At 34.0% G+C, this 1153433-nt stretch overlaps 3 protein-coding genes and 1 non-coding gene across 6 annotated transcripts; 2 read left to right on the top strand and 2 right to left on the bottom strand.

Annotated features, from left to right (window-relative positions):
• The first annotated feature begins 371203 nt into the window (after positions 1-371203).
• LOC149425895 (hemicentin-1-like) lies at positions 371204-811521 on the top strand. 2 transcript variants are annotated; one of them, XM_089645098.1, is made up of 18 exons: positions 371204-371415; positions 441862-441920; positions 442641-442837; positions 708877-709027; positions 745343-745542; positions 760179-760289; positions 771980-772228; positions 798853-799007; positions 800426-800573; positions 802933-803063; positions 803982-804141; positions 804873-805027; positions 806077-806299; positions 807616-807834; positions 808673-808792; positions 809365-809469; positions 810463-810563; positions 811173-811521. In XM_089645098.1, the coding sequence occupies exons 3-18, from the start codon at positions 442738-442740 to the stop codon at positions 811272-811274; spliced, it is 2430 nt and encodes an 809-aa protein (XP_089501224.1). In that variant the 5' UTR covers positions 371204-371415; positions 441862-441920; positions 442641-442737; the 3' UTR covers positions 811275-811521. The 2 variants fall into 2 exon arrangements, with proteins under 2 accessions (XP_089501224.1, XP_089501232.1); XM_089645106.1 differs by having other exon boundaries at positions 441857-441920.
• An 8408-nt stretch (positions 811522-819929) lies between these two features.
• Positions 819930-927002, bottom strand: gro (TLE family member transcriptional corepressor groucho). The gene is made up of 19 exons (XM_089642139.1): positions 926766-927002; positions 926565-926670; positions 860808-860905; positions 860182-860245; positions 859953-859997; positions 858024-858161; positions 854418-854450; positions 850911-851084; positions 846561-846668; positions 845514-845567; positions 840647-840823; positions 835479-835699; positions 834915-835035; positions 832209-832343; positions 830384-830563; positions 823866-823944; positions 823419-823583; positions 822985-823184; positions 819930-822074 (listed from the first exon to the last, which is right to left on the bottom strand). Exons 2-19 carry the CDS (start codon positions 926598-926600, stop codon positions 821967-821969), a joined length of 2136 nt encoding a protein of 711 aa, XP_089498265.1. The 5' UTR covers positions 926601-926670; positions 926766-927002; the 3' UTR covers positions 819930-821966.
• On the bottom strand, positions 905363-905435 carry TRNAS-GGA (transfer RNA serine (anticodon GGA)). Its single transcript has one exon. It is a non-coding gene; the product is annotated as a tRNA-Ser (tRNA).
• A 1885-nt stretch (positions 927003-928887) lies between the features above and the next one.
• On the top strand, positions 928888-1148907 carry LOC149425892 (protein fem-1 homolog CG6966). 2 transcript variants are annotated; one of them, XM_089645087.1, is made up of 10 exons: positions 928888-929111; positions 1118905-1119067; positions 1120547-1120747; positions 1126076-1126294; positions 1134108-1134303; positions 1143058-1143221; positions 1143877-1144095; positions 1144479-1144732; positions 1146310-1146492; positions 1147079-1148907. In XM_089645087.1, the coding sequence occupies exons 1-10, from the start codon at positions 929043-929045 to the stop codon at positions 1147325-1147327; spliced, it is 1917 nt and encodes a 638-aa protein (XP_089501213.1). In that variant the 5' UTR covers positions 928888-929042; the 3' UTR covers positions 1147328-1148907. The 2 variants fall into 2 exon arrangements, with proteins under 2 accessions (XP_089501213.1, XP_089501206.1); XM_089645080.1 differs by lacking the exon at positions 928888-929111 and adding an exon at positions 1073384-1073707.
• The last annotated feature ends 4526 nt before the right edge of the window (positions 1148908-1153433 follow it).

Raw genomic sequence — 1153433 nt, 5'->3', positions numbered from 1 at the left:
ACCGATAAAACTTTTATGTCTTGCATTCATTTGGTATTGGTTGGGGGTGGTGTAAAATACAGTACTGACAGTCATTTTGCTATATTTTTTCCTTTTCAATAATGAATGCATGCTTCCGTTCTTATGATAGTCAGCACAGTTGCCTTTGAAATAATTGATCGGGGGCAATTTGTTTTAAACATAAACCAGATTTTTTATCAAAACTATGAGTTTTTGAAATAATAATCATAATATCCTGTAATGTTTTCACGGGTCTGTGCTAGTAAAGATTTAATTGTTAATAGTTAATATGGTGTGTATTTGAGTTGTATCAGATGAGGGTTCAGAGTAAGGGACTGAAAAAAGAAAATAAATAATAATTAATAAGGTTTTGAGTATATTGCTAATATACGTTGGGTTTTGCTGACTGTGGTTACATATTCGCAATTTATTATAAAAGTTTAATTCATTTGTATATAATAGTTATTTCATGAACAGATAGTATTTACAAATAACTAATTATTAGAAAAAAATTATTTTATACTATTCCTAGAAATTATCACGATGACAGGGGTGATGCTAAATTTAGGAGGCGTGTGGGTGTAAAAAAAATCTGATAAACAAACATGAAAGTTATCTTGTTTTTCAAATAATAAAAGTATCCACCTTTTTAAATTACCTATTCATCCCTGTAAACTTGGTTTTCATGATATTCATGTTAGACTACGTAATGAAGAAATAATGTATAAAGGGACGTACTTGACTTAGGTACCTACGTTAACCAGTGATATCGACGTTATTTTGAGTTAAAAATTTACCTTAAATTTTGACCTCCGATGACAAAAATTTTGTGACTTTTTTTGTTTTAATAAAAACATTTTAAAAATCAGAGGGCATTATACAGTTATAGTGGGGGTGGGGGGTTAGGCGGTTACTCAACCGAGTGACCAGTGAAGAAACGAGAAAGATTTTTTTATTTGAAAAAAAAACACCAACATTTTCTTCTCCAAATACCAGGTATCACTGGTTAGCAAGTAAAGTACTTTCCTCAACATCCTGTATACAATGTATCTGGGGGTAAAGGCAATAACTTCGGGAAGCGATTCTAAATGATATAAGGTAAAAGTAAAAAAAGGTTTATACATTTTTTAAATTGAATTATTGTAATTTTCAAGTTAAAATGGGTAATATTTGGATAGGAAAAAACAACTATTGTCTTTTTTACTTTGTTATGAAATCAAAAAAAAAATAAGTGAAAACCTATTTTTACCGAGTTTAGTGATTAACTATTATTATCCGTAATTAATTTCGAGGGAATTGCATGATATATATTTAATAGGTTTCGCACTTTAATTAAATTTAGGTATTACGTACTAAAATGCGTTGTTAATTACATTTTTATGACTGTTTCTTCCCTGGGTTCTCCCAACTCCGTTATGTGGCCTAGAAGAATGTTACCTCATTATTCGTGGAATGTTCCGCTACAATTCTCCGACGAAATGTTGCCTCAGCACTGCGTCTCTTAAACTAAAATTAAGCGGTGATTTATTTAAATACTTATTTCGGAATGATTTCGTGAAGTATTTCAGTTATTACGAGTAATCAAGGTAATTTTTTATGAAACATATCGGTAACTATTTATGAATTTTCGTTCAAAATATGTAACTTTGAATATGTTACAAAATGTTTCAAAAAGCAGTTCACCTTAAGTTTAAAAGTTAATTCACAATGAATTTGCCGAGGATTTCACGGTAAGATAATTTAAAAAATTGATGAAATTCTTCCAACCTACAAGCAATTTTTGAAAAATAAATGTAATATTTCTCTTAAAGTGAGGACTGGAAAGAAAAAATATGTGTATAGAATAGGATCATAAGATCTATCTGGTGGCTAGAGAAGGTACCTCTTTACATATGCCTTGAGCGTAACGTTTGAGAGGCCACCCGTACATCAGAGGTCAGTTAGTTCCAAAGGCGTGATTCCTTGCACTATGAAGACACTATATGACGGTCTTCAAATCCCGGCGGGCGCAACCACATTTTATTTGATTAATTAGCGTTACTTTACATTTCATTAAATTGAAATAATATAAAGTACATTTGAGGTACGTTTAAGACTGCAAGATTTATTTATTTATTTATTTATTAGATACAAATAATTACATACATATTAAGGAAGCTTTGGCTGTCCAACTAGGAAATTTTCCCGTTTTAGGACAGCCAAATTGCCTGGTTTAGTTAACATTTGTACACGCTGCTGTTATGAATTATATTTCCATACTTTACATTAATAGTTAAGATAGTAATATATAGTCTATATACATATATATTTTTCAAAGTAATCAAAATAAAAACTTTTTCAGACATATTTGTACACCCGAATATTAGGGTTTTTTTATGAAAACACCTGATAAATGTTATCAAGGTACATGTAATAAGATGCATGATTAAGGAACACTGTATCAGGGTACATGATAACATATTGGATTAATTCAATTTATAGTTACAATATAAGAAAAATATTAGGTGGGTTTCTTAATTTGTTCGCTGTTACTATGCTGTGTATTAATTTACATAATCAAGGTACATATAATATAATATACATAATCAAGAAAAATGTAAACAAGGTAAATGAAAATATATAGTATAAACAATCGCATTGTATCAATCAGATGCATGGTGGGAATTTTTTATTTAACTGCCAATAACAATGAATAAATGTGAGTACAGAACATTTTTGTTTATCTGTTGGTCATCATAAGTTCGCTTTCGACTCTTCTTAAGTCTAGAAGCCAATCTTTAACTAATTTTACTAATTTACTAAGATACTCTCCAACATTGTGAATGTGAATACCGCAAAAGAGTTTCAACTCCTCCCAGCCGTCAATGAGAGCATAGCATCCCCGATTGGGGTTTGCAGTGAGGCTGAAGATACTGATGAGGGGAAGGAGACGGGAAGAGGAAGGTGGGTAAGATTTTAATATATCGATTTCAATCGCAGATCAATCATACTATTAATTGGACTGTTTTAAAAAAGCTTTTATTAACTCGGTATCTTAACATTTCTATGTCTGCCTAAGTTCCGTGGCTCTTTTAGAAAATTTATGGATTTCCTGTTTGTGACGTAATGTCCAAAAACACAAATATAAAACATTAAAATTATATGAAAACAAAAAAATTTTAAAAAAAGAAAAAAAATATTGACTTTATTTTCGTGTAATTGAATTTAATAATATTTAATTGATAATACAAGTTATCATAAAACATAATACAAAATATTGGACAAGGTATAACGTTAATTAAATTCAATACCGAATTATATAAAACAACAACTCACTTATGATAATAATAAATCAGCATTTTTTGGGGTATAGTTTGTTTGTATTCTGTAAGTTTTTGTAAGTCAATTAAACTGTGTTTTTTATGAACACATAGTTTCCCTTAGGCATAGGGTTTGTAACTAGGGTAGGCCCTCTTCTAGGCTATGTAACAATTATTTAAAAAAAAAAAAAAAACTCACCCAGACTTGAGGGACTGAGCGTAAGTAAGCATCGTATAAATTGGTGGTATTAAAGAGAAAGTGTTTTTCATATCATTTGCAATTCAAAATATAAAGTGATCTCGGTTCAGAAAGAAACGCGAACTTTAACTGTTTATACAATCTTTTGTATTTCTTGGGCATATATGTGACAATACGGAAAAAAAGTTTTTAGAGAGTTTTATTTTTCAATATACATTAATTGTTTACTTTTAATTGTCATAACAAATTTCCGCGATGGAATTGTCGATTGAAATAATTAAACTTTCACCTTAGCGGAATGGATAATAATTCTTTGATCTTTGAAGTTTCGTTTGAAGAATTTCGGAAATATTAATCACTCAGCACCCTTCTCATTTTCATTGTTATTGAATCTAAGTCGCGAATTTAAATTTGCGTTTTCACATTTAATTTTCTTCCGAGGGATTAAATAATTAGATTTTATTTTAATATTATATTATTATTCTGAGAGTAAGCTTTTCAATACCAAATTTGTTTCAAAATTTCATGTTCGGGTAAACCCTGCAAATATAATTCAATGTTCTTGTAATTATTTTGAAGATTATGTTATCTTCGAGAGGTCTACATTTTGAAGTGCATAGAACAAGATAAGTAGATAAATATGAAGTTGTAATAAATTTATTATCTTCTTGTTGTTGTTACGCCCTCCTGCCTGAAATCGTTGTACAATCTTTCTTATCTTTCTTTAGGGTACGTAATTCAATTACAATTTCGCTAACACGAGATATTTAATTTTATATTTAATTTTATAAAAAGCGATAAAAAAATATCTTAATATTGTAAATACGTAGATACCTACCAGTGGCGTACAGTCCAGGCTGAAAAGCTGTGCGCATTGCTGGGAAAAATTAAAAAAAATGGCCACAAATTTCTGATAAAAATTTACGTTTCCGTGAATTTCTCTTGTCAATACAAAGTTTTAGCAATTTGTAGATTAATTTGTTATAAATACCTATTTTATTGGTAACCCGCAATACTGGCATCACAGTTAAAATTCGTTCTTTATGTTTTTGTCACGCGAGACATGGAAACGTTATAATATTTACCATGATTCGTGCGAACGATAAAATATCTTTGGCCTTCTAAGAAAATTTGTGCCATACCGGTTTTTGTCTATTTACCAAAATTTATCTGAACCCAACAAGCTGTTCGTTTCAAAACCTATTTAAAAATGACCCCTTATCTTTCACCAAATACATGTGAAGAATAAGATTGTATATTGCGGTGGTTTACCTCACCCCTCAATCTCTATCCATAGATCTTTTTTCGAATCGTCATCCCTTTTCAACTTCAATCTTATTGTATTTAACACTTTGATTGTCTCGTAATTGAAAGTTGTAAGTTGTTACCGCTTCAAGCGCTAATACAGGCCATAGAAGGTCAACTTCTCTCAAACAAGGTGTTTTGTCAATGTACAAACCCCGCCTTGTATTTTGAAATATGTATTCGGTACAATTGTTCCAAATGGGTAATTAACCTCACTCTTGATACGAGCGTTGTCTGATGTATTTGCATCTTAGCTCAACACAGTCAGTCAACTTCTCTATCTTCCTCTGAACAATAACTGTGTCTCTTCGATCTCTCTAGCACATACTGTTTTTCTCCAACGTTTTGTTTTATTGGCATACTAGGCAGGTAAATCTCAAGAACTTTGTTTTTAATTATAATTTTCCCCGGACTTGACTTGAACCCAGATGGACGTCTTCACCAGCTGCCCACACTGTCGTCACGGAGAAACACATTCTACATTGTCACCCAAAAGCACGCGACCGTACCCAAATCAAGTTTGAGTCGTTCTGTGTAGTTATGAACCGAGTAGTCTCACATATCGACTCTCTAAAGACCATAAAGGCACCCGCATTTGAGCTAATCCCAAAAATCTTCAAAGCCAGCCGTTGTTTTTTGCTTCTTCTATGCATCAACAGACAGGTTCTGGGACTTAACCACAAGGACTCACCGCTGTGCAAACCCACGCAATAACACTCGCCACTACACGCCTGGTCAAACATAAGATACGATCCCACCAAACCTTAATAACTATTGGATTCGTATTGAACTATGAACAACAACCTTCCTCCAAACTCTACGATTACAGACAACAAACACCACAACATAAAAAGTGCAGTCTCCGTTGCCAAGACAGAGACGTTGTCAGAGTACCTCCCGAACGTTAGTGTTTATTTATTTATTTATTTATTGTTTAGGAACATTTACAGACTATTAACATGAAAAAAAATCATTAGATAAGCGCTGCAAAAAAAAACGTATATGTCAACAGTCCACTTAAAAATGTTCACATCATGCACAGATTAAGTGTCATTATACACTATGTATTAACAAAAAAATATATAAACAGCAAAACGTGAGCAAAGGCAAAAAAAGGAGATATCAGAAACAAAACATACAGATAAATATATGATCCAAAAAAAACAAGAGAAACAAAAATAAAACAGAATACAAATAGAGTAAAAAAAAAAAAAAAAACAACAAACATTCACAATCTATTGCTAATTTGCTTTTTAAAATAAGTGAGACTATTTGCATATATATCTATGTAGTTACACTCAATAGAATTGTACAGACGACACATTCTAGATAATGGATTGAAGTAGGCAATATTGTTCTTAAATAATTCTAGATGGAATATATTATGATTCCTTAGATTACGTCTATTGGGAACTTTAATAAGAATATTGCTCACACATTGAGTTGCTTCAAGCTTGTCATGAATAATTTTGTGTAGACATATTAAGTCAGCAAATTGTCTTCTTTTATCCAGGGTCGTAAAGTTAAAGTATTGGAGTCGTTCCTCATAAGACTGCAGTACGGAACTTAGTCCATGTTTCCATAACCAAACGCTCATCACTCCTGGACAGCCTGAACCCCATATTCCTACCCACCCCTCACACCTTTCCATTCCAGACCTTCCTTTCACTTCATACCCTTAAAAACAAAAAAAAACAAAAAAAAAAAAAAAATTAAAATCATGAATATACATAAAAACAAACATAACATCTTTACAGCGGCGAGTAGCAGGCGTCCCCGGTGCGGGCCAAAACTGTTGGTAAATTTTGCCAACATTCGCGGCCTGCACACAAATTTAAATTCCGTCCATCACCATCTTTTGTCCCAACGTCCCAACCTTCTTTTCCTATCCGAAACTCAGATAGCCGAGCCGCCAGACTCCTCCTATCTGGACTGCCCGGGCTTTACCCTCGCAAGCAAATTCCGACTGAAAGGAGGAGTCTGCCTCTATAGTCGAGCTGACGTCAACTGTGTGCGACTATTGAGTCTGGAAAACTCCAGATTCGACGTAATGTGGGTGCGCGTCAATCTTGCCAGTACGGCAAGATTCTACGCATGTCTATACCGCTCACCGAACCATAGCGAATCAGACACTTCCGAGCTCTTCAAACATTTGAGCGATACTATTGATGATCTCTTGCCCCGCTACCCTTCGGCCGAGTTTGTTGTTCTGGGGGACTTCAACGTTCATAACGAACCATGGTTGAAGTTCTCAGGCCCAACGGACTCGGCTGGCCGACAGGCGGAATCCTTTGCCATTTGCTACGGATTAGAGCAATTGGTTCAGGAGCCTACAAGGGTTCCTGATGTCCAGACTCACCGCTCCAATCTGTTAGACCTATTCTTAACTACTGTGCCACACGGTTATAAGATTGACGTCACAGCGCCTCTGGGATCATCTGACCACTGCCTAGTGACGACATCAATCCCCGTTAGCCTCAGACCAACCAATGAGAGGCTGAGGAGAAAAGTGTGGCACTATAGGTCAGCAGATTGGTTCGGTATGCGGGCCCATTTCAATGCTTTTCCGTGGTCAGCTGTTTGTTTTCGGACTTCGGACCCTTCAAGATGTGCCCAGGAGATTGGTGAAGTCATCAAATCGGCGATGGATGGCTTCATACAATCGACTACTAAAGAAACTGGTGTGGGCTCAAAGCCGTGGTTCAGTCGACAATGCTCCGAAGCAGTTCGACGAAAAAACGCGGCTTACCGAGCCTACAACACATCTCGAACGCCCGAAAGCAGATCAGCATACAACAAATCGGCAAAGGAATGCAAGAGAATCATCAATAGGTCAAAATTCGAACACGACCTGCAGATCAGCAAAAAGCTGGCTGCCTGCCCGCATGGCAGCAGAGCGTTCTGGTCGCTTGCGGGCTCAATAGGTCGAAATTTTTGCAAACCCAGTTTGCCACCTCTTACCAGACCTGACGGCTCACTAGCAAACACCGCTACCGAAAAGGCAAACCTTTTAGGGAAAATGTTTGCGGAAAACTCGACCCTCGACGACGGGGGTGCTGTTCCGCCGTCGGTTCCTCACTGCGGCTTCTATATGAAAAAGCTGAGGATCCGGCATCGGGATGTACTCCACGTCATACGGGGGCTCGATGTTAACAAAGCTAGTGGACCTGATGGAATACCTGCCCTGGTATTGCAGAGGTGTGCTGCGGAAATAGTTCCAGTTTTGACAAAGCTCTTCAAAATGTCCCTGAAGTGTGGCACTGTGCCCTCTGGTTGGAAAAAAGCGGTAATTCACCCTATTCCCAAGAAAGGTGACCGCTCCAACCCGGCCAACTACCGCCCCATAGCGATCACATCAGTTCTGTCCAAAGTGATGGAACGTGTGATCAACGACAAACTGCTCACATACCTCGAGAAGAACAAAATTATCAACGACCGTCAATACGGATTCCGGCGGAACCGCTCGTGCGGTGATCTTCTCGCGTATGTGACGCATGTTTGGGGGCGGTGCCTGGAACGTCACGGTGAGACCCAAACGGTCGCACTAGACATATCCAAGGCCTTTGACCGGGTCTGGCACCGAGGACTTGTCAACAAATTGCATTCTTACGGACTTCCCGCATCCCTGTGTACGTGGATTGCTGACTTTTTAAGGGATAGGTCGATTCAGGCGGTTGCTGACGGTTTCACCTCTTCCTCGCACTCCATAAATGCTGGCGTCCCACAGGGATCGGTTCTGTCTCCGACTTTGTTTTTGTTGCACATCAATGACCTTTTGACATGTGCACCGATTCATTGTTACGCGGATGACAGTACAGTTCATGATAGCTTTTTGTTTGACAAGCCCCCAAAGGGCACACAAACTCCAACGGCTCGGAGGGCTTTGAAGCAGAGAATGGACGGTTATCTCGAGAGTATTTCCTCCTGGGGTAAAAATAATCTCGTCGAATTTAATGTTTCAAAGACCCAATCCTGTCTGATTACGTCTAAAAGGGATCCAAATGATAATCTTGTCTCCTTCAACGGAAGCAATCTTCCGAACAGGCCTTCCATTGATATGCTTGGTGTAACTATAAGTGACCAGCTCAGGTACGGGGGCTCCATCGAAGCGAGAGTAAAGTTGGCCTCTCAGAAGCTGGGCGTACTGTACAGGGCCCGCAGATACTTTAATAGTACACAACTGCTCACCCTGTACAAATCGCAAGTGCGCCCTACTGTCGAATTTGGCAGCCATCTCTGGTCTGGAGCCCCAAAATACCTGAAAAAAACCCTTGACTCTGTGCAGAAACGGGCGGTCCGTTTGATAGATTCCCCAATCTTAACAAACGGACTGCAATCTTTAGAGCACAGGCGTCAGGTAGGTATGCTGTCCTTGTTCTATCGGTATTACAATGGAAGATGCTCTGAGGAACTAGCGTCATTGATCCCTTCGGCACCGGTGCGTAGTCGGGATACACGCCAAACGCGCGCCCAACATTTGTACACAGTTGACACTTGTCACATGAGAACGGGTCGCTTCTATGATTCGTTCTTAAGTTCAACAGCTCGGCTGTGGAACGAACTGCCGGCCTCTGTGTTTCCTCCCTCCTACAACATGGGACTCTTCAAGACCCATGTTCACTCCTTCCTCTCCACAAAAAGACCCTCCACACAGCATCCCCAAAGATGACATAGGCCCTGAGGGAAATTATTTTCTTCAGGGCCTCCTGTGTGGAGTAAATATAAAAAAAAAAAAAAAAAAAAAAAAAAAAAAATGTTTAAACGATAACAATCTTAGAAATTTTTTTTGTACAGATTCAATAGTTTTTGAATATTTCAAGTAGTGAGGGTTCCAGATAACACTACCATATTCCAATTTGCTTCTGACCAACGAGTGGTACAAGGTTATAATGGATTGGGTATTTTTAAATGGTTTCGATATTCTATGTATAAAACCAATCATTTTCAAGGATTTACTCGTGATATCACTGATATGTACATCAAACTTAAATTTTGAATCAAGTGTGATTCCTAGATCTCTAATAGTGGTGACTGCATTTAATTGAACATTATTAATGAAATATGCATGATTCTTTCGTCTTCTGTTACGAGTGAAGGTTATAATGTAACATTTATCATAATTTAGAAACATATCGTTTTGAGTACACCAGCTATATAGTGTGTAAAGATCTTCTTGTAGCATAACTTGATCAGAATCAGTGGAAATTTTACGGTAAATCTTGAGATCATCAGCAAATAAAACAAAATGGCAGCGTAACATGGGGCCAAGGTCATTAATAAAGATTAAAAAAAGCAGAGGGCCAAGATTGGACCCCTGAGGTACACCTGAGGTTACAATTATGGGAGGTGACTCATACCCATTTATAAGTACTAACTGTGTTCTATTTTCCAAGTAAGATTTAAGCCATCTTAATAGATCACCGTGGATACCTATACGATCAAGCTTCTGTAGTAGAATAGAATGGTTTACTTTATCAAATGCCTTTTTAAAATCTGTGTAAATGGTATCTACTTGAGTTCTTTCGTTAAAAGCACTGCAAACGTAATCACAAAAGTCAAGAAGATTAGAATTAATAGATCTGTTGGGAACAAATCCATGTTGATTAATGCATAATTGTGGTTTAAAGTGTGTGAATATGAAATTATACATTATAGATTCGAAGACTTTTGCAAAACATGATAAAATACTGATTGGTCGGTAATTTTTCACAAAAGACTGATCACCAGATTTATGTATTGGAACAATATGTGCATTTTTTCATAAATCTGGTAAAGTTCCTGTAGATAATGATTCGTTAAATATAATGAAAAGTGGCTTAATCAACGAGCTAGAGCAACATCTTACAAACAGAGGAGGTATTTTGTCTGGTCCTGGGCCTTTATGTATATCAATTCTTTCTAAACAGGATTTGATTGATTCCATGCTTACATTAAGTTTACTAAGACTAAATTGGTTGAATAGAGCAGCATTTAGTCCGAAAGTATTTGATGTGGGATTCGACTGAGTATAAACTGATCCAAAGTAATTAGAGAACATGTTGGCAATCTGCTGTCCATTATTTGCAGACATTGAATCCATATACATTATTTTTGGAATAGAATTTGTATTACGCAATGATTTAGAATACGCCCAGAAAGTCTTTACATTATCTTTTATCCCTTGCTCAACTAGGTTAATATAGGTTGTGTAGCATTCTTTAAGTATTTTTTTTGATCTTTTTCTAAGAGTAGCAAACTCGGCATAGTCTCTTGGGTTATTGTGTTTTTTAGCCCGTAGTCTAACCTTATTTTTCTCTTTGAGGAGCATTTTTAGAGATTCGCTAAACCAATTGGGATAGTGATTTTTTATGTGAGTTTTTTTTTTTGGAATGTGTTTATCTATAATTTCCCATAGAATATTGTAGAATAACTGTACCTTATTGTTGAGATGACAGTTGCTGAAAAGTGAGGTCCAATTCACATTTGTTAGATCCTGACAACATCCTTCATAATTACCTTTCTTGAAGTTATGTTTGACAGGAGAGTGATTTTCTTGTAAGTATTGCATTTTTTCTAAATTTACATTTATTTCAAAACAGGGATGATGATGATCGATTTTTGATAAGTTAGCTGTGGCTGAAATATTAATATTGGTTTTATCGGATAGAACAAGGTCGAGAATATTAAAATTTTTGTTAAGTAAATAATTAAATTGGTGAAGGTTACACACTGAGATCAAATTGACAAGGCAGTGAGCTTTGTGACTAGAGTAATTGGATGGAGCTAGTATTTTTTTATAATATGCTATGTCAGGTGTCCATTTAATTTCAGGTTGATTAAAATCACCAATGATTATAAATTGAGATTTGGGATTAATGTGTTGCAAATAAATATCCTGAATATTTTTGATTCGATTACAGTAATCATCGACAGATAGATTGATTAGGGGGAATGTACAGTACACACATGTAGATGAATGAGTTCGAATTTTCATGCGGTTTTATCATTAACCATAAATCTTCACCACCACTTTCCCAAGATGATTTATGAATTGTTCTCCACGACAATCTACGCAAACCACGCCACCTTTACAAAACTTCGCTCCACAAATCCACAAGACCAATGAACAAAATAGAGTCCTAAAAATGGACTATTTAAAATATTTGCGCGCAAATATCTCTTATAAATCTGCATTATAATTATTCGTTTTCATATTGTTGTGAATTAAGAGCTTCATAGATGCACGCACAGATGGCAGTGCATAGAGCTTGCGTGGAAGTCCGCAAGATGGAGCTAGTGGCCAGTAGTCGCCAGGGCCAGTGAGAAGGCTCTCAGAGAAACTTACTGTCTCAGATTCCAATTAGCCAGATACAAGTTAGGTCGACTACCGAGTCACCATTATAATACGCGGAGTATTAATTAAATCCTTGATTAATCTAAAAGAAACGTTTATTAATAAACTCCTTTCAAGACGAATTGGAGACCTGTTTGTACGAACACAACACATATAAATTAAAAATCCGCATTATAACTATTACATTTCTTTTTCAAAATGTGCAAGAAGTCCATATTAGTGGTATTTCTTGTTTCCGAGAAAGCGGATTTCCCGATAACTCGCATGGGAAATAAACATTAAGGCAATGCACTTATTCCTCACCCCGGGAGCTGCAGGCACACCACAATAGATTTCTTTAATACACTTAATGTGGCTGCTAACTCAAAATACATTGAACATGAGTAGGAATATTGCAATCGTGGACAGAGTGCTTTAATTTTAATTAATGATTCATTTAAATTTACTTTTCTCACAAAAATTAAATTATGTTCTCTTTCTTCTTCGTTAATTGAATACTGTAATTATTGCCTGTGACGATAAATACTGTGGACGAAAATAGCTTTATCGAGAACTTATTAGGGAATATTTGACAAAAACACCGTTTGATATATGATCAGGAATTTCTTAATTTACTTACACGCAGTTGGTAGAGCATTGTCCCGGAAAGACAAGGGTCCTGGGTTCGAGTCCCAGATGTGACCGTTTCCTTTTCTGATTTTTCTGTTTCAGATTTTCGTTTAAAAATCTCTAATATTGTCTTCAATATTTAAATATTACAATTTGAGGTTTTACTCAATAAAGTTATTCCGAAAAATAAATTACACAAAAGTGATATTTTCAATATTAATATCGCTTGGATGGACCAAATATAACTATAATTTTGAAAGAACTAATATTCAAAAAAAATCTGTTTAAATTATAAATTAATTGAAAAAGATTTATTATACGGCTAGTGATCATTTTTTTTAATTAACCCAACTAAAGAGGCCCTGAGGAAAAGGATTTCTCTCAGGACCTATTTTTTCTTTTGGATGCTTTGTGGAAGGTCTTTGTTCAGAAAAAGAAAGAGAGGAAGTTCTGGGAAGGTAAAAAGTATAAGAGTTGAGTAGGAATCTTTGGATCAGTGTGTCTAGGAGTGACAGACATACCTCCCTATATATCCCTGTGGCGCAAAGCGGTACAGTGAGACCAGTTGGAGAGGTCAAAAGGTCTCCCCAAACCAGCCGCTAACGATCTGACACACACACAGCTACTGGACAGGCGCATCCTGAATTAACTTACCCGATGAGCCCGGGCACCCCTGCTTAGTCACCAAGCGTAGCGAACCACTTGAGGGGATCTAGGGCAGAGGTGCTAGTGATTCAATACATGGATCCCGGGACAGGGTAACCGAACCCGCCTCCCAAATTGAAAATAAAAATCACGCGAAAGACGCCAATTACTAAAAAAATAAATCTTTTGAACGAACTAGAATTGAAAGAATTACTTTATTACAATACATTCGGTGAGTCAGTTCCATATCTAATTTAGCAAAAAAAATTGTTATTTATGTCTAATATAACAATTTTGCTTTGTAAATTAAAACAAATCTTATTTTGAAATTAATGAAGATGTAGCAGATAAAAATTCCTCCCACGTGTAAGGTAAGAAAAAAAATCCAACACCAAACATAAAAATGTTATCACATATATGCATTTGTTTTTTTTGTTGTATTAAGCCGGCCAATCTTTTTAAAGTTTATTAAGCTAGTTCAGAAATTTATTATTTGGAAATGCAATAAAAGACAAGCAAGAAGCATCTTTTAAAATATTTTGTGATTTTCAAAGATTATTTTCTTTTAGTAAATGTACATTAGTCTTTTTTGTATTTCGTAAGCTAGTGAAGTAATTTTACACTGTAGATTTTCAATTTTTTTTATACATGTTTGACATGTGGACATTATATGCGTACCTTCGTGAATTTTTTGGAGAAAATAAGTAAAAATAAAAGGAAATTCTTATTTACCCATCCTTAAAAAGTCACAGAACCGCATAAAAAAAGTTTTTTTATGCTTAGTTTAAGTCTCGGGTCTCAAGAGGCTAAAGCGGTATCCCTTTTTCCCTCTCTAGTCCATTCTGAATTCCAATTACCTTACATTCATCGTATTCAATTATACTCTCGGCCCTTTGTTATTAATCTCGGTAATAATGTTTTTTTTTTAATAAAAGCTTTTTGTAAAATACGCTTCAAACATTAGTTGAAACATTAAGTTTAGGCATTTGAACAGTTATTTGGAATTGTAGCCCCCGTTAGGCGTTTTGGTCTCTGGGTGCCCGCCTAATAAATCTCCATATTCATTAAGAATGGCTTAAGCACTCCCAGAGGCTGGGTTAATGACTCGAGATAAACTCTAACCGAACCAACAATTCTCACGGCCCGGGAGCGGCCTTATCACCGAGCACATTATCTTGATGGCAACCAACGCAGCGGAGAATGAAAATCTTCGATTTTTTACCGGCGGTGATTATAGTTGTTTTTCTTTATTCTCTGACAGAATGCTCTTTTCTGAATCCTTGTAAAGTTTTCGGCTGTTTTTTCAGGATGGTAGTGTGTAGGCACAGTAAAAGCGCACTAAGAAAGTATTCGTTTGTCTTGACCAAAACTAAATCAATAATATTAACAAACTAGTCATTTTAAAACCTTTTCATGTTTAGTAAGTTCTGCTTATTTATCATTGAAAAGTCTTCTACCAATGCGCCGTGAGAGTTTTATTATTCGATAAGAGATCACCATTATAAACGCCTTTTAAACCTTCCAATTTGTTATTTGATAAGAGATCACCATTATAAACGCCTTTTAAACCTTCCAATTTGTTATTTGATAAAAGATCACCATTATAAACGCCTTTTTAACCTTACAATTTGTTATTTGATAAGAGATCACCATTATAAACCTTTCAATTTGTTATTTGATAAGAGACACCATTATAAACGCCTTTTAAACCTTCCAATTTGTTATTTGATAAGAGATCAACATTATAAACGCCTTTTAAACTCTTCACTTATTCTTTCCCGCTATTCTTTCCACCTCAAAACAATATCTATATCGTGGTACTATAGTCCCACTTTCCAAAATTTTTAAAACGGTCATGAAAAAAGATCAAAGACATTTAAAAAAAAAATAAAGTCATTTTGTTTTTAAAAAAAATCCCAATTTTTCAAAAAGCTTTACAATCGAAATATCTCTTAAAATCAATCAAACAAAATTTGATGCACAAATATGATATTACAATGCTTTTAGGCATTTCCGCCAAAGTTTGTACATTGCGTTTTGTCATGTCCCTAGTTGCCCCATTTGATTGATTGGTTTTTTCATAGTGACGTATTATAGTAAAATTTATTAAACTACTTCGTTTAGTCACTTAAATACAACTGTAGAACTTACATTTATTTTAAATTGATTACTTAGATTAAAATGATGTGTGTTTTTATCATGCTTCATATCTACATACAATTGACAAAAGTCTAATTTCGTATTTAATTTTAGGTATATAAGAATAATTTTGTGGTTCTAAAATAGCTTGCATAAAATACTTTTCTTGAAACTACATAGTTTTTAAATTAATTTGGACTGTAAAAAAATCTATATTAACATATCTGGTTAAGAATCTGTTAATTCCGTTGAGTGACCACTTTTAAAACACCCTTTTAGAGACTCCTACATTGTAATAGTTTATAAAAATATTACTATTAAATAGTTTTTATTTTTTCTCGTAAATGCTCTAGCAACAAAGGTTTTTATTTATTAAGCGATACATTAAATAAATCCACCGAAAAATCCGCATGATCACCCTCCTCTAGTATTCTGGGCAATGAGGAGTACAATGGTAGTTAATCCAGATAATTAATTAATGAATTATAATTAATTCTTTAAAATTGTGTTCATTAAATTATATTTGTAGTTAATTTTTAGATTGAATTAATTTTGTAGTAAGACTTTGAATATTGTTTACACATCGCCTTTTAAGCATTATTTTATATTTGTATATACTTACTCTTCCCATAAGCACGAGCTCCTGAAGCTCGCCTTGTAAAGTAATTGAATAATTTGGAAAAAAAATATTTATTTTGTATGTTATAATTTGAAATCTTTTATTATTTTGTAATAAATGAAGCTAAATAATTATTTGCACTGATAAAAAAATCCCACCTTCTAGTAAGCTGGTATTGGAGGAAACTAATAATACGAAAGTAACGAAATGAAAAGTGAAAAACAGATTTAAAAAAACACGCACAAATTTTGGTAAAAATGCCCAAAGACCAATTAAATTTAAGTGGTCGATATCCAAATAAGTTGGATGCTTGACTGGAAGTTGGACGACAAAGTTCAATACTCAGAACAAGTAACCTACTTGTTCCCTTTTCAACACCAATTATGGTAAGATATAAGAGGTCTGTCTTAATTATTAATTTGGCGATTGAGAGCTTCTTTAAAAATGAAAATATTAACTGTACATGAAATAAGATATTTCCGTCTGAGAGGATTATTTTTTCTCAGGTCGGTAATACCACCAACCATTTTTTTTCTATCCGTTGCTGAGGAATTTTTTTGCACTGGCAGATGACTGAAGTCCCGGCTAATGTTATTCAATCAACAGCTGAAAAACTTGTATTTAATTAATGTTACTGAGATTTTCATAAATGACTGATGAGCGTAATTCAATATTTCAGTATGCCCAGGCAGTGATTCGAGTGAGAAGAAGTGCTGAAAACGTACAAATATTAGGTATTCTTATAATTTTAGAAACAATCTTTTATTTGTTGTACCTTTCTATCTGAAATGGTTATTAAGAACCTGTGTTGACTGATGATCCACTGACTTCTTTAGCTAAAAACAATTGCAGAAACGATAAGAAAAAACTGTACTATTATCTACCAAAATTACATGATTTACTTAACTAGTCTCAACTAGGGTTTGAAAATCTCGCACCTTTTTTCACATTCCGATTGCGGGATACGTTTGCTTTAGAAATCCGGCAGATTTCGCAGGATTTGCGGGACATGTTTGCGTTTACCACATTTGATACTAGTATAAAAACTATTATAAAAACAAGACATTGAAAAGGTGGCAAAGTGAGTCATTTTTTTGTGAAACCGCACAAGAGTCCCAACTACTCCCAACCGTCAGCAGTCAGTGAGACTATGGCATCCTCAAATGGGGTATACTGAGAGGGTGAAGGTAGTGGGGAGGGGAAGGATATGGGAAGAGGAAGGTGGGGAAGTATTTGGCTATCCAAATCTGATATTCATTTCAAATAATATTTGGTTGAATTTTATAGCCCCGTCTTCGTGCAAAATCGCCTCTAGGGCGCTGAATGGTGGTCTTACACAAGGGTAATAGTGAGAGTATCTTCCACTCTGAAATATGCCGTAAATATACTACATATAAGAAGACTTTTCGTATCAATCATCTTGGTACTATTAATACTGTCATATATATTCTATAGAAGAGGAACAATAAAAATCAAAAGCAGTGAAAACTAATTGTATGAATTATTTTAGTTAACATTATTGATTATACTCTGTAAATTGATTAACTATTTAATAAATAAAATATATTTAGATATGGAAAAGGTAACATGATAAGTAATTTCAGAAGACTTTTGATAAAAAAAGATCTTAAAAATATTTAAAAAAAACAACTGTCGCTAACAGGACTTTCTGCAGTCGTTTAAAATCAATGTATTAGTAATATTATTGTGTGAAAAGATGTTCAAAACGTAACGTAATAAGATTTTAGGTAATGATTTCAGGACATTCTGGCGTTTGATTATCATGTGATTCGCATTTCTCAGTGACGAAATCAAAACATCTTGTTTTTTATGTAAATTTAGTATTTGTTTATTATTTGTAAACCTTCCAAATCGGCAAATCCGCCGGATTAGTTATTGCAGAAATCTTTAGGGATTGCGGGATGAGATATTGCAAACCTAGTCCCAATTGCTCAAAGTCAGTATGTTGTGGAGAAAGATTTGTGATTAACGCCACCATGGATATTTAGATTTGTTTAGCGTACTATAAATACTTTGTAAGATAATTGTGTTACCATGCTGACGAACGTATTAAAAAATATATAGAATTTTATCTCTATTACTTTTCAATGATCTAATGTTTATTCAGTTTTTAACAATGAGGATCAATGCAAAACTAACTCTAAACAAAACTCTTGCTTGAAAAACTTAATAATTATTACAATAACATGTTATCAAAAGTGGTCATTTTAAATAAGTAGCTTAAGAAATATAAAAAACTATGTAAAATAAATAGAGCTATAATTAGAGGTGCTAATGCGCACTAATATCTCCTCGAAACTTGTTCCACTATTAGAACGCGATGAGTGGTGCGCGTAGACTGGAATCGGTAGTTTTAGTCAGAATGTTGGGAGTATTTGAGTATTTTTTCACTTCACGTCTCATCTAAATGTAAAACATCAATGGAAAATTGTATTTTTCTGATGTGTCTTTAGTAACTTTCACGTTATTTACATTTATAATTTTACTATCAATTGATATTTTTTCATGCACATCCCATCCTGTGTTTCTACGTTTACCAATAATAATAATAATTGGATGACTTGTATAGCGCCGTTTTTGTGCAAAATCACCTCAAGGGCGCTGTAATAATAAATGACAATGAAGACTATTGGTATATACACTGAAAAATCAAAGTTTTTTTTAAAATTATTATTGTCGTGAGTGACTTTTTATTGTTGTTGTTCTATAAAATTCTTTTTTTAACTTAATCAATGTCACATCCTGTATTATTGTTATTATATGATAACTTTTCTTAATATGTCATCCTAAATAAACACCAGAATAAGCTCCATAAAAGAAGTATTATCCTTAATTTTCATGAGCGATTTTTTGCTGTATATAATTTTCTTATAAAATCTAGATCCATAATTGGTTTAATTTGACAAAATACTACACTCGTACAAAGTGATAAAATGTAAAAAAATCTGTATCAGACGTGATACACACATTTGCTCATCTCACATTTTTACGATAACACAACTTTGATAAAATCCTAATCATATACTATCATATCGTATCACACTATCAATCCTTATCTCGTTTCCTCAACCTGAGACGAAAACAATTAATTTTATTGAACTTTCGGCCTTATCAGGCATTTTTAAATAATGTCCTATGTTCAATATCCTTTCTCGTGTATCCTGTGAGGAGATAAGAATGATTACCACTAGTTAAATAATTACTCCTATTGAACTCATTTTGAAAATGTACAATTTTGAATAATAAATAGAAAATATATTGGTACAAGGTAGAAGCAGTCATTCTTCGTTCAACAGTACTCGGTAAAGACATTGTATAATTGACCACATTCCTACAAAACTTCTACTTCCATTACAAGCTGCACTCTATCTGAACAACTCTGGGATCAATTTGTCTATTTGTGCCGGTGTCCTTTTTTAAGCGGACTCCACTTGTCCCATTCAATGTTAATATCTTGAAAATGAATAAATAAGTAAGAAATATAAAAATGAAAAATGGAATAAAAAAATTGTATTCTGTCAGATTAATAATGCTAAACGATATATTGAATATCATTTAAGTCTTCCGATAGTAGGACGGTCCCCAAGATTTTACTTATTTAAAACAATTCACAAAACTACTCATATGTAATAATAAAAACTGGTTTAAACATAATTTTTTTTAATAAACATAGTGCGGTCTCTTTTTTAACACGTTAAGCGTAGACGTTTTAATTTCAGGCATTTAAACTACACAGTAAAATAACTCTAAGTTCTGCTTTTAAATGTTTGCCGTATTTTTTTACTATCGCATGTGAAAAGAATTTGAAATTAAATGCGCACAAACCCTTAAAGGTTAAAACCGTGCATGGGATACACGGGAAATATTTTAGTTAGATGTAAAGATATACACTTCATTTATCCACTTTGAGTTCACTTAATTCTAAGGGTTGTATGTAATCTCCTATCAAAATCTAGATAAAAGAAACCGCGGAACAAAAGCCGGCCATATAGCCCTGGCACACGTCTTCCTTAAATTTCCCACGTCCCGTATAATTTCCCATATCCCACCAGACTTTCCTTTTGTATCCATGTTAGTACTTCCGTATTCAGTATAAGTGAACCTCTTTAAGCACTTTGATATCTTTCTCCCAGCAAGCCCTGTTTTTCAACCCCCTTTCCTCTCGTCTCTCTTTCAATCTGCCCCCTGACAGCGATCGGAAGAGCATCTGCTAATGTCGTTCGCGAGTTTAATGGTTTTCTTTTCCTCTCTCTTTCAGTGATCGGTACTTATTTGTTTGCACTATTACGTTTATATACATAAGATACCTTTTGTTTGCATGAGTTTGATATTTTGATTCCATGATAGTTTATCTCCCGGCATTTGGCCCCCGACAGTTGCCCCCCTGACAGTTGCCTCCCCGACAGTTCATCGTCCGGACAGTTAATACGGTATTATTGTTAGCAAAAATACTTTTAAGAAGGATTTCCACTCAATACATAAGTAAATCGACTTTTGTTATACCCACGGCCGTATATCCTCTCTGCATTCCCCTTGGAAGACATTTTTTATTACGTGGAGAAAATTGTGTAATGATGATTTATTAAAAATGTCTTCAAATGATTTGTAAACCCGTTAAAAACGGGACGGAAAGCCGCTTCATAACGAAGTGTTAGTAAATTCGAAATAATATCAGAACACGTGTTCATGCACCTGCTTTCGAATTAATAATATATAATTTTTTGAAGAAAACTTCTTTGGAAAGGTTTTCACTTTGTGATGGCATTATTTATTTTAGTAAAAAGACAAATAACTTTGTTTACATTACTTTATTTGTACACAATCAACATGATTCGTGAACAAAATTCACTTCATCGGGATCAGTATACGTTTGATCCTGAAGAAGTGAACATCGTTTACGAAACATGGTGATTGTGTACAAATAAAGTGATGTAAACAAAGTTATTTGTCTTTTTATTAAAACAATAATATATCATGTCGAAATGCACGAATGATTTTATGAACACTTGTTGGGACATTGTGACAAAACATTAGTATTTTCCTCGAAGTTCATCAGCATACTCATAACTTCATTATTTAACGGCCTACAATCCCGCTTTTTAACGGAATAAGGATAATTTGAATAGATTCATAGTAAATTAGCATAGTTTTAATCAGGAATTTTTCTTCGTGTACAGTGCAAAACCTACATAATATTTTCCGTAAGCCTACTGCACAGATAAGTATGTCGTATTTGTTATTCTGTGTTATATTCCTACCACATAATACTTCGAAGACGCGGCATTATTGTTAGCAATAATATTTTTATAGCGGATTTCCACTCAAGACACAGGCAGATATAAGTATGTCACCTTTTTTATACGGCCGCAAATCCTGTCTGCAAACTTACTTTACCAATGAAGACGAACAACAGGAATAATCCTTTTAGGGATCAAGTGTCCGAGGGATCAACTAACAGGGAGATGAATTGTCGGGTCACCAATATTTTTAAAATCACCCATTTCCAACTACGCGTGTGCATTTTTCACCGACCTACCTCGACTTAATGGTATTTTGATCCTAAAAAATGTTTCTACCGTACTAAAATATATTTTATTCGCTTGGCAAGTAAATAATGTTTTCTTAATATTATTTTAGCTTGTCGTTTTGTTACTTGCAAATATATTGTGTATTATTTAATCTGTGAAAATATTATAAAATCGAATAATAAAACATTTTCTTTTGTCTTCGTTTTATTATTTTTTTAACATTTCTCTAAATATGAAAACTGCTACTTGGAAAGATGGTACAGTAGTCCAGTCAGTGGGGGATAAAAAAGAGCTCCACCTTTCAAAAGGTTAGGTAGTAGCGATTTTCACATATGTTGTTAAGATTGGGACTCTTAAGAAAAAAAAAAGTTTTCGACCTTGGGGGGGTCGAGCTCGACCCGCCATCTTGGATTGAAGGTGCCAAAATTTGGTTTTTTCAAAATAATTATGAAGTGGTTGAATTTACAACCAAATTGTTGAGACCAAACTTAAAGAAAACTAAATTACCTAAATTTTTTTTAGATAGTTTTTTTTTGAAAGTCTAATAGGTAACGAGTTACAGCGGTTGAAACAAGAAAATTTTGACAAAAAATTGTAAAACTCCAGTTTTCTTGATAAATTTTGTACGAACATATTACACAATATCATTTTAACGTATTTCTACGTTACAATATACTTATATAGCATCATCCGTGTGCTCGATGACGTTGATTTGCTATTGTGGGATCCTAGTCTACAGCTGACTTGGCAACACTGATTGAGTCCTGGTTACGATCGAAGAAGCACATGTCTGCAGATGTTCTTTTTGATGAAACAATGCCAGTTCAAGTTTAACAAGAACGATTTTTAGCCAGTAAAAATAACAAAGTCCGTCTGATTTCGATGCTTACAAAGCAATTTATACAGGATGATTTTACAGTTAAGCAGGCTGAAGAAGATGCTGATGAATTGATTGTCAATACTGCGATTTTCTTCTGTTCATCATATGACGCTGTTTTCATTATTGGCGAAGACGTTGATCTCCTAGTTCTGCTTACAGCATTAGCACCACCCAAAAGTAGTATATATCTTCGCAAACCCGGGGGAGGCAAAAATTTTGAAAGACTGTATTCCGCGAATAGTGTGAAATACAAAGAGGCGGCTGAGAATATTCTGTTTCTTCATGCCTTTAGCGGCTGCGATACAACATCGTCCTTCTTCAACCAAGGAAAAACAAAATTTTGTTTGCTTGTGCAAAACGACACAAGACTCAATGCCATGATAGGAATCTTCAAACAACATGATGCAACACCAGAAGACATAGCAGTTGCAGGAACACGCTTTCTTGTTGCTTTGTACGGGGGTGACATGGATAAGGAAACCTTGGAAGAAGTCCGCTACAAACGTTTCGCAAAGTCGACAGCAAAAAGCAAATTTAATCTTGCCTCTTTGCCACCAACGAACGACGCTGCACGGTATCATGCATTTAGAACGTACCATCAAGTCCAAAAATGGTATGGAATCCAAAAAAATCTAGAAAACTGGGGCTGGAAACGTGACACCAACGGGCTTGTTCCAGTAAGAATGACATAGAAACCAGCACCCAAGACTTTATTAAAATTTATTTCATGCAATTGTAAAAAAGGATGCAGCGTTGCATGTAGCTGCAGGAAAGCTGGGTTGAAGTGTTCTATTGTATGTGGGTGCTGTAATGGTCAAACATGCCGAAATTCGCCAGAGGTTCACATCGATGTCGAGGACGAAGAAGAAGAGATTTTGTCAATGGAAGCCCAGAATCTCAGTACACAGGCAATGAGTTGGATGATGACATTGATGACGAAGACTGTTATTAAGTAACATAATTTATAGTAACATAATTCATAGTAATGTAACATAATTTCGAAATCTACCATCGCTGGTATATCTGTGGAGTAGACCTACTGGGGATACCACAATAAAAAAATGCGCCATGTTCTCTACCTCATGGTGGTGTGGAAATGAGTTAACAAAATTATTATAATTATATAATGAATAACCCGAAAAAATTACAAAGTTGGGAATTTCATCATTTTTTAGAAAAATATTCACATTTCCGCCACTGTAACTCGTTAACTATTAGACTTACAAAAAAAAAACTTTAAAAAAAATTTAGGTAATTTAGTTGTCTTTAAATTTGAAACAATCAATTTGGTTGTAAAATCGACCACTTCACCATTAATTTGAAAAAAACAAATTTTGGCACCTTCAATCCAAGATGGCGGGTCGAGCTCGACCCTCCCAATGTCGAAAACTTTTTTTTTTCCTTAGAGTCCCAATCTTAACAACGTATGTCAAAATCGCTACTACCTAACCTTTTGCAAGGTAAAACTCCCCAATGACGGGACTACAGTTAAAAAAAACATATTTTGCAAAAAACAAGTAATTTATTGCGAAAATATTGTCAGCCGGCGTACCCTTGGTATTCCAAGGATTAAGTGAAAATAAATTATTGCAATCTATTAATTTATCAATCATCAAGAGACCCGAGACAATTATTGACAAATTTTACCTGATGTACGATTAGTGGCTTCACTTGGTCTTCGTCAAATAATAAACACACTTGAATGGCCTGGTAGATACTTTGTAAAACTTTTCTCTTCGAGTAATCGTGGGACCACTTAAAAACGCAATACAAATAGCCCTCTGTGGTTTTCAATTTTACATCCATGCATGCGCGCAATTTTCACTCGAACCGCTTTCAAATATCACTACACTTAGGGGGTATTTCACTATGTCGGGCTAAATATCTGACTAGCTATCCGTTGGCTGGCTTCAAAGATCAGAATAACTTCGTTATTCAACGGCGACCGTTTCACCATTGTTTCCGAGCTTCCGGATAGATAACACTCGAAATAGTCTGGCAACATCGCAAAATGTTTGCAGTTCCTCCAATTAATACATTGTTTCTTATTTTGAACACAATCAAATAATTCAGGATGGATCATACAAGCATTCAAATTCATTCAACAAAATTCGATTCACTTCTCCGCTGTCAAACTCGGAATGTTTTGACGCCATTTTTGATTCGAGGAATAGCGCCTAACGTCTGGTTCGAGCACTGATTAGTCAAATCGAACTTTAACCTGAGCGTTAGCGTTATTCAGATATAGTGAAAACGAAAAAATGATTAACCCGCGGATTAGTGCTTAGTCAGAACATAATCAGAGATAGTGAAATACCCCCTTACTCTCCGAATATCACCGCAAAAAACATATTTTTACATTTGAGCAATGTTTTGAAAGGCAGATAATGTTTGCGATCTCCCTACCACGGCGAGCCCTGCAAAGATGTAGCTTTCCGGATTCAGAGGCAATTATTTCGAAAACCTGTTTGACAAGATCTAATTTAAATGGAAAGATATTCCACAGGACGAAAATTCAATTCACACATTCCAAATAAATGTATTTATCATTAAAGAAAAACATAATACTAATAAATCTAAACCAAACATCAGAACAAATGAGAATCAGAACAAGAAACAGAAAAATAAAATAAAAGGTAACGGTCTCAATAATAATAATAAGAATTGCATAATTTATATAGAGCCGTTTTCGTGAAAAATCACCATATGGGCGCTGTACGATTTATTACGAGTTCATGGGCCGTATCTAATTTTATTACTTACCCGCAGATACAAAAAAAAACTTTAACTTGCAGGTCACATAAACATACTTTTATTGCAAAGTTTACAATATTGCACTGTAGTAAAAACACTGGAAGTTTATTTTATATTTGCTATTTCACCCTAAATTATATATTAATATTTCATTAATTAGAAAATTAGAGGCAAAAGTAGAGCTGATATTTCTTTTGAGACTACGAGAATTCTTATGAAATGACCTTACATGCTTACAAATTCTTAGTTGTTCACAATTTTTACACATTTAGTTATTTACAATGTCTCGGACAATGAAGGCGAAAGGTTTCTGGCTTTCATACAGACTATGAAAAGGTGAGTTTTAAGTTTAGCTCTGAATTCTGTCAAGTCCGCGATCGTTCTTAATCTTAAGTCACGTGGAAGTCAATTCCAGGATTTATGTTCTGACACTATGAAAGCACGCTTAGCGAACTTAGTATCCGGACTGCGTTTTGGTTCCTTCAATCTTCCGATAGCTGATGGCTCCGCTGAACTAAGGGTTGTTTGTCGTTAATTTGTATTTTTCGGAATACGAATTTCCAATAAATAGATAGTTGAAGGTGCAATGGTCAGCACAGTTGTCTTCCAAGCAGTTGATTGGGGTACTATTTTTTTGGTTTGTTCTACTTTGAAATTTTTACACTTCTTATTTGTTTTATAAAATTAATTTTCTTTTTTCTTTTATTTATCTCAAATTCTTATTATAATATTCCATTTTTCACGGATCTGTGCTACTGTGATGTTAAAATAAATAATACGAGGCATATCCAGAAAGTAAGTGTACTGAGGCTCTCACGACCGAATGAATTTTATTTTCGATATGTTGGATACACTTACGTGTAGCCTGACTCTTCCCCTCCGCAACGAGACCTGTTCAAGGTCAGTACGTTGAGAAGTGTCAACGCGACAACACGTTTCGTGAAAAATGTCAATCCAATCTCCCGCCAAATGCGAAATACGCGGCGTCATCCGTTATCTCGTTTGGAAGGAAAAACCTCCGTTTGAGGTTTATAATGATGTTAAAACTGCATATGATGATAAAGCTATGAATTGTACGAGTGTGTACCAGTGGTATCGCGAGTTTAAAAACGGTTCTCACCTCTTCAAGAGGGATGCTGACAAAGGGAGTCAGCCTGCTTCACGACAATGCCAGACCACACACGACCAACGCCACAAAGAAACTGCTTGCTTCGTTTAAATGGGATATCCTGAACCACCCCGCGCATTCCCTTAACCTAGCACCTTCAGATTATTATCTCTTTACCTCCCTGAAGCTGAACATGGGTGGAAAAAGGTTTTTAACCGACGAGGAGGTAAAGGAGGAGGTGGAAAAGTGTACGAAGGTGTTGGCGGGAAACTACTTCGAGGAAGGCATCAAAAAGTTGATCCCCCGCTTCACCACCTGCATTGAGAGGAATGGCGACTATGTCGAAAAATATCTTACATATGTACTACGGTAACCATGTAATTTTTTTGTTTCAACAAAAAGATTTGGAACCTACAAAAATTCAGTACACTTACTTTCTGGATACGCCTCGTATGTTTAATTGTATAACGTTTTATTTAACTAAATGATTACGAGCTTATACCTACGTGTTATATGGAATTTTCGTGTGAATGTGACTTAGGACGGGTTTTTTCAAATAAAATCAAATGCAAAATTTGAAACATCCCCGTTAAATTTAAATAAATTGTTTACGAATGTTGTTTTGCTTTGAGTGTGTGTGTGTGTGTGCGTGACTGTGTTACATTTACTCGTCTATGTATTTTATGCCTTTGTATAGTAGTCACTTGTAAAAGTTATTCTTCCCCGTCTATTTTCTGTAAAGTATCTTTACGTTATATGTGTGCTTGAGTTTTATAATTAATATTGTGAAATTTACCTGCTTTGACAGTTGAGCGGGTGCTTTTAGCGAAAAATAAATAAAAAAGTTCGTTTCAGCTTTTGTGATTAGCAAAAGAGGACAGCTTTTATGTTTTCAGCTTATTAAAATTTGATAGAAAGCTGAGACGTACGTAGATTCAATGTTTGTTGGGGACCTTTCAAATATCAAAAAGTAAACGGCGCTGAGTGGTCATCTGATATCTTTGTCACAAGTGGATTTCTTTTTGTCTTTGCTATCATATATCGACCTTCTCTCTTCTTATTACCATACAAGTCAGTAGAACCTTTTTCTGTAAGGGTCGAACTATACCTGCTAATCTATCCCAAGTTGCAGGTCACAAAACACAAAACAATACAGTGGATTTTTAAATGTTAGCCTTTAGAATTTACGGTATCATAGAATGGGGAGGTTGTACAGCATGCATTCTTTATCCTCTAATGACCGTTCAAAAACTTATGCTAAAGATCATCTTCAAATGTTCCCCTTCTCATCCATCAGAGAAATTTTTCTAGAAAAATGGTTTGATTAACTTTACACAAAAAAAGATATATGCACGCTACTCAACGCATAAAAAATACATAATTCCTGCCACAAAAACCATTTTTTTACAGTGACAATACTCTTACATTGCACTTAAAATATTCAACTCACTAAATAACGACATTAAAATATCAAGAACAATCACTCACCTAGCAATCGGTGTCCAAAAAAAGATATCAGGAAAGGGGCGAAATTTCTTTAGGGAACATGTGAATCTTTACGTTTTTGTATTTAAATATCATCTATAATCTCAGAAAGAGTAATTATTTTTACTATCATTATCAACATTTGTTTGTCACCACTAATATGTTTCATGTCCTTTAGAGTCTCTTTAGTATTTGTTGAGAACAATAATTTTTAATGTTGGCATTACAAGCCGGAGTTCAAACAAGAATTTATACAGAAATTGCCGAAAAATAATGTATCTTACTTTGTGACCGAAAATCGCACATTTAAAATATCGTCAGTTTATCATATTTTTCTTATTTGCTTACCCAGGCACAGGCAAAAAACACGACGCACGTGAGCCACTCAACAAGCTCAACGAGCAAGTAATAAACGAAAACTTTTTTTTAGATGTAAATACTGCACGAGAGTCCCAACTGCTTCTAACCGTCTGGAGCCATTTAAACTATGGCATCCCCAATTGAGGCACTCTGTGATGCTGAAAGTAATTGGGAAGGGAACGAGGTAGGGAAAAGGAAGGTGGAAAACCTGCTATTCAGATCTTCTCACCAAACACAGTTAACACCATTACAATTTATTTTTTTATTCTGAATGGTGGCCTTTCACCCGGGACTCTGGATTTGACGCAAAAATCCTATAATTATTTTTCATGAAATATTTGAACTCGCGACCTCCGGAATTCTAGTCGAAAGTCTTACCCCTCGGTCACGGAGGCCGTCATTTGAATTAATGGAAAGGCCCGAATACACATTTTAATTACAATTGATTTCATACACTTTATTTAGCCCTTTTGAAGGCATAATTATTTGCTTGAAAATTAAAAACCTGTTTGCATGACTATTTATTAAAAAATCATCACCTTGATTCAAAACCAATGGTTTATTTATCACGATACAACGCATTTGTTATGTATTTTATAAAACGTATTTTTTTTATAAAAAGGACACAACAAGCACACAAACAAAGAGACCAATCTGTAATTATTTTAACCCCGTCATTTCGAATTTCTATTAATTTATACCATATTTCTCTTGAACACTTGAAGTTTTTAAGTTCCTAAAAATATATACATCTTGTTTTTAAGATAATGTCTATGCATCTGTGGAGCCTAAATGGTAATTATATGATATTCCGTCAATTGAAAAAATTTATTAAAAACACATTTTGTTCAGTTATTTAACATGTTATGGGTATGGGAAATTAACAGTGTATCTTTAAATTCAACTTAGGCGTTTGTTGAGAGATTAATGTTTTATTTTAAACGAGTAAACACATTTTGTTCAGTTATTTTACATGTTATGGGTATGGGAAATTAACAGTGTATCTTTAAATTAAACTTAGACATTTGTTGAGAGATTAATTTTATATTTTAAACGAGTAAACACATTTTGTTCAGTTATTTAGCATGTTATGGGTATGAAAAATTAACAGAGTATCTTTAAATGCAACTTAGGCATTTTTTGAGAGATTAATGTTATATTTTAAACTAGTCGTGCTTTATTAAATAGTTTTCATGATTTTCGCTTGGTTATTATCATTTTTTAACATTAGCGCTCTCCCTTTAAAAATCGTATTAATAGATCTCATTTTCAAACCATCTTCTTCTTCTTTTTGAACACTTATTACCGAGCCTAAAGCTAAATAATGAATTAATATTATAGTTGGAAGCGGCTCTGCGAACACTACAGCAGTGCAGGTACCTAAAGTATAAAAATGTTATCTTTTGTGTGTAGATATTTTTTTCTACTTTAAATACATATTGACAACAAAGTGGTACGTATACATTTGCGAACCGAAACCAAGAATGAAGGGAAAAGAACGAAGCAACTGCAAGCGGCGTTTCGCGTGATTTGCGGTTGTTTCGTTCCTTTCCCATAAGTTGAGGTTCAGCACGGCAGTTTGGCTCGCATGTGTATACGTAGAATAAAGATTAAAGACATTCTCGGTTAGGGCTTCATGTACAGATTTAATACCGTTAATATTCCTCTAATTGGCAATTATTTTTATTCAATGTTGAACTAGGATTGTGGACTGCTCTGGTTCGTATTTATATTATACGATATTTTTCAAATATCATATTTTGGGCCGATGGCGATGGATAGGTAGCTACTGACTTGAAACTTTCATATGTTCTTATCATTATGAGAGCTTAAATCTTTTAGCATTGAAAAATACATTTTTTGTAATGGCATATTTTATTTTAGTCGTCTTATGAAATATGTAAGCCTTTATCTCAAAGCATAGGAAATTTGATCATTATTTAAAAATAATAAAATAGAATGATCTTTAGACATTTCAATCTGTACAGTTTAAAAAAAATACTTTAAATAATTTAAAAAAAAATCATATATTCCACAATTGGAATGATCCCACTGTTTATGTTTATTTTATGCTTTCGCCATCAAACTTTTTAAATGCATAAGAATTATTCCCTGACCATAACCAAAGTTGTGACCGGATAACTCATCAAAATGACAATTCAACACAGCTTTAAGAATTCATACAAAGTCATGATAAGTGAAGAAACAAAAACTAGGTTAAATAAGATACATAGATTAGGTTTATTTGTTTTTTCATCGCTTTTAATGACTTTATATCACTTATCATGGAACCGACCAAAGTTTGGGTGATATTGGAATCACTCCATAATATGTTGTGAAACCGAGATTTGTCACAAGAGTAAATAAAGTATTGGGTAGGGTAAACTAGATATTGATTGCCCACTCTCACTTTGTTTGAAATTTTCTCACTAACGTGTGTAAATATTTCAAATCTTAACAGGAGGTCTTGCACGGATGATCGATAAAGCCATATGTAAATACAATATTGACTAAATTCGTCATTTATGCTCAGTTATCAACGTTTCCTAGTACGGCTATCTTCTTGGCTGTCAGTTAAATTTGGGTGACTGTTGACATACGCAAATTTTCTTAATAATATCGTTTTTTTTATGCAAACTGGTATTCATTGTATGTCTAACCTGGTATGACCACTCTAAAACTATGTTGGAAGTCTGGCAAGAATTTACTGTCCTAAGTGAAGTAATTTAGTCGTGCAAGAATTATTTTCCCAAGATTTTACCTAGGCCTGGAAGGAGGTTAATTGGCCGACGATTCTCCGTTAGTAATGGATTCTTGTCTGGTTTGGGAATTAAAATTACGCCAGCTTCTTTAAAATCCTTTGGGGCAAAACGTAGTCAAAGTGACGCGTTGCAGATGGCTGTCATAGCGCAGATGCCTTTAGTTGACAGATACTTTAAAATTTTATTTGAAATGCCGTCAGGGCCGGCCGCTTTTTTTTCTTGAAATAATTATTTTTTTTTATTTTTAATTATGTTAATTATATCTTTAGGAGTTGCGAATTGGAGGATCTTCAGAGTCTAGATTGAAGATTGCTTCTTCTTTTGAAACGACATTTGCTATGAAAGCAGGGTCGTCGTGGTCAGTGATTGGAGTGAATTGGCTTTGTAGGAAACTGCTTCAACCTTGTCTGCAGCGAAGTATACTTTTCCGTCAAGGCCTTAAATCAAAGAGATTTTTGAATTTTTACTTCTGAATGCTTTAGAGAGCTTCCAGTAAGCTGCTCTATCGTCTTCTAGGGTTGCGATGAATTCGTGCCATCGCTCATTGCAAAATTCGCTGAGGGCATCACGCATTTTGCATTTGAATCGATTGTTCAACTGCAAAATTCTGTTTTACTATCGGATTGCAAGATCTCTTCCACTCTTTTCTAACAAGATTTTTCCCTAGGAAGATCTTTGATCTCTTCGGGTATTCCGTAACGTGTAGGAATCTCATCGGACGCCTCGGCGATGCATGATTTTACTGTCTGGATTAAGTTGGAGGAAGCAACGTTTAGATTTGCTTCGTCGGGATTTGAATTAGAGATTATTATGCTTTCGTTTAGCAGCTCTTTTAGTTAATACCATTTGAGTTTAGTGCGTAAAGGATTAATGGGGACCAAATGGTTAGAGCCTTCAGTTAGAGTTAAAAGGACTGGATCGTGGTCGGATGAAAGTTCGTTAAGTACTCTGAAGGAGCGTAGATGACTTGTATTTTTAAGTAAAACGATTTAATTCGCGTCCGGGTAACCTCTATCAGGGGCATCGACTACGATGGTATTTGTACTCGTGTACTTTGCAGGAACGTTTCATTTGGTGTTATTTGTTGGATATGCCACTATCCATGCTTTGCGTTCATATCCCCAGGCATTATGGTTGGGACATTTTCAAACTAAAGGCTGTCTAGTTCGGCTGGAATTATTTGACGGTTCAGGGGTACGTAGACTGATATGGATTTAAGTGGTCCGGAAGAGGTATTTATTAAAACCGAGGTGGATTCAACACTCGAAATTAAATGAGCTAGACGGTGGTCAATGTTTTTCTTAACCAAGATAGCGGTTCCGCCTCCTTTTTTAGCGAGTGAGATGCTTTGGTGTGTTCGGCCTGGCGTTCCAGCCTGTGTTGTTGGCTAGTGCCCAGGTTATTGAAATCGAATCGAATTGATTCCTATAGGAGGTACGGGGATTGAAGTAGTGCTTTGACGCGTTGTCTATCCATTTTTCTTATTTATGAAGATCTGGATGGAAAAGAGCTCTTTAGCTGCGTTAAGAATGAGGACTTAAAGCTCTGTGGCTCTTTTTATGAGCATCTGTAAATTGGAACGTTAGGGTTTCTATGGTGGTGGAGGCGGAGGAGGCAGAGAGGTGTCTTGGAGAATTTGAGGGGACTCCGCTTGCCGAAAGCCGGGGTTTCAGGAGACCGTTATTCCTACTGGGAAGAACGTCTTGTAATAATTAGGCGCAGGCCAGGAGGCAGACACTGGAAAAGTGCAAAGGAGGAGCATCTGATTTGGTAGGTCTATTAATTAAATGTTTTGTATAAGGCCTGGTAAGGCCGCAATTGGACAATCTGTGATAACCTGCGCATTTTACGCAGCGCGTGGCAGCAATTTGCCGAGTGCCCATGAGCTTGGCAACGAAAGCACTGCCCTCAATCTTGTTTTACTTCGAAGGCTCTCCACCTGGTTCCTGAAATAGAAGATCGAGGTAAGGTGGTTAAATTTTTTTTTGCTGTCTGTATGTTTGGCCAGATTGACCAGCATTAAAGGTATCGGTTCGTGAGACCGACCAGCTTTCATCCGGTGAACGGATAGTTGCGGGCAAGTTCCATCTTGACCTCCTCTGTAGCTATATCTTCAGGGATACCCCTGATAACTACCTTAAAGGGTTTCTTCTCAGCGAGCCTGAATGAATGGTGTTCAATTTTTGACTAATTAGTAGCCTTGTAAGGCTGCTATGTTGCCTCGGAGATTTGGATTGAATATAGAAAGTTCCTCATATTTTTGGCAGAGTAATCAACACTTTTATCCTCAAGTGTGCGGAAAGAAGGAGTTATTTGTGTTTTCCTGTGAAAGAGAATCGGCGGAATACCCGAGTTGAAAGAGATGAGATCGTTTTTCGCGCATTATATAAAGGGCGAAGCGGGACCGTGCACAGATTGGTGTGCGCGCGTCAGGACCGCCCCATGTTAACGAGGTGCATTTCTGTGCAGCTTCGTGTGTTTTCACATGACTTTAACTGTCCATATTCAAATTATTTATTCCATTGTACTCTTTACGCCGCTTCATCTCATGAAAACTGCTTTTCCTTGCGTTTTAAATATTTTAAAAATAAATTGTTAAATATGAATCAGTAGGTTCTCAGTCCGACATTGGATCGAGGAAATCCTTAAAACTATTCAATGTTTACATGTTTATATATTTAAATCTTACTTTACAAAATAGACGACAGACCAGCCTTTCAATCTGTATATTTTTATTTTGCATGCGGCTCGACTCACGTAAATCTAACATTAATTTGCCGAGTTAAATGTGAACAGAGAGATATTTTATTTGCTAGTTCGTGCTTTAGCTTTGCGACGATTGGCTGGCCGTCGTCGGTAAGTGTTTCGTCTGGCCCGGCCAAAGATATTAGAAGAACGAGATATGCTATGTTGGCCGCCGGACCGTAGGCGAAGTGCTACCTAATTAGGGTACTTTGAATACTATCGGGACGTGTACGCACAGAAATATATTCTATGTATTAGTGCGGATACCTTAGCGTAAGCGAAGGTGTGCAGTAGTATTGGTGAACAAAACCGGTGACATTGGGCAAAACAATTCCACACAGTGTGAACTGCTCATAGCACATCTCGTTCTTCTAATATCTTTGGGCCCGGCGCATCGCCTGGACAAAGTAGAGGTGATGCGACGTAAATACTGGGTCTTCCCCGGTCAGGGAGGGGATACGATGAAAATGCTATCTTTCTTATCCTGTTATGGTCAGAAAACTGCTCTGTGGATTTCGGGTTGCATTGCGTACGATGATTCAGTGGATCGACCAAATGCCATATCGGCAGAAATAGTGACATTGTTGAAATGTGAAAATCAAATTTTATGAAACGTGTCGAAGTATTTTTAAATTTTGTTGTGTTTTTTAGATTATTCTGTTGTTTAACCTATTATTATTGATAATAAAACAAAATAAATTACCGTTAACTATCTTCAGGTTGTTTTACTAACGATTTTTTTCTAATCACTAAAGTGGTATCAGTGTAAATTCAGCTATATATTTTGTTCACTTAAAAAATTGTCATTTAGTCTAGTGGAAAGATTTGAGGGGTAATTAATGAAATATGTTGTAACCATTTTTTTTTGTTTTGATACGACTACACCTATATCCGTTCAATATTAAAATTTCCTTGAGAGGGCAATCATTACCCATTTTACCCCATCTGACGAAGAGTTTTTTTGTGAAATGTGATCAGATCAAATACCTTTGAACGGGCTCGAAATATGATTGAAAACCGCCAACCTTCTGCAAATGCTATCAGTTAATTCCTTAAATTTGTCTATTTATACGTCTTCTAAAATAAAATAATAATGAATAAAGCACCTATTTCTGACGAAAAAAAAACGAAAAGGCTGTTCGCTTTATTGATTTTCTGACCTTGACTTTGTTCTTGGTATGTAATACTTATCGCATACTCCACTTGAAAACAATACATCCTCTTTTCAAGCTAGCATTCATCACATTTCAACCTCCATGGGGTGTGATTTTCTTAACAAACGGGTCTCTTATGTGTTATATTTAAAAAAAAACAAGTAGATTATTTGATTCAGACAAAATTTGGCTGGGATTTAAAGTTCCAATGCCAAATAGGGATTTTTTTTTGCTTCTTGGTTCTTAATCCCATCTACTAGCATGAAACATTACTTTTAAATATCAAATTTGAACGTAGAAAGTTAAGATTGTAAAATATGTTTATTTCATTTATTTCCGCGAGAAACTTTTTTATTGACTTTTTTACGCTTTTGATTCGAGAATTTAACTTGTAAACGCGTCGTTATCGAGTATAACGCTAACGTATAAAATAAAGGATACAATCGACTATTAAAATAATTCTCCTGAAAATTTAATAAGGCTTCTTATTCTATCGCTCCCTAACCGAATATTCCACCTTCATAAATTATAATTAAGACACCAGTATTTGACACTAAACACACCTTTTGTACGAAATACATTATATTAACCTCGTAGGTGCAACATAATTATAAGTTCTTTGTGTCTCAAAATATGGAGAGTATTTACCCTAAATAACCCTTTTATCTCAATTTAGCGAAAGCCTAACAAAGGTATAATGTCAGTAAGCACATGAAGATACCTATAATATATTAGGAGAGCTGCTATTTTCCAGAAGATTATTAATTCCCTTTTTATATTTGTACTGAACAAATATTTTTTGTGCGAGGTACATTATGTTTATTTTGTTTGCGTTGAGTGGATGGAATAATACTAAAAAGATTTCTCTTTCGTAGCGTAAACACACTTTTCACTCATTTGAACAACCGTTTAGAGCCAAACAGCTTTAATTGGCAAAGCACGTCAGTTGTTAATGAGCCATAAAACACTTTAAGTGTATAAAATCTTGCGAAATGATTCACAATACACGTTGTTTTCCATTTGAGATAACACGGTACCTGGAAGGGTTAAGTTGGGCGCGATATTAATGTTTATTCCCTCATTGCTTTCAAATGAGGCATCCCTTGAGGAGTCAAGTTTTTTTCTGCTAGATTCTGCTGGCGCGCTTTTAGTACTGTAAATATTACTCCGCTGGGTATTTTTACGCTTTTATTATTGCAGGGAGATATATTTCGTGTTCGTTATTGTGTTTAAATCTCTAGAATAGGAATGGACTAGGGAAGTTGGATTCCTGTGAAGGATGGTAATGGGAGAGATACGGACTATTTGCAGAATTTAATTTGCTGCTTTGTTTAGGGCTGCATTGCAAATAAAACACTCTACGTTCTTGAGTGGGGCAACGTTTCTCATTAAGCCTCGGGATTTAATTCAGTAGTAAGTGCTTATTACGTCACTAAGAATTTCCTTTGTTTGAGAGGTCCATACGTAAACAGAACGTAATATATTTTTTAGTATGAACACAAAATTATGCTTTATTACCTCGAGTTATGAAGATTCATGAATGTTTCTATTATCTCACATAGCTTCAGTAATTGCATGAATGTTTCTATTATCTTGCATAGCTTCACTAATTACGAAGTGTTTGCTTAGAAACTTTATCGTCATCGAATGAAAACATGTTTATTTATTTATTTATCTATACGCCTAAAAAGGATTTTACATAGAAGTGATAAATGATGCAGTGTACATAGGAGGATATCTGTATTATACAGGAGATACTGATAGTAAATAGATGTTATCCATTGTCAAGAAGGTACAAAATACACAATTGTAAAAATTGTGATTACAAGTAAAATGAGAAAATATTAAGAAATAATTTAAAAAAAAACTAAATATGAAGCAATATTAGTAAATCGTAAGAGTAACATAAAGTAAAAAAAAAATTACAACAACACTACATATAAGACAAATCATTAAAACTAATTAACCAACGCTACTCTAATTTGTAGGATTCGACAAAGTGTTGGTATAGATTATGCTTAGGTCTATAAACGGAGTCAATAAATAAATCAATAGCACCCCCATACTTGTTGCCCAATTCATCCTATTGGTCAATGAGTTGGTTGTGTATGTATTGCAGAAGAATGTTACATTTTGTCTTGTATTCCTAGTCGGCACATGGAGTTTAATAGTGGCAAGGATAGTAGGACTATCAATTAAGTTGTTAATGACTCTGTGTAACACAACCAGGTCTGAAATAATTCTCCTGACAGTGTTATTAGATGCAATTGATTCATCAAACTGACATAATTAATAAAATCAATAGGAATTCCGAACTTAAAATTTACGTACCTACATAAGAAATTTGTGCTGAACTCTTTCTATATCATTGGAGTGAACCTTTTATAAAGGGGACCAAATAGATGAATTATACTCCAATTGACTTCTGACTAATGAAATATAGAGGGTTTGCATACAATCTATGGACTTAGAATCAGTTAAAGTTCTGCAAAGGAAGCCAAGCATCTCTAAAGCCTTATTAGTTATATAGTTCATGTGTGCCAAGTTTTCATCTTATTTTATCTTTTCATTAATTTTATTTTATTTAATGAATATTCATGTAAGATATTATAACGAGTTTTGGAAAATCGTTCTACTTGACATTTCTGAATGTTCAAAAATAAAGCATTTTGTTCACACCATTGATGAAGCTGTTCTAAGTTAGTCTGTAAAATTTGACAATGGTATACATTTCGTATTATTTTATATATTTTTAAGTCGTCAGCAAATAGCAGAACTTCTTCATCATTAAATTGGTCAATAATGCCATTGATGAATAATAAGAAAAACATTGAGTCGAGGTGGGACCCTTGAGGAACCCCACTTGTGGCCTCGAATATATAAGATTGTACAGAATTAATAATTAATGTTGGTAGTTAACCTACATATTAATAAAAGTGAAAGTTTCTTTTAGTATCGCCTTGACGAAAAGTTGCTTGAAATGGCTTATGCCATGTATAGTGACCGTATCTGAATAATATCTAGGTACCATTTTCCTATCCGTATCTACTTCTATTCTCTACTTCCTTTGACTTCACAATAAACATAAAATTTAGGATACTATAGTCCCACTGGTTTCGATTTATTAGGATTCACTCATCGATATTTTTTAAAGAAACCATTTCAATTATTCTCAATCCCGGTTAAAAACGGGATTGCAACCCTTACGTATGAAACAAAAAAAATCGGCTAAACTTTAAGTTATTACGAATATATTACCATGATATCGAAAGACGTGTTCATGAAAATCCTAATATTTTTCCACTTTGCCATGATAATAATCAATGCAAATGCCATCGTAATTTAATCAAACTTTATCAGGAAACCTGTTTATTCATTCGTTGGGCCTACAATTCTGTTTTTAAGCGGAATTACTAATAATTAAAAAAAAATCTTAGTAAATTTAAAATTTCTCATTTCTCTCCGAGTACCACGACCGAAATTAACTAATGTGATATCCTTAGATGGAAGTTTAAAATTGTCTCCTATGTCGTTATTTACCATTATTAAATAGTAAAAACACACTTCAATGAAGATAAAATGGTAGGAACATTAATTCCTGTAAAAGTTGTGTGATTGTTCAAAACATATCACATGTTTACATAAATTCATAAGCCTCCAGAGAATCGTAATCTTGTTGAACTTTAAAGTTAATATATTACATGTAGTTGGTGTCGGTGTAACCTTTGAATCTTAAATGGGTAGCTGCCTTTTCAGTATTAGAGCTACAATAATCACATTACCTATACCTACAAGAGCGAAGATCGATGGTGCAAGTTTTTGGATGCCGGGCAATTATTTATGTTATTATAAGCAATAATTATTAGCCTGAAGCACAAATATAAATTGAAAAAATCTTCCGAGTAAAAATAAATGCCGCCGACGGGTATTAAACCATCACTTTCTGATTGCCGGTCAGTTGCACTGAACCATTCCGGTACGTAGACTTATTTTCAACCACCAAATAATCAATTATTATTTATATTTGTGTTTCAGGCTAATAATTATCGCTAGTAATAATTTGTTATCCTTTGTGCTTTGCATAAAACCTTGTCTTGTAAACATATGTTTACCTTTAATAAATAAGAATTATTTATGTGTTTCCAATAATTATTTTATATTGCCCTTTATGAATATTACAATAACAGATTTGGCATTTTAAATGTTGTGTTGTATACCCCCACATAGATTGGGAGTTGCGGTGTTGATATATCTAATGAGACCACGTAGGTGTGTTTATTGAGAAGATGACAATACACACATTCACATTATATTTATCAACTGTGCAAGCATTCCATCTCGCTGCAAACTTACTCTTTTAGTCACACATTACTTGCATAATAAAATCATAACTTACCTCTCGAACATTTGGCTGTCATCAGTTGTTTTGTTATGCTCTATCTAAAATTATTTTTTTACCATTCTATTTTATTTTCTGGACAAAAAAAAAGTGTAGTGTGTTGTGCCTTGAGGTTTCTTCTCCCTCCTGATCTTCCAGGAGTCACTTTTCGCTGCTGATTTCCAGATATTTATAAACTTTTTTACTTCTGTCATTTTTCATACTATTATTGTAGTTGTTTACTGTTGTGAATAATGGAGGAAGATTTCCCTCCTGGAACCCTTACAAAGCCCCCAGATCCCTCTCCGGACCCCCCAGACGGGGAAAATGTAGAAATTTCTGACAGTGATTCTGTCATTTTGACTTCTACCAAAAAAAGGAAATTTACTCCTTCTTCCCCAATAAAACTTGACTCGCCTTCGACTTCACAGTCCCCACCAGCACTTTCTCAACTTCCTCCAACAAACTTTTATTCTCCTCATTCCCGTGGCCCATTCATACTATACGCCCAAAAAACTGAGCAAGGAAAAACCATCCACCCTCTTGAATTTGGCAAATTCCTATCAAATAGAAAGAATCTTTCAATCAAGTCTGGAGGTGTAAAAGCCGAGGGTCGCTTCCGAATCTCCGTCGAATTCCTCTCAGGGTCAGCTGCCAACAGTTCCATCAAAAATATCTTCATTTCATCTAATTCAAAGTTTAAGGCATATATTCTTACTTTCAATGTCACTCGCATGGGCCTGGTCAGAGGTATCTTGACCGATCTGTCCATCAAAGAAATTCTGTCTTCACTTTCAACCCCCCAACACATTGGCAATCCCATAAAAGCCAAGAGGCTAAATTACAAGGACTCTTCTGAGGGTATAATTTTCTGGAAGCCCTCCCAATCTGTCGTTATCACCTTTGAAGGTCAATCTCTTCCCTCCCATATATATTTATTCTTCAACTCATTACCAGTTGAAATGTATACTTATCCCACCACTCAATGTTTCAATTGCTGCCATTTTGGTCATACCAAAGCTGCATGCAGATCTCAACCCAGATGTTTTAAATGTGGAGAAAACCACGCAGCTGACCAATCTCCTTCTTCTTCTTCACCTAAATGTTTTAACTGCTCAGGCTCACATACAGCTATCAACACATCTTGCCCAGAACAATCTCGCCAAAAAAATATTAAAATTTCTATGGCCTCTCAGAACTTGTCTTTTCTGCAGGCTTCTAAACTATTCCCGCCTGTCAAAAAATCATTTGCTGAGGCTTTATCCAGCAACTCCTCATCCAACCCTCTTCCCTCCACTACAACAACTTTTTCTCGTTCAACTAAATTCACATACAAAAACGCTATCTCTAAACTGGCTCCTGGATACGATCAGCAACAACACAACTCACTGCTCTTAAATCCCAATGGTTCACCTCTTTCAAATGCCACAAATGGGTGTGCAAATAATTATAATCCGTCCTCAATGAACTCTCTTAAACTTTCTGAAAAACTCTCCCAAGACAATTCTTCATTTATTCAAACTCTCATTATGCTTCTAATTGACCTTATTTCTTCTCAAACTAATCTACCGTCCAACGCTGCTACTATTATTTCCACATTAAAATCATTTATTTAAAATGACTCTTCAGGATGTCAGAATACTTCAGTGGAATAGCCGAAGTGCTATTTCTTACAAATCTGATCGCCTTAACCTATTAAATTCCAACATTATTTCTTTGGCTGCTATCTCGGAGACTTGGTTTACTCCATCCACCCACTTTAATGTGGGAGGGTATTCCTGTCTCCGCGACGACCGCCCGGAAGGTTCGGGCGGCGGTGCTGCCCTTTTTATTAAAAAATCCATATCATTTTCCCCAATTAATAATATCAAACCCCCCAATGCTGACTTCCAAATGGTTGCAGCTAAAATAAAGGACACCTCCTTTATTTCAGTCTATCTTCCCCCAACAGCCCACTTCAATAAACAAACTTGGTTGCAAATTGTAAGACAACTAAGCCCTCCTTTCTAATCTTATATTAGGCGATTTTAATGCCCATTCCCCCGTCTGGGGTTCTGCTTTCTCCGACAGAGATGGTCGAAGTGTGATGGATTTCCTAGATCAATCCAACCTTTTCCTTTTGAATGACGGATCTCCTACTAGGATCTCACGCCCCAGCACAAACCCCAGTGCAGTGGATCTATCGATATGTTCTACTAGTCTGGCTTCTCTCTCCTCGTGGGTGGTGTCCCCCGACGCTTGCTCCAGTGATCATTTCCCAATCACCATTACTTATCAAACTTCTTTCCAATCAGACAAGTCTCATATTCCAATCTCCCGGCCCGAACTGTCAATAATATGTTCAATGACATTATTTCATCTAAATGGCCCAACTTTTCTCTTTTATTTACTGATGGATCCAAATATCCCGACTCTCCTAACTGTGGTATAGGTATTAACGTTTATCACAATAATTCTAATGACAGAATATTTCATTCAATTTCAAATCAATTTTCAATATTTTCAGCCGAGTGCATTGCAATAATAGAATCTCTCAAATATATAATCAAAAATAATTTTAAACATTCCCTCGTTCTCTCTGACTCTCTCAGTTCCCCCCAAAAACTTAAATCCAGTCCTCTTCCTCATCCTGATGATCACTTTGTATGCCTTATTCGAGAGATGATAGCCTCCATTCAAAGCTCTGGTAAAACTGTAACTCTGATTTGGATTCCTGGACATGTTGGTATCATGGGTAATGATATTGCGGATGCCTTGGCAAAACAAGGAGCGTCCAACCCTGTTGTTACCCTTGTTAACCACATTCCCCTATCTGACATTTTTTCCATCATCAAAGATAGATCTTGCAATGTTTGGTCGGAGTATTGGCACATTGCTAGTCAATCCAAGGGAGCCTGCTATGCCTCAATACAAAGGACTATTCCATCAAAACCGTGGTTTCAGCAATTCCCTCATTTTTCCAAAAAAGAAATTTCTTCACTCATTCGAATGAGGATCGGACATTGTTCCGTTCCTTCCCATCTTTTTAAAATTCACGTTGTTGACTCCCCAGATTGTACATTCTGTGGTCTAGAAGTGGGAACTTTAGATCACATATTTTTTGGCTGTCCCTCTCTAAACAAATATCCTCTCTTCTATCAAACCTTATCTAAAATTGCCTCCCCTCCATTCAACATCTCATCTCTTCTAAGTCTGAACTCGACTCCAATTTTCATTATAATTTTGAAATTTGCCTATTTAAATAAAATTAATATTTAAATTCACCTTTCATTTCTCAATAATTTTAAATGATGGCCAAGAACACCCTTAAAGGGTGAAAGCCAGAAATAATAAGAAAAAAAAACTTACCTCTCCAAACAATTATTCTAAGAAAGCGATTTTTTGGACTAAGACAAACCTATAGCATTAGTCCAAAAAATTTCAGAAAAAATCAAACCGTTCTAACCAAAGATATGGCAATTATATACTTGCAATACCCCATTTCATAACCAAATAACCCCCTAAGCATATTCATTTTATTGCCTTTAATTCCTCCAGCGTTTGAATGTCATGTATGACCAGGAGTCCATATTTCATAAAAGTATTTTTATGTATCGGAAACACATATTTTTTTGACGTTAGAAACATAAATAATAATTCTTTTCAGTTTGCCTCAAATATTTGTATAGGAATCCATTAATAATTTTTTCCATCCATTTTTAATTTTTGTATTCAGATAGCTGATTACATTTTCTAAAATAAAGTCTGCGATAGATACAATCTAAAATATTTGGAACTGGATTATTTTTGTGATTGAAAAAAATGAACTTGCCCAGCATAGCTGACAAGCAAAATAGCTTAACTCTAGACCAGTGTTTGCCGCGGTGGGCTATAAGGCCTCAGAGGTGAGGCACCACGCTTCAGAGATGAGAAATGTAGGCATTCCACATATATATAGGGGAATACTCATCGGTCATACAAAAAAAATGCCTGAGATGTAGGAAATTGAAAAATACGCCAAATTGTACTTAAAATAGAATGAAACCCGTTACAATTTCAATAATTATCTAAAAACACAGAAACTGTGCAGGATGTACCAATACAACATCTTCAATAAACTGTTTAATTGTTTTATACATAATGTATAAGTATAATGAGGAAATCAATAATTGGTTTCTCAGTTAACAAGTATTTTTTTTTTCTCTGTAGCAAGCGTAACTGAATTTAATTTCAGTTATAATATATGAATGATAATAGATTTTATTTAACTTCATGAGGGATTCATATGTTTACAAACATATTACAATATGATTTTAAAATTTACCTGCTGTTTAATTAAAAAAGATGCCGGTGGGGCATCTGACTTTTGAAAAGACTACGGTGGGGCATGGCATAAAGAAGGCAGGGAAACACTGCTCTAGACCGACAAAAGGTAAAACGCAATGCACAGTGCCCATTTTGCATTGCGAGACAATGCGTGCGCCTTTTCATAAATGTGCACGTGAACCAAAACAAAATTGTGTTTGGGTTATTTTTCAATGGTTATGCCGCATCTAGTCGTAATTAGTCTATGTATGAACGAGATAAAAGTGAAGATACAGTTGTCTTACAAATTCCCCAAGCAAAACGAACGTGTTTTCGAAATACTGAGTTCTCTCAATTTTTATGTGATTTGACAACATTATTCACGTTTGATATTAAAATATTATTATTTAAAAATAGTAAAGTCAATTTTAAAGGCATTCACCGGAAATACAATTTTATTTTATTTCTAAAACAGTGTTTTGTTTAACGGAAAATTAAAAAATAAGATGTATAAAGCACATTTGAAATACACATAAAACATTTCCAACTGAACAAATGCAATGAAATTACTGAAGAGTAGTAGGATAAGTTGTTTCAGAGAATTTTAACAATAAAACAAATATAAACTTTCATTTTCGGGTTCTGTGAAATTCCCATTCAAGTTCTGTTATTATATAATTACACGCTAGTTGATTGAGAGAACTGTAATAATAATAGAACTTTCACAGAACATAAAAATTAACTTTGAAATTAGAAGAATTGTTCAAATTCTGAAACAACTCATCCTAACTCTTTTAAAAAACGTATCAAATCATGGCTAAAATTCACTGAAATAGATTTATTTAATCATCATTTAGTAATTTTAGTAAAGCTTTTGATAAGGTTCGACATCACATACTTATATTTAAACTTCGATTGTTGGGCATCAAATGTAAATTATTGAGCTGGATTGTTTGTTATCTTAGCCATAGGGTAAAGATTAATTCTGTACAAGCTTATATATTCGAGGCCACAAGCGGGGTTCCTCAAGGGTCCCACCTCGGCCCAATATTTTTCTTATTATTCATCAATGGCATTGTTGACAAATTTAATTATGTAGATGTTCTGCTATTTGCTGACGACTTTAAAATATATAAAAGAATACGAAATGTATACGATTGTCAAATTTTACAGACTAACTTAGAACAGCTTCATCAATGGTGTGAACAAAATGCTTTATTTTTGAACATTCAGAAATGTCAAGTAAAACGATTTTCCAAAACTCGTTATAATATCTTACATGAATATACATTAAATAAAATAAAATTAATACCAGTGTCAAAATTCGTGACTTGGGGGTAATATTTGATGAAAACTTGGCACACATGAACTATATAACTAATAAGGCTTTAAAGATGCTTGGCTTCCTTTGCAGAACTTTAACTGATTCTAAGTCCATAGATTGTATGATTGTATACGTAAATTTTAAGTTCGGAATTCCTATTGATTACATTAATTATGTCATTTTGATGCATCAATTGCATCTAATAACACTGTCAGGAGAATTATTTCAGACCCGGTTGTGTTACACAGAGTCATTAACAACTTAATTGATAGTCCTGCTATCCTTGCTACTATTAAACTCCATTTGCCGAAAATGTAACATTCTTCTGCAATACATACACAACCAACTATCAAACACACTCATTGACCAATAGGATGCATGATCTGGGCAACAAGAATGGGGGTGCTATTGATTTATTTATTGACTCCATTTATAGAATTAAGCATAATCTATACCAACACTTTGTCGAATCCTACAAATTAGAGTAGCGTTGGTAAATTAGTTTTAATGATTTGTCTTATATGTAGTGTTGTTGTAATTTCTTTTTTACTTTATGTTACTCTTACGTTTTACTTATATTGCTTCATATTTTTTTTTTTTTATATAGTTTTTTTTTAAATTATTTCTCAATATTTTCTCATTATACTTGTAATCACAATTTTACAACTGTGTATTTTGTACCTTCTTAACAATGGATTACATCTATTTACTGTCAGTATATCCTGTATAATACAGATATTCTCCTATGTACACTGCATCATGTATCCCTTATATGTAAAAGCCTTTTTAGGGGTATGTCTATACCGCTCACCGAACCATAGCGAATCAGACACTTCCGAGCTCTTCAAACATTTGAGAGATACTATTGATGATCTCTTGCCCCGCTACCCTTCGGCCGAATTTATTGTTCTGGGGGACTTCAATGTTCATAACGAACCATGGTTGAAGTTCTCAGGCCCAACGGACTCGGCTGGCCGACAGGCGGAATCCTTTGCCATTTGCTACGGATTAGAGCAACTGGTTCAGGAGCCTACAAGGGTTCCTGATGTCCAGACTCACCGTTCCAATCTGTTAGACCTATTCTTAACTACTGTGCCACACGGTTATAAGATTGACGTCACAGCGCCTCTGGGATCATCTGACCACTGCCTAGTGACGATATCAATCCCCGTTAGCCTCAGACCAACCAATAAGAGGCTGAGGAGAAAAGTGTGGCACTATAGGTCAGCAGATTGGTTCGGTATGCGGGCCCATTTCAACGCTTTTCCGTGGTCAGCTGTTTGTTTTCGGACTTCGGACCCTTCAAGATGTGCCCAGGAGATTGGTGAAGTCATCAAATCGGCGATGGATGGCTTCATACAATCGACTGCTAAAGAAACTGGTGAGGGCTCAAAGCCGTGGTTCAGTCGACAATGCTCCGAAGCAGTTCGACGAAAAAACGCGGCTTACCGAGCCTACAACACATCTCGAACGCCCGAAAGCAGATCAGCATACAACAAATTGGCAAAGGAATGCAAGAGAATCATTAATAGGTCAAAATTCGAACACGACCTGCAGATCAGCAAAAAGCTGGCTGCCTGCCCGCATGGCAGCAGAGCATTCTGGTCCCTTGCGGGCTCAGTAGGTCGGAATTTTTGCAAACCCAGTTTGCCACCTCTTACCAGACCTGACGGCTCACTAGCAAACACCGCCACCGAAAAGGCTAACTTATTAGGGAAAATGTTTGCGGAAAACTCGACCTTCGATGACGGAGGTGCTGTTCCGCCGTCGGTTCCTCACTGCGGCTTCTATATGAAAAAGCTGAGGATCCGGCACCGGGATGTACTCCACGTTATACGGGGGCTCGATGTTAACAAAGCTAGTGGACCTGATGGAATACCTGCCCTGGCATTGCAGAGGTGTGCTGCGGAAATAGTTCCAGTTTTGACAAAGCTCTTCAAAATGTCCCTGAAGTGTGGCACTGTGCTCTCTGGTTGGAAAAAAGATGTCATTCACCCTATTCCCAAGAAAGGTGACCGCTCCAACCCGACCAACTACCGCCCCATAGCGATCACATCAGTTCTGTCTAAAGTGATGGAACGTGTGATCAACGACAAACTGCTCACATACCTCGAGAAGAACAAAATTATCAACGACCGTCAATACGGATTCCGGCGGAACCGCTCGTGCGGTGATCTTCTCGCGTATGTGTCGCATGTTTGGGGGCGGTGCCTGGAACGTCAAGGTGAGACCCAAACGGTCGCACTAGACATATCCAAGGCCTTTGAGGACTTGTCAACAAATTGCCTTCTTACGGACTTCCCGCATCCCTGTGTACGTGGATTGCTGACTTTTTAAGGGATAGGTTAACCGATTCAAGCAGTTGCTGACGGTTTCACCTCATCCTCACACTCTATAAATGCTGGCGTCCCACAGAAATCGGTTCTGTCTCCGACTTTGTTTTTGTTGCACATCAATGACCTTTTGACATGTGCACCGATTCATTGTTACGCGGATGACAGTACAGTTCATGATAGCTTTTTGTTTGACAAGCCCCCAAAGGGCACACAAACTCCAACGGCTCGGAGGGCTTTGAAGCAGAGAATGGACGGTTATCTCGAGAGTATTTCCTCCTGGGGTAAAGATAATCTCGTCGAATTTAATGTTTCAAAGACCCAATCCTATCTGATTACGTCTAAAAATATTACGGAAGCAATCTTTCGAACAGGCCTTCCATTGATATGCTTGGTGTAACTATAAGTGACCAGCTCAGGTATGGGGGTTCCATCGAAGCCAGAGTAAAGCTGGCCTCTCAGAAGCTGGGCGTACTGTACAGGGCCCGCAGATACTTTAATAGTACACAACTGCTGACCCTGTACAAATCACAAGTGCGCTCTACTATCGAATTTGGCAGCCATCTCTGGTCCGGAGCCCCTAAATACCTGAAAAAAACCCTTGACTCTGTGCAAAAACGGGCGGTCCGTTTGATAGATTCCCCAATCTTAACAAACGGACTGCAATCTTTAGAGCACAGGCGTCGGGTAGGTATGCTGTCCTTATTCTATCGGTATTACAATGGAAGATGCTCTGAGGAACTAGCGTCATTTATCCCTTCCGCACCGGTGCGTAGTCGGGATACACGCCAAACGCGCGCCCAACATTTGTACACGGTTGACATTTGTCACATGAGAACGGGTCGCTTCTACGATTCGTTCTTGAGTTCAACAGCTCGGCTGTGGAACGAACTGCCGGCCTCTGTGTTTCCTCCCTCCTACAACATGGGACTCTTCAAGACCCATGTTCACTCCTTCCTCTCCACAAAAAGACCCTCCACACAGCATCCCCAAAGATGACATAGGCCCTGAGGGAAATTATTTTCTTCAGGGCCTCCTGTGTGGAGTTAATATAAAAAAAAATATATAAATAAATAAATAATTAATATAACTTTTACTCCTAGATAGAATTTAACATTTTTTCCTTTTCACCTAAATTTCATCTCTCAGTTTTACATAATTCTTCCTAAAAAATAAAAAAAACTTTGTGTAGTATTTAAAATTTGCAAGCTTTACCTTTACGGATTTTTTTAAAGTTTACACTCATTTTCATATATTTCCTTGTGTTATTGTATATTTTTTGAATTTTTATTTTATTACCCTGTATTTTGGTTTATTTTGGAGAAAAAAAATCACGATTTGGCGGAGAAATATACACTATCGAACCATCGCACCTTTACTCCGGAGGGGTTGGCAGTTACATAGAGACCGCCATATATTTCTGTCCGGTCACACTCTTCTCGGTTCATTCTCATCACATAATTGAGTTTCTTTCTCATGACACGACACAACTCAAGTATTCAGTATAAGTCCGTGAGTTCTTCAGGCATCCCCGATTTCTTCCGCCATATTATAAAAGTAATGTTAAGAAGTTAAATAAAATGTATGCAATAAAACTGCAAAATCTAACGTTACGCCATGTGTAAACCACGGCATGCGTCAAATTGCTACGTGGATGGGGGTGTGTGTGTTAATAGATTGAAATGCGGATTAGGTTATTGAGATTGTATGAACATATCCCTAAGATAGTAGGCATTGATAAGAGCGCCAAACATCCTTCCATAGGATGTATGGGTAGTCTTAATAGAGACGAGACAGAGATTACCTTCAAGGTCGTGGCACTATTTGATAGCAATCTTCAGATTTGATAGCAATCTTTCCAATTTGGAAGGCGGTATGGATACCGCCGCCCCGGGAACCAAGAATTTATTGGATAACCAAGACCTCTGTCATAGTTCACCCGATTGGTCCGCTAAGTTTGGAGACTCAGCAGGGGTGCCCGGGTTCGTGCGATGAGGTTTATCTACATCTTGGCTGCGGATTCATCTGTCCACCAACTGCGTGGCAGCCAGATCAGGAGAGGCTGGTTGAGGAAGAACTTTTGACCTCTCCAACAGGACTCTCTAGGAATATCGTCTTGCACCGTAGTGGGAGAGATAGATTTATAAGTCAGTCACTTTGGGACTCACTGACCCCCAGATTCCTACCCACCTCTCGTATCTTTTTCTTTTCTAGAACTACCCATCCATCCTTTCCTAAAAATACCAGTATTCATAAATATGACTTAGGCCCTAAAGGGAATTATTTTTATCAGGGCCTCCTATGTGGAGCTAGTGTAAAAAAGGTAGATTTTAATGAAATAATACATGTTGCAATTTGAATGCCTGAGGACACCCCTAAAATGAATTACCTTGATAAAACAACACTTAATGAGTACCGAGACGACGCGTTGGATGATTGTTCAGCTCATCAGTGATGTCACCGGTCCAGTGGTCCTCAACGATGGCGATTTTTTTTTTCCGCAGCGTCTTCTCACAAGGGTTAGTGGCCCATATCCAGAATTACAGCCGTGGCTTTACCTTAGTTGAGGTCCAGTCCGACGCACATTAAAATATTGATTATTCACTGGAAATGAGGCACCACAGGAGGTAAAAGTTAAACGCATTAAAATGCACTATGCAGGATTTAACTAGATCCACTCCTTTCATTGTGACTTTAAAAACTGTTAATCCATCCTTGACTTTCGCAATTATTTGAAAAATAAAGGACATCCTTTATTTCAGTCTCTTTCCCCCAACAGCCCAATTCGATAAACAAACTTGGTTACAAATTGTTCGTTAACTTTTCTTTTTTTTTTTCTTTTTTCTTCTTTCTTTATATTAGGTGATTTTAATGCCCACTATTCAGTTTGGGGTTCAGCTTTCTCTGACCAAGATAGTCAGAATGTGATGGATTTTCTAGATGAATCCATCCTTTTCCTTTTGAATGACGGATTTCCCACTAGAATCGTTTGCCCCAACACTAATCCTAGTGCATTGAATATCTACATATGCTTTGCTAGCCTGGTCTATCTGCCTAATTGGTGGTGTCTCTCAACCCGTTTTCCAGTGTTTATTTCTCAATAACCATCACTTTCCAAACTTCTTTCCAATCTGACAAGTCCCATATTTCGACAAAAATTAAAACCAAATACACCAAATGGGATTTAAGTCGCATATGGACAAGTTTCCACTAAATTTTCTCGCCAACGATATAATAAATGTCAAAGATGAATATAATGCCTTCAAAGCGATGCTCATAACTGAAATAAATAAATCAAATCCTCTCCCGAAACCCAAACCTCTTAAAAAACTCCCTCCAACTCCCTGGTGGGATGAGGAATGTTCAAAGCTAGTTCGGAAAGCCAAATATCTGTTCGACCGTTGCAAGATGACTATGGAGAGTTATCTTGTATACAAAAACGCCAAACCCATTGCCAATAGGGTATTGAGATCAAAAAGATCCGGGTGGTACAACTTCTGCAGTTCACTATCTCCGAACACTTTAATTTTGAAAGTTTGGCTTAAGATTCAAAGATTCCGATCCTCCTTCAGTTTAACATCACATCGAGCGTCTCATTCTAAATGGATAGATGAATTTTTGGACAAAATTTCCCCCTTCTGTATATTATTTGAATGAAATTATTCCCAAATATAATACTCCTTTGTCTAATTATTGTATAGATTCTCCATTCTCTCTAGTTTAGCTAAAAAAAATTTTCAAAAGTCAAGGACTCATCTCCAGGTAGAAATGGTATACCTTACAGCATTATCAAAAATAGTAATGATAATATTCTAAACGATTTTTTAATCATCTTAAATAAAATCTTCCAGACTGGTATAATGCCTGATGACTGGAGTTCTCAAATTATCATCCCAATCCTAAAATCGAATAAACCACCCAATTCTGGATCCAATTACAGGCCAATCGCTCTTTCATCCACCCTCGGCATCCTCAACTTTATGATAAATTTATTAAAAACCGGTTAGAATTTTTTGTCGATAGTTAACAACTTCTCTCTACATTTGAATTTGGATACAGGAAAAAATTCTACTCAAAATAATCTTGCCATCATCAGCAGTAATATTAATTTATCCATTTCTAAACAGGAAGTATGACTTGCAGTCTTTATAGACATAGAATGTTTCAATCCAAATCCTGAAATAAAACTTTTAAGCCTTGACTTAACCCTCCCATGTTTTTTCAATCTATTATTAATCTATCTTTTGATTGAAAAAATTTCATTGAGCTACCAGACTCTTCAAAGTAGATCTATTTGGAAGGGTCTACCCTAAAGCGATGTATTTCCCTTACTGTATTATATATACACGTACGATATGCATGTTACTATTCCCCCTCTAGTTCGCAGATAACATAGATTTATGTTAAGTATCCAAAAACATTCCTTCCGCTATAAATATCTTAATCAAGCCATGGATGCACTTTTGCACATTTCTCAATATAAATGGTCTCCAACTTTCAGTCCAGAAGAGTCAGCGTGTCACCTCCTCAAACCGTCATAAAAATCCGCCAGTTAAAATTTTATTTAAACACTTTCCAATCACCAAAGCCTTCGAAGTTAAATATTTATGAGTAACATTTGATAGAAACTTAAATAGTCTTCCCATAATCATTATAAAGTTACTAATTTCTAAAAAAGTTCATTAACTGGCGTTTGGTTGGGTGTTCATCCTACTTGCATTAAATTGCTTTACAATGCCTTGATTCGAAGCCATCTTGACTATGCCTGCCCACTTCTTAGTACTGCCTCAAAAAATGTAGTTAGTAAATTAGACAAAATTCAGTATAAGTCTTTGCGAACTGGAGCGATGCAATTGTCACCCATAAATTCACTTCCATTATGTAGAGTGTTCTGACCCCCCTCTGTATTTAAGGCGTCGATTATTTGCTGACAAAATTTGTTCTTCAATGTTTAAATTCTAAATGTCATCAGCTTATCCTCTGAGTTTCATTGTTTAAAGACTCGTCAAATTCAGGTACTACAATCAGAGCCGGAACTAAACCTCTTCCTGCCATCTGTAAAAAATTTCAGTCCATCTCAGATCTTCAAATTATCCAAAATAATCTTCTTCCTTTATGAAAATTAAATTAAAGTCACATCAACCTATTCCAAACAATTTTAGATGGAATCGGCATCATTAAAAGCCATTCCAATCTTCTTGTCCGTACTGTCAATAATATTTCCAATGACATTATTTCATCTAAATGGCCTAACTCTTCTTTTTTTACTGATGGCTCCAAATCTCTACACTCTCTTAAATGTGGTATAAGTATTAACGTTTACCACATTTTTTGATTTTTTGTTAGAGCAATACCGATGAGTTACGATACTCATTGTAGGACAGGGGGAAATTACAATACATAAGTTGCAGATAATAGGTAAAATTTTACATTGGTATTTTAATATCAAAATTATAAGTTTCACATACAAAATAGTACACAAATAGAAAAAAGGAGGTAAAATAGAACAAATAAGAACAAACAAACAAAGAAACAGGAATAAACACATAAGCACAAAGCCAAGGTAGGAATTTACAATAATTCTAATGATATTTTATTTTATCTCAAACCAATTTTCAAGATTTTCAGCCGAATGCATTGCAATAATTGAATCTCTAATATGTATATAATCAAAAATAATTATGAACGTTTCTTTGTTCTCTCTGATTCTCTAAGATCTCTCCAAAAACTTAATGTCAGTCCTCTTCTTCAATCTGAAGATCACTTTGTGTGCCTTTTTGAGTACTGATAGCCTCCATTCAAAGCTCTGGTAAAACCGTAACTCTGATTCCTGGATATGTTAGCATCGTGGGTATCGCGGATTCCTAAGCAAAACAAGGAGCATCCAACCCTCGTAAACGACATTCCCCTATCTGACATTTTTTAGATCCTCAAAGATATATCCCGCAATTTTTGGTCAGAGTATTGGCACATTCTTAGTTTATCTAAAGGAGCCTACAATGCCTCAATACTAAAGACTATCCCATCAAAACCGTAGTTGCATCACTTATTTCTCCAAAAAATTAATTTCTTTAATTATTCTAATGAGGAAATTATTAATTATTAAATTTTGTTTTTCATTTGTGTGAAATTTAAAATAGGTACGTTTATTATTAATTTATTTTAATCATTGAAGAAGATATAACGCTCAACAAATAGGTCTCAATAGTCTAGTGGTTTAAGACGTCTGTCCCGGTAAGACAAGTTCAATTCCTAGTTGTGACCGTTATCTTTTTATTTTCTGTGTCTTGTTTTGTTTCATTTTTTGTTCAGATTTATTAATATTATCTTCTTCTTCAATGATAATCAACGATTGAACTCAGTTTATTTTAATTTTCTCGATTTCTGTCGCTCATTTCCACTTACATCAGGACTCCTCAAGAATAAATTCAGCTTTGTGTTTTATAATCCTTTGCGTTCAACATCTTTCTTTCCATCAATCTCTGTCACTCAGTTCTTTTAGCTTAGATAAATGCCAAGGTTTTTAACTGATTAGTAGGCAGAGACAAAAAACAAGCATTCAAATGTCTCTTTTACATATATCACTCACATGATATCATTGTAAAAATAATAAAACGAGTTTCTTCCAAGATGTGTGTGTGTAATCCCACACATTCCAGAAACATTTTACATTATTTTATTAACCCATTTACGCCCAAGACTAAAGTAATCGTAGAAAAAATAATAAATTCATTTTATGAAGTAGGAAATAGAGTTTTTTAACAAAAAAAAAAAAAATTATTTACTAGAAAAAAAAGTGCCGTGCTCAAATGGGGACACTGGGCAAATTCAGTATGGTATTTCTTGAAGGATGGTTTTTCAATACACAAAGTTTTTTTGCATTTTTTGCACTCCTAACGTGCCTTACTATGGCAAATAGTGCATCGCAACTGTTTTGTCAACTTCTCCGGAAAGTGGCCAAAACCATCAAACTGTAAATTGAGCACTACAGAGGCTGATGGGTGAAATTGTAGCTGATCCATCTTCACGTCGTTACTAAGTATGTATAGATCGAACATGTATGTAAATAACACCCACCACCACTTCTTGCCTCGTATTGAAGTTCGATACGTTGAAATCGACTGATCGGCTTGATCGACACCGTCCATGCCTCTGTTGTAATTCATAAATACTTGAGGAATATTTTCATCGATTTTCTTCTTTTCGATAGAGCTCGGAAGAAAATTATCGTAGTTTGTTCCCATTGTACAAACGCTGTTATCCAGCCAGCGAACAAACAATATTTTATTGACCGTGTTGAACCGGTAGTCAAAGTCAGCACGATTTTTCTTTTTCATCTCCTTGACGGGTGAGAGAGGAGATTTGCAGGTCCTACCCTCACGTACAGTTCCTGTAGCCAGATTCCCATAAATCCCGCAGCAATGCATAGCTAGTGAAAAAAATATCGAAGAACACAACATGGTCTCTAGGATCTGTGTTTAGCTTGTTCAACAGGTTTTTCACAACTCGTGTACTCAACGGCTCATTGGTGGGTATTTGCGACTTGCCGCAATAAATATCAAAATTGTAGCAGTAGCCATCAGCACTAGCGAGCATCCAATTTTTATAACCGAAGCGTACAGGCTTACCTCGAATAAATTGTTTCGATGGATGACGTCCAAAATATTTCACCATGGATTCATCTATTGACAGATTTGTGTGAAACACTCCCCATTGCATAAATTTCTTCATGAGAACCTCAGCAAGGGTTCGCATCTTGAACATTTTATCTGATGTTTCAGCAGCTACAGTATTTTCACAAAAATGTTGGTACTTTTTGATATCTAAAAATCTGTTTCTCGTCATTGCCTTAGAAACAACAGGTACATTACAGTCCTCGTCTAAAGACCAAAATAGACGTTCGCGAGGCAAAGTGTGATAACCAGATAGAGATAGAATGCCCAAAAATGTTTTCAACTCATCAACGGTAATATTGATATCATGTTTATTGTTTTGTGATGCATACAAATCAGAATATTGAAGAATCATATCGATTACTTCCTGATCAAAAATCTTCTCAAAAATTGAAACAGGATTTTTACCTTTGAGATCAGTAATTAGGTTTTTGCATCTTTGTTGTACATTATTCTCATCAAAAGGCATGTGATCGTAGCTAGGATCGCATTTACGCCAACGGGGCCCAACATTGCATCGTTGCCTTCTAGCGGAATTCGACAAAGGCTCTTCATCAGAACTGTCCCAATCTTCTTCGTTTCTGTTTACAAAAACTTCGATATTTCCAGGAATATCTCTTGGTATGTCATTGTTAATAATATTGTCTTCATCGCCTTCTTCTTCGTCAGTGAGGATACTTGTTTCTGGGGGAAGAGCAACGATATCAAATTCAACATCTGAGTCCTCTTCTGCCATAATAGCATCAAGGGCCTCCTGGAGTCCATGATAGTTATCGCTTACTTCAAATTGCCTTTTTGACATATTTATGTGCAGGCAAAACTCTGTAAAAAAAAAGAATATTTTACTCTTTATGTGCCCACTGTCCCTATTTGGGGACACCAACAAAAAAAGTAGTTCACAGTTCAGTAAATTATATATTTTACCTTATCAATTTTTTATTCCAAAGTAAACAAAGTGTTCAATAAGATTATGTAGAAAAATTTAAAATTTACGAATGTAAACATATAAAAAAAATACTTTCATTTGGTAATCACCGCGACTCTGAGATTCACTTTATTTATGACACTAAAATACTTTTTATAAATGGTGTTATCCAAAATTTTTGATATAAAATGTAAGACACATCAATTAACTCGACAATAATGCACTGTTAGCAAAACTTACCACATTAATAACAAAATGGTGGGTAGATTTGAAGGCGTCCTTGTTTGGGCACGGCAGGCGTAAATGGGCTTATAAACGATATATTAACTTGATCTTTATAATGGTTAGATGAAAGATAACACGAGATAATAAAAAGATGAATTGTGCTATGTGGTATTAAATGCCAATATTCTTGGAGGTTCGATTCTGGATTGAGGCGTTTTTTTTTATAAATATGAATACTGAACCGCCCCAGAATCGCAAATGCCAAATTACTATGTCATCTGCAATAGTGTATGTAGTGAACGGTTGCATGTTTATTCTATGTCATCTGCTATAGTGTATGTAGTGAACGGTTGCATGTTTATTCTATGTCATCTGCTATAGTGTATGTAGTGAACGGTTGCATGTTTATTCTATGTCATCTGCTATAGTGTATGTAGTGAACGGTTGCATGTTTATTCAGATCTGGTCACTTAATTGGGAAAACTAATTAATAATAATAATAATAATTAATTTATTTCACATAAAAATCATACAATAAAACATGCGGAAACTTTGACTAGCCAACTAGGAATGGATCCTGTTTTAGGCAAGTCAAATTGACAAGTTTAGTTCATATTATAATTTAGTACTTAATATAAAACAAAACCGGTAAAGTAAATAACAGCCAGATAGTAGTAATAAAAAGACAGATCATCACAGGAGTTGTAAGGTAGAAAAAATGGGAAGGGTAGTTTATAAGTTTATAATATAGTTGGATGATTAGAAAATAATCGATAGCATTGATAAATAAAGTACAGATTAATACAGAATTGGAAATTGTGTTCAGAGGTGATAAATATGTGTTTTTGTATTGTATGTACTTTAAAAAATTATGTATCAGTGTTTTGAAAATAATGTACATATATATTTTTTATAATGAGATCTATTAATCAACATATCTTCACTTTTTACCCTCCCTAAATCAAGGAGCCAGTCGTTGACCAATTTGCGCAAAACATTAGTACTTTTCGTTTTCCAAGCATTAGGAATGATATTAAATAATTTAGGTCCTAAGTACGAGAATTGCCGTTGCCCAAGGGACGTCGTGGTTTTTATTGGGACTATTGGATTATTCCTTGAAAGTCGGGTGTCGTGAAGGTGGTCGATGGAAGGGAAGTGCTGACGTTGTTTTTGTGCAAGTAATATAATCTTTCTAATATACAGTTGTCTAACATCAAGAACTTTTATTTCCGTGAATAATGCATCACTGGGGTACTTTGTGATAATTGATATGAAATTTGGGTAATTGATATGAAATTTGGGTAATTGATATGAAATTTGGGTAATTGATATGAAATATTGTTAATGTATTATAAATCTGGTCAAATTTATTAGTTTTCCTGTTAAAAACGGTACTGGAGGCCGATAACGAATGAATAAACAAGTTTCATAACAAACTATCAGTAAAGCACGAATATATAAGGAAGTCGGAATACGTGTTAATAGAATAATAATAATATTTTCGCATCTTGTTCAATTCGGACAAGGGCATCTGCGTGAGTACGTGTTCAGATATATTCTGAATAACTAATGTTTTATTTGGAAATGGTTTTATACATTTTTAACAGTATCTTGATAAAAAAGCCGTACTGATTTTTAAACACAGCTTCTCAGCTGTGTTGAACTAAAATTCAATAGACAACTACAATTCCTCAATTGTAAGCATCATTTTTACTCGTATTCTGAACGGTCATCTTTCGCCAGGGGGATACTGGGTGTATTTACTACACTGGAAAGTATTGTAAACATACTTTTGTATTTTCATAATTTGTGAAAAAACAAAATAAAAAAAAACATAAAAAAATTATTAAATAAAAATAAAACACTTTGATAATTTTTATCAAGACCGACCGGTTTCGCTTCGTAGAAGCATCTTTTCGCTTTTTACCAACATATAAAAATTTACTTGTTACCAATGGGTTCAGAGTCAAGGATCTTACTACCCAACTACGGACGAGGGTCATTAAATTTGTCATCCTGTGCTTCATCCCCTCCACTCTCTCTTTTATAAGTGCTGAAAATCCAATTACTTGACCTTCCTTGAACCTCAAATACCTACCCTCGATATTCGTTCGCTGCCCTATCCGGGGTCCTCAAAAATCATACAAAAGTAGAAGGCGTGATTGTATTGCACTCGATGTCACTTAGGTCGTTCTTTACACCTATTTCTAAAGATTTCCAAAGTACGTACAAGCATAAGATAGCATAGAATACACGGGGGAGTGTCCTTTCAAAATCTGGACTGCAGAGCCGAAATCTTCTACCTAGTAAGTTTACTCTGAGGATTCCATACATTTCATTCCTTGCTAAACCGTGTGGCCTAGAAAAGAATTACTTATTTTTTTATTCATTATTCATTAACGCCCTATCGGGCTTTTAGAAATAAAATTGACAATTTATGTATGTGTAACAGGATACATGGATAATAGCGTAACTATATAAAAAAATGAAATACTAATACTATGATCAAATCCAAATTATATAACCTGATATTGTAAATTAAGCAAAGCTTTAAATACAATGTAAGTATTTACATTTGTATATGCATACATTTATTCATGATTTTTGCAAACCAGTAAAACTGAAAACAGGAAAATAATTTATTTTGTAAGGTATATACTAATATTATAAAAGAAAAGAATTATAAAGGAAGAAAAATAACATAAGTTGTATCTGTAGAAACGAATAATAAGTAATGGAAAAATACCAATGCTGTAATTAATAACAAATTAAAATAATAAGACTTGAAATGGTAAATAAATCCAAGCATAATATTTATCAACCCGAACCTTTAATTAATAAATTAACACAATATGTGTGTTAAAAATAAATAAAGCTAAAAATGGGTATGCGATGTACTCGTAGGATGGTATAGAGACAAGATTTAATAAAAAAGACAAGAATTGACAAAAATTAATAACGATCAAATAAGTCTGTAATTAGTTGCGTTTTGAAACCCACAAAATTATTACCACCAAATATATCAATAAGTTCACAGCGTTTGTTCGCAAAGTGATGAATTCTTGGAATTGGTGAATAAATAGAGTAGTATTGAGGTTATTGTTACATTTAAAAGTTGCTACGTAGAGTAGTTGCTATGGTTACCTGCTACGTGCAACCTACAATACTCACCAGACATTTCAGGTTATAATAATGAATGTGGAATCACAAACTTTATCCAGTACTGGAAGCGCCAATTCTTGAGGGTCAGATACCCACAAGAATGTTTGTGATCCCAGGGTTCTCAGGGGGTTGGGTTCAAAACCAGAAATGTGTCAGGTTACAATGTGTAATTTAGAGTCAAGGGAAGAAGGTTTAGAGTAACATTAATGTATATTATTTCGAATACAATACAAGTCTATACACTCTACCGTGTGAGTTATAGCGAAAACAATATAATAAAAGCCAGATACAAGCTTACCCCCAAGGTTCCGACCACGCTTTATCTATCTAGCTAATTAAGTAACATCCCGCTCGAGCTGGAGCAGCACCTCATCAGGCTGAGCTCCAAGGGGCTCCAGACGGAGCAAGAGGAAGAGTCAGTTCCGCCTCCTGGCGACTGTCCGTGGCAGGAAACTGGCAATCTGGCGACTGAGGAAGAGGAATCTGGTGCCCGCGGTCGCATCCGTGTATCCTGGCGAGGATTCCCTTTATGCAAGGAAAAATAGGCCTCCCTACGGCCCTGGTGAAAATGCGGTCGGCGTAGTGCCAAACCGCGAGAAAGAATACCATCCTTAGGCTTCCGGTAACCGGGCACAACATTTCAAGCCACTGGCTTCTTCATCCCATAAAGGATGGGTCGGATTCAAGCAGATCACACGTCTGACTCCGTTTGCGATTCATGATGCCGCGTGGTTACAATATTCGAACGAGCCACGGAACCAATTCCACTATGGAACCTCGTATTTTACTCCATTTATACGACTCTATAAAACTAGACTTCGCCACTCCGATTAAAGGGAAACCATTCCCAAACAATTTCACTCCGGAAAACTGTGACTGTCGTCTGCCGAGAGATCAGGCCCACTCTCTTTGGTTTCTCTGCAGGCAAGGAAGTGTTTTTGTTTTTTTCTGTTTCCGCCCGGTACAGATTTTAAATTTTAAATTATGATTTGAAATTTTACCAAAACCAATACCCGCGACAATCGCCCAGTTCCTAACTAGGTTAGAGAATCGGCGAGGATAAATGTGATGATGCAGAATAAATTAATTAATAAAATATTAAAACAAAAGGAGTCTAGCCCTGCATCATAACATTACCCCCCTCGCCACCAAATGTTTGCCTTCAAACATATAAAATTGTCGAAATAACCTAACCCTATTCTTTCTAGGTCGGTCCAAGGGTCTACTACAACAGAAAAAAAAACAAAGTGATCAATAAAATACCAGTAGATAATAATAACCATCAATAGGAAGTATTCATATAACAAAATTAAACCAAAGTGAGAATAGCGAATGGGCGTGCCGCAAATCCGGTCGCACTTCATCGAACGTAAGGCAGGATGAACAGGATTGCGGTGCAGCCATTCTTACTTAAATAACTATAATATTGTAGGAACTAAACTTAAAAACTTAATCTAAACATAACAACCAATGTTACGTGAACGGGATCCGCCAACACCCACAGCTTGAATATGCTGGGTGAAGACTAATTGACTTAGCGTCCTGGACAACCGTTGACGTTACATTTATAAAAATAATTAGTACATAATTAATAAAAGTAAGACTTAATTAATACAGACGCCACATTTATAACTAACCAAATAACTGACTGTCTATCACATTCATTTTATACAACCAAATGCGATAATGCATCACTGACCCAAAATAGGGTTATAAGCCCGTCAGGCAACACTTTTTAGGGAGCATAGCAACCCTCACTTATCACTGACTCTACTTCTCCATAGGAGATAAGAAAACACTTTGTCGATGTTTATACCTAATCTACCTAACTAGGTCGTATGGAGGTATCCATAAGAGAACAGAGCAGTTAATGAAAATACACATCTTAATTCAACAAGATTGTTAAGCAGTCAACAACCATCGCATAATAATGGAGCCAAATTAATACAGTATACAGCCATCAATATAGAAGGTGCAATCGGGTTAAGTGATATGCAACTATTATTAGTGCATTGATCTAGGTATACGTCCAACAGTAACGAAGGCGTAATCGATATTTTTATGAAACAACTTATGGTTTTCTCTGTAAACAGTTGTTCAAAAAAAAAAATTGTTAATAATAAGTCTCGCAGGACTGTAACAACAATTATGTATAATAAACTTAGAGTTTATAATAAAAATTCTAAAACAATAGGAAAGGAACATCCCAGGTTACTTACATGGTAGCAAGATTTAATGCAATGCAATTTTTAAAATTAAAAAAAAATTATTTGTAACAAGTACAACAAGTGTGTACACAGAAATGACTGTTGAGAAGTCAAAGAATCAGCAACAAATAAAATTAACATTTATAGATTAAACCTAGGTCAGAACCTACGGAAGGTTTCAATACATCTTCGTATGTTCTGATCTTGACAAAATACAGAAAAATCAGGTTCAAGAATCATAATATGAAAGAAGTGGCTTAAAATGTGGAAGGATCGGTGGTGGGATATCGTTCCACATTATAAGTCAGAACCGTACTTATAAAGGAAAACAAGTAAGTTATGTCTCGTTTCATCAGCAATAAAGCGAACAGCTCCATTTTATCACTAGGAGATTAAATGTTCAGTGCACCGCTTGGTGCAGTCTTTAATATATTTTCATGACCCATCAAGACATTTACTGTAAAACAATAACAAAAATATCCGTTTACATATTAATGATGAAACGAGAACAACCAGTGTTCAAGCACGTAATTTGTAGACAATGCTTCTTTGTTTTCACCATCATGAAACGAAAGAGACAGTGGGAATGTAACTCCTTACATTTCAAGATGTTATATCCTAACACATACTACATGTTAAGGTATATTAGCCAATTTCATTATACAAAATTCATAATATTTTTAAATGAGTGTTCATTTGTTCACTTGGAGTCTGTTGTGAACTTAAGTTTAAGTAAATAAATAAATTATTGCTAATAAATAATTACTACATTAATTATTACTAATTCTAATAAAGTTTATTTCTAGTCCATTCAATTCGAGCATTCATACCGGAGTTGATGGTTAATTGTTTTAAGCAAGTAGCTTATAATTAACAATAACAGATATATAAAAAAAAACGCCCTCGCAAGGTATTTAAACATTTCTTCCGAAATGAAATTATGACAGGACCAAAGTCTGTCAGATGGCATGGGAATTCTTCAACTCGGTTGATCAGGCCGGTGAAGTTTTCCGTGCTTAGAAATTCTAATAAGGAACCGAAGTTCTTAATTATTAATAATATCAATCCTCACGAAAGTTGGCCAGACCTTCGGAGGCACTGATGTTCGAAAAGAATTTATACCGGAACATTGTCCGTCTTGACGATATCCTTTACATGGAAATCGCCAGATACTTTTCCTGTAAGGTCTGCCAGGGTATACACTAAATCCGATTTCTTCTTTATTATAACATTTTGCACGAAGCGTGGGGACAATTTTTGAGAGAAGTAATTTAATGCGTTTGACTGAACAAAGTTTCGTCTCCACATGACGTCCCCTACTTGAAATGTGACGTTTCTTCTGCGTAAGTTATAACGATTCGCTCCCGTCTTGTAGGCTTTGAACAAAGCGTCTGAAACCTGCTTGTATATGTTTGCTAGACCCTGTAGCCTTTGAGCATAAGCGGAGGGCGAAGCTCCTCTTTCCGAGTTAATTTCCCCATTATCTATAGGTATACGGTGCAAATCTCCGTCGAGAATTTGCTCCCTGCCGTGCATAAGGAAGTACGGTGTATAATTTGTCGCGCAATTAACAGTGTTGTTCATTGCGGACTGAACCTGTGGCAGAAATTTAGCCCAGTTACGGTGGTCTGATTCCACCAGGATTGACAACGCGGTGCCAAGAGTTTGGTTGTATCTTTCGACGACATTATTCTGTGGAGTATAATACGAGTTATAAAATGGGGGTGGAACATTATAACTCTTAAGGAGGTCCTTAAATTCCTTTGAGATGAATTGGGGCCCGTTGTCACAAATAATAGTTTTCGGTACACCGTGTACTAGGAAAATATTTTCCTCTAAATTCTGTACTATGCTTCCCGCGGTGCCTTTGCGCAGCGGAAATAACCACGTGAATTTAGAGAAAACATCAACGCAAGTTAAAATTACCGTATGTCCTGAATAACTACGAGGAAAAGGTCCTACCAAATCTAAAGATAGCATCTGCATAGGCCTTGTTACTTTTTTCGGGTTAGAAGATAAACCGTTCGGTGGTGCCGTGCTGATTTTATGCGCTTTGCAAACAGCACAATGACTAATAAATTCTTTGACATCTTTGTACATGTTAGGCCAAAAATAGCGAAGTTGTAACTTTTTATATGTTTTAAAAACTCCTGGATGACATGAACGAGTCGACTCGTGGGAGTCTGAAATAATAGCTTTCCTATTTTCCTGAGGAATCACCTTCTTCCAAGCAGTGTCCTCCCGTAAGGCTAATTGAGTTTTCGTATGGCGATACAATTCGTTATCTTTAATTTGGAAGTTAGAAAATCTTTGAGGAAAATCCTGGCAACCTTGCCATGCATTTTGGTACCATTTGTCCGACGTAGGTTGAGAGTCAAGACCCGAAATTAGCGCGAGATCCATGCGAGAAAGTACGTCTGGTACAATATGCTGCGTACCTTTACGATGGATGACGTCAAAGGAAAACTGACAAAGACGAGTGCTCCAACGCGCCAGACGACCACTTGGGTTTGACAAGGATCCAAGCCATTTCAGGCTCGAATGGTCTGTAATTACCGTGAAATGAGCCCCTTCTATGTAGGGTCTAAAATGGGTGACAGAATCTAATACCGCTAAAAGCTCTCTTTCCGTGATGCCATAGTTACGTTCGTGGGTATTAAAACAACGTGAATAGTACGCGATCGGGTGTTCGGCACCGTCTATATTTTGAATTAGAACACCACCAATTCCAACGGAGCTTGCATCGCAATGAATCGCGAACGGTTCAGAAAAATTTGGGCAGCTTAGAACTGGAGCACTAATAAGAGCTTGTTTTAGATCATTAAACGCTTTATCAGCTTCTGGAGTCCACTTAAATTTACTGACTCCATTCTTTGATCCAGTAAGCTTTGTTAACGGAGCGGTTATACTGGAGAAGCCTTTTATAAAACGTCTAAAATACCCTGAAAGGCCAATAAAAGCTCGAATTCCTTTCGCGTTTTTTGGAATAGGGAAATCCTTAATGCTTTCAATTTTTACCAAATCCGTGCGAAGCCCTTGTGAATCTACTATGTACCCCAAGTACTTAAGCTCCGATTTACAGAACTCTGATTTTTTTTGATTTATTGTGAGACCCGCGTCTCTCAGTCTTTCGAAAACTTTATTAAGTAGTCTCATATGTGAATTAAAATCTTCCGAGATTAAAATTAAATCGTCCAGATAACAGAAAGCGTTATCATCAAATTCAGGTCCAAAAAGAGCGTCAGCCAGTCTTTGGAGTTCAGAGGGTGCATTTTTTTAACCCAAACGGCATACGAGTAAATTCGAAGAGTCCCCGACCTGGGACGACGAATGCCGTTTTCTCGCAAGAGTCTTTATCCAGCGCTACCTGCCAAAAGGCCTTACTCAAGTCTATCGAAGACACATATCTTGCGCCGCCAAGTTTGTCCAAGATACGTGCGATATGAGGTAGTGGATAACTATCTCTGACCGTGACATTATTAATTTTCCTGGAATCCAGGCAAAATCTCCCTGTCCCATCCTTCTTCTGTACAATAACAACTGGGCTAGACCACGGTGACCGAGAGGGACGGATTACTCCCAAATTTAGCATCTCGTCCACTTCCACGTCAAGTTGCCTTTGTCTTGCCGGAGACAGAGGATAGTAGCGCTGCTTAATCGGCGGACCATTGGTAACGATTTTATGTTTTACTAAATGAGTTAAACCCAGACCTTTCCTTTCTTTAGAAATAGATTCGAATTTATTAATCATTTTCGAAAGAGCTTTACTCTCAGAAACAGATAATGAAGAAGCCGGCCGTATTGCTCTTAATTCATTAAGGTGACCTTCATGGTCAGGTTCGTTAACTTCTGGAAACAGTTCCGGTGCGATTCGAAACTGCCTCCAAAAGTTGACTCCTAAGATAAAATCAGGTGATAATGATGGGATGACGTAAAAGACAACCTCCTTCGTGATTGTCCTGTACGTCACCGGCAAGGTTAAAGTACCCAGAACAGACTGACTCGAACCGTCAGCTGTTTTAACTTTAAAATCAACTTTTTCTAATTCTACGCCTAAATCTACAAATTGCTTAAAACTATCTCCCCCTAAACAAGAGACTGTTGCTCCACTGTCTAAGAGAGCAGAAAACGTATTATCTAATATATATATATTAACGAATGGACGATTATCTCCCACAACCTCCGGCTTCTGTGGTAGCGGGCCCACCACCCCAGAAGACGGTGTTGACAAAAACTGACGAACCAGTCGGAGCCAACTCTGCCACTCCCGTTCCCTTTGCGCACAGGGAGGGGCGTGTCCAGATTGACTCCAAGCTAGTTTTTTTTAGTGTGATTCTTGGTACCAGTATGTACGGTACCAACGTTAGCATTTTTAGAATTGGAGGCTTTCTTCCAGCATTCCGTTACCTTATGCCCTCTTTTCTTACAAAAGTCACAAATAATCTTATTATTTGGAAGAGAAGACGTCTTACGCGTGAAAACATCATTTTTGTACGTATTCTGAGGACTTTGTTGTTTTTGATGAAAAGTCGAAGTGTTGTGGCTATTATTGAAGCTAGCCTTGTTATTGAAAGACGAAAACTTTCTAAAGTTACTTGATTTTTCTGGTATTTCAACCGCTTTTTGATTAGAAGAAGAAGACGTTGAAGCTTCAGTTAGTGATTCTAATTTTGTTGCTGCCTTAGAGAGATCTTCGAAAGAGATAAAATCTCTTGCTGCTAGTAAGTTTGCATATGATGGTAGCAGTCCCTTCATTGCTAATTGCAGCATTTCTGCCTCTGGCAGTTTGGCATCTAGTTTATTATTGAGGGCCTTCATTCTCAAAGTAAACTCAAAAACAGACATACCCTTAGGCTGTTTCAAATTAAAAAGTTCTGTTTTTAATTCAATCTGTTTACCCTCTCCCTCGAACTGGTTGATTAATAGCTTGGATAGGTCATCCCACTTTAAATCTGGGGTGTAAATAGACCTATACCACAGTAAGGCAAGACCATCTAGAATTTCATTAAAAGATTTCACTATTTCTTTGTGCGTAATGCCCCGTGATCTGCAACGTTCATCTAACAAACTCAAAAAGTCCCGCACACAGGTTTTACCATCGAACTTGTAATCCCAGTTACCAAGCCCACGCGACGAAGATTCCTTATAAATTATTTTGGTTTCTTTAATTAGGGTAACCTTCCCTTTAACTTCACTATTTATTTCCCCGTCCGAATTATTACCCGTCGTTTCAACTTCGGAGTCACATTCTGAATCATTATTCTCTGAATCCGCATTAGAAATTTGTTTTTGTTTTTTATTAAAAGCGCGCGCTTGTGCGCGTAACGCTTGGAATGTATTATCTGGTTAGATTGACCGCGCCGTTAGTTCCTTAATTAGCTCCTCCTTGGAAGTGTTGTTCACATTCGGAATTGGAGTAGACATGATGACGTCAGAAGTTATACTTGATATAAAATAGAAAAAGAAGATGACCGTTTGTTTCAAAAAATCCGAAAGAATTTGTCTATAACATATTATGACAATACTAGAAAGCAAAAACTCAAAAGAAGTATATTAAGTAGAAACACATCAGTATAGTGCGTACCTTTTTCCAATTAAAAATTAATAAAAATAAATTTCGCAACCCTGAAAAATATTTGTGGCAACCTTGATAAATAAGGTAAAAAAAATATATATTTTGTGGCAACCTTGAAAAAATTTGTGGCAACCTTGATAAAATATTTATTTCTTTGCCAGCCCTGGTTTTTCCGTACTATTGTAATACTGAACAATGTATTATAATATAATATTATTTATTCACGTATTAAATCCACACGAGAAAAAAAAGAATCACTTTTCAAAATGAAAACAATTACCTAATTAGAATACACATTTATTATTTGAAATTATTAGCAAAGACGCAAGCCATGCTATGAACTAATGGCAATGAACCGACTCCCGTTACTTCGATATGCGTTGTTATTTGTGTATAATAATAATAATATTCAGTTGTCAACTGCATTAATAAATAAACATGTTTCAATTTATTATTTAACGGTACCATAAAGGAGGAATGATCCCTAACATTCACACAATTCCTTAAAACAACGCACATAAGAAATTCATACAATCATGCGATAACAATTTCACTTTTGTCACTTTGACAGTTATCGGGTTAACATTTAACAAACAAGTTTAACATTTTAGGTTATGTATCAGAGCTCCAAGAGAACAAAATAACCCTAAACCATCCAAAAAAAAACACAATCCTGACACATTTATAGCCGTGTTTTAAGTGGGTCGCCAATTGCTACGTAGAGTCAAGGAAAGAGAAAAAAGAGTAACATTAATGTATATTATTTCGAATACAATACAAATCTATACACTCTACCGTGTGAGTTATAACGAAAACAATATAATAAAAGCCAGATACAAGCTTACCCCCAAGGTTTCGACCACGCTTTATCTATCTAGCTAATTAAGTAACATCCCACTCGAGCTGGAGCAGCACCTCATCAGGCTGAGCTCCAGGGGGCTCCAGACGGAGCAAGAGGAAGAGTCAGTTCCGCCTCCTGGCGACTGTCCGTGGCAGGAAACTGGCAATCTGGCGACTGAGGAAGAGGAATCTGGTGCCCGCGGTCGCATCCGTGTATCCTGGCGAGGATTCCCTTTATGCAAGGAAAAATAGGCCTCCCTACGGCCCTGGTGAAAATGCGGTCGGCGTAGTGCCAAACCGCGAGAAAGAATACCATCCTTAGGCTTCCGGTAACCGGGCACAACATTTCAAGCCACTGGCTTCTTCATCCCATAAAGGATGGGTCGGATTCAAGCAGATCACACGTCTGACTCCGTTTGCGATTCATGATGCCGCGTGGTTACAATATTCGAACGAGCCACGGAACCAATTCCACTATGGAACCTCGTATTTTACTCCATTTATACGACTCTATAAAACTAGACTTCGCCACTCCGATTAAAGGGAAACCATTCCCAAACAATTTCACTCCGGAAAACTGTGACTGTCGTCTGCCGAGAGATCAGGCCCACTCTCTTTGGTTTCTCTGCAGGCAAGGAAGTGTTTTTGTTTTTTTCTGTTTCCGCCCGGTACAGATTTTAAATTTTAAATTATGATTCGAAATTTTACCAAAACCAATACCCGCGACAATCGCCCAGTTCCTAACTAGGTTAGAGAATCGGCGAGGATAAATGTGATGATGCAGAATAAATTAATGAATAAAATATTAAAACAAAAGGAGTCTAGCCCTGCATCATAACAAAGTGTCTGCTTCGAGTTTGTCTGGCATTGCTCTGGCTGCTCTAGAGCTGACGTTGCTAAATTATTCAATGTTTGTATGTCGATGGTCAATGAATTTTTTATGTCGATGGTCAATGTATTTTGTATTTCAATGGTCAATGTATTTTACCTATTTGTTGAGGACTTGATATGAATTTGAGTGATCATCACTTTTTCTCTCACTTCTGGTACAATTTTCATTAAAATTATTGCAGGATGATATTTTGTTTAATAAAAGATGTAAAGGAAAAGTAGTAGGGAATTTTTAAAAACGCCATACTTTTCAGGTCAGACCAAATAACAAAAGTGTTGCCAATTCGCATCGATTCCGAAATGTTGTCTATCACCGGAGAAATACTGAGCGTATATTTCACTCAAATTATTTTAATTTAAATTCTCTATCTTTAAAATAATTTGAACTTCAGTATGGTATTTTTTTATTTATTTTACGCCCTTTTTAATCGCTACATACTCACTATACATAAATAAACTATCTCAGTAACAATCTTTTGTATTTGTTAAGTGGTAAATTAAAGATGTCCACTGACTCGGTATAATTATTTCCCTCCATAAGTATTCTAGGTAAGGAGGAATACATATGGTAGTTAATACTAGAAATTCTGCACTGAAATAAATCCCGACTTCCCGTATTACGCAGTAGAAGCCGAAAACATAATAATGCAAGCAATTCTGGACTAATATACTAATATAGTGCAAATACTTCATTATAATATTATATAGTATTTGCACTGCATATTGGACAATGCTATTTTTTACATCATCTGACTTCAAGAAAATTTGAAATATGTTTATTTTTACGAATTTTTCGATTTGCGTACCCTCTCCATCGCCGGCTCAAATCAGTATTACACAAGTACATCATTTTTTTCAAAATTCAAGTCCCCTTACATCGCTTTGCACCCCATGGATCGTAAAACACGAAAAGTTTTGGGATAGAATTTTTCGTTATTGAGAGAAAATCCCTCGAGAACTCGTTGAAAGCTCCCCCATCCGAAACTCATCGCCGAAATAAAAAATAAAACCGAGAATATGTTTTTTTTTTATCAAAAGTGAAAGAAAACTTTTTGTCTTTTGTAATAGAATGAATATTATGAATGTTTGGGGTAAGCTGATTCTTGGTGGAAAAGCAAGGCGATTTGCTGGCTGCAGGAATTTGTAGTTTTGCGATTTATTATGTTTTGGTTTGCTTAAAAGGAGCTATTTTTGTAACCCACATAAAGCCAAGCCACGAGAATGTACGGTTGTTCAGGCTTATTGTTCTATTGCAACCACAATGCCGTGGTTTGCGTTGTGCAGGGGCGTTCTGGGATTTTAATACATAATAGATTTTTGTGATTTTCTCCTTCATATTTACGACCTCGGTGGCAAGTTCTTTGCTCCGGAAACAGAGGACGTGGTTTTAAAACCCGGCGGACAGATTAAAAAAACAGAAAACATTTTAATTTTATAAACCTATTTAAGTGCTACACTAGAATCGAAAATGCTAAGGGCTTCTTCGTTACGGAGTTAGAGGCTGCTAAATGATAATGTTGGAAAGAAATCTATTTAGAACTGATCACTAACTGATTAATACAGCAAGGCCATTTTATTCGACGCAACGATGGATTTTTGGATTCAAAATGTTTTGCACCAGATACTGCGATTATCAATGAGTAGGATATACGGTTATTGTCATAAAAAATGAGTAAAATAAAATTTTTAAATACTTCAACATAATGAGTATCGTCCTCGAGAAAAACCGTCGTTTAGAATATGGCTTCAAATGACCTAATTTTATTTAAATTTTGTTATTCAATATGAATAGACGCCAACCGTTCTCTTTGCCCGACTTTTTTTCATTTCCCACTACCTTCAACATCACTCAGCAGTCAAGAACTTTGTTCAGGAGGTAAGTACATACCTATCCCATTTAAAAAAAACATATAAATGTTGCTTACCACATTAGAATTCCATGCCCCGAACCAGTAGGTAAAGCGCAATAATTTTTGTAAAGGAGTAAATTAAATGCAAGAAAGTATGGAAAGGAGAAAATATAAAAAAAATAAAGCTCGGGCAACTCCGGGGAACTAAACCAAAAAAAATCAAAGTAAATAGCCGGTTTCTCAGAAAAATAAATAACCTTCAAAGTATCATTTTACGTGAACGAGTTCTGCATTGCATAAATAATTTGAATATCTGAGTTAAAGCAGTTTTTTGGAGCTAATGACCTAGATTTTAGACTGGCTCAAAAAAAGTTGAGTTGGAAATACTGATTTGTTCAAATCAAAGTTGGTTTGGCGACTTCATCTTATGAGGCTAGTTGAGTGGAGGTGAAAAAGGAATTGATTTCTGTAGAACCGCATTTTGCTGACACATGTATCTAGTCGGACAAATCTCACAGATACAGAGCTTTTAGTTAACTACTGATCTTTGCCAACGTAATTTTTACATTTACTTCAAACAGAAGGCCCAGAGGAAAATAATTTCCTTCAAGAACTGTCATCTTTGGGAATACAGTGTGGAAGGTCTTTTTGAGGAAGGAAGGAATGAACATGGGTCACGAAAAACTTTGCTGTGGAAGAAATAAATCATAAAGCCGGAAATTGGTGGTCATTTTTCGTTAAGCAGTATAGTAGATTACCATTATATTCAAAGGTGTGAAATTCAGTTAACTTGTTTAAATTACTTTATTTATATGATCCGTTTTAGTCACCAAATGAATACGTGGTTTACTTATTTTTTTTATTTTTTATTTGTTTATTACTTTTTAGCAATCTCGATGAGTTATAAAACGCATTATAAAAACTCAATTTACAATACACAAGCAGTAGGTAATACAAAGTTTACGTGTTTTAAGTCAAATAACAATATTAAATTACATCTGCATATTACAGGACCAAAAATAAATAAGAGAGTTAATTAATATAAAGTTTATATCTGCAAAGAAGAAAGCATGTTTTTTTTTAAATTTATTTTATTTATTTATTTTTACATTAGATACATTTAAAACAGACATAACAGTAATAACATAGCATTATGAGAGCATATATTTAAAATGAGTAGGCACAAGTGTGATTACGTTTTGTTAATGTAATTTAATTTTTACTGTTTTTTTAAAATAAAGTATACTTATATTAAGTTTTTACTAAAATTAACATTAATAGGTAAACATGTATAGTGTATAGTTTTAAGTGACATTATATAAGAGTTTTTCAGTCTTATATTAAGTTTTTACTAAATATGACATAGGTAAACATGTATAGTTTTAAGTGACATTATATAATAGTTTTTCAGACTCCTCCCTACCAAAGCCAATCAACCATTTAGTATATGCGTTATGCGTTTAGTATAATATGCGTTTTAGTATATGCGTTTAAAACCATTTTATTTGATATTTATTATGTATCTTAAGATCATTGAGTACTAGGCATATAGTTACAATTGCAAAGAGGAAGTTTAAACAATAATAATATGGTAATTTATGTTCTTTGATGGAAGTAGATGGAGATAATGCTTGTGTTTGGTTCATATTGCCCAATGTTAATAATAAGAATAGTGCAATAATTGATTCGTGTGTTCTGTAAATGGCAATAATGTGATAAATATATTTATCGAGTTTTATTTCGGTTTGAATACAGTTAGTGTGTAATATTGAGTGTTCTAAAATCGTAAAAATACTGAATTTCCTGTGGACGAATACTGAAATTCCACTATTTTTATTTATATTTATTTTTGTCGGAATGTATGTATAGTTAGGAAGCTGATAAGCTGGTCACTCATCATTTGTCAATCTCTGTTGATATTTTGCAGTCTGGTTGAAATATTAAGTTATTGATTTTAATAATAATAATAATAAATTCATCAAAGTTCCGGAAAATACTTCGAATATTTTGGTGTAGTATGAATAAATCGTTAAATTTGTTCGATGTAGTATTTGGTAGATAAATGGTTTGAAGATTTTTTAGTTTTTTTTTTGGTTAGAATTCGAGTGGTTTGTAAATTCAAGGGGGAACGTACGGTCCAGGGATTTACATTTCCAATATTCAATACATATTCTCAAATATCCGATGTTAATCTGTTGTTGAATTATAGTTATAACACATAGTAAAAGTATAACAAATAAATAATTATAATATAAGAAGAACCTAAGAAATAAAATTGTTGTTTATGAGATATTTTATCTGTTCGTATTTCGTTTAGTTGATGTTTAGGATGTAACAGCTGTTTAGTTCGGTTGAAAGTGGTAATATCGTACGAAAAAGTAATAAAAATGACAGATAGTCATATTTTTGATAGAGCCAATTCGGAATCTATTAGGAACGGTCGTGAATTGTCATCCTTCTTAATGAATATTTGACCGGCTTTAGACCAAATGTATTTGAACTTACATTCTGCTGTGAACTGTCGCGCTAGGTACCATAATCGTTTAGCGCGTAAGGTAAGGAGTTCAGAAACATAGATTGGCGAGCGGGGACCCGATAATCCAATTATAACATTATTTAGTTTATCACTGTTTTTTTCACAAGATCTGTTATATGTTTTGATATCGTTATGTAGTTGTTCTTTTAAAGCCGTTGAGTTACAACGAATTATCACTGTTCTGGGTTTCACTGTTGGAGGTATATTTTTATTTCGCGGAGTGACTCTGTATATAATCTTTATGTTGTTGGTTTTGAGGTCGCATTTCTCTAATTTGCTGATGTTGAAGATGATGTCCTTCAGGGATTGTGTTGTTTCCTCTTTAAATTCCGGAATTCGTCGGAATTCTAAACATGTTTTATTGGATTCTCTATTTCTTCTTTCTTGGTCTTTTTCTATTTCTGGTATTCTTTTTTCTAATTGTTCATTTAGTTTGAATTTGGAATCATCTTAAATTGATTTGATTGTTGATTGCAGGGAGGATACATCTTCTTCCAGTCGATCGATTTTGCTCGTTCCAATGATTCGAATCTTTTTTGTAAATTCGTTTAATTTTGTATTTTTATAGTCGACAGATTTTTTTTAATTCCGACATATCTTCCTTCACTTGACTGTTGAGAGTTTTGAGAGAGGTGAGTTTAGAGGATATTTTTTTAATTCCAATCATCACGTCTTCTATGGAGTTGTTTGGAGTAGTATTTTGCTTTGCGAAATGTGGTTTCAGTTGTCCCTTCGCATTCTTAGTGGAACTGCTTACTGCAGGAGTGACATGTGACGCCATCGCTAATAGTCAGTTGGCATTTGTAGCAAAGCATATTGAGAAAGGTTAGTCACCTCTGGATTGCACCGATGGATATAGAGGTAAGTATATATTATTACAATGTTCGGAGTTGTCGATTTGTTTTTGCCTTTGTTGACACAGTACATGAACACTTTCAATGGAAAACACTATTACGTTAAAAAATATGTGTTTCTTGTTAATACTTGGTGATATTTATGTGTAATGATTCACTTTAAATAGGTTAAATGTTTAATTTTGACGGGAATAGATCAAAACATATTAACACTGTCAAAAGAGTATTGTTGTATGTGATAATCATAATCACTTGACATGTACAAATAAATCAAAGGTTTTACAAACTTCCTTCAATGTTGTTCCATCAGAGAAATACAAATTTCAAAATCCACAAGCCTGGTAGGGTCTGACAGACCCCGGTTCTCCTCTTGTTACTTTACGAAGTATGCGTCTTCAAAGTCCGCGCATATTTCACGTACCCTACCAGGTAGGTAAACAATGTAGTGATCTTGTAAATAGCTACCATTTTTTATTTCGTTTTCTTTATGAGTATTGATTTGTTTTCTTTTTTTTAAATTTGCACCGTTCAAAATGCCTTGAGGATTAACCAATTGAAAATAACCATGATTCCGAAGGATGGTAAAGTTGGATTAACTTACATTCCCATAAGATTTATTTTACATGTAAACTGTTATCCATCTCCTTGATATAAAGAACGGGTGTATGAGTTGTCCTAACACATAATTTCGCAGACAAAGTATCTATATCACTCTTGTTTATTTTCTTAGAGCACTAAATTTTCTCATGCCACAAATATGGCATTTTCCAAACCAAAAATTCCAATGGAGCTTACTCAAAAACATTATTTCCAAAGTTAAATACTAAAAATTGGTTCTGGTACAACGTACAATGCATCGTTTTGCTTATTATTTTATTATACGTAAAGTTTTAAATGATTATAAAAAACCTTACATTTTTGTTTGAGATACAAATTAGTAGGTTTATTTTTGGCTCATGGCAAGAATAAAAGTTTTGTAATGTTTTGTTTTTTTTTATTTAATTAATAGAAGATTAGAAATAAAAGCAAGAAATAAGAGATAAAAAAAATATAACAAAAAATTAAAAAATTATTGCATACAAATTTTTTAAAAAGTATCGCCGGTTCCCACAGACGCTACCAGAATTAACTCGTGGTACAATTTCACCAGGCACAGAGGGTTAAACTTTTTTATTTTTTCCTACAGACATAGAATTTTGGCATAAATTATGTTCATTCGTTCAAGAAATAGGTACCACATCAAACTATTTAATTGACATTTATTCGATTAAGTATTTAAAATTATTAAGTTATCAAATTAATAAAATATTGCTTTGGTATATTTTTTCAAAATTTTGAAAAAATACAGGCAAACATATTTATTCATAATCACGTGAAAAAAAATCTCATTAATTGATGGAAAGACTCAATAATACATGTTTTTAAATCGAAATTCGTTTATAATTCATCGTCTACACTTCCTCCAACCCCCGTTTTCATTAATATATATTGATAAAGCCAATTGCCAATCCACTAAGTAAAACTTTTATATTTTCCAATGATTCATCAAATTGACACGCAATTTGCTTAAATATTCCATAAGAAATCAATACTGTTTTCCATTCATATAAAACATCACTAGATGAACGCTAGCTAATTATATTTTTAAATTATGTGTGCATGCTACAATGTGACAAGGTGTCCAGCGTAAAGTTCACTCAATTCGGGAGGTGGTTTTGCATGATGGTATAAGTAATAAAAAAGGGTATAACGTTTTTCGAAATTCCATTTTTTCCATTCACAAATATTTTTCCAAAGAAGTTATTTTTTTAATTCAAAGAATTGCCCAAATCTAATTATTTAATTGCATGTATTTTACAATTTAAAACACAAATAAATAAAATAGTTTACAATAGTACCAAATATTTTCTAAACCGTTAGTGTTAACATTTTTTATTTAGTTTGGTTTAGTACTTTGGCTCTAAATCTAAAATTATGTTTTGTAGAAAAAAGGCCGAACAGTCGTTTCTCTTAAGTTAGACCACAAAAATATAATCGGTAAAATAATGCATAAATTCCAATAAAAATTTTCATTGGAACATTTATAAAAAGTTTCAAATTGCATTATTTTTTTCATCTTTCGATAAAAATTTTTTTTTTTGAGAAAGTACCCAAAATACCAAACTAGCGTATTTTATAGCGCTGCCTATTTTTTTTAACTGAAATTCGAACGAAAATGACATTTAACACCTCCGTAAAAATCAACCTTTGTTCTAAAGGTTGATTTGATGTCTGTTCTTTATAAATAGGCCCCGTTCTGCTAGAATTATTTCATAACAATATTTATAATGAGCAAGCAACATATATGCTTAAAATATGAAATAACTTGATAAAATTGTTGTGTTCTGGAAATTTAAAATAATGAAAATTAATGAAACAGCAGAAAAAATATTTTTTAGTTTTTCTATACTAATAAGAACATTTTATTCATTTCGAAAAAATAGATAGGTACGTACACTTAAAGAGATTGTTAAATCTTTTGGTCATTTGAATCATGATATATCACGAGATGTTTCGTCACTAAAGAAATAAATTTTAACATGAAACTGATACTAATTAGGCAATACATAAAAATTAAATTATTTCTTTATTTTTAGACATAAAAAGGGCATTTATTTATAACAATCAATTCAGGGGTTAGTATCACAGGGGCCTATGTACAAAAACATAGTTTTGAGATAAACGCAAATAAAGATTGTAATGATGGGTACGACTCTAAGTAAGGTATCCGTTCCTGCTGAACATCCATCTTTTTCACTTATTTAGATGACGAAGTAAGATTATGTTAAGACCCCAATTTTTTCGCTTTATCCCCTTAAAATTTGAGGCCTGGATGAGCAGATATCTCAACTATCGTTTTTATCTTTATTTTTCCAGTCTGCTGTACTATCATACACTATGTGTTTCTCAGTTCTTCAGAATCTTCGTTATATTCCAAATTTATATCGTTTTTTCACTTTTCCGATCTCTTAGTGGTTAAGATTCCAGTATTTATATCCGTACATCTTTTCTACTTTGAGTATCCTGTCATCAGAAACTGTGGTTTATTTTTCTAAAACTGATTACCGGACCTTTCATTGCAATTATGGAATTATATCCCAAGTGTTGTCGATTCCAGTCCTCAAAAAGGGTATATCTGTTTATATTAAGATGCATTGAACTCTTCTGAACCGTGAGGCTATTCTCGCCATTAATCATCTCTTTCTTCATCCGTAGCTATCTCTGATTGGCTTTTATACTATACGTCAACTCTCACAAAATCCGTCTACTTTCTTAAAGACATCTTTGGTGTAATTAGGCAATTTTTTTATATTCCTTACCATTACAGTTTTCTGTGGTCAGTCTAATAATTTTGATTAGATGTCGCTGGTATCATGTTTTTTTCGTATTTTGTTAATAATTTTCTTTTATGAGAGTTTTAGGCTAGTAATTATTGCTTCTAATAATTTGTTTCAGTTTATATTGTTCCAAAAACTGAGATACTATGTAGCATTATACGAGACAAAACTGAGTTCGTATTTTCCTACTACTGAGATAGATTTTTTAACATAAAACCTTGGATTATTTTTTTTTTCATTAAATTGTAGGAAACGGTATTTTATTTTTCAAACAACAACATTTTGAAAAAGAGTTTCATAATCCGTTTGTGCGGAAGATGAGTTCTCTATTTTTGAATACTTTATCAATTCGATATCAATAGGAATGAGGAACAAACAGGATATTTGTTTGTAGAGGCAATTTATTAAATAGAATATTCATTTTTTTCCCAACTAGAATAAACCATGGATTGAAATATTAATTTAAAAATACATTTTTCTCACGGTTACAAAAAACCTAATTTACAACATTAAAACAAAAATTAATGCTTTATAGCTTTATAACTTTCATAGTCGCAGATATTGCTGGGTACAAATTTCATTAAATTTTATTAATTTTACTCAAACTGTTTTTTAATAAAACCAAATACTGTGTCTTAACTACAGACGCGTACGCTTGTTAAAATTTGTAAGAAAATCGTGTATAAAATGGGTAAAATATGAATGAGATGGTCAATAAGTATAGATTTTGCATTCCATTACTGGTATATTAAACTTAACCGCAAATCAGATGGTCAATAAGTATAGATATTGCATTCTATTATAAGGATATTTAATTTAACCACGAACGAGATGGTCAATAACCAAAGATATTGCATTCCACTGCTGGGATATTTAACTCCACCACGAAAGAGATGGTCAATAACTGTAGATATTGCATTCCATTTCTGGGATATTTAACTAAACCACGAATGAGATGGTCAATAAGTATAAATTTTACATTCAATTACTGGAATGTTTAACAACAATGAATGAGGTGGTCAATAAGTACAGGTTTTGCATTCCATTACTGGGATATTTAATTTAATAATGAACATTTCACAAAAACGCACGTCGTTGTATCGCAATTTCAATAAATCACTTTGAACTACTTATCACAACATAATGAACACACTAACATTATAATAGTGTCATTTAGGTCGATGCGCCATTTGGTGCAAATGTTCATGTAATGGACTTAATTACTTCGCAATAATTATAAAATAATCAATCCGAACATTTAATACATTTTAAGAAAACAAGTTTTTTTGAGAGTTTCGAGATTATTGCTTATAAAAAAGTAATAATAATAATACTTTTTTTTTTTTTTATAGTGAATACCTCACAAGAGTCCCAACTGCTCCCGTCTGGAGCCAGTGAGACTATGGCATCCCCAATTGGGGGATGTTGTGAGGCTGAAGGTAAGTGGGGAAGGGAAAGAGGAAGGTGGGGAAGTACCTGGCTATTCAGATCTAGTCACTAAACACGGCTAAAGCCATTTGGAGCAACGTTTCAATTCTGAATGGTGGTCTTACACCAGGGCGATACTGGTAGTATCTTCCACTCTGATCACTTTTATACCAATCGCCACTCCTGAGCAAGCGCTGGGCCCAAGCTCACTCAAAACCACGCCCTGCATAGTTGTACTCTGTTGTTAATTTATTCTTCTTAATATATTTTTGAATTTTTCACATATCTTTTGTAATCAGTAAGGAATAAACATGTTCTTCTTTTGAAACTAACAAAATAATGTCATATAAATCGACAAGAATTGTGCAAAATACACCTTTTTTAATATGAAAAATTCTTTACTTATAATATTGCTGCATTGCATGAAAAGTGCCTATAGACTATTGGAAACATTTCTAATGCAATGCTGATGTTAACATTTTGTCCAGTTCCCGTTACCTTAAATAAGACTCATCTGTTAAAATCATCAATCATTACATCAATTGTTAAAAAGCTATTCTCTAACATGAAAGTAAGTTGAAACAAGAATGTGACATTTCCCGCTGTATAAAATGGTTAAACGAATACGTTTTCAAACATAAACTTAATTGAACTGTAAAATGTTAAAAATGTACACAATAATATTTTGGTCAATGGGTACTCACTTTCTGGCTATATATTACACATGAGTATACACGAGCACATCAGCCAGATTCAAATTTAAAATGAAATTCGGAAAGCTAAAAATCAAATACAAAGTTATACAATCGTTTTGTGACGCGTGAAAACTGTGAATATTCCGTAGAATTTCCAGCTTTTATATTTGGTAAAGGGCTCAAAGTGTCAACTCCTAAACGAAACCTTTATACATTAGAGATAAAATCTGAATCCCAATAGTTTTTCGAGTATTAAACCTGAATGTATAATGATATTTTTGTACCTATATACCCCTTGTGTTTATATTTTCTGCTCGGTTAGAAGTTTTCAAAATTCTATGAATAATTTTAAATAAAATATGTTAAATTAAAGAAAACATCTATAATGTTTTAATATTATATAAATTTTAATGTAATTCAGTCGCATATAAAAAACCATTATTTTACATTTGAAGTAGGAAGGATATTATGAATTCAAAATCAAATCTTATTCTAGAATAATTTAAAACCATTTTTACGTTTACTCTTTCATTTGAAGGAATTCGGAATATTAGAAATATAATTCGATTAATTACAGAATAATTATAAAAAATATGCAAGAGAACATGTAAATAACGATAGTGGTTGGGAGAATTTGAATTGAATTTGATTTAAAAAATACATTTGTATAAAAAAGTAGGTAAAAGTTTTTTTTTTAAGAAACACAAACATTCCCGGGTTACGAATAACCTGACAATATTTTAAAATCTCCTACTACCACCGCAGTAAGCGGAAAATGTTGCTTGTGTTGTGATGGAGGACTTAGCCAGCCGAGGAATTGAACACACTACGCCTGGGTGGGACCCAAAAGCGATGTCGACTCGGCCACCGACCTGTCAAAATGTATTCAAATTATGAATTTGTTGTTACATATTGTACGAAAAGTGCCAGGACTTGGATTTTTTAATATTTTGGTAGGTTATTTACTAAACACACGTTTTTATGTTTTGGGTGCACTTAAGATTTGTTTTGAAAGGCTAAAATCTCTGCAACTTCTCGTATGATAATTGTGAAGTTTTCATGGTACGTAATATCACTCTGCAGATATTAAGGATCATGTTATTTTAAAGCTACTAGATCAAAGTTAACGTATTATAAATTATATGTTGTTAAGTTGTTATCACATTTTATTTTTATAACATAATTTTTACTGTTTTCTAACATTGGGTTTAATATTTCGGAACATGGAGGTTTTAAAATGGAAATAAAAAAATCTTTTACTCTACCGGTCCTTAAAGAATATCGATTTTTTAAAATTTCTTTTAACCCACCAAATTTTGATAGAAAATTATTCTTATGTTCTTGTTAAATCCCGAACATACATTCTTTTTACTGTCTAAAAATATTTTTTTATAAGCTGGTTAAAAATGTTTATGACTTTAACTTTAAAAATGCTCCTACGGTATCTTGTGAAATTCATAAAAAAATGCTGATTAAACCCTTTCAAACTTTTCAAAATAATATTATTTTATACCTATTTATACCTTTTTATACCTTGTTGCGGAATTTATTTTTGGTGAACAGGTACAGAAACACCAAGAGAAAACGATATTTGAATCCGGTCGTGGTTTTATTACAGACCTGGTTTCAAAAAGATGTCCTGCAAAATTCTCATTTATGTACATGACATTTCATGATCTCGTCTATTGACGGCAAAATAAATTGAAGGTGGAATATTGGGTAAAATCGACAAAGTAAATGGCACCAAGTAAAAAAGGCCACGTTACTTTTTAATAGCAAATAATACTTCAAAAGAAAATTTTTGAACTTTTAATAAATTCACCGGTTTTCTTTTCATATTTTTGGGTGTTCTGGAAATGATTTGAGGGATTGTTTCCTGCAAAAGACAGACTTTGTATTCGGATATATTTCACCGGTGAAATAGAATTGAACGTAACGTATCAAATTCTCCATAACCACAACTTTTGTTCAAGATATTGAATTGTTGTTTAATCGGGTGGATGCGTAGTACGCTTTCGTAGTTACGAATTCTGGAAACTAACCATGTTTTTGAGTTGTTTGTTTATCTTTTCGTTTGAAAGTCATATTTTTGGGTGGATAATAATAACAAAGCTTCAAATTCTAATTATAAAACTAAGGTTTAAATCTTTTATCTTCAATGATAACGTACACCTTAATTTATGATTAATGGTTAAACCGTGGAAACTATAATACAACAGAGGTTGAAATTAACGAAGGGTATCCAGTTTCAAGAACTCATAGATATTTTATTCTATTTTTGGTTCAGTACTTGTGAAAGTGAGCGCAAAGGGATATAAAATAAGTGCTTTTAATAGTTATATTTTCCAATCATTACTTATCCCTAGATCAAAAGGTATTAGAATACTTCAAAGATTATTGAGGGGTCTTGGAGTTGAAATGAATATTAAGAGTGCCTTTGGAGCATTGTAATAAAAAAAACTGTCTGGCAGATCCGGTTGAACCAAGAGCTTTTCCATTTGAAGATTCTTCGGAAAAAGCAAACATAAAAATTCAACTCCTATTCTAGAACTAAAAAAAGAACACGTCGGATGTTAAACAGGTAAACCTATTCAGAATTTTACGAACACTTACTAAATACTGACCATGCATTATTTATTACGTAGGAATAAAATAATGTATGTTCTACATAACAATGGAATTGATTTTGGCTTTATTACGAGATAAACAAAAATAATTAACCAATAGTCACATTTTAAAGTTGTTTCCTATCTCCTCGTGTAACGAAATGTATTACGTTACACCTCATTATTTTTGCGTCCACCTTACTTATATACGCCCTTAGCTCAATATTTCTATAGTCGATCCTGGCATGTAATATTAATATTCAATTCAAAACATCTACACCTGCACAATACAAAATACTTATTATTATTAAAATATTTTTAAAATCTAACTAACCCTTGTAAAATTTCCTCCATACAACAGGTGAAATCCATGCAAGGTTTGAATATAACCGAAACCAGTTGACATGATAATTTATGAATTTGTAGCAATGCTTCCAGAATATTCGGGAATGTTCGTCCATACAGAACGAATTATAGCTAGAAATTTTATGAAAGTGAAAAAGAACAGAACAACGTATCCAATTCTCTTTCAAATAAGTGAGGAAATTTAGCCTTTTAAAAAAATGGGGGAATCGTTAAAACCACTGTTATAATAAATAAATAAATTTTATTATTAAAGTAGTTAAAAACAAATGACTTCTCATTTAAGACCCCGAATCCTGAATACCTACCGAAATATTGCGCACTTTCTTTGAACATACTAAGTTAAAGCTATTAAAAAATACATTGTAAATATTCTCTATATCATTGTATATTTTCCGAGTTGAAAAATAAATAACGAAATTTATGCTTTGAAAATTATAATAAACAAATCTAGTTTTGTTATTTAAAAGGTATGAAAAAATTCACAGTTTTTCTCTAAATGCTATGTCATTTTTGTCGAAAGATTTAGCACCATTTTAAGTAAATAAAGCTTTATTGAATACTTACGCCTCATAATTTTACTAAAACTAGCGCGCTCCCTCTAAATTTTTAGTATTTACTTAATATTATATTCCTTTCAAAACATCTTCTTTCTGTAATACTTACTACATCGATCCATACAGTGAAAGCTTTCTTCGATAACCTTACATCATTAATTGGTTTATGTTATAAGTTGAGGCAGGTTAAACTAAATAGCGGTAAAGTACAAGTAGTAATATGTGGCTTGCTGCTACTGCCGTTCCTTTGATCAATAATTATCTGAGAGCACACGTGAAACCTGCATACTGCACTGTTGTTATTATTTAAGTGCACCAAACCAGTTTAACAAAATCCCGATGGTGCATCACTGAATGGAATAATTGCATAACTGGTAAGTTTAAAGTTAAAATTATTTTCCCAGCTCTCTGTTAATAAGATAAATATTATTTTACCATATTTTGTTTAGAATTTTCAATGATTTACAATAAGCTCAAAAGGTGTGTACATATTTTGTACTAAACCAATCAAAAGTAGAATACACGGTAATCTATTAAATGCGGTAATTAAAAGCATTTTCACAAATACACTTATTTATGTCGATTAAATTTAATGATTCCTGATAATGTATCGTGTCTCAATTGGAATGATTCTTTTGTTATTTTATTTATTTTTAAATGCCTTTTGACACCACATTTATTTATTTAAAAACGTATGACCACATTTATATATTTTTCATCAAAAGTAAGTACGTGCAAAAAGCAACCAAGTTTGAAAACAGTATCGAATTTCATCTGTTTAACGTTATTTTGAAAATAAGCAGAATAAACGTAGTATGGAGATACTAGATAGGGCCAATATGGGTACACGCTGTTTGAATGGGAAAAAGTCTGTTTCCAGAAATGAGATCCAATCATACGAACAAACAATATGGACACAATAAGCTGAAACCCACGATGTGTCGGTGCTTTCGCGACACCCGAGCTTTTGTAAACAGATGTGTGCTTTCTCCGGAATAAGGATGCCTAGAGTTTTCTCGAACGTGGAGACACCAACACCATAGCCACACCGACATTCGGATATTAAATAAACATAAAAGCATGGCGGCCTCTTGAGAGATACATTTATTGCAATAAAACGCTTTCTCATATCTGTGTCTGTACCATTCGTTTCCCATCCCCAAACAAGTCGTCAATAAAACCTGGAAATAAAATACGAAAACTGACTCAAAAAGAAACGAACATTAAAGTAATGAAATGTTGTATTTTTAACTTCGGTTTTTCCTTTTTCATGAGGGAATTTTACTGACGGGAATGCTGCGTGTTACGGGGACGGTCCGTGCTCCCATATGGTACGATGGGTTCTCCGCAATTTCCTTCCAACACTAAACGAAAATAACGCCAACTTTCTTAGGATGCAGACGAGAAAAAGAGAAAATTGTCCCGAAATCAAATAAGTTTGGATAATCCTTGATATTTGTTTAAATAAACTCACCCCATTACACTAGACGAGCAGTGCGATTCGTAGAGTGTTTGTCGGGTACACCCTCTATTCAGAAAATTGTAGGTTTTTCTTCTGCAGATTTCATTTTCGTTCCCTTTATTTATATACCTAATATAAAGAGATATAATATTTGTGTGCTTTTGTGCAAACGGGTGCCGCTATGGAATTGTAAGGCGTCTGTATATTTGTGTTTTGTGGACAGGCGGCAGACATAAAATAATAAACAAGCTGTCATTATTGCAATATTTTTACGATTCGTCCAAATATTGTATTCCAATATTAGATTGACTCGGCTCTATAACTATACGAAGGTACTTACTTAACCTTTATCTAAAAATTATGTTAGGACTGTAAATTTGTCCCCGCATATCTGTCATTCTAATTTATATGGACTTAATCTGTCGTTAGGTAAAATCTTTCCTATGTTCCTTTTTACGACAAGCTTCACTTTGTAAGCAATGTTTAATATTTCGCAAGATACGGATTCGTTCAATTTAGGCTGAGAGAAAAGAAATAACGTGAATCCTTCAATTTTTTCCATACTTTTTTATGTTTTATGTAAGGCAATACTTGCGACTAAGATAATCAATCGAAATATTAAACAACGTACCAGGAAAACATGAATCGGTAGACTGTTCAAAAACATCTCTAATGCGTGCAAGTACGTGATAATATATTCAAGCTCACGTGTAAAAACTATGATTTTAAAACCATTTGTTTTTAAGGTATCAATTGAATATATTTGCATGATAAACGTATTTGATATACATAGATGAAGAAGAAAAGATGGCTGAAGAAGATGCCATTGGCTTTGAGATATGTAGATTATTGGTAAAAACAAAGCATTTAACATATATTTAATCAAAATGTTGCCACAAAGTAATTTTACAACAATTAATAACTTTTTAAGAAGTAATAACTTTTTAGGTCAGCTGCGAATCAATTTCAAGACACGCGTGAAACAAATATTCAAATCAAAGCATCCTTTGTTTATAATTGAATACGACGATTGGCCAGGTCTTTTATACCCGTCTAACCGACCCTCAGATCTCATTAAACTTCCATTATTGGTTCGGGACTCGACTAGATTCTTTGGGACAAACAACAATAGAAAACGTCTGTCGACAACACATAACAGACAGTCGGACGGACGTTTCGAACCGCTGCAAAAAGTCGGAAATCACGGAAGAAGCAATTTGCCTCGTAATTAAACATCGCAGTATTAGCGGAACACTGTTCCTGCTCAATTATTTGCTTTTCCCTTACCGCTTCTCCCCAACCATAATCAAGAATAACATTGATTTTACTAACCGGAGTTGAATTATTAATATTTAAACTTTGAAGACTATATTAACGACTCTCAAACGAAAAATTGGTTAGTAAATAGTAAAAAAAAATGTTGGTAAAAAAGAATATCAAGAGTGGCCAACCTGCGGCCAGCTGGGTGTCTATTTGTGGCCCGCAGAGCATATGCACACATTTTTTTTCATTTATTGTACATAAAACTACCAAAAAAACATTCCAAAGTTCGTATTTCTTATCATATCTCGTATATAAAAGTATCTCAGTACATTGATTCAACTCATCAGTATTGCGCGTCTTACGAGTATTGCATGTTTTGCGAGCACTGCGAGTCTTTCAAGTCTTGGACGTCTATTGCTATTTTTGTCAGCCGTGTTGTCGTCACTCGTCAGCCACAAGACGCTGAGAAGAGTGTTCCTTTAACCGAAATACGGATTATCCGTAAAGGAAATGCACCAGAGGACATAAAAAAACATTTGTTGAATTTTTCGACAGGGAATTCTCTAGCTAACCCCTAGTCATTAATTTTTGAAAAATCTTTGTGGGGAATACATCGGAAATGCACTCAAAATTTTTTGTGGGAAATTACCCTTCACAAAAATTCTTTAACAACCCCACCCCCCCTATGGATTCAGAAAAATATTGTGTGTAAAAATATTGTCCAGCACCGAGTGAGCAATACCCTAATATCCCATACAATAATTCCTTTCGGCATACCATTACTGGTAAAAGTACAAGTGCAAAATACTATGGAACAGGTATTTGGACTAGGTATATATTCATAACTGTACCATTTGTTCAAAGTATTAAGACGAACTAGTACGAATCACATCTAGTACGTTCCGGTAGGAAATCTCATTTCTAAAATCTAGCCCGGCTGCTGAAAAAGTTGGCTACCCATGATGTATGTATTCATATATATATTTTTAATTTTTTTAATATGCATCCCAGTGCGTGGCGTACTTCTAGTACCGCACGGCACGGAGGTACATCCAGACAGTGAGGCCCTCCCACTTCTACCGCTCCTGCATATGCAGCTCGTGAATAAGCTCTAAGCAGAATGGAAAAAAAAATAGGATAAGCGAAAGCGGCCACCGCCAAATATAAACAACCGTACTCACGATAACGACAGCAGAAATACACAGAACTTCACAGTTGTTATAAATAAACATCGCAAGAAGCCCTTTTTAAACATTCGAGACATATATATAAAAGTAGGAAACCTTTCAATAAGACTATAATATATATAAATATCTTAGTTCGCACTTGAAATGAGCACAGAAGATGTCAAGTCATTTTGAGAAAATAATGGTTTAAAGACGGTTAATATTGAAATCCTAAAACCACCTAAAGAACGCGTCATTGGGCGTCAGTACGGGTGAAGCACTCGGTGAGGTCCACGTTATCAAATAATGTATTAAAATATAAGAATTGTACCGAATAAAAAAAAATAATAAAAATAACCATTTTGAACATTTAAGATTATGACCCTGCAAAGCGAAATTAAAACTGTAATTAACCACGATTTCTGGCCCCAAAGCATCGTGTTTAGAAGATTCAGAGAAGCTGTCAAGCAAACTACAAAAGAAACAAAACTAAATAAGTAAGCTAAATATTACTTCAATCAATTTCAGATCTGTAAAAAGCGAACTGTGTACTGTGTACCAGAAGAATAGCGATTGATATCACACAAGACACCGGAACATTACTTGTTATGTGTGCATATATGCCAGTGAACAACACTGATAATTTATCGGAATATTTATCTTGTGTATTTAAATTTCACACGATAATCGAGGAAAGAGACAGCACTATTTGTATAATTCAAGGAGACTTTAAGGTAGACATAAATTCGCCCTTTGGGCGTGAGCTTAAATCATTCTGCTTTGAATAGGTATAACCTACAGATTGCGGATATTGACGTACTTCCGCCCGACTTTTATACATATGTAAGCGATGCAAGTAATACAACTTAGTGGCTCGACCATTGTCTCGTAACTCATGCAACACATGATCCAATTGAAGATATGCATATTGACTACAAGACTTACTGGTCTGATCACAGACCAATGCATACTACTCTAAGAACTATCGGGCCACCTACACATAACACTAATTGTACATTAGTAGATCAATTCTGATGGAGGTGCATAAGTCAAGCACAAGTGAAATCTTTCTTCAGATATGTCCAATTAGCAATAGGTCAACTTGAGATAATTTGTGGAATCAAAACAGCAACTGATGACAGCACCATGATAAACGCAGTCCAAATCGATGATTTTGTATAAAAAGTATTGTACAAGTATTACGTATCTCAGTAATATCTGCGTTAAATACAGGGAAAAGGCCTACAAATGGGCAAAAAAGAAAGAAGACAGCTGGTTAGAATGAGCAAGTTACCAAACCTTATGAAACTTCAAGAAATGCAGACATAAAATATCTGCAGAATGAATGACCAACTTACGGTCCCACAATGAAAGCTCGGAAACAAAGTAGATCGCTTTTTAAGAAATAGTATATGTGTCAAAAAAACTTCAAACAGAATAAAAAGGATGAAATAGCAAATGGCATTCAATACAGGAACTTTTCATCTTTCTGGAAAAAGTCCAATACTATAATAAAAGCAAAACAAACCGTACCGAAGTTTTCAGGAATGCTTTTTGCTCCACATCAGTTTAACCGCAGACAATTGATAAACAGAAACACCAACACGTTCAATCAGAAAAACAGCTGTCTATCGTCATCTTACCTGAGACGATCCACGGACCAATACATTGCAGGAGAATAATCTGCAGGTCGTGATGGACTTTTCATAGAACACGTGAAGAGGGGGGTACTTAACAACACTGCTTGCCTCTCTCTTCTCTGCCATGATCTGGTTCGGACACATTCCGAAAGAACTGTCCAAACCCATAATAATACCGATTCCAAAAACCCACTAATTGAACCTGACATCATCCGTTTATTACAAGCCCATATCTCTTGAGACAATAAATGCAAGAATCTTCAAAAGGTGATATTAAATTTAACCGAAGACAAGCTCATTACAAAATGGAACTCACAAATAGGCTTCAAAACTGGATGCTCCATATACAACACTAAACAGACTATCGAATAGTACAAACCTGAGAAACTACGGTGCACGCATGCTTCATTAATTTAAGGAAAGCTCTAGACGGGGTTAATACATAATAAGTTTTTTTTAAATCTGACCAAAGTACCACCTCAGGAAAGTTTTGTAAAATGGAATGTTAGCTTATCAGAAGCAACTAAACTAATGTAGCGTTAGACAAGGAGGCTCAATGTCCCCTGCCATTGCTGTTCAGCAATGAATTCGGTAAAAAATTACACAAAACAAGAATCGGATGTCATATTGCCGGGGCATATAATATGAGGAATTTTCTGGCCATATGCAAAGCATACGTTTAAAATCACGGGTTAAAGTATAATGCTAAAAAATCATCCCGGCTGATATTTAAAGCAAATACTTGTCCGGCTGTCTTTATTTTGTTTTATTTTTTTTGTTCGTTGGGAAAACAAACAGTTTTACAATTTTATATCAATCATAACATTTTACACGTTTGCATTAACCAGTGAAGTTTCCGCCCATGTGTCTCGGCGGAGGCAATTTAAAAATCTGCAGCGCAAGAACTTGTTTGGGGTATGTCGTCACTGATGATCTAAATGATAAAAAAAATACATAGAACAAGAATACTGAGCGTGCGAGCAAACAATGCTCGCTAGGAGATTCAACAAGTGCATTCCTCAGGTGAAGAAGCAACTATTCCAAATGTACTGTATGAGCTTTTACTCTGTCGAACTATGGACAAGGTACACACAAGGCGTCATGAAAACACTCCGAGTACTATATAACCAGGCATACAGGGCGCCGTTTGGCCTCAGTTGGCAATGCAGCGCCTCACAGATGTTCACAGAATAGCCGGGATGATTCTGCGCTACCGGAGATCGGAAAATACTCTCGTCTAGGCCGTCACCCAGTGGCAAGGCGCGCTCCTTTACCTAATTTGTTTAGATGCAAGCTTTTATACGACAGAGTAATGCACTCACCGCTCTGTTCAGCTGAAATAAACAAAAATTATTATTAATGAATTTGGTAGAATAAAAGAGAAAACATAATTTACAATTTTAAATCTTGTAATACAATTGGCTTGTACGCAGTGAGTTGTTTCGGCAACAATAGTGATTTAATGTGTTTAGTGTTGGTTGACGCTAGGCCTGCGACCACTCCAACAGCCAACAGCGGGAAGAAGACAGTGATGCCATTCCTATCGAAATTTCGGTAAAAATCCACCGATCTACCGATATTCATATAAAATCTTCCGAAATTTGGAAATTTGTGAAAATCAACCGAAACGTTTTAAAAATCTACTGATTTTTTTTAAATCTATCGAATTCCGTCCGATAAATGAATGTCCGCCAATATCCACAAAAATGAAGCGAAGTTTTTGAAATCGAGCACCTTCCAGGTGTTTTCACGAACAACCGGTTCTTATCACCAATCTGCCGATTTTTCAACTTATATTTACCGATGTTAATTTCCGCGGCATTTCACCACTGGCAGAAGCTTTCTATCTGCAGAATAGATAAGCCGTCTGAAGCTCTGTAGATATTTCACTCTTATATCGTTATATTAAATAAATAAGTATTTCTGGAGGAGGCCTATCACCCCCCCGCCCTGTTTTAGGTACTGATGGTACCCCTTCAGAGCTCTCGCAAGGACGCTAATTTTTTTGATATAACGAGTCTACATTTAAAATTTCAACACAAGACCTCCAAAATGTCCATGCATACAGTGTTATTCGCAGTATGCAAGTGTTGCGTATTAGTAACTTGTTAGTAATATCTACTCTATTTGGTTAGTTTAACAGGTCATATGTACAAGGGATCAACAATAACAGGTAAAAATAATAATTTACAGCCACCTGCAAAAATGAAAAATTATAAGACAAAAGAAAATGGTGAAATGTGCACCTCATTTTGTGGGTGGGGGGTGTCGTCACCCGCTCCAAGTCCTGGGGGAAGAAAGCAGGGCATTGGATAGGTTTCACGAGGATCAGGTTCCACGCCCCTAAGCCAGGAAACCGGTTATGCCTCGACGAAATATGTTAGTTGGGGTTGATAAGATCCCGAAAACCATGAGGAGAAAGCGTTGGAGAACCTGGAGGCGGGCGGAAGGTCACCAATTCACGATCAGCCCACCCTCAGTCCCGTTCCTGACCTCGGGGGAGGCACTGATGGCAGGCGACGGCACTAATCCCTCATCGTGAAATTATCGTCCAAGATGGGTATGCACGGACGAGGTCTTATGCCACCCCAGAGTTGGGGTAAATAAGTTTTGTTATTTCAACTTTAAGTATAATTGAGATTAATCATTTACATCATAAACTGGCCAATTTCACGCCAGGCCATGATCGATACATTTTTAAACATAGATTTTGTACTGTTTTTTATCTCGATAATTACGGTTATGAAGTGCGATATCGGTACACGGAAAACCACTAACCGCCGAGATATAAAGCCTGAAGTTTCAACTGCTTTTAGTCAGTAATATTATTAAATTTATCCTTCCTACACGACACTGACCACTGACGAGACCGGAGCGGTATCATGTTACCAAAGCGATGCATTATTATTTGCTTTCGGTATATTAATCAACGTTCAGTGTGCCACTCAAGCAATTTATACATTTGACAAACAATATAGATTTAATAGGGTATATAAATAAACACTAGCGCAGATCCGTGAAAAATCCAGAAATATTACAAGTGTAAGTTTGTGAAGCTGAAAGTATTTATGAAAAAGTATTTGCCTCAGAAATATTGACTATCTAAAAGAAGAAATTAACCCATCGAATTTTAGTGAACTTGTAAAATTATGGCATAATGTCTTTACAAAAACCTACCCTCTTGTATGTATGTCTTAAGTACATTACTTAAGGCCTCGTAGTAAGCGTTTAAAGATAGTTTGAAAGGGAGATTTGTAAATACGAATGTTAGACATGGTCATTGTTCATCGCCATCTTGAAACATCTTGTGGAAGGTATGATGTGATTAGTCCTATCAGTGTATCAGAGGTGTGTGAAGACATTGGTCTCAACGGGCAGTTCGCCAGTTTTGACGTTTATAAATGTTTATATATACATATTTTTTTAAATTAACTTTTACCTTCTATTAACATATTTTCATTGTGGCGCTTACACAATATAGTCTTAAAATTGCAGGTAACCATATGGTATCAGCAGGCGGTAACGTTAGTAAAAAATATTGGCTTTGTAAATGTAAATTTTTCCAGCCCTGTATTTTCACTATCTGAAGCATTTTGACATGATAAATGAAAACACTGAAAACAACTGTTCTTCACTCACGCAAATCTGGAATTTCGGAGAAAATTCGCTCAAATCATATTGTAGGTCCCAGAAGAAAGACATTGCGAGTTCTAACAGACTTTTTTTTTAGTTAAAACGATTGCGGGTTGTGGGTTTGAAGTGTGGGTTGTGTATTCCTTGTTTTACCAAATATCACACAAAGCCCTTATGTTGATAATAATAATAATAATTAATGTCGGTATTATTTTTTAAGTAGTTATTGTATTATAAAAAGACTTCAGAAATATTGTTTTAACCCTTGATTTAAGTCTATCAAGCTTTTTACTTGTTACCATTTTTTTGTACCAATTGCATCCAAATCCACCCCGCGATACCATATGGTAGCACGAAAGTTATTATAGATTATAAGTTATTATTTTTATTGTTAGTTATTATTATAGCAAAGTTATTTCAGTGACAAATAAATTTGAACAAAAAAAATTATAGCGTATTTAAACTTTCGTCTAATTCATCCAACAAAATAAAGGAATTGACTACATTCGATACAATAAATCTGAACAATAATGGGTTAAGTATTTATTGATTGTTTTATTGTTTAAATATTTTATTAAGAGACCGAGGAACTTGTGTAATACAACTAACAGTATTAAAATTTATTGCACTATAGGAATGAATAAAAATTTAAATCATAATAGAAGTGTGTTGTTTGTCCACAAAACCTGGTTTAAGCAAAAACACGTATAAAGGTGGATTAATACCAAAACACGTGTTTTTAATAAACTTTGACGTTTTATGTATCATAAAAGTATCTCCAAGGGATTCATCTTGATTCATAAAACATCTTCCCGTGTTGTTAAAAATAGCGGAATATTACGATGAAGGTAGAAAAAAAATACGCAGGTAAAAGCACTCACTGGAAAGTACTTTAAAAATTCAGGTAATGGTATTTATAGCAGTTATTTTCAAAATTTAGAATCCAGCTGGATTCATTATACTTTTAAACTCGATTTCCATGAATGAAGTAGTTATATACTCATTTTTTCTATTTACCAATCTTAAAAATGTTTTTAAATGTACATTTACTTAGTTTATACAATATACAAAAAAAAACAATGCAGTAGATAAATACTATACTTTTTTTAATTCAACAATAATTTTATAATTTAAGAATTACACAGTAGAAAGTAATATAAAAATATCAATACAATTTGACACCTTCAACCATCGATTCAACGCTATTTTGCATATCCAGAGTTAACCGAATAAATCAGCTTTTCTCATTGATGTATTATATTTAGATGAGACATGAAGCGACAAAACAGGTTCCGCTTTTTTTACCTCCAACGGACCTCCCAACTCTCCCAACGCTCTGACTAAAAACTAGTTTCGACAAGATATATTAGTACGCAGTAGCGCCTCTAATGGCTCTACTAGATGGTTTAAAGCTTATGTATTGATGAACTAAATTATTTTGTTCAAAGAAAGATAAGCATTCCCGCGTTACGAATAACCTGAAAATATTTGAAAATATTCTACTACCACCACAGTAAGAGGAAAATTGAATTGAACTCGTGACGCCTGGGTGAGACACAAACACGATGCTCAAAGAGCCATTGACTGATCGGCAACATCGTACAACGTATTTTACAAATTTTGCATTTGTCTCATACGAGTATAATATTGCGACGTTGAAAGAATTGTTACAATAATATGATAAGTATTGTCTTGTTACTGTCCTGCAAAGAACATGAAACGATATTAAATGTATAAATTAAGGGGTTATCAAAATTTAATTAATAATTTTTAACATAAACATTAAATCACTTCTTCTCACAATTCTTCGTTCCGATAATTTGAATATATTTAACAATAAAGTGGGTATTCCTAGAGAATGTCTAGTAAACATCTCTAAAATGTACATATCTTGCGAATTTATTTAGAATTCTTCCAATCGTGTGGAAATGAACTTTGAAAACCAAACTGTGGAACTGTACTCGATACGACTCCTTGCCAGTGTTGTACACAATAGTAGTAACTCCTTTTTTATCCTACTTTTCAACACCCAGATTGTAGCAGTCATTTCCTGCCCGCTACAGAGCATTAGCATTATTCACTGCCCATCTCTATTTACAACTCCGCATCTATGGCAACTCTGGACAACAAGGAAGGGGCTCGCGATCAAGACACGCACCTCAACAATTTAGTATTTATCTGGCCGCGGTTCCGGGACGTCGTGAACTCGGGGAAGACAAGAACCAACTCCATGAGCCAAGACGATTACGAACAAGGATGACGACACCGTTTTGTGGTTTTACCTTTGGTCATCCTGGTCTCTTCTTTTAAATATCAGCTATGCATAACCGCATCGCTTGGCGCCCGTTATTACATTCATCAGGTTAGTTTATAATAAATGTCACCACCCAATTGTCGCTTTCAATGCAATATTTAAAATAACCAATCGTGCTTTCATCCTTCGGATGTAGCACACGCCTGAGTTAAATGTCACTAAATAAAGAGTTCTCATGTTATTCAAAGGTTTATCAAGTGATGTAGAAATAAATGTTGTGTCATGGAATTCATTATCTCCGTTCTTTTATTTACTACACTTACTGCCCTCGTGGCAATAACCCTTCCGTTTCAATGGCGCACCACGTGGTTTAACCCGATTGGCATTTAATTTTATTTATTTCGGTCTCGTTGGCATTGAGAGTTGACAATAATTTTTGCAGGTGGCATTTTTTTAACTAGCTTGATGAAGGTTATTCTTATGTCGGCTCATGGGGGTCTCTCTGTTTCGCAACGTTCCGGCCGCATTTCTTATAATATTTGCTATGCATTTCTTATAATATTTTGATATAACCATAATTATACAATAATTATTTTAAAATTAATTTTTGGCCGTGAATACTCTGCGGGACTGGTGGGTGTCCCGTATATTTTATTTTATTATTGTTGTAATGTTGTTCCAGATTCCCACATCTGAAATTATAGTATTGGTGTATGTCAATTTCTGAACTTTTGTCCATTAGATGTGTAGGTACAAATAATTTTACACCCATTTTTCCTCTTTTGGGAATTTTACTTTTTATTATTGCCGTCTTCGGACGTGATTAATGTTGCCTTGTTTTTTTTCCAATTAATCTTTAGGTACATCTAGTCACAATGCCTGATACAAGGAGTCAAGTAAAAGAATCCGCCATGTCTTCCGTCAAGGACTCGGACATTATTGTTCCCACATCTCCGTTGGTTCCACTGCATTTATGGAATATCAAGTATGATGGCACTACTTGCATTAGGAAGTTTCTCGAACGTGTTGAAGAACTCGCCCTGTCTCGCTCTGTAAGTAAGCATAATCTTTTTTTAGGCGCGTTTGAACTTTTTGATGGTATTGCCCTTGATTGGCTGAGGGTCAATCGCTCTCTTTTTGAATCCTGGGATGACCTTGTGGGAGGCCTCAAGGAGGAATATGAAATTATCGATTATGACCGTAGACTCCTTGCACAGTTGAGGTCAACTACGCAAGCACCTAATGATTCACTTGGTACCTTTATCACTAATGTTCTCATCCTAAATAAAAGATTAAACAAGAAATTGCCTGATGTAGAAATCTTGAAAATTCTCCAGTGCAATATGCTTCCCAGATATATTCAGAAACTTGCATTAAACTCCATTCCGGACATAACTACCCTAAAAAGATTGGGCAAACTAATTGAATTGGCAGACAGTCGTTCTGACCAGAGGAAAGGTTCAAAGTCCCCTCAAACCCCTTCAACTGCTAGCGTAAAGGCGCCACCAAATACAAATGCTCCTTCTAAACTTAATTCTTTCAGGCATGCGAATTCTTCTCATAAAAACATGTCTTTCAAACGTTATAACGTGAATTCCAGGGAGGAGATTCATTGCTTCCGCTGTGGATGTCCAGGCGTTAAGACTCCTGACTGCACTTGCGTTAGGTCAAAAAACGCGAGAGCCGGACGTTAGCTGTGCCGCTGGCGGAAGACGTCTCCACCAGTATCACTGCTCTCGATCCGGCGTGGCAAGAATGGCTTTCGGTAGTCAGGATTTTTTACAGAAATTTAGGAGCATCAGGTTACGGAGGGAAGGCTGACAGGGACGGCCGTCCTTTCGTATCCTTTTCTACACTCGGAACTGTTTTTTCTGGCCTGTTGGACTCAGGCTCACATGTTTCTATTCTCGGTAACAATTTTCATTTAAAACTTTTAAAACTTGGTGCCAGGTTGGCTAAGCTCAATAATTCATTTTCTTTAACCTCTGCGACGGGTCATTCCGTTTGCTGTAACTTGAAAATCTCGCTTCCTATAACATGTAATAATGTTGTAAAAGAGTTTATTTTTGTTGTCATGCCAGATATAAAGACGGATGTTATTCTCGGTATTGATTTTTGGAAATCTTTTAACATTTGTCCGGATATTTCTAAGTTTATGAATACGAAGGTAGTAAAATCTGCTCCTCGGGTTACTTCTGAAGTCAGAGGTATTGTGGACAAACATCACTTATCCAAATATCAACAAAATTTACTTGATAATGTAGTTAAAGATTATATTTCAATTTCTGGGGACAAACTTGATCGTACGCATTTAGAGGAACATGTCATAGACACTGGTAATAGTATACCTGTAAAACAGCGTTACTATCCGATTTCACCTCACCTGCTCCCGGTTGTACACAAGGAACTTGATAGAATGTTGGAGATGGGCGTCGTTGAACCGAGCAGTAGTGCTTGGAACAGTCCCATCTTACTTGTACCAAAGAAAAATGGCACTTACCGCCTTTGCTTGGATTCCAGACGAATTAATTCGATCTCTACGAGGGACGCTTTTCCGTTACCATACATTTCAAATATTTTAGACAGCTTGGGGGGTGCTCGTTTTCTGTCCACTATTGATCTAAAAGATGCATTTTATCAAATTCCACTAGAACGTAGTTCAAGGGAAAAAACGGCTTTTACTATTCCTAAAAGGGGTCTTTTTCAATTTACTTCTATGCCTTTCGGTCTTCATGGAGCCAGTTCGAGAATGATGCGGCTCATGAGTAAAATCTTTGGCCCAGAATTTGATGGTAAAGTTTTCTTTTATTTAGACGATATTATTGTAATTTCCAGTACTTTTGAAGAGCATTTAGCATTACTTAAACTTGTAAAACGTAAACTGTTCGAGGCGGGTCTCACGATTAACATTGAAAAGTCAGTATTCTGTAGAGAATCGCTTAAATATCTCGGTTATGTCATAGATAGTAATGGTCTGAGAACTGACCCAGACAAAGTTAAGGCTGTGGTTGATTTTCCGGTACCTACCTCACAAAAGAGTCTGAGACGTTTCATTGGTATTATATCATGGTACAAGCGTTTTATTTTGAATTTTTCTATTATTGCTGCTCCGTTACACAACTTAACTAAAAAAAGAGTTCATTGGTAAAAAATTTTCTTGGAATAATCAAGCGCAGGCGGCGTTCTCTAAATTAAAGGAAACTCTAGTCGCGGCTCCGGTCTTAGCATGCCCAGATTTTAATAAACCGTTTACAATTTCTTGTGATGGATCAAACGAAGGTTTAGGCGCAGTACTCTCTCAATTAGATGAACAAAACAGGGAACACCCTATTTCCTTCATTAGTAGATCGTTATCGGCTCAGGAAAGGAACCACTCTACTACTGAGAAAGAACTTAATGCGTTAATTTTTGCTTTGGAGAAATTCAGGGGTTACATTGAAGGGTCACCCATCCCTGTAAAAGTAATTACGGATCATTATAGTCTGAAGTGGCTAGTAAACTTAAAATCACCTTCTGGAAGATTAGCTCGGTGGGCTGTCAGATTGCAGCAATTTAACTTTATTATTGAACACAGGAAAGGGAAGGAAAATGTTGTGCCAGATGCTTTATCTCGCGATCCTTTAGTTATTTCATCTATTGTTCAATCTCCTATTATTAGTACTGATCGGTGGTACAATAAAATGTGTCGTGACGTTTTAGCTAAACCTGAGTTATTTTCTAAGTGGAAACTTGTAGAGGGAGTTTTATATAAGCATGTGCAGAGTATGGAAGCCCTGCATAAGCCTAATGATTGGAAGGAAGTTGTTCCTAAGGATCAAAGACAAGAGTTGATTGCGTTACATCACGTACCTCCTACATCTGCCCATTTTGGGATTATGAAAACTCTGAATAGGATTTGTTTGAAATTTTACTGGCCTAGAATGTCCTCAGACGTAAGGAAATTTGTATCTAAATGTCACACTTGTTTAGGACAGAAAAGTTCAAATCAGGCTGCACCCGGTCTTATGGGAGATCCTAAGTTGGTCCAGCGTCCTTGGCAGGTTATCTCGACAGATTTATTGGGACCTCTTCCCAGCTCCTACAAGAAAGGTTATAAATATCTATTAGTTGTCGCTGATTTCTTCACTAAATTTACAAAAATTTTTCCGCTGAGAAGTGCGAATGGGAAAAATGTCTCTGCTATTATAGAGGATGAAATTTTCCTAAAATTTGGCGTTCCTGATTGCATCATCGCAGACAATGGCTCCCAATACATTTCGAAAGAATTGAAACATTTAGTTGACAGATATCATGTACGTCACATGTTTTTTAACTGTAGATATCATCCACAGAATAATCCTGTAGAGAGAATTAACAGAGTTTTAGTTACAGCCTTAAGTTCGTACGTGGGAACGGATCATCGAACTTGGGCAAATCATTTACCTGAAATAGAGCTTGCTATTAACACTGCTGTACATGAGGTAACGGGTTACACCCCTTTCTTTTTAAATTTTGGCAGGGAAGCCATTATTTCAGGCAAAGATTACAAATCACCTGATTTTTCTTCGGAAGATTTAACATTCTCGAAACGTGACACATGGGCTCAAGATGTTTCTGAGCTTAATGACATTTTCTGCCAACTTAGGACGTGTTTACGTCAATCTTACGAACGGAATAAAGTTCACTATGACCTTCGTAGAAGGAATGTGGAATTCAAAGTTGGTGACATTGTTTGGAGACGCTCTTTCGTGTTGTCCGATGCTTCTAAGCATTTCTCCGCTAAACTTGCTCCAAAATTTTTAAGAAGCAAAATTATTGATAAGGTCTCGGCCGTCGTTTACAAACTGGCAGATATGAAAGGAAAGCCTATTGGAACATTCCATATTAAAGATTTAATTAGGGCAGAAAATTAATTGTTTTTGAAGTGAAACTTCTTTAGGCGCGTAATGGATTTTCGGGGACGGAGTAAAACCGAGTCAGGATCGACACGAAAATGCGGGTACCCCCACCACCGCTCACCGTTCACTGTCCCTCTCTCACCATATGCGCTTGTTGAGGTGGGGGAGCCGCTCACGAACGTTCTCTCTCTTCTCTTCTTTCCTCTCTCTCAGACACCAGCGAACTGCGCCACGCCAAGCATCAGCTGCTTGGTTAGTATACTGCGTCGTGAGTGTAATACGAGTGAAATACGTAATTGATTGTGGTTCATACGGTTTGGTACAGAATTTCAGTGTTAAAAATGAGTAGTGACGAGATAGAGGTGATGAACACATCATTGTCATTGTAATTTCTTTGTAATTTTTAATTGTAATATTGTTATTTATGTAATATTGTATACTTGTGAATAAATTGAAAATTTTTGGAACTATACATTAATCGAACGTCATTCATCTATAAGAAAATATTAGAAAAAGCAAATCCATGCTTCGTCGTTGAATTATTTAACCTCTAATTTTCAAACTAACCTAAGAGAGAAAATAGAGATGATGAAATGAAAATAGAGAGAGAGGAATACTAGAAGTTTCACTTCTGTCTTGCGTAGGCTTGACACACCCACTTTTTTTATTATTATTTACAAAAAAAAAGTGAACGGGTTTCTGGTACCTACACTGATCACGTGGGTATAGGAAACTTATTTCCTTTTTGATACCTTGTTGATTGGGAGTAATGGTTTTCTTTTCCCTGAAGAATCCCATTCCTCTTTTCAACCTGCTTTGTATGTTACTATGTCGTCATTTCAAATGATTATTATGTATCTATTGTTAATTGTGTTTTGTCTGGAAATTGTCATACACATCTATTTCTCTTAAGAGGATCCGCTCTCTTCGTCATGATTATTGTTTACCGCTGTTTTCTCAGATTATATCTCGTTAAGCACATCTCTATCATTGATTGAGATGTGCTTATTTTGCGCTCTACCTTACTTATGAAGTTGTCATGTCTTGTTGAATGACCTTATCATAAGCTTATGAGCTTCGAGCTTTTGTTTTCACACATTAGCATACCAGCTCTTCTGTTGTGTTTCAGTATGTTGAAGGAAATAGACCTTCTATCTAGATGCTGTCATTTCAGCACTTATTTTGGAGAGTTGTTGTGGGGTTATAATGGCTTAGGCTCTTTAGCACATGATAGCCCTCATCAGGCTTACAATTAAGATATTTTTGTTGATTTTTTTATGAAAATTTCAATATCAATAGTCGGTAAGCCATTATCACATTCACAGGTTTATGGTGGTTGGTTCTGTAATGGGTTTTATGTTTTACATATTTAATCATAGTGCATGTCCTTACATTTTTCTTCGTAATTTGATTCCTTCCCTGCTTTTCTAGAGCTCGGAAAAGTATGGAATGAATCAGGTGTTCTGTCAATTATTCATCGGTATTCTTCAGCCACCCACTGGTTCACTTGGTGAAGGAAGAATATGTGTATGAAAATGAAATTATTTATTAAATTAATTTTCAAGATAATTTCTACAAACTATCGGTACACTGTTCTATAATAATTCCAAGAAGATTTATTATTGTTCATTAAATACATTACTGCCATCTATGTCGAGATGAGCTAACTATTACCTACTGATCTTCAGTTTGGTTTAATTTCTGGATGCTTTTATCAATTTTTCACTGGAATGTTGTTCCGTCATTTTTCGTGGAGATTTAATTACAAATAAAATTACTTCATAGGGAATTTTAAAATAATTTCTAGCTGTCACGTAGACACTTTGGGTGGTTTTGACTTGTCATATAGTTAGGCATTGTTCATTTTAGCTATTCACAACTCTGTTGCAAGTGTTGCTCAACTTATTAAGATTGTTTTTAAGCTATTACTATCAAATCTTTGTGTTTAGAACAATGATTCTTTTATATACACTATTTCTTCGATAAGGGCCTGCCATTTTACTCAATATTTCTTTTTATTTATTTCAACGGTGACCAAGGGTTGATTAGGTGTAGACTTCTTCAATCTTCAAGGAAACTTCGCCATACTACGTCAACTGAAGACATCTGGACTACACTCTTCTCTCGCCATCTCCAAAATACGTCAACCAAAGACATCCGGACCGATCTCTTCTCTCGTCATCTCCATGCGGGGTTTCAACCGCTCCAGACCTTACCGAACCTCAGGGAATATTTGGATTCGGAACTCTGCAATGCCGAAGCCGCTACTACCCGCCTAATCCGCACCATACATTTCTGCTGCTGGAGGGTGCATCAAACTTGTCAGGAGGTGTCAGGCGAACCTCAGACTTATAGCCATAAGTCCTTTGGCTGAGGGGGCATTGTAGCAGTCATTTCCTGCCCGCTACAGAGCATTAGCATTATTCACTGCCCATCTCTATTTACAACTCCGCATCTATGGGAACTCTGGACAACAAGGAAGGGGCTCGCGATCAAGACACGCACCTCAACAATTTAGTATTTATCTGGCCGCGGTTCCGGGACGTCGTGAACTCGGGGAAGACAAGAACCAACTCCATGAGCCAAGACGATTACGAACAAGGATGACGACACCGTTTTGTGGTTTTACCTTTGGTCATCCTGGTCTCTTCTTTTAAATATCAGCTATGCATAACCGCATCGCTTGGCGCCCGTTATTACATTCATCAGGTTAGTTTATAATAAATGTCACCACCCAATTGTCGCTTTCAATGCAATATTTAAAATAACCAATCGTGCTTTCATCCTTCGGATGTAGCACACGCCTGAGTTAAATGTCACTAAATAAAGAGTTCTCATGTTATTCAAAGGTTTATCAAGTGATGTAGAAATAAATGTTGTGTCATGGAATTCATTATCTCCGTTCTTTTATTTACTACACTTACTGCCCTCGTGGCAATAACCCTTCCGTTTCAAGATGACCTAAAGGTTCCTGTCGGTAAACTGAATCAGTTTTTAATCTAATGTTATTACGATAAATCACTCATATGTTTTCACATTTTAAAATTTATTTTAATAACACCTCTGAGTGTATAACCATGCTTCAGAAGAAATACTTTTATATTGTTATATCTGCATTTAATGTGCAGACTCGGTGTGTTGGGAACTCTTAGAAAAGGAAAAAAGTTCTTCTTAGGGTTCTTCTAAAGATTAAATTAATTATTACTAATCAATAAATTTACTTGATTTTTTTAAAAACTACTTGCACTTTATTCTTTCTTAAATCATATTAACAGTTAATTACAATTATTAGTGAGCACATAATTCATAATTTCAAAATTTCTCTTGATCTCTCCATTCACTTTATCCCTTTTTATTATAAATATAACTACTCGTATTTTCATACATTACTTATATATGATAATTACTTCTATTTTTTAAATTGAATTTTACACAAATCTTACAAAGAAGAGTTATCAGTTTGATTGTAAGAAATGTCTCATATTTCATATTTATTTGCTTACAGTAAAATATTTAACATTTAACAGTATAAACTTTAAACATCATTTTTCTATATATTTATTTTTTATTTATTTATTAATATTTAAACCTGCTAAACTACTTATGTAGTTTGTCAACAGGTACATATCGACAACATTTTTGTAATAACATGGTACAATGGTAAACAGTATGTAGGTATGTATAATGTTGATTTGATTGTAGGTATGTATATTGTTATTTATCTTAATATTTCAATACGTAATATAATATTATTATACTTAAATAAATTAATTTATATTTACTTAACTTATATTCATTAGTTAAGATTAAGAATCGTTCTCATACCATGCGAAATTATTAAGATAATGTATAAACATATGTGAAAGGTACTTTGACGACGCATAATTTAATATTCCTTATCACTTGTGTGATATCCTAGAAAGTAAAAGGTTAATCATAAATTTCACTATATATTGTTATGAGAGTTATAGTAGTATAAGAGGTTACTCATAAATAGCACAAAGCTGTCGATAATGCAAAAATTGAGGCCACAATAAATATTATTGCAACCTTAAGATTGAGCCCAAAATAATTCCTACCGCCTGCTAGTGCTAAAGAATTTATCAGAGCTCATTGTTATCTACACGGAGAAACTTATTGTGGCCTCCGACGAATGATTTGGCAAATTTTATAACAAACTATCAGCCTTGACGGCCGGCATAGTCCAGTGGTAACGCATTGGACTGCCATTCCGAAGGTCGCGGGTTCGAACCCGGCGTGCGCAAATAAATTTTATTTGATTAATTTGTGTTATTTCACAATTAATTAATTAAAATAATATATAGTATATTTGCGGCACGTTCCAGAGTGGAAGATACTACCAGTATCGCCCTGGTGTAAGACCACCATTCAGAATTGAAACGTTGCTCCAAATGGCTTTAGCCGTGTTTAGTGACTAGATCTGAATAGCCAGGTACTTCCCCAACTTCCTCTTTCCCTTCCCCACTTACCTTCAGCCTCACAACATCCCCCAATTGGGGATGCCATAGTCTCACTGGCTCCAGACGGGAGCAGTTGGGACTCTTGTGAGGTATTCACTATAAAAAAAAAAAAAAAAAATCAGTAAATCACGAATATGTTATGATGAAGTCGTAACACGTGTTCTTCAAAATGATAGTATTTTCAAATCTCGTCCATTATATTTATTCGGAAAAAGGCACCAGCGTGAACACGTCTTCAGATATATTTTGAATTACTAATATTTTATCTGGAAATGGTCATGCAGTCACATTTTTAACAGTATCTTGATTAAAAAAAAAGTATTCATTGTTTCTACTATCCAGGCATGAGAACACCCAATGGTAGGCAAGAAAACACTTTCTTCGGTTTTTTCTTCACATCAGTTTTATTTTTATGATGTAAACACAAATATTACCAACTATCAGCCGCAGCTGAAGTTTACTGGTAGGTGCCAGATTAAGGATCTGATTTCCCATAATAAGTAGTGGTATTCCACTACCTACCACTTCTGACAGACTACTGTCATAGACTACTCTTCGAGACTGACCGTCCAAGACTCACTCTTGATGCTCGGGGATCATCTGCTCTTTTAAATTAAAAATACAAAACTAATCAAAAAAGTTGACGTTACTAAGGCTATTTTTTTAACGCCTTGGTTGATTAGATTAACAATAATTTCAAAGGGACGTGACAAGAATAATATAAATGTATTTACAATATCTAAGGAATGCATTTGTAATCTCTTATTTTATTATCAGTTTGCATTTTAATTAGTACACCCCAGTGGGCAATAAAGTCAAACCTTCTTTTTGAAGATAAATGCAGTAAAATTTCGAAGATCTTAAACAAAACAAAAAATATTCAAGAGCTTCGGAATGTGGGCACTTAAAAAAAGTGTTCAATACACACGAACCGACATTTAAACGTACATTTTACAGAGAGAAACAATTTTTAATGTTGGAAAGACATTGTGATTATGAAATACCAGTCTGTTAGATATTCATTTTACTTGGGACCTTACATTGCAGATGTGAGAAAAAATACGGTGTCTTGATAATGTTAATAATAAAAATGGTGGAAAAATGAATCTTATATCTAAATTATTTGCAATTTTAATTGTCGCATTCATTCTGCAATCAACACTAATTTTTCTCCGTGTATAACAAATAAATTGAAAAGTGATTTGTTGATCTCGAAAGTTTGTGAGACGATTTTGTACAGCGCTCTTGGGGTGATTTTTCACGAAAACGGAGATATATAAATTTGCCAAATATTATTGTTATTACCAGAATAGATAAAGTTTTAGGGATGAAGTTCAAATAAAATATATACATAAAATGTGTCTTTATTACGATAGATCCAAATATCTCCAATAGTTTAAACTAGAATTTTATTGCTGCCTATCATGGAGTTTAGGTTCTATAGGCTAGCACTGAAATGAGTTTTTTTTTCAATTAATGGAATAACTTTTCTTTTACCTTTGAAGGTTACCCATCTATTTAATGCATCATTGAAGTAGAAAATAACACTAACAAATCTTGTATTGTTCCGTTTTATGTTTCTTTGAGATTTGTTAGTATTGTCTTCTTCTTCAATATTTTTCTTTATTACTTCTAGTGCATAAGTCTTTCTGAAAAGTTTTAAGACTTGCTATTTTTTTAAGTCTTAAATCAACATAGTCTTTTCCAAGCTTTAAAGCCCGCTTTCACGATAGAATCTGGATCCGCAAACTTGAAAACTAGATTATTTTAACTTAGAATATCCGTGCCAATTGGTATTTTCTACAAAAAAAATTATCTATGTTCCTATTTCTTTCTAAAGCAAAACTTTTTTTACTTTGTTTCCAAACACTGCATGAAAAAAATAAAGAAAAAAATAGAATCCATGGTATTTTCTTCACAAACATTTATTTTTGCAACATATTGCAAATACTTCCATCATACCATTATTGATGTTCCAATAAAAGCGTCTAGATAAATAACAACGGGAATAACTTCTACATGAAGGTTTGTCTACCTCAGTACTAAAACGTCAATCCCTCGTGTAAATTTTACTACCATTTCGAGTCAGTTTAACTTTCTTATTCAATATCCCCGAGGCAAAGTTTGCATTTTACGAGTGGTGTTTTGAAATAATTATTTACCGAACGTAAGACTGGCTATATCGGCAGTCAGAGATGTTGGGAAGGAGACGTAAAACTTCCAGAAACAACATTACTTCGTGTAAACAAAACACTTACCTTCGTGGATTTCTTCTACTTAAGCATTTGAGACTCGTGTATAAGTAGGTTGTTTATTTCCATCGTACATTTTTTTGTATTATCTTCAATTTAAAGTTATTATCAATGTTATAAACTATGTGTTTTTGAAGTGTTCCGGTATTTTACACTTTCGTTTCCTAATAAAACTTGCACCCGGTTATTTATTGTGTCCCTTTTGTAGAAATAGTTTCTTTTTGAGTTATATATAATAAGCAACTTGTCACCATGGATTATTTAATTACGTTGATATGGATATAAAAAAAGATATTTAATTCGTGGTGGAAGTTGTGTATTCGCTGAGCTAGAGGTCCAACACATTCAAAATAGAATGAGCTTTGAATTTTTTTTTGATCAATTTGATTGATTTTGTTCTAAATTTATTCCAACTTTAATAATCTAAATATGACTCAAAATAATCAAACTTCTTAATTTATCAATAAACTCCTGAATCCGCTTTGTGATAGTGACAATTGATTTTGATACAATGCTGTAGAACGTGATGGAATGTAGAATTTTATTTTTATATACTCCACGAAGGATGGCGCAACAGTCACCACCCAAGAAGAGAGACACTCTCATTTTTGTAAATGGCATCTCGTCATCACGACTGACATTTGTGAAATGAACATTGATAAACCATTATTTGTGTTTACAAACAAAATTACTGGCTTAGGAAATCGAATGGGGACTTTTGCGTCACCTCTTCTTTTAATACAGAATTTAAGCGTCCTGTTTCCCGGTGCCAATTTCTACCAACCAACCCGTTGATTGATAAAGGAAAAAATGTGCGTAATATCAGCATTGAAAATTTCTAAACCAAAAAGGCTTTTCCCAAAAGAAAATATTTTTCAAATGTATATCTATATAAATATAGAGTAACGAAACATATATTACGTTCTTATTGTGTGAATGGACCACAATAAGAACGACGCATCGGTAGTGGTGGTAGGTGGTATTGAGTGGAGAAATTGCCTCCGAAACAACGACGCCGGGACCCGCTCCCAAATCACCGTAAACCAATTTCCCAGGGGCGGAAGGGATGCTCTTCGCGGGCTGTTGGTTCCCAATCCAACCCTGGCCCTGGCGTCCGGAACTAACACAGCCCGCCCCCTCCATCCCGCCCAACCACCTCCTCACCCGCCTTTCTCATCCCACCCGCATTGGCGCCCAACGCGGGGCCTGAACAACTCTTTCATTTGAAGCCGTTTCCTATAAATTTCTGGAATTTCTTGAAGGCTCCTTCAGGTTAACCTTTGATTTTATGTGACGGCAAATATTTTTTTGTATTTTATTTAACCTCGCATTCCTCACAAGATTCTCACTATCCATTCTGCGTATGGCCAGGGGAAATACATACAATCGCCATCCATATTTTATAATTTATTTAATATCCTAGGTACATATAACAAGATAATATATATAAAACATTTAATATGTAATTATGATATATTATTAACCTGATGATTTTACAAGAACTCTATACCCTGTTTGTACTGTATACTAGAACTTGCATTGGGCTTCATGTATGACATCCGGTTATTATAGGTTTCGAAAAGGAAATGACCAGCAGAACTCATCTCCACCCGCGCTAAGCTCGTGAACACTCGTTCACCGTAGAAAAGATCGTTTCTGCGTTTCGTTTTGGTGTAAAACAGCTCTGGTATGTAATAAGCTACGGGTATATTTCATTCGAAATCCATTGGCGCTAGAGGCCTGAGTAAATCTGACTTCAATGCAACTGAGCGTCTTGTACAAGGCTAGCAGATTCTTCAACAGCGACCAGATGCTAACCCTGTACAAATCGCAAATAGTCCAACAATTGAATTTGGGAGCTACCTCTGGACTGACGCCCTAAAATATTTGTTAAACCTACTTAATACTGTGTAAAGGAGGGCGGTCGGTCTGATTGACAATCCGTTGTTAAAAGAACAATTGCCATTTCTTATAGACAGATGCAATGTAAGCATGCTGATTCTGTTCGATGGGTATTTTAATAAAGCTTACTATAAGAAGCTAACAGCATTGATCTCCGGTGCCCGTTCACAGTTCATGCTGTCGTCATGACAACAGATAGTTTCTTCAACACGTTTTAGTGTATGTCGGCTCTTATGTGGAAAAAGCTATCGTCATCTATTTTTCCTCCTTCATGTAATCCGGGTCTCTTTAAGACCCGCAGTAAAAACTTTCCTTCCTACAACTATCCACCTCACAATTTCGCCCAGCTGGGCACCTACTTTGTTTCTTATGTTTGTACTGTGTAATTTTCACAAATGATGTCACATAAATAAGAAAAAAAAATTCGCTTGATACGCACGCTTGAGGAAAATGTCGGTAGTTTGGTTGACAAAACAATTTTTTTTATGAAACCATGTTTTTTATACATAGTTATAAAAATATTGAGCTTTTTTATTAATTTATACTTAGTAAAATGCACATTTCAATGCCTCAGAGAATTGAATTATTTAAAATCGTTATTACTTTCAAATCACTCCAAAGTATTATTTTCCGCTTTATGGTCAAGATAATACGCATACCTTGTGTAATCCAAAATATTCCTTTCCATATTGTGTTTGTTACTCCTTTATTAGTTTACAGTTAGTTTCCTACTTTCCGAGTTCTATTTTAGGTTTAGTTAACCTATTTACTATATTTTGAGAACGGTATAGAACACCTTCCATAACCTCACCCAACCCAAACAACCTCGACCATACCTTGAGTAAACTTATCTAATTTACATAACTTATTGGATTTAATCAAACTGGTTGTGTGCCTTCGTATTATGTAGTTTGTAAATACCAGTAGCAAATTATCAACGAGGGTATTCAAATAAATGAGATGTTTGTATATCTAATGTTAGTACACGTGGCTAGACGTTTTACAGTGTCAGTAAATAATATATGTATAACGAAGAATATCATTGAAAAATATTACAGCAACTATCGTCGGTCACTATTTTTTTTCTGACAGAATCTTTCTCTGATTTTTTCTGTTTCATATTTTTCGGTTCGGAGTTATTTATTGGACAATTTATATAGCGCCGCTTTTGTGAGATATCACCTCAGGGGCGCTTTACAGTTGATGCAGGTATTACAAAAATATGAATATTACAGAAATAAAGTGAAGTTAAGTTAAGTAAAATGAAGTACAGGAACAGGTGACACGAAGATAGAAGATGGAGACTCTGCAGCAAGAATTCTGGGTGGTGAAGAAACTGTGGCAGCTGCTGCATCGAGAGAGTTCTCCGCGTCTACCAACAGTGCCACCACGAGGTTCGTCATCCGTCCAGGTATGTTTCTGCTGCTAATAATGCGCTGACACCTCACATAGACGTTCGGCGAGTCCACCCTGATGATTATTGAAGCAGTGCATTCTGCCCGCAATAAAAGGCGACGGTCGGTTATTAATATTCTTTTTTTAGAAAGATAATTGTTCCCGGGTTACGAGTAACCTGACAGTATTTAAAAATCTCCTACTACCACCACAGTAAGCGGAAAATATTGCTTGTGTTGTAGCCAGCCGAGGAATTTAACGTGCGACGCCTTGGTGGGACCCAAACAAGATGCCAACTCAGCTACTGATTGGTAAATATTATCAATGAGGTTTTATTCAATAAGTTATTCGACTATAAAAAAATGGATATTCATACTAGACTTATGAAAAAGTCAATAGATGTCGCATAATAATAAAAATGAATGCATTTAACCAGGACACTGCAAAATATAAAAATAGCAGGCAAAAGAAATGCGTTAAGTAAATCAAGATAATAGAGGTAGTTCTTAGTCGAAATATGACACTTAGTTAAATATGAACAAAGGGGATAGGCTCGGGTTAACTCAGTGGTAGATCAAAACCCCGGCAAGGCTGAGGACCTGGGTTCAACTCCTAACGACCTAATATTTTTCTGATTTTTCTGTTTTACATTTTCGTTCGAGAGTTGTTAATATTATCTTCAAAGATTAACTTAATATTCTACGAATTAAATTACACTACTATTCCACTATTCTTATTCGTTTCTAAATACAGATGTCAACGTTCGTTAGCTTTGGGAGGATACATTATCGTAGAAGTAAAAAAGTAAAATGATTTTTTTCGAAATTCCGAAATTTATTTTCCCAATACAAAAATGTTTATTTTTCTATACAAAAATTTCAATTTCTTAACCGAAAAACTTAACTTAAAAAAAAGTTTTTTATCTTTTTTACTTCTAAAATCATGCAAAATCTCCCCCCGACGTTACCGCACTTCACCCCCGGACACCCTGTATAATATATACAAACTATATTTAAAGTATCAGAAGTCGGGGACGCCCGAGGAAGACATGGCACGACCAAGTGAATCAGATACTTGAGTCGGGCCATGTCAAGAGTCAGAACAATAGAAGAGTATGTATGAGACGATGTATGAATGTGAATGAGGCAAGGAGTGTGTGCCAAGACCGAGTTGTTTGGCGGTCCGTCCTCTCTGCCTACCCCTGCGGGGAAACGGCGTGATGGTTAGTTAGTTAGTTAGTTATATTTAAACGTATAATGTACAGTATGTGGAATAATTGTCTGATGTATTTATTTGCCTATTTTGGAACTGTGATTAAAAAACAACAATTCGCTCTGGCATGCTGATCCCGTAGCCAGCCATGGCGAATGAGATTGATAACCATATGACGTCATCTGTTCAAAATGGACCGGTTTTAACAACTACTAGAAAACATTATTTTGCATATAAAAACGTATCATATATATCTATATATTTTTTAAGTACTGGCAATCTAATTGGACAGTGAATTTTTACATAAAACAATTGCTGTGAAATCTCAATAGCTGGAAGGATTCGTGAAGCGTAAACGTATTTTACTTGATATTTATTCATTCAATATTGGGTTTGAAAATTTGGTTCAGCAGATATCAACTAGAAAATTTTTAATTCTGAATTCGTCATCGGTTATATTAAATAATTTGTAAACATTCAAAGAGCTTTTGTTCAAAACATATATGTACAACTCTCTCAACTACCTCGACCGAAGCAGGTTGGTCTTGGAGATGAAAATTCTAAATAAGCAATTGTGTCGCTGCTTGAAATAATTGTAGAGGAAGTACAAACTTTATTCATTATCTCTGACTATGCCACGGATAGCTGAGCCATATTTTGTCTGGAGCCCCGAGATTTCCCAACTAAATTTAACACCTTGAAAACCAATATACTCAGTTGCAAGCTTTAGATTAAAGTCGTCTGATGAAAGCCATGTTTATTTTCGTGGTGCTTTAATATCATCATTGTTTCTCTAACCACTGGTAAGTCGGGACACGCAAATCGCCATGGGAACGGGTTGTTTTTACTTATTACGATTTTGGGATTAATGTGGGTTTTTATTTTCCCCTATAATATGGATCTCTATAAAACTTTAAATTTTTTCATTACTCTCTGCAAAGAATATATATACATGACTTCCTTATATTTTTCATTCAGTTTTAAATAATGTTATTTTCTTTAAGTTTGATTTTAATGCAAATGTTTAGGCTAAAATACTGTTTTCCGATACACTCCGTAAAATATTCATGAAAAATTTCAAAAATTTTAACTTTACACTATTATTTTTAGAATACCAGTATTAATTTTCATAATTCTCAATCTCAAAACATGAAACCTTATAATAAAAATCGTCGGCAAAATATGTATGAAAAAATGCATTATTAATGTGTGCTACGCGATTTGTCAGGCCTGACAAGAACGCAAACCCTTTTTTTCCATCCCCAAACACTAATTCAAACCCCATCTAGACTCTTCAGCGTTCTCCCGCCCGAGTGTGCCAGGATTTAAGGTGGCACCTCGCCATTTTATGCTTCTGCGCCGCGTTATGAATCCGACATACTGTTGATGTAAAAATAATCTCAGATTTTATGGCAAATGAGAATGTTTACTTCGTTGTTTACGCCTGTAAAAACTGGCGAGTTAATTTGCTCCGGATGGCACCATAATACGAGGATTGCATGATCACCCGACGAGCGACTACAAAAGATAAGTTTACATAACGACCTCGGGTCGTTTATTATAAGCGTTTTATCAACAAACAACGTGCATTACTGTGCCACTTTTTCGGCGTGACCCGATTCTAGTAAGGCCTTCTTAATGATTTCCTTTCAGGTAGGAGGCGAGGCCACGTAGATTTTACTTTCGAACTAGTTAGCATACAAGTAGTAAAGATTCGATATTCCTTATTACAGAAAAACTCGATAATTTCAGAATCAAATTGAGTAAATATATGTAGGTTTTGTTTTTGGTATAGTTAATACGGTCCCACGATAACTCAATACAATGAAAATTCAACACATCCTTAAAAAATGACGTAAAGTCAATAAAAGCGACGAAAAAACTAATCTTTAAACGAATCTACAAACTATGAATTATTTATTTAAAAACAAAAATAATTTCAAAATAAATGAAAACAGAATGAGCAAAAGAACAAATAATATATTTTACACCCCCCAAACAAATACTAAATTAATGCAGACACAAAGCAGTTTCATTGGTCCTCGTACATTTAACCTTGTACCACTACAAACTCAAATGATAAATAAAACAATAGAATATGTTAAGGAGGTAAAATTATGGCTGAATGACGCAGATATTGAAACGTTTTTTATATAAATTTATTGATCCTTTCTACAACTCACTTGCTGAAACGTTATAAACTATTGTACATAATGTTTTCTCTTTACTTTTATAATAACTATAAACAAAAAAAACATTTTCTTCTTATATATATTATACTTAGGTACTTGAAATATAGTAATGGTTTTATACTACCCACACTCAGGCAGTGCCTTAGTGGGTTTTCATTTCTTGTGTATACAATTTGGTAATATATATTATGTTATTATTTACTGTCTATTATTATGTATAATATATGTAAAGAAATGAAAATAAATAAAGTAAAAAATAAATAAAAAACAACCTAGTTTTGTTTACTTACTTTTTATGATTTTATATCACTTTTAAAACGTGTTACCGTTAGTTACCGGTCACCAGATAATTACACACGTACAAACTGAAAATTTAAACTGTAGATTTCCCGAAAATTAATAAATAAAAGTATTATTCCCGCGTAATGGAAGAGATAATACTCTATGTCACACACTACACTTTGGAGCGGCGGCGCGTGGTAAAGTAGTCTCACAACGGACTGCGCTGTAAAACTTTAATTTTCTGAGTGGTGCGTGGTACCGCCGCTCCGAAGTGTAGTGTGTGGGATAGTGCCTATTGATTTTGTTTTTAAATTCCAGAATGTTTTTTTTATCAATGTAAGGTTCTTACATTCATTTGTTCTTTTACGTGCTGTATCCACTTCCTTGAGATATTTATGTGGACTTCGGAAAATTCCACCATTTTTTTAATTGTCTGTTTAAATTTTCTTAATACCTTTCTACTTTCTCAAGTATGGCTAACATCGGGTCAATCTTTGTAGTGCTCCTCCATAATATATCTAGCTACTAATAATTCTTTCACATTGTCTCTCTGTCAAGAAAGGGGTAAAGTTGTCGATTTTTTGGTGCTTAAATTTACCAGAGAGTGTTTTTATGAAATATTTATTGTTAATCGCCTAATTTAAAAAAATGTCCTTGTCATTGTAAATCTCTGCGATTTTTTTTTCAAAACTTTGGATGTATGCTGGCCGTACTAAATGAGGAATGTACCTTATCTTGGTCGTATTACGAAATGAAAATTCTTAAGACCTTTTTTTAATCTACATGAAAGAAGGCATGTTCACATTGGTACAATTTAGGTAATATGCAATGAGAGAGAGCATGCACAATTAATAGGTAATATGCAATGAAAGAGGGCATGCTCAATTAATAGGTAATATGCAATGAAAGAGGGCATGCACAATTATTGAATAATATGCAATAAAAGAGAGCATGCACAATTAATGAGTAATATGTAATTAAAGAGGACATACACAATTAATAGGTAACATGCAATAAAAGAGGGCATGCACAATTATTAAATAATATTCAATAAAAGAGGGCATGCACAATTAATGAGTAATATGCAATAAAAGAGGGCATGCACAATTATGAGTAATATGCAATAAAAGAGGGCATACTCAATTAATAGGTAATATGCAATGAAAGAGGGCATACACAATTAATAGGTAATATTTGCAATGAAAGAGGGCATGCACGACGTTTTTTTATTTATTTTTTATTGGCAATTTTTTTGATACATAGAGGTACACATATATAATTATACAAAACATAAGGCAGTAACAAAAAAATCCCACAAAGGCGAAGCCTGTGCGTGGGCATTATAAGGAATCTTTTTAAAACACTGGTGGTTACATTATCTATGGTTTAAATGGAAAAAGAAATATGAATAAAGAAAAAAAATATTTATAGTACATATAGTTAGTTTAATATGATTTTACTGAAATTTTTGCGTATTTAATAAAAAACAGTTTAAAAGAAGTTAACTTTTTTAATGTAGATGGTAACATATTATCATATATAGGTATCATATTCGCAGTATAAATTATAAAAAAAAATATTTCTTTTCCAGATACTTTTTAACCCAGATTTCGACATTTATTTTATACGAGTTTAGGTTTTGACACATTTTGTTGAAACCCCGCAATGAATTAAATAATTTTGGGCCAATATAGTTAATGTGTCTTTTAGCTAGTCTAGTTTTGCAGTGAAGCACTGTGTGCATGCATATGTTGTGTCTCTGGCTAGAACGATTTGGATTTTTATAGAAATTATAAGGTCGAGTACATATAAATTTAATACATTGGACACAGTAGATCCGCCTTAGTTCCATAATGTCAGTTTCCTGAAACAATTGATCGGTGGGATATGTCTTGGTCTTTTGGTGCATTATCTTAGTGATAGATATATGAATCATTTCTAGAGGTTTCACATGGTTATTGTATGTTCCTCCCCAGGCGATTATTCCGTAGGAAATGGATGAAAGTACCAATGCATCGTAAACAAGCCTCATGGTTCTTATGTTTACGATATTGCTAATGCGTTTGAATATATAAATTAGGTCCCTCAGTTTATTGACAGTTTTTTTCTATGTGATAAGTCCATCTGAGTTGAAAGTCAATAGTTACTTAATTATTTTTAGTTAATAAATGAGTCATTTGCAATGAAAGAGGGCGTGCACATTTAATGACAAAAAGATTAATTTCAAAATTTTCAATAGGATTTTATATGCTTTCACTTATAAACTAGATAATGTTTGAGTTGTTTCTCTGTCAAAATTAGAGCAGACCACAGTTATTTATAATGAGAATGCATCACTAACTGAAAATATGCGATTTTATCTTGTCTCTATGTAGAAATATGCCATCGTCATCATAAAACAAAAAAAAAACAAATACAAAAAATAAAAAATAATTGAAATATGAAGTATAGAATAGAAAAAAGTATTTGAATTTTAATAAAACATTCATTTTAAACTATTATTTTTTATGTTTTTTGTTATTGAAACAAATAATGTTACAACGAAGTTATTTAGTAGCCAGACTTTATTATAGACATGTTTAAATGAACCTACATTACACTACAAAATAAATCAGAATCACACATATTTTAATAACAAAGTTTGTAAGTTTTTAATAAGAAAGGATTTTAAAGTAGAGGAAACTGATTAATCTCTAATTTTCTTACTTGGGAACACGGTCACTCAAGGACTTTGTATAAATAAGTCATATCCGCAATTTGTCTCCTATTTTTTAGAGTTTTATGTCCATTATGCCATATATAGCTGCCCACGTTGTATTTACTTTCATGTTGTACCTATTCCTAAAGGGAATTGTTTGTGAAGGGAATTTATTATTTTAAGAAAAGAGTTTATTTGTCTCTCAGTACCTGATCAAATACAAAAGACATCGTCAACATACATTCTCCATAGTATTATATATTTTTAAGAGAGGTGATTTTGAAGCAAAAATATTTTTTTCCAGATTATTCTGTAGATAATCTTAATTATTACATAAAAAAGGAATTGGAATTAGATTAAGCAATTTAGAAGCTCTCGAAATTAAAAAGCCGTTACTAATCAAATAAATTTAACTTATAGCCCCATACTTAATATATTCCGTTAATCTCCGCTTTAACTTCCCCCCCCCAAACTCTACATTCCACTCCAAAATTAGCTGTCCCCTCCTTTTCTATGTGTGTCTCCTTCTTTCTATTTTGTATCTCTATCACTCATTGTTTTTATTTACATACATATATCTGCCTTCATCTAATTTCCTTTAGTAAATAATAAGACGAAGATTTTTTAATGAATTACCGACAGATTTTAAAGAAGCTAAAATCCTTGCTGTGTTTTGTGGGTTATGTCTAAATACTATAAATAATAAGTTTTAGATGTTTTGTAAAGTGTCTTTAATGTCATAGAAACAATTTGTTAAAAGGTTTATATTTGATATGAAAATTTAATTTTTTATAAATAAATTTTTAAAAAACATACCAAAAAAAATTTGGGAAAGTGAAACCCGGTTGGCGATCTTTGTTAATTCAAAAATAAAAATTGTGTATCACAAACTATGTTTTTTTTTTATTTAAAAAATTAAAAAATATTTTCAACTGGGCTCCAAAAGAACTGCCAACGTTTCTTTTTCCGCAGACTGACACATTATTCTCTAATTGACTGTTACCGCGTGAATTTAATAAGAATTCTACGAAAGTGATGGTTTTTAATTATAAAAATGTTTTATATATCTGTTGGTAAATGTAAATCATATAAATCAACGTTTATACTGTGCGAACAATGAATTCAAAATAAGATTTTGGTGGTTGGTTATTCTGTGGGAATTATTAAAATATTTATTATTGTATAAACGAGATTAAAAGTGAGGTGCCACTTACCTTGCAGCTTCCCTAAATAACAGGAATGTGTTTTCAAAATTTCGCTTTCTATCATTTCTTCGACATTTAGAAAATATGTGTATTTAAAAAAAAAAAATTCGTGTTTGAAATTAAATTATAAAAATTTATTATATCTATTTCAAATACAAAATCTAACATGTAATTTTATCTGTTTTATTACGACAAAAATAAGAAACATATAGCACATTTAACAAAAGTTGTTTATACAACAAATGAACAACCATCTTTGGTTGTGTAAACAATCTATATATCTTCCATGAACTGTTTTATCTCAGTTTTTTTATTTGTACTTTTTCACATACACTGTCGTTTATTAATAGAACAACAAAAGTCATCACATTTTTAAGTAAGACCGTTAGTGTCCAAAGGTTTTATAGGAGAAGCATATTCAAGGTGACCGTGAACATGTTAGTATTTTAAAATGTTTGGTGTTTGGATATTGGACATTCACATTTAATAATTTTCTGACAATCACACGCTTAGCAACGGTTTGTATTATAAAATAAAATAATTGTTATTTTCAGGAGTAGATCAGTTTTCTACGAATTTGCTTTCAGGATCAGTTCATTCGAAAGCAAATTCGTACAAAACTGATCTACTCCTGAAAATAACAATTATTTTGTTTTATAATATAAACCGTTCCTAAGCGTGTGATTATCAGAACATTATTAAATGTGAATGTCCAATATCCAAACACTAAACATTTTATACTACCAACATGTTCACGGTCACCTTGAGTATGCCTCTCTTATAAAACCTTTGGAATTATTTCTATAATTAGTACATTAACTGTCTTACTTAAAAATGTGATGAGTTTTTGTTCTATTAATAAACGACAGTGAGAAGATAATGACAACACCGATGAATTAGGTACATATATTTTACAGTACCAACATTTGACGGCCTCCGTGGTCGTGAGAAAGTAATTTTATTTTATGAATTTGTGATATTTCACAATTTATTAATTAAAAATAATATAAAGTATACTTGAGTAGATGCTCTCAGTATTGCCCTGGTAAAAGACCACAATTCAGAATTGAAACCTTACTTGAAATGGATATAGCTATGTTTTGTGACCAGATTTTAATAATCAGGTACTCTACCTTTATTTTCATCTCCTTCCCCTCCCCACTACCTTCGGCCTTGCAACATATCCCATTTAGTGATGCCACAGTCTCACTGGGACTAGCAGTTGGGACTCTTGTGTGGTATTCAAATTTTTAAAAAATACGCTACGCCTTTGAGGTGGTTTTTCATAAAAACTGCGATAAACTAATGTTTCTTATGCCTTTATTACTGTACAAAACAGACGCACGAATAACATTCATTATTAAAATTCACGTATTATGTGTTGAAACATGATGTGCAGCCCAACCACAGTATTTTTTCTCTCGAAACGCTGCCGAAAGCAGACCTTCCTTTAAAAAGACACATTTAAAGAAACTTTAATTATGTTTATGACGTTTCCAATTAAACCATTTTTTGATTAACAACACCTCTGCCATAGTTCACCCTAAGTGGTTTGCTACGTTTGGTGATACAGCAGGTAAATGGGGTGGGGTTTGTCAGGTTCTAATGGATAGGGACGGACGCATATGTATGTATGACGCGTTTTTTCTGCCCACTAACATGGTAAGCCGGATCAGGAGAGAATGACCTCTCCAGCATGACTCTATCAGAACATTGCCTAGCACAGAAATGGGAGGGTTGGTACGTCAGTCACTTTTGGCCACCCTAAACCCCAGATTTCTACAATCTTTCATTGATTTTTACTTCCCAAAAATTATTTTCCTTTCCTTACCCGTAGACGACATAGGCCTGAGGGGAATTATTTTCCTCGGGGTCTCCTGTGTGGAGCTAATGTAAAAAATATTAATAATAATCATATTTCTACGTTTACTTTATTCCGATTGAAACTTCAACTTTGGGTAAATAGATCCACTAGAATGCAAATAAATTCTGGCCATAAGGAAAATTTTCTCATTGTTTATTCTAACTTACAAACAATAAATTCCATTGTTGGGAATTTCGGAGGGTTTAAATTAAACATTGATGATTCGCGGTTCATTAAAATAATTAAGTTATGATTTTAATAATGCACTTTATTAATTGAAGCCTTCTTTGCTATATTATAGGTACTACGAAAACAAAACGAGAATTATTATTGTATGGTGCACATCTCAGGAATACTCTAGTGAGATAAAAGGCTTATGTATTTGCTTGTATTATATAATATTCGAATGAATAAATAAATTCAATTAGTTGCAAAATAATTTGGTATTCACAAAGCATAGTGTCGAAAGATTTATAAATACTATGAATATTTTACTAGTTACCCGAATATTCGTAATTTATTTATTGATGTTTGTTTACATAGAATTTTACAATTCACCAAATTTCAAAATTCATTTTCAATCAAGTTTGATTCAAGGTATTGGACAGTTATGCCGGGTGCTTGGCTGATGTGATCAGTACAGCCAGTACTCGGCCTAGTAGCGGGCGAGTGATAGAAGCAAGGCTCAACGACTCGGTCGAGTAAGTACCCCCTCCACCTTTTTGCTCAACGTAGCGTATTACTCAATATCCACTCGATCAGTGCAATCAGCCGAGTCAGTCGGCAAGAGAAAAAAAAATTTTAGAAGTGTGTGACGTTTGTTGTTGTAAAATTCAATTTTTCTCTTTTATTCCATCGCGAAACCATGTTAACAGCACTTCAAACTAAAATCAATTGAAATTGAATCAAACTAATCCCACTGCCTATTATACATCTACTCACCTCTACTCCCCAATAAGTTGCTCGGCCGAGTGACGCGGCTTGGACTTTTGGACTCTTATTAGTGACCAGTGACGACAAGTGAAAAAAAAAATTGTAAATCCAAGTAAGTCTCTTAACACCCTATATAATGCGACATTATTTCAACTTCAAGACTTTAGCCATATTGACTTATTCTTTATTTAGAAGTTCTATAACATGCCTTTCCAATTCGAAACCCTCAAGTTTAAGAAAATACAAAACATGGAATATAATTATACACACGAGAAATGCCTTCAACGTAGATTTTAATGGAAACCGACGTCTCCACTGACTTAGTAACGTTTCTTTCTTGTTCGTTCAGCAAGCGCTGTATCTCTTTTACACTGCCTAAAATCATATTATTCGATCGAAATTGAAAATTTCATAATGATGAGGAAACTGGTCTAAATGGTCAGACTTTTGGATCACAAAACACGTCCATATTACATTACTTGTAGTTGTTATGTTTATTGTATGATGCAAACTATATTTCTAAAATTAAAAAAAAAAAAAAAAAAACAATTTATTGAGACTTATTTCTTTTACGAGTATAAACAGAAGGTTTTTATTTTTATAACATTAACACAAAAATAACATTTTTTTTAAGTTCACAACATATCTACAAGAAAACAACAAATATACGCAACCGCTCATTAAATATGCTACATAAAATGTCATTCAGGTATCTCTTGAACACAGGCATACTTATATTAAAAAAGTCGATATTTGAGGTGAATATGTGAAGTATGTGAAAGCGCGAAATATGTGCATGTATGTGATAGTTGGTACTAAAAGTATTGTTGCATTTATAACCTAATATAGACTATTTTGACGATCCCTTCCAATCCTACGATATATCAAATGATGTTATGTTATCAATTATATTGGTGTTATGTGAAAATATATTTTGCTTTAATTTTCTTTTTATTCCCTTTTCTTCTTCGATGGCGCTACAGCCCATATCGAGCTTTGGCCTCCTGCAACAGTCGCCTCCAACTCCTCCTGTCCTCAGCGGCTGACTTCCAGTTTGTCACCTGGAGAAGCTGTGCTGCATCCCCTCTTACCTCATCTTCCCACCTCAGTCTGGGTCTTCCCACTTTTCTCTTTCCACCTGGGTGACCAGTCAGAATTCTAATTAAATTAATTGATTAATTAATTAATTAATTAATTAATTTAATTAATTAATTCATTCATTCTAAATTATTTTAATTTTATTCCCTTTTACAGGTACTTTATTGTGTTGCAAAATTATCTCTTATATCTTTTTATCATGATTATAAATAAACCTCAGGTTTACAAATAAAAATTGTGTAAAATTTTTAAGATTAGTAAAACAACTGTGTTTGTAAAAACTTTACTTACATTTAACAGACGTAAAATAGTTCATGGAAAGATATATACAACTTCTATAGAGCCAAAGATGGTTATTTATCTGTCGTATGAACATGAAATTTCTCATCGAGTTTCGAAATATTTCCAAGAAATTTAAAATTCTTATTTTTGAAGATGTTGTAAAAACAAATACCATTTTTAGAAAATAGATAAAATTACATTTTATATTCTTTTGTTTAAAACTTTAATACTTTCTTATTTGAATATTTAATTTTCAAGCTTTAATATATATTTAAATTACATTTATTTTTTTCTTCAAACGTCGAAAAATTGTAGTAAACACGTAATTTAAAAAATATATTCATTTTATTTAAGGAATTTGCTTTAAAACTGCCACTTTACTTTTATCTCGTTTATATAATAAAAAAGGTTGCAAATTCTTAAAAGTAATCCCAAGAAACTTACAAAAAATGATTGACATTTTTGATTCATGGTTTTCGCAATACAATCGTTGATTTACTGGATTTGTATTTACCTTCATATGCCTATGTTTAAAAAAATATCGCTAGTACAATCCCAATATGCCATTTTATATGTTTACAAATATTAGTTTTAAAAAGAAAAATAAAAATAATTATAAATTAAATCACATGAAAAACCATATAAGATATCCAATGATAACATATAATAAGACACCATATTAGGTAAATATCCAATGATAACATATAATGAAAAACCATATTTGGTAGATATCCAATGATAACATATAATAAAATACCATATTAGGTAGATATACAATGATAACATATAATAAAACACCATATTAGGTAAATATCCAATGATAACATTTAATAAAAAAACATATTTGGTATATATCCAATGATAACATATACAAATAATAATGGTTCGTCCTTCGGGATCATTCCTTATATTGTTATTTTTATTTTCATTATTCTTACTGTTAATTAACTTACTGACTAACTTACCATCACGCCATTAGGTAGATGGGATGGACCGCCAAACTCGTTCTTTTCACACACACCTTGCCGCTTTCATCTTCATACATCGTCTAAAACATACTCTTCCATTATTCTGACTCTTGACATGGCTCGATTCAAGTATCTGATTCACTTGGTCGTGCCATGTCTTCCTCGGGCGTCCCCGACTTCTGCTACCATTTCTGCTTACTATTATGTTTTGTAAAATTATTTTAATAAGAAATTACCGCGTAGTGTTCTGTAATTATATCATTCCCTTGCCATGTTTTCTGCATATTTTTCACCAATTGTCATATTATTCTTATTTACGGTAGCATTATTCTTATGTTGTTTAAAGGGAGGTAGAGAAATGTTACGTTTTCACATTTTGTTTGTTTATGAGAAGTTTTTAAGGAATATAACATTAAGTGCCGAAGGACTCAATTCATTTCTGCTCTAAGTCACAACCTGAGCGAAAGTTCGCTTATCAATCACGCAGATGCCCCATCAACTTTCCAATACTTTGTTCAAAAGCAAAAAAAGAAACCGACTCTACCGAAACAACGGCAATATGTCTTTAAGTGTCTCTTTTGACGTATTGTCTTGTTTTACTTGTACGATATCAGATGACTGTGAATGGTGGGGATAGATCTTTATCCTATTTTGATGTCCTCAAGTCATGCACGGAGCTTAGGGGCACCCTGGGACACATTCTGCTGATTGAAAACAAACGGGAACCCAAAAACTTCACACTCCTTCACTAAGAAAACTATAAAATACATATAAATTGAAAGCGTGCCGATAGGACCGAAGAGATTACACCACTACAATGTACATAACATACTTCTGAGAGAAAAGCTGATAGTGCGAAAAGAGAGTGATAACTCTTCCAAAATTGTGAAAAGTGAAATTTTTCCCGCATTCCGTTTGGCTTCATTTTTTCCGTTGAAAACAATTTTCTCTCGCGCCCTTCAGAACGCGGGAGGATCGCAGATAGGAGACGAGACGAGAGACGAGTGCTAAATGTCAAATCTCTTTTGTTCTTTTCAATTTCGTGTCATTTTCATCATTCGCTTTTTATTATTTGCGGTTATTTCTTGTTCCGTGCTTTTTTTGATGATCCATCCCATTTCCACATTCCGTACTATATTATTTCCAGGAAAAAACAAAGACCGGAAATATTCACCCAACAAAATAACGCATTTATGTTTTACATATGAAACTTCTATGCACACTCAGCAATTTTACTGTTCGTTTTGTATTCTTAATAAGCAAAACAAAAACATAGTTTATATAAATCTCGGATAAAAAAGCATAAAACAGGATGCCTTTGGGCCCTACGTATTAACGCTACACAAATCAGCAAAGTGTTATTATTGCAGTTTCAGTGTTGGAAACAACAAGTGTTTCGTTGGATCGTACATTAACATTCTAAGTGCAAGTGCAAGGACTATTGTAAGCAAGGAGCTTAGTTCTTAGTTACGACTTTATCCCAATTACCGCTCGTTATGTTAACGCCACCTTTAATTTGCAAGTTTCTATATCGGAAACACATTAGGCTGTTGGTTTTGCAGCTGCCGGCTGCCGTTGTCTGCTATAAAAGGTGTTAGTTAAATCTTTACGTAACTGTATCTCCGCTTCACCTTTTCTCTCTCCGTTCCCCCTTCTCCAGCGCAACATTAGCGAACCATTGATTTTCGATGCGTTATTTTGGAAAACACCTGCTGCATACTTTTATACCTCCGCAACTTGCACCTGCTCACCGCTAGATGGTGTTTTACTACGGTAATAATTCTGTAACCAATTTCGCGGCAGAATAAAATTTCTTCCACGGAAATTGAAAGGGGTAGGTACCTAATTGCCCGGATATTATAAGAGCTTATTTTAGAATTCTTTTACCGCTGGTTTTTAATTTATTTGGGTTCTTTAAACATTTCTTGCTTTTTAGAATTTGAATTTAGAGCGAAATATCGTATTTTGATTATGTTGAAAAAATTGTGAGTTCATTAGTAGTTTTACTCCGAAAAGTTAACCGCACTGAACGTGTTTTACATTATGTCGCACAAAATTCCCAGCAAAATATGAGCATAATCTGAAAGTAAGCTATAACACCACTTTTCCAGAAATAAGAATCCAATTAAAATCTTCTACTAGAAAAGGATAATCCAACTTTACACCAAAATAGAGTCACAAAATGTACTGCCACGTATTTGAGTTTTGTAAAAATATGCAAACGTGCTTGTTATTTATACAAACTATTTGCCATAGGAAGAAACAAACACTTTCCGAGTTGCGCTGCAGTCACAAAGGAAACTTTAAGTGTGAATAATTAATAATAAACATCGATTAAATTTGATGAAAAAACTGAACGTAGTTAGGGCCGCAGGAGGTTCTTTAACCTTCGAATTGAATTACCTAATTCATATAATTTCTTAAGTAAGTTTTGTATTTAATTTTCAAATTGAACACATCGCTAAATTAAAAGTTATTATGATGTTCATTTTATTACTTTGATGTGTCGGTTTGTGTTAATACTAAAGATAATTAATAATTAGAATCTACCGAAGAGCACTTAAGCACTTAACTAAGGCCCGATGGTAAAATTATTTCTGATTACGGGAATTCGAGTAAAATGCTATCAACTATTGCATAAATATTTACAATGGTCGGAAGAAAATTTTAACATAGTATACAACAGTTATACATATTTTTGCTTTTATACACCAATTGGTTCTTTTTAATGTGGTTTTTGTTGAATTTATTTTGTTTGAATCATATTTCTTATTTTAGAGTGGCTTCAGGACTTCCTTCGAGGCTTCCTTAGAATTAACCTTCACCGAAAACCTTTGTTAACGTTCCAGGTTTATTTTTCTTTATTCATTATGGGTAAATATGATTTTCACCATATCTTTGCAAAGGATATATTTTAACCGAGTTGTTACTTCTAAAACTGGTAAGAGGTTTTGCTCTTCTCGGGCGACAAATTAATATTAGTTCGATTTTACGAATCTTTCAGTACAGGTTCTTACATATTTATTTTGAAAAATTCTCTACTTTAAAAATGAAATCAAAATATTAAAGCTGTTGACTGTTGATGTGTGGAAGAACTCTTCCTTCTTCGTGAGGACCAAAAGTTAAACAGAAGTTACTTACAGACATGATCACTATATTGCTATATTTTAACTTATGCGCTGATAAAGAAAGAGTTATATTAAAACCGGAATAATTCATTAAAATAGTTGTGCGATCATCGTCATCGTCACTATTACTAAAACTAATCTTCCGAATAAGAGGTCAACTACTAAGCAAAAACCTATTTTAAGAATTCTAGTAATATATTATCTTCTGCATATTTAGGGAATCTTTTTACCAACGGAACCATACTTGTACGAAACATGCATCTTTTAGGGTGTGTGTTTGTGGTTAGAAAATTGTTTGCAGACTTAGAAAATTGTTTGCACTATAATAGGTACACGTATTAATTATCACGGTAAAGAACAAATAATACGAGTATAGAATTTCCTTCATACTTTCTTTAGCGATAAAGTTTATTTGGTTGTTCGCGGTAACCTGTAACTATGCTAACTTCAAATAATCACTTTTCAGAGGATTTTCTTTATTTGCAAACATTATTTTACACATGTGAGAAAGTGCTTTGTGACAACCCACTTCGGAATAAATTCAAACACTTTTGAGAAATATGTCACTCAGTTTTACATAATTTTATCTCATTTTGTGTTTGTAAGAATGTTTGAGGATGTGATTTATGATTTGAAAGTTTTCCGGAAAATTTTAAACATGAGACAAAAATAAGCCTTTGAAATTCCTTTACGTTAAATATTCTAAAGGCATTCCATGCTCTTGACTTGTGATGTCACTTCAAGACGCAAAATGTCAAATTTGTCAAAATCTTCCGATCGGTTATTTTTATTGCGGCTTCAACTTCCAATTTCTCCGTAAGGTACCTGTCTTTACCGATTTTTTTCCTTAATATTTGTATAGGTCTTTTATGACCATATTTCTAACGTTTATTTGAATGTATTTCCTTGAAAATTGTAATTTTGATTGCAATTGAGTATGATTTAAAAATGTGTACAAACACTGTTCATAATAATGAGTAACAACATTTTAATTAAGATCATTTAGAAAACAAGACCCTCAATAACGTTAATTTGGTAATTTAAAATTCAAAATAGTCTATAACAAAAACACGATTCCATATATCATGTGTCAGTAAATATTTCAATTATTTTATTAAAATGATTAGTTAACTAAACAACCATAGCGCAGTTTTTTTCCGCAGGGGTAGGCAGTGAGGATGGACCGCGTATGATGGACAACTCGGTCCTTATAATACTGATAATTTGGTTATTTAATATTTTAATTTTCAAATATTAATATTTGTTTTATTTTCCAGCTCTGTATAGAACCTTTCAACCAGAAATCAGCACTATAAATGTTCTTCAGAAACTGGTTTTGACAATTTTGTTACTAATTAAATTCATTGATTACATTAATTGTATTCTTTCTGATGGCAGAAGATTCAATAAAAACTGCAGCAAACATTCTGGTCATTTGTTAAATCAAAGCAATCGTCTTCCGATCTACCAAAACAAGTGTAACTTGGCGATATTTCCTGCACTGACGGACAATCCATGTGCGACCATTTCATCATTTCAGATCAGTTATTTTAGAAAATTCCAACCCGTGCCTCAATCCTATAAACTCTGACAACAATGACACTTTAATCTGCATATAGACACCATAGTTCTTGTTAAACTTTTTCCAGCAGTACAAACAATCACATCAAAAAATCATCACGGCTTTTTCAGAAAATGGTCGGTCGAGACAAACCTGTTGGAATACACAGATTTTATTTTAAATTCTATGGTTAGTTCAATCAAATAGGCTCTAATTATACGGGTTTTCCAAAAGCCTTTGATAAAATTAAGATCAAACTGCTTATAAAGAAGCTGTTAAAAATCTGGATTAATGGGTACTTTCTAAGATGTCTCAAAGAGAAATCAATCAGTTATTTAGTTTCTCCTCACGTTTCTATAATATACCATCAGGAATTCTATAAGGATCACATCTCGGACCTCTATTGTTTTTTTTTTAATGGCCTTCGAATCAGGAATCATCGTTAGAGTAACTAAACTATTCAGATGTAATAAAAATACTTAATGTCGCTTTTATTCGCACGATATTAGAAATTGGATCAGTAATATAGAATCCCAAATACAAAGTTAATATTGAAAGGTTAGAAGGAATTTTAAAAATAGAAACACCTAAGATCTTACTAAAAAGTACCAGTTGGAACGTATAATAGAAACTGACATAAAATAGTTCACGGAAAGGTTCACAAGATATATGTATACATAGCTTATCCAGTCAAAGGTAGTTGTTATCTGTTGCATAAACTTGGAATAATAATAATTTCATCGAATTTTGGAAATTTTCCAAGGTATTTTAAATGGTCTATAAATTTATTCATTTTGAAGATGTCGTTAAAACAAATACTTTTCAAGAAACAAGTTAAAATACTTTTCAGATGTTTGTATCCGCAATAACTTTAATATTTCAAATATGCAATATTTTATTATATAACATTAACAAAGTTGAAACAAAGCTTATCCCAAACATTTTTGAACAAATTGCAGCGAAATTTCAAAGAAATCAAAATATTTAAGGAGTATTGTATTAACCTACACTAGCATAAGACATTTATCCTATTAAAAAATCACTTTTATAAAATCCACGAGATTAAAAGTCAATTTAAAAAATTAAATATTTGACATAACCATGCTTCGGACAATAAAGTGAAACTATATTCGCAAAATGACATTATTAAAGGATTTAATCTGACAAATAATAACACAAATAATAGTTTACATATTGATTTATACTAACAATATTGTTAATTCATCATTAGAATTGAAATTATTTGCAAAGACATGTTTGAAATCGTACAAATAACAGCATATTAATATGTATATCACATTTCGGTGAAAATGCGCCAGTCTGCAAAAATGCAATGATGCAAGACATGTTTTATTAGTAATCTTAAATTGTACAATCTTAGTATAGTGTGTAACAACGCTGTCAAATGGTTGTGAAGTGTTTTTTTTTATTTGTAAGGCTATTAGACTATAAATCCTTCCGACCACCCGAACATTTGAAAGACTCATTCCAATAAAATATTGACACCAGAGAAGATAGAAGGGTTGACAATGACTTCCTTCTGGAAAACGTTCATTTCTACTTTCCAGTACGAAACACATATCCCACACTCAAAATATACACACAATATTCATTTTTCAGAATTACTTTTAACCATGTTACATGCTATTATTTAAATAAAATATGTATAACTGTTTGTTATCTGCAATAAAGTAAATAGAAAAAATGATTTATTTATCAAATGGGTCATAACTACGAGGAATATAATTGTTACGTTATTATGTGAATAGATATTTAAAAAAAAACCAATCAACAAACAAACATCACACTTTCATCCACTTCCTTGGAAAGTAAATTTAAATTAATGTAAAGTTTGTTTGGTTGAGTGAGCCAGTCGTATCGCCAGACTGCCTCGGTCAGTATTGCGTTTAATACCCATAACTATGCATTGAGGTATATATATATAGCTTACATTGGGGTTCAAAGTATGAGCCACAAAAATCAGTTCTGTGAGATACCACGGGCATCAGTCGGTTAGAATCGCTCGCCGGGCATAGATCTCTGGCAATAACTTGAAAATGTCGACATGCACGCTGATATACTGTACAAATCGTACTGGAAAAGCCATGGAAGGCAATAATAAAACCTTTTTGCCAGTAAATATGGTTTTACAACAATCAGTGGTAGTCGTGTAAATTGATTTTTTAATGTTAAGGCGATGCCATACATAGTAATGCAAAATCATGCGTTTTTTGTTTGAAAATTTCGTCGCCTAGAAATGTTTCAGATGCTTTAATTAAGTACATAGAATACATCTCGACCTTTTAAATAATCGAGATTTTTTAAAATAAGTCTTTTTATAAGCCCAGAAAAAATGGTGTATGGGCCTATAAAAACTGCTTTAAAGTTCAAAACCTCCTACTAACGAACCCATTTTCAGTTATGATATTATTGTATAATGTGGCGAATTATTAATTATTATTTATGCCTGAACATCCACAAAATAAAATAAAAGGCACTTTTTGTCCATGTTTTTTTTCTTGCATAAATCAAAACAGGCGGATGGTGTTAAGCAGGAATTTAAACCTTATCGCCATCTACGTAAGGGTTGTTATTGATAGCGGCTCAATTTAAAATATTACACGACGTAGTGCATCGCCTTAAAAAATAAAGGAGCACGGCAGTGAGAGGGATTCGGGCTGCATCGACAGCAGTCAGAAGCCCCCTTCCTACTTCCCACACGGGAACAATATTTTACACTGATTTTTCAAGGAATAGACTCCATATATATGTAACTCAATGGAACTGTGGTATCGATTAGTTGTCCGTAATTTCCCTAAGCCGTGCAGCTGATCACTGTATAAACCGCGCTGTTGGCTTTGCGTTAACTTTGTTGTTAATGTTGACTGTAATTATTGGGGCAATCGGAAAACTTCGTTGCAAAAACATTTGCTTAATCCTCGGATTCGAGGGCAGACGTGTATAATCGCTTACAGAATTACAATAGTTAATCTGCACTATGATAGTATTTTTTAACCCTTTAATTTACACTTAATTATCAAATAATATTTTTAAATTTTGTTTTCAGAAGCATATTTCCATAAAATGTTGCAATTATTAAAAAAGGAAGATAAAAAAATAATAAAAACTTATTTAAACCAGACTTTACTGGGTGAAAAAGGATTACATTTTAATTTGAAAATTGTAACTACGGTACATCAATTAATTGTTGAGACGTAATGAACCGATAAACCTCAAAATAAGATGTATATATACACTTATTTTAAAGAAAACGGTTATCGTCAGTTTTTTTTTACTTCCATATATTATTCGTATTATGGTTACAAACAGGACTGCAGGCCTTTATCGAATGAATTGACAGATTTCCTAATAAACTCAGTAAAACACGAGCGTGTTATGGTGATGTCGGAAAACGTGTTGAAAGTTTTCGTATTTCGTCATTGTGTATTATCAGGACAAATGCAGGTGCATGAACACGTGTATCACCGATATATTATGAATGTACTAAAATGTTATAAGAAAGGGCATGCTATCTTATTTTTAACAGGATTTTAATAAATCAGCAAAACTCTTTTTTTCTTCGTTTTAGGAAAGTTTGAACTTAGACATAGACAAAATACATTTCCATATGTTTAGTGCTGCACTCTGTCAGACGAATCTGTGAAAAGCGTTGAAAAGTATACCTAATAAAAATGTGTTAAATTACCAATACAAAAATTGAAAATTTTGTGCCCACTTCTTTAAGTGGCGAAGATCACCTGTCTTCGAGTATATGGCCCTGAGTAGGTTTCGATCGCTTCTGTCTGTATCCTTTTTACTTAGGATTCGCTAGTACAAGCACAAGTTCAAAAATCTTAACCGCATTTGGTAAGCAATAATGGCGCCGAGATTTGTAATAGAATGTCTATAATATTTGTTGGCAATTTTCAATGGCTTTTTTAATACGACCTCAAGCGCAATTGTAACTAGGTGCGTGCATTGCTCTATGACTAACTAAGGTAATATGTGTGAAAGTAGTTTTATAGTTCGGATATTAACTAATTGTGCATTGAATATGGTTATTTTATCATCATCTTCCGCTAATCGTTATGGCAAACTTAGTAAATGAGCGGTCAAATCCCCTACGAAGTTCATTGAAAAATGCATTTTAATCACAAAATTGTTTCTATTCATTATTCATTTAGTTCGTTCATCTTAGGGTAGCTTTTCAGCCTTTGTGGACTGCCCGCATATGCCCAACTGCTAACTATTATCCAAGCCCCACAAGCACTTGTTACATATAAGATTTGTAACAAGGTGTGTGTGCATCACTTTACTTACATCTATGGTCTTGGTGTGTGGGACCTTTAAGTACCTACACATTGTCATTTTGATATTGGTCAAATTGATAGCCCTTGAATTCTTGGCTGAGGTTCGACGAACACATTCGCCAATTTTTGTGAACATCAGCTTTGCATATGGATCATTGACAATTGGATTGATGGAATCCGATGGCATATGCCGATCCTTATTGGTTAAGAAGGACCCTTTTGTAGACCAGCAACGTGAGGCTGTTTTGCATTGGACTACAAAACTATTTTTTAGATACATTATAAACTGGGAGTTGCTGTGAAGAACCGGAATCTACTACTTCGCATCAAGAACAAACTGGTATCACACATTCATTTTACCTATGCAAGCCATTTGCCAGACAGATTATATAGTAGGATGCTAATTAATTTCTTTTTTATTATGTCTTTTTTGTGGTACTACATTTATAGTATTCTTAATTTTTTTTTTTTTTTTATTTCTAGATAATAAACCCATCCTTACTTTTATTTGTTGCCACCTTATCCCACCGTAACATACTATCACATTAATACACAGTATAGGTTTTACCGTCAACATCGTTATTTGATCCGACTGCAGATCGCCAACCAATAACATGACAGGGGACCTGATATAGTTACAAGTGCTGTATATTTGAAACATGTTGTTTGACCAGTGGAACGCCCATGGGTCTCTGGAGAACATGCGATCATTCTCATATTTTCCTTTTTTGTTTAATTTGCGATTCGATTTTGACCTTAATACTTCGAAAAATTAATGAAAAAAAATCAGCATCGTTTGGGATACTAAAACTTTAGGTTCCACTAATATTTTTCTGTTTTTTGCACCAGCCTTCAACAGGTTAAAAACCAAAAAAGCCATGGTAAAAATTATTCCTATAGTCCCTGCAAGAACTAGCACTAACACAATCTTCAAAAACCTTAGTATAATGTCAATTAAACAGCTCTATTCTAAAACAATACTCCTTTACATTCATAAATACAAAACCCAAGAAATAACTAGAATTATATTAGAAACACTATAACATATCCAAAAAGCAACCACAAGTACAATTTTTGGGCAAATAAGCTTACTGTACAGTGGTACTAAACTATACAATAAAATTCCTTTTAAACAATATATAAATAGCAACAATATTATAACATTTAAGCCTTATATAAAATATGGATACAAAACAAGAGAGATATTTTCTGTAACTAATTATGAAAATCCCCAGCACTGGAGTTACCAGTGAGGATAGAATTATTTCTATTTATTACAAAAAAAAAGATAATAAAACATTAATTATTATTTTATATTCAAATGAATAAGTTTAATGATAATTTTAAAAAAGTGTACAACTGAAAGTTACATTAATAAATACGTCAAAGCAGGCAATAGTTTTCTTTTTAAGATATTAATGAAACAAATTACAAAATCACACGAATGATACCAACCACCACTGATGAACTTATTTATACGTTATAAGTACGTGTACAATGTGTATTTATAATTGGAGTTGGAATTCAAGGAAGTTCTGAAGGTAGTTTTATGGTCATCATGATTCTTTAAAATTTATGATGATTGCTTCATTTTAGTAGGGTTTTAGTGATTCTTTTATCCCTGATTCCGGATTTCACGTTTTAATAAAATACATTATTTCACAATATTGTGGCTGAAGCTATTACTTTGAAGGATTCAACATAAAGGAATTGTTTGCCTAAATAGAAATGTGAGTAATTGATTAAGTATTTTTCAATCTTATAACAAGTCCAATTCGTCATTTTTATATTGATTGAGTTTTTTTTGAGAATTTATCTGAATGGTTTGAATTCACATTAATTTCGAATACGACTATTCCTACATTTGTACATATTTCCTTGCAATCTTTTATGACAGCTTTAAAAGCCTTTTACGATTTTTTTTTTCAAAATAACATTAATTCAACATAACTATAGTGGAATTTATAAATAGGAGTACAAGAGGGAAATTAAAGAGCTTGAAAATAAAATATTTTTTCTGGAAAGACAAATAGAAAACGATTATCAATATAATCTTTCAAATAACGTTACAATAAAACGTTAATAACGTTACGAAAAAAAACTGATTTTTTTCATGAAAAAATTCTGCAAATTTATCTTGACATTGAACTATAAAACCATCGAACTTTTTAGTTCGAAGAATCTGGAAGTTGCAAGAGTACCGGATTAAGTTTACTATTTACCGAGGACTTTGTGTTTGATCATATATTCATTATTTCTTTTTAAGAGTTATTAACAAAAAAATTCAGAAATTCGAAACAAAATTTGTTAGTTAATTTGTCTTTTTACCGCTTACAGATATAGATAAAAATGTAATACTGTTAAAAAAACTCACAAGACTCAGAATGAAAATATGCCTTTAGTGTTCGAAGGAAGATAATTTTCTTTGTACTTTCAGTAGGTTTAAAAATGTTATATCAATAATAATAATAAATATTGCTTGTTATATCAGATTATTTAAAGAATTCCCTTCTCTGCTTATCATTTATAAAAAAAATCACTTTTACAAATTCATAAAGATTCTTTCAAAAACGAAAACCAAACACTTTTTTCGAACAGCAACAGACCAAATGTGCATGGTTCTATAACCACCTCGTGCTGCAAAACCACCACAGCCCAATAGTTTTATAAATATATTAGAGTGAAATGGTTTAACGAACTACCTACAGATGTAGAAAAAAAAATAATTGCAAAAAAATCACGAAATTAAAAAACACCATTAAAAATATAATTCAGTAGCATTTCTTTGATTATTACACTTTTAAAATAATATCATAATTCTATAAATAATATTAGATATCCTTTTTCCTTCTTTTTCTTTCTTTTTCTTCTTTTTTCTCTCCTCTTTTTTGATTGTAAACTTTATTTTAATTTTCTTTGTTTAAAATAATATCATAGTTTACATAGTAATTAATTACGTTTCTCCACCTTTTAAACACGAGCGTTTGCTCAAAAAAAAGGTGTGTTACTTTACTGTTTCTGACATTTAAAAAAAACTGTACCTATATAAACCAATAAAGAAATAAAAATAATATGTATATTCCAGTGCGGGCATTTTTAACACAACAACAACATTATAATTAATTCCATATTCTTGGACATAGCCCAAGCTTATGGTTTTCCACCCCATACTTCTAGAAAGGCTAACTCAAATAGTTATTCGAGGTAGAACTCTTAACTGGTTCTCATCATACCTAACTAATATATCGCAAACGGTGAAAATAAATAATATAGCTGTAAGTAACCCTTTACCTATTCAATTCGGAGTCCCACAAGGAAGTTTCCTAGGCCCTATTCTGTTCCTCATTTATATAAATAAACTCTGTAACCTTCCCATAACCGGAAAACTAATATCTTTTGCAAATGACACTGTGCTTATATCTCGACATAAAAACTGGAAAGGAGCATTCGGAATAGCTCTAAACGACTTAAACCTTATAAACAAATGGTTAGATGATAATCTCCTTACCCTTAGTGCTAGAAAAATAAAATTCTTAACCTTTAGTCTGTCAGCTGCAACCCAACTTACCAACAACCAGAAGATAATAATTCACTCCAGAACTTGCTTTTCGTGTAATTGCCCAATTCTGGAACAAGTCACCCACATAAAATACTTGGGGGTCATCATTGATCAACATCTTCGCTGGGATCAGCACTTGGCCAGTCTAACCCCACGCATCTGCAAGCTCTCTTACATTTTTCGAAATCTAAGAAATATCCTTACTACCTCAATTCATAAAACTGTATACTACGCTCTTTGCCAATTCCTACTAGCTAACGGCATTAAAATCTAGGGTGGCTGTGCAAAATCTACAATCGAACCTCTACTAAAAGCCCGAAAAATGGTAATACGTGTCATTAACAAGCGACCGACAAGATACCCCTCCACTCGACTCCTCATAGAGTATAAGATCTTAAACATACGACAACTCCACCTAAAATTTTCGCTTATACATTTCCTGTTCAAATATAAAAACAAAACTCTCTTACAACACAACTACACCACCAGAACAATAACCAACGGTCACTTCAAAGTACCTTTACTGCATACCACGTCAGCTCAAAGACAATTTTTCTTCCTAGCTCCTAAAATCTTTAACCTTATCCCTAAAAACCGTGAGTCAACCCCATTCCTTTAAAACACAAATTACAAAATGGATCCTTACACACGGAATACATTACAACTACTGGTGTCGCAAAGCTGCGACTCCACTATATTTTTAAAGGTGGTGCAGAGCAAAGCCCTATGCCACACGCTCAAAGGACCAGTCCCAAACTACACCGAATGCTAGGTTATGGGACGATTTATGCATCCGACAAACCCGATGGACAGTGCAATAGTAAAAAGGGTATAAATCTGGGTTTCTGAAGCACACGATAAGCCCAGATTGGAATGCAGGAAAGATGGACTCACCCGTTGATGATTATCACACGTCTCCAGGAGTTTTGGATGATTTCACTTCACAAATATATAATCGCCCTGTCTGATATTAGTTATCACTACGAATTCTGATGAGCAACTGACACCACTTGTCCGATTTTACGTGTGTCGCAACAATCATTTTATTATGGTGACATTTTGGGATGGGTAAAAAGGGTAGGTAGGACATTTGCAGGATTTTGAATTGACATTACACTTGTCCATTAAGCCTGTGGATGCATACCTAACAATCCCCTATATATTGCGCGAACAACTACAATACCCATTCATTCTACACTCTATCAATTTAACTGGTTCCATGATAAATCAACACAATGACAGTTCAACGCACTTTTAAAAAGTGATATAAGGTCATTAGAAACGATGAAAAAAATAATTCGAACTTCAAGACAAACTAAAAACATTCGTTAAAATAATTCCAAAATGAGATATCAGTATTTTTTAGTGGCGGTATTGGTTTTTCAACTGCCGGTAAAAATGACTGCGCGCTGCTTGGTTATTGGGTATTAGGTACTTGTTCAGGTGGTGGCCATTTTTATATTAGAAAATATGATTTTGTTCCTCATCTCGTCCAATTTTTTTCTACGGATAATTTTATAACGGGTATTTTTTATCAATATTTAATTTAAATGCAATAATTTTTAGTTTAATAAAACATCTTCTTTTTGGTAAACAGTGTTATTTAATGTGAAACACGGTCTGAGACATAATGTTCTCCCAAATGATAGAAACAACAACTACTAAACTAATAAAAGTAACTTTTTTTTTTCAAATTGCGGCCGGAACATATGGGTTTATAAAGGTGTACATTTTTTGTGGTTAACCTCTAGACATAGACATAGAGCATATTGTCTTCTCTTTCTAACACCGTTTAGATCATATTTTTCACAGTGACAATAAGGGAGACAACGATTTCTATGAGACCATATGATTTGTTCCTAAAAGCAAAAAAAAATTGCCTGAGGGAATAAATTCTCTTTGCAAGGGATTTTTCCTCGTAAAGTTGGAGAAATAGAATTGATTTTTCTCATAAAATTGGAGCAATACAATTGATTTCTCGTAAACTTGGAGCAAAACAATTGATTTATTATTAACCTATTCCTATTAGTAAATCTCCTGCACATAATATATATTTCTCTTCTTAATCTTTAATAGCCTTCTAGCGTCCAGTTTTGAACTTAGGCCTACTCAAAATGTCTCCAATTTTGTCGATTCTTGACGGTGTTCGCCCGTCCAAAGCGAAAACTTTTTCTTTCTTTAGAAAAAAGACAAACATTCCAGGGTTACGAAAAATCTAACATCAATTGAAAATCTACCATTACCATCACAATGAGTGGAAAAAGTAACTTGTGTCATGATGGAGGACTAAACCAGCCGAGAAATTGAACCCCGTACGCGATGCCAACTCAGCCCTCAACACTGGCACTTGTTCAGGTCTTCAATCCATCTCAACTGTTGGTAGGACGCCATCTGATGTCAATTGGAAATCCTTTGGTCTTCTGATAATGGTGATTGTGATTGTGTTCATCATGTGGATACTATTTTCTTTACTGTGAAATTTTTATTTAACTCCACATGAGTTATGCAAATTGTATCTACAAATCAAAAAAGGCTGAATTTAAATATTGACTTCGGGTACAAATTGGATTTATGTTACGCTAGGAGAAGTTATTTTATCTTCCCTTTTGAAATAAAGGGCATAATCTTATACAAATAAATTACATGCTCTTGGATGTTTCACATTTTATAAGGAACCTAATATTAAAAAATATATATACTGTCACGTACAGGGTTGTACATAAAAATCAAATTATTAGGTAAACATTATCATTTTAAAACACATAATTTTACACAACTGATAAACAACCATCAATGTATCGAAAATGAATAAATCGTATTAGTTGTGAAAAATTTAAAACACGTTTAGTAGTGAAGCCCATCAGGTTTATGTATGTATCAAAGACATTTATGACATCCGTGGTCGAGGAGGAGGTAAGACTCTTGACTAGAAAGCCAAAGGTCGCCGATTCAAATCCCGGCGTGCAGAAGTAAATTTTAATTAATTTATTTCACAATTAACTTATTGAAAATAATAGTATATGGAATATATACGGCTCGTTTCAGAGTGGAAAAAACTTTTAGCATCGCCCTGATGTAAGACCACCATTCAGAATTGATAAGTTGCTTGAAATAGCTTTGGCCGTGTTTGGTGACAAGACCTGAAAAGCCAGGGTATTTTTCCTTTTAGGAGTGTTTGAAAAAATTTTCTATGTGTGAAAACTCACCGCCGTTTTATGGCATGCATTATATAATTAATTTAATTATGGCATCTTTCGTTGAAGAACTTTGTCAGGTGGAATAAGGGGGAGTGTCAGTAAAGGAGAAGGCATTACTCTCCACAATTGGGTATGCTAAATCTAGATGGCTGGTTTGGAGAGACCCTTTGACCTCTTCAACTGGTCTTTCGTGGGAGAAATATTTATAGAGGGATGGACATACTGATCCCTAGATTCCTACCCAACCTTCCAAGAACTTCTTCTCCTTCCTTTCCTTAAAAAAGACCCACCACAAGTCAAATATGTTTTCTAAAGTGTTTTTTTACACTACGGTATTTTACGGAGTATTTTTCAATCTGATAAGTGTAAATTATATATTTTTTTCTTAAATATTTGAAATATTGTGTTGTTGGGGTTTTTGTTGCTTTTCAATGGACGTTTTGTAAAGTCAACAAAACATTTGCCATTCTTCCACTGGGCTTGTCAATATTTATTTTATTTTTCCATGAGCCGGTTGCTTCACAGTACTTGGATATTAATAAAATTTAAATAGAACTATCACATATCTTGAAGTTTCAAATTTTAATTTGATGAATATTTGCTGAAATTCAGAGAAACAACTTGACTCTAGTATTACAAGAGTTAATATTGATATTCCTTGAACACACTGTAAACCATAGCTAAACGTATTATTGGTCCTGTGCAACGTCAGGTAAAGGTCTGAGGTCGGTGCATCTAATTCGATCCCTGCCCATCTTACATTCCCATCCCGTCCTAATTGTATTACTGGGCATCGATACTCACGAAATAACGTTAGGTTTTATACATAGATGTATGTGTAAATTTATTACCGCCGTGCGGGGAGTGCAGGTTTTTACATTGGAAAAATAAACAAAATTGGAGAACATATCACCTTACTTTTGGAGAGCTAAATTAATTATTAGTTTTTAATGATAAAATAATGTTTATAAGACAAGGTTTTATGAATAGCATAAAAGATAACAAATAATTATAAGCAATTATTAGTCGCCTGAAATATCAGAACAAATTGAAAATATCTCACGAGTAAAAAGTTGGTTGTTTACAGGTGGAAAAAATATAGTAAGCAGTAGACAGTATAAAATACCTTGGTGTTATATTAGAAAAATATCTTAGATGGGACGGACACATAGATCTAGTTGCCTCAAAGGTTAGAAAGCTTACGTACATGTTTATGACAATCAGAAATATCTTACGTAAAAACGAATTGAAACTCATCTATGATGCTATGTGTGGGTCACTTCTAGACTATGCATCCTTAGGTTGGGGTAGGTGTGCAAAAACTGTTTTGGACAAATTAGCAAAAGCTCAAAAATCACTAATAAGGGTAATCCTCAAAAAACCATTTAGATCATAGCGATGCACTATTTGAAGAGTTCCAAGTTCTGGATGTTAGACAACTATACATGAGAAAATTAATTTTAAACACCCATCAACAAGTCTCCACCTCTACCCATCTATTAACCACTCTCACGCCAACCGCCACTCACGGAGAAATCCTATTGTACCACTCACAACTAAAACATCTCTCGCTTCACTTCTTATTCTTAGGTCCAAAACTATACAACTTCATGCCTGATGCTTGGAAAAATGAAAACACAGCTGTTCTTTATAAATTGACCACTGATTGGTTCCATCAATTAGGTAGAAAGGAGAGTGAACTTTTACTACACAAAAAATGAAATCAAAGACAAACCAAAAACAACAACAAAAACTCCAACAAAAAATAAACCATGTAAAAGATACCTTTATGTTCTAATCTTTATCACTATGTGTATATATGTACCTACCTAGTACTTTTAAATTAGAATGCTACCCAAGCAGCAGTTAATCTTATGTTTAATTCAATATTTTATGTTATTCTATTTCTTCTCTGTATTATTCATATTTATACAAAATATGTTAGTAGGCTTAGACATAGGCACCAGTTAAAAGTAAATATACCTATTATTTCATTATTATTTTAATACTATACTTATCAAACAACTTATCAAAATGTTAATACTCATCCTAATTTGACTGTCCTAAAACGGGAATCCTCCTAGTTGGGAAGTCAAAACATTTTTTAAATAATGTATATAAATGTATAATCTTTTATTAATTTTTTAGAAATTTTATGTACAGCAAATAATGTCAGCGTTCATGAGATTTTCCTTTGAAACAGGATATTTATAGAACATGCTTGTAGGTACACGGAGAAGAATGAGAAAGGCTTTTTTACATCAAAATACTGTTAAAAATGTAACCACATTACTATTTCCTATTAAAATATTAGTCATTCGGAATACATCTCAATACGTGTTCACGCAGGTGGCCTTGTCCGAGTAAATATAAAAGACGAGATGCGAAAATATTATAATTTTTAAGACCACGTATTCCGACCTAACATATTCGTTTGTTACTGATAGTTTGTTCTGATAAAATAAACCAAACTTTAAAAATAAACTACGAATAAAAGTAAATGAACTTATAAGTTTATCAACTTATAAGTTTCGACCGGTCAGTGGTTGAGTGGGCATAGCGCTTGGGTCTCACCCGAGCGTCGCGTGTTTGATTCCTCGGCTGGCTAAGTCCTCCATCACAACACAAGCAACATTTTCGGCTTTCTGTGGTGGTAGTAGGAGATTTTCAAACATTGTTGGGTTATTCGTAACCTGGGAATGTTTGTCTTTCTTTTTTTTAAAAAAAAAAAAAATCAAGTACAAAAATCATGAAAATATCCTTTCAAACAAATTATATTATTAATGCTAAGTAAAATAAATGTCGGATTGGTACATGGAATATCAGAGGAGGAATGGAAAGAAGGATGAATGAATTGTGTGATACAATGGTTAGCAAATGTGTGGGCGTACTTTGTATAACCGAGAATATGAAAAAAGGGAGCGGTACAATACAGCATAATGATATGTTCGTCATTTAGTCTGGTAGAGCAGATACGGAGAGGGCTTGTCAGGGTGTTGCAGCGCTACTCTCTACTATAATTATTAATAATGTGGATCAGATTCAAAATCGGTTTGACAAGGGTGTTTCTTGTTGCTTGCTATGCCCCTGTTAATTCTTAAAATGACAAAGAACAAGATGATTTTTGGACTGGTGTGAATGATATAATAAGAAAAAAAATGAATAAAAGGATTATTATAGCAGACAATTTGAATGGATGGATAAGAAGTAGATGTGACTTATTTGAATCGGCCTTTGGTATTTTTAGGGATAAAATAATGAATGACAACGGGAAAAGAATACTTGAAGTATGTTTGAAGTGGAACCTGTTTGTGTCGAATACTTTATTCGATCATAAAGGTATCTTATCAATATATGTGGGAAAAAGGAAATGAGAGGTCAATTATTGATTTTGTGGTAATTGACTCTAGGTTGAGAGCCGTTACCATGGACAGAATTTTTAGAGGGGCTGAGGTTGGAACTGACCACTTTCTGGTAGTGTCGAGAGAAAACTTATTTCGCGGTTCGCGCTCTAAAGTGAAAAGGTACTAAGGTAAGGTACTAGATAGGTGGGATGAGATTAAATCACTGGTCTCAGAAAAGAAGAAAGCATGGTTTTGTCTAATTGTGGCTGGCAGTGCTTCGAGCGAAGAGAAGGATCAATCGAAAGAAGTGTGTAAGGTAAAAAGGTAAGAGTTGGAGTAAAAGAACGTAAAAAGCTCTTGGAAAAGGAAGAAAGAATAAAAATGACAAATCACTTCCAAAAAAACATAATTTTGTTTTTGAAGGAAGTCAAAAGGTCCCTGAGTGGTCCAGAAAACGGAAGCATGAAGTGATAAAATCGGAAGATGGAAAAACGCTGACGAATGAGGGAGAAATAAAAGAGAGATAGATGAAGTATTTCGAGGAAGTCTTCGAAAGTGACCTTAGTGACAGTGATTCCAGCAGCGAATCAGATATGAATGGTTATGGGAATGTTACCGAAATAAGCATGGATGACTTGAAAATATCGATTAAATATATGAAGAATAGTAAGGCTGTTGGTTTCGAAAATATTTCTGCCAAATATTTTAAAGGAGTTGTGCAATCTTTTCAACAAATGTTTAAAGGAGGGATACATGCCTTTAGATTGGAGAAGGGTTGTGATCATGGCGTTATACAAAGATAAATGGTCATGTAGGGAATGTGTAAATCATAGGGCTATTAGATTGCAAAGTTCAGTTGACAAGCTGTATGGTAGAATTTTGATCGAAAGGGTAAGAAAGGATAAAATATGGGATGTGCAAGGTGCTTTTATGAGTGAAATGAGGTTTCATGAACCAAATTGCGTATGCTTATTGAGAAGTTTCTGGCAAAAAAACCAGAAAATTTTCTGTGCCTTTGTAGATCTACAAAAAGGATATGACCGAGTCGATGGGAAAAAATTATGGAAGGTGTTGTCCAAATATGGATTGAATACTAATCTCACTCAGGCAATTGCGTCTCTGTATAAGGGAAACGTCGCATGCCATTAATTCAATATAGAATTATTGGATGGGGGGAGGTCATATTACAATATTCTAACCCCGATTAAAATGGTCCAGAAGCTAATCATAAACGTTATTCTAAAGAAACCCTCCACATATCCAACAGAAACGCTATTCGCAGATTTTGGGGTACCTCAAGTTGAGTATATCTTCAAGAAAAATGCAAGTATCCAAATTTACAAAGATAATATCATAAAAAACTTTGAAACCCACCTTTCAAAAAGATATATATAGGTATATATAAAGTTTGAAGGAGAGAGTACAACTTCAAAATACCAACATTTAATGACTAAACGACTAAACTAATGCAAAACAATTATATCTATTTAGGAATAAAGTATTTCAACAACCTTCCGATTGAAATAAAGAAATATCAATAAACTGAAACTTAAGCTGAAGCTATACATGTGAGAAATAATTAACTAAATAATTGCCTGTTTTTCTCTTTCTTTATATTTATATTATTTATCAATATATATTGTTCTCTACTTATTTAAGATGTTTCTAATTACTCTCTTAATTGCTCAGTATTTAGTTTGTAACAGAGTCCTATGTATGTACACCTATACATACAGATGATCCAGAAGTTTCAATTGTTCCTATTATATATATGTATACTTTCCTATTGCATAATGTTATTCTATTTTCCTTATAATTAGTGTAACTTGCTCAGCAAGCACAATAACCAGTTTCTTCTTTGGTGAGATTGCGATTGTAAATATATTCTGTACCGATATGTAATTTACATAACGCCACTGTACCCACTTACATTTAAAAAAAATGTGTTTAGTGAATGGTGGTTTTACGGGGTGGTTTCATATCACAAAAGTAGTTAAACAAGGCTGCGTGATGTCACCGTGGTTATTCAAACTATACATGGATAATTGTATGCTAGAATTGAAAAAGGTGGGATTGGACGCGAATTTGAGTAATCTGAAAGTATGTTGCCTGTTGTGTGCTGATGATGCAGTGCTGATTGCTAAAAGTATGGAAGATCTACAGTCTCTCATGTCTAGGATGAACGAAGTATGTATGAAGAATAAGTTAATTATGAATAATGTTAATGTAAGTAAGTCTAAAGTAATGGTGTTCGAAGGAGAGAGTACCAAAATAGTGTGCAATATAGTTGTGAATGAGGAATACTTCGAGCAGTTGGATGAGTTTGTGTATTTAGTATGGGAAGGTTGACAGAGATATTGAAAGAAGTGTAAATGCAGATAACTATATTAATGGAGGACTGAACACAATTGGCGCCAACAAAAAATTGTTCAAAGAAGCGAAGTTAGCACAATAATGGAGTGCTGGTACCTACCCTGATGTATGAAACTGGCAGAGAAAGGATGAAAGTAGACTGAATGCTGTTGAAATGAGATCCCTGTGGCGTATGTGTGAAAAAACCGTGTATGATCGTGTGAGAAAATTGGAGATTGGAGAAATTGGTAAGTATAATGAGTAAGATTAAGAAAAAGACGCTTAGATGGTTTGGGTAAGGAGAATATATGATGCAAAATAATGGTAGCAGAAGTCGGGGACGCCCGAGGAAGACATGGCACAATCAAGTGAATCAGATACTCGAGTCGGGCCATGTAAAGAGTCAGAATAATAAAAGAGTGTGTAAGAGACGATTTATGAATGTGAATGAGGCAAGAAGTGTCTGCCAAGACCGAGTTGTTTAGCGGTCCGTCCCCTCTGCCTACCCCTAAGAAACGGCGTAATGGTTAGTTAATTAGTTAGTTAAATCACACAAAATATATTATAGACAGTCCATATTTCATTTTCAGACTGTCATAATTGGCTATTTTAGTCCAGTTAGTAAGATAATTATTTTTTTATTTTTTTTTCATTTCTCCGTCAATCAGAAATATACAAAATTCACTTAGTTGGAGGAATGTTGTTCCATGTTTACGAGCCTTACGGCTCTACCATATTTTTTGCAACTGATAAACAGCCATCAATGTATGGGTACATGGTTTTTTATCTGTTGTGTAAAATATAAAAAAAAACGTTTAGTAGTAAAGTCCATTAGGTTTTATATTTATAAAATACATTTAATGAACTCCATGGTAGATGGGTAGGTAAAGCTCTCGAATAGCATGCCGAAGTTCGCGGGTTCAAATCCTAGCGTGCGGATGTAAAATTTAATTGATTAATTTGTTTGATATCACAATCAAATCATTTAAAATAATTTGTAGTATATTTGCGGCAGCTTCCAGAGTGGAAAATACTATCAGTATCGTCCTGGTGTAAGACCACCATTTAGAATTTAAACGTTACTTGAAATGGTTTTATCCTTGTTTGGTGACCAGATCTGAATAGCCAGGATTTCCCCACCTTCATTTTTCACTTTTCCTTTCTCACAACTACCTTCAGCCTCACAATGTACCCCAATTAGGGATACTATAATTTGACAGATGCAATAAACTGGCTTCAGACAATTGAGAAATAATTAATAAATGTGTAATAAATGTTCTGAATGCTTTGTTTCAATTTATGACTCTTTGCGTTCACCCAGTAACCGAGATAAACTAAAAATTCTAAAAATTATATTATGTCAGTTAGTGAGAGACAATTTTTACCACGTTCCGAATTTAAAGTTTCAATTGCAGAGTGTTTCCGTTCACCCAGTACTCAAGATAAACTGGCAGCCTCCCGTGATCTCTTATTCTTTACTGCCGACACATCAAATTGAATTCGATCGCCTGACTGGGGCATCAATCAGGGGGGGAGTCCTGCTCCGCGCGCCGTGGCGCCGAACCGGAAAATAGCAACAGATGCAATATACAACACACGAAGCTCTGGAAGCTCGAGACGGGTGAGTAAAATACAAGTGTTCTTTTAAAGAAGAACGCTTGAATGAAACTATTCAAATGATTACGTATCAACAATTATTTTATTTGACACATTTGAAAAAGTTTGAAACTTAAACTTTGTTTAAAACCTATCTTTTTGAGTTATAAACATCTCGCAACGACAGTTTTCGGTTTATTAACCTTCATCAGGTCAATAAACAAATAAACTTCAAACTTGTATACATCAAATGTGGTTTTAAACTTTTTTCATTTGTATAATGTCAAAAAAAAAGGGTTTGTTTTCTTCAATAATGTCTTTTGAGTTTCTGTATCCTGACTCTAAGGACAAGTTGTTTGACTGAATCAAGTTTTGTGAAAGTTCTATTCTGTTGATCTGTTATTATTTCAACTTTTACCGATTGTTTCACGGACCTTGAATATTAAATTTAATTTGTTGCTTCTCGGATGCTGTTCTAAGCTTTCGACGGATTTTTTAATTATTTTTAACCGTGCTTTGAATGCAACGTAAAATTATCGTTTTGAAAAATTAAAACAAGATTTTAACTCCGAACAGTGACCGGATAAATCACAATGATAATTCATCACATTTTTAATATATAAAGTCATGGAAATTGATGAAACAAAAATTATATTAACTGGGTTAAGTAGGTAAGGTTAGGTTAGCTTAGGTTAGATTAAAAAAAATAATCGTATTTAATGACTTTATATCACTTTTTAAAAGTGTGCTGAATAGTCACTGTGTTGAATTAGCATGGAAAGGTATTTTTATGGGTTCCATGTCAAAACAGAAAGATGACAGGCAGTATTTAAAAACCTACCTAATGACAAAAGAGGGGACCGAAACGTAATCCACACATATATTACAATTCATAAACAATAAAATCATCATCTACTCAAAAAATAAAAAAAATCAAGTCACCAACTTTATGCAAGATATCCAGTTGTCGTCAAAATACAATTTTTGTCGTATTAATAAATAATAATCTTTATTTCTGCAAAGATTTATTAATTTCCAGGTGAAATTGGGTATTTACTTATCAACATTTAAATTAAATACGATTATTAAAATAATCAATAATTGTTGTCATGTTTAATTTGTAGAACTCCTTTTTAATTTGAAGTTTTTTTATTACACATTCAATAATCTAAGTATTTAATTTATTATAATAATTAAAATAAAATAACTTTGTTTGAATACCACTTCTATACCTGAAGGCTTATCAAAGTATTACATAAAAACGGGATAGGTCTACGCCTCAACAATTTAGAAGCACTCGAGATAAAAAAAATCCCTTAAAGTCAATAAAATCAATTTATTAAATAAACAATTAGATTTAACAAACAGCCCCATTTTAAATATATTTCCATTCCCTGCACCTATGTTTACCCCCTCTCTCCTACCTTAAGTCTTCCACCCCCACAAAAGTTGATGTTCTCTCTCCCTCTTCCAGCTTAACTATAAGTACCTCTGTAATTAATTTTATATGTTTTTATTAGCCCTGATGAAGGTTCGGGTTGAACTGAAACCGGTTGGTTATAAATATATACAATAAAGTGGTATTCAAACAAAGTTATTTTATTTTAATTATTATAATTAAAGTGAAAAATTTAATTTATTATTAAAACAGTTTATTTGAAAGCAAGTTCAGCCATTACTATTACATGTGACAGCTGTTTCGCCTTTCGAAGGCATTTCCGAATGTTTATGGCTCCGTAGGAAAAAGAAGAAAAATATGGTTTGAAAGGGTGAATGTCGATAAAAATTCTTAGAGGGAACGCGCTAATGTTAAATGACGATAATAATCAATAATAAAACACGACTCAAAAGAAGATGGATTCAACGATACATTGTGAATTTTTTCATACCGTATTAAATAACTAAAAACAAAATATGTTTTCAGTAAATATGAAAACAATTACTGAAAACAAAATATGTTTTCAGTGAATATGAAAATATTACTGTAAACAAAATATGTTTTCATTAATTTTCGTAGCACATTTGCTATTTTTGCTATTGGGAGAATTTCATTAGTACCGTTTCGGCTCCACAAATGTATAGATATTATCTTAAAAAATAACGTATATTTTTTTTAGAACTTATAGTGTTCCAGAGAAATATGTTATTAATCGGTAAAAATTCGGAATGCGGAGGCTTAATATCAAACAGTTTGGTAATGCGTAATAATAATATTCTCTTTTTTTTTAAATAATATCGTGGTATTGTTGAATATGTAGAGTAAAAACTTCATTTTAGATTTATTTTCTTGCACGTGACCACTGTTTGTCTTCCGGGGCTATTGTAGCGTGGGTGTTCGAAAGACACATAGAAGAGTGGAGAACTTCCAACTTAAAGAGACAAAAGTTGCTGATGGAAGAAAATACAGACGTGTGCAGATCGTTAAAAGATCACTGAACCAATATAACGACTTGATTTCATGAGGCAAAAGCTAACCGAATAATATGGCGTCGACGAAAAGTAACCTCTCTACAATGATCGTTACGAGCAAATCTTCTTTGACGATGAACGAAAAATATTAAAAAATTTGCACTCTATTTGAAACGTTAAACTATTTCGACAGAGAGTTAGGACGGTTGTTTCGGAAAATTTGAACTATTCATCAAATTTCAACGTTCATTTTCGGGTTCTGTGAAAGTCCTATTCAAGTTCTGTTATTATATCATTGTAGGCTAGTTGCTTGACAAAACTGAAATAAAAACAGAACTTGAAAAAATCATTCACAGAACTTGAAAATGAACGTTGGAATTTGATGAATTGTTCAAATTCTCCGAAACAACCCGTCCTAAATTACAGTTTAGTTGATTTGTTTCAACTGCATCAGAGTGGTAGGGTAAGTGGTTTAGAGTTGAGTAATATATTGGTATGACGAAACTACGGTGTGTAACGAAACCTGGTCAGCAAAAGGTGTAAATGTGTTAACAAAGTTATTGTTTTGATTTTTAAATATTGTATCTTAATATATTATATTATTAAGGATTTACATATCTGTACTAAAAAATAATGCCTGAAGGACTTACAACATATTTTAATATGCTTATATCTTTGGGACGGTTTGTTTAGGAGAAGTTATATTTGGACACAAAAATTTAAATCATCTTTAGTTTGGGCGGGGCTAGTTGAACCAAGGGGCTAGTTGGGCCACGCCAATATCTTCGGAGCCGAAAGACTTACGAAGAATGCTGAACATGTTCTAGCAAGCTAGAAGTGTGGGGACCACGCCACCAAGCATTCAGTAGTCACATGGTGTCCGTAGCGTGTTCACGCGGATTTTTGCTTTTTTTTAAATAGATACCAAGGAAAAAGGTACCAAGTCAAGGTGAGTCAATTTGAAATTGGTATTTACTTAACTGTATCATGTCAATTGTAAAATTGTAATACATTTAGCGGTATGTGAGTAATCCTAATTGAACCATTTGGTTCAACTTGCCCCATTTATATTATTTACTGTAATTTGATACGTAGTGCATTTATTTCACTCGTCAACACATCAATAATACCGTTTTTTTTACTTTCTAGTTTCGTACACAACAGTACAATATCAACAACAATACTGAAGCATCTACATCTAGAAGTGGCGTTTACTTTTCACCCGAGACTTTTAGACCATTTTCAAAGGCAGGGCCTATCTGCAAACAGCAAGGAAGAAAAAAAGAGCAGCTATTTTAACAGACACTCCTGAATAGGATTCTCTTGCCCAACAGCAATCTAAGAAGCAAAGGACAGAAACAGATAAGGCAATTAAGAAAAAATTCTTCTCATTGTCAAACTCATCATCCGACAATTGTGAATAATATGTGTTCTAGGAACGAACAAGGATTATGATAGCCGTATTTTGAAGGGCTATTCCACACAGATAAAACATGGATAAAGCCTATGGCTTATGACAGGCAAATGCGATAACACAATTTGTAAGGTTAATTCACAGTCAGCTTACCGGGTGGCGAACAAAATCTGCATCTCGAGAATCATCTGTCAGCACTGGAACGGTGATCTTTGTACGGTAGCGCTCGTTATGTTGAATTGGATTACGATAGTTGCGATTAAAAATACGTTTAAGGGATTATTCCGATAAATAACCGGCGATAGTACACACATTGGTTTTTACAAGACAAACGTTTCGATGCGATTGTACGGCTGACGGCACTCCGTGATTATAGTTGACGTGTGTGAATTCAAACTGAACAGTTCAAAATCTGACCATACTATTGGTCAGCACACGGCCTGTCAAAAGCAAATCGGCATGACGTATTCTGTATTCTTACATTATTGCGATAAATTTAGTTTAATAACTTAATTTGTTTTATTAAACCACGGGTGTGAATGATAATAAATATATGACACTTTATTGTCCAACAAGCCCCGTGGGGTGGTTCAACTAGCCCCACCTATGAGGTAAGTTGAACCATTTCTCCTTTGCGTGAAAATTAAAATATCTTGCATAAGGTCAACGTAATATATCATTTCATGAATATCATTATAAAGCCAGATATTGAAACTATCTTAATAAGTTGAAAAAATAAAAATATCTAAAAGAGTTTCGAGTCTGGGGTCAAATTAGCAAAATCATGTTCAACTAGCCCCGCCCTACCCTACATTTCAGTATTTAACGCATTGTCGACCAATTTTGGAAATACAATATTTTAACTCTAAGCCAGAGTAATAAAACAAGATACTTTCTCTATGGCCCTGGAGAAAGACAACCATTTGGAATCAAAGATTTGCTTGATGGCCAGATCTGCCCAGCTATTTCCTCATCTCCCTCTGCTCATATACAGGTATTTATAGGAGGTCATTGTAAATAAAATACAAATTAATCGATTGCAGTTTCTTATTACATACTGTTTCATACCGATGATTGCCACTTGGGATGGACTTTATTTTTAACGAGAGAGAAAGAATCAAGCAATAATGTATATTTATTACAAGTAATATTAGGAATGGGGTAAAGGGGGCTTTTACCGGTTAATGGGGCTTATTTATTTTAAAGTTCTGGTGTTTTCCGAAAGGTTCAGTGGCCACTATTGATAGTTTATAAATTTAAATCTGATAAGTACCATTGCTTCCACAACACGAATTGTTTTTAAATCACCATATGACACTATTTAATGTATTTAACTTGGGGATGATAATTTACACTATTATATTTGAAAATAATACAAACGATTTTTTTTCAAATTTTCTTCTTCCTCATGTAAAACTTTTAGGAAAAGAAAAAAACAAGGAAATAAGTAGTAACTGGAATGTGGATTAATTGTAAAACTGTTTAAATATTCAACACATAAACATTGCCCATTTTTTTAACTACCTTTAGTATTTTATTATTTAATTTAAGTTCGTTTAATTTTAATTAATTTCAATGGAGTGCATTTTATTTATATGGATATTTTAATAAAACTATTAAATTGGGGCCTCAGCATGAGTACGCACCTGTTGAGGGTCGTATTACCATAAATAACGTTTTATTTAAAAAAATACCGTCAACGAATAAATAAATAAATAAAAAAATATCAAAAATGCACACCAAACTGTAATCGGTAAGCTCCAACAGACTTAGTAGTCAAAACCGATAGTTTTCCAGGGTAACTTTTTTAGGTTTCCTTTTCAAAGGAGGTGTAAAGACATTGAAATCCAATTTCTTCTCCTTTTTACTTTCAAAGCTTTCTGTATTAAACTCTACTCTGCGGTTACAGAGTAAAATGTCGATTAGAGTCCGCTTTCTAATGCGAAGCTTTTAAATAGGCATCCTTTCTCCAATGACTCCTGTAAGACTCAAACACTTAAAGGTTAGAGAAAGGATACACTTTTTTGATAAATTACTTACCATAGTGCCATCCAAAAGCTGAATATATATTTTTGTAAGATGTAGCAAAATATGATGTTCAATATCACAACTTCTAGATCAGTGGCCATAAATCCGCGATCCGCAAGAAATGGGCTTTGGCTAAAAAATATATCTGTTCTGTTTTGTAAAAGGATTTAGTGGAAAACTTTAGTTTTTTTTCAAAGTTTTGAACTAGCCGCTAAAATAAAAAGGTTTTTTTAATTCTTGAAAATATGAAATTTTGTGGTTACACCTTAATTGAAGAAAATTTTCCACCTTCTGAAATGTGATACCGACAAATATGACGTTTAATAAATAGGTCCTAATGGTTGAGTGGTTAAAATGCTTATCCCGGTAAGACAAGAGGACTTGGCTTCGATTCCTAGTAGTTTATTTATTTATTTAACGCCCAGAGGGCTTTTACATGGTTGGTAGTATAATTTAATTTGACAGATACTTTGAAACATAAAAAATAAGAATAAAATTACGTTTGATAAAAGCTATGCAACAAATCATACAAACACAAGAAACAAAAACAAAAAATTACAGCTATTTGTAGGTTTAAATGATCTGTTTAGGAGTATTGTTGAAATAAATGTTTTAAATGATCCACAAAACTTGCCAAGTTGGTATTGAATATGTCAACATCACCCAAATAGTTATTTCCCATGGTGTGAAGTCGTTGTATCGGAGAGTGGGCAATGTAGTTAGGCTTATGTGTGCTGCTGTAGAATATTGTATTTTTTCGTGTTGTTACTGCGGGTGTATGTATGTTTATAAGTTGCAGGAGTTCACAACAGTCGAATTTAGAGTTAAGTATTTTGAATAAGAACGTTAAATCGTTTATTTTACGTCTATCTTCTAATGTTTGTATTTTTAGAGTATTTAATAAGAAATTGTATTTTAAGTCTTCGACAGGGATATTTAATTTAAAATTTATAAAACGTAGAAATTTTTTTAGTATCCGCTCAATGTTGTTAATGTGAATTTTGTAAGACGGAGACCAAACTACTGATATATATTCAATTAAAATTCTTACTAGAGATACGTATAATAGTTTAATGGCTTGTAAAGAATTAAAGTTTTTAGTTGTTCTTAAAACGAAGCCTAGTGTTTTCATACCTTTGTTCACAATTTGATGGATATGGAAATAATTCCAAGTAGTGTTCTAGATATCTGTTATTTTTTTCTTACCTTTTATTTTTCTGTGACTTGTTCTGTTCCATGTTTCGTTTAGATTTATTGGTATTAAATTCATTCAAATTTTTATGCACCAATATATTATGGAAATTAGTTCTAATTTGAGGTAAATGTAAGTATAAAAGGTCATGGAGGTAATTTTACTATTTTGTGACTTTATTACGTCAAAAGATATAAAATATAGTATGTAGCTGAACTCATGTATTTAGCATGGACTTTATACAGCTCGTACAAAATTATTGATATAGGTCATCTGTTTAATGTATTGCTGACATGACAATGTGTACCAAATAACAGGTGACCGATTTAATGTGTTTTGAACTTTAGTAAACGCTTCACTTGTCGAAAACTCTTGGTAATCAAAATCAACCCTTGTACCAATATAATATTAATGTTCGCTGTGCAAACAACCCCCCAGATATACTATAAAGATATCGCAACGGGTTCGTTTTATCATAACAGTTAGAATAAGCACCTTTAGCGTTTAAAGCACCCTCAACCCTTATTATTCCGGTTAATGTTTGTTAACAAATGGATACATTACAAATCGACTCGGTCAAAGGGCGTGTTTATCACCTCTTCTATAGAAATTACAAGGAGAATTCAGAACGTCAAGGGTGTTTAAATTAGTAATGTTTCAAAATAAAACTAACTGTTGAAAAAACAGCTATATGTATAGCTGTCAACGGCCAACGCTTTTAATTGATGTCAAAAAAAAATTCGACAATGTTGGATTCGATGATACCAGTAATTACCTAAAAACAAGTATGATTAAAAAAAACGTTTTGCAGTCAATGGCTGTGTGTTATTTTAACCGTCTTTCGAATAATTAAAAAAAAATCAATACAAAAAGGAATATTACAGAACAAAAACTAAGTACTTACATACTGCTTGCTAACCTATTATGCAGGGACATTGGAGGGTCTATAATCGTTGAAAAAAATGAAGCTTCGTAAAAAAATATATAGTATGAGGTGTACGGTGAAAGAGATATGTTTCCTTATAATGCCGTTGGTGAAGTGGTGGAATCCCCTCCAATGTACTATAATATGTCTTTTTTATTAAAAACGTATTTTAAAATATTTTTTTGGTTTAGCTAATTGAACGTTTTGGAGTCAAGCGCGCTAACAACTGAGCCAAATCCCAATTAGGTAGTACCGACATTTATTTCGAATATTAACTCCTGAATGGTTATACAATTTTAGGGAAATGCGCATATGTCAGCGTATGTAAGCATGATTGCCACCAAAAGTTGTAAAGAATGCATCGTCGTCGACAATGAGTCTATCTGTCGAGTCGTAGGTTGAAAATTGGATTAATTTCCACTTCCATAATTTGCATTCATTCATCCACGAAAATAAAATCAAAATTAGAATTGATGAATTTAAACATGTGTAAAATTTCAGATTTCGTGAACGATGTTATCGTAATTTCAAATGTATCTTTATGTGAATACCACACCAGAGTTCTAACTGCTCCAAACCGTCTAGAGCCAATGAGACTGGCATCCCTAATTGGAGTATGTTTTTCAAGCTAAAGGTAGTAGGGAGGGGAGAGAGATTGGAAAAAGTAAGGTGGGGAAGTACCTGATTATTTAAATCTGGTCACGGAACATTTCAATTCTAAGTAGTGGTATTTTTCCAGGGCGATACTGAAAGAGAGTATCTTCCACTCTGAAACGTGCCACAAATACACTGTAGGAAGAAGTCCCCCAGGGGCGGACACCTTAAATTTAAAAAAAAAAAAATTAAAAAAAATCACTTTATTTATGAAATAATTAACTCAACTAAGTATAAAATCAAAAAAAATCAACAAAAATGTAACTTTTGCATAAACTATTTTATAAAACTAAATTAAAATTTGGTGATAAAAAATGCAATTCTTGCAAGTGGCACCTACTACCGGACGGGCTTAAGTTCGAACCCCCAGCTCCGGACACTTTCAAAACAATCTGCATCGATCACATATGTAGGCATCTGCACATTCAGGGATGTCTGCACATGCTTCATGTGTCCACCTATTTCCAGCTAGAACACTGTATCCAGTATTTTTTCTGTGTCTGGTATTAGAGTTAATGGTTCCTTTTTTTTCCACTTTTTCCTTTGACCATCAAGCCCTTGGCTTGTTTTCCCTTATCGGCCATTGTTGTTTTGAACAATTATTGTAAAAAGTGTACACACTTACGAGAAAAAAAAAACTTTTTCCTTGTCCGGTGTTAAGGGACACCTTTATGTCCGTTACTAGGGGACAATAAATCTCCAAAATTACGTGTTTAGTATCAAAACTGGTTTGGAAATCAGAAAAAACTTTCACCATCTACAAATAATAGTGGAGTACTATCTTTATTAATTATAACCATAAACACGTACAAATTAAAACTTAGCAGTAACACTAATGCAATGCATGCATAAGTGCAATGTCGAAAAGGTCGAAAGATTTAGATACCTCGGCAGTATTCTCACGGAGACTCTTGACCCAGATGTAGAGGTTAGGTGCAGAATTGAAGCAGCAAGAACTGCGTTCATTTAAATGAAATCCCTCTTCTGCAATGATAATATCAGCTTAAAACTAAGGCAGAAAATGTTAAAATGTTATGTGTGGTCGGTCTTGTTGTATGAATGTGAAACATGGACCTTGAAAGTAAATACCATGAACAGGTTAGAGGCTTTTGAAATGTGGCTTCACCGGAGAATACTCCACTCCCATGGACCGACATGATTACCAACACAGAAATTCTCAGGCGGTCTAGAGCAGAGAGAGAACTGCTTAGATTAATAAAAATCAGGAAAATTTCATATCTGGGTCATGTACTTCGAGGGGAGAAGTATCACTTGCTCCAGTTAATATTGAAAGGCAAGATAGAGGGTCGCAGAGGGCCTGGTAGGAGACAAATGTCTTGGCTGCGAAATATACGAGAGTGGACCGCAATTAGAAGTGTGGAGGAGCTATTCCGGGCAGTGCAATACAAAGAGACATTTTCTAGAGTGATCGCCAACGTCGGGGGGACCTGATACGGCACATAAAGAAGAAGTAACACTAACTTGGATCTTAGGCAACACATCGTTCTCCCGCCAAAAACAGCAATCGCCAGCTCCCACCGCGGCTTTTCGCGTCACTGGCCAGCCATGTTCCGTGACCCTGTATACCCTGTCACCATATTTGAATCGCAAGGGTTGTAACTTGCCGAGATAGTAAGAGTGTCCGGCGCTAGGTGCCGTCCGGCGTTACGAGATTTCCTCTTACATGTATTATTTTTAATTTATTCCTCCGAATTTGTAGTTGAAAGCCTTATCCCTTCACAACGTAGGTCGTCTTTTGGCCATGTGCCTTCCTATTAGTAAATTTGTCTATCCGATATAACCATTGCGTAGTGCCTAGATTGGTGATTCAAACAATTTTGCAAATTGCAAGTAAAGTAGCTGCTTGTTCGTTTCGTTGGTTCGTTGGCTGTTGTCTCCTAGCAGGGATTAACAGCTGGAACTCCCAATCGTAGGGATTTTCTAATTTTGAAATAAAGTCAATCATTTCTGAATTACGAATAACACGATGATATGTGGAAATTTCCTACGACCAAATAGAAAATGATGCTGGTGGGAGGTCTTACAGGTCGCCAGCTGATGATTTGAACTCAAGACGCGTAAATAGGAACCAGACGCGATGCCAACTCAATCGGTCAATATTATTCGAATTTATATTATTATTTTCAGTTATTTTTATTTTCAACGGTTATATTAAATAGTTGTTGACAATCGCCAACAAAAGCGGCTTTTAAATTTAGGAGTATTCCAGTACGTTTGAATGCAGGCAGAAGTGAATTATTAAGTTGTGTTTTGGATGTGATTCTGAGTCTATAGGGGGTGTTGTATATTTGATGGAAAGCTTGTGATCTTTAATTTAAAGGGACATCCCAATCTTCCCACACAAATATTTGCTTTTACGTTTGCGGAAATGTGATATAAATAAATGGTACCTGTAAATAGTTAAAATACAGCTTTGATTGTGTTTGATATGAGCACTGATACAAACCGATCTTCATAATCTATGTGCTAAGTAGCCGCATGACGCATGACATAGGAAATACACACTTTATGTTCAGAAGATCGACAATTTTCCGGGGGATCAATTGTCGGGGGAATAACTATCAGGGTCAATCACGTAGAGTTCAAGCGTCATGACTTCATAAAAACGTAAAGCAAACATTTTCTTTCTGAAATCGAAATGTATCGTACGGGTTTTACTAATAAAAACTTCAAATAATGTAAAAAATTTAAATTTCAAATACTGAAATTTTCAGTGTTTTTTAACACCCCACAAGAGTCCCAACTACTCAAAACCATCTGGATCCAGTGAAAAGAGGACATCATAAAGGAAATGGTGAAGAGGAAAGTGTGGTTGTATCGACTATAAAGATATGGTTACCAAAGACGAATAAATAGATAATTACAGTGATATATACACAAACAATGAGCTTTGAACAAATTTGATGTATTACTAATAAATTTATCCCTGCTCCTTGACATCTAAAATGCCAGTTTTTTAAGGTCTATCAAGGCTTAGACAATCAACCAAAACTTAAACCATGACTTGAAGCGTAAGAAATCGAACCTCAAAATATAATAATTACTATTCTATTAGGCTAAAGAAGCCGTGGTATGACTTTAATGTTTAAAACCGAGTCGTTCTAAAAACAAGGAGATTTTTTTCAAAATGTGAAGAAAACTTCTATATCTTTGAAACTATTTTACGACATGTCTCGTTACTTAACATAAAAGCTATAATGATACATTGATCTTATTAGGTTAAGCTACACATCAGTCGAGTCACGCGTCATCGCTTCAGAAAACTCTCCCTGACTTGCATAGCATATTCGTCAAAGTAACTTCACGATCAAACGTGTGAAAGAACGATTTTTTTTTGCAATGTCGAAAATGTTTTTGACGCTGTTGTTTCAATTCAATTCAAATTTAACAGTGTAATCAAATGGATTATCAGCAAATATATTTAAAAGGTTCCCGTTAAACACATATTCAGATGTGTCGTTCAGCGTCCGTTTCAACTTTCTATCAAAATACGATCATCTGACAATCTGACAAGCATGACAGTGATGCTTTCCCGCTGATAAAAATTTATTCAAAAGCTAAAACGGACATAGGATCGGGATTTTTTCGGGATCTCTCAAATGTAAAAAAAAAAATAGCACTAAAGTTTTATAAGCTCAAAGCATCAAATTAAGTACCTAATCAGTTTTAATGCTGTCATAATTGGTATCAGAAATGGTTTTATAAGAACTCGTACGTTAAATACAGGTTCGCCTAGTGAGGTAGGTTTGAGGTTGAGGCCTACGTTATCTTTGGGAATGCTCTGTGTAGGGAGTTTTAGGGAAATAGGTAGGAGAGAAAGTTCTAGGAAATAAAAGGCATTAGGGGTATGTAGGAATCTGGTTGTCAATGTGTCTAGGAGTGACGGACATATGAATCCATCCTTTCCACTACGATGCAAGGCTGTGGGATGAGAGCTGATCCGGTTGGAGAGGTTAATTCTCCTTCAACCAGTCTCTCTCGATCCGACCCGCCATGCAGTAAGTAAGCAAACGCATCCGCCGCCAAGGTCAATTTCACCCTCCATGAATCTGGGCTCCCCTGCTTAATCACCAAACGTAGCGAACAACTTGGGGTGACTTATGGCTGAGGTGTTAGCTATCCAAAAAATGGTTCCATATCCACCTCCCAATGCATTTTCTCATGGCATACAGGTTTAAATCGCATATCAAAAAAATCCAGTTAAGAAAAATATTCAAATGTCACCAGCGCACGATCGGTTTGTCGGCGATAAAAAATCTTGTCACTGATGCACCATCAGTTCTCTAGCGGGTAATGAAATAAATTCCATTCTCTTCACACAGTGATGTCAAAAAAAACATTAGTTCAAGGCTTCACTGTTCAATGTTTTGTATATTTATTTTTTGTTCGCCATTTCTTTTATTTGTATTTGAAATGATAATTCATGAAATATTCAATACTTAAATGTGACCTGAAGTCCCTTGTGTTGCCCGGGCTTTCAGAAGAAAAGGGTACTTATTTGTCTATTCTTATTAATTTTTCATTACACCTTTATCCTGACGAAGAAACCATTGGTTTCTAAACATGCCGATTATGTTGATTAACTAGTGGTGTATGCAAAGTATTTTATATTATTTATTTTAAATAAAATTTTATATTTAAAAATGACGATCATTACACAAACCTATTTGTACACAAACGTGGTGAAAATTTTATTCAATTGGCAAAAGACCGTGTATGTGAAAACCTTAGAAATTGAAACGTTATATAGAAACTGTAAAAATAGTTGATGGAAAGATACATAAAATGTATACATTGCTTATGCAGTTAAAGGGGGTTGTTTGTCTTTTGTATAAACTTTAATAATAATAATTTCTCATAGAATTTCTGAATATTTTTATTTGATGTCGTACAACCAAATACCATTTTAGAAACTAGTTAAAATTAAATTTCAGATTTATGTGTTTGAAATGTGCTGTCATATTAAAAAGGGCATTATTATAATTTCAAACAAGAAAAAAATTGAAAAAAAAGCTTACCACAAACATTTTTGATTGAAACGAAAAAATTACCCAGAATTCAAAATTTAAAATACACAGAAAATTTCAAATATGATTTAAGATTTACACGGCCAAAAGTATTTTTGCTATTTGTTTTTGGGGTGTTATGCCGTGTTGCGCTAACTTCTTCTTTAGCCAACGTTTCGGACAACATTGCAGTGTCCATCATCAGGGCAGATGTGTTTATTTAATAAAAAACAAATAAACACATCTGCCCTGATGATGGACACTGCAATGCTGTCCGAAACGTTGGCTAAAGAAGGAGTTAGCGCAACACGGCATAACACCCCAAAAACAAATAACACAGAAAATTTATTTCAAGCATTTGCAAAAAAATTGTCACAAAATTGTTTATCTCGTTCACACAATTAAAATTGTAATAATAATTCCCGGAGGATAACTAAACATATCGGATTCATTTTAGCACAATATAATTTTTTTTAATTTGAATTTACATACATATGCAGAAGGCACTTATTTTATTAAAAAAAACATTAGTTTCGTAGAAGTTTTGATAAATTCAAGCGGTAAAGGCCAATTAAAAAATAATATGTGCAAAACAACCTCTTTTTTTCGATAACATGAAACAATGTTCACAATATGACGTAAATAAAACCAAATAAAAGTAAATATATTGAATTTCACTAATATCATAGCGATTTGGCGAATTGTTCGAGAATAGAAATTATTAACGTAAAGATGTTTTTCTTACTTATTTTTTATTAAACACAACTTTACTCTATACATGTGATAGGTTTATGGGGTACTCCATATCAATAAGAACTCTCACACTAAAGATTGTTCTATTATTTTTATGTATGTATGCAATATGTTATATTTAGATTATTTCATGTATTTTTTATTAAGCCCTGATTTGTTTACAAAATATATGTAATGATACTGCTACCCGGCTCAGAACAGATATTATCTAGTGAGTCGGGTAGCGCACATAATTTGTAAATAACCATTAATGTCAATAAACGACCGGGTTACCGGCAATAAAAAAATTACAATTACAAATCACCAAACGAAGCTGTCAGTACTCCCGTGACAACACGCGCATGGACTTGCCAAAGGGCTGTTTTACCAAATCTTACGCAGCCAGTTAGACACATTTTTTATTACTTATAATTCGAAATAAAACTGTACAGTGATCGTACAACATGTAACAAAATCACCGTAACGTTAACGATTATGAAGTGATTTTTTTAGTAAGGCTGAAATTGTTTCATTTTCACATAATATTTATTTAACCAAACTACTTTTTGTATATTTTATTACATTCTTTATTAAAATGGTATATACAGTACACTGGTCTACGCAATGGTTTTGAATTAAGAGTTCACGGATTTACAGACTTATTTACTAGATTTGTTTTTAAATATGTACGCACCATGAAAATAAGAATTTTTTCACCATTTTAGTCAAAGACGAAGATATTTGAATGTTAATACAAATAACTAACATAAAAAATTAAATAAAAAAACTGTTTTTATGTAATAGCTAAAAAATATTAGTTACAAGTAAGTGAAATGAAAGCGGGAATAACGTATTTTGCAAATAATTTTATGCAATCAACTATTGTATTACAATTTATATTAAATTGGCGTTATCTTTTTAAAATATTTAGTGATCCGTCTCATCTCCCAGAGTTTATTTGCACATTATATGGAGGAACCGCCTTTCTGTTTGCTTCTCGCGTTCCCGATAAATGAAAAAGGGCAAATAATGAAAATGGCGCAAGCGGAAGCGGAAACGCAAGTTATTTAATCGTTTTCAGAATAACTCCCGATAATAAAGTGAGTGTTTAAACGATTCACGTAAGTATTTCACGTTAAAATTAACGCATATTTAATGTGTTACTCAATCGAATAACGTTCTCGCTTGAGACTTAAATTTTATATATTTTCAATGAAACAGTGTTAAGTTTTAGTTTAATATTCTGCTTTGGTGATTATTATGTTCTCGTACTTTGATGTTTTATATATTACTAAAACACAATCAAAATGTACAAAAATAGATTTCGCAGAAATCATTTTATGATCACTAAACTGTGTTCTATTAACGCGAATGAGTTATTTGCACTTGTATTGTCTTATTGACTTATGAATGTACGGAATCAACAATTAGCTTTCTCGTTTATTTTTATTCAAAAGTATTTTTTTCTAATTTTTATAACAAAATATTTTAAGAGCTAATACTATTTGTTCCAACTTAAAAAAATACCTTCAAAAGTGGTACAAATTTCAAATCATGGAAAGCGTTCACTATGTGGTTTAATCTATAGTCGATCTATGGTTATCTATGGTTGCTAACAGATTATTTTGACAGCTCCCGTTTAAAACATTAAAAGTATTGTTTTTACATAAAAATACATGTGAACAAGTGAAGGTTTGTAAGTGTTCAATAAATAATTACCACATGGTACAATCGATAATCCAACTGTCCGTACATTGTCTTCATTGTGAACACAAAGAAATAAGTCCATTGTGAACATACATACATACGTACATACATAACATACGGTGTTAAAGCAGTTCTGCGTAACATAAACAATAATACTTATATTACGAATATTAAAATTTGGTGTGGGGTATTATTGAACACACAACAACAATGCCACTAGAAAACACTCGCTCGAAATCAACAAATAATATGATTACATCTCCGAGTCCCTTGCCAATGGAGATTAATCTCTTAGACTCTTAGACTCTTTTTGATTATATAGACAGTAAATTTTCTGACCTCAAAAAAGAAATGTTCAAAAAAATTGAACAAGAGACAGCCGAAACTACTAGCCAAATTAAGACCTAGCAGGTATAAAAACAGAAATTGAAAAAATTAAAAAGACATCTCTAGAATAAACTATATGGATATTCGGCTTGCTGAATTAGAGCAAAATAGCTTGTCGAACTAAATTGAAATCTCTGGAGTAGACGAAAATAAAAACGAAAACCTGGTTGAAACGGTAAAGGACATTTCCAATAAGCTAGGCAAAAGACAAAACAAAATTTTTAACATTTCGAATATCAAATAAGCTCATACCGTCGCAAAAAACCTCAAACTGCACAGCTGCAACCCCGTAATAACCCCATGTTTTTTTTTTTAAAGTGAGTCCCAACTGCTCCCCTCTGGAGCCAGTGAGACTATGGCATCCCCAATTGGGGGACGTTGTGAGGCTGAAGGTAAGTGGGGAAGGGAAAGAGGAAGGTGGGGAAGTACCTGGCTATTCAGATCTAGTCACTAAACACGGCTAAAGCCATTTGGAGCAACGTTTCAATTCTGAATGGTGGTCTTACACCAGGGCGATACTGGTAGTATCTTCCACTCTCCTTCTATAAGTAGAGTTGATACTATTAAATATCTTTGTATTCAAATAGACGATCTTCTTAAATGGAATGTACATGTTTCAAACCTTACGACAAAACTGAGGAAACTCATCTATTTCGTTAAAAATGTTAGGGATATTTTAAATAAAAAACAACTGGAACAAGTTTACTGCGCTCTTGTTAAATCGTCTCTTGAATATGGTATTATCAGTTGGGGTAGTGCCACACATACTTGTCTGGAGCCATTAGCAAAAATCCAAAAAATAATTCTGAAGGTTATTCTAAAACTCCCATTAAGAACAAATACTGATTTTATTTTTAAGAAATGTTCCAAACCTGAAAAAATTATATTCAAAAAATATCCTGCTTCATCAATTTAAAAATACCCATATGTATGAAGAACGAACAAGCACTAGAGCCTTGAGATATTCACATGTAAAATCTTTTAACATCCCAGTTTGTCAAACTTCTTATGGACAAAAAAGCTTCAAATACAATGCTTTTAAGCTATTCAATTCTCTACCTATTGACATTAGAAATACACAAATCAAAATTTTATTTAAAAATAAAATCAATGATTACCTCCAATAAAAATATACATTGAACTATTTCATAACATACTAAAAATTGTGCCTACTGTGTATATATGTATAATACGCCTTTTGGTCAAACAGAAACTTTATTAATTAATTACTAAAAATTATTATTGCTTCGCTTCCACGGTCTACATTCATTCTTGAATTGTATAATTTAAAAAAAAAAACAAAAAATACTGATTTTATGTTATTATCAACCACTATGTAAATTGCCATCTCAACACATAATAAAATAAAAGTGTGCTAATAAATCAATAAATAAAAAGTGATAAAGCTGCCCACTTTTGATAGTAACATTAAAAAAAAAAAAATTAAAAAAAAATAAATAATAAAAAAATAAAAAATAAAAAAATAAAAAAAAACGACACCAGAATCCAATCGATGGTAATTACAATGTTTTTCGTGGAAAGCGTTCACTTTGTGCGTGAATGACACCAGAATCCAATCGATTTTAATATTCAAAGCCTAAAAATATCGCAATGTTTTTTCGTGGATAGCGTTCACTTTGTGCTTGAATGACACCAGAATCCAAGCCTAAAAATATCACAACTTTTTTCGTGGAAAGTGTTCAATTTTAGTATTTTTGTTTGAACGACACTATAATCCATTTAATTGACGCTTAAGAGCATCGCAACTTTTTTTTTAATAATCTAGTAAGCTAAAACGAAAGGGTTTCTAATTTAGGATTTTTTAATGTTTTAATATGATTACGTATTTTTTGGTTTTGTGTGTTTTTATAATTATATTTTTAGGTAGCTTTACATTTTGTTAATTCTATCAAGCTTAACGCAATTATTTGTGTATTTACAAAGTATAATCAACTCTCGCCACGTAACATTAGAATACACAGTCCCGCTTAACTCGTGCATTTCCTCTTAACGACGAACTTCAAGTAATTTGCATGTGAATGGACACATTATTAAGAAAACAGTTTACTTTTCACGACTTCTGCCGAAGTGGGGCGAGGCGCTGTACAATGCACCTGTATAAAATGTAAAGCAACATAGTCCAACAAACCGACTCTAAAATAAGTAAAACACTGTTCCTTTCTTCGGCAATGTCTCCCGGGCTTAAAAGCATCTGGAAAGGCGCTAAACTCGCACGGTTAGTGCACAATTTTCCAAGACACCCAAGACATATTTTCCGCGCAAATATGAAGACCGGCGCATAAAAAAATTCCGTGCTTTTATCCTTGACTTCTCATCCCCTAGGAGATTACCCACCCCTTGAAATGCGGGGGTTGAAATTTTATGACTGTCGTTAAGTTTATTTTGTTTGTTTTACCTGGAACCCACCTTGCCTTCAGTTTTAAAAGACAAGATTTTTTTTGTATAACTTTTTTGCCTTTTTCATTATTCGTTTGAATGAGAAAGGGCGACTGAGACAAATGGCGGGATAAGATAAGAGCCGTCCAAACGAATCACCCGAGATATTTGAGATTTCATTTAATAGTCCCCAATCTCTATGCTGTCTAAAGTTAAGTATTCACTTCAAAAATCTTTGCAAATTGTATTACATGGATGCTACTCGATTAATCGTTTTCTCCTTTCTAACACAAAAATAGCAATTTGTTTAGTACAAAAAGGCGGTTATTTAGAAGTAAGTAGTCATTTAGTTATACATAAGATCTCTTAGACTTTTTTTGAGAGCCAAAAGTAATACACAGCCGATGTAAGCGTATTAATTACGAATAAGAAGTGGAAACCTAGATTTTTTTGAACTGGTACAGCAAACGGACAAAAATCAGTGTGTAAGTAGGGTTCATATCAAGTCGAACAACTTATTTTTAAGATAGTGATGTCTATACGCAAACCTCTGAGAATATAAATGATTCATTCATCTCTGCGTACCCTTTTGTAAAACGGCGTAATGAAAATAACAAAGTATTTTGCTATCCGTAAGAATAAAATTTAAAAAAATAATCCAAAACGAAAGCTTCTATCAATGCGTTAATTCAGGTTAGTGCATTATTCTGTGAAAATACATTGTTCATTGATTATTTTATTAATTTCACTGAAACGTGGATTTCGGCAGCCATCAATCTAAATTATAATAATGTTTCCAGCAAAAACGTTTAGATTCCGCCAAAGCTCCTGTTCACTGAAGTCTTTTGCAAAAGTTCCATTGAACACAATCATCGAGTTTTCCAAACCCGAGCCGGAGCTTAAAGTTTGAAGTCGCCGTTCCAGTTTGTGGAAAGTCGTGACTCCCTCATGTGTCAACGTTCGGCATACAGGGAGAACATAATGACGGAAATCAAACAGGCAATCTTTGGCTCCATTAATATTTTTTTCATTAGCAACATTCTGTCCACTTCACGATAAAGCCTGTCTAGGATTTCTTTCACTTGTTTTGAAGATAAAGTTTTATTTAATAATTTCCCTAAGGGCCTATCTCATCTCTGGGGATGCTGTGTGGGGTGTTTTCTTTTGAGGAGAGGAAGGAAATTCAAAAGCCGCCAAATCGTTCCACGAAAATGAGTCATAAAAGCTACCCGTTCTTATGTCACAAATAATTTCAACCGTGTATAAATGGTTAGTACGCGTTTGGAGTGTTTCCCGATTTTGCACCAGTGCGTGCCACATGGATCAATGACGCTAATTCCTCGAAGAATCTTCCATCATAATACCGTTCAAACAAGGACGGCATACCTACATGACGCCTGTGCTTTAAATATTGCAATCCGCTTCATAAAAGTTCTGATTTTTAATTAATTACTTTCATCTATTATAGCACAAGATGATTTTACTTATCCTTAGATAATGCCATATAAAATTAACCACTTGCAAAGTAAGTGCACTTAATTAGAAAGTGTATCGTATTATATAATCTAAGAAGATATTTGAATTTAATCACACACCAGTTATCAATTTAATTTTAAATGTTCGTAGAGAGATAGAAAAGCAATATATTTTTGTATTAATTTGTGAGACTTCTATAAATGGAAGTCAAAATACGCCTTAAAAATATTATATTAACACACCGGTTTCGCACTAATGCACTAATGTGGCGTCATAAGTATCCGATCGATTTAGACACGTTTTATCCGATCCATTTTTAACGCTTTAAAAATGACAGTTTATAGTTCAAAAAAATGCGTTTAGCGATAATTTATAAAATAATATTACTTTAAATATTGAGTTTAGTTTTTATTTTCATTTTATTGTAAACATACATTTTCTGCACAGCTTACAGATTTAGTGACTTTATAAGATTATATAAGCTGTAAATAAAACAAAGTTTTATCTTGAATGAGACTATACTGCCAGTGACTACAGAATATTTTTATGTACAATGTTTATAGCTGTTTTTTTCATTAGACAGCACAAACAAATTTTGAATACATATAGTTGGCCATGTGAAACGTACTGAACGCTCAAATCTAAACCTGCGACATTGAAAGTTTGACTCTGTGACTAATAATTGGAAAAAACAGTTTTACTGGAAATTGAAATTGTTTAATTGAAACCGTAAATCCGTTGGTATTAAAGGAATCTGGGGAATCAAAACAACTTCTCCATTTCCACATTCCATCAGTATTGTATACTCCACTATGAAGTATTTAAAGATTTAAACTGTAAAAGTGTACCATCGCACAAATTAGATGGATTATGGATCCTTAATAAAATAATAGGAAACCCTGCTTTCTCCATCATTTTACCTAAGGGTAAGTCCAGTGGACTGAAAGGAATTGAAAAATTTCTGGATAAACATTGTTGAACAATTCTTGAAGGTCATTTACCAAAACGCTAAATGTTTTTTTTTGGCAAGATTAATTCCTCCATTGTCTTGTGGTATCAATTTCGAGCAACGACTCTGCAAAAGCCTGTTTTCGTGTGTAAACATTGGTTTTAAGGTCCAATTTATTTACGTATGGCCTAATGTAAAATCTTTTCAATGAAACATTTGTATTTCGTCACAGAGGGTAAGATTTGAAGAAAGTCACCTGAGAACAAAATTGTACATCTACCCATGGGTAAGTTTTTGCTGCGCGAATCACGTATTGTTCTGTCTGATGCTTCCATATAAGTCTTGTTCGACGTGGTAGCTTCGTCGAAAAATATTAATGAGCAGTCACGAATCAAATTTTAGTATTGCTTTGTTTGAAAATACTACAAATCCTGTTTGTATCATCAGTAGCAATTTGTAGCGGAAATGTCACGTGTGCGGTTCGGCTTCATTAAAAAGTGAAGCTGCTAATGAAATTTTACTAGAAGATCTGACTTTGTTAAGAGAAAACCAATTAAGAATGTTTTTCCCGTACCACCTGGATTAGCAATGAAAAATATTTTTTCTTCGTTCCAATCAATCGATGTTGATAACGCATCGAATACTTTTTTTGATCGATATTCATCTTGAGTTATAACTCGTAAAAGTTTTAATTGATCATTGCACGTTTCTCTTATCATCGGCAGTTGAAAATCCTTAATATATTTAACCGAAAATAAACCTTCTTCTTTGTTTAATTCAAATAACGCTTTGTCAAATATGTCTTGATCATACTGAACATCATATGTCATCATTACTCACCTTCGCCGAATCAAATTTTTTTTAGAAAGATTTTCTTGATATTTATTCAATCGAATTACAGAGCTAAAATAATGGCAAACAAATACCCTAATGACATAGCTGCAAATAGTCCTAATGAGAGTCATATTTCAAGAAAACCCATTGCTTTGCATGCTGCGTGTTATAAGTAACACCTTGCACAGTGTTGATGTGTGCAAGAAATGTTGGACCTTTTACAACATGAAGTAACACGTTCAAGTAAAAACATTGTTGTTTTTGGGATGAAACACAAAGATTCTCCGAAGAGCATCCGTTTTTTAACTTCAAGAAAGCTGTCAAATGTCTTTTTGCGAAATCGTCATGAGCACATAACTAAAAAATACTGTAAGTGTTGAAACCCGCGGATTAATAACAGCATCATGAATGTTGTTTTCAATGAAATAAACCCTCTGTCCATTGTGAAATTGAACGGCAAGGTGGGTAATCGTGCGTGCTAAGTCATGCACGTTGAACGATAAAAATCCTCCACTACCTACGCTTCGAGCAGCAGTTATAACGACCAGATGGATATGTCTCCACTTAATTTGGTGATTATACGCTGAAAGTAGCTTGATTGGTGCCTTTATTTTTATATTTAGATGTTGGAATTATTTTACTGAACTGCACAACTCAACGTTGATTTGTGCGTCGACAATTTTCAGAAGTTGAGAGTTATAGGGAACGACCACCGGTCGTCAATTTCATGGTTTCGCAGTGACAGTAGCGCGTGATTTTAAACCTATGATTACTTCTAAGATATTATTTTAATTATCTGCTCTAAAGGGTAATTTTGGTCCACATCAAATGACGTAAATAACATTTTAAATAATTGGTTAAAATAGCTTCGCAAATAACCCATGATATATGTAAAGTATATTAATGATTACTGTGGGTTATCGTTAGGAGATAGACTTATACCTTGAAAAACTTTGCTGTAGGCCATTTTTTTATCTACAATTTTGTACTACATTATTTTGATGTATCTCGTAAGTTTTAACCAGCGTTAGCAACGTAAGCGCCCGAAAATATATTTTTACGACTTGATTGCAAATCATCGACTTTTCTCTACTTTCTAAAAACATAATAAGCATGTATTATTATTTAAACTTTCCAGAAAAAAATTCTAAATTATTATTACAATTATAAACCCTATCAAAATCCGTTGCACCGCTTAGAAGAAATAAGCACACAAACAGACAGACGCGGATGGCGACATTATTCTATACTATTTAGAGATTTTCAAGTATAAATATTTCCAACCTATTAAAATATTTAAAAAAAACACAGCACACTAATAAAACATAATACTTCTATTTCAGTGTCGATTACATTTTATCTGTGTCGTGGCAGTATTAGGTACCAGTGGAATCAAATAAATGAATACGAAGTCGGAAGGCAATGTAAAGTTGCCGTGATTTATTCAATGTCACATTATACTGCCAAATCTTTTCCTTGGGAAAGTCACGCCTGGAATTCCCAAATTGCATACTTTTACTTTTCTTATGGATGTAATAAATCTCGGAGAAACTAAGATACAGAAATGTTACTGTATGCTAAACGCCTCGAAGCGAAAGTCCCATCGTAATTTATGGTTCGTCTATCAGTCACAAAAACGTAATTAAATATGTGTAACTGTTATTTTGTCATTTAAAAGCATTGACAAAAATACTTTTATGTCCCCTCCCATTTTATTGATAAAAATGTTGTATTATATTAAGCGATGACTGAGAATAAAACCGTCATTAAATTTGAGAATTCTTATTTTGTTACCCTCCCCCCCCCATTATTTAAAAGTATTGAGAAAATATTATTTTTGAAAACAAGACGTGTTTCGATGGCAAAGACAAGTACATTTTTTCTAATGATCTAAATTTCACGGATGAATTTTACCTAGATGTTGTATGAAATGGGATATCTTGGTTTTGCTAATTAGGATTAGAATACATTATAAAATTGTCTATTACTAAAACAATTCGATATAACCTATCAATGAAGTGACTTAAATCAGAATGGCGGTGTATTGTGGTTTCGTTTCAAGAATTTCAAAGATGCAACGAAAGGAAACCAAAAGCAAAAATTAATATTTTTTAGGTACTTGTTTACATTCCAGGAGGTAATTATGTAGCTTCCAAAGCATTTTACTTAATTGAAGTTGAATTGAGCTTTGTGTTGAATTCCAAGAATTCCCAAAACACTTAAATTTTTCGTTTTACGAATTTATTTCTACGATTGTTTAAATAAATCATTTTACTTAGACATCATTGAAGAAGAAGACAATACTGATAATAACAAAACTAAACGAAACATGAAACGGAACAAGACACAAAAAAATAAAAAGTTAACGGTCTCAACTGAGAATCAAACAGTGTCTTATCGGGACAATGCCTCTAATCGTTTGGTTATTGGGACCTTATCATTGATGTTGTATTTAGTCAATGGACCTAATAATTTTCTTGGATCTCATATTTCAAATTCAGAATAAACAATATAACCTGCTTCTAATTTTTCCCATGTTTTTTTGCCGCTAAAAAAGTTCGAAATACTAAAGAAAATATGTGTAACCTAGATAATGTCTCGAAAAAACACATCCAATTTTTATTTATATACCTATAAATCTATATATAAGACTACGATGTTCGATTCCCAGTTGACACCGTTACCTTACAATTTTTATTTATATACTTATAAATCTATATATAAGACTACGATGTTCGATTCCCAGTTGACACCGTTACCTTACAATTTTTATTTATAAATCTATATATAAGACTGCGATGTTCGATTCCCAGTTGACACCGTTACCTTACAATTATTCTGTTCCGTTTCATGTTTCGTTTAGATTTATTAGTATTTATTTATTATAAAGATGGGTATGACCTGTATATCATTGGAAGATGCTCCGAGAAATTAGCGTCATTGATCCCTTCAGCACCGCTGCATAGTCAGGAAACATGCCAGATGCACGTCCAACATTTGTACATTGTCAACTTTTTTGTCACACGAGAACGGGTCATTGAAATATTTCATGTAGTTTTTCTTATAGTATTTGTATACATATTCACCAAATAATACCTGTTTCGCAAGTTGGAAGATATAGCAAAAAAAATACAGTGTGTGGCAAGCCTACGCACGACGGAAGTGAAACTTTTAGTATTCTTCTCTCTCTTTTTTTATTTCAAATTATTATTATTCAGAATGCTGTACATTATAGTTTTAAAAATTATAAATTTATTTATAGGCGTGTTGATAACAAATGAACGTTTAACTAGATTCCTAATATTGACATATTTATAAGTAGCATGTAATAAAAAAATTAAAAGTTATAAAAATATGGGATTCGAACCCGGGTCCTGCATAACGAGTGTCGAACGCTCTGCCTCTAGACCGCGAGGAGAGGTATCTCGCGCGACGAGAACCGCGTATACAACGTGTACTCCAATTGACTTGTCCCGTGCAAATTTTCGTTTTCAAACACGGCAAATGAATAATATCACATAACGTCTCGTTAACGCTTTATATAGGGTCGAATCGAAGATATATCGGCAGTGTGAAGTCATATCTCTCGTTTTTCAAAATATTTCCGTATATTTGTCCGTTTTGGAAAATATCTACCGTGTTTTAACAGTCTCATTCCCGTATGGAGTTTGAATTTGAAAAACATTTCTAAATTTTGAAAAACTTACTTACGGCTGCGTTTTTTACTAAAAAAAACTTGTCACGCACGTCTGCGAGGGTAATTAGTCGCGTTATCGGCCTTGATTAGTAATTTTAATGATTCAAAATAAAAATAATTAATCAAAATACCGAGCGACTCTACCGGCTCGATTTGTAAGCTATATTTCGACCAAAATATCATATAGTCAAAATATCTAAAAGTCGCAGCACGAGAGCATTTTATCACTTTTCCTCATATTAAAAAAATCACAAAAAGAAAAAAAAAATAGTTAAAGCGGGGATCGAACCTCGGTTCTTCACGACGACAGTCGGGCGCTCTGCCTCTAGACCGTGAAGCTGAGTTTGGAGAGTGACCTAAACTAGGTATATAATATTAGCTTGGCTCCTATAGCGAAATGATCACGGTTTTTCGTGACGGACATGAGTCGGTTTTACTCCGGTCCTCGAAATTGCATGACGCGCGTAAAGAAGTTTCACTTCAATATAACGATATAAATCGAGCACAATGGAAGTCAATAGATAATACCAACCACACTTACGAACTGAATACAGTCATGTACAGCGGCGATCACAAAATGTTGCGCGGCTATGACGTCACAGAGGTATTGTGCGCGAAAATATCGTTTTGGCGGTATTTTTAAGCGTTAGAGAAAACATATTCGTCCAATTTCCCAATTTTACATCATTCAACAACTCTTACGATGAAATGGAAAAACTTTTTCGAATCACGAAACTACGCAAGAGGAGGCGTGTCGCTGATCAGATGCGCCTTTACAAAATTATTAACTCAAAAGTTGATTGCCCGGAATTGGTAAACAAAATAAATGTTCACGCACCGCTTCGATATAGCAGACAGAAAACCCTTTTCTATATTGACAAATTCAACACGAGCTCCAATCAAAACAAATTTATGAACAGAACCTGCAGTTGGTACAACAAATAACTTGCAAATATAGACATACATGCTGACATATTTACCGCTAGTTACTATCGTTACAAAAGCTCATTGTATTACATTTTAGAAATTCAACAAAAGCATGATAATTAAATAAACTCTACATAATTTTACCTTTTAATTATTTATTTATTATTTTATTAATTTCATTTGCGCGACAACATTTCATCATCCCTTACCTCCCCCACCCCGCTACAACGCCAAAACGCACAAAAATAAAATAGAAATTCCATTAAGATCGTAATTCTCCAATATATATTTTTTTTAAACAGTGAAAATACGCTATTCTAATGATTTGACTGTAAATATATTTTACTCAACCACCGCGAAATTTCAGAAATTCTGATTCTGATAATAATAATCTCTCTAATGACTTATACTTCAAAGATTGCTAATAATAGATTATACAAACGTATGTATTGACGGCTTAAAGCAAAACATTGTGTATCTCTACCGTTTGAGGAAAGTCAGTTATGAACTTAGGTAAGAAGAACTTCTGTTTTTATATTTAAAAGTATGGCATCTCTAAGGCTGGAAATACACTAACTTCTGCGAGCAGTGGATATTCGATTTACGCCGATTGCATTGTAAGTTGCTTTTTTAGGTTTTTTTCTGTGATATCGAGTTTACAAGCGAGTCGTGTATTCGCAACCTAACGCTCGCCATTCGAAAGATATTTCAATACGTTAAAATCAACCTTTCTAAGAGATTCGTATTTTTCTATTTTGCTTTTTTTAAAATCAAAGCAATTAGAGATGCAATATCTTAGCTTTAAGCTTAAGCTATTATTTTTCAAAGTACTCTTAAATTTAATTGATTTACTATATACATATTTTGCTCCATCAATGTTATATTATGTTGTATTTCGATTTAAAATTTAAATCAAAGTACTGGTCTAATTACCATATTTGCGTGTATTCCTGAAATAAATACAACCTTAGATTAAATATTCCAAAAACCCCTGTTAATTATTTGACTTCAAATATAATAATGCCAATTTACATCGATTTTATCTTAAAATGGGAACAAATTATAACCTATGTTTATCTCATATTTTTTGATAAAAAATAATAAAAAGGGCAAAGAAGATACCTATACGATTTAAATGTACCTACAAAAACAATTATAAGAATAATCTACTAGTTCCTGCTTTGAGGAAATCAAAAATTACTTGGTTGATGTTTTTTTTAAAACATTACATTTTTTTTAAACTTTTACTCTACTACCGCACAAAAGAGTAAAGTACTCCCAACCGTCTGGAGCCAGTAAGACTATGGCATCCCCAATTGGGGTATGCTGTGAGGCTGAAGGTATTGGGGAGAGAAAGGAGATGAGGGAGAAGAAGGTGGGGGAGAACCTTCACCAAACACAGCTAAAGCCATTTCAAGCAAGGTTGTAATTCTATACGGTGGTCTTACACCAGTGCAATACTGAGAGTATCTTGTACGCTGGAACGTGTCGCAAGTACTTTACATATTATTTTAAAATAATAAATTGTGAAATACGAGTAACTAATAAAAAAAAACTTACTAACATCGAGATTTAGACCCGCGACCTTCGGCATGCTAGTCGAGAGCCTTACCGCTCGACCACAAAGGCTGCCAATTATATGTGTTTGTAATTATATATTATTTTATAATATTATATTTAATTGTATAATCGTGATAAAAAACAGATTTCCCCACAAAAAAAATGTTTTACTGAAATGGTTAAAAAAAGAAAATATCATAAGTTATATCACTGTATCGAAAATGAAAAATTATTTTATTGCATTTAATACCAATTGCGGCTAAAGTAGCACACCTGCAAGTTTGATGACCCCTTTTTCCAAATCATAATATTTACCAGTTGAAAAATTCATCAATCAACATGAAACAGTTCGATAACCCTATTTTCTAAAACGAAATTAAAATATTGACAAAGCCAGTTGCTGGGCGAAATATTATTCGCACCACAATACCTGCTTTTTGATAACGAAAATATGTTTTTGCAAGCTGACGTCACACAAACGCTTGTAGGAAATATTATAAATAGCCGATTAAAACAAAATATTGGCAGATTCAAGTTTTAAAACTAGGAGTAGCGACGACGCCGGTAACAACGCGATCTGTTCCTGCAATTTCTGTGTGTCGACTGAAATCTGTATTCGCTTCTGTTCCTCCATCACGTCACAATCATTTTAAAGATTACAACTATGTGTAACGAGCTGTTTACTGCCGGAACTCAGCTGAGCCAGACGCATCTGTCATCATTACAATATTGGGGCGTCTACGTGTGCCGGCCCTTATAATCAAATGACCATGCCGCCTCTGAATTCCTGCGACTTAACCAGCCACAGATGCTGACAACCTAAAGGCTTACGAATACTTGCTGGCTACCGACTGAATTAGCCAGTTCCGCTGATCACCTAGAGGCAGGCCAATTCTTCCTGGCTACCGACTGAATTAGCCATTGATGCTGACAACCGAGAGGCTGGCCAATTCTTCCTGGCTACCAACTAAATTAGCCAATTATGCTGAAAACCTAGAGGCTGGCCAATTCTTCCTGACTACCGACTGAATTAACCACGGATGCTGACAACAAAGAGGCTGGCCAATTTCTGTTGGCTACCGACTGAATTAGCCAATTATGCTGTTCCAATGTAGCCAATTGAACTGGCCACTGCTGCAACAGTCGCCTACGCCATTTGCTGTATCGTATGGCGTGATGATGTACAATGTGCTCCAATCTAAAAGTATCGCTGAAAGAATTTCGATTGTCTCAGTTTCTATCTGTGTATTAAAACCCAGTGGTATTTAAATACATATAACTATTTCTTGTGAATTGGGTTGGCTGTAAGAAATAGGAAGTACCTATAAGCTACACCCCTTTAAACGTACTGTATACCAGCACAATACTTATAATCAAAATGTGAATTTTGATTTGAATCGTCTTTCTTTCATAATGGTTTGGATAGAACACCTCACGGTGTTTTACTTAAATCATTACCCAGGTTGAGAACTGATGTGTGCCGGTGCTTATTATTTACAGTATTTTCTTGTACAAACAAACTCGTCCCGTACAATTACAAAGCGGCGTATTGTCATACATTGATGTAAATTACAGCAAATTCTCAGTAAAGTATGATATTGTGAAGTTTGAAAACCAATTATTGTGCGTGGCCTATCCACTTTATAAAATGGCGTCTAACAGAAAAAGACTGTCAAGCAGAAAATAAAAAAGGTAGACAATAATGCTTATTATTTCCTTTAATAATATTTTTCAGCATCGTTACCGTATGACCTGCCAAGGGGCAAGCTTCCCACAAAACAAACAATTTTAAAAATTTCGCGTATAATTGTACATCCATTACCCCTTTTCCTGAACTTAATGATAAGTTCAGTGAATATAGTTTACATTTAAGGCTTCCGCAAATAACGCTGCTTTATATTTTTTCCAGTAGCATCTACCACCCCATTCACCCTTTGAGTTTCGTGTTTTTGAAGTGAAACTTCTTTACGCGCGTCATGCAATTTCGAGGACCGGAGTAAAACCGACTCATGACCGAAACGAAAATGCGGGTACCCCCACCACCGATTAAAGTTCATTTGATCTAGTCAAAGTTTTGAAGTAACATATAAATGCTTCTTAGCTCATCCCGACAACTGGCGTTGGTGGTGTAATGGTCAGCATAGTTGCCTTCCAAGCAGTTGATCCGAGTTCGATTCTCGGCCATCGCACATTATTTTTTTGTTTTTAACGCCTTTTTCATTCAATATCTTATTTTTTAGTAGGTCAGAACATTTTTTAAAAGAAAATAATATTGCAAAATAATAAAAACACTTATCTCACTGTGATAAAACATTACTCCGCTAGAGCGCGCTTTGCGTTATTGTGTTGGATTAAAATTATTATCTAATCCGTATATTATGATAATTGTATTACATTTATTTAATTAATTTATTTATTTTGATAATATGTAATAATTTACAGAAAAAAAATTAAAACTATCTCCCTCTGATAAAATATCCGTTCGCTAGAGCGCACTACGCGATCTTGTGTGGGATTCTATTTCTGTACATTGTACATTATTTTTAAAAATATATTATATTTTGGGTGTGATGTAGGTAACATTATAAAACATAACAAGCTCTCATATTTTCAGAACCTACATAATATAATCAATTTATGCGGCTTTGCTTACAGTTGGTGCTCAGCGTGGTTGGCTTTCAATCAGTTAAGCGAGGTTCGATTCTCGGCTGTGGCATTTTTGAAGTGAAACCTTGTTGAGGTGGGGGAGCCGCTCACGAACGTTCTCTCTCTTCTCTTCTTTCCTCTCTCTCAGACACCAGCGAACTGCGCCACGCCAAGCATCAGCTGAAACTAGAAGTTTCACTTCTGTCTTGCGTAGGCTTGACACACCCACTTTTTTTGTGTACCTTTAGCAATTTCAAGTTACCCTTGTACGCATTCCACTTTTCCGGCATTATGGCCTTACTCTATTTTGCTAGATGCTCATGACGCAGATGAAAATAAAGTAGTATTCATTTTATAACAATTTATTTTATTACATTATTTTAATTTTTGATGTTTTAAGAAGTATTTTGTAGAGAAGAAAATACCCTTTTTTGTTTGTTTTTTATTGTTTATTGTTATTGTTTATTATTTTATGTTTATTATTGTTTAATGTTTGTTTTTTATTGTTCATTGTTTATTGGTTATCAGTTATTGGTTATTATTTATTGTTTATTGGTTATTTTTTATTATTTATTGTTTTTTTGTTTATTGATATTGTTTGTTGTTTATTGTTTATTTGTTATTAGTTTTTCGTTTATTTTTATTATTTAATTATGAAAAAAAATTATAAAGTAACTTGAATAGTAAGCTTGGAGAAGATACGAGTTACACTTCGTGTGTCATGATTTGAAATGTTTCTGTAATATTACCTTCCATTTCTATTGATATTACGTTAATAAGAAGATTTGTAGCAAAAGTTTAGTTGATTTATTTTAATAGACTGAAAACTTCAGGACTCTTTCGACTGGATTTTTTTTCGAAATGATCTAAAAAATCTTAAAAATCTTAGTTGTTTTCATTTTTACACATTTAGGCATTTACAGTGTCGCGGAATATGAAAGTGGAAGGTTTCTGACTTCATGAACATGACTATATGAAAAGGTGAGTTTTAAGTTTAGCTCTAAATTCGAGCCTGCGGTCATTTTTAAATCATTGGAACACTATCCAACCTTCCTACTCTTACATCCTTTCCCGTCTAACTTCCTCTAGCGTCTGGCTTCGGGCAGTTAGGACTGTTTTTACATTACGAAAACACTGTTTTAGGTCTTGGCGCAAACTCTATATGTTAAATACATACAAACATTGTCTCAACGTTTTTTTTGTTATACCTGTTGCCAAATAAAGTACTTTATCCGCTCAATCACGCCATGTCTTTCTAGGTAGGTAGTTCAGTTTTCGGTGAGAGTGTTGCATTCACAGAAAAGTTAACGTAATAATTTAATAGCATTTAGGATCTTAATTGATGTTTTAAATTGCCTTAATATTGATTCTCTGTCAAAACAAGAAATTTATCTTACACCAATATTTTGCTTTGAAATCCGAGAAATCTTGCGGAATACATTTTTAAAGGAAAAATTTACCCTTCTTTTTGTCTGTGAAGATTATTCAAGTCTATATACTTCATAAATATTGACTAACCAGAAAAGGTAGAAAGCGCCCCGTTGGCCCTTCCGTGTAAAACATCAAATTTTATGTACCCTCCACGGTAGATAAATTCTGACCAAATATAGAAAAAAATGATGTTTCCAATCTAAAGACGAGTTGTAAGAATTTTGATTATTTTTTATGAAATCAATAATGAATCTAATTTGCAATCGGCTCTCTTCAGAAATGACAAGATTTCTTATTTAAGTTTAGAAAAGTATATTCCGGAACATTTTGTTTATTTTCATTCCTACATTCACGAATTTATTTCGAAAATATTTTAAACTTGACCAGATTATCATTATTTTGTGGTTGCTAGTGCAGAATTGATTACGGTTTGCCGATATTTTAAGTAAAGGTCCTTTATTACATCTATTCTAGTCGAAGTCCCCAATCTCGAAATATAATATTAATATTATTATTTTTTTTATGAACTATGTATGTAAAAGTCCGATGGGCGTATAAATAAATAAATAACTGTAGATTTCACACTTTTATTTATGCATACATATATTATGTTTTATACAAAACTATAACAGCTCTTTCTGATTCAGGCATAAATAGTTTTTTTCTGATTTAAAGCTATTTAAAATTATTCAGCTTTTCGTCAACTTCTCTAAGTTAAGCTTTACTATGAATAGGGCGCCTTTAAGCCGGGCTTATCTATAAGTCCCATTTTCCAATAGATACAAAAAGTTGACTTCCTAGATATCTATGCTTTTTATAAGAACTGTTTGCATTGTTTTCCGCCAGAGAGTGCATCGCATGACGGTAAACAACAGACGCCCGACATTTGGCATTATTTGTATTTTAGTTCAAACACATTACTTGGTTTTCTAGTAACCCGTATTTGCATCGGCCGCGGCGTTTAAACCCATGATAAAAATAGAACCTTATTATTATAAAATCAACACGTAGGAAGAAAGTTTTGCTATGGATTAAACCTTTCTACCCACGAAATGAGTGTTTACAACTCTACCCACCTCGCCAAATACAGATAGGATAGGACCGACATTTATTTCGTATGTTAACTGCTGTAATTCCATCCGATTTCAGAGAAATGCGTATATATCCGCGCGTGTGTACGTGATTGTCACTAAAAGTTGACAAATGCATTGTTATCGACGACAAGTCTATTTGAAGAGTTTCAGCTAGATCCGATGTCAGAAAGTTGGTGAAAGTTGAAAATTCTCGTTTCCAAGTTTGCATTAATTCCTTAGTGAAAACGAAAGTTAAATTAAAATTACTGCATAATTTAGAGACGATTGGGATCAAAAACGGTCACATTTAAATGAATTGTATAGTTTAAAAAAAAATGTTATTTTATCACATCAAAAACAAAAACCTAGCTAACAACGCTTCTGTAAACTGCCATCTCAATACGGGCGTTTCACACCTAGTGAGATGGGAAATACGTCATTACTGTACTTAATTAAATGTATTATTTAAATAATTAAATAAAATAAAAAGTTTTATAGGGTATTTTGGCCTCAAATCTAAATGTAAGTTTTGTATGAAAACTGTACACATTGAGATGCATGACGCTATTAAAACAGCTCATTTTTGTGATCATTGGGAGTCGGTTGGAACGAAAACTCTTGCGATATTATTTATAACGTGACATAATTAAACAAACCGGATAACCAGCAACAATCGCCCTTCACGGGTATTTGTCTTTCAAACAAAATAAAAACACACTCCTAACTTCTACGAAATTATCACACAAATCCCCTTTTTTAATCCACATTTTAAAATGAGGGCGGAACGAATAACACAATATTCAAGCGTCATACAATTTGAAACTTGAACTTTTTTTAATATAACACTGAAACGACGCGACGCTTGAATATTGAAATGAGAAAGGCCCCGGGGCCTGAACGTGGGCACACTTTCGTCTTGTGATTATAAAAGCTGTGTGGAGGAAGTACGAAGTATATTTCGACTACCGCCTCGGGGGCACCGACAATTGGTGCGCTAGAATCGAAATATCACGAGTACCTACTGTGGATCTTTCAATGCAAGCCATTTGCCATCTTGTAGACGCGGATTTGATTTTTCAGTCTATTTGTGAAACTACTGCAGACTCCTACCGGGCAACTACTGAGAAGCATATTATTTTTCAAATCAAACATTGAAACTTTGTGAAAATCAGTTTAATAAATAATTGTTGCTCTCTACTTAAATTCTTTAAGGATTTTTTTGAACTTGACTGAATTTCTATGTTTGATTTCTTTTCTTCGTATAGGTAAGGGTTTATGGAGGTTATACTGGAATGCTAAGGATATTAAACAACAAGTCGACCGCTTTTACGATTTTGACATTGTTTCATCGAACTGTACTTTAGTTCTGATTTTTGTATTTGTTTGATTATATCTCATCTGTATTTTCTTTACAATTTTTTTTTAATATTTGGTCAAAACTCTACTAGTAATTTCAGCATCTTACTAAACATAATCTTACTAAAACCGTCATCGGTTGGCGTCCTATTAAGTATAAGTGGTTTACAAATATTCATAACGTCTAACCATCACAAAACTACTAGTTTCCAAACATTTTTTTTGTTATCGTCCGGCAGAGAGAATTTCACTCCTGCCACTGGAAGGAAAAAGCTTTACATATTTTTGTCACTAGATTTAGACAACCATAATACGTCAACCCACCTCGTTCCCGTTCCCTTTTACATTCTCTTTTGTGTAGAAAGTGGGACTATTTTGTTTTGTGACTTCGCAGTTGAATAACAACAATAATTATAATAATCTGTTTATTTCGGGATGCGTTGACAGTAATGTGATTACAGTACTGTCACAATTTCTATTCATATTTCCAAATATATAAATCTTTAATGTAAGGTAGAAAATCTCTTCATCTCGTATCCAGCGCATCAAGGCATCAAAATGTATCGAACAATGGTCGGCGACTGTGACGAATCAAATTTAATCGCAAGTACATTTAAAGTAGTAAGTGCATCCAAAGACAAAAAAAGAGTTGAAAGATTTGGGTCGCAACGACATGAAGGCAAGAAAAGAGAAGGGCAGGAGAGAGTCACGACAGAGACGAGAGTGGTGGTGGAACACCAAGTACGCGTTCCAGGCACGGCGCGTGGCGTGATGCTGGGAGGTGGATGAAGAAGTTGCAGTTGAGTTCGAGATATATGTTTCTGCGATCGGTGAAGAAAAGCTGGGCGTCAGCCGAAGAAAGTTCCAGAAGCCAAACAGTGGCCAAAGTGCAAAGTAAAAAGGCGCTGACACTGGTAGAAGACTCGGCTAGGAGAGCCTGAGCTGTTAAACTGCAGAAGCTACCACCAGAGGCGGACTTCGGCCTTAATAAAGCCCACACAGAGAACTGACACGCAGTGATAAGTAGGTAGTTTAGTGAATACTATCGTGCATTTAATTAACATTGACGATGTGAACAATGAAGAAGCAATCTTGATCCATATGACAACTAGTTAAGATTTAGATATAAGTACATGTACGCGTAATTACGATTATCTATTACATCTTGGCCAACCCTAAATAAAATCCATAAACATACGAGTACTAAGATAGATCCTTATATTTAAATTCATCCCTCTCGTTCCAACCCAAGCGACCCACATTGGCGAGAAGGCACGGGGGGGTGGATTTCGCAACTGAAGAGGCAAAGTATAAACCTACAATTTATTTAAATATCCGAATAATTATTCTGAGTTAGCTACAAGACACAAAAACGGATTTGTTACACGTCATGAAATTCGTCTTGTCTGCGTGGAATTTCTGGGTAAGGTGAACCTCTTTGTTGACAACGTCATTACCATTATTAACTGATTGAATTTCAGAATATCGTGCGGTAAGGAGTGTTGTAGTGCAATGAAAGTTTTGTTTCACTCTGATCTTTATGAAATTAACCCTAAATGAGTAATGTTGTTAACTACAGGGTGAAGCAAAACAGACATAGAAGTTTTGAAGGGCTGTTACATCCCGCGTGGTGGGGATAGAAACCTGGGAGGGGTCTCACTGTGTCGGGTTCTCATTGTAGCTAGCATGGTTTGGTCCGGACAACACCGGGACTTTGCCATGCGCACGTTTCTTAAAAATGACCGTTCTTTCGTCACAAGTCAGCAGGCTTTCCGGCTGCAATTTGTGACATCTACTTGTAGGGTTACCTGAAGAAAAATATTTTCAAACATCGGCCTCACACCTTTTAAGAACACATTAATTGTAAGAATCAAATATGGTAAAAACAATGCACATTTTTTTTACTAAAATGAATTTACGCTAAATTAATGACCACCCTATAGCAACTTCAAACCCACAAACAGGAGACATACAGGATGTAGGTAGTTTATGTTACAATTTATCTGTATAGAAGTAAAATAAAAATGCTTTTAAAAACTACATTAACTTGTATTATATGAGAATAAACTTCGAATACTCCCCGCACACGAGAAGCTCGGCCTGCAGATAATGGAAACAACAAAGCTTGACATGGAAACCAGGAGCCAAAGAACACTCTTATAAGTAATATATTCGCATCCACAAGCTTCAACAATACAGCGTGATTTTTTTAATTGAAAACCTGAAATTAAAACCGTTTTTTTTATGTTCGATTATTTCATCATGGGAACGTGTATGTATCATGTCATCTAGGTTTTGTGTTTTCAACAGCGTTTATGAAAAAAAATGTTTATAGAACCTATTACCTTACTAAACATTACGCAATTTTCCCTGCGAGGGTATGCAATGAGGACATATCTCTGCATTGGTATTCACAATCTTCATTTACATTCATCTTATGATTAATATGAAGGGCGTTTTAACCGAGAAACATTATTACCGTTTTTTTTATTTATTTTATCAGCATTTGATGGCTATATCACAGTCTATGAAATGGCAAATTCAGATTTTCATCTAGAAAAATATGAATTTTCTATAAAATGACACGTTTTGGTAAAATGAAACGTCTACCAAGTAAAAATGTTCACATAGCGAAAAATAAAATAAATAAAAAAAATTAAATCGTCAAATATTATGAGGTACGGTTGTATATTTATATTTAATGAAGTGCGCATTGTGTATTACATTATTTTTTTTATAAGCGATATTAAGTTTTTTTGTATTTAATTTTAAACAAGTAAATATGAAAAATTAGAGATTTCTTACAAATCAAACTGACATGCTAAATTTTAAAAGATTTGTAAAAAAACATAATATTATTAAAAAAAAACAATTCACAGATAATTAACAAAATAATTATGCATACAACACATAAATAATATGAACCTTTCTTAATTTAATGCACGATTCTTTTTTCAATTTTACTGAAGGACTGCAAACGAGCTAAGCCATTTTTTCAGCAAATTTTCAGCATTGATTTCATTTCTTGTTGGTTTATAAAACAAACAAAACGGTCATCCACCACGCAAAGCGCCTGATTACCGAATTGAGCCTAGTTTATTGAAGAAAGATACGCTAAATACTCTGCGATAAGAGATACCAAAGTCTCTCGTAAGGCAATAAGTACTGAGAAACTCTCAACCTAATTGAATTCAATAAAAGCACCAAAGCGAAGATATCGATTTTCATTTAGAAAACTATTCAATTAATCAAATGGGGTGATTTTACCACCCCAACTTTTAAAAGGGTCCGTTTGGGAAAACACTCAATTTTTGTATCTATCCACTTAGACCAAGTGAAAAACTAGAGTCAACAAGGTTTAGACATCCACCGATTTTAATACTTCCAGTTATTTCACGTTTTATTCATGACCAAAATAAAACAATTTGAATTCAATTTTTTTTCTGAGATAAACAAAATTATTGACCTACCCGCTCTCGTTATTTATATTATATTGGGTAGGGAATAACAGGTTTGTAAATATTTGCGGTTCACGCCTAGCGATGAGACGGGATTTTCAGACAAATTCTTTAATGGGCTTTATACAATACATGTTTATTCCAGTAACACCATTTTTTTTGTTAACTTTTATAATACTGAGCAAATTTATTTTAATTTTTACTTTCTTTTATTAATCTTTCGTAAGTTTTTTTATATACTGAAACTGGGATGATAGTTCGGTTAGATACAAAAATATTATTCGACAGTTGTGCAAGAACATCTGTTCTGCTGTGTGGTATCTTGAACAAGTCGCGGCGGCGACGACTACAATGACCCATTCAATACTTATGCCCAAATTACGCCTGCCGAATGCTCAGCCGAGACAGTGCATTCGGGCGAGTGTTCGGTTGTTGTGATCAGTACAGTCAGTAGGTACTCGGCCTAGCAGTGGGCGAGTGATAGACAGTGGATAGAAGCAAGCCTAATGCCTTGAGCGAGTAAGAACCCCTTTCACCTGCATGCTCAACTCGGTACTTATCTGGCTCTCCACTCAAAACATTTATCAGTGCGATCAGTCGAGTCAGTCAATATAAAATATAGATATAAAAAAATTGAATATATAGAATTATTTATAATTAAGGGTGCCATAGTATCTCTGGTTCCAGACGGTTGGAAGCAGTTGGGACTCTTATGCGGTATTCATTGGTTTTATAAAATGAAGACACAAGAATATTTACATAAATTTAAAAAAAACGTCCTTTATTCCCACCCAGACAGCACAGAGTAATTTTTGTAAGTGCTTCATATCATTGTAAGTTCACAGTATTAAAAAGGTGCATGCTTACATTTGAAAGGATAATCTCGTCTCCCAGGAAACATAGAATCCTGCTTCATTATGCTCGTAGCAAACAACACCCCGTTTACAATGTTCTTCCAACGCCAACCTTTCCCGTTAACAATAATTCGTAAGTTCTACATAAATATACAGGTGAAATGTTTTTTTTTTTATTCCGCCCGTCTTATAAATTATTAAAAAATATACACTAGTACAAATATTAATATATATACACGGAACAACGCCTCAACTCCAGAAGAGTCCCGGCAGCGGGTTGCGTAATTCTTTATTATTATTTTGCCTGCTAGAAGTTGGCGCTCCACGGCCATTATCATTACAATGGAAATTGCGATAATGGGAAAGTTGCCTCATTACATTTTCCAAAACAATTTCCATTACTTTTCGTATCGCCCGCATGTCACCTCTGGGGCCCGGTGATAAAGCGCTTGGGAAACTGTTTTCGCCCGATATATGGAGCGCCCGGGCCATGATGAGACCCGCAGACCGCGGAGGATTATATATTTTATGGGCCGGAAAAGGTTCTTAAGTCATTAACATCAATTGTTCACCAGAGCCAAATTATGATTTAATAATTATATTTACTATCGATAAAGACTTTACATGATAATCACAATTCAACCATATATTGGTTTGAATATAACTAGAAGTCAATTAATTTAACATTGATTTTCAAATCGTCGTTGCTTCCACGTAGCCCGAAAAAAATCTCTTGTCTTACCTGGACTCTCTTTAACCGTTTTGGCTGAATTGAAATTCCAAATTTCTAAATAACGAACGCTTTACAAAATTATAAACATGATTTTATATTATTTTGAATTTGAAACAAAAAAAAACCACCGTGAATGACCAATAAATCATTTCCCTCCTTGTTTTTGATAGCCAAGTCCTGTAGGCATAGTTCAAACGCTGTCTTGTTTAACTAGGCAAATTTATTGAATAAAACAATTCCCACAAACATCAAACGTAAAAACCGCACGCGAAGAATATGGAACAAAATTATGTTAAAGTATAGATTCTAATTATGTTTGATTAAATTTTTGATAATACCAATGCCATGTATTGATCCAAAAGTCTACTTATGACATTTAATAAAATATTCTACTAATACGAAATACTTAACGGACTAGTGAATTTATGATTAAACTAAAAACATAAGTACCAATCATTTATATCTGTATATTTTTCACCTAGACTCTAGAAATTCAACAAACATTTCGTCAAAAAATTAGCTTCACGACTGTACAAAAAATTAATTTTGGTCCTTTTCTGACTTAAGTCCCTTTTCCCGCCCATGTTCTTCTACGGTGGAAGTATTTAATTATGTATTTTGTTAGATGTACATTAAGCATAAATAAAAATAATTGCTGCTTAGTTCCTTGAAGTTGAGAACTGAGCGCTGCGCATTAGGCAATAATGATGGTTTATTGGAATAAATTGTGAACAGAGTTTTCTACGATTCGCAATGTGAAAATGGCATCTTGTATATTTATTGTAAATTTTAAAACAACGAGTTTTTTCTAGAATAATTTTGTCGTTTATTTCAATTGTACATAATTATGTGCGTTGTGTAATTTTCATTGTTAACCAAGCGAGCGTAGCAAAATCCTGTTTTAACTCGACCGTTTTTCATTTCGCCTGTATGTACACTTGTTTATATGTTCTGTTTCCGTTTCAAGTTTGTAGCCGTTTTAATTATTCAGTAATTTTTTTTTTTAAATGTTAAATCTTCATTCTTATTTGCATTTTTTTCATTATTATAGTACCTGCCTGCCTGAATAAAATTTGAAAAAAGAATTGTCATTGAGATAATAACGTTCCTTTGGACAATTTATAATTCCATAAAACGTAATATATCTAATTTATAATGACATCTACTTACAAACCTTACTTCGTTATTCATGTTTTTTTTTATTTTATACATTTAAAAATGTTATTATTCAATTTATAAAAAAAAAATTATTTGTAAACTAATTTATAATTCCATAAAACGTAGTGTATCTAATTTATAATGACATCTACTTACAAACCTTACTTCGTTATTCATGTTTTTATTTTAAACATTCAAAAATGTTATTATTCAATTTATAAAAAAATAGTTATTTGTAAACTAATTTATAATTCCATAAAACGTAATATATCTAATTTATAATGACATCTACTTACAAACCTTACTTCGTTATTTATGTTTTTATTTTAAACATTCAAAAATGTTATTATTCAATTTATAAAAAAATATTTATTTGTAAACAAATTCTGTCGTGTAATTATTATTACGCGTGACAGCTGTTTTTCCCTCAGAAGGAATTATCACACAATAATATAATAATAACTACACTTGAAAAAGTGAATTTGTTTGTAAGAAACGTTTTTTAAAATTAATTAATAATGTTATTGAATATATTAAATAAAAGTTTAAAATTAAAATGATGTTCAACTAATCAAAATTGATAATATAAGCGTATGCAATTCTTAAGATGTCGGAGGATTTTTTTTTCGATTTAATAAATAAAAGGACATAAATAATCAACATATTTTTTGGATGCGAGGTCTACTGTTCACAGAACTACTGATGAATTTAAATTAAGAAGTTACAGAGCTGTTTTCGTCGTGCAGTCCCTATTTATGGTTTATATGATTTAAAGCGATGCACTACGTCGTGAAATATTTTAAATTGAGCCGCTATCAATAATAACCCTTACGTAGATGGCGATAAGGTTTAAATTCCCGCGTAACACCATCCGCCAGTTTTGATTTATGCATGAAAAAAATATGGCCAAAAAGTGCCTTTTATTTTATTTTGTGGATGTTCAGGCATAAATTTTTTTTTTTTTCGATAATTTTATAAATAACTTAATTTGCCACATTATACAATAAAATTATAACCGAAAATGGGTTCTAAATAAGGAGATTTTGAACTTTAAAGCAGTTTTCATAGGCCTTATACATTATTTTTTTCTGGGCCTATAAAAAGATTTATGTAAAAAATACTCGATTATTTCAAAGGCCAGGATGTATTCTACTCGCAGTATTTAATTAAAGCATCTGAAACATTTCTAGGTGACCAAATTTTCAAACCCAAAACACATAATTATGCATTACTACGTATGGCATCGCCTTAAGAATATGATCTATGTATGCAATCTAATATTTATAGTTTATTGAGCTAAATACATAGATAATATATTCCTTTTGCAGTAGGCCACCGCCACTTTTATTACTACAGGCCGTGATTTAGAAAATAAACTGTCAGTCATTGAAAACTGTTTTAGGTGTTTGGCACTGGGTTAGGATACATAGTAGTAAAGTTAGTGCAGATTAGTAGCAGATATTAGTACCAAACCCTGTTAAACAACTTTAATTGTATCTTTTTCAATACATAATTCTTAATTTCTTTTTTATCAAACAAGGCGTTGTAAAATAAATTATATCAGGAATTTACAGAAAGTTCACAAAATCCGCTATTCTGCCAGTATAGAATGAATGGTGAAGTACTTACACGCGTAAACATCATCAAGGACCTTGGGGTTATCTTTGATCCCAAGCTGATATTTTCAAACCACATAGTCCAGCTTACCTCGGCTTTCTCCAAAACTCTTGGTTTTGTAATTAGAACTTGCAAACAATTCAATAACATAGAAGCAATGACCGCCATGTTCAACGGAGTGGTCAGAAGCAAGCTGGAGTACGCCAGTACTGTCTGGATACCTCATCAACTTAAATACATAAATATGATTGAACAAATTCAAAAAAAATTCCTAAGGTATGTTTACATACGATCATACGGAATATATCCGAAATTCATGCATCACGTGGAACTGCTAAAGGAGACAAATTACCAAAGCCTTGTTAGATGATGCGTTTCCACGGAATCGAACCGCGTATAGAAATGTAATATATATTCAAGGATACCTGGCTAGCTCAAGCAGGTACCGTGTTTGTAGTTCGTTTGAGTAAAGAGAGATCAGACGCCTTCTAGGAGGGGACAAAAAAAAGCGATTTCTGGAAATAAAACACTTTTATTGTGGTGCTTTTAAATGCTTTCAATAAGACCTATATTACAGCACTGAAATCTACGCGTAGGAAAAGCTTAAATCTCTTTGTGGATGGTTAAAAAAATGAAAAAATGATGTTTAATTAATAAGAAGAAAGCAGAGGCAGAAATTAATAAAATAAAGCATGGAACGATACCGCAGGTAGTTTTGTAGACGTCCAGGGGGCAGGCAGTAGAAAAAATGAATCGAAATATACTAGTAATTAATTGACAAACACTGTTTAGCAAAGCAAGTCTCGAATTCAAAGCGGAGCACGTAACACCCTCTTGCAACCAGAGCTAAAATCCAAGAGCTCTACCCGCCTGGACTTTTGGGGACCCGCGGCTTTGCCCCGCCCCCCCAGAAATGGTCACACCCACTTTAAACGAAGCCACGGGGTGGCCATATGAAAGAATTTAAAAATACATAGTACTTGATTTTAAGAAAATATTACGGGGTTGAATGTTTTAATTTTAAGAAAGTTCATTTCATAACACTTCCCCAAAAACACAACGAAAAAACTGCCGTGGAAATGAAAGTTTTTTGACTCTAAATCGCTCAAGACCCCTTTGACAAAAGCTACAAAAGAAGTCATCCACATAGAGATTCAGCATTAAAAACCTACGCCCAAAAGATACATATTTTACATTGTGAAATTTGTGCACGACATTTCAAATTATTATTAATATTTATATATATATTTTTCGGAAATACGGTGCACATAATCGTAAGAGCAACAGCAGCAAGTGATGGTAGCAATCGTAAGAGAGCAACAGCAGCAAGTGATGGCATCGGCTCTCTCTGCAAAGGGCCGCGAGCAATAGCGTAAACTCGTTCGTCATGGCGTAGATGTTTCGATCCCCGGCGGGAACGATTCAAGGAGAAGCGTTAACATGCAAGCAAAATATAAGAAAATATTTAAAAAAATGCAAATAAGCAGTGGACGATGAACGAAAAAAAATCGAAATAAAAAATCGAGTTCACATAAGGAGTGAGAAACTAATATTGAATAGTAAATATATTTGCACAAGGGAGCAGTACACACATATGTTTATGTTTTATACATAAGGCGAAAAATATACTAAAATCATTAATTAGCACTAAATAATCAATATATGCTGAAAACACACACACGAGAATCAGTATCCACCTTTTAATGGCTCGGATATGCTTCCGTATGGTCATTGATGGAAAGAAATAAAACAAAAGGAACAATATACATTGAAAAACACACACGAAAATCAATATCCACCTTTTAATGGTACGGATTTGTTTCGGTGCAATCAGCGTCTACTTTTTGGTGTGTTTTTTTTTCCCTTTTTTTAAATTTTTTTTTTTAATCAGCATATCTACCTTTAAATGGTTCAGATAGCTGTTTGAAGAATAGCTGAAAAGAAATAACACAAAATAAACAATAAAAGCTGAAAAACACACACGAAAATCAATATCCACCTTTTAATGGTACGGATTTGTTTCGGTGCAATCGGCTTCAACGTTTTAGTTTTTTTTTTTTTAATCAGCATATCTACATTTTAATGGTCCAGATAGCTGTTTGAAGAAAAGCTGAAAAGAAATAACACAAAATAACCAAAGCCACTTTAATCAGTATCTACCTTTTAATGGTCCAGATAACTGTTTTCGAATAGCACAACATACGAGTAAAATCAAAATCGTCCTCCTTTAGTGACCTACATATCGCCAGAAATCTTGTAAGAATTGCTGACATAGGTATAATACGAGACGTATCTTTCAAATACTTAGTGCTGTGGACCTTATTTATTTGTGTGGAAAATCATTGCATCCATACAAAAAAAACTCCCAAAATGAACAAAACAAGAACAAGAAAACAAATTAAAAATATTTTGTCGCAAGTCATTGCACTTTGAAGTTTTCGTATACAATGGATTATAATGGGTTAGAATTTATTACATAATATATATATATACCAATATGGGCACCATCTTGTTTATGGCTAACAAGCAACCATAGGATCGAAGTCACAAATTAATAAATTATTTTATAATTTTTTCAGTTTTTTAATAAAGTTGGTGGAGTTTGCACCAAATTAATAGCAAGTAGGAACTGGGTACGAATCAGACACAATGTGAATGTCGTACTGTGTGTAGAAATGTTCGAAGATAGTGTCGTGTATTTAGCCGCCTCCGGTTAATTACTCCGGAGTGGCTGTGATGTTGGAGTCTGTATACACTGCCTTCGAAGGGGCCCCCTCGAAGACAGTGCCGAGTATTGTGTAGATGTGCATGTTCAATGAGTACTTGTACCTTATTTATTTTTCCTTGCGAATTTTTAAAATAGAATATTTTCCCATCCGGGCAGTCAAGAAAACTGGCTTTCCAATATTCATCGCATTAACCAGATTTCAAACAGATTTTTCCAAGAATCCAATTGGGGTAGGTCGCCAATTGTTATTTTTAAATTCCTAAGGGGTCGCAGTTAGGGTATAGGAGAATCGGTCTGGTTCTCCGTGGAGCTACCTAATTTAACCATATCTTTTACATGGTATCTACTCAAGATCTTTCCTGACTCATCTGCCAACACATATATGACGTCGGAAACCTTTTTAATCACCTTAGTCTTCACAAAGCGCGGGGCGAGTTTGGTAGAAAAGTAAGCAGCGGAATTTGACTAAGCGAAATTTTTCCTCCAAACCGTATCACCGACGGAATACGTCATGCGTTTTTTTCTAAGATTGTATCTTTCGGAGCTCTTTTGATACGCCAGGAATAAGGCGTCACCGACATCGCCGTAAACGGCGGATAGTTCTTCTAGCCGGTCGGCGTATTCGTTCGTTGTTAGCGCGGTTCTCGGAAATGGAGTTTTATGAAGGCAACCGAGGGGTACCTGCTCATAGCCGTGATCCAAGAAAAACGGCGTGTATCTTGTGGTTAGATTAACGGAATTATTTAAAGCCGCCTGAATTTTATCCAGATGTTTACACCATGTCCGTTGATTTTTTTCTACCACTATGGCCAGGGCCGTGCCAATCGTTTGGTTATACCGTTCCACAACGTTGTTCATCGGGGTGTAATAGCTGTTATAAAATATGTCGGGCACTCCGTAACTACTCAAAAAGTTCTTAAATATTCGTGAAATAAATACTTTCCCGTTATCTAATATCACGGTACGAGGCACACCATGCAGTAAAAAAATACGTGTTTCTAAAAGTTTGATTATTGATTATAGCTGTGGCCTTGGCGACTTTTAACGGAAATATCCAACAAAATTTGGTGAACGTATCTACGACACTAAAAATATGCATATTCCCGGCGAAACTTTTCGGAAAAGGGCCTATCAGATCCATGGATAACACCTGTAGAGGTCTGTCCACACGTTTCTGGGTGCTCATATGTCCCAGAGGGGCGGACGTGCTATGCTTGTATGCTTTGCATATCCCGCACTTCGAAATGTATTCGCTCACCTGGCGATACAGTCCCGTCCAAAAGTGTCTTAGGCTAAGCCTTTTATAAGTGCGATATATTTCGGGGTAAATAGCTTTATCAGAATTGTGATTTTCTACTATTAGAGCTTGCCGCTGTTCGGATGGTACAGCGAGTTTCCACGAATAATCCTCCCGTACAGAGAGCGCGGCAGGGCAATGTCGAAATAGCTGCCCTTCGCGGATAGTGTAGTTCGCGTATTTCTGCGGGGATTCTAGGCAGTTGTTATACGTGCTTAGGTACCAGGTATCGGTGGTAGCCGGTGGCGTACTGACAGCTGATATTTTTCCGTGTTCTACGCGGGAAAGGACGTCCGGTACCACGTTAAGTGCTCCTCGTCGGTGAACAATATCGAAAGAGTATTGCGAAAGACGTGTGGCCCAGCGGGCTAGTCTCCCAGAAGGGTTATCTAGAGAGTGTAACCATTTTAAGCTCGAGTGGTCCGTTATTATAGTAAATTTTCCGCCCTCTATGTATCCGCGGAAATAACGTACCGACTCCAGTACCGCCAAAAGTTCTTTTTCCGTGACACCATAGTTTCGTTCATTTTTATTTAAGCAACGGGAAAAATATGCAACGGAGTGTTCGCCATCGGAAAATTTTTGCGTAAGTACTCCCCCAATGCCTACATTTGAAGGGTCTGTGTGTACACAGAAATCTAGATTGAAATCCGGACAGTTTAGCACCGGTGCTGATACTAAGGCGGCTTTGAGAGTTACAAAGGCCCGCTCGGCTTCATCGGACCACTTAAAATTGCTTATGCCTTTTCTACAACGGGTGAGTTTAGTCAGTGGTTCGGCTATGTCAGAGAAACCTTTTATGAAGTGCCGGTAATATCCAGCCAACCCAATGAATGATTTGATTTGCTTGGAATTTACAGGACGGGGAAAATTCTCTATTGCTTTTACTTTGGCTGGGTCGGTGCGGAGCCCTGCGTTGTCTATGACAAACCCTAAGTAGCAGAGCCGAGACTTACAAAATTCAGATTTTTCATAATTTATCGTTAACCCGGCCGACTTTAATCGTTCCTGCACCAAGTGGAGAGTGGCTATATGCTTTTCAAAGGTATCGCTCACTATTATGAGGTCGTCCAAGTAGCAAAAAAGTTGCTCGTCTAACTCGGGTCCAAAAAGTTTGTCGGCTAATCTCTGAAGCTCGGCCGGCGCGTTACGCAACCCGAAGGGTAGGCGGGTAAATTCAAACATTCCGCGGTTTGGTATCACGAACGCTGTCTTTTCGCACGAGGCTTTAGCCAACGGTATCTGCCAAAAAGCCTTACTTAAATCTACTGAGGAGATGTACCGCGCATTTCTCAATCGGTCTAAAATGCGGTGAATGAATGGCAGAGGATAAGCGTCGGCCTTGGTCACCGAGTTGAGCTTGCGGCTGTCGAGGCAAAAGCGGGCCGAGCCGTTCTTTTTGGTCACAATCAGAGTAGGGTTCGTCCAGGGGCTACGACTCGGACGCACGATGCCTAGTGCTAACATTTCATCTAGTTCTCGCTCCAATTGCTGCTGCCTGATCGGTGAAAGAGGATAGTACCTTTGTTTGACTGGTGGTCCCATGTTCGACAAGGTGAGTCAGCCCGAGGCCGCATTTTTCAAAGGAGATACCTTGAAATTTATTCGTGATATTTTGTAAGCTATCGGCCTGCGAGGCAGTAAGATTTTCAACTGGGATAAGAGTTCTGATCTCGTCTATTTTCGGAGGTGATAAAATTACTCTATTCGCCGTCGGAGTGATGATCTTCGGGGCCACGTTGAAGGATCTCCAAAAATCGGTACCAAGGATAAATTTAGGTGATAATGATGGTATGACTAAAAAATCTATAGTAGCGGTGTATCCACTGCAGGTGACGGGCAGAGATAACACACCTAACACGGTTTGGTGACTTGTATCAGCCGTGATCACCGGAGACCTATAGGGTGTCATTGGTACTCCCATACTAATGAATGACGCGTATGAATTTCCTCCTAGGCAACTAACATTTGCCCCCGAGTCTAATAATCCCGTAAAGGGCACATTATTTATAGTAAACTGCGCGTAAAGGCGACCGTCTACGGCTTCAATGCATTCAATTTCCATAAGATGTGCCGTTTTTTCTGAGAATTTTTGGTCATCTAGCCACTCAATACATCCACGGCTAGCGTCACCTTGCCATGGAAGGGGGTTATTTGAGTGGCTGGAAATTAGTTTTTTGAATTCGGTATTCTGGGCGGTGGTCGGGTTAAATCTATTCCCGCAGGGGGAAAACTTGACTGAGGTGACGGATGGGAGGATATGTTATTACGCTTATTTTCGTAACGGCGGCCACCGCCCGCCCTCATATATTTATATTGTCCGCGAGTATTGCGAAAACCGCTGTCTGAGCTATTTTTTCCGGGGTCTGCCGGTGGAGCTGCAGGGCTCGATGAAACCACGCTATTGAGGTAACTATTTCCTCCCGATGTCACTTCACGGGGCGGGCGCGATGCTTGATTCTGGTAGCTCTCGAATATTGTGCACGTGATTTCTAAATCTTCGATAGAGCTACTGCTATGCATGGTCAACATACTAGCGTATTGGGGGAGGAGGCCACGTTTGAGAGTTTCCACTAGCTCCTCTTCCGACATGGGCGATTCTAACATGTGGTTTTTATGACGCGTTTCAATAAAAAATCTCTAGCCGTCTTCCCGTGCGCTTGTTTGGATACGTAAACTTCGAGTTTACGTTCCCATTTAGAATTGGGCGGACAAGAGCTCTACCCGCCTGGACTTTTGGGGACCCGCGGCTTCGCCCCGCCCCCCCGGAAATGGTCACACCCACTTTAAACGCAGCCACGGGGTGGCCATATGAAAGAATTTAAAAATACAAAGTACTTGATTTTAAGAAAATATTACGAGGTTGAATGTTTTAATTTTAAGAAAGTTCATTTTATAACAGCCTGGAGACTAGGCGTAATGCCGGACTCGTGGTATTTGAATTAAAGTTACTAAAAAACCTTATCGATTGCCCATATCTCCTGTCATGCTGTGGCTTATTTGTTCCTAATAAATACAGTCGAAATCGTAACCACGACCTATTCTGTATACCGCAGGGTCGGACAGATGTCATTGCCCAACATAGCATGACAAGAGGTATGACCTTGCTAAATGCCCTACCAGCGGATATAGATGTGTTTAATATCACTTTACCATGTTTAAAAAAATATATGTACATGTATTGTTAGTTTTAATAAAATTGTACCATAATTGGACTTACCTGTCTGTCGTACAATAAAAAAAAATAAAAAAAATAAAAATAAAAGTTTTCGGAACCGCCATGAGACGGAAATATTTAGATTTGTAGAGTAAACTATAATTTACGGGCAGGTAAGGTTAGGTTAGGCTAGGTTAGGTTAGATTAGATTTTGTAGGTTTTGATAAGTGACAGTTGAATATAAATCTTAACGTAAACTTAATGACATACAAACCAAGTGAAATAATATTACATATTTGTAATAAGCATTTACTTTGTGGCTCGTCATAATTTACAATAAAAGATATAAATTTGTTTTAGACCACTTTTTTTACCGTAAAAATTCACTGTTAAAATTCTTCACCGTAAGAATAAAAGCAAAATATTGGATAACTTAGAAGCTCTTGAAATCAAAAAATCCCTAAATAATAACGCTTGTATATTGAATAACCAAATGAATTTATCGTTTAGTCGCATTCTAGATATATTTCCAGTAAACCGCTCTTTTATTGCTGGAATTCCCCCAATTACCCGTCCCCCTTTGTTAAGCTAAATTATATTTTTTGTGGATATATCTGTCAATATTTTGTATCATAGGTTAGCTTTAATATTCTCCTGACGATGGAAGGGTGCTTCCGAAACCGGTAGAGTACAATTAAAATTAAAGTGGTCTTAAACAAAATTATATCTTTTATTGTGAAATAATATTATATTTGCAAGGAGACGCTAGTCTCAAATCAACTATTGAGTCCTGACTTAAATCTTATGTGAATACTTAGTATAAAAGCAGATAAATCAGCGTCGGGGCTATAAAAATTCTCGAAAAGTGAGTTCTGACATCAGTATATTAACAAGGATTATTTGTCGGTGAACACTATAGTTTAAAATTTTTCGAGTAATTACCACAGTAAGCTATGAAGCCTTGAAAAATATTTCATCCAAATGAAAAACAGGACGTCTTTTGTCGATGTATTTAATTTATTAAAGCATTGAGAAATGCTAACAAAAACTATGGTAATATTAGCTATAACAGTAACAGGAAAAATGTATAATAGCGCTGTAAAAACGAGAGAATACTTGCGCCAAACATCGATATTCGATCTTGTGCTCCACTCACGAAGGATTCGCGCCATATAAAATTTAAACCTTAACTAGCAACTCCATACAACTAGCGCGCATGCGCAAAAGTATCGTTCATAGGTCGAAATTTCGAAGACGTGACGTCACATGACGTGTTATCAGTGTGGGCACTCTCTTGAGGGGCTGAAACCGTGAAATGAGGGAGACAGACTACTCTCATATCGGCAATTCATTTGGTAGAGCAGTGAAGACATAGATCTTGCGTACATTCGCAGCGCGGTATGCGCAGACTCATTACTGATCTTTGAGAATACGTTACGCATGCGTAATATCAAACGTTTTGAATTAATTAGTTAGGACAATAATGTATCCAGTATTAGCACTTATTTAAAAATTTGTTAAAAAAACATTTATTAATATAATATAGATTTGTAAGATTAAGCCGAAAACTATGAATGGTAATTCAAAAAATTGCTTTCTTCGACAGCACCATGGCTTTTCTGGTGTGATTGTTAGTTTTCCGTGTACAATTTTTGGAGTCGATGTATTCGAGGAGTGACGTTATCATTCAATTAACCTGTATTAATGTTCCAATTTTTTCGTGAAATGCATTTTATCACGAGCCGCCTCTGTTTGAGGGAGTGCACAGAAAAATATTTTGTAAATTCTGTTAAAACTAATATCTTTTTTTTTCACTAAAAAATCCAAAAAAAGTCTCATGATTCACAGAATGGTATTTTTTGTAACTCAATAATATTTACATAAAAAACTACGAAACATCATTTTGTCACTTTTAACTTGCCCTTGCTAAATATGATCAATTTCAATTTTTCAATCAGAAACAAACCGATTTTTGTTTCCGTAGTTTCGCTATCTACAAAACCTGCAAAAATACAAAATGAATTATGACTTCTCATATTTTATTATTTTTCCGTGGTTTATTATTCTGAAAATCAGATCAACTGATTTATTTCCATATTTCTAGACGAAGCATTCGTCATTGGAATCTGGATTAATTGCAGATGATACGACCCGCAAATACACTGCGTCAAAGCAAACGTAGACACATACAAAATTTTACAGTATTTCTATCAGTAAATTACTTCATAAAAAATATTTTTTAAAAGCAAAATTAAAAAATGTGTTCATATAAAATTCACATATTAATTACATGTATTATACTGGTATGCAGAACGTACAAAGAGGTGTAGCTTATAGTTACTTCCTATTTCTTACAGCCAATCCAATTCACAATAAATAGTTATATGTATTTCAATACTACTGTGTTTTAATACACAGATACAAACTGAGACAATTGGAATGTTTTCAGATTGGAGCACATTGTGCATCGATTGATTGCGATCAGTGCGCCATACGATACAGCAAATGGCACAGGCAACTGAACAGGCAGCAAATGGCCAGCAGTCGGTAGGCAGCAGTTATTGGCTAGCCTTAGGTGGCCAGCATCGGTGGCCATCAGACGGTAGCCAGTAGGACTGGCCAGCGTTTAAGTGGTCAGCAGCGGTGGCCAGTTCAGTCGGTAGCCAGCAGGAATTAGCCAGTTTTTAGGTGGTCAACAGCGGTGGCCAGTTCAGTCTGTAGACTGCAGGAATTGGCCAGCCTTTAGATTGTCAGCATAGGTTGCTAGCAGTTGATAATTTCAGCGGCGTCATGGTCATTTGATTATAAAGGCCTTAAGAGATGCGTCCGGCTCAGCTGTTGGAGTTCCGGCAGTACGTAACTCGTTGTACGTAGTTTTGAAGGAAATGCCGCTTTCAGATGAGAATCATGAATGGTAATTTCAAGTTATGGAAAAAGATCGCATTTTTAGGTGTTGCTTCGACCAGTTGTAAATATTGAATATTAATAAATATTTTGTTAGTGAGGTATTTATATTATCTCCCACAGCTGTTCGTATGACGTCAGTGTCAGCTTGAAACACATATTTACAGTCTTCAATGCAGGCGTTCAATTGCACCAATAATATTTTGATTCACTCTTGCGACTTGAATCGCCTGGTAACAGCCTTTCACATTTGTCAATATTATAATTTCGTTTTGGAAAATATGGTCATCGAACTCGCAGGTGTATCATCTAGTTGATTTTTCAAATAATTTAATAACACCATGCTTCACGTTCGATATAAGGGCCTTTCAAATAACCTTTTTTAAATTGTATGCTACTGATACAATACCAATTACCGTCAGTTATGTAAAATTTAAAACCCGGTTAAACATATGAAAAATTGATAGTAATCTTATTGACGACCTCCTTGGTCGAAGGACAAGGCTTTTTTAAATAAATAATTATTTAAAATTTGTTTTTTCACAAATAATTAATTATAAATAATATAAAGTAGGGTGTATCGATTTTTAACTTTTTTTTTGTTTTCAAATTCCAAGTTGAAATAAAGTTGCTACTAGGTACCACAACTTACCACAATTTTTTTTGGATTTTTAAAAAAATGTTTAGGTCTCCCGCACAAGGCCTAAATTTTTAATTTTTTTCAAAAAATATCAATTTTTTTTAATTTAAAAAAATAAATTCATAACTTTTTTGTTTATTCCAAGTTAAAAAACAGTAATATTAGGGCATAAAAATAAGTACGAAACGGTTTTTTTTAATAAAATATGGTATTTTGGTCTCCCGCACAAGCCCTAAAGTTTGTTAATTTTGATGAAATTTTGTAATTTTGTGTACATATATGAACCATGTTTTTTTTAAGTTTAAGCCACCGGAATTAATTGTACTTTTCTTACAGAAGGCATAAAATGAGACAATATATATATACATAATTCTTATATACATACAGTAAAAATATATACCACATATATACTATATATATATAATATGTTTTATACCTGAAAAAAGATAGTTGGACGGTGTAAATTGTATGAGAAAGGTGTTGAAAGAAACTAATGTTATTTGCTATTACTGTTGTTTTTTACAAAAGTATAAAAGGTTATAACATGTCATAAAATGTAGTATAAAAACTAAGTACAAAATGTTGCTGATTACTTTCCATACGACATGAGTGGCAGTTTTCTTGTTCTACTGCAAATTTACTGACTTGTTTAAGTATTCGTCCTTTCATCTTGGCTTCAAAACCTTAAATCAAAATTATGTATAGTTTTTACATAGGCCTAGTGAAAATTTTATAAATGTTATTGTGCGTTTGTGCATTTATTCTAACCTCTGCATTAGCAGAGGTTGGAAAATTTGATGTATTGAGTAAAGAAAAAAACTACCCTCAACCCAAACTTTAATGGAAACAAATGTGCAACGGACTTGTACCTGTTGGTTCTAGACCATTTAGCGCGGGGTGTGTCTCTTTCACACATGCCTGAAATTGCATATTGCCATCCTATTTGAATGTCTTTATCATGATGAAACATAATTTCGTATGGAAATGTAGGCCCAAATTGGGCTTATATTTGGATCACGAAACTCGACCCTCTTGTATTATTTGTTATTAAATGATTAGATGTAGTCAGATATTATCAGCGTTAAAAGGTCCGCGTAAGACTTTCTTTTTTTTTAAATTTTCTCTTCGAAAAAATGTTTTATATTCTGACTACCCTAGTGGCAAATCGGCGAGGTTCAATCAGTAATCATGACAGTTGGAAATTCGGTGTAGGCAAATCATTTTTGAAATTTTAAAGTTCCGAATATTGAAATCAGCTTTAGTATAAAAAATATATATTTCTGAACGACTGGTGCACCCTATACATTCAGTCATTTGTGTTTGTATAAAATATCGGGGAGATACGATGTCAAAAGCTTTCAATACTCGTACAATATCCGAACATGACTGGAGCAGGTTTCAAATCAATCATACAACCTGAATTTCAAGATTTTAATCGAGCACTAGATACTTGCTTTACAAATATTTATTACATAGTGGATCATATTGATATTCTAAATACTACGAAATAAATGATACAATGTTGATATTGTAACATTAATGAGATGTACAATTATTAATCTGTTTATTTGTACCCATTTCTTAATTCCTCGGAAATAATAAGACACCAATCGATCGACTGGTTGTAACAAAATTAACAGTTTTGGTTGCTGTAGTTGTAAAACAAATGTCGTTCTGTAAAGCGCATTAGAAACATAAGAAGAAGCATTTAAATATTTGAATCCTAGTTTTAGTGTTTGTTTGAATGTACATGCGAGTTTTTACTAATGACAGTGAAATGAATTTTCTGAAAGCTTACATTCAACCCTGTAAGATATTTAATATTTGCTGATCCAAAATAGCAACACTGACGTGTATTTTCAATGATTAAGAAATCAATCCAGTGGTTTCTGACGTCCCTTTCCTGGTGGCGGTAGAAAAGTGCGATGGGTAAAGTAAATTTATTTGCTTTAAAAAAAATTGGTAAATTCAAAGATCTGCTTTAGCTAAATTTAAAATCAATAAATGAACTTCAAAATTCATCCACAAAGAGATTAAAGCTTTTCCTAGCAGCATTTTCTAAAATATAGGTCTCCAAATGGAACATTTTTTATAGCATTAGAAAACGTTTAATTTACGAACATCCCTGTGTTTTATGTACCTCCATTTCCCAACACATGAGGTGCGGTGATTTTCCGACTAGGCCATCAACGAACTGAAAACACAGTAAATATCTTCCGATTGAGTTAGTGCAGAGAAGTTTAAACATTTGAGTAGTTCATAATTACATGAACAAAAGCGGCTCGAGTCTATTTCTTTATGAAAAACTCCCTGTGTGTAGCACAACCATTATCATTTTTAAATCTTCTCTTTTATTTCATAATGAACCGGTTTCACCAACATAGACATCTGCAGGCTGGTAGAAAATATGAAAAAAATATGGTCCTTATTTTATTGCAAGTTTTTACTAATAATAACCATATATTTTTTTGAAATCTAATTTTTTATAATGAACCGGTTTACCTACTATAGATATCTGTTAACCCTTCAGTACTTTCATAACATTTGTTCAGTTTGCAATGTTTTCAGTGTATTTGAAATGCGCTGTACACATCTTATTTTTTTAATTTTCCTTAAAAACGAATTCTGTTTAGAAACTAGATAAAACTTTCGTTTCGGTGACTAACTAACTAACCAACTAACTATAACGCAGTTTCCCGCAGGGGTAGGCAAAGAGGACGGACCGCCAAACAACTCGCTCTTGGCATGCACTGCTTTCCTCATTTACATTCATACATCGTCTCTTCATACATACTCTTCTATTATTCTGACTCTTGAAATGGCCTGACTGAAGTATCTGATTCACTTGGTCGTGCCATGTCTTCCTCGGGCGCCCCCGACTACTGCCACTATTCAGATTTGCATTGTATATTCTCCTTACACTCTCTTCTTCGTTCGTTTGCTCTTCATGCCCAAATCATCTAAACGTCCCTTTCTTGATCTTACTCATTACGCTTATATCAGCCTTGCACTTTTTGCGGATCACCAAATTTTTCACATGATCATGCATGGTTTTACCACAGATACGCCTCAGGGATCTGATATGAAAATATCTGGAGTCGGTGAATTATTTTCCCATTTGATCTCTGGTGAATTGACGTGTTGTTCTTGTATTGTTTTGTATTTATTTTGCTTATATAATGCACTTACATAATGTTGATTGACTAGATGATCATTTGTGGAAAAGTGAGTGGAAGGGTTAAGTTTTTCCTTTGGGGAAGATTTAACACGGACAACTAAATCGGAAGTTAAAAATAAAAATAAATAAAATCATGGAAAGTGATGGAACAAAAACTTTATTTACTGGGTTAAGTAGGTTAAGTTAGGTTATGTTGGATAAGGTTAAAAAAAAAAATTTTAAAAACTTTTCAAAAGTGTGTTGAATTGTCACTGTGTTGAGTTATCATGGAACCCTCATTTCTACAGCATTCAGTCTACTTTCATCCTTTCTCTGCCAGTTCCATGCCTCACTTCCGTACAACAAGTTGAGTACCAGCACTCTATTGTGGACTGCTAGCTTCGCTTCTTTAGACATTTTTTTGTTAGCGCCAACAACGTTCAGTCCTCCATTAATGGAGTTACCTGCATTTACCCTTGGTTCAATACCTCTGTCAGCCTTCCCATCTCTCGTAAACATACTCCCTAAATACACAAACTCATCCACCTGCTCCAAGTATTCCTCATTCACAACTATATTGCACACTGTTTTCGTATTCTCTCTTTCAAACATTATGACTTTAGACTTACATGCATTCATCACTAACTCATTCTTCATACATACTTCAATCATCCTAGACACGAGAGACTGTAGATCTGCCATTCTGTTAGCTAATCAGCACCGTACAATCAGCATACAACAGGCAACACACTCTCAGAATGTTCAAATATGAGCCCAATCCTACCTCTTTCAATTCTTGCATACAATTATCCATGTATAGATTGAATAACCATGGTGACATTACGTGGCTTTGTTTAACACCTTGTATGATATCAAACCAAACAACCCGTAAAAACACCGTTCACCCTAACACATGCAACGCTTCCCTCATACAGAGACGCAATTGCCTGAGTGAGATTCGTTTTCCTTCCATACTTGGACATCACCTTCTATAGCTTTTTTCCTGTAGACTCGGTCGTATGCTTTTTGTAGATCTACAAAGGCACAGAAAAGTTTCTGGTTTTTTTCCAGAAACTTCTCAGTGAGCATCCGCAGTGAAAAAATCTGGTCCATGCACCCCCTTCCACTCATAAAAGCATCTTGCACAGGTGTATCGGTGTATGCATTCAAAATAAACATTACTGTTTCAAAATAATAAAATTTTATAATAAAACGTGAAAAATGTTATCAAAAACAATCACCACATTTTCACTTAATGTCCAATTCCAATACAGTAAAGTTTAAAACTTATTTTCACCTAATGCCGTAGCATTTCAGGTATTGAAATTTCAATTTAAAAAATCTGATACAAAAACACAAATACGTACTAAGGTATTTTTGTAAAATTCTCTGTTATTTACAAAATCAAAACCGTTAAAAAATATATAATCAATTTGTAAAACGTTCCTAAAAAATTACAACTAATAATAACACTAAACTAATACATACCACTAATATTCTTTAGAGTTGGGTTAAAGTTGTTTCAGAAAAAAGGTCGCCAATCAATATACCTGACTATTTGTTTCATAAATGCCATAATCTAATATTTTGATAGAATTTTCAAAATCATTTAGAGAATTTCTTCCGAAAAGTAAAAAGAAAGTAGAGAAAAGTCGATGTTTTATAATCAAGACGTAAAAATATATTTTCGGGCACTATATTGCTAACGTTGGCTAAACCTCATATATCAAAAAAATGTACTACGGATTTGTGTACCTTAAAAAGGACTACAGAAAAATTTGCATTGATATATGTCTATCTCCTAAGGATAACCCCAAGCAATGCCGGGTACATGTCAGCAAGTGTATAATATTCGATAGCTCACTAGCTCACATTCAAATCCCGGCAGGGCGTAAAACAAATAAAATAAATAATTAAATAGATCAATTCAACGTTACTTTCCCTTATATCTTGATATCATCTGAAAATCAGTAATTATATGCCTAATTTTTATTCATGCACATAAATTATAAATATTCAGGGGATAGCATATTTAGAGCCACTGTAAAGCATGTTTTTATCACCGTTTTAAAAGGGTTGTTTTAAGTTTTATTTTAAGCTCCTAGGCATATGTCGTAAAAAATATTTCTTATCGGGGCACCTCGCCAGTTTAAAACTGGGCCAGCAAGTTATTAACAAAAGCCATTTTAATTTAAAACGAGATTCGGTGGCAATAAAACGCACTAGATTAGCTTTGTTTTTTTTTTAAATATGAGATCAACTTAATATAGAACTTATAAGTCAGTAATTATTGCACCCCCGATTGCGTGGAAGAAAATAAACGAATAGTAGAATGAGTACAAAGAATTTTGCAACTTAGGTACCTGGATATTCTGATTTCGTGAAAAGTAAGTGCATAGGAAGTATAAGTATATTATTACTAGCAGCTCCGCTTTTATGCTGCTAGGCCTTGCGGGCAGCACTTGGTTGGGCTTCGCCCAGTTTAAGTGATGCTAACAACAGGTACATTTAAAAGGTACATATTAAGTCATTCACAGAGAGAAAGTGAGTAAATATGGTTAATAGATTATTACAATATAGCGCCCCGGAGGTGATATCTCACAAAAGCGGCGCTATACAAATTGTGAAATAAATAAATAAATATAATGTTCACATTTTATTGCGTACATATGCATTCATATACAACGGAAATAGATAAAAAATGTTAAAACTTTATTTCAAACACAAATAACTTTGTTTATCACTTTATTATATACAACCACTACATGTTTCAGGAAAGAAGTTCACCTCATCAGGAGTAACTATACTCCGAGGTCAAAAATTAAATGATTAAAATTGGAAAGAACAAGTGGAAGGAGGGGGAAGGGGTTAGAGTGGGTGGGGTTTATCAGAATTAGGAATTACAATATCGTAAGACGGGAAATACCAGTTGAGTGGGAAATTGAGTTTATAAAATAAAATAAAATTATACACCCTCTTTTAAATATTCTCCCACTAAACTAGTCTTTCCCGTCTAAGGATATTGTAATTCCTTATTCTGATAAACTCCGCCCACTCTTACCCCTCTTCCCTACTTCCACTTCTTCTTTCCAATTGTAATCTATATTTAATGTTTGATTTCAATGTATACTTACTCCTGATGAGGTGAACTTCGTTCTTGTAACATGTAGAGGTTGTATGTAATTAAGAGATGTTAACAAAGTTATTTATGTTTTAATAAAATAAATAATGCCATCACAAAGTGATAAGCTTCCAGAAGAAATCTTTTTATTAAACGCTTGTTAATGGTCAAGTTATTTTGCGTATTGTTAGCAGCATATTTAAATATTCGCGCCAGTCATTTGGTTCGTTCTTATACCGCCAGAGGGGCAGAGTGGTCGAATTTTACCTGCAGACCCCCTATTCGGGATTTACCAAAACACACGATTTGAATTCGACCAATCAGAGGGCCTAGATCGTCCAGACCCAAGCGTAATAATACTATCAGATATTCAGGAATATTCATGATATTAAAGTCAGCGATTCTTTTTCTTTCACGCAGGAAAAAAATTCAACTCGTCATGTTAAAAGTTAGTTCAATCTCTCTGGCTAATTTGTTCAGTTTTGCAAACAAACAGCTATTACCCGTAGAATTGATTTGTTCGCTTTTGGGAACAGCCCTTATTGTCTCATATAAATCTTTGTATCTCCGTTAATGTCGTCGTGAAAAATTAAACTAAACGGTGTTATAAATAGAAAACACCATGCTTATGTATTCAAATCCAGAAGTTAACTACAGAAAAATTAAATGTATACTTTTTTCATTAAATGTAATTTTAGTTTAACGTTTAAACGAAAAAACTTAAACGTTTTACGTTTTATTTCAAAATTTTAATATTACAAATATTATTTTTATTTTTAATAATAAAATTTGTAAGTGTATTTAATCACCTTTCAAAAAGAGTTTTTAGTTTTCGGATAAGTTCAGAAATATTCTGTATTTTTTGATTTTTATTGCAAAGCAGAAATACATTCAAATTCGCCGAAACGTCTTTAAGAAATATAACGTTCAATATGCCAGAGGCCTGAAGGGTTAATTTGAATATAAACTGGCTGTTAAAATGTGTCCGGAAATTTGAAGCCGCGATAAAGTTATATTCAGATTTATGGATCAATTCATTCTGCATTCAAGAAGTTGGCAATAGTAAAAAAAAATATTGTTAAATAATTGAAAATAATAATAATGTAATTTTTTAAGGCCATTCCACCATAAACTTTCGTTTCTCGCATCTCTTTGAAAATTATATCTCAATTCTGTTTGACATTTTCAGTCCACAAAATTCGTAAGCTTCCAAATCAACGTTTCAAGCCATTTCTCACTTCTCTTCATTCTCCTTGACCTATCCATGTTACCTAGTCTATTAAATTCTATGTAAATTAATTTATTGAATGATGTATTCATATTAGAGCTAATCATTGTAATTAACCATGATGTTATCAACGACCAAATGAAATATCCATATTAGAGCAATCATTGTAATATACTATGAGGTTTTCAACAATAAAATTAAGTATCCATATTAGAGCTAATCAATCTAATAAAGCATGAAGTTATCAACAATAAAATGATATATCCATATTAGAGCAAAACATTGTAATAAAATATGAGGTTATCAAAAATAAAATTGTGTAACCATATTAGAGCTAATAATTGTAATAAACCATGTGGTTGTCAACAGTGTAGTGTTTTACTACACTTTTACTGAAGCTCAAGGCTCGTTATGTGATAGAAACTATAATGGTTTGTATTCAGATTTATTACAATGCTATACAACCGAGCTGTACAATTTTAGCTTGGTAACGTGTGCTCGCTAGCAGGGTAAATTTCCGTCTGGCCGGCTCCGCGCAACGCTTGCCGTTTACGCGACTGGATCGGAAGCGCTCGGCCTCTCCGAGCGGTTCCGATCCGCCTGTTCAGTGTTGCTCTACACTGCAAACAGTAACATGATGTATCCATATTAGAGCAATACATTGTCATAAACCATGAAGTTATCAACAGTAAAATTATGTAGCCATATTAGAGCTCATCATTGTAATAAACTATGAAATTATCAACATTATCAAAAAATCAACCCGTAAAAACTAAGTTTTTTTACTATTATGATACGTCCATTTTTATTAATAGATTCATTTAAGAAAGTTTTTTTTTGTTTACCTGATAATCGAACCATCCTCCCCAGGGACTAACTAAAATAAGTGAACTGCACTATGACTTAAACCAAATTGGATGTTACCGAGATAATATATTTAGTTTATTAACTGCCGTAAATTTCTTCAGAGTAATGCATGTGTGTGTGCATGTGTGTGAGTGTGTGTGTGCGTGAATGCCATAAAAGTTGCTAAAATGCATTTTCATCGACAACGAGTCTATCTACCGAGTTTCAGCTTGATTGGATGTCGAGAAGTGGGTTAATTTCCACTTCCAAGATTCCATTTATTATTTTATTCATTTATTCATTTATTTTTTTATTCATTTATTCATTTATTCATTTATTCATTTATTCATTTATTCATTTATTCATTTATTCATTTATTCATTTATTCATTTATTCATTTATTCATTTATTCATTTATTCATTTATTCATTTATTCATTTATTCATTTATTCATTTATTCATTTATTCATTTATTCATTTATTCATTTATTCATTTATTCATTTATTCATTTATTCATTTATTCATTTATTCATTTATTCATTTATTCATTTATTCATTTATTCATTTATTCATTTATTCATTTATTCATTTATTCATTTATTCATTTATTCATTTATGCATTTATTCATTTATTTGTTTATTCAGTGGATGTATTTAAAAACAATAAAAATTATGTCAAATTAATTCTCATAAAAAGGAAACCGACATCATGTAGCCTTAAAAATTTTCCTTATTATTTTGTTTGGATCTTTTTTATTCCTCAAATGACATTCTTGAGTGACTTAACTATATTATCGTTGCGTATGGACTTCAAAATATTTTCTAATTATTTAAGTGGATGCTGTGCATAATTTATACATTGCCTCGTATAAAAGGCTCACGCGAAAGTTATGTTTGTAATTAAACAAATTTTATAACGTTGTGTGGGACAAAGATAAACATATTTACATAAACACTGGCGCGTCTTGCATACCAAGTGTTTTACTTTGAATTACTCGTAAATCAACTTTGCTATTATCACTTCATCAAAATAAGGATAAGCAACTCGGAGAATTATTCAGTAAACACAGAATGTGGGGTATTATGTTATTAGTACGCTAAGATAATTAAAGTTTAACTGACTCTGTCACAGAACTCCATTTAGGAAAAATATTAAATACTGAACAGAACGTTTATTACTCAATTAAGTCGCCATTATCGATAAATTACATCGGCTGATATTTAAGACTTATAATCATCTTCAATTAAACTTTAAATTTTTAAATCAAACTCGTACAATAAATTCAAACAAATGAGAAAAAAATATAGACACAGAAATCAAAATACAGCATAAAAAGTGAGTTATGGATATTGAGCCATAATCAGAGGCGCTACTCGTTGATACTTGTTCCACTATTATAACGCGATAAGCGGTGCGCGTAGACCGGAATCGGTAGTTTTATTATTTATATTCGAGATACAATGTTTAACAAACTGACTAGGAGGAATTAAAAAAAAAATCATAAAAACGGACTCGCCCAAGAGGGCTTGAGTTTGAGATACCAGTCTACAAAATTTACCCAAATGATCCAGGGGAGGCATATTGGAAACATGATAAAGGAAGTACATAGCTACATTCAAAAGAAGAGACATTACGTTCAGTACATTACGGATAGACATCATCGTGAAATTTACCAGCAAAATTGCTACATTGTGTTGTTTATTAATGTAAAGAAAAACGATAAAACCTGCAGATAAGTGCGTGACTACTTTTTTGAAATTTTTTAAGTCTAGTAATAGAACTTTTTTTTAAATATATGTGTTTAAATATATTATCGGAACTGAATTTATTTCCAAGCATATGTAGCCTTTGGACTGAGTAATCAATGAAATAGTTGGTTGTCGACCAATTAACGCCTTTGGAAATTTCGTATACGATTAGGTACTCTGAACGTTATTAACTTTTTTCATTCAGGTACATCAGTTGAGTCATTAATAAATTTTAATAAAATTACCAAATTGCTTGCGGTTTTTCTTCGGAATTAGTCGGTTAAATCTAATAATTTCATCAAATTAACAAAATTAACGTAGGGATTCATTCGTTTCTTACAAATTGGCGGCATCAAGCGGAGGACCGCAAGGATCTCATTTAGGCCCAATATTATTTTGTTTGCTCATCAATGACATAGTAAATATTTATAGCAAAGTCAAAGTTCTGTTATTTGCCGATGATCTGAAGACCTACGGAATAATTAAAAATGATTATGAATTTTTTTTTTTTTTTTTAATGTATATTTTATTTAGTTATAAGAGTTTACATCTTATACCCAATATATTATTTTCTATGACTACTACAATATTATTTACTTCTTACATACTAAAATTTAGATTTAACAACATTGAGACATAATCCACGAAAAACTGCAAGACTTTTAGCTTCCTTAACAATTACCGGGAGTTCATTGAACATTTTAAAACCTTTATAATAAATATTGTTTTGTGTTTCTGATAAGTGTGTTTTAGGAAGCCTAAAATCGTTGCAGTTTCTCGTAGGATATAAATGAACTGCACTATTAATTCTAACATTCTTTGACATATAGTAAGGTAACATTTTATTTTTTAGCTTATAAATAAACACTAAGGTATTATAAACTAATCGTTGCCACACACTTAAAATATTGAGTTGACGTTGCATGGTTTTTATTCTGGTGTACCTGCTACAACACAGTATTGACCTCATGCCTCTGTTCTGGATTACTTCCATTATCTTAATTTGGGTTTTGTTACTTAGAAATATTACACTTGTACAATAATTTAAATGGGATGCTACAGTGGTATTGTAGTATTTTGCAGTTGAATCTGAATAAACTATTTGCTTGGTGTTCAGAAAATGATTTGCAACTAAATATTAGTGAGTGCCAGATTATTATTTTTTGCAAAGGTGAAAATCCTCTTCATTTTTCTTATTTAATTAATGGTGCTAATCTTCTTGGAGTTTCACAGATTCGAGATCTCGGTGTCTTACTCTACGAGAGTCTGCAGTTAAACATCGATGAAACTACAAGCAATGCGATGAGAATGCTCGGTTTTATTTTGAGAATGGGGGCAAAGTTTAAAAATGTTTTAACATTAAAACATCTTTATTGCTCATTATTACGAAATAAATTAGAATATAATTCAACAGTATGGTCACCGTACTACAAAGTCCATTCTCAAGCCTTAGAAAAGGTACAAAATAAATTCCTTCGTACATCGATTTTAAAATAAATATTTAAATCAAATTTATAAATTATAATAACTTTCGTACCGAAACAAGACTTCTCAAACTATCAGATTTTTAGCTGATATATTTTTTCTATTCAAAATTATCAAATCTCTAATTGACAAACTTGAAGCAAAGACCCGTATAAATGTAACAATAACCTCAATACTAACTACTCTATTTATTCGTGTGAATTCATCCATCACCTTGCAAACAAAAACTGTGAACTCATTGGTATTAATAATTTTGTGAGTTTCAAAAGGCAACTAATTTAAGACCTATTTGCTAGTTATTAACATGTATTATTTATTTGCTTTTAAAAAAAGTCTTGCCTCTATACCTTCCAATGTTTAAATCACATGCTCCCTGGTTTATTTGTTTTTTCCACGCATTATAATGACTGTATGCATGTACGGACACACTTGACATGTGTATTATGTTTGATTTATTTATCATTTCAAGTACTTTTTATTTAAATTCGATTTTAATTATAGTGTTAGTATTTTGCAATTACTTACTAGTTTTTTTTCTATAGAAACAACTGACATTATTTTTCTTCTTTTTTTAAATTCTTCTGTTTTATGATACATATCAGAATAATATATTATATGTATTTACTTTTTATATACCTTACGAGTAAATTATTTTACTGGTCTGCAACAAACATGAATAATTGTATATACGAATGTACAATATAAAGACAGGGTTTTTCAATAAAAGGTGTTATTTTGATTTTCAATCGTAGAAGGTCAATGGTTTCGTTGCTTGTGTGGCACATAGCGCCATCTTGTTGAAAGTAAACGTTGTCCAGATCAATACCATTCAATTCCAGCCATAAAAATTCATTAATCATCTCTTGATAGCGCAATCCATTAAAGGAAATGTTGCTCCAACCTTATTTTCGAAAAAGTAATGTCCAATGACTCCGCCGGACCATAAACCGCACCAAACAGTCACACGTTCAAGATAAAGAGACTTTTTAACAATACCTCTTGGGTTTTCCGAGCCCCAGATGCGACAATTTTGCTTGTTGACGAAGCCACCGAGGTGGAAATGGGCCTCATCACTCAAGATGATTTGCATTTTATTTACTCAAGTGAATTTTAATAATTTCAATGCGTTGTTGAAACGTGTATCGTTCCATTTTTATTAATGACGTAGTTTCTACTTGTCATATGTTAAAAAATGACAGCTTCAAATGTTACATCTACTAAAATAACGAGTTATTCAAAATAACATCTCTTATTGGAAAACCCTGTACCTACTTACTTTATATTTGAAACTTTGCTTTATTTGCAATATCATTATTATTATTATTATTATTTGGATTTGATGTTGATCTTAGTTTGATTTTTATTTTTTTTGTATGTAGTTATGCTAGTATCCATGTATTATGTTACACTTACATAAATAAATTGTTAGGTTCCTCTGTGAAAGCCCGATAGGGCGTTAATGAATAATAAATAAATAATTAATTTGTCAATGGGTATACAGTTTGATATTGATAAATTCATGTTGACCTCTCTCATTTTTAATTGATGTGTTTTATAGCATAGGAACCAAATTGTCGAAACGTTTTCTAAATTACTTCTTACCAAGGCAGTGTAGAGAATCTCAAAGGAATAGAGTGGATTAAAACTTTTACTCTTCTTAAAATAAATCCAAACATTCCGTTGCCTTATTTGTTACATCATTGACATCTGGGATAAACGCTTGAAGCCTCTTGAAATCTTGTCTAATTTTTTGCTGAAATTTTTCACGATGACAGGCAACATTGAAACCAGTTTAACGTACCACTTTTTATTTAAACGCCGTGTAAATATTAGACGTAACCGCACCGGCTTAACTATACCAACGCTAACCCGGCGAGAAAATACGAATCTATTCAGTAGATGGATTATGTTTAGATCTTACGTTTCTCAAGCAATCGTGGTCATGCTGAGATCTTTATTTCAAAAAATAAATTGATGAAATTCGCCCTTAGCAACTATGACAGCAAACTAAAGAAATCTGAAGATAACTTAATTGAACTTCTAACTTTACAGTACCTTCTCGGTTTGGAAAAAAAGTTTGTGTGATTCTAATCTGGCAGAGAAAAGGATTAAGCCTCCAAGGAAAAGATTTTTCAAGTGCTTTTCAACCTCCATTTTTTCCCCCTTTTAGTTGCCTATAAAGTTCACATTTTTACTGGCGAAAAGTTTTCAAGTAAAGTTTTTACAAATATATTTGCGTGCAAATATATTTGGTGGGCACTTCAGAAATGAAAGGTCTTACGTCTTTTTTTAATAATCAGCTATCGAGAATTTTTTTATTGTTTACGATATATATGTATTTTTTAATAATTTCAAAAATTCTGCAGCCATTCGACCTTTTGGGATGATCTAGCTTAGTAATCCTTTATCCTTGAATAAACGACTTATACCGAAGTAAAGATTGTAGATTGTATACATATACTTCAAAACCTATAAAAGCTTTTGACACCGCATTGTTTTTACATAAATACTTAAACACATACTTATATACTCGTACTTAACACATACATACACACTCAACACATACATACAAACTTAACGCACAAATACTTAAACACATAAAAAATAAAACACTTGTAATGGACCTGTTTGGGGTAAAGGAACGTAAAGAATTTTTTTTTTCATAAATTAAAATACGTTCAGAGAATAGGGAGAAACGAACAGACTATGGACATCTCTGGGACATACTAGAAGCTTTATTATAGAAACCTACGTCGGTAATAGGTGTTAACCACGTAATAATTGAAAAGAGGCGTGATGGAGCTCAACGAATCAGATCATTCCCAAAATCAATTAAATAATTTTTCGCCAATCACGGAGACTAAGGGCGGTCTAAAGACACGAAACACTCTAGGTTGATTTACTGTTGAGCTAACCTTGGGATCCGGTCTCACGATGCGTGTAAGGGCACTTGGAGAACGACGATAAATTTGCATTCTAAGGTAGAAACGAAGCGATACCCAACCAGCGATAACGAAACAGGGGGGTGACGGTTTGGCGAAAGAAGATGGTTTTTTAGAATGTTTTGGTCCAGAAGACATATTACGAGGTGATCCTCATAGAGAGAATTGTTTACGATCGCTGAGGTTCTGAGTGCTATTTCAAGTGTTGACAATGGACACGAATTTTAACTTAAGATGGGATGTTTGGCCGAAATTGCCTAATTATATTAACACGGGGGAGATGCAAGTTGGGTAATTAAGAAAAGACATAAAAGTTAATGGGTCACGAAGTCTTTGATTAACGATCAAAATTTTACGACCTTTTTTTGCGCGTAAACAAAGTTACGAGGATAATATATTGAAATTCCTGGATGGAGCGAGAAAGGGGTATATGGGTTGGGCTAAAACTAGACGCAAAAAAACTGTAAAAACAGGGATGTACTGGGCGTAGATCACCGAAAAGGAAGGACCAGGAATCGAAAAGAAACCCGAAAGGTAGTTTAGCTCATGATGGAAGAGGTGTCACCGACTCGGGTAGTGGACAGCGATGGGTTACGAAAAATTACCAGAAGATATGCGGCGGATATCACGAAAAGAGTCAAAACAGGTAGGCGAAATTACAAAAAACGTGTCGAATCAAATTTTGGAACGAATGCCTACGTATGTCATCACCGAGAGGAAGGTATATGTGTCCTGGGATCACCCACGGATCGTGTAGACACCAATCAAATGCTAGAAGGCAGCACACAAGGAAGGATACTGGATTGCGCAAGCGCTGGACATAATAGGTGAAAAGCTTCCGTTAGTTGGGATAATTTATCGATTATATTATCGATATCAATAGCGAATTTCTCGGAAAGATTTCGAAAACAACGATATAGAAATGAGCTACACCTAGTCTATAGGCCGGAAATCAACCAATATTACGGACACAACACGTGTACGAGAAAAAATAATCAAATAATTTTACGCAATAATCTACATCGCCGTATATCATTTACGAGAGGGCGCTCGGAAGTCAGGCCACCGAGTACGCGCCTGTACCCGTCTCGGCAGGGGGGTAGGTGTCTACCTCAACTCGGCAGGCGGGGGCCAAAAATCCTGAAACGGGGTTATGCAATTCTAAACTTAACGGGAAGTGAAACCTTGAATTCATAAAGGCGAAAGTCGCACAAATTTTAAGTCGATTTATTCGAAAAAACATTATTAAATAGCGTTGTTTGGAGGGAATCAGGGCTTTTTTTCGTTCTAACTTGGTTGGAGTCGGTCTTCGAGATCTTTGGCGTCGCGACAGTTCTGGCGTGCGATTTTTAAACTAAACTTATAGAGTTTTAAATGTAGTGAAGTTGTGGGTTTTGAAAATCAAGGTATTTTCATGAAGTTAGAGTGCTTTTAATATTAATTGAAATAATTGAAGTGTTTTAAAATTTAATTAGATTCAACCAAAAAAAAAGGGTAGACTCATAATTAGCCAATACTAAATTCACGGGTTGGAGTCTCTTGGTTTGGACTAATATAGAACGATGAAACTCAACTGCAGTAATGTTTAATAATAACGCGTGTGCCATTAGAGGAGGAAAAAAATAGAGAACCATAATAATTATCAAATGACCTGACGAAAACGGCTAAGACAAAGTTCTAAATTTATTGTGAAATTGAAGAGACAGTGTTTTTCTTGCGAGCACGGGAAGGATTTTAACGGTTTACACGATATAAGAATTGAGTGAAAAAATCGAAGTGAACGTGGCAGATAATATATGAAAGGTTCTAGGGAGGGGAAGGGGGTTTTGGGTAGATCTCGGCAAATACTTAGATACTCTAAAATAGTCGATAGGGAGAGATATCTAGACTAGGTACAGTGGAGGCCAACAAATACCTATGCATGTCAACTATCAACTTACGGTTAGGGAGGAAGAGATATTCTATTGAAAGAAATGATCCGCTTAAACATTCCGAAATCTAGTATTCGGTAATTTATGTGCTATCTACGGGGCGGCGTATGAAAATAGAAATTTTAGCTAGAAAAATTAGATACAATATGGTTATAGTTTCTACTGGCGAGTAGACGGGTGACATAGAGAATCGATTTCGAATTTAATACGAACCTTTAACGGCTTAGGGGCTTCTACTCATACCTACAGTTCCTGGACGCGGATTAATGTACATGTCGTCGATATCCCGACTGGACTGGTAATATTACGATTTTGGGTGAGTGAACTTGCATGAATATATATTTCCAGAACGTTAAGATTGCGACGAAGATGGGGCTGCAACTGATAAAATAGTATCACATTTAGAACTGTTTGCTTGCTTCTAACAGCTGTGTTTAGCACGAGGCCAATGACCCACTTATTTGTAAGCAGTTAGTGGCGACACACGACCCAAAAGGAAAAAAGGGGACCCCATAAATCACTCGACGTCCGTGCCTGACGACAAAAGTCGTACATTCTACCGAGTTGGCAGCCGCGCAGAGGCACCTCGAATCAACATGGAAGCGACTAGCTGCAACCAACTCATGCTCAAAACAAATAAAAAAATAAAATTAATAATATTTGTATAACCTTATATGTTCACTAACAAATTCCTAAATACCTTTGGCCTCGGCTTAGAACTCACCGTTGGAGTATGTTGTCCGTAAGCTGTCTTGGGAAAGCACACAACTTCCTCGGCTCAGAAGATTTTCTACTTTCCTCATCACGCGATTTCGGGGCGTCAACGTTGTATGGAGAATCACGAAGAGTTCGGGAGGTCATCCCTTTTCGCGGGACCGGGTCGGATGAGAGGACACGAGAGGCAGTATGAAAATTAATGTCAAGTTGGAATGTTTGGGCCTTGGTTCGCTGCGAAGGCGTTTAATTGAACGGGCTCCAAGTCTTTCAAAATCGCGTGGAGGGGACGTCGGCGTGATGAACGAGGGTTCAAAATCGGAGGACGAACACATACTAAAGCGGGGTTTACCCGGAGGTTGATGCAACTCGACTGGAAAACCCTCGAGATCCTTTGCAGCAACCTTCGTGAGGTGGATAGTAGGCCTGGCGGCTAGTGGACGTTGAAAGCCTCACCAGAACAAACCTATTTGAAACATGCACGCGTTTAGCATCATGACAAGGGACGCAATAAAAAATTCCCCTTTTACAGTCAGTAAAGTAGTCCGTTGGAGGAAGCGGGGCGGGGTGATTTGGGATATTCCAACAGGTGCATTATCTCTCCCTCTGACGTGAGCGGTCCGGAGGTGTCAAGGCGACTATAAGAAGAAGTTAGACCAGACCTCGGGGAAAGCCAGACACGTATTGGTTCTTGGGGTTTTGCATTTGGAAGAATAGCGACCATTTCATTTGGGGCAGTGAGGTGCCGACCCAGTTTGCAAAAAAAAACCTTTTCTCGTCATTCAATCCGTTCCCATCTCCTTTTCTCTCGTTTCCACTTCCATCCGCAACACCCAAAGTTTACTAACCACAGCTAAACCCATTTATCTAGTTTCAGTACATCGTTACAGAGGTCGACGAGAGAGTCCCGGTACTTATGCGGAAACAACACACTATTCAACGAAGGGTTTAATAGCCCGTACACAAGAGGGGGGGGGAGGGGTACGGTCCTATGTCACAATCTAGAATTTATAAACACGGGGACGTTAGAAATGGCGGGGATACAAGGCAATTGTAAAGATATGATATAAGCTGTTAGGTCGATTAGTAATAGGGTCCAGTATTCGAAAGTTAGGTGAGACACGTACTCGTTCCTTGTAGAACTCGCTGAGGGTCGATGGACGTTTTCCCCACGCTTTGGCTAAAAAGAACCGGGAGTTACCACAGAAAGGAGACATTAAATACCTACCACCCCATAGCGGGGGGGCTTCGAATTAACAAATCACACAACGTGAAGTTAAGGGATTTATTGTAGATCAACCCCAAAGCGTAGGCCTTATTTTACTGTGTGCGATACCACAGGGGCGGGGAATATTCAGAGTTAGCTAGGCCCAGCACGATATCGTTTTGCAAAAGCGAAACTGAACGCTGGAGAGAAGGAGGTATAAAAACCTCATTCAAGCGAGTTAGGACAATTAGGAGGTCGAGTCGACACATTTGGTGCCTTGAGAACCAGGAGCCGAGAGTTTTACAAGTTGGGGTGGCTTCATTGACCTTATAAGCGATAGAGGTACGAGTATGGTGTCTCAAGAAAAAAAAACATGTCAGGAGCGAATAGAAAAAAAATAGGTCGAAACGAATGTGGGTCAGTTGTAAAATAGTCTAGACAGGTGAACAAAAATTAAGCTGGACGCACTGTTAGACTCTAGTGTCATTTGTGATTTAATTACTTACGATGGAGACGGCGAGGCGCCGGACAATAGTGGAAAAAAAAAAGGTTACCTACTCTTACGTATCTACAGCCGGTGGTAGATTTATCGCTCTGAACACGGCAGGGATGTCGGTCGGCTGTTTGTTGGGACTCGTGTGGCGCCGTTTTGGGTAAAGTCGCCTCAGGCGCGCCGTACAAATGAATAAAGAGAATTAATACACAATACGGTAGTTAGTAATGAATAATATAAATTGAGTACTTTCACGAGACTAATAATAAAAGGGAAAGGTTACACAGTTAAATGGAAAAAAAAAACGTAAGCTGATGTTAATCAACATTTCATGAGAAAAAAAAAGAGAAAATAAATAAATAGACAAGTTAATTACGGAATCTTTATTTGAGTGGAGATTTGTATTAGTTGATATTGCGAAATGTACGCCAACCTTCGATAAGGAAAAAATATACAAATCAGTTAAATGATCATAATTTGAGAAGGGCTCGCATTTAGATGGTGAAACGTAAAGCATCTGACTAGTATTTTGTAGACCGCTTGGAAAAAAAAATAATATGAAATGAATATTATTCAAACATTTTAAATGCCTTACGAAAGTGGGTAAAAACCGTACTAATATCGGTTTGTCGTTTCGAAGAGACCTATCGATGGTCACTTGAAAATTATTGCAAACTAAAAGGAACTAAAAGACCTTTTCATGATTTACAACGGTCGGGCCAAAATCTTAGAAAGAAAAAAATATCCACCGAGCATTTACGAGACCACTTGTAGTAGGTAAAAACGGTTTGTTATCTTTGGATAGCGCGATATTAAGGGGAAACCTAACCGGTGGACATTCTCGAAGGAAGCAGCTTCGAAAATACAAGCTTTCATACAAAAGGGATCCGTCTATCCTCTTAATATAGAGTTAAACTTCGCAATGGGTGGTGATAACAGATAACAGATATTGTATGCGCTTTTGTACGACGTAGGTTGGGGTCTTTGAGTGCCATTTAAATTCGTTGAACGAAGTTTGGAAACGTTGTGCGTGCAGACATCGGTAGTCTCGGAATGTGTATATTACAAAATGGTCGGTAGACAACGGTTTTTCGATACCTAGCAAGCAATATAAAGAGGGAGAAAGTGTGAGATGGTAATAATAATAATAATGTAAACCGAAGACTAGTGAGATTTGACTTGGTTACGAATCGGGACAGCCGGGATTGTGAGAGAGGGAAGATAATAATTATTTTGTTATGTTTTCGTAAAGGTTTAAATTAAACGTAGTGAGTACAAGCAGGGATACAATACGTTTGCGTACCACGACGAGTTCATTGAACCTACAGTGAACATTACCGGTGATTACTATCAAATACTTAAGTTCGTTACGTAACGGATGTTTTTCGGTGAAATAAATGCAGTGTTCTTGTGAAGTGAATAGTTACAACCATTGGATATAATCTAACTTAATATTTGAATAAAGTGAAAACAGTGATATTGTGAGAAAAACTACAGCGTGAAATAGTGACTAAATTCTGTGAATAAGAATAAATAAATCCGTTTCAATTAGTTCAACAAGTAAACAAAACACGTTCGGTACAATACGAATATTAAAACAAAAGATAGGTAGTCTCGCAAAGCTACTACTTGGATGACTTAGTCATATATTTGTGCGGAAATGTCGATGAACATCTAGGACACGTAAGTGCAGTTTTAGGGAGGTTGCGTGTCCAATTCAATAAACCAGATTTAATCCAATTCAAGTTTTATCAAGGCTTATTGATAACCGGCCACACATACGGATTATTATTTATTAAAGAAAACGAAAAAAATTATAGTCACGCGAGAATTCAAAAAAAAACAGAAAAAAAAACCACATGCAAAATAGCTACGCGTTTTAAATAGATTCATGTTGCGTGCATACCATCATGGAAAAAAAAACATACAACCGAGACTTCAGTCAGGTACCCATAGAACTTTGCTTCGACCCTTTGGGGGTGCAACAAAAACTTAGCCATAAATGTGTAGTTAAGAGGAAACACGTCTACTGACGAAGCGCCTAGAATATAAAGCAAAGTTACGAGTTTTGTGACAAATGAAACCGTGTTTCGTCTTAATGAAATCACGAGTGGTAGGAGGCGGCAGATTTATGAATGGCATTGTGCCTTACGTTTTGTTTAAAGGCATTTGAGTTAAGACACGTACAGGGGCGAACTTCGTGGGAAGCAGATAAGCCAAAAATTAACGGAAGATTGGAAAGAAAAAAAAAGGAAAAGACCCATTCTAGAATTTATTTTGCATTTAGGGAAAATAGGAACATCTCCTCTTAGGGAGGTAAGGGGTACGCAACCTTTGGAGTACGAAAAAAAAAATTTGAAAAAGGAAGAAAAATGAGTCAATCTAAACCTATTGTTAGTAATGATTTCACCAAATAAACACCAAAACGTGTTTATCCGCTGTAATCCTTACTAAAGGGAGGCTGTAATGGACCTGTTTGGGGTAAAGGAACGTAAAGAATTTTTTTTTTCATAAATTAAAATACGTTCAGAGAATAGGGAGAAACGAACAGACTATGGACATCTCTGGGACATACTAGAAGCTTTATTATAGAAACCTACGTCGGTAATAGGTGTTAACCACGTAATAATTGAAAAGAGGCGTGATGGAGCTCAACGAATCAGATCATTCCCAAAATCAATTAAATAATTTTTCGCCAATCACGGAGACTAAGGGCGGTCTAAAGACACGAAACACTCTAGGTTGATTTACTGTTGAGCTAACCTTGGGATCCGGTCTCACGATGCGTGTAAGGGCACTTGGAGAACGACGATAAATTTGCATTCTAAGGTAGAAACGAAGCGATACCCAACCAGCGATAACGAAACAGGGGGGTGACGGTTTGGCGAAAGAAGATGGTTTTTTAGAATGTTTTGGTCCAGAAGACATATTACGAGGTGATCCTCATAGAGAGAATTGTTTACGATCGCTGAGGTTCTGAGTGCTATTTCAAGTGTTGACAATGGACACGAATTTTAACTTAAGATGGGATGTTTGGCCGAAATTGCCTAATTATATTAACACGGGGGAGATGCAAGTTGGGTAATTAAGAAAAGACATAAAAGTTAATGGGTCACGAAGTCTTTGATTAACGATCAAAATTTTACGACCTTTTTTTGCGCGTAAACAAAGTTACGAGGATAATATATTGAAATTCCTGGATGGAGCGAGAAAGGGGTATATGGGTTGGGCTAAAACTAGACGCAAAAAAACTGTAAAAACAGGGATGTACTGGGCGTAGATCACCGAAAAGGAAGGACCAGGAATCGAAAAGAAACCCGAAAGGTAGTTTAGCTCATGATGGAAGAGGTGTCACCGACTCGGGTAGTGGACAGCGATGGGTTACGAAAAATTACCAGAAGATATGCGGCGGATATCACGAAAAGAGTCAAAACAGGTAGGCGAAATTACAAAAAACGTGTCGAATCAAATTTTGGAACGAATGCCTACGTATGTCATCACCGAGAGGAAGGTATATGTGTCCTGGGATCACCCACGGATCGTGTAGACACCAATCAAATGCTAGAAGGCAGCACACAAGGAAGGATACTGGATTGCGCAAGCGCTGGACATAATAGGTGAAAAGCTTCCGTTAGTTGGGATAATTTATCGATTATATTATCGATATCAATAGCGAATTTCTCGGAAAGATTTCGAAAACAACGATATAGAAATGAGCTACACCTAGTCTATAGGCCGGAAATCAACCAATATTACGGACACAACACGTGTACGAGAAAAAATAATCAAATAATTTTACGCAATAATCTACATCGCCGTATATCATTTACGAGAGGGCGCTCGGAAGTCAGGCCACCGAGTACGCGCCTGTACCCGTCTCGGCAGGGGGGTAGGTGTCTACCTCAACTCGGCAGGCGGGGGCCAAAAATCCTGAAACGGGGTTATGCAATTCTAAACTTAACGGGAAGTGAAACCTTGAATTCATAAAGGCGAAAGTCGCACAAATTTTAAGTCGATTTATTCGAAAAAACATTATTAAATAGCGTTGTTTGGAGGGAATCAGGGCTTTTTTTCGTTCTAACTTGGTTGGAGTCGGTCTTCGAGATCTTTGGCGTCGCGACAGTTCTGGCGTGCGATTTTTAAACTAAACTTATAGAGTTTTAAATGTAGTGAAGTTGTGGGTTTTGAAAATCAAGGTATTTTCATGAAGTTAGAGTGCTTTTAATATTAATTGAAATAATTGAAGTGTTTTAAAATTTAATTAGATTCAACCAAAAAAAAAGGGTAGACTCATAATTAGCCAATACTAAATTCACGGGTTGGAGTCTCTTGGTTTGGACTAATATAGAACGATGAAACTCAACTGCAGTAATGTTTAATAATAACGCGTGTGCCATTAGAGGAGGAAAAAAATAGAGAACCATAATAATTATCAAATGACCTGACGAAAACGGCTAAGACAAAGTTCTAAATTTATTGTGAAATTGAAGAGACAGTGTTTTTCTTGCGAGCACGGGAAGGATTTTAACGGTTTACACGATATAAGAATTGAGTGAAAAAATCGAAGTGAACGTGGCAGATAATATATGAAAGGTTCTAGGGAGGGGAAGGGGGTTTTGGGTAGATCTCGGCAAATACTTAGATACTCTAAAATAGTCGATAGGGAGAGATATCTAGACTAGGTACAGTGGAGGCCAACAAATACCTATGCATGTCAACTATCAACTTACGGTTAGGGAGGAAGAGATATTCTATTGAAAGAAATGATCCGCTTAAACATTCCGAAATCTAGTATTCGGTAATTTATGTGCTATCTACGGGGCGGCGTATGAAAATAGAAATTTTAGCTAGAAAAATTAGATACAATATGGTTATAGTTTCTACTGGCGAGTAGACGGGTGACATAGAGAATCGATTTCGAATTTAATACGAACCTTTAACGGCTTAGGGGCTTCTACTCATACCTACAGTTCCTGGACGCGGATTAATGTACATGTCGTCGATATCCCGACTGGACTGGTAATATTACGATTTTGGGTGAGTGAACTTGCATGAATATATATTTCCAGAACGTTAAGATTGCGACGAAGATGGGGCTGCAACTGATAAAATAGTATCACATTTAGAACTGTTTGCTTGCTTCTAACAGCTGTGTTTAGCACGAGGCCAATGACCCACTTATTTGTAAGCAGTTAGTGGCGACACACGACCCAAAAGGAAAAAAGGGGACCCCATAAATCACTCGACGTCCGTGCCTGACGACAAAAGTCGTACATTCTACCGAGTTGGCAGCCGCGCAGAGGCACCTCGAATCAACATGGAAGCGACTAGCTGCAACCAACTCATGCTCAAAACAAATAAAAAAATAAAATTAATAATATTTGTATAACCTTATATGTTCACTAACAAATTCCTAAATACCTTTGGCCTCGGCTTAGAACTCACCGTTGGAGTATGTTGTCCGTAAGCTGTCTTGGGAAAGCACACAACTTCCTCGGCTCAGAAGATTTTCTACTTTCCTCATCACGCGATTTCGGGGCGTCAACGTTGTATGGAGAATCACGAAGAGTTCGGGAGGTCATCCCTTTTCGCGGGACCGGGTCGGATGAGAGGACACGAGAGGCAGTATGAAAATTAATGTCAAGTTGGAATGTTTGGGCCTTGGTTCGCTGCGAAGGCGTTTAATTGAACGGGCTCCAAGTCTTTCAAAATCGCGTGGAGGGGACGTCGGCGTGATGAACGAGGGTTCAAAATCGGAGGACGAACACATACTAAAGCGGGGTTTACCCGGAGGTTGATGCAACTCGACTGGAAAACCCTCGAGATCCTTTGCAGCAACCTTCGTGAGGTGGATAGTAGGCCTGGCGGCTAGTGGACGTTGAAAGCCTCACCAGAACAAACCTATTTGAAACATGCACGCGTTTAGCATCATGACAAGGGACGCAATAAAAAATTCCCCTTTTACAGTCAGTAAAGTAGTCCGTTGGAGGAAGCGGGGCGGGGTGATTTGGGATATTCCAACAGGTGCATTATCTCTCCCTCTGACGTGAGCGGTCCGGAGGTGTCAAGGCGACTATAAGAAGAAGTTAGACCAGACCTCGGGGAAAGCCAGACACGTATTGGTTCTTGGGGTTTTGCATTTGGAAGAATAGCGACCATTTCATTTGGGGCAGTGAGGTGCCGACCCAGTTTGCAAAAAAAAACCTTTTCTCGTCATTCAATCCGTTCCCATCTCCTTTTCTCTCGTTTCCACTTCCATCCGCAACACCCAAAGTTTACTAACCACAGCTAAACCCATTTATCTAGTTTCAGTACATCGTTACAGAGGTCGACGAGAGAGTCCCGGTACTTATGCGGAAACAACACACTATTCAACGAAGGGTTTAATAGCCCGTACACAAGAGGGGGGGGGAGGGGTACGGTCCTATGTCACAATCTAGAATTTATAAACACGGGGACGTTAGAAATGGCGGGGATACAAGGCAATTGTAAAGATATGATATAAGCTGTTAGGTCGATTAGTAATAGGGTCCAGTATTCGAAAGTTAGGTGAGACACGTACTCGTTCCTTGTAGAACTCGCTGAGGGTCGATGGACGTTTTCCCCACGCTTTGGCTAAAAAGAACCGGGAGTTACCACAGAAAGGAGACATTAAATACCTACCACCCCATAGCGGGGGGGCTTCGAATTAACAAATCACACAACGTGAAGTTAAGGGATTTATTGTAGATCAACCCCAAAGCGTAGGCCTTATTTTACTGTGTGCGATACCACAGGGGCGGGGAATATTCAGAGTTAGCTAGGCCCAGCACGATATCGTTTTGCAAAAGCGAAACTGAACGCTGGAGAGAAGGAGGTATAAAAACCTCATTCAAGCGAGTTAGGACAATTAGGAGGTCGAGTCGACACACACTTCACCACAATCTAATCTTCACGTTCTCCAAAACGTTGGCTAAATAAGGAGAAGCGCAATACGTCATAATAACCCAAATAATAATCACGATAACAATGCACCGTCTTAAAAAGATGTAAATACGAGTTTCCTTGCAAACATGTAAACAAAACACGTAAATTTTCCATTGAAACTGTATTTTGGTGATATTTTTTTTAACTGATAGATATTCTCAAACCCGTGACCATTGAACCCATAATCCGGAACAAATGAGATATCATTCGGCATTACGCGAACGATTTGAATAAGCAAACGTAAATCTCTAAATAGTATAAAATAAAGTTCTTCTAAACTAGGCAACGGATATTGATAGGGTTTTCACTATCATTTAAAGAAAATATTTTTAAAAGTTTACATATATAATACTCGTACATGCATATTGTAATTATTTAAAATAGGGAAAAGTCGATGTTCAATCAAGACGTAAAAATATATTTTCGAGCACTACATTGCCAACACTGGCTAAACCTCATGATACACATCAAAATAATGTCCTACGTAATTTTACATCTTAAAAAGGCTTACAGAAAAATTTGCCGTGGTGTTTGTCTATATCCTAAGGATAACCCCCAGCAACGTCATTTTGATAATGTTTGATAATGCCTTCAGAGGGCGAAACAGCTGTCACGCGTTATAATAATTACACAGCAGAATTTTTTTTTAAATAAACTGTTTTTATAAACCCAATAACAATATTATTGAATATACGAGTATAAAAAATAAAATGGAGTTCTACAAATTAAACTAAATAACAATAAATAGTTTATCTAAAGATTAGAAAAAAAAGTCGCTATTCGCGTTTGTCTGTTTATGCGCTTAGTTCTTCTAAGCTATGCAACGGATTTGGATAAGATTTTCAATATCATTTAGAAAATTTCTTCCAAAAGGTTAAGTGAAAGTCGATGTTTTGTAATCAAGTCATATAAAAAAATCGGGCGCTTACATTGCTAACGCTGGGTAAACCTCATGAAATATAACAAAATACTAAGTACGTAGGTACTTAATAAAACAATATGTAGGTACGTATTACGGAATTATACATCTTAAATGGGTCTTACAGCCTTAAAACTTTACCCCAAACCATTAAGTCCCCGAGAAACGCCGCGTATACCTACGTCAGTTAGTTAATAATAAAATTAAATCATTTTTTGTTTCTGAACCAACGATAGTCATAGTAAGGTAAGACTTAAAAACGATCTCGTCACGGGCAGTAGTGTTGACCAACACTGGTGCAAAGCATCCCATATATGTTTGGGGATCTAGGTGTGGAGGCACGGAATGAAAGATGTTGTTGTGAAGGTCAGAGTGTATATTTGATGAGTCAGGTAGCCGTGATGAGATGACGTTGGACAGATGTAGTATTCTCCGGATGCAGGCGGTGATGGCAGGTCAAGCGCGGGTCTGTGAGTCGACGCCGGGCGCTAGTGACCGGACTCGTTTACTGTCAGGCACTGGCGATCTTGGCAATCAGTACTCCAGTGCTGACGGGAAGGCCGAAGGTACGGTGGACCTTTTAGGCGGTTGAACGGGAACTGAGTAGACCAGTGAGGATGCTGCGTGTCCTCGTGGTGGTCATGGTGAGTGGATGAAACGTTGGTCAGAGACGCTGGAACCAGGGCGCTGTATTCCACGTAGCGTTGGCCAGGAACGGCGATCTGGGCCAAAGCGCTATGATGATGTCCCGATGGAGTCCATGATGAGAGCCGGGAAGAATGTCCTTCGCGCAAGTGAGGTGCGCGGATTATCACTTGTTGAGCACCTTGTTAACTGATGGCGGATTGATGACTGACTGACTTCTTCATGCTGTCGCTTTTAAAAGGTGAAGAAGCTTCTCGAACAATTTGGTTGCTATGTAGAATTTTCCAAACAAATAAATAAAAGAACATCCAAGAAGCTTGTTTGGAAAAATCTAGACTTCTAGAATTTCGTTCGAATGAAGTAGTTGCGTACCACTACATATGTACCACGGTTGTCCGCCATACCGTATCTAACAACTGTTACAATCTGGTTGCCACAATATGCCTTGGGAGGTTTCAATATTCGCCATCTTTCGCATTTTGTATGGGAATAGAGTAAGGCATACAAAACATGTCAAACCATGAAATATCAATTCCACGGTTAAATTACTAGTTCAATAAAATATTTTTTCACAGAGACGACACATTTTTATTTGAACATTTAACTTTTTCGTATTGGAACATTTCCATCTTGCCGGTGCAGGCCTTATTATGGCACAAAATATTGATTTAGCGTTATAATATATGACTCTAAACATAATATTAACAAATAATATTATGTTCACAATTAGGCATACGTGTACCGAAATATAAAAATAAATACGGACAGCGAGTACCGGAATTTAACGTGCCCAAAATGTTCAATATATTATCAATGAATATCAAAAATTTCGAATTACCAACTGTATATACTGAAAACATGGCTCCCAATTAGAGATAATTTGTTCTGGGAAATTATGTCAGTCAATAGTTATAGTTTTCAAATAATCATGTAGATTTAATATTATTTTAGATTATAATGTTTGTCAATAATAATAATCTGTATTTTTATAAAAAGTGTGATATTTAATATGTATTTTAATAATTATTTCGGCAACTGGCATAATACCTAGCTTTCTCATTCAAAATTTAGGCGTATTTGATCGGTCAAAGAATTTATATATAAAAATGCAAAAATCAGTCATTTTAAATACATGTAGGATAACGAAAGATTTTTAAAATATTTATATTGAGGGATCAATAGGATTTATAGGTTCAATTAGAAGTTCTACCGAGCCGAACCCAATGATATGAAAATATCTGGAGTCGGTGAATTATTTTCCCATTTGATCTCCGGTGATTTGACGTGTTGTTCTTGTATTATAATGCACTTACATAATGTGGATTGACTAGATGATAATTTGTGGAAAAGTGTGTGGAAGGGTTTAGTTTTTCTTTTGGGGAAGATTTAACCCGGACATAAAGTCGGAGAAAAATATTATGTGTACTTATATATAAATATTTTAAAAAAACAATAATTAAGTCAACGAAATTGCATCAGATTTCCGTACAAAACTACCCGCATTGTTTAGCTATTACTAATATCTTTCTCGGGCGTCTCTGACTTCTTCCACCATTCACTACTGTATACCACAATATTACTGTTAAAAATCTTTATTACTTTGACATTAATTCGGCACCCATCTCATTTCGGTATAGAGATATTATTCCTTGGGCGTCCCCGACTTTTTATACCATTTAAACTACTTTATAAACACTTCTGGCACTAATAAAACCAACTTTTCAGCGATATCAGTCGACTATTTTTTGAGTTTTGCGAGCACAAACATAAGAAGGCTGAATTTTAACATTAAGAAGATTCATTTCATTTTGGGCATTGCACAAGCCATTCCTCGGATGTATCCAGAAGTCGAATACGATGGTAGGTCTTTTGAAATATGATTTTAGTATATGCTCCATTGACAGGTTTCGGTAATCAAGAAGAATGGTCACCGTTACCCACCAATATTATAACAGTTCCATTGAAATCTTGGAGGAAATATTGAAATTATCCATTTTTACGTGCGTACAAGCTTTGCCTGAATAAGGTAGTTGAGTCCATTTTTTTTATTTTTTTTATCAATTTTCGCATTCAAACTTAAATACGAGTATTTTTCTTTTTTTTTAAAGTTTGTTTTCATAGTTAAATTAATTCTCAAAGTTTGAATTTTATTAAGCCCGCCAAAACGAGCGGAATCCGAGCGGTAAGAGGCGGGTGCGTGTGACGTCATTCAAACTGTAAGAAGCACGTCGCTTAAAGATTTTGTATGGAAAAAAAAATTATTCTTCAATAAGGAATTCCAGTAATTTTTTTATCAATGCTAACCGTCTATTAGAATTGATGTTATTTAAAAAAAGAAAATTGATTAAGATTTCATAGTTAAATTAATATTTTAAGTTAGAATATTTGCTTTTTCCGCCCGGTACGGTATTGCCTCGCTATTTGTTGACTTGCCCCGCGCAAATTCAGGACCACCGCGCAGAAAAGTAAGGACCAACCAGTAAAATAACGGTTTACAGCCCAGTTCACTGTGAGACTTTTCTGGGCGGCCGGCGGCCTGAAGTGTATCACATGTTATGTGACATGTATAATAATAAAAACTTCTAAGTTATGCAATAAACAACATATTATTATAAAGCATTCAACGAATATGTATCTTTAGAAATCCATTTCATATAATAATAACAACAAATACGTACATATATTTGACAAACCCAAATAAACCATTTGGCCTATACACCTCTCTCATAAAAACCGACCATCTCTCATGTAATAGAAAGAGATGCACCATAGGTGATCCGTTGTACGTACAAGTCACGACACATGTGACGTCAGAATTCTTTCGACCAATCGTGGAGCGTATACAGTCTATTGCTATTGAATGCTTTTTCAAGAACGTTTAACTAATTCTAAGAATAATAATATAGAAATATATTTATATATTTAGAATCGATATTTTTTGATCTACATGAACATATTTTTTATAAGCCAAAATATTTTTCACTCAACTTCCTTATTATATATAATATTTTTTTATGTTTTCATGTATACGGCATAACGTTGCCATCAACAAAAATAAGAATAGTGAAAAAAATTGCAAAAATTCAAACAAAAGTATTAAATAACAAGCATAAAATGTAAAAGTACAACAACTCAAAGAAAAGTATAAAGTAACAAGTATAAAATTTAAAATTCCAACAACTGAAAGAAAAGTATAAAATGTAATAATACAACAACTAGAAGAAAAGTATAAAGTTACAAGTATAAAATTTTAAAATAATACAATATCTAAAAGTATAAAATGTACAAAAAATATTATTTATATAAAAACGTTTTAAAAAGTGAGTACTACTAAGTATGAGTATTAACAGTGAACTGTTGTCACTTCCCTCCTAGATGATACATTTTTTATGGAATGCCATTTACATGTTTAATATCGCCCATTACAGAATTTTAGAACTTTGTTACTGGTCTATCATCGATGTGATTTTTGCGGGATGGATTTTATCCACAAAAAGAGGTACCTAATACCTACCTACGATTATTTGGTTGCACCCATGATATGTAGGTCACCGGCCGCTATAGCTTTCAAAATGAATGGCTTTACATACATCAGACGGCTATGGTGAATATAATTCAATATTGTGAATATGTGGAACAACTTGATTAGACCCAAGTGGTCCAAAGTGCTGGTTTGCTTCCCAGCGTCGCGTCGTGGTCGTCGTAAGCATCCCGTGAGCTTAAATCTCCGCTGGCTCCGGAATCTCGGAATATTATTTTCTATAGGGCAGAATAAATTTATTTTATTTTATTACACTCTATAAGGCAAAATGATTTTTTTATAGTTTAATAACTTAATGAGTTAAACCTCAAATTGTAATATTTCTTAATCATTGAAGATGATATTAACCAATAAAGACAGAAAAGATTCAACCCTGGATTTTAATTGAACCCTGGAACTCATCCGTGCCGGGGAAGTACTCTGACCACTGATCTATTTCAACCATGTTAATTTACGTCATTTTTAACTACGTTATAGATGTATGATGTTCCTGAGTGAATTCCTCGAAGCGACTAATTTTTTTCTGTCTGTTCTATTATACATTTTTTCGTTTGAAGTAGTTTGTTTTCTTCAGCGATTAAATAGAATTTATGTTTCCTTAGTTACTCGTAAAAATCACGTAATGTAACTTGATTTATTTCTCAGAATCTAAAATATTACACATTTTAAAAATAGAACGAAAATAATTGTCTTAAATAATATATTATACTAAGGTGGGTGTAGATGCCAATTTTATCCCTTGTCTGCATTCATAAGATTATTTTTAATTTTAGGTTCTAGTTTCAATTCTTAATGTAAATGTAATACCTGCATACATTTGTTAATATTATTTATTTTAAAGATTGTGGTTAGTTCCTACCTATATATTGGGAATCTTATAATCCTATGCTATGACCACCCTGTGATCGCCAATTCAGTAATTTAGAGTTAAGTCATTGAGTTTTGCTAATTGTAAAAAGAAGAGTGTCACAATAATAATAATAATGATTGGAAGCAATAATAATAATAATAATAATAATGTCGCTATTCCAAATTCCTGTAAATCTGTTAATGAAAAAATAAGAAAAATCTAAAAAATAAATAAATCTAAAAAAATAACAAAAATCTGTTAATGAAAAAATAAGAAAATACACAGATTTAGGAAATGAAATAAGAATTTGGCGTTCTCAGACTATAAAAATATTACCATTCGTTATTTCGGCTACTGACATTATACCTAGCTCTCTCATTAAAAATTTAGGCGTATTAAATCTATCAAAAAATATATTTATAAAGATGCAAAAGTCGGTCATTTTGAATACATGTAGGATAACGAAAGATTTTTTAAATATTTATATTGAGGGATCAGTAGGATTTATAGGCCCTATTAGAAGTTCTACCGAGCCGAACCCTCTGATATGAAAATATCTGGAGTCGGTGAATTATTTTCCCATTTGATCTCTGGTGAGTTGACGTGTTGTTCTTGTATTGTTTTGTATTTATTTTGCTTATATAATGCACTTGCATAGTGCTGATTGACTAGATGATCATTTGTGGAAAAGTGTGTGGAAGGGTTTAGTTTTTCCTATGGGGAAGATTTAACCCGGACAATAAAATCGGAAGTTTAATAATAATAATGATTCTTGTACAGCGCCCTGTTTCGCGAAAAAATCACCACAAGGGCGCTTAAAAATTTAATTTATACATTTAATCTATTGCTATCACTTAGACTTATAAATTATATGATATTATTATTAAAGAGATGTTCTTCTTAAGGTTATGGAGATGACAAATTGTGCAAATCTGATGGAACGTGATCAAGCGATTACCAACATCTCTAAAATTACCACCTTTTTAATGTTAGGAGCCCTATTATGATATTTCTTATTTATTTTTCGGAATAACTTTATTGAGTTAAACCTCAAATGTAATATTTATTTATTGGAGACAATATAAGCGATTTTTAAATGAAAATCTAAAACAGAAAAATCAGAAAAGGATACGGTCACATCTAGGACTCGAACCCAGGACCCTTGTCTTGCCGGGACACCGCTCTACCACTGAGCTTGTAATGATCTAGCCTTTTCTACTTCAAACTTTTTCTTCTCTTCTTTCTACGATAAATTTTCCTTAAGTCCCGTAGGTAACTTTTCCATAAGGCTTTGGTTATATATATATCCGGGGTAGGAAGGTCCTCCCTGCCGTCTTTCTTTATTACACACCCCTTCAAGTGTGTACATCCTAGTTTGTCTACGTGACGTACGACCTTGAACGTACTCATTTCACGTGACGGTTCAGTATAAAAAGGCTTCACCGAACGTTGTGTTGGTTTTTTGTTTCTCGGTTTAGAAACCTAGTTATCTATGTATGTGTAGTATCCCTTGGTTCTTTTGAGAAAGAGTGAGTTGAATCCATTACCGCTGTGTTTTAAAGCCATTTTATAAACCTTATCTTCTAAGTCGCCTGCTCCCCCAACTAGCTACGTGATTCTATCTATCGTAGGGTAATGTGAATATAATAAAGTGTTAGATTTTATATATGTGATATACATATGATAAATTTATGGTGTTAGTTGTCGGCGCCATCCATGTATATATTTTGGGAGGGGAAGGAGAGGAAAGGAAATGAAATTTTTTTCAAGTTAAGATTGGCTCCTCCTCTTTACCAAACAAAACCGATGGATGATAATTTGAGCAAGGCGATCGATATCTGCGTGTCTGGATATCACAACCGGCCGGGTCTCCCCTTGTTCCAAACCGGCAACCTTCACGCCAGAATAAAGAAAACCAGGTCTCATCACCAATTTCAGAATTGCCCCAACCTCAAACACCTCCAGGAAAATCTACTTTACTGAGTGTAGAAGGGGAAAACCATGACATCCCTTGTCACGAATCTAGTCGCGAAAATGTGACACGTAAGGTCCTAAGTTACGTGCCACCTCTAGAAAACGTTGTAACTCCCTCGTCGTCGGGGATTTACATCCCTTTCTAGGTCAATAACATAGATAACACACGACGATCTTGTCGACATTTAGCCTGCTTTTTGGCGATAGGTTGTGTGCCTATCCATTCAGCCAATTATCATGTGAGATATATGTAAGGTCTACTCGAAATGCCAAATTTAGGATGAGGACTGTCTTTATTTTAATATTTGGTTCTAGTAATTATTTTATGAGGTTACTAGCATCCTCGTGTATTAGGTATGGGTAACTTCTACTGAATACCTATCCTCTCAGGTAGGTATAAACGGATAATTGGTTTGATTTTTGCATTTAATTTAAAGAGGCTGCCTACCTCTCGAAAGGTACCTGTTGAGAAAAGTTGTTCGGTTGGTAGTTTTATTTCGGAGATTACCATCTCCCTCTTTTGACTCTAGATTTGTTTTTGTGCATCCCAATTCGTAACTTAGAAAGTCAAACAATAGATGAAAAGTATTAAATTAGAAAGTCAAATAACAGAAGAAAAGTTTTCATTTTGTTCCGTCTGGTTGCATCCGATCGCTTTCAATTCGGGAGGTCATACGCTAGCAAAACTTCCCCTTTGACTGACTGTACACCGCGCCTCTCGGCCTCATAGTGTTCGCTGTTTCAATTGTACGTCAGTGTTGTGGTAGGTACCCTGTAGATAGGTATTTTTATACTGCAAATTTATATTGGTTGGCCTAATTTGTAATAGGTATTTTATGTTTCGTCGGCGATTCAATACCTACCGCAGGGACAACGTCATGATTTGATTCGTAATGTTTTAAAAGAATAACAGATCATATGAAAAGGTCGTTGACTCGTCTCTCGCTCACAGCTGATTGACAGTTAGCCTAGCACATCCCTTTTAATGATAACATTATTTGGGCGGCAGGTGTCGTAAACTTAGTTCCTGTACCTCGGTTGTATCCGTCTTTAAGAGGGTCCTCTGAAATTTAATAAATAATATTAAAAAACTCACCCAGTTAGTCATCTCTCATTCTCAGCGTGAAGCTTACCTGGTTACACTATATAGCTAAATCACTTTAATTTTTGATCTCCCCCCTATCGGCCTCTTTCCTCATTTTAGCGAAATCCTTGCAATCTGTTCAATTTTGGTCCCCTCCCTACGCATATAAAAGGGTAATTAAATAATTCTGTAAATACAATTGTACCTCCCTAATCTCTGTTGGGATTCGAACCCGAGTTTATAATTTGTTTGATCCTCTGGTTTTCGGTCTCCGTGGATAGATCTCGCCAAATCAATTCCTCCCTAGACCGATTAAAAACTTGCTGCCTTTATATACGTTCACTATGTTTTAAAACGCAATCATTATTATTATTATTTTCATGTTTTAAGACAAGTAATTTAGTTTGAACTACACATTTACGAAATCACGTTTAATTTAACACATTTTATATTATAATCGCGATCGCCCAACCCTTAGCGCCCCTGGGGTGATTTTTCACAAAACGGCGCTCTACAAATTATCCAATTATTATTATTGTCATTATTATTAATTGTATTCTCACTGAGTCGAACCACTTTCACTTCACACAAACACCGGTTCAATAATCTTTCACTTTAATTCAAAAACCAACAAAGCTTTCTAACACCATCTGAATTCACAAATTCACTGTAATCTCACACCACACTTCTGATTTGTATTCATTTCTCGGAGCTGTCAACGTATCCACGTTCAAGAACTGACTGTCCGTATTTTATCCCTTTCTGTGGGAATGTGTTTACGTAAGGCCTATAATCTATCCCATGTTGCTAGTCTAGACAAAAAATTTTTAGAGCACGTTCGTTTATTATTTATCGTTTATTTATGTGGATATTCAAAACATCACAAGCTCTTGGCAAGACAAGGGTCCTGGGTTTGAGTCCTAGATGTGACCGTATCCTTTTCTAATTTTTCTGTTTCAGATTTTCGCTTAGAAATCGCTAATATATGTCTTCAATAATTAAATTTAATATTTTTTCTTATTAACAATAATTAAATAAATATATTAGCTTCCGGAGGTTTTTTAATTAAATTTTTTCCAATTGCTGAGGATCGTAACTGTTAATAAAGTCATATATTTGACTTCGTTAGTGTATATCAAGACAGATATATAATACTAGTATAAAAGTCCATGTTTTAGTTTCATCCCTCTCTCACATCCGAGCTTGCAACTAGAAAGCACATATCCATAATCTCTATACTCGGTTGAACAATAAACTTAAATAATCTTTTCTCAGAATATCATTTTATTAAAGATTCCATAAAAGATAATATAACAGTAACTCCCACTCTAACCTCACGGTAAAACTTAATTAAATGTATTAGTAGGCAACTAATATTACATTTACTTTAAGCTGAAAAAAACGTTGAATAAATCGAATTAATAAAATATATAAATTTATTAAATAAATTATTGTCATGTCAATAAGTCAAAACATATTATGTATTTCATCAAACCATTAAATTTTGCTTCCCAAAATCAATTCTAGAAATATTTTCAACCGGATTTAATTTAAACTTGTGATCGAAACTTCCGCTACCGAACAATAAATGCTTAAGGAAATGGAATATTTAACACGCGCCTCGCCGAGGTTTCGAATGTTTCCACCTAAAAAAGGCTGGGTCAGCTTAATTAACGAGTTTGAAATTGAGGTGAAATTTGCCGCATGGCTGCATGTATAAATTTCCAGAATATTTACGAAGTATTCCCGATTTCAACGGTTGCGAGTTTCTTAATTTTCGAGAGGAATTTCAAGTAACTTTTCAAGAGATACTTTGCCTTAGCATGAAAATTTTAAGAAATATATATTATAAGTTCCCTTTCAGAGCAAAATTTGTCTCGGGAGAATGAAAACATAAAATTATTATTAACATAATCATTCTGGCATTAATTTGTATTTGATGAGTACATAAGATAATTATATCGCACTAGAAAATTGTTTTTTAAAACCTTATATTTTCGTAGAAAGCAATCACTTTGTGGTTTAACATTTTAATGAAATAAAAACAATATTTTTTGTTTAAAACCACGAATTTTTATTAATTTTAAGACCAACTGGTTTCGCTTCACTCGAGCATCGTCAGGGTACAAAATTAAACTAATCAATAATACAAAATGTGTCATTAGATTATACAGATGGAGAGAGAAAGTAAAACCAAAATGAAAACGTTTTGTGGATTGAAGTACTACTTGTGGCATTATTAAAATGGACATTTAAGTAGTTCGGAAACACTTTCCTTTTTAAGCACTATTTAAAAAAATATATTAATACACATCACTTTACCACAAAGTGATTGCTTTCTACGAAAATATAAAATTGGCGAGTACAGCCATAAAAGCAAAAATGTATAAAAACTTTTCAATTAAGTATAATAATGAATAATAAAAATCCAAGAAAAAATATCGTAATGATGGATTATTTTTTTTGCAATAGCGAAATTATTGTTTGAATGTCATTTTTTTTTATTTTATAAATTTTAAAACATTAACATTTGGGTGATTTTCTCAACTACCATCCTGGGCGCATGCCCGTATTATGGTAGTCGCTCATGTTTTATGTAAGAAAAACAAAATAATATTTTGTAGAACAAATAATAAAACATAAGGGAAAAGGAAATTGTTATGGTAAAACAAAGATTAAAAAAATACGTTTTATTTAAGAGACATAAAAATTACGATATAACTGATGATAAATAGAAATTTTAAAGAAAATAATAAAAGTAAGATTAAAATACATACAAAAATATTTTAAATCAAAATTTTCTTTCTTAAAACTAGAAATGCATCTATTTACGGTCATATTGTCACATTCGAATTTAGCGACACAAAAATATGACCTAGATGTGATCGTATCCTTTTCTGATTTTTCTGTTTCAGATTTTCGTTTAGAAATCGCTAATATTGTCTTCAATAATTATATATTACAATTTGAGGTTTTACTCAATAAAGTTATTCCGAAAAATAAATGTAAATTTTTTAATTAAAAAAGATAAATTCAAATTATTTATACGTAGTTGCGGGCAAATAATTTTAAAGAGGAAACATTTTAATGTGTTTTTGCACACGACAGTATCTTATATCATTTTTGTGACAGTGAACAGCAGAACTCTTCTGTGCCAACCGACGATGAAGGTGAATTTTGCCAACATCTTCAGTCTGCACACTAACCTAACTCAATCCACCATGAGAGCATCTTGGGAGCACTCACCAAACCTAGCCGAATAAGACTCTATTGAGCTTTTAAAATACTTGAGTGACACTGCAGATATTCTCTTGCCTCTAGCCATCGGCCATGCTTATAGTCCTGGGAAACTTTGGGAAATGTTCATAATCAACAATTGCTTAAGTTTTCGGGCCTAATAAACTCGGTCCATAGATCGGCGGAATCCTTTCATCATATTCATGGATTAGGCTAACTCGTCGAACCTTATCATAAATTTTTTTCTCTCTTAAATTTATGTAAAAAAATATTTGTAAATGCTAATTATTATTTTTTTAAAGGCTGCCATATTAACCTGTGAGAAATAGTTAAGATTTAGGTGAATTATCTAATTAATTATCTAGTTCTTTAATGTATCTTTTGTTACTGTCTGTATCTGTGTTTTCTCCAATAAAAAATCCAAACATGTAAAAAAGAAGGCATTGTACTGTTTGGAAGTGCATGTGATCATTATTTTAGCTCCGTGAACCCACAATCAATGTGAGAGGTTATCACAATAGCGAAGGATTGTGTGACGAATCAAATTTCGTCACATATAAATTTGAATTAATAAGTGCGTCCAAAGACAAAAAAAGTGTTGACAGACATGGGTCGCAAGGACAAATAACAGAGAACTGCGAGGTAAAACCATTGACCTTACGAGTGCATAGAGCACAGCCAGTCCAGACCGAGAGGGGAAAGAGTCAAGACTGAGACAAGAGTATTGATGGAACACCAAGTACGCGATCCCTGCTCGGCGGCTGAAGATGGATAAGTTGGAGTTGTGTAGGAGAAAGTGATTTGCAAGATATTGTTATGATTGCTCAAAGTAGTTAGCAGACTTACTACGCATAATTATGGATATATCTGCACGTGGCCGGATATGGGGGTCACGCGCTAATAGCATGTCAACACTCGGATGGTTACACACACAGACGTACGTTCAGGCGAACGTTGCGCGACCAGCAAGTATATACAAGTACCTACGGCCAATCAAATGTCCGAATTTGGAAACGTGACCTTATAAGAAGCTAAACCACCCCCTTCCACTCGCCTCTTGACGCGAGCGGGCCGAGGAGAGCAACGCGGCCCGTTTGGCTGCCAGTTGACCGCCGACCCCGCTGACAATAACATTATGGACTTTGTCTCCATTTCCCGGCTTATCGCCGACGCACCGGGTCCTTACGTTTTATAACTATGCCGTATCTCCAAGTCCAAGTTCACAACTTCAGGACTATCACCAGCCAACCACAGCGCCATTACATTGTACAGCTGGGTCATATCTCCACCGTCCTCGCCAGACTGAGGCGGCAAACCGTGCTCCCGCCCAGTCCTGATGCCAGCTCAGCCAATACTCCAGTGCGGTGCTCCAGCCTCCTACCACTGCCTGATGCCAGCTACCGCCCATGCCGTCTCAGCCGCTCCTTGTAGGCGTCGTACTGCCGCCCTCACCAGCCTAGACCCCCCGCCTATGGCATCCTTCGTTAATTCACACGTGAGCTACAAATGTACTTAATTCTATCAGAGCCTTTAGATTCCATAGATTGCCCCAGTAAATTATAGGCCTTAAATCGCCATTTAACTATTATAGTAATTGTCTGACCTTCCGTTTTATGTGATAATAAACTTGTCATCCCAAGATAACCTGTGTCATTGGATATTGTACTATTCAATCCCCCCTGGAGATGGAGTCCTATCCTCGGCTGGCACTCTGGTGCAGCGAGCGTATATTACCCTAATGCACACTAAACTTGTTACCTCTTAACTTAACACAGAAATAAACTATGTTACAGTTAACAATATGTGTTCCTATCGGTGACATAAAGCGGAAGGTGAAGTGGAAAAGTGCGGTGGCCAAAATGTGAAGTACAAAGGCGCTGGTAGAAGATTTTGCTGGAGAGCCTAAGCTGCTGAACTGCGAAAACCGCTCAAAGACTTCGATCTTACTAAGGCCCGAGCAGAGAACTGACACTCAGTGACAACAAGGTAAGCAGTGAACAATATTTTGCGTTTATTTAACAATGACGATGTGAATAATGAAGAAACTAAGATAAACAGTGACAACTAGTTAAGATTTACATATAAGTAAATCTCAGTATGTCCGTAAGATTTATTATTAAAACTTGGCCAAACTTTATTAAAATCCATATACATATTTATATAGATGTATATAATTAAATTCATCCTCCTCGTCCCAAACAAAGTGACCCGAATTGGTGAGATGGCAGAGTAGAGAGAGTACACGACTGAAAGGGTAAAGTAAAAAAATTCAACTTATTTAAATATCCAAATATTTTTTCTGAGCTAGTTACCGAAGACTAAATTGATATTGTTACAATTGCTACAGTTTCTTCTCCGTCAAATCTTCTGGAGTGGGCACAAAGCCATGGCATAACCATCACTGTGCTGAAGCAAGTAGACTCTAAAACACGGCTTGTATTACTTTCGTAAAACCGTGAACTTGCAAAAGAATTTCAAATAGAGCTTAAAGCGACTACGACCAAAGAATTGCCAATACTGCCTCACTAGTAGCCGGTTTTTCTCACTGGTTTGATCGATAGAAATTTCTGCATAACTATTTCCCCATCTCTAACCAAGCCCAAGAGTTGATTGATTTACTCGAAAATTTCGTCAAAAATTCAACTCTTCACGATAACTCACAGTCTCCCGTACATTCCGTACTGCGGTTTCCAAGTGAAGGAACCAAAAATCCGGAACAAAGAGGTTCTTCAGGTTTTAAATAAGTTGAAAATCGACAAAGTTAGCGGGCCTGACGGAATACCTGCCCTGGTTCTTAAAAGGTATTCTGCAGAATTTACTCCAGTGCTCTCACAATTATTCAAGCTGTCACTCAAAAGTGGAACGGTGCCAGATCTTTGGAAAAGGGTGATCGGCCATCCAATCCCTAAGCAAGTGGGAGGAGGGACGTTGCGATTCTTCCAACTACCACCTCATAGCCATCACTTTCATGCTCTCAAAGATATTGGAGAGGGTGGTTAGTAACAAATTGGTAAATACTTTTTGCGATTGGCAAGTGGATTTCATCGAAACTATCGGGTATTTGATTTATCTTTGGGGGGGAGGTACTTGGAACCATTTTAGAGAAACTCAAACCGTCGCGTCGGGTTGAATATCTCCAAAGCCTGTGATAGGGCCTTAACATCAGGCGTTTCTTGGGGAAGTTAACATCGAACGAGATTCATCCAACCCTGCATTTGTGAATTGCATTGGTAGATTGTGGGAATTTTTCAAGGAAAGAATATATCACACCATATTTTATGACTCTTCTTCCTCTTCAAATCAATGCGCAGGTGCAACACTGATTTCTGCTGAGAACAAAGCTGTTTTTCTTGCACATCAACGATCTTGTTGAATGCATATCGAAGATGACAACACTATTCACGAAGATTATCTATTTGACTATCCCCTTTGCCTACTTTTACGTCCCAACGGGAGTTTTTGAGCCGATAAATGACGGTGCTTGAGTAAAGCTAACCTGGTCAGTTTCAACATTTCAAAAACTCAAGTGCATTTAATATAGGCAAAGAGGGAAATCAGTTATTGTCTGATGCAATTTGATGGGAAAACCCTCCATAATAAAGAATTCATTGAACTACTTCAAGTGAGTATCTTAAACCGGTTCAAGTATTGATGCTCCATAGAAGTACAAGTACTAGAGAACTGGATGTCTTGCATAGGACTAGCAGTTTCTTTAAGAGTGACCAGTTGTTGATACTGTATAAATCTCAAGTGCGTCTAACAATTGATTTTGAGAGCCACCTCTGGGCTGGAAACTCAACACACTTAATAACCTTACTTGATTCTTTACAAAAGAGAGCGGTCCGTCTGATTGACATTCCGTTGTTAACTAACAGATTGCCATGTTTAACGCACATCCCCAATAGAGCCTGCTCAAATAGCTAGTAGCATCAATCCCCTGTGGACCAAAACATTGATCACCTGTGAAACTCAACGGTCTCGCGCAGACAAGTTTAACAGTTTAGGTCGGCTTCATGAGAACGGGTCATTTCTTCGACTCGTTTCTGTGTAAATCAGCACGCATGTGGAACGAGTTTTATATATGCCTTTTTTCCTTCTTTATATAACAAGGCTTTTTGAAGACCCGCATTAATTAACTCCTAAAAGCCCCGACTTTAACCCCTAAGAATCCTATTAAATAACATTATTTTTAATCCACCCTGTACACCGCTACACAAACAATGGATTCTTAAAAATTATTTACCTGTAAAGCTCGTAAATATTGATCAGGTATAAGTATTCGAGTACTTCCTAATCATCATCGATATATAATGTTCTCACCCTTCCTCCTGCACTTACTTCATGCAGTCTTACAACAATCCTCAATTTGACTATACCATATTTCCACTCATATATAACTAAAACTACTCACAGATGAGACTTAAAAACGTCACTGTAAACATTTTTTAATTTTTTGGGCGCTCTTCGAATTTTGTAAAATCCCAAACAATGCCACGCACGAATGCTAGTACAAAACATTTCCAAACTATAAAAATCACGTAACGTATTAATTCCCTTACATATTTTTATAATAGCAACTAATAACAATGTAATATTGTTGTCGATTTCACAATCCGGTGAAGTTAATAGTTAATACAGCACTCAAGTCACATACGACTTGATACTATCCGCCCGACACCGAGTTGCAAACACCGGTGAACTTTTTGTTCGGAGACGTCATCGTGATGTCAAAGAACATCGACGCCGACGATTCTCAAAAGCGATCATATTGTGATTGTTCGACACAAAGGGTGAATGACTGAAAGAGTAGTTCAGACGAGACTGCTGCAACAAAAAGGTGACATGTTAGGAGCTGAACTAAGGTGGGGCATATTCCCATGACTTATATTTGTTCTTTAAAAAGTCATGCGCTATTGTCTCACATTTAGGTATAATATTTTTTCAATTATTTGTTGTGATAAAGTATTTCTATAAAATATCCTATGGGAGAAAAAAATCAATATTTATAATTATTATTTTTGTGACGATTCTCAGCACAGTAGAACAACATCGTGCTAGTATTTAGGGCGTCCAGTACCGATTTTCACTATATATAATATTGTGGTTCCAGTATTGTATTCCAGAATAAAATACTAACACTTGAAATTTATTAAGAACACTCTGTACAAATAAACACGTAGAATTTAACCAAACAACTCAGCAAAAAAAAAACAGATTTAATCTTTTTATATTAAAAATCATCTATATTTAGAGCAACGGAGTTCTCTCTGATATTTTTATAACGTTGAAATAAACATGTAAAATGTTTATAAATTTTATTTATAAATGCCACGTGTTTTTGAAATAATGTACACTCATAGATAATTCAATAACAATATATTCTGGATATTCACTTTAAATAAATTTCGTTTTTTTATTTATTTTCTCAGTTTCATGCGAGTGGCAGATGAAACCTTGTTGTCCCATTCGAATGAGCTCGAAGTATCGGAACCATGTGGCTCAAAAATATTTGGTATATGTCAAATAGAACAAGTCGCGATGGGCACAATCGATGATTCGCTCGATATTTTTCACCATCGAAATATTTCAATACATTGTCATGGACAAATTGACTCTGCCAAAAATCATCACAAACTCCGGGAAACGTCATCAAACAAGGAACCGATTCTGTCAAAAATCGTTCGAAACTACAGCCGTCACGTCATAGATATTAATAGATATAAAATCAGTCACGTCATTGGTCAAAATTCATTGATTCCCAAATCCGTTGGTGCACTCTAAATAAAGATTATGTAAATATAAATAAGAGTCATTCAATAAGATTTTACAAAATAAGTCAACCAATCATTTATTCATATGAAATTAATAACTCAACCCTTACCTTTGTCGAAGAAATTAATGATTTGGGCATAATTTTCGACTCTAAATTAAACTTTATATCTCACATAAACTCAATTAACAATAAGGGAATTAAAATATTTGGATTCATTCATCGAAACTCCAGAAGCTTCAGAAATATTTCAACCTTGAAAATTTTGTGTACATCTTTAGTTCGAAGTCAAATCGAATATAACTCCTCGATCTGGTCCCTTATTATAAAATACATTCAGATTCAATAGAAAAAATTCAACACACATTCCTAAGACACATTAACTTTAATCTCGATATTTGCATTGAAATTATAAACTATAATTACTTAGTGAAAAAATTTAATTTATTAAAACTCTCAGATTGAAGAACTATATCCGACTTAATATTTATGTTCAAAATTGTAAATGCTGGTATAGAAAGCTTTGATTTAATTAACCTCATTGAATTGCATGTACCCATTAGAGCTACTCGTTCTAAAATCCTGTTTAATTGTATCAATTCCAAGACTGAGCATTTCAAACACTCGCTTGTACCTAGATTACATGAAGTTAGTAATAGGTACGCAGATGTAGCAGATCTGTTTAACTGCACAGAAGCTATGTCCAAAAGGCTTTAGTGTCATAACTTTTAAATTAAAATGTAAGTCTACTCATACTTGTTGTAAAAAGTAAATTAAAAAATAAAATTATAAAGAAAGGTACTGCAAATACATTTTTTAAATTGAATTTTACACTATTATTTTGACTGGAATTACATTTAAGGGTAGGTATGGATTATATAAGTCTTCAGGGATATGTATTTGGAAGGCCTTTTTACTAATAAATTGAGAAATGTGTACCTTTTTGTTATATTAACTCCACACAGGAGGCCCTGAAGAAAATAATTTCCCTCAGGGCCTATGTCATCTTTGGGGATGCTGTGTGGAGGGTCTTTTTGTGGAGAGGAAGGAGCAAACATGGGTCTTGAAGAGTCCCATGTTGTAGGAGGGAGGAAACACAGAGGCCGGCAGTTCGTCCCACAGCCGAACTGTTGAACTTAAGAACGAATCGTAGAAGCGACTCGTTCTCATGTGACAAATGTCAACCGTGTACAAATGTTGGACGCGCGTTTGGCGTGTATCCCGACTACGCACCGGTGCTGAAGGGATCAATGACGCTAGTTCATCAGAGCATCTTCCATCGTAATACCAATAGAACAAGGACAGCATACCTACCTGACGCCTGTGCTCTAAAGATTGCAGTCCGTCTGTTAAGATTGGGGAATCTATCAAACGGACCGCCCGTTTTTGCACAGAGTCAAGGGTTTTTTCAGGTATTTATGGGCTCCGGACCAGAGATGGCTGTTATATAACCCTTAAAGTTATATAATGTAATCGTGTTATACATGTGAGTTGCTAGGTAAATAACACCCGCCATACTAGACGGCCAATAGAGCTTGAATCTCTAACTTTACAGGGGTGGGAACTAGACAATCTCCAATTAAACAGGTTGTTGTGATATGGCATGTTTATTATTACATATAAAACGGAAGGTCAGACAGTTCTATATAAGATACCTAGTGGTTTAAGGCCTAAATGTTACTAGGGCAAACTACGGAATCTATAAGCTCTGATAGACTTTAGTACATTAGAAGCTCACGCGTAATTAACGGCGGATGCCATAGGTAAGCGCCAAAGGGCGGCGGCAGACGAGGGGCGGGAGCTTATAGCTCACCGCACGGGACGACAAGGTGGGCGGCAGAGCGACAGAGCGGCGGCAAAGCGGCTTCGGGCGAAGGAGGGCGGCAGCTGGCAACAGGCAGAGACGATGGAGATGAGGCTGGTGCACTGGTCGGATAGCCAAAGGGCTCCTCACGATCAGGCTGAGCTGGGCGGACGCTCAGCACTGAGGCAGTGGTCTACAAGTTCACTGTCTCAGCCTGGCGGGGACGGTAAGTGCAGCAGCCGGCATCAGACAGTGGTAGGAGGCTGGCGGCGAGGGCGGAGACGGCGTGGATGAGGCTGATGCACTGGTCGGATTGCCAAGGGGTTCTTCGCGACCAGGCTTTGGTGAGCAGAGACGGCATGGGCGGTAGTCAGCATCAGGCCGAGACGATGGAGACATGACTCAGCTATATAACGTAATGGCGCTGTGATGCTTGGTGATGGCCTGGAGTATGGAACAGCGTGGGCGGCTGTGCTGGACGGGAAAACAGTTTGTCGCCTCAGTCTGATGAGGACGATGAAGACATGACTCAGTTATATAATGTAATGGCGCTGTAGTTGGCTGGTGATCGTCCTGAAGTTGTGAACTTGGACTAGAGATACGGCACATTTATAAAACGTAATCAGGCCGGTACGTATTTACGTACGGTAATTGTCGGCACTCGCGAACTGGAAACAATTCCATAGTGTTGAACTCAACGGGCTCGGCGGTGAACTGGCGCGTGGCTACCCAGCGGCAAGTATTTGTGCCGCTAGCTCTCCAGGCGCGTCATGGAAGGGATGCCTTATATGGACATGTTTCTTCAATCGGCCATCTGATTGGTTATTATTACGCGCTGGCCGTACCATGCAGAGACGTCGCGCGACGTATGTGTATGTATTGGTGTGTTGACATGCTATTAGCACGTGATTCGTATCCGGCCACATGCTGATATACTCAAAACTGCGCAGTAAGATGCTCGTTGCTATGAGCCATCATAACATGGCATATATATAGTTATGAACTTAGGTAAGAAGAACTTCTGTTTTTATATTTAAAAGTATGGTATCTCTAAGGTTGGAAATACACTAACTTCTGTGAGCAGTGGATATTCGATTTACGCCGATTGCATTGTTAGTTGCTTTTTTAGGTTTTTTTTCTGTGATATCTGGGAATCTATCAAACGGACCACCCGTTTCTGCAAGAGAGTCAAGGGTTTTTTTCAGGTATTTTGGGGCTCCGGACCAGAGATGGCTGCCGAATTCGACAGTAGGGCGCACTTCCGATTTGTACAGGGTCAACAGTTGTGTACTATTAAAGTATCTACGGGCCCTGTACAGCACGCCCAGCTTCTGATCGGCCAGCTTTACTCTGGCGTCGATGGAGCCCCCATACCTGAGCTGGTCACTTATAGTTACACCAAGCATATCAATGGAAGGCTTGTTCGGAAGATTGCTTCCGTTGAAGGAGACTAGATTATCATTTAGATCCCTTTTAGACGTAATCAGACAGGATTGAGTCTTTGAAACATTAAATTCGACGAGATTATTTTTACCCCAGAAGGAAATACTCTCGAGATAACCGTCCATTCTCTGCTTCAAAGCCCTCCGAGCAGTTGGGATTTGTGTGCTTTTTGGGGGCTTTTCAAACAAAAAGCTATCATGAACTGTACTGTCATCCGCGTAACAATGAATCGGTGCACATGTCAAAAGGTCATTGATGTGCAACAAAAACAAAGTCGGAGACAGAACCGATCCCTGTAGGACGCCAGCATTTATAGAGTGTGAGGATGAGGTGAAACCGTCAGCAACTGCCCGAATCGATCTATCCCTTAAAAAGTCAGCAATCCACGTACACAGGGATGCGGGAAGTCCGTAAGAAGGCAATTTGTTGACAAGTCCTCGGTGCTAGACCCGGTCAAAGGCCTTGGATATGTCTAGTGCGACCGTTTGGGTCTCACCGTGACGTTCCAGGCACCGCCCCCAAACATGCGACACATACGCGAAAAGATCACCGCACGAGCGGTTCCGCCGGAATCCGTATTGACGGTCGTACCTAAATACATTTATAAAATTCTCATTGTTTTATCTTTACTGACTGGTTTTCAACTATTTTATTGTTAATAATGCTTCGCTCAGTATTAAAAACATGTCTATGATTGTCACTGAAAGCTATTTTCCATTTTCATATTTTTCTTCATCTGACAGCTCCGTGTTAAACGTATTCCCTTCTCAAAAGAAATTTCCCGCGCGCGAAATTCATCTCTATGAAAATCAGTATTGCCAGTATGGCACGGCTTTACTATAATAATCATATAGTCTGATACGTGCGCACAGCATAAATAAGTTAATTGCTTACCCGTTTCTTATCTAATCAAGAACTTAAATGGCCTTATATATGGGACAAATATTTGTCTCACTGTAAATGATGTACCAAATTCATTATCAATACACCATTTAAATATCAGATCAATGAAATTAAACTTTGATGAATTTTAACTAATCATTTATTTTCTAAATTTATCGTTTTGACCGAAGCATTTGGCAGTGAGTACAATAAATATTGTACACCGAATTGAAGCTGCTTTATTACATCTTGTACGATAAACAGAAATAAATATATTGTTGTATTTGTGAAATTTTGTTGTTATTTTTTTACATGCAGGTGGTACAATTTTGATAACAGAAAATCTTGAAACATAAGAAAGAGATAGTAAAAATAAAATTACAATAATAAATATATGCAAGAAACAAAAATAATTGAAATAAGAAAACGAACAATATAAATTAAAATAAATTCAAAAATACAACAATTTGACTGGTTTACAAAAATACAAGTTTTATTTAGGAATAGTGTTGGAATAAATCTTTTACGTGATCCATAAAATTCGCAAAGTTAATATTAAATATATCAACATCACCTAAGAATTGGTTTCCCATAGTGTGCAACCGTTGTATTGAGGAGTTTGCAATGTAATTGCGCTTATGTGTGTTGCAGTAGAATAGTGTATTTTGTCGGGTTGTTATTGTAGGTATTCTAAGTTAATGAGTTGCAGAAGTTCGCAACAGTCGAATTTAGAGTTTACAATTTTGAATAAAAAAGTTAAGTCGTTTATTTCACGCCTGTCAAAGACCAAACTACAAAGTTGTATTCAATTATGCTTCTAACTAGAGATATGTATAACAGTTTAATAATGGCTTGTATGGATTCAAAGTTTTTAGTTGTTCTTAATACGAAACCTATTGTTTTCATGCCTTTGTTTAAAATTTGGTGGATATGATTGGGAAAACATAGTTTTTCATCCAAAATAATTCCGATATCTCTTATATCGATATATTTAGCCGGGGACCAGGGGATGATCAACTTCCAGGGATCTTCATAAATTATTGTAGTAAACAATTAACACCCCCCTTTTTGTTATTTCAAACTTTCGCTATCTAAAGGAACATTTCCCGACAAGTGGAAAACAGCCTTAACTACCCCAAAATATAAAAATGGCAGCAAAAATGATGTCTCAAACTATCGACCTCTATCCAAATTACCGATACTAAGTAAAATATTGGAAAAAAATGTTTACGATCAATTATATTCTACTATCTCACCCTCACTCTTAAATAATCAACTATGAAAAATCGCTCCAAAACTTCAAATCTTGCATGATTTTTTTTGCAAATTTTCTTCATGCTCATTTTTTTCTTCATACATTGATTTAGTAAAAAGTATACAGAATAATTTTCGATACATTTACTCAAGAAATACAACAAAACTACAAATAATATGTTAACTTTACAAAAAAGACGCACATTGTCAGACCTGTTGTTTCTACATAATCTGCTAAATAATAAAATAGATAGTCCCGAATTGCTATCCGTCATTGGTTTAAATTTTCCAACGAGACGTACCAGACACACTACACTTTTTCATATTGAAGCCAACAATACCAATGCAGCAAACAACTCAGTAATTACTCGCGCAATCACAACATGCACCCATTACAAAAAATTACTACATTTAGACATCTTTCATGATTCCTTTCTAACATACAAAACTAACTTATTAAATTTCTTAGCATGACATATTTCAAAAATATTTTCAAATAATTTTTCAAAACTTCTAAGTATTAACAATCAATTACAATTCGTGAGCTTATTATAATTCTTGTTTTCAATTCATTTATTATTATCTATCCACACACATCCTTCCTTTTATAACAATCTCAGACGAAATTACGTAATGATATTTTATGGACATACGTAATAGGTACTACAACTATGTAATAACTAAAAATATCTAACTGTATCTAATTGTACTGTGTATGTCTTAACAAATAAATAAATAAATAATTTAAAAAATCGATTAAGCAAATTTTAAAAGAAAGCTTTGTTACTACTAGTATACTTGATACCTACTTTTATTATTCATGTTATTTTGCTAGTGCATTTATTTAAAAACGAACCTTTTTTGTTGTTTAAAAAATATTATTAATTAGTTGATTTGAATACCGCTGTTTAAAACTAATCAACTTTACAGCCGGGCCAATGAGACTAAGTTTTGTAACATTAATTCATATAATTTTTTCTTAGTCGGGGCCAATGACATATTTGGGGATGCTGTGTGTGAGGTTTCCTAAGGAAATGAAGGAGATGAGTTTCTGGGAAGGAAAAAGGATGAGGGGTGGGAAGAAATATGTAGGATCGGTGTACAGGAGTCGTGGGCATCCATCCATCTAACCACGTTACAAGGTGATGGGTCGAGACAGTCTGGCTAAAGAGGTGAAATAAATTGAATTAACAGAAATATTTAAAATTTTACTCAAACAAAATATGTGCAATAATATTATTGAAAAAACATAATTAATTATTTAAAAACAATTTTTAAACCTTTATGATAAACAAATAATACATTTTCATTACACATACTAATAACCTACTTAATACATCAAATGATATCTAAGGCTCATAAGCAGTACGAAATGTTTGTGTAAAAATGTATGAATATTTATAGTAAAACATTCTACCTTTCATAATTTTTTTTTTACCACCACCAACAAAAAGTGTCTAGGATTAGGGAACAGGTAATTTTTACTAACAATATAAATATAATTAATGTGTTGTGTACTGGTACATGCCACTGCATGGATGAGAACTTTCTAGCAGAGAAAGAGGTAATCATATTTCCGATTCACGCTCGGCAGTATTTTTTTTCAGCATAAGAATAAGCCTGTCAAAATGTACGTATAAATAAACAACGTTTCTTTACTGTAAGTCGCGTTTTTATTTTAATTCTGAATATTTATTAATTCATGAATATAAATATATTTTTATGAATTAAACATCTTTAAAATGTATCTTATTGAAAACGTGCTGTTAATTATAGAAGAATGGTGACAACCTACAAATATTATAACAAACAACAAAACACTCCTTGATTTAACATATATCCTATTGAATGAGTCCCGTTAATTATAGAATAATGGTCACTGTCACCTGTTTAGCTAGCGAATTATGACGTACGTTCCAATAAAATGCTCCATGATGTCGTAGATATGACTCTGATGGGAATACTTCTAACCTGATTTATAGTATATATGTAACGTGCGCAGAACTTTCTATTCTATGTAACGGTCTGGTAACGTTTTTCGGATATAAAAGAACATTTAATTTAAAGCCAAATATATTTCCTCTACTTGTATGGAGCGAGTAGATTATTCTGTATGTTCCGTAGAAATATGTGTAACCAAAGATTGTGTAGGCTGCTTGAGTTGCATTCATGTTCATATCCTTGCGGCCCTGTGAAAATTATATAAGATGAATACAATATTGTGATACATAAATCACGAGTCATGCGGTTTAAAATACCATTTTATAAAAAAAAATATTTCATTAACCATGAGATGCAGGAAACAAATAATAAGGTTTTATTTATAGGGTATTATGAAAATATTTGATTCGGAAGTAAATTAATTCTTTTAATAAGTAATTCATCATTATTGACATTATTATCTACATATTTTTGTTTAACTTTAACACCATTCGTTATTTACGCTCGCACTTCTTGACCGAATCGGCTGCAAAGCGGCTTTCAAACAAATTGCACTTTTAACAAATCTTCCTTTTCTTTATGTTTTTGATTTAACGACCCAATAAGGGATCTGGAAAAACGTACGAGGGTTTGTATGTAATCATAACTAACTTAATATCACAAGGACCGATTTAAGATCTTCTAGTATTGTTTATATTTGTTATAAATTGGACGTTGTCGACAAAAAATAAATGCAACATAGATTTTTCAATTCAAGGATCAAAATTTGTGGAATTAAAATTATTCGCACTATTTAAAAAAATATATGTATGCACTTTTTTCGTTTATCAAAGAATATTTTCAATAAAACTAATTTACTTACTGCCTTAAACCCGCAGTGGTTATCCATCTCCCCAAGTTGTCCAAGTATTCTTTCAAGATCCTTGAAATCACATGCGTTTAAAGATTTTGAATTGTACATCAGCTCAAACCGTTTCCCATTGAATTTGTAGTATTTTATTGAATTCTAGAACGTTAAATTTAGTATTAAGGGTAAGGCATTTTTTAAATTCGTTTTAAACTTAGTTTTATTTAGATTGTATGATAAGATTAGATGACGAGATAATGAGTAATAATGAAATGAAATAAATATCGTTACATCAACTGTTACAAACTTACATCGAGAAATACAATATATGGCTATTTTTGTAGCGCGGTATATATTGTAGTATATATTATACAAATATAGGTCATAGTACTGGGAATTCAAAAAGAATGCATTTGGTACGTCTTAGTCAAGAAAACGAAGAAGGGGGGGGGGAAACTTGTTGTCAAATAGCAGAGAAAGTGCTTCTTTGCGAAGAAATAGGGAATGGTCTGTTGAAAGTGAGGTTTGCCTTGGTCTTTACTGAGATAATCATAGATCCCAGAGACTCAGATAATCGTCCTTAAAAACAAAACAATAGATTACTCACCGATCAAAGTAGACAAAATAACCGAGGTTCCATGATGGCTACTAATTCGTGGTCAAATCAACTAAATTCTGCCATGAATTACGATAAGACAAAAAAAAATTTAACCCCTTACTAAGATATGGAATGTTGACGAACCAATACTTGGTCGATCAATAGGCAAATTGAATTGTAGTGATTAGCTTGTATCTGTAACAACCGAACTAAATTGGGAGCAGAAAATTTCGTTCATCTTCAGCATGCTTTCCAATCGAATGATCACAGCAGCGACATTGGACGATTGGCTATATACTACCTTTATCATTTACCGGTAGGCCTCGATATTTGCATTAAAATTGCAGGATGCAATGACTTATGTCACACGTCATGGTAAGCCTGATCTCTTTATAAGTGCAACATGTAACCTGAACTGGACTCCACAGGACAGATTCGATACAGTCAATAGAGTATTCCATTTACGAGTACAGAAACTCCTATATCTTATAAATAGGGCTAATATATTTAGTTCACCGCGATGCAACATGAACACAAGCAAAAATGACAGAAACGTGGTTTACCACATAATGAAAAGTGAAAAAAATTAGACCGGATCAAATTTACAGTGTAATTACCGAATAAAGAAGATAATAACCCTGTAAGAAATTGTAAAAAAACACATGGTCCACGGCTCTTGCGTAGCCCTAAATCATAATTCTCGATGTATCGGGGAAAGCAAATGTACTAACAAAATCTTCGAAATCATTCCAGAGCCAAACGTCTACCAGCGACGGCGGATATCCTAAATATCTTCGACGGTCGCCAGACGAAGGTGGTCAATCTGCCACTATGCGAAACTATGAAATTTATAGCCAGTGGGTCGTTCCCTATAACTTTAAGTCTATTAACAAATGTAATTAAAAAAATAAACGTTATATTTTTGGTTTAAAAAAAACCAACTGAGTGTACCTTCCACTAAGGACACTTCTCAACGTACCTCAATTTGTCCAGTGTCTTTGAGGATCGTAAAGTTCCCATATAAAATAAGACTTCCACCTGGATAGATCTTTAAAGACATATCTATGTTGCTGATATTTTTACTCTTAATCCCTTTTGAAAGCTCGAGGTATTGGAACTCGATCCCAATTTTACCCTGCAAAAAATACAAATCAATGAAATATCCACCAACATCATTTTCTTGCAGAGAATACGTATGGAACATTTCACAACTCCATCTTGGCAAGCAATCAAGATTTCGTTAAAAATAAAATCTTTGTCTTTCATACCCTTCTGCTATAAAGTTACTTGTTATAGAAATAAATTAATTTCATTATATAGCAGTATTTATGTAGTTAGAAAGAGAAATATTTATATTTCATAGACTTTTATAGTTAATAAATTTTTAAAAATTAGTTCAGAACAAAACAAATAAAATTTTAAAGGCCCAAACATGAAATTAATGAAGTTATTGACCAATAAGCTGAAAAACCCACGGCAAGCTATTATTCTACAACTTTTCTTTAAACTCAAACTGCTCTTTAGCTCACAATGATTCTATGAATTCTTGAGTGATACATCCAATGGTGAATCTCTGATCATGAGCTTTGTTTTATCATTTTTACTATCAAAAAATCAGTGCAGACGAAACAATATTTGTTCGATCCTGTGAAAGAGTGTTGAAACTTGGATAAAACCGGTATGTTCCTAGTGATCAATCATTTGAACTTACATAGTCAGGGATTTTAAATACTGATTCTGCCCAATGAATTACACATATACATAGTATAATTATGAAATTTTCTTTCTTTAAAACCTTCATGGTAGTTTTAAATCAACTTCATATTTTTAGAGCAAGTTTATATATAGTCAATATTTGAAATAATCTTTACATAAATCTAGGTTTCTCAACGGTGTTCGGAAAGTAGCAGTGTACATGAAAAAAAGAGATTGAACCATAGAGCTATATTTATAGGTGCTATTGCATTCAAATATCTCGTCAAAACTTATTCCACTATAAGAACGCAATAAGCAGTGCGCATAGACCGGAATCGGTAGTTTTAGTTAGAGTGTTGGGAGATTGGTAGGTCAGTTGGGGGTGAAAAAGCGGAACATTTTTTTCGCTTTATGTCTCATCTAAATATAATACACAAATGGATTCTACGGGTTTCACAAAAGAATAATATTTTTAAAGATAGCTATCATTTAATTCGCGCATTTAAAAAACATCATTTTATTTACAGATATTTTCGCGTCAGATTTAGCCCGCACTGTCGAAAGAGAAATAATTATAGATTATTAGCAATAAATTCTGCAGTATGTACAACGAGTGAGTCTTTTACAGTCGAAAATTCAAATTATAATGTGTCTCTTTCTTACCGTTTTCTAGCACCACAAATTTCTAGAATATTATATGTGTTTTTACTAATATTTCAAAATGATTTTTGTTTCGATATCATTTTAATGTGAAACAAATCCAACCTGAAACAGGCGTAGAAACAAACAAAAAAAGTCACTTTCAAGGAGTTCTATGATTACCGCTTAATGATCGGAGACATGAAACATACAGTCATATTCTCAAGACTCGCCATTTATTCCGAAAATTCCTTATAGACATGTGTGCAAAAATTGAAGCGGACAGAAGCTTTACATAAGACTGAATCAGAAGAAACAACGCACGGGAGAATATGTACATCCACCTTCGAGACACGAACATAAATGACGGAAACATTGACGACATTTAAACAATGGTAATCTTATCCTCATCTTAAATAGGAAGTCCGAGACACATGCACGAATTCACTCAAGATGCCATGACCTACGTAAAAAAATATGGACGACCTGACCTCTTCATAACATTCACATGAAACTCATCGTGGCCAAAAATCAAAGAACAGCTAAGATACGGATAAGCCCCCATGAAACGACACGACAAAAACAAATGAGAATTATTGAAGTCATCACAAAATACCACATCTTTGGAACCGTTAGATGCTGCATATACACAATCAAATGACAAAAACAAGGACTACCTCCCTCACACAATCTTATATGGCTACACGACAGAATTCCTCTCACGGATGTCGACAAAATCGTCGAAGCTGAATTTTCCAATCTACAAAAGAATGTACAAAAAATACCCAAAACCATACTTGGACGACACACAAACCGGAGATGATGGCTATCCCAAATACAGAAGACGATCACCCAAAAACGGTGGCTTCACATTTAAAATACAAATACAAGGCAGAAACGAACTGGAAATAGATAATCAATGGGTAGTACCAAATAACTCACTACTTTCCGAAATGTTCCAAGCACACATAAACGTAGAATACTACAATTCAGTCAAATCCATAAAATCTGTATGTAAGCATGTGCATAAAGGCAGTGTTATGGCAGTATTTAAAATAGCCAAAAACAGCTAAAAACCAAACAGAAAGTTTACTTCACAAAAGACACCGCCAGTAAAATTGCAAGTGAACCGAACAAAAGAACACAACATTAACAGATTTTTTTCAACTGTACCAAACGGATTCATAAACAATAAATTAAAGCAGAGGATCATCCAGGAATCATGAAAACTAACACACTAGGCCGAGTATACACCGTACATCCGAACAACGCCGAATTTTTCTCCGGATATTTCTACACGAAATATACGGACCAAAAAGTTTCACATATCTCAAGATTGTTGACGGTTACCTACGCCAGACGTACAGAGAAGCATACCGACGTTTAGGACCTCTGGAAAACGACAACCTCTGGGAATTAACACAACAAGAATTCTTACTCACAGCCTCAGCTGAACAAATCAGAGAATTATTTGCCATAATTCTAACATGTAACCCATCGAATCCAAAACAGCTAGGGGACTCCTTCAAAGAAAGTATGAGGGATAAAATTCGAATACTCTACCATATCCGACAAGCTCATTCAGAACTGGCCGACGAATTTAACGACGACATCTTCAATGAAACACTCATTCGTCTAGAAGATAAATGTTTAGCAATAAAAAACCGGAGACCTTGACCTTGGTACAACTTTGGATGCCAGCAGTACAACAAGATTATTTTAGTGTGCTAAGCTTCAAAATTACAAAGGAAAAAAGCTACAACATCAACGAACCACTTCAATACATTTCTCACAACAAACCACTCAAACAAAAAACAATAAAACTAATAATTACAACGTTATCAGGGACCGGATCAACAACAACACTTGCGGAATTATTCACTTGGACGCACCAGATGGCACCGGGAAAACGTTTCTAAAAAATCTATTGTTGCTAGAAATACGTGCTAAACAACGTCGCACTTGCACTGGCATTATTCGGCATTGCCGCCACTCTTATGGAAAGAGGACGAACTGCCCATCAACCTTACAACAACCGTTGAATATAGCCGAAGAATAATTCCTGGTAAGAGCATCTGGACGGGGTGAACTTCTAAAACAAGCAAAAATTATCTTCTGGCACGAATGCAAAATGGCCCATAAAAAAATCGCTCAAAGCCATGGACATTCACAAGGAAACTCTAAAGTGATAAGATGAGTTCTACTCATACTCTCAGGAGATTTTCGACAAACACTTCCAGTTATCCCCAAGTCAACACCAGCAGACTAAATCAATGCATGGTTAAAAAAATCACATCTTTGGCCACACATAAAAATACTGCGACCAACAAAAAATATGAGAGTTGAACTATCGAAAGACGAAACAAAAAATTTGCTTAAAAATTTTTTAAATAGGCGAAGGCACATATCCTACTGACTATACTACCGGCGTCATTGAACTCAGTGATTTCTGCAATATAGCCACTAATGAAAACGAACTCATCGAACAATTTTTCAAAACTTTATTCACAACTATACCAATCCGGAGTGGATATTTCAAAGGGAAATTTTGTCAACTAAAAATAATATTGTCGACGATATCAACATCAATATACAAAAGCAAATTCCAGGTGAAGAAAGAATTTACAAATCGATCGACATGATGGTAAACGACGAAGAAAGCTTTAAATTCCCTACAGATTTTTTAAACTCTGCAATTACCAGAAATGCCATTACACTGCTTTCGACTGAAGTCTCAACTCACCAAAACCATGTAATGGAACAAGAATGGTCGTCAAACTGCTATCCAATAACATCATCAAAGACAAACTTATGACTGGAAGGGACAAAGGACACACAGTATTTATCCCCAGAATACAACTAATCTCTACAGAACTGCCATTTCAATTTTAAAAAAACTGCAATTTTCATCGACCTCAAAGTTTAAAAGCTTGGCTTACCTTGTTCTCGTTTGGAAAATTCAAAAAAATTGTACATATATACACCGAATACAACATGAAGAATGTTCTTTATAAACAAATATTGTAAATAATTAGAATATGTTTTCAAAGAAAAAAATAATCTGTTATAATTTAAAGTTTTTCCTTTTAATCCAACTACCACACAATCTCATATCAACTCCTTGTTATGATATGCACAATACTAACATTTACTTTTTTGGTGGAATTGACGTTACGTCTGTCAGACACTGCTAAATCTATGTATAGTTGCTATGTTACATCGTTCTGTCTAGTTCAGTACCTTCCTGAGCAAGCTTTCGCCACCTATCAGTATGGCGACGACAGACATTGCAGCCGATAAGTATCTACGAGACACAAGGTCTACCAATCATTTATAAATCTGGTAGACGTATTGTCTACCAGATTTAAAACAACTCTAACTTAAGTTCGTTATTTTAAACCAGGAGAAAGTAAAATTATGTTTATTTTGATATTTTCTTTTCATTTATTTTTTTATAGATTTTTAAAGATGGTTGTGCAAAAAGTTCCGTGATTTTGTAAGCTTTAATAAATACTTCAAATTTACTTTTAGATGAGTTTTATTAGACCATTTCCTGCTATAACTATTTTAATGCTACTTAAATCTTTATAAAAAAAAATTCAACAACAAAAATAATAGTACCTAAAGCGCACATCAGTCAAATTACTGAGCAGAATTACTAAAACTACTCTTCGGCGGAGGGTAAACATTGTTTTTTTTTAGTTTTTAGTAGGCATTCATGATTTTTTCTGGCAAGTTGTTGAACTATTATTTCCCTAGATTGTGCATATTTATGTCATGCAAATGAAGTGTTACATTAATGTGATTTGGATTGTTTTTATTCACATTTATCATTTGAATTATTATGTTTTCTAGAATGGGTCATTAAATTTTAATACATGGAATGAGATTTTTTCTAAAAATTCCTTAGTTTTTAATTTATTAGTTTTATTTCAGCAGGAAGTCATTTTTTAATTATACATACCTCCCCAGGTGATTACAGCATATTGGAGACTTGGTAGCATGATAAAATGAGGTTAAATTTATTTTCCAAATAAATTCGCACTCTCAAAAAAAGTTAAAAATAATTTTGTGAACGGTTTAACAAATTTGATCTTTCTAATTCAGGTTTTGTCTTATATAATTTTATTTGAAATTTTTAACCTAAAACAGGTTTCCATACGTGCATACCTTACTTTGAAGTTATCATGTCTAACTATATCGAATTTTTAGGTATGTTCATTGTATTGTAAGAAAAAAAGACTTGTTCTAACACTTGTATAGACCAATTCCTTATCAAGGTTCCGCAAGGATCCATATTAGGACCACTTCTGTTCCAAATTTATATTAATGATATCTCCCAATTAGATTTAAACGGTGATATTTTTTTATATGCAGATGATACTGCAATTTTCTACTGGGGTAAAGATTTAAACATCTTACTAAAAAATGCACAGAGTGACTTAGACAAAATTAACAGTTGGCTCCAATCAAATATATTAACAATGAATGTTAAAAAAACAGGATACATGATTTTAAGCTCAACTCGTAAAATAATTCCTCCTCGTGTACCCTTAAAAATTGAAAATAACAACCTGCAAATCCTGATACAGGAGAAATATCTTGGACTGTGCATTGATAAACACCTAACTTTTAAACAGCATATTCAAGATATTAAAGATAAAATCACCCCCTTAATTAGCGTATTCAGCCGGATATCATTTCTGTTACCAAATAAAATTAAAAAAGGTCTATATTATAGCCTCGTACACTCACATTTAAACTACTTGGTTGAAATCTGGGGAAATACGTGTGAAACATATATAAACGAACTACAGGTAACACAAAACAAGGTAATCAAAAAACTATTTCACTTCAAACCTAGAACATCAACAAAAAAATTATATATAGAAACAAAACTATTAAAATTAAGAAAATTATATGAATATAATACATGTCTCCTTATTTACAAAATAAATAATAAACTCATACATACAAATACAGAACTCATTAAAACGTCCCAAGTACACACACACTTTACACGGCAACACAATAAAATACATTTAAACACGATACATACTCATTATGGCAAGCAATCCATTGGTTACGAGGGAAGCAACATATATAATTGCCTCCCAGACGAAATTAAAAATGAAAAAAGTATAGGTATATTTAAAAAAAAATTGCTCAGTTTCATGCTCAATCAACAAAACAATGAAAGTGAATAATATCAGTGTGTAATATATTTATATTTATGTGTAATATATATGTTATTTCTAGTTAAATAAGTGAAAAATGTAATTTTCTTTTATCTAGAATAAAAATATTAAAAAAAAAAAAAAAAGTTATCTCATTCTCTTCACTTGTTGGTTGTCTTAATTCACGCATTTATGCACTATTAAATATTATTTGCTTTCAACAAAAAAGAACGTTACATAACAACAACAAAAAATTATACCCTTTTAATTTGCTAATAATCATCCTAAAAAGTATTTTATTTTTATTTTATTTTGGATATTTTTTTAATACCCGAGTTCCAAACACCGTATTACGCCAAATCATAATAGAATATTTTTTTAGGAAATGGTGTGACATTAAATAAATTGATAATTTGAGGCATCATAAAAAGTGTAGTTAAGTTTTAAATTGATTTTATTGCGTACATTATGTTGCGTAATTTTTTTTGTATGTACAAAATTATGATTACAGTACCCAAAGGTGGTCGGTTCATAAACCTACAATTATATTCATTACATACTGCTTGCCCACCATTGGCCATAAAACACCCCAGACTATGGCATTTTTAACTTGGGTAAGCTGAAGGGAATGGGATAGAAAGGAGAGAGGTAAGTGGAAGGTTGGGAAGTACATATCCACCCAATCAGATCTGGTCACTTACCACGAATAAATCATTTCAAGTAATGTTTTGATTCTGAATGGTGGTCTATCACCAGGTGAATTCAGACTACCATCTGCAATGGCTATTAAATATGTTTTTAAATTAATTGTTTGAGCATCGAACTTATAATTATAACACCTCTACCAATTGCAATGCCACTGAAACAATGCTGTATGTCCAGAATTTATAAAAACAAGTTTAGAAGCCCATGCTTCCTTACTTCTGAAGCCCTATAATATGACCAGCGGTAAATGGAAAAAAGGGACGGCTGCACGGCCTTTCTCGCACAAATCTTAAATTTGGATTTGAGGCCAAAATAGTATAGACAATACATTCCAGAACATACGTTAAATTGGTGAATAGTATCCATTATTTGTGGAGTGTTTATTGAGGAATTGCAATTCATTATTTCTGAATCTCCGGGAAGTGATACGGAATATGAGTTGCAACAAATAAGGTGAGGGTATCAAAGTCTTTCATATATTTATCTAAAGAAGAAAGGTTTCATCGCCTCTTTCTATCCCTATCCTCCAAGCAATTCCCCTTAAAAACGATTTCGATATAATTGATGTGAACATCATAGAATGGAGACCAAATGACGTGGGCAATAATAATAATATTGTTATTGGGTTTATAAAAACAGTTTATTTTTAAACAAGTTCTGCTGTGTAATTATTATTACGCGTGACAGCTGTTTCGCCCTCTGAAGGCATTATCAAACTGTGGGTAGCCCACTTACAGACGATACAATTATATTATTTGTAGATAGGTATTTTAATTTCAATTACTGATTTCTTAATTGATTTCTGAGTTAAAGGTTAGAAATTATTAATGGTTACTACCCCAGTAAAGTTTCCCCAATTACTGTACCCACTAACATTTTACTCAGAAATCAATTAAGAAATCAGTAATTGAAATTAAAATACCTATCTACAAATAATATAAATGTATCGTCTGTAAGTGGGCTACCCACAGTTTGATAATGCTTTCAGAGGGCGAAACAGCTGTCGCGCGTAATAATAATTACACAGCAGAACTTGTTTAAAAATAAACTGTTTTTATAAACCCAATAACAATATTATTGAATATATGAAAAATAAAAAAATTAAAGATTTATTCTTAGGTCTAAATAATATTGTTGTTTTAAATTTTAGTAATGAATTTTAATTTAATGTAGTGTGATTTGGTGATTAATATTTTGTCAATCCGTCTTCTGCCTATATGCAACTAAAAATTAATTACGACTTTTTTTCATAAAAAAATCCTTATAATAGCATTAAAAATACCTACACGCCAATAGCATCCCACGCAGTCAACGATTCAACTGGCAAGTTACCTATTGTTATTGTATTGATGCCTAATAAATAAATAAATAGTTTACATTTCGTGAGCGATGTTAAGCAAAATTTGGAATGGTATTTTGCTATGTCAATACGGCCAATACGCTAAACTTTAAGCAAATATATAATGGCAAGCAAAATTTGTCATCAATAGTTATATTTTCAACGCCAGCTAACGCCTATGTATCTTTGTGTCTATGTATTATATATAATATGTGTAATTTGAAATGGTATTTTGGTTATGTACCTTTCGACGAGACGTCTTTTTGAATATTTGTAACCAATACGGCCGACACATAGCGCTAAGCATCAAGCAAATATAAAATGGCAAACAAAGAATAACACCTTGCCGTTTTAGCGTATTTATTTTCCAAAGCCTAATGTTTTCAATGGGCCCAACTTTTTCAGCGGTTTCAACTTGAAACGTTATATCAGGATTATTATTACCCATTTAGTTTGGTTGTATTGGCTTATCGCGCGTCCACTTGATCTGTTAGTGTATAAAAACATACTCTATCTAAAGGTATATAAAAACATACGCGTATTCGAATGCAACTCTGTGTCAATATTCATGTTAAATAATTAAACTTGCTTGATATCGGGATGTAAGCATCTGTTGAGCTTTTACTCGTATTTATGATGAAATATATAAATAAGGAGGGTTTTTTTTTTTCAATATAAAAAAAGGTTTTAATATTAAAAAAAAAAGTGAAATAGTTAACCTTGCTTAATTTTGTGATGTGCCCATCTGTTGATCCTTTATTGATTTATGATGAAATAAAGATATAAAACTCATTGTTTTTGTATGTAGGTACCTAAAACGTGCTAGTGTAAATAACAACATTCATGTGAATATCTGCTTTTTATTCATTCTAGATGAAATAAGTCCTTTCAATTTCCCACGACTCATCATTTACCCAGTACGTAATCTTTACGTTGTTTTCATCTAAAACTACACGTAACGCGCACGTGTGCGCGAGGCCATCTAAATTATAAATCCATAGCTATGACCAGGAAGTTTTTTGTCCATAATGAGAGTCATCATCGTTTATTTGTCGTAAATGATGTAGTAAAATAATTCCCCATTACAAAAAATTCACTCGAGCATAAAATGATTGTATTTCCCTAAAACGTATTGCTAAACGACAAATAGTAGGCCTCAGTCATATGTTGTCAACATCACTTATTATGAAATTACATGTTTTTGTATTATATTAATACTTGTATAACAGGTTTCTATATTATTACAATGAAAAATACAAATTAAGGTTTTTAAATTTGTCCGCTTTACGTTAACTCCGGTTCGACGAACTCTTTACCAACGATTTGCTATAAATTTAAATACGATTAATTACCAGAATTAAAAAAAAATGTCATATTTAAGTTCTGATATTATATTTGTGTAAGCTTGTTACTTAATAGAACTTGAAAATTTATGTTAAAATGACTGTGTTGTGGATCTTATCATCGATCACTTTCGTGTCCTGAAGTGTCATACGGGCTCAGGACTTCTTATGTCCATCTTGCGTCAGCGCTATTACACGCCAGGACTGCTGTTATTACGCTTGCTCGTCTTGCGCATTTTTTAATATCAACACCGCTGCAGTACTTATCTGCTCCTGTTCGGACAGACACACGGATTAATCTTGTTCAACGAAAGCAATTATTTGATAGCATGGTTCAAGTGGTGTTTAGAATACATGCACACATTGCAATTCAGGCAAAAGTGGACAAACCCTAACTATCCTATTGCTATCGGAACTGTCGCACTCATGGGACAAGAAGATTCTCCTCCATTAAATTGGCTTCTAGGCGTAATCACGGAAATTCATCCCAGAACTGATAAAACAGTTAAAAATAGATATGGATATTTTAAACGTCTTGTTGTGAAATTATATCCCATCCCAACTCAATAATTTTATTTTTTTTACATACTTAGTTGTAATTTAAATTATTTCTAACTTAGCCATAAAATTCTATTCTACATTGACTTAGTTGCACGAATTTTGTTTGTTTTATTTTCTTTTGAAAGTTCTGCAAACTTCCAAGGAATGGTTAGCATTTAGTTATGCACCATAATTTAATTTATTTTGTTTCGGTGAGTTTATAATTTCTCATTTAAATTATTACCACAAAGATTGTGTTCATGGCTTTATGTATTTACGATGTGCACTAATCTAATAAGTACTTACCCGAATGCATGACAAATGATTTTTAGTGTACGCTTTAAAAAATAGAACTACTTGTCATTTTGTTCTTTTTCGCTATCTATAATTGTCAACTACAGTTTTCTCAAGCTTGGCATCTGCAAGTTTGAACAAGTTTTGTCTCCTCACAAATTAATTAACCTGCCACCTGATGAGACAATAATCTGTGTGTATATTGCATGGGCCAGACGAACACCTTACAATTGCTGGAAAAGATCTTCAAAAGCTTCATGAACTTTTTTTAATACATTTAGGCAATTATTGTTTATAATCTTTGAGGTGAGAATAATTTGTTACTCATACTTTTTTGGTTATAATTCCCGTTTTTTTTGGGACTGTTTACACGCTCTAACAATGTACTTACCTATGAACAGAAAATTATTTTAGCTATTTATTCGAAATCGCTGGCCACGGATAATAGTACGAGATATATTTTTAATAAAACCTTCTGATTCACCTTAATTACTATAAAAGGAAATTGACTGCTCTTGGGAAATTTTTAATTTTAGCTTTTTAATTACGTAAAATTCTTATCCCATAGAAAGCCGGAATAATTTCTGTTGGTGAAATTTTCTTCTGTTGGTATTCCTGATATGAGTGGTTGGAATTATAACCATTTATTCTATGCAAATGCTAGGTAGGTACGTTTATTTTATTTTTATTTTTAATACAATTCTGCATTAGAAACATGTATTTCTTCTGTTTAAATTTTTGATAGATTTTTACTAGACTTACTAGTTGTTCTAGCATCCTCCAGTAGAAATGTGATGGCTTCTGTCCAAGATTGGTCTATACCACACGCTTCATAATTTACTACTTCTCATCGGGGAATTTTTCAAAGAACTCTTTCAGGGCGAAAGGAGAAATTCCAGATGCTCTGAACTCGGCTTTCAGATTTCCGGATGCTGATTCAATGTGTTTATTGATTTTAAAGTATTCTGGTATCTTCGGAAATTCACTAGTTGGCAGTTAAAATTCTCATCCATTTCTCATCTTCCATTCGATTAATTGTTTTCGCCAAGCTTTAAGGATCGATCCTGTATTGTGCTCATAGGTAAAGAAAATTTTTCACTTGAATCTATAATATAAATTTCCTCAGCTAAGAACTTATCATCAAATATTTTACTAATACCTTCATCTTTAAAAATCCTACATTTATAATATCCTTTGATTTTTAACGGGTGTACGCTAGTAATAATGTATTTACGCCATTCGGGCTTTTACATAAAAAAGTGTTAATCAATTACTTATAAAGTGCATTAAAATTAACATGATAAAAATTTAATCCCTGAGGCATATTTGGTATTTGTAGAAAAACCTTGTATGATCGTGTGAGATTTTTAGATATCCACAAAGAATGCAAGGCTGACATAAGCGTTTTGAGCAAAATTAGGAAAGGGGCACTCGGATGATTTAGGCATGTAGAGCGAATGAACAAAAATAGAAGTGTAAGGAGAATATACCGTAGAAGAAGTCAGGGACACCCACGGAAAACATGGCACGATCAATTGAATGAGACACTTAAGTCGAGACATGTCAAGAGTCAGAAAAATAGAAGAGTATGTATGAGACGGTATACAGATGTGAATGACGCAAGGAGTGAGTGCCAAGACAGAGTTGTTCTAACGGTCTAACGGTCCTTCCTTTCTGCATACCCCTGCGCTGTGATGGTGAGTTGGTTAGTTAGTAGATAATAATGGTTTTATATTCCCAGCTGGATTTGCAATTCGATGTATCCAAATTCGCAGAAAAGCAACGATAGAATATTTAAGAAAAGATAGAACAGAATTAATACTACGAATATGATACCCATATATGATAATATGTTACCATCTGCGTTTAAAAAAAGTTAACTTCTTTTAAATTTTTGTTTATTAAATACGCAAAAACTCCTGTAATATCATATTACACTAACTATATGAACTAATTTTTTTTTTTCTTATTCATATTTCTTTTTTCATATAAACCATGGATAATGTAACCACCACTGTTTTGAATACATACCTTTTAATGTCCACGCACAGGCTCCGCCTTCGTGGCACTTTTTTGTAACTGCCTTATGTTTTGTATAATTATATATTTACCTGGATGTATCAAAAAAATTGCCAATAAAAAAAAAAACTAAAAAAGAAATCAATGTTATATTAATAAATACAACAAATACATAGAAGAGAGAATACAGTAAAAATGTTTTGAAATCTGCTAGTACTTAGAATAAATAGGAAAAATCAACATTAAAAGAAAAATTAAAACATTAAAACCTTGACTTTCTTTAGAAACAAAAATCCTGTTTTATTCGAATATTCCATCAATAACATAGCTTTAGAAAGAGTCACGGAAATGAGAGATTTTGGAATTATTTTGGACGAAAAACTAAGTTTCACCAATCATATCCATCAAATTGTGAACAAAGGTATGAAAACACTAGGCTTCGTATTAAGAACAACTAAAAACTTTAATTCTTTGCAAGCCATTAAACTATTATACGTATCTCTAGTAAAAAGTCTAATTGAATATAACTCAGTAGTTTTTTTTTGTTTTTTTTTTTTAATGTATATTTTATTTAGTTATAAGAGTTTACATCTTATACCTAATATATTATTTTCTATGACTACTACAATATTATTTACTTCTTACATACTAAAATTTAGATTTAACAACATTGAGACATAATCCACGAAAAACTGCAAGACTTTTAGCTTCCTTAACAATTACCGGGAGTTCATTGAACATTTTAAAACCTTTATAATAAATATTGTTTTGTGTTTCTGATAAGTGTGTTTTAGGAAGCCTAAAATCGTTGCAGTTTCTCGTAGGATATAAATGAACTGCACTATTAATTCTAACATTCTTTGACATATAGTCAGGTAACATTTTATTTTTTAGCTTATAAATAAACACCAAGGTATTATAAACTAATCGTTGCCACACACTTAAAATATTGAGTTGACGTTGCATGGTTTTTATTCTGGTGTACTTGCTACAACACAGTATTGACCTCATGCCTCTGTTCTGGATTACTTCCATTCTCTTAATTTGGGTTTTGTTACTTAGAAATATTACACTTGTACAATAATTTAGATGGGATGCTACAGTGGTATTGTAGACCAATATCCTTGTTTTAGTGTCCAATTTTCCTTTTATCCTACTTAAGAAATTAACCTTTTTCGCCATTTTTTTATTTAAAATTTCAAAGTTAGTGTTAAATTTTAACTTGTTATCTATTATGATTCCCAGGTATTTAATTTCTTTTACTTCTTCCATATTTTGATTGTCTATATTTAGGACAGTATTTACGTTTAGTTTTTTCCCTAATACCATAAATTTACTTTTAGTTACATTTAATTTCAATTTATTTATGTTTAACCACTTAGATAATTCATTAAGTTCATTTTGTATTTTTGACAACGCATCTTCAATATTATTTGCTATAATATATAAAAGTGTGTCATCTGCAAAAAGTTTGATGGAACAGTACTTTAAGCACTTCACTATATCATTAATATATAAAATAAATAGGAGCGGTCCCAAAACAGATCCTTGAGGAACTCCAATGTTGATTTCTTGTTCTTCAGAGATAGTATCTCCAATTTTGGTTTTTTGTTTTCTATTTTTTAAGTAATCAATAAACCACTGCAATTCATTAGCACGGATTCCTATGTCCTTCAATTTCATTATTAGTCTTTCTCTGTCTATCGTTTCAAAAGCACGTCTAAAATCCAAGAACACTGCTATTGTGATTTTCTTCTGATCCATAGCTGTTTTCCATTCATTTATCACATAATTTATTGCTGTTTCACAGGAATATTTATTTCTAAACCCAGATTGTTCTTTTACTAGGATGTTATTTTTTTCTATAAATTTACTCATCTGTTCTTTCACAATGCATTCTAGTAATTGTTCATATTTAGGCAATCCATTTATTGGTCTGAAGTCTTCGAAATTTTTAGCATTTATTATTTTGGGCACCGGTGTTATTATGGAGGTTTTCCATGACTGCGGAAAAATTCCCTTAGTCAGAGATTCATTTATTAGTGCAACTAATCTGTCTCCTATAGCTGGCAGTGCATCTTTGATTATGCTTATAGTAATTCCATCCGGCGATGATTTTGGTTTCATTGTTTTAATGATTTTCATTAAATACTCATTGTCAATTTTATTAAACCTGAAAATATTTTTATTCTCTCTTTTTTCCGATGATTGAGAAGAGGTATCTGCGACTAATGGAATACTCTTATTTATGTTTTCGACACTAAGTACAAAATTTGTGTTAAATTTTTGGGCTATTTTAAGTGTATCATCTTCAACTCCATCTGGAAACCGAACTTCCTTAATGTTTTCCCTCTGTTTGCCGCTTATAATTTCTTTAAGTGTAGTCCACATTTTTCTTGAGTCACTTTGAGAGGTAATTATTTTTTGCCTGATATACGAATTTTTGGTATGTTTTATTTCTGTACTGTACATGTTTCTAAGTTTCTTATAAGTTTCCCACCTTTCTTCAGTGAATTGTATTTTACAGGCTTTATAGGCTGTATCCCTTTGTTTTTGTAGAATATGTAAGGATTTCGTATACCATTTATTTGTATCTTTTAATATAATATTAGTTAAAGGCATTAGCTCATTTACTACTGTTTTCAGATGTCCTACTAGTTCATCGGCTTTTCCGTCTAAATTTCCTTGGGTATCGCAGATCCATTTTTTGTTTTGTAATGCTGTACACAATGTATCCTTATTATAGTTATTTTTTTTTCTATACGTTATATTTCGTATTCCCTGTGGCTTCGGACTTGTGGTCGTTTCAAATATTGTTAATATATTTTCGTGGTCAGATATTTTTGGAGTATCCATAACATTAACATTCAAGTAAAAATGATTTGTTATGACTAAATCAATAATGCTTGCTGATGTATTTGAGATTCTAGTTGGTTTGGTCACAAGTTGTTTCATTCCTAGATAATTCACTAAACTCTGAAGTCTATTACTGTAGGTATTCTTGACTTTCATGTCAATGTTAAAGTCACCGGTTACATAAAACATATCTTGATTTTTCATGTTTTTACTACACCAACTTTCGAAAAAATCTAAGAATTTTGAATGGCTTTGGTTTGGTGAGTGGTATAATACAGCGTATGTTCCTTTAATAAAGTTTTTTCTTATTTGTACTGCCAGTATCCATGTATTTTTTTCATCAAACACTTCATTTGATATTATTTTAAAAGATATACCATTTTTAATAATCATTAGAACTCCTCCCGTATGCCGACTAAATGAATTGCATCTTACAGTTGAATACCCAATAAATGATACTTCAGAATCGTAAATATCACTGGTTATACATGTTTCACTTAACATTAAAATTTCTGGTTTCATTTCTTGTAATAAAACTTCAATTTCATTTACGTGGGCCAAAAGACTTGAAATATTTAAATAGTATACGTTTGTCTTTTTTTTTATCCTAAAAAATCAATTTTTCTCTTCTCCGATTCTATGTTTCTTTTGTAAATAGGACACTCTTTGCTCCATGCATGGTGATTATCATTCAAATTTAATGAGAGTTTTTCATTTGTCAGTTTGCAATTTACACATTTGATTTTTTCACTATTTTCCTGACAGTCTGACGTATCATGTTCATTTGAGCATCTTCCGCATGATTTTTTATTTTTACAAACGCCTGCTTTATGTCTGTATCCGTTGCAATTGAAACATCTCAAAACTGAGAGATGATCGAAGACAGCACATCTATTCCATCCAATATTTATCTTCGCTTCCTCTAACATTTTTGAGTGTGTTTTTCCATCTACTTCTATGAATACAGTAAAGTTATTGTTTTCACTACTTTTTTTATTTTCTTTTATAAATTTTACCGATATTTTTGAGTTTTCCTTGTCTATATAATCATTTTGCATCCTTATTTTATTTTCTATTTCTTCGGCGGTATATTTATCCGTCATTCCTATCACTTTTACTGTTGGATTCTTGGGTTTAGGAATATCAACATCATACCTATCCCCAAGCTTAGTGATAACTTCTTTTCGGATCTTTTTTGTTGCCTCTGTGTTTTTTAATTCCACTATAACTGATCCTTTTTTGAAATTCTTGATTCCGGCCACGCCCACATCAACTGGATCTATGTTGTTCTTTATGTCCTCTTGTGTTTTTGTGTTTTTTTGTTCATGATTTTTAGGTTTAATTATAACAATTGGTTCATGTTTCCTTAATTTTTCTTTGAAATGTTGTTTATCATCGAATTCAAGAGATTTGCTTGCTTCATCAATTTTTTCTGTCATGTTTATGAGATATTGACGGCTGAGGTCAACACTTTTTTTCATATCTGATATATCAAATTCAAAAAATTTTCTTATGTTCAGTGTCTCATCTTCAATTTTTTTGAATAGTTGTTGCTTTAAATCCTCCATCTTTTTATCGACATACTTTATAAATTTATCATATTGCTGGTCTGCACAGGCATCAGTTCGATGTGGTGATTCGGTTTGTTTTGATCGTGTTTGGACTTTATTGTTAGTTGCCATTATGCCTGGTTGTGATTTTGGCTAATAGTGATGTTGTCGATAATTAGTTCTTATTCCTTTAGATAGATGGTGTAGGATTATTTATTAATTAATTAATTTAATTTATTTTATTTAAAAAAAAAAAAAATTAGTGTTTTTTTTTTGGTCGGTGTGAGGATCGAACTCGGTGCGCCGCGGCTGGATAATGTGCGAGCGTTAGCTGTGCGTTAACCCACGCTGCCACGGCTGCCTTCCGTGTAGTGGCGTATTTCACTCCTATATACTGTGAATTTTCTGTGAATTTTTTTACTGTGAAAGTTTGGTCTCCATCTTATACAATTCACATTGACAACATTGAGCGAATACAAAAAAAATTTCTACGTTTTATACATTTTAAATTAAATATCCCTGTCGAAGACTTAAAATACAATTTCTTATTGAATACTCTAAAAATACATACATTAGAAGATAGACGTAAAATAAATGATTTAACGTTCTTATTCAAAATACTTATCTCTAAATTCGACTGTTGTGAACTCCTGCAACTTATAAACATACATACACCCACAGTAACAACACGACAAAATACAATATTCTACAGCAGCACACATAAGCGTAACTACATTGCCCACTCTCCGATACAACGACTTCACACCATGGGAAATCATTACTTGGGTGATGTTGACATATTCAATACCAACTTGGCAAGTTTTGTGGATCATTTAAAACATTTATTTCAACAATACTCCTAAACACATCATGTAAACCAACAAAAAGCTGTAATTTTCTGTTTTTGTTTCTTGTGTTTGTATAACTTGTTACATAGCTTTTATCAAATGTAATTTTAATTTTATTCTTATTTTTTTATGTTTGAAAGTATTTGTCAAATTAAAATTATACTACCAACCATGTAAAAGCCCTCTGGGCGTTAAATAAATAAATAAATAAATAAATTTAAAAAAAAATTTTAAAAATAAACTTTTAATACTGTAAATTATCGTACACACTACATTTTTATTTAACTTAATTTAATTTTTTTAATAATTTTAATTATTTAACGCCTTTAACAATATATGTCGAAAATTTACCAAACACCATGCATAAATAACATATCAGTATACACATATAGGTTAATTAACTCCCTTCCAGCTGACTTGGATATTGTCCATATGTCCTGCAACGACTTTAAGCGCGAAATATTGTATTTGTTTTAACTGTATACTTATGTATATTTTTTTCCATATTTTGTTTACCGCTTTTGCATATGTTTTAACTGTATACTTATGTATAAAATTTTCTTCCATAATTTGTTTACCGCTTTTGCAATGTATTGTTTTTTGTACTGTTTTTGCAAATAAATAAATAAATATCAGTACAATAAATACCTGTAATTTTACAAACATAATACAGACACATGTCCCCTATAAATTCACCAGCCGAAACATGGGGGCCTCCTTATATCACTAGCATGGCGGTTGAAATAACATTCAAAATGTATCATCCAATGTAAATTTTCTTTGAAATAAATTTAAAAAATATATTTTGCAAACATAATACAAAAACATTTCAGCTACGCAAACAAATAATTATTTTTGCTTTGATGTAGGATGGAGAGGTTTTAAATATATCGAAAAGGTCTGTATGTGTTTTTTTATTTTTTTTGGAAAATCAAAATAATATTAATATTTAGGAACACCTTTTTCTTTTTTACTTATTTGGAAGGTTAATGTAATACATCACTGAAGAGGGAGAAGATGATTTGAATAAATTTGAACGTTTTATGAAACAGAACAAGACACAGAAAAAAAATATAACGGTCGCAACTAGGAATCGAACCCAGGATCACTTGTCTTACCTGGACATGCGTCATAAACCACTTGACCATTGGGACCTATTTAATAAGCGTCATATTCGTTTATCTCAAATTAATTATTCAGAATTAAAATTATCATCTTGCAACTAATTTTTCCCAAATTTTATTGACAAAACCTTTGTCCTGTTTCATGTTTCGTTCACATATATTAGTATTATCTTCTTCTTTAATAAAATAATATTACTATATGGCTGATTTATATAGCGCCGTTTTCGTAAAAAAATTACATCAAGGGCGGTGTATAAATATAAATTTCATAAATTTTAATGACTTACAACTATGATTCATAATGATGATAACTAGTGACATACATCTAAAACTTACATCTAGAGACTTACGACCGGAATACAACAAAGCTTTTTGATTTATAGAATAAGAGGTACGCCTAACAGTGAAATGAAAATAAAAGTACATGTAAATGACACTTGTACTCCAGGAGTATAAATCCCACACCCATACGTAAGCCAAGGCCTTGGAAAGGTGGAATTAGTCAAATATCTGGGAACTTTTAAAGATGATTCTTTAACCCTCAGTACATTCATCACATTTTTTCAGTTTGTAATGTTGTCTAATGCGATATATACATTGTAACGATCTGCCCTTTCTAACTTCAAACTTTTCCTTCTCTTTTTTCTACGATAAATTTTCTTTAAGTCCCATAGGTAACTTTTCCATAAGGCTTTGGTTATGTATATATCCGGGGTAGGAATGTCCTCCCTGCCGTCTTTCAAGCCTTTGCCCCTCTCTTTATTACACACCCCTTCAAGTGTGTACATCCTAGTTTGTCTACGTGACGTACGACCTTGAACGTACTCATTTCACGTGACGGTTCAACATAAAAAGGCTTCACCGAACGTTGTGTTGGTTTTTTTTGTTTCTCGGTATAGAAACCTAGTTATCTATGTATGTGTGGTATCCCTCGGTTCTTTTGAGATAGAGTGAGTTGAATCCATTACCGCTGTGTTTTAAAGCTATTTCATAAACCTTATCTTCTAAGTCGCCTGCTCCCCAACTAGCTACGCGATTCTATCTATCGTAGGGTATTGTGAATATAATAAAGTGTTAGATTTTATATATGTGATATACATACGATAAATTTATGGTGTTAGTTGTCGGCGCCATCCATGTATATATTTTGGGAGGGGAAGGAGAGGAAAGGAAATGAATTTTTTTCAAGCTAAGATTGGCTCCTCCTTTTTACCAAACAAAACCGATGGATGATAATTTGAACAAGGCGATCGATATCTGCGTGTCTGGATATCACAACCGGCCGGGTCTCCCCTTGTTCCAAATCGGCAACCGTCACGCCAGAATAAAGAAAACCAGGTCTCATCACCAATTTCAGAATTGCCCCAACCTCATACTTCCAGGATAATCTACTTTACTGAGTGTAGAAGGGGAAAACCATGACATCCCTTGTCACGAATCTAGTCGCGAAAATGTGACACGTAAGGTCCTAAGTTACGCGCCACCTCCAGAAAACGTTGTAAATTCCTCGTCGTCGGGAATCTACATCCCTTTTTAGGTCAATAACATAGATAACACACGACGGGTGTTAGGGTGATAAGTTGTGTGCCTACCCATTCAGCCAATTATCATGTGAGATATATGTAAGGTCTACTCGAAATGCCAAATTTAGGATGAGGACTGTCTGTTTTTTAATATTTGGTTCCAGTATTTATTTTATGAGGTTACTAGCATCCTCGTGTATTAGGTATGGGTAACTTCTACTGAATACCTATCCTCTCAAGTAGGTATAAACGGATAATTGGTTTGATTTTTGCATTTAATTTAAAGAGGCTGCCTACCTCTCGAAAGGTACCTGTTGAGAAAAGTTGTTCGGTTGGTAGTTTTATTTCGGAGATTACCATCTCCCTCTTTTGACTCTAGATTTGTTTTTGTGCATCCCAATTCGTAACATAGAAAGTCAAACAATAGATGAAAAGTATTAAATTAGAAAGTCAACTAACAGAAGAAAAGTATTCATTTTTGTTCTGTCTGGTTGCATCCGATCGCTTTCTATTCGAGCAGTCATACGCTAACAAAACTTCTCCTTCGACTGACTGTACACTGCCGTAGCCTAAACGCCTCTATTCCTCATAGTGTTCGCTGTTTCAATTGTACGCCAGTGTTGTGGTAGGTACCCTGTAGATAAGTATTTTTATACTGCGAATTTATATTGGTTGGCCTAATTTGTAATAGGTATTTTATGTTTCGTCGGCGATTCAATACCTACCGCAGGGACAACGTCATGATTTGATTCGTAATGTTTTAAAAGAATAACAGATCGGCAGGTAGGTAAATTTTCGATATGACCCTCGGTCCAAGGCGTTCCCCTAAAACAAAAGTTATCGGCCTACATATGAAAAGGTCGTTGGCTCGTCTCTCGCTCACAGCTGATTGACAGTTCGCCAAGCACATTCCTTTTAATGATAACATTATTTGGGCGGCAGGTGTCGTAAACTTAGTTCCTGTACCTAGGTTGTATCCGTCTTTTAAAGGGGTCCTCTGGAATTTAATAAATAATATAAAAAAACTCACCCAGTTAGTCATCTCTCATTCTCAGCGTGAAGCTTACCTGGTTACACTATATAGCTAAATCACTTTAATTTTCGATCTCCTCCCTATCGGCTTCTTTCCTCATTTTAGCGAAATCCTTGCAACTTGTTCAATTTTGGTCCCCCCCCTACGCCTATAAAAGGGTAATTAAATAATTCTGTAAATACAATTGTACCTCCCTAATCTCTGTTGAGATTCGAATCCAAGTTTATGATTTGTTTGATTCTCTGGATTTCGGTCTCCGTGGATAGAATGCCATCTCGTCAAATCAATTCCTCCCTAGCCCGATAAAAAAAAACTTTCTGCCTTTAAATACGTTCACTCTGTTTTAAAACGCAATCATTATTATTATTATTTTCATGTTTTTAAAACAAGTAATTTAGTTTGAAATACATATTTACGAAATCACGTTTAATTTAACACATTTTATATAATAATCGCGATCGCCCAACTCTTAGCGCCCCTGGGGTGATTTTTCACAAAACGGCGCTCTACAAATTATCCAATTGTTCCTATCTCCACTAAGTACAACCACTTTCACTTTACTTACAAACACCGGTTCAATAATATTTCACTTTAATTCAATATTCCACAATACTCTCTAACACCATTTGAATTCACTAATTAACTGTAATTTCACATATCACTTCTGATTTGTATTCCTTTCTTGGGGCTGTCAACGTACCCAAGTTCAAGACTCGACTGTCTCATCGATCTCTGCTCCCTTCCCGTGGGAACATGTTTACTCCAAGCCCGCCTGTCAATAAATCTTATGTTCTTATCCCAAACAAAAAAAAATTTTTGAGCACGTTCGTTTCGTTTGTTTATTTATGTGATTATTCAAACCATCACAACATCTTATTTTTTAATCTTCGGTAAAAAAATAAGGTTCTAGAAAAAATATATCTTTCCTGTTTATGCATTTAAAATAAACATGGTTCTTTCTAAATAATAAAATTTTAATATAAAACGTGAAAAATTTTGTCAAAAACGCTAACCATATTTTTACTTAATTTTTTACTCCAATCATAGAAAAATTGAGAGAACTCGATATTTCGAAAACACTTTCGTTTTGTTTCGGGAATTTGTAAGAAAACTGTACTTTCACTTTTATCTCCTTCGTATAATAAAAAATTAGAAATAATTTTTAAAGTTAAACCGATTGTTACGATAGCGGCGCGAAATATGAATTATTTGTTAATTTTGGCTACTTTTAGTATTTTATTATTGCATTCCAGTTATTTTATAAGCAATAATTATTAGCCTGAAAAACTCATCCACATTGAAAAAAATCTCCTGATAAAAAAATACATTACGCCAACGGGACTTGAACCCGTGTCCTTTCGATTTCCGGTCGACAGCTCTGACCACTGAGCTATGGTTGTTTCAGGTGAAACAATGTAACAAGCAGTAATTGTTGAATGAAACACTAGTATTTATTGAATTATTTCGCAGATAAGAGATAAGCTGAATCATTTCATTCTAGAAACCTCAATTGGCTAAGGCCGGTTGCAGTGCACGACCGACGCGCAACGGTCGGTGCGTACGGTCAGTCCTGACGATACGCATGCGTTCGGTCGGTCCTGACGATCGCATACCACCGACCGACCGTTGATGCGTACCGTCAGTTCACGCTATTGAATTATATATTGTATCAAACTGATAAGTTTTCTTTAAACAAAACGAAGTCAGATAAATATGTATCTCGAAAAATTTGCGATAAATTCTGGCGACGTTACTGTGTATGTCGTACTGGAAGAATGGCGACGACTAGTAGTTGTATCACCATTATGAATCAACATGGCTATTTTGAGTGCTTCGGAAAGAAAAGTCAATTTTTGAGTAATAGAAAATGATTTTGTTATTGGTAAAAGCGAAGTGAAGAATGAACACTGTCTAGCTCGTCAGTCGACCGACGGTCCGCATGCGGACGCGCTCGACCGACGATTCTCGTACGCACTGCGTAGCGACATACGCATGCGTACGGTCGGTCCTGCACTGAACGATTTATGAAATTTCATACAAATGACAAGCGCGACCGACGTACGCACCGACCGTCGGTCGAGCACTGCATCACATTGACCGGTCGGTGGCTGAGTTAACATCGCATTTGGGTCCCAACCAGGCGTAGTGTATTCCTCGGCTGGCTATGTCGTCCATCACAACACAAGCAACAATTTCACAAGGAGATTTTCAAATATTGTCGGGTTATTTGTAACCCGGGAATGTTTGTCTTTCTTTGAAAAAAATAAACTTACATGTATTCATCGACAGCCTTATTCAAGGAAACAAAATTATTGGATGTAATGCAGATCTATATACATGCACTTATAATATACTATTCGAACAACCTCAAGCTTCACAGTCTTATAGATCACGGTTACACGACAAGATAGACTAATAACAGAACAAAGAGTGATAGTACCAAAAATGAATACAAGGTTTGTACAACGATTTCATATATTCCTAGCGCTTAAGGTTGTAATGAATTCAAACAGAAACAGCAATATAAAACTGACACTCTTAAAAAGAGAATTACAGTATGGCTGATAGAAAATGTCAGAACAGAATCGAAAAACTTCCTGAATAAAATCAAGGACTGAGTGAATTGAAAACTGAACTGGACAGGAGTGGACCGATGACTGGACTGGACTAGATTTCACATAGTCCGCTGCTATGCTATGTCTCCGAATTTTCCTATCAATACCGAAGCACCCAAATCTGTCATTTTTGTTTTTTTTTTAATATTTATTTTGTTTTTCATATTATTACTGTTGTTTTTTACATATTGTTATTGTCTTTATATTATTAGTTTACTACATATTTGAATATAATTGTTTTACTGCATATGGGATATGTTCTTATTTGTTTTATTTTTCCACCATTATACTTGTTCACATAAAAAGTTCTTGTCTAGTTATTTTCCTGCTGCGAATAAAATAAAATATTTCAGCTATCGGCTTTTTTCTTTTTTGATTCTAAAAATCATTGAAATTTCAGTCCTTTCTGAATGGGTCTCAAAATGATTGAATCATGACTCCTAATTCCTCTTTCTATTATTCCTCAAGCACTAATGTCATGGTATGGAATAATGATCTGGGATAAAAGGAACGAACGATAAAGCAAAAGACACGTGACGACATAATCAAAAAATAATGAAGGCAAGGTTTTCGTCTCGGCGATTTATTTCATTATAAGGACAATGTTGATAAGAAAAAAAGAAATGGAGGAAATGGGAAAGTGGTTCAGAACTGGGTAAATGGATGGGTCAAAGGCGCGGAGGCATAGAATAAAGAATAACATAAGAAGAGCTTTGTGGGCATGTTTCGTCATCCAAATATTTGCTTAGTGGAGGTTTAAATTTCTAATGCAAATCTGTGTTACATGAGACGGAACGCTGGGCTATTGAACCACATTTCAAATTTCTATATAAGGCAATTCTGGTGTTATTCTTTATTCAAATACACAATTTTTTTTTTTTTTTTTGATTTCACAATATGTTTTTATTAATTAATTTATTTTCACCAATTCTTCAAGTAGTAACATCTGCATCAAACCAAAATCCTTCCACAAGTGTCGAAAATATTAAATTATTTTTTATCTAATCATTTTCAACGCTCTGATGGAATATTTTACACTTGTTGCCGTATTCCAGAATGCAAAAAAAAGTTTTTGAGGATTATATTTGTTTTAAATGACGTAATACATGGCGCATGCATATGTATATAATATAAATATAAGGAAAGAGTGAAAAATTAAAATTAAAAAAAAAAATTTAAAAAAACATTAGTCAATTTTCAAACTGCGGAAAACAAACATAATATTATGTTATTGCATAATTCAGAAAAATAAAAAAATAAATACCATTTTTTAGATTGTAGATAAACGGAAAGAATTTGAAAAAATATATTTACAATAGCTCCTATGCGATGCTCCTAAATAATAATATGTCACATGAAATATCGTTCAGGTATATATTTTTGAAATATTTTTACTGCCAAATGTTTTTATTACACGACTAAGAAAAATTCAGAAGGTAAATTTTTATCATATTAAAATAAATATTTAAATACAAGTCTTTAAATATTGAAGACAATATTATATTAGTGATTTCATTAGTGATTTCTGATTTTTCTGTTTCAGATTTTCGTTTAGAAATCACTAATATTGTCTTCAATATTGAAATATTACAATTTGAGGTTTTACTCAATAAAGTCATTCCGAAAAATAAAAATAAATATTATTAATGTAAATATTTTTACTGCCAAATGTTTTTATTACACGACTAAGAAAAATTCAGAAGGTAAATTTTTATCATATTATATATGAATCTTGTAATGCGTGTATTACTATTTTAACGGAATGCTATTTTAATAACCAGCATTTGTATCATTATTTTATAGGGATGCTATTTTAGTAACAAACATTTATCTTGTAATACATATATTATATATATTTTATATACATATATTAAATTTGGGAATATTGTAGACATGCTTAAAGATTCTGTATTAGTTATAAAACGAAATCTTTTTCATCATTTTACTGAGATGTATGAATTTACAACTCCGTAGTGAATACACTTTTGTTTTTATATTTATATGTTCCTTAATACATATTGAGCTTTCCGTAATCCACACTAATTTGAATTTACCTTAATTTAATCAAAAATCATAATTTATTGTTAACTATGTAACACAACTATATTACTTGTTAACTGCTTTTGTAAAAGCCTATTAGGGCGTAAATAAATAAATAATTACATTATAATTTACTATTATATACTATTTTAATAACCAACGTTTATCTTTTAATACATGTATTATTAATTTAAAGGGGTGATATTTTAATAACCAACATTCATCTCGTAATACAAGTATTATTATTTTAGAGGGATGCTATTTTAATAACCAACAATTATCTTGTAATATATGTATTATTATTTTAAAGGTATGCTATTGAAATAACCAACGTTTATCTTGTAATACATGTATAATTATTTACTCAAATAAGGTATCTATTTCCCAGATCCCTGAGGCGTATGTGTGGTAAAACCATGTTTGATCGTGTGAGGAATGTGGAGATCCGCAAAGAGTGCAAGGCTGATGTAAGCGTAATGAATAAGATTAAGAAAGGGACGCTTAGATGGTTTGGGCATGTAGAGCGAATAAGCGAAGATAGGAGAGTAAGGAGGATATATGATGCAAATGCGAATGGTAGCAGAAGTCGGGGACGTCCGAGGAAGACATGGCACGATCAAGTGAATCAGATAGTCGAGTCGGGTCATGTCAAGAGTCAGAATAATAGAAGAGTATGTATGAGACGATGTATGAATGTGAATGAGGCAAGGAGTGTGTGCCAAGACCGAGTTGTTTGGCGGTCCGTCCTCTCTGCCTACCCCTGCGGGGAAACGGCGTGATGGTTATTTAGTTAGTTAGTTAGGTATCTATTTTGATATTCAAACCATAAATTTTTATGCCTTCAAACCATCTGTATTATGAATCATTTTCTCTATGAAAATATGGTAAATAGGTATTTTATGAGATGAATTTGGATGTACAAAAGGGTCGACCAGCCATGAAAACATGTTCAAATCCGAAAATAAATTACCGCATTATATTGATATGGCGAATACAAGATTGCCTTTTCAAAATTGCTCCATATCGGTAAGGTACAATGAAAAAGTTACCTCGTCATTATGGAAAAAAAAATTACGGCAAACGTTTTTCTAAATTTATTTACTTTTATTTTTTAGTTTATTACTTTTTTATAAGAAAACAACACGCTAACCGCTTTTGCCACAAACGTACCGTAATGCTGGTGTATATTCATAGCAGGTACCTAAAAAGCTTAAATAATGACCCTGAACGCCGAAAAAAAGCAGTACTTGATAAACTTTACATTATTATATTTGGATAAATAAAATAAACATATATATGTATATAGGCAAGAGGTTTTATTCACATTACTGTATATTCTGGAAGGCCATTAAATTTAAGTGGAGCCTGATACAAATAATTTATTCGTCCAAAACAAGATTTTTTTTACATTAACCACACACAGGAGACCCTGAGGAAAATAATTTCTAAAGGGGCTTATGTCATCTTTGGGAATGCTGTGTGGGGGTCTTTTTATTTATTTATTTATTAGGGCTTTTACATAAGATACAATTAAAAATACAATTGATATAATCAAAGAGTAATATATATATAACAATTAAAATATGTACCAGTAAAGAAATATTAACTTAAAGCAACAAACAGAGTAAACAATAGAATGCACATTCCTATAAATTTAGATACATTGAAAATTTATAAACCTTACAAAGCTATCAAGATAGAAGCTATCAAGACATACAGATTTAATAACAATTTTTTTATAGGCTGCTGACATTCAGTACCGTTGGTGTTCATGTGATATTTATTCCCTGCACTGTGCAGTCGGTTCATTACTGAATTTATTTCTGCTTTGGTACCTGCAATGTTACAATGGTAAGGTACCTTCTGACGAACCGTTCTACTAGGCACATGAAAGTCAATCAGCCTAAGGACTTCAGGGGAGTCAAACATGTTATTAACAATTTTATAAAGAAAAAAATAGACCAGAACATATTCTTCTATCTTTTAATGTGGCATGGCCCATGACTTTCAACAGTGAAGTGTAGTTAATTTTTCAATAGGAATTCCTAATCTATAATTTATGTTTCGTAAAAATTTATGTTGGATTCGCTCGATAGATTTTTCATGAATATTGTAAAATGGATTCCAAATTTTTGAGTTGAATGCTAAATGGCTTCTGACAATGGATGATTACAATATTTTTAAAATTTTTAAAATTTTTTTGAAATCTTTTGAAGTTCTTAATATGAAACCCAACATTTGCATCGCTTTAGTGGTTATATTGTTAATGTGGGAGATAAATGTTAATTTGGTGGGAAATATTATCCCAGGTCTTTTATTTCGGGTACAGATACTAAGACTTTATTGTTCATACAGTATGTGAAAATCAACGGGTTCTTCTTCCTATAAAATCTCATGAATTGACACTTTTTTACATTAAGGGTTAATTTATTTAGTATACACCAATCAGAAAAGCTAATGAGATTTGATTGTAATAATAAGCAGTCATTAATACTGTCAATAATTTGGTAAATTTTCATATCATCTGCGAAAATCAAAATAAAGACACGTGTAAATACATTTGTAAAGTCATTTATAAATATTTTAAAAAGAATGGGTCCTAGATATGGGCCCTGGGGCACGACCCTTATAGCTTTAAAAGTGTAGGACAGTTGACCTTTGATGCAGACAGTAAGCTTGTTGTAAACTTGTTAACAAGAATTTTATGGCAAACCTTATCAAACGCTTTGCTGAAATCAGTATATATAGAATCGACTTATTGTCTATTAGCAAGTGCATTTGCTATATAATTTTCGAACAGGGATAGATTGGTTAAGGTTGATCTGTTTGAAACAAAACCATGTTGGCAAGTTGTAATGATGGATTTCACGCTGGAGTTTATCTCTAGAAGAATTAATTTTTCAAAAACGTTGGGTATGGATGATTGGATACAAATTGAACGATAATTATCAAAAGAAGATTTATCCCCGCATTTAAATATTGGAGTTAAGTAACTTTTTTTCCACAGTTTTGGGAAATTTCCCGTTGACATAGACTTATTAAATAATATGAACAACGAAATGGATAAGCTGTCTGAACAGTTTTTAAGGAAAAGAAGAAGTGGGAAAGTTCTGGAAAGGAAAAAGGTATGAGGGGTGGGTAGGAATCTAGGGATCAGTGTGTCCAGGAGTGACAAGGCGATGGTTCGAGAGACCAGACCAGGGGAATTCAGAGGGTCACCCCAAACCTGCCTCTCCCAATCGCGCCCGCCACGCAGCTAATGGTAATGCGCATGCTGTGCATAACTCACCCGATAAACCCGGGCACCCCTGCTTAGTGACCAAACGTAGCTAACCTATTGGGGTAACCGATGGTAGAGGTGTTGGCTATCATTAAATGGTTCCCGGGGCGGCGATACCCATACCCGTCTCCCAAATTAAGTTTGAATATGTATAATAATGTATTTTTTTAAAGTTGTTCCTTTATTTTTTTAATGCGTTCATACATTTCTATTGAAAAAATAGTTTTTTTAGTAGTTTGCATTTATATTTTTTATTGAGTAATTTATATATTTATTTGTATTCTACTCAAACAAAGCGATAGGAAAACCTTCAATTTATCTAAAGCATATTTTTTGTATTTATAATGTAAACTAATTCGTTATAAATATTAATCAAATAAGTGCTTTGGCATTAATCTTCGCCTTATCTCTAAAAATATCTACGTTTACACCTAATTATTTTACATCTTCTGAAGGGCTTACATTTTCTGAGATTTCGCAGATTTACAGCGACTAGTTTGCAAATAATTGTGTTTAAGGCGATGCACTACGTCGTGTAATATTTTAAATTGAGCCGTTATCAATAACAACCCTTACGTAGATGGCGATAAGGTTTAAATTCCCGCTTAACACCATCCGCCTGTTTTGATTTATGCAAGAAAAAAACATGGCCAAAAAGTGCCATTTATTTTATTTTGTGGATGTTCAGGCATAAATATATTTTTTTTCGATCATTTTATAAATAACTTAATTTGCCACATTATACAATAAAATCATAACCGAAAATGGGTTCGTAAGTAGGAGATTTTGAACTTTAAAGCAGTTTTCATAGGCCTCATACATTATTTTTTTCTGGGCTTATAAAAAGACTTATATAAAAAATACTAGATCATTTTAAAGGCCAAAATGTATTCAATTAAATCATCTGAAAAATTTCTAGGCGACCCAATTTTCAAACCAAAAACACAAGATTTTGCATTACTACGTATGGCATCGCCTTAATTAAACTGAAGGCTGAAGGTGGCTGAAGTGGCAGAAGGCTGACTTTTAACACTAAATGTAATATTTTTGTTCAAACTATTAAATAATCTTAAAATTAATGTAACTATAATGACCTCAAAACTTTTTTTAGTTATCATGGAACCCTGTTATACATTTAGACACACGTTAATTACATCCATATATACTTCGGCATAACCATGCTATCTGTTATACATTTAGACATGTTAATTACAGCCTCCACATAATAATATACAGCATTTGAAACATGTGATTTAAATACATTAACAAGTAAAATTGAACACCGCTTCAGCACTATCAAAGAAGTAGAGATCTCAAATTCCGAAATGGTTTGAAATTTGATATGACGTAGGTAATAGGCCGGAGTGAATTTATTTAATTTTAGAATTTCATAATCCCCATATGTTTAACAAATGACCCCATACCACGAGTATATGAGAAAAATCACAAAATTATATTGCTGCAATAACACCTTCAAGTGGAGCTGTTAACCTAAAATTTAAAAAAAAAATGTGCTCTATAACTTTTATTATTAATATTTATGTCAGCACGAGTTGAACTATTATTCTCGCTCTTGCAACTCTTTCTAGTGACTTCCGTTAAAAAAAAACAGTTTTTTTTGCAATTTTCTTAAACGCGAAGCTCCTTGTACTACAAATCACTCACACGCATTGATTTATTGGATTCACATGTATTTACAAAAAAACGCAAGAAAAGGTTTGTCGTGCCCTGTATTTGGAAACAAATGTTACTTAAAATGAGCTATGTGAGGAGCTCTAGTAACATGTCAAAAAATAGATTCTTTGTAATTTTAAGGTTAACCGAACTACTTGATTTATCAATCATCGCTGATGAATAACATTTTGTGGTGTTTTAATTTAGTTGCAATACAAGTAGAAGACTATCCTACGTTGGACGCCAGTGCAATATAAGTAGTAATCCAGCGTTGGGCCACCGTGTCCGTGCAATACGCGATGGGTGGTAGTGAAATAATGCAGTGTGATATACGTAGAATATAAGTCGATCGACATAGATGGCATAAGGGGTGATATCCCAAAGCATTACCTCGGACAAGCTCTTACAAAGGCGTGATGTCGATTTTCACTCAAGGCGTAGGGTCAGCTATCAGCTTCTGCTACCATCATTCATAAAGAGACAGGAGATTCAGATTAAATTCGGATTCGGTTTCCGGAGCGCGAGACGCGAGACGCGACTTCGGAGTGACGAGTTGACCCGCTGAGGACAGGATTGCGAGAGGGCGCAAACCGGGCTGCCGGCAAGCGTTAGGCCCATTGTCTACGTAACCGCACGTCATACGCACGCTTTCGTCAATTGACGATTGCAAGACGAATGCTTGCATCTTGCGTAGAAATAATGAAATTTGCGTCCACGAAGCGGCAACGTCGCATCAGCCGCTCGTAATGCGTTCGTAATGCGGTGCGCGCGGCAACATGTCACTACTCGACCGACTCGTCAGACGGACGCTTGCAGTATTTTGTCTTTGTGTCAGTGGTTCAACAGTAGAGACAAAATTTTGGTACGTATGTTTAGTCATTCGGTAAAATGATTGAAATACAGAATCATCTTCTGATAACTCTCTGGCAGCAACAAACAATCTACAATTTATATTTCTTTCAATGCATGGATGAATTCAGTACTTTCTTCGCCTGTTTCGTCGTCTTCTAATAAAATTGTATTCTATAATCACTTCATCATCATCACTTGACATTTTCACAACAATAGACGTGCTTTTTCGATGCTAGTTGAAAGAAAACTGAGACGTTTTGTAACGTGACTGACTATTGCATGAAGCAGGGTGGACATAGCAAATATGCAAAATACGCCTATCTTCATTTGTAGGTTACATGCATTCTACAAAAGGTGACTGTGTGGACAATGGGCCTTAGCCAACGACAGTTCCGTGACTTACCGCGAGGACGCTAATGGCGAAAATTTAGGGTAGGCAGGTGCTGCTCTTTGCGGCAATTGCAAGAACTAGCGTGTGGCAGCTTCGATTATTATTATTATTTCCTATGCTTTAAACCGCTACTTTACATAGTACAGGGTCATTCATTTAAGATGCAGGGATTTTAATTCTTAAAATTAAAAAATTCACTCCGCCAGAGAAGGTAATGCTACCGGCTGCTAAGACCACTCTCACCGGAACCCGGGACAGCCCTTCTGAACTTTGGCTGGCGTGCCGTCACAAAAGCCTTCGTCGGTTAAGATTGACGATTGACCAACTTGAGTTTTTAATAATCAAGCGTTCCTTACAATGCAACGTCTTGTAAGGAACACTTGTCGCTCTTAACCGGCAATATCGGTGTGGAGGCAAATCAAAATTGTGTTATTTCAAATCGTTACAGAAAATGATTTCTTCTACATTACAATAAATTGAAAATTCCAATATTATTATGATAACCGGTGAAAAAACTCTATTTTCAAATAAATTTGCGAGGCGTATATGGGTACCGCCACCCGGAGAACCATTTATTGGATAACCAACTGTAATGTTTTACCCTCCCTCAACGTTCTCGTTAAACTGATTAATCTTTTGTTAGTTTGATTTCTGCAACTTCTCGCGGTTTATCAACCCTTCAATCTTAACGAATTAATATGTCACGTTGTGTCAATTTTTTGTTTCGACAGGGATTAATTCATTGAAGGATCCTTTTAATTGGTTGTGGTAACTTTGGTTCTTTTTAGATGAGGCGTGTTACATTCTGTATGGTTTGAAAATAAGACAATGACCGACTACCCTGATTTTAACTACCTTTTCCTACCTTGTTTGCTCGCCCAAACGTTTCCGGTTGCTGCAGTTGATAATGTACTAATATAATGAGACAATTAATTACAAATTAAGTACATGAAATTCACTATAGACAATTCAATTCAAGATGCACAAGATTCTAAGTTAATGATTTGACTATGGATTGTTAGTTTTGTGAGTTATTTCTATGAGTAGTTATTTTCGGGAATAGCTAGAGACAAAACATGTGTTGCTTTCGATTGGTCTCCGTCCAAATCCCACCCATCAACGTGACCAGCTCGAGAGCAGCCAAGTTGATGGTCCAATCCCAACACCTCCAGAAATGAATTGAATATCGCTCAGCGACAGATGAGATAATGACATGTTTTGCCTCCTGCCGGAGGGTGATGAAGGTGGAATGTGGGTCCTTGGTGGTAACTGTTGATGTTGATGTTGATGATGAATGATGAAGATTCATCTTATACCGTTAGGTACAAGGAGCTGCTCTGGTCTGGTGGCATGATAGCCTGGTGTCAGGAACCATTTGGGTCACGTGGGTAGCGCGAGGTTTAGGTCGCGTCAACCTCCCCCAAATCGATGATGAGTTGAGCTTCGCCAGCATGCCGAAAATTAGGAGTCCACTCTACTAACCTCAAACATAAACATATACTGAAGTGGTTTGCATCAGCAACGTCAGGAGTTCGGGAGTCCCGTGAACACCCCTCTGGTTTACGCTCGTAAGGATAATGATGAATTCGGCTTCAGTTTGTTCGACTTCGCCTCTGCAGTCACGCTACTCCAAATAGCTCCTGGCTCCAGTCTATACAGCTTCTCGTTCCAGTAGAGGTAATGACACATATTTATCATATGTACAATACAGAACATACTTCAAGTCTTTCGTCCACACTCAAAATAGTCATGTCAATATTTAATTTGGATGAGGGCGTCCATCCGACATAACGAATGTTTCCTAGACGGGAGATTTTACCCCACTTCAAAGTCATGGTCATTCGCTCTATCGTTTGTTACCCTCCGTTCGCTTCAAATATCAAAGAATGGTAGAAATTGATATCCTCGACTTCCGGCGCTAAGGATCAGGGATACTGGAATCATCAGGTCGTGAATCTGAAATCATCCGATCTCCGTCAGCTCAAACGGTTTCAGTCGGAGTCAATTTCCAACCTAATTCTGGATGACTTCTCCTCCTATAGTGGGGTAAGTACTTATTGAATTTGACAGGAAGGACGTCAGAAAGCGCCGAAACAACTTCATATTCGTCACGATCCCTTCGTTCTGTCAGCGAGAAAATCCTCTCCATACGCCAGACAAGAATAGCATAGCCCTTATCCGCTTTGTTCCTTCGTCTACCAGCTAACTCAAGTAGGAAAGCCCATTAGCAATTTTCGTTCCCTTCGATCTGAACTCAGTGAAAGCGTCCTCTCACCAGCTGAAAATACTCGAAACAGGGGTCTATTCCGGGTGACTATCTAAGGCTGGTCCGCCAACACCTTCGACAGAAACCGGTGCTTTTACGGGAATAACTCAATCACACCAATAGCAGGGGAAAAAGCCGGCGCTGCTATACTAAAATAGACGTTATATCGGTATCCAGGGTTATCGACTTTGCTAACACAAGAGTCCCTATTAGGCAAGCCAAATTACAAATTTCGTTCCCTTCGCTTTTGTCGCTTTGGTAAGATAGGACAGCCTACGGAAAATTCGTATACTTCGTCCCCGTCAAACCCATGAAAAATTAAAATCTCGCTTGATAGAATAGGAATGCCAGACAGATGCACTCTCTCGGCGACTAGCCTCGATCCGCTGCGTTATTCCGATTCAAAAATGAATTAAAAGAGCGATGTTTGAATAAATTATATTTAATTAAATATATTTTATGAATTCCGTATAGAATAAGTTGAATTCCCAAGGAGGATACGACAACTCATTTTCAAATAACAGGCATTGAAGCATTTAATTTACCGTTCTATCCGTTACTATAAAAACACTGCATAAATACAATGGTTTGTGTTCTTTAAATTTTGGCGCTAAATATAACTACTAGAGAATTATTAAATCATTTTAAACTCATAAACAATGTCTATTGTTGGATGATCTAAAGCGGTTTCAGGGTAACCGTTCTTCGTCCCTTTTTTTTAATGGCCAGGTCTCGTAATTTATGACCTCCTTCGCTAACGGGTACCTATAGTGCTCAAGTTGAATACCCTTACTTCAAAATACAATTGGATTATTTGGTTTACATTAAGGAAATAAGTGTTAATAATTAGATTATAATAGACTTACCGATACATCTTAGTGTCAACAATCCAAATAATTATAAAAAAACAAACACAGTCACATGCAGAAAACTCATGCTGTTAGAAAACCGCACCTTCTACACTAAATGATTTTAGCCGTGTTCGCGTCCCGACGATTAATTCTTGTTGACGCGCTTCCTAGTTTTTACTAACTCGACTATCTTAAAACGCTGACCGATCCTGATTATTCCTGACCGTCTCCCAGACCTTGAAACTCTGACCCCCTTGACTGTATTTCCCGCCTCCCAACGTTTTCAAACTGACTATCTTGAACCGCTTTTTCTAACCACCGACTATCGACTTCCTTCTTCCGTTCTTCAACGCTAACTGTCTCGACCGTCTCATTAACCACGACTATCGACTTCCTCCTTCCGATCTTCAACGCTAACTGTCCCGACCGTCTCCCCGCGCTTTCAAATCCAGACTCCCAAAAACAGACTACCCGCCCGCGCTCCTTAACCACGACTATCGACTTGCTTCTTCCGACCTTCAACGCTGACTGTCCCGACCGTCTCCCCGCGCTTTCAAATCCAGACTCCCAAAAACTGACTACCCGCCCGCGCTCCTTAACCACGACTATCGACTTGCTTCTTCCGACCTTCAACGCTAACTGTCTTGACCGTCTCCCCGCGCTTTCAAATCCAGACTCCCCCTCCCCAAACCAACCCCCCAAATCACCATATGCGATTTTTAATTTATGTTCTTTTGAATTCTGAATGCTTTTTGTTTTCAAAAGACAGAAATGCACTAAAGGAACACATCAATTATGGCCCTAGAACCTGTCACATTAATTTTAAATCGTTTCAAAACCAATAAATTGTTACTTCTCCAGTAAAATGTCTAATTCTTCGTTCAAAGGATGAAACTTGACTACCCCCAGTCCAGTGGCGTGTTGGCCCACCAGTTTTTAGCCTCTTTTCAAATTACCAACCTAATTCTAGAATGTAGTAAATAATTATGATGTGATAGTTTTATTTTTTTAATCTTCTTGCGAGATTTTAATTTAATTAGGCAAATTCGAAACTCGTCCTGTTAAAATGTTATTTACCTCGCTATTCATAATTATAATTCGTCTGAATCCTTAGAAAATTACGTAACTATATTTAACGGCGTATTTCATACTTAGAAAGCCACTTAGTAGCATTGCTCAACCTAGTTGAATTGTTTCTTATCGACCTCGTTAGGTTTTTTTTCCTATCCCCCCCCTACTCTGGCAAATCCATTGCTACCCCACTGAATAAAATCTAAGAATTCAAACGACCATCACGGAGGTCTGTGACGATACAGCGCATGTTCCTATTTTTTTTCTCTACCCTAATAAATCTAAACACTTGTTTCTAAAGCAGCTTTAAGGCCAACATCTGGTAAACTCCTACTTCGTGAAATCAACTGAAAAATTCTTTCTAACCATAATAAATCAACAATAAAAAAAATTTATCCCAGGGCGAGTCCATCACACAACATATGCCATGGGTCAGTGTTTCGATAAGTTTGGTGACTTGGTCGAGGTGTCCGGTTTCATGGGGTGAGTTTTATACAGGTCGTAGCGGCAGATGCCTTTGCCCAGTGACTGAGTGGCGGGGCGGATTGGGCGTGACTTGTTGCAAGAGACATTTGACCTCTCCAGCAGCTCTATCTCGACCCGTCACCTAGCACCGCGGTGTGAGGAATGGATTCATACGTCCGTCATTCCTGAACACACTGATCCCCAGACCCCTATCGAAATCTCATACACTTTTCGTTCCCAGAATTTTCTCTACTTACTTTCCTTTTTTTATTCATGTAGTTTAATAAAGATGAGTATTTTACTTTCTAAATGCTTAAATAATATGAACATACTCAACAATAATAATTAAAAAAAAAAAAAAAAAACTACAGTACATAACATCTCATCTTAACAATCACTCTAGATTATGTTCGCTTATTTTAAGAATGAACTAATGTTTCTTAAATTTACTTATTCGATTCTCCGTTTTCAGGCTATCGTTAAGGAGATTGTAAATAATTATAAGCAATAATTAGTCGCCTGAAATATCAATTTAAATTGAAAGTATCTCCCGAGTAAAAATAAATGCCGCCAACGGGAATTGAACCCCTACCTTTTGATGTCCGGTCAGGTGCTCTGAACCACTGAGCTATATCGGCTTATTTCCAACCCGCCAGATAATTCAATTTGTACTAGTACCTCAATCAACAAATAATGCTTATTATTTTTTTTTTAGATCGTAAATGTTTAAACCCTCACGACCAATGCTTCTCTTACCACTTTCAGTCTGTACAATTTATAATGCTGTCTTGTGTATTTTTTGCGTACTTTTGAGGTACGTTGTGTTCGTGTGTTTAAGTCCATTTTCTATTTTGTAGATGAGAAGGCATACGTTATATTCATACAATTTTCTATTTTTAAATATGTAATTTCTTGGTATAGTTTATTCGTGAGGTTATCTGGGTTGTTGTTGAAGATTTTAAAATTTTTTACTGTTTATTATTTGTCAATCGTTTAAGTATGTATCAGATTATTTATGTGGGACTGTATTAAGCTAATGTATAAGCCACTTTTTACTTTCATTAGTAGAAAATTGTAGCCGGCGTTATTCTTTTAGATAAGCTTAAGTTCATGTAACTGTTTTTTTTTAATATTTATTATAACTATATTTTTAACTAACCAATTATTCAATATATTAAGATCCATTTGCGATTGTTCTAATAAACTTTCAAAGAAAAAAGATCCTCCGCAAAGGATTTTTGGGGCCCAAAGATGGCATAAGCCGTGAAGGATTTTTTTCCTCGCGGCCTCCTGTATGGCATTAATATTTTTTAAAAATGTGAAATAGTAAACCTTGCTTAATTTCAGGATGTGCCCATCTGTTGATCCTTTATTTATGATGAAATAAAGATATAAAACTCATTGTTTTTGTATGTATCCAAAATGTAATCCACAAATACGTGTTTAGCGCTCACATCATTCAAAATATGGCAGGTTTGCGCTGGGCTGCAAAATAATTTACACGGAGTAAAATTTTAATAATAAATTTTTACTCATTCTGGAAATACGAAAACCAGTATATTTATGACTCCACCGTAAATGTTTCCTCTATATTATTAAGTTGGTAATGCTTTGCGCAGGGCTTCACGTGACTATGGGTAAACATTTATCAGGTCGGCAGTTTGAAATCATTAGCATATTATAATTGAAAAATTCAGCACCAACCCTTAATTACTTTAACGACTCGAGTATTTAATTTTTTTTAATTTCTTCGGGAGCAGTTTTTTAATATTATGAAAATAAATAAAAAAAATTAGTAAAATCAGATAGTGACAGATATAATATCATTGAACTTTTTTTAAAAGTGAAACCGAACAAGAACCCCATCTGCTCCCAACCGTCTAGAGCCAGTGAGACCATTGCATACGCAATCGGGGTATGTTGTGAGGCTGAAGGTAGTGGGGAGGGGAATAAGATGGGAAGAGGAAGGTGGAAAAGTATTTGGCTATTCAGATCTGGTCACCAAACACGGCCTAAGCCATTTCAAGAAACGTTTCAATTATGAATGGTGGTCTAATACCAGGGCAATCTTGAGAGTATCTTCTACTCTGGAACGTGCCTCAAATGTACTGTTTATTATTTCAAATTAGTATTTTGTGAAAAAACACAAAATAATCAAATAGAGTTTACTTGCGCACACCGTGATTGAATCCGCAACTTCCAGCTTGCTAGTCGAGAGCCTTACCCTTCGACTTGGGAGGTTAACAATATACTTATTTAATAGAGAATAAAATACATAAGAGTAGTTCATCAACACTTCATAGATAATACACGCTATAACACTTGTTTCATCATCAATTCAATTTAACCCTAATATTATTTCTCATAATTTTAATTGCATCCATTAAAAAAAACCCGACTAATTGTAAATGTGAAAGCTTAGAATTAGTTACGGAATATGTCTTTCTTGGTGTTACAGTAGATTGCTTTTTCAAATGGGACAAACATATTAAAAAAACCTGTAAAAGACTCAGATCAATTGCTGGCAGAATGTACACATTAAATTTTTTTCCTTTCAATTGAAACACTTAAAATAATTTATATGTCAATGGCAGAATCTATTATAAGATATGGATTAACCATATGGGGAAATACTACTATAACCAATCTGAAACAAGTCCAAGTTGTACAAAACGCAATTGTAAAATTACTAGTCGTCCCTAATATTTTTAAACAGAGACATAATACACCGTTGCTGTTTCAGAGTGCCAAAATTTTACCTGTTAAGGCTATTCTATGGCAAAAAATCATAATTCAGTATATATTTACCCCACAGCATAAAGAAAAATTAGAACATAAATACAGTACTAGATTCACGCACAATGACGGGTTAATAGTTCCGAAATTTAATAATAAATACGGACAGAGAACGTTTGAATACAACATACCGAAGATATTAAATTTATTACCTGACACTATAAAGCAATGTAAATCTATGAATAAGGTTAAATATATGGTGAAAAATTGGCTATCGGAAAAAAAATTTACTTTAATATGTATGAAAAATTGTATGAAAAAATTGTTGATTCTGTAGATGTAAGATGTAAATTATAATTTATAAAAATGTATATGTAACTAAACTTTAAGCACCTGTTGACAAGCCAATTCAATTGGCTTAGCAGGACTTGTTTGTTGATATGTATTAACTATTTATTCATTAAAAAATAAAAAAATAAAAAAATCATTCTGAAATTCAAATGGGATGGCGATATACGATATCAGGCAGATGTGAGAGAGACAAAACCAAAAGGCACATCTTCATGAAAGGCATTTCTAATTTTTATTTTATTTTATTTTATATTGTCTAAACAAACAGGACATGATTTACAGAGATGAAAAAATATAAAGGAATAAGATACTTCATGTTGGGTACCAAGATATGTTTCCTTGTAATGTCTGCTAAGTGGTTTGTTTATTCCTTAATTACAAGGTGACATGTGTAGGATATAGGTGTGCGCGTATGATGAGTGTAATGTATGTTTGTGTGTCTGTATGTATGCGCATTGAATAGTTTAAATTATTGACATGATGCCACGTTTGAATTTGGGCACTGAATCAGAAAAAATGTAAATGTTAGAGTTAAGACAAATATTATTCAGAGTATGAAGAGCTCGGTTAATTAGATGCTGCATTTGTTTATAATTAAGCGTGTGGAATAGCACCGTATTTCGTGTACGTATCAAAGGTATGTTTAAATTAATAAGGAACAGAAGTTCGATACAGTCGATGTCATTTGTTAAATGTCAATGTTTAAAATTCTGTTAAGAAATATGCAAGAATTTAATGAAAAGGGCCAGGTTGGATGTCGAAGACCGACCTCACGTGAATCCGTGCTGATTTGGTGTAATGATTATGGAAATAGCCCAGTATAATTGATCAAAGACAATTTTTCTAGAACTTTGCTTAAAATAAGAAGTTTAGAAATTGGATGGTTGTTTTTAACGTCATGCTTATCACCGGTTTTATAGATGGGTTGCCGGTTTTTTATAGATAGCGCAAACCGGAAGACAGATATACTTACTACAGTTGCGTATAAAAACTCCGTTTAGCCTATCAATTCCTGGTCCTTTTTTTAATATCTATGCTTGAAAGGTATTTCAAAGTGATTTCTTCATTTATTCTAATTGAGGATATTAATGTGTTGTTCAGAGGATTTTCCTTATTATTAACACTGAGTGTTGGAAATTCATTTCTAAAGACCGTTGAGAAATAATCAGCAAAAAAGTCTACAACTTCTTTGCTGTAGTGTGCCGTCGTTGAATGATATGTCATATGTTCTGTTATTGTGGGAGATTTTATTTGCGTTTTAACATAATTCTATATATTTTTTACATTATTTTGTAAATCTGATTCCAATCGAAAAATGTAGGAGTTATGATTATGACTAGAAATTTTATTTTTTCTTTTGCGTAGTACATACTACGTATGTAGTACATACTTTCTCAATACATATTGAGAAAGATTGGTAATCTAGTGGATTCTTGTACCGTTTCCAGGCAGGAAAATATTTAATTTTTCTTTAGTTAAATTAATTAAAACCGCCGAATACCGTGTTGGGAATTTGGTTGATTTGGTTACTTTCTTTGGAAGCAGATCATCTATCAGGGCATCAATAATACTATAAAAACTTTGGCAGAGAAAAAAATAATGTATACTGAATGCAATGGAAATGTGGTGTACAGTAGTCCTGAAGAGTTTGTGAGGAACATCACTATTTTACGAATTAGGAGAGCTAAAACGATGCTAATCAAATGAAGGCATTATGAACAAGATTATGGTAGGGACGCTTAGATGAGAGATGTTCAATGTTTTCTGGTAGAAATGAAAATTTAAAAAAATAAATCTATATTCTTGACTACTCGATAATTTTCGATCGCTTTCGATTGGGCCATTCGATTAATTTCACTCTACAAAATATTTATATGGAAACATATGAACGGCTCACTGCGGTTTAAAGCCAATGAATCCTTCTGGAATTCAAAAATTCATCCCATATTGTTTTTAGTTCTACAAATTTGACACATTATGGCTTGCAATCGCTCAAAACTTTTTGAAAACTTTCCATAGTATCCCAAAAATCATTCGCGTTGATAATTAGTTTTTCCTCTACAAACCTTTGTTACTTAAATTAAAATTGTAACTAAATCAAGGTTAAGGGTGAACTACCCAAGCTATGTTTGAAAGGTTGATAAATCAGTTTTTCCTTAAAAAATGAGAATACCTTTAAATACATATATGCAGTTATTCGCAGTATTTAAAATAAAAATATTACTTGTAATAACATAATACCAAATTTGAAAAACCCTCTTTCCCTCGCAACTCCTTTCAGCATCACAACATACCTCAATTGAGAATTCCATAGTTCCACTGGCTCCGGGCAATTGAAACTCTTGTGCGGTACCTATCCACAAAAAAAAAAAACACAATTAAATTTATGTATTTTCAAAAATGAAAAACCGTCTAAAAGAACTAGTGAAGCGAATAACATAGTTATTTTATGAAAATGTTATTTTATATAAAAATATGATAAATTATAGAAGTAGAATACTGTTTTTGCTATATAATACATAATGACATAAGATTTTTCCTCTTGCATTCGCTAAATTTCATAATTTACATCACATGTTTTTCCATCAGAATAATTTTCGCTAATGTTATCAACAACAAGCCGAAATAATTTTTTACTCAAATATAAATTTTATGCCAATCTTTCGTGGGCGAGAATAAATAAAAATTACTTACTAATTAACCAGCATTAAAAATTTTAAAAATTCTGCAACGCTGAAAATTAAAAAAAAACTGTATCAACTTATAATTTCTGCCATTTTTGTAAGCCTCGATACCAAATGAAATAAATATGCAGAAAGGGTCCACCTCGCATTTGATATGATTGTTAGTATAGTATAAGTATATATATATTTTTTTATTATTTTTTATTGATAACTTATAACATTGTTACATTGTACATAAAATTAGGTAATAATAGGTAATAGTGAAAAACATATGTTATTGATTTTCTACTCCAATGAAGAGTGCTAGCTCTTGAGCTTAGCGTAGGAGTTATTTCACATTTATTTCATGTTTATATCAGTAATTAACATAAATACAGTACAATAAATATAAACTTAAATTGATTGTGACGTTAATTTTGGTTGTAACATGAATTGAAGTTATAACATTTGAAAGGTGATATTAATTTTTTTAAAAGATAAATTTGACCTTTTTTTTAATAAAATAAAATCTGGTATTTTTTTCACTTCTTCGGGAAGACTATTAAAATATTTTATGCCTTTGTAAATGTAATTATTGTGCATTTGTTGAGTTGAAAATAGAGGAATTTGGATGTTAAAATTATGCCGGATGAGTTAAATTTAAGTTTTTTTATTATAGTTTCTTTATATCTTTTTTAAAGAGGTCTTCAATTTTTGGTACTTCGAAAATTTTGAACAATGATGCTGAAGTGAATGTTGGTTGGTTTCATCACTTTCCATGACTATATATAACTTTTTAAAGATGTGATGAATTATAATTTTAATTTAAAATTAAACAGTAACTTTGTAAACATCACTTATGGGTAAATACTTAATGCCGACCGGGTTTCGCTACAACCGTAGCCTCATCAGGGCAGTATAATACTAAAAATCTAAATATTAAATTAACATGTGTAGATATCACGGTAGGTGGACAGTCTGAGCTACAGTGGAAGAGGTAGGGATAAGTGGGAGATTGGGAGGCGAGTGTTCTTTGTCAATAGGGAACAATCTGAGTATAGGGCTTTTATTTAGGTTTATTTGGTTGTTGATGACTTTGCTATTGACGTTTATGGCTTTCCTTAACTCTAACGCTTCTAAGTTATCCAACCTAAGACCTATTCCGTTTTTATGTAATAGGCTGACGCCAGTATTTTTGTCGAACGTATGGTTGGTTGCTATGAGGTGATTTGCAAATTCGGAGAATCCATTACTGTTTAAGCATCTTAGGTGTTCTTTGACTCGCGTTTTGATATTACGCGCTGTTTTGCCTATGTAAAACGCGGGACAGTCACTACATTGCAGTGAGTAAATACCTGAGTGATTTAACCGATGTTCTTTGTCTTTAACGTTCATCAAAAATTTACCTATACTATTGTTAGTGTAAAACGCTGGTTTGATATCTGGTGGGAGGTTTTTTATGCTTTTTTGAGAGAAATTATCGATGTACAAAATTCTACGCCATTGTTGAGGTTGATTATTATTAGTTGGCATATTGTTATTATGAGGGGAGCTGTTAAATAGAAATTTGCTTGTCGATAATCTTTTTAATTTCTTGTTTAGGATGTTATTGACCATATTTGCATTATAGCCATTATTAATCGCGATTTGTTTAATCGTCGCTAATTCTAATAAGAAGTTGGAATTTGATAACGGGACGGTAACTAATCTATGGATCATGGAATGGAAAGCAGAATGTTTGTGGGAGATGGGATGGTTAGATGAATTATTAATAGTTGTATCAGTGTAAGTGGGTTTACGATAGATTTTAAATTCTATTTTATTGTTAATGATTGATAGGGTGAGATCTAAAAAGTTTAAGCTAGAATTAGTTCCTATTTCTATTGTGAATTTAATTTTTGTATGAAAAGAGTTTATTAGTTTTAGGAAGGAATCAAGTTGGCGCTCAGTACCTGTCCAGATACAGAAAACATCATCGACATATCTCTTCCACAATAACACATTCTTTAATAATGGCGATTTACAGTTAAAAATGTTATTCTCTAGATTGTCCATAAATATGTCGGCGATGAGGGGAGAAGTCGGAGCTCCCATTGCCAGGCCATCTGTTTGTTGATAAAAAAGTTCATTGTATTGGAAATAATTTTGACTTAAACAAACATTAAATAGGTGAGAAAGTTCCTTAGAGAAATTATTTGGTAGTTTTGAATTTTGTAATAATTTGAACAATATGCTTTTACTTTCATCTACGGGAATATTTGGAAATAAGTTAACAACATCAAATGAGACTAATTTTGAGTTATTCGGAATATGTAGATTTTTTAGTTCATCAATCAAAGTGAATGAGTTCTTAATGGTGAATTTCGGAGCAAACACTTTAGAATTATTAAATACTTCAGTTATAAATGAAGCTGTTTTGAAATTCGGAGAATTACAACTTGACACGACCGGCCTAATAGGTTTATCGTTTTTATGGATTTTTAAGAAACCATATAATTTAGGGGCCAATGGATTTTTTGTTAGAAATTTTACTTGTTGGTATGAATTGTCTTGAAAGATAGGGGATTTGCATGAATTCAAAGCACTTTTAATGTTATCTAGGTATTTGGTAGTGGGGTCTTTAGGTAGAATGTCAAATTTGTCCGTCTTAATAAAGTCTTGCACTTTGGAATTATAGTCACTTTTATTCATTATAATTATCGTGTTGCCTTTATCAGCCTTTGTTAAAATTAATTGTTCATCCTTTAATTTCTTCCTGATGTTCAGCATAATGGATGTTTCACGATTATAGTTGACTTTAAGTGTAGGAATGAGCTTTTTTATTGTTTCTGCACTTTTGTATAGAGGTGGTCCAGGTTTATTATATAACGCGGTCTCGATGTCCACTGCAACGTTTTCCACTGCACTAATGTAATTCTTTTTATTATGATCTAAGTTGTATTTTAAACCTTTAGATAACAGAGACAGCTCGTTTGGTTTTCAGACAGACAGTCAGTTTTCAGACAGACAGCTCGTTTGGCTCGGTATTTACTCACTGCAATGTAGTGACTGTCCCGCGTTTTACATAGGCAAAACAGCGCGTAATATCAAAACGCGAGTCAAAGAACACCTAAGATGCTTAAACAGTAATGGATTCTCCGAATTTGCAAATCACCTCATAGCAACCAACCATACGTTCGACAAAAATACTGGCGTCAGCCTATTACATAAAAACGGAATAGGTCTTAGGTTGGATAACTTAGAAGCGTTAGAGTTAAGGAAAGCCATAAACGTCAATAGCAAAGTCATCAACAACCAAATAAACCTAAATAAAAGCCCTATACTCAGATTGTTCCCTATTGACAAAGAACACTCGCCTCCCAATCTCCCACTTATCCCTACCTCTTCCACTGTAGCTCAGACTGTCCACCTACCGTGATATCTACACATGTTAATTTAATATTTAGATTTTTAGTATTATACTGCCCTGATGAGGCTACGGTTGTAGCGAAACCCGGTCGGCATTAAGTATTTACCCATAAGTGATGTTTACAAAGTTACTGTTTAATTTTAAATTATAATGTCACATCACAAAGTAACCGCTTCATATGAAGAAAAAATTATAATTTTGATAATTTATTCAGTCACTGATGTCATCCGGTCAATAATACAAGGATTTCATTAGAATTTCTCTTACTAAACGTTATAAAGGACGCTAGTTTTCCCGGGGACATGTCATTGAAATACTGGTAAAGTAAACATAAAATTATCACCTGTCGTCCGAGTCTTAGAATTCAACCGTTCATAACATTGAGAAATGAATGCGCTGAACTGCTTAATTTATACATTTTTCCAGATGCATTCAGTCACCTATGTAGACTAGAGGTGATAACCAATTTCAACAGTTGATGGCATTTAAGAATTTTACAATGTTAGCAATAAATGCGTTCTATTATATAAAATCTTTTTTTTTTAATAGTGCGTCTAGATTCTGAGAAGCCAAAGACCATCTTGTATGGGAACTCCGGTACCTTAATTGGTCACTAATGATAATAACAAGAATGTCAAGTAAGGGTAAGGTCATATATTTTGCCATTCGTAACATAAAAGTAACGTAGGCCCTTTTACGTGACGGTAACGTAAAAGTAACATAAACGTAACGTAAAAGTAAATTCGTTAACAACTTTTTCTTTTAAACTTATTTTAACGGTTATACCCATAAATGTAATATATCATTAAAGAAGTAGATAATACTAACTAATATAAATAAAACACGAAACATTACAAGACACAAAAACATAAATGGATAAAGGTCACACCTAAGAATCGAACCCAGGATCTCTTGTCTTGCCAGTACAGGCGTCTTAACCATTATCACCATTGATGTATAGGCAATAATTGGGACCTATTTATTAAACGTCATATGGATAAATTATTTTAGTAGCTAAAATTTCTCAAGAAACTTAAAAAACGATATTTTTTCATAAAATTTTAAAATCACAATCTAATATGTAAAAACATTATTTGATACGTAGGTTGGACATCAAGTTGTTCAATGATCAAAGGCGCAATTGGCAGGACGCTCGACAAGCAGTCGGAAAGGAGATACAAGTCAGGTAATTGCCTTAGTCGCTTTCCGACACATGCTTTGTGGAAGGTAAGAAAATGAGCATAAAAACCAGAAGAATAATATTTTTTAAGCTGTGGTTTGGTAGCTTTCTGCTCAAAGTTACTGAAATAATATCGCCCGACCGTTGAGAAACTCAGCGCCCAACTCTCGTTTAAAATAAAGTTTTCCGATCTCGCACGAAATAATAACCGAGAATACAGCATTATTATAAATGTTTGCTCATTCTTGCCATAAGTTATCTGCAAAGGTAACAACAGTTACCGATCCCTATTTGCTGAACTTTCTTAATCATCAGTATCGGATCGGAGGGTCTGGCCGTAATCTCATTCGCTACACACACAATAATCCATCGATGAAATAACTTTGGAAAACCTGGAGCTTTCTGGAGCTTGGAGGTATTATTATTATTTGTCAGAGCTTTCTCCGTATTTCTGGTTTATTAATCACCTAGAATAACATAGAGTTTGCAAAATATAGCAAATAGATAATGTCTTAGGATTTCATTGAACCCAGAATAAATCTGGCTTCTGAAAAGCTGCGCGTTTTGTACAAAAATAGGAAGCCAATATACTTGAAGTTCCGAGAGTTTACACTGATATAGTTGAATAACCTTCCTTTTGATGATTATTCGAGAAAAAAATCCCGAAGTTCCATAAGCTGGCTCCAAGAATGGGGACTCCATGAAAACTTGGCTTCTGGAGAGCTATCATTTACGTGCAGGGACCGCTGGAAACTCTATACTGCTCTCAAATCTCATTTTTAAATAATCTGTGCAGAGCAGTGAGGTTCATCTTATTGTCAATACATTTTAAATACGTTAGGTAGCATTTTTTTCACAGACAAGCTTAAGTGCAAGGGCTTCATTAAGGCACTACTAAAAATTTGGCTAAAGGGATAATATGTTATCATGAGTGTATATTTTTTTATATATCAAGTGCATCCCAATATACTAAATTAAATGCTTAATTCTGTACGGAGTAGAGCAGATTACAATGGTAGATTATTGTTTGTTTCTCAGATCTGCTCAACTGCCGGAGTTTTGTTAAAGCTTGAATGAATCGGGTTTTTTTAAAGTTGGAGTTTCTTTGGAGAGAGCAGATTCTTAGGAGTTGCTAATATTAATCATTGGTTCTATACCTAATCTGTTGATCAAATGCAATCAATATACTTAATTTACTTCCATTTTCAGAACTGAATGCTTATTTTATAGGTATGATAGGAGGAACTAATATCATTAAACCCCTCTACAAAGGCACGCCATTGCAAAACTAGTTAAAGAAATTATGTTAGTAATTTAAGATTTAATCTTTCCCACGACTCGATACTTTGTGAAATGGCTAACATATTCCGAACGAGTTTGCCAGTGCTCGTCTCTGTCCTCTTGAGACCATTTCGACAAATTTCCTAGAGTTCATTTTTTAACCACTTCACAAGGTGTTATTGAAGTTGCCTTTTCTGCTAAAAACCAGGGTGACATTATGGTGAGGTGCGGTGTAGAAAAAACATTGTCGGATAGAAAAACATTCGGCCACAATGGAAAAGAGTCGGATTAAGTGTGATAAATGGTGCATTATTTCCTCATCTGAGCAATTACTTATAGGTTTTACTGTCGTACTAGTTTTCATACTTCATAATGGCTTTATTCGCCCGGGAAATGGAGCAAAACATAATCTTTTTTATCTATTTATTTCATGTCATTTATAAAAATTATCAAAATAAACAAGAATGTTTTTATATATTTGAAGACCGGAGTTTTATATAATTTTTAGTTTCTTGTAAGAAAATAAATTTAATTAATTAAATAAAATAAATTATTTAATTTAAATAAATTAATTAAATTCGCCATTAAACACTTAATTGAATTATTACGTTAAATAAATAAATTCAAATAATTAAATTAAAAGATTAAATGTAACCACACCATTCAAGTATAAATTATTTTATTTATTTAATCTAGTATTAGGAGAATTTAGATTCATGATAGAATTAATGTATTAATAAAATAATTATTTTTATTGAATCGTGCTAGGGAGCGATGATAAAACCTAATGACGAGAAACATAAGTTATGACATGTCAATCTTAACAATAACTGTATATCATTATCGTGCTGTGATCTTCAAATTTTAACAATCTCCACAATAATCTTTCTGGAAATATAACAATATCGCCCCAGAATACTTACCAGGCACAGTTGCTTGAAGTATTCCAATATCAGGATTTATTAACATACCGGAATGTTCCTTCCTGAGCGGCACAACGTGTTCGTCATCTCGCTTTCAACTTTTTACCCCTTTGATCTTCTGCTTGCCTGGATTTTGGCCGATTACAATTACAGATTATTTATAAGTTAATTTTATTTTTATTTTATTTTTGTTTATTGCAGAAACAAACAGTACATAATTACATAGATGACTATAGTTACAAAGTTATAAAAGTTAGTATAATAATTGGTACCAATGACATGTCGCTGAAATATATACATAGGAGGTATATTATACATTTACGGTTAAGTTACATTTTTAAGTTAAGTTAATTAGTATGCTGGGGAACGAGAGAGGTGTGTGTGAGTGTCTGTGTGTGTGTACGTGTGCGTGTGTGTCTGTGTGTGGTTGTATGTGTTATGTTGGCGAATTTAGTGTGCTAAAAAAGTTTTTCTTAAATAGAGGGAGAGAATCAAAAAATATATCGGTACTTGTGCTTGTTTGAATTGAGTTGAATGTTTGAAGGATACGAGAAATAGGGGAATTGGCTGCAGCGTTTGTATTATTACTAGTTGTGTAAAAAAGGTTGGTGTGTCGAGTTCTTTTAGATGGGGTGTTAAAATTTATTTGAGATAGAAGTTCTGAGCAGTCTATTTCGTTGTGTATTATTTTATGGAGAAATGTCATGTCAGCTACCGTTCGCCTGGATTTCAGGGATTGGAGAGTGCAGATATAATTATTGTTGTATTTATAACCTAGGTACTTAATAAATTTATTTTGTATGCGCTCTATATTATTGACATAGTAAGTGTATTTGGGATTCCAGACAGGCGATGCATATTCCAGTGTACTTCTGACTAGTGAGGAATAAAGCATTACTAGCGTACGTGGATTTTTAAATAATTTACTCAGACGCAGTATGAAACCTAACATTTTGTAAGATCTAGCAGTGATTGAAGAAATGTGCGTATTAAATATAAGTTTACTATCTACGTAGACTCCAAGGTCCTTACATTCGGTTTTTGAGATCACGGGTTCATCGCGGAGTGAATAGGGAAAGTTAATTATATGCTTGTTTCTGGTGAAGGACATAGTGTGGCATTTAGAAACATTGAGGTCCAAATAATTAGCTGTGCAGTAGTTGCAGAGCCTATCTAAGTCACTTTGTAGCTCTCTACAGTCCGATAGAGAGATGACCGTTTTATAAATTTTCATGTCATCTGCAAACATTAAAAATTTTGAGTGTTGGAAACATGAGCCTATGTCGTTTAAGTATATATTAAAGAAAAGCGGACCAAGATGGGAACCCTGAGGAACGCCCGAGGTTGTGTGTAATTGCTGTAGCGATAGTCGGGTAGAGTTGGTCGTAAACGATTTTTTCAAGAATTTTATTTAAGATAGGAAGTTGAGAGATAGGTCTATAATTTGTAACGTCATGTTTATCGCCTTTTTTATAAATGGGAGTTATTACGGCAGATTTCCACTTATGAGGAAACGTTCCTTCACTTAATGATTTTTTGAAAATTGCGCTGACCGGAATAGTGATATATTTACTACAGTTACGTATGAAGATACCAGGCAAACTATCTAAACCAGGTCCTTTGTTAATGTCAATGGATGAAAGATATTTGTAGGTGGTGTCTTCATTGATTTTAATTGAGTTTATGGCTATATTATTTAGCGGATCAGGTTTGTTAACATCAGGTGCTAAATTTGGGGTATGATCAGTGAAGACGGTAGAGAAATAGTCAGCAAACAGGTCAGTGATCTCTTTACTGTTGTGTGCAATTTTAGAGCCGTATGTTAGGTGTTCCGGCATGTAGGGAGATTTTCTTTGCGTTTTGACAAAGCTCCATATTTTTTTGTATTATTTTGTATGGCGTGTTCTAAGTGTGAAATATAATTGTGGTATGTGAGAGTAGCGATTTTTTTTTGTCTTTTTCGGAGCAGTGAAAAGGTTTGGTAATCTAGTGGGTTCTTGTGGCGTTTCCAGGCTCGAAAGAACTTCAGCTTTTCTTTTGTAATGTTTATAAGAGCCGATGAGTACCACGCTGGGAAATTGGTTGGTTTCAGAACTTTCTTTGGAACAAAGTCATCTATCAAGGCGTCGATGATTAGGTAAAAGCTGTTAACCGCCGTGTTAACGTCCTGTGCGTTTAAAACAGAAGACCAGTCAGTTTTTGACAGAGCGTCATTGACTAGGTCATAGTTGACTTTATTGAATAACTTGATCGTCTGGGGTGAGGAAGTGGTTGTGGGGGCGTAAATATTGAGTTCAATTATTAAGGATGTGTGATGTGCATCTTCCGGAACCAGAGGAGAGTCAGCAGGAGAGACGCAGACTGTGGTGTTACAGAGCACTAGGTCAAGTGTTCTACCGTACCTGTTTGGAATGTGGTTGTATTGTTTTAAATCCGAATAAGATAGACAGTTAAGGAGGGTGGTGGAGCAGATGTCAGTACCACGGGGATGATATGCGGTGTTCCAGCTGATGTTAGGCATGTTGTAATCGCCAATTAATAGAAAGATATCGTATGGATAGTTTGTGGTTAAGTCGGAAATTCTGGACGTATGACTGTTGAGAAAGGATAAACGCTGAGTATTTGATAGCTTTGGACCGACTCCGAATAAGTACGAACAACAGATGTGAATATTGGATTTACGGCGTTTTGGGTCTTTTAATGCTAGTGAAATCCAAATGTCTTCAGCTTCCGAGCTCCACGACTCGCGTGAGTGAACAGTAAATTCTTTTTTTATAGCAATTGCGACACCACCTCCTTTGATTTTACCCGTTAGGTTAATGTTATTTTATGAAGAAAAATAGAAATCGTAAACTTTATATATTCTTTGTTTTTTGTGTATTTAACTGAAAATCCAAAAATAAAATAATTTCAGCAAAGACTAGCGCATAGGTGTCAAATAATAATATTACTTACATTTTGATAAAACCTGTAAACAAATTTTTCATGTTTGCAATGTTCGCGGAGTAAAAAAATATTTTATGCTTATTCCAAAATTGTGTTTTTGCAAAAGTATTACGTGTTGGCTTATAATATATAATATAACGTCGATGTCTATGTATAAGGCACGACTGCTCATTTCTAAATATTACGTGTTGGTAAAAATATTATTTTATTCCAATCTAAAGTTGTACTGGCCACAAACTATCCCACGCCATTTACGAGTGTCAAATTACTAACGATTTTCGTATAATACATTCTTCTGCTGAAAGCTTTGATGTTCTCTGCAAAATGCCAACATTTGAAAAAAGTTTTAAAAATCCGTATGATTCTCTGAATTTTTAATTTCTAAAAGCATTTTTAAATTAAATTTATTTCGTGAAATGTAAAAACGGGCAACTCTGAAATATCATATGCCCGAAGGAAAAATTTCAAGCGAATCTGAGCAACAACTCTTTTGATATATTCTAATCAGATTGGTTTATATTAAATATCTACAAGAAGATGCTTCAACGAACCTAGTCTGGTCACCGGTTCTATGTAAGTAATTAATTGAAAGTTAGTTCTAATTACTCGCTATGTTCTGTGATTAACGTGTTGAATGCGAATGACTTTATGATGTTTCCTGCCATAACAAATAATTGACTTGTGCCAAATGTAATAGCTACAAGTTAATTAACTATCAGCAGCCTCATCAACAGTTATAATAATGTGCTAATCAAAACGTTAGAGGTCTTATTAATAAATGTTTTGTAAATTTCACACAACTAATAAATAATTTTTGTTATTTGTTTTTGGGGTGATATGCCGTGTTGCGCTAACTCCTTCTTTAGCCAACGTTTCGGACAGAATTGCAGTGTCCATCATCAGGGCAAATGTGTTATTTGAGCTTGTGTTAAAATGTGAGCTTATGTATGAGGTTGTGATACCGTGTTGCCAGCTCCAACCCTCTGAGCTAACATTAACGTATAATTTTTTATTTAAAGTGGTTTTCTTCGTTTAGCTCTGGTGTAGCCGTCAATTACCCTATACCAAGAACTATTGAGCTTAGCTACATCGTCTCTATTAATGTTTATGGGATTTTTATGAATTTCAATGGCCTCCGTAATCAGCCGTGCTCTGTAAGTTTTGGGTCTCCCCAGGATTTCAGGAACAAATCCAAAGTAAATGCAAAGTCAAAGTAAGTCTAAAGTAATGGTGTTTGAAAGAGAGAGTACGATAACAGTGTGCAACATAGTTGTGAATAAGGAATACTTGGAGCAGGTGGAATTGTTTTTGGTGTTGGGAAGTATGTTTACAAGATATGGGAAGGCTGACAGAGATATTGAAAGAAGGGTAAATGCAGATAACTCATTAATAGAGGACTGAACGCAGTTGGCGCTACTAAAAAATGTCCAAAGAAGCGAAGTTGGCAGTCCATAATGGAGCGCTTGTACCTACCCTGATGTTTGGAAATGAGGCATGAAACTGGCAGAGAAAGGATGAAAGTAGACTGAATACTGTTGAAATGAGATCCCTAAGGCGTATGTGTAGTAAAACCATGTATGATCGTGTGAGAAATGTGGATATCCGCAAAGAGCGCAAGGCAATAAGATACGCTTTTAAAATAACAGGATGGACAGTGATTTAAAAAATAAAAAATCACATTGAAAAGTAAAAGTGTAAAACTTACAGAAAGATCTACTAGAAATTTTTGAAGAAAAAGATTCTGTGAATTATACCTATATATTTTTTTTAATTAAAAAAACTTTTTTCATTCAAATAGTTAAAGGACGGATTGTTTCAGAGAATCTTTTCAAGCTATGTTATTATTTCAATTCTGTCAAGTAACTGGCCTATAATGATATAATAACAGAACTTGAACAGGACACAGAACAGAACTCGTAAACGAACGTTGAAATTTGATGAAATGTTTAAATTCTATGAAACAACCTATACTAACCGATTTATTATATTGTTTAAAACCCATTCATATGAAATGCGGCCGATTACTAGAGTAGATAGAGTTATTTACTAGAGATGAGGTGGTCAATTACTGGTGATTCTACATTATTTTTACTTCAACGTTCAACCTAAAAAACTAATATTTTTTTTATAAAATAAAGTAATTAGTGGGGTTCAATCTGGAATCTATGCTTGCTTTCTACAAACATCTTTTTTGGACAGACTTTTTTATTGTATCATAAAGGCTAAAAGAATAAGTATATTAATATTTTGTATGATACAAGCTTGAAACGTGTACTAAGAAGTATTTAGTAAATTTCATTCCACGAATTCGTAAAAAATATTTCGTGGAATTCGAATTATTATTTTTTTAAATTTTTGCAAAATGCTTGCAAAATGAATTAAATATTAGGAAGCATATTTTGTCTTTATAAGTTCGGGGGCTTAGGATCACAGGGGTCTTACTACTGAAACTGGTGTTTTGGGTTAAGTTTGGTTTCGGTAATGCCATAATCATATTTATTGGTGATGCGTAGCTCTATCTCGTTCATACTGCCGTTAAGAGATACAGTTGGGGCATTTCAATCTTTATTTACGTTTATCTCAAAACTTTGTTTTCTTAGATAGGTCACTGTGATCCTAAGGCCCGATTTCTAACTTAAGTTTCTCGAAATCAAAAGGAGGATTATTTTATCTATCAGGATCTTACCAAGGTCTTACCCAGGTCTTATCCAGGTCTTACCTAGTGTAAGGGTGCTCTCCAGCTCAGTCTCATTTAGCCAGAAACTCCCCTCTAGAGATATGGTGGTGTGTAGACTTATTTATTTTTTGTACATTCACAGTACATTTTAGTTTATTTTACAGTCCGGCTGCTCAGTATGCAGCGAGCGATCGCAATGCTCGCAGGTTGGTCACTTGTAATTGTTGTCTCTGCTAATTAATCACTAACTGACTGACTACGTCTCGATGCGGCCCGTTTTTAATAGGCGCCCGGTGCGTTGAGAATCTTCTGGCGTGTGTAGGTAGAAGCGCCAAATGCTAGTATCTAGAGAGTTCTAGCGTTTTGCATGGGCGAACATTCCTGAATAATCTAGTAGCATAGCTACAGAATTAATAAGAAAATAGGAAGCCGGAAAATTTTATGTACTGACATCACGAGACAAAAAAAGAGATTTATTTATTTTACTAACGAAAAATTATTAATTTTCAATTTTTTAGTATAATTTTTGTAATTTTAGTAGAAACATCTATCCGCACGATTTTTACGAATTCATTATGTTTTTTTAAACAGCACCATGAATTGAACAAACTTTTTTTTTTAAATATCGCCATCTGTTGGACGTAGAAGCAACGCGCGCTATTGTTTCTCTATCTGCACAGACAGACTGAGCCACTCAATGTGTGACAAGGTACAACTAGATAATTCAACAAAAATAATTAAAAAAACTATTAGATTTGCGGCACGTTCCAGGTGTGTGATACTTTCAGTATTGTGTAGGTGAAACATCACAATTTGTAGTTGAAACGTTGGTTGAAATGGCTTTAGCAGTGTTTTATAACCACATCTGCATAGCTAGATACTTCCCATGCTTTTTCATGCCCATCTCATTCCTCTTACTACTACTTTAAGCCTCACAACAATTGAGAATGATAAAGGGTAACTGGCCTCAGGTGGTGGAAAAAAGTTGGTATTATTGTACATATAGTGATGTACGGTATTCACATTAAAAAAACAATAATAAAATTATTCAATTAATTAAAAATTCTTAGAGATTCTCATATACTTCTTTATTACCAATGAGGTCAATAAGATGTGGCTTTAAATTAAAAATAAATCTTTTTTATCCAGTTAAAAGTTGAAGATTTCCACTCAAAACAAATTGTAAGCAATTAAAACCTCTTCGCTTTGTATGTTTCAGTTTCGTTCTGTAATTAATTTAAAGTTTCCCAGTTTCCGGGGTGGTGCGCAAATTGTGACGCTCTCAAAAGACCGGAATTCCCGAGTTGTAAAACATTTAAAACCAACCGTACTTCCGCCGGCGTCTTACCGCAAAGGTACACGTACCGGATGTAATGACTGGAGTGTGGTCAACATATGAACTCCTATACATTCTAGACATTCACAGTCAAAGGGTAAAGACTCCAACTTGGTGCTCGGTGATGAGGCAAAACCCTCACTCAAAGGTGGCAGCTGATTTAGTGACATTGGAAAGGTATATGATGTAGAAGCTTATATCCCTTAGGTTTTACGCGCTGTTTAGTGAATAACCTTCGCTCGGAACAAATGTCAGCCATTTTATAAAATAAAGCAAAACCGTGTTTTACTAAAATGTTATCGAACTGCCCGAAAACGGTGGGACTTTGGGAAACGAAAATTATGGAAATTTAATTTTGAAAGTTCCTAAAAACGCTGTTCAGTTCTGCAACTCAACGGGTCCATTATATTGTATATATTCAAAGTACGGATTGATTCCCCCTCCTGATAATGAATGTAATAGTGATTATATTTACTTTTGGTAAATAATAATAATAATAATTGGATGACTTGTATAGCGCCGTTTTTGTGCAAAATCACCTCAAGGGCGCTGTACAAACTTATAATACATTTCTACAGTGATCTATGTTATTACTTAACTATTTATGGAGATAATATACAGTACAATACTTACCTGGTAGGTCACTTGAGATTAACACTTAGTTAACATTATCTTATTGTTTATTAGCGAAATTTAGATACAGTATTAAGGACATAATTGGAAAATTGAATATAACAAGACTTTCTCTTAGGAATGGTATATTTAATTTAAGAGTACGACAGCTTAAAAGGGTAATTTTTTAGTTCAGACCAGAATTCTGTTGGATTTGTTATGGATCTTAGTTCCGGAGGGAGTTTATTCCAAGCCTTCGGCCCAGATACTCTGAAAGCGCGATCACCAAACTTAGTATTTGGCTTGGGCATAGGTTCTATCAGTCTGCCTACAGCTGATGATGTTGCTGATCTAAGAGTTGACTGCCTCAGACCAGTGTTTTCCGGGACGCATAGTTCAGAGATGTAGGGTGGGGCCATTTTATTGATGGATTTAAACACCATCCAGCACAGTTTGTACTGGATTCTTTCAGGGCACTTGAGCCAGTGAAGGTTACGAAGGTGTTTTGAAATATGCGAATATTTTGAAACCCCGGTTATGAGCCTTGCTCCCGCAAAACACTGATTGAAGTTTGTCAATTTATATTTTGGAAGGCTAGCATAAATGTCGTTGCAGTAATCGAGACGTGAGACTACGTAAGAGTTGATAAGTAGTTTTGTTGCTTCTGTAGGAAGTTTTCTTCGGACAGACTTGATTTGTCTTAGGTTAAAAAAACCGGTGCTTACAGTCCTATTTATTTGACTTCTAAACGAAAAGTCTGAATCTAAATTGACACCGAGTAGTTTGACTGTTGTTTTTGGGATGATATCGCTGCCAGAAATAGTAATAGGTGAATTGTCTGTGAAATGTTGACGTGTGTTTGTGGTTGCCCAGAGAAACTCAGTCTTAGATGGATTGAGCTTCAGCTTGTTTGAAGACATCCAACTAGTTATTGCTTCTAGACATTCAGTTATACGGATCTTGAGACTATTGATTTCATTTGGAGCGCAGTAAAAATAAACTTGCTTATCGTCAGCGTAGCATTGAGACAAGAGATCAAATGACTCAATTATTTGTGGCGACATCATTTGTAAAAAGGATGAAGAGAAGTGGACCCAAAACAGATCCCTAGGGTACCCCTGAAGAAAGTGTTGCGAAGTTGGACAATTTATTTCCAACCTTCACGGCTTGTAAGCGATTGGATAAATAGGATACCAGCCAATTTTTTATGTCAGAATTCAAACCAAATGTTTCCTCTAATCTCCTAATGAGGAATTCATGATCAATCGTGTCAAACGCTGCACTCATGTCTAGGAGTGAGATAATTGATAACTTACCTGACTCTACGGCAAGAGTTATGTTTGATAGCATACGAAGTAGTCCGGTTTCAGTTAAGTGGCACTTTCTGTACACAGATTGACGTTTTGCGAATAATTTATTTGCATTCAAGTGACTGGTTATTTGTGCGGCAGCAATTCTCTCCAGGATTTTTGAAATAAATGGTAAGTTTGAAATGGGTCGATAATTACCTAAGTTATCGGCGTCTAGTTGTGAATTTTAATCACTATTGAGTTTACTGCTCTTCAATAAGTTCTACAAATTTATAATACGTTTTATTTGAATTGAGAAATAACAACAACAAAACATACTGAAAATGTGTAGTACTGCCGTTTCACAGACAATATAATAAAATAGTTGAATTAACTAAATCAATAGGAAATTTATCTATTTATTGAACGCCCGTAGGGCTTTTACAGACAGAATACAATTAAAATAACGCATAAATTTAATAATCGATCGACTGCATTTTGCCCATCCAGAGTCTTGATTACTTATGAACTAATTTAAATAAAAATGGTTATGTGAAAACAAAATTGTGCTAATAATTTTTTTCTGCCTGTATTTTCTTTTTTATTTTGTATCAATTATTTGTTGTTCGATTTTTATTTATTTATTGTTATACAATTATCGTGTTATAAATTATGTTCGATTTTTAATGATTAATAAACAATTGACAAACTGCTATATTCATTGTAAGTAATAAGGAAATTAAAAAAATATCATTATATCAACTGTACTTGAAGAGTTTGCACATGAAACGAACATGTTGTAAGTCCGAAAAAACATAACTGTTGATCATCAAATACGGAAAGGGTCCGAAAAGCATTCTACCAGATTTCCTGAACGGCGAGCTTAGTAATAGAAGAAACTAAATATCTAGGGCACTTCATCACCAATGAGTTGATGGATTACGATGACATCGACAGGTAAAGACGAGTTCTCACTGTAAATTCAAACACACTCAGTGGAAGGTTTGAGCTTGATTCCTTGCATTTCGTAGTCTTTCACACTACGAGTTGTGGGAACCTATCATACCTACAACTTTAAGAAGGGTAGCAAGGAATGAAGTTCGGCCTTCCCAGATGTAGAGTTCCTAGTTTGCAACAATCATAATAAGGTTCTTATGAATGTTCCAACCAAGGAAGGTGGTGGCAGGATTAAGCGAAAGGATAAACAACTTCGGAAATATCCTCATCAAAGAATACCACTAGACTCCATATTTTCCAAGAGTATGTATTTTGGTCCCATTAATCTCAAAGATTACTTACGTCTTTAATTAAAAATGAATGTTATCTTTTTAAATGAATGTTCAAATTTATTTATTTTGCACTATTTTTTTGCGAAAATGTTTATTAAAGAAATAAGGTGATATAAAATAAAAACAAGTATTTACATTGTGTTTCTACATATTGTGAGATTCGAATACTAATCTTCCACGAAAGCGTTAGCTTGTGGTTGGAAGAGGAGTTGTACAGTAAAATATTTTAATTATTTATAAGTAATTAATAATATGGTAGGTACATCATCGTACATGTATTTTGAGATGTAGTTAGTACATTGCAGTGAAAAATTAAAAAATATTATTGTATTACGTGTTTGTTAAATGTGATATAAATTTAGGTAGGTAAAACGTATCTAAAATAATGCAAATAGTAAAAAAAATAATTTTTTTTAGTATATATTTGGAGAAGAAATTGTGACTGATGGAAAATTATTAAGATATAAGCTATTTTCAAGATCGATTCACGAGGAAACATTTTTTTTTGAAAAGATTGTCTTTAAAATATAAAACAGTTGCAAGAGTTTGAATTTTGGCATAAATGTTTCTAATATTCCGGTAATCTGTGACTGATGGAAAATTATTAAGATATAAGCTATTTTCAAGATCGATTCACGAGGAAACATTTTTTTTGAAAAGATTGTCTTTAAAATATAAAACAGTTGCAAGAGTTTGAATTTTGGCATAAATGTTTCTAATATTCCGGTAATCGATTGAAAAAAGTTCTTCCTTGATGGGTATAATGATTTTGTGCAAATAAAGTATTTAATTTTGGGCATAGAAAAATCGAAACGATTACGGTTTTCAGGTAAATATTGGTACTTATATAATAAGCAAAATTATTATATACATGTCAGTGAACCCATTAAATAAATTAAATTACTAGCTACGTCCCTGGCGTTGCCCGGGTTTTAAACATTTTTTTATGTACATGTCGGGGAACCAATTAAATAAATGAAATTACTGGCTACGTCCCTGGCACTGCCCGGGTTTGAGTGTAAGCTTGGTTTTGGTTTAAAGCAAAGTTTGTAGAAATCATAATTTAGAATTACTTGAAATAACCTAAGCTGTGTTTGGTTACCAGATCTGAGTAGCCAGTAATTCTCAATCTTTCCCTCCCTACTCCCTTTAGCCTCACAACATATCCCGATTGAGGATATCACAGATTCCCTGGTTCTGGGCAGTTGTGCGGTACCAATTCTCAAAAAATATATCATTTTACAAAATCTGTATCTATGAACTAATGAAGCGACGCGCGACGTTGCGGTTACATCGCGAAGAACATAGTTTTTTATTATATGAAAGCTCATTATCCCAGGCGTTTCCCAAGTTTTACACAGCGTCTTTCGAAATCAGATTTATATAATAATTTTCTCTTATTTTATTATAAGTCTGCAAAAATTTCATCACGAAGCTTCAAAATTCTTCTTTAAGGGGTGGGAAAAAGTGGTGGGGATATTTAAAAAAAATCGACATTCTGCAGGAGGCCCACCACTTCCCCGCCCTGTTTTAGGTACTAATGGTACCCCTTCAGAGCTCTCTCAACGACGCTAATTTTTGATATAACGAGTCTACATTTAAAATTTCAAAACAAGACCTCCAAAATGTCCATGCATACAATGTTATTCGCAGTATGCAAGTGCTGCGTATTAGTAACCTGTTGGTAAAATCTACTCTATTTGGTTAGTTTAACAGGTCATATGTACAAGGAATCAACAATAACGGGTAAAAATAATAATTTACAGCCACCTGCAAAAATGAAAAATTATGAGACAAAAGAAAATGGTGAAATGTACACCTCATTTTTTGTGAGGGGGTGTCGTCACCCGCTCTCAGGCAGTCCTAAAAATCGACAGCCACCTTCCTCTTATTTTGAAGATCAATTGTGCAAAATTTGATCAATCTTATAAATAAATTGTAGTTTTGTCTAAAAAGACAAAGCCACGCCTACATACCGCGCCGCTCGCCACAAACACTCTTTTTTATACACGACTAGCCGAAACCCAATTTTAATTTTACAGTAATTTTTCTCTTGTTTTGAACTTCAAGCTTTTGAACTTGAGGTGTGCAAAATTTGGATTAAAGGGGTAAAAAAATGAGTCTGAGAAATTTTTCTATTTTGACTTTTCTCGAGATTAAATTATTATTTAAGATTGAACTTTTTTTCTGAATTTAAAAAAATCGATTTAACTTGTTCTTTGTCACTCTTTGAGCCCGGCACCTCCGTGTCCATAACTGAGGATGGACATAAGGATGTTCCAGCTCTGCTGTGCAGGTCGTCACTTACCCGCTGACTTAATTGCAGTCCATATACACTAAGCAGGCTTCCAATGTTTAATACAACCTGACCTCATTTTATGACCAGTCCAATAATCTAAGAATGTCTATGCTGTGTAGGGAAACAAGCGACCTACTCGCACCGTTTAACTACCCCGCGGCACGTAGTCTCCTACGTATTAAACACAATCACAAAGCCCGCGGGGTGGTAATGCCTCGATGTGAATAGTGAACACTGAACAAGTTAGTTCATGTACAATCTGTACCTACAATATGACACGGGAGTGGCCGAACTCCATTGTACAAAAATAGTCATGGATTATTTATTAAGAAAGTTCGCCAGACTTTGGTTCGTGATAACTTTCCAATTTCCCTGAAGATATTATTATTGTATCCTGAGATATCGCACAAGTAATATTACTTTTGCTTTCGTGCTGACTCTGAAATTTCACGAACATTTTTTTTTGTATTTGGCTTTCGCATTTCGAAAACATTGATTCCATGTGTAATTGCAAATATTTCGTGTGTTAGAGTTATAAGATAGTTGTTTTAGGATTATTTAATACGTTTGTGTAACGGACGTACTGCTCCGGGATCGGACGCGGTCGCCACATATTAAAATCTGCTATTTACCTTAACTTTGCCTGTCCTTAAATTGAATAAACTGCCTGTAAATGTATGAAAAATTATGTAAAAATGTATATTTAATGTCAATATGTAATGTCAATACAATAAATGAAACGTCGGAGCTTGGCTAGAGGTATACGGGCAGAGAAGTAGTGTGAGAGCTGGTAAAATCATAATCATATTTTAATTCGGGCACGATTGTTAGAACCGTGCCAAAACGTAGTGGAAAGCCGTGCCGTGCGCCATGCGCCGTCATAGCGTCACAAATGACCGGTGGTACGCCGTCATTACGTCCCACGGGCACGGTTCTGAGGATCACAAAGGAAGGCCGTGGTCACGTTCGGCCACGGCCCAAAACTACCGGCCGAGCGGCGGGGCGCCGCGATAGCGTCGCAAACACGGCTCACGGATTCCAGGAATCAAAGAGAAAGTGAGCCCGTGTGCGCGTCGTGCGCCCGCTGGCGGCTATAAAACGGGCAACAGGCCCTCAAAACGTGAGATCTCCAGAAACCACCACCAGCTCTACACCTCTCTCTCTGCTCTGCCCTCTACCTCGCTCCGACTTCTGCCTCTTTTTTTTTTATTATTATTTTAATATAGATCATAGTTACATTAATACATACATTTTTTTGCAAAATATAATATTTAGGTACATAATTGGTCATGTATACCTTATCAGAAAAGAGGAGCTCTTGTGCCTGATAAGGGATAAGCTCTGCTCGCCTTCTTTCACTCTGACCCTCGCCTCACCCTGGACCACGGACTTGCCTACCTCTTTGGACCAGACCCGGAATCAGTATCAAGAACAAGCGACAAGCGAACGGACCAGCTCTACAGCGGCTTCAGAGACGGCCCCGTTCTACCCCTCCACGCCACTGAAGGACGACGCCTTCCGCCTCCACAGATTGGGATCACCGGCCCCTTACAGTCTTGTGTGTCACACGATTACGTCTGATACAGTTTGTTTTTCAAGTATCTAGCTAATATTTTTAATATCGTCAAATTTAAAGTACTGTGAGTACTCTAATGCAAATGATTCTAAAATATATATTTTTTGCGATTTTAATGAGAGAAATATATTGATATAAATTTATTTCAAATAAAAAAGCATACATTCTAAAGTTGATTCAGTGAGGAAAAAATAGAGCTTCCTTCATAGTTGAACCAGGTTGTCATAAAAACAATCCTTCCTCGAGAAAATGGGAGCCTCTTTACCGGCACTTTTTATGTAATATGCCTGTCTGGATGAGGATGAGGAAATGGCTTCCGACTTCAAATATCCAAGGAATTAAGTCTCCAGTTTAAAATAATGGAAAGATTAGCGAGTGGATTCGTCGTTCGTCAGCCAAGAAAATGTCCACTACTTTGAGCCGTGGTGCAAATAATAGTTATACATATTATAGTTATAGTCCCATATAGTTATACATATTCGTAATGTGGTATGTTATACAATTAACATAACATTGAAATTAAAATAAACAATTAACATAAATTGAAATGAAATAAACAATTATGTCGGTGGTGGTCCTGAGTCAGCCCGAGTGGCGCTTGGTGCTGGTAGGCTGCGGTCACCACTGCGACCGTGGCTCATACGACTCACAGTCTCATCAGGCCGGCGGATCCATTCAATCGTTGCTTCGTAAACATGATGATTAGTTGATGCGCTGTTATTTCCTAACACAATAGGTCACTTGCTTGTATTTTGTAATGACTTGGAAAAAATGTGTGAATCGATATTACTACTAAGATTTCGAAAATGAAATAAAAAAAATTAGCAACGTAAAGTTTTTTTATTATACAATATACAAATCCGTTTTAGCTCGTGAAGTCACTATTTAAAAATGTCCGATTTTAAATTTGTATTTTTATAATATTCCTCACCGATTCTTTTTGTAATATAGCAACACTGAATGTTCCGTTTACTTTGAAGATTTGCATTTCTGGCAATTTAATTTCTCGGTACAACAAACGATATTTTTATTATAGGAAAAAAAAGTATTTTTGCACAGAAAAACTACTCAATTTAAGTTTAACGATCCTGACCCCACGCTAGTTAATGATTCCATATTTAAAAAGTAAAACACAATACCGCCCCTGTCCGAATTTTGTCAGATATTATGATGTAGAGTTCATATATTTTTTGGCTGATGAAATTTTATGAATTATGATGAAATTTTCAAAAAATTTACATGATTTCAAAAATGCAATTGTAAAAAATTACGCAAAATGTCTTAGAGTTTTTTTCTGAATAAAAAAAAAATGTGATGCAAGTGGCCTACTTTCCAGGAGTTATATTGGATTTGGGGTCGTTTCATCGAGATGTTTCGGTAATGACAGAATGACATAACAACAAATAAATATTATAACAAGTTGACATATTTCGTCAAAAAAGAGAAGTTGTGCAATGTTAAGAAGGGATCAGGTAAATTTTAATGTTTAAAAATGATCAATATTCTGATTTTTTAGTAAAACGCGATAATAAATTAAATACAATAACAATTTAATCATTGGGACGATTTTGTGATAATCCATGCCCACAAAAAGCAAAGGGATTGGAGTCACATTATATTTTAATAATTGCGAGTGTTTATCTTCTTCTTCAATGGCGCTACAGCCCATTTCGAGCCTTGGCCTCCTTTAACATGAGCCTCCACCGCCCTCTGTCCTCGGCCGTCGTCTTCCAATCTGCAACATGGAGTAGTCCTCTGGCATCTTTCCTGACATCGTCCTCCCATCTCAGCCTAGGTCTGCCCGCCTTTCGTTTGCCTCCCGGGTGTCCTGTTAAAACCTTCTTTGGTACACGTGTGCTTGGCATTCGGTGCACATGTCCGGCCCATCTTAGTCTTTGGAGCCGTAAATGAGTAGAGAGTCTGGGAGCTTGGTAGATGTCATATAGCTCCTTATTGTGGCGGATTCTCCATGCCTCTCCCTCTCGCACCGCTCCTAAGATTCTTCGAAGTACCTTTCTTTCGAAGGTGTCCAGCCGTTCCGCAGACTTTGCTGTCAGTGTTCCCGCCTCACATCCATAGGCCAAGACCGTTCTAATAATGCGAGTGTTTATACCTTGTAGTATAATTTTGGTTATCTGGTTTTAATTTACATGCTTACATATTTTGGCATATTTGCAAAAAGCGCATGAGAGATTTTCATTTTTTTTTTGACATAAAAAACAATGATTTTTAAATGATTTGGAGGTATGAACGTCATTATCACGATAAAGAAATACATTTTTTTATTCTAAACCATTGTTAGGGGAATCATAAATTCAAGGTAAGGTCTAAAATATTTTGGATTTTATGAAATGTATTTTCAAAACTATTGAACTTATTAACTAAATTTTACAATTATACTTGTTTAAACTATTTTTTGATATGTTATTATTTTTAGATTTAGACGCTAGCATTGATGTAAATTTAAATTTCCTACTAAATTCCTGTTTTTATGTTACTATATATGTATTTAACTTTATATGGAATGTTGCATGAAAACTTTTCAACAACTTCCAATAATTCTTTTTAGATTGCTATTGTATTGGTTTTATGATTACTATGTACATTCAATGATAACCTTGTAACAATCTCCAATTATTCTTTTAGATGTTTGGTTTTATGACAATATTTACATTCCATAATAACCTCTTAGCAACTACCAATAATTCTTAATACATCTTTGGTTATATGACATATGTACACCCCGTGTTAACCTTTTAGCAAATACCAATTTTTTTCTTTTAGATTTTTGGATTTATGATTACCATAAAACATTTTCCAATAATTTTATTTAAACTATGTATACTTATGTTTGTATGATTGTGTGCATGCATGAGTATACGTATGTGATTGTATTTGTGTAAGTTTGGGTATATATGTATGTGTAAGCATGTATATGTACCCGCCTTAGAACAGAAATCTTCTAGTGAGACGGGTTACTTACTTGTTTGTATATGATTATGTTATTGCAATAAACGAAAGGGTTTCCGGCTATTATACAAACAAAAAAAAGTTGATCACTTTTGAAGCTGTCAAAATGTGTAGGCATGGGTGAACTATTTCAAAGCTGTATAGTTATTAAAGGTGATATATTTAGGAGCTTTACAACTGTGTAGGTATTTAGGGGTGAACTATTTTGAAACCGTAAAACTCTAACTTTACTACTCTATTTAGGTATAAAAGATGAACTGTTTTCGATCTTATACTTTCGTAATTATTTTTATAATCCATACCTGTGCAAATCTGATGTTATACATATAAATTGGAATAGCACCGTAAAAATCAGCCTCTCAACGATTCAGTAGAAAACAGTACTTGCATAAATCATATTTCTGATTTGAACTGAAACTAAACAAATACTAATCTTTGTTTCAAATTATGTTAATGACTTTTCTAAGATTTTTGATGTAAAGAGATAGAAATTAAACCATGTTATTTTTCCTGAACTGCATAAACTACGATCTTACACTACCTATAGTAAGTAAAGTAGAATCATCTCATTTTCTCGGTGTAGAAAAGCTTGTTTACAAAAATGTGTTTCGCAACCAAACATATCAAATAAAAGTCCTCATATCAACCCATATCAAGGTAAACTACATATTTCCTCCGCGATTCGCCTAGAATAAAACGTCAGTTTTTTCTACACGGCATATGTATAAAGTCATTTCTATCTCGACTTATAAACCTTTCACCCTTTGCACCTAGCGTGAGAGTTTCCAGAAAAAAAGGAATCTTGACACCCATCTCAAAATATGTGATTTATCTCCCAAAAGTTATTTCATATATGTGCATATATTCCGGAGTCACTGATATAAAAGACCCACATTTGCTGCTCGTTCCTTATTCCAACCACACGTTAAGCAATAAACACGAATAAATGGGAACGCGTTCATGCGCGCGCACTTGGAATTCACTGCATAATAAACGGCGAGTTTTACAACTCTGTGACTTGTTGCTAGACCATTAGTTTAGAATGAGAGTTTTGGTATGGTGTTTAAGATTATAAATCAAGATAAACATTCTGTTGAAATGAAAATAATAAATCACATTGTAATGATATTCCTCGAACTATTCGCTCTTGTTTTTGAGTTCAAAACTTCCACAAAACTGTGTGAATTTAACGTCTTTATTAAAAACAGTACACGAGACAGTATTTGACCCGAATAATTCATAGTAACTTTTCGGCCCTGTAACATTAAAATGTATTTGAAACATTATTAAAATAGTTCTTTAGTATTAAAACATATTCATCTTGCAAACAAAATTCATCAATTTTAATAACTAACTCCTTGTTTAGAACTATTCGCTCTTGTTTTTGAGTTCAAAACTTCCACAAAACTGTGTGAATTTAACGTCTTTATTAAAAACAGTACACGAGACAGTATTTGACCCGAATAATTCATAGTAACTTTTCGGCCCTGTAACATTAAAATGTATTTGAAACATTATTAAAATAGTTCTTTAGTATTAAAACATATTCATCTTGCAAACAAAATTCATCAATTTTAATAACTAACCCCTTGTTAGTTACCCTAATCACCCCGGTTGATTAAAAAAACGGTTAGTTTATTGTGATGCTTTTTAAGCTTATTATTTTTAACAGTTTTAATTAGTGCGTTGTGTCAAAAAGCTTTCAGTTGCTTAAATAAAATAAAAAGCTCTCGAGATCTTAAGTAAATATAGCGTTTCTAAAACTCGTAACCAACTTCGAGCGAAACTTAAAACTGATCTCTTCAGAAAATTTCATCGATATATTTTAATGATGGTTATACGAATATTGCAAGTATCCAACGTTCACCCTGCTGTTCCCTTCAACTAAAGAAGAAGTTGAGATAGCAGATTTTCCAAACGATGGTTCCAAGAACTTACTGTGAAATTCTCGCATTATTATTATTAATATTTGTTAAATATCTAATTTGTATCGCCACGTGTAGACCGTTATCTTTGTGATTTGAAAGTAAGACAGCTATAATCCAATTTAACTTTCTTCGTAAATTTCAGCTAGCTTGAAATTTAAAACGAATATAATATTTATATTTTTTAACAAACTTCAATTCGGTAGCTTTTTCATTTTTTTCTTGGTGATTAAAAAGTAATATAAAATAATATTGCATTAATACAATGCAAGGATAAAGCAACAGAGATCCATAAAAGGCTTCCCGTTTGTGGTTAAAAAAAAGAAAAAAATATTTAACTTAATCGTCTGAATTCTTTTTTAAAATTATTAAATAAATTTTATATTTCATCTTATTTACACCTTGGGTAAGGCAAAATTATTGTGTTAAATAATTATTATTAATTCGCAAATAATTCGTGCGAAGTTGCCTTTGAAAACACGAGTAATAAATTGTTTTTAAGTGTATTTTTTTTTAATTATAAATAAATAAATAAAACTTCTAGCAGGTATTTATTTGCTATAACCCTTTAATTTAAAAAAAATAAATGAAGAATAAATATTATTTAAAAATTGAAAGTATGTTGCCTGTTGTATGATTGCTAACAGTATGGCAGATCTACAGTCTCTCGTATCTAGGATGAACGAGTATGTATAAATTATAAGTTAATGTTTATGATGAATGTACTCGTTAGTAAGTCTAAAGTAATGGTGTTTGAAAGAGAGAGTACGAAAACAGTGTGCAATATAGTTGTGAATTAGGAATACTATGAGCAGGTGGATGGTTTGTGTATTTAGGAAGCATGTTTACGAGAGATGGGAAGGCTGACAGAGATATTGAAAGAAGGGTAAATGCAAGTTACTCCATTAATGGAGGACTAAACGCAGTTGGCGCCAATAAAAAAATGTCCAAAGAAGAGAAGTTAGCAGTCCACAATGAAGTTCTGGTACCTACCCTGATGTATGGGAAGTGAGGCATGGAACTGGAAAAGAAAGTAAAAAGTAAACTGAATGCTGTATAAATGAGATCCCTGAGGAGTATATGTGGTAAAACCATGTATGATCGTGTGAGAAATGTGGAGATCCGCAAAGAATGCAAGGCTGATGTAAGATTAAGAAAGGGACGCTTAGATGGTCTGGGCATGTAGAGCAAATGAGCGAAGAAAGATTAAAGAAAGTGTAAGGAGAATATATGACGCAAATGTGAATGATAGCAGAAGTCGAGATCGCCCGAGAAAGATGAGGCCATGTCAAGAGTCTAAATAATAGAAGATATGTATGAAACGATGTATGAATGTGAATGAGGCAAGAATTGTGTGCCAATACCGAGTTATTTGGCGGTCCGTCCTCTATGCCAACCCCTGCGGGGAAACGGCGTGATGGTTAGTTAGCTAGTTAAAACAAATCATTTTAAAAAACAGTTTGGTTTGTCATTTTGGCATCAAATCCAAAATTCATTTTTCTGAAAAAAGCCGCTCAGGCGTTCCTCTTAAGATATTTCATCCATAAAATACATAGTATGAATTAAAAATGAAAGAAAAAAACCTATATGTGTATAACGCATTGTCAAACTTAAAATTTAAAAGTGTCTATAAAGTAATAAATACAATCTGTGGGTAAATAAAGAGATTCAATTTTAAATGCAATTCAAATGTCGAATGTGGAATTCGAACACGGCAAATAAATTTAGATGATTTTATAAAATAAAAATTTAGAAGTGTCCAAAAAGTAACAAACACAATCTGTGGGTAAATAAAGAGATTCAATTTTAAATGCAATTCAAATGTCAAATAAATTAAGATGATTGTATAAAATAAAATGGAAATGTTAAAGTTTCATTAAAACTCGTAAAACGAAAATTTTAATAAAGCTAACATAAATGCTTCTATCATAAATCTGTCTTTTTCCAGGCAAAAATACAACAGAAATTTCAAAAAACTTTAATTGCTCAATATGATACAAATAAATATCTCAGATCTACTAAAATCGTTGGCTTTATTTATATTTGAGTGGCAGAAATACATATTTCAGTTGTTTCAATGATATTACAGCGATATTTCGTGGAGCATTATATTTACGTTAGGAAACTTTCACGAACTGTGTAATGGAAACATTTATTTCTATCTACCACACGACATAAAACAGAGCAGAATAATAGTTGGTAAGTTATAACAATTTGCAGTATGCAATGAAACAGAATAACTGGAAAGATACATGAATTATTTATTTAAACAATCATCTTCCATATTAGGATTTTATATAAAGGAATGTTTTTTATTGCATTGCATGTCATTATTTTTAAATACTACCGTTTAGTTTTTTTTTTTTTTTTAATAAAGATTAATTCTTTTCAGCCGATTTATCTTATCTAAACGATCGGTCGAAAGGTAAGTCATGAGTGAAAATAAGGTGAATATAAAATATAAGATTGTAAGCAAAGCTCTTGGGAAATAGTAATCAATTTTGTGATCACGGTTTTTAGTTATTTAAAAATGTTTGATCGTTTCCAATTTGTGGACTTGTCTGTTGTATTTGACTTCATTGTTAATATCTTAAACATGAAACAAAAAAATTATAGTCTGCATGACGCAAAAAAATACAGTGTGTGGCAAGCCTACGCACGACGCAAGTGAAACTTTTAGTATTCTTCTCTCTCTCTTTTCATTTTATTCTCTCTTTTTTTTTAACATATTTATAAGTAAAAAAACAAATTGTTGATAAAAAAAAACTAAAAATTATAAAAATATGGGATTCGAACCCGGGTCCTGCATAACGAGTGTCGAACGCTCTGTCTCTAGACCGCGAGGAGAGATATTTCGCGCGACGCGGCGTTATCGGCCTTGATTAGTAATTTAAATGATTCAAAATAAAAATAATTAATCAAAATACCGAGCGACTCTACCGGCACGATTTGTAAGCTATATTTCGACCAAAATATTATAAAGGTACCGTAAAGTAAATTAAATATAAATTAACAAATTTATCTAATTTTTTACTACATTATTACAAATCGTTGATGAAAAAAAATTAAAAGTTATAAAAATATGGGATTCGAACCCGGGTTCTGCATAACGAGTGTCGAACGCTCTGCCTCTAGACCGCGGTTATTACGTATTCGACCAAAATATCATATAGTCAAAATATCTAAAAGTCGCAGCACGAGAGCATTTTATCACTTTAAAAAAAATTATTATTATAAAATTCACAAAAAGAAAAAAAATATAGTTAAAGCGGGGATCGAACCTCGGTTCTTCACGACGACAATCGGGCGCTTTGCCTCTAGACCGTGAAACTGAGTTTGGAGAGCGACCGAAAGTAGGTATATAATATTGGCTAGGCTCCTATAGCGAAATGATCACGGTTTTTGATGACGGTCATGAGTTGGTTTTACTCCGGTCCTCGAAATTGCGTAACGCGCGTAAAGAAGTTTCACTTCAAAAATTCTCAAATTCATCGGCTTGAAATATTTTAGGATAAAGATTCCGTTTTTCAGTCCGCAATGTCAATATCCATCTTGATATAAAAAGATTTAAAATACAAAATAAGAAAAAAGACAGAATGTTTTTGCCGAAATTATTTTACTTATTCAAAAGTAGAAATATAAAACTTGTCATAAAAATATCAAATACATGCAAAACATGGCAAGAACAGTAATATTTCACAACATAATAAATTTTAAAAAATACATTTTCATCATTTGACATAAGGGTCTACCAATCAATAAGACAAACAAAAAACATGTCGAAAATGATTCGAAAGATCGAACTTATTTATCACTGAAATATTATTCGAAATGTTGTGCATTCCATCACAATTTAAAGTCCCCACATCAAACATCACATCGCGTGATTCAATATGCGAGAACAATGTACACGGCTGTGGAATCGACACGACAGCGCTGTTTAGCGAATTCATAAAAACAACGGGAACCACATAAAATAACACAAGAAAAACGAATTTCACTTAGTGAAAGTACAAAATAATGTATGAACACATTAACACGTTCTTACATAGTAGCTCGGAGCTGTGGGAGCTTACAAAATAAATACTGGCACAAATATTATTATGAAATGCTTAAATATTTAAAATTCACTTGAATTTTTACCCTTGTAACATTATTATGTGCGCATTAGAGAATACAAGGAAAATGGTTTTTGCGGCTGTCTGTGATTCGACAAGTGATTTAGGACAGTGGGCAGAGATTTGGTTAGCGAAAGGTTAAAATCCCATTCAACCGATTATTTCCGGTTTGTTATTTTTTGCGATAGTAAAAAAAACATGGCTTAAAAATAAATGTTTTTTTATCGAGGTACCGTAAATTACTTAATTTAAGTTTGAACACATTATTATAAAAAATACTAATTTTGATTGTAATTCTGTTTGAAACAACGGTTCAATGAATTCCAGAACATGGATTTGCCTTGAAATTAAATGTCATTTTCAAAATTAGAAGTGATTTTTGGAACAATTCAGAAAAGTGATAAATTAGGTACAAATTCATTAAATTTTAATTAATTAACTAACAATTTCATATTTCAAATGCGTACTATTTAATTTGTATAAATTTTCGACAGATGTCGTAATTTATCAAGTTTTTTAACTTTTTTGAAAATTTTTGATCGTATCTAAAATGTTTTATTTATTCATTTATTTATTTATTAATTTACGGACAATATGTCCATTAAAACCATAATATTGACACGAATAAGAAAACATAGATGACAGTGAATGGAGATTACATGAATGTGAAGGTCAAAGACAATGTAAAACAGAAAATGTACATATAGAAAATAAGCACAAGTCAGAGCATCAATAACGATTAAGTTGTGAAAAATTACACATTACGTATCGCTTTTTGAAAGTCATTTAGACTAACACAAAAAAATTCAATGCTCTGACTTGAGTTTACAAGTCTCGACATTCTGGACAAAGAAGAATGGTACCCATAGTTAGTTGAGTGGTGATTGAGGACAACAATTCATTATTTCGGAATCTACGGGATGGGGTGTTGAATTGAATGAGTTGTAGCAGTTCAGGTGAGTCGGTTATACTGTTGATTATTTTAAATATGCAAATTAGATCGGAGTCTTTTCTACGTTTTTCTAATGAAGATAAGTTTAAAGTTTGTTCAATTTCCTCATATGAGTAATCGCCTCTTTCGAGTTCTAACCTCCAAGCAATTCGCCGTAGGAAGCGATGTTGGACAGATTCGATGTGACTAATGTGGACAACATAGAAATGAGACCAAATGACACTAGCATATTCAAAGTGAGGGCGAACCAACGAACAATATAGATTTGTTTTAAAGAGGTAATCAATAAGATGAATGAATGAACCCGAGTAGTTTAAGTGATTTATTTACGATGTTATTTATATGATCTCAAAAAGAGAGTTTGGAATCAAGAGTGACCCCAAGGTCCTTGATGGATGTGACAGTTGATAGACAAGCACCATTTTGTTTTGAAAGAAAAATATTTTATTTGTAAATATTTTCATCTTCAATATCCTACTATTATAATATCCCGTGATCTTTTCCGGGTCTGCGCTAGTGTGTAATACAAATACGTAAATCATTATTTATGTACAAATATACGATACACAAATGTGTGTATTGCGTTAATCTTTTATTTGTAATTTCCACAAATCTACGAATTTTCCGCGGCAGGTGGAACTTGGTGTCACCGATTTGGGGTATTTGTCAGGCTGTTGGAGGGGTGGAGTGGAAGTTAACATAGAAGATATGTGAATGTAAAGTACCTAGCTATCCAAATCTAGTTAATTAGCACAATTAAATCCATTTAAAGCAAAATTCAATTCTGAAAGGCGGAAGTCTTTCACCATTGCCATATTGAGAGTATCTACTACTCTGTATAGTGTACATAATGCTTATTTTGTATAATTTTACAATACAGAAGGCATAAATAATTTAGTTACAATCTAAAGACCCTTATCGCATAATCTGGGAATGCTGCTGTGCAATGGGCTTAGAAAGTAAAGTAAAGGGAAAATTTGGATCTTGTGATCACTTTAAAAGTGTGATAAAACAAAATGGTAGCTCAAGACCCTGTAAAACTGTACTCCGGCGCTGAAGCGATCAAAAAGGTAAAAGGCCCTTTGCTACTTCCTCACAGCGTCCCGAAGTAAACATAATAGAATGTTCCCAGCATTTGGCTGTTATCTAACGATTGGATGCCATTAATTAAGTGAATCATTCAGTCGGATTTCTTGTTTCGCCCGTTATCGAGGACTTATTATTCATATATCCAGGAGCTTCAGAGCAGAGGAGCGGTCTAAACTCAACGGAAGGGTTCGATTTGCACAAACTTAACAGTTGTGTACTAGTCATATTATAGGGGGCTCTGTACAGAGTGAAGGCTTTTGTCGACTTATTATTCGGGAACGCCTGAGGAAGATATATTTCAGTCAGGCCATTTCAACAGTCAGAATAACAAAGGGTATGTATGAATGTGAATGATGCGAACAGTGTTTGCCAATACCGAAACGTTAGGAAATCCATCCTCTCTGCAGAACAGCTTGATAATTGTTTTTTTTTTTTTTTTTACTAATCACTTAATGTGAGTATAAGTATAAAATAATAGAAGTACTTGGCAGTCTTTCTCACTAGGGATTTCTTCAAAAGTGGACTGTAGTTTGTTGTTTTGGTGTCACGCGTATACTCATCTTCATTTTTACTTATCCTTATTTATGATATTTTTTTAAATTATTTATCTCTGTTTTTTCGTGACGTTGAATTGTTTTAACGCTTTTTCCTCTCCAACCAATAAGGAGGCTAGCATTCAAATTTTACCGGTTTGAATCTGCGCAGTTTTGATTTTAGTTGACTCGAGTCGCCCGCGCCGGCGCCGTAGCGAAAACGTCATCTAATGACAGTTGACAAAAACACCGTACTGAAAAAACAACCGATATGTCAATTCGATTTTTAACCGGAGTTATAATTAGCTCAATCTTATACGAGTGCCTGTGAATCCCACCACCATACGAGCGCTATCAAAAGAACCATATCATCTAACATCATAAAAAACTCTTCCGTAAGTCACATTTGCGAATATCTATATTTTGGTTCAGCGAACGGAGCGTTAATTTACATACATACCTAGATAAAAAAACCATTATAATCTCACCCATGTGTTGATAGTCTACGCAATTATCGCACATCTATGGTATTTTTGTACTTACTCTCTCTTCATGATTTGTGTAATTATCTTATCTGTATGTTTACTTGGCCTTATTTTCATATTTTTTTAAATTGTAAATCTCCTTTTTTGCACTTAACTTGTCTTTCATAATTTAATAAAATACCTACCCGTTATGTATACCTACCCTTATTTTGATGTAGTCTTAAAAATATTTATCTCAATAGTATTTTTGTACTTATTCTGTTGTCATTCTTTTAATAATCTCATCACTTTCATGATTAGTTAGCCATATTTTGTTGTGGTTCTTAAATTGTTTATCTCATCGATAATTTTGAATTCATTTTGCGGGAAAAGTATAACTGTTTAGGCTTGAAATGAATACTTTTTCTGGAAAATTTATGGTTCATCATTTGTAAAAAAATTATGTTATTATTAAGTAGGTACTTGCAGAGTTTTATTTACTTTAAATAATTAATTATTTGGGGATCTTGCATCGGAGACAAATGAAAGAGATTGTTGAATGTCACAGTGTTTTTTTGAGTCAGGATGCAGCATGGGAGATGACTTCGGGACCAATGGCGATGACACCAGATGCAGGCTTTGAAGTGGTCTAGGCGGTAATTGGCGACGGCGCATTGAGACTGGACTCGTGAATGTGTCAGGAACTGGTGAAGACCATATGTCTTCCGGGTACTCCAGTGCTGAACAAGGTATGTTGGTGGCAAGGATCTGATCGGTGGCTAAGCGGGAGATGCAGGCCGACGAGGATGTCGCGGGCTGATGCGCAGACCGGTGAGGATGCCGCAGGGTCAGGGATGCTAAAACCAGGGCGCTGTGATGAACCCGTTCTAATCCATGGATAAACCGTGCAGAGCCGGATGTATGTACGGAGGTCCGAGGTGTGGTGAGGGACGCGCAGGGGAGTCACTCGCAAGACTGCAAACTGTTGACTGACTCATGACTGACTGACTGACTTGCTGCGTCGCACAGTGGGGCCGAACCCCCAAAACGTGGCGGAAACCCCGAAACGACGTTTAATTCAAACAAAACTCATCACTCAGGGGTTTTTGAGGTCGCTGATTACGAATTTGAAGTTAAAAATTATCCAAACACAATGGTGGATCCAATATAGCAACGAGACGCATGAAAACCCGAAAATATATAGACAGTAGGAGATCAATAATTACAACAATTAACATACTGAAAACGTCATTGTTTATTAAACTAAATAACAGAATATCAGTCGAAAATATATCGAAGCATTGTTGTCTTAAAATTCAAAACTTAATCTGATTAACCCTATGCCCTATCCGAATCAGTATCGTTCTCGAAGTCCTCAGAGTCAGAATCCACATCAGAGTCTTCCGTGTTCAGTCGTGGTGCGATTTGAATTTCAGGAGAAAGTAATAATCCTATTGCCTCCTTTGATAAACTTTTCATTTTCTTCTGTGGCAGTTTTCTGATGCTGGAGATGTATGGATCGGAAGTTACCAGAAGCCGCTTGAAAACGTCTTCCATTGTTTTTACTCGCGAACACTTTCTGGAAAAGTCTTCGCGATATCTTTTAATATCCTTGTTCCTAGCTTCCTGTGCTTCTTCGGATAACTGACCGATTGGTAGCAATGCGTGAGCTACAATTTGTGGACCGTGAATCAATAACTTATGCACCGAAGTAGGCATATAATACCATGGATACAGCTCAACGAATTTCCTCGCAGTTGTCAGCGTATAATTATGGAACTTATCAGAATTGATTTCATGTCCACTCGAAATGACTTGTAAGATGACGTGAAACCGTTCTATCAAATCTATGTCCAATGATGTTATGAGAGCAGATGTCTTCGAATTTTCAAAAAAGCGTCGAGCTGTATTTCCATCATTGGTATTTCCGTAACCAGGTTTCGGACGATCGACAATAAGTCCCAGTTTTGATCTGAATCCCTTTTGAATGATCTTCTTGCGCGTGTCTACCATCTTTTTTTCTTCGGCACTGCGTGCTTGCCATTTTTTTAAGCCAAGTTTATACGACAAATGCAAGCAGCATTCAAAAAACCTTATCCAAGCATGTAATATTGAAAGTCCAAACTTCAGATTCTCTTCTTTGACTTCTTTTTGCAAAACAGCATCGATGTTATTGAAATCTTTGCTAGTACTTCCACATAAATAGCATCGTTGCGTAGAGTTTATGGATGCGACTGCGTTGCATACTTTGCCATCGATCATTGTGAACGCCATATTGTACGAAACCGAGATTTCTTTCCCATATATTATATTCTCAAAGGGAACAAGTGACTTTATCTGCTCTTCAATATATTGCACCTCACTGACCGTAGATTCTGCACTTTCGTGCAAAAATTGTAGTCTCAGTGGTCTACAAAATCGAGGAGACGATGGTCTAGGATTCTTCCAAATCACGACTACTGCCTCTGATTTTGGATCCACAGAAATGAGTTGTAAGGGTACTACCGATGTAAAAAATACATTCGCATCTGATACGCGTTCATCCTCAAATGTTTGTTTATATTCACTTTGTCCTGAACTTCCGTCACAACCCCATTTGAAAATGAATTTCATGTGGCTAACATTCGCTTGATCCAAACTGCGAATGATATCTTCTTGGCATAGTAAAATACGGTCGGTTGTATGATCCAATAAAGCTTGTAGCTGAACTTCAGCCATGCTTTCTGTAATGGTGATAGCAGTATTAGGTGGATAGCAACGTTTTTTCGCTTCTGCCAATTTCTTGTATGAAGGATACAGCTTGCAGTTATTTTCATTACTTGTTATTCTCAATCCCTGATATTGATTCTTTGTGAATTTGTACTCAATATATAACGAAAGTGCGGCTTCGGAGGACAAAGTTTTCTCGCTTGTCGCGGTCAATTGGAAAGCTTGTCGATACTTCAAAGCTCTCGATGGACTTGTCATTGTTATTTCATAAAGAACCTTTGAAGCATCCAATTTACCTGCAGAGCGCAGGCTCATTTGAGTAGCATAAGCTAACTCTTGTGGCGTCAAAGTTTCGCGAACTGATTGGGTTCTTTCGCGTTTCGACCTCTTGCTCAATAATTCAAAATCCCCAGAAGGACGACCACTGCACGTACTAGTCGATGGCAGATCACAGTCAGCTTGATAATTGCCACTAACAATAGGTGCCGGAAATGAAACGGATGCATTCAGCCATTCATTATTCCGTTTCAAAAAGGGATTCTCTGTCCTGTTAGCTTTTTGCCACCTTGTTCTCATTTGATTAAACAATATAGAAAGCGAGACTCTCATGTCCTCAGGTACCTGCAACGGTCGATCAATTTTTCCGGAAAGTTGTTCCTCCAGAAAAGGGATTATTTCAGGTAGGCCATCATTCAACCGGTGTTTAACGATGTTGAATATTTCTTGCCGAGTGAATTTCACACACTCTTCATCCGAATCTGTATGAAAAATATTACTTTAGCATTAGCAACAAATTAATTACAGAAAAATAATCAAATATCGTAAGCGTGCTGCATGGGAAAAATAGTTCTGAAGCCTGCCGCACCGCGCGCTACATCGACCGCGGTGCACCGCCATGTTGTGATACGTTATTTGGGACGCACACGCTCGAAGAAAAATTCATTATACAAGAGAATAGGCAGATTTAGGCAGCTGATTTTTGTCAATTCCATCAGATAATTGATTATTCTATAGTCTGGGAGTTGTAATTCCGCATGATATTGCAAAAAATGCTACTTTTGCTCTAGTTGAAAATACAAGTACAGAAAATCATGCTATTTTTGTACAAGCGTCGAAATATGTGTAATATAAATAGGATAACTATTAGATTTAAAACTTATTAGTATATGAATATTTTCTACATACCTGAGGCAATCGTTTCCATTTTGTAGAATTGTAATTCTTTACTTCACTACTTAATTATGAACTCACTAATCGAGGGTAAATTTGACTAGTTTCGACAGCGACACGTGTGCTCTTGACAAAGGTCAACTTCGAACTGAAATGGTTTGACAGATCCCAAAGGTAGGGACCTATCCGTTCGGAGTGAGATGCACGAACCCTTCCCCCACCCGCTTCATTCCTTGAAATACCCCGAATCGAACATTCATTTTTCGGGGTTTCCGCCACGTTTTGGCGATTTGGCCCCACTGTGCGTCGGGCCGATTTATATAACCAATCTGATGGCTGAAGTAGCTTCGACGAGACCGCTGGTAAACTGCCAGTTACTTGCTTAATCTCGATGTTTCGATGGAGCTGAAATTATGACTAGGCAATTGCCTAGAACCTTCTGGCGGATGCGAGTAATGTACCTAGTCAAACTATCAAATTGTATTGACGTTTGTAGTTTGTTTGGAGATAACAGCGGCAAGTAGGTAGCAGATACACATTTACATTACGCAATTAATTATGTTTCGTAAAATTTCTCGTACGTTCGCGGCCCATGAATTTTATATCGGTCGTCTTTCTGGGACACTCTGGTAGCATCGCTACAAATATATAAATATATTTACACGTATATAAAAAGAAATTTGTAGTACAAGCGGGAAACTAGTAAATTGACATCACTTAGAGAATCTAAAAAGACTTTTTGTTTCTTTCTAAGCATTTCGATTTTTAAGATTTTTTGTTTGACTATCAAACTATCAATAATCTTTTGGAGCCGGGTCTACTTTTCGACGCATTTTAAAAGGCGATAAAAAGTCAATATTAACCCCATGGCTACCAGGTTTTTTTCAAATCTGACCTGAAAAATTCCAATTTAGGACTCGATTTACTCTAAAACAAAAGCTAAAATCAAAAGAGATTTTCCACAAAATCGGATTCAAATTTGATGTAGATTCACATGTTTTCCGCTTGTTATACGAATTTCTAGACACCGTATTTAGATATATAATATATACCTTTAATGTGGTAAAATAGTTATAAATGCTTTTTAATTTTATCGATCTGTCGTAAATCAAATCATTCCTTGCTTGATATTTTCGTACATTTCATATTGCGGTAGGGCCGAAAGCGGCGTCCTTCAAAAGAAGCCCACCATATGCTTGTGCTTTTTTCACTCTGAAATTAACTTTTGTTTAGTTTTAATTAGGTTTTGTACTGCAAAAACAACAATGCCACGCCTCCGAATTAGCTTACCGGCGCTTAAGCTTTATTGACTTGTGCTTTTTCAACGATTTCCTTTACACAATTACTCAAAATCAAAAGTTTGCCTGGTATCTGTAACTATCGTGGGGCTTTCATGTGCTCATACTATGTTCTGAATCAGGTAAGTTCGTACATGAGGCAAGCAAAGTCAGGTACACCATTGTCAGCTGCTGGGTTGGTAGGTACCTACGCAAGGTTTACCGTCCAAACAAAAACTTTTGTTCATAACTATCCCTAATATAAACACATCAGTCTTCTATTAGTTTCTGTAGAAACACAAGCCATTATTAACAACACGTAAGATAGTTAAGTTCTACTACTATGAGACTTACCAACAATATGGTGAACATTATCAGCCGTACTAATAAAAAACACTTTACAACCGTTAATCGGTATTTCTTCTACACAAAAAAAATTGCAAAGAATCTACACTTTCTATTTCGAATTATGAGTAATAAAACACGTCTCGCATTTTCAAGGCAATATGAGTGATATTGCAGCTGTGCTTTATGATTTGTGATTTGCAATGTGCGATTTAAAACATGTTTTTGTTAACAATGTCTTTTTCTATGACTAACTCACTATTACACTAGTATAATTTAATATATTTGCTATTATTTATGTTAGTTTTGTCAGTTTTAATTCATAACTAACGTTGTGTTGTGAATATAGTATCATGCTATAGTTTCATGTTCAATGAAAGTTTATGTGTGACATTTTTTAATTGACTTTCACCAAATTTTATAAAACTTCCATTCAAGTAATTTTTTAAATATTATAAATGCCTTATGCATATGTAGTTAAATATAAATCAAAAAAACTCGTTTACAAACGTTTGTATTATGTGAAAATGGATCCAATACGTCAGATTTTTTTTGTTGTTCTCCGGTTATTAATCATAAACTATTTTATGTTATTTTTTTTTTCTTTTCAATTAGTAAGGTTTTCACATGCACTGTCGTTTATTAATTGAGTAAAATTTTCACCGCGTTTCTAGTAAAAACGTATGTGTTTTATTTCATATGACAACAGAAAAATTTGAAGTATTATATAGGGACCTACGTGTCATACGAAAAATATCAATGGGTTTTGTACTAGTACACATCACTGTATGTGTAAATGCTTCCCATGCAAGAAAGAATCAAAGTTATATGACTAAAAAGTAATGCAAATACCTAACCCACCCAAACAACGTTCGGTCGCTTACCAATGCTATTTAAGTACAATTCAGTTATATTCAAGTATCTAGATACACAGTATTCAAATATTTTCTCTTATTGATTGTGCATGGTTTTAAAAAAGGACGTCAAGGTATATTGGTTCTGCGCCAGAGTATTTGTTACTGTACTTCACCATTTAAAGGAGAACATGAACAATCGAATCTACGATATAGGTACCTAATCCTCGAAAATCTATTCGGTAATCGATCTACATTTAAAAAAAATACATTTTTGCAATACTTATTGACTGCAGGGCGGGGACGGGTGACATCCGCATAAATTGTCAAAAAAATTTCAGTTTTCAGTCGTTGACTTTCTTCGCGTGTAGTGTGATGAACTTGCCCTGGGATAATTTTTTTTTTATTATTGATTTATTATGGTGGGAAAGAAATTTTCAGTTGATCTCACGACATAGGGAATTACCAGATGTTGGACAACTGATTTTAAAACAAGTGCTTAGATTTATTTTGGTACTAGAGAAAAAAATAGGAACATGCACTGTATCGTCAGAGACCTCCGGGGTGGTGCTAAAATTATCAGATTTAGTCCAGTGCAGTAGTAATGGGTTTGCCAATGTTAGGGGGCGGATAGAAAAAAAACCCCTAACAAGATCAATAAGAAACAATTCAACTAGGTTGAGCAATGCTACTAAGTGACTTTTTAGGTAGGAAATACGCCGTTAAATATAGTTACGTAATTTTTCTAAGGATTTAGACGAATTATAATTATGAATAGCGAGGTAAATAACATTTTAACAGGACGAGTTTGGAATTTGCCTAAGTAAATTAAAATCTCGCAAGAAGATTTAAAAATAAAACTATTACATCATAATTATTTACTACATCCTAGAATTAGGTTGGTAATTTGAAAAGAGGCTAAAACCTGGTGGGCAGACACGCCACTGGACTGAGGGGAGTCGTGTTTCATTCTTTTGCAAAGAATTGGACAGTTTACTTGAGAAGTAACAATTTATTGGTTTTTAAACTATTTAAATTAATGTGACGAGTTCCAGAGCTTATAATCTATGTGTGGTCCTTTTAGTGCGTTTCTGTCCTTGAATACACGAAATTTCGAGAATTCAAAAAGACATAAATTAGATATCGCATATGGCGAAAGGCGGGGTTGGTTTGGGAAGGGAGTCTGGATTTGAAGGCGCGGGGAGACGGTCAAGACAGTCAGCGTGGAAAAGCGGGGGAAGATAGTCTAGATTGGGGAGAGCTAAGAGACGGTCGAGGGTGAAAAAAGCGGTTCAAGATAGTCAGTTTGAAAGCGTTGGGAGACGGTCAAATAGAGTCAAGGGGGTCAGAGATTCAAGGTCTGGGAGACGGTCAGGAATAATCAGGATCGGTCAGCGTTTTAAGATAGTCGAGTCGGTAAAACTTAGGAAGCGCGTCAACAAGAATTAATCGTCGGGGCGCGAACACGGCTAAAGTCATTTAAGATAGAAGGTGTGATTTTCTAACAGCATGAGTATTTTACTGCATGTGAATGTGATTGTTTCTTGTAATTATTTGGGATTGCACTAAGATGTATCGGTAAGTCTTGTTATAATCTAATTATTAACCCTTATTTTCCTTTATGTAAACCAAATAATTCAATTGTATTTTGAAGTAAGAGTATTTAACTTGAGTACTATAGGTAATTATGTTAAAATCTTGAACGGAAGAACTTGTGACAATAGTCCGGACCCGTTAGCAAAGGACGCCATAAATTACGAGACTTGGCCATTACAAAAAGGACGAAGAGCGGTTACCCTGAAACCGCTTTAGATCATTCAACAATAGGCATTATTTATGAGTTAGACTATTTTTCGCAATTTAAAATGATTTAATAATTCTGCAGTAGTTATATTTAGCGTCAAAATTTATTCAATATAAACCATTGTAATTATGCAATGGTTTTATAATTCGACGAACGGTTATTAGTCGAAACAATCAGATACCTATAGGCGGAGTGGTAACGAATGGAACGGTTAATTATATGCTTTAATGCCTGTTATTTGACAATGAGTTATCGTATCTTCCTTGGGAATTCAACTTGTTCTTCACGGAATTCATAGAATATATTTAATTAAATATAACTTATTCAAACATCACTCTCACTTAGCCGTGTGCCGCGAGCGCACCATTATTTCAACTATTAGAGCAACGTGCGTATACCTACGTACCACTAATACCTACTTCCAAGTCCGTTTTACGAACTTTGTGAAGGCTACGGTGTATTGTAGTTATTACAGGGGTTTCTCTAATAGCATATAATTTTCATTCATTTTTGAATCGGGATAACGCAGCGGATTGAAGCTAGCCGCCGAGAGAATGCATATGTCTGGCATTCCTATTCTGTCAAGTGAGATTTTCATTTTTCATAAGTTTGGCGGGGACGAAGTGTACGAATTTTCCGTAGGCTGTCCTATCTTACCAAAGCAACAAAAGTGGAGGAATCGAAATTGGTAACTGGCTTGCCTAATAGGGACTTTTGTGTTAGCAAAGTCGATAACCCTGGGTTTCTGTCGAAGGTGTTGGAGGACCAGCCTTAGATAGTTACCCTGAATAGACCCCTGTTTCGAGTATTTTCAGCTGGTGAGAGGACGCTTTCACGGAGTTCCAATTGAAGGGAACGAAGATTGCTAATGGGCTTTCCTACTTGAGTTAGCTTGGTAGACGAAGGAACAAAGCGGATAAGGGCTATGCTATTCTTGTCTGGCGTATGGGGAGGATTTTTTCGCTGACAGAACGAAGGGATCGTGACGAATATGAAGTTGTTTCGGCGATTTCTGACGTCTTTCCTGTCAAATTCAATAAATACTTACCCCACTATAGGAGGAGAAGTCATCCAGAATTAGGTTGGGAATTGACTCCGACTGAAACCGTTTGAGCTGACGGAGATTGGATGATTTCAGATTCACGACCTGATGATTCCAGTATCCCTGATCCTTAGCGTCGGAAGTCGAGGATATCATTTTCTACCATTCTTTGATATTTGAAGCGAACGGAGGGTAACAAACGATAGAGCGAATGACCATGACTTTGAAGTGGGTAGAATCTCCCGTCTCGGAAACATTCGTTATGTCGAATGGACGCCCTCATTCAAATTAAATATTGAAATGACTATTTTGAGTGTGAACGAAAGGCTTGAAGTATGTTCTGTATTTTACATATGATAAATATGTGTCATTACCTCTACTGGAACGAGAAGCTGTATAGACTGGAGCCAGGAGCTATTTGGAGTAACGTGACTGCAGAGGCGAAGACGAACAAACTGAAGCTGAATTCATCATTATTCTTACGAGCGTAAACCAGAGGGGTGTTCACGGGACTCCCGAACTCCTGACGTTGCTGATGCAAACCACTTCAGTATATGTTTATGTTTGAGGTTAGTAGAGTGGACTCCTAACTTTCGGCATACTGGTGAAGCTTAACTCATCATTGATTTGGGGGAGGTTGACACGACCTAAACTTCGCGCTACCCACGTGACCCAAATGGTTCCTGACATCAGGCTATCATGCCACCGGACCGGAGCAGCTCCTTGTACCTAACGGTATAAGATGAATCTTCTTAAATCACCATCATCATCAACATCATCATTTACCAATAAGGACCCACATCCCACCTTCATCACCCTCCGGCAGGAGGCAAAACATGTCATTATTTCATCTGTCGCTGAGCGATATTTAATTAATTTCTGGAGGTGTTGGGATTGGACCATCAACTTGGCTGCTCTCGAGCTGGTCACGTTGATGGATGGGATTTGGACGGAGACCAATCGAAAGCAACACATGTTTTGTCTCTAGCTATTCCCGAAAATACCTACTCATAGAAATAACTCACAAAACTAACAATTCATAGTCAAATCATTAACTTAGAATTTTGTGCATCTTGCATTGAATTGTCTATAGCGAATTTCATGTACTTGTAATTAATTGTCTCATTATATTAGCACATTATCGACTGCAGCAACCGGAAACGTTTGGGCGAGCAAACAAGGTAGGAAAAGGTATGTAGTTAAAATCAGGGTAGTCGGTCATTGTCTTATTTTCAAACCATACAAAATGTAACACGCCTCATCTAAAAAGAACCAAAGTTACCACAACCAATTAAAAGGATCCTTCAATGAATTAATCACTGTCGAAACAAAAAATGATACAACGTGACATATTAATTCGTTAAGATTGAAGGGTTGATAAACCGCGAGAAGTTGAAAATCAAACGTAACAAAATATTAGTTCGTTAAGATGGTAGTGTAGAGTGTTAAAAACATTACAGTAGTTAATGTATTTTTTTGTTGATTTTGTAATGAATTTCTGAAAATTTAAATTTTAAAGGCCAGTGAATTATTAATGCATTATTTCATACATCTATTTGGAATTTCTTGTATTAGTTACTATTGTTTCTCAACAATCAATTTCTAATTATTTGGTAATTACTAGAGTATGTTAGTAAAATTTACAAATGGTTTGCTAAGCGATTGATTTTCTTGGGAAATAAGACACATATTATTATATTATTGTGTCCTCTGAGTATTTTCAATGTTATATTTTTGCGTCCTCTGAGTATTTTTAATGTTATATTTTTCTATCTTCTGAGTATTTTTAATGTCATATTTTTGTGTCTACTATCTGCACTATTATTTTTCAGGTATCTTGGAATTTAAAATCAGTCGCTATGGTTCTAGGGCAGTTGTCGTAATATTCGAATTAAGTTAAGTAATTACTCTCTTAAAATTAATCTATTTATTTATTTGTTGAAAAACGTTACTAAAAATATATGTATTTGCGATTAAATATTCCATTGAATTATTTTATATTTATAATTACCATTTTCATGTCTCCTCTTCTTGCTTTTATTATCTTCTGCTTCTTTCTACCCTTTGTAATTGTTGATTTATTTATTTTTTTTCATCTTTTCTGTATTATTTACGTACATTATTTTTATTTAATATGATTTAGATGTTCTCACTTACCTGCAAACATTGCAAGCATTATTTATTTTAACACCCCCTATTACTGTCACAGTATCGAAAATAATCATAGTAACCATAACAATCCATATGCATGTGACTACAGCAGCTGAAAACTGAAACCGAAGTGAAAATTTGTTTCAGTTACATACCATCTCTATTTCTGTGTTGCGAGAATAAGACTTGAGACGCCCGGTCTACACAATTTTACATCTATGAAATTTTATAACAGTTATAGTACCTACTATCTACCTACGTCAATCAAAAGTGAAAGTATCCGGGTTGTCGCGACCCGCTCACGACGCAAGTGAGTTGTGAGCGACCCAGGTTGGGTCAAAGTATTAGCTGCGATGATGGCAATACAAAAAATATTTTTTTCTACTCTGTTTATATATGTAAATGCACTATCAGTTTCCTAAACAGTAATGAATTTCGATTAGTCATTTAAAGTTAACATCTCACCCATAAACACGAAGATATTTAATAAAATATTATTTTCTTGTTCATATTTGTTTATTTATTAACACCTTGCACACTATACAATAAGGTACAGTTGAGGATAATATTCATTATTACATAGTTTTAGTACCTATTGCGTATATCCATAAAATATTATTACGTAATTTCGCCTGAGATTGTTCTGAAAACTTAGCTAATGATTTGATGTTAAAATCAATGAATAAAAATTTTAATTAATGTATGAGTAGGTAATAGTTATAAAAGGAAGAAAATGTGTGGAGAGAAAAAAATAATTGAAATCAAGAATTATGATATGCTCACGAATAATTAATTGACTGTTAAAACATAGAAGTTTTGAAAAATAGAGTGAGAGTATTTTTGAAATATGTCACGCTTAGAATATTAATAACTTAGTTTTGTATGTTAGACACGAATCATAAAAGATGTGTTAATGTAGTGATTGCGCGAGTAATTACTGAGTTGTTTGCTGCATTGGTCTTGTTGTATTCAATATTAAAAAGTGTAGTGTGCCTGGAACGCCTCGTTGGAACATTTAAACCAATGACGGATAGCAATTCAGGACAATCTATTTTATTATTTAGCAGATTATGTAGAAACAACAGATCTGACAATGTGCTTTTTTTTGTAAAGTCAACATATTATTTGTAGTTTTTTTGTATTTCTTGAATAAATGTTTTGAAAATTTATACTGTATACTTACTAATAAATGTATGTATACCTTATAAAGGATTCCATATTGTGAAAGCATACTCCAGTGGACTTCTGACCAATGAACAAAACAACATTTCTAGAGTAACGAATATAAGTAAACATTGCCGTTAGCCTATTTTTATAATGATGTAGATAAATGGTGGTGTTAACAGTAGGCAGAAATGCGTTCGCTTATCACGTCACGGCATAATAAATCCGATATTTCACTGATTAATTCGCGATATGACGAATTGATATTATTCATGACATTCGTTATGCCGCCTAAGTACCGACAATAAAGCTTTATCGTTTTATTTTGACTTCCGAAAACCGCGGGTACGAAACAGATATTGGTAAAAAATTAAATCAAGTAAAAAAATTACACCATTTTTTGTTTTTTTAAGAAATAATCCATAAACAAGTTTTTTTATTCCGTTATTGTAAGTTTACAAATTTTCTAATTTATTATTCATTACATACATACAACATAACATTTTTTATTATTGCATATTCTTTGGATTATATGTCACCTGCAATCCAGCTTGAGTCTATCAATTAGTGCAAACTTTATGGTCTCCGGCAGAGCAATATCGTAATGTTATTTCTTTGAACAGTAAACAATTTTGTGTTTTGGCTTTGTTCTTTTTTGGTAGCCTAATTTTATCGCACGTTTTTGTATGTTTTGTGTATTATGTCTTTGAATATGCTTGTTGTATATAATTTTCTTCTAAAAGTATTTTGGTAATAATGTGTTTATTATTTTATGTATAAACATCATCGTTTATAAGATAACCCAAATGATAATGCTGGGGAAAACGTAGTATGGAAAGACGTCGCACCTAATGACATTGATACCTTCAGGGCTAGTACAAGTGCAACTCCGCTGAGATGTTCCTGTCCGCAAGAAAAGCTTCCCCGATGTCAATCAACCTCCAGCCAACGAGTATGCCAGAAAGAATTAGATATTGGCGAATTTTTGTCATCTCCTTTATTACTTGTGGCACGGCGTGGGGTTATTTCCGAGAATTGTGTTCGTATTCTAAGGGTTCAAACGTTTATATATGAATTGTATACATTTTCGTCACATTTCCCACTTGCCAATTACCGTCACGCTCCGTGTGTTTCCTGAAAACATCGAATTTTTTTTTAATTTCTTTTGCCCAATTTGTTTCTTTACTTTAAAAATAACAATTTGTTTTGTATCGTAAATGTTTCATTATATTGATTTTACTTGCATAATTTAAATTACCTTTTGACCAAAAAGTTTATTTATTTTTATCGTTTGCCAGATATTTTTTCAATCAGATTTTAATCTTATTGTTTTGGTTTTCAAGATACGTCAAAAGTGGATTCTTCTCATTTACACGATATCGACGGAATCGTAGAATGGAGTAATCGAAATAAACTCTATTTTAACAGCGGAAAGTGTACAATTATGTGCTATACAAGGGCTAGGAGTACTCTATATTATAACTATAAAATGTCTAGTACCTCGTTAAAACATATTTCACTAATGAAGGATTTAGGAATCACTTTTGACAGACGCCTGACATTCCGTTCTCATATCAATTCGGTGTGCAACTCTGCGATGCGAATGCTAGGCTTTGTAATCTGCCACGCAAAATCTTTTTCCAATATAGCAGTCATGAAAATGCTCTACTTCACTCTGGTTTGCAGCATTCTCGAGAGTGGATCAGTAATATGGGGACCCGATGATGCACTCTACTCAAATGATGTAGAAAAGGTGCAAAAAAGTTCATGCGGTACCTGTACATGCGAGAGTTTGGGTACTACCTTTTGTTGTATCCCTCTAATTTCCTCGCGGGAATGCTGGGACTAAATCGTCTTGACGTTAGGAGAAAAAATTGCAATGGTATTAGTAGCACACAAGCTGCTAAACGGGAAGATTTTCAATCCTGATGTTCTGAAAAAATTGTCACTTTATGTTCACGATAACTTCACCAGAGCGAGGCAACACAGTCTGTTTATTTTTCCTGGAGGCAGGACCAACCTACAAATGATCATGTTTCTGGGAAGAATAACCTCACTACTAAACCTTTCTTCCGAAATTGACATATTCAATCAAATCTCAATCATTTCAATAGCCAAATAGTGGTATTCTTTAGCACCTGTCATTATAAATGTACCTATTATATTATTTAATTAATGTTATTATAATTAAGCTATTAACTACAAATTGTTGAATGTAATTGGTTATATATGTAAACTGTTTTTCACAGTAAAAATAAAAATAATAGATAATTTATAACATAACCAAAAATCATTCCGAACACTCGTGCTTTCAAGTCAGCGGGCTTTTGCCTAATTCAAATAATAATTACGCCTTCCATTCTCGTAATAACTTGAGCTCCGGGCTAGAACTTGTTCATAAAAACACTAGCATATGGTCATGGAAAAATGCAAGAATGCTTTTACCAGCCAAAAGACGCAAAAATTAAATTAAAACGCTGGCTTCATCCTTTTTTCAGCGTAATCACGTTGGCCCTCGCTTTAAACTAAAACGCTTTATAAATAAATTAGTCGAAGAAATGCTTCTGCAACCGTAACATAAAAATAAATTAGTCAAAACTTGTTATGATTTCTCTATAAATCTTTGTAGCATTAAAACCTAGAAACCTACACACGTATGCTATCCACTCAGCTAACTATAGATACGTTAGTTGAGCGGATATTAAATGTGAAATTTGCATGTATGTTCTGTGGAGGTTTACCTCTAATGCATGTGTCAAATGAGGATCTTCGTCAAATCTTCGTCTTTGGTAAATTCGCCTAGCTAGACTACGTAATACACAAAAGAAGATAACTCTATTTTATGTTCATGTTAATTGAATAAATGTTTCTGGTGATAAGAAAATATAATATATGATATGTGTAATATCTACTCAGTTGTTTTTTTTTTAATCTAAATGAAATTATATATAGTTTATACATGTAAAAATGATTACAAATTTATTGGTTGTATTGAATCGTTACATATTTGTATTTGCAAAATATATTTTATTGATTTATATATTTAGTCACTTTCGTGACATCCTGAGCAAAAGGTAATGCAAAAGTATGTCAATACCAATCTTTAATTTATATATAAAAAATGATTAGTTTTCTTCTCCAGGAATTATAATGTTATTTTTTTATACTTTTCCCCGAAGCTGTCGTGAAGGTAACAAAACTAGTTATAAATAATCATAAATAAATATTTAATAATAAATATAAAAAGGTTGATAAAACTAAAAAGGTTAACAAAACTAAAACATTAAAACGACGTAATTCAATAATAAGGCAATATATTTCCTAAGAAAACAAATAAAAGAAAAAGAATTCCAAACTAATTTTTCGAAGAAAATTTCTTCTTAAAGCTTATCACTTTGTGATGTCACTATTTATTATATTAAACACAAATAACTTTGTTTGCGTCACTCTAATATACATAACCTCTGCATGCTTCATGAACAAAGTTCACCTCATCAGGAGATATATACTCAATATACTTGCTCCTGATGAGGTGAACTTTGTTCATGAAACATGTAGAGGTTATATTTATTAAAGTGATGCAAACAAAGTTATTGTGTTTTAATATAATAAAAAGAATTCATCACAATTCTCCAGTTCTTGAAATTTAAAAAAAAACGACATGGGCGACATTACGACAATTTATGGAACCAATATGATCCAATTTTGAAATATTCCTTGCCCATTTACACTCTTAAATAGATATATTCAACTCTTATGGCACGTATTTCAAGAAAATACAAATTAACATGTTGTTCTCAGAAATTTTAAAGATTTTGAAAAATAAACGTCATTTTAAAAGGGGAGCACCCAACTTTTTGCTTCGTAAGTACGTAAATATGAGTAAAGCTTAAAAAAGATGAAAGCCGTGCATTAATAAGAATGGTATAATTATCTATTTTTGTAAGGCTCTATTTAAAACTTCTAGCAAAGCCATTTAATTGGCCTTCACCAAAGTTCTTAGTTAAAATAGGTTCGTGATTCAAGCTTAGCATTTGACATTGACATAGTTATTTCATGTAACCTAGAATAGCAGCTTAAATTCTCTAGTAGCTTTTTATGTCCATATTCTCTAGTTTAAAGTAACTGTTTTAGCTCCAAACGTGCTGTCAATTATAAACCATGAAGATTTTAAATAGAGATGCATAAAATATAGATATATTTTTTAAGTAAAGGCAAGGCTTCAGATTATTCATTCCTTGTTTTCATTAAGAAAAATAGTTAGGGACACATAGTTGCAAAGTGCGAGAATGGAACTGCAAATTACAAACAAGCAATAGAGAGGTATTCAATTATTACATTATTGTGCTTTTGTGATACACTGGATATTGTTAAAATATGTTTGTATGTTCGCAAAGTAAACTCCGCGATATAAAATTGTCTCGAACGAAGTTCTTAATCTTATTTTTCCTTTTAAATAACTTTCGCCGCAACTGAACTTCAGATAAACATGTATTTGACATCGTAACATTTTCAAGCTTGTGTAAATAAAAAGGCTTACATAAACTTGATTTATTTTAAATTACTCTCACAAAAACAAAACTTTAGATACATATATATTTGACAACGTAACATATTCAAGCTTTTGTCAATAAAAAGGCTTACATCAAACTTAATTAATTTAAAATTACTTTATATGTATTTGACATCGTTACATATTTAAGCCTTTTTTTAAAATTTTTGTCAACTATAAAATATGCAGGTATTCGAATTAATTATTCTGTGATTTTACAAATATTCGTCGATTATAATTCCCACGAGCATTAAATATAGGTACACTGTAAAACTTAAGCTAATCGAAACGAGCGTTCTTATATACGGTAAACCTTTTACTGATTTTTTATTAACTAACCACTTTATATGTACAATACTAATTCAAGAATTTGCACACTCACATTTATAGTGAAACTTTCACCTGCCTGTAGTATGGTTGACAGTATTGTTGACAATATGATTGACAGTATGGTTGACAGTATGATTGACTGTATGGTTGACAGTACGATTGACAATATGGTTGATACTATGGTTGACAGTATGGGTGAAGGTATGGTTGATAGTATGGTTGATAGTATGGTTAACAGCATGATTGACAGAATGGTTTTCAGTATGGTTGACAGTATCAGACTTAGATTAAGAACTACCAGCATTATCTATATTTATTATCGCAAGATTCAACTTGAACTTAATGCAATCCAGACAGTGTCTTGGATAAATAAGTCCAAATCCTATTTAACTTTAACTAAGAACTGTATTAATATTTTTTTCTAATAATTTAGCGAGTGTTAAAGAATGTTGTTACAAACAAGCGAAATGAAAACACGTATCGCATCCATGAAAAAAAATGAAGAAAGACAGATTATTACTCTTAATTTTTTTAGAGTTTGTAAGAAAAAGTATTTAAAAAAAAAAAAAAATTGTGCTAAAATGGTTATTTAATTGCTTAGAATAGTACGATTTTTTATTTGTATTCTTCTTCCAAATATTGTTTTTATTTAGTAAATTTGAGTAAGTACATTATTTGATATTGGCATCCAAGAATATAATATTGTATGATACAATTTCTACGAATTTCAAATTTAGAATGATACTATAATTTTCTGTAACTCGTCTAGACTACTGTGAACCTTTACAATCCCTTTTCATAAATCCTTTTTTTTCTATTACATCGTAGGATTTATACGCAAAAGGGCTATATATGAATGATAACAAGTGACAAACCTACAAATCTTTTATTCTTTATAATAAATTTGATATAGCTTAGTACCATATACAAACGTAACTCATCGTCTCTGACAGGGCTGGACTTTCTAACTAACTAACTACCCTCAGAATGGGGTGCCTCAGCCGGGGATCGATTATATTTTATTTTTCAACATTAACTCCACACAGAAGGGCGCGATAGGAAATAAGTTCCTAAAAGCATAACACATATCACTAAAGGAATTTCGTCTAAATATTATTGGGACTGTCACAAAAATAAAAATGAAAAGCTTTTATTGGTTTGCTCTTCAACCTTAAATAATCGTTGCCTTCTGCGCTTTTTCCGTGATTGTAATATTCACATTTCACTCCCTTTACCTACACCAAATACTCATCTACCCCAATTGAAGATACTAGAATAATAACTTATTTTCCACTCCCTTCGCTATCGTCACTTACTACACTCTTATTGGGAATTCCATATTTCCATAGGGTTCGAGGTTATTGAACAATTCAGAGTAACGTGCGATATTTTCAATTCTTTTTGAAATATTTCGTTTTATAACTTTTTGTGCACCATTAAAAGAAATTATACATTTTATTTTTATTTAACCTTTCCAAACGCAGAACAATATTTAAATGTAATAGCGGTAATTTGGAGCTTTTTCTAATCACGATTAGGTGGCAACGCACTATCTTGCACGAACCCCTTTAATATTATAATTATAAAAAAAGGCTTGTTGTTTTTTGCAGGTTGACGGCTTTCAAATGGATCCCAAATTCATATGCCCATGGGCTTCTTCACGACCTAAGATAGCTCTATTCTGACTACTTCCTTGTCCAATACCCATCTCGTACAATTATTGAGTATACGTTCGGTTTGTTCCTAGCACTGTAAAGAATCTATTGAAATACAGGTAAAACTACAGTTAGGAGATTTCCCTTTGATATCTAATTCCAAAAGATCGCATTTAATCCGCTATAATTGTAAAATATCACATTTTCAGAGTGCCTAGATATTTTTTTTAAGTCTTGGAGTTATTCTTCTAAAATTATAAATAGATTGAATATGATTGTTTTTTCCAAAAATATTACTATAAAGACCCCAAATCGACGATAAAATAATTTATCATAATCTCAAAAAAATGTACGTTCCTCGCAATGAACGAGCACACCTTGCCTTGTGACTTGGCAACTTGTGAGATTGATATTAATGTGTGTCCATTCCACGGAGTTTTCCGGCGTCATTCTATAAAGATCATGGCGATGACTAGAGCATTATTATTCTTGATCAAATCTATGACCCAAATCTGAGATTAATAAGTCAACATTGATAATTGTTTATAAAAGATTATAATATTAAAAAAAATTTAAATTATATACTTAATCGAAAATAAATATATTTCAGATTTTTTTTTACTTAGCCTCTATCACCTTTTACTTTATAACCCACAAATACCCAATACATTCTCGTAAGCCGTTTAAATCTGAATTCAAAATATGTACGCCCTTATATGAATGAATGTAATGACTACTATAACTTATTATTTAAAAACTTCCAAATACGGAAGCTTATTTTAAGAGTCCACAAAACCCTTTGTCGCTAGTGGAGGTCTTATTTTTCGTATTTTAATGCAAAATTTTCTTATAAAGTTTTTATTTATTCTATTTAGGCCAGTCTTCAAAGCGTAAATTCGTTCCTGATAAGAACTTTTAACTCTCAATCATTGAGTTCTGTCGGCGTGCTTCAATTTGAACAACCAGAACAAAAAACAAGCAATTTCGAGGTCGATCCAACTGGTTTTGCTTTTTAAAAATTTCCTTCGTGAGGTATAGAGCATTCAATTGTGATATTAATAATAAATAAGACCACCGATCATTTTTTGTCATTATTGACATTATTTCTTTACCGATATTACTCATTTCTATAACTTAGTGTTTCACAAGACCTCTCCAACAGGACAACCCATTGCCCTGCACAGCAGTGAGAGAAATAGATTCATACGTCCTTCACTCCTGGACAGACTGACCCCAAAGTTCCCACCCACCCTTCATACCTCTTTCTTTCTCAGAACGTCCTCTCCTTCATTTCCTTAAAAACACCCTCCACACTGCATCCCCTAAGATAACATAGTCCACGAAGAAAATTATTTACCACAATGCCTTTTGTGTGGAACTAACATAAAAAAATTGATAATAATGGTTTCCGCAAGATTTAAAAATCTTCATAAATTGTATTTAAATTTGATTTCAAAGCTTTAAACCTTTTGCGAAGTAACGTTCTTATCATCTGTCTTTAATATTCCATAATAAATATTGTATGCAAGGAAATTATTTCATAAACTTTCAAGTTAATGAACGGCATAAATCTCAGCTTGACAACAAAACAATTTAAAAATGAAAAATTACTAACAACCTGTAGTGAAGCTATTAGGGACGTGCCGTGATATTATTCTGCCATAAAAAAATATCGAAATTTTGTTTTTGAAATCCAGAAACACTTTTTGACTAAACGAGGTAAAAATTATGTTTTTTGTTTGAATGGGAAACCAAAAATCTTTCTCCATTGTTTTCGTAAACAAAAGATGTTGGTGAACTGGGTGGGCCGTTTTTTATACCGTTTTTTTTAGATAAATATCATAATTTTATGTTAGTGTTTCAAATTTCAATTTTGAATTTTATTTTGTAACGGCATTTTAAATTTTCTGATTTTACTAGTACATGCATGTCGGATGGTTTTGGGATTAACTTATAAATTAATTAATAAATTACATCTACTATACAAAAGATGGCTCGAGCGTGTGGAAAATAACGTTTTTCATACATAAATATACATATAAACGAATTGTAGAGCTCTCAAAGTGGAAAAGTGTTTGTTTGTTGAAAAAATTGTTGTGCTCTCGATTTTTTTAGTTTTACTACTCAACTATCACGCGTTGCGTAAGGTCGTGTACTACCTCTAACTAAATTACTTGCGCCAAAACGACAAGTGGAGACACTTGGGTCTCCGACCCTTCGTCGCGCTGGCCACCAACTTATGTCTTCGGCCTCACGCACCACCGTCGACCACCGACTCTCATCACCTTTCATATGCACCACCCACGGTGTCAAGAATCTCACTGGAGAAACATTGGAAGATACGCGTTCTTCCCCACTACCTAACCACAACGTCGTCTAGCTTCCGCCCGCGCGGTGTCGAGTCAAATCCACATCCCAACGTGATGTGACCCACGAAAGAAAAGAGATAATTAATATTATTTGTCTCCATCTGCCAGTACCCACATAGTGATTTTGCCCGTTATAACTTAGGCAGTCAAACAAATATACAAACACATTATGATTTGCCAGGCCATTTATCGGGCCAAAACTAGAACGGAAATTCTGATTTTTTTTTACATTAATTAAAGAAATACAGATTATTTCAGATTAAAATTTTACAGATCGTCAAATTACACATCCAGTAAGCATCCAATAAAATCCTAACTTTGAGAACAATAAAGTATCTACATTTATAAAGAAATCTTTGGCGGCTCTCCCTATTGCACACACTTGTATTCGTGTAGTCATAAAGCACATAATGGAGAAGTTTTATTTTTCATATTTGTCAACTATATTTTCTGTAAAAAGTAATTTTCCGATTGCCCCGTTAGGTATGTCTAGTGTCGGAAAAACAACTAGCAAATATGTAGCCGAAATTTATCGGCATATTGTTTTTTTTCATAATATCGTTGCATGTTAAGTGTTGATTAGCCGTCGCAGGGGAAAATACGGAGGGGGAGCTAGTATCATTTGCTTGTAGATACTAAATCAAACTTCCTAGGGGTGGCTGTGAACAAAGTACATTGTGTAATAAATTACGGTATTAGATTATTTATAGTAAGAATGTGATGGTTGTTTCCTGTGAATAGCCATGTGAGCGTCGTTTTAAGGTTAATTACCAAATTATGTAAAATATATAAATGTTTTTTTGTTATTTTTATTTATCAATAATCAACTCACGTGATAGGCTTATAGATGATTGTAATATTTACGTGAATTAGTAGATGACACAATCACAACAAAAAACAAACAAGAAGTATAGTGCAAAAAAAAAAAATTATACATTGTTTGGGGTAGGTACCTTTATTCTTCATTCAAAAGAAAACAGGTACAAAACAGTAGAAAATAAACAATACAAAGAACATTTATGAAATTTGCCTGCAGGCTAGAGAAAACAGATGTGGACAGTAGAAAATAAACAATATATAAAAACATTTATGAAATTCGCCTGCAAGCTGGAGAAAACAGATGTGGACAGTAGAAAATAAAAAATATTTAAAACATCTATTTAATATACCTGCAGGCTGGAGAAAACGAAAGTAGACAGTAAAAAATAAACAATATATAAAACATATATTTTATTCACCTGCAGGCTAGAGGAAATAGATGTTTACAGTAAAAAACAAACAATATATAAAACATTTATTTAATTCGTCTGCAGGCTGGAGTATACAGATGTAGACAGTTAAAAACACACAATAATTGAAACATATATTTAATTTAGGCTGGAGTAAGCAGATGTAGACAGTAAAAAACAAAAAATATATAAAACATTTATTTAATATACCCGCAGGCTGGAGAAAACAGAAGTTGACAGTAAAGACAGACAAAAAATACAGGTAAAATACAGTAGAAAACAAACGATATATAAAACATTTATTTAATTCGCCTGCAGGCTGGAGATGTAGACGGTAGAAAACAAATAATATATGTATTTAAAACATTTATTAAATTCACCTTTAGGCAGGAGCTAACAGACGTAGACACTGTAGACAGTAGAAAACAAACAATGAACGCATATCGTCGTTCGAATCATTATTAATACTCACAGCGTTTTCAAATACAAATGTAAAATATTTCGGATAAATACAAGAAAGTATTTATCATTATTTAAAAAAAAAATATCTATTGATTGATTTTTGATGTAATCGTGGCGTAGACAATGTATTTTAGTTTCATTTAAAATTAATTTCAATTAAAATGATATCACAAAAAAAAATTTTGCAATTATTAGAACAGAGGTTTTTCTTTACAAAAAAACCGTTGATAATATACATTATTTCTGAATAATATTTTTTCCGCGTTTTAACGGATTTTTTTAAGCACAGGAATAATATCACTGAAGGATTTTAATAATCATATGAAATTTCATTTTACAAGATGCCTACACTAAAGTTTCTAAGATACACCTTATTTCGTAGATAAAACATTTTTTTAATAATTACCGCCAACTCGCAACTAATTTCTAAAAAAATCATTCAGTTTTGTTAGATATTTTGGTCTTAAATCCAAAATTTAGTTTTGAAGATAAAAGACCGCGCAGCCGTTCCCCTAATACAACATTTTTCTGAAAAGTTAAATGGCGCTATAACCCGGTTACCAAGCAGTAGAATTATTCCAAACATCCACGAAAATCTGAAAACTTACTTAATATTTACATATCATTATGGTTTCGGTTAATTATTGTATAATTATCACAAGTATCTTTCGTGTTTTGCTTTACTAACTAGAAGAGAAGTTTATCTGGGAGGTCTTTACTTAGTTTTAAGTGCAGGAAACTCGAAAATTTACCTCCGTATTCCCGTAAACAATGCTCATTAGAAGACACACGGAATATAATAATTTGTATATAAGTTTTGAAGGTTCTCATATCCTCACTAAATTGGCTAAGGAAATTCTCGATTTTGATAAGAAATTTTGTTTACCATCTTATTTTCACTAGAATGTTTCCTGTAAGAGCAAATAATCAGAGAAATGAATATGATAACGTTGACAATGGAACTTAAATGTACCGCAAAGTAAAAACACAATATCAAATATTATATTTTGCGTGAAAAATTATTATTATTTTACATTGGAGACCAAAAAGTATTTATTTTATTATTAGAAAGCTTTTCGCTTGTTATTATTTATTAATCCTTGAAACAGAGAACATCTTCTCAGCCAAAACATAATTTATACTGAAGATAGTAAAATTTATTGAAATCCGTAACTTCCTAGTTTTACCACCCGGCTCAGCCTGAGCTTTTTTTAAATAATCAATTCGTTACAAAATAAAGAACAAACATTTATGAATCTTGTCGTCTTATTTTTACAGTAAAAAAGTTTTTAAGCTTCATAGAATTGATTTAATAAATTTGACTGGTGTTAAATTAGATACCCCTGGCAGAAAAATCTGTTTTAATTCCATTTTAAGAGTTCTACCGCTATTGATTTCAAACATTTTTTTAGATTATATAATAGTTTTACACATAATAAGACAATTTCATAAATTTAACGTAATATTGTCACAAATGACCGTTAACTGCCCATCAATAATAAATGATGTCTCAATAAATAAGTTTTATAAAAATATTATTAATCGATAAGAAAATTAAGAATGTTACAAATTTTAACATTAGTAAAACAAACTCAAAAAAAATCTGTTGAAACTCAAAGAAAAATAAACATAGATAAGTAATCAACACAAAGTTTGCGCAACTTTCGATTCGTTTTTTTTCATGTTACTAAAATTTTACATACGTCCGAGTAATTATTTAAAAAATTATAACCATACAATAAAATTTTCTTGGAATCACCCTGGCAGTGCAGTAGTTAAAATAATTGTTTGAATATTTTTATTACTTCCTACAACGAAGGGACAATAATATTCGTGCGCGATCCGCATAGCTGTTCGTGGCATGCCACAAGGATTTAGAGGTCGATTCGAATCAAGTAAACACAAGACTTTATCAACTTAATCCGACTGTATAGTAAGTTACAAAGACTTTGGCGAGTGTCGAAAGTAAGTTAACTTATCCATGAAACAAGAAATCTATTTGTTCATTTGTTCTGAAGTTAGAGTTTCAAACGGTGAGCTTTCTGAATAACTTTTACGCAACCATTTCTGTTTGGAATTGGTATACAAACTCAATTGTTTTTTTTTAATATCGGAGACACTTGCATCTCGAGCTATTGAGCTTATGGAATATATAAAAATAATTTAAATGTCTAAATAATTAATGAGGCAATTTTTTGTTAAAAAAACCAAGAAGTTCAATAAGAAAAAATTTAATATTTAATCAAAGAATACCAACTAGTATTACGTATTACACATTATTAATGCACACGATGGGTCCACTGCAAGAACTTTGAATTTCATATATATATACCTTTTTTTAAATTTTGAATGTTATTCGATAGCTTAGTTTGCGGAGCAAGTTTGTATGTTTCTAAAATATTCACGTACCTAGAAAAAAAACCTTTTAAAATGAATGAACCACAAATGAATGAGTGACAAGCATCGTTTTTTAATAGTAAAATGGACAATCATCGTTTTTGAATGTTCGTCAATGTGGAAAATTATCGTTCTCGAATGCTAAATTTGACAATCATCGTTCTTGAATACTAAAATGGACAATCATCGTTCTTGAATGTTCGTCAATGTGGACAATTATCGTTCTTCAATAATAAAATGAAGAACGATAATTGAATATGCTTCAATAGTTGTAAAATACTTTTTGGTGTCATTTTGATTATATCTCCTCTTTTTATATTATTTTTGTTAATTTTCATTATCCTGACAAAGAATCCATTGACTTTGAAACATGTAAATTATAATTGATTGAAAGTGGTTTAAACAAATATATTTCATTTATACATAACTAAAAATGGACAAGCATCGTTCTTGAATGTGCATCAACGTGGACAATTATCGTTTTTACGTACTAAAGTAGACTATCTTCGTTCTTCAAAAGTTGTAAAATTACGACGTGACGTCATTATGTGTCTTTGTTACATCACAGGAGGTTTAAACCTGGTTGTGTAATACCGTATACACATATGGACCTTTTTACATAAACTTCACAAAGGAGGCACTGAATTTTTTTTTTCTTAATGTATTTCATCTTTGGGGATGGTGTGTGGAAGGTCTTACTAAGAAAAATATTGAGAGGAAGTTTGGGGAAGGAAAAAGGTACGAGGGTTGAGAGGGTAGAGTGTCGGATGTATATATCCATTCCTCCGGCTCTTGTACAAGTCGAGAGATCGAGAGTGACTGGCTTGAGAGGTCAAAAATTCTCCCTTAACCAGCCTCTCCCGATCCGGACTACCACGCAGAACAAGCTAGTCTGCAGATGCATCCGCCGCCAAGACCTTGGCAACCTCACACCATGATCCCGTGCACTTCTTCTAAGTGACCACACGTAACGAACCACCCTGGGTGACCTATGGCAGGAGAGTTGGTTATCGAATGAATGATTCCCGGGGCGGCGGTACCATACCCGACTCTAAAATTTGTATTATATTGACCTCATAGAAAAAAAACGGACGGAAATTGTTGGAAGTCAATACTAACGAAAACCAGTTTATAAATAATATTTGGCATATGTATATAGCGCTGTTTTCGTTAAAAATTACCTCACAGCAAAGGGTATATGTAACGTAAATATCTTTGTAACCGCGATGCATCCAATGCATCCGAAAATTGTTTCAATTTAGCCACCAAAATCCAGTGGCATCTCGCTTGTACTCATTGATAATAATAACCTGATGTGGTAAATCTACTGAGCTAATCGGTACTATTATCTATGGTACTGATATCATGCTGGTCTCATTTGTATTCCTACTAATTTCAACCAAAGCCTTAGTAATTAATTTTAAACCATATTAACAGAGCCATCGATTTTTTTACTATGATCCCACACGGTACGGTTTGATTTACAACTTACCTTTTTAATACCAATAAATGAGAACTTTGAAACGATGAAGCATCCTCGGTTTTTTGCTGGAATAAACAATCACGCAGCTTCAATAAAGACATTATTCTATTTGAGATTACCGTTAGATTTTATTTTATAAAACCAAAACGCATTAACATAATACTCAAATTAAAGACATAAAATATGCCTCTTTCTAGAAAAACAGTTTTAAGATTGAACCTTCATTTAACATTAAATCAATAATGACTTGCAAGTATATCAAACAGAAACTTGCTATTCATATTCCAAAGTAAAAAAGGATACGTTATGAATAATTTTTCCTTTTAATTTACATAATATGTAATACATTTTTCATGTTAAAATAATTAAGCAGAATAACTTAGTATTCACTATCGATAAGTAAGCATCTCTCCCAGGTATCATATTTATATAACGATACCTCCAAAAGATTTTCACAAAACCTTAATATCAGTTGCAGGCTTCAGGTTTACCTGTAGGAAATATACGTGGGTAATTTCTAAATAACCCGATTTCATCCCTTGATATTTAAAATAAATATAAAGCCGTGTCAGTTATTGCCTCTAAAAGATGTTTAAACTAGGGATGATGTCGGGAAGGGTTGGGTTACCTTAGATTCCATCTTAATTAAGTTTTCTCGTAAGACATCGCCTAACCGAGACCTTCTCTTGCTCCCTTCTTACCGCTTTCATGTCAGACCCTCAGATAAAAATATTGGGGAAAGCTGTTTGTTTTGTAGAAATTTATCACGCTAAGATTTTGCGTAAGCGTATTCGACTTGTAATCTTGCTCTGGAGTTATTTCGACGACAGGATTACGTAAAGCAGAGTTGAAAACACTTCTTTAATTTGAACTGAGACATTCTATTTTTGGATATTCTTTATTTATCTCTCGATCAGAGGTACATTTTGTAGGACTCTCGTTAATACACATTGATCAAAGAAAAGAAACGGATTTTTTCATAAAATAAAGTTGGTAATTAAATAATGCTTGAGCACGATTTGTTACAATATTTAATACGGGAAGAGATGTAAATTGTATAGAGAGGTGTTTTTTTTCTAGAGAAGTCTTTAATTCAGCATGACTAGGAGGGTAGTTTAATCCAAGTCGGCCATATTACATCATTTGTATATATATATATATATATAAGATAGAAATAAGAACAATAAAAAATAAAAATAAGAGGAAAAAAACATATTACATATTAGGTACCTAATGATAACATAAAATAGCATTAAATGAAAAAGATAAATTAAACGATCGTCCATCGGGGAGGTCGCCGCATCGTCTGCACCCGTCGCTCATTAAGTGGAGAGCTGCGCCACTTGGAAGCAGCCACGACGATGACGTTTGTTTATTTTCGTGTCTTGCCCAGAAACTGGCTAGTCGGTGGCAAAGTAAGGCAGAGAATGAGTGCACCCTCCCTTCTGTGAACATCGTGGAGAAACTCGGTAGTTGCATAAGATTTTTGTATGCGTTGTTGTAGAATACCCTCATCTTGTCCCATTACGCTACTGGATATTGTGTCAACAGTGCTGACGTGTAAACGTGTAAAGGGCAGTGCAGTACGTCTTAAAGAGTAATTTTCCTGGCGGTAGAACCGCCTTGAGAGCATTCCGGCCCATATACTCATTGCTCTCCTCCGTCGTTTCATATCTTATATATCCTTCATGTCTTGAGTAAGGATGTGAATGTAGTCTATCTATTGCATGTATGCTATGTATTGCACAAGTTCTAAGTAAACCATTTGCTATATTGGATACTAATCTATTATTTTAATGAAAATGAATTACTTTGTTTTCACGGTGGAGTCAAGAACTGTCAAACAACTTTAAATAATATTTTTATATGGAAACACTGTTTTAGGGATTGCCACCCGAAAACAGAGCACTGGCCAGTTTAGGTCAACGGCCGCCATTCCTGGTTCTCGAATCCGACTTGGCAGTTGACATTTCTTGGCTCCTATAAAATTCTTCTGATATTAATTTCGTGTTATAGTGTAACGTACTTCTAATAAACTTTAATTATTAGACTACATCTTTTTACTTTACCACAATCTACACAACACACATTAAATGGTCGGCGCTGTAAAGTTAAGTCATAGCCCCCATAACACTACTATTTAATCTAAATAATTGTCATTTTTCGAAATAAATGGTTTATTCGTCAAGATAAACATATAATGAAAATTAATAACAACTATCAACAAATTAGAATAACAGGTGATTAATTAGTTATCGTTATAAAAATATTACAATTACAGGTGATTAATTAGTTATTAATATAAAAATATTACAAGGCACAAGGACAGGTGATTAATTAGTTATCATTATAAAAGATATTACAATTATCGGTGATTAATTAGTTATCTTTATAACAATATTACCATTACAGGTGATTAATTAGTTATTGTTAAAATATTTTGTTTATAAAATGAATAAATTTATTGTAAAACATTTTGTTTGTATTGTTAGGTTTTTGGAGTTGAGGCCCTCAGAGAGGCGGGGTGCGCAGTGCCGGCGACTAGCTCTGTGGGTCAGCAAGATGAACTACTCAAGTTCAAGCGTGGATCGTCAATTGGACTTATATTTCTGGACCTACCTTTTGCTAAAAAGGGTTCACTTCCCATTCAGTTACCAATTGAAAGAAGTATTGTAATACATCGGGTTTAATACATCAGGCAGTACAGGGAGTCACAATATGAGACAGACATTACTAGTATTAAACAACACAAAACATGGGTGATAAACATTTAAGCATTATTCTATCTAATTTCAGGTAAAAACGGGCTAATAACGAACTCACGTGATCTTGAGTATTGCGTTGGTTGCATTGATGTATTATACTAGATTGGCCCTGTCTATATTAAATCCATTTTTAAAATGACCCCACATAGCGCGTACGTCACAAATATGGAGATGAACTTAACAACCCAACTCTGTTTAAACTCTTTGTACAACCGTTCAAACTCGTAAGCGAAACCACGGAGAATTTGTTGTCAGAGGTGTTGTAATATGGACATAAAACCAAAAAGAAACTAACACTTACAGCAAATTTTATGTGCTGAATTAGGGCTGAATCAGGAAAAGAATTGATAAAAAACACAAAATGATTTTAATTTATTTTATTTGTGTTTTTGAATTTTATACAGGTCCTATAGAACCAAAAACGTTTTTATTTTTATTACTGTGCATAGGTTTTTTTTTTTAATTTACCATAGTTTTTATATAGAATGGTATATAAATATTGAAGAAAGCAATCACTTTGTGACTTGACATCATTTTATTTTCTTTGGTTTTATTCCCAGTCGGGCTTTTGCATGCATTTTAATACAGAATATATCTAGTAAGCTATCGAAAATTATACAAAATAATTAAAGCTGATGAATGTAAAATAATATTAGTAAAACGTTTAACAGTAACATAAAAATTATAGAGACTAGAACAACACTATGTAGCATTAAATAATTATACCACTATCATTCAATTAAAAGTTATTTTGTCTTCAACCACTTTGTTAGAATTGAGACATTGTGTCAAATAGTCTATCAACCTTCTTCAAGATAGCATTATTGAAAACTAACCTAAGTACTAAACGACTTTTCATTACACATAATGTAAGATTAACATAAAGAGAGAGATAAATCATATAATGTTGCGTGTTCACAAGTGAGCTGAACCACGACTTATTAAGAAATATAAGATTGCTTCGTTCCTTTCCCATAATTCGTAGTTCGGCTCGCGTTCCGGTTCGCAAATGAATAAGCAGCAATGATGAGGACAGAGCTTCAGGGATCGTATGAGAGAGGGGTAAGGGGGAGGGGGTGGAGGTTACATGATTACAATACATACTTATTTATTTATTTACGCCCGTTAAATAGAATTTTACGTGTTATTTACGGCATTCACGCACATCGGTTGTTGCAATTCTGGTAGAGGAACAACCGGCTTGTCGATTACAGAAGAAGTTTCAGCAGGATCCAGAACCAGTCCTGTTCGAGAAGAAACAATGACGGTATCTCCTTTCGCAGGACCTGTGGCCATGGTGGACAGCAACTGTCCAATAAACAACGACATTATCAACCTGTTTAAAAAAAAACTTAAAAATTAAAACCAATCAATACATAATAAACTTGCTTAAGTTTTCACACGAAAATCAAACCAAATAATTACCGGAATAACAGGCAAAGCTTTTCAGTCTACACGTCGGAAGCCGCTTGCAGTTGAATAAATATGTTTGGCGTGAAAATTATTAGAGCAAACGCGGTTTCCTGCTGATGGTACCCAGTTATTGTCACATAATTGAATGCGGATTGCTTCTAACCATTTCTCCATTTTTTTCCGGTTTATGTGGAAACCTAAGCGAAAATACACAAAAAATAAATGAAGTTATTAAATGACGCAATTTTATTTCTATCAATTCTTCTGCAAAAAATCGAAAAGGCGAAGCCCGAAAGGCAATGACGACTTAATACAACCCTGATTAGCAAAATGCACGGACCAAATAAATCACACATACACATGAGTTGTCGCGCCTCTCAATGCGTGTCAACGCTAGACGACTAATACATCCATAAGTATCACGCGTTAGTTGCGTGATTTTCGTATGCTCACCATGTGATAATAATTAACTTGAATCACCCTATTGGTCAAATCACTTGGAGGTGTGTTATGCATGTGACGTCACAAATTTGCCGGAAATAAATCTAATCTCGTTGAATTTTTCACATTTGTTAATACGCTGCCCTCAATCGATCTGTAAGGTACTGATATATTTTTGTATTCAGATAGCTGATTACATTTTCTAAAATAAAGTCCGTGATATGTACAATCTAAAATATTTGGAACTGGGTTATTTTTGTGATTGAAAAAATGAACTTGCCCAGCATAGCTGACAAGCAAAATAGCTTAACTCTAGACCAACAAAAGGTAAAACGCAATGCACAGTTGCAATTTCGCATTGCGACACAATGCGTGCGCCTTTTCATAAATGTGCACGTGAACCAAAACAAAATTGAGTTGGTGTTATTTTTCACTGGTTACACCTAGTCTAGTTGTATTTAGTCTATGGTTGGTTGTGATTTAGGCAATCCCTCAAGTCGGCGAAGCAGGTAAAAATGGTCTACCTGTCGTCTGATATCGGTTAATTCAAACAAGATTCCCATCTTATTTAAATGGAGTAGCAGCTATGCGGCGGGTGGCATCGGCACAAAGTTTTTGAGTAAGACGCGGGAGCTCTTGGCACAACAATGGACGTGCCCTAGCTGTAGGAGCGTTGGTTTTGAACTGGCGGGTCACGGGTCATGGCCGCGGGCTGGTTTGTGCCGCATTCCAGTGCAACTGGCGCCGTGTTTGCGGCGCGTGTTAAAACTAAAAAGTGGTAGGGTTTTCTCCGGCATTTTGGTAGTCCGTAACAGTATGTTACAAAAACTTTTATAAATTAACACGACCGAATATACAAACTGATAAGTGACAAAGTGATGAAAATTTGAATGACGCCACAAGGATAATTTTCAATTATTGAAGAAGAAATTCATGTACATTGAAGTATAAGATTTTTTCAAAATAACATTTAAAACACTCGTTTCGGTAGGCCTTCTGTACGTTACTCAGATTTAATAAACTGTTGCTTTGAATTGCATTATCATTTCCTGCATGACCCATTGCATCATTTCGTACTTCAGCTGATCACAATTATTATAATAAAACTTCCAAAAATAGACCATACATTTATACTAAAACATCTAATAACTACATATACAGGGTGTTAAGGACGTACTTGACTTACTTTAAACAGTGATTCCTGACATTATTTGGTCTCTGGTAACATTGGGTCAAAAAACAAAGTACCTGTTCACTTTCATTTTATTCAAAACATAACACAAAACAAAACAAAACCCCACTCATGGTAAAACATTTTTAATTGGCAGTCCCTTCTCTTTCTTTCCGTACAATATACTTTCATATAAACTAACTTACTCTAAATTATATGTAGTGATGCATCTAGAATATTCGGGAACGATCGCCAGTGCGAAACCCATTATATCTGGAACTCTCTAGATACAATGCAAGCATTCGGCGCTCCTACCTACAAGTCTGAATATTCTTGATGCACCGGGCGGCTATAAAATGAGACGCATTGAGATGTACTCAGTAATTGATTAATTAGCAGTTTTACGAGTGACCAACCTGCGAGCCCTGCGACTGCTTGCTGCCTACTGAAGCGGCCGGCCATCGACTGGTCGGTATCTCCGCGTCGCGCCCCAATGTTGGGGCTACAGGACCTTATCTACCTACACCCGGCTCTGCACGGACTACAAATTATTATGGACTCCTCGGGATCACATTTGCTCCTTGGCCCCGGATATCATCCCTGGCTTGCGCTCCTCACGCGCCTAGGTGTACTTACTACGTACTTAATATAAAATATGCACATTTAGACGCTAGCCCATGAACAAGATACAATTAAGTACCGTCTAAAATTATCGCAATAATTTTTTTCCGCAAATGGCCGAGACACAAAAATTTTTCGCATTAATAATTCAACTATACAACCACACAATTCACTATTATCATTTAGAATACTTTGGCGAAGTATCCATCTTATTATAGGTATTTATTTTTATTTATTTAAATTATGACTAAAAAGTAAATCGCATGTTAGTAATATTCAATAAGAATTCGACTTCAGTATTCAAGCTCAAAGCAAACTGTCAGATCAGCGCGCGCATACAATCCAATGGATTAGTAATAGAGTATATGATTCTGTTGTATAGTATATTAGCATTAAAGATGGTTTTTGTAAGTTGGATGCTGTCATTAATATCTTATAAAGTTGACGAAGATATTGGTTTGCGGGTCTCAGTGCGCATGCGCGGAAAGAACGTAAGTTCTAGCATTTTGGATACGGTTTACAGATAGCTTTCACACCACAGTATTATTGCTTGTATACGTGTGTGTTACGCCTTCCACAGTATTTGAAAATGTATGTATATTTAGACTCGCCCGCGCTGTTTGTATCGTATCACGGGACGTGAAACGGGACGATAATATGCACGATGTCTTATAATAATAATATTTGTATGATTTTTTATACCGCCATTTTTGTAAAAAAATCACAATTAGGTCGCTGTAGAAATATTAAAATATTTAAATTGCAATGTAGCTGTTTACGGTTAGAAGTCCAAATCTTTTTACTCTAAAATGCAAGGGATGCTGAGCATCTACAGCATTTATGGACTGACGGACAATGATTTGCCTAAATCACTATCATTTTATAGTTTTCTTATCACTGAAACTTTTAATCGTGTAGAATCACCTCCCGAAGAGCACTTTACCACCGGACAACCTGTACAAAACAAAACAAACAAAAAATAAAACAAAGATAACCAATACGCATCAATATTCGTAAGACCTTTTATATCAAACACTATTTTACTATTCAAAATAAGTAAGTGCTGCATTGTGCATAAAAATAAATATAAAATAGTATTTGGTGACTTTCCATATCTTGATGCAAATGGTAAAAGTACATTAAATGTACAAAGAAAAGTAATCTAATAAAAAAATGCAGGTATAAAATTTCTGTTGACAAAATTGAAAATTTGAACGAAGATTGGAAAAAGATCAAACAAAGTGTCAACGCTTCATCCATTAATGGTTTCCCAACTTTCGGAAAACTCCTTCGAAAAAAGAAGTGATCAGTTTGATTTTCAGTACGAAAACAAAAAGAAGTAGCTAAGGTTTAAGTGCAATTTAAGGATTTCGAAAAGTTGTCAAACACGTTTTCAACGAATGTTAGTATTTTTTATTCCTTGTTCATTTCTTATTGTTTTTAGATAAACCATTTTTTCTATGTAACAAATCGAAACGGAACAATACAAAGAAGATAAAAAGATAACAACCACAACTATAAATCGAACCCATGATCCCTTATCTTACTGTGACAGCGTCTTTACCACTCGACCTAGTTATTGAACGTCATATTTGTCGATTATATATTTCAAATTTTAAAATAACAAAGTAATATCATTTAAAAATATCGCGACAAGCCACGAGCAAAAACGTTCATATGATGGCAGCACTGGACTTCTGGCTGGGTCCCATTTAAAAGCGATGGAGCCAATTCCTGATGTCATAGATGTCTAAAAAAATATATTTTTTTAATTTTCTTTATTTTTATTAATTTTTTCTTGATTTCCTTCTATCTATTTTTTAAACTTTATATTATATGTAACTCGTAGGATTGCACCAAGATCTGGAATAAAAAAGTAAAAAATTATAGCTGCCATAAATATGGGAAAAATTAGTTGCAAGATGATATTGTTTTTTTCTGAATTTGAAATAGGTATAAGATCTACAAATATGACGTTTAATAACTAGGTTCCAATGGTCAAGTGGTTAATACGCTGTCCCGGTAAGACAAGAGATCCTGGTTCAATTGGTTGGTTTTTTTTCTGTGTCTTGTTCTGTTTCACGATCAATTCAGATTTTTAAGTTTTATCTTATTCTTCAGTGATATAAAACATTGATGAGTATAACCTTAAAAAAAGATTAAGAAAGATTGGTTCCACAATATTGTTCCTTTGTGAGTAGGTAGTTAAATGTTTTGAGATTTTTTTTGTATTCATGTCATATGTTATTATATTTTAGCAGATAATTATTATTAATCTATGTTTTAATTATTTTCTTCAGGGCCTCCTGTGTGGAGTTAATATAAAAAAAATGTTTTTCTTGTGTGCACTTTGACTTACTTTTGCACCCAATTTTCAAAAGTGAAACCAAGAAAGTGTAACTACATACCAGGATTTTTTCATGTTTAATAACTTAAAATTTCAATAATTTTTGTTGTGATATTCAAAAGAACTGAATTGGTTTCAATTAAACGATAAATTTATTAATATAATAAAATAGGATAAAAAAAACACTATTTTCACCTAAAATATATCAGAAGAAAATAAATGAAAATATTGTTAAATACAATCACGAAACCTTGAATTTGGTCTGGTGTTTAAAGGAAATTATTATTTTATAAGACTAAGGACGGGGTGTTTCGGAGAATTTGAACTATTCATCAAATTTCAACATTCATTTTCAAGTTCTGTGAAAGATTTTTTCAAGTTCTGTTTTTATTTCAGTTTTGTCAAGCAACTAGCCTATAATGATAATATAACAGAACTTGAATAGGACTTTCACAGAACCCGGAAACGAACGTTGAAATTTGATGAATTGTTCAAATTCTCCGAAACAACCCGTCCTTACAAAATTATATCATACTGAATGTGCTATGTGTAGCATACCAAAATAATATCACACATCTTCAATCAAACAATATACAGCTGTGCTTGGAATGTCTCAAAGAGCTCTATGACGAACTTTTAAGTCATATACCCACGCTCATTTATGCTCGATGGTTTTACGCTCATTCTTAAGCAGGGTATTCACCAAGAGTGTAGAATGTAACGTATCTGATACTGTATCAATCTGCAAGTGGGTACGGCTCGTCCACGGTAACCGCGTATCCAGCTACCACCTCCCGGATCCGCCTTTAGTGCTCGCTATGGTGCTCGCAGTGAAATCGCCGTCGGCGGGTCACTGCGAGCACACTGCGCTCCCTAGGCTCATGCCTACGTACTCACTTGATACAGTATCAGATACGTTACATGTTTCACGGTTAGGTGAGTACCCTGCTTTACATGTCTCTACCTTCTCGCTCGATGTTTTTTGTTTGATATGGAGCAAACAGCTCGATGTGAAAAAAGATTCAAGGTTATAAATTGTAATTGTGTTTCTATGGCGTCTTGTGTCAAGCTGCTCGAGCTTGTGGATGAAAATACGAGCATGGATCCAAGTTAACATGTTCGATAGAGCCAAACCCTTTAAAAACTAAATGGCATACTTTCTTAACCTTCAACATGTCGAGACGCGTACTTAGACTATGCTTACGCGTACTATGAGAGGTCTCTGATATACCAAATGACATCTTTTCTCAACCTTCGACATGTCGAGATTCAAACCGAGACTTGTGTTATAGGTCACTGATATACCAATCGTATGTTGTCATTATGAAGATATGTTCATTAACTTTGGAGGAATACAAAAAATAAATATTTAATAAATTTAGAGGCTCATCATCTTCGTAATCAAAGGATAGTAATTTCAGAGAATTGGGTTACCCTTGTAAGCATCGGTAAGATTATTAAACGCAGGATATAAATATGTTTCAAACAGCGGTAGAGCTGTTTTATTTTAATTTTTGTGTTTGTTGGGAATTTATTTCCGTATGGATGGATTGGCATTTTTTTTTAAATGTCAAAACTATGGAGTGCTGATAATCATATGGCGATAATTTATTGCTTTGTGCGGCTCTCAATGTGTAAAAGTAATCAATCCAAATTAGTTTGAAAAACACTTTCAGTAACAAGCGTTCGATATCGATTCGTGGTGACAAAAATATAGTGCTTGACATCGAAGAAATTCTATTCTAGTTATTTCAACAAGATAGGGTAACAGTTCATACATAGATTGACAATAAACCTTATGCGAAGATTGAGGTATATAAATAGAGCCAGCCTTGGCGTTAGAAGATTAGGCCACGCATATCGCAACATTGTTCGATGTGAGATATCACGGGCATCAGTAGGTTACAAGCGCTCGTCAACTTTTCATCGGTATGTAGGGTTTTACCATAATCAGTAGTCGTTTAAATTGACTTATAAATGTTGAAAACTCGTTGTGCATTTGCGCGGTCTTCTTCATCTCTATCGCCGGTCACCTTCGACTCTTTCATTGAGTTCGTTCGCATTCGGAAGAATTCGGGCGACATCGACAGCCGTCACACCCTTTCCAACTTCCAGCACGGGAAAAATATTTCACGCTGATATTGCAAAGAATGTTAACTATATTTATATATAATTCAATCTGTGGGAACCATTTTTGCAAGCGAATATGTTCGAGGAATTCCGAATTTGTTCGACGACCACGTTTGATTTATTTGAACGTGCCAGACTGTGTTTGGTTGCAGATATGAGTATTTAAAAACTGTACATACTGAATAAATTAAATATTTTACTATTCAATTTTTTTTAGGTAAATACAAAAAAAAATAACTTTTCTTGTACTTAGTTTTCTACATTGATTCGTATTTTGCTTTTTTACCAGCCCACTCTCTCCGGCAGAAACAAATGTAAATCAATTATCTAATATCGAATCACTTCTTCCTTCCAACTAGAGACAAGGGCGCACGGGGAATAGAGGAAATGAATCTCAAATTAGGTTTTGGGAACGCCAAAATTTGTTGATTTTTATACGTGTTTTTCGGAAAAACTTTTTGATTTTGCATTACCATTAAAGGAAAATGAAGGGAATTTTCTCCGTTTTCCCCGAAGATTAAAAACCAAGAGATTGCGTGCTGTTATATTTTCAAGGTTTCTGTGATTCGATTTCGGTACATTCGGCTTTCCGAAAGCTTTCACAAACCATCATAATTTTTTTGTATCAAATGGCTTCCTTACCTAAATTAATTTTGGTGTAAATAAGATTTCCCGGTGCCATAGTTAATATGCACTATAAAAAGATTTTTTAACAATTCATAATTCTTTTCGTTTGTAGTTATAATGTGCAACCAAAAAGAAAATCATTTTTATAGTGAATACCGCGGTTTCAATATGATAATAGATGTACACTTATATTTACATTGTAACTGAACATCCTGTTGACAAACTGCTTAATTTCAGTTAAACTGAATATAAAAAGTAAATGATAATAAAAAAGTGTCTTTAATTTTATTTTTGCTTTTATACATTATTATATTGGTAAATATTTTGAATTGCTGGCCACGCTCAGTACGTTTTTTTTAATAAAACCTTTTGATTTATCTTAATTACTGTAAAAGGAAGTATTATGATTTTTAATTACGTAAAATGAAAATTCGCTTTCGTTGTATGGGATGAGTCATTTCAAATAATGTGTGTCAATTGGTATTCCTGATATAGTGATAGTGATTAGAATAACGTAAATTAAAAAAATGAATTTAATATTCTGGCAAAATTGTGCCTACCTAAGAAGCATAAATTATTTATTCAGATATTATTTTTTTAATCTTACCTAACCTAACCCAACCTATCCTAACCAAACCTTATCTAACCTAACCAAAACTATCCTAATCCAACCTAAACTATCCAAACCTAACCTTACCTTTCCTAACATAACCTAAACTAACTTAACATAATCAAACCTATCCGAACCTAACCTATCCTAACCTTACCTAACATAACCTAGCCTAACCTAGCCTAACCTAACCTAAGGTTTTTTAAATATATTTATTTATTTATAAAACATGCCTGAATACCTTTATTTGATTTTCAAAACAGTACCTACCTAATTTCCATAGAGTAAATGGTAATAACGTATTTTCTAGCCACTCGCATAGTTTCAGGAATATCAACATAAAAAAGGGTCTTCAACAGAAATTATTTTGGCTGTAATCCCATACAATGAAAGCTAATTTTCATTTTACGTTATTAAAAATTAAAATGCTGAAATTAAAAAAACTCCCAAATGTAGTTTCCTTTTATAGTAATTAACGTAAATCAAAGGGTATTTTTTTAAAATCGTATTAAGCGTGGCCAGCGATCCCGAATAGTTGCCGTCATATTTATTAGTTCTGCCAGCTTTTAGTTTATTTTTACTGGAAACTATTTCGGTTTTCACAGTTTAAGGTGTTTATGAACCTTGTTAATATTTTTTTAATTTATTTATTTTGTCAAATCCTTTTTAAAGTGATTTTTTTACATGTGAATGGTAAAAATCACACAGTATTTATGAAACATAACTACACTGCCTCAGTAACAAGTGATAAATTGAAGATGTACATTGACTTAGTACAATTATTTTGCCTTCATTCTGAGTAATGAAGAATAGATATGATATTAACTCTCAAAATTTCTGAACTGTAATAAATCCCGATTTCTAGTATTACGTAGTGGAATCCGAAAGCTTAACAATGCCAACAATTCTGGTATATAAATGGTATTGAAAATCCTTCTGTAGGACAATTTAAGTATATTCATTTTATTTAAAAGAGTATTGTATTTGAACTAAATTTCTGCAATACCCATTTTATAACTTAGATTACTAAGAATTTATTTTGTATTCTTTCAATGGCTTCCGCATAAATATTATAATGTGGGTCCCCGATGGAAAAATTGTACTCAAGTTGTCTTCTAACAAAGAAAATATTTATTTTATTGATTTAAAAAATACCTCGATTCTTCTTAAATAAAACACAATCGTTATGAAGAATATCAGAACCATACGTGACTAAATAAATTTAAAAAAAAATTTACAACATATTTTCATCGACGCTATATTTCAACACAATGAAAAGTTATTTGAAAAATGTTGAAATTTAAAAATATATAATAATTTCTCTAGATAACAAGCAGTTTATAGCGGATAATATTTTATTTTATATATTTACATAATGTGTTAAGGCGATGCATTACGTCGTTTAATCTTTTTAATCGAGCCGCTATCAATAACACACCTTACGTAGATGGCGATAAGGCTTAAATTCGCGCTTTACATCATCCACCTGTTTTTATTTATGCAAGAAAAAAACATGGGCAAAAAGTGCTTTTTATTTTTTTTTGTGGATGTTCAGGCACAAATATTTAAAAAATTTTTGATTATTTTATAAATAACTTAATTTGCTACATTATACAATAAAACCATGACAAGTGGATTTTGAACTTTAAAGCAGTTTTCGTAGGCCTTATACATTATTTTTTCTGGTCTTATAAAAAGACTTATCTAAAAAATACTCAAAAATTTCAGAGGCCAGGATGTATTCTACTCGCAGTATTAAATTAAAGCATCTGAAACATTTCTAGGTGACCAAATTTTTAAACCAAAAACACATGATTTTGCATTACTACGTAGCTTTAAGAGTAACGGTATATTCTAGTTCATTTCAGGCAAAATTGCAACACCAGTAAGAGAACAGATATGTATTTTCTTACCTATTAACAATATAAAAAGATATATGCACATTTTTTTTGTTTTGGGAAAATGGGGTTCAATAACATTTTTTTTTCAGATCAATTTTTTTTTACTTAAAATTTCAAAAAAATATATACTGTAGAAATAAATAAACAAAAATAAATTGATGTAAGAAAATTATTTCAACAATGTTTTGAATATTCAAATTTTAAATCACGACTGAAACGCTTTCTTTCGTGAGGTTTTGGCTTGTGACTTCACTGTGCCCGTATTTTCTTCTCCAAGCTGCCACAGCTTGAACGAGCTGAACGCATTAAAAAAACAAACCTTTGATAAAACTCAAAAACAATAATACAGACTATTTGAATTTACAATTATGGAAAATAGTGCTATTTAATATTATTTTCTTAGTAATAAAATCCTTGCATATAAAAAAATCAGGCTGCGCATGTTTGTGCTCGCCAAACTCGAAAAGTAACGCACCGTTATCTCTGAAAATTTCAAAGTTTGTTGTTATTAATTCCAGGAGTGTTGTGTGAAAGGTTTTTTAAAGAAAAAAATAAGAGGAGAACTTTGAAGGAAAAGGGTATGAAGGGGTGGGGTAGGAATCTGGAAGTCTGTGTATCCAGGGGCGATGGACATTTGAATTCATCCCTTCCACTGCGGTGCAAGGTGATAGGTCGAGAGAGTTCTGTTGGAGAGGTTAAAAGATATCCCTCGACCAGCCTCTCCAAAGCCGCAAATCAGCAGAGCCATCCGTTACCAAGACCTACACAATTCTCACCCCATAAACCCCGGGCATCCCTGCTAAGTCACCAAGCATGGCGAACCTCTTGGGGTGACCTATGGCAGAGGTGTCGGTTATCTGATAAATGTTTCCCGGGGCGGCGGTACCAATACCCGCCTTCCAAATTATATAAATAAATTATGTGTTTTATAAAAAAACGCTTTTTTAATTACATATTAAATGTATTCATATGGAAAGTCAGGGTTATTTCTTTATAATAATATGGATAGTTTATTTATATCATCCGGTTTTTTATTTAAATAATTTTAGAGTGATTCTGATAAGAGGTTGGTTTGCTATTTTTTCAATCCATTATTATTATTTATTAATTCAACATTATCCTAATTTCGAACAAGGAGAAACCTGCGTTTATAGCCCCTGGTTAAGTGATTTTTTAGTTCGGCCTATCGAACATCACATCGATCAGCTTTGACAATGTTACGTCAAATATAAGGGATTATACGCGTACATACATAACACTCTTTTTAGGGTGAATTGTCTTTTCTAAGAAAAAAATATTTAGTAAAATAATATTTATCATCATTATTTTACATATTTTTTGCCATAGTTTAATCTCTTTTTTAATACTAGTTAAAAACGGCAGTTGTTAGTTTTAGGTAAAAGTTTACTAAAAAAATAATTTGTCAGAAGAATGATACCCTCATGATCGCGTCGATTTTTGGCAAATTATCGGACTATCCCTATAAGAAATGGTATCTATCATGATGGTAGGTATTTAGACATGTTATATGAAAACAAATGGGTTTAGAATGCGTAACTATAATGGCAATCACACCAGCAACGTGAACAAAAACACATAGAAGCAACTTGAAGTGAGGACGTTGCAACGTCAAGATTTCAACAGTCAATCGTGTCTCGTTTATTAAATTTTCACACAATTTTAAAAGTGAAATAATTTATTTTTTTTCAAAAATGGGTTTTTAAGTACGATACTCACATTTAGTTATTCGTTTAGTTTATATTTAGTATTCTGTGCACATATTAAATGCGTTGAAAACTCCATATTACATACACTGCATGTTCCCTATTAATAGCAAATTTTAAAACTAATATACATAATAATATGATAAAAAAGTAACCAATTGTAAACGTTCCATGTGTGGAGATTTCAGATCTCAGTTCTTGGTCCGTTATGTTTGGTGTAAATAATCTGTTTGTTTTCATTTCATCGACCCTTAACTCTGTTTAATCCGTGTTCCTTAAGCAGCCAAATCTTGTCGCTTAATTGGACAAGTATTCAAGAATCACGGATCGCTTTTGACGACTTTCCTTTCAGGCCGCGGTGGAATTTCAGGTATCGCGCCGTTAGTCTGAAAGCGTCCGCAGTTTGAGCGATTTGAAACCGGGGGAGGGGGTTGTAGCAGGTCGGGCGGCCAATCCAGGCTCAGTTCTCCTCGACTCTCCGCAGAGGGCTGACGCGAGAAGGCTTTGTTGGGAGGTGTGCCGCGCACCTACCCCTAGTGTCACTAGGTACCTACTTCTCACCCGCGAACTTTAAACTGTGCCCTAAAAATACATGAAAGCTTTCGGACAATCATTGTATTAGATGACGTGTTATATTCCGTAATGGACACTTGTTCGAAATGTTGTTTGCCTTTGCCGGTGTTTTCGAATTATTCATGAATAAAAAGTGCTTGCAGTCTTCTGTTTTTGTTTGTGTAAGGAATTATAAAATTTCATCCCATTTGTAATGAAATTTAGAGAAGTATTTTTATGCATTTTTCATATTTTTATTTCGTGGAAACTTTATATAATTTGAGGTTTGATTTAAATTCAATTTGTATTAACTATGCACGACACCGAATATACGTGTACAGAAAATTTACAAATTAATTCCTAAAGTACTTCCTAAAAATGAAATATTTTTTATATACCGCTTTTAATTAATAAAAGTCTATATTTTTTCAAATATAGATTGAAAAATAACAACAGTAATAATTAAAATTATTGATTTACATTACCCTCACGAAGAAGCCATTGCCTTTGAAACATGTAGATTATCATTAATTTAAAGTGGCGTGATTAAAATGTCGCCACAAAGTAATTTTGCAACTATTTAAGAAGTTTTAAATATTATTTTTATTGTTATTTAATTTTATAATATTGAACCAACAGTACTTTCCGTATAGTTTTGTTAACATTTCTTTCTTTAATTATGGTTTTTTAACAATCGTGTTTCTAGTTAAATATACAAACAATCTCATTTAATAATTACGTAGGCTTTGTACTAATTGTTACTTGATCGAGAAACCAATAAAATGTGAATGTTTTATACTTAGATTTTAAACAATTAACTAATTATTTAATTTATATTATCATAACTAGCACATTTTGTGTTATTACATTATTCCAAGCGAAAGTCTTTTAATGAAATGCTACCAATTACCAATCAATCAAACCATCAGAGAATTCATGAATAATTGATATAGCGATATTATTATATTACGGCTAGATACACAATCAGTCGCAAACTTAATTAAAACATGACAAACATTCCAAGACCGGCAAATTTGAAACTTAAAACATTTTAATTTCATGTAACGAACATAAATTATCACTTACATATTATTTCAAATGGTCATCTTCTTCAATGATAAAATAAATTATTACATTCGATATAAAATAATAATCATACAATCTGAATAAACAAAAGATAATCTCCGTAATGCACTTCTTGAATCGTTGTTTCAAAAAAAGGATATTAATTTTTGAATAAAAACGAAATTGTTAAAATTGAAAATCAATATTTTTTGTTTTGAACTGCCTTAAATTCATTAATATGTAAATATCAAACACAAAACAAAATGACATATTTTTTTCTTAATAACTCATTCGATTGAACAGTAAAAGTAAAATGATTTTTTTAATAGAATTTCCTGTTTGATGTATACTTGGATTTATCATTTGCCAATCTTTTTTTATGAAATATAGCACGAACATAAACAACGCACTTGACAACATGCAAGGTTAGCTCACCTTTTTAAACCATCACGCAATGTCACGGATGGGGTACGCAGAATATATGGAGAGTTTTCTTCGTAGTAACATTGATTTATTAAGGTACTAAAACTCCTTTGAGGAACATAATATTTTTTTCTACGAGCAGGTTTCATAGCTTCGTTAATTTTTTTTCCATTCTTAGTACTTTCATTTATGCTACCCAAAGATAATAAACACAAATTAAATTATTTTCGTAGTTTATTTGGGTGTAAAAAATTTAAATAGATTTTTTTTCATATTGTATCATTAAGTGTTCTTAAAATCACATAATAAGTATTATTAAATAATTTAAAAGAGCAGTCAAATCACTTTTTTTATTTTCAAAACATTTGGATGGTTGGGTTGTCGCCGTTTCAGCGTAAAACTTGAGGATTGTGTTTATTTTGAATACCTTCTTCATAGATTCGCATTTAAAATCACAAAAACCTTCATGGTAAGAATTCATGGTATGATTTTTAATTAATAAGACATTAAAATCTATATTTATTTTTCAAAAAACTATGCGCCGTAATAAATACCTCCTATGCTTTGAATTAGGTAAAATGAATGAACTTTAATATTCTGCTCAAAGATAGAAAAGTTAGAATGAATTAATCTGATTTATGTAATAAATAAATTAAAATCACAATAAAAAAAATCCTTAATGACACTACTTTCGCGGAAAGCTTCGTTCCAAACACAAAAATACCTAAAAAGCTTCCTGGAAAAGCTAAATGAAATATAGATTATTTTCGTAACGCGGTAAAACTGACTTTCGCGCCGCATAGTAAGATCAAGTGTACGGCTTGGTAATAATTGTTTCTTTTTCAAAGTGGTTCTGGGTTTTCTTTTTGTTTTCAATTAGATATGTAACTTGTTTCTTCATACGGGTGAAATATCTGTAGTAGAAACGCTTGGATTTCTTGATCACGTTGTTATTTCGTTGATTATAACAATTCGTATATATATAATATACCTTTTAATGGCATGATTGTCTGCTATATCTTCTGACAGTTATATAGTAGACAAATGCCTCGGGTTACTAGTGGAAAAGGAAAATAAAGTATCCTTGCACATAATGGCTCTGAATGAGAGTATAAATATATTATTATCTCATCAAGTATTTCAGATTCTCTTAACACGTATTGCGACGTTATTATGGGTGCACCATATGTGTTCGCACCATTTGAAAATCGTAAGTCGTACGAAAATGAATGTTTATTTTAATAAAATTAAAGAAACGGAAAAAGACTTTCTTAAAAGTAATGCCGTCTAAATATCCAACACCTCACTGCTGGCTGCGGGCGCATTCATCGAATCTGGTACCAAGGTTTCGAAAAACTGTTTCATACAAAACACGCGGTATCATATGATCTCTTTTGACTAATATTCGCATTTATTTGGGGTACGTATGGTGGATGGTTTACTGAAGTTTTTCTGACTTTCTAGATAATCCGATATTAAAAAAATTAGGGGGTTTCAGGTCAGGGGTGCGGGAGAGCTATGGAATTTCACCCCCTCGCCATCAGTTTGTTAGAGAACATGTCCTCCACTAGCGGTATGCTTGCATTGGATGTATGGCAGGTAGACCAAGTTCTGCTGTTGTCAATGTTATCCTCCCGTCCGATTATCTTGCATGCGCTATATCAAAAATGTAAAAACTTATGGCACACCCTATGCAATAGGACTCTAACATAAAAATCCAAGAATGGATCTTTCGACCGCGCGCCCGTCTTCCGTCCATTTCTCTCCCATGAGCGATATCAAAAATGTAAAAACTTATGGCACACTCTATACAATAGGACTCTAACATTATAAAAACTAATAATTCTACGACTATTATCCTGGTATCACAATAGGTAACAATAATACCACCCTAGTCCAGAACGAGTTCTAACTTTTTCTCGTGCAGGTTATGGATTACTTTTTCTATTACATTAAAAACATCAAAACTTTATTTTTTAAATAAAAACATTAAAAATTAACTGGTCGGTGGCTGAGTTGACATCGCGTTTGGGTCCCACCCAGGCGTAGTGTGTTCAATTCCTCGGCTGGCTAAGTCCTTTATCATAATACAAGCAACATTTTTCGCTTACAGTGGTGGTAGTAAGAGATTTTCAAATATTATCATGTTATTTGTAACACGTGAAATCTTTGTATTTCTTTAAAAAAAAACCTTTCAAATTAGAATCCACAATACAAATTTTAATAAAGTAACGAACTGGCTAAATTTGAAAATATTAAATATACGGGACTTACTATTGATACAAATCTAAATTATAAATCGAAAATAAATAAAACCATCTCTAAAATAAGACATTTTACGTACATATTTTATAGTACTCAATATTGACAAATTGAAAATTATCTATTTTTCTCTTGTGCAATATTCAATCATTAAGGGCGTTATAGGATGGGGATGTGCGCTTAAGGCGATGCACTACGTCGTGTAATATTTTAAATTGAGCCGCTATCAATAACAACCCTTACGTAGATGGAGATAAGGCTTAAATTCCCACTTAACACCATCCGCCTATTTTGATTTATGAAGAAAAAAACATGGCCAAAAAATGCCTTTTATTTTATTTTGTGGATGTTCAGGCACAAATAAATATTTTTTTTTGATTATTTTATAAATTACTTAATTTTCCACATTATACAATAAAATGATAACCGAAAATGGGTTCGTAAGGAGAAGATTTTGAACTTTAAAGTAGTTTTCATGGGCCTTTACACTATATTTTTCTGGGCTTATAAAAAGACTTATCCAAAAATAATCGATTATTTCAAATGCAAAGATGTATTCTACTCGCAGTATTTAATTAAAGTATCTGAAACATTTCTAGGCGACCAAATTTTCAAACCAAAAACACATGATTTTGCATTACTACGTATGGCATCGCCTTAATAGGAAGCTTCAAGCCAAAAATGTGTATATTCTTGGTATACCTTATATTGTAGGTAATAGGCATTAAAATCGCTTGACAAACTGAGTCTAGAAACGTTCGATTTCAAGCACAAAACTGGTTTTTATTTATTTTGTAAATAATTTTAAAACAAATAAAAAAAGTTAATAAAGTAAAACTTTCACAGACAATCTAAGCTATAAAACTGTACTTTTTTTAAATTGTTTACTCTACGCATTCATACATTTCTGTTGAAAAAAAATTATTGAGTAATTTATTATTTTATTTGTATTCTACTCAAGCAAAACCATAGGAAAACCTTCAATTTATCTAAAGCATATTTTTTAATATTCATAATGTACACCAATTCGTTATAAAGATTAATCAAAATAGTGCTTTAGCATTAAGCTTCACCTTAATGCATTTACTAAGTCCAATATTAAAGTTACATACTCGAATAATAGAAAAAGAAAATACTCGACATAAGTCTTTCAAAAAAAATACAAAATATTTCATATTCACAAAATATGAAAAATATTTAAAAACTAAAATAACTTAGATATAAAATGAAAATAGAATATGTAAAAGGATTAATAATTTTACACTCCCCGAATCAACACCAAATTAATGCAAACACATGGCAGTTTTATTGGTCCACGTACATTTTATCTTCTACCAAAACAAATACAAATGGCTCATAAAATATCTTACTGTGTAAAGGAATTAAAATTATGGCTGAATGATTTAGATGTTGAAACAATGTTTACATAAATTCTTTGCAAACCTTCATGTTTCATTTTTCAATACAGAATTACAATCAGTTCAAAATGTACATTATTTGTACAGTTATGATATTTAAAAAAGTAAAAAAAATATACACAAATAAAATAAAAATATTTTTTTATTATAAAAAATAAAATAAAAATTACATGTGACTTTATGTTTCACATCTTAGCAACATTATTACATAACTTTACCGCAACATTAAATATTACATTACCACTTGCTTGATATTGTATTTTATTTTGTTTAAAAAGTTTATTTTTATTCTTATTCTGTTAATAAGTTTTTTATTACACACGCACAAGCATTGCCTTTGTGGGTTCCCTTAATTTACCCTTTTTTAACATTTCATACTTAAAAATAAAGTAAAATTAAATGAGAATCAGATTAAACAAAATGTAATCAATGGATTTATTTGAAGTACGAAACTTTGTGACCTCAAAGAATTCATTTAAATATTAAATATGAGACAATTTACCGTAGAGAATTAAATGCGGGGATATGGAGATGTGCAAGCTTTTGAATATTCGTATATCTCATATTTTCCTGCATGGCGACAGTGGTAAAAGTATATGTATCGATAAAATGAGACAGTTTATTTTTTATTGAACCACATAGAACCGCTGAAAGAGTGGCGGAATTGTGACTCTGTGAAGCGAAGTAAACACACAGTGGAAGAAGTCAAGAATAACCTAAAATGCTAAAAACTGTCAACGCGTTACTTTATACGATAAAAAATTGTGTTACATCTTTTAAAACATTAATTATTAAAAAAAAACAAATGATTCGTAGTCCGGATTTCGAATTTCGAGTCAAAATTAAACGCAGTCGAGAAATATTATTGAATAGAAGTAAAAAAGCAAAGATACCTTCTGTGATTAATGTATGACAAATAACAACAATATGTTCACAACAGCTTAAATGTCGCAATTCATAGAGTAAGGATGCCATTTACCGGGTACTTTTTTTTGATCAGCCATAAAACGAAGAAATGATTGAATTTTCTGAAAATGAGTTTGTATGTGTATAACTGTATTAATCTTTTATCATGTATGTACAGTAAAAATAATTTAGTGGCTGTACTTAAAAACACAAAAGCAAAAATATGTGAAAGGAGAAATTTTGTCTTTGAAAAAAAGAGGTCCTTATATCGGGTACCATACCTGCCTTTTATCGGGTACCCGGTGATAGGATGCCTACCATTTATCGGGTACCCGGTAATACGCATAAAAAGTATTTCTACAGGTGCTTTGAAAAAAAAAAATTTTTTTTAATAAAACATAGTTAATTAAGTTATAAAAAGGCTGTTTATTTTCGTACTGTTAAGTTCAACCGTTAAGGCAAACATTGTTATTGAATGAACATTTTCGCAATTAATATTCTATTGTTACTACCCACCATACACATTTTAATACGATTCATATTTTTTCAAATTTTTTTACGAATTAAGGGTCTAGTCTAAACCCACTTTGGAGACTTATATTTTTATTTTATTTAATTAGGTATGGAAGAATTAAAAAAATATACGTAGGTACTTAAAACAAACTAAAGTTGTGTTAGTTATAATTAACGCCACAAAATAATGTAAACGCTTTTAACCATTATTTAGAATATTTCCTTTTGTTAAATCCGTAGATAATGTATTGTTCGAGCTATGCTAATGAACTATTAATTAGCCCAACATTTACGTTGAATCATAGATTGCATTTTTCCAAAAACCCAATTTTTCATATCTCAAATCTGCTGTGTAGCTTAATTGTGGACTTTTGGATAAATTACATCGCTTTATTAATATGTTCCGGCTGTCAACTTGTTTTAAGGCCGTACAATAGTATATGAAATTCTCCCCGTGGACCACCTGGTGCTATGAAATAGAAGCACAAAAATTAAGCTCATGAATATGTGATGTACCAACTTTTAAAACCATTTTAGCCCAAATAACATTTTCTTATGGGAAATAACTCTAAGAAAACACTTTTTGCTGAGAATGCTTAGCAGCTTTTAAAGACGAAAAGTTTTCTTATTACAAATATTTGTCAATTCAAAATTAGTGTAAAGGAAAGTTTTTTTTTCCTTTTAAAACGGAATAACCTTAGCAACTATTATTTATTTGTAAGTATATAATATCGGTACCATAATTTCAACACGTATTTTTGTCAGTTCTTACAAAAGTTCGCAAACGGAATACTTGAGGGATATTAAATTTTTATGGAACGATCTCTTACAAGTTCTAAGGTCAAGGCAAATATTTGCAGCTCGCAATATTGTTTATCACCTTAGCTTTGGATATTTTAACTTTTTTAGCAACAACTTGGTATTCGTATAAAAATACAATGGAATAATTGGAAAAGTCACACACAATAAATAAAATTTAAATAATTACGAACACATAAATATAGGCATAAAAATTATGAAATCATATTATATGTTCCTTATAATAAAGTATGTAGCTGCCATTTGAAAATAATCATATATGATTAGGAACCGCTGAGTATGAAAGCAAGTATTTTAAGATATTTAAAATAATGATATTTTAAAATCATCTATTTGAAGTTTTACGTAGCCACTCGAGCGATTAGTGTCATATAATACCATTGCTCAAAATATTAATATGGAAACATATAAAACTGCTTACATTAGTTTAAAGCCAATATATTCAGCTAGATTTAAACGTTTATCCCATATTTTTATGTTCTACAAACTTGGCACATTATGGCAAGCGATTGCTCAAAATGTTTTTGCAAACATGGCATAGTATTCGACAAATCGCTAGAGTGGGTAGAAGGGTATTTCTTTTATTCATAATTATTTTATCCAAAAAACGTTACCCATGTTAGCGTGTAGCAAGAAACAATAATTTTATTCTAAAATATTTCAGTTCTGTGATAACGAGTGTTGAAACAGACATTAAACATTCAAATTAAATTTTCCATAATAAATAAAGAGATTTATATCCCCGTTATAAAATTATTTGAATTGGATTAAACACAATGATTCCATGTTCAAATATTTAACCTTTCGAGTTTGACGCCATTTTGTTGAAATTTTCAGTATTCCAGTCAGATCGGAAGGGCTCCTCCCATTTCCGGCAAAATTCAAAATAGCCAAGCTGAACAGGAAATGGAATCAAACAGTTTTCACTGGGATATACACTGCTTGTTAACTGAAGAAATAACTGCAGAGAATATGTTAAACTAAGTTATCCAGTGAAAACATAATAATAATATATTTATTATGAACACATTTGAAATAAATTCGTCGATAGATTTTTATTAAAACGAAATCAGTTGGAAATATGAATTCGTTTGCCTCTTATTATAAGCAAACTCGTCTTAGGGGCACTATACATTTTTAAAGTTGACATTATCTAGATATAAAAAAAATACCATAAAATTTCAATTTACCTTTATCGTTATTTTAAACAATTATTGAAATTAGTCAAAACCGCTCCTCAAACCTCCTAATTGCAACAAATTTGTTTACATCCTCGGCTGTTAAAATTCTGTAAAATTTTAGAACACAATTGCTCGAAGTCACTTGAAGGACTGAAATATCACGTTAGTCACGAAGGTAATGTTATGTTTTGGTACGTTGTTTTTTTATGAAAATGTTGAATTGATCGATGTGTAGTTTGGACAGAAATTAAACCGTGCCAGTCAAGCGGTCTGAATATACAATTTTTTGCTAAATTGAAACATTTTCGTTAATTTTTCCTTCTTCAGTCAGTTCCTTATTTTAAATGAGGATCATGTTTCTACTTCAATATCCATGGACGACATGCGAGGCGCCAGTTATACTTGGTCACTCCAGCTTCCACTCCTTCTCCTCCCAAACACAGCCCATGTCTTTGAGTTAAACAACGTGTTCAAAGAATCTTAAATATGGTTGAAAGCCTATTATGGATGCCAAGCTCTTCCACAATGGATAAATTTTTGGTCTTTTTGAATCTTGAGCATTTTTTTCCAGCACCACATTTTGAGTGCGTCTATTCGCTTTCTTTCACTGGCTTTAAGTGTTTATTTTTCCACACCATATAAAAATTTCGCCAGTGAGATTATTAGAACACTACGAAAGTCAATTAGATGTTTAACTCCTCGGTTTTATATGTTCATTTTTTTTAACAAACAGTTGTTTTCCGTAGAATCAATATGTTCGCTTTTCGGAACAGCTCTAATGGTCTTATAAAAACCGTTGTTTTTCACATACCGTCATAGCTATAAAAATGACCTAATCGGAGTTATAAACAGAAAAATACCAAGTTTTACATTCAAATATAGAAGGTGACCACAGAAAAATCAAAATGTACGCCTCTATGAAGCCAAAAGTTACAAATTTTTAATTAAATAATTTTTATATGAAACGACAAAAAAGTGATATGATAGTACTTTTTATAATAAATTTGTCTAATAAAATGAGATGAAAGTACTTTTTGTAATACATTTGTCTAATAAAAAATGTATTTTTTACGTTCTAAGTAATTTAATTCAGTGCTTAGACGAAAAAATGTAAGGTAAGTCTTTTTAAAACTTTTTATGTTGATTTCTAAATTTTATTATTTTAATCATAAACGTTCATTTCTAATACTACAATTTGAAAGCACCACTCTTTGAAAATAGTTAATTGTTTTTGGATACACTCAGAATAATCACATTTATTTTGATTTTATTGAGAAGCTGAAATACATACAATTTCTCAGACTATCTGACAGCATATTTAAGAAATGTAACGGTCAATATGCCAGAGACCTGAAGGGTTAAGAAATATTTACGTTCCGAATAGCGCAAGGGGTCAGTGCATATTATTATGCTACATAAATATTAAATTGGAAACCAAGGTTTATAAATAGCTCTTAAGTAATGTATTTTTAGCTTTGCTACTCGGCTTGGATATTTTTGATTGAAAGCATTAAACGAACAATTTATAATACATACAAATGACTTATTACAATGTTTTTAATACTTCAAGAGTATTTGGGTTGACAAAAAATTATAACTTCTAGATAACTTTAAATAAACACATTGCTGTTTTACGGTAAAAGATAAACATATAATTAAGATTTCGAATGTGTATGTTTATTTATTTTGAAACTTTTTCTTGGTACAACATAAATAAAAAAAAACAACAAATTTAAAAATTATGGACACTGCGAGTGAATTTGAAGATAAAATTCAAATAAAAGAAGAATTTTATCTTTTTATCATATTTTTGCATTTACCAAATTTACGTGCTTTGGAATGATTATTTCATCGCTAACCTGTATCCAGCCCTTTATCCAAAGGTCTTACTCGGCGAATGGTTTCGTACCTACAACATGACGAAACAGCGTCAATAAAATTCAGGAAACAAGTCATATATCGCTGTATTGTTTGATTATCATAACCATCAACATTTATTTTGCCGACTGTACGTTTTTATCCTGAGCCTTTATTCATGTGCTACTTTAAAGGATTGTAATCGAAACGATACTAAGTGCAAAAAATGTTAGATTTATGGCTTGGCGGAATAACTTGAAACATTTTTCTGTGCTCAGAATTTATCGTTTCTTACCGTTTTAGTTTTTTTGCAATTTTTTATAATAGTGTGTTTGACGTTTGAATTTCATCTTAACACAAGATTTGCTACATAATCTTTTTTCTGGCAATAAGCCAAAAACATTTCAGCACTTTTTCATAGCTATCACGAGCTTGGTAAATTCCTCTGCTTTGGACTTTGATGTAACGTGTTCGAAACTAATTGAAATTTGAATCGATTTAAACGAGCGTTTTCTTGCACATTAAAGGTTCTCGCACACATATTATCAGGTCGGCACCGGATCAGCTTAGCTTCTCCTAGGTGTCGGAGCGGTTACGGCTGGGCGATAGCTCGTTGGGCTTATACCGTGCCTGGGAGATGCAACCGCGCACCGAGCGCCATCCCGCGAGACGTGGGCGCGGCGACGACGCGACGTAAGCGCAGTGACCGCGAGTTTACTACGCACCGCATGCGGTTCACTTGCCCGAGGCGTGGCGATCCATTCCGAAGGTGATTAGTGCGCTACATTACAAAGTTTCATACAAAGAATTCTGAACGGCTCGAGGTGAGGCAATGCTGATCTGGTGCCGGGGTGAGGTGTGTGCGGTAACCTTTAATTTAACAAATTTCTTTGTTAATAAACTTTGTGAAATTAATCAAATTATAAAAAGAATTGGTTATTCCAAACAAGCGATTAAGTACTTACCTACCTATGACATATTTTTAAAGACTGTAATTATTTGAAATATGTTATATTTGAAAAGGTGTTTTTAATTATGTATTTTGGAATTCACGGGTTTTATCTTGGCAAGTCAAGTTACATTTCGTAATTTATCATAAGGAACAATGAGATATAATTCAAATAAAATTATAATATTATGTTATATATTTTTGCACCTCGTTCCGGAATGGAAGATCTCTCAGAATTGTCCTAGTGAGATATCACTTTTCTGAATCACGCTGCAGGTTCTTGAGATGGCTTTAGCTATGTTTAGTAGCTAGATATTGATAACCAGACACATCTCAACATTCCTTTTTATCATCTCCCTCTCCTCCCCACATTCTTTCTCCCTCCTAAATTAGGGATGACTTTGTCCCATTAGATGAAAGTTTTTGGAAAACTAAATCCTTTTTGCTGTCATGCGAGTAACTGTATTAACGTACATTGACGCTAGCGAGGTTCCTGACAAATCTATGGAAACTGGGAGTTATTGAGTACCATCAGTCACGTCTATACTTATAATTGTTGTCATTTTGAAAATCAATCAGCGTTCAAAACAAATCATTACGGTGAGTTTCACATAAATTTGACGGGAGGTTAATCTCCTCACAAATATCCAAACACAAAACAAAGTTCATTTTATGTTATCTGTTCATTCTGAAATACAAGGTCAATATACTAAATAGGTACGTAAACTAGAATTCATTACGCGTATACAATATGTTATAAGGTATCTTACATATAAACCAACTGAATAACTACGTGAAAGACAAGTTTTAAATAAAAAGTTGTAAATTTTGATAATTGCAAGTTTTTAAATTTGAATGACACACAAGAATCCTGATCAAACCCAGTTGGATTATGACATCCTCAATCAAGGTATGTGAGGCTCAAAGGAGTGGGGAGGTAAATGAGATAAGAGAGGAAGGTTGAGAAGTACCTTGCAATTCAGACTGAATAAATTTGTTCATATATTAAAAGAACAGCGTAAATCAGAATAAATATTAAAAAAACATGTATTTTTGGATATGTTAAAATCAAGTAGCACGGTAAATGAGTAAAACAAAAAGCAAATTTTATGAATACCAAAAAAACTTATTGTCTAATAATCTTTCTGTGGTCTTTTTCGTATTTTCGGGTAAAATTCTATGAAGTTTAATTTCATAGGAACATATTATTATTTTAGCATTTTCCAAACATTTCTAATATAAACTGTTGAATTATAAGTATTTACCCGGAACTCTTACAGACTAAATTAATATACGCGAAAAAGTTTTTTTCTGCCAAACTCGGGCCGTGCGTCGTAGAAATATTATTATTTTAGGATTTTTGAAATCTATGAAATAATCGATTCTCAGGATACTTTCCATAGAAAAATACTTGTTAAAAAAATAATGATTTCAAAGTTATTTTGGAGATGCTTGTAAAGTCAGATTTTTTATTTAACTTTTTTAATTTGAGGATACTGATCAGTGATCATGACCATAACAGATGTTTTATTTTTTAAAAAGTATTTGAAATAATAAAGATATACACTCAATAAATATCAATAAATAATAATCACGACTGCGCAGTAAAACTAATTTATTAGTTATTGAAAATATTGGAATACTGATTAAAAAATGCCTTTTTAAAACGTATAATTTCTTAGTCTAAGAACAAGTGGGTTTTTGTTAATATTTTAAGCTCATAACACTCCCAACAAAAAACCGTTTTAAATGGTGTCTAAAATTAAGACAAGTGTACTTAATCGGTTTAGTGGAAAAATAGCATAATCAAACACTATAAGTATATTTTTGACTGTCCTGAAACGGGAATTCTTCCTAGTTGGACAGTCAAAATCATAAAATGTAATCAATATTATATAATTTAAAAAAATCGTTTTTTTTCGATCAACTTAGTAAAACAAAACACCCGTCCTTAATTTTCAAGTTCTGTGAAAGACCTTTTCAAGTTATGTTATTATTTTAGTTCTGTCAAGTAACTGGCATATAATGATATAATAACAGAAATTGAACATGACATTCACAGAACTCGCAAATTAACGTTGAAATGTGATGAATTATTCAAATTCTATGGAACAATCCATTCTTACGGTCGGAAAATTTGTCACATTCCAAAAAAACAGAACATGTTTTGATATTAATAATGAATTCCACTATCTATTAATTTTATGACGTTTTTACATACTTGATGTTTAATGTTCATGACAGAAAATATCTTTTGTTTTTACTGCGGAGAATCGATTATTAGAGAAGTGATAATTAAGGTTTATTGTTTCCGTCTACCTACTTCATGTGATTTGAAATAATTTTCGTAAGACTGTAATAAACAGCGAAGTGGCTTAAATTATTTTTATCTACCACTTGCTTTTTTACATTACGTAAGTCAGAGGATATTATAATAACATGTAATGAAATATTTCAACTCGTTTTATATATATATATATATATATATCACGTCATTTCTCCACAGGGGTACTCATATTACACATTACTATTTACATCAACTACATTCATGTACCATCTCAAAATACCCTTCTTAGTGCGACTCTCGACTCCAGCTTTTGATAGTGATTTTTCTTCCAGGAACGTTCACAACTTCTTCATTTACTTGCGTGTTGTATATTCTTCATCATTCATTCCACATTATTTTTCCTGTTCGACGCCTCTGGGGATAATAACGGTCATAGTTTTCTATCTTTACCTTACACAATAAGCTTACATATAAATCTTACGAAACTTACAAGTAAATTATAATTCTGCTGGAGGAAAAAAAGTATTCTTTTTTTTCTTTTTGTCAAATCATTTTTAAAAGAAAATTTGTAACTTGAAAACTCTTCACTTTCTTCTAAATAAAATTTTTAAAAAAACAATGCTGACAATGTTAAGATTCTATTAACTTTTATGTTAAAATTCACCTGTAAAGATCATGACCATTCAGTTACATTAATTTCTTAATCTCCTTTCAACTTTAAGCAATACTTACAATCATTTTCTTGGAAAACATGATCTTTTCATTATATTTTAAAGATATGTCCCGTAGGACGGAAATATTTTCTTTGAATGTTGCGATTACCTAATGATTGAAAGGGAACCATTTTAGGGAATTTCAGAAATAAACTAAATATTACATTTTTATACAACTTTTTTGTTCTTTTTTTCTAAAGGAGTGATATTTTTTCACTCCGAGTGGCTTTTGTGTTTATTAAATATTTTCAGAAATTCATATTTTGCAGATTTCCTTTCAGTGTTATTTGTAAACAGCTTCAATTCACAGCACTTGTAAAGAAATATTTACAACTTATTTGAAATTTAACGTATGATAGGTGAAAAACTAGGAGCTAACTTTACAAAAAATGTAACTGTTCTTTCAACAACACCCGCAAATAAACGAATAGTGCACTAATCTCACATTTTCATCTAATATCTATTTTAAAAATAAGCATTCATTAAAAATATTCTTCTTCGGTTTACGAAATCACGTCTGCACGGAGAAAAACTAGCTGATTTAACGGTTAAAAACAGGACAGCAGGCCGTTTCCTAGTAAATTTCTTTTTAAATAACTTTCCAAAAATATTTAAAAAAACGTTTTCATGTACCTGCGTTTGCCCTATTAATATATAATAATGAAATGCGCAAATATAATGATTTGTATGAACACGTGTTCGGTCTTCTGATTAGTAAATTATTGTTCGCTAAAAGCTTGTCACGAAACCTATCAATTCATTCGTTTAGGTTTTAGTCCAGTTTTAATGGGATTACGAATAATTATTCTAAATAAATTAGCAATATTGAATTTCAGTAAGTTTTCTCAGTGAGGAATGTAATAAACAAAATAATTTAATTTCGTCAAGTTTCCGTAAAATTTTGGTTATAAGTTATAATTATTAATGGGACTTTTTTGTAGAAAAAATAGGGTCAATTTTGTTCAATGTTTTCTGTTCTATCATTCTCTCGGTAGTAAATAAAATTATCATCAAACATTAACTTGTTATTTAATTAATTAAAATTTTAGAATATTTTTGTAGAGTTCTGCCAATTATTATTATTAATTAGTTAAAACTGATTTGTTTTAACTTTTAAAAATAGTGGAGATGCACGAATAAATTATTAAAAGAAAAGTAAATATTACTTCATAATTAATTGCAAAATTATTTTGTGGCAATATTTTAAATTAAATAAAATCAACTTTGATTACGCTACATTTTTTTTTAAATAATCCTTTTGTAAAAGTTGTGTAAGCAAAGTTTGTTAATTTAATTATTAAACTTGTGTAAAAGTTTTTCGTCCATTTAACGTAAATGTAAACGTAAACGTGATATATTTTATTATTATTTTTTTAATGAACTTTTTGCAAGATAGGCTTTAAAATATGTAAACGATTTATTTGTTTGCGCCCGTATATACAAAATATGAATATGGATAAATAGTTTTATCTCTGTACAGACTCAATACTTTTAAGAGAGGAATTCAAATACAATATTGAATTTGAATGCTTCTTCTTATTTAACTATTTTTTCAATTTAACAATAGATAGTTTATAGTGTTGAGATGATGATTAAAACTACAAAATCAAGGAAAGTCACAATATAATTTGTTCAATATTGTTTAATAATTAAAAAGATTTTTGTAAGTTAGAAAAATATAAAGATTGAATTATAAAAAAATAAAATAAAAAGGATGTAGTAAATTAATTTTAAATTTCTTTAAGTAGGTATACGTATTTTTGTAAACTCAAACAGGGTACAGATTAAACATCAACACACAAAATAAATTAGTGGTTTGAAGCTTGCTTCCCATGAATATCAAAATAAACATTAAAATCTTTATTTACATTGCCTTCTTTAAATACAGCTACCGTGTATACATGATTCGACCGCAAACATAAAAAAAGCATTTGTAAAACATTCAAACGATCTTCATAAACATTAATTACTTCTGCAAGACTCCAGTACAAAATCAAAAGCCTTAATTTATTTCAAAAAGTAGCGGATGTGTTTTTTTTCGTCCTTTCCCCAGTTTTCATTTCTCTTATATCCCATCGCAGGAAACAAGAAACCAACAAAGCTTATAATCCGTGAAAAACAATTTACTGAATGCCAAAGCCATTTCACGGGTCGGTTTGTCAACCAAATGAACGTCGAGCTTATGTGAATATACGATGATACACATATATACACACTTTTATTCAGAATTATGGCTTACATTGTTTAAAAACAAAACATACTAGATCGTTAAGTTAACATTTAGCTGAGTAATATTGCCGGGACCTACCCTTAAACGATTACAAGGGATTTAAAGGCTTTCATCCCTGGATATATTTTAACCGGGCGTTTTGTGCTTACAAAGGTTTGACGTGACAAACAACTATTTAATTCGATGAATTTCATTTATTCCATTATATCGTATTTATTTGGAACGATTGATTTTATTAGAACATTAAATTGATTTGTTATATTTTTTGGTTGGTGGACTTTTGGCTATAATTTGCTTCTCGTTTTGAACAAACAATTGGACATTGTTGCAATTGGGCAGTTTTGTCCTCATGATGGACCTGCAAGACTCTCCAAAACGTTAGCTTTTGAACAAAATAATGGAACAACACGACTCATGATAAACTTTTATATATTTTTTTTATTATTTTACCCAACAATATTGTCATACTTTCAGCAATGTCAGAGTGTAGTTAAAATATATTAAATAAATGAAATGAAAATATTTGGTTTTATGTAACTTTATTGATATATTTGACTTTCAACCAGTTTCGGGACCTCCTTAACATCATCATAACTATTATAAAAATTATGTAAATTTTTACAATAGTCCTGATTATGGTACGGAGGTACCAAAACCGATTGACAGTCAAATTTATCAATAAAGTGACTTAAAACCAAGTATTTTCATTTCATTTATTTAAAATGTCAAGTCACAATGAGTTTGCTTCTTTTGAAAAAAAAAATTTTTTTAAACCTTTTACATTCCATAAACTAATTATTTTCCGTTGAAGTCAAGGGATATTTGTCTGCGCGAAATAAAAAAAACCTACGTTTTATTAATAAAAAGTACATTAATCAGATTTAATTTGAATAATATACTTTATCTCTAATAAATACTTACTGTCAATTTATTTCTTCCGGGCTTATTTAAGGTTAAAAGCAAAGTTACCTTCGACCTTGGGGTTTACCACTAACCAAAGATAGAACTGATAAGACTACCTGATTCTCATCAGTTTTACTTATATTTGGAAACCTTTAAGCTTTTGTATATCTTTCCCTTGCTTTTCACTCAGTTCATGGACCAATTTCGTGAAAGGAAGTTCAAAGTTTCAGTATTTTAACTATGTTCAAAGATAGGTTATAAAACAAACACAAACCCACGAATGAATACGTGGATTCAAATAAAACTTTTCTTTGAGTTTTTACGTTCAAAAGCTAACCTCACTTCGTACGACGTATTATTATCGTATAGTTTTATATCAAGCTCTATTAATATATTTTTAATGTAAAGTAAATGAAATTTAATAATGTTAAGTATTCTTCAGTTTTGCAAGTATTTTTCAGTTATTACTGACAGCTGTTTTGGCGTTCTAGGCGATCAACTGTGCTTAGTTATACCACATTGAGACGACGTATAACATGACTTTATTTACCCCTCCGCAATTTTTATTTTGAGTGATTTATTAATTATAGTGATTTGTTTTTGGCTATTTTGATTTGTTGCGCTACCTCCTTCTTTACACAACGTTTCAGACAGCATTGCAGTGTCCATCATGTAATGTTTTCACCCTCCCTCAAGTTCTTATTAACGGATTAATATTTTGCTCGCGTTTGTTTTGGCTCTTCTCGCTTGATATCAACCCTTCAATCTTAACGAATTAATATGTCACGTTGTGTCAATTTTTTGTTTCGACAGGGATTAATTCATTGAAGGATCCTTTTAATTGGTTGTGGTAACTTTGGTTCTTTTTAGATGAGGCGTGTTACATTCTGTATGGTTTGAAAATAAGACAATGACCGACTACCCTGATTTTAACTACCTTTTCCTACCTTGTTTGCTCGCCCGAACGTTTCCGGTTGCTGCAGTTGATAATGTGCTAATATAATGAGACAATTAATTACAAATTAAGTACATGAAATTCACTATAGACAATTCAATTCAAGATGCACAAGATTCTAAGTTAATGATTTGACTATGGATTGTTAGTTTTGTGAGTTATTTCTATGAGTAGGTATTTTCGGGAATAGCTAGAGACAAAACATGTGTTGCTTTCGATTGGTCTCCGTCCAAATCCCATCCATCAACGTGACCAGCTCGAGAGCAGCCAAGTTGATGGTCCAATCCCAACACCTCCAGAAATGAATTGAATATCGCTCAGCGACAGATGAGATAATGACATGTTTTGCCTCCTGCCGGAGGGTGATGAAGGTGGAATGTGGGTCCTTGGTGGTAGCTGTTGATGTTGATGTTGATGATGAATGATGAAGATTCATCTTATACCGTTAGGTACAAGGAGCTGCTCTGGTCCGGTGGCATGATAGCCTGGTGTCAGGAACCATTTGGGCCACGTGGGTAGCGCGAGGTTTAGGTCGCGTCAACCTCCCCCAAATCGATGATGAGTTGAGCTTCGCCAGCATGCCGAAAATTAGGAGTCCACTCTACTAACCTCAAACATAAACATATACTGAAGTGGTTTGCATCAGCAACGTCAGGAGTTCGGGAGTCCCGTGAACACCCCTCTGGTTTACGCTCGTAAGGATAATGATGAATTCAGCTTCAGTTTGTTCGACTTCGCCTCTGCAGTCACGCTACTCCAAATAGCTCCTGGCTCCAGTCTATACAGCTTCTCGTTCCAGTAGAGGTAATGACACATATTTATCATATGTACAATACAGAACATACTTCAAGTCTTTCGTCCACACTCAAAATAGTCATGTCAATATTTAATTTGGATGAGGGCGTCCATCCGACATAACGAATGTTTCCTAGACGGGAGATTTTACCCCACTTCAAAGTCATGGTCATTCGCTCTATCGTTTGTTACCCTCCGTTCGCTTCAAATATCAAAGAATGGTAGAAATTGATATCCTCGACTTCCGGCGCTAAGGATCAGGGATACTGGAATCATCAGGTCGTGAATCTGATATCTTCCGATCTCCGTCAGCTCAAACGGTTTCAGTCGGAGTCAATATCCAACCTAATTCTGGATGACTTCTCCTCCTATAGTGGGGTAAGTACTTATTGAATTTGACAGGAAGGACGTCAGAAAGCGCCGAAACAACTTCATATTCGTCACGATCCCTTCGTTCTGTCAGCGAGAAAATTCTCCCCATACGCCAGACAAGAATAGCATAGCCCTTATCCGCTTTGTTCCTTCGTCTACCAGCTAACTCAAGTAGGAAAGCCCATTAGCAATTTTCGTTCCCTTCGATCTGAACTCCGTGAAAGCGTCCTCTCACCAGCTGAAAATACTCGAAACAGGGGTCTATTCCGGGTGACTATCTAAGGCTGGTCCGCCAACACCTTCGACAGAAACCGGTGCTTTTACGGGAATAACTCAACCACACCAATAGCAGGGGAAAAAGCCGGCGCTGCTATACTAAAATAGACGTTATCTCGGTATCCAGGGTTATCGACTTTGCTAACACAAAAGTCCCTATTAGGCAAGCCAAATTACAAATTTCGTTCCCTTCGCTTTTGTCGCTTTGGTAAGATAGGACAGCCTACGGAAAATTCGTATACTTCGTCCCCGTCAAACCTATGAAAAATTAAAATCTCGCTTGATAGAATAGGAATGCCAGACAGATGCACTCTCTCGGCAACTAGCCTCGATCCGCTGCGTTATTCCGATTCAAAAATGAATTAAAAGAGTGATGTTTGAATAAATTATATTTAATTAAATATATTTTATGAATTCCGTATAGAATAAGTTGAATTCCCAAGGAGGATACGACAACTCATTTTCAAATAACAGGCATTGAAGCATTTAATTTACCGTTCTATCCGTTACTATAAAAACACTGCATAAATACAATGGTTTGTGTTCTATAAATTTTGGCACTAAATATAACTACTGGGGAATTATTAGATCATTTTAAATTGCATAAAATAGTCTAACTCATAAACAATGTCTATTGTTGGATGATCTAAAGCGGTTTCAGGGTAACCGTTCTTCGTCCCTTTTTTTAATGGCCAGGTCTCGTAATTTATGGCCTCCTTTGCTAACGGGTACCTATAGTGCTCAAGTTAAATACCCTTACTTCAAAATACAATTGAATTATTTGGTTTACATTAGGGAAATAAGTGTTAATAATTAGATTATAATAGACTTACCGATACATCTTAGTGCCAACAATCCAAATAATTATAAAAAAACAAACACAGTCACATGCAGTAAGATACTCATGCTGTTAGAAAACCGCACCTTCTACACTAAATGATTTTAGCCGTGTTCGCGTCCCGACGATTAATTCTTGTTGACGCGCTTCCTAGTTTTTACTAACTCGACTATCTTAAAACGCTGACCGATCCTGATTATTCCTGACCGTCTCCCAGACCTTGAAACTCTGACCCCCTTGACTTTATTTCCCGCCTCCCAACGTTTTCAAACTGACTATCTTGAACCGCTTTTTCTAACCACCGACTATCGACTTCCTTCTTCCGTTCTTCAACGCTGACTGTCTTGAACCGCTTTTTCTAACCACGACTATCGACTTCCTCCTTCCGATCTTCAACGCTAACTGTCTTGAACCGCTTTTTCTAACCACGACTATCGACTTCCTCCTTCCGATCTTCAACGCTCACTGTCCCGACCGTCTCCCCGCGCTTTCAAATCCAGACTCCCCCTTCTCAAACCAACCCCCCCCCAAATCACCATATGCGATTTCTAATTTATGTTCTTTTGAATTCTGAATGCTTTTTGTTTTCAAAAGACAGAAATGCACTAAAGGAACACATCAATTATGGCCCTAGAACCTGTCACATTAATTTTAAATCGTTTCAAAACCAATAAATTGTTACTTCTCCAGTAAAATGTCTAATTCTTTGTTCAAAGGATGAAACTTGACTACCCCCAGTCCAGTGGCGTGTTGGCCCACCAGCATTTTAGCTCGGCTTACTATTATCAACCACCATCACGGAGGTCTCTGCCGATACAGTGCATGTTCCTATTTTTTTTTCTCTACCCTAATAAATCTAAACACTTGTTTCTAAAGCAGCTTTAAGGCCAACATCTGGTAAACCCTTACTTCGTGAAATCAACTGAAAAATTCTTTCTAACCATAATAAATCAACAATAAAAAAAAATTATCCCAGGGCGAGTCCATCACAGCTCCCTTCTGGAAAAATAATAGTGGGAGTAGATACAGAGATAAGCTATTGTCAGCTATTATTGTTCCATCACCCTAGCAGCAGAACACGTTTGAACTCGCCAATAATACTTTTTTTTTTCAAACCTTCCTAGGTTTCACTTGCTCCCCACTGCCCTGTTCTTGTTGCTAAAATTGTTAAAATTCCTAATCCCTTTTACTTTTTATTTTATTTTTTTATATATATTTTTTTTCTACGAAAGATTTCCCAATCCGCCCCTGTCTCGCTCGACGTTCTTATCTTTCTCCCTTGGCCGAACGCTATCAGTTAAACCTCTGGTAGGTCCGTTATGGGGCCCTTTTGTTAACCTTTTGTGTGTTCCTGCCGTTATTAATTGTTTTATGACTGAGCATACAGTAACCGAGATCTTGAGAGTTATTTCGCATTTTTAAGCGTTGGGTAATTTGTTTAGATTTTTTTAATTCATGTGAATAGGACTCCTTCTATATGAACAATCTATTAGTGTACCTATATGTTTTGCGGTAATTCAGTTCCGTCTAATTAGAGTGGATAATCTCTTTACCAATTTAATTGATAAATTATTTCTCGTAAAACCGTGTGCCTTATTTCCTATTCCTCCTTACAGGACGCCTGATAATAATAATTATTATTATTGAATAATTTATATAGCGCCGTTTTCGTGAAAAGCTAACTCAAGGAACCTAATATTGTAGTAGCTACTAATATTTTGATAAGAGTTTTGTTGAACAACTATGTCGTATTATAGGAAAAAGAAGTGTGGAGGGGGAGGGGAAGGAAAAAGGGGTAAACTATACAAATGAAATCTCTTTCAAACTACGCTGTCTTACATTAGCCAAACAATAACGGTGAATGGTGATCAGAACTCAAACATTGACCTCAGCGTGTCTTAGGCTTTACTCTAATAGCTGGCGACCCACTTCTCAAAGGTACCGTGACCTACCAGAACCCACCACGCCTGAAAGAAAACGAATTGAGACTTCCCAACACTTCCAGATACTGTTCCAGCGTATTCACTTCTGTGAACCTACTTTACTGTCTCTAAATGGGGAAAATAATTGCATCCCATATCACGATGCTGACGCGAAAATGTGTCATGTAAGTTTCGTCTGATGAAGCCTTCCTTCCACGTGCTGTCAGACCTACACTTCACCTCTTAGAATCTGTTGTAATTAAGCCAAGATTGCGTTGGCTTACATCAGGTTCCAGGTCGACGCCATTGGAGTATTTGATAGAACTTTAACGGGTTTATTCCTACGGAATATCGCGCGAACATCTCTTCCACATAACCTTGCAGGAACCTCGCAGGTTACCTTCAGCTAGACGCCTTCAACAGCGAATTACGCTCTTTTCATCCCAGAGTCACTCATGTCTTCTCACCCTGTCTGTCATTCCCTTTTTCATTGCATAAAACCGCGAAAGAGCGAAGCTTTCAGTACGCCGCGCTGAACTGCCCAGTTTATGTTGGAGCCCCCGTCCTCATGATAGCGCAGGAAAAGAACCCATTTCGGCTTGCTAATATTTGTGTGATATTATTACAGCGAAACTATCTAATTCTCCAATTATGAAGTTTAATCGTTGGTCGAAAATCGGGACAGGGAAGGTTTAGTAATGTTGATGACACTACCGAGGTAATTAATGTTGAATTGGTGGGGAGTCTGAAAACTATCAGGGAAACCCTAGGTATAAATATGTTTATATGTATACATATTTTTTTTTTTCACGAACCCTTTATTCATAATACGCAACTTTTATTAGAATGTTAACACTCGTGTTTCTATTACGTTTCAGGAATCCTATTATTATTCAATCGTTTTGAATTGAAGGCCCCTATCGACTCTTGATTTTACATTCGAACTGTGCTTAAGATGAGTTAGATTATTTTTTTATTATTAAACTATGTTGATCCCTCCGTTTATTATTGTAGTACATGTATTTTGTTTAATTTGAGAGGAATTTAATTGTTTTATTTACAAAACTTTATCACTGATTCACGCCGTAATGTCCTCATCATCACTTTATTCAATTAGCAAGTTAGGTTATATCAAAATTGAATCAATTTATTGTAGATATTCACTGCACAAAGACACGGCCTTCTTTTCATGGAAGAATACCCGTTAGGTAACGAAACATGAATACTCTACCGGTGCGCACTTTTATTGTTCATTGAATTTTTTCTAACATCTCAAGATAATATAAACCTGTTCCGTTGACCTACTTCTGAATGCTCAGTTTCATAACAAGTGACGTAGTAAGCCGTTAATTGTTTTTTGTCCCCGGGAGGGTCCGGTCTAGTAGTACAATACATCTTTGTTCAGATTTTACAACCGTCTTAACTTTCTCACCGTACGTCTATTATTGACTTTAAAATGTTTTGTTTAAATTGCACTCTCCCTTCCGTCTCATTTCAAAGTTGAACTTCAAAAAAAAACTGTTATCATAAGTGATTTTTTTTGTTGTCCCTGGTTTTCTACCCCCAAAGTAACACGGGCATGTGCCTAGCATAGTGGTCGAAAAAATCCTAAATGCATTTAATAAATAATTTCAATGAATAAGGAAACATAAAAAAAGTTTTATCTGTTAATTCAGTCCTAATCGGAGGTTGGACATCAGCCTCTAGAATGAACTGGGTTTGTGTCTACTACTTGAAGAAACTATTTTCTCCCTCCACAATGTAATACCTTTAATAACTATGTCTTATCGGAGGTTGGATGACAATACAAAATTTTTTTTTTTACAATTTTATTTAAAATTTAAATAATCTAATTTATTCCCTACTGATAAATCCACGGATATTTTTATTACGGATACAATTTTATTTGAAGTTTAAATAACCTAATTTATTCTCGGCTTATAATTCACGGATATTTTTATTTCGGATATTTAGCATTTAAAGCAAATAAACTAATGCGCTGGTGTTAGGTCTACTACTGGCGGAACTATTTTCTCTCTCCACAATGTAATACCTTTACTCACTATGTCCTATCGGAGGTTGGATAACATCATTAAATTTCGGTCGTATATTTTTATTTGGAAATTAAATTAATTAATTTTTACCCTACTGATAAATTCACGTATATCTCAACTATTACTGTAGAAATTCACTACCTTTCGCAGTTTTGTATTTAAAATACTGAACTGTTAGCCCTGGCTTTTTTATATATTTTTTTTCCATTGTCTTGAACCAAACAGAATGTAAAACATTTTAAAACCTCACCTCCTGGTCCAACGGCATCACTGTAATGTGTTCACCCTCCCTCAAGTTCTTATTAACGGATTAATATTTTGCTTGCGTTTGTTTTGGCTCTTCTCGCTTGATATCAACCCTTCAATCTTAACGAATTAATATGTCACGTTGTGTCAATTTTTTGTTTCGACAGGGATTAATTCATTGAAGGATCCTTTTAATTGGTTGTGGTAACTTTGGTTCTTTTTAGATGAGGCGTGTTACATTCTGTATGGTTTGAAAATAAGACAATGACCGACTACCCTGATTTTAACTACCTTTTCCTACCTTGTTTGCTCGCCCAAACGTTTCCGGTTGCTGCAGTTGATAATGTGCTAATATAATGAGACAATTAATTACAAATTAAGTACATGAAATTCACTATAGACAATTCAATTCAAGATGCACAAGATTCTAAGTTAATGATTTGACTATGGATTGTTAGTTTTGTGAGTTATTTCTATGAGTAGGTATTTTCGGGAATAGCTAGAGACAAAACATGTGTTGCTTTCGATTGGTCTCCGTCCAAATCCCATCCATCAACGTGACCAGCTCGAGAGCAGCCAAGTTGATGGTCCAATCCCAACACCTCCAGAAATGAATTGAATATCGCTCAGCGACAGATGAGATAATGACATGTTTTGCCTCCTGCCGGAGGGTGATGAAGGTGGAATGTGGGTCCTTGGTGGTAGCTGTTGATGTTGATGTTGATGATGAATGATGAAGATTCATCTTATACCGTTAGGTACAAGGAGCTGCTCTGGTCCGGTGGCATGATAGCCTGGTGTCAGGAACCATTTGGGCCACGTGGGTAGCGCGAGGTTTAGGTCGCGTCAACCTCCCCCAAATCGATGATGAGTTGAGCTTCGCCAGCATGCCGAAAATTAGGAGTCCACTCTACTAACCTCAAACATAAACATATACTGAAGTGGTTTGCATCAGCAACGTCAGGAGTTCGGGAGTCCCGTGAACACCCCTCTGGTTTACGCTCGTAAGGATAATGATGAATTCAGCTTCAGTTTGTTCGACTTCGCCTCTGCAGTCACGCTACTCCAAATAGCTCCTGGCTCCAGTCTATACAGCTTCTCGTTCCAGTAGAGGTAATGACACATATTTATCATATGTACAATACAGAACATACTTCAAGTCTTTCGTCCACACTCAAAATAGTCATGTCAATATTTAATTTGGATGAGGGCGTCCATCCGACATAACGAATGTTTCCTAGACGGGAGATTTTACCCCACTTCAAAGTCATGGTCATTCGCTCTATCGTTTGTTACCCTCCGTTCGCTTCAAATATCAAAGAATGGTAGAAATTGATATCCTCGACTTCCGGCGCTAAGGATCAGGGATACTGGAATCATCAGGTCGTGAATCTGAAATCTTCCGATCTCCGTCAGCTCAAACGGTTTCAGTCGGAGTCAATATCCAACCTAATTCTGGATGACTTCTCCTCCTATAGTGGGGTAAGTACTTATTGAATTTGACAGGAAGGACGTCAGAAAGCGCCGAAACAACTTCATATTCGTCACGATCCCTTCGTTCTGTCAGCGAGAAAATTCTCCCCATACGCCAGACAAGAATAGCATAGCCCTTATCCGCTTTGTTCCTTCGTCTACCAGCTAACTCAAGTAGGAAAGCCCATTAGCAATTTTCGTTCCCTTCGATCTGAACTCCGTGAAAGCGTCCTCTCACCAGCTGAAAATACTCGAAACAGGGGTCTATTCCGGGTGACTATCTAAGGCTGGTCCGCCAACACCTTCGACAGAAACCGGTGCTTTTACGGGAATAACTCAACCACACCAATAGCAGGGGAAAAAGCCGGCGCTGCTATACTAAAATAGACGTTATCTCGGTATCCAGGGTTATCGACTTTGCTAACACAAAAGTCCCTATTAGGCAAGCCAAATTACAAATTTCGTTCCCTTCGCTTTTGTCGCTTTGGTAAGATAGGACAGCCTACGGAAAATTCGTATACTTCGTCCCCGTCAAACCTATGAAAAATTAAAATCTCGCTTGATAGAATAGGAATGCCAGACAGATGCACTCTCTCGGCGACTAGCCTCGATCCGCTGCGTTATTCCGATTCAAAAATGAATTAAAAGAGTGATGTTTGAATAAATTATATTTAATTAAATATATTTTATGAATTCCGTATAGAATAAGTTGAATTCCCAAGGAGGATACGACAACTCATTTTCAAATAACAGGCATTGAAGCATTTAATTTACCGTTCTATCCGTTACTTTAAAAACACTGCATAAATACAATGGTTTGTGTTCTATAAATTTTGGCGCTAAATATAACTACTGGGGAATTATTAGATCATTTTAAATTGCATAAAATAGTCTAACTCATAAACAATGTCTATTGTTGGATGATCTAAAGCGGTTTCAGGGTAACCGTTCTTCGTCCCTTTTTTTAATGGCCAGGTCTCGTAATTTATGGCCTCCTTTGCTAACGGGTACCTATAGTGCTCAAGTTAAATACCCTTACTTCAAAATACAATTGAATTATTTGGTTTACATTAGGGAAATAAGTGTTAATAATTAGATTATAATAGACTTACCGATACATCTTAGTGCCAACAATCCAAATAATTATAAAAAAACAAACACAGTCACATGCAGTAAGATACTCATGCTGTTAGAAAACCGCACCTTCTACACTAAATGATTTTAGCCGTGTTCGCGTCCCGACGATTAATTCTTGTTGACGCGCTTCCTAGTTTTTACTAACTCGACTATCTTAAAACGCTGACCGATCCTGATTATTCCTGACCGTCTCCCAGACCTTGAAACTCTGACCCCCTTGACTTTATTTCCCGCCTCCCAACGTTTTCAAACTGACTATCTTGAACCGCTTTTTCTAACCACCGACTATCGACTTCCTTCTTCCGTTCTTCAACGCTGACTGTCTTGAACCGCTTTTTCTAACCACGACTATCGACTTCCTCCTTCCGATCTTCAACGCTAACTGTCTTGAACCGCTTTTTCTAACCACGACTATCGACTTCCTCCTTCCGATCTTCAACGCTCACTGTCCCGACCGTCTCCCCGCGCTTTCAAATCCAGACTCCCCCTTCTCAAACCAACCCCCCCCAAATCACCATATGCGATTTCTAATTTATGTTCTTTTGAATTCTGAATGCTTTTTGTTTTCAAAAGACAGAAATGCACTAAAGGAACACATCAATTATGGCCCTAGAACCTGTCACATTAATTTTAAATCGTTTCAAAACCAATAAATTGTTACTTCTCCAGTAAAATGTCTAATTCTTTGTTCAAAGGATGAAACTTGACTACCCCCAGTCCAGTGGCGTGTTGGCCCACCAGCATTTTAGCTCGGCTTACTATTATCAACCACCATCACGGAGGTCTCTGCCGATACAGTGCATGTTCCTATTTTTTTTTCTCTACCCTAATAAATCTAAACACTTGTTTCTAAAGCAGCTTTAAGGCCAACATCTGGTAAACCCTTACTTCGTGAAATCAACTGAAAAATTCTTTCTAACCATAATAAATCAACAATAAAAAAAAATTATCCCAGGGCGAGTCCATCACAGCTCCCTTCTGGAAAAATAATAGTGGGAGTAGATACAGAGATAAGCTATTGTCAGCTATTATTGTTCCATCACCCTAGCAGCAGAACACGTTTGAACTCGCCAATAATACTTTTTTTTTTCAAACCTTCCTAGGTTTCACTTGCTCCCCACTGCCCTGTTCTTGTTGCTAAAATTGTTAAAATTCCTAATCCCTTTTACTTTTTATTTTATTTTTTTATATATATTTTTTTTCTACGAAAGATTTCCCAATCCGCCCCTGTCTCGCTCGACGTTCTTATCTTTCTCCCTTGGCCGAACGCTATCAGTTAAACCTCTGGTAGGTCCGTTATGGGGCCCTTTTGTTAACCTTTTGTGTGTTCCTGCCGTTATTAATTGTTTTATGACTGAGCATACAGTAACCGAGATCTTGAGAGTTATTTCGCATTTTTAAGCGTTGGGTAATTTGTTTAGATTTTTTTAATTCATGTGAATAGGACTCCTTCTATATGAACAATCTATTAGTGTACCTATATGTTTTGCGGTAATTCAGTTCCGTCTAATTAGAGTGGATAATCTCTTTACCAATTTAATTGATAAATTATTTCTCGTAAAACCGTGTGCCTTATTTCCTATTCCTCCTTACAGGACGCCTGATAATAATAATTATTATTATTGAATAATTTATATAGCGCCGTTTTCGTGAAAAGCTAACTCAAGGAACCTAATATTGTAGTAGCTACTAATATTTTGATAAGAGTTTTGTTGAACAACTATGTCGTATTATAGGAAAAAGAAGTGTGGAGGGGGAGGGGAAGGAAAAAGGGGTAAACTATACAAATGAAATCTCTTTCAAACTACGCTGTCTTACATTAGCCAAACAATAACGGTGAATGGTGATCAGAACTCAAACATTGACCTCAGCGTGTCTTAGGCTTTACTCTAATAGCTGGCGACCCACTTCTCAAAGGTACCGTGACCTACCAGAACCCACCACGCCTGAAAGAAAACGAATTGAGACTTCCCAACACTTCCAGATACTGTTCCAGCGTATTCACTTCTGTGAACCTACTTTACTGTCTCTAAATGGGGAAAATAATTGCATCCCATATCACGATGCTGACGCGAAAATGTGTCATGTAAGTTTCGTCTGATGAAGCCTTCCTTCCACGTGCTGTCAGACCTACACTTCACCTCTTAGAATCTGTTGTAATTAAGCCAAGATTGCGTTGGCTTACATCAGGTTCCAGGTCGACGCCATTGGAGTATTTGATAGAACTTTAACGGGTTTATTCCTACGGAATATCGCGCGAACATCTCTTCCACATAACCTTGCAGGAACCTCGCAGGTTACCTTCAGCTAGACGCCTTCAACAGCGAATTACGCTCTTTTCATCCCAGAGTCACTCATGTCTTCTCACCCTGTCTGTCATTCCCTTTTTCATTGCATAAAACCGCGAAAGAGCGAAGCTTTCAGTACGCCGCGCTGAACTGCCCAGTTTATGTTGGAGCCCCCGTCCTCATGATAGCGCAGGAAAAGAACCCATTTCGGCTTGCTAATATTTGTGTGATATTATTACAGCGAAACTATCTAATTCTCCAATTATAAAGTTTAATCGTTGGTCGAAAATCGGGACAGGGAAGGTTTAGTAATGTTGATGACACTACCGAGGTAATTAATGTTGAATTGGTGGGGAGTCTGAAAACTATCAGGGAAACCCTAGGTATAAATATGTTTATATGTATACATATTTTTTTTTTTACGAACCCTTTATTCATAATACGCAACTTTTATTAGAATGTTAACACTCGTGTTTCTATTACGTTTCAGGAATCCTATTATTATTCAATCGTTTTGAATTGAAGGCCCCTATCGACTCTTGATTTTACATTCGAACTGTGCTTAAGATGAGTTAGATTATTTTTTTATTATTAAACTATGTTGATCCCTCCGTTTATTATTGTAGTACATGTATTTTGTTTAATTTGAGAGGAATTTAATTGTTTTATTTACAAAACTTTATCACTGATTCACGCCGTAATGTCCTCATCATCACTTTATTCAATTAGCAAGTTAGGTTATATCAAAATTGAATCAATTTATTGTAGATATTCACTGCACAAAGACACGGCCTTCTTTTCATGGAAGAATACCCGTTAGGTAACGAAACATGAATACTCTACCGGTGCGCACTTTTATTGTTCATTGAATTTTTTCTAACATCTCAAGATAATATAAACCTGTTCCGTTGACCTACTTCTGAATGCTCAGTTTTATAACAAGTGACGTAGTAAGCCGTTAATTGTTTTTTGTCCCCGGGAGGGTCCGGTCTAGTAGTACAATACATCTTTGTTCAGATTTTACAACCGTCTTAACTTTCTCACCGTACGTCTATTATTGACTTTAAAATGTTTTGTTTAAATTGCACTCTCCCTTCCGTCTCATTTCAAAGTTGAACTTCAAAAAAAAACTGTTATCATAAGTGATTTTTTTTGTTGTCCCTGGTTTTCTACCCCCAAAGTAACACGGGCATGTGCCTAGCATAGTGGTCGAAAAAATCCTAAATGCATTTAATAAATAATTTCAATGAATAAGGAAACATAAAAAAAGTTTTATCTGTTAATTCAGTCCTAATCGGAGGTTGGACATCAGCCTCTAGAATGAACTGGGTTTGTGTCTACTACTTGAAGAAACTATTTTCTCCCTCCACAATGTAATACCTTTAATAACTATGTCTTATCGGAGGTTGGATGACAATACAAAATTTTTTTTTTTACAATTTTATTTAAAATTTAAATAATCTAATTTATTCCCTACTGATAAATCCACGGATATTTTTATTACGGATACAATTTTATTTGAAGTTTAAATAACCTAATTTATTCTCGGCTTATAATTCACGGATATTTTTATTTCGGATATTTAGCATTTAAAGCAAATAAACTAATGCGCTGGTGTTAGGTCTACTACTGGCGGAACTATTTTCTCTCTCCACAATGTAATACCTTTACTCACTATGTCCTATCGGAGGTTGGATAACATCATTAAATTTCGGTCGTATATTTTTATTTGGAAATTAAATTAATTAATTTTTACCCTACTGATAAATTCACGTATATCTCAACTATTACTGTAGAAATTCACTACCTTTCGCAGTTTTGTATTTAAAATACTGAACTGTTAGCCCTGGCTTTTTTATATATTTTTTTTCCATTGTCTTGAACCAAACAGAATGTAAAACATTTTAAAACCTCACCTCCTGGTCCAACGGCATCACTGTAATGTGTTCACCCTCCCTCAAGTTCTTATTAACGGATTAATATTTTGCTCGCGTTTGTTTTGGCTCTTCTCGCTTGATATCAACCCTTCAATCTTAACGAATTAATATGTCACGTTGTGTCAATTTTTTGTTTCGACAGGGATTAATTCATTGAAGGATCCTTTTAATTGGTTGTGGTAACTTTGGTTCTTTTTAGATGAGGCGTGTTACATTCTGTATGGTTTGAAAATAAGACAATGACCGACTACCCTGATTTTAACTACCTTTTCCTACCTTGTTTGCTCGCCCAAACGTTTCCGGTTGCTGCAGTTGATAATGTGCTAATATAATGAGACAATTAATTACAAATTAAGTACATGAAATTCACTATAGACAATTCAATTCAAGATGCACAAGATTCTAAGTTAATGATTTGACTATGGATTGTTAGTTTTGTGAGTTATTTCTATGAGTAGGTATTTTCGGGAATAGCTAGAGACAAAACATGTGTTGCTTTCGATTGGTCTCCGTCCAAATCCCATCCATCAACGTGACCAGCTCGAGAGCAGCCAAGTTGATGGTCCAATCCCAACACCTCCAGAAATGAATTGAATATCGCTCAGCGACAGATGAGATAATGACATGTTTTGCCTCCTGCCGGAGGGTGATGAAGGTGGAATGTGGGTCCTTGGTGGTAGCTGTTGATGTTGATGTTGATGATGAATGATGAAGATTCATCTTATACCGTTAGGTACAAGGAGCTGCTCTGGTCCGGTGGCATGATAGCCTGGTGTCAGGAACCATTTGGGCCACGTGGGTAGCGCGAGGTTTAGGTCGCGTCAACCTCCCCCAAATCGATGATGAGTTGAGCTTCGCCAGCATGCCGAAAATTAGGAGTCCACTCTACTAACCTCAAACATAAACATATACTGAAGTGGTTTGCATCAGCAACGTCAGGAGTTCGGGAGTCCCGTGAACACCCCTCTGGTTTACGCTCGTAAGGATAATGATGAATTCAGCTTCAGTTTGTTCGACTTCGCCTCTGCAGTCACGCTACTCCAAATAGCTCCTGGCTCCAGTCTATACAGCTTCTCGTTCCAGTAGAGGTAATGACACATATTTATCATATGTACAATACAGAACATACTTCAAGTCTTTCGTCCACACTCAAAATAGTCATGTCAATATTTAATTTGGATGAGGGCGTCCATCCGACATAACGAATGTTTCCTAGACGGGAGATTTTACCCCACTTCAAAGTCATGGTCATTCGCTCTATCGTTTGTTACCCTCCGTTCGCTTCAAATATCAAAGAATGGTAGAAATTGATATCCTCGACTTCCGGCGCTAAGGATCAGGGATACTGGAATCATCAGGTCGTGAATCTGAAATCTTCCGATCTCCGTCAGCTCAAACGGTTTCAGTCGGAGTCAATATCCAACCTAATTCTGGATGACTTCTCCTCCTATAGTGGGGTAAGTACTTATTGAATTTGACAGGAAGGACGTCAGAAAGCGCCGAAACAACTTCATATTCGTCACGATCCCTTCGTTCTGTCAGCGAGAAAATTCTCCCCATACGCCAGACAAGAATAGCATAGCCCTTATCCGCTTTGTTCCTTCGTCTACCAGCTAACTCAAGTAGGAAAGCCCATTAGCAATTTTCGTTCCCTTCGATCTGAACTCCGTGAAAGCGTCCTCTCACCAGCTGAAAATACTCGAAACAGGGGTCTATTCCGGGTGACTATCTAAGGCTGGTCCGCCAACACCTTCGACAGAAACCGGTGCTTTTACGGGAATAACTCAACCACACCAATAGCAGGGGAAAAAGCCGGCGCTGCTATACTAAAATAGACGTTATCTCGGTATCCAGGGTTATCGACTTTGCTAACACAAAAGTCCCTATTAGGCAAGCCAAATTACAAATTTCGTTCCCTTCGCTTTTGTCGCTTTGGTAAGATAGGACAGCCTACGGAAAATTCGTATACTTCGTCCCCGTCAAACCTATGAAAAATTAAAATCTCGCTTGATAGAATAGGAATGCCAGACAGATGCACTCTCTCGGCGACTAGCCTCGATCCGCTGCGTTATTCCGATTCAAAAATGAATTAAAAGAGTGATGTTTGAATAAATTATATTTAATTAAATATATTTTATGAATTCCGTATAGAATAAGTTGAATTCCCAAGGAGGATACGACAACTCATTTTCAAATAACAGGCATTGAAGCATTTAATTTACCGTTCTATCCGTTACTTTAAAAACACTGCATAAATACAATGGTTTGTGTTCTATAAATTTTGGCGCTAAATATAACTACTGGGGAATTATTAGATCATTTTAAATTGCATAAAATAGTCTAACTCATAAACAATGTCTATTGTTGGATGATCTAAAGCGGTTTCAGGGTAACCGTTCTTCGTCCCTTTTTTTAATGGCCAGGTCTCGTAATTTATGGCCTCCTTTGCTAACGGGTACCTATAGTGCTCAAGTTAAATACCCTTACTTCAAAATACAATTGAATTATTTGGTTTACATTAGGGAAATAAGTGTTAATAATTAGATTATAATAGACTTACCGATACATCTTAGTGCCAACAATCCAAATAATTATAAAAAAACAAACACAGTCACATGCAGTAAGATACTCATGCTGTTAGAAAACCGCACCTTCTACACTAAATGATTTTAGCCGTGTTCGCGTCCCGACGATTAATTCTTGTTGACGCGCTTCCTAGTTTTTACTAACTCGACTATCTTAAAACGCTGACCGATCCTGATTATTCCTGACCGTCTCCCAGACCTTGAAACTCTGACCCCCTTGACTTTATTTCCCGCCTCCCAACGTTTTCAAACTGACTATCTTGAACCGCTTTTTCTAACCACCGACTATCGACTTCCTTCTTCCGTTCTTCAACGCTGACTGTCTTGAACCGCTTTTTCTAACCACGACTATCGACTTCCTCCTTCCGATCTTCAACGCTAACTGTCTTGAACCGCTTTTTCTAACCACGACTATCGACTTCCTCCTTCCGATCTTCAACGCTCACTGTCCCGACCGTCTCCCCGCGCTTTCAAATCCAGACTCCCCCTTCTCAAACCAACCCCCCCCAAATCACCATATGCGATTTCTAATTTATGTTCTTTTGAATTCTGAATGCTTTTTGTTTTCAAAAGACAGAAATGCACTAAAGGAACACATCAATTATGGCCCTAGAACCTGTCACATTAATTTTAAATCGTTTCAAAACCAATAAATTGTTACTTCTCCAGTAAAATGTCTAATTCTTTGTTCAAAGGATGAAACTTGACTACCCCCAGTCCAGTGGCGTGTTGGCCCACCAGCATTTTAGCTCGGCTTACTATTATCAACCACCATCACGGAGGTCTCTGCCGATACAGTGCATGTTCCTATTTTTTTTTCTCTACCCTAATAAATCTAAACACTTGTTTCTAAAGCAGCTTTAAGGCCAACATCTGGTAAACCCTTACTTCGTGAAATCAACTGAAAAATTCTTTCTAACCATAATAAATCAACAATAAAAAAAAATTATCCCAGGGCGAGTCCATCACAGCTCCCTTCTGGAAAAATAATAGTGGGAGTAGATACAGAGATAAGCTATTGTCAGCTATTATTGTTCCATCACCCTAGCAGCAGAACACGTTTGAACTCGCCAATAATACTTTTTTTTTTCAAACCTTCCTAGGTTTCACTTGCTCCCCACTGCCCTGTTCTTGTTGCTAAAATTGTTAAAATTCCTAATCCCTTTTACTTTTTATTTTATTTTTTTATATATATTTTTTTTCTACGAAAGATTTCCCAATCCGCCCCTGTCTCGCTCGACGTTCTTATCTTTCTCCCTTGGCCGAACGCTATCAGTTAAACCTCTGGTAGGTCCGTTATGGGGCCCTTTTGTTAACCTTTTGTGTGTTCCTGCCGTTATTAATTGTTTTATGACTGAGCATACAGTAACCGAGATCTTGAGAGTTATTTCGCATTTTTAAGCGTTGGGTAATTTGTTTAGATTTTTTTAATTCATGTGAATAGGACTCCTTCTATATGAACAATCTATTAGTGTACCTATATGTTTTGCGGTAATTCAGTTCCGTCTAATTAGAGTGGATAATCTCTTTACCAATTTAATTGATAAATTATTTCTCGTAAAACCGTGTGCCTTATTTCCTATTCCTCCTTACAGGACGCCTGATAATAATAATTATTATTATTGAATAATTTATATAGCGCCGTTTTCGTGAAAAGCTAACTCAAGGAACCTAATATTGTAGTAGCTACTAATATTTTGATAAGAATTTTGTTGAACAACTATGTCGTATTATAGGAAAAAGAAGTGTGGAGGGGGAGGGGAAGGAAAAAGGGGTAAACTATACAAATGAAATCTCTTTCAAACTACGCTGTCTTACATTAGCCAAACAATAACGGTGAATGGTGATCAGAACTCAAACATTGACCTCAGCGTGTCTTAGGCTTTACTCTAATAGCTGGCGACCCACTTCTCAAAGGTACCGTGACCTACCAGAACCCACCACGCCTGAAAGAAAACGAATTGAGACTTCCCAACACTTCCAGATACTGTTCCAGCGTATTCACTTCTGTGAACCTACTTTACTGTCTCTAAATGGGGAAAATAATTGCATCCCATATCACGATGCTGACGCGAAAATGTGTCATGTAAGTTTCGTCTGATGAAGCCCTCCTTCCACGTGCTGTCAGACCTACACTTCACCTCTTAGAATCTGTTGTAATTAAGCCAAGATTGCGTTGGCTTACATCAGGTTCCAGGTCGACGCCATTGGAGTATTTGATAGAACTTTAACGGGTTTATTCCTACGGAATATCGCGCGAACATCTCTTCCACATAACCTTGCAGGAACCTCGCAGGTTACCTTCAGCTAGACGCCTTCAACAGCGAATTACGCTCTTTTCATCCCAGAGTCACTCATGTCTTCTCACCCTGTCTGTCATTCCCTTTTTCATTGCATAAAACCGCGAAAGAGCGAAGCTTTCAGTACGCCGCGCTGAACTGCCCAGTTTATGTTGGAGCCCCCGTCCTCATGATAGCGCAGGAAAAGAACCCATTTCGGCTTGCTAATATTTGTGTGATATTATTACAGCGAAACTATCTAATTCTCCAATTATGAAGTTTAATCGTTGGTCGAAAATCGGGACAGGGAAGGTTTAGTAATGTTGATGACACTACCGAGGTAATTAATGTTGAATTGGTGGGGAGTCTGAAAACTATCAGGGAAACCCTAGGTATAAATATGTTTATATGTATACATATTTTTTTTTTTCACGAACCCTTTATTCATAATACGCAACTTTTATTAGAATGTTAACACTCGTGTTTCTATTACGTTTCAGGAATCCTATTATTATTCAATCGTTTTGAATTGAAGGCCCCTATCGACTCTTGATTTTACATTCGAACTGTGCTTAAGATGAGTTAGATTATTTTTTTATTATTAAACTATGTTGATCCCTCCGTTTATTATTGTAGTACATGTATTTTGTTTAATTTGAGAGGAATTTAATTGTTTTATTTACAAAACTTTATCACTGATTCACGCCGTAATGTCCTCATCATCACTTTATTCAATTAGCAAGTTAGGTTATATCAAAATTGAATCAATTTATTGTAGATATTCACTGCACAAAGACACGGCCTTCTTTTCATGGAAGAATACCCGTTAGGTAACGAAACATGAATACTCTACCGGTGCGCACTTTTATTGTTCATTGAATTTTTTCTAACATCTCAAGATAATATAAACCTGTTCCGTTGACCTACTTCTGAATGCTCAGTTTCATAACAAGTGACGTAGTAAGCCGTTAATTGTTTTTTGTCCCCGGGAGGGTCCGGTCTAGTAGTACAATACATCTTTGTTCAGATTTTACAACCGTCTTAACTTTCTCACCGTACGTCTATTATTGACTTTAAAATGTTTTGTTTAAATTGCACTCTCCCTTCCGTCTCATTTCAAAGTTGAACTTCAAAAAAAAACTGTTATCATAAGTGATTTTTTTTGTTGTCCCTGGTTTTCTACCCCCAAAGTAACACGGGCATGTGCCTAGCATAGTGGTCGAAAAAATCCTAAATGCATTTAATAAATAATTTCAATGAATAAGGAAACATAAAAAAAGTTTTATCTGTTAATTCAGTCCTAATCGGAGGTTGGACATCAGCCTCTAGAATGAACTGGGTTTGTGTCTACTACTTGAAGAAACTATTTTCTCCCTCCACAATGTAATACCTTTAATAACTATGTCTTATCGGAGGTTGGATGACAATACAAAATTTTTTTTTTTACAATTTTATTTAAAATTTAAATAATCTAATTTATTCCCTACTGATAATGTAATGAAACGCTGTTTGATCAAAGATGGAGAATAGACTGTCATTTATTTTATATAAGTTTACATATTAAATACATAGATGGCAGCACTAGTCTTATATTGTTGTTATCATTTCAACACCCCCACTATAACTAACAATATAAATACAATTAAATTAAACAATTTGCACACCTAGTTTATCCAAAAATTCATAATGTTTTGTGGAACCCAAACTTTTGGTGAACAAATCAGCAGGCATTTCAGCTGTTGGCAAATACTTAACATTTACAATATTATTTGCTACACATTCTCTACAAAAATGATATTTAATATCAATATGTTTGGTGCGCTTATGAAAAACTGGATTTGCTGTTAACTTTTGCGCACTCTGATTGTCATTGAAAATATCAATAGTATACATTTTTTGAGTTATTTCATATTGTAAATTTCTCAAATAAATTGCTTCTTTGCAGGCTTCGGTGATGGCCATATATTCAGCCTCACTACTAGATAGTGCAACAGTATTCTGTTTTTTTGTTTCCCAAGATATAACACAACCGGATAAAGTAAAACAAATTCCAGTGTATGACCTCCTATCTATAATGTTTCCGCCCCAATCAGCATCTACAAACCCTTTTAATATTGAGCTTCCACTAGCGGAATACTTTAAACCATAATCTTTAGTACATTTTAGGTATCTCAATAACCTTTTTACATAAGAACAATGTTCTTTGGAATAACAATTATTAAATTGGCTTAAAAAACCAACCGTATATGCAATGTCCGGTCTGGTTAGAACCGCTAAATACATAAGACATCCAATTATTTGTTGATATGGAAAATTACCAACACAATGTTCATTTTTTGACACATTTAACTTTGTTTCCATTGGAGTCTGTGCAGGTTTACTTTGGCTCATATTAAACTTATGCAACAGCTGATCAATATAATCTTTCTGACTTAATATTATTGTTTGCTTAGATTTGTTAACAGTTATGTTAACACCCAGACATTTCTTTATTTCTCCTAAATCTTTTATTTTGAAATGACTTGTTAAGACATCCTTTAAATGCTTAGTTTCATTAGTATCATTTGAAAAAACAAAAAAGTCATCTACAAACAATGCGACAATAGTTTTAAACTGATCTTTCATTTTTGTATACATACATGGTTCTATTTTAGATCTAATATAACCTATGCTTAACAAACATTCATCTACTTTTTTATACCAAGCTCTTGATGATTGTTTAAGCCCGTAAATGGCCTTTTTTAATTTAAGTACTTGACCATTTTGTGTTTTTTCAGAAAAACCTTTTGGTATTTTCATGTAAACAGTTTCCTCAAGTGTACCATTCAAGAAAGCCGTTGTTACATCAAGATGTGTTGTTTTCAAATTTAGTTGTACTGACAATGCAAAAAGTAATCTTAATGTAGTATGTCTCACTACGGGAGAAAATGTTTCTGTAAAGTCCACACCTTCAACTTGTGAAAAACCTTTTGCCACTAAACGTGCACGAAAGCGGACTTTATTTTCACTATCATACTTTTTACGAAGCACCCACTTGCACTGTACAACTCTTCCATCTTTTGGAGCATCACTTATCTCCCACGCATCATTGTCTTTGAAACACTGCAACTCTTCTGTTATAGCCAACTCCCACTGTTCTTTTTCTGGTCCATTTAAAGCGTCATGCAGAGACAAACCAGCCGCATTATCATATGTTTCACTGTCAACGCACAGATTTGATAACCCATACCTCTCTGGAATCTTCCTCTCCCGGTTAGGTCGGCACTGCGGGCTTTCTTTCTCACTGTCTGCATCTTCATAATCACTGGGAACATATGTTTCATCATTATCTATAAAACTGTCCATGAAACTTGAGTGTTCTTGACTAGGCACAGGTTCAATTTCACATTGTTCTGTATCATCAAGTTCCTTACTATCCCCCACTGAATCAACATTCTGACCACATTGTTCTGTATCATCAAGTTCCTTACTATCCCCCACTGAATCAATATTCTGACCTTGCACTTCCATTAAATTTTCAGATTTTGATTCCTTCTCAATGACGATCACATCTCTACTAGTCGTTACATTCCTTGTTTTTGGATTGAAGACCCTATATCCTTTTATATTATCTGGATATCCTATGAGAATACATTTGGTTGTTTTCTTATCCCACTTCTTTCGCTTTTCTTTAGCTACATGGACCATCACAGTGCTACCGAAAACTCTGATATGACTTATATCCGGTTTGGAGCCAGTCCACAACTCATATGGAGTTTTATTTTCCAATGCCGCTGCCACAATCCGATTCTGCAGGTACACTGCCGTATTGGTGGCCTCACCCCAGAACTCTTTGCCTAAGTTTGCATCAAAAAGTAGACATCTTGCTTTTTCAACTATTGTGCGATTAAATCGTTCACACAATCCATTCTGTTGTGGGGTGTAAGGGTTGCTTTTCTGATGAATCACACCGGCACTATTCAGGAAATCATCAAATTCTTTATTGCAATACTCCAGTCCGTTGTCACTCCTTAATACTTTGATTGTTTTTTTTGTTTGATTTTCCACCTGAGCTTTAAAAATCTTGAAATACTTCAAAGCCTGATTTTTGTGTTTTAAGAAATAAACAAATGTCATCCTACTATGATCATCAACAAATAACAAGAAGTATCTCGAGCCGCCCATAGACACATTCTCCATAGGCCCACATATGTCTGTGTGCACAATATCTAGGAGATTAATGCTTCGTTGGCCACTGCTCTTAAAAGGTAACCGGCATTGTTTGCCTTCACAACATGTTGTGCATGAAGATTTGCTTATGTCAACTTTTTTATCAAGTGACATACCATGCACAGCTTTTTCCATCTGATTCAAATAATCTTTGTTTATGTGTCCTAACCTTCGATGCCAAGTCATTCCTGACACAACTGATGCTGCTAAACAGTCTTGTTTTAACAAATTCACTTTATATACTCCATTGACCAACACTGCCGTAGCAACCAACTCGTTATTTTTATTATAAACTGAACAACCATTTCCAGTGAAAGATACACGGTTGCCTTTCATAATCAGTTGGCTAACAGATAATAAATTCGTTGTTAGACTTGGTACACAATATACGTTTTTCACCATGATGTCATACTCATGATTATCTGTTTTAGTCATGATTTTTACATCGCCAGAACACAATACTGACACCTTTTCACTGTTTGCGACAACAATTATTTTTTCTTGTTCATACTGCGCATTTATAATCCAACTTTCATTTGCTGTCAGATGTACACTCGCGCCCGAGTCGATATACCAATCGTCTTTGTTAAAATTTCCACTCAGAAACACTGCGCTAAACGCATTATACTGCTTTCGATCCTTATTTATCTGATTTGACAAGTTATTTTCTGTATTTGTACACTGGTTCTTGTAATGCCCGATTTGTTTACATCTGTAGCACTTTATATGCTTGTTGACGTTTGACTTTGACAAGCCAGTGCTGCCAACATAACTTTTGCTGGCCATAGACATATTCGTATTATTTTTTTTTTGTACTTTGAAGTTGAACGAATTGCTAAAGCTCCGCTAACTTCACTCCCGTCATGACTTGCTGAATCCATATCTAACAATTTTGTTTTTATGGAGTCTGTCGTTATAGGAATTCCTGAATGTTCTAATGCCATAACCATCGGCGAGAAACGATCTGGCAAACCAGCGAGTAGCAATGATGCTGTCCATGTGTCATTAATTTCGAATCCCGTTCCTGAAAGCTTCTGTGCTGTTTCGATAATCTGCGTCACATAAGACGTCATCGAACTGCAATTCTCTCGGCGAATCGAAATTAAATTTCTCAGCAAACTTATTCTCCGTGAAAATCCGTTGTCGTCGAATATTTTTTTTAATTTATCCCATAACTCTTTACTGGATGTAGCATCTTTTACGTGAACATATAAAGACGAGTCGATTGTCATAATCAATTTTGCTTTGGTTTTTGCATCATCTGCAGGTTTTATTTCAATCCCGACTTCTGGCTGCACACAATGCTTCATGCCTTCGAGGATTAAAAAATTCTGTGCCGCAAAACACCATATGTCGTAATTATCACGTCCCGTTAGCTTGGGTACGTTGACAAGATAGTTCGCCGACATTTTTTAAACTGCGATATACTAAAGTTGTACACTTTTATTATAACAATCCGTCACGACACAGTTCAATCGCGTTTTGTAATCGTGTTTTTTATACTGGTCAAACAAAAAAAACAACAAAATCGCGAAGATTTATAAGCGAACGGCCCATAACCTGTAATGAAACGCTGTTTGATCAAAGATGGAGAATAGACTGTCATTTATTTCATATAAGTTTACATATTAAATACATAGATGGCAGCACTAGTCTTATATTGTTGTTATCATTTCAACAGATAAATCCACGGATATTTTTATTACGGATACAATTTTATTTGAAGTTTAAATAACCTAATTTATTCTCGGCTTATAATTCACGGATATTTTTATTTCGGATATTTAGCATTTAAAGCAAATAAACTAATGCGCTGGTGTTAGGTCTACTACTGGCGGAACTATTTTCTCCCTCCACAATGTAATACCTTTACTCACTATGTCCTATCGGAGGTTGGATAACATCATTAAATTTCGGTCGTATATTTTTATTTGGAAATTAAATTAATTAATTTTTACCCTACTGATAAATTCACGTATATCTCAACTATTACTGTAGAAATTCACTACCTTTCGCAGTTTTGTATTTAAAATACTGAACTGTTAGCCCTGGCTTTTTTATATATTTTTTTTCCATTGTCTTGAACCAAACAGAATGTAAAACATTTTAAAACCTCACCTCCTGGTCCAACGGCATCACTGTAATGTGTTCACCCTCCCTCAAGTTCTTATTAACGGATTAATATTTTGCTCGCGTTTGTTTTGGCTCTTCTCGCTTGATATCAACCCTTCAATCTTAACGAATTAATATGTCACGTTGTGTCAATTTTTTGTTTCGACAGGGATTAATTCATTGAAGGATCCTTTTAATTGGTTGTGGTAACTTTGGTTCTTTTTAGATGAGGCGTGTTACATTCTGTATGGTTTGAAAATAAGACAATGACCGACTACCCTGATTTTAACTACCTTTTCCTACCTTGTTTGCTCGCCCAAACGTTTCCGGTTGCTGCAGTTGATAATGTGCTAATATAATGAGACAATTAATTACAAATTAAGTACATGAAATTCACTATAGACAATTCAATTCAAGATGCACAAGATTCTAAGTTAATGATTTGACTATGGATTGTTAGTTTTGTGAGTTATTTCTATGAGTAGGTATTTTCGGGAATAGCTAGAGACAAAACATGTGTTGCTTTCGATTGGTCTCCGTCCAAATCCCATCCATCAACGTGACCAGCTCGAGAGCAGCCAAGTTGATGGTCCAATCCCAACACCTCCAGAAATGAATTGAATATCGCTCAGCGACAGATGAGATAATGACATGTTTTGCCTCCTGCCGGAGGGTGATGAAGGTGGAATGTGGGTCCTTGGTGGTAGCTGTTGATGTTGATGTTGATGATGAATGATGAAGATTCATCTTATACCGTTAGGTACAAGGAGCTGCTCTGGTCCGGTGGCATGATAGCCTGGTGTCAGGAACCATTTGGGCCACGTGGGTAGCGCGAGGTTTAGGTCGCGTCAACCTCCCCCAAATCGATGATGAGTTGAGCTTCGCCAGCATGCCGAAAATTAGGAGTCCACTCTACTAACCTCAAACATAAACATATACTGAAGTGGTTTGCATCAGCAACGTCAGGAGTTCGGGAGTCCCGTGAACACCCCTCTGGTTTACGCTCGTAAGGATAATGATGAATTCAGCTTCAGTTTGTTCGACTTCGCCTCTGCAGTCACGCTACTCCAAATAGCTCCTGGCTCCAGTCTATACAGCTTCTCGTTCCAGTAGAGGTAATGACACATATTTATCATATGTACAATACAGAACATACTTCAAGTCTTTCGTCCACACTCAAAATAGTCATGTCAATATTTAATTTGGATGAGGGCGTCCATCCGACATAACGAATGTTTCCTAGACGGGAGATTTTACCCCACTTCAAAGTCATGGTCATTCGCTCTATCGTTTGTTACCCTCCGTTCGCTTCAAATATCAAAGAATGGTAGAAATTGATATCCTCGACTTCCGGCGCTAAGGATCAGGGATACTGGAATCATCAGGTCGTGAATCTGAAATCTTCCGATCTCCGTCAGCTCAAACGGTTTCAGTCGGAGTCAATTTCCAACCTAATTCTGGATGACTTCTCCTCCTATAGTGGGGTAAGTACTTATTGAATTTGACAGGAAGGACGTCAGAAAGCGCCGAAACAACTTCATATTCGTCACGATCCCTTCGTTCTGTCAGCGAGAAAATTCTCCCCATACGCCAGACAAGAATAGCATAGCCCTTATCCGCTTTGTTCCTTCGTCTACCAGCTAACTCAAGTAGGAAAGCCCATTAGCAATTTTCGTTCCCTTCGATCTGAACTCCGTGAAAGCGTCCTCTCACCAGCTGAAAATACTCGAAACAGGGGTCTATTCCGGGTGACTATCTAAGGCTGGTCCGCCAACACCTTCGACAGAAACCGGTGCTTTTACGGGAATAACTCAACCACACCAATAGCAGGGGAAAAAGCCGGCGCTGCTATACTAAAATAGACGTTATCTCGGTATCCAGGGTTATCGACTTTGCTAACACAAAAGTCCCTATTAGGCAAGCCAAATTACAAATTTCGTTCCCTTCGCTTTTGTCGCTTTGGTAAGATAGGACAGCCTACGGAAAATTCGTATACTTCGTCCCCGTCAAACCTATGAAAAATTAAAATCTCGCTTGATAGAATAGGAATGCCAGACAGATGCACTCTCTCGGCGACTAGCCTCGATCCGCTGCGTTATTCCGATTCAAAAATGAATTAAAAGAGTGATGTTTGAATAAATTATATTTAATTAAATATATTTTATGAATTCCGTATAGAATAAGTTGAATTCCCAAGGAGGATACGACAACTCATTTTCAAATAACAGGCATTGAAGCATTTAATTTACCGTTCTATCCGTTACTTTAAAAACACTGCATAAATACAATGGTTTGTGTTCTATAAATTTTGGCGCTAAATATAACTACTGGGGAATTATTAGATCATTTTAAATTGCATAAAATAGTCTAACTCATAAACAATGTCTATTGTTGGATGATCTAAAGCGGTTTCAGGGTAACCGTTCTTCGTCCCTTTTTTTAATGGCCAGGTCTCGTAATTTATGGCCTCCTTTGCTAACGGGTACCTATAGTGCTCAAGTTAAATACCCTTACTTCAAAATACAATTGAATTATTTGGTTTACATTAGGGAAATAAGTGTTAATAATTAGATTATAATAGACTTACCGATACATCTTAGTGCCAACAATCCAAATAATTATAAAAAAACAAACACAGTCACATGCAGTAAGATACTCATGCTGTTAGAAAACCGCACCTTCTACACTAAATGATTTTAGCCGTGTTCGCGTCCCGACGATTAATTCTTGTTGACGCGCTTCCTAGTTTTTACTAACTCGACTATCTTAAAACGCTGACCGATCCTGATTATTCCTGACCGTCTCCCAGACCTTGAAACTCTGACCCCCTTGACTTTATTTCCCGCCTCCCAACGTTTTCAAACTGACTATCTTGAACCGCTTTTTCTAACCACCGACTATCGACTTCCTTCTTCCGTTCTTCAACGCTGACTGTCTTGAACCGCTTTTTCTAACCACGACTATCGACTTCCTCCTTCCGATCTTCAACGCTAACTGTCTTGAACCGCTTTTTCTAACCACGACTATCGACTTCCTCCTTCCGATCTTCAACGCTCACTGTCCCGACCGTCTCCCCGCGCTTTCAAATCCAGACTCCCCCTTCTCAAACCAACCCCCCCCAAATCACCATATGCGATTTCTAATTTATGTTCTTTTGAATTCTGAATGCTTTTTGTTTTCAAAAGACAGAAATGCACTAAAGGAACACATCAATTATGGCCCTAGAACCTGTCACATTAATTTTAAATCGTTTCAAAACCAATAAATTGTTACTTCTCCAGTAAAATGTCTAATTCTTTGTTCAAAGGATGAAACTTGACTACCCCCAGTCCAGTGGCGTGTTGGCCCACCAGCATTTTAGCTCGGCTTACTATTATCAACCACCATCACGGAGGTCTCTGCCGATACAGTGCATGTTCCTATTTTTTTTTCTCTACCCTAATAAATCTAAACACTTGTTTCTAAAGCAGCTTTAAGGCCAACATCTGGTAAACCCTTACTTCGTGAAATCAACTGAAAAATTCTTTCTAACCATAATAAATCAACAATAAAAAAAATTTATCCCAGGGCGAGTCCATCACAATCATCAGGGCAGATGTGTAATCCAAGGTTGTGATGAAGGGTATGATTATGTGTGAAGAGTAAAAATTAAATTACTTGCTTATCTAAATAATATTTATTTTCTTAAGCTTTATTTTTTTTTTAAATACTTGAGGTTTAAGTATTTATTACAATACAAAAACAAATATTAATAAAAACTACAAAAATAATCGATAGTAATACAGGTTTGTTTTCATTATTACTTTTATTATACCAATTGCAAGTAAACACAATAAAAAATAATATCATTGTGCCCAATGACATAAACTAAAAACACTTAACGTTTAAGTATTTATTACAATACAAAAACAAATATTAATAAAACTACAAAAATAATCAATAGTTATACAGGCTTGTTTCCATTATTACTTATATTATATCAATTGCAAGTAAACACAATAAAAATAATATCATTATGCCCAAAGAGATAAACTAAAAACGTTTTTTAATTTTCAAACTTTGGGAAATCAACAGATGAATTTTATCATTTTTTACGTAACACAATTTTTTTTATTTCGTGAAAAGAAGATACTACTTATGAATCTAAACGAAACATGGCGTAGAACAAGACGCAGAGAAAATAAAAAAAGGTAACGGGCGGAACGGGGAATCGAACCCAGGATGTCTGATTTAACTTGACAACGCCTCAATCCACTTAACTATTGGCCATTTTTACATCATTTTGTTCGATCTCATAATATTTCAAATTCAGAATCAACAATATCACTTTTGACTAAATTTTCTTCAACTTCAAAGTTGATGCATTAAAATTTATTATTATTATTTAATATTAAAATGACGTGTTAACGGTTCCCGTCTAATCTATAGATTGTACCGAGAGCTGATTCAGAGCAAACACTCGGTTTGTTAAAGATCCTGGCGATCATTTCCAACAAAATCAACATTTGTAATCAGCTGCATAACTTATTAATTTTTTTTTATGTATTAAATAAAAATATTTTTACTTTTATAATATTATGTTAAATTTCATTTCAATGAATTTAATTTTATTTGAATACCCCATGAGTGTCCTAACTGTTCCCACCCACCTAGAGCCAGTAAGACTATGGCAACCCCAATCAGGGTATATTATGAGGCTGGGGGTTATGGAGAAAGATGGAGAAGAGGAAGGTGGGAAGTACTTGGCTATTCAGATCTGGTTACTTAACACTTCTAAAGCCATTAAAGCAACGTTTCATTTCTGAATGGTTGTCTCACATCAGGGTGATATAAATATATTGATTATATAAAAATGTATAATAAAACTCTGGAAAGTGCAACTGTACTTTATTTCGTTTTAAATTAATAAATTATGAAATAACGCAAAATAAATTGACTTGCGCACGCCGGGATATGAATCCGTGGCTTTCGGATTTGTAGTAGAGAGCCTTACCACTCGGCCATGGAGGTCGTCAGCACAGTTAATTAAGATGTACAAATTAGATTATTTTCAAAAAATTTCAACTCCCAAAGATATTTCCTGAATATGGCGGTAATTGAATAGATACATAAGTATTATTTTTCAGATTTCTTGTTTCATTTTCATCTCATCTATCTCTTATTTCAAAAGTGTTCAAAATCCATCTGTGAAAGGGTTGCTTAAATACCTTTATAAGAAAGAGATGTTACATACAACAAAGGAAATATTTTCATTGGAGTTTTTTGTTCCAATACGGCATGGCGCTGTGGCAAACGAATATTCCTATTACATGTGGGAGTTCCCGGCCATTTTTCCGGTCAGACAATAAAATTAAATTCTCAAAGGGGCGAACGAGGCCTTTCAAAAATTGGACGACATTTGCAAAATAATATATCAGATGACTAAACAATTTTGCAAGCAAGAATAAAATATTATTTTCGCATGTGACAATGGTTACATTTTGTAACTCACTAAGTACCATATCATTAACAACTACGTATTAATATAACGCTTCTTCCTTTTTATGTACCTTCATCAATGTACATATTTACCTTATTTGACATTTGAAAAATACAGCGTTTCATCTTTGAAATAAATATTAGAAAATTCTATCACAAGATGTAAATGATGTTAAAAACTCATTTGACCAATATTTCAAAAAGTCAAGACAGCGAGTATTTTTTCTTGAAATATTTTTTTTTCTCTTTCATTAAACTTCTAAAAATCAGTATTGTTGGGCTCCAGCCCAAAGGTGGCCCCCAAGTTCAATTTTTGGGCGTACTTGAGATTTGTAAAGGGTTAGCAGCTGGTCACTATTGAAAAATCTGCTAACCGTATAAAGGTAGCCAGATTTACTAGGACTTCTATATAGCCACGATACTTGAGCTGGTATGATATACTTACTTCAAGCATTTCAATGAAGTCTTTATTGAGGAGGGTGCTTCTATCAAATTGCATCAGAAAGAATAATACTTACGATATCAGAACTGTATTTCAATTCCATAAAAGAATTATTATTCCAGTAATCAGTAAATCCAACCAAGAACAAAATGACATAGTAGAGACAACAAGAGTCAGTTTAAAACAAAATAATTATAAACTTTTGATTTATAATGTTAAATGAAGGGAGGTTTCTCCCCCTTGTACACATTTACAAGTGTAATTTAGTTTTAATGTTCCGTGAGTAAAAGTTTTCCGATACGTACGCGTATAATAAGTGTAATATACTTACAAGAAAGTCCTGAAAGTTTATTTTTATTCAACAACAACATTAGTAATATAATGTCGAGCTCTTTGACTTTAAGGCAGTTGATTCGTGTTCGATTCCTCTTTATTCTAGAGTACACATTTTGGAAAACGGTGTATAATCGTGTATCACTTGTGAATTTATTTTTTTTACTCGATGTACGAACAGTGTTACGTTTTTTATTAGGTAGAATCTCAATACCTCAGTTTTTATCCTGGTAAGGCAAGTAACATACCGCGATTTTGTATTTTTTTATTTATTTATTATTTATTGTTAGCAAGTGTCCCGTAGGAACTGGCAAGAATATTCAATGTTATATATTTTTTAATACCAACATATATACAATACCATTATTAGTTTAGTGACATTTTGATTTTTGTATTCAACAAACCCAATAGAAGTAATATCCAAAGGCAAAATGATTGTCAAAGATTGACAATTCAATTGCAGTGCTTTGTGACGTGCGTGGCACAATTTTTCAACAGTGCACATTCGGCTTCTGCTCCTAGGTGAATTCCATTTTATTTTAAACTTTTTCCTTAATGTTATGTTCAATAATATTATAACTCAATTTTTCATAACAACAGTTCATTCATAAAAAATTCGATAATAAACAGAAAACGGTTCATTCATAAAAAAATTTGCTGTGTAATTATTATTACGCAAGAAAGTTTTTTCAAACTATTTGATAATGTCTTCAGAAAAGGAAACAGCTGTCAAGCTTAGTAATAATAATTACAAAGCAGAACTTGATTAAAATTAAACGGTTTATTTAATAAAAAATGAATGATAATATTATTGAAAAAATAAAAAAAAACGATATTTTTATGGGTAACAACTATTAACTCGACCCTCGATGATCGGGGTGCTATTCTGATGTCGGTTCTTTACTGCGGTTTCTATATGAAAAAACTAAGGATCTGCCATCATGTTGCACTCCAGGTCTTACGGGGTTCGATGTTAGTAAACCTAGCGGGCCTGACGGAATACATGATCTGGTTTTGCAGAAGTGCGCTGCAGATATAGCTCAAATTTTGACGAAGCTTTTTAAAATGTCCGTAAAATCTGACTCTCTACCCTCTGGATGGAAAAAAGCGGTCATTCATCCTATTCCAAAGAAGGGTGACCGCTTCAATCTGGAAAACTACCACCCCATAGCGATCACGTGTATTCTATCTATAGTGATGGAACATGTAATCAACGATAAACTGCTCACATACCGCGAGAAGGACTAAATTATTAACGACCGTCAATATGGATTCAGAAGGAACCGCTAGTGCGATGGTATTCTCGCGTATGTGACGCATGTTTTGGGGTGGTACCTGAAATGTTAAGGTGAAACCCAAACGGTTGCACTGGACATTTCTGATGCTTTTGTCCGGGTTCGGCACCGAGAATTTGTCAACAAACTGCTTTTTGTACGTGGATTGCCGGCTTTTGTGGTGTTCTACCTTGTTCTAACTGTATAACAATGGAAGATGCCCCAAGTAACTAGCGTCATTAATCCCTGTGGAACCAGTGCATAATTGGGAAACATTACAAACGCGCACCCAATATTTGTAGACGATTGATATTTGTCACATGAGAACGGATCTTTTCTATGACTCTTTCAAAAGCTCGGCTGTGGAATTCTTTGCCGTCCTCTTTGTATTCTCCCTCCTACAACGTGGGTCTCTTCAAGACCCATTTTCACTCCTTTTTCTCTTCAAAAAGAACCTCCACACACCATCACCAGAGATGACATAGGCCCTCAGGGAAATCATTTTCCTTACGGCCTCTTGTGTCTAGTAGAGTTGGAAAACTGGTCGATATTCTACTCTGCCTTTTCCTAGATCGGCTTACCGTATGTCGGAGTATATTTAATAGGAAACTCGTTAAAAGGGCAATCGTTGAATTAATTGTGTATTACATTCCAATTGATTTATTCGTGAATATGTTGCCATTTTGACGTGGCTAGATTAGTTCCCTGTTCATTTGGTATAATTTAGAAAATTAATTTATTATTTATGAGCCCAAGTTTGAGTTATCGCTGACTTGACACGCATATATTATGTTGCCTCGCGAAGCAAGGAGTATGGCTTTATTGTCAAAATAAAATTGCTTTTCATGTGTCAGAATCTTATTTGCCCCGGAATGATCGATTACTCTGACTTGTTCAAAGCCAGACCTAGCTCGTACGTGTACTCTGTTTATAATACATTAAGTTTATAGAGCAATAGCATGATATAATCACTAATTATATTAGAGCGGGGTATTTATAATATGCCGCATTATATTGAGGCTTTCTGTTATCTGGAATATTTTAAGGGGATAATCCTGAGTAATAGGGTATGCTTTTTGGGGTTTTTGTTGATTTACATACTAACGTTGTAACGAATACGATATAATATTAAAATGTGTCCACTTAAAATTCAGAGCGGTAACTGTACAAAGCACACAGTATTGACATCGGGTACATTTAAATCTAAAATTTCAAATCGTGTTTTCATTTCGTTGATGGCTGACTTGGAAAATAATCGCTTCTCAGGAGTTGGGAAATGTAAGTATATACGATGGGATATTTGTAAATAAAACGATCTGTTTTCTATAAAAATGCCTCTCTTGGAAACCTTTATTTTAGCAAATCGAATCTCTTTGTGGACGAATTTGGAAGTTAATTTACTGATTTGAAATCTTTTTCAGTTAAATGTCTTTGAATAAACCAAAACTTGTAACAACAATTAAATTTACTTTACCCATCTCATTGTTCTACTGCAGCCAGGAAAAGGGACGCCGAATCACTGAATTCATTTCTTCTAATGTACATTTGATTCTATTTTGAAACATAATTTCCGAAGTTTAGTTAAATTATCATGATTTGAATTCAAAATTCAGAGACACGAGAGTGTCCGGTATCCACGACCGACCATTGGGACGTTTAAAGCCCAAGTGCGTCGTTGAATGCCCTCCATTTCCCAACTGACCATCTCCTACCCCCTCCCTTAAGAATCTTAACCAATGAAAAATAAAGTCAGTTGTTGTTATTTTTTGGGGAGAAAATATGAAATATTTAGTGATAAATACGGAGTTACATACTATGAAACAATTACAACTTACAACATTGGGATAACTTATTATGAGATCGTTTTTTTAATATTCACATTGTTTATTATATACTATAAATGTATTGTTTCTGGCAAAGTATGTTACATTATATTTTAGTATTTATTGTCAAAACGCTTTGTTTTAAATATCTCATTTATATCCCACCATTTAGCGATGTTAGTATGGTAATACTTTTGTTAACTATTTTAAAATATGAACTTATAACTCTCGAGCAGATCAAGGATTCTTCCGAAACCGTGTGATGAAGTTAAATTAAATGTATTTGTTAAAATCATAGTATGTAGTTACTCCATTTAATCTTATTATTACAAGCGAAAGGGGAAATATCTGCGAATGTAAATTATTTGTTTTTAAAGGATTTCAAAAATTTTAGTTGATAACTCGGAAAGTCTAAACCCAGTCCTGTCAATATTTTTGATCACTCCAAATACACGGGGCTCATGTAAATTGATTAATCCTACTGATTTTATGTACATTTTAACCGTTCAAATTTTTAAAGTCACACTTTATCCGATAGAATCAATTTAAACTTTAGGCGTATATTGAATATTCAAAAATTATAGATTCCGACCCGAACATAAACACTTAAACCGGGGTGGAATATTAAAAAGGAAATTTAATGCATTTCTGTGATAAATATTTGACTCAAATGGGGTTTTATTTAAAATTTGAAGTGCCACTTTATGGAAATTAATTCGTCCCATTATAATATTCAAAGTGCCTTTAAAATTGGAGGGTTCTCATCTCCTGTAGTCTTATTTATGGTTTCAGTAGAACTTTTCCTTATTACGTCCATAATAAAGTAAAGGAAACTTCGTTTGCTTTTCCGGCAAAATGTACGAGTTCGTTTTTTCATCTTTAAAATGCCACACGGAGATCAAATTTGGAGGTTGAGATGTTTTCTTCCTTTATTTTAGTCCTGTCGGCCCAGCTACTGAGGGTTCTTGATTAGATCATTACTGCGTTATTTTTCGTTAGCAAAGAAAAATAAAAGAAATTTATCTCTCCCCTTGTAAACTAAATCAAAGTTACAGTGGCTTAGGACGTAACACCTTCAATGAATCCAAAGAGAATCAAAATGTTTAATAATAAATAATAAAGACTATTCTGCTGGAGATTTAATCGTTCAATAAAATATTACATTCTGAGTGAAGTTTTGTTTTCTAGAAGCTTGTTAATTTGTTTTTTTTTTTTTTTCAATGAACACTTTTTTTAGCATTCCCAGGTTAGGAACACCCTAACGATGTTTGAAAAACTCCTGTTATCATCAAAATAAGCAGAAAGTGTTGTTCGTGAATTGATGGATGTCTTGAACCGACAATGGGAACCCGACACATTGATAATATTTAAAACGGGAGGAACGGAGACTTATGTGAATTTGTAGGGCAAATGTGCGGAGAGCAGAATAAGAGAGGAACAAGTTTAAGAAGATTACACAATCAGGTTAATCACTTACTAGAATTGGGTTACATAAAGAGTCATAATATCAAACAAATGTATGTTTATCAGATGATGCAGTGACTGTTTTTGGGGTTGTAAAGTTTAGAGGCACAAACATGTTTTTTCAAAATGATGTATACTATATATTATCCCTACATACCAACATACCTCGTTATCGGAAGATCAAATCAATGCAACGATCTTTCATAGTTTAATAGCAGCAAAAAAAATGGAGATCCAATCAAATAGCAAAGTAACCCGACCGTCACAACACGGGTATGTGTCTATTATATTGGTCGGAAAACCCAAAACACCGTAATAAAGAAAAAAAGAAGGAAATATTAAAATTTAAGAATTAACCGCGTATTTAAAGTGAAGTAACTTTAATTGAATTCATGTATATATACGTGAAACTTTTTTACCATTTTCTTCTCCATTTTTTAGGGGAGGCACAGCTTCCCCTGCCTTATTTCACGAACCTGTAATAACATGATGATTATTAAATAAGTAGTTTCATTTTATGTAGTTCTTCTTTTTTTATTTTTTACGGCCATTTTGTCCCGTTGATTTGTATGGCATTTTAAATTCTCATAAAATCAATAGGCGTTCCGCGCTGAAGTAATATTCTTCACTTTCAACTCCCTTCACTTCCAAATCATTCAAAGTGTCCTGTTAAGTTGGTTTTAGTTCTTCTTTCTTCCTTTTCTTTGTTCAGCTATCGGAGCTGCGCGGCGGGAAGTTTTAGTACGACTGGTGAGAACGTGCAATATTAATATTTTTCAATTTTCGCTAATGGTGTTCAGGTTTAAGAAAACAAAGCTTTTCGGAAATATATCTGAGAGCTTTCGGGTAACTATTATACGAATTTTAATGTTTCCTTCTTCACCCAATGCTTTCCAGTTACAAAAATTTACTTAAACATTAGGTTCTTTGAATGAAAAGCATTTAGCATGGCAACATCTGGATTATGCTTTCTTGTGAGCGTTGAAAATGTTTGATTATTTTGGCGTTTATTTGTATATGATCATGTGAGTTTTCTGTAAGTCGGTGGAACTACGGAGAATATTATTATTCATGTATTGGGAAGTGGGGGAGGCGGTGGAGAAAAGAAACAGCAAGATTTAAGATAATATCCTGGCTGTGCATGTCTGCTCAGTTAACGCTAAATAATCTATTTCAATCCATTTTTGGGTTTTAAATGCCGTTGATATCAATACAGAGAATTCAATATTTGCAACTACCAAAAAATCGAATGATTTTTTATGAAAATATGAAAAATAGAATTGATCTTAGGAATTTTAGGATTCAAACCAAAAAACCGTCTTGCTAGAGAATCGAGGTGCTCATGAGTTTGGTGATTTAAATTTCATGTATATAAGGAACTATATTTATCATAATATAGATAATTTAATGATTTCATTCTATCCTCATATTCAATTGCTATGTTGGTATATTACAAACACAGCATTCTCTTTTATTTTTATACAAATTTGTATATTATCAGGTAGGCAGCCCTGATATATTAATTTTAATTCACATTCATGTTCCTCACAACAGATCAAGGTTCCATAGTACTCGTATGTATAAAATTGTAACAATCACACTCCGGTTTCAGGCTACAATTTTAGCAGAGCTTATAATAATGAGATCACTGACTAACAGTTTTTTGTTTCTTCTTTATTTCTTTTAATAACTCGATACTATTGTCTGTTATTTTTTCTTGTTAACTTATTTAATCTTACAATGTTTCCTTTCTTTCCATATTGTACTATGTAACTGTCAATAACTTTCATGTGGGTAAATGGCACTTGTGCCGTTATTGACAGTTACATATTGTACTATGTAACTGTCAATAACTTTCATGTGGGTAAATGGCACTTGTGCCGTTATTGACAGTTACATATTGTACTATGTAACTGTCAATAACTTTCATGTGGGTAAATGGCACTTGTGCCGTTAATGACAAATGAATTATTGATGTCAGGAAATCCAAGTTGATGAAATTTTAAATCAACTCCCACCCCGAGGGAGTATTTTACCGTCGGTTAGCAAGGGATGAAAGTATTTATCCAGTGTGTAGGAATATTTCCCAGCCTTGCGGTGTATTATTATGCAGATTTCGCAATTAGTTTGAAGCTGCGAAATTGTAGGCACCAGGCAATTTATGTGCAAAAATTCCGCCGGCCTTGGGCGAAAAGCTCGCAGCCGTATACCTCATAATTCCATCGAAATAAACTATCAAGATTTATGGAATTAAGCAGTATTTTTATTTACACTGCCGCCGTATGTAAATCAACTTAAATGCCGAAACATCTCGCACGCACGCACCGTAGAGAGCCCGAGCAGAGTAGGTAACAAGAACGCAAGGCTCAGTAAGCCGCTACAAAATAAATAACGTTTATTAAATTTCAGTTACGCGCAATACATTCGTATCTCTTTTAAATGGCCATTAGTATATCCTAGGGCTGGCATTTTACCATAACCCGGTACCCACTGAACGTGTATCCCTTAGACGTGTAGTGATGCTTTGAAAAATTATTTTTGGGGTATTTCATATTAAAACGCGATTGCAGGCAATTTCCTATAAAACTTTTAGTTCATTCCTTATATTTCGGAGCATGTGTTCATGCAACAGAATTTGTCCTGAAAATGTACAGTGACGAAATACGAAAGAATTGTAATTTTTATAAACACGTGTGCCGACATCGCGATAACACTAGTGTTTAGCTGAAAGGTTATCTGAAAACCTATCAATTCATTCGTTAAAGGCTTGCAATCCTGTTTAAACTGGATTACGACGAATTTTTAAATATAAATTTATTTATTTCATAAAAAAAAATTACAGAATATATAATCCATCATTAATAAGTAAAATACTTATATGTAAGTTAGTAAGAATTATCTTGTTGAAAAACTAATTTTACAATAAAAGAACAGTTTCTAATAGAAGAAAAAGTAAATATGTATGAGTGTTATAAAGATATAGCATAATATACTATATTTTAAATTGTGCATAACCTGCCTCACTAGGCGAACCTGTGTCGAGGCAGATTTTTTAGTTAATTATTTCTCGCTTTTTGTATATAAATGTTTACTTATTGTAAGATATTCTATTTGATTTGATTTTTGATATATTTTATTTGAAAGATATTCTTAATAAATTAGTAAAATTTTATACGATTCATTACGATTATTCATACGATTGTTTTCACACAAAAAACCAATCTCTGCCATGTAAATGCCCAAACATAGAAAAAGTTTACCAATATACATACCTTGGTCTTACAATAGATGTCAATTTTAACTGGTCAAATCACATTGAAAATGTATGTAATAGATTAAGATCCATATTAGGGAAATTTTATCACCTAAAAAACTTTGTCAATAAAAATATATTATACTGTATATATAATGCATTAGCGGAATCAATTATAGGATACGGAGTAAATAGTTACGGATTAACGTATAAAACGTACTTAAATAAAATAGAACAATTACAAATCCGTTTCCTAAAATTGATATCGGGCAAAAAAAAAATACAATTATGTGTAGGCGATTATAAAAAAATGTTTTCTTTGTGTAATGTGCTCTCTATACATAGTAGGATAGATTACCAACTAACGCTAGATGAATTCTGGAATACAGAATTCAAAAAACCTGTAAACCATAACTACCCTACTAGGCATAGAGAAGCACAAATGTTTATTATTAAAATATCGCAAAATGTATACGGAGATAGAACAAAAAGACATAAAATTCCGGAATTGTTTAACTCATTACCAGAAGATATTAAAAATGAGACATGTCATTCAAAAATAAAAACGAAAATTAGATCGTTCTACCTCCGTCAAACATAAAAACAATTAATATTGTGGTACCAAGATATCAAGTTGAAATTAAATATATTGCTATAAGCTAATAAATAGAAAAAGTGAGAGATTTCTTACAATTAAACTGATTGATCAGTTTTGTAAGATCTAAGTAAGAGAAAATAATGTACAAATAAAAAAAAACTGAATAAACACATATAAAAAAAAAACATTATTTAGCAAAAGACTAAATTGATGCATATACGATCTCCACATGCCAAATACACCATCACGCCTATAATAAAGTCGCATACATCTGAGTGTATACACAATTCTTCACAGTCCTGTAAATGTGGAACCATTGAACTGGTACAAACGTATGTATATTTGGGGATAACAGTAGATGCGCATATGAAATGGGATACACACGTTAGCAACATATGCAAACGCCTACGAGCTATTGCGGGGAGAATTTACAAAATTAAATATTTTATGCCTATAAGTACGTTAAAAATAATCTATTTGTCACTAGTGGAATCTACAATCAGATACGGAATAACGTCCTGGGGAAACTCCTGCAAGACAAATATAGGTTACATCCAATCAATTCAAAACTCCATGACTAAGCTTTTGGTAAACAAACGTATTTATGCACAAAGAAGAGATATAAAATTATTATATGAGTCAGTTAACGTATTATCTGTTCGAGGAATATTATGGTTTAAAATTATATGTCAAAACATAACGTCAGATTCAATATACAAAGAAAAAGTAGATCATGCATATGACACAAGATTCAATAGAAATGAAGGTATGTCCATTCCGAAAATTATAAATAAATACGGACAACGGACTTTCTCTTATCTTGTGCCTACCATATTTAATAAGATTCCAATGGACATAAAAATTCAATCAAATTGCACCCCTGAATTAAAAAATAAAATTAAAAAATGGTTAATAGATCAAGCTTTTTTATACTGATATTGTTTATAATCTTATGCAAATATTTATATGAATATGAGTAATTTGCCTGTGTTACAACTGACTGTCTTTGTATTTTATTATTTTGTATTGTAGTCAGTTAAAAGTTATTCTATTGTTTCTTTTTTTATATTTGGCTCTGTTTTGTCATTATATAAGTTCTTATTTAAACTCTTCTGTATCTATTTTAAATATTGTGATTTCTGGCTATCTGTATGCTTAAGTAATATATTATGTTAAACTGACCTGCTGACAAACTGCTTTGGCAGTTTAGCGGGTATAAATAATAAAAAAAAAAATAAAAAAAATAAAAAAAATAAAAGTTATCACCGTGTATATACAATATACATATATGTACCTAATTTATGAATACATGGTTATTAATTATCAATTTAATAATATTTTTATGAGAATGCATTTCTTTTTTTATTTTTAGCATAACATTTATTTTTTTAAATACTCAAAAACACCAATTTATCAATATTATCATATCTTTTCAGTTTTCTACAACATTAATTAGTTTAGTGAATATCATCCTGTTTATATAATTTTCGAGTACCACGCAAGAATTCCAACTGCTCCCAATTGTCCAGATACAGTAAGAATATGGCAATCCCTAAATGACGTATATTGTGAGGCTCGAGGTAGTGAGGAAAAAAAGAGATGGGGAGATAAAGGTTAGGATATTAGTGGATAAGGGTGATAATATCTACCATCCCGTTTGTACCGATTTAAAAAAAAACCGATATCGCAAATTGTAAATGTTCATCAAAAGAAATTCTATTCTACTCCTGGGTCCCAAATGTACTAGTGAAAATATGTGTTTCTGAAGTGAGAAAGTTTTTTTTATATTATCTGAAAATAATAAATGCTGTGTGGTGGCTCTTTTTGAGAAGAGGAAGGACAGAATATAAGTCTGATAAGATCCTTGTTATAAGATGGAGGAAATCGTTCAACAGCCGAGCTGGTGAACTAATCAACGAGTCGCAGAGACCCTTCTCAAAGTTCTTATGTGACAATTAACAATCGTGTACAAATGTTGGCATGTTTCTTGACTATGCACAGGTATTAAAGAGATCAATAACGCTACTTTCTCTGAGGATTTTCCATTGAAATACCGGTATAACAAGAACAAAATTCGCACCTAACGCCTGTGTTCTAAATATTGCAATCCGTCTTTTAAGACAGGGGAATCTATTAAAACGAGCACCGCGCCCGCTTCTGTACAGAGTCAAGGGGTTTTTTAAATTATTTTACGCCCGCAGCATAATAAAATTCTATTCTAGCTATCGGGAATTTTAGACAGGTGAGGCGTAGGATGATTCTTCTATTATGACGTTGGTTTCTTTTTGTTTAAACGCGGAAATACGGAAGCTTTTCCTGCCAAAACAATGCCAAAGTCATCGATGAAATGAAACAGAGAGATAATGGGAAAAATCTGAGCTTGTTTTTTTCCCATTGCAGGACTTTTACAAATGACGTCTTCGTACATTTTTTCTTGACGCCATTGTTGTTCGCTGTCCGCATTTTTTGCATCGCGGTTTGTAAAATTCGAAATAATAATAATTTAACCGAATCAAATAGTTAACAATTTCATATTAAAAAAAAAACACCAAAATGTCAAGTTTATTTAAAATTTTTGACAAAAAAAAAAAAAAAATTCTCCTACTTTCATCGTTATAAGTGAAAAAGTTGCTTTTGCAAAGATGGACGACTTTTCTAGCAGAGAGGAACCCGACGCATTTACCCACTCAATTACTAACCGGTTAAAAAATTTGATGTTACATCTACCATCTGAATACATGTTTGTGTCGCAATGGATTAGCGCGTTGTTATGAATTTATGCATAGAACTTAAACATAGAGCTTTTTTATAGTTTCCATCATAAAAACAATTTCTTTCATGTATCTAATTATAAAATAATTTCTTCAGTGAAATAAACTTATTTGTTTTTGATAACAATATGAAAACGGGAATCTATAATTTTTAAATTATTATTTTACACAAAATAAAACCAATTTCATTTGTAAGAATTTTTTATATTAAGCTTGATCAAACAATAATTCCCAAACAATTATTTATAATTTAGAGAACCAAGCTAATTAAAAACAGAATGTACTTATCGGCTACCTTTGAATAATACAAGAGTTTTTTTTATGGCGTTAACGTTAAAAATGCTCAGCATGAAGTACATATTCCAAAGCAAATTTAAAAAATAACTTATTCATTAGAAATATGACCTTTGCTAAAAATATTTTTTAACAGTAGCTATTTACATAAAATAATCGAAGCAACACAGCGATTCTCATTAGTTTCCAAGACCATTTAATTAAACAAAAAAAAACTTTTTAAAATGGGTTATTTTCATTACTTGCGTAATTACCCAACTCGTTTGTACCTTCCCCCAACCAACACCCTCCACGTGATACTTTAAATATTAACCTACTTCAATAACGTTAATCTGCCTCATTAGATTAACGTAAACGTAAAACGTATATCGCTTTTAGGCCGCGCCTAAGCCTTTTCGGCCGTTACGGATTTTTGTTGTAAATACATTGGATTACATCGGCGCGTGCAATATTTGTAATCGGGACTTTGTAACAGCTTCATTTATAGCTTATTGAATTTGTAACGTTCGTAAATGCGTAATATTTCATAATAATATTACTTTCAAGCACATTTGTTTGGAGGAAAGTAGGAAATCGATTGCGAAGGAAGATCTTAGTATACCTTTAGGGAGTAACTTTTAATCTTACTGTCATATTATTTCGTATTCCGAGTTTTCAAAATTTAACTATGAAAACAAACGTTTTCCATAAATTTTAATTTCGTAATCGAATTTTACCATTTTACAAATGTACAATTATTTGCACAGCACAAGTATTGTAGCGCCTTTCGTGGCAGCCGGACGCGTCATGCCGTCCTCCAACCGCTTTGTGTTTTTTTTAGTATTTTCAAGGAAAATGAGGCAAAATCCCTTTGAAATTATTTTTAAAATCAGTCAATAAACATTTCAAATTAGCTTACCGTAAGCAGAACTTTATAGTAATGTGATTAGAGTGCAGTGTGTTAAAAATGAATAATCGAAAATTGTGCGAAAAAATATTCGAAATTCGCTGAAGTTGAACTTGGGACGAGAATCGGTAACTGGAGGTACGCCAGATGTTTTCAACGGAATTCTTGGAAAATCTGAAGGCTCTAACAAGTGCCCAGGGTAATTTATTATCCCGACCGTCGCCTTTTATTGCGGGCACATTGCACCACTAACACAATCACCAGGCACAAGATTACATGGAGATGAATGATGGACTTTCCGAAGGTCACAGCGGTGCTGCAGAGTCTCCATCTTCGTGTCACCTGTTTCTGTACAACACCTGTTCCTGTGCTTCATTTTATTTAACTTATTTTCAATTTATTTTTGTAATATTCATATTTTTTGTAATACCTGCATTAACTGTAAAGCGCCCCTGAGGTGATATTTCACACAAGCGGCGCTATACACATTTTCCAATAAATAAAATAATATTATAAATATGAGGAATTCACAAATATTATTTGAAATATATTTTCCGAATCCCAGTAGTTTATAATGCTAGTGACGTTCGAGGCTGAAAATATAGGCTGTAATGCCAGATCTCACTATTCGAGAGTTTATTTCTGATTCTAAAATGGAATATTCAATTAAGGAGGCGTGTATGGGTACCACCGCCCTAGTAACCATTTATTGGATAACCAACACCTTTGCCACTGGTCACCCTAAGTTTTTTGCTACGTTAGGGTTTCCGGGTTCATTGGATGAGATGTGTTCAGGTCTTTGCGGTAGATTAAGAGAGGCTGGATTAGGGAGACTCTTTGATCTCTCCAGTTGGTCGACCCATCGTCATGCACCTCAGCGAGATGGATGGAACCATAAGTCAATCATAAGACAAACTGAATCCAAGATTCCTTTCCGCCCCTCATACCCTTTTCCGTCCCAAAACTTTATCTCTTTTAATGAAATAATTAAAAACACTTTGTTTTTACCACGATAATCTTTATTTTTTAAAAATCAACATGTTTCGAGAACAATGTTCTCTTCATCGGGACTGGCTAGAAATGAAAGTAAGGGGAGGAGGGGGATGATCAAAGTCAAAAAATTAAAATGGAAATATGTTTAGGATAGGTTATTGACAAAATTAATCTGATTATTACTAATATTTAAATTTCCATTGAAATTTTTTTCTAATTTCTAATATTTCTAAAAGATCTAAGTGAAAACCAAAATTTTTACACACTAACATTAGTGGTGTGTACACATTTTTAAACCTGTATTTATATCAAATGAATGGTTAAATTCAATTAGATGGTTAAGTAATTCCGAATAATTATTGCCATTTAGAAATCTCAAATGTTTCTTAAGCCTCGTTTCAAAATTTCTGCAAGTTTTACCTAAGTAAAAATGGTTACAATCATTTACTCAAATCTTTATTATTTTCATTTTCTTAAAAACCCCCTCCACACAGCATCTTAAGAGGATAAAGGCCCTGCGTGGGGTTAGTGTTAAAAACCGGTTATAGTAGGTACAGTAGGTAAAAAAAAAAATTCTAGAAAATTAATTGATTTCTGTCAAAAAGTTGATATATTTCGGCAATAACAAAGCTTTTATGTAAATTTTAGTCAATTTTTCTATTGCAATATCTATTCTAAAAGGTTCTTTATTGCCCCTTGAAGGTACACGGCGAATCAACAACGGACCTAAGTGTTTTGAGCGTTAATCGGAAATATTGACGTACGTTTTCAATCGATCACTCTGAATGGAATTCGAGGATTGAATTGACAGGAATTGATAGCTTTGGATTATTTTACGCTCCGAGGGCTAAAATACAATGTAAATTTTCCTTTCCATAGTCCCAAATCCCATTACATAGATTTTTTTCTATGTAGAATAATTTATCGCAGAATACAAACCCTAACTGTGTAAAAATGATTTTGAAATTGACTACATCTACAATATTTCATTTTATTAATTCTCAATACTGGGACTGATTTAAAAATCACTTTGTGTGATTTTTATAGTCTGGTAGGCAGGGACGTGCCTCATTTTTACTTCATTTTTCACATTTTTTCGAAACGAAAAGTTTTTGTTTCGAAATTCGCCTAAAATGAGAACGAAAAAGTTTTTTTACGTTTAACTAAATCACTCAACCACAAAATGTTGAAGAAAAACTTTGTATTCGATTAAAAGTATATTTTTTTTATAGTAGACAATCGACCTTGGACGTTGTTTATTATTCAAAAACATTGTTTTGAATGTATTGTTCGACAGAGTAATATTACTTTTCTCTCCGCTAAAGCAGACAAGTAAGCAATTGCTATCTTAGTAATATAATATTATCATTTTAAGTAATCTGTAGGAATATTGTAGAACTACGTCTGTTAATCCAGAAGTATGACGAGTGTCATCTGGTATAATCCCATTATTCTCAACAAATTGAATTTCCTTTGCAGAACAAACCAGCTTGTAGCACAACCGGTTACAGAGACTACCCGGCTAAAACGATAAAAATTTTGTTAAAAAAATCACACCCAAAATATGACGATATTTTACTAATTAACCCTAAACCTTAACAAATCTCATAAAATGAACATTTTGAGTTAATCATTTGTGGAAAAAAACGTTTTTATGCGAAATAAAAACCTTACGTTGACTTTAATTTGGCGATAGAAGAACGCATGTTTTTGCGCTAATTATAAGTGGCATAGGCACAATCATTCTCATTAAAGTGTAAAATCTTTGTAATACTTCCGTCATGAAAGGAAAAAGGTGCATACCGACATATAAAGTCAATGATACAATATTGTTCTATATCAATTACGTATGTAAACTAAGCGAGTTGAAGGATATTCTAACAAAAACGATGTTAACATTAAATTCCATATTTTTTATTCTTTCTATATGGTAGTAGTTTTATAAAAATCAATGGTGAAGATAACAAATTATTATAAGCAATAATTAGTCGCTTGAAATATCCATACAATTGAAAATATCTCCAGAAAATAAAGTTGGTTGTTTACAGGTGAAAATAATATAATAAGCGGTAATTGTTGGTTGATCTACCAGTACATATTGAATTATTTGACGTGTTGGAAATAAGCCGACGTAGCTCAGTCGTCCAGAGCACCTGACCGGACTTCATTAGGTGCGAGTTTAATTCCTGTTAACGGAATTGATTTCTACTCGGAAAATATTTTCAATTTTTATGGATATTTCAGGCGACTAATTATTGCTTATAATAATTTGTTCTCCTTTGTGCTATGCATAAAACACCTTGTCTTATAAACATAAGTTTATCATAAAAAAATAATAATTAAGAATATGATTTATAGTGGGTGATAGAATTTTTCTAAAAATAATAATTCCATTGCTTCACATTATGTACCATAAAAATAATAAGCAGATGCTTCGGAAATACCACTCCTTCAGAATGAATATTCCAAATAAATAAATAATATTTTATTAATAGCAAATTCAAATTACAAAGTTCTTTTGCAAACAGTGGCAGTTATTTTATTTTGTTTAAATTTACTATGTTCATCTGCGCTTAAACTTAGTAACATACACCCAACTGAAAGCATAATCTACATATTTCTGGACCATCTTCCTCTATGCATAAATAAGGGACGAACGTGACAACGAATCGTGATTGTCTGCTTGGCACAAAAAATCTCAATTTAGTTATCTTTCACATTTATTTGACTAAGAACATAAGCATAAAAAGTGTTTCAATGCATAAGGCACTGATTGGCAAACTACAAAAAAGTAACAATCATTTTATAAGCAATAATTATTAGCCTGAAACACTCATCCACATTGAAAAATCTCCTGATAAAAGATACATGACGCCAACGGGACCATCCCGATACATGACGCCAACGGGAACGTCCCGTTGTCGTCATGTATCTTTTATCAGGAGATTTTTCAATGTGGATGAGTGTTTCAGGCTAGAGATTGATTGTTAGATTTCCGTTTTGGCCATCCGATTGAATTAATATTTAAAATAACGTATTATATGAACAGCTTACTGCAGCTTACAGCCAATGTTTTCTCCGTTAATCCCATATTATTAGATTTTATGAATTTGACGCCAACGGGACCGTCCCGATACAATTATGACGCCAACGGGAACGTCCCGTTGTCGTCATGTATCTTTTATCAGGAGATTTTTCAATGTGGATGAGTATATCAGGCTAATAATTATTGCTTATAAAATAATTGTTACCCTTTGTGCTATGCATAAAAAAATCTTGTCTTAAACATTAGTTTACCAAAAAAATAATAATTAATACAAAAAAGTAGTTTATTGGAACTTTTCTTTTTCGTTGTAATACTTAATATTTGTTTTTTATACAGTCGAGAGATTGATTGTTAGATTTCCGTTTTGGCCATCCGATTGAATTAATATTTAAAATAACGTATTATATGAACAGCTTACAGCCAATGTTTTCTCCGTTAATCCCATATTATTAGATTTTATGAATTTGGTTCATTATGGCAAGTGATGGCTCAAGACGTTTTGCAAACTTTCCATAATATGCCGAAAATTATTCGAGTGGCCAAATGAGGTTAAATAAAAATAAAAATAAAGTTAAAGTTATTTTTTATAAATATTTTTTTTAAATTACTATTTTTCAGTAAAGAGAGAGTGCATGTATAATTTACTTGGTATTTTTATAATATCTATCTTCTTATATAATTATTATTTGTAATAATCAGAATCAGATCTTTTTTTCGCTGTGGTATCTCAAAATATAATTTCTATGGTGGTATAAAACTCCTGTTAAAAAGTGCTGAAGTGATTAATAAAAAATTATTTTTGAATTTAATCATTTACTGAGAATTTAGAGAATGTTAAAATGTTCCAGACAATTTAGCATTTCTCCGTGAAATTATTTGGTAAACAAACTATAAATTTTACAGAATTTATTTTTGTTGTGATTTAATATAATTTTTTTTATTTTATTTCTGGAGCTCCAAAAATCACAATAGACGCGGTTTAATAATGAGCAGAAACCCGGAGAACATAATTCGTTAATCTCCGGCCCTGAGTTTAAACGCACTACATATCGCAATTTATCTCAAAGTGAACCACACATTTTGCCCCAGCCAGACACAACATCCACACAACTCGCGCGAAGAGAAAATATTTCACAGAGTTCCGCGCGTATGGCAACCTAGTGGTGGATTTAAAATTACAGCTGGCAACGTCTACAGAAAACCGTCGCTGTAACCGGTGAACGTTGGCAACCCGGTGAGCGGTGTGTCTCCTTATAACGAACGTCATTGACAAATTCTCCCCTTCCTTTCCCACAAGTTTCCCACTTAGTCTTCTCTTCCGTTTATCTTATAAACTTCGCTTTCTGCGTCCCTTCCCTACGTCCTTTCCGCCTTCAACACCTACCCTACCCTCCCCTCCTCCCCTCCCCCCTCTTCACTTCCACGAACCTCACCCTACCACTTCAACCACTCCTCGGCCATTGTCTCGAGTTTATTATATATATTTAAATACTTCCGAAACAAAACTTAAGTACGAAGGACGTTCCACGTTCCGCCAATGAGATTATTCCCGCGCCAGATCCGGAACTCATAAAGCAGATAAATTATTTCAAGTGCATTTGAATTATTGTCCAACCTAGTGGAACCATTCGCTAATTTACATTTTCCCTTTCCAAATGATACACTCACGCTCACGCCCAGTTTCCTAACAACTTTGCCGATAATTTCGCTGGAGCCCAGATGCGGTAATTCAGCGCTGGAAATGAATCAGTGATAATATTTCTGCTATTAGGAGAGTCGGTTTATTAATTTAAATTGAAAAACCATAATATTTGGTGGTGTAATTTGTTTGGCCGTAACGATCAAATGTAAATATTTAAATAAAGCCACAAAATGAGTAGGTACTGTTATAATTCACACAATTTTTATCAGAAATATGAATGTATTAAGAATTTTTGTACACAAGTTATGCATGATTAAATTATATTTTATTAATGTATTTTTCTTTTGCAAGCGTTGAACAATGTCCAAATATTAAACTAAACATCATGTGTGTTTTATGTACCTAGAAATAGACGCTATGGAGGCCGTTTTTTTATAATAAATCGAGTATTTTTTATTCTTGTATTTTAATATCAAGTAAAAAAACTATTCTCAGTTTTCCGGAAATATTTTGATAGCCTTATATTGCTAAAAACGATTCTTTTATAAATTATTACGGGTAAAACAAAAAAGATTTATGTGAGTGGAAAGACATTTTTTGTGACCAAAGAAAAATGATTTCACTGAAGGAATTTCATTAAACCGATCCATAATATCACTTGACGTGGGCTGTCGAAAATGCTGGCCGATTTATTTAGTAAATTGAATGCTTTGGAGATGCAGCCAACCAGACAAATCTCTAATATATTATGGCAGGATAAAGGGTTAGATTATCGGCAAATCTATTTAAGACAGGAGTATGTATTGTGCGGAAGCCCTTGTTTGGACGAATGGAAGACTCGGCGGTGAAAGGTTAGAGGAATGCCTTCAAACCTGAGTACCTAAATTGGTCGCCATTGTCGAATTGATTTTCAATTTAAATTTCGCAGTGTGTTCGTAATGTAAAACGAATATTTCGAGCCTTATTGACAATCTGGGATTTATCCAGATAAAAAGGTATCCGATAATTAAATACATGTTTTGCTTCAACCCTTTGATTTGTCAATGTATTAAAGGTACAATCGAGAAGGGCAAACCGTGATTAGTGGGGTTTGAATGTATCCGTCAAATAATTAAAAATACATTAAAGGTACAATCGAGAAGGGCAAACCGTGATTAGTAAGGTTTGAATGTACCCGTCAAATGTTCCAATCAATACGTTAAAGATACAATCGAGTAGGACAAACCGTGATTAGTAAGGTTTGAATGTACCCGTCAAATGTTCCAATCAATACGTTAAAGATACAATCGAGTAGGACAAACCGTGATTAGTAAGGTTTGAATGTACCCGTCAAATGTTCCAATCAATACGTTAAAGATACAATCGAGTAGGACAAACCGTGATTAGTAAGGTTTGAATGTACCCGTCAAATGTTCCAATCAATACGTTAAAGATACAATCGAGTAGGGCAAACCGTGATTAGTGAGGTTTGAATGTACCCGTCAAATGTTCCAATCAATAAATTGAAGGTACCTTCGAGAAGGGAACACTGTGATTAGTAAGGTTTAAATGTACACGTTAAATGTTCCAATCAATAAATTAAAGGTACAATCGAGAAGGGCAAACTGTGATTAGTAAGGTTTAAATGTACACGTTAAATGTTCCAATCAATAAATTAAAGGTACAATCGAGAAGGGCAAACTGTGATTAGTAAGGTTTAAATGTACACGTCAAATGTTCCAATCAATAAATTAAGGTACAATCGAAAAGTGCAAACCGCGATTAGTGAGGTTTGAATGTACCCGTCAAATGTTCCAATCAATAAATTAAAGGTACGATCGAGAAGGGCAAACCGCGATTAGTGAGGTTTGAATGTACCCGTCAAATGTTCCAATCAATACGTTAAAGATACAATCGAGTAGGGCAAACCGTGATTAGTGAGGTTTGAATGTACCCGTCAAATGTTCCAATCAATAAATTGAAGGTACCTTCGAGAAGGGAACACTGTGATTAGTAAGGTTTTAAATGTACACGTTAGATGTTCCAATCAATAAATTAAAGGTACAATCGAGAAGGGCAAACTGTGATTAGTAAGGTTTAAATGTACACGTTAAATGTTCCAATCAATAAATTAAAGGTACAATCGAGAAGGGCAAACTGTGATTAGTAAGGTTTAAATGTACACGTCAAATGTTCCAATCAATAAATTAAGGTACAATCGAAAAGTGCAAACCGCGATTAGTGAGGTTTGAATGTACCCGTCAAATGTTCCAATCAATAAATTAAAGGTACGATCGAGAAGGGCAAACCGCGATTAGTGAGGTTTGAATGTACCCGTCAAATGTTCTAATGAATACGTTAAAGATACAATCGAGTAGGGCAAACCGTGATTAGTGAGGTTTGAATGTACCCGTCAAATGTTCCAATCAATAAATTGAAGGTACCTTCGAGAAGGGCAAACTGTGATTAGTAAGGTTTAAATGTACACGTTAAATGTTCCAATCAATAAATTAAAGGTACAATCGAGAAGGGCAAACTGTGATTAGTAAGGTTTAAATGTACACGTTAAATGTTCCAATCAATAAATTAAAGGTACAATCGAGAATGGCAAACTGTGATTAGTAAGGTTTAAATGTACACGTCAAATGTTCCAATCAATAAATTAAAGGTACGATCGAGAAGGGCAAACCGCGATTAGTGAGGTTTGAATATACCCGTCAAATGTTCCAATCAATAAATTTTAACGAATAATATTCCAACTACAAGCTAATGCTTCTCTGGAAGAGTAGTATTAAATATTATCATTGTAAGTTGTTAACCTTATTACTAACATGTACTTTTTCCTTTAATAAATGAGGAAATGTATATGACTCTCAAACAAAAATACGAAACAGAAACAGATTCTGTCACATATAGGAATTGGCAAAAAAATATACGGGGATTTATGTGTATTTTTTATGTCAGTAGGAGAACAAATTTCCTGCGATACTGAGGTCTTGGGTTCAATTCCTAGATTTCATTTTTCAAATTCTCGTTTCAGAGTCGCTAATATTGTCTTCAATGATTAAATATTACACTTTGAGCGAACCCTAAATAATTAATAAGCAATAATAAAACTAATAAATTTCTAGTATTTATTGAATTATTCGGCTGTTAAAAATAAGTCGACATAGCACAGTGACTTAGTGCACCTGACCGGCAATTGGAAGGGTGCGGTTTCAAAACCCGACGTCGGCATTTATTTTTTCTATAAAGATTTTTTCAATTTCTATTTGTGTTTCAGGCTAATAATTTTTGCTTATTATATGGTATTATTTAAATTGTTTTTGTTTCTTTGTTTCAGGACAGGATTTTGTAAAAATAAAACCGACAGCGCTTCTTGACGACATTAAATAATACTAAACAAGGTAAATTAATAAAAAATAAAAATAAAAAATAAAATAAAAATTAATAATATGAAAAATTATGTAATCTGTAATCTTTACAGACTTTCAATTAGTTACTCGACCATAACTATTTTTTGTCTTGTGTAAATGAGCTTTCCCTGTTTTTTTACCTCGTAATTCGATTGTTTTACTTGTTTGAACGATCAAATAAACTTTTAGGCTCTATAAAACTGTCAGTACATATAACAGGATAACAGGCAGAAAATTATCATTCATAATTGAGTTTGCTCCATATGCAAATATCAGATAGTGGAATTTTATACGAATTGAAGTATCATTAGGAATCTTTTTCTCGAATTTACACACTGTAGTAAAAAAATATTTCATAATTTTTCATTAAAAAAATTACATATTGTATTTATCATCATAATATCGTACAATATAGGAATCGTTCAATAACAAAGAGCTAAGCATGGCGCGTTATTATAAAAATCAAATGCATACATGAAAAAATTATTTTCATTGTTTCGTGCGTTTTCTGTGTATCTGACATCTACATTTTAGTAATTATTTGACGGTTTTTAATTTCCTCTGTTAAAATACAGATTTCAGTTAATTTGAGTGCTGAACAGCTACCATTGTCATGAGACAAACAGACGACTAGCTATAACTCTCAGTCCTTATGAACTGCAAGCTCGACTTTTTTCATACACTATTGAAATGTTTGGCGGATTAAAACAGGTTTGAAAGCTCGAATAGACATTAATTACCGCTTGGAAATATTTTTAATCATCTGTGCGGGACGATAATTGTGTGCTATGGACGATAGAGTTTAGCCATGACGAGAACCAGAACCGGAATTGGACAATCCGCCTGCGCAGGAAGCTACCTGCATTTCCTGCTATTCCTGTCATGTGGACTTCAGACTGCTTTTGCAGGTAAGCCGCTTGATAATTTTTCGTTTTTAACTTCACTAAGTATGATTTTCGCAATGCATATTTTCATCCTGTGTCGGTCTTTTATGCTCTCTTTGTTCCAATGTTTGTAAAGGAGCTAGAAAAAAAATATTTTAACGAGAAAATGCAGGTGACATACGGGTGCTTAATTAAAAACGTGAATGCATGAATAGAAACTAGATAAACTGGCTGAATATTCTATTATTTCAAATTTTACAAAGTAATAACGCAGGGTTTCAAATATTCGGATTAAAAGCCTTATAATAATTTAGAAGGCTTTAAAGTGACTTTCGAAAATTGATCGAAGGTTGACATTTTAAGAGTGAGTATAATGAACATGAACATGAAGCGAGCGCTTAAGGTTCCGCTTTCAGAAAAAAGAAGAAGATTACTGAAGATGGTGTGAGAGGGTGATATATGATGGATGGAGCGCGGTAACATTAAAACTTTTTCAAGAATTGAAAATTCAATTTGTGGTGTAAATTTCATTTAAATAAAATAAATGTAATGTATGCCAAATGTATCTGTATGCCAATGTGGTATAGAGGTTGAATTATTGTAGCGGGTGAAGGTCGTACTTAATAATGATAGGTACTTGATCTTGTACTGATATTTATTGGGGAGCTGCTTGTAACCAAAGAGGCACACAACTAACGTGCATCGCCTTTTATAAGATCATGCAAGCATTCCATCTCTCTTGCACCCATCCAAATTTGTACAGACATCACAATAAATAACTTTGTATACATCATTATTTAATCTAAAAGGATCGAACTGTTTCAGAATCAATGGTTTCTTCGTCAGGATAAATAATGAAAACTAATAATTTTCATGTACGAATTTAATTATGTTTTTTTAAATAAAAAAAAGATTGTAATTAAAAAGCGTTAGCGACTGTTTTGAAAATCTTTAAAAAACACGACTTATTTAAAATTGATCAAAAATCACTCGACATCTGAGATAAGTAGCTTCTAAAGAAACACTGATTTTTTAAATTATCATACCATGCTGAATAACATAACCAGTTATGTTTTTTTTATAATTTTCGAAGAATCCCTTGCGATTTTTTTCTATCTAGGAAATTTTATATAATTTCTGTTTTAACTCGGCTAGTGAATAGAGTTTTTAAAACAACATACATATTTTTAAGAGCTTAAAACTTAAAAAGTGACAGGGAAACATGTTATTTTTCGGTGGAAATCGGAATGCGAGGTCTTAAGGCACGGGTTCCCAATCTACGAGCCGCGAACTCAAATAAAGATGCGAAAAATTTTCAGTATGATCGCCGCCCGATAAAGTGAAGTAATAAAACTTTTACTTTGTGGATCTTTTCTTTTAAATTTAGGTGACCATTCTTCCGGTTTTACCAGTTGTCACTGGTTGTTGATACTCTATCCTGGCTAGTTGTATTATTTTGATCGCAGTGTATTAGATTAATTATATACCATTAGTGCCACCTGTGAAGTTTAGGTCATATTAATTAAGAAAGGTTCTCACCTCTGCTAGTTATTTGCTGTTAAATCGCGTCGGTAAGAACAGTGTCCTGTATTGCTGCCGGTTGAATTTGACATGTATTAGTAAAACACTTTTTCATATAAAAGACTATGTTTTCCTAAAAACGCTCTCTTGCTCCAAAACAATCAAAGGTTTTACCTTTTCAAAGGAAGAACAGGAACCGGCGTGTATCTACTTTATTAAAACCCTGTAAAAAGTGTCTTTTCATGGCGTAAATCAAGTGATTCAGATTGTCTCTCAAATAACAGTGTTTAATTTAAAAGGACTCTCCATTTAATAACATTACTCGTTTTTCCAAACCAGCACAAACGACTTATAAGTTTTTTTGTTTAAATATTCATACGAAAATATTTATAGAAAATAATTCAGGAATCAGAATTTGAATCCAAAAACATTTGAAAGCGTTTTTAATAGATATGTTATTATTAACTACTCGAACAAAATAAGCTTTGATTAAATTAAAAATGAAACGTTTTGGATGCGAATATAATTGATATATTGGTAAACTTTATACTACAATATCCACAATAAATCAGGTTAACATTAAATGCATAAATGCTTTTAATTATATTATGAGATAATATGAGGTTACGAGCCAATTCAAGTTAATTTGTTTTGTAAAACCTAAGTACTTTAAATGTTTGGTTGTTGAACTGCCATTACGCCGGTGATTTAATTAAATATACAATATTTCGGTTGTAAATGCTTAATTACATTTTTAATTGACTATCACTCAGTGCTGTTCCTATCCCCTTCTAAAACTTGTATACAAAGTGTTTTGGAACTTCTAATCGAATCACTTCATCTAGACTCTAGAGCTTCTCCGTCATTTTCTGAAACAAAATACCAACGTTTATTCAAAATCTTGTAGAGTAGCGTTATGTTTTGCTTTTAAGAACTAAACCTACATGCCTGCATACAAAACTGCTGCCATGGAAGAGTGGTTAAGATCTTGGGCTTTTAATCCAGAGGTCTTCGGTTCGAAGCATTTTTTGAGCAATAAAACGCAAGTTAAAAGAATGAAAATAATACAGAACGGAGGTATGAGGTCTATATTGTGCTGTAGCACATATTTTTTTGTTTTTTTTTTCTTTATTCATAAAAATATATTTGAATACAGTTTTTTAGATGCTTTTCGACTACCCCACTAGACACATGTCAGTATTATGGTAGTTGAAATGTACTAGGATAAAAAGTCCGTAATATACTAGGATATAAACAATGCAACGCCGACTCAATATTCTAAAAATGTGTGACAACGCTTGGTCTATAATACCCTATTATTTATATACAAGTTAAAAAATAAAATGTTACCAATATTTGGTATAAAGGTTTCAAAATGTTCAAAGAACTCCCTTTATATGTTAAGGAAGCCAAAATCTTTGCAGTTTTTCGTGGGTTATGTCTCAATTTTGTGAAGTCCAAATAGTACGTAGGTAATGGAATATTTTTATAGTAGTTTTAGAATAGATTTACACTAGATATAAAATGTTATTTTTTATAACTAAATAAAATATACCTTCCAATAAAATCCCGGTGTGAGTAATTTTTATTATTTTGTTATATTTATAGTTTCACATGTGACTAATAATAATTAGTATATTTGAGGCTCATTCCAGAGTAGTTGGTACTCTCAATATTGCCCCAGTAAAGGACTACCATTCTGAATCTGTAAGATGCTTGATATAGCTATAGCTGACTAGGCTCTCGACTAGTAAGCTGGTGGTCGCGTGTTATAATCCTGGCATTCTTAAATAAATTTTATTTTATTAACTTGTGTTATTTCACAAATTACTCATTAAAATGATGTGTAGTATATTTGCGGCACGTTCCAGAGTGGAAGATACTCTCAGTATGGCTCTTGCGTAAGACCACCATTCAGAATTAAAACCAAGCTTGAAATTGCTTTGACCGTGTTTGGTGACGAAATCTGAATAGCCAGGTACTTCCGCACCTTTTTCTTTTTCATCTCTTTTCCCTTTCCACCAGCTTAAGCCTCACAACATATCCAATTGAGGATGGTATAGTCCCACTGCTTGCGGTTATTTCGGACTCTAGAACGGTATTAATATTTTAAAAAATAACGTAAAAACACGTACTTACAAAAAATTCTGACACTAAAAAAATGTTTAATCTATATATTTTTTTAAATGCACGTTAAGTTATTTTTCGGAATATTAACGCATCATATGCGTTAACGACAACTTATTAAATTTCAGACAACATTTTGCAAAACGTCCTGTTATTTTTCATGCTCACGTAAATGTGTTCCACTGCATTTTCTTGAGCAAATGTGATTTAGTTGTACATATAAATCGCACTTAGTATGACAACACGTTTACCTTTAATTATGATCCTATATAATAACGAACCACGTGTTCTCATCACGAGAACAAACTTTCAGACTGATAAACTTATAACGTGACGCATTATATTGATTTGGCAAGCTGGTCGCGTCGGTAACCGGATAAATCATCACAATGATAACTCATCACATCTTTAAAAAGTTATATAAAGTCACGGAAAGTGATGAAACAAAAACTTTATTAACTGTGTTATGTAGGTTAGGTAAGGTTAGTGTATATTTTTCTGGTTTATGGACTTTACTGGAAACACTTGGAGCGTATTTTAACTTTTTTATTTTGAATCACAAAACATGCTTTTTATAAAATCAACGTTGACAATAACAATTTTATTGATAACGGGCCCGACTCTTGTACAGATAAATACTGTTTACTGTAATAAATTTCTGAAGGAAAGAACACATTTTCACTGGGAACAGTCCCTTTGTAGGTTAAAAATACTAATCCATTGACACTTATTGACAGATTCGGACATACACAATGAAAAAGAAGCAACTGTTTATCGACATGGTTAGAGCTCTAGAATGTTAGTGCAGATTCACACCATTTCTAATAATCAATTATTCAAACAATCCATAGATGGCGACTGTATCCAGAATTATTAAGAACTTATCATTTACAAAATTAAACATTGATTTTAAACGTTGATATTATAAAAAGCATGTTTTGTGATTCAAAATAAAAAAGTTAAAATACGCTCCAAGTGTTTCCAATAAAGTCCATAAACCAGAAAAATATACAGTAGGTTAGGTTAAAAAAAAAATTTCATCGTTTCTAATGACTTTATATAACTTTTTAAAAGTGTGTTGAGTTATCATGAAACCGGTCTCGACAAACTTTATGATGTCTTGTAACGACTTGTCGCATGACAATGGTGTTATAAATTGTCGAAACACGTCACCGATTGAAACATTGTGTAACCTTAAGGCTTTATGACTAGCCTTGTGAGTTTCCTGTCCGTATTGTATCTACATTGTGATATTGATCGGGGCTTTGGTTGAATGAACTAAATATATTACATTCAGTCGTTGGCTATAATTAAAAAATAAATAATTTACAGAAATAAAACAAAAGTTATGACAAAATGTGTTTATAAGTAATTAAAAAATGGACATTCCATAATTTAAAATAAAGGTCCACTAGTGCATTTTGTTAATGAAGTTACACGAACCAAGAAACTGCTCGATAAGGACAAAAACTCGCTGAGGCAACTGGTAGAACTACTAACGGAACACTGCCATCTCAGGAGACACATGCAGATATTGGGAGTGGAAAACACCAATATATACAGGAAATGTGAAGAGGATTAAGAGAATCCAATTCACCTATGCTGCCAATGTTATGCCCTGGTGGGAACTGGGCTCAGATACCTGGGGAAACATACAGTAGAACCAGAAGACATAGCCACATACCCAATAACAACCCTGGTGAACTTTATTAAAGGGACTGGGTTGTTGTTAAAGGATTGAGGTAAAATGAGAAATAGCACAATGGGCCTACGGCCTAAATGCTCACGGGAACTACGTGTAAACCGTCTACGCCCTTAAAAAAACAATGAAGTTTCGAATGTCCAGTTTTTTTAATAATTTAACTTTTTTCTTGAAAAAAAATACTAATTCTGTTATTTTATTAACTTCTTCAGTCTGACAATTTAAATTTGTATACCTTTTTAAATATAATTACAATGCATTTGTAGTGTTTAAAACTGAGTAATTTTGATGTTAAGTATACATATTTTCAAATGATGAATTAAGTTTAAATTGTTTCAAATCTTTGAATATTTGTAAAATTTAGTCTTTTTATGCCTTCAATTTTCGGAAGTCAGAAATTTTTTAATAATGTTGCTGAAGGGAATTTTGGTTGATTTTTCAAAATTACTTTATTAATTTATTATTCTTTCCACCACCTTTGCAAGATTTATAACATCATCATATGCATCTCCCCATATAATTATTCCATAGTGAATTGATGACTGGACTAGCACATGGGAAATAAACTTGTTAAAACTATTGACTTTCATAATCATTAACTATACAGTCGGTCTATTTGGTAGTGAAGATTTTTTTTAAACAAAAAACTAAAATAATTCGCTTGTCAGTTCCTTCTTTGGTTGTTAGATTTATGTATTTCAAACTCTAAAACAATATATTGAACTCTTTTCAATCGACATTAAATAACATGTTGTGTATTGAAATATATTCAATTAAACTATTATTACTATAGATGTCAGTCTCTTGCTGGCAGGAAATGTAACAATGCGCTATTTGAGACCGCTGAACGTGTATAAGTTTTGTTGCAATTCATTCTTAAGCCAGTGCATTGAAAGGAAGCGAAGGGTGGCACACATTCTAGTTCTTCCAAGGGGATCTATCTTCAACGAATATTCATTTTGGGGGCTTGTTACTTAAAATTTACTTACGCACGTCGGAATTTGAATCCGCGACCTCCTGCTTGCTAGTCAAAAGCCTTACTCCTCGAACACGGAGGCCGTAAAAAACGATGAAGCAAATATCTAGTATGGATAAGTGCTACTTTTTATTTGTATTTAGCAATTATTTATGAGTTAATGATAATTATTTTTTTTTTAAATTACCCTACCCACTATGTTAATATAGGTGAACGGATAAATTATCACAATAATAATTCATCACATCTTTAAAAAGTTATATAAAGTCATGGAAAGTGATGAAACAAAAACTTTGTTAACTGGTTTAAGTAGGTTAGGTAAGGTTAGGTCAGGGAAGGTTAAAAAAAATTTTTCATCTTTTCTAATGAGTTTATATCACTTTTTAAAAGTGTGTTGAATTGTCACTGTGTTGAGTTATTATGGAACCGTTAATATAATGTATGTATGAAAAAGGTCACGCAACAGTTCCTTATACAAGTATGGATTCATTTCACACTTGAACTAGTAAATAATTCATTCAAACATTGTATAATCCTAAAATTTTGAAAATGACATCCCTCAAAAATAGCTGTACTTACAAACATGGCGATATTGATTAGGGTTCAGTTTGGGTGAAAAGGTACAAGATCGCACCTGGTGGTTCAGCTAAATATGGCAATGACTTACAGGGGTAAAGCTAATAAATAACTTAAAATAACTAACTTAACATCATGTCGAGCCCGCCATATACGTGAACCGCAATCCACCTACAAAATGAATTTTAAAAAGAATCCATAGCGTGTAAAACAACAATGAACGTAAATGTTCATGTCAATCATAAAGGTTAACTTTTGCATATCATTGATGCCTTAAGTTAAGCAAAATGAAAATAAATTAACAATACAAAGAAAAAAATTATCGATTTCGCGGAAAAAAGCTTTATCTTGAACCCAAGCTTCTGAATTCAATATAAGGCTTGTTGTCAGGAATTGTGGTTTTCCACTTTTATCTGTTATTATTCAAAACAATTTTCAACTGAATATGAATATTGTTATTTTGAAAAATATATATTTTATATTGAAAAGCATTCGGAAAAGGAAAAGATTTTGTTACAACCGAAAATCGAACTCGTTACCTTCCGCTTGCCGGGCAGATACTTAACTAGGCTACCGATCCTCTTCTGTTACACACGATTTGAGATTACCACGGCCAATACCATTGTAGTGATTTATTTTTGGGATTTTATGCCGTGTTACGCTACCTCCTTCTTTAGTCAAAGTTTTCGACGTGTTCCAGTGACAGATTTTTTTCAATTTATTTTATTTTTTTATTGAATAAATAGTTAATACATATCAACAAACAAGTCCTGCTAAGCCAATTGAATTGGCTTGTCAACAGGTGCTTAAAGTTTAGTTACATATACATTTTTATAAGTTATAATTTATATCTTATATCTACAGAATCAACAATTGATGTGTAATGCTCTAATACTGTCCGAAGCGTTGGCTAAAGATAATAGCGTAAGCAACTATCTTTAGCCAACGTGGTAGCGCAACACGGTATAATACCTCAAAAATAAATCGCTTTTCCTGTCGTTTTTTTCAATCACGCAATCGACCTTTCAAATATCAAAAAGCAAAATAGTGCTAAATGGTCATTTGACGAGAATTTTTCGTTTTAAATTCTGCAATATATCCAAAGGTTATACACCAGGCTAGTACTGCAAAACTTTGCATCGTGATTTTCACTAAAAAAATGTAGACATTGTTTTCCATTAGTTCCATTACATTTGTGAGGTATAATCGGGGTCTCCTGCGACCGTTTCCACAAACAATAGATTGCCGTACGAATACGATCCATAAAAAATACTTTCGATGTAAATTTTTCATTTCATTTTTTATTCATCACATATTTAAGCGTAATAAATAAAATGAAAACTCTTATTTGATAATAGATTAAAATTAATTGTTATAAATGAGGTATATAAAGGTTGATTCTGAAGTCTAAACAATATTGTTGTTTTAAATTATAGTAATGAATTTAAATAAAATGTAGTGCGATTGGGTGAACAATATTTTTTTGTCAATCTTGCTTTTATAAATATGAATTGATTCGATGGTTTACCAACACGTGAGTATGCAACGAATAATTTGCCATGGGATAAATATGGATTTTCACCATTATCAAGGCTACGGGGAAGTTAAAATTTAGGTTTGTGTGCATTTTTGGATAAGAAATCTGAAAAATGTATATATTTATTTTGGATCTCAACAATAGAGCCTCCTATCGGGTCTAAAACTATCATATATTTTAACCTGCAACCATACACATTTGGAAAATTACATTGAAATCGGTTGGGTGGTTTCGGAGATTAGCGTGTACGAACACTGACACGTAATTTTTATATATTAAGATATTATGTACTAAGGCGCGGTATTGTTTCTCTATTTTCACAGACAAATTAAGCCACAGCAACGCATTGCGGAGTACAGCTAGTCTATATAAATAAAAATATCAATGTTCGATTGTTCAAAATGTTAAATGTCCGAAATTCTTCACCGATTGCTTTGAAAGTTTGACACAACGTTGCAATTGAATACGCGTGGGTTTGTATGTACCTTTATTATACAGGTGTCACCTGTAACAGATAAAATATCATCTTTTTAAAAACAGCGCCATCTATTGGACGTAAAATCAACATTCACTATTGTTTCTCTATCTGCACGGAAAGACTGAGCCACAACACTTCGAGGAGGGGTACAGTTAGCATAATAAACAATATGTAATATAGTGGCGAAGTGACGTCATTTCACATGGTGTTACATTACGATTTCTCGCAACTGGGGATTCATAAATAAGCCTTTTCACCACTTGAGAATTTCTCAACAGCAGCTGTCAAAAATTTTTCTGGACGTTTGTTGGGCACTCTAAAATAGACTTACTTTATTTAAAAGTGAGTTTCTAATAGCAATAACAATCATACATACGAAATAAGTTATTTACAATTTATGAAACTCATAATTATTACGCAGTATACATAACCTCAAAAATAAGGATTTATGACAGACCGCATCGTTTGGTGGTTGTCAATAAAAGAAATAATTCCCTCCTCTGCCTTCCCCGTTTCGAATGCGCGGAGAATGTTTTCCATCGGCGAACATTACGTTTTCGAAGAAAAATGTGGATGGGAACGCCCCCTTTACGAATGTTTGAGCCAATGTTTGAAGTAATGTTTGTCGTAATGTTTGAAGTAATGTTTGAAGTAATGTTTGTCGTAATGTGTGAAGTAATGTTTGAAGTAATGTTTGAAGTAATGTTTGTCGTAATGTTTGAAGTAATGTTTGAAGTAATGTTTGTCGTAATGTGTGAAGTAATGTTTGAAGTAATGTTTGAAGTAATGTTTGAAGTAATGTTTGTCGTAATGTTTGTCGTAATGTGTGAAGTAATGTTTGAAGTAATGTTTGAAGTAATGTTTGTCGTAATGTTTGAAGTAATGTTTGTCGTAATGTGTGAAGTAATGTTTGAAGTAATGTTTGAAGTAATGTTTGAAGTAATGTTTGAAGTAATGTTTGTCGTAATGTGTGAAGTAATGTTTGAAGTAATGTTTGAAGTAATGTTTGAAGTAATGTTTGAAGTAATGTTTGTCGTAATGTGTGAAGTAATGTTTGAAGTAATGTTTGAAGTAATGTTTGTCGTAATGTGTGAAGTAATAAAATGTAAAAATACTTCCCAGTTAAAATCAACGATACCCCAAATATTGAAATAAATGGTCTCAATTGCACCGCTGTATGAATATGTTAAAATAATGAATCTCACAAGTAGCCTAAAACCCAGGAAGAGCTTTTCGCCAGTACATTATCGAGTACCTACCTGAAAGGGTGTTACCCACTTTGCTGATCATTTCGAGAATGCGATAGAAAATACTTGAACGGCAAATTAATTAACTCAAATTTAATAAAGGGCAACTTTTTTATAAGGGATTTGCGTTTTTAGTTTTTACTAATCTGATGTCGAAATTTCAGCTAAAAAATTGCCACATATGAAGTTTAATATTATATTTTTATTCATATTTACTAATTTTTTAATGGATAATAAATTTTTCAAACGTTTTCTGGCATGTGTCACATTCTCACATTAATTTGGATCGTTAATATATTGATCAAGCTTAAAATTGACTCTTGTAAAGTTAATCATTCGGAATATTGGTTAATCGTAATATCTATCAGCTTTTGGAATTTCTACTTTCGTAAAGTTGACCCACTGGAGGATACAATTTCATCGAAGCCTTTTCAACGTTTTGTTCTACGTAAATGTATTACCAAATTAAAGGTGTATGTAAAAATTTTAATTTCTTCCTATTTTAAATGTTGTACTTTCAAGTTATGTAATCCTCGGCTATTGTAATATAATAAATATTATTGATTTATTTACACATTCTTTAAATATTGTATGAGTAAAACCTTAAATTGTAATATTTAATCATTGAAGGTAATATTATTATAAACCCCCCTGCAAAACAAAGCTCATGGGTTCAATTCCTCGATGCGTCAGTAATTCTTTCTGATTTTCTGTTTCAAATTTTTGATTGAGAGACACTAACATTTTCAGCCATAATTAAATTATTATTTACAACTTATAAATAAAGAATTTATTGATATTGTCTTTGAGAAATCGTAAAACCTCTTTCCACAGAGTACATTTCCCGACAAACCCTATTTGAGATTTATTTTATTTAAATATCGGCACCAAATGAAAATTTATTCCTGAAATAGCAGTTTCCAGCGATCATAGACACCTTCTGAGCTCGCCTTTCATGTTGCAATAAGTTTCCACTTCAAAAAGGACGCCGCTTTCAGAAAGCTCGGCTGATCAGTTCCACACATTCATCGTCGGCAAATATTATTATTATAACTGTGAAATATGAAATGGGCATTAATAAATCATTTATTGTACACACGTTAAATGTTCCTGTTTTTCTTGAAATTGCAAATTTTAATTTGTTTTTGAATTACGGAGTTATTTTTATGTTTGTGTTGGGTTCGTTGTTTCATATTTTTATTATTTAGAAATGTTGTTACACATAAAAATGCGGATGGTATTGAAAAGGTTAAAGCAGATAGTTAAAAGTGTTCACCAGATTGTTCAGAGAATAAAAAATATATTTTATCTTAAGAAATAATGGATATGAATGAAATCGTCACGGAATAATGCCACATTTACGCTTAGGTTTTTAATTTGCATTATTTCGGGTAAAACCTTTTCTGATGCGGATCTGCAGCTAGCTAGAGATGGTTTGTTTATCGTAGAGCTTATATTTAGTGTAGAGCTCCTTGCCTTCACACATCATCTCCAAAAATAATAATATAGGTTCAGAGGGAAATTGTTTTCCTAATGGCCTCCTGTAGGAAGTGTATAAAAATATATATTTGGAAAAGCCACACCTCAGTTAGTTGATGATAACTCACATAAAGAATAAAATTCGGCCGGCATAGTCCAGTGGTAACGCATTGGACTACCATTCCGAAGGTCGCGGGTTCGAACCCGGCGTGCGCAAATAAATTTTATTTGATTAATTTGTGTTATTTCACAATTAATTAATTAAAAATAAAATATAGTATATTTGCAGCACATTCCAGAGTGAAGATACTACCAGTATCGCCCTGGTGTAAGACCACCATTCAGAATTGAAACGTTGCTCCAAATGGCTTTAGCCGTGTTTAGTGACTAGATCTGAATAGCCAGGTACTTCCCCACCTTCCTCTTTCCCTTCCCCGCTTACCTTCAGCCTCACAACATCCCCCAATTGGGGATGCCATAGTCTCACTGGCTCCAGACGGGAGCAGTTGGGACTCTTGTGAGGTATTCACTATAAAAAAAAATTTTAAAAAAATCGGCAAGAGGACTGAGAGTAAAACACAACATTTTTCAGAAAGTCGTGTTTATTGAAGTGAAACTTCTTTACGCGCGTCATGCAATTTCGAGTAACGGAGTAAAACCGACTCATGACCGTCACGAAAAACCGTGATCATTTCGCTATAGGAGCCTAACTAATATTATATACCTAGTTTATGTCACTCTCCAAACTCAGCTTCGCGGTCTAGAGGCAGAGCGCCCGACTGTCGTCGTGAAGAACCGAGGTTCGATCCCCGCTTAAACTATTTTTTTTTCTGATTTTTTTAATACGAGGAAATGTGATAAAATGCTCTCTTGCTGCGACTTTTAAATATTTTAACTATATGATATTTTGGTCTAAATATAGCTTACAAATCGAGCTGGTAAAGTCGCTCGGTATTTTGATTAATTATTTTTATTTTGAATCATTAAAATTACTAATCAAGGTCGATAACGCGACTAATTACCCTCGCAGACGTGCGTGACAAGTTTTTTTAGTAAAAAACACAGCCGTAAGTGAGTTTTTCTAAATTTATAAATGTTTTTCAAATTCAGACTCCATACGGGTATGAGACTGCTAAAACACGATAGATCTTTTCCAAAACGGACAAATATACGGAAATATTTTGAAAAACGACAGATATGACTTCACACTGCCGATATATCTTCGATTTGACCCTATATAAAGCGTTAACGAGACGTTATGTGATATAATTCATTTGCCGTGTTTGAAAACGAAAATTTTCGCGGGACAAGTCAATTGAGGAGTACACGTTGTATACGCGGTTCTCGTCGCGCGAGATACCTCTCCTCGCGGTCTAGAGGCAGAGCGTTCGACACTCGTTATGCAGGACCCGGGTTCGAATCCCATATTTTTATAACTTTTAATTTTTTTTTTATCACATGCTACTTATAAATATGTCAATAGACACAAAAAAGAGAGAATGAAATAAAAAGAGAGAGAGAAGAATACTAAAAGTTTCACTTCCGTCGTGCATAGGCTTGCCACACACTGTATTTTTTATTACATAGTTTAATTTGTGTTCGCGAGAACCATTATGGGTAACTAACATAGGTTACCGTAAATGGATCGCTACGTTTGACGACTTGGAAAGGGGACCTGGGTTCATGGCATGGGGTTTGTCCAGGTCTTGGTGGCGGATGCGTCTGTCCTCAGCTGCGTGGCAGGCCGGATCAGAAGAGGCCGAAGAGGGAGACCCTTTGGCCCCGCATGTCGGACTCTTTCAATCCATCGCTTTGCACCTTAGTGGAAGGAATGGATTCATATTTCACTCCTAGACACAATAACCCCCAAATTCCTACCATTTTGCCTTACGAGAATTTCCTCTTCTTTCTTTATCCAAAAGTCCCTCCAAAGATAACACAGGTCTTGATAGAAATTATTTTTCTCGTGGCTTTATGTGCGGAGATAATATATTTAAAAATACATTTTATAAAATTGCGATGAATTTTGAGATTGTGTAATTATATAAGGCTCTATTATGGCAACATTAACAAGACAATTCAGACAATTTAACAGTCTGAATTTTACGCTGAAGATTATGAATTGGATATTCATATTCCATTACTTTGAAGTATTCAAGTGATGAAACGTAAGGCGTATCCCAAACAAACACAATAATAATTAGATTACAATGTAACAGATATTACTTTCTCTACACTGCAAAAAGAAATAATCTAAGGATGGGTTGTTTCACGGAATTGAACAATTCATCAAATTTCCAAGCTGATTCAAAGGTTCTGTAAGGTTCTATTCAAGTTCTGTTATTATTATAATTTTGTGAAACAACTGACCAATAATGATTTAATAACAGAACTTGAATAGAACCTTCACAGAACTTGAAAATCGGATTTTAAATTTGATGAATTGTTCAAATTCCGTGAAACAACCCGTTCTAACCGTAGTAAATTATGTATATTTATTATATTCGGTCCACAAAAACTAACATAATTATAAAACGTACTTTTTATTAAGACTGTACGAGTTTTAGCGTTTCACAGGTCACAGCCATCTATAGAGTGTCACCGGTCAAAGCCATCTATAGAGTGTAACAGGTCACAACCATCTATAGAGTGTCACAGGTCAGATCCAACTATACAGTTTCAGCGTGTCACAGGTCATAGCCATCTATAGAGTGTAACAGGTCACAACCATCTTTAGAGTGTCAAAGGTCAGATTCAACTATAGAGTTTCACCGTGTCACAGGTCATAGCCATCTATATATTTGTAGCATGTAGATAGTATATATATCTATACATGCTACAAATCTTTACTAGTTTATTTACATAATTGCGCACTGGCATTGCGCTGAGTTGAAAAATTGGTACATTCCAAGAACAAGAGTGGAAAATTTAAAAAATAATTATTAAAGCCTGGCGTTAATTAAATAACAATTTCAAAAATTTCGTCTAGATTTTGAGGACTACTGAAATATTTAATTATTACTTTCAATTTTATCGTCATGATAAAATTCCACCTTTCAAAAGATTTTTAATTACTTATTATTTTATCGCTTTGTGTGGGTCAAAAAATGGCATTCTTAAGTGGTTATTACAGAACAATTTCACTTCGATTGAAGAAAAAACTGTATAAAGAAATTTTTTTTTGGAAAATTGTATTAATTAAGCATCGATAGATAGTGTTGTAAAATGTAAATATTCTGTAGGTTTACCGGGAATTTTTACAACAAATATTGTTCACAAAAATAAAAAAAATCATTTATCACTGTAAATATTATAAAACCTAACTCATTATAATTCCTTTATTGGGTTAAAAATTACAGTTGATGGTTGAACTGTTTTATGAAGAAGATACAGAAAACTTTAGAAAAAAACATAAGAAAAATAATTTTCTAAAATTAATTATCTTTACCTAATAAACCAAAACGATACCTACCTAGCAAATCCGTTGGTTTTCTCGCATATTATTTGAAGATCTTGTTTTTAATAGATTGATAAAAACAAAATCAGTTAAAACAAAATCAATTTTAAGTTTTAAAAGATTGATATTATATCGGTAAAAACAAAATCAAAACTAAGTTTTAATAGATTGAAAGTATACCGGTAAAAACAAAATCAAAGCAAAGTTTGTATTCTACGTATGACAGTGCAACCTTCGTTAGAACGCCGTATCATATTTTGGGAATAATATCGCATAATGGGCTCTCGAATACAAATTACTGATGTGATTTCTTGTGAATCATGTGGCAACCTGCGACACTGTTCGGAGAGTGTTTCAGTAACCTCAAACAATTATTTTCATGATTGATTGGGTTTTCGTTCGGAAAACAATTTATTGTTCATGTCGTTTGATAGGAAATTTCGCCTTGAAATATTAAATATTGACTATATCGGTACTTTATCATACCTTTATACAAAGCCATACAACAAAGTTGCTTATGTATTTTAAATTACGATTTGAATCTATGTCTTAATATTTAAAGGCGTTTTATTATTTTCTACGATTTATACAGGAGACGTACTCAACCTAATTTAACCAGAGATTTTTTACATTATTTGAAGTAAAAAATTAAATTGAAATTTTGGAATTCAGTGATTTTTTTATATATTTTTTTAAAACCAAACAACAACAAAAATTCTTCCACGTGTCATCACTGGTCACTCAGCCGAGTAACCGTCCAAACCCTTACATTGAGTGGCATTGAGAATAGTAATTTTTAATACGAAAATAACAATTTTACTTAAAATCGGTGCGTTTTGAAAAAAATTTATGTGGTATCAAGCATCAAACAATTTTTGATATGCAGAAATAAGTAAATAAACTGTCTAAACATTTACTTGATAATAATAAAGCACATATTAAGATGCGCTCAATATAAGTATGAAGGTGAATGAATCTACGTAATTTCCTATGTCCGAAGCTCACAGGCTCAGAGCAGATATTATGTCGCCCGACTTCGTTCGATAATTTTCGGTTTCGAGCCCAACACTGCCATCGAGGCGCACTCGAATAATTAATTTTGGCCGTGAGATACCTATTTGCACCGTTCGAAATAGACTTTGTGTTGTATAGATTTCCGAAGGTTGTTTTAGCTTATTTGTGCATTCTGTACCTAATCCACACTGGGCCAGAATCCCGTTGGAGGATTTATTATGACTTGTGGCGGAATTTTGATTGGTACTGGCAGATTTTTTTACTAAGAAGTAGTGGCTGTTCTGTATTGTAATCTTAGTGAGTCTCTTTAGCTGTATTTATTCTTTGGGGGTTCACTGCGCATTAACACATTAGATAAAACCGCCCTTACCGAGCACTATCGAGTAATCATCAAAATATAATGAAATTTTAAAATATCTAAATAGTATTAAACAGAATAAATAGTATTAGTCGCTACCCACATCTGTCTATTTGTGCGCTTAGTTCGTCTAAACTACTCAACTGATTTTGATAGAATTTTCACTAATATTTAGAAAAATTCTTTCGAAAGGTTTACATATATAATACATGCATATTTTACTTGTAGAAAGTAGAGAATTGTTGATGATTTATAATCAAGTCAAGTTACCTTATAAGATATAACCTTATAGGTATTACGTAATTTTACATCTTAAAAATAAAGATGGTCCGCGATGGTACCTACATGTTTTTCCTACATGAGGAAAACTCAAAGTCATAATTTGTATATATGACATCTATAGTGGGTTAATTGCGAACCTATTTTGACTAATAAAATATTAATCCTTCTATCTAATTACTATGTTAGTTATGTTGAGCATTTAACATACATAAAAGTTGACCTCTATCTACATTTAATTTAAACGAATATCGTATAAGATATCATAGATTTAAAATTAAAATTACCCGCAACAACAAAAAAGACTTGCGAAGTTTTTTTTTTACCGATATAGTTTTAATTAATAAATAATTGGACAGGGATTAAAACTTTTAATCGTTATCCAATTATGTCTCTAAAACGTTCAAGGAATTAAAATTAAAAACATTAAATCCAGCAGTCAAATAATAGAGAAATTACTTCTTTGCGAATAGATGGAGAGTCGTCTGTTTAACATGGGACTAGCCTTATTCTCAACTGAGATAGGCATAGATCTCATAGAGCCATAAAATAGTCCGACTCACCGACTATTTTATGTCGATAATAGTCGACTCACCGATCGAAATAGACAAATAACCACTGGTTCATAAGGGCTACTAATTTGTCGTCAAATAAAGTGAATTATGCCATAAATTACGATTCTTCAATTGAATACAAGAATGTCTGTTGTCTGTAAGCAAGACTGTGCTCTGAAATAAAAGGATGAATCTAAAGGTATGATAAAGGTTGCTTACAGGGAAAAGTAATATTAGAGGAAATTCATCAACTGGAACCACTTCACTAAATATGTAAATAAAGGTACCTTTCAAGCTACGTTTAGCATACAATCACCAAATTAAGTGGAGAAATATCAATCAGGTCTTTATATTGTTATATCTGCAGCTCCGTAGCAGTATGGAAGATCTTATCAATCAACGTGCATGACCGGGCACCCACGATTGCAAATCATTTAGAAAATGGACAATGGGTTTATTTTACTGAAATAAACGCAGACCTATTTGATTCGATGATATCCAGGAATTACATGTGAAATCAGACTGCCAAAACTTTTGCCAACGGAGAAAGCGATTTACTCCAGTTGACGGCTTTCCTGGAATTTAAAAAAAACGGATTTTCTTGTGAGGTATTTGGTTCATCCCAACAATAGGGAATGTTTTCACTTAACAATGTTACTTCATGTTGTAAAAGACCCAACATCTTTTGCACATTACAGTGATTTATTTTTGGAGCATTATCGTTACCCGATTCTTCAGCAAACGTTTTGGGCAGCATTACAGTGTCATTCATAAGGACAGCTGTGATGATGGACACTGTAATGCTGTTCGAAACTAATACCTCTAAACTAATAATGGCCGTGAAAATCTCAAATCATTTCTGATCTTTTGCACACATCAAAACTGTATAAGAAGTTACTTATGATATGCATCGATCAACATGCAAATCAATTATTTAGTGTCCTCCCTTTTGAAATAAAAAACATTAAAAAAATAACTGACTTCAAAAGAAACATTAAAAAATGGATTATAGATAAGGGAAGGAAAAATATAGATATAATTTTGCAACCCAACAAAGACTAAAGCTTGTATTATGTAAATATTGAAGACAATATTAGAGATTTTTAAACGAAAATCTGAAACAGAAAAATCAGAAAAGGAAACGGTCACATCTGGGACTCGAACCCAGGACCCTTGTCTTTCCGGGACAATGCTCTACCAACTGCGCTAATGGGACCCTATTCCCCTCGGTCACTTTTAACTGTATCATACTTCGAATAAGAACTACCAACATTGTCTTCATTTTTTCACCGCACATTTTTATTGGCAACTATCTTTATGTATGATCGCAAGATTCAACCCGAACTAAATGCAATCCAGACAGCGTCTTTTTTTAGATAAACCTATCTTATTTTTTATTTTTAATGTGCGACATCTGTTGACTTTTTCTGCAAGTCTAGAATGAATATTTATTTTTCGGAATAACTTTATTGAGTAAAACCTCAAATTGTAATATTTAATATTTTATCCTGGGTTCGAGTCCCAGATGTGACCGTTTCCTTTTCTGATTTTTCTGTTTCAGATTTTCGTTTAAAAATCTCTAATATTGTCTTCAATATTTAAATATTACAATTTGAGGTTTTACTCAATAAAGTTATTCCGAAAAATAAATAAACTTGTATTATGTTTTATTTTTTCTCTAAATATTGTTTTTTAATTTTCTATGTAGTATTTTAACATATGTACTTATACTATTTCAAAAATATAACCATGTACAATGTGACCTTAGAACGGGGTACCCCAGTAAGGACACATTATCTTAAATAAAAAAATTGTTAAATAAAAAATAAAAAAATGGGTCCAATGGTCGAGGAATTTCTTATTTCCTTACAGCACTCTGGACTCCCCTCACATAAATTGGTGTTGAAAGTAGGGTGTTTTATAAGTATTGTTTTATTACAAAACCTCCCTCCAAATTATGTAACGGTACACGTTTGCAGGTAAAATATTTAAAAACGTTCATAATGGTATGTACAATACTGACCGGATGTGGAACTGGAGAAGTTCTTTTAATTCCCCGGATTCCTTCAAAACCAACGGATTTACCGTTTCAATTTAAACGTCTACAATTTCCAGTAAAACTGTCTTTTTAATGACCATTAATAAGTCACGGAGTCAAAAATTCAATGTTGCAGGTTAAGATTTTTTTCACATCTATATGTAGCCAATTCGCGTGTAACTTCTGATCAAAATCTGTTTTTGCTGTCTAATGACGGCTGTAAACATTGTATATAAAGATATTATGTACAATATATCATTTTTAGTTACTGGCAGTATAGTCCAATTCAAGATAATATAATATAATAATAACCTGGCACAGTATTAGGACTACTATTGTTCATATTATATGTAAATAATATATTTCAAGTTGCTAAATACGAGGAAATTGTCTCACATGCAGATGAAACAATGCTTCTTCTAAAAGCAAACACATGGTTAGAACTGAAAAAAAAGGCTAACACAGACATCAATGAATTGAAAACATGGTTTGACAATAACCTACTAACGTTAAACTCTAAAAAAACGCACTACGTACCATTTTTCATTAAAAAACCAAATTCGCCGCATGAAATAAACATTAGGATTCACTTTGCACTAAACACTCAACAACACAACCGTAACTTACTATGTGCCAATATTGAAATCAAAACTTCAACCAAATATTTAGGGATCACTATTGACCAATGCCTAAAATTGATACCACATATAACCATTCTCAAAAACAGAGTACGAAAATGAACCTATATTTTTAGCTGCTTGAGGCATATTATGAGAACTACTGAGAATGACGTACTTCGCATTCTGTCAATCCATAATCCAATATGGTATAATAGGATGGGGGGGCGCCTATAAAACTCGCACACAACCTCTTTATATTGCGCAAAAACTAATAATTAAAATAATATTAAAGAAATCATTTTTATATTCATCTGAACTCATATTCAAATAATTTAAAGTCAGAAAATTCACTTTACAAGTTTACAAAGAGGATATTCTAAACAAAACCGTACCATTCAAAAACACAGCAAATCTCAGGCAAAAATACATGTTAACAATTCCGATTTGTAAAAAAACTTTGGGTCTATAAATCCGCAAATATCTTCAATAAATTGCTAGAAAATATAATATCAGTCAATGATGAATTCAAAGAATTCAAACACAATTTAAAAAATTTACTGAAAACCTTAACCAAAATAAATATTATAATACTAAAATAATAATAATAATAAAAAATACCTCATCCCATATACACAAGCATTTGTTTTTTATGGGAGAACAATCTAAAAATAAAAATAAATCATGGTATAAAGTGGCCAAATATTAATTTTAATCGATTTTTATACCTACATTTTTATATTATTAAATTATTATAAATATTAATATATTATTAAATATTATTAAATATTTTTTGTATTTATACTTACACCTTTTTAGTTATTTTATATTTTTTTATTTCAACCTTTAAATAAATATTTCTACGAAAAAAAATCTTTGATGATTACAGCTAATGTAATCTAAGAAAGTCGCTGAATCTGTAAGCTGTGCAAAAAATCTATGTTTACAAAAAATTATTAATAAAAAAATTATGTACCTACAGTAAAATTATTTTTTTTAATTATTGCTTAACCAAAACGCTCTTTTGGAACTATAAATTTTCAATGTCAAAGCAAAAAAAATGGTTCGGACACTTATGACGCCAAATTAATATATTGCACCCGTCGCTAGTATCTTATAACTTACTTTCGTTTATCAAATAATAAAACTAAAGTAAATTGAACTCGTTGAACAATTTTTTTTCCGTATTTATTTCTCTCTAACCCTCACATATTACTTCATCATATAATATTATGTATTTTCGATTTATTTTTTTATTCTATTACATAATATTTGAGACAACTAACTCCAGTGGGTCTCTGGAATTACGAACTTGGAAATCTATGCGAGCGGCAAAACTGTAGGGGGATTTGGTATACGGAGAGAAGCTTACAAATTCTGAAGTGGTTACTAAACAAACAAGGCTAAATAAATTTTCAGTAATATTTAAATTCTTATTTCTCGCTTTCCATTCTCAGTCTTTTCATTGGATTTGTATTTAAGTAATATGTACCCCCTGCGCGAAATACCAAGTAAAACATGTTTACAAATTTGTTTGTTTTTTTCAGATCTCCTTACAAAAGGAATCACTGAAATTAATTTTGCTGAATGAGAATTCTTTACACTGACTAGTCAACATGTTCATATTATAATAAACAAGCATATGTCATGTTTAAAAAAATTATGATGTGAAACCTAATATTTAAACGTTTTACGTAATGTTTTGTGCTCAAATTGATATCATTACGTTTCATCTTCATTTTTCTGGAATTCGTAATGTTTAACCGGTTTTTTATATATATATATTTAAATTTTAGACATTTTGCTTCAATTTTGTAAGGTAACTTTAAATCATTATACTTATACTTCAACTCATTTTGTCCAAATGACTGTGTATCAGTAAATTAATAATTTTACCGTGCACCATAATTTGTTATATTTATCTTGAATTCATTACGTCTCCTAGTTTATTAAATTATATTTGAATTCATTTTCCTAAACACAATTTCATTATAGTCAACTCAAAAGCTTTAAGTTGACTTAAAGTCAGTACGTCAACCATGCATAATTTCCACGCTAGCATGCCATCCGGTTAAACGCATTCTTTCTTCTTTCTTCACGATTATTATTCCACTAGAATTCCACAATTTTCACATGCCTACATATTAATCTAGGTGACTGCATTTCCACTGCGTGCATTCTGCCGCTTTGTCCCGCTTTGCCTGCTGTGCCTGAGGCATTAGCATTTTGACAGGGTTAAACTGCCACTCTTTGACAGGGCCGTCGAGCTCTTTTGAATGTGCTTGGAAGGATATTATACGGGGCTACGATTATAATTCGTGATGAAACTGCAATGAAGCTTTCGAAAGCTTGTTTTTTATATCGATCCACTTAAGCTAGTAAAAACATTATGTCTTCATAAATGTAGTTAGTTTTAAATAAATAAAACTCTTCGAAAATTTAACCGTAACTCGATTTATTTACATTAACTGCACACAGGATCACCTGAGGAAAATAATTTTCCTCAGAGCCTATGTCATCTCTAGGGATGGTGTGTGGAGGATGTTTTTAAGGAGAGGAAGAAGTGAAAATGGGTATTGAAGAGACCCATATTGTAGGAGGTAGGAAACACAGAGGGCGGTAAATCGTTCTACAACCGAGCTGTTTACTCAAGAACTAGTTGTAGAAGCGACTTGACTTCTACTCGACGCCTGTATGGACCATTCGTTTCTGCAGAGAGTAAACGGTTTTTTCATGTATTTTATTAAACAAAATATGTTGCGATATGTACAGGATCAGCAGTTGTGTACTATTAAAGGATCTGTTGGAAGGCATGTTGGGAAGATCGTTTCCGTTGAAGGAGACTAGATTGTAATATCGATCCCATTTTGACGTAATTCGACATGATTGGTTCTTTGAAAAATTAAATTCCACTAGGCTATTCTTATCCCAAGAGAAAACCTCTTCGACGTAACCGTCCATTCTCTGCTTCAAAGCCATCCAAACTGTTGGAGTTATCCTTTGGGAGCTTGTCAAATAAAAGCTATCATGGACTGTAAGTACTGTCATCCACGTAACAACGAATTGGTGCACACGACTTAAATTTTCAATTTACATAATGTGCAACAAAAACAAAGTCGGAGACAGAACCGATTTCTGTGGGACGCCAGCATTTATTGAGTGTGAGGAAGAGAGTGAATCGACCTTTCCTTAAAAAAGTCGGCAATTCGTGTACATGAGGATGCGGTATGAGTCCGTAAGGTGGCAGTTTACTAGCAAGTCCTCGGTGCCGAACCCGGTCAAATGCCTTGTCCGGTTCAACCGTTAGGGTATCACCATAACGTTCCAGGCACCGCTCCCAAACATGTGTCACATACGCGAGAAGATCACCGCATGAGCGGTTCCCCGGGAATCCGTATCGACGTTACTAATTTTATTCTTCTCGAGGTATGTGAGCAGCTTTTCGTTAATCACACGTTCCTACCACACCTTGGATGGAATAGACGTGATTGCTATGGGGAGATAGTTGGGCGGGTTGTAACGGTAGCCCTCCTCAAGATTAAACCTCTGGGATCTAGCTGTATTTAATTTATATGTTCTATGTTTTATAAATATCAGTGTCATTTTTTAAATAGAATCATCTAGGATTTTTTTTGTGAATACCACACAAAGAGTTCCAACTGCTCCAAACCGTCTGGAGCCAGTGAGACTTTGACATCTCCAAATGGGATATGTTTTGACGCTGAAGGTAGTATGGAGTGGAAAGAGATGGGGAAGAAGAAGGTACGGGAGTACCTGGCTATTCAGATCTTTCCACTCAACACGACAATCCATTTCAGGCAACATTTCAATTCTGAATTGTGGTCTTACCCCAGGGTGCGAGTATATTCGACTCTGGGGCGTACCGCAAGTATAATACATATATTTTTTTAAATCAACGAATTAAGAAATAATGCAAATTTATAAAGTAACATTTAATTGCACACGCCAGGGCTTGAACCCGCTACCTTTGAACTGCCAGTCAAGACTCACTCCTCGACCACGGAGGCTGATTGTTATATAGAGAGCGTATAATATGAAAATCTGAATAGAACGTGCTTGTGCTCATGGGAAATATGCCCGTGTTAGTTATTCTACTCAACAAACACATTAATCGTAGCTATTCTAATGTTCAATGACAAAAATTAATACAAATTAATGACTTCAAGTTTGAATGATTTTAACATATCTGTCTATCTATCTTCTATCTATCCATCTATATACATTCTTCACAGATTGCTTTGAAATTTTGAAACAACGTTGCATTCAAATATGCGTGTTTTTTTATATACGTGTATTATATAGATGTCACCTATGACACGTAAAAATAAGCTTTAAAAAAAACAGCGCCATCCGTTTGACGTAATAGCAACACGCACCACTGTTTTTCTATCTGCACAGACAGACTGAGTCACAACTCGTGGCGGGGTACAGTTAGTTTGATAAAAATGCGACAATTTTTTTTACGGATATAGATATGTAGAGATATAATATTATTTGTATTTACCAGTCATTTTATTGTGACAACTTATGCAACCTATTTGGGTTTCGTTTCTATTGTAATATTTCTTACCATTAATGTTAAATGCAGTTAGTGAAAATAGCGTATTAGATGAATCCCAGTCAAAATAGAGTTCCTATAAAGTTTATCGTTCTGAACAGAAATGTGAAATTCGATATATCGTGTTACGTGAATAATATTTAATGTTATCCAATAACTTTCACAACACCAAGGAGCGCGAGTTATATCCCATGGGCTAGAACTACGGATAAAGGCGGGTGTATAATACCAAAAGACTACTCTTGTTTTTAGTTTGATTAATCATTCCCGGTATCAACAACTACTTGGATACGATAGCGAAATTGTGATATAGGCTATGGTTCATAATCGAAGGAGTATCTAAAAAGCTGCACGTAAATAAAAGCATCAATGGTAGGTAAGGCACATTTTTCAAATGGAGATGCGAATTTTTGTTACGAGAAAATTTGTTGCCTTGTCAGAAAATCGTACACGTAAAATAATGCTTTCGGTAATAACTAAAATAATTGCACTGTCCAAATCGAATATTCAGCTGACTTTAAAAAGACAACGATTTTTCTTTTAGTCTTAAACATCCTGAACCTAGAAGTGATTTTTAAGTTTTAAAATCTTCCACTGTTATTTACTCTTGAAAAATTTCCTCCAAAAAATAGGTGGATAACACTCTTGTAATAAAAAACATGCCTAGAAAATAAATAAATAAAATCGTTACTATATGTCTATGGAATTTAATCGAGTACCCATGTAATAGGTACTGCCACGAAGAAGCTGTAGAAGCTGTACTAAGTATAAAAAGCATAAGTGATGAAAACAAAATTAATTTACTTAATATTAAAAAAATATTTAAATATTTAAGACAATATTAGTGATTTCTAAACGAAAATCTGAAACAGAAAAATCAGAAAAGGAAACGGTCACAACTGGGACTCGAACCCAGGACCCTTGTCTTTCCGGGACAGTGCTCTACCAACTGAGCTAATGGGACCCTATTCCCCTCGGTCACTTTTAACTGTATCATACTTATGAATAAGAATAAGAACTACTAACATTGTCTTCATTTTTTCACCGCACATTTTTATAAAATGTATAAAATGAAGACAATGTTAGTAGTTCTTATTCGAAGTATGATACAGTTAAAAGTGACCGAGGGGAATAGGGTCCCATTAGCTCAGTTGGTAGAGCACTGTCCCGGAAAGACAAGGGTCCTGGGTTCGAGTCCCAGATGTGACCGTTTCCTTTTCTGATTTTTCTGTTTCAGATTTTCGTTTAGAAATCACTAAAATTGTCTTCAATATTTAAATATTACAATTTGAGGTTTTACTCAATAAATTTATTCCGAAAAATAAATAAAAAAATATATATTTTAATAATCATCCCCTTCTTAGAATATTTATATATTTTAATGGTTCCATGATAACTCAACACAGTGACAATTCAACACAATTAAAAAGTGATATAAAGTCATTATACAAAAAAAAATATTTTATCCTAACCTTATCTAACCTAACCTAACGTACTTAACTCAGTTAGTAAAGTTTTTGTTTCATCACGTTCCATGACTTTATATAACTTTTTAAAGATGTGATGAGTTATTATTGTGATGATTTGTCCGGTCACCATTTTAATATACATATTATTAAAATTATTATTAATTATCGTATTTGAATCAAATTTTAGAAAATTGTCTTTATTGTTCTTCAGTGTGTAGAACAACTTATATAAGGCATCAAAATAATATATATTTTTCATTAATCCGTGTGCTATACTGACTCTTGGAACCTCTCACCTGCTTTAGAACTATGAACTTGGTACAGGGAGTGAGGCTGGTTACATCCTTTCTTTCGTTGTTGTGTTCCTCAAATATAATTTATTTCAAAAATGTTACGCGAAAAGTGAAGAACCACTGCCAGAAGACATCCACAAATTATAGAAGTAATCATTTCTTAATTTATTAAATTTCATTAATCCGTGCGATGCACCAACTTCCTGCTGTCCGGGAACTGGGAGCGAGAATTTCCATCCATTGTTCCGTTGTTGTGTTCTGCAAATATAATTTATTCACAAAAGTATTCCGCAAAAAGTGAAGAACCACTGCTTTAACGCACTTACAATATTATATAATTTTCATTAATCCTTGCGCTGCACTTACTTTCAGCCGCCTGGGAACTTGGAACAAAGAGTGAGGCTGGTTACTTACATCCGTTGTTTCGTTGTTGTATTCCTCAAATATATTTTTTTCTCAAAAGCGTTCATCGAAAAGCGAAGAACCGCTGCTATAAGATATTCACAATCTCTAAATAATATAAAATAAAGTCCCTATGAGTCTGTCTGTATGTTTTCGCTTAGTTTTTCTAAACTACGCAACGGATTTTGATAGAGTTTTCACTATCATTTTGAGAATATCTTCCAAAAGGTTTATATATATAAAACATGCATATTATATTTATATAAAGTAGAAAAAAGTCGATGTTTTTTAATCAACTCGTAAAAAAATATTTTCGGGCACCTACATTGCTAACGCTGGCTAAACCTTATGAGATACAACAAAATAATGCACTACGGAATTGTATATCTTGAACAGACCTCTAAAAAAATATCCGCGATGGTAAATGTCTTTCTCCTAAGGATAACCTCCAGCAACTCAAGGTACACGTCAGCCAGTGTTATATAATTTTCATTAATCCGTGCGCTGCACCAACTGTCGGCTGCCGTGGAGCGGAGAATGGGAATTGGCTGGTCACTTGCATTTGAACTCCGACTTCCATTCCGCAAATAAATTAATCACTCGCCTTCGTAATTGTTACTTTCCGGGCTCATGTCGCGACTTAATTGCTTCTAATTAACATTTGCATTCAATGGAAATGTCAGGCATCTACTAATTTAATCAAGTCGAATTATTCTTGGAATAAAATTACAGTATTTACTTCCTACAACCCTTTTGACAATCAATAAATACTTAATTTTGATTCTTATTCGAAGTATGATACAGTTTAAAATGACCGAGGGAAATAGGGTCCCATTAGCTCAGTTGGTAGAGCACTGTCACGAAAAGACAAGGGTCCTGGGTTCGTGTCCCAGATGTGACCGTTTCCTTTTCTGATTTTTCTGTTTCAGATTTTCGTTTAGAAATCAGTAATATTGTCTTCAATATTTAAATATTACAATTTGAGGTTTTACTCAATAAAGTCATTCCGAAAAAATAAAAACTTAATTTTGTGGTAGCATAACAGCATTTTCCACAAAAATAATTATTAATAAGTACTACGCGGAGTTGCTAGAGTTTTTACACTTTTTCCTTACTGATTAAACATGTTGTAACATGGAGTTTTATTAATTTCATTTTCCTGGTGTTTATATGTATAAATTTATCCGATTATAATTATTTTGGCAATGAAAATCTCAAACCATATCCCACTTTGTATATTATGTTTTTTTTTTGTCCAACGTTTGTATATTTTTCCTTTCATAACAAGAATACATACGTAATATTATGAAGGCTACTTAAGTAGAGAATTATGTACGCACATATAGGGATAAGATATCGAGGATATACAGAAGGGGATAAAATTTCAAATGGATGCATATTTTACTAAGCGAACCTACATTTTATATTTGCCCTTTGTGTTTTCCCCAAGGTCTTGACATACATAATAAATTATTATAGCAACGATTTCTAAGAAATATGCTTGGGTCCAAATTTTATTTTTATTCAATGCATTTGAAATTCAGTGCGCTACGGCCTATTTTTTTCCTACTTTCAACCCACATAATTTAATTGTTTTCGTTGTACTATCCTATTTTTGTCTAAATAACTAAATAACAATTTGAAATGATTTTCTTTTTGTTGTAATTTAGGAGGGACTAAAGTTTGATTATTCTTATTTGAATTGTTTTACATATTGCAATACCTGACAACTGGGTGCATTTTAAAGGTGTAAATAAAATTATTATATTGTAGTTAGTATTTTTTTCACTTGATCGTTCCATTTCCTGACACTATAAAGAACAAACTTTGTAATTTTCAGTGAAATCAGATGAATGGTGTGGGAACGCGTACGGACAAACAAAGAAACATTAATTTGTATTGTATTTTAATAATAAATAAATGTTTATAAGACTAGGTTCTTTGTGCATAGCACAAAGGATAACAAATTATCATATTTATTTTTACTCGGTAGATATTTAGAAGTAAATATAAATAATTAGTAAGATATTTTCAGTTTGTATGGATATTTCAGACAAGTAATTATTGTTTATAATAATTTATTAATTTTTATGTGTAAATAAATATGTATTATATTTAAAAGGCATTTTGAAGGAATATTTGGTTACTTTAGACAAATCAATCGTACAAAGGAGTATAATATTTTTAACAAATAGTTTTCGAGTATTATTTATTTGAGACACTTTATAGACAAATATAATGACTAAGGACGGGTTATTTCAAAGAATTCTGTGAGAGTTCTTTTCAAGTTCTGATATTATTTTAGTTCTGTCAAGTAACTGGCCTGTAGTGCTAAAATAACAGAACTTGAATAAGATTTTCACGGAACCCCAAATCAACGATGAAATTTGATGAATTGTTCAAATTCTATGAAACAACCCATCCTGAATGTACTTCATAAATGGTTTTCATAAGTATTTATTTGGTACTGGTCCGGTTTTACACAGCCTTTTGGCATAATCAGATATATTTTTCTATATTTAATTAATTAAAGGTATAAAAAGTTTACAAAATTGAATATTCAGTTCATTTAAGTTAGCATTTACTAGACTGTTAGATATAAAATTGAAACCATAAATTTCTTATATATTCCAATTCGTTAATTAAAATCACGAACATTTTTGGATAGTACATTTTATTCTACCAACGAGCTATGTAATATGTTACATATATCAACATTTTAGCTACCACGTCAATTATTCAATAGTGTTCTTTTGATTTTTGTTCCGTGGAATTTTTCAATCCTGAGCGATCAACGTAAATAAAACGATAAATATAAATGTATTTAACTGATGACAAAAACGTCATTGGTTTAGTAAACATTTTCTCTCGCGTGAACAATAATAGTTTCAAAACGAAACGTAACATTCAATGAATAACCAAGCAAACGCTATAATCGAAACAGTTTTTCAATATAATTCAATAAATGTATGTTCAGCAAAGGTTCTCCCAGTGAACTGCTCACGAAATATATATTGGAAAATAATTGTAAAAACAAAGAGTAGAATTTTTAAAGTTTATTTCAATGCTTTTCTTATTGGTTGTTTTCTTACCAATGGTAATTTTATATTAGTTTTAGGTTTTTCCAAAAAATATCGTTTATAAAAAATATGTAGAAGGTTCTATAAAAAAATGTTTCATCAAGGTAATATTATGTTTTTGAGATTTTCACGACGACAGGAAGACTTAAAAATTATTTAAGAACTCTTTAAATAAACATGCCATTGACATTTTTCTTCGCTTTTATAAAAAAAAAACAGTTATCGTTCCGTACCGGGTTATTAACTGCTGGTATTTTGATAAAAAACTACAAAAATTAAGTATTTAATATAAATTTATATAATTATGAATCAATATTTTGCTATTTCAAATTCACATAATGACAGAATGCCGTAAAAATGATATCCCTGAAACGTATGTGTGGTAAAATTATGAATGGCTGTATTAAAAATGTGAAGAATATTACGAAAGGGACGGTAAGATGGTTTGGGAATGTAGAACGGATATACAAAGAAAGGAGTATAAGGAAAATATAAGAGATAAAAGTGAATGATAGAAGAACTCGGGGACATCCCAAGAAGATTTGCCACAATCAAGTAAATGAAACACTTTCGTCACACTGTGTCAAGAGTTAAAATGATATGTTAAAGAATATGTATGAGACCACCGAAAAGATAAAACACACCTTCAACTAGAATTGCCTTCAATGTACCTAGATATGAATGGAAATCAATGTTGCCACTGACATGCGTACTCTGTCTCTCTTACAATGTCTGATATTGTATGTCTCAATTCAATTAGGTATTGAATATGCACTGAGAGACCAAATTCATGAATTTTAATTTAAGGCCAGACAGACTTTTGATTTACGAAATACGCCCAAATTTTTTTTTATCTTCGTTGTTTTTTGTCTGAGACCATGCCAACATTTGTGTTGCAGTCTGTCCTCTCTATCTATATATCCGGCAAAACAGTCTGATTGTTAGTTAGGTTGTTAGTTATAAATCAACCTTTTGGTACATCAAATTCATATAACGTCATGATGTAAGAAGTTTTTGTGCGTTGGCAAAACTTCTCTACCAGTATATATTAATAGATAAACTAGTTGTTGCTGACAGAAGTTATTAATAATGTGTGAATATAATTCATTGCAAGAGATTTTCAATTAATTAATTGTGCCGCCATTAGTTCGTGTTCTAAGTTGGTATTATCTCTATAGTAATCCATTATGTTATCTAGTGATTAATATTAATTCATAATTGATGTCCATAGCCGGTTACGTGTTTCATAGAAATCTGCTCATTGCTTACAAGACTGTTTTTGACTTCGGTACAGTTTTTATGAAAAAATACCAACCAGATTATTTGACACTACAATTTTGTTTTGAAAACAATATCATTGAAAATGGCAGTGTATATTTGGTACTTTTTGAAGACTAACACATATTTGTATTACATGTAATCGATGAACTGTTATACAATAGACACTAATTTGGTTTATTTAAAAATTAATCTGGTTATATCTATAGGAATTACATACACCCTATGCTACTAAAGCGACCAAGATTCCAAAAATTCTTATGGATTTTTGCAGAAAGATCAGAGATCTATAAATATTGCTACATGAATAAAACAATACTATTTTATAATCAAATATTCAACACACGTAAAATATGTGATACCTACTCTGTCGGGTTTTTTTATAGATTTGAACAATTTATCAAAATTCAACTTTAATTTTCAAGTTCTTTAAATTTCATATTCAAGTTCTGTTATTATAACATTATGAGCTAATTGCTTCACATAACTGAAATAATAACAGAACTTGAATATAACTTTCACAGAACTTGATAATTCATTTTTTAAATTGTAAATTGTTTAAATTCTATAAAATAACCATTCTAAGACCTGTTATTATGCGTAACTTAACTTTTAAATTAAAAAATAACGATTTATTTATTGAAATTTGAAGAATTGTTCAAATTCTATGAATCCACCTTTCCAGAATCGCCTTCTTGAAAAAACTATATTCTGAATAGAGTACTGCCATGATCCGTGTTTAGTGACGATATTTGAATACCCAGGAAGATACTGTTCTTATCCGTATCCTCCCCACTCCCTTCTTCTTCATATCAAACCTAATTATGAGAGGTGCCATTTTCTACTTGCTCCTGATAGTTGGAATCTCACCGATCATCTTACTAAAGATTCATAATTCGTTCAACAATTCGTCAAATTTCAATGTTATTTTTCAAGTTCTTTAAAGTTTCTATTTAGGTTTGTTATAATATAATTATTGGTCAGTTGTTTCACATGGCTGAAATAATAACAGAACTTGAAAATTAACTTGTAAATTTGATGAATTATTTAAATTCTATAAAATAATCATTAAGTGATTTAAAACAGTGGTGTGGTAAACGAAACTTTCATGAAAACGTATTTTTTCCTCGTTTGTTTTTCTGAGGCGAATAATTTCTTAATAAATATTGATTTATTTATGGTTAATAAATAATCATCTCAAGTAGTCTATTACGGTGGAGGGCAAATAGTTGGAAAATATATAGTTCCCTTATGTTCGAGTTTTTGGGGTCGTAATTTTATTTTTCTGAGATAGAAAATAATATTATTTCGACACGAATGGTACGTCGATCATAATCCATCACCCATCACTTTACCTGATAAATAATTCATTCTTCACATATACACTGTACTTCTCTCCCTCAAGGAAATAACGAAAAGAGCTTCAAGAGAAAAGCACAAAAAAAATTTTTTTAATATGTTTTTAACAGCTTTTTTTCCACATGTGGTCAGAACGATTACTATTTAACTTGTGTATCGTGCAAAAATTTAACTATAAGTAAGATGGTACATAAATGTTAAACTTTTCTTGTATGTTATATTGTATTTATCTTTTTTGATACTACCAAGGCATCGTCATTTTATATGAACCTCACAAAATTCCCAACTGCCGTAGCCAGTGTTAGTACACTGTTTTATGAGGCTTAATGGAATTTACAAGAGTTAGGAGGAAGGATGCGGAAGCAAAGTTCAATATTCAGATCTGATCATCATAGGTTACAGAAAGCAATGTTTCAATCTAAATTGTAGTCTTCTGCCAGGGTGATACTAAGAGTATCTCCCATTTTTTATGGTGTCATTGGGGCTGGCAGTGCAAAAAAATATCATTTAATTCGTTAGTTACACTTTTATCCGCCTTAATTTAGTTGATAGAAAAAAATTAAACGATCTCGAATACAAAATTCTAAGAAAAGCCGGTGTTCCATTTCACATCATCTTTTTGACTTATGGTTTCAATCTTTAAAGAACCCCTATAAAATTTACGATGAGAATTTAATAAACACCGTTCCCATTATCCATTATACCAGAAGACCAAAGATTTACGCCACAAATCTCAGCCCCAACCATTGATATAGAAACAAAGGTGAGGTCTCCAATTTAAAAAAAATAAACTTTAAAATATATTCCGTATTTGATAATTTGCTCGCTGAGCGATGAAAATTTATAATCAATTAATATAGTATTTTTGAGTTGTGAAATTAGTTACTGTCACTAGGTTGTTCATAATAATAAAAAAAGCTTAGATATTATATCAACTAGTGAAAGAGGGTATTTTTTTTAAATTTACCGTTGTTTACGGTGTAACAGTGATACTTGCCAGCGCATTGATGAACTTCGTCTAAATCTCCTGCCTTCTACTTTGCCAGTGACAACGAGTTTCTCCAGTTTGGCAACCAACGTGTCCGAAGTATCTTAAAATACGCTGTAGGTAGAAATTTGATGACCGATTGTGGATGTCTAGCTCTTCCAGAATGGATATATTTGTACGTCTGGTTGTCCATGGAAGCCTGAACATTTTTTCCCGCACCACATTTTGAGAACAGTGAATATCTTAACTTATCACCACGGCGTTTGTTTGGTCAAAACGGTAATAAACCAGGCTGAAGGCCGGATTTACTACATTAACGTTGGACGGGCGTATAAAAATCTAACGGTGAGTATTTATGTGTCAACACAAATAATTATATTTCCAAAGACAGCACGGGCAGTCTCATCTAGGTAGTCTTCGTTATACATCTGTCACTCCATATCTCTTGCATTTTGCTCATGGTGTCTTTCGTCATGCAATTTTTTTTCACTTCTATTTCACTGACTCCTTCGTCATATATAGACGAGCCTAGATATATGAAGTCGTTCACCTCTTCAGAGTCTGCTTTTTGTTTATGTTTATTTGTTATTACATTTATTTTGTTCATACAAAGTTTGCACTGTCGATCAACATTAGTTTGGTTTTGGCTTTGTTTATCAGTAGGTCGAGATTACACTATTTTATTAAGAAGGTGATTCATTTCTTTTTCAGTAGAGGCGATGAGGGTAGTATTATCTGAATATTAAAGATTGGCCATGAATGTGTATTCCACCTTTCCAAACGTCAAGAACCTTGCGCATTAAATAACATTGGTTGAAGAATGCTTCCTTGACTTTTTCACAATAATATGATAATTACCTTGTTATTTCTGTCAGAGTCGGCCACTTGATCGACAAAGCTAAATATTTACATAGAATAGATTTTTAATGGTATTATCTTAGTGATTTGAATACGAGAAAAAAATCTAGCGATAATTTGAAAATTTATACATCACCGTTTTTGTGAAAAAAAAACTTTTCTAGACCGATTATTATGTATTGTACAGCGATAATATACCTACATATTATAATTCTCTTGTTTTATTTAAATATGGAAGTTATCAAGCGATATGGCCAACCATTCTAAGTCATTCCACTGATCGTAAGACAAGCGCTGTGTGGCCATATTAAAAGTATTGCAAGCGTATAAATATGTACTAAAAATAAATTGCACAATATTATTTTCAAACAATGAAAATTTTTACTCGCTAAGCTACATGCAGTTTACATTACTTGGGTACAAACTCGTGACGGGAAAGATAAGAACAGGATTATAGAAGGAAAAATACCTTACAATAGTAAAAGGCAGCCCGCCCACTAGGTAGAAAAGATTATCTCCTCATTTCTGAAACTCTGAACAGATGTCAAAGGAAGGGGTAGAAATTTTTCCTGGTACTGTTTACAAATTGTTGAAATACGATACTAATATGGTTTTGTTCACAACTTCGGAGTACGAGTACAATACGAGTAATGGCCATTCTTATATTTCTATTTCCGTGACCATAATAGTCTAACAGCTTCTCCGCTCTCGGAAAATTCCGCGACTTTTGATTTCCCCCATTACGTAATGCGTGATTTATCTGAACATTTCATTTCCACCTACATCGCCCGGAGACTAGACAAAGCCAACTCGCGAACCCGCAAGGAAGGCTTACATTTTGTAGAAACCTATATTTTTACACGGGTGGGCTGGATTCTAGAACTGCGAAGGATTCAGTATTACGAAACGAAAAGCAGAATCCAACTATTATTATTACAAATAACATAGTTATTTTAAACATAATTATCTCATGGTTGTTTTTGTATAGCTTCTTGGTATTGAGTTTTAACCGTATTTTCACAGAGTCTTGAATAAAAAAGGCAATCTGTTTGATTCTCACAACATGGTTTGTGGTCTAGAACATCGTCAGACGTCATGTGTAAATTCTGTATTTATTCTGCCAGTGTTTCAATGTTAAGTTCTCCGAATAAGATCTCTTTGAGACTATACAGTTCTGTGACACCTTAATTTGGATTACTTTTTTAAGGCTTTCTAATCTCATATTCTTCCTTTTATCCTATTCGTCAATAGCCTACTGTTAAAAATGATCAATAAGTATTAATTTTGTGTGTTTCGAACATTTGGTATAGAAATACATAAGTGCAAAATATTTACACTAGTAGATATTTGTAGCATGAGCGCGGGTTTGACTCGTTCTTGTGCTGCTTATTTTGTGCCGCCTTTTGAATTTCCTTTCTCATGTAACTTATTTAACTCCTCACTGCATCCCTATGGATAAACTAGGCTCTGAAAAAAACTTTTAAATTAAGAACGACTTCATATACCTAGGATCGTCTATATATAAGGAAGGAGGCTGTGAAACAGAAGTGAAAAGAAAAAAAATTACGACGAAAGACACCATGAGCAAAACGGATATAGAGTGACAGAGGTGTGACCACATAGATGAGACTGTCCGTGCTGTGATGTCCCCCTTGTTTCTTTGCGGTGTGGAATGATAAACACTCACCGTCTTACTAATTAGCTTTTTGCATTCTCGTCTAACGTTGGTATGGTAAAGCCGGCCTTGAGCCTGGTTTAAGACCGTTTTGACCAAACAAACGCCGTGGTAGTAAGTCAAGATTTTCAATGTTACTGTTACACCGCGTTTATAAGTAAGGAGGTTAGAGTCAGCGATAGGAAGAGGTACACGCCCTCGAAATTTGGTGCTGGAGAAAAATGTTTAAGGTTTCATGAACAGCCAGATCCATAAATACATCCATTCTGGAAGAGCTAGGCATCCAAAAATAGGCTATCGACATTTTGAATGGGAATCCTTGGCAATTTCAGAAGGAATTTGGCCCCGTCAAAGCTGAGGAAAATACGTTCATAGATTGAGTGAAGAGACTGGGCCATTAATTAAAGCCATTGTAGAATTATTGTAAATTACACCTTAAAGCTTTCTGTTGAAGCAATGGGTTCTCATCCCGACACGAAATATGGGGTTACAATTCCCATTATGAAACATGATCTTCACGAACTACCAACTATTGTAGTCATACATTAAGTCGTTTCAAGGAAAGCCTTGAGAAAGTATCTATTTGTAGATGAAAAGTGTCAAACAGAAATCATTACAAAAAACTATCGTTTTCAAGCCATCATTATCAAAAGTGGAACAAACGTTATAACCCAACCAATACTTACTAATAGAGAAAACTATTTTTAGCGTAGGAGTACTATGGGGAATTGCTAACGAGAACTATAATATGTAAACCATCTCCGCTTTATAATAAATAAATACCATCGTATTAAATATAAAAAGATGATTCGCATTTAGTATTTTTACTCAATTAAAATAATATGTTTCTTCAAAAATTGCAAATTCAATTAAATTAAATAAATCACTTTATGCAAACACCACTATTTGATCAAAAAGGATCGACGTGTTTCAATGCTTAAGGCGAAGCTTAGTGCTAAATCACTATTTTGATTAATCTTTATAACGAATTGGTGTACATTATGCAATATGCATACCAAAAAATATGCTTTAGATATATTGAAGGTTTTCCTATCGTTTTGCTTGAGTAGAATACAAATAAAAAATAAATTACTCAATAAAAAATATTAATGTAAATGATTATAAATTTTTTTTTCAATATTAATGTATGAACGCGTAAAGGAAACAACTTTTAAAAAATAGAATATTATAACTAAGATTATCTGTGACAGTTTTACTTGATTAACTTTTTGCTTTCTTATAAAGTTATTTACAAAATAAATAAAAATCGGTTTTGTGCTTGAAAACGAATGTTTCTAGACTCCATTTGTCAAGCAATTTTAATGCATATTACCTACAATATAAGGTATACCAAGAATATACACACTTTTGGCTTGTAGCTTCCTCTCAACGTTTATCCTGACAAATAAATCGTTGGTTTTGAAACCTGTCCATCCTTTTTGATTACATATAGGCGTATAAAAAGTTATGTATTTTATTTAAATTGAAAATTATATGCAATCATATTAATTTTATATATGCATATAAACGATACCCTGTTGTGGAATTTATAAAATATATGCATATTAACAATCCCCTATTGTGGAATTTATAAAATATATGCATATTAACAATCCCCTATTGTGGAATTTATAAAATATATGCATATTAACAATATCCTATTGTGGAATTTATAAAATATAAGTATATTAACAACCTCCTATTGTAAAATTTATCCTTGATGTTCCGCATTTTGTGAAATCTTGGAATCCCGATATCGAAAAATTAAATTTTCCCCGTTCAGCGCATCCTCTTTGAAGCCTTCGTTCTTGTTGAAAACATTTATTTTGGAGGGAAGAGTGGTTCGTAAACAGCGAGCCGTGACACTTCAGCGGGGCCATTGTCTTCCTACTTTATTTTATTCCGAATGAGAAATAATATATAAATATTACGAGGCGTACCTGCGCGTGATTTAGCGCACATCTTGTGTTTTGCCCGCGAAAAATACTTTTGACAGCGCGATAAAATGCGCGCGAGAAATTGCGAGCTTACACTGTAAGGTATGTTGATAAATATTTATTTTATAAGACTTTATAGCAATTTTATTATGAAAATGTTATTCTGGTGAATCTCAAATGCTTTATTAATGAAAATGTTATTTTTTTGTGTTGCTGTTTCTTAGGAAAAACGTTAAAATAACATTTATATTATGTGAATTGTTTTTTTATTGAACATAACATGTTCTGAAGAGGTTGATATTTCAACTGAAGCAGCCCACACGTTGAACTTTTATGCCATATTATTAACTACTTTTTTTTCAGTTTATACTGTCTGTAAATGATAATTTATTTTTGAAATATCATTGAAGAAGAAGATAATACTAAAAAATCTATATATATATATATATATATATATATATATATATATAGGTTATATATATAACGGTCGTAACTAGGAATCTAACTCAGGATATCTTGTCTTACCGGGACAGCGTCTTAACCACTCGACAATTTTTGAAATGTTTGTTTTTCCAACTGTTAAAACTTAGTGTACTTAACATGGAATCATGGTTATAAGAATAAGTAAATCAATTTTGAAATAACATTATTATTTTTGTTTTTCTGACCGGACCGGTTGTGGACAATCATGACCATTGCTTATTTTTGTTTAATTATTGGATTTTCAGACCAAAAAATAGTGTATTGGACACCTAGGCCAGTGACATAGACGGTCAAATGCCGGTTTCCTCTCGGGGGTACCTTAGTGAAGGATTTGCAATTGAAACACAACTTCGCGAATGTCGTCGGACAACTGACTGATTGGGCCAGTTGTTTGCATATTTATTGGGTTAAAATTGAAAGTTTATATGCGTATTAATGTGCAGCAATTATTCTTATCTCTAAACAGAAAGCACGAGAGCATTACAGAACCAAGAAAAATAACAGAAATTTAATTACTACGTTTAAATCCCATTTGAAACAGATACGTGTCCGGTGATAAGCCTCATAAAGTTTTCAGCGTCGTAAAATGTGTGATAACAGATAAATATTCATTTCCTTAATTTTTTCAATAATTATTTAGGTACATCCAACTGCTGTCCCTTACCAATAGCTTTTTAACATAAAAGGAATTTCAAGAAATAGTGCGAAATTTTCAATTACAAAATTTATTCTAGAATCCTGCAAACTAGCCACCGGACGATCAATCACATCAAATCATCAAAGGATCAGCGTTAAAGCAAACAACAAAATTAATTTAAATAATTGATTTGGTGACTTATAAACAGTCAGTTAGTGCATGATAAATGCAATGCTGTACCTGCTGTCATATTTTTTTTTATATAGATCTTGTATAAAATGCCAAAAGACTATCAACAACAATACTTTCCGATCGTTAAACGATGTTTTACTCACACATGAACACAATATAGACTGAAAAAGTGCAGATTTGATAAGGTTCTTATAAAAAATGTCTTTAACTGGGCTTCGATAGAGCCGGCAGCGTCGAATTTCAGCAGACTGACACATGAAATTCCCATCTTGAAGAAGTGAGGTCTTTTCGGACAAATTATTATTTAATATTTATGAATTGGAATCTGAGATTATTTTATATACTTTCATAAAATAGTTTTTATTTTCAGAATTTGAAATATGTAGCACTTAAAATACCTTAAAAATGTTGCGAAATTCAATGAGAATTTCAAGTTAATACAACAGATAGACAACCCTCTTTGGCTGTGTAAACAATGTGCTCGTATATATCTTTCCACGAACAACTTTACACTAGTTTCGATTTTACGTTTCGTTTAGTAAGGTTTTCACATACACGGTTGTTTGTCAATTGTTAATACGAGTATATGGATATCGTTCAACAGCGTACGACAACCTATTCTAGATTGATCAAGACTTAATTAACTTTGTTTATCCTTTAGTAAGGCTTGAACTGAACTCCGAAATATTCTGTATCGTTCATCACCCCATTTAGGGAGTGTGATAGACCTGTCCATGCATTAACCCAGGTGGTGAATCCCCGAGAAAGCTGTCCCGCGACCCGCCTACGCCTCCCCTATCGCTATGAACTGGCCTGATGTACGACCACGTGGAGCACTGGTGGCCATCCTCCCCCTCTTTCCCGCTACATTTCTTTGAGGGCTAATCGGAAAACAGGCTGATGAACGCGGAAACCGGGTCTCGCTTGCAGTCTGGCTGACCGCTGGGTTCGAGCCTGCCCGGTGAAAGTGGTTTAGCTGTCTTGGGAACGCGATGACATTAGTGCACAAACTATACTTATACTTGTTATCTCTTGTTTATTGCTTTTCTATTTTCAGATTGTTGTGTCTGTCATATTAAACTAACTATTTAAGTACTTGCATAATGCTTGCTAAACCCGTATGCAGGGAGAGTCTAGAGTCGTTAATAAAAATAAAGCTTCGTTTAGTAAAAAAAAATAGAGTAACAAGGTAAGTTTTTAGATTCTCACGGCCAAAAGCATTTTTGTTGTTTGTTTTTGGGGTTTTACGCCGTGTTGCGCTAACTCCTTCTTTAGCCGACGTTTCGGACAGCGTTGCAGTGTCCATCATCTGGGCAGATCCGGTAGATCCGAAGATGTGTAAATTTTGGTTGTCGAGTTTGTGCTTATTTGTTTGTGGCCTGGGCCCGTCCAAGTGCGAAATGCCAACGGAAGTGGCGACATCTTGTGGCGAATTCTGAAAGCACAGTATTTATGTTAGCCTGGGGCCCGTCCAAGTGCGAAACGCCAACGGAAGTGGCGACATCTTATGGCGAATTCTAGAATTAGAAAACCGATTGACAGCGGTTAAAGTAGATGAACCCAGTATCAAGGTATAAATACAATGGTTTTATATTGTATTATTATATGGTTTTGGAGTATTCTAAGACATGTTATTTGCGTTTAGCTTTGGTGTAGCCGTCAATTACCGGATACCAAGAGCTGTTGAGCTTAGCTCCGTCGTCTCTATTGATATTAAATGGATTTTTGTAGATTTCAATTGCCTCCATAATCAAGCGTGATCTATAAGTTTTGGGTCTTCCTAGGACCTCAGGAGCAAATCCAAAGTAATGGCCGGTTTCAATTAAGTGTTCGGCGATTGCCGATTTATCAGGGTGGCCAAGTTTACAAGCACGAAAATGTTCTCCTATCCTTTTGGAAATCGTCCGCTCTGTCTGGCCTATATAAACCTTGTCACAACCAGAGCAGCTGAGTTTGTACACTCCATCTGCTTCCAGAGGAAACTTAGTCTTTGCAGACCTCAGTAGGTCTTGGATTTTGGTGGTGGTTCCGAAGACAGTTTTGTTGTTTTATTTTCTCAACAGCCTGGCAATTCTGTTTGTCACATTGTGAACGAAAGGCAAGAAAGCACAGCCTTTTGAGTCTTGTTCAACTCTGTCTTCGTTTGTTGTAGATTTGGCTCTTAAAATTTGCCTTGTCTGACTTGCGCGGGTAACCGTTGCGCTCCAGTGCATCGGTCAGTTTTATGAGTTCTGCTCCAAGTTTTGTTTCTTCACATATTCTGGTCGCTTAGGTCACCAACGTATGGACAAGTTCTCTCTTCTGCGCTGAGTGGTGGTGCGAATCAGCGTGTAAGTATCGATTCGTATGAGTTGGTTTCCTATATACGGTATTTTCTAGGCTACCATCGTGTTTTCGCATCACCTCCACATCTAGAAAAGGCAGGATTTTATCTTGGTTTTCCAGCTCCATTGTGAACTTAATTTTGCTTTGGAGAGAATTAAGATGGTCCAGGAATCGGTTAAGTTTCTCCGTTCCATGAGGCCAAATGGCGAAGACAGCGTCGACGTAGCGCCACCATACTTTAGGGACAGCTGAAGCTGTATCGAGTGCCACTTCCTCAAACTTCTCCATAAAGAAGTTAGCTATTACTGGCGATAACGGACTGCCCATTGCAACTCCCTCCACTTGCTCAAAAAGTTCACCCTGAAACGCAAAATATCCCGTTTTGAGGCAGTGTTCAAAAAGTTTGCAGATGTCTTCCTCATATATCTCACTGAGCATTGTCATTGAGTCTTCTAGAGGCACATTTGTGAAAAGAGACACGACGTCATAGATGACCAAAATATCTCCTTCCTCAGTCTTAACCTGCTTAAGCTTACTGATCAGATCTGTTGAATCCTTAATCCACGATTCGGTTTTTCCAGTTTGCATCTGCAGTAATCTCGAGAGGTGTTGGAACAGTTTGTATGTAGGTGCACCAGGAGGCAATTGAAATCTACAAAAATCCATTTAATATCAATAGAGACGACGGAGCTAAGCTCAACAGCTCTTGGTATCCGGTAATTGACGGCTACACCAAAGCTAAACGCAAATAACATGTCTAAGTATACTCCAATACCATATAATAATACAATATAAACCATTGTATTTATACCTTGATACTGGGTACATCTACTTTAACCGCTGTCAATCGGTTTTCTAATTCTAGAATTCGCCACAAGATGTCGCCACTTGAACAACTCTGTCTTGGCAAATACTCCTCGCCTCATTCACGTTCATACATCGTCTCGTACACACTTTATTATTCATGAGATGGCCAGACTCCAGTATTTGATTCACTTGATCGTGCCATTTATTCCTTTGGCATCCCCGACTTCTTCTACCATTCACATTTCCTTTCTTCGCTCATTCACTGTCCGCGCCCAAACCATATGAGCGTCCCTTTTTTAATCTTACTCATTGTGCTTTCTTTGTGGAACTCCGTTTTTCTTATACGATCATAAAAGGTTTACCTCACATAAGCCTCACAGATCTCATTTCCACAGCATTCCATCTATTTTCATCCTTCGTCTGCCAATTCCATGCCTCACTGCCATATATCTGGATAGGTATAAACACTCCATTGTGGACTGCTAGCTTCACTTCTTTTGACATTTTTTGCTAACACAAGCCGTGTTCAATCCTCCTTCAATGGAGCTACTTGCATTTACAATTCTTTCAATATTTCTACCAGCCTTCCCATCTCTTTTAAACATACTTCCAAAAATCTACAAACTCATCCAATTGCTCCAAGGTATCATCATTCCTAACTATATTGCATACCGTTTTCATACTCTCTTTTAAACATAACTTTAGAATTAAAAACATAAACTCACTATTCTAACAGACTTCGTTAATTGTAAACATGACATACTGCAGCTCTTCCATTCTGTTAGGAATCAGCGCCGGCTCATCAGCATACAACAGGCAACATACTTTCAGATTGCAAAATTTCGCTCACCATCTCACCTCATTCAATATTTGCATGCAATTATCCATGTTGTTAGTTATTGGCCAGTGCGGGGGTTAATTATAGGGACCAATTATTATTATAAGCCCTACAATGAGCGTCATCGTTAGTTACAGGAGGACACCCGTGACACATTGTTTTGGCCAGTTCGAGTTGGCAGGTGCATGTATTTCTGTGTTCTCAGGAAAGCGTGTCTCAAACCATAGTCGGTTGGGGGTTTTTTCAAAGGTTTATGAGCAAAGCACATTTAATATTGTCTGTTATCATATAATTATGGACCCTAAATTACGAATTCAACGGGAATGTCTTAGCTCTACCTCTCAGTATGGGCTCGTTACAGTTTAAACATAAGCCCAATCAGGGGAAGGTCGGAAGCAACTCATAGTTTTGTAAGCAGATTGCAGCAACGGGGCACTGGATTCTTGACCAAGTAACACCACTGTTGCCGCGGCGCACTTTGCAACACGTCGAAAAATTTGGTTTGCACTCGAAAGTGCAAACAGTTTCTACTAGCATATCTCGCAACACAGACAGAGGTTACAGTGTGGTGACACGGTATGGTCTTTAGGCAAGTTACTACGGCTGGCTTGAATCAATTCGAGAATACGGGAGATCGGACATTTTTAGATAAAGACGGTAGCAGGCGAACTTCTCTCTGGGTCTCTCTGAGTCTGGTCGGCGTCTGGACCTTCTGCGTTGACCCGTGGCGCCGCTAGGGGTCGGTTTTTGTACAGCCAACGATTCTAGCGCGATGGTTTTGCGCAACATTCAAATCCTTCGTTTGGCTCAAAATCTATTACATAAAAATGTATAGATTGAATAACCCCGGTGACATTTCGCATTCTTGCTGAACATCTTTTGTGATGTCAAACCACCCCGTAAAACCACCGTTCACCATAATACATGCAACTCTTTCCTCATACAGAGACACAATTTCCTGTATGAGATTCATATTCACTCCATACTTGTAAAACAGCTTCCATAGCTTTTTCCTGTCGACTCGGTCGTATGCTTTTTGTAGATCTAGAAAGGCAAAAAAAAGTTTCTTTTTTTTGCCAGAAACTTTTCAGTGAGCATACGCAATGAGTATAAATACATAAGCTCTAGAAATCATATCAAAACAATTAAGAAAACGTATTTTAAAAATACTTTTAAGAGTCTTAAAAACTCCTAAATGCTTGACATAGAAAATGAAAAGAGGGATTAAAATATACTATTTTTTTTTGTTAAATGTGTAGGTTTTTTGTAAATAAAACAAACACTACTAAACCAAACATAGTCCGTCTAAGAACACGATATTCTGTTTGGAAGGACTCTGACAAACCATATTAGCTATCTTTATAGATCATAATGTAACAGAAATATTACATGTATTCTTATTAAATAAAATTATTAAACAATTAATTTAACAAATAAATATTAACTCAGCATTTCAATAACAATGTTCTGCTACAGGAGAACTTCCAGCTGTTAAGATTTCCTATTTGTAAAATAATTTCAACAGTGGATAAATAAAATTTAAATGTTTTAAAACAACGGTATGAGGAGAAAGCATTTGTTTCGTACGATATATAAATATGACTTATGTAAAAGCGAATCCCCTCTTACGTTGTTCGCATACTTCCGAAATATCCCGCTAATACTCACGAATTCAGCAGATTCCTCGCAGCATCCAAGAAACGTGCCTATTCTCAAAGGGATTTGTACATTGATGAACGATGTAGACCTGGACAACGTTGAAATAATATATTATTCCTGCCATATTCCCGGGGAGACATGCAAACAGGACGTGAATACCATTATTCACTAATGGTCTTAAGACTTCCACAAAAAATGCTTTGTTTCTAGCTGAACAGATCATTGGCTCTCTCACAAAAGAGAATATAGGTAGAGATGATTTTTAAAATATTTTCTCAAAAAAGTTTGAGAATATTTATAAATTTTATATAGACTGTGGGCTAAATCATCATGAAGATCCCCTAACCATAATAATTGCGCAAGCTTTTTACTCGTCCGTTCGTTGATTATAATAAATTAATTATAATGATATTTGTAATGATGTCGATGAGGTATTAGAGTTTAAGAGCATTAGCTGTAAAATATAAATACGATACCCCATGGTGCTTGTTCTACGTCTCTAATACTGTACTTTAAAAAGAAAATGTTTGATTATACTAAACGAAACTGCGGAGTAACTACAAGTTTTGGATAAAAAAACTTTTAATTATCTTGTAAAGATACACTATAAAGCTTGTAAAAACCTTACTGAGATCATTATATTGCAAAAAAGTAGTAAATTGCGGACGAATTAAGGATGCGTTTGAATTCGTTCCCGTGAGGAATTTTGGTGTAAAAAAAAATTCAAAATCTTAAATTTGGAAAATTTTATTGTAAGCAAAACAAGTCCCGAAGTCGACTGAATGCAAATGATGATATACGTATAGCTTTGGGCAATAATCGCATGATTCCACAGCTTTTAAAGGTGATGCAAGCTCAAAAATCACGTTTACGATTTGATTTTCTAGCTAAAAATGTTATTTTAAGTGTAATTTTACGTACCATTAGTACATGTTATCTATAATATAAACTAATACAATAAAAGGTTTCAAAAGTTTTTCCACTATATTTTGTAACCAACAATGATGATAGGAAAATTCAAATAATTTGAATAAACCCATTGTATAACCCACCTGTTGCCTCCTCCCCCAAATGTAATGTATTATATAATATTATAATCCATAGGTTAAGAAATATTTGTACCAGTCTGAAGATGGCCTTAACAGGCTGAAACCGTAAACCCGAAACCGTGGTCAAAAGTAAAAATATACTTTCAATATTTTTTAGATCTTTTATGGAATCCCAACACTAATTGTCAGTATCAAAAATAGAAATTCCTTCTGTTATGTTTAAATATCGAATATATTGAAAGTTTATTTTAAGATCAACACAGTTTATTATTCTTGTACCTTGAGGTCTCAGTAGGAACAAATAAATAACATAGTGATCCCTGGTTCAAAAAATAATAGGAACCACCGCTATAAACAACGAGGTTACCTAAATAATGTGTATCCGTTTAAAATACAACCCTACGCATTTATTAAGACAGGTGATACCCAAAATTATCATACGGTTACATCACTTTTTAGAACTCAAAATATCGTGATTCGTGACCTACGCTGATGATCGTGATAGATAGAATAATCACTATTAGAAGGTAATAATTACTTTTGAATGTTATTCGTTTGAACTTCTTCTCCTGGCCCCGACCAATCGCGTTTATTTTAGTGAGGTCTTCGGAAGATCGATGAGTTCTTTGTTAAACTTTGTTGATAAACTTCTAGTCATCCTACCGCTGCTGGGAGAAGTGGGGGGGGATGGATTTGTATTCCAGGAATCCATTTATATGATAAAATGAGCCGAAACCATGGTTTCCAGTGTTTAAGGCTGGCCGCATACATACGTTTTTCGTATTCGATTTCCGAATTCGTTTTCCGTATTCGGACATCCGAATGCACGGAATCAGTAGAAAATACATTAACTGCCGCACACGTTCGTTTTAGTTCCGAACGGAAAAAATTCCTTACGCACGTTCCGAATGCGAGCCGGCGCGTTCGGAGAAACCGGATGGAAAAAACCTAATGACGTCATGTGGAACGCAGCTATTGCATACAGTTTGTTTGTGCCGACGCAAACGCACGGAAATTTCCGTTCGTAATACAGTGTTGCCAATGGATTTTGACCTAATATCGCCGTTTCTCATACATAAGGTAGCGTAAAGTAGCCGAATTTGCTGTTAGGTGGGACATGTTTAAAATTGATGTTTTTACGTGAAAATAAAAATTTCGTGGGGGGGGGTGGCTAGAGAATTTCAAAAAAATAAAATTTGTCCCCAAAAAATAAAAAAAATCATGGGGAGGGTGGCTAGAGAATTTCAAGAAAATATAAAATAGAAAAATAAATTTCATGGGGGGGGGGGTGGCTAGAGAATTTCGGGACATGTTTAAAATTGATGTTTTTGAAGTAGCTTAATTGGCGACCAGTCGCCTTTTAGATTTTTTCGGCGCCGATTCTCGCTCTGAGTAGCCTAAATGGCGATATATTGCCCTTGTTGGCAACACTGGTACTGACGTTTATACATTCCGAATGAAGAAAAACGAACGTTTGCGCTAGTCTCACGGAATTCCGAATACGGAAAACGAATTCGTAAATCGAATACGGAAAACGTATGTATGCGGCCAGCCTTAAGTGCAGTATCCACTGCAAACGAGGCTAAGCTAGTACTAACTTTGTTTAGATTAGCTCGCATCCTAACGAGTATTTTTTAAACTTACATACAGGCTTGTGGTGAAACGAAATTATGAAAACCATTCAAAGTTTGTACTAGATTAGCTTCGTTCGCGGTGGATATTGAGCTTTTTTTCATATTTTCATTGAGAGTTGTTTATACAGTTATAGTTGTTTATTTTTTAAGTACATTTTACAATGAGGTTTAAATTTCAATAATAATCCGAATTGCTTTCCTTCGGAGGTTTAAATGTTCCATCGAGGCGTATCATCGTATGTGCTTTTTATATCGAATCCAACACTAATACAGCAAATAACTCACCAATCAGTCTCAATATCACGACATATACCAGTACGATAAATTTCTGTCATTAAAATATTTTTCATAAATCCTTGCTAACATACATAACTAATTTATTGAATTTTATAGCGTGATATAAATTATTTTAAAACTATTCACGCTTAATTTTTCAATAATCTAATATCAGTCAATTGCAATTCGTGAACATTAATGATTTCTAAATATCTCAACTTAATATGTTAACTTAAATACATATTTAAAATAAAATAAATACATAACAAATATCATCGTTGTCTTTTGATTAGAAAAATTTGGTGGGTTCCTTTTTTTTAGTAAAGTGGTATAGGTAAAATAATGTGGGTGAAAATTGAGGGGGCTTATATCACTGAAAAAGTTTTATATGGCAACCCCAAGACAGCTCATAGGAAAATAAATGTAAATCCCGCCGTGTAAGAAGATACTCTAGGCCTTACACCTGGGCAATACTGAGAGCATCTGGTTGAGGGAGTCTTTTTAACCTCTCAAGCAGGAATCTCTCAACCCATGGGAGGTATGGATTCATACGTCCGTCACTCCTAGACACACTGACCCCAGATTTCTACTACCTTCATACCATTTTCTTTCCCAGAACTTCATCCTTCCTTTCGTTAAAAAGAACCTCCACCATGAGCCATGAGAAAAATTATTTACCTGAGAGCCTCGTGTGTGGAGCTAATATTAAATAAAATATCTTTGTATTTTTTAAAATATTTTTTTTTCTGCTTCTTTTAATTTATCAAATTTATTTTACTCTTAATAACTGCCTTTTATTTTATTGAATTAATAAAATTGTGTACAATAAATCTTCGTTAGTCCAAAGTTGGTAATATAACTATGACATCAAAGTAATTTTTTTGACATTTCTGATGAACAATGTTGTTGAATACATAAAAAAGCATATATTCTAGTTTTTTTAGACCATGTCGTTCTGCTTTGTGAGCAAAAGAAAAATCAAAATAGAAGGTATTATTTGGTAACCAGGCGACGACCCTGCAATCTCGAATTTGCTAGTCATCCCGGCCCGGAGCACAGGAGTAGCAGCAGGTTAATAAAGACGGATAGAAAAAAACAAGTCAAAGGGAAGCATCATCGCTCATTTTGTTCCAGATGCCGAGTCGTAGAAGTTGTTTTTCGAATACAGTGAGCTTTATTAATATGCGCGAGCGGCAAGAGAAGCCGGTTGATGCACATCGTTCTTGCGCGATGATGTATTTTTATTGCCTGTTTCTGTGGGAAGGTAGTGTAAGAAGCGAAAAGCTTAGGTGGCAATCTTTCTTCGAGGACACTCCACACTACCGCTGTGCCTGATTAAGTTTTCTCGGTACCTACGGATTTGTGATGACATTATAATCTCATTTTAAATATATTAAAAATTGCAGAAATATTGCGATGTATGCTGAAAAAGAGGATAGTTAATTTGATATTTATTTTATTTTCTTAATTTAGTTTTATTTAGTTTAATTAAGTTTGCATTTGCTTTAATTTTTTTTTTCATTTCAATTCTGTTTAAAATTTATTTTTAAAATAATTTATTAATTTATCTTTATTTTCATCTCGTTCTTATTTTCAGTTAAAGTATTACCTATTTAAAATAATATATTAACAAATGAACATGTATTACATTTATATAATTATACACAAATTTCGACTACCATAATACGGACAAGTGTCTAGTGTGGTAGCCAAAAAGCATGTAAGAACTGTATTCAAATATATTTTATGAATAATGAAAAAAAATAAAAATTTTAGGTAGAAAATGTGGTTTGTTTAGATGAAAGTTCGAATTCTCTTTTCCGTGTTAAATTTTTCTTCACAAAAACCTTTGTGTGTTTAACTTTGGGAAAAAGTCTTCCTCGATGTTTCCAGTTTTGGAGAAGCTCGATGACTACTCTCATCAGACCTGGTCGTTCTCTTTAGCTTCAATTTCAAAACGTTATTATATCATGCTATACCATGATATTTAATTCTGATGACCTTGTGTCTATCTATGCTACTAGCACGAGGAGATTGTAAAGGTAATCTCGGCTACATTTTGTATTGCTTCTAATCCAACTAATTAGTCTGTATGTCTTCCCATTCCAATTAAATGAACAACCTAAGTATATTGATTCTAATATTGACATTAAGATTCAGCAATTTCAGAAGATGTTTATAATCAGAACAAAACATTTAAACGACTAATCACTTATTTAAAACCTTTTTTTAAAATTATAACAAAAAATGCATTAAAATTTTTTGCAGTAAACAATTATTTCTCTAATATTTTGTAAAATAGCCAGTTTTAAAATGATGTACCGATTTCAACATATCTCTCGCCATACAATTTCAGTGGGAATATATTGTGAGCGATAGGCTACGCCACAAGAATATACCGCGATTATTGCATGGTCTATCACAGGTTTTAATATGATGTGATAAAAATAATGCTGCATTATGATATGGTTTGAAATTTTCATGGCGAAAATTACTATAGTGATTTATTTTTGGGGTATAATGCTGTCCGCGCTACCTAATTCATTATCCAATGTTTTGGACAGTATTACAGTATCCATCATCAGGGCAGATGTGTGTTGATGGACACAGTAATGCTGTCCGAAACATTGGCTAAAGATACATATAAAGCTAAAGGAGGTAGCAAAATAACCCAAAAATAAATCATTTTAAAAGCTGCATTATATTTAGAAAACATCCTTCTCTGCTAAACCGTTTTTTCGTCTTTCATCACTCGAAGTATTATTTTTTTATGTTTCAATCAGTTTCGCAACAATATTTTCACATTTCTTTTCTTCGATTGAAATTCAAATACATATCTGTCAACTAAAAATATGTTGTAAACCGTTGAAACACTGTCTTTGTGAAATTTTATACATAATTTAACAAAGTTGTTGATGTTTGAATATTTATAAACTTGACTGTACGTGTTGTTGGTTCTATTTACGGAGAATATTGTACAGAACACGTTCATTTTATGACGCAACATCCAAAGGCTTCTGTTATGTCAAATTTATGCTAAATTAAAGCTTTCTTTTACGTTGACAAGACCCGCCGCGCGATTCTAGATGTTCCCTATTTATCTTGACTTGTAACGAGCAGGACCACGGGAGAAATGGGAAGGTTGAAGGAGAGGTGAAAATGGGGGGGTACTGGAGCTGAGATGAAGGATGGAGAGAAACAATAGATGGCAATGTCACCCCCTGAATATTTTATGTCCTCACCGTACCTAACCTTGCATTATTGAACATCCAGTTCTAGATTACCCTTACTGTGTGTTTACGGAACGCGTTACTCCAAGTGTAAGTATGACGAGCTTTTCGAGCAACTTTAATCCCGGCGGATATGTGTAGGTACAATTTCATTGCAAAAACATGTTTTTAAAATGGAAACATATATTTTGCGATAAATATTGGAAAGGTCTTTTCTCAGGGGTTATTTCAATATTAAGGTTTCATTTTTGTGTGCCAAGGTAAACATGTTTTGTATATTTGAACATTTTGGAGTCTTCTAAACATCTCAATTATGTACACATGTGCAATGCTGGCCTTTTAAGGAATTAACGGGAATATTTAAAGTGAAACCTATAATAATTTGCCTTTGATGGTTCCAGTATCGGTTTTTGCTACTATCAAGAATAATCGGGCAATACACCTTATAAGACTCTTATTAGAAATGAATATTTGATATTTATTGTTTTCATTCCTCTGGCTACTTAATATCGCATAGACCATAAACAATACATGCTTTTTCTCATATGCATCAAAACCGCAAATCAGGACATTTTTGTTTATCGACGTATGTTATATGAAATGTTATTAATAACACAGGTCTGCAAATTGACACTTTTTGATAGTTTTTTTCACCGTAATGGGTGAATCGTATGTATTTTGGTGCGCTGAGTCCAATTATGCCCTCAATTTTTCTCCAGCACGTAGGGATTTTCCGCAAAATGAAAATGAAAGTTATGCGAAACCCGCAGTACTTATAGGTAAAAATGCATTTTGAAATGAAAAATAAATGTATATTACTAGTGGTTTATTTACATTTTTAAATACAATTTGATAAAAACAATATGTATATACAATAAGGATTTATAATTCTTTATAATATCTACATCTTTTTCCCTAAAAACTCCGTTTTGAGCTTTTCCGTTTGTGTGGGATGTCTGGAAGTTCTCTATGGAGCATCCAACAGTAGTCTCCCATCATATTCACATCCCATCGTCCTTGGTACCTCCGTTCCATTTCTTTGATGTCTTGGTGGAACCTCTCACCCTGCTCTTCACTTACGGCACCAAGGTTTTCTGGGAAATAATTCAAATGGGAGTTCAAAAAGTGAAGTTTCAAGCTCATAGAGCACCCCAAGGTTTTAAAACATTTTAAAATTTTATTTACAATTTCTTCATAATCCGGGTCCTTATTGTTCCCCAAAAACTTAGTCACAACTTCTTTAAATGATATTCACGCCTCTTTCTCACCTTTTTTTATCACCTTTTCAAACTGATTGTCTTTCATTATTTTCCGAATGTCTGGACCAACAAAAACACCCTCCTTTAACTTTGCCTCTGACAGTCCCGGGAATTTCTTTTCAAGGTACTTGAACGTTTAGCCATCTTTTGGCAATGCCTTGACAAACTGCTTCATCAGTCCAAGCTTGATGTGAAGTGGGGGTAAAAGCACTTTTTTGGGATCAACCAAAGACTCAAAGTGAACATTTTTTTCTCCAACCTTCAAAGTTTTCGTTGGCCACACTTTTTGGCTCCAGTGCTGTACTTTTGCCCGGCTATCCCACTCACATAGGAAACAGAGGAATTTCGTATAGCCACCTTTTTGTCCAAGCACCATAGAGATGACTTTGAGATCACCACAGATAGGCCATCCAAACTCCTTATATTTCAATTTATAATACTGGGAAAATCCAGGTTTTACCATCTTAGTCACTAAGCAAGACACCTTTCTACTGGGTTTCCATGATTCATACGCTGACTAATACTGTTAAATATACTAATTTTTATCATATTTCATACTTTCTGATATAAAACTATAAAGCCGAATAGGAAAAACAACTTTTTTCGGCATATTCATAAATATACGCCTTAAGGTAGGCAATCCCGCAGAAAAATGCATTTTGCGGAAAATGCTTACGTGCTGGAAAAAAACTGGGGGCATTTCTGAACTCAGCGCACTAAAATACATAAGAATCTCCCATTATTTTAAAGAAAGCAATTTGGTCGCAGGCCTGTGTAATTGTATCCATTTGCAACCTTGTGTAAGATTTAGGCGATTTTTTAAAATATTATTCAAATCGTAAACACTAAACAGTTCCGACGACTTTCCCACTGGGGATAGTTGAAACCTTTACATAAAGATTTCGGCATACGATTTATACACACGGTCTTACTAATAAAAAATCAATTCACAACCGCTAAACGATGTTTTTGTTACACATTGTACAAAGAATATTAATAAATTATTACTAATAAAAAATGTCTAGCAAAATTGCATTTTTCAGACGTATTCACCATACTTTTGCGAATGACTGTGTTGGTTAATAATGTATAATTAAAATCATATTTTTAAAAATAATTTCTATTCTAATGACCAATTCTTTATTATTTTAGTATAATTTAATATATTTACTATTATTTGTATTACTTTTCGTCATTTTTAAACCATTTATAATGTCATATTGTGAATAATTTAGTTTCATCTTTTCGGAAAAATTGATGTTATCACCAACTTATTATTTTTTAAATGACTTTCAGCGCGCAAATTTAATTAAACATTAATGAAAGTAAAGTATTTTAATGACATAAATACCTTATAATGTGTAGGTAAATACAATGTCAAAAAACAATGCTCATATTGATGACAAAAATGATCGAAATGGGGTGATTTTTTGGTTATACTCTGTGAATTATTATTATAATTTTTAATTGTATAAACATTTGAAAGAATATCTATTGTACCAATGTTAGTAGATTTTTAAAATTATGACATCTATCTAATTACACTAAAAAATACAAGACACTTTATATTTATACTAATCGAACAAAAAATGTAGGACCGATTATTTAAATGATAGCCATTAAAAAAAATATGTGAGTATCGATGAAATAGCTACTAATGCATGTCCATTAGATTTAGGTCAGTGAACCAAGAGCGTTGTCTCAGTAACATATCTTCACAATTCATTTGAGCATCTGTCAAACATTTAAACAAATCAAATACAAATTTCGAATAAAGAATTATAAAAAATTTAATTATTTAGGCACCTACTTAATGATTTGTCTGACATGATTTATATATTTAGCAGTTCCAAGTTTGAAAATTAACAGCCTTGCACCGGTAACCTAAATAAGTGTATTTAATGAGACTTATTAAGTATAAATCAAATACATTTCATTTTCAATATCAACATCTGAGAAGTCAGGCCTCGTCAAGCCTCCCTCTGCCTTTATTAATGACCTCCGTTTCAATTTACCTCACACCATTTCGAAATATTGGAGGTAACATAGACTGCTTGACACCGTTCATTAGAGGCGACTCTAAGGTATTAACAAAAAAATGTTATTTTTTATTTGTCTCAGATGCTTAGCAGAGATACTGCAAGGAGATATACACTCACTGAAGATACGACTAACATGACAGGTTTTCTTGACAACATTGTCATCTTGACAGATAAGGAAAAATGTAGGTCGAAGAAAAAAGAGGTACTATTCTTGCTTATTTGTTACTTATTCTTTGGGCGTTATAAGAAAAGTTCAATCACCAATCACAATACTTAACTCACTCTTCCTTTTCACACAGCACACGCTATGATAATTTGACGTCTACGCGAATGCCATTATATTTAGCAAACATGCTATTTGCGGCGTAGACAGTCAGTACCCATACCCTCGTGGAACGTAGCAGGGAATGTGCTACGACACAAGGGACAGGAATTTAAACCTTTATTAGGTATTTATACGCTATCCTTTGCTAAATTCGTAATATATTGTTTCCTAAGTAATGTAACGTTACAGCCTTTGATAATGATTCCAGCATGTGTAGTTGGAACGCTTATAATGAATTATTAGATGGAAATGCTCGGTACTTAAGGATTAATCCTGTTTAAGTGAATTTATCTGAACATTTGCCTTAAAGATTGGCACTCATTTATTTATAAAAAGAAGAGTGGCTTTGTGTTTGTGGCGGACGGGCGGCATCTTCATAAATACCCGACGCGTTATCTATTCGAGATAGTTCGATAGCGCTCTTTAAATACCCGTGACGATTCGTCAGCTATTTATCTTTCTTTTAATCAGTATTTTATCAAAGTTCAAAGGTCATAAACGTTTAAAAAATTATAAACGTGGCCTATTTTAATATAAATAGTATGTAATAATGTGTGTTAATGTATCAAATTATTATTTTTTTAATTAATATTTTTGTTTGTTAATTCACCGCATTTTCTAACCTATTAAACGCGAAATGTTGCTTTGTTTATTGTCTTATGTTGTGGTGTAAAGGTATATTATTAGCCCTTAAAAAATAATATAGACCTGTATTGTTAATGAGACATGTGGTCAATGAATGCCCGCTCCATTCATTCCCCGGCGGGATTGTTGAGTTCCACATGGCGATTCCTGAGGCCCTAGACTGGCTCGCAGACCTAGATGTCCCCCTCTGACCCACACACCATATGAAAGAAGAACACTGTACATGAGGTAACTGTATATTGTATAAGTAACGTATATTTTTACCTCTTCTTATAAACGCGGTATAAATATTACGCGGTGCGTAACTTCAGAACAGGGTAGCTTGACTTATTACATGGCGTTCGTTTGGTTAAAATCGTTTCAAATCAGGCTCAAGGCCGGCTTTACCATACCAACGTTGAACGGGCGTGTAAAAATCTAATTAGTAATATCGTTAATGTTTATCTGTAATTTTTTGGCAACTCAATGGCGACATTTCTAGTGTGTATTACTTGTTCAGTCACTGCAGTGCTTATCTCTAGCTCATTTAAATGCAATACTAACAGAAAATTATTAAGTGCGTAGGTGCCTACATAAAAATTATTTCACTTAAGAGAAATTATATTATAAGGAATTTTACTTAGTAAAACTAAGTTTTTAGAGGGTTAAGTTTTATCGTAATATCAGAGTTCTGTTCGTTTTTACTATTATTTCATAAATACCGTATGAAAATATTTTATGGTGGATAATTGTCCAACTTTTATTTAAAACAAACTTACGTGCATATTATATTATGAATTAATTTTCTCTTTAGCTCCAATAACAAAGTAATATTCTTCTAAAGTATCTGAAACATAATATTCTGCTATCACGTAAATAACTGACGTGTTAGTCTGTCATGTCTGGTATTTACGACGCTACTTCTAGTGGATAATGCATTGGGTGGCCGCGTGGCCGACACCGGGCGGGCGGCATGAACTTGTTTTGAATATGAATCTACAGTTTTATTCCGAGACCCTTAAAACAAAAGGTCGCTGTGTACATAAGATTTAGAAAAATTCTGTGTAAAGCCTGGGCAATCCCGAGGACTAAGAATGACTAAAATAGATTCACAGAAAAAAAATATTTTCAAAACATTATCTATGAGAATCTTCTAATAATATTTGCAAAAAGAGTAAATGTGATCCTTCAATACATTATTCAATATGTTTGCCATTGTTCGATCCATAAATTAGTGATTTATTTAACACTTTTTCACGCTTCGTTCGGCATGAAAGCATTTGATATTTTCCATATTTTTCCCATCAGTAGCCATGAATACCTAAACTCTTGTGATAGGCCAGTAAATCATCGGACTGCTCGGCTTTCGTTATTCAAATATCCACTGAAACAAATTATACTTTTAATATATATTTTTTTACTGTCTGTATCCGGCCATTCGGTAAGCCTTTTCCATTATAGCACACTTATTTTAATGTGATTCTAAGTTGGTTTTCATCTTACATATACATCATATTTTTTAAATATGGAAATATTAGCGAGGGCAAAAAAAAAACGTTTTTTTTATGTTTGCGTAGTATTTATTTAATTTGTTTTCAGAAAAATAATATTAAACAGGTAGAAAATAATTTAATAGACTTTATCATTTTAATGATGATAACAACCTTCCGCTTTTTCCAGTTGTCTACAATCGGGTTATTCTTCACCCTGTATACTGAAATCTGGAACAACCAAGTAGAACTGCTCTCACAGCATGCACATAATTTAATTTTTGTAATGAAGAATATCAAATGTTCCGGGCTGCAGTCTAAACTAAAGGTTGAATAACATCCAGATTATAGCTAACCGAAGCGGTTCTTTGAAAAGTGCCGGTGAGCATTGCACTGCTTTTCCTCTGTCTTCACAGAACTTGCAACGACATCTGTGCTCCAAATAACAGCATAATTAATAACAGAAGTTTAAAATGAAAAACTCAAATAAATTCCCTCCAGGTAATTATCTCGATTTTGCACTAGATTCCCGTGCAAGCGCAAATGATGCGTGCATATTTCATTGTGCACCAAATTATGTTTTACCATAACTGAGAGGAGAGTATCGGATGGAATCGAGACAGCTCAGCTGACTGAAACTCTGACACGAGCGAGACAGATTACGCCCTAATAGTAAATCAAGTGTGGAGAAGGGCAGATATATAACTGATCCCGTGCACTATCGACGCATGCGCGAAGCGCAAGTGAGTTGAAGGCAGGTGAATTTTGCACCACTTTGATCAGGCATAATGCAATATGCCTGGAATAAATTATTTCACAATATTTTCAGCGTTGAATTGCGTGTCCCTTACTCTCGTGATGATTTTTCAAACAATGACAGAGCAGTCTTCTTTATTCAATTATTTTACAAATGTATAAGAGAGTGATTGAATTGCAGTACCCCATTACATGTTAGGTACATATCATAAGTGAAATGCACTGCTGGCAATTTCAACGACCTCTCTAGCTCACCACTTGCTAGAGAAGAAACCAGATGAAGAAAGAATCACCAAGAGACAGATTTTCTTCTATGCAGAACATTGAATTTAGTCAAACATATTTAATGTTTTGTAAAAATGCCAAATCAAAATTTTTGTCCTCCAAAATGGAGAAGCCTGGTGGACGGTGTTCAATTAACAGTGTGTCCATTTTAGCGTATTTGGTTAAACTTATTATTGCGTTTCCAAATTTTCACAGCGGTGTCCGTAATTGGCGCATGTTTCCATTTTTTCGTGCCAGCTTTGATTTTCCTAATTTTTGGCCGACTCTGCGATCTCACCCAATTGGGTAATTCGCTTTCTCCCACCACATAAAATGGACAAATTAAAAAGTACAAGTGGTAAAAGTATTAAATTAAAATCTAAAAATAAACATTTTATATAAATACTTTTACTAAACTTGAAATAATTTTTGTTTTTTGTTTTTACGATATCACGATATCCGTAGTTATTATAGTTTATTTTTTATATTCCTTAATATGGAAACGATATAGCATATACAATTACTAAAATTTTATTTTGTCTAGAAATTAGCAGATTTATAATAGGTTGTTAGTTCTAAGTAATAACTTTTCTCAACATATTTTTTTTTACAATAATTTGAAGACAATGGAATGACTTCACTTAATAATTGTTTAATTTGCTCCAACCTTCTTTTAACTATGCACAGTGTACCTCTTAGAAAATTGACACTGATGCGTAGATAATGATTATGTAATTATTTATAAACGGGAAGTCACTCTTCCGTTCATACTCTACCCGTCCTCCCCCCCCTAACTATCTTTTCTTCATTTTCTCTCGCATCACAAAATCCACATATAAGTTAGTCTTTATACTTTGTCACTCGTTTTGTCCTTAAGGCATTTTTACTTCTCAATTTCAGTCAGTAATGGGATCGTTTTCACTTTAGTAGAAAGCTGCATCGTACCGCAGAGTATGTTCAAGCTCCCACTCACATACCGCCCCCGGCTAAATGTGCGGGTATGATCGCCAATGCGAATTACACGCACCGGTAGTAAATTCCGCTCCCGCAAATCGCATCCGCGCCCACCGCCCCAACGTCGCCCGCAACAGCTCGCCGGCCCTACCGCCCGCCCTATCACCCGCCGCCCTGGACTATGAGGTAGACATCGAACCAATTATTCTTGGACTCTTAACATTTACATGTACTCTACACATCCATTGTAAGTTTAGGAAACAAAGATGTGTGTACTAAACGTGTATGCACATGTTTGAACTGTAAACGTCTATCGGAAGTTTTTTTTTTTTACATTAACCAAATACAAGAGGCCCTGAAGAAAACAATTTCCGTCATGGCCTGTGTCATCTTCGGGGTCGCTGTTTGGAGGGTCTTTAGTAATGAAGTAAAGAAGAGGAAGTCGTGGAAATGAAAAAGGTATGAGTAGTGCGTAGGAATCTAGGGGTGAGTATGTCCATTAGTAACGGACGTATAAATCCATCCCTCCCACTACTGTGCAAGACGACGCGACGGGTCAAAGGATCAACCGGCCACTCCCATTCTGGCTTGCCACGCAGCTGATGGGCAGGCACATCTGCCACCAAGATCTAAAACACCTCACCCGATGAACCCGGGCACCCCTGCTAAGTTACCAAACGTTGCGAGCCACTTGGGGTGACCTATATCAGAGGTGTTGTTTAGGCAATACATGGTTCCCGGGACGGCGGTATCTCTGCCCGCCTACCAAAATGAGTATAGTCATATTCTACATGATTAGCTTCAATACAATTTTCATCAATAATTGTGGATGGGAAGGAATAAGAGAAGATAGAAGTGAAGTTACCAGCGGTGACCGGATAAATCATCAAAATGATAATTCATCATATTTTTTAAAAGTTATATAAAGTGATAAAACAAAAATTTTAGTAACTGGGTAAAGTAGGTTAGGTTAGGTTAGGTTAGGTTTAAATTTTTTTTATCGTTTCTAATGACTTAATATCACTTTTTAAAAGTGTGTTGAATTGTCACTGTGTTGAGTTATCATGGTGATTTCATTATAAAAAGGAGTGGAAATATGTAACATTTTAATTTATTTATTTAATTAATTAAAACAACGCCAGATGAAAAATTTGCAGATTACTAAAATTAATAGTAGTAGAACAATAAATAAGTCAAAATATAGCTAGGCAGTTTGTTCAATTAGATTTTTTGTTCTGCTTGCCGATATACATTTTACTAAGACCTGTTTATATAAGATTGATGCGTTAAATATGTCAACAAGGTCATTAAAACCATTACCCAACATATTTTTTTATTCCGTGCCGTTGTCGCAATAATACATAGATATTGGTTTGCAAGGAATATGGCAGAAATTTTGTATAATAGTTCATGCAGTTTGTTCAATGAGATTTTTGTTCTGCTTGCCGATATACATTTTATTAAGACATGTTTATATAAGATTGATGCGTTAAATATGTCAACAAAGTCTTTAAAACCATTACCCAATATATGTATATATTGTATATGGCGAACGATAGTATACAATTGTGATTCCATGTTGGAGTTCCTGCAATAATACGTACATATTGGTTTGCAAGGAATATGGCAGAAATTTAGTATAATAGTTCATGCCTGTCAATTATTGAATATATGGTTGTATACGAACAAGTTAAGTCATTAACTCTTCTATGTTATTATATTCAGGTATTTAAAATGGCGCACCAGTATTATAAAAAGATTTTTTTTTTAAATCAACTACAGTAGTAGGTATGCATCTGGCACAAAATTTTTATGTTGTTTTTAAAACACAGAATACAGCAGCTTATATTCATTTCTTCAAGCAAGCTTATCACAAAATATTTTTGTTGGACCTTCACACCCATCGGTCTGGTGGGTGCTTTGATTTCATTTACTCAGCGGATATAAATTTTTAATTATTAGATAAAAGGCACCGATTTTTGCATAAGGGATGAAGCAAATATAATAATAATACGTATATATACCTGAAATATCGTGGTAGGCTTTAATCTATATACGATCTTAAAGCTATTGTTAAATAACCATTAATATTAATAAAATACTTGCTAATGTAACGAGGCGTTATAAAATTAATGAAGTCTGAAGTATGTTTTCTTACGGAAATTGCAGGCAGTGAAAACGTTAACTTTGTCGGAGAAATCGTTAAGAACACAGAGACTAAAATACTTAGAAATTAATAAATGTTGGTAGAAACAAATTAATGGTGTAGTAGTATCGTAGAGTCTTTATTATGTATTATGTAGACAGTGTTTTTGTGTGTATGTATCACATGTGTATATTGTGTATGGGGTGCATAATACATAGGTCACATAACGGCCGGATGTGGATGCGTAGGTGAAGGCTTCTGATGTCATCAGGAGCATGTCATTGTATGTCCACCAGTGAGGTGTGGTCCGGTTTTCAATGCCATGCGGGCGGAGGTTAGACGAAGGGCCGGCGACGCAAGTGAGGACGGCGGACGCGAGGTGAATGCTGTGGGCTGTTGACTACTCCACTGTGAGCTTTAACGTAGACCGAACTTTGAGCGCAGCGGCTGCATTAATATAGAGGCCCGCCTTATAAAGCTTCACTGAGATTTCTAGAAGTTGTAGGTAGACGGGCGCGCTTTCGTCTTTCTCTGTTGCGCGGCCCGTACTGCACGTCTCGAAGGTTCTTGGTTGCGCTCTGAATAGCTGGTATTATTCAAGTAGCACGTTGTTACTGGACTCCCCTTCATCAGCACGGATGAGGGTTGAGGCAAAAGAGAAAGGATCGTAACAGTTCAAACGCAAAGGTCTGTCAATGGTGGCCATAGTGGTGAAATAGTCACAAACACTGTTCACTACACAGGCCGAGCCCAGCGAGAGTATTGCTCAACCCTGTTTAACCATGGTGGGCATCACCCTCAACGCTGGTAACGAAGGTGTTAAGATGCAGTTGTTGATGATGGTTGCTGATGGTTAGCGTTGATTCCCGGTTGGTCCGTGTTGATCCGAGACGATGTGGTGCCTCTACCAATTACACTTTTTGTTACTGTGTTTCCAATGTGTCGCGGTAACCGATCACGTCAGGACGTTGATCACGTCGGGATGTAGATCAATGCTCAATGCGCTGCGGGCGGAGCCTAGACTAAATGGCGGAGATTCGAGAATATCTCTGCTCTACTTACCTGTTATGTTTTTATCTAGATGAACTCATAGATCAATTATTATTTCGTTATCTATCACACAGAAACGTCATTCCGCGTGAAGTAAATACAATTTACTACTGACTATTTCTACAATAGTGTCTGAATGTAAATATGTATCAATAGATAAGATTTTCCGAAGATATTAATGTTGAGTTTTTAATGCGTTTAAATTCAAAAATGAGTTTATTCCATACTGAATATCTGCAATTTATCAATATTTCGAATCGTTTTCTACAACTTTCCTATATTTGATGACCTAAAAGGAAATAAAAATCTAAAAACAACAGACTCCGACCTGTGCTAGAGAAGACACAAAAGAAAGAAGGAAGCTTTTACCAAACAAGGGGTGGACTTCAGAAAATGGAAGGCTGTTTTACACATTTCATTTCCGATCTATAAAACAACAATTCATATTCGATTTATTCCAAGTATCGATGTTTGGTTACCAAGTAGCAGCCCTATTTAAATCACTAGTTTACCGTTGGGATATTTTTTTTAGCTCTGGCCAATATGTGTGTGACACGCGAGCATAAATACTGCAGTGGGTGAGGCAAAAATAATCTAATGAAATAAGTCAATATTTTTTGTTTAAAACCACGAATTTTTATTAATTTTTAAGACCGACCGGTTTCGCTTCACTCGAGCATCGTCAGGGTACAAAATTAAAGTAATCAATAATACAAAATGTGTCATCATATATACATGCAGAGGGAGAAAGAAAGTAAAACCAAAATGAAACAACAATATATCAAAAGAAAACGATTAGTTTATATAAATATTATAATAATAGAGAATGGGCATTAATAATTGTAAGGTGATTAAGGGATACTGGGAATTTTACAGTTTACAGGGAATATTCCCAGTATTGGGCTTTTTGACAAATCTAATTGATTATTCAGAATTAAACTTTTGGTTTTAATGGCTTTCTTTATTTCTAGTGCTTCTAGGTTATTCAATTTGTTACTATGGTCTTTTTTATGCAGAATCTTAGCACCGGTGCTTTTATTGAAGGTATGATCTTTTTCAATAAGATGATTGGCAAACTCTGAAAAGCCATTGCTATTTAGGCATCTAAGATGTTCTTTAATCCTAATGTTGACATTGCGCGTTGTCTTCCCGATATAAAACGTTGGACAATTATTACAATTTAATTTATAAATTGTAATAATAAGAAAATAATCAAGTTAGGAACCTTCAGAAATACTGAACATTTCATCTTTTTTTTTTGAAGTACAGTTTAACTTTTTGGGAATGGATACATAGTAGGTACTCAGTGAGAGTTTTGCAATATACGAGTAGGTATTTACTTTTATTTCTTAATTTATAAGCCACAGCTATTAAGTATTGTTTTTTTTTAAGTTGTGTCTTTTTATCTGACGAGTGGGGATTAATGAACTACTGACTTTTTGCTCTAGTTTTACTAAAGAAAAGTCATAATCAACAATATGACGTCTTGTCGTACCTTTACAAGGTTTAGGCGATCCACCTAAGTGAGTAATATTTGGAATCGGACAAAATCACACACTCCTTGCGCAGATGGCCATAAGGCCCAAATTCCCGCGCAAGGAATAACACCGGCTGGCTGGTTTAAAACTTTAAATGAATCGACAAAATGCGTGTTTTATTTTATTTTAGTAATTCCAGATACAAATATAAAAATGTTTTCGGGCCATAATCTAAAAAACTCAATTTTCCAAATTAAACAATAAAACTTATTTAAAAGGTTTGCTGCAATACAAATATTTTTTATAAGCCGGATACTGCCGAAAAAAATACTTGAAAATAGCAAATGTAGTTAAAGGTTTAGCAGTATGTAAATTAAATCAACTTTAATATTACAACGAGACAATTGGTCACTTTTGCCTAGCTAATCAAGATGGAAAAGGTACAGATTAAGCGCTGTATACAGTTTTATAATTATGGAGTTTTCTTCACACATTTGATTTCACACATTAAAAAAAGTGAAATTTCAAAAAGCTTTAATTTTGGGAAATGTTCCTCATTATTATATTTTCCCTTGCCACCCTGTGCCAAGGGGTAGCGACTGGCTCAGTGACCCTCTATTGATTTCGGTCTAGGGCAAACCCAATGAAGTGAAAAGGGCTACTTATATTGTACAAAAACTTTTCATTAAGGTCGCATGTGTATACAAACAATATAATTTCACGTAATAAAATGTTTCATTGCAAAGAAAATAAAATTATCCAAGGCTGTTTTTTAGACGATTCCGTAAGCGACAGCCTAATTTCGTGTTTAACTGTGATTTAATTTAACACTTTGGAAAAAATCATTTGTTTCGTAGCATGTTTGGATGAAGTCGTTTTGACAGGTCGTGTGGGCATTATTGAACCGTGCGACGAAAAAAAAAATACACCAGCCTACCTGATTAAATCCCTGAAGCGTAAAATGAACTACCTGAAAAACGAAACAGTTTTTTTTAATCCTACCTAAAGTAGAGGAAATCGGGGCTAATTGGGAAATTTTATATTTCGACGGTCGAAAATTCGCTGTTTTGGTATATAAGCAGTAATTTGCAAATGTGTTCACTACACTTTTACGGTCATATTTATCTGAAACACAGCGAGCCAATTTTCGATAGGTGCGCCACATGACTTTCTGCTTAAGGATGGCACGGTCTTTGGTGGTGCCATGAGATAGAACCCTGTACGTATTTAAAAATATATTTGTTTATTATGTTTACGAGATACCATTTCTGAGGTGAAAATTGTTTCCTTAGCTTTCATGTTTAATATTTACATTAAAAGTTATGGTCGTGATTATTGAAGACAATATTAGCGATTTCTAAACGAAAATCTGAAACAGATAAATAAGAAATGAAGACATTGTTGGTAGTTCTTATTCGAAGTATGTTACAGTTCAAAGTGACCGAAGCGGATAGGGTCCCATTAGCTCAGTGGTAGAGCAGTGCCCCGGCAAGCCAAGGGTCCTGGGTTCGAGTCCTAGATGTGACCGTATCCTTTTCTGATTTATCTGTTTCAGATTTTCGTTTAGAAATCGCTAATATTGTCTTCAATAATTAAAAAAAAATCTATTTAAATTAAAACAGTTTCCTTAAACCACGAACAGTTTCTTTATTCCTTAGTACTATTTAATTTTATTAACAATAGTTTATAATTTGGAAGTTCCTCTGCTTTTTATTGGATAAATTTTATGCGGGAATTTATAGGCATAATAAATAATGTGCCGCAGAAATACATTAATTTGTTTCAAATTTAAAAACATCATATTTGTAGTATTAATTTTATGAAATCATTTAAAATCATTGGTGAGCACGTATGGAGTTGTATGGACTAGCTAGCATTTCGGAAGCAGTTCATTTTGAAAAGCCGTTTTGCTTTTGTGGTTTAATCACATAAAGTTATTAAAGTTCCAGGAAAGCTCAAAGGAATTTTTCGCTATGTATCTCAATAGACTCCTATTCCTCGGGCACTCTTGCATTCGAGCCCACATAAACTACTTCCTTATGTTTAGGGGCTTATAATTAAATCTGACCCAGAGCGCTCATTAAGCGTTAATAATAATTAAATTCAAAAACTTTTACAATACATAAACTACTTTGTTTAAGGTAAAATCCAACTTGTTCCGAAACATGCCCTACCTCCTTCAGAGCAGGATAGATTCTCGGCTTTCTCTGTCTCTACTGCTGCGTTTCTCTTAACAAAATTGCTTTATAAACTAATCTTGTACCTATGCACCTTTACCCGCATGATATATACCTGTTACCAACCTTTTTTGTCGTGTTTCATCACGCGTTTATGGAAAATCTTTTTTTTATTGAAAAATTTCCAACAAAAAATGACGTCCTGCCTTATTGTTAAATAGTAAGTAACCTTGGTTGATGATGTCAACGGTTAGCGGAATAATTTCGACCTTGGGAATGGGTATTTCAGACAAACAAAGTTTAAAATTTTAATTTCATTAGGTCCCTTTTCAGGTTGGATGCCCCATATCTCCCCATTATTTGTAATTGTATTTTATTTCAATTTACAATTGCATGCATAAATTTGGTAAAAAATAGCATTTTTTGGCAAACGTTGGTTTTTTTGCGTTCAGATAAATCTACTTTTCATCGGAAATTAATGTATTGGTTACCTACTATATTATTATAATATTTCATAGAAAATCAGTATAGTGATGTGATCGTTTTCTGCAACCGGCACATAAGTTGTGACAGTTCTAGAAGGGTGTGACAACGCCTCTGAAGCCAAATGTATATATCTCTTAAGGAGGGTGTGAGAACGCCTCCGAAGCCAAATGTATATATTCCCTAAGCAGGGTATGAAAACGCCTCTGAAGCCAAATTTATTAATTCGCCGTCATAAAATGACTGAATTAAGATCTAGTGCCTTTCCGAAATTGACGATTCATTTGTAATCATAGGGTGTCAAAAATATTTCCCGATTACATCAGTGTAACTTGCCATTATACTTGTCTTAGCCATAAATAGTGAATTATACGGTTTTTTACGTCGCAGTAAGATTATCCTTGTAAAGATGGATTTTTTTCGAATACAGTGCGTTAAGAAACCATTATAGCGCTTTTCGCAGGAAGGTATTATATTATGCTGGCGGCATTAGTCTATTTGAAAAACGTACCTCCCATAAATTTCCTAAATCGATTCGTTTCAGCCTTCCTTCCGTTCTGCACGTAGAAAATGATATTTAAAAGAAATAAAAATTCTCGAACCTCTCGCAAATAAAATTACCTTCACCATTAGGCGTGTTCATAAATTGTTTTAAAAATACTGCTCAGTTTTATGGTAGGATTTCTGAATTTTGAAATTGGAATAGTATGTGTCATGTCCATTACATAAATGATATTATTTTGTTAGTGCTTTCATACAGCCTACATTGGAACTTTCTAGAAAATCGCCCCTTTTATTATGTAAGAATTCAAATTCGCTGGACGGATGTGAAACCTTTTCAAATATATGAATCGAATAACTAATATTACCGGGTTTTAAAACTTTTGGTTTAAACCATATACGACTCTAATACGAAAGATGATTTTAATTTAAAAGTAATAAACATGAGTACGAAATCCCTTTGATAACATTTTGAATTAATATGAAACAGAAATGTTATGAGAATGCTTTTAATTTATTAATTAATCTATGGGAAATCTGTCTTTTTAAATTGTTTATATGACACCAAAAATATAACCGATTATAGATATTTCCTCGCGTTAAGAAATAAACAGAACTAACAGAATATAAATATATTGATTGACGGTCTCCGTGGTCGAGGGGTAAGGCTCTCGGCTAGCAATTCAAAGGTCGTGGGTTCAAATCCCAAGCGCAAAGTTACTGGTGGCTCATACATATATTATCTTATTGAAATTATTACACATACTATTCAATCAATTATAATATTTGTTTAAAGTTTGTTTTGCATTGGTCCACTTTGAGGAGAACAGAAGAGCGTGTGGAGCGCGCAGGTACATTCAATTTAGTCATGTACAGTCACTCAGACATTGAATATTATTGTTACCTAAATTATTACAGGAATAATGGTCAGGAAAGCTTATCAAAGATGTGACACCATCAAATGAAACAAATTCTTGATTCGGGTAATGTGAAGATACAGGATAACAGAAAATGTATTTGGGCCGATAATTCGATGTGAATAAAGCAAGGTTTTGGTCCTTTCCTTCATTTCTGCTTGGACGTTTTTATTTTTTTTAATGCTTCCGATTTTGTTGTCCGGGTTAAATCTTCCCCATAGGAAAAACTAAACCCTTCCACTCACTTTTCCACAAATGATCAGCTAGTCAATCAACACTATGCAAGTGCATTATATAAGTAAAATAAATACAAAACAATACAAGAACAACAACACGTCAACTCACTAGAGATCAAATGGGAAAAAAAATTCACCGACTCCAGATATTTTCATATCAGAGGGTTCGGCTCGGTAGAACTTCTAACAGGACCTATAAATCCTACTGATCCCTCAACATAAATATTTAAAAAATCTTTCGTTATCCTACATGTATTCAAAATGACCGACTTTTGCATCTTTATATGTAATTTTTTTTTATAGATCTAATACGCCTAAATTTTTATTTATAGTATTATAATTTAGTTTTAAATTTTTACAGTTATAGTATTATAATTCTTTTTTGTTTTGTTTTAATCTATAATGTGTATTTGAATGTATATGTACTTTCCTCTGAATATCCTCCTCATCCTAACCAACAAAGGTTAAGATGCCTGAAGTGAGCATCCGAGACCAGTCGATGTATCGAGTCACCATTGAAGCCTGAGAAAACCTAACTTATTCACTAGTAACCAGCTGCTAACCCTGTGTAGATCTCTAGTTCGTCTGGAAAAGTGAATATTGTGGGTTTCTCCGGGATAGAGCCTTAAATAAATGATTAATACGCTTGACTCCATGCGGAAAGGGCAGTTGTTCGGTTGATTAAAAGTCCATTGACCGTTAACAGATCAATTGCCAAAACTAATGCATAAACTATCCGTGGGAACGTTTTTTTCTTTGAATACCGCACAACAGTCACAACTACTCCGAACCATCTAGAGGGACTATGGTATTCTCTAATGTTGTTGTTGTTGAGTGAAGGTAGTGATGAGGGGAAGGAGATTGAGAGATGAAGATTGGAAAGCATGTGGCTATTTAGGTCTGGTCATCAAACACGGTGAAAGCTATTTCAAACAACGGTTCGATTCTATGACCTATGCTGAGTCTGTTTTACAAGTGTTACCATATTGTCTGTTTGGAGTGACCAACTGCATGGAACCTGTTGATAAGATGAGAGAGAAATGTTTCTCCGATGCCATGTGTAAATGCTGACACATAACTTTGATTTCGTCTTTCCATGATAAAATTAAATCTCCATTATACAATTATTTTGACCAACATTATCATATTTATTCATTAGTACAGCACTTTTCTTAACCCTACTTATAACACCTCGACCAATCGGATGACGATATACTTGGCTACTCTATGTCCCTGGCTTTCACAAGTACTTTGAGAAACTTTTACAAGCCTTTCATTGAATAAATTATGATAACCGTTGCATAGGTTTTACGGAATAAAATAGATCTTTAGATAGACTATATTATGAAAAGACAAAATTAATTTATTCTTGAACTCGATCCGTGCAACTGCTAATGCTAATAGAGGTTCTTACACACTTTGCACCCAAGAAACTCAAATCTAAAAAAAAACTTCTCTTATCAGGTATACATATAAGAGCCGAATAAAGTATGATTTCGTCGGACTAAATAACAATAAATGATCACTAATTTTTTGTCTTGGCAAGGACCCCTGAACAAGTGAAGATTTAAACCTATAGAAGTCCGTATACCACACGGTACGTGTGCGCGTACCTGGTGTGCCTAAAGTGAGGTAAATATGCCCTTACTTCAGCCGAAATTATCAAACTATTTCATACGTCGACATTATTTTTTGCACAGATAATCAATTTCATTGGCTTGTCTGGGGACTAGGAGTCAAAAGGTCTTATTTAAAATGACGACATCACTATCGTTACCAATGAACAACGTCAGTGGGAAACTATGAATCGTCTCTGGTATAGGAATATGACAATGTATTTTTATAAGTATATAATAATCTTGAGCGATTAGTGCATTACATATATTATTAAGACAATAGAGTCGGAATCACAACGACGTAAGTGAAGAAGCCGTGCACGAAAAAATGCAACGCGCGACCATGGTGTATTAGAGAGACCTGCGGTTGAATTTGCCTTAGCAAATCTCTAAAATTAAGTGACAATTTTAACGAAATAAGTGATAAAGTCTTGTACAAATAATATTCGTCTCAATGGACGCGGATCTAAGCTCAAAATTGCCCAACCAGGCCTAGAAAAATCATCTTTCCGTGGAGTTTATTTAAATTATATCTGATGATCGTATTACTAAAATCTCAGATGTTTCTAGTAGGATCCCTCGGAAAGTTAATAATTCATCGACTAGAAAAATATAATCTGGTGCTTACGACTAATTTTATGGTTAAAAAACGTTTGAAATTAATAAAATTTTCAAACTGTGTTTCACAATATTTTAATGGTAAGGTACAGTTTTTTCTTAATCTTAAGGCGATGCACTACGTAGTAATTTAAAATCATGTGTTTTTGGTTTAAAAATTTGGTCGCCTAGAATATATATTTTTTTTTAAAAAAGAAAATCAATCATTCCCAAGTTACGAATAACCTGACAATATTTGAAAATCTTCTACTACCACCACAGTAAGCGTAAAATGTTGCTTGTGTTGTGATGGAGGACTTAGCCAGCCGAGGAATTGAACACACTACGCGTGGGTGGGACCCAAATGCGATATCAACTCGGCAACCGACCGGTCGACCGGAATGTTTTAAATGCTTTAATTAAATACTGCGAGTAGAATACATCCTGGCCTTTGAAAATTTGGAGTCTTTTTTAGATAGGTCTTTTTATAAGCCCAGAAAAAAATAATCTATAGGCCTATGAAAACTGCTTTAAAGTTAAAAATCTCCTACTTACGAACCCATTTTCTGTTATGGTTTTATTGTATAATGTGGCGAATTAAGTTATTTATAAAATGATAAAAAAAAATTAAATATTTGTGCGTGAACATCCACAAAATAAAATAAAAGGCACGTTTTTTTCATGCATAAATCAAAACAGGTGGATGGTGTGAAACGGGAATTTAAGCCTTATCGCCATCTACGTAAGGTGTGTTATTGATAGCGGCTAGATTCAAAATATTACACGATGTAGTGCAACTTACATCCGCAAGGATCGCTCTAAAAATATGTATTCTATCGTCACGAGTTCATCGGAATTAATTAAAATATGAGCCTCTAGCAAAACCCCGTTTTCTGAGTCTCGAGTCGCCTTAAGATAAATGATGTGTGTATAATTTGTATTACAATGAAATGATTCACTTAAGTTTAATAGAAGTGGTTTATTATAGTATAAACAATCTTCATATAACGTATGGGTACACTGATTATAATTACTACATTATTAATTAAATTGGTGGAAAGATGATAATGAAGGGAACCAAATAAATAATTATGTGAACTTAACAAGCAGGAGAGAAGGAATGTATAATGGTAATGTTTATTCGTAGCTATTGTTTATCGATATTCCGAAATTCGATTTTTTGTAGAGCGGTCGTGGACAATAAGCTTGCAGACTATATTTATAATAAGAAGCTACCTTATATAAAGTGGCAAAGATTATCGATTAAGTTCATTAATCTCATTTCATTCTCTTAAGATATCTAAACTTAGACTACCTATACGTATTCTTTACTTTTCTATATATCCAGATAACATAAAGCATGTATTTTTAAATGTAAGAAAGTTAGTTGCACATAAATTCAAGCTACAGTTTTAAACATGTATGTTATTTTAATTCCATAATAGCTTGATACAATGATAACTCTACATACATTTAAAAAAGTGAAATAAAGTCATTAAAAGTGATGAAGAAACACTAAAATATGAACCTTACCTACGTAACCGATTTATCTTTGTTTATTTTCACTACTTTTCATTTATTTATTTATTTATTTATTTATTTATTTATATATTTATTTATTTATTTATTTTTCATGTTCTCCGTAAAACGGTTATTCACCAATACATTATGGAGAAGATTACAAATTAGACAAAAAGTATAGCAAAACACATAAAAAGGTCAGTTTCACTACTTTGTGACATACGTCAAAAGATAATTGTTAAACTGCCTGTAGGTTACGTTAAAAATGTCGATGGTCAATGCAGACTCGTTGAGCAGTAATTAAAACGCCTTAAAAAGTTATATGACTTTATATAACTTTTTAAGGCGATGCACTGCGTCGTGTAATATTTTAAATTGAGCCGCTATCAATAATAACCCTTATGTAGATGGCGATAAGGTTTAAATTCCCGCTTAACACCATCCGCCTGTTTTGATTTATGCAAGAAAAAAACATGGCCAAAAAGTGCCTTTTATTTTATTTTGTGGATGTTCAGGCATAAATATTCAATTTTTTTTCGATCATTTTATAAATTACTTAATTTCCCACATTAGACAATAAAATCATAACCGAGAATGGGTTCGTAAGTAGGAGATTTTGAACTTTAAAGCAGTTTTCATAGGCCTTATAAATTATTTTTTTCTGGGCTTATAAAAATACTTATCTAAAAAATATTTCAAAGGCGATTATTTCAAAGGCCAAGATGTATTCTACTCGCAGTATTTAATTAAAGCATCTGAAACATTTCTAGGCGACCAAATTTTCAAACCAAAAACACATGATTTTGCATTACTATGTATGGCATCGCCTTAAATGTGTTTTGAATCATCATTCAATAAGTCTCAGTCATAAGTTACTAGCTATAGGTCTTAGATGTAAGTCACTAGTCATTATAAATCTTACATAGAGAAAACTTTTTATATGAAATGTTGTTAATTTATTAAAAATCTGGTCAAATTATTATTTTTCCTGTTAAATACGGGACTAGAGGCCTATAACGAATGAATTGACATTTTTCATAACATAATAACAGTACACCACGAATATGTTATGATTAAGTCGGAGCACGTGTTAACACAAATAATAATAATATAATCCATTATATTTATTCGGACAAGGCCACCTGCATTGAATACGTGTTCAGGTATATTCTGAATGACTGAATTCGTCACATTTTTAACAGTATAAAAAGCCGTACTCATTTTTCTCCGTGTAGTTGTAAGCCAGCTATGTTATTTGTTTATGTATTTATTTGTACATCGCCCTTGAGATGATTTATTTTAAAAACTGCGCTATACAAATTACTATTTTTTCTATGGCATTTCTGGGAACTGTCTGTTCAGTGTTGAACATTAAACCCAGGTGGGCTTAAGAACAAGATCAACTGAATAGCCACGTTATTCCCATTCTTTTTTTAGTTTCGCTCAACATTTTTTGTTGATAAGATTAAGTTCTTCGTGTATCTTAATGGTACCGATTTCAGACAATACCTCTACCTTTCTTCAGGCCAAAAGACTAAGTTAAGGTCGGTAAAGCTTTAATTCAATCTCGTTGGTGATAATCACTTTAAAAGATTATATAAAATCGACGATATAGGGGGAATGATATCTTATTATGGGTCAGATAAACTGTATGTCAAAAATATGTTTTTAATAAAAAAATAAATCATCTTGTCTTCTTCACATTATCTGATTCGGTTCGGGAACCCATTGCCACGTCAGGCGGCCTCTAGGGGCCGTATCACGGTTAAATCGATAAATTAACAACATCGGATCGATAGGATTAATTACTGACGATTTTATATCGATTTTCCAAGCACGGTTACGCTCGTCAGGCGTTTCGATAGCCAACGAATATTGACGATGAAATAAAAATTTCGAAAATCGCCCTACTGATGGATATTGTCTATGGATCAGCATTTCTAAACTTCAAACGTTTTAAATATTGATTATCATCAATTGACATTGTTTTTTGTTACTTAGATATTCTAATAATAATAACTCAATTTAATATACATCGACAGTCCGCATGCATTTTTTACTCTAAAAACAGTGTTCGTTGGTTAAATCGTTGGTTATAATTTGAACAACTGTGTGATTTCTGCGTCACCAAGCATTAATACATTCAATTGTCGTATTCATACGACATATTTCAATTTTACGAGCTTCGCTAGTCTTCCTCCGTTCATAAATAAGCCAGTAGTTTGTACATTGTCAATTAACTGAGGCATCAAAAAGGAAGCGCTAAATTAGGCGGCTTTCGTCTACCTGCTAGGGCCGTCGGAATACATTTATATCAAGTGTTGACCATGCTTGCACGTACCGCCTTAAGGCCGCTTAATAACAATAGACGACATATTTAGTCAAAATCGTATTGATAAAGGGGTTTATCAATCAACGGTGCTAGGGCCCGAGAAAGAGAATGTTTAGCATACGTACATATATAAATCTCGTTTCTAATTAGGTTGAAGTCATTTCAAGCAACGTTTAAATTCCTAAAGATTGTCTTTTAACTTAAGTATTGTGTAGGTATCTTCCAAACGAAGTGAAAATTGATGAAAAATTGCTTAATGTCAAAAAACTATTTTTTCAACTGTGACTTTAAACGGAAAAACCCTTAACCTATATGTAGGCAAGGATCTTACCTCTGTGTCACAGAGCTATTCATCATTCTTTTCTCGGCGGAAGGCAAACTTGAGACGGTATTTCAGATTTTTCCGCCTGAATACAAATGAGATGTTTTTTCTGTTACAAAAGGAAACTTAAAAAAATACCCTATCCTTTCTTTTAAAAACAATCAGCCTTACTTTGACAAAGGTATTTCCTGATTGTGGCGTACAACCAGACAAACTACCAACCCTTAAAAGAAGTTTGATACATGACAGTCTTGGTGTTTATTATTTGTCAACACTATTAAAAAAAAAATATGTGTAATTTGTTTTAAACAATTACTCAATTTATTTTGTAAGAGTGAGCAGAGAGGATGAACTACCACACATTTCTATCTTCTTGGTTCATTGATACACATACATTGTTTCACACAAATAGTCTCTTGTTATTCCGACTATCTACTCGATTCAAGTATTTGATTGACTTTGTCATACCATATCTTCTCCTGGCCTCACCAACTTCTTCTTTTATTTACATTCACTTCATATATTATCTTGGCACTCTTTTCTTTGTCCATTTACTCTACATTTCAATTTTATCCACCGTGGCGTGCGATAAATGCAACGAAGTATATGCCAACCTGAAAATGTATTTATAAAAAGTAATAAAAATTTTCAAACGGGTCCACACTGTCTATGCATTCATAACGTATCTTGCATTATTTCCAGTCCTCTTTCCTTTTATTTCCTGTGCTTTTTAAACGATCATACTAGTGATTTTCTCATTCCTAAAACAAGGGTCTTTTCAAAGGCAAGGCTTACTTCTTACTTTAATCGAAAAATTCTTTCATACAGCATCCCCATAGGCACACAGATCCTAAAATAAGAAGATCGTGGAGTTAACTTGTTTTAACGAATGATAAAATACACAACTCTAATATTAACAACATCCGATTATACAAAGAAGTTAATTCCAAAACATATATACTCAAAGGGGCGATATGGACAGATGTATACATAGAAATTTTTCTATCGCACCCTTGTCACCCGTGAGTCGCCCCACTTCCGATATTCGATTTTCGCATGATAATAATTTAAAAAATGATGTCTTCTGGAATCGTCCAATGACCTGAAAATCCTAATTCCAAAGATTACATTCTGAAATTTGGTTTTTCAATTTGGATTAATGTCGACTACCCTCCAAATATCCATTGCTCTAAAAGTAGTTTAGCTGAATCCTCGAATCATTGAACATCGAACCCCCGAACCACTAAGCACCAAACCTTTAAACCATTGAACATCGAACCCTCGAACCATTGAACATCGAACCCTCGAACCATTGAATATCGAACCCTATAACTATTCAACATCGAACCCTCGAACCATTGAACATCGAACCCCCGAACCATTGAGCATCAAACTCTCGAACTATTGAACATCAAACCCTCGAACAATTCAACATCGAACCCTCGAACCATTGAACAGCGAACCTTTTAACCATTGAACATCGAACACTCTAACCATTGAACATCGAACCGTTGAACCATTGAACATCGAACCCTCAAACCATTCCACATCGAACCCTCGATCCATTGAACATCAAACCCTCGATCCATTAAACATCGATCCCTCAAACCATTGAACATCGAACCTCTCCATCTTCTTTTCACGTTAGCAGTTTTTTTCCACGTTATCTTTTTTAGCTTATTTCACAACAAGTTAGCTTTCTGTGAAAGACGATCTTTGAAAAAGCTTTATTTTCATAACCCTCGCCTATTTATTTAAAATTTACCTGTATACATACGTCATGTTATTTTACAAAGCTTTATTTTACGACTGTGATTTTAACTTTGATGTTTTTACAAACAAATTACAAACTTATTTATGGAACCAGTGTTATCGTATGATACAGTTTTAATACTGATATGTAACTAGTTTTACAACCCGGATTCGTTTATTTTTTTTCTCAATAGATTTTAACTTTTACTTTCTTTTCTCAATTGAAAAGTATAAACTTTTCTATTTTAATTTGTATAGGTACAATTTTCTTTAACTTTAGAAGGTTATACTCTTGAGTGTAATATATCATTAACACTATCTAGGTTACAAATCAATTCTTTGAAACTTTCAAAACGATAACTCCCAAACAATGGTAAAACAATAGATGCAAGTTAATATTAATAATTCTGAATTTTAAATATGAGATCGATACATAATTAGGTCCCGATCCTGGGTTCGATTCCCAGTTGAGACAGTTATCTTTTCATTTTCGATGTCTTGTTCTGTTTGTTAGTCTTTTCTTCTTTTTCGATGATTTTTTTTCTGTTTCGTTTATTTTAAGCATAGTTTTGGTTGAATTAAATATTTCATAGCAATGTTGCATAGAATGTTTCACGTCAATTTAGATCAGTGTGAAAATGGCGTAGCGTCCTTTGGAGTTTTCAGCTGATATAATTAGATAGCTGCTTTACACTTAAAATAATGCATTCATGAACTAAATGTTAAGCTCATAATAAAATAATACATCCATTTTATTTCGTTTTATTTTCGTAAAATATTTTCTCAATTTATTAATTTAAAATACATAACAAGCAAAACATTTTAATTTATAATATTTTTACAATAATACATTGTAAATGGCATGAATAAATAGTGAGATATACGTTTTTTAGTACTTCTACACCAATGAAGAGAACTAGCTCTTGAGTTTGACGTTTGACTAAAAATTATATCTTAGAGTGTATGATAATACAGGATGGGGTAACATTATAATACATAAATATGGGCCGAAAGGAAGTAACTGCGCTTTGTTAATGATGTTGAGAGTAAAAATTAAACAATAATTGTTGGTTGAAATACTAGTACTTGTTAAATTATTGGGCGTGTTGGGAATAAGCCGACGTAACTTAGTGGTTCAGAGCACCTGATCGGCAATCAGAAGGTGCGGGTTTAATTCCCGTCAGCGGCATTTATTCATCATTGTGTTCGTTATTTCTCTTATTTGGATTTTTTCTAAATTAGTGGAAAGTATAACTTAATTACGGTTAGCATTTAAATATTAAATTATCTTTATTTTACAGGCTTTCTTACACTTTGTTTGAGAGATTTTTTACATTAAGTCACACGGTATAAAAAGCGACATGGCTTAGCGAGTAAATTCTCCCAGATATCCGTAAAAAAACTCATATCAAATAATTTCCCGAATCCCTTGTAATAAAATACAACAGGCATATAATACATTAAAAGAATAAGTAGTTAGATAGTAGTAATAACATTATCGGGCGAGGGTCAGGATCCATTCTAAGTGAGAAATAAAACTAATATTAAAGAAACCTGCCTTTGGGCGGGGGTTGGACTGGCGGACAGGCGGAGGGCGGGCGGAGGGCGGGCGGAGGGCGGACTGGAGGGCCGTGCGGGCGGTGATTCAAGGTACAAAGTGCTGATCTTCCAGAAAGCCGATATCCTCCCTTATGGCGTGTAAAGTTGTTTTCATCAGGAGTGACCAGTGCGCAGTGCGCACGCTTGGTGCCCCGTGCCCGAATACCAAGTGTCGATGTTATGGAATTGGCTGGGTGGGAACGGGACGTGGTATGAACGAAGCAACACACTATGGGTGATGCCAACCACAAATTTTATAAATAATAATATTTTGAGTTGATTTTCTGTTCTTACTTGTTTTGTCATTTTTACTTTGATGAAGAAACCGTTGGTTTTGAAACATGTAGATAATTTTTATTAGGTAGTGGCGTAAACAAAGTTTGTTGTTTTTTTTATTTAAACACAATTTTTTTTATTGTTGAAGAATTAATATATTATAATTAAATTACTTTAAAAATTTAAACGTGTGATTAACTTGCCTTATTGATCTGTTTAATTGACATTTCAAAGCTTTATAACTCTCAATAGTATCAACCTATAAATATTAGAATTATTTTTATCATTTGCGTAGATATTGTGTACATATATAATTTCTTCGACTTTTTATTCCAATACAAACATACAAAATGGTCGGCTGCTATAATTCATTTTTTTAAATAAATTGCATTACAATATTCTAAAATTGTACAATCGTGATTACAATTTGGTTTATTTATTAATTACCATATAATTCTTACATTTATTTTTGGGGGTATTTTTGTGCAAAATCTGAATAATGGTGTCTAGAATTCAAACCAAATCTGGAATGTGCATTATATGGAATACCTTCAAATAATCTGGATGTGACTTGGTGGTTTTTGCACGCCAGTAATACCAAATTTTTTTGACAAGATTATCATTGGATTCTCACTCGCTTATCGCACCGCCCGCCGCCAAGAAGTAATCGACCAGTTAATACCAATCCAAACTACTAAAATAAGAGGAACAAATAAATGGCATAACATAGAACTACAATCAATACAATATGAAAGAGATAGACCGTACAAAATTGCAAAAATCTCAAGAAACTCACAAGACTGGAAAGCATTAAAAAATGCAAGACATAAATACTCAAAACAACTGAAAGTTTGTAAGAACGATTACTTCAAAAATAAAATTATCTGTGAAAAAGGAGACACTAAAAAAATGTGGAAAACCATAAAAGGATCAATGCAAACTGATGATAAAGGGATGAAACATAACATTGAATTTCCACATCAGATACAGGGTAGCATACAGAACTGCTTCAACAAATATTTTGTAAACAGCATAACGGAATTACATCAGAGTATAGCAATACTGAAGGAAGATAACCGCGTGAGAAATGTTCCCCTAAACCGAGAAAAACTTGTGTTTAAAGAGATTGATGAAACATATCTTTTACAGATTCTAAACAGCACCAAATCAAAAGAGAGTCCAGATTGAATAAATTTTACAGTTTTAAGGGATGCAATGCCAGTGATAGGACCTCATCTACTGAACATAATAAATGAATCGTTAAGAAGTGGAAAATTTCCAAACACATGGAAAACATCTATTGTGATCCCGATTCCGAAAGTTGTTAGTACCAGAAAATGTGAAAAATTTAGACCTATAAATATGTTACCAAAATACGAACAGGTACTAGAAATTGTAATAAAGAAACAACTCATTGAGTATTTGGAAAAACATTATATATTATGTGACGAACAATCAGGATTCCGTAATAATAACTCTTGTGAAGCTGCAATAAACATTGTGATTGATACATGGAAGAAAGAAACAGATAATAAAAAAATAACCATTGCAACATTCTTAGATTTTAAAAGAGCATTTGAAACAATAGAAAGGAAAAAACTTTTGGAAAAATTAGAAGATATAGGTCTTTCTGAAGTAGCTCTAAATCTTTTCAAAGAATATCTCCATGAAAGAAAACAGGTAACAAAAGTGGAAAGCTCAGAATTAGAACCGATAGAAAACAACCTCGGTGTTCCACAAGGGTCGGTATTAGGTCCAATTCTATTCATTATTTTCATTAATGATATAATTAAAACCATAAAACATTTCAAAATTAGATTATTTGCAGACGATACATTAATCTATATTTCATGTGAAGAGTACATAGATGCAATCAATAAATTAAATGAAGACCTACAAAATATAGCGAAATGGCTGAAATTAAACAAATTAAAACTGAATGTCAACAAAACAAAATATATGGAAATAGGCAACAAAACGCATAACACAGAGTTAAAATTGACAATTAATGACGAAAAAATTGAAAAAGTAAATGAAATTAAGTACCTGGGTTTGATACTAGATTCAAAACTAACTTTCGCAGCAAATTTTGAATATGTATCTAAAAAAGTCAATTTTCTTAGAAGATTAAGAAATAAACTAAATGGAAACACTACAGAGCTGATTTATAAAACTATAGTTGCTCCACATTTAGATTATTGCTCTACTATGTTGTATTTGGCCAATGAAGGAAACTTGAACAAGCTAGATGTTATACAGAATAGAGCTATGAGATGTATATTAGGAAAAGGAAAATACGCAAGCATAGATCAAATGAGAGAACAGCTAAATTGGATTTCTATAAAAAAGAGACTATTATTTAATGTGTTAATTTTTGTACATAAAATCATGAACAACCAAATGCCAAAATATTTTAAGGATGAAATTGTTTTTAATAGAGATGTTCATAATTACGAAACCAGAAATGTAAATAGGATTAGATTGCCACATATGAAAAAAACAAAATCACAGAACTGCCTAATGTACAAAGGACTAAAAATGTATGATGAAATCCCTGAAAGTCTGAAGAATGAAGGAAGAATGAATGTATTTAAAAATAAATGTTATATTTATTGTAAAAATATGTAAAATTACAAAATGAAATATGATCTTGTTTATATTAGTTTATATTCAAATGTATAAACTAACTCAATAAATAATAAAAAAATTTAAAAAAAACATTTTCATACAAAAAGAGATTAACATCATTAGTTAAACTACCATAAGTAATTATCTATATAATTTAATTTTATGTCTAACATTACCTACCTCACGAGGTGTGACCTGTTTTAATGTAGGTGACAGGAATGGACAGTAAACATATTTCAATTAGGTAATGTTAAACAAGATGAATACTGATGGAGAAGAAGTGTGTTGTAAAAAACGGTACATTTTTAGACACCTTATTAAAATTTCAACGATTAGATTTTATAAAAAAATAATAATAATATGAAATGAAAATGCAAGAGATATAAGCAATGCAAAAAAAATAACAATTTATAATCTGTTAATTTAATTATTACCTCCCTAATTGAGAATAAATCGTGTTCAAGCAGTTTTTTATTTAAGTTTGTTGTATACATAACTTTACAGCCAAAAATGAAGAGCTTCTTTGTCAAAAGGCATTATCTCTAAATAGTATAAAATAAAGTCGCTATCCGCGTCTGTTTATGAGTTAAGTTCTTCTAAACTAGAAACGGATTTTGATAGGGGTTTCACTATCATTTAGAACATTTCTTCTGAAAGGTATATATATATATATATATATATATACCGTCGACTTAAGAAAAGCATTTGATAGTATATCACACTCTAATCTTATCTCGAAACTAGCGAAAATTGGTATAACTAACAATGCTTTAACGTGGATTGAAAATTACCTTTTTAATAGAGAGCAATTTGTAAAGTTAAATGGCTCTCTGAGTGATTCGCAGACCACAAATTTTGGCATCCCGCAGGGAACTGTTCTAGGTCCAATTCTTTTCATCATTTATGTCAACGATATTTTTAATCTCTCAATTATGTCTAAACTTATTTCATACGCTGACGACACAGCAATTTTAACTGAGGGATTAACTTGGAATGAAACCCAAAAAACAGCAGAGTTAGATATAAACATACTAAAAAAATGGTTCGATAATAATTTGTTAACACTTAATACTGAAAAAACTTTTATAATACCTTTCACCATTAATAAAAATTCATTCCCTGATAATTTAAAGATAAGTATACACTCATGTAATTGTAATAGAATTTCAAATTTATGTAAACCTGACTGCTCTGTACTTACTGTTAAAACTAATGTAAAATATCTAGGTGTAATTATAGATAGTAACATAAAGTGGAAATTACAAATCAATGCAATAGTAGAAAGATTAAGAAAATTATTGTACATTTTTCTTAGAATACGAAACATACTAAATTTTAAATTATTAAGAACCATATATTTTTCACTAATTCAATCAGTATTACAATACGGAATTGTTGGTTGGGGTGGAGCATTCAAAACTTCTCTCTTACCTTTAGAAATCATCCAAAGAATATTAGTAAAAATAATTTTGAAAAAACCGTATGATTACCCCACAATTAGATTATTTCAAGAATTTAAAGTCCCTTCACTTCATATTATTTATAAAAAAATAACTCTTTTTCAAATACATAAAGATTGTTTCAACATTGACAACTTAATAACTTTTTCGAACAGCAAAGTATTCTTGGCTCTATAACTATCCCGCGCTGTAACACCACCACAGCCCAACAATTTTATAAATATTTTGGTGTCAAATGGTTTAACCAATTACCTCTTAACTTAAGATTGGAAATGAATTATAAAAAATTCAAAAGCTCAATAAAAGCACTATATCAATAGCATATTAAAATCGTTTATACTTAAAAAGACAATATAATCTCTCAATTATTATTATATTGAAATCCTTTTCTCTTATTTCTTATTCTTATCTCTTTCTTTCTTTTACATCCTTTTCTCTTTTCTATTTGATAAAATTTTGTTACATATAAAATTTTTATTTTGTTATATTAAAAAATAAAAATTCTTTTCATTATCATTACACTCTCTGAAAAAATATGTTAAATTACTATTTACACAGGTTTCTCCGCCTTTTTAACACGAGCATTTGCTCTAAAAAAAGGTGTATCACGATGTACTGTAATAAAAAGAAAATAATCTTAATGTAATGTAATAACATGTAATTGTAAATTTAATATTAAATAAAAATTAAAAAAAAAATATATATATATATAAAACATGCACATTATAAAAAGCAGAAAAAAGTCGATGTTTTGTAATCAAGTCATATAAATAATATTTTCGTGCGTTTACATTGCTAACGCTGGCTTAACCTTATGGAATACATAAAAAAAATTACTTAAGAATTTTATATCTTAAAAGGACTCACCACCGCAAAACTTTACCTCAAACTATTTATTAGTCCCCGAGCAACGCCGGTTTCACGTCAGCTAGTTAAACTATATTTTTATTATATTTAGCTTGTCTATTTACCTTCTAGGTGTTTTTTGAGATGATGAAACATATTCCTTGCAATAATGATTGGGATATTTTTAAAAACGTAAAAATATTGCTTATTTTTGTACCGAGTATTAAGAAAATATTAAATGATGTTTGATTGTTTTATTTATTTGTTTTATTAAGTATTAGAAACAAATAAACATGCATTATATGCAAGGTAACATTAGATATATAAGAAGAGTCTTGGGAAAAAATTATAACGGCCCAGTAATAAAATAAGCATAGTAGGTATATTTATGTTAGACACAACGTGTGAGGCACCTAAGAAAACCTTGATGCAGAATTTTGAGCAAAATTAGTCAACACATTGTCTATGGTTTTCCAATACATATAACATTATAGCGTTTAAGTAATAAAACTATAGTGGTCAAAAACAAATTTATGTGTTTTTATTATAAATTATGATGAGCCACAAAGTGAATGCTTTTTACAATTACGTCTTATAATACCATTTATTTTCTAGGATATCTTTACCGATCGACAAACGTGCAATAATTTTATATAAAATTCGCTAGACTTGAGTAAGTTGTCTGGTAACAATAATAATGCTATTCCTTTGTATTTTCATTGTTATTATCGACAATGCAATATGTGGCTTTTTCGTTTTGAAATTAAATCAAATTACGAAAAATAATTTGCAACGTTCACTCTTTAGTTTCCAATACCACAGCTTCGCCCAATACCGTCTAGCCCAGCGTTTTTCCATTTCATAGGCGATTTTGCCATATCTCCGTATCGCAGTGCCCTTCATATCTATAACTCCAGATTGAAAGACCGAAAAGGCTTTTATCCCGACGTGTTTACCTTCACGTACATGCGCCACTCGAACATGATGTTTGCCTCGTAAAAATTATATTGCTGTTTATCCCTTGCCATGACGTCACGAGCGGGGAATTTGAAATTTTGACGAGTAAACCGTGCATTAAATTTAAAGGTTGTTGACCCTAAACGGCGCCGCGTGCAAAAACTACTACGTGGATTTAGAATTATCTTTGCAGACATTTTCAATTTGACTGTTTTAATTACCATATTTGAGTGTTTACCTTCCGGTGGCTTAGTGGCTTGATTATGTCCTACAACGGAATATTACTGTGGTATAGTGCACAGACGATTTAATTACCTATTATTTGTACGTTTGGCATGTAAGTTTACCTCACTTCGATCATTAAAGAAACGAAAAATAACTAGGTTGATGGTATGGACGTACATAATATCGTACAGAAATATCATATCAGTACAAACATAATTCATATCGAAAAATTACAAACATCATACAGAAATAACATGTCAGTACATACATATAATACATATCAGTACAATAATAAATGTCATTTTACAAACATAATACAGACACATGTCAGCTATATTTTTTAAACAAAATACAGAAACGTATCCGTTACAAAAAAAACTTATAATTTTTGTAATTTTGACGTAACGTACAAATATACGTTCATGTGCTGATAAGATCATGTAGAGATATGTATTTTATAACCCTTTGGCGCAAATTTTGTGATCAAACCGCATCGCATGCAGTAAATAATATTTATTTCTTATAACTTAATCAATGTTATTATTTACTTACTATATTCATTCGTACAATAATTCAGAGGAAATCCGAAAATCTGAAGAACTTAGCGTTCAAATTCCGGTCAAAACGGTCATTTTTTTACTCATAAAAATGTTCATTCACTAAAGATGTTGACACTTATGGGTGTAAGTCAGTGGCGGCTGGTGACTTAAGGTGTATCACAGTGCTTGTTCTGTCACACCGTTTGCTCCTGACAGGCCGTGTGCTAACCAATAGTATCGTCAAAATTTAAACTGTATAGTTTAAATTTCGCACACGTCAGCTATAACCACGGAGGCCATGGGCCGAGCAGTCGCACAAAAACCATTCGTCCTGTCAAATCTCGATCGCCGGTCATCTATCGGAATAATCATAATACGTATTTTTTTAGAATTTTAATTGAAAATAACGAGTGCTAAAGAACCACAATCCCGTTCCAGTGCTGACAGATGAGGCTCACTATTCAGATTTCACCATCGCCACGCGGTAAGTTGATTGTGAAGTAACGTTCGCATTCGCCTGTCACAAGCCATAGAATTCATTTATTCGTTATCTGTGTGGAATAGCCTTTTAGTCGGCTATTCCAACCCTTGTTCGTTTCTCGAACAGTGCTAATATGACAAAAATGGCATTAATAATGTTGAAGACGAAAACTGATTTTTTTTTGAAAATTCAGTTTTTTATGAAGATTTTCAGGAAACCCAGCCAAATTGAAATTTTCTGAAAATCTTTAAAAAATTAAATTTTAGAAAAAAAATCAAAAATCGTTTCGGACAAAACAATAACAATAATGTCGAATTTTTTAAACTTCAAAGCACTCTATCACACTCAAAAGCCAAGAGCCGCCACTAAACAGTCAGTCTGTCCAACTGATAGTGGTTTTCGTTCATCAAATTTTCGCGATGATACATTATAATCATTGTGTTTTATTGGTTACACTATAATAAACATAATTATTCATTCAATGTCCACAATTACTTCTTACATTTGAATGAAATAAATTATCACCTTTTTCGAAGTGCAAAACGTATGAATTTCTTTTTCCTCGGTGTATTTTATAGTCCACACGTATAAGGCAGACATTACGGTAAAATTGTGTAGTTTGAAATGAAAAAGTATGTAATGTTGACGATAGGCAATAAACTTCGAAATTATTTTATTTCATTTAGTGTTACGCCTCTCTCAAGTAAAAATGCAACACCCGTAAAGTTCAATTCCTCGTCTAAGATTTTAAAATTGATGTAATGTTATTTTTTATTCGGGAATGTTCGTCTTTCTTTAAATACATTTTTAGATTAAAATGTAAGTTGGGGTCCAAATTTTTTTTCACGTAAATTTACAAATAGCATTTACTTTCCTCAGTGACAGGTTATTTTAATATAACATAAACGGAGTGGTAAGAATTAAAAAAATTGTGTTCATTTCTCAACTTATCTGTAATTCGAAATAGTCGGGATGATATTATTCAATTGATATCCAATTCTCAAACCTCTGTTGGCGCAAACAATTAACAACGCAATAACATATTTCAAAAGCAGCGCTTTTCCAAAAAAACAATCAAGCGAAGGATTAAAATGATTATAAAAACAAATTGTTCCCGTCTTTATGTGGAAAGCGAATATTAATAATTATTATTCCAATAGGAAAATTTCATTTCGGTCGCAGGTGGTAATCGGTTGAATCTCATTAAATACCGTGGAAGGACACTTAAAATAAAATATTTTATCAAAGGACCAATGCGGAAGGATAGACGGAAATTTCCGAACTTAGTTTGGGGCGCGCAATGAGATTTAAAATAGTTTTTCCCCCATAGCGAAAATTTTGATTCTCGTCGAGAATTTTTGAGCAGTGAATATCTCTGGATGGGGTATTGTTTGAATTTTTATCTACTGTAAAAATAGATTGAAATAAACCCATGCGAAGAATTTTTTTTTTTGCGCTATAGTTATATATCCATAATATTTAGTTACAGTAAGGCTATAATAACATACCCCATAAATAATTATTAATGATGTATTTTATTATTCTATTTTATAATTTGTTAATAAAATTTTACTTTGACTGCCTCCTTGGTCGAGCGGTAAGGCTCTCGACTAGCAAATCCTCAGTCCTCCTCACTAGGTATTCCGGTTCCGAGTCGGACTGTAGTTTGTTGTAAAGAAACTATATGTACTGTATTTGCGGCATGTTCTAGAGTGAAAGATACGCTCAGTATTGCTTTAACCGTGTTTTTTTTTTTTTTTTTTTATTGTTGATACATTTTTTTTTTACAATATTTCATATTTCAATTCAATAATGTTGGCCTCACTGGGTTGTTTACCCGTGCTGAGGCCCCCATTTTATAATTTAAGAATTTATACATTTAAAAATAAAAGAAAACAACATTAAAATAAAGATAAATTTAAAACAAAAATAAAGATTAAAAATAAAAGAAAAATATCAAAAGAGAATGTAAATCGGTATTTATAATGATATATGTGTTTGTGCGTGTTGCGTGTTTTATATCTTTTTTTGTGTTGCGTGTATATGTTTTATTTTTTTTTTGTTTGGTGACCAAATCTGAATAGCCTAACTGCCTTCAGCTTCACAACGTACCCAAGCAGTTGGGACTCTTGTGCGGTATTCACATTAAAAAATAATTTTAAATAAAATAAAACGCACTTTTCTTTCAGCGATTTCAAATAAAAGTAGAGAACTTATCATTTTGCCGGAATGCGTTTTTTTCTAAACGAAATGTGATGAGATATATAAGGGTTTTGTTTCAAGTAAAGGTTTTTTTTCTTCCTTTTTCTACATCCTTTATGGCAATTTATTCTTTATGCCGGGTACATAATTAAATAATTCAAAATTTATTAAAAATGATTTCTCTTGGAAGAAGGGTACTTTTTCCGATCTCCTTGTTATTATAAGATCCTGCGATTTCCTTTAACACCCCCCCCCCCTACCTTCAGACAAATTAAATTAAAATAGCTGCTGAGGATTCATTTAAATTCTGGGCATTTAATTAAAATTCAATGAAGTTGCTTTAAGATGAATTAACATTATTCCATCGCTTAATTTATAGGAATAAAAAAATCGCCCTAGATTTTTACATTGAGTAATTTATGGCTTTTTTTGTAGCCAAAAAAAATAAAGTGCGCAAGAAATACAAAACCTTTGTAAATCTGCCTGGAAACGGCTCACGTGCGTTATGTGGTTTGTGTGGACAAATCCAATGATGCACTATTTCAAAGTCTTATTTAGTAACGTTAAATTAAATGATAATTAACTCATGGATTTTCATTGTTTTTCTGAAACAGTCACACGTTGAGAATAAACAGGCTTTTCAACAACTCTTGAGTTTTTTGAGCCCCAGATGCGACAATTTTGCTTGTTGACGAAGCCACCGAGGTGGAAACGGGCCTTATCACTCAAGATGATTTGCATTTGATTCACTCAAGTGAATTTTAATAATTTCAATGCGTTGTTGAAGCGTGTATCGTTCCATTTTTATTAAAAACGTAGTTTTTACTTGTCAAATGTCCAAAATAACAGCTTCAAAAGTAACATCTACTGAAATGACGGGCTATTCAAAATAACACCTCATATTGGAAAACCTGTATAACACTTAAGATTTTTAAGGTAACCTACACAAATTCTAACACATTAAGGTATTTCAAAAGTTTTATTTATTCCAATAACTGTGGTTTTAAAAATGTCATAAATAAAACAATTATTTTGTGAAAAATATGAGTTTGTAATGATTTTAGTTTCGAATTTACATTATTCGAAATCTGTCTTATACCGAGGGACAAATTACGTAGGAAGATAATTTCTGATCAAAACCTTGTACTGTTGTACCGTCCAGCATCAAATTAGCTTTTGCTTTCCTAAACACACTCATTATAGAACATAAATACATATTATTAAAATCAATACCGTAAAGTCCAATTATGTCCTGTGCGTGCGAACCGTATCTAAATTTCTCTAATAAACAATAAACATTGTTAATCTCAAGTGACCTACCAGGTAAGTGTAGTACTGTATATTATTTGCCTGTACAAAATATAAATATATAAGAATAATAACAAATGCGCATTTTTAGAAATGTATGATATATTTTTACAGCGCCCTTGAGGTGATTTTGCGTAAAAACGGCGCTATACAAACATATTAATACTATTATTATATGAATTTAAGAAAAGCTATTTTCTGTACAAAACCGCTTATTGCGATTTGACCAACAAAGTAATGTTACACTAGCGTGTATGTGACATTTGCGGTGGTTGTAATATTCGGGTTGACATGACATTGTAAGAATTTGACATGAACTGTGATTTTGCATTTCCGACAAATATACGGATGTAATATTTCATTTCATTCAAACTCGTTTCATCTCAAAGCATTTCCTCAATTTAAAAACCAATAAAAAAAATACTCAGATGTATATTTGTATATTGCATATATTACGGTATGCAATGACGTTTGACAAAATCTTTGTAGCAATTTCAGAGGGCCATCTAAAAATAATAATACGTATCTGTTCATAAAATACTTCGTATCAAAAAATAAATTATATTCAACATTGTATACGAGTATTATGTTATGTTATACATGTTTGTGTTGTACATAGTAGCGTGACATACATGGTGTCATGACCTACGCGGAGAATGGCATAACTGTGCAGTGATATGACATATTATGGCGTATGCGATGACGGATTCACAACAATAATATTTCCCTATTTTCATACCACCCCTTGTCCCAAGAATGCTTTATGAAATTCATCCCAAATTCACTCTTTCATCTCGACCACTGCGTAGACATTTTTGCAGCGATAAATTCATCTCTAACCCGCTCCATGTCACGGTTATTCGCAGCATCCCAGTTCCCAACCCGAGAGATAACCACTTAATTGTGTTGAAGAGGATCGCGCCATATTTGTTTGAACCTTGCATAAGTGACGTAGTGGGGGTGGGAAAGTTCTGAAATCTCAGAAACCAGGATTGCATAACTTAAGGGGCTAGTCGCTAGCATACACAAATATTTCCAAGTACATAATAACAACAACATAATACTGACAAACAAAGAACTGTAAAACAAATATATAAATATAAACAAAGAATCCTTTTTTTTTTGTTTTTTCACCAGGTTACTACATTTTTTCCTTCATATTTCCGAAATTGTAGACAGTTCGATTTTTTTTATAATGGTACCAATTTTTTCGAATTCGTTTTTTTTTCAGGAGTTCCTCAGAGGTTTGTCCTTGGACCGCTTTTATTTATTTATTTTCCCTCAGGGTATGTTATCTTTTGGGATGCTGTCTGAAGGGTTTTTTTAAAGGTAATAAATGAGGGGGATTTCTGGGAAGTAAAAGATATGAGGGTTGCGTAGGAATCATGTGATCAGTGTATGTCCAGGATGACGGGTATATGAATATATTGAATATATCCCTCCCACTGCAGCGCAATGCGATGGGTCATTTATTTATTTTATTTTTCTTTATTCACTGCATTGTTTATAACAGTCATTAAAAATGTTTAGACCAACAAGCTAGGCACATACCCGTGTTGTAGTGGTTGATTTTATATAAAGTACATTCAAATAATATATCAAGTATGAAATTAAATGAAATATAAAAAGCATTCAATATAAAAGAAATTAAGGAGTATAGAGTATATAATTTAGAAAAAATAAAATTCATTTTTCGAAATCAGTGAAAGTACTAATAAGAAAAAAATAAACTGTTTATATTGTATATGTGCGAATTAGTGCTTATGTGAAACACATTAAAATAATTTGAAAGAATATATCAAAAGATTGAAATAGAGAGGAATTTATGAAGAGTAAACAAAGTATAGAATGTGCGGAAAAACTTATTAAGTAGAATGGAATTAAAAAAATACATAAGAAGGTATTATAATTATAAACACTATGATATATATACTATCATAGTGAGTATGTATTACTAGCTGAGCAAATAAGAAAACTATGGTAAACTGGTGTTATTTTGTGTTATTTTTTTTGCGAGTTACAGTGACGAATGTGGATACATTATTCTTCAGCATGTTGTATAGATTCTTGTTTGAACTCCAGCTAATAATACTAGAGTGAAGTAGAGTAGATTCACAATATTGTTTTCAACAAATATTGAAGCGACTCGAAAGTACATAAACTTTGGCTAATAATAGTAGAATGAAGTAGAGTGGAGTCACAATATTGTTATCAATAAAATACTGGAACGACTCTAAAGTGCATGAACTCCGACTAATAATACTAGAATGAAGTAGAGTAGTCACAATATCGTTATCAACAAAATACTGGAGTGACTCTAAAGTACATGAACTCCGACTAATAATACTAGAGTGAAGTAGAGTAGAGTCACAATATTGTTGCTATTGCTATTGTCAAATATTGAAGCTACTCTAAAGTACATGAAAAGTATCAGTGGTGTCAAAACATTTTTATTAATTAATGTAAAAAATAACTAATCTTTCTAATATAATTGTTATTTTAATACGAAAACTTTCGATATATATATATGTCTTAAAGATACTGTTTTATTCGATCCGTTTCTACTTATTAAAGAAAAACCACAATATTTTCCACTTTAACGCTTTTAAATAATTTTCTGAAGCAGAATTGCTTACAATATATAAATGCAGCTTCATTGATGCTAAAAATGTCGATATTCGAATTGATTCTGTTCAATGACAAGATTGCCCAATTCACAAGCATGAACAGTTAGCCCTGCAGGTTGAGAGATCAAACAGTATATTTTGTCACTGACGGAGATAACCATCGGGACATTGAAATCACCCATTCAATATATAAAAGCACTAACAAACGGAAAACGCTGCGTGAATTTCGTGATAGCTGACCGAACGTTTTTGCTACTTCAAATTGCCAGATTTCAGCTTTACAGTTATAAGAATTTGGTAAACTAATCTCAGTGGCCGCTGACACGCCCTCCATGGTTATTTCGCCACTGGGTTGGTTTGCTTCCCGGGACAGATAGTGCCAGGGGCACATCTGAGAAGAGGAGCAAATTAATCTCGGCAAACTGATATGACGAGGGGTTGGTTGCAGTGCGTCCCAGCTCAGTCGCAGTATATTCTGGCCCATGGTAATTTACGACAAAAGCAAGCTATCTTGATTGTGGAAGGTCTGCGTGGTGTCTTGTGTTTGATCTACGGTATAATTTAATTTATCGATGACAAGACGCCCTCCGTGGTTAAGTGGTTGCTTAGCTACGAATACGGAGGTCGCGGCATTATATGCCGGCGTTCGCAATTAATTTTATTTGATTTATTTCAAAATTAATTAATTAAAATAAATATAATATAGTACATTTTCGGCACGTTCGAAAGTGGTGGATACTTTCAGTATAGCCCTGATAAAGAACCTTTTTTTTAAATGTTTTTGGTCGTGCTTGGTGACCAGATCTCTATAGTCAGGTACTTCCCAGCTTTCTCAATCCCATGTCCTTTCCCTCCCCACTATATTAAGCGTCATAATTAGGGATGCCATAGTCTTACTGTCTTTAGATGGTTGGGAGAAGCCGGGACTCTTAGCTTGTAGATTCGTGTATAAAAAAACTCATGTTTTAAACGTAAATTGGTACTAACAATGTTTATGAAAACTACTACAGGGTTTTCCAATAAGAGGTTTTATTTTGAATAGCCCGCTATTTCGGTAGATGTTACTTTTGAAGCTGTCATTTTTGACATTTTACAAGTAAAAACTACATTTTTAATAAAAATGGAACGATACTTGCTTCAACAACGCATTGAAATTATTAAAATTCACTTGAGTGAATCAAATGCAAATCATCTTGAGTGATGAGGCCCATTTCCACCTCGGTGGCTTCGTCAACAAGCGAAATTGTCGCATTTGGGGCTCGGAAAACCCAAGAGTTATTATTAAGAAGCCTTTTTATCCTCAGCGTGTGACTGTTTGGTGCGGTTTATGGTCCGGCGGAGTCATTGGACCTTACTTTTTCGAAAATGAGGCTGAAGCAACAGTAACAGTGAATGGATTGCGCTATCGAGAGATGATTAATGATTTTTACAGCCGGAATTGGATGGAATTGATCTGGACAACGTTTACTTTCAACAAAACGGCGCTACGTGCCACACAAGCAACGAAACCATTGATCTTTTACGATTAAATATCAAAATAACACCTCTTATTGGAAAACCTGTACATACAAAACCAACCATCACGTAATTGTGCTCTGTTCTTGCATACACTCATTCCATTCACAGTTATTTACAGGGTGTCGGGGATAAAGTAAGCTAACTTCGGAAGATGATGATTCTACATAATAGTACAACTAAAATAAATAAACATCTCTTTTCTAAATTGCGACGTTTAGAGGTAATTTTCAGGTAAAAATGTTAATTTGCAAAAAGTTATTTGCCTTTTTTACTTCTATTACCATGTAGAACCACCTACCAAAGTGTGTGCACTTCACCCCTGGACGTCCTGTATATTGTCTCATACGCTTTTGTTATACCGTGCTCTTGACATTACCCAACTAAAGTGTTTGACTCACTTAATCTTGCCATATTTTTCTGGGGCGTAACGGTCTTATAATTCCTTTCACCTAAAAGTCAAATTTCCAGTTCAATTTTAGCTATACAGGGTGTATCGGCACGTACCCGACAAACTTTAACCAGCTATTCCTTAGCATATTTGGAGTAAAAAATCTTACCTGCACTTTGCTGTCCGGTAACGTTTTTTTTAATAAAAAAAATATTATTCATATTTTCACCACATGTCACCACTGTTTTATCCTTTGTCAGAGTTTGAAAACCCATCTGGCAAATATTAATTCCGTTGAATAATGCACGTGTGTACCTATATTGGCGCACTTTTACAATCACAACGAAATGGCACGGCACCATTCGTCTCATTTTTAACTATTATTATTTAGTGTGTGCGAAAGAGCGAAGACGCTTTTTGACATGCTTGCTCATAACAGCTGTTGAACACGAAACGCAATGCCAATGACAGTGATGTAGTGTGGAAATTTTATTTTTTTTTGTTTTTAATTGAAAAAAAAATGCTACCGGACAGCAAAGTGCCCATAACATTTTTTACTCCAAATGTGCTAAGGAATAGCTGGTTAAAGTTTGTCGGGTTAGTGCCGATACACCCTGTATATTTGTTCATTTCTACACAATTGCCAAGCATTTTCGACGTTTGAGTCACATTCATACTAACTGAAAATGTTTTACTATATACATTCCATATCAAAATTTCCAAAAAATAACCAATTAAATATTCCATTCACTATCAACAACGTGATTTATTACGTAGTGGCGTACTGTAAGAGGCTGATTTTGGAACAAAAAAATACCAGATCTATGTATGTTTTTTTTTTCTACAAATGATTTTAAAAGATATTCTAAAAAGTTGTGCCAATTTTGCTCATTGGATTTTTCAAGTGTGGGATCTGTAGACGCGATCACTTAAAAGTGAAACAGATGATATTACGTTGGTGAAATTGGACAAAGGAATCCTTCTAGCGGGCGTTCACTGAGAATAACACAAGGCGGCGTCAAATAACGTCCCAGGACCAAACTCGACAAGACTTCTGCTTTTCGACTCGGAAACAAAATTTTAAAGCAACTGAAATAATTCCGTTTGTACCGGCACTTCCGAAGAATTAGTATTTCATTACGGCGCGCTCCGGCAAGAATGTTTTGTTCTGAAAGAACAATCGGCTTTTAATTAATCCCGGATTTAAATTGTACTCCAGTTAGAGCGTGTGATTTAACGTTTTATTTTTATTTCTGCGCATAAATTGCATCGGCGAATTTAAAGTTGTTTATCGGAAATTGAGGACGTCAGCTTGCGCAATCCGCATGCAAAACTTGGGGAGTTTATTGAACGCCTCGAATTAATTCGCCTTATAGTATCGTAACACGTTTTATTCATTTTTTCATTTACATTGTGTTGATTTAATTGATCGTAAACGACGAAAATGACACTTAATGTTTTCATTTCTTGTTTTTATTTGGCTCTTGGCCTACTTTATCGGTTATAAAAGACAGAATGTTTAGTCCATAATACCCTAGTATTTATACATAAGAGTTAATATTAACAGAACATTAACATGGCTATCCAACGAGAAGCTGCAAAGATTTTAGGCTCCCTATGACAAATTTATCGACAACATAAAAAAATAATAATTATTAAGATTTTAAAACGTTGAATGAACTCCATTTTAAATGTAAAAGAAGTTGCGCTGTTTTTTCGTTTTTTTTTTGTTTCTATATTTTATTATTCAAAACTCAATCAACTGAATAATCTGATATTCGTACTAGATATTTGATACACTTTTTAAATTAAAACAATAACTATTCAGTTTAATTGCGTATTTTATCTTCAAATCCAAATTTAAGTTTTGTGTGATAAAAGTTCCACAGCCGTTCCTCTTATGTTGGAATTACATTTATGACTAGCTGTACCCCGTCACGCATTGCTGTGGCTCTTTTTTTTGTGTATTTAGAGAAATAATGGCTCGTCTTGCTTTTACGTCCAACAGATGGCGCTATTTTAAAATAAAAACGTGATTTTACCCGTCGCAGGTGATATCTATATAATATAGGTACATTAAAATACATGCGGTGAAGATCTTTGGTAGATTTAAGAACTTTGAAGAATTTTGAACAAACGAGCATTTTCATTTTTATTTATATAGACTGTTTAAAATTAAACAGAACATTTATTTGATTGGAAACATTTTCGTTCTTGGACTTGTATCATAAAGACAGGTTATTACATGTGTCTTTCTTTCGACATGTGTATCTCTCGTTATACGGTGGTAGTCGTATTGATCCGTGTTGCTAAACGTTAGAAAGGCATCAGCCGCCTTATCCATTGAACAAACATTGACAGCTTTCAACAAAACATATGTGACACTACCAGGAAGCCGAAATAACTTTTAGCTCGCAATGTAGCGTCGTGTTGACGTCCATATCAAAACAAATATTAACGACCCTCAGCTTTTCCACATTATTTCCGTGTTCAAGGAGCAATTCCGATTTATTATGTTCATTTCAAGCTTGGTTAAATATTTACACGAAAGGTCGGAGAAACTTTTAGGAACGAAATGATATTACTGTTTTCTGATTCTTCTTTATCATTATTTCTCAAATTTTATTTGTAATTTAAGATGTGGAACACCTACTCTAATTTCCCTTTTAAAAACGAAGATCACGTGTTTAGAATGCGCGGCACGTAGGTACTGTGTTATAAAAATTAGACGTGTTACCTTAACTTAGGTTGAATAACTCAACATACCGCACCTTTACATGGGTTAGATTAAGTAAACTCATTATATATAAGGGTGTTATGAACTCCTTTTCCCAAATACACTTTACAAGTTTCGCTGGAACTCAAAAGTCCTAAAATGATATCCCCTTTGAAGTTCGAAAAGAGGTTCGTCTAGAAAATATTTTTTTTTACAAAATTGACAGTGGGTTTCCACTTTATTAAAGAAACTTTGTACTTTAACGCGTCTGTCTCTGAAATGGCATCTGGTCAGAAATTGAAAAACTTATAATATTAAATGATAAATTACGGTCTGGTCCGAAAGTTTAAAAAGTTTTTAGCGTCCAAAGTGAAAAAAAAATACGGGCGGGCTTGTATTAATAATCCCGCATACCAAATTAACTGGATGGAGAGAGCATAAACCAGGAAACTTGCATTTTTACAAGATAGAGGCATATTCCTTTTAGCTAGTTGAACCTAATAAATATACCAGAATAATAAGTGCTGGCTTTACAACTACCTTACCTTCAAAAAATGCGTAGCTCACTGACTCCAAATATTATCTTATCACATATTATAAATTATCATTGCAAATGATTAGTTTACATTGGAATTGAGTACCTACCTATTTATTTGGTTGATATTTCGACAATCTTTCCAACATGATTAAAGATCGTAAATCCATTACAATAATATGTTGGTTTACTTGAGTCATGTTGCGGCTCTTTCTTTCATCTGTTACAGCTTAAATCTGTTCTGATGAACTGAGGATGATGCAAAGCAGTTCGAAACGATTGAAGAAGTAAAGTCGTAACACGATCCAACAACAAAACTATCAATTAAAATTAATACATAATATTATCTCTTTTAGTTAACTGCTTTTGTGGGTAATGTACACGATCGCAAGAATGTTCCAAAATAATTATGTAGTTATTTACTGCTTCTCAATTTCTCACAGAATGCAAAGCCTAATTTTTCGCATAATAATTAAATTTACTAAGGCTAATAGCCTGTATCGAGGTTAACGCTTTACACATTTGGGTGAAGCAATACAAAGTAGTCACTACGTATAGGAAAAGAAAAACATGTTACATGAATCCAGTTGGGTACTTTGAAAATGTATTATAAAAATATTTGAACCTTAAATAAATCAATTCTTAATAAAATACAAAGTAAACATAAAAACTACTAGGGTGACACCCCGTTTTTTGGCACATGGATCTCATACAAAATCAAATTATTTATGAAACACAAGAAATAAAGAATATTATAAGGATCCTCTGTCAATACAGACATTTTTACAACATTTAAAAAAAATTGATATATGATATGATTGAAAGTATAAATCAAATATTATATAAATTGTCCGTCATAAAAATTGTACCGCCTACATGTTAAATCCCTCTGGGCGTTAAATAAATAAAAAAAATAACAGACAACGATAAAGAAGGTACAAAACTTATAATAATTCTTTCATTAAAACATGTACTTCGATTAATTTATATTGGGGGTATTGTGCCGTGTTGCACTATCTCCTTCTTTCGCTGATGTTTTGGACAGAATTACAGTTTCCATTATCAGGGCAGATGTGGAAGGGAGATGTCTACTTCGGTTTTTTAAATGATTGACGTATTTTATAAATAATTTTTGCTTCACAAATAATTTGCTTACAATCTATAATATCCCGTGATTTTTCACAGGTTGCTAGTATATAATAACTTTAAATGACCAACGATGCTCTGGTTTAACATTTTGTTAGTTTTAAGTTCAGTACTGAATTTGTAATTCAATTTTACAGAATTCTACAAATGAAACACGATCACAAAAATTAACTTAAATCTTGCTTCAAAATGTAGGTGCACAACCAAATATGCATTATATTTAGATGAGACATGAAGCGAAAAATTAGGTTCCGCTTTTTTACCTCCAACTTTCCCAACGCTCTAACTAAAACTACTGAAACCGGTCTACGCGCACCGCTTATCGCTTTCTAATAGTGGAAAAGTTTCAACGAGACATTAGTACGCAGTAGCGCCTCTAATCGTAGCTCTATGTGCTCAACATGCTTTCATTCAGAAACTTCAGAGTAATTTAGCTTTGAATTTGATTGAATTAATTTTCTTACAAAGGAGTAACCCATTTGAATAAATAATCTTTAAGAGTTGTACAAAATAATGCAAAAATTATGTTAAGGAATTATTTATGCAAAAAATGACTTGTAGCTGAGCAAAGCGTCGTTTTCTTTTTAACGAAACAAATGCGCAGATTTATTTAATAACTGGATATTTGCTTTTAAAAATTCAAACAAAAAGGATTCTCTTTCAATCATCTCTCGAATTTTGTTTTTCTTTAAAAATCTAGACATTTCCTCGGGGGCCTATTTCATCAGTTTTTATGCCTTGTCTAGGTTATTACATATTTTTTTTTACAATTCGCAAACTATCCCATACCCCAGCGTATATCGTCGCTTGAAAATACCAACCCTTCTTAGCAGACGGGGTGTGTGCATTGGGATTTACCGCATTCCCCTAATGTATTTTAAATTCCATTGTCAGCCAAACGGAAGGACGTCTATTGGAAAACGTCCTTATGTATTTGAGAATAGAACCGGCGATAAGTGCTACCGGTGCTACTAGCCGTTGATATGCCGACAGGGGCGGACTTGTTCGAAATTTCCCAGTGGGCCGATATAGTCGACGAATTAAACAATTTTCTTTGCATGTTCACTCCACAGGTTATATTATTTGCTATTCTTTTTGAAAAAAATATCAATAAACTTGAATAATACATACACTACTTGAAAGTGTTTCGTTGGATGTATTAGTATAAAAGCAATTGGTCAGCGTTTAGCGGAGTTCCATTTCTAAAGTTGGTTCGTACAATGTAACTATATAGGTACTATGGAAGGCTTGTAGCAGGGGTTCATTATCTACAGTGGTATTCAGCTTGCACTACTTGTAAATTTCTTATGGTTTCATGTTAGGATGTAGTATGGTAGGGATTTGTCAATGATAAGGGTACCAACTTATTTGTAAATTACAACACTTCTTTACAATTGGATATTGTTGTGGCGTACTATAAAAATGTTGTGGAATTAGTTTCGGTTGTACTGGCAACACAAACAATTAGTGACTGGTCTTGCAGTGCAGGGGCCGGTCATTGGCTTCTAGAACAAAGCACACTTGAATATAACCGACGCGATCAGTTTTTTCTTTCAACAATCAATATTACTGTATAAAACATTTCACATAAACTAGCCAACTCACAAGGCAATTGAAGCCTTTACATTTGGCAAATAAAATATAAATTGACTTTTTTACCTGGTGCATATATTTAGAATACATCTTAAATCAGTTCAGCCCTGTATCGCGTCACCGATCGCAGTATCAGACATGCAAATTGAATTCGGATATCGCAGAGTGGAAGTTGATGGGTACCCGCCACCGAAACTGCATCCGGACCGAGTGTTCAAGCCACACACAACTTACATATTGATGAACCCGGTCTATAAATCATTTGGCGGAGATTAACCAATATTGGCAATGATTCAAGTGGCTGTTGGTGAATCTATTATTAAATCACGGAGTCAAGAACGCAGTGGCCCTTGGCACTGTGACAATGTCTTATATCGAGTATTCGCAAACCAAAATGTTTTTGTTGATTTTCCTCAATTACTTCAGCCAACGCAGTCCGCAAATAACTGTTTTCTTTTTGTCTGTTTTCTTTTTGTTCTGTCCCGGTTTACCCCAATTCTGGGGTGGCATAAGACCTTGTCCGTGTATACACATCTTGGATGACCAAATCACGATGAGGGACTAGTGTCGTCTGCTCGCTGCGCCTCCCCTGGGGTCAGGAACTGGACTGAGGATGAGCTGAACGTCGATTGGTGACCTTCCGCCCTCCAGCCTCCAGGTACTCCGACGCTTTCTCCTCATGGTCTTCGGGATTTTTCCCAACCCCAACTCACACTTTTCGTCGAGGCACAACCGGTTTCCTGGCTCAAGGGCGCGGAACCTGGTCCCCGTGAAACCTATCCAATGTCCTGTTTTCTCTCCCTAAGTCTGCCTGTGAGCGGGCGACGACACCCCCCCCCCACCACTTAAAGAGGCGCACACTTTACCAATGTTGCAGGTGGCTGTGAATTATTATTTGATTTGTTGATACTTTGTACATATGATTTGTTTAAACTAACAAAATAGAATAGATCTTACTAACAAGTTACTAATACGCAGCACTTGCATACTGCGAATAAAATTGTATGCATGAACATTTTGGAGGTCGTATTTTGAAATTTTAAATGTAGACTCGTTATATCAAAAAAATTAGCATCCTTGCGAGAGCTCTGAAGGGGTACCATCAGTACCTAAAATAGGGCGGGGAAGTGGTTTGCCTCCTCCAGTCCGCAAATAAGGCTTTGGATACACTTCGAAATTATTTTGTCACTGTGAAAAAATTATCAAGAGTCAGAACATCAGAAGAATATGCATGTTAATGAAAAGAAGTGAGTTTGCTAAGACAGAGTTGTGTGGCGGTCTCACCTATTTGCACACCATAATTACTAAAATAATTTTATCTTTTTAAAATGCATAATCTTACACCTTTTCTCCTCCTTGAAACCAGTTTACTAAGGCCCAAGTGTTCGAATTTCGGTCAAATTTGACATCGGCACAAATCGCCGTTTTTAATTCTTCATCATTTCAAGTAACAATTAAATCCGTATATCGCCGTTTCTCCGTAAATCCGTAAACAACTAAGTAAAGTAAGTGCCGCCCGCAGGGCCCAGCAGCAAGAAACCCGCGGAGCGGGTTTTTAACGGCTTGTTAATATTAATATTTTCGATTTCTAGTTGTGACCGTTATCTTTTATTTGTCTGTGTATTATAATTATTATTATATTACAGTAACATAAGTGTTTATTCCGGTATGTGGGGAGGTTAGTGCAGTACCACACATTCCATTATGTTTTGTTTAGATTTCTTAGGATTATCTTCTTCCTTAATGATTTATTTTGATGGAATAACTTATTAAATAAAACCGCATATTGTAACATTTAATCTTTAAATTAATATGAACAACTTTTAAATTGGGGTAGAATCTAGCAATCACCTGTAAAGATACAATCAAAAATATGCGTTAAGAAAATTAAGTTAAATATAGTCAAATTAGCTCAGTGGTCAGATCAAAGCCCCAATAAGTCTGAGGTCTTGACCAATGGCAGCTCGTGACTTTTGGGAGTAATATAGGGCGTTTATTAAAATAAAGTGGCATTATTGATGTTGTTGTAGCCGAACATGTTTTTTTTTCGATTTTGTATGAAGATTTTCAGGAAATCGGTGCGGTGCACTGCCAAACTGAAATTGCCTGAAAATTTTCATACAATAAATCGAATTTAGAAAAAAAATAAAAAAACTTTTCTGGCTACAACAACATCAATAATGCCATTTTATTTTTTTTTAAATTTATTATTCTTAAATTTATTTGTATTATAAAGGTATAGAACATTGTCCTCCACGCTAGGAGTTCACCTGTGTTGTGGAAGACTTTTTTAATTGTAAAGTTATACAATAGTAAACAATACAGTGTAGTTAGTTACACAGAAAAACAATAAAAATTCAAATTTAATATTAGCACTCTGGTACACTTAAAAGTCACGAGCCGCCAATGGTGTTGGTTTCAATTCCTATATGCAACTGAATCGTTTTCTGATTTTTTTAGTTCCATATTTTTCATTTGAGTCATGAATCATCAAAAAATAAACATTGATATTTATTTCTGGAATTTGGCATTGTGACTCTTTTTCCATAGACAAGGAGCTTAATGGTCTTCCGACCAGTTCGTCGACCTGTTCAAAGTCTCTCATTATCATCATACACACTGAATTTAGAAATTGAAATCGTTGAATTTAATATACTCCGCTGAAATATGTGTAACTACCCTATGACATAGCTAATGAAAGCTTAGTCTATAGAACTGAACTACACCGCAGAAGGGTTACTTATTATTACTGCCAGAAATCTGGCTTAGAACTGCAACTCACTGCTCTGATCAACTTAACAAGCTGCACTTAGCCTAACCAAAGTTAAATTTTACCAACTTTAAATTTAACGTCCTCTCGTAACTTCCATGTATGTAAGCTTTAAGTTTTGCATATAAGATTGGATCTATCACTAAACGACCTTTTATTATTTCATAAAGATGACTCCGATTAAATATTTTTACTAGTGAATATTGCACAAGAGTTTTAATGGAGGAAGATTGGGAAGGATCTGGCAATTCAGAGTTAGTCACAAAACAAGATTTTATTGTATTATTTCCACACAAAAATAGTTTCTCTCAGGGCCCATGTCATATTTGGTGAAGCTGTGTGGAGGGTCTTTTTGAGGAGAGGAAGGAGTGAACATGGGACCCATGATGTGGGAGAGAGGAAACTCAGAGGCAGGCAAATCGTCCCACAGCCGAGCTGTTGAAGTCATGTAAATGTCAACCGGGTATATTTATTGGGCGCGCTCTTGTTGTGTTTTCCGACTATGTACCGGCGTCGAAAGGATCAATAAAGGTAGTTCCTCGGTGCATCTTCCATTGTTATACCAGTAGAACAAGGACAGCATACCTACCTGACGCTTGTGCTCTAAAGATTGTAATCAGTTTGTTATGATAGGTAATCTATTAAACGGGCCACCCGTTTCTTCACAGAGTCAAGAGTATTTTTCAGGTGTTTTTGGACTTCAGACCATGCCACATTCAGCAGGGTTAGCAGTTGTATACCATTAGTTTCTGAGAGGCTATCTTAATACTGGCTTCAATGATGCTCCAGTGCCTGAGCTGTTCAGATATAGTTACATCAAGCATATCAATGTAAGGCGCATATTGGGAAGATTTTGTAGCAGTTCTATTTTGAACTGCCACTATTTTTTAAACAACTGACAAAACCTCTCAGTTATCTATGTGACGTATGCTCTATGGCCTCTTCTAGAAGAGAGCTCCAAACAGAATTTCAAGAAGCGGCGAGGGTTAGTACCAATCGGGCAGCCAGCTGGGGGCGACGTGACTTGAGGGAAGATACGAGCGAGCGTTCCATTCGACAGACTTCCGGGCAAAGCGATGACGCAATCAGCTAGTAAAATTAAGTCACTGGTCATCGGTTTGCACGCTTCTAAGTTTGGGGCGCCAAACAACGCTTTAAGTGTTGTTTGGCGCCCCTTCACTCGTTTAACAGGTTAGATATTTTATGTCAACACACAATGTCACACTATCACTTTTGCTACAAATTTAAATTTCATCCGTTACGTACGTGCGCTCAGTACTTCGTATTGATGCTCACCCCTGAGATGTAAACTAATTTTGTTGTTAAGTTTTCTTAACAAGAGATTTCTTGCTCTTTACGATGTTGGACTTAAATGTAATATTGAAATTCTTATCTCTTTTATTTTACAATCGTTCCTTTTTTAGCTGTGACAATGGCGGTCCAAACGTGGCTTATTGGGATTATTATTTCTGATTGTTACAATGGCGACCCAACGCGGTTATAGCCGTTACAATGACGCCAACGTGGCTTTATTGATAATTTTTAGCCGTCACAATTTGTGATCTTTCACCCGGTGGATACTTAGAATATTTACCACTCTGGATCTGGACATTGAAATAAATTCATGCGAAGTAATCTTTATTCGCGTGGGAGTTATTCTCCTTATCATCCCAGTGGTAGACAACCATTCAGAATCGAATTGTTTCATTTAAAGACTTGTAGTTACCGACCTTCACTCTCTTTGCTTGTCTTTCCCGTTCCCACTTTTCACAGCACTTCTCAAAAAGAAGATGCTGTGGTGCATTAATCACGTGGTGAATGGACAACTCCACACGCCTTTAAAACACGATATAATGTCATGAAAACTGATAAAACAAAAAGTCGGTTAAATAGGTTATGTAAATTAGTTTTTTATCGCTTTTGTTTACTTTATATCACTTTCAAAGGTGTGCTAAATTTTCATAGTTTTTAATCATCATAGAACCGTATCACATACAATATACGTACATTGACAGGAATTATTTTACCATTTGAACTAGATACCCCAGATCGATTCGACTGAGAGAAAACCTAACTCAATCCTTAAAAAATCTTAAAAAAACCGCCACCAAATGGACCACTTTACTAAGTACTTCTCTCTTTATTCGAGTCAGGTTCAGAGTTGAATCGAGATTTCTTTGAAAAACTGACCTACGTTTTCTTTAACCGAGTATTTTAGCTTAATGTCTTTCCTTCGTGTCTACCAGTCGCTTTATGACTTCCTCAATTAATTGGTCCATTAAGTTCATTAAACTAGCAGCCTTGTAAATAATGAAATGGATTTTACCACGAAACGGACCCTTACAAAATATTTTTACTGGGCTAGTTGACAAATAAAAACCCCTATTAAACATTTTTTCCGGCTTTACTTCTTACAAAACTAGTCAAATTCAGTTCGATTGTATGATCTGGTACTTGCATAAATAAATATATATTTTTTTTAAAGACAAATATTCCCGGGATACGAATAATAATAATAATAACAGTACGTGGAAATGTTGCTCCTGTCGTGATGGGGGACTTGGCCAGCCGAGGAATTGCACTCACGGTGCCTGGGTGGGATAGACGCGATGCCAACTTAGCCACTGACCGGTCAGTTTTATTTCACTTAAACGGATATTTGAAAGGTTCAGAGTTTCTGATGAAAATTACATTATTTTTTTTTATTTTATTAACTATTTTTATACGCCAGGGGCTCTTATTTGGCAACATTGAAATGTTTACAATTTTGTGCATGACGGTTATAAACAATGGTTAGTATAAATAATTTCTTATGTTATGGTCGTTTAGAGTTGGATAAAATTATAAATGCATAGCTATAATAATGATCTGATTATCTGAAATAATAACTTGTAAAAAAAAAAAATGATGTACGTTTTAAATATTTTCTATCATTTAGAATTTCGATATATTCATTTTCTAAACTATGGCAAACGAGTTTGCTTCATAATTTGTTTGTGAATGGTGACATGAAATGGGTCCTTATGCCTAGTCTATTAAGTAGTTACTCTTAAATTGACCAGACTCAGAAGTTCGCAACAGTCGGGCTCCAAATTAGCTAGAATTAATTAACTAGATCTTCGTAAAGAAGGTGACAAAGAAAAAGAAGAAGCTGTGCCAAATTTACCAAAAAAAAATTCCATTTTCTTTTATTTTAAGTATTTAGTGCTACATACATCAGAAGAATGAATTTTCTGCTCCAAAGATGAAATTAGTTAACTTAAAAAATACCACTATGCTTAACGATTTCTTAGTTTACCGTTGAAGAAAAAATAAGGTTATTTAAAGAGTGATTAAACATATAAATTATATTCAGTGGTTACTAATTTCATGAAGTCACTCAAACAGTGATGTTATAAACAACCATGTTTTTAAGAATGCTTTTAATATTAGTCAAACGATTTGACGTGTTACGGTAGAATAATGGTTTAATATGTTATTTAAATTGGTTTATGCCTTAACAGTAATACTCTCTAAATAGTACAAAAAAAATTGTAATCAATTGGAAAAAAATATGTTTTCGTGCGCTTACATTGCTAACGCTGGGTTAACCTTTCCTGATCTGATTCCTTAAAATAATGGACAGCCAAATTATGTATCTTAAAAAGGTCTACAAAAAAGTTCATTTCAAAATATGTATCTTAAAAAGGTCTACAAAAAAGTTCATTTCAAAATATGTATCTTAAAAAGGTCTACAAAAAAGTTCATTTCAAAATATGTATCTTAAAAAGGTCTACAAAAAAGTTCATTTCAAATTATGTATCTTAAAAAGGTCTACAAAAAAGTTCATTTCAAAATATGTATCTTAAAAAGGTCTACAAAAAAGTTCATTTCAAAATATGTATCTTAAAAAGGTCTACAAAAAAGTTAATTTCAAAATATGTCTATCTCCTAGGAATAACCCCCCGCAACGCCGGATACACTTCAGCTAGTTGTGTATAATTGTATTACACCATCTTCCCAGTCCTGCTGGAAACATAAATAAAAAATTAACCCGCAAAGAATTTTTTTTCTTTACTGCAATACATCTACATATTTTAAAATATCTTTTAAAAAATCACTCCTAAAAACAAAAGTTAAATTCAAATAGATGTATTTAAAAATGGTTTATGAAAATAAAAATGTGCAGGAAGCAAATAAAATTAATGATTTTAGCTGCAGGCTTAAGATAAAGATATAATTAACTACGTTTATTTAATTTTTGCAATAAATTTTAAACAGAGCTAAAATATAAAAAGTTAATGAATACTAGGCGAAACGGTATTTTTGTCAAATAATTACTAGTTTTGATATACAACTTTCCATCTGATATTCTTATTTTATTACCTGGTTATCAATATGCATAGAGTTATATATCAGAAAATTGACATCGGTTTATTGTTGATTTTACGACATTTTTCTTTCTGGGTAACCGCTTGTCTGAAGCCAGGAGAAGGGTTGATGAAGGTAGACACGAAGGTTGATAATTCAATCCTCGCCGCCAAGGCTCAAAATAAAACACGTTTCGATCGCCTTTAAGGCATTTATTATTACCCCTTCCCCTATTTTTAGCTATTCCTGTCTGCACCCTCGCTTGTCTCTCTCGCTCTCTCTTACCTCACGTAATTGCTTTTATCATAATAATTAAATACTGACGAACTCCATAACGTAGTCTACTTTGCATTTATTCTCGCATTGAGATAAAATTGATGCACCACGTTGTCTAATATTTGGAATCAGGCCGGAAATAATGACACTCCTAACCCAGACGGCGATCAGGTTTAAACTTCCGTTTAACACCAGCAAGAAAATAACCACAAAAATTTAAATGTTACACGATTTTTTTCTAAAGAATTTTATTTGCACATTATGCAATAAAATCAAAACTGACAAGGGCTTCGTCAGTAGGAGATTTTGAAGTTTAACACCGTTTTGTATGCCTGGTACTGTGTTTTTTTCTGGACTTAGAAAAAGACTAATCAAAAAGGCTTTGGTTACGCCAAAATGTATTATACATTAATTTACACAAACATCTCATGCACACCTATGTACATACATGCGACCACTGGTACTGAGATGATATTGTTGTTCCTAGTACTAACTTCACCTATTCCCGCACTTTTTCGCTGCACATTGTGTAGTCAGTCTATTACAATAACCCGCACCGCATAGCTCACCATAAACCGCATCCGCGCGAGATCTTATCTCGCTTATCTTATTACATTTTACATCCGCGCCCATCTCGTGCAAAACCGCTTCGTGTTCAGGAGGATAAACAGGAAGAAAACGAGTGTCCCTTTTCCTAATGGTGAATCCTTCTTCATCCATCCAACATATCGTCGCATTAATTCGTAGACTGCGTAACTCCAAATTTTTCGAAAATACGTTTTTAATGCCATCTGGTGTTAAAATTAGTCCCGCATCGACTAGTAAAACTCGAAAATTTATAAAAAAAATTAACCTTTTAGATAAACACAAATTAGGAAACTGCGTAAAATCATGGTGCCATTTTTACTCGCGAATACTTCGTAACTCCTTAATTCAGTATTGGCCGGTGAGCCGTGCACGCTAGTTGTGTTTTTGACTGAGGAAATTTATTTACAGTTTTACCGTGAAATTAACTGAGATAAGTTGATTAATCAATTTTGAACATTTTATAACCTTAATTTTAATTGTGAAGTCACGAATAGTGTTTTGTATCTGTAGTCTAAACTGACGTCTTCTGCACCGTGTGACGCTCTGCCGTAGCTCTCTTGTTTTATGTGCCTCTGCGGTTTCGTAAATACCTAATAGGTCCTTGTTCTGTGATTATCTCTTCTTCAAGGTCACCATCTCTTTGCAAGTGGATCTCCTCCTGATGCATATCCGGATCCGGTTCTTCACTGTCCTCTTCAAACAAACCCAAAATATTTACGGTGGAACGTGCGGCAATTCCATCTCGTCTCTCCTCAGACACAGTCCGTTCTCTGTCAGGCATCTTCCGCGGGTCAAGCACATGTCTTGGTATGCCATCTACTTCGATGTTGTTGACTGAAGTAAGTCCTGTCACCCTTCCATGCACGATGTGCATCTCCCATCTACTGGTTTAACCGCAAGAAGATCGCCCACTTAGAACTCAGTCAATACTTCCTCTTCTATATTCACTTGCGCAGAAGGGTGTCTCCACGAGTGTGAAGTGTGAACTATACTAGACAGCGCAATACCTCGATCATCCTGACTTTTTGCAGCCAAAGATTGTACCGAAACACTGCCTGCAGGGGATCGCTTCCACTTCTGGCTGCAGTTCTCTTTATTGTTTGATGATGTCGTTCAACTATACCGTTCCCAGCTGGTCGGTATGCCGCGCAAAATCTTTGACGAACATTCCATCTCTTACACTTATCTGTAACACTGTAGGAACAAAATGCAGTACCATTGTCCATGAGAACTACTTTGGGGGGGCCTCTTTCCCGAAACACTTCTTCCAAATGTCTGATAATCGAAGCTGCATTATCTGACTCGATTTCCCGCCACACGGCAAATCTACTTGGACCGCAATCGATAAATGTGAGTAAACATTTCATACCGAAATGAGTAACATCAACTGCCAAGCGACTCCAGGTTGTCACAACATTAAGATTACCCGCTTCATGGGATGATGGCGGAGGGTCAATTGTCCTGCATTGTACGCAGGAACGCACGCATCTATCAACGTCCTTTCTTCTCGCCTCGGGATCGACCAGCCGGGCAAGATGAAGCGTTCACTTTACTCCAAAGTGATGCTGAGCATGAAGAGTTTCTACGCTTAAAGCACATGTTTGCTCACCAGTTCCACTTTCAAGTCTCTCCCACCTATCTTCACACTCTGAGGAGTCTCTTTCACAACGTTTCCTGTCATGGCTACTCTTTGCCCGGGTCTTGCAAACCCTAGTAAGTACATCAGTTTTATTTCTACAGGACAAAAAGGGTGATCGATAATGTCAGATCAAATTCTTCTCCTCAACTCAAATCTCCTTCATCAACCCCAAGCGTCACTTTACGAGCATCTCTGACACGACTACTCCCGGTCAGTGTAGATCTCACCCAGCACAAAACCGTCGCCGAATCTGTAATGATCTTCAGAGTTTGAAGATTTCACTTGAGAGTCAGATTTAATCCATTAAGGAAGGAAAAGTACCAGCATTTACAAGACTTAAAACAGACATTAGAAAAGGATTACCACTCCTTTTACGATAACCTTCCGCATCATTAAAATCATTAAAATGCATCTAAATAGACTGCCTCGACATATACATACATTGTTGTGTTTTATTTTGTGAATGTAAAATTCCTATCTCCCAAATTTTCCGCTAGGTTGTTCATAAAACTGTTCGCAGAAAAGTATGTATCTTTCGTAAAATACGTATCTCCATTCTCGGTTTTTATGTAAACTTCTTAACTCCGATTTGAAATAGAAAGCCTTAACTTACAAAAGTTTAATGATTGAAAATAAATTTCGAAATATATTATATGTTCGAAACATAAATAAAAAGAATGAGCCGTCTTTCATTTTTTTTCACTACGAGGTTTTTTGTGCCTCCTGTAAAATTTTACATTTGGTGGTTACGCATTCTACGAATTAATGCGACGAATATTATTGTTTTATATGCTGTGGTAATTACACTAACCTTCAAGGTCCTTTGACAAACATGTTTTACACTACTTAAAAAACATTACATAACACCTTTTAAACTCCAGGCTTTGAGACCAAAATCTCATGTTTTTGCATTACTACGTAGTGCTTTGTGGTACTCAAATATTGTCAGGTTATTTATAGCCACTTTATGGTTGTGTTTTTTTGTTGTTTTAAATAGGAATAATTTATGTATTTTAATTTAAACGGTATAAAATATACCATATACAATAAATTGCAAACAGTGACATCAGAAAATATACAATTAACAGAAACTCTAAATGGATATAAAAAGTCAGAGATACAAGTACATGCAAAACTTAAAATACATGCAAAACTTATAGGTAGACTAGGTTAGATTAGTATTGATTGAAATAAATGATAGTATAGATACATGATATAATATAGGGTTTTCCAATAAGAGGTGTTATTTTATTATGTATATAAATTAAAATTATATTTATTTTATATACATAATCACACTCTCCACAAACTACACAATCACTTCTTATCACTTATTATTTTTTATCACTTCTTTTATTTTATTATGTATATAAATTAAAAATTACAGCTACCCAGTTGCCCCAGGCAGTTCCTTTTACATACATATTTATTTGACTTTTAGTAGAAAAATTACATTTTATTGGTCATGATTTAAAAGATATGATATTAAAGCCTTTTTGTACCAAACTTCTGTGCAGTTAAACAGATCCGCTACATCTGCGTACCTATTACTAATTTCATGTAATCTAGGTACAAGCGAGTGTTTGAAATGTTCAGTCTTAGAATTTTTACAATTAAACAGGGTTTTAGAACGAGAAGCTCTTATGGGTACATAATATTCAATGGGGTTAATTAAATCAAGGCTGTCTACACCACCATTTACAATTTTGAACATAAATATTAAGTTGGATATAATTCTTCGATCTGAGAGTTTTAGTAAATTAAATTTTTTCACTGAGTAATTATAGTTTATACTTTCAATGGGAATACCGAGTTTAGAGTTTATGTGTCTTAGGAATTTTTTTTCTATTGAATCTCAATGTATTTTATAATGGGGGGACCAGATCGAGGAGTTCGAACTAAAGATGTATACAAAATTTTCAAGGTTGAAATATTTCTGAAGCCTCTGGAGTTTCAAAGAATGAATCCAAGCATTTTCATTCCCTTATTGTTAATTGAGTGTATGTGAGATATAAAGTTTAATTTAGAGTCGAAAATGATGCCCAGGTCATTAATTTCTTCTACAAAGGTAAGAGTTGAGTTATTAAGTTCATATGAATAAATGATTGATTGACTTATGTTGTAAAATCTTTTTAGATGGCACTTATTTATATTGAGATATAGTTTATTTAGAGTGCTTCAATTAATTTACCTGTTTAAGTTGTTTTGTAGACGGATATAATCTTCAACGGTTTTTACTTTTTTTAATATTTTTAAATCGTCTGCAAAAAGTAATACATTTAAATCGTTATCAAATATATTAACAATATCGTTTATAAACAGTAAAAACAATATTGGGCCTAAATGAGACCCCTGTGGTACACCACTTGTAGCTACAAATTGGTTGGAAAGGATCGAATTGATTTTTACTGGTAGAACTCTATCAATTAGATAGCTTGCGAACCAGTCTAAAAGTTTTCCATCGATACCGAGCTTACATAGTTTGACGAGGATAATTTTATGGCAAACTTTTTCAAATGCCTTAATAAAGTCCGTATATATGGAATCGACTTGAGTTCTATTATCTAATGCGTTCGATATATAGTTTTCATATAGTGAGAGATTTGTCAAATTTGATCTGCCCGACAAAAATCCATGTTGATTCGGAACAATGAGGTGGTTAACATAAGGTGAAATTTTATCAAGTAATAGTTTTTCATTACGGTATTACGGATAGCTTACATATTGGTCTATAGTTGGTTACATCACATTTATTGCCCTTTTTGAATATGGGTGTCAGATAACAACGTTTCCAAATATTAGGGAAGCAACCTGTATCAAGGGAATGATTAAACAATAAGCAAATCGGCTCAGCCAGTGAATCAATACAATTTATAAGGATACTGGGATGCACATAATATTATATAAGAGCTCTCATAATTCCAACTGTAGCAAGGATCATAAAAATAACAAAATACTTAACCATTTCAATACCAAAATTCTTTCTCAGGAACGTGAAGAAAAAAAATATGTAAATCTTGATTTTATGAAACTAATCACCCCATATTTTGGGTGACCCTTATGAAGAATATTCCTCATGGTGTCTATTTTTTCCGCTAAGTTGCAATCTTTATTCCAGCCACAAATTCCGTAAATATAATGACATATCCCGTTTAGCTGTTTTGCTTGTACTGGGATTTATTATTATTTTTATGTTATCTTTATATTAATGCATGTTTTACGGTTCATTATATATAAATAATTTATTTTTTTTACCAAACAATTGTTTGAGTGATGTTTTTTTTTCCTAGTAAGAAAATGTCTCTTTGAAAATAAAAAAATATATAAATTTGTATGCTGAAAAAATATAACACAAAAAGGCATCAAGCATAAAATATGGTCTAAAGGAAACGAAAGTACGGTGCTGAAAAAATTAAATCGTATTATCTTTCGGGTGGTTTTCAATTTTCAGTGGATCTTGTGAATTGTATGACAACTTATGCATAAGGGGTGAAATAATCATTTTATGAAAAAAATTATGTTTTGTTACATGAAATAAATGAGTAGGTCGTCGTGTATCTTTTACATAAAAAAAGTGTTTATTTTCCTTAAATAAATTATTATAGTACCATGAATATAAATTAATTTATGTTACATTTGCACTATTGACCGTGTGAGACCTAATTTTAATTCAAATGGACATTACACCACTACTGAACTGCCAAGAAAGGGGTGCAAGCATAATATATATTTTTACTCGTGAGAATATTAATTCAGGTCGCAAAAGGTAAAATATACTCGATTGTGAAGGTAGACATTATGTATATATTTCAATATAACACGCAAGCTTATAGTGATTATTAACATTCTGCGCACGAGCATTCACGAAAACAGGTAGTTCAACATGTGATATCAGTTTACATACAAAACAAAGAGTGTGTTCGCATTATTATAATCTCATCTCGGTTAATTCGACGGCGCATTTTCATATGTAGATTTTAAATCATATCCCCAGATACAAAGGCAATGTAAATTATGGGCTAATTTAAGACTGAAGGATAATTTAACATGGGCCAAGTTTTATATATGTTATGTGGATGTGCTATTCATTGTATTTCGTCTCCCTTTGAGATATTACGTGACTCCGAATGAGTTTGTTAGTGCTTTGATGTGTTAGTGTCATTACTGTCTGTGTGTGTGTCCTCTAAAATGTTGGCATTGGAGTCACTAGATGAGCACTTCGCTCGTGTTGATGAAGAATAATGTTCTTAATTATAAGAACCTTACAAAGTTATAAATACAAACAAACTGTGGACACATTTTAAGGAAGCGACTTTAAAAATAATAGTGGGACAGTAGAATAACAATTCGTATGTACTTTCTTTCTTGGTTACCCTGATACTGCAGCGCCTCAAAAATGTTTGCGTTCATTGATTCAGAGATCTGTATGTTATGTAGGATATGGATAACCAAGAGCGAAAACACTATGATGAAAGTAGCAATTAACTTAATTCAAGAAAAATCTGTTTCATAATGCCCTAAATGAATGGAACGATATCACAAATACTCATTTCGGTTGTCTATGAGTCAGTCAGTTAGTCCTCCGTGAAAGTGAAGTCAAGTTTTTTTTTTTAACTTAAGTGTCATTTCAAAACAAGAACTGATTGTTTAAAGGATTTAACCTACCTCTATAATCCTTTTTTAGAGAAAATTATTTTTATTGTCCATTTCAAAACTGGAGCTGATTTGTCGAGGATTCAAAATCCCGTTATTTTTCACGGGTCTAATGTATACATAATTTTCATTGAAAAACTAAAAAGGGGAATTTCAAAAGTTGCACAGCACTTTACGAAAACTTGTAAGATACTTAATTCTATAATTTTAGGTGATGCACTACGTCGTGTAATATTTTTAATTGAGCCGCTATCTACAACAACCCTTACGTAGATGGATTGATTCCGCCTGTTTTGATTTATGCAAGAAAAAAACATGGCCAAAAAGTGCCTTTTATTTTATTTTGTGGATGTTCAGGCATAAATTTTTTTTTTTTCTGATCATTTTATAAATATCTTAATTCGCCACATTAAACAATAAAATCATAACCGAAAATGGGTTCGTAAGTAGGAGATTTTGAACTTTAAATCAGTTTTCATGGGCCTTATACATTATTTTTTTCTGGGCTAGTAAAAAGACTTTCATAATTCATAAAATAAGTTGAGTTCGAGATTTGAAAAATAAGAGGCCGAAGAACCAGTACTTACTTTTCCATGTGATCAACTTATCGGTTGTGTTCTAAATGCCTTCGGATATGCATCCTTTAACAAATAACCGAAAATTTCTCTAGATTTACAACTTTTAAGTTCTCAACCTCTCAACCTGAATTCGACAGTTCTCAAAATCATTGGCTTGTTGGAGGCGATTTTTTCTCTACCCCAACCAACAACTTTATCAGATTAATTTGGCATTCTAACGATCATCTCTTAGTGGATCTACACGCCCAACTTGGTTACACTTGAGTGTAGAGATTGTGACATTGGCTACTAGAGATTTATTTATTTTTTATCATTTTTATCATATAGATGGGAGTTAATAAGTACAATTTTACATTGATATTTTGATATCAAAAATATAAGTTTCACTTACAAAACGGTACAAAAATAGAAAAATATCATAATTATAAGTTTCACATACAAAACAGTACACAAATAGAAAAAAGGAGGTTGAGTAGAACAAACAAGAAGAAACAAAAAAGGAAACAGACACATAAGTCAGAGGCAATGAAGGAATTTAGAAGAAGGTACTTACCCACTAATACATTGGTAAAAATAGATTTTGGTCGATTACAAATACAAAGGATAGAAAAGAAGAGAGAAATAAATAAAACAAAGTACAACACGACAAGAATTACGTATTTATTTTTTATATGTTTTTTTAAAGACTTACTTTTAATTTTTGGATTATGCTGGCTGTTTTTATACATATCTGGAAGAGAGTTATAGCGTGTGTAGGCAAATAATGGTTCCATGCTATTCAACACACATTTAAAAAGTGATATAATTTTTTTTAACCTAAGCTAACCTAACCTACTTAACCCAGTTAATAAAGTTTTTTTTCATCACTTTCCATGACTTTATATAACTTTTTAAAGAGTGATGAATTATCATTTTCACCGCAAATAATCCCTAAAATGAAGTCAGAAGAAGCCATGCACAAAAATATATGATGCGCTGCCCTTGTATTGGACAGATCTACGGTTGAATTTGCCCTAGCACATCTCTAAAATAAATTGAGAATCTGTCCGAGAAAGTGATAGAGTCGTGTAAAAACAATATTCGGCAAGTGGCCCGGCGTAATAGATGGACGTATGGTCGAATTTGCAGGCCTAGTAAATTGATATTTCCGTGGAGTTAATTTGAATTATTTCTGAAGAACATATTGAAAATATCTCAGTTGTTTCTTGACGAATTCTTCACTAAGTTACTAAGTCATCTCTAGAAAGATAAAATCTGGTCCTTACCGCTTGTATCGAACGTGAATAATCATGATGCAACTAGATAAAAACCTGTTGCTAACACTTGCGGATTCAAGACGCTTTTTCCAAGACTAAATCATAATATTGACCAAGTTGAAAATATCGACAATACTGCAGTTATTTAAATGCATCAACACAACTGTTACTAATCGATACAATTCGAGACAAAGAAATGTTGTTTACAATTAAAGGAATACTGTTGACCGTTTAAATTAAATACGGTATCTGAACACCTGCAAAGCTGGGAAAAACAAAACATGTTATTACAATTGACGTAAACGTCATATTAAACACCTGCACAGCAGGCATTATACATATAAACAGATACACGAAAATATTTAGGGTACTTTTAAAACGAGTCGAAACAACTCAACTGAAGCTGCGTCGCCTGTCACAGCCACCGCTGACGTGAGTGCACAACTGGATCCAAAGATATTAGAAGAACGAGATGTGCTATGAGCAGTTCATACTGTGTGGAATTGTTTTGCCGAGTGTCGCCGGTTTTGTTCACCAATACTACTGCACACCTTCGCTTACGCAAAGGTATCCGCACTAATACATAGAACAGATTTATGTGCGTACACGTCCCGATAGTATTAAAAGTACCCTAATTAGGTAGTACTCCGCCTACGGCCCGCGGCCAACATAGCATATCTCGTTCTTCTAATTTATCTTTGACTGGATCGGACTGCCCGCTACCGACTACATGCAACGAGCTACCTACTGCCAGCTCTCCTACAGCTGATAAAGCCCATCTCAATGAGGACATTACAAAAGTCGGGCGTCTCTCTGCCGGCCCTTGTAACGTTAGATTATATTTTTCTTGTGCGTGTCTCATCGTACCGAACACCGCTAATTTTATAGTTGGAAAACATTTCATAAATTTTTTAAACCGCCTTACAAAAAATTTTTTAACCGTAAAGTACTGTTTTTATTAATCTTAAATATAAATTACTTTCATCAGTAGAAATCGGTCTAAAAAAAACGATTTATCGTTACGAATTCGTCGGAATTAATTTGAGCGAACCCCCGTTATTAGAGTCTCTTGTCGCCTTTATTTCTCAGTAACTATTAAAACGAAATTTCGGAAAATAACTGTAGAGCACGCGCCATATTGAAATTCACTTATCTCAGGGGCACTCTATAAAATTACCATTGCATAATACAGGGTTTTCCAATAAGAGGTGTTATTTTGATATTCAATCGTAAAAGATCAATGGTTTCGTTGCTTGTGTGGCACGTAGCGCCGTCTTGTTAAAAGTAAACGTTGTGCAGATCAATACCATCCAATTCCAGCCATAAAAAATCATTAATCATCTCTCGATAGCGCAATCCATTCACCGTAACTGTTGCTCCAGCCTCATTTTTGAAATAGTAAGGTCCAATGACTCCGTCAGACCATAACACACGTTGAGGATAAAGAGGCTTTTCAACAATAACTCTTGGGTTTTCCGAGCCCCAGATGCGATAATTTTGCTTGTTGACGAAACCACCGAGGTGGAAATGGGCCTCATCACTCAAGATGATTTACATTTGATTCACTCAAGTAAATTTTAATAATTTAAATGCGTTGTTGAAGCATGTATCGTTCTATTTTTATTAATGGCGTAGTTTTTACTTGTCAAATGTCAAAAAATGACAGCTTCAAAAGTAACATCTACCGAAATAGCGGGCTATTCAAAATAACACCTCTTATTGGAAAACCCTGTATTATAAGAGTATTTAATATATATTAAGGTGACTTTTAGGATATAAATGCCACTGTACATGAACACGTTACGTGAATGCTGCGTTCCTTAATGTTGAAACACTCATGAGATAAGGATCAACCAACCTGTCTCACGCATCATCTTTTTGTCCACCTCAGCGTAAGTTGCCTATGAAAGAGACTTTCCCTCACGTAACGATCTACAGTGATCGAATCGTTACTGAAGTTTTTTAATTTTCTACCTTCCCAAATGGTGAAATTCTAATTCCAACCCTGGTAATACGTAGTGGTTTATCAGAAACAGGACGAAAGTAAGCATGATACGGATTAAGATACATTACATCTAACGGAATTACGGATTAAGGTACATTACATCTAACGGAATTACGAAAAATTGTGTCTGAAAAGAGTGCTAAGCCAACATGTATTATAAAGGGTATGCTTAGATTTATGCGATCAAAAAATATATGTCAAATACGATATCTACCTCGAATTTTTTTAAATGTGAAACCGCACAAGTGTCTTGCTCCCAACTATCTGGCAAATGAAGCAATGGCATTCCCAATTGACGTATGTTGTGAATCTGAAGTAGTGGGGAGGGGAAGGATATGTGGAAAAGTGTGGAGATGTGGGAAATATCTGGCTTTTCAGGTCTGGTGACCAAACACGGCCAAAGCCATTTCAAGCAACGTTTTTACTGTGATTGGTTGATATTCTTACATCAGAGCAATACTGAGAGTAGGTTCTACTCTGGATTGTGCCACAAATATACAATGTTTTGGTTTAAATAAGTTAATTGTACAATAACACAAATCGATCAAATGAAATTTGCCCATGTCCGCCGGGATTTGAACCCGCGACCTCCGGCTTGCTAGTCTAGAGCCTTATCCCTCGACCTCGGCGGGTCATGCCGTGAGTAGGAATAATATATGAGTGTGCATGGAGAGTTATTTGATCTTGGATAAATCTGCACGGAGGAAAATGAGCATCGATGATTATTAAAAATCAATTCAAATTATTGGTGATTCGGTTAAACTGCAGGACGGTCCCTGGGAAACTTTTAATAAATTTGTAATAATATCGGAACACGTCTTCATGTCTGCGTTTGTCTTAATAATATGTAATGACGAAATGCGAAAATTTTGACATCGACGTCGTGACAATTCATTGGTATTTTACTAATAGTTTATCAGAAAACGCATCAATTCATTCGTCAAATGCCTGCAATCCCGCTACTAACCGGATAATGAATAATTAAAGGAGATTCTTGATAACTTAGAAATATTTTTAATCAGTAGTTTACATGACAGCGTAGAGCGTATTTGGAGTTCAATTTAGCTTGACTTTGTGGATAGTTAGTAATGATGCCAAATATAAAATAGGACATGCCAAAAAGCCGGAATCTTTATCGAATGTGGTTTGAAGCACTAGAAATAATTGCGAATGAGCCACTTCTGGCAGCAAAATTCTAACGGCTGTCCTCTGTGTGTGAACACTTTTTTAGAAGAATATATTTTTCCACCATAAAGCACAATTTGCACATGCATTTTGTGTCAAAGTTCCACAAAAGCTTTTTCCACCCCACTCGGTTACTTGTTATGTTTTACACATTGTCCACAACATGATTTTGCGACATCGTGACGAGATGTTGTACGTATTTAACAATGAGTCGGAAGGTTAGCCTTGATTCCTAGCTTCAGTGGAAACCTAACTTTATAAAACATAATTATTATATTGATTTGAGGCCAAAATACACAACCATACCAAAAATGTTTTTTTTTAAATTCCTTTACCTTTTTTTAAATCAAAAATCTAGTATATGTGCAATTTTATTAATACAGGTTATATAATACGCCATTAAATAATTGATTTTTTCAGATTTTACAGGCAACTTCATTATACAACTAAAAAATATTATATTATTCTATATCCGCTGTGTTAATATAAAAAATAAAAAATTTTAAGATTTTTTAAACATTATGATTTTATATTTCAACATATTTTTTTTAATACAGCACAATATATTTAAAAAATAATTACTACTAGTCACAAATAATGACCAACAACCTCTAAAAATTAAAAATTGAATTCTTTAATGGCCTATGCTTTATAATTTTAAACCCAAATGAAAAAAATAGCACACATCCGTTTTATATATTATTTTCTATACTTTTTTATTAAAATATTAAGTACTAAGTTTGGTTGGGTTTTTGATCTCAAATCTAAATAAAAATTTGGTTGGAAAAAAGCCGCGCAGCCGATCCTCTTAAGTTTAAACTATATTAGCAAAAAAATTTAATCGTATGGTATTCAAAAACAAGTATCTTTAATTTGTTGTAAAAATTTGTAAAATACAACGCTCTTTTAAAGAAAACCCACATTTTCGTATGATTCATTTGGCCTTACTAAATCACATTATTCATTTTATTTTATTAAGCTTTAATTTTAGCAAATATTTCATCTATTCCTTCAAAGGCAAAGTTAAAATAAATTAACTTCAAAAAAATATTGTTTACAAATATACAAAATATTATACCAACTGTGAATTAAGCTATTAATGGTCTTTGTTAATTGGTGAATTTACGTTTAAAAATACAGCATTATAATTGTGAGTTGTCGGGAACATTGATAAAGAAAATATAAATACTCGAATCATTCAGCACATTCAAGTTAAACATCAATTTCATTTTTTGTACTTTTCCCCCTTGAAGCCTTTGAATAATTATTAAATAATCCCTTTTAAATAATATTTCTCTATACATAATGATGAAGCTAGTTTCAATATATAAAAGTAATTCGAACACTTTGAGTTCGAACTATGACATTACCTTAATAATAATACAAGATATGTAAGAAACTTGTACGTACTCATTTTGTTCGCAATGACTGTAAATCGTCGTGTGTTAATTTATTAAGAAGGAATTGCGGGCAATCAGTGGCGTACAAACAATAGTACCGCAACAGTGGTTAAGCCCGGCTGGAGCACGCACCGACTCAATCACACGAACGATAACTCACGAGCGTGATTGCATAATCAAATTAGTATGCTTTGTTGGGGGTGAATTGTGTATTTCAGGACCCTGGGGGTGGCTTTTTGACAACCAGTGTAGCTCCGAGCTAGGATCTACGAGCTTAAATAGTAGGAGCTTTGTGCTGTGGGTCTGCCAACTATTTGTTTTATGTCACATATTAGCCAAAGGTTCTGAAATATTGGACATATGATGCGGATACGTGACTCAATGATAGATTTTTTTTGGCTGCCGTCAAAATTTGAATTCCGATATCCCACTTATCAGAGATATTTGAATTTTAAAAATATCTAGGTCATCTGCACGTTCAAATGCACTGATTAAACTAGAAAATTCGTAGAATAGTTCCCATAGGTGGATTACAAATATTTAATTTCACTTATTTTTTTTACTGTGGGCACTGATTGAGTTTTTTTATTACCTCTCTAAAATTGACCCTTTTGGATGGGTATAAATTGGCATTGTTTATGTTGTTTCAAATAATTGTTAAGTTAAAGCACTTTGAAACAAAAACATTTTTTTACTTATACAAAGACGCTTTGGAATGTAAGAAATTTTACATTTCTACATAAATTTAATAAGTTGATATTGGTGATAGTAGGGGATTATAAATTGTCATTTAACAATAAATAATCATACAATCACATTAAAACGACCCGTTTCTTTGGCACAACTGAATCTGTTGATTCTGACGTCACGGGTCATGGAACAAGTCCACAATCTCCATATTTCATTATGGTTCTGTTTAGAGATTGAACCGATGAAACTCAAGGCTTTGTTTGCATTAAAAATATTTCATTGTTGTTGTTTTACAGTGTTGACAGAATTGAAACATTATTTAGGCCCTCAACAATTAAAATACGGACGAGAAATGACTGAAATCAATCGAGACAGTCAAACAATCGTCCCGTCGTTTTTAATCAGTTCTTAAAATTCAAAATCATCATATAATTTGAAAAGAAAATATGCAGTTGATTTACCAAAGTTTAATCAATCTTTAAATACAATTTTAGTTAAATTCATAGCTAAAATTAATTAGATTACCCACAAAAACTATTATACTTGCTTATTAAAATGCAGTTGACCTAAGTGATACAGGAACATTATTCTTATTAGTTAGTTTGATGGCGTCACACCATTTTTCGTGGTAATGCAGGTTTTGGAATACAGATAAATTGTTTATAAAGTGAGGTCACGGACATATTTTTGCACTTTTGTACAATACAATAATAGTGTTGATGAGATGCTGACATTTTACCCAGTGTTCTTCAATATTAAAAGAGGTTAAACTTACCAACAAAAAACTTCTTGACGCTGTCATATAAAATACGGTGGCTGTTTAAATAAAATGTAGGCTCTTTGTGACTGGTGACGTCACACGTATATGTAAAAGTGTGTGTTTAGTTAAAAAATAGTGCATTTAATTTTTTTATTTACAAAAAATGTTATTAAAAAACAACTGCCTTCATTTTGCCGCAACATCGTGTCACGGAATATCATTGTCGAAAACATAATGAAATCAAAATTCCACAGTGGCTTTTCAGTAGGCGCTCCGCTGCTGAATTACAGCCTTCAATGATTAATCATGTAAATTTATAATGTGCCTGTTCTTGAAATGAAACGTTCCGATGATTTGAGGGTGGCTCTGAAATGAAAATTCTTGTAGCTCTGTAGTCAAATCGAATTAACGATTTGACGGTTGTGATGATTCGGGTTTACTATGTATTGCTTGTTAACCTGTAATTGAATTAACAAACTGACGGTCTTAATGAGTTGAGAAAAAGAACAACTTCTATTGTAACTAGTATAATGACGATTCAACCAAAACTAGGGCTTGTTTGGGAACTATAAATAGAAGACGTCATACGAATAAAAGATGACCTGATGACTTAAAAAGAGCTATTATTAAAATTGTGATAGTGGGTATAATAATTTATTCTGCTGATAATTAATTTGAACTGTTACCTACAATCATCTCGATATCAATACGTCAACCTCAAATTAAAATAACGAATTGACGTCTTTGACGAATTAGTATTACGCAGAAAATGTTGGCAATGCTGACCACAAAATAGTAACGTAAAAAATACCTAGGTATTTGAATATGGAGAATCCATTTCAAATCGGATAAACAAATGAGATATTTTTATTGCTTTTGTGAATATTGTTGGATAATAACTATATACTGTATTTCAGTTCAGGCACCCGAGACTCGAGGGCCAATTTACGAAATTAAAATAAAGTAATTTGCTTTTTCATGGTGGCCACAAAATATTTTATTTGTAAATTAAGTTTTCGTGTAACCGATCATTTATATTCATTTGCAGAACTCTTTTATTTCATTTTTTTTCTATAAAATAACTATTCAAGGTAAAACGGTTTATTTTTAAAATACTAGACGTAATAGCTGTTTCACTTTCTGAGGGTTTTATTAAACTGATTTTTTGATTAATTAAATTATATTATTTATAATATTTTATTATGTATTGAATCATTAAATTTTTTTTTTTTTGCTTCACTCCACACAGGAGACCTTGTGGAAAAAATATTTCCCCTTAGGCCCTATAACATCTTTGGGGATGCGTGGAGGGTCTTTTTAAGGAAAGGAAGAACAGAAAGTTCTGGAAAAGAAAAAGGCATGAGGCGTGGGTAGTAATCTGGGGGTCAGTGTGTCATGGAGTGACGGACATATGAATCCATCTCTCCCACTAAAGTGAAAATTAATGTATTTTTATGTCTCCTGAGCGTTTGTATCGCCACCCGGTTGGGCAGCGTTCACTAAGCAAACCTCGACTGTGAATTATAAACATCAAATATGTTTTGTTTTGAGTAAGTCTTGCATTGGTGGAGACTTAATGTTTGTTTTTGTATGGTTTTCAAATTGAATTTGCTACAATTATACAACCGCCTTGAGAGCATCCCGGCTCATATATTAATGGATCTTCCTCGTCGTTCCATTTCTTAATATTTCATATCTTCTGTAAGGATATATCCCAGATATCCTTGAAGTCCACAATCAGTTCATTTAAGTTGAAATATTTTATAGCTCCTTATTGTATTTGAATACGACGATGATTTCTTTTCCTTGTACAACAAATTGTTCACTACATCAGTAGGTGCGGGTTCAATTCCAGTCGGCGGTATTTATTTTTACTCGGGAGATATTTTCAATTAGCATGGATATTTCAGGCGACTAATTGTTGCTTATAATAATTGTGTATCATTTGTGCTATGCATAAAAAACCTTGTCTTACATATAAACATTAAAAAAATAATGTGAGAAATATGATTCACTTATAATCCATATCCTTGGTATTATTTGTTTATTTTGAACAGTAATATGTATTTTTTAACTCGAATTTATTAATTTTTCACTTGTAGCAAACACTTTGTGGGTAAACATAATTATAATAATTAAAATAAAATAACTTTGTTTGAATACCACTTTATTGTATATATTTATAACCAACCGGTTTCAGTTCAACTCGAACCTTCATCAGGGTTAATAAAAACATATTAAATTAATTACAGAGGTGTATGGGTACTTATAGTTAAGCTGGAAGAGGGAGAGAGAACATCAACTTTGGAGGGGGTGGAAGACTTAGAAGAGAGGGGGTAAACATAGGTGCAGGGAATGGAAATATATTTAAAATGGGGCTGTTTGTTAAATCTAATTGTTTATTTATTAAATGTATTAAATTTATTAAATTGTTTATTAAATAAACAATTAGATTTAACAAACAGCCACATTTTAAATATATTTCCATTCCCTGCACCTATTTTTACCTCCTCTCTCCTACCTAAGTCTTCCACCCCCTCCAAAGTTGATGTTCTCTCTCCCTCTTCCAGCTTAACTATAAGTACCCATACACCTCTGTAATTAATTTAATATGTTTTTATTAACCCTGATGAAGGTTCGGGTCGAACTGAAACCGGTTGGTTATAAATATATACAATAAAGTGGTATTCAAACAAAGTTATTTTATTTTAATTATTTGAATTTATTAGTGTGAAAAAGATTTTTCAAGAAGCCTTGAAATTATTGTCGCCAGCATCTAACTAACTAAAAATCGTTTTTGCGGGTGACCAAAATACAATCTACAGTTTTTACTACAAATAAGCTGAAGAATCGCCTTTTAAATGCTGTTGGGTAAGGCTTGATACACCCTGTATACACGGAAACATCAGTTATTAAATCATCCCGAGGGTAATTCAAAATGTGTTCGATTCAATCATTATTAGTAATTGGTTCCTAACCAATTTGGATATATCCATTGTGACAATAGTTGTAGAATTATTTATAAGTTAGCGACCGATCGAATGTAGTATAGTCGGTCATTCAGGGTAATTGTGCGCGGAGAACACTTTATTTACAATGAACATTTCCATTGCTGGTATTAATTATGATAACTCGGTGATTACTTTGTAATTTATATCAAAACATTCAATGAACACAACATTTCATTCAAATAAATCTATACAGAAAATAATTAATTATGAACGAATGGCTAATATCAAACCATAGTAAATTTAACTAACCTCTCATTATTTTAAAACAATACCATAATAATTTCGACAATACGAAAACTTCAGCTTCTATTGATTAATTTCTATTCTCATACACAGAGGCGGACTAGGGGAGGGCGAGGGGGGCGGCCCGCCTCGGGCCCCCGGTCTTGGGGGGCCCCCAAATGCCTCCATGTTCTCTTGATCAAATCCTAAACAAGACTTTAAGGCACCAAAACACTGTAAAAAAATTGACTTTTTTAAATTTAATTTTTTTGAAAGATGCACTTGTTAAGAATACACTAACAATATATTTAAAGAAATTCAAAAAATTGACGGAGATAGATCATTTTATGTGAAACCATTTGAAAAAGTTTGTATGTTGAACTATCCTTCAGCAAAACTTTGAATGCGTTTTTCTCGAAACTTTTTTTACACGCTTTTCAACCTTGTTGACGACATGTTAAACAAACTATATAAGTCAGTGGCTTACACTGCCTAGTGGACAATACGGCCCTGCCAGGGTCGGATTTAACATGTGAGGGCCCCTAGGCAGTTTCCTACACTGCCTTACCCATAATACGGCCCCGGTCATAGTGACTGAATTTTCAAAAAGTTCTTAAACCATTCGAAAATCCAGTGTCTAAAAAAAAGAAAAAATGGCGGACCATCGAACTTTATTTTCGTTTTTTTATAGAAAATTTTCATTGTTCATAAAAATTTTAAAAAATACAAGGGGGGGCTTTATAAACGATCCTTACGTGGTGTCACAGTTGCGGCCCCTAGGCAATGCACGTTTTGGCGCTCATTTACCCTAGGGGCCCCTAACCGATGCGGCACCACTAGGCAGTTGCCTAAACTGCCTTACGCATAATACGGCCCTGGCCATAGTAACTGGATTTTCAAACAGGTAAAGACTTGGTGCATGCAAATCGGATGTTCTTTATTTTCCGGATCGATTCGTATTTTATTTTCCTCGTCCATATCCATATTTAAATTTCGCTTGCAAGATTTTAACTAAATAAACAAACACTTATACATAAAAATATGAACTGAATTAAAAGCTTGTAAAATTACATCAACTTCTTAAACTAGGGAGGGGGGCCTCATTCATCTTTACCGCCCGGGGCCTCTGAAGGGCTTAGTCCGCCACTGCTCGTACATACATGTTATAGATAATATACAGAAAATGTTAATTAACATTAACTGTGCATAGTATAAACCTGTGCTGAAGTCTTCACATATTTTGAAGCCTTAATCTGCCGTCATAAGTAAAAATACAGTCTCCTCATTGATAGACTCAATGAGACCGTGGTTCCACCGATGCCGATTTACGATGTGTTTTCTTATTTCTACCACTGTACTGGTTGTGTTCATTTTAACTTAATCCTTTGGGCAAAATCATAGAATAAAAAAATATATGTTTTGTTAATATAATTAATGAAATTTATATTATTTTCCTAATTTTAATAAAATTAGAAATATAAATATTAAAAAAATAGAATGTTTGTGTCACTTTAAGAGACATAGAAAAGTTTATAATTTATATATGATCAAAGATGAAGATATATTAATAAATGGAAACGAAACGTAAAACAGAACACAACACAGAAAAATAAAAAAGTAACGGTCTCAACTTGGAATTGAAGCAAGGATCTTTGTCTTTCCGGGACAAGACCTCTAACCACTCGGCCATTGAGACCTGATTATTTTATTATTTGAGTCATTTTTGTCGATCTTATATTTAAAATTCAAAAATGAAAATATTATCCTCAGCTACTTTTTCCCATGATTTTGGTTACTATCTTTTTAAATAATACAAAATTTCCAAAGAATTTGTTTGTAACAATTATTTTATAAGCAATAATTATTAGCCTGAAACACTCGTGGCTAATTAATATTTGACAAGTTCTAGTATTTTTACCAAAAAATGTAGACAATTTGTCTCGACGCCATCTAGTGAGAGAGTTAGCACTTACAATGCCTTTCTCATATAAAATAAAGTTTATTGTTTCAGGTGAAAATAAAAAATGTAACAAGCAGTAATTGTTGAATGAAACACTAGTATATATTGAATTATTTCGCGGATAAGAGATAAGCCGCCATAGCTTAGTGGTCAGAGCTGTCGACCGGAAATCGAAAGGACACGGGTTCAAGTCCCGTTGGCGTCATGTATCTTTTATCAGGAGATTTTTCAATGTTTCAGGCTAATAATTATTGCTTATAAAATAATTGTTACCATTTGTGCTATGCATAAAAAATCTTGTCTTAAACATTAGTTTACCAAAAAAATAATTTGTTTGTAACCTAGATAGTGTCCCGGATAAACATATTTGATTTTTACTTAGTACGAGACACCAATTGACTTTTTCAAAAAGTCTTAATGTTCAGTTTCATATATTTTTATAATTTTAACGTATTGCAAATAAATTTCTTTCCCTAGTAAATGTTTTTGTGGTTTAAAACAGTAACGCCATTTCCAATCTTGGGTGTTGATACTTTTTACATTACATTTTTTTGGCAATTTTTTAATAAATTATATTTAGTTTTAAATATGCGTGACATATTATTACTTTTCTTTTTGTATTCATTTATTTCTTGCTAAAATCAAATTAACCAGCTTTTAAGTTATAATCTCAAATCGTTTGCAATTGGGTACCTACTTAAAAATATTATGGAAAATTTATTTAATTTGTTCATTTAGCCTTAGCCTCAAATAATAACAATATTGTCACTTAAAACTTTTTAGATGAGTTTTGATTAATGTTTTAGTTCAGAATTGGTTATTGGTAAAGGGAGGAAACTATTTCAAAGAATGACTCGTGTCATTAAATTAAATTAACTGCGCTTTTATTCCATTTTATTCATATGTTTTATTTTTATAATTTTTTTTCTCTCTTTCATTTCTGTACATCTTAACATTGTAATCTAAAGAATTATGGCTAGCATAATATGGGTGGCTATAGACAACAAAAAACTGTAATCATTTAATTTTTTATGAATAAATAAAAACCAAAGTGTAAACATTCTAAATAAACAATTTAATTTATTTTTAATTTTCATCTATCCAATTATTTATCTTTTCTGTATATCTTTTTTTATATCTGTGATTCTATATTAATTAGCATTATACAAAATTAGATCAAACTCCCGCCACCTCGGAACAGGCTCAGCCTAGTGAGGTGGATTATACCAAAAAAATGTATGTTAATTTATTGGTTAATAAATAATTTAAAAAAAAAAAAAAAAGTAAAAACATGACATTATCAATAATTTATCTAGCCACCCGCTACTAGATATTTTGTTTACCTATTACCTTTGTAATTGGATTTATTTTACCACTTTGAAACAGCTTTGCAGGTCTTCAAAGTCTGTCTTTGATTCAATTTGGAGTGGAAAATAAGCTACTTGAAACGTTACTGCGCAACTAAATGCACTTTGTATCTAAACGTCACTCTTTATAAAAGCTTCTCATTGTATTGGGACTTCAATTTATTACTGAAACAGTTTTCATAGGAGAACCGATCCTGTATTCCCCGAAATAAATCGAAAAATTTAAAAGTTCAGTGAAAGAAAAATGCGGAATATTTTTCAACATTTCGTGATTTTAGCGAAAACTACTCCTATAAAAATGCTTTGAACAGATATCGGAATAGTGATCGACATCGACAACAATATAATAAAATGTATTGTGCAATATAATCAACAATCAGCTATGAGTACGTATTTATTGAGCCACCCGTAAAATATAAAATGTGAGAAGGAATAAGTCACGTAAATTTATTCAAATTTTCATCTGGCAACTTGGCTTGCATAGGACTATTTTTATATTCAAAATAATTTTCTTTTACAGCAGTTTGATGGACGTTTTTTCAAGTTTATTCCTTAACATATTCAGGAGAATATTCATCATAAAAGTTTCTAAACGAAAAAAGGTTGAAATATTCATGTGCCGAAAGTTTTATTACGCGCATATTTGTATCGTAAAACATAACTCCTTCTAAAGGCAGCACACGTTAAATGTTGAGTATTGTATAAAAAGTTTGGCCTCATAGAGCCATGGTACTCAAATATCGTGTATTTTATATCGTTAGTACTCGTACTTCGAACCCTCGAATAAACGTTACTGTACTTATTGCTGCAAACCTTTAAGAATGTTAAAATTAAGCATTAAACGTAATACAATTTTAGCGGAATGGTATTGGGCGGTAGCGGCGAAAAATATATGTGAAGGTTACATGTTTTAACTTTTGTCAAAATATATAACATTTTTATAAGTTTAGCAATGAGCGTTTTCACCTTACTTCAGCGCAGATTCTAAAAGGGTTGCGGATTGTAAAGATCAATGAAGAATGAACAATTGCTCATTTTTACACTTACACGAGACAAATTATCAAAAGGCGAACACGGGAAGGAATTATGCGATTTTAGCGGAATCTCTAAATCACCTCTCAGATCGGAATAAAGTTCTAAAATCTGCCGCAACAGTTTGTGGGGGCGACGCGGTTCGTTTCGGTGTTGTCAGATGGTAAACTTTGTCAGAAACTAAAAACGAAATACGCGAGCAGTTCCTACATAAGTAATCGTTATTTGTTTTTGGGGTATTGTGCTGTCTTTCGTAACGTCGTTCTTTTATCGTCGTTCGTTCGATGATGGACACTGCAATGCTGTCCGAAACGTTTTCTAAAAAAGGAGGTAGCGCAACACGGCATAATACCCCAAAAACAAATCACTATAATACTTTAAAAACTGAAAATCTCAAATCTTACCCTCATACGTAATGCTTCAAACTCAATGTGATGTTATTACAGTACATTGATTTTGTGATTTTGAAAGACAGACACGGCCTCACCATTAATATGTAAACTCTTTATTATTTACACATGAATGTGTTAGATACGCGTAGTTTTGAAAGTAACTATTATACTAAATGTATTACTTTGGTCATTTTTCATTACAAAATAATTCCAACATTGGGCATTTTTTACTTACGAAGTTTGAAATTCATCTTAATAAAAAGAAAGTTATGGAAGTTATTTCAACCGAGTTTGATTTAGATAAGATTTCTCCAATAGCTATCCCAACTCCACAAGAAAATTAACTTTTCTGTTTTGTTTCGTTTGGTGTAAACTATTACAAAGTAAAAATCTAATTAGCCGGTGAGTGAACAATAATTAGTAGCAATTTATATTAAACTCCAACACAAATTTCAAACTAAAATAATAACTTAGGCTTGGGATAATAATAATTAATGACAGAGTAAAAACATGAGTAATAACAGAGTGTCGAAACTTGGAATAATTACTGTAACACTGTGTCAACGGTCGGTTATAAGTCAAATGGGTAACTATACTCGAAGTTACAACAAACTGTCTTAAATATTTCATACTGTTATACTACAAGGTTCTCAATCGTTTATTGATTTTAGCCATAGGAAGCAAAAATCGGCATCTTCCGAGGAAGACATGGCATGAAAAAGTAAATCAAATACTTAAGCTGAGTTACGTATTATAAGAGCTGGTATAACAAAACAGTGTATCTGTGAGACGATCTATGGTTGCGAATGAATTAAGGATTACAAATAAAGACTTTCTTATAAATTTCATCGTCGGCACTCAAGGCGTTTATTATTTTTTCGATATAAAAGATAATGCTTTGTTTGGCGTCAATTTTTTGCCTTCCCTAGTGAGGAAATGGTGTTATGGTTAATAGCTTAAATTATTTGTCTGCTTGTAGAAAAGGCGTATTTCGCATGTGTGATATTACAATTTTGAAAACTATACAAAGTTCTTGAGAATAACTGCATAAAATTTAATATTACGTTTAACATATTTTATACATATTAATTTGTTATAAAAATAAGTTTAACGTATGATAGTACATTCTTAACTGAAAAGACTAAATTCTCACGGTTGATGTTGGCACCAATGAGTAAAGATTGTTTTCTTTATTTTTTAAAAATGCTATCATCATTAAACATTGCGATTTACATAACTAAGTAGAAAAGAAACCAGTTTAAGATGTACAACGTAGGTCTTTCTAGTTCTAGTTTACATTATTTTGCAGTGGGATTTCCATATAACATAGTTTTCTTGTTAAAAAGTTAGTAAAAAAATATTATTATCAAGATGCTCAATAGTATAGTTAACAACAGTACGCAAGTTTACACACAGACACCATGTGGACAACTCCTAAGTAATAGAGTGGCTATGGGTCCATTTTTATGGCGATGTAAACCGTCACATTAAGAATATAGAGAATCATCTTTCTTTGGCTTAGTGTGGAATCATAACATGAATGAGTTGATACTATAACAACAGCTAGGTGACGGAGATAGTGATTTATTTGATTATGATTACGGTGCAGCCTACTTTTCGAATCAAACATTTATCAAAATGAAACAAACACTTAGTTTTAAACCACTTTATTTTGAGGTATATTCGTCGACCGGTTTCGATTGGACTCAAGCTTCTTCAGGACAATAAAATATAATTCTAAAATTCAGTATTATTAAAACTCAGTATTATATTTTATTTTCCTGAAGAAGATTGAGTCCAATCGAAACCGGTCGATGAATATACCTCAAAATAAAGTGGTTTAAAACTAAGTGTTTGTTTCATTTTGTATAATGTCAAGCCACAAAGTGTTTGCTTTCTTCGATAACAAACATTTATCATTTTTGGAAGCGCAAAACTACACCGTGTTTTAGTATGAACAGATCTGAAACCTTTTACGAATTATGAAGTTGTAAGGAAACCATTTTTTTTTTCAAGTTTTAAGTTTTTATTTTAATGATGGGGAAGAGAAAGAAGAAATTAAAAAGGAGATAGGATAGGTAAATATTTTTTTTCTGATTTGATCAACATTTCGATTATAGTATTTTCTGAAGCGAAGGGGTGTTTTTATCTCAGGAACGAGAAAAATATCTACACTGTATTTGAGATCTGACAAACATATTTAATTTCTCTTTGTTCATACATTTTACAATTATTATTTCTGGGTTTTAAGGAGTTTGTTGCTATGGTTGTCTGAAAATACTGGGATATATAGGTTATATTATATAAAGTTAGGTTAGATTATGTGAGGTTGTTTTTGTTGTTAGGAGGTTATATAGTATAGTTTCTTCAATAAATTTGTACCAACAATGTCCTTGTAGCAACTCAACATCTTTACATATATTTCCCATACGTACATTTTTTTTAAAATATTTTGTTGCTGTACTGGATAAAAACACTTTGAACTATCAACTAAGGTACAAAATTTTATTTCTTATTTTTATAATCTCTTTAGAAAAATCAAATCACAAAGGCAAACTTTTATCTGCAGAAAAGGAAAACAGTTCCAGGAAGGCGTATGGTACGTATTTATTTAGCACACGTGTTTGGGAGTGCGCAGATATCTTATTTCTCAGAATGGGGCTTAGTTTGCTAAAGGCTACCCAAATACCCATGCTAATCTTGTTCTTCCGCATCCGCAAAAAATGCAAGGCAGATGTAAGCGTAATGAGTAAGATTAAGAAAGGGACGCTTAGATGGTTTGGGCATGTAGAGCAAATGAGTGAAGAAAAGAGTGTAAAGAGAATATATGAAGCAAATGTGAATGGTAGCAGAAGTCGGGGACGCCCGAGGAAGACATGGAACGATCAAGTAAATCAGATACTTGAGTCGGGCCATGTCAAGAGTCAGAATAATAGAAGAGTATGTATGAGACGATGTATGAATGTGAATGAGGCAAGGAGTGTGTGCCAAGACCGATTTGTTTGGCGGTCCGTCCTCTCTGTGTAACCCTGCGAGGAAACGGCGCGATGGTTAGTTAGTTATCACAGACTTATAAGAGTAACATACAACAATGGTTAATTTCTAGAGTGACTTCATGACCAAAAATTAATAGACCATTGCATCAAACAACTGTCTACTAGTACATTAGTGAACGTACATGCAAAACCAAGTTAAATTAATACAAGTGTCAAGATTAAGTGGAATATTCGATGAAAATTTGACGTCCATTGCACACATTAACTAATAAAGCTTTTAAATGATTGGCTTCCTTCACAAAACTTTGATTGATTTAATTATTCTTAAGATTGTATTAGAACGCTCTTTATTTCGGAATATTAATCACCTGTTTTGTCCCCTTTGTATAAAGTTCATTCTAACAACATAAAACTAGTTTAGCACAAATTTCTTGGGTACATAAATTTTAAGCTCAAAATTCAGCTTGAATTCATTCATCATGTCAGTTTGATGACTCAATTTTATCTAATAACGCTGTCTGAAGAGAATTATATCAGACCCGTTTGTATTATACAGGGTCAATAACTACTTAATTGCCAACCCTGCCATCTTCGCCACTATTAAATTCCATATGCCAACTAGAAACACAGGATAAAATGTAACATTATTCTACAATCTATATACACAACCAACTATCAGACACATTCACTAACCACTAGGAACAAGTTTGGGGGTACTATAGATAAATTTACTGACTGAATTTATAGAATTACCTACGCGTAACTTTACCAACACTTATCCTACAAAATAGAGTAGTGTTGGTAATTTATTTCTACTGATTTGTCTCTTATGATACGTAGTGTTGTTTTAGTTCATAGTTTATTTTATATTACTGTTACATGTTTTACTAATATCATTTCATATATTTTTGTTTATCAGTGTTATATTTTTTCATTCTTTAAAAACGTTTTTTTATAGTTTTCGACAACTCACTAGTCATATTCTGTTTATGCAATCCATGTAAAAGCCGAGCAGGACGTAAAACCAAATAAAATATAGTATTTATTGGGTTCAGTCTCCAATTATGTTCGAGATAATTAAAAATCATCAAATAGATACCTGATTCAATGAGTTTTGTAAGTTTTGACATAAAAAATCAAACAAAAGACAAAATATTATAAGCAATGATTATTTGCTTGAAACACACATACAAATTGAAAAAATCTTTGGAGAAAAAATATATCTCGCCGACGGGAATTGAACCCGCCACCTTCTGATTGCCGGTCAACTGCGCTAACCACTGCGCTACATAGGCTTATAAAACAACTTCATTTTTGTAGGAATGGCATTGTTAAATACTAAATCTCCTACTAGGTTGCTTGGAGACTTTTGTATATTATTATTGTTTTAATGATAATCTAAAGTTTACAAGACAAGGTTTTTATGCGCAGCACAAAAGAAAACAAAGTTCTAAAAAACCTAATTATTCAATAAGCAATATTTTATTGTTGAATAAAAATACTAGTACATTGAATTGAATTATTTGGCGACTTTTCCCGTCGGCAGCATTTATTTTATTCTTGGAAGATTTAAAAATGGTATTTTCAAGCTAATAATTATTGCTTATAAAAATTTGTTATCTTTTTTTCTATGCATATAAACCTTTTCTTTTAAACATTGGTTTATTATTAAAAAATAAAATAAAGAAAGAAAGATTAACGTTACATAAATCTTTTGTATTTCTTTGGCATTCACTATGTAACAATTTCTAGACATTTTTGAAGTGAAACTTCTTTAGGCGCGTAATTCGGGGACGGAGTAAAACCGAGTCAGGATCGACACGAAAATGCGGGTACCCCCACCACCGCTCACCGTTCACTGTCCCTCTCTCACCATATGCGCTTGTTGAGGTGGGGGAGCCGCTCACGAACGTTCTCTCCCGACACGGGACAACAATCGATGCAGTTTTTGCACGATTCATTAAGGATTTAAGTGCTCATGTATATATCTCGCACTTTAGTTACCATAACCCAATTATCACGACATTAGGAAATGATATTCATGAAATTGACAATGAAAATGGCACATGATTGGTAAATTGTCATTGTAATTTCTTTGTAATTTTTAATTGTAATATTGTTATTTATGTAATATTGTATACTTGTGAATAAATTGAAAATTTTTGGAACTATACATTAATCGAACGTCATTCATCTATAAGAAAATATTAGAAAAAGCAAATCCATGCTTCGTCGTTGAATTATTTAACCTCTAATTTTCAAACTAACCTAAGAGAGAAAATAGAGATGATGAAATGAAAATAGAGAGAGAGGAATACTAGAAGTTTCACTTCTGTCTTGCGTAGGCTTGACACACCCACTTTTTTATTTGTTTTTAATGAGTTTTTATTATTCACAATGTACATTTGTTACGTATAAATTTTTTTATAAAATTAGCGACCGGTTTCGACACGTCCGTGTCATTAACTAGCTATTTTAAAACTAATTTTAAAACTTGATTTCTCCGAGTTTGCTAATCATTTGATAGAGATAGGCCATAGCTTCAACCGGGATAAAACTAAGTTTAAACATTCTAACATTAATAAATATTTTAATTTGTGCGCATTAGAAACATTAGAAATCAACAAAAAAATTAATTCAAACATTAATATAGTAAATAAAATAATAGCACCTTGCAAATCACCTCTATTGACAATGTTCCCCGTTATGTTGACTCCTCCCTCCGTTTCCCTCTCAACCCCCTCCCCTCCCTCAAATCCCTCCCATCAAAGAACCAAACTAAATAAAACCCCATATTTCGGCACTTAAAAATTTAGTTTTAAAATAGCTAGTTAATGACACGGACGTGTCGAAACCGGTCGCTAATTTTATAAAAAAGTTTATACGTAACAAATGTACATTGTGAATAATAAAAACTCATTAAAAACAAAAAATGTTACATAAATCCTTCAATTTGTATGGGAAAGCAAACGTAGCGGGGGCACGGACTCTGCTTGTGAATTTAATTGAATACCTTATGCGTCTCAGGGGTATCTGCACACGCTGTTTTAGCGAGGCACCTGGTGGGAAGTTGATTTGCGGATTCTGGCCATGAATTTTAAAGTGGCGTCTGAATACCTGAAATAGTGGCGGCGGGCATTCCAAGCGGTACTAACCCACTTGCAAGGGCTATATTCTTATGCCTTGAATCAAATCAAAATACTGCACTACTTTCCACGGGGAATTACGTAATTATAAGCCTTACTTCAGATATGCGAGGAGACTCTGGTGTCATGATCAACAATGATCTGTAATTATTTCAGGTATGCAAAGCATCTGGCCCATAATGATATAACAACAAAACCTGAATGGGACTTTCACGGAACTTGAAAATTAACGATGAAATTTTATGAATTGATAAAATTTTGTGAAACAACACGTCCCAAAATAATTGAAATGTCGGTATTGTTACTAGTTTCACTATCTTTACCACTCTGAAACTCTTATATTTTTCTATGGTCGAATCCATCCTTAGATACGGAATTCGAACTTGGGGACACGCAAGCACTATTTACATTAAATATATTAAAAATTTACAAACTGCCACAGTAACTTAAATTAAAAATTAGACATAACTTAAAAGTACTATATTTATCAGAGAGCCTACTTACAATAAAAGGTCTCCTTTGGTTCACTTCTATTATGGATAACATGGGGGAAAGCTCATACAAACACCCACTGGAAAACATACCACAAGATTTAAAGAAGGAAATGGCGTAAAAACTCCTCGAATATTTAATAAATATGAATGCCGTGTTCTTGAATATATAATTCCAGTGATTTTCAATAAAATCAATGGAAATTTAAAATTTAAAAAAAATGAGAGACTATGCCCTAAAATGGTAAAGCTGTGGTTAATGAATGAAAATTTCATGTATCCATGATTTTTTTTAATGTATCTGCCTATATATCTTGTTTTTAGTAGAATGTTTAATTGGTAGAACCTACAGACAAGCTGCCATATGACAGCTTTGAGGGACTACCCTAAATTTGTACAAATTGTTTTTATTTACTTAATATTTTTTTTAAATCACGTTATTATTACAAATGGGTTGTTTTCGACAGAGAAATGATGCTTAGAATTTCTACAAAATGTTTCCCAAACACATTTTTTCCTTTATTTACTTTCCAACGAAATATTGCTGGAATTATTACATCTTGCTGGAGAGATGATCAATGAGATGTTTTTATTTATCAATATTTTAGAGATATCAGGTATATTTTTTAATATCCTTCCTATTGAAAAGTTGTTCGCAACTGTTATAAAATAATAATTGGTAGTTCTCTTGTAACACTTGCTATTTTCTTAAATTAATCCCATCTTCTAGAATCGAAAAACATTTAGGAATAGAACAGACGCGACTCTATTATGTCACTATTTACGATTCAACCATCGATAGTTATGGTATGATTTCATTACTACGAGAAGATAAAATAGCATTTTGCCAGTATTCAAACCAGATATCTTCTTGATAGACGTATAATTTGTATGTTGTTATTCGACAAAGGCAAGAAAAATTCTTTCGGAGTGTTTTCTCTAAACGAAAATAGGGCTGTTGGATTGAGATATAAATCTCAAACCTTTTCCTGTTGTGTTTTAGTCATAGATTTATAAAACCTTCTCCCTTCCCTAATAGAGAATATATCTGTGGAAATAATTATTGGAAGCTCTCTGTAAAATCATATGTTAAAATATAATATTCGTTGGGTTTTTTAAGCATGGGTAAAGTTCGCTGGGAAGGAAATTAAAAAAATGTTGATTAAAATCACATTAATATAAAATGGTTTTTAAGCATTTATACTTTGTGAAAATAATAAATAAACATTGGTAATTAGAAGCCGCATGAATTTAATTCAATATTTCAGTATTTAAAATGATTTACTGCTAATTTTCTCACAACGAAATAAAAACGTTGGAGCGGATTTTATAAAAATAATGTGATGAAGGCAATGGGTGTATTGGACAAAAAACATCTTTTACTACCTATCGCGAAATTTACAAGAAAAAATTGTTTACATTTTCTAGCCGGTAAATTTATAAGTGTCACAACTACGTTAGTTGGATGCTCATTAGGTGGTAAAATCTTTTTGGATTCTTTTCATCGAAGAATAACATTATATTAATTTAGGGATAACATTATTTTTAATAAGGGATAACATTATTTTTATTGAGGGCAACATTATTTTTAATAAGGGATAACATTATTTTTATAGAGGGGCAACATTATTTTTAATAAGGGATAACATTATTTTTTTATAATTGAAAACATTATTTTTAATAAGGGATAACATTATTTTTATTGAGGGATAACATTATTTTTAATAAGGGATAACATTATTTTTATTGAGGGATAACATTGTTTTTAATAAGGGATAACATTATTTTTATTGAAGTATAACATTATTTCTTAAAATATAGTATTATAAATTTACACTTAATTTAAGGGAAATCAAATTTCACGATAATTTTTTTTTAATGTTTACCCCGCACACAGGAAGGAATACAAATTCCCTGTAGGATTATGTCATATTTTAGTATACTGTGTGGACGGTCCTTTTTAAGGAAATGAAGGAGAGGAAGGTAAAAGGTATGAGGGTTGGGTAGGAATCTTGGGATCATTGTGTCCAGGAGTGACGGATATTTGAACATATCCCCCCCCACTACGGCGCAAGGCGATGGGTCGAGACACCAGTTGGAGAGGTCAAAGGGTCTCACGATCTGGAAAGTAACGCAGTTTGTGGAAAGGCGCATTCTGAACGCACCTCGTCCATGAACCCGGGCACCCCTGCTAAATCAAAAACGTAGCGAACCACTTGGGGCGAATGGCAGTTATCCAATAAATGGTTCCCTGGACGGCGTTACTTAAACCCGCCTCCCAAATTCTATTGCCTCCGATATGTTTCATTCCTTGAATATATTAATATATATAATCCTGCTCTAACGGAAGTTTTTATCACACGAATTATGAAAAACAATTTAACATAAAATACAATTTGGCGATAGGTTGTCATTCTGAAAAAACGTTTTTCTTTAAATCTATTTTTTGCATAAATGTTTCAATTCTTTCGAAATAGGAATTAGGTTTTCTTGTATCATTCGAATGAGATCTCATAACCACTCGAGCGATAAAGATTTCCGGGTATTCTGTTTTCCGATTCTACCCCATATTTTAAGTTTTATCAAAAAAACTAAAAAATAAATTAAAAATTATAAAAATCGCCTATTCAAATTTGGATAGCTGTCACCCAAGAGGTTGAATACAATTATTTTAATAATATATTCCAAGGTGTTTTTTATAAATTCAGCAACCGTGATCCATGTTGTCAAGGCGTAAATGAATTTGTACTTATTCGTGAACATTTTATGTGTTCTTTTGATATTTTCCCTGCCAAGATGTATTATAAATAATGCGTGTACATTGAACATTTATGTAATAATGAACGAAAATCCTTCACTAATTAACCATCACACCTTATTCGCAAATGTAGACAGAAATAATGGATCACAAACAACTCGGTCTTGCCACATTACTTCTTGCTTCATCACGTCTCATAATATATGGTCTTCTGTTGTACGTTGTGCCGTCTCTTGGCATGACCCGACTGAAGTTCTTGATTACAGTCATTAATTATAAATTAATTGCAAGTTGATATTGTTGAATTTGAAATATCGAATCGATCGCCAAATATGAATGTTTAATAAATAGGTTCCAATAGTCAAGTTGGTTAAGACGCCTATCCTGGTAAGACAGGAGATCCTGAGTTCGATTCCTAGTTGTGACCGTTTTCGTTTTCTCTTTTTATTTCTGTCTGTGGTACAGTTACATGTTTCGATTAGATTTTTCGGTATATTATCTTCTTCTTCAATCATTAATTATATAATTTTTGATAATGATGCGGTTATTACCGAAATAAGTTGTTGACTTATTAAACTGAATCACTTCATTGGTTCTCCAATTCCGTGAGCTCTGCAAGCTAACAAAACAACGTAATTGATAAGAAACAACAACAACTAATTTTTGTTTTTCACAACATTTTGTTGAAAAACAGTCGTACCACAAAAGCATGCGTTGCTTTTGGTAGAATTGTGAAATATGCAATGGAAACTTTCGAATATCATTGAGTGGAAGTTTGTAGAAAAGTTTCAATGCGATACCTATGAACTTAGCCGTATAAAGTGTTGGTAGAGCAGAGGAAAGCAAAGTGAGTGTGCTTTCAAAATCCCGTTCGAAACCGCCAGATTGTTTGGTGTTCGGATATTGTTCGTTTCGAAATGAGTGGAATGCTTGTTATTCTATGTGCACACAACAACTTTCAAACAACAACTATTTTACTATTGTTATTTTGTGTTCGTGTTGTGTTTACTTGCAATAGTTATCCAAGAGAATGACACCTTTATCTGAGAACGCTGAGAGTATCTGGGATATCTGTAAGTATGTGGTGTGCGCTGTGTACTTTTCGTAAAAATAAACATCCTGAAGCAAATTGTCTGTATTTGAGTTTTTGAACTCAACCGAACTTTGAATAGTCTAGATCTGCGCGTGCTGCATTGAGGTGATGGATCATTGCGCCTTTCACAAAAAGAGGAAGAAACGTGATGTTTAAATTATAAAATACTCATAATTTAAGGGAGCTCACAAGAGAAAGCAGCTTAAACTAGAAACGTTTAGAGAAATTTTGGTTAGGTTTGCATAATTAAGATTCCTAACTAACCTCTTAAACATTAAAAAATTATTGCGAATATGTTATTGACTAAAACTACAGGAAAATCGATTTCAAACTGCTTTGATGATGTGCACTGAATTTCTTTATGCTGACAACCCGGGCGTTTATTTAATTGTTTTTTTATTACATCATTTTCTTTACCCACCTCATTAGAAAACGTCTCTTCTGAGGCGGGTAAACAAGTCGAAACATTTGCTGAAAACCAAGGGGGAATACGGCTCATTACCCCAAGGTTCAAACCACAGAGGTAATATAGCAAGTAATATTGATACAAAAGCGGCTATGTATGTTTATGGGAATAAGGATAGCTACAAAGATGATTAATTAAGCCAATTACCCCGATTACCAGCATTGATGTCTTTTTCTCATTCCCTTTGTTAATCAGGATAGATTCATCGATGTATTACCGACTATTTATTGAAATATTGAAGATGAGTTATTGCGGACCTTATCGCGCGGATCGGTTTTGGCGGAGTTGCGCTTGATGGGGCCCGAATACCGTGAGCTTTGCGAATGACCCCATTCTTGGACTAAGGAAAATCGTGAGGAAGTGCTTGTTTAAAGTAAATAGTTGCTTTTTGTTGTTTGTTTTTGGGGTGTTATGCCGTGTTGCGCTAACTCCTTCTTTAGCCGACGTTTCGATGATGGACACTGCAACGCTGTCCGAAACGTCGGCTAAAGAAGGAGTTAGCGCAACACGGCATAACACCCCAAAAACAAACAACAAAAATGCTTTTGGCCGTGAGAATCTAAAAACTTACCTAAATAGTTGCTATTTACACTACAATAATAAAATACAGAAGGAGTTAGAAATGTTACAAGAGATAATGTATATTCTATGAAATTTCTTTAAGAATGAGATCCTTTGTACGTTAAAAAATTAAAAGTGTAGATATGATTCTTTTAATGACATATTTTTGTGTTTAATCGTACTCACAATTAAAGAGAAAATGAGTGTAAATAATAACAAAATAATGCTTCTAACATAAAACACCTAGTAGAGTGTAAAATAATCATTATCGTGTAAATGGATATGCAATAATGTTTTGTAAACATCTCACTAGGTCAACCTGTGCTGAGGTGTTCGCAAATTTTATTGTGTCATTGCATGTTCGTTTATTGTATAGCAGTTAAGTTAGATCATCATAGTATATAGACATACAATACTTGCATTTATAATCATCTACATTTTTTCTATTATTCTCTTTTCGTCTTAATTGCTTCATCAAATTTACTTTATGTGGTTTCCTTTTCTTAACTTTTTACTACAATTTTACTACTGATACTATATCTATATACAATTTACTAAATTACCTGCTATACCATAAATTTATTTACGATAAATATTGCAAACACCTCAGCAAAGGTTCACCTAGTGAGGTGTTCACAAAACATTATTAGATAACCATTTACATGATACTGATTATTTTACACTCTACTAGGTACCATGTTTTATGTTTGAAGCATTTTTTTATTTTTATTTGCCTATAACGATTTTTAAAAAAAGGTTGATTTCTTGTACGGAACAATTTTTTTTTTTAAACAAGAGGTATCCTTTTTTAACTGAAATCTTAAAAATTACAATACTTGGAGAGATCTTATAAAGATTAATTTAATACATATTAATAAATATGTAACAAAAGGGATGCATTAAATGAAAATGGTTATGTCTTGTTTGATAGGTTTGAATCGGTTGAGTAAAAAAAACTCCTCTGTTATATTTATATGATAACGTGGAAGCTGATGTTGGTATGTTTTATGATTATGTGGGAGGATTTAGCGAAGTCTGAACAGAGTGTACGCTGAGAATCGTCAATTTTTGATATATTTTATAAGAATAAATCATAATAATGTTTTTATTCCAATATTATTGTGTGGGTTGGGCCATACAAAACCCGATTTGAAATATGGGATTCATTTTTAGCAAATATTTTTTTTTACGTTTCTAAAATAATTTATTTTTTTTACAATAAAAATTTTGGTGTTAAATTGTTTTATGGAGATTGAAAAAAAATGAAACAAGGTGCTTTCTATAGAAGAGTGAAACGATGCCTCGTGGAGGAGACAAGATTGCACAAGATTGTGACAAACATCTTCGAGACTCTGCAGTAACGCGGTAGCGCAAACAGTGTTCTACATGCAATATTAAAATATTTATTTATTTCACGCCTATTAAGGCTTTTACATACATAACATACTTTTACATATATAAAAAAAATATTTACGAAATTTTACACGCAAATAGTACAGGAAACGACTATTTAAAACAATTGCACAAAAATAAATAGAAAGACAAAATATCACTGAACTTGATCCACACAGCATGCAGACACAAAACATAAAAAATCCAAAATATTTATTTTTCCTCTGTCGAAAAAATTATTATGTGTTAGTCAAATAAAATATATTTATTAAAATATTCCACTACCTGATGAAAAAACTTCAATAATGTATGCTTATATATTGAAATTGATGTACTAAATATATCAACAACATCGGAGTATATGTTTCCTAGCTGTTGAATCCGTCGCATAGGAGTGTGATATTGGGACGTTGATATAGAATTGTTACAATAATATGATCGGTACTGTCTTGTAACCGACCTGTTTGGAGTATGAAAAGAGATTACATATAATAAATCAGGGGTATCAAACATTGAATTAATGATTTTATACAAACAGGTGAAATCGGAAATGGTTCTGCGATCAGATAATTTTATTAAATTTAATGAACAAAGTACGTTATCGTAATTTATGTTTTCTCTAGGAATGCCCATTTTCAAATTTAAAAATCTTAAAAATTTATTTTGGATTCTTTCAATCGCATGTGAATGAACCTCATAATGTAGAATACTTATTACTGTTGGCGTGTACTTTCTGACAGATGGATATTGTGTAAGCTTTTAATATTTGCTCTTGTTTCAGGTAAGAACAACCTTCAACACTCAACAAAATAAAGATTTGAATGGCTGCAGCCAGGTATCCATGGTCGCCTAGTTTATTTCTAATGATGCCGGTAAGAAAATTAAATTGATATTTGTACTAACAAATTTAAAAACAATTACCAATAAAATTCAAATGCAATATGCAAGTTTTAAGTACATCCACACCTTATATTGTTGTTTCTAAACTATCAAAAAAGAATTCTTTTTTAAATCCGTTGATCTTAATGTTTAGATAATTTTTTTCTATTTTGACACTACCAAATGCGTAGTAAAGTACGTCTCTCTGCAAACAAATTACATAATTTAGAAGAGAACCATTAGCATATTAAACTTACCTCGTACCATTATAATTTGCGTGTTGTGAACTTCAGCATTTCCAATAATCAGCTACAATCTGCAGTTCATACCAAATTGCATTCATTAATAATGTAACGATCGGTATACATTATTTATTCCAAACATTATCAGTTAACCATTTAAATTTGATAAACACACATCAATTTTTAATTAAAATCTCAAAACTGCAACAGGAAATAATGTCCCAATAGTTTGTCTAGTGAGATATGCAAAAAAAAATTATTTTTTTTTTAACTTATTTTTCGGCAATTTTTCTTGTAAAATTATTAACAAAATAATAAGATGGAGAAACATCTTTTAAAAAATACAATTTTATGGATAAGATTGTCTGTGTCAGTATGTCTTAATTAATTTTCTTTAAATAAAACTTTGCTTTTACTTCCAACAGATGGCGCTGTTTTAAAAAAGCTTGTTTTTACTTATCGCATGTGACATATATTTTTAAAAAAGGTATATAAAAACATACATCCATTTGAATGCAACTTTGTGTCAAAATTTCAAAGTAATTGGTGAAGAACTAATATTAAATAATAAATAAAAACCACTTTTTAGCTAATATCAACCGTTTCTATACATGTATGACTAGAACAAGCGATTATAGTATGTTTATACAAATTACCTCTATTTGTGGTGATATAAGGCACGCTTAGTATATGCACATTTTTGGTTTGTGTATTTTTTTCTCTATTATTATCATTCTCACCTGCTAAATTACTTTTGTAGTTTGTCAGCACAGCAACATTGAGCGCCCTTCAGGTGATTTCGCACAAAAACGGCGCTATAAAAATCATCTAAATATTATTATTATTAATAATGTGGTACATCTTCAAACGGTATACGTGTATAATAATGATGATGCTAAATTAATAGTTATATCTTAAGCAAGAAAATAAATATTAAATGAATCCTTTAAAAACATTATTCATTTCCGACAGGATATTAAGGACGGGTTGTTTCGGAGAATTTGAACAATTCATCAAATTTCTACGTTCATTTTCGGGTTCTGTGAAAGTCTTATTCAAGTTCTGTTATTATATCATCATAGGCTAGTTGCTTGACAAAACTAAAATAAAAACAGAACTTGAAAAAATCTTTCGCAGAACTTGAAAATGAACGTTGAAATTTGATGAATTGTTCAAATTCTCCGAAACAATCCGTCCTAAATCTTATAATATGGTGAACTTTTGTCAAGTATTATTTTACGTAAGTGCTCAGAATTTTTTCTCTATCTGTACAGCTAGTTTTATATAAAAGAAAAAAAAGTAATTTAGGCATACTGCCACAGATAATCTTATCCATAAAATTGTATTTTTTGAAAGATGTTTCTCTCTTATTGTTTTTATTTTTTTATTTTGTTAATAATTTCATAAGAAAAATGTGCTATTAAAGGAAAGCAGTCACGGATAATCTTATTTATTATTTTTTTTAATTTAATGATTTTTCCCATACATCTCTGATTAAAAAAATATATTATTTTGATATATTATTTAAGATTTAAACATATTACTTCGATTCAAGCGAAACGATAGGAAGAGCTTCAATTTATTAAAGAATTTTCAGTCAATTTTAAATTTTAGGAAAAACATGTTTTACTTACCACATATTATATTATATATGTTTTATTGTGAACTCGACAACTTTTGCTAAACTTGCGAGACATATATATACGATATATGATGTTTTCACTTACCAAGTTTTCTATATTCAATAACTCTCAATCTATTCAGCATAAATGTGGTAGATGCGATTCACAAAAAACTTTCCAACCTTTAGCGTCATGAAATTTTCACAGCTCTTTTCTGATATTTATACGTCAATTTGACGTTAACAAAGAAAAACAACTTTTTCCAAAGAAGCAACAAGTCAATTCTTATGACGACAAACAGAATAGTCTTGCAGATATGTCTAAAATATTCTTCCAGTGTAAATTCGACAGAATGCTTGTTGTTTTGATCATTTGGTTCTTGTGTTCCCCTTAAGCGACTCAAATTTCGAACAAATTATATTAATACTAGGAAGGCAGTACATAATGCGTAGTACACTAGCGTGCAAATTATAAGCTGGTGTCTGCCCCCTAATAGGTAATCTGCCTTCCACGAAGTTTCACATAAACTTCCTTGAACTTTTGCATTTGAACATGTGTGAGCTTATTGCTACGTTGGTGTTATGATGTATTAAGTTTTTAAAGTTTTAGTAGAAACCAGTAATTACACACTACCCGGGCTCTCTGTGCATTCATTTTTTTTAATCCAATATTATATCCTATTGATAAATCAAATTTCTTTGAATCATGGTGAATATGGCGTTGCTAGCTTAGTAAATTTAGTTGACCTATATATTTCAGCTTGAACAAGCATTTTACATTAACTCCACACAGAAAGCCCTGATGAAAATAATTTCTCTCAGGGCCTATGACGTATTTGTGGTTGCTTTGTGGAGAGTATTTTTAAGCAAAGGTAGAAGAGGAAGTTCTGAGAAATTTGGGGGTCAATGTGTCTAATCCAGGAAAAACTTCACCTCATGAACCCGAGCACCCCTCATAAGTCACCAAACATAGCTAACCACTTCGAGTAACCTATGACAGATATATTGATTATCCAATTAATGGTTCTCTGAACGGTTGCTCCTATATCCGCCTTCGAAATAAATGTCATAATGCCTTAGCTTACACTAGAGTTTTTTCAGTTTCTGATGACAATAAGATAAAATAATGTTTAGCTTTAATTATGTAGCAATCGCTTAAAAGATAAACCGATATAATAGACCGGCATTGTGGGCATGGGCGTGTCCATGTGTATGTGAATAAAAAAAATCAATTATCGAAATTACTCGATGGGCAGATGAACAATTTCATTGGAGTGTCTGATGTCTAGGAGTCAGAAGGTCTTACATAAATTGGTAATAAATTACAGTAAATATCAATGTTTTTTAAATCGGTATACATCACATTTCTAGAGATAAGATGATCAGTGGTAGCAATCAACAAATATATTATTATTATATAAATTTGAATACATTTTTTTATTGATTACAAATACAATTTGCCGTGTCATTTTAATATAAATAAAAATAAACTTTGCATACACCACAATTAAATCAAAAAATGTCAATGTGTTTCAAAACAATTGATTTCTTCGTCACAATAAACTTATAACGACAAATTTAAGAATAGACAAACAAGTATAGACAAATGAGTACCTATCGACAAAGTATTACAAATTGGTTATTATTATATTAAAAATTTAATTATTTGAAATAACATACTTTTAAAAAGTTTTTGTTACAAGTGCATTAATTACCTTTTTTACTATAATTAAAATTAAAAAATAAGGACAAATATTTGAAAATCTCCTACTAACACCACGGTAAACGGAAAACGTTGCTTGTGTTGTGATGGAGGACTTAGCCAGCCAAGGAATTGAACACACTACGCCTGGGTGGAACCCAAACGCGATGTCTACTTCGACCGACCGGTCAAATTTTTATTATTTCATGAAATTGTTTTTTTTTACATAATATTAACTAATTACTCACGTGTCATCGTAATATTTTTTGTCTACTGGAACTTATTTGTCCAACTTTGTTTGTCTATTCTTAAAATTTGTTAATTGTCGTTAATCGTTTATTCTGACGAAGAAACCATTTATTTTGTAACATATCGATCTTTTTTTGTTTTAACAATGGTGTTTTAGGTTATTTTTATTATGTAAATTTAATATGAATGTTTACTACATCGGTTTTCATCGGATTGTTTTAAAATGTAAGAACTCGTGGGCGGAATAGCTATACATTGTTATATAAGGGATTTTTTCCTGAGATTTTCAACTCTCTGAAAGACAAAAATAACAGTTCGCTTGCTTAACTTTTTCAGAATATAAATGAATTGGAAAGAAAGGGGTTCTATGTGTGGGCGTTAAAACCAACCAAATTAATTGTATATTCAGTTAGCAAATTTATTACATGTATTTACTAGAATCCGAAATAGTTAAAATAACGATTTCACCATTTTGTTTTGTTATTCATTGGGTGAACTATAAGAGAATTTTAATAGTTTATCAAATTACACAGTTCATTTTTAAAGACTGTGAAAGTTTTATTCAAATTCTATTATTATTCCTGTTCTTTGAAGCAACTGGCCCATTTTGATATAATAACAGAAATTCAATAGGACGATTTGATGAATTGTTCAAATTTTCTGAAACAACCCGTAATACTGAATTCATTTAAAATTCACTAACCAAATCAAAGCAAATTAACAAATATTTTTATATGGTCGAGGGGTAAGGCTCTCGATTAACAAGCTAGAATTTGTGGGTTCAATTTCCGGGGTGTTCAAGAAAATTTTATTTGATTTAATTGTTTTGAGGTATTGATTTAAGGTATGAGTAATTTTACACATTACTCATACCTAAATGCAGAAATGTAATACCATATTATAAATATCATTAGGTATACACATTAAATACTTTTCATGTCAATTTGTATTCAAGTTGTCGCAGAATTTCAATAAAGGAGTACAAAAAGTTTACAATTATATTTATATTTTTTATTCAATATATTCATATAAACGAGAAAACAAAAAGAAATGTTTTTAATTTATCAGGCTTCTACCAACTTCATTTTGCACATCCAGACTTTTATCTCTGTTTGGTTTATAATGGTTTACATTTTACCAAATGAATCAGTTCTATTTGAAGATATAAAACGTATTAATGCTTACTTATAATGTAAATTTTTTGATTATTAAATGGCAAATAATTATTCGTTCCGATGATTTCGTAATCTTCAGTAATACTTATTCTAAAATTTACACATTTTAAGAATTTATTTTGGTATCTTTAAATGGTGTGTGAATGAACTTCAGAATTAGGAGACCAAACTGTGTAATTATTCTCGATATGACTCCTTACCAGTCATATACAATGTTTTGATAGTGTGGATATTGTGAAAATCATTAGATGATTTGAAATAAAGCCCATCATTTTCAGAGCTGTGTTGGATATGATTTCAATATGCTATATAAAATTAAGTTTCATATCAAACCACATACCCAAGTCATTGATTTCCGAGACAGAAACTAACTATATATCACTAATAGAATAATCAAAAATTATACGATTCCTTATTCGATACGACCTCATAATTGTTTTTATGTTTATGTCAAGTTGTAAATTATTATCTTGACAGCATATAAAAAGTTTTGAAAAGTTATTTGACAATACATTCCAATTATTAACATGTCGTATTACCTTGAATAATTTTATATCATCAAATATAAGGGTTAACACTAACAGCACGTGTAGCAATCGAAGCAAACATAGAAATATGTTTTTATAAATGTAAATAAGTACGCTAGTCGTAAATCTTTAATTTTAAGCAAATTTAAGACTTATTTTAGCAGTATATTGTAAATACCTACTCAGTTACAAAAATATGTATAGTTTTAAGTCACTAGTTATACCTAAGTCTTAGTTGTAGGTCACTATCAATCCTAGATATGAGCCACTACTAATAAACCGAAGTTATAAGTCTTAGAAATAGAGTTAAATGTTTAAATTAAGTTGTTAAGCGCCATTAAAGTGATTTTCTCGAATTGACCCAAATAATATTTTTATAAAGGTTTCTATAAGGACAACTTATGTATGAATTTCAGTAAAAACTTCACTTGTAAACTAATCGATAGTTCCATTATCATCTGTCACCTTAGATAATTCATCATGTTAATTATAGTATTTTGACTATTATTCCACCATCATCACAGTCATTATGCAAAATGCAAATAATATAGCAAATAACAAATAGCTTTACTTCGTTATAACCTCTCCCTTTTTCTAATGAATTTATAGAATAGGGATTTCAACTAAACTTTTAACGCCAGAAATTTTAATTTTATGAACCGACGGTTTTTAAAACTTGTATTTCCCTGACAAGGGTTTATTTCGTTTAATAGTTAAAAATATATGAGCACACATTCGTTTTTTTCGGTGTTAAAAATTTAAGTGGGGTTCACGATATCGCGACACGTCCCTGGTTTTTTTTTATAAAAACGTATTAATAAGTATTTGATGTGTTTGTATAGCAATCTAAAACCATACCAACCACATACTTTTTTTTGGGTAAACCGTGAAAATCGAAATGTCAAGGCACGCTTATATTATTTATGGGTTAGATACTCGTACGGTACAGTAAAGGCGAATATTATATGAGCTTATTGTCAGCTCTGAAGCAGCGTATGTTCACTGACTTAAACTGGGCAGTATTGTGAAAATGTCACAGTTTCTTTAAAATTGAGTAAGTAAAAGTGTTTAGTACTTTGCCTTACAGTCGGTGTTTTCACCACTTTTCTTTTACTTTTCTCCTTTGCTTTCCTATTTTACTTTTGACTTTTATCACTCTCACAGACTGTCATCACATTTTATTCCGGATCTCTCTAAATCGTTAAAATACTAGCTTGATAAATAAAGAATAATGTTCTGTATAACACAAATAACATCTAAAAGAGAATAACATCACACAACAAAATACTACACCATGCAAGATGTAAAAATAATAGATTGGGAAAAGTACATTAAATACAGGATAATATTATATATTGCACAAACAACATCTAAATAAGTATAACATATATACTAATCAATATTAATGACATAATAAAGTGGAGTATTAAGGGAAATCTACAGCTTTATGCGGACGACACAGTACTTTTTTATAACAAACCGAATCCAGCGGAGCTTCAAACAGAAATGAATGTTGATTTTTCCCATCTCACAGCTGTTTGAGAATAAACAAACTGACCCTTAACGTAAAACGCATTACATATATTTCGGCAAAAAGAAAAATTGCAGCCTCATTATCAAAATTGGTGACAATTGTCTCGAAAAGAAAACGACCACAAAGTATTTGGGACTGACTGTAGATTCCCAGCTATCGTGGGATCTCCACATACATAGATCATGTGAAGTAGAAAATTAAGTAGAAAAACCCATAACTGGTGTTTTATATAGGTTTCAATGATTACTACCCATTTGAATACTTACTTCGGTGTACTATGCCATGGAACATTCACACTTATCCTAGCTCTGCTGTATCTGAGACTTTGCCTCAAAGAAACTGATAGCTTACCTGCAGGTGGTCTAAAACCGAGCTCTCAAAAATGTTCTTCGTCTTCCATGGGACACACATGTCAAGGGCATCTATTCAATTTCTGGTATCCTTCCAATCACAGTCCTTCCCAAACATGAAACCACGACTTCCATCCTACAAATTACCCAACGATCAACCCACACTAACATGAAGCTACTTTACAATCAAGACATCCACAACCACAATACTCGGAATAACAATAAAATCCGCATTCCTCTAACACACACTGTGAAATATGAAATAAAATCTCTTAACTTTATTACCTACACACTCTATAACCCTCTTTCACATATGTATAAAAATAGCCAGCATAATCCAAAAATTTAATGTAAGGCTTTAAAGGAATAATAAGTGATAAGACTTGGGAAAAAGTAGAATTAAAGGAAACAGAAGACATCAACACGCTCAAGAATTTTTTCGACACTAATTTACTGTCACTTAATAATGAAAAGACATTTGTAATTCCATTTGCAATCCATACAAATGATACTCCTAAAAATTTTAACATTGTCATACATAATAATACTAAAATTCACAGCCAAAACTATTGCAAATAAACTGTACAGTACTTAAAACAACAAATAAAATTAAATATCTAGGAGTAATTATTGATAAAAATCTGAAATGGAAGGAAAAAATATATCAAGTAGTAAACAAAATTAGAAAATTAATATATATATTTTTAAGAATAAGAAACTTTCTGTCGATAAAAAATCTATATTTAATTTACTATGCCTTAGTTCAATCCACTTTATAATACGCTATTATTAGTTGGGGATCCGCGTATAAATGTAACCTTCTTTCAATTGAAATTATACAAAGAACAATTATTAAAATTATATTAAAAAAATCCTTTGACTACCCAACAGAACGCCTTTTTGAAGAATTTCAAGTACCTACATTTAAAGACCTATATATTAAAAACTCATTAATCCAAATTATAAAAGAAAAAGATAAATATCAATTTTTAAATGAAAACAGAACGCGACTTAGACATGTTTTTCTATGCCCAAAACTAAATACTTCTTTTGAACAACATCATTATACTTACCAGGGAAGAACTTTTTTCAATCGTCTACCAGAAGAAATCAGAAGCATTAATGATAAAACCCGAATACTGCTCTCTGTCAAGAGACACTTTAAAAATATCCAGAAAAAAAAACTACTGTCACTTAATTAATCTCACAAATATCCTTAGTTTTCCATAACTTCCTTTCTTTTTTAAAAATTTATTATATTAATATATTATCCTTCACTACTATCAAAAAAAATACTACAGCAAACATACATTTATGTACAGTGAATTATTTAAGTACTAACTAACAACAACATTTATGTACACTCCCCTTCCATACACAAGCAAATGCTTTCAATGGAAGAGTAGTAAAAAAACCCAAGATGTAAAATGAATCATGTACCATGTAAACAATTATTAAAAATAAAAAATAATTACAAAAAAAAAAAAAAATTTTAAAAACATTGTTCTTTGTTTTGTTTCTTTCTCTCTCCTTTTCTATCCCCTGTATTTGTAATCGAGCATAATCTGTTTTTACCAATGTATTAGTGGATAAGTACCTTCTTCTAAATTCCTACCTTGGCTCTGTGCTTATGTAAATATCCCTATCTCTTTCCTTTTTGTTTGTTCTACTTAACCTCCCTTTTTCTATTTGTGTACTGTTTTGTATGTGAAACTTATAATTATAATATTTTTGTACTGTTTTGTATGTGAAACTTATAATTATGATATTTTTCTATTTTTGTACTGTTTTGTATGTGAAACATATAACTTTGATATCAAAGTACCAATGTAAAATTGTACCTATTAACTCATAAGTATGTATTGTAAGTTTCTCTCTTCCTACAATGAGTTTTGTATTACATCGAGATTGCTCTAGCAAAAACTAAAAATATTTTTTTTTAAATTAAAAAAACATCGTAAAACAAAATACTCCACCATGCAAGATCTACAAAAAAATAAAAATAAATTAAATAAGTCGAAGCAGGGCTAGGCAGTTTGTTTAATTAGTTTTGTTGATCTGCTTTCCGATATAAATTTTACCAAGACCTGTTTATGTTTCGTGATTGATACGATATGTCAACAACATCGTTATTATCACAACCCAAATGTTCACGGCGAACGGGAATTATTGTTGAAGTTGTCACAATAAAACGGTTTCTCGGTTGTCTTGCGTTGGTTTGCGAGGTACATGAAAAGAAATCATGTATTGTTAAGCGCTGTCAAATATTGAATTGATATTTTTATACAAACATGTTAAGTCAGTAACTATTCTATGTTGGGATAATAATACATTTAGTTGACACAGTAGACAATCATAATTGACAGTTAATAAATACCAGAAATAATTTTGAAATGAGTGAACGAATGACATAGTAACACTCATGTTGTATTCGATTCGACTCCCAACTTATGACAAGAACAAGTTTTTTTTATGGATTGAATATTTTTTAATTGGCTGCATATTCTTTTGATACCAAACCTTCAAATTTCGAAGCTTTATTTGATGTAATTTCATTTTTATCGCAGTATACACCCAAATCATTTTCTTCGGTTAGAGTTGTTAGCACTATATCATTGACAGAGTAACATCATTAATTATTGGATTTTTACCCTACGATATCTCATAATTAGACAATTATGTAATGAAAAGTTGTCAATTTTTCTCTTGGCACCAAACAAAAGTTCAAAAAGGTTATTTAAAAAAAAATTTACACTAACCCCACACAGGAGGACTTGAAGAATATAATTTCTCTAATAGCTTATGTCATCTTTGGGGATGCTCTCTGGAGGGGACGTTTTAAGGAAAGAAATTACAGTAAGTTCTGGAAAGGAAAAAGGTATGAGGGTTGAAGGAATCTATGGATCGGTGTGTCCAGTAGTGACGCACGAATGATTTCCCTCCCGGTCTACCCAAACTGGCTTCTCCTGATCTGGCACGCAACGCAGTTGGCGGGCAGGCGCATCCCGAACACATCTCACCCGATGAACCTGGGCACCCCCGTTAGATCAACAAACGCAGCGAACCTCTTGGGGTGACCTATGGCAGAGATGTTCGTTATCCAATAAATGGTTCCAACCCTGCCTTTATTTTATTTTTGACCGTTACCGGTTTAATTCTATTGTCGCCATTTTCAGAATGTTACAATTATTCCTTAAAAACAATAAAAATAGCATGGCATTTATATAGCGCAGTTAAGTGTTATTTCACTCGCGCTAAAGTGCGCTTAACTACATGGTTTTCCAATAAGAGGTGTTATTTTTCATAACCCGCTATTTCGGTAGATGTTACTTTTGAAGCTGTCATTTTTTGACATTTTACAAGTAGAAACTACGTCATTAATAAAAGTGGAACGATACACGCTTCAACAACACGCAACGAAATTATTAAAATTTATTTATTTATTCAAAAAACAGTTTTTAACATAAAAAACATACTCTGCACATCTCACTACGGCATTCCTGTATCAAGATGTGCAGTTTTACACTTGAGTGAATCAAATGCAAATCATCTTGAGTGATGAGGCCCATTTCTACCTCGGTGGCTTCGTTAACAAGCAAAATTTTCGCATCTGGGGCTCGAAAAACCCAATAATTATTGTTAAAAATCCTCTGTATCCTCAACGTGTGACTGTTTGGTGCGGTTTGTGGTCCGGCGGAGTTATTGAACCTTACATTTTTTGAAAATGAGGCTGGAGCAACAGTTACGGTGAATGGATTGCGCTATCGAGAGATGATTAATGATATTTTATGGCTGGAATTGGATGGTATTGATCTGGATAACGTTTACTTTTAACAAAACGGCGCTACGTGACACACAAGCAACGAAACCATTGATCTTTTACGATTGAATATCAAAGTAACACCTCTTATTGGAAAACCCTGTATAACAGACTTAAAAACGGTAATTCAGTATTAGTGGTTCTTAAAATTATTCCTACAGTGTGCCTTACCCGATACAAATCTAATATTATAACACTAAATATACTTTTTATACAAAGTGATGACAAAACTTAGAATAACAATGACAGCAGGACAGGACAAAACAAGAATTTTTTTTTAATTTTTTTTTTTTATATTGAATACCTCACAAGAGTCCCAACTGCTCCCGTATGGAGCCAGTGAGACTATGGCATCCCCAATTGGGGGATGTTGTGAGGCTGAAGGTAAGTGGGGAAGGGAAAGAGGAAGGTGGGAAAGTACCTGGCTATTCAGATCTAGTCACTAAACACGGCTAAAGCCATTTGGAGCAACGTTTCAATTCTGAATGGTGGTCTTACACCAGGGCGATACTGGTAGTATCTTCCACTCTGGAACGTGCCGCAAATATACTATATATTATTTTAATTAATTAATTGTGAAATAACACAAATTAATCAAATAAAATTTATTTGCGCACGCCGGGTTCGAACCCGCGACCTTCGGAATGGCAGTCCAATGCGTTACCACTGGACTATGCCGGCCGTCAAAGAAGAATATTAATACTAAAACATAATATAAAACAGGAAGCAGTTTGTGCTCAGAAATGAGATTCTTCTTAGCAGAGCCTCCGTATTCCCAATTTCTACCGATTTATAACAACTTTCTCGTTCACTTTTTAAGTTTTTAATTTTAAAAAAATTGATGTTATTTTTGTAGATAATATCAAAATATTTGTCATGCCAAATGTATTTGAAATTCCTTCGATAGAAAAAAATTCAGAAGTAAACTCCGAAAACTATTAAAAACACGTTTTTTTCTCTTATTTAACATGTTATAGGCATAAAAAAATTCACAGTGTATCTTAAAATTTAACTAAAGCATTTGTCGAGAGGTTTTTGTTCTATTTCAAACGAGTCGTGTTTTATTAAATATTTTCACCATTTTCACTTAATTGTTTTTTAATATTAGCGCGCTCTCTCTAACATTCGTATTTATATATCTCCCTTTCTAAGTATTTTTGAAAGGTCACTACGGGACCTTAAGCTATGGTTTGTATACCCAACATTTTGGGAAGAGGAAGTAACAGGGGCATACAATAATTCTACTGAAATTCTATGGCTTTTTCCAATCTTCGTTTGCTATGTCGTGTTTCATTTGCTGAATTTTTAATTAATTTACTTTGGTTACCAGCGCGAAAAATTACGTCGGCTGTGGAAATTAATTTAATATTTATTTAGGCAATACCTTACATCAATGTTTTCCATCCATTTACAGTTGTCAAGCAAATGTGTGATTCTATATTTATTGTATTCATGAAAACGGATTTTATATCATGAAATCAAAAAAAAAAAAGATTTTTTTATTGAAATTTGCATTTTGATAGACTTTAAAAAATTCATATTTTAAATTGGAGAAATAAATAATATTGTAATGGAGCCTAAATTAAGAAAACACATATTTTACTTTATGGATTGTGATAAAATTACAAGGGATAAGTTTAAAGAATAATTTTACCGGTCTAACGACGGCCATAATAGGCTGAAACCTGTAACGGTCAAAAATAAAAAAAGTGGAAATAGTTTTAAATTTCTCTAGTATGTCAAGCATGTTTCTAAATTATTAAACGATTTACAATCTTTATAATTTAATAGACGGAAATACTTTTTTTTACGACCTCCATGGTAGAGAAGAGCTTTCGACTAGCAATCCGAAGGTCGGGGGTTGAAATCCCGGCGTGCGCAAGTAAATTTAATTTGTGTTTTCATAAATTACTCTAAAATAATATGATATATTTGAGGCACGTTACACAGAGGATGATACTCTTAGTATTGCGCTGGTTTGAGACCACAATTCAGATTTGAAACGTTGCTTTAAATGGCTTTGGCCGTGTTTGGTGACCAGATCTGAATAGCCAGATACTTCCCCACCTGCCTCTTCCCCATCTTTTCCCTTACCCACTAAATTCAACCCCACAACATACCCCAATTGGGGATGCCATAGTCTCACTGGCTCCAGACGATTGGGAGCAGTTGCGACTCTTGTGCGGTTACATATTAATAAAAAAAACAATCGTGGTGAGCTTGGACAGCCAAGATGCAAATGCCCTTCATCTTGTTGTCCTAAAAATATATCTGCCCTTACACAGGGTAGAAAGATATGTATCTTTTCAACTCTAAGACTAGCAATTCTTTCCGATAACCATCGATAACTCTGTTATTAGAGCCTTCTTTGCTCAATGACTGAAACTCATACATCAACATATCAGATATTGCCATCTTTTGACAAATATCATACAGGGGAAAAAACGATCCTGTCGAAAAGTGATAGTATGCCAATTTCATTATAAAAAATTAGTAATTCAGAATATAACGAGAACACGTGTTCTTTTCATATAAAACATGAAGACTGAACGCGACAATATCAGTATGTGTATGAACACGTGTTCTACCGTCCTCATAAAACATTTGCTTTTAACTAATTAATTGTGATGAACTTTGTCAATTCATTCGTTAAAGGCCTGCAGTCCCGTTTTTTCTTAAAGTAAAAGTATTTTATAACGATAAGTTTTCTCCGTGTAGCATGCTTAATACCGTAGAATTATATACCATGTGTTTTAATTTTTTGTAAAGTAAGTAAGCCGCATAAAACGAATAGGTAACAATATCCAACTACAAGCTACGAGTAGATAGAATTAGGCACTGATCGTATTACAGTTCCTACTTAAGAAGTGATAATAAGCTTAGCGGTCAATCTAACTGTCTCACCTCGCAATACAGTAATAATTTTCTTTAAATTCCCACCTTAAGCTATACGTGAAAGGCTTCTCTTTATTCCGTGGCACAACTTGCTTTATCTGAATTTACGTTCAAAATAAAACTTAATTTTGTAAGTAATATCGTAATATGATAGGATTTTGTACTTTAAATTCTTAGGGGATGGGTTTGAGCGTGGAAATGTTCGTGGTATTTTGGTATATTTGTCTGGATTTCGTATCATATCTGTATATTTGGAATTCAATGCCAAGTAACCGAAACCCGTTACGTATTTGATTGGATCACAGGCAAAAAATAACGATTTAAAAGATAACTTGTTTGGTGTTCGTGAAAAAATCTGCTTCTTTAATTTGAATATTTAACTTCATTTTAAATGATTTTTTTTCTCTTGTACATACTTTCGTTTCATTACGAAACTTCTTGTTTCAGATGTTTTAATTTGATGAATTAATAATATTGACGCAAAAAGTTAGGCATTTGGTTTATCTTGCAATAAGACTATATTACTAAGAATATTATCCTTGTTGGAAGAAAACATAATACGCTTGCAATAATTATTCACTTTCATTAATGTTAGACGAAAAAAATTACTTATTAATTGATGTGAGTGACCGTATACTAACTGCATTCACACGTTGAGAGAACCGCGGAAAAAGAAGTTGATCCACACGAATAAATATACAAATCCAAGAAAGAAATAACTGAAATAACCACATTATTTGAAGAAAGCTCAACAAGAATTACGAAAGAAACTTAAGTAGAAATCTCCAAAAATAAGCTCTATCGTGGAAAATATTTCGCAAATGGCGATAGACTTGGCGAAACTGAAAGAAAGAAAAAATTCAAAAGTATTATGGATTTTTTTCAAATTCAAACGTGGACAAAACAGAGAACATTCCAATAGAAGTTAACAACAGCTAACGGGCTCTTTATATTTGAGGTGTCTTACATAATACATATATCATACATACATACATGTCATACATACCTGTACGTAAATCATCATCATCATCACTTTTGGCTCTACAACCCCTGGTGGGTCTTGGCCTCCTCAAGAGTCTTCCTCCACTCATCTCGGTCCCGCGCCAGCTCTCTCCAGTTTCGAATCTCCAAGGCAGACAAATCTTTGAGGACGTTGTCGCTCCATCTTAACCTTGGCCTTCCCAGGCTCCTTCTCCCTATCGGTCTTGAGCTCAGCAGGGACTTTGGTTCTTGATGCTCGGTCATTCCCTCCACATGACCTAGCCACCGAAGTCTTCCCAGTTTTATGAATTTTGTGACGTTTAGCTCCTTAAACAGAGTATAGAGCTCATTGTTAAAACGTCTGCGCCAAAATCCATTTTCTAGAACCGGTCCGAAGATGCGCCTCAAAATGTACGTAAAAGATTAATTAAATCAAAGTGATTAACTTAAAAAAAAAACAAATGTATTTCTATAATCTGTACATTGTTCTGGCGCTTACATTACTAACGCTGGCTTAACCTTATAAAATATATCAAAATAATGTACTGTGGAATTTTATATCTTAAAAAGGCCTACATAAAGATCAGTCATGTTACATGTCTATCTCCTAAAGATAATCCCCAGCAACGCTACGTACCGAATCGATTGATACTCGACGAATGGACTGTAATTAAACAAGAGAACAAGAATGAACAATCGTGTTTATCACAAGGAAAACAGGAGTGGGAAAGGAGGTCTTTACCTCATGAATTTTATTGTTTCAATTGTAAGTTCTGATGTTGGTCTTGAATTTTCTGTGGGCACTATAGTTTATAGATGTACATACATCTAGTATTGTTTCGCCACATGAACGGTTTTTGTATCACAAATATTTATTGTTTCACAACATGAACGGTTTTTTTATCACTCTCGATATTGTACAATATTTATTCAATGTATGATGATTGGGGCTGATAAATTATACTGTTTTTCCGATTTTCTGATATTACGAGGGGGCGACAATTATGCAACGAATTGCAACGAAAACGAGAATTAACATCAATCAAGGAAAGAAAATTACTTTTTTCATTCTATTTTTTTTTTTAATCCTCTGGCTTATTTTGTCGAAGGTAAGCCATTTCCTATAGGAAATGGAATAAAAACAAGGGGAGGGCAATTTAAGTAGGAAACAGATTATTGGAATAACCAGAAAAAGTGTTTCAATATTAAACAACTCGGTTCCTCCAAATTTAATATAATTTCTTCCCAACTGTCCTCGAAGACTTCTGAGAAAGCCACGTGATAGAAATATAAATACATTTTATTTCCACCGCGCCTCAGAAATTACTGTTGACATTAACAATGCAGCCTCTGAAAACTTTTAATTAAATTTTTATGTAGATTTTTTATCAAAATTAAGATTTTAATTACCGAGGCAGAAATTTGTGTTATGAATTCCCGGACACCTGAGCAGACAGCAAGATAACCGGTCACTGGGATTTAGCGTAAAATGGACTCATAATCCTGGCACGAACGTTTTCAAGACATTTATTCGTTAAAATATGCAAAAATGGAGCTGAGAATGATTTTCTTCTTCAGCATTTTTGTTTTATCGTACTAAATATATCATGTTTTCTTGAAAGTTTGCTCTTTATAGTTTAACACTAACTAACTAAACATCACGTCATTTAACGTCTCATAAGTAGAGAGGATGGACCGTCAGACATATCTGTGTTTATTTATTGTAGGTGTTAATTTATTTAGTAGTTTATTTAAAAGATTATCATATTATATAATGAATTAGCGATTATTATGTGACTCCCTTACTAATAATATTAATAAACGTGATTTAAATATGTTACACCACTTATTTGTTATGCATTAATTGTTATTTATCAGTTGTGTAAAATTTAAACACGTTTATTTGTAAAGCCTTTAATGTTTTAACAGACACACATAGGTGAATCACACAAAGACACTATTTTGGCGAAACACTGGAAATGAAATATAATTAAATTAGGGTATTAAGGCAAGTTTTTTTAACAATTTATAAATATATTTAATGTAAAAAAAACAAAACCCAATATAACCTAACCTTTATTAATCTCACCTAACCTAACCTAACCTAACATTTACTAATCAAACCTAACCTAACCTAACCTATTCCAATCAACCTCAACTAATCTAACCTATAATTATTTTAATTACGTTATTTTTCATTTTCAGATTTACTTAACCTAACCTTTACCAATCTAACCTAACCTAACCAAACCTATACTAACCTATTCTACCTTTGCTAACCTAACCTATACTAACCTAACCTAACTTATACTAACCTGATCTAACCTACAATAACCTAAACTAGCCTAACCTAACCTATACTAACCTAACCCATACTAACCTAACCTATTCTAACCTTACCTTTACTAATCTAGCCTATAATTATTTCAATTACGTTATTGTTTATTTTCAGATTTACTTGTATTTCATAAAATTCGTTATATTCAAATATAATTATATGTAATGTGTGGGATTGCACTAACCTCACCACACCTTGGAATAAAAATGATTATTATTTAACATGATTAGGATTTATTTTTTAGCAAAATGCCATGTTTATAATTATAATTTTTAGCTTTTTAAATTACTCTTTTTGTACTCACTTGTTGCTGTTTATTAAAGAGTGTCTCAGATATTTATTTGTTAATCCATTCGGGATAATTTACCCCGTTTACCCGATCCCTGCTGTAACCTCTCACCAATCTCAAACCTTTCCCAATCCCCTGATTCCCGCCTCTTCTTCCGTAAACATCTGTTTTCGCTTAAATATATCATTTGTTCAAACCGTTTAAGCCAAACCGCTGCGCTTATTTAGAATATTTTAAATCAACAGAGGATATTTTAAAGTATTTCATTTTTTCCTTGGGTTGTTCTTTTTAACCCTTAAATGCATACTGTTGCAAAACTGCAACATACCGTTCAAACCACCTTTAACTCGTTGGTGTATACTTAATGCATGCCGTTTTAGAATTATCAAGTTCACGGTAATATATTCTATCGAGTGGCATCACCTTTTTTTTTTCGCGAATGTCAAATGTCACTTTTTCTATAACAAAGTGAAGATTCTCGAAAATTGGTTGGAGGTTAGAATTACAGTTTTGTTTTGCTGTTATTATTTTGATTTTCTTAGGTAAGTAGATACAATAATACAATACTTATATGTAATAACTCGTATTTTTCCGGTACACTTATTAGTTTTGAGAAATTTTTTTAGGTTTTTTATTTTTTTTTCATACGTATATTGTTCATATTAATTTTTATTATATACATGGTGTTGTAAACCTGCAACAATTTTTTTGAATCAAATATCATAAAATATTACAAAAAAATAAAATTCTTTATATTTCCTTGCATATGCATGTAAATATCTACAAAATATGTTTTTTTCCAGAAAAATAAATAAATCATGCATTTAAGGGTTAAAATACAAACAAAAGTGCTTTTACCCATTTTGGTACTGATTCAGCCAGCAATAAAAGTGGTGCGTTTAATTAATATTTTAACATCATTAAAGAATCAAAAAGTGCTTTCAGTTGAATATTGTTTTGTTACGCTACTATAATATTACAATTTACTTTAAATCTGTGCCTCTACTATATTAATAAAATTACGAATTTAACAAAACCTTCCATTATCCACTGGATTTTTTTTGTTTGTTTTTTTGAAAATTTTGAAAAGAAATGCATGCAATCTCGGTTTATGAACAACCTGCAGAGTCACCGCCCTTATCTACGCCTCCAAATGATACCACCAGTCTCTTGAAACCACTGAAAAACCCGTCAAATGTCAAAACTTAAATTTAGTTGTGGAAAACATCACACTGTCGCATATCTGAGTGCAGTAGTGTATATTTTAAAGTGGTTTTTTTCTAGCTCTAATTAGTCACGTGTTTTCTTTTCAATTTTCTAATAGTGAATGACTTGTATTTGACTTAAACTGCTATTTTTATAGCCCAGAAAAATGACATAAGTTGTGGCACCTGTAAAGAGTATATGCGTAATTTTTTTTTTAATTTCCCGTATTCGGAAAATTACTATCGTTTATGAAATGAAACTATTATCTGATAAGAGGTTGTTAAATGTACTTTCAATCGATATCAGTATTATTTGGGTTAAGTGCATGGGTAAAGTTAAGTAAGAATAATGTATTTTTTACTATTTTAAAATGTTAGGTAGACTTAACCTGAATAATGTTGTTTAATAATTAATTTAACCCCCCAGACCTTTGGCATAGTGATCATCATAAATCTCCAAGACGCTGTCAGCATGTCAGTGAATTTGTGAGTATTATTACTTTGCAATAAAATGCAAATATATGGAATATTTCTGAACTTTTAAAAACTAAAAACTTTTTAAATGTGCTTTTAGATTTTAACATGCAAACATATAATTTTTTTAAATATTAAAACTTTGAATCCAAATTCTATTGAAATTAAAAACACCATGGATAAAGAAAAGTTTTAAAAAGACATCAAATTATGGCTAACTTAACATGAAGATGAGGAAATCATTAAATTTATGAAGTAACCCCAATGCAACCTACATACAACAAATATAAATACTTTTTGCTTAATTTATTTTATATTTTGTGGGAACCAACAAATTAGAAGATGAGGAAATCATGATCAACACACATACAACAACCTACAGTCAGCCTCGGAACAGGAATACCTAGTAAGGAGGACTGAGAACAAACTACATCACTGTATATTTTATTTTATTTAATATTTTATTTTTTTACTTTACTTTATATTGCCGTTTAATAAAAAAAAAATAAAAAAAACATAAAAAGTTTCGAAAATTTGCTCAGATTAAGTTTTTTTCGTCTAAACCCTTAACTAAATTTACCGATAGAAAAAACACGCATTGTATTAGAAAATGTATTTTAGACATTAATATCGCCTAACTTTTTTATAATTTTATATAAAAATAATGGTAATCGGATAAATCATCACATCTTTAAAAAGTTATATAAAGTCATGGAAAGTGTTGAAAAAAAAACTTTATTAACTGGGTTAAGTAGGTTAGGTTAGGTTATATTAAAAAAAATTCATCGTTTCTAATGACAATTGTTAATGTGTTGAGTTATCATGGAACCAAAAATAATATTTAAAAAATCACAACCTTTCCTAATTTTTTCTCAAATTGCGGTCGGAACCTTTGATTTCTTAGAGGTGAACATTTTAATTTTTCTATAGTTAACTTCTAGATTTTAATAAAAAGTATAGTGTTTTCTACAGTAACAGTAACAGTAAGGGAGACTCGACGATTTCTTTGAGACCATATGTGCTGTTCCCAAAAGCAAAATTAGCCTTAGGGGTTGATAATAATCTTATAATATTGCATTTAACCGCACATGATCAAAATACTGGATAAATGAAAGTACGAATAAAAAAAAGGGTGAAAAGATGTTGTACAGTACTGTCTAACAATATCTTAACATTAAAATATTTTACGTAAAATTTTGGAAATGTTTAACTATAAAATTAGCGGTAAGCATAAGATTTTATTTTTTTGGCGATGAATTACTAACTTCCGGGGGGATTTTGTCAGAAACATCTGAATTTTGAGTTATACATTTATCAGAATTAATTCAAATTTACCCCTAGTTAATATTTATTTTCTACCCCGGCCAAAGCAAATTCGACTCTAGCCTCCTCAAAAATTGAACAAAGGCCAGTAGCGAACCGTTGTGTAAGTTTGCGAGTAGGATAGGGTCAAGTTTGCTTTGGCAGCCGTTATTAGAGTTAACACACCCCCCTCCCCCTGTTATTAGAATATTGTAGAGTCATAATGAGCGGGCAGCACTCTGCTGTTGTGCTCATATTATCGAAATTCACAATAAGTTAATCCTTTTTCCTCTCGAAATGAAAATCTAATCTAATTACTTATTTTATTCAATGAAACAATATAAAAAAATTCAATTTGTGCGAGTTATTTTTAAAAATTTAGTAGTTTGATTTGTAAAATTATAATGACTAGCAGTTAAAAACCCGCTCCGCGGGTTTTTTTCTGCTAGACCCTGCGGGCGGCACTTAGGTGGGCTTCGCCCAGTTTAAGTGATACTAACAACAGTTACATTTAATAGGTAGATATTAGGTCATTCACAGAGAGAGGGTGAGTATATATTGTTAAAACACGGAACAGGAAGGCGTTTAGGCATAATAAGAATGACAGTTGTTCGGGTAAAACTTTACCTTTCCCGAATAATTGCCTAAATGGCTAAAGGTAAATTAGTATAGGTAAATATTCGGAATCGCTGGACACGGAAAATAGGAAATATTTTTAAATAATACCTTCTGATTTACCTTAATTACTATAAAAGGAATCGAACAGCATTTGGGAAAATTTTAATTTTAGCTTTTTAATTTTTAATTACGTAAAATGAAAATTCGCTTTCGCTGTATGGGATGACAGCCTGAATAATTTCTGTTGATAACATTTTCTTTTGTCGGTATTCCTGAAATGAGCGGCTAGAGACAATTGAAAAACGTAAATTAAAAAAATATAATGTAATACAATATTCCGGCAAAATAGTGCCTACTTAGCACAAATGATTTATTTGACTATTATTTTATTTAACCTCACCTATAATAACCTAACCTAACCTATAATAATCCAGTCTAACCTATAATAATCCAACCTAACCTATGTCCTAACCTTACCTAAAATAATCCAACCTAACCTATATCCTATCCTAACCTATAATAATCTAACCTGACCTAAGCTTACCTCACCTATAATAATCCAACCTAACCTAACCTATATCCTAACCTAACCTATAATAATCCAATCTAGCCTAACCTTACCTAACCTAACCGAACCAATCCTAACCTAACCTATCCTAACCTAACCTAACCTATACAAATCCAACCTAACCTATAATAACCCAACCTAACCTAACCCATAATAACCCAAACTAACGTTACATAACCTAACATAACCTGACTTATCCTAACCTATAATAATCCAACTTAATCTAACCTTACCTATAAACTAACTTGAACTATACTAATCCAACCTAATCTAACCTAACCTAGCATAACAAACACAAACACACTAACACAAACAAACAGATCAAACATCGATACCCAACCAACACAACACAGATTTATATTAAAAACAAGTTCGGAAATGGAAATTAACAAAATAATAAATACATTAAAAAACCAGATTGCTCCTGGATTAGATGAGATAACAACGGATTGCATTAAAATAATAAAAAATGAAATATTAAAACCTATAACACACCTAATCAACCTTAGCATAACACATGCCTGCTTTCCTAATACTCTTAAAAAGGGACTGGTAATCCCTACGTATAAATCCGGAGATAAAATGGAAATAACTAACTATAGACCAATTACTTTGTTAAACTCTCTATCAAAGATTTTCGAAAGACTATTAAAAAACCAAATAATAAAATACCTGGAAGAAAACAAATTAATCTCGGACAAACAATATGGATTTAGAGAAAAAAGAAGCACAAAAGAAGCTTTAGCAAGTACAATAGATTATATACATAGCAACTTAGATCAAGGGTTTAAATGCATAGCGATATATTTAGATTTGGCTAAAGCCTTTGATTCAATATGCCACAAAACACTTTTTAAAAAATTAGAATATATGGGTATCAAAGACAAAGAACTACAACTATTAAAAAGCTACATGAGCGACAGAACACAACAAGTCAAAATTAATAACTATACTAGCAAACCACTGCCGATTACACACGGAGTTTCACAAGGAAGCATACTAGGGCCCGTTCTTTTCATAATTTACATAAATGAACTTTGCAGCATGGAAATAGATGGAGAAATAATTAGTTACGCAGACGACACAGTTTTATTATTTAAATCTAAGGATTGGAATAAGGTTTATAACATAGCGAATCTAGGAATCACGCAAGTGAAAAAATGGTTGGACTCAAATACACTCACACTAAACATATCGAAAACAAAATTCACAACGTACAGCATAACTAACACAGGACAGCCAAAAAACAATACAAACACCATAAAAATACACGAATGCATAAACACCAACATCTGCGATTGCCCCCCTCTAGAAAAAACAGAACAAATAAAGTATCTAGGAATCCTAATTGACCATAATCTTAGATGGACACATCACATCAAACAAATCACAAATAGACTCCTCAGAACAATACACATTTTCCTAAACATAAGAAACATATATAAAATAAAACAATTGAAAACAATATATGATGCACTATGCCAATCAATAATAGAATATGGAATAATTGCTTGGGGAGGAACAACAAACGCAGCTATCGCTCAAATAGAAATCGCACAGAAAACGATATTAAAGGTAATACTCAAAAAACATAAACTAACCGACACAGACCAAATATTTAAAAGCTGTGACGTACTTGATATACGCCAATTATATGTTAAAACACTACTAAACTACATTTTCGACCAAAAAAACAAACCCCAACAAACACAAAATATCACTAATAGACCGGTCAGACAAGCGTACAAAGAAAACATAAAAACTCCGACGGTAAACACTACCTTTGGACAAAGACACCATAAATACCACGCTATTAAAGCATTCAACAGTCTTCCACTTGAAACAAAAATTGAGGAAAATAAAAATAAATTCAAACACAAAATAAAAAAATGGATTAAAGAACAAAAAGACAATATTACCAAAATACTATAACATAAAAGAATAAAACATATACACGCAACACAAAAAAAAAATATAAAACACGCAACACGCACAAACACATATTATATCATTATAAATGCCGATTTACATTCTCTTTTGATATTTTTCTTTTAGTGTTATAATTATATTTTAATTTTTAATCTTTATTTTTTATTTTAAAATTTACTTTATTTTAATGTTGTTTTTCTTTTATTTTTTTTAAATGTATAAATTCTTAAATTATAAAATGGGGGCCTCAGCACGGGTAAACAACCCAGTGAGGCCAACATTACTAAATTGAAATATTGTAAAAAAAATGTATCAACAATAAAAAAATTAAAAAAAATAACCCAACCTAACCTATCCTAACCTATAATAACCTTTTTTTAATATTTCCTTACTTGTAAAAGAAACCAAAATACCAAAATAATATTTGCATAGAGTAAATTATGGTAAAAATTCTAGACACTCATATCAGGAATACCAAAAAAAGAAAATGTCATCAATAGAAATTATTCCGGCTGTCATCCAATACAACGAAAGCAAATTTTAATTTTACGTAATTAAAAATTAAAATGCTAAAATTCAAAAATTCCCGAATGCATTCAGATTCCTTCTATATTAATTAAGGTAAATCCGAAGGTTTTACTTAAAAATATTTCGTATTATCCTTGTCCAGCGTTTCCGAATTTATATAAATATTTATACCTGGCAAAATGATTGTTTTATTATACATATAAGTACATGTCAGATTAGAGATTTGTTGGCTAATTTTACAATCAACGAAGCGTTTCTATCTTCCGATTGTCTTTCATGTTATTTTATTGGGTTGGCAGTGCCTATACTTTCGCGTATATCATATCGGTGTTCTGTCAAAATAATGCGAAATTATTATTTACGTAAATAATATTAAATATCAATATTTTTCAAAATCGTACATGCAAAGAGTTGTTGTTTATTGTCATTAAGTTGAATCAAATGTTTGTTTTATTTGTAAATGCGTATTAAAACGGTAGTTTCACGTAAATAATTACCGTTGTTTCAATAAATGAAGTTGTACGTATTTGTATATCGCTCTTATGCGCTCTGTCGGCCAATAGAGAAACTACCCCAGCGGCCGGTAAAGGAGGGATTGACACTTTTAAGGAACCTTGGAATGTTTGATTCTTCAAATATATAAAATGTAAATGTGGATAATTTTTACTGTGACGTAATTAATCCAATGGATTTTGAACTTTCTAAAACATATTTTCTTCGATATTATCCAAAAATTATATGAGCAGAAACGATGTTTTTGAAGAAATCTGGTGATCCTATTTTAGTATGAAATTGGGTCTTAATTTTCAAGGTAGCGGAATTTAACCAAAACAAATTATTTGAATTCGACCAATCAGAGGGCTCAGACCGTCTAGACGATCGCATAATAATATTATAGATGCCATTGCAAAGTTTAAATAAACTTCCAGAAGAAATCTTTTTATTTTGCATATTTAAATATTCGCGCCAGCCCCTTGGTTCGTTCTTTCACCGCCAGAGGAGCGCTCTGTCGGCTATCTATTGACGCGGTGCGTATCGGCCATGTTGAATGAACGCGTGCTTTTTTCGTCAAACGTCAAACGTAATCACGTAATTGTGGATAATTTTCACTGTAATGTAATTAATCCAATGGATCATGAACTTTCTAAAACATATTTTCTTCGATATTATCCAAAAATTGTATGAGCAGAAACGATATTTTTGAAGAAATATCGTATTACATGTGGCGATTCTATTTCAGTATGAAATCGTGTCTTAATCTTTAAAGTCTTATTTAAACCCAATTTGAATTTGACCAATCACAGGGCCTACATCGTCCAGACGCTGGAGTATTAATACTATCAGATCTGTGGCTAAAATTGTGTTCGGTTCGGTAGTTAATGTTAACTTTTTTTGACTCCCTTTTTATTTCAGACCTTCCTCATTATTTAATATTCAATTCGATATTTTTTTGTGTCGACTTTTGGGTGAAACGTTTTGCCGGACATTACTCATAAAATGTAAATAATATAATGCCGAAGCATCATCTTTGAAGCAAGGTCTTATAATTCTCGTGCAATACAAAATATCATTTTCAAATGATTATTTGTAGTGCACGAGAAACGTTGCAAAGAAAAGTGGGAAGATTACAGAAATATAACGCAAAACTACAACTAAAACCGAACGCAACGAAAACTATTTTAACCGACGCACAACGTTTTCTTTAAGCCGGGGCGATAATAATAATGGTTAACTGTTTAATGGCGCCTTTTAGTAATAAAATCACCCCAAGCGCGCTTTGTTACATTGTTAAAGTTGGTAGCCCCTTTACAAAGATTTTTTTTAGATTTCAAAGCTACTTTCTGACCTCAAACTAATGGGAAGGTATCAGTATCTACACTTAAGGCATTAAAGTCCCCAAATGTTGCAACATTTGCCTCTTTAAGATTGTTCCCATGTCAATTATTATGATTACAGCCCATTAAGTGCCTTATAGCACCATAAGACTATTTTAAAACGAAACTTATTCTGTAACACGAATCCAGTGTATTCAATGACGTCAAAGAGCAGTATGGCAGTATTTTTTGGCACCACACATAAGAGGTACTTCGCACATATCAAATGTACAATACGCAGACCAGCATACTAGCTATTATAGTACTCGAATCTGGAGACTAGGACCTTACATGCATTTATATAGTGAAGATACGTTACTGAGACAAAACGCGTGGTTTCCCTGAATTAAGTCCAACGGACATACTTTGGCGGCCCGTTCATTCGTATGCACATATTCTTTGACTGGCTCGAATGGCTATCCTTTTCATAAGCAGTGCTACAGTTTGTGTTCGATTATTGTGACTATAACATGTCTTGATTTTTTTGTCATTGACTAGAAGAGCATTTACCAGAGTCTTCATCTACCAGTAGAGCAGAATCTACTGGTAGACCTACTTATGAATTATAATTTTATTAAATAAAATACACTAAACTTTTATTAGTGCACATAATATTACATTATTACATGTTATGTAACATTACCTAATTTCTTGTAAAATTACCGTTGATACATTTAGCATGTAGTGCCAAAAATTTTGTAAACTCATTGTAGGTTTTAAATAGTACGTCGAATTTGTTATCACGTATTGAAATAGAATATATTTTTGGCAAAACTGATAATAAGTAAACTACGTGTCTTCCACTATGGATCAATTGTTCCAATTTGGATGGATCAACTTTATTGGTTCCTTGCAGCATCTTGCTCGCGGATATCTACACTGAGGACCATATGTGACTGAATTTTATCATTTTTGCTATATTAGATGAATAAAATAAAGCATTTAATTTAATATACAACCAGCAAATTAAGTTTTCAGCAGGGAACTAACAACATAAGCCGTCTAATCTGCAGTTAGCGATAAGTTTCCCTTTACAATAGATTGTAGAGGTCCAACAAGCTTCTATAGATTTTATAACATGTATCACCTGGACCCGAGGCTACTAAAAAGGCTCTATCTGCAGAAAGCTAGTCCAGAATAAACTAAATTAAACTTTTAATGCCCGACTTTCCACCCAAACTTAAAATCCATGAATGTTCTAAGATGGATTTCTTTTATTTAGTCATCCTTTGCGTACTTGTCTTCAATAAAATTTCGGTGTTTCTTAGTATTAGTTACCTTTAGTTTTAAGCGGACATCGTCCATCCTCGCGCAACTATTAAGTAAAGCAAACGGTAAAAAAGATTGAGTGTAAATACATATTATTGAAGTCCTTTTCCGTAAAATGCATATTTTAAGCAGCATTCACGGCTAGCATTTGCGACGAGAAAAATATAGTAAATTTTGTAATTTTGTCGATTCAATAGTTGTGATTTAATATCTTCTATTATTTTAAAATCCAGATATTTTTTTGGAATAGTAATAGTTGAGATTGCTTAAGTTACAAAATACCTATCTGATGTAAAAATCAACTTGGACATCGCTCAAAATTCTAGTTTGGGGAAGTGTATGACCCCCTTTCGGAGCGAGAGTGTTAATGAATCTCGTTACTTTGAACATGTTTTTTTGTTTAAATATATAAAGACGGTGTAGCGACAAAATATAAAATAAAATTAGAAAAAAACGAAAGAATGTAAATTATTTTAAATAAGAAAAAATCAAAGGACGGGTTGTTTCGGAGTATTTGAACAATTCATCAAATTTCAACGTTCATTTTCCAGTTCTGCGAAAGATTTTTTCAAGTTCCGTTTAAATTTCAGTTTTGTCAAGCAACTAGCCTATAATGATATAATAACAGAACTTGAACAGGACTTTCACAGAACCCGGAAATGAACGTTGAAATTTGATGAATTGTTCAAATTCTCCGAAACAACCCGTCCTAAGAATCAATTCCTAGAGGTAGATAAAAATAATAAAAATTGTGTTTTAAAAATTCAATCAAAAAGTGGCAACGCTTTCAACATTCCAGAGCTTTTGGTACCTAAAGTTTTTCTAATCATTTTTTAACTTGTTCAATATAAATGATACGTTTGTACTTCTGTGTTATTTTCGTATTGTATACGTGTTTAGTAACTGCTTCTTATAATAAGATTTAACTGTAAAGGCGAGGAGAAAGTAATGTTCTAATGTGAATAAAAAAATCGGTTTTGCTTAAATATTTTTAAACGCTGATTGCTATACTAGTCCCAACTGCCTGGTGAGGTGGAGACGGTGGGATTGTAGCATCTCTATTTCTAGAAATTTAGTGTAAAGAGATGCGGTAGAGGAAGGTCGGGAAGTACATAAAACCATTTTTTTCAGTGCGTAAATGCAAACTCATCGCAAACGTCAATTTGCTTTGTTTTTATTTTATAATTATTTATTTTGGCTTATACCATTTAAGGGTGATCTATTGAGCCGGAAGTAAAATGTCATCTGCAGGCTCTAAAACTCTTCAATTTCCTATTGACATAAGCAATTTTCATGTTGCAAATTTTTCGTTTTATATAATTTTTTGTTTTGTATAAATTTTATAATTCATATTCCTTTCTCACAAATTTAATTTACTTATTCCATATTATGCTGTCTCAGTAGAGGTAAAGTCACAAGGAGGAAATCAATAATTGGTTTTATTTTACTAAATGTAAACTGTCGATTTTCCGAAAATGAATTAGTAAATAAATGACACATTACACCGCATTTTTGACATTTTAGACCTGACTTTGGCATTTTGAATAACCTCTTCATATTTTATAATGTTAATAAGCGATGTGATGAAAAATGCATTTAGAACCCTGCCATAATAAGGCGGCTTTAAGTTAAAAAAATGTCTGAGGGTAATAAGAAGGACGTGATAGATCATTGTCGGTTAGTGGAGCTTACTTGTAAGAAGAAGTCTTCCGAGAAAGAATGGCAAGAAAGAGAACACTGTATGGCAACTGGCAAAGGCGGTATTTTCCGTGGGATGGAGCCATTTGATATCCGAGACACACGGGTCTCGCATTTCGAGACATGTCAATTTTACTAAAATTTCCAAGCTTGAATGAAACTACATTGTAACTTTATTACCTTCCGTGGACCGTGCGGAGTGCATACTAAGTAGCTTATTTATCTTGACGTGTGTCCTGGCGAATAGGATCGTATGACTAAATTTACAATACCTTTGTTCAGCCATATTTATTATGCTTCCAACTTTCAACATAGTGTAAAAATCTCAATTTTCATATTTCGCTTTGTTGTAAATATCACCTGTTTCATACTTTTGACCTCATTGTGTTATTTTGGTCAACTAGTCTGCCATCTCGCCACTAGCTTTCTTCGGAGTCAAAGGGGTTAAATTTATTTTTTTATTATTTAAATTATTATTTTTATTATTTTTTTATTTATTAAAAATAAAAATATAAATTGGAGTTCTACAAATTAAACTTAATAACAATAAATAGGGTTAAATTTAATTTGAAATTTTACTTTGAATCAACATAGACAGATTATTGTAGTGTTCAGATAACCCACTAGCAAATTTCTGTAAACCTCTCACATTATTTTGTAACCAACTTGTGAGAAACTCAGACTAAATAGGAGCAACGCAGATGTTTGGCAAATTGCCGGAAAAAACAAAAATTTTAAGAAAACATCAAAAAATTAAACTTCAATTAAGAAAATATGTCATTGATTTATTCTACACAAATAATAATGTACATGGATTTATATAATAACATGAATAATTATGCACCTATTTAAAATGCCATAAATAAACATAATTGTATGCTTCAGGGTTTCTTCTCAATTGGAAATTATTTATTTATTTTTTATTTATTTTTTATTTATTTATAAAATACAAGATAATACATTATAACATTTATTTACATATGATACATTAAATCACCATACTAGGCGACTGCCTGTTTCATGGTGACCAACGGAATATAGTTATGTGAGGTCTAGTGTGAACATATGAACTAAATATATAAACGTACTGAAAATAAGAAGGATTACAGTAGAAAATTAATAACGGAAATAGAAAATATAAAATAAAATAGAAAACAGAAAAAAAAGAATATAGAAAAATAAGACATGCTATTATGCAGGATTGGATCATATACATAACTCTTTTTTTCTAGTTGTGTATGTGTGCATGCAACAGCGTATACACACATACATCCACACACACACATATTCATTTACATAGACGCATATATATATATATATATATATATGTATATATATATATACATATATATATACATATATATATGTACACACACATATACACATACATACATATATCTACTTACATATATATACATACGTATTTATTTATTCACACATATATTTTACCGACATTTACAATATTATCTGAGTATGAGAAACCGTGAATATGATTACCTTTATTTGAGACTTTTTAGGAAGTCTTAATTCCTAGTAAAAACCTTAATGTCTGCTGAGGCCATTCTAGATGTATCTCTTGTTCCTTTTCCTCAGTCAAACCATTGTGACCTTGCCCCAAATATTATAATAATATTCAAAAATAACTATTTTTCTTGTATTGTACTTAATAAAGTGTTGTGTGCAACTTTAGTCCGCTAGCCTAGCTACAATTTTCTTATTTTACCAATAAAAAACACCGAGAACATGTCTGACGTGAAGAAATTCCTTCTACCTAAACAAATTTTCCCGTCAAGAAAAATGAAACAGATTCTGAACCACAAATCCTATACCTACACCTTGACAAACAAATAATTTACCAAACACAGTGTTGTGCATTTTAGTAAGCTTTCATACATAACAATTATTTTAGCTTGCAATGTTTAACTTCTGTAGCTAATTCCATTCCCTTCCTAAAACCAATGACTTTCATTAAAGTCGAATCCGATAATATCTTCCGAGCATAAAACAAACAAGTTAACGGTGACTAATTAAATCCTATTTTTCTCCAGTCCAAAACAAAGCAATCAAAAACAAAGATTCGGGATATTTCCCAAACAAGCCATTAAAAAAAGGGTTCCGGATATCTGTGCAGCTTTTCTTGTTGTAGAACAGTTCTGTTCCCTGTTACAACCTACCTACAGCACCAACCTCGCACTTCATTCAGAACTTTTTACCACTCTTTTCTTTTGTGCGCATTGTAACTTTGGTTCATTAAAGTTTTTTTTCCGTGGCGATAAGCTTAATCCCGAAACAGTTTTTCTTTCAGCGCTTCAGGACCCGTTCCACTGAACCCTGAAACTTGGAACTTTTAAGCACTTTCTCCTGCGTTTTGGATAATTAATATTTATAAAAAAGTTTCTTTTCCACTTCCCGCTTAGTGTCACAAACCGGAAACACGTTATTTGCATATTTTTAAATTAAATTCCGAAGCGACACAATAAGCCGCGTGAAAATATACCAAACTTCGTTTTGTATTTACGGCGTTTTGCGTAGAGATATTTATCATTTTAAATCCGTTAAATAAATTTGCAACTTATGGTGTACAATGAACAGATTTTGTATTATTATTTTATTGTCTTAAACTGTAATTTATTTTAAGTGATTTTATTGTTCTTTGACGTCAAACAAACCATTAATAGGTGCTTTTAATTGGAACACCTTATTATTAACTAAATTAATTATTAATCAGCCTTTAGACCCCTCACCAAGCAATTTTTCGTTGCAGAAGTAAATTTTTTTCAAAGTTTTTGGAACAAATAATTGCGTATTGTGTTTCTTAAGGATTTTTTTTAAATACAAAAACATAAAATACATCAAGTATTGTGTTTCTTATTTCTTCAAAACGAATGTGTTATACATTCTCCATAAATAGTTAAGTAAATTAATAGTTAAGTAAATTTTCTCCATAAATAGTTAAGTAAATTTAAGTAAATTTACTTAACTATTTAAGTTAAGTAATGTTAAGTAAATTTAAGTAAACTAAAGTTAAGTAAATTTTCTCCATAAATAGTTAAGTAATAACATAGATCACTGTAGAAATGTATTATAAATTTGTACAGCGCCCTTGAGGTGATTTTGCACAAAAACGGCGCTATACAAGTCATCCAATTATTATTATTATTATTATTATTTATGACAAATTGAAATGGATAAAATTAGATCTCAGAACGAGGATCGGAAATAGCCGACGGATTTGCAGTTGGATACGATTTAAAATTTCCACAATGAACACTGTGACGCTATTTACGATATTATAGGCCACAAATTACGATGCAAAAAAAATCGAAGATTCATGGTTGTACCTATTCATTTTGAATTAAGAATTAGCATTTGTATTCCAAAAAAATCGGTTTTCGATATAGCGAAATCTCAACTCTCTTTGAACATTTTACTAACTTAAAGAATATATCGTTGTTTATAGTAAACACACATCCATTATTTTGAGTGTATAGCTTCCTGGAAGAAAAGATACAGCGACAGAACTGAAATTATATTTTCCCGGAATGCTTTGATATGTATAAAGATAACAAGTTACATAACATGCCTAATGTTTTGATTTCAGTTACTTAATTTCTAAGAATACAAAGAATTGATCCGATATTTTGATGTAGTTAATCCGATTGGGAATGCATTAAACTTGTGTTTACATTATTTACTGGAGAAAATATTAAAATGTTCACAACGTACGTTGGAAAAAAATATTTAAGGTTAATAATAGAAAACACGGATCGGGGATCCATAGAAGCCCGAGTAAATCAGGCCTCCAAGAAGTTGGGCGTCTTGTACAGGGCTAGGAGATTCTTCAACAGTGACCAGCTGCTGACCCTGTACAAGTCTCAAGTCCGCCCAACTATTGAATTTGGAAGCCACCTTTGGGCTGGTGCTCCAAAATACTTAATAAACTTGCGTGAATCTGTGCAAAGGAGAGCGATCCGTCTGATTGACAATCCGTTGTTAACAGACCGATTGCCTTCTCTAATGCATAGACGCAATGTAGGCATGCTATGTCTTTTCTACAGGTATTTCAATGGAGCCTGCTCCAAGGAGCTAGCAGCATTGATTCCTGATGCACCGGTGCACGCGCGCGAAACTCGACGGACACGAGCTGAACACCCGTTCACGGTTGACGTTGGCTTCATGAGAACGGGCCGTTTTTACGACTCGTTTTTGTGTAAGTCGGCTCGTATGTGGAACGAGCTACCATCGGCATCTGTTTTTCCTCCCTCCTATAATCCGAGCCTCTTCAAGGCCCGCATTAACAAATTCTTCCTACAGCCCCTACCTTATTCCGCCTCACAACGCCGCCCAACCGGGTGGTGACATAGTTCCCCTGTCTGTACACTGCACAGGCAGAGACGCTCTTGTGAGGTGTCACATAAAAATAAAAAACTATTTTAGTAAATAACCGGTTAGTGGCTAAGTGGTCAAAATGCATCTGATTCACTCACTAAAATTGCGGGTTCAATCTTCTCACAGTTCAGTCCTAAATTACTTGTTTTTTTTTTTCTTTTCACCTTTATAATTTACATTATAACATGGGTAACGGATGCCTGTTTCGCTAGGAAATCCCTTATTGAGATTAGGCACAAGCAATATTTTCCACGTGTGGTGGTGAAATTTGCAGGAATTCCTATTTATTTATTTATGTCATCATGTTCCCCATAAAACGGATACACCAATAAATAACGAAGAAGATTACAAATTTAAGGTAAATATAAGTATAAAAGGAAGACATGCATCACACGATAGTTGCAGAATTGTCTGTAAGTAATTTTGAAAATTTCGTTAGTCAATGAAGAATCATTAAGCAGTTGAGTCGCTCTGATGATTGGTGGGTCCTGATAGACAGAAGTCCTCGCTTTTGTAGCATAGAAAAATGCATGGGACCTCCCACGAGTGTACTTGTCAGGCACACATAATCTTACCTCTTTTAAATAAGTACATTAAGAACCGGTTGTTTCACGGAATTTGAACAATTCATCAATTTTCGAAGTAGATTTTCAAGTTCTGAGAAGGTTCTATTTAAGTTCTATTATTTATTTATTTATTAAATTTCGGGAAATCTACAGTTTACATTTATTTCATTTTGTACATAAGTATTATATAGCCAAAATATTCCTCCTTGTGACTTTACCTCTACTTAGACAGCATAATAAGGAATAAGTAAATTAAATTTGTAAGAAAGGAATATGAAATCAAAATTTATATGAAACAAAAGATTATATAAAACGAAAAATTTACAAAACGAAACATTTATAGCCATGGAGAGAGGTTGTATATATATAAATCAAATCATAATAGAGACAAAACATTATTCACAAACCATCAGATAAATATTATTTTATGGACCTCTTGTATTTGGTAAGTTCGCAACTGAAAATATCCACCTTGGATAATACGCTATTGTAATTATTGCATTGTTGTTCAGGCAAGAATTCTGCTCAGAGTTTGTTTTATCCACGCTGAACAGGACAGAATTATATCATTATTGGCCTGTTGCTTCACAAAAATGAAACAATAACAAATCTTGATTAGAACCTTCACAGAAAAAAAACTTTGTAATTTGATGTATTGTTCAAATTCTGTGAAACTACCCGTCCTAAGTAAAGATATAAAAATTAACTTTGAAAAAAGTTTACAAAAAAATATTTTTCGGCGGGCTTCTGGAGTGTTCAAAAATCAAGCATTTACGAGTACGAACAAGGTTGGATACAGGAATGAATAGTATGTATATTCGCTCGTGGCACAACTTCTGTTGTGCTCTTTCTATTTCTAAAATATCTTTTGTTCAGAAGGGGCCCAAATAACTATTTATGTATTTATATTACCTTACTGACTTTTACAAACTTGTGATTTACTCGTATATAATCATTTTCTGGAATATTATTGAAGAAGAAAAATGTAAATAGAAATTGTTCAATTTGTTTATATTAAAGGCCCATACGGGCTCTTACAAACATGTGAAATGTACACATTAATTTAGTGGAACATTAATAATGAAGTAAAATTTGCATTTAAAATTATATAGAACCCATGCAGAAGAATAGTATTTTGCTAACCTTAATTATTTTTATCATAATAATAAAATGGAACACAAGTAAAAGAATGATAAATGTTAACATTAATATTTATTTGTGATATTTGTCATTAAAGCCTTCTTGAAACTAAATTCATTTCAGTTGAACACATCTACTATTTCTAAGAAAGTATTACCAACTGCATGCAATTTACTTACAATTGACAATCAAATGACTCGGTCTTGATATTGTTGTTGCAATCAAAAGTATTTTTGATCGAGTATTTCTAGTTGGTATATTTTTTATTTTATTAGATTCCATAACTTTACATATTTTAAACCATTATTCGATCATGTGAGCCTCACTGGTGGCTTTACCCGCGATTAAGCCCCCATTTTAAAATATTAAAATATTGAAGAAAAAATAAAATTATGACCTATTGAAATAAAAAAAATAAAATTGAGATGAAATTATTAAAATGCAATAATAAATGTTATGTAAAATATTTTTTTTTTAAATCGGCAAATATTATAGGGTGTGGTTGTATGTGTATATTTATTTTATTTTATGGAAATAATGGTTGGTATAATGGAGCTATATTCCATGATACCACGAAAAAGTGGTTTTCAGATTATTAGTAACCCTAAAACGATTTTCTTACATGAAAATGTCTTTTAGTTTCATAAATCAATTAAAATTCTATTCAATATCGAAACAAGGTTTTTCGTGAAATATGAAAAAACACTTCTCAATAAGAAGGTCAGATAAATATTTTGAAAGTTTGATCAAAATTTTCAATTCATCTGATTTTTCACGACAGCTATAGAGTCATTTTGTAAGGTTTGTTGAACTTTGAAACATGCAGCAACAAAATATAAAACGAAATAATAATAAAAATAATAAGATTTATTCAAGAATATATGAATGTATGCAGAGATAGTGCAATGTAATCCAATCCATATTTAAAAATAATATATGAAATAATAAGAATAAGAAAAATAAAAATACCTAGTTACGCACAAAAAAATGCGGAATTTGAGTGAAAAAAGATAAATTTAAAAATGTGTGTAAGCAGCCGTTTATGGAGGATATTTGTACATCTCCCGTCTCCAGAGGGTCATCAGGGGAGACTACATCCAGGAAATCATGGCAGTGATGATTGTGTTACTTGATAGGCGTAGTCCGCGAAATAAGCTTTCCATGTGGTGGCGGAGAAGCGCTCTGAAAAAGTGCACTGGACCCTCCACGGATATTTCCGTAGCGCCGCAGTATCTCGGTAGGCAGAATAGTTGGTGATAAGGCATTATCGTAAGCGACTTTTAGTTTATGCCATTGTGATGTAGTGTAATCCACTCACAGTTCTGACGTGTACAGTGAAGTGCAGAATGCGTTGAAAAGTATTTTTTTCATGTTTGTACTGCACAAGTGAAAACGCCTTGACAGCATACCTGCTCTAACGGATATCATACAAAATATGTTTACTTTTCAGAGGCCACGGTATTATCATTACAAGTACCTTTGTGGTTTTAAGAATGTTATTATTCTTCGGATAAAAAAACGATAAAGATTGCATTAATTGCCCTCGTAGAATAGGTAAACAATTTTTTTTTATTTGAAAAAGAAGCTATATAATTTTAGTAAAAAGGCGATAGAAATTTCTAACACCTTTACAAATCCTAATTAATCTTTATGATGGTAAGAATTAAATTCTGCAGTTCCATAGATGAAAATTACAATAATTCCCCTGGTAAAATGAGGTAAGTTTAAGTAATTTTATTTACAATTTGCAATAAAAAGACTGCGTTTATATTCCTTTATCCCTTTTCTCCGTGCTAACGCACGGATGACACGAGCTCGGCCACCAGATATTATGGAATTAGCACGCTTTCATAGACGGCTTAAATAAAGAATCCTGTACAAAGCGAAAAAAACACTAAAAGAGCACTGAGGATGTGTTGGAAAATTGTGTTTATTTTGAAAGAGCGATTATTATCTGGATTTTCATATACATACCCTGATTTGGCGTGTAAAATATTATTCAATTGATGTGGGTTTTATCAAAGGAAGATTTAAAAGCTGTGACATTCCTGCCTGACTTAAAAAAGGTCATCAATAAAAATGCACACCATGTAGTTTGTTAGTGTAGGAAATAATTCGAATGATTTATCTGTAAATTTATTATGAAAAGTTATACGAATTTACAAGGTTTCCAAAAAAAAAAAGTTCTAAGATTGTGAGCTTTTAAGTTCTGTATGAAATACGTACCGAAATTTTTGGTGAAAAGTTCGAAAATACAGACATTTTTTTCACGTTCAAAGCCATTTTAAAACTCTGGTTATGCCTCTTTGAAACGATTTCTTTATGTGATTCTATTTTTTCAGAACTAAACCATTTTAAATTCACATTTCCACCTATGAGACGCAAGATTTTATATTTTTATTATTAGTAGTTGACGTATACCAGATAATGCTCGACTTTTCTCTACTTTCAATTAACATAATATGCATGTATTTAATATATAAACCATTCGGATTAAATTTTCTGAATGATAGTGGAAACTTTATCAAAATCCGTTGCGTAGTTTATAAGAACTAAGCGCATAAACAGACAAATGCGAATAGCGACATTATTTTATTAAGAGGTATTTAGAAAAAGTTGTTATTTGAAATACTCTTAAACTATGATGAGACTCTTTCACTACTGCAAACCTATTATTTTATGCTTATCCAGTAAAGGACTCCAAAATTAATATTTGTTACTTTTCAAATCACAGATGACTCTAAAGCTAATATTCATGTAAATAAAGCAACTCAACTACAAGAAAATCACGTATTAGACTTTTGTCAATTTTTTATCGCGTTGCTGCATCCTGCAAAATTTCTGAGTCTAGGAAAAAACGACAGCGCGTTCAACACATTTTGGCGCGCGTTCGTTTCCTGTTTTGTTTTGGTCTTTCCTTTGTCTGCTGTGCATTGTTTGAATATATTATCCCAGAGGCGTTTCAAAAAAGATCGGGGGAGGTTTCTACTACTGCTTTTTACATTGGATTATAGAACCTTCGAGGATGCACAACTAGTCAAAAGTGTTTTTAAGGTTGGGTAGTTTCATGCTCTCATCACGTATTATCAATTAGGATCGAATCGATAACCAACGCCATTTCGATATTTTGACAATTGAACAATCTTCATCAAACACAGATTGTAGATCCGTTTCAACTTTAAATCAAAATTTGATTAATTCACAAGCATAACACAACCTTCATGCTTAACAGTTGCACAATTTGACCAAATCTGAAACGGACCAAGAATCGTTTAACGGGGGCTATCTAAATTCGAATTTCAAAATGATGCTAATCTTCTGTGTGAGTTTTGGTTCCTACTCAGGTCTGGTTTCGATATCTATTCAAGCATGACACTTCAGGTGTGAAAATGCACAGCATCTTCTGTATTTACTTCACCTGCTTCCAACGGAAAAGCTCGCTAAGTGAATAACAACCCTTCTTTCTCACCGAAGGGGTGGTTATATGTTTTGGCATAAGGAAATAATCAATACCGTCCTCGGCCTCGCATCGCTGGCAAATCGGGGCAAATTATTACCAGCGAGTGTTGAGAGTACCGGGAGTACTTCTGGAGAAGGTGCCAGAAAGAAGGCGGTGAAGATACTGGGATTCCAGGATACGGAAAAAGTGTTATGAAATGTTATTATTTTCGTATTCTTGAACACGTAGGTATTTTTTCCCGAAACAGGCTGATTGTGATTGGCTGGCGGATTTAATACAAGAGGTTTTCATTCTTTGTAGAATATGAGTGTTCAGAAAAAATATTCACTTTTTATCATTTTACAAGTTTTCCGTAGTAGATTGGTTGTTACATATTGTTTATATAAAACAAAAAAGAACTAAACTAAACTAAATACTTAAAGCATTATAGAACTAAGCCATTTGCGTAATGTTTTACAGTGTTATTCAGTATTATTTTATCATAAAAAGATAAAATAATTTTGACGAACATGATTGATTGAACCCATTATTATTGTCGGACAAAGGCCTCACCGAACGAGGTAACTTCTCCATTCATATTGTCTGTTTGTTTTTTGATGGCAATATTGATAAATATTCACTAAAAGGTTACTATTTTTATCACACATTCCTGCGAAGCATTTTTGCTATCATATTTACTTATTTGTGTTTTAGTTTGATATGGGCAGATGTTAGTGGAACTTTTTTTAAATAAAAATATTCCCATAAATACCCAGCCATAATTCTTAAATAGCGTTAAATTTAAAATAATAAAAGCCTAAGTTATCCACATAAAATCTACAGATACCTTCATCATAAACTGAAATAACCCATATATTGTATAAATGAAACGCAAATGATATGTTTCCCAAAACCGGTTAAATACAAGACTTTTGATTTGATTTTCTAACTTATTCTTTACTAAATCTATCCCTCATACGATTATTAATCAAATGAGCGAGTTTAAATAAAACAAACCCCTTTGGATTATTATACGAAGACCTAAATATGTATACATTTATTATAATGTTGGCGTTTTCCGCATTCCATGAGGGCTGGCCATTTTGTAAATGTTGACCTCCGTGTTCCATGTTTTCACTGAAGTTTTCCACCGGATTATGGAACAAGGGTTTTTGAGACCTTTACAAATCCACTCCTTGAAAACCCCGCAATTATTTTCCGAATGTATACCTTAAATAATTCTCAAAGCGCTCCTTATTAATGTTTTTCTTTGTTTAAAGGCAGCCGTGAATAATACCTCGGGGCGGAATCGAACGGGTCATGGGTTGAATAATGTATAAGGAAAGTAGGCTCTGGAAAATAAGAAAACACTATTAATTATTGTGAATACTGAAATAGATTTGCCATTGAGGTAATTCTATGGTTAACGAAAACGCTATATTGCATTCAATTCGTACCGTTATCGTTTTCTTGATTATTATTAAAAAAAATTTGTGGGAAAACAGGAACACACCTCCACTGCTAAAAAGATAGAATTGTATGAAACCGCGTGTTAATCATGGCGAAAGTTGAATTCAATAAATTTTTGATTAAATCCTTCTTTGTAAGAGTTTTTTATACCTTCAAAGAGTCATCGTTAATACGGTGAAGGCAAAACACGGTAGCACTTCCCAAAGAAACCAAAAATACTTGTATTCTGTTTTGGAAGACTCCACTTATGACCTCACAACCAAAGTAAAATAATACAAAGGATGAAGAACTACAACGGAAAAGGCAGATACAAACACACATCAAAACCCCCGCTGCCGCATTTATACAATTCAAAAGCCACGTCGAGATTGATATATTTTATTCACGGCAGTATTCTGCTCTGTGAAAGGAGTAAATGGATCGGAAAAAGAGTAAATTGACAGATCACTAAATAAAGCAAAGCTATTATCAGACGGGGCAACTTTTTGGATTTTTTCCATCAATTGGAGGGCCTGACCTCGAACTTTGAATCGAACCAGAACGGGGCATTGTTCAGTTATCACACGTCCGCGGCCTATTACGGTTTTTCACAAATACAACTGCTTTATCGAGGTATTAGTGTAAACGATTTATTGAAAGTACCCAATCATGAAAATATACTTTTGTGTTATCTTTTCACTCGTAAAGAGAATTTTTATTTTTCCAAGTGAATCTTTTTGAATATATCTTATTACAAATGACACCACTGAATAGATTATTGCACGATTGATAGCATCAGAACAATGTTAACATTAAGCCTGCTGCCGTTAGTAATAGTAAAAATATCCATAAATCCCAAGAGTTTTGGTTTTGGATTATCTGGTTGATCTTGCTTACTTTAAATTTAACAAAGAAATCAATCATTATAACTTCTTGTAACATCTTCGACTTATTTTTCCATTTACTTGACCATTAGATATTCAACCAATTTTAAGTCTTGGCAGAAATTAATGAACTAAGAAAAAATATTTTAAGGAATCGCGAAGATTAAAATAACATTTAAAAGTAGATTAACTCAGTCTGTGTCTTGATTATTTCAAAAACAGCTGCTGTAGAGCCCTTAAGTATGTTCTTCATATTAAGTTTTCCCATCTTTCGATAGGTTCTGCTTCCCATAACAGGGGTCAAGCACCATTCACTTTGTTTCTAGTAGCCAGTAGCCCTCCCACCAACGTCTTTATCTTTTACAAGGGCCATTCTGAACCGCGTTGCACCGCCTTTATGATCGAGAATGTTCAGATTGAAATAGCTTACCTACTTGTAAGTACCGACTTTACGAAGAAACCCACTTGTGACCTTTGTAGGATAGTTCAATGGGATAGGTCACCACAGAGTTCAGGCAATAAACCAAAGTGCTTTTTTTACTTGCTGCTTTTGTTATCCATTATAACAGCGTCAAAATCTGTTTTATTTTTACGTTTCCGTGTTAACTCGTTGTATCCACTGGACATATCACAAACCTTAAAAACCTTGACAGAGCACTAGCACGATTTTGAGGTAAGGGAAAATTACGTAGCAGCCATCTTGCATGACAAATTTTTGAAATGATTTGTATGCGAAATGGCATTATTAGTACTATTTTGATATTAATTTCATATTTTTAATGCAATTATAACGGCTCATATGTTTTTAATAACCACTCGAGCGATTGGCTGCATATATATTTATATATATATATATATATATAAATTTAATAATTAAAATAAAATAACTCTGTTTGAATACCACTTTATTGTATATATTTATAACCAACCGGTAATAACCAAAAACATATGTTTTTATTTACACTGATAAAGGTTCGGGTTGAACTGAAACTGGTTGGTTATAAATATATACAATAAAGTGGTATTCAAACAAAGTTATTTTATTTTAATTATTATAATATTATGTATAACCACAAAGTGTTTGCTATAAGTGAAAAAAAAATTACCAAATTATTTAATTAATATCATTCCTTAAAACATTAATATGGAAGCGTATTAACTGCTTACTGTGGTTTAAAGCCAATGAATTCACTTAGATTTCGCCGTCTATCCCATATTTTTAGGTTCTATAAATTTGGTATACTATGACAAGCAATCGCTCAAAACATTTTTGTAATTTTGCTGTAATATACCAAAAATTGGTGGGGTGGATTTCATTAAAAAATTCCGTCTGTGAATGCATTGTTCATACATCTTCCCCCTCACCCCGCGGCTTAAATTTGTTCTCGAATAGCTCTGTCAAGGGCCTGTTAGGTTTATGGAAAATATCGACCACGTACCAGATAGATAGATACTGATCTAAACGTTGCTTAGAATGGCTTTGTTTGGTAATCATAGATCAATCATCAGGTATTTCCCTTCCCTTGGCAAACATTACCACTACTCAGTACCCTAATAGGCGGTGCCATAGTCCCTTAGGCTCCGGACTCTTGATCGGTATTCACAGACAAAAAAAAATCAAAATAATTTAAAGTTTGTAAATGAAAATTAATTTAATTATAATAATTTAAACCAAATAATTAATTGCCTACTACCTACTAACCTAGTTGCAATAAACCTTGGAAAGAAATGTGGAAAAAATAACAAATATTATGTACGTTTGGATCAATATTAAAATAATATTTCCGTGTGATTCCTGAAATTAACTGAAATTGACACATGAAAGGTTGCATGTCTGTTTTGTTATTCTCGATTAATTCAAAGGCACTATGATAAGAACCTTTTAAATGTAACAGAGAACGTATGTTGTGTTGGTTTTACCATTAATAATCGCCTTTGTATGTTACTATTATTAGTTTTATTCGGACCAATGAACCCATTACCAGACCAAATTATCATTTAATTAATCAATTAGGAAATTACCTTTTCAATAAATTTAACATGTTAATATCAACTTTGTTTGAACTACAATATATTTTTTATATACTTTTACTGGTTTCTGAACAACCGTTCCTTACTCAGAGCAATATATACTTACTTAACAATGCAAAACAATTGGTAAACATAATATATTAATAAGTGTTGAAGTGGCGGGGTGGAGGAATGACCTGAGATTAGTGAAGAGTGTGAGTGGGGAAGGAGATGAAAGGGAAAATGTCATAGATGGGACTGTAAGATAATTGTTTTTTTGTATTGATAATGAACACATTATTATTAAGAGATTTTTATAAGTGTTCTAAATTATTTAATCATTTCCTTTATCGTAAACATGAAGAATATTTATCCCTGTATTTTTTCAAAACTATGATTATTTGCAATGATATGGTGAAATCCAAAATATTATTATTATTAAGACACCTTAAATGTTCTTTGGTTCTAATGTCAAAACTACGAGTTGTTTTACCGATATAAAATAAGGAACAATAGTCAATACATATCAGTTACTATATACCGGAATGAGTCAATTTATGGTCCTTATCATGAGCGTTCCTCAAAAAATTACCGAAATTATTTCCTGTACGAAAAACTGCTGTCCACACTATAACACTTAGTGCATGAACATATGTTCCGATATACTAAGAATTTACTAAAATTTTATGCGGAAATGGCCTGCAATCCCGTTTTTAACTGGATTATCAATAATTTGAACAGATTCTTAATCAATTCACAATTCCCATTTTTCTCCGTGTAATGAAACATAAATGCATATGTAAATACTATTTTTCTAAAATTGAAAACTATTATTACTATTTTTTTTCTTAAAAACTCTTAAATGTTTATATTTAATCAATTATTAATAATATTTTTATGTATGTAGAAGGGTAAGTGCTAAACGACTATACTTTGGTTTAATTGAAACAGTAATACGAGAAGTGCCGTACTATCGGTCGTTTATACGTAGATATAACATGGCATAGGTAACACAATATATGTGCACAGGTGGCGGATGTACGTAATTGTTCAGGATGTCCTTACAAGCAGACGGTAATAGTTTATCTCTTAAATCGTTACTAACGTATGTTTAATTGAATTAGCTTGTACACTATCAATAATTTTGATTGTGTAAAAACTATTGATTATTTTAATTTTAGACAAATATTTTTCATTAATTTAATAATACAATGTCAATCATAAGTGGGGAGCTATTCGGAAGCCATTGGAACCCAATTCTGGGCAGGAGCTCCAAAATACATGATACCTGAAAAGAAGGCTGATTGGCAACAAACCGATTGCCATCTCTAATGCACGAATTAATGTAGGCATGCTGTCTGTTTTACGGGTGTTTTAATGTAGCCTGCTCAAAGGACTTTCGTGAAACTCGACGTACACGAGCGGAACAGCCGATCACAATTATTGTTGACTTCTTGAGAACGGGTCGTTTCTTTGGACTCATTTTTGTATAAGTCGGCTTGCTTGTAGAACGGGCTGCCAGAATATTTTTTCCCGGCCTCTCCAAGACGCGCATTATTAATTCCCTTCTTAAAGCCGCTACATTCATCCAATTCCACTGTTTTTACACTATACAGACGGGGACGCTCTTGTGACAAGAAAAGGGCAGCGTGTCACGCCATTACGGTTGCTTCATTCCTTTCCCAAAAGTCGTGGTTCAGTTCAGAAGTTCGGTTCGCGTGTTTATACGCACCCTAACAGTACAAATAAAAATTAAAGTTATTACCCATAACATTTAAAATTTATCATTTATTTTTTCAGTGTGTAAATAATGTTTTATTTCTTTGTTGGTATTTATAGCATTGTATAGAGTTACAGCCATACTAACAAATGTGGTGGTTTTTTTTATACATTTAATAAACAACCTTGTGTGTGTAAATCTGACATCAAATAGTTCATGGAAAGATATATACATTGTTAATGCAGCCAGAGAGGGTTGTTTGTGTAGTCTGGCAATGAGGCGTCTTACCCACTGTGTGGGCAATACCATATTGTACCGTCAGTTCTAAAATAAACTCCTTTTGCAAGCTGATGTGCCTTCAATTATACTTCCGAACATTACAGTTCATATGTTGGATATACTTAAAATTTCTGATTGAATTTCGGAATATTTCCAAGGTAATTTAAACATGCTATATATTTTTTAGATTTTTATATTTGCTAAAATTAAATAATACTTTAATCTTTTTAAATTGGAATATTTCATTTTTTAATATGAAAAAATACATGTTTTTACTTCAAACGTCTATGAGTTGTAGAAAACAGCAAAAAAATTGTGACTTCACTTTTTATTTTGTCGGTACGATAAAAAATTATCTTAATAATTCCCGGAGAGACAAATAAGTTTCATTATGGGTTCATTGCTTCCACTATATAAATCTTGATTTCAATAAGACATATTTATGTTATAATAAAACATTACTTTCATGGAATTCTTGGTGAATTCACGCGGTAAAAGTCAATTAAAAATAATATGTCCGAAATAACCTCACTTTTTCAAGACGGGAATTCCATTTGTCAGCCTGCTGAAATGCAATGCAGCTCTTTAGAAACGCAATTAAAGACATTTTTCATTTGTAGCAAGTTGAATCTGAGCTTATACAGTCTTTGTTAAATGTGTAACTAAAACACCGTTTAACGGTTAGGAAGCATTTTTTTCATTATTAAGGCTGTAAATAAATAATTTAAAACTGAATGTATATCTAGATAAAAGGTAAACTTTTTTCAGCGCTTTTGAAAGTAATACTTTGTGAAGACGTGATCCTTTGAGAACTGCGTTCACACGAACATAAATTCCAAAAACTAATAAATTTTCCAAATGGTCAAAGCGTAAAACTTATCAGTTTTGGCAGGTTTTGCCTCGAACTTTACGAATTGCTAAAATGACGAACTTCGCCTCTCTGATCGCGGTTTCAAGAAAGCAAACCAATTGCAAATCATTTTCAAACATCGCGTTATTTAAATTATCTATTTATAATATTTCGTTTTGACAGTTGAACGTTGAAAGCTAAATATTGAATTTTGACATTGAAAGTTGTAAATTTAATTATCAAAGGTTGAAAATTATTAAACTGAAAGTTGAAATTTTAAAGTTGAAAATTGCAGGTTCATAGTTAAAAGTTCATAAAATAGTCGATATTACAAGTTTACAATATTAACACATTCAATTTAGTATATTCACACCTAGTGCAAATATGAATGCATTATGAAGTACTTATTATGCTATTAAAATAATCCTATGAGTCATCGTTTGGGAATAACTAACATAAAGACCTTCAGTCAAATTTAAACATTACAGTAATTGGGGAAACTTTACTGGGGTAATAACAATTAATAATTTCTAACATTTTACTCAGAAATCAATTAAGAAATCAGTAATTGAAATTAAAATACCTATCTACAAATAATATAAATGAATCGTCTGTAAGTGTAACTGTAACCCACAGTTTGATAATGTCTTCAGAGGGCGAAACAGCTGTCACGCGTAATAATAATTACACAACAGAACTTGTTTAAAAATAAACTGTTTTTATAAACCCAATAACAATATTATTGCATATATAAAAAATAAAAATTAGTTTCAAGTGTTTTAGTAAAATTATTTGAGCTTTAAGAAAGCAATTTTGAGAAATTAGAATAATAAAACCCCGTTCTCCGGCTCGGAAGTTTTTCTGTGTTTTCCCTTTGTTCCTATTTTTGTGATGGCAAATGAAAGATGTAATTTTTTTTTTGTTTTTTTGTTATTTTGGCTAAAGAAGGAGTTAGCGCAACACGGCATACCACCCCAAAAACAAATAACAAAAATACTTTTGGCCGTGAAAATCTTAAATCATATTTGAAGTAAAATTTATTAAATATTTTCACAATAAGTATTTAGTATCCTATCGACATAAATATAATATTAACTACATCTACACCTCGTTTCATCGTGACTTCCCTTATTTTTTATCTCCCTAGTTAGATACCTCCATTCAGATCCGTCACATCTCTTGAAATAGCTTTTAGCCAATAAACAGTCCCCGTCCAACTTTCTTATTTCCCCTTTAATTCCGCCCTTTAGGCTGTCATTGTCAATTCTTTTCTGTTAATCAACTCATTTTTTAATACCATAATATATACTTTTACAGTATAATATTAAAATACATCATCATTTCTGGGTTTTTCCAACCACTAGGCCATAGTCATTTGAATAGTTTTTTATGGTTAATCCAATAAATTTGTGTCTAATTAGTGTTTTTACAACAGTACCAGATCGGACCAAACTTCCATACCAAAACTATGCAGTATTTACTCGTAAATATTTTGATAAACGAAATAAAAACTTACTAACTTTTTTTATGTTCCGATCGATCTGTTAAAATTCGGACAACAACCGATTATGCAAAGTTCACTAAACTTGAAGACCGAAATAGCGCCACCTCTTAATTTTATCCATTGAGCAGGAAACAGAACCTTACGTGCTTAGCAACCTAATATTCATGGTTTATGCCACAAATTTCAGGTCATTTTAACAAAAAAATTATAAAAACCATTGCTTGGAAAAAGGAAATATCCATTCAGATTAATCCTGGTAATGGAATTGAACTCTTCCACAAATGTGCATGACCATCTTTAGCCCCGCTTCCGCTGAGAGAACTATTGGTTTATGATTTTCCTGTCTTTTATTCCTGTCATCAGGCATTTTTTTCGCATGGCCAACCTCGTCGCATTATTTGTCGCAGACAGAACCTTAACATAAATATATACATATCAACTCAATTCGTGGTTAATTCTAATCCTACATTACACCACAAAATTTCTATCAAGTATTTTGCGTCCAAGAAACTTTAGCCTCACATACTTTTCTTCATTGGTTTTGTATAGGACAACGACTCACAACTGTCTATTTTTTTCTTACGATATTATAAGAAGCAAATTAAATTATTTTTACATTTTGCGATAAACAAAAATTAAGCAATTTGGAGTGCTTTTGTCACTCAAAATCTTTTACATAACACAATATGTTTGTTAGGTTTGAATCAGATAAGCTTTGCACAAAAGCAGGCTTACCTTCGTGCGCTGAGTATAATGGGTAGTCAAAAGTTAGAAGTGATTAAACAATTTTGTGGCTGAATTCACCGACTTATAATATATTTAGTAATCTCCCATTACGTTTGATAAGGCAAAGTTTCACACGTCATAGGCTAAAACATAAAATTACCATTAACAAATCGTTACCTAGGGCTAGTGACTCCGTATAACCGCAAATTGAAATAGCTTCTACTTCTAAATAACATATTTTCTTAACCTTTCCACTAAGTTTTCTACTTACGGAGTTTATTTAATGGAATAATTTGTTGACTCATCAACTAATATTATTTGGTTTTTGTAAGTATAAAAAATATTGGAACAAGTGTATATGGAACATTTCACAGAAATTATACAGCCTTATTATTTGTAAAAATAATAATATTTTCATGTAGGTAGGTTTTCATTATTGTTTTAATATTTTTGTTCTATACCCAAGGGATAATTTTTATATTATGTCAACAATGCTCGGGGTGAAAATTTATTTTAAGAATTTCCAAGATTCGCAATCGAGCAAATGAAACAGGATCGTCGTATATTTTTTTTTTTTTTTTTAATTTTTATTGAAACATATAAACAAGGTTACAATTTTTTAACAATATAAACACCAATATTTCAATCACTCTCCTAATAAAGCAGCTGCTTGTGTTTAGGAGAGGACAGCAAAAATATTTTTACATTTGTTTAAATTAAACAAAAAATATTAGAGATAAATAAAAAATAACAATAAAAGTAATAAAAATATAGGTTAGTTAATAAATGATTCAAAGAATTGAAAAGGCAAAAACATATTTCTTAACAATAAGTAAAGTTATGAGGTGGTACCAGAGTATTTTAATTAAAAAAAAAATTATATTTTTCGTAGTTTTCTTCCGATCGTATATCAAGGGGTAATTTATTAAATAATTTTACACCCTTGAATATATAGTGATGTTGTGCTGTTGTGGTTTGTGCTAGTGGCACGGTTAGTCCTCCAACAGATATTATTCTTTTGCTAATATTCAATTTTATATTTTTATATTTTGATGTTTTATGACTTATCCATGTGAATAAAGAAAATTTGTTGAGAATATTTTAATGTTAGAATAAGTTGTTCAATATAATTAATGGCAATATAATATCAAAATATCTCCGTGTTTTGGTAGTCGGTCGATCTATTTAATTTATTAACATAACGAATATCTGCGCAGTTGATTGCATTCTGTAAATAAAATGTCAATACAAAAAAACAATGGATTTAAAGGAAATACTTTCTTCTTCGCCCACCTGTTGGGATAATTATTTCAATATATATTGTTTACATTTAGTATTCCCGTAAGTACTTCATCGATAAAAAAAATCCTTCACACAAGTCTTGTATGAAAACGAAAAAACAGAAGATACTAGAACGATGAAATCACGCGCGATTTCTCTATGGGACTACTAAAAGCGAGTTGCTAGAAAAACTAGGTTTCTATGTAGGCTTTATTCCAAATAAAGTACCTGCTACTTTAAAGCACAAGTAAAATTTCCAACTGGCTAATAGCCGAGTGGTCCAAACCGTATCAAGGCGTCGCGGATTCAATCATCTGCTAGCTTTTCCTTAAGTCCTCCATCATCGCAAAAGCAACATGTTCCACTTATAACAAGTATTATAAGTGGAACATGTGGCCTGTGCGATGATGTTCCACTTATAATACTTGTTATAAGTGGAACATGTTGCCAACATGCCTGCCTACTTATAGCAAGTATTATGTACCTTAAGTACTTATCATTTATTATTATTATTAACAACTATCAACTCTGACTTATATTGTTCCTGTTTATGTAGTCCATACTTGGCCTATTATTTTATGTAATATACACTCATCATTGTACTCCTGATCAGCTTACCTTTAACATTGTATACATGTTAAAGCCTTCCTGGCATGAATAAATATATAAATAACGTTGGAAATGGGAGGAAAATTAATATTGCCAAACTATTCGTTTTTTACCGCGAATGTTTTTATTGAAGACAAATTTTCCAACCAATTACACACAATCATGAAATCATTTACGAACATGAACTCCATTAAACATTACATGTTTCAACTTGGCCTTCAAATAATATAATCATTCAGATATATTTTTATATCCCAAAAAGCTAGCTCTGTTTTCGTAGTAAACCTCGATCCTTCCAACGATAATAAATTACGAGCCAAAAAACGAACGCACCTTTTAAAAAGGTCGGCATAACTTTGACCGCGGTTTACGAAAACATTAAACATAACAAAGGAATTAAACAGCACAAGATGTGGGGATATGTTTTCTTTCCCTAGAAAAGGGAGAACAGGGAGAAAGTTCCCACAAGCGTGGGGAAGGGAATAACGAGGTTTGAAAACACGCACGGCAACTGGGTTGCAAACAACCCCTTATTTTCATCCACACATTCTCATTTTCTGGAGGTTTTATTGCCTGGTTAATGGATTTGATAAAACAAAATAAAATAAAACATTTGAAATCTTGTGTATCGCTTCACGCAACTTTTAACAATTTGTTCTCGCATTTCAATTCTGCAATTACAAGATATTTAAAACAAATTGCTGTAGATTAGTTTTTTCGGAAACCATTTCACAATGGGGACAATTCATATAAAACTAATTTATTTAAGAATCATTTTTAAACTCACACGGATGGTTCAATTTAGCAAAACGTGACGTGATACATCCGTTCTGAGTGGTATTTGTGTCATTAGATCTGAGCCGGAGCGTTTAGATCTTTTGTTAATAAATTAATCATTTTTCAAGATCGATATATTAATTAACCCTTCAAATAAACCGTATTTATATTCAGACACGATGTCTGTTGTTCTATTATTATCCAAGGGAATGTGTTTTCATATATCAAGTAGCTTTTGTTGTACAGCTGCAGCTTTTTTATATCCTCTATCTTTTCGAATAGATAATACACACCATGCACACCATACATGGAGACCATTGTCGAATGAAACCACTGTGAACCAAAGTGGAAAATACTCTCAGTGTTGCCCAGGTGTAAGACCACCACTCAGAATTGAAACGTTTTCTTACAATGCCTTGGTGACCAGATCTAATAGCCAGATACTCCAACACCTTCCTCTTTCCCATTTTCTTCCCTCTCCACTACCTTCAGCCTCACAACGTACCCCGATTGGGGATGCCATCACTCGAGCCAGACGGTTGGGAGTAGTCGGGACTCTTGTGCGAAATTGACCTTAAAAAAAACTGAATTGAATGGAAACCACAATTTCGATACCATTTGATTCTAGCCCATTTTACATGCGCTCTTTGTCTCTTGCGCTTAACTGACATTGTTTATCGCCATCAAATGTCTTAATGGTGATGTGTTTTGCTTATGAAATTCATGCAAATAATGGTCAAACTTTTGGATCACGGATCACGCCCATATTCCACAATCCACATCTTGTGTTTTTCATCGCTCCAAGTACACAACCCACTTAAATATTGAGTACGTCAAACAATGTGAAGATTTCGCGTGAATCGATTCCTCGAACTGCGAGCACTGCTGAGAAGGATGGGGTATCGAGTGAGGGTAGAACGGGCGTTAGGTTCTAGATGGCAGACACGCCGGCTGATTGGCCCACTTTTCAACTGAAGGCTCATACAACTTTTAGAATTAGCCCCGTGTAGCGGGAAGTACGGGAAAATGGGAAATAGGCCTTATACGGTCTAGCTTAACGGGGTACAGTACTTGGAATGTCGATAGGGTTGCAATACGTCGATGTTGCATTCCCTTTTTTCAATCTGTCGATGTTTTAAACTACCTAACCATAACGCCGTTTCCCCGCAGGGGTACGGATCGCCAAGCAACTCGGTTTTGACGCACACTCCTTGCCTCATTTATATTCATACATCGACTCATACATACTCTAATATTCTGGCTATTGACATGGCCTAACTCAAGTATCTTATTCACTTGATCGTGCCATGTTTTTCTTCGGCGTCCCCGACTTCTGCTACCATTAACATTTACGTCATATATTCTTCTTACACTCCTTTCTTCGTTCATTCCCTCTATATGCCCAAACCATCTATTTGTCCCTTTATGTTTTATTTCTTCCCAAATGTTAAAATTTGGTTTCTACCACATGGAGATGATCTGTTTTAAATATCAATATTCTAGGTTATAGGTTCATGTGGTAAGTGCAAATACAAAACCTTTTATTTAGTGCAATATATGTCTATACATATCTGCATCTGAAATACATTGATATTGGTTTTTTTTTTCAAAGCCTACGTAAGTATATGAAACGATATTTCTGATACCTAATGTTCATATATTTACTTATCTTCGTGCATAATAAACCATTTTCGTTATTTATTTGGAATTTCTCGCCAAGCTGGAGTTCTACAGGGTTATTTTTTAACATTACAAAAACAGAAACACAATACTGAATCATGCAATATTTAAAAATTATAGATTGGGAATACATAGTACAATAGATAAAATAAATTTATCGAAGCAGATTCAGGCAGTTTGTTGAATTTTTTTTTTAATATTTAGATTTGTTATTTTGCTTTCCTATATAAATTTTACTAAGACCTATTCAGTGATTGATGCGTTAAACATAATTCTTATAATCACTACCCAAATTCTTTATACGGCCAACGTGAGTATACAATTGTGATGCCTTGATGGAATTGTTATAATAGATAGATCATAGTTTGATAACTATCTTTATCAAAATAAAATAGACTACGAGAATGGAAAGAAAAATTGTAATTCCGTAAATTATTGTGGAAAAACATTCTATTCATTGTTAGACAATGTGCCACGACTAAGCAAATTGTTATTGATAAGAATTTTGGCCAAAACAAAGTACGTCATGAAAATATTTTAATATTATTTATTTTGGCAAACGTCGTTGTTCTCATGATGATGATGCAGCCCTCGATATAAACTTGTATCCTGGAAAGAGAACGGGAGGCCCAAGTCTAAATAAATTGAGTGCGGACTGTGGGGCGATTAATTCCCAGTGGCGTGCGATATAAATTTCTTTCACCCCAGAAAGCGGTCCTATCTGGAGATAAGTGATAAATTACCTGCGACCTATAATTAACAGCGCGAGTGTCTGAGGGATCTTGTATTGTTTAGTGTGGAATAACGCTACCAACTTTTTATTCATATTTATGGTGCACGAAATATTTTGAATTTTAGAGGTGTATTATTTAAATATAAATCATGCCATCTATCTGGGGCATAAATAAAAATCTATATCAATAAAAGAAGCAGAAATTTTAATATTTTATTTATTTTTCCGCAGAATTGAAATTGTCAATGCATTATTAATGAATATTAATATGAAAAATCATTAAACTATCATCTTCAAACATATTAAAGGGGCAACGGATCAAAATAGCCCGATTTTTTTCCAAAATTTTTTTATTTTTTATTTATTTATTTATTTATTTTTTGGACAATTTGTATAGCGCCGCTGTTGTGAGATATCACCTCAGGGGTGCTTTACAGTTGATGCAGTTATTTAAAAAAATATAAATGTTACAAAAATAAATTGAAATTAAGTTAAATAAAATGAAGTACAGGAACAGGTGATGAAGTACAGAAACAGGTGACACGAAGATGGAGACTTGCAGCAAGAATCCTAGGTGGTGAGGAAACTGGACCAGCTGCTGCAGCGAGAGAGTGCACCGCGACCACCAACAGTGCCAGCACGAGGTTCGTCATCCGTCCAGGTATTTGTCTGCTGCTAATAAAGCGCTGACACAGTATTCGCTGTGACGATCGGCAAGTCCATCATTCCTCTCCATGTAATCTTGTTCCTGGTGATTGTGTTAGTGGTGCAATGTGCCCGCAATAAAGGGTAACGATCGGGATAATAAATTACCTTGGGCACTTGTTAGGGTCTTCAGAGTTTCCAAGAATTCCGTTGAAAACATCTGGCGTACCTACAGTTACCGATTCTCGTCCCAAGTTCAACTTCAATTTTGAATATTTTTTAGCACAATTTTCGATTATTCATTTTTAACACACTGTACTCTAATCACATTACTATAAAATTCTGATTACTTATTGGTATGTTAATTTAAAATGTTGATTGACTGGTTTTAAAAATAATTTCAAAGCGATGTTGCCTCATTTCCCTTGAATATACTAAGAAAAAACACAAACCGGTTGGAGGACGGCATAACGCGTCCGGCTTCCACAAAGGGTGCTACAATACTCAATATTATTACTCAATTTATAAAATAACGATTTAATCATGCTTTCGGAAGGCGAAACAGCTGTTACGCGTAATAATAATTACACAGGAGACTTGTTTATAAACACACAGTTTTTTTTTAAATCTACAATTAATATTGTAATGAACGTATGCCTAAATGTATGAAAGGCATATTCCTGAAAGAAAGAAATAGCATGATGGTGCCGATGTATATATGGGTATGTCTGCTTTCGTACTGTGTATTTTTACCAGTATCTTTCCTACAAGTAACTTGTACAATTAGTACGACAATAAACAGTGTAAATAGTTTGCCTATATAATTCTGAATATTACTCAAAGGCGTCCACTATATCTCTACCAGAATTACCACTCTAAGGAACTTTAAACTAGAACCAGTCCACCATAGATATTATGGAAAATATAAACCAAAAACTTAAAACAATAAATAACGTAAATTGCTTACGATAACTTTGAATGAAATGGAGTGTTATTTAATATTCAGAATAGCCCTACGAAACAGGTCAATTAATAATTAATTTTAATATAAAATTATGTCTGACCAATTACAAATCAAAAAAAAAGACTATTATTGACATGTTCTTGATGTTGTATACAAATTATAAGTAAAATTATGTGTATTAACTGATCAAATGAAGCCAAAATTTGCCTTAATTTTATGTGTTAATTTGGATGTAGATATTTATAACTTTATTAACGTCCTTTTTAGGGGCTTTTCAATATGAATAGTTAAAATTATAAATAAATACAGTACATATTTATTGTAAATTACTAAACTGTCCCGGTAACAATCTTTTGTGTTTGTTGACTGATAAATTATATATGTCCACTGACTCCGTACCATTATTTCCCTCCATAAGTATTCTGGGGAATGAGGAATACATATGGTAGCTAGTACCAGAATTTCTGCACGGAAATAAATCCAGACTTCTAGTATTACATAGTGGAATCTGAAAACTTAACAATGCAAGCAATTCTGGGGTATCAAATACATCTCTTAGAATTGTAAATAAAATTCTAAATAAAATACTAAGTCAGTGAAAATCCTTCTGTCAGACAATTTAAGCATATTCATTTCATTTACGGGAGTGTTGTAGTTCAACAAAAATCCTGGAATATCCATTTTATAACTTAGAAAACGCAAGAAATTATTTTATATTCTTTCAATAGCTTGTATATGAATATTGTAATGTGGGTTCTAGGCGGGATAGTTGTATTCAAGTAAACTTCTAATAAGGCTAAACAGAACAGTGTAATACACTTGTTATACAAATGTAGGTATATTTCACCAAAATACTGGGAAACATGAGAACTTCATTAATGCTTGGTTCGCCATTTGACCATCAGACTGCTGTAACGCTGCTTTCACTACCAATAAGAAGAAACCTTTACCCTGTCGGTAAAAAAGAGGAATCTCTTAATTTTAATTCGATCCAAAACACTCATTACCCCGGGCGAAGCCGGGTAAGCGATAGCTAGTTTAACCCTTTCGGAGCGTGTTTATATTTGAAAATACTTTGATTTAAGAATTTCTATTTAAGAATTCTCCATATTTAGAACGGATTCAATTGCTGGTATAAATGCCTTTTTTATTGGATTTTGGAATGTGATTTTATGTTCAATATCGACCAATTTTTTTTTCTGATTTTTTCAAATGATATTTTTTCAATGTCTATTTTTGAAGTATTTTTTATTTTATGTTTTGTTTTCATTTTATGTAAAACATGCTCTCTCCGACTTGGCATTCTTTCAATGAAATTAGCAATTGAAAAAGCAATGGAAAAAAAACTCAAAATATTCTACCGCTGAAAGTTTTAATTCAGGTCTCCGGGGGTTTAAATCACAAAGAACATTCTTCTTACAATTGTTTAGTTGAAATAGGTGCAGTAATATGTTCGCACGTACTACGGTTTTAAACTCGGGATGCGAATTCGTGGTTTGAGGAATATTTCACGCCGGAGGGTGCACGCACGTGTATTCGTGTTGTTCTCGTCACAGCTGAATTGAAATTAGTTACTTCCATAATTGTATTATTATGTTTTATCTTTGAGCAGCGTTTTATCTTCTACGTAAAGACACGCAAGGGCGTGACAATGGTTCGTGTTTAATCCTTAACATCGATTATTTATTTTTTTGAAATACAAAGTTGAAATGACTAATCTAATCAAACTAACCGTAACTGAAAAAATCCACTAAATAAATTTCGATTAACCTTTCCACTTTAAAAGAAAACACCATAAAAATAGCAATACGATATTAAAGTTATGTCTATCAGCAAAAAATGCTTTACTAACTGCTCCTAATAACAACAGAAGAACCACTATTAAAATAAAAGGTTACACATTTTAATTTATCTTTAAAATTATTTAATTTATAAGGAAAAGTTTGAGGAAAAGTCAAGAAGAAGTATTCAATTCACAAAAACCTTGTCTTAAAAAAAACTGTCGTAAGTTCAATTAAAATTGGAACGAATAGGATAAGGAAGGAATAACAAGGAATATACATTGTCAATGTTTAACTCAATGATGCTCATTGGTGCAGACAAGGAATATAAATTGTCAGTGTTTACCTCTATGATGCTCATTATTGCAGACAAGGAAAATAAATTGTCAATGTTTAACTCAATGATGCTCATTATTGCAGACAAGGAAAATAAATTGTCAATGTTTAACTCAATGATGCTCATTGGTGCAGACAAGGAATATAAATTGTCAATGTTTAACTCAATGATGCTCATTGGTGCAGACAAGGAAAATAAATTGTCAATGTTTAACTCAATGATGCTCATTGGTGCAGATAAGGAATATAAATTGTCAGTGTTTAACTCTATGATGCTCATTATTGCAGACAAGTAAAATAAATTGTCAATGTTTAACTCAGTTATGCTCATTAGGGCAGACAAGGAATATAAATTGTCAATGTTTAAATCAATTGATACGACAGTAATTTTCGCTTAATTTAAACGATTGCCATTGCCACTTCTCATTGACGGCGAATGATGTGAGTTTTGATTAATATTGACAATTTATAGTAACCGTCTCCGGAAAGCTTTGTATGAGAAATGAATTTATGCTTAAACTATAGCTGGTGTAAATTTGATTCAATCATTAAACAACCGTGTACCTGAAAACCTTACTAATAAACTAAAATTGCATATTCTTATATTTAACAGCCATAAAAGGTTATACACAAGGTTTATACAGAGGAAGTAAAATTAATTGTTACATAAACTATTTCCACGGAATTATAAATGTGCTAATTATTTCTTATCTTTGAAGATGTCGTAAAAACAAATAGGATTTCGAAAAGTAGGTAAAATAACCTGTTTGATTTGTGTATCTTAAATAAACTGATAAATAGGAATATTTAAATTTCAAACACGAAATATTTAATTTAAAAAATATTATAATAATTCCCAGAGAAAAACCAGAAAAAAATACTTAATATTGGATAAAATTTTTGCGCAATTTTTATTTATTTATTTTATTTATATAATTTGTACATTTATTTATAACAATTACAGGTGAATATGAACGTTGATGTCTTGAATTTATTTTAACCTGCACCTACATAAGGCATTTATGTTTTTTAAAAATCCCTTTTTCAAAGCGGAAATCTCATGTGTCAATCTGCTAAAACGTGACTTTACCAGCTCTTTCACAGCCCAGCTAAAGACATTTTTCTTAATAAGAATTAATATCAGAGCTTCCATAGTTTTTTTATCAATTTGCAATTAAAACACCATTTAACGGATAGGAAGTTTTCTTTTATTAGTAAGACCATAATAATGTATATAGTTATGTGGGTGAAGGGGATATTTTCGTACTCTCATTAAGGACGATTCTATAACTGTGAAACATTCCTTTGTTCTCAAAATCGTTAACGATGTTATTATTCACCCAGCGCTAAATCACGTTAATGTTGTTCTAATATTTCGACTTCTACCTGAAAAATATGTTGCCTCCAGATTCACAGGGCGTAACTACTGCGACAAATACTTGAAAAACTGAAACAGACACGTAATCCTTTTAGAAATTTCAATCCAGTTAAATTACCATTTTTTGCGATTCATTAAATATTGAGTAAATCTCTGCCACAGTTAATGACTATTTAAAAATTAAAACAATTCTCATTTACAGAGATTATTTTCAAATCCCCTTTTTCCATGTCCGTGTGAAGTTTTACTTACCGCGTGTTCATAATGTATGTGTTTGATCTGTTATTTCTACCACACATGTTTTTGTTTGAATAAAACTAATTCATGGTAAGAGATTTTTTTTTTCTGAAAAACCTTTAGGAGTTAGGTTAACTCTTAAATTGTTTCAGAGAATTTGAACACTTCATTAAATTTTGAAGCTCATTTTCAAGTTTTGTGAAGGTTCTATTCAAGTTCTGTTATTATATCTTTATAGGCCAGTTACTTGAGAGAACTGAAATAATAACAGAACTTGAAAAGATCTTTCAGAAAATTAACTTTGATATTTGAACAATTCATAAATTCGAAACCATTCGATCATTGTAAAACATTGTTTTTTTTAAATAAAACTTCTTTAAGTCAGCCACATTTCAAACCCAAAAATCTTATTCATTATAAGGATGGATTATTTTAGAGAATTTGAATAAATCATCAAATTTCAAAGTTGATTTTCAGATTCTATTAAGGTTCTATTCTAGTTCTGTTCTGAAAAAACAATGTTTTACAATGTTGGAATGGTTTCGATCTAACAATAATGTTTTAGATGCGGTTGCCAGTTGCCAGATATTTTAGGGGTAATATAAGCTATGTTATTGAAAACTTCAAAATACAGAGTTAATGAAAATCACAACCATTGTTTGTGCAAATACAAATTGTGTAAATACAGTTTGCACTAATTTAGAGTTTGTAACATTTCATAAAACTAAAACATATATCTGACTATGTAAGCTAATCGGTACTTTGAGGAGTAGAATTGATTTAAAAAGTGGCGATAATTTAAAATATCTCACTCTCTGTATATGGGACTCCTGCGCGGTTTCACAAAAAAAAATGTATGTCCCAACTGCTCCAACCGTCTGAAGCAAGTGAAACAGTGGCATCTTCAATTGGGGTATGTTGTGAGGTTGAATGTAGTTGGGAGGGGAAAAAGATATGAAAGAGGAATGTGAGGAAGTACTTGGTTATTCTAATCTGGTCACAAAACATGGCTAAAGCCATTTCAAACTTTCAAAACTGAATGGTGGTCTTATACTAGGGCGATTCTGAGAGAATCTTCCACTATGGAATTTGCCACAAATATACTACTTGTTATTTTAATAGTAATTCGTGATATACCACAAATTAATCAAATAAAATTTACTTGCGCACGCTGGATTTGAATCAACTAGCTATAGTTTTCTATTCGAGAGCCTTACCCCACGACCACGGAGGCTGTCATATTCATCTCTTTCAATCTTCGTTTGGAAGAAAGGGAGAGATGTTACAGTGGAGCTCTCGGTGGTACGATTGTACTATTTGCTACAACGACGATATTCCGGGCAATTTACGATTGATGAATCATTAACAATTAATTACACTAAAATCATATCAATCAAATTTTCAGCTCCCATGTATTTGTAGACGGTGCCGTAGTGAGAATCGAAAATATTATATTTTACTTCATTAAAAAAAATGTTCTAATCAATACTGACTTTGGTGGAAAAAGCATACTTTTATTTCACGATGATGGAATCGACAAATGAAAAATAATCATTTATTATATTTATAATAATTTAGTGATTTAATTCGGAACACACACTGACATTTAATATTAATTTGGCTTAAATGTATAAGTTTCAACTTGGAACTAAAATAACTGATACACACGAGATGTTTCTGCCCAAACCCCAAGATTGAATAACCTTACGTATTACTGGTAAATCCAAGCACGCCTCTCTCACCCTTAAATTAAATATACCTACCTGAGAGCAGGCATCATTCGTTTATTGCCCATAATGTATCCTGATCACACTTCTCTTATTGGATTAACATTATTCACATCAATCTGTTTCTTACCGAGGGACGAATCACATACAGGAAAATAAAATCTAATCAAATCCTTGTGCCGCACATCTTAAAATTTGATTTTCTTTTCATAAACACGTTCATTAAATTATATGAATATAATTTTTATTAAAATAAGTAGTATTTCCAATAACACGTGTTCCCAATTATGTCTTCTGTATATTTATCTAATGAACAATACACGATGATAATCTAAACTGACCTCGCAGGTAAGTATGGTCCAGTATATAGCCTGTGTACAGAATATAAATAAATAATACTTATAAAAATAATTGTTATCCTTTGTGCTATGCATAAATAAAATCTTGTCTTAAAAAACATTAATTTATCAAAAAAATAATAATAATACTTATATTATAGATTTGTATTGGTGATTGACGAACCGGTGGATACAATCTGTTATGATAGTTATAGTCATAGCCTGTTATAATAGTTTTAATAGTCTATAGCTAGTAATAAAAAAAGCATTATAAAAAAGCCCTTGGGGTGATTTTTCACGAAGACGGCTCTATACAAATCATCCAAATATTATAATTATTGTGTAAATGTCCGAATTTAAACAGAAACCTCCAAATCTATGGTGGTGTTTCGATAGGTAATGTAAGGTTAGGCAATGTCCTACTGCGTATATATTTGCGAACCGAAACGCGAGCTGAGCCTCCAATTATGGCAAAGGAACGAAGCAACAGCAAATGGCGCGAAACACCGCCGACTGTTGCTTCGTTTCTTTCCAATAATTAGAGGATCGGCCAAATGTGTGCGCAGCATTAGGTGTTAAAACTTCCTATTCAGAATTTAATGTTTCGTTAAATGCTAGAAATTCCCCGTAATTAGCATGATATTTTTATTTTTTTTCACAGTGCATTCTTACATCACCGTTCAACTTGTATAATTAACTAAAAAAATCTAATTAATGGAAAACCACACAGTATTACAGCAAGTTCCCGTAATAATAGGCTTTGTTAATTAAATCTGCTTTTCAATTCGTAATACTTTCATTCCGAACGTCGGCAAACAGAAGGCTACATTAATTTTTCATCAATCTCCCACCCCCCTCCCCTCACTAGGCAGCTAGGACCGGCGTGACTGAGTAGCATAAACTGCCCATAATTATGAGTTGCCCAACGTGTAAATATTTATGAAAATTCAAACTGCCTATTGGGGCCGAACAGTAAATTAACGCTGAAGTTTCCTGCTAGTGGATTCGAGTCAGTGGCGCAACTACATGGTACAAGATAGTGGGCCAATTATTCAAAAAAATATATACATGCTAACATACAAATAACATTTAGATATATTACTATAGAAACGTACACAATCTACTTAGGTATATTATGCTGTAAATTATTTCTGACGGTGGAATATTTGCCCTGGTGATGGACACTGTAATTTTATCTGAAACGTTGACTAGTGGAGGGATAATGGTACTACTCAGTACTTTGAAAAATCTAGTTTTAGCGTGAGGTTATTATTTTTTTGTAACTTGTTATTTTCTAAACAGAAATCGCTTTGTTTTATTTTTTCAAATATTTTAATTTTGTAAGTTGTGCTTTATACCGAACAGCTCCTACGTAAGCTGTTTATGGCGTAACAAGCGTTTTCGTCGTTTTCCACTTTCCCCAGCGGGAAACCAAATTTCACTGCCGCTCGTCGTTTGTGAAAATTACTGAAGCCGAATGCGGCCTCTCACAACTTCTACTATATGCTGAAGCAGAAGGATTTAGGACAAGTAGAATACTAAACTAACAGATAATTCGGTTATTTAATTTATTTATTTTCGATCATTTACACAAATAATCCCAACAACAGCTATCGTAGTAAAGCGTTTAGCCCCTTTCCTGCAAATCCAGAGGTAGTGTAAGATATTACCAATTAGTTTAAAAATCATCTTTTAATTTTCGGTTTTTTACAAAGGGAGTTAAGATTTTACGTTCCGCCACTGATTCCGGTCGTAAATTCTAAGAACAAAAACTTTCGGTAAATGAAAAAGCTGTATCGGGAACCCGGTGTAAAAAGATGAGGAAGATTATTAGCATCATAAAGCAGTTGAAAGCATCTCTAATGTGCCGGAGGTATCAGGTGTTCGCTCTCCAACGCCAGAGCTAAAGGTGAGTGAGCGTAGCCGGGCTCCTAAAAGCCGCTCTTTTTACTTTTCTCTTAAAACACCTCGTTAACTCGCTGCGCTTTGAACGCTCTCAGGCTTAAAACATTTGCAGCTTAATGAACTAGTGCCCGAGGTTTATTAATAATTTGTACCGGTTTTGTGTCGCATAATTGAATTCATTTTCGTCGGGTACTCCGCGAATTGTTTCAAGTGTCAAACGAACTCACCGCTGCTATTTCACCGTTTTATGTTGCACCTTTGGTTTGTGCTGGATAGTTCGCAAACGTTCGTTAATTTCACCCCATTTGAGAACTGTAAACAATGATAAAATGTGAACCTACTCTTCCACAGATAATAAAGTTCGTAAACTAACAATCTACATGGAAGAGCGAAAAGTTGAACCCTAGAAAGCAATATTTCAAAAAAGTTTTAAAACTAGTGACTTTATTCCACAGTGGAAGATACAGTATTGCTCTGGTTCAGCTGCCATTGATCAAAATCAAAATAGTGCATTGCTAAAAATGCCTTTACTAATGTTTAGTGACAAGATTTAAATAACCAGGTGCCCCTAATCTTACTGCTCCATATTTTCAATGTATCTTCTACAAGGAGAGAAATTTATTTTTGCTTTCACGATAAATTAACAGGCCTTATTAATAAAACATTCATTTAAGAATATTTTATCGATTTGCCTTGACGATACAAATAATTTTCGTTGTTATACAAAAATATTTAAACTTTCATGAAAATGTGTTCCGACATAATCATAATTTATTCGTAATTTACTAAAAGCTTATCAGGAAACCTTTTGATTCATTCGTGAGACCTGCAATCCCGTCTTTAACTAGAGTTACTAATAATTTAAAGGGGTTGTTATTAAATTAGCAATACTCATTCTTCTTCATGTACTTCTTTCAGTCTAACAACATTTCCTAAATGAGGGTGCCGTAATTCATTATGTGTCTAAAAAAATATATTGTTTGGGGGCAAACATTTGTGTGATGGTGTGACAATTTTCATGAAAAAAAATTTTTTTCCTATGTTCAGTGTGAAATCAAGAATCTCCTTTCATTTGATCTTTGGTTCATAGTGTAGTTTGTAGATTATAGAAGTAGAACCACGATTTTTTTATTGAAGTAAATCATCTTTCAAGAATCTTTAAATGAATGATCCCTAAGCTCTTTTCCCGGGACGGGAAAGAGGCAAGGCGATGGCTAGGTCATAGATTTTTAAAACTTGTATATTGAAAGTAAATTTACCTATGGCTTACATTCAGTTGACCTCAGAAATGGGGCCGTACGTTAACCCCGTTCACCTTGCTTCCATACTCCATAAATAATTTATTAAGTGCGTCTAACGGATATGCAAATACAGTAGGTATTTTCTTTGAAATAAATTAATTATTGTATCACAAACACGTATAGAGTAAGATATGGTAATTTTGCAGTAGTCTAAAAAACTACTGCAAAATAATCTTAGAATATAGATGTAGATATGTGCGTTTATTATCTATTCAGTGTAGATAACCTATCGATATACAAGCGTGTTAAGCGATCGCTTGCCATAACGTGCTGAATTTATAGAACCTTAAATATGAGATAAACGGTAAAATCTAGGTGGATTCATTAGCTTTAAACCGTAGTAAGCAGTTTCACGTGTTTTCATATTATTATTTAGGGGAATGGTATTACTGAAATAATATGGTAAATGTATATATATTACGCCAAACGCACGAGTAGATAAATAACCCATACGTAATTTTATCAATTTGTATTTTTTTTATTTATTACAAGATAATACATTACAAAATAATAACAAAGTTATAATGTATTATTCCCAGTAAAACTCATTTCGATGTATATATAAGTATTTTGTGAAAGTTGTTGAAGTATACGTATATACATCTAGCGATAGGTTATTATTTAGCAGTCATTTGTTTTAACTACCACCAAATTACCTTTCCCCTTATTATTTGGATTTGATCGTAGCATTTTCAAAATATTATTTCTATGATATCGATGTATGAATTTATTTATGCAAAACTTAATATTTTGTTAGATTCGTTTGTGAACTTTTTAATAATTTGGTTTCAAAATTTACGTGCCTTCCGCGGAGCAATCGATTGCAATGATGACAATTAATCTCCGATATTAATACGTATAAATTATTTTATTAATACGAACTAGAACAAAGCCCATAATTTATTTTGGAATACATTAAATCATCTCAAATATTTGAAATCCAATTAAAACAGTTTAAATTTAAATCTCGTAAAGCATTGATTATTATCGTACAACGTATTTTTTGTATCGTTAATGCCTTTCGACTTTTACATGATATAGATTACAGTATAAAACATAAACCTTAACGTGAGAATTTTTTTATTAAGTAATAAAGACTTTATGGGCGTGTAAAATTGCAAATAATAGTCAATAGAATTTAAGAACATAGAGTAAATAACTTAATCAAAATGCTCAGTGATGTAAATATTAAATATTACGCCTAAACACTGTGTTAATTTTTTTACACTTTTTAAAATTTGTAATATCCTTATACCTCACTAGTAATAGTCTATTAGGTTGCCCATAGATGGCGTTTAGCTCTGAGTCCGGGTGTATTATAAATAAAATGGAGGTCCATGTCATTCCATCCGCCTTCTAATTAAAATATCAGAGCCCATTGTCAATCTATCACATTAAAAGTCGAAGTGCTTTGTTGAATCTGGAGCTTTATTTAATAGGTGAGTTTGTGAGAATCCCCGGAGGCAGAACACCGTGAACATCTGAAGAGTGATGCTATAACGCTTGTAAAAATCTATATAAATAAAAAAATGTATGTTCGTTTGTTCAACATCTGAAATTCTCAAAAGTTCTTAACCGATTGCTTTGAGTTTTGACACAACATTAATACACGTGTGTTTTTGTATAGCTATATCACCCGTGACAGGTAAAAACATGCTTTTTTTCACCTGTGAAAGGTAAAAACATGTTTTTTTTAGCAGCGCAATCTGTTGGACGTAAAAACAACACGCGCTATTGTTTCTCTACCTGCACAGACTGACTGAGCCACAGCAACACGTGGCAGGGTTCTGCAAGTATTTTATAAATATGTTTCCTTGTTCGTAACTGATCACACCTCGCATTAAATTTCCGCGGGTAACACAATGGCTTGTTAGCAAAATATTAGTGCAGTCGTGTTTTGATTACGATCAATATGTGCATAGTCATTCGTGCATTTGTGCCTCGTCTATCACAAATATATAAACGAAAATAAATAAATGCTCGCATTGCATTGCTTAATAACAGTTATATTTCAAATTATTCATTTATTATTTACGAAAAGTATGTTTGCAGGGCTTTAAAACATTAAGTTTAAACTAAAATGCGATAATTAATATTATAAAGCGAAGTTATTACAGAGGATTATCATCTTACTAACACAATCCTTATTAAGACATATTTTCAACTTCAAATACACTTTACTTATTATATACCTAGCCGCATTTACTGTATACTGTATATCTTCTTAAGCTAGTTTCATATATCTTTTTATACGTAAGTATGTTACATATTTTTTGTTGTTCCGATATTGTTTTACTTAAACGTGATCATTTTCTTTTTATTGTTTAATAGTCTGCAAATTATCTTCTTTTTACATACTATGCTTTAATTATGTATTATTTACGCAATACTAATTTCTATTATATTTTATATCTTATACTGTAAGTTATATCATGTAAAAGCCGAAAAGCGTTACTGATACGAATAAATAAAATAAAATAAATAATATTGCAAGTAAGTATCAAGTTTAAAGTTGCTTAAAATACAAAGAGAACATAAAAAGATATATTTTTCAAAGACAACATTAAAAGTCTTGAAACTAACATTTAATTTTCTCAAATTCTCTAATTACAAAAAGACTAACGACGAGTTGTTTCACGGAATGTTAACAATTCATCAAATTTCAAAGCTAATTTTCGTGTTCTGTTAAAGCTTTATTTTAGACATGATATTATATATCTTTGGGCCAGTTATTCAACAGAACTAATTAACTAACTGACTACCATAATACGGACATGTGTCTAGTGTGGTAGTCGAAAACCATGTAAAAAAACTGTATAAAAATATATTTTACGAATAAAGGAAAGAAAAAAAAAATTAAATAAAAAATTACAAGACTTGAGTATAACTTTCACAGATCTTGAAAATTGACTTACGAATTTGATGAATCATTCAAATTCTGTGAAACATCTCTCCCAAACTGGTGCTGTCGAAGTAAAATGAAAGAAAATGACATTATGAAAGTTTAAACAGTCTATAAACTATTATTCTAATGCGAATACCACACAAGAGTCCCAACTGCTTCCTACTATATAGAGCCAGTGAAACTATGCCATTCCCAATTACTATAGGTGGGTGGGAGGGTTGGAGATAATAACAATATTTGGCTGATTTATAAAGCGACATTTTAGTGAAAAATCACCTCAAAGGCGCTGTACAAATATATATATATATATATTGAATAAAAAATATAACTGGCTTACAAACTAAGATTCATAATAACTAATGACTTACATATAGTGACTTACTTTTAATGACTTACGACGAAGGCTTACAACTACTAGGATGGGGAATAGAAAGGTGGGAAAGTACATGGCTGTTCAGACCTCGTCACCAAATACGGTTAAAACCATTACAAGCAACGTTTCATTTCAGAATGGTGGTCTTACACTAGGGTGTTACTGGGAGTAACTTCCTCTTGAGAATGTGCCGCAAAAATACTTCATTATTTTAAATGTATATATTTGCAAATAGCACAAACTAATAAATTTAACTGGGGATTTCAACCTGCTACCTCCGGATCGCGAGTCAAGAGCCAAACCCCACGACGATAATAATATAATCCAAAACAAAGAATCATCAAGTAAACTTTCTCTACTTGTCGAAACGAACCCAAAGAAGGCATATTTGTTTTTTGTTATTGAAACACAAAAGATATAAATATATTAGGTACTTAGACTTGTGATCTCCCGAAAGAAACCATTCATCTGTTATGAATGCAATTAATAATGTTATCCAAATTGACCCTGGTAATAATTTACATCTTTGCGATTCTCTCAAGGATAAAGAAACCATCCTGTCACTTCGAATGCATTCAACAATGTTCTCAAAATTTGTTTTGACAGCATCGCCATTCCATTGTAAGAATATTATGTACTAAATACACAATTTGGCTGTCCTGAAACGGGAATCCTTCCCAGTTGGACAGACAAAGGTTCATTTTGTTTCGTATTGTTTGTAATTTATGTATATATATATATAAAATAAATAAATTACATACTTGTACACATATTCACAAAATTATGCAGTATAGTTATCGTACAGAACAAGAGTTCTTTAATAGTAATTTGATAGGTATTGGTGGCTTGTTCATTAAATGTATGATTACCATTTTGTGGACATAAGCCTCCGACCCCTTGTACTACCAATAGACTGATTCACATTGTCGCAATTCGCGATGTAAATACAGGTATGGAAATCAAGTGATTAATCTATATTTTATCATATCGACTAAATCTACAATAATTATAATGGTTTATATACGGCTCGTGATCATATTGCTTATCGGTACGTACATAAGTCTTGAATTAAAGCCGTAGTTTGATTTATGATAATAAAGACTACCCCTTGAAAGTCAACAGTAACTCAGAAAATAAGATGTCTAACTTCAATTCTTGAGAGTCGTTAATTAAAAAAATTAAATTTCATCAAAATACTAAAGCAAAAAATATTTTATAAATGAAAAAGTATTTTATGAATTTAATAAATTCTCTTGATTAAGAAGTATATAAAAGATTTTGAATATTAAAATTTCTCTCGAAATAACCTAATGTGAATCTTCCAGTCTTTCTTGAAGCAGCCGATGTGTATTTTGTGTATATAAGTTGATATAAGTAACTATGTAACCATCACGCCGTTTCCTAGCAGAAAAAATGAGAATGTAGAATAATCCTTTTTTGACAACCTCCGTGGTCCAGGGGTAAGCCTCTCGATTAGCAAGGTGGAGGTCGCGGGTTCAAATCCCTGCGTGCGCAAGTAAAATTTATTTGATTAATTTATGTTATTTCACAAATAACTCATTTAAATGATACATAGTATATTTGCGGCACGTTCCAGAGTGGAAGATACTTTCAGTATCACCCTGGTATAAGATCACTTTTCAGAATTTGTAACTTTGCTTGACGTGCCATGTTTTCCCATCTCCTTCCCCTCCCCACTACCTTCAGCCTCACAACATACCCCAATTAGGGATGCTATAGTCTCACTGGTTCAAGGCGGTTAGAAAGGTTTCACATTTAAAAAAAAAATCGTAAGGCTGGATATAGTAGTTCCAGGCGATTTGTTACGCACTGGGCACGATGACCATCGGTCCATGTCGTCGGTAGACCGACGGTACTATTTCCAGACTTAGATGCAGATATGATAGACCTCCACACAACTGTCTCGGCACACAGTCCTTGCTTCATTTACATTCATATATCATCTGTGAATGAATATGAATGTGAATGAATGCGAATGAATCACTTCTGTTATTCTGACTCTTCATGGTCCGACTCAAGTATATATATATAGCTTTAACCTGGTTAAATATCTTTAACATTTTAGGTATAAGTACTAATTCCTAGGATTTTAACGGTGCCTCATTATCTTATTTATAAAATATGGGTACATCAACACTTCCCATAAAAAGTGTTTAAAAAGAAAATGAAAAAAAAAATAAAAGAAAACAAATGAACGTAGATGATTTTACGGCTAATATATCCGTTATGCGCAAGTTACAGACTGGTAAATTCTTAATAATGAAGCCTTTGATAAATTTAACTATGAATAATTACCACAGCAAAAACACGCGACGGCTTTATCAGGTAAACTCATCTTTTTATATTGATTTTGTATTCGGAATGAGTGAATTTACTTTCAGTTACGTTATTTACCAAGTGAAGCCGAAATTCAAACACAAACGAAAAAAATATCATTAGCAGCTCTAAATTTTTACGCTTATCCCACAAAGGAGGTCACAAGGAAAAATTTTTTTTTCAACGCCTGTGTCATCTTTTGGGATGCTGTGTTGATGGTTATTTTTAAAGAAAGCAAGTAGAGGAAGTTCTGGAAAGATAAAACGTATGTGGGTTGTGGAAGAATCTATGGATCAATGTGTCCAGGAATGACCTTTCACTGCGGTCTTTCAAGGCGATCGGTCGATAGACCAGTTGGAGAAGTCTAAGGGTCTCCCCAAACCAGCCTCTCGCGATCTGGCACACCACGCAGCCTGTGGGCACGCGCATCCTGAACACACCTGACTATATAACCCGGGAACCCTTGCTAAGGCCAGCGCCACACTTGACGGAAATTCCGTCCCGTAACTTCCGCGGGAGTCAATCCGTTACCATACGTTGCAGCCACACTGAATATTCAGTGGCGAATTATCAGTCGACTCTATTTTGCACTTCGATAATAAATCGTTCAGTGTCGAACATCCTGTGCGTGTGTCGTCGCCGCGTGTTATCCGCCGAATGTGACGCGATGCATACAAATACTTGGAATGCGACGTTGCCGATCTTCCGTCGACGGAAGATCGGTGCGCGAAGGACGGAGCAGACGCGAGAGTCGGCGGTCCGCCACGGAGCGACCGATCGTCCGCGACGGAACGACCGATCTTCCGCGTAGTGTGCCCGCTATTTGTAATTTATATGCAATTACATGTATTGGCGTTCCGTCGCGAAAGATCCGCGACGGAATTTCCGTCAAGTGTGGCGCTGGTCTTAATCACCCCAAGTAGTTCGCTACGCTTGGTAATTACGACCACCAATTACCACATATGGCGAAGCTGTTGGTTTTCCAATAAATGGTTCCCGGGGCGGCGGTACTTAAACCCCCCTCCCAATGTGCTCATTAAAAAGAATTTATCAAAATTTACATGGCTCTCTGCCAATCACTGTTAGAATACGGTATTATCGGATGAGGTAGTGCAAATAAAAATATTCTAAATCCACTAGTTAAAACTCAAAAAGCCATAATGAAAATTATACTGAAAGTTCCTGTAAGAACTAGCACTGAAGAAATCTTCACCAATCGTAACATCATGTCAATTAAACAACTATATTCTAAAACTATACTCATTTACATTCATAAGTACAAAACCCAAGAAATAACAACAAACACGTACAATAGAAACACTAGATCTCATGGTCAAAAACTTATCCAACAAATAACTACTAATACAACTTTTGGGCAAAAAAGCTTCTAATATCATAGTATTAAATTCTACAATAAAATACCACTCTCACTCAAAAACCTCAACATTATAATATTTAAATCTCAAATAAAAAGCTGGATACTTAATATATGGAGATCTGAAATAGAAAATACACTGATACCAAACACAGACTAAAACCGAATCTACTAAACTGAACTATACAAAAAACACTGTCTTACTTATTTTAAAATTATTTAAAATAATACTTTATGATATATGTTTATAATCAAATGCATATGTTACTTTGTTGTAATATTAATTTCTTATAATTAAATTATAATATTAAATGAAATCCTCAACACGGGAGATTCCAGTGAGGATATCATTATCTCTATATGTTACAAAGAAAAGGAGACAGTAAATCATTACTATTATTATTAAAAAATATATATAATTAAATCACTGATTATTTTTCAATTTTAAATAATCTGTAATCATACGTAAAAATTACACATTAGACCAAACACATATATATAATATAATCGCAGTATAAGGTCACATGACCATTAGTTGTGAGAGAAAAATATTATAAATAAGTTTTTTTTTTTATATTTAAAAAAATATTTTACCGTTGTGGCATGGGTGTAAAAACTTTAACTCTGAGCCCTGAGTCTTGAAACCAAAAAAGACATTTTAATTTTATTGATAAAACTTTTCTATTGTAAGGAATTACAGCGGGTTATTTTGTATTTGTGATTTGTATTGCTCTTCCATTGGAAGCATTTGCTTATGGATAGAAGAGGAGTGTACGTTGGGAAAAAATAAATGGTGTATAGACGAGTATATTGTTTTATGGCATAATTTGGAGACAATTTTGAGTAAAATTATGGTGACATTGTAATCATATTTATGAAATTATTAGATGTACATTTACATGTATTTAGAAATATGAAAAAAAATATTAAGGAGGTTAAATATAATATTATTTGATTTCGCTAAAATATTTTTGACAGAGTTCAACATTTGTATTTAATAATTAATGCTTTTGATGTCGACTGGTAATAAATTAAAGAAAGGTTTTCCTTGGTGAATATAATGGTGTTTGTCAAAAGAAGTGTTCAGTTTATATTACCATTTTCAGTTATGAATGAGTATTTATCCTTTTCTAATATTATTTTAACAACGCACTTTTTGAAAAAATAAATTTTAAATACAGTAAGTAAAAAAATAATGTATTAGTTTATAGACGTGCTTTCGACCAGTAGCCATGTGGTCCAAAGCGTTGGGTTCGCATCTAGATGTCGTCAGTTCACTCCCCTGCTAGCTGTGTCCTTCATCAGCGCAATATTTTCATATTAAAATGTCGGTAGTAGGAGGAATTTCATAAATTATTATCAGGTTATTAGTAACCTGGGGGCGCTTTCATACGGCAGAGGATTTTTTTTACATTAACTCCACACAAGAGGCACTGAGGGTAATAACTTTTTTATGGCCTATGTCGTCTTTGAGGATAGTGTAATTGTAGCGGGTTTTTTGCAAAAAAGGAAGGATAGGAAGTTTTGGGAAGGAAAAGGGTACGATGAATGGATATTATTATGTGGGGTAATTTCCAGGAGAGACATCCAATCATCCATCCAACTGCGATGCAAGGCGTTGGGTCTAAAGAGTCCGGTTGGAATGGTCAGAGGGTCTCCCTTAAAAGATTTATTTCCGATCAAGCCCACTACGCAGCTAGTGGGCCAACGCATCCGCTATCAAGACCAAGACAAACCTTTCCTCATGGAGCCGGGCACCCCAGCTAAGTCACCAAATGTGTCGAACCAATTGGGATGACCTATGGTATTGGTTATCCAATGCATCGTTCCCAGGGCGGCGTTTACCATACCCGCCTCCCAAATTGTTGATTGAAAAATAATGAATCATTCTACTCTAATTATTTTCTCAGGTAGTATTGGATTTCTTCTTCAGTATTCGCGCAACAGTTCGCATTTGTCCATTTATCATACTCAATATTCGTAGAAAAATACTTCAGTAGGAAGTGGAATCTAACGCGCAATGTGCTAATGGGGTTTTGATTGGAAGAACTGTCATCATCAAAACGCACTTATTCCATTAGCAACGTTTCTTATCAAACTCAAGCACTATTACAGTCATTACGGCCCGAGAAGTCACTCTACTTTAAACTGTTCTCTTTAAAATTTGTTTAAACTTTCACCCTTCAAGGACATTCTTAGCTTTGTAGGATTTTAAGTTGGGAAACAAATGACATCGTAACACACCAGTAATGTAACATAGAGTTTAGGTGGAGAACTATCCAATTCACTCACAGACAGAGCCAAAGATTATTATAAAAAATAAATATATTTTTTTAAATGCATCCATCTCAGTAACAAACGCTGAACATATATGATGCATAAAGAGGATGATTGGTTTTGAAATGAGAATAAGCATAGTTCCTATCTGGATGTCATTTATCCAGTTCCTTCCTCTCCCTAACCATAACGTTGCTGGAAAAGTATTTGAAATTTGGAAAATGTCAAAAAAATAGTATAAATTCGAATGCATTTGTTTTGAAAACAGAAAAATGTTTGGAACTACCTTGAAAGCAAGTTATTGGTGGTATCGCAATGGAACTCACTATATTGTGATTGTGTGCTCCTTCGCAAAGATATAGTTTTAAGTGATTGGTCATCTTGGTTTCCTTATTTCCATTCCTTGTTTATTCCTACACATACTATCACCCAATCTCAACAAACACCGATTCATTTCATCTCGTTTAAATTATTTACACTCCACTTTCATGTCCAGCTGAAGCATAAGCACATATTTTCGGATGCAACAAAGGACTTTAACCCAAAGGATTCCGATTTGTGATAATGTGTACATATTGAAACAACCAGGGCAACAACCGTATTCAAGACGTATCAGGGCTGCAACTTATGGGCCCGCAACACAAATTATTCAAAGTTAAGAACCAAGATAAGTAGCTTCAACAGTAGTATGAAGTGAAAACACAAAATTAGCCACTAAGCTATTTCCAAGTTTAGTTATATGTGATGACTCCAACTTCTTATGAATGCATTTTATTTCAGATAATAATTTTTTCAAAAAAATATTTTTTTTTCATATTTGGGATTATAGACGTGAATCTCGACGTTTTATTTTATTTTAATATTGCTGTTTATAAAAAAAATTGTTTATGTTAATTTTTATTAATTTTTTTTAAATATTTGAACCTGCAGAAAAGTTGCTGTGGCATTGTTATGGCAGCTAATATGCTTAACTGATTTTTGCAGGCAATTTTTTTTTTAATTCTAATTGTGATCGCTGGATGTTATGATTACAAGTGATTATAATTAAAAATGGGTTGATATATAATATTGAAATATGATAAAATATTCGCTTTGAGTAGAGGCAAAGTACAGATTGCAACTTATAATGCGAAAGAGGTTCTTACTTATTCCCTCCATAAAATCATTCTGATTCACATTCATTCATGATTATGATTCATTCCCTACAGAAAAAAAAATTTAAAAACACAAAAAAATTAAAATAAACTAGCTGTACCACGTTACCCGGTGCTGTAGCTCAGTCTGCCTGTGCAGATGGAGAAACTATAGCGCGTGTTGCTTTTAAGTTCAACATAAATTGTTATATGAAAAAAAACATGTTATTTCTTTTCACAGTCCACGGGTGACATCTATATGATATAGGTATATAAAAACACACGCGTATTCGAATGCAACGTTTTGTCAAAATTTCAAAGCAAGATTTAAGATTTTGAACAAACGAACATTAAAATTTTTATTGATATAGATTTTGTCAACAATAAATATGCTTTGTTCAAAATAATCAAAATCGTTTACATGTCCTTTCTAAGGAATATAATTTTATAATTACAGAAAAGATGCTTCTATTATTGTTAATAATAATGCGTCCTGTGTAATCATACCGATTGCGTGCTGATGCATACATTTAAACTTGTAGAAAATTTTATAAAGCTTATTAGTTTAATGGCGTAATTATATCCCGCTCCTTGAAAATATACGCCGCACTAATTTGAAATGGTCTCGTCTATGAGTTAGGCATAAAATAATAATACACAAGGTCATATACGTATAAACACATACGTATTAAAATGATACGTACACATTTGCAATATACCTTCCGTGATATAATGTATAATGTACTCCGTAATGTTGAGAATATTTTGATGTATGTTTTCATGAGCCGTAAACCCGTAAAGCTTTGATAAAGCTGAAAAAAAAGTACACACATTGGCGTACCGCGCGCCGCGCGCCGCGTACCCGGGCGGGTTGTTGAGTACCCGGGAATATTCTTTGAAAAGCTTGCCTACTAAATGATAATCGGATTAAATTAACATGGTGTTCCCGTCCCGAATTAGAAAGCTTTTCAATTCTCATATTATGCGTATTATTCAAACGCGGATGCTGTTTTAGTCGTGTTCGTAGAAATAATTGAGAAATATTTTCCTGTTGGTATGATTATTTTCGCAAGTTTCTCAGTAATTAGTTACCTACATAAAAAGCATAAAGTTTAAGAAAAATTTTCTAATTAAAATGTGGTTTTAATCAGAAAAAACATAAAATCGCTTTTTTAGATCATTAAGCTCTCTTTTTACTAGAGTCCCATTGTATTCATTATTCTCAGCGTGGAAGATCCCAGTAAGAATATCGCTTTTTTTATTTATTAACAAAAAGAACGCATTTATTTTAATATAATTATTATCTCAAAACACTGTAATGCGGTATTATCTGCAATATAATATATGCTTATCCCTGACATCGAGGGCATTTTTCAGTTCATAAACAAAAAACACACTATAACTTTTGTGTTAATAAACGGCATTTATTTCAAACTTTGTATTTTATTTAGGAAACAAAAATATGTGAATTAACATGTAACTTTTTTATGTAGTTCTAGCTTGTTTTGTGGAATACAGGTGAATCAAAGAATAATGATTTAATTTAATAATTTAAAACAATTGTTTGGGAGATAATGGAAACAAAAAAAGAACATTTTCAAATTGAATCGTGAGTCTAAATTCAGACGGAATTGGTAAACGTCGCTACGCAACAGGAATCCTCTGGCATTATTGGCAGGATAAGAGAACTCTGTGGGAGGAAGTCTAAACTTTTTGGAAACATTCGATACTATCGGAGTGCACAAATTCTTTCAAACTTGTCCCCTTTAAAATGATTTGCCTGTAAATACTTTTATTACAAAATGTGTTTTGATTATTTTAATATTATGATTTAGTTATTTCGCAATCTCCATGAATATTATGAAAAGTTTGTAGTCGTAAGGAATAATTAAAAAAAGGACGGCAAATAAAAATACACATTTTTTAATTGCGCATGAACCGATTTTGTAAGAAATTGCTCGTTTATCGTCGTTAAAAGTGGAATACATAAAACCGTTATTGCAACATTACGTTATTTTAAAGCGAAGTGTTATTTTGCATGAAACGATTTGCAACATACCTTTGCGATTATAAAACATCTCGCGAATGCCGAAATATTTGTGTACATTGACTTATTTAAATAACTAGTAGTTCTGCAAACGATGGACCTAAATTAATAGTTTTTCACACCTAGTGAGATGGGTAATAAGTGATTTCTGTAACTAAATGTAATATTAAAAAAATTAAATAAAAATTACATTTATTTTAAATGTAATTTCATTTTTTATTCCAATTAAGGAATTAAAAAAAAATTTCCAAAGATATTTCAAATCTTAATGGTGATGTTTTTTTCAAACTTATTCCATAATATTGAAAATATGCTAATGAAATTCTAAATAAATAATCTTTTTGAACGATTCGGACGGCCACCATCTTGAAATGGATACGAAACGTACACACAAATTTACAGACAGACGAAATTCAAAACAGTCGACTTTAAACAGGACATCGCTACGAGATGGACGGATATATATACAGAATTTTGTCTTGGTACGCACTAGACAAGGAAAGATTTATTCACAACAGTGAATCGATTCCCTAGCCTTGTGAATCGATTCGTTTTATTCATTACTTTAATCCATTTAAAGCACCAAAACAATAAAAAAATTACTATTATCGCACTTTTCATGTATTCGGCCTTTATTCTAAATTCATGTTAGTGAGACTGCTGCACATACATATTTCATGTCATTGCATATATACGTATTATTATTTTATTTTCATATTTGGTTAGGTTATTTAGGGTAAATCGCACCTGCGGTGGACCTTCACAAAGTAACTTTTACTAGTGTTTTGTGTCTTGCTTTACAGTGACTCGCGAGCTGCGAACCTAATAAGAACCTGATGTGTAAAATAAATAGAAATGAAAATGTGTTGTGTCGTTAAACATCAACAGAATGAAGAATCAACTCCGTTTGAAATTGAGAATCAGATCGAGTGAGTCACAAGATTGAATTTATTCACTCACTTTTACCTACTTCTAGTACACATTACATGTTTCCTCCGACCCAGGACATGACCCGACTCAAGTATGTACTTGATTCACTCTTTCAAAGTCATTGATCAATATAGAGAACCTTCAAAATATTTTTTTTAATTGCCTTCAACTGAAGTCGGTTTTTCGAGGCAAATGGGAGTGAAAAGATCGTTATACTAAAATTAGTTTACATTAAACTAAGGCAGAAATTTGCATCAAACCTTGGTTCATTTCAAATTTCTAAGCGCCACTGGTTAAACGTTAACCCCTTAAAACTTTTCTTGAAAGGTTCATTAATTACCCGTCTTTTATTTTAGACCCTTTTTTGTCGGGTCCTCAATAATACTTCTCATACCCGCCAGACGTGCGTACAAAAGTTCCAAGGGGTAGGTATTAACAGAATTACGAACTCGAATAATTAATCAAGTAGGTGTTTGTATAAATTTTAGGGGAAAATACAAATACACAACAGCGAAGGGTGCAAAAGTTTATTTCGTAAACGACCACTTTCGAAATGTTTATATGAACCGAAGAAATTCTATGCCGCCGTTTTGTATGTTGGATTTGATATATTAATACTTTCAAATGATTTAAAAATTAGTATTTCGATTTTAAACAGCTCTAAATATTTTTATTTTGTATAGTTAAATTAAATACAGAATAATTTTTATTATTCATGATATTCATTGAACATTTCAATTACCCAGTAATATTTATTTTATTGATATGTTTGAAGTTTATGATGATCTTCTTAATCTGTCATTTATTTTACAGGAGCGTTACATTTTAACAGCCAGAAAGTTTTAGCGAGACTTAATTAGAGTAAAATATATGTTACAAGGCAACAAAAAAACATCTTTGTTGTAGAAGTTGGAAAAATTTGTGATTTTTCTATGGTAAATTACTAAATTCTACGGCGTTAGAAACATATTAATATTATTGTAAGAATTTTCATAAAATTACTGATAAAGTGAAGTGGGTAAATTTTAATGGTACTTAATTAGCTCGAAAACTGCAGTTAGGATTAAGGCTCTCGACTAGCAAGCTGAAGGTTACTGGTTCAAATCCCGGGGTGCGCAAGAAAATTTGATAAGATTTTTTCACAAATTACTCAATTAAAATAATATTTATTATATTTGCGGCACGTTTGAGAATGAAAAAGATACTCTCGGTATCGCCCTGGTGTAATACCACCATTCAGAATTGAAACGTTGCTTGAAATCATATTTCTCTAAATTTTACATGTCACATAATAAATCCTACGCAATTTGTTTTATTTAACGAATCTGGTAAAGATGTAATTTTTGTACAAAACAACTTAAGTTATTATTTTATCGCGCGATTCTTGAAATCGAGTGATCAAATAAGTTCTGCCTGGTTGGTGACAGTGTTTACCCATTCCAAAAACACTTAAATTACTGTCACGTATTGTCACAATTTAAATTAACTTTATATACAAATAGGAACAATGCAAATTATTTAATTTCATCATTTCAAAACCATTAACGACTGTTGTAACTTTTAAAGAATCTATATTTTTGTAAACAATGCTCTTGTATTAAAAAAATATCGATCAAAAACAATTAATGTTTTTTAATGGATAAATTTCATTTTAAACGCAAAATTCACATTGGCACAGCCAAAATGGTTATTTGCTTTATTTGAAAGTCAATGATCAATTTAATTAAAGTCGTTTTGCGGCAACATATTTTAAAATAATAATAAAACGTGATTTATTCTTATTTTGACATTGAAAATTGCGCAATGTTTCAAAGTCACTTTTAAAACATTGGTATTACGTAATACCGTTATAATTAAACATCATAGAAGAGTTACGGATATAATACACGCACAGTATTAGTGTCGAGATCTCTGTTTATTTTGCTTCCCGTAGGCGAATTTTTATGATGTATTAGTTTTTGTCAACAATAATTAATCTCCATAATTTACATTCTTTAAAGAAGAAATGTTGGCTAAGTACTAGTTGTTTTTTTCTAGCCGTTGTGTCATATATATTTAATTTAAGGGGGGCTTGAGATATTGACTCTATAGTTTTATTAAGGTACCTATACATATATAGAACATAAAATACATAAACTGCCAACAATCTTTTAGATATTTTTAGAATTTTTAGAAATTCAATTTTTTAACTTCTTGTGTTAACTCCTACACAAAACTCAAGAGTCAGTTATCTTTCTTTGTCGTAGAAATGCTTAAATATATTATTAAACAGTATTTTTATTTTGTTACTTACGTAACATTCTTATGTTTGCATTACATTATAATAAACGTATGCCGCCATTGTTACAATAGTTGGTGGAGTAATAGTCAACATAGTTACTTCCCAAGCAGTTAACCGATGTTCGAAAATTAAGCATGGCCTTTTTTTTCAAATAAATTGTTATATTTTAATTGTATACATTAAAAAAATCTTATATTTATTTATTTATGTACGACCGTCGGACTTTTACATAAAATACTTATAAAATAATTAGATCACATGGTGCATTCAAAAAAACATAAAAGAAATAATAATATGTTTATTCCCATCTGCATGAATGGGATTTGCAATGCAATTAATCCAAATTGGCAGTAATCATAGCAACAATAGAATATAGTTGCGTATATTTGTTGTTTTCTTGTAGATATGTTGTGAACTTAATTTTTTTTTATGTTAATGTCTTAAAAATAAAATCCTTCTGTTGTCACTGTATTATGCAGTAAATTATGTAAAATATTCAACATTTAAAAGCCCAACAGGGCGTTTAAATTAATGAATAAAAAATAAGATAGGAACAAAATCAACATAATACACATAAGTACAAAATATAAAAAAATAAAGAAGATAGAAAAAAGGTATTTATAACTGCCTGAAGTAAATAACAAAAAGCAATATTAAAAGTAAAAATAAAATTACAATGTAAAAATATACATGAAAACTGAATGCACGGATTATAAATATTATAATAAAATTAGGGAAACAAAATTTTAGAAATTTCTGATTTAAATTTTATTATGGAATAAATGAAAATATAAACGGAACTGAATTTAATTCCAAGCCTAAGTAGATTTTGGCCTGGGAAAATAATAAAAGAGTTGGTTTTAGATAAATAAACAAAGAACAACTCGGGAAGTCTCGTGTTACGATTTGGTACTCGGAACGTTATTAGCTTACTTGAGTCAGGTGCATCCATTAACTAACTTGTATAAAAGCTCCAAATCGCTCACGGTTCTTCTGCAAGATATAAGTCGGTTATTAACTATGCTAATTTTATTAAATTACCGTAATTTAAAAAATATATATTAAAGCGCTAGTATAAGTGTATTTTGTATTGCCATTAAAAGTGTATTATTGCAACAATGCTATAATTTAATTTTGTTTAAATGCTGAAATTCTGAATAGGAGTGACTTTTAGGTGATACCTGTGGATAAGAGTCTTGACTTGATTTATAACGTCTTCTTCGGCATAAATTCATATGATATTAAGTGATTTTAAAAAAATGCAATTTTCATGGATAATATACTCGAACCCATATCAGGATTTTTTTTTTTTTTTTACAGTATTACCGCACAAGAGTCCCAACTGCTCCCGTCTGGAGCCAGTGAGACTATGGCATCCCCAATTGGGGTATGATGTGAGGCTGAGGGTATTGGGGAGGGGAGGGAGATGGGGAAGAGGAAGGTGGGGAAGTACCTGGCTATTCAGATCTGGTCACCAAACACGGCTAAAGCCATTTCAAGCAACGTTTCAATTCTGAATGGTGGTCTTACACCAGGGCGATACTGAGAGTATCTTCCACTCTGGAACGTGCCGCAAATATACTATATATTATTTTTAAATTAATTAATTGTGAAATAACACAAATTAATCAAATAAAATTTATTTGGTTTAGGATTGCACTGATTAAATAGTAAATGTGTTAAAATCATTGCGTTTAATAATATTAATGATTTCGATCAATGCTGTTAATGCATTTTTGCAAACCAACAGAATTATAATTGTAATCATATCATTGACTTCTCTTTGAATTTTCACACACATCGTGTTGATTTTTATTAAAATGTACGGAAGTTATATTTTAAACAACGTTTTCAACACACTATTATGTTTTTTTTAAGAGTCACCTCAGAAGAGTGCTCCTGTCTGTACAGTTTAAAAACAGGGGAGATTTTTCGCTACCCGGTTAGGCAGCGTTGTCAGGCGGGTTAAAGCAGGGTCTATAGAAAGAAATTTATTAATGCGGGTCTTGAAGGGGATCGGATTATATGAAAGAAGAAAAATAGAAGCCGGTAGCTTGTTATGGTGGGGTTCCAGCCTGAAGGTGGCTCCCACATTCATATATATACACACACCTACTGGGTACGTAGGTACATTGACAAGTCAAGCCTGTTTTAAATTATTATTTTACGACCTACGTAATATGTGATTTAAAAAAAGGGAAAACAAAAATTTATTAAAATGTTTTGTTTTCATTATTTTTACACAGAGTTACGACGTTTCCTCGGTACCACGGCGTAACATGGTTGTTATGTTTTCGTTCATAATCATTTTTGTGCTCCTTTTAACACTGTTTACATTATGAAATAAAAATGGCGTACATGTTATTTGTTGGTTCCTTTTTAGCCCCTTAGGAAAACACACTTCACTTGGGAAAGTACCTAGTTACAGCCACCTATTTTTAAAAGTACTGTATTCTAATTTCAAAACGTCGTTTTTTACTAAAGCGTACAGAACAACATGGAGATCGCTTCAAGCTATGCTAAAGCTTTTTATTTTTGGTAGAATATTCCAGATAAAATGAATTATTGTCAAAATCTGCAAATATATACTAATTTGCTTTAGATCAATATGTGTAGTATTCAACGACGCACGCTACATTGGCAACAAATATTTAGATTTTCAATAGAGTATTTATTATTCAACATTATTTCACGTACGTATAAAGTACCTAAGGATAGTTAAAAAATATGTTCAAGGATTCAATTGAGTAGCTTCAATATTAGATTTGGATATAAAACCCAAGCCAGGGGTCTAGCACGTTGATATCGATAACTTTACAATATCGGATCGATAAGCGTAACTAACGATGATTTTATACTGATTTCTCAAACATAGTTACGATGATTATATAGAGACCGATGTTGATAATGCAATCAATCAGAATCTATATACATTTGCAACACTGGCACATCTAAATAGACGGCTACGTAAAAGTTAAAAATACTAATAAATTGACAATGGCAGTCGACGTGTACTTTTTTACACTAAAAAGGAGTCAAATAGTTCATGAGGTCAATAGCCATAACTAAGAACTTTTATTTCTCGAAGCAGGAACGGAATTAATTAAGTCTATGAATCGTGTATACGATTTTTTTCAATTCTAAGAGGTTAGTCAGTTCACCCCTCATTCACTAATAAGCCAGTTGTTTTGCATAATGAACGAAATTATCCAAAAAGTCATGCATATTGACAGCTTATCCGAGACATATCCGAGAAAAATGAGTGTGTAAAATCCTGTTTAAAACGTGATGGCAAGTAATTTCCTTACAGAATATTAGTATATTCAGAATATATCTGAACACGTGTTCATGCAGCTGCGCCCATCCCGATAAATATAACGACGAAATACGATAATATTAGAATTTTTATGAACATGTGTTTTTACATCATCGTTCTTAAAATCGTGTTTTACTGATAGTTTGTTAAGAAATCTGTCAATTCATTCGTTAAAGGCCTGCAGTCCCGTTTTCAAAAGGAATACCAATAATTTGACCAAATTTTGAATAAATTAGCAATACAGTATACACAATACCCTAACTATAGAAGAGGGTATGGGACTCTTTTAATATTTCCCAACAATGGCAACACTGGCTCGCGAAGTAATGTGTGGAACCTCTGATTACCATCGATCATGATGAGCCAAATCTATTCCGGTTTTACCGTTCGTCCTTACCAGTCACACTCTTTCTTTGCTACCGTTTCCAGCGTAAAACGCATATTGTCTTTTGTTAAAATAATTCTCACAAATAAAATAGAAATCATCGTGTAACTACTTGAGTTTTTAATCAACATCTCCCCATATCTACTGAACACGGATTTACTGATCGGAAAGTACCGTTAACCACAGGGACCTTACAATCAAATTGATGGTAAACAACAGAGCTCCCACATTGGTAACAAGGCTTTCTACAAAGGCATTGGAAGCAGAAGAAGAAAGTAGAAAGACATTTTCGATAGTGTTTCGAACCAAAAATTTGAATAACTTTTGAGTAAAATCATCCGTTGTGTTTGTTGTCTTTGTTTGTCACAACACACACCTTATAAAACGGCGCCCAATTTTGGTGACAGACTAGTCCGTTGGGAAATAAAGCCGTCCCTTCTTTTAGTTTATATTGTTTCCGTAAATTTATTAAAGTGCTCACTCATGAATAATACTTTCATACCAGTACCTGGTATCTAATACCTAGTACAGTATTAACCTAGTAAAGTATGAACCTAGTGCAGTATGCACCTAATATGTAAGTAGTATAGCATGTACCTAGTTCACTATATACCTGATACAATATGTACCTGGTGGGTACATATTTATCACTTTAATAACATTACATTATTGAGCACAGCTTTAATTAAATACTTGTCGCACACAAGGCCATATGATCAATTTACGACGACAAAAATATTTTTATCGGAAATGCTCGTGAGGAGAGTACCTAAGAAAATCTTTCAGAAAAATACCTATTTAGGGTTAGTTGGAGTCAGGTGCTCGTAGTCATCTTTTTTTAAAAATACATACATTGCATTTAAATTATTTCTCTAATTTGAATTAGTGAGATAGGAATGTACGACATTAAATTGTTATTCCACTGTAAAATGGCGATAACTCATTTTTTAACATTATAAATTTGTAGTTATTTCTTCTTAATCTTTATTTCCTTTATAGCGTGGTCGCCAAGACTACCTGAAAATAAAGCGCTCGATTTAACAAAGGGAAAAGTTGAGGTTAATACATTGACTAATGTATGCAATACATCATACCTTTAACCTTTTTTTATTACTTATAAAATATTTTTTTCAAAAGGAACTTTTTTAAAAACACTAGCTTAAGTAAACATTTAAATATATTATTTTAGCAAATATAAAGAATGTTAAAAATATTAATTTTTAAAATTCACTAAACATATATTGTACCCAAATTAAGTTAAAACTGTCCTGAACCTGAGGCTTCAATACCCATATTGCAAAACTTTAGTGAAAATTGGACGAGCGTAGCTACCTCATCAATGAATCAAGCGCAACTAAGAAGCGAAAAATAACTCAATTTTGCGTGCATGGGTAGACTATTGGTTGAGTTCACAAAATAATTTTTTGTCGTTAATTTTGAACTAGCTTATAGAAAACGTTTCTAAGGTATTTATGATTAATTTAAGGCAATGTTTTTACATATTATTGGCGTCCTAATTTCTTTTAGCCGCCCCTATGTGCGTCGGTTGGGTTCAATTAACACGTAAACTATTTCAAAATTGCATCACAAATTTTAAGATTAACCCAGAATTTTTTTTAATTTGTGAATTAAATTTAACGTTATATTAATCAACTGTGTGAAGTATTCTTGAATACGTATCCACTATTTGGTCTACCGTTTATCTGATTCATAATTATTACAGAATCGAATCCATACAAAGAAAATTAACCCGTGTAATCGCTAAGGTTTATCTGATCAATTTGCAAGCTAATAATTTAATTTTTCACTACAGCTTACCACACAAATTCAGGATATTTCTCTCTTTTGCTGTCAACATTAAGAAATTATAACAATATTCACTGTTCTAAATGAAATTTTTTAATTAAATAAGTATCTACCTAGTAGGTACATTGGAGGTGGCCCACCACTTTCCCGCCATGGTATGAGTAACCTTTTACAGTACCTAGTACATTATGTACCTAGCATAGTATGGGCCTACTTTGACCAGTCGCGCATTGTGAACTGTGCGCTGTGTAGTGCCCTACTATGAAAACTTGTATACAATACACCCGTTTAGTCACGCAAAGTTTTGAACGTTTTAGGCGTAAACACCATATAAGATGAAACAGATGTGACTTGTAAACAACTAATAAAGGGAAAACCTCCTCTCGAGAAGTCTCATCTGTCTTGTCAAAAATAAACGGAAAAATTTAATGATTCAGGTTGGAAATACTCTCAGTATCACTCTAGTGAGAGACTATGATTCTGAATTGAACGGTTGCTTGGTTTTAGCCGTGTTTGGTGATCATCTGAATAGTCACTCATTTCCCTCTTATTTATCTTCGTCAGTCTCACAACTTGATTGTGGACACACATGACAGTTGGGAGCATTTGGGATGCTTGTGCGCCTTTCGCTTTTTTTAGATTTAATAACACGGGGTTTAAAATAATGGGTAGGTGAAACGGCTGTGTCAGCAATAATTATAGGGACGTGAAGCTTACAATTTCCTATGTCAGTAATAATTATAGGGACGTGAAGCTTGCAATCTGCTATGTCAGTAATAATTATAGGGACGTGAAGCTTGCAATCTGCTATGTCAGTAATAATTATAGGGACGTGAAGCTTACAATCTGCTATGTTAGTAATAATTATAGGGACGTGAAGCGTACAATCTGCTATGTCAATAATAATTATAGGGACGTGAAGCTTACAATCTGCTATGTCAGTAATAATTTTAGGGGCGTGAAGCTAACTGACTGCTATGTCAGAAATAGGAAGGTGTAGCTAACTATTTGCTAGCAACTATGTCTCAGCAATAATTATAGGGACGTGAAGCTAACTATCTGCTATGACAGCAATAATAAAGGGAGGTGAAGCTTACTAACTGCTATGTCAGCATATGATTATTACCATGTTCAGAACAAAACTCCAGACAAATTTTAGTTGTGAAATCCCTCTAAAAAGATAGGCTGTAAAGCAAGGGTGGCCAACCCGCGGCCCGCTGGGTGTCTACTTGTGACCCGCGGAGCGGGTGCATATGAACATATTTTTTTGTTTTGGTGTACATAAAACCACCAAAAAAATATTCCGGCATTCGTAGTTCGTATCATATATCGTAAATGGAAGTATCTCAGTACATTGATTCAACTATCAGTATTGCGCGTCTTGCGAGTATTGCGAGTCTTTCAAGTCTGGGACGTCTTTTGCATCCCGTATAAAGTGCTTCTCTAACCGCAATACGGATTATCCGCAAAGCAAATGCACCAGAAGACATGAAAAGAATGTGGGGATTTTTTCGACAAGGAATTCTCTAGCTATCCCCCCTCCCTCATGGATTTTGGAAAAATCATTGTGGGGAATCATACATCGTAAATTTTGTGGGGCATAACTTCGTCGGGACAAAAATTATTACTAAATATTGCGGGAATCCAGCATCGAGTGAGCAATACCCTATACAATAATTCCTATAGGCATATCAAAAGTAAGTACAAGTTCGAAACACTCTGGAACAGGTATTTGCAACTAGGTATTTATTCATACTTGTACCAGTTGTTCCAAGTATCAAGACGAGCTAGTAAAGCTCACCTTTAGTACGGACCGGTAGGAAATCTCATTTCTAAAATCTGACCCGACTGTTGAAAAGGTTGGCCACACATGTAAATTTCAAGGGACTCTAACGTTATATTCATAAAATTTAAGCACAAAAAACACAATAGTTGAGTCTTTCTCAAATAACCTTCCGAAAATAGGGTAACAGCAGACACATACTAAAAACTCTGAAAATTCTGGCCCCGAGAAATCTAATAACACGGTAACGGACTGTATCGTCTAATTATGTAATGTTTATAATTTACTAAACCTAAACCACAAAACGTTCAAGCTGTTACGCCCAAAAAATCTAACTCTGAAAATTCTCATCCCAAGCATTCTCATGTCGTGAAATCTCGAGAAAGATAGACTGGCAAATTCAATAGACTATCTCATCTCGTAGAAATCTAAGCCGACCCAAGTATAGGTAAATACCAATAAGGCCAGAACGATCGCTATAAAAAGAGGTGTTTTTTTTAATAAAATACACTTTTTGGAAGAGTTTTTTTTATTGTTATGATTCGGGAAAGTTGGCCGGGTTTAGCATGGCCATTACGATTGAATCAATAGACGATACATATATTTGGTATTCATGGAATAGCCGTTTACCTTTTAAACCGGGCTTAGCATAGGTTTTACTACCGTTTTATGATCCGACCCGTCTTTAAATATGCCGCAATAGCCTTGTGCCAATTTAGACATGTCCATTCGAAAGACTCTTAAATGGGTTCTTCTGTAGCCTCGGCTCTGATCAGAGCGATGACAAAAAATCTTTGGCAAAGTCGTTTTTAGACTCAAACTAAAAATATTTGATTTCATCATAAAACATCAAGTTATTTTGGATAAATTATTCTACATAGTACTGCCGCTGAGAGATTCGCTGTAAACACTTTATCTTGTGTTATATCATGCAAAATTCATGATAAATAAGGACATGTTACGGTAGGGGTTTCTGCGATTTAAATAAAGTTACTGAAATCAAAGGAAGTATATTTTTTAATTACTAAAGTTAATACTCCCGATTTTTAAGCGAAAATTTGAAAGGGAAAAATCAGAAAAATATACGGTTGCATCTGGGATATGAACCCAGGATCTTCGCCTTGCCGGAGCGCTGCTCTACCGATTGCGATAATAGGACCCCATTTCCTTCGGTCATATTTATCTGTTTCATACTCGAATAAGAACAACCAACATTTCTTAATTTTTCTCCCACACATTTGTATGTGTGGGAGAAGAGACACAACTCGAAATAAATTCAATCTACATAGTGTCTTGGATAAATATTTCATATTTTCTTTTTTTAATGTGCGACATCTATTAACTTTTCAGCAAGTCTAGGACGAATATATATTAAACATATATATATTTATAACATAATGAGTAAAACATCAAATTATAATATTGAAATATTGAAGAGATAATATTACCGATTCTTAATCGATAATTTGCACCTGGGACTTGAACCCAGGATCTTTGCCTTGCCGGGGCGCTACTCCACTAACTCCGGTCATTGGTTCAAGTTCCAGATGCCACCGTATCTTTTTCTGTTTCAAATTCTCGTGCAAAAATATAAGTTATTCCAAAAATTATATAGTATTATTCCTCCAAGATTATACTCATGATGGAGGGTGCCATAGTCCTTCTCAATCGGGTAGATGAACCAATATACTGTGTCACATGAAACAAAATTGAAAAATTTATCTTAAAGCGAGCTAATTATTTTAATGCAACGTCAAATCATTCCTGATCCCAAATAAAGCGAGCTAATTATCGCTTCCTTTGCGTGAAATTCCACCCCTCACAAAGAAAGCAATTTACTACCCTGATATTATAGTACAATATTTACCCTCACCAATTCAATGGGCTAATTGACGCATGTCCAGCGGCAGGTCCGCTGTTGGTTCTGGTCGCAAGGTGATTTGATTATTTGGAATACAAAACAATTAATAATAAATCATCTATGGCTAAAACCGATAAAAACGTCACCAATTGCTGAGTTATTCGCTTTTGGCGTCGATAAATTCCACCCGAATGCCAATAAATTCACCAATCAATATCAAATACATTAAAAAAAAACTACCTATGACTTGCCGATAACCATTAAAAAACATTAATTGATTCGTATGTAGGTATTATATTTTTTACTCATTATCATTTTAACCCGGAGTTAAGTTCGTGAACTTTGTCATTTTATCACTATAATTTAGCAATTTTTCGATTGTTAACCCCATTTTACTCGTTGGGATTTTGTCCTGACCGCGACGCGACGTCACAAACAGAGTAAAGCTCTACCATTGTTTCTGAAAGTCTCGTAAAAACATTAACACTGCACATGCACGGGTTAACCCTTTGGGAATTTCTCCCAGTCATGCGACGTTAAAAGAACCCCGAAATGAAAACACTTGATAAGAATGCATTCCAATTGAAAGTTATAAAAACCACCATTATGCAGCCATCTACCGTTCAGAACCAATAACACGACAAATTTGAACAGTCACGCCATGACAAAGGATAGTCTTTCTTTGTAGCAGTAAGTTTTGGAAGGAAAATTGGTTCACAGTGTGTTTACAAAAATTTGATCACGTTTTTTGAGAAACAAACTTCTTACATTGATAAATCATTAAAAATAATATTCACGGAAGAGATTAAGACACCGAAAATAAAAAGATAACCGTCGCAATTGAGACTTGAACCCAGATCCTCTAGTTTTACAAGGATTTACACTACCAATTGAGCTACCGAGATCTAATTTAATTCTAACTAACTAATTAACCATCACGCCGTTTCCCCACAGGGGTAGGCAGAGAGGACGGACCGCCAAACAACTCGATCTTGGCACACACTTCTCGCCTCATTCACATTCATATATCGTCTCATACATACACTTCTATTATTCTGACTATTGACATGGCCCGACTCGAGTATCTGATTCACTTGATCGTGTATCCATGTCTTCCTCGGGCGTCCCCGACTTCTGCTACCATTCCCATTTGCATAATATATCCTCCTTACACTCCTATCTTCGCTCATTCGCTCTACATGCCCAAACCATCTAAGCGTCCCTTTCTTAATCTTACTCACTACGCTTACATCAGCCTTGCACTCTTTGCGGATCTCCACATTTCTCACACGATCAAACATGGTTTTACCACACATACGCCTCAGGGCTCTCATTTCAATAGCATTTAATCTACTTTCATCTTTTCTTTGCCAGTTCCATGCCTCACTTCCATACATCAAGGTAGGTACCAGCACTCCTTTGTGGACTGCTAACTTCGCTCCTTTGGACAATTTTTTTTATTTAATTCGGTAATGTTTATTGATCTCAAACTAAAAATTTTCAGAATAACGAACATTAACCTCAATTATTTTCCATATTTTTATATCTAAGTTGATATCTTTGGAATGATTATATGATGATTTCTGATCAAAGTTAACATTTCAGTAACTTAATCTTAATAATTGAATATTCTCTACTTGTGAATAATGCAAAAAGAAATTCCATGCCTTTAAATAAAAAAATCAGATAGGTTTATCTAGGTTGCAAATATATTATTTTAAGAATTTTGCAACCAATATGTTTTTTCCGGGTAGAAAAGTGATTTAAGAAAAAAGCACTAAATATTTAAGACAATACTATTTGAATAGTGAAACAGGTATATATTTCTTCTTAGAAAGATGTGTTTTTTCCTAAGTGTTATAAATTATACAAATTTTACTGTTTATACTCGTAAAAAGTGATATTTTTTTAAATATTTAAATTTTAATAACTGAAGGTGTAAAGTACGTGCACAGCATGTTTCTCTAGCAGTCAAATTATTTAGTGAACTTTTTAATACACTTTAGATACATTTTTCCATTTTTAATACATTATTCTGATTCCGGTAAAATAAAATCTTTTAATTCTCAATTTAATTAGTAGAGCTCTAACAATTAGTCGAAATATCTTACACCCATAATAATAATTACATAGCAAAACTTGTTAACAAATAAACTGTTTTTTTACAAATTTAATAAATGTTCAATAGGTGTATAAATGAAAAACTTAAAAGAATAATCATGTTTGGCAATATTTTTTTTGTTACATGTGCTCGAGAATAAACCCAATTAGGTTTTGTCACAAATTACACTAATATGAAATACGTATAACATTAAATTGATTTAACGATCGAAAATGGAGATAATTTATGTAATTTAATTCGTCCAAATAGGCATCATAAATTCAATTTTAGTGTTTCAATAACAGTCATAATGTAATGTTTTTCAATTCTCTGTTGGGTACTTCATGATATTCCGAATATTACATTCAAATACAACATTGTTCAGCGTAGTGTTCAATTTATACGTTACGTTGAATACAGTTTTTTTTTATAAAATACTGGAGAACAATTATCCAAATCCCAGCAAGCTGTACTTGAATCGCGGAAACTTGCTAAATATTTTTATTTATTGTTAATAAAACAGTTTAATTGTAAATCAAATTTAATAATATTATTATAAAGTAATAAAAAATATGTTTAGTAAAAATTTATATATTTATCTTTGATCCATTTTTTTATTTATTTTTACTTTTCCTCGGTGCATCAGCGTGAAATCTTTGTGTATAGTCTATTTTATATTTTTTCCTGATTTTTAATTTAGTCGTTTTTGTGTCTTTAATTGTATTTTAACGAACCTTTCTAGTCGCATCAGTACGATATCGTTGTTTTAAATTCTTCTACGGTCTTCTGAGTGCTAATTTTTTCATTATGGATCATCATTTATTAATTTTCGGGTTGTAGCTGATGAAAGATAAAATAATTTATTTTTAGTGTGAACACCGCACAAGATTCCCAACTGGTCTCAACCGTTTGGAGCCAGTGATACTATGGCATCCACAATTGGGGTTTGTTGTGAGGCTGAAATAGTGGTGATGGCTAAGAGATTAAGAAGAGGATGACGGGGAACTACCTGGCTATACAGATCTGATCACCAAACTCGGCTAAACCATTTCAAACAACGTTTCAATTCTGAATGTTGGTCTTACACCAGGGTGATTCTTAGTATTCAGTTTATAACTTCGCTCTTCTTGAATCAACGTTTCGCCTGGATTTTCGGCATTCATCATCAGCAATACCGTGTCACAGTCAATCCTCGTTAATGTGGATTAGGACGATTCCCATTGTACTTTTTAAATCCATTATTTATGCATTTATTTTAACGCAAACAAACATACTCGCAGGGTCAGATAATCGTATTTACTTTCTCAAACTAAAGATGAAAGAGAAGTTTACAAGTGAACTTAACATTCACCTGTAACCGTCTATCAAACATGCAATTGTCACACTGGCTTAGGCGTTATGTATTATTTACTAAACACGCAAAGTAATGTGTCTTTGCAGCCTTTACTTGTTTGTAACACAGGGGTATTTCACAGCAATTTTGCGCGTACGGAAATAATTAGAAGCTTTGTAATGTAAATTCTCTAAGGTTTTGACCGTTCCGTATACATAACATAACTCCGGCCTGACCTCACCTATTGATCGCGCTCAAAATATTCCAGGAATGTGTAATACTTTAAAACGTGACGTGAACAGCGGCAAATATTTCAACGTAGCGTCCTTTCCAAGGAATGATAATACATAATAAGTATTCGCTGAGAATCTAGGAACACCCGGTTTATTGTGTATTCCATAACTTTCAGTTAGAAATTCTTCTTTTGAAATGTTTGCCGACTGCGAGGGAATAAATCTCCGGCGCTGATTGGTGACTGGCGCGGTCACGTGACTGCGGTCACATTAATATTTCATAAGCCCCTAAATATTATCATGATTGATAGGGGCGCTGGCTTTTCCTGCCCGGGAAGCGTTTATGTCGCATTTGCGCGCCGCTGCCATTTTTTACACATTTCTCTTCATCTTTAGCCCATTTGCTCCGCTTTCCGCCACGCCACTGGTCGGTGCAATGTTTTATACTTTCAGCGGACGTCCGCTTTTTATTTCCGGTCGGATACGTATTTCGGGACGATCTGAATTTTCAAAAATGATATTTTAACTGCGTAACTCTAACTCTTCCAACATCTAACATCCAACGACAAATGCTTATTTAATGCTCTTTTATACAAATAAGCTGGTATTTTGATGCGTAAATTGGCAATTACGCAGATGCCTGTTATGAGATTTTTCCAATTTAATTGAGAAAAATCAGCTAACAAGCATTTAAATCCTTTTAGTTTGCATAACAAAACGTTTCAATTACGTATTGGTTATACTAAATAGGGAGCATTTTTTCAATTTGGAATTCCTTAAAAGCCATAGTTATGTGTTGTTAACCTAAAAGTATATTGCGGTTAATAATATCAAAGTATATACGTCGTTTTCGCTCTTTCACTCTCATCTCTCTCTTCCTCTCTCTCTTTTGTCTCCATTCCATCCCTTCCTCTAATGTGATCACGTAGTCCAATAAACATGGTGACAAACTATGCGAATATTCTATTTCAGACTTTTCCATTTTAAAATTTCCCCTCCGAAACTAGATAATCCTTTTTTAGCTATGTTACGCGGTATTAACTTTACGTACATAATATATGTAACGGACCTACCTACAAATTGTATTAGATGATTTTTCCATGCTAAAGAATTTCAAGTTATATTTTTTTTTCTATTTGAACATCACCTTGACTTTTAAAATCTTTATATTATCTACATATATATATTTTTATGTTAATAAATGTTTCTTTGTTTTTGCCCTATTGACTCAAAAACCACAACCAACATCGCTGAAAGTTTTTAGAAAGTGGTTTTAATAGTAAAAAAAATCGGGGACGACAGAGGAATAATTAAAGCGTTATTTCTGCACTGGAATGAGGAACGGAATCGAATTAAAACCGATATAATGTAATTTTTCAACAGTCACAATGTATTTTTCACAATACAATGAAATGCATGGTAGAAAAAATCGGGGACGCCCTAGGAAGATATAGCTTAGGATCCAGATGAAACAAACCATAAGTCATCGAGTACACAGATGAAATTACTTGAGTGAGAATAGACATTTAGTAAGCCTTGTTGGTAAGTTGGTGCGCCTCTTGGAGAGTTCCACGCAGTCATGCAAATAGTGAACGAATTTTTTCATCAAAATGACTTAATAAAGTACAAGAACGGGAATGGTTTCCTCTGATAGTGGTCAGTTAGTGGATGACCTACGTTTTGGTGATTTAGCAGGGTGCCCGGGTTCATGTTGTGAAGTTTCTCCGGGTCTTGGCGATGGATGCGTGTGCCCACTAATTGCATTGCGGGCCAAATCGGTTGAAACTGGTTGAGGAAGACCTTTTAACCTCTGCAACAAGACTCTCTCGAAACACAACCTTGCACCGCAGTGGGAGGGATAGATACATACGCCCGCTACCCCTGGATACAATGACCTACAGATTCCTACCCACACCTCTTGCCTTTTTCCTTTCCAGAACTTCCTGCCCTTCCTTTCCCAAAACGACACTTAGCATTGTCAAAGATGACATAGTACCTGAGCAAAGTTATTTTCTGTGTTGAACTAATGTAAAAATAATTAAAAATTAAGCCTTCAATAATATTGAATAAAGTAATTCAGAACATTATTTGATTTTTTTAACATTACCTTGTTTACAAATCAAAAATATGAGTGACCCATTATTGTTAAATGACAACGTTCCTTACCACAGATGTAAAGCAAATTTTCCTTGAATCTTTATTAATTCCTCTCTGGTTTGTAATTGTGATTAATTTTTGGTGTTGCGCTTCTTCCTACTTTAGTTAACACTTCGAATAGCGTTTAAATGTCCATCTTCAGGGCAGATTGATAATTTAAAGCTATTCAAAACGTTTGTTAAAGAAGGGGAAGTGAAAAACGCTAAAATGACCCAAAAATCAATGGTATTAGCCGTAAAAAACTCAAATCATATCTAGCAGATGTGCAATAATATTTAAAAACTCATTAGCACCAAAAACCGAAAAATAAAATAAATTTCATAAGTCTGAAGAAAGTGGAAAGGAAGCATGATAAGTTCGTGGCTATTAAGATCACTAAACGCATATTTCAGGCATTTTTCAAATCTGATTAGTATCTCTCATCATCTGATTTGTCAATTTTATAAACTTTTACAATCTAACCTGGAACATCATATTTAATAACGAAAATATAAAAGTTGTTTATAATTTACTGCAAAGGGATCCTTTCATAGTAAATTACTAATTATCGTTGGTAATCTAAATGCAAATTCATAATTATTCACAAAGTCGTTTGGTTGTAAAATGATCACTAGTTTTGAAGCAAGAGAGAAGGGGATGAAATGGGGAGGGGAAGATTGGGAAGTGCCTGGATATAATCAACAAACACAGGTAAATCGATTTCAAGCAAGGATTAGTGAAAAAAATCTTTAAGATTAGTGATGGCCTAGAAATTATTATTAACTATTAGTATTTAACTATTAGTGTAACCTGGGCAATACTAATCACTGATCACTGTATAATTCCTAATAATTATTTGTTAAAATTAGCTCCACACAGTGAAGCCCTGAGAAAAAAAAATCCCTCAGGGCCTATGTCATGGATATTTGGAGGGTTTTTGGATGTAAAAGAAGGAGAGGAAGTAATGGGAAGGAAAAGGGTATGAAAGGGTTAGTTGGAATCTGGGGTCAAAGTGTCTAGGAGTGACGGACGTATGAATCCATCCCTCCCACTGCGGTTCCAGTCGATGGGTCGAGAGAGTCCCGCTGAAGAGACCAAAAGCTCTTCCTCAACCAGTCTCGATTCGGCCACACAGTAGGTGGGCAAACGAATCCGCCGACAAGACCTAGACAAACCTCACCCCTATAACCCAGGAACCCCTTCTAAGTCACCAAACGTAGCAAACCACTTGCAGTGACCTATGGAAACAGTGTTATCTGATAAAAGGTTCCCGGGGGGGCGGAACTCGTACCCGCTCCCAAATTATGAACTATGAAAAAGTAATTACTTACTGATCAAAGTATCGATAACTGTTTATTTATTTTATTTATTTATTCTATTCTATTCATGTACATACAGTTTACGTAATTACTACCGGTGATACAAAAAAAAAATAATGATCATTAAATGTATGGGTTAGTAATAGTGTTTTGTGAACACTTCACTATGAGAACTTGTGCTGAGGTGTTCGCATGCTTTAGACAAATTGTTATTATGCCATTATGAGTAAAAACCCAGTACCGTCCTCGATATTCTCAAGGACGATACTATACGAGTATACTGGTTCCACTCAGGACTGGCCTTTAGACAATCGGCGCATGGCGCGAGTACAATTTTGGCGAGCCTTGTCAAAACCAACAGACGCTCAGGTAGGTGATCACTGTAATCAATAATTTTCGGATGATTTGTTTTTATGTTGCGCCGTTTTCATGAAAAATAATCTCTTGGGCGATGTGTTAGGACTGTTAGGTGTTAGGTATTATCAGCGCCTTGGTAATTCGGCGCCCGGAGCAGACTGCTCCAATTACGCCCGCCTTGGGCCGGCGCTGGTTCCACTCATGACGGCAGTATTGTATATTAGGTTAGGAGCAGTTTACATCACAATATTACATGGGTACAATGTAGTAACAATTCAATGAAAATTAGTTCATTAAACGGATAGAATTTAATAATTTTAAGTCATTTAAATGCAAATTCGTATTAATTATTCACGGTATATAGTGAACGTATGTTCGGTTTCTCCTGCAGCCAGTGGCGAAATAGTTGGTTTACAGTAGTTCCAGTTATTTGCTTCCTTAGACTGCATCCAGGTGCAGTTGCGGTCGTCCAAGTAGTCTTCCGTGCTAATTTCATACCATGTTTAATGTGCAGCCCCTTCCTATGCAGGTGGATTTATGCCGTTACATATGCGGAAAGGACGATGCATTGTGTTGGTCATTAGTCATAACATTACTCATTAGGGATGATACTAGGTTTCAGCTTTTTTTATTTTTTTTAAATCTTACCTATAAAACCGACATCTATCTGATTGATTAATACAACGAAAACTCTAGAACGGTTACATTCATTTTTACAGATTGTTTTGTCTGAAAATTTTTCTTCTCTTTAAATCTCCTCCATTATTGGCATTGAAATTTTTATTGAAATAATTATGCATGACTTTTTAAATACATATTAACAAAATACGTATAAACAAATTTTGTAAAAATAATTTGAAAATCTCGATCAATTTCAATTTTTTTTTTCATAAAAATCATGTTTTCTAGAAAAATCTAATCATGAAATAAATAACAGATAACGGAATAAAGAGGATGTTTAATTTGAAGTCATTGATTGTTTGTAAAATGGAAAGATGAAACAATGGCTGATACATAAAACAATTTAGAAAAAGTTTAGTAAATTGTGTACATATATAAAGTCGAGTGTTTGTGGGCAAATTATGCAAATCTAAATTTTATTCCGTGATAGATGGAATTTTACATTTCTGTAACCTTTTTCTTTTTTATTTCTTGAAGCAGAATTTTGTTACGTCTTTATTAGTGTTTTTTTATTTATTTTTTTAATACACATTTCACATTCTTAACTTATAAGTAGACATTAAAAATAAAAATCCAAATATTATTGTTCACTGCATAACTAACATAAGTACATTTTAATTTTGCTCTCTGAAGAGCAAACAGTTTTTTCTTAAATATATAGAAGGAGATTGTTTATGTGGCCGTGTGTAAATAGCGTGTATAGTTTATTATGTTTTCTTTTGTAGTGTTCATGTTCCTGTGATGTTTTTATAAATGTTGTGTTCGTGTGTATAAATCCATTTTGGATTTTGTAGATTAATACGCATATGTTATATTCGTACAGTTTTCTGATTTTCAGTAATTTTGTTTCTTGTTCTACTTTTTTGGTGGGAGTGTATAAATATGTAATGTATGTGTTTCCCATATTTCAATTAAATTGTGTTAAAACTCCGTCAAAAACGGGTAGTAAATTAATATAAAAATAGTTAATTATATTTGGTATTAACATATTTATAACTATTGAAATTCTATGATCTTAAACTTTATAATCTTGAATAACCTTTGTGATCAAATATAATAACAGTCAAATAAAACATGAAAACCTACCCCTTCGCTTCAGAGTAAACATAATTTGGGATGCAATGCCTGCTGGTTTAAAGTAGATTGTTGGCGATAGTCCAACGAGTAGCAGGTACCATAATACTGAAATTTCAGGAAATGAATTCTGAACGAAATTTGTTTTCCTGTAATGTTATCTAATGAACTAATGATCTTTCCATTTCATTGGCGAAAGATAACAGAAACAAGTGTATTCTCGTACTGGAGTTGATAGCCAGCTTCGCTAATAATTTTTATATAAAATTTATAAAACTTATAAAAGGGCACAATTCAGATTATTGTTTTACCACATGTGAAATACGATCTCAAAATACTGGCTAGTCGCTGAATGGACAAATGTATAGGGTTCACACTCAGGCATTTTGGATTCAATTCTTCTTCTAGTGAAGTCAACTTGTAATGTTGGCAGTAGAAGTTTTTTGAATATTGTACCTATTCGTATCCACTCATCGTATCTGCACTGACCTAGAAATATTTTAAAGAGGTGGTACTCAAACAAGGCGGGTTTCTACCCATAGAAAATGATAAAAGTAATTTATACACGCGGCATATATTATTAACCCGAGGGTTGTGATAATAAAATTGATGCACTAACCTGGAAGTGATACCTTCTTGCAAATTTTAAGCCCCCGCATTCCTTATTTCTACCAATTTATAACATTTTTCTCTTTGAGTTTTAAAGTTCCAAAAAAGGTTTATTTTTCGAGATAATATTTATACATTTGTTATGCCGGGACGGTAATTATATTAAATTACAAAGTAAACTCCGAAAGTTATTAAAAAACATTTTGTTATATTATTGAATATGTTATAGAAATAAAAAAATCACAGATTATCTTTAAATGCAACTCTTAATAATTATCGTTTTTAATATTAGCGCGCTCTCTCTAACATTCGCATTTACATATCTCCCTTTCAAAGGCTCGTAATCATCCATATGTTTATCATATTATTCCATAAAAATAATGGACACCTTTCACAGTTATGAATTTTTTTAAAGTAAGTCCGATCTCCAACTGGAGCCGGTAAAACCCAAATTCACAATAAATCGCAGGTTTTTTAAATTCAAAAATATGTACATGCAACAATCCTGATTTTGAATTTTGAATTCCTTAGTCCAAAGAGACATTTACCTGCCATTTGTTGTGCATTTCAGCGAACGCTAAACATTTTAACGCTCCTTTAAATACATAGAAGCATGAAACAATCGTTGAGGTATGTAAAAAATTTGCTGTTATTTATAATTAATAAACTTATCATGCCGCTGAATGGTGCTTTGTGGTAGAGATTATTCTGCTTCTTTTACATTTTTAAAACAAATCATCATCATTTAAGTGTAGTTGTTTCCACCTCTGTATATGTAATATACGTTTGGAGTACCTACGAGTTCGTCGGCTGAGCCGGCGTGTGGGTTCACTAATTGATTATGCAACCCCTGTTTCGGAATATTCACTGCTGAATTGGAAATTGCGATTTTCAATTAAATTTCGAACCGTATCCTGTGTTGTTTTAGCAAAAATACACCGCAATCAAGATAAAGGTAGTGTTAATATTAGAAGGTAATTGGAAAAATGAGGTCAAACATAAAAAAAGTTTATTCACGAAATAAAATCTTTAATTTAATACAGTTCCAGCTTTTCCACGCATTTTTTTTCAGTTACATCGTAGCTTTGGGCACTTCACACTATACGATCTTTATCACAAAATATTTTTTCTTATTTAAATATTCATTTATTTAGACGCCCGTTGGGATTTTAAGATACATAGTAAATGTAAAGATTTGAAGTACATAATAAGTAGTAATAACAATAACATAATAACGAAAATACGGAATTTAATTATTATCAAGTTTGATTGAAATTAATTAACTAGCTTTAGAAGCAACTAAATGCCAGTGTAAAATATAAAATAAATTACGAAACTAAATTATAAAAATTATTTTATTCACAATGAAGTACAAACTGTTATTGAAAAGATAATAGTATACGCCTACTCGTAAGGTAATATGGATTAGTAAAATACTGGAAGAGACAATTTTTTTCTTTATATATTTTTTTTTTCAAAAGCAAAAATAGTGAATTGCATTGTTATCAAAGGACAATACTACATATAAGACGAATCGCTAAAACTACATTACCAACACTACTATAATTTGTGGGATTCAACAAAGTGCTGGTATAGATTACATTTAATTCTTTACATGGTGTCATTAAATATATTAATGGTATCCCAAACTTATTAGCTCGATCATGCATCCTTGATCCTCGATCATTGGTTAATGAGTGTATCTGATCGTTGGTTGTGTATGTATTACAGAAGAATGTTACATTTTGTCTTGTGTACCTAGTCCTTACGTGAAATTTAATAGTGGCGACGGTGGCAGGGCTGTCAGTTTAGTTGTTAAATATCACACAAGAATTCCAACTGCTCCCAATCATTCGTAGCCGGTGGGACTATGGCACACCCATATTGAGTTGTTGTAAGGTTAAAGGGATTGGAGGTGGAAAGGAGATATGAAAGAGGAAGTACTTGGCACAAATCTGATCACAAAATACGGCAAAAGATAATTCAAGCAAGTTTTTATTCCGAATGGTATTCTTTTACCAGGACGACACTGAGGGTAGACCACTCCTTTAGCAATTAATTTTAAATTAATCTTAAAAATTAAGGATTACAAGGATGTACTGACAAATATGTATTCATCACTCAAATTATTTCTGTCACATAAATTTAACGACTTCCATTATGACTTGCTCTATTACCTTTTTATTATGATAAATGCTTTCTTAGTATTAAAATAACATAGTTATGTAAGTACTTTGTTATAACGTTTTATTTGATTATTATTTTTCAATTCCATTACAAAATTCATTACTTCTACCACGCAACATTACAAATTAACAAAAATAACATTCGGAATAAAACAGCGCCATTTAAAAGCTAATTGAAATCGTCGACATACATCAATTCTCCCAACACCAAAATATATTTAAAAAAAAAACAATGATTCAGATATTTTACACAAAAACAAACTGAATACTTCAATATATAAATAAACTATTAACGAAAATATATCAAACACCACCCACGTACCCAAACCAAGCGGTGACCGGATAAATCATCAAAATTCATCACATCTTTAAAAAGTTATATAAAGTCATGGAAAGTGATGAAACAAAAACTTTATTTACTGGGTTAAGTAGGTTAGGTTATTACGTTTAAATTTTTTTTTCATCGTTTTTTATTGACTTTAAATCACTTTTCAAAGGTGTGTTGACTAGTCAATGTGTTGAGTTATCATGGAACCGGGTTAAGTAGGTTAGGTTAGGTTAGGTTAAGTTAGGTTAGGTTAGGTTTAAATTTTTTTTCATCGTTTCTAATGACTTTATATCACTTTTTAAAAGTGTGTTGAATTGTCACTGTGTTGAGTTATCATGGAACCGAACACACCATGCCTGGGTGGGACCCAAACGTGATGTCAACTCATCCACCGACCGGTCTGGTTTAATAACAAAATGGTTTAACATTACTTTTTTAATAAACATATTTAAAAAATTCAAAAATATGTAATGAGTGTGACTTAATTATGTTTTCAACAGTCAAAGGATAATATAATCAAAGCAACGATGTTTTCTGAAATCACTTTCCTAGAAATTTAAAGGAATGTTTTGTGAAAAAATAATGTTTTTAAAGAATTCCATGTGAGGGATTTTAGTGGAAAAAATAAACGGAAAAACAAATTTACCTTTTCACATTACTAAAAATACAGATTCCGGAATAATTCAGGTATTTTAAAATCCTCAAAGGCGTAGTGGTAAGCAAATAAAAAAATAGTAATTTATACTATATTTGTAGGCTATGAGTACGATAGACACATACGTTAAAGTTTTCCGATAAATATCTACATCTAGACAAAAATAGATTTACCTTTTTTTTAGTAAACCCAATTGAGATTGGCAAAACGAGGAAAATAATAAGTTTTCAGTGAGGTATAAAATTTACAAAATGAAAAAATCCTTTTCTTTACGTCAGTTGTCAAAATCAATAAAAAATACTTCTGTAATACTAATTATTTTAATATTTTTACAAATTACTATCGCTTTAGTTCTCAAACCTTACTACAATGTTTTCCAAGAGAATCTAACCAGTTACTTCCAAACTCTAAGCCAAAAACCAATGTTCATAAGTCATAGATATGAACATTATTTTATTTTCTACCGATTCCAATGCTAGTGGACAGCAAAATCAATTCCTGTCAACTAATTTAATCGAACGGAACTTGCTTATTTAGGAGCAGTTAAAAATTAAAATCGGATGTCTTAGCAACAACTTTAGGAATTAAAAAAATATCAATGAATTCGGAAATTTATCACTACAAATCTAAAGTTTATCTAAATCACTCACAAAATAATCACAGTAGAACCTCTAATAACGTGCAAAACCTATAACGAGTAATTCGCATCACGAGCAAAATAGATTATGAAAAAAAGTCTCTCTCAACGAGCGACATTTCGTATAACAAGTGCCGCAGAAAGGGCAAGTCAAATCTTCACGTCATTCTCTCCGGTTAGCACTCGTTCCGCTAGTACGTTAGTGTCACATGTTATCACACATTTTTCAAAACTTGTGTTCAGATATTTTTTTTTGTGCAAAGTTTAATAACCCTTGCAAAAATGTCCCTAAAGAAAAGAAAAAAAAGACAGCTATAAGAGAGTAAAAGTAGCTGTAGAAATAAAACTTAAAATCATTGAAAAACGAGAACGAGGTGTGAGCATGGCTGATCTGCGAGCACATTCAATCGGTCAACATCAACGATTTGCACTATCCTCAAGAACAAGGATAAAATAGATGATATGATAGAAGCAACACCATTCCGTTACTCCTGTCTATAGACCAGCAGGTTATTTCTAACTGTAAGAAACTCTCCACTCTTCGAACGTTGTTTTTATGTGACTGAAGAGACAAGTCTCACTCTCAGGAGTTTTGGAAAGATCACCTTTACATCGTTACTTACCTGAAGATAATTGACAAGGCGTGGGAAGCGGTTACCAAGAGGACCCTCAATTCAGCTTGGAAGAAGCTTTGGCCAAAGAGCGTTGTCGAATGTGATTTTGAGGGGTTTGAAACTGTAGCTTATGGAGTTGCATTATGTTTCACAGCAAGAAGTTATTGAAGAGAGTTTGTTAGTGAAGGAGGAGGAAGTAGCGGGGCAATAATGGAGCGGAGAAGCATCACCCTAATAAGGAGGTGGCTATGCCTTCTACAAATGTATTCAATGATAATGATGAGTTACATTTTCACAAAATTTTAAAGCGTCGGCAAAAAAAATCTCTCTTGATAGCTTTCTCATAAAAAAATGAATTATTTGTCATATATTCGTAATTAATAAACATTTAGTAAGATTTTTTTTGCAAATTGAAATCGCATTCCGGGATTTTACGCTCTTTAACAATTTATAAGTATGTAGTTTTATTTGAATACAATTAAAAATAATAATAATTAAAAAAAAATAAATGAGATGTTTTTTGGCATCGAACGCACTTTATTATTCGTCATAGATTTATATGAGAAACATTGTTTCGCTTAAAGAGTGTTTCACATAACAAGTAAGACTCTTGAACATTGATGTAATAAGACTAGATTTGCCCTCTGGAATTCCAATTTAAAAATAACCCCATATTGGAGTAATTTTACAATACAACTCCTCTTCAAATTCCACCGCCTCGCTTAGAAAGCCTAGATAATATAAATGCATGTTCCCTACAATCTAAAACAGAACACGAAGTTATCCCTCAAATCCCGTAATGTAGTTTGCTCTTCCATCAGCCAATAGGAAAGCCTAAACAGCCCGCGTCAACAGATATGGAGATGAACTTAACAATCCAACTTGGTGTAAACTTTGCGTACAAGCTTCTAAAGTCGTAAGCGAAACCAATGATGAGCGTTCATTTTGTTACTGAGGTGTTGTTGTAATTTGAATACAAAGCCGTCACAACCAACATTTTTTTGCTAAACCAGGTCTGAATCAGGTAAAGGACTAATAAATAACACAAACTATCATACACTTACCAATAACTATCATACACTTACCAATAACAATCGTACATTTACCTATAACAATCATACACTTACCAATAACAATCCTAGATTTGCGTATAACAATCACATATTCACCAATAACAATCATACATTAATCTATAACAATAATGCATTTACAAAATAACAATCGTTCCTTTTTTAATATCATTTATTTAGCCACATGCAGAAAACAGAAAATATTGCGACATGCGTTTTTAATTAAATTCAAAAAAGGTAAAGTAAATGCTAGGAGCGTATTCGCTAAATAATGGCCTCTCCAAAACTACAACCTTTCAATTCATTTTTCAATCAACCCAATCAAATCAAATCGGTGCTTGAATGCTCATATTGTTGTCATTATTTTTTATTGGAAAATCATTCTCTATTTCATTCAGTGTTTAATTTCTTTTATGCCGATAAATGTGGAATTTTCAAAATCTTGATATGTTTCAAAGTAATTATTTTTTATACAAATGCAACTGTATTTTGTTAGGTTAAACATCATTTAGAAGATTTATAGCTTTTTATCGAGAATATTTGTTTTTTTTATTGGTAATTAAGTACTCTGTAAATTTTACACGCAAAATGTATAGCAATATCCAAAATCTTCAGATCCTTAGATATAATAATAACAAACAACAAAAACACTACAAGTCGTTTTCACGATGCCAAAAAACGTTGACAGGTTAGTTATGGAGATATAATACGATTTCCTTAAAACATAGCAAATAAAATTTGGTTAAATATATTTATACGTTATTTAAAAGATAAATGTATTTATATGAAATTTTTTAAAAGTTCTTTCAATTATATAAATATTTTATTACGTTTCTGAGCCATCAAAATTGCAAGTGGGTTTCCTAATTATTTTTTTTTATTTCTCTACCTTCGTAACGTAAAATAAACAAATTTATTATTTGCACATAAAATCCATTAAAATATATGAAAGAAAACCAAGGCGCACAACTCACGCCGCTAGGAGGCGCAAGTGTGGCATGTTGCCATCGGAATGTATTGGAAATGTCAGAAGTTGGAGGTATCATTGATATTATTTACGGGTAGTTTGTAAAATAACAAACAAAATCAAAGGTTTTATCAGAAATTCTAAAAGTTTATGAAATTATCGTAATGTGATCGATGTGCGATATTTATGTACTTACTTATAAACGCGGCGTTTGTCTGATTAAAACTGCCATAAACCAGACTTAAAGCCAGCTTTATCATACCAACGTTGAACCGGTGTGTAAAACGGGTAAAATTAAATATATAATAATATTGTAAAATTACAATGGTAAATTTAAAAACATTTATATTTTTTTTATCTATTGCACATACAAATATTATTAATTTTTTCCAATCAGAGTGAAGAGTTAAACCAGAATTGAGGCCAGTTTTATCAGCATGAAGAAAGTTTATAAATATCTTTACTTAAGTAATATATAATTTATACTGAATGGCCAAAAAAATAGCCATGATAGGCTTGTTCTGATATTAAAATGTGGAAATATATTTCATAATATTTGTTTCAATTATATTAAATAATAAAAATGGAATTCTACCACGAAAGAACAACTTCAAAAACAGAATTTTCAGAAAATGATGCGTTCAAATTTATATTCTGTTTTGACCGTGCAAAAACAGATTATGCGAAAAGTTTCTCAGTAATATTACATGTATAAAATAATCTTCCTTCCCGGCTTCACATCTACATCTGCAAGAAAGGTATCCCAAAACTTTGTGGTCATTATCATCAATTGTTCGCAGGACTCTCATCTGGTGCCTCCATTTATAATAATGTCATTTTACCGAAATCCGTTTCATCTCGAACAGCTGCGGCAAAAACGTCATCGTGCCGGAATATCTTTCCGACGCTTCTGTTTTATCTCTGATAAAATAAACAACCTTTAGTTCTGCGTGCCATTCCTTCCTTACCAGTGAAAACCCAAGAAATACTGACTACCCGGGGGAGATTTGAGTCAGAGGAGGTTTAGTAGTAATTTATCCCGGCATTATGTAAACTGATTACTTTGTAATCTGGCATTATGTCCAATTGATCGTCATTAGTAACTCCTTTTAAGAATTAGCAGTAAACCTAAAAGATGAACCTTTCCATCGTGATGATTTTGTTATTTTTTCTCCGCTACAATTGTATGAGATACCCTTTATTTCAATTTCCATTAGTATTGCTTTTTTCAATTAAAAATGAATTGTACTTCTAATGTTTAATGGATTTTAAAGGCGTTAAAAATATATACCTTCCCGATATTGTACCAGAGAAATAAATATGTATTAAACAGAGGTCAAGTAATGACTAATAATTAAAGTAAACAACTTATATTAAATCATTGTCTAGCATTACGTTTGTAGTAGATAAGTATAAAAAGCAATCCATAAAGTAGGGCTGTATATATAGAAAGTAATCACTTTATGGTTTGTCATATTTCATAAAAATAAAACACTTATTTTGCGTAAAACCACTAGTTTTAAGTTATACCGACCGGTTTCGCTTTGCTCAAATTAATACTAAGTAATACTCTAATATTAATTTGTACTCCAATACACATTGATACTCTAGTAATAATTTGTTCCCTGATGATGCTTGAGCAAAGCGAAGCCGGTCGGTAAATAAATTAGTTTAAAACTCGTGGTTTTACACAAATGAAGTGGTTTTTTTATAATTATATGCTTTGAGAAATAATTTGCGGGTGTATGATCAAAAGGGTGATTGACATATATTTCTACTGTATACTGGATGCTAATGGTACTTTGTGTGTCCACTTGCCGTATGTATTCCAAATATGAATACTTTCAGAAAAATAGCATTACAGTCAGCTAGTTAAGTCACAAACGCACTAAATTTAAAAACGTGACTTACATTTGTGTTAATATTGCAATAAAAAGGTACACACCCAAATGATTTCCTGGCCACTTGTTAGGAAATCAATCCTCTATCAGTAATAATACTAAATAAAAGGTTACAAGGTATTATTTAAAACGATCTGAATCTTGCACTGCACAGCCGACTCTTAAAAGCGATTTCAATCCCAAAATTCCCACCACTTATTCGAGGATTATATCAGATCGACCCTCGTCCGCCCTGACCTATTGGCCCCCAGCGATGTAACAATGTAACTCTGGATAATGTTAATGCGTTTTCTCAACCGAATAGATAATCGAAAGGATGAAAATGAATCGTGGGGTTCATTTACATAATTTGTGTCATAGCAAGTAAAGTTGGCAGGGAAAATTAAGGCTGAGGAATTTCAGCAAAACCCATGGGAAATTATAGCAAGGCACATTGACATCAGTTTGCCTTCAGCACTTTGCGAACACAGAACACAAAATCAGCCACATACAAACCACGACAGGCTTAAGCAAAACACGCTTTTGATTATAGTTTACTGGTTGAACAAAGATTTAAGGACGACATTCAAAAGCGAAAGGGATCCCGAATCCTGAATAAGATTCGAAAGGAGGATATTACCCAATGAAATTATTAAATGGATTCATACAACCAACCCTACTTAAAATTCAAGATGAACAATGTTTAGAAATACGATGTTCGACAAGAAATAAAGAACCAACTAACTTCAACCCGGTAAGGTTTTCTAAGAAGGATTTTTCAGATTTTCAGACATCATTAGTCTGAAACCAATGACTGAATTTTTTGTGTTGAATAACACGAAGCTTTCGTTATTCTATTTTTAAAATTTTATTGTAATGGAGAATTCCGCTTTAATATTGTGAATAAATATCCTCACTACTTCACCAATCTGAAAATGCCAGTAGCAGGATAACACCGGTATGGTTCTTAATAAATAAATAAAAATAAAAATTATAAAACCATAAAGCTTTAAAATCTTCCTAGTGATAGGCCTCCCACAAAATTTTCTTAGTAACCATAATTCTTTATTATTTTCAACCATTTAGTCATCCACATCACGTTTGTGGGCAAATTTTGTTCTTTTTCCTCTACAAACGGTGCCACCCAGTGAATTTGTAATAATTCCCCGTTTAATTCACAAACAATATGCCGTTTTAATTAATATTGTCTTTGTTGAGTAGCTTTCCTTCATTTATATAATGAAATATTACTGAAAAATACACGTATATTTTATTTCAGGAATCTGTATTGTGCAGCACTCTTAATTTACTGCATTACTCTCTACCGTGACCCGCCATTATGAACAACGATGGTGTGTTTCTAGTTGAAAGCAATCTTCCTTGATAAAATTAAAAATGTCTGTACGCAAAGTTTCGCAGCAGTTTTACTCCACTTTATTTCAGCAACGATATTCAGCTTCGGAGATATTCCGTTGCAGAAACGTGGAGAAATGTTGTGGAAACGAATAAAATGGTGATTTATTAAAGGTAAGGGAAAAGTTCCTCTAGATACTGGATACTAGTAAATACTCTTTCACAAGTTGTGTTGAAGTTAATCAATTTATCGCGTGGAACAATCTATTATTTATAACTTTAAGTCGGAACGTTTCTGGTGGAATTCATGCCGCAGTCAAAAATGTATCGATGTTGTTTTGTCCGACCGATTAAAATGCGTGCATTAATTAATTTTATATAATTTTTTACGTATTTTTTGTTCAAAGAGTTTAATAGGTATATACGCCGAAAAAAACACTAGCTCTTGTGTTTGGTGTGGGACTTTCAATTTGCTTATTCAATTGATTTGGTTATAATATTTTCATTGCATGGTATTATTTACGGAGCTGTCATGGACCTTGGGGTAACACCGGAAATTTAATTTAACTTTATCCAACTTACTAATGCAGTCATCAACATTTAATGCTAGAATTTATAATTCGTATATCAAAACCTTTCCACAACATAAAACATCTGTTTTCCCTTTATGGCTCCTGTTGACAGCAACGGGTGACGGTCCGTTTTTTTCAACGGACTGGTGTCCGTGTTGTATAACTTACTAACTGACATGCTGGGGGTTATCCTTAGGATATGACATATACCATGGCAAATTTTTCTGTAGGTTTTTCTAAGATATTCAATTTCGTGCTACATTATTTTGATGTATCTCGCAAGGTTTAGCCATCGTTGGCAATGTAAGCGCCCGAAAATATATTTTTTACGACTTAATTACAAAAAATCGACTTTCTCTACTATGTACAAATAAAATATGCGTATACAAACCTTCCGGAAGAAATTATATAAATCTTCATCTTCTTCTTCTTTCAAATGGTGGGGGGGTCAGAGGGGGACATCTAGGTCTGCGAGCCAGTTTAGGGCCTCAGGCGTTGCCTTGTGGACCTCATCAAAATAAATGGGAAATCTATCAAAATCCGTTGCGTAGTTTAGAAGAACTGGCGCGGTCAAGCAGTGAACATCGCCAGCCTATACAATTTTCACGACGACAAATAGACGTTTTCGCTCCCAAATATTTCATTTTGTAGCTCAATTTGAAACGAAATATGGATCAGAGTGTTGATATGGAGCAATTAATCACTTTAGTGGAAAATAGACAAGTACTATGGACTATCGGACAAAACCACGGAGGGTTATGAAAAAAGCAACTTAAAATATCGGCATTGATTAAGCCATCGCTGAGGGAGTGGAAACACGACCTGCAATAACCATCCCAAGCCAAGGCATAAGCTAGCGTGCTCAGTGTCACGAAAGGTGCCTCCGAGTAACAGGGTCGCATCTCGGAGTATTTAGACCTTACCCTGCACTCGGGGTTCTGTTGAAGTGGACCTTCTTGTCTCTGGACACTTGTGAGACGGAAATTGGACCATTCGAAAACTCCCTCTTACCTCGTGGAGCCTTCAAGGAACTAAGGGGGAGTGGACTTTTTCCTAGTGAGGCCTTCAAGGAATCAAAGGGGAGTTGACTCTTCCCTCGTAAGGCCTTCAGGGAATCAAGAGGGAGTGGAGAGGAGATATAAGCTCTGGAAAGACACATTGTGGAACCAGAAGACATAGAGCCACATGCAATGATAACCCTGGTGACTTTTACAAAGGAGAGCGGGCGACTGTGAAAGGAATAAGGTAAAATAAGAGATAGCACAATGGGCCTATGGCCTAAGTGCTCACGGGAACTATGTGTAAACCGTCTCCGCCCTTTAAATAAAATATTTTTTTTTTAAAAAGCATTGAAAGAAATCGCTCGATTTTACATGCTAATTTTTAGATGAAAAAAAAATGGATGTTTCTGTCTTCCAGACATTAAGAACGTGTATTTTCACTCGCTTCTCGTTTCAAACTGACGATATCGTAGAAATCGGGAATGTCTGTGTTGTATAAACTAATCGTGAACAAGGCCCGTTATCCGGTAAAAAAACGTCCGTCAACAAGAGCCTTTATACAGCATACGAGTATATTCTCTCCCACATAGAACACTGCACACCGATTCAGGCTCCCTTCTACCAAGCCCACGAATACATCGAATTTCACGTCTTTAGCTCCCTCCATACACGACATTTAATTTTTGATCAAATTTATTTAAAATTGTGAATGACGGCCTGGACTCGCCAGAGCTTACCAATTCAATGAAAATTCATAAACTATCAATACAAACACGACAAACCAATTTATTTCATTTGCATACAAATAACCAGTATGAGAACTAATTCCACAATTCCCAATAAAACTATAAATTTCACAACGTAGACATTCTTTACAATAACCTTCAGAAATATCGAACAGAAGTATTAATTTTTAATTACTATGTGAGTAGGGAATGTATCGGGAGCATCTCCTATCCTTATCCTAAATACCTCTTCCTCTCCCCCTAACCTAAAATTAGTTTGAAGACACAATAAAAATCCATCTTCAAGCAACTTTTGCAAGAGAAACTTTTTTGGTTTAACCACAAGTGACATAATATCTATATTTATCGTCGTATTCTATTTATAAGCTGTGTGTTTCTTACAAATAAATAAATATTTAAAAAAAATTATGAGTAAATGACATTTAGGTAATAGTACAAACTTATGTTATCTGCAAAATACTTCAATTAATAAGATATAGCACCATATTAAGTTGTTTGAAAATGACTTCTATCATAATTAAATAGCACATAATTAAGGTGTTTGAAAATGATTTTTAGTAAAAAGTTATTTTCATTGTGTAAGTGTCATCTTGTAGTGCTATAATTTTTTTATTAAAAATGAACAGATAGGTAATATTACGGTCGGTGGCTGAGTTGAAATCGCGTTTGGGTCCCACACAGGCGTAGTGTGTTCAATTCCTCGGCTGACTAAGTCCTCCATCACAACACAAGCAACATTTTCCACTTAGTGTGGTAGTAGTAGGAGATTTTCAAATATTGTCAGGTTATCCGCAACCCGGGATCAATCACTTTTTGAAATATTTAGGTGCTTTCTCTAAAACATGAATTAACAAAAAAAAAGTTGAAATAATATGATCATGTTTAATCTTACTTTGAAAGATAAATAAATCTGAAAGCAACAAATTCACAAAATGTTAATTCAATAGAATACAAAATATTCTGAACGCTTTTGGTTCTTTGCCCTATTTCGTGATTTCCCAATTGACATTAGTCTCCCGATTGCGGAGTCACAACTCCCAGTCCTCAATCCTCAGTCCTCAGACCTCCGATCCCCCAGACCCCGTAGCGCTGCAGCGGAATGGAAACAGGTCATATTAATAATGAACCAGAGGGACAATAATGCCATTTGGCTTATTAGCTTATACTTATAATCCTGGCAAAGATAGCCTTGATATTTTATTCACGATTCTGCTAAAGGTAATATCCAACTGCCCCTGAGGTACTTATTTTTTCAATTAAACAAGAACACGGAGTCTGCAAGCAAAACAGGTAAAAGCCATTAAATAATTAAGAAAAACCCAATTTACCCTTATCACTGTCCGGGAAGAAACCTGACCCAAGCACTAATCACACATTAAATCCCCTGAAAGCTCACGGTCTGCTTGCCGAACATGCTCCTCTAATTGTCATCATAAAGCGATTATCAATATTTACATAATAACAACCCGAATACACTCTACTCTTGGTCTAATTTCTGCGTAAATACTCCTCGAACACTGAACAACTCTGCTTTGAACTTGAATATTATGAACATGTCGAACGTGAAAGTTTTAACAACGTATCCGAGTAGGGGATTGTCATATTATATCGCTTACCTCAGTCTGGTAATTTTATTGAATACAAGGTGAGAAATCTTGCTTGTCATGCCTTTTTATTGCCTTGAGGATAATTTAATTACGTCGGTACAGGATTGCTCTTAGATTCCATATAATAACACAAATAGGTGTAAAATATTATCATTACAAATATGTAATGATGCGGAAAAATAAGGTTATTAATAACGTAAGAAAGCCCAACTTTAAAAAGTTTCTCAATAATTACTCCCAATTAGCTAATTATATTCATATTTTCCCCGTCGAAAGTTCGTTTAAAATTTAAATAATAGGACTTCATTCGTTCATAAATTGGCCTTCGCCTTTTTCTTAAAAGTTGATATTACTGGCTTTTCATCGCCCCAGTTTTAACCATAAGTTCTTAGTAAAACAAATATGAAACAACAGAAAAAAGTTTCCTACATTTAGATACCTAGTTAAACAAACATTTCAAAGCTCTAAAGCTATTTTTTCTTTGGATTCAACCTTGTGAAGAAGGCTTTATTAAATTTACTCCTAGCCCGATGCATGATTTCTCACTAAGAATGTATTTTTTTCCATATGGTTATAGTTATTTAAAATTAATAGTGTGAGTGCTTATGGCTTACTTTTATAGGGTATTATTCAAAGTGTGAATGCCTTTCTGCATTTGAACAAAGGAAATTGTATGCCTTTAGAATTAAATTAACTTGCTTTTAAATGTGTACCCTACAATCATGAACGCTTCCACCTGTACAGAATAATGTTATTTGCACAATTCCTTCAACTTCTAAAATGTCAATATTTAGTTTGAAATGTAGGTAATGTCTCCAAGCTGTGATTGCTTTGAACTCGGAGGCATATTGAGCTTCCTTGAACTTGAAAGCTTTCGTTTGAAAACAGCAGATATGCAATTTACAAATGTTCCTCAAGTTCTTTGCCATGTTGGTCTTAATGGTAAAGAAGTTTAATTAAGTTGTTAGTGCCATCTAATGTCTGCCTTCAACATTATTAATAACAATTACGTATGTGTTTAGGATATGGTCAATTTAAATTTCTTGTCCTAGACCTAAATGATAGCGAAGATTGGTGACAATCGATTTGGACAACGTATTGTACACTAACGAGAAAACTTCTGTCCCTTTTCAGTGGCTTATTCCTCAAATTACCAATCACTGTCTGTATTGTCATTAAATGAAACAAACACTTTGTTTAAATCTAATTTTACATTAAATTAAACAAACAAACGCACTGAACTGACACTAAAATTTTTATTCTTTCCAATATTTACTAAAACCAAAGTAAATAATTATTTTTTTTGATTTTTTTTTTTAAAACTGTATCTGTAAAGTAATAATCTACAATTTTTTTCTGTTCTGGATTAAATGCTTTATTCTCACGTAGAGTTTTAAGACGTTACCGTTATTGCATAAATCTTTTTCTGAAGTTTGCAAAATTTCTTACCCATGAAATAAAAACATCGCATTTTTGCACAATTGCGACTGGTCAATATTTCTAACGCAACCTTCGAGACACAAGTTGCAAAGTAAAACCTAACTCTATAACATCCTTTTTTCTATCTATATCTGCTTACCCTTCTAGAATGTATAGATTATACGTACATACTGAAAATGTAATTCCAAGCTATTGATCGAACCCGGTACACCTTGAGAGGGAAGCAAAGTTATAATTTCAGTACAAATTTTAAACTTTTCTGATTTCCTCCCAGAAGACTTCAATATTCAGAATGAAGAGATCGCAATTTCTCCAATATATATATTTTTTTCATACGTGTCCTACATGGGAACTGCTGGTTTATTTGTATTTTGAAGTTAACATGATAATACTTTGACTTCCTCGTAATATTGTAGTCTACAAAGTACCAATCTAAAAGTTTGGAAACCAATGTATTTTATCTTCTTCGATATCTATGAATTTACATTGTGTATTATTTTAATTAAATGAAAAGAAAACTTTTTTTAAACCACTAATTTTTAATAAAAAAATATCTAAATGTTTCAAGACCAAAGGTTCCTTCGTGAAAATTAATACAGTGAAACTTAAGACATATAGATAGCATAAAATAAAAATAAAACCTACACGTAACATAAACACACATCACTCACAAACACACAAGATTATTTTCATTATATTATTTTTTTAATTTTAAATGTATTATTATGTATTTCGTATTTTTAATTTTAAATTTATTATTTTCTTTTCAAATTTATTATCTTCTCTTTAAATGTAATATGTAGATTAGATTTTCATATTATAAAATGAAGGCCTCAGCACGGGCAAGCCACCCAGTGAGGCCTACATTACTGGAAAACATAAATTGTAACAAAATAATGTAGGTACCAAATAAATAAAGCCTAGTTGATTATTATGTATATATATTTAGTAGCCTATCCGCTTATTATAATATTTTTTGTCGATGCTTATTAATTTGTCTATTCTTATATTAGTCTTATATTTCATTGTACTTTGCATCCTGACGAAGGAACTGTCGGTTCTGAAACATGCAGATATTTTTTATTGAAACGGTGAATAAAACATAGTTTTGATATTTTTTTCAAATTATCCTTTGAAAATACCGATAACAAGAGTTTACTGCATAAAAAAGACGAGAATAAATAAATTATCTTATAATTTAACCGATTGTTATTTGGAGTATTTTGTGGTTTGCTAATTATATGGAATTTGTTAAATAATTAATGGTAGAAACTTAAATATTAACAAACATCTAAATCTGTCAACCTGGCATTATCCTACAGATAAATGCAAAGATAAAAGTACCCGACAACTTCATCCACCGCACACTCATCAAATCTATTTAGCTAATTGAAATGTTTCTCTGCAGTTGCCTTGTATTTTCACAATCCTTTTTCGTTAATCTTTTCATATTATGATATTTTTCATCATAATCTGCAGTATAACCCATGGAAAGTTCTGGCGCTTCTGGGAAATGCCTTGTTCCTACGTCTCTCTGCAAGTTTCTTTTTATTAAACAAGGAAGTGATTCACCTCCAAACCGTTGAGTCCCTTATTTTCAGTTTGTGCTTCGTACATGTCCAACTTTAGCACCTGCCCATGTTTTTGGCGGCTCTACAAACGATCTTCATTCACCAGGCACCAACTTCATATTTGACTCCAAAGACTCTTAAGAAAGTACTCTCAAAAATCTCCAATACCCTTTTGCTATTTTTCATGTAGGTCCTGTACTCTAAGCCATAGCTAAGCACCGGTCTAATGAGTATTTTATAGAGATTGGATTTGGTCCTTCGCGATAGAAGTCTAGAAATAAACATTTTTGGAGACCGTAGTAACATCTGTTGGACCATGGAGATTCTTTGGTCATTTACGAATGTTTTCGTTATGTAACTGTTTATCTTAAAACTGATTTATTATATATTATACAGAGTTAAAATATATCTATAATCTTTCATGGTTGAATATCTATTATCGAGCACTCTGTAGCAGAAACCACATCACTCAATTTGATTGCTAGCTTTATACAGCTCCTTAACGTTTGTTTAGTGAATAATCCGATTACTAAGGGAACGTCTTCCAATCAATTGAACGTTTTTAATATTGAAGCTTTTATGGATAATATCTTACAGGTGTTTTCTTCAAGCTAAATTTTGTACCGTGGTGAAGGCTTAATATTTTTCTCCTTAGTGAAAAATAATGTTCTTATGAATTTCGTTCGTGAGATATTTTATCATTTATTTTATGATACAGTTCGTAAAACAATCATTTTAAAATTTCATGATCATCCGTCGAGAGCTATGAGCTCCTTTAAATATTTTTGCCTCAAGACATTTTATGTTTAAAAAAAAATTGCATATATTCATCCGCTCTACATAAAAGCTTCTATTAATTATGGGGGTACGTACATCCTATATATACTAGTAATTAATACATCAAAATATATTTCTTTTTGTAACAGAAGCAACATTGTTTTAAATTTTATATTCTTAACTATGTATATGCACCCGTTGAACTGCCAAACCAGTTGTCATAATAGGTACTAATAAATCTAGATGAAACATGAAACACGACAGGACACAGAAAATTAACAATGTAACGGTCTCAACTGGGAATCGAACCATCCCAATAATTTTTTTAAATATAAATCATAAAATATAACCTACTTATATTTCAATGTGAACAACCCAATTAAAAAGTTTGCTGGAAAGTAAAAACTTGAGATTTATTTTTATTTAATTATTTGAATATTATATTTGATTGCAATAATCTCACTAGGTATGTAACGCCTGTGTTGAGATGGCAATTTACAGAGTGGTTGTTAACTAGGTTTTTGTTTACACAATATTATGAAAATGCCAGATAAAATAAAATCAGTATTTTATTTTATTTTTAACTTAAACAATTCAAGAATGAAAGTAGAAGATGAAGACGAAGCGAATATAAAATATATGCTACTGTTATTGTGTCTTTATTTTGATTAGAGAACAATTGTTGGTGTTAGTTGAATGAAAAATTATTTTGCAAATCTGATACCAACAGTACAATCATGGTCTTAAGCTATTTATCGCATTATTGAATGTGCCACTCAAAAGCAAATGTTTCTCGGAACTAAGCCAGGAGAGGAAATAAATGAGATGAAGCGAGAAGCAACCCGTCAGTGAGCCTTCTGGTACATAACATAAGCGGTTCTTGCGTCACCCATAGAGAGAAGAAAATCCGTATTTTCTTAGCTTCAATTATCGAGCATTTGGAACCAGGTCACGATTGTTTGTTTGATGTATAGCCGGCTTTTAATATATATAATTAAATATAATCTTTTAATCTTTCAAGTGGAAAAGATTTCACTCGTGTACTCGTGGGAATAAAGTTCATTGGATAGAGATAAGCCAGCTTTTATGTGCCTTGTGCTTTGTGTCATTTGCCCATCCTTTAAATAAATTGCTAATTTCCCCTTGCATGCGGTCGCAACCGGCTGCATCGATAATTTCAAGTTCATCCTTTGTTTCATGCTGGATAATTAAGTTAATATTTTTCAACGCGTCAGTTTTTTATATGACTTTTTACGATGCATCTATTGATTATATTTTAATCGATAGATAATTACAACTCAATAAAAAAAATCATCAGATCTATCTTACAATAACAATACAATAACTATCTTACAATAACACTTAGACCACTCGACCATTGGGACTTATCTATTCAGCGTCATATTTGTCGATCTCATATTTCAAATTAAGTATTAATAATATTACACGGCTTCCTTTTTCAGTAGCTGCCAAAAATATGGGAAAATTAGTTGCAACATGATATTGTTAATTCTGAATTTGAAAATTTGAGATCGGCAAATATGACGCTTAATATATTTATCCCAATGGTCGAGTGGTTTAAGACGCCCATTCCGGTAAGACAAGAGATCCTGGGTTCGATTCCTAGTTGTGACCGTTTTATTTTTTTTTCTGAGTCTTGTTCTGTTTCATGCTTCGTTTAGATTTATTAGTTCAGATATTATCTTCTTCTTCAAATATATATTTTAATTTTAATTGCTAATTTGTTTACTTACGTTCAACAATTCTAAATTCCATTAATAGTTTGATATTAAATATTTCGTTCGACAACAAATACATGCAATTCGCAAACATCATTATGAAAACTTTTCACTTAGCCCATAATTAAAAAAATTCTTTTTTAGGCAATATGACTTATGATTATGTTGCATTGTAGTTTGTTTGACTTACCGTAATTACATATCGTTGTCATTTCTTTTATTTGAACTTACAATCTACAATAGTATAATATGTATGATAATGCTATGTGGATATATATAATGCTATATGGAAACATGTATATATTAGAAATTCAATTAAAATTTTGTACCACTGTTTATTAAAATACGTCACCATTTTAATAACGTCCATTAATTGATACATTTACTGACTCCGCAAACTTCAATAAATTGAACTGAAGTGTCCGAGAATTCCAATTTCAGGTCGATATAATTAAATTTATCAAAGCGTAAAAAGTTGTTCATTAGAGATTAATGATTAAATCGACTCGTGTTCAATCGACTTCAAGTATTAGGTAGTTATATTTCAAACAGCCACCCCAAAATTTCATGCGAATTCTCAAGATTTTCTTTATATAAATATTTTAGATTTTCTTTATATTTAAATAAATTTTGATATTGACACCCATGAGCAGTGGCGTTTTGCAGTGAGTTTTTAATCGAGGTGGGCAGTATGAAAAATGGCAAGTTAGTTATTTTTTTTAACTCTCCACCGACAATCCCTTCGTTCAAGTTATCATCAAAAATGGCTAAGGTGAAGGTGAAATGTCCTAATAACTTAACGATGTATGCTTAAAAGCCTAAATGTATGCGTGCACTGGTTGCATAAAATTTATTTATTTTTTCCTTGAAATAAAAGACTATGTTAATAAAAAAGACAATTTAATTTAATCGTTATTAAGTTAAAATTGTACTAATTAATAGGAGAACCATTATACGCCGTTGATTTCTACACTTTTCTCTTTTGGCAGTGGCGTTATCTTTATACCCAAAGACACGGTCTTTTTCGGCACTAACATTCGTCCCTTGAATGCGCATATTCAGACATGTACATTTTTTTCTATAGATTACAGTCAGCACTTGAATATGACATAAATATGGCAAACGTATTTATGCATACTTAGTTTCTGGCTTTGACACCTTAAAGTAATGCGGTTGATGGGTCACGCGCGGCCCTGCCCCATATTTTTGAAAGTATAGATTGATTTCTCGCAATGATTTTATATATTTTAATTTTATTCACATTTGTTTTAAGTGAGTACGGTTGGTAGTACTTATGTGCTTATATGGAAAACACGCCTCTGCTCATGAGTATACTTATTTTTAGATTCGTGACATTTAATCATCGCAAATCTTTTGGCAAAGCCTTCCAAGAGGCCGCTCTATAAGGATTCTCACTCCCGCGGCAAAAGGTAAATTTTCAAATTTTAAGAACGTCGGACTTGCAATTATATACCTTACTGCTTATATTCAAGATTATTTGACAATAGTATTTATTTTACACTTGAAATTTGTCAGGCAGAATGAAACATTTAACTAGATTTATTTTTACGTCAAGCGCAGACATCTGGATGTAGTGAATTGCAAAAGTTAATTAGGCTTTTCACTTCTGCGCGAAAATCTTTGAATTTAACGTTCTTCCTTAATTTCTTTCCGGGATATCAAATTACCTCGACGATATGAGAGTTAATAAAGTATGTTAAGTTCTGTTTAAGCGGGAACATTAATCGTAGGCAGTTTTTAGAAAGGAAAGTGACATTTAATTACAGCCTTAGAAATCTTCCCTAGAAATGCTTTAATTTACATCTGAAGAAAAGCTAATTCTTCGGTGAAGATCATAATTATTACTTCTGATTTTTAAGAATTCTTTAAATATATAATCTCATCGCAGAAATGTAATAAAATTGAAGCTTCATGTAATGAAGTGACTGGGGTAGAGAGGCAGTGAGTTGGAGAGGCACAAAAGCTGCGAAGTTCCGAGGGTCTAGGCTACCAGGCGAACTGCACCAGTGACTGGCGAAGGTATCTGGTATCCGAGAAACTAATCAAACTTTATAATGATGCTTTATTTAACGGAATCCGTTACAAACTTGAATCAATTCATTCAGCTTATATTAATAAACCAAAAACTTTCTATTGGAAATGTCGTGAGAACACATTTCATTTTAATGAAAGAAGAAACCTTTTACAGAACTGTTTTCAATCGGACTTAATAAGACCTAAGAAATTTATTACTGCCCTTTGCCTGCAGAAAAAATGCTCGTTTAATTTCACACTATCCCTATTTTTAACATAAGAAGTTATAATAACGAATAATGATTTTCAAAGTGGATGGATATAATGTTTAGCTCAATTCGTGGAGCGCCGTTAGCCAAGATTCAATCAATCAAATATTCCTTTATTCAAAGGCCAAGTTTCGATACTTATTCATCACTTTTCCGGATACCGTACCAGCTGTGGGAGCAAAAAATAAATATATCACGAGTCTTTATAAGTAAAATTGCTTTCCGAACTATCTCGGGTGTATGAGAAACGCGCGTTGAACCATATTGCCCTCTCCGCGCCCTTTATTCCACATAACTGAAGGCGAACTTCTTATCTAAGTTGGAAACAAAATCACCTCTTTCTCCGATAACTCTTAAAGTTTTTTATCCATCCCCAATCTAAATGAGGGCTTCGTCGGAAATGTTTACTGAGTTAAAATGTCCGGTTATCTAACTTACAGATCTCTCAGAGGGGATCTTTTAAAATTCCCCGAAATTAGAGATTTCGATAATGACGTAATGAATGCCTTTAAGTACAAAGTAACTAACTAAGTGGACTGAGAGATGGAATTCGGGAGACTTTTAAAATAGTATATAATTCGCCCTTCCGTCAGACTAACGTCAAAACGTGATTTCATTAGTTGGCTCGGTAGCAAACTTGAGATCTCAGATTTTCATTTAACTATAAACAAATCTCTTAATTAATAGCGACACTAATTAAAATCTATTTTGTAGGTAGATTTAATGTGTATCAGTAGCAGAACAAACGGTACTTTTGTACTCCCGAGGGAATGGGTTTTAGCTCGTATAGCGAGTAATCATTTTCTAAATTTAATATTTATCATTTCCTCCTGACGAACCTCGCTGGGATTTCATATATTAGTTGTGTGGTTTTGTCTATTTAAGCTTTCTAAAAGGCTTCAATTCTAAAAGTTTTCTATGTCTAAGAAACCTTTTTGATAGTATTTTAACTTAATATGCATGAAGAAAATAAACGGGTAATTATTGTGTGAGCATTTACAAAATGTGTTTCTGTACATTTATGATACAGAAAATCAGGTTTAAGCTCAATGTAATCAAAAACCATCAATCAACCATAGGATACGGTTAAATCATTCCTACAGGTACGAAAATACTTAAATTGCTGCTTTTCATTTTGCTGCCTCTTTTGAACTAATTTTCGATGTAACAAAAATTTTTCCCTAATAATAAAGATGACAAAACAATTTATTTAACGAATACTGTTTTCTAAATAATTAGACCCATTTTTTTATTGAAATCAGAGTATAGGTTAAATAAGGTTTCATAAATGATAAAATTCATGCATTCATGGAACTTTGGTCATATATTCTTTTTGGCAGTAGAATTGAAGATATGCAGAATCCGCACAAAACAAAGTTTTTTGTTGTTTCATCACTCTCATTGTTGCCGGACTGGCTCGGAAAAACTACCGTCGGATTTCTATAAAACTGCAACGCGTTAGAAAATGAGCATCGGCTGCGTATAAATCTGAATCTATTCAGTCCCTTGCGGCATTTCAAAAAAACGCCAACGCCGTTATCGTTGATTATTTTCAACTGTTAAATATAACCGTTGGAAATAACGCTGGCGTTGAAGTGAATACTATCAAAAATAATAAATACCGATCCTAATAAAATAAGGTAATCCCAACAGGTGTCCCAAATCTTGTGGTTGGACGTTGTGGCATTGGGAATGTTACAACCTTATTATTATTATTTTATATTATTTTACTTTTCACTGGATCGCTTAACGGCAGGTGCTAGTATAGTAGTATTGACCATATCGAATAGGAAAATCCACAAAGTCTAAGAAAGAAGGGAGAATTTTATAAAGAAGTAATACGTAATAGTACGAAACAAAAAGATCATTCGAAATTACGCATTATATCTATCGCACAGTGTAACCTACACTTTTTAGGCACCAAGACAGCTAAAACAAAAAACAGTCAAAGACTGCGTTGTAATATTATGAAGCGTATCAAAAATTTTACAAAAATTTTCATCAATAGCTTTGAACGTTGACTACATCGAGCTGCTATTTCCAATGGCTATTTGAATTTAGTACTCTTATATCGGACGTACAGAGCCAAAGTCATTATGAGATAACAAGATCTCAAGTTTTTACGATGTCCTTAATATTTTTGATAAAACCATTAAGATATCTGCGTCAAAATAAATATGATACTATAATATTATCCCACTTCCTTAATGTGCGACTGCTATAGTTAATATTAATGGGTTTTCGGCGCCACCATACATTTAAAAACTAATGTTTTGTTTGTTCAACACAGTGAAGAGATAAGGGTGATCGCTAATTACTCTCATTGAACATGTGTGAAATTTAATGTATAATTTTGTCCAATAAATAGAGAAGTAACTGGTACAAACAGTCACTTCTCATCCGAGAGTACTCGGGAAAGTACTTGTTTAATTTAATGTTTTCCTATTGCACCTGCAAAAACTCTCAAATCAAGGTGTCAATGTGTGCCGGTGCCCTATTGAATTTTCCGTATTTGTGCGGACTTCACTAACTTGGTCCCGTACAACTCTAGTGCCTTACAGTCAAATCAGTACAATATTATTAGAGTCATGCAAAATAATTTTCTAGACCTGGAAGATTTCATCTATTTAAGCTATTGCGATTTTAAGGTACCCATTACTTCAATTTTATAAGTATAGCTAATGACCACAGTTTTTCTTTTTTCGTGATAATTAGCAGTATTTGTATTTTTAGATGACATTACTAGCTGACGTGTACCCGGTGTTTCGCGGGGTTATCCTTATGAGATAGACATATACCACCGTGGACTTTTCTGTCGACCTTGTTGAGATATACAATTTCATAGCACATTAATTTTAAGGTATCTCATAAGGTTTAGACAGCATTAGCAATGTATGAGTCCAAAAAAAATTACGATATGATTACAAAATATCAACATTTTTCTACTTTCTATAAACATAATATACATGAATTATATATATAAAACTTTCGGAAGAAATTCTCTAAATGATATTGAAAACTCTATAGTAGTTTAGAAGAACTAAACGCACAAACAGACAATTTCCAATGTTTTGTTTGAATTTTATGAAAAATATCAGATTTTTTAGAGAACAATTTATGAGGAAGCCGTTTACAGTCCCGTTTTTAACGACTAATAATTTGAAGATATTTTCAATAAATCAGCATCACTCATTTTTCTCTGAGTGATCGATGGGCCTGACAGCTCAAGCTACCTGCATTGCTTGAAAGAATATATTAAAGATAGCTGCGATTTTTTTCTGGTAGTCTTTATTAATCTCTCCTTTCTGTTATTTTCTAGCAACCATTGAAGAAATAAAGGTGACAGCCCTGGTGGGGGGTGTAGCAGAACTGCCATGCGACATTTCTCCCGGCAACACCGAGATCTCCGACACTAACCCATCCTCTGTCCTCCTGGTGGTGTGGTATAAGGATGATGCACCAGTCTATAGGTAGGATACTAATGAATTTTATTAATTAATTAAGAATGAATCTTGATAAAACATTCTGGTTTTCTGCATTTTTAATCAAATTATCTGTTGATTTGCATTGCTAGAAGTATAAATTTGATTTTTCATTAGTACAAAACCCATTTGAATAAGTATTTATTATTGATTTTTGTATTTTTTTCTGCTGAAATAGGCAGAAAGGCGCCCAAACATTTAAAATCAGTCACACAAGTCGCCCGTAACAATGTTTACGTTATTTAATGTTGTATAATCATTTGTATATTTATCTGTAATATAAGTATATGTTTCTAATGTAAATAATTGTAAGAAAAAAATATGGTAAGATCAATGATAAAAACAAAACAAAAAATTATATAAATATACTAACTAGGTGTTTATAATTTTTTTATAGCTCCATCTATATATATATGGAGTTATAAATATGTCTATGGTCGAAGGTATAAATATAATATAGCATCAAAAGTCCTATTATCGTGGCTCTGGATTAGTTCGGACCCAAAGATGAAATCCAATTCAGTATGTTCTTGGTAAACCAGCGTCTTTCAGAGACAACTAGTCCTTTTATTTGTACTTCATTGGAAGATCAATCAATAGATTGGGAATACTAACTGCCCGTTCGTTTAAATGCCAATGTATTGTAGATAAACAATTGTGGTAAATTAATTTGTAATCGATGCATTGCATTGATTTGAAAGGCCTTTCGTGAGAACTTTATCCAATCAGAGTTTTCCCCGAACTAGCATATTATTAAATTCAACAGTGAGAGAACCTTCATTACTACATGGCAGGATGATAATTCCTACTATTGCGCCTATCTATATTCCGTTATTAGCTTCCAGGTAATTGGGTATCCAATTATTAATGAGATTAATGGCAATGCTCTAATTTTATGGGGTGTCGGCCTTAATGAATACCTCCAGATGAATATTCATCCGCAAATTGGATAACGATCGCAATAACAATGAGAGTTATTGATTCATTAATTTATACGCAATTTGATTGTGCCAACTATTATCCTATTTAGTTATTGCGAAATAATGCCCGAGATTTATGACTGAATAACATACCATGGAAACTACTCTCTTAGCCGATAGAGCCCTGGGAACTGAGGCCATCTCGTTAGATTGGTGAACTCTCTGTAGACGAACTAGACTATATAACGTATAATATCATTATAAATTAAATTAATATCATAGTTTAAATCACGAAGAAAATAGTGACAGCAGTGGATAATACTAGTTAGTTTGAAACATTAAATGATCTGCCTAAAATTACGTGCCCCAAATGAAAAACAACTCTTGAAAACTGAGTTCTTACTCATCATATTTTTCTAAAAGCATACAAACATATTTTTTTAAAAGCCACACCCCAATCCAACGCTTTTTTGCACCTCAATTAGTGCAAAAATCTCCGATTGAATAATTTTTTTGCATTATTTTACGCTTAATAAAATTTGTATCAATAATGAACAAACTTTTTTCACGTGATAAATACTTACCATACTGCTGACAATGGTGCTCTTGTCATGAACAATTACCCATAGCTATTATATTATGTCAGTGAAATCTTGAACGTGATGATATTTATGCATAAAATAATAAACAACCTATTACCAAAATACTTTTCAAACAAAATTATATACAACAAGGACATTCACAAATATAACAGTATATTATTAGCTTCGTTGTGTTTGACATAATGACTAGTGACATGTTCATGGTAATGGTGAGAGTAGATGGTTCATGGTCTTCTGGTCACCAAACTTGACACATTCCTATGTATTATTTAGAAGTGCGGATTACTGGGGGTGCAAAGAATTACTACAAACCTACATTTGTACGGGGTGGCGGCGGATGAAGAATTATACGATTTATTTACGGAGGAGTTTTGGTTTACGGTATTCCGAGAGTTCGTTTTCGTTATAGCCATTGAAATTGTTTTTTAATTCGTTTCGATGGATATTTCCGCATGAAACGCTAACGCAAAGTTAAATTCTTTTTCTGTTTAGGTTTTATAAATTAGTGTGGAGAGTTTTAAATCACATCCATTTGGGAGCTCTAGTCCTTTGTCCTTTAGCTGTAGAGCTTTATTTTGATATTTTTTAATAGATTTATGTGGGACTTAACCGTTGAAATAATAAACGTTCAAGAATAATCTTTTTTGTAAGAATCTCACTCTTCCTAGTCGGCTATCATTAATTTATAGCAAACGAAGGACGAAATGATAAATGATAACCATTTCTCTTGTCGGCTCCTGGCAAAAAATAAAATAAAAAAGTGCAATCTCTTAGGCTTTACGATTTACCAATTTGTTTTCAGGAACGTGAAAAATTAATGGTTATGGGAAGCACTTGTGCCCGTCCAATATCAACCTCCATCGAGCTTTAGTCTAAATTGCGACAATAGCCTTTTCGTATTAAGTCCTAGGAAAACCTTTTAGCAGTATTTTAAAGTTTTCCAATCTAACCCTACTTTACTGATAGAAGATAAGCCAACCTGTTAAAGTATTTAGAAGTGGTAGGCAGTGGTCTATTGGTACCTATGCTATAGTTAACCCATTAAAGAGTGTGATATGTTTGGCGGTCCGCTTGCGTTTTCTTCACAGTTCATTGCACACGTATACCTTTACTGATGGGTTTCATCCATTATCTTTGGAAACTTTTACCTTTGATTTTCCGAACTGGAATTACTCTTTAATTTGTTAATGTTTGCAATATTTATAATAGTTGAAATTTTTACCATTGATTTTCCGAACTAAAATTACTCTTTAGTTTGTTAATTTTTTGCAATCTTTATGACAGATGTAATTTATACATTTGTGTTTTTATATATTTATTTATTTATTTATTATAAGAACTTGTTGAAAATTTATACATATTTGTGATAATTCATCCGCCATGCTAGGGACGTCCCTGTGTTATGGCGGGTGATGTTTACAGATTGGATTTATAAAATAAGTTAATTATAAGTTATAAAGTTATGCAAATTAGATTAGAATATAAGTTAATTAGATTATACAATTAAATTAAATAATAATTAAGTAATAAAACTATACAAATTAAATTAAAAGTTATTAAATTATACAAATTTAATTGCATTACAAATATTAAAATAATGGTTTCTAAATGTATTTATAGTAATAAAAATAGTATTAAATATTAATAATAATTGATAATTAGTTAATAAAATATTTGCGTGTTCTCTTCTTTTTAATATCCCTCCGAGATTCAGGACTCATTTTGGACCAAATGTAATGTTGTCATTTTATGCGGTTAGGGAACAAAGTAATAACTATGCAATATTCATCCAATGTCGCGAATTTTTTACTGTTTGTTAATCTTTCATAATGACGATTTCCAAAGAAAAATATGTTCATTTTTTATTTGATTCTGAAAATATAAATTTTAACTAATGTGAAACATGTACTAGTTCTATTCGCTTCCCTTTAAATTCTATTTCAATTTTCGCGATTTAAAAAGTACTAAAAAACAAGACCCACCATGTTTAATAGAGGTGGTGAAACATTGTAAATTTTTATTCTTGTATTTGATTCGTTTTACTAATTCTTTGCTATTACAGATAATATCGGAATACTCACCAATTATTTCATTTGTAAATATAAAATATCGTTTCAGTATTTAATTTGCAAATAATAATTGATCATATTACCAAAGAAAATTATCAAATCGTGTTAAATTAGTGTTCATTTCGTGGCGGTATCAATTTAATTAGCCTTTCGCGGGTTCCCCAAGTCGGGAAATTCCCCACAATTAGTTCTCATTATCCTACAATGGATCCAAGATTCCATTTTGCACATCATGCCGAGAACATTACAAGTTTCCAACCGAAACTATAATAATATTTGAATCCATTATATTTTACACAGAAAGTATTTCTGGGGTAATGTAATTTAATATCTTACAACGGTTTGTTCGAATAATATTATTTCAACTTAACGTCGGAGCATTTAAATGACTTTCTTTACGAACAAGAAAACCCTTTTAACTCGTGTTAGCCGGACTGACTCAAATTGTGGACATAAGTTAACTTAATTTGTTTTCGTCTAAGTTCAATACGTACGGGAACTCTATTTCTTCAGCATATTTTTACCAGGAGGAAGTTTTTAAAATGTGTCACCAAAAGCACTGTTTGCCGGCGAAAGCTTCTGGGAAACAAGGTATGAGATATGCTCGGATATTATGGCGGTATGAAGGTAAATTTTTAATAAAGTTTGGAATATTTTGAAGGTTTTTTATAAACAAAATAATTTGAGATTGGAATTATAATATCAAAATTTAAATTCTCACTGCAGTTTTTAAAATGATACTTATATTGCTTACATTTTGTTAACAACCTGACTCGCCTTCATATCGTAAAACTTTTTAATATCTAAGATAAAAAGGATATTTTCTCACAATTGTTTTGCGAACAAAGGCTAAAACAATTAGGAACTACGGTCAAAAATATTATGGCTTAAAAAATATTATCATATGCATATATGGCAACAAACGCCTTTTCCGTTTTAATATATAGAATTAAATTAAATGAAAAAATACTATCCCTCCAAAACGCTCTGCTTGATTGGCAGAACGGAATGGGCTGTTTCTATCGTCGTGCCGCTTAATGTTCACGAGTTTTTAATTCTTGTATCGTATGAAAAAATTTATGTCTTGTTATCAGAAATTTATGAATCTAATAGATTCGCTAATTTTTTTTAATTTAAACTGGTTCTGAAAGACTCTTGAAGTCTCTTTCAGAGTTTCACTTAATAATATTTGCTTAACAACTGTTACATCTATTAAAGACCTTGGTGTCTCTCTTTATGGCAAGCTTTCTTTTCAGGATCACATAACTGCAATCGTTAATAAATCCCTCAAACTACTTGGTTTCATCACTTGAATCACTTCGGACTTCAAAAACGTAAATACCCTTAGAACTCTTTACTGCTCCTTGGTTCGCCCCTATCTTGAATATGCTTGTGTTATCTGGTCTTCTTTTTATGTTGTTCACATTCGACGCATTGAATCTGTTCAACATCGGTTCTTAAGAGGGATTGCTAGGAGGCTAGGATTAGAAAAAGGCAAATACTCATATGATGAAATTGAACTAACTCTAAACTTCTCTCCTTTGGAAGTCCATCGGGAAAGAAATGACCTCATTTGCTTCTTCAAAATTATAAATGATATTATTGATTCACCTACTCTACTGCAACTTATTCCCTTCAATATCCCTTCGCACAGACTCAGAAATAATGAACTGCTCTTCCTCAACCATCATTCGACAAATTATGGATATTATTCACCATTGTCCAGAATGTGTAGACTGGTCAACTCAAGTCAAAACCTTAACTTTTTTGGGATAAGTCTGAATGATTTTAGCCAGTCGCTAAACAAATGACGAAATATTATAAGTATCCTGTGGTCCTGACCCACGGCATAGTCTTGACTTGTCACTTTATTTTCTTATATTATATCTGCTTTATGTCTTTGCTTTCATGTACCTTTGTCTACTCCTGTATTTTTCATTTTACTGTATTCGTGTTATTATATTGTAATTTGGACGATGTCCGTTAATAAATAAATAAATATTACAAACGGACATTGATATGCAATTAAAAATATTAAAAAAACTGATTTCTATAATACATGATTTTTTTAACGATTGTTTTATTTTTTAAACTACAGAAATACCACTGTATATTAAACTAAAAAAAACATATTTAATTACACAGACAAATTATAAAGCTTATTGTCACTTCGCTGTTTATCATTTGGTATAAAAATCACAAACTTGTAAGTATATGTAAATTTTTAGATATAAATACAAATCTTTTTGTTACCTCTTTCTAACACTGCTTAAATCATATATGTATCTCACATTAATGTGAGTAATGCGTAATGAGATTTTAGTATTGAGTTGACCTTGATGGAAAAAAAGAAAGACAAAAATAAATCTATTGTGACGACACGGGCGTTGAAATATTGAAATTTTGAAAATTATTAAAACGATAAAATGTGCCGGAATTAAAATCAGAATGTCTTTATTAATATCAAATAATAAAAAAATGTACTGAAGTTCCTTAATAACGCATGTAAGCTTAGTGAGTAAATTGTAGGGTTATATGTTTTCAAACAATTAATTGTTTTATTGATTTTTTTACTTAAATTATTATTATAAAGCACTCTTTTTAAATTTCAAAATTGTATTGTGAAACAATGTGTACTTACTTATAAGTAAACAATAGGTGTCCATATATTTTTTTTAATAAATACCTTTATTTTACAAATATTTCATTAAAAAATAGGAAATATTGTTCGGTCAATTTGTAATGTAATTCGTATTATATTTTTGAATACCACGAAATAAGTTGACCACGTTGTTAAACAAGCCGAAAGAAGTAAGCAATAAATTAAATCAAATAAAATAAAAGTTCGTTAAGGACCAGGGCATTGCGAGCTGAAAGTTTGGCTGTACGTAGTTGGCCAGCCAAGTTTTCATTCAATATGCAATCAAAAGCGGGGAAAGTTTCTTATTGGCTATCAAGGCATTCTTTTCATTCCCCGAATAGTTTGGGTTTGCCGTAACCCGCCAATTGCGGGCTCGCTTTATGGCTCAGCGTTTCTCAATTTTGTTTGCCCTGCTTGGAAAAAGAATAAAGTATACCGATATGAAGATTTGCCGCATGGAGCTTGTAAGTGGATAGGATGCTATTTTTTGTTTTATTTCAATTGACAGATATTATTTTGAAGTTAAAATTCTAAATTTTCTATTTGTATGAATGACGATACAAAACATCTAGACTTGTTATTGTCTCAAAAAAATTAAGATAAAATATGGCAAGTAAAAAAACACTCTTCGGTCTCCAGTAAATTCTTATTTCAAACGTTGTTCGTGTAGGACAAAGATAATCATTAAAAAATATGTGTGTATGAAAGAAATTAATGTTTTTGTATTCGATGCGTGGAATACTACCACGACAGACATTACAACAGGGCTGTCAAAGTACCGTTGTGAAACATTTATCACAAATCGAATAAGCACGAAATTATGTAATAAATAGTATGGAATAAATGACATAGTAATATTATATCATGTAATCGGATTCTAAGGAGAGGAAGGAGTGGAACTGGTTGATAAAATAATCATGCTGAAGAAGGAATGAAACACTAAAGTTCCAGTAAATACGTCTCTAGTTTACGAAAAATTTTAAAATTTTACTAATACTGGGAACGCGTTTAGCAAGTCTACCAACTGTGCAATGTAAACCGGTGTCAAAAGGATCAATAATGCTTATTTTTTAACATCTTCACTATATTACTTCCTCTTAGATATATTCCTGGCTGTTTTGTTATTCCTAATGTTTTATGTACATCCTTTATATTTCTTGTTTTAATTAATACCTTTGTAATCTTAAAAAATATTATGTCTAAATCTCTAATATATGATAAATTCTTTAAGTTATTAATAAGTTGTCTTCTTCTAACCACAAGCGTCAGCTTTTAGGAGAGTGTATAAAATATGCTTTAATATGTTTTATTTACTAAAAATAAAAAATAAAAAATATACATCATTAGCTTCAGTAATAACAGTATAACAAAACAACATTCATATCTAATATCTGTTGTGTAACCAATGACGGTTTCCAATAAAGTGCGTGTCTGCAGTGAACCTCCATTAAAAATTTGAGATTATGAAACAAAACTTATAATTTGCATTACAATAATATTAACAACACGGCCAACATTTGACGGCCGGCATAGTCCAGTGGTAACGCATTGGACTGCCATTCCGAAGGTCGCGGGTTCGAACCCGGCGTGCGCAAATAAATTTTATTTGATTAATTTGTGTTATTTCACAATTGATTAATTAAAAATTAATTAATTAAAATAATATATAGTATATTTGCGGCACGTTCCAGAGTGGAAGATACTACCAGTATCGCCCTGGTGTAAGACCACCATTCAGAATTGAAACGTTGCTCCAAATGGCTTTAGCCGTGTTTAGTGACTAGATCTGAATAGCCAGGTACTTCCCCACCTTCCTCTTTCCCTTCCCCACTTACCTTCAGCCTCACAACATCCCCCAATTGGGGATGCCATAGTCTCACTGGCTCCAGACGGGAGCAGTTGGGACTCTTGTGAGGTATTCAATATAAAAAAAAAAAAAAAACATGAAAAGGGATGAGGTTTATAAGTATTTAGGATACCCACAATCAAATAAATTAGACCATAGTAGTATTAAAAATGATATTAGGATTAAATTTCAAACAAGGATCAGGAAAATTTTAAAATGCAATCTATCTGCTAAAAAATGAGTAAAAGCAATAAATACTTGGGCAATACCTCTATTAACGTACTCATTTGGCATAATTAAATGGTCTAATACAGATTTAGCCATCATCCAAATTCAGCTATAGAACGAGTTAATTTACCTAGAAATTTAGGAGGTAGAGGTATAGTCAAAATAACTTCTTTGAAACATAATCAGGTAGAAATGCTAAGAACTTTTTTCCATGGGAAAGCTCATAGCTCAGAAATGCACAAAATAATTTGCAAGGCAGATAGAAATATTACACCTTTAAATTTATACGATGAGAATGCCAACATTTTTATAAATCCCAACCAGGAATTATTAGATTCCTGGTCAAATAAAATTTTACACGCAAAACACTTCAATTATCTCAACCAAACGTATGTTGACAAAATTTCGTCAAACAAATGGTTGAGTATTGGAGAGTTGAGGCAGAAATAGAAGGATTTATGCTTGCCATTCAGGATAGAGTCATTAATACTAAAAATTATAGAAAGCATATAATCAAAGATACAAATCAAATTGATGATTTGTGTAGAAAATGTTTGGCTTTTCCGGAAACTATAGAACATATTATATCGGGATGTTCTTGTAATGATTTCCCCGTCCCCCCTTATTCTCGTTAACGGATTAATGTTTTCGTCACGTTTGTTTTGCATCTTCTCGCGGTTTATCAACCCTTCAATCTTAACGAATTAATATGTCACGTTGTGTCAATTTTTTGTTTCGACAGGGATTAATTCATTGAAGGATCCTTTTAATTGGTTGTGGTAACTTTGGTTCTTTTTAGATGAGGCGTGTTACATTCTGTATGGTTTAAAAATAAGACAATGACCGACTACCCTGATTTTAACTACCTTTTCCTACCTTGTTTGCTCGCCCAAACGTTTCCGGTTGCTGCAGTTGATAATGTGCTAATATAATGAGACAATTAATTACAAATTAAGTACATGAAATTCACTATAGACAATTCAATTCAAGATGCACAAGATTCTAAGTTAATGATTTGACTATGGATTGTTAGTTTTGTGAGTTATTTCTATGAGTAGGTATTTTCGGGAATAGCTAGAGACAAAACATGTGTTGCTTTCGATTGGTCTCCGTCCAAATCCCACCCATCAACGTGACCAGCTCGAGAGCAGCCAAGTTGATGGTCCAATCCCAACACCTCCAGAAATGAATTGAATATCGCTCAGCGACAGATGAGATAATGACATGTTTTGCCTCCTGCCGGAGGGTGATGAAGGTGGAATGTGGGTCCTTGGTGGTAGCTGTTGATGTTGATGTTGATGATGAATGATGAAGATTCATCTTATACCGTTAGGTACAAGGAGCTGCTCTGGTCCGGTGGCATGATAGCCTGGTGTCAGGAACCATTTGGGTCACGTGGGTAGCGCGAGGTTTAGGTCGCGTCAACCTCCCCCAAATCGATGATGAGTTGAGCTTCGCCAGCATGCCGAAAATTAGGAGTCCACTCTACTAACCTCAAACATAAACATATACTGAAGTGGTTTGCATCAGCAACGTCAGGAGTTCGGGAGTCCCGTGAACACCCCTCTGGTTTACGCTCGTAAGGATAATGATGAATTCAGCTTCAGTTTGTTCGACTTCGCCTCTGCAGTCACGCTACTCCAAATAGCTCCTGGCTCCAGTCTATACAGCTTCCCGTTCCAGTAGAGGTAATGACACATATTTACCATATGTACAATACAGAACATACTTCAAGTCTTTCGTCCACACTCAAAATAGTCATGTCAATATTTAATTTGAACGGGGCGTCCATCCGACATAACGAATGTTTCCTAGACGGGAGGTTTTACCCCACTTCAAAGTCATGGTCATTCGCTCTATCGTTTGTTACCCTCCGTTCGCTTCAAATATCAAAGAATGGTAGAAATTGATATCCTCGACTTCCGGCGCTAAGGATCAGGGATACTGGAATCATCAGGTCGTGAATCTGAAATCATCCGATCTCCGTCAGCTCAAACGGTTTCAGTCGGAGTCAATTTCCAACCTAATTCTGGATGACTTCTCCTCCTATAGTGGGGTAAGTACTTATTGAATTTGACAGGAAGGACGTCAGAAATCGCCGAGACAACTTCATATTCGTCACGATCCCTTCGTTCTGTCAGCGAGAAAATCCTCACCATACGCCAGACAAGAATAGCATAGCCCTTATCCGCTTTGTTCCTTCGTCTACCAGCTAACTCAAGTAGGAAAGCCCATTAGCAATTTTCGTTCCCTTCGATCTGAACTCAGTGAAAGCGTCCTCTCACCAGCTGAAAATACTCGAAACAGGGGTCCATTCCAGGTGACTATCTAAGGCTGGTCCGCCAACACCTTCGACAGAAACCGGTGCTTGTACGGGAATAACTCAACCACACCAATAGCAGGGGAAAAAGCCGGCGCTGCTATACTAAAATAGACGTTATATCGGTATCCAGGGTTATCGACTTTGCTAACACAAGAGTCCCTATTAGGCAAGCCAAATTACAAATTTCGTTCCCTTCGCTTTTGTCGCTTTGGTAAGATAGGACAGCCTACGGAAAATTCGTACACTCCGTCCCCGTCAAACTTATGAAAAATGAAAATCTCACTTCATAGAATAGGAATGCCAGACAGATGAATTCTCCCGGCGGCTAGCTGTAACCCGCTGCGTTATCCCGATTCAAAATGAATGAAAAGAGTGATGTTTGAATAAGTTATATTTAATTAAATATATTTTATGAATTCCGTATAGAATAAGTTGAATTCCCAAGGAGGATACGACAACTCATTTTCAAATAACAGGCATTGAAGCATTTAATTTACCGTTCTATCCGTTACTATAAAAACACTGCATAAATACAATGGTTTGTGTTCTATAAATTTTGGCGCTAAATATAACTACTGGAGAATTATTAAATCATTTTTAAATTGCATAAAATAGTCTAACTCATAAACAATGTCTATTGTTGGATGATCTAAAGCGGTTTCAGGGTAACCGTTCTTCGTCCCTTTTTTAATGGCCAAGACCCGGTCTCGTAATTTACGGCCTCCTTCGCTAACGGGTCCCTATAGTGCTCAAGTTAAATACCCTTACTTCAAAATACAATTGGATTATTTGGTTTACATTAAGGAAATAAGTGTTAATAATTAGATTATAATAGACTTACCGATACATCTTAGTGTCAACAATCCAAATAATTATAAAAAAACAAACACAGTCACATGCAGAAAAACTCATGCTGTTAGAAAACCGCACCTTCTACACTAAATGATTTTAGCCGTGTTCGCGTCCCGACGATTAATTCTTGTTGACGCGCTTCCTAGTTTTTACTAACTCGACTTATCTTAAAACGCGGACCGATCCTGATTATTCCTGACCGTCTCCCAGACCTTGAAACTCTGACCCCCTTGACTTTATTTCCCGCCTCCCAACGTTTTCAAACTGACTATCTTGAACCGCTTTTTTCACCCTCGACTATCGACTTTCTTCTTCCGTTCTTCAACGCTGACTGTCTTGAACCGCTTTTTCTAACCACGACTATCGACTTCCTCCTTCCGATCTTCAACGCTAACTGTCTTGACCGTCTCCCCGCGCTTTCAAATCCAGACTCCCCCTCCCCAAACCAACCCCCCAAATCACCATATGCGATTTCTAATTTATGTTCTTTTGAATTCTGAATGCTTTTTGTTTTCAAAAGACAGAAATGCACTAAAGGAACACATCAATTATGGCCCTAGAACCTGTCACATTAATTTTAAATCGTTTCAAAACCAATAAATTGTTACTTCTCCAGTAGAATGTCTAATTCTTCGTTCAAAGGATGAAACTTGACTACCCCCAGTCCAGTGGCGTGTTGGCCCACCAGCATTTTAGCTCGGCTTACTATTATCAACCACCATCACGGAGGTCTCTGCCGATACAGTGCATGTTCCTTTTTTTTTTCTCTACCCTAATAAATCTAAACACTTGTTTTAAAATCAGTTGTCCAACATCTGGTAATCTCCTATGTCGTGAGACCAACTGAAAATTTCTTTCCCACCATAATAAATCAACAATAAAAAAAATTTATCCCAGGGCGAGTCCATCACAGCTCCCTTCTGGAAAAATAAGAGTGGGAGTAGATACGGAGATAAGCTATTGTCAGCTATTATTGTTCCATCAACTTAGCAGCAGAACACGTTTGAACTCGCCAATAATACTTTTTTTTTTCAAACCTTCCTAGGTTTCACTTGCTCCCCACTGCTCTGTTCTTGTTGTTAAAATTGTTAAAAACTCCTAATCCCTTTTACCTTTTATGTTATTTTTTTTTTTATATATATTTTTTTTCTACGAAAGATTTCCCAATCCGCCCCTGTCTCGCTCGACGTTCTTATCTTTCTCTGGTAGGTCCGTTATGGGGCCCTTTTGTTAACTTTTTGTGTGTTCCTGCCGTTGTTAATTGTTTTATGACTGAGCATACAGTAACCAAGATCTTGAGAGTTATTTCGCACTAATTATTTGCATTTTTAAGCGTTGGTTAATTTGTTTTGATGTTTTAATTCATGTGAATAGGACTCCTTCTATATGAAAAATCTATTAGTGTACCTATATGTTTTGCGGTAATTCAGTTCCGTCTAATTAGAGTGGATAATCTCTTTACCAATTTAATTGATAAATTATTTCTCGTAGAACCGTGTGTCTAATTTCCTATTGCTCCTTACAGGACGCCTGATAATAATAATTATTATTATTGAATAATTTATATAGCGCCGTTTTCGTGAAAAGCTAACTCAAGGAACCTAATATTGTAGTAGCTACTAATATTTTGATAAGAGTTTTGTTGAACAACTAAGTCGTATTATGGGAAAGGAAGTGTGGAGGGGGAGGGGAAGGAAAAAGGGGTAAACTATACAAATGAAATCTCTTTCAAACTACGCTGTCTTACATTAGCCAAACAATAACGGTGAATGGTGATCAGAACTCAAACATTGACCTCAGCGTGTCTTAGGCTATACTCTAATAGCTGGCGACCCACTTCTTAAAGGTACCGTGACCTACCAGAACCCACCACGCCTGAAGGAAAACGAATTGAGACTTCCCAACACTTCCAGATACTGTTCCAGCGTATTCACTTCTGTGAACCTACTTTACTGTCTCTAAATGGGGAAAGTAATTGCATCCCATATCACGATGCTTACGCGAAAATGTGTCATGTAAGTTTCGTCTGATGAAGCCCTCCTTCCACGTGCTGTCAGACCTACACTTCACCTCTTAGAATCTGTTGTAATTAAGCCAAGATTGCGTTGGCTTACATCAGGTTCCAGGTCGACGCCATTGGAGTATTTGATAGAACTTTAACGGGTTTATTCCTACGGAATATCGCGCGAACATCTCTTCCACATAACCTTGCAGGAACCTCGCAGGTCACCTTCAGCTAGACGCCTCCAACAGCGAATTACGCTCTTTTCATCCCAGAGTCACTCATGCCTTCTCACCCTGTCTGTCATTCCCTTTTTCATTGCATAAAACCGCGAAAGAGTGAAGCTTTCAGTATGCCGCGCTGATCCGCTCAGTTCACGCTGGCGTCTTCGTCCACGCGATAGCGCAGGAAAAAAAAACCATTTCTGCTTGCTAATATTTGTGTGATATTATTACAGCGAAACTATCTAATTCTCCAATTATGAAGTTTAATCGTTGGTCGAAAATCGGGACAGGGAAAGGTTTAGTAATGTTGATGACACTACCGAGGTAATTAATGTTGATTCGATGGGGAGTCTGAAAAGTATCAGGGAAACCCTAGGTATAAATATGTTTATATGTATACATATTTTTTTTTTTCACGAACCCTTTATTCATAATACGCAACTTTTATTGTTCACTGAATTTTTTCTAACATTTCAAGATAATATAAATCTGTTCCGTCGACCCACTTATAAATGGTCAAGTTCATAATAAGTGACGTAATAAGCTATTATTTGGTTTTGTCCCCCCCGGGAAGAGGCTCCGGTCTAGTAGTACAATACATCTTTGTTTAGATTTTACAACCGCCTTAACTTTCTCACCGTACGTATTATTGACTTTAAAATGTTTTGTTTAAATTGCACTCTCCCTTCAAAGTTGAACTTCAAAAAAAAACTGTTATCATAAGTGATTTTTTTTTGTTGTCCCTGGTTTTCTACCCCCAAAGTAACACGGGTATGTGCCTAGCATGGTGGTCGAAAAAATACTAAATGCATTTAATAAATAATTTCAATGAATAAGGAAACATAAAAAAAGGTTTTATCTGTTAATTCAGTCCTTATCGGAGGTTGGACATCAGCCTCTAGAATGAACTGGGTTTGTGTCTACTACTTGAAGAAACTATTTTCTCCCTCCACAATGTAATACCTTTAATAACTATGTCTTATCGGAGGTTGGATGACAATACAAAATTTTGTTTTACAATTTTATTTAAAATTTAAATAATCTAATTTATTCCCTACTGATAAATTCACGGATATTTTTATTACGGATACAATTTTATTTAAAATTTAAATAAACTAATTTATTCTCTGCTTATAATTCACAGATATTTTTATTTCGGATAATTTGCATTTAAAGCAAATAAACTAATGCGCTGGTTTAGGTCTACTACTGAAGGAACTATTTTCTCCCTCCACAATGTAATACCTTTAATAACTATGTCTTATCGGAGGTTGGATGACAATACAAAATTTTGTTTTACAATTTTATTTAAAATTTAAATAAACTGATTTTTACCCTACTGATAAATTCACGTATAGCTCAACTATTATTGTAGAAATTCACTACCTTCCGCAGTTTTGTATTTATAACACTGAACTGTTAGCCCTGGCTTTTAATATATTTTTTCCATTGTCTTGAACCAAACAGAATGTAAAACATTTTAATACCCCACCTCCTGGTCCAACGGCATCACTGTAATGTTTTTAACGTCCTCCCTGGGCAAAACCAAAGGAAAGAAGCCAGATAGATCTTCTTACCTCAGTTCTTGTTAACGGATTAATATTTTGCTCGTTTGATTTGGCTCTTCTCGCGGTTTATCAACCCTTCAATCTTAACGAATTAATATGTCACGTTGTGTCAATTTTTTGTTTCGACAGGGATTAATTCATTGAAGGATCCTTTTAATTGGTTGTGGTAACTTTGGTTCTTTTTAGATGAGGCGTGTTACATTCTGTATGGTTTAAAAATAAGACAATGACCGACTACCCTGATTTTAACTACCTTTTCCTACCTTGTTTGCTCGCCCAAACGTTTCCGGTTGCTGCAGTTGATAATGTGCTAATATAATGAGACAATTAATTACAAATTAAGTACATGAAATTCACTATAGACAATTCAATTCAAGATGCACAAGATTCTAAGTTAATGATTTGACTATGGATTGTTAGTTTTGTGAGTTATTTCTATGAGTAGGTATTTTCGGGAATAGCTAGAGACAAAACATGTGTTGCTTTCGATTGGTCTCCGTCCAAATCCCACCCATCAACGTGACCAGCTCGAGAGCAGCCAAGTTGATGGTCCAATCCCAACACCTCCAGAAATGAATTGAATATCGCTCAGCGACAGATGAGATAATGACATGTTTTGCCTCCTGCCGGAGGGTGATGAAGGTGGAATGTGGGTCCTTGGTGGTAGCTGTTGATGTTGATGTTGATGATGAATGATGAAGATTCATCTTATACCGTTAGGTACAAGGAGCTGCTCTGGTCCGGTGGCATGATAGCCTGGTGTCAGGAACCATTTGGGTCACGTGGGTAGCGCGAGGTTTAGGTCGCGTCAACCTCCCCCAAATCGATGATGAGTTGAGCTTCGCCAGCATGCCGAAAATTAGGAGTCCACTCTACTAACCTCAAACATAAACATATACTGAAGTGGTTTGCATCAGCAACGTCAGGAGTTCGGGAGTCCCGTGAACACCCCTCTGGTTTACGCTCGTAAGGATAATGATGAATTCAGCTTCAGTTTGTTCGACTTCGCCTCTGCAGTCACGCTACTCCAAATAGCTCCTGGCTCCAGTCTATACAGCTTCCCGTTCCAGTAGAGGTAATGACACATATTTACCATATGTACAATACAGAACATACTTCAAGTCTTTCGTCCACACTCAAAATAGTCATGTCAATATTTAATTTGAACGGGGCGTCCATCCGACATAACGAATGTTTCCTAGACGGGAGGTTTTACCCCACTTCAAAGTCATGGTCATTCGCTCTATCGTTTGTTACCCTCCGTTCGCTTCAAATATCAAAGAATGGTAGAAATTGATATCCTCGACTTCCGGCGCTAAGGATCAGGGATACTGGAATCATCAGGTCGTGAATCTGAAATCATCCGATCTCCGTCAGCTCAAACGGTTTCAGTCGGAGTCAATTTCCAACCTAATTCTGGATGACTTCTCCTCCTATAGTGGGGTAAGTACTTATTGAATTTGACAGGAAGGACGTCAGAAATCGCCGAGACAACTTCATATTCGTCACGATCCCTTCGTTCTGTCAGCGAGAAAATCCTCACCATACGCCAGACAAGAATAGCATAGCCCTTATCCGCTTTGTTCCTTCGTCTACCAGCTAACTCAAGTAGGAAAGCCCATTAGCAATTTTCGTTCCCTTCGATCTGAACTCAGTGAAAGCGTCCTCTCACCAGCTGAAAATACTCGAAACAGGGGTCCATTCCAGGTGACTATCTAAGGCTGGTCCGCCAACACCTTCGACAGAAACCGGTGCTTGTACGGGAATAACTCAACCACACCAATAGCAGGGGAAAAAGCCGGCGCTGCTATACTAAAATAGACGTTATATCGGTATCCAGGGTTATCGACTTTGCTAACACAAGAGTCCCTATTAGGCAAGCCAAATTACAAATTTCGTTCCCTTCGCTTTTGTCGCTTTGGTAAGATAGGACAGCCTACGGAAAATTCGTACACTCCGTCCCCGTCAAACTTATGAAAAATGAAAATCTCACTTCATAGAATAGGAATGCCAGACAGATGAATTCTCCCGGCGGCTAGCTGTAACCCGCTGCGTTATCCCGATTCAAAATGAATGAAAAGAGTGATGTTTGAATAAGTTATATTTAATTAAATATATTTTATGAATTCCGTATAGAATAAGTTGAATTCCCAAGGAGGATACGACAACTCATTTTCAAATAACAGGCATTGAAGCATTTAATTTACCGTTCTATCCGTTACTATAAAAACACTGCATAAATACAATGGTTTGTGTTCTATAAATTTTGGCGCTAAATATAACTACTGGAGAATTATTTAATCATTTTTAAATTGCATAAAATAGTCTAACTCATAAACAATGTCTATTGTTGGATGATCTAAAGCGGTTTCAGGGTAACCGTTCTTCGTCCCTTTTTTAATGGCCAAGACCCGGTCTCGTAATTTACGGCCTCCTTCGCTAACGGGTCCCTATAGTGCTCAAGTTAAATACCCTTACTTCAAAATACAATTGGATTATTTGGTTTACATTAAGGAAATAAGTGTTAATAATTAGATTATAATAGACTTACCGATACATCTTAGTGTCAACAATCCAAATAATTATAAAAAAACAAACACAGTCACATGCAGAAAAACTCATGCTGTTAGAAAACCGCACCTTCTACACTAAATGATTTTAGCCGTGTTCGCGTCCCGACGATTAATTCTTGTTGACGCGCTTCCTAGTTTTTACTAACTCGACTTATCTTAAAACGCGGACCGATCCTGATTATTCCTGACCGTCTCCCAGACCTTGAAACTCTGACCCCCTTGACTTTATTTCCCGCCTCCCAACGTTTTCAAACTGACTATCTTGAACCGCTTTTTTCACCCTCGACTATCGACTTTCTTCTTCCGTTCTTCAACGCTGACTGTCTTGAACCGCTTTTTCTAACCACGACTATCGACTTCCTCCTTCCGATCTTCAACGCTAACTGTCTTGACCGTCTCCCCGCGCTTTCAAATCCAGACTCCCCCTCCCCAAACCAACCCCCCAAATCACCATATGCGATTTCTAATTTATGTTCTTTTGAATTCTGAATGCTTTTTGTTTTCAAAAGACAGAAATGCACTAAAGGAACACATCAATTATGGCCCTAGAACCTGTCACATTAATTTTAAATCGTTTCAAAACCAATAAATTGTTACTTCTCCAGTAGAATGTCTAATTCTTCGTTCAAAGGATGAAACTTGACTACCCCCAGTCCAGTGGCGTGTTGGCCCACCAGCATTTTAGCTCGGCTTACTATTATCAACCACCATCACGGAGGTCTCTGCCGATACAGTGCATGTTCCTTTTTTTTTTTCTCTACCCTAATAAATCTAAACACTTGTTTTAAAATCAGTTGTCCAACATCTGGTAATCTCCTATGTCGTGAGACCAACTGAAAATTTCTTTCCCACCATAATAAATCAACAATAAAAAAAATTTATCCCAGGGCGAGTCCATCACATTCTATATTAGCACCGTCCGAGTATACATTTAGGCACAATCAAGTTTTAAAAATAATTCACCAAAATTTGGTAATTAAACATAACTTGATTGACTGCCGTAATGTAGTACCATATTATGAATACGAACCAAATTCATTTTTAGAAAACGAATTTTATAAAATATATTATGATAAAACTATAATAACAGACCGAGCGATTAGTCATAATAGACCCGATATAGTTTTACATGACAAAATTAAAAAAATAACTTTTATCATTGATGTCGCTATTCCAAATTCCTGTAATATTCAAAAATCTGTTAGTGAAAAAATAAGAAAATACACAGATTTAGGAAATGAAATAAAAAGAATTTGGCGTTCTCAGACTATAAAAATATTACCATTCGTTATTTCGGCTACTGGCATTATACCTACCTCTCTAATTAAAAATTTAGGCGTATTAGATCTATCAAAAAAATTATATATAAAGATGCAAAAGTCGGTCATTTTGAATACATGTAGGATAACAAAAGATTTTTTAAATATTTATGTTGAGGGATCAGTAGGATTTATAGGCCCTGTTAGAAGTTCTACCGAGCCGAACCCTCTGATATGAAAATATCTGGAGTCGGTGAATTATTTTCCCATTTGATCTCTGGTTAGTTGACGTGTTGTTCTTGTATTGTTTTGTATTTATTTTGCTTATATAATGCACTTACATAATGTTGATTGACTAGATGATCATTTGTGGAAAAGTGAGTGGAAGGGTTAAGTTTTTCCTTTGGGGAAGATTTAACCCGGACAACTAAATCGGAAGTTAAAATAAAAACAGCGCGCCATTACAATTCTGCTTTAAAATCGAGGCGAACGAAACAAACGGTCAAAGAGCAACCCGATATGCCAATGCTGTGCGTTTAGAATCAGCACAAAATAAGTCATACAAAAAAATACAAAACAACACAATCCCCCTGACGGCGAAATCTTATAACCTTCCATAAAACAAGATGATCTTTGTGGGGTGCTACAGAGAGTGTCCGATGCCATGTGACCTTCGGAATTTGACGAGCGTCACAGGGATTGGCCGAGCCATCACCGCCGACGCCGGCAGCTGAACTTTGCATAGAACACACACTACATAGATGTATGTTAAATATTATTTTTATTTAGTAGCTCATAGTAATTGTTTGTACATTTTCATTTTCTTGTTCCTGAATTTCTCCAAACGTTTGCTTCTAACGGCATTTGTAAATCTACCAAAAAAAGTAAGTATTTAAGTCGCCGTAATGTAATAATGTATTGCGCTTTCTCTAGTTTTCCAGGAAGCAAGATGTTGTGAAAAGGAAGGTTTATAAAATAGTTATAAAAATATAATATCTTATCTTGATATTCTGAAACCCACGAACCGCCACTGGGTGTAACCATTATGCCGATATGACGGCCTCCGTGGTCGAGGGGTAAAGCTCTTGATTGGTGAGCCGAAGGTCGCTGGTTCAAATTCCGGCCTGCGCAAGTAAATTTTACTTGATTCATTTGTGTTATTTCACAATTTAATCATTAAAAATAATAATTAGTATATCTGCTGGACGTTCCACAGTGGAAGATACTCTCAGTATCGCCCTTGTATCATCTAGTAACAGTGACTTCACCTTCTGCATTTTTTTTAATGATCGGTACGTACACTAATAATGGTCGAGGGGTAAGGCTATCGACTAACAAGCTGGAAGTCGCAGGTTTAAATCCTGGCGTGAGCAAGTACATTTTATTTGATTAATTTAGGTTACTTAACAATTTACTAATTTCAAATAATATTTAGTGTATTTGCGGCACGTTCCAGAGTGGAATATACTCTCAGTAACGTTGTTTGAAATTGCTTTATTCGTGTTTAGTGTCCAGATCTGAATAGCCAGGTACTATCTCACCTTCCTCTTCCCCATCTTCTTCCTCCCCCCAGAACCTTCAGCCTCACATCATACCCCAATTAAGGATGCCATAGTCTCGCTGGCTCCAGGCGGATGGGAGCAGTTGAAACTCTTGTGCGGTTTCATAATAAAAATAAAAGTAAATTAAAAACAATTGTCAAAACTAAGACTGCAAAACTTTAAAAGCTTGAATAGATATAGCTAACAAATTAAAAATCATAATTTTTTAAAGTGAGATATTTTCAAGAATTACAGGCAAATCATTTTAAAGAGTGCACGTTTGAATATATTTGTGCACGCCGATGGTAGTTCAAATTGCCCTCAGTCCCCTCTCACCTCGCAGTAGTCCTACGATACAGTACTCTACTACCCAAGGAATGATTCTACTTATGATTTCCGTCCTGTCAAGTCTTCTATTGTTATTTTATCTTCACATATATTACTCCTGCCAAAGGCAAAGACCCACGACTTTTTCATCCGTCTGGTATTGCATCAGCTTTCAGCGTAATTCAATTTGTTGCGTACTGCTAAAAGTACTTGGACCGAAAATATTTTTGCTCGGCTCACATTTGAAACAGATTTTTTACCCGGTAATTGAAAAAATGAAAATGTTTTTTGAGGCAAGTAGCGTAAATCAAGGAACATATGTAATATTTTCTAACAAGAAACAAGCTCTCGAAAGCCAAAGTAAATGGATATTCATTTGTAGTATATATTTGATGTTGTGATTTAGTCGAATGTAATAATATTTAATTTTGTTTTTTTATTGAATATCGGTGGTGGATTTTTTTTTTGTTGCGCTTAATCACGACTCAATCCCGACTTAATCCCGACTGAATCCCAAATATGTAAATTTGATTTTATATATTATCTCGTATGGTTTGGTCTGTTTTGGTCAAGTCGTTCCATTAAAGAAACTTATCATTTGAAAACCTTCACATAGTTCACACTGCCAAAAAAATTTAGGAATATGTGCATTTTTTGAAATTTTGCTATTTTTTCAAAAGTTATCTTTTTACATTGATGAAGTATATTTAGATGAGACATGAACTTTTTGACCTCCAAATGACCTCCAACTCTCCTAACGCTATAACTAAAACTACCGATTCCGGACAACACACACCGCTTATGGCGTTCTAATAGTCGAACAAGTTTCGACGAGAGATTAGTATGCGGTGGCGCCTCTAATTTTAGCTCTATGCTTTTTGATAATGTTTAGTTTGTCTCACTTAATCTACACTTAGAATGATTCAAAAGAAACATGTTATCGAGTTGTATAGAGCATCAAAGCTCTGAAAATCAAATCATTATAATGTTTTTTTATAGGTAGGTACAGTTTGATTATATTTTTAATTTATCACTTTTTTTAAAATTGTTTATGAAAGCGCTTTGTGGGCGTGTTTCGTTTTCCATATATAAATCCGATTGGGATTAGTTTTTGCAAAACCGTGTTTTACCATGATTACGAAATTCAAAAGGGATGCCGATATACATTGTCCGGCAAGTGTAAGAGAGACAGATTTCGTGTTGAATTGTCTAGAAGGATTGGTACCAAGTCAGTGGCGCATTAGTTTCCATTAAAATTTGTGCCGAAGCACTTCTAGTTTTCGAGTTTGCTCGAAGAAGTCAGTGAATTTTTTTCTGTCTGTTAACTTAAGCATATTAATTTTAAAAGAGTGTTGTAGTTAAATAAAATCTTAGAAAACACAAGTTTTTTTATTTTGTATTATTTCAATAGCTTGTACATGAATATTGTAATGTGGGTTCCAGACGGAGAATTATACTAAAGTTGAATTATTACTTTCATTTAAATTAGGTTTGATAAATCCGTGATAGTTTCCGTGCGTAGGTATGTTTAGTTTATGAGCCATTTGTCTCAAAGTACCCGAGTTATTATTTTCAAACGATGAGGCAAATAAATATACCTGACCTTAAATTCAGTTCATATAAATGGGCGTCTGTCGCGTGTTTTCGGTACCACAGACAAACCAAGCTCACAAGAAAACGCCTAAATCAAGCCCACTGGGTGGTTATGGAATCTTTTTCTATGTAAAATATATTTATACATATTTAGCGATCGCCCCCAGAAATTTTTCGAATGACATCTCTTGTTTTAACGTGACTTCACTTATCTCAAACATTTCTGTTTCTTATTTTAACTTCACTTCACATATCTCAAACATTTTTATTTCTTGTTTTAACTTAACTTCACTTAACTCGAACATTATCGTGTCTTGTTTTATTATAAAATAAAGATTATTATTGTGAATCATCAACAGTGTTTTCCTGTATAAGGCTTGCAGATTATTGAATAGTGAACAGCTGTTAAAAATCTCAAATACGCTCAAAAATTTAAATTTTTTTGGGCTGGAGCCCCACAATACTTTATAAAGCTAATTGATTCTGTGCAAAGGAGGCCGGTTCGTCTTATTGACAATCTTTTGTTAACGGGACTATTTCCATCTCCAATGCACAGATGTAATGAAGGTCTGCTCTACGGGTATTTGAATAAAGCCTGCCCTAAAAAGCTTTGGTACCCGGTGCACGTACGTGAAACTCGACGGATACGAGTGGAACACCCGTTCACAGTAGATGAACACAGTAGACTTCACGAGAATGGGCCATTTCTTCGACTCGTTTTTGTGTGAGTCGGTTGGTATGTGGAACGAGCTACGGGCATCTGTTCTTCCTCCTTCATATAATCAGGGCCTTTTCAAGAGCCGCGTGAATTAATCCTTCCCTCAACCCGCCTAGCAACGCTGCCAATAGGCATACAATAAAGAAGAAAGCTAGAAATTATAACACGTCCTTGCGGACGTGTTTCGTGATCCAAATATTTGTCCAATCGAGGTTTTAATTTTCAATACGAAACCGTGTTTACGAAATTAAAATGGGATGGAAATCTACGACGTCAGAAAATTCGAAGTGGTTACGTGTTGTTTATTCTTTAAATTTTGTTGATAATACACTACGGGTAAATTAAAGTACAATATACAGTTATTTTTTTCATTATAAGAATCCAATATTTTATTATATTTAGGAGTTATTTACAGTTATTTAAAATATAATTTAACATTGTAAAAATATATGATTAACCCGTTAACACTGAAATCGTTAAAAATGAATGTCTGAATTTGTTTGCATGAAGAAATAGATTCAGCCAGTTTGGCGTTACATTTTTTCAAGGTACATTTGAAAATGTCTACATCTCGTAGGGTGTTGAATGTTTTGCAGATACGTTCCATGATTGAATTTTGCGCATACTCTGTATTTACAGCGCCCTTGAGGTGATTTTGCACAAAAACGGCGTTATATAAATCATCCAACTATTATTATTATTATTATTACAATTTGGTATTCCGAATGAATTGAATATATATTAACAATATATATATTGTTAAAGTCGTGGATTTGAGGGCTCCCAGCGAGGGTGGGTGTACAGTGCCGGCGACTAGTTCTATGGCTAAATGGTATACTTCAGGCGAGGGTAGTCAATCGGACTTATGTTTCTGGACCTACCTTTTGCTGGAAAGGGTTCACGTCGCCTTCAGTTACCAAATGAAAGAAGTATTGCGATACAACGGGTAGCACATGGATCCGGGGCATTAAAGTTAATATTTGACAAATCATGACACGGTAGGGAAAGAATAGGTTAATAACGACTCACGTGGATCTAGTTTATTCAAATAAGATGATCATCTTATTTGAATGAGGCTGGCGCGAGGCGGGAGGCCTCGGCACCAAGCGTTCGAGTCAGACGCGGGAACTTTCAGCACCACCATTGATGTGCCCGAGCTCTTGCTTTGTTCTTAGGGGTCACGGGTCATGACCGCGGGCAAGCTTTGTGCCGAGATCGAGCGTAACTGGCGCCGTTTGCGTCACATGTTGGAACTAAAAACTGGTTGGGTTTTCTCCGGCATTTTGGGAGTCCATAACTATAGCTTATTTGCGTTACGTAACAATATCTATACGAGAAGTACGAGTAATATAAATAGGTCTGTAAGTGGCTACACTACAGTTTTGTAATGCCTTCGGTAGGCGAAATAGCTGTCGCGCACAATCACAGCAGAGCTTGTTTGTAAATAAACTTTTTTTATGAATTAAAAAATATTATTTTATCTAAAATAACTAAAATATAAATGGAGTCCTCCAAATTAAACTTGATGACTTGACGAAGGAAGTTGTATTCGAAAATAAATTTTACATTGAAATAAATATAAATCGTACCGTGTTGAATAAAATCTCACTCGGACATTTTCAAATTAATGATCTAAAAAACGACTAATCTTTGAAATTTTCTTGGTCTTATTGGGTTCCTATATTTCCACAATTTTATGGATATGCTCTTTATAACTTTTCTGAAAATTTTTATGTCAGTAATTTGCATCAGAAAGTTATCTCGTGTAAACAAGCTCGATAGTAAAAAAACACATGTAACGTTGATTTGATTTTTCATAACTTACTCTCAGAAAAGTTAATATTTGTAACCAATATGCAAGCTTCTGCCATAACGCCACAGAACTAATAACTTATAACGAGTTTCAAAAAACTAATTATTACTAAAACCTGTACGATAAATTGTAGCTAGTTCCGTTGAAAATATCAGCAGGTTTACAAAATACTTGTTCTTATTTTTGTGACGTTCTCTCCAACAATTTATATTTTTCTCTTAAAACTTTATAACCTCATACCTACATCATTGAAACAACCCGCAGAGAATACACGAATGAGTGTGGATCAAAACAAAAGTTGTACAGTTTTTTTCAGACTGACTGGTTTAAAAAATATTATTATCCATATCAATGTAACTCCACAAATCTTAACGCTAAAATACGGCAGTGAGATTATTAATTTAAAGAAATAAGCAGAGCTTATAAAAATATATGTTGAGTGGACCTATTATGCCAAATTGAAATAAGAATAAATATTGAGTGGACCTATTATGCCAAATCGAAATAAAAATATATATTTTGATTCTGTCCCTCTATTTAAGAAAAACTTTTTTAGCACACTGAATTCGCCCACATAACACATACAACCACACACAAACATACATGCACACGTACACACACACACAAACACTCACACACACCTCTCTCCTTCCCCAGCACACTAATTTAACTTAACTTAAAAATGTAACTTAACCTTAAAATGTATAATATACCTCATATGCATATATGTCAGCGACATGTCATTGGTACCAATTATTGTACTAACTTTTATAATTTTGTAACTATTGTCATCTATGTAATTATGTACTGTTTGTTTCTGCAATAAACAAAAATAAAAATAAAAACATTGAGTGGACCTTTTATGCCAAATTGAAATAAAAATATATATTGAGTGGATCTATTATGCCAAATTAAAATAAGAATATATATTGAGTGGACCTATTATGCCAAATTGAAATAAAAAACTGTTTTAATTATAAGGATTGTAGACGTAATAAATTCAAAGGTTATTTTTAATACTTCTTTTTGCTTTACTAAATGTGAAAGAAATGGAACAAGCCTTCTGTGCGAGAATAAATTATGTAATTCGTCATGTCTGCTTTAAAAATTACCCTTTCACACGTGAAAAACAAACTTTCCATCGTGGCGGGGGCGTAATAATTCCTATTGGCGGGAGGTGAATCATTAGAGTGATTAAAAATTAAAAGTTCAGCGTCATTAGCATAAAGAAGAAGTGTTAATAACGTGGGAATTTCTACGTTGAAGAGAAATACTTTACCTTTTTTGGTTTGGAGAGTTGGGGCTAGTACTTACTTTAAATTTATATCTGAGCTTTTCCGAACTGTAATAGTATTCGTCAGTTAGCAGGTTTTAGCACTTTCATATTTTAAATGATATTCAAAATTTTTACTCGACAAAAATATAATTTTATATTCTTTCACACTTCTAGCTCTAACTCTCTTGAGGTCGTTTCTCACAAAACACTACCTTATAATTTATCATTTTTTTAATAAATTTCACCATCATCTGATAGATATTTTCCGTCGTTTTCTCTACCTTATATATGATAATTTCATGAAAGGAATATTTTTGTAGAAACCAATCACTTAGTGGTTTATCATGTTTAATAAACATAACACACTTATGTTGTGTAAAAACGAGTTTTAAATTAATTTATTTACCGACCGGTTTCGCTTTGCTCAAGCATCATCAGGGTAGAAATTAATTCTGAAGTTTTAGTTTTTATTAATTATTAATACTGTACCATAATTGATACAAACTAAATACTTCAGTATTAATTTGTACCCTGATTTTGCTTGAGCCAAGCAAAACCGGTCGGTAAATAAATTAATTTAAGATTATTGGTTTTATACAAAATGAGTGTTTTATTTTTATTAAAGGAAAATTTATTTTATTTTTGACTGATCAAAGCAAGAAGCAAATTGAGATAATCTTTTATTGTTATTTGTACATCCACAGTTCTTATATACTCTCTAAATACACTCACAGAACTATCGATCTTTTTCGCATTTTTTTTTTAATTCGTGAATTTTTACGTCTATTTTTTACATTTCATTATTTGCCCTGATACGGCTTTTGAAGAGTTGTTTTTTAATTTTTTTTACATTAGTGAAACAATTGTGAAATTCTTAAGCCATTTTATCTTTAATATTTTTAAACTGTAGAACGATTTGCCGGCCTCTGTGTTTCCTCTTTCTTGCAACATGGGTCTCTGCAAGATTTGGGTTCACTCCTTCCTTTCTACAAAAAAATCCTCCACACAACATCCCCAAAGATAAGATAGAAAAATAATTTAACCTCAGGGCCTCCTCCTGTGTAAAGTTAATATTAAAAATTATAATATTTAACATACAATTTTAATTGCATTTTAAATACATTACAAAAATCTTGTAATTACTCTCGACTTATCGAGTAAAGTTAGAGTTAGCTGTTTTATAAGTAAAGCATACTCCGAAACTTCTTCTTTCTTTTATACTCAGATGTAACGTAATGCCATTAATTAAATTTATTGTACGATATGATTATTTTAGTGATGGCTGTTGAAAATTTTAAATTGTAAAATGCATTCTGAAGCAACACTGTCATTCCCGAATCCTTTCTCTTTAGTTGTCTCCGCATCAGCAATTACGCTGCTGTTTGCTGGATATATTCTGGCATCGCGAACTGTAATTGGAAGGGTGCAAGTAAGAAACAATCTCCATCTCAAATATTATTTCAAACACGAAACAACTCTCAGAGCTAACAGAACGTCTTTGGGGTGACTTTGTAATATCGTTGCGAAACAGTAAAGTTCTAGTGAGGGAAGCAATTAAACGAGGTGTAAAATTGTGGTTTTACTCTCCTATTGCCCGCTTTTTAACTGTAGTTTGAAAATGATACCGAGTTTTAGTAAATCTACGAATAAGTTTGACACTTTATATATATAACAAAGCCGGTACATTCTCCCTACCATGACGTCACGGAAAAGTGACTGCGCATTAATGTCTAAATTTAAATTAACAGAAACGTCAAAAGTTAATAAAAGGCTATTAAAACTACGTTGTCTACGGCGTTACTTTTTATGTCTAATTTGATTATCTTTGGAGCTTTTAATAATGTCATTATTATTAATTTACTGTTCAAAAATATGTCTATCTAGTGTTCTTAGCATTCCACGTCCTACACAAACAACGTTTAGTTGTAATAATCATTTTGCTTCTTCCGTGAAATTTAATTTTCTTTCTTTCAATTATTAGAAAATTATATTGGATAACTCGACGAGCATCAGCTTGTCTAACGACATTAAACTTTTCTGAAATTTGAGTAAAACTCCAGAGAAGTGAAAATAAGCGTTATTTTCATGCCTTTCCTATACAGTCGTGTCCGTGAAAAATTACGGGAAAACTTTTATTCGTTGAAGTGTAAGAATTAAATTAAATTTCGAAATATGATAATGAGAAGAGCTACCTTTCTTTTTCAACAGTATTAATGTATTTCCCTAACAATGCCCGAAGTTTGAATAAACAGTCTATAGAGTCATTTGATTTCAAAATACCTATCACGAACTCACCTTCGTTCGGACTCTATTATGGAATCAATACATTTTCTGGTTTAGCTGCGTGCGTCAAAGATTAAAAAAACATACATTTTATTCTATACATATTAACGATAGCTCAGCCTTGTGTATATCGATTAAATTGTGAAAATGGAGTCAAGTGTTTATTTCATTTGAAAAAAGAATTAGTGATAAGTAAACATAGCTTTATTTTTGATAACATAGTAACGTTATTATAATAGAATTCCTCTTAAATAATTACTTTTTTCAATATATTATTTTTCTGTATCACTTACAGGTTCTACGTATTATTTTTCTGTATCACTCGTAGGTTCAACATATTGTTTTTCTGTCTCACTCACGGGCTCTACACATTATTCTTCTGTATCACTCATCGGTTCTACATATTATTATTATGCATCACCCATCGGTTCTACATATTATTCTTCTGTATCACTCGTAGGTTCCACATATTTGTATTAGCTACCATTTATATTTATAAGTCGTTATGGGCGTGTAAAAGAATAAATAAATAATAAATTGAATTCCTATACTTATTTGATTTATGTGAAAATCTCTTCAAATTACTCAAAAATTTCAAAAAGTAAAAAATTCATCCAACAGAATCTATCTTCTTACCTACCAACTTTGTACGTTTAACTAAAAAAATATATTTAACGAAAAAAAAATAATTAATTGATAGCATAACTAACTGTACCCCGCTATGCGTTGCTGTGGCTCAGTCTGTATGTGCAGACACAGAAACAATAGCGCGTTGTGATTTTAAGTCCAACAGATGGCGGTGTTTATTTAAATATGTTTTTCCTGTTCTTGTCAAGCATTGAAGAACTTTCGGAGATTTAATTTTTGAAAACAAACTAACTTTAACAATTTTATTTATATAGATTGTGTTGTAATGATTAACTTACAAATCCACTTAACTTCATCGTTACCTTTAACACTTCCCGTGATATATAACTTAATTCTTACAACTCTCGGCTTATAACTTTGAATCATTTATTAACTAACCTTTATTTTTATTACTTTTATTGTTATTTTTTGTTTTATTTCTAATATTTTTTGTTTAATTTAAACAAATGTAAAAATATTTTTGTTGTCCTCTCCTAAACACAAGCAGCTGCTTTATTAGGAGAGTGATTGAAATATTGGTGTTTATATTGTTAAAAAATTGTAACCTTGTTTATATGTTTCAATAAAAATTAAAAAATAACATGTAAGTAAGTACCAATTTACATCATTAAACTAGTCTATGAAAATTGGAAATGGAACTGATTTTTCGCAACTGAAGGGAAATGTCAATTTCTTTTGAAACACGAATAAAATTACCGTGTAACCTTTTGCTTCTGACAACATCTTATGACTAGCTACCCCTTGTTTTTTATGATAATGTATTCAAATTCTATCTTTCCATTCCATAAAACATTCCCTTTCTCCACCCCATATCATAACGATATTAAATAATGGTTCAATTTATTGAACGCCATTGAAAAATACTTTTAAAAGGTTTATCCAATTTATCTAAAACTGAAATTGGTAAACCCGGTTTATAAGGGTCCGTCGGGGAGAATTAACTATTCACGTCACGCGGTTCTGACCTCTTTCGACACTGCACAAACCATATAATATTGCAGTTCCGAATGAAGTTACTTCCCCGTAAAACTGACACACAAAACCACTCCTTGGCTCCTGCCGGTAATTTAACAATTTTCTTCCAGACATCTGGATGCTTAAGGTGAAAGCGTATTTTGAAACACTCACATTATGTGGGCACTTCACCACTTTGGAAGTCCTTTTGAAAGTCGTTAAATGTTTCATTATTGAATTTTACTATGCATGTGTTTGATATTTGTGCAAGTTTTGTGGTTTTGATGAACCCTCAGACGCTATATGTTTATTACTTTATCACTATTAGGAATATTCTAGATAAACTGTTTTTCGTAATTCGTTCTTGCAGTAACCTGCTTGTTTAATTTTTATTTCTCTTTAATTTATTTATTAATGTCTAGGTACAGAAGATGTTTTGTTTTAAAAAAAACAATATGTGATTTTAATATCTTACGTTAGTATTATAATAATAATTTCATATTTCCGAATAAATGAATAGAATACTTTTATTGCACTCAGTTTAAATTAAGTTTTTCTGAAGCTATGTGAATGAGTATTTAACGTCACAATATGGATGGAATTCCTCCGTCTCCTGAAAAAACCTGAATAATGGGTTAAGAACGGCAATATAATAATTTTCTGCGGGGTAGGTGAGACAAAAAGCAGGAATGTGTCACTCATGAAATCGTAGGTTCAACACAACCTCTCTGCGTGAAAGGGAATTGTTTATCTCTACAACGGCGAAGGTTGTATTCTGTCTCAAAATTGAAGACAGTTACAAATTACTAACTGTTTCGCAAAGTTCCAAAGTGCGAGATACCTTCGTTTGCACAAAAGATTAAAAGTCCCGTGAAATATGACTACAAGTAGACAATTTCGCAGATATTTTGATGTATAAATAAGACGAGAAACATAATCCGACAGTAAGGACAATTTATACTTGCCTCCAACCGCTTTGTAGTCACTTTGGGGAAAACGATACAAGCTACTTTGTGCTTTTGGCTCGTGTGACAAATACTCGTATGAGTGTTGTACAAAATGATATAATAAATAATTAATTATGACCACAGCTATTATATTTTATAACCGCTTCCCTTCCGTCGCTGCCCCCCGCAAACTCCTACAGTGAAGCGATGCCTCAGTGAAGGTTAACTAACCATTAACTGGAGGTATCAGGTAACCGCGAGCTTTCTGTTTTCCAGCCGTTAGTTGACTGATTTATCTTGCACTGAGAAATTGCTTTCCGGAGATTTATGAGTGCAGTGTCGTATCATTCAGTGGATATTTCAGCTCTTTTCGGATATTCACTCTTTTATCGACCATGTTACCAATCGTCATTTTTATTCATACATTTAAGTTCTTCAACAACAAGCGTGCATTGTTTTTTATTATTATTTATTGAGTTAGTTTATACAACATTTGAATATAAACTAATATAAACAAGATAATATTTCATTTTGTTACTTTAAATATTTTTACAATAAACATAACATTTTTTTTTAAATACATTTATTCTTCCTTCATTCTTCAGACTTTCAGGCATTTCATCATACATCTTTAGTCATTTGTATATTAGGCAGTTCTGTGATTTTGATTTCTTTATATGTGGCAATATAATTCTATTTATATTTCTAGTTTCGTAATTTATTATGAACATCTCTATTAAAAACAATTTCATCCTTTTGATATATTGGCTTTCAGTATTTTGGCATTTGGTTGTTCATGACTTTATGCACAAAAATTAACACATTAAATAACAGTCTCTTTTTTATTGGAATCCAATTTAGCTACTCTCTCATTTGATTAATACTTACGTATTTGCCTTTTCCCTGTATACATCTCATAGCTCTATTCTATATAACACCTAGTTCTTATTCTTGGTAGAAAAATAATGAAATTAATTAATACTACCAATATAATATGTAATGGTACCCCGTGGTTAAAATCATTGACAAATTTCTCGGGAAAACATTATTCTTACCAGTTCCATGCAATAAAAAACAACCTGCTATAATGATAAAAGTACCCTGGATTATGAAGTCATAAATATCTGCCTCTTGAACTTTTGAAAACGATATTTTTATTTAGTTCCTTCAATGTATTATAAAAATATAGAGTTCGTAGGTAGACACTTCCAGAGACCTTTACACTTACACCTTGCCTAGCCTTCAGAACGCGCTTGCTGCTTGCCCTCGTCAGCCTTACATTTTATTTATGATGTTAAACAAACATTAATTTTGTTTATGTTGAGGAAGATAACTTTTAACATAAATATCTCGCAAGAAAGATATTTCGCAAGTGTATTTCATGGGTTATTTAACTTGGAAAAGGCAAATATTTGCCCCTGAATAACGACAGTCCCTAAATATCTAGTGAAGGTCCGACCTTTGACATACATTTCTGTAAAAACACTCAGTTGTGCGTTCTATGGTAACTTCCAAGATATTATTAGTCAAACCCTTCATTGTTGTTTACTGTACACGAACTCCGCTCGACGTTTCGCTACACTTCAGTGTTAAATTATACGCCGGGGAAATGTCAATTACACACTTAACAATGGAAGACTCAATTTATTATCACTGTGAATGATTTAATATTGCCAAGCGTGTATAGATCACATCTTCGAGTCGGGCTTTCAACGCTAGGACGGGGCTTTTCTGCCATTATGCCTCTCCAGTCTCCAATTCCGGATCCGGAGTCCCGGGGCAAGAAGCAAGGAGCAAGAAACGCTTTTCGGGCATTTGTTACGCAACAATCTCTACTTGAAAAGATTCCATAAAAGTAATAATACTTTGTAATTTCATGGAAAGTTTGCTCTGAGCTCTGAAAATAACGGAAGATATTAGATATTGGCTTTTCTTTGTGGTAATTCGCTTCTTAAAGCGGGGCGGGATGAGGGTCCGAAACTGTTTAAAGCTCGTACATTTTTAAAGTGAATGAATGGAATTCGCTTCAGAAGTGAAGAACTGTTCATTTCCATATGTTTTAGTTGATTGTTATTGTACGAATAAGTTATTAGGTGAGAGCTTCTCGACGCAGGTACTCGTTTTCCGCTCACAGTTTCCTTTTAATTCTCTTAAAGGATTTAAATTTGAGATACCCTCCAATCTGCGTATTTCGCATATTATATATAAATCGTATTTCGCTTTTCGGTAACAGTGTACAGAGTGAGCGAGTATAGGGTGTGTTTATGCGCGGGGTTCCCAAGTATAGAGTAGGCATCCCCCGTAGGCGGTGGTACGCGCGCACATTAAGCAGAAACAGAGTCAAGAGATAAGTAAACAGACGAGAAAAAGATAAACATTGAAACAGAGCGCGACAAATTATCTCATAAAAGCCGAAGAAATAACATCCTTTACTTTGATATCCAAACTTTAAAAGATTGAGACAGATTTTTATTGACCTCTTAAGATTACAAAGCAAGGTGACGGGTGACTTGTGGGTGGCTGGTGGGGGGTTGTCTAACTTGTCGCGCTACCACTCGGAGAAACAGAGGTCTTTATGGCTTTAGTCAGATAATAGCTCGAGATAAAAGAATGCTTCCTAAATTAGGAGCTATTGTATAAGCCCTGGCTCGGGGTAATGGGCTTATCGTAGTTCTCTTCGAGAAATTTATTACGTGAGTGATATCTTAGCAAACAGTATTAAATGTAAGGGCTGCCACCTTTCCGGTTTTGAGACATTATTTTCGGGTTTATGCCTCTCCATGGTGGTTGTAAATTCTGGCTATAAACTTAAGGAGTGAAATAAATGTAAGCCCTATTTACAGTGATGCTTTATATGCGCCGAGTAACACTTTGCTATTCCGAGCTCATAAGAAAGGACTCGACAATACAAGAGATAAAATATCCTGGAATGAATGGAGTGACGTACCGCTTATATTTCAGATTATGTTCTGGTGCGAAAACGTCGCATTATTTCACTGAAATGGGGGTCTTAAGTAATGCGTCCATTCGTCTTAAAATTATCACAGATGACGGAATCTAATTCACATAAATTCTGGAAATTCCGATCGTCCTTGTTATGAGCTTTGTACAGCACAGGATATCTTTATCTCAATAGTGTAATAATAGGATTGTGTAAATAATTTCATAATTGAATAATACTGTTGACAATTAATTACACTTTCTTAATTATTTTCTGAATAATACCTACGTTGAGGTGATTTTAAAATGTTAAAAAATATGCACTTTTAGAAGAACCTTTTTTATTATGTACTCTACAGATAGTATAATGTTTATTAATTAAATTTAATTCACTGCGTTTAAGTATTTTTTCTACGCACTTCATATACTTGTCTTTACGTAAAGATTCAAATTTGATTGATGACTGTGGGATATTCCTGTCCATTGGGTATCACTGAATATGACCCTTTAATTTTAAGTTGAATACAGAATCCTGCAACAGACAATTGGTGAATCAAATTATATCATTAAAAATAATATCGAATATATTATAAATTCACTGAACACACAGATTCATTTGTATCTACTACACAATATCTACGAATTATTTACAGGAGTAGCTTTAAGAATTTTATATGATTTGTTATTGAATGATCCTGATTTTTCCACAAAAAACTTACCTGGCTTCGCCTGAGAACAAAGTATCGTACACACAATATCGTATGTATCCTTAATCATAAAAGATTAAATTTATGTTAGCTCATGATGGAAATAACATTGTGAACTTCTCATTGACTTATAATTTAATTCTATTCAGAAACGTAATGCAGATACTTGATTGCTAGAGCCTCCCGTTGAAGAGATTTTACCGGTAAGCGCATATTTTCTGCTGCATACCAACACAGTCAGTTAAGATTCATATCATGAATAAAATAGGAAAAACTTTTTGACAAATATAATGAAATTTTCATCATGCAAGCGCAACGCTTGAGGGATTTTAGTTGGACACACAGATAATATACATAGCATTAAGTTGGTATTTCACCATCCCCTTGATAGCTTATCCATAGGATTACGTATATTTTTTAATTATGATTTATTTATTTGGGAATCGAACCTATAAATAGTGGCTATATATCGGATAAGTTAGTCTAGTTTTCTAGCTGTCTCTAGTCTTTATATTTTTACGTACTAATTTACGTCATCCCATGGATATCAAGGGATATCAAAGGATATCATGGCTATCAAGAGGATGGTGGAATATTTTATATTCTATTTTATTAATTAATTTTTTTTTCCATTATTTCTGGCTTTCACCCTTCAAGGGTGTTCTTGGCCATCATTTAAAATTATTGAGAAATGAAAGGTGAATTTAAATATTAATTTTATTTAAATAGGCAAATTTCAAAATTATAATGAAAATTGGAGTCGAGTTCAGACTTGAGATGTTGAATGGAGGGGAGGCAATTTAAGATAAGGCTTGATAGAAGAGAGGATATTTGTTTAGAGAGGGACAACCAAAAAATATGTGATCTAAAGTTCCCACTTCTAGACCACAGAATGTACAATCTGGGGAGTCAACGACGTGAATTTTAAAAAGATGGGAAGGAACGGAACAATGTCCGATCCTCATTCGAATGAGTGAAGAAATTTCTTTTTTGGAAAAATGAAGGAATTGCTGAAACCACGGTTTTGATGGAATAGTCCTTTGTATTGAGGCATAGCAGGCTCCCTTGGATTGACTGGCAATGTGCCAATACTCCGATCAAACATTGCGAGATCTATCTTTGATGATGGAAAAAATGTCAGATAGGGGAATGTGGTTTACGAGGGTAACAACAGGGTTGGACGCTCCTTGTTTTGCCAAGGCATCCGCAATATCATTTCCCATGACACCAACATATCCAGGAATCCAAATCAGAGTTACAATTTAACCAGAGCTTTGAATGGAGGCTATCATCTCTCGAATAAGGCATACAAAGTGATTATCAGGATGAAGAAGAGGACTAATTATATATTAATTGGATTAATTTCCTATTTTTTTTCCGTTTTCCCAAAACAAAAGGAAAAAAACAACTAACCTTAGTATTTCATCGCTCACCTTTTATTCCTTCTAGCTGGGACGCCCGGGCCCCCGCAGCGCCCTCTGGGGCCCACTGGGCAGCGCCCCCCTTGGCAGGTCGCGCCCGCTGGCAGTCGCGTCCCGCTCGTCTCGGCCTGCGCCCCGCTCGTCCCAAGGACGGGGGCCTCTACCGCTGCAGGGCGGACTTCAGGACGGAACCATCCAAGTTCACGCACGTGAAGCTTGTCATAGTCGGTAAGATGATTTTTAAACATTATTTAATATTAAGCGCTCGATTCATGATACTTGCTGTTTGATGTTTTGTACCTAAGGCGATGCACCACGTCGTGTGACATTTGGAATCGGGTAACTAACAATAGCACTCCTTATGTAGATGGCGATAAGTTTCAAATTTCCATTTAACACCAGCCGCCTGTTTTGATTTTTAAGTAAAAACTATTACATGCTTTGTAACGCATTTATCAAAAATAGGTACTCACTTTGTACATAGATATTTCGTGGAAAATTTACATTACGTATTTCATCTAGAATGGGTAAGATGTGGATATTCACATTAATTGTGTTTCTTTAGATCTTATAATATACGTGTAGTATTCTTATAAATTAAAAATTTTAATTGCCCTTAACGGATGTGTGCGCTAAGCCATCGATATTATAAAATGAAGCAGTAACCGAAAGGGGTTCGTCCGTAGTAGTTTTCATAGGCGGGATATTTTATTTTTTTGTTTTTTAATGAGTTTTATTAATCACAATGTACATTTGTTTATTTTTTCTGGGCTTATAAAAAGACTTGAAAATGATAGTTTGTTTCAAAGGCCAAGATGTGTTCTACTCGCGGCTAATTAAAGGCCAAATTTTCAAAGGAAAAATGCATTTTTCTTAATAAGTAACACTTAACACGTAAAACTTTATTTGTTAGGCATATTACTTTATAATCTCTACTTCCAAATACTATGAAAAAGTCGTTTTCCGCGCTGTCCGTGTGTTCTTCTAAACATCGCAAGGAATTTGGATAACGTTTTCACTATCGTTTAGAGATTTTTCCGATGGTTTATACATATTAGAACAGATTCAAAAAAAGTTTTTGAGATACATGTATTTGAGAATGCACGGAGAGTACCCGCGATTCATGCATCACGAAAAATTGCTTGCCAAAACGCGCTACCAAAGTCTCCACTCGAGGAGGAGTGGGGCCCTTGCAGTAACGGCGTACAAAATTCTTAATAATTTAATAGATAGCCCATACCTTCTGGAATGCTATAAGTTATACGTACCGAACAACTACAGCCAGGGACGGCACCATGATCTGCTATGTATCCCACGTGGCAGAACGGACGTACTGGCTCGGCATAGCATGACACGAGGTATGGCGCTGTTAAACAACGCCTCCAAGACTATCGATATTTTTAATAGTAGCCTTGAAGAATTCAAGAGGCATATGAATGTAAAAAATCACTATTTATAACTTGTTATTTCTATTCTTTTTCTTTTATTGTTTCGTATCATTTACTTATTATTCTTTACATTGTGTAGTTAATGTTACATGTGTATTGTAAATGGACACAAGTCTGTAATACACAAATTAAAAAAAAAAAAAAAAAAAAAAAAAAAAAAAAAAAAAAAAAAATATTACGTGCATATTATATTTACAGAAAGTAGATAAAAATCGATGTTTTGCAATCAAGTCGTAAAAAATATATTTTCGGGCGCTTATATTGCTAACACCTCCTAAACCTTATGAGATACATCAAAATATGTACTATGGAATTGTATATCTTCAAAAGACCTACGTGAACATTTCTCCTAGTATATAATAATAGGTTCCATGCTAACTTAACACAGTAACTATTCAAAACACTTTTAAAAAGTGGTATAAAGTCATTAAAAACGATGAAAAAATTTTTTTAACCTAACCTACTTAACCTTTTTAAAGTTTTTGTTTCATCACTCTCCATGACTTTATATATCTTTTTAAAGATGTGCTGAATTATCATGTTGATGATTTATCCGGTCGCCATAATAATAATATGTTTTTTTCTATAAATTTGCAACTATAAACATGTAAATAGATTGGTATTTAAATCACCCATAAATATTAAGTTTTTAGAATTGGAAAGATTAGAGATTATGCTATTTAGAATGTTTTGAAATGGTGTTATATTATGAAACTCTGGAGAGCGGTATATTGCAAGAATGCACGTATCATTACTGTACGTTATTTGCATGCAGCTTGCATCAAAAAAAATATTTCTGTTACGATGATGTTTTGTCGAATTAAAGGAAGAGTAATGATCTATGCATTTTGGAGTGTAAGTTTTTGTTAACCAACATTATGTAAGAATGATTACATCAAGTCTATATTTAGGTGATTGAACTGTATCTAGAGTTCGTTAAAGTCAGATATTATCATTATTATTATTACCATTATTATCAGATTACAGGTTTTAGCATCTGATAGTGTAAAAAAATCGTTTTGGGCATCAAGTTCTTCGTATGTGTTATTTACGTAAAAAGTCATCTTAATCTATATTACATAAAAAAATAAATTCATTATTTTAAATGAGAGCTCCACTAATCCGTGGCAATCACTGGGAATGTCAACCTTTGATTGAAATTTGGAGTAGGTGAATTGAGTCGTGTAATTTCTATACCCGCTATATCAACTTTCATTGATTTGGAGAAAACCGCAAAAAACTGTCACATCTCTAGCGTACATAAGTAAATGCATTAAAAATTTTTATATAATGAATTGGAGTAATAAAATTTCGAAAAGCATTTATTTTTCTATATATGTCTAGCAATAATTAAGTAATTTCGATAAATAAAATGGATATAGCGGATTTTGATACTCACTTCGTGATTTTGAAAGTCAACTGAGGCGACATGGCGGGTTTAGAAACTCACGCGTAGATCATTTTGACACACGAGCGTGGCGTCAGAGCGGCGGCCATATTGTATTTTGGCAAAATAACTGCTTGTGATTCGTTGAATCCGATATAGCGGGTTTTGATAGTGACTTTCTGTATGATATAGCGGATTTGGTTTCTCACTCGCAGTTTTAACATGGTTTTTGGTCATGATAAGGAGGGTTTTTCAATTTTTTTTGTCAATTTTAGGCTCCTCTTGTTGCTCGCAAAAATGTGAACAAGATGTCATACTCAGATCATTTTGTCAAAAAATCGGATATAGCGGGTATAGAAATTATAGGATTCAATTATTATTGCAGTTAGAAAATAAAATAATAGAAATATGACTCACCATAATCACCTCAGATATAAGGGGAATCGACCCAGTGAATGACCAGTAAGTGTGGGGCTCTCAATTCTATATATGTCTTTCTCCTAAGGATAAACTACATAAGTCATTTTTATCTTTTACATATAATGGGTTATTTGCGAAGCTATTTTGGTCAATATAATATTAACTTACTATTATATATCTTATCCAATTAAATATATAAGTAACGTTGGGCGTTTAGTATAGATAAAAACTGCCCTTCATAGCATATAATTTAAATAAATATCTTAGAAGATATCATACATTTGAAGTTACGCGCAAAAAACTTACGAAACTTCTTTGAGCGATTTAGTTTATATAATCCTTATCCAATTACTCATATTAATTACATCTGGCTTTAAGTGTAGATACAAATTGATTTAATATTTTAGAAGATATCGCAAATTGAAAAATCACTCGAAACAATATGATAAACGCCTCTGCCGCGCCGCCTCAGCGAGTACCTATAAATAGCATATCGCGGGCCGCGGTTCGCCATTCACCGTTTATATTTTAAAAACGTTCTTTTCAGTGTAGTGCCACACTTCAAACTTAAACAAAAAGAATTTTTTTCTTGTTAGGAAATCAGAGGGTTCTAATCAAAGCAATCCTCAAAACAAAATGATATAAAACTTCCACTTTAATGCGCCACCAAAATATTACCATTTTCTTGTTTATTTTTTATCTTCTTATTTATGTGCTTTTAACATGTAATGCTTTATAATCCTATACACAAGCTATGGATTTTACAATAACACTACTCATACTTTATTTTTATTGTTTATTTTTTATATTCTCATGTATTTTCTTTAAATATGTAAATGCTTCACAACCCTAGGCACAAGTCATGGATTTTACAATAACACTGTATTATTTTTATTGTTTACTTTTTATCTTTTCGTGTATGTACTTTTAGTGTATAATTGCTTCTTCATTCCAAATGCAAGGTACGGGTATTATAAATCTGCATATATTTTTATGGATAATGTTGTATCTTATGTTTTTAATGCGTAATTTCTTCATTATTCTAAGTACAAGTTACAGGTTTTATGATAACTTCATTGTTCTTGGTTCAAGTTACGGGTATTATAACAACAGCTTGGTATTTATTTTGTAAATGTATTTATAAGAAGAAGCTGTAGCACATTTAATAGATTATGTCCAAATATCGATGTGTTTAACACGAACCTAGCTAAATTCACAGCATTTGTAAAAAAATTATACTGCATTTTATGTCATATGTTAAACCAAAAACTTAATAATGCACTGATTTTTTTTTTATCTTTAATATTATTGTGCTAGCGTCTGGACGGTCTGGGCCCTCTGATTGGTCGAATTCAAATTGTCTGTTTCGGCAAAATTCCGCTAACTTGAAAATTAAGACGTGATTTCATACTAAAATAGGATCACCAGATTTCTTCAAAAGCATCGTTTCTGCTAATATAATTTTTGAATAATATCGAAGAAAATAAGTTTTAGAAAGTTCACAATCCATTGGATTAATTACATTACAGTAAAAATTATCCATAATTACGTTTTATATATTTGACGTCTGTCAAGAATCAAACATTCCAAGGTTCCTTAAAAATGTCAATCCCTCCTTTACCGGCCGCTGGAGTAGTTTCGCTATTGGCCGACAGAGCGCATAATAGCGATATGCAAATACGTACAATTTCATTTATTCAAACAACGGTAATTATTTAAGGGGAAACTACCGTTTTAATACGCATTTACAAATAAAACAAACATTTGATTCAACTTAATGACAATAAACAACAAGTCTTTGCATGTACGATTTTGAAAAATATTGATATTTAATATTATTTACGTAAATAATAATTTCGCACTATTTGACAGAACACCGACATGAAGTTAACAATACGCGGAAGTATAGGCACTGCCAACCCAATAAAATAACATGAAAGACAATCGGAAGATAGAAACGCTTCGTTGATTGTAAAATTAGCCAGCAAATCTCTAATCTTACATGTACTTATATGTATAATAAAACAATCATTTTGCCAGGTATATAATATATATTAAGGTATTATTCGGAATCGCTGGACAGGGATAATACGAAATATTTTTAAATAAAACCTTCGGATTTACCTTAATTAATATAAAAGGAATCTGAATGCATTTGGGAATTTTTTAATTTAAGCATTTTAATTTTTAATTACGTAAAATTAAAATTCGCTTTCGTTGTATTGGATGACAGCCGGAATAATTTCTATTGATGATATTTTCTTTTTTTGGTATTCCTGGTATGAGTGGCTAGAATTTTTACCATTTACTCTATGCAAATACCAGGTAGGTGGTACTATTTTAGCCAAGCTTGAAAAATAAAATAAAGGTATTTTGGTTTCTTTTACAAGTAAGGAAATATTAAAAAAAAATTATTATAGGTTAGGATAGGTTAGGTTGGGTTAGGTTAGGTTATGTTGGATTAGTATAGTTCAAGTTAGTTTATAGGTTAGGTTAGATTAAGTTGGATTATTATAGGTTAGGATAAGTCAGGTTATGTTAGTTAGGTTAGGTTAGGTAACGTTAGTTTGGGTTATTATGGGTTAGGTTAGATTGGGTTATTATAGGTTAGGTTGGATTTTTAAAGGTTAGGTTAGGTTAAGATAGGTTAGGTTAGGATTGGTTCGGTTAGGTTAGGTTGGGTTAGGTAAGATTGGATTATTATAGGTTAGGTTACGATATAGGTTAAGTTAGGTTGGATTATTATAGGTGAGGTTAGGTTAGGTCAGGTAAGATTATTATAGGTTAGGATAGGATATAGGTTAGGTTGGATTATTATAGGTTAGGTTAGGACATAGGTTAGGTTGGATTATTATAGGTTAGGCTGGATTATTATAGGTTAGTTTAGGTTATTATAGGTGAGGTTAAATAAAATAATAATGATAATAATAGCCAAATAAATCATTTGTGCTTTTTAAGTAGGCACTATTTTGCCGGAATATTGTATTACATTAAATTTTTTTAATTTACGTTTTTCAATTGTCTCTAGCCGCTCATTTCAGGAATACCGACAAAAGAAAATGTTATCAACAGAAATTATTCAGGCTGTCATCCCATACAGCGAAAGCGAATTTTCATTTTACGTAATTAAAAATTAAAATGCTTAAATTAAAAATTTCCCAAATGCTGTTCGATTCCTTTTATAGTAATTAAGGTAAATCAGAAGGTATTATTTAAAAATATTTCGTATTTTCCGTGTCCAGCGATTCCGAATATGTTAATACTTAATTACCTATATTAATTTACATTTAGCCATTTAGGCAATTATTCGGGAAAGGTAAAGTTTTACCCGAACAACTGTCATTCTTATTATGCCTAAACTCCTTCCTGTTCCGTGTTTTAATAATATATACTCACCCTCTCTCTGTGAATGACCTAATATCTACCTATTAAATGTAACTGTTGTTAGTATCACTTAAACTGGGCGAAGCCCAACCAAGTGCCGCCCGAAGGGCCTAGCAGAAAAAAACCCGCGGAGCGGGTTTTTAACTGCTAGTTTTTCATTATTAGATCATCACATTTTCTCTTTTACCTTTAGTAAGTTCGAATTTGAATAAATCACTTCCTCAAAGATATTATTGATATCCATTAAACATTAAATGTAACCCTTGGAAATATATCATTAAAACACTTTTCGTCATTTAAAGATGAACTTTATCAGAATTGTTTGTATTAGGTATGTTGTTATGTATTTTTCTGTTATGGTTTTTTTGTCGTTATTTTATTGGTCAATGACATAAATACTCTTATCACTGTCATATATGCATGTATAAAGACTGTTTATTACGCAAATAAATAAATTTAAAATTAAATTAAATTAAATTTATTTAAAAGGCAGTGTAAATATTATTTATAAATTGGGTAGGTAGTTAGGTTGAATTTAGCTGCACACACTTGTGTAATCATTATTTATTTTATAATTTTACTGAATGTAAATATTTTATTTAAAATTTTATCTATTTTCCTTTTCTTTTTTTTGTGTATTTGTGGGTTTATTTAGTTTTCAAAGTTCAAATGCATGTTATTCTTTCATTAGCGTTATTTGTTTTTTTAAATATACTTAAGTACTAAGGTAATACAGGTGATGTGATTTTAAATATACTTAAGTACTAAGGTTATACAGGTGATGTGATTTTAAATATACTTAAGTACTAAGGTTATAAAGGTGATGTGATTTTATTTCAGTAAATTTAAAATAAAAAGAAAAAAAATTTAGGTTTTGTTTATTTCTTTTAGTATACCGTGGCTAGTGTATTTCTTTCGGTTATATATTTTTATTTAAAGTAAATATTTTAATTAAAAGGTTACTATTCGCGCAGGGTTGTTTATTTGTTGGTTTAAGATAATATTATTTGATTTTCAAGGATGAAACAGGAGTTATTCTTATTTTAACGTTGTTATTTTGCGAATATTGCGAGTTAGTTCTTTACTTATTTGTAGGTTATTTTTGTGCTTACAAAGTATTGTATTTCAATTGTGTCTGAAATTGATTGATGAATTTAAAGGCATATGTATCTATCTATTTTATCACAGAAACACAAGCATCAACGCAGTGTAACAGTGTCGCACAACCAACTGATAGTGGTTTGGTAAGATCCCTACAAGATGTTACATTCCTGTAACCAGTGACTTTTGAGTGTGATAAAGTGATAAATTTGAAAAATTCGACATTATTGATGTTTTTTAGTCCAAAAAGATATTTTTTTTTTCGAAAATTAGATTTTTGTGTCAAGTTTTTCAGGAAATTTCAGTTTCCTGAAAATCTTCATACAAAAAACAGAATTTTCAATAAAAATAAAGAGACGTTTTCAGTTACAACAACATCAATTATGGTATTTTCGTAATATTAGCATTGTAGTAACAACTACAACTACATAGAGTCTTTCAAAACTACTATTGAGAGAGGTCCACCAGAAACACCCGACTTCAATGTAGTAATCCATGCGATAAAATGTCAAAGCGCCAAAATAAATTTCGGATAGTAAATGTGTCTAAATTGTTCAGACACTTATGGCGCCACATTAGTACGTTGCACCCGTGCGAAGCCGGGGCAACTAGTCACTAGTATTTAATATAATACTGAATACTTAATACGTAATACTCAACGCTTAGACCATTAGACCATAAACATCTGGAAGGTGGGGGTTTATTTTTTCTCCAACTTTTTGTAAGCGGGTAAATGATTAAAGCAGTTATTATATCATTTGTGTTTGCGCAATCACAACGATATTTATTATAATTAATACTTTGTACGTTCCTAATATTAATTTGTTTTAAATTACTTTTTACCATCAAAGGGTAAGAAAGTGAGGTTCGGTTTATTTTTATTATAAACCTGTCAGGTAGACCTGGTTGAATCTGAATTACCTTAATTTTTTAACGGTTGATCGGTTGTCAAATGAAAGTATTCGTCAAGATTTGACATCACGCAGAGGGACGCCGACCGCTGATTAAAGAAACTCAGTTCATCTGACTGCAAATTGATTATCTAATGTACAGCGCAAAGAAAAACGATAATTTTTAACTTATAGAGAAAAATAATTTCTGCAAGACCTAAATCAGTGTATTTAATTTTTAGTGTGAATAAGTCGTGAGGTTGGTTTTTGTAACTGAAAATGACCACAAATAATAAAATGATTCTACTAGTATGACCTGATATTTGTTTATTAACATTTCATACATTACATGCGTTCTTAAAGTTGAATTAATATATATGTAAGCATTTTTCTATTTTAAAAAAATACTTGTAAATTAGTACTATTATTATCAATATCTAAACTATCAGATACATAGACAGATTGCCAAAAGTATTAACTAAATATTTTTTAAAATAAAATTCACAATCTTATTTAAATGCTTTCTAAATAATAAATATCTGCTTTAATCATTGAAGATAATATTATCAACTCTCAAACGAAAAATGTGAAACAGAAAATCAAAAAAAGATTCGGTTGCATCTAGGAATTGAACCCAGGACCACAGCCGGGGATTTGTTATACCTCTGAGCTAATCCGACCTTATCCCCTTCGGTCATATTTAATTGCATCATACTTCTAAGAACTACCAACATTATTTTCATTTTCTTGGCGCATTTTTTGGCTACATTTGGATTGGATTGCAAAAAATAACCAGAATTCAGTTGTAATCTAGATAAAGTGTTGTCTAAGATAAATTTATCATTTTTATTTTTAATATGCGACATTTATTGAAAATCTTTTTCTGATTTTTCTGTCTCACATTTTTCGTTTGAGAGTTGATATTATCTTCAATGATTAATTTAAGGTTTTTCCATTTTAAATTTTTTTTTTAATAATTATTTTTTTTATTTTTAATAATATGTTTACATGGTACATTATTCATTTTACATCTTGGGTCTTTTTACTACTCTTCCATTGAAAGCATTTGCTTGTGTATGGAAGGGGAGTGTACATAAATGTTGTTCTTAGTTAGTACTTAAATAATTCATTGTACATAAATGTATGTTTGCTGTAGTATTTTTTTGATAGTAGTGAAGGATAATATATTAATATAATAAATTATAAAAAAGAAAGGATATTTGTGAGAGTAATTAAGTGACAGTAGTTTTTTTTTTCAGAATATTTTTAAAGTGTCTCTTGACAGAGAGCAGTATTCGGGTTTTATCATTAATGCTTCTGATTTCTTAAATATATAAAATATATACTTTTTCTAGCCCAGCAATCGATAAACGAAATGGATTTTTTTTATTAAATTTTAAATAAGATTGTCAAACACTAATTTAGATATAATTTTTTTTTCTCACATTAAAAAATGCAATATAATTTTTACAAGTCCTTTTAGTGAACATATTTTTCCTGGTACCCATGTGTGTATTCGTGTTAATGTTTTCATAAATATTAGAGTAATACTAGCTTCTACCCGCGGCTTTGCTAGAGTGGCATTAGGGAGAAAATAATGAATAAACAATTTTACACGGGATTGAAATTTTTTCCCGGAATAAAAGTAGCCTATTTTATTTTTTGGTCTTCCAACTATTCCTGTGCCAAAATTCTCGTCGATTGGTCTTTCCGTTGCAAGGTGAAAGAAGGATAAACCAACGAACACAATTTCGCATTTATAATATTACTTGGGATTTTTTCAACTGCTCGAGTGCAATGAACAGCAATTTTTTTTTTTATATTTCTGTTTTCATAAATGCTATACCACCAATTTAAATTGCTGTAAGCGAAGCTTTAAAACTGAAAATACGGAAATAGATATATTAATTATTTGGGCATTTATATGGGTACTTTACAAACAAACAGAAATTTTTAACGTTTTAAAACTATAAAATAATATTTTGTAATTATATGTGAGCAAAACATCAAAACCACCAATTATTTAGTGATATTCTTTATTTGTATCATGTTGTGGTTTTCGTTTCAAACGACCCCATAAAACATTACATTTTCAATGCAGTTCAACTGGGCATTCATAAATTATTAGTTTAATGTTGACATGATTTAAATTTCCCGTGATTGTGAATTATCCTCGATGGTTCAATGATTATACATTTAACTCGAGTATTTATTTTTCATACTTTAATAGAGCAATAATTCGCTCGTACGTAAAACTGCGAGACTCTGCGTCTTTATAAAATGTGTGCAATCTTTATGTTAACATGATTTCATTCAGAGTCTCACCATATCACGGTTGTGTAAAAAAAAATGTTTACTAATGAGTCGTTTTATGTTGACAACATGTTCCTATGGTGATGGTTACACATGTTTGAAAGAAAAATATGATATTAATTATTATATTATTCTTTTGTTTATTTATTGTAAGTAGGTATAAAAAAAAAATAATTGCAGTTTGGTAGAAATTTTATAATTTACACATTTTTGCAATCAATTAATATTATTTTATTTGTTTAATTTTTTTATTCGACATTATAAAAATTATACAAATAAAAATACAGTAAGTTTTAAAAATAATTCACCAAAATTTGGTAATTAAACATAACTTGATTGACTGCCGTAATGTAGTACCATATTATGAATACGAACCAAATTCATTTTTAGAAAACGAATTTTATAAAATATATTATGATAAAACTATACTAACAGACAGAGCGATTAGTCATAATAGACCCGATATAGTTTTACATGACAAAATTAAAAAAATAACTTATATCATTGATGTTGCTATTCCAAATTCCTGTAATATTCAAAAATCTGTTAGTGAAAAAATAAGAAAATACACAGATTTAGGAAATGAAATAAAAAGAATTTGGCGTTCTCAGACTATAAAAATATTACCATTCGTTATTTCGGCTACTGGCATTATACCTAGCTCTCTAATTAAAAATTTAGGCGTATTAGATCTATCAAAAAATTTATATATAAAGATGCAAAAGTCGGTCATTTTGAATACATGTAGGATAACAAAAGATTTTTTAAATATTTATGTTGAGGGATCAGTAGGATTTATAGGCCCTGTTAGAAGTTCTACCGAGCCGAACCCTCTGATATGAAAATATCTGGAGACGGTGAATTTTTTTTCCCATTTGATATCTGGTGATTTGATGTGTTGTTGTTCTTGTATTGTTTTGTATTTATTTTACTTATATAATGCACTTACATAGTGTTGATTGACTAGCTGATCATTTGTGGAAAAGTGAGTGGAAGGGTTAAGTTTTTCCTTTGGGGAAGACTTAACCCGGACAACTAAATCGGAAGTTTAAAAAAAAAAAAAAAACGAAGTACATTTGTTAATGAACATATTTGATATGTTACTTTAAGACAGCTATTTGACTAACTGTCACACTTGAAATCGTCACAAATCAACAATCAGCGCCATTTTTATTGTTTTGAATTTCGAAAGGTTTCGAAGGCTATTTTTATGGCCGTTATGTTGATCAAACAACCAATATAAAATTTGACGAACAACTGTCAGGCCGATGATTGACGGTTAACCAGTGCCATTCAAATGCCAAAAATTCAAAATGTTGCTGAATATCGAATATTTGTGACGATGTCAAATGTGACGGTTGGTCGTTAGATTAATTAATGGATATTGTGCTAGCCTTATTAATGGGCATCTAAGGGCTACTAACTAACCATGGTCAATGCCCAGATGTTAACTTATGCATTATTACGTTAACAGCTTATACATCTGAAATTACCATGATTCTGTATTGATGTTAACATCACGTCTACCATTTCAGCACCCTTTAGCATAACTAAACCTATGCGGTATTGGATTTAGCATAATGTATTATGGTGTAGTACACTGTGACCCTCCTAATATTAATTTGTCTGTGCGCTATATTCCAGCAAAGAAAATAAATAGGTACGTTCAAGTCATAAGTCATTAGTTACACTCGCTACGATATTATTTAAAATACGCGAGCTGGTAATTATACGATTTGAGTTATGATTATCAAGTAATTAACCTTGTGGCATAACATTTAACCTTGTAAAATTATATGATTTATGAAACTGGGCTTGAAGTGAAAACATGATCTTGAATTTTATTTAAAATAAAATGGTCAGCGCTTTCAGTTTTTACGATCGTTAAATTTGTGGAATTGCCTTGTCATTTGACAGAGGTCCATCGAATATCTACATACATAATATAAATCATTATTTAGAAGCTTTTGCAAAATGTACAAAAATGAGTTCCATTTTGGAAACAAGCAGGACGGTAGGCAAACCTGTTCGCTTTCATGACATGACAAAAGTTTTGTTTGGCATTATTCAGAAAGGTTTTGTGTTCGTCATCGTTTAGGTAACACGAAACCGTTTGCTTAATCGATAAACAAATTTAATTTAACAAAGGAAATGAGGACAGTATTGGATACTCATTGTTTTTTTTATTTCAATAATTTTCTCGAATAATAATAACAAAATTTTCTATCCATTACAGATTCAAGAGAATGTTTTATTAAAACATGTAAATCGGTCGAGAAATCTGAACTGAAACATTATTTATCCAAATACAAATGTAAACTCTCGATACGTAAACTTCAGAAAACCTTCAAGAACTTTCCAAAGATTAGAAGCAGAACTTTACCCATAATCATAATTGGAATCAATTTTTATTTATATAATTTTAAAAGGTTTTCGCCTTTCCACATCGAATTCGAGATTTTTAGAGTGGAAAAACGGCAATCAACAATGTTATCGAAGTAACTTAAAAGTAAAGCTATACTGTAAGTTAACTAATGAAATATGTTATTCTTAAAAGGTATGAGATTTTTTTCATAAACTACGAAAGCAATAAAAAACTATTTATTAATTTCCAGCGAGTTTCCATTTACAATTTAATATGAATAAAATTAACATTTTATGTTTGTTTACATTTTGAGCTAACAACTTATATACAAATCGTGTTTTGCCAGACTCGCACGGCCCAATAATGTACGGCTCTCCACGAACCCGAAATAATTATTCCTGTGTTCACTGTAAAGTTTTCCTGAAATAATATTTTCTGATTTGCATATCATAAGTGAGGGAGGGGATTATTGCTTATGGATATGCTATTTGACAAAAGCATTTAAAATCGTGTGAAAGCTTACTATGCAGATGCTTCGGAGTAATATATTTAACATAATCCTGATGGTGTTGCTTATGTACCTACTTCAGCACAGTCATTATTATTTCAAAAATACGTTTTTGTACTAAAAGTGTGGGAAAGGCAAACGATTTGAACATGTAAAGCCGGTGGATGGCGAAAAGAATTGCAGGAAAATTTATGTTATTAAAATAAGAATAAAAATGAGGAAGACTTTTAATGTGAATGTCGCACAAGAGTCCCAACTGCTTCCAACCATTGGAAACCGTAAGACTATGGTATCCCTTATTGGGGTATGTTGTGAGGCTGAAGGTAGCGGGAGGGGAAAGAGACGAGGAAGAGGAAGGTGGGTGAGTACCTGGCTCTTCAGATCTGTTCACCACATACGACTAAATCCATTTCAAGTATCGATTCAATTCTAAATGGTGATCTTATCTTAGTATCTTCTGCTCATCTTAGCACAATCTGGTGAATCAACTACTTGAATGAGATCATGTTAAAAGTCGGTACAACGGAAGATAATAATAATGATATTCGGCTGATTTATATAGCGCCGTTTTCGTGAAAAATCACCTCAAGGCGCTGTAAGATAATGCATGGATGTTAAAAATGCAAGTAAAGTGTGCCAAGGTGGATGGTCCATCTGCAGCCTACCTCAACGAGAAAATCGTGCATTAGTTGCAGTTAGTAACATCTAAATCATACAAAATTTTCTCAATATTATGGGAAGTGATAATCCAGGTAAATATTTCGAAAATAAAATTTCCAAAAATGGTAATGAAACGTCCATCTTATAACGAAATTTCTTAGATATTGAAGTGGAACATAAAAAAGCAGTTTGTGGCTTTGGAGAAAAATGTGAATTTAGTCAAAAATGCTGGAGATATTGTGGCTGTTAAGCGTCGATAAGGCATTTGTTAAAATCGTTTGAAACTTTGTGCAATACATTATTTAAAAGTACTTTTTGTCGCGGGTTTCACCGCAGATGTATACATAATTAAGCAGCATACACAAACATTTTGTTTTTTGATTTACAGAGCCTCCGGCGATCCCAAGGATATTCGACGAGGACGGGCGCGAAGTGCTGGGCAAGGCGGGGCCCTACAGAGAGGGAGATATGCCAGTTTTCTTCTGCGTCGTTACAGGGGGTAAGACCTTCCAATCAATTACATTTTCATATTTAAGGATTTTTTATTTGAAACATCTTTGGTGCCTAGGGGAAAAACCGACTCTTGCATAGCAAGCGTGGCAAGGCGGGACGACGTTTTCTACGGAAACGGAACGATTTTCATACACGGAACGACGCTCATACAAGGAACGACGCCTCATTTGGCCAGCCTCTTCGGCTATTTCCTTTCGTTACTCTCACTTAAATTGGCAATTGATTAAATGATGATGTATTTTTGATTTCTAAAATATTTTTTTGTATATATTTTAATAATCATAAAATAATGGTTTTATTATCACAAATATAAGGACTAGTTTATTTGCATTTTCACTTACCTCGATAAAAATTAATTTAGATTTTTCTCTCTAAAAATCCACCATGCGTCCGTGACGGCCAATAGTTTATCTTACTTGAACTCCATGCAGGAGGCTTGTCACTTTGAGAATGCCGTATGAAAGGTTTTTTAAAAATGAGAGGAAGTTGTGGGAAGGAAAAAGGTACTAGTGGTGGTAAGGACTCCGGGGGTCGGTGTGTCCAGGTGTGATGGATGTATGAATCCATCCTTCTCACTGCGATGCAAGACGATGGATTGAGAGTCCGGTCCGGCCCGCCACGCAGCTGGTAGGTAAACGAATCCACCGTCAAGAACTGGACAAACCTCATCCAATAAACCCGTCACCCCCGTTTAGTCACCAAATGTAGCAGATCACTTCGGGTGACCTAGAGTAACTACTTTGGTTATTGTTGAGAAGTAAGAACTTCATAGATGCACGCACAGATGGCAGTGCATAGAGCTTGCGTGGAAGTCCGCAAGATGGAGCCAGTGGCCAGTAGTCGCCAGGGCCAGTGAGAAGGCTCTCAGTGAAACTTACTGTTTCAGATTCCAATTAGCCAGCTTCTAGCTAGGTCGATTATCGAGTCACCAATATAATACGCGGAGTATTAATAAATCCCTGATTAATCTAAAAGAACAAATTATTTATAAAACTCCTTCCACGACGAGTTGGAGATCTGTTTGTACGAGTTATCTGTTGTAGCCATTCTTGGCAACAGACAAAAACACATAACAGCCTACCTACAACTCACTAGTGCCCTTGCTTTTCTAGTGGAAACTGACCTGGATACAGCAATTAAAAAACAATGGCAATCGGGGCTCTTGACTTCAAAGAGCTGCATCTCTTCACCTTGTTTGCCAACTTCATCAAGGCTTTTGTCCAGCTCGCCGAGCACTATACCATAAATCCGTTAATAATGAATAGTATTTATTTTATTTTTATTGGAATTACTTTTCTTTTAAAAACTTTTAAAGGTTATACCCATCATTGAAGAAGTTGATAATACTAATAAATCTAAAAGAGACGTGAAACAGAACAAGACCCTTGTGACCTTTGACATATTGACTATTGTATTTCTTAAAGATGCTGTCAGAAAATCGGAGAATTATTGGGAATTTCCGCTTTTCAATAAACGACATATTTCTTAACATGTGCTATAACTAAATGACATATTTCTTAACATGTGCGATAACTACAAACTGTTTTAGAATGTGATGAAATACGCTTTAAAAAATTTATTCTTAGAAATAAAAGAATATTTTTTCAAATATTAAAATTTTTAAATCAAACAAAAGAATTATATAATTGGCTTACCTTACGTTTTTTCATCAAAACACTGAAGTAAAATTATGGATAACGAAAATGGGTCTTATTAAACAAATGTATTTGAACTTTACTGTCACCTCAGTTTTTAGTCGCTTCATAGCAAAATAATTAATAAAAATTCAGAAAAATTAATCATTTTCTCAAAATATATTCGTTTATTGAGGCTTAAAATTTAGAGAGATCGTTGGGTTCAATTCACAGTTCTGACCGTTACCTTTTATTTTTATTTGTCTTATTCTGTTTCACGTGTCGTTGAGATTTATTAATGTTGACTTCTTCAAACCCTTCTTCTTTAATCGTACTGTTTTTCTCTCAAAAACATTGACATTCTATGATTTTTAATAATTATTACATGAATGTATTAATTCAATTTGGTAGGATGACGAAAAGTCATTCGTAACAACTCAAAGATCATTTGACAGTTTCGATAAATGTAATTTGAATCCTTACTTTGCAACTTATTTTTTAAACTAATTAATTAAAAGTATTTTTATAGAGCGTAATTCAACTTACACAAACAATCTATGAAATTAAATACTGATGAAATGAATACTTTATGCATCCTATGAAATCCACTTTAATTAAAAACTTTAAATTAACGACGTACTTATAGAAATATTCGACTAACTAGCAACTTTAAAAGTTATAAATTTAATCAAATGTCGTAGAAATACTTCACTGCATAACTAAATACCTAGTAGTATGTAATGAGTATTTTACCGTCATGCTTTTATTTGTAGGTACCATTACACCCTCTGTATATTTTTGTCACTTCCACGGTCTAAAAGTTGTCCACATAAACAATTGTTAACAAAACATTTTCACTTGCACTGGGAGATACCGGTTCAGTTATACAATGGAAACTTTCCGTGTAAGTTTTCATCCAGTTGTTTGAAACTGGGTCGGCACTGTGTACATTGGTACTACTCGGTAGGCACTAATAAGAGGCTTTGTTTGATTAATTTAGCAGGAAGGTCTTGAGGTTACAACTCAATAATCACTGATGTATCATTGCTACGCGCTGCATCGTGAGTTTACTAACTAACGTTGGTGCTTAAAGGATTTCACTGGGTACAAATTTTGATAATCAGTCGGATTTATTAGAGTTAAGTTGACTTAGCAGAGATTGGGAGTGGATTATAGTATATATCAAATGTAGAATTAGTGCTTCTGATTTTTTTTTAAATATATGCAGAATTACAACGAGACGAAAAAACAATGATTCGTACTTTATATTCCCAGAGTGATAGATACATACTCTCTGTCAACTTGCTGAAAGATCTCATTCAAAATCAAAACTTTGCTTGATATGGATTTAGCCGTGTTTGGTGACCATATCCCAATAGCCAGGTACTTCCAAATACCGAACCTTCCTCTACACTCCACACCAGGGGTGTCCAACCTAAATCTTTTGTGGGTCAAAAAAAATATTACTCAGCTTAGGTGGGCCACACAGTGAAAAAGGCCAGATTATTTATAAGGGATGGGCAATTCATCGTTAAAAATATAGCGAAATCGTTCGAATTCACCGCGCACGAGTTCCAATGTGTGAATGTCGTAGCGCTAATATTGTACATTAGTATTTATTAGGGAATACTTTCCAGACGCATCGTATCAGGCATTATAAGAGTGACGCAAAATTTGCTCGCCGTCAAAGCGCTTCGATTATGCACAAGTTGAGTTATATATCTATACTATTCGCATCCTGGGGTGGAAGGGATGGCTAGAGGGTTTCTTGGGCCGCAGGTTGTGCGTGCCTGCTCTACACACTCCCGTCAGCCTCACAACATTCCCGAATTGTGGATGACATTTTCCTACTAGCTGCGGAAAGCCGCGACTTTTGTTCGGTATTCTCTGTATGAACGCGAGTAAAGCATAATAAAAACTGTTTTTCAACTTATTAAAAATTAGGTAGGCAGGTTTGGATGCCGCCGCCCCTGGAACCATTTATTGGATAACCAGCTGAAGTAGAAGGGATATATTCATATTTTCGTCACTCCTGGATACACTGATCCCTAGATTCCTACCCTATCCTCATACCCCTCAACTTCTTGGAACTTCATCTCCTTCCTTTTCTTAAAAAACTCCACACAGAATCCCAAAAGATTATCCTGGCTCTGAGGGAAAATATGGCCAAAAATGGCCCTGAAAGAAAATATTTTCCTCAGGGCCTTCTGTGTAGGGTTAACGTAAAAAAATACTATTGTAGGATTCATCATGAGTCAAATTTCGAAATCGTGGGTTGGGTGTTTGTGGATAATGTAGTCCAAGTGGAAAATTCATGGAATATTGATCTACCCATAAACTAAACAACATATTTTCCATATAATACGTTATACTAAATTAGATTTGCGTTGACCTTTTGAAAGCATATACTGAGGGTTTTGTGTGCTAGTTTATAATCATGCGGTGATTTACTATACTCGTAAGCGAGTACATCTAATATTTAAATATGTCTGTCGTATAAATTACCTTTCGAATTAGCGGCGTATTGGAATAATACTGAGTTAAACCTTTTGTTCAAACGATACAACAATGGCATGTCAGTTGAGTAAATGTTGATAAAAAAGAGAAAGCATGGAATGACGGCCTCCGTGGTCGAGGGGTAATTCTCTCGACTAGCAAGCCGAAGGTCACGGGTTGAAATTGACGGGTTGAAATCCCGGCGTGCGTAAATAAATTGTATGTCATTGATTTGTTCACAATTTCACAATTCACTCATTTAACCCCTCTAGCGTTTTAGAGTCATTTATGACCGGACGTCCATATTTTGTATAATTATTTTTATCTCTTTTTCTATTTTACCTTAAATATTTATAGTGGATGCTATTAATAAAATCCTAAAAATAGCCAAAATGAATAATTCATATTTCGCGCCGCTATCGTAACTATCGGTTAAACTTTAAAAATTATTTTTTTTATTTTATGAACGAGATAAAAGTTAATTTAAAATTTTCTAACGAATTCCCCAAACTCAGATTTCTCTCAATTTTTCTACTATTGGAGTAAAAAATTATGTGACAACAATTCTCAAGATTGATATTAAAATTTTAATGTTTAGAAATAGCAATGTTTATTTGAGAACGTTAAAGTAATTTTATGTTGTTTCTAAAACAGTATTTGTTTTTACGGAAAAATAAAAATGAGATGTATAAGTATGTAGCGCATTAGAAATACACAAAAAAAATTGCAAACTGAACAAAAGTGTTGAAAGTACTGAAGGGTCAAAATAATAAATAGTATATTTGCGATACGTTCCAGAGTGGAATATACTATCAGTATCGCCCTAGTATACGACCACCATTCAGAATTGAAACGGCTTTGGCCATGTTTAATGACCAGATCTAAATAATCTTTTACATCACCGTCCACTCCCCACTACCTTCACCTCATAACATACCCCGATTGGGGATGCCATAGTGTCACTGTCTCCAGACAATTGGGTGACGTTGAGACGAATATATAAAAATGAAGAAATGGACGATCCCGTCGCCTGCCGCAGCCACTGTATCATAAAACATCCAAGTAATGATAATATTGTTTACGTTTTATTGTTGGAATGAATCAATTTACGAAGATCCCGAACCCATAAAGGTATTTTCCTGCGTCTTCTTCGTTGTGAGCAAAAACAATAAAAGCAGTTAGCGCCTGCGATGTTTTTATCTTTAGCGTTTTTGTTTGCTAACGATGATCCTTTTATGTTCTGTTTCTCTCACATTTTCGGTTAATAATGCTCCCATTCTTTCTCCGTTTTTCTCTCCGCCGATGTTTTCGCGCCAGCCACAAAACATTACAAATTCAATCGGATAACAAAAAAACATTAGCGGCTGTAATTTACTTTGAATTTCTATCTGATTTCGCACTTGTAACGCAATATTAATACATTGTTAACCAAATTGGTTAATCTCACTTCGGCCGCAACGATATGATGTTTCTGGCCCCAATATCTGGACTATCTGGCCCAAAACGCATGTCTTTATACATCAGTATATTCCTTCCATTCAATAAGACTAATTAAAAAAAATATTATGTTGCAAACTCTCCAATTCATTGCCTACATAGTTGTAAACGAATTTACAGAAAATTTCGACACTTCAAACTTAACAAATTCTTTATTTAAAACATACCTATAATGCAAATATTTTATGTTTAAATATTTATTCTGAAAATGTTAGATTATTGTTTTTTTTTTTTTTATTAAATTGTAAACCATACAAAACCATTGCTTATTACTAACATTTCTGTAAAAAAATAACCATATTTACTCAATATAAAAGCCCCATAAGCAAATAAAAGAATAATGTATTATTCTCTTCCAACCACAAGCTAAAGTTTGGTTTTAAGAGTAGTATTAAAATTGCATGTTATGTAAAACCTGCGAGTATTTTACATGTATGTTGAATTTATTAAAAACAAATAAAGGTATTTTTATTAATTATTTAATTTGGATTTTTATTTACATTCGATTATGTTATGTAAGCGAGTTCATAGAAAAACTATCATACCATAAATATGGTACCTAATATAACCTTTCATATTTACCTCACCTAAACAAAAAAACATATTTAGAGATGATAATTTTATCGTAAAAATATACTCCTTAAGTTTTAATTACCGAATAAGAAATGTTTAAATACCTTTAATCAGGCTCATCGACCTCATTCCTTTAGTAATGGTTCCACGAAATATATTCAGAAAATTCTTATTGTTAAAGTAGCCTCCATTTTGGGGGCATCATTACCATAGACACCGAAACAACTTCCTCCTAATATAGAGGCGCGCATCTTTGTTTGATTAACCTAGGGCCTGAAAAATAATACCGTTCTCTACATTTCATTTAACTCGTCTAAATTAATGACTCATCAAGCAGTCTTGCTTCCCTCTGAATAAATAATAAACAAAGGACCCTTACCCAGCTATGAATACAGTACAAATGTATAGAATGCTTCATTTATCCGTAAAATTTTATGGATGAAAACGTGTTAATCTTTGGGTATAAAAGTTTTTTATGATTTTAACGTGAAATATCAGCGACGCTTTGGAACATTTTAAGGAAAACAATCTATTACGCTAACAGACGAAGGATCAGCATTTTGTTACCGAGATCAGAAGAAATTGTTTAATGATTAATAAAACGTTCCGTCGGATAATCCACGGAGCATCAAAGAATATTCCTTAACAGGGAGCGGAAAAATAAACAGATATCTGCGGTTTCTCTGTTTCTTTCTTTTAGCACTCATTACGTCTGAAATATTTTTGTACGAAACACAAGGTTAAGGTTTTAGCGATACTTAGCGTATTTTTATTACGTTTTTACGTGACTTGGAAAACACGAACATTATTATTACATTCCGTTGAGAAGATTTTGTTATAAAAATTATATTCGTGTACCTCCCAAAAAAATATATACTTTAGGTGCCTACTCGTAAAAAGCTGTTTTGCGTATTTACCTATTTGCGCTGATTCCATTTAATTTTTTTTTCTTTTTAAATTTTATTATATTTCAATCTTTTGATATATTCTTTCAAATAATTTAAATGTATTTCACATAAACAGTAACTCGCACTTATAAAATATCAACATTTAATTTTTTTCTTATTAGTATATTTTCTCATATATATGTACATATTATTTTTTTTAAATTGTATACTACATATATTATCTAAAATTATGTACTCCTTATTTTCTTTTAAATTATATACCTACTTATTTTAATTTCTTCTATATTTCATACTTGATTTATTATTATAATGTACTGTATATATAATCAACCACAACAACACGGGCATGTGCCTAGTTTGTGGTCTTAACATACCCAAAAATTGTAATAACCAAAAAGAACTGAAGAAAGAAAATTAAAATTACCTTTCGATGAAATTCGTTTATATGATTTGTGCTTATTTCATACCAGCTCTTTGTAAATAAGAATAGATAGTATTTTTTGATGATAATGTTATTCCGATTAAATGTTCCGCAGTTTGATGCACATTCTGTATTTGATTATTAAGTTCAATAAACCAATAAGTTACCGGATACAATTCATATTACCATTGCAGAAACCATAAATCCGGTGGAGGTATTTTGTTATATGTAAGGGAACCTCTCCTTTCTCTAATATTCTGGACACTAAGTATTATGAAAACGTTTTTGGAATATTTACAATTAAAAATAACAGCACATTATTTGTTATTAATCTTAGCAATATATCTACCTCCGAATCTAAATAACAGCACTTCATTAGTTATAAGTCTTAACAATATATCGACCTCAGAATCTAAATAAGCAACCATTTTTGTCAATAATATCTTCTGTGTTTGATAACAATATTAACTCCAAGTGTAATATTTTTTGGCGACATAAATTTTAATTTACTAAATTGAATTGATGCTATCATAATAACTTATGAAAATATCTTGCTGAAAACTATTTTTTAAATGTAAAGATGACAATACTAGGAAACTAATAACTGAACAGAAAATAAACCGCGCATGTATCGATCATTTTTATGCGAATAAGCGGAAGGCTAACCGCTGGATCAATAAATACAATCTACGCATTTTTTGTGACTATAACATAACTGAACACAATACAACAGCCATAAGGATTCACTGTAACTCGAGATAAAATCAACTCTAACGAATCTTATAAAGTCAAAAATTTCTCGTAAAAACTGATCGATAAACATATTTGTAATTATGATTGAAAATTGCTTCTTAACCAAATGTTCTTTTATTTATTTAAAAATTCAAATTATTTGAGTAGAAACAGCACAATTGTTATAAGCAAAAAATCTTAAAGCCAACCTCATGCTATAAATGATTGGATATCTACTGATATATAAAATTTAAAAAAAATGGGATTATGTTTATAAGGTTAGGTAAGGTAAGTGAAAAATAAATGTGTTAAATAAATTGTTACTTAAAACTTAAACGGATTCATGAGAGTTCGGTCTACGACATCCAACCTGCCCTTTTCATTAACTTCTTGCATAGCAAGATGGATAACAAAGAGCAGGTTGATACTATGTATACAGACTTTTCTAAGGCTTTCGATCGCGTAATACACTAAATTCTTTTGAAAAAGCTCGTCCTACTTGGTATACACGGTGACCTGTTTAGATGGATCAAATCTTACATTAGTAACCGTAATCAAGTAATCTTAATCAAAAGTGTCTTCTCAAAATCAATCGAGGTAAAATCTGATGTTCCCTAAGGGTCCCACCTAGGTCTGCTAATGTTCAACATTTATATAAATGACATTAGATCATGTTTTCTAAATTCCAAATATTAACTTTACGCCGATGACATGAAAATATTCAAAGTTATTCGTTCTTTTTCTGACTGCAAAGCGTTACGGAGTGACCTAGATAAGCTTTACAAGTATTGCAAAGTTAACTGTCTAGATAAATAGAAACGTTCCTAAATATCACTCTATGACATTCACCAGAAATAAACACGTAATTAACTACTCATATTCACTCAACAATGAACCTGTCATCTCTAAAACTGAATGTAAAAACCTCGGCGTTTACCTTGATAGCAAACTTATATTTAATAAGCACTTTGACTCAATCGTTGTTAATAGCTCATATAAAATGCTTGGTTTCGTGCTACGTGTAAGTAAAATATTCAGTAATCCGCGTACAATTGTAATGTTATATTTCGCATTAGTCAGAAGTACACTGGAATATGCATCGCCTATTTAGGTGTTTATTAACTGATTTCTCAAATAGGACTGAGTTAAACTGTCAGTAGATAACATTAATTAAAATTCTGTATCCCAATATGCACACTTCGAATAATTCATTTATCATCAGCTGAATCTATTTTAAGGTATGGAATTACAGCTTGGTGTTTTTCCTGTAAAACAAATGTTGTTCATGTTCAATCAGTTCAGAATTCATTAGTTATTAAAATTATTGGCTATTAAAAGTTTATACGAACAAAGGCATAATATTCCATACGTTTATCAGAATCTCAAAAATTCTCTCATTAAGAGCAATTTTGTGGTATAAAAATATATTTCAACATGTGAGTAGCCCTGTATACATAAATAGACTGAACCACATTTACAAAACTCGTTTTACGTCAAATGAAGGACTAATCGTACCTAAGCATTTAAACAAATATGGGCAAATAACGCTAGACTACGTGATACTTAATTCCTTAAATAACATAAAATGCCGAAATTTAAAAAAATCTACAAATGTAAAACCAAATTTTATGTTAAAGACTTGGCTCTCTAAAAGATATCTTTTGTATTAGACTATTATATCTACAAAACAATTTCTAACCGCATGTATATTGTTATATAATTTATATTATGTTACGTATCCCTTTAGGCTATACCTCTTATGCACGTAAATATAGTTTTAATTTTTAATACACTATTAATGTTAACTTCCACGTAGTTGTTTTTTAAAATGTTTTTATTTTTTATCTCTGTAAAAAAGGTTTTTCTTTTCAATGTGAAAAGCACCCTTTGACAAACTACTACAGTGTAGTTCTGCTAATTGTTTTATTTCTTAATATTGAAGTCGTTGAAAATAAATGAAAAAATAATAAAAAAACAAATTAGTTCGCTTTTGTTAATAGCTCATATGGGTTTTATAAAAATCTTTGTGTCTTCCTTACTGTCGTCATAATGAGAAATATCATCTAAACGATTTTAAAAAGAGAAAGTACCACACTTTATATTCAAATCTAAAAGCCAACTACAGAAAAATTCGAATGTACCCCTCTATGAATATTGATGCAATATTGAAACTTTGTAATTTTGTTATTATCGTTACATGAAACGATAAAACGGAAGGTGACAATAACATTCATAATACTGTCCAATAAAATGTGTGTTTTTATTTTGTGGTATCGGTAATTTTAGTTAGAAAAAAACGTAGTGTGCCAGTTTAAAAAAATATATTTAAAAAATTATATGTTTATTTCTAAAAATGAAATTTGAAGACGTACTTCACCGCCCTTCAAAACCAGATTTTAATTTTCGGATAGGTTCAGAAATATTTCATTTATTTGGATTTTATTGCAAATAAGAAATAATCTGACCATCTGACAGAATATACAAAAGGCCTGAGGGGTTAATAATAAAGTTCAATAAAGCGATTAAACTTTTTTTCAGTATTCCCATTATATAAATTTACTTTCATAGTCAACCTTATAAATCTTTGGATCTTGGCTCAGAGGACGCGAGATGAAATTCTCGAAACAATTTTTTTTTTACATTAATACAACAGGTGAGGCGAGGCGCTGAAAAAAAATATTTCCCTCGAGACCTATGTCATCTTTGAAGGGTATTTTTATGGAAAGGAAGGGATGAGAGAGTCCGGCTAGAGCCATGAAGTTGGTAGGCAGGCGCATTTGCCATCAAGACCACGGGCAAACCTTCCCTCATGATCATAGTCACTAGGCACCCCTGCTAGGTCACTAAACTTAGCAAACTCCTTGGGGTGACCATATAACATGTTCCATGTGCATGAAAATTTTGTTTTTAGAAATCAATATATATTTGTGTCTCGCCCCACAAACGATGGTTCTCCAACTGTTGCCCCGAGCGGACCAATTCCATGCCCCCTTCGAATCCTAACCCTGTTCCCTTTTCCTTCATGAATTATTGAGTACCGTTCATAACACGGATTCTCTCTTCCTTCAAGTAATAAGCAAACTCTTCAAATTCCCATCCACCATCCGACCTGGTCTCTGGTGTACGAAGAACTCTCTCAAATGACGCTTTCAAGCTTCAAATAACAAATCATTTACATTCTCGACTGGATAATGGTCCTTCGCATCCACTTTCAAATTCGTTTCCCTTCCGCAATTAGATATTATTGTTAAATCCTAGTTTTGTTTAGATACTCACAAAACATGCCTAAAACGCTTAATTATTAGCTCATTTCCCACTTTTAATCTGCATTCGTTGGAAAAACATTTTGGCTACCATGTAAAAAGGTTCGTAACTTGTAAATCAGTTGAATTATTTTGTTAATTCCTGTTTCCAGGTAATCCGCAACCAACAATCCGTTGGTTCCGCGACGATGAGCCCGTTCCCCCCAACGGGCTGGCCGGGGGGGACGAGTTCACCGACTACACCCCTCGTCACAGCGCCAAGTCCGTGCTGAAACCCATCGGTCTGCCTATTCGCCTGCCCGCGCTGCACCGCTCCGACATACAGAAGAAGTTCTCTTGCAGAGCGAACAATTCGCATCTGCTGCCTACCGTCACGGCCACCATCGTCATAGACATGCAATGTGAGTATATTCGAATCCTTTCATTTATTTACTTACGGCTTTTGAAGAGTTTTAACTTCTTATGGGCCGGAACCGTTTATCGGCCACAAAAAATGGACCCGTTGAACGCCGCGTGGCCGATAGGCACATGCTTTCTTTTCAGGGGATTTTGAATCGTAAAAATGTTTATAGCTTACTAAAATAAATCTTATTCGGTTGGCAACAAAGTAAGCAATGAGATAAGATTGTTTTTCTTTATTTAAATACTTATATTTTAAAATAATAACAAAATAACTATTGCGCATAGTCAATGCTACTGCATCATTCTTTAACTCTCCCGCCTATCGCGCAGTTCGTGTAGTTTTTAGTATATAATAATTTTTGTTGTGAAAAACACTTATTTAGCCTTGGGGAAAATAAAATAAAATATTTTTGTATATTTTTACATAATATTTTATTTACAAAATATTTGTTTTAATAATATGACATTATTCTGCTATTAGCTATTCTGGGGAAACTGCTTAAGGTAGATTTTGTATATTTTTTTTTCAAATATGGTAAAATTTACAAAATCATCATTTGGAAAAAACAAGTAAGTTATTACGAAAACAGAATCAGCTAGCTCACTAGGTCGCAGGAGCACTGCGTTCTAGAGGTTAACTGAGAGTCTGCTAAGTTCTCACAATTCTAGTCAATTAGATAAGGTGGGGGAGCGATGTTTGCGTGTTGTGCGCGGCGGTCGAGATTACATCGACGAATGTCCACGACTACGACTGAGGCCCGAGATTGATTCAGACTTAACAGACTAGATTTCATGATATTAACGATGGTTATCTTCATCATTGATAGCCTGGAATTCTACCTTGCTACTTGATAATGCAATCGGTTCTCCGAGGAAGCCGTTAACATGTCAAGATATTCAATAAATATAAATCAATCAATCATAGGAATTTATACACGGAGAAAAATGAATATTGCTGATATGATTGTAAGTAATCCTGTTAAAAACGGGACTGCAGGCTTTTAACGAATGAATTAACAGGTGTCCTGATTAACTTTTAGTAAATTCCGAATATAGTGCACGCATTTGCCTTGATAATATGACATGACGAAATGCGAGGACATGCCTTCCAACACCGTGATAACATTCGTAATTTACTAAAAAAATTATCAGGAAACCTGTTAAATCATTCGTTAAAAGGCCTGCAATCCCGTTTTTTAACAGGATTACCAACAATTTGAAGAGAGTCTTAATAAATTAGCAATACTCATTTTTCTCCGTGTCCGTATTGGTACATTTTAGTGTAGCAAAACTGCATGAAAGATATTTTTGGCGATTTATTACTCTTACCTTCTGTTGAATCATAAATTTAACAATTATTATATTTAATTCACTATATTTGACTGTTTTTTTTATTACTGAATAGCCCTTCGTTCGTCAGAATCAAAGTTAAACTTAGAGTATTAACAGAAATAGTTTCGTATTTACTGTTGATTTATCTAGCTACGTCGGTATTTGTTGTTACATTGAGAGTTATTTCGAAACTGGTCGACGAAGTAAATAAATATAATCCTTTGGAACACACAAATAAATGTTTACAATTTAATGATGACAAGCATCATTCTAATGTTATTATTGATTGAAGCATGATTTAAACATTGTGTTCGTTGATTTGCACTATTTTTTCAAGTGGGTAAATATTTCAATAAACTTGAATTGAAAACGTTTGTTTTCCTTTGAGCATTACCTTTTGCACAGGACAATCTAAGTATGCAAACAGTAAGCTCTCCAGCAAGCTTTGTCTGGGTTGGTTTAACGCTTTTAGCTTCAATATGAATTTTTGCATAAGACAATTTATTTCACTTTAGCCCGTTTTTAATAAACAGTATATTTTAGACAAATGATGCCTCACTTCCACCTCGTCTGTGTATGTAACAAAAAAGCAGAAAACAAACTAACCGAAAAAATTCCCGAACATTGAAGACTGTCGTTTTGAAAACTGCATAGTATAAAGTATAAAGTTTAAAAAAACAAATATATTATACTTGAGAATCGAACAGTTATATAATTATAGAAATTACACTGTGAAATTGATTTACGATAATTCAGTGAAATTCCATTAAATAAATACTTATAAACAATGCGCTACACATAACTACTACATATTTTGTTAACAAAAACAATAGAATAAGTTAACTTAAGTTGGATATTATAAGAACAGTGAAAAGATTAAAAACTAGAGAGTCTACAATATCTGTTTTCGGGGTATAGTTGAAAATGGTTGCATCTCGTAAGGTGTTAAATATTTTGCAGATAAGTCCCGTCAATAAATTTTACACATACTTATACTAATCATGTGGTATACTTAACAAATCGTTCGATCTAGTGTGGCATTCAGAGCAACAAAGTGTGAACCTTTCTAACAGAAATGATGCAACATAAAGAAAATTCATAAGAATAATGCAGCAGTTATTTCTCTGAGTTTATATAGAACAATGGTATTAAAATAAATTGATGATTACGAAAGCAATATGACATAAATTTGGTTTAAAAATGATTTTTTTTCAATACGATATAACATAAGTTTGATATTGCAGATTTCAAATGACCGAGGCATAATCCAATTGTTTTTCAATCTCTTATATAACAATATAAGTGTGTGCAGTATCTTTATAGTTATATGAAATGTTATATTTTAGAATCTAGCAAAACACCAAAATCTCTTTAAATAGTTATTATACTTAAGTGGGTTATCTTTTTCGTGTAAAGATTATAAGATTAGATTTGTCTCTATTAAGAAATAACTGATTGTTTCAGCAGTTTTCGTGAATCTTGATTCTTCTTCATATTATGTATCAATTTTATATCATGTGCATAAAATAAGAAATCGGAATTATTTATAATATGATCGATATCATTTATATAAACAAAAGAAAAATAAAGGCCCCAGTAAGCCTTGAGCTACTCCTGGGGAATAATTTAGGACTTTTAATAATTTATATTTTCAGTTCGTATCCTTATCATGGGCTTTTGAAAACGAGACGCCGTTTATTGTTGTTTACACATTTTCAATATCAAAAATATTTTTGGTTACTCTTAGTTATACCATAAAAAAAAGAATGGATATTGACATATTTAACGTAAATTAAACACAAACCCGTAATGATGAACAAATATGTCAGACAAGCGTTGAATTTTAATATCTTTATAATTATATCTTTTTAATTGTCACCCTATTAGTTAGAATTTGGACCGGGTGGAATTTGTCAGTGGCCGGGTCTGAACATGTTATTAAGTTAGCACGAGTCCTAGACGTAAAGTGTTAGCACTAAGTGTTGGGTAGGTTACAGATGGCATGATTTTTTTAAGATACACTACCTGTTCATTCCAGAATGCAACAATACCTATTGCAAATAAGTCATTTTCTCACCACATTATATTTTTAATTTTTTTATTGAACTGCTATATATATGGGGATAACTTATACTTAATGATAACGTTGACACGCACATAAAATGGGATACTCACATAAATAATATTTGCAAACGTTAAAAAAGATTAAAAAAAAGAATTCATCATTTATAATTTATTCATTTAATTAAAAGAATCTTTATTAATTATTATTAAAAATTAATTATTAATTAAATAGTATAAAATAAAGTCGCTATCCGCATTTGTCTGTTTGTGCTCTTAGTTCTTCTAAACTATGCAAGGGATTTTCACAGGGTTTTCACCATTTACAGAATTTCTTCTAAAAGGTTTATATGTACAATATTATATTTCAGAAAGTAGAGAAAAATCGATGTTTTTAATTAAGTCGTAAAAAATATTTTCGGCCGCTTACATTGCTAACGATGGCTAAACCTTAAGAGATACATCAAAATAATTGAATATCTTAAAAAGTGTATGTTTATTTCCTGAGGATAATCCACAGTAATCATATCATCTTTTACGTATGATGATATGATGATTATTTGCGAAGCTTTTTAGACCAGTATAATATTACTCCAATTAATTGTGTTAGTTACGTATTTATCACAATTTCAAAAATCACTTGCAACAAAACGGTGGGACGACGCACAAATGCTGGTGCCTGTGCGAAGTTAGACAATCTGCCACTGTGTGAAACCATAAAATTGACAACCGGTTCCCTATAACTCACTACTTGTAAAAAAATCGAGGCTCAACGTTGAGTTGTGCAGTTCTGTAAAATCAATCCAATATATAAATAAAGGTAGTGATCAAGCTACGTTCAGCACACAATCACCAAATGAAGTGGTGAAACAAAAATCTAGTCAGCTTCGAAGCAGTGTGGAGGATTTTATCGCTCAACGTGCAATACTGTGCACCCACGATTATTCACCTTACCGTTCATTTAGAAAATGAACAAAAGGCTTATTTCACTGTGATGTTGTTACTTATCCGCGAGATACAACATAATACACAGTTCTGTATTTTATATTTAAGAGAGACTCTCCCAGACTTTTGGATCACTAAACTCGCCCACATCGCATTTCTAGTTTCATTCCATATTACATGTATTTAATACTGTGTTTGTTTTAATAAGTATCTACATAACCGTGAATGACATATGTAGTTGGAGTATTGTTATTAATTAAACTGTAAGAATTTACAGTGTTTCATATGATAACATACCATTACAGACTAAAATAATCAAAATTATACATACAAGCCAATACAGGGTGTCCGGGGGTAAGGTTGGGGAGGTTATTCTACATGATAGTACGAGTAACAAAGTAATTTAATTTTTTTATAAATTTCAACGTTTTAAGGTAGTTTTTAGGTACAAATTTGAATTGTTTGTATGGAGAAAATAATATTCTTCTATGGAAAAAAACTCATTCATCTTTTTTACTTGTGCCATCATGTAGAATCACCTCCCGAAGTTTGTGCCCTTTACTCTCTGACACCCTGTATTTTATTTATTATTTCTCTTCTTGTTGTAAATTTAAGATTTGAGAAAGAAAGGGCCTTTCCAAAATGGCCTACAGTTGTTTAAATTTCAAAATTTAACCTTTTTATTTTGTTTATTTTGGTTATCGGGCGTGTTTCGGGGTGATTGCTTAACTTCTAGTAATTTGTGGGGGGTTATTATTGCAACATTACATTAAGGTGTCGGCACACGCTTAAATAAAGTGCCCATAAAACTTCCTAAGGGGTCCGATAATAATCTTATCGGGGCGTGGAATGACAAAAGAATCGGCTACGTGTAAAAACGACAACACTGAAGAGAGAAACAATAAATAATTCTACATCACTTTATCCGCACCTAAACTTAGCTATTCTGCATAGATTACGTAGACTGATGATATCATTTAAAATGCCGCGCTATAGATAAGTCTACCCAACTCATTATAATATTAAAGTGGTTCGTAATGAGATGGTTGACGCGGAATGAGGAAAGATAGATGATGCTCCTACAGTTGTTGTTATTTATTTAACCTTCACTTACCTACATACGAGCTTTCATTAGAGGAAGGTATTTTTTTAAATCAGTATAAAAAATAATGCTCATAACACTGGGAACATGATATGTGTTCCTGGGATATTTGAATTTGTGATTCACAATAAAGTAAGAGACAAATTTAATACTCAGGATATTTACACTATACATGTAGAATGTGGAGGTATAGGTATTATGTATACTTTTATGATGTATCTCACTTTTAATAACAAAGATGAAAGTCGCGCTCCAAGATTCCGCTTGGGAAAATATTCACCTTATTTCTCATCTTGCCAAAAGAATTATTATACATGGTGCGTATATTTATAGGATATATATGTATATATATATCATACTTTAATGTTCTAAGTACCTCCTACTTCTAATTTAGCATTATTGTATTTGATGGTTTGTAAAATTAAAGTCTTCTAGAAATGGCTTGTTAAACTTGAGTGAATTTTATACCTTACCAACTGAATTCCTCGGCGTTGCCCGGGCTTTACACGAAGTTTTTTCTATGCCAGATGTAGACAGTTATTTATAGACAAAATTTCATAAAATATTCGAAATTCTGCTTTAAGGGCTATGAAAAGGGGGTTAGGATCTTTATTTCTAAATATCATGTAGATAACGACCCTTATTTTAAAGGTCAAGTATGCCAAATTTCATCAATCTCGAAATAAAACTCTTGATTTGTATTTAAACAAGACCACGCCTCCCGCCCGCCACTCTTTTTATATATATATTAAAAGATTAAAAAAAACTATAACATTTTAAATTTACGATGTAATTTGCCTATGAGGGATCTTTTGTTGCGTATACATTAAACATATGTAAATGTTATTATGTGCATTATTTCTTTTTTTGTTAACCACCACTATTTTTAATACTTTTCTTACTCTTCATATTTCATTTTATTTATTTTCATTGTCGCATGTGGAGAAGGCTGGCTTTATAATCAATTTATATTATTTACGTTTATTTTGACGAGCTCAGTGATCGAGGGGTAAAGCACTTGACTATCAAGCCGAAGATCGCGTATTCGCGGTAAACTTGACCGATTTATTTGTGTCTTTCTACAATTTACCCATTTAAAATAATACGTAGCATGTTTGCGGCAATTTTCAGAGTGAAAGATACTATCAGTATCGCCCTGGTGTAATACCACCATTCAGAATTTAAAAAATGCTTGAAATAGCTTCGACCGTGTTTGGTTTGAATAGCCAGGTACTTCCTCACCTTCCTCACCTTCCTCCTACCCATCTCATTCCCCTACCTAGTACCTTCAGCCCCACAATATATCCTAATTGGGGATGCTATAGTCTCACTGGCTCCAGACGGTTGAGAGCAATTGGGACTGTTGTGCGGTTTCACTTAATTTAAATTGAAATGTTATAAAAAAAAAATTAAGACATTTTTATAATTCCCCATAACATACTCGAAATTAACATATTTTCTATTAATTGATTTTAGGATGAATGTTAAAAATACATTACAAATAAATTTTTTTAAATCGGAATCCCTCTTAGGTAGCATTTATGTTTTAATTACCAAATAGGAAGATTGTGGCTTGAAGTTTATTCTTCATTTTATCTTTCCATTTTACATTTCAAGTTCACCTTGTTTAAAGATTATAAAAAAAAACATTTCAACGTTTCTTAGAAGTGTTACAAAAAATAAAACCATCTTCCAAAACATCACAAACATCAAGCACAACAAAATTACCAATATTTCAAACATTTCTATTTTTGATACTGGAATTCTATTGAAATGATATATTGTAACAAATTTCAAATTTTTTCCACTTAATATATATCTACAAATAAATGTTTTTAAATCAGTGGAATACTGTTTATAATTGTTTCAGTCTTTCATATGTTTAAGTACCTCTCATTCTGAGTGGAGATATTTTACCAACAGTCTTTCCTTTGTCATTATATTTTATATCGACTACTCACAAGAACGAAACAAACCCATGCGATACATTGTATCATCTATTACGAAGGCTGTATTTCTTTGAACGTTTATTTCAATTTACGAGGCTTCCTTCTACCTGCCGTATTCGTGAAAAGAGCCCATGAATACTGTCAAATTATGAATATAAGAAATGTTCAGTAGATAGCTCTTTTATGGTATTGTCATGTTTATGTGCATCGAAACACATTAAATTGAAATGGCGGAGACCATAATAAATAATGTATTCGTTCCTTTCAGTGGGGACAAATAATATATCGGACAAAGGTGATTAAGTGTACCTACTGAAAGAAAAATAAATATTCCACCTTTTCATGGAGTGTAGGTAATGGGTAATAAAATATTCAAGAGACGACATAATAAAAATCCATTTTTTATAATATCGACGCCGGAATAAACCAATGAGGGAGTTAGCTTAGGGTTCATATTTTATGTCAACGATTTGTTGTCAGTTTTTCCTTTGATCAAATGACGATAATATTATATCCGTCTGAATGTATGTTCACATCCGCTCAGCCATTGTATATTGTAGCAAGTTTGCCGATACAATGGGCAAACAACAAACAACAAACCCGTGTTTGCTTATTAAATTCTCTGTCCAGCAATCAAGATCATTCGAAATTATATTAGTTACGGTATACGAAAAATATGTTTCTAAAATATATTCCATTAAATGTGTCATGTGATTTGCGTTTGGAGTGCGTTCTTCTGAGTAGGATTTATTTACAAATCAGTACGTTCCTCGCACTGTGTATATATGTAATGTATATAAGTTATGCGGCTTATGTCGGAATTCTGATTATCCTAATGTTTGATGATCCTAATGTTTGGCAGCGTGGCTCCTGGGGATTCCAGTGAAACCGATTTACGATACAGGAGATCCGTTCGTCATAAAAGGTCAATGTAACGATTAAGATTAAGATAGAGAATGCTTGGAAGGTTTGGAAACATAGATCAAATGGAAGGAGGTAAGAGAATCAGTAGATTATTCGATGTGCAAGTGAATTCAAGAATAGTCGGCTCCATCCCAGAAAAACTTCTCAATTGAATCTTGTCATTATTTATTTAAAAGTTTATAGTGGAATAACTTATTGAGTAAAACCTCAAATTATAATAATTAATCTTTGAAGATAATATTAACAACTCTCAAACGAAAAATTTGAAATGAACCCAGGACCTCAGCCTCGCCGAGGCTTTGCTCTAAATTAGCTCAGTAATAAGCCCCGACAAGGTTGAGGTCCTCGGTTCATTTCCTAGATGCGACCAAATCTTTCTCTGGATGTTCTCGTTCATAATTTCGTTTGAGGGTAGCTAATATTGTCTTCATTGATTAAATATTTCAATTCGAGGTTTTACTCACAAGTTAGAAAATTAAAATAAAATGTTAAATATTATCATCAATATTTGATTAATTTATTTATGCATAAAGTACAGTTTAGATACGGTTCCTGTATTAAATTTTACATAGTTAAAGTACCTTTTACGTGTGTCCATACAATATTTATAAATAATTTATAATTTAGATAAGGTATCTGGATTAAATTTAACATAGTTAAAGTACCTTTTACGTATGACTATACAATATTCATACATGAGATACAGTTTAGATAGGGTATCTGTATTAAATTTAACATAGTTAATGTATCTTTTACGTATGTCCTAACAATATTTACACATAAGGTACCTGTATTCAATTTAACATAGTTAACTATCCCGCAGCGATATGGGGGAGTAGGTAGTACCCAATATTACTATCCTCCTTATATTAGCTTAAATACTTGAAATATCATTTTAGTATTTTACGTATTTCTGCGCAAATACATAAGTTACCATTAATAATTGACTGAGTAATTGGGATTTCTGTAGTTTAAAAGCTCATAAGGTCGTCAGAAGACACACTTGGTTACGGACGTTTTCCTTGGCATCTTTGCCTGTCAAGAGTTAAAGTACGTTTTACGTATGTCCATACAGGTAACCGGATAAATCATCGCAATGATAATTCTTCACATCTTTAAAAATTTATATAAAGTCATGGAAAGTGATGAAACAAAAACTTTATTAACTGGGTTAAGTAGGTTAGGTTAGGTTAGGTTAGGTTAGGTTAGGTTAAAAAAAATTTCATCGGTTCTAATGACTTTATATCACTTTTTAAAAGTGTGTTGAATTGTCACTGTGTTGAGTTATCGTAAAACCGTCCATACAATATATCGCCAGGGATGAGAATAGTTTCCTTTTTAGTAAACTCACTGATATATATTATTAGTCTTGAAGCCATAAGTCCATATCTCACAATAGAACCATTCAGACGAAAGTACATTTGTGTAGACTGAATAAAATGTATTCAGTTTATTAGTCCCATCTTTGGCCATCAAATGGGGACTCGGTAGCCATATAAAGTGGAGTTTCGCGGAATAAAGTTCATTTAACCAATGGATTGCGGTCGAAGCTTTGTACTCCAAAGAGCAAATGGTTCAGCTGCTTCTTTTGACTTTTGACCCGTAAAAATCATCCCGTTCCAACCAATCTCGCTAATGTGTTTAATGGCTTGAAAAAACACAATTTTTAATGTTTGCTTCCACACAATTTCAAAAGAACAAACCTGTTTTACAATGCCAGGAAAATGGGACAGTAAATTGGGTTCTAACTTAAAAACGCGCAGCTTAATTCTGTATAGTTAAACTCATTTCTCTTTATTAGTGCTGAGATTGTTGGAATAATATTCACTAGATTAGCCCATCCGTATAATCGCGTATATATCAAATTAACTAATTCAGAAGGTTAAGTAATAAATGTTATCAAATAAATACTTGGAAATTAAATTTAAGGTTATTTTTTTACATTAACCCTATACATGAGGCCCTAAGGGAAATTGCTTTCCTATTTCGCTTAGGGCCCGTAACCTTTGGGATGCTTTGTTGGGGGTATTTTTAATGAAAGGAAGGATAGGTAATTTTGGGAAGGAAAGGGGTATGAGGGGTGGGTAGGAATCGGGTAGTGAATATGTCTAGGAGTGACGTATGAATCTATCCCTCCCACTGGGATGCAAGGCGATGGATTGAGTGATTCCAGAAGTGACGTACGAATCCATCCCTCCCACTGCGATGCAAAGCGATGGGTCGAGAGATTCCGACTGTCTAGGAGTGACGTATGAATCCATCCCTCCCCCTGCAATGCAAGGCGATGGGTCGAGAGATTCTATAAGTGACTTACGAATCCATCCCTCCCACTGCAATGCAAGGCGATAGGTCGAGATATTCTAAAAGTAACGTACGAATCCATCCCTTTCACTGCGATGCAAAGCGATGGGTCGAGAGATTCTGACTGTCTAGGAGTGACGTTTGAATCCATCCATCCCACTGCGATGCAAGGCAATGGGTCGAGAGATTCTAGAAGTGAATAAGAATACATCCCTCTCACTGCGATGCAAGGCAATGGGTCGAGAGATTCTAGAAGTGACTAAAGAATCCATACCTCCCACTGCAATGCAAAGCGATGGGTTGAGAGATTCCGACTGTCTAGGAGTGACGTATAAATCCATCCCTCCCACTGCGATGCAATGCAATGGGTCGAGAGATTCTAGAAGTGAATAAGAATCCATCCCTCTCACTGCGATGCAAGGCGATGGGTCGAGAGATTCTAGAAGTGACTAAAGAATCCATACCTCCCACTGCAATGCAAAGCGATGGGTTGAGAGATTCCGACTGTCTAGGAGTGACGTATAAATCCATCCCTCCCACTGCGATGCAATGCAATGGGTCGAGAGATTCTAGAAGTGAATAAGAATCCATCCCTCTCACTGCGATGCAAGGCGATGAGTCGAGAGATTCTAGAAGTGAAGTACGAATCCATCCCTCTCACTGCGATGGAAGGCGATAGGTCGATAGATTCCGACTATAAATATATATGTAAATAATAGTATTATGGGTTTGATTAATTTCATAAAATTTTATCCTGAATAATGATGATTCATGAATCATTTCTATAATGCCGTTTTCGTGACGTTTATGTGTCGTATGTACTTAAGACCAAGGATGTACATACATTTAAAAAAAGTATTTAAGATGGTTTCGTTTAATTTATGTTGAAGTGGTTTATATATTATACACAGGTAGGTAGCGTTTTGCATTTACATATTTTATTTACACGACATGCAAATGCATAGAATTAAATCGTAAAGTTTGAGATGAATTAACACACGCGTAAAAGAGATAAATAATTTGAGAAAATTTCATTAGAAATTCATCAATTTTGATAGAAAAATTCAACATTGTGCACTGTGCGTACAGTTATGACAGTAAAACTAAAATAAACTGTTTATTTCATTCATTTTAAATTACAGTCGTCATGCTCCCCAAAGTAATCTAAACTTGTTCTCTTTCAGTACTTAAAGCCCAATCTAATGTTTGCTTTATCATTGCCTCATCATTGAGATGATTTGATCATCAATTTCTGTAGTTTAGTTTCCCTGGTAGTTTATAGGCAAACAGTCTGAAGACTTCATCATGAGTCAGGGGTTCACTGGCTATAAAAACACTCTTAGAAGGCATCAGCCAGTCTTATCTCTAAGGGTCGTACACTTTTTTATTAGTTTACTAAAACGACGGAGCGTAGATTGTATAATACATTGTTTTTTTAAAGCTTTTTAGTGCCTCAGTAGCTTATTTTTATATTCTTCTCGTGTACTACGTTTTCCGTGAAATAGTAGTTGATATCGCTAAACTTGGGTCTGAAGGTGACTGGTTCGATTTGAAATGCAAAATTATAAAAGTGTAACGACCGTAATTATTTAGATTTTCAGCAAACTTAATCTAGCCAACATTATAGTACGTTGATATAACCAGGTTTTCGTTATGTCTACTAACAAAGCTCCCCCCGTTGATTCTTTTTTACCATGCATTTATTCACTTGTTCTAAAAATGGAGTTGTCATACAAGGTGTCAACTCGATTAGTGCATGGAGTTGCCATTAAACATGGAGTTGCCATACAAGGTGTCAACTCGATTTGTACAACTGCTCTTCGATTATGTAATCACCATTTTTCTTACGACACCCACGAACCCTTATGAAGCCATTAAGAACGTGAAGAAATATAAAAATCATTTAGACAATAACCAGGCTAGAATATTGTACGTAGGTATATGTACCTACGTACATCTTTGACATAGATTGGCATCCATAAGAATTACAGAATTTTCGCATTGCTCTTTAAAGCACACATTGATAAATCATATTTCAAACCCCCACACATTTTTTAATAAAATGTATATTAACACTCTCGTCTGTATAGGAATTTGTCCATTGATAACACAATAGTATGAAATTTAGAAAAATCATTCTGCTACCACGTTTAAATAGGTAATGTAATATGTACTTTGTAATTATTATTTCTAAATACGACATGGTTTATTGTCTAATTAAGTTTAATGTAATTACCAGAAAAGGATTGTCAGCTATATGAAAAGAATTTGATAGGTTGATAATTAAATTGGCATCAAGTTATTAACGCCTCCATTGTCTAAGGGTAAGGCTCTCGAATAGCAAGCAGAAGGCCGCGGGTTCAAATCCCGTCGTACAAAAGTAAATTTTATTTGATTTATTTGAATTATTTCAAGATTTATTCCTTTAAAGTAATATATAGTATTCTTGCAACACGTTCCAGAGTGGAAGATACTATAAGTATCGCCCTGATATAAGACCATCATTTGGTATTGAAACAATGCTTGAAATGGCTTTAGCCGTGTCTGGTGATCAGAACTCAATAGCCATGTACTCCCCCACCTCCTCAATTTAATTCGGTTTATTCATTTCAACGTGCGTTTTTTAAATATTTTTTTTAATAAGAATTCTTAGATTAATATTGACAGTTTGTATGTCAACTATTCCAGTAATTTCATTGATGCTAAAAATGTCGATATCCGAATTGATTCTGTTCAACAGCAAGGTTGCTCTCCCCACAGTCATGACCATTGGCAAGATAGTTATGAAGGCCGGGATATAAAATAGTCTATGTTGTCGGTGACGTAGATAACGATCGGGAACATAGAAATGAATGCTCTCCATGATGACCATCCTCTTCGATAGAAGTCTATAAGTCACATACTGCTTTAACTGAACATGTTTCTAGAAACGCTGATTCCTTATTTATTTGTGGCGATTATAATTTACCTAAAATATTGTGGCTGAACGACAACCAAGGTGTCAAAACTCCTACTAGTAATCTTTCCCCACAAGCTACTGAAATTGTAAATTTTTTTGCCTACTTGAATCTGTTTCAAATAAATCCAGTCACTAACTATCTAGGTTCTTGCCTAGATTTAATTTTTTCTAGCATACCAAATATTATAGTAAGTGAAGCTGATGTCTCTTTGTTACCTATAGATAAATATCATCCACCTCTCTCTATTAACATCACTAATTTCTTCCAATTAGATTCTTTGAAACCAAGTGCCTCTTATCACTACAAATATCTTAATGGTGACTACTCTAATATGAACAAATTTCTTTCCCAGATTAATTGGTCAGTACTATTTTTAAAATCTGATATTAATGACGCTGTATTTAAATTTAATGAATGCGTCTCACGCGCTATAGATTTGTTTGTTCCTAAGGGATGTTACTATCAACCCAAGTTTCCAAATTGGTTTAGCTCAAAACTCAAACAGTTAATAATTGAAAAAAAGAAAACTCATAAGCTATTTAAAGACACTGGCAACTTAAACTTGAATCGAAAATTTTCTCATTTAAGGGAACTGTCCAAAATCGAATCAGCCAAATGCTATAAATCTTATGTAGAAGTTACTGAGTCAAAATTACTGCAAAACCCTAAACAATTTTGGCAATTTGTTGCGCAAAAGCGTACTGATAATGATCTTCCTTCTAGTATGCACTATAATGAAACTCATACTACTAACGGTCTTGACATCGCCAACCTTTTTGCTAAACACTTCTCCTCTGTATATTCTGGTGCCTCATGTAACATCCCTCCACTCAACTATGACTACAACATTGACTTGAATGATTGCCAAATCTCACTTGTAGAGGCTTACCAATCTTTAAATAAACTTTCTAACAAAAAAAGTACCGGACCTGATGGCATTCCAGAAATCTTGCTAAAAGAATGTAAATATTCATTATCTAACCCAATTTGTATGTTGTACAACTTATCACTCTCATCTGGAACATTTGCTGATTCATGGATAATTTCATATATTCGACCCATTTTTAAGTCCGGGAACAAGTCAAACATTGAAAATTACAGACCAATATCAATTATATCTTGTATTCCAAAAATATTTGAGTCGATAATTACAAAGAAAATCACTCCTATATTCAAAAATGTTCTGATTGATGAACAGCATGGATTTAGATCGGCAAAATCTACAACAACTTATTTATTGTCCTTTACAAATACCATTGTTAAAGCCTTGGAAGACAACACTCAGGTTGACGTACTCTATACTGATTTCTCCAAAGCCTTTGATAAAGTAAATCACTCGATTCTCATGGCCAAACTTTATGCTATAGGCATTAGAAACCCGTTGTTATCATTCTTTCGCTCTTACTTGAGCGATAGAAAACAAAGGGTTAAAATAAACAACTTCGAATCCTTTAACATTGACGTAACGTCCGGCGTTCCCCAAGGAGCTCATTTGGCCCCGCTTCTCTTCAACCTTTTTATTAACGATATCACCAAAGTTTTTTCTCATACACGTTTCTGGCTTTTTGCGGATGATAATAAGATTCTTCAGATAATTAAATCCTACCTTGACTGCTTACATTTTCAACGTGATATTGACTCGTTTAATAATTGGTGCAAAATAAACTGCATGGAACTTAATGTTGATAAATGTAAAATTTTGTCCTTTTATAGAACCAAAAAACCTATTCAGTTTGATTATAAATTAAACAATGTTTGTTTATCTACGGTAACATCTATCAAGGATCTTGGGGTCACTCTAGACTGCAAACTTTCTTTCCGTGAGCACATTAACAACATTGTTAACAAATCACTTAAACTACTTGGCTTCGTTCATAGAATAACCTCTGACTTTAAACATATAAGTACCCTTAAAACTCTTTACTGCTCGTTAGTTCGCCCTCACCTTGAATACGCTAGTGTTATTTGGTCTCCTTTCTATGCTGTCCACATCTGTCACATAGAATCCGTACAACATCGCTTCCTACGAGGAATCGCTTGGAGGTTGGGTCTTGAAAGAGGAGAGTACTCATATGATGAAGTTGAACAAACTTTAAACATTTCTTCTTTGGAGAAACGTAGAAGGGACACTGATCTGATTTGCATATTCAAGATTATCAATGGTATTACAGACTCACCTGCTTTGTTGCAACTTATCCAATTCAACATCCCTTCCCGTAGACTCCGAAATAATGAATTGCTGTTCGTCAATCAACATTCTACCAATTATGGATACCATTCTCCTTTGTCCAGAATGTCGAGACTTGTCAACTCACTGTCAAGTCAAAGCATTGAATTTTGTGGTATATGCCTAAATGACTTTCGACAGTCAATACGCAATGTCTAATTTCTAATGCCCTTTGAACCATCTTCATGCTTTGACTTATTATTATCTCCCATTCTTACTTTTATATTATTATTGTCAATGTTATTGTCTTCGCTCCTCATTTATATATGCTCTCCTTTCACTGCCATATCTGTTTATAAAATTTATTCGTGTAATTAATATGTTGTTAATGGACTATTTGTCCGTAAATAAATAAATAAATAAATAAATGACCGAGTTTTCAAACCATCCACAAATCAGTCTAAAGAAATGTGTAGCAATGCGCACATGACATGACACATGACCCTCCTGACCCGTAGATAGTTCATTCCGAGCATACCCAAAAGAAAGTCAGTGGGATAGAGCCACGGGTAGTAGCCATACTGCCTCGTGTAGAGAAATCTCAATATTTTCTTCTGAACTCTCTCCAATATGAGAGAATACTTTATCTGTTGTAGACTCCAAATCACCGACCCACTTTCAAGTCTACTCCTTACTAAGGAATTAAATAAAACAATAAGCACCCGGTTATCTCTAAAATTCCTTGCAGTGCATAGAACAAAGCCCAAAATTCTCAGTGAAGTGCTACATACCGTCTCAATATGATCATGAAATGTCAGCCTCCTATCAAACATGATTCCAAGATCCTTCATTGTCGAGACACGTTTAAAACTTCCGGCGTCCATTGTATACCGGTAATACCAGGTAAGACTCGCCCTATTGAATGACAAAATTAAACATTAAACTCAATCCGATTTATTTTACTCCATTCAACAATTCTATCAATGTCTGACTGGAGTTGATTGCAGTCTTCTAAAGTTAGTATTTCTAAGAAAAGTTTTAAGTCATCAGCAAAGAGAAGAAACCTAGAATGCAGAATTACTTCTGAAATATAGTTAATAAATATGAAAAAGAGGAGTGGGCCTAAATTATTGCCTTGGGGTACCCCCAATCGTACAAAGAAATGTTTAGATTGGAATAGTCCGTGAGACACAAACTGTTTCCTGTCTGCAAGATAGCTGGCAAAAAAATTACGTAGTCTTATGGAGAATCCTATTGTAGCCAGTTTATTGAGTAAAACGTCGTGATTAACAGTATCGAAGGCCTTAAAAAATCATTGTATGAACAATCTACTTCTTGGCCTTTGTTTAATGATTTTGATGCAAAATCCGTAAACACCAATAGGTTGGTTTCTGTCGATCGACTTTTTTAAAATCCATGCTGTTCAGAAATTAAAAACGGTTCAACTTGTGGTTGTGTGAAATTGTGAAGAATCGATTCAACAATTCAACAATTAAGCCGGTGCAGATAGTATTGCCACCGGTCTAAAATTTTCCACAGAAGTCTTTATGCCGCTTTTATAAATCGGACAATTTTTTGATATTTTCCACAAATCAGGAAATACACCAGTTTCTAGGGAAAGGTTAAATAAGAAGCTTAGTGGCAGTTTTAAAAACTCGGCACAACCTTTTAAGAAGAATACCGAAGAAAATCTGCACCAAGTGAATGTGTATTTTTCAGTTTCTGAATGGAAGATTCTTTATCCGATTCATCAATTTGACCAATATCGATATTTTAGGCTCCCTTTGCATTCGATTTTGCAAAAGTATTAATATTAACAATTGGAGACTCATTACTATACACGGATTGGAAGTGTGTTGCAAATGCGTTATCTACATCCACTCTTCTAACTTCCCGATCACGATGCATCTTCACGGTCTTGAATACCACCATCTTTACGTGGTGATTTGACGTAGTCCCAGAACATCTTGGGATCATGTTTGATAACATTATCAATGGAATTTATAAATTATTGGAAAGCAGTGCGAATATTGCGCCTGACCACTGCTCCATGCGCACTGAACAGATCATAGTCACATCGACAGCCAGAAGTCTTCCATTTCTTATGGAGAGCATGTTTCACCCTAATGCTCGCGATGGTATCTCGACAGAACTATTTCGGATATCGACGACCATCTCTACTGGGATGTTTTCTGGGAAAACAGGCATCAAAAATATTATAAATGCAAGCATAAAAATGGTGTACCGCCTCATTTATAGTGCAATAATTATAAAGTTCTTGACAATCTAATTGGCTTATTATCTCCTCTCCTCCCCATCTCTTTTCCCTCCCCACAACCTTTACCCTCATGCCGTACTCCAATTGAGGATGCCATAGTCTCACTGGCTCAAAACGGTTGGGAGTAATTGGGACTCTTGTGCGGTATTCACATAAAAAAATAATTAAATAGTTTTAATGAAGACTCCGTAAAAGGTTTGACAGCTAGGTATTAGAAATGGAATTGATACATATATGTTTGGCTTCAAGATATACGAAGATTATATATAATAAATAAGAAATATAAATAAATACTTAAAAATAACGCTTGAAAGCAAACAAAGGAAATTTTCTAATTATTAATATCAGCAGAAAGGCGTTTTCGTCTTCATCAAACTACCTTAACCACGTTGATTTCATAAAATTACTTAAAATTACTCTCTCCGGTGGATAGCTTTTATTAAAGGGCTTTAATTAACCCATTTTTCAAAGCTGGGAGAACGTTTATTACCTATTAAGTTGTCTCGAATCCTTGTATCACGGGAAGATTACTCAGAAAACCGCTGGGATTTCAAAACTTCGAAATGTACCGATTACACCGCCTTGAACGGCAATATAACGAAAACTTTACGGAATCGTGATTGTAATTTCTGATAAACACTTAACCAAATTCAGTCGATAAATATTTAACCATAATAATCATAATTTATTTACCAATGATTTGTAATAAATATTAACAATATTTTCAAACCAACTACCGCATAAAAATATGCCATTCTTTACAGTTGCGTAACGAAACCTTATTAAATTATTGGTAGGTTCCTAATGAATTATTGAAACACAATTAATGCTTTTAATTAGCACTCCTAATTAAATGTTTCAATTATTGCGTATGACAATGTTAAATCACAATTTTATGAAATGTACAAAAAAAAAAATTTTTTTTCGACTGCGTGCGGCGCACTGTCTCCATTGTTCAATTATTCTTTATTTTTGTTTCTGCAGACCAAATCTTATGAATTATTAGTTCGAGTTTCATGAAATTCTCTTTTATTTTGTAAAATCTAAGTATTTTCAGGTCACAACGTCAATGTCATCAAAGCTTTGAATAAATCATCTTAAAAATGCGACAAAAAGACATAAGCTAAAAAAAAACTTTTTAAAGTATAGAACCATTTTGTGCTTCCTTCTCTCCGCATTTAACTTTTATTTACAAACGTTTTACAGAAATAACATATAGTACATATCGGGGCAATAAATACTTATCATGTTAGTAAAACAATACAGAAACATATCAATTATATTCACAACTAATTATGTTTGCTTTGCTATAGGATGTCAGTACGGAGAAATCGCGTTAGAGTAAAGCGATATGAATGGTTGTCACAGTAGAAAAGATGGTGGAGTCGAATAGAATTATCCCTTTCAGCCCCAGTGTTAATTCAAATTAACATGAACTTTGTGATTTTTTTTACCGTAACTGTAGCGATTTAGAAAAGCCATGTTTTCGTTTTCTTTTAGTTTGTAGTCTTTTCTGTGTCGTCTATTTTTTCCGCTCAGTTGAAATCCTATTCCCGCCACAACAACGATAAATATTTTGACATCTGCTGATTGTGAGTTTCATCGAATTTCTGCCGTCATTGATTACTTAATTTAAAGTGAGATATCAATATTTTCTACTCGAATTACAAATATTTTCACTCATAAAGATGTGTTGTATAATAATAACATCAGTTCAATTCACTGATCACAGTCATTTGCCAGAATATTGTAAATGAATCTCAATGTTCATTCAAATTAACACTGGTAGTGACGAACATGTTTTCGACTAGTATGGCGAATTTTAAAGATTTATGAAATTATTAAAATGTTATTTGTTTGTACCTTAGTGATTATCACTACATTGTCAATGTGCATTTTTGACATGAAACAGTTATTTGTATTACTTTTGTGTTATGTTTATTTTACGTTACTATGTAAAAAATACCCTCTGACGCCCAATTTTAATCCAAATTAACATAAAAAATTTCTAAAAAAAAAATAAAAATTATATGCCAAAAATTTTCAAATAATTTTTTCTGAGGTATTATCAAGCATAACATATTATATATGTGTGGAAACAATAATGCGGGTGTGAAAGGGTTAAGAGATGAAGATATTTATAAAACTTAACATCTGAGGGCAGTCTATGAAGTTTTTCAGCATTTTAAAAGTACAATAATATTATAATATAAAAGATATCTCAGTTATTTTCATTGGAGTGTTTTCTGTTTATTTATGTTTTTTGTGCCATGAATTTTATGTGGAAACCTTTGTAAAATTTAATTATTTATTTAAAATTATAAAACTGTTTATTTCCCCAATACACTAAAATAAAATTAAAACTTTAAAATCTCAATCTATCTTATCTGAATCTCCGGTTGGAAATTACCTGTAGTTTTTGATAAGACATTAATGTTTTGTGGCAGATATCAATAACAGGTTGTCTCAGCTTGTATGTAACGTGTCTAAGAAACTTCCTCTGTACTTTTTCCAAGCTGTGTAAGTTACAATTACAAATTGAGAGAAGACCAAAAATAGGAGACCATACAGGACATGTTATTTATAAAGAAAAGCCTCCATGAATCTGAAACGCAGTATTTATTTGAACTGCTAATTGTGTAAAAAATTCAAATATTGAAAAAATACAGAAACATCACCGTCGTACAAGTTTCAGATACACTCAGTATTTCCCTGGTAAAATGCCACATTGAGATTAGAAACCTAGCTTGAAATTGCTTTAGCCGTGTTTGGTTACCAAAACTAAATAGCTAAGTAGGTATATTTCCCAAACTTCCTATACCCCATATCTTTGCTTCCCCTCCTTTTTTCAGCTTCACAACATACCCCGATTGGATATGCATTTGCTCCAGACATTTGGGACTTCTGTTCGGTATTCACATTTCAAAAAAGAACTGGATGAATTATCTATCCAACAAGTCGTATTTTTAATAAAACTAAAATTATTAAAATACGTTTTACAACTCTATGAGTGTTTATTTTTAGATTTCGTGTTAAAGTGGTAATTTTTAGTTGTTTTTACTTGGAGTTCGGTGTGGATGTTTGGAGTTTGCTTTATCACCAAATAAAACTATTTTTAATCGTAGATTACTACAAATCCAGTCCACATTATTTAAATGTTACATTCGATTTTTCCTTCTCATTTTAGTATATCAATTAATTTGATATTAGGTGCGTATTAAGCAACAAAAAATAAATCCCATTATTTCTTAGAACAGGCAATGCCTAGATAGAAACTAATTTTGACCGGACCATAATGTATTCAAGCCTGTATTGCAGGTTATCCTCGACGTACTTTGTACCTTTCATTTGCCTTTGGACACATATCCAATATCCTATTATATTATTTCGCATAATATATTACATACAAATTTTCAATATCAAATATATAACAATAAATAAAAAAATTAAAATTAAATTAAAGATGTCTAGATTCTATTAATTCATCACTGCGCGTTCCCGGCATTCAATCTCCTCTCCAATTTGGCGAGTTTGGTGTACGTCCGGTATTCTCAGTACTACTTTTATAAGCTCTTTAGTACGCTGTAGGTTTAAATATTATACATCGACCCCGATTGTGGTATATGCAAGGTTGTCCACAAAACATAACCAACAATAAATTTTAAATTAGGAATTCTAACCGAAGATCTAAACTATAGTTTTTTAATGAACTTGCTAAACTTGACCGACTTATGAACAAGGCGCACAGTGACTGATATGGTACATCTATTCAAAATATCGAATGGCAGACTGGATGCTATTGATTTAACAAGCGTTATTTCGTTGCGAGTACCTCTCCACGGGACACTCGACTGAACGCCCTGTATAATATTCCAAAATCTGCTAACAATTATTTCGTAAACTCGCCTATTCAAAGATTACACAGACTAGGATATAAGTATGGTTCAATCGATGTTTACCGCTGCCAATCAGTGTTAAAATTTAAACTCAGTTTAATGGAATGTTTATATTAATATAAATGTATTTTATTAGACCTTTTGTCGATTTTTATCATATTCTAGCGTAATAGAGATTGTTAATTAAGTTACATAGTTTATATGCTAATGTGAACAACAATTTCATATTTATTTATTCAATTGATTTGGAGGATATTGGCAGATCATCTATTTTTATTTTTTACTTGCATAAATTCCACGTTACGTACGTTTCGTAAACTCTATTAAATGTTACATGTTACCTATATTTTGTTAACCTATGCATTGTTAAATCTTATATTTTATGTAATCTGTATATTCTCATATACTTTGTAAACTCTTTATTTTTATTGTATTTAAAAAAATATATTTGCATTGTTTATAAAAGCCCTATGGGCATTTAAATGAAATAAATAAATATTCAATAGGTTTAAAAATTTCATTGTTCTTTAAATGCATTGCTATGTTTCACTGTTTAATATAAGTTATTTCATGATTTTTTTATTGTTCCGATAGATATTCGGTTTCCCGATCAAAAACTGCTTAACCAAACAGCGTCTATCGATGGCTAAACTATATTCTGCCATAATAACTCTTATTGATGGGCACTTATCTTTTGAAGTAACGCTCTTATAATTATTACTTCCCTCTTTACGCCCTTCATAAACAAATAAACAGCGATTATCCCCCTCTCTTGTCCGTTGTTAACACGTTTCACCGTAAAATAAAAGCACAATAATATATTCCGCAATCTGCTTCGTTTACATCCTGTTCGAAGTAAGCCAAAGTAATCAATTAATAGGATTAAATACATAATAACGGGAAGTGACTAAATCCGTATTGCCACGGAGGCGCCTAATATTAGACGCTTTCAAACACAAGTCTCACCTCTTTTGCCAAACGCCTATGACAGCAAAGGAATATTTAATTTTAAAGGTTAATTTGTCAAACTTTAAAAGTCATCGTGTTTTCAATGTGTTTCGAAAGCTTTTAAATCTACACATATAAAAAATCATTTTCTTTGTTTGTCCCGTACGCTTTCCTATACCATTCACCCAATTTATTGATAATTTCAAAGTTTTTTTGTTATTAGCGCCAGGAGTGTTTAGATAAAAATTTTATTGGTTTGAATCGTAGAAGAAGTTAGAAACGCTCGAAAATAACTTATCTCTGCACTGGAATAAGATCGTCGAATAAGATAGTCGACATAATGTTGTTTTTTTATCAGTAGAAATGGATTTCATGATACTACATGAAGTACAAGTAAAATCAAATGTAAGTTATAAACGAAGAAAGAGGCGTAAGGATAATGTATGACTTGGAAGTGAATGTTTGAAAAGTTCTATAGCTGAAGTGAATGCCAAATATGTATAGCAAAAAAAATCATTTTTTTAATGTAGTTACCTACTAATTATTAATAGTTACGTCTTTTTTATTTACATTATTTGGCATATGAAAATGATTGAAACAAAGTTATTGGGTGTAAAATTCACTAACTTCGGCAGTTGATTCTACACGATATTACAAGTAGAGATGACAAATAACCTTTTTTTAAATTTGCCTTTTTTCAGGTAGTTTTCAGGGAAAAAAAGATTAGTTACATTCAAGGAAAAAACTTCTATAGTAAAATATTTTTTATGAAAACAAAGAAGGGATTTTCGAAAAACATCATTTTTATTTTTTACTTGTGCTCTTATGTAGAATTGCCTCCCGAAGTTAGTATATTTATCCATGTACGTAATAAGCAATTTCGTGTCTTCTTTTTTATATGTAAAAGTACATTACAAGATCATCATGAGAAGGATGCAGCGTACTAAAATTAGTTGACTCAGAAATTCCAGATTTCGAGGGTTTTTAGTGGTACATGCATACAGACCCCCAAAGATGACATAGGCCCTAAGGGAAATTATTTTCTTCAGAGCCTCCTGTGTAGAGTTAATATAAAAAGACTTTTGCATCAAGATGTGTAGTTTCTGAGTTCATACGAAATTCTTATCATTATAAATTCATTACAAATCTGATATTATTATCGCCTCCACCATAATCGAATACAGCTGAATCCAGAATAAATGTATGATTGATGGCATCCACTTTTACTTTACCATCGATGTAGAATATTAATATATTTTATCATCAAGTACCATAAATATCGTAATTCTTAGTGTGCGGCTTTCATACGAGCAGGGAGAGTAAACATCGGAAATATCAATGCTCTGAAGCGAAAAGTCGAGACGCAGGGGACGGTAGTCAGTTTTTGGGTGGATATTTGTTGAGAGCTACACTACTGACGCTTTGTAAAGGACGAATTAAAAATATTTAATTAATCTCTTAAAAACAACATTGAACAACTGCCATGTACGAACTATTTATATGAGATTAATACGTCGTTATTCACCGGCTCATTTTTATTATCATTGACTCTATACCGCTAGATGAGTCCTGCAGGGCTTTTATAGGGGAGCCCCAGGCGATTATCTATCTTTCGTCTTTGCTACTAGCCTCGCATTCCACACACCCTAAATATTGTTACTGGCAGTTCTCATGGCAAATATTGAAATATAATGGCTTATTAATACTTTTTTTCTCTCTCTCACACTCTCTCTCTCTCTCTTTCTCTCTCTCTCCCACTAGCTGCGTAGAGTGCCAGATCGGGAGCGGATGGTTTGGGGAGACCTTTTGACCTATCCAACTGGTCCCTCAACCCATCGCCTTGCGCCGTAGTGGGAGGGATAGATTCATAAGTTCGTCACTCTTGACACACTGATCCCAAGATACCTCCCCACCCCTCATACCTTTTTCCTTCCCAGAACTTCCCTTTCCTTAAAAATACCCACCACACAGCATCCCCAAAGATGACACAGGCCCTGAAGTAAATAATTTTCCAAGTGGGCTCTTGACTAACAATCTGGAGGTTGCAGGTTCAAATCCCACGTCGTGCGCAAGAAAATTTTATTTGATTAATTTGTGATTTTTCACATTAAATTAAATGGTGTATTCACGGCAAGTACCAAATTTAAAAAAAACCTCTCTTAAAACTCTTTAAAACCCAACATTGGGTCTTATAAACGTAGTGTATCCTGATTGATTTTAAGATAATACTTAGTCGATGGCTTAAAAGTATTAAAACTTTTAAGGTTTCCTCGGCACGGAAGGTAGAGAACAGAATGACACCCAAAAATCTCACCTTCGTTAGTGTGAGAATTTTACGATCCCTTTATTCTTTTGTTTGGCCAACTATCAGTCTCCTCACCATTTTCATTAGCAAGGCCATCTTCTTTTCATATTCCCTGGTACCAGTTGTACAGATACCTATGTGAGAAGTCGATTTGTGAAACGCAAAGAGCATTTTCTCAATAGGATTTTTTATTGATTGATTAGCAATCAAGAACTTGGATTCATTTTGTTGATTTCCATTAGCGTGGTTCGGTCTTCACAATTCATTAATATTTATAATTAAAATGAATTATTCACCCCATTGGTGAAACTGCAGGATGAAGATCGTTTTTCCTAATTTACATATTGCCCACCCATTTTGCGAATGTCTCACGCAAGATATACCTATTCCCTACAAATATTAAACACACCAGGTGATAAATCCCAACCACGCCGAAGTACTTTGATACCGCGTTCAATATTTGAACTAACGATTTGATGCTAATATGCGTTGAAATATTCTATTGGAATAAGTCACTAAATTTTAATCTCTTGACCTCGGTATCTCCAGAAGAAAATTATGCATGCGATCTAATTCGTTAGCTTCTCTGAATTAACAATACTCGTAGTGTGCTAGCTGAACACGTTTTGTTGAAAAAGGCAGTGTTCTTTCACTTTACTTCAGCCGAACTTAGACCACTTATTTATCTAATCTTTTACTACTGCTGCTCGTATCTATCTACGCTTTTCCTAACAATTTCATTTTAAACAGCAACAGTAAATGCAGGCTTCGCAAACAAACCACGTTCCAAGTGAGGATAGGGGTTTTTTTTTAATTAAATGCATATATCGATCGGTTTGCATACGCCCGATGCTTTGACAGCGTTACAATTGAAATACAGTCCGAACTTCGAAGGCCAGTAGATCCTAGCAATTTTTGAATTGAAAATGGCCAGTCCCTAGAAATGAAGTACATGTTCCGTGTAGAATTTATCATATTTGCAGTAATGGCAAAAATATTACTGACAACGCATTTCAATATATCAGCACAACCTGGTTATTTAAAAAATTCATCATGAATTCACATGTTACTTTTATTAAATAAGCATGACATTGGTCGCGGTTTGGTTGATATCAGATTTAAGGAACCTGTACAATATTTTTTAACAAACAACTTGGCAGGGCAGCATGCTGAAATTATTGCTTCTGGTCTTGTTTATGTACCCAAAGGTTTGTACTTGTATATTAAAAATATTATATGTATTTTATGTAAATGATTATTTGATCAAATCTGAGTAACTCAACTATCCTATTTCCCTTCTTTCGCCAATCTCACATCTTTACCTTTTTACAACAAACCTTAATGTTAGTATTTACATTGTCCAACTAGCTCCGGGAAGTAGGTTTCTTGTATGGAACCCATATTAATACAAAAATAACATTTCAATCACATTTTAAATGCAATTATTTTTTTAAGTGGCTCCCGTATCAGTGGACATCGAAGCACGAGAACCTCTCAGAGCTGGTAGAAGGGAGGTCATCTTGTGCAAGGCCAAGGGGGCCCGACCTCCTGCGCGCCTCCAGTGGTTATTGCAGGGCACTGCTCTGCCACCTCACTCATATAAACAAGAGGTAAATTATTTGCATAATTACATTTGAGATTTTCTACTTTTCACTGTAAAATTACATAACTTCTCGTGTAAAATGTTAATTTATGATTTTAAAAAGGCGTACAATACAATTACATATCTCCAACGGAATCGCGCATGGATTATGTTATCCAAATATGGAGTCCATATTTTTTTTATTTTTTTTTTATTGTACAACAGAACATTCATTCCAGTTACAGTACAATTTTACATCATATCAGCATTTGGGTAAGTGACTCTTCAATAATTGTTTTAGGTCATTTAGAGCACAGTCATTTACATCCAAATTCTTTGCTAGTTCGTTCAACAGCACCACTTCCCTCGTCATGCTTAGAGAACTAGTGTAAGACATAGTGACACATTTTTTTGTATTGAAATCTAATTTGTTTATCAACGACCATTCACATAGTGCATCCAGATCGGCTTTCATTTTAAGACAATCTTGTTGAGAGCTACATTACATTATATTTTGCCTAATAGAGAGAGTACAGAGACAATTTATAAAAATACCAAGCTTTGAAAGACCGACTAGGAACTAAGATTACCAACGTTAAAATAAAGACGCAAAAGGGATGACTTAATTGAGATTTTTAAAATTGCAACTGGTCATTACAGTGCCTTGGCATACAAAAAATCTTCTCCACCAACAGAAACATAAATCGCCGTGGGCATTAAAAAAAAATACATTTGCATGAAATCCCAGTAAATATTTCATTGCAAATAGAGTTGTGGATGAATGGAACAAACTTCCACAACGTGTTATCGATTCTACTTATAAAAATCAATTTAAAGCTTGATTGGATTTTTGTTTGGGGAGAAAAAATAAACTTGTTTTAAATTAAACAACTCAATTAACTTACTGTGACATCACATATGAGCGCATCAGCAGAATGCTGCTTGCTCTTTAAATAATAAATTTCTCAAAAAAGTAATAGGCTCGATATGAAATTCTTCTGTCTTTGAAAAATATTTAATGTTATGTAAAATGAATTCTTCAAAAGGAAATTCCGTGAAGAAATATATTATCAGGCATTTTTAATGTGTTGTAGGTAGGTACTATAAATAATTTCAAGCCATGTATGTAGTAAAAGGAACTGAAAATTAATTAAAATGCTGGCGCGACGCGATGATGCGAGAAAATCAATAATGTGTTGAATTATAAATTACAATTAGTGGGCGTAAAGTTAGTGACTAATATCCGCATTTATAAAACGTACGCTTACAATAAAGTACAAAAGTTCGGAAGCTAATTCATGATAACTCTGGCGCCTTGTTAAAATACAACATTCCATAATTTGAAACTGTTAGCTTGGTTCAGTAAATTAGCAAGTTATTTCAGTATTCGTCTTTCTGAATAGGTAAATAAATAAATTGTTTTAATTTACCATTGGTTTTTTCCAGGAGTCAGCAACTGACGACATCAGTATTTCACAACTAGAGCTGGTGGTAGGGAGAGAACAGCGAGGCCAACAGTTGACGTGCAGAGCTACGCACATGTTGCTGCCGCCATCAGATCCGCTCTACTCCATCATGACCTTAGACATACTACGTAAGTTACACACTACGTATTACAAATAAATTTATTATTATTTCAATGACAATTTTTGTGCCCCTTTACTCAAAGAAAACATCGATTTAAGTCCCTAGCTCTAGAATCGATGCAAAATATACGTAACTTGACGGCCTCTGTTGTCGAGGATAAGTATTTCGACTAGCTAACTTGAGGTCGCAGTTCAAAATTTGTGTTATCTCACAATGTAATCGTTTAAATTAAAATATAGTATATTTGCGGCACGTTCCAGAGTGGAAGACACTCTCAGTATTGCCCTGGTGTAATACCACCATTCGGAATTGAAAAGTTGCTTAAAATGGCTTTGGCCGTGTTTGGTGACCAGATCTGAATAGCCAGGTACTTCCGAATATTCCTCTTTCCATCTCCTTTCCCTATCCACCATCTTCGTACATGCAGAAATATCGTAGGTTCGGCGCATCTACCTACTAGCGGAATTATTCTCGAACGCATTTGCGCCTTTGTAAAGCGTTCAAGTCAACGTACCTATCTCAATCAACAGTCAGTTAGTCTAACAAGTCAGTACCATACGAGTGACAAGTGACAACTAAGCTCCTTCCTCACCGCTTTACCATGGGCCACGGACTTACTACGCCCGATCTCGCTTAAGCGAGAGGCTACGAATTATTACTAACTCCGCGGGATTACAATAGCGCCTTAGGCTTGCGATATCTTCTCTGGCCTGCGCTCCCCACGCGCCTTAGCCTTTTGATATCTTTGCTATAGTCTGCGTTTTGACCCTGCGACATCTTCGCCGGCCCGCATCTCCCGCTCATCTGCCGACCAGGCCATTCATACCTTCGACTGTCTTACTTTACACTGGAGTACCGGGAAAACTCAACATCATTCCCAGTGCTGAACACATCTACAAGTCTAGTCTCAACAAACACGGTGTCAAGCCACCTATTTTATCGCCTCTACCACTCTACTGATATCATCTCCGCTTACATCTGGTGTCAATCTTCGAAATGGTGGATTTGCCTCTGACTACATCCACCGACGCGGTGTCGATCTTTGGCCCGGGTAATTTACCGTCCATATCAGTCCGGAGTCATCACTTGCTACTACATTGACTCAATAAATGCTGTGACCTCACACTTTCTTTCATTTGTTTCCTCACCACATCCGCAAAATATAAAGTAAACACCTTTACAGAAAGTTAAGTCGATTATAATTTTACCTTCCATATCGTATCTTTCGTTCAGACTCCATAATGTTAATAAAAAATTTCGCATACAAATCATAATTTTAAACAAAAACAAAAGACAATATTTCATAACTACATGAACAACATATTTTTTGTGCTACAACTTTCATTAGTATATTATCCAATTTCTTTCTGGCTCCCAAATATAGGCAAAATACATAGCACGTGAGTCATTTTTATTTGACGACCTAAAAAAGCATAAAACAAGTTTTATGTCTCAGGCAAAACATTATTCTAGTTTTATCAATATTTTTTACGACAGCTGTAAACCTATTTTTGAAAGGTTCATCACATTTAACGTCAACATCACCTCAAGAGTCAGGCTGGATAATATAAGAGAAAATTCTCCTTCAATGTTTTTTTCACTGTGACGGGAAATGAACTCACAACTTCTCGAAACAAATTCAAATGGTTAAGCCATTTCACTATATTATCTATTCATTTAGCGTGAACATGTGCAGATCATCAAAAAACATTTAACCTCTCAGGCCTCTGGCCTATTCTCCGTTATATTTCTTAATGAGTATTCCCGTTTCCCAATAAAATCCAAATAAATTCCATTCATGGGAATTTTCTGAATATATCTTAAAACTAAAAACGGTTTATAAAAGGTGATAAATTACGTTTTTAAATTTTATCATTAATAATAATCAAATATTGGTTTAAATATTAAAAATTTTAAATCAAATATAATTTTTTTTTAATTAGCTCACCTTACGTTTTTTCGTCTAAACACTGAACTAAAATTACAGAAAACAAAATAAAAACGTATATGTTACTAGACAAATGTATTATAAACATTATTGTTACCTCAATTTTTGTCAATTAATATATAAAAAAATAATTAATTTAAAATTCACAGAGTTTCATAATTTTATTCAAATCGCGGTCGAAACTTTTGGTTCCATAGAGGTATATGTTTTAACTCTTTTTCTAGATTTAAATATAAGCGTGGGTTTTTTTCTTTCTAAAACCGTTTAAATAATATTTTTAGCCCTGACAGTAAGGAATACACAACGATTTCTATGAGCTGTTCCGAAAAGCGAGCAAATTGACCCTACGGGTATAATAGCTGTTCGCAAAACCGAAAAAATTATTCTGAGGAGTTAATTTATATATGTTTGTCAACAGTCCCACCAGATGTCAGCCTGCGCCTTGGACGAGATATAAATCTTGAGAATATCAAAGAAGGAGACTCCGTTCTCTTAGAGTGCAATGTTTTAGCACACCCACCTCCGTACAAGATATCATGGGAACATAACGTAAGTAACAATAAAATAACACACAATAAAAGCTTATAGCGTAGAAATGTTAAATGATTTAAAAAAAATTATCCAAAAAAATGATAATCTCGTATAATCAGAACTTTCCTGACATAATAAGACAGCCCTGATTTACCTGATTACCTTCCTTATATCAAGTGGAACTACATGATCAAACATTATATTTAATTGCAACAGTAATATCAGGAGATCAAGACTGAGTCATTTAAATATTATGTTCATCTAAGAGTTTACAATACAGTTTCAAGAAGGCAAAAAACCTACCTCAATTATAATAATGTTAGCATAATACTTTTCTTTTGAATGGGTTCTACGTAATTTCAACAGTAAATTTGTCTTCATGATTACTGTTCCACTAAATTATAACGCATATCACATCTTAGTAAACGCCTGTATGGGCGTGTAATATGAATAATTAGTATAGTTCCTGAATATAGTCAATATCTGTAACGTTTACGGTTACTCTTAAATTATTGATCTTCCTTTTGAATGTCCCAGTTTGACCAACTCTTGGTGACTCTCATTAATTGACTTTTGTTCTCATTCTACATATATAGAGTCAATATCTGTGACGTTTACGGTTACTCTTAAATTATTGATCTTCCTTTTGTATGTCCCTGTTCTACCATCTCTTGGTTACTTTCATCAATTGGTACTCTCATCAATTCATTTTCGGTCTCATTCTATCTCATCTATGGACAACCATTTTTTCCAACAATTTTCCGATGCTTTTAGAATTATTATGTGATTTGTTTTCTAGTGTATCTCAGTGAAATTATTTACAATATTTTTGTTGTAGTAATAGCACACAATTTATAATTATACTTTCATTCTCTGCTATAGTATTTATTTGACAAAGTAAGTACAAATTGAATGTTATTTTGTGTATAATTTCAGGGCAGGACAATAGCCCATGAGCCAACAGCGGGGGTTGAAGTGGACTGGGGCCGCCTGACATTGCCGAGTGTCCAGGCGTATGACAGCGGTTCCTACAGCTGTATGGCTTCCAATGTAGAAGGCGATACTAAGTCCAATACTATTAACCTGCAAGTTTTATGTAAGTATATTGCACAAAACTTGGCCAAATAAATACCACATTATACATATTAACTGGTTGGTACCTCCCACAATAAAGCTCTGTAGTCGGTAACGTCGCTAGTGTAGATTTTGTGGATACACATATATAAAAAAGTGGTACTTAAATTTCCTGCGATCAAATTGAAAAACTCTTTATAATTAATTTGACATCTTTCATAATGTTGCATTGTTAATATCTAGCTACCCAGAGAGGGTCAAGTTTTATATAGATATATTATTTTACTTCACACATGCAGAATATTCTATTTTAGGTAAGCGCGAGTAAGTGATAAAACAAACGGTTTAAAAACATGTGAATAATTTTAAATTACACAGAACTCCTGTTTTTAAAACATTTGAATAACATTTAGATCGTACATTATTAAAATTAATATAAATGTTCTAATTTGGCTAACTATTCAATACCCAAAAAACATAAAGCATTAGATAAATTATTTCAAATAACGCAAAACGTTACATTAACCAAATTCAGCAAAAAAAAATTATTTCAAATCAATGTTGTTTTTTTAAATGTTTTAAAAAAATCAATTGTGAACAGAATTTTCCGCATTCCAAATGGTTTTAATATTCGGATATATATTCATTAAAAAACACAGAAATTTGTTTTCATTTGCTTTTGAAACATGTGTTAAACCAGATGGGAAATGGTGTGGTGAAATTAAATCATACATTTTTATCTTGTAATTCCAGTTCCTCCCATCTGCAGAGTGAATAAGGATGCGAAATTACCAATATTGAATGGTAAAAAGGAGATTGAGCTGCTGTGCGAAGTAATGGCGAATCCCCCTCCTATCAACTTTACGTGGGCTCTCAACAGCACGGCCGGTTTGGTGGTTTTACCGCAGGTAATAATTTCGTGTTGTTAAATGTGCGTGTACGAACTTTTTTTTATTTCATTTCACCCGGAGCATGGCACGTGTGATAACACTGAAATTTCATTTCCTTTTTTATTTATACCGGGAAAACCACGCGATCGAAATAATAACGACTTCGAATGTTCATTAAAATTTTCCGTCATAAAACTCGCACAGAACACTTAAATAAATAAACAACTAAATTAGGTTTTTTTATAGGCTTTCAGTCAAGATCTTGAATAGTAAGCAGAACTGAGAAAATTGTTGGTTCTTCTGAAGGACCAAATAACAACTCAAACAGTGAGCTTCGGCGTTATGAAATTTTCTCAAAATACAAAATGAACTTTTTATCAAAATGCTACTCTTTTTAACTTCCAAGGTCGTTTCTATTATGAGTTATGGAGCTTTGAATATTTCAGTTTTCTGTCAACAAAGACGCCATATTGAAACTAACTCGTGGTTTTATCTAAATGATTATAAATTTCTAATTTGTATCGAAATCTACTGACAGATAAAATATATTAATCTGTATTATTGAAAGGAAAGTTAGACAAAAAATAATCCTTATGTGGGGAAAGGCAGCGCAGTAAACTATTAACAGTAGACAGTTCTGTGAAATAATTACTGTAAAACTCATTTTATAATTTTCAATACAATCCCCTTTACTTATGAACGCTGTGGGTAAATATTACGCGTCGTGTATGGTTGAAAAAGTGAAAAACTTACTGTTTAAAATAGTGTAGGAATAGTTAAACCATCCTCAAACTGGGCTTAGGGGCGGCTTAACTATTCTAACGCTTAACCAGGGCGTATCAATCTAATAAGTAAGTATCTGTAAGTGGATGATCTTTGATCTGCCCGTAAACAAGTCACCGGATAAAATAAAACAAAACCAGAAAAAATAGGCTTATCTTGGATTAGCTTAAGTTAGCTCAGATTAGCTTAGATAAGGCGATGTTTTTTTTCAGTTTTCTTAAATGTTCCGTTTTATCATGGAACCCTAAAAATATGCATATTTTCTATGAACACATTATTTTTAGGATCAATACTCCTGGTCCGAGATGAATTCTAAGCTCCGCTATCTTCCTGTGGGAAGCAATGGGAAGATCCTCGAGGGAGAGGCTCTATGCTGGGCCAGTAACAGACTCGGAAGACAGGGCATCCCCTGCTCCCTGAAGCTCACCTCGCCCCCGCCACCCGCCCCTAAGAACTGCGCACTTCATAATCTGACGGCGTTTGATTTCAGCCTGCTATGCGATACAGGTAATTACATTAAATAATTAAATAAAGAAAAATAATTACAATATTAGCGCCCTGCATCAGTAAATGGTGTTTTTCATTCTTAGTTACGCAACTTGCAAAGAAAAAATATCTTTGAAGATGAAGAATATACAAGACTACGGTCTCAACTGGGAATCAAATCCAGGATCTCTTTATCCACTCGACCTAATTATTATACGTCATATTTCAAATTTAGAATTAACAATATTATCTTGCAATTATTTTTTCTTAAATTCTGAAGAATTGGTTTGAAAACGAGATAGTGTCTCGGTATATTCGATTTATGATTTTTTTTTAAATATATCGTTAAAAAAGCAATATGGAAGAATTGAAGCAAATTGAATATCACTTGAAGAAGTTTTTGAAAAACACTAATTACAAGAACAAGAGTTTGAGTGCATGTACTCATTTCCTTTTGGCTTATTTTCACTGATCCTTTTCTTCGTTTCAAATGTAGAATTTACCAGTATTTTGTATTTAAAATCAAATAAACATATTGTTTAAAAATCCTATTAATGAGATTCTAGATAAATGTTACGAAACTAAGGACGGGTTGTTTTAGAGAATTTGAACAATTCATCAAATTTCAACGTTAATTTTCAAGTTCTCTGAAGGTTCTGTTCGAGTTATGTCATTATTTCGGTTTTGTGAAACAACTGGCTAATAATTATATAATAACAGAACTTGAATAGAACCTTCATAGAACTTAAAAATCAGCTATGAAATTTTTATGAATTGTTCAAATTCTGTGAAAAAATTGGTCCTTAGAATGAAGACGTCCATATCCCGGTAATATAAAACTCCGTGGTCTAGTTTTACTTTGAATAATTTAATATCAAGTAGTTAGTTGCCTGCAATCATAGCATTCTCGTGCAGAGAAAAGTCATCATTTCCTAAAAACATTCTTAAAAAATAGTTTGTTTATATTTATATTTACACTAGCTATCACCATCAGAATAAAACTGTAGATTCGTATAAAAAGCTACCCATTGAAATTATTATTTATAGTATAACTAGCCAAAGTCAAATAGAATATCAATGATAGTGTAGATTTGTACAAAAATCAATTCAACGCCGCCCACCCGGTATCAGCCACGCGGCCGCCCTCCACAGACACTCTTCTTTATATAAATATATCACAATAAGTTTAATAGTTATTGAGATGTTTTAAATTTTAAAATCAGAAAATTTTTGGAAGACTTTTAAATAACAAATTTAAGAAATATAAATTTAAATTTAACACAAGTAATTTTTTTTTTCAACCTCAATAAATTATATTTTCAATGGATATATTTTAGGAAACACTGGTGCCCCTAAATCCTACGAATTGACTGTCCAACTGTCTTCAAATGGAGAACTGTTGGCTAACTTGACGACCAACCAGCCAGTGTTCAGAGTGGGCGGACTCCCAGGAGGCAAGGAGCTCAGACTGCTGCTGTACACCGTCGGGGCTCACAAGAGGTCCATCCCAGTGGAGCTCTTCATCATTATGCCCCATCCTCCAAAGACCTATAAAGGTACAAATAAGACTTAGATAATTTAATAATTATCTGTACGTTATTTTGTTTATTGATATTGAAAAATTTGATTTCAATTATTACAAGCTTTTTTTAAATGCCAGAAGGAGGGCTTAGTTTTCCATAATACATACATTCTCATATTTGCATGAATACAATATACCCAAGACAAAGGTTTACTTTTATGTAAAAAATTCTTAAAAACACTAGGAAACCTTAAAATTTGATGATAAAAAGGAAAAAATAAAAATACATACTTATTTGATAATATATACCATCTACTTTAATACATAACAATAAAAACGAAAGATGATAAACAACTTCATTTGCCATTCCGATATACTCCTTAATTTAGATTTAAAATTTATATATTTACCTTTTTATTTTAATCTATCATTCAACTTACTCAAGCAAGAGGCTTTGAGGAAAATAATTTTCCTCAGAGCCAGTGTCATCCTTGGGGATGCTGTGTAGAGGGTATTTTTGAGAAGAGGAAGGAGTGAACATAACATTTTGATTACTTTTTATTAAAATTAACGAAAATGCAATTGATGGATTTTATCACTCTAGTAGTGATGCGATATTATTTTACCAGTATAATAATGTGCTTATTCTGGAATATATTTGTTTTTGTGGTTTCCTATATAAATATAAAAAATTATTGATGACTACATTGATGATGGGCGTTCTTAATTATTTTGATTACCACAAACGAGTTCCGTTATCATGTATGTAATTACTTTTACGTAGGTACAAATTGCGGACATACACTTTTATGAAATTTTGATTATTTTATGGAACAAAATTCATTTTAATGAATTGTTTGTTCTTTTTTCAGGAAATTACAGCTCGCTTCAAACCGTCTTACTGTTTGGAATAACCCTGGGTGCACTCTCCCTGTTTGCAGGGGCGATTGTATTCATCAAGTTCAAAAACAAGATCTTTAAACAATTCCAGGGTGAGTAGAAGTACTTTGAAGATTATTCAGTATTATTCAATATGCAACCGACCTTAAGGCGATGCCATACGTAGTAATGCAAAATCATGTGTTTTTGGTTTGAAAGTTTGGTCGCCTAGAAATGTTTCAGATGCTTTAATTAAATACTGCGAGTAGAATACATCTTGGCCTTTGAAATAATCGAGTATTTTTTAGATAAGTCTTTTTATAAGCCCAGAAAAAAATTATGTATAGGCCTATAAAAACTGATTTAAAGTTCAAAATCTCCTACTTGCGAACCCATTTTCGGTTATGATTTTATTGTATAATGTGGCAAATTAAGTTATTTATAAAATAATCGGAAAAAAATAAATATTTATGCCTGAACATCCACAAAATAAAATAAAAGGCACTTTTTGGCCATGTTTTTTTCTTGCATAAATCAAAACAGGCGGATGGTGTTAAGTGGGAATTTAAGCCTTATCACCATCTACGTAAGGGTTGTTATTATTATACTACACGACCTAGTGCATCGCCTTAATACGATAATTAATCAATACTTAATCATTACAATGCTGATTATTTTCTTCCAGGAGAATATAAAACTTCAAGGCAGCCCCCAACTGGCGTACGGGAAGAAGAGTGTTCCACTGTTGTTCATGAAGACAGAAATCCTGATGTCGTTCCACTTAATAAAGGTACGGTGCTGCTTGGTATAAATAAATATACATAGCTTTTTCTTAAAGAAAGACAAACATTCTCGGGTTACGAAAACCTGACTAATATTATAAAATCTCCTACTACCACCACAGTAAGCGGACAATGTTGCTTGTGTTGTGATGGAGGACTTAGCCAGCCGAGGAATTGAACACAGTACCCCTGGGTGGGACCCAGACGCGATGTCAACTCAGCTACCGACCGGTCAATACCGGTATATACCACCTAGTTACAGCAAATTCTCCTCCAACTTCGGTCATTTCCCATACATTCTGATGGCAGCATACTACACCTGCGCCTCCTAGCGGCGCCAGTCAAACGCTTTGGCTATCGTTCATATATTTTAATGTTTTTTTTTTAAATTAGGTAACCTACATACGACCTTACTTTGCTCATTCAAAAAAATGTTAAAGTGGTTTTTAACTCTGTCTTTGATGGTTTAGAAAGGTAATAAAAAATATAATTGTGAAAAATTATCTTCAATTTCTTATTTTTGCTGTACATAAATATAACAATTATTATCGATAATTATATTTATTAATAATTTACGTTTAGTATTAATTAACTTTTCAGGCTACAGCAACATCAATCATTCCATTTATTTAATTTTAGCACTCTAGTGCATCCAAAAGTCACGAGCCGCCACTGCCTCCAACCCGTTTTTCCACCCCTTAAAGAAGTATTTTTAATAAATTATTATAAGCAATAATTAGTCGCCTGTAATATCAATTCAACTCTGCATTAAGCCTCGATAACGCCGTCGATTTCAGCTATTTATCTATCTTTATAAGTGAAGAAATGTTCTGGTGTTGTTTGTTTTTCATACAAATCTACAGTTTTATTTCGAGATTAATGAAATTGTGCAGATTTGGACTTCATAATAAGAGACTGATCACTGTCTACATCTGATTTTGCCGGTGACTTCAGCCAGTATTATATATTTATATGAAATAAACGTATATTTTTGTCAATAGAACAAAACGGAATAGCTCAGATGCGAGCCGAGGAGGAGTGGGAAGTGGCAACTCGCAGCCCCCGACTCTCTCAGGAAATTTCCCCCAAAACTGAAACATCGGTAAGACAATCATCGATTAATCATTATATTCTCAAACCACGTACAAAAATTGAGCACGCGTATCGTATTTGTATATACATATATATTTATAAACGTATATATGTATATTCACTCTATCTGTTCAATATCTTAACAAAAGAAATAAACATTTCAAATGAAATTCTAACATTATTTATACTTATCAGTTCCAATTTTGAAAATTAAAAGTTCATTGCACCTGAATAATTTACGCAATTTAAAATCACGCACCCGCACGGAGAAAACGTTTGAAATTTATAAAAAATCTGGTCAAACTATTCGTATTCCTGTTAAAAATGGGACTGCAGGTCTTTAAAGAATGAATTGACAGGTTTCCTAATAAAATTTCGGTAAAACACGAATATTTTATGAGGATGTCGGAACAGGTGTTCATAAATCATTATATTTATTATTATTAGGATAAGCGCAGCTGCATGAACACGTGTTCAGATATATTTTGAATGTACTGATAGTTTGTTAGGAAATAGCGTGCCGTTTTTAACAGGATTTTAATAAATCAGTCATCATCACAACTGAAGTTAGTATGATTAATTAGTTTAAGATGAACTGATGATGTTTCCACGTTCGCAGATACCGGAAGCTGTGGGAACCTGGACCATCCGTGCCCTTCACGGCAGAGAGGTCGTCACTTCCTGCACTCCACTACCGCTGACCCAAGAGAGCTGCGTCTAGGCGAGGCCGTGGCACATATCCACTACCAATATCATTCGCATACATATTCTGTTTGTACATACATATATACTTTATATTATTGTAATACTTATTCATAAATTTTATCATAAATGTATATAAACGTTGTTGTGAATCCTCCATTGCATGATAAATGTTCCATTTCACTTGTCAATAAAATGTAAAATAAATTTCAAATACAATTATCGAGATATTTATAATAATTATTATTATTACGATCATTATTGTAATATACACAATGTTCACAATGAAATGTTTAAATATTTGTGTTTTAAAGATATATAAAATTAAATATTGAACTGTTAAAATTTATTTAATGTGTGTTTCATTCGCCCAATTCACCATTTATCGCAGATAGATTACCCGTCATGTAATTAAAAACTGAGCAATTTGAGCTCAGAACCGTCTCTGGAAATCCAATAGTTTTCAAAATACAACTTTTCAAAATTTATCAATTTTTTCGAACTCGGAAGTTTTTTGCAATATTTTGTTGTCTTGTGGGAATTTGACAATTTGCATCAATCAATCAATCAATCAATCAATCTGGCATCTTTATTGTTCCGTTTTAGACAGCTGCCGGTTAAGTGACCGGCCCCTATCTCTCCCTACCACCCCACCCCCTACCCCTCCCCAATACTCCCTCACCTCAAGGCCAGGGCCTTCATTGCACATCAATTCTCGTATAGCAACAATGCGGTGTCCCTTTCTTCAGCTGTAAGATCTATTGTTGTTGATGATAGAAAGGTCACTGTTAATCCTTAAAACTACACTTTCACATTTCATGTCCTGAAACAGTCGGATGAAGAATTGAGAGATTTTTTCACATACGAGCTGTCACCAATCCCAAAGACACCGTTCATCGAAGAGGGAATGAGAAAGGGCCCAAATAAATAAGGGCCCTAAAAATTATCATTATATTCTGCATTCTAACCTGTGAACTTAGACGACAAGCAAGTAACAACGAAATTTACAGTGGTGGATGGAAGTCATCTACTTCACAAAGTTGTGTGGCCTCGAAGCTCATCATTAGTTTCGATAGGTGATAAGTACACCAAGTATATCACTGCAAATTTGTAGTGGTGGTGGAGGTCATCTACTTCACAAAGTTGTGTGGCCTCGAAGCTCATCATTAGTTTCGATAGGTGATAGGTACACCAAGTATATCACTGCAAATTTGTAGTGGTGGTGGAGGTCATCTACTTCACAAAGTTGTGTGGCCTCGAAGCTCATCATTAGTTTCGATAGGTGATAGGTACACCAAGTATATCACTGCAAATTTGTAGTGGTGGTGGAGGTCATCTACTTCACAAAGTTGTGTGGCCTCGAAGCTCATCATTTGGTTTGATAGGTGACAGGTACACCCAGTATACAACAAGAAATACAGTATTACGGCACAAACGTGGCAGTTATCGAAATGCTGGAGGATGAATTGTGGACAGATCTCACAGAAGACAGTAACGATCCTGCTGCAGGTGCTTCCAGTGGAGAAATCGAGGATGCTCAACCTGACCCTTCCAAAGTATACGTAAATAATAGTCTTCCTCTGTTTTTCATGTTTATTACAATTGACTTTTCGGTTAATTTAAAATAAATGTTTTAAATTGAAATTAAATTTATCATTCACTATTCTCATTTTCTTTCGTAAGATCCCCACATTATAAGTAAAGGGATCAAAATAATATTACTTGATAAATATCGTCCTTTTCAGAATTTTTGATATGAATAGAGTGGAAGGAAAGGGGTTTATGGTCATGACACGTTCAGACAAGTCTTCAATAATTTCATACAAAGAACAGGGTTAGAAATGAGAAATATTAAAAATGAAGGGGGTGATTATCTGTCCCCTCAAACCTCGTCAGCGTCTATTGGAATATGGGTGGATGACAACTTAAGTAAAAAAGAAAAGAATGTCAATAAATGTTAATTTTACGAAAATACCAATTTTTCTCTTTTTTGTATACCTTATCATCTTAATTATATTTATAATCTTAAATTTATGTTGTAATTACGTTGATAGGCATGTCAGACCTAGCTGCGAGTATAAATGTAGTGGCTTGGCCTATTTTAGTGGTTTTCCCATTGGGAATGTATGGCGACCGATATGCTGAAATAGGCCATCTACTATATTTATAGCTAGGTCTGACACAGGCGTGACAATTGTTGTCAACGTATATGTTATTACAACAATAATTGTTACAGAAAAATAAAATCAAGAAATGCCAAGTTTAAAACATTTTACCTCTAATATGATTTAGCTTTACCTCTGTTTCAATTTTTGGCCTGGTTTTGGTGGATTAGAGCAGTGCTCCGCAACCTTTTCTCACCTACGACACACCAAATTTCTTCCTAGAATTCCGCGGCACACCGAAAGCTAAAATATATAGGTATTAAATTGATACACAAATTTTACAACAATTTCTTGTTTTTTATTTGAAAAGTATACATACATACATATAACTATAACATTTTTATTTTTACGCAATCTTAATAATTATTATAAAATAATAATAAATTAATGAGCGATTCATTGTTAAATTAACCAGCGCTTGTTTCAATGAACACAAAAGTTTTATATTCGGATCGATTTTTGACAGCGCAACCCGAAGTTCTTGGTCGAGACCTTTTAAGCATGACCGCTTATCATTTTTAATTAATACAAGCGTTGAAAAACTTTGCTCATATAAATATGTCGTTGAAAATGGAATACTTTGACGGAAATGCGAAAATATTGCATTGGTTGCAAAAGGATTTCGAATCCAATCGTATTGTTCCGTATTAATGGAATAAAAATACCGACCAAACTTCTACTGAAGCTTACTTAAATGTTGTTGGGCCAGATCCACAGTTAATTGTTTGTTTTCAATTGTACTATGGTTGGTCCTTTGGCACATTTCCAAACATCCTTTTTGCAACTCTTTCTGCCATAGTTCGTTATTAAGTTCGTTCAAATGCTCGAATATATCAGCCATGTATGCAAGTTTGGCTATCCAGTAATTATCATCGAGGTGCTGATATAGATCGGGCATATTTTGATTTAAAAGAAACTCACACACCTCGTGACGAAGCTTAAACAATCTAGACAAAACTTTGCCTCGGGATAGCCAACGAATTTCAGTATAAAACAATAAGGGTTCATATTCGGCTCCCATTTCTGCACAGAGTATTCCAAAGATTCGCGAGTTTAGGGCTCTTAATTTAATTATGTTTACGATTTTAATGCATTCATTCATCGTGTTCAAAAGTTCCCCAGGTAAATTTTTGACCACCAATGCTTCGCGATGTATGCAGCAGTGTGTAAATTGTAACGTTGGATTTTTTGTTTTACACAAGAAACAAAACCCTTTTTACTACCCGTCATTGCCGCAGCGCCATCCGTGCAAACAGCAATGCAATTGCTCCATTTAATATTATATATTTTGAAGAAATCATCGGTTACTTGAAAAATTTCTTCACCGGTAGTTCGTTTTGAACCTCCTTACAAAATAAATAATGTTCTTTAATAAAGTCCTCGTCAACGACACGTACAATAGCTATCAACTGTGCTTTATTTTTAATATCGGTTGTTTCGTCGATCTGCAGCGCAAAATTTTCAGCCAATAACAGTTTTCTAATCAGTGTTCCTAATATATTGTGAATACTTCTTTTAACAGTATCGGCAGACAATCAAAAATAGACAATATTATGAAAATATTTTGTCATTATGTATTAAATACGTAATGATAAAATGTCAAATACATTGAATTTGACCGCGGCACACCTGTGTCCGGCTCACGGCACACCAGTGTGCCACGGCACACCGGTTGCGGAGCACTGGATTAGAGCATGGATATATAATAGAGATAAAAAACATAAACCATATACCTATTTCTTTTATGAAATTTTCTTTTATACAAAATTTGTTTCAATAAATTTTTCACAAAATTGTACTGGAAACGAGGTATTTACAAAAAACCAAACCCAGTCGCGCAAAAAACTTGTTTTTTTCAAAAATATACGCACCTTTACGACTTTCTACCTCGGTACCTATTAGAGATAGAAGAAAATTGAATTTCTCAAAAATTGTAGGTAATTTGATGTTCTATTATTTTTCTTAATTTATTTTAGCCGAAATTTGCATTGGAAATGAGATATTCGGGAAAAACTAGATTTTGGGGCGATTTCGGCCGGTTTTTTCAAAATGGTGGCGCGAGCACAGGTATGCCAAGGTTGGAAACTCAGATTTTACATCAGGAGATCAGTTTATAAAACATATAACAAAATTGGGACTACCGGAATAATTACGATGGCGACCCCCTTTTTGGCGCTAATTGCACTGGCCTATATGTACATTTCACTCATAGAAAGAATTGAGAAAGTACACAATCGTTTTCTACAATACCTTGATTTTCGGGGTTATTGTCTTCATCTGAGTCATGATATAATGTTAAGGCGATGCCATATGTAGTAATGCAAAATCATGTGTTTTTGGTTTGAAAATTTGGTCGCCTAGAAATGTTTCAGATGCTTTAATTAAATACTGCGAGTAGAATACATCTTGGCCTTTGAAATAATCGAGTATTTTTAGATAAGTCTTTTTATAAGCCCAGAAAAAAATAATGTAAAGGCCTATGAAAACTGCTTTAAAGTTCAAAATCTCCTACTTACGAACCCATTTTCGGTTATGATTCTTTTGTATAATGGGGCAGATTAACTTATTTATAAAATGATCGAATTTTTTTTTAATATTTATGCCCGAACGTCCACACAATAGAATAAAAGGCACTGTTTGGCCATGTTTTTTTCTTGCATAAATCAAAACAGGCGGATGGTGTTAAGTGAGAATTTAAGCCTTATCTCCATCTACGTAAGGGTTGTTATTGATAGCGGCTCAATTGAAAATATTACACGATGTAGTGCATCGCCTTAAGGTAAATCGCCTCGCATTTGCCTTGATAATATATATTATTTTTCTCTGTGCACATATCTTCTCATACATACTATTTTTTTATTCTGACTCTTGACATAATCCGACTTGTGTATTGACTCTTGATCTGACTCAACTATTTGATTCACTTGATCGTGCCATATCTTCCTCAGGTTTCCCCGACTTCTTGATGATCCAATTCAACAATTTGATTCACTTGATTGTGCCATATCTTCCTCAGGTTTTCCCGACTTCTTGATGATCCCATTCAACTATTTGATTCACTTGATCATCCCATATCTTCCTCAGGTTTCCCCAACTTCTTGATGATCCGATTCAACTATTTGATTCACTTGATCATCCCATATCTTCCTCAGGTTTCCCCGACTTCTTGATGATCCAATTCAACAATTTGATTCACTTGATTGTGCCATATCTTCCTCAGGTTTTCCCGACTTCTTGATGATCCCATTCAACTATTTGATTCACTTGATCATCCCATATCTTCCTCAGGTTTCCCCGACTTCTTGATGATCCGATTCAACTATTTGATTCACTTGATCATCCCATATCTTCCTCAGGTTTCCCCGACTTCTTGATGATCCAATTCAACAATTTGATTCACTTGATTGTGCCATATCTTCCTCAGGTTTTCCCGACTTCTTGATGATCCCATTCAACTATTTGATTCACTTGATCATCCCATATCTTCCTCAGGTTTCCCCGACTTCTTGATGATCCGATTCAACTATTTGATTCACTTGATCATCCCATATCTTCCTCAGGTTTCCCCGACTTCTTGATGATCCAATTCAACAATTTGATTCACTTGATTGTGCCATATCTTCCTCAGGTTTTCCCGACTTCTTGGTGATCCGATTCAACTATTTGATTCCCTTGATCATCCCATATCTTCCTCAGGTTTCCCCGACTTCTTGATGATCAGATTCAACTATTTGATTCACTTGATTGTGGTATGTCTTCCTCAGATGTCCCTGACTTTTACCATTAACTTCGCCATTGTGTTTTCTCCACACGCTGCTTTCTTCATCCATTAAATGGCTTTAATTTTATTTTAACACACAGAATCAAAAAGCGAATGACTTTATTTATCAATACAGCGAAAGGCATACAAATACAACATTGTATCAGTGATTCAATCCAATATTGTATTTGTATGCCGAATTCGAATGAATTTCGAAAAAAGTTATACATCTTTTTACTTCTACCATTATGTAGAATCACCCCCCGAAGTTAATACATTTTACCCACCCCCGGACACCCTGTATATTTATTTATTTATTAATCTTAAGTTAGCTCACATCGTCGTGTGTGCTAATAGTTTTAGAAACATATTAAAAAAATTACAGTAATTGGCAAACAATGGATCTTTAAATATGTAAATGTAAGTACATACATATCTGTCCCTCAGAAGTCAAAGATCGGTTGTCCCATTTTTGAAATCGTTCAAGAGAGAGGAAATAGTTACATTTTTCCTTCGAACATTGTGGGGAAACCAGACCTTTTATGTTGATCTAACTTAGTTTCACATTGTCGTAGGACAACCGTCTTTATACCTCTGTGTAGATACTGAAAAAACTAAAAGGTCTCATACATAACTCATTTTCACAAAAAACTGGACAACTGACCTTTGACTTCTGAGATACAGGTATTATGTCACAAAAAAAAAACATCAATATTTGAGGAAAATATGTTTTCTCAATTCCTCTTTAAACATACCCATCTTCTTAATCTCAGTAACTTCCTTCGGGATTTTGTTATACAGACGGCATATCTGTGCCGTCCAACTGTATTGTTCATGCTATGATAAACCTGGCAAAACCAATTTATTTCACAACCAGGATAGAATTTTTTTCATCCATAGTTAACCGGTCAGCAACGTAAGCAGATATACACGATATAATAACGATAGCAGTCAAGTACAATAAGCGTGTTTACACGTCAACGCGTGTGTTTCCACAAAAATCGTCATAACTCCGTTATTCTTCTAGTGACATCCCTAAAACAAAAAGTAGAATATTCGTATTGAATGAAGCTTCACATCTCTATTCAAAGTTATCCATAGAAACCCGTAAAAAGACCTACTCAGTGGAAGCAAATTTTACCCGCCAAATCGTAAAACGACGCCAAGAAAGCCGTTTGACGTGCCGACCCGCCTCGCAAGTTTAATTATTTTTTTAAAAATATATTTTGTATGAAATGGTCAAAAAGTGAAGTGACAGAATTGTTTATTGTACATTTGTACGATGAAATAAGTGTTTTTTTTTTACATTATCCGTGATTTTAGTATCGTTTTTACATAAAACATTACAGGTGAGTCATTTTTACAATTTTTTCATGTTTCCATTCTAAATTTAAATATTTACAAATGTTAATATTTATTTATGATACAACAATTTGAAAGCCTATTTTGTAACCTTTCTAAAACAGTTTTTACTATTCGGCTCCGTTCAGTAATGTTTCATTTATAGAGCTTTGATTGTGAGGCGGTAATAACACAACGTTTTCGTGAAATTGACATTTCGGTAAAGACATCTTAGCTTCAAGTTCGCGAAAAGTCGGAGGGGTTAATTGAACTACCTCCTAACCAATTTTGTCACCCGTCTGCTTTTAAATTTCACAATGTAATTATTGGTATCAACCAAAATTTGCTCCGCGATCGACCGGTAGGAAGCCCTTGATCTTGGTGTTTTTTTCCATTTATCCTCCATTTTTTTTTTCATCTCCACAACTATGTTTTGGCTTGTGGCAGGCCCACTAGACACTACCTCAATTGACACAAGCCATATTAAATGAAATAAGGAACTCCACTCCCTTTTTTTGTAATCGTGTTTTATGCAGGTTTAGATTCTTAAACCAACTAACTAACCATCATGCCCTTTCAATTCACATTTCATTCAAATTCATACATCGTCTCATACATACTCTTCAATTATTCTGACTCTTGACATGGCCCGACTCGTAGTATCTGATTCACTTGATCATGCCATGTCTTCCTCAGGCTTCCCCGACTTCTGCTACCATTCTTAAATTCTTTAAATCTTTTTTCATTCCTGAAGGAACCATGTATAGGGTTTTCCAATAAGAGGTGTTATTTTGATATTCAAAGAAAAATGCCATTTTTTATATAAATGATTGAATGTTTATTTCATTATATAGAGGAAGGTATGCCGTTAATAGTGAAAAATAACATCAGTCAAATGACCACCACGACCATGCCTACAGGACCATATCCATTTCATGAAATTTTCCATAACCAAATCGCAAAGTGGCTGCCTTATGTCCTCGATAGCCTCACAAATTCCATCTTTGAGGTCTTGAATCGACGCTGGGCTGTTGGCGTAGACCTTCTCTTTCACGTGGCCCCAAAGGAAGAAGTCGCAAGGTGTTAAATCACAAGATCTCGGTGGCCAATTGTGATCACCTCTTCGAGAGATAACACGGTCTGGAAACTTTTCCCGTAAAAGATCAATGGTTTCGTTGCTTGTGTGGCACGTAGCGCCGTCTTGTTGAAAGTAAACGTTGTCCAGATCAATACTATCCAATTCCGGCCATAAAAATCATTAATTCCTTAATTAATATTCAAAATAACACCTCTTATTGGAAAACCCTGTACATATAATATTTATTATATTTGATGATAAAAAAAACCTTGGGAGGAGAAAAAATACTGACAGCGATTTTTTCTATAAAATTTTATTCAATTTAAAATATTTTTGCTCACCACATTAACAAAATAAAAATAAACATCAGGTAAATGTAGACAGTTTAATGTCTGAACTTGGCTCAGTTCAGATGACCTTCACAACATAAAATCTATAAAAGCAATGCAGAGTGGAGATTACAAAACAATACAGACATCAATTGTCTAATAACATTATGTACCAAGCTTCAAAACTGTGTTTTCACGGGACCTAAAGGGGTTCATTATTATGTTGCAAATTGCTCAAAATAACAAATAAATATAATTCAATGTACCTTACCTAAATATTATTTAGCTTAATTCATGCTGTTAATACAAAAATAATTTGTATTTAATGAAACCAAAATTTAAACATACAAATGCTAGATCCTCCAAAGTTATAATTGTTAAAAAAAACATTTCACAAGATTGATAGCAGAGAGCAATTTTTACATTAAAAATCATGACGTGCTAAATTCATTAAACTTTGTTATCTACCTAAGTAATTTTATGCTTGAAATGAAGTTTAAACAATAAACAAAAGATAAAGTGATCTCATTTGTGAACAATAGATGTCTTAGCTAATTCATCAGTGTGCAAAGATTGTATTATTATAATTGTATTATTATCAAACATTGGAAATAAATTTAAATTTAAAAAAGAGAAAATTTTAAGAACATTATCATTTATTTAAAGCTGTGATTTCTATATTTTCTCCAAAATTATAAAACTCAATTTTTGTAGGTACCGCAAAACTATCATTTGAAGCAATCAATGATTTGATCAACAAAATATTATTTAACTTTTTTGAAAAATGCATTCTAAACAAGTGTGAAAATACAGAATAATGTGGGACATTATTCATGAAACTGAAGATTTTAATGACAAAAAAACAGCGAGGGACCTGCCTTCACCATCAAGTAATGTTATGTAAATGCTATTGAAATCTGCACAGTTATTATTAATTTAAATCAATTGAAAAGCGTCAGGTAAAAGGAAAATTTATAAAAAATCAGCCAATTAATTCTTCAAGATACACATCAACTTTTTACACGCTGACCTACGAACAATTTAACTTGATGAATGTATTAATTAATTCGTATTGATAATCCACTTCATTTAAAGTTTAAAAACACACATTAATTATATCTAGGCCATCGATAGGAGTTATATTATAATATAATTGGCTACACAATTTCACCTCACAAACTGATTATTTTATAAAATGTCATGTCCTTTACATTGAAATTAAAGTCACTTTATTATGAAACCTGCTGCCTTATATTATTCACATACTGGCTATCAAATGAACACATTCCTTATTGTTTTCATGTATTGCAATTAGTGAATTACTTACAATCACTTGCCTTAAACGTGCATAATTAATAATTATAATGGTAGCTGAGGTGTTGAAACAAATTATTATTTACATATTGCTTTCCCCAGTGAGACATCAATCAAATTTGTAAGAAATCCTTTCCTACATATTATACATTAACTGCTCTTGATAATACAACCATTGTTGGAATGTTATCACAGTATTTTCCAAGACAAAAAGAACTCAAATACTAAAATAAAATTGCCCAAATCTGATATGTAAATTCAATATAAAATGCAATATTTTGTATGTACAATGAGTTAATGAATTCATTCAAAGTATAGGTTGATTCTTTTACTGCAAAATTATTTCTAAACATTTTAGGAACAATTCAGAAATCGTTCATTGATCAGACTAATTTTAAAAAGCAAAAAGTGTCTACAAAAAATTGAAACCATCACACCTTTGACCAAATACAATAATCAAAATGCTGCACAAAATAAAGTATTAAGAAAAAAATGCAGATCAAAATCATGTAAAAATCCAATTTAACTATAGATTCATTTGCACATTTTAATACATTTAAAAAACTGTGTAAATCAGAAAAAAAACTTTAAAATAATAATAAGGAATGTCATCAAAAGGTTATTGCCACAGAAGAATGAACGTAAAAGTTGCGTATTGCAGTGGTTGTTGTTGGTACACTGTAACAAGTGTATGCAAATTCAAACTGAACAGGGTGGCCCACAATCAGTAGATGACCTCGTACACGGTGGCCTTCTTGTCGCCTGATCCGGTCACTATGTATTTATCGTCCGCCGAGATGTCGCAACTGAGGACTGATGACGACTCCTTGGACTGCAAAGAAAAGAATTGAGACAAGTTAAACCAATAAGATCATGAAAACACGAAAAGTACAAAAATACATTTTATTTAATTCATAGGCCAATGCGTGAGAAGAAGAAAAACAATTTTTCCTGATTTAATATCTAATTTGACAGGAGTTACCCAGAGTTGCGGCCCAGTGACTAATGACCACTACACATTATCAAGTTTACCGCCCAATTTGCACGAGACTTGAGGCTTGATCAAGTAAAGTTGACCGTGTGTAGTGTCAATTTGCATGACAGGTGCCCTTGAAGACAGAATCGATTTTCGATTCTGCCGACTTGATCAATCTTCAAGCGTTATGCATACTTGAATGTGTGTTCAGACAAACGTACTGCAACCAACACGGAGTACCGCAACCACTCAAAGGCGTTAACTCACATAAACTGATGTTTTTTCAAATATAATGGAACATGTGTAGCTACTATGTACGAACTGCAAATTGAACAAAGCCTTAAGTCTCATGCAAATTGGACAGTAAACATGATAGTGTGTGGCAGCCATTAAAGCACTAAAATGGCGTCCAAATTACAACAGAAAAAAAAAGAAAAAATATAATAAGGATTTTGACAGTGGTTTTATTCCAACCCTTTCCCTACTTGAAAATAATAAATCTTAACGAAGGGAGTATAATATGGTTTCCCAAGACAGCCAACCTCCGATAGGGGAGGGCACCAGAAGAAGGCCATATTATCACGTGAACTGCAAATAATGTCACACTAAGTAGTAAAAAGTGCCAAGGCCTTGGTGAGAATATCTGAGCACCAACTCTCGAATGTAACAGCTTGATGTGGGATCTATTGACACCCAAGACGAACAGCGCTTCACAAGGTAACATCATCTGAAAGACTGTATAATCAAGGAACCACAAGTAACTGACCTGGAATATGCTAGCACCGTAGGGCGTCCTCCAGGCGTTGAGCAGGTTGTCCTTACCCGTGGACACGAACCACTTGCCGCACGCTGCAAACTTGAGGCTCAACACGCACGACTCGTGCAGTAGCAGCTGGTAGCGGTCCGGCTTGCCCGCATGCAGCACCTCAACATGGGAGTTCTCCATACCCACTGCTAGCCATGAGCCTGGAAAAATACACGCATAAATTTAAATTACAAGCCGACTCAACATAAACATCAAATTCAATCTTTATAAAATACTAAGGAATAGGGGAATCCGCAGATCAGAGTGCTGAGACTTCCAAAGAATAGCAAAAGCGCATTGGATATTTTTGCACCGTGTTGTCCAGCCCGTTAGTTCATAGCTTGGAGCCATCCTCTGACATGTTTGTACTTTATAGAGATAGAAATGATGCTTACCCGTGGGGCAGTATCCTAGTGAGAATATCTGGCTAGAGAAGTCGTGCTGATGCAGCTGCCTGCCTTCCCTCAGGTCCCAGGAGCGCACCGTGTTGTCCAGCCCGCCCGTCCACAGCTTGGAGCCGTCCGCTGATATGTCTATACAACTCGCACCGTCCGTGTGCCCTGGAATACAAATTAATTATCTAATTAGCAGGATAGCCACTGAAGAATAACCGAAGTTTCATGTACTCCTAAGTAAAAGTGCGACTCAAACAAACAATCTCAACGTCATTAACAATGCGCCTGAGCAAAGAATGTTTTTCTTGGTAAAATAATTAAATTGAAGTTTTCATGAAAATGTAAGGCTGCCAAAGGAATTTATAATGTAATAATAATTTATTCTTGAAAGAGAAAAATGTTTATCTTGGAACTGTCTCACTAAAGATTGATTACGTAAAAGTTTACCTTGGAATTGTCTCACTAATGTTTGATTATGTAAATCCCAAACAGCTATGTTTCCGTCTGAGCAGCAACTAAAGCACACCTGAAAAATTAAGGAAAAAATCATTTATACACATTCGGCCTTACTAAAAAAACTCTATTCAATTGATAAACGACCGTGTAGATGAAAACCTTACTAATTCAAACGTAAAATAGAAACTAATATAAAATAGTTCATGTAAAGATATATACATTGCTTATCCAGTCAAAGGGGGTTGTTTATCTGTTGTATAATAAACTTGAAATATTAATAATTTATCATTGAATTTCAGAATTTTTCTAACTTTACTTTAAATATTCTATATATTTCTTAATTTTAAAGATGTCTTAAAAAAGACTATTTAAGAAACTAGATAAAAATTAACATTTAGATTTTGTATTTGAAATATACTTTTATGTTTAAAAATTGCAATATTTTAATTTCAAACATGAAAAAAGTTTTTTAAAAAGCTTAACACAAACATTTTTTATCAAAAAATTTCAGAGAATCAATAACTCAAAGAACAAATCCCTTTTATTTAAGGATTTTGCAAGATACTTTACTTTTTACCTCATTTATACACTTAAAAATTAAATAATAATTCCCTGAGAATTATTATTACAATCAAAAAAAATCTGACATTTTGGATCCATTTGGTTACCAATATAAACTTTGATTTTTTACTTTGTATTTATCTAGACATGCATAAGGCATTTATTTTATTAAATAAATAAAAAAATTACTAAACTACATCACTTTCACGGAAGTTTTATTAAATCCAAGCGGTAAAAGTAAATTTAAAAATAATAAGTACCAATTAACCTAGTTTTTTTCCAATAATAATAAACTAATTATAAACTAATAAACTAATTCACAATATGACATTATTAATGGATTGAAACTGACGTTCATGGGGCGCAAGTAGCGCATAAGTCTGAAAAATGCAATGTTGTGAGACATTTTTTATTAGTAATAATTCTAAATAAAAAGTGTACAGTCTTAATACAATGTGTAACAAAAACATTGTTTAACGGTTGTGAAGTGATTTTTTATTAGTGAGACATATACGTAAAACCAAAACACAAAAAAATCAAAAGTCATATTCCAGAAATTCATCAAATCAAGGGCGCAACACAAATATATTATTTATTTAAATAATGCTCTATCTTATTATTACATTGTCAATTATTTTTATTTTGTGTGATTTCACACTCATAGTAGAAGCAACCAGTACATTAAATTCTACAGCCATAAGCAAGAATTCAAGTCATTTACCTTTTCTACGATTTTATCGTCTGACAAGTGAGGAGCGTTTTCACAGAGAGAAATGTCTAACCTAAATGGTTTTATTTTTATATTTTTACTCTTATTCTCTATGTACCATGGAGGTGTCTACGTAACGAATAATTCAGATTTACAAAAATCAATATATTTACCTGTTTAATGAGTCATAGAAAATTCTAGATACTGACATTTGTGTAAAATTAAAATAACTAGATGTGTATATACAGTAGAACCCCGTTAATTCGAACCCCGATAATTCGAAAAAACGCGTAATTCGAAATTTTCGCCAAAAAAATTCCGCAAAAATTTTTTTCATACAAAATGGTTTTTTATTTCAAAATTCGTTAATTCGTAATTCGAAATTTATTTTTGTCCGCGCACGAAAATTTGTTCGTGTAATTCGAAAAAATTTGATTTTTGCGAAAATAAATCATAATATTTCGTAAATCTGCATCTAAAAGTCAGCCGTGGCGGTTAAACGCCGAAAAATGTATTTTTACGGGGTTATACATCGTCCTAATTAGTATTATTATTTTGTAAATCTGAATCGATTTACACTGGAATGTCGTATTTTTTCAAATTTATTTCGAATATCCGAGTTTGAAGGGCCGAGAAAATACGTTTTACGCGGATAGGTATATGTCATAGTTTTACGAGTTTACACCAAATATCTGAATTTAAAGGGTCGGCTGCGAAATTTATATTTACGCGTAAATGTGTCGTATATTCACGAACTTATTTCGAATATTTGGATTTCAAATGGCCCGCCGCGACGGAAATTAGCCGCGAAATCTCGATTTACGCGTAAATATATCGTATTTTTACGAATTTATTTCGAATACCTGAATTTTAAAGGGCCCGCCGCAACGTAAATCGGACGCGATATTTCAAAAATACGCGTAAATATATCGTATTTTTACTAACTTTACTTCGAATATCCGAGTTAAAAAATACGGCGCGACGGAAATCGGCCGAAAAATTTTGATTCACGCCGAAATATGACATATTTTTACGAATTTACTTCAAATATCTGAACTTAAAAGGCCAGCCGCGACGAAAAACTGCCGATAAAATTTGATTTACACGGAAATATATCATGTTTTTACGAATTAACATCAAATATCTGAATTTAAAGGGTCGGCCGCGACTGAAATCGGCCGCGCATTCTCGATTTACACGGAAATACATAGTATTTTTACTAACTTTACTTCGAATATCCGAGTCAAAAAATACGGCGCGACAGAAATCGGCCGAAAAATTTCAATTCACGCCGAAATATGACATATTATTACTAATTTACTTCAAATATCTGAACTTAAAAGGCCGGACGCGACGAAAAATTGCCGATAAAGTTCGATTTACGCGGAAATATATCATATTTTTACGAATTTACATCAAATATCTGAATAATCTGAAAGGGTCGGCTGCGACGGAAATCGGCCGCGTATTCTCGATTTACACGGAAATATATCGTATTTTTACGAATTTAAATTCAGATATTCGAAATAATGGGCCAGCCGCGACGGAAATCTAATGTGAAATCTCGATTTACGCGGAAATATATCGTATTTTTACGAATATCTCAATTCAAAGGGTAGGCCGCGACCGAAATCGGCCGCGAAATCTCGATTTACGCGTAAATATATAGAATTTTTATACGAATATCTGAATTTAAAGGGCCGGCCGCTACGGTAATCGGCCGCGAAAATAAAGAAATAATTGGTATTAATTCGAATTTACTCCTAAAATACCACCCGGATTTGAAGAGGCGGCCAAGAAAAGTTCACGATTTTCGGCGTATTTTTTTTTCATAAAATTTAAAATTACGTGGGAATTCGTTAATTCGAAATTTGATTTTTGATGTCCCGTGGATTTCGAATTAACGAGGTTCTACTGTAATGTAAAAGAGCCAGCCACCAGTTACATAAAAAATAAACTTTATTTCGGATTCCTTATCAAAAGTTTTGCCTAGGTTACTTTTTATATACATTTACTTATCTATTTAGTGATTCCCCTTATTTTCCCTGAATATTGAGGGAGCATCTCACACAAAAGTGGAATACTTATTTCACTTAGACACCCTGGATTCTCACTGCCTCGTTTCAAAAGGATAAGGTCATCCCACAGCTGCTGTACCCCCATAATGCACAGGTGGGGCCTTAAAGAGTCGGCAATGTACAAAAGCGGTGCGGTGCAGACCACCAAACATGTGGTCAAAGAATGCCCGCTGTACTCATTCCCAAGCGGGATTGATGAGGTCTACAGGGCAACCTCTGGATGCCCTAGACTGGCTTACTGACCTAAATTTTCCCCTCTGACCCCCCCACCATACGAAAGAAGAAAAAGAATAATTTTTTTGTGTGTAGGTATCAACAGTAGGTGTAACGGACGTTGTTGGCCACATTTTTTCATTTTGTCAAAATATGTTTACATTTATAAAATGTGCCAACTCCACGCCACTGACAAATTCCTCACTCCCCGCCACTGCTCATTTGTATCCCGTTTCGGCCGAAATGGCCCGAAAATTCTGACCCCGAAAAGCATCGGTAAAAGAGCGGTACGATGTTCAGATTTTTCTATATACAAATTTACTAACAAATTATAATTTACTAAATGTTACTTATACCTATTTTTTACTTGTACATCTCCTCGGCGGTAGTTAAATAAAAACTATTTGTGATATGCTACCACTGAGGAGATATTTAAAATGCCGTTTTTTAACGAATTTGTGTAACCATTTTTGTACAATTATTTTTACATATTTGCCTCTACAAAAATCCAGGAACCTCGTAGCATAGTGAATCTTTCCTCTTTCGGAGCGCTATGTCACGGGGGACCTGTGAAAAATACTGCCAAAACCAATTTACAAATTTGATCGCTTCAAGATCATTTTTACACTTTTATTTTACAAACATTTCTTTTTTTTGTCGTATCTTGACAAACTAAAAATCTAGTTGTCAAAATACACATTCTTATTACTGCTATGTAATAAAACTATGTAATTGTAATACAGGCGAGCTTGCAAAATCTTTGCAAACTCTCAAATTCAAGCGTCTGCCTTCGGCTAAACCACCGGCAAAATGAATATGCAACATTTTACGGTGGCTTATGTATGTACGCGTTTGTGGCGCGGATAGAATCCCCACCCTTTTTCGGTCGACAGCCAAATGTCGGCTGCGAGTTAGCCTTATAGAATATAAGCAGCAAAATTAAAAATATTAAATCAGTTCAACTTTACCACCAAAACAAGCGTTTTTATTTCAACAAGTGACTCCTGCCCACCATCTGCCTCACCTCGCCTAGTCTTCTGCTTCAAACCTTCTGGTGTTACCTCTTCAAGACCAGCCGGCCCTGCCTAGGAAAACCGCCAACGCCAGAAGCGAGCAGAGACGACAGCACACCCAGTGCCCAACATTCACCGAGCACCGGGTGCGGGAGGCAGATTGCAATAATCTCATACCACTATCATCATCGTCGGCCGTAAAGGAGCATTCCCATCGGTTGAAGACACAGTTTGGACCCGGCGCCCAAATCTACAGTCTTGTGCGGACTCCCGTCCAGTACAGTAGGTCTTATATTTTAAATTTGTAATTTACAATTATGTTTTTGGTGAAAGCAGATACTTCGAAAGATAAAGAAATCAAAATTTATTTTTTTTATTAAAAAAAAAAGATTTTACTGTAGAAGTAAAATGAATTTGTATTTCACTCGGTAAAAACTTTTTTTTTTTAATGTAGATATTTCTCTTTTGTCAAAATTCGCAATTTTCGACTTCTTTTTATAAAGATGGCTTTTCACAAATGAACTGATTTTATTTCACTTTGAGAAAACTTTTTTTTTTAATGTAGAAATATACATATATCTTGTTTCAATATTCGCAATTTTCGACTTCTTTTTAATAAAGATGGCTTTTCACAAATTAATTGATTTTTTTTATGATTCACCATATTTAACAGTTAATGAATTTGCATTTAAAGATTATCATAAAATAATAACCCCTACTGATTATTCACTTAAAACTGTGCCACGAAAAAAAAGTTTTTGGAGATATTTCTCTTTGTGAAAACGCTACTGAAGTTACAAAAACTCCAATGCAACTCATTTCTCACCTCTTCTTTTTCCTCGAGATTAACTTAACAGCAAACAAATTCTGCCTTTGTTTATCTTGTACAGAAACTAAATCCTTAAATAGAATCTTGTGTACATTCAAACAGATTACAACCAATGTTTTAATATATTTAAGATCATAACCGTAACATCAACAACAATTGCTTCAATAACTTCAATTCGACACCAACTCTAGGATTTACGACCCTTCGGCAAAAATGAGGAGCTGACACACAACATCCACAAACCAGAGTAAAGTTGGCCTCTCAGAAGCTGGGCGTACTGTACAGGGCCCGCAGATACTTTAATAGTACGTACACAACTGCTCACCCTGTACAAATCGCAAGTGCGCCCTACTGTCGAGTTTGGCAGCCATCTCTGGTCTGGAGCCCCAAAATACCTGAAAAAAACCCTTGACTCTGTGCAGAAACGGGCGGTCCGTTTGATAGATTCCCCAATCTTAACAAACGGACTGCAATCTTTAGAGCACAGGCGTCAGGTAGGTGTGCTGTCCTTGTTCTATCGGTATTACAATGGAAGATGCTCTGAGGAACTAGCGTCATTGATCCCTTCGGCACCGGTGCGTAGTCGGGATACACGCCAAACGCGCGCCCAACATTTGTACACAGTTGACACTTGTCACATGAGAACGGGTCGCTTCTACGATTCGTTCTTAAGTTCAACAGCTCGGCTGTGGAACGAACTGCCGGCCTCTGTGTTTCCTCCCTCCTACAACATGGGACTCTTCAAGACCCATGTTCACTCCTTCCTCTCCACAAAAAGACCCTCCACACAGCATCCCCAAAGATGACATAGGCCCTGAGGGAAATTATTTTCTTCAGGGCCTCCTGTGTGGAGTAAATATATAAAAAAAAAAATTAAAAAAAACCTTTGATAAAAAAAATTTAAAAGATGCCATACATATATATATATATATAATATGTACATATAAATATAATATTATTATTTTAAGGTAAATAATGGTTAAATAGAATAAATGAATGGTTAAGTTAAAAATGTCAGAGGGTTTTATGGTTTTGTTGTTCTGACATATTGAAAGAAGGAATTTTGTTTAAATTTTAAAATCATCAATTAGAAATAGTGATATTACCTTTGAATCAGGGCTAATGGCCAACGCGTAACAGGCCGGGGCGCTGGACGTGAGTTCAGCCTTTATTCTGGGCGTGGGGCTGGCCAGATCCCATATAGACAGGTTAGAGGCTTCCCCTCCAACTATTAGCGTCCGCCCGTCTGGTAACAGCTTCACTGAACGGATATAGTTATCACGTTGCTGAAATTAACACAATACTCATTTAATATTAGGGTACAATTAGAAAGAATATCATCCATTCATATTTGACACATGTTTTTAAATAATAATGTATGTAATTTTTTTTAATAATACAATGAGCGCTTTTAAAATTCCTACAGCAACGGCACAGAAAAGCACAAAACGTATGTTCTTTATCACAATAATGCTGCAGGCTTAATGTTGCCGTGCCATTGCCGTGGGTATTTTAAAAGCGCACATTGATTATGATTTTTCTGAACAGGCTGATTTTACAACACTATAGTATTCAGATCTCAAATCAAACATGTGCATATAGAATAACAGGCATGCTGTTTTTGACAGTCTTACATTTACTTTCAAAACAAATGTATGCACATGGCACCAAAAATGATATCATTTACATCTCATTTAAATTATTATGTACTTCTAAAACATACAAATATTGCCTAACCTGTGGTTTGCGCGTAACTCAAATCCAAGTTGTTAAAGTTGCTCCATTGTGTGGGCAAACTCAAGTTTAGTTCCTATGTAAGTACTGATGGATTTCTTAGAATTTTCGGAACAAGTGTTAAGTTCTAAATTTATGATTGGTTCAGAGATATAGCAATCAAATGGATCATTATTCATTTTTCGAAGAAAAAATCTTCACTAAGCTTATCACTTTGGATCATTATTATTGGCCAATAAAGTCCAAATTCTTGCTACCAGGGTTTTAGAAAAATATATATCCATTCTTTGTGATTAATATAATTGTTTACGAAAGTGTAATAAGTAAATTTTATCAATTTTTTTCCAATATCAAACTTTTTCCACTTTCCTTTTTCACCTAGATATTTTTACTAAATTGATTGATTTTATGCACATAATTTGCATATTCAATAATCTTTAGCGACTCAAGCGATGGCTACCCAAATTTAGGTAGGTGATTTTTATGAATTAAAATCTTTAAATAGCATAAAATAAAATCGCTATAGTTCGTAGTATAGCACTTAGTTCTTGTAAACTACGCAACAAATTTTGATAGAGTTTTCACTATCATTCAGAGAATTTCTTCCGGAAGGTTTATATATAATAATAACGGATAACCTGGCAATATTTGAAAATCTTCTACTACTACCACACTAAACGAAAAATATTGCTTGTGTTGCGATGGAGGACTTAGCCAGCCGAGGAATTGAACACACTACGCCTGGGTGGGACCCAAACGTGATGTCAACTCAGCCACCGACCGTCATAATAATACATGCATATTACATTTGTAGAAAGTAGAGAAAGGTCGATGTTTTGTAATCAAATCGGAAAAAAATATTTTCGAGCGCTTACATTGCGCTGGCTTAACCCAACCTTATGAGATACATAAAAATAATGTACTACGGAATTATATATCTTAAAAAGGCTTACAGAAAAGTCTGCGGTGGTATATGTCTATCTCCTAAGGATAACCCCCAGCAACGTCAGCTTCACGTCAGCTAGTTAATTATATTTAAACAATTTTTAAAAATATTATACTATATTTTATCCATATGGAGAGGTGCCGCAGTTAGCTTGGCAGCTACTCGTGAAAACCACGAATTAAAATGCTTGTACTGAAAACCTTAGATAAGTCGTCACTAACTATTAGAGATTGATTTGTTGGTATACGTACCAAGCAGTCAAGCTGCGACAGAGGTTTGGAGCAGGTGGCAGGGGTGGTGATGTCCCACAGCTTGACACAGCCCTTGCCTCCCGTGTAGGCGTGTCTGCTGGGGCCGCTCTGGGAGAGGGCCACTGCACACACAACCTAAACAACAAATACAATGGTTTTAACTAGTCTATTACCCTGTTGGGACATCACCACCCCTGCCACCTGCTCCAAGCTGCGACAGAGGTTTGGAGCAGGTGGCAGGGGTGGTGATGTCCCACAGCTTGACACAGCCCTTGCCTCCCGTGTAGGCGTGTCTGCTGGGGCCGCTCTGGGAGAGGGCCACTGCACACACAACCTAAACAACAAATACAATGGTTTTAACTAGTCTATTCTCTCTCTGGTTTCAATCCTGGGATTGGTTTGCAGCAATTTCATCTAATCTCCTCTTCCATTCTTCCCTGTCTTGTGCGGCTCTTTTGACTTCTGCATATGATGAGCAGCGCACGTCCACCAGCAGGTCCTCCAGGTACTCTCGGCGTGGGCGTCCCCTAGAGTTGGTCCCCTCGGTCATACCCTCCATTATGACATGCAAGAGGCCTTCTTGTCGTATAACATGGCCGTTCCATCTTGCACGCCTTTCGGACAAGGTCCTGAGCAGGTGCCTTCCTCCTTCGATTCTTTGGAGAACCTCCTCATTTGTAATATGGTCTCTCCAGGAAATTCCTAACAGTCTTCTATAGGACCACATCTCAAAAGCCTCTAGTCTCCGTTTATCTCTTTCGGATAGGCACCATGTTTCGCAGCCGTACATCAAGATACTCCATACATAGGTCTTGATGTGGAGTATTCTCAGTTTTAGGTCTATATTATTCGATTCTATTATTTTCGACCTTTTATTGAATGCAAGCCTAGTCTGATGTATACGGCTGTCGACCTCGCTCTTAGACCGACCGTCCCATGTTATTTTGCTCCCGAGGTAGACAAACTCCTTGGTGTCTATTACCTACTTAGTCTATTACCCTGTTGAATATCAGAGTATGAAAAAGCCAAAATATTCCCAAATCTCGGGTGGGAATTTGCACAATTGTCTGAAAATTACCCCGATAAGTTTTGATCAAATGTCGAAATAAAAACTACGATTTAAATACTTTTGCAATTGTTTTTTGTTAAGACAGATTATGTATCCTATTATTCATGTACACTTCATGTTTATATCGTAGGTCATTTTCTCAGAACAGCTTACTTTATATAAAAATAAAAAAAAATAAAATTTTGACAGAGATGATTGTCAAAAAATGTATATTTATACGAATACATTTTTTTTATTTATTTTTTTATTTATTTTATATTTGTATGTTTTTACAATAAATATACAATTTATACATATTATACAGTGTTATAAAGGTAAATAATAATAGCTTTTCCTCACCATAAAGAGACGAGGCTCTTGTGTTTGGTGAGTGAATCCTAGCTCAATTATATGGAATCATGTAAGTAAGTAAATAATATATTTGCAAAACCAAAGGGATAAGTAAGAAATAGGCAAGATTTATCAATAATACAGTTTCAAGATTTGAACGAAATAATAATAAGAATAAGATATGGACTTTTATAGTAGTTTTAGGTAATTTTTTAATTTTATTTTAAATTCCTGAATATCTTCAATATTTTTTAGATATAATGGAAGGATGTTAAAATATGTTATACCTAGATAGAGATAGGTATTTTGTGTGTGCTTTGTATTAAGTTTTGGGATTTTGATAGTTTTTTGATATCTTGCTGATGAATTGAATTGTAAGTTATTTATACATAAAATGGATTTATTATTGCTACATACACAATACAAACCCTACATAAAAACAACAATGTTTAGGTGTTTTCAAAAAAGAATAATATTTATACTACTTACGAAAACTCAAAAAACTTCAGTTTTGCAGTGCCGTTTTAAATAAATGTTGACATTCATGGACAAATTATTTCGTAAGCAGTCTAAGGATGGGTTGTTTCACAGAATTTGAACAATTCATCAAATTTCCTATTCAAGTTCTGTAAATTATATTATTATAGGCTAGTTGGTTGGCAAATTTGAAATAATAACAGAACTTGAAAAATCTTTCACAGAACTTAAAAATTTACTTTGAAATTTGAAGAATTGTTCAAATTCTCTGAAACAACCCGTCCTTAGAGGCTACATTCATGAAATAAACAGTAGAATCTACAGTGACACTAGTGCGAGCGATTCTGATTTATTCCTCTGTACAGTTTTCAAAATGTAAAGGTTAAAATCGCATTGGAAAAATTCCAGCGTGGACGGTATTAGAGCGCCAAATACGGTAGTAAAAATTGGAGAGCACATGTGCTCAAAAAACAGTCGATTGGTCAACAGTACCTCCTCAAGTGTGAAACGAGGTAACAGGTAAAGTAAAGAAATGGACTTCTCCATGCGGCAGAGTAGTGGCTTGCTTCGTTCTTCTGGGTATGCCGGAACCTATCAGAGCGCCCGCCGGAAAGGGTGCCGGTTGTAAGAGAACCTCCGCAAGTGTGGAACGAGGTAACAGGTAAAGTAAAGAAATGGACTTACTTCTCCATGCGGCAGAGTAGTAGCTTGCCTCGTTCTTCTGGGTATGCCGGAACCTATCAGAGCGGCCGCAAGAAAGGGTGCCGGCTGTAAGAGGACCTCCGCAAGTGTGGAACGTGGTAACAGGTAAAGTAAAGAAATGGACTTACTTCTCCATGCGGCAGAGTAGTAGCTTGCCTCGCTCCTCTGGGTATGCCGGGACCTATCAGAGCGTCCGCCGGAAAGGGCACCGGCTGTAAGGGGCCTCCGCACGTGTGGAACGAGTACGCACTGCAAAGAGTTAAGTAATTATTACTATTTTGTCAAATTACAAAAATTTATTTTACAAGAAAATTATAGAAGGTTATATAGGTGAGTTATGTATGAATGTGCATCCTTTTATTTTCATAAAACTTACTTTTTACTTGCAAATTATGTTTTTTAAATTGTACCATCTTACCAGATAATGTGTTTATATATTTATAAAAATAGCGTATAATCTACCATAAGTAGTTTCCCCAGAATAGCTATAGCGCTGGAGTATCCTTAAGGATACGCCGTCGAACAAGAGGATAAAGAATATTATAAGTTATAATGACAATATATTTAAATTGTAATTTACAAGCAGATGAGGCAACAAATGACAATGTTATGCGAGTCAGAAGCCTCGATACTATACATGCCTAAAACATAAACAAACAAAAAAAATTAGTCAAGAAATGAAGTAAACTCACGGTTTTCCAGCGGTTACCCCGTTAGAGCGCGGCGAATCGGGATAGCCCTGCGAACCCGGGGGCTGAGGGGGCGGGCGGTGGTATGGCGGACCGGGCAGCGGGTAGGGCGAGTAGGGTCCGCCGGCGCCACTGCCTGCACCGCCGCCTTTCCCAGCCCCCGCCACGGCCGAGGTCGGTGTCAGAGAGCGCCCCTTGGTGGAGCTGGGCGTCCCCGGTTTCTCCTGATATATGAGATAGAATAATAATAATAATAATAATAATAATAATTGGACAATTTTTACAGCGCCGCTTTTGTGAGTTATCACTTCAGGGGCGCTTCTTTAATAATGTATAATTTAACCCTTAAGAGCCGGCAAATATATTCAATAAATAAAATTACATTTTTGTTAAGGCCAACATGAAAACAATACCATACTTGATAATTATCATTTTTGATTTTTGTGTTCCACAAACCCTGTAGAAGTAATATCCAAAGGCAATTACTTCTACAGGGTATAAGTAGAATGTATAAGTTCTACACTGCAATTGCAGTGCTTCGTTACGTGGGTGGGCACAATTCTTTAAAGCGTCAGCTACACTACTCGCTTCGACGCTTCGACGAAGTCCTCGACGAAGTTAGCCGAAGTTCGAAGTGCGTGCCCACACACTCGTGCAACTTCGCGAGTAACTCAGTCCAGTCCTTTGACTCGGGCGCATTTACCGACAACAATCGGAAGTCGGGCGAAGCGATGCGAAGTTGCCCGAAGCAAAGTGAAGTTCGTGCCCACACTATCGTATTCGGTCAACTTCGATCAACTTCGCGAGTAGTGTAGCTGGGCTTTAACACTACAATTGCAGGGCTCTGGCTCTTAAGGGTTTAACACTAAATTTAAAAAATCCCTATTGTAAAGCACAAAAGAACTCTCTCTTCTCTTAGAACAGTTTATTAATTTCTGTAAAAAAAAATAAGAATATAGGTCTAGTCTCAAAACCATTTGTCATGTTTCAGCAAATAAGTAATAATACCTGTTAATAAATTATACAAATCTAAAATTTAAAAAATACATATTAGGTAACATACTTATTTATTTATTTCACATGTACGGCACAACATGTGCCATTCACATACTAATTTACAGAGAATAGTACAGCAACATAAGGAATGCAACAATATAAATGTAAGTATAATGGTATAATCAGTAAATAGTAAGTAAGGTTAAAAGTATGAAAAAACAAAGAGATATAAATATTATATAAGTAGCAATCTGTAGTATAGTAATAAGTCAAAGTAAGAAATTATATGTAATAATATACAATAAAGTTGTATAAGGAAGAATGAAGTGCTTATAAAATGTCTAAAAGGCATTAAGAGTTTGTAAAAAATAAAATAAAATATATTAGAAAGGTATATACTATTAGAAAATGAAAGGAATAAAATATATACTATTATAATATGAAAATGAAACAAAAGTAATAAATTACGTAAATCTACCGGGAGAATCGCGTGTATAATAATAATGTGCGACACTGCTTGACAGTCCGATAAAGTTTTACATAGTACCTATGATGACTATGATATACACGGTGTCCGGAAACTCGTAGTACAAGCGGAAAACTGGAGAATCTACACCACATGGCGAACCCAAATAAACATAAAGTTTTTTGATTTGAGCATTTTCACAAAAAAACCAAAAAAATATATTTTTCGGCTATTTTAGGGTTAAAGTTTTTTCTGGTGTTTAGGGTTGAACAACAGATGTTTTAACCCTGCAGAGCAGAAATATTTTATGATTACACCGGATTAAATGAAGGGTGATTTCAAAATAATGCTTCAAATCCGAGTTTCTTCATTTGTTTTACTTTCAAATACTTTTAATTAGTTGGGTACTTTGATCTTCAGTAATAATTTATAAGAATTTGATTAAAAAAAAAAAAATTAAATTTAAAAAAAATCAACTTCTAACTCGATTTATTCGATAACGAAAGCTCAAATCAAAAAAAAATATACTACAAAATCGACTCCAAATGTGATGTAGATTCACCAGTTTCCCGCTTGTACTACGAGTTTCCGGACACCCTGTATAATGCACTGATATCAGCTTCTACCTATCGAGTACTAGTAGTTTTTAATCTGAAGTACATAATCATTATGATGGTATGGTATTAATCGACAATTTTTGTTTTATGCATCTTTTATATAATAATAGACAATCAGCGTGATCGATGTTGGAATATTCATTGCCTAATCTGTACAAGCGATGGATTATTGAATTTTGTTCTGCGTTAGTTCCAGTATTATTGCAATAATAAGGTGACTTGAATCTAGTTGGTCTACAGGGAACATGGTAATTTATCAACGAAATTAATTCAGGGGAGTCAAACCAGTGATTGTTTATTTTAAATAAAAAAATTAGATCATTAAGTATTCTTCTATGTTTTAACGATAAGAGATGCATTAATTGTAATAATTAATCGTAATCAATGTCGTCAGAGGGAATTCCTAATTTGAAGTTAATTGTTCTGAGAAATTTGTGTTGGATTCTTTCAATGGAGTTTGCATGATTTTTGTAGGAAGGGTTCCCCATATAGACAAATTATATTCTAATTGACTTCTGACTAGAGTTGTATAAAGTAATTTTAATGTATGGATATTTTTGAAATCTTTAGATATTCTAGTAATGAAGCCCAACATTTTCATTGCTTTATTAGTAATGACATCAATGTGATTAGTAAATGATAATTTACTATCAAAGATTATACCGAGGTCCCTAATTTCAGGTAGATAATAACATATACACGACATTACTGTTTTTTTTTTCCACGCATTATATAATATAATTGCCACGGTCTGTGATTCATTTTACTTTGTACATGCGTCGCAAATATGACTGGAGGACGATTGAATCTTAATGAAATCGAGGTTATTCTGCCAGAGTCTGATGAATCAGATATCCAAGACTGTACCCTCGACGACCTTGAGGAGGATATGAGTGATTCGGAATCAAGTTTTATAAACTTTGAGAGTCTATCTCGGGGTATAGCTTCACAAGTAGCACTGCATGTCTCAGAGTGCTTCAAGGATTTGCACACTCCCTAAATGTCCCAATGTCCCCAGAATTTAGGCTAAGATAGTGTATTATTATAATTAATTTGTATTTAATGTTTTATGTTATATATTTTTTGTGTATATGCAAATAATATTTTTTTGTGTATATGCAAAAATATGCAAAAAAAACAAAAAAATGAAAACTATTTATTTAAAGAACCTTAATAATAACAAAATAAAATAAAATACTATTTATTTAAAGAACCTTAATAATAACAAAATAAAATAAAATACTTTTTGTTTTAAAACCACGAGTTTTTAATAATTTTTATAACTGACCGGTTTCGCTTTACTCAAGCATCTTTAGGGTAAAAATTATTACTTGACAAGAAGTACAGAGTGTGAGCTTATATAAAAAAAAAATATTTTTAAAAATTAAATAATAATTTTTCAAAATTATTTTTTTTATATATGAGATCACACTCTGTACTTCTTGTCTAGTAATAATTTGTACCCTGAAGATGCTTGAGTAAAGCGAAACCGGTCGGTTATAAAAATTATTAAAAACTCGTGGTTTTAAAACAAAAAGTATTTTTTTGTAATTTTATTAAATATGTCAAACCACAAAGTGATTGCTTTCTACAATAATACTTAATAATAACATTTTTACTTATTTATTTTTTACATAAATAGGGTGATTCAAAGTCAACATAAATAAAAAATTATATACATACATAAACAACAAAAAATTATGGAATTTTTACTACATTAATAAATTCAGGGCAAGTTAGCACCAAAATTGATTGCGGTCAGTTTCAGTCTAAATAATTTTGGATGGGATGGGTTAATTTGTGATTTGATGACGTGTAGTTGGACAAAATTGCATAGAAAGCAAGCATATTGGGATATTCTTGGATTAGCAACATTAAAACCTGTTTCACGTTATGGAAGTAGAGATAGGTAAAGCCCAAAAGCAATATTAATTTGATAACATTACATGCACAAGAGTTTCTATTGGGATAGTGTAAGAATTATTGGGATTTTATTTTATGTGTATTCACTGTCAGTTTCGTCATTACCACACACGCGGGCAAGGTCTGAGGGGAATTCATGTTATACAACCTTTTGTTACTCTCCTTTATGTTTTTGGCTTTCAAAAAGGGCCCCCAAACTAAGTAATCATTGTGCCCATAAGTCCCTTCATTGCTTAAAACTGCCATACACGAGACCATATTAAAGAAATTAGGGAACATTCTTATATTCTTGAAACATTCATGGTTTAGAGAGGCACCAAGGACCATGCTCGTAAGTATCGGGATAGCATACAAATTATTTGGTAACACAGTATGCTTGGTTCGGTTAGGTGTTGAAAATTGCTACATATGTACGTATATACAATTATTATAGAAAAAAGATTGTGGATAATGCTTATGGTAAACATGCTGGGGATTATCACATCCTTGCTCTTGGGTAGGATCAAAAACACTTGGTAACACGGCATACTTAGTTAGGTCAAGTAACTAACCTTCACATTGTTTGTGTGCAGGCATAAGCAGATAGGATGGACCGCCAAACAACTCTGTCTTGGCACTCCTTGCTTTATTCACATTCATACATACCCTTCTGTTATTTTGACTCTTGACATGGCCTGACTGAAATATTAATTTCTGTTCCTTCCTAAGTCCCCCAACCTCTTCTACTATTCACATCCGTTTATTTCTTTGTACATCTTCTTTACATGCAAAAAACATCTAAGGGTCCCATTCTTAATCATGCTTGTTAAGCTTATATGAGCCAATGCATTCAGCCACAAGAAAGTCAAACATTCCCGGGTTACTAATAACCTGACAATATTTGAAAATCTCCTACTACCACCACAGTAAGCGGAAAATGTTGCTTGTGTTGTTATGGAGGACTTGAACTCGGGTCAGCCGAGGAATTGAACACACTACGCCTGGGTGGTACCCAAACGCGATGTCAACTTAGCCACCAACTGGATTTTCATTATTTGCGAATCTCCAAATTTTTCAGACGGTTGGTGGTTGGTGATGGTTAGGTTAAGTGTTGAAAATTACTACATATAATTTAAATAAAAAAATGATATTGGATCAATCCATATGGTAAACATGCTGGGGATACTCACATCCTTGCTCTTAGGTGTGCTCCTCGAAGAGCTGGAGCCGCTGCGACTGGGCGGGCGGTGCAGGGGTCCCCCACCCCCGCCCCCTCCGCTGCCACCCCCTCCTCCGCTGCCCACCCTCTCCGGCCCATTCTCCCCTCGACCCGCCTCGCCTATGCGCTCCTCGCCCTTCCTGTCCTCCTGGTGGACCAACATCACTCAAATTCACTATTCCACTAAATTTCGTCGCACCAAAGTCATACTGCTGTAACACCACTATTGTACAACTCAAGAGTGATCCGTTGTAAGCAAAGATAATAGTAACGCAGCGAGATATGGAGATATGGAAGCGTGCCAACTGTTGTCGAGCTACAATCAAACTGGACAGCGTTTGGTGCATAAGTAGCAACATAGGCGGGGCGCCGCTTTGCGTAGATGTGATTTACAGTAGTATGGGTGAACAATGTTGGTGACACTTATGTGTGCGCAGTTTTATACTAATAATGGTTCTTCTCCGGTGTTGCTATAATCTATGGTCGTAAGTCATCCCACGTGCATTGTACGTCCCAGCTTTGTTCGGACAATTGACAATAGGGGAACTTAAGGGAAAAATATGATGGCTTAAAAATCATTCATTCGTATTGATCAATAAATGCTGATACTGAATATACAAGTTTTATTATATTTAAATACATAGAATTAATAAATCTTCGTTTAAAAACGGTCAGAGTGTTCTAACAGATCTTACACCGCTCCCTCACGGGTCAGCCGGCCGGGTGCATTAAAATGCGGATCATTTTGTGCAATGTTGCACTACGTCGATTCGCACACGGTTTACCACTGTGGTATACAAAGTTTTTTGGAAATCTTATTAAATATTTAAATTAGGATTTGTTGATTCATACACAAATGGGATTGACCTTACTGTTAACCGACAAAACCACTGTTAACCGACATAACCGATGTATATATAACGTCACGCATACCCCGTCAGATTTCGATTCTTTCAGTGGGCTTAAAAAATGCATCTTTGAAAATTATTTTTACAATTAAATCGATTTGCAAAACAAAAAATACTGATATTTAATCATTAGTGATATCGTGTAGCTGCAAGATTACTCACGAAAAATAACCCACCCTAAAATACACCCTAAATCGAATTGATATTTTTTACTATATCGGATATTAGTTCTATTGCGGACGATGTAGCAAATACAGCAAAACTCCGGACGACGAGACTTTTGTTTGACAAATTTTTTTTTTATAGTTCTTAGAAACGTTTGTGAAAAAGTGTTAAGTACAAAAATATCTGCCAATTTTTAATTCCTGGACCTAGACGCGCTCTTCCTTCTGATGCAAAACCAACAGGCTATTTCATTTTATTTTTTATTTGAAAATATTGACAAACATATGCTGCACAATTTTTAAAAACAGGAAATTTGAAACCAAAATGACGGGTAAAAAGTGGACACTAACTACTGTGAATGAAATAAAAGCATTCACTGCCGTCTTACTGGAAATGGGGATAACAAGACGAGCCACCATTTTTCTTATTGGAAAAGGGATTCGAATGAGATAAGGCGATCCAACCTCATATGCGCCCACTGTAAAAAGGGACTACACGGACTTTGCACGGGAAAACGCGATTGTGAAGCGACATAATATAATATTTTTTGTAGTTGTAAATGTATTTTTTTTTTTTGAAAAGTAAAATATCATTCTTTACTTGTTTAATTCCAAAAAGAATCTTTAAAATTTGTCCAAGTTATTTATTTTTATTTGATAACATACTTTTGTATCTAAAAACTGTAGCAATTTGCATACATACTCGCAAAACAAGCATAGCACTAAAACTATTAGGTTAGAAGGTAAATTTTCATTAAAAAATTGACTGGAATTCATTATTGCAACATTATTTATTTGACACAGTAAAAGACAACGATTCAGAAAGAATGTTCGTTTTTCAATAAATTCCATCTATGGGTATTCGATTGGAAACATTTGACGTTATAGTTTTTTTTTCATGCTAGACAAGTGAAAAGGAGGACAACTTTATAACAATTTAGCAAGATAAACATTCTTTACTTATGACTCACAACTGTCCAAACCTGCTTATGTTGACTATACCTATGAGAAACGTTCCCTCTAAGGTGTGCGACTGGGCGGCCGCACATCTGTTAAAAATTGCCAACACACATGTTTCTGTGTCAAAGGAACGTGTCATCTACTTGTTGTCCCTTTTTTGCTTCAAACAATAAATATGCGTAAGCAAGACAAATAGTGGATTATCCGTGACTTTCCGCAAGGACATTCCTGCCAGAAGCTTATACGGATGCACAATACACACTACAGCATGGGGGTATAAGTCCGATCCAAATTTTAAATTGAACAAAAGACCTGGAAATTTCTATGGTTATTTTATGATGTCTTCACAGCCCTTGGCTATCTACAAATGAAAACCTGTTGTTGTTTGATCTCTCACTCTCTCCACCATAAGACCTGAGTAACAGAAAGAGGGGCTACCCGCTTTACTTCCCCGGAAATGACTACAGCGCCATTGTCAATGAAGTGTTGAAGTTCGCCTTTGTTTTCTAAACTTGTGTCGTGAAGATAAATATTTTACATTATCTGCTTGTGTGAAAATGTCTCCCGATAAAGTTAATAAGCCGTGTTGTGTGAATGGCTTTACTGTAGACATTCTACTCAACATAAATATATGACTCACGGAAACTTTGAGAAGAGCTTCCGTGAGTGAATCAATGGTCATGGAGAATTGGCAGATGTGAATATATTTAAGTATACAATATTAGTGAGATATGCATCAGTTTGTGGCTCCCATTTCTCGATCTGAAGCAAAAAGGCGAACGGATCGTTAAATCGATCCGATAATAAATTAGATCAGATCGCGAACGGAAAAATTATGCGCCGCCAATGTTATATATATTAATATCCAGATTTACAACATTGAAACTGTAATTGTAACAAAAATACAGGTGCGAATCTCTTTTTGTTTGTCTTCAGTGTTCGGTTTGCAGTCTTAGTTATACATTTAAAATGTGTTTTGTGCTTATTTTTTGTTTCCTGTGTACATTAACTTTATAACTTAATTTTACCCATGCATGTGCATATTTGCGCACTAGCCCCTTTTTTCTTGCACAGATAAAACTGATGGTCCGCACACACAATGAAAGAATTAGACGGAACGTTGCCTATGAGTATACTTTTAATACTTCTGTTCGTATGAAAATTAGATGGGTGCTTGCAGACTATGATGGATGATTGAAAAAAAACTCAATATTCAATCCCGTACATATCCTACCTACCTTATTCCTAAAGATGTCATCAGAAGATGAAGGTGTCCCCTGCTAATCGCGAGCAGAAATCAATATCTCGCCCAGGACGTTAGTACGCATAGAGGAGACCTTGTGTCGTGTGTGGAGTTTTTAATGAACTACCCATTACTAGTGATATCCCTTTCACCTTAAATCCAACTTGGGCTTTGTCTCATTTTCCGTAGGCCCAAGTTTCATAATAATATTGAGTTCTAAATACTGTCCATTGGTGTTCGCGTGTACACAATTTATTCCATATTTATTTTCAATCCTACTGACATAGTTTTGGAACTGGTCCTTTGAATTTAAATTAGTGCAAGGGTTTGTCCTAGTGCACACGAGGACAGTTAATATACGGGGTGGCTGGGGGTAAAGTGCACTAACTTCGGGTGGTGATTCTACAAAATTTTAGAAGTGGAAAAGTAGAACTTTTTTAGAAATTCCATTTTAAGGTAGTTTTAAGGTACAAAAAAATAAAATTGCTTGTATGGGAAAATAAATATTCTTCTATGGAAAATATTTTAATACGGGAAAAAAAAGTTGGAATTTCGAAAAAAAAAGTTATTTATCTTTTTTATCATGTCGAATCACCTTACGAAGTTAGTGCACTTTATCCCCAGACACCCTGTATTAGTGGTGTTGTATTATCACAACACCAATTTTATTTCATAGGAAACTTATTCTGTGTTGATCTATCTGTCTAGTGGTTTCAGAAAGCTTTTTACCGTTGATTTAAGATTAACAATAGATTTTCTGAAATTAGGACAAGTTTTTTTACTATAAACTTTTTGGCAGTTACGTCAGTATTGCTTTCCTGTGACGAATTAAACAAAACTCCTAGTTTTAGTGTTATTACAATGCAAATAAATTTTAAAATTGAATAAAAATATTAAGTAGGTTAACCCAAAAATTTTTCACAAGACAAACTGTCCCTTTAATGAACAAGGATCACCCAATGCTAATTATTATAATACAGTAAAATCTCGATCGATCGTTCCTCGAATAATCATTTTTCAGCATGTGTTGTTTATTTCTTCCAGTCCCGAATATAATTTTATAAAAAAAAAATGCTAAATAGATTGCATCGATCGTTCCTCCATGCATCGTTTTACTGCATTAATCGTTTCAAACATCTAGTGTTTGTTATTACTTATTATTATTTTACTCGATATATCGCTGCCGGCGGCCGCTTCTGACATTACTTTCCTTTAGACATGTAAACACAGAGGTGTGTGCGCGTGAGATTATCTTTTTATTTTCTAGTTTTGAGTGTTTCAACCTTCAAAATTAACCTTCCGGTTTAAAGGCGTGTACTCTTCAAGAAAGATCTGCTGCTAAAGAGAGATGCTTTTTTTCAATATTCCCGCATCATTGTTTTCCGGCGTTTATAGTTTGTTTCAACAGGACCCTTCAAAAATGATAGATGGATGTTTCACTGTATTATTACCCCAATAACATAAATGTTAAAAACATTGTTAAACATTAGTCACATTACATTCAATGATTCCATTATTTATTATCCCTGAGACATCCTAAAAATATTCATGAAAGAGTCTTACCTCATTGGCTACATCTACAACAAGGTCCTGATCACTCTTCTCCGCATCACTATCCTGTAATTGTAAACAATTGTACATTTTCAAAAACGAAATATGAATTAATTACTAATCTAAAATAACCCCTCATGAAAAATAATAAATAAATTAGTTATAATCTTTGTTTTAAAAAAAACTTGCAATAAGGAGAAGCGAGATTGAATGACGCAAATGTGAATGGTAGCAGAAGTCGGGGACGCCTGAGGAAGACATGGCACGATCAAGTGAATCAGATACTTGAGTCGGGCCATGTCAAGAGTCAAAATAATAGAAGAGTATGTATGAGACGATGTATGAATGTGAACGAGGCAAGAAATGTGCCCAGACCGAGTTGTTTGGTGGTCTGTCCTCTCTGCCTACCCCTAAAACGGCGTGCTGGTTAGTTAGTCAACATTGAATTATTGTACTATTGAATAATTGAAGAATATAAATATGAATATGCATCTTTATTAGAAGATGTTTTCACAGCCATAGAGAACTATGTAGTTCTAATTTTCCTTAGGACGGGTTGTTTCAGAAAATTTTAACAATTTATCAAATCCTATTGAAGTTCTGTTATTATATCAACACGGGCCAGTTGCTTCACAGAACTGAATTAATAATAGAACTTTAAAAGAACATTCAGTCTGTGAAATTTGATGATTTGTAAAAATTCTCTGAAACAACCCATCCTTAAATTCTCCACCGTGTGTTATATACACCTCCATTGTAAACGGAAGCGGTACTTTTGCAAGTCCCACATAAACGAACTTGAAACACAAGAAACATATACCCCACCGAGCTAGCATGAACAATGTGAGTATAATTTGATTCAGTAATAATCATCAGTATTAGCAACATAAGTCAGTAATAATCATCAGTATTAGCAACATAAGTCAGTAATAATCATCAGTATTAGCAACATAAGTCAGTAATAATCATCAATATTGGCAACATAAGTCAGTAATAATCAGAGACCGGCTTCATAACAATAGATTAAGTGAAATAATGTTAGGTTAGCTTTGAACTCACGTGACCAAGCATCTTTTCTTCTTTCCTTCGTTTAACATCCACCTGTTCGGGTTCTAGGGGAGACCTCGATCTGTACTTGTCTCGATCGGCCGGTGATACTGAACTCCTCTGAAAATTCATGAAAAAACATCATGTATTGTCTTTTATTCATCACCACTTTAGCAGCTGTCATGACAGACTGCTTTCTTTCTTTCCGTCTGAAAGTTACTACACAAAGCAATTTCAAACTATGTATTTTTTCTTTTCGAACACTGTCCTATTTTACCAGCATTTCAATGAATAGTACTCTGAAGAAGTAGTGTCGTTGATCCCTTTGGCACTAAAGCACAACCAAGATATACAACAAACGCATGTTCAGCAATTGCCACTGCATCAGAACAGGTAGTTCCCGGGCGATCACACAAATATGTGGGAATTTTTTTTTTAAATTCACTAATTTTATTAATGTACTAACACAAACCCATAAAAAAATCACGAGATGTTTTAATCATTGTAGGATTTGTGAGCTAAAATTATTTTTAAAATATTTGCCTTAGAATCATTGCCTGTCAAAAACAAATATGTATATTGTCAATTTTCTTCACAATGTTATGTAAAATAATTATATTTTGTAGTTAACAAATAATTATAATTAGAGATTACTAATCAATAAAATAACCTATTTCATCACTTGTCTGATGATTTATACTCATAAGATGCAATTTTGATAATTTGATTTTAATTTTACACATTACATAGGAATGCAATTACAAATCACGCATGCATGCGAAAAAAGAGGGTAGCAAACGTAATTACAGTGAAACTCTATTAACCACTCGGAACATTAGAACGTCAAAAGACGTAAATATGATAATAGCGGTCAAGACATTAGTACGTCTTTTCACGTAAACGCGCGAGATTTTACAAAAATCGATTTATTTCCATCACTAGTATACGGATTGCCATGATTTAAAAAACAGAGTATCGATAATGAATAACGCTACGCGTCTGCATTCAAGAATATCTATGGAATGTAGAGGTGAATAATCTGAGTCGATTGAATCTGTCATCTTGTTCGTTCATAATTTATTGCGTTTTTAAATAATTTATTAAAAATATTTTAGTTTGGACGGTTAATATTTTGAGGTGACTAATAGTTTTTAATTATATTTCTTCAATATATAAAGTGTTATTTCTTTATGATACTCAGAAAAAAGTACATTTTTCACAGCTTTGAAATAATGGTCAGCGATTTTTACATATTTTTGACGTTTTCAGAAAATGTATATTTAGACACGCAAATATTTACGTATAACAGTATAACAAAACAATACGATAGTGAATTTCATAATCTTTCCAAAACATTTTTTAGAATGAGGCTACGTTTCCCAAAACGTGAGTTATGAAGCTTTTAACAAAACTCGTGAATAACACAAAAATTTTCGCGTTTTGACAGTTCGCAAAGGAACACAAAGTAAATAAAAGTCCTTTTCTGAGAGGTTAAGAAGTTTTCCAAGGGACCGGGAAAAAGCTTTTCAAGTGGGATTCAAATTTAGCAATTTTAAAAAAAAATCGAGTATTGTTCACACCATAATTAGTATTATTTAGAAATTGGTGGGAATGTGAAATACATAGAACATAATTGATTATAAAAAGTTTATTTACATAATTACAAATTTTTTTTTTTCCAAAGTTTTTCTCTTTAGTACATTGTTTTACTCGTTTGTTAAATTCTTGAGTAGCAAAATTTTGCATCTCTGCTAGGTACACTTTAAAGCACTCGGGCACTTCTGAGTTCCCTGTCAAGAAATATTCCAAGGCATCTAAGTTCCCGAGTGCTTGCCCACTTGTTGGCATTTTCCTGTGGTTAATTTCCTCTACAAATATTCTTCTTTCTCTTCTTCTGGTTCCTCGGAGCACAGATTGGATATATCCTGTACTCCACAAGGAATCAATTCTGATGTAATCAGAAAATGTCCACGGTAATTCCATCCTTCCCCGTAGAATATCAGAATAGTATCAAAATCATCTTCAGGCTGCTCCCTCTCTTATGGTGTGTCCTGGAACTCAGCTTTCCTGAATTAATCGGCAACAGTTTGCTGTGTCGCCGAGTTCCAGGAAGATGAAAGGAAGTAAACGGCTTCGAGCAAATCTAGTTTGCATGCTGGATTTTCTTTGGTCATTTTTTGTAGCAAATTACAGACCATTTTTTTTCCTGAAGTGTTGCTGGGTAGCAATTATTCCCTGATCCATAGGTTGCAGGACTGATATTGTATTGGAGGAAAGAAATTCCACCCTTACTTTCTTCAAATGATTCAATCCTTCGGATGTGCAGCGCAGTGGTCTACGAATAAGATAACTTTCTGTTTTGTGCAGCCATCTTCCTATCCATGCTGAGAGGGTACTCGTGAAAAGTCTTGCATGTCATCCATGACGGCTTATTGTTACGTTATATTATGTGTACGGAAGGTTCCCGACGTTATTAAAGCATCTTGGGTTTTTGGCCTTCCCAATTACCCATAAAGGCCACTTGTCCGACCCATCCGCATTAGCACATACCAGAACAGTGATTCTTTCCTTGCTCTGTTTCCCGTCATAGCAGGCATCTCCTTAAAAGCAAACGTTTAGTCTGGAATAAATAAAATATTAAGAAAGAGTCCACATTTGTCTGCGTTATATATGTCGGTTGGCTTGTATGCTGCCAGAAGGTCCGGCAGCGTGGTGGTCCTTCACACATCCACTATTTCCATGTTGACGCTATTGCACTCCCCATTGACTACTTTGCACACAATGTTAACACGTCGCCGTAAACTATCAATCCAGCCATTGGAGGCTGTAAACGGAATATTTAGCCTCCGTGCCATATCTTCAGCCTTTTCCATAATTATTGCTCCACTTAGTGGAATGTTGAGTGCATTTTTGTCTGAGCCATTCCAGAAGGACAGCCTCCACCTTTTTGTACATACTGGTCTTAGTTTTCTGGGGATTCCGAGGTCCTGTTTCCTGAACGAGAGAGATAAGCCGAGGTGTAAATAGTGACGATTGTTTATAGATATTCTCCCTGTTCGCTACTATTCCATTTAATGTAGTTACCAGAATCGCAAGCCTTTTCTCCAATTGAACGCGCATTTCTCCGCATGATGCGTCTAATTCTCAGATGATTTCAATTTTTTGGGAAATTGACAATGGTTTTCGTTTTATAACAACCGGTTAAAAACATGATAAAAAATCGCCATATAAGTTATCGGAAAGCAGTGGAAATTCGGAGGTCGGCGGGTAAATATCAGGGCAGTATAGTACCGGAAAAAATATCTCGAAAAACAATGGAAAAGCGGTAGGTCAACAGTTGAGAGATGCGATATTCAGGGGTATAAGTACTGGAAAAAATAACCCGAAAATCAGTGAAAAAGCGTTGGGTCGGCGGTTGAGAGATGGATAGTCAGTGGAATATAGCATTGATCAGCGAGTTCAGTATGTCGAAAACTTGGATTTTACAACAGGGAACCAGTTCATAAAACATATTAAAAAATTGGAACTACAGGAATAATTACGATGGCGGATCGCGAATTGGCCTAATGCACTGACAATCGAAATTAGTGTATTTAATAACATTTATTATATGAAATAAATACGGATAGGCAAAAAACTTTTTTTAACCTGGAAAAGTAACGACAGTATATACTATTTTAATATTTGAAACTGTTATTTCGTGGTGGAATTCCATTATAAATATATATAAAGAACACAATTTGAAACTTTTTTCCACTTGTTTTTATTTGACTGTGACCGGTTTCAGCCTGTTAGGGCCATCTTCAGACTGGTACAATTTTTGTCTTAAAATAGGGTTTATATACATAGGCAAATTACATTGAGGGGAGGGGTTAACATAATAGGTTGGTTTGAATTATGAGGGGTTTTTCGTGAAATATGATATTTCCCAAATAAGTATTGTTTTTAAAATCAAATGAATTTATCTATAGAACTATGATAATTATGCCTATTAGGAATATTAATTTAAGGATTTACCCAACATAAGGTTATCGGAAATCTATTGTGTGGTTAGGTAAAAATATTTTAATTATATAAAATCCATTAAAAACCCGAAAAACCCCTCATAATTCAAACCAACCTATTATGTTAACCCCTCCCCTCAATGTAATTTGCCTATGTATATAAACCCTAGTTTAAGACAAAAATTGTACCAGTCTGAAGATGGCCCTAACAGGCTGAAACCGGTCACGGTCAAATAAAAACAAGTGGAAAAAAGTTTCAAATTGTGTTCTTTATATATATTGACAGTATATACGGCTGTCACTAAATTGCTGAAGGAAGATGGTAGGAAGTACCGAGTATCAGAGTGCGGGCACATACCTGCAGCGCCCTGGCCCCAGCCAGCCGCTCCTCGGGTGTAGGCTTGCTCTCCTCCTTGGGGGGCGCCTGGTGCAGCGCGGGGTGTTGCGGGGGCTGGGGGGCCTGCGGGTGGTGCAGCAGCGCGGCCGCCGCGCCCGCCACCGCCTGCTGCTGCTGTGCCGCGTGCATCTGCTGCTGCATGCGAGCCACGTGCGCGCCATGCAAGCCCCGTTACACACACACGCGTTATATTGGGACGGAGGGACAATGGGCGCATAATTGAGTGAGTGTTCAGATATAAATGCAACAGAAATCATACAGATAGATACACAAATACATTTATAAAGCAACTTAAATTATAATATACACAGTAATAATAATACTATGAATTTCAGCTTGGTTGTGTAGGGTGTGGTGCAATACACAACACGAAATAAGAAGTAAATAAAGAATAAGTTATAATAATGGGATGTCACTTTTGCTTAGATACACTTATATGTACTGGGTATACTTGTGGGCCGGTATATCAGTTGCTTTTAAGCTCGGCTTGGTTGGAATGTCGAGCTTAGCGTGGCTTAGCACATAATCCGCATATAGGGTGAAAGCATAGATATCACTAATATTACACATATTGACTAAGATTTTATTAGAGGAATGTGTTTTTTTTTCTTTGCAAAACCAAACTATTCAAACTCGCGATCTTTCAAAATATCAGTGACCGCAGTTTATTTTAATTTTTTAATTTACAAGTTGATTTTTTTATGAAGTTCACCACTTCAATCAGTATGGTGCCTTACTAATTGCAAATAGCATTTGTTCTGCTGGAGTCAGTGAACTATTCACAAAATTATGAACTAACCGCTGAAGAAAAACTTCGCACATTGAAATTATAAAATTCCTATTTTAGATAGTTTATCATTTAATATCATCGACATTTCTCATCTCTTTATGAATTTGTCCATATTGATAAAATTAGGGAATTTTTACGTAAGTTCGGTGAGATGAAAGTGTGGAATTATTTACGTAAATGTCAAATTTGATACGTCACTATACGAACACCTCGGCGTCTAAAAAAGGACCTACTCTGCGGCTTATCAAGGTATTAAGCAGCCGATTTAGAATGCTTAAATATGAGTGAGGAATTTCGTACATAGCGAGGATACGCACCAACTGATATTCCTAAGTATAATTTGATGGTCTATCTTTGATTATAAATGAATTGTGAGAAGAACAAAGGGGAAAATAATAGGACTTCACTCTTTCCATTCTAGATACTTAAAAATCAATGTCCTAAAACCCAAATTAAATTGACAAACTAATTTAGTACCTAGTTTAGTTTTAATCAAGTACATTTTTTTTCAAAATACTTCAAAATAACAGTGCCCTGTTTTAGACTATAGATCCAGGAAACACAATCAAATGTTACTATGGAAATGACATGCACACAGAATGCGCTTAGTTGGACTAATTGAAATTGCTGTTATAATAAATACACACATTATATGCATATTTTCAAAAAGGGATCAAAAATTTACTTTGCTTCTAAATCATGGGTGGCCAACCTTTTCGGCAGCCGGGCCAGATTTTAGAAATGAGATTAACTACCGGGCCGTACTAGAGGTGAGTCGTACTAGCTCGTCTTGATACTTGGAACAACTGGTACAAGTATGAATAAATACCTAGTCCAAATACCTGTTCCCTAGTATTTCGCACTTGTACTTACTTTTACAAGTAATGGTATACCGAAAGGAATTATTGTATGGGGTATTCTCGCTCTGTGCTGGATTCCCCACAATAATTTTTCGAATCCATGGACGGGGGGATAGAAAGAAAAGTAATTTCCCAGAAAAAATTTCTGAGTGCATTTCCGATGTATTATTCCACACAATGATATTTCAAAAATCCTTGGGGGGGGAGCAAGACCTATACTCGCAAGACGCGCAATACTGATAAAGGGTCTGCCATCCAACGTTTTTTTTTTTCAACTAGTGCTTATTTCGTGAATGGTAACACTTAGCTCATGTCTGATTTGACAGATAATTAGTGTTATCCTTCCGCTGAACGAATATGGTTGTGTATACGCTTGAACAACGCTGGGAAATATTGCGACATTACTTTGAAAATCATGGTAATGTTGCAGAATGTGTGCGAAAATTGCGTACGGATTTTGGAAGAAGAGAAGCACCATCAGCTCCGTATGTTCGTTATCTTGTGAAAAAAGTGAAAGAAACTGGCATCCTCATCGATAAACCAAAGCGTGAAAAGCCAAAAACAGTGCGTACACCCGAGAATATTGCTGGTGTGGCAGAAAGTGTGCGTGAAGCGCCATCAACATCAATTCACCGTCGTTCTCAACAATTGAACATTTCGGAGACATCATTGAGACGAATTTTGCATAAAGACCTTGGTATGACGCCATACAAAGTCCAATTGGTTCAGGAGTTAAAGCCAACTGACCATCCAATGCGTTTTCGCTTCGCTGAGTGGGCCTGCTATCGACTTACAGAAGATGCCGATTTTGCCAAAAGAATCATCTTTTCCGATGAAGCTCATTTTGATCTTGGCGGGTATGTAAATAAGCAAAATTGTCGCATTTGGGGCACAGAAAACCCGCACGCATACATTGAAAAGCCGATATACCCAAAACGAGTCACTGTTTGGTGCGGATTTTGGTCCAGAGGCATAATTGGGCCATTTTTCTTCGAAAATGAGCAACGAGTGGAGGTTACAGTCAATGGCGATCGTTATCGGGCCATGTTGAACGAATTTTTGTTCACAAAAATTGAAGAGGAGGATATTGGCAACATTTGGTTTCAACAGGACGGCGCTACGTGCCACACAGCCGAAGCTACTCTCGATGTTTTTATAGCATTTTCAAAAAAAAAAAAAGTTATTTGGCCGACCCTTTAGTTGAATCAACGTACTGAGATAATTCCATATGAGATATGATACGAACTACACTAAAAGAAAAAAATGTGTGCATATGCTCCGCGGGCCACAAGTAGACACCCAACGGGCCGCGGGATGGCCACCCTTGTTCTAAATTCATAAGTGATGAAAGGTAAAAATAATTCCTTCACATTTGGGGCTTGGGAAAGGGTAGGGGTATGTTAGGTTATGAGAGATAGAGAAAGGTAATGGAATAGATACAGGTTAATGGTTTGTGTAGAATTAAGATTTCGGATATTTCAAAGGTACTTAAGTTAACTAGATAAGTTTTTTAAATAAAATTAAAATAAAAATTTTAAAGAAAGACAAACATTTCCGGGTTACGAATAACCTGACAATATTTGAAAATCTCCTATTACCACCACAGTAAGCGGAAAATGTTGCTTGTGTTGTAATGGAGGACTTAGCCAGCCGATAAAATCTTTAGATATCAAGTTCTATCTAAGCAGTAACTTTTCAAAACAGTTAATCGATAATAATATTTTTTGGTATTTACTGTAAATTTAATCAAAGATATTATTTATTTTATTTTTCTAATTAGTTATGTCTGGTGAATGAAATAATATTCATGAAACTTACGAGGAGATGCTGTATACCCTGTTGTTGTTGTTGCTGTAAGAAAAAAATAACAGTGTCAAATACTCTCTGGAAAAGAAATCAAAAGTTTTAATATCACTGAGCCAGGAAAACCGAAGAGAAGGTTTACTCCTTGCTTTCTTAACTCTTAAACCCTACCACTCTGGGAATGTAATTATTCCTACCACGGGGTACTGAAGTACCCCGCGCAAAAAAGATTAATAAAATAGAAGTTTTTGATATTTCTTTAAATATTATTTTTATTATGGCAAAGTAATATGAAAAGACAATAAAATTTATTAATAAAAACTAATAGACATATTTGCCTTTACATGAAGGACTGATTTTGTAAAAATGGTCAGCACAAATATGGCTGCGGCAAGTGTTACAGACAGATCAAGATTTAATGTCCTATGTTCGCGGACAAAAGCAGCAGCGACCAGGTTTGGGATTATCAGGGACCGGCCTATGATCTTCAAAATAAATATTCAAGACTGCACGTAAAGTTTCTCTGATATCCCGGGGTAAACTTTCCTATTGTAATTTTGCTCTCATATGAGGCTTTATGAGTGCCATTGACAAACTCTTAGAAATTCACGCCGCCTGGTGATTTTCTCTTTATCAATGTTAGTTGACAGCTTGAATAAGACCCAAGAGTTGACATCAACAGCATTTAGCAACCCGTAGAAGAGAAACATGGGCCACCTCCTCTTCCTTCCGTCTTCCTGGACGTCGAGTACTTCTTACAAAGATGGTTGAGCACATCCACTCCGCATTTGGTTTTATTATAGAAATGTATTATTTCTGGAAGGTACACTTCATTATCCTTGTCAGGGCTGTCATGCATGGTGGACAGCATAATTACAACTTTATTTTTAGCTGACTTCAGAGGACAATACGACAAAAGTGTGAGAGGTCCGTCATAGGCAAATATTGATGTGCATCTCTCTCGATTTTTAGTGTCCAAGAAAACCGGAGGAATTTCTCGTTTATTTTTCATTACAGTTCCAACTAATGTTATCCCTTTTTCCAATAATTTCTTGACTGTGGGTATAGACGTGAACCAATTGTTAATTGTCATATCTCATTACACTGCATACACTGTCATTACATTCATAACACATTATTAGTCCATGAATGTCTCGTTATTGGGCGCAGGCCCTCCCTATCAACACTGTTACCTAACCATTATCACAAAATAAAGTAAATCATAAATAATGTGTAAAATTACCAGAGAGATGTCGAAAAACAACTTCAGTAATTCAAGTATAACTGGAAGGAAGAACTAACACTATTCCTACCACGGGGTACTGGGGTACCCCGGAACACCTGTGGACGCGACTGCACTTGCCGGGCGGTCATGGCTTTCTGACGTACTTACGCGCCAATTATCGAGAGTAGATTAGCTAGAGCGATTTTTGCAACAGTGCGATATTGTTAAAATTGTTGATATTTTAAACACCAGGGGGGTACTGCAGTACCCCAGGTAGGGTTTAAGAGTTAACCAGTTCGGGGATGATATTTTTTAAGCGCAAAATGTTAAGCTGTACAAAACCAAAATTACAGAAATTATTAAAAATAAAGAAAAGGGTCACTTATGATATAAGAAAGGAAATTTTCCTTTCACAATATTTTGAGATGAAGATTTGATGTACATATTGTAATGTGAAAAAGCAAACAACTTAACCCATTACAGTTAACAGTGAGCATATATTATGCCAGTGAGAATTGATACATTGTCTTACAGTGAAAATATACACATGTAACATGTAAAGGGTTAAGATAAATATTAAAAATAATAATATATAAATAAAGAAGCATAAAATTATCAAAAATTATGACGATGAACCCAGTTATGAAAGATGAAAAAAACACACAAGATAAAGTAACAGAATTAGATTTTTCAAGCTATGTTAATATTTGGCAATATTTATTTATACATTATATTTAGCGTGTGAATGGTATTACAATATGTATGAATGAAAATAAACATGTAAATCAATGATTTGAAACACGGATGATAACAAACAAAAAACATTAATCCATTTTACTTGTTCATGTAAACCAACCTTAGTCATATGCTGGGGTAATCTAATCTAGGTACTTTATCAAAACATACATTGTTTGACAGTCGATGGGTCCTGTGTTAGGAAGGTTAAATAAATTAACTGTATTTGATGAAGCCACTAAAAAATAGCAATAATTTCTAACTCAGAAAGAAATACAAATTCTGTCGAATGACAATTGGTTTTTTATTTAATACAATTACAATTCTACAAATTCAATATTTGCTCTACAAAGAAAAATGTGGAATATTACAAAAATTGTTCTTTAGAATGAAGTAATGTAATCCATTGGCTTTGGAAGTAAAACTTTTAATATGGGCTATAACCTTGCTTTGTGGGGAATTTATTCTAATTTTCTATAGAGCTTCTTTACCGCTGGGATTCTGAGCTCCCGCCAAATGCAGACCCCCTGACGTGCCGGCTGTAAAACGGCATTTGACGCACCATATGCTAGCTGACTATTTAGTATTTTATACCGGGACTAAATATTTTTAATAGGTACTTTTACCAGGTATTTTTGATAAGTATTTTTAATAGGTATTTTTGTGGGTATTTTTAGTAGGTATTTTTGATAGGTATTTTCGATGGTTATTTTTGATGGGTATTTTTGATGGGTATTTTCGATGGGTATTTTTGATGAATATTTTTGCTGGGTATTTTTAGCAGGTATTTTTGATAGGTATTTGTAGTAGGTATTTTTGAGAGGTATATTCGATGGGTATTTTTGGTGTGTATTTGTGATTTGTGACTGGTATTTGATAACAACCCCCCCCACCCCATAATAAAAGGGGGAATCAAGCAGAATTTATGCGAGTTCATTAGAATTACTTATTCTGAATCAATCCTCAGGTCGGTATTAAATACTTTTGAGTATTTTGTCACCGGTGTACTCATAGGACCCACCTCTACAGTGAAGTACTAATAAATCACGCCCTCTCTACACATGCTAAGACATGTGCATCTGCGCACCTTCTTTTCCTTACGGTCTAGCTATAGTAACAATACCATACATTTTCATCAAAACGTGGATTCACATCAGCTGTCAAAGAGTGCGTTCTTGGTGTGAGGGTAAGGGTCAGTTATTTTATACAAATTGAAATGTAACAATGTCATTTAAGGGCCAGTTATTTTATACAAATTGAAATGTAACAATGTCATTTAATGGTCAATCAGCGCCTTTTTGTTTATTTGTCATTTGATAGGTCCCCGTTAAACGCAGATTCTAGGTCTGTTTTATTTAGCCTTTAAACAAATGTATATTAGAAGAAAGGCAAAACTGTCGTATTGTTATGTTTGTTACAAATTTGATAGAAAGCTGAATAGACCGACGATAGAATCTGCATTTAACGGGACCTTTTAAATTGTAAAAAAAACAAAATGGCGCTCTTAGTCCATTTGAATTTGAATCAAGCTAATAGTAATAAATAATCTGAATTCAACATCATAAGATCATCAAGCGCCTCAATAAGTGTGGTGAGTATGTCCTTACCCATTGCAGCGGGGGGAAGGAGCCTAGCGGCGAGAGCTCAGAGTTGAAACGTACCCCGATAATGGCGTTGAGCTCCGTCATGGTGACTTGCTTAGCGCGCTCCACGGCTGATGCCACCTGCTGCTGGTGCTCCTGCGCCAGGAACGGCAGTAGCTGCCCGATTATGGCGTTCAGTCTTTTGGCTATTTCAGTCTGGAAATCACGCAAACAAACCATTTTACTCATTTCACGGTGTATTGAATATTTTTTTATTTTATTTAGGAAACAAACAGTCATTTATATATTTGGCATAAACAGCAATTATTTACAATATTAGACCAATAATGTTCCATTAATTCTAGTCGTTGATTCAAAATTTGCACCTATACAATATATTTATAAATGACAAAGAAATATAAAGAATAAACATTTTCAGGAATTACAAAATGTTATAAAAATAATTAAAGACAGTGAGTAGTAATACAGTTTTCGAATGATTATAATAAAAAACCATAAAATAAACTAAGATGATAGGATTATTTCACAAAATAAAAAATTAAGTTATCAGTTTGGTAAGTTGCATTTTATATGTTTTCAAGTTACACTTGAAAATGTCTACATCTCTAGAGGCATTATGAGATTTACAGAAGAGTTTTGCGCATATGTGGCTTTACAGTGTGGTGTTCTAAATAAGTCGTTCGATCTGGTGTTGTGTTCAGGGCAACGAAATGCAATCTTTTCTAGCAGATATGGTGAATTAACAAGACTGTTCACGATTTTTTATAAGAATAGGGCATCAGAAATTTTTCCACGTTTATATAAAGCGGTAGCATCAAACCGATGATCTTTGGTAATTATTTTTATTTGGTAAATATGCAGATAAGTGGGACACAGTTAATAATAATAATGTTTGAATTACGTTTCGTGCAAAATCACCTCAAGGGCGCTTTATTTTATTTTAAAAACACTTTGTATCAGTTAAATAACAGTGAGAAATATCTGTCTTTTCTTCACACCATGTTTTGAAATAATAATACTAATAACCTAAATAATATTTTTTTTTATTATTCCGAAAAGGTGTTATTGCAGATATGGTCTGTTTATGAGAAAACTGTTTGGTATTCTTTTTCAAGTAAAAAAAATTTCATTAATACATTTCTATTACTATTTTCAAAACTAAAAAACATCATTCAGTACCTACTAAAAATATATTAAGAAATAGACATAGTATAGGAAAATATGCAAGTGATAAAAGATGGTAGATATAAATAATAATGATCCACATTCAAGTCTCTGAAGTTGCCAAAAAATAAAATAATAAAAAACAGAGTAAAGTTTTAAAAAAACTTGTCACAAATATCTGCAGCTGAAATTTTTGCAACCTCTTACAACAATAATAATTATATATTTTCTATATGTTGGTTTCCTGGAGGACTCCGGTGGGCAAACTAATTTAAGTTTTAAAAAATTTATTGTTTATTTTCGAGACCTTAATATATCTTCAAATCCTTAATATTCAGAAAAAAAATATTACTTACTTAATATAAAATTACCTGCATTACATATAATAAAAAACAATATTGACGATACAAGCTTTCTAAATCAACCAAAAACTTATCAAAATTTTAATTACTTCAAATAGAGTTTAAGCAACGACTGTGTCCGAGCTAGTTGCATAAAAAAATTAACATTTGAATCACATCAAGATAATCCTCAAAAAATATTTTATCATAAAAAGTGTCAATTTCATTACGTTGTCAAAATTCCCAATGTCCCATCGGTTCTATGGGATGAATACACCGTGCTGAAAATTCTTGAAAATTTTGATAACGCTCTTCAATAATGCACTTCACAGACACACCCTGTATCTTTATCAGTCATGCTGCTTTTTGTGATGAATCCAACTTAATATTTAGTTATACATGCTAATTTGAATATATTATAACTTATAATTATTTAAAATAACTTCTTAACTGATGACAAAAAGGTTGAAAGTATTCTTACCTGTTTATGCATTTCAACATTTAATCCATATGACATCTCGTAATACTGAAATGGAAAAACAATTGTGATAATAATCGGATAATTTGAACCGTTTTTTGTGAAAAATCACCTTTGGGGGGCTGTTTAATTAAAAAATACATCATTAAAAAAACCTTTAAAATTAAAATATTTTTATCATTTTATATTTATGTGCCAAATTAAAATGAAATGCCTTCCATAATAAACTTACCATCACATAATGTCTTTGCATTTCTGTTTTTTCACTAGCCAATTTCTCACACTCCAGTTTAAGCCTGAAATTAAATAGAACAGTTTAGTAAACTCTTCAGAATCTGCAGGTGCAGTGAAACAGTTACTGACATTTCACGAAACCAATTCTGCAACGAATTTGCATGATGTTATGTGATAAAGTTACTGATATATCAGGAAACAAGTTCTGCAATGCATTTATTTGCATGTGCTGTGAGATAGTTACAGTCATGAAACAAGTTCTGCGATGAATTTGCATGTACAGTGAAACAGTTTCTGACAAATCAGCAAACAAGTTCTGCAATGTGCTGTGAAATAGTTACCATCATAAAATAAATTATACAATGAATTTCCATGTGCAGTGAAACAGTTACTGACTCATCAGGAAACAAGTTCTGCAATGCATTTGCATGTGCTGCAAAATAGTTACCGTCACGAAACAAGTTCTGCAATGTTCTGTGAAATAGTTACCGTCATGAAACAAGTTCTGTGATACATTTGCATATGCTGTGAAACGGTTACTTACATCTCATGAAAGAAGTTCTCCGATGACAGAATTTACTCGGAATGCTTTAAAAAAGGATATCAAATAGATGAGTAGCTTACGTGTGATACTGAGCCTGGAGAAAATTGAATTCTTCCTTTATTCTCTCGAGGGTGTCGGCTATGGTGAACTTTATAGGACCGGCACTCGGTGGTGGCCCCTGAAAAGAAGAAAGAAACAAAATTAATTCACGTCTCCTTAAAAAGTTCAACAACTGAAATAATTTCTGATTAAATAAACATTCATAGCTACAACAAAGTGTGGAATGATATAACTGCAGAAAAAAATATAGTACCATTGAATTAACCCTATTTAAGGTTTTATTTTTATTTTAAAAATAATAATTGGATAATTTCCAAAGTGTCTTTTCATGAAAAAATTACCTCAAAAGAAACTCATACTCCAACCCCAAAAACCACAACCCCTGAAACTCCGACCCCAGAAACAACGACCCCAGAAACCACGACGAAAGAAACCATGACCCCAGAAACCCCGACTCCAGAAATCCCGACACCAGAAACCCTGACTCCAGAAACACCGACTTCAGAAACACCGACCACAGAAACCCCGACTCCAGAAACCCCGACTCCAGAAACCCCGACTCCAGAAACCCCGACTCCAGAAACCCCGACCCCAGAAAACGACAGTACACTTTATAACCTAGTTAGTTAGGTTAGGTTAATTACTATAATGATGCAGATTGCACTTGTCTTCACATTATATCAAAACCAGAAAAATTAACTGAAAAAATAAAAAAGTGTAAATTTAGCAAAGACAATTCTTCAACATAGATTTTCAGAAAACTACTGGGGAGCAGAACAAAAAAAGGTTGAATTCCAAGACCAATTAGACACTTCTGTGTCCGCCCTACAAACATTAACCAAGAAGACATTGTTTATTACCTGGTTAGGTCCAGAACACAAGACATACCAAGGATCACTGCTCATTTTTTTGTCTCGTCGCCGTTTCATAATGTTACTAATATTTATTTCTGATTGCAACACTAATCACTGTTCAGTCCTCAAGGTATTAAATTATACTGATGTAATTCATTAGATTTTGAGGTGTGGGGTTATTAATTCTGTGAATTTCAGTTTACACGATCAAAATATGCCAAATTAGCAGAAATTTAAACAATAGATAACAACTATAGCCATTACTCATGATAAAATGAGTAGTCAAACATAATAATAATTATGCAGATTTGGCAAAAAATGTATTTTCAGGAAATTGGAAACAATCGAAATTCGAATTGAAGAATATAAAAATGTGGGGCATACAATTAATAGCTTACAATATCTGAATCAACAAAAAGGAAATAACCAATGTTATATTAATCATAATGTACTCCACGAATTAACATGGTTTTGTGATAAACAGGATAACCAGCTCTAAATTATAACCAATAAAAAGTCAATCCAGAGTATTCCAGATTGATAGATACTCCCAGTATCACCCTAGTGAAAGACCACCAAAATGCCTGAATAGCCAGGTACATCCCAACCTTCCTATTTCACATTTTATTTCCCTCCTCACTCCCTCCAGCCTCAACATAACCCGATTCGGATGCTATAGTCCCACTGGCTCCGGGAAGTTTATTGAAATTACAATGCAAATATATTGAATATTACAAACATTCTTAATTAACTAATTTAATTATGCAGTTAGTAGAGAAGTATTCTTGGGTCTAACCAAAACCTCCTAGAACACAAGGCCGGGACACTGAATCAAATAAACCTCCTAACTTGTATGACAACCTCTAACTTAAACAAAAACATTTTAAGATGTTTTAATAAATAAAATTAAATAAATAAAAAATTAAAACGATTTTTTTTGTAAAATCCCATACAAGTTAGGTAGGAGGTTGCTGTGTCCCGGCCTTGTGAGGTTTTGGTCTAACTGGGAAGCTAGTCTATTTACTATTTAGGTACAATATAATCGCTTAAAAATAGTAGGCACAATTACAAAAACTTTCCAGTATCTAAAATATTATAAACATTGTACACAATTACAAAAAATTTCCAGTATCTAAAATATTATAAACATTGGACAATAAATGAATACGTGAAAACACACACAGAAAACAGCAACAGAATATATCTGAAAATATCAGTCTGTTGGTTTTGGATAAAGATATAAAATTGTTGATTTGTATAGCTTTTCACATTTTTAATCAGTTAAAAAAAAAGTATTTTTGCTGAAGTTGGAACTTTTGTGCGGTAATGCCGGGATTACATGAAAACAATTGTAAAGTTTTCTTTGGCGAGTTAAAAACTCAAAATGTATTTATGAATGATTCAAACGCCACAAAGCAACAATTGAATCCCCGTGATCCTGATCCTGTGAGGGATTAACTCACACGGGTATTAAATATTCAGGCTCATTTAATAATTATAATATTTGGATGATTTGTAGTGCTGTTTTTGTGCGAAATCACCTCACGGGCGCTGTACAAACATATAATATATTTCTGCAATTTATTTATTGGACAATTTGTATAGCGCCGCTTTTGTGAGATATCACCTCGGGGGCGATTTACAGTTGATGCAGGTATTACAAACAATATGAATATTACAAAAATAAAGTGAAATGAAGTTAAACAAAATGATGTACAGGAGCAGGTGACACGAAGATAAAATATGGAGACTCTGCAGCAAGAATCCTGATCTATATTTCCTAAAAATACCCTCCCAACAGCATCCCCAAAGATGGCATATACCCTGGGGGAATTATTTTCCTCAGGGTCTTCTGTGTGGAGCTTTATGTATTTTAGCTTTATGTTTTATGCTGCTTCTAAAAACCTATCTCTGTTTGTCGTTTGTGCGAAAGAGAGGGATGTTACAGCGTACTCCTTCAGTTTTTACATATTAATTTTATAGAGTGAGTCAAAATAATATTCTCTTCAGTAAAATAAGTGCAAGGAAAACCTTAAAAATTGAAACTACGAGAAAATACAGTGAATTCCTTCAATTATTGTAATGGCAAGCATCGAGTAAGCCAACCTGCAATTATGAGGCTATAAAGAATGATTTCTAGTTTTTTAAAGTGAAATTAATATTTCACGGAGGGCGTTAATTTTATAATCATCTCTAAATACTATAAAACAAAGTCTCTATCCGCGTCTGTCTGTTTGTGCGCTTAGTTTGTCTAAACTAAGCAACAGATTTTCATAGGGTTTTCACCGTTATTTAGAGAATTTTTTCCGGAAGGTTTATTTATATATAAAACATGCATATTATATTAAAAGAAAGTGGAGAAAAGTCGATGTTTTGTAATCAAGTCGTAAAAAAAATATTTTCGAGCTTAACTCATTCATACTGAGAGGAAAAGAAGTTTGACTGACACGCGAAGAATAACACTAGACCAAATTTATTCATTAAGTATACAAAAAGCGAATGTAATTAAAAAGTACTGTTAATTTGTATATAAGACATGTTACGTTAGGTCAGCTTAAAATGTCATATAATCACAGACATAGGAATTAATAGACGAGAAGATAATGGCGAGGGGTAAAATCAACTGTTGAAGAACGAAGGGAGTGAAGCTGACTGTGATTCGTCAATAAATCAATCTGACAGTAAATAGGCATCTCACATTATAATATCACCATTTACTTCTTAAAAGTAAAATCTGCTTTTGAATGAATAGACATTTTTAAATGGGAGCGCAAATTACTCGCCACGTTATGAACAAATTTGCCAAGTCCAAATTCGGAAAAAAAATTCGGTTTTATTTTCAGAGTCCAATATTTCGTTTAAGTATTTAGTTAAGACACTTTTATAAATGTTCATAATTTACTTCCCAGCAACCAACCAGCTTTGTGTTTCGCGTCCAGACGTTTCTCGATGTGATAGTAACAACTGATTCATATTATACGATGTGAATATGCTTAAAATAATGCTTATATATGGAATGTAATACGACAATTGGGTTTATTCTCTTTTTCACATCTATTTTTACAAGTTTTCATAGTACAAGTCAACATTTTGCCGTGTTATTTCGTAAAATGAACCGATGATGCCTCGACCATAGTTCGCACAAGAATGATGACGTCACGTTTTCAAATTTCACTTGAGGCCATACGCGAGCACAGCCGGCTCCAATGGAACCGGTATGGGGAGTGGGGATAATACGCTTTTAATCACTTAGGGCAGGTCTACTAATATTCATATGTCTATGCATATAATAGTTGTAATTTATAAAAATCCTTTTTTACATTTTTTTTCCTAACGAAAAATTTATTTAAAAAAACTAGCTGACGTGTACCCGGCGTTGGTGGGGGTTATCCTTATACCATCGCGGACTTTTCTGTAGACCTTTTTAAGATATACAATTCCGTAGTACATTATTTTGGTGTATCTCATAAGGTTTAACCAGCGTTAGCAATGTAAGCGCCCGAAAATATTTTTTTACGGCTTGATTACAAAACATCGACTTTTCTCTACTTTCCATAATTACAATCATAAACCTTCCGGAAGAAATTATCTATATATATATAAAAATAATTCACCAAAATTTGGTAATTAAACATAACTTGATTGACTGCCGTAATGTAGTACCATATTATGAATACGAACCAAATTCATTTTTAGAAAACGAATTTTATAAAATATATTATGATAAAACTATACTAACAGACCGAGCGATTAGTCATAATAGACCCGATATAGTTTTACATGACAAAATTAAAAAAATAACTCATATCATTGATGTCGCTATTCCAAATTCTTGTAATATTCAAAAATCTGTTAGTGAAAAAATAAGAAAATACATAGATTTAGGAAATGAAATAAAAAGAATTTGGCATTCTCAGACTATAAAAATATTACCATTCGTTATTTCGGCTACTGGCATTATACCTAGCTCTCTAATTAAAAATTTAGGCGTATTAGATCTATCAAAAAAATTATATATAAAGATGCAAAAGTCGGTCATTTTGAATACATGTAGGATAACAAAAGATTTTTTAAATATTTATGTTGAGGGATCAGTAGGATTTATAGGCCCTGTTAGAAGTTCTACCGAGCCGAACCCTCTGATATGAAAATATCTGGAGTCGGTGAATTATTTTCCCATTTGATCTCTGGTGAGTTGACGTGTTGTTCTTGTATTGTTTGTATTTATTTTGCTTATATAATGCACTTACATAATGTTGATTGACTAGATGATCATTTGTGGAAAAGTGAGTGGAAGGGTTAAGTTTTTCCTTTGGGGAAGATTTAACCCGGACAACTAAATCGGAAGTTAAAAAAAAAAAAAATGAAAACCCAACAATCCGTTGCGTAGTTTAGAAGGCAAACGCATAGACAGACGCGGATAGCTGCTTCATTTTATGACTTTTTTTTGGGGAGCTTAAAATATATTAGAAATGATTTGCATAGAAAAAATTGTGCAAGTGCAAATTTCATAATACCAGAACTGATCTTTAACGATTGTACGATGTTCTCAGAGTTATGATCAAAGGCGTGCTTATTCAAATACGAAAACGTATTCTGAACGCGACTTTTCAACATTTGTCAGTTTTTCATATTGAGGGCGCAATTTCCTGCGCAAGACGACTTCGCTCCTTCACATCCCCAATAAGATTTGCTCTGGGAAGAATTGTAATGCAACTATTTCTCCATTTCCACACACTTAAACAACTGGAGATTGGAAATATCTATTAAAGCTGAGTTCAATACCCCGACCGGAGATTCGTCCTCTCTTAAACCCCTCGCGATGGGAACATTACGTTTTCATCGATTCCTAACATGGGAAATGGATTTGATAGAGCATTTTGGTTTATTTTCTAGATGATAGGAAACATAGGGAAAAATGTGCTGGATTTTCGTAATTCCGAAAAAATCGTCAAATATCAGAAAAACGATTACAAATAAATTTACATGTCCATATTATTACTAGGTTGAGATCTTATGGCACACAAAAATATTAAGCCCCGAGAAACGAGCTCGTCGTAATAATAACTGGGGTTTGTGTTGCAAATAATCACTGAATAGATAATACACACTAGAAATGCCTTGCGTGTAGATTTTAATGGAAACCTCAACAAAATTCTGAATAATGGGCCAGGGCTCGCTAGAGATTACCAATAGAATAAAAAATCATATACCATCAAAATCAACATGACAAACCAATTTATTTCATTTGCCCACATGTAGAAGCAACATTAGAAAGAAAAACTCAATTTCCCGTATACGTTAACACAAATTTTCACAACGTAGACATTCTTAGCAATAACCTTCAGAAACATCTAACAGAAGTAAAGCGTACTCGGAGGAAACTTACTGATATAAAATAGTGCTAATTTATTAAAAATCTGGTCAAATTATTCATATTGTTAATAAAAGAGGGACTGCAGGCCTTTAACGAATGAATTGATAGATTTCCTAACAAACTATCAGTAAAACACGAATGTGTCATGAGGAAGTCGGAACACGTGTTCATAAAATGTATAATATTGTCACATTTCGTTATCAGGAAAAGCGCAGCTGCATGAAAACGTGACCATATTTAGAATGTACTCATATTTTATTATGAAATGGCTTGCTGTCACGTTTTTAACAGATATTTAATAAATCATCATGAAAATTTTTCTCCTTGTTCTTCGAATGTATTGGAGCATCTCCTATTCTTATCCTATATTCCTCTTCCTCTCCCACTTACCTAAAATTAGTTTTAAGACACAAAAAAACTCCATCTCTAAGCAAATTCAGCAGAAGATACCTTTTTGGCTCGACTTCAATTAACTTCATATGCATATTTTATATTTATATTCTACGTATAAGCAGTTTGTTTCTTACAAATATATAAATAGCGCAAATATACGCAACTGAACTCGACAAATGTGTTCAATCGTTCATGTGCCCACCTTTATTATTTCAAACACAATGGTGTCTAAGTCACTTTTTCGTTAGGTGCCTACCTTTATTATTTCAAACACAATGGTGTCTAAGTCACTTTTTCGTTGGGTTCCTACCTTTATTATTTCAAACACAATGGTGTCTAAGTCACTTTTTCGTTAGGTGCCCACCTTTATTATTTCAAACACAATGGTGTCTAAGTCACTTTTTCGTTAGGTGCCTACCTTTATTATTTCAAACACAATGGTGTCTAAGTCACTTTTTCGAGAGTTAGGAACGGAATTTCAAACGCTTAAAATATTTGCTCATTTCGACCTCTGGAACCCAAAATAAACTAAGAATAGTTTTCCTACGCTCTGAGACGCGATGTTAATCGGAAAATGGGAAAATATCAACAATTTTGCAAAAAAGCGCTGATGTATTTACGATTAAAATTAATATACATGGTTCCACGACAAAACAGAATAGTAAAAAATTATAAGATTGAAGAAAAGGAAAGAAGGGTGTAGAAAAAAATACACACTTTAAAATACACAATTTAACCTATTCTTTTATCATGTTCTGTTTTGTCACTGTTCCGTTTTATCCGCTTACCAAAAAAATACAGGTAAGCAGGTACATGTACAATATTTCTAAAGGCCTCAATTATCGAAAACGGGTATAAACAACTATGGTAGTCCCTTATGCGTACTTAACGCTAATTTTGGCACGAACTCGACAAAATATTCTTTGAGTTAATGTAAAAACCATTTTACTTTGTTTCGATATAAATAAAAAGAAAGAAAAATAGTCCCAGCGTAGACCGTAAAATACGTATCCAATAGGCCACTTGAGAAAATGAGTGCTGGGCGTTAACCTCGCGTTAACCCTAAATAAGAAAAAAAGCGTTCAGCCAGATTTCTACTCGGGGGGAGTCCCGGAAAGGGACCACTTCCGGTGTCATTTTTGCGGCGTAAATATCCGATGCGCCACTTTACTAAAAGTAACGGCAAAAGTTGAAAGCTTATTAAAAAAAAATGCGTTCAACATTTGTACGGGGAGAAGCACCTGGATGACGGCCTTGAAGGTAACTTCCAGAGGCAGTAAAATATCTCATCGGCATTTAATAAAATTTACATTATTGATGTTGTTGAGTCCAAAACGATTTTTTTTTCGAAAATTCGATTTTTTGTATGAAGATTTTCAGGAAAGTTCGGTTTGGCAAAAAGAAACCAACGGAAAGAAACCAACCAAAAGAAACAAGCGGGAATTTAAACCAACGAATTCACGGGTTTAGCGCAAATATTAAGCCGGCAGAACGATATATTCGAAAAGAGGGGAGAACCTTATGATATGAACCTATAACCTAAATTGAGCCGCAATATATAACAACCCTTACGTAGATGGCGATAAGGTTTAAATTCCGGCTTAACACCATCCGCCTGTTTTGATTTATGCAAGAAAAAAACATGGCCAAAAAGTGCCTTTTATTTTATTTTCTGGATGTTTAGGCATAAATATTTAATTTTTTTTCGATCTTTTTATAAATAACTTAATTTGCCACATTATACAATAATAACATAACCGAAAATGGCTTCGTAAGTAGGACATTTTGAACTTTAAAGCAGTTTTCATAGGCCTTTACATTATTTTTTTCTGGGCTTATAAAAAGACTTATCTAAAAAATACTCGATTATTTCAAAGGTTATGTATTCTACTCGCAGTATTTAATTAAAGCATCTGAAACATTTCTAGGCGACAAAATTTTCAAACCAAAAACACATGATTTTGTATTACTACGTATGGCATCGCCTTAAGGTGATCTTTTAGATCATCTGCCACGCACTGTTACCTCCAGTGGCAGTAAAATATCTCATCGGCCACTCGAATAAAACTGATTCCAAAATTTAGGTAAGAGTTCCCCCTTTACGAATATATCGTTCTGCCGACAAAATATCGAGGAGAACCCTGTGGCAGATGCGATTATTCGAGCGAAAAAATGCGTTAGTTATTACTAATATTCATATGTCTATGATTACTATGTATTTCCTCCTTAACTACACTCAGTTTTTAAATTTGTTTCATTCTGGTAGAGGATGAGATTGTAAACATTGCCAGGTGATCTTTAAATCATCCGCAAGGCACTTGTTACCTCCAGAGGCAGTAAATATATCATCCGCTACTCGAATGAATCCGATGCCAAATGTAAATATGAGTTCCCTTTTTAAGAATATATCGTTCTGCCGACATAATACTGGGGAGAAAACTGTGGCAGACGCAATTATTCGAGCTAAAAAATGCCTTAAACGTAACGAGAAAGATTAAGAAATGGACGCTTATATGGTTTGGGCATGTAGAGCGAATGAGCGGAGAAAGGAGTGTAAGGATAATATATGACTCAAATGTGAATGGTAGCAGAAGTCGGGGACGCCCGAGAAAGACATGGCACGATTAAGTGAACTAGATACTTGAGTCAGGCCATGTCACGAGTCAGAATAATAGAAGAGTATGTATGAGACGATGTATGCATGTGAATGAGGCGAAGAGTGTGTGCCAAGATCGGGTTATTTGGCGGTCCGTCCTCTGCCTGCCCTTGCGGGAAAACGGCGTGACGGTTAGTTAGTTAGTTTAGAAGTCGATTATTCTACAAGTATACAATAAGTTGTACAGAGAAGAGTAAGTATTCATTAGAATTTCTTAATTAAAGCATTATCGAAAGTGCGAGCACTAAAATGAGTTTTAAAAAGGTCAACGATAAAGAATAACAAATAAATCAATTATGAAAATAAAAAAAATAAAACTTTGTTCATAACCACGATTTATATATTTATTTAATTCTCTATAACCGACCGGTTTTACTTAGTAACTTAGTTACTAATCAAAAATAAAATGTGTATGTTTACATATACAAAACATAACATGAGATGAGCTTAAAATTTAACATACAACAGGGATAAATGTCCCATTATGTACATGACATTTGCTTCTTGCATCTGTTTACTTTCTTTCTCTGTTACTGTGTTAGATTTTAAGTTCATACTTTCTCATGTAATTTTTTGTCTCACTTTTTATGTATATATAAACACACACATTGTATTTTTAGATCAGTTTAATTTTATACCCTGAAGATGCTTGTACTGTCGCTGCGCGAAACCGGTCGGTTATAGAGAAAAAAAAATATTTTAATCGTGGTTATAAACAAAGTAACCATTTTATTTTCATCAATATGTCAAACCACAAAGTTACTGCTAAATGAAAAAAAAAAAAAAATGTTAGTTAAATTAATTATTTTCATTTTTACAAACAAAAAACAACTAATTTCAAACAAAACTCAAGGGAAAAGAAATAACTATACCCCTGGGGGTCAAGTCGATCACACTTTATTCTAAAGATGAAAGTTACCATTTCTTACATTTGTTTTTCAATTTTTTAACGAAACTATTGACAGGATAAAAGACAGGATAAAGGAAAAAAAACACGATTTTAAAGACCCGGACTACGGTACCAATATAATTACACATATACAGGGTGTCCGGGGGTAAAGTTCGGTCGGTTGCTGAGTTGAAATCGCGTTTGGGTCCCACCCAGGCGTAGTGTGTTCAATTCCTCGACTGGTCAAGTCCTCCATCACAATATAAGCAGCATTTTCCGCTTACTGTGGTGTTGGTAGCAGGAGTTTTTTTTTTAATATTGTCAGGTTATTCGTATCCCGGGAATGTTTGTTTTTCTATTAAAGAACTTAAAAAAATAAAAAAGTGCGCTAATTTCGACAACTTTTTTCGAAATTCTAATGTTTTGAAGTAGTTTTTGGGTTAAAAATATGAATTATCTGAATGGGAAAATAAATAAACATAATCACCTGCCGAAGTTAGCGCACTTTAGCCCCGGACACCCTGTAAGTACCTACTATTAATAAATCGGTATGTACTTCTTTTCATGAAGTAATGTGAACTTAAAATCATCATAATTGGAGTAAACGCGTTTCACGAGCGATAACAAAACAATGTTTATCCGATAAATACGTACAATAATAATGTTTATAACGAGTATATGGGAGATAGTCTTTTTTATGTTCGGATTGTTTATTCAATCAATCGGTGCTAATCTGGAATCGAGTTGATCCCTGATTCGGGGATAACGCAATCTTAAACGCGGGTAAATGAAATACACAATATCGGGAAATGATCATGTGAAAAAACGTATTGTGTTTGTGTTACACAATTTTGGCAGGATTTGTCGATAATATGGATGTGGAAAATGGTCCGAAAAAACTGAATATCCATAAGTTGATTTAATGAAATGATGTCATGAAATTTTGCTGCAATGCCATTATAATTGAATATAGTTACAAGAAGGCTATAGTAACACCTCAATAATATTAATAACTAAGCTAAGGATAATCCTGTTCTTCTGTATTGAATTTCTATGTAACTAATAGCAAAATTTTATTTCTTATTTTTTGTTGCACTAAACTATTATGTATATTTACCCCGCAGCATAAAGAAAAATTAGAACATAAATGCAGTACTAGATTCACGAGCAATGAAGGGTTAATAGTTCCGAAATTTAATAATAAATACGGACAGAGAAAGTTTGAATACAACATACCGAAGATATTTAATTTATTACTTGACACTATAAAGCAATGTAAGGCTATGAATAAGGTTAAATATATGGTGAAAAATTGGCTATCGGAAAAAATCATTTACTTTAAAATGTATGAAAAATTGTATGAAAAAATTCTATAGATATAAGATGTAAATTATAACTTATAAAAATGTATATGTAACTAAACTTTAAGCACCTGTTGACAAGCCAATTCAATTGGCTTAGCAAGACTTGTTTGTTGATATGTATTGAATTCAATAAAAAAATAATAAATCATATGTTTGTAAAAGCCTGTAGAATATAAAAAAATAAATAAATAATTTCGACTTGTTATAATAATGAGCTGCGAAAGTAAGCTAAAAAACGCATATTTCGAATTTATGTATACTTACAACAAACAAGAAAATCAACTATATTTATTAACAAATTATTACGAACCTCATTAATTAGTTATTAGCTTGAATAATTCAAAAACATTCCCCAGAATATAATAAGCAATAATTGTAAAATGAAAAATACTAGCACATATTGAATTATTTGGCGTATTAGGAATAAGCCGACGTAGCTTAAAGGGTAGAGCAGACGACCGGCAATCAGAAGGCTGCGGGTTCAATTCCCGTCGGCGGCATTTATTTTATCTAGGGAGGTTTTTTCAATTGATATGGGTGTTTCAGGCTAGTAAATATTGCTCATAATAATTTGTTATCCTTTGTGCTAGGCATAAAAACCTTGTCTTTTAAACATTACTTTATCATTAAAAATAATAATATTTATTAAATAATACTGGGATTTTATTCATTTTAAAGCAGCACCACTTTCCCTATCGGGAATTTCCACGACGCACAGTGGGACGCACAACTCCTTCATTTGTACACGCAATTGCTTCGTAAGAAATTTTATAGCATAGTAATGATCAGCAGAATCCATTTCTAGCCAAAAAAATACCCTTGAAAATTCAAGTCTCTATGTCTATGAAAGGCGATTTTCAGCCCACTGTGCGACGTCAAGCACGATCGACGATCGATAGAGCGCTATGTCAATAAGATATTGACAATCCGTCATCTATGGTCAGTTTTTGCGAGCACGGTCAGAATATGATTCCATCAGTCGGTAGACGATGGCATAGACGATAAGCAGTCAATATGCACAACTTTTTGGATAATGTCGTTCATTGTTAAAATGACTAGATTATTAATGAATTGGGGTCAAATAAATATGATTTCAGTATTTGCCAGCAACAAAATCACGGGCGAAATCGGGTAATAAATCTAGTTTTAAATTTTGCTGAATAACGCGACGAGTTTTTGTTCGCGAACAGTTCATTATATTTTATGTGATGTCGAAGACCAATCAATTATAAAAATGTTGAAGCAATTATAAAATTATACCGTTCTACGTTTCCCATGAATGCTCTATTATTATTTTAATATTATTGATGTTACCTTTTTGTCGCCCAAGGGGGTACTACTGACAGCGAGGCGGCTAGCGGCTACCGTATCATCGATTCACGTTGGACTATCATTATTATTTATGAAGTCAGTAACTCCTGCACATTACGTTGTAGCAGGGACCACTTCATATCCGATGTCGTTTAACTGGCGACATAAAATAATACTAAAGTCACCCCGCAAGATTCACAGGGCGATTCGAATACAACATGGGTCGACTTGATAATATTGTTATTATTGTAGCTACACCCCTGTGAAAAACTATGGAGGATGTGTTACATTGATCACTGAAAAAAATAAGTAGGTGTAGATACTGATTAGCCTATTTACCATTATTTGGAAATGTAAGAGCCTAATGAGGGATACCCATTTTAAAAATTTTAAGCTACAAAATACATACAGGGTGTATCGGCACTAACCCGACAAACTTTAACCAGCTATTCCTTAGCACATTTGGAGTAAAAAATGTTATGTGCACTTTGCTGTCCGGTAACGTTTTTTTTTAATAAAAAATTAATTAAACATATTTTCACCACATGTCACCACTGTTTTATCCTTTGTCAAAATTTGAAAGCAACATCGCAACTCTCGCGTGTTGCTGCGAACGAAGCCCGTATTACATAATCCAGTACCAGAAAAGAAATATTTTATTTAACAATAATGATTATTCACATTTTTCGTATGCGAATCACTGATTGTCTTCTTGTATTGTACACATCAGTTTTATTTTTGTATCTAAATTGTTTCACCTCTGGAATGCTTTGGTTTCACCTCTTACGCGTTTCACGTATTAAATAGTCTAATTTTGAAACTAAGAAACTAATTAGTAGATTTCCTGAATTTATAATCGAAGTCCAATAATTCTGAGCACTTTTAAAAACAATTTTCCTCACTTAGGTACTTATCAATAATAATAATTGGATTATTTGAACAGCGCCGTTGTTTTTTAAATCACCGTAAGTGCTCTGTCAAAATGTTACTTGCTAGGCTATCCTACAACGTATATTTTTTAATAAATTTAGTTATTTACAACTTCGCGGAATGTGATTTATGAATATTATTGCTTATGTTAAAAGCCTTCCAGAATTACCGGAATATAACGAGCAGCTTGACACACTTAAGTTTATTTCCACTAATTTGAAGGTACAAAGAATGTATAGTTTTAAAAACAATCCCGATGAATCAAAAAACGGTTCATATAAAACTGCTGCGCAACACACTGAGACAAAGGAAAGCACTCACACAAACGTCATGACTGCATTGGATTGACCACCTGCAAATGAATGCTGCCAGATTGCTAATTTATTTAAACAATAATTATTAAATTTTATTTAAAATATCGCAATTTTTTTAAAAAATCGACAATAAATTACAACTATAATTTTAAAAAAATATTCTTAACCCCACGCTTTTTCGTAATTGATTAATTAATTCAGAATTTAAACGTTGCTTGAAATGACTAGCCGTATTTGGTGACCAGATCTGAATATCCAGGTTCAGAATTTAAACGTTGCTTGAAATGACTAGCCGTATTTGGTGACCAGATCTGAATATCCAGGTTTAGAATTTAAACGTTGCTTGAAATGACTAGCCGTATTTGGTGACCAGATCTGAATATCCAGGTTCAGAATTTAAACGTTGCTTGAAATGACTAGCCGTATTTGGTGACCAGATCTGAATATCCAGGTTTAGAATTTAAACGTTGCTTGAAATGACTAGCCGTATTTGGTGACCAGATCTGAATATCCAGGTTCAGAATTTAAACGTTGCTTGAAATGACTAGCCGTATTTGGTGACCAGATCTGAATATCCAGGTTTAGAATTTAAACGTTACTTGAAATGACTAGCCGTATTTGGTGACCAGATCTGAATATCCAGGTTCAGAATTTAAACGTTGCTTGAAATGACTAGCCGTATTTGGTGACCAGATCTGAATATCCAGGTTTAGAATTTAAACGTTGCTTGAAATGACTAGCCGTATTTGGTGACCAGATCTGAATATCCAGGTACTTCCTCACCTTCCACTCCTTCCCTTAGCCATAAAACTTACCCCAATTCAACATAAAAATTGTTTAAATTATCGGATGTAATGAAATGCATAATAATTAGACCCCAAAATACTTAATTATTCAGGGAAATAAACCCCTGAGTCATCAGTTGGAAATACCAACGACATTAAGTGAAATTAACAATGCAATAATCCTATTATTGCATTGTTTAAAATTTCACTTAATTATTAGCATTAGCAAATAATATTGGGATTAGCAAATAATAATTTACGACAATTTACTCGGAAATCAATAAAGCCAGAATAATAAAAAAAGAAAGTTATCACTTACGTCGTCTGTAAGTGGCTTTACCAAAGTTTGATAATGCCGTCAGAAGGTGAAACAGCTGTCACGCGTAATAATAATTACAACTAGCAGAACTTGTTTATAAACACACTGTTTTTATAAATTTTTTAATAAGACTGTTAAAATAAAAAAAATCTCTAAATTGAAATGGAGTTCTACAAACTAAACTTAAAATCAAATAAATTTATTGCGAAGGTTCAAAGTACTGTACTGTAATATTATATTAAATAATTTTTACGTGTTTAATTATTGTTTAAAGTCAGATTAAAGCGATTAAAAAACCCACCTGGCAATTCTTATTCGAGTTTCGTTGTTTTTACGTATTGGCGCGCTTACAAGCATCAGTCGTCTCATTTTTAACCATTAATATTTAGTGTGTAGGAAAGAGAGAAGACGCTTTTCGACACACTTGTCGAAAAACTTGTTGAATGCCGACGGGCATACTCTTCTACAGATTTTATTAAATATTGATATGTAGGTAATATTGATGTGTAAATGAATGACATTGTGAGAATTTTACCAATAAATAATAAATGAAAATGCGGACATGTAGTTTATGTTAATTTTTTTATTGGAGCATTTGTTCGAAGTGACTACCATTATTTTCGATGCAAGCGTGTAGTCTTGTTATATTTTGATTATTTAAGTTTGCAGGATTTGCTTTAATTTCTGCAGCGGCTTCCATCACTCGTTCGAGCAGTTGCTCTCTTGAGGCTATTGGCTTAGCATACACTTTTTCCTTGAGAGCCCCCCACAGGTAGTAATCCAGGGGGGTCAGGTCGGGTGATCTTGGTGGCCAAGCAATGGCCGGACTTCCACGGCCTATCCAACGACCAGGAAACTCGACATCCAAGTAGTTCCGCACGGCAATCGAATAGTGTGGTGGGGCTCCATCGTGCTGGAACCACATTCTCCGTAGTAATTCGAGGTTCACATCTTCCAGAATCTCGCCCAGTTGCACTTGTAAGAACTCCAAATACATCGGTCCATTTAGTCTGGGAGGCAACTCGATTGGACCGAGTATTTGATTTCCCAGGATTCCTGCCCACATGTTGATGGAAAATCTGTCCTGGCTCGACGACTCCCGAACAAGCTTGGGGTTTTGTTCAGCCCAATGGTGCAAGTTGTGCACATTTAGCACTCCTGTTTTAGTGAACTGTGCTTCGTCGGTAAACAATATGTTTTTCATGAAGTCTGCATCTCTTATGACATTATGCAGCATTCTTCTGCAGTACACGACTCTGGAAAAGTGGTCATTCTCCATGAGGCCTTGGCAGCGCCTATAGTGAAAAGGTTTGAGCCCGTGCTTCTTCAGAACTCTCCATACCGCCATGTGTTCCCTGTGTCCTATCATCAGAGCGACCCGACGCACGGACAGCGTGGGGTCTTCGGTAATTAAGTTCAGGATTCTCTCCTCAACTGCCACAGGAACGATGTTGTGTCCTCCGCCGGCGCCTTCAATCCGTCCGATGCCACAGTCACGCAATTGTTGATACATCTGAAACAAAACAACAAATAACAACTGCTTTTATTATTCAGCTCAGTAATAATGTCAAATAAACAATCGCGGGCTTTTTCACTCATTTTATTTTTAAAGAACACTTATTTTAGGCACATATCAGAAAACTTACGTTTTCTCTTCATTTATTTCATTTTTTTATAGTAAAATGTATAACAAAGTGTTTTAAATTATAATTTTCTTAACTAGGTACGGTTGATATCTTGGATTCACAGGGGTGAAATTGAATTCAAGTAATTTAAATAATCCCATGGTGAGAAAGGGAGTGAATTCAATTGCAGTGAATGATGCATTTATTAGAGATTAAAATTAATTAACTTTTTAAAACGCCGTTTAGTGACCACTGAACACAAATCACCTAAAGTACAATTTACATTTTTAAAGTTGGTGGCCCCTTGTTATGTTTTTAATGTTCCCAGTTTAAATTTCAAAAGCGCTTTTTGGCATTATCAATGAATGTAAATAGTTTCAATAAACAATTGATAGGGTACAAACCTGGACAAAGGTAGCATGGTGTGGGACGCGTCTTCCAGGAAACCTCATGCGATACTCCCTTACGGCTGCTCGTGAATTTCCATTGCAAAATCCATAAACAAAAACAATATCTGCTTGCTCGGCAGGTGGATAATTGAGGGGCATATTTCAACAGTAAAAACTTAGATAACAAAACAAAAACGAAACTAGAAACTTGATGACATGCGAACTCCCAAAACAGCACTGACCACTGATACGAGACGGGGTGGCGGGAACCACACGGGACTTGAGACAGAATATGTGTGAAAGAGATGACAGTAGCGCGGCGTTGCCAATTATTTTACCCCTATACTGTGGGCAGTAGCGGAGTGTGGAAATTTTATTTATTTTTTGTTTTTAAAAGAAAAAAAATGTTACCGGACAGCAAAGTGTACATAACATTTTTTACTCCAAATGTGCTAAGGAATAGCTGGTTAAAGTTTGTCGGGTTAGTGCCGATACACCCAATGGTCTTCATTGAAAATAAATAAAATTAAATTGCAATATCTCACAACAGTCAGTTGTGAGAAAGGAAGCGAAAAAATTGGTTTCACTTTTCAACCTTCGATTTGTCCTCCAACGCTCTAACAACGGTGGATGAAAGAAAATTAGAAATGGTCCCCGTGCACCATTTCTAATGCACTAACAGTAGAACACTTTTAGACGAAATATTGGTAGGTAATCAATAAACTGAACGAAACAAAATTATAACGCCAAAAACACACCATTATCTAATATTAATCGTTTGGCTGTGTGCGAAGATTAACAATAATTGTGAAGATTAACTTAATCTAATTTTAAAGATTTACCTATTAACCAAAGCAACTTGATAATTGAAGACTTTATACAGGGGCCTCAGACAGTCTTCGGAAATCGGAAAATGTCAAGCATATACAAAAGTAGGGCACGCATCTTACAGCTGTGTACCGGTGTCGAAGTGCTCAATCAGTTCTTCGGAACAACTCCCATTGAAATACGGATACAACAAACACAACATTTCCTTCTGCAGTCTACGGTTTAATAATTATGTTTAAGCATTAACGCACGATATAGTTATGATCACAAACTCCCATCGTTGCGCTGCTTTCTTACAGCTATACTATAATCGTATATGTACCTAATCTAAATTACACCCTTGGTACTAACTTACATAATTATGCATGTAAATGGCCCGACGTAATATGCATAATTGTTACTTATAATGTGTACATTACTTCCAGTTTAAGTATAAGAAATTCACAAGCACACACTCGTCGGAAAGTTATCGACGCGAGAAACGGCGCCGAGGCGTTTTTTATTGGTAGCAAGTTATTTTACAGTAAATAAAGGCAGGCATTTAAATTATTTACTACGTAAACCTGCGATTTCGGAGCTTTTGAAGTATGCTTACGGAAAGACTTTAAACTAATTCGTATCAATAAATAGTGTTTGACGCTTCAGCGTGCCGAAATGCTCGCGAATGATAAATAAGCTAATTATGTGTATTGGTTTTAACCTATTGCTCAATTTAAATGGTCTATACTGAAATGAAGCTTATTAGCAGTAGCAATATATACCTATAGAAGAATGTATTTACATTATATTGACACGTGAATCGTTGACACTGCAGTCCGGAATAGCGATCTGCTGATGGATCGGTCACGAAGTTTGCCTTCTTTCAGAAAAACTTTTCCTAATATGATATATGATATGATTGTATATACAAATGATGTCCGACGTCCCTAAAATAGTAGGTAATGTCCTACACATCAACCGAGAGGTTACCTGTGTTGTGGAGGGCATTATTCAACAAAAGATTTAATAGCAATTACCACATTGGTGAAATAACTATTCATAAAAGCACTATTTTAGGATGTTCTGAAAATTCTTGCAAATTGCAACCTCACTATTTAATTGGTCGCTTATGGGGTCACTTTTTGAGGATATTTATCGAATTTATCTATTTTATTTATACTTTATGAGTGTACATATCTTCCACTTGCATTAAAAGCTTTAAAAATAATACAAATATTTCCAATGTATTTCTTAAGTTAATTTGAAGAGCTTTTTATCTGTGTTCAAAATTTGCCTGTCTTTGAACAATGAACAATCACCTTAAATTGAACAGGGGTCCATTACAAAACGTGTCACCTAGAAACATTATTAAGTTTACATTAACGTGTCATTTAAATGCCCATTAATTTCCATTAACATTTCCTTCCGCATCTTCCGAGCCGTGACAGCGGAAGTGATGGCCAAACAAAACGGGATCAAAATGGTTTTTATTCTTTGTTAAAGAATACACAGGATTGACTATTTCGTGAATTATTACCCCAATTTGTACAAGTCTGAGATTAATTAAGGCAAGACTAATGCGTCACAATTCGCTTCTAACCAATTGTATAAAGCGGACATCAATCTGTTGGGTAAACAGTAAACACGCTAAGCTCTGCTGAATTTGCAATGGTTTCGTCTTTATTATAAGCCCGAACTCCCGTTGGGTCGGTAACGGCGAGGTATTGACATAAACCGAAGACCCTGCGCAGAAAAGTAAAGTTTACTACGGTTTGCAGCGCTGGCATTGTGGGACTTTTCTGCGCAGGGTTTTACGGTTTATGTCGATTCCTTACCCTTACCAACCCACGGGGACGACGAACTTAGAGTAAAATACGTAACGATTGTGATGGGCACAGTGTTATATCACATATCAAATCACAAAATATTTTTATAATATTCGCGATTAATTCGATTTAGAAAATGTTGGAATTATTACAGCAACTATTGGAAGTCATATTTCCTCGTCTTCTTTAGTATTATTATTCATTAATACATTTCTCGCAATATGTTTCTCTAATCTGTGATTCTAATGCTTATCAATTTTTAAACCTTATTCCGTTTGATAATTTATTCGGATGTATTTGAATGGTTTACTAATCGATTTCGATTCAATCAATTGACCATTTCAATACAAACAATAACTCGATTAGGAATGTCGCTAATTGACAGGCGTTTTCTTCCTTAGGTGTATTACTTTTTTAAGGATAGACAACACTGCTTTTGCCATTGTTGCCAAGGGAAAAAATATTGTTTAGTAACTCAGAACTGATCTAGTGTTTTCTATAACGATGCCAAAAATGGTTGTTATTATTATTTTGTTAGGTTCGCTGCAAGGGTGCGACGCGTTTCACTTAGTAGGCAGGTGGGGGTGGCTGGGTGCGCCTCACCATGGGAACGTTCGGGGGGCGGCTCACCCCCTATTACTTTTACATTTTTATTCCACCTCCACCGCCCCCTGTCCCACCCCATCGCCCCGCAGACAGAATCCCTGAATGTTGTGTGACGCGCTACAGATCGTTACATGCACGTTCATTATTATGCAATGAAGCGCATCTTTAAATTTCCCGATCTGGGAGGAAAAATGCGAATTTACGGAGATGGAGTAGGCTGTCATGTTTGAGGATCTAATATGTATGGGGGCAGCCAAACTGTGAAACAATGACATTGTTCACTGTTCAAAGACAGGGACATTGTGAACACAGACAAAATGCTTAAACTCTGCTAACCTACTTAAGAAATACATCGGGAATAAATGTGTGGTTTTTAAAGCTTTTAATGTAAGTTGTGGCAATAACGACAAAGGATTCAATTCTGAGGTGAAGTTAAGTTAAGGTAGTTATAAATTAGGAACAAAGAGAGATTCGCACCTGGTTTTTGGTTAAATTCACAGGTCCTATCTTGTGTTCGAGGGATCAGGATATTTTACGATTTCTGATCCCGATACCAAGAAGATTAAACGTTGGCAACGCGTAATTTCTTAATGAACCACTCGGCTTTTTGCTTTCGATTGAGAAATGAGAGCCGCAAACTGTCGGATATCTCGCTAATATCAGGTAACCAACAATATGTATTAAAATCCTCTAATTCTCCACAACTATGACAATTTCAATGGCGTAGTTTTCGTTTGTTTCTCAGGAAGAGGCCGCACTTAGCCTATTTTTTTCTGTTAGAGGAGTCCAAAGATATTAGAAGAACGAGATATGCTATGTTGGCCGCCGGACCGTAGGCGGAGTACTACCTAATTAGAGTACTTTGAATACTATCGGGACGTGTACGCACAGAAATCTGTTATATGTATTAGTGCGGATACCTTAGCGTAAGCGAAGGTGTGCAGTAGTATTGGTGAACAAAACCGGCGACACTGGGCAAAACAATTCCACACAGTAAGAATTGCTCATAGCACATCTCGTTCTTCTAATATCTTTGGACGAGTCACTCGCGGTAGAGAACGAGGTATCTAACTACTGGCTCAGCAATAGCTCATAGCCAATGAAACGTTCAGCCACAACAGATTTTCCATAGACATTCAGAATTTTTCATAAAAAAAAATAAAAGTTAAACACACATATTCCTGATAGATCTCATTTCTACTGCATTCAGAGTAATTTCGTCCTCTCTGCCAGTTAAATGTCTCACCGTCATACATCAGATATGGTATCAGAAAACACCGCAATAACCAACATATTATTCACAATGTACCCAGAGAGATTGCATGTCCCAATAAACAAGTTCCCCATTAATTGTCTGAAAGGGAGTTCCCAGTTGGGGTGACATTATGACGACACACTTAACCTCCCCATCCCCGCCGACTACCGACTGAATCAAAACTTACCCAATAAGGGTAAGGCTCACGTGCGGTGCGGCTTTTCCCGGCCACTAATTACTTCACCAACGGCCTCGGCGTCTCGTCAAGTCGCTCGCATGGAATCGCGGGCTTGCGGGTCGCTTAAGGGCTTTTATCACTTCAGGACGAAAGGCTTTACTTGTTACGCTCCAGGTGTATTCAATTGAATCATTATAACAACAACCTTTTTGCAGTGTGGCCAAAAAAGTATTCAATCATGGATATACAACATACCTACTTGACGAATACGTGCATACGCGATTCATATTTATACAGATAAACGTCAGCTTGACACTTTATCTTTACAGGCGGCCAAAGTAACCAGTCATTTATATGAAGGCAATACTATATACATAAAACCACAGACATAGGAATTAATAGACGAGAAGATAATGGCGAGGGGTAAAATCAACTGTTGAAGAACGAAGGGGGTGAAGCTGACTGTGATTCGTCAATAAATCAATCTGACAGTAAATAGGCATCTCGCATTATAATATCACCATTTACTTCTTAAAAGTAAAATCTGCTTTTGAATGAATAGACATTTTTACATGGGAGCGCAAATTACTCGCCACGTTATGAACAAATTTGCGAAGTCCAAATTCGGCAAAAAAATTCGGTTCTATAATCAGAGTCGAATATTTCGTTAAGTATTTAGTTAAGACACTTTTATAAATGTTCATAATTTACTTCCCAGCAACCAACCAGCTTTGTGTTTCGCGTCCAGACGTTTCTCGATGTGATAGTATATTATGTTTCTACAACTGATCCATATTATACGATGTGAATATGCTTAAAATAAAGTAAAATAATGCTTATATATGGAATGTAATACGACATTGGGTTTATTCTCTTTTTCACATCTATTTTTACAAGTTTTCATAGCACAAGTCAACATTTTGCCGTGTTATTTCGTAAAATGAACCGATGATGCCTCGACCATAGTTCGCACAAGAATGATGACGTCACGTTTTCAAATTTCACTTGAGGCCATACGCGAGCACAGCCGGCTCCAATGGAACCGGTATGGGGAGTGGGGATAATACGCTTTTAATCACTTAGGGCAGGTCTACTAATATTCATATGTCTATGCATAAAACACTTAAACCTACCCCCACATCCGTTAAACAAATATATATCTACAGACAGCACATATCTTTTTAGGCGGCCAAAAGAGAACATAACAACAAACTGTGAATTTTTGAAAACTATAGATTGTGTCCACAAAATCTACACTGGCGACGCCACCGTCTGCAAAGTAAGTGTGTCCATCTGTAACACGAGTTTGATAAAACGAACTAAAAAATTAACATTGTACAAAACTAGAATTATATAACGACAATTATTGATACTGTTCAAATTACTTTTTAAAAAATCTAAAAAACTAGCGGGCTTAATATACGCAGGTGAACTAAATTCAGCTCGTAAGGTCAAATCCGTCAAGAACCATAGAACTATACAATAATCAAGAAATAAACAGCTCGTTGTTCGGGGTGCAGAAATGGGTGTAAGGCATCTTGCTTGAGAAATCAAAGTAACATTTACGTAATTGTTTAGTGATGAGTATTAAATTTAAACTCGGGCGAAGTCGGGTGGTGTAGTAACCGCTAGTAATAATAATATAAGAGCCTAGTTACATATAACATAATTAATGATGATGTACGCGCGAGGTAGCTTCGTTCAAACGTTCTTCTATTTATACAATGTAAAACACAAAGTGATAATAACACGTCGTGTATTATCGAGAATCATTATTTTTACAACACGCTATTGATTTTTTTATTATTGTGTCCGACTATGAGGCGATGTTATTTGACTTGCAAATATATATATAGTACCTTTCTAAATGTATATGTATAAAATGTTTTATTTAAACTTTAAAAAACATATAGATTACAAATTAAATCAATCTTCTATCTATCTATTTATCAAGTTATATAAATGAGTGTTTGTGTGTTTGTGGCGGGAGGGCGGCGAGGATTTGTATACAAATCTACAGTTTTATGTATGAATATGAATGAGGCAAGAGGTGTGTGCCAAGATGGAGTCGTTTGGGCTGCGGGGAAACGGCGTGAGGGTTAGTTAGTTAGTTTTACAGTTTTATTCTGAGGATGATGAAATTTTACACACTTGACCGTCAAAACGAGAGAATACATTAAATTTCGAAAAATCACCCCATCCCCTCTTCCCACTCATTAAAGCAGAATTTTGATACTACTTGATGAAATTTCGCACACTTGTCGTTCAAAATAAAGGAAAATTACTCTTTCAATCTGATTTCAAAAAACACTTCGTAGCAACTCTACCGGGCAACGCCGGGGACTTCCAACTAGTAATATATTATAAACATATTGTCAATACCCTATTTCCAAAGTGTAACAAGCATTGACATCCAAATAAATAAACTAATAGCCCTAACATGAAATCTGGATATCATTTCGAAGAGCTGGAGGCAGACCACATGATCAAATTTTTGGCACCAGGGTTCGAGAATGATTTGAATAAACTAGAATTTTTTAATGTTCTTTCTTAAACGAATTGCTCGACGTGGCGACGCAAAATTGAGTTAGCTAGGTAAATTATAAACACATTCGTAAAAATGTTTAACTAAATAGTGTAACAAAATATTAAATTTTGGAAACAAATCTGAACTTTTGTTTATCCGATTTGGGGATATGTAGTTAGTTAGATATGTAAGATTTTAAGCGGCCAGCAATTTGCGCGGCATTGTAAAAAGGACTAGTAATTCGTAAGCAGATTATATTTCGAGGAGCGAATGGTTATATTACAATGCGAGTTGCCTGCATACTGTCAGATTCATTTATTGACAAATCACCGAAAGTGGGACGGTCACGGCGCTTCCCGCGATCAGCGCAAGTTGGTTTATTCCCTTTTCCCTGACTAGCTGCTCGTCTATAAATTTGAATTCCTATGGTAACAAGTCAATAAATGGCAATTTTAAATTTCTCGTGCTCGCAATGTATTTCAGTACATGTTGATCATAAATATATATTTTTTTAAACATTAAAATAGTATTAAATAATGATAAATAAATAAATGATAAATATGAACTATTTCTCATGGTCAACACAACACTGCCATTTTATGACTTGTAACATTCTGGAACTAGGGATATCGTTATATTATTTATGTAACATTTTATGAGCAGGCGGTTCATGTGTGGACATGAAAATGGAACAAATGAAAAGCAGTAGTTAAATATGATGTAAGTAGTTAAGGGGGTCAATAATAACAGATATGGGAAAAGCATTGATCGAAAACGATTAGTGTAACCCATTCGGTCATAAAGGTTAGAAATTCTAATAAATTATATGAAAAAGACACAGTTCCGGCAGAGCGTCCGACCCATGGGTTGAAATCATTGACTAAATATCATCAATGGTTCAAAATATAGCAGTAGTTTTCTGTGAAGGTGATTTCTCTACTCTAAAGAAAATAAAATACCTTCTTATAGTAAAACAAGAAATAACTGCTGTGAACTTGATTTGCAATGTTTTTTTTAAATGAGAAATCCAGTCGCTGCTTAAGCTGTCGATATCGACTGCTTGCAGTAGTCAGTTTAAGAGTATTCCCTGCCTTACGCATGCTTGTTGTTGTTTACGTGGCGGTAATTCATCGGGTTGAGAATCGAACCCTGATCAACGTGCTTGGAAGGCAATTACTTTAATTTATTTTAAGAACGGCGGTATAATTATAAAATTATTACACCTAAATATGTAACTACTGACAATATAAAAAAGAGTGACATGAGAATTTTATAATATTAATTTTAGAATGTCACGTTTTACACAACCGAAATGTTAGGACGGGTTGTTTCGGAGAATTTGAAAAATTCATCAAATTTCAATGCTCATTTTCTGGTTATGTGAAAGTCCTATTTCAAGTAGTACTGTACTGTACTGTAGCGCCCTTCGTGGCAGCAGGACGCGTCCTAACGCTTCCTCCAACCGCTTTGTGTTTTTTTAGTATTTTCAAGGGAAATGAGGCAACATCCCTTTGAAATTATTTTTAAAATCAATCCATCAACATTTGAACTTAAATAAAAATAAATTTAATAATTATTAGAACTTTATAATATGTGATTTGAGTGCAGTGTTTTAAAGTGAATATTCTGAAATTTGCTCAAAAATATTGGACTTTCGAAACGAACGGCGACCGGTAAATGCACTCCAGATGTTTTCAACAAAATTCTCGGAAACTGGGCAAGCTTGGACACTGGCAAGTTTTTTACTAAGCCCATGGTAAGTTATTACCCAACCGTCGCTTTTTATTGCGGACAGAATGCACCACTTCAACAATTACCAGGAACAGGATTACATGGAGATAAATGATGGACTTGCCAAACGTCACAGCGGTGCTACCAGGGTCTCTTATCTATGTGAGGTGTCAGCGCTTTATTAGCAGCAGATACATACCTGGACGCTGTTGTTGGACGCGGTGGACTCTCTTACTGCAGCAGCTGGTCCAGTTCCTTCACAACTTAGGATTCTTGCTGCAGAGTCTCCATCTTCTATCTTCGTAGAACGTCACAGCGGTGCTGCCAAGGTCTGGTATCTGTGAGAGGATAGTGTGTCAGCGCTTTATTAGCAGCAGACACATACCTGGACGGATGACGAACCTCGTGCTGGCACTGTTGGTGGACGCGGTGGACTCTTTCGCTGCAGCAGCTGGACCAGTTTCTTCACCACCTGGGATTCTTGCTGCAGAGTCTCCATCTTCTATCTTCGTGTCACCTGTACCCTTACTTCATTTTACTTAACTTAACTTCACTCTATTTTTGTAATATTTATATTTTCTGTAATACCTGCATCAACTGTAAAGCGCCCCTGAGGTGATATCTCACAAAAGCGGCGCTATACAAATTATCCAATAATAAATAAATAAAATAGTGTTATTATATCATTATGGGCTAGTTGCTTGACAGAAATGAAATAATAACAGAACTTGAAAAAATCATTCACAGAACTTGAAAATTAACTTTGAAATTTGAAGAATTATTCAAATTCTCCGAAACAATCCGTCCTTAATGTTATGAACCCACATCACCGAAATTGTATTGTTTAATAGTATTTTTTTATTAAGTACATATATATTTAAAAAACATTTGATAATGTGGGCTTCACTGGGTGCTTAACCCGAGCTGAGCCCCCCATTATCTTAACAATATATAAAAATCACGTGCTGCTGTGTTCATACACGCTAATCTCCGAAAGCGTCCAACCGATTTCAAATAAATTTTGTAAATGTTTGTGGTTGGTTCTAACTTGAAATATAGGAAATATATTTTTTTCGGGTTTCTCATCCAAAAATACATACAACCACAAATTTTAACTTCCCTAAGAGAAGGTGGTCTGTGTAAGGACAGCGTCTTATATTATAAAATGCATTCCAAACGGTTGAGTTAAATTCTAACTGGTTTTTAATCGTAATATATAAAAATTTATTTTGCGTATGTTTATGGTCGCAAAACTCGAAAAGTAGTCAAAAGATGTAGCTGAAAAAAAAGATTGTTTTTATTACTACGAGGAATTATTAACATCTCTGCAAAGTAATGAGATATGGAGTCGATGTAAAATAGTTTTAAAACAGTAACATTGTAGTAATGGTGGAAGAAGACGGCCGGCATAGTCCAGTGGTAACGCATTGGACTGCCATTCCGAAGGTCGCGGGTTCGAACCCGGCGTTCGCAAATAAATTTTATTTGATTAATTTGTGTTATTTCACAATTAATTAATTAAAATAATATATAGTATATTTGCGGCACGTTCCAGAGTGGAAGATACTACCAGTATCGCCCTGGTGTAAGACCACCATTCAGAATTGAAACGTTGCTCCAAATGGCTTTAGCCGTGTTTAGTGACTAGATCTGAATAGCCAGGTACTTCCCTACCTTCCTCTTTCCCTTCCCCACTTACCTTCAGCCTCACAACATCCCCCAATTGGGGATGCCATAGTCTCACTGGCTCCAGACGGGAGCAGTTGGGACTCTTGTGAGGTATTCACTATAAAAAATAAAAAAAAGAAGTCGGAGGCGCCCGATAAAGACATTAACATTCGCTATTGCGGGGATCCATTAGTATATATAAATAAAAAAATTAATGTTTGAAATTTTGACTCAACATTGCATTCGAATACGCGTGTGTTTTTATATACATATATTATATATGTCACCTGCGACAGGTAAAAACATGTTTTTTTTAAAAAAAAACAGCGCCATCTGTTGAAAGTAAAAACTATTGTTTCTCTATCTGCACAGAGAGACTGAGCCACAGCAAAGTGTGACAGAGTACAACTAGTACCTAATAATAATTAGTTGGTCAATTCGTCGACCACCAAACTCTGTGACAAGATGGCGTAGTCACAATAATTAAGTGACAATATTACAAAATAATAATAGTTTAATAAAACTCATTTCGGAAAAGACAACATTATAATATAATTAAAAGAAATTTATTATTAATTTTGAAATGAACTACCAATGTCGCCCTGGGAAGGAGGTGATACTCAGCATTGCTTGAAATCATAGACATATGAATATTAGTAGACCTGCCCTAAGTGATTAAAAGCGTATTATCCCCACTCCCCATACCGGTTCCATTGGAACCGGCTGTGCTGGCGTATGGCCCCAAGTGAAATTTGAAAACGTGACGTCATCATTCTTGTGCGAACTATGGTCGAGGCATCATCGGTTCATTTTACGAAATAACACGGCAAAATGTTGACTTGTACTATGAAAACTTGTAAAAATAGATGTGAAAAAGAGAATAAACCCAATTGTCGTATTACATTCCATATATAAGCATTATTTTACTTTATTTTAAGCATATTCACATCGTATAATATAGATCAGTTTTAGAAACATATTATACTATCACATCGAGAAACGTCTGGACGCGAAACACAAAGCTGGTTGGTTGCTGGGAAGTAAATTATGAACATTTATAAAAGTGTCTTAACTAAATACTTAAACGAAATATTCGACTCTGAAAATACAACCGAATTTTTTTGCCGAATTTGGACTTCGCAAATTTGTTCATAACGTGGCGAGTAATTTGCGCTCCCATGTAAAAATGTCTATTCATTCAATAGCAGATTTTACTTTTAAGAAGTAAATGGTGATATTATAATGCGAGATGCCTATTTACTGTCAGATTGATTTATTGACGAATCACAGTCAGCCTTACGCCCTTCGTTCTTCAACAGTTGATTTTACCCCTCGCCATTATCTTCTCGTCTATTAATTCCTATGTCTGTGCTTGAAATGGTCTTAGCTATTTCCGGACTATCTGAATAAGTCAGCTACTTCTCAACCGTTCCCCTCCCCTTCACTTGTCCACTCCTCATTCTCACCTTTTGACTCAACATTCCCCAAATTACTTTACGCATCAACAGATGTCGATGAAACGAATGTAATTGATTTAAAGTTCATTTAAAGCGCCTCGAAGACTGTCAATAAAGCTAAAATCAAAATTCTCACAATTAAATGAATGCTCTTTATCAATAATTAGCTAGCAAGCTGGAGGTTTAGTAAGTTATTAATTTTTATTATTTCACAATTTACTCATTTAAAATAATGTACAGTATATTTGCGGCACGTTCCAGAGAGGAAGATACTCTCAGCATCGCCCTGGTGTTATACCCAAATACTCTCCCACCTTCCCATTCACCATCTTCTTCCTCTTCCCATTACCATCAGCCTCACAATTGGGGATGCCATAGTCTCACTGGCTGCAGACGGTTGGGAGCAGTTGAGACTATTGTGGTATTCACAAAAAAATGACAATTTATACTGTCCGTCTCCGGGGCTCTTGGGGGTAAATTTGTATTTGACGTTAAAGAAAGATGATGAAATGAAAGCGGCCGTACGTCTTCAGCTACAAATTAACAACGAATCGTATTGTGTTGAAGGGGTTACAACAATACGATCAGTGTAATGTATTATTGATGAGTAGACGATTCGTTTATTGTTTGTGTTGGTTTGCCCGCGGGGGTCGATCAATAGGCGGAGAGCGGTAGGCGGTGTGGCGGTGTGGCGGTGCGGCGGTGCGGTAGGCCTAGCCCGTGCGGTGGGTAGGCCGCGCCATGCGGTAGGTGGGCCGTGCGGTGTAAGCCAGCTGTATAATGTGTGTCAAGAAATAGTACACACAAATGAAGGGGAAAATATGCGTTTTTGGTTTGAAAAATTGATCGCTTAGGAATATTTTCGATGATCTAATTAAATGCTGCGAGTAGAACTCATCTTGGCCTTTTAAACGGCAGAGCATTTTTTGATAACTCTTTTTATAAGCTCAAACAAAAATAAAATATCAGGCCTAAAAAAACTGTTTTGTGTTTAAAACTCGTACTTCTTTCGGTTATGGTTTTATTGTATAACTAGCTGTAACCCGCCATGCGTTGCTATGGTTCAGTCTGACTGTGCAGATAGAAAAAAAAACAATAGTGCGTGATGTTTGTTTAACTGATTACACTGTTTTTCAAATAAACATGTTTTTACATGTGGCATCTATATAATATAGGTACAAACGCGTATTAAAATGCAAAGTTGTGTCAACAAATTTAAAAACAATCGGTGAAGAAGTTTGGAAGATTTAAGATTTTGAACAAACGAACATTTACATTTGTATTTATATAGAAGATGTGACCAATTAAGTTCTCTAGAAAATTATCATAAAACATATTCGTGTATGAACTTTGCAAAATAAAATAAAATACAATTTTGGCGATGTTTTTTCTTGCATAAATCAAAACAGGCGGCTGGTGTCAAGCGGGAATCTAAACCTTATCGCCGCCTACATAAGGAGTGTTATTGTTAGCGGCCCTATTCCTAGTGTTTCACGACGTGGTGCATCGCGCTAAAAGGCAAAACCAAGATGGTTTAAAGGAAAAATAACTATTGTTCAAATTAAGTATTTTTCCTATCAATATCAAATTTGTGTTTCTTTGGAGAATTGCTTGGGATGGTTTTACATCATATTCTAACGAAATTTATCATTCGAACTTGTTATTTTCTTAACGAGTAATAATTGCATGAAAAAGATTTATTTTGAAATGGGCATATCATAAGAGGCATTTAATAGATGTTATATCAAAATAAAAAAGTACTTTGTAGAAAGAAGCATCCACTTTTAGCTATAAAAAAACCTGTCAGATTTGAAAGTCAAAAATGACCACGCATCACTTCCTTTATACGAGTAAGATTTTATTTTCTAGATTTGTTGACACACTGTTAGCAGAATGGAGTATCGGGTATCGGGTGCCCGCGCTCAGCACGCGACGGGTTAGCCCGCACCGCCCGCCTTCATCGTGAGAATTATTTACCGATACATGAGCGGGAAAACACCACACGGTCAATCACGGCGCTCTTTTACGCTACCGCCGCACTATGGTCCCCTTTGAGGAAACTAGCTAGACAAAAAGATTTCAACGATGTTTTTATTTACGTACAAAAATATTCTCACAACATTGAAAAATGTCCATAGTATTATGTTCACATTGATAAAAAATTTAAAACAATACGCACGATACGTGGCAACGTTGTAAACACGACACTTTGGATGTGCCAATCGTTCGCCCAGCGGTCGGTCGCTTTCGGGTGTGCACCCTGTTCGATCGTTAGTGTTGTTATTTGAAATCGGAGAGAAATTACGAAAAGAAAGAAATTGAAGTCTATGGTATGTTCTTTCAAATTTTTTTAATTATTTTATAATTTGCCTATTAAACATTACTTTAATTATTAATTAATAATCGTGAAAAAAGTATCAATATTTACAATTATTTGCCAAAGTTTAATTAAACTTTCAAAATCGTGTACCGATTTGTACCACCAAACGAAACTAGTTTCATATAAAACCATTATTTAAGTATAATATCTTATAAAATTTGTTTGCTCAAACTTGCTCTTTTGTCATTTACAGAGCCTGTACCTACAATCTATCGTTTGGATATTTTGGAGATTCTAGAAGTAAAGGGCACCTCAACGTTGAACTGTGCTGCAATAAGGCAGTGTGTTTATGAACATATAAAATATTTATTGAAGAAAAACAGTTTTAAAGTCTCGAGGATACTTTACTTAAGAAAAAATCGCTTCGTTTCTATTAATATTTCATAGAAAATGGTTTGAAGTCGGAAGAAGTACTTCGTAAGTAAGTTACTTAACAAAATTGATGTTTAAACACGCAAAATGGCTTAACAACGTTTTTATTCTTCCTGTAGTGACGCGTGACGAAGAACTACGTAGTAGACCAAAAAAAAAATTGGTTTATGCTCGTCAAAAAGCAAAACAAGAAAAAAGAAATGTCTTCTGAACTTTCGAAGTCCACAAGAACTATCTCATGCTACTCAAATCAGCTTGAGGTCACATGAAAAACGAGATGCTGCCAAAATATCCACAAAATATTCCGAATCGATAATAAACTTCTGTTCCAGCGAAGAAAATACAGAAGTCTGTTAACAAAGCCACTGTTGGAACATTAGCATTTAATAAGAGTGATGATAGCGACTCGGCCAGTAGTTCATTGACAAAAAATGTCATTCGGTTTTGTTTTTATATTATGTTAAAAAAATATTTTTAACTAATAACTTTAAATAAGTACTTCGTTATAATGCAACCGAACCATTATACCATACGCATTTTATTAGAAATTAATTTTGTTTTGAAAATTCCGTAACGATGGCTAAAATAAATATATTTTTTTTAAAGTATTTTTTTTATTACATTGTGACCCTTTTGCGTCAAATGCCATGAAAAAATATTTTTGTCTAGCTAGATCGGGATTTGGGACCACTGTGCGCCGCCGCTAATAATGTTATTTCACGTCAGTCATTACGGTTTCAATTTAGGAGGCGGGAATGGCAACCGTTTATTGGATATCCAACACCTCGCTACGTTTGGTGCCTTAGCGGGGGTGCCCGGGTTCATGGGTTGAGGTATTTCTTGGTCTTGGCGGCGGATGCCCACTTATTGCGTGGCGGGCCGTATTGGGAGACACTGGTTGAGGGAGACCATTTCGCCTCTCAAGCAGGACTCTCTTGACCCATCGCCTTGCACCGCAATGGGATGGATGAATACTCTCCTGGACACACTCGACCCACAGATTCCTACCCATCCCTCATACCTCTTTCCTTCCCTGAACTACCTCCCCTAACTTTCCTTAAAAAGACCAACCACACAGCATCCCAAAGATGACATAGGCCTTGAGGGAAATTATTTTCCTGGTGGGCTAGTGTAAAACTAGACAGAAAATTATTGATATTCGGAAAAAAGCCAAAGTAAACAGAATACATCGTCGGCTTACTACTAATTGTTGTACTAACAGTTAGTAGGTACCCAACTTTCTAGCGAAGTGTTTTTAAAATCAGGATAGTGTATCTCTGGAAGGAAGTGTTATAATTTTATATTTATTAATTATTACTTTTTTCCGACATTACATCTCTAAATAGTATAAAATAAAACAGCTATCCCCGTCGGGCTGTTTGTACACTTAGTTCTTATAAACTACGAAACGGATTATGATAGGGTTTTCACCATCATTTAGAGCATTTCTTCCGGAAGGTTTTTATACACATAATACATGCATATAAAATTTATACAAATTAGAGAAAAGTCGATGTTTTGTCAAGTTGTAAAAATTATTTCAGGGGCTTACATTGTTAACGCTGGCTATGTTTATGAGATACATAAAAAGTGGTTCCATGATAACTCAACACAGTGACAATTCAACACACTTTTAAAAAGTGATATAGTCATTAGAAACGATGAAAAAAAAAATTGTTTAACCTAACCTAACCTAACCTAACCTAACCTAACCTAACCTAACCTAACCTAACCTAACCTAACCTAACCTAACCTAACCTAACCTAACCTAACCTAACCTAACCTAACCTAACCTAACCTAACCTAACCTAACCTACTTAACCCAGTTAATAAAGTTTTTGTTTCATCACTTTCCATGACTTTATATAACTTTTTAAAGATGTGATGAATTATCATTGTGATGATTTATCCGGTCACCATAAAAAGTAATGTACTACGGAATTGTGTATCTTAAAAAGGCCTCACAAATTCAAAACTTTACCCCAAACTATTAAACCCGAGCAACGCCGGGTTTAATAGCCTGGGTACGTTTGTGCTCGCAAAACTCGAAAAGTTGACTGATATCGCTGAAAAATTCAAAGTTTTTTCTTATTAGTGCCAGGAGTGTTTTGAATTATAGAAATGATAGAAAAAGTCAGGTACATCCGATAAATACTTAACGCAATATTTCTGCGCGGGAATGAGATACGGAGTCGAATTAATTAATTATAAGGAATACTTTTTTGGTCGGTTTCAAAATATTAAGTACAGTTGCAACATATGCCTTTTTTGATATTATTGGTTTCCGAAATTGTACTTAGTGCGAAAAAAACATTTTAAAAAGAAGAAAAGAAAAAATTAAATTAACGTCCTGCTCTGAGGAAAATATTTTTGCATTACATTTGAAAAGTGTCGAAGAATTATTATTACGGTATTTTTTTTATTCAAACTGAAATCGCGGTATTCTCTCTTTGTACTGTTTAAATCATATTTCTCGCCTTTGTATCAAAATGAGATTTTAGGGGACCATATCAGGCTGGGATATATACAGGGTTTTCCAATAAGAGGTGTTATTTTGATATTCAATCGTGAAAGATCAATGGTTTCGTTGCTTGTGTGGCACGTAGCGTCTTGTTGAAAGTAAACGTTGTCCAGATCAATACCATCCAATTCCGGCCATAAAAAATCATTAATCATCTCTAGATAGCGATCCATTCACCGTAACTGTTGCTCCAGCCTCATTTTCGAAAAAGTAAGGTCCAATGACTCCGCCGGACCATAAACAGCACCAAACAGTCACACGTTGAGGATAGAGGATATTTTCAACAATAACTCTTGGGTTTTCCAAGCCCCAGATGCGACAATTTTGCTTGTTGACGAAGCCACCGAGGTGGAAATGGGCCTCATCACTCATGATGATTTGCATTTGATTCACTCAAGTGAATTTTAATAATTTCATTGCGTTGTTGAAGCGTGTATCGTTCCATTTTTATTAATGGCGTAGTTTTTACTTGTCAAATGTCAAAAAATGACAGCTTCAAAAGTAACATCTACCGAAATAGCTGACTATTCAAAAATAACACCTCTTATTGAAAAACCCTGTATATATATCCCAAAAAGACTCTACGGTTGTTTCTTGTCTGTGAATAATACTCAAAAAATTGGCCAGGAGGTTAAGTAATCATTTTGAGCAGTTTCTCGATTTGACTTCCTATAAAAAGCGGACAAAATTAAGATGTTGAGAAAGACGATTTACCTAAAATTTGGTGTAACGGACTTTTCGGCCTTAAATTAGATCAAGTTTGCAAGGGCCCTGGACGGTTTGGAAACGTATAGCGGGCGGACCGTGAAAAGGGTGGTAGGAGAATGTTTGACGCGCAAGGGGGTGGAAGATGAAGTCGGGGAACCCCAAGCAAGATATGATACGATCAAGTTAATCAAATACTTGAGTAGGGTCAAGAAACGGAATAACATAAGAGTATGTATAAATATATGAAAGAAAGAGTGCGTGCCAAGTCAATGTAATTTATTAGGCGTTCAATTCTTTACGGCTAACCCAGTGGGGAAACGGTAAACTGATCAGTTAGTCGGTTTAGGTTCCCTTGGATGATTTTTCACAAAAACGGCGCTATACAAATTATCTATTATGAATATCATTAAAGTAATAAGCAACTGACATACAGGATATGTAAAATATATCAATCATAAAGACACTTTAAGATTTATGATAGAAATTAAAAACATTTAAGGGGCCATATGAAAATCGCATAGAATGTGCGTGAAACGAAAGATTTTAAAAGCGGGTTTATAAAAAATGTTTTGCAGTACCCAAAACTATGTAATTAAATAATGTACAAGCAATAAATAAATATGTATTTTGACCATCCAGTTGATTAGCAAGATATCTCCAAAAACACAAAATATGAGTCAAATATGCAGTTGTTTGTAAAAGTGTGATCTATATCGGGATCAATACTTCGATTAGTGGTCATTATCTAACTTAGTATTTGGAGATGTCTGACTGATGAAATGGACACATGGACGGACAGTCGATATGTAGACCGTCGAATCAAAATGACTAAATTAAATGCAATGAATTAGCGCGTCTCTTAGCAATAAAACGTCAACGGTTTCTCAGCGCATGAAACCCCTCGTATGTAATTACTTAACATGCGTTCCACCTCATCGCAATCTCCGGAACAATCGATTATCATTATTTTTATATGGCCCGTGGAGGGAAAACGAGACAGTACAAGTCGAGTAATTGGAAATAAATTGTTTTGTCACGCACTTAAACCCGATACAGAGGTAAAGTCAAGTACGTACATCATGAATAAACGTGAATAAACCACAATGCTCGGAGGTCTTTACTCTTCCCTACTAGTAGTACTACAGCTCGACAGAGTTACCTCTGCAGGCGGCCAAAGGGGAAACTAAACAAACATTCGGACGTCAAAATATTTTATTTCGCGATATGGAAAACCTATAAAAAATTATGTACGAAGCGTTAATCTCATGGTATTGTCCATTCATGGACGAGAAAACCGATAACAACCTTGGATAATTTCAGGATCAGGACGAGTTACCGAATTTAAAAAAATAATTGGTACAAAAAAACCTGACCTTAGTCCACTAAAGAAGGCACGGACTGCAAAGTTAAGCTTGTCGATCCGTTTTATTTTACTTTTTTGAAAAATGACTCGAAACGTGAAAAATACCAACAACTCACCAACGGAGGAAGAAGAAAATACGAGATAAAATAAGATATGAAACGGGAACCTTTATTTCTACAATATAGGTAGAATAAATTGAGAACAGGCTTTTTTATCGCATAAAAAGATTTTAAAGCAGAGAAAACTACTTCGCTTCCATATTATGGTCATAAATGTACTGTTATCAATTGTGAATGCCACATTTTTTCATCCGAGGGAAATAATTATATGAACAACAAATCCTGAAAAAAAAGATTGTTTGTTACAGGAATGAGTAGTATTTTTGTATGCGTTGGCGAAATAATGTAATCATGCAACCCAACTCGGGGGTACGTCCGCGTACTGTCCGGTGGTCCGGGCCCGATAGATTTACGCTGTCCGCTTAGCGGGCGTTTTATTTCCTTTTTTCGCACCCACCCCTCCACCTTACGCCCAACATGGGTAGGTCGTCTCGCCCGACAATTTATTTCCCGTCACAGTAAATGTCGCCGCTTCCCGGGGAGATGTATAGCTTCCGTCACACCGACACTCCGCAAACACCGCCTCGCGTTGGCCGCCAATTGGGAACCGACCGGAAACTAAACTTACGCTCAAAATATTATAAGATTGGGCTTGACAACCGATCAAAACTAAAAGTTTGCAAAATATTACAAGATTGGGCTTGACAACCGATCAAAACTTAAAATTTGCAAAATATTACAAGATTGGGCTTGACAACCGATCAAAATTAATATTTTGTACAATATTATAAGATTGGACTTGACAACCGACCAAAATTAAAGGTTTGCAAAATATTATAATATTGGACTTGAAAACCGACCAAAATTAAAGGTTTGCAAAATATTATAATATTGGACTTGACAACCGATCAAAACTAAAAGTTTGCAAAATATTATAAGATTGGACTTGACAACCGATCAAAACTAAAAGTTTGCAAAATGTTATAATATTGGGCTTGACAACCGATCAAAACTAAAAGTTTGCAAAATATTATATAATTGGACTTGACAACCGATCAAAACTAAAAGTTTGTAAAATATCATAAGATTGGGCTTGACAACCGATCAAAACTAAAAGTTTGCAAAATGTTATAATATTGGGCTTGACAACCGATCAAAACTAAAAGTTTGCAAAATATTATTTGATTGGACTTGACAACCGATCAAAACTAAAAGTTTGTAAAATATCATAAGATTGGGCTTGACAACCGATCAAAACTAAAAGTTTGCAAAATATTATAAGATTGGACTTGACAACCGATCAAAACTAAAAGTTTGCCAACATAAAAGAATAACGGGTGGTTTGTCGAAGATCACTACGAAAACACCGCGCCAATTGAAACCCACCAGAAACAAACCTGACGCTAAAAATGTTACAAGATCTATTAGTTTAGTCGAGGGTGCTGTACAAACTATCAAAAAACTAATATTTAGCACAAAATTACAGAATTTAGTTAGATTGAAGAAGGTTACCGCTTGAAAACATACCAGCTAAAAAAATTTGAGCTATACTTTGGTTTCTGGTATCTTTCATCACATTTAAATGTAAAAAATATTTTGCCGTTTCGTTGCTTGGAAACCGATACGACACCAACATATTGGTTAAAATAATATATCGGGTAGTTTTGACGAAGGTTTACTTACTCCATGAAAAGAATTTCCATGGTAAAATTTAAGACGGAATTCATGTTTAAAAACTAATCAGAGCAGGTGGCCATAAAAATCAACCTCCCCTGGGACTGGAATCAACCGCGCTAACAACTAAGCCAAATCCCAATTTGGTAGGACCGACATTTATATTGTACATGAACTGCTGTAATCTCATCCAATTTCAGGAAAATGCATATATGTCCGCTTGTGTACGCGTTATTGTCACTAATTGATAGAATGCGTTGTCGTCGACAACGAGACTATCTGCTGAGTTTCAGCTCGACTCGAGAAGTGGTATAATTTCCACTTCCAAGCTTCCACTTCATTTGGTACAGAAAGAAATAACAAACGAACGCACTATTTGTTTGCCCGGGAAACCTCAAATATCTACATTGTGACGCCCGCACAGTTACTTCTAACAAACACAATACATTATTATTTAAATATCGAAACTCATTTGACACGTCGTGCGTCGTCTCAAATTTACAACTAACTGAACACCTTTTGAGTTATCAACCATTTGTTTAATGACAACATCAATAATTACACATAATACATAATGCATATAGAGCTAAATTAAACTAATTATAATTATGATGTGGATTTATTAAACACTCGAGATGGGGTAATGCAAATGCAGTAGCAAAATTAACAAATAATATTACTTCATTGATTTACTTTCTCTTATACGCATTTTTATAAATATGTGTGTGATATAATGTCTAGTAGATGGTAACAGAATGCAGTATTTTCCGTCATTTCTACAAATAATGCACAATCTACATATTTGGTATATGAAACAAAGTATGGAACTTTTGCAAATAATCTCATGTGTCCTGGTGACAAACTACACACAATTCTTTTTTGACGAAAAAAAGTTACATGGTAACTAACTTGGAATAAAACAAACAAAGGGCAAAAAATTAAGATTTTTTTTTTACATTTACCCACTTCAAAAACAAATTAGTTAAAAATTTTAAATTAATAATACGCGGCGCAAACTCACGAGGACTTCAAATTCGGACATCCATTTCACACTAATTTCGCAAAACGCTTTTTTTAATACTGGAGCCGGGAAATGTAATTAAGACATCCATTGGGAGTCGGCGGCATCGCATATTCTGCACAAAAGCCACCAGAGGGTGTCGGGTGGGTGGTGGGTGGTGGGAGGGGTCAGGCTTTTTTGTTCTACATTTTTATACCATACGGTCCCCGTGATGCGGCGCCATGCGTCCGAAATTCACGAGGAAATGGAAAATGGCGTTCAAGCCTGATTCAGGATACATAAAATGATGCATAAAAAATAGAACAAAACATCGGGAAGCAAAAAAGGGGAAAAGATTGTTTAATAATGTCAAGCGATAGTATAAAATTAGTTTAGAGCAAATCTCTGATATATAATATTTCCCGCAGCCAAAATAAAAATTCAAAAGTTCTTCCCGTGTAAATGGTTACTTTACAGGAATTTTCTATTTCTCACAAGTAAACTTTTAGCAAGTTGAAAAAATTGAGAAGTTCTGTATCACCGAAAATCTTGCAGATAGGTAATTTAGGAACTTGTTTAGATCTACAAAAAAAAATCTTATAGTTAGGTAATTTTAGTAACTTGTTTAGATCTACAAAATTTAGATGTTTACATAGACATATGAATATTAGTAGACCTGCCCTAAGTGATTAAAAGCGTATTATCCCCACTCCCCATACCGGTTCCATTGAGCCGGCTGGGCTCGCGTACGGCCTCAAGTGATATTTGAAAACGTGACGTCATCATTCTTGTGCGAACTATGGTCGAGGCATCATCGGTTCATTTTACGAAATAACACGGCAAAATGTTTACTTGTACTATGAAAACTGGTAAAAATAGATGCGAAAAAAGAGAATAAACCCAATTGTCGTATTACATTCCATATATAAGCATTATTTTATTTTATTTTAAGCATATTCACATCGCATAATATGAATCAGTTGTTACTATCACATCGAGAAACGTCTGGACGCGAAACACAAAGCTGATTGGTTGCTGGGAAGTAAATTATGAACATTTATAAAAGTGTCTTAACTAAATACTCTGAACTAACTATGACTCTGAATATAGAAGCTGCCTTACTTTGCCGAATTTGGACTTCGCAAATTTGTTCATAACGTGGCGAGTAATTTGCGCTCCCATGTAAAAATGTCTATTCATTCAAAGCAGATTTTACTTTTAAGAAGTAAATGGTGATATTATAATGCGAGATGCCTATTTACTGTCAGATTGATTTATTGACGAATCACAGTCATCTTCACTCCCTTCGTTCTTCAACAGTTGATTTTACCCCTCGCCTTTATCTTCTCGTCTATTAATTCCTATGTCTGTGGATGTTTACTATTTCAGAAACTCGTTTTTCTCAATTAGATTTTTTAAAAAAAATCAAACAAAACAAACTGTTTACGGAAATTGACACAGAAACACGACACACCGAGAAAGCATTTGATTACCTACTAATAGGTTGAACGTAGTAAAACCCGCCACAATAATATCTTACTCGCAACACAATAAATCTGTACAATCTCTATCTTTCTGAACGCCATCGGATCGGATAAGCCGCGAGGGGTGGATACCATCCTCCGGGGGCAGGCGGCAGCAGGGGGCAGCAGGGGGCCACGGGGGGTCACCCGGGGTCTGCGGGCAGACTGGGGGTACGCCGGACACAGTGTGGAGGGGAAGGGGCGCTAATTCCTCACTCAGATGCTTGCCACGAACAGTGTGAATACAATCACCGCTTAAATATCCATTGTTTTTGTTGTATAAATTCAGCATAAACAATCTCATAATATTTTGTTGATATAGTTTTAAAGATTCTTTCAAATAAGGGATATTTTTGTGTAAATACCGCCCAAGGGTCATGAACCAATTGCTTCCAATTATCCGGAGCCAGCGGTACTACTGCACACCTTAGTAAAGGAACCCTCCCAGTAAGTATAAATTGGGGTATCTTGTGAGACTGGAAGGGTTGAGAAAGGAAAGGAAGTGGGGAAAAGAAAAGTTGGGAACCATCTGGCTACACGGAGAAAAATGATCCTGTTATAAAAATGAAATATTAGTTATTCAGAATATATCGAGAACAAGTGCTCTTTTCCTAATAAATATCATGATGGAATGTGACAATAACAGTATTTGTATGAACACGTGTTCCGCCGTCCTCACAAAACATTCGCTTTTAAGTGATACTGTGTTAGGAACTCTGTCAATTCATTCGATGAAAGGCTGCAGTCCCGTTTTTAAGGGGAAAACGAATAATTTGACCAGATTTTTAAGAAATTAACAGTATTTTGTATCAGTAAGTTTTCTCCGTATTCAGATCTGGTCACCAAGCACTGCTAAAGTCATTTCAAGCCCTGTTTCAATCATGAATGGTTGTCTTTCACCAACGCAATACGATTTCCCTTGAGTTGATTTTCTCACGAAAATGGCGCTATACAAATAATCCAATTATTATTATTACCACATCAATATATTAAAACAGTGACAGTTTTATAAATGAATTAGACTCCGGGAGTTTTTGTGCAATCTATTGTTTGTATTTTGAGAGATCGGGGAAAGGAATCTGTCTATATTGTTAAAATTCTAAGAAAATTGAACTATTCGTTCTGCTGATGCTGATGCAATGAGCCTTGGCATATTTTTTGTAGTCTAGTAATATCAATACACATAATTAAAATACTATTATTCAGACGTAAAGTGTCTGAGCAACATTAAATTGTAGACATTAAACGCTACCCTTTTCAATATAATTGCCATCCTATTCAAATGTCGATCTGATAAGTATTTATCAATGCGTTTGTCGGGAGGAATGTTTGCAACAAAATAACTGACCTACCTTTCTTTATGCCACCACCGCAGGCCCAACACAGATATAAATGATGTTTTTTTAATATAATAAAAACGTAATGGAGAAAATGAAGAAACTGGGCGTCTTCAACAGTGACCAGCTGCTAACCCTATGCAAATCTCAAGTACGTCCAACAATTGAATTTGGGAGCCACCTCTTGGCTGGATCACCACAATATTTGATAAACCTACTTGACTCTGTGAAAAGGTGGTCGATCGTTTGATAAACAATGTCCCATCTCTAATACACAGACACAATGTGGGCATGCTGAGTCTGTTCTACAGGTATTTCAATTGAGCCTGCTCTACGGAGATAGCAGCATTGATCCCCAGTGCACCGGCACACGTGCGTGAAACTCGACTACACGAGCGGAACACCCGTTCACAGTTAATGTTGGCTTCATGAGAACTGACCGCTTCTTCGACCCGTTCTTGTGCAAGACAGCTCTTAAGTGGAACGAGCTACCGGCATCTGTTTTTCCTCCTTCGTATAATCCGGGCCTCTTCAAAATCCACATTGATAAATCCCTTTCTACAGCCCCTACCTTAACCCGCCTCACAACGCTGCTCAACCGGGTGACTACATAGCTCCCCTGGCTTTACACCGTACAGACAGGGGGCTCTTGTGAGGTGTCACACAAAAAATAAATATATGTATAAATAATATAATATTTATCATTGATCGTCATTACAGATGATCATTGATCGTCAGACACTCATTTCCATAAATCCGTCATTCATTCATTCTATCCAAATATTTCTTTTTTTTATACCGTAATTGTTACATTATCTAGCGATTCCGTTCATTCAATTTTGCTATTGACTTGCCTACCGATGGACAATGGACAATATCAGCGGGAACACAACAAGTCAATCGGTTTAATTGTTGGCATATGAATCATCTAGATGCGTTTAAGATTGACGATTGATTTTATTCATTCATTTCATTAATTTAACATATATATCCAGCTAACAATAAAAACACCCTAATAAAATAGAACTTCCTTCTTCTTCTGGCGTTAGTAAGATTAGATTGTTAATATTAATTTTAGTTGTAAGTTGCTAAATATGTAAATACTCGTATACATGTCGTTAAGATAGTAGTTATAGGCCTTAGTCGTAAGTCACTAGATATAAATCTTAGAGATAAGTCAGTAGTTCTAGTATTAACTATTTAAGAAATATATTTGTACAGCGCCCTTGGGGTGATTTCTCAAGAAAACGGCGCTATATAAATTAGCCAAATATTATTATTACTTTATAAAAAATAGAATGGTTCTTTATTTACAAAGTGCAACATTAATTTGTAGTCAGCCTGCACCTGCACAGTGCAAACCCTGCACACACTGCACAGCGACACATATCATGCGCCACCCCGCCCTGCAAGGGAGAATGATTTTGCAACTGAGTATGATAAAGGACAAAGGCCCTAGATAGATACTCGTAGTAGTTGTCATGCGAATATTGAGATACGGCTACAGGATTTCGACACCTAACGCCTACTACCATCTCACATCTACTACTGCCTACCATACATTGCCTTTTACCTACCATTGTGACCCGGTGTATCTGCGGGTAGTCCGTGTACAAGTATTGTAGCAAGTGTGGTATGTTGTGTGTGGAGGTGGCGGATGGTATGTCGTCGGGTTTCACCTCAACGTATTCAATAAGAGGTGAAACCGCTAAAGGCTGACTTTTGTAACATTTTTAGATCGAATTCACTTCATTCCTACCTCTTTCTACCTTTATACATTATACAACATACATTCACATTGAATTATAAGAATACAGCATACATTTTTGAGGCACATAAATTATAACTTACGTTATCTTAATTTATCATATATTGCATATCCATAAAACATAATATTGAGAAAACTGTTTGAGAGTTTGAAGGTTTGCAAACCTGGAAACATAATATTTTGTGATATAAAAACATGTTTTTTAGTTACACATTACAGTATCTGTAAATACAATATGTTAGCATGGATTTTCATTTAGCGATACAATATCTGCACTCAAGAAAACATTGCTTGGAGGATTTACAATATATTTTATATTATATAATATATTATATAATATATTGTTTATATCTATGGGACGATAGGTTTAGATGCAATATTTGAACCCATAAAAACATAGGCATATCTTGGAGATATAAGATATATATGAAATTACGTTAAACAATAATGTGTGATGTTTTATTTATTTTTCAAAATAGTACAAAAACAAATACATTGCAAAATCGATTAAAAAATATAGTTGATATAACAATTATTTTTATAAGCAATAATTTTATTATTAGCCTGAAACACTCATCCACATTGAAAAATCTCCTGATAAAAGATACCTGACGCCAACGGGACTTGAACCCGTGTCCTTTCGATTTCCAGTCGACAGCTCTGACCACTGAGCTATGGCGGCTTATCTCTTATCCGCGAAATAATTCAATATATACTAGTGTTTCATTCAACAATTACTGCTTGTTACATTTTTTCACCTGAAAACAACCAACTTTATTTTATATGAGAAAGGCATTGTAAGTGCTAACTCTCTCACTAGATGGCGTCGAGAAATTGTCTACATTCTATTATCTTACATTGACATTAAATTTTTAAAAAAAAAACAATTTTTTTCGTGATTTTGGTAAAAAAAACGTGAATGCCCTCTTTATAAAGACACATATGGGAGTGTTTTTTCATATTTCTAGAGATTCATTTTTTTTTAATAAACTTAAATGGGTAAGTGATTTTAAAGCAACAACGTGCACTTTTCGTCAATATATCCCTAAAATTGGTTCGTAAGCTCGCAAATGAAAAAATACTACACGAAACTACCATTCCCGGAATATCATTAATAATATATAAGATTTTAAGAAAATCGTAATATAATATAAATATTATGTGTGTCGTTTGTCTGTAAATCTATTAGACTATTAGACTAATCTATTAGTTGAAATGAAATGATGATATTTCTCATTGTTCTTTTTTTTGTTATTTTTGGTTGTGATACACAAAATAATTGTATGTTATTTTTAAGTTTATTATGTAATGATATTATTTTTCTTACTTTTGTACTCTGTTATATGTTTATTTATAAAAGGCAGTATAGCCGTTTATGTATTTAAAATAAAAAAAAATAAAAATAAAAATAGACGACTGAGTCTTAAGCAGGTTGTCGAAAACTCGAAGCATCCTGCGGGAATCAATGTTAAACGATTTTAATTAGTCCAAACCAGTTTAATGTGTAATTTAATTAAATATTCTTACTTTTATTGGTTGCAATTAAATGCAATTCGAAAAGGCTTTACGTGTTTTATGATTTGACACGTTTTTCATGGCTCCGTCAGCCTTTGTGCGAAGGTTAATCAGGTATACCGCCGATAGATCAGTTGTAACCTCCTCCTCATTCCCATATGGGACGAATGTAACAGAAAGATAAATAAAAACGGAGCTCTCGGAGGCAGGATTATAGATAATTCACTAATCCGACTGATATCTGTAAGTCCACATTACAATAAATCAATCAATGGATATATCCAATAAGCCCGCATAAATCGTAATTGTTTTTCTATGCACAGGTACTTAATATGATATACATAATACATATAATTGATCAGTAGGATTAAAGACTGAAAATGACAGCATGCTAGATATTCAATTATTATTCCTTCGTTGTTCGCGGTTTGCTGATAAAATACCTAATAAATCGGGGTGCTATTAATCACAGATTAATACATAATATAATACGTAAAGTTATCCAATATATAATTATTCAAAGGACAAACTACTTAGAAAATAATTGCGAAAAGTGCTAACCACACGTCTTAGTCACACGTCAGGTACATTGGAAATTATTACAATATGTAATTATTATATTTAAATATTAATAAAATAAATCATTAGTCAATAGTCTCGCTTCAACTAGAACAATTCAATCAATTATGTTCGACAATGCGTGAACCTATTTGTTGGTGTAAAGCAGCTAAACTCAAACGGTGAGTTCTGGAGACCTGAAATTTGCACAGCTTTTTCCGTCTGGTCACTTCCATTTTTTCCAGTTAACAACGTTATTGTAATCTTGAGAAAATTTAAATTTTTTCGTAAAAAAAACGAAAACCAGCCGCCGCCATATTGTGTGTTCCATACTATCTAGCAATGATTCAACATGACAAAATAAATCTCTGGCTAAGCCGGGTAGTAAATACTACACAATATATTATGCAAAAGTTGACAAAATAAAAATTATAGTAACATTTCACATTGACAAACACATAATGCAAAAAGATAAGACACGAAAGAAACACTGAAATGCCGACATAATTCTTGTGGGTCTAAAATCTTTCAGGTGTCAATTATGATGTCCAACCAACGATAAGAACCACAGCTACTTTATATATCGCTACAATAGCAATCTTGTCGAAATAATATCTGCAAGAAATTCTTATTTGCGATAAATAACAAAACAAATATCCAAAATATTTAATAATAATATTAGAAAAAAGAAAAGATAAATAATACGTCACACCTCGGGGTATCGATTTGCCCGCGCCGTCTCCTATATGATCTATTGTAGTCTGTCACCATTCGCGCGAGATGAATCGTGCTCTACGGCGGGGGTCTGTTAACCACCCTTCCCTTTCCGCGGGGGCCCCGGATCCCCCAGCGGGCGGGGGGCGGCTGGGGTGGTGACCCCCTTTCGGCAGTAGACGAACCGTGATGCGGTCCACACAGCATCCGCCATTTTTCCTTTTTATTCCGTTAACATATAAATTCATATATTTCACATATTATGTGGTGTGTGTGCACGTGTGTGTATTTGTGCACGTGTGTGTGTGTCGGGGTTGGGGTTAACGTGTGTGTACCCACGTTCTAGAGTGTTGCATGAAATAATATTTCCTATTTGTCTGGGCGGCAACAAAGTAACCAGAGAATCTTTTTTTATGTTGCGTTTAGAATAGCACTTATTGCGCAGCTTATTATTTGGTTTATTCCAATTGTATAGACAATTAGTTTTCCTTATAGTACAGGTAACCGCACAAATTATAACACTTATTTATTATAAGAGTGTATCTTTTTTCTATATATTACATACAGAAGAGCGTCTGAGGCAGGCGGGCGGCCGCATGGCGGACACCGAGCGGGCTGCGTGAATTTAATTTTTCTACAAATCTACAATTTTATACCGAGATTGATGAAATTGTACATACTTGACCTTCAAAACAATCTTTCTAAGTCACACTGTCTAAGTCTGATTTCGAAAAATTCTACGTAAAACCCGGGCAATTTTGTGGCTGCATCATATTATTAGATTGATTCGGCTTGACCAACCGTAGAGCTCGGACACCCCATTTGACCTGGTAAGTGCCGAAATCTTGCGATTACTTCGTGTGTTGATTGGGCAGAGCGATTCCTACCGAGTTACAAGTCTTCCTAGAACAGAGAGAGGATGGAACGCCTTTATCTGCCCCAATTACGGTGACGCAATCTACAGCGTCATCGTAAATTACTAAATACTGAACTTTTGCACATATGACTTACGGTCTACATCTGATTTCGAAAAACTCTGCAAGTAACGCCGGGACAGGTAGTTTAGTATAAATGTTATAAATTTCAACTCTTACAAACTATCGTTATTAGTTATATATATTTATATAGTTATATATATATATATATATATATATATATATATATATATATATATATATATATATATATATAAGCGCAATTACATTGCAAACTCCCCAATACAACGGTTTCACACTATGGGAAACCAATACTTAGGTGATGTCGATATGTTTAATATTAACTTTGCGAATTTTGTGGATTACGTAAAAGACTTATTTCAACACTATTCCTAAATGGAAGTTATATTTTTGTAAACCAAGCAAACAAAATCCGATTTATTTTTAAAAGTTTAAATCTTTCGTTATCTGATTCTAACTCCGTAGTCACCATAAAGCAGAAAAATCCAAGATGTTATTTTTAATGAAGACTTAACCAGTTGTTTACGAGTCTGCTGTTATATCGTCGATTTTGAGGGTATAAATGCACCCCAGCCTTGTACTGCAACTCGGACGGGCGATAAAGCAAGTTATTGTGGAGATAAAACGCGTTAAAAAATCAGTCTCATTATTTTATCGACCCGGCAGTGTATAAAGGAATTTACGAGGTAACCTCGCGCGGAGGAAAGACATAATGCTACGTGCTCAATTTGAGAGGCGGAACATTCACTCCTTTCGTATTCATGCAGGTCTTCATGCCAACCAACCAGCCAACCAACCAACAATCCGAGGAATAAAACTAAATCCACAATAATAATATGAATACTATAATTTCGAATGAGCGTCGGTGCTGTAAAATGTATAAATCAAATGACAGACCAGACAGACTGTAAAAATTAAAATTCAAACATTGTCATTGCTAGAAAATTTCTACGAAAACGATGAAGGTGAAACGATACTTAATACCACCATATTTTGCATATTTTCAGCATACATACGTACTTCCCTACCTTCCTCTTCCCCATCTCCTTCCCCACCCCACTACCTTCAGCCTCACAACATACAACAATAGGGGATGCCATAGTCTCACTGGCTCAAGACGGTTAGGAGCAATTGGGATTGTTGTGCGGTTTCACATAAAAATAAAAAGGGTGAGAAGTAGTTTAAGGGAATTGAATTTCATGTTAACTAAGTAAAATGCTTGCCTAATATTTTTTTTCAGTGAAATACCTTTTGCAAATTCAGATGAGCAAAGATATACAGGGCGTCCGGGGGTAAAGTGCACTAACTTCGGGGGTGATTCCATATGATTTTAGAAGTAGAAGAGATAAATAACTTTTTTCAAAATTCCAACGTTTTAAGGTAGTTTGTAGGTAAAAATAAATTTGAATTGTTTGTATGAGAAAAAAAATATTCTGCTATGGAAAAATGTTTTTGTATGGGAAAAAAAATAATTTCGAAAAAAATTACTTATCTTTTTGACTTCTACCATTATGTAGAATCACCTCCCGAAGTTAGTGCACTTTACCCCTGACACCATTTATACATTTCTAAATACTTTTTTTGGTATGTACAACTTTCATAATTATGTAGCTATCTGAATTTTCTGTTCAAAGTGAACAAAAATTTTGGAAAGGAAAGACATAAAAAAAAGAAAAACACGAAAATAACTTTAATTCGGGTTCAATAATGCTCATGCTCATAATTATGGTTATAATCGAGATATCTATTTAGAGAAAATCCTGACTTGAAATCGGGTTCAAGGTTCAAGCTTATAATGATGCGTATAATCGAAATATCCGTTTAGAGAAAATTTATTCAAAGCAAATCGATTATAATTATATAATAAATAATTATTCGTAAATCAGTTTAAAAACGGGAATGCAGGCCCTTAACGAATGAATTGATAGGTTTCCGGTTAAACTTTTGGTAAAAAAGGAATGAATTACACGATGTCGGAAAACGTGTTCATTATATATTATCACGTGAACACGTGTTCCGATATATTAGGAATGTGCTAAAAGTTTAACGGGAAACGGCCTGCAATCCTGTTTTTAATAAATCAACTATACTTCATATCTTTCTCCGTGTATAAGCAGCATTATACGATAGCAACATTATTTTTCTGGTTCACCATCGAATCCAAGAATCGTGATTTATTTGAAAAACAAAAATGCCATTCTCGAGGAATTCTCTGCCCCTTTCCTTGAGAAAATGTATAAGATATTTTCTCTGAAAGGACTTTGAAAATAAAATTCATTACCTTTGCTGTTTTTCAGCCGTACAGAATCTATGGAAAGGCTATGCCAATTTCGCATATTCGCCATTCTCGCATACAAAGTGAGACGTCATAAATTTGTATCTCCAGTTATGTCGATGTTTGGAAAGTAAGTTACCTATTCCTATTTCAAAGGCGACCTTCTTGAGGTACACACGGCGCAGGTACAATTTACATGCAAATTCGAAGTATAAAACAGCAAAATGACAGGGCCGAGGAAGGAACGGAATATTGCTTTCAGTGCATAAAGATTTACACAATATGTTCGTGTATTTAAAATATCACAAAATATGGTCTTGCTACTGAGAGATCGATTTTTGAGAGTGGGGTTGAAGTTGCAACTGATCTATCAGCGATTTTATCAATATTTTCATGTTCCCGAAATGTTACGCAATACGCATCGGTGAAGAATGGGGCATTTATTATTTAGTTTTCACACTTTTGTATGACGGACACGTTCTTTATCTTTCATGTGGTAGTAAAGTTGGGTAACTTAGGGGGAGGGCGGATTCTGAATCCAGACTGCATTTCCACAGCCCCTTGCCCATGGTTGGAAAATTATTTTGTCCCTCAAGTGACGACTGATTTATTATTCGTCTTAAACTTGTTACACACTAGGGATGTAATATGTGGGGGCGTTTAAAATATAGATTATATGCATATGTTCACACTGTAGCTATACGAATTAATATGTGCAAGGCTGTGGAAGATAGAGGGTCACGTTGCAATTCGGCACAATTCGGTGTGAGATAATGTAATTATAACATATCGCTCGGCTATAATATAATCTAGGCTACGCCCACACATATCATATATTTATTAAATTACTCGTCTGTGACGATTGTACGACGAGCGATATCATGATAGGCCACGCCCACTTATTTTTACATATTATATTCTTCGTGGGTAACTACTTTCAGAGGTTGATAAAGTTTATATCTTATAATGAGCATTTTATGGAGCAAATGAGAATTAGTGGAATAGACCTACATGAGAGAGATGTAAGGTAGAACACCAGGTTAATATAATCTCCTCATCATCATTATCATGAAAAAGGCCCATTATTATAGAATCTTGGAATACATAAATATTTACAGAGCAATACACCAAATGTCAAAATATTCCGATGCATCAAAATCTACAGTAAAAAATATACTAGCGGCCATCCAAAATGGAACGAAAGATTTGTTTCAAAAGATTTTACACGTGGACGAACCACTCTTCTAAATAATGTTTTTGATACACCGTACATCACGTCTGACCCACAAGACCCTTGCCGCCCCCAAGTGACGTGTGAACAGCCCCTAGCAGTCGCCGCTCCCCGCACTTCCTCTATCGGCGTGTAGGGCGGACATATAGGGGCGGGCGGGGCGGGGGGGGGGGGGGAATCCGTGCCTAGTGAAGCGATCCTTCACACAAAAGCCATACCGAATCGGGAGGAAAACTCGTTATCTTACTTCTTTTCCCATCCGCCATCACCGCGACAAGATATAAGCGAGCAGGCGTAAGCAACTTTTGATGCTGTAAATCCTTTATTTTGTATTCCATTAAACAGGTTCGATGGCCAGGAGCCGTTGCACGTTACAGAGTTCTAACGAAATACATAACATTTGTTGTAGGTTTGTCGTAAAGAAAGAAAAAACCCTAAGAATAAAAGAAATTAAATGTCGGTAACTACTGGCATAAATTGAGCATCGCATACAATTTATACATAACTCCCGTCTATTGGCAAAGTTGGCGACCTTGAATAAAATTCATTCACAATTATTGCCTATTTTCTTCTTAAATTTTCTATGTTAAGGCGAAGCTTAAAGCCAAATCACTATTTTGATTAATCATAACGAATTGGTTTACATTATGAATACCAAAAAATATGCTTTAGATAAATTGAAGGTTTTCCTATCGCTTCGCTTGAGTAGAATACAAATAAATGTATAAATTACTCAATAAAAAATATAAATGCAAACTACTAAAAAAATATTTTGCAATAGAAATGTATGAACGCATAAAGGAAACAACTTTTAAAAATAAAGTATTATAGCTAAGATTATCTGTGACCGTTTCACTTGATTAGCTTTTTTTGCTTTCTTATAAAATTATTTAAAAAATAAATAAAAACCAGTTTTTTGCTTGAATTCGAACGTTTCTAGACTCCGTTTGTCAAGCGATTTTAATGCCTATTACCTACGATATAAGGTATACCAAGAATATACACATTTTTGGCTTGTACCTTCCTCTTAAGGTTAAACGCAACGCTCGTTGTATTCTACGTGTTCACAGATGGCGTTAATTAATTAATTTTGTTTAAATACGCTTTTGCGAGGTATTGCTTTACAGTATTAAGAAAAATTATTTGTTTGCGCCCTCATATACGCAATATGAATATGAATAAATAGTTTTGTCCATATAAAAACTCAATTCTATCGAGAAAGGCATACAAATACAATATTGGATTGAATCATCGGTAAAATATTGTATTTGTGTGCCTTTCTCGAAAGAATTAAGTCTTTAAACGAACAAAACTATTGATTCATATTCATATTCTTTGTGTGTGCCTCTTTTCTGGTATTTTAACTCGTGTTTTGTTGCTCAAAAATTACACTTGTAAAGTAATTCGGGTGGGATGCTACAGTTGTATTGGGTTTAAGATCTAATTTCCCCTCTATCCTATTTAATAAGTTGACCTTTTTGCAATTTTTTAGTCAACAAATCTAAGTTTCTGTTAAATTTAAAATTATTATTTATTATAATTCCCAGTATTCCCAATCAGTAATTCCCAAATATTCTGACTGTCTATATTTAGGAATCGTTTAGTTTTTTACCTATCACCGTGAATTTACTCTTAGGATGGGTTGTTTCGAAAAATTCATCAAATCTCAAAGTTGATTTTCAAGTTCTGTGAAGGTTCTATTCACATTATGTGTTTGAGTGCACAAGGAAAAGGACACTAGAGCAGAAATTTAAATAAGATGCTATTATACTATTATAAACTATTTTACTTGTGTGTGCATCCAATTTATTCCTTATTCTTCTCTGAAAATAATCTTTTTTGCCATTTTCTTAGTTTATATTTATAATAGTTTTAATTTGTTAATCTTTAACCACACAGAAATTTGACCCAAGTCGTACTGTATTTTGAGCATAAATTATTTCCCGTTATATATAAAAGAGTATCATCTGCAAACAGTTTAATTGAACAGTATTTTAAGCGCCGCACTGTACCGTTGATATATAATATAAATAGTAATGGCCCCAATATAGATCCTTGTGCAACTCCTAGGTTCACTGCCTGTTCCACCGATTAGGCGTCTCCAAACTTTGGTTTTTTGTTTTCTATTTTTCAGGTAGTCTTTCAACCATTTTAATTATTTGCCAACTATTCCCATATATTTTAATTTGGATATTAATATGTTCCTGTCTATTGTTTCAAAAGCACGTCGGAAATCAAGAAACACTACTATTGTACACTGATTTTGTTTTTATTATTTTGGGAATTGGCGTAATTAAAGAAGTTTTCCATGAATTTGGGATAATTCCTTTCATCGGTGAATCGTTTATGATATCCTATAGCGGACAGTGCATCTTTTATTATATTAATTGTTTCCCATACGATGATTTCGACTTCATTGTGTTAATAGTTTTCTTTATATGTTTACTAGTAATAATTAATTTGAAGTAGTTTGTATTGTTTGTATTTTCTCGTTGTTCAGCTGTTTGAAGAGTATTTTGTATAACTGGAATGCTTTTATTTAGGTCTTCCACGCTGAGTGCAAAATCGATATTGAATTTGTGCTACTTTATTAGCGTCATCTTCAATCCCATCCGGAAATGAAACTTCTTTACTATTTTGCCCCTGTTTACAGCTTATAATTTCCTTGATTACCTACTCCACACATTATTTTAGGATAATTTTGTGAAACATTAAATTTTTCCACAAAATAATTATTGTTGGTATGTTTGATTTCTTAGTTTTTTGTAATGTTCCCATTTTTGATGACCGGTAAAAAATAAAAAAAGGAATAAATCACCAAAAAACCCATGAAAACATGGTAAAAACCAAATTCATCTGGCAAAACCGAATGAGAGTATCATTGTGAGGAGTAGCGGAAGTCAAGATATCTTAGATTAATATCAAACATAAACGTTGTGAAAAAACCTTTATGAGAATAATGATGAACGACAAGTTTAGTTCGAAACTTTTGAGTAATCTGTTGGTAGAATGGGATACCTCCCACTCAAAATGGTAATAAAAAGCTGGTCCATTCAATATTATTATATATTATGCAGATTATATTTGAAATTGTGAATGATTAATGGAGTAAGAACAAAAATATTAATTCAACCCACTCATCACATACTCTGTGTAAAACTTCTCTCTTCCGACAACTAATAGCTAATAAAAACAAACCAAAAATATCAACAGAAATCTGGTGATGGTTCTGCGTTGAAAAATCCGAGTGAAAGCTACAACAAACATTACTCTATAAGGACTATAAGTTATAAGTTTCGATGACACACCAGGAATCAATATTACAGTTATACGATGAAGTGCCGTGGATTTATTGGACTAGATGAAGTCCCCACGGGTTTTACGCAGTGTTTTTCGAAATCTTGTAGACTCTAATTTTCTTCTTATTTTTTTAAACATCTTTTACTTGTTTCGAGATTGATGACGTTTTGACGTGACCTTAAAAACAATAGTAAGGTCACTGTTTACACGATATTGCAAAAAACCACTACCACCCCACTTTTCTCATCAATTAAGAGGAAGCTACAAGCCAAAAATGTGTATATTCTTTGTATACCTTATACTGTAGGTAATAGGCATTAATCGCTTGACAAACGGAGTCTATAAACGTTCGATTTCAAGCACAAAACTGGTTTTTATTTATTTTGTAAATAATTTTATAAGAAAGCACAAATTAATCAAGTGAAACTGTCACAGATAATCTCAGCTATAATACTGTATTTTTTAAAAGTGTTTTCCTTTACGCGTTCATACATTTCTGCTGAAAAAAATTTTTTTTAGCATTTTACAACAATATTTTTTATTTTATAGGAAAACCTTCAATTTACCTACAGCATATTTTTGGTATTCATAATGTTCACCAATTCGTTATAAAGATTAATCAAAATAGTGATTTAGCAATAAGCTTCGCCTTAAAGAATTTTGATAGTTTTATATGAAATTTTGTACACATGTAAGGCTTTTTTAAAATCATACCACGCCACCCGCCACAGACTCTTTTCATTACATAAATAAATCATTCAATTTACAGGAATCATTACCAAATGGATGTTGAAAAGGGATCTTTCCGGTCACAGTTCAATGGTGATAATAATTGATAATATTAGAATAGATAGAGAACTATGCAGTAATGTCTTATGAACATTTCCTGATCGTCTATGTCTACACCGCAATAGTAAATGAATTCCACTCTTCGTTCACCACAAGCCCCAAATCAACAGTTAGACTCCCCTGCCTCGAGACTTACCGCCGGCTCAAGATATGTTCTGTCGCGGGTTGCTTTAGACTTTAGAGGAAGTGGGAGGCGACACCGCCCATCACCGCAGCCAACCATCTCGCAGCTCCTGCAGCCAGACGACAGCCAATATTCAACTCCTTGCCTGCTATCAGATCTGTGTCAGCGACTATTGATTCCGTCACACCTGTGGACTCTCAACTGATTTCTAGTCGCCAAGAAATGCCATCATCACTGAAGACACTATACGCACCATACAAGCAGCTATTGTGGTATGACTATCATGAAACGGCCCTCCACACTAACCAGGAAATTCTTCTAAAAGTATTAAGATTCAATCGAAAACCTAAGCTATAAATCGCAAAAACTTAAAAACACAGCCCTGATATATGTAACATAAATGCAGGGTGCTGCTAAACAGACAGTGCAGTTTTGAAGGGCCGGCACATCCCGCGTTGTGGGGTAGGAACCTGGAAGGGGTCTCATTGTGTCGGGAGGGTAGTGCCTTTTTTAGTCGTTAGTCTTTACCACGGTTTGGTATGGACAAGACCGGGGCTTCGCCGTCAGCGCGTTTCTTGAAAATGGCCGTTCTTTCTTCGTCACCCAGCGGGCCTTCCGGCTGCACTGGAGCGGTGAATAAAAAAAATTTTCCGTACTGGAAATAATCCAAGGCAACTTCACGAGAGACATCTTCACTCCCCAAAAGTGACCGTGTGGTGTGCGATTTATTTTTTAGGAGAATGCACGAATCGTGACTATCAACGCTCAACATTATGTTTCCAAGGTAGATTTTTTTTTGTTGGACGTCATCTTCACGACTTGATGTACAAAATAAAATAAACCCTCTTTTCTGCTGAATAGCTCTTCAAAACTGCACTGTCTGATTTGCTGCACCCTGTACATAATCCGTCCTGTACACAGACATAGGAATTAATAGACGAGAAGATAATGGCGAGGGGTAAAATCAACTGTTGAAGAACGAAGGGAGTGAAGCTGACTGTGATTCGTCAATAAATCAATCTGACAGTAAATAGGCATCTCGCATTATAATATCACCATTTACTTCTTAAAAGTAAAATCTGCTTTTGAATGAATAGACATTTTTACATGGGAGCGCAAATTACTCGCCACGTTATGAACAAATTTTATTAAGTCCAAATTCGGCAAAAAAATTCGGTTCTATTTTCAGAGTCGAATATTTCGTTTAAGTATTTAGTTAAGACACTTTTATAAATGTTCATAATTTACTTCCCAGCAACCAACCAGCTTTGTGTTTCGCGTCCAGACGTTTCTCGATGTGATAGTAACAACTGATTCATATTATACGATGTGAATATGCTTAAAATAAAGTAAAATAATGCTTATATATGGAATGTAATGCGACAATTGGGTTTATTCTCTTTTTCACATCTATTTTTACAAGTTTTCATAGTACAAGTCAACATTTTGCCGTGTTATTTCGTAAAATGAACCGATGATGCCTCGACCATAGTTCGCACAAGAATGATGACGTCACGTTTTCAAATTTCACTTGAGGCCATACGCGAGCACAGCCGGCTCCAATGGAACCGGTATGGGGAGTGGGGATAATACGCTTTTAATCACTTAGGGCAGGTCTACTAATATTCATATGTCTATGGTCCTGTATATTATTTAGTTAGAGTCTGGCTTGTTTACGGAAAGGAAATTGTCCGCGGCAGTCGGAGTGACAGCTAACAGCTCTAAATGTGTACAGTTGTTTTTGTTGTGGTTAGCGAGTGTCCGATAGCAAACTCTACTATAAACTAGGGTTGGCCCGTCCCAAGAAATTTTCACAAATAAAATAAATAACAGAAATTAACATTAACATCACTACAACGAATCGTTGGGGTTTCCTTTAATCCCTCAATCTTTTGGGAACAGCTTGTATAGGTCTCATAGAAATCGCTGTAATTGTGATAAATATGATCTAAACGGCGTTAGAAAAAGAAAACACGTTTTATATTCAAAAGTAAACGAGATAAGAATTAAAATGTGGACCTCAATGAAACCAAAGATTCCGGCCGCAATTTAAGAAAATAAAACTTTCTGAAACTTTTTTATTATATTTTTTTTATGAAATGACAAAAAGTGAGGTTGACATTAACGTTTTTAATAAGTTTGTCTAATAAAACGTGTTATTTTTATTTCATTATCGGTAATTTTATTTAGAAAAAAGTAAAGGGGATATTTAAAACTTTTTTATGTTTACATTAAAAAACACGTGATGAAACAAAAACTTTATTAACTGGTTTTTGTAGGTTAGGTTAGGATAAAAAAAAATTTCATCGTTTCTAATGACTCTATATCACTTTAAGTGTTGAATTGTCACTGTGTTGAGTTATCGTGGAACCGAAAATTATTATATTTAAAAAATTATTATTGTTTCTGAGAATAAAATGATTAAGTTCATTTCATCACCTTTCAAATACAGTTTTTAGTTTCGGATATGTTCCCGACTTCAAATAAATATTCCATCATTTGGATTTTATTGCAAAGCACAAATATTTTGACCTCCTGACAGAATATGCCAGAGGTCTGAGGAGTTAAAAAGTAAGGTAACTTAAATCGCATTAAAAATCCCGTTGAATTTGAAATGCTTATCAGTCTGTGGTGTTCTAACCGCCTGTTGTGGTACACGTGATGAGACAGGATTATGTTCGAAGCCAGTTTGTTATGCATAATGCTGCGTATGCATTTGCGAACCGAAACGCAAGCCGAGCCTCGAATTGTAGGAAACGAACGAAGCAACCGCATGCGGCGTTTCGCGCAATTTTCTGTTGCTTTCTGTTCGCATTTCGGTTCGCAAATGTATACGCAGCATAAGATACAATACGTTATCCAATTCAGTCGCACGATCCAAAAACCAGTAAGTCCAATTTTACACACAGAATAATATTATTCATCAACATTTGAAAAATAGTTTCTAAATAAATATTTACGATGTAATAAATTTAAAAGACTTTTGCTTCGGCGCATTAGGCTATAAGGTATTCTCACAATAAAATTATCGTCCATGATGTAATAATATTTTAAAACGCTAATAAAATTGTCATTAACGTCAATTATTGTTAATCAATATACCTCCGCCGACGGAGCGAATTTGAATATTATATATGTTGGAAATATTTATTCAGGATTCTGTCTGTCAATGCCAGAACATTAAAAAAGAGATATTTTTATGGCGTCATCAACAAATCCGCTAAGATAAAACGTCAGGACGATAAATTTTTCGACATGTAAACATCCGTCGTAGCCTATAACAACTCAGAGCGCCTAATTAAAACTACAGAAACAAACTGCCCTCTCGACTCCGAGACGAACCTTTCATTTAAATTGGCTATGTGGTAAAATTAAAATAATAATTAAATTAACTGAATTTGTATTAAGTCGACACCAATACCCTAAAATAACGTCAGAATCTTAACGACGTAAGTGAAGAAGACGTCTACAAAATTATGCGACGGTGTATTGGACGGACCTGCGGTCGAATTCGCCCTGGCAAATAATCTAAAATTAAGTGTGAATCTTAACGTCGCACAGTGGGCTGAAAATCGCCTTTCATAGACATAGAGACTTGAATTTTCAAGGGTATTTTTTTGGCTAGAAATGGATTCTGCTGATCATCACTATGCTAAAAAATTTCGTACGAAGCAATTGCGTGTACAAATGAAGGATTATCATTTTTTAAAGAAAAAATTGTATGGCACTGACATTAAAAATGAGGCTATCTCTGGAATCATAAGGTTGGCCATTCTATCCTTACACACAGATATACTACTATTTATTTGTATTTTTTGACATACTTCGTATTGTGGCGCAACTTGCGATTTTTTTTTTAAATCCTCAATGTTGAAAAAAACACTTTTTAATGTTGATGATTCATTTTAATGCTTAAATGCTTTTAGGCTTGCAGTGTAAATAAAATATTGTAAACTAGACAAAGCATACTCATATGTAAAGCATTTAAGCAAATGAATCATCAACATAAAAAAGTTTTTTTTTATGTTGATTAAAAAAAAAAAAAAAATCGCAAGTTGCGCCACAATACGAAGTATGTCAAAAAATACAAATAAATAGTAGTATATCTGTGTGTAAGGATATAATGGTCAACCTTATGATTCCAGAGATAGCCTCATTTTTAATGTCAGTGCCATACAAATTTTTCTTTAAAAAATGATAATCCTTCATTTGTACACGCAATTGCTTCGTACGAAATTTTATAGCATAGTAATGATCAGCAGAATCCATTTCTAGCCAAAAAAAATACCCTTGAAAATTCAAGTCTCTATGTCTATGAAAGGCGATTTTCAGCCCACTGTGCGGCGTAAGTGAAGAAGGCGTCTACAGAAATATTCGGCGCGCGGCCAGGCGTTTGACGTTCCAACGGCCGAATTTGTCCTAGCATACCTAGAAAATTGATCTTTCCGCGGAGTTTGTCATTGTCATTCTGATAATCTTATTACTAAAATCTCAGATGCTTCGAAATTACCTCGGGAAGTTATCTATTCATCATCTAGAAAAATAAAATTTTGTGCTTACCGCTAATTTTATAAACCGTTTTACGTAAAACATTTCAACGATAAGGTGCTGTTTTTATTAATCTTAAATATAAATAACTTACTTCCGTGGGTATCGGTCTGAAAAAAAAGATATTATAGTTACGAATTCGTTGGAATTAATAAAATTGTGAGCCTCTAGAAAACCCCCCTTATTAATCTTGTGTCGCCATTTTTTCAGAGATGTGCAAAATGGGTACCCAAAACCATTTGAAATGCAAAATGGAAATGGGTCAGAACTTTTCCATTTTAAAATGCAAAACACAAAATGGTTTTTAGAAAAGCATTTCAAATGCAAAATGCAAAATACCTATTTTCAAAATGCATTGAAAATGCAAAATGGTTTCTCGGGTCAAACAATTAAAATAATTACAGAATTTTTAAACAATTTTGTCATTTAATAATGGACATCAATGTAGAACAAACATATTACATGATGGTAAATCCTTAAACACCACGACTACAGATTATGAAACCACAAAAAATTTGAGCAAGTCTAATGTTGCCAACGTAAAAACATAGAAACTGCTAACTAACATTTAATATTACAGCGTCATGGCCGGGGCCCCATGTTTAGTATTTGAATCAGTATTTTTTGTAATGGTATCATTCAATTGCCAGGGCTCCTACCAGGGAGCAACTTGACAAATGTAAATTATCTCTCATAGCGAGGTTGAGGACCGACTGATATTTGGGGCTTGTGAAAAAAAGATGAGTGGAGATAGTAGGAAGAATGTTGCAAAAAAGCATTTAAAATGGAAAATACATTGAAAAAAGCATTTAAAATGCAAAATGGAAAATACCCATTTTGCATTTTGCATTTCCATTTGAAATGGATTTATTTGAAATAAAGCACATCTCTGCTTTTTTTACATTAGCGCGCTCCCTCTAAAATTTGTATTTACATACTCCCTTTCAAATTATTATGCATATTAATTAATAAGTGTTTTAATCATAATTGTAGGTTTCAGAACGTAAAATACTGGATTCCAGTCAGAAAAGGGAAATAAAGTTGCGCAACTGCTCCGTTTAAAACTTCAAGGTTATTTTTTACAGTATTTTCAGCTCGCAATGAAAATTCCATGGTGAGCTATGGAGCTTTGAAATATCAATGTAACAGTAAAAAAAATGTGGTAAAACGCCACATTATTCAGTAAGCTAAATAGTATTGACACCGGTACCAAAGCTGGGTGTATATTTTTTATATAAAATCAAAATGACGCCACAAAGTAATTTCGAACTATTGATTAATATTAATGTATATTATTATTTGAAGCTAGGTGTTACTAGTTATCTGGTGTATCTTACGTTTTTATCATCTGTATGCCTTTTAAATATAATGTGCCATTCTATGTTCAATGTTTAATTATTAAACGTATGAATTTAGATTAGGTTTGGATTCTCGACAGTACATTTTTTTTTTGAAATTTATATATTAGAATACTTTTTTTATAAAATATGATTTAATAATGTGAGCCTCACTGGGTGCTGGAACTTCGCTGTTCTGAACATACAGCAACTCTACTTAAAAATTACATATTACCAAAAAGACAAACTAATCAATCATACTGCAAAGACATAGACATAAAAAAATGACTCTGAAAACAAATACCACCTATGGACAAAGACGTTGTTATAATCTGTTTCTAAATTTTTAAAATCTAATTGAAAAAGACATTAACGACATTCCTGACAAAAAAATTAAACAACTTAAAATTCACACATGCATGGCCAACAAAGGCATTATAATATAATATAATCAGAGATGTGCTTTATTTCGAATAAATCCATTTCAAGTGGAAATGTAAAATGCAAAATGGGTATTTTCCATTTTGCATTTTAAATGCTTTTCTCAATGCATTTTCCATTTCAAATGCTTTTTTGCAACATTCTTCCTACTTTCTCCACTCATCTTATTTTCATAAGCCCCAAATATCAGTCAGTCCTCAACCTCGCTATGAGAGATAATTTACATTATTTGTCAAGCTGTTCCCTGGTAGGAGCCCTGGCAATTGAGTGATACCATTACAAAAAATACTGAATCAAATACTGAACATGGCCGACGCTGTAATATTAAATGTTAGATAGCAGTTTCTATGTTTTTACGTTGGCAAGATTAGTCCCGCGCAAATTTTTTGTGGTTTCATAATCTGTAGCCATGGTGTTTTTGGATTTACCAGCATGTAATATGTTTGTTCTAGATTGATGTCCAATATTAAATGACAAAATTGTTTAAAAATTCTCTAATTATTTTACCTGAGAAACCATTTTGCATTTTTAATGCATTTTGAAAATAAGTATTTTGCATTTTGCATTTGAAATGCTTTTCTAAAAACCATTTTGCATTTTCAAATGGAAAAGTTTTGACCCATTTCCATTTTGCATTTCAAATGGTTTTGGGTACCCATTTTGCACATCTCTGAATAAAATGCCTTTGTAATATATGAGGACAGATAACTTTTACTGCATAACAACACACTCCACGACTGTATTTTATACAGTAAAAGTTATATGTCCGTTATAAAATAAAATAAAAGAAAATAAATGAGAGAGAGATAGAGAAGAAATAAATAAAAAGAAAAGAGAGAGATAGAAAAGAAATAAATAAAAAAGAAAAGAGAAAATATTATAATATAATACCTTTGTAATATATTATATTGCGGAGAGGTAACTTTTACCGTATTTTTCTGTTTTCTTTTATTTATTTCTTTTCTATATGTCTCATTTTTTTTCTTTATTTTTTTTTTTACTTTTATATCTTTCAATTCTACTTATCTCTTTAAATTTCTTTTTTTTTTCTTCTAATTTCTTAAGATATTAAAATGAGATTAAAAATAATAAAAATTAAAAACAAATTTGTACATGGTATTGACCTTTTCACCAAGCATGACTTGTGTTCGGTAACCGCTGTGAGAAATGAACTTGGTTCTTATGACTGCCGGTCAAGCATTTTACCCACGGAGCTATCGACCCATCCAAACAGTATACAAATGTTTGCATATTTGCTGTGATTTTGCAATTTTGACCAATGTTCCTTTGAATACTAAGTCCGTCGTCCCACGGGTCAGTAAGCAATCGATATAAACCAAATGCTGTAAGATCCTGCGCAGAAAAGTTCCACACTCAACTGCGCTGCAGACCGTTACTATAGCAAACTTAATTTTATACGCAAGGTCTTCTTGCAGCATTCGGTTTATATCAACAGCTTACCGACCCATGGGACAACGGGTTAACTTAAATCTTGTAAAATTAAGTAAACCTTATATGAAGTATTATAAAAGATATTTCTAATAAATTAACAAATAAAAATAATTGATACAGATTATTGATTTATTTATTAGTTATAACCTGTTGAAGGTCAGAGCAGAAAATAAAAAATATTTTATCAGCCTTCAGAGAGGCGCCATTCATAAAAATCAGAAGTGGAACCTAACGTTTTACTAGCCCAAACGACGCTGATTTTGTTTTTCATAAATTTTTCGAAGCATTGCAAATTATTTTAAAAAGGATAATATTAGAATGCTCACATATTCTCTGGAGACCCATCGGCAGTCCTCTTGTTAATGTATAGATCTTCAAGCATTTCTAGTATTGAAATGTGAGTTATCAGTAGGCTCTATGAATTTGAGCTCAATCTAGTCGAGTTTCCTACCCTTGGGCTTTGATAGTTTATTTTAAAGTTTATTACATATACATTATAATAATATGAAAGAGAGGAAATCAATATTATCCTTAACCGAATATAATTTTCAAAATATTATATGTATATAGGAACTAGCGTCATTGATCCCTTCGGCACCGGTGCGTAGTCGGGATACACGCCAAACGCGTGCCCAACATTTGTACACGGTTGACATTTGTCACATGAGAACGGGTCGCTTCTACGATTCGTTCTTAAGTTCAACAGCTCGGCTGTGGAACGAACTGCCGGCCTCTGTGTTTCCTCCCTCCTACAACATGGGACTCTTCAAGACCCATGTTCACTCCTTCCTCTCCACAAAAAGACCCTCCACACAGCATCCCCAAAGATGACATAGGCCCTGAGGGAAATTATTTTCTTCAGGGCCTCCTGTGTGGAGTTAATATAAAAAAATAAAAAAAATATATATATATCATTGGAGGACAAAATGCAACACTTTTTAATTTTGAATTCAATGATGAAACCTTTTCAAGTGAAAAATATACATTTTCTTTATTAATGTTAGTATATATCATGAGTTCATCTTCTACCATTCCACTTATATTCAAATATTAGTCAACACTATTTAATCATGCCCAATTATCACAGGAATTGTAAACAAATTACATTTTTCAAAAATTCATGCTAATGGTGCTAAAATTTAAAATATAATGATACTAAAAAATATAAATATAGAAGTAATTTTGAAATATAGAAATTAGTTGAAGAGACGATAAATAAAAGTGACCCGGTGTAAGGCAAGAGTCAGTGCCCCATACGGTATTTACACTGTCCGACTGTCTGTTGAACTGCTGAACCATCGATGTACAATACCCGATGTACAATACCCGATGTACAATACCCGATGTACAATACCCGATGTACAATACCCGATGTACAATACCCGATGTACAATACCCGATGTACAATACCCGATGTACAATACCCGATGTACAATACCCGATGTACAATACCCGACATGCTGAGTACTCTTTCCACTGCGCATCGACCACCTCCATGATAGTATATTTATATACTTGTAAGGAAAAACTGATTGTAAAGCTCTCTTTGATAGTGAGGACCTAGTGGTAATGGGAGTTGCAACAAATTTGTCATGTGTCGGATAATACTAGATTTGCATCTGAATACTATTGCATTCAGAAATCATCACCAAAAGTATAAGATTTTATTGAAGGTATGTTGGTAGCAAACTTTACTTGTTTTCTGCGACTACTACATTGAAAATGTCATTTCAACGAGGGTTGATTTTTACCTTGGATGCTGATCCAGGAATATTTATTTTGTGATCAATCTTCAAATTGTAAAGCTGTTCAAAGGCATTGCCCACCAAAAAAGCTTCAAATACATACCCATAGCGAAAAGTCGTCCATGTGACTCGAATGGTTTTCTTGATTCATGAACTTGTAAGATTAGAATTTTAGTTCGGCCTATAAGGATAACACAATTCACATTTCACTTGGATCTATCTACCCCACAGAATTCACTGGTAAAGGGTAGGGTTCTTATAAAATACTTGTTCTTTGAAGTTAATATTTGATTTTGTAAAACGATGGATAGGGAGTATAATACTCAAGTTTTAAAATAATAATATAACTCTTTTTGAACCAATACTTTGCTTCTAACGTTGTCCTAACTGTCAACTGCACAATGAATGCTCTAATGATATTCAGGTTCAAATACCAGGCAACAATAATGATAGTTTTGTTGTTCAAATTGAACAATATTATGATTTCATTTATTAGAAAAGGTACTATGTTTTAATTATTCTTATGTTGTAGGCATTGTAGATGTTAGACAGATAGAAATTTAATCGGTTTGGATCAGTAACCAAGTTAACCTGAGCACATGTTTATACATAAGTAAACTGTAAGATTATGTTTATCTTGGGGTGAAATCAAACCTCAAAACTGAAGTCCCATGAACAAAACAAAGTCGAATTTTAGTACGTAAGCTACCAAATATCATAAAAATAATTACAAAAAACACATTTAGAGATAATTATATTGACTTACCGAGGCTGCAGGATGCCTTGCCGGCGTTGGATACATCGTAAATGCAGGCACTTATAACGTTAGATATGAGATCAGAAGGCTTAACCTATCAATCACATTTCAAATTCTGCAAACAAAAGATACACATTTCGATCAAACTTTTACAAATATGGATTACACATATTATTTTAATTCACAAAATTCCACATCAATAAACGTCACCTTGTCACCATAAACACAATACCCGCACAACAGATTTCATAAAACACAATCGTGAATTAATCACGTAATGTTTTCGACAGGAACGTAAAAAAATCCATTATTTATCTGCGGAGTCAAATTATAACGCCAAAAATATGCATTTCATACTGAAAGAATACAGTAAACCCATATTTAATTTTTGAAATAAGTGCAACATCTCCCGATATTGTCCACGCCGCTGAGCGAAAGGATTCGGGAAAATAACAGTAATGCGCTATATTGGCAGCATTGACTATTCCATAGAAGTAGACGAAGAAGATGATAGATGCGCCGTTTTTATTTATGCGGAAAAATAAAGCGCGGGCTTTAAAAAAGTACTCGCTTTCTTGAACTGAAAACTATTAAAATATGGACAATAAGTGACATTATTGTACCGTTTAGCAAAATTAATTTAAAACTTTTTTTATTCATTTAAAAATAGGTTATTGCATTGATATCACACTCAAAATATTCAACTCTAAACTTAAAAAATATTTTGTTGTTTTGAATACAACGACTTTTTTTGTATTGTAGTAAAGAGTGAAATTTTGTACAAAATAAAGGTTAACATGTTTAAAAATTATTTGCTTTATAATTATTATGAATCAGAAAAAACAATACAAAAAATTGTTTCACATTTAAATTTCCTTTTATTCAAACCAACAGTGAAAACATGAAATGGTCCGCAACAGAACGAGACTTGACAATAATAAACCTTGCTAAATGTAAATTAAGTTTGTCCGTATTCTACTAGATGTCTCTATTTTACATTTTAATATGGATGCCTTCCAGAAATAAATTCTATTGTAAAAATTTTCAACATAATTTATTATCACGACTAGAATATGTACGTACTTCTTTTTTTGTTATGTAGGAAAATGAACACATATCATTGGAGAAAGATTCCGTATCACAAAAAAGATAGATAATTTTAATATCCGTAGTGAGAAAATCTTATCGCCATGTCTTTCTTAATATTATAATTTATTATTTTGTACCAAGGTACAAAACCATTTTAATGTTATTTGAAAAAAGTTCTCTTTTATTTGATGTCTATGTGAAATGTGAAGCATAGTTCGTATATGCTGAATAGTTTACTATCGCTGGCAACTAATAGTAAGTTTTTGGCAAAATTTTATTTCTATGCAATTGCTATTGAAAACGTCAGTTTTTTTCAACCAACGGACGAGCAAGTGAGCCAGAGTTTCTTGATACTTTTTACTTTTATGGCAAAGGTTTATAAAGCACTTTTTGGTAATTATTTACCTACGACTACCGTTTGAGAAAATATTCCGTACATGTTAGGTTAGGTTGGATTAGGTAGAATTAAATCACAAACCAGTCTATACAAACCTAGCGTAGCCCACAAACTACTTGAAAACTGGGATATAACTCTAAAGGGGACGCGAGCAGGCGTTATTAAAGGGGCAATTTTTTGTAGTAGTAAAAACGGTAGTCGTAGGTAAATATTTACCCACTTTTTTACAAAGGCAATTCACCCAAAAAAGAATGCATTGTTTACAAACCCTTCTTTTCCCTGTTAATTACATAGAAACATCTGTCCGCGTTTGTACAATGTGCATATAGACAAATGGTCTGGTCTTAGTAGTGTGAGAATATAAAATACCAAAAAATATATCTTTTATGCTTCAATTGTTAGATGAGGTATTCATTTGTTCGTCGGTTTGCAAATAGAGTGCGTCTGATGAATTCTAAATTCATACAACGTATTATTGTAAACGAAGATGATCAGGGCAAATTTATTTTTCGGCACGTCACTGAAATCTGGTAAGCACTAATCACTATTGTTGCGCTGTCTCTTTTCCGCACTTTGATGTTCATATAAAAGAGTGATCGACTATACTTTTCTAAACGCCCTGGTTTTGTAACCGTTTAAAAATCGTCAGTGGATTTGTTAAACTTAGTAAACGAGTCTTTTCATTTTGATAGCTGTGCATTATCTCAACCAACAGCACATTTTATATTTTTATTGGGTGGTTAACTTTTAGTGGACTTGTTTTTTTGAAGACTGCCTTGCCGGATTTCGCGTTGTTGCTGCTTGAAGCGGCGTGAACTAAAATTAAAATGGCAGTCAGTTATTTTGCAGCTGTTGGCGCGCACTTCTCCCGACTGCACTCCGGTGCTTAGATTATTGTGGTTTGAATTTACAAAGAAATCTAATGCAAATATATGTTTTTGAATAGTGTGTGCTACGTATGAAACTATTTTACTGGTGATTGGTGATTTGTGTTTGTTACGATGTTTAACATGGATCATAAGAGCGTCGTTTACAATGCAGCCCGCGACGGAAATCTCAATAGGCTAAAAGTGAGTATTTTCATTGTGTTGGATTTACCCTCGTTCAAAAATAATTCGATAAAACTTTGACTGCATTGGTTTCCAGTGGGATTTCAGTAATCTGATTATTCTAGCTTTGTCGCATTTTTAATTGTTACGAAACCAGGGGTTATTTTTGGCATAAAAATATAACTTTGTAAACAAAATTATCTGTGTATGATATATCATCGAATGATTAGCGGACATTTAGACGAAAGTAGTAATGTCGGATTATTTACAGATCTTTGTCGCCTCTTTAATTATAATTCCGGTTAATAAACGTTTACAAGAGCTCTCTTTTCCCATAATCGCAAGCTAGTCGACCCTTCATGTCATTGGCGGCTGGCTAGCGAACTAGTGAGACCAGTATTTTTTTATTCAATTTAAAAATAATGTATACTTTACATCTGCACGAAACGTAGATTATTCAATGTCAAATCTACATATTATTATTATTAGTGTGTAAAATTCTGTTGTTATACCTTAAAATAATTTGATAAATCTAATATCTGACAGATGAGTTAGATACTTTAACGACGCGACGGTCCTCGACCTTGTTTTGCGAGCGTGGTTGGCTATTTTTGTAAAAATGAATATCGGGTTTGAGAAAATACAAGTAATCTGTTATAAAAGTTGATAAGAGGGCACCCACAGTCCCACACGCGTACGGTTAAGTCAGTTAATTAATTAATTGATTCTCATTAAATAATCCGTAGCATAATATTGCGGCTAGCGGTAAACCATAATTATTTACATTGTATTTTTTCTTACAGTTTTGAACAAAATATGTCAACAAACACGGCCTCTTGTAAATTTATTAATATTTGCAATTATTTTTCTTGTACAAAACACAGATACAGACTGTAATTACCGGTCATTATTTAACTAACCGCCGTACTTTTAGGCACAGATTATGGAAATTACACTCTTGTTTCAACAATTACTACAAGAAACAATTATTTACATGCACAAAATATGTTGTTCAATCCTTAGTTTGAGTTATTTAAGTAATTTATGCGTATTTAGATTGAAACGAAACTTTCGCAAGTGTCACTCGATACAAAAAGGTTCTAAATGGCGGTAAAGAGAACGTTTTATCAGGTAAATTTTGAACTTTGATTGACCAAAAATGGAATTATAATGCATCTTCTACAATCTATCCCGACGCAAATTGTTGTTTCTTGTAGTAATTAAGTTGAAACGAAGTAATTTCTATAATCTGTGCCTATTTGAAATGCGGCGGTTAGGGAAATATTTACCGTAATGATTGCTTTCTGTGAGGTTAAAAAAAAAAATTTAAAATTTCTACGACGAGTTTAAACTACTATAATATGCCCTAATTTCGTTTATGAGTACATGACAGAATCATAGTATTTAGGTCATACGGTTATCATAAATTTACTTGTTGTGTGGTATATATTTTTTAAATTAATCTATCCTAAAAAACTAATCACCGAAAGAAAAGTTATTTAGATAACTGAAATAACCTTTTATTCGATAAGACCGCATAAATTATTATTTCTTTCGGGACCTAATCAGGATTGATAATAAATTTTGAATTTCTATGAAGGTTTGGTTTAATCTCAAGGAAATTGTGGAATCACACTTTTTTTTTATTGTTTTACTCATTGACAATATAGGGCAACCATAGACGAGAGATTTTAGTCGCGACGACAGTTGGAAACTTTTGCAAAATTCAAACGAATACAAAAAAGTCTCCACAGTGTCGCGTCGCTCGTGTGCGCACCTTTAATATTTACAACGTAATGGATTTTTATATCCGCAACTGTTGCAACGCAAATGTCGCCGCGACTAAAGTCTCTCGTCTGCGGGCGGTCTTGCTTTTCTGTTGTTTATGAGTTGAATTCGTAGTACTCCATTTAATAATGAAGAAATTAAAAATGTAATTCATTATTTTTGTTTACGTCACGTTTGTTATTTCAATTTTAATTTTTTTTAATTTTATTAATACAAGACTTAGAGGGTACGTATGGTTTTTGTGATATTCCACCCTCCATGCTAGGGATGACCCTGTGTTATGGCGGGTGAATTTTACAGTTTGAACAGAATTTATACATTACTATGATATGAAAAATAAAAATAAGAAAAATGATGAAAAGCTAGTTTGGGTTGCAAGAAGAGAATGGAGAAGATAAAGAATTATAAGAAGATTATAAGATCTATTTACTAATAATTTGAGTAATTATTAGTAAATAGATCAGAAAAATTATTTATTTACACACTATACCACTAAGTTAGGGAATAAGGATTATGTTATGTTATGTATTATATGATTATGTGTTTAATGTTATAATAAGTTATGTTTTGTCTGAAAGGTGATTAAATTGATATAGTGTAGTGTAGAATGAATGGGTATTGTAATTGTAATGTATTCCGTGTGTAAGGATCCATTTCGTAATTTGTTTTTTAAAGGAATGGGGTTGGCTCACGGTTTTTAGGTTTTCAGGGATAAAATCAACAAGCTCTTTTAAATACCTAGGTTTATAATAATTTAATCCAAATAATAAAAGTGTTGTAATAACCTGATATTACAGAGACAGAATATATATTCATATCCAGTCAAATTCGCTTATAAAAACTCTGCTTTCAACGTTTTTCCGCACATAGCGCCATTTGGCTCAGTTTATGTTTTTCACAATAGGTATCCACTTATAATTAACTAATTTTCTGGTACCATTAATTAGTTTATGTTTTTCACAATAGGTATCCACTTATAATTAACTAATTTTCTGGTACCATTAATTAGTTTATGTTTTTCACAATAGGTATCCACTTATAATTAACTAATTTTCTGGTACCATTGATGTCGTTATGAAAGGTACCTCTAAATGTAGTTAATAACCAGTACTTATTTCACAGAGCACGTGCCCATCTTTCATTTTCTTATAGTATTTTTTTCGTTTTTGGAACACATAAACCCATCTGCACGCTTTCTCGACCCCCTAAGCATAGGGATATCTGTAAGGGTTTTATCTATAACTAGCTGACGTTTACCCGGCGTTACTGGGTCCTCATTCGACGTAAACCGTCGCAGACTTTTCTGTCTTTTTAAGACATACAATTCTGTAGTACATTATTTTGATGTATCTCATAAGGTTTAGCCAGCTTTAGCTATATTAGCGCCCGAAAGTATATTTTTTACGACCTAATACAAAACAACAATTTTTATCTAGTTTCTATAAATATAATATGCATTTATTATATATAAAAACCTTCCGGAAAAAAAATCTTTAAATGATAGTGAAAACCCTATCAAAATCCGTTGCGTAGTTTAGAAGAACTAAGCGCACAAACAGGCAGACGCGGAAAGCGACTTTATTTTATAATATTTAGAGATGTCGGAAACACGTCGTCGTCCCCGAGCACCACTGCAGATGGCCAACAAATACAACAACAGACGTCGATTAAGTATATTTAGTCGGCCTGAACTGCTGTTTGTTCGGCAACAATGACAAATTACCGACATTATCGATATAACATTTATCGACGTGCTTGTGTTAGGAGGCCTTGTGTCCTTGATGTCTACAGGAACTGATGTCCACTTCTTTCAGAAGTGTAGTATTAATTATCATTATTAATTATCAATAATTATCAGTCAGCATCAAGGCTTAGGATAAGGCATAATCATCGATGTTATGAAGGTAAACCAGGTGAATGTACATATTGCAATTTGTGTCATTTATATCTGCAGACTGAGAGGGATATCGTCTTCCGATGTCGCATTGGCTTCAGACTCATTGTCACTGACTAGGTCACTATTTTCATCGTCCTGCTCGCTGCGATTACGTCTATTTTGATCGCCCTCTTTTCATTCTTTTGCAACTACCACACTCTGAAAAACTACTCTTTTAACATTGTTTTATCCTTATTTTCTTTAATTCGTTGCTCCAAAATAGTCTAAAACATAAAACAAAATAAAACTGATAAATACCAATTTAATGAACCTGCCGCTGAGAAGTCTGTTATGTTTATGAAAGTTCACGATGGATCTGTCTGCAAAGCCTATAACAAAGATTTTTTCATAAACATATAAAATTTTCGAGGGTTGAATATAGGATTTATGGAATGGTCAACTGGAACACGCGAACTAAATGTTTGATTGTGTAGTGTGTAGAGGTATTTGGGTTGATACTGAGTGGGTAGTCTCCTTTGTTGTCGCCATTGTGGGGGGGGGATTTAACTATCCCAATTTGGGCTAGTACGGGTCAGGGTGACCCACAGGGATCGTTCTTGGATCAACCCATTTTGATCATAATAGGTACTACATTGTTAAACATCAATTAAATCCTTAGATGTCATTGTATTTAATCTTTTTGGCCTACTATGGTAATTATTATTTTTTGGATATTATAGATATTTAAAGGCATTTCTTTAGTACGATTGATAATGATAAGGGGAAGCAAACATACGTACATTATTTGTCTCATTATTATTTAGTGGGTAAGAAAGAGTTGCAGTATTATTTTGGTAAATAACGAACGTTATATAACTTCCTTTGCCATGCCGTAACCGTGGGAGTTATAAAAGCGACTACCTTCCCAATCCCCATCTCCTTCCCCCCCACTACCTTCAGCCTCACAACATACCCCATTGGGGATGCCATAGTCTCACTGGCCCTAGACGGTTGGGAGCAGTCTTGTGCGGTTTCACATTAAAAAAAAAATTATTTGTAAATCGCATCTTGAAATTGTATTAGGTTCTCTTGAGGAAAAGGATGGAGTATGAAGGACCGGAAAGAAAAGAGCCAGAAGATTGTTCCATAAGTCCATACTGAAGGAAATTGCCGAGAGGTTCAAGGATATCGTATTATTATTACACGCATGTCCTTAATCCTTACCACTTTATTATAAAGTTTTAATAATGTTAATATCTTTATAAACAAGGTACCGAAGAATAGCAGTTCGACCTATCCAACCTCTCATTTGTGTATACACATGACCACCTTATTTTCAAAGGTCAGCGAACAGGAAATCAAAGTATTGAACCTCAATAAGGAACTTGTCCTTAGCTGTCAAAGTCATTCCTAATATGCGCTCAATTCAGGAAGACCCAAGTCTTTATTTGCCATAAATTTTATAATGATTAATGAATCGTTATAGACTACTACTTTTAATGGTCAACCCGGAAATATTGGCATGACCAAAAAAGGCTTCTCAAAAATTTTAAATAACGATTAACGTTTTTTTAGATTTTAGGAAGGGGAGGAATCTTAATCAGGGTTCTGTTTAAGATTCCTCCTTCTATTCCTGAGCTATGATAAGTTTAAGGCCGCTCCCTCACGGGTCGGTAAGGAATCAATACACCGGGTGCAGTGAGGTGCGCGATACCGAGAGCGCTCCGTTCCATATGTTTGTATCGGAGCCCGTACACGGGTCGGTACGGCGCGGAATCAGTGTTGCGTGCTCCCACTGCCCGCATTCTCGCTGTACGGGGCGATGTTGATTTTATACAGATTCGTTTATTGATTTTATACTGAGTGCATTTAATATCCAAATAGTATAAAATAAAGTCGCTATCCGCGTCTGTCTGTGCGCTTAGTTCTTCCAAACTGTGCAACGGATTTTGATAAGGGGTTTCACTATCATTTAGAGAAATTCTTCCGGAAGGTTTATGTATGTCATACATGCGCATTATATTTACAGAAAAGTCGATGTTTTGTAATCAAGTCGTAAAAAATATATTTTCGGGCTCTTACATTGCGATCGCTGGCTAAAACTTATGAGATTCATCAAAATAATGTACTACAGAATTGTACATCTTCAAAAGGCCTACAGAAAACGCCGGGTATAAGTCAGCTAGTATCATCGATATATATAAATCTAGTATGAAAGAGCAAGGAAGAAAGTGTGAACGGTTATATACATTTTCCAGTGTCTCTTCTTCATCACCTGTTGACTATTATTCCGCCATACAAACCTAATTAATGTTATAAAGACATTATATTATGTTAAAATAGTCTCCTTATTGATAATGCGACCTGCCGATATCTGCATTTCCACTTTCCGGCATCTTGCTCCTTCCACTTTCCACTCAAATCATTGTTGCCTGAATTTAGTGATTGTATTCTATGAAAAAATGTGTAATAATGATTGATATTTCAACAACACGTTATTTTGGTTACTGTCCTGTAAAAGTTAAGCCTCATTCATAAGGAAGTGAAATGTGCAGCGCCGAGACTTTTATCGCGTGGGAATTGGCGCTCGGCCATTCACACCGAGTGCTAGACGCTTTTTGGCTGCAAGTGCGCTATAATTTGACGTTTATGCTTCGATCACGTACGATGCTCGCGTTTTTATCGTGGAATTTCGAGCATACGAAGTTCCAGGGCATCGATTCTCGACGAAATCATAACACTCGAACAACGAGTGGTTCAAACCACTCGTTGAGTTTTCACGGAATGAGTTTTGACGTTTGGCGTATGCAAGTATGTACATGCGAAGAGAGTCAAGAATAAGAATTTCGACCAATCTATGTACTTTCTACGGCGATTTCAAGCGGCCTGGATTGGAGAATCGATACCCAGCTCTCAAAATGATACAATTACGTATTAGATTTCTTTCAATTTAATGTTTTTAAATTTGCGTTGATCTAATTTTAAATCCGTTATGTGCATAAGTTAGTATAGGTATCGCAGCTGGAGTTGACACTAACACAATACTCACGCATATGCATTGCTTGCACCCAGTAGGTTTCAAATTTGTTATTGAAAAAGAAAATCCAGTGTAATTGAAAAAAAAAATTTGTACAATAAAAAGAACGCACAGTAAAACTTTCGACCTTCAATTAGCCAATATCTCTGCTGGACATACGACCTATATGTGGTAATGACGCTACTTTAAATAACATTAAAATAAGGATGGCGGCTACATTGACATAAATACAAAGACACGTTATGTTCATACTAATCGAACAAAAAGCGCGTTCCAGTTTCTAGATGCAAAGCGAAATAACGAAACGCACAAGAAAGGAATAGCCAATAACGATGCGTGAATAGATGAAATATCTACATCTAACAGCTTGATTAGCATGGACCTAAAAAGCCCTGGACTGAGCAAGCAATTCGAGAACAATTTGAAGCCGCGGGGTGAGTGGGAATATGAAAAATATATGAAAAATGCAAAAACTTTTTAAATTTGTTAATGACGTATCCCATTCCCTATCTTATAAAATACCCTAAAAATAATCCTAAGTCGTTATAACTGCACTTAAAACACAAAAATAAACTAATAATACTTCATTATGCGCCACTTTGCGTAAATCAGTTAAAAAGTTAGTCACACAAGATGGCTGCCAGGCGATTTCCCCTCACCCTAGATTTGGCTTCAATGCCATTCATTCAAAATCGCACTAATGCTCTGTTCAGGGCTTTTTAGGTCCACGCTGCCTTGCATGGAACGGAACGCATTAGAAAGGGATAGCCATTCAAAATGTGTGTTTGGGTGAAACAGCAACATGTATTATTATGAACGCCCGTTGTTTGTGTATGCGGCGGCCCACTGACGGGCGAGCAGGTAGCAAAAATCAATGTGATATTTGTATTTATTGAAATAATAAGCGATTTTTGAGCACACACGGATAGAAATCGACCGGTGAGTGAATGAGTTGACATCGCGTCTGGGTCCCACCCAGACGCAGCCTCAGCTGGCTAGTCTACAATCACAACACAAGCAACATTTTCCGCTTACTGTGGTGGTAGTAGGAGATTTTAAAACATTGTTAGGTTATTCGTAACCTGGGAATGTTTGTCTTTCTTAAAAAGGAACTCCATCAGATTTAGTTTTTGCTCGAGAATGATTTGTGCACCTCTCAAAAAGCACAGGAAGACATTTCTTCACAAAAACAAGCTTAGAGCGACGTGTTCGCGTCAACTGGTGACAGCTTGTTTGACCATCGAACTTATGTACGACAGTAAATCTCAAGTATGTCCACCGGACCTAGTTCAGTGAAACCACGCGCGTTGTCTCAGTAACCTATATTCGTCTGAGGGCGGCTATAGAAATTTATCGCGCTAGAAACCTCTTTCTTTGAATAAGGCTTAACGCCACAGGTACGCAAGGCGCCAAAGCAAACAAGTACGTACTCAAAACGTGTTTGAAAAACTTTGTAAAATAAAATATCGAAACCATATTGAAACTGTCGGCTGTTGACACCATTTAACCGAATAATAATAATATTGTTGCAATATTTTGTGGCGTGGTCTTGGAACGTTGTACGAAACGTGATTTGCTCATCAGCCTTGAAGGTCTTGTCTGGACAACATTTTAATAATTATTTTTGGGAGCTCTGAGTGGTTTCGTATTTTTCAATTTTATTTTATCATTATGTTATTTTGATTGATTTTATTTTTTATACCTCTGCAGCTTTGTGCGGATTTCATAACTTTGTCAGGTTGTCGTTTCTTGTGCTTATAAATTACAACTGCATCCACTATTGTGACTTAAGCTTCGTTTAACGGGTTGTCGCATGTTCGCGTGTTGGTAACAGGTTAAATTAAAGGTGGAAACACATTATTAAAACCCGACGCGACCCGATGAAACGCGATGCGTGTTGAGTCGAATCAAATGTATTGTTTTCTTATGACCAGAATCACACTATGAACATCCGACATGGCGTCGCGTCGGATGTTCATAGTGTGATTCTGATCATAAGAAAACAATACATTTGATTCGACTCAACACGCATCGCGTTTCATCGGGTCGCGTCGGGTTTTAATAATGTGTTTCCACCTTAAACGTGATGCCGGCCAATGCCTCAATGTGAAAGGAGCACCAACATTACGAAAAGAATTTCATTGTTAATTCCTACTTTACTTTTGTTTTCGGTAATGAATGAATACAAATCTTGGAAGCATAAATTAACCCACCTCCCGACGAACGATCGAGCTGAAACTCGGCAGATCGACTCGATGTCGATGATAATGCATTCTATCAATTTTTGGTGGCAATCACGCTGACATATATGAATATGTTTATTTCTCTGAAATTGTATGACGTTACAGCAATTAATATTCTAAATAAATGTCGGTCCTACCCAATTGGGATTTGAGTGGGTTGTTAGCGCGGTTGACTCCAGTTCCTAGGGAGGAAATTTAAATCGTCAGTCAAACCAACAAATAAATCATAGATTTTTAAATAATCTATTGATAAAAAAACGTATTATGGTAAAAAAAACTTTGTTTTTTATTGGTTGATTTTTAAAAATGAATATCCTTATTATGGTCTACCTTTACTGAATCTCGCTACCAAATCTAAATCCACGTATTTATTTAGTCATTTTCTAGGCCAAAATAAGTAGGAGTCGATAGGAAGTATCTTGAAGGTTGTAAAGGGCTGCAAACAATTCACTATCTAATCCTAAGCTGTTGAATGCCATAAAAATGAAACAAATTAAAACACCAAATAATTTTCTCTGTTCAACTTAAATAGGATGTTATAAATATGCTATATACTTTTATTTTTAGCTGGAAATATTCAGTTTTGAGAAATTGAGCTAAAGCTTGCTACTAAACCTATACCAAAATCTATGCAAATTTTACTCAATGCTGGGTATTATCGTGTAATAACATTCCGCTACATCTACGATTAGTAGGTACTTACTCAAGCAGCTCTGTGATCTCTGTCTACCATCTATGAGAGCCTTTATACAGGGTGTATCGGCACGTACCCGACAAACTTTAACCAGCTATTCCTTAGCATATTTGGAGTAAAAAATCTTATGTGCACTTTGCTGTCCGGTAACGTTTTTTTTTAATAAAAAATTTACTATTCATATTTTCACCACATGTCACCACTGTTTTATCCTTTGTCAAAGTTTGAAAACCCATCTTGCAAATATTTTATTCGAATTCCGTTGAATAATGCACGTGTGTACCTATATTGGCGCACTTTTACAATCACAACGAAATGGCACGGCACCATTCGTCTCATTTTTAACTATTATTATTTAGTGTGTGCGAAAGAGCGAAGACGCTTTTTGACATACTTGCTTATAACAGCTGTTGAACACGAAACGCAATGACAATGACAGTGATGTAGTGGGGAAATTTTAAATTTTTTGTTTTTAATTTTAAAAAAAAAATGCTACCGGACAGCAAAGTGCCCATAACATTTTTTACTCCAAATGTGCTAAGGAATAGCTGGTTAAAGTTTGTCGGGTTAGTGCCGATACACCCTGTATAGTTGGTAATATACCAAATCAGAGCTGAGAGTTTTTTTAAGGCCAAGTATAATAGGTACCCTGTTCAGAACAAAACTACAACAATGCCCCCCAGCGGAGGAACTCGGTTTCACTAGCCATTTAAAGACAGTTCTGTACTAAAAAAGTTCTGTTGAAATTCGTAAGATGTCACTAATTATAAGTGACTTATATTGTATGTTGTTATTTGATTTTTTAAAACACTTTCCCACTGCAGAAGGCTCCGCGCTGACACAAAAAATACAATAGGTACGTACATCAATGGGCTCTGACCGTAATAAAAAAAACGTGCTTGAAGACTATTCAAGAGTAAAAAAATGCATGTTTTGAAGGATAACAAAAAAAATGCTTTTTGTTAGCTTTTTAATAAGGATCATAGAAGAAAACAACGGTGCCTAAGTAAATAATATGTAATGCTTTATTAAAAACAATTTCATGACACAAGTAAAAATAAATTACTACTAAATTGCTACTTATAAATTCACATATTTATAAGTAGCATGTGATAAAAAAAATTAAAAATTATTAAAATATGGGATTCGAACCCGGGTCCTGCATAACGAGTGTCTAACTCTCTGCCTCTAGACCGCGAAGAGAGGTATCTTGCGCGACGAGAACCGCGTATACGACGTGTACTCCTCAATTGACTTGTCCCGCGCAATTTTAAATTTTGAAAAACTCACTTACGGCTGTGTTTTTTACTAAAAAAACTTGTCACGCACGTCTGCGAGGGTAATTAGTCGCGTTATCGGCCTTGAGTCACTTGACGGTCATGAGTCGGTTTTACTCCGGTCCTCGAAAATGCATAACGCGCGTAAAGAAGTTTCACTTGATAAAAATGTTGAAGTGCTACTTTTTGCCGATAACCTTAAACTATTTAAAATTATAAAAACAATAAATGACTGTATTCAAATTCAATTAAATTTAAATAAACTTCAAGATTGGTGCAAAACTAACAAACTTTATCTCAATATTAGTAAATGCCACATTATAAGATTTTTTAGAACAACACAACCCCTTAACTATCAATACAAAATTAATAATGTTTCTCTCGCCTCTGTAAGTGAAATTAACGATCTCGGCATTATTTTCGATTCAAAATTTAACTTTCTTTCACATGTAGAAACAGTCACCAACAAAGGATTAAAAATGCTCGGCTTCATTCTCCGAAATGGCAGAGACTTTAAAAATATTTCAACACTAAAAATCTTATATTCCTCACTTGTTCGAAGTCAAATCGAATATAATTCTCCTATTTGGTGTCCTTACTTTAAAATCCACTCCGACTCTGTTGAAAAAATTCAGCATAAATTCCTAAGATACATTAACTATAAACTCGGTCTACCTATAGAATCAATAAATTACAATCACTTGTTGAAAGAATTAAACTTACTTAAACTCTCAGATAGAAGACTTATTTCCGATTTGACTTTTATTTTTAAAATTGTCAATGGTATTATAGACAGCCCTGATATATTAAGCCTAATTACCTTCCATATACCCACTAGAACCACTCGATCCAAAATTCTTTTTAATTTCAATAACAATATCAGGACTGAGTCATTTAGAAACTCGCTTATACCTAGATTGCATGCAGTTGGCAATACTTTCTCAGAAGTAGTAGATGTGTTCAACTGCACGGAATATAGTTATAAGAAGGCTATAATAACATACATCTGTCATAATTATCAATGTTATTAGGCATAATACCATTCTATTCATAAGTTATCACAGAACCTAAACTATGCACTTACATCAGATATCAGACAGAAGAGTGTTATCTAATAATTTTATATACTTAATCAAAACTATAATTTTTCCCAAAATTATTATGAGATGTCTTACTGACAGCCCTGTTTCAATAGAGCTAACTCTTAGTTCTCAGCAAATTCAACCAAATTCAATATTGAAGGTAACAATAACCTCAATACTAAACTACTGTACGGATTGAAAATAAAAATGCTATTGTACCTATGTATACCAGATGTTATTCTTGTTTAATTTTCAACATAATTTCTCAGTAATTATTCTGTTTAACATAATACTGTTTTGCTCCTGTGAACCACTGTAAACATAAATCATGTATATTGTAAAAGCCTTTTACGGCGTCTAAATAAATAAATAAATAAATATGTAAAAATCGTATGTAAAGTACATTAAATTTGAAATAAAAATTATGAACGTATATAGCATGTACCAAATAAGAATCAGCTAAGCACACCTCACAATAAATGTAATATTATTTTACTTATACAATAAAAAAATGTGAAGACGAATCGTATCAACCTAACTCGATGAACATCTCTGATGCCTGTCCTCAAAATCAATGACAAAACATATTTACATAATATACACAAGTGTGTGTGCGCATGTCCACGTCGAAAACTAACACATGTATAAACACGTGCACAGCAAGACCGTTCGTCAATTTATAAAAAAATACTGGCAAACTTCTTCGTATATACAAGTAGGTATTATCTTCGCTGACTGATGACACGCAAGATTTTGTTGAAAATTCCAAGGGTCGTTCCGTGATTAACGCCATCTGTTGACATATTTAAAAATAAGCCTTCAGTTCTAATTTCTGCCGTGGTAGCTGAATTAATGTCGCCACTTTACGGCAAAATAATTTATTATTTTAATAAACTCGAAACTCTTAAACAAATGGTAAATTAAAAATGTGAAAATAATTTTAAAAAGTGGACAAAAATAATAGAAACTATTCCTCGTTCCTTTTTTTAGAATAAATTTAACCAAAGTTTAGTAAACCGCATTTACAAAAACATTAAAGATAGTGCCTAGGAAATAATTATACCACAACCTTATTTTTTTTATTTTTTATTTATTTCTGAACGAAGTCTTGAAGAAAAACCTTCAAGGTATTTTTTGAGGATATTCAAAATTTAAAATATTTTTTGAACAATACGAAAGGACGGCCATAAAAAGGTCATATTTCTGATTTAATTTTGATAAATGCTAAGTCTGTATTAATAATAAAAATAAATAATTTTTTTTTTTCCGGCTAAGAACATCATATTTACCGTATTGCGTAATAATATTTTCATTATTTCGAATTGATAAATTACTAGACACCGCCTTAACCGAAAACCGCACCTCCTTATAACGGTAGGTATCTAAAGCAAGAACCTCGGCCTGTGTTTCTTACTGGCCGCTTCCACGCAAAATACTGAAGTTATTTTAGTTCACAATCAAATCGTGGTTTATAATCACGTTAATAATCAAATTTATGAATGGAAAATAGGCCAAAAAAATCACCATGATTGTTAAAGTAGATGCGGGATGTTTAGTAGGGTTTCCATAACCATAATTTCGTAAAAACTTTATGAAATAACTGCCTAGTAACTAATAATTATTATATATTTTAAAATCAAAGATTTGAACGGTACAGATTTATACGAATTCTTCTACGGGGTTTTTCTATGGCCAGGTATTCGAATATTTTCGTTCCACTTTGTCCTGTGCGGCAGGTTTTCTTTGTAATGGCTCGTGGGGGTCAGGTGTTCGCTTTGTAAATGTACCTACACAAGTTAGACTTGACTAACAGTAAAAGGTCTTTATTGTGTCTTGTATGGATACCTTTACCTGTTGTATAACGTATAGCGGATCTTATTCATGTGCGTAAGTAGACTGTTATTTATCAGTGAGATGTGAAAACCTTGAATGGCGGAGACTGCTCTGTTATTATAATATACATATACATATATGTCAGAACATATACTATTATGATTACATATTACCTCATCAGAGGAGATTTATCCCTAGTTTTTACGTTATAAAAATATCTTCTCGTGTACGTGCGTTATTATGACATAAACCTCGTACAAACTATAATAATACATTTAGTTGTATTACACTCGGAGTGCGTTTAGTTGTATTACCCTCCAAGTGCGTTATGTTGTATTACACTCCAAATGCGTTTCTGCTTATAGTATAATCTAGGTAATAAGTACCTACTAGATTTTTTACTTAAATAATACATTCATTTTCTTCTTAAAGTTACTCCTATGCGGCTATGGTTACCCCAAGGCAAGAACCTGTTAACCCAAAAGTTTTTTTTTCAAAAATCAGTTAATATTCTCACTAAAGTAATTCTGTTACGCTCTATCCAGGGGACAAAAATCAGATCTTGAAAATGGTATGAACATGTCGAAATCATAAGGTAGGCGATACATTACGCTATATGCATCATGACTTCTATTCAGCCGGTTTATTTCAGCACATCGCTCCCCATACACCACCAATGGGAATGTATGGCGAGCTATTCGCTGAAATAGGCCAAGCCACGAATACATTTTGAAAAAGACAATTAAAATAATTTTCTTTTAAAATATTATATTATAGATTTAAACACACAGTTTTTTCTTTAAATGTAACTTAAATTCTATGCAAATCTGAGTTCTATCTAGAGTTCATTGAACCGGATTTACAGACGCACAAACTAAATTAGTTTTTTTAATGTCACCTCAATGAGGGTTTTGTTTTTGAGCACCTTTTATTGAAATATTGACAATATAGACTAAGTAATTTTTTTGCCAATTGGTTCATATCATGACGCATTTCATAGTGCAGCATTAGCGAGCGTTCACCTCTATCGGTCATCCGGTTAATTTGTCCAGATTTCGCTACTTAGACAAATGTGGTCAATACTAAAATCGTTATGTTTTTACCTGTTTTTTGCTGCTATTCATCGTAACTGTGTATTGTGTATTTACAGTTGGTATTATTGGATTTATAATAGTACTTCTATGTCGATAAGAAACTGTCGCGGTACAACTTTGTTTTTAATGTAGCATGACATTTTGTACGTCGTTGAAACTAGCACTCATTCCGATTATATAGTCACTTCAAATCCTCACTGAAAACTTCAAGATTTGATTTCAATACTTATGTTTGAATTTTAATTTTGTTTTCTTAAATTAATGAACGAATGAAATGGAATCTTGGAAGTAGAAATTAACTCACTTCCCGACATCCGATCGACCTGAAATTCGGCCGATATACTCGCTGTCGGTGACAATGCATTCTATCAATGGTGCTGAGGTGGTGGCACTCATGTGTACGCACGCGCGCTCACACGCAGTTTTTTCTGAAATTGGATGACATTGTATTTAAAAATTTACAGCAGTTATACGAAATAAATGTCGGTACTATCCGATTGCGATTTGGCTTAGATGTTAGCGTTGTTGACTCCAGTCCCCGGGGAGGAAGGTAGGGAATTTAACCGTTTGATTTTTGATAAAATTTCTTGCAATTATTATGAACTTTGTGCTAAGCCAACTCTTTTTGTCCTTTATATAAAAATACATTATATCTATCATGTTATGCAGAGAATATGCTAATTTTGATTCTTAATAAAATTACTAAGATCGTTTTACATATTTCAACATTCAAGGTTAATGAAGCATTACGATTGGCTTTAATGAATTAATGATGTCAAAAAAAGTAGACTTCATTGGTACAATTTTGTCGTTTGTATTATGGTAAATAAAGGATTCTGGGCGAATTACATTTAAATTTCTAAACTATCTAATTAACTAACCATCACGTCGTGATAATATAGGAAGAGATAATGGTCTGCCTCACTAAACTAACAACGTGTAGATACGTAAAAAAAATATAGTTTCAAAAATATGTAAATAATGAATATGAATATTGTTCAGTCTGGGTTGTCGAACCCAAAGATTAAGTTCAAACCCTGTTTATTTATTCTGTGTTGCCACCACTCCGTCTTTATAACGGAGCTTTTGAATCGGACGTGAATCCTCGGGAAATAAAAAAATACCCGAAATCTTTACCTATTCTAGGCCATCGTGACTTCTACGAAAACACCGTGAGGTCAGAGAACTTTTAATTCAAGTATTTAAATGCAGGTACTCTAATCGAGATCGATCCAATTTCAATCAGAATTTAAAGATTCAAATGAAATTAAGCTTTTTAAATCCAAGAGTTATGTTCTTGATTCTGTGCTTTTGATGTACGCATTTTAAATTATGGGTGGGTTATACAAAATGTATCAGACAAGCATAATATATTATGATCAGTTATTATTACAATTGTAAAAAACAATATTGTGTTATTTATAACAATTTGTAAGACGCGGAATTTAGTCGGATGGAGTATTATGTTGAAGGGTTTCTGTTTCAAGTGTGATTGAGACATACCTGCCTCCGTGGTCGAGGGGTAAGGCTCTCGACTAGCGAGCTGGAGGTCGCGGGTTCGAATCCCAGCTTGCCCAAGTAAATTTTATTTGATTGATTTGTGTTATTTCACAAATTACTCATTTAAATTAACATAGTATATATATAGGGTTTCCAATAGGAGGTGTTATTTTGAATAGCCTGCTTTTTCGGTAGATGTTACTTTTGAAGCTGTCATTTTTAATTTATATACATAATAAAATAAAAGAAGTGATAAGAAAGTGATAAGTAATAAGAAGTGATGTGTAGTTTGTGGCAAGTGTGTGTTTATGTATATAAAATAAATAAAAATTTAATTTATATACATAATAAAATAACACCTCTTATTGGAAAACCCTATATTTGCGGCTTGTTCCAGAGTGGAAGATACCACCATTCCAAATTGAAACGTTGCTTGAAATGGCTTTGGCCGTGTTTGGTGACTAGATCTGAATAGCCAGGTACTTCCCCACTTCCACTTACCATCCCCAGTATCTTCAGCCGCACAACATATCCCGATTGGGGAGGCCATCTCACTGGCTCCAGACGGTTGGAAACAGTTGGGTAGCGGTTTAAGGTGAAAAACCACCAATCGGAATCGAAACCTTGCTTTAGCCATGTTTAGGGCAGATTTTTATAGCCAAAAACCAGAAAGTCACCAAGCTTCATCTTTCCGCTGGCATTTGTGACGCACGCATTGAACTTATACGGTATTGATTCTCCTATTAAATCCATCAATTCTAATTCTATCGACTCTACGATGGACTATTATAATTATGCATATTTTAAATGGCTATACCGAGAGTGGACTTGGAGCTAATATATTACTTTTACAGGTTGTTTAGGGACGTACCTACTTACTTTAACCAGTGATTATTTAGAGTAAAAAATAAAATTAATTAAATTTTTGTCTCCGGTGATATGTTGTCACAGGTAACTCTGCCAAGTAACCGCCAAATCCGCACCCTGAACCTAACTGTCCAATACCTACGAATATTTTTTGTTGAAAAATAAAGTCACCGGACATGTGATGTGTCATAATGTCATCTACATATTTTACTTCAATTAACTCAGGAATCACTCGTTAAAGTAAGTCAGGGACGTCCGTTAACACCCTGTAAGTTATTTATTCTACTTATTTCAATTAAGTGTTAGTGTGGAAACTCATTTAAAATAAATTTAATTTAATGTAAACTTCGCCGTGTTTTGAAACCGCAACCTCTGGCCAGAATATCGCCTCTGCTACTGAGGTCGACAACGTAATAATATTTAATATACTAATAGATTTTATGATAAGTAAATGGTTGACTTATTATAATAAAGTCAGAGATGTGCAAAATGGATACCCAAAACCATTTGAAATGCAAAATGGAAATGGGTTCAAACTTTTCCATTTGAAAATGCAAAATGGTTTTTAGAAAAGCATTTCAAATGCAAAATGCAAAATACCTATTTTCAAAATGCATTGAAAATGCAAAATGGTTTCTCAGGTCAAACAATTAAAATAATTATAGAATTTTTAAACAATTTTGTCATTTAATAATGGACATCAATGTAGAACAAACATATTACATGATGGTAAATCCTTAAACACCACGACTACAGATTATGAAACCACAAAAAATTTGAGCAAGTCTAATGTTGCCAACGTAAAAACATAGAAACTGCTTTCTAACATTTAATATTACAGCGTCATGGCCCCATGTTCAGTATTTTTTGTAATGGTATCACTCAATTGCCAGGGCTCCTACCAGGGAGCAACTTGACAAGTGGAAATTATCTCTCATAGCGAGGTTGAGGACCGACTGATATTTGGGGTTTATGAAAAAAAGATGAGTGGAGATAGTAGGAAGAATGTTGCAAAAAAGCATTTAAAATGGAAAATGCATTGAGAAAAGCATTTAAAATGCAAAATGGTTTTTAGAAAAGCATTTAAAATGGAAAATACCCATTTTGCATTTCCATTTGAAATGGATTTATTTGAAATAAAGCACATCTCTGAATAAAGTCCATATTGGTATTCTATACAAATAAAAATGTTAATGTTCGTTTGTTCAAAATCTTAAATCTCCGACAGCTTTTCACAGATTGTTTTAAAATTTTGACACGACGTTGCACTCGAATACACGTGTTTTTGTATATATTATATAGATGTCACCTGTGACAGGTAATAACATTTTTTTTAAACAGAGCCATCTGTTGTACTTCAAAGCATAACGCGCTATTGTTTCTCTATCGGCACCGTTAGTTAGTAGAGGTAATAATAACGTTATCTTTTTTGCTATTTTATTGCAATACTCTAGCTGAGGTGTACCCAGCGTGGCTCGACTTTTCTCTACTTTCAATAAATATAATATCCATGTTTTATATATATAAACCTTCCGGAAGAAATTCTCTAAATAATGGTGAAAACCCTATCAAACTCCGTTGCATAGTTTATAGAAGAGCTAAAAGCTAAGAACTAAATTAGTAAAACGTTAGTAAATTAATTCAAAGAAATAAATAAATGTATTTATACTGTTCTGTTGATTTAACCCATTAATCAAACTGCTAATTTATAATCATCACTCTTATACATATATATCGTTTGAAAATGTACCATGTCATTACAAAAAATGTTGTCAAATATGTGTACCTGCTGACAAACTAAAATGGCAAATTCCTAAACGGTCAGGTTTTGATTATGACGTAGTACAAAGGTAAGGCTTACTGGCCGAGACAACTGGCTAAGCTACTGGCTAAGACGTCATCGAGACCCGTACCTATAAAGCTTCAGTCACGTTGCGAGTAGCTTTTGTTTGTGCAAAATAATTTACAAAGCTTTTACCATTTCAGTTACGGTGACGACAATGTGCAAAATCATTTACAAAGTGTATACAATTTCTGTCATGGTGACGACTTTAATATATTATTTTTTGTTTGTGCTAACCTAACTTCTATGTACTGCATTGGACTTAACATTGCTCGTAATGAAACTACCAAACACATTAATAAAAAATAAAATCTAAGACTCAAATGGAATAGGCTTTGTAAATGATTCTGCACTAATAAAAGCTATTGTGTTTTTATTTTATTTTTTTACATTAGCTCCACACTGGATGCCCTGAGAGAAAAAAAAATCCCTCAGGGCCTATGTCGTCTTTGGGGATTGGGGTTTATTATATCATGATTACATTCGGAACCGTAATTGAAATGGTACCAGGCTTTGGAAAACGCACCCGGGACTGTGTCCCTATTTTGGGCGTGACTTCACGCCCAAAATCACATTGGTTTTTTATTATTTTTGTCTGAAAATCTTCGATTTCTAATTTAGATATTATCTATTAAATATGATTGAATCGTCTTGCTTCTTCGTGAAAGGGAGCTTTGTTGCCTCTCGCAAGCCTTGACATTTATTTTAAAATTTATCGTAATGAAAATTATAACCAAGCATTAAATGTTTCACAAGTGGGTCGCTTTACTAGATCGTGTTCGGTTGTTGTACCGGTTGTAACTCGTTTATTAGTACGAAATGAATACTCGTTTTTTCTTCTTCGTCTTGCATACATTTCGCCCTACCTTTCCATCTCCTGCGATCCGGGGATGTTGTAATGGTTCCATTTATTATAACACGCTATGCTTTATTTTAGCGTGATGACAATACTGAACAGTCAAATAATATTATGATGTTGTGAATGTGAGAGATTTGAAAAGGAAAGTGTACCGAGTTATCCAGATCTAATCACTAAAAATACAGGGTTTTCCAATAAGAGGTGTTATTTTGAATAGTTCGCTATTTCGGTAGATGTTATTTTTGAAGCTGTCATTTTTCAAGTAGAAACTACGCCATTAATAAAAATGGAACGATACACGCTTCAATAACGCATTGAAATTATTAAAATTCACTTGAGTGAATCAAATGCAAATCATCTTGAGTGATGAGGCCCATTTCCACCTCGGTGGCGTCGTCAACAAGCAAAATTGTCGCATCTGGGGCTCGGAAAACCTAAGAGTTATTGTTGAAAAGCCTCTCTATCCTCAACGTGTGACTGTTTGGTGCGGTTTATGGTCTGTCGGAGTCATTGGACCTTACTTTTTCGAAAATGAGGCTTGAGCAACAGTTACGGTGAATAGATTGCGCTATCGAGAGATGATTAATGATTTTTTTATGGCCGAAATTGGATGGTATTGATCTGGACAGCGCACATAGGAGTATTTTCATTAAAACTCCGGTTAAAAGTCGATTTTACGAAGTTAAATAAAAACCTATGAAAGTCGCTCTTTTTTGTAGCTTAATAACCGGGTCAATGAATGAGTGATACATTAGTTACTCAGTTAGCCGTCCTTTCTCGCGCAGGCAGTCGGAACCCAGTCGTTGTGCAGACCGCACGTCTTTGTTCTCGGCATTCGTTATTTTCATTATTTTGTAGTCGCATTTGTGATTTAATGTGCTAAATTGTGGAAAAAAAATTATTACGAATATGGAAGTAGAAGGTACGTAGAATATTTTATCATGCCAATTTTCTACTTTATGTAGAATTAAAGTGTTTTAAAAAATTAAGCAAAATTAACCGAAAACATTAAAAGAATTGTATAAAAATATTAAGATAATCACGTTTTTGATTATGTGTCGAGGTTTGTCAAACTTTTATTTTATGATTAATATGTTTACTAGTATATTCTCTAATGAATACAAAAAAAAAATTCTGCTTATATTTGCACCATTTTTGTTTTCGATCATTTGAAAGTGGTAAAGTAGAATTTGGGTAAATTTCGCTTTAATGAATTTTATTTTTTATTTTCAGATAATATTGGATCAACCATTAATTTTAGTAGAAGTGCTCTACATGACATCATGTGAGCCTGCAAAGCAAATAAAATTAAAGAAATGTTAGTGTTTTTGGAAACAAAGTTAGTTGAAATAACCCAGTGCCCTGAGGATAAAAGATTTATTTTGAGTCGCAGCCTGAGATATTTTAAGACTAAATTTATGCAAAGATGGGAAGCAGCAGGTCGGAATAAAGAGCGCTTCTTACGTAAAAATGATACATGGCTCACATCTTCTATTCAGTTGAAAAAGTTCAACGAGGAAAGTAGACCTAAAACGGGTCGGCCAACAAAATCTTTTGAAAACTTAAGTGAGCGTAGTAAGCGACGAAAAACCAGTGAGATACGGAAGCAAATACCTCCTGAAGAACTTGTTTATGCAGCTGGAGTCAGTCAACGCATTATTGGGAATACTGATGCCTCAGTATTGATAAAAGAGACTGTAGCAACGCCAACAAGAGCATCAAAAATTCGCAAATCTTATTCTCTATCCCAAAATCAAATAAATGTGAAAAAGCACACACCACAAGAGGCATTGGCAATATTTGTAGAAGGCGACTTTACGAGGAGGCAATGGGAAATAATTTATAATGCTAATAAGAGTATCTACCCATGTTACTCATTAATCCAAAAAGCAAAAAAGGACAGTTACCCCAAGGAAGAAACAATACGTGTGACTGAAACGTGTATGGAAATTCAGGTTCAAGGTTTACTGGATCATACGGCATCTCGCCTATATAAGTACCTTGCGGAGGTAATAGAGTTATTAAGAAACGATGAAAAAGAAAACTTGGAACTTATATCAAAATGGGGATGTGATGGATCACAGCAGTCGCAGTTTAAGCAGAGATTTCAAAATAGCTCAGATAGTGACGCTAATATATTTCAAAGTTCCCTCGTACCTCTGCGACTGAATGTAAATGTAAATGGCGAAACGAAATTAATTTGGCAAAATCCGACGCCATCTTCAGTTCAATTCTGTAGACCGATTCGGATAAAATTTATAAGTGAATCCAAAGATATCACTAAGGAGGAGATAGCTTATGTTAATCACCAATTAAAAAAATTGTCACAAATAGAAATATATATACCTTCCAGTGGATTGGTGAAAATAAATCATAAGCTACTATTTACAATGGTTGATGGCAAGGTATGCAATGCTGCTACTGACACATCTTCAACTATGCGCCGCTATATTTGTGGACAGACTTCAAAAGATTTTAATAAGCTGAAGGAAGTACAAGAAGTAAATGTCGAAGCCTTGCAGTTTGGACTATCTGTTCTCCACGCCAGAATACGATTTTTTGAGTCCCTTCTCCACCTCGCCTATAAAATCCCCCTAAAGAAATGGCAGGCGCGTACACCAGAACAAAAAAAAAACTGTCAAAGAGACGAAAGAAAGAGTGCAAAAAGATTTCAGAGAACGAATGGGACTGCTCGTAGACGTGCCTAAAGCAGGATTTGGAAATACTAATGATGGCAATACAGCACGAAGGTTTTTTGCTGACCCTGATATATCTTCTCAAATAACCAGTATCAATTTAGAACTCATCAAGCGATTCAGAACAATCCTTGAAGTGATTTCTAGTGGAATTAGCATAGATACCGAAAAGTTTGCTACCTATGCCAACAAAACTGCAAAATTGTATGTAGAATTATATGGATGGCACCCTATGTCACCTACAATTCACAAAGTTTTAGTTCATGGGTCCCAAGTTATAAGCCATGCAATTTTACCAATTGGTCAATTATCAGAAGAGGCGGCTGAGGCCCGAAATAAACATTTTAGACAATATAGGCTTAATTTTGCAAGAAAATTTTCTAGAGAAACCTGTAATAGAGACATTATTAATAGATTGTTGCTAAGCTCCGATCCTTATTTAAGCTCCATTAGACCCAAGAGTCAAACCAAGAAAAAAGCATTTTCGAGTGAAGCGCTTAAACTGATGGTCGCGATTGCACCGTCATCTTTGCCTTCTACATTGAATGATGAAGAAGATGACGTTAGCCTAGAAAATATGGAGGAAGAGGATGAAGATGTAGAAGATGATGTTAGCCTAGAAAATATTGAGGAAGAGGATGAAGATGACGAGTACGATTAAATATTTTTAATTTGAGTTTTTGAAACTGATGAAAATAATCAAAAATTGCTTTATAGTAAATATTTGTACTTTTTTATTTAACTAAAGACTGTATTATATAATAATACGTTGTTTTATTATAAAAACGACCATGAAGTAGTTTTGACCGGATTTCACATCGAAATACTCCTATGTGCAGCGTTTACTTTCAACAAGACGGCGCTACGTGCCACACAAGCAACGAAACCATTGATCTTTTATGATTGAATATCAAAATAACACCTCTTATTGGAAAACCCTGTATATACTAAAATTTATATTTAAAAAAATACACATATTATATTAAAAAAGAAAAAAGAAATAAATTAGCTTGTTCATGAATATTATAATGTGGGACGGGTGTGTATGTCTTATTGGAAAACCCTGTAGAACGAGGTGCAAATTTATTTTAGTTTTGTGTTAAATACTTTTATTTTCAGTCCCCAGGTTTTGAACTTATTACCGCTCTGCCACGATAATTGTATATTAACCTTGGTTTGCAAGATAGAGGTCGCGTGCGCCAAACCTGCGATGTGATAGTAAAAATCGGTTAGCGTCGTTTACTTCAATGTTTTTTAAAGTGTGTAAAGGAAGGTGACCGGGTATGTCATCAAAATGACAATTCAACACACCTCCAAAAAGTGATATAAAGTCATGAAAAGTGATGAAACAAAAACCAGGTTACATAGGTAACTATTAAACCTAGTCTTTGTTTCATCACTTTTAATGATTCTGTATCACTTTTTAAAGGTGTGTTGTGTTTTCATTTTGATGAAATATCATGGAACCATTAAGGAATTGAACTATTTTTTTGTTCATAGAAAGGCATGACTTTGCGAATAATAATACAATGTTTAATTTGTTTTAACACTGAAGACTGAAATACAATAATAATTATTGTTGGTATATATACTATATACCGACCGGTCGGTGGTTGAGTTGAAATCGCGTTTGGGTCCCACCCATGCGTAGTGTATCCAATTTCTCGGCTGGCTAAGTCCTCCATCACAACACATTTTCAGCTTACTGTGGTGGTAGTAGAAGATTTTCAAATATTGTCAGGGAATTAGTAACCCGGGAATGTGTCTTTCTTTAAAAAAAATTAAAGAAAAAAAAAATATTGTTAATAAACCAGCAAATACTGATGTTAATATACTGAAAAATGGTTCGATAAAAATGTCCTCTCGTTAAACACTGAAAAAATCACACTATCGATCAATAAATTTAAATCAAAATCACGATTTAAAAAAATATAATACGCCAAAGAAAATGTAGCAGAACTAATCGCGGTCAAGCATGTTCTGTACTTAGTACTTAGTCCAACTTCAAAAATTAAATATATTGGTTAACACAAATATATATTTTTTCCATTTAAAATCAACATTTTCAATGGAAAACATATATTTCGGACATTACCATTTTTTGTACCCCCGCCACTAAGCCGTTGTCCATTGACTTTGAAAATTTATGTATAAGTTTAAGTATCTTATTTTATTGAAAGGATTACAGATCTGTGAAATATATTCAATTTTTAATGTATAAAAACAATCTTTTCGTAATTTATTTAAGTTTATCATACATTTATTTTTATTTTTAAATAGTTGTCTTTTTTCAATTCATAGTAAAATACGTGTTCCAATTTGAATACAAGAATGCGACCTTACTATTTAAAACAAAAATAATGACACATTTAATTTTAATGATTTATTCAGTTTAATACAAAGAAATATAAAGATTTTTAATTATGTCCTACACAAAGTTCCAATTTTTGTAACGCACGTTGCAACCAGTACAAATACTTTGCTTTGTAAAATCATTTATAAGGTTTTAAAGAAATATAAAGATTTTTAATTATGTCCTACATAAAGTTCCAATTTTTGTAACGCACGTTGCAACCAGTACAAATACTTTGCTTGGTAAAATCATTTATAAGGTTTCTGTTTCAGAAACCTTATAGCAAAGGTATAGCAAAACTTCCTTCTGAAAACTACGCAGCCATCTTGACTCTTTACCTAGTGAACAGTGGGCATGCTTGGACTTGGTTTGAGCGAAAATTTTGTCCTGTTTGTAACGTTGAACACACACATGTACAATACAAACTTACGATACTTGGTGTCAACAGGATTTTTTAAAATTACTATTGACTTGAATGTTTTGAAGTCAGTTTTTTTTCTCTTTTATAAGGTAAAATACTTATTTTAAATTGGTTTAAATTCCCAAAATATGAACTTTTAATATGTTCTTAGTATGAGTTTAATTAAAAATATATTTTTTTAAACTTGCCTTAAATCCATTTTAATATCATTATTTCAAAATATGGCGTGAAGAAAAGACAAATCATCCGTTTTTTTAAAGAAATAGTTTAAAAAAATATCTTATTTTCCATTTCCGGAAGCTGTAATAGTATTATTAGCTAACTGATTAAAACGATTTTAAAATAAAATGTGCGTCCCATCTTTAGAATAAAATAATGGTCTTAACATTACGCCCTGTAAATTAATATATTTTGAAAAAGTTATCTTTTGCAAATTTACATAGGGACTCTCAGTTGCTTCTGTGGGGAGAATCGAGATACCTGTGGTTGTTTCGATCCAAAGGTTCACAATTTTGACCTCGACCTTCGACCAAAAACATTAACTAACGACTTTGGAAACCAAAACACTAGACCACACCAAAATACCCTGACGTCTCAACCCACTGTGATTGAGATTTACTTAAAAATACCAACACTAAGTCCAGTGATCAACACAAGTCAACACTGAGTCCAAAACATTGGACCACACCAAAACACCCTACACAAATATAAAAATATTTACCGATTTTTTTCCCAACAATGATACAGCCCTAAATGATTATTTATGCAAACATGGTGTTTGTGCACCAACTTTTATAAAAGTCCACTTTGTAACCTAAAGTTCCGTTTTGTAACTGCCCAACGATTTTGCATACGATATTATCATGCTTATTCTCACAAAAAAATACTGAACGAATGTCTTTTTAGTTAATTATATTCTAAATAATGCTGAAAGCAATTTGACATTCAAATGCAATGTATTTTTTATATTATAAAAAATCGACACTTTTTATCTGCAATTTTTGCTTAAATATATATTATGTTGCGTTTCATGATTTTCGCTGTTACTATATTAAAAAATCTACATCTAGGTATATGGAATACATTTTTCAATCACGAGCGAAAAAAATTAATTATTTAAATTTTGTTACAAAACAGACAAACCCACTCCGAATGGGAACTTCCACTTCGTTTTTAAAATAAGAAAAATAGATAAAAAAAAAAGTTTTTTAAGAGTTAAGCAATAGATTTAAATATATTTTGCTTAATTTGGCGATTTTTTTTTTAAACTTATACTTAATCTTAAAATATGACGTAAAAAAATGCCAATGTCCTATTTGTGAACTTGTCAAAAAATAATTAGGGAGTTTTAATTTCGCATTTTAATATTTTTTAGAATTTGTCTAATTTTTGTTTGAATAAGTCTTTATTAGAAATATTTTTGTACTGAGAAACCGAAAAACGAGTGTACTACTCAATTGTTAAATCTATATTACAATATGGTGTTATTAGCTGGGGAGGAACATTTGATAATATTTTAAATATAGTAAAAATAGTTCAAAGATCGATAATTTAGGTAATCTTGAAAAATATCTAAATTTTCTACTGAAATTCTCTTTCCGATAACCGATAAAAACACGCAAGCGGAGCCGCCATGTTTCTTCAGGATTTTATAAATCTGTAATTGAATGTATTAAGAAACTTCTTACCCAATTGTTTGGTCTTACTTAAAAAAAAGCCCCTTCACTACTCAATTCTTATTTATCGAAAATCTTATCTGCATTATTTCCCGTAAAACTTTTTAATTATTCACATGTTTATCTACTCTGGTTGCATGTATGCATTTATTGCAATCAATCGTGGTGCACATAATATCAATCAAATTGATTGTGCTTTAGTCTTAATTGATTGCATCCGGTATAAATTACAATAATTGAACGAATATCTTTTTCGTTAATTATATTCTAAATAATGCTGAAAGCAATTTGACATTCAAATGCAATGTATTTTTTTATGATATAAAAAATCGACACTTTTTATTTGCAATTTTTGCGTGCAGTTAGATTTTTTATTACTAGTCGCATACACCATATCTAATGGGTATCCAGGCTCATTAGTTTAATCCGATAATTGACCATAAACGGGCAATGATAGCGGATCCAGCCCTAGTTAGTTGGGTCACTCTGGTTCCACGTCTGACGACCATCGGTGGATAAAAACCATAGTCAATCAACCAAAGCTTCAAGAAGAAGTTAGAAAATGGAAATAAAAATGTATATATTTAAAAATATATATTTTTAGTTTTAGTTTCATGATTTTCGCTGTTTCTTTATAAAAAAAATCTACATCTAGGCATATGGAGTACATTTTTTGATCACGAGCGCAAAAAATAAATTATTTAAATTTTCTTACAAAACAGACAAACCCACTCCGAATGGGAACTTCCACTTCGTTTTTAAAATAAGAAAAATAGATAAAAAAAGTTTTTTAAGAGTTAAGCAATAGATTTAAGTATATTTTGCTTAATTTGGCGATTTTTTTAAAAACTTATAGTTAATCTTAAAATATGACGTAAATAATGCCTTATCTATAATAAAATCTTATCTGCATTATTTCCCGTAAAACTTTTTAATTATTCACATGTTTATCTATGTACTCTGGTTGCATGTATGCAATTATTGCAATCAATCGTGGTGCATATAATATCAATCAAATTGATTGTGCTTTAGTCTTAATTGATTGCATCCGGTATAAATTACAATCCGCTCAAGCGCGTGATTTGTATTGGAAATATTATTTTTGATCCATTTCACGTAAATATCCACACGTTCACGTGCTTTGATTTTCACTATCCAGTTTAGTACAAACCCAATACACAATAATGAATATCGTAGTAAATAATTCAGTCATTTGCATTTACCTTCTAATTTGCTGCAATTCCGCATTTTCAGAAGTAAAATAATCTGTTTTTTTTTTATCTTACCTGCGTGATTTTATCTCTTCAAGTTTTTGTTGATCGTAATACTCTTAGGACGGGTTGTTTCGGAGAATCTGAACAATTCATCAAATTTCAACGTTCATTTTCAAGATCTGTGAAAGATTTTTTCATGTTCTGTTTTTATCTCAGTTTTGTCAAGCAACTAACCTATAATGATATAAAAACAGAACTTGAATAAGTCTTTCACAGAACCCGAAAATGAACGTTGAAATTTGATGAATTGTTCAGATTCTCCGAAACAACCCGTCCTTAGTATTTTTTGACTTTGATTTTTGTTTAGTATGTACGTAGTAATTTCGTAAGACCATTTGATCGTAAAGAATCAAACAAATCTTTCACGTATTTACGAGTATATTGCACTATTCGTAAGGGTGTAAAATTTTCTTTACTGAGTCATCATCATCGCTATAACCCCTGGATAGCCCTGACTGCCTATTGGAAGCTCATACCGGTTTCCTGCTGCAGGCAAAAACCATCCCTCAATTCACTGTGCTGCAACCTCTTCTCCTGTCAAATTCTACAATTCCACAATCAAATCAAGTTACCAAAATTTCACCGTGCTTAAATACTCATGCGTGAGATCTGCCTAAGTATATTTCCGATATTTTTATTACATTAGATTTTATCACATCAATTGACTGAGCGAAGCGAAGTCCTGTTTTAACTTAACCATTTGGCATTTCATCTGTGTGTATATTTGTTCGTTACGTTCCGGTTCAAAATCGTGGCTCAATTTCGATGTTTTGAAATTTCATTTGCATGCATTTCCTGAAAATCTTCAACAAAAAACCGATTTTTCGAAAAACAAAAAAGACGTTTTTTCAACAACATCAATAATGCCAATTTTTGTAATGTAAGCATTCTAGTACACCCAAAAGTCGCGAGCCGCCACTGGTTAAAAGTAGATCAATGCAAAACAAACTAAACTAAATTCAAAGTAATAATTACAATATCTGAATAATTATGAAAAGTCCATTAAAGAGTATTTCTCTGATATTTCACGAGTTACAGTTCCATTATTTATTTATTTTACTTTCTATAAACTTTAAGATTATTAATTAGTTTTACAAATTTGTAAATATTCGTTTTCTATCGTCTCTTGTAAAATTTAAATTTTGCGGCTTGAAGTGTTTTACCAAACTACGGTCGATATGATATGTTGTCTTAAAATGACATCTTCAATCACCACCTGAATAATCTCCATTAAATAATTGGTTTTCTTACTTGTCTAGTGCGATTTTATTTTTGCATAAATTTCTTGTAAATTAATTTTTTTTATATGTGGTCTTATTAGAGGTAAAGTCACGAGGGGGAAATCTATAATGAGTTTAATTATCAAATAATTATAAGCAATAATTAGTCGCCTGAAATATCAATACAAATTGAAAATATCTCCCGAGTAAAAATAAATGCCGCCAACGGGAATTGAACCCGTGCCTTCTGATGTCTGGTCAGTTGCTCTGAAACCACTGAGCTATGTCGGCTTATTTCCAACCCGCCAAATAATTCAATATGTACTAGTACCTCAATCAACAATTACTGCTTATTATATTTTTTCCACCTGTAAACAACCAACTTTATTTTTGTAGGAAAGGCTTTGTTAGTGCTAAATTTCTCACTAGATGGCGTCGAGATATATTATATCTTCTTTTGTTGGTGAAATATTTTGAACTTGTCAAATATAATTATTTTAATAGTAATAGTAATAGTTTAATTATAGCTGTATGCTACACATGTATTAGGTACAAACCGATCACATTTTAATTGTTGGTTTTTCGAAAATTAATAAATAAATAGCCTGAATAATCCTCATGTTTTGAACCAAATCCAAAAACTTCGCTACTTGAAAAAAAAACAAATCTTATGATAATCCTCTCGATTCTGTATAAAACGTCTTCTCAGAAATTTAAAGAAAATAATGATGTTTTATGCGTCAGCGCTGTTTATAAATCTTTGATCAACAACTTTATTTTCAATTCAAGTATTAGAAGGATTATTATTTTCACGGATATATTTTAGTAAAAGTTTATTTTTTCTAAAAACCTTTTAAATGAAGGAAGTAATAAAGACCTGCAGGACGTGTCTACTGAATTAATTATAACGGAGAGCCTCCATAAAACATTACGGAATAATTCAATTGCTGGAAACTTCCGGCTTTAACCCCAGTTTTTATGAACCCGGTAACCTTTTAAAAATTTAAGGTCATTTACCCCGTTTTAAATCTTTTGCCGATCTTTAGTAGGTACGTTCATAAATATTATATACGCCATTGGTGCTACTACCCGGCCCGACCGTCCCCGGGAAACGCCTCAACTCCTGTCAGTTCTGTCTTTTACCTCCAGTGCCTTACGTCTTAGGCTGCATATTGGTCCATCTTCATTATCAACCATCGATAATAGAAACAAGAGAGGTCTGCTATGTACCATTAGAAACCGCATGCAAAAAGGGTGTCGCTATCATCGTTCACCAATATTACTGCTAATTTTGCATCTATGCACAGGGGCGTCCCTCCTTTTTCTACACGCCGAACTCATAACTTTCATTGGCTTCGCGGCTTTGATAGTCTGTGCAGTTTGGTCGTAGTTCGGCGTAGTCAGTCCGTATCCTCCCATTGTTTGTATTATATCTATTCTATGGTATTAACTGTTTTAATAAATCAACCTGCAATAATTGTCAACTGTTACGTGAGTTTTAATTGCGATCAGTAATAAGATGTTTTTATTATTTTTTCGTTTGCTGTGTACTGGGTGCTCGTATCGACACCGGTTTGGAGTAGGATCACGCCCACATTGTGTGCAGTAGGCACTTGATTCCTAAGAATAATCAAGGCTATTTATTGCTTACGAGAGCGAGCGTTTGGAAACCCTGAATTGAAATTCTGAGAAAATAATATTTTTACTCCATCGGCAATATGTTTGTTTGATATTTTCAGTTTTTAACATATTTTGTGTCTGAAATATCTAGGGCTAGGTAAACGCAAGTATTTTCAGCTCGCAATGTCATTGCCATCATTAGCTTGACGCTTTTAAATATCTATGTTTTTCTCAAAAATACATGTTATTTTTTTGTCCATTTTTTTCAAAAGTTCAATAAGAAAAACAGTGTAAACTTCGGATAATGTTTGCTTTGAGTCGATTTTTTTTTAAAGTGCGTTTTTCAAATATGCTTTTTCGTATGTTTATTGATTTAATTGATCCAACAATGAAAAATAAAAACTCTTTGCTTCGTCTTCATTTTATATCTCAGAAAAATTAAGTTGCATAATTTATTTTGTTTTTATGGTGTAACTCGAAATGTTTTTGATGACTATAAGTTGTGTGCTGGTTTAGAAAAGTATGACACTTTCAACTAACTTACAGGCAAATTGTTTTAAAGAAACCCTAAACTGAACTATGTAGTTCGAAAAACTTTTTTGAAACTTTCGATAAACACACAAATTCATCCAAGGTGTCCCCCTTTAAAATGATTTGCCCGTACTTGCTTGTAAAATACGTTGTAATTAACTACTATTAAATATTTTTGTTGTTTGTTTTTGGGGTGTTATGCCGTGTTGCGCTAACTCCTTCTTTAGCCGACGTTTCGGACCACGTTGCAGTGTCCATCATCAGGGCAGATCCGGTAGATCCGAAGATGTGTTAAAACTTACCTACTATTAAATAAACTGTTTTTTGTTTAACGTTACGGTATTTCTCATGCAATATATTGCTTCACATTCAACCTAGTTCATTTTTTTAGGGTTGAAATTAAAATTGTAGTTTATCGATTTGTTATGGTAAATCTAACCCAGTTCAAAACACATTATGAAATAAATAATTGTTGTTATTAATAAAAATGGCCACAGGCATGTTAGGGACAACCGTTTGTTTCGATTGTTGACGTCTGATCTATCGTATGATCTTAAAATTTAAAAAAAAATGATGTAGTCAATCGGAATCTTAACTGTATAGTACAAACTCTACATAATATATATCGACACCCATCTCCGGGTGAAATATCATTATTTAGAATTTTATTTTTTGTAAATATATAAAAGAATGTGGGATACCCCATTCTAAGGTCGTATTGTATAATGGTTTTGTGTGTGAATTATAAATTAGGTCATTTTTTTTCCGAGTATGTTGAAATATTACAAGAGTGAAATTATAAATCAGTATCTGTTGCGCTAATTATATCATGTATTATTGTCTCTTTTATCTCTACGTGTGTCTCTTTTGTCTCTTGCCTATCTTGGATTATTTGTCATTTGAGTGAGCATTTATATAATTTTGTTTTTAATCTTTATTTAGATGTATACAAATGAATGTATCCTATGTCTGAGTAGATTATTGTAATTGTACCTATTTGTTTATTAACTGGGTTGCTATAACTGGATTGTTCTCATTTAAGTGAGATCATCTGTAAAAACCCAGTATACGAGAGAATAAATCTAGAAGATAAGATAACATGGCGTTAATCTTAATCTTTGTCCATAATCCATATCTTGATAATTTTTTTGAAGTCTGTTACTTTTGAATGGTTTTTATTGCAAGAGGGAGGATATAAAATAATTTCATAGATAAATATTGCATATTTATTTCTTCAAAAGTAGTTTTAGTTATCAGTTGTTGGATCGATCGCTTACTTACTTATTTATTATTTGTTGTTATTGTGTTTGATTTGAAATAAAATTAAGTTAATAAATTTTTTGAATATTTTGCAAGTATTTTATTTTTTATTATTCTGACATCTGTTTCGGCGTTGTAAGCGAAGATTTATTTAGTTACCAGTATTATTATTACATTATTTATTTATTAATTTTTTAAAAACATGACATATTACATATTACAGTGATCATTGGCTGTCCAACTAGGAGATTACCTGTTTTAGGACAGTCAGAAATAGGCAGATTTATTAAATGCGATTCTTGTTTAGTCTAGTGTATTGACTTTTACTTAGTTATTGCACTTTATAAATAATATGAAAAGTTTTCTTGGTTGATATAAGAAGTTGCTAACTATATATTTTAAATAATATAAACGTAGAGAATTGTAGCTAAATAAATAACGTAGAGAATTAAAAGAGAATAAACGTAAATAATTGTTGCTCGGGGTGCAGAAATGGGCATAAGGTATAAAACAATTTCGGTATAGTCGGTTCGCGTAAGTAATACCTAATTGCGTAATGATTTCATGATAGCAATCATGAGGAAGTTAACTTGCTGAGAACAGACTGCATTCGCGGTTCGTATTTCGTATATGGAAATTAGTTAAGTGAAATTCATAATGCATACTGTTTACTTCCTTGTATTGTAGGAAACTTGTGAACTTTATCGTGGATTTGAGTACGATTCGAAATGTTTTGATTTTGTGCACTTTTCAATTGAATTCCTCCATGGCAAGTATGTGTCATTACTTTAATTTCAATAGATTTTTTAAATTTTTTATTTGAATAACAATGCATTTAATTTCTATTTTCAATTCATTTTACATGATTAAATGTGGCATGTTATATAGAGTAACGGTGGTAATGATAATAATAAACACTGGAAGTAACGATGCGATAATTCAAATATCGCGATAAAAATAATGCATTAAATTACATTATAAAAGAAAGCAGTACTGAAGATTCATTGTTCGTTTTGATTGTGACTTTAATAGTTTCTTGTGACACAGGTAATTGTCATGGTTAGATAATATTATATTTTATCGACAACCACAAAAAAACATGTCTTTATGCATTAAATTAGGTGACTTTTTAAGGTCTTTGACACTGTTAAAAACTACATATTTTAACAAAAAAACAATAACATTATCAATGTTGGTGTTTGAAGATCAAATCCGATAATTTTTTGCATTGTCCAATGTAGATCGCGGCAGTCAGCGCTACGAATAAAATAATATTAATACTATAAGATCATTTGTATGTACTCGCTTTGCAACAAAATGAAATGCAAACTTTTCCTCAGTTGCATACCACGCCTCACGTGTTTATTTGGGCAGAGCTAAATATAAATTGAAGTGGGATAAGAGAACACGTGCCAATGAAACTTTCAACGCTTGTATATTACATAAGCGCCAGTGGAGAAAAAACAATAAAGGATTAGAACGGATTTTCTTCGTCTGCCTTTTCAGGCTATATAAAAGCGTGATACATGTTTATAATTAACACAAATAATGGTACCAACATGTTGAAATATAAATGTATTGAAACACGATTCTATCTTTGGATGCTTTAGGCGATGCACTACGTCTTGTAGCATTTTGAATCGAGCCGCTAGCAATAACACGTAGATGGCGACAAGGTTTAAATTCCCGCATAACACCATCCGCCTGTTTTGATTTATGCCAAAAAACACATCGCCAAAGCCCTGTTGTTGATTTACATTATTACACATTATGTAGCTTTGTAGTCCTTTGTACAAATGCTGTTCTCGGTGCAACTTAACAAAGTCCAATTCCATGCGCATTGCACATTCTAGTTTTGTTATTATTAACAGTGAGTGATAACAAACCATAGATATTGATAGAAGTAAGTGAGAACATCAGTAAGTATGCAGCAGACAGAGGGTTAACATTAAGAAAATTACAACGTATATTTACCAACCGTCCAATGACGGTGTACAACAGTATGTTATTTCAAATTATCTGCATAAGGGTAAATACATAATATATGTTTCAAGCTGTTAATTAATACCTCCCTAATTGAGAATAACACGTGTTTATCTACTGACTATCTGTAGATAAAATAATATGTATAATAAGACTTGATTAAATACGTAAATCTGCGTTGAGGTTTACAATGAATCAAAATATGACATGTAAACATTTCTTTATTGCAATAGTATCAAATAAAAAATGTATCTCATAAAAACGTGCCGTAGCGGCCGCTGTGAGAATGTACACATTTATTGTGACTTTTACTTATTGCAACCTAGATTTTCCCATTATTATTTCAAAATTCACTTTTATGCGTTGACCTCAATATCGTCATAATAGTTACTTTGCCGTTGCTATCGCTCAATAATAATTGCTCGTACCTGAGATGATGGCATTTCGTACAAATAATAATAAGGTACCTGCATGGACCTAAAAAGCCCTGGACATAGCATTTGCGTGTATGTGTGTGTGCAATTTAATTACTATATAAAATCTTTATAAATCAAACAATCAGTATGTGTTATCAATCATGTTATGAATAAATTCAATCTGTAAACTTCATCCGCCATAACACTGGGACGTCCCTAGCATGGCGGGTAAAATAATGCTAAAAAATGCCTGCGTGGTCGAAGGGTAAGGCTCTCGACTAGCGAGCGGGAGGTCGCGGGTTCAAATCCTGGCGTGCGTAAATAAATTTTATTTTAATAATTTGGTTATTTCACCAATTACTCATTTAAAATAGTGGTTCCATGATAATTCAACACAGTGACAATTCAACACACTTTTAAAAAGTGATAAAAAGAACTTGAAACGATGAAAAAAAAAATTAAACCTAACCTAACCTAACCTACTTAACCCAGTTAATAAAGTTTTGGTTTATCACTTTCCATGACTTTATATAACTTTTTGAAGATGTGATGAATTATCATTGTGATGATTTATCCGGTCACCAAAATAATATATATAGAATATTTGCGGCACGTTCCAGAGTGAAAGATACTCTCGGTATCGCCCTGGTATAAGACCACCATTCAGAATTGAAACGTTGCTTGTAATGGCTTTAGCCGTGTTTGGTGACCAGATCTGAATAGCCAGGTACTTCCCCACCTTCCTCTACCGCATCTCCTTCCCTTCCCCACTACCTTCAGCCTCTCAACCTACCCCAATTGGGGATGCCATAGTCTCACTGGCTCCAGACGGTTGTGAGCAGTTGGGACTCTGCGGTTTCACATACAAATATATATACAGGGCAAAATTTATTCCATGAAATTTCACAAAATGGTCGTTTGATGTCAGATTTCGAACATTATATACAGTTTCCGTGACAAAATACACCTTTGATAAGTTTACCTATAAGAATCATTTAATATGTTATTTATTCTATAAGTTCATTTATATCCTACGAGAAACTGCAACGATTTTAGGCTTCCTAAAACACACTTATCAGAAACACAAAACAATATTTATTGTAAAGGTTTTAAAATGTTCAATGAACTCCCGGTAATTGTTAAGGAAGCTAAAAGTCTTGCAGTTTTTCGTGGATTATGTCTCAATGTTGTGAAATCTAAATTTTACTATGTAAGAAGTAAATAATATTGTAGTAGTCATAGAAAATAATATATTAGGTATAAGATGTAAACTCTTATAACTAAATAAAATATACATTAAAAAAAAAATCATTAGTTATTACATTTACAACATATTTTCATAAAGCGTAGATAAAATGGAATGTATATTTCTGTTTGCCTATTCAATCTATTAAAAGTTATCCGATTTCACAAGTATCTAATACTTATATTTAATAATTTCATGGCATTAGTGAATTCAATGGGTAATTTATGTAGGTACAATATGTAAAGCAATAACACTTGATATCACCGTAAACATTATCTTAAGTATGTTTGACAAAAACAAACAAATTATCTTTCACCAATTCATTACGTTACGAATAACATCGGTATTTTTTGTCGTAAATTACTTATCTTCTTCTTAATCTTAATTAAATCATTGAAAATATAATATTTTGTTTTGGAGTTGTGACAAACAATTTTTTTAACTACCAGACCTATCAAATTATCAAATCTATATTGTGGAACGTTTTGTTCGGTACAACCATTTTTCTAATTCTGTGTTACGTAAATATGTTATACCGTCCAGACCATAGACTAAATTAGACTAGACACGGCATATTCATTTAAAAATAACCCCAACACAATTTGGGTTTGGTTCACATGCACATTTATGAAAAGGCCCACGCATTATGTCGCAATGCGAAATGAGCACGGTGCATTGCGTTTTACCTTTTGTTGGTCTATTTTGCTTGTCAGCTATGCTGGGCAAGTTCATTTTTTCAATCACAAAAATAACCGAGTTCCAAATATTTAAATTTGAATTATGACCATATTACAACACCTCTGACAACAAATTCTCCGTGGTTTCGCTTACGAGTTTGAACGCTTGTACAAGGAGTTTAAACAGAGTTGGGTTGTTAAGTTCATCTCCATATTTGTGACCTATGCTACGTGGCATTATTTTTTAAATGAATTTAACTAGACAGGGCTAATCTAGTATAATACATCAATGGTCCAGACATACCAGACAAATTGCTACTCTTTTCCTCTACAATATTAAAACTATTAGAATCACACGCCTACAAATCGACTCCATTATTTTGGTAATAGATTTAGGAATGTTATCAACATATTTAGAGATTCGTATTACTTATGAAACTAACTCATCATAAATCCTATAAATATACTGGTTAACCACTTCAAAGTGAACTCATATATTTGTCAATATTTTGCCATATTTAAATTTTATACCAGTTAGGTACATATTTAATTTGCTAATCTTATTTATTATTTTAAATAAATGTTTTCTGTGTAATTTAACATGGGTTTAACTCAGAAAATAATGCTGTGTAACATTCTTTATAAATCAATACCGTGTACTCGCTCTAACATTGCCGCTACAACGAATATAGTAGTCCCAGGAAGAGGTCGTCGTTTTTCTATCTTTTTCGTTTTCGTGTTTTGTTGAAATGCTGGTTTTTAAATACCGGAAAATGTTTATCAGGTGCGGTCATGGGTGTATTTTTGCACTTGGTTCAATACAATAACATTAATGACGAGTTGCTAACATTTTACCTAGTTCAATGTTAAAAGCGGACGATCGAATAATACATATCCACTCCTATACAAAATACAGCGCCGAACGAATGAACGAAGTATGTATGAAGAATGAGTTAATGATGAATGAGTTAATGATGAATGTAAGTAAGTCTAAAGTCATGGTGTTTGAAAGAGAGAGTACGAAAACAGTGTGCAATATAGTAGTGAATGAGGAAAACTTGGAGCAGGTGGATGAGTTTGTGTATTTAGGGAATATGTTTACGAGAGATGGGAAGGCTGACAGAGATATTGAAAGAAGGGTAAATGCAGGTAACTCCATTAATGGAGGACTGAGCGCAGTTGGCGCTAACAAAAATGTAAGATCAAGTAAGGCTTAGATGGTTTGGGCATGTAGAGCGAATGAACGAAGAAAGGAGTGTAAGGAAAATATTTACGTATTTTATTTATTTTAATTTGTAGAAGATGACGGGACGCCCAAGGAAGACATGGCACGACCAAGTGAATCAGATACTTAAGTCGGGCCATGTCAAGAGTCAGAATAATAGAAGAGTATGTATGAGACGATGTATGAATGTGAATGAGGCAAGGAGTGTGTGCCATGACCGAGTTGTTTGGCGGTCCGTCCTCTCTGCCTATCCCTGCAGGACACGGTGTGATGGTGAGTTAGTGTATCACTCAAATAAGACAGATTTTTTCCGTTTCCGATGTTTCCTCTTCAAACAAGGACGCTAGATTTTATCTGAAATAATTATAATATCTCTTAATTATTGAACTATATTTTTTATATGCCCATTACAATTTTAAAAATCTGCGTACGTTAAATTCCCTTCAATTAATGTAACATGAGTATGATAAAGTACGAGTTTGGGAGGGGCTTAAAATGCAACGTTTACTAGGGGTTCTTGTCCTGTATTGTAGCTGGCAACACTGAACGAAACTAACAACAAACAAACAGACCGGTCAGTGGCTGAGTTGGCATCGCGTCTAGTTCCAACCCAGGCTCCGTTCCATTCTTCGGCTGACTTAGCCCTCCATCACAACATAAACAACCTTTTTCGCTGTAAGTTGACTAAGCCCTCCATCACAACATAAACAACATTTTCCGCTGTGAAGTTCAGGTTATTCGGAACCCGGGAATGTAAGACAAACAAATGAAAAGAATAGTTAGGTTTGAAATAGGAGCAGATCTTTCATCAAGCATTTGTTTGAGCTGATAATAGAGTCAGTACGTGCTGTAGAATTTTATTTTGCAATGATGAATGATATTTAATGAGCAATTATTTTCTCTGCACCGCTTGATGCTTTCATCATTCTTACAAGGCTGCAACTTGTAAATAGTGCGAGAATTTTTCGTTTTGTAGCGGAAATGATGTGTGGTAAGAGTCGAAATGGACTGGTTTATTCTTTTGGCGACCTTCAAGATAGTTTGTTTTATTATTATTTATTTACGGAGAAAACACAGATACAGACAGTACCTAATTAAAAGATAATTTTATAAAAACAATAACTTGAGAATTCGCCTGCATCCTAACTATTTCTCACGGATTGACTTGGTAGATAACAATTTAAAATATTTTTTACATGTAAATAACAATGTCAAATAAAAGTGTGCAAATATTTTTTATACAAATTTAGAGATAACTCATATAAACAGTAAAAGTATAGTGAATTTAGTATGTACAAATTTTCTTTTTTTCTTGTAAAACACTTCAATTTCCTACCAAAAGTACCATATGTATCAAAAAATATGTCGGAATTCTTCAGGTTTTGGTTTTTATTATACAATTCGCACATTCTTCTGATTGGATCCCTGACACCAGCATTTGTGCGCGTCCGGCTAATATGGATGGAATAAGTCGTTAAGCCTAGTCGTTCTGGATGGTATTTCAAAGTTTATTTAACACGGCGACCTACCAACAATTAAGAAAACCCTTAGGTCATTAATTTTAACAGGTGTATAAACACTGCTGGATTTCCAAATATTTTGGTTATTCCAATTCTTAATGAATCATTTTTGAACATTATAGAAATTTAAATGGGTGGGGATAAATAAAATCATATAAATAAGTCGTCGCCGTGTGGACATATCCACAGTTTGATAATGGCCTCAAAAGCCGAAACAGCTGTCACATTAAAAACTGTAAAAATAACAGAAATACTTGCAGAATTTAATAATTATTATAACATTATTAAATTTGATTTATTTTACATTTATTTAAAAAAAATAGTTTTTGTATTCATGGCGTATCGCAGATATTATCGATTATTTCGAAGGTTATAACTTATAACCTAAATTATAATAATAAAAATTAACCTGAATTCGTTTTCTTTTATCATTTGTCGAACAAAAAAAGTTAATTAACAGCTAATTCGGAGAAAACGAGTGAGTACAGTGAGGTTTTCATCAAATCTGACTGGAATAGTCGAAATGAAATTCTAAATACAACTCGGCGAATGACGTATTCCCAACCAGGAGTACAGAAATAACCGGAGTTGTTTTGATCATTTTGATGTCCCTACGGTTTATAATATACCTACACACGATTCCACAATGCGGTGTGAAGGTAACTTAATATTAATATATCTGTAGCTACTGATTTATTATGTGGGACACGACGCGTAAATCAACAGGAAATTTGTAATTTTCACATAATATGTCCATAGTAAACAGTAAGTTATTGAGAACACTGGTATTACTCGACTGAAATCCTTGGATTCCAAAAAGTTAGGTAAACTAATACATAGGTACCCACATCGCTCGCGTTCAATTCATTCTGTAAACGTTATGTTATCGATAAAATTAATCTCAGACGTTTGTTTTATCTTAAAGCCGATAATTATTTATATACCTAACAAGATAATTATATTTTTAAACTGGAGAATATTCATAATTTAACCAGTAGTTACTGACCAACTTTTAATACCATTTGCTCCACTTATTGACCGATTAGAAATACATTTTTTTTTCTTTCGAGCAATTGAAATTGCTTCATAAAATAGTATTTATAATTAATAATATTTCTGTTTTAAAAGCTGTATGAAATGAAATTATTATGATAAACTTGAAAAGAACATTGAATTATTTTAAAGTTACACATATTAATATTGCTGTACTATGTACCTACTCTGAAATCTGTGTAAATCTACCGTAATGCCATGTTTTTGCGAAATAGCAGCGATTCAATAAAAAAAGTTTTTTCTTGTTTTTTCCTTTCTTTGCAAAAGTCTTTTCTCGTTTTTTAATGTTTGAATTAAAATACATAAATCAAAATCAAACGAGGCCGTTTTAATAACAGCAATAAATAAAGGAACCTCGATGAACAACGTAAAAACAGAAAATATTATTTACTGGTTAGGCATATTAAAGCACCCACTTCGAATGTACATGTAATATGATTAAATGTTAACTTACTATAAGTAGAAGATAAGGAATTAAGATAAGAAAAAAATTAAAACACATAAATCAAAATCAAACGAAGCCATTTTAATAAGAGCAATAAATAAAGGAACCTCGATGAACAACGTAAAAACAGAAAATATTATTTACTGGTAGGCCATATTAAAGCACCCACTTCGAATGTATATGTAATATGATTAAATGTTAACTTACTATAAGTAGAAGATAAGGAAAAGGGTGATGTCTTCTCACTTATCTTCTCACTTGATGCCTTTATTTAATACCAAACATTTTGATTGGTACCTAACTACTTGATTAGTTTAATTTGATATTTTAAATTTGCTAAAACCACTTTCTCGTCGTGTTTGTTTTGTACGTGGCGAGTAATTTGCGCTCCCATGTAAAAATGTCTATTCATTCAAAAGCAGATTTTACTTTTTAGAACTAAATGGTGATATTATAATGCGAGATGCCTATATACTGTCAGATTGATTTATTGACGAATCACAGTCAGCTTTACCCCCTTCGTTCTTCAACAGTTGATTTTACCCCTCACCTTTAATTTCTAGTCTATAGGTATATTCATATGTCTGTGCTCGGAACAGACTTTATGTTGTGTGAAATATAGGTTTTTTAGCTTCCTTGTGCGTTCTGGAATCCGCTCTGGTCCCGATTCCTATTGGTGCATTTTTACTACGAAATTATGGCGGAATGTTCATTCGTACGCGCAAATTTATTTTTACTGTGGAGTAGTTAGTGGCTGTTAAAAATGTAGTAATATTATATTCCACGTCAGTATTATTTTGCGTAGTTATTCTTTGTGGGTTCAGTGCACATCCGCACATTAGAGAAAACCGCCATACTTTTTAAATGACTTAACCCTCAAATGCATGATTTATTAATTGTAATTTTTTAATGATATTTGATAAAAAAAAATTGTTGCAGATTTACAACACCATGTATTTAATAAAAAATAATATGAACAATTTACGTATGAAAAAAAAATAAAAAACCTAAAAAAAATTCTCAAAACTAATAAGTGTACCGGAAAAATACGAGTTATTACATATAAGTATTGTATTATTGTATCTACTTACCTAAGAAAATCAAAATAATAACAGCAAAACCAAACTGTAATTCTAACCTCCAACCAATTTTCGAGAATCTTCACTTTGTTAAAGAAAAAGTGATATTTGACATTCGCGAAAGAAAAAAAAGGTGATGCCACTCGATAAAATATATTACCGTGAACTTAATAATTCTAAAACGGCATGCATTAAGTATACACCAAAGAGTTAAAGGTGGTTTGAACGGTATGTTGCAGTTTTACAACAGTATGAATTTAAGGGTTAAATACTACTGATGAATACCATGGCGCCTCTTTGTCGACTCCATAACTTCACCAAAAAGTATCCAATCTGATGAAATTAAGGAGGACCGATTCATTTTTTCCGGCGATGCACTACGTCGTGTAATATTTTAAATTGAGCCGTTATCAACAACAACCCTTACGTAGATAGCCATAAGGTTTAAATTCCCGCTTAACACCATCCGCCTGTTTTGATTTATGCAAGAAAAAAACATGGCCAAAAAGTGCCATTTATTTTATTTTGTGGATGTTCAGGCATAAATATTTTTTTTTTCGATCATTTTATAAATAATAACTTAATTTGCCACATTATACAATAAAATCAATCATAACCGAAAATGAATTCGTAAGTAGGAAATTTTGAACTTTAAAACAGTTTTCAAAGGCCTTTACATTATTTTTTTCTGGGTTTATAAAAAGACTTGTCTAAAAAATACTCGATTATTTCAAAGACCAAGATGTATTCTACTCGCACCATTTAATTAAAGCAACTGAAACATTTCTAGGCGACCAAATTTTCAAACCAAAAACACATGATTTTTTGCGTTACTACGTATGGCATCGCCTTAATTTTTAGAGAAAAAATTATGTTTGGGAAACTTGGATACAATTTTATATTGCAAAACCTTCGCAAGTAACCAGAATAAATGGTTTTTGACATTATCAAAAGTCTTCGGTAAAATATACTGGCTAATAGGGAATTCTCTTCACACCAAAAAATCACTTATTATTAATTATTCACATGTAGAAACACTTCAGACACAAGAATACATAGTTTTTATAATTTTCAAAAATCATTTATTAAAGTTATAATGACTTTAAAAACAGGCGCGAACGAAATATTTCAATGCAGCTAAAAACGCCCGGTGATTGATCAAGCGTTCAAGGGCGAACGATGACGTCACTGTTGACCGGCCCGAGTAGATCCTGCAAACCGATGGCGGCGGCAGCGGCAAAGGAGTGACGTAGCACTTGTGACGTAGCGGTCAAAATGGCGCATGACCGTTTTCAGAGCCGAAATAGCACGCAATTAAAAAAAAAGAAAAAAAAAGAGGCACATAATAAAATAATTATCTTTATTGAAATAAATTATTTAAAAAATGCACGAGAATTCCCTATTATTGTTGTCTTGTTTATTTCTCTTTTCGAGTGGCAAGGTTACCAGAGTTGAACGACCTCCTGTTTGCCGCAGTGCAAATGCATCGGATCGGCATACCGAGCGACACTCCGCGGAATTCTGGCCGGCAATCTTTTTTGGTTCTAATTGAATGTAAATTGGATTTATTGTACTGTTTATTCGTGGGTGTGTTTGTTGTTCTCGCGGTGTGCTGGAAGCGGGCTCAACCCCCCCTCTCAAGTATTCCATAGGAAAGAGATTCTATAGTACCTACTCATATTTATAGCATTCCCGGGAATTAAAGTGATATTATTTGCACCTATATTTTCTAGAAATGCGATATATTTGTTTTGCTATTGCCGAGAAAATAACAATTACATTTAATTTCCTACTTAGTTAGTTTTATTATTGTGTCTAGACCCACTAGAGCGCATGCACCCACAACATAACAAACATGAATAATTAATAATATAATGATATTTATTGTAATCCGCTAAATGAAATATTCAAACTCCTCCCAGCTTATACAATCCCATTTGTAAATTGCATCACTTTATGGTAATCTGCTAACGGTGAGATGCATTCTAGTCGTGTCAAAATGTACTCGTAATTCAGAGATTACCGTGTGCAACCTACGTCGAAATGCACATCGTGAATTATTTATGAGAGTAATTTTATCATTCAATATCTTTGTCTGAAATTATGTTGAAAAATTGCCAAAAAGCATGCTTTATTTTATTTTGTTTCTCGTGTACACATTTAGACCAATCAAATTTTTCCACATTATCTGTATTAATGAAATCATAATAAAACAAATTAGAAAAACGATATATTATTACCAAGTTATTTAATAATGCAAGCCTGTGCTACATAAAACTAACCCGCTGGTGTCTCTACAACATGAAGCACATAACCTCCAATACCTTAAACACCGATATAAAGACAATTAATTCTATATACCGTTTTACCATCCGTGTTCAACATTGGCTATTTGAAAGGGAAAGTGCCTTCTTTAAAAAATACATGAATTCCTAAAAAAAAAATTAATCTTTCATGTATTTAGTTTTTTTTTCTAATACGGTTTCTATAATAATAATATTCATTTTTTAATTTTTGTTTTACCATAATAATTTCCTTTTCCGTTATGTTTTATTATTGTTATTCTTCCATAAATCATGTACGACTACCATAACACGGGCGTGAGCCTAATATGGTAGTTGAGAAAACACCAACATTGTAATATTTAAAGGGATTTAACGATACCGATTTACATTCTCTTTTAATATTTTTCTTTTAGTGTGATAATTATATTTTAATTTTTAATCTTTATTTTTAGTTTAAATTTATCTTTATTTAAATGTTGTTTTTCTTTTTTTTAAATGTATAAATTCTTATATTATAAAATGGGGCCCTCAGCACGGGTAAACATTAAACAACCCAGTGAGGCCAACATTACTGAATTAGAATATGAAATATTGTAAAATAATGTATCAACAATAAAAAATAAAAATCGGCAAGCTTGCGCAAAAATACTCGTGAAAAATACAATGAGCTCAGTGGCTTCATAACGTTTTTTTTCAACTGCAGTCCTGATACAAAATGATTTGCCTAACAGATTATCTGCTGATAATTTGAATAAACTATGTTTTCTTAACAAAAATCTATCAAAAGTAAATTTTAATTACTAACTTTATGTATCTTCCTTTTTTATAACTATGTGTTTTATTTCATTCCAAACAAATAAAAGTTTTTTTTTTCAATTTAATTTCTGCATTTTATTGATTATTTTTCTTTCCCACTCCTGAGGGCAATTAATATTGGCATCACTATCGGTATCGCCGATTATTTTTGTTAAGAATCGGTATCGGTATCGTATCGGCAAAATCATGTATCGTTACATCCCTATTTAAAATTTATGATTTTTTTTATTCACAGGATATTTCAAAGCATTTTTACAATCCCGATCATTTGTCTTTTTTCTAGGCTTGAAGAAAAGATTTATAAATAAAATTGCTCTTTCAGATTTTTCCACATTTCTTTAGATATAGAAAAAAATCGACATACCTAAGTAAAAATTTAAATGTACCGATCTGAAGATTTCGGTAGTAGCGTGGAGGGTCAGTTAAAACAGTTGAAAAAAGTTAGTTACTTATTTTTTTTTACTTTTTCAAATAAGACTTGGTTCTACGCAATAATGATACAGTGTGAAGCGCTAACGCAATGAAACATCTGTGTTGACCGTATGAACATTCCTCCAAACGATCCTGGAATGCGTATTGATGGTATGACATAATATAACTTCGTCTCCGAAACTTAAAAATAATCAAGGTTAATTCAGTAATTCATTACTGTGCACTTCGTGGTGATCATTTTATAAGCCCGTGAAAAGGTATTGCCTGGTTGGACCGGCACAATTTCGTTAATAAAACCAAATTCGCAGTAGTTCATAAAAGGAACATTTTTTTTAAATCGCAGTGTTTGTTTCTACGACATTTGCCAAGATAATATCTTTAGGACACATTTGTTTTTATATGAAATTGATTTTATCTGGTCCAGCGGGTTGGTATTATGATTTGTCTGTACGAATATTTTTAATGCTTGAAAGAATATTACGAAAAAAATTGCAGCTTACATTAGGGACTTGTTCATAACTACTACATTTGAGAATGTTTAGCGATCGTCGATGCAGTTTTTATTTCAGTTTATTTGGTATAATATTAAATAAATTTTTGACGGACCCAAAGAGGTAGGCAAGTGGGTCTTATAATATTAAGTAATCAAATCGTGAATGAAGGAGTAGGTACCTACATACTGGAGATGTTTTATTTTTTGTACCTACGCTCAGACTAATTATTATTGCCGATTTATTAAAATCCTTTTATATAAGATGATAGCAGGCCATTTCCTGATAAACTGCTAGTACTTTCATGACCTGCGTTTATCCTGTTATTATGTAATGACGAAATGCAAAAATATTAGAATTTTTGTGCACGTGTTCCAACGTCGCCATAACACATTCGTGTTTTACTGATTTATTTTACCTACCAAATTTCCTTATAACCATTGCAGCCACCTCACTTTTTGTCGTTCATATAAAAAATAAATTTTAAATTCACAAAGTTTGATAAAATTTTCGCGAAAAAAGGGTCGGACCCTTTGACGGTAAGGGAGACAACTATTTCTTTGAGACCATCAGATATTTATTAGGAATTCTGTCAATTCATTTGTTAAAAAGTTCGTATTCCTGTTAAAAAGTCCCGGTTTTAACATGAACACGAATAATTTGAAGAGACTTTTAATAAATTAGCAATATTTTATATCAGTAAATTTTCTCCGTTTATTGAAGGTATGACCAAAATTAATTACATGTTATTGTTTCTGTATTTGCCAACAGCGTTTGCCTAAATTATCTGAGTTTTGTAATAAAAATGTCTGTAACCGGTTCTTCGAGTGGTTCAACCGGATTTATCATAGTTCGTCGGTTACTATTTTTTTACCAAGAAAAATAAAAACCATACAGTATTCCCAATCGACAGCCGATTGAAGATAATAGGCTCTGCCACACGTACGCTTCGGAGCGGCGTACCGCGCGCCACTCCAGGCCGCCGCGTAGAAAATTAAAGTACGAAAGTAAATAACGGTTTACAGATTTACGGAGCAGTGCATAGTGAGAATTTTCTGCCACACGTACACTTCAGAGCGGCGCGCGATACCGCCGCTCTGAAGTGTACGTGTGGCAGAGCCTGTTATTTCCTAGTCGCGTTTTTCTTTAATATTGTGTCGAATTAAGTTGGTGATTTTCAGCGCTATTTTTCGATTTTATGATATTGTTAGCATTATAAAGTAGTAAATAATTCAAATTAAATCATTGTCACTTACACTTAATACACAGATTAGATTATCAGGTTAGGTCATAAATAATTAAATTGGTACACGGAGAAAACTTACTGATAAAAAAATATTGCAAATTTTTTAAGAATCTCTTCAAATTATTCATAATCCGGTTAAAATCGGGCAGGCCATTGACGAATGAATTGATAGGTATCGTGATAAACTTTTAGTAAAATACCAATATTTTATCACGATTCCGTGTTTTGTCACGTGTTCATAAAAATCCCAACATTTTCGCATTTCGTCGTTAAGACAAACGCAGGTGCATGAACACGTTCCGATATTATTATGAAGTTACTTAAAGTTTATCAGGAAGCGTCCTGCAGTCCCGTTTTTAACCGGATTACTAAAAATTTTAAGAGATTTTTAATAAATTAACAATACTCGTTTTTCACCATGTACGTAATAAAAACATAGATTTTTTTTTACATTGAAAGTGTCTAATGATTTTGCATTCTATTGTAATTTTAAAATATTAGCATTTGTGAATCACAAACGATAATTTTTTACAGAATAATCATTTTTGAAAAATATGAATTTTTTCAGTTGATTTAAATTTTTCAATTTAGTGTAAAAAACGTACATGTCATTTTGCTGTCCGATGATATGTTTTTCAATTAAAAACCAAAATAAATATGTTTCTATTACACGTCGCCACTGTCACGCTGCTACGCATCACGTGATATACGCTAGCTCTCCTCCGTTACCGTGCTGCTGGAACGAGACGGAGTGCGTGTCACGTGACCGCAACCAACTACTCGGTTGCGACGTATGATGACAAAATATATATATATTTTTTTATAGAAATATATGGTTTATTTGGGTACGTGCCGTTGCACCCTGTATAAGGTGTAAGTATTTAATTGATATTGATACATTTTTAATTGCTGCTTTCTGCTTTTTTCAGGTAAGTTTATTCCTACACGTCCCTTCCCATGTCGTACATTTGAGACACACAAAAGAGGATCGATAATGCATGGTAAGTTTGTTTGATTCCAAATCTGAACAATGATTAAAGGAAAAGTTTATATCAACTTGATAATAATCGTTTTGCCAAATATCACCTCAATTTCTAGTTCCTACTAGTCATCAAATTATGAGTGATATAGATGGAATGTGAAGGATATCCAAGTTTCCATAATAGTGTAATTTTTTTTATTTTCTTGTATCGAATACAACATAAATAAAATAACAAGTTAATATAAATGTAAAAAGTAAGTAATGCTCAGAGAATCGTATATATTAATAATATTATTGATAAAGACAGTGCGATATGATAAATTTTACGTTGTACCTATGAAGGGTAACCGGACAACTCAACACAGTGGCAATTCAACACACCTTTTAAGGCGAAGCTTAATGCCAAATCACTATTTTGATTCATCTTTATAACGAATTGGTGTACATTATGAATACAAAAAAATATGCTTTAGATAAATTGAAGGTTTTCCTATCCCTTCGCTTGAGTAGAATACATATACATATATAAATAACTCAATAAAAAATATAAAAGCAAAAATAAAATATTTTTTCCGTAGAAATTTATGAAAGCATAAAGGAAACAAATTTTTAAAAATACATTATTATAGCTAAGATTCAGTGACAGTGACAGTTTCACTTGATTAACTTTTTTGCTTTCTTATAAAATTATTTACAAAATAAAATTAAAAAAAACAGTTATTTACTTGAAATCGAACGTTTCTAAACTCCGTTTGTCAAGCGATTTTAATGCCTATTGCCTACGATATAACGTATAACAAGAATATACACATTTTTGGCTTGTAGCTTCCTCTTAAAAAGTTATAAAGTCATGAAAACTGACGAAACAAAAACCTGATTATTATATAGGTTACGTAGGTTATTTTTTTCAGTGTGTTGAGTTATCATGGAACCATTTTGCTCTCTATATCAACATTTGAACTGATCAAAGATAAAGGGGTATATTAAAAGTACAAAGGCCTCGAATTATTTCAACAATTTTCTAGAACACATAACGTAAAAACATTTAGCAGAAACTGTGCCCTTTCTTACCAATTTACTTAAATACACAAACAAAGGATCTTTTAGATTTGTTTTGTTTGTTAATAAATAGCTTCCATTTAACATATAAAGCGAGTCGCTGATCCCAATAATGATATTCCGATCTTTCAACAGTTACTTAATACGTTTTTCAAGATTCATTTTCCACATTCACTTGAAACTCGCAAGCCAATATAGAACGTGAGTTACGAGTACGTACGAACAGATACGGTTACAGACAACGTATATAAGGCAGGCAATGCGTACAATGTCTCGACACATAGCAAGAAATTACTAGCAAAGTATGCGAGTTTTCACAAAATTTTTCCTTCGATCTAGCTCAGCTATCCTTTGCCGAAGATATCAAACCTTTAATAATTCTTTAAAACTGTTGTGTTTTTTTTTGCGCAATTTTCAAAATTGGCTGTTAAGGTTAAACGCGACGCTCGTTATATTGTACGTGTTTATAGATGGCGTTAATTAATTTAATTTATTAAAATACGCTTTTTGCAATTTATTGCTTTACAATATTACAACAAATTATTTGTTTGCACCCGTACATAAGCAATATGAATAAATAGTTTTGTTTGCTTAAAAACTCAATTCTTCGAGAAAGGCATATAAATACAATATTGTACTGATGATTGAATCCAATATTGTATTTGTATACCTTTCTCTTTAGAATTGAGTTTTTTTACGCACAAAACCATTTATTCATATTTATATTGCGTATGTACAGGCGCAAACAAATAATTTGTCTTAATATTGCAAAATTGCAAAAATCGTATTTTAATAAAAATGAATTAGTTAACGCCATCTATGAACACGTAGAATATAACGAGCGCCGCGTTTAACCTTAATTAATGAAATATTAGGTATTGTACCTGAATATTTATTAGTTCCTAGCTTTTCGCAGTTGATCGTAGATAACGGTAAATAATAATTGTTGCCTTATTTTTATGTTTTTATGGGTTCTAATAATACTTTTATGTGCCTGTTGTATACCGCAAACATTCTTGTTTACTACTACTTAATTTTATAATTGCTTCTGCAGTAGACATTCCGTTAGTTAGTAGTTTCAATAAATAATTAAACAACCATAAAATGGAATAATAAAAAAAATGAGGATGCAAACCAATATTCTACTGGTAATTTATAGAAAACTCTGTTAACAACATAATCTATAAGACCACTAGGTGAATTCCCGGCGTTGCCCGAGCTTCACGCGTAGTTCTTCGAAATCAGATGTAGACAGTTCTTGTTGTTTTGAAGGTGAAAGGCATGCAAGATTTCATAATCTCGGAATAAAACTGTTGATTTGTATACAATCAGTTGCCCGGTGTTCAGCGCAGCCATTCTTTTTATACATAGAAGATAGTCTGATAGATGGGGTATAGTTTGTGATAAATCGATTAGGTGCATATTTTGAAACATTGGATGAATCATGGCTGTCTCATTTGGATTTTTCTGAACGTAAAGGAAAATTGTTACTTTCAACCAACTACGAATAAGTCAGATTTGTCGCACCAACCGGAGATAGTTTTTTTCCGCCTTATCTCTAACTACTCGGGTTCCAATTAATCAATGTTTAAAGTTTATGTAATTATAGAGCACTGATTTCATCTCAATGGAGCAATGATCTATCTCTCGGGCATTTTTAAAACATCCGCATTTCCCTCTCTGCTCTTACCACCGGCAACACAGAATAATTTTTCTTTATTATCTGTTTGCTTACGCAATGGTATTGGAGTGTAGGTTACTGGCCGCTGGGAGTACGATGATTTTGAAGGCCATTACTCCGTTGCGGCATCGCGTTCAACTACCATCGTGCTCGGTGTTGTTTCGCAAAAGTCCGACAAAATTTTGAAGAGTGTGCAATGCCCCAGAAAAGTGAGAACCCGTTCTGTTGCTCACTCCAGTCCCAGTCACTCCTCAGATACTCGCTGACCCGCGAGCGGCGTGGGCGTGGAATTGTGAAACCGCGCTGATGCCTGGTAACGGTGCTACGTCCATTATAGCACGTGAACCAACAATCATGCAATGTATAGTTTCTTCGTTAACCAGGCAAATTTAATAAAGAGCCACCATTTTTCTTTCTGCTTTCCTACGCTCTCTTTTACACTGCTTACCCCTTGTTATATATGCCTTTTCTAAAAAAGTGTGTTTTTAAATTAGTTTTATGTTTTCAAAACTAATTCTTTAGAACGTTTGCAGTTTTCCACTGGGTACGTGGGTACCAAAAGTTGTTCGATACTGAGCGAAGAACACGCATTATAATCGTGAGCGATTCGATGGGAGTACGGGTAAAATAAATCATTAGGGCTTTTTGTTTCTATAGCCGTGAAGTTGTTATTATCGTGCTAGTTATAACCAGGTTTCACTGTAAACATGTATACATTTTAATTATGACCTCGATTTAACGTTTATATTTATAATCAACACTCCAACCAAAATCTAGTGTATTGAAACTTTGCATCTTTGTGATTCGGATAATTGTTTTGTTTTATACAACATAGAAAAAGTCGAGAAACTTACAGACTGACACACGCCCGTATTATGGTGGTTTTTATTATATTAATAGATTTTAAACATTGACTTCAAAATATCACGATGTAGAGTTCATTCGTTCATAGTAGGATAGACGTTGCTTCGTGTTCCTTCTGTTGGGTGTGAACGAACGTGGTTAGAATCCCTAGGATTACAGCTAGGCGACGTGAAATCCTCTCTAGACGAACCATATATAAATCGTAAACTAATCTTGTTTTAATGGGCATTAACCTTTTGTAAATCAGCTGCACAATTAAAATTGCTTGTGATCATTAAACACACCAGATAAATGTCGCAGGTATTATTTATTAACTAGACTTATGTCCCTATCCCTACAAGCCTTCTATATCATTTATTGAAGTGATCTATTCCATTTGTCAGCTGTTTATTATTAAATCGAAATTTGTACACTATGATAAGGCAATAGATTCAAAGAAATTTTTCAGTAGTCTTAAAATAATCCTAATAACGTAATTACTCTTCCAAACTATCTTGATGTTAAATCACCATCGATATTACTTGACATGGCTTTAACTTGGGATATCCAAGTACTCATATTTTATCTGTATTTCTTTTCGACTTGTAACAATCCCCGATTAAAGTGTCACATTTCCACTGGTTCCTGGCATGTGGAACTCGTTATGTTGCGTCACATTCTGTTGAAATATGGTGGTAGATTGGACGAAACACCTACATTTTTCGTGGGGTGTGCTGAAGTATACAGAAAGCATTAAGCACATATTTCGATTTGAGATAAACCGCATCAATGCTACAATTGCTTCGTTTCATTCCCATAAGTTAAGATTCAGTTCGGCACTCGGCTCACGGATGTATACTTAGTGCTACGTATACATACGCGAGCCGAACTGCCGAACTGAACCTCAACTTATGGGTAAGGAACAAAGCAACCGCAAAGGGCGCGAAACTCCGCTTGAAGTTGTTTCGTTCCTTTCCTGTAATTCTTGGGTCGGTTCGCGTTTCGGTTCGCAAATGTATACTTACCATAGCATAAGAGTTGATAATGTTACAACTCCCTAGTTTTTTAAATGCATCTTTTTTTTTTTTTTTGCATTAGAAATATTTTTATTTATTTATTTTTTAATTATATAAGTACATTTTTGTTTATTTGTTACAATATATGATCACTATTTCAGGACCCCTCTTCCATAGAAGCATTAGCTTGTGGCTGGAAGAGGAGTGTACATTGTTTTATTACAATAAGTAAGTAATTAAAAATTAAATGATTTTAAACTTATTTGAAGTGAGTTATTCTTAAGATTAATTCAATTGGAAACATTTTTATTTTTTGGAAGTTTGTCTTTAAAATATTTTTTCACAGTGTTTATTATTTGGATGTTATCATTAATGTTTCTAATTTCTTCAGGTAGTCGATTGAAAAAAATTCTTGACCGGTAAGTGTAATAATTTTGTGCAAAGGAAGTGTTTAATTTTGGGCATGGAAAAATATATTTAAGTCTAGTATGGTTTTCAGTTAGAAATTGATACTAATAATAATATCTATTTGAATTTAATTTTTGTTTTCGTACTGAATGAATACAAATCTTGGAAGTGTAAATTAACCCACTATCGAGCTAAAACTGGGCAGATTGGCATCGTTGTCAATGACAATACATTATGTTGGTGGCAATTACGAATACACGCGGTATATATGCATTTCTCTGTAATTTGTTGACACTACAGCTGTTAATATACGAAATAAATGTCGATCCTACGCAATCGGGATTTTGCGAAAGAAGAGATGGAGCAACTAGGTCGACAATTGAAAATAGATGTATTATAGTAAAAATCACTTTTTTCGGGTTGATTTTTTAATATACAGCTATTTGAATTTCACTAATAAAAAGGATACGAAAATAATCTGTTATAATAATAATAATAATATTGGACAATTTTTATAGCGCCGCTTTTGTGAGTTATCACCTCAGGGGCGCTTTACAGTTGATGCAGGTATTACAAAAAAAATATATTTATATATCTTTGATGGGCGGACATAAGAGTATAGCTGCAAAAGTGTAAATTTGTACAACACTTTTATCGGGTTTCAAAGAATTACCTCGGCGTACAATGTTAGCGAGCGTGAAGGCACAACGTCAACAAATACTTTTAAAAATGTTCACCTAATGACTGTTGACATACAATAATTCCCATTATCTATCTTTATTATATGTACGAGTTTATTACTATGGACCCAAGCGGTCGTTAGGTGTGCACCACCATAACTGATACCGTTTTATTGACCTCTAATTTTTCTTATTCTGTCTAATGCTCACAAAAATATGTAAAATTCCTTCAACAACATACTGAGATATCCGTGTATTAGTGTAAATGGTGCGACTTGGTCGTTTTATTTCGCGTTCGTTGCAGTGCATTTATTTAAGTAATATCTTCCCTTTTTGTGGTCACCTCCTCCGCATAGCCGCAGGCAAGAAACATCAAATGATGAAGTAACTATGGAGGAGAGATTTTTTAAATTGATCTCTGAAACTTCTACGCACCATTGGTTTTGTGAGTATGATATATATCATAAAACCTATAGAGCGATTTGTCATTGGAAATATTTTTGATGATTGTTTGGTAGTTGTGTGTTCAAACAAGCGTTAATACAGGACAGAATTGCCCTATTTAAGGATAAACACATTATTGCATTTGTATTGATTAAATTAAAGTCAGGGGTAGCAGTCCACAGTGGAGTTCTGAGTTCTTTACAATTAAATTATGAACATGGCAAAGGGATAACGAAAGTATATTGAATGCAGCAGAACCAAAATCATTTGTATTCTAAAAAAACTTTCTAGGTCGACAGTATTGCAAATGAGAAGATCCGTAAATAATGTTTAGGAATAGAATAGGTATTCATCATTGGTGTGTCGAAAGAGTCAACGGCAGGTTGAGGAATACAACATGGCAATACGTTTGTTGGCGGGGATGGGTAAACTTTATTAGTATTTTTTTTATAATGAATGTGTCAATTGCGGTAGCGCGACGACACATAACCCAACAGCAAATGCAATGCCGGTTTAAATATAATGAACAAAAACAAGGGTACGCGTATGTAATTTCGACATGGAGAGCGGATAGAAGGAGATGTCAGTAGAATGGATCAAATAATTTAACTCGGGACATGTCAAGATTCAGTTTGACAGAAGAGTATGTATGAGCTACCAATTAATGTGTATGATGCACCGAGACCCAGTTTCGTAGCGTTCCATCTTCTCTAGTTTTCTAGTTGTTCATGTCTACCCCGAACCTTTATAGTTTTATCGTCAGAAACTCGTCATGCACCGTCTCTTTCTCGTCTAAACTCCTGGTGCGCAACTAAACTTGGCACCGGTCCTAGCGCTACTCGCATTCGTTAGTCGCTACTCTCGTTACTAACGGGGACCTATGGCTCGTGTGGTGCCAACATAAATACATCTACAAGCGTGCGAGCTTTCTTTAGTTTATTGTATACGCACAAATATTCTTAGGGCTTCGCGGTGTCGTCTGCCTTGTTTCCGTGTTGATTAAAGTAATATTTTCTTATATCCCTGAGATCAAAGTCCAGGGACATACTGTGAATGTATTTGCTTATAACCGTTGATTACACATGAGTCCTACTTATATCTTATTACTCCATCTAGACTTTAGGATTTATCTCGTAATCCAACCAATTGGCGCAATATGGGACATTTTCTGCTTTTTCTATATTCAGCAAAACTATGTTTATGGGTCCCTATTACTTATCTGATTGACTGCACATAAGTCCTATATTTTTTATAATTTCTTTTGGACTATCTACAATTCCGCTCGATGTCCAACTAGGTTAACATAATATTATGGTAGATGCACTTTGTTCGGTGTGTTATTTCCGTGTCTTAATATTTCCCTATATATAGATATTATATATAGGGAAATAAATAAATTTATATATTATATATTATATTATATATATTATAGATACAAAGCAGACATGCAAATTTATACGTCGACATAATCGTGCTATCTCATTCATACACGAATGTCTCTGCCATACCTCTAGGCACACGTTCATCACATATACACAATTACATGAGTCCTCTATTTTATAACTCCTTTGGACTGTGTGACAGCTTGAAGTCCAACAAAGGTTGCTTACGAGTACATTTTTGATATTGATTTTGTCTCCATGTTCATATTTCTTTATTGCCCTTTGATCCGCCATTTCAGACTGTATCTAGACTTGCTTCAAACTTTTAGGTCCATGTTTAACAGCGAACCTGTTTCAGGGAAATGTCTTTTAATGAATGCCATTGGTCCCTTACAATAGCCCTTTGTTCCGCTGAAGGACTCTTTCTGGATTAATTGACTGAAATTTCTACGATAACGGCTGTTGATAACTTCTAACTCATTTTTATCGTTCGTTATGTTAGTTAGTTGATGGACAGTTTCGTTCTTCTATATGTATATTGTTCAATAACGCTCATTTCAATTTCGCTTTGGTTTTATGCCTGTAATCCTCCCGTAAGCTTCCTCCATTCGCCAACATTCTAACTTTCATTTTATACATACTATGTAGTTCAGAACTACGTCTTGTTTTCTACTGCAAACTGCAGCTGTTAGCTGTAAACCGGGCAATCGGGGCATTGACAAACAGACCTTATAGCGTGACGGTCGTGATTCGTGACATTTCCCATGCCTTGTTTTCGATCACGGGCTAAATATTTTATCATTTACTTCAAATAAAAAGTGCTCTATTTGTCGCTAGTTGTTAGTCAGTTGATGCACACGGCGTTCTTTATACTATGCTACGTAGTTTATTTCTACACCGTGTGTATCGAATGTTATCGAAAATCAATTCGACTAACCGATCAATGTTCATTTTGTTTTCTTTTGATTTGTCTTTTGTTTTTCCATTCGCATTAAGGGATGTGCCAACAAATTGGCAAAGTCATAAAATAGAGTAGCAATAATTTTTTTTTAATATTATTTTTCGAACGTTCTTTTGCTTCACCAGAAAAAGAATACCACTTGTAGCTTTGTTGTACTCTCCATCTTTCTCATATAAAGCGGCCAGTTCACGTTGGACCAATGCGATGGCCCAACGTGTACTGGCAGCTTTAGGTATTACAATCAGAAAGATATTACAACAGAACCACTGTCGGTGACAGGATTTATCCATGTTTCAGCACCCCGAAAAGTCGAAAAATATTATAAACTAGCTGACGGTGTAACCGGCGTTGCACGGGGACTAATAAATGATTTGGTGTAAAGTTTTGGGATTGTGAATTCTAGGGTACCTGACAACTGGGTGCATTTTTAAGGTGGAAATAATATAAGCATTGTAATAAGTATTTGTTTCACTTGATCGTGCCATATCTTTCTCGGGCCTCTCCGACCTCTTTAACCATTCACTTTCATGTCATACATTCTCCTTACACCTCTTTCTTCCTTCATAACTTACGTCTCATTTTATCACAATATCTATTTTATTCGTGTCTTTCTCGAGCGTCCTCGACTTCTTCTAGCTTTCAAACCATTCCCTAAACACTCATGGCACTAATAAGAACAAAATTTGAAATTTTCAGCGAAATCGGATGAATGGTATATGAACGCCTACGGGACAAACAAAGAAACATTGATTTATAAATACATATATATGTATGTTTTAACCATCGAATTTATTTAAACTGTCAACCGGTTTCGGAAGGTAGTTTTTCCTTAGTCCTGTGAAAAATTAACATTAAAATATATCCAATTTAAGTATTACGTGTTAAATGTGGGAAATCACACGAGAAGAAAGGATTGGTAACGGACGAGCAATGGAAACAGTGACTTATTGGGAACGCATTATGAATGGGAAAATTTTATTGGCTGTTGTTTGTGCTGTAATTATTTTTAAAGGTTTTCCTATTTTCCGTAGCTTCTAAGATTGGTTATTTTACGCGTGTACATATATTACAGTGAATAATATCTATACAGGGTAGGGACGTAAGTACGTGACTTACTTTAACCAGTGATTCCTGACATTATTTGGAGTATAAAATTTTAATGAAATTTTGGTATCCGGTTTTTGGTGTATTTTTTTAAACAAAAAACAGAAAAATAATAGTAATTGGACAGCTAAGTTCGATGTAAGGGGTTGGTTACTCGGCTGAGTGACCAGTGACGACATGCGGTAGAATTAAAAAATATGATTTGAAAAAAAAAATATTAATAAAGTCACCGACCAAAATTTCATGTACGTTTTTTAATCCAAATAATGTCAGGAATCACTGGTAGTAAGTCAAGTACTTCCCTTAACACCCTGTATACAGAGCTAGATATTCTTTATCGTAATAATGTAAAGAGAAACCGGTCGAGAGTTTAAATAAAATTGATGGTTACGTCACAATGAAATAAGAGATTAATTGTTATAAACATCTTGTTTTACAACAAACAAATACAGGGTGCGGCAGAGAGGACGGATGTTTTTGAGATGGGTAGTACTCTCCCCCCCGGTCTACGAGAGAGGTTTGGGGGGGGGGGTGCCGCTTGACTCGTTAGTTCCTATCATTGTTTTACCAGTTGTCGTCATGGAGCCGTGGACGGTGGAGCACCGCGTTTTCGCCTATGATTATTTCATCCGAAGTCAGTCACCGTCGTACAGCGTGAGTTTCGTCGCCATTTCAACATTCATCGGAATAGAGCTGTTCCCTCTCGAAACACCATCCTTCGTTGGGTTGAATCACTTCGCAGGCATGGTGAACTGATCAACAAAAGACCAAGAGGAGCTCCGCGAACAGTTCGAACTCCTGAAAATGTTGAACGCGTTCGACAAGCCTTTCTTCGCAGTCCGACTCGATCTGCCCGGAAACATGCTGCTGCACTTCGCCTCAGTGATCGTTCGGTAAGGCGAATTTTGCATATGGAGCTCCGCTTTCACCCCTATGATATAGAGCGATGTTGGAGAGAGTCTACGTGAACTTCCAAGAACGCCTCCAGCACTTCATCAACGATTTCGGCCACCACATGCCTGATGTGATTTTCCTCACTTGACTGTCTCAAATGCGATTTCCTCGCGAAACTGATTCCATCAGTAAATTTGTTTTTGAGTAAAAATTAACTATTTTATGATTTTTTTAAAACCGTCCGTCCGTCCTCTCTGCCGCACCCTGTACAACCAAACACTCGTGAATATTAAATAAATAAACTAAATGAAAATAACCAACTTTGTTAATATACATCTTTATTAAAATAGTGGTGTAAATGATGCCACAGAAATAAATAAATATTTATCTCTGGCGTTGGTAGCCCTGTCCAGTATCCAATAGTATCTTTATTACTTTTCTATTTCTATTTTACTTAAAGTCGTCTCTATGTCTATTGACGTCTTGGTGAAGATAAAGAAACCGATTTTATTCCCATTTCGTGCCAGGGTATGGAATCAAAAAAATGTTCTTTCAATTTCGCCCCAGCTGACAGACGTTGAAAAATGTCTGCGGATCGCTGTCATAAGTGTGAAGAGAAACAATTAATAACACGACGTAAACAAATTAAACGTACACGAAAGGTATATTAACGTAGTACGCGAATGTATCTAATAATCTTATTTCTGCAATTTTCCCCGCAATTTCAGAAGCAAACACTCTTTAACTTGATTAATATGTGATTTCCAACTTCAGAACCAAATTGATTGCTGCACTGCTTTACTTACCGTAGCAAATAAATAATTATCCTGAAAAAAAAAAAAATTATATAATATTGGCGGCAATTTTTATAGTTTAAACCATAGATATTCAAATTGATAGACCAGCCAATCGGGGATATTTGCGCTCTCCTCCGCGGTTAATGTACGACTGATGTCGTAGTTTAAGGCGATGCCATACGTAGTAATGCAAAATCATGTGTTTTTGGTTTGAAAATTTGGTCGCCTAGAAATGTTTCAGATGCTTTAATTAAATACTGTGTGTAGAATACATCTTGGCCTTTGAAACTATCGAGTATTTTTTTGATAAGTCTTTTCATAAGCCCAGAAAAAAATAATGTATAAGGCCTATGAAAACTGCTTTAAAATTCAAAATCTCCTACTTACAAACCCATTTTCGGTTATAATTTTATTGTATAGTGTGGCAATAAGTTATTTATAAAATGATCGAAAAAAAATTAAATATTTATGCCTGAACATCCACAAAATAACATAAAAGGCATTTTTTGGCCATGTTTTTTTCTTGCATAAATCAAAACAGGCGGATGGTGTTAAGCGGGAGTTTAAACCTTATCGCCATCTACGTAAGGGTTGTTATTGATAGCGGCTCAATTTAAAATATTACACGACGCAGTGCATCGCCTTAATGAAAGCATTCTCGAACCCTCTTGGTGCCAGAAAATGGTCACGTGGTTTGACTCCATCTTGTCGAAATGGTACCTTGATTTCGTGTTAGGGCAAGTCTCATTTTGGGTGTCTGGTTTACACTGATTAGAGCATTAATAAAAAGGCACGATTAAATGGTTTGGTAATGTATAGCGGATGGATGAACGAAGAAGTGTTAACAGACTATATATAATAATATGTATGACTAACTAACTAACTAACCATCACGCCGTTTCCCGCAGGGGTAGGCAGAGAGGACGGACCGCCAAACAACTCGGTCTTTGCACACACTTCTTGCCTCATTCACATTCATACATCGTCTCATACATACTCGTCTATTATTCTGAGTCTTGACATGGCCCGACTCGAGTATCTGATTCACTTGATCGTGCCATGTCTTCCTCGGGCGTCCCCGACTTCTGCTACCATTCGTATTTGCATCATAAATCCTCCTTACACTCCTATTTTCGCTCATTCGCTCTACATGCCCAAACCATCTAAGCGTCCCTTTCTTAATCTTAATTATTACGCTTACATCAGCCTTGCACTCTTTGCGGATCTCCACATTCCTCACTCGATCAAACATGGCTTTACCACACATACGCCTCAGGGATCTCATTTCAACAGCATTTAATCTACTTTCATCCTTTCTTTGCCAGTTCCATGCCTCACTTCCATACATCAGGGTAGGTACCAGCACTCCGTTGTGGACTGCTAACTTCGCTTCTTTGGACAATTTTTTGTTAGCGCCAACAGCGTTCAGTCCTCCATTAACGGAATTACCTGCATTTACCCTTCTTTCAATATCTCTGTCAGCCTTCCCATCTCTCGTAAACATACTTACCAAATACACAAACTCATCCACCTGCTCCAAGTAGGTATTCCTCATTCACAGTTATATTGCACACTGTTTTCATACTCTCTCTTTCAAACACCATTACTTTAGACTTACTTACATTCATCATGAACTCATTCTTCATGCATACTCCGTTCATCCTAGACACGAGAGACTGTAGATCATCTATACTATTAGCAATCAGCACCGCATCATCAGCATACAACAGGCAACAAATTTCAAATTATTCAAATTCGCGCCCAGTCCCACCTCTTTCAATTCTTGCATACAATTATCCATGTATATATTGAATAACCACGGTGACATTACGCAGCCTTGTTTAACACCTTTTGTATGACACGCTAGTGAATCTCTAATCTCTAAATAGTATAAAACAATGTCACCATCCGCGTCTGTCTCTTTATTGGATAACAAACACCTCTGCCATAGATAGCTGTGTTCAGGATGTTCCTGCCCGTCAGCTGAGTGGCGTGTCAGGTCGGGAGGGGCTGGTTTGGGGAGATCCTTTCCAACAACAAAAAGTTATTAGGTCGGATTAGCCGAGTGTGTATATGAGAAAATGTATGCATTTGAATGAAGCAAAGCGTGTGTTTGACGTTCTAACCCTTTACCACCCTGGCGGGAAATAGCACTATAATCGGTTAGCTAGTAAAAAAATATTTTTGAAGAATGTTTTAGGTTATCATTTTTTATCAGATTTAAAAAGTGCTGTTGTTTTTATCGGTGCGTACATACATTGCTTTATTTATATTGATCGCCATTGTTATACGAAATATTTCAGTTGTAGGGTAAAAATTTAAAGAATTTTAACAGTTTTAATTTCCCTTTTAGTTTCTTCACTGAATTGTTTTCAAACCAAAAAATCTTATTAACTCTTGACAGGCCAAGATGCCAAACAAAACGTGTGTAACCAAATGGGTCTTCCGTCGACCCCATGAATTTTTCTGTCTTATGGGCTTTTAAACTATACAAATCCCAATTATTCAGTCAATTATTAATGTTAACTTATGTATTTGCGCAGGAATATACTAAAATGCTAAAATGATATGTCAAGTATCAAACTAATATAAGGAGGATAGTAATTTTGGGTCCTACCTACTGCCTCACTTGGCTGCGGGATAGTTAAATCAGCAAATTACCCATCGCAATATTTTTCCTATCGCCATAAGAATCCATTGGCTTGAATCATCACCTGTCACTAATTGTAACCATTTTAAACTCTGCGCCATTTCGTTATTTGCGTTATGAATTCGAATAAATTTACTGAAATATTACTAAACTCACTCGATAAAATACACGTAAGCACCACACATTCCTATCCACCATTCTGCTCGCATATTGTATAACCTTCCTACTTTACTGCATTCATTTTTCTTTGAGCCATGTAAAACCACCCCAACATTTTCCGGTGCGAGATAATTATTTCTCTCCTTCTTTCTCATATGGCGGGTCACGTAAGCTGACCTTGGGGGCTTGGGGAACCTTGACCCAGCCAGCCCGTACCGTCACACGACCAACAACACAGTTAACGGGATTTCATCCCCCTGCCCCTGCCCAAACCCTCACTACCCCGCTTTGTATTTCCCCCTGAACACAAAGCCTCGCTCTGTAATGAAATTTCAAATCCGTTTTTCATCGAAAATATATATATTTCATTAAAATTTGTTAGTCTCTCAAGGATCTCTGATGTTATTTGATATTTGTTGCCTTGGCAGCACAAAACTAAAGCATTTGCAGAACTTAATTGCATTATTAAATTATATTTACGTCACAGACATAGGAATTAATAGACGAGAAGATAATGGCGAGGGGTAAAATCAACTGTTGAAGAACGAAGGGAGTGAAGCTGACTGTGATTCGTCAATAAATCAATCTGACAGTAAATAGGCATCTCGCATTATAATATCACCATTTACTTCTTAAAAGTAAAATCTGCTTTTGAATGAATAGACATTTTTACATGGGAGCGCAAATTACTCGCCACGTTATGAACAAATTTGCGAAGTCCAAATTCGGCAAAAAAAATCGGTTCTATTTTCAGAGTCGAATATTTCGTTTAAGTATTTAGTTAAGACACTTTTATAAATGTTCATAATTTACTTCCCAGCAACCAACCAGCTTTGTGTTTCGCGTCCAGACGTTTCTCGATGTGATAGTAACAACTGATTCATATTATACGATGTGAATATGCTTAAAATAAAGTAAAATAATGCTTATATATGGAATGTAATACGACAATTGGGTTTATTCTCTTTTTCACATCTATTTTTACAAGTTTTCATAGTACAAGTCAACATTTTGCCGTGTTATTTCGTAAAATGAACCGATGATGCCTCGACCATAGTTCGCACAAGAATGATGACGTCACGTTTTCAAATTTCACTTGAGGCCATACGCGAGCACAGCCGGCTCCAATGGAACCGGTATGGGGAGTGGGGATAATACGCTTTTAATCACTTAGGGCAGGTCTACTAATATTCATATGTCTATGGTTTACGTATTATATTTTATCATATATAATATAAATCACTCAGATCTATAAAAGTGGTTTTTCTGTATTGAGACATGACACCAATTATTAAATACATTTATTGAATTTCGATTTTGTTTTCGTGAATGAGTGATTGAAATTCTTGGAAGTGAAAATTAACCTACTTCCTGACATCCAATCGAGCTCAAACTCGGCAAATAGACTCGTTGTCGATATCGGTTGACTCCACCGAAGAAAGGTAGAATCCTCAGTCAAACCAGAAAAAAAAATCAAAATACCCTTTCACAAAATCTTTGTTTTTACGGGTTGATTTTTTTACGTATGTTTTTAGTCAATTTGCAAACGTGTATTAAATGATAAGTTAGTATCTAATCTAGAACTAATTATCATAAACATTTTCGCATTGCAAACACTTTCTCACGTTCCATGTGAATTATTTACTGTTGGCAATTGGCTGTTAATGGTAATTTACAGTTGTCGCAAACCTTTCTCAAGGAAAGCCGGCGAGATTAAATGTTATAATTTGACATTTAGCGCAAAGCCTCAATGTCAAACCTGAAATGTAACTAGGGAATGGTTATAAATGCTGAATTAGTGTACTTGCATTAAGATTGTACGTGATTTATGTTATAGGGGTTCTTTCATAAAATTTAAACCCCAATAAATAAGCGTGCGTAAAGTAAATACTTTAATAAATAAGCGTGCGTAAAGTAGTAAATACTCTAAGGCGATGCACTACGTCGTGTAATATTTTGAATCGAGCCGCTATCAATAACACACCTTACGTAGATGGCGATAAGGCTTAAATTCCCGCTTCACACAATCCACCTATTTTGATTTATGCAAGAAAAAAGCATGGCCGAAAAGTGCCTTTTATTTTATTTTTGTGGATGTTCAGGCACACATATTTAAATGTTTTTCGATCATTTTATAAATAACTTAATTTGCCACATTATACAATAAAACAATAACCTAAAATAGGTTCGTAAGTAGGAGGTTTTGAACTTTGAAGCAGTTTTCATAGGCCTATACATTATTTTTTTCTGGGCTTATAAAAAGACTTATCTAAAAAATACTCGATTATTTTAAAGGCCATGATGTATTCTACTCGCAGTATTTAATTAAAGCATCTGAAACATTTCTAGGCGACCAAATTTTCAAACCAAAAACACATGTATTTAAATTACTACGTAGTGTATCGCCTTAGTAAATAAGCGTGCGTAAAGTAAATACTTTAATGAAATCATTCAAATGGATTTTAGTCCTAGCGCAGACCGGTGAAAAACCACAGATATTATTTTTTTTTCAATTATAAACAAACAGAATATATATATATATTTTTTCAGTTGCAACTGATAGGTTGTGTAGTCTGACGGGTCGCTTGTGCGCACTCCGTCTCCTTCCGGCAGCTCGATAATAGAGGAGAGAGAGAGAGAGAGAGAGAGAGAGAGAGAGAGAGAGAGAGAGAGAGAGAGAGAGAGAGAGAGAGAGAGAGAGAGAGAGAGAGAGAGAGAGAGAGAGAGAGAGAGAGAGAGAGAGAGATTTTATCACGTAATCCTGTCGCGGATGTAGCATTGTGAACAGTGGCGACGTGTGATAGAAACATATTTTTTTGTTGTTCTTAATTGAAAAAAAATATCAGCGGACAGCAAAATAACATCTACGTATCAAGTAGGTACGTGCTGATACATCCTGTATATTCAATAATGTTATTATTCAAATTAGAAATAAATAATAAAAAACAGTTTATTTGTAAACAGAATTGAATAACAGTGTAATTGAATATTTATTTGGCAAAGCTATTCATATTTGGTCACCAAACACGGCCAAAGCCGTTTCAAGCAACGTTTCAATTCCGAATGGTGGTCTTGCACCAGGGCGATACTGAAAGTATCTTCCACCCTGGAACGTACCGCAATTTTTTTTTAAAATTTTTTTTCACACAGGAGGCCCTGAAGAAAATAATTTCCCTCAGGGCCTATGTCATCTTTGGGAATGCTGTGTGGAGGGTCTTTTTGTGGAGAGGAAGGAGTGAACATGGGTCTTGAAGAGTCCCATGTTGTAGGAGGGAGGAAACACAGAGGCCGGCAGTTCGTTCCACAGCCGAGCTGTTGAACTTAAGAACGAATCGTAGAAGCGACCCGTTCGATACCTAATACGTATTATTTTAAATCAGTAAATTGTGAAATAACTTCATAATATAAATAAAATTTTCTTGCACACCCCGGGATTTGAACCCGCGATCTTCGGCTTACTAGTCGAAAGCCTTACCCCTCGACTGCGGAGGCAGTCGACTGAATAACTTCTAAGGCTTATAATTTAATTAGATATTCATGCATAATTTGGTGAGAACATTGTGATATTCTTTGAGACTTTCTCGTGTGTATGTACCTGTTCTTCCCGTGTTCATTATACAGGGTGTATCGGCACGTACCCGATAAACTTTAACCAGCTATTCCTTAGCATATTTGGAGTAAAAAATCTTATGTGCACTTTGCTGTCCGGTAACGTTTTTTTTTAATAAAAAATTTATTATTCATATTTTCACCACATGTCACCACTGTTTTATCCTTTGTCAAAGTTTGAAAACCCATCTGGCAAATATTTTATTCGAATTCCGTTGAATAATGCACGTGTGTACCTATATTGGCGCACACTTACAATCACAACGAAATGGCACGGCACCATTCGTCTCATTTTTAACTATTATTATTTAGTGTGTGCGAAAGAGCGAAGACGCTTTTTGACATACTTGCTTATAACAGCTGTTGAACACGAAACGCAATGCCAATGACAGTGATGTAGTGTGGAAATTTTAAATTTTTTTGTTTTTAATTGAAAAAAAAATGCTACCGGACAGCAAAGTGCCCATAACATTTCATACTCCAAATGTGCTAAGGAATAGCTGGTTAAAGTTTGTCGGGTTAGTGCCGATACACCCTGTATTTTCAGCCTCGGAAAAGTTTTTCCGGGTTTTCATCCAATTTAAATAAATATTCCAACGGAAAACACTTAATTCAGTTTTCCCTCGGGAATGCCAAGGCGTTTTCCGTTCTGCTGTTCTGACCCTGACATGATTTTTTTTCACTAGTAGTAAGTAGTGTAAGATGTTTATAAATTTATTTATTCAAGAAATTCTAGTATATTTTGCATTGAATAAAGTACCCGTGTTCCTTTTCGTGACATTTCACGGTGTTTTGGTGAAAGAATAGCATTTAACTCCCGGCATTAGGAATGAGATATTATCGAACGCTGTCCGAACTTTAAAAAGTAAAAAAAAAACACACACACACAACATATGATTACTAAACAGCTGATTTATAAAATAAGTCATTTTTTTCTAAATTGCTTCGAAAGCCGATTGTGCGTTCCATATTTGCTTTGGTAAATCGATATTTCGAATTAAAATAATGCTAGCATGGTGCTGCAAGTATTACTACTTTTTACATTACTACGCGACCGATCGATATTTGTCAAATCACCCAGATTGTTAAGAGGAAGCAACAAGCTAAACATGTAAATAAAAAAAACATTAAAAAAAAATTGCAATTTATATTTTCATTATGTATAAAAAAAGTAGTCCTTCATGCATCCAAATTGTAACAACTGATAAGTATGTATAGTACTGTCAATTTGATAGTGCTCACTCCCTAAACACGAGAATTTCTCAATTAGGGAGGTATTGTTACCACTAATATTATATTTTATATATATTGGTTAATTATGTATTATATGTATATTGGTTAATTATGTATTATATGTATATTGGTTAATAAATAAAAAATGTGTATATTCTTGGTATACCTTATATTGTAGGTAAAAGGCATTACAATCGCTTGACAAACGGAGTATAGAAACGTTCGATTTCAAGCACAAAACTGGTTTTTATTTATTTTGTTGATAATTTTATAAGAAAGCAAAAAAGTTAATCAAGTGAAACTGTCACACCTAATCTTGGCTATAATACTGTATTTTTTTTTTAAATTGTTTCATTTGTGGGTGCATACATTTCTATTAAAAAAATTTTTTTAGTAGTTTACATTTAAGTATATTTTTTATTGAGTAATTTAAGTTTTTATTTGTATTCTACTCAAGCGAAACGATAGGAGAACTTTCAATTTATCTAAAGCATACGGTATTCAAAATGTACACCAATTCTTTATAAAGATTAATCAAAATAGTGATTTGCCATTAATCTTCACCTTAACAAAGTTCGCGATCTCCGTCTTACTAAGATCGTAATCCGTTTCTATACCTAACAATGTCGTATTACGGTCGATATACCCAATACGCCCGCGCGTGATTATCTAATAATGTCGTATTACGGTCGATATACCCAATACGCCCGCGCGTGATTATTTAATAATGTCGTATTACGGTCGATATACCCAATACGCCCGCGCGTGATTATCTAATAATGTCGTATTACGGTCGATATACCCAACACGCCCACGCGTGATTATCCCCCTATTTTATATTATGAGCAAGACGGTAAATATATTATTTTATTATGCCTAAAAACCCCAAGGGCCTTGCTAATAAACAAGTTTTAAATTTACACAACTGATAATTATTGATGTATGGAAATGGTTGTTTATCAATTGTGTAAAATTTAAAATATGTTTATTAGTTAGGGAATAATTGTTTATTTAGAGATTGTATATTATTGTCCCTCCACGCTATGGGTTCGCCTGTGTTTTGGGGTACGGTTTTTATGGGTAATTTGATTCAGAATAATGGATGAAAACAGTTAGAACATTAAAAATATTAAAATGTACGGAATTCAAATTATTTCCGAAGACAAATTTGGTTCCGATTGTTAATATTTTATTTTTTAATTTTATATCACGTACCTATAATAGATTTTGGATTTCTTCACCAATCCCATCCTCTGATCCCAAAACTTGTTTCCGAACTGCCACAAAGCTCTTATAACAAACATATATACTCTGTTTCTACATTTATATACCAGATCCGTAAAATTGGAAAAATTCTTGTATAAAATAACAAATTATGAAAAATGTATTGTAGGTAGTAAATGTTCTACAAGTTGGACACGATATCTTTTGATGTCACCACCCACCCCACCAACCAAAATTCTTCTTTTTGCGACAGAATAATATGATATTATACTTTCTATGGAGGCCTATCAGTTTTTCCGTTTTTATGTCGGAAAAGGAGCGTCCGATTCAGTATTTTTGAAGGCCACTCTTATCAGATAACGTCAATCACAGTTTTCCTGTTTTGATGTAACGTATTAGATAACGAAGAAAAAAATACGACCGTATGATATAACTAGATTAAAAATAAATTATTGTAACGTCCATGCTTTGTGGGCATAAAATAAAATACCTATCATCAAAAATACTAATTTCACTTGTGTGTGTCTATTTGTAACTCTGGTTCAATGAACTTTAAAACTAGAATTTACTTTGAGTTTGAGTGTTATTTCCAAAATTGGAACTAATAATAATACAACGATAAATCGACGATGTATCTATCTACCTAAAAAAAAAAAAATATATATTTATTTTTTTTACGAGATTTCGTTTGAATAATTTTCTTTATTTATTAAAGTACCCACCTATAATAATATAATATTTTTTTACCGTAAAATTTTTTTAATAGGTAATAAATTCTATCTTTTAAATTTGTATTTCTTTTGTTTGAAATTCTTGGGTTAATCTTGCAAGTAAAGATGGATTTCGTGATCTTTCTACGCTTTTCAGCTAATATGCAATTATCCTTCTATTATAATATCCCGTGATTTTTCGCGGGTCTGCGCTAGTGATATTATAATAAGTCCAAGGTAACTTGCTGGTAATGAATTGGCTCGTGGTCGGAATGCGGAACAGCCTATTATTTGACTCTCATGAAGATTATAATCGATGTTTTTTAAATATTTTATACAAACCATGTCTCGTATCTTGCACAGCAGATAAACGCTCTGACAAGCAGAACAGAATATTCTAGTTGCCTACTTAAAACGTAACGTAATGTAGGCGTTCGTAGATGACGTTATTTTAATCATTTTATTCCAATACACATGTTACCTAAGTAATGCTTTTAAATATTAAGACGAATTATTTGTTTGCGCCCGTATGTACGTATCATGAATATGAATAAATAGTTTTGTCCGTATAAAAACTTTTTTTTTTTCAAGAAAGGCGTACAAATAAAATATTGTATCGATGATTCAATCCAATACGGTATTAGTATGCCTTTCTTGATAGAATTGAGTTTTTGTACGGGCAAAACTACTTATTCATATTCATGATACGTACCTATGTCCGGGCGCAAAAAATAATTCGTCATAAAATTTTAAAGAATTAATTGCAAAAAGTGTATTTTAATAAAAATTAGCGAAAGTGCACATTACGAATTCTTTTAAGTTTACCCTTTAACCGTTATTTTTATTGAATAGTTCTAGAATCGGTATGATATTATTATGAATAATATATTCACCCATGACAGACCATTATTATCCTCTGTCGTCAACTTTTTTTTTGGGGGCAAATTTGATTAAAAACTGTAACACGTTAATAGGAGTGATGTGTCAATTTCCTTTGAAATACTAATTAGGTCTACGAGATGCTGTAAGGTGTTGCTTGTTGCTTCTCAATAATTATTTTCCGAGAAGAAAAGAAATACGTTGATTCTATACAATAAAGAAAAAGTTTATTCAAAGGTCAACATTGAAAAGTTTGTCCTTGATTTTTCTTTTAATAATACTTGGAAGCTGTCCAATATCATTTAGCAATAACCTTAATCAATTATTGCAATATTTTTGCTTCGATTTGCGTAGTTGCAAGGTATTCCTATGTAAGCATATTTTGGAAAGTTTTAGAGCAGGGTCCGGTAACCTTTTTTTGACTTACGCCAAAATAAATCAGTATACATGAAGAAAAATGAGTAATGCTGATTTATTGAAAATCTCTACAAATTATTAGTCATCCTGTTAAAAACGGGATTTTAAGCCGCTTCTTGTTATAGTTGGTAAATTCGTAATAATGTCGGGAACACCTATTCGTTTGTCATAATAATATATCAGTACGAAATGTAAAAATGTTAGGACTTGTATCAACATCGTGACAAAATATTGGCGTTTTACTTTAAGGTTTTTAGGATACCTACCTATTCATTCGTTAATGGCCTACAATCCCGTTTTTAACAGGAATACGAATAAATTAAATAGACTTTTAATAAATTACCAATATTTTTTATTAGCAAGTTTTCTCCGTGTAACACGATATGATCCTTTGACTTTAAAATCGACCGAATTGTTTAGTTAAAATTGTTCCCCAATTTCAAATAACTTAATAAATTAAAAATAGACACATCCCAAGTCTCATTATTTAGATTCTGAGTATACCACTTCACGGTGGTTTAGTATCATACTGCCATACTGTGGAGATTGCATGGATTGTGTGAAAAAGTATGTCACAAGTAAAGAATTATGACCGTTTATCGTTCTCTCTATTTATACATAGATTCTTTGAAATAATAATAATATAATATAATAAATAATATTTAGCCAACAAATTGTATCAATCTGTGTAGTGAAAAACCGAATAATCGGCGATTTTGGGGGGCGTAAAATAAATAACAATACATCTACAGGATTTTCCAATAAGAGGTGTTATTTTGAATAGCCCGCTATTTTCTTCTTCGCCTTGCATACATTTCGACCTACCTTTCCATCTCCTGCGATCCGGGGATGTTGTAATGGTTCCATTTATAATAACACGCTATGCTTTATTTTAGCGTGATGACAATACTGAACAGTCAAATAATATTATGATGTTGTGAATGTGAGAGATTTGAAAAGGAAAGTGTACCGAGTTATCCAGATCTAGTCACTAAAAATACAGGGTTTACAAGAGGTGTTATTTTGAATAGTCCGCTATTTCGGTAGATGTTACTTTTGAAGCTGTCTTTTTTGACATTTGACAAGTAGAAACTAAGCCATTAATAAAAATGAAACGATACACGCTTCAACAACGCATTGAAATTGTTAAAATTCACTTAAGTGAATCAAATGCAAAACATCTTGAGTGATGAGGCCCATTTCCACCTCTGTGGCTTCGTCAACAAGCAAAATTGTCGCATCTGGGGCTCGGAAAACCCAAGAGTTATTGTTGAAAAGCCTCTCTATCCTCAAAGTGTGACTGTTTGGTGCGGTTTATGGTCCAGCGGAGTCATTGGACCTTACTTTTTCGAAAATGAGGCTGGAGCAACAGTTACGGTGAATGGATCGCTATCGAGAGATGATTAATGATTTTTTATGGCCGGAATTGGATGTTATTGATCTGGACAACGTTTACTTTCAACAAGACGGCGCTACGTGCTACACAAGCAACGAAACCATTGATCTTATACGATTGAATATCAAAATAACACCTCTTATTGGAAAACCCTGTATTTGAATTTCACTTTTTTTTCGGTAATGAATGAATGCAAATCTTGGAAGCAGATACTAACCCACTTCCCGACATCTGTTCGAGCTAAAACTCGGCAGACATACTCCTTGTCGATTTCGTTTTTTTACGTGTCTATTTTTTTTATAGAACTTAAGTAGATATTATAATATACACTGCCATCACAGGAGACCCATGCAGTTTTTGGGAGTGAAAAACACCAACAGATGCAGGAAATGTTAAGAGGATGAAGAGACTCCAATTCACCTTTGTAACAAGGCTCAGAGACCTGGGAAGACACATTGTAGGACCAGAAGACATAGCCACGTATCCAATGACAACCCTGGCGAACTTTATAAAAGGGACCGGGTTACTAGGAGATAGTCTCCTATAATAAAAATAAGTAGAAATAGTTTAGCTGATATCATTAGTGTAATGGCTTTTTTACAGAAAATAATTTGTTAACGTCGATAGGTAGAGAATTGCCAATTATTATGCCCATTAGTTAGTAGTTGTTGTTTTCGTTTTAGTTGGGCTATTTAACGAATTTGCTAAATGGTTGTTTGTTTATTATCTGGTGTACAGCCCAAGGATATCTGGAAAAAACATACAAAACATTACCACTTTTACTGTGTACTGAAAGAGTCCCAACTTTCCGGAGCCAGTGGGACTACGAAATCCCCAATTGGAGTAAGTATGAATGTATTAGAGATGAAGGGAGTGGGAAGAAGAAGGAGATGGGGAAGACGTAGGTTGAGAAGTACCTGGTTCTTCACATCTGATCACTAAACACGACTAAAATCATTTCAAGGAACGTTTCGTATCTGATTGCTGGTATTTCATCATGACTTAGAGAATTTGTCTGCCATTCTGGATCGTGCCGCAAATATACTGTATACTAGTTTATTTAATTAAATATATTTCTATTTTTGAGACCGATAATTCGTGGTGGAATTCCAACCAGGAACCAGTCTGAAGATGGCTTTGACGAGCTGAAACCGGTTACGGTCAAAATAAAATTAAGTGGAATAAAGTTTTTTATTTGTTTTATTATAATATATTAAATATATTTTTTATTTGCGTGTGCCGCCCGGGCATCGAGCCCACCACCTCTGGATTCGTAGTCCAACGGAGGTCGTCAAATGTACAGGTTATAAATTTCAATAATGTTGCTAAAATTGGCTGTCAAATTATTTACTTATTTTTTAAAATTTAGTTCAATAACTAATATATATGTTATAAATAATAATATGATGTCGGGGCCTATCTTTCGCGATGCTGTGTGGAGAGTCTTTTTAAAGACGTGAAGGGGTGAACACTATAATATATTTATATTATATTTTAATCAAAGATATCTCAAATTTATTTGTAAATACCAGCAGTTGGTTAGTTGAATCGACGTCTTGACTCCTGACCTTACGCAAGTAACCTCTGCCACGAGGCCTTCGCGGTCCGCGATATCTCCTGCTCGTAGACTGAATATAAATGTTTATTTGGCGATATATTCGTAATGCAATTTTATTCATTTTAACCCATCCAATGACATACCTCCTTAATCTTATCACATAGTATAAAACACTTAGGGCGATGCACTATGTCGTGTAATATTTTAAATTGAGCCGCTATCAACAACAACCCTTACGTAGATGGCGATAAGGTTTAAATTCCCGCTTAACACCATCCGCCTGTTTTGATTTATGCAAGAAAAAAACATGGCCCAAAAGTGCCTTTTATTTTATTTTGTGGATGTTCAGGCATAAATATTTATTTATTTTTCGATCATTTTATAAATAACTTAATTTGCCACATTATACAATAAAATCATAACCGAAAATGAATTCGTAAGTAGGAAATTTTGAACTTTAAAACAGTTTTCAAAGGCCTTTACATTATTTTTTTCTGGGCTTAAAAAAAGACTTATCTAAAAAATACTCGATTATTTCAAAGACCAAGATGTATTCTACTCGCAGCATTTAATTAAAGCAACTGAAACATTTCTAGGCGACCAAATTTTCAAACCAAAAACACATGATTTTGCGTTACTACGTATGGCATCGCCTTAATAGATAGTATATACCCACTAGATACCACCAAGAACCATTCACTGGATAAACAACACCTCTGCCTTAGATCACCTCACGTGGTTTGCTGCGTTTGGTGACTCAGCAGGTGTGTCCGGAGATCGTGGTGTGAGAATTGTGTAGGCCTTGGCGGCCGATTCCTCTGCCCATCTGCTGTGTGGCGAACTGGATTTAGATAGGATGGTTGAGGGCGATCTTTTTGTATGTTCTTATTTAGTTATAAAATATTACATTTTTATATCTAGTATAAACCTTCAGTTAATACTAACAACTTATTTCTGTGATATTTAGGCACACTTTATACTACATTTAAAACTTTTCTTTTATAGGATTTAGGCATAACCCATGAAAAGCAACAAGGCTTTTAGATTCTTTAACATCTGGCGGTAGTTCATTGAAAATCTTAAATCCTTTAAAATAGAGATTATTTTGGGTTCCTGACAATTTTGTTTTCGGGAATCTAAAATCTGCACAGTTTCTCGTGGGGTAGCCATGTATTTCGCAATTAAAATTATTTATTATTTCTCCCTCTCGACCGCAGTGGGGGACATCTCAAACGTCCGTCTCTCCTAGACACCGGGACCCCAAAATTCACATTATGGTTCCAGCCCATTTAGTACGCGCTCTGTCTCTCTTAAACAAAGTAGGTATATTTCATTCTTTATGCCATTCCTTTTGATCGGAATGATAATTTCACAATGATGATGAAACTAATTACTGTATTTGAAATTTAAGCAATGGGTCAGACAACACGAAACAAGCCGACATTGCATTTCTTTTGTTGATGTTGTGTTGTGAACCCATGCATTTTAAAAAAATTTCGTTTTGTTTACTGTACACTATTCACCCACGGGGCCTTTACGTTTCATTATATACCGTGGTAATTAGTTGCTCGTTAGTATCTACCTGTTATAATGCTATGATTTTGTTAAAGTTTGCATCCTAAACCAAATATACGAATATCTGCAGGTTTGTAACGTTTTTTTAGATGTAAAATTGCATTATTTTTATTACAATATAATTTTTATTACAATAATTGTAACTTTTTCCAAAGTAGTCATATAGGTAAACGTCTGCGTCCGCAGAATACCATTTATATTCTGTTCAGTTAGATTAATTTAAAACTAGGTTTTTTATTCACCCGCACCCTTGTGATTGCCGGTCAGGCGCTGTAGACCACTAATCTACGTCGGCTTATTCCCAACCCGCGAAATAATTCAATATGTACTAGTATTTCATTCAACAATTATTGCTTGCTACCACAGACATAGGAATTAATAGACGAGAAGATAAAGGCGAGGGGTAAAATCAACTGTTGAAGAACGAAGGGAGTGAAGATGACTGTGATTCGTCAATAAATCAATCTGACAGTAAATAGGCATCTCGCATTATAATATCACCATTTACTTCTTAAAAGTAAAATCTGCTTTGAATGAATAGACATTTTTACATGGGAGCGCAAATTACTCGCCACGTTATGAACAAATTTGCGAAGTCCAAATTCGGCAAAGTAAGGCAGCTTCTATATTCAGAGTCATAGTTAGTTCAGAGTATTTAGTTAAGACACTTTTATAAATGTTCATAATTTACTTCCCAGCAACCAACCAGCTTTGTGTTTCGCGTCCAGACGTTTCTCGATGTGATAGTAACAACTGATTCATATTATGCGATGTGAATATGCTTAAAATAAAATAAAATAATGCTTATATATGGAATGTAATACGACAATTGGGTTTATTCTCTTTTTTCGCATCTATTTTTACCAGTTTTCATAGTACAAGTAAACATTTTGCCGTGTTATTTCGTAAAATGAACCGATGATGCCTCGACCATAGTTCGCACAAGAATGATGACGTCACGTTTTCAAATATCACTTGAGGCCGTACGCGAGCCCAGCCGGCTCAATGGAACCGGTATGGGGAGTGGGGATAATACGCTTTTAATCACTTAGGGCAGGTCTACTAATATTCATATGTCTATGCTTGCTACATTTTTTCACCTGTAAGCAACCGGCTTTATTTATGTAGGAACGGCTGAAATTGGGATAGTTCCTACGGACGAACTGACGTCCGCTCCGCGACCTTCTTTGTAGTTTACTAAAGCACACAATCATACTTGTATACATTCATAATAATGCACAACAAACAAACTACTTGAGCTCAAGGCGCTGTAGCCGCTGAGCATTGGCCATTGGCCATGGGCCGTGTACAGTGTACACACTGTACACACTGCGCACAACGCAGTCAGAGGACGTCACAGAGCTTTTTCGCTTATTTGTATTTAATGCATTTGGATTGGTTCCTTGGGGATTCCGCCCTACTACATGCGCATTTGTATATGAATCTCGGTAACAGGTCAACTCAACCCAATGATAATTTAACATACCTTTAAAAGGTGATATAAAGTCATGACAAGTGATGAAACATAAACTAGGTTAACTAGAACAGTTAGGTTAGTTTTTTATCGCTTTTAATGACTTTATATCACGTTGTAAAGGTGTGTCGAATTGTCATTGTTTTTATATCATGGAACCGTGAATCTCATAAAGTTTGGGGACAGACTTTACAATCCCCTTGCAAAAGTTGAACGGTGTGCTAGTTTCTTGGGGAAATCTCGCACATTCAAATTAAGGTATGGCGTTATTTTTATTATTATGTATTATTGATTGGTGTACATCTAGATAAATTTTAAAATTATGTTTTGTTTATACAGTTCATTAGGTGCATGGCTTGTCCGTGAAATTTTTCGTTTTAGAATTTTTTTATATTCTTTGGGTAGTGAGATTTCAGTACACATAAAAAAAATCCGGTCCCGACCGTCGAAGAAGTGCTCGAGCCGCCACTGTGAATACTAATAGTATTTAACAAATTTATGAAAACGGTGCCATATAAATCGGTCAAATATTATTAATAATTGTTCTTTGAGTAAGTTTTTTTTTGTAACGAGTGGTTCAATTAATGTATTCTACTTGTATTGTCTTCGACCTTGGTAATCTCTCGTACGTACACGTGCGAGAAGCAACGTAAATCATCCGGATAATCGGATCGTGGGATTGCGTTTTGTATTGAAAAGCCACTCGCTGTGACGAGGTTGAGGAACTTACCGATAGAAGTAACCTCTGAGGTATGTATCTGAATACGATATAAAATAAAATCTTGACCCACATAACTTGAAACGTAATGTCGAACGCGATATGGGTGGGGGATATACACAATAATAATGTGTGTAATAGGTTCATCAAAATGCATTCAACGAAAATATTATTTGTATTCGTTCATAATGTAGGTACGAATGTAAAAAATAAGTTATTTATTTTTATAGAATGAGGGAATCATCACGATTAAAGCACCCAGTGAGGCCCACATTATCAAATAACGTAGAAAAAAGTTATTGTATCAAATAAAGAATAAATATTAAAATAAGGTGCATCTCTGTATTGTAACGAATATCTAATTTTTAATTATTGAAGACAATATTAGCGATTGCTAAACGAAAATCTGAAACAGAAAAATCAGTAAAAGATACGGTCACATCTAGGACTCGAACCCAGGACCCTTGTCTTGCCAGTGCCTCGCTCTATCAACTGAGCTAATGTGACCCTATCTCCTTCGGTCATAAAAGTAACAGTACTACCAACATTGTCTTCATTTTTCTCACCGCACATTTTTATTGGCAACTATCTTTATGTATGATCGCAAGATTCAACCCGAACTAAATGCAATCTAGACAGTGTCTTTAGATAAGCATATCTTATTTTATTTTTAATGTGCGACATCTATTGACTTTTCTGCAAGTCTAAGATGAATATTTATATTTTTGGAATATGTTAGTGAGTAAAACCTCAAATTTTAATATTTAATGATTGATATTTTAGTTAAGAATGGCTAATATTATCTTCAATAATTAAATATTACAATTTGAGGTTTTACTCATTAAGTTATTCCAAAAAAATAAATGAAAACATCTAATTATTTATTTATTGAATATCAACGGTATAAATATACCATACATCATAATTCATGTCACAGAATAACAATTAAATGTGGCATTTGATCATAAAATGACGACAGAAAGTATAAAATTAATACTAGAAGAAGATTCAAGTACATACAAAATATTATCAACAAGTATGAGTAGACTTACATTGTATTAGTAATGATTTAGAAGATATGATAGTAAAGCCTTCTTGTACCTAGCTTCTGTGCAGTTAAACAGATCCGCTACATCCGCGTACCTATTACTAACTTCATGTAATCTAGGTACAAGCTTGTGTTTTAAATCCCCAGTTTTGGAATTGTTACAATTAAACAGGGCTTTAGAATGAGTAGCTCTAATGGGTACATGCAATTCAATGAGGTTAATTAAATCAAGGCTGTCTACACTGCCATTTACAATTTTGAACATAAATATTAAGTCGGATATAATTCTTCGATCTGAGAGTTTTAATAAATTTAATTTTTTCACTAAGTAATTATAGTTTATACTTTCAATGGGAATACCGAGTTTAAAGTTAATGTTGAATTTTTTCTATTGAATCTGAATGTATTTTATAATGGGGGGACCAGATTGAGGAGTTATATTCGACTTGACTTCGAACTAAAGATGTATACCTACAAAATTTTCCAGTTTGAAATATTTCTGAAGCCTCTGGAGTTTCGAAGAATGAATCCAAGCATTTTCATTCCCTTATTGTTAATTGCGTTTATGTGAAATATGAGATATCCGTGCGTATCACTATATCAGTTCTTCCATTTCGACTACTTTCCTCATTCCCGCATCGCTTCGTCTTTTAATTAGGACTAGGAATGCTATTGGTTGGGTTATTCACTTCGCCGCTCAGGGTTACAGATATGATGCATGTAAGGGAGGTCACAACTGTGATGACCGATAAAATATCATATTTTCGCTCTAGAAAGTCTCTCAACTTCGGCAACCTTTGGCAGGTCTGACCCAAGCGATGCGATGCTTAGTAAACCGTCAACCTCGAGAAGGAGACAATTAATCCCGAGAGAAAAATAGTACTATTGAAATCTTTTTGTAAAAACAAAGGTTTAAGGGAACATATTACATTCATCAAAGGTGATTTTTTTATTAAATATTTTTATACAAGATGAACAAAAGATGAGGTGAGTATAGCGTTTGTAATTGGTGTGTCGTTTATATTTTTTCGTTATCAGTAATTTTAGTTACAAAAAACCTAAAGTGAGCCATTTAACTGTTTTTTTTTATGTTTGCGGTCAAAAATTTTATATTTGAAAAATATGTGTTCTTTTCGGTTCCATGTTTTTTTTTGTTTTTTTTCCCAAGAATTCGCTGTTCCCCCCACTTAAAAAAATTACGACAAAATTGCACTACTTCAGCTACACAAAGATATCTTTAATGAAAATAATACCCCACTGCTAAATATTGGCATAAGGAATACTTCTGTTGGTGGACTAACTGTACGAACCACAACAGTACAGAATCACTATGTATATAAAGGAATAAAATTATTTAATCAATTACCCGCTGATATGCGAACAGAAAAAAAAATGACAAATATAAAAAAAATGAAATCATATTTTTGTACCACCATATAATTTTAACTTTCTCTTAGATATATTCTTGACTGTTTTGTTATTCCTAATGTTTTATGTATCTACATCATATTTACATTTCTTGTTTTAATTACCTTTATAATCTTAAAAATAGTCGAAATCTCTAATATGTTAAATTCTTAGGTTATTTATAAGGATTTATAAGTTATTAATAAGTTGTTCTCTCCTAACTACAAGCGTCAGCTTTTGTAGGGTGTATAAAAATATGTAAGCTATAATATGTTTTATTTTGTAAAAATTAAATAAATAAAAAAATAAAAAAAAGTTATTTAACCAAAATGACAATTAAACATACCTTTAATAGAGTCATTAAAAGTGATGAAACAAAAAAACTAGTATTTTGTTCCATCACTTTTCATGAATTTACGAGTATATCAATTTTTGTAGGTGTGTTGAACTGTCATTTTGATGAGATACCCGGTCACCGTTAAAATAAAAATATAAGGGCGTATTTCATCACCCTTCTAAAACTGTTTTTGGATTTCGGATACGTTCAGACATATTCTATTTATTTTGCTTTTATTACTCCGACCGTCTTAACAAAATATGGCCGAGGACTGAGTTTTTACAATTTTGAAAAGGAAGTGATTCGTCCTTTGCTTCTAGCTTAGCGTCCCTCCCACCTAGCTTTCGACCACCTCGCTATTATTATTATGCATATTGTATTTATAATTATTCCGTCTACCATAGTAGTCGGATGCAACCACCCGTTGCTGTAACATGCATTGAAAATATCTATTACAAAAAATAATGTCGTATTCGTTCGTAAAAATGACTAAGCGTGAATCAGCACAGGTGTGTTTACTAAATAACCTGTTTTGAATAAAACTAAGATTGATTGTATTTGCTGGAGGTATAGCGCAAACACGACAATATGCTAATAATGTATATCTAGTTGTTCAGATTTTATCAATTGTGTAGGTCACAGACATAGGAATTAATAGACGAGAAGATAATGGCGAGGGGTAAAATCAACTGTTGAAGAACGAAGGGAGTAAGGCTGACTGTGATTCGTCAATAAATCAATCTGACAGTAAATAGGCATCTCGCATTATAATATCACCATTTACTTCTTAAAAGTAAAATCTGCTTTAGAATGAATAGACATTTTTACATGGGAGCGCAAATTACTCGCCACGTTATGAACAAATTTGCGAAGTCCAAATTCGGCAAAAAAATTCGGTTCTATTTTCAGAGTCGAATATTTCGTTTAAGTATTTAGTTAAGACACTTTTATAAATGTTCATAATTTACTTCCCAGCAACCAACCAGCTTTGTGTTTCGCGTCCAGACGTTTCTCGATGTGATAGTAACAACTGATTCATATTATACGATGTGAATATGCTTAAAATAAAGTAAAATAATGCTTATATTTGGAATGTAATACGACAATTGGGTTTATTCTCTTTTTCACATCTATTTTTACAAGTTTTCATAGTACAAGTCAACATTTTGCCGTGTTATTTCGTAAAATGAACCGATGATGCCTCGACCATAGTTCGCACAAGAATGATGACGTCACGTTTTCAAATTTCACTTGAGGCCATACGCGAGCACAGCCGGCTCCAATGGAACCGGTATGGGGAGTGGGGATAATACGCTTTTAATCACTTAGGGCAGGTCTACTAATATTCATATGTCTATGGTGTAGGTAAATAATCCATCTATTCGTTATATACTGTAACTTGACAGTTGCGATCATTTGCTCACTACATTATTTTGATTTGTGTTTTTTTACAATTTTACGTGATGCATTTTAAAACATCTTCGTAATTTCAGTTAGGGTTAAATTTTATTTTCTTATTATGTTTTTTGGCGGCTTTCTCGGGTGTCCCCGACTTCTTCTACAATTCACATTCCCGGCATACCTTCTACTTGCACTCCTTTCTTCGCTTATCCGGTCTATAATACATCAATCTCTAAATAATACATCAATCTCTAAATAATACATCAATCTCTAAATAATACATCAATCTCTAAATAATACATCAATCTCTAAATAATACATCAATCTCTAAATAATACATCAATCTCTAAATAATACATCAATCTCTAAATAATACATCAATCTCTAAATAATACATCAATCTCTAAATATTACAAAATGAAGTCGCTAACCGCGTCCGTCTGTTTGTGCGCTTAGTTCTTCCAAACTACGCATGGATTTTCATAGGGTTTTTCTTTCGGAAGGTTTAAATATATATTATGCGGCTATATAGTATAAAAAGTCGATGTTTTTTCTAGAATTGACAACCTCGAAACTTTACTTCAAATCATTCACAATCCCGAACAACGCCGGGTACAGGTCAGCTAGGAATTAAATAAACCGAATAAAAATATTCGAAAAGATTTTTTTTAGTGTGAATACCGCAAAGAGTCCCAAATACTCCCAACCAACAAACACTAGCTAGCCAGCGAAACTATTGAATCCCCAATTGAGGTATGTTGTGATGCTGAAGGTGGCGGGGAAGTGAAGGAGACGAAGAAGAGGAAGGTGGAGAAGTACCCGGCTATTCCGATTTGGTTACCGAATACGGCTAAAGCCATTCCAATCAACTTCTCAATTCCGAATGGTGGACTTACACCATGGCAATACTGAGAGTATCTTCCACTCTTCAACTTATATAAAGTTGCGTAGTGACCTCGTGGTATTCGAAAGGACGTACCATGAACATCTTAATGCAGTGGTTCTTGACCTTTATGGAGGTACCGAACCCCACCAGTTACATAAGCGCATTCACCGAACCCCTCCTAATTTGAAAAATAAAATTAGATTTTTACAAATTCAAAACATGGTATATATTTATATATAGGTGTGCAAAATGAAAAAAAAAATAATAAAAAAAACAAAGATCAAAACATTAAATTTTAATGGTTAAATCAAAACATGAAAAATATTAATTATTATTTACTTTTAAGTATTATGTAGTATTTATTTTTTTAGTCGGGGTCTTAACCTCTACCGAACCCCCGAGACTGACTCACCGAACCCCTGGGGATCGATCGAACCCAGATTAAGGACCACTGTCTTAATGCATATAATACAACAATATGATGAAAAAAGATAAAATTTGATGAAATACATCTCTTTTATAGATTTCTAACCCATTTGTTATTCTGAAATAATAAGATAATTATAGCCTTTTCAATGCTACCGTCCCTCAATGCGCCATGCCTTATTTAAAATTTGTGTTTTGCATTAAAATTACGTTAAAGTTTACTATATTTGCAACCGAGTATTCCTAATCTGATTTTAAACATGCTATTATTTGTTAATGGTCTCCATAAATCACTGCCTTTTTTCGCGGTTTTTTAACACGAATAATAAATCAGTTTTAGCATCTGTAAACATTGTCTTGTTTATCCGCATACTTCACTTACTGTATCCTTGAAATTCACTACACAATAAAAAATGTAAACCGCTAAAATATGAATACTGGTTTCTATAAAGTCATAGTATAAGTAGATTAAATCAAATCCTTTTTGTCTAATGTCTCGGAGACTGCCTGAACCAAAGCCACTGAGCGATACGTAGGTACGCCTGGAGATCCCTTGACTAAACAATCTGTGGATCTCTAACCCTTCTAGGATAGTAGGGTAAAAGCATAGAATTAAAAATGGCAAAAGAAATGCCTTGTTGGCTTGATTCGTCGTCCTAATATCAGCTCAATTTGGGCTTATGTTTTCATACAAAACTGTGTTTCACCACTATTACCAAATTCAAAAGGGATGACGATATACAATTTCAGGCAAGTGTAAGAGAGACAGACCGCGTACTAAATGGTCTAAAACCAAAGGGTACTCAATCAGTAGCACATTTGTTTCCATTCAAATTTATATGAAAGGCACTTCCAGTTTTCTTCTTTATTCTATGTGTATCGAACGCAACGCTACTTACTCAAAGGCCAAAAAGCAGCCTTCTTGCCATAGAATGATAAGAAAGCTAGTATTTACATCGTATCTTCTCCCCGACCGGCGAGTACTGAGCACAACGCGCGCTGCGGACACAGTATTTACACCGCATCCCCTCTCTATTGCCCAAACGAAGCCAGGCCAAACACTGACCGGCGACCGTCAGCCAATCACCGCAAACCACGAAATAGCTAGAAATATTTCTCTTTTCATATATAATTGCGCCAATTAATGTTAGATTTGCGTGATTCTCGCCGCAGTAATGCTAAATAAAAATATACAGGTTGAAAGGCTGGACTCGCGTCTATGTTGTAAAGTAAGATTAAAATATGTAAACATTAATATTAAGTAGTTAGTTATAAGGATTTCTTCACACCAATGTCGGGCTGAGGACCCACTGGTTAATATTGTACAATTTATTATAAAAAACATTAAAAGTGCTAGGGAAAAGCAGTTTACATGTGATGAAGCGGCATGAAGAGTACTACTGAATAAATAATTTTAATATTGACTGTTAAAGTCATGTGAAAACACACAAAGCTACACAAAAATGCACCTCGTTAACATGGGACGGTCCTGACGCGCGCACACCGATTGTGCACTGTCCCGCTATCCTTTTATATACTGCGCGAATAGCGATATCGGGCATCTCTCTTCCGACCTCTACTCTGACCGCTTCACTCTGGACTGCTTCTCCCGCTGGAACCACTACAACCGCCTTTGACTTCTGACCTTGCGCTTCTTTGGACTACCGACTGCTCTCTCCTTGGATATACGACATCACAGCAACCGGATCAGACCCTGAGCATATAGCAGCTCATCGAATAGAAAACCCCCACCCCCTAATAACAGTCAATGTAAAGGACTCCCGTCTGATACACTATGGGTAAGGGGATGAAAATTATGATGATGATGCTTTTAGTCTAAGTCAGTGATGGTAAACTGCGGGTCGCAAGCCACGTGCTTTTTTGCACTTTGGCTACGTCAGTGCGGCTCTTCGACGAATAACGTATTTAAAATATTTTTTATTTCACTAACTAGCTGTACCGCTTGTTGCGTTGCTGTGGCTCAGTCTGTCTGTGCAAATAGAGAAACAATAACGCCCAAAAGATGGCGCTGTTTTTCAAAGCAAAGCATGTTTGTCCAACAGATGGCGCTGTTTTTAATAAAAGCGTGTTTTTACCCTTTCACAGCTGACGTCTATATAATATAGGTATATAAAAACACGCGTATTCGAATGCAACGTTGTGTCAAAATTTCAAAGCAATCGGTAAAATCATAAGATATATTTCTATAGAAAATAAAAATTAATGCAGGTACTAAATAAGTTGAAAAAATTCTGTGAGAACGGTACAGGATTACTCATTACTTTTACCGCCGAATTTTCCCATCTATCCTTATCTATGGATTGCTTTGAAATTTTCCCATCTATCCCTATCTATGGATTGCTTTGAATTTTCCAATCTATCCTTATCTAAGAGTTTTTTCAAGATATTTTAAAAAGTGCGTCGCATTATCAGTCGACCCAAAATCCTACTAGAGGTAAGAGAAGAGCGCTTGATTAAAAAGTAAAATTGTTTTAATTGATAAAACTTTATAAAGAAAATGCACAGGTAAATGCACCATTCCAAGACGTTGACATTTTAAATGGCTAGTTCTTTTCTACATAGGCACAATTCCGAGTATGCAACTATTTTTATTATCAGAAATGTGAGTTTTCTCACGTGATCCAAACATCAATATAATTATATTAATAGTTGCAACTAGTGCGAATGGAGATATTGCAAAGCTCGATTAAACCGGCATTTTTTCCTTATATTCAATAAATTTCAGGTTTTGTTGAATATTATTTTAATTAAATTTTAATTGATTTCAAGTGATTTTAATATATTTGTGAGGGCGAATGAAATGTGATTCATTTAACTGTTTGATTGTGATCATTATCCAGCTAACAAGTATTCAGCCTTCGTAGCCCTTGGTCATTTAATATTTGGACGCAATTAGCCTTCGAGTATACAAACATTATTATTATTGTAAAAATGGATCATGAAACAAATCAACGTCACGTCGTGTTTATCATTCGTATGTGGTCTATTTAGGAAGTAAACCCTCTGGCAATTATTTTTAGTTTTTTATAGTATTATATTAAATTTAATGGCAGTAAAGATGATGAAATTTCTTTAAATCTTACCCAATGTTTATGATAATGATAGGTGACACTAAATGATACACTCCCTACTTTTATAAACCTGTTGCAATTTTATAGTACTTCGTTGCAAGGTCGTGCCGTCACATTGATTTTTAGAATTTCCCAATATATTTGAAGGTATGTAGGGATTTATTTATTTCATTTTATTTATTTTTTATTTATTAATCTTAAGTTAGCTCACATCTTCGTGTGTGCTAATAGTTTTATAAACATATAAACATGTACATTGTTTGGCAAACATAATCTTTCTTTAAATATTTCAATAAAGTCACAAAAAAAAAGAAACATTAATAATTGAGATAGACATATTTTCTTAATTCATTTTTGAACTTATTAATATTTTCTATCACAGCAATTTCCTTCGGGATTTTGTTATAGAGTTGAACGGCCTGGTACATCAGAGATTTTTGGGTGCTTGTTTTTTTTCTTGTTGGCAATCTAATTTGCTTAGAATTTCTCGTCCCGTGTCCGTGTATCTCGTTATTGTAATTTATTTTTCTTTTCAGTTCCTTAGACATCATCCCTAATTTAATTTTATGTATAAAAATAAGTACATTCAAATACACAGTTTGCTTCACCGTCAAAATATTCAGCTCCTTTAACATGTCTCTTATCCGTGTGTATATGTTGCGCTTAAGTATTATTCGCATTGCTTTATTTTGCAGTATTTGCATTTTTTTCATTTTCTCTTTGTTGCAGAAAAATAAAATAAAATTGGAATAACTTCTTTTAATAACTTTTAAATTTTATACCCACCAATGTTTTTATATTTCTTTTTCACTTTCTCTTACGTTTTACTAATATTGCTTCATATTTAGTTTTTTTTTTTTTTAATTATTTCTTAACTTTTTTTTTCATTATACTTGTAATCACAATTTTCAATTGTGTATTTTGTACCTACTTAACAATGGATTTCATCTATTTACTGTCAGTATCTCCTGTATAATGCAGATATTCTCCTTTGTACACTACATCATGTATCACTTTTATGTAATATTCTTTTTAGTCGTATACAGGGTGTATCGGCACGTACCCGACAAACTTTAACCAGCTATTCCTTAGCATATTTGGAGTAAAAAATCTTATGTGCCCTTTGCTGTCCGGTAACATTTTTTTTTAATAAAAAATTTATTATTCATATTTTCACCACTTGTCACCACTGTTTTATCCTTTTTCAATGTTTGAAAACCCATCTGGCCATATTTTATTCGAATTCCGTTGAATAATGCACGTGTGTACCTATATTGGCGCACTTTTACAATCACAAAGAAATGGCACGGCACCATTCGTCTCATTTTTAACTATTATTATTTAGTGTGTGCGAAAGAGCGAAGACGCTTTTCGACATACTTGCTTATAACAGCTGTTGAACCCGAAAAGCAATGCCAATGACAGTGATGTAGTGTGGAAATTTTTAATTTTTTTGTTTTTAATTGAAAAAAAATGTTACCGGACAGCAAAGTGCCCATAACATTTTTTACTCCAAATGTGCCAAGGAATAGCTGGTTAAAGTTTGTCGGGTTAGTGCCGATACACCCTGTATATAAATAAATAAATACAATATATTGTTGAAGAAGAGGATGATACTGATAAATCCAAACGAAACGTGGAACAGAATAAGATAAAAATAGAAAGGGTGCGGTCTCAATTGGGGTGCGTACCCAGGATCTCTGTCTTACCGGGACAACGCCTCTAACCACTCAGTCACTGAGACCTCATTATTTGATGTCTTTATTGTTCATTATTATGAGATCGGTCTACAAAATGTACTCAAATGATAATACAGGGGAGGAATAGTAGAAACATGATAACGGATGCAGCCACACTCAGAAAAAGGACCCGTGTATTACAGATAGACATTGTCGTGAAATTAAAGTTAACTAAATCTACCCACAAAATGATTAAGTGTCATATTTATTAAATTTAAAAAAATGGTAGAACTTGCAGACAAGCCTTGCGATAGCACAGCGTGACTATTTTTTATTATAAAAATTCTAGTAATATAAAGGTTTTATAATAAATAAATGTGTATATTAAACATTTTTACTTCAAATAGAACGATTTACATGATGTAACCTAGTTTTAGGAACAGTAATCCTCTGACAGCTTTTTCCATGGAAAAAGTTTTGTGGCTCTCTTCAGCATTTCTGTATGCGTTTTAATAATTTGAAGAGAATTTAATGCTAAATGCATTAGAATATGATATGTACGTGAATTTTACTTTGATGTTATTATATACAGGGTTTTCCAATAAGAGGTGTTATTTTGAATAGCCCGCTATTTCGGTAGATGTTACATTTGAAGCTGTCATTTTTTGACATTTGACGAATAGAAACTACGCCATTAATAAAAATGGAACGATACAAGCTTCAACAACGCATTGAAATTATTGAAATTCACTTGAGTGAATCAAATACAAATCATCTTGAGTGATGAGGCCCATTTCCACCTCGGTGGCTTCGTCAACAAGCAAAATTGTCGCATCTGGGGCTCGGAAAACCCAAGTGTTACTGTTGAAAAGCCTCTCTATCCTCAACGTGCGACTGTTTTTTGCGGTTTATGGTCCGGCGGAGTCATTGGACCTTACTTTTTCGAAAATGAGGCTGGAGTAACAGTTACGGTGAATGGATTGCGCTATCGAGAGATGATTAATGATTTTTTATGGCCGGAATTGGATGGTATTGATCTGGACAACGTTTACTTTCAACAAGACGGCGCTACGTGCCACACAAGCAACGAAACCATTGATCTTTTACGATTGAATATCAAAATAACACCTCTTATTGGAAAACCCTGTACTTTGGTTTAAAATAAAAATATATTAAATTTACATTAATAATGGTCGTAGTGCTCTTGTAATCTGAATACTGTTGGTATTTGTTCAAAGTTATGTACAAGAAAACAAATAAATATCCTACACAGTTACCTTATAAGGAATGTAATATCATGAATTTAAAACAAATATTTGTTACACAAACGCTTTGCAGATTTTTTAACAAAAGCATAATAATTTTGTTGCGAAAAGAACGCAGCAAATCCGTAGTACAAGAATTAGCTCTGATCTGAACTTTAGCAATTCACACTAAATCTTCATATGGGCAAATTATTTGTATCAGGCTCCACTTCTATTTAACAGATTACACATTAAGTCGTCAAATTCCTTGTGTACTTTTAAAAATCATGTTTGATTATTTGTACTAGCCGAGGATAGCCAACATTTTTTTTCATCTTTGTCCTTTTAAATTAATGGCGTAATATGTTATATATATGTATTTTTTCATCATTTTCCTTTTTTTAATGTAATTCTTTGTTTTCTTCTCTCCTTTTTAAAATAATTATTTTGGTATCAAATATCAATGTATATCATGGTCACCCGACATGTTTCCTACATTATACTGTAATGAATTGGCTGGAATTAGCTCAATAGGTACCATGTATGTAGATTCGTAGAAACATTAATGTAACAATATTGTTCTCTCAATATATAATCTTTGAGTCATTTTTATTATTTTGTAAAAATTTTAACCTCCACACAGGCTTTTTTTAGTGAGGTTAAAAATTCTATGTTAAAAAAGATTCAATGTAAAGAAACAAAAAAATCATGCAACTGAATTATTAATTTTATTCATACTACTAAATTTTAATAATGTGTTTACGAAATCCTCAGCACGGAAGATCCCAGTGAGCATATCATCTAATGTAAATTATAAAAAGAAACCCGTGTTTCCCTACCCGCCTAATTTTCTTCTCAACCAGCCACCGTCATCCACCGGTGGTTACGGTGGTAGATAGCCCTTGGTGTCACATCGAAAGTAAGTGAGTTTGATGGTGCTCTTGAAAGTTCTGAAAATGGCCACAGCTAGTTTTCTGTATTTGTTACAAAAAAGAAGATAATAAAACATCTTGATTCTCTTGTCAAATGGTCGGAACTGAACAACTTACCCTTCAGTATTCAGAAATGCAGTGTCGTTACATTTACAAGGTCCAAAGATACATTCCTGTTCCCCTACCACATTAATAAACATGAATTAACACGTAAAAATGAGATTCGAGACCTTGGCGTAATTTTTGAAGCAAATCTCTCTTTCAAATCCCATATATCTGATATTGTCTCCCGTACCAACAAAATGCTTGGATTTGTTCTTCGTAATTCAAGATCATTTACCAACGGAATCGCAATCCGAAGAACGTATGAAGCACTTGTTCGCAGTATCTTGGAATATAGCTCCATTATTTGGGCCCCTTCTGAGCAAAACCATATTCTCGAAATAGAAAAAGTACAAAAGAGATTCATGCGTTACCTATATATGAGGGAATATATCGTCGCTGTGAAATCAAACCGGCATATATGCAAAAATGGAGATTTTGAGTTATTGGTGTCAAAAAATTTCTTTTTTCCCTTCTATTTTTATGTCGAACTGGCATGTCGTATAGTTGAATAAAAATCTGTCAGATGGCGTTGGGCCGGTATGCATTTACGCGTGAATCGCCATTTTTTTTAGCAGAAGACAGACCTATTCCGCAATACGCCAGTTGCTTCAAAACTTTCAAGGGGGAAATGCGTCCATCATGTAAGTAAAACTGGATTATCTCACAATAGTACATTTTTATTACTACCAAATATGACTTATTGTATGACTTATTGGCAGATAATCCGGTTTGCACTTAACAAAAGCGTTTATAGCAGCCTCAACTAAAACAAACCGGCATATATGCCAAAATGTCTGACCCGGGTAAAATTTCTCCCGGTTAAAAAAATAAATTATAATAGGCAAATTTAAAAAAAAAACTTTAGCAAACTGAAAGATGCGAAACTGCGGTGAGGAATACGAGTCTAAAACCCGTGGAAGAGTGAACCAACGAAGCATGAAGCCTCCTTGCCACAACTGTAAACGCAAGTGTTCCTAGTCATTACTACAGATCTCAAAGTTCTCGGGAGTATATCGATGGTGGAAAATCTATCGCCGATCACAGAGATTATCTAATAAGGTGTATCGATTTTTAACTTTTTTTTTGTTTTCGAATTCCAAGTTGAAAAAAAGTTGCTACTAGGTACCACAACTTACCACAAAAAATTTTGGATTTTTAAAAAAATGTTTAGATCTCCCACACAAGGCCCAAAGTTTTAATTTTTTTCAAAAAAATTTCAAATTTTTTTAAAATTTAAAAAAATAAAATCGTAACTTTTGTGTTTATTCCAAGTTAAAAAACAGTAATATTAGGGAATAAAAATAAAGAGGTAGTTTAAACTTTAAAAAAACATGGTTTTTATATGTACACAAAATTACAAAATTTCATCAAAATTAACAAACTTTAGGGCTTGTGCGGGAGACCTAAAATCCATTTTTTTATAAAAAAACATCGTTTCTTACTTATTTTTATGCCCTAATATTACTGTTTTTTAACTTGGAATAAACACAAAAGTAACGATTTTATTTTTTTAAATTAAAAAAAAATTGATATTTTTTGAAAAAAGTTAAAACTTTAGGCCTTGTGCGGGAGACCTAAACATTTTTTTAAAAATCCAAAACTTTTTGTGGTAAGTTGTGGTACCTAGTAGCAACTTTTTTTCAACTTGGAAATTGAAAACAAAAAAAAAATTAAAAATCGATACACCCTATTATCTAATATAACAGAAAGAAAGGAGTCAAACCTTGCAGGAATCAGCTACTACCAGTACAGAGGTTTTTTCAAGTCATACAAACTTTCACACTGAAGAAAGATCAGATCAGTGTGATGTTTGTCTCATTTACGACGGCAACTTTTACTTCAAAACCTCCTACGGATCACATGCCTGGAGGAGGCGAAGAAAAGGAATAAACGGGGCAATGGGAGCGTGAATCCTGTTCTGATGCACGCTTATTCCAAGAGACTATTGATGAGAAGAAGAAAAATGGTATCCTAAAGTTAGTTACCGCCGGGATAATACCGTCAATTCAGATTTCCGTAAACGATTGGGAAACTTTGAAGTTACCAGCAAAGGAAAGAGCAGTATTATGTTAATTGTTTATAAAAAAAATTGTGAAGCAATAAATTATTTTTTCATTGACAACATTGTCTTTTTTTATACCTTAAACAGGTTCCAAAAGAAGAAGCCACTGTGACACAAATGCAAATATTACACTGATTTTAAAGCCATACTGGCATATCTGCATTTTACTCTTAATTTAAGCAATTTTCGATTTATTTGCAACTACTACTTCAATAAGCAGTATTCGTCTAAATTTTATTCATTCATAAGGTGGCATTGAGGTGAACCAAACGGACGTAAAAAGGAAAATATCATATGCGAAATCTTTAAAGCGCTCTGGTGAAAAACAAGCATTTTGCAGATATGCCGGTTTGATTTCACAGCGACGATATGTACTACCCTTTCCTGTATCCATCCTTATTCTTAGCAGGAATGCTCGATCTTAATACATTAGAAGCCCGCCGAAAAATATTTTTAGGAAAACATTTTTTTAAGATAATCTCTGGAACTATACATAATCCACCTATTTTGAAAGAGATTAACTTATATGTCCCAGACAAGTATACTCGTGGAAGGTCCCATACCCTTTTTTATGCTCCAAAAGCGAGGACTTCTGCCTATCAGAACGCCCCAGTCAACAGAGCGACTGAACTGCTCAACGAGTCTGCATTGACCATCGACATTTTTAACGTAACTTACAGGCAGTTTAACAATTATCTTTTGACGTATGTCACAAAGTAGTGAAACTGACCTTTTTATGTGTTTTGCTATACTTTTTGTCTAATTTGTAATCTTCTCCATAATGTATTGGTGAATAACCGTTTTACGGAGAACATGAAAAATAAATAAATAAATAAATTTGTTATTATTATACTTGAATCGTTCGTCATCAATAAAAGACTTGTTTTATTTGTGTTTAAATCTTTTCCATAAACATTTATAGCCTAGCCCCTAGGTCGTGGTATCGATTTCTCTTTCATTATCTTGTCTGCTGGTAATAATCTAAATAGGTATGCACATAGTGGATCAAAAGGCGACTCCGCTTCTATAAGTACAGTACTGAGGTTGGTATCTTTAATGTCAGGAAATGCCAGCAGCCATCCTTCGCCCGATCACGACCCAACCTTTTCCGGTAAAATAATAATATTATTATGTTGTCGTATAATAATTATATGACAATATTATTATAAAATGTCAATTATTTTAATTTTTTCAATTTTACATCTATTTATACTTATTATGTAAACTTTTATATTGTTTTGAGTTTACACAAAATGAAAATACTACAAAATAGAGCTATGAGAATTAAACTAAAGAAAAATAGATATATGAAAATCAATGAAATGTTGAAGGAGTTAAATATCTTGTCGTTTAAACAAATTTGTGTTTAATATACAAAATAATTTTATTTTAATTTGCCACATGAGACGAAGAAAATAAATTAAATAAGACTCCCCTTCAGAAATAAAACTCGTTGATGTACGGAGCAATTAAGATATTTGGCGAATTACCAGAAAAAATAAAATTAGAAAGAAGCAAACAAATTTAAACCTAAATTACGAACAAATGTTATTTGACTTATTTAAAAAAAAAGTTTTTTCAAATGATTCAAGCTTTACCAATTAATGTGTTCTAAATTTTACGGAACAGATAAAAAACCGTTTACCATACATAAATGGTTGTTTATCACTTGTGTAAAATTTAAAACACGTTTATTAGTAAAGATTTACATTTATAAGGATTGTATTACGACATAGATAACTATGTAGGTACCTATTTATAATACCATAAATAAACAGTCAAATGAAAAACCGACCGCCACAACACGTGCGGTGGACACATTAGTGTCGGTCGAAAAATCGAAAAACCGCCCGCCGCAACACGGGCGGTGGACACATTAGTGTCGGTCGAAAAATCGAAAAACCGACCGCCGCAACACGGGCGGTGGACACATTAGTGTCGGTCGAAAAATCGAAAAACCGACCTCCACAACACGGGCGGTGGATACATTAGCGTCGGTGGAAAAATTCCAAAATGTAATAAACCGAATAAAAAAATATTATTGACGCATTCAACCTGGTTTCCTCGCCTAACTGATCGTTTTTACTGCTTTGCTAACACATATTTTCTGTCAACCGACGGTGTTAGATCTACGAAAGATTAAATTTCAGAGAGAAGATATCCCTTTAACTAAGCCTTTTTCTGACTTTTTTGTATTTTTTCGAAGCAATGTAAAATCATCACTACATGATAGTACAGTATTTTTTCACTTTTTGGTTTTTCACCCCTATGCGATATATTACGGGATTATTTTGAAGTTTCGCCTGGAATCGAACCTGTAATCTCCGTATTCACCACCCCGGAGATCTCTATGGGATGGTAGTTAGTTTTATTAATCAACGCAAGTAAAAAAAGTGTAGGTAATGAGAGATGGAAATGCTGATAGAGATATTGAAAGAAGGATAAATGCAGGAAACTCCATTAATGGAGGATTGAATAGCAGTCCACAATTGATTGCTGGTAGCCACCTTGATGTATGGCAGTGAGGCATGGACCTGGAAAAGGAACTATATGATCCATCCAACCCTGCATAGTTGGATTGCGGACTTTCTCAAAGGAAGAACAATTCAAACCATACTTGACGGCTCTTCTTCCTCTCCGCACCAAATCAAAGCGGGGTTCCTCAAGGATCTGTGCTGTCGCCGAACATCAACGATCTCGTTGAATGTGCACCAATTCATTGCTACGCTGACAACAAACAGCACCTTCCACGAGGATTATCTTTTTGACAAGCCCCCTTCCACTTATGATGTCCGTATAGCTAGGGAAGTTTTGATACAAAATTTGATCACCTCGAGAAGGTTCGTGTCTGGGACAACCTGATCAGTTTCAATGTCTCAAAAACCCAAGCGTGTCTGATTTCGGCAAAGAGGGAGATCAATGACTGTCTGGTGCAATTTGATGGAAGCACCCTCCCCAATAAAGACTCTGGTAAAATGCTCCGAGTAAGTATATCAGACCGGCTTAAGTATCGAGGCTCTATAGAAGCCCAAATAAATCTGGCTTCCAAGAAACTCTCCGTCTTGTATAGCGCTAGCAGATTCTTTTAGTAACCAGCTGCTAACCATGTACAAATCACAATTACGCCTACCAATTAAATTTGTTAGCCACCTCTGGGCTGGAGCCCCACAACATTTGAAAAACCTACTTGATTATGTGTAAAGGAGGGTGGTGGCGCCTAAGCTCCCCTGCCTTTTCACTATACAGACAGGGGCGCTCTTGTGAGGGTCACAACTCCACACAGGAGACCCTGATGAAAATAGTGAATGCTGTAAAATGAGATTCCTAAGGCGTAAATGTGGTAAACCCATGTATGATCTTGTGAGAAATGTGAAGATTCCCGAAGAATGCAAGGCTGATGTAAGCGTAATGAGTAAGATTAAGAAAGGGATGCTCAGATGGTTTGAGCTTGTAAAGCGAATGAACGAAGAATGGAGTGTAAGGAGACCACGTGAATGGTAGAAGAAGGCGGGGACGCCCAAGGAAGACACGGCACGTTCAAGTGAAGCAGATAAATGAGTTGAGCCATGTCAAGAGTCGGAATAATAGAAGAGTATGTATGGGACGATGTATGAATGGGAGAAAGGAAAGGAGTATGTGCCAAGACCGAGTTGTATGGCATTTCGCACTCTCTGCCTACCCTTTCGGGGAAACGGCGCGATGATTAGTTAATTAGTTAGTTACATATCCATATTCTTCACAAAAAAGCAATAATAATGCTATAAAACCGTTAGCAAGAAGCCGAGTGATGCTATGAATGTATAGTTATGCTTCACACGACCGCCGGTAAACTAGAATTCGATCATATTACGAAGCGTACTGTTGTTTTTTGTACTGTTTTCAAACAATACAAAAAAAAACAACAGTACGCCGTGTCTTTCTTGGGCGTTCCCGACATCTACCATTCACATAGTCTCCTTACACTCCTTTCTTCGTTAATTCGCTTTACATGCCCAAATCATCTGAGCATCCCTTTCTTAATCTTAATCATTACGCTTACATCAGCCTTGCATTCTTACATCGATGCAGTAGATTCCAACATTTATGGCATTTGTCAAACTGTCAACAACATTCTATTGTGATAAATTCAAAGCACTTACTTTTGTTGTCATCACGTAGGATTATAGTACCTATATCGTATGCTCGATATAATTTATTGTCGTCAAGTTAGTACCTTCGTTTCCTTACACATTTTTGATTAATGTTATTCTTATTTTATACGTTTAGTCACACAACCTATAAAACAATACAAATTCTACCGAGTGACTTTGTTTTAGAGAATGTACGACGCGTAAGTGGATGGAAGAATATGTTAGGGACGCCCCAGGAAATATGTCACGATCAAGTGATGTTTTGATAATTCTTGCGTTGGATCTTATTAAGCATAACCAGAGATGTGCTTTATTACAAATAAATCCATTTCAAATGAAAATGCAAAATGGGTATTTTGCATTTTAAATGCTTTTCTAAAAACCATTTTGCATTTTGCATTTTAAATGCTTTTTTTGCAACATTCTTCCTACTATCTCCACTCATCTTTTTTTCATAAGCCCCAAATATCAGTCGGTCCTCAACCTCGCTATGAGAGATAATTTCCATTTTTCATGTTGCTCCCTGGTAGGAGCCCTGGCAATTGAGTGATACCATTACAAAAAATACTGAACATGGGGCCATGACGCTGTAATATTAAATGTTAGATAGCAGTTTCTATGTTTTTACGTTGGCAAAATTAGTCCCGCGCAAATATTTTGTGGTTTCATAATCTGTAGTCGTGGTGTTTTTGGATTTACCATCATGTAATATGTTTGTTCTACATTGATGTCCATTATTAAATGGCAAAATTGTTTAAAAATTCTATAATTATTTTGATTGTTTGACCCGAGAAACCATTTTGCATTTTCAGTGCAGTTTGAAAATAGGTATTTTGCATTTGAAATGCTTTTCTAAAAACCATTTTGCATTTTCAAATGGAAAAGTTTTGACCCATTTCCATTGTGCATTTCAAATAGTTTTGGGTACCCATTTTGCACATCTCTGAGCATAACAGAGTAGTATATAGAAGTCGGTGTATGAATAAGGTGACCAGATTTTTTTTACCTTAAAACGGGACATTGGGGGAGAATTTGGTTTTGAACTGTTTGAAAAGTTTCTCTACAGAACCAATGTTTTTTTTTCTTTTTCTGTGAATACAGCACAACCCTTTGAGCTTATTTTTGAGTTTCGCACAATTGTGTGGTTATCTTGAAAGGAATGTTACGTTTTGTTCAATTGTGATATTTAACTTACCATAGCCTTTTGTTCGCTCGTAGTTTCGCACAATGAAGTGCTTATCTTTATGCCATGTGCATCGTAATATAAGCATGGTATTAATAGCAAGGTATCGTTAGTATACTATATACATCGTGTGGAATGTAGTAGTGACACCTTTTCTGTATTATTGCCTCTCATGGTCTCTTTGTTGCTAACTTTAGTATCCGGACATTGGTCGGTGCTTTGTCCATATAAGATCAAAACTACATTGCTGGATCGACTTGCCATAATAGCAATCGGCACCAATTTTATAATGATATTCATTTTATCATATACCAAGATTGTCGTATTAATACGTCACATCACATCGTTTTGGTGTAGTCTGGTTCACTAATTAAATCACGCGACTCGATACAAACAGTACTGTCGTCCAGCGTGTTTCCAAGGTTCTGGAAACTCTGTTAAAAAGAAAGAATTTTCATAAAATTATGTTTGAGGGCCTTTGTGGTCGAGGGTAAGACTCTCGACTAGCAAGCCGAAGGTCGTGGGTGAACAAGTAAATATTATTGGATAAATTTATGTTTTTTCCAGAGATGTGCAAAATGGGTACCCAAAACCATTTGAAATGCAAAATGGAAAGGGTCAAAACTTTTCCATTTGAAAATGCAAAATGCAAAATGGTTTTTAGAAAAGCATTTCAAATGCAAAATACCTATTTAAAAAATGCATTGAAAATGCAAAATGGTTTCTCGGGTCAAACAATCAAAATAATTATAGAATTTTTAAACAATTTTGCCATTTAATAATGGACATCAATGTAGAACAAACATATTACATGATGGTAAATCAAAAAACACCACGACTACAGATTATGAAACCACAAAATATTTGCGCGGGACTAATTTTGCCAATGTAAAAACATAGAAACTGCTATCTAACATTTCATATTACAGCGTCATGGCCCCATGTTCAGTATTTGAATCAGTATTTTTTGTAATGGTATCACTCAATTGCCAGGGCTCCTACCAGGGAGCAACATGAAAAATCGAAATTATCTCTCATAGCGAGGTTGAGGACCGACTGATATTTGGGGCTTATGAAAAAAAGATGAGTGGAGATAGTAGGAAGAATGTTGCAAAAAAGCATTTAAAATGGAAAACGCATTGAGAAAAGCATTTAAAATGCAAAATGCAAAATGGTTTTTAGAAAAGCATTTAAAATGCAAAATGGAAGATACCCATTTTCCATTTTGCATTTCCATTTGAAATGGATTTATTTGAAATAAAGCACATCTCTGGTTATTTCACAATTTATTCATTTGAAATAGTGTATAGTATACTTGCGGCACGTTGAGTGGAAGATACTGAAATGGTATCTCCCCACTGTCTTAAGCCCCACAGCATACCCCAATTGGGAATGCCTTTGTTTCACCGGTTCCAGCTGGTTGGGAGCAGTTGGGTCTCTTGTGCGGTATTCAAATAAAAAAATAACTACTTTTTCAAACCCACCGACCCATTTATGTATTCATAAATTCTGTTCACAAAATTATTTGCTCGGTATATCAGTGAACCGACCTCGTTATAACAGTCAACAATTATATGACGATAAGGTTGAACTAAAATATCGTTTTGTAATTGCTCATTACAGCCGTGAACTCGCTATAGCTGTGATCGTTATAACAAAGTTTGACTGTAGATAGTAACAATTTCTGGAGCTTAAGTACTAATAATTCAATGTCTCTAACAATTGTGATATATGCATTCATTTATACAGCCCTAAAAACAAAACAAAAAATATTGATAAATATCCCCGATTGGAACCTCATCGGCTACTAACCATCAGGTTGTCAATATTTAGATAACAAAATACCATTTAATCTGTAACTTTCTATCTACATTTATATTAATTTACGTTTTTCTTTCTTTCCAGGTAAGTTCCTTTCTACATAAACCAGGCTGTTGTAGCGGTTTTAGCGGTCGACAAGACAACGAAGAACCGTTGTTGACAACAAAAGTTGGTGTCGTTGTTTACAAAACATGTTTTTGATTTGCTGGTAAGCGGTGGTTCTACGCCACCTGATTGTTGTTTTGGTGTTTTATTGCTATTTTCAATACTTTTAAAACAACAGCGAGTTTAATTATTAATCAATTACTATCCAAAATAGCTTATGAATGTAGATGTATACGTTTTTTACTACCTACTATCGTTTTTACAGTTGAATCACTTTTGTTGTTTGTAATAAATCACTATATTCACTTATACAGGGTGTATCGGCACTAACCCGACAAACTTTAACCAGCTATTCCTTAGCACATTTGGAGTAAAAAATGTTATGGGCACTTTGCTGTCCGGTAGCATTTTTTTTCAATTAAAAACAAAAAAACAAAAAAAAATCCACACTACATCACTGTCATTGGCATTGCGTTTCGTGTTCAACAGCTGTTATAAGCAAGTATCTCAAAAAGCGTCTTCGCTCTTTCGCACACACTAAATAATAATAGTTAAAAATGAGACGAATGGTGCCGTGCCATTTCGTTGTGATTGTAAAAGTCCGCCAATATAGGTACACACGTGCATTATTCAACGGAATTCGAATAAAATATTTGCCAGATGGGTTTTCAAACTTTGACAAAGGATAAAACAGTGGTGACATGTGGTGAAAATATGAATAATAATTTTTTTATTAAAAAAAACGTTACCGGACAGCAAAGTGCACATAAGATTTTTTACTCCAAATATGCTAAGGAATAGCTGGTTAAAGTTTGTCGGGTACGTGCCGATACACCCTGTATATGACTAGGATGAGTTTGTGTATTTATGAAGTATTTATGGTACCTACCCTGATGCATGGAAGTGAGGCATGAAACTGGCAGAGAAAGGATGAAAGTAGACTGAATGCTGTAGAAATGAGATCCCTGAGGCGTACGTGTGTTAAAACCATGTATGATCGTGTGGGAAATGTGGAGATCCGCAAAGAGTGCAAGGCTGATGTTTTGGGCATGTAGAGCGAATGAGAGAACAAAGGATTGTAAGGAGAATATATGACGCAAATGCGAATTGTAGCAGAAGTCAGGGACGCCCGAGGAAGACATGGCACGATCAAGTGAATCAGATACTTAAGTCGGGCCATGTCAAGAGTCAGAATAATAGAAGAGTATGATGTATGAGACGATGTATGAATGTGAATGAGGTGAGAAGTGTGTGCCAATACCGAGTTGTTTGGCGATCCGTCCCTCTGCCTACGCGATGGACTGATGGTTAGTTAATTAGTAAGTTACAAAATATTTACTTTGGATTTATACATGGTGTCCGGAAACTAGTGGTACATACGGAAAAACTGGAGAATTTGCTTCATATAATTTTTTTGATTAGACCTTTCGTTTTCTAGTTACTATCAGTCTTTTAAAATGCGTTGAAGCGTAGACCCGGCTCCCAGTGCTAAGTAGCTAGTACTAAGATTGAAAAAAAGTGATATAGGTAGATCCAGTTTCCTGCTTATACCACTTGTTTTCGGACCTGATAATGATCCCACACATTTGAGCCAAACATCATTCAAATCGATATATTTGCTGGAAAGCCAGCGAAGATAGTTATTTGGCGGTATTTACTGAGAAAACCACACCTGCGTAAATTTATTCAAATCTATCATCGATGAAGATTTTTTATGAATTATTTTTCTTCTTCGATGATATTGACATGACATTGATGGTTTTAACCTTCAAAAGTTATTTCAGAAAAAATATTCCTATAAAATTGAATACTACACATCTGCATTATTTTCAAATTGATGAGACTTTCAGACAAAGTTGTAATGCAAATTTAAACCAATTATAATAATAACAATAAGTTATTGGCATTGCTTTTCTGTCTACAAAACCTGATTCAAACCGGGTCTCTAACCTGCATATTTTTATTTATGAAAAGATTATTTTGTTCTGGTGCTGATCGCTATTTTCAGCGACATTAACTGTCATTAAATCGGGAAACGCATTGAATTATTATTTTGAAAACCTGTTATTGAAATATATTATCGTTTCCTGGTGATGGTTGATGCTAACTAACCGATGCTTTGAAAATATTCAGTTTAACTTATTTGTTTGTTTTGGTGTAACTAAAATAGTTTTATCAAATGAAAGAGGACAAAAATTAATTACTGTACATACGTACTTATCACAATTTTACTATTTTTGTGCATTATAATTTTAATTTAATTTTTTTATTTTTTTTTTAAAAAGAAAGACAAACATTCTCGGGTTACAAATAACCTGACAATATTTGAAAATCTCCTACTACCACCACAGTAAGCTGAAAATGTTGCTTGTGTTGTGATGGAGGACTTAGCCAGCCGAGGAATTGAACACACTATGCCTGGGTGGGACCCAAACGCGATGTCAACTCGGCCACCGACCGGTCGAATAATATTATGTTATCTATATTGTTTTTTTTAAGTGAAACCGCACGAAATTTCCCAATAGTGAGTCAATGAGACTATGGTATCCCCAAATGGGGTATGTTGTGAAGCAGAAGGTAGTGGGGAGGGGAAAGAGATGGGGAAGGTGAAGGTGGGGAAATACCTGGCTATTCAGTTATCTGGTTACCAAACACGGCCAAAGCCATTTCAAGCAACGTTTCAATTCTGAATAGTGGTCTTACACCAGGGCGATACTGAGAGTATCTTCCACTCTTCCTCTTTGTACAAAAAATATCCGGTTATAATGACAATTTATTATGTTGTAATTTAAAAACGGATGAGGCAAAAAACTAAAAGATAAAATTATATTATTATATTAACGATAGCAGCCAATAAAAATGTGCTTTGAGAAAATGAAGACAATGTTGCTAGTTCTTATTCGAAGTATAATACTGGTAAATATGACCGAAGGAGATAGGGTCACATTAGCTCAGTTGGTAGAGCGGCGCCCTGGGTTCAAGTCCTAGATGTGACCGTACCCTTTTTTATGATTTTCTGTTTCAAATTTTCGTTTTGTAATCGCTAATATTGTGTTAAATAATTAGATAAATTATATTTTCAAAACTTATATCGGACCCATAGACCCATACATCAATGATCGGACCTCTTAAGGTTTTTTTTTGTATTGAAATTCATGATTCGTACGTTTCTTGTATTTACATGATCTTTGGCTTGATTTTTCAGTCATAGAATTTGAATTGTAATTTTTATACCGCTTTAAGAACATGTCGAATGAATACAGTTGTTTTATATTAATTAGCAACCTATTTTTTTGTGCTCATTGAGCGTAATGCATTTTAAATTTTTATCATTGTTAAATTAGACTTGACACTACGTACCATTCAAATTAAATGAGATTAACAGCCATTGTTTCAGGAGATATTTTCTCCATTTCGATTCGCTTTCACATCTTGTTTCCAGAGACATAAAGAAATACCACGGTCCGTTGCTTTTTATAACGGTTGGGTATGTAAAAACCATTCGAATTGTCCATTGTCATTCTCGAAGACAACACTAAATAATGCTATATCATGTCCGTTAATTTCTTAGACTTTTAATTATTTTTCTTCCACCTACTACACCGGTCTACACCTGTCATACTATGGAATTCAATTGACTGTGCCCAAATTGTACGAATTTTAAAATGATCCTACGATTTTTTGCTTCGTACCATTTGGATATTACTAATTATTAGCGTAGATTTCGTGTTTTCTTATAGAAACATTCTGATTATTTGCTCAAATAATAAAAACGTATTGATTTTTGTACAATTTTGGTTCATAACTGGTTGACTTTGCCGTTATTTGTTTCAATATAATTCAAACAAAACATCTCACTCTGGTATTTTATATCATAATCACCATCATTCACTGTCTTTCCACGGCTGAATGAAAGACCTTGCTTTGAGTGTGACGAGTTTGCAATTAACTTATTTAAATCTTTAAATCTTCGATCCAGTTTTAATGCGACCTAATCCCTACAAAATTCTTCTTGGGCACCACTAAAGGCAAAATATTTTTACCAGTTGTCCGTTTTCCAAGCAATGTTTTCTGCTCTCTGACATTTGCTTTTTAGTGTCTTCGATCATATTTTATCATATCGTCTAATTTTGTCTTCTTTCTTATCCATTCCTTCGTTTTCCGATCTCTTCGGATGATGCCTAGCGCTCATATTTCCATTGCTACGTTACTTCCAGTTTTTTAATCTATCCACTTTTTTGGAATCCGATACAACGTAGTTAATTTGACACATTAATTGCATATATAAATTGGACACGCCATTTTTCAGGGCATTCTTTTTCTGTGGCTTTTGCTGTGTGTTTGACTAAAGATGCTGATTTTTGATAAGGTTTGTCAAATTTACGCAGTGTAGAGTTATTATTATTTCGATAGATTCTGGTTTGGCACATTACACGAATTATTTTTTTTATACTGTGCCACTTCTGTCAAAAGTATTTTGCTAACGATGCATAGTGGTTAACTGTTTTAGCATTGTTCTCGCCTTGTGCGGTGGTCTGTGGTTGTAATGTAATCGTGTTTTCCCTCTCACTGTGTTTCGTGAAGCACGCATCGTGTGACCAGGGTCTAATTGAGAGATCAAAGGTCTTGAAATGAAAACACATATTTGCGTCATGACCTCTTCTGTTCACACCGAATCCATTATGATTTTTTGTGTATTTTTAGGGTTGGAGTATATAGGTTGTGTATATACAGTATTAATATTCTTCAATTATTAAAAACCTTTTAGATATTTAGTTTTATTTGGTTTTCAGATTAGTTCTCAAATCTGTCCCTGACCATCTGGAAAGACGATATTAACTTTAAAAAATCTTCCGTATTGCAACGAATTCATCCCCGACCAGTTCCAGCAACAGTGTATCTTGTATTGTTAAAACCCAATATCGCCGTACGATTTAGAAATATATCTTTCATATTCCTTCTAATCCAACCCTGACCACTTGCAGAAGCAAAGTACTGCCATTAGCCAATAATGGCGTATGCTAGCGAAATGTTACTTGCATATTGCACCGCCAACGCTTCATTGTGTGGTAATTACTTATGAATGTATATCAAAGGTTTCATAGGTTTTGATACCCTGGGTACCCCTTATCCACGGAAAAGTTGCGTTCTCACGTAATCTGGTTCTTGGGGCATTCTATAATTCGTTGAAATTTTCTGTATAGGCTCGGTATTCCTGTGTATGGAAATGCAGAAGCCAATAGACTTAAAGCATACCTATGTTTCCGGTACTAGCACGAAACCTTTATTTTATAGTGTGACACTTTGTAGTGTGACATTATAATTTAAAATAAAACAAGAACTTTAATAAAAATAAGCTGGATTCTAAAATTAAAACCTAGCTTATTTTTACTAAAATTAATTTTAGAACCTAGCTTTGCAATATTGAACCTAAGTAAATAATATTGAGTCATCTAAATTAATAATACAGTGTGTGGGACGCACTTACTTTAACCAGTGATTCCTGACAATATTTGGATTAATATAATATTATTAGTTGGTACATAATAATATTAATATTATTATGTACCAACTTGCCCGTGTGTGTAAAATTTCATCATTCTCAGAATAAAACTGTAGATTTGTTTAAAAACTAAAGCCACTCCGGGACACTTCCTTTTATATAAATAGATATATGTGTGTATACCTTGTTTATATATATCCCCTGCGCAGCCCGGATAGGTACTATTTTTTATTTTTATTTTTAACTTCAAGTGTGAAAATTTTCATCAGGAAGTATCAACTTTCTGCATTAAGGGTTGGTATAAGGGGATTGGGTAGTTTTTCAAAATTTCACGTAAACAATGACCTTCCTCTTGTTTTGAAGGTTTTTCCAAAATGCACCTGTCTCCAAATAATAATGTAGATTTGTATAAAAAACACCCCCGTATACACTTCTTTACATGAATAGATAAGACGTTAAAAGCACGCTATATTCTCGTGGCTTGGCCTATTTCCGCATATCGATCGCCATACATTCCCATTGGGATTTTATGGCGAGCGATATGCTGAAATTTTCCCATTAATATTATAAAATATCACTACATATGTTTTTACTTATTACTACCTATACGTATACTGCTAGTTCCATCTCGGATACGTATATACCTACTGGTGGACCAATCGTTCTCGCACAAGAATTTTCTAGTTTAGTTATGAGATTATTTCACGGGAAACCTTTATGTCTGAATCACAAATAATAATACAACACTTACTTTAAAAAAATCTGAAATCTAACACAAATACAGTAAAATGAAAAATACAGGAGTAGACAAAGGTACATGAAAGCAAAGACATAAGGCAGATATAATATAAGAAAATAAAGTGACAAGTCGAATCAAGTCAAGAATACGCCGTGGGTCAGGACCACAGGACACTTATAATATTCCGTCACTTGTTTAGCGACTGGCAAAAATCATTTAGACTTATCCCAAAAAAGTTAAGGTTTTGACTTGAGTTGACCAGTCTACACATTCTGGACAATGGTGAATAATATCCATAATTTTTCGAATGATGGTTGAGGAAGAGCAGTTCATTATTTTTGAGTCTGTGCGAGGGGATATAGAAGGGAATGAGTTGCAGTAGAGTAGGTGAATCAATAATACCATTTATAATTTTGTAGAAGCAAATGAGGTCATTTCTTTCCCGACGGACCAAAGGAGAGAAGTTTAGAGTTAGTTCAATTTCATCATATGAGTATTTGCCTTTTTCTAATCCTAGCCTCCTAGCAATCCCTCTTAAGAACCGATGTTGAACAGATTCAATGCGTCGAATGTGGAGAGCATAAAAAGGAGACCAGATAACACAAGCATATTCAAGATGGGGGCGAACCAAGGAGCAGTAAAGAGTTATAAGGGTATTAACGTTTTTGAAGTCCGAAGTGATTCTAGTGATGAAACCAAGTAGTTTGAGGGATTTATTAACGATTGCAGTTATGTGATCCCGAAAAGAAAGCTTGCTATCAAGAGAGATACCAAGGTCTTTAATAGATGTAACAGTTGTTAAGTTTGTATTCGAAGACAATCAGTTTTTTTGATCTATAGAATTGATTATATTTGACGATTGTGTGATTGAGACATTTATAATTTAATCTATAAATTAAGTATGATTGTATTACATAAATTGCCATAATCACAGCCAACGCATCGGGTTATCATTATCATGCCATTTATATCTTGCCTGATGTACCTACATACTATCTATTGAGTCGTTTTTATGGTAGTTAAGAGGAATAGATCATGAAATATAATTATTCTCAACTTTTAAAATTATTCGGAAAAACTATATATTATTGTCATCATTTTCATTATTTTTATTTTACCTACCTGCCCCTTATACCGACCTATTCTACGAAGGCTATTCTGAAAAAGAGATGTGGGTGTAGAATAATTTACTCTCAATTAAGTCAGAAATGGTGAGTAATTTCTGATTAAATATATCTGCCATAACTGGATGAAACGTGATCTGTTTGTAAAATGTTCACAACAAAACAAACCTATACGTAATATACATTTTTTAAAATCTTGTTTAGTAATTTTCACATTACTGCCATCTGTGAAATTGATCATGAATCAATTTATGAAAAACCACATGAGAATAAGGCTTTTAAACGAGTTTCCGCTATCCAATAATGGTAAATTCATACAGCCTTCAAGAAGTTGTAGTGGCCAATGTCCGTACCTGTAAAATATTTTAGATTATTCCGTGAGATGGCGGTGTGTGGCGTTATAAGAACGAATTTCTAACATTTATTTTTGTGCATGTACAATTTATGATGTGCAATTAATCAATCTGTGAATTGACATTTTGCACTTGAATATTTAATTCTATAGGGAAGTTGAAATGGCCTTTAGGATTGGTTAAGTAATTTTTTGCGATATTTAAAAATTCTTCCCCGTAGTAAGCTTTCAAGGATGGTTTGAAAGGGAGATATGTAACGAATGTTGGAGGGAGCGCGCTAATATTAGCAGAAATCTCTCAACAAATGCTTATGTTGCATTTAAAGGTATACTGTGAATTTTTTCATACTTATAACACATTAAATAACAGAACTAAACGTGTTTTTAATAATTTCTTGAGCTTATTTTGCGATTTTTTTCAATCGAGAAAATTTCATGTAATTACCGTTTCGTCTTTATTATCTTCTAAAATAACATATTTTTTTAGGAACTTAAAAACTTATAGTGTCATAGCGATGCACTACGTCGTGTAATAATTTAAATTGAGCCGCTATCAATAACAACCCTTACGTAAATGGCGATAAGGTTTAAATTTCCGCTTAACACCATCCGCCTGTTTTGATTTATGCAAGAAAAAAACATGGCAAAAAAGTGTCTTTTATTTTATTTTGTGGATGTTCAGGCATAAATATTTTTTTTTCGATCATTTTATAAATAACTTAATTTGCCACATTATACAATAAAATCATAACCGAAAATGGGTTAGTAAGTAGGAGATTTTGAACTTTAAAGCTGTTTTCATAGGCCTTATACATTATTTTTTTTCTGGGCTTATAAAAAGACTCGATTATTTTAAAGGCCAGGATGTATTCTACTCGCAGTATTTAACTAAAGCATCTGAAACAGTTCTAGGCGACCAAATTTTCAAACCAAAAAACACATGATTTTGCATTACTACGTATGGCATTCCCTTATAGAGAAATATATTATAAATCGATAGAAATTTGGAGTTCGGGGGCTTAAGATAAGTTCAGTCCCTTTCGCTCGTAAAACAATTCGCTGCGGATTGTTAAAAAACTTTTTTAACTTTCATCAAATTCTTCGTGGAACTAATTCAAGGTTTATGCTTTTTAGAATTTTATTAATCAAGTTAATCTGAATTATTTGACGTTACTTGGTATAATAAACGTTATTTGGTACACCAAACGAGAGAAAAAAAAGTCGTCTTTTTCCCCTAAAGGTCTGGTCATATAATGACATTGAGTCAGGAGGTTACAGGTTCGATTCCGTACGCGAATATGTCACAGATTTTATACTTTTTATTAATTAATATTTGTATTTTTTCCCTAAAGGTCTGGTCATATTATGACATTGAGTCAGGAGGTTACAGGTTCGATTCCGTACGCGAATATGTCACAGATTTTATACTTTTTATTATTTAATATTTGTATTTTTTCCCTAAAGGTCTGGTCATATTATGACATTGAGTCAGGAGGTTACAGGTTCGATTCCGTACGCGAATATGTCACAGATTTTATACTTTTTACTATTTAATATTTGTATTTTTTCCCTAAAGGTCTGGTCATATAATGACATTGAATCAGGTGGTTACAGGTTCGATTCCGTACGCGAATATGTCACAGATTTTATACTTTTTACTATTTAATATTTGTATTTTTTCCCTAAAGATCTGGTCATATTATGACATTGAGTCAAGAGGTTACAGGTTCGATTCCGTACGCGAATATGTCACAGATTTTATACTTTTTATTAATAAATATTTGTATTTTTTCCCTAAAGGTCTGGTCATATTATGACATTGAGTCAGGAGGTTACAGGTTCGATTCCGTACGCGAATATGTCACAGATTTTATACTTTTTATTATTTAATATTTGTATTTTTTTCCCTAAAAGTCTGGTCATATTATGACATTGAGTCAGGAGGTTACAGGTTCGATTCCGTACGCGAATATGTCATAGATTTTATACTTTTTATTATTTAATATTTGTATTTTTTCCCTAAAGGTCTGGTCATATTATAACATTGAGTCAGGAGGTTACAGGTTCGATTCCGTACGCGAATATGTCACAGATTTCATACTTTTTATTATTTAGTATTTGTATCTTTTACACAAATATGCAATGTTTACATGTCACACAGTATTATAATGTAAAAAATATCATTTCTTCATCATAAAGAGACGAGGCTGTCGAGCTTTGGCGAGTTAATTACTTAACATAATACCATTTCTCATACATTATATTGTCAGACTGAGTGTTTGTTATTCTGACATTGTGGCATTATAGGCCTTACCGAAATTATTTCCATCGTAAGTAACACTGCAAAATTTAAAAAAAAAGTCACCCATAAACGCACCTTTCTTTAATGATTGATTTTCGTCTACATTTTCTTGTCGTAAAAAACAAGTAACTATACCACAAGATCGTGGATCATCCGCAAATACAATATAAATTTAATTATATTACCTACATGTAAATAAATAACACGGTAAAGAACAATTGTGTTAAAATCAAAAGAAAAGTTGTCGATTTTTATTTATTGTTAATTAAGTTTAATCTTTAGAACTCAATTTCAATTTTAGTTCCTTCGAAAGGCGAAACAGCTATCACTCGTAATAATAATACTTACACAACAGAACATAGTTATATATCTCTATTATGATTTGATTTATATCTACAACCTCTCTCCATGGCTATAAATGTATTGTTTTGTAAATTTTTCGTTTAATATAATCTTTTGTTGTATATAATTTTTTTAATTCATATTCCTTTCTTACAAATTTAATTTACTTATTCCATATTACAGTGGGTTGCCATATTAATAGGGACAGTTCTAATATTTCCTGATTTTTATGTTTACGTTGTCTCTACTTCTAAATAACTTGGATATGATGGCCATTCCTTCGTTATTTTTGTTGCTGGTATCACCACTGATACTTTTAAGAAGTGGCAACACTCGCAAAGTGCCACATCCCTCGAAAATTTAAGGTTTTTTGCATGTGGTAAGCATTTTTGTGAAAATTCGTGATTGAAGTTCTGGTAAATAAATATACATAATAATTATATTTAAGAGTTTTAACAGTTTAGCTGTACAAAATTGTAAGTAATTATTAATTATCTATTAATCTTGTAATTTTTTTTTTCATATCTTATTTCAGTGAATAGTTTTTCCATATTGAGTCCAATGTTCTGTTTTTTCAGTATGGCTTGGTCTTCAGACACGTCCCAAAGAAAATGTGCGGAAGTGAAGTCACTATTGTTAAACACTCAACATTTCCAAAGGGAAATAGCAACCATTACAGGCATTTTAAAGTCTGTGGTTAACAGGATAAATTAGAAAATCAATCAAAACCTGCCCCTCGAATTGAATCACAATGGGAAATGTGGCAGAAAACGAATCACTACACCTCGTACTGTCCGCAAAATCAAAGACGTCTGTCTCCAAAACCGCAAAAAGAGTGTGGCTCGTCTGACCTTGATGATCAACAAAGATGATATCGAAGTCTCCCAAAGGAGAGTCCAAAGGAGATTGGCTGAGGAGAACCTCATTGGTCATCGGCCAGCTAAAAAACCTCGCCTCACAGTAGATATGAGGAAAAAACTACTGGAATGGGCCAACGCACACCAAAACATGACTATAGAGAACTGGAATATGGTAATTAACAATTTTGTGGTTATCAAACTTAAAAAAAATTCCATTAGTTTGATTATGGCCTTTTTTTAGGTGTGCTTCTCTGACGAGTCCATATTCCAAATTTTGTTGGATAAATCATCGTTCGTCCGACGACGCCCAGGAGAGAAATTTCATCCGGACTGCCTTGTAGAGACGATCAAACACCCTACCAGTATCATGGTGTGGTCAGTCATCTCTTCCAAAGGGATGGGGCGCCTCCACATCGTGCAAGGGACTATGAGGCAGGATCAGTATAGACAAATACTGGAAAATCGATTACTGCCTCAAGTCGGAGAATGGTTCTCTGGTGGCCAGGAATACGTTTATATGCACAACTCCGCACCCTGTCATAAAGTCAGGACTGTCACTGCACTCCTGGCTGAAAAAAAATGTGCCGGTTTTACCTTTGCCGGGGAATTCCCCTAACATGAACCCTATTGAAATCCTGTAAGAGCTCACCAAGAGGGAGATTGCCAAGGATGTGGTCAAAACGAAGCAGCAGCTCATCGAAACCCTCATCCGGGTGTGGCATCATTCTCCTGAACTAAAGATTACTGCAAAATTGTGCATTGAGAGTATACCACGGCGTGTACAAGCTGTTATTGCGGCCAAAGGCGAAATTACGAAATATTAACTTTTTGTTCGATAATGTTTAAAAATAATAAAAAAAATAAAATAATCGCAGATTAAGGACAAATACGGTGTATATAATTTTCAAAATTCAATGTCCTTGTTAATAAATAATAATAACCGCACCTAAAATTATAAACATCTTTGTTTTATGAACACAAAGTATGAAAAACACATTTTCCATAAGTGTCCCTATTAATATGGCAACCCACTGTATGCTGTCTCAGTAGAGGTAAAGTCACAAGGAGGAAATCCATAATTGGTTTTATTTTGTCTATATAATACTTATGTACAAACTGATTAAATTTAAACTGTCGATTTCATGAAAAAAAAATTCTTAATAAATAAATAAACTATTCTACGTAAAATATTTAGTCTTATTTAATTTGTAAAAGAAAACTATAAAACTTGAAGACGTTTGTCCCTGATTTTGTAAAACTCATTCATTTTATTTTCTGAACTTTTAACTGTATATAAAATGTCAATTTTATGTTAGTTGGACATTATTTTAGCAATGTATGATTTGAATGCGCCTATTTCCCGTTGACACAGTAGTAGATGGCACAAACCTCATAAATGGAAATTATTAATGTCAATATATTCCAATTTAAATATTTTATATATCATTTGATCCCGTTATATCTTTCAAAATCTCGCCTTTTCTAATATTAGGTTTTAAATTTTACACAACTGATAAACAACAATTTACCATACATTCGTGGTTTTTTATCAATTATAATGATATAATTCAAAATAATATTTGTATTACATTATTCCCAATGAGTTTCATAAAACTCAATTCGGGAAAGACAACATTATACAATTAAAAGGAAATTATTTTCACATAAGAATACGAATTTAAAATGAGTTCTATATATTTTAAATTGGACTAGACAAACTTCACACAGTTAATTTAAAAATATTTCATAAATATATCAAGAAAGATAATATACAAAAGTTAAGAGTACCAAAAAAAGATTGTATCGCAGGTTAATTAAGCTGCTGAGTAAATATTCTTTAAGAGCTTTTGCCAATGTTTTGTTTGTTTGTTACTGGATGTTTTAGGTTACTAGGTAATGCATTGTAGTCGTATACGCGATGTATTGTAAGGCGATAATAATTCCAAATACGCGTGCGTAGATGTCGACAAGTCTATTTTTTTTATTTTAATAAATACGTACTTCATTTTCCACGTGAAAACTTAATTAGACTTCACCAGTGTTGAATAATATAATACTTAAATTGGCCTCTTGGTGAAGTGGATTAATCGATACATTGTAAAAACCGTTTCTTATTTAAAGAATACTAAGTTGTGTGAACATTACGTACCTCTGAACATACAGGGTTTTCCAATAAGAGGTGTTATTTTGATATTCAATCGTAAAAGATCAATGGTTTCGTTACTTGTGTGGCACGTAGCGCCGTCTTGTTGAAAGTAAACGTTGTCCAGATTAATACCATCCAATTCCGGCCATAAAAAATCATTAATCATCTCTCGATAGCGCAATCCATTCACCGTAACTGTTGCTCCAGCCTCATTTTCAAAAAGTAAGGTCCAATGACTACGCCGGACCATAAACCGCACCAAACAGTCACTCGTTGAGGATAGAGGTTTTTAAACAATAACTCTTGGGTTTTCCGACCCCAGATGCGACAATTTTGCTTGTTGACGAAGCCACTGAGGTGGAAATGGGCCTCATCACTCAAGATGATTTGCATTTGATTCACTCAATTGAATTTTAATAATTTCACTGCGTTTTTGAAGCGTGTATCGTTCCATTTTTATTAATGGCGTAGTTTGTATTCGTCAAATGTCAAAAAATGACAGCTTCAAAAGTAACATCTACCGAAATAGCGGGCTATTCAAAATAACACCTCTTATTGGAAAACCCTGTATCTACTAAGTTAATAAATTGTTTCTGCTAAGATTAAAGGGTTGCTTCAGTTTTCGTCTTGGTTTAGCCAAAACTTCGTATGTTGTACTTGTTTTAACATTTGAACTTTTGTCCCTGTTAATGATACATTACAATTTACTTATCAGAATGTCACGCTTTCACTTAACAGAACGTCATAATCAAAAAGGCAGCTGAAAATTTTTTAGGGAAATACAAAATTATAATGATTTGATTTTCTTCCATTTATCAAGACAGTTAACCAATCATGTTTGGGAAACCTGAACTTGATTTCCAAAATGAATATGATTTCACTTCGTGCAATAGAATAGAGTATTTTATGTTAAGTGCAAGTAATTCATTCTGTACACAATTTTCATTCGCAAATAACTTTCTCATTTCTCCACACGCCTTTTACTGTATTGTCTCCATAAATGGTGAGAAGATGATGGATAGACCTCCTAAGAACCTAAACCGCAACGGAGATTTTAGTTGTAATTTGCTTTTACGATCGTTTTTATAGGAGATATTATTAGAGATTAAGTAGATATGCATTGTGATGGCTGTTGCGGTTTACAAATGTTTACGTTGAGTTGAGCACGCAATAAGTCATCTGCAATGCAATCTTGTGAGTGATGGGCCTAATGCGATGAGACCAGTTTTTATGGGAGATATTATTAGATATTAAGTAGATATGCACTGTGTTTGCTGTTGCGGTTTACAAATGTTTACGTTGAGTTGAGCACGCAATAAGTCATCTGCAATGCAATCTTGTGAGTGATGGGCCTAATGCGATGAGACCAGTTTTTATAGGAGATATTATTAGAGATTAAGTAGATATGCATTGTGATGGCTGTTGCGGTTTACAAATGTTTACGTTGAGTTGAGCACGCAATAAGTCATCTGCAATGCAATCTTGTGAGTGATGGGCCTAATGCGATGAGACCAGTTTTTATGGGAGATATTATTAGATATTAAGTAGATATGCACTGTGTTTGCTGTTGCGGTTTACAAATGTTTACGTTGAGTTGAGCACGCAATAAGTCATCTGCAATGCAATCTTGTGAGTGATGGGCCTAATGCGATGAGACCAGTTTTTATGGGAGATATTAGAGATTAAGTAGATATGCATTGTGTTTGCTGTTGCGGTTTACAAATGTTTACGTTGAGTTGAGCACGCAATAAGTCATCTGCAATACAAATGTTTACGTTGAGTTGAGCACGCAATAAGTCATCTGCAATACAAATGTTTACGTTGAGTTGAGCACGCAATAAGTCATCGGCAATATGAAATTTCAAACGTTATCATCTCGTTTCTATGGTTTTCTTGTGAGTGATGGGCCTAATGCGATGAGACCAATTTTTCACATTTCATCTGCCCTATCTACCATTAATTTGTAGTCACTACGTCGTTGCTGTGAAATTGTCCGAAACGGCACTTCAATAAGAATAAAGTTTTTTTTTAATTTGTCGCTAGAGCCACAAATTTTTAATTTTATCGATTTTTGTAGGTAATTTTATTTCCTCGACACTTAAAATGTAAATGGGTAGAAAACTCAATCTTCAATATTCTAGGCGAGTATATATTATCAAATCGTTGATATACTAAGTCTTAAGGTAACGCTTTCAAATTATTACAGTGACTTCTGCAGCGTACATGTTTGTTATTATGTAATTATGTGTTTTTTTGTGCAATGCCTCACTTGGAATATGGTAGAATTCTCAACGCTTCAATCGACTAATTGCATCTATTTGATGCTATTATATCACCTTGTAAAACTTGAAATGTGGATCTGAAATACTTATTATAACTACTCGAGCTATAGCTACCCAAATTTGGGTGGGTGGTTTGATGAATTAAAATGAATTGTGAAGTAGCAAATTAATTGCACAACTCTCATCATAACCTGTTAATGCGATAACTGATTTTGTACATTTCTGTATGGTTGTATACGCGATTCTTGTGATCACTGAACTTTCAGTAGATTCGAAGCTTTTAAGTATACACTGAATCTACAATAGTAAATTTTCATCGGCGAAGTCCTTCAGAACGTGATTCACATCCTTTCCCATTCCATAAATTCGTCACATGTTCACCATCAGAGTTCTTGAAGTTTAACCTTAACCAGCCTTTCAGACGATAACTTTACGCATTATGAACATCGCGCCCGTGTACCTTCTCCCTGCCTTTCATACACCCATTGCCAACCCCTACCCTTCTTGAACCCTCCACTAACATATTAAAGCGAACTTGGATAATAAATTACACGTTAGACCTTAGACAACAGACAACTTATGAAGCCTACATTCGATGACCGTATGTCCTAATTTTTATAGCATTATATAAAGACAACTTAATTACTTTTTTACGAAAACTAGTTTTCTCCCTTGCAAAATGATTTCTTTTTCTTTCTCGAAAGAGTTCTACAGTTCTTTCAACATCCATTATGACTGTTTGAAATATTATCAAAATAAGTTTTCCGACTCGTTTCACTAAGGTTGTTTGATGATGTCTAAAAAATCGGTTATTGTGGGTATTTGGGTATCTTTTACTTTAAATTTAAGAATATAGCTCAAGGCGAGTAGGACTTCTTAGAAGTTGACGGGATGTGAGAAATGTATAGTAAAGCGTGTCAATATTTAAACCGTGCTCTTGGAAATAAAATCGGTACCTCAACGTTTCGGTGCACGTATACGATTTTTCGTTATCTAGAGCCCAAAGCCTACCTAAGTAAGGTCTTAAAATTACACCTCCACTGAGCTTAATTTTGTATGTAGACTGTAGACAGGGCACTTCAATTTATTTATTTTTGTTGGTCGCCATAAAACTGTTGTTGGTTCATCAATATATTATGAAGATGTAGAACACGTAAAAGGTACAGTAAATGAGAAACGGTTAAAAATACACTATTGGTAGAAACAAATAGTACATAACATGTGTATATTGATGAAAAACAATACTAAATATGATAATCTGTATCAAACAAATATGCACGATGTGATATTATTGTGTTCCATTTCGATTGTACTACTGAATATCGCTGAAAAACAAAACTAAAGAAGTGCATCTGTATCAAAGAAACGTGCTAGATGTGACATTATTGTATTACATTTCGATTGTACAACTGTATATCGATGAAATACAATACTCAAGAAGTTAATCTGTATCAAACAAACATGCATGATGTGACATTATTGTGTTGCATTACGATGGCAAAACTGTATATCGATGAAAAATAATACTGAAGAAGATAATCTGTATCAATTATCTGTACAAATAGAAAAGTTTGATAGAAAATACAGCAAAGTAGAAGTATTAAAAGGTCATGGCCGCAGTTTTACTATTTTGAGTCCAAAGATAGTTGCTAAACTGTATCTGTGAGGTTGAAAATATCAACGGCTAAAGCAGCATCGGTCTTGTTGATTGGCAATTCTCATGGGATCTCCCACGAGAATACTAAACTAAACATAATTTCTGTGTTATTACATTAAGAATATGTGTATAAGTTTAGAATTATCAGGTATAACCGCACAAGTAATAAATCGCATTTAAAGTACTGCGCTTGTGTTAGTATCTTATTAATTGCATTCAAGTGCCATGTTAACGTACATTGTTGACATCCATTTCTCAGGGTTAACCGCTTTGTGTCAGATCAAATAAATGTTTTTTTTTCAGAAAACACACGTAATGATTCTGCGTCCTCGATTTTTTCTGCATTCGAGAACTTGCGTGGGCAGCAAAGTCAAATATAATATTTTTTTTCTTTTTACTATGGTATATTTATATGGAAAGATGAATAATAAATTGCGTGTTAGCAGTGGCGTGAAGTTACTTTGTTCCGATTTTACAAAAAAAATAACGTTTCTATTTTTATACCCAAACATTATTTATAAAACGAAATTGAAAGTTTTCCCGCAAATATCAGGCAAAAAGGATGCATTTGATAGACCAGAATTGCTTGCATTGATAAGGTTTCGGACCCCACTACGTAATACTATAAGTCGCGATTTATTATAGTGCAGAAATTCTGGGACTAACTACCGTATGTATTCCTCTCTGCCCAGAATACTAATGAAGGGAAATAATTATATCGAGTCAGTGAACATTTCCAATTTATCACTAAACAAATACAAAATGTTGTTACTGAGGCAATTCAGTTATGTATAATAAATATGTGTAATTATGACCTATTTCTAAGTATTAACTATGTATAATGTAAAATTACTATTCATACGTGAAAAACCCTAAAAATGGGTTAGTAAATGAATAACATTTTTTTATTTATTAAAGGTAAATCATATTAAATTATTATTATTAAGTTCTGCAAGTATTTAAGTTTTTACTATCGTGACAGCTGTTTTGGCGTTCAAGGCCATTGAAACGACATATTTATATGATTTTATTTACCCCGGCCCTTTTTTATTTATTTATTTGACCTTTTTTACTGAATTTTTTTTAAACTTCCGTGATCAACATTTTACTCAACTAACTTGAATGCCTTACGTAGTAATTGGCATTTGAATAAAATAGGAAATCGTTGCGGTGCAGGTTGCATAAATATCGGTCACAGTTGGATTATTCGGGTTAACCGTGCCGCTTCTATGATATTATATAACTCGCTGCAGTTTCGTTGTAAAGCCGTTGCAGCTGTGGAAATAGCTTGCACTATTATTATTGCGGTCAAATCATCCTAGAATGGCACAATGCATTTTCTTGTTGGCCCTCTCGCTATTTCAACGGTAGCAATAGTGGTTTTCAAATCAAGTTAAAAACAGAAACAAAAACAGTTTTCTTATGACTATTTATTTATATTTTACATGAACAAATAGTAATAGAGTTGTTATAGTCTATGCTTTATGTGCCTACACTTCATGAGGTAGATAGATCCAGGAGACGCAGGGAGAAAAATCTATGTCTATAGCAAGGCTGCCCAACCTTTTTAACAGTTGGGCCAAATTGACGATTTTGAATCACTGGCGGGCCACTGAATACCTGACCGTTCCTATTTCCATGGGTGGGGGGGGGGGTTGTTAGAGAATTTCTATAAAACACAATTCCTCACAAAAAAAATTCAAACTTCGCTGAGAAAAAATTCCGCGCACCCAAAAACATCATATGTGATTCCCCACAACAATTTATCGAATTCCGTGGGGGGGGGGGGGGGGGGGTGGCTACAGGATTCTATTTCTGACGCAAAAAATATTATATCAACAACCGGTGTATTTTTGTTTAAAAAGTAAGTTCAACAGGTTAGATTTTTTCGTCGCTGATTCTCGTTCTGAGTAGCCCAAATAGTGATAAATCGCCTTCGTTGGCAACACTGGTGTCCGCGCGCAAGCGGCATTTTTTGTTTTACCGCAGGCCCGCGACACTTTTTCAAATTGGCGGATTGGCAGGTTTTTTGAAAATGGTTCACGCGGGCCACTTATAATTCGTTCGCGGGCCACATTATGGCCCGCGGGCCTGGGGTTGGGCAGCCTTGGTCTATAGTCTATGCATTATGTACATATACTCCATGAAGTAGGTAGATACCAAGACACGGAGAAAAATTAGTATTACTGATTTATTCAAATTCTGTTATAAACGTGATAGCATGCCATTTCCTAATAAAATACTAGGTAATACATTCAGAATATATCGGAACACGTGTTCATGCAGCTGTGCTTATCCTGATAAATATTATGACGAAATACGAAAATATATGAATTTTTATGAAAGCGTAATCCGACTTTTTTTTTTTCATCTTCATAGCACATTCGTGTTTTACTGATATCTTTCAATTTGTTCGTTAAAGGTCTACAGTCCCGTTTTTAACAGGAATACGAATAATTTGACCAGGTTTTTAATAAATTAGCAATATTTTATATCGGTAAGTCTTCTCCGTGTATGCTGTGCCTTATTTTTGGATTTTCATAACCAAGTTCTTAGCAGATATTCTTGCAAGTGGTAGATACTCCCAGTATCGGTATCTGATAAAAGACCCCTATTCAGAAGCGTGTTGCTTGAAATGGTTTTAGCCGTGTTAGGTGACCAGATCTGAATATCCAGATACTCCACCAACCTATTTCTTCCTCACCTCATTCTCTTCCCCACTCCATTCAATCTCACAACATCCAATTGGGCGTGTTAAAGTCCCACAGGGTGGCGATGGACAAGATGGTAAACTTTGTGGAAAATCAGAATAAAAGTAACAGACAAGTCGCCCCTGCATAATGCATAGGCGTTTGAACTCAATTTGTCTAACTACTCGCGGAGAGTGTCCATCGTGCTATCGACCACCTCATATTAATTGAGCGTGTGATGTATATCCTTGCACCTGTTATTGCCAGTTCGGTTGACATTTCAAGAACGAAATACAAATATTTGTAGAAATCAATCGACATGAAATGTGTGAAACTCAATTCGATGCAATTATTTTGATGTGTTTTATTCAGCGTTGATCGTTATGAAACATTGGTTATGCAAAATATTTCATGTTGATATTGCAACGAATCGCGATATGCATTTTATTGTTTGAAATTCCTTTAGCGCCGAGAAACTCTTCTCTTATTATCTTTAGATTTCGAGGAAGCATTAATATGTTCTGTTGATTTCAAGCCAACGTGCCAGAACGTCCGTTCAACTAGTCATCTATGCGTTTAATTGCAAATCGTCTCTTGGATTTCGACTTTCACAGTTGCTCAATCTGGCCTCTTTGTCTCCGAAACTGAATTCCTTCAGATGTGTCACATCTTCCTTCGTTCTTTGTCCATCGTCTGTCTTGTCACTTAAAAGGATGACCAACTTTTCTCTTTACGATCAACGACTCTCTTTAGAATCAGGATGATGATTCAGAGTACGATATTATCCACTGTTTAATGTACAATTCATTGCAAAAAATGATTTGTCAATACTTTTTTTGCAAAGTTCACCTCATCAGGAGTGAGTATATACTTACTCCTGATGAGGTGAACTTTGTTCATGAAACATGTAGAGGTTATATATTTATATTAAAGTGATGTAAACAAAGTTATTTGTGTTTTAATATAACTTGTTTTGCATTTGCATGCAACTGCTGTGTTCAATTTAAGAGCAACCATTCATGATGGATTAAAATACTCATAACTCTTGATGACCATAACTCTCGGTGACTCTTGATCTTTGTGGCTTTAAGACTATTCCAGACGAATATTGTTACAAACAACATTTTCTTTTTATCTTATTTTGAAGGTAATACCCATCAATGTTGTCAAGTTGGTTAAGACGCCTGTCCCGATAAGACGAGAGATCCTGGGTTTGATTCCTAATTGTGACCGTTATATTTAAAAAAAAAACATTTTTTGTCTTGTACTGTTTCATATATCGTTTAGATTTATTAGTTCTATCTTCTTCTTCAATGAATATTTTCGGTTCTTTGATAATATTAAACAAATCATTGTGATCTTCTGTGAAAATGCGAGATAACCTTCTCATTTATTGTTTTATTACATTCTTGGGGTCACACATCCTGGCAAAGGAAATTAAGCCATTAAGTTCACAAAGTATGGTTAAAAACATTTTTTATGTTCTAATTTCGCCTTCGTTAAAAAATCACAGTAAGGCAGAAGGGATACACCCCAGCTAGAAAGCCTCGTTAAAGGCTTCTTTAATTTATGTTCTTGTTCCCGGGAGCTAACTGAGACAGCTCTTTAAAAATCTATAGTTTTTGACGGTCAATCGTATGACATTATGTAGATATGGTATTAGAGGTAATGACAAATTTCTTGACTAGCTATCAAATCATATAATGGGAACATCCTTCCTTTAAAATTTGATTTATTAGATAACATAAACTCTCATCTTAAGTCAAGTAATAATAATAATAAAAATTGGATAACTTCTCTAGCGCCGTTTTTGTAACAAAAACCACCTCAAGGGCGCTGTAACCCATTTCATCTTTGTTAACCGGAATGGCTGCCCGGCCTTTTTCACACATAACTTAAGGCCCCGTAGTAAGCGTTCAAAGATGGTTTGAAAGGGAGATATGTAAATAAGAATGTTAGAGGTAGCGCGCTAATATTAAAAAACGATAATAATTAAACGAAAATCGTGAAAATATTTAATAAAATACGACTCTTTTGAAAGAGAGCAAAAACCTCTCGACAAATGCTTTCGTTGCATTTAAAGATACACTGTACAAATTTTTCATGCCTGTAACTAAATAAATAACAGAAAAAAACGTGTTTTTAATTATAATATAGAACTAAATGACTAACAATCATGCCGTTTCCCCGCAGGGATAGACAGAGATGACGGACTGCTAAACAACTCGGTCCTGGCACACACTTCTTGCCTCATTCACATTCATACACCGTCTCATAAATACTCTTATATTATTCTGACTCTTGACGAGGACCGACTCAAGTATGTGATTGACTTGATCATGTCATGTCTTCCTCGGGCGTCCTTGACTTCTGCTACCATTCAGATTATAGAAAATAGAGATATTCGTGTTACAATCATCCTCCTCGCTTCATTCACCCCCTCCACCTCTACTACCAGCCTCACAATTTTCCTCAATTCGGAGAAGCGTTGTTTCCACTGGTTCAGGGCAGTTGGGACTCTGTTGTGGAATTACTTTAAAATAAACTTGTATTCAACACGTGTAGATTCTGCGCATAACAAATTAGTAATACCTAAATTTTCTGCGTATTATTCGTTGGACAAAGATAGGTAGCAGTTATTTAATGCGGAAAGCGAATTCCATTTAACACATGCACAGTTGTCTTCTGAGTAATGAGAACGTTAAGTATTCCTTCGGCTTACTGGAACGTGATGCAAAGGAACTCTGTAAAGTGGAGTCTTTGTAAATTAGAACTTCAATCGTGAGTAACTAACGAGAAACCTACCTACGTCAAAGTACGCCATTATAAGTTGTTCCTTAAAGTTATCTGCAAAAAATATCCTTTATCCATCTAACCTACTTTATAAGGAATGTAAAGTTTATGTGTGTAAAACAGCTGTATATCACGCAATTACTGTGTCGATTTTTTTATCAATATCAAATTTGCAGAAAGAACACAAAAAACCCGTGCAATTAGAATTGGCTCTGCATTGAACTTTGCGGCTGTAGGTACATACTAAAACTTTTTTTGGTCAAAGAAACTATTTATATCAGGCACCACTTTTGTTTAATATTCTTCCAGATCATATTAAGTCTACCAATTCCTTAGTTAAATTTAAAAAGTTAGTTAAGACGTTTGTACTGACAGATGATTGTCTTAATAATTTTTCATCCTTATCCTTACTTAAATAATAAGATTTTATAAAGTCCCATTTGCTAAAAACTGAATGTCACGCTAGCTGTCTTTATTATCTACTTTGTTTATTCTTGGGAATAATAATTAATATATAGTTATGTTTCAAATATTGTTACAATATACTGTAAAATTAACCATCTGGTAACTCATCTAAATACATATTTTTTCTCTCTTTTTGAAATTTTTTGTATTTGTATGTAGTATTACTTTATACTTGTAACTTACTCTGTTTGCTTCACTCAAATGTAAATCGTTAACCTCGATACAGTAGTTAGTCCTAGTGAGGTCGATTTTTATGAGAAAAAACATGATTTGTTTATAGTGAGATGCAATAAATAAGTATTACGCTTTAAGTATGAAAATCATATTATAGTAATATTTTGATGTATGTATTATCTTAAGTTTGTGTGGGCATTACTATTGCTACAGCTGTTATAATGTATCGCTGCGAACGCAGTACGCACACAGATGCATTGCTTGCATGCGGTATGTTTAAAATTTGTCGACTTTAACAAAGAAAATTCCAGTAAACACAAAAAAAAATTATATATATATATATATATATATATAATATGTTAAAATGCCATCAATACTCTTTTCCATATTCGCTTAAAAAACAATATATGCGGGTATAAGCTATGCTGTTTCTCAGTGACGTTTTGCAAGGATATCACTGTCTTGAGTGTATACATATGAACCGATACACACAATCCTCCAAGTGTTGGTCACCCGAACTCTTGTTGTGTGTCATGAACAATTTTCGCCAAAGCAATAATTGAAACCCGACCCAAAAGCTAAATCGTCTTTCTCGTTTTGATTTGTTTTATTATGCGGTTAAGTTGAGGGCGAGAACATCTGGCTATCCTGAAATAGTCGCCTTGTGTGGGGTCAGAACAAAGAAAGATTATCAACAAATCCTGCCGCTGTTAACTTCCCGGAATAAAAATAAACCCCCACAAAGAGACCTGTGTTTTTTTTACCCCTTTACTGAGATTCACTTTCATAAATCATTTTTGTTGACTTGTGAGGTGATTGAGCTTTATAAAATCATGGTAATTTCGTGACTGAATAGACATACAGAAATACCATTTGAGATTTAATCATATTAACAAATATTCTGATCTGGGTGATATATTTCATTTGAAAACTAATCAGTATAAATGTTGTGTATTCTATCACTTTTATTCTTCTAGACACAAATAGACCTATGTACCCATATAACTTCTCCGCTTCTACTATTTTGTTTTGTTGAATCTTTTAAATTCAATTGTATGCGTGAGGATTCATTTTTGCCATTATGTTTACATTCTTCTTTATTGTATTAATTTGTAAGTGTTTACTCTGATACAAAATGCTTGTATTTTTTTAAAGAAAATCCCACTAGGGCGTGTAATAAATAAATAAATAAATAATATTAAATTACCTCAGCGGGGACGCTAATTAATTTATTAATTTATTTAGAAAAGCCAACAGATTTTTTATAGCTTTAAATAATTGATTTTATTTATTAATTTTCGGGGATTCACTGTTTACATTTAATAAGTATTATATCGCCAAAATAAAACCAATTATGGATTACCTCTACTGAGACAACATAATATGGAATAAGTAAATTAAATTTGTAAGAAAGGAATATGAATTAAAAAATTACACAAAACAAAAGATTATATAAAACGAAACATTTTACAAAACAATACATTTATAGCCATGGAGAGAGGTTGTAGATATAAATATATATAATAGAGATATAACATTATTCACAAACCATCAGATAAATATTCTTTTATGGATCTCTTTTATTTGGCAATAAATAATATATCTGTAAACAATAGAAATAATATCTAATGACAGGTTTTTACTTAAAACATAAAATTATAACAATAAGGGTCCATTACCCGTGGTCAAAAAATATTTACAAAAAATGCAAAATTGTAAATATTAAATAAAATAAAAATAACATAGGATATGAGAACACAAATAAATGACAATATATCAATTTTATCCTCACTGACAACACCAATAATCACTAATATATGTATATACCTACAACTACACTGAAGAAATGTTTATAAAATGAGTCACATGCAACTGGACAGGGTTCATATCAACAACATGATAACTTGAAGTATGTTATTAATAATTATTTAATAATAGCTAAGATGTATTTCTTAAATAGTATTTCTACTGGCTTCTTACAGCCTGGAGCAGTTCGAACTGTGCCGTTATTCACATGAAAATATATCTTTTTCGATCCTTTCTAGTTTGTCATATTATATTTTGTCTTACGGCAGTGGGTGTGCGATATTGCTTTTATTTACTAGGGCCAAATAATAATGGCATTATTGTTTCGCTGAGAACATTTTGGCATACTCCGTCAAACAGTCAGATAATGGCCATTTCACTTATATTCTCGTTTCTTAGCTGCGAATTGAATAAAGGCCTGCTGAACTTCTTGCTGTGAATCACACCATAAATAAATTGTATTTTTCCCGGCTGCATGATGTGGCCCGTGACACGATAAATTATTCTTCGCACAAACAGTTTATGTACTAAGTATATTTTATTTAGTTATCAAATATTATATCTATTATAAACCTATAAAAAATATTCCATTACCTACTTACTAATATTTGGACTTCACAACATTCAGACATAACCCACGAAAAACTGCAAGATTTTTGGCTTTAAAGGGAGTTCATTGAACACTTTGAAACTTTTATAAAATATATTGTTTTGTGTTGCCGATAAATTATTTGTCTTAGGAAGCCCAAAATCGTTGCAGCTTCTCGTAGGATAGCCATAGACTGTACTATTAACACTAACACTTTTTAACATATAATCTGGTAACATTTTATTTTTTAACTTATCTATAAATACTATGATATAGACCAAACGTTGCCACACACTTAGAATAATGAGTTGGCGTTGCGTTGTTTTTATCCTAGTATATCTGCTACATCACAATATAGACCTCATACCTCTGTTCTTAAATATAAATTTACGAAGTTTTTTCACGTCTTGTTATAAATTTTATTTAAAGCAATGCCAGAGCTTCTGGAAAATCAAGGGTTCTATTTAAATATGTAGATATACAAACTACCTATTTTAATTGCATATCTTTATCCACTTATTTCCCTGAAAAATCAAAATGGTGTTGTGTATTTTTTATCAGTTAAATGGATATTTAAAGCTCCATAGCTCACAGCCGTTTATGCAGGACATCTGACCGTCCCCCGTCTCCAGAGGGCTGTCAGGGGAGACTCCATCCAAGCAACCATTGCAGTGATAATGGTATTATTTGATTGGCGTAGTCTGCGCCATAAGCTTCCCAAGCGGTGGCGGAGAAGTGCTCTGAAAGAGTGCACTCGTCCCTCTGCCTCTGGGGACATTTGTATCTCGGTGGTCGGAATAGACTTTTAACTTATGCCATTGGGATGCAGCGTAATCTACCCACAGTTCTGAAGTATACAGCGATTTGCAGAATGCGTTGAATAGTATCCTCTGACGTTTGTATTGCAAAAGAGAAAACACCTCAACTAACTAATGGATATCGCTCTTCTTTGTCTTTCCACGTCCTCGATGTCTTTCAGGTCGTCTGTGACTAACATTCATTTTCCTTCCGTCTTGCCCAAAGATAATAGAATATAAAATATCTTTGGTCTTGCCATACCGAAGGTGTTTGAATACTTTTATTTTATTTTGTATTAATTTTTATTTTTATAATATTCATTACATTTTATGCTTTTGACTGTCCAACTAGGAAGGTTTCCCGTTTTAGGACAGTCAAATTTACAGGTTTCAAGTTATCCTAGAGGAATACAGGATTTAAGAATAGAGAAAATAAGTATGTTAAAGCGAAGATACATAAAAAGATCCATAAAAAGATACATAAAAAAGATACATAAAAGGCGTTCGTGATAAATAATTATCAAATTACATTTTTTGTAATATTTCGGATTCAGTCTTGTCTAGATCTAATAACCATTTTGTTATTTTTGGACCGAAGGATGACAATTCACATAGTTTCAGCAAAGACGGTATTTTGTTATACAGGGTGTCCGGGGTCAAAGCGCAGTAACTTCGCGAGGTGATTCTACATGATGGTAGGAGCAAAAAAGATAAATAACTTTTCCGAAATTACCACTTTTTTCCATACAAAAAGTAATACCTACTAAAAATCCTTAGTGGAGGTACACACTTACCCGATAAATTCGCTGTGTGCTTGTCGAGCGCGACACTGGTGACGTTATTTATTATTTGCCAGTGACGCGTAAACCGAGAGTTCGAAGTTATAACAATGCGCTTTAAAATCGTCTGTTTTATGATCTTTTAAACCAAATTCGGAGAACAAAGAGAACTGCACTAAAATAATAATACGAATTTACCCTTTTAATCATAAAAATATTAATGACTAATTAAACACTTAACTAATGTCACCGCTTTTTTACTAATTTAACAGATTTTCAAAATGTCCACTTTCAGTTTGCATGCAAGTATGTAAACGTAAAGTGATATGATTTACAACTCGTACGTTGTTGCGTATTTCATCTGTAGCTTCGTGAATACGTAACCGGAGTTCTTCGACAGTATTTAAATCTTTGACGTAAACTTTTTCCTTCATCGCACCCCAAAAGAAAAAATCTAACGGCGTCAAGTAGATGTGGATTCAAAATCTACGTAACGGGCGGCCTTCGGGCCTTCTAACCCATTATCGAGCTATGTAACCCACATGTATAGTGAGTACATGTTAGGTATTTGTTTATAATATTTTTTTAATGTAAACAAATCACAGCTGTTCTGTTACCAGCTGTAATGCGCGGGAAGTGGTGGGGGGTTGCGGGTGTTAGTTCTAGGATCGGCCGGTCGATTTCAAATGATCCAAAAGCAATAATAATGCAGTACGCACACGCCGGCGCAATTTTTCGTTTGTAGCTGTAAAGTACATCTAAAAGTGGAAATTTCAAAAAAAGGTATTTTTATCTTTTTTACTTCTACCATCATGTATAATTTGTATAATCACCTCCCGAAGTTACTGCACTTTCACCCCGGACACCCTGTATATTTTAGGATTCTGTTGCTTGTTGGAACGGAAAGGAACTTCCCACAGACTTCTGATTTATTTTATAACTAAGATTTACATTTAAAAAATGTATAGATGCGTGAAGTTAGTAATTATTCTAATAAACATTAATATTAATTTGTTTGAATTTTCTGAAAAACTTTTCAATGCCGTATTGTACGTGCATGTCAATGCCTTATGATCATATTTTGCATGCGATGCGTAACTTCCCTTCCCTAGAGTAACTCAGTTCCAGTCAGTTCGCCTGATCAACAAAACAATTTCATAAATGTTCAAACAAAGCAAAATAGCGTATTGAATCAGCCGTTTAAAATTGAAAACCATGTCAGTATGACACTATCCCAGAATCAGAAGAATTATTTGACAGTATTGAGTGACATGTTTAAACTTGGTTTTTGATTTGTGATTAAAATTCATGTTTTTCAGTGAGGGACGGCATTATGATTTTAAAAGTTTTTTTCTAAGGCTATCTAATATCAATAGCTATTCTTATATCAACTGTCGCGTATAGAGTGGTGGAAGTTTATACTCTGTGAAAGTTTATACTCTGTGAAAGTTTTAATTTGTCTCAGTTGTGTTGTGATTAGTGTAATATGTTTTATTAAACAATGATAATAATATGCAATGTTGTAGCCACGCACGATTGAATTGTTTGGGGTCCACAAATAATGCATTATTTTTTATTCATTCAAGCAAGCTACCATTTGACTCGATTTGTCATTGACATTAATTTTGTGAAGACAAATGTAGGTACAACGAATATTAGTCAGCATCGGATAACGTGTCCCGTGTCAATCAGGTGCTGACTCAAGTTACTAACCTTTCTAACACCTCCCTCATTAGCATTTAAATCCAGAAATTAATTAAATTAGGCAAAATATATACCTATTTTTATACTCGTACTTGTCACTTTGCGCACTGATGAAACTACTCCAAATATGTGAAGATTTTGCAAAAAATCATAACCTTGTATATAATACGTCCAAATCAATAGTTATGGTTTTCAAATGCAAAAACGAAAACATGCTAACACCTTCAGTATGGCTAGATGGAAGGAAAATGGATGTTAGTCGTAGCGTCAAATACCTGGGACATATTATCACAGACGACCTGAAAGACATCGAGGATATGGAAAGGCAAAGAAGAGCGATATCCGTTAGAGCAGGTATGCTGTCAAGGCGTTTTTATCTCTGCAGTACAAACGTGAAAAAGATACTCTTCAATGCATTTTGCACTTCGCTGTATACGTCAGAGCTGTGGGTGGATTACACTTCATCCCAATGGCATAAGATAAAAGTTGCATACAATAATGCATATCGCCAACTATTCTGCCTACCGAGATACTGCAGCGCCACGGAAATGTTCCTGGAGGGACGAGTACACTCTTTCAGAGCGCTTCTCCGCCATCACATGGGAAGCTTATGGCGCAGACTACGCCAATCTAGTAACAAAATCATGGTTGCCTGGATGGAGTCCCCTCTGATGGCCCTCTGGAGACGGGAGATGTGCAAATATCCCCCATAAACGGCTGTTCACGCTCATTTTTGTGTTTATATTTTATCTTTTTTCACTTAAATTCCGCTTTTTTGTGCCTGTCGGAATCACCTATGTTATTACCAACCTTATTATTGTTTATATTACTTATTATGTATATTATTTCAAATATGGAATGTATTGCATTGCACTACCCCTGCATACATTCTGGAATAAATTCTTATTATTTATTATTATTATTATATAGGTATGTACCGAAATTATTTCTTGTTACTTAATTTTAAATAAACCGCGTTGAATATTTGAGCAAAATAATATATTTTATGTAACCATACATGATTTAAGTTCACAAGTTCGAGTTGTTTACTCGATGGTGATGTAGATGAAAATAGCCAGGCTCGGTGCAGCTCGGCTCGGTCGTGGGTCGCGTTTGTCTCCCTAATTTGGACTGTGTCCAAATGGATTCAGTCAGTCAGAATTCAGTCAGGATTCGTAGACTGCTCACCGACTGATACTGCTCACCTTGGTTCATAGTTTTATAACTCAAATTATCTTCGTAGATATTCTTTAAAACGTTACGTTGAAAGCTATTAAATCGTTATCATTTATCCACACTCCAGAGAAGATAATGATTATAACCAAAATTGCAGTTTTTCCTTGAACATCTGACTTTTGGTTCTAACCCTGGTCAAACTATTAAGTTCTGTTCGCCAAATTGGTCATTCTCATAGACATATGAATATTAGTAGACCTGCCCTAAGTGATTAAAAGCGTATTATCCCCACTCCCCATACCGGTTCCATTGGAGCCGGCTGTGCTCGCGTATGGCCTCAAGTGAAATTTGAAAACGTGACGTCATCATTCTTGTGCGAACTATGGTCGAGGCATCATCGGTTCATTTTACGAAATAACACGGCAAAATGTTGATGTACTATGAAAACTTGTAAAAATAGATGTGAAAAAGAGAATAAACCCAATTGTCGTATTACATTCCATATATAAGCATTATTTTACTTTATTTTAAGCATATTCACATCGTATAATATGAATCAGTTGTTACTATCACATCGAGAAACGTCTGGACGCGAAACACAAAGCTGGTTGGTTGCTGGGAAGTAAATTATGAACATTTATAAAAGTGTCTTAACTAAATACTTAAACGGAATATTCGACTCTGAAAATAAAACCGAATTTTTTTGCCGAATTTGGACTTCGCAAATTTGTTCATAAAGTGGCGAGTAATTTGCGCTCCCATGTAAAAATGTCTATTCATTCAAAAGCAGATTTTACTTTTAAGAAGTAAATGGTGATATTATAATGCGAGATGCCTATTTACTGTCAGATTGATTTATTGACGAATCACAGTCAGCTTCACTCCCTTCGTTCTTCAACAGTTGATTTTACCCCTCGCCATTATCTTCTCGTCTATTAATTCCTATGTCTGTGGTCATTCTATTATAATCGTAAAATACGACTCTTACGATTTTTATAACAGCGGTTGCATTTTTAAAATATTTTTACGTAGAAAGCTTCCTGTCTCGATTTGTGACGTAAATAGTTGTAATTTTCTTATAATAATATAATAAAAGGCTTTAAAAATATGTATTTTCCACTATGTTTTATTTTTTACAGTAACCGGTTTCATCTTACGGTCAAAAATATAATATAGAAAAGTTTTAAAACCTTTTATTACATTATTATAATAGAATTCCACCACCAATTGTCAGTATCAAAAATAGAATTGATAGTAATTGTCTTAATTTCGGTAAATCCAATTTCCATTATAAATTTCTTAGCACTTCAGTGATTTTCGAGAATGGGTACCAAAACATTTATTAACTGTTGTTCCTTTTTTATTTTTTGGTAGACTGTTTTAGATGCAGATGATGGGTCTAATTTAACAGTTATAAATCCCGTTTACTGTAAAAAGCTACGTGGTTATCTTGATACAACATTTTAGGTTAAATCGTAGGTTGTTTTTATGTATTAATATAGTTTCTATTGATCTTGTTATCTTATCGCCCTAAAGGTACGCTCAAGGTATTTAAATGAATTTTTATTCTTTTAAGTTTAAATGACTCGACTAACTGAAACTATTCTAAAAGTCACAGCTAGTCTGAAATTGGCTATGATGACTCTTCAATATAATGGTATTTTTGCATTGAGTACAATTTGCAATTCACTCTGTCTGACTCAAGGCAACAAACACAGAAGATACACATAATATGTTGACTCTCCGCCAAAGATATTATGATTAAGGGAATTCATAAAACTGTTAACATCCTACGTATCTTTCGTCTCTTTCTAAAGAATTTTTTTTAATCTTAAAATTATTATTCTTATAACTAATAAGTACTGATGACCTATGAGTGACATACGAGTTTCAATGTCCTCATTTAAACAGTGTTGCCAACTTGTAGCACAAGCTGTCCATTATTCAGCAACAGTAATTCGATTACTTAGAAATCAAACAATCGATAATATAATATTATTATATTGAAATTTTTCACATGTGAAAACCCCAGGGCACTTTTTATTGTTATTACTAATGTAAATTCCAATACATCAATGAGTCGTTTCGGTAAATTTATATCTACCGCGTGACTCATTTTTTATCTCGAAAATATGAAAATTTCCCAAACTTAATTTCCTTTATCCATTATCGACCCCTTAATACGAGTATAATATTATAACGTGATGCTGTGTTCACGAACATCTCTGAATATAGCAATGTGAATATTTGCAAACTTCGCTAAAGAATGCTAGAAGACTTGCCAATATGTAGATAAAATACCAGTTTTGGCTGTATTAAGAATTTTTATACCCTGTTAATTTATTATATTTTTCTAGAAACTATTGAATATCTTTAAAGATGTGACATGATATAAAAAATAAACATTATTTTGAACACATTACATGGACGAAAATTTTTGATTTTTTTTATAAAATGTTATTTTTAAGAAATATTATTTATTTGTGATGAACATTTTCTCAGCCCCAATATCTCGTTTTGTTAACAGCGCGAGGTAAGGAGCTCCCATGTCCCGCACTTGCTGCGTTCACTAAACATTACTTTCTCTACCGGTATTGTCCATTTCAAAAGTAAGTCAATTTTTATATTTACAGCACCGGAAATACTACTCTGTGGGTATGGGGTTATAAGGTGTAGGGTTCTTTATTAATGTTCCTTCTTTCCTTTATAATATTTAGATGATTATAGCGCCGTTTTTTGTAAAAATTACTTACTCTATGGAAATAATGTTAGTGTACCTACAAACTATCTGGGTATCGATTCTCCAATCCAGGCCGCTCGCAATCGCCGTCGAAAGTACATAAATTAAAATTAGACGACATTCTTATTTTTGAGTCTCGTCGAAGGTACATACTTATATGCGCCAAACGTCATAAGTCAGTCCACTCGAACAACGAGTGGTTCGAACCACTGACTTCGTCGAGAATCTAGGCCCTGGACGTAATCTATTTCACGACAAATCGAAACCTTATCCTTCTGTAAACAAACCCTTTTCTAAAAATACAAAACTTTCTTAAAGGTCGAGCTTCGTTTCATAAACGATCGATTTTTCAATTTCTTTTCGATCCTTTTGTGATCCTTTCACCATCTGTAGTTTTAGCTCAAAATGTATACGATAAGTTCAAAGTTACATTTCTCAACACTTTGAAACTTTATATTTTCCCTGCAAACCTAAAAATAACATGTTTGGTTTGTTGAACTATTTCGGTATAGTAATACAAAGTACCTAATCATAGTTACATAAAACAAAAGATGACAATAAGTTTGATTAATTGACAAACTTGGCACATAATTTTAATTTGTGTACGTATAAATTGTCCTTAAACTAAGCACTTTTCTAATAACTTCGAATTTGTCGAATCTTTCACAAATCTAATGAACGATGCGTATTTAACCCCGCTTTTAACAAATTCCGCTTTCTAATTTTGCACTATAAATCTGTATTGTAAAATATAGCGCAATATATAGTTTACTAACTCTAACGATATTTATGACTTTATATAGGTTCCTACAGAGCACTGACTGCAGAAGACACATTTATGGTAATTTTTATTATGTTGTAAGCGGCTGGTATTGCTATTTAGCCTGACGCGCGACTTTCCACCCAAAGATATTACGTTTGACCAACTTAAAAGTTTTAAATGACCTGCCAACGCAGAAACAATAATACTACATGTATATTATTATAACAACTATTGCTTTGTGTCGGTGTTAGAGTTTATTAGAGTCTGTGAAATACACGAAACTGTCTGAAATAAACTTAGCCAATACTTGAATCAGCGTTGCATGGGTAAATACCACACACGATGACCCACTTATTTTTTTCGTGATATTTCTTTATAAAATCGAAGGACGAAGTTTCAATTGAGATTAACTTTTTTCTGATTGTTTTAAACTATTAGAAAATTCGAAAAAGTTTTTTCTGTTATGCATGCAACTTTATAACAATGAACGTTTCACCATAATTTTGACGATAATAGATTAACTTTTCCCGATTTTTATTATGTATATCATAAAATATATTCGTGACCGACCTAAACCGAATTTCGACCTCTTTTCTAGTTTCGGCTGAAACCTGAACTTGATTAATTACCTAATTTATAAAAATACTATATACCCCGAAATTGGACGTTTTTATCGTTAAAATTTCCAAAATTCATTTAAGTTAAGGTTAAATAAAATAAAAGACATCAATTTATAAGTAACTTGCTTCAAAGTACAGCGCTTTTTGGTTCGTTGGTAAGGTTCGTTCCCATAATTCGTGGCTCGCCTCACGGTAAATTTCTCCTGTTTATAGGCAGCATTGCGTATAAACACGCGAGCTGAATTGCCTAGCTGAGCCACGACTTATGGGAAGGAACAAAGCAACCGCAAACGACGTGAAACGCCGCTTGAAGTTGCTTCGTTCCTTTCCCGTAATTCTTGGCACGGTTCCCAAATGTATACACACTATAATACAATAGGTACTTTACCTTAAACGAAACAGTAACTTTTACTTACAATCAAATTATTAAGAAATATAATAACCCTCTTTGGAAGCAAACAAAAAATAAGATAGTAAGTTTTGGCTAATTTTTTAAACCGAAACCCAAACCGAAATTTCGGTCGGTCACTACGATTGTATTGCCCTAAGCTTTCTTATATTCAACTTATTTTTCATGTGCATACAAAAATAAATATATACGGTAAATTTTGTACCGTTTTTTTCTCGGCTCTTTCGATCGCAATTACCTGTTGGTCGGTTACCTGTACAGACGGCCAACTCCCACCTTCAACGGAAGACGGTGCACGGTGCTCTGCACATCGCGTGTATTCGATTTATTCGACCGGCCGGTTCGAGCGAGCGTGGTCGCCTTCGTCGGGGCATTTACTCGATAAATAATAATAAATAAATAATCAAACGATTATTTTATCAATCGAACTAAACGTAGGTGACAAACTCACGTGAGTAAAAAGATATACAGTCACGTCCGTGGTGCGCAAGCTGTTGAGTGAGGTCAGGACGTTTTCAAATACGGTCATTATTTATTAGTACTTGCCAGTACCTCTTGCTTTATACAGTTAACCCTTCAGAGTGGAGGCGACATTCCTGTTCGAACGTATACTGACCCAGTTTTTGTTGTGTTTTGTGTGAGAATTTCACCGCCTCATTTTCACGCACGACTGTGTTGAAAGTTCAGAAATGACAATGTTTTTAATGGTAATGTAAATCATGTTTACATGTAGTGTAGAGTTTCGTCACCGGCCTATTGGCATTAGACTATTTCTGAAGTTACTTTATGGCAAGTTTGAATACTCCAATTAGTAGGTCACTATTGTTTTGATTTTAAAATGAACCAAGGAGCTTACACATAGTAATGTGTTTGCAAGCATTCAGAAAATCGTAGATCTTTTCTCTATTTTTTAGTGAATCACTTTTTGTAGGTATCTGTTATTTCCAATCCAGAAAAATTACATTTGAAAAAGACAAAATAACCTAAATATTATCTATGTATAGTCTCTAAAAACCTTATAGGAACTTATTTCAATAATACAATTGAAAGATTATTGTTTTTATTTAATGCTGGAAATTTTAATGCTCTGACTTTCGGTCCAGATTACGGGTTTGAATAAAAAAGATAGCGCAAAAATATATCGGAAAATGTTTCTGTGTCAAAAATATATAGGAAAATGTTTTGAGTCAAAAATATATCGGAAAATGGTTTTGTGTTAAAATTATAACGGAAAATGTTTATGTGTCAAAAATATATCGGAAAATGTTTCTGGTTCAAAAATATATCGGAAAATTCTGTTTTAAAAAATTCTATTTCTCGATTCTATTTTTTTTTGTATAGTTCGACAAATAACAAAAAATCTCAGTTTCGCTAGTTAAATTCTATATAAGCTTGCATGAAACGCATTTTAAATAGTTTCTTTGCAATCATCAACCTGTCACTTTATTACAATTGGATAATACGATAATAGCAATACGATAGGTAGCGACAACTCGATAAAAATCTTTTATTTTAATGTAAAGACATCAATACAAACAGTTAGAATGAATCTGAAAGTTGATCAATTAATGCTAATGATTGGGTATTACGATGATTTGCAAACGGGTCAATCGTTTGCGGTCTTCTATTATTATTATTCATCAGTAGGTGTATCTGGTTTAAAAACATGTTTTTTTAATAGCTCGATTTAAATCTAATTGATGCCTTCATCGTTGTGAAGTGAACGTGTCACCCCTTGGTGACACGTTCAACTTTCTTTTAATTGGGGCGTTCTATTATATATCAAAACATGATTAATGGATTAGTAATTTAATGGGGCTTCGTTTTGTCTTCAATGAAACTGCTTTTTAATTGTAAAGCGGTAGTTTTTAATATAGATTTGTTTTCTATTTCGTCTTTATTAGATTCTCACTTTCACCGACAATTTAATTTGTTTTTTTTTGAAAGATTTGTGATTGTTTGAGTCAGGGATTAAACTAACTTTGATTTTAATTATTCATAGAATATTATTACTGACATGTGACTGCAAATTTGAAAATGAATACGTAAGTACATTAAAAACGGTTCATCTAAATATGTAGATAAATACTGAAGGATATAGAACATGGGTAACATAATATGGACCGCGAAACAATTGTCACTTGCACAAATTGTACATTTAACCAAAACAAATTACTAAATATGTACATAAATACTGAAGGATATAGAACATGGGCAACATAATATGGACCGCGAAACAATCGTCACTTGCACAAATTGTCCATTTAAGGCGATGCCATACGTCTTGTAATATTTTGAATCGAGCCGCCATCAATAACACTCCTTACGTAGATGGCGATAAGGCTTAAATTCCCGCTTAACACCATCCAGCTGTTTTGATTTAGGCAAGAAAAAAACATGGCCAAAAGTGCCTTTTATTTTATTTTGTAGATGTTCAGGCATAAATATTTAAATGTTTTCCGATCATTTTATAAATAACTTAATTTGCCACATTATACAATAAAACCATAACCGAAAATGGGTTCGTAAGTAGGAAATTTTGAACTTTAAAGCAGTTTTCATAGGCCTTATAATTTATTTTTTTTTGGCTTATAAAAAGACTTATGTAATAAATACTCGATTATTTCAAAGGCCAAGATGTATTATACTCGCGGTATTTATTTAAAGCATCTGAAACATTTCTAGGCGACCAAATGTTCAAACCAAAAACATATGATTTTGCATTACGGCATTATGCATTATGGCATCGCCTTAACCAAAACATTGGCCTATTTCAGCATATCGCTCGCCATACATTCCCATCGGTAGTGTATGACGAGCGAAACGCTGAAATAGGTCAAGCCATGATGCGTATAGCGTAATGTGTCGCCTACCGATACGTGCTCTTACACTCGTGTTTTCGAGTGAACGATAATATAATGAGGTGAAATTATGCATAATGCACTCCTAAATTATCATGCTATGCCTTTTGATTAGCTATGCGATGGAAAACATCAGTAATTACGGACATCGACCAATTAATTATTAGTAATTTAAATTGAATTTACCTGAAAAAAAAATTACGTGGTTTTTAATATTATTATATTATGCTAATAAAATTAAAATGTTATAATGGTACACATTTATTAATATTGTGTCGGATTTTAACCTTTTTCATATTTCCATACCACTGTACAATAATAAGGTAATAAGTTCAATTTATAATATATATTTTTTCGACACTACTAATCGTTAGTTAAAGTTCATAGTTTTTTTTTTAATATTCTTGTAGGCCTTGTAAATTTCTATAAAAAAATTGCACATTAAGAAAAATGAATATATTACCGCTACGGTAATTATATTATAATCTTATACTGATTATTATCTAGAAAATTACGCCAAAAATCATTGCTCAAGTCGTATAATTGGTTAACATTTAATTTGAAATAAAACCTTTTTTTTTGTAAAAAAAGTATTTAATCAACTTTTTGGTCAACGTGTCGTTAAATTAATTATTGGTATTGTCCTATTTTGTGGATTTTTGATGGTGTTTCCAAATCTCTGGAAACATCTTAAATGATTAGTCAATTTGATCTTATTTTTACCTCAAATCTAAATCTACCTCATTACTATTAAGAAGTTTTATTGACTTTTGATTTAATCTGAGCCGCACAATTGAGCTAGCTCTTTTTTATGAGCCGTATTCGTACGACTCCCGGTAGACCGTACCACGGCTCAATTGAACGGTTACTATTTTTTATCAGGAGATATTTTACATAAATAACGCTATTAAAATTATCCAAGTATTAATTGTAACATACTCAGAGACGTGAACGTCGTCTGACAGTCCGACGTCTGGACATATGTACCTACACCTACTAACTAGCTAACATCTTATTCGGTACCAAGAGTCGTACGATCATTCATACGCTTACCGTATAGCGGGGGAGCCGTATCGGGCAAGCGCAGTATCTCATTGCTCATACCATAGACATATGAATATTAGTAGACCTGCCCTAAGTGATTAAAAGCGTATTATCCCCACTCCCCATACCGGTTCCATTGGAACCGGCTGTGCTGGCGTATGGCCTCAAGTGAAATTTGAAAACGTGACGTCATCATTCTTGTGCGAACTATGGTCGAGGCATCATCGGTTCATTTTACGAAATAAAACGGCAAAATGTTGACTTGTACTATGAAAACTTGTAAAAATAGATGTGAAAAAGAGAATAAACCCAATTGTCGTATTCGTGGACTTCGCAAATTTGTTCATAACGTGGCGAGTAATTTGCGCTCCCATGTAAAAATGTCTATTCATTCAAAAGCAGATTTTACTTTTAAGAAGTAAATGGTGATATTATAATGCGAGATGCCTATTTACTGTCAGATTGATTTATTGACGAATCACAGTCAGCCTTACGTCCTTCGTTCTTCAACAGTTGATTTTACCCCTCGCCATTATCTTCTCGTCTATTAATTCCTATGTCTGTGGCTCATACGCTCTGAACTCCCGTTGAGCCGTCATTCAATTGAGTCGACTCTGAGCCGTACTTCAATATTGAGCTAGTACTAACGGAGTCTGAGATTATTAACGAAAGAAGCCTGGAAATAGTGAGAATTTCATAACCGTCAATAGACAGAGAATTTTTGATGATAATTCATTCTAGGTAAGTTCTTAGGTCTTCCGTACTTTCTTTGTAGATTACCACACGCGATACCCGCAATAAGTATTTTTTCACATGGTTATGGTTATAATTATGATTGTTTGGCTCAAGTTTCATAACACCGCATTTCGTTGTTGGGTTCTACTCAATTAAATGTGTATCAGTCTTTACTTACGTATTATTCTTCATAGGTACTGGTTTTCTAATACGTTTGCAATGGACATTTTACCTAATATCGGGGATATTCTCACCGATCGAGTGAAAGTGGTGAGCACATGTTAAATATCAACAATTTTAGTGTTTTGCTATTTTTCCATTGGCGATTGCACCCATTGAGGTCAATGATTGTACCAGAGGCGGCTCTAGGGGCCAGAAGTGGGAGGTCAATAAAAAAATGAATATGAAATGTTAAAACATATTGCTAATGCGTTGTTAATATTATAAAAAACGCCAATATAGGTAATTAACCTATTCTGAAGCCGGTAGTACAAAATTGTTTAATTTATGATTATTTATGGAATTATTTACACACATAAATAATTAACGTTTTTTTTCTAAAAAAACTCTTTTCCTATAAAAATGTTTTTAAATCAATCTAACTCCAATCTCAGTCCAATATTTATCAGTCGAGTTAAAATTAAACAATGCAAGCAAGATTACCTATACGTTCATTTTATAGCACTCAAAAACACATCACAAAAATTATAACTTTTCATTTTAAAATATCTTTTTTTATCTCTTGTAACAGAAACTAATTGACATTTCAAAATTTTTGCCATGATTCAATTAATTATTTGCGATTTCCTTCATTACGATATCCACAGAACTTTACATTTTAAATGAATCCATGCAAAAATAGTAAACATAATTTCGCGAACTAATATTCAAGATGGCTACCATAAATAAACCACTCACATGGCTACATTGAAATATTGAGATCAATGGATGGCTTATTGTTTATCACATAAAAAACTTTTGATTGACATTTTTTGTCATCTCCCTCCAATACCTTAATAATCTCACCGCGGTCATGACCGAAACCCCCTTCAAAATAAATTTTGTATGATACTAAGCATACGTCAGACATGATAGTGTTTACCTCCTTTGTCTGTATGGCAAAGAGAAAGAAAGGATATAGTTGGGGAACAAAATTCAAAGTAACACACGGTTGGTATATGCAATAGCTTTTCATTTGGACACTAGATGGCACAGAAACCTGCTATCACTATATATAATCGGTTGAAAAATATATTTTTTTAAATTTAATAATTATGCAGCATATTGCCGCCACTGGATTGTACCTATCTACCCGCTGAGGTCGTTCAACCACTTATTAATTCTAATCTGTTCATTAAAAATCAAAAGGTATTTCATAGTACCTAGTTAGATTCTACGATTCACTGGATATTTTTTACGTGACTGAACAATAACGCTGTTGACTGGACAATGACAGAATTGGTCATATTTATTTCAACTCATTTATCACGATGGAATTATATTATTGTTCGAATATGTTATCTCATATTTCATTCGGTATTACCTGAAAGTTTTCGAATTCATTTAAAAATAAATGTTATAGACATGAGCATGCGAATAAAACTATGCACGGTATCCGATACAGAAGTCAAGAAGTTTCATTGCATTGATATATTTTTTAAATTATGTACATATTATTTGGCGAACGCTGTCTCTAGTGGCGACGTTGACCAATATTTAGACAGGGCGTCTGTACTTTAAAATTAACACCGAAACCAAACATATTGGTTTAAGAAAAAACAAGTATCAAAAATAAAGTGTATTGTCTCGTTTTTTACATGTTGGTCTGTATGGGGCAAATTTATCCACCTGCAAGTTCGTTCCAACGTTTGGTTCCAACGCTCATTAGATTAGATGAATTCGAGGTAGCAATATTTACGGTCGGGACGCTCGTGGACTTCATCATAAACAATTTAATCAGCTACCTAAATGAATATTTAAAAAAATATCTCATTGTTGGTTTCAAGGCGGCGTATCGATAAAGTAACAATTGATAAAATCTTACATTTCTTTCTTACAAAACAACTACGTCATGCGACAAATTACGACAACACTTTTGCCACAAATTAACGATCTTCGCTGGTTTCGCGTATGTTCAGAAGCTAGTAAAACAAGTTTACTTGAAGTTGGGGAGTTGTGTTATGAAATTACTCTCAGATTGTGTTATTTTTAGATTGAAATTAGATGTGAGACGGATAGCTAGATATATGTACATCGATGAGTGGCGGTGTTCACTTTACAAGAACACATATTTGCTCAGTATCTCGAGTACCTTCTCGTCGATTAGCATCCTAAGTAGGCGGATGTATCATTGCTGTGAGAAGAGCTGTTCACGTTAAAAGCACTTTCTAAGGATCTGTCAAATTGTGTCACTCGTCATTTGTTCGCGTGTCGCTACTTAGAACGATACATAAAAAAATGAGTTCAATTCAATTACATGTGTTTGAATCACACTTTTAAATAAGAAATACTGTAGTAAAATGCCGCATTACTCTAAATGGATTATAAATCTTTTTTGCATTATATGTATTAAATTTACAAAAAAAAATGTTGGTTACTAAAAAAGTTCTCAGAACCTTATCGAAGTGTTTTAAATGAATAATTTTTCACATATTAAATATATATCCCTTTAACAAAATATTTAGATTTTACGAAATAAATGAATAGTATGATTTATAATAGTATGTTTTAACGCTCGAAATGAAATGAATAAAATAGGGACTGATCAGTGAAATAAATACTCGTGGCACGTTAACTCCTGACCGGCCAAGATACCAAACAAAATGTCTGTAACCAAGTGGATCTTCCGACGACCCCATGCATTTTTCTGTCTTATGGGCTTTTAAACTATAGAAATCCCAATTATTCAGTCAATTATTAATGGTAACTTATGTATTTGCTCCGGAATACGTAAAACACTAAAATGATATGTCAAGTATTTAAGCTAATATAAGGAGGATAGTAATTTTGAGTAGTACCTACTCCCCCACTTGTCTGCGGGATAGTTAAAATCAAGTAGGTAAAACGACCAGCATTCTTATTAGAATAACGTAAGTGCGGAAAAGGTCTACTGTAAATCTACTTGTTTTGTGTCGCTAAATGTTTTAGGTCTGCTAATAACAATATTTTTAGATGCCTTGAAAACGATACCTCGAATCGTTAGCTTGGGAAATTGCATAACGTAACAGGATTTATTAACTGGAATGAAGACAATAATGGCAAGTTAAATTGCATGTTAATTCGACTATGCATTTTCCGTTCAATGATTGTGATTATATAAGAATATTTTTTGCCTCTAATTCACGGAAGTAGAATGGAATAGTCACGTGCCCTTTCCGTCGAAGATACAGCGTAGTATGCTTTCTAATTTTTATTAGGTCAATAGTTCAGTTCCCTTCGATCATACGGTAGGCGTATCGTATTCCGGTACAGCTATCTGTATTCTGTATATCAGCGGTTTACAAACTTACATCGTTTAAAAGCTTTCCGATAAATTACAAAAAATTGGGTTTTTGGAGAATAATATATTTTTATTTCAGTGATAGTATTATATTACAAAATAATAACAATAATAATAATAATAATAATAATAATACATTATTCCCAACCCGTCTTACTTATAATAGATAATACGGGGGATAAGAACGGGTAAAACGAAAACGTTACTTATAATCATGCGCAGGCGTATACCGGCCGTAATACGACAGTATTCTTAGTTGATTTTTAAAGTCCGACCTACAGGTATAGAAACATGTTACGATCGTATTAAGACGGAGATCGCGGACTTAATCTGGTTGATTTGACAAATATCGATAGGTCGCGCAATGAAAATGTAGAAAAGCAGTAATACTCATTTGCAGCACTATCAGAGCAATATTTTAAATCGAAATATCGATTTACGAAATCAAATACGGAACGGTTAATCAAATTAGCCGAATTTAATTGTAGAATCGACATTCCTCTCTTCGACTCTATAAAATAATGTAATTTCCCGCAACACGTAAAGCAAACGTTTTAACGTTCAAAAGTGCAATCAGGTTGATAACCACAGTTTGAGAAACTTGCCATATAATTTGGGTATGTATTTGATTTCCACATTTTCTATTGACTCACAGAAATACATTAAAGTTTATCTAATTTTTATCCATAAGTATCTATGATGTATAAAATTATTGTCAGATCTCCGTGATTCAAATAAAATATTAAAGCCAAATGTGTATCAGAAATATTGAATAAACAATCATAATATGTAATGATGGTATGAATTACTTGTATAGGTTTGAGTAGGTCGATTGCGAGAGGAATGAACCCAGCTCTCAGCAGCACGTTCCGTTATTGCTGTTCCGCTGTGAAAGGTGGACCACCGTTCTCCGACCGGTTCTCTAAAGAAATGACTACCATTTTACTTTCGTTCGTTGCTGGTTCTTGCCATGGTGAATGCAGTACATATCGAACGACGTATTATATAAAATAGACCTCCCGCATAATGTTTAATATCGACATATTCATTCGGAGCGGTTAAACGTTCGGAACTATTTTTAATCTCATCTTATTTATGTATGGTTTCTCACGTTTTTCTTGTTTGATAGCGACCAAGTGTGATGTCGGATTACCGGTACGTGCTAGCGATACGTGTGATGCTGTATTAGATGGTGAGGGAAAGCATGCTATTATCAACATGGTTTATAAGTGTGAAAAGTGAAAAAAGCGTACATGTTGCACGCTTCAACTAATAGGTTGATAATTTAACTCATTATTAGTCAATCTTTGAGCTATGTAACTTGTGCTGCAATAGACGTTACACGCGTGAATAGACACAATATGAATATTTAAGTTTACTAACTAACTGCATAACACTTATTCTGTTAGTGAATTGTTTGGTAAAATCAATTTGTCGATAAGAGACATTTGTTATGAATTTAACTCAATTCTGCGTTTTGACATTCAAGTGCTCTCTCCGTCAGGAAGTGGTGAACTATTATTGAGTAGTTACGAGAAGTCATGAAAGTGATTTGCAATTTTCAATGGTACGTGATGCAGATACCGTGATCTTCGTTCAGTAGTGGGGAATGAGTTATTTCCGAGAATCATCTTCTTCGTCGTGTGCATTCGTGTAGTTGAGGAGAATTACAAAGAAAAGTTACGACAGAGCATAAAATATGACGATTCAAATAATGAAGGATTCGCTGCAATAGTGTTCTGAAGCACTGTTCTTCATTGTGATGCCTTGATGTTTGAGGCTTGATAAGCCATCTTGTGGCTAGTGGTCGGTGATCTCGCTTGGTCATTGGAATGGGGGGTGACGGAACATCCATCCTGGCGGAGATGTGGCAGCTGGTCCCTCCTTACTCCGGCATCCTGATGCTGGGAAGACCTTCTCGCTGGCTGAGGACGCTCCGGTACTGCGGGAAAACGCTGCTGCGGCGTCACCGCAGCCTGATCAGACAGCTACGGAAGGTTGTTGGACTTTTCATTTTATTCACTATCCTAAAACTAACTAAACTAATTAAATAACTTGTCATTCAAATACTTGAGTCGGTTTAGTCAAGAGTCAGAATAGCCGAAGAGTATGCATTAGACGATACTATGAATGTGGATAAAGCAAGGAGTGTATGTATGAGTGTGTACCGAGAGAGAGAGATGTGCTGCGGCCTATCCCCTCTGCCTAACCCTGCAAGGAAATGGAGTGATATTTTACTATCCCTTTGACAATTATTTGACTTGAAGAGCATGTCGTCTTTCTCGCTGAAAACAATTTCTATAGTATCATGCCTAAAGTCGTTTAAAATTCTCTTCCGATATGTTTTTATTATCTGAACTGGTTTTGGGTTGCTTTTTATTGTACTTTCTTTATTTATGTTTTATTTTATGATATTATTTTCGTTCAATGGGAATTTGTACCCGCTGACAAGCTATTGCAAGTAGGCTTGTCAGCTTTTCTATTTTTAAATGTCCATATTTTTATGTCAACGGTTAGCTTAAATATACCGACATTTAAAAAAAGCTAGATGTTAGACACAAAATAGCTCTTGGTTAATTTTATACAAATTAAAAAAAATCCCCAAAACCCTTCCATCTTGTAAGACTTTGTTTCGAAGAATTTGACTTATTCTTCAAATTTCAAAGTTAATTTACTAGTTCTGTGAAAAAAAATTCAAGTTCTGTTATTATTTCAGTTCTGTCAAACAACTAGCCTATACTGATATAATAATAGAACTTGAATAGTACTTTCACAGATCCCGAAAATGAACATTGAAATTTGACGAAATGTTTTAATTCTCCAGCCCATTCTTAGAGCCAGTTGTTTCAGAGAATTTGAATAATTCATCACATTTCAAAGTATATTTTCAAGTTCTGTGAAAGTTATATTCAAGTTCTGTTATTATTTCAGTTATGTGAAAAAACTGGAAAATAGTGATATAATAACAGAACTTGAAAAATAGCTCTGAAATTTGATGAATTGTTTAAATTATGTGAAAGAACTCTTTCTAAGTTGAGTAAAACATGAATAAATCATTTTTGACACATATATATTTGCTATGTAAATATTACATCTGCTCCGTAGTGAAACCCTTATACATGTAACTTGTGGAATTTAGATTAATATTTACTGGGTGAAGCACGATTAGGTCATTTCATCTTGTGCACATATTTATTATATCTCTAATATTATTACTATACAGGTTGTTTGGGGGTAAAGTGTACTATGTAACTTCGGGGGGTGATTCTACATCATTTTAGAAGTAGATAAGATAAAATAACTTTTTTCGAAATAATTATTTTTGGAAGATAAAAAAATACCTAAAAATAGATGAAACCAATTTACCAAAGAAATAATTAGACTTTTCAAACAGCCCCAATTAAATTGCAATACGCATGCGCACATTGCAAGTATTAATTTTATTTTTTTGGTTTTACTATCGATGGAAAGAGTATAGGTAATTTGATCAAGATAATACACTTTTAAGAGTCACGAATTGCTATATGTACTTTCTAACGTCACACCTCCGAAATGATACTCGTAATAACTTTCATTTTACTGCTGACCTCTGGTATTGCGTAATGGTGTTAGACAAATAATACATAACCATATTATTGCTTCTTGCGCTCATGGACTCACGATTGTAAGGGCCCACTGCACAGAACACCAAAATAAATTCATACTAATTATAATACCAATTACTGTAATAGATACCCACACAGAGATGAGGGTCCCTGCCACTTTCCCAACGACTGTATAAGGAAACTGATTCGTACACGCCAACACTTTTATAAAACGAAGTTACATTTAATTATTACGAACGACTCTAGATCCTTCAGTGTCTCTGCAAGCAGCGTTTGTCATTATACATATTTAACAAATATACGGTACATAAAACAAATAAAACAATATAAAATAATTTCTCCTCGTTATTGCCGGTTCTAAAGAAAAACAAATTGTTCATAAATAAATTCATTTGCACATTTAAAAAAATATAATAAGATAGCAGGTCCCATCATGAATATGCGTTATAATTAGACTGTTAGCCAACAAATCTTCATCCCTATAACCAGTTCACTGAGAGTTTTTATGAGGAAATCTGAATTGAAGAAGAGGGTAAAAAAATCTCGAAGACTGTTTTACTAGAAGTGGGGGGAGGGGCACTTATGCCTTTTCAGTTTTACACCATATGTATCTAATATCAACGTTCTACGTTAATATCTACCCATAGAGCTATAAAATTATACATGTAGGTATTTTAATTTCACTTTTTTTCGGTAATCGAATGCAAATGGAATTCAAATCTTGGAAGCGGAATTTGACCCACATTCCAACATCCGATCGAGCTGAAACTTGGCAGAAATACTCGTTGTTGATGACAATGCATTCTGTCAACTTTTGGTGGTAATCACTTACATATACGCAAACGTATATTTCTCTGAAATCGGATATTACGGCGGTTAATATACGCAATAAATGTCGGTCCTAGCCGATCGGCAGTCGGCGAGGTTGAAAGAGTTGTCGACCACAGTTTCTGGGTAGGAAGGTTCAATTCTGAGACAAACCAATTTTTTTTTAAAGTTTTATAAGACATTTAAAAATAGATGTTTGGGAACTTTGTTTTTTACGGATTTATTTAAAAAAATACTAATATATGAATTTCAATTTTGTTTTGAGCTGAAACTCGGCACATAGATATGTCGTTGTTAAATATTCCAAAATAGTAAACACCGTCATTATCAAGTGATTACTTTACTGATGATAGTTATAATTGTAGATATTGTTTTCCTTGATGTTTTCTTATCTTCTATATTATGGACGTATTTCTCGTACACACACTCTCGTATCAAATGGCTTGACATTATGCATTATGAAATCTACAGATTTATACAGTTTTTTTTCTTAATTGCTGAAGCAATCTCTCAATAATATTAAACATGATTTTACAACATACCCATGTATATTAAATTATAATTTTTAAAAAAAATCATTTGTGTGGTGTTGACACCTTTATGGTAAATTCATAAAAATGTTGCAAAAGCAATAAACTGTGATGAGTTAACCGAATCAAACTCAGGTGTTAAACGAACTGTTCAAGTGTTTTTAATATACGGAAAAACCTTTGTGAAACCTGTCTGAAAATTATTTTTTGTCTGCATTAATTTCAATTAAATAAAGACCACGTGTTTTCCCAATATATGGATTCAAATGAGTATTGCTAATTTATTAAGAATCTGTTAAAATGATTGGAAATCTTGTTAAAAACGCGATTGCAGGCTGTTTTCTGATAAATTTTTAGTAAATGCCTTATATATCAGAACACATGTTCATGCACCTGCATGAACGACGAAATTCGAAAATATTAGGATTTTATGAACGCGTGTTCCTACATCGTGATAATGCATTCGTATTTTACTTTAATTTTATCATGAAACCTTCAAATTAGTTTGTTAAGGGCCTGCAATCCAGTTTTTAACCGTAATACGAATAATTTGAAAATATTGTTAATAAATTAGTAATACTCATTTTTCTCCTAGTAGTAGCATTCATAATAATCTGCATTGTTCCATTATTCAATTTGAAATGGATGGATCTCATTGCACGACGAATAACACTGCCACAATGCGCATTGAGATTTGTGTCATGGAAGATTTCATTATTAGCAATTGACCCTTCATTCTCAAATTACCTACTATTCCAATAAGCCAATTCATATTCGAGAGCAACACACGTGAAATTCGTCATGTATTGTTTTTGTTTGTATTGTATAGACGGCACGCGGCGCGATTGTATTAATTGTTTGACCTCTAGTGTTGAAACTGACGTGACCTCTATAACCCCCAACTACTAACTATCTCGTGGTATTAATACCTTAGTTTAGGATAATACAAGCTGGAGTCCCCGACGTTGAAACTGACGTGACCTCTATAACCCCCAACTACTAACTATCTCATGGTATTAATACCTTAGTTTAGTATAATACAAGCTGGAGTCCCCGACGTTGAAACTGACGTGACCTCTATAACCCCCAACTACTAACTATCTCGTGGTATTAATACCTTAGTTTAGTATAATACAAGCTGGAGTCCCCGACGTTGCCAGGCCACGCAGAATTTTTAGAAATCTAGTGGAGACAGACGATGAAATCTTACTGAAATAAAATATTGCCGTGTTATTAAAAAATCTCTTCAAATTATTCGTAATCCTGTTAAAAATGAGACTGCAGGCCCTTAACGAATGAATTGATAGGTTTCATGTTAAACTTTTAGTAAAAAAGTCGCGTTGCAACTTAAAACATTCCTATGAATAAAAATCATTATATTTTCGTATTTCACCATTATATATATTATAGATTTACCGGGCAAATGCAGGTGCTTGAACAAGTGAATCCGATATGTTCGGAAAATCTTCTTCTTTATGTGCCGTATCAGGTCCCCCCGACGTTGGCGATCACTCTTGAAAATGTCTCTTTGTCTTGCGCTGCCCGGAATAGCTCCTCCACACGTCTAATGCCGGTCCACTCTCGTATATTTCGCAGCCAAGACATTTGTCTCCTACCTGGCCCTCTGCGACCCTCTATCTTGCCTTTCAATATTAACTGGAGCAAGTGATACTTCTCCCCTCGAAGTACATGACCCAGATATGAAATTTTCCTGATTTTTATTAATCTAAGCAGTTCTCTCTCTGCTTTAGCCCGCCTGAGAATTTCTGTGTTGGTGATCATGTCGGTCGATGGGACTTTGAGTATTCTCCGGTGAAGCCACATTTCAAAAGCCTCTAACCTGTTCATGGTATTTACTTTCAAGGTTCATGTTTCACATCCATACAACAAGACCGACCACACATAACATTTTAACATTCTCTGCCTTAGTTTTAAGCTGATATTATCATTGCAGAAGAGGGATTTCATTTTAATGAACGCAGTTCTTGCTGCTTCAATTCTGCACCTAACCTCTACATCTGGGTCAAGAGTCTCCGTGAGAATACTGCCGAGGTATCTAAATCTTTCGACCTTTTCGACATTGCAACCATTTAACTGTATCACCGATTCAGAGTGATCTAGTCGTCCAAATGTCATCCATTTTGTTTTATTGACGTTGATTGTTAGGCCCAGTTGCTCACCAGCATTTTTAACAAGATTTAATAGGTCTTGGAGGTCATCGATACAGTCAGCTAGTAATACAGTATCATCTGCGTATCTTATGTTATTAATGACAACTCCGTTGATCTTAAGACCCTTCTCAGTATTACTTAGGGCTCTTTTAAAGACATAGTTGGAATAGAGATTAAACAATAGTGGCGACAGGATACAGCCTTGTCGTACTCCACGCTGAATGGCAATTGCATTAGATCTCTCATTCCCATGTCTTATTTCTGCTGTTTGGAACCAATACAGGTTTTTTATGAAATTCTGGTCTTTGGTGTCAACGTTACAATCCGCAAGCATTTTCATTAGGTCAGCATGTTTTACCCTGTCAAATGCCTTATCGTAGTCAATAAAACAGGCAAAAACTTCCTTTCTTTGGTCACGACACTTTTGCAATAGTACATCGATAGACAATAATGCCTCACGCGTCCCAAACGCATTTCTGAAGCCAAACTGAGTGTCATCCAAGTCCTGCTCGCACTTATTGCGTATCCTGGCATGTATTATTTTAAGGAATAATTTAAGGACATGACTCATCAGGCTTATTAATCGATAGTCACTGCACTTCTTAGGGTATTGTTTTTTAGGCAATGTCACGAAGGTGGATTTTAGCCAATCTTGGGGTATATTCCCTGTGTCGTATATAGAATTAAATAACCTCAACAGGTAGTCAACATTTTCATCATTAAAGAGCTTCAACACCTAATAAAGTAATTTTTTTCGGATCGTTTTATTACAATTTCTCTTTTGAGCAACGCTTTATCATTTAACAACCGTAATTAACTCAGTAATTTCTTTGCGATTTGGTTATGGAAAATTTCATGAAAAGGATATGGTCCTGTAGGCGTGGTCGTGGTGGTCATTTGACTGATGTTATTTTTCACTATTAACGGCATACCTCCATCTTTATAATGAAATAAACATTCGATCATTTATATTAAAAAATGTCATTTTTCTTTGAATATCCAAATAACACCCCTTATTGGAAAAACCTATACTATTCAAATAAATACCAGAATTAATAATGGCATTTTCAATTGCATGTGTTCCAATTATGTTCTCAGCGTGCAACCTGTATCTCAATTTCTCTAATAAACAGTGTTAATCTCGAGTGACCTCCCATGAGTAAGTATGGTCCTGTATATTATCTGCCTGTACAGTATATAAATAAATAATATATATGTACATTCAAAAGCAGCATCACGTTCATTGGTCAAATGGATTGTACACAATAGTTTTGTATTAGTGATCGACGAACCGGTGGATGCGATCTGCCATAAGTTGATAATAATTTGTCTAGTAAAAGTTTGTAATGCTTTCTTTGATACCACAATTGTGTACCAACCAATTTATAAGTTATATCCTACCATAATGGGCACCAACACGACAATCTTTACCACGATGCCTTACAAATGTAAGATTTTCTATAATTTAATAAATAAAAGCATTACTAAAACAAGAGTTTATTTATTATAAAGTTCAATTTACAAGTCCTCCGGCATAATGAGACATCAATAATTATAAAAGAATCTCAGGGCATGACTAATCTCGAAGAAAAATTAGATGGCTAAGTAATAATATGTAAGTCACTATAATTTATGATATTCGGGTAGGTAGATAAAATTAAGTTGGAATCTAACGATGCGAGCGCTCGACTATCCCGCCGCTCGTTCGCCTGTCCTCGAGCCGCCACCAAATTGCTAAAGCCAAACTCTGTCGAGTTTCTGGGTGGAGAACGAGTGGCTAGTAAATTGGTCAAGTCTCGATGTATTCATGATTATTTATAACGGGGTCTAAAGTTAGTAATAAGATAGAGCATTGTAGAAATATATTTCTACAGAATTACTGATTACACTTGAAGTGATTTTTCACTAAAACGGCGCCATACAAATCATCCAAATATTTTTTTGGTGTCTGTGAAGAATATCTCCCAAAATTGCCCAAGGGGTTTAGTCTGCATATTATTCATGCTCTGAAGTGTGACAAAAATGGTTTTCATCACATTTTCCACATTTCTGCTCAAATTCTATGTATTTATTGTTTATTTATACTGCCCTGAAGAATGCAACACTATGTATGTAATGTACATGTATTTTTTAATATTTTTTTTGACTACTGCTTTTAAATTTCATCCGGATGTGTCCAAAAAAAATGATACGGTGTCATAAAAAAATAATAAACTCTTTCATTGATGCAGATCGTGAAGTAATTTTTTTCGGATCGTTTTATTACAATTTCTCTTTTGAGCAACGCTTTATCATTTAACAACCGTAATTAACTCAGTAATTTCTTTTTGGGAGAATGATTCGTTCTGTAAAAATTATGTCTATTAAGTAAATCGAAATTTATGGCGTAAATTATTGGTAGCGCTACAAAAATCACAAAATTGTCTTCTTATTTTTTATACCCACTAATCTAACGAAAAACTATGCTTTATTATATATATATATATTGAAGAAAGTATTTATTTTGTATTACGGCCCACCTAACCTCGTCTGTCAAATTTTTTTAGTAAAAGTTATATAGACGTTTCTTACACAAAAAAACGTTTCAACTCTTTGGGCTAATTTGTTTGCTTTTGGGAACAGCTCATATAGGTCTCACAGAAATCGTTGCATCTCCCTTATTGTCTTGGTGAGAAATATGATTAATATGAAAATACCACGCTTTATATTCAAATCTAACCACAGAAGTTAACTACAGAAGATTTAAAATGTACATCCCTATGAAATCTAAGTTTCACACTGAGATTTGAAAAAAGATTATGGAATGAATTTTTCATGAATTATTTTTACATAAAAAGGCAAAAAAGCGAGGTGATAATAACGTTTAAAACACATTTGTCTAATAAAATATTTGTGTATTTTTATTTCTTTCATTGTCAGTGATTTTAGTTAAAAAAAAAAGCGTTAGGTGAGCAATTTTTAAATTTTGTTTTGTTTTCATTAAAAATGTTTATATTAGTATTTCAAAAATTTAAAAGCTAAATTAACTTAATAATTCAATTTTATTTTATATTATTAAAATTAAGCTCATTAGTCCGTATTAGTCCGTATTAATTAGGTACGAACTCGTTACGAGTCCGACGAAAGTTTTCGGCAAATATGATCATTATTGTGGTAAACCTAACGCGTAGTGCTTATTTTTTATTTAACTGGGCTAATAAGGAATTTTAAGCTACTACGTCCCCAGCTGATGCACATGTTTACAAGAGGATATGGACCGACTTATATACCGGGGCATAGTATGTATATTACAAATCAACTTCATATTATATATCTTTATTATATGAGTGTTAGCATTATTGCCAAATTTTCCAGAAATAATCAATCGTCATAAATATTCCTACGTAGATAAATCGCGTAAAAAATTCATGACAAACGAATACCAGTAGGTAATTCACTCACCCATATCAGTTAGCCAATTATTCAAACCAGTTTGATTTCTGGTAATATGAAATCCATGCCAAATGTATTAGTACTTACCTACACATAAAAAAACAACACAAAAAATTGCATTAATTATGATTAACTAGTTGGGCCGCTGCCATATTTTAACATAAGATCGGAGTATTTCCGCTTTGCAATAAAATACAAATAAATGGAATATTTCTGAACGTATCCGAAAACTGAGAACTACTTTTGAAAGGTGATAAAATACGCTTTAATTTTTTTTTTATAAATGAAAATGAATTTTTTTGATATATTAATATTTTCAATGCGAATATATATATATAATTCGATTGATTCGTCGTTTCATATAAAAATAATTCATAAAAAAATCACGAAGTTTCATAACTTTTTTTTTCAAATTGCGTTCAGGACCTTTGGTTTCAAAAAGGTGCACATTTTCATTATTCTGTGGTTAACTTCTAGATTTTAGTGTAAAGTGTGGTGTTTTTTTTTTTTTTTTCTAATACCGTTTTAGACCAAATTAGAGTATATTTCTCACATGACAGTAAAGGAGATACATCGATTTCTCTGAGACCATATGAATTGTTCCCGAAAGAGAATAAATTAGCCTCGGGGTTAACATTCTTTTTTCAATAATTTTATTCCCGAATATATTTTATTTATTAATAACTAGGTAAGTCCAGGGCGTCTCCCGGGCTTTGCACTGAGTTTTTCGAAATAGGACATAGACAGTGCCTTCCTCTTGTTTTGAAGGTCAAGTGTGCTAAATTTCATCAACCTCGGAATAAAACTGTAAATTTGTTTAAAAAAAGACACTCACTTTGCGAAGTATGTTGCAGGAATGTTGTTTTTTTAAATTTAAAATACCTACTTTATAGGAGCGACCTTAAGGTTTTATTTGACAGTAAAATGGCCATATATATATATAAACTAACTTTATATTATTATTATTGGTAGTGAGAATCTAAAATGAATGTTTGATCTTTTCAGAGATAGATCGTATTTGTTCAAGGTCTACAGCATTGGTAGCCAACTTTTCCAGGAGCCTGGCCAGATTTTAGAAATAAAAATTCTTACCGGGCCGTACAACAAAATTAATTTTATTATTCAAAGCAAACAAGACATATATTGGTTTTTTTTAGAAGATAACAAAAATGCGAATCAAACATATTTATTAGATTAGAGTTAGGCAATACAAAAAAAAATAAACAAAATATAATAAATTTTAGTGAGACGTCTGATTTTGTTTGTCAGAACTAAGTGCATCAATGTTGATAACGATTGATGTTGTTGCTACACGCAAACACTTTTTTCCAAATGTTTATCAGTGATTCGTGTTCTCATTTGAGATTTAATATGCTTCATAAATGTTTCCTAATAGCGAAATCATCGATAGAGCATGTTTGTAAAATGCAGGATATTTCTCCTTGTCCAAATATGTTTTGTAAAACTCTTCCAAACCAACCTTATTGAACTTCTCCTTTAACTGTCCATCACAACTCATTTCACAATGTTCCATTTGTAATATTCCTGGCAATAAATTCACGTCCACGGAGAATGGCGTTGTAAATGCAGCAAAAAGCACACGATGCTTTTTAAAATCTTGAAATCGGTTTTCAAATTCCAGGTTCAAGTCGGATATCAACGAAGCGTTTTTATCCGCCGCCATTTGTATGACGTCTGGCTGCAATAACAATGTAGGAAAGTGAGTAAAGATTTTCGTCCTTAACTGTTGTTCCCAAAGCCCAAGTTTCATTTGGAATGCGGAAATAAGATCATACATGTTATTAATTAGTTGATCTTTCCCTGTAGACGAGTATTAACAACATTTAGGTGGCTGACTATATCGACCAGAAATCCAAAGTCGCTAACCCACTCCTTGTCTTCAAATTCTGGGATACTTTTTGACTTGCTTGCGAAGAATGATTGTATTTCTTGTTTCAAATCAAACACTATTTTGAACATTTTGACACGGGTCAGCCATCTTACTTCTGCATAAAATGTAACATGTCATTATACATACTGTGAATCCAAAGACATGAGAAATTCTTGGAACTGACGGTGAAGGGGTTGACCTTTCGACTTAATAAAGTTCACTGTTTTGATGACCACCTTCATGACATGATCCATTTTAAGGGACTTGGAACATAATTCTCTTGATGAATAATGCAATGAAAATTTGGCATCTAAGTATTTTTGCAGGCCTCATTTTCAATCAATTTGACTAAACCTTCGTGTTTCCCAACTATTCCTGGAGCACAATCTGTTGTTAAACCCGATAGGTTGTTGAGTTGTAACCAAAAGCGATTCAATGTCGATGTAACAGCTCCTAACAAATCTCGTGAGCAAGTAGTGTACTTAAGTGGATACAGTGCCAATATTTCTTTTATTTTGTTAAAATGGACGTCAACACCCCTGATGAAAATCTGTTAGGTCTGTGCTTTTATCCAATGCTAGAGCATTAGATATGGACTTGGATGCTTGATTTTTCACATTATCTTCCAAATGTTTTCCAATGTCGTCGACAGCCTAGTAATAGTTTTTAACACGAATATACCATAGAAGAAAAAAGTCACAATAGTTGAATCAATGTACTGAGATACTTCCATATATGAGATATGATACGAATACCCACCGGTACGCACGCGGCCCGCGGTCCGCGGTTTGGCCACCCTTGGTCTACAACTTCCATAATTAACAAGTCCTTAAAAACAAAGTTCGCTCAAGCTCCCCATATTCCTTTTACGCTAATAAGACGGTTATTTCAATATCTTAATAAATCCCGGAATATGAAATACTACTTAGGTGTATTTTGATATCGTCATAGAAAATATTAAATGGATGAAAAACACTTTGCACAAATTTGGATGGAAGAGTTTTCTAAACTAAATATCACCAAAAGTTAATCAATTCATTTATACTGCAGGAAGAAGAAACGAATTGTTTCAGAATATAGATAATGAATGGTTTTTAAATATATAGGGAAGTACTATGTGGAGTTGAGTAGCAATACAATTATATCTAATCAAATAAGTAAAGTACATAATACGTACATATGGATAATATCGAATATAGGGTTTCTATTATACATTATTTATTATATTATATTATTTCATGATTATTATTGGAATAAACTCTTTCGAGATGTTGCATTTGTATTTATCATAAGAAAATGGCAAATAAATACAATCATTAAGTAAATATGACGAAAAACTGTACTATTGAAACTTTGTAACTGGCCCTTATACACATTGTAACTGGCACTTATTTTTAAAAGTCTCCAGATAAATCGATTGGCTATTGAAATCAATACAATGCCCATTCTTATAGATCTGATTATGCTTTTATATCGTCAATCTCGAAGGTCCCATACTGACCCTTTTTCCATTCTTTTGACTTGGCTATAAAGGCCATTGATCAAGTGCTAATAACAATATTGGCTGAGACATTGTCTTATCATAGTCCGCGAATTAACTTTACCATTACTCTTCGGACAGTCGACCGATAAGTACACCAACCTTGCAATCTATACGTTTAACTTCCGTGTATTTGTTTTGTTTTTGTGCGCTTGTCTTTAATGTGTTTTTTTTTTAAATCTCGTTGATGTGTTAATATTTAAAATAAGGTTTAAATATATATCACTTTATTTTCATAACTATCCATCATATTATTTCCTTACGGTGAGTCGTACAAACAGGACTTTGAATCAAAATCAATATAATCATATTACGAGTATCAATCATCAATATTCAGTTATGCATTTTTGTTTTTTACTATTTAAGATTTTTATGATTCGTTATGTATTCAATATTTGTATCTCTTGTGTATATAGTTAATTAAGCCTGAGTACCAATTATAAAAAGTATATACCAATAATTAATGGATAACTTGTCTAGCGCCACGCCGTTTTCGTGAAACATCAGCTCAAGGACGCTTTACAACATTGAAAAGAAAAAGACGAAAACAATAAAATTTACTTCGGTGTAATTTGAAACATACACTGTATTATGATGCCTTTCTCTCAATGAAATCATTCGTTTTTATGAATAGATGAAATAAATTGTAATCTGTGAACATTTTGAGGCACGCGTCCCCTCTCGGATTTGTTCTAACAAACATAATAATTGCAATTAAATTTATTGCATTTTATCTCCGTGAACCACCATAACCATAAACATGCGATGTTTCCACGTGTGTTAATATTTTCAACCAACTTGTTTTATGTTTATGCCAAAGTTCAAACCGTAAACAAATTAATAAAACATATTCCGATGTATTATCTAAAATTAGTATTGTTTTATGTGGGTTAAAACTTTACCCCTTATTACACTAACTGAGCGTAGCGAAGTCCTGTTTTAACTCGACCGTTTTGTAAGTGTGTAAATTTGTTTGTACGTTCTGTTTTTGGTTCAAGATGGTGTCCGTTTTAATGGTTCAGTAAAGATTATTTTTTTAAATGTGAAATTTCGTGTATATTTGGACTTTCTATTCATACATTTTAAAAAAAATATTATGGTACCTACCTGCCTGAAGACTGCTTGAAAAAAGAATTGTCTATGAGATAGTGAAGTTTCTTAGGACAAATTGTATGATTTCTTATTTGAAATTAAAACATGTTACATGAAATATATTATGGCTTATAATTAAGTTGGTGGGGTTATTTATGTCCCCACTTACAAATGTTGTGATTTCAGAGGAAGTTTTGGTTTTGATTTATTATAAGAAAAAAGTATTTGAAACACAATTTTTTGGACGCGAGGTCTACTGTTCACATAATTAATAATTTATAATATAGTAACGAAGACTGGAGCTTTCGCATTCAGGATTATGAAATTACGTTTAGTTTGTCTTTTATTAGTGAATACTAGATGTTCCCCGCCACGCGTTGCAGTGGCCCCTTCCAGAACTTTCAAGAGCATTCTCGAACTTTCCGGAACCACTCTCAGTTTGGAACCTTATAAAACATTCTCGAACTTTCTCCTTTAACTTTAACCTTCCAGACACACCGACACGGTCGGCGGGCTCATTCTGAAATAATCTGAAGGATTCGTGGCCTTCCCATAACAAAGCACATTTTCGTCACCCACTCCCACCCACGCTCAGCCACCCCCACCAAACTCTCTTACTTTCGATGTGACACCAAGAGCTATCTATACACCATAACCACCAGTGGGCGGCTGTGGCTGGTTGTGAAGAAAATTAGGCTGGCACGTAAACATGGGTTTCTTTTTAAAATATGTATTAGATTAGATTATTGCTATCATCAAATTAAATGTATTTATTAAAAATAACAATGCCGCTTCGTGACTCTTGCATCAATAATCCCATAAAATATTCACACATTACATCGATGACTCTATATCACAGTACTCTACCCGTCTAAGTATAATTTTATGTTAAAAATAGTGATTTGTAATACTTCTCCAAAGATGGTTATTTTTACCTCAATAAATTTTTGTCATGAAAATACATACATAACTGCAGTAATTTACAAGTTGTAAAGATTGACCTTAAAATGAATGCTTTTGTTTTAATAAATATTTGTTAATATTCATTGTTATATTGTTACAGAAACCGTTTGCGTAACGTAATCGAAACTACTTCTCAAAACGCTCACGAATCTCTTCCACGAAATCGAATCTTAAATACATTATTTTGTTTTTAATAATATGCCAAAAGAATAGGTAAATTTATAAACGGGTTTGGTGCGTATTCGTTCGAAAGTGAGTAACAATGTTACTTTGAACATAAGATTTGCTGCAGAAGCGGGTTATTCACGACTTTAATTTATGGTTTCTGATTTCACTTTTGTAAATTCTTCGTATTCTGTTTTTTTCTCTGGCTACCCACGTGGGGAATATATATGGATACCCCGCATTGTAAAGATGTAATTATAATAATAATAATATTTGGCTAATTTATATAGCGCCGTTTTCGTGAGGAATCACCTCAAGGGCGCTGTACAAATATATTTCTTAAATATTTAATACTAGAACTACTGACTTATCTCTAAGACTTATATCTAGTGACTTACGACTAAAGCATATAACTACTATCTTAACGACATATACACGAGTATTTACATATTTAGCAACTTAACTATTTTTATGTTAATATGGGCATAAGCTTGTCGCATTTTATTATTGAATGTGGAAGTAACGTTGACTGCAGACAGGTGATATTTCCACTGGTATTCAAAAAAAAAATATTTTATAGAAAAATTAAATTATTTTCTGAAAAATTATATCTTTATAGAATTCAGCTCACACACAATAAAAGCTTTCAATGAAGCAACGGTTTGTTTTACGGCCGCGTCTCCTGTAAAATTTGTAAGAGCTGTGAAAACTCCTTTGTTCATTTACCTACATTTTGAAATACTTTCGGCCGGTTTTTCAGTATACTCAGGAATGTTTTGAGTCGGATTGGGTTGTACCCGATAGCATCTTGATGAACGTAAATATCTATTTAGCCGAGCTTAAACATCAAATGAAATACCGTCCCTTAAACGTTTCTGCATTTAGATATTAGAGCGTTTCTATTTTTTTATTATTAAGGTAGGCTGAAACATTACGCTATACGCATTATGGCTTAGCCTATTTCAGCATATGCTCGCCATATACTACCAATGGAAATGTATAGCGAGCGATATGCTGAAATAGGCCAAGCCACGACAATATAGCGCGCTTATAGTGTGGTCTGTCACAGGCTTAAAACAATATGTTCTTTAGCTGCCCGGAGTACATTAGCGTGTTTTAAGATTAGAAGTAAATAATTAAGCCCTAGAAGCAGTGGCGGCTCGTGACTTTTGGGTGTACTGGAATGCTAATATTACAAAAAAATGCATCATGTTTTTTTTTTAATTTAATTAAAATCAAATTTAATAATATAATTAATAAGTATTTTTTGGTTTATGTTATTGTTACAGCTGTTTCGGCTTTCAAGGCCATTTTCAAACTGTGGTTTTAGCCACGTTTAGACGACTGATTAATATGATTCTATTTTACCCCCTCCCAATTTAAAATGATATATTACCGGTTAAACCGATTTACTGATAAAATTTACATTTTATCATCCTGAAATTTTATGGCCTTGAAAGCCGAAACAGCTGTAACAATAACATAAACCAAAAAATTCTTGCAGAGCTTAATAATTATATTATTAAATTTGATTTTAATTAAATTTAAAAAAAATTAAATGGAGTTCCACGAATTAAACACAAAAATAATAAATATGGCATCATGGATGTTGTTGTAGCCGAAAAAATCTTTTTTTTTTCTTGAGTTCGGTTTTTTTGTATGAAGATTTTCACGGCCAAACTGAAATTTCCTGAAAATTTTCATCACACTCAAAAGTCACGAGCCGCCACTGCCGGGAAGTATAATATTTGTTTGACATCAAAATAAACGAAATTTTTCGCGAGTTGGCCTGTCATCGAGTCAAAACTAAAAAGCAAATAAACAACAATATGTGGATAGGCATTCAAACAGCCTTACTAAAAAACGTGGTGTAAATATTACGCGGCGCGTAAGGTCAGAACAGTGAAAAACTTGACTCATTACCATGGCGTTTGCTTGGTTAAAAGGGTCTTAAACCAGACTCGAGGCCGGCTTAACCACACCAACGTTAAACGGGCGTGTAAGAATCTAATTAGTAACAGTTAAAGTTTTTATCTGAGGTAAACTTAACAAAATTCACATATTTTTCTCCTGAAAATGTGGAAAATAACATTATTTATTAAATGTTTATCCTTTTTATTAGGTTTTATTTTGGAACCTGCCATTAATTTATGGTACTCACAAAGTTCACAAAGGATTAGTAAATATTTATTTCGCTCATCCTTACAGGCTTAACAATTATGTTGTGTACATATTGAAAACATCCTCATATTATTAGTATGACGGAATATTATGTTTCCAAGTGATTGGTTAATAAAGAAATTAATTTTTTCATTTTAAAATTTTCACCACAATATTTTGGTGTCAACGCACGTTTACAAGATCCCTAACACTATTCTGGGTATTTAACACGATCGATCGATAAAACATTTATCAATAATGCCGATAACTTGTCAACCTTCTCGAGCGCGACCCCAGATCGCTAACGGACAAATAAAAGTCGCACGTCATTGAAGTCATTGTTGATACATCTTTGGCGATCTGCTCAGGAACGATGACAATTTACCAAAATTACAGATAAATCCTTACCGTGCTGAGTATCTTGAAGCCGTTTATTTGCCTATGCGTAAATGTATGGGTGTTAGGCTCTGTAGGCTCCCAAAAATAATTTCTTAAATTTTAGTTTTAACTCTTTTAAAATTTGTGATTTGCCTCAAATATTTATGAAGGTGGATATTTGACACAAATATTTACACATGCGATGAATAACATGATCAATATTTTGAATCACGATTCTGTTTACAGAAACATAACGCTTTGGCCGTAAGTCAACTATCCTAAGTCCAAATTTTGAGTACACTACCTGTTTAGCATTTTTTTTGTTAAGGATGCGATACAGTAGAAATCTAAACAAGAGCCTTATAGGTGAATTGGGTTTTCCGTGACTGAAATCCTGAAACAAGTCGTCTCAAAGTACACCCTAATATTATAGAACCTCCTTCTTCTTCTGGCGTTAGTCGAATTAGAAAGCGTATTTATCGATGCATTTTTAAATGTAAGTATGTTTATATATATGTCACTAATACAATAGGCCTCAGTAGGCCTCAGTCGTAAGTCACTAGAAATAAGTCTTAGACGTAAGTCACTAGTTATAATGAATCCTAGTTGCATTTATTATTTAATAAATATATTTGTACAGCGCCCTTGAAGAGATTTTTCACAAAAACAGCGCTATATAAATTAGTAACTAACGCTATATAAATTATTACTAACTTACCAATGGTGATGCCCTTGGGAAGAATCACTAGGTTAATTAACTGCCTCGCAGGAAATGTGGATATTTTCCACATGTCCTACAACGTATTTAAACGTGAAATATTATTATTCAATACTTAAAATTGTAAATCTAAATTTGAAACTTTTTTCTTTGTCCCACTTGTAAATGTACCTATTTGTTATTCATTTTTTTGTAAATGTTAATTATCGATATTGCAATGTTGGTTCATACTGTTTTTGCAAATAAACAATAAATAAATAAATAGTCAAATATTATAATTATAAGAAATTTTCTATTTGGTCGTGAGTTACGACTTATGTCAGATCTTCCGATCCGATGAACTCAACGAAGCCTAAACGGGGACCCACCCACTCGAATGGGCAGGATACGTTCCTGTTTCTTTTCATTTCCTGTAGTTGACATAGAATAAAGAAGAAAACTACAAATATCTTCCAAATCATTTTGAATGGAAATCAATTTTCCATTTAGCCCAATAGCCTAACTCTCTGTCTCACTTACACTCGTCTGACATCGTAGATCTTCATCACATATGAAGATCGTAAACACAGTTTTGTATTGGAAATTAAAGCCTCGATTGGGCAAATATTTGTATCTCGAAACACGCCCACATGGCATATCCTGTGTTCTTCTTTATCCTATGATTGGAGAGTATATATTTTCTGCAATATCCGCTATATTTTAATTTTATCCGCCTTTTTAATATTTTAAATGTCGATGCTGTTTTTTTTTTACATTTCGTATAAAATTGACGCGAAATCAAACCATTTTTTTATGAGATTCAACTGGAACTGTAAATAAACAAACTTTATATTCCAATCTTTTTTTGTTATTTAACTTGTGGTTAAAGGGTCTTGAACATTTAATAGAACGATATGTATTTTATCCTTGATAACTGACATTACTGATTAGTTTGAACCTGTTAATTAACCTTTTCGAAGGCTTTGGGAGAATAGGCACCACATTGTATGTCCATCATTTGCAAACTTGCTGAAGCAGTAGCCTCACCACAAAATGTCACAGTGTGTAGCTACCGACCGTTTATGTATATTATCAATATTCAAAAAGTGTAGGTCCCAACTGCTCCTAACTGTCTGGAGCCATTGAGACTATGGCATGCCCAATTGGGGTATGTTGTGAGGCTGGAGGTTGTGGGGAGGTGATGATGGGGAAGAGGAAGCTGGGGGAGTACCTGACCATTCAGATCTGGTCACCAAACACGGCTAAAGCCATTTCAAGCAAATGTTCAATTCTGAATGGTGGTCTTACACCAGAGCGATACTGATAGTATCTTCCATTCTGGAACGTGCCGCAAGTATACTATATATTATTTTAAATGAATAAATTGTGAAATAACAAAAATTAATCAAATAAAATTTACTTGCGCACGCCGGTATTTGAACGCGACCTTCGGCTTGCTAGTCGAGAGCTTTTGCCCCTCGGCCACGGAGGCCGTCAAAATTTTGTCATGTTTTGAATGAAGTTTTGTCCGGAATGTCTGCAAAAAATCCGGTAAATACTTTTTTATTTACTTATTTGTAATAAGCATTAACTTTGTGGCTCGCTTTAATTTACAATAAAAATATATAAATTCGATTTAGATCATTTAATTACACTCTAGCACAGTGGTTCTTAACCTGGGTTCGATCGAACCCCAGGGGTTCGGTGAGTCAGTCTCGGGGGTTCGGTGAGTCAGTCTCGGGGGTTCGGTGAGTCAGTCTCGGGGGTTCGGTGAGTCAGTCTCGGGGGTTCGGTGAGTCAGTGTCACATAAATATTTGTGACAAGAGAAGTTCTTGCTTAATTGCTTAATTGGGTTTATTTTGTCTATGGGTATTTTTTTCGAACTTTGGCAATATTTTGAAGGAAGGAAGTAGAGTTTTGTTTATGGTCACTTCCTCCCCGGTCAGCAAGGCTGTTGACCGGTGGAGCCAGCCACTCTCCTTCAAAGGGGCTTAAATCTGAGTTAATCATGTGAATAGGAGTTATTATTTCTTTTTAAGAAAGGCGCGGGGTGTTTATCCATTCACGTACAGTTCGTGTTTGTTATTATTTTAGTGGGGAATATGGAATCCCGCTTTTATTGAGTGTTGGCCGATGGTCATGTTGGAGTGCTCGTGTTTCGGACTTGAAACCGAGATTGGTTTGGTCCTGGCTGTGGCTGGTTGTTCTTGGCGGAGTGTCCCGCTGCCACTGAGAAAACGGATTGCTGTCTTGGCTCCGTTGAAGAGTCTGGTCGACTACCACGTGCTGCAGGCCTGATGCCCCTGCAGGCGTCCATTGAAGGAGAAGCGTCCTCCTGCTTCCACTAAGAAAACGGATTGCTGTCTTGGCTCCGTTGAAGAGTCTGGTCGACTACCACGTGCTGCAGGCCTGATGCCCCTGCAGGCGTTAATTGAGGGAGTTGCTGTCCTCCTGCTGCCACCAAGAGAAGGATGTCCTGGCCTTCGTCCCGGGTCCGTTCTCCGCTGCCGAGAGCAAGTTTCGTTCGCCATTCGTTGTCGTTCTTTCGTTCCACGTTAAGTTAGTTTAGTTTAATTCAAGAGTCCATCGGGTATGTGCCTATATTTATTTCTATGGTTACATGTTTATCATCTGTACTCCTTAGTTATTACTTTTGTTTCAATATATTTTCCATTAAGAACTCACTCTTTTTATTTATGATCACCTAACTTACTTGACAGGAAATTATTCCCACAATCTTGAGATGAGATCTCGCTCTACCGTTTCCTTTTAAACATTGGAATGTACCTACCTAACATTGCATACGTTACATTTGGCGCTCAACGTTTAAAATATTTCATTTTCGGTGCAGAATCCTTTTTTCTGTCATGTCAGGTTGGGTTTTCATTAATACTAGTTGATAATATTAAAATTAAATCGATGTGTGTGTACTTTACATTTATATACTTAAATTTACATATTCTATTGTCTACTATTATTTTCCTTGCTCGAGAATATCTAATTTCTAACATTATAACCTTTCATATTGGTTATTCAATGTTATGTTCATGTATCCTCATACATAACCTATAATAATTATGTTGTTTGCATTTTGAAATGTCATTGTATTGCAAAGAACTTTTCATTGTTTGATCATAGACAACTTATTACTGATGAAGTTAGAAGTTTTCGAAAGTTGAGTAAATTAATTATTATTTTTTCTTAAAATATAATATCGATTGTCTATGATTCTCTTGTTGATCTATAAACAACTCTGTTGTCAAAATAAACAAAGGTTAAACGTCAAAACGAGTGTTGTATTTTTACACTTTCAAATGATTACAGCAATCAAAAGCTATTGTATTTTTATGAATGGTGAATAATAATACCGAATCAAATTAAAAAATTAACATGCATTTGTTAAAATCTTAATGTTTTTATATTCAATACGGAGGTACATTTTTCATATCAATACAAACAACTGTGATATTAAAATTCAGTTTATTTGTAATTGCAATGCATACAAGGTACAAACATACGTACAATACTTACTTTTTAAATATATTTGCACAGTAATATTCAAGTTTTTATGAATCCAGTACACATTTAAATTACGACTTTGTCAAAAATAAATTACCTACCTTATTATTATCACAAATACTATAAAAAAAATACCTTGTTTACATTCTAAAAATACTATCTGTCAAAATGTGTACATTGACATTTGTCATCTATCATGATGAAACATAAACATGCAAATAATGTTCAATATTGTTATTTTATAATGAAATACCTTTTTCAAAGAATCTTTTATATGATATTACCATTTCATATACAAAAATGGTAACGAGACTTTTCATGGTTATTTTTCAATGACAGCGCACTTCTGTCATTATTGATTATGTTGTTGTTGTGGTGTCATCTGACATTAGGCACTAGTAAATACTACATTGTTTACAAACATGGATAACTGTCAATGTCTGCACAAGACTTCGTTATTTTTTTTTGCGGTTTATTTAATCGAAAATAACGACGTGTAATTTTTAATAAAGAGCATCATCATCATCTACATCAATTATTATAACAATTTGGATAATTGTTTTTTTTTATTAAATTACAATAAAGTAGTTGTCCTTGATTCTTAATTGTACTTGGAGTACTCGTATATCGTCGCTTGGCGGCACTGATTTATTTGGAGAATACGTTGGCGGCACTGTTTTGACGCGTATTAGTGTAAACAATTTCTACTTTTCGAGTTGACTTGTATAGGGTGTTTGGTAATTGATCTGTTATAAATAAATTATTATTTATATTTCATTATTACATAAGTGATAATATTCTTATTGAAGAATAATTATTAAAATTCTAATTATCATTTTCTCCAGTTAAATTAAGTTATTGTTAAGTATAATTCAAAAACTAGCCAACGATCTTTTGCGTTCTGTGCACAAGGATGACAAGAGCTCGTCAGCGGTTACTAGTATTAAATATAAGTTTACAACAAACAACATGGACGCATGTGTGTCGCTATCTCATTGTGGACAAGTTATTAGACCACTTGTTAATATTAAAATTAAGAATTTGGTTTTTTCAGGACTTTTGGACAGTGGAGCATCTGTCAGTTGTTTCGGGGGTTCTGTTTATAATTTTTTCATAAGTCTAGGATTTAAGTTAAAGAAATTAGATTCTTACGTTACCACCGCGGATGGCAAACGTCAGGATATAATTGGTACCATGCGAGTATTGGTATTTTATAATAATATTAAAAAATATATTAATTTTTTTATAATTCCGTCTCTGTCCTCTTCAATTGTTTTGGGAGTTGACTTTTGGAAGCAATTTGACGTGGCCCCTCAGTTGTTTCCAAGAGTTGACAGCAATGTTGATTTTGGGAATGTTGTCAGTGAGGTTCGTAAATTAACATCAGCTTCCTTGCTGTCCCCTCAAGACAATCTAAAGTTAAATTCGGTTATATTTAAGTTCAAGTCGATTTCTTTCGAAGAACGAGGTTTAGGAAAAACCCATTTGGTACGTCATAAAATAAAGACAACAGGGGATCCTATTAAGCAACGTTACTATCCTTTGTCTCAAACTCGTCAGAAGCAACTAGAAGCTCAATTAAAAGAAATGTTGGATTTAGGTGTTGTCCGTCGTTCTCGTTCGGCTTGGTCAAACCCAGTTTTGATTGTCCCTAAGAAGGATGGTTCTGTCAGATTTTGTTTGGACTCAAGGCGCTTGAATAGCGTTACTCTGGCTGATTCCTATCCTCTTCCGTATATTTCACGTATTTTAGATAAACTTAGGGGTGCTCGTTTTATTTCATCAATAGATTTGTCCAAATCGTTTTGGCAGATTCCCTTGGATAAGGAATCCTGTCCTAAAACGGCTTTCGTTGTACCAGGCCACGGTTTATTTGAATTTGTGAGGATGCCATTTGGTCTTAAGAATGCTCCCAGCGAATTGCAGCGTCTTGTGGATGCCCTTTTTGGTCCTGAGTTCGACGAGAACGTATTTTGCTATCTCGATGATTTGATTATTATTTCAGAGAATTTTGAATCACATTTGAAGATTTTGATTAAAATTTATGAACGTTTAAGAGATGCGGGCCTAACAGTTAACCTCAAAAAATGTGAGTTTTGTAAAGAAGAGTTGAAGTATCTAGGTTATATCGTAGACGCGAAAGGTCTTCGTACAGACCCCGTTAAATTAGAATGTATTCGAACGTACCCTACCCCTCAAAATTCTAAACAAATTAAAGCTTTTATAGGTCTGTGCGGTTATTACAGGCGTTTTATTAAAGATTTCTCTACTATTGCGGCCCCGTTGACTAAACTCACTGGTTCTAGAATGGGAATAAGTAATTTTTCATGGTCTCCAGAAGCAGAAAACGCGTTTAAAGAATTAAAAAAAGCTCTTACTTCTGCTCCCGTTATTAGCTGCCCAGATTTTTCTTTGCCCTTTACTATACATTGCGACGCGAGCAACGTTGGAATCGGCGGCGTGCTTACCCAGGTGTTCGACGGTGAAGAACATCCTGTTTCTTTTTTCTCTAGGTGTTTAAATGTTCACGAGAGAAACTATGGCGTTACGGAGCGCGAACTCCTTGCGGTGTTAGACTCGGTGAATCATTTCAGGCCTTACGTAGAAGGAGTTCATTTCACAGTGGTAACGGATCACTCCAGTTTGCAGTGGTTGGTTTCGTTGTCCAATCCAACTGGTAGACTAGCTCGTTGGTCTACGCGTCTTTCTCAGTATTCTTTTGATGTGGTGCACAGAAAAGGAAAATTGAATACTGTTCCAGATGTTCTTTCTCGTAAAGATGATTTTACCGTTGCTGCCTTAGATTCTACGCCTACAATTTCTGATAGTTGGTATAATAATTTGTTTTCCAATTGTATGAATAATCCACAACGATTCAATAATTTCCAAATTAAAGATAATTGTTTATTTAGACATTCTAAATCTCGTTTCGATTTGCAGGAGGATACAGCCTGGAAGTTGGTTGTGCCTTTTGAGGAACGTAACGCAATTTTAAGTAAAGAACACGAGTCTATTAATTCTTGCCACCCAGGTGTATTCAGAACATATAAAAAAGTCCAACTACGTTATTTTTGGCCGGGTTTGTACAATGATGTCAAAAAATTTGTTAATAAGTGTAAAACGTGCAAAGCACATAAAATAAATACATCAGCGCCGGCGGGTATTTCTACGAATCCTAAAATAGTCAACAGACCGATGCAAATGTTGTCTATCGATCTTGTTGGTCCTCTTCCACGTAGTTACGCGGGATTTATGTATATTTTATCGGTTGTTGACGTCTTTTCGAAATACACTTGGATTTTTCCGCTAAGAAATGCTACTGCTAAAAGCATTGTAAAAAATGTTGAACAATTCATTTTTCTGGTTCACGGTGTTCCTCAAACCTTTGTGTGTGATAATGGTAAACAATTTATTTCAAAAGAGTTTAAACAATTGTTGTCCGATTATAATGTTCCTATGCCTTTTTATAACGCGTATTACACCCCGCAAAACAATGTAGTCGAGCGATATAACCAAACTGTCGGGACTGCTTTGTCTATCTTGACCGAGTCTGACCATCGTAATTGGTCTAGATTTCTGCCTCAGATACAGTCAGCCTTAAATAATTCTGTTAATTTTGCTACAGGCTTCACGCCTTTTTTCCTCATGCACGGCAGGGAACAAATTATTGACGGTAATTTACATAAATTTAATGTTTCTTCTAGTCCCACGGACATACCTTTAGATCAGTCTAGAGCCGATTTTGCAAAGAAGTTGGAAGACTTAGTTCCTATTTATGAACAAGTTTCAAATGCATTAGTACAGGCCTTTAAAAAGAATGCCCAACATTATAATTTACGCCGTAAATCCGTGGTTTATGATATAGGTGATGTCGTTTGGAGGAAGAATTTTGTTCAATCCAGTGGTCCGGATTACTTTTCTCATAAGTTGGCACCAAGATTCGTGCGTAATGTTATAAAAAATAAAGTTTCAGATTTAGTATACACCTTGGCAGATATGCAAGGTAAAATTGTAGGCAACTTTCACGTAAAAGATATTGTTCGGGTAGATTAGTTTTGTTTTTTTTTCTTTAAGGAAGCCAATGTTTTAGTGTGTAGGCCTACCAACCCTTCACATTATGGCATTTGTTTCTTTTGTGACTGTTCTGTTCTCATGATTTGGAGTTTGGTACCTCCATTTCTTGTGCTCAGTACGGACACTAAAATCTAGTTTATCGACGATAAACCGTTTATTTACCCTCGGTAAACTGGAACGTGATCCTTGTGGTCACTGGCGCCCAAATTTTGTTAGATAAGTCTTTCTTTCTTCGTTACTATGTTTTTTTTTTCTTGTTATTAATAACATACACTAGTTTCGGGATTTTGGTAGTTTCAAATATTTGATTATATTGGTTATAATACACTTAGTTACATACATGCACACACATTGATTTATTTCTTGGTTCCGTCTGTTTAACGGATTATGTTGTAATGCTTTTATGTTTAAGTTTATGCCTTTCTTTCTTTAGTCCACTGGAGGTCCTTTTATCGGCCCATTGAACCTCCAGGGAACTTCAGAATGTATATCTTGGAATTTTGTGTTTCAGAGACTTGAGCTACTTTCTGATGCACAAAAGTTCTGTTAAGTCTATTATTGTTAGTTTGTATTTCATAAACTTTAAGTATGGTATAGCTTTCCTAAAAAAGTTCTTTATATAAGTCTTAGTTCATAAGAGAGTTGTTTTGTCTCTAACGAAGTTAATACTGCTTTGGCGTGCTTAACTAGGAATTAATTCCTTTGGAATTATCACTTTGCCTCTAATACAGGAAAGTGTGTTTCTGTTTAGTTTTTAAGTCTAAATGTGATAAACATTAGAGTCTTACTGTTAATACCAGTATTAGACTATAAATTAAGTATTACTAGTGTCATTCATTAAATTTTGGATTGATCACCCCTCGAATAGTGTCAACTCACTGAAAGCCATAGTTGATCACACAATTTTGTTTTGTTTGTACAAGAAATGCTGACGTTTTGTCTACACTTGGAGTGTTTTTTTTAAGGAATGCCAGCTTGGGTATTGCCTTGGTCTCTTTTCTTTTACAATCAATGTCACTCTGTTGAGTGTTTGCTGCAGATTGTTATATGGATTTTTGTATATCCTAAGGTATGAGCTTAACTTACTAGTTTCTGTTTTGCTTTTTAGTGCCAATTGACTTTGGTCATGAACTGATTGATAAATAGATAGGTATTGTGTTATGTAAACCCTATTCTGTCCTTCTTGATTGGCAGGTATTTATTGTTTTATAAATCCTGACCTGATTTGACTTTCGCAAAATGGATAATTTGAATATTATTCTTGTTTGACGACTCTGTTACTTATTGGTATTTCTTCAGAATTGTAAATCCTGGTTCAATAACGAACGATAAATAATGATGGATAAATAATCCAATACAAACCCCTACTCTGGTCACGTCTAATAGACAGTTTGTAAACTGATTCTATCCAACTAATAACACAGAAAAATATTTTCTTGTGTACTAATTTTGCCAACTTTGAACTCCATTGTTCTGAATTGTAAAAAAAAAAAAATGTATATCTATAAAGATATTTTCATTATCTATGATTGTTTAATTTTAAGTATTGTTTAATTTTAAGTTTTGTCATAAGAATGTTGTCATAAGACTGTTAAACCGGATGGACTTAGTTAGATAGGTTTCTCATTTTCTATTTAATTATAGCGTAAATTCAGTGCAAGTGAGGGCTGTTTAACCACCCTAAAGTGAAGCCAAATTGGCCTTGATTTCCTGTGCAAGGAAAAGTGATCTTGTTTTTCTTTATTATTAAGAAATTTTATTTTTAAGAAATTTAGTTTTTAAGAAACTTAATTCTAAGTTGTTATTATAACTACTAATTATTGTTTATGTTTTCATTTTTCTAGACATCTGATGGACTCATAGTTTAGTTTATTAGTGGTCTTAGTTGTTCATGTTTGAGGGCAAACATTTTGTGGGAAGGGGGGAATTGTCACATAAATATTTGTGACAAGAGAAGTTCTTGCTTAATTGCTTAATTGGGTTTATTTTGTCTATGGGTATTTTTTTCGAACTTTGGCAATATTTTGAAGGAAGGAAGTAGAGTTTTGTTTATGGTCACTTCCTCCCCGGTCAGCAAGGCTGTTGACCGGTGGAGCCAGCCACTCTCCTTCAAAGGGGCTTAAATCTGAGTTAATCATGTGAATAGGAGTTATTATTTCTTTTTAAGAAAGGCGCGGGGTGTTTATCCATTCACGTACAGTTCGTGTTTGTTATTATTTTAGTGGGGAATATGGAATCCCGCTTTTATTGAGTGTTGGCCGATGGTCATGTTGGAGTGCTCGTGTTTCGGACTTGAAACCGAGATTGGTTTGGTCCTGGCTGTGGCTGGTTGTTCTTGGCGGAGTGTCCCGCTGCCACTGAGAAAACGGATTGCTGTCTTGGCTCCGTTGAAGAGTCTGGTCGACTACCACGTGCTGCAGGCCTGATGCCCCTGCAGGCGTCCATTGAAGGAGAAGCGTCCTCCTGCTTCCACTAAGAAAACGGATTGCTGTCTTGGCTCCGTTGAAGAGTCTGGTCGACTACCACGTGCTGCAGGCCTGATGCCCCTGCAGGCGTTAATTGAGGGAGTTGCTGTCCTCCTGCTGCCACCAAGAGAAGGATGTCCTGGCCTTCGTCCCGGGTCCGTTCTCCGCTGCCGAGAGCAAGTTTCGTTCGCCATTCGTTGTCGTTCTTTCGTTCCACGTTAAGTTAGTTTAGTTTAATTCAAGAGTCCATCGGGTATGTGCCTATATTTATTTCTATGGTTACATGTTTATCATCTGTACTCCTTAGTTATTACTTTTGTTTCAATATATTTTCCATTAAGAACTCACTCTTTTTATTTATGATCACCTAACTTACTTGACAGGAAATTATTCCCACAATCTTGAGATGAGATCTCGCTCTACCGTTTCCTTTTAAACATTGGAATGTACCTACCTAACATTGCATACGTTACATCAGTCTCGGGGGTTCGGTGGAGGTCAAGACCCCCGACTTATATGATTCGTGGTGACACGCCCCGCTTGTCCCACTTGTAGTAGAGCTTGCGATTACCGGTCAAGATGGCCGCCCGAAAACGACCATTGTCATTATATACGGACCATAGACATTTTACTCCTAATTTATCAAATTGGGAGGGGTTCGGTGAATGCGCATATGTAACTGGTGGGGTTCGGTACCTCCAAAAAGGTCAAGAACCACTGCTCTAGCGGTTTCGGAAGCACCCTTCCTTCGTCAGGAGGATATTAAAAGTAACCTATGGTAGAAAATATTGAAAGATAAATACATTTTTTTTAAATATTTTGTTAGGTTAGTTTTAATAGTCTCCTGACGAAGGAAGGGTACTTCCGAAACCGGTAGAGTGTAATTAAAATTAAAGTGGTGTAAAACAAATTTATATATGTTTATTGCTTTTTATTTACTAATTTGTATAGTTTTTGAGTATATCTCTTAGCGAGATGATATCTAATCTACTGATGTAGATCAGAGATGTGCAAAATGGGTACCCAAAACCATTTGAAATGCAAAATGGAAATGGGTCAAAACTTTTCCATTTGAAAATGCAAAATGGTTTTTAGAAAAGCATTTCAAATGCAAAATACCTATTTTCTAAAGGCATTGAAAATGCAAAATACCTATTTTCAAAATGTATTGAAAATGCAAAATGGTTTCTCAGGTCAAACAATTAAAATAATTATAGAATTTTTAAACAATGTTTTCATTTAATAATGGACATCAATGTAGAACAAACATATAACATGATGGTAAATCCAAAAACACCACAACTACAGATTATGAAACCACAAAAAATTTGCGCGGAACTAATGTTGCCAACGTAAAAACATAGAAACTGCTATCTAACATTTAATATTACAGCGTCATGGCCCCATGTTCAGTATTTGAAACAGTATTTTTTGTAATGATATCACTCAATTGCCAGGGCTCCTACCAGGGAGCAACTTGACAAATGTAAATTATCTCTCATAGCGAGGTTGAGGACCGACTGATATTTGGGGCTTATGAAAAAAAATGAGTGGAGATAGTAGGAAGAATGTTGCAAAAAAGCATTTAAAATGGAAAATGTATTGAGAAACGCATTTAAAATGCAAAATGGTTTTTAGAAAAGCATTTAAAATGCAAAATGGAAAATACCCATTTTGAATTTTGCATTTCCATTTGAAATGGATTTATTTGAAATAAAGCACATCTCTGATGTAGATATACTAACCTTTAAAAGTACCTACATGAAAAATTAGGTTAATTTCAATATCATCCTAAAATAATATTTTATAATTTACAGATCCTAACCGGCTTCTGGGAGATTACTTACCACATCATTTTACAAAGAAAAACGAATATGCACGTTTGCTTCTCATCCTTTCCTTACTATAAAATTGTATTCAAATTACATACATACTTGCAGACTCTATCAGGCCTTCCAAAGGGCTAACTAATGTACCTACTCCTATTTATTGTAAGACTTATATTATGTTTGCAAAACCCCTACGAGCGTGCGTTCAACAGGTATATATATATACAGGGTGTATCGGCACGTACCCGACAAACTTTAACCAGCTTTTACTTAGCACATTTGGAGTAAAAAATGTTATGGGCACTTTGCTGTCCGGTAACATTTTTTTCAATTAAAAACAAAAAATTATAAAAAAATCCACACTCCGTCACTGTCATTGGCATTGTTTCTCGTGTTCAACAGCATGTTATTAGTGTTATTAGTGTTATTAGCAAGTGTGTCAAAAAGCGTCTTCGCTCTTTCATACACACTAAATAATAATAGTTAAAAATGAGACGAATGGTGCCATGCCATTTCGTTGTGATTGTAAAAGCGCGCCAATGTAGGTACGTATAAAATATTGCCAGATGGGTTTTCAAACTGTGACAAAGGATAAAACAGTGGGACATGTGGTGAAAATATGAATGATAATTTTATTATAAAAAAAAATGTTACCGGACAGCAAAGTGCCCTTAATATTTTTTACTCCAAATGTGCTAAGGAATAGCTGGTTAAAGTTTGTCAGGTACGTGCCGATACACCCTGTATAAGTATATTTTTTTAATTGTTGTTAATTAGAATCTTATCTCAAATCTCAATCCCATATCTTGAATCAGTAAAAAGCCATGGCATGTTCCTTACTGCTTTAGCTTTTAACGTATGATGTGAAAGTTAATACTATAATTTTACTTATAACATTATGTAACCGGTCGCAAAAACAGCTTATTACGTAAATTTATTCGATATTCAATACAGGTCTGATAAACCTGTTATTTGGCGAACATTCGATATCAACAGACACAAAGCGGTGGACCTATGAATTATTATTTATTAATTTCTATTAATTATCCAGTCCCAAATTCATATGACACGTGCTACGCATCTGTGTATGCGTTTATGCAATAAGATATCAATAATCATATCTGTTTCCACTATTGCTAATCGTTTTTCAGTAATAAATTAATCGATGGTCATTCACTACAAACAAAAAATAACTACGAACTTATACTTTTCATAATACATAATTCATTATTTCTGCAGTAACCGAATTAATAATCACAATAATAATTCATCACATCTTTAAAAAGTTATATAAAGTCATGGAAAGTGATGAAACAAAAACTTTATTAACTGGGTTATGTAGGTTAGGTTAGGTTTAAAAAAAAATTCATCGTTTCTAATGACTTTATATCACTTTTTAAAAGTGTGTTGAATTGTCACTGTGTTGAGTTACCATGGAACCTATTTCTGCATATCCATTAATACCCCAAATATTGAAATACCGTACTGAATAAGTGAATAATGTACTGAAAGTGCCGAAATACGTGACTTTGTTTATACTGGTATGTACAGAAAAATGATAGTTATAAGAGGCGCTATTGCGTACTAATATCTCGTCGAAGCATGTTTCACTATTATCACGCGAGTAGCAGTGTGCGGATACCGGATTCGATAGTTTCAGCGCGCTAATGTTAGAGGTCAAATTGGACTAATTGGAGGGAAAAAAATGGAACCAATTTTTTCGCTTCGTGTCTGATCTAAATTTAATACATCAGTGGGGATAATCTGAATTCCCAACAAATTAGTTTCAATTTTTCAAATAATTTGTCTGTTCAAAATATTACATTATAGGCAGGTACTTTATCGCTTGTCTGAATTTTCCAAACAAACGCTTCCAATTTTTAAAATTAAACTTAAATTTGAAGCAAAAGTTCTTGAGTTCTATTAACCGATGTTACAGACAGAGTCACAACCGAAATTAATATTTTTAATTGTAAGGTAGCTGTTTGACAGTACTAGTGGTCACGTTTAGTCACGAAATCCTACAGCTTACAATCTATTGGGGACATTATTTCCTTGTGCTGGTTTCCATAATAGCACGAGGGCAGGGAAAATAATAATTATTACCCACTGACGTAATAGTAAAACCTTAGCGTTACATACTAAATACTTTTTTCATGTTTATGTTTTCCCCGTAAATGTGTCAAGGGTTTTTTTAAAGAAAGGATCGGAGAAATGTCTTTGGAGTCGAGTTTTAAAGGTCGTACAAATAATACTGCAGTTTTTTTTCGTTTAATTCACATAAAGACGTTTCTAGCAGCAGCAGTACGTTTTCCATGCTCATAGATTTCTTCACCGATTGCTTTGAAATTTTGCAACAACGTTGCATTCGAATACGTGTGTGTTTTATATACCTATATTCATATATAAAAATCACGTGTCATTGTTCATACACGCCAATATCCGAAACTGACCAACCGATTTCAAAGAAATTTTGTGAATGTGTATGGTTGATTCCAGCTTGAAACTTATGATAGTTTTGGACCCGATAGGTGGCGCTATTGTCAAGATTTAAAAAAATTTGAAGATATTTTTTTTCAGCTTTATATTCCAAAAATACATACAGCCACACATTTTAATTTCTCTACACCCCCCCTCAATACGTTTCAATTCGATTTTACGATTTTTTTTTAATAGGAAAAAGGGTCGTAATTCACTTTTAAGTTGTGTAAGCTTTATCTATTAATATTGGCAAAAGACGGATTGACAATAAATATTGTTTACCAAATCGCAGTACATTAAATTAAAATTCATTACATTAATTTCATTTAAAACAACAATATTGTTCAGACTTAAGAATCATTCTTTATCTATCTCATTTATAACATTTAATTTGTATCCAATATCAATTAAGAATTTATTTATTACACTTGAATATGAGATGAATAAAAAATCTACTGAAATGATCGATGTCAAATGCAGCGTCAAAACAATACTCTACGATGGATGTGACTTGCGCATGTATTCTATGTATGTCAAATGCATAAAATATCCGACAACAGATAAAAGGCGGTCTAGATAAAATGAGGTCTATATAAAATGCGGTCTATACATGGTGTCCGGAAACTCGTAGTACAAGCCGGAAACTGGAGAATGTATACCACACGGGGAACCCAAATAAACATAAAGTTTTTTGTTTTGAGCATTTTTATAAAAAAATATATTTTTCGGCTATTTCAGGGTTCAAATTTTTTCGTCATTATTTGTTTTACTTTTAAATTTTTAAATAGTTTTAATTAGTTGGGTACTTTGATCTTCAGTAATAATTTATAAGAATTTGAAAAAAAAAATCAACTTCTGACTCGATTTACTCGAAAACGAAAGCTCAAATCAAAAAAAATTATACTACAAAATCGACTCCAAATGTGATGTAGATTCACCAGTTTCCCGCTTGTACTACGAGTTTCCGGACACCATGTATAGAAGGCGGTCTGTGGCGCTTTAACGTCTGCCCGGGTCCACAATTATAAAAATATCGCTCGCGATTGGTAAACACTTTTTTGTTTAAACAGCGCAATCTGTTGGACATAAAAGCAACACGCGCTATTGTTTCTATATCTGCACAGATAGACTGAGCCACGGCAACGGATGGCGGGGTACAGCTAGTCCTAAATAAATATGGGAAAATTCAAATTTTTGCGGATAAAAACAGTTTTCTCGGTGTTGGGTCATGTTTGAAATGGCACAAAGGTGATTCTGAACTTATTGTAATGAGATTTTACACAGCGGAACCCTGCGAATGAACACAGAAGGTTTTTTTTTTCAATTGACTGTAACAGGCTTTACAGACAATAGAGCAACAGGCTTATCTACTCATCTAATGAATATTGCACAAAATATGAAGAATGTGTACAATCATCGATTTGTATGTTCTTATTAGCGATGTGTACAGTGCATTTTGTAAACGAATTGCAATGATTGCCAATCGTTCTATATGTATATCAAATATTATCGTTTATCTAAAATGTATTTTTCAAAGCTTCCGCCTTTCTATTAGCTTTCTATTTTGACACTTTCAAGACATTGTGGTTACAATCTCTGTACTAGTTAGTTACTGAAACGTAGAATAGGTTCGGGTCGTTTGTAACATTTACCTCCTGATTTTTCACATGTCACGGACGCTGTGATGGTATGACCAAAAAAATATTGGGGGGGGGTTTATACACGTATAACATGTGTTACGTGTAATACATTGTGAGCAGTCGCTCATTTATTTATTCATTATATTTACCACCATCGTATATTTATGGAAATTTTGAATAGAGATGATACTAATAATTGTGCCGGAGTCTCACCCTTGGAGACGTCTTAAAACTTTCTGTATTACGCTGAGGTTTGTTTTTTGCCATTACATGTTTTATTATTGTAATATTTTTATTTTTATGCTTTTATTCCCGTAAATGGTTTTATTTTATTATAGGTAGAGTTGTATATGCTTCCTCCAAACATAATAAAAAATACACTGACTGATTACATTATTTAAGGTTACTGGAAATCCTAAAAATGTGCTGTCGTATTATGTACGGTGTACAATATATACGTTGGAAGTAGGTAGGTACTAGGTACCTATACCAAATTACTTCTTTTTTTTGGTTTTTTCCGACTTTATGTCCGGGTTAAATCTTCCCCACAGGAAAATTAAACCCTTCAACATATTTTTCCACAAATGATCATCTAGTCAATCCACATTATGCAAGTGCATTCTATAAGCATAATAAATACAAAAAATACAAGAACAACACGTCAACTAACCAGAGATCAAATGGGAAAATAATTCACCGACTCCAGATATTTTCATATCAGAGGGTTCGGCTCGGTAGAACTCATAACTGGACCTATAAATCCTAGTGATCCCTCAATATAAATATTTAAAAAATCTTTCGTAATCCTACACGTATTTAAAATGACTGATTTTCGCATTTTTATATATAAATTCTTTGACAGATAACAGTAGCCGAAGTAACAAATTGTAATATTTTTACAGTCTGAGAATACCAAATTCTTTTAATCTCATTTCCTAAATCTGTTTATTTTCTTTTGAATATTACAGGAATTTGGATACTTATATATTGTATATTTGGTAGTGCCAGTATTAAAAATTATAAGTAATACAATTATGATTTTTAGAAATCCATGTAATATTGTCATATGTAAAAGAAAGTTTTACCTGAGTTCGAAATTTCCCTAGATGTGTGCTTATTTCCCTTTTCCCTAAAAAAATTGTTCCATCATTTTTTTTTTTTTTTTCATTTTCTAGATTCTTATATTCCATGAAGTGGTGAATCATTTAAATTTACTGAATTTAAAGTTAATGTTCTTTATACAAATAGAACGGCGTCATATGCGCCTCACAATTTTTACCTCATATGGGTTTATTCAAATATTACCTGGCTTTTATAGACTTAGAGGCCTTGTATTTTCTCGGTAGGGAAAAAATTTGTTACCTAAAAACCCTACTAAAATTGCATGTATCATCATCCAGCATCAGCACCAGCGGCGACCTACAGCGGCCATATACTACATACGTGTCTGTTTGTGTTGTGTTGGGAATGGGGAGGAAATTTTGGCTGCGCCCTTTTGTTGGAGTCCTTCCGCATTTGCCGTTGGGAGTAAGGAAAATCGCAGAAAACCTTACCCAGGAAGGAGCGGCCGAACGTCAACTTGAAACGTTTGCGGCCTTCAGTAACATCGGTATATGATGTCCTGCATTTTTGAGATGTGTGTGTGTGTGTCTGTTTTTATGTTAATATATACTTATGGGAAGATAGAAAATAAACATACAAATTATAAAATATTATATAAATATATAAATAGATATATAAACATTATATATTTGGGAAGAAGGTCGGGAGTTTAGGAAATACCTACTGCTCGCTATTCGTCCGCGTCTAGTTCTGGTATGTGCCATATGTGGTCATGGTCCATGAGGATGTGTTTTGGTAGTCTATGTGTGTATCTGAATGTCAGGTCGCTCGGAGCATTGTATTGTCCTATGTCTCGTATTAGTTGATTTTTACTAAGTGTGAGTGATTTGTAAAAGCGTTCAGTCAGTCTGTGTGTGAATTCGTATAGAGTTGGAATTTGTTCTCGTTCGTGTAATCTCTTCAAGTTTGTTCTGAGTCTCGTGTTGTATGTGATTTTAATGCAGAGATTTTGAAGTGTCTGTAGATTCTTGTGGTCTGTGTGTGAGATGCTGCTCCATACGGGAATCGCATAAGAGAGTACTGGACGAATGAGCGAGTAGTAGACGAGGAGTTTGGTTTTGGGAAGTAGCGGACTCCGTCTATTGAAAATTGGCTTCACCATGCCGATCGCTTGTCGCGTGCGCGTGTGCATCTTCGCTTGGTGAGATTTCCAGTTGAGGCGGGAGTCCATGGTCAGGCCCAGATATGTCACTTCATCTTTCCATTCTATGCTGTGTCCTCCCATTTCGTTGTTAAAGTCAGGTGTTCTGTTTACACGTTTTCTCGTGAACATGATGGCTTCAGTTTTCGCCTCGTTCAATTTCAGGCGCCATTTTTTGTAGTATTCTACGATCGCGTCGAGCGCCCTCTGTAGGTAAATAGCGGCCATATTCGCTTTCAGCGAGGAAACGTATAGTTTGACGTCATCTGCGTAGATAGACAGATTGCATCTCTCGTCTCGGGGGATGTCGAAGGTAAACAGAATGAAGAGAAATGGTCCAAGTAAACTTCCTTGCGGCACGCCTTTTGGAATCTCACGCATTGAAGATAGCACGTTCCTTATGAACACTCTGAACGATCTATTCTTTAGGTATTCCTGTATCAGTCTCGTTAGGTATATGGGCGTGTTAGTGCGGTGCAGTTTATGCACGAGCCCGTCTATCCATACGGTGTCGAATGCCTTCTCTAGGTCGATGAGCGCAGCAGCGGTGAAGCGATGTTCGTTAAATTTTCTTGCGATGTATTCCGCTACTCTGGTGAGTTGATGGGTCGTGGAGTGCCTCTTTCTGAAGCCGAACTGCTCGTCTGGCAACGTTTTGTTGTCGTCGTGGTGCGGTACAAGCCTGTTGAGTATAATTTGTTCAAATACCTTGCTCAGCGTAGATAATAGGCTAATCGGCCGGTAACTTGTCGGCTGCGTTCTATCTTTATTCGGCTTTGCGAAAGGCAGCACGGTCGCCGATTTCCAAATCTGGGGGAAATGCCCGGTCATGAGGCAGGCATTGAACAATTTTGTTGTGTAGATGATGGCTTTTTGAGGGAGATGTTTGAGTAAAATGTTGTGAATTTGATCGCTTCCCGGCGCCTTGTTTGTTCTCAATCGCCTGATTGTGACAGCAATCTCGCTTGGCGTAGCAAAGTGAATATCTTCAGCGTTTGTCTGCTCCGCTTCCCTCAAGTCTCGTAGAGAGTCAGCTACGATCCGGTCCGTAGCCGGGTCGGAAAGGCCGTCTGTAGCGGCGTAGGCTCTCTCGAATCCGTCGGCGAGTGTTTCAGCTTTTTCTTGTAGCGAAAGCGCCGTCCCGGGGCCGTTCAATTTCTGTAGCGGGGGGATTGTGAAGTCTTTATGTCGCAGCGCGCTTGCCATTTTCCATAGGGAATTATCCTTCGGCGTGAGTGATGCGACTTTTTTGTCCCAAAGTTCGCGCTTGAGTTCTGCGATTTCGGTCTTGATTTCCCTCTGCAGGCAGTTATACGCTGTCTTGAAATATTCGTCGCGTGTGCGGTGAAACATGCGTCACAGGCGATTTTTCTCCTTGATGAGCGATAGAACGTACTCGGGAAGCTTGATCGTGTATGGGTGTATTTCTTTGAGAGGAATGTGTGTATCTTGTGCTGTTTGAAGAATCTCTGTGAGAGTGCTTGTAGCTGCGTCGATTTCTTGTGGCGAGCGCAGAGTTCCCGAAGTGAGATGAATTCGTTCGTTGACTTCTTTTTTGAATCCTTCCCAGTTCGCATCCTTGTAATTGCGCTGTTTTCTGGGGGTCCTTGAAGTTGTGCCGCCTATAGTAAAGCTCACGGGCAGGTGGTCCGAAGACAGTTCGTCTAGTGTGCGCAGTGGAGATATTGTCTTGACATTTTTCTCGAGTACTATGTCCAGTGTACTCGGATATCTAGATCGTTGCGAGTAGTACGTAGGTCTGTCGGGCGCCATTATCGAATAGGTATTTGTCTGCATGTGTGTAAAGAGCGTATTTCCGTTCGCATTTCCTCTGTAGTTATTCCAATAGTTGTGTTTGGCGTTCAAGTCGCCTCCCATCACAACAATCGGTCCCAGATTGAGCAATTTATTGAGATCTTCTCTCACTAGGTTACGTTGGGTGCAGTATACGGAGATGATGGTGTGCGCTCTACCCTCTATGGTGACTTCGATAATCGTGGCTTCGGCGTACTTCAACTTCGGAGTGGGGATTCTTGTGGACGTCATAGATTGCCGAACGAATATTGCGGTTCCTCCGCCTGATCTTCCTTGTCGGTCGTCACGATAAATCTCGAAACCTTGCACTCTCAGCGGTACGCTTGGATTCAAGTGAGATTCTGATAGGAGAATAATGTCGGTGTGTAATTCGTTTGCCAAAGCGAGCAGTTCGTCTGTCTTGTTGCGCACGCTAAATGCGTTCCATACGAGGACTTTCACCGTCTCGGTATTAGGCATCGAGGGTGTCTAGGAGCTCAATCAGGATGACGAGCTTGTCTGCTCTTGTTGCGCAGCGGGCGAGCTGTGATCGCATCCTCAGGAGGCCTTGGAGCAGGGCCATCAAGTCCAGGTTGTCTTCTGAAGAGGTGGACGCGCGCGCGGGCTCCTGCTGCGGGCGGGGCTGGGGGCGTGGCTGTGGGGGCGGTGCGGTCTCGCGCTGCTCTTGGGCGGGGGCGGTGCCTCCGGCTACGTTGGCCCATGTGCGTCCATCCGTCCTCGGCTGAGGAGGTGGCCTGCTCGGGTTCTGTTCTGCCGGCGGTCGTTGGGCCCTTCTGGCAGGTCGCTGCTGTATTGAGGCGACGTACGCTACCCGCTTGGGGCAGCCTCTGTAGTTGGCGGGATGCGGGCCTGAGCAGTTGCAGCATGCGGCGGGCTCATCTCTTGTCTTCTTGGGGCATTCTGCCGAAGCATGCTCCAGTAAGCATTTTACGCACCTTGCTGTGTGCGAGCAGTTTCGGGACCCATGCCCGAAGTCTTGGCACCTGTAGCACTGGGTGCCGTGCTGTAAATGGTTGCTCCTGTGCTTCTGGAGGTGAATGCGGCAGTGGCACAGATATTTGACGGCCGCACGCAGCTGTCCCATGTTGACTTCCTTATTGAAGTGCGCTAAGTATAGGGGATACTCAATTGAGGCGGTCATCTTGACCACCTTCACTGCCGGGAATCCTTGTGATTCCAGATCTGCCTTTATTTCTTCCACTTCGACGAGCGGCAGGCCCTTGATGACGGCCTTTTTCATCTTTTCCGCTTCGGCCGTGAACGTGTGGAAGCCGCGAGCCTCCGCTCGCAGCCCGTTGGTAAGGGCGCGGTGGTCCTCCATCGTGCGCACGAAGATGTTAGCCGTGCCGCCCCTGTTGTACCTGAAAGTGAAGAGCTTACCAGCCCCCAGATGTCCTTGCACCGCAGCTGTGATCTGCGCGTGTGTCATGTTCCCCAGGGTCATCACAACCGGGGGAACGCGGTCTCTCCTGCCGGTACCTGCGGGAGAGAAAGATGTATTAGTATTGGCACGCTTTATACGCGGCGCGCCAGCGCCTTCGCTTACCTCGGGCAACTCTTCAAAACGGTTGCCACACTGGAGCGGTTGTGGTCCCCGTGGGGACATGGGCCTCTTCACGGGGTTGGACGGCCTCGTCCAGCCTCCATCCTGGGGGGCAGCCGTCTCCATCGGCTGCTGCGGTCTCGGGGGCGCCACGTAGGCCGAAGCTGGGCCTATCGGGGGGCGCGTGGGGGCAGAACTGGGTCCTGCTGCCCAAGAGGGGCCTGCTGCGGGCTCCGTCATCTCGGTGGCGTCGGGCGTCGTGGGAGCCGTGGTGGTGGATGGTCTCCGGGTCCTTGGGTCCTCGGGGCGGGGCTGTCGTGCGGGGACCGTAAGGCGCACGGTCCCGGTCTTGGTGCGATGCGTAATTTGGTGAGCGCCGGGCGGTACCACGACCGGGGAGTCCTCGTGGTCAGCGGGGAGCATCCTCGTCGGGAACATCTTGACTTGTGGAAGTCGGTGCCTCCTCTTAAAAAGGGAGCACTTCTCGGGTGCTTGCGGGCGGTTTGTGGGGGCCAGCGTAAATCTGCGTAGTATTGAGTGTTTGCGCTAAAAAAGCTTTGCCTTAAAAAAGGCAGTTGGGGGCGCGAGCGCCTGCTCAGGGGGCCGGCGGGATTCCTCCGGCCGGCAAAAGTAGCGGGGCCTGGCTAAGTACACAAGCCAGACAAAAACGCTTCTGTGGTTGTGTCACAAACCACAAAAACCGATCTCTATCTCTATCCTCTGTCTATCAATACAATTGTTCCATCTGGATCTAGGGAAATTTCCCTAGACATCACATCACTGCGACGGACGTAATCTTGCGGATTTGATGCATTACATTTAATTTCCTCGTACCTCGTACCCACACGAGAGGTAGAAGTGGCGAGAAGTTACAAGTTACACGCTCAACTTGTTATTGCATTTACTCGTTATCTTATGCTTTTAAACGTTGAACGATCGGCTTCGCGGAATTATTGGTTTACGTTCATAATGTTTAGTAGGTACATGTATACCTTCTTTTTTTGCACTGAACAAATGTATGTTTCCGTACTTCCATAATTGTGAGTATAATTCTGTTTAACGTTTATGGCTAGTTTCGATGTTTATGTGTAAATGTTTGCTAATTTCGGTTTGACTTCAAACGTACCTATTCGTTATCATCATTATGTGATTTCCTCTCATGACACGAAACTTTTTTTTTTCGAGGGTTAATTCATTGAATCTTAGCACATCCTGTAATAATTAACCACGCACATGTTATCTGATGGTAAAGTGCACAAACTTTGGGAGGATGGTAGAAATCAAAATTAAAATTAAACTTTTTTTGGAAATTGCGTCATTTTTCAAATATAAAATAATTTTCCCTAGAATATTTATTTTTCCTTATAAACAATTCAACTTTATTTATCAGAACGCTACCTTATTTATTATATTATAAGCTACCATAGACATATGAATATTAGTAGACCTGCCCTAAGTGATTAAAAGCGTATTATTCCCCACTCCCCATACCGGTTCCATTGGAGCCGGCTGTGCTCGCGTATGGCCTCAAGTGAATTTAGAAAACGTGACGTCATCATTCTTGTACGAACTAGCGTCGAGCTATGGTCGAGGCATCATCGGTTCATTTTACGAAATAACACGGCAAAATCGTGGCTTGTGCTATGAAAACTTGTAAAAATAGATGTGAAAAAGAGAATAAACCCAATTGTCGTATTACATTCCATATATGAGCATTATTTTACTTTATTTTAAGCATATTCACATCGTATAATATGGATCAGTTGTAGAAACATATACTATCACATCGAGATACGTCTGGACGCGAAACACAAAGCTGGTTGGTTGCTGGGAAGTAAATTATGAACATTTATAAAAGTGTCTTAACTAAATACGTCAACGAAATATTCGACTCTGAAAATAGAAGAAATTTATTTTGCCGAATTTGGACTTCGCAAATTTGTTCATAACGTGGCGAGTAATTTGCGCTCCCATGTAAAAATGTCTATTCATTCAAAAGCAGATTTTACTTTTAAGAACTAAATGGTGATATTATAATGCGAGATGCCTATTTACTGTCAGATTGATTTATTGACGAATCACAGTCAGTTTTCCTCTCTGCGTCCCGCAACTCTTGTTTTAACCCCTCGTCCTTAACTTCTCGTCTATTAATATTCATATGTCTGTGTACGCTACGTATTTTTTTTACTTGTACTTGTAGTATCATATACTCGTAGAATCACATCCCGCAGTTTGTGCATTTTACCCCCGGACACCTTTGTATAGTGAGTATTTAATCCTAATTTTAATGTAACAGGTAGTTAAAAAAACTAGGTCTTATTTAAAATCCTATCTGAATACGACGAGGCTCAGTTAATTATTGTAAAATATTCTGTTTATTGACACCCTGAAGTTTGACTTGTATTATCTCGAACATCTTGTGGAAGGTCCTTTGAGGTATTTCATTCCGACTTGTGACATTGTAAATGACTCGTGTAAAGACTAAAGTGATAATGAGTACGGGTGTATCCATTCAAGTTGTGGGTCTTTGTATCCGTTGTGTGATGGATGAATAATAATATATCTGAAATGTTGTCTATTTCGCCGTTGTGTGTTCTAATATATCAACTTATATGCTTCACATACAATCACCTATCTCGTAAATTTGTTATTTTAATTTAACTTCATTTTGTATGCAAGCCAAAACGGAAATGGATCCCTGGAAATACGTAGGCGTCATTAGCATTATTTTTCTTACTTCTTAATGCTGTTATTTTATATGACAGTTAATAACATTGAGTTATATACAGGGTGTATCGGCAAGTACCCGACAAACTTTAACCAGCTATTCCTTAGCACATTTGGAGTAAAAAATGTTATGGGCGCTTTGCTATCCGGTAACATTTTTTTCCATTAAAAACAAAAAATAAATAAAAAATCCACACTCCGTCACTCACTGTCATTTGCATTGTTTCTCGTGTTCAACAGCTGTTATTAGCAAGTGTGTCAAAAAGTGTCCTCGCTCTTTCGTACACACAAAATAATAATAGTTAAAAATGAGACGAATGGTGCCGTGCCATTTCGTTGTGATTGTAAAAGCGCGCCAACGTAGGTACGTACGTACATTATTCAACGAAACTCGAACAAAATATTGCCAGACGGGTTTTCAAACTTTGACAAAGGATAAAACAGTGGCGACATGTGGTGAAAATATGAATAATAATTTTTTATGAAAAAAAAAAGTTACCGGACAGCAAAGTGCCCATAACATTTTTTACTCCAAATGTGCTGGTTAAAGTTTGTCGGGTACGTGCCGATACACCCTGTATAGATAGAGTCTATAATTCCTTGCAATATCAGTGTGAGATATTGTTCCCGTGCGGGAAGTAAGAGGGGTAGTGTGACGACTGTCGATGTCGCCCGAATCCTTGTGACCGTGAACGAACTCAACGAACGTGTCGAAGGTGACCGGCGGCCGCGCGCCGCCAAGTAAATGCTCCACAAGTTATGATTACTATGACTACTGATTATGTTAAAACCCCACTTACAGATGAAAGGTATTGCTTTCCCTATATTTTCCAGCACGACTTGTACAATGTACAATATCTCTGCATTTTGAAGTTATCGCCGGAGACCTGTGCCCGGCGAGCGCTTGTAACCGACCATAAAAAACCACTCACTAGATTAATGACTTCGAGCTTTTTGTAGGGAGAAATTTTGTCCACTATTTAACCATAAATCTGCCGATATTTAGACAGTTTTTAATTATGACGTCGACACAGCCCTATAGACAAGAATAGAGGAAACAATAAAAAACGCGCGACCATAGACAGTAGGTTTTTCTTTCAGGTGCCTACCTAGGGAAGATCACATTGTGCCATTCATCAGCCTAAAATATTTAAAAAATAAATGTTAGAAATGTTAACATTGTGAAAATGGGAATTTTTTAAATGGGAAAAGGACGAAGCAATCAAAAGCGGCGATTCGCGCCGTTTACGGTTGCTTCGTTCCTTTCCCATAATTCATGGTTAGGGTCGCGCTTTTTTGTCCGCGAAACGCCGCTTGCGGTTGCTTTGTTCCTTTCCCGTAATTCGTGGCTCGGCTCGCGGAAATTTTGTCCTGTTTATATATACCCTTACATAGTTATTGACAAGACACATTCAATTCTATTGTATTTTTAATTGTCGTCGAAAATTTAAAAAGTATTTTGGTAGGTTTAGGTTTGTTTAGGTGCATTATGCCGCAATCTAGCTATGAACTCCCGTATCCCTGTTAGCGACGTTTCTGCGTAAAACCATAACCGTTTAATAAAACCACTCATTGAAACTAGATCGCGGCAGTTCGCTTCCAAACTAGGCCAAGTTACTTGCAAAGAACTTGCAATCGTGTTCTAGAAACCTAAAACGGCTGATTTGTTTCCAATAATGGCTTATTATTTAACATTTTAAAGTTGTGCGTAATAGTAGGACCAATTATAAGAATATTACATTTAAATTCAACAAATTTTTACTCTTTCAGGATTTCGACCGGGACGTTCAGACTCTCGAACGGCGATTATTAATACCTCCCGCTAAAACAAATTACATATTCATGGAAAAAATGACTCATTTAGGGCAGTGATGAGCAACACATGACCCGCCGGAATTTTCAAACCGAATAAAATATTTAAAAATAAACCTTTTCTTTTCTTTTTGTTAAAGGGTTTAGTCTTTCTTCGAAGTTTTGAATCAGCCGCTCAAAATAACATTTTTTTACAGAATATCGATCTTCATTGTAGGAACATTTTTCACTTTTGCAGCGCAGTGTTTTTTGGTTTGTCGAGTTCTATCCAAGTTTGATGCAGGTTTATGTTTTACAAAATACCAAAAGTTTTCTCGACTAAATTTTGTTCAACTTTCCGAACGATATAAATCAACAGAATTTATTGGTTTGACCTTGGAGATAAAAAATAAATTTCGTTTAATGATTATTTTATTTAAAAAGTACTTTTTTAAATTTAAATAAGTTTGCAACACCAACGACTGCAAAGTTAACCACGTCAAGCTGTATGTACCCTACGCCCTGCGACGGGCTTTTTAAATAATTAATAAATTGGGCCTCCGGTCAAAAAGGTTGCTCATCACTGCTTTAGGGGATTTTGTGATTTCAATAATTACTGAGAGCATCATTATCAATTATAGTAATAAAAAAAGTTTGGACAGCCCCATACTTAACACTTTCCTGGTATTTATACCCCGTACCCGTACACCTCTACCTTACCATTACCTTTCTCTCTCTCATGCTTCTTCTTTCTCTTATACCTGACATAACGTCTTTGTAATTATTGTTGAAACCACCTTTACACCCTGTTTAGTATTCAGTATTCTCTCTACCCTGAAAATGTTACGGTTGTGCCCGAAATTAGTTGATTTTGACGTATAACAAAGTGGAGGACCTACCTATACAAAGTTTTTAATTTTAAATATATCTAAATAGTGTTTTGACTCTCACCATAATAATTTATTATCCAGCAATAAGTTTTTTTTATGAAATCGAACTAACTAATACGTCGTGGTTTTCGCTTTTTTAATCTAACTTATTCATTCATGAACTAATTTTCTGACTCTTTGTGAAACTACTTAAAACGAAATTTTATCTGTAAGGTACGGGTATTTAGTGTTGTTTTTGATTCCTTGTCCTCTACATTATCACCATTCCACTTAATGTTATTTAATCTGTGACATAACTATATTGATCGAGGTTTATCACCAGAGTTAAAATAAAAGTTTTTCCAACCGTTTTACGCATATAATAATATATCGGCGCTACAACCCTATGAGAGTCTTGGTTATCTCCAAAGAAACTCTCTTTCTCCAATTCCTTATGCCTTAGGCTCTGGTACTGGCCACCACTAAACACCATCTAGCCTCTTACTCAGACTTAAACCTCCCAACATTAATTCGCTCTGGAACCTGCTCGGTAGTTGGTTTAGTTGAACAACCCGACAGTGAAAACGAGTTTATTTCATCAACATCATTTCCTCTCCCAGGTTTACTATCGCGTCTTACCCTTTTACCACCCCGCGGACTTGTCACCTCATCAGCTGTTACATTTACTTCAGCATCACCTCTAACCGTGTCTCTCCTCTCCCCAGGTTTACCTCCACGGCGGGCGCGGCAAGGACGAGATGAGCATCCTCGTGGGGGCCAAGACCGCCGGAGCGACTCCCCTCGTTATCGCCTGCAGAAACGGCCACTATGACGTGGCGGAATATCTCATTGAGAAGTGCCACGCCGATATCGAACAGCCTGGATCTGGTGAGACCAAACTCCTTGCTAGAATATCTTGATTGATTTTTGGGGTATTATGCATTCATTCTTCAGCCGTCCATTATCAGGGCAGATGTGTAGATTGTAGTGACGAATGTGTTTATTTTAGTGGAAGCTATGCTAGAATAATTTTCTGATGACGAATTTTTTCGGGTAGTTAGTTTGACGATTAGGCGACGAGTTTCTACTAATGCCTCCACATGGCGATTTGACAGTTCGCTTACAATAATCGAAAACAACATGGCTGTCATTGTCAGCCATTGTTTATGCTTTGCAGATCGAAGGTCTACACAAACTATTATTTTATTATTTTTATTGGGTGTTATGAACAGAGTTTGTTTTAACCTGTCAAAAAAGAAATAAGGTTTCGCTTTATTCTAATTAAGTTCAAGTATTTTAGACCATTCATTTGTAATAGTAAGTTAGTTTTTGATTCACCCTTAATTCCCTTGTAGATCTGAATAGGTACTACTCCGCCTTCATATTCCACTTCTCGTGCCCTTCCACACTTCCTTCAGCCTCACAACATTCCCCAAGCGGGAATGTCATAGTTCCACTGGCCCCCGGGCTCATTTCATTCAGTTCCACCGTTTTCACTTATACCGAAGCTTCATCAGGGCATCATAACAATTAACAAAAAATACAGAAAAACATTTATATGAGAAAGTAAAATTACTTTCTAAGTGACTGGTGCCTAGCCAATACATTGTGATTGATAGTAAATTTACACGGGCTTCTTAATAATTTCCTCACACACATTTTCGTTTTATTTTTCTTTTGGAAAAAACCCAAAAACTATAATCCTCTTTGAGCCATTCAATGTCACTGTCATTATATTAAGTATTGAAATAAAACACAGTTTTTGTGAAATTATAAATTATTTTTAAATATCAACTGTTGCATACCTAATCATTATATCCTTTGATTAACTTCTTGACTAATATACTGCAAATAGTTTATTATTTTAATTTAATTCAAAATAGATATTAAAATACTATGCATATTAAAATACTATACATATTAAATACTATATATAATAAAATACTATACATAATAAAATACTATACATATTAAAATACTATACTATGTTCTAGTATATATATATATATATATTAAAATTGTTAAGTCAGTGAAAATCGATAGTAAAAAATGTTAACCTTGGGTGTGATACTATCATGCGTAGAAGTACTTGCGTTGTTTGTAGTATATCTATTTGTGTCACAATGCGAACATTTCTGCATTTGATAGTGCTCCACCTAAGGTTGACATATTTTATTACTGATTTTCATTTACTTCAAAAAAATGCGTCATGTACTTATGTTCAGCATGTGTTGTATCACAAACCTATGTTTTCTTGCAAGTTTTTTTTGTTTTGTTTTTTTTTCTTAAAAGCTTAGAGTCATCGTGAATCACTTGATGGAACTGTTTCTTACATTTAATAAAAATATGATTTGTATGTGTTTGCAGTGATATTTGACGGCGAGACTATAGAAGGCGCGCCTCCGCTGTGGTGCGCCGCAGCGGCCGGTCACCTGGCGTTAGTGCAACTACTGGTGGCGCGCGGAGCCAAGGTCAATAGCACCACACGCACCAACTCCACGCCGCTCCGGGCTGCCTGCTTCGATGGACATTACGACATTGTCAAGTTCCTGGTCAACAAGGGAGCGGGTAAATATTGTAGATTGTAGTGAATTGGTCTAAACTGATTTTGTAGTTGCTGACATCAACGGCTCCTTGCGTACTGATTCCCTGTTGCTTTTATTTGTGTCTGCATTGTCAGTGGGCTTTAACCGACATTACGATCTACTTAAGTTAACTCTGTAGGCCAGTAACCAGCCTGAAGAAGCGGCCTAAACCAATAACACGTCACAAATAATTTATATTAATTACACAAACCTTTTTATAAAGATTTCACTATTAAAATTACATGAAGTAAACAATATAATTTAAGATATGAAAAAACATATTTCAAATGGACAGAAAAGGGTTTAAATTACAGTTTGAACTTAAATTGCATTGTACATACCCCTTAATTTTGACGTTTGACCGGTTACTGCAAAACTCCGTCCATATACATCAATGGGTGAGAAACACAAAATGTAACAACAACAAAAAGAGTTTTTGAGTTAAGTATGGAGGAATACTCTCCATAATCGATTCTATCTGTAACACGAAGACGCATTTCCCCAATTACTATGGGTAGTAAAATAATCTAAAACGTATCTCATTATTTGCGTGTGGACATAGAAACACAAAAAGAATCTCCTTTTATGTTTTTGTGTATTCTGATGCTGTGTGGTTTGTATCTGGAAAGGTTAGAAACACAATATAATTTAAGATATGAAAAAACATATTTCAGTTGTCAATACGCACGCAACACGCGACGCACGTCTTCTGTCATCGGCTCTCGATAGTATTCATTTTAATCGTTCGTTCTAGTCTATTTACAAAATGGAAGAGTTTGGTGATATCATTCAGTCCTTGATTAAAACGGTCGATGTTTTGAGTGGCAAAATCGAGGGTTTCGGTAGCGAACTGACCACGATTCGTTCAATTTTAAGTGACGGTAGTGCTAAAATTGTGTGCCCTTCATGCAAGTACTCGTACAACGTAACTGCAGGTACTCCCCAGGTACTAGCGCCGGCGCCAGACTTAAATGTGTGTGTGCGCTCAGCGTACGGCGATATCACTAAGCAGCCGTCTGGGATACCTCCACCGCCCGGGCCCCCCGGCCTCGCCCCCGCTCCTGCTATTACCTCAGCTGCTCTAGCCGGCCAGACTCACCTTCCCGTTAGCGGCGTCCAGCCGCTCACTACCCGCAAAATGACTACAAGATCCACTGCTAAAAAAGGAAAACCGGAGGAAGATCTACATTCCGCTTCCACATCTGCTGCAGCGGCGTCTTCTCCTCCACAACCACAGAGTACAATACAGCCTGTTGTGCCCAAGCTGCCAACCCAGCCAATAACATCGTATAGCGATGCCCTCGTCAACGGTAGACGACGATCTCGGCCAATCTGTAAAGGGACAGGGTCTATCGACGACAGCTTGGTCACTATTCCCAAAAACCTACATCTACATGTATTCATGTTTCACCCGAATACCACAGAAGAAAATATATCTTCATTCTTAAAAAAGAAGAAGCCGGATTTAATTTACACTGTCGAAAAACTGGTTACGAGGCATGAACGTTATGCTGCCTTCAAAATAGGCATACCGGAAAATTACTTCCACTTTTTCCTGGACCCCACGATCTGGCCTGAAAACGTGGCCTTCAACGAATGGTCATTTCGGAGACCACGACCCCAAACTAGGACGGTCGATACGACGTCCGAAAAAGATAGACATTAGTGGAGTATACCAGAACGTTCGAAGTCTGAATAATAAAATTATCGACTTCATGACAAACGTAATGTGCCAGAAACCACTTCTGATTGCTCTTACCGAAACTTGGCTAACTTCAAGCACCTTTTCGTCGGAGCTATTCGAAAACCTATACCACGTCTACAGGAAGGATAGAGGCAGTCGCGGAGGAGGGACTCTCCTAGCCCTCCGAGCTGACAGCCACTCACACGCGGAAAGAATGGACTGCATAGAAACCCAAGGTGAAGACTTGTGGGTGAAAGTATCGCATAGAAATGTCATCATTTATATATGTGTTGTATATTTTCCTCCAAATACAACATCTGAACAGTATCAATTATTTTACGACAAAACTATAAGTGAAAGTGTAAAGTTACAATCAAAAAATATTATTATTTTCGGTGATTTTAACTTTCCCTCAGGGAAAAACCCAATTGACGTTTTCGATTACTTTTGTTCTTTTTATAATTTAACACAATTCAACACTGTTTATAACATAAATGCACACATGTTAGACCTAGTATTAAGTAATGTAAATTCTAAAAATGCTGTTATCTGCCGCCATAACTCCCCATTAGTCAGAGAGGATATTCATCACCCTTCACTTTCATTCACATTCGATTACACAACTCAATCACATATACAAACAGACACATTGCCTCCAGACATAAACATGGGTTGGATTTTCCACGAAAGCTCAGATAACACACTTAAGAATGCCTTAGAACAACATCACTGGAATCATTACGATTGCCTTGACGTAAATCTAGCTGTCGAAATGTTTTATGAACAGCTCAATAATATTTTCAACATTTGTTTTAAGAAAAGATCTACACGTATGCTCAAAGATGTTAGACAATATCCGAAATGGTTTAATGGGGAAATCATTCACCTCATACGAGAAAAAACTAAAATGCACTATCTTTGGAAAAAAACAAAATCCGAACATGCCTTAGCTAACTTTAAAACTTTGCGAAAATCAATCAAACGGTTAATTGGTCAGGCCTACACTGACTTTACACGTGAGGCCGAGAACAGTATAATAACAGACCCAACTCGATTTTGGTCTTACACTAACGATAAACGCCGCGGCTGTGACAAACTTAACCACATGGACTACAAAGACAATAAATATGATGGATCGTCTGAGATCGCCGCAGGTTTCGCACACTATTTTCAATCAGTATTTAGCGACAATATCCCCAAACTTGACATATCCTCTATAGCTTCATCGTCATTTAACTCTTTACCTGTACAAATTCATGAAATTAACGATGACGATATTATTACAGCTTTCCATAAGCTAAAACCTAAATACTCCGTCGGCCCAGATTGTATTCCACCTATAATCCTCAAAAGATATGCAAGTTATTTTGTTCAACCTCTAAAACATATTTTTAACCTATCACTTCGCAAAAATATATTTCCGGAAATGTGGAAACTAACGAAAGTAACGCCTATACATAAAAAAGGAAAAAAGTCAGAAATAGATAATTACAGACCTGTAGCTGTGTTGTCAGCACCCGCAAAACTTTTAGAAACCATAATTTATTCACAGATATATAACCAAACAAAACACGCACTCACCGAAAATCAGCACGGATTTCGTCCCACACTGTCACCTTCAACGAATCTTATGAATCTCATTACCTATATTAATAATTCATTTGAAAATTTTGTACCTGTTGATGTGATTTATACAGACTTCGAGAAAGCATTTGATAAAGTCGACCATGATATTTTATTAAAAAAATTAAGTGACATCGGATTCTCTCAGAATTTCCTCGCTTTTGTGGCTAGCTACTTACGCAATCGTCGTCAGTATGTCAGTTACGGACACCATATCTCTCACGAATACAAAACTAACTCCGGGATTCCCCAGGGATCGAATCTAGGACCCCTTCTCTTTCTCTTATTCATCAATGACATTGGCAACACTATAAACCACTCAAAATATCTCCTTTTTGCTGACGATATAAAACTTTTCAAAGCAATCAAAAGTTACATCGATTCCATTCTTCTGCAGAACGATCTTGATTCTCTTGTCAAATGGTCGGAACTGAACAACTTACCCTTCAGTATTCAGAAATGCAGTGTCGTTACATTTACAAGGTCCAAAGATACATTCCTGTTCCCCTACCACATTAATAAACATGAATTAACACGTAAAAATGAGATTCGAGACCTTGGCGTAATTTTTGAAGCAAATCTCTCTTTCAAATCCCATATATCTGATATTGTCTCCCGTGCCAACAAAATGCTTGGATTTGTTCTTCGTAATTCAAGATCATTTACCAACGGAATCGCAATCCGAAGAACGTATGAAGCACTTGTTCGCAGTATCTTGGAATATAGCTCCATTATTTGGGCCCCTTCTGAGCAAAACCATATTCTCGAAATAGAAAAAGTACAAAAGAGATTCATGCGTTACCTATATATGAGGGAATATATGTACTACCCTTTCCTGTATCCATCCTTATTCTTAGCAGGAATGCTCGATCTTAATACATTAGAAGCCCGCCGAAAAATATTTTTAGGAAAACATTTTTTTAAGATAATCTCTGGAACTATACATAATCCACCTATTTTGAAAGAGATTAACTTATATGTCCCAGACAAGTATACTCGTGGAAGGTCCCATACCCTTTTTTATGCTCCAAAAGCGAGGACTTCTGCCTATCAGAACGCCCCAGTCAACAGAGCGACTGAACTGCTCAACGAGTCTGCATTGACCATCGACATTTTTAACGTAACTTACAGGCAGTTTAACAATTATCTTTTGACGTATGTCACAAAGTAGTGAAACTGACCTTTTTATGTGTTTTGCTATACTTTTTGTCCAATTTGTAATCTTCTCCATAATGTATTGGTGAATAACCGTTTTACGGAGAACATGAAAAATAAATAAATAAATAATAAATAAATAAATAAGAATGTTTTTGTGTTACCACCAGCGTATCTCAATAATTTATTGTCGAATCAATAGTTTTCTCCCTTTTTAACTAGTTTTAGCTTAAATGATACGATTTATTATTAATTTTGTTGAGATATATATTTTTTTAAGATTTAAGAAATAAATTTAATAAAAATTAAAAATGTCAGTCTTCATCCAATCACCAAAATCGATAATTTTTGGAAACACAAAAACGTAAGTGGGGTATTCTCATTTGAAATTAAAAAAAATATATTTAAGGTCAAACTTAACAAAAAAAAAAAAAACTCTATTTAAAAGAGATTATCATATTCTTACTAATGAGCAACGCCAGGTAGACGTCAGCTAGTTTTTACTAACGGAATTTAGAACTCAATATTTATCTATTTTTGCCAAGATGTTAAATCAAACCTCAAAAATGGTTGTTTTTTGGTCTCCTGAACATTTTCCTTTTTGTAGATACGTTTTCTGACCCATCGGTATTATAGTCCCTTGTACTCTGGTTCTTAGACGAGAAACATCGAGGACGAGAATGAAATACTACCTTATTGCGGTTGATATCAGTATTAGAACGGGCCCATTTTCCCCTTCTTCATTATCTGACTCAGAACTTTGCTTCAAAGATGATTATATTTATCTCTCTTCCAATAGTACTTGTGATGAATTTACCTCTTTCTCTAATCTTTTTTGTTATATTCCAGACGTAGAAGTGGCAAACCGCCACGGCCACACCTGCCTCATGATCGCCTGCTACAAGGGACACATCCGCATCGCCAAATTCCTGCTGGCCCTCAAAGCTGACGTCAACCGCAAAAGTGTCAAAGGAAACACGGCCCTCCACGACTGCGCCGAGAGCGGCTCTCTCGACATATTGCGACTTCTACTAGACCACGGCGCCACCATGGATGTCGACTCCTATGGTAAGTTCAGCTATTATGAACTATTTGATATATTATTCAACTATTTGAGGAAAAACATTTTCTGGCTAAAAGTTGACCTAGAAATTCCAGCCAAAAAATCTGTGCAAATTTCCAGAGACATGCTTTATTTCAAATAAATCCATTTCAAATGGAAATGCAAAATGGGTATTTTCCATTTTGCATTTTAAATGCTTTTCTCAATGCATTTTCCATTTTAAATGCTTTTTTGCAACATTCTTCCTACTATCTCCACTCATCTTTTTTTCATAAGCCCCAAATATCAGTCGGTCCTCCAACTCGCTATGAGAGATAATTTACATTGAACATGGGGCCATGACACTGTAATATTAAATGTTAGATAGCAGTTTCTATGTTTTTACGTTGGCAACATTAGTGCCGCGCAAATTTTTTGTGGTTTCATAATCTGTAGTCGTGGTGTTTTTGGATTTACCATCATGTAATATGTTTGTTCTACATTGATGTCCATTATTAAATAACAAAATTCTTTAAAAATTCTATAATTATTTTAATTGTTTGACCTGAGAAACCATTTTGCATTTGAAATGCTTTTCTAAAAACCATTTTGCATTTTGCATTTTCAAATGGAAAAGTTTTGACCCATTTCCATTTTGCATTTCAAATGGTTTTGGGCACCCATTTCGCACATCTCTGTAAATTTCACTCTTTTTGCTGTCAGATAAACTAAGCGATTTATGTGTATTAAGATTTCAACCGAATTATGTCACAAGTTGACAGTTTTGCAAGTATAAAACAATTTTTTTTCTCAGATTAGGTTAATTTAAGATAAGAGGTTAACTACTCAAATGATTTTTGACATATTATGGCGAGTTTTGCAAAAACGTCTTGAGCCATCGCTTGCCATAATGTGCCAAATTCATAGAACCTAAGAATATAGGATAAACAGTGAAATCTAGGTAGATTCATTGGCTTTCTTGCGGGGCGCATTCCCAATTTCTACCGATTTATAACATGTCTCTCTTTAACTCTTTAAGTTTATAAAATAATATTTGTAATGTCCTAAACGGTAATTACATGAAATTCCATCGAAAGAAAAAATCGAAAAGTATGCTCCGAAAATTATTAAAAACACATTTTGTTCTGTTATTTAATATGTTATAGGTATATAAATATTCACAGTGTTTAATTTAAATGTAACTAAAGCATTTGTCGAGAAATTTTTGCTCTATTTCAAACGAGTCGTGTTTTATAAAATATTTTCACAATTTTCGCTTAATTATTATTGTTTTTTAATATTAGCTCGCTCCCTCTAACATTAGTATTTACATATTTCCGTTTCCAACCATATTCGAACGCTTACTACGGGCCGCAGTACGCAGTGTTCATATGTTATTAAATCGAATGGCCAAATAGAAAACCGAACACCCATCGCTGAATTGGTTAAAATGTTTTTGGTTGGTATTTTTCTACCCGAAATACCTTTTCAATGGACAAAATGCCTTTTTAGTAACTAAAATCATTACAGTATGTATGCATAATATAGAGCTAATCTAACGCAATGTTTTAAAATTTTATGTTAAATTAAATGTCTTTTGATTTTTGCAAACCACCGAACATACAAAAAATATATTATGCTTTCAATTATGCTCGCAGGTCGAGTTTGAATCCACGAATTACTCTCGGACGACAAACATTTTTTTTAATAACGTTAAATATTTTTTCCAAGAAACATTATGTACCTATCGTTTTCATACTCTTTTGTATAAATAAGTGCATAGTAAATTCATTAGTCTTCTTCTGTGTGACCTTTATGCAAAGCTTTGTCCTCGTGACTTAATATTTTCTCATTATTTTACCAAGTAAATGTCACATGAACCTTTTCAACACGTTCTTTTGAATAAAGCCTGTGTAAACTAGTATAATGATTCTATGAATAAACTTCCCCACAGCATTTGCTCAAACCATTTTATCCATACTATATTTTTATAAAAATAGTTTTTTTGTATTCTTCGTTTGACGCATTACATACATATTTTTATGTTGTATTGAATGTTTAACAAAGATTATAATATATTATTATGTGATCACACATTTTTCAAAACTTGTGTTCAGACATTTGTAATCCTTTTTATGCAAAGTTTAATAACCCTTGCAAAAATTTCCCTGAAGAAAAGGCCAAAGGAAGACAGCTATAAGAGAATAAAAGTAACTGTATATAACCTGTCGTCGCTCTAGTTCGTTTTTGTCACAGACATAGGAATTAATAGACGAGAAGATAATGGCGAGGGGTAAAATCAACTGTTGAAGAACGAAGGGAGTGAAGCTGACTGTGATTCGTCAATAAATCAATCTGACAGTAAATAGGCATCTCGCATTATAATATCACCATTTACTTCTTAAAAGTAAAATCTGCTTTTGAATGAATAGACATTTTTACATGGGAGCGCAAATTACTCGCCACGTTATGAACTAATTTGCGAAGTCCAAATTCGGCAAAGTAAATTTCTTCTGTTTGCAGAGTCGTAGTTAGTTTCAGAGTATTTAGTTAAGACACTTTTACAAATGTTTCATAATTTACTTACCCCAGTAAACAACGATGAGCACACTTGAGAATCGCTACATTGTGATGTGATAGTATATGTTTCTAAAACTGATCCATATAATACGGTGTGAATAAGCTTAAAATAAAGTAAAATAATGCTTACTTACGGAATGTAATACGACAATTGGGTTTATTCTCTTTTTCACATCTATTTTTACAAGTTTTCATAGTACAAGTCAACATTTTGCCGTGTTATTTCGTAAAATGAACCGATGATGCCTCGACCATAGTTCGCACAAGAATGATGACGTCACGTTTTCAAATTTCACTTGAGGCCATACGCGAGCACAGCCGGCTCCAATGGAACCGGTATGGGGAGTGGGGATAATACGCTTTTAATCACTTAGGGCAGGTCTACTAATATTCATATGTCTATGGTTTTTGTCCAACAGACCAAAATGTAAGTCGGGAGAAATAGGGCTTCAAAGTTTTTTCTACCTAAAACGCATATACAATGAAATTAGCTCATTCTGTTTACTAAAATGATTTAAAGTAATGAAATTATTATTTTTAAGTAAAATTCGTTCCAAATGTTTAAAATTACGCAGAAAACACGTTTTTAATTTGAATGTAGGACAAAGTGTTGGATAAAGAAGCTCGGAATATTGATTTAATTTTGGCGGAATTAAGACAAACTGCGTCTTGAAAACACACTAAAAATTTTTTTTTTCACTTTTATCGTATAATTAAATGCTTTCAGAGAACAACTGCATACTTAACTCAATTTCGCCAAAAATGGTCTGTTGGATAAAAACTGATCTAGCGAGTACATTCTATCGGTCTACATCACTAACCTCAAGAACAAGGACAAAATTAAGAAGATAACTGCTATGTTAGATGCAACACCACTCCTTTACTCCAGCCTATGATGGACCAGCAGGTTATTTCTAACTTTAAGAAACTCTACACTAAAACACTCTTCGAGCGTTGTTTTGAGGTGACTGAAGGGACGAGTCTCTCTCTGAGAGAGTTTAGGAAAGATCACTTTCACATCATTGCTTGTCTAAAGATGATTGACATTAAAGGATATTAAAGGAGTTACCAAGAGGATTCTCACTGGGACTGGAGGTGGATAACAACATATCGACGGCCGGCATAGTCCAGTGGTAACGCATTGGACTGCCATTCCGAAGGTCGCGGGTTCGAAACCGACGTGCGCAAATAAATTTTATTTGATTAATTTGTGTTATTTCACAATTAATTAATTAAAATAATATATAGTATATTTGCGGCACGTTCCAGAGTGGAAGATACTACCAGTATCGCCCTGGTGTAAGACCACCATTCTGAATTGAAACGTTGCTCCAAATGGCTTTAGCCGTGTTTAGTGACTAGATCTGAATAGCCAGGTACTTCCCCACCTTCCTCTTTCCCTTCCCCACTTACCTTCAGCCTCACAACATCCCCCAATTGGGGATGCCATAGTCTCACTGACTCCAGACGGGAGCAGTTGGGACTCTTGTGAGGTATTCACTATAAAAAAAAAAAAAAAAAAAAGCTTGTGGAAGGGCACAGTCAAGAGCTGACCACCGAAAAGCTTATGGCGTTGCATTGTGTTTCTCAGCAAGAAGTTATGGAGGAGAGTTTGTTAGTGGAGGAGGAAAAAGCAACATTCTTCTGGTGCAATAAGAGAAATGGGAAACTGTTTTGCATCTTACTTTGAGAAGCATCACCCTAATAATGAGGTGGCTATGCGTTCTACAAATCTATTCAATGATAATGCTTTGTGCTTAAGTGTCAGTAAAACAAATGTCTCTAGACAGCTTTCTAGTAAATTTAAAAAAATTATTTGTCATAAATTCATGTATATAAAGTAGTTATTTCGATATTTATTGTTTTTTGCAAATCTAAATCGCATTCCAGGTTGTTACGCTCCTTAACAATTTATAAGTATGTATGTAATTTTATTTAAGTAAACATAAGAATTAAAAATAAATAAATAAAATTTCGGCATGGAACGCATCATCATATCGTCGCATTAATTCGTAGACTGCGTAACTCCAAATTTTTCGAAAATACGTTTTTAATGCCATCTGGTGTTAAAATTAGACCCGCATCGACTAGTAAAACTCGAAAATTTAAAAAAAAATAACCTTTTAGATAAACACAAATTAGAAAACTGCGTAAAATTATGGTGCCATTTTTACTCGCGAATACTTTGTAACTCCTTAATTCAGTATTGGCCGGTGAGCCGTGCACGCTTGTTGTGTTTTTGACTGAGGAAATTTATTTACGGTGTAATAGTTTTACCGTTAAATTAACTGAGATAAGTTGATTAACTCTTTGCACGCGGCCGTATCAACTGTTGTTACGGCAAAAAGTCTATACTCACACGCGGCTGTATCAACAGTTGATACGGAAACTTTGACGGGCGATATTCCAGTGCTCTTTCGTCATAAATGTATTTTTCGCTCACTTGGACATTTGAAGAACTATCACGATGCTGACATCTACAAGAATATCTTAAAAATAAAATTGTATTTCATAAAAAAAGATCGATAATCAAGTGCGCCTCTTCGCGCCTTTTAGTCCTTTAGTTTACATTTTTGTCAACGGATGGCGTTAGTACTAGTATGTCATTCACAACTTTTCATAACTAAAAATGATATGTGATCATGGTGTCCCACTTGTGTCTACCAACGCAGTGGCATAAGTACACACACGCCGAGAGTGGTTTATTTATGACGCCGAGTGAATGGCGGGACCACATTTAAAAGATACGGTACGTCTTTGTATAAAATTTTATGTTTTTGTTTTTATAAACATCTAAGAGTGTTGACACACGAGGATTTGTTTTCATACTGTGGAGAATAATCTGTTCTGTCTATATAGTCCAATAAATCATGCCAGAATGCTATAATTTGACATTTGATTGCGTGCATAGGTTTTTGAAAATATGTACCGCGTACGGGTATAGATAAAACGGAGCCAATTAACGCGTTCAAAAGGTTAATCAATTTTGAACATTTTATAACCTTAATTTTAATTGTGAAGTCACGAATAGTGTTTTGTATCTGTAGTCTAAACTGACGTCTTCTGCACCGTGTGACGCTCTGCCGTAGCTCTCTTGTTTTATGTGCCTCTGCGGTTTCGTAAATACCTAATAGGTCCTTGTTCTGTGATTATCTCTTCTTCAAGGTCACCATCTCTTTGCAAGTGGATCTCCTCCTGATGCATATCCGGATCCGGTTCTTCACTGTCCTCTTCAAACAAACCCAAAATATTTACGGTGGAACGTGCGGCAATTCCATTTCGTCTCTCCTCAGACACAGTCCGTTCTCTGTCAGGCATCTTCCGCGGGTCAAGCACATGTCTTGGTATGCCATCTACTTCGATGTTGTTGACTGAAGTAAGTCCTGTCACCCTTCCATGCACGATGTGCATCTCCCATCTACTGGTTTAACCGCAAGAAGATCGCCCACTTAGAGCTCAGTCAATACTTCCTCTTCTATATTCACTTGCGCAGAAGGGTGTCTCCACGAGTGTGAAGTATGAACTATACTAGACAGCGCAATACCTCGATCATCCTGACTTTTTGCAGCCAAAGATTGTACCGAAACACTGCCTGCAGGGGATCGCTTCCACTTCTGGCTGCAGTTCTCTTTATTGTTTGATGATGTCGTTCAACTATACCGTTTCCAGCTGGTCGGTATGCCGCGCAAAATCTTTGACGAACATTCCATCTCTTACACTTATCTGTAACACTGTAGGAACAAAATGCAGTACCATTGTCCATGAGAACTACTTTGGGCGGGCCTCTTTCCCGAAACACTTCTTCCAAATGTCTGATAATCGAAGCTGCATTATCTGACTCGATTTCCCGCCACACGGCAAATCTACTTGGACCGCAATCGATAAATGTGAGTAAACATTTCCTACCGAAATGAGTAACATCAACTGCCAAGCGACTCCAGGTTGTCACAACATTAAGATTACCCGCTTCATGGGATGATGGTGGAGGGTCAATTGTCCTGCATTGTACGCAGGAACGCACGCATCTATCGACGTCCTTTCTTCTCGCCTCGGGATCGACGAGCCGGGCAAGATGAAGCGTTCACTTTACTCCCAAGTGATGCTGAGCATGAAGAGTTTCTACGCTTAAAGCACATGTTTGCTCACCAGTTCCACTTTCAAGTCTCTCCCACCTATCTTCACACTCTGAGGAGTCTCTTTCACAACGTTTCCTGTCATGGCTACTCTTTGCCCGGGTCTTGCAAACCCTAGTAAGTACATCAGTTTTATTTCTACAGGACAACAAGGGTGATCGACAATGTCAGATCAAATTCTTCTACAATCTCCTTCATCAACTCCAAGCGTCACTTAACGATCATCTCTGACACGACTACTCCCGGTCAGTGTAGATCTCACCCAGCACAAAACCGTCGCCGAATCTGTAATGATCTCCAGAGTTTGAAGATTTCACTTGAGAGTCAGATTTAATCCCTTAAGGAAGGAAAAGTACCAGCATTTACAAGACTTAAAACAGACATTAGAAAAGGATTACCACTCCTTTAACGATAACCTTCCGCATCATTAAAATCATTAAAATGCATCTAAATAGACTGCCTCGACATACACATACATTGTTGTGTTTTATTTTGTAAATGTAAAATTCCTATCTCCCAAATTTTCCGCTAGGTTGTTCATAAAACTGTTCGCAGAAAAGTATGTATCTTTTGTAAAATGCGTATCTCCATTCTCGGTTTTTACGTAAACTTCCTAACTCCGATTTGAAATAGAAAGCCTTAACTTACAAAAGTTTAATGATTGAAAATAAATTTCCAAATATATTATATGTTCGAAACATAAATAAAAAGAATAAGCCGTCTTTCATTTTTTTTCACTACGAGGTTTTTTGTGCCTCCTGTAAAATTTTACATTTGGGAGTTACGCATTCTACAAATTAATGCGACGATATTTTACATTGATTTGTATGGGATAAATTGTTTTGTTTAACGAGTGTTTCACATAACAAGTAAGTTTCTGGAACGAATAATGCTCATTAAGAAAGGTTCCACTGTATTATAGTTACTGTATTAATATGTTCACAGTAATACTTTCCTTTTATAGATATGCAGGATGATGTTGACAAAATAATATTTTTTTGTTTCAATTTTTCATGATGAAATCTATATAATTCCATATTCCGATTTCCAGTATTCAAAACTTATGGCTTATCTTTTCAAGTAGGTCTGTTTACTCTAATAACAATTTATCCCTCTATTCTTCTAGGAATGACTCCACTCCTAGCAGCCTCCGTCACCGGCCACCACCACATTGTGGAGCACCTGATAGGACTGGCGGGGGGCACGCAGGTCAGCCGCCAGCAGAGGATCGACGCCCTGGAGCTGCTGGGGGCCACCTACGTCGACAAGAAGAGAGACATGGTCGGGGCCGTGCAATTATGGAAGATCGCCATGGAAGAAAGGTGAAATGGGGGAACACTTATTGATTTTGATTTTTGTAATATTTGAGAATGGTCTCCTTCAAATGCCCATTCCTGGTCCGTTTTAGATTTTCATCAAAAGCTGAAATGGGCAGAGGATCGTCGTCTAACGTAAGTCATTGAAATGGCGGTAATCATCGAACTGTGATGATGTCAAATATGACAGTTGGCCAAACATTTAGCCCCTACCGACTGATCAATTAGAATGCCACACAATAATAGAGTAAATAATAGACAGAGCTGCCCATAAGGGCGAGAGGAACAAACAAAATTGCAAGGAGCACAGGGATTGGCATGGGCGTGATTTTTCAATAAATGAATCTGACAATATACAGGCACCTCACATTGTAATATAACCATTTAATAATAATAATAAAACATTTGCCAATAGATAAATTTTACATATTTTTTACCATAAATTCTATTGACGGTCACTGCTCAGCTATGCATTCCGGATCTCTCCGGAATGTAGCTGGTTTTCAGCAGTGCATGAATTACTAGTACCTCAAATCGGGTAGAAAATGTTCGAGCTTGTTTCCAAAATTACATAATATTTTGTTACACTATTTCGTTGGACAGTTAACAATCCAGCGGGCGCGTTGAGAAATTTCCCTTGAGCGGGCGCTTGTCGTAAATTTTACGTCATCAAGTTTTCTCCATGTAAGTGGTGTTTTCTTTATACAAACGTTAGGGAATTTCTTTGAGGATATGAAAAATCATAATAGGCAGTACTTATAAAATATAAAAATATATTTGACTTTCTTAAAAAAAACGAGGCAACACTCTAAACATTTTAATATTTCAAAACAACATATTTTATCCACCTATTTAGTCAGAATCAATATTCTCATCCTTACAATTGTTACAAACCACCTCAACTGAAGAATGGTTTTTGCATGTAAAAGACTGGCAACGACAACACTTCATTGATGCGGAGGATCTTTTCTTATCCAGTGCACATAACCGACAAACACCGCATTTTGGAAAGCTTCTGTTTTATTCTTCTGTTATCGGTTTAACTGCCCTACCGTAATTCACTTTGAGAAAAGCATTTATATCTTGCGGTAAATGTTTGACATTTGATTTGACTCTAGCATAGCTCGAAGCTCGATGCTTACAACTAAGTCGCAAGAGTGGGGGAAGCGATAAGGCGCGTTTGTCATAAATTTTACGACAGCGCGCCCGCTGGAAGGTTAAATGTGTTATAATTTACCCACCGCGCTCAATTTTAGCATCGCTACGCCAGATTCGTAGAATGAACATTCAGATCCTGTGTAGAAAAGTTTCTTTGGCGTTCAACATACGACTGATGTCGTAGATTATTCAAATTATTCTCGATCCCTCCTGGTTCCAAAACTAAATTCACGTGGTTTGCCTCCAGCTCCTTGAAAATATACCCGGATTTCATGTTAGGGCAAGTCTATCAATTTGGATGTCTATGTGAAAAACCTTTCGTTGGTTACGCAGTTTTCTCATTTTGTTTAACTGGCTGAGTTCCCGATGACAGCTCATCTCAATGTCAAAATTCTACTCATTCTTAACCCTTTGCACTAAAATCACTAGTAAATTGCTTAAGGCGAAGCTGCTAAATCACTATTTTGATTAATCTTTATAACGAATTGGTGTACATTATGAATACCAAAAAATATGCTTTAGATAAATTGAAGGTTTTCCTATCGTTTCGCTCGAGTAGAATACAAATAAATATATAAATTACTCAATAAAAAACATAAATGTAAACTACTAAAAAAAGTTTTTTTTCAATAGCAATGTCTGAAGGCGTAAAGGAAATAACTTTAAAAAAATACAGTGTTATAGCTAAAATTATCTGTGACAGTTTCACTTGATTATATTTTTTGCTTTCTTATAGAATTATTTAGAAAATAAATAAAACCCAGTTTTGTGCTTGAAATGGAGCGTTTCTAGACTATTTTGTCAAGCGATTTTAATGCCTATTACCTACAATATAAGGTATACCAAGAATATATGTACACATTTTTGGCTTGTAGCTTCCTCTTAAACCTGGGAAAAGACAACATGTTTCATGATAATAATCTTAAATTAACTCTGATCGCCCTTTTCACTACTTTTTCCCTTCATAATTAATGTTAACACAGTAGAACATCATTAATTCAAAATCAACGGAACATCAAAAATCAAATTTCGAATTAATAAATTCCAATGTAATTCCAAATTTAAAATAAAAAAATCAAGTTCTTTCAAATCAATTCAGGTAGTATCTGCGGAGTAAATTCGTAATAATAAGACTTATTCCTGCATTAATCATATTTTCACAGCCAGCCCTTAAAATTCAGATATTCAAAGTAAATTCGTAAAAATATGATACCTGTATAATCGTACATATATGTAGATAGAAATTTCGCTGCCGATTTCAGATATCAGAAATAAATTCATAAAATTACAATATATTTCCGCGTAAATCCAAATTTCGCAGACAATTACAGTTCGCGACCGAGCCTTTAATTTTGGATAATTGATGCAAATTCGTAAAATACAACAATTTTCTCGGCAGATTATGCTCCGACCGGCCCTTCAAACTCGGATATTTGAAGTAAATTTGAAAAACTACCACATTCAACTGATTTACAAAATAATAGGACGACATAGAACCACGTAAAAAGACATTTTACGGCGGTTTACCTCCATGGCTTTTCGTCAGACTCAGATTTATGAAATCATGATTTATTTTCCCCAAAATTGAATTTTTTCTACTTACACTAACAAATGTTTGTGTGCGAATGAAATTAATTTTGAAATTACGAATTAACGAATCTTGAATTAAAACCATTTTGTATGAAAAATTTCGAATTACACGTTTTTTCAAATTATTGGGATTCTACTTTAATTGAATAGTGTACATATCTAAAAATGGTTTATTGTTTAACCCTAGAGTAGTAATGCCTTTCCGTGAAACGTGAGTAGTCACGTGGGGTAGCATTTTGCCGCCCGTGACCAAGTATGTCATCAAAATGACAATTCAACACACCTCCAAAAATTGATATAAAGTCATGAATCAGGTTTAATAGTTACCTATGTAACCTAGTTTTTGTTTCATCACTTTTAATGACTCTATACGGTTCTATGAAAACTCCTCAAAATGACAATTCAACACACATTTAAAAGGTGATATAAAGTCATTAAAAGCTATGAAACAAAAACTAGGTTACATAGTTAAATATGTAACCTATTTAACATAGTTTTTGTTTTTAACAGTACATACATTGTTCATTGCACATCTTTATCTTTCTAGTCTACAAAAACTACAACAATCTAAAAGAATTATAACATACGAAATAACCATTACACTGTCCTACATGTTAAAAATACTAACCCTAGTTTGCATATAAACTTAATGGAACACCTCTGAAATCAGTGACGTTACAGCGAGACCTAGGAGTTACCATATCAGAAGACTTGAAATGGGAACCGCATATCTCTGGGATTGTCAAAAGAACAAACTTGATAACATATTTAATCAGGAAACCCTTCTTTGACCTAACATGTTAAAAATATATAAAAAAAACGTATGTGCTACCTCACCTGGAATATGCTTTCCAAATATGGAGTCCATATTTTGGAAAAAGATATAGATATAATAGAGGGAGTACAGAGACGATTTACAAAAATACCAAGAACTTTAAAAGACCGGCAATACCAAGATAGACTCAAAGAACTAAGATTAACAAAGTTAAAGAGAGAAGAGAAAGGGGTGGCTATATTTAAACTTTAGAAATTTTATCTAGACATTATAGTTGCCCTGGCATCCGAGAAATTGTCACCACCAACAAAAATATAAATCTCCAGGGACACTCAAAATTATAATTAACCCTTTGCACTCCTAATTTTTTTTTTAATTACCTACTACCAACTCCTTAATTAATTTACAAAAAAGGGATAAAAAGTGGCCTCAATAAAAAGTTAAACAAAAATTTTTAAAATATGTAATTTTTATTACTCTTTCTTTACATAGAGTACAAAAAACATAGAAATATATAAAATTAACAACTTAATATGCCCTTATTCACTTAAAATTTTTCAGTGTGTGGTATTTCTTGAAACATTCTCCTGGATGGAGGCCAGGTTTCCTATCACAAGTTTCACAATAGAACGTTGTTTCTTTTCTCCCTCCCCGAATTTTCCGATTGGAACACATCATGGAAGGAGGAACATCTCTGTCATTTTCAAGTAAACGAAGTTCACTGTCTATTTCAAGCATGTATTGGTCATCACCACTTTCATATTCATTGATCACAGATTGTTTTTTTTTTATCCGGGGCATTTTTATTTTATTCAAGGTATATAATAAAGCACGTTAAATTATTACTAACAAATCACTAATTATGAAGAAAAAGAAATGTAAAACTATATTTTCACCTAATTACTGAGTATTATTTTCAAGACCGAACGACACATGTGCTTTCTCGGCCACGAAATATTTGCTACTAAAAACAGTAAAAACAAATGTAAATACACAAACAGAACAAAATATTATGTGATAACAAGTGAATAGGTATAAGAATCCTTTGTTATGTGTTGGGAGAAATCCCTCAGCGCTTCCTATTGTTACGCAGGTAGACAGGCAAGTACCTACCTACTTACATGCGTCGCAACCAAATAACTGCGCAGTGCATTTACAAGGTTAAAAATAATACGATTTTAAAAATTATCTAAAAGGCGAAACTTGACGAGATATATGTATTTTGCGTATTCGGAATATTCAGAATGAGATATAAAGTGTTTAAAAGAAAAAAAAATACATTTGATAATTAAAATTATTTTTCGAAATTGCGTTACTATAATGTCGAGTATGACTCGACATAGGAGTTGGTGTAAGAAATATAATGTCGAGCCACACTCGACAAAGGAGTGGTATGAGTTAAAATTATAATTATAAAACAACTTTTGCATCCAATCCTAGGAAACACTTCCTTGCAGATAGAGTAGTGGATGCACGGAACAAACTTCTACAACATGTCATCGATTCTACTAATATAAATCAATGTAAAGTTTGATTGGATTCTTATTTGGAGAGAAAAAAGAATTAACTTACTTTAAATTAAAAGCAACTCAATTACTATTAAACTTACTGTGATATCAGATATGAGCGCATAAAAGCAGAATGCTGCTCGTTCATTTAATAATAGTCGTAATAAAGTAAATACGTAAATTATACTTATGTGTGTGAGTGGTCGCATAGTGATTAGCCGCCGTGCGCGACTTGTAGGTAACAACCCTTTCTTACCGCGGTCGCCCGCTACTAGGACACTTGACCTCGAGGAGTGCATAGTTTACAAAATAATAACATTGCATGCAAGAGGTTAGGCACAATTCATACCGACACGGAAGATTTTAAATGAGCTGAAGGTGAAAAACTGTCTCGGTCGCTTTAAATCCTTACCCAGGATAAAATTATAGAACTTGTTTCTCGGGATGTCACCAGAGATATGAAAAAGGAATTTTTACATATGAATTTTGGCTCTGCAATGTGGTAGCTGAAGGTGAAAAACTGTCTCGGTCGCTTTAAATCCTTACCCAGGATAAAATTATAGAACTTGTTTCTCGGGATGTCACCAGAGATATGAAAAAGGAATTTTTACATATGAATTTTGGCTCTGCAATGTGGTAGCTGAAGGTGAAAAACTGTCTCGGTCGCTTTAAATCCTTACCCGGGATAAAATTATAGAACTTGTTTCTCGGGATGTCACCAGAGATATGAAAAAGGAATTTTTACATATGAATTTTGGCTCTGCAATGTGGTAGCTGAAGGTGAAAAACTGTCTCGGTCGCTTTAAATCCTTACCCAGGATAAAATTATAGAACTTGTTTCTCGGGATGTCACCAGAGATATGAAAAAGGAATTTTTACATATGAATTTTGGCTCTGCAATGTGGTAGCTGAAGGTGAAAAACTGTCTCGGTCGCTTTAAATCCTTACCCAGGATAAAATTATAGAACTTTTTCTCGGGATGTCACCAGAGATATGAAAAAGGAATTTTTACATATGAATTTTGGCTCTGCAATGTGGTAGCTGAAGGTGAAAAACTGTCTCGGTCGCTTTAAATCCTTACCCAGGATAAAATTATAGAACTTGTTTCTCGGGATGTCACCAGAGATATGAAAAAGGAATTTTTACATATGAATTTTGGTTCTGCAATGTGGTAGCTCAAGGTGAAAAACTGTCTCGGTCGCTTTAAATCCTTACCCAGGATAAAATTATAGAACTTGTTTCTCGGGATGTCACCAGAGATATGAAAAAGGAATTTTTACATATGAATTTTGGCTCTGCAATGTGGTAGCTGAAGGTGAAAAACTGTCTCGGTCGCTTTAAATCCTTACCCGGGATAAAATTATAGAACTTGTTTCTCGGGATGTCACCAGAGATATGAAAAAGGAATTTTTACATATGAATTTTGGCTCTGCAATGTGGTAGCTGAAGGTGAAAAACTGTCTCGGTCGCTTTAAATCCTTACCCAGGATAAAATTATAGAACTTGTTTCTCGGGATGTCACCAGAGATATGAAAAAGGAATTTTTACATATGAATTTTGGCTCTGCAATGTGGTAGCTGAAGGTGAAAAACTGTCTCGGTCGCTTTAAATCCTTACCCAGGATAAAATTATAGAACTTTTTCTCGGGATGTCACCAGAGATATGAAAAAGGAATTTTTACATATGAATTTTGGCTCTGCAATGTGGTAGCTGAAGGTGAAAAACTGTCTCGGTCGCTTTAAATCCTTACCCAGGATAAAATTATAGAACTTGTTTCTCGGGATGTCACCAGAGATATGAAAAAGGAATTTTTACATATGAATTTTGGCTCTGCAATGTGGTAGCTCAAGGTGAAAAACTGTCTCGGTCGCTTTAAATCCTTACCCAGGATAAAATTATAGAACTTGTTTCTCGGGATGTCACCAGAGATATGAAAAAGGAATTTTTACATATGAATTTTGGCTCTGCAATGTGGTAGCTGAAGGTGAAAAACTGTCTCGGTCACTTTAAATCCTTACCCAGGATAAAATTATAGAACTTGTTTCTCGGGATGTCACCAGAGATATGAAAAAGGAATTTTTACATATGAATTTTGGCTCTGCAATGTGGTAGCTGAAGGTGAAAAACTGTCTCGGTCGCTTTAAATCCTTACCCGGGATAAAATTATAGAACTTGTTTCTCGGGATGTCACCAGAGATATGAAAAAGGAATTTTTACATATGAATTTTGGCTCTGCAATGTGGTAGCTGAAGGTGAAAAACTGTCTCGGTCGCTTTAAATCCTTACCCAGGATAAAATTATAGAACTTGTTTCTCGGGATGTCACCAGAGATATGAAAAAGGAATTTTTACATATGAATTTTGGCTCTGCAATGTGGTAGCTGAAGGTGAAAAACTGTCTCGGTCGCTTTAAATCCTTACCCAGGATAAAATTATAGAACTTTTTCTCGGGATGTCACCAGAGATATGAAAAAGGAATTTTTACATATGAATTTTGGCTCTGCAATGTGGTAGCTGAAGGTGAAAAACTGTCTCGGTCGCTTTAAATCCTTACCCAGGATAAAATTATAGAACTTGTTTCTCGGGATGTCACCAGAGATATGAAAAAGGAATTTTTACATATGAATTTTGGCTCTGCAATGTGGTAGCTCAAGGTGAAAAACTGTCTCGGTCGCTTTAAATCCTTACCCAGGATAAAATTATAGAACTTGTTTCTCGGGATGTCACCAGAGATATGAAAAAGGAATTTTTACATATGAATTTTGGCTCTGCAATGTGGTAGCTGAAGGTGAAAAACTGTCTCGGTCACTTTAAATCCTTACCCAGGATAAAATTATAGAACTTGTTTCTCGGGATGTCACCAGAGATATGAAAAAGGAATTTTTACATATGAATTTTGGCTCTGCAATGTGGTAGCTGAAGGTGAAAAACTGTCTCGGTCGCTTTAAATCCTTACCCGGGATAAAATTATAGAACTTGTTTCTCGGGATGTCACCAGAGATATGAAAAAGGAATTTTTACATATGAATTTTGGCTCTGCAATGTGGTAGCTGAAGGTGAAAAACTGTCTCGGTCGCTTTAAATCCTTACCCAGGATAAAATTATAGAACTTGTTTCTCGGGATGTCACCAGAGATATGAAAAAGGAATTTTTACATATGAATTTTGGCTCTGCAATGTGGTAGCTGAAGGTGAAAAACTGTCTCGGTCGCTTTAAATCCTTACCCAGGATAAAATTATAGAACTTGTTTCTCGGGATGTCACCAGAGATATGAAAAAGGAATTTTTACATATGAATTTTGGCTCTGCAATGTGGTAGCTCAAGGTGAAAAACTGTCTCGGTCGCTTTAAATCCTTACCCAGGATAAAATTATAGAACTTGTTTCTCGGGATGTCACCAGAGATATGAAAAAGGAATTTTTACATATGAATTTTGGCTCTGCAATGTGGTAGCTGAAGGTGAAAAACTGTCTCGGTCACTTTAAATCCTTACCCAGGATAAAATTATAGAACTTGTTTCTCGGGATGTCACCAGAGATATGAAAAAGGATTTTTTACATATGAATTTTGGCTCTGCAATGTGGTTGTATGCAATACAGCGAGGCAAGCGCGATAAAAATTACTTTAGTTACTTCCCGCGGCCTGAGAGTTGAAAGTGTGATACTTCTAAGCAAATTTTCAATGATAACAGGATTGTTAGAAAAAAGTTTAACAATTTATTTTGTTTACAGGTTCCCCGCGGAAGGCCAGTCCCTGCCCAAACCCCCCCCAGCCTCCGGAGTTGAGGCCTATGACTTTGTGCAGGAGGTCACCGACCCTGACAAGTTGGATGAACTGCTCGCTGACCCTGATGATATGAGAATGCAAGCCCTAGTCATCAGAGAGAGAATTTTAGGTTGGTATCGTCACCTACTTTACTTAGTAAAATCACAATAATATCATCCTTCTTCTTGTGTCCTCTCCTATCGAAGGGAAATTGTCACTTTCACCGAGGGATTGTCTTCCACCTTCGTGTTTAAGTCTGGAACAACTCAGCAGAACTCCACTCACACCAGTCATGTAGGATTCAAAGTAATGAATAAGCTTCCTTGAGGTGATTTTATCACAATACGGCGCTTTAAAGAGTTGACCATTATTATTTTATGAGGTGCGACATTTTCCTCTACCAGGTTTGTTTACTTTGCCAATTCAAATGTGTAGTGCATGGAAAGTAGGAGATTATGAAATAAAGGGCAGTTATTATGTATTATTAAGTGTATTTACAGAGTTTCAGGTGGATGTTGGTTTAAAACTAAAATCCCAGACTCGCCTACTCATAAGAAAACATTACCTTTTACAATGTATATTATTCTTTCTTAGAAACCAGATAATTTTCTTATTTGCTTGCTCTTTATGGACAGATTAAATTAGTACTTGAAAAGACTCTTTCTGTCACATGCGTCCTTTATGAGAAAGACATGGAACACAATAGAGCTATCAATAGCAGTACGCTGTAGAATTTAATTGACTCGTGGTTGTCATAACTCTTTACGCAAATATTATATTTCCAGGTCCCGCACATCCAGATACCTCCTACTACGTGCGCTATCGCGGCGCGGTGTATGCTGACGCAGGGCGCTTTGGGCGCTGCCGCTCGCTGTGGCACCGCGCCCTCGACATGCAGAGGGCCATGCTGGGTCCGCTGTCACCCATGACGCAGTCCTCACTGCACAGCTTCGCCGAGCTCTTCTCCTACATGGCGCAGGAGAGGACGCGGCCCCCCTCAAGAGGTAACCACTGCAATTTTTATAAAGAAGCTATTGATCTTAACCTCTTAAGCTGATTTGTTCGCTTTTGGGAACACGTCATATGGTCTCACAGAAATCGTTGTCTCTGATGATCTAAACAGTGTTAGAAAAAGAAAACACCAAGCTTTATATAAAATCTAGAAATTGATTACCAATAACATCTTACAAACTTGCACAGACAGAGTTTTGCCGGATTTGAACTTGGGGAAACGGAGTTCTGATAATTCAGAATATGGCTAAATGACCATTGGTCAAAAAATAAATCAACAAAATTACATAATAGATTTATCTGTTTTGAAAATGGCATCGCTTTTATCCTCTCAATTGTAGATTACCTTTTATAACAATTATGTATATATTTCCAGGTCGCGTAGTTCCACCGGTTACCTTTGAAGACCTAAACCCTGTCCTCAGCAAAGCCATCGATGAGTTGAGTCGCGGCCTTGCTCTGCTAGCGGCCCGGCCACCTTCAGAGCGGGAGCAGACCGTGGCGGCCATCCAGCGCGTCTTGCTGGTCTGCCTTCACTTGTCCAGTCTCATGGCGCGCCTGCTGCAAGGGGTGGAAGTTGACAGGAAGGTCAGACAGGCAGTGTTCGCACTCATAAAGATGGACATCAGGGTAAGGATTGTTTAAGAGAAGGAAAAGTTAACATAAATTTTGATCAAGGTTCCAAAAACCCACTATTTAACCCTTTGGAAGCTTGAATCAATCATCTCATCTATGTTCCATGATCTGTAAAACACTTCCATTGAACACGTAAGTCAACGGAAGTCTTCTGAATTTTTTGGAAATTTTTTTGACCGGTCAGTGGTTGAGTGGGCATAGCGCTTGGGTCTCACCCGAGCGTCGCGTGTTCGATTCCTCGGCTGGCTAAGTCCTCCATCACAACACAAGCAACATTTTCGGCTTTCTGTGGTGGTAGTAGTAGGAGATTTTCAAACATTGTTGGGTTATTCGTAACCTGGGAATGTTTGTCTTTCTTTTAAAAAAAAAAAAAAAAAAAGATCATCTTTGTAGATGAAGACAATCCCGTGGTATGTTAGAGCTTGTTTTTTTTTTACATTATTTTCGCAGAATAATGAAGTCGATACATAAAATATTTATTCTAAAACTATCAACCAGTGAAGAAACATACGGTTCCCACATGAAAAGTTTTATTTTGTACTGTTAAATTATAAATGGCCTAATTTATGCCACTTAAAGGTTTAATCTCAGTCCCTCATAATGGTTATCGCACACGTATCAGCTAGGCATCGAATTGGCATTGTCTTATTTCACTATCGTTCCCGAGGTGAGGCGCTGCCATTATGATGCTGATTAGTGTGCCTTGCGATTAACGGCTCGAGCTGAGCAATGCTGATCTGGTGAAGTGTGTGTCAACCAGAGATGTGCTTTATTTCAAATAAATCCATCTCAAATGGAAATGCAAAATAGGTATTTTCCATTTTGCATTTTAAATGCTTTTCTCAATGCATTTTCCATTTTAAATGCTTTTTTGCAACATTATTCCTACTATCTCCACTTTACTTTTTTCATAAGCCCCAAATATCAGTCGGTCGTCAACCTCGCTATGAGAAATAATTTACATTTGTCAAGTTTCTCCCTGGTAGGAGCCCTGGCAATTGAGTGATACCATTACAAACAATACTGATTCAAATACTGAACATGGGGCCATGACGCTCTAATATTAAATGTTAGATAGCAGTTTCTATGTTTTTACGTTGGGAACATTAGTCCCGCGCAAATTTTTTGTGGTTTCATAATCTGTAGTCGTGGTGTTTTTGGATTTACCATCATGTAAATGATTTACCATCATGTAATATGTTTGTTCTACATTGATGTCCATTATTAAATGACAAAATTGTTTAAAAAATCTATAATTATTTTAATTGTTTAACCTGAGAAACCATTTTGCATTTTCAATGCGTTTTGAAAATAGGTATTTTGCATTTTGCATTTGAAATGCTTTTCTAAAAACCATTTTGCATTTTCAAATCGAAAAGTTTTGACCCATTTCCATTTTGCATTTCAAATGGTTTTGGGTACCCATTTTGCACATCTCTGGTGTCAACCTACACCATAAGAGAGTTTCCAATCAATATCTCCTACTCCTGTTCCCTCATTATATTATGTAGTTGAATCAAATAGAATCCATGAAGAAATAAAGCTAATTTGAAAAGTTTGCTCCTTTGCAGGTGAAAAAGGGTCGCTGTGCCCTGCATTTAGCTTGCATAGGAGAGGGCATCGAGGGAACCAGGGTGCCCGTGTCCCCCGGAATAACCGACTTGTCGGCTCTAGTCAAACTGCTCCTGGAAGTCGGAGCAGACCCCAACGTTAGGGATGCTGATGGAAACACCCCCCTGCACCTCGCTGCCAAGGTATTTCTTCTTTTAAATAATCCATTATCTCATATTAACAAATACAGTTTGGCATCTAATTTTTTAATAATAAAATTGCTCTGTGCTTTTGACAGTCTATGTGTTAAGCTTAACAACATGACCGTTATGAACTGATCGAAAGTTGATCAAATGCTTACATGGGCCGACAATAGGCAATTAAATCAAATTGGATTCAAACAACAGGTTCTTTAGGTTAATTTTGTTGCATTTGGTATTCCTTCACTCTCAAAATGCCAAACCTTTGTTTGCTAATATGCACACTACTAGTGATAATGTAAATGCCAAACCTTTGTTTGCTAATTATGCATCAGATAATGTGACTCCCATCTTTTATTCATATTGAATATGTATCTTCTTAATTTAACACTTGACAAGTGTGTTTAACCGCTTCTGTGCCAAGAGCGAGTTAACTCGCATTCTTGGCCTGCTGTGCACAGCTACACTTCTACCTACTGGCATTTAAAAGGTTAAATTGCAACCTTAGATGAATAAAAACAAGCTCTCCTTGAAGTACTTACTCTTTGTGTGATTGTTTAATATATGTTTATGATTGTCTGTGTTGCAGTGTAAACCCTGCCATCCGGAGGTGGTGAAAGCTCTCCTAGCCAACGACGCGCATATAGATATGGTCAACTACGACGGTGTCACGTTCCAAGATATCCTCAGCGAAAATGGACAAAGTGCTTTGAACATAGTTAACCCCCTAAAGTATACCACCCTCCAGTGCATAGCAGCCAGAGCCATCAAGCGCTATAGACTCAATTACAGAAACGTAGTTCCCAGGAGCCTATACCACACCATCATCTCCCACTGAGAGCGCAACTTCCAGCCGCTGAGACCCGTTTCTCTTGCCCAACACAAGATTGACGTTATTTCACATTGTGTTTCTAGATTTTTTATTAAATCCAGGAGGTGTTTGCTCAAAGTGCTTGATTTTGTCTGTTGTTTTGGGTTATAATGTCCCATTAATGAAATTTAACTTTCTCTGATAACTCGTGGATACATTTCAAATCTTCACTTAGTCAATGAGATTTTTAAAAAAACAACTGACACCATCTAAAGATTTTGCAAAATCTGGAATATTTTACCAGGCTTATTTAATTTATTTTTAAATAATGGTTAACATCAATTTGTTTAGCTAGCCCATTGTGTGTAGGCTGATTTGTTATTTGTAACTTGATATTTTATAGGAAAGCCAAGAGCCATAGTCAATTATATATGACATACCCACAACTTTTAAGGTTACATAGATTAAAAGAGAATTCTAGGATAAACCTCAGAATTAGCACAATTCAGAGCTGCCTTTTCTCTAATCTGTCAAAAATATTTAATGTTGTTGATTCGTTTTATAAGCCTAAACTTGTATTATCAGTCATTCAAAAATATATGGTGTAATAAAGTATTAATGTGTTACATAATGGAAAATTAAAGATTATCCACCTATGTTATATGTACATGTATGTGTGGTGCATAGCAGTCATAATTCGCCAGCTTCTACACAAATGAATTGTATGCCCTAGAAATATAAAGTAGAGGCCTTTCACATATTTCCCGTATTAACATAAGATTCAGAGTTCAATATTTTTATCTCTAAACAGCGAATGTAAAGCTGTTCTAATTAAAAATTATATTATATTTAATGAAATATTTTAAAATGTATAGAAATAAGTGAAGATTATAATAGTAATAGTCAAAATCTGTCCAAAACATAGAAAACAAGGAACATAATTTTATTTTGCTAAAACCATACCAAATGTATTTCATCAGAAGAAAGTTTTCAATAAACACAGTCCGGCATCGACCATGATTATTGCAAAATTAATAATTGTATCTGATCTAGGAGGTAAGAAATTTAAAACTCTAGAAGAATAAACTCACAAATAAGACTTTCTCTACGCAAAAAAAAGCCTAAATAAATGGTACAACCCTTGGAACTTTAAGATATATTGATGTAAATTCTTCTCCATTCAACCTTATATGGGATAATAATCTCTTAGATGATTATTTACATCTAAAGTGTTATAGGAGTAATGGATTTCAGCAATTTGCAATAGTTTTGTTGATCCCGTGATATATTATTTACTTTGCCCACAAGTCCAAGCTAACAAGATAAACATTTGATATTCTTACAGCCACAAGTTTTGTGCTAACTTTCCTAATATGACTAAATAGGCTAAGGTCTTGTAAGTGTAGTTTATTAGTGTAAAGCTGATGTAATGTAATGTAAACATGTTGTGATATTCAGGGACTTAAGGAGGCTATTGACAGATTCAACAGCTGCAAGTCGCGGTGTCAGGAGGCAATATCTAGTAACTGATCTAGGAATGTGATACGCATATCTCGCTGTCAATAAGAAATACGTATTTTCTAAATAAAATACAAATTAAAATAAAATTACTATCTATTATTTATTTCTGACCTTCCAAATTTCATTCCCATAGTTCCTTTATATTTTAGATTGAGGGTAAACTTAAAAGGATTCATATTTATTTTATTCTTATTTATTTTAGATTTATAAATATGAATAAATAGGTTTGTCCGTATAAGATAAGATTTTTAAGGTCTTTGTTTCATCAACTCAATTTGTGATTTTACAGAATAAAACACAGTTTAAAAATCATTTCTATTCTTAAAATTATCAATTCATCGTGTGTTTGTTAGTGTGCATAAAATAAAGTAGTATTTTGTTGAAAAAAACGTGTTTTGTTCTTGTTTAAACGAATGGTTAACCCAATGCCTGCCCAAGCAATATACTCTGTCAACTACGACACGCCAAGCTATTTCAGCCTTTTTTAAGTTCTCAATTAAATTAATCTTTACGGCATTCCCATTGCCATTGAGGGCTTTGTTTATACTAGATGCTCATTACTGATATCTTTGGTACATACTTGATAAGATATTTGAATCCTCGAGTGTGTCCCGTAATGTATTTTCGACATAAATAATAAACACCGACAGAATAATTGAGTGCGGTGAACTGGCTATAGTGCTGACTCACTAACACAAATAAACAAAGAGATATAAGATAAACACTCACATGTCATTATGGATTGTATCGAGTCGGCAACGATTCTCCAACTTTTTTCACATTTTATATTTGATATTGCACTAAATTATACTATATTTTATTTACACAATGTTTTAAAGATTTAAAATTAATATTCTTTTTTCTCGTGGAATATTGTTGAGTATGGCCAAACACATAACGGTACGTTACATTCGCCACGCATGTACTTCGTCGCTTTTCTTGTTTTTGGTCTAAGTTTAGTGTTAGAACAAACATCACAGTTTTTATAAGGTTTTTGGGTTTTTTCCTTTGCGGGTATAGGTATCGGCATATGTTTTACAAGCATTTTGGCAGATAACCGTAATGGCACATCTTGTGACGTACATGGACCAACTTCAGGGTGCGATGTAGTATGATATTTTTCTAATAATTGTCTTATCACATATAATTGGAAATCAGGAAAAGTAATGTTTTTGGAAGTAACGGTTTTGTGCATAATGTACGAATTCAGTAAAAATAAATCGATTAAATGAAAGAAAACTTTTTTGTACCACTTAATTGATTTTCTAAGCGAATTTACACTAGTTATCATCATATCCGCTTTATCTACTAAGCCCATGTTTTTATTATAATCTTGAATACAATTTGGCTTCGAAACTACTTCTCCAGTTCTAAAATTTATTTTCCCAGTTGGAGAAACTTTATCATCATGAAGCGTCGTTAACATGTGAATTTCTCTTTTGTCGTGCCATTTTAATGCCATCAGTGAATCGGAATACTGAGAAGTAATTTCCCCTTTCTTCAATTTGTTGAATTTTGGCATGTTTTTACGGTTTTTTCGCACCGTTCCACATGCGTAAGTTTGGTGGTCATGCAAAAATTTAAATAATATTGGACTAGTGTACCAATTATCTACATATAATTTGTGGCCTTTACCGAGGTAGTCATTTAACATAGTGGTGACAACAGCTCCTGAAGCCCCAAGACATTGATTGTCAGTGACATCCGTCCCATCTCCAAAATAAATAATTATATCTAAAATATAACCTGTCTTCGAGTCGCACAAAATAAACATTTTTATTCCAAACCGATGGCGTTTGGAAGGAATATATTGTTTAAACTTAAGACGTCCTTTGAACTCTATAATACTCTCGTCAATGCAAAGATTTTCGTATGGCACCATTGTTTCTTTGAACATTTTTCGAGTGTGATTGACCAGAAGTATAATTTTATTTAATTTGTCACCAGCAATTTGAGAATCAGGGTCTGACATATGTAGCATTCTCGGCAATATCTGGTAACGATTTCTTGCCATCGTCTTGCCAAATATATTACTTGTCAAAAGGGGATCTTTCGACCAGTGCTCTTCTATCGTGTGGTGCTTATTTCTGGTCATTAGCATTGTCACTGCAATAAATATGTAGAGTTCATTAACTGATGTATCTTTCCACCTGCGAAGCCGTGAATGTTCAGAAATAACTTTATTTCTAATAGTCGCTTGATAATACAGTGGTGCCTCACACAACGAACTTAATTCGTTCCAGGAGCAAGTTCGTTATGCGAAAAGTTCGTTATGTGAAACGCGTTTTCCCATAACAATACATGTTAAAAAAAATAATTCGTTCTGTAGCATAAAATATGGTAAGATGACATAAAAAAAAGATAAATTTTTTGTTATTATTTTTATTTAGATACATCTAAAAACATAATGAAAAAAACACACATTTTTTAATTTTAAGAAATAATCGAATCTTGCACATCTTCATCCATTTTCCGCCGATGGTGCAGTGAAAAACCTGTCCAAAGTCGTTTGTTTCTCTCTTTTCTTCAACATCTGCCGGAAATAACGGACAAGAGTATCGGAGTACAGGTCGTTGATCCTGTTTGCTTCAGCGGAATTTGACGAGGTCACACTGTTTTACCCCACATTCACTCCTTCTAATTATTTCCTGTTTCATTTCAAGAGAAATCACCTTCCTGCTTTTTTTAGAACCCATCATATAAAAAAAATGTTGAGTTTATCTTAAAAGGACGACTGCCGTGATACGTGTGCGATTTAATTCGTAATGAAGAATGATTGCTGCGATACGTGCGTAAGTTAAGCGTACTACGCAGTGACTAACGAGTCTAACGACTGCCTGCGCGGGAGGATGCAATTAATCGGCAGTGATCGTAGAAGATCGGGCGACTTCGTTGTGTGAAGCAAAGTTCGTTGTATGAAGCGAAGTTCGTTGTATGAATCGTGAAATGAACGAAAAGGAAGTTCGTTGTGTGCAGCATTCGCTGTGCGAGGCGTTCGTTGTGTGAGGCACCACTGTATTTGTTTGTCTCCTTGACAATTTCGGCCATTATATTTGTATTTAGAAAGTGTTCAAAAAAATTTATTTCCGGGGAATTTTCTGATAATAATGGGGTCGTGATTATTCCAGATGGAAAATCATTAAATTGATGGATGATTGGTTTAAAATTTCCGGAATTCACAGTCCAATTTCCTGACGAAGTTCTTTGGGTAACTTCAGTCTCCATAGGCTCATCTTCATTGTCACTAAGTTGCGTTATAATATCTGAGTCATCATCACTTTCCTCAATTTCAGAGTCAATATCGAGGACGAATTCTCTTATCTCTTCTTCATTGAGATCGCGTCTTGACATATTTAGGGATAGTAAAAATAAAGTTTCAAAAATGATTGTATAAAAGTACACACGAAAAGAAATATCGAACTAAATTTAAAAAAAAATACGCAAACTAAATTCTCAATTCGGGAATAAAAACTCAAGTCCACATTTCCGCCGAATATTAAAAAAACTTTTAGAACCACACCACAGAGAACGTAATAAGAACCACGTGACATCCACACACACGACGCTGCGATGGCGGGAGATTCAAACGACTGCGTCAAGAAATCTGTTGACCTTTTTTGGATGCTGCTTTTCGTAGTATAAACAATTAAAATTATCATATTTTACCAGAGATGTCGCAAAGAAACGCAAACGCGAAGTCGCAAGTTCATAATATTTTACAAAATATTATTTAGCCCCATCTACCGTTAGAACTTAAAAATATCATCTTCGAAACATTCATACTGGCGATTTACGTGATACGGCGTAGATGGCAGTTGTGGCACGGATCGTTCGTACGCCGATACGCGTAAATGGCAGCGATTGGGTTAAAATGGTTTAAACCTATAGTTAGTTGAAATTATGAGTAATGATTTGTCAATCAAAAACTGTTCTAGAACACTAGAATTAAAATAAAAATAGATTGATTCGATTTTTCCCGTCATCCACGGCAGTGTTTGTATAGATTTCATTATTAAAATTTAACTGTTAATAATAAGCATGCCTATAAAATAGGTTAGAATCAACAGAATGGTGAGATAAGTTGGCAAGGAAAAAGGGTTCATCCCTCAGATTTTAATTTTTTTTTACTGTTGAAACGTTTTTCACTTCTTCTTGATAATTATGATTTCGAGGGTTACTACTACATTTTTCTTAAACACAGTCTAGGTTTTTTTGCTTCAAAATTACCAGGAAAACAACTCGCATGTTCCGATTGCAGTGATAATTTGGTGACCGGATAAATCATCAAAGTGATAATTCATCACATCTTTAAAAAGTTATATAAAGTCATGGAAAGTGATAAAACAAAAATTTTATTAACTGGTTTAGTAAGTTAGGTTAAAAAAAAAAATTTCATTGTTTTTAATGACTTTATAACACTTTTTAAAAGTGTGTTGAATAGTCACTGTGTTGAGTTAGCATGGAACCGATAATTTAAGCCGGTGGATTCTTGTGCAGAATCACTCTTCATTTAAAATTAGCCTTGTGTTCCGAATGTCAATAATAAAAATTCGGATTGCGGACTCATCTGATCTGGATGGAGGAGTGTTCATTAATGTAAAAACAGTTTCAT

This window comes from Hesperophylax consimilis, chromosome 2, assembly GCF_061612785.1.
Source record: "Hesperophylax consimilis isolate HC1 chromosome 2, BYU_Hcon_1.0, whole genome shotgun sequence".
In the NCBI taxonomy this organism is placed as follows: domain Eukaryota; kingdom Metazoa; phylum Arthropoda; class Insecta; order Trichoptera; family Limnephilidae; genus Hesperophylax; species Hesperophylax consimilis.
Note: the sequence above shows the minus strand (reverse complement) of the source record. Positions and strands in the feature narration are given on the sequence as shown.

Excerpts from the sequence above, each read along its gene's own strand:
- LOC149425895 (XM_089645098.1), top strand. The coding sequence starts at position 442,738 with ATGACGAGAACCAGAACCGGAATTGGACAATCCGCCTGCGCAGGAAGC. Across the intron at positions 803,064-803,981 it reads AGATATCATGGGAACATAAC|GGCAGGACAATAGCCCATGA; the intron begins GTAAGTAACAAT and ends GTATAATTTCAG. Across the intron at positions 805,028-806,076 it reads GTTTGGTGGTTTTACCGCAG|GATCAATACTCCTGGTCCGA; the intron begins GTAATAATTTCG and ends CATTATTTTTAG.
- gro (XM_089642139.1), bottom strand. The coding sequence starts at position 926,600 with ATGTATCCAACGCCGGCAAGGCATCCTGCAGCCTCG. Across the intron at positions 851,085-854,417 it reads AGGGTATACAGCATCTCCTC|CAGCAGATGCACGCGGCACA; the intron begins GTAAGTTTCATG and ends GCTCGCATGCAG. Across the intron at positions 840,824-845,513 it reads TTGTAGATGTAGCCAATGAG|GAGGACAGGAAGGGCGAGGA; the intron begins GTAAGACTCTTT and ends TTGGTCCACCAG.
- LOC149425892 (XM_089645080.1), top strand. The coding sequence starts at position 1,073,543 with ATGGGGGGTGACGGAACATCCATCCTGGCGGAGATGTGGCAGCTGGTC. Across the intron at positions 1,119,068-1,120,546 it reads TATCGAACAGCCTGGATCTG|TGATATTTGACGGCGAGACT; the intron begins GTGAGACCAAAC and ends ATGTGTTTGCAG. Across the intron at positions 1,144,733-1,146,309 it reads TCATAAAGATGGACATCAGG|GTGAAAAAGGGTCGCTGTGC; the intron begins GTAAGGATTGTT and ends GCTCCTTTGCAG.